Source organism: Ornithorhynchus anatinus, chromosome 13 (assembly GCF_004115215.2).
Source record: "Ornithorhynchus anatinus isolate Pmale09 chromosome 13, mOrnAna1.pri.v4, whole genome shotgun sequence".
Taxonomy (NCBI): Eukaryota; Metazoa; Chordata; class Mammalia; order Monotremata; family Ornithorhynchidae; genus Ornithorhynchus; species Ornithorhynchus anatinus.
The window spans coordinates 4,418,319-5,571,751 of NC_041740.1; the positions used below are offsets into that span (position 1 = coordinate 4,418,319).

General features: G+C 45.0%; 5 protein-coding genes, 7 long non-coding RNA genes and 2 other non-coding genes across 20 annotated transcripts; 7 read left to right on the forward strand and 7 right to left on the reverse strand.

Moving 5' to 3' along the window:
• Nucleotides 1–24,623: 24,623 nt before the first annotated feature.
• Nucleotides 24,624–36,517, forward strand: LOC114815932. Its single transcript, XM_039913976.1, has 4 exons — nt 24,624–24,647; nt 27,452–27,520; nt 27,615–27,976; nt 36,345–36,517. Exons 1-4 carry the CDS (start codon nt 24,624–24,626, stop codon nt 36,502–36,504), a joined length of 615 nt encoding a protein of 204 aa, XP_039769910.1. The 3' UTR covers nt 36,505–36,517.
• Nucleotides 36,518–127,865: 91,348 nt separating this feature from the next.
• LOC114816305 lies at nt 127,866–128,004 on the reverse strand. Its single transcript, XR_003764068.1, has one exon. It is a non-coding gene; the product is annotated as a small nucleolar RNA SNORA7 (small nucleolar RNA).
• Nucleotides 128,005–176,817: 48,813 nt separating this feature from the next.
• LOC114815933 lies at nt 176,818–184,487 on the forward strand. The gene is made up of 3 exons (XR_003763730.2): nt 176,818–176,915; nt 182,616–182,774; nt 184,252–184,487. It is a non-coding gene; the product is annotated as an uncharacterized LOC114815933 (long non-coding RNA).
• Nucleotides 184,488–244,193: 59,706 nt separating this feature from the next.
• Nucleotides 244,194–862,955, forward strand: DPP6 (dipeptidyl peptidase like 6). 5 transcript variants are annotated; one of them, XM_029077439.2, is made up of 27 exons: nt 244,194–244,476; nt 501,508–501,626; nt 683,834–683,948; nt 695,381–695,479; nt 718,863–718,957; nt 720,592–720,666; nt 743,139–743,191; nt 763,404–763,485; nt 786,730–786,850; nt 813,711–813,865; nt 815,003–815,100; nt 823,489–823,612; nt 824,971–825,009; nt 830,928–831,035; nt 832,928–833,019; nt 834,280–834,327; nt 835,086–835,204; nt 847,299–847,346; nt 854,284–854,382; nt 855,581–855,650; nt 856,364–856,558; nt 857,243–857,297; nt 858,025–858,136; nt 858,927–858,985; nt 859,826–859,898; nt 859,979–860,052; nt 861,218–862,955. In XM_029077439.2, the coding sequence occupies exons 2-27, from the start codon at nt 501,576–501,578 to the stop codon at nt 861,362–861,364; spliced, it is 2,406 nt and encodes an 801-aa protein (XP_028933272.1). In that variant the 5' UTR covers nt 244,194–244,476; nt 501,508–501,575; the 3' UTR covers nt 861,365–862,955. The 5 variants fall into 5 exon arrangements, with proteins under 5 accessions (XP_028933272.1, XP_028933269.1, XP_028933271.1 ...); XM_029077436.2 differs by lacking the exon at nt 501,508–501,626 and having other exon boundaries at nt 244,301–244,476; XM_029077438.2 differs by lacking the exons at nt 244,194–244,476; nt 501,508–501,626 and adding an exon at nt 303,126–303,393.
• Nucleotides 438,599–446,754, reverse strand: LOC114815980. 2 transcript variants are annotated; one of them, XR_003763760.1, is made up of 3 exons: nt 446,674–446,754; nt 441,774–441,914; nt 438,599–438,713 (listed from the first exon to the last, which is right to left on the reverse strand). It is a non-coding gene; the product is annotated as an uncharacterized LOC114815980 (long non-coding RNA). The 2 variants fall into 2 exon arrangements; XR_003763759.1 differs by lacking the exon at nt 446,674–446,754 and having other exon boundaries at nt 441,774–441,973.
• On the reverse strand, nt 847,013–850,119 carry LOC114815979. Its single transcript, XR_003763758.1, has 2 exons — nt 849,489–850,119; nt 847,013–849,021 (listed from the first exon to the last, which is right to left on the reverse strand). It is a non-coding gene; the product is annotated as an uncharacterized LOC114815979 (long non-coding RNA).
• LOC120638774 lies at nt 850,789–882,574 on the reverse strand. Its single transcript, XR_005660713.1, has 10 exons — nt 882,416–882,574; nt 881,442–881,547; nt 874,610–874,664; nt 874,143–874,256; nt 867,964–868,078; nt 864,225–864,355; nt 862,601–862,927; nt 861,242–861,337; nt 860,166–860,359; nt 850,789–850,874 (listed from the first exon to the last, which is right to left on the reverse strand). It is a non-coding gene; the product is annotated as an uncharacterized LOC120638774 (long non-coding RNA).
• Nucleotides 866,837–877,309, forward strand: LOC114815983. The gene is made up of 3 exons (XR_003763763.2): nt 866,837–867,128; nt 870,264–870,375; nt 877,186–877,309. It is a non-coding gene; the product is annotated as an uncharacterized LOC114815983 (long non-coding RNA).
• A 147-nt stretch (nt 882,575–882,721) lies between the features above and the next one.
• LOC114815982 lies at nt 882,722–885,220 on the forward strand. Its single transcript, XR_003763762.2, has 2 exons — nt 882,722–882,908; nt 884,280–885,220. It is a non-coding gene; the product is annotated as an uncharacterized LOC114815982 (long non-coding RNA).
• Nucleotides 885,221–899,141: 13,921 nt separating this feature from the next.
• Nucleotides 899,142–946,611, reverse strand: PAXIP1 (PAX interacting protein 1). Its single transcript, XM_029077434.2, has 21 exons — nt 946,480–946,611; nt 934,534–934,668; nt 931,283–931,326; nt 930,279–930,342; nt 927,628–927,741; nt 921,399–922,046; nt 918,935–919,658; nt 917,812–917,906; nt 916,924–917,019; nt 914,875–915,012; nt 914,122–914,243; nt 912,884–913,068; nt 912,393–912,436; nt 911,234–911,301; nt 907,622–907,724; nt 904,743–904,911; nt 903,721–903,821; nt 901,458–901,592; nt 901,296–901,371; nt 901,143–901,203; nt 899,142–899,628 (listed from the first exon to the last, which is right to left on the reverse strand). The coding sequence occupies exons 1-21, from the start codon at nt 946,558–946,560 to the stop codon at nt 899,613–899,615; spliced, it is 3,219 nt and encodes a 1,072-aa protein (XP_028933267.1). The 5' UTR covers nt 946,561–946,611; the 3' UTR covers nt 899,142–899,612.
• A 35,555-nt stretch (nt 946,612–982,166) lies between these two features.
• On the forward strand, nt 982,167–988,396 carry HTR5A (5-hydroxytryptamine receptor 5A). The gene is made up of 2 exons (XM_029077441.1): nt 982,167–983,124; nt 986,885–988,396. Exons 1-2 carry the CDS (start codon nt 982,360–982,362, stop codon nt 987,215–987,217), a joined length of 1,098 nt encoding a protein of 365 aa, XP_028933274.1. The 5' UTR covers nt 982,167–982,359; the 3' UTR covers nt 987,218–988,396.
• Nucleotides 988,397–1,002,391: 13,995 nt separating this feature from the next.
• TRNAE-UUC lies at nt 1,002,392–1,002,463 on the reverse strand. Its single transcript has one exon. It is a non-coding gene; the product is annotated as a tRNA-Glu (tRNA).
• A 54,010-nt stretch (nt 1,002,464–1,056,473) lies between these two features.
• Nucleotides 1,056,474–1,090,229, reverse strand: LOC114816242. Its single transcript, XR_003764005.1, has 3 exons — nt 1,090,193–1,090,229; nt 1,087,194–1,087,349; nt 1,056,474–1,056,576 (listed from the first exon to the last, which is right to left on the reverse strand). It is a non-coding gene; the product is annotated as an uncharacterized LOC114816242 (long non-coding RNA).
• Nucleotides 1,090,230–1,090,878: 649 nt separating this feature from the next.
• Nucleotides 1,090,879–1,111,470, forward strand: INSIG1 (insulin induced gene 1). Of its 2 annotated transcripts, none has more exons than XM_003430735.5 (6): nt 1,090,879–1,091,154; nt 1,096,152–1,096,577; nt 1,100,546–1,100,670; nt 1,103,851–1,104,017; nt 1,105,701–1,105,800; nt 1,109,494–1,111,470. In XM_003430735.5, the coding sequence occupies exons 2-6, from the start codon at nt 1,096,178–1,096,180 to the stop codon at nt 1,109,521–1,109,523; spliced, it is 822 nt and encodes a 273-aa protein (XP_003430783.2). In that variant the 5' UTR covers nt 1,090,879–1,091,154; nt 1,096,152–1,096,177; the 3' UTR covers nt 1,109,524–1,111,470. The 2 variants fall into 2 exon arrangements, with proteins under 2 accessions (XP_003430783.2, XP_007666051.2); XM_007667861.4 differs by having other exon boundaries at nt 1,090,881–1,091,154; nt 1,096,148–1,096,577.
• Nucleotides 1,111,471–1,153,433: the final 41,963 nt, after the last annotated feature.

Consider the following 1,153,433-nt stretch of genomic DNA (forward strand, 5'->3'; position numbering starts at 1 on the left):
TGTCTCTCAGACCTGTGCTGTATGGTAAATAAATAAATGATAAAACATTTCTTGCCCACAATGAGCTTAGAGTCTAGAGGAGTTTACATTGAAATGTTCTGTGCACTGAGAATTCTGGAACTGGAAGGCACCTCTAGAGTCTGATCTAGTGGAAAGAGCATTCATTCATTCATTCAATCATATTTATTGAGCGCGTACTGTTTTCAGAGCACTGTATTAAGCTCTTGGAAAGTGCAATTCAGCCAGAAAGAGAAATAATCCCTGCCCACACTGGTCTTAAAATTGCAAGGTCTGGGAGTCAGAGGATCTGGGTTCAAAGACTGGCTCTACCACCTACCTGCTGTATGACCTTGGCAACCTTGAGAGATTGTCTGGTCCAATCTCCTGCCTCTGGGCTAGGCTGGGGCTGCAGGGGTAGGACAGTGTCCCTTTAAGAGAGGAATTCTTTCAAGGGGATGAAATGGCTTTACTCCCTCCCTTTTAGATTGTGAGCCATGTCAGGGGAAGGGGAAGGGGCAGGCACCATGTTCAGTGTGATCATTTTGAATCTACTCTATTGCTTGTCACATAGTAAGGACTTAACAAAAGCCATAATTATTCTTAGCTGGTGGTCTGAGTTGAGCTAATATCTTTGATGCTGGCAGTAGCACTATCTAGCTGCAGTGCCTGAGAAATACTGCCTGATGCTTTTCATTCATCTGGGGGACAGTGCTTTTTATTTATTGTTTTTGATAGACGATCATTTGTTTCAGGGTTCATGATGGGCCTGGGTGTGAGTTAATTTATAATCCGATCGTAGTGTGTCAGATGATAATTGACTTAACTAAGGGAATTACATTCTTTTCCAATGAGCAAGGTGTTCAATCTGGAATTCGATTAGAGAAAAACAAGTCTGAACTTGTTAGAGCCCAACACAAGGCACCCATCCTGGTTTAGCAAAATCACAAGAGAGCATGACTTTTAGAACTCAAGAAGGGCAGAAAGGCGCAAACATTTTGGGGGCCCTAGGTTTAGAGTATCTGGAAGATAGAGGGAGCAGTCAAAATTACGCTTCTGTTACATCTGAGGGAAGACGGGGATGACAGAGGAAGGCTCAGGACTGCATAAAATGCAATTGTATCAATTGTAGCAGGAGACAAAATGGAATTCAGATGTGGTTCTCTGGCAGGTCTAGGTCTCACAGACTGGATACCGCATTCACTCTATAGGGTATTTGTCTGAATCTCCACTTTGATCTGCGTCTTAATGCCTATTCTTGGAAGGCCAGGATGCCCTCTGAGGGGCTGAAAGAGTATTAGCAACAGCAGGGCATCAGGATTCAGACCAAATTAAGCCATTCTAATGGCTTCCAACTCTTTGTCCAGACCTTCTTGAAAAGGGATATCTTGATTATCCACAAGTTGATCTGCAAGATCTAGGAGTCTTGCTTACCATAACAAATAGCAAAACAGGTCATCAACAATAAAGACCTGGAACAATGAAGTCCTGAAACACAGTCAATTCACCAGTTTGGAGAAAAGGCTACAGTACTTCTGCACTGGACAGGATGTGATAATAATAATAATAATAATAATAATGATAATGGTATTTGTTAAGCACTTACTATGTGCCAAGCACTATAGGAATGCTAGCAGGATGCCCATCTACTTACTGTACCCCAAACTGAAATGAGAAAAAACATGGCCTCCTGATTAATCCATCAATCAATCAGTGGTATTTGCTGAGCACTTACTATATGCGGCACACTGTGCTAAGCACTTGGGAGGGTATAGTACAACAGAATTTGCAGACATTCCCTGCCCACAACAAGCTTAGAGTCTAGAAGGACAAGCTTACAGTTAAAGCACGGGCCTGGGACTCAGAGGACCTGGGTTCTAATTCCTGATCTGTCACTTGTCTGCTGTTTGACCTTGGAAAAGTCACTTCACTTTTCTGTGCCTCAGTTACCTCGTCTTTTAAATAGAGATTAAGACAGTGAGCCCCATGGGAGATATAGACTGTGTCCAACCTGATTATCTTGTATCTATCCCAGCGCTTAGAACAGTGCCGGCACATAGTACGTGTTTAACAAATAACACAGTTATTATTATTAGTGTGCTCTCCCAAGTGCTCCTTACAGTGCTCTGTACCCAGTAGACTGTAAGTCCTTGAGGGCAGGGAATCACGTCTATATACTATATTGTCTTTTCCCAAGCACTCAGTACAGAACTCTGCATACAGTTAGCACTCAGTAAATACCACCGATTGATTCATCGATTAACTAATATTTTGAGCACAGATTGGGTTACTAAGGAAGCTCAAAAACAGAGAAAGACTGCCAATAGTGAAGGTTTTTCCCTTCAGCGATCATCTTGTGTACTATCCTATTGTACTCTCCCAAGTGCTTAGTGCAGTGTTCTGCACAGAGTAAAGAGTAGATACCATTGATTGATCAATTGATTGATATTTTTGATCAGAGACTTCACTTGCATTGGTATTCTAAGAAGTAAGCTCAAAAGAGCTTATCTACTCTTGTACTCTCTCAAGAGCTTAGTACAGTGATCTGCTAATAATTATTTATGTATAAATAAATGTTTAAATGTATAATTTATATATTTAGTCAACTTATCCTCATAAGTGCAGTGAATCTCAATGATTCCTTCTGTAATGTGGGAATAATAATGCCTACCTCTCCCTGCCTCTCAGGGATATTTTAAGGAGAAAAATGAGATGAGTAATGTGAAAATGCTTAGGAAAATAAACAAGTGCTGTTTAAAATTCAAAATATTATTATTTTCCCCACTGTTTAGCATGGTACTCAGTTCATAATAAGTGCTTAACTAGGAAGAAAAGAATCTGGAAAATCTACCCTAAATAGTAAAGGCTTATTCTGTCATCAGCATCACCCTCTCCTAAAAAAGGGTCAGAAAATATGCTCATTAACATTCAATTCATTCAATCGTACTTATTGTGCACTTACTATGTGCAGAGCACTGTACTAAGTGCTTGGAAGCTACAATTCGGCAACAGATAAAGACAATCTCACCCAACAGCGGGCTCTTCAATAAATCCCACTGATTGACTGCACACAATGTGGCATGGATTGTCAGTCTTACACTGGTCTTTTTTTTTTTTAAAAAAAAAAAGGTATTTGTTCAGTGCTTACTTTGTACCAAGCGCTGGGCAAGACCCAAGCTAACCAGGTAGGACACAGCCCATGTCCCACCTGGGACTCACTGTACCAATCCCCATTTTACAGATGAGGTAATGGAGGCCCAGAGAAGTGAAGGGACTTGCCCAAGGTCACACAGCAGACAGGCAGAGCCGAGATTAGAACTCAGGTCCTTCTGACTTCCAGACCCAGGCTCTCTCCACTCGGCCACCCTGCTTCTCTAGTCTTTCTAGCCCCAGGTCTTGCCCAGAATAGTGCCATCTTCACAAGGAAGGAGAGAGCTGTGCACATAATTAACGCGGTGATGATGTGGTCAATTTGAGCTTGTCTCCACATATACAGAGGTCTTCGGCCCCCAAGAGGTTGGGTTCTGCCTTTCCTGGTCTGAGGGTATTCTGGAAAATAATTGAAAAACGCGGAAGATTTGCAGGAGAAGGAGCATTAGCCACACTGGTGATTTCAAAGGGCAAGCAGGACCACCAACGTGGCCACCCCGGATTTATTTAAATGAGCTTTCCCAGAAGCCGCAAGCCAGGAAATTAACGGCAAGATAGTAAATAGAGAACTGGGAGATTTAAAGCACAAATAACCCATGAGTGAATCTCCCCTTCCTTCAGCTTGATGGGGCAAGAGGAAGGGATTCTAGAAACTGATTATGATTTTTCTAATAGGAGGACTAAAAGCTCATGTAGGAGCTGAATTATGTCCCAGCTGCTTTTCCACGAGCCATTGCACTTAGTATGAAATATGAAAATGCCATTTGGGGACCAGATTGGATTAGTGAACCAATTGTAATTATTAGCAAAGCACAGGGCACAGAGAGATGGAATTCTTCCACAACTCTGATTGCTCAGAAGTTTGAGGGGATAGAAATGGGATATTTTGAGCTGGGGAAAAGGATGGGATTTTGTTATCCACCTTCCAGAGGCAGCTAGCACTTGTGACTTGTGATTCCCAAGCAGACTCCTGTTCAATCAGCAAACCTCTGCGATCATCTCTCTCCCTCAAGAGACCCACTCTCTTCTCTGAAAGAATGTCCTTGATTTAGAAGCAAAAGGGATTGTGGGTTTTCAAATGATTTTCTTTCTAAGTAATTGCCTATGGTTGATTGTCAATCCCTTAATAGTATTTATTGAAAGCTTCCTCGGAATAGAGCACTGTACTAAACTCCAGGAAGAGGGCCATAGAGATATCAATCAATCAATCAATCAATTGTATTTTTTTATGGTGGGTTGTTAAGCGCTTACTATGTGCCAGGCACTGTACTAAGCACTGGGGTAGATACAAGCTAAGCAGGTTGGACACAATCCCTGTCCTACATGGGGCTCACAGACTTAATCCTCATTTTATAAATAAGGGAACAAAGGCACAGAGAAGTGATTTACCCAGGGTCACACAGCAGCTAAGTGGTGGAGCTGGGATTAGAACCCAGGTCCTCTGACCCCCAGGCCAGGTTCTTTCCACCAGGCTACACTGCTTCATTATCCTCTCAACTGCAATGAATCTCAATGATTCCATCTGTAATGTGCAAATAATAATGCCTACCTCTCCCTCTCTCTCAGGGATATTTAAAGGAGAAAATTGAGATGAGTAATGTGAAAATGCTTAGGAAAATAAAAAAGTGCTGTTTAAAATTCAAGATATTATTATTTGTCCCACTGTTTAGCATGGTACCCATTTCATAATAAGTGCTTAACTAGGAAGAAAAGAATCTGGAAAATCCACCCTAAATAGTAGAAGGTTTATTCTGTCATCAGCATCACCCTCTTCTAAAGAAGGGTCAGAGAACATTCACAGAGAGGTGGGATTCTCCACCCTACCTATTCCCACCATGAGCTCCTTTAGACACCTGCAAGCTCTTAGTACAGTGTTCTGCACAGAGTAAGCACTCGATAAATATTGTTGATTAATTGATGCATGGGTGCCGCATGACTGCAGAGAAGGATGGCATCAGGACTGTGGAGGTGACTTTCCACAGGCTTAAAGCCCATGAGATGCACGCCCAGCTCACCAGGAGCTTACGCTCTGATGGTGGGGACAGACCTAAAATATTTATCAGTGGCTTAATCGAAAAGAGAGTGACCGACTTGTAGTTCATTTTTCTTTCTTTTACTTTGGAGCTGGAAAATAAAGTTCAACTTCTCAAGAGCACTTGATTATGTCCTCTGAAGCTGTTACCTCCCCAATTTAAAAGGCTAATGACTGTGAATACAAAGAACGGCACAAATGAGTCCTGGATTTCAATTGCCCTCCAGACAAGCAATGGATTGAACTTCTCTTTTCTTTCCCCTGGGAAGTGATGGGACTAAATTACAAAGGAGGATACTTATTATCTTTCACCTCTATCCCGGTTACACCTTCCTCTTAGTGACACCAAAGCCCCTTCTTGATGAGGTGGGTTAATTTGACGGACAGATTCACACTTCAACCTTTCAGGGCAGCTATCCTTTAACTGTGATGGGCCCCTGACAGTTCCTTTCCACAGCTCCCTGTTGGTAATGATGATGATGGTATTTATTAAACACTTACTATGTGCCAAATATTCATTCATTCATTAGTATTTATTGAGTGCTTACTATGTGCAGAGCACTGTACTGAGCGCTTGGAATGTACAAATCAGTAACAGATAGAGACAGTCCCTGCCCTTGGATGGGCTTACAGTCTAATCGGGGGAGACAGACACCCTGGGGAAGATACAAGGTAATCAGGTTGTCCCACATGGGGCTCACAGTCTTAATCCCCATTTTCCAGATGAGGTAACTGAGGCACAGAGAATTTTAGTGACTTGTCCAAAGTTACACAGCTGACAGGTGGTGACGCTGGGGTTAGAACCCAAGACCTCTGACTCCCAAGCCCATGCTCTTCCCTCTAAGTCATGCTGCTTCTTGTTGGTGGTATTCATTCATTCATTCATTCATATTTATTGAGTGCTTACTGTGTGCAGAGCACTGGACTAAACCCTTGGGAGCCTACAATATAAACAAACACAATCCTTGCCCTCAACAAACTTGCTAGGTCAGCCTGTTCGTTTAGCCAGTTCTGGCTAACTAGTTTGGAGCCGTGTGCCCATTTTGAGAGAATTCTCCTCCAAGGTATGTCCTTGGAAATAATAACAACAGTCATAATAATAATAATATTATAATCATTTAAGTGTTTACCAAGCACTGTACTAAGCGCTGGGGTAGATACAAGATCAGCAGGTTTCACATGGGGTTCACTGCCTAAGTAGGAGGGAAAGCAAGTATTGAATCCCTATTTTGCAGATGAGGGAACTGGGACACCGAGGAATTAAGTGATTTGCCCAAGGTCACGTAGGAGATAAGCGGTGTGGTGGGATTAGAACCCAGGTCCTCTGACTCCCAGACCTATACTCTTTCCATGAGGCCACACACCTACTCTGTATTTATTTATTTTCCAGCTTAACACTGGGGAGTGAAACAGTTTTTACCCTTTCCCCCTGTCCTAAATAGATAAGTGAAACAGCAGAGAAGATGAGGAGTGGTAAGAGCAATGGCCTGAAATAAGCTTCTGACACCTCTATTGTTTTGCTACTTGACTGGATTACTGAGTCCTGTTTTTTTTTCCTAAGAAGCAGCATGGCCTACTGGGAAAATCAAGGGCCTGGGAGTCAGAGACCTGGGTTCTAATTCCACTGCTGTCAGTAGCTTTCTGTGTGACCTTGGGCAAGTCACTTAGCCTCTCCAGACCTCAGTTTCCTCATCTATTAAATGGGATTTACATCCTGCTCCCTCCTACGTAGACTGTGAGCCCCATGTGGGATGGGGACTGTGTCCAACCTGATTAACTTGAACTGTGCTTTATTGGGTGCTTACTGTGTGCAGAACACTGTACTAAGAGCTGTCAGGTGTCTAACGGAGCTCATGGTGGAATGGGTGGGGTGGAGAACCCCACCTCTCTGTGAGTATTTTCTGACCCTTCTTTAGAAGAGGGTGATGCTGATGACCGAATGAACCTTCTACTATTTAGGGTGGATTTTCTGGATTCTTTTCTTCCTAGTTAAGTACTTACCGTGAACTGAGTACCATGCTAAACAGTGGGATAAATAATAATATCTTGACTTTTAAACAGCACTCTTTTTATTTTCCAAAGTATTTTCACATTACTCCTCTCATTTTGCTCCTTAAAATGTCCCTCAGAGGCAGGGAGAGGCAGGCATTATTATTCGCACATTACAGATGGAATCATTGAGATTCATTGCAGTTAAGAGGATAAAGAAGCAGTGTAGCCTGGTGGAAAGAACCTGGGCCTGGGTTAGACCAGTGCTTGGCACATAGTAAGCCCTTTGCAAATACCATAATTATTAATTATTATTAATGGTCCCTTATCTGGGCATTTTGTGTGGGCCATTTTGCACAACAATTCCGTGAAATCCTTGGGGGATATTTTCATGTCAGCAAAGTTTAACCAAGTGTGGATCTAGTTTAAAGCGAAGAACCATCTGGGCTGGAGAAAATGAGAATTCCTTTTGTGAAATCTATTAGGCTAATAGTGTCTCAATAGTAACTTCTTCCTAAGAGAAGAAGGAGAAAACCTATTCATTCTATTCAATTAATAGGTATCGAGCAGGATGGAGAGTAGAGAAAGAATACAGAAGCACCGCTGTCCTAATCAGCAAGGAGTTTGCAATCTCATTCAAATATAATCATGTTTAGATGGTAGTTACCCATTATATATAGAATGTTCATACACATATGCATATCAATAAATATTGATATCAGTACCCATCAATAATATGCATATGTTAAGAGTGGTTATATTTGTTAATCATTCACTATGATATATTATAATATATAATAGGTTGTATGTTATTCACTTTCTATATTAATGTCTGCCTCCTCCTCTAGACTGTAAGCTTGATATAGACAGGGAATGTGTCTGCCAACTCTGTTGTTCTGTACTCTCCGCACATAGCAAGTGCTCAAAAAATACCACTGATGATGGAGTATGCCATGCATTGAATTTACTCTGGAGTAAATACACGATAATCATGTTGGACACAGCCCCTGTCCCTCCTAAGGCTCACAGTCTAAGGCGGAGGGAGAACAGGTATTTAACTCTCATTTTACAGAGGTGGAAACTGAGGCACAGAGAATTTAAGTGATTTGCCCAAAGTCATGTGGCAGGCAAGTGGCAGAGCCAGGATTACAACCCAGGTCTCATTTCCAGGCCTGTGCCCTTTCCACTAAATCATACTGCTTCACATCACACATAGCCATTCTTTGTGTTGGAGGATCAGTGAGATTTTTAGATACATGACTGTAAAAACAGGGACAGGAAATCCTATTTGTTATTTGAAAGATAAACAGAAATGAAAATAGCCCTTTTTTGATTTTGGGGGTGGGGATCTTGAAGCGATCGTTGTCTCGTACCCTCTATGCCCCTAATCTGTATCTCCTCCATAGGGATTCACAGTCCCCACCCCGTGGTCTTATCATGTGGCCGATCACCTAAGCAACGGTGTGTTTGGAGGAACTGTTGATGGAGGTAGAAAAATTAGTCATGGTATTCTGCAAGTAGATGGCATATATTAAATGCTTATTCTATGCAGAGCAGTTTCTAAAAGCTCAGGAGTGTACCATAGAATTAGTAAAAATCCCTGCCCTCAAAGAGCTTACAATAATTATAATAATCACAGTAATGGTATTTGTTAAATGCTTACTATGTGCCAGGCACTGTACCAAGCACTGAGTGGATACAGGCAAATGGGGTTGGTATTTCTTAAGCACTAAAAACTAGATGCTAAATGCTTCAGTGATTCTCCCCTATGTGCGGACAGGGAATATGTTGCTTTGTTATTCTGTACTTCCCAAGTATTCATTCAATCATATTTATTGAGTGCTTACTTTGTGCAGAGCACTGTACTAAATGCTTGGAAAGTATAGTGCACTGCACCAAGTGGGACTCAATAAGCACCGTTACTACTATAGGGAAAAAAACACAGAAAACATGGGTGAAGCCTGGAACCATTAAGAAATTTCTCCCTCTAGCCCAAGAGGAGACATGAATGGGTGTTTAATAAAGGGTCCCAGGCCTCCATGTGGGACCAATGCAAGGTTGGACTTAAATGATAGTTGTTGAGTTTTTTGTTATCACTGATCACTCCTGAAGAACAGAGAGTTGGTCAAATCTTCCCAATTCTTCAGGTCTCCCTCCTCTAATGCTTGCTATGGGATGTTGAGTGTCCTTCTTAATAAGAAGTTCCAGGAATGTACAGATCCACTCATTTTGAAGGAAAGACAATTAGGGGCAATCAGCAACAGCTGTGGCAAATCAGTCAATGAGCCACTGTTGGCTTACTACACAATTAGCAGCTGTTGTAGTACAGCCCACTAATAAGGGGAATCACAGTAATTATGAAGGAAGTGAAAACACCCAGGTGCCCTCACCACATTCCATTATTCAGCCCTTTGTTTTAGAAAGAAAACCCCCAAGCGAACCATACTCTTTCAGGCTCCTCTTCCAAACCAGCTTACTTTTCCCCCTGGCTCTTCACGTTACCGCTCCTCGGTAACTCCAGGATGTTCCCGGGTTCTAGAGCCTCGGAGAGGCTGTCGCCTCAGCCTGATTTGGATTCGTGAGTAGAATTCCAGAAAGTAAGACCGCCATCTTCGTTATGTCCCTTAATTCTGTTGTATTCTCCCAAGCACTTACTATAGTGCTCCTCACACAGTAAGCACTCAGTGAATATTGATTTGACTTGGTGCTGCTGTGCTTTTTGGGACAGAGAACCCAGAGGTCCACTACAGTAAACCCCCTAAGTGGTGGGTTAGGAAAGGAAAGTGGTCTAGTGGAGAAAGCAAGGGATTTGAAATTGGAGGACCTGGGCCTAGGCCCTGTTCTACCCCCAGAAAGTTACTTAACTTCTCTGGACCTCATTTTTCTCACATGTAAAATGGGGACAGTGACATTTGCCTCTTCTGTCTCATTTTTGTGAGAAGAAATATGCGATAGGTATTACAAAAGTGTTTAGGAAAATAGCACTTTATAAATTCAATAGTATTTACTAAGCCTGCATTGTGTGTAAAGCACTATACTAAGAATTTAAGAATAGTAGTATTGATTGTGATTTTATTAAGTGGCTACTGGGTATAAGCACTGTACTAAGTGATGGGGGGAAAAGTACCAGATTGAGAATTAGACCAGTCCTTGACCCCCCCCAAAGGGACTCACAGTTTATGAAATAATAGGAGAGGGGAGACTGACCATAAGTAAAGAAAATAAAACACAAAACATCTCTGAAACACCCCAAAAGACAAGGACAGTGCTGAATACAGAAAGACCACTAGGGCAGCTTGGATAAAGGAGCAGTTTCAAGCTCCTCACAGGTCAGAGTCCAATAGTACCAACAGAAGCCACCAGCCCAGTCTTTCCAGCATTCTAAAGTGGGAGATAGCCTCACACCACTGGTCTTTCTTTAGCCTTTCCGGGCTGGAGCAAGGGATGACGGGAAGCCTTATCAATTCAAGATACGATATCCTAACATTTGGGAGAAGATGGCATCTAGATTTTGGTGGGATTGTTACAACCCACTTACATCTCTAGATAGTTACAATCTTAATTCTTGTAACATGGGTATTCAATATCTGCAAGTGGCATCACTGACCATCCATCATTCTGCTGAGCTGAATTAACACCCAGGAAATGAGGGGAACTTTATGGAGACCCAGATCACTGTCTACTGTATTTTTCCTCCCGACACCGAATATCTTTCCCTCTTTATGTATTTATTCCGTAATCCCAGTTTGGATTATTTTCATTTGAAGCTACTGGGGTTGTGGAATCTCACCCAGGTACCCTGGGCCCTGATCATTCGAGAATTCTGCTGAACAACTTTTCTGTTGCTGTAGATACTCAGAGAGGAGGGCGGGTGAGTCATAGTTTCCAAAGGTTTCTGAAGTTGAATGTGTTTTATGCTCCGTGGAGTGGTTTAAATTCTCTGCAGCCAGTAAAAGAGGTTTAGATTCACTGAACTGTTGCACTTGACTGTGGCAACGAGTGGCGGCTCAATTAGAACCTCGCTCACATTACGCTTGTTCACTCGTGGGTTCAAAATGATCTCTGGGCCGGGTTCATCTCCTCACGAATCAACCGAACACTCTGAAAAATAGACCCCATCTGAAAAGCAATTATTAAGTTACTATTTAAGGCGGTGAAAACGTTATATGCTGCAGAGCACACATAATATTGGGGACCAACAACCTGATGTGGGAAAGATAATTGGAATCATCCAGTTTATAATGAATATATTTAAAAATGATCTGAAATCCCCACGATAGAGTCTCACAAGTGAGCAAAAAGTGAAAGTTTTCCAGGCTATCTGTAGAATATAATTTGTTTACTCGCTTTCTCAAGTTTTTCTCTTCTTCCCTTCTGTTCCCCCTAAACATTAATCCTCCGCGCGGCACCTTAATTTATGTACTCTACTATATAGGAACTTAATCACCTTCCTCCTTTATATTCTCATTTCCTCCTAGAAGTAAATCATGTGTCCAACTCCCCCATTATATGGTAAACTCCTTGAGAGTAGGGAACATATCTACATATTCTATATGCTTAGTACAGTGTTTAGCTCACAGTAAGCATGCAATAAATACCATCTATTGATTCTCTACCTGTATTGTACTCTACCAATTTTTTAGTATGGTTGTATGCCCACATTAGGTGCTCCATCAATACCAAAGATTGATTGCCTCCATCCCCTCATCAGAGCATTAAATACAGAATCACATTCATAGACATCTCAGGAAAGAGGAGATAGGGAAAGCCTGGGGAGTTCAGGAAGTGACATCAGGCAATAGGGAAGGGCAGTAAGATAAAGGCTCATTGTTCTGGGGCAGGATTGTAACAGTAATAATAATAATAAAGTTGGTATTTGCTTACTATTGATTCTTACTTTGTATCAAGCAGTGCTCTAACTGCTGGGGTAGATAAGAGCTAGTCAGACTGTAACATCTCCTGCTTGGTTTGGGCTGTAGCCACCAGTGATAGGAACTTTTTTTATTGCTAACTGGATCTTTTTCTGGGTCCACCAGCTAACATCCCCTCTTGGTGTGTCTGGGCTCCTGCAGCTGCTTCTAGCTCTTCAGCTTGCTACAGGGTCCCCAGTGGATGGGGTGAAATTAAGCCCTTTCCAACTGCCCGCTCTTCCTCTTCCACATGTCACCAGTTTAAGGATCTAGGGGCAAGAGTCCTAAAGAGTAGGAAAGGACTCTAAGGATGATTTTCCCTGCAGAAGAGGGAAGGTCTTATTCCCTGCTCCCAAGCTGCTATTTTGCTGGAAGGTCACAAGGGGATAATTAAGGATTTCCTAGAAGTCGCTTAAGATCATCTAATGCTTTTTCTATCTAAATAGAAATAACGTATGCATATAATCTCCGACTAGATGCCCAAGCTTTTGGAGGTCAGGAAGAATATTTAAAATGCTGACCATGGCTCCCATGTACTGTGAGCCTAATATGCCCGAGTCAATCAGATTAATGTTTCTTAATTATGATTGTACTCTGCCGTAATTCAAGTTTATGGATATTCTCCAGTAACTGCCAGAAGATTTACAGGTATCTATTTCTATTCTGCACAGGAGACAGATTGCCGTTAACTCTGCCATCTTAATTTCAATACACTCTGCAATGATCAGATCCTGGTCAGTTCATGCATTAAGCTCTTGGATAAATAAACATCTCTCCTTCTGGTGTCACTCTGAAGACCCCAGAGGAGAACAAGGAACCTAATGCTTATCCTTATGGGTCACTGCCTTTCTGACATTCCATTTTATGTTTGGAGAATTCCTTGCTCTTTAAAGGCTCTCTCAACCCATCAATCACTCGATCCATCATATTTATTGAGTGCTTACTGTATGCAGAGCATTGGGCTAAGCGCCTGGGAGACTGCGATACCATAGAGGTGATAGGCAACTAACTGTCTAGAGGGGGAGACAGACATTTATGTAAATAAATGAATTAGAGTTATATGTATAATAAATCAATCGTATTTATTGAGCGCTTACTGTGTGCAGAGCCTAGGTTAAGCATTTGGGAGAGTACACCATAACAGATTTGATAGACACATTCTCTGACCACAGTGACCTAAAAGTCTAGAGGGGGAGGCAGATAAAAAGGTAAATAAATAAATTACACATAGATACATAAGTGCTGTGGGGCTAAGGGAGGAGTGAATAAAGTAGGCAAATCTAATTGCAAGCTCTCTCCTTCCATGACTTTAGTAACCATAGTTACTTTATAAATTGGAACTTTCAGATGTTGGAACTGTTCTAAAGAATGGTTTGGAAACAAGGTACAATTGTATTTTGGAGCCACCAGGAGATGCTGCAGTCTCGTGGTCTGAGAACGAACTGTGGATGAGACATTCTGAATTCTATTCTGATCACTGGAGTCTCAGTTGTGCTTATTACTTCTTCTTTATCTCCACAAGTGAGACAACATACGCACAAACACACACAGATATTAATATAATAATAATGATGGTATTTATCAAGCATTTGCCGTGTTCTAAGTACTGAGGTAAATAAAAGATAATTAGATTGGATATAACCTCTAGCCCATCTGGAGCTCATAGTCCAAGAGGAAGGAAGAATAGATACTTTACTGCCACTTTCTTGGGTACTCAGCGTGGTCTAGTAGAAAAGAGCATGGACCTAGGAATCGGAGGACCTGGGTTCTAATCCAAGTACTATCACGTGTTTTCTGTGTGACCTTGGGCAAGTCACCTAGTTTTTTTGTGCTTTGGTTACCTCATCTGTAAAAAATGGGCATTTCATCCTCCTCCCTCTAGTTTAAGCTGTGAGCCCCAAGTTCATTCAGTGTGGGACAGGGATGGTGTTCAACCTGATTATATTTCTCTACCCCAGCACTTACTACACTGCTCGGAGGATAGTGAGTGCTTAACAAGTATCATTAAAAAAAAATTACAGATGTTGGATGGGGAACCTGAGGCCGGGAAGTTTAAGTGACTTACCCAAGATCACACAGCAGGCCAGGGAAAGAGATGGAGCTAAAACCCAAGTCTCCTGGGTCCCAGACATGAGCTCTAAGCCCCAGTGCCTCCAATTTGAGCTACATTAGATACCACCATTTATGTTGCCATCATTTGATTTGTTCATCAGATTTCTTGCTGTCGAGTAGGTCAGGCCATCCTTTTGGGAGGAAGGGACGATGACACAACTTCCCTGTACCTCAGTTTTCTCATCTGTGGGACATTTTGGGACAGGGACCGGGTCCAACCCGATTTGCTCGCATCCACCCCAGTGCTTAGTACAACTGGCACATAGTAAGTGCTTAACAAATGCCGCAACAAAAACCAAGATATTCCTCCTTCACTTCTATTCTATCAACAGAATCGCTTTAGACAGTGTATCTACCTCAGCCGTTAGCTAATAATGACGATAATAATTGTGGTATTTGTTAAGCACTTACCATGTGGCAGGCACTGTATTAAGTGCTGGGGTAAATACCACGTAATTGGGTTGGACACAGTCCCTGTCCCACATGGGGCTCACAGTCTTCATAGTAAGCACTTAACGAATACTACGATTATTATTATTACCTATAAAATGGGGATTCAGTACCTGTTCTCCCTCCCACATAGACTGTAATCCTAATCAGGGACCTGTTTCTGACCTGTTTACCTTGCACTTATCCCAGGGCTTAGTACGGTCCTAGATAGATAGTGGACACTTAACAAATACCACCGTTATTATTGTGAGTCAAGGCAACCAAAAGTAAAGGAGGGGAGGAAATAAAACCTTCTTAAAACCATCACCCCTGCCCTCCTCCCTTCCTTAACTTCTATTTTTAACCACTCGATCTCCAAGGGCTCCTTCCCCTCTGCCTTCAAACATGCCCACGTCTCCCCCATCCTACAAAAACCCGCTCTTGACCCCACTTCCCCCTCCAGTTATCGTCCTATCTCCCTACTACCCTTCCTTTCCAAAATCTTAGAACGAGTCGTCTACAATCGATGCCTAGAATTCCTTAACTCCCATTCTCTCCTAGACCCCCTCCAATCTGGCTTCCGTCCCTCCACTCTACCGAGACTGCTCTCTCTAAGGTCACCCGTGACCTCCTTCTTGCCAAATCCAATGGCTCCTACTCCATTCTGATCCTCCTTGACCTCTCTGCTGCCTTTGACACTGTCGACCATCCCCTCCTCCTCCATACCTTATCTCACCTTGGCTTCACGGACTCTGTCCTCTCCTGGTTCTCCTCTTACCTCTCTGGCCGATCATTCTCGGTCTCCTACGCTGGAGCCTCCTCCCCCTCCCATCCTTTAACTGTTGGAGTTCCTCAAGGGTCAGTTCTTGGCCCTCTTCTGTTCTCCATTTACACTCACTCCCTCGGTGAACTCATCCGCTCTCACGGCTTTGACTACCATCTCTACGCAGATGACACGCAGATCTACATCTCCGCCCCTGTCCTCTCCCCCTCCCTTCAGGCTCGCATCTCCTCCTGCCTCCGGGACGTCTCCACCTGGATGTCGGCCCGCCACCTAAAACTCAACATGAGCAAGACTGAGCTCCTCATCTTCCCTCCCAAGCCCGGTCCGCTCCCAGACTTCTCCATCACCGTGGATGGCACGACCATCCTTCCCGTCCCGCAGGCCCGCAATCTCGGTGTCATCCTTGACTCGTCCCTCTCGTTCACCCCACACATCCTATCCGTTACCGAGACCTGCCGGTTTCACCTCTACAATATCGCCAAGATCCGCCCTTTCCTCTCCACCCAAACGGCTACCTTACTATTGCGGGCTCTCGTTATATCCCGGCTAGACTACTGTGTCAGCCTTCTCTCTGACCTCCCTTCTTCCTCTCTCGCCCCGCTCCGGTCTATTCTTCACTCCGCTGCCCGGCTCATCTTCCTGCAGAAACGATCTGGGCATGTCACTCCCCTTCTTAAACAACTCCAGTGGTTGCCTATCGACCTCCGCTCCAAACAAAAACTCCTCACTCTAGGCTTCAAGGCTCTCCATCACCTTGCCCCTTCCTACCTCTCCTCCCTTCTCTCTTTCTACCGCCCACCCCGCACGCTCCGCTCCTCTGCCGCCAACCTCCTTGCCGTCCCTCGGTCTCGCCTATCCCGCCGTCGACCCCTGGGTCACGTCCTCCCGCGGTCCTGGAACGCCCTCCCTCCTCACCTCCGCCAAACTGATTCTCTTTCCCTCTTCAAAACCTTACTTAAAAATCACCTCCTCCAAGAGGCCTTCCCAGATTGAGCTCCTCTTCCCCCTCTACTCCCTCTGCCATCCCCCCTTTACCTCTCCGCAGCTAAAGCCTCATTTTCCCCTTTTCCCTCTGCTCCTCCACCTCTCCCTTCCCATCCCCACAGCACTGTACTCGTCCGCTCAACTGTATATATTTTCGTTACCCTATTTATTTTGTTAATGAATTGTACATCGCCTTGATTCTATTTAGTTGCCATTGTTTTTACGAGATGTTCTTCCCCTTGACGCTGTTTAGTGCCATTGTTCTTGTCTGTCCGTCTCCCCCGATTAGACTGTAAGCCCGTCAAACGGCAGGGACTGTCTCCATCTGTTGCCGACTTGTTCATCCCAAGCGCTTAGTACAGTGCTCTGCACATAGTAAGCGCTCAATAAATACTATTGAATGAATGAAAAACATGAGTGGCAGTATAGTTGAATGAGAAGTAAACCAAGAGGATCTGGGGGATTCATGAAGAGTAAGGCGATCGCTAGCAGCATGGGGGTGGGTCTCAGGATGAGGGATGGGATGGAGAGGAAGGGGGGGGGAAGGGCCCCTAACCTAGTTGCTGGAGGCGGTGAAGCTTCAATCATCCTACAGGCACAATATTCTTTCTGCACTGCTCAGCCCAGAGTGACCCACAGGGCTCTTTGGAGACCGTTTCGATGGTGGATTGTTGATGCAGCCGCATTAAAGTGCATAAGACAAGCAAGATGAGTGCTCTGAGCCCCTGCTGAAACGATGATAAAAATGGATTAAGCCCAAGTACCGCTGTTCCACCTCTGCAGGCAAGACCCCGGGGCTCTGCCTCATCCTCTGCCCTCCTGCACGCTCCTCCCAATCAATCGTATTGACCAATCAGTCATTTATTTATTTTTAAAAAGTATTTAAGGGCTTACTATGTGCCAGTGTAGACAGAACTTAATCAGGTATCCCTATCTCTCACAGGCTCACAGTCTTAATCCTCATTTTACTGATGAGGGAACTGAGGCCCAGAGAAGTTAAGTGACTCGCCCAAGGTCACAGAGCAGAGAAGTAGTAGAGCCGGGATTAGAATCCAGGTCCTCTGACTTCCAAGCCTGTGCTCTTTCCACTAGGCCTTGCTGCTTTATTGAGCACTTACTGTGGGCAGAGCACTGAACTTAGTGCTTGGGAGGCTGTGAGCCTGTTGTGGGCAGGGATTGTCTCTCTTCATTGCTGTATTGTACTTTCTAAGCGCTTAGTACAGTGCTCTGAACACAGTAAGTACTCAATAAATACGATTGAATGAGTGAGAGTACCATATAACAGAGTTGGCAGACATGTTCTTTAGGGAATTAGGCCTTAGGGAAGGAGGGCCTCTTGAAGGAGAAGTGCCTTCAGTAAGGCTTTGAAGGTGGGGAGGGTAATTGTTTGTCAGACAGCCTTCCTTGAATGGGCACGAAAGGGCTAACAAGACAGACTTCATCCTGGTCAGAGAGAACAGAATTGACTAATTTGAGGCAGGACCTCTCCCCTTCTGCCACCCTAGGGGTTGGCACCCTGAAAGGGCTGGGCAGAGTGGCAGTGTGCCCGTGTAGAGTGGAGCGATCCTATAGCCCCGAGATGAAGAGTGAGCCGATAATGCATAACATTAATAACAGTAATTGTGGTACGAAACAATTACTGTGTGCCAAACACTGTTCCAAATGCTAGGGTAGATACCAGATAATCAGATCAAATACAGTCCCTGTCCCATATGGGGCTCACAGTCTCAGTAGAGGCAGGGCAACTTTGCCTGCCTTTAGGAGAATCTGTCCCTTCCATTGTGGAGGAAATCAACTCAAGGATAAATGATTATTTATGGCTCGCCCATTTGTAAGGCACCAACTCCCGAAAGCTCGTTCTTTCTGTCCGAGTCAAACTGCCCAGAGAGGACTGTCAGAATGGATGGAGCTTTCCCTCAGATCAAGCAGTTACACAGCATTTTAATCATCTTATTGGTTTTGTGCCTGAGTCTGGGCCAAGCCACCAGGAGCCTCTCTCCACCAAAGGCTCAGAAATCATTTCTTCTGGTCATTGGGTGCTTGGGGAGTAGTGGGAGCTTGTGGGGAGGGGACAGGAGTTGGGAGGCAGGATGTTCAAACATGCCCATCTTTATTTTCAGATGTGACTTTTTCCCAAAACATTGGTGATGTTTGCATTTTCTCCGATCCCACCGGGATATTTTTTTGTAAAGATATTAAGCGTGTGGGTATTTTTGGACTACACTTCTATGCTACCTGTCAGTTAATTCCCTGTTGCTTGTTTTTCTTAAGATTAAGGAACCACAGTAACACATAAAATATTTCAAAGTAACCTAAACACGATGCTCTGAGTGTTGGGAAAATTACAGGCATACATTTAAGGTGCCATTTTTACAAGCCCTGAGACTGCTTTTTACACTCAAAAGAAATAACATATTTTATAATGGTTTTGTATAGCGCATAAACCACCTCCATTCATCATGCTCGAACTACTAAAAATAAGAAGGTGCCAACCTCCGGTACTCAAAAGTCAGTTTAAAATCTACCTCTGCCTGTCGCCAAGAGCTCTCTTCATATTGTGTTTCTCTGACTTGTTCCTGGACAGTAAGGGGTGGTTAATAGACATTCCCTCCTTTGTATTCACTAAATTACACCCCAACTCAATCATTAAATGCACCTTTGCTTGGAGACCATAAAGTCCAGGTGGACGGAGCAAGCGGCTGCTGAAAATTAGGAGGGGGAGAAGCCCATCAGAGTGAATGAGCCCAGATATCAGATTCTCCCAAAATGTGAACTGCACCAGAATCTGGGGGATTCCAGCTCTTTTGAGTTATTTCCAGTGCCCTATCCCCAGTCATTTTCACTTTTAAAGATCAATCAATCAATCAACTGTGCTTACTGAGCACATACTGTGTGCAGAACATGTATTAAGCACTTGGGAGAGTAACAGAGTTGGTAGATACATTCCCTGCTCAGAAGGGGTTTAGAGTCTGGAGGGGGAGACAATCACTAAAATAGATTAGAGAAGCAGCATGGCTCAGTGGAAAGAGCACGGGCTTTGGAGTCAGAGGTCATGGGTTCAAATCCCGGCTCGGCCATTTGTCAGCTGTGTGACTTTGGGCAAGTCACTTCACTTCTCGGTGCCTCAGTTACCTCATCTGTAAAATGGGGATTAAGACTGTGAGCCCCATGTGGGACAACCTGATTCCCTTGTGTCTACCCCAGCGCTTAGAACAGTGCTCAGCACATAGTAAGTGCTTAACAAATACCAACATTATTATTATTAGATTATCTGTAAAATGGGGATTCCATACCTATCCTCCCTCCTACTTAGTCTGCGAGCCCCATTCAGTCCATATTTCCCCACTCCTCAAGAACCTTCAGTTGGCAGTCAGTGAGTCACTCAACATCAAACAGAAAATCCTGACAACTGACTCTAACACACTCAATCATCTTGCCACCTCCTATAATAATAATAATAATAGTGGTATTCGTTAAGTGCTTACTCTTGTGCCAAGCACTGGGCTAAGCACTGGGGTAGATACAAGGTAATAAGGTTGTCCCATATGGGGCTCACAGTCTAAATCCCCATTTTCAAATGAGGTTACTGAGGCACAGAGAAGTTATTTGGCTTGCCCACGGTCTCACAGCAAAGTGGCAGAGACAGGATTAGAACACGTGTCCTTTGATTCCCAAGCCTGAGTTCTTTTCACTAAGCCACACTTCTATCTTACCTCCCTGATTTCCTAAAAGAACCCAGGCCATACACTACGCTCCTCTAAAACCAATCCTACTCACGTGTCTCTATTGCCTAATTGTACATTCCAAGCACTTAGTACAGTGCTCTGCACTTAGTAAGCGCTCAATAAATACTGGTGAATGAATGAATGAATACCTCATGCTCCTCTATCTCTCCATTACCCCTCACCCACGTCTCCACCCTGGCCTGGAATTCCCTCAATTTTCATATCCAACAAATCATTACTCTCCCCACCTTCAGAACCCAATTAAATAATGTTAATGTTGGTATTTATTAAGCACTTACTATGTGCAGAGCACTGTTCTAAGCACTGGGATATACAGGGTAATCAGGTTGTCCCACATGAGGCTAACAGTCTTAATCCCCATTTTACAGATGAGGTAAACTGAGGCACAGAGAAGTTAAGTTAAGGGACTTGCCCACAGTCACACAGCTAAGTGGCAGAGCCAGGATTCGAACTCATGACCTCTGACTAAAGTCCTATCTCCTCCAAGAGACCTTCCCCAGCTCAGCCCTCATTTCCCCTACTCTGTCTCCCTTCTGCATCACCCTTTGCTCTTGGATTTGTTCCCTTTATTCACCCCACTCTCAACCCGGCAGCATTTATGGACATACTCATCCTTATTATAATAATCATCATCATGGTAATCGCTAAGCATTTAATATGTGTCGAGAACTGTTCTAAGAGCTGGGGTAGATACAAATTAATCAGATACAGATACAGTCAATGTCTCAAATGGAAAAAGCAGGGTGGCTTGGGAGTGAGAAGACATGGGTTCTAATCCCCGCTCCACCACTTGTCTGCTGTATGATGTGACTTTGGGCAAGTCACTTCACTTCTCTGGGCCTCAGTTTCCTCATCTGGAAAATGGAGTTGAAGACTGTGAGCCCCACGTGGGACAACCTGATTACCTTGTATCCACCACTGACAACATCTCGCCCCAAGCATGTGGCAGAGCTGGGATTAGAACTCAGTTCCTCTCACTTGCAGGCATGTACTCTTTCTACTAGCCAGTGCTTTCACTCAGGAACTAAGTATAAAGTTAAAGATACCAAGAGAAATGGCCGAATTTAGCTGGAGGCTTTGAAACCAGCTGGAAACAAAGCCCTAGAAGTGCTCAGATGATCAGAAAGAGCTCTTGCTGTGTCTAAATTAATTTCACTCTCTTCTGCCTCCATTTCTTCTCATCATTGGCTGACTCAGTGGCCTCCCCCCCTTATGGATCCCCCTTTATGGGTCGCTCTCTCTTCCAAACTCTTTAGACTTGTCCTGAGCACACTTTTCTTCTGGGCCACCCGTGGCTTCTGTTTCAGAGTCTAGCTGGATTTTAGATCTTCCTCTTTTTTGAGCCTTCAGGCTCAATTCTCAATGTGGTGCCCTCTGCCGTCTCGCATCTCAATTCCAGAGGAACAGAAAGAATGCAGTAGATGCACTGGCTAAAATCCAGTGAAAACCAGCGTTTTTTGGTGTTGTTTCAACATTCCTCCAGTTTCATCCCTTCATGCTCCCACACCCATCTGCTGTCTCTCGAGTCTTGTTTAACACCTCCTCTGGCCCCTGGAGGCTGTGGAAAAAAACTAAAAGCAAATGTGCTAAAACACTCCGTCTCCCCCGACCTAAAGCCAAAGGCTCGGAGGAAGAGCCGAGCTCTGATGGCATTCTTGGCTCCATGACAGCCGGGGTCTGGAGGAACGTTGACCCAAAGGCCCGGAACACGAAGCACTTTGATACACAGACAGCTGGCATCTATTCAAGCATAATACAATTCACTCTTGTCAAGTTGCAATTGGTATCATTACCACACATTTCGGTTTGAATGATTTCACTTCTGTGCTGGTGACAGGTTGTTTCCTTTCTTCTGTTTTGCTCTTTTTATGGAGGATAAATCAAGCAGCAGTGATCCAGTGAATAACCGCCAGGGAGAAACCACTGAGAAATGCTTGGGTTTGGGGACTTGTCTGGGCCTCATCGCCGTCTCCCTCGACTGGGTGTTTCCAAGGGAACTGGGCACAGAATCCATAGGCCCAAATTTCTGCCTTCCTGGGCACAAACCCAGGTCAGAGAGGCCTGGAAACAAGGATCACTGCTGTGTTAAAATCTAAACTCCACCTGGCACAGTCTAGGTGCCTTCTGAGGGACTGGGAAGCTGGGGTTGGGGGGGGGGGCAGCTGTGAGCCTCTCCTGTGGCTAATTAATCAATCAGTCATATTTCCTGAGTACTTATCGTGTGCCAAGTACTGTACTAAGTGCTTGGGAGAGTACAATACATAGAGTTGGCAGGTGCAAATCCTTCCCTCATGGAGCTTACAGTCTAGAGGGGGAGACCTAAAGTTAAATAAATGATGACTATGTACATAAGTGCTGTGGGGCTGAGGGTGGGGTGAATATCATGTGCTAAAAGGGTACAGATCCAAGTGCAAGGACAGTGAAGAAAGGAGAAGGAGTAGGGGAAATGAGGGTTTAGACACGGAAGGACTCTTGGAAGACTTGGAGGAGATGTGATTTGAAATATGGTTTTAAATTGGAGACTGCCGCCCTGAAGGAATTGTTTCCCTCTGACTTCTTCCCCCCACCCCCTCCACTCTATTGTACATTCCTTGTGGGCAGGGATCCTGTCATCTAACTCTACTGCACTCTCCTAAACACTCAGTACAGAGAAGCAGTGTGGCCTAGCCAAAAGAGTACAGGCCTGGGAGTCAGGGGACTAGGGTTCAAATCCCATCTCTGCTACAAGTCTGCGGAGTGACCTCAGGCAAGTCACTTCACATCTCCATACCTTGATTTCCTCCTCTGTATAATGGCGATTATCTGTTACTCCCTCCTACTTAGATTATCAGCCTCATGTGGGAGAGGAACTATGTCCAACCTGATTATTTTATATCTACTCCAGAGCTGAGTACAGTGCATGGCAGTTAGTAAGCATTTACAAGTATTGTAATTAAATGAAATGAATTCAATGATTTTGCATTGAGTAGGTGCCTAATAATTATTTTTGATTGACTGATTGCCAGTGGCCAAAAATGGGGAGGAGATAGATTCCAGAATCTTGTATTCATGGTAATTAGAAAGGAGATGGAAATCAAGAATAGAAATGACATCCATCAAAAGGAGCGACGTCTGAGGCCGAGGAGCAGGACTTGAGATTCTGGGAACGGTGAGCAGGGAAAAAAAGCTTTGTCATGAAACCTCATCCCAAAGGACAGGTTAGAAAGCAAAGAGTCGTCAGTCAGGTGCTGAGGACTTCTGGGCAGTTGTGGTGGACAGTTGTGGTGGAGTCTTTTCAGATGGAGGAGTACTTCGTTCAGCCTTTTACCGAAAACCATCTGCGATTCATCAGCTCCTGGGAAGCATGGCAATAAACCTTCCAAATTATAGCAGCGTAGCCCAGTGGAAAGAACGTGCACTGGGAGTCAGATGACCAGGGTTCCAATCCCAGCTCTGCCACTTGTCTGCTGTGTGACCTTGGACATTTCACTTCAGTTCTCTGAGCCTCAGTTTCCTCATCTGTAAAATGGGGATTGAATTCCAGTTCTCCCTCCTACTTGGCCTGTGAGCCCCATATGGGTCCTACCTGATTGCTTTGCATCTACCCCAGTGCTTAGATCAGTACTTTGCATATAGTAGTCACTTAATAAATACCACAATTAATCACTCAATCAATTGTATTTATTGCATGCTTATTGTGTGCAGTGCCCTTGGGAGAGTTCAATAAAACAGAGTTGGTAGACATGTTTCCTGTCCACAGCAGCTTACAGTTTAGAGGGGGAGACAGACATTAATATAAATACATAAATTATGGATATGTACAAGAGTACTGTGGGGTGTACATAAGTGCTTGCTATGAGATTTATTAAAAACTTTTGCGGTAAACACTATGCTAAGTATTAAAGTCAATAGACATCATCAAGCCAGTAACAGTCCCAGTTACTTTTGGAGTTCCCATTCTAGGATTAGATGAGTAGGTATCTTATCCCCATTTTACACATGAGGGCATTGATGCCCAGACTAGGTAAGTGGTTTACCCAAGGCCATAGAGCAGGCCAGTATAAGAGCAAGAACAAGATAACCCGGGTTTTACTGCTTCCTCATTTTTTCCTCTAGGCTATATTGCTTCTCCTAAAATCCCTCTTGCAGCAGTGGAGTTTATTGCTCTCGGTGAATGAGTGGCTTTTGTTGGGCAAAGTGATGAACCATAGTAATCCCCATTTTAAAGATGAGGTAATTGGAGCTCCCACTCTCAGGGTTGCACCTACCCTTTCCATTCCTAGCTCGGGCAGCCGCTAATGAGTCAAAGGCAATCTGCTTCAAGTCAACTCTCGCCCGTGCTGGGCAGCAGTGGCATGGGAGAGAGTTGAGGGCAGAGACTCGTGTACTGTGCTGAAGGGAGATAGCAAACCACTTCTGTATTTTTACCAAGAAAACTCTATGGATACACTACTGGAACGATTGCAAATGCAAGTGAGCCGTTCTGGGAGAGTTATGTTTATGGTGCCGCTATGGGTCGGACACGACTCGACAGCGTAAGACAGCAACGACAATTGGAGCTCAGAGAAGTTAAGCGACTTGCTCAAGGTTACACAGCAGACAAGTGGAGGAGCTGAGATTAGAACCCAGATCCTTCTGACTCCATCTACTAGGACACGCTGCTTCTCACATACTGCTTCAATTTGTCCCTTTGTTTCATGCCATGGAACCTAATGAAAAGATCATGAGACTGGGAGTCAGAAGACACAAGTTCTAGTGCCACCTCTGCACTGAGGGCTGTGTGACCTTGAATCATTCAATAGTATTTATTGAGCACTTACTATGTGCAGAGCACTGTACTAAGCGCTTGGGATGAACAAGTAGGCAACAGATAGAGACAGTCCCTGCCGTTTGACGGGCTTACAGTCTAATCGGGGGAATCATTCATTCATTCATTCAATAGTATTTATTGAGCGCTATGTGCGGAGCACTGTACGCAGCCCTAGGAATGTACAAATCGGCAACAGATAGAGACAGTCCCTGCCCCGTGATGGGCTTACAGGGGGAGACAGACAGACAAAAACAATAGCAATAAATAGAATTAAGCAATATTTAGAAAGAAGTCAAGTCACTTGACTTCTCTGGACCTCATTTGTACAGTGGGGATAAGAGACCTATATGCTCTCTCTAACTATTAGACTGTGAACCTTGTCTAGAGGCACAGGAACAGTGTCTGATATGACTATCTTTTATCTACCCCATTGCTTAGCAATTCTGGCACATAGTAAGCACTTAATAAAAGCCATCATTATTATTAAAAGTCAGATACCCCTGCTCCATAACTGACTTGCCTTTTATGCTTGGGTAAGTCACTTTTCTTCTCTGTCCTCAGTTTTTCAACTGAATAATAATATCTGCCTGACAAGAGAATGAATGAGATAAAACATATTAAATCCTGTTTCTCAGGAAAGTAGCTGGAAAGAATAAAAAATGGACTTGAAGTTCCCCAAGTCAGAACATACTCCTTTGTGCAGGGCCCATTTGAAGCTCTGAGAAGCACAGGGAAACCTGAGGGAGTTGGGGTGGGGGGGAATGAGGGAATGGTCTTTTAGATCACAAATCCCCCTGCTCCCCTCCCAGATTATGGATGCTGCTACCTTAAAATAACCGGATGTCCCATTTAGGAGATTCTGCCCTGACACCTTAAGGCCCATGGCAAGGTGCATTAAGGATTGTAGTTTCAGCTGGTATGGTAAGGAAGCAGTGTGGCTTAGTGGATAGAGCACGGGCCGGGAGCCACAGGACCTGGGTTCTAATCCCAATTTTGCCACTTGCCTGCTGAGTGACCTTGGGCAAGTCATGTAACATCTCTATGCCTCAGTTTCCTTAATTGCAAAATCAGGATTCAATAGATGCTCTCCTTCCTACTTAGACTGCAAGCTCCATGTGACACAGGGAAAGAATCTGACCTGATAAAGTTGTTTCTACCCCAGGGTTTAGAAGACTACTAAGCACTTAACACATAAAATAAACACACACACATACAAACTCCTCTTCACTCTGGCAGAAAAGGGCCAGTTCTGGTATCTGATATTGTTGTATTGTATTCATTCATTCAGTCATATTTATTGAGCACTTTCTGTGTGCAAAGCACTGTACTAATTGCTTGAGAGGGTTCAGTATAATAATAAGTAGACACATTCCCTGCTCACCACATAGCTTACGGTTTAGAGGCGGGGGACAGGCATTAATATAAAGAAATTACAGATATGTATGTAAGTAGATCAGACTCTCTCAAGCACTTAGTGCAATACTCCACACATAGTGATAATAACAATAATAATTGTGGTGTTTGTAAAGTGTTATGTGCCAAGCACTGTACTAAGTGCTGGGGGAGGATATAAGCAAATCAGGTGGGACACAGTCCCTGTCCCACATGGGACTCCCAGTCTCAATCCCCATTTCACAGATTCATTCAACCATATTTTGTGAGGACGTACTGTGTGCATAGCACTGTACTAAGTACTTGGAAAGTACAGTTCAGCAACAAAGAGAGACAATCCCTCCCCACAATGAGCTCACTTAACACTGAAAGTTAGCTCATCTACCTCATTTCATAAGTGAAATGACTTGCCCAAGATCATACAACAGACAAGTGGCAGGGGCAGGAGAAGCAGCGTGGCTCAGCAGAAAGAGCCCGGGCTTGGGAGTCAGAGGTCATGAGTTCGAATCCCCACTCTGCCCCTTGTCAGCTGTGTGACTGTGGGCAAGTCACTTCACCTCTCTGTGCCTCAGTTCCCTCATCTTTAAAATGGGGATGAAGACTGTGAGCCTCACATAGGACAACTTCATTCCCCTGTTTCTACCCCAGCACTTAGAACAGTGCTCTGCACATAGTAAGCACTTAACAAATACCAACATTATTATTGAGAAGCAGCGTGGCTCAGTGGAAAGAGCCTGGGCTTGGGAGTCAGAGATCATGGGTGTGAATCCCGGCTTTGCCACTTGTCAGCTGTGTGACTATGGGCAAGTCACTTCACTTCTCTGTGCCTCAGTTACCTCATCTGTAAAATGGGAATTAACTGTGAGCCTCACGTGGGACAATCTGATTACCCTGTATCTACCCCAGCGTTTAGAACAGTGCTCTGCACATAGTTAGCGCTTAACAAATACCAACATTATTATTATTATTATTATTAATAAGAAGAGATGGCCACAGAGATTTGAGGCAGGAATGCAAATAAGAAACCTATTTATCGTGAGCCCATGTCTGCAGGCCTCCCTCTAGCCATGATTCCCATGCCCCTCTTCCTCCCTGTCAAGATCAACTCTCTTTCTAACTCTTCTGCTCATCCTTGAGGCTTATAGTAGCCTGGATGTTGGTGTCTGTGCTGGAATTTCTGCGAACCTATCAGTAGCCTCACTGCAGGTGAGTAGAGATAGTAGACCCAGGTGGACAAGTGAACAGCTGTAGGCCATCAGTGTGAGACAAGATGGCCACTTCCCTTATAAGCCGAGGTTAGAAGAGGAAAAAAAAAAAAGGGAGCCTTCAGGAGGTTGAGCTCTGGTTACAACAGTTTTTTAGAATAAAGGAGACATATCAAAGCAAGTTTTTTTCTATTTCAGAAAAAGCTGGCTGGAGAAGACTTTTGATTTGTTTCAACCCCAGTGAATACTACCTTTTGTTTTTAGGACTGAGGCTACTCTTAGGTTTCCTTGACAAACCTGAGGTCAAAGTTGGAGTGGAAGTGTTTCTTCAAGAGTCTGATCCATTGTGTAATGGAGATTATAGAAGTGATTGGACCCAGGCTGTTCGGTGGGAGATGGTCCAGCGAAGAAGCTCCTTGAAAGCTTGTCTTGTCTTTTGGAATCTTTCCTTCTATAGGTAAGTCTTCCTCCTATTATACTTGATTTATGTAAAATCTTCTAATTAAGATTTGCATAAGTGTCCCTAGCCCGCTGAGATCAGAGATGTTTCCCAGAGACTGGTAAGGGGCAGTCTGGTTTACGTTTGATTTTATGTGAGTGGGAGGAAGCTGTAGAAGAGATCCCTAAACAAGTGCCTTGTAAACAAATGCTTTAGGAGATACAGGCTGTTTCACCTGAAGCCCCCAATTCAAGATTATGGTCCTCCTGATAAACACATCATCACAGAGAAGCCTCTTTCTCAGCATCTTGAACAACAGTTTCTGGACCTTATTTAAGGGTGGGGAAGAAGGGCCACTTTTATTTATTTTTTGGCATGCTGAGGGGGAAACCAAAAAAAACTTACTCCAACAAACACTTTTTTCCTTCAATCTCTGTTAAATTTCACTTAATAATTTGCTAGTTATGGTAGAATGCCCAATTCTGATACTTGTCAAATTAACTGTAATGTAAAGCAAAATAATTAGTATTTACTATGAAAAGCCAAAAGAAATCTTTATTCGGGTAATGAAAATGAAATCGAAGTATGAAGTACAGTTTATCTCCTGAGATGCAATTATAGTCTCTAAGCTCTTGTAGCACCTGAACCTTTAATATGAAATCCAATTCAGCATCTGATAGTGATGTGGCAGGGACCATACATCATAAGTGACAAGCAGGATTGTACATTTCCTTCGTGCAGTATACTGAACATGTCCTGTTTTCATTTCATTCTCTGTGATAAAAAAGAATCAACAGCAAAAGCCCTCATTTCATAAGGAATTTTCTCCTGACGATTGAATTTTGGATTAAAATATGCTTTGAGAATTGAAGATTAAGCAAGACTTTATTTTCTATTAAATTCCTGCCTAGTAACACAGAACAGGCCTTATTCTCTTTCTAGAGAGATGATCCTCTTTTTAAAAGCCCACGTCTCTGCTTCTTACTACATTTCCCTGAGGTTAAAGACCTACCTGACAGCTTTGCCACATTATGAGATTGGGGATAGGATAAATAGCACCCAAAAACCAGAAAATGCAATGAATCCCATTTCTTTCCCAAAGTCTTAAGCCAAACAACTAAATAGTGATGGAGTCTCTCATCAGGAATGAAGGAAGAGAGACTTCAGAGCCAAACCTGCCCAGAGGAATTGATTGAAGCGTTTTAGCACCACACACTTTCTTCTCACCCCTGCTAGTTGTTCTGGGACCCAGAGGGCAACAAGCAAGTAAATAGGAAGGGGTGCCGCACATCAGAGTCCCTGGGTGTTCTTTGGCCACGTTAGCCTACTATAAGCACCAACAGGACTAGATTCTCAGAACAGTTCCCTTTACTTCCCGGGGCCAACAGCAGGCTACGCTAAACAAAGTAAATAAGGAGTAACGGGCAAGAGAAAGAGTGAATCTTTGGTTATGAAGGGGCTGGGTTGAATGACTTCCTGTGGCTGTTAAGATCTGGGACCAAATGAGGAAGGTAAGAAAAATGTGGGTTCAACAACTGGGAAGAGAAATTTAAACATGGAATTTCTCTTTCAGGTAGGGTTAATTAAAATACAAAAATATATGCATTGAAGGAAACTTTCATGGCCTCTTAAAGGACTGGGTGATTATATTTGATCAGGTTATCCTAACTGTAAGAAAACCAGCTCCAAGTACATCCTTGCTCAAAAAATGATCAAATTTGGGGCGTGCCAAACTTTTTTTCCAAATTTATGGCTTTCTCTTTCACATTCCCTGGAGTGATGAGAACTTGAAGTGATGGCCCAAATTTGTCCTGGGCTTGTCCAGATGGTTTCCAAACTTTAAACCAGCCCTGACTTCAGAACTCGAAGAGAAGGGGTTGGGCAGGAAGTAGGAGGGGTGCAGGGTAAGGCCTTGGGGTGGTTAGCATATCATTTCATCTGGAGAGTCAATGGTATTTATTGAGCACTTTCTTATTAGGTACTGAACTAAACACTTGAGAGAGTACAGTTAAATTGTATTTTTCCTGTCTACAACAGACTTACAGTTCAGAGGGAGAGACAGACATTAAAAAATTACAGATATGCACATAAAAGCTATGGGGCTCAGGGAGTGATGAAGAAAAGGAGCAAATCAGGGTGACAGATGGGAGTGGGAGAAAAGGAAATGGGAGGGGTTCAGTCAAGGAAGGCCTCTTGGAGATGTGCCTTTGTATTGTACCTTCGAAGCGCTTAGTACAGTGCTCTGCACACAGTAAGCAATTGATAAATATGATTGAATGAATAAGGTTTTCAAGTGGGGGTGAGTGCAATTGTCTGTTGGATATGAAGAGGGAGAGCATTCCAGGCCTGAGGCAGGAAATGGGAAGAGGTTGTCGGCAAGACAGATGAGTTCAAGGCCCAGTGAGTAGGTTGGCATTAGAGGAGCGAACTGTGTGGGCTGGATTGTAGTAAGAGAGCAGTGAGGTGAGGTAGGAGGGGACAAGTTGATTGAGTGCTTTAAAGTCGATGGTAAGGAGTTTCTATTTGTTGCCAAGTTTCACCTTGCTCTCTGTCTCCAGATTTGAGTAGAGGCAGAGATGAGCTAGTAGTCCCTAAATTAAGAGGTGACCCTTTCCCCTCAGGGGTGAGTGGCATCATTGGCTTTAAGGCGTTCAATCAGATCTACCCCTCCATCTGACATCGCTTATCTTCAGTATGACTCAAACTTTGCATTTTGCTCCTCCAATGCCAACTTACTTCACCAGCGTGGCTCAGTGGAAAGAGCACGGGCTTTGGAGTCAGAGGTCATGGGTTCGAATCCCAGCTTGGCCACTTGTCAGCTGTGTGACTGTGGGCAAGTCACTTCACTTCTCTGGGCCTCAGTAACCTCATCTGTAAAATGGGGATTAAGACTGTGAGCCCCACGTGGGACAACCCGATTCCCCAGTGTCTACCCCAGCGCTTAGAACAGTGCTCTGCACATAGTAAGTGCTTAACAAATACCAACATTATTATTGATCTCACTCACTGTTCACATCCTCCATTCTGGAACTCCTTCCTTCATAGTTTACAGGCCATCATCCTCCAAGGGACAATCACTGACTTGTATCTCATTTCCCCACTTTATTTGCCCTCCCTTTTTCATTGCCTATACCCTAAGGTCTGTATCTCTTAATCACTTAGGTATTTGCCTATATAACCAAATACTCTTCAACTTCCCCTATCTGTAACTTTTATTTTAATGTTGGTCTCCCTTACTAGACTATAAGCTGCCACTAGAATTGGGTTTTAGGTGAACTAGTCATCTAACTCTTGAATTCTCCCAAGTACTCAGTACACTTCTCTGCACAAAATAATAATTCAGTGTCATTAATTGATTGGAGTTGACATCTTTGGATACCAAGGACAGCTGTGTGTATAATTTCTGCCAACATGAAGTAAAAGAATGATCAATGTATTTTTTCCACTGGCTGTTAACACAGAGAGGCAATCCAAGCTAGTAAAACCCTTTTTGGGACTGGTCAATTTATATTTTGGACTTTATTGAAAGGAAGCTTTTGTGGGTCCTTTCAAATGATACTTTGGCAGACAGAACCAGGTTTCAGTGAGAGGGTTTTTTTTTTTCCTATGTTCCTTTTCAGTATTCAAAGGCAGTATGTCCCACCTCATCTTTGTAGGCTTGCTCTGAGCTCTGCGACTGAAATTACCGCTGAGATTGATTCTCCTAATACCTTTGCCCAGGTTACCAGGGAACTGAAATCTGCAACAGCAACAAATTGCAAAAAGAATTACAATTCAGTTTTGTATTGTGGTCTCCCTCATGCAGGAAAGACTCTTTAACATCTTCACCTGCTGTTCCTGAAACATTTAAAAAGTAAATTCTGGCTGTTAGCTGCAAGCATTATTGAACCTGATAAATGCTATCTGCTCCCATACTGTATATCTGGAATTGGGAATACAATATCATCTTCCTCATTTACAAGTGAGGGAACAGGGAAAATCCAATTTCCTCCCCACAGAGACATTTTGTCCTCCTCCTTCATGGGTGGGGTGTGAAAAAAAGCATAGCTGTCACCTGAATCCCCAAACAGCCTCTGAATGATGAGTTGACATGGCAAACCTTAAGCAGGAAAGAAAGATTTTTAAAAGGCCACTGAAGCAAAACCTCAGACGATGGGACATAACTCTGGTCGTTCAGGAGGCAGAAGCTAAAGCAGCCAGATATAAGGTAATTAGAAATAGGGCAACCGGCTTAGAGAAGAGGCTTCCAGGAAAACTGGGTCTGAGAGGCAAAAGGGCAAATGGCACCAGGTACACAGGAAGCTAATGCTACACCTTATATTTAGGGCAATAGATGAGATTAGGGAGTCACACGTCTAATGTGGATCTTCAACCTATCAATTATTAAGCTCTTACTGTGTGCCGAGCACTGTTATGTGCTTGGGAGAGTACAGTATAACAGAATTGGTGGACTTATTCCCTGCCCTTCATACCATCAGTATCACTTTTGCATTGTCCAGAGAGAAATATGTATTTTGAGTGTAAAAGAATAGCTAGAATCAGGTTATAGTAATTTTGAAAAGGGTTTTGGTGTACGGCATTAGAATAAAGGATTTAATTGGGAAAACTGCAGAACTCTAGAAGTATCTATGGGTATACAGCTTGCTTTCTAATCTGTTTTCAGGACTCTTTAGTCAATCTGAATAATTATACCCTCCTACCAAAACTCCTAAATTGCTTTAATTTTTTTTTCTGTTGAATTTGAAAAGCAAAATGCATCTCACCCTCTCTTGGGTGGATAATATTTTGAGTAAAATGATTTTTGCATTTTTCCGTAGCCTAATGTAAGTCTAAAACTGCACCACAGGAAAATTTCAGAGTGTAGATAGTCACTTAAATGACTGTAATTTAATTCCTCCATCTACAACTGTTAGACAGGAAAGGTATATATTTTTACTGATGTTTATATAGAGAGAGGCTTAGCCAACCCAAAGGATATGTGGTAGATGGGATCTTTGGGGAAAAATGCCAGTTTATGGTATTTCACTGTCAGAAGCTCCTCACAAAGGATTAATTTCTCCTATAATTTAGTTTAAAAGGTTTTTCTTGAGTTGTGCTGAACTCTCTCAAGTGCTTAGTTCAGTGCTTTGCCCAGAGTCAGCACTCAAATACCACTTATTTGTGTTTATGTCCAAAGGCCTGTCAAAATTTGGCATGAACCAAGGTTTTAACACAAGGAAAAAGTATAACAAATTTCACCCTAGATTAAATTTTATCAGAGATGGGAAAAGGGGTTTTGGGGGGCTTGCTGGGTTTCTGCTAAGTCAGGGACAATTTTTCAGTGACTTGCTGTTTGAAACTGGGCTGCAAATTCCCCTACTTTTGTACTATTTTTATTTGGAACTAAATCAATTCACACATCAAGAATCAATCAGTGATATTTATTGACCTCTTACTGTGTGCAGAGTACTATACTAAGCACTTGGGAGAGTATAATATATGAGAGTTCATAGACACTTTCCCTGACCACAATGAGCTTACTGTCGAGAGGCTTTGTCATCATGGGCTGTTAATGGAGTTTGTCATTCTGCTTCCAGTGTTCCTGGTTGTCAAATCAATAAAATATCACTTATTGAGCATTTAACTCTGTGCAGAACTCTCTAGTAAGGTCTGAGATCAATAGTCTGTAGACATGATCCTTGCTTTTAAGGGGCTTAGGACCTAGATCAGTAGGGGCTAGATTATGAGGTAGTAAAATAATGCAGTTTGGGATGGTGTGTTTAAACTGATGGTAAAATAAATTGCAAGTGCTTTCTTTTGTTGACTTGATATTTTAATTCTGTAATATGCTGTAAATTTCATCTATCCACCCCAACTCCTATAGGATTCATTTCCTTTATTTTGTTAAGCCTGAGAAACATAACTAACTCTGCTCTTTCTCTCTTTTCTTTCTTCTCTCACCCCCACCCCCAACTGCAAATTCAGTGGGCACCATCCCTTGTCAGTTTTCCCCTATTCTATGCAATAAGCTGACCATTTAATTGGTCGCTACTGTTTCCACCATGGGAGGATTAGGAGACAGTCATTCTAGTCTTGGAGTGTGAATCTCTAACCCGATTTGCTTGTATCCACACAAGCAGGCTCATGAGTTCGAATCCCAGCTCTGCCACTTGTCGGCTGTGTGACTGTGGGCAAGTCACTTAACTTCTCTGTGCCTCAGTTCCCTCATCTGTAAAATGGGGATGAAGACTGTGAGCCCCGTGGGACAACCTGATTCCCCTATGTCTACCCCAGCGCTTAGAACAGTGCTCGGCACATAGTAAGCGCTTAACAAATACCAACATTATTATTATTATTATTACTGTACCTGGCACATAAGCATTTAACAAATATATATGTTCAGTGCATTGTGGTTTTTATTCTAAAAGTTTAAAGAAGGAAAAGAATAGCCTCAGCTGAGACAAAATTGAAAATCTGAAGTAGATTAACCTGTAACTTTTTGCATTTCATCCCACCATGGATGTATTTTAGTATTTGAGTTTTAGGCCTTTAAAAAAGTGTATTTTTACAAAAAGTGTAAACATTCCCTTGATATTAGTTATGGCAGTGGCATCTTCCCATTTAGCAGATGAGGTGAAACAATGAGACCTCAAACATCCTGATGATGAAAGTTCTTTTCCACTCACCATATAATCCACTAATTGAATTTTCAGCATCAGTATTAATTGATGGTGTTAGTATGAGTGTCTACTATATGCAGAGCACTGTGGTAGGGGCTTGGAAATATAGAAAACTTTAATCTCCTTGAGAGTAAGGATCATGTCTAAGCAGTGTTCTACACATAGTAAGTGGTTAAGTACCACTGATTTGCTCTATTGTACTTTCTCTTGCAATTAATTCATTTTTCTGCACCCAATAAGTTCTCATTAGTTGATTGAGAACATGAGTAGAAGACGTGATCCCTGCCTTTGAGGGGCTTACAATCAAATGGTAATGTTGTCACAGGAAATTAATATTTCAATTCAATTTATGTATATATTGTGTCCCCTAAAGTATTTAGGTAAGCATCCATAATTTATATTAATGTTGCCCCGTCTTGACTGTAAGCTCATTGTGGGCAGGGAATATGTCCACCAGCTCTTATATTGTACTCTCCCAAGTGCTCAGTACAGTGCTCTGCACACAGTAAGCAAAATGATTGATTTGTATGTCCTTAGAATACAATGTTATGAGCTGTGTGCCTTGATATCAATTAACTGTGGGGGAGGAAGTAACAGGAGAAATTATCACCTAAGAATTTAGATTGTGGTGGCAGAGCCATTAGCATCACCCTCACCAGGTTTTGTTTTATTATTTTTGTGGAGGTGGGTCAGCTGTAGATAGCTCTCTCTGTATTTGAAACAAGATTTGAGGGGAGCAGTAAGGAATGTACTTTTCATGATGGGGGCTTTGTCTCCATCTGCCCTGCTAATGGCAGATTGTTCTCCTCTGTAAAATGGGGATTAAATATCTGTTCTTCCTTCCCTTTAGGCCATGAGCCCTCTGTGGAATTGTTTCTGATCTGATTGTATTCATTCAGTCATATGTATTGAGCACTTACTGTGTACAGAACACTGTTCTGTGCTTGGGAGAATACACTAAAAGAATAAAGACATATTCCCTGCCCACTGTGAACATATCTATCACAACCCTTAACACAGGGTAAGTGCTTACATATCACAACTATTTTTATTGTTAGTGTGGATCTATGTTTTGTTTCTGGAGCCTTTGGGGCACATTGGGAGCAAGTTGAGGCTCCCCTCACCCCTGCCAAACACCCAGGAATGGGCCAGGGAGTTTCTGCTGCCAACACTGACATCACTCAAAGTCATACTTCGGGTTCATCCTCTCACTCCAGTTTGACAGTGTATCCCTGTTGAATTTCTTTTCTGCCCTAACAATCTTCCTTAATGTCAAGTCTCCAAGTCTGCCTCTCTCTTTGAAGGGAGAGATTTTCATCAGGTCGTCATCTTGCCTGTTTAAGAAGATGAGGTTTACTTGACCCATTTCCATTCACCATGGCAGTAGAGTGCTATTCTGAAAGAATTGGATTTAGCTGGTTTCTTGACTACTTTAAAATTGTTGTTATTCTTGATAACTTAGCATTTAGCAACAGTTCCTAAAGTAAAGAAGGGAGGGAGTAGTATGATGGCCAACTGAATTGACTTTCTTTTTTTTTCCTGATCATACTGGGGAAAAGTTGTTTGGCAGAAAAAGTTTGCCCTGTGTGGAGTTTTTATTATTTTTAATGACACACTTTCTCCAGGACATTTAGTTTCTGCCCTGGTATTTATCCAGGTAAAGGGGCAACTTGTTCACAAGAGGCCAGCTATTCTATGATGTTGACACTATCTCTATTTCTGAACAGGAATGCAGCCCACAGAATGAAAGAAACTGGAAAGAAAACCCTTGTCAACCTGTCTCTACAAACCATCTTCAGTAACCCTATTCTTCCACATGGCTATTTGGTAGGCCTGAGGTCCTACCCCTCAGGGAAATTTTGGCTGAACTTTATTGTAACCCTATAAAATTGGAAGAAAACGTTTGCATAGCATTTCCAGTGCTTAGGGAGTAGAAAGGATGTAGAGCATGGTGACCAAGGGAGTGAATAAGAATTGAATTAAGTACTTATTATGTGCCAAGTACTGTTCTAAGCCCTGGGGTAAATACAAGGTAATCAGGTTGGAGACAGCCTCTGTCCCCACATGGGGCTCACAGTCTTAATCCCCATTTTACAGATGAAGTAACTGAGATGTAGAGAAGTCAAGTCACACAGCAGACAAGTGGTAGAGGCAAGATTAGAACCCACATCCTTCTGTCTCCCAACCAAATGCTCTATCCATTACATAGTGAGAAGTTCTTACTATATACCAAGGTTATCTGCTTGGCCACAGAGTGTGTCTCATATGGGGATCTCAGTCTAAGTAGAAGGGAGAGCAGGTATATAATACATTCTTTACAGATGAGGAAACTGAGGCCCAGATAAATTCATTTGTTCAAGTTCATGCCGCAGGCAAGTGGCTGAACTTGGATTAGAACCTAGGCTCTCTGACAAAATTTACACACAAAGTAACCTTCTGTCCTCAGTATTAACATTTACACTTGCACAAAGCTGCTTAAAAACACAATTCCAAAATAGACCCAAGAATCCTGGAAGTGTTGCCAACTGCCAGGAAGGGGAGTTTCTCCCAGTCTCTTCCTGGGCAAAAATTGCAGGAAGCGACTCTCTGGTGCATTAGTGATTAAAACCAAAGAGACAAATTTCAACCGACAAAAACACTCCAAGCCTTCATTTAAATTCTGAAAGAGAGCAACCTCATTCTGCTCTTATGTCAATCAAGGCTCACCCCTACAATTATTTTACTTCATTATAGGGCCTGGTTATCACTTTATTAATGAGCCCATTAATGTCGGGTTGCTCTTCTCTGGACCCTCTCCATTTTCTCCATTTTTCTCTTTAAAATGGTGTCCCAATCTGAGCACAACTCTCTAAGGGAACTGCTGACCAATGAGTAAACAGGGCCCAGGAAATAACACTTCTGTTATACTCTGAGCTCATCCCGTCCCTTAAGATAAACGAGAGAGAGCACCATATCATACTTGCAGTGCAGAGAACAATACATCAAAGCATTTTGATACTGTTTTGAGCACTGTATCCTTTTTTCAATCTTTCCATAAATGTTATCCGAGGAAATATTGGAAAGCATATTCCAATATTATGAAGCCCTGCCTTCCATTCTGATCCTTCTCGGCATCAGAGATGCTGCTGATGTCGCCGGCTTCACAAGGGGATGAAGGAATAAAACGTTAGTTGGAGTGCATAGGCTTCCCACACACACTTTTTTTTTTTTTTTTGGAGTAAGGCCATTAATCTCCATGAAGTCTCAAAAACGTTATCCCCTTGAAAGAGATAAAACAATCCCACAAACATATTCTGGGGGGAAAGCAGAATTTCAATTCCTCGAAATGATTTCTGCCTTCCCTGCTAGATACTGTCAAAGCAGGGATGGTATTTTTGGTTGGGGGGGGGCAGAATTTTGCAGTTGGAAAATCTGGTCTGGGGATTGGAGTCCACCCAGGTCAGCCCTTGGCACCAAGAGAACGTCGGTAGGGATTGCTCTGCCTCAGTGGAATCAGTGTTTCTGCAGCCAGTCCTGCTCTGGTCCAGTACCTGAGCCCTGCAGGTCGATTGACAGTTGGAGCATTTCAGGATTCTCCACCTACTCTCTTCGGCCTCCAGCCCCTAAAGGGCCTTTAGTTCAGCTTTCGGCTCCCCATACCAATATCCAGTATTTTTATTTCAAACTCCCAGCATCCCCTCCCCACCACAACCCAGCTGGGTTCCTGCTGCCGACATTACAGGGCTTAGAAGCAGCTCCCGTATTTGGGGCTGGGGTGCTCCGGGAGAGGAAAGCAATGACTCAGGAGTGATCAGCAGTGCCTTCAGTGGAGGCACTCTAGGTTTTGAGTATTTAGGTAAAATGTTCCATATGGTATGGTTACACTGCATATCCTGCCTCTCACACGTAATGTAGTGCATGCCGGTTACCTATGGGTCAGCAAAGCGGCAAGTATTCCAGAAAAAGTGGCCATCCTCACCAAGTCTTTTGCTCCCCTTTTGGGTACTCTTGCAACTGCTTGATTTTTATCCAACAAAAGCACACAGCACTCAGTCAATCTTATTTGAGAGCTTACTGTGGGCCGAGAACTATACTAAGTTGGGAGAGTAAAATATAAAACACATTCCCTGCCCGCAGTGAGCTTAACCGCAGTGAGTTTACAGTCTGGAGGAATGCACCGAACTGCTCCCAGGTTAAAGAGCCTTAGCCTAGTGGTTCCTTGGATAGGTGATAGCAGCAGGTGAGCGGACAGGCCCTATCCCTAGATTTATAACCCCACAGGGAAAAGACCATCCTCAAATGACTTCAGCACAATTTTCCATGAGGTAGCAAAGGTTCCCAATCCCGAACTTGCTGGGCTTAGAGCAAGGCTGCTTCTGTCTGCATTGTTGTGATGTGTTTATTCTGAATCTTTTTTTTTTTTCCTCAAGCTAATATTGGTTCAGTCCAGGCAGATGTCAGGCAGGGTCTGCAGATGGAAAGCATATGTTTTTGCCTATCTCCATACATAGACAAACAATTCTTGTATTATCAGAGTCCTTGGGAAGAAGGGCCCTCTTACAAAGGTCCACCGACAGAACCAGTTTTAGTGTTCACGGCTAATCTTACTAAAGTATTTTAAGTTAGAAATGGGCCTATGTCTGAGTCCTCATTGTGGGCAGGGAATGTCTACCAACTCTGTTATATTGTTGTCTCCCAAACATTTAGTACAGTGCTCTGTGTATGATTACTTCTAAATAAATACACCCGATTGAACCAAAGAATAGGTCTGTGTTGAAATGCCTAAAAAAAAGTTCAGTGCCTCTTCCCTCTCCATGTAGCCCCAAAGAGTATTAGATGTGAAACCAGCAACAAAAAAAAAGTTGCTTCAGTGAGAGGGAGCGCACCCGGTGACTCTTCCTGTTAACCTTCCAGCTAGAGAGCGGGTCTCGTTTTCACTGACGGTTCTCAGTTTCCATTGCTGAAGGCATCCACATTAATCATGGGCAATTGGCTGACTGGTGAGATCCATGTAGAAATCAAGTATATTTCGTTCATCACCAATTTGGTGTGATAGGTTAATTAAGTGACAATCAAGCGGTCTCCAGTGGTATTGCACCATAACTTAGCCCAGCTGCAAGTATGATAGATTGAAGCAATAATTCTATCAGATAGGATGAATGCTGGGCTCTTTCTCTTGTTCATTTAGTTTAAAATTTTATTCCTGCTGCCTTTGGGAGTAACTGTGTGTTGCCAAGGCCTCTGGTGACTTCCGTTCTGCAGCACCATCTGCAGACCCTTTTTTAGCCTTCTGGTCTGAACTTGTATTTCCTCTCTCTTTTTCACCACTCCCTCAGCCCCATAGCACTTATGTACATAGCTGTAACTTATTTATATTTCTCTCTCTCCCCCTATAGACTGTGAGCTTATTGTGGGCAGAGAAAGTGTCTACCAACTCTGTTATGTTGTACTCTTCCAAATGCTTGGTACAGTGTTCTGCCCTCAGTAAATTTGATTAATTGGGCCCTCAGAAACAAAGTAATGGTTCAAGGATATCAAGGCTCCCCAAGGGAAGAACGTCTATGTTGAAGAATAGAATGGACCCTGCCCTCAAAGGTGTTGCCAATGAATGGTCTGGTTTGTGGCCCTGGGCAAGTCTCTTAAATCCTCTGTGCCTAAGTGCCCAAGTATGAGAAGCAGCGTGGCTCAGTGGAAAGAGCACGGGCTTGGGAGTCAGAGGTCATGAGTTCGAATCCCAGCTCTGCCTCTTGTCAGCTGTGTGACTGGGCAAGTCACTTAACTTCTCTGTGCCTCAGTTACCTCATCTGTAAAATGGGGATTAACTGTGAGCCTCATGTGGGACAACCTGATGATGACCCTGTATCTACCCCAGCGCTTAGAACAGTGCTCGGCACATAGTAAGCGCTTAACAAATACCAACATTATTATTATTATTAAGTTCATCTGTCAAATGGGGATTAAGATTATGAGCCCCACATGGGACATGAACTTTCTCCCATATGTTAATCTTCTCTCTATCTAGCGCTTATTACAATGCCTGGCACATAGTAAGCATTAACAGGTTCCATTAAAAAAAAAAAGTGGTAGCTCACTAGGGCTGGTATGGTGAAGGAGGAAGCATAGAAATTACAGATTAGTTTAAAGTTTGGCTGCAGGTGGGTATTGGAGCCAGAGTCTGGTTGAAGATTTGTTCCTAGTGACAGTGACAGCAGCATCCTAGATGTGCAGTCTAATGGACCAGCTAAAAAGGGTGTGTCAGAGGGAGGGGGTTGGGGGAAAAGGAGGTAGGACTAAAAGCAAGATCTTTTCTATAATTTTCATTGTCATGTTTCTGGATTTGACACATTACATGTATTTTAAAATGGTGCTCGATAAACACTTACATACCAAGAATTGTACAAAGTGTTGGAGGAGACCAAAGATAATCAGCTTGAACACAGTCCTTGTCCCACGTGGGGCTCACAGACTTAATCTTCCTTATACTGATGAGGTAACTGAGGCACAGAGAAATGAAGTGACTTGCCCAAGATCACACAGCAGATAAGTGCCATATCTGGGATTAGAACTCAAGTTCTATGACTCCCAGGCCTGGGCTCTTTCCACTAGGCCTTGCTGCTGAATTTAAATGTAGTTACTGGGGTGGGCTGCTCTTGTAGGACCTGAGTAGATTTCTCCCTCTTTACTCTGGTTTCAACTGCAAGTATGGAAAGTAGGGTGACTCAAAAGAGGAAGAGGAACCAGAGGCCCTGACTTTTCCCAGTGTGTTTGGAAATTGCTGTTCTAGTGGAGAAATTATGGAAGACAATTTGAAGAGTCTGAATCAAGATTCTGGGTTGGCCTGGTATCATGGAGTATCTTGGGAAGGATGAAATGAAGAAGGCTTTTAGGATGGAAGGCAGCCAACAAAAGAAAACTGGGTAACAAAGATGGATGGTTCAGACAGTGGTGAAATTGTATTATTTACTCATCTGAAAACATAGTCATTTTCTCCTATAATAGACTCGGTTTTCTAGCCATGATTTAGTGGAGGCAGCTGGAAGGCGACATCCTATAACCAAAACTTCATTACTGTTTCAATCTGTAATTGTGTCTACTGCAAATAATTAAACTGAAACTAGACACTCTTGAATTCCATAAATACTGTGTGCAACCTTTAAATATTTTAATTTTTATTGGCAGTTCAGAAAATCCTGATAATTGGTTGTGTGTGGTGAATGATATTCTGCAATTGGGTTCTCTCTTAAATAATTTGACAAGTCCTGGAGAGGAAAAAGAAGGGGAAGAGAGATAATAATAATGTTGGTATTTGTTAAGCGCTTACTATGTGCAGAGCACTGTTCTAAGCGCTGGGGTAGACACAGGGGAATCAGGCTGTCCCACATGGGGCTCACAGTCTTAATCCCCATTTTACAGATGAGGGAACTGAGGCACAGAGAAGTTGTGACTTGCCCACAGTCACACAGCTGACAAGTGGCAGAGCTGGGATTCGAGCCCATGACCTCTGACTCCAAAGCCCATGCTCTTTCCACTGAGCCATGCTAGGAGTCTTTCCAAAGAGAAGGCAGATCATCCCTCCAGGTACAAAGAATCCTGTCAGCACCATTACCCATTCAGCAAGGTGCCTGTATTTGTGATTATTTCTTTGCAGAAAGTTGCTGGGTTTTTGGAAACTCTGTATCCTAGTTGTGCCTTTCCTCTTGTTCCTATGGTGGGTTTATGTTTGGCAGGGCTATTTACATAGACACTGGGAATTAAATGCCCCCAAACAAGACAATATTCTATTTTTTTTTTCTGCAATCCAAGAAATCCTCCTGTGCTTTCCATTCAGCCCGCTTAGCAAGCGATGCGTTGTAGTGAAGCTGAATCCAATACAACCGCAGGAAAGATAAAGGACCAATAATGAAAAGGGAGATAAGTGATAGTCTCTTCTTTCTATAAAGTCGGTGTTGTGACCCAGTGATCACATCTGCAAGAGACTTGTGACTGTTCACTTTGTAGAACATTAACCCTTCTCTGTAAAACATCGAGAGTAGTACCCTGGATCCGCCCTAAGTATATCCTTTTGCCAGAAGGGTTTGATCCTGAGCCATTTGGAACCCATGACTCAGCCTGGGATTTATAGCCTTTTTTTTTTTTTTTTTTTGGATCCCGGGAGCAGAATGGGCTTGTGTTGTTAATGATCCATGATCAAGTCTCAGCAATTGGACAACAAGAAATAGACCTGAAGGTCATAGAGGACCACAAGCTGAGGATGCATTAGCACTTTAAGTCCGCTTTCAAAAAAAAATAAATTATTTTTAGGAGCATGACATTCCAGAGACTGGGAAGCAATTAATGGCACTTATTTGGTAATAATTGCTATATCTACCAATAGAATTGGTAGATGCAAACCCTCATCAAGAGACTGTCAAGAGGGAGGAGTTTCAATTAACTTCTTGGACTTTGTTTTGGTCCATTTGGCTAATCTACTAGTTGGAGAAAAGGAGAAGAAAACCTGATACTTTCTTCCTCAAGCTTTATCTGTTATTTGAAGGCAACAGTTCTAAGGTTTAGAAGGCAATCTGGCTGTAAACCAGACATTTTCCTATTATTACTTAAGTATTTACTGTGTCAAGCACTCTTCTAAGTGCTGGGGTAGATACAAATTAATCAGATTCCACATGGGCTCACAGTCTAAGTAGGAGGGAGACCAAGTATTGAACCCCCATTTTGCAGATGAGAGAACTGAGCCACAGAGAAATGAAGCGACTTTCCCAGGGTCACACAGCAGGTACATGGTGGAGCCAGAGTTAGAACCCAGGTTCTTTGACTCCCAGGTCCGTGCTCTCTCTGCTATGCCATGCTGCTTCTACTTCCTATTCCCAAGACTGCACATTTAGGGACTCTGTGTGGCAGTTAGCAAAAATTCGACTTATTTTGCGCAGAAATAGTTCTCTGAAAGTCAGCATTCTACCTTTCAGTCAGAAAACCATTTTTCCCCCCCAAAGCGGAAATTGGAAACCAGGGGACCAAGAAACATAATTAATGTTTTGTAACACATTTCAGGAGCTTGGCTTGAAAGGTGTTACGTAAGTGTGAAGTGGGAATTTGGTGAGACGCCAGAGTGCTTGAATACGGAACTAGCAATCTGTAGTCCTGGTGAGTGGGAAGAGGAGGATGAAGTGCTTCTCCCCAGACTCTGAAATTGTGCATTACGTTGTCTGCTGTGCTAGCTCATTCATTTTGACTAAAGGAACACCATCTATTAACACAATGATGAATGAGGATGTGACTGAAGGGATTTAATAATAATTAATAATTATGGTATTTGTTAAGCTCTTACTATGTACCAAGCACTGTTCTAAACTCTGAGCACTGTTCTCATTTCTATGGTTCCTATAGGTAGCAGCTAACACCTTCAAGGGAAAGGTGATTGGGTTATGCAGCTCAAGAGATCACAGAAAGAAACTTTCAGTGGTGACTGCTGCAAGGAGATGGGGGAGTCTTCACCCATTTTCCTGTAATGTGGATGTGGTGTTAATGGAAAACGTCCACTGTAGTTCTCCATGTCTAATGGCTCACAAACATGTTTGAATGTTTGTGTCTACCAACTCTGTACTCTCCCAAGCACTTAGGACAGTGGTCCACACACTGTAAATGCTCAGGGAACACAATCGATTATGCACACAGTTTCTTCTGACACCGAGTATTCTGTATATTCTGTATCTAGGCTTATTCTTTGAGATGGGCAGTCCCTAATTCCCCAACAGCATTCTAGCCAAACTGTATAGTGAAAACAAGCATTTTGGCAGGACTGTGTGCCCTGCCCACAGTAAGAGCTTAGTAAATACTATTGCTATTACTAAGAGGTGAAAAAAATCCATGTCAATACGAATGCATACATTGGCTTTGTAAATGTATTTTCCAAAAATTCATCCTCTCTCTCCCTCTCATCCGAGGCTTAGACATATAACCATCATCTAGACTATAAACTCCTTGTGGGTAGGGAACATGTCTATCAACTCTCTTGTGATGAATTTTCCCATGCTTAGAGCCATGCCCTACACACAGTACTTAATATACGATTGATTCTTATATCAGCTCTTCCCTCTTCCAACAAAGCCCTTTGATGGGGAAGGAGCATCTTATTAGGCTGAAAAATGAGTTCTTCCTGGGGCTAACACCGTCCAAACACAAGCTCTACCCTCTTATTTGTCTCTGTGGTCCTTGGCATTCAGATTTCTAATGCTTGGGATGTTGGCCTCCATCTCAGGCACTGGAACCACCAACCCCGAGTGCTACCCTAATCCCGATGGAGAAGTATTTGGCAATAAAACCCTTCTAACAATGATCGAGCCTCCTTCTAACCAGAGTTCAAGCTACTCGGGGGAGGAGGGGTGGAAATTTATGATTATAATGCTTCAGAGATGTAAGTGGGGAGTAGAGAGAGGAAAAAATTGCTAAGATCCATTTGTTTTGCAACCCAAATGCTATGATCTATGAGTGTAAATCCCTCTGCTTAGAAGACTCTATTAACTTGTTTTGTGTTACTCAGCGGGGAGGTGGCCCACATCCTTGTAGTCTTTGGTTTAAAATGGTGTAGGGATATAAAGGAAGATTAATGGTACATAATTTTTTTCATTATGTAATCACTGAGCTTCCAACTTGGTTAACTGTGTGCAAACATGTTTTCATGACAGATGAGTGGGTCTCATGTTTATTAGGAGTCATTAACAAGGGGATAGAATTATGGCTTCCTTCAGATCCCAAATTGATGTGGAGAAGCCTTCATCACCGACCTCAATTATTCCTCCAGTAATTATGCTGAAATCACAAGGCCTGCCATGGATTCATGTCTCTATGCTATTGATGACTATAAATGTGGCTCCTGGGGATCCCTGGTGATTTAGGAGGATGTTCCACACCTGTCCTTGTAGCCGTGTGTCCCTGACCTCATGGAAGGATGACAGTGAGGGACTGTGGAGAAGCAGCACGGCCTTGTGGAGATCCTGGGCCTGGGAGCCAGAAGGACTAGGGTTCTAATTCCTGCTCTGCCACTTGTCTGCTGTGTGACTTTGGGCTAGTCACTTAAATTTTCTGAGCCTGGGCCTCAGTTTCCTCATCTGTAAAATGGGAATGGAGACTGTGAGCCTTATGTGGGACAGGACTGTGTCCAACACGATTATCTAGTACCTTCACCAGTGCTTAGAACAGTGCCTAGCACACAGTAAGTGCTTAACAAATACCACAAGTATTATCATTGTTGTCTCCTGGACCATAAGGACTCTTGAGAGCTCCTGGTGTGGCTTCCAAAGTCCCATGCCAGTATGGGATCACTAGTCTTAGCCCCAGGGGAGAGGTGCACAATAAAGTGTGTGTCCAGCTGACTTAGAATAAAGGCTTGTAAAGGGTGGGGTGTTGTTTCTTTGCTGCTATTGGTCCAAGATGTCTTAGGATTTGATAGAAGTGAACAAAAGTAACTCCAGTATTAGGTTTGTGATGGATATTTTCTCTTCCCTTTCATCTCCTACCCACTCCTGACTCCCAGAAAGAACACACATGCAAACTCCTTTCAACTCACACTTTTGATCTAGGAGCTGTTCAGCAATTGGCTAGAGGCCCAACCCAAATTATTAGTGTCTGTGATACTGTGATACTACTGTGATACTGGCGAGACCAGTATGGCTTAACCCCATTTCTTGTCCTGAATGGCTCAGTGGCTCTTTAGCTTCCCCCTTGACACTCCTTCTTCAAGAAGTTCACATAAAGTTATGGCTCTCTATATAAATTATGCTGGCAAGAAATCAATGAAATCCTAAATACAAATAAGTCTGGCATGCCTGGCTGATTTATGCAGAGACATGACTGTCTCCAATCAGTCACCCCCCAAATGTGCCCTCTGTCAATATGTCAATTTGTCTATTTAAAAAAATTTCTTTGGTGTAAATTTAAAGGAAAAAATCAATTTTTATATTGGTAGCAGGGCTGGGCAGAATCTTCTGAAGCTTTTGGAAAGCACGGAGAGTCCAAATCCTCTTAAACCTAGGCTGCTATCATATTTTCCTGGGTTTTTTGAACAACGTGGTACCTGTTGAGAAACTGTGGGTAGGGACTGAAGGGATGGAGGGAAAATTTTGGGATGAAAGGAGGCCGAAGGGATCTAGATTTTGAAATAGAGTCCTTATCTATCAGAAAATGGGCTAGGTTAACAAGTGAGATGAGATGAAACCCTGGCAAACTTCGTTAGGAATTCTGAGGAATGGCCTAGCTGCTAGTCTCTGGAAGATGGCTAGCAGAATCAAAATATGGGACCCCTGGACCTCAGGCTTCTGGAATTTCCAGAGGCCTGGCCAGTTATTACCTTAGTAGGTTCCATAAGGGCAGGTTTTGTGTCTATTCTATCTCCCAAATGCTTAGCATAGTGCTCTGCATACAGAATGCACTCAAAATGGCATTGATGGACTGGCCTGGAGATCGCTGTGGATTTGGAGCCTTTGGACACCCCAAATTGGCCATCTTTGGGGACCGCTTTGGCAGCCTTAGCAAAGGAAGGCAGTAAAAGTAGAGGTGGAAGCCCCATGTAGGACACGAAGACACTGGGGGAGCTACCAGCCCACAAGCATCATGCCCCAACACAGGTGTGTGGTGTTGGAGTTAGTGTGGTCTGACTGGAAGATGACACTCACCTGCCTGGAGTGCTTTGAGTGCAATTCTGCTTGGAGCCAGGAGGCTAAACCAGATGACCAACAAGATCTCACCCAAGTCAGGAGACCTGACATGAGAACAAGAGGAACTTTTACAGTCCAATTAGTATTAACTAATGTAAGCAGAATTTCAAGAACTTTTTTTTTTTAAACTGTTGTGGCCCTGATCATTTCAAGAACACTTGGGGCCGGAACTGCCACTGTTCTACAAAATGGAATACGAATGTATCTTTTTTAAAAATTTTTCTTTACTCCTTTTAAGCATATAAAAGCATTTGAAATAGTTCATTTTTCATTAAAAACAAAAAAAGGAGGCTTAAATGCCTCTGATATTAACCACTTTACAGTGAGGGTAAATGGAGCTTAATACCACTTAGCAATTATACGATGCTACTCCAAATAAGGCTTTTAGAGTACTTTGCTGATGTTCGTTAATCCTCACAATATTCTTGTCAGGTAGGGAAGTTTTCATCTGATTTTTCTAAGACTGGTAAATTGAGCCAAACTTAGGTTAGGAGACTGCACCTATTTTACCCTCTGGAGTAGAGCTAAGTCTTGACTGCCGATTTCTTTACAGAACTACTAGAAATGTCTGAATGACTTAGGGAACTCTGATTCTTGTTTCTGATGGCTTCCTGCTGGACTGCCGACATCTCATTAGGTACATTACAGCTTTCTAGCAATACAGCAAGTCTTCTTCCCAAAATGGCAAAGTCCAATCTGCAGCCTGCCTTAATTTTCCAGACAAATGATCTGAGGCAGGAGGTTCCCATTCACATTTAATAATAATCATAATAATTCTGGTATTTAAGTGCTTACTCTGTGCCAGGCACTGTACTAAGTGCTGGGGTGGGTGCAAGCAAATGGGGTTGGACACAGTCTCTGTCCCAAGTGGGGCTCACAATCTCAATCCCCATTTTACAGATGAGGAAACTGAGGTACAGAGAAGTAAAGTGACTTGCCCAAGGTCACACAGCTGACAAACGGTGGAGCTGGGAAGAGAACGCATGACTTTCTAACTCCCAGGCACCTGCTCTATCCACTACATCTGAGAAGATGATGATAACCCTTTCTACCCCAGCGCTTAGCACATAGTTAAGAGTATGAAACCACACACAGTCCCTGTCCCTACTTTCCAGAAGAGAAAACCAAGTTCCAAAGAGGCCAGGTGATTTTTCCCAAGGTCGTACAGTGGTCCACAATGGTGGAACTGGGACTCAACCACAGAGCCTCCTGACACCCATTCCAGTGTGTTTTTTCCACTTGAGATTTTTTTTTCCTGCAATCAGTTCATAGTCAAAACTCATGCTCTTATTGTATGATGGCAGTCAAATACTAAACTAAGAGATTAACATGATGCTATATGTGTGCCAGGCCTGCACAGTAATGACATCAACAGTGCCATTTTTGGAAAGTCTACCCAAATTAGCTCCTCTCAGGGACGCACCTGGGGAGTTTCCAGTCCTCTACCAGTCTCTGCTATGGGAGGGAGAGTCAAGCAGAGGCCTGTTCATTCCATTCCTAGATTGGGCCGTGGCTAGCGAGTGAAAGGCAATCTGTTACAAGTCAAAACTTACCCATGCTGGGCAGCAGGGGCTTGGGAGAGAGTCGAGGGTGGAGACTCGAGTTTTACTGCATGGAAGGTGGCAATGGTAAACCACTTCTGTATTTTTACCAGGAAAACTCTATGGGTACACTATCAGAATGTTTGCAGATGAAGAGCGGGGCATTCTGGGAGATATTCAATAGTATTTATTGAGCGCTTACTATGTGTAGAGCTCTGTACTAAGCACTTGGAATGAACAAGTCGGCAACAGATATAGTCCCTGCCGTTTGATGGGCTTACGGTCTAATCGACTGATTAGACTGAGACATGTGTCTGAGGTGTCGCTATGGGTCAGAAACAACTCAGTGGCATAAGACAAGACCCATATTAGCCTGAATCTAAAGTGGTTTTCTGAGCAAAGCTGTCCCTTCCACTAGTTCTGGAGACTTTTTTTTGCATGCCAGACTCATCTAGTCACAGGCACCACTTGAGTTGTGGAACTCAGCATCCAGAACCAGGACCAAAAGAGGATTTAGGGTTGAAAATAAAGCTATTGAGCATAAAGGTGTTGGTACCATATCTGGACTGGGCAATCAATCGATGGTATTATTGAGATCTTACTATTTGCAAAGCACTGTATTAAGCAGTTGGGAGAGTACAATAGAACTAGTGGACATTCCCTGACTGTAATAATGTTGGTATGTGTTAAGCGCTTACTATGTGCCAAGCACTGTTCTGACCATACTGAGCTTACAGTATAGAGGGCAAGGGACAGACCAGCTGGAAACCAAGCTAATATAAAAACAGTGGACTGTCCAGCCTAGCAATTGAATCACTACTATAATCATAATTTGGAGTCTTCGTGGTAAAGTGAGCAAGAGCAAGCATGAAAAATAGTTGGGTCTTGTTTTCAGAAGAAACAAATCCGTGGCTACTATTTCCTCCTTAATCTGTTTGAGACAAAAGTACTTGCTGCATCTTATCTATGGTCCTTCTTAAAATTTGTTTTTAATTGCCTGTTTAACACACCTAGCGATTAGAGTGAAAGTCTCTTTCCTTGAAAAATGTAAGAGTTTTTTAATTAGTGGCAATTACCTTTGTTAATTAAAAGCGATGCTTTATTTCCTTTGACTGGTCTTTTCTCTCTAAAATGGGATTAATGACTTCCAATCAATCCTTCCTTAAAAGGAAGTTCTTAGTATTAGTAGATGAAACTTTTGTTTCTAAAGTCTGTGCAGGTTGGGATAGATGACCAGGTCTCTCGAACCAAAGTGAAGTGGAGGAAGTGAAGAAATGATTCAGAGAACTGGACAAAAATCATGCTCTTTGAATTATTGGTAATGTAGCCTTGTTAAGTATCAGTGCATTAATACCCCCACTTTCCTTTTTTTTTTTGGTGGTAGACTCTTCTCAGGGGCTTGCTCTAATAATATGAATTAAATCCATCTCTCTTTCTGTTCTACCTTAAACTGTCAGGCCTTGTATTTGTGGGTGAACCTTCAGAACAGTGTAAGTCTACTGAAGAGTTTCCCAGAAGTCTAGGAGCTTTCTCTGGCTCTGACTTCATGTTCTACATGAATCCCCTCTAGACCGTAAGTTCCTTTTAGGCAAGGAATGTGTCTACCAACTCTATTATATTGTACTCTCGTAGGTGCTTATTACAGTGCTCTGCACATGGTAAACATTCAAATATGATCATGCTTTGTTTGACCAGGAACAGCCAAAGATACTATTTGGGTGAACTCTTTTTGCTGAAATTTAGCTTTCCTACAGAAGAAATGAAGTGGGCCTGCGACATTGGATGTGCTCAAGAAAACTTTACTTAAAACCCCTTAAAATGTTCATTTTGTTTCAGCAAAAGTCCAGTGAAGGCACTCAGTGACATTGGAATAAATTATTTGGCTGTTAAAGTGAAGTGCTTTAACTTTTTTGTTGTTGTTATTGTTTGTTTTTTGTGTGAATGGGGTGGGAGGGGTGTTTAAACATTATTTTTGAATCTTCTGGGGTTTTTTCCTCAAGGTTCTCATGTGTCTTTCTCCTTAGGATAGAACCCAATGGATACATATTTTTTCCTTTGATTTAAAAGGGCTATTTATGAAGCAGCATTTCTCACAGGTCATAGCTAAAACTTTTCCAAGCATTTGGTCAAAATTTAGAAATAAGTTAAGAAAAAAAATCTTATTTATCAAGTGGTTGGTTTCTGGTTTGCAACTCAACCATGCTTGATGGTATATCTTCTGCCCCTCCCACACACTCCATTTTCTCCCCATTCCCCATAACTCACATCTCCCAGATTATACAGCCCCTAAACACTTGTGACTCGGAAATACATAACAGCATCTGAAAGAGACAAGCAGTCTTCCGCTTTCTAGCAATCAATCAATTGTGTTTGAGTGCTTACTTGTGTGCAGAGCACCTGACATTGCAATGAAATAGGGTGTGGGGGGTGGTTACAGCCTGACTGCAAGATGCTTACAGACTGGACGGAGACACAGACACGAAAGGAAATTACTGATGCATATGTACATAAGTTGTGTGAAGACGGAATGAAAAATCCAAGTGCTTAAAGGTTAGATTCAAGTGCATAGTCAGTGCAGAAGGGAGCAACACAAAAGTGAGAGGTTAGTTAAGACTTCTGGGAAGAAATGTGATTTGAACCAGGCTTTGAAGTTTGAAGATTGATTCAGAGAAGCAGCGTGGCTCAGTGGAAAGAGCACGGCCTTGGAGTCAGAGCTCATGAGTTCGAATCCCAGCTCTGCCACTTGTCGGCTGTGTGACTGTGGGCAAGTCACTTAACTTCTCTGTGCCTCAGTTCCCTCATCTGTAAAATGGGGATTAAGACTGTGAGCCCCACGTGGGACAACCTGATTCCCCTATGTCTACCCCAGTGCTTAGAACAGTGCTCGGCACATAGTAAGCGCTTAACAAATACCAACATTATTATTATTATTAAGTTAAGGGGAGCAGTGGCCTGCTGGATTTGATTGGGCTGGACGTAATAAGCTAGAGAGAGGACGTGGGCAATGGGTCAGTGGCGAGGAAGAGATCAAAACACCCAGTGAGTAGGTTGGCATTACATGAGTGAAGTGTACTAATTTCACCCAGTTTCGTATTCCCAACCCAGTCTAGTGTATTTTCTCTTCTCTCCCCACCCAAAAAGAACCAGGTTAAAGACTAGAAGCAGAGCCAGACTTGCACACATCACTTTAGTGCTAACAAGCTTAGATAAAAACCTAATAAGTGACTTTTTTTTGCCCTGTCCTTGCCACTTCTCCCTTAATAGGGATCATGTGATTCATCTAAATTGGGAAAAGATTTGGTGCAATTGGCTATTAATTGTGAAATTGTTTGACCTGTAACAGTCGTGTTTTCTGGTTGCTGCCTGCATGTTAAATGTTCCTTAAAAGACTGTTTGACTTTGCTCTTTATTAAACATCTGTTTATTTGACTTTTACCTGCTTTGGAGTGGATCAGTGATAGATCATGGGAATTGCTTTCTCAATACTACATTGTCATTAGCCATCCCTTGAATGTGTGAGCATTAATCAAATGGGGGGCATTAACATTTCTATAAAAGGCATCTTATTAGAAAGCAATACTTCATGCTATTTACAGCTGAAATCATTAGTGCCTTAATTTGAAGCAAACCAAAATAAGCAGCTTCTTCAGGGCTGCCATCATTTAGGATAAAAATACTGATGGTAGTTCATATTTACTGAACATCCACCCTCCACTAGAAGGGCTGTGCAGAAAACGCAGGCCCTGCTTCCTTGAGTGTTTGTGCTCTGAGACATATTGAAAAGTGAATGGACTTGAACACTCCCTCATGCATCTCTGAGCCTCCTGAGCCCTCCCAAGACCCCAAGGTACCATATGGCTGCATGGGTCAGAACAAGAAGCAGCAGCATGATCTAGTGGGTAGACCTTGGGCCTGGGAATCAGAAGTACCTGGGTTCTAGCCCCAGCTCCACCACTTGTCTGCTGGGTGACCTTGACCAAGTCATTTCACTTTTCTGTGCCTCAGCTACCTCACCTGTAAAATGGGGATTATGACTGTGAGCTCCATGTGGGACCTAAACTGTGTATCTTGTATCTATCCCTGCATTTAGTACAGTACCTGGCATATAGGAGGTGCTTGATAAATATCAATTAAAAAAAATCTGACGTGGGGTCAAAACAGTTGGATATTTCCACACCTTCAGGAAGTGACCCAGTGACACATTTTGACAGGTCTTTGAAAACCTGTTCTTTTCTTCCCAACAGATATGGAATTGAATTCTTTCACCTGGCTTCACTGGGCTTCTTCTCCTTGCCTTGTCCCATGCTTCTTGGCCATGATCCAGATTTGGGAGTCTGTGTGACCCTTCTCCCCCTTTTCCCTCCCGCCAGACGTCCATTCCAGTTTCTATTCCTACCCTGGCCACAGGTCTTTTGTTGGACCATTCAACCAAACCTTCTCAGCTTCATACTCCTCTATCAGATCTGAAACAAGAAGGTGCCTACATTTGGGTTGGCAAAGGCCAGGTGAACTTCAGGCATGATTTTCTAGAGGTAGAAGATATCCATTAGGAAGAATGTGTGTTGAGTGACTAGGGTGAGCTGGTGGTTAAGGCCCCCACCCTCCCATCCCCAAGGATTGGCTACTTTCTGAGGTCCCTTCAAGTCATGGGGCTAGTAAGGGTTAGGGGATAACCACGGCTTGAAAGTGGCTATCTATCGAGAAGCAGCATGGCTCAGTGGGAAGAGCACGGGCTTAGGAGTCAGAGGTCATGAGTTCGAATCCCAGCTCTGCCACTTAGCTGTGTGACTGTGGGCAAGTCACTTAAGTTCTCTTTGCCTCAGTTACCTCATCTGTAAAATGGGGATTAAGACCGTGAGCCCCACGTGGGACAACCTGATTCCCCTGTGTCTACCCCAGCGCTTAGAACAGTGCTCTGCACATAGTAAGTGCTTAACAAATACCAACATTATTATGATCTAAGTATAAATCGTGATTAAACCCAAGACATTTTGTTTTCATCCATTTGACACTTGACTGGAGTTGCAGCAATGCTTAAACATACTCCGGAGCTTAGCTTCCTAGAGATGGCTGTTGGTAGGGATCGCCTCATTACTATTCCATCGGTTGTCAGCATTTTGTGATACAATTAGAGGCATGTAATTCCCAGAACAAATGAGCCATTTCGAATATTGTGAGGCTATAATACAATAGAATTTGAGCCTGCAAAATAATTGAGTTTAGAGAACAAACGCAAACAGGTTTGGGTTAAACAATCCTCTTGTATCCCTCACTCCTGATTAAATTGTCTCGTAAGATTGGCACCTAAGAGAGCTCCTAGGAAAATCTGCCAATCTGTCACCGTTTTAGTGGTGTGGCACTTGTACATTAGGAAATAGGATTTCAGGTTTTCCCTTTGGCTGGTACAGTGAGTTAAACAAATGAGAAAAGTAAATACCGAAGTAATGGAACCAGGAGGGACCCGAAGCAGTGGAATCATTTTTGAGTGCTGGTTTCCCTAATAAATAGACTTAGAATAAATGTAAACTAGGTTCATGCTTCCACTAGAAAATTAAGATGTTGGCATCAGCTTCAGTTATGTTTTTCAACCAAGAGAGGTGGACATTGCTTCTTAGATTCCTATTTCAAACCCCTTTGCCTTCTCCTTCGGCCGTCGATCCAAGGAATGGACCAATTTAAAGGTTGCTCTTACAAGTTTGGGGAGGGACAGATAGTTGAAGGGTGTAGGGTACTTGGCTGCTCCCAGAGTGCCTAGCACTGTAGCTCTGAAACTTGGGTGGAGTTGTGGACGTCAGAGGCATTACCCATCGGTGTTTTCTACAAAGTAAAACACTTTTGGAGATCAGAATCCTTTCCGTGGCTCACCTTTTCGACTCCCAACTGCGTGGCAACGGGTCGAGAAAGCAACTGTATTTACCCTTGTTTTGCAACTGGGGAAGTTGAGTCCCATAGAGGGTTCACCAATGGCCTGAATCGAGGGATACAACGGAAACCAGGGTTATAGCACTAATACTGCCTCCAGATGTGGGAGTTTCAGGGAACTGAGTTTTGAGAAGGCTGTGGAGTGAAGGAGCTCCTAGTCCTAATGGAACTCCAAGAGGAAAGCAATCAGAGAAGGTAGTCAGAGAGGGGTGAGGGTGTGGCTGGTGTGTTGGGGTGGGGGAGAGGCAGGGCAGAAGCAAGAGAGCAAGAGAGCAAGCTAGGTGGATCATGATGGAATGACCGTCTCTGAATAATTGAGGGTAGGATGGTACTAGGAGGGGCTGGAGTGGCTTCAAGTATAGGGAGCGAATGTTTCATTGTCACATTTATTGAGTGCTTACTGTGTGCAGATCACTGTGCTAAGCGCTTGGAAAATACAATTCAGTAACCAAGAGAGACAGTCCCTGCCCACAACGGGCTCCCAGTCCCCTTAGAGCTTCGGGCGTATTCCAACTTGATCCAGAACAGTCCTCCAGGGGCCAACAACTCTGAAGTCTAAGCTGAGCCTGTCCCTGGGCCATTTTCTGGGAAGAGGAAGGGGTGGAGTTGATCACGTGTGATGCGTCTTGGATTAGGCTCCCTATTCTTGCACTGCCGGAATCTGTGATCTCAGTGGGTACACACAAACATCCAGGCAAGTGAAAAGTGGTGTTGCCTAGTGGATAGAGCGAGAACCTGGGTTCTAATCCCGACTCCGTGCCTTGCCTTCTGTGTGACCTTGGGCAAGTCACTTCACTTCGCTGTGCCTCAGTGTCCTCATCTGTAAAATGGAGATTGACTATAAGCCTCATGTGGGGACAGGGACTGTGTCCAACCTAATTATCTGTGTCCAGTGCTTAGAAAAGTGTTTGATACATGGTGAGTGCTTAACACATACCATAAAGTGGGAGATGGTGCACATGTGCAGCTTTGTGTCACTCCTGCCTCTACATTGTAGGAGTCCTGCTCATCTTTCTCCCTCTACCCCCTCTGTGGCATGCCAGTGGCAGGAATTCTGTCACCAGGTTCGAGACTTAGAGACCGGGTCTGGGCCCGGGGCCCATGCAGGCTTCTGCAGTCCAGCCTGTGAGCTGAAATTGGCACAGGACAGGAGTAGGAGAAAGAGGAGTGCCTATCTTTGTGCTTCAGCACAGCACTTTATTTCCTTGTAGCTTGGGGCCACCTGAAGTGGAATAGTGCTAAGAGTGGTGGTGGGCAGCTGTGGACGTAGCAGTGGACAGTTAGGGAGTCCAGCAGTGGCTGAGCTTCACTCATATACTAATAATGATAATGTTGGTATTTGTTAAGCGCTTATTATGTGCAGAGCACTGTTCTAAGCACTGGGGTAGATACAGGGTAATCAGGTTGTCCCACGTGAGGCTCACAGTTAATCCCCATTTTACAGATGAGGGAACTGAGGCACAGAGAAGTGAAGTGACTTGCCCACAGTCACACAGCTGACAAGTGGCAGAGCCGGGAGTCGAACCCATGACCACTGACTCCGAAGCCCAGGCTCTTTCCACTGAGCCACGCTGCTTCTCTATCTGAGAGCTCTGGGAGGAAATGAAGTGCCACTCCTTGGGAGGTCTTGGATGATGGCCCTCCCCAGGACCTGGGGCAGAAGGTACCTGGGTGAAGAAAAGGTGCAGAGGAGCATTGGAAACTACAACTGAAAACAGGGATCAGGTGTTGGGCCAGTGAGGCCCTGTTTTTTGGTCTCCGCACTGGGCTTGGGCTAGTCTGTGACTTCATGCAGTGCTGACTTCTGGCGGGAGGGCTGGGTAGCCCTTTGGGTTGGTGTAGTCTTTACCCTGAGCACCCAGATACACTTATGCATCAGAAAGTTTACGTGGTATTGGCTTAGAGGATCACCTGTGCTCTGGCTGGGGAATGTTTGTTTAGCCATAAATTTGCACCCAAAAGTTTGTGTACTAATTTCTCTTGGGATAACAAACCGCCAGGCTACTTCCATCTCATTTGAGTTGTCCTCCTGGAAGACAGCGAGACAGAAGCAAGGCTCTGAGCGATAAGCTTCAATTTCCTTAGGTGTAGATCCAAGTCTCTTTAGGAGGTCTAATGCTTGGATTAGCCTCATTCTCTGTACATGAAATATCCTCAGAAAATCTCACAAGGAGAGCCCTGTTTGAGCTACATTTTCTGGCTTTCTTCTCCAAAATGACTCCGTGATAATAAATGTGTTTAAAAACCCATTTCGATGACGACTCTGTGGCCATCGGGTTGTTTTGAATTTGAAACCGCAGCATAAACAATTTCGTATTTCAAATACAATTCCTGCTGCAACCCTCTGTCAGAGCATAATTTAAAATGCAGGCAGATTGGAACGAATATGGCCTGACTGCTTTGTTTTAAAATATCAGCAGAGATAAAAATGTATTATTCATACCCACTCTTCCCCTGCTTTTAAAATAGAAAATAATTTCCTCAGAGCCTTGTATAAATATGTGAGGCGGGGGTGCACCAAGTTGGGGATCCATCTCTTTCTCTGCTCATAATGCAATCTGGAAATCCCATCTCACATACGCAACGGGGTGACCCCCTGAGACTCATAGCTTCCTTTTTCCTCTTACCTCACTTCCAAAGTTTTGCTCTTAACTTCCATTCCACTGGTTCTCATGGTCTCTCTGCCTCGCTTTCTGCAGGGATGGGGGCTTAGAACCTTGAGCTTGATGCTATCCGATCTTCGCACCTGCATCGTCGATCAATCAGTGCTATTTACGGAACGCTTAGTCTATGCAGAGCATTGTTCTGAGTCCTTGGGGAAGTAATAAGTGTGATATCTAAGCATTTGTTTTGTGCTAAGCACTGGGATAGATACAAGATAATCAGGTCCCACATGGGGCTCAGTCTAAGTAGGAATCCCCATTTCACAGATGAGGGAACTGAGGCACAGAGAAGTTAAGTGACCTGTCCAAAGTTACACATCAGGCAAGTGGCAGAGCCAGGATTAGAACCCAGGTCTTCTGGCTTCCAGGCTCATAATCTTTTCACTAAGCTGTGTGTACAATACACTCTGTGTACAATACAGAAGAGTCGGTTATTGTGATTCCTGCCTAAGAGGAGTTTTATAATCCCTTAGTTGAGTAGTTTACACTTTTGTCTCTGTCCCCTCCTCCCTTTCTCTTTCGAGGCATCCTTACATTAGAGTACTGAATTTCAGTTGTTGCACACCCCATTGAAATCTGCCTCTCCTGAGTCTTTTGAAGTACATTTTTGCCTCCCTCCCAACCCGAACCGAATGCCTCACTCTCTGTTAATATCTATCTGCCTCCGATTCTTTTTTTTCTTTATGGTATTTAAGCATTTGTGTGTCAGGTACTGTACCAAGCCCTGGAAAGATACGAGCTAAAGAAGTTGGACACAGTTTTCATCTCCATTTTACAGATGAGGTACCTGAGGCACAGTGAAGTGACTTGCCCGAGTTTACACAGCAGACATGTGGCAGAGCCAGGGACTAGAACCCAGGTCCTTCTGACTCCTAGGGCTCGCTGCTGTTTTCCATGCCAAGCCTGTTAGGCAGGTGTAGGTCGAGAGTGGTGCACTGCCTTGCACATGCTCTCATTGTTTTTCTTTCTCTCTTTTTGCTGGGCAGGATTGCTGTCCTGCAGTGTGGGGAGGGCTAGGAAGAATATTGCAAAAGATAGGAGGCAGGGTAAGGCTACCTGTCAGATCTTGCCGGAGACGATATGCCCTGTGAAAATAGAAAAATGTATGGGTTAAGCTTCTGTCTAATAGTGCTCATTTTCTCCCATTTGATCTGGGTTCTCTCAGATTCTAGTTCTTGTTTGTTTTTTTATTTACCACTCTATATGCCCTCTGACGCTCATCATTGAGGGAAATAAAAATTCTATAGAAACTAGATAGACTCACTGTAACAATGCCAATATCTGACACGCGGCCAAACTAATTCTCTTCCCCTCTTCAAAACCCTACTTAAAACTCACCTCCTCCAAGAGGCCTTCCCAGACTGAGCTCCCCTTCTCCCTCTACTCCCTCTATCGCCCCCCCTTCACCTCTCCGCAGCTTAACCCTCTTTTCCCCCCATTTCCCTCTGCTCCTCCCCCACTACCTTCCCATCCCCTTAGCACTGTACTCGTCTGCTCAACTGCATATATTTTCATTACCCTATTTATTTTGTTAATGAAATGTACATCGCCTCGATTCTATTTAGTTGCCATTGTTTTTACGAAATGTTCTTCCCCTTGACTCTATTTATTGCCATTGTTCTTGTCTGTCCGTCTCCCTCGATTAGATTGTAAGCCCGTCAAACGGCAGGGACTGTCTCTATCTGTTGCCGACTTGTTCATTCCAAGCGCTTAGTACAGTGCTCTGCACATAGTAAGCGCTCAATAAATACTATTGAATGAATGAAAGGGAGATTTCAACTCAGTGCAGACAGTGAGGCAGCAACATGAAGAAATATTGTTATATTGCATGGGTTTGGGAGGCTTAATAGCACTGACCCTCTTCTGCTCATTAACACAGTAGTCCACTTAATAAAAGAAGCACATCTTCAACACCTGCACCTATCTGTATGGGCCTTATTTTGTGATTTGATTCATGGGAGTTGAAAGAGATTCACTCGACTTCCGGATGTACCATTTTGATTACGTATTGCACACTTTTGATCAAAAAACCAGTGCAACTAAAGTGGCATAGACACCATGTAGAAAAAGAAATGTGCAAGATTCAATCATTCAATCGTATTTATTTTTCCTTTTGTATTTATCATATTTATCCTTTGGTATCTCAATCAGTCCTAATGGTGGTAGTGGTTAAGTATTAACTGTTTACTATGTGCAGAGCACTGTAGTAAGCACTGGGAAAGAATACACAATTGTGAAAAACATATCCCTGCCCCTTCAGGGGCTCACGATCTAAGACTATGAGCAGGGAGAAGGGACTGGAACATCTAGGATTATACGCAGGCCATTTGCTAAAACTAATGGCCTTGGTTAGATTTGCTGTGGCTCTAAAGTCATTTGCAGACTGTAATGATTAAGTAACATTTTCTTCAATCATTTTCTTTTCATATTCCAGTCACTGGCATGTAAAGGCCTTATTATTATTATTATTTTAAAAGCACTACCGTTTTTTGGACCCTTTTGCACTTTGCTCAAAACGAGTAAACATTGGCAGAGCCCAGAGCAATCAAATCCTTAGGAGTTAAAAGTAATTCCGAACCTTCAGCTTTTTGGCATGTTGCCTATGGAGTGCTGTGGTTTAATGGTGCTATTGGCTGGAACGGCATAAGGGTAGGGGATGGGCCAGCTGACACTGGTTGTACCACCTGGGGCTGGGACCTTAAGTTATTATGAAAAAACACAATTGCATAAGAGAATGAATTAATCTATGGAGGTAACTGGCAGAACAAGTCTGAAATCCAGTTTTCCCCATGCCGAATGAGCAGGGGGTGTCATTGTCTTCTGGACGATAATTTGGAATGAGGAGAGTAACTGTTGAGGGGGGGCATTGATTAAAGTTGTGGTTGTCAAGGTGTGTTATCGTGGCTTGGCCCAGGCAGGCAGAGTCCTGCCACTATAGCAGAAAATCTTCAAACATTGCCTGTATTTGGAGAATCAAGTGCAGTTCTGATCCCCACATTTGGAAGAGGCCAAAACTCAGCTGAGGACATTCCAGAGAAGGACAACTAAGATTAGGGAAATGGAGAAGTTTTCTTGGAAGGACATGCTGGAAGGATTAAGACTCCTCATCCATCAGTCAGTGGTATTTATTGAGCACTTACTATGTGCAGAACATTGTACTAAGCACTTGGGAGAGTATAATACAACAGAATTAGCAGACCCATTCCCCACCCAAAATGAGTTTATAGTCTAAGAGACAGACATTGATATGAATAAATCTGGAAAGATGAGGGGCTGATGTACCCCACCAAATCCTGCACCATCTGAAGAAGTGCTCAGTACAGTTTCTGCATCTATAAATAATAATGTGACTTAAGTGCTCACTATCTGTCAAGCACCGTTTTAAGTGCTGGGATAGTTACAAGTTAATCAGATTGGACATGGTCCCTGTCCTACAATGGGCTCAACAGTCAAGTAGGAGTGAAAACAGGTAGTTAATTCCCATTTTACAGATGAGGAAATTGAGGCACAGAGAAGTTAGGTGCCTTGCCTAAGGTCAAACAGCTAGCAATTGGCAGAGCTGGGATTAGAACCCAGGTCCTCTGACTCCCAAGACTCCCAAGACTTCCTTTCCACTAGGCCATGCTGCTTCTCAAATGGGGAATAAGTACTATGCCCTCCTACTTAGACGGTGAGCTTCATCACCTGGGACAGGAACTGTGTCCCAGGCAGTTATCATGTATCATCCCCAGGGCCGATTACATTGTTTGGCACACAGGTCTTACCGAATACCAACTTGAAGATTCAGTACCAGTCAAAAGAAATACTACTCTGTCCAACAGGTGGAAAGCAGGTGGATTATGTTTCTCCACAAAATTACATGGGCCAGAAATTTCATCAGTCTCAAGAAGGTGTAGATATATTTATGGATACATGATCTATATAGATTATTAGAGGGAGAAATTTGGGATTTATATGGGGCTTTCCTAACTCTTATAATAGAGGGAACGTGTCTTCCAAATATTCTCTAGCCAAGACAAGGAGAAAGGAACCTCGTTGGAGAGACCATTGACCTAACCTGGCAGCAACTGCTCTTATATCCATGTGTTGTTTGAACGGTCCTGTGACCTGCCTGAGAATCAATTGTAATTATTGAGTGCTTATTGTGTGCAGAGCACTGTACTAAATGCTTGGGAGAGTACAACACAACAATAGAGCAGACACATTCCCTGCCCACAACGAGAGAAATGCAATAAGGCACAGTGAAAATGGGAAAATACAAAATACATCTGCTTCATGCTAGGGAAGTGCAAATGGGGTGACGAACCTCTCAGCGTGATTTTCTCACATTTAAGGAGCAAGAAAATTCAGTCAATGGAATAATCTCAGCTTACCCTTTCACAGCCCTTGGATCTTTCTGCCTTTTTTTAATATTTGGAATGGATCTTCAATCAGTGGTGTTTATCACTATGTCCTGGGGTACATATGAATACTTATATGTGATCCTTACATATTTTCATATCCTGTTCTATGCTTAATATTTCTGCTTCTACCATTTGTAAATAATTTTTGCCTGATTTCCCTCAAAGGCTGTAAGTTCCTTGAGGGCAGGGGTCTTGTATCCTGTATCCTTCTGTACTGTTACAAGCACTAAACACTGTGCTTTGTCCTCGATAAATATCATCGGCTGGATGATTTACAATATCTGCTGAAATGTCTGAGAAGTTTTATGTTCTTTCCTCACCCACCCACTGGTGAAAAGTAGACTTGAGCCATGAGACAGTGACATTTAGCTGCCTCCCAGTTATGTATCTAATCTCTCTGTTTCCACTGCCCTGGGCTTTGAAGTAAAAAGAGATCTTGGTCAGAAGTCATTTCTCCAACTCCCAGATCTGGGTCAGGGCAGAGCATGTGAAAAGTAGAATTTCCTGCTGATTTGATACTTGACAAGGACCTAGAAAGCACAATACGAGAGACCCTCACAGAAAAACATTCAGCTCTTTGAGGCCAAAAAAAGATGTGTTCCCAGCTCAGTTAAAACCCCTGAATTTGCAGCGATACCAAAGAACCACAGACAACACAACCAACAAAAGCTCCCCAAGAGACTCTACCCTAATATGTTAAATTCAAACAAATACCAGTTGAAAAGAAAAATGTTCAGTTGCTACACTTTTTCCTTCTGCATTTCATTGGCCCATAGAACTGACTGGGTAATACCAAAGCTAGTTGAGGAGTTTGAAGCCACTGATTATCATGAATATCTTAGTGCATTTGCATTCCAAAAAGTAGAAATATGAACACCCTGGCTCATTTCCCTACAGGGTTTCGAGATAGAAACAGCTGTATCTTATAAATATGGAACACTCTTCAATGTCCCATCAAGTTTACAAAAAGTCCACAAGGTGGCAGATAAGCTACAAAGATGGCAGCTGAATACAGTTCACAGAAAGGGAGAAGGACAGAGAAGGAACTGTGAACTAATTGCCAAATAAGCTTCCTTAAAGTGTTCCTCTCTCCTATATGTCCTGTCTTCCTGTTGTTGAGGACGCACAGACTTTTAAAACACCCAGTAGGGAAAATGCTAGGCAATGAAATCTTTCTAGAGGCAGAAAGCGTGGGAAAATACTGCTTCCATTGATCGGTCCATTCCCCTCAGATTCTACTGACGGAAAAATCGTAGTAATTTCCTGCTTGAAGGCAAAAAGAGAAATGGTCAGGGTTTTTGTTTGTGTCCCTCCCCATCTTTGGAGCTGGTGTGAAACTCCCTGAGAACTCCTCCATTGAGGGGGTGTGAGGTAGAGGCCCGTGTTGTTTATTCTGGGAGGAACAGTGGGAGTTTGGCTGATTTGGCCATTTTGAAGGGCTGGAGCCTAGGCAGCTACAGAATCTTTGAATCCAGAGGCTGGAACTGATCTCTTGACCCAATAACTGCACCCTCCAGTGGGGCTGAATCGAACCATTTCTGGGAAATTTAGAAAAATCTGTTTTCAGAAACCTCCAAGGAGCTTCTGCTCCCTCCCTCCCTTCCCAGGTAATGATAACAATAATTGTGGTATTTAAGAGCTTAGTATGTGCTAAGCACCGGGGTAGCTACAGCAGTCAAATCTTACACAGCCCCTGTCCCACCAAGGGCTTACAATCTAATCAATCAATGGTATTTATTGAGTGCTTACTGGATGCAGAGCACTGTACTGAGCACTTGGAAGAGTATAGTAACACAGAGTTGTTAGACATATTCCCTGCCCACAACAAGTTTATAGTCTAGACGGGGAGATGGACATTAATATAAGTAAATTAGAGTTATATACATAAGTGCTGTGGGGCTGAGTAAGAGGGAGAATAGATATTTAATCCCCATTTTTCAGATGAGGAAACAGAGACCCAAAGAAGTTGCAACTTGCTCAAGGTCACATAGTAGATAAGTGGTGGAGCTGGGTTTAGAACCCAAGTCTTCTGACTCCCAGGCCTGTGATCTTTCCACTAGGCCATGCTGCTTCCTAACTCTCCCCCAACCCCTCTTCACTTGTTTCCAGTTAGTTAGGCATACTCAATGACATATTCACTTTGCCAACCTCCTTCTTGCAGGATTTTCCTAAGGCTTGGAAAGTCTACTCCCACTCAACTTACCCTAAATTCTCCAGGAAACAGGAAAGTTTCTGAAGTCCCCTCTCTTCAGGGAGGTCATTTCCACTGAATTGAAAGAGAGGAAGACAATTCCTGAATACTGGCCGCTACAACTTCTCACTCTACCCCACCAAAAGCCCTCGGCCTTATGTATGAGGTAAATGACTCATTTATGTAATATATTAGTTTGATTTTTGGTTCACTAGTCCATAATCACCTTATCAACTGACCAGGTCTGTTACCTCACATTGTCCCCGATACTTCAAACCTTTCATTGATGATGGGAACAACAGCGTGATTCCACAGACCTTTTATCTCAAAGGTTCCGGTTTTTTGTTTCCCTTCCCTATTGGGAAGTTTATTCTCTTCAGCTAACCTAAATTTCTCATACTGTGACTTTAATTCATTGTCCTTTTTTTTTTTGTACCTTTTCCTTCCTTTCCTTTTATGCACTATTATGATTTCACTGTCAATGTAATTTGAGTGCTAGCTGTGTGCAGAGCACTTGGTGGTTTTAAGAGATTGGCAATGCTTCCATTGGGTCAGTGAAGAAAATCTACTACTTAATAGGAAAACATCATTCTAGTGTTAGAAGTCAATTGGGTTTATAGCTCACTGAGTATGAGTCAACACCCCAATTCCTTGGAGTTTTCACTCGTCTAACACCCTCAATAGAAAGGGTTTCTTCTCAAGTGTTGGAACACTGACAGAATTGATAAAGTGAGGGTGGTAAATTGATCAAACTGGTGATCACAGGACAGTACTCCAGTATGATATTTTTGGAGTATCAAAATAGGACGTGGTTGGGGGAGAGAACATCATATTTTTTTATCAGGCATCTGTTGAAGGGAAGGAAAGGCTGAAACATACAGAGCCTGGGAGAAATAATCTCTTTCTCAGGCTAAGTGGAGATATAGAAAGGAGGACAACGTGGGATGGGGGACATAACAAAGGGGAACAGGCAGACAAGGCTGACATGAGGCTCCAACTGCTACAGTGGTCTGGGTGATAGTGCCCCAGACCCATTTTCAGGATGAGGAAGTGGTAACTAGAGTCTCTTTGGTGGGATCCAGCATCCCCTGTGCCCTGTTGGCAGGTTTCACGCTCCTCCTGGAAGCATCCTGGAGGCTGCCGACATGGGACCTCATATCATCGTCATCACGGCAGATTCTCCCTGGAAATAGCTTTTCCAGCCCCAGCACTAGCAGTGCTCCTCCCGCTGTTTAAGAGAGACTGGAATATGGGGCAGTGTGGCCTCTCCTTCCGTGCCATCCCTACCCTGCCACCACCATCAAGCCCCCACCCACCACCTCAGATGAAAGCAGAAACCTAAAGGGATCCAGAGGAGGCTTTTCAGGTGTTGGTGGAACTGAGCCCTAAAATATGTGACCCTACAATGCAAGGTGTCCAGTCACTGCCTGAGATACAGAGGCTGGGGAGATCTAGGCAGCCTGACTGCATGAAATTAATGACTTTATTGATAAGAACCATCCGTGGTTCTTGAATGCTTCCTGTGCGTTCAGCTCTCTACTAAGCATTTGGGAGAATACAACAGAATTGGTAGACATCATCCCTGCCCTTGGTGCTGGAGACCTCAGTTGGTTCCACCCCACCCAGGAGGGAATTGCGTTTGTAGACCTCGTCGGAAGATTTTTGGATCATTTTAGCAGAGTTGGCAAGGAGTAGAAGAGAAATTCTTTCCTCCTACCTCTTTGCCTCCAGTCCCTTCACAATCCTTCCTAGTTTTACCCATATGATGGGTCTGTAAGGAGTTATAATAATAATTATGGTATTTGTTAGGTGCTTACTATGTGCCAGGCACTGTACTACGTGCTGGGGTGGATCCAAGCAAATCAGGTTGGACACAGCCCCTGTCCCACATAGGACTAAAGGCTTATTCCCTATTTTACAGGTGAGGTGACTGAGGCACAGAGAAGTGAAGTGACTTGCTGAAGGTCACACAGCAGACAAGTGGTGGGTTGGGATTAGAACCCATGACCTTCTGACTCGCAGACCCGTGCTCTATCGACTACACCACACTGCTAGCCCTCTCAGCACCTATGCAATGGGGCAGAGACGGAGTGCAACCCCAGCTGGAAAACTCAAATGGAAATAGCCGGAGAGGACACTCTCACAGGTGTCTTTGGAGCATGCTGTGTCTCCTTACAAGGATTTTCCTAGTGTCATGCACACTTTTTTCCACGGGACATTCTGTGGTGGTTGTATGTCTAATGTACTGATTTCAGGCAGCAGCTCTTTCCGAGTTAGGCGTGTGACTTCCCTAGGAGCATCTGGAAAGAGATTAGATGGGTCCCTTGGGGAAGTCATTTAACTTCTACCTCAGTTTCCTCATCTGTAAAATGTATCCTACCTTCTCTCCCTACCTTCTGGGTGATGGACCCTGTACAGATCTGATTGCTTTGTGAATTCCCCAGCTCTTAGAGTAGTAGGGCACAGAGTTAGCGCTTAGTACAGTACTCTGCACACTCAGGGATCAAATACCGTTGATCAATTGATTGAATAGATAGCATAATAGAGACTCCATTCCATACAAGGGAACATTTTCTGGGACTGGGGAGGGAGACTGAGTCATCTGACTGTGTTTCAGGATCCAGGACAGTGCTATACACTCCAGACAAGTGGTAGTTACTGATAATGATGATAAATATTTGACTGTAACGTATCCTACCGAAAAACCTCATTTAGTGCAAAATGTACATATAAAACTCCTTTTTCAAAAGCTAATTTAAGGATTTTTTTATGTTCATCAGCATTCACCATTTAAAAGCATTAGCTGAAATTGGACAGGCAAGAATAGTTGAGCATTCATGGAATCATAAAGTGGTGAATTGGAATGAAAAAAGATTTGCATCAGATCTGTATTTTCTTCTACATTCTGTCACGTTTACGGCTCGGCTATGTCAGATGCATTTCTGAAAAATCTGTGTTCATTTCAGTGCCTCTGCGGTATTTGTTTTAAACAGTTGGGCTTTGCAAACAACTGAATTTGATGCATTGTTTTTATGCTGCAAGGCTGCAAAGCCACCATTTGGACAGTGAAAATTCTTAAGTGCTAATTATTAGTATAATGTGAAAAATAAATGTTGGTTTTTAGCATCTTTGTTCTTAGCCTGCTGTTGTACTTGGAAGTCACTTAGAAAATGATAAAATAGCAATTTGCCTGGCATTCTCAAGAGAGCGTGGGCTTGGTTGGGCTGGTGGGAGATGAGAGTGGAGACTGAGCTACTTTTAACTCCTCTGGGGTTTATCTGGGGGTTCGGTTGTTGGCATGATGCTTGTGCAGGGATGTGCTTTTAGATTTTTATAGCTAAGTCCTCAGGAAGCCTGCAGTCATAGGCTGTAGATCTTTCAAGGTAACTCCCTCATCATAAATAATTCAGCAAATCTTAATTAAAAATTCTAGTTTAGGATTCTGGGGATTTCTTAGCTGGAGTTTGTTAGAAGGCAGAACTGAAGAAGCTTTCAATTATACAGTGTCTAATATCCATTAAGGAAATTATTCATATTATTTAAAGGGGTGATAGCAAGGCTCTCATTGCAAGGCCAAGGGTTTCAATGAATCAAGACTGGTTTTCCCTGTTACCCTTACTCCCGCTTGCTCCACCCATTTCCTTGTGTGAATTGAGGTAATGCGTCAAAATTTTGCCCAAAAGATGCATTAACCATGAGTAGTGGCTGGGGTATTTTATTTTATCATTTTAAAAGCCTGTATTGAGTTTCGCCAACAGGCGATGTGGAAGTATCTGAAGCAGAATAAGACACTGAAATAGCTTTGGGGCCTTTATTACAGAAATCAATCCTAGGAATGACAAACTCATAAATTGCCCCACCTTTTGATCTCTAGTCCCTTAGGGAAAAGTGTGACCTACCTCCATGCACAGGACTGGCCATAAGATTTGATTGATCATTTAGCATTTATTGGACCTTTGAGCTCTCTGCATATAGTGACATTTCTCTGGAATGAATCCCTTTAAAAGTCTAGAGGAGCACTAGATTGGATGGGTGGACAATTTATTATGCCTCTGGGTGATGTGGGTTTCTTGGCCAGTGGTGTAAATGTTGCCTAATCCCGGTGATGACAGATGATGTTGATCCACAGAGAACGTTTATGGGTTTCATTAGTTGGGCACTTTCACTGTTAGGTACCTGCATAACTTGTGTTAGCTCCCTCGGTCTGACAGGCCGGAGCAGCAGCATGGAGGCAGAACGTGTAATTGACACAGTGCATGACCAACCAGATGCTGGTGTCGGAGTCCCCTTCCTCCCTCAGGCTCCTGTGGGATTCAGTGCTTAGTACAGTGCTCTGCACACAGTAAATGGTCAGTAAATACCATTGATTGCAGGTAGGGGTTAAGTGACAGCCAGTGCATAGACAGAGTTATTTTAATGCAGCTCAAGCTCTCTCTAGACCCTAAGCTCATCTACCAACTGTTAAACTTTACTCTCCCAAGTGCTTAGTACAGGGCTTTGCGCACAACAAGCGCTCAATAAGTACCACTGATTGGTCTTCAGCCATGCTGCATTAAAAGAGCTCAATGCATGCACCGACCCCTGGAAGCTGCATTTAACTCTGAGGTTCCTGGGGTACTATTTGTCAGTCTTAAAAAAATGATCTCAGAGAAGGAAGAGAAAACAAGAAAGGCCAGGAATAGAGGGGTGCCACTGGGCAACGTTGGTGGAGCCACTGGGGATTTTGGCAAGCCGATAGGATTTGGGGGGAATCTAATGGTTTTGAAAATTAGTAGCAGTTCTTCCAGTATACCTCTCTTCCCTCTAGACCATTATAAGACTCAGGCAAAAGTTACATTTTTCCACCCTCAACATCATTTGATTTAATGGGTAGCAACTGGGATTTTCCCAGGATGTTAAGGCCGGAGTGATAATTCGGAAGCACATGAAATGACAGTAACTAAGAGGTGGGGTCTGATCTCTGGGGAGGAAGTAAATCTGTTTTCAAACGAGAAGATGGCGGCTGCCTGGTGCAGAGAGAGAGCACGGTGTGGGAGGTGGTGCATGAGGTCAGCCCACCGCTGGCGGAAGCCCACAGGTCTGGGGGTCAGGCCGGTGCCACCCTAGCCAGCAGAGGGCAAGGAGGGTGGCAGATGGCCAGTTACAGAGAAAGATGAATGTGAAGTCACCGGCACTAAACGCCATGCATGCAGCCTGAGGTTGCAGAGATGGAATCCAGATGGAGTGGGCTAGACAGGGCTGGGGCACCTGCTGGGTGACCTTGGGCAAATCACTTCACTTCTCTGTGCCTCAGTTGCCTCATCTGGAAAATGAGGATTAAGAGTGTGAGCCCCATGTGGGACAGAGACTGTGTCCAACCTGATTACCTTGTACCTACTCCAGTGCTTAGAACAACTTGGCACATAGTAAGCACTTAACAAGTACCATAATTATCTGACCAACTAGGATAGTGGGGGATGGGGGTAGTGCCACCCTCCCTTCTTCCATCTGGCCCCATATGGGCAGAGCTTTGCCCCTCACCAACTGAAAGTCCTGTTCCTCTGCCAGCAACAAAATAACCAAGATGTAGCCTGTTCCAGGTTACTTCCACCCCAAGCGAACTCTGCAGAACACAACTGAAAATTCCCCCAAAATGTCCATCTAGTTGGTAGTAAAGATTGTATTTTCCTACTTAACTACACAGCCCTGAAGGTTTTTATAAGGCACTGGGTTTAGAGTTTTCCAGCATGTTTACTTGGCATATGCTGCTTTCCTTCAGTGACTACCTTGATTCCATGACAAAAAGAACATCGTCAGTAAGTCTCCGGTCCCGAGGGTCTGAATGGCTATCATTGCGCTCGGCCCAGCCAGAGCTGGCTGCCGCCATTTGATCTGCCTCTCCATCTCGAGCTGGCACTTTTCCTCAGCTGACTCTGTTTGTCTCGCTGCTGTTGTCACTAGACCCTGACCCTGCGAGAGGCTGAAGGAAATCATCTTAAATCAGGAAGGCCAAGTGATCATTCAATCTCACTATGATTTCTCACTATGATTCTCACCTGGCCATCTATTTTTTTTTTTCCCCTCCATCTCTCCATGCTCTAATGGCAGCTTATAGCATTTTTTCTGGGTGAAAGTCTGTATTCTGCATAAACTCTGTACTTACCTGTGGAGCCAGGTTTCTATAACTCTGAGGAAAATGTCACAAGTGTGTTGAAACAATAACAGACTGGACTTGGCTTCTCAGAGCCTCTCACGCCATCATTATGTGCAGAGATTCTCATTCAGGGAGGTTTGTTTGTTGTTGTTTTTTTAATGGCATTTGTGAAGTGCTTACTATGTACCAGACACTGTTGTAAGTGCTGGGGTAGATACAAGCTAATCAGGTTGGAAGTCCCTGTCCCTATGTGGCTCACAGTCATAATCCACATTTTACAGATGAGGTAACTGAGGCCCAGAGAAGTAAAGTGAGTTGCCCAAGGTCACACAGCAGACAAGTGGCATAGCTGGGACTAGAACCCAGGTCCTTCTGACCCCCAGGCCCGTACTCTAACCCTTAGGGAATACTGAAAGTTCGTAGCTATTTTGAACGGGAAGTCAAAGCTGTCTCGCCTCACCTTAGTTGTTGGTCATCTCTTTGCTTGCAATCAGTTGCTAGGTTCCTCCTTGCACCTTCCACGGTTTATGAATTATTCTTCCCCTCCGATTCATGCTCTGGTTAATTCACAAATTATGGTCACCAGTCAGTCCCTCAACCACATTTTCTCAGGGAGCGCTGGGAGCAGGGCAGTATGGGGGAATTCAGGTGAGTAAATAAGACCTGCTCCTGGGCCTCCTGGGTATTATGATAATAATGTTGGTATTTGTTAAGTGTTTACTATGTGCAGAGCATTGTTCTAAACGCTGGGGTAGATACAGGGTAATCAGGTTGTCCCATGTGAGGCTCACAGTTAATCCCCATTTTACAGATGAGGTAACTAAGGCACAGAGACGTTAAGTGACTTGCCCACAGTCACACAGCTGACAAGTGGCAGAGCCGGGAGTCAAACTCATGACCTCTGACTCTGAAGCCCAGGCTCTTTCCACTGAGCCACACTGCTTCCCATGATATGATCAATGATTGTTATTTTTTATGGTAGTTAAGTGCTTACTATGTGTCTAGCACTGTTCAAAGAGCTGGGGTAGATACAATTTAATTAGATTGGACACTGTCACCGTGCTGCATGGGGCTCACTACTTACACTGTGAGTCCCAGGTGGGACAGGAACTGTGTCCAACCTGGTGAATGTGTATCTCCCCAGTGCTTGGAACAGTGCTTAGCTGTAGGCAGGGAACATGTCTACCAGCTGTGTTAAATTGTACCCTTCCAGGGGCGTGGTACAGTGCTTTGTGCACAGTAAGCACTCAAAAACAATTGATGGACATATAGAGGGGCACATAGGAGAAGCAGTATGGAGAGAGCACAGGACTGGGAGTCAGATCATGGATTCTAATCCCGATTCCACCACTTGTCTGTTGTGTGACCTTTGGCAAATCACTTCAGTTCTCTGGGCCTTAGTTACCTCATCTATAAAATGGGGATATTTCATCTATAAAATGGGGATTGGGACTGTGAGCCCCTCATGGGACAGGGACTGTGTCCAAGTCCATTTGCTTGTATCCACTCCAGTGCTTAATACACTGCCTGGCATGTAGTAAGCGCTTAACAAATACCATTAGTATTATAGTACAAATACCATTATTATTATAGTAAGCGCTAAACAAGTACCATTTTTTAAAAAAAACAACTGACAAGAGCAAGGCAGAGAGGCATAATAGGGCGAGGCACAATGTAAACATGAGGGTGATAAATATGCTAAGTAATGGTGCTTGATACTTGGATACTTGGATGCCCCAGCCCACATGCCAGAGGGTGACATGTGACACTTTCCTGTCTGAGCAGTGGGCACCAAGGCAGAATTAGGAGTGGCCACCAGGGCCTAGGGAGCAATAGTCCTGGGGCCACAGGACCGGAAAAAGCCGTCACGGCCCAGCTCTCTGGAGCTTGGGGTCACGTGCACTCCCTTGAGAATCGGATTTGGTTGTGCATCCCTGAAAGTAAGAATTATAGGTATGGTATTAAGCACTGGGGGGCAATATAGTCTTGTATTATCTAAGCTCGTTGCGGATGGGGAATGTATTATATTGTTAAGGTGTACTTTCTCAACTTCTCAGTTTACTGTTCTGCACATGGTAAGTGCTCAATCAATGCAATTGATTTATATTAGCATTACTATTTATTATTATGATATTAAGCACCGGGGTAGATGTAAGATAATTAAATTGGACACAGATGACAATCTAAGAGGGAAGAAGAACACGTATCTTAGCCCCATCTTATAGATGAGGGAACTGAGGCCCAGAAAGGTTAATTGAAAGCCTGAATGATTGAAATCTATTTCTAAGTATTAATCTACAGAGGGATACATGCATGTTCGAGATAGCTGGAGTGCTTTTCCACCTCCTAGGGAGATTTGCAAAACAGCTCAAACCTTTGCCCCTGAAGACAGGGACAAGAGGAGTTTTCAGAGATTGATGGAAAATTGGACCCTGCCCAGAAATCTAAGCCTGTTATGTAGGAGGCTCTTTGATGAGACTTTTGGGAGGGGAATTCAATCAGGGTTTGGGCCTTTTCAACAGTGTCTTTTGTACTGCAAAATGCTGCTTCTGCTGCTAGGTTTCAGAATTTTTGATGTGCCAGGAGCTGAGGTGAAACTTGCAGAGGCTGCCATACTGACTCCCTGTGCTCTCTTGATGGAGAAGCCACAGCTACTGCCTGCAGGGTCCATTGCCCTGTTTATATACTGATTCTTGAGTTGACCCATGTCCTGCCTAGTGATTTGCTGGAAGGCTCTGGGCCCTGCCTCCTTTGTTGAGCTGAAACTCCCACTGTAGGGGATGGGAGTTTGCGGAGACAAGTGAAAAAATGAGGAAGTGAGGCAGAGTGAGACCATTCTTTGCTCTGCTGACCCCCATCTCCCCTCACTCCTGGCCTTTCCAATGAGCTCTTCATATTGCTCAGGGGAGGGGGGGTCAGTGGTGAAGTCCCAGTTGGGACCTTGGGAAAGGGACAATATTACCTTGTTCCCTTGCAAGAATCATCTTACCAGTAGTCTTTGTTAAGTGCTTACTGTGTGCCAGGCACAGTACTAAACACTGAAATAGATAGAAGCTAATCAGGCTGGACACAACCCCTTACTCTCATGGGGTTCACAATCTTAATTCCCATTTTACAGATGATGAAACTGAGGCACAGAGAAGTTAAGTGGCTTGCTGAGGGTCACAGCAGACAAGTGGTGGAGAAGGGATTCGAACCCAGGTCCTCTGACTCTCAGGTCTGTGCTCTTGCCAATTTAGGCCACGCTGCTCCTCAAAGAATTCTCCATCTCCATGTTTTGTCAGTCTCAACCCAAAATTTGTTTCTGAATCTCACAACTGGCTATAGCATGCCCTCCTACATTCCCAACTTCACTCCAAACATGACCTCGAGGCTTTAGAAACAAAGAGTCCTGAGTGTTTTTCTAATTCTTGATGTTGGAAGTTACTATATAATCTGAGACTGAGGGCAGGCAAGTGATATGGCCAAAACTCATACGCGAAGAAGAGCTGCCGCTAGAGTCAGGTTCTTGACTCGGAGGGCTCCTTCTTGGAAGCAATTCAAGTGTTTTTAGCAAACAGTTGTTTCAGCTTCCTTTGCTGTCATGCCCAGTCAGAAGGAGGCAGATGGGGAATGAAATATGTGCAGGAAACACACCCTCAGAGAGGAACATAGTGAGCCTGGAAATCTGTCTTTATCAATTAAATTACTCCAAGAGTGAGTTGTGCAGGGCATGATTTTTTTTTTTAATTTTTACTGGCATTTGTTAAAGTACTTATGTGTCAAGCACTGCTAATCAGGTTGGAAACAATCCCTGTCCCACATGGGGTTTACAGTCTTAATCCCCATTTTACAGGTAGAGAATGGGGGCTGAGAGAAGCGGTTACTTGCCCAAGGACACAAAGCTGACAAGTGGTAGAGCCAGGATTAGAACCCAGTTCCCCTCGCTCCTGGGCCCATGCTCTATCAAGTAGGCCGCACTACTTCTATGTTGTTGGAGGAAAATACATTGAAGCACTAACACTCTGGAAATATGTCCCCCCAGTATTGTTAACAAGGATCATTTGACAAATATTCCAGGTCTCCTGGCTGGTCAATAATAATAATAATGTTGGTATTTGTTAAGCGCTTACTATGTGCCGAGCACTGTTCTAAGCGCTGGGGTAAACACAAGGGAATCAGGTTGTCCCACGTGCGGCTCACAGTCTTAATCCCCATTTTACAGATGAGGTAACTGAGGCACCGAGAAGTTAAGTGACTTGCCCAAAGTCACACAGCTGACAAATGGCCGAGCCGGAATTTGAACCCATGACCTCTGACTCCAAAGCCCGTGCTCTTTTCACTGAGCCACGCTGCTTCTCTGAATCAATCAATCAATCAGTGGTATTTATTGAGCACTTAATATGTGCAGAGCACTCTACTAAGCACTTGAGAGAGCACACTAGAACAGAGTTCATTCAATCATTTATTGAGAGCTCACTGTGTGCAGAGCACTGTATCAAGCACTTGGGAAAGAACAATATAACAATAAACAGACACATTCTGTGACCACAGTGCGTTTACAGTCTAGCTGGGGAGACAGACATTAATAAAAAATAGTAATCATCAATGATATTGAGGATTAACTGTGTATAGAGCACTGTATTAAGCACTTGGGAGAATACAGTGCAAGAGAGTTAGTAGACATGTTCCCTGCCCACGGTGATTTTAGTTAATCTATAAATCTACTGTAATCCATAATAGAGGTGGTAAAGGTCATGGAATGATTGTCATCTAACATTAGCAAATTTTATGTCTTCAATGATAATAATGATGGTATTTAAGTGCTTACTATGTACTAGGCACTGTACTAAGCGCTGGGGTGGATACAAGCAAATAAGATTGGAAACATTCCCTTGTCCCACGTGGAACTCACAGTCTCAGTCCTCATTTAATAGATGAGGTAACTGAGGCAAAGTGAAGTGACTTGCCCAAGATCACACAGCAGACAAGTGACAGAGCAGGGATCTCAAATCTCACTGGTTGTCTCTCTAAAGCCGTCCAAAGACTTGATGGCCTTGGTGCTGTGGTGTAAAATTGAACCCTAAGCCCAGGGTAGGTCAGATTGCATTTGAAAGTCACTTTGTCATGGAATCCCTTTGGAGAGCTGCCTCCAAGGTCACAGCTGGAGGTGTTTCTAGAAACAGGCCATGCTTGATCGGTTCCTGTTTAGTTTGTCACCAATCTCTTGGGGCCCAGGATGAATCCTGCAGGGACTAGGGGAAAAAAATGCTTTGGGCTGTCATAGCTAGGAGAACCAATGTCAGTTACAGTACCGCTGGCTCATTCTTTTTAGATTTTCTGTTTGGGGGCAGAACTGTTGTTTGCGAGAACTGCCTCTAAACTTCAAATCTAGCCACTCTTGGCTTCCCTGACATCTTCTGATTTCATTTCATGCAGTGTTTCGAGCGGAAACGTGGCTGCTTCTTCCGGTTGGTTGATTTAATGGAATATTGAGAGTTTTCTAAATCGGTGTTGTGGAGATCATCCAAAAAACATGTGCCCTGCCTTGCTTGAGTTTGGAGCTCAGGGACATAAGATGGATTTCAATCAGGGCTACAGTTTTATTGCCATTGTTCTTGTCTGCCTGTCTCCCCCGATTAGACTGTAAGCCCATCAAAGGGCAGGGACTCTCTGTTGCCGATTTGTACATTCCAAGCGCTTAGTACAGTGCTCTGCACATAGTAAGCGCTCAATAAAAACTATTGAATGAATGAATGAAAGTTTAGGTGCAGGGCTTGACTGTCTTGTGAGGATCATCTCACGGGTCTCAGGGTATCATTACAGTACCCCTAGACAGAATGAGAGAAGAGTTTTAGGGGAGCCGTGGGGAACCAGAGCAGCCAGGCCTGGGAGGCTTTTTTGGTGGGGTTTGGGGAGTCAGGATGGGACAAAGAGAAGGGAAGGAGGGAGCAGGAATTAGGAAGACCCCAGCTGTGACCAAATGGCAATTCCTGACTTGTACCTCCTCTTTCCTCACCTTGTGGTTCTCTATTGTGAAAGTCAGAGCTCGTCAAGGACACTCATCTGGGCAGTTAAGCTCTTGCTCTGCTCTCTCACTCCCTTCCCACCTCATCTCTTCTCTTCATTCTCCTCTCTATCCCTTTCCCTCTTTCTTCCAGCACCCCCTCTTCTTCTATACTCTCCCCCATCCCACCCCACTTTGCACTCTGGGAAGGGAAAGTGCCCTTTGGTTCCATTCTATTTCTCAAGCAATTAACTCCGAGTGTCTCTCCGATTAGGGGGTGGTCGGTGAATACCATTGCTGTTACCAGGAGCTCCTAGAAGATTACATCGGCAGCAGTGGATCTTCTGCATTCCCATTTGGGGCTGGCAGGGGTAGACCTCCTTTTACACCCATCTAGGATAGAGGTGGTGGTGGAGGTCCTCCCATCAGCTTGTGGATAGTGGTCATCTCTGGGTTGACTGGTGACAGGTGTTTGAGGCTTTGGCAGAACCACTCTCTGACTGGAGTTCCAGTTCTTAGTATTTTCCTTCAGAAATTGAAGAGGGCATGTGCTTAAGCAGGGGAAGACGACCACCCCAGCACCCCCTTTCCGAACCCTGTGATGTATTTAGTCCCTGAAAATGAACGTTTTAAAATGTCTCTGATCCATCTCACTCCACGGCTACGTTACCAGAGAGGAAATTCATTTCAGGGAGTAAATTAGCCTCCACGGTAATTCACCGGAGTCGTCCGATTTAACTTCACTCCGTCGGCTTGCGTTATGAATAGGCCCATTCAAGCACCTTAGAGGTACAATATGGGGAATTAGTTTTTATCTGTTTTCAGGATTATGTTTCATATAAACTTTTATTGGTTACAACAATTTTACTCCCTGTGCCAGACACAGCTTCAGGTGATTCGTTTGAACCACTGCTGCCTGTGAGTCTTAAGCCTTCATTCTGCTTGATACCCCGTTAGACTGGAAGGTCCTTACCTTATAGGTAGGGATCGTGTCTACCACCTCTGTCTTGTGCTTTCCCAAGTGCTTGGTCAAGTGCTCTGCACACAGTAAGAATTCGAGATTACACTGACTGGCTGATTGCTCTCAAATCCAGGTGGCAAGCAGTTTGGGTTATATACTGAGCTCAGTGATCTATCCTTTAGACTGTGAGATAGTTGTGGGCAGGGAATGTGTCTGTTTATTCTTCTATTGTACTCTCCCCAAAGTGCTTTGCACTTAGTGCTCAATAAATATGAATGAATACCTTAGCGACATGGATACTAGAGGCATGAGAGAGTCGCAAGGGCTGCATTTTTGGTGCCATTGAAAACTAAGCTCTTAGTACAGTGCTCTGCACACAGTAAGTGCTCAATCAGTACAATAGTTTGTGTGACTAAATTAACGTGTGAGGATAAATCAAAGGCCAGGGGTTGGCACCTCCGGCCCGAGGGTCCTGCCAGAGCGTGGCTTAGTGGATAGAGCACATACTTGGGAGTCAGAGGTCATGGGTTCTAATCCCAGCTCCACTGCTTGTCAGCTGTGTGAATTTGGGTAAGTCACTTAACTTCTCTGTGCCTCAGTTACCTCATCTGAAATATGGGGCTTTAGACTGTGAGCCCCACATGGGACAAGCTGATTACCTTGTATCTACCCCAGCACGTAGAACAGTGCTTTGTCACAGAGTAAGCGCTTAACAAATACTATCATCATCATCATCAGAGACCCTAGAACCAATCTCATGTCCATGCTTCAGGGTCTTATGACCTTTAGGGCTGCCTCAGGCCTGTAATCTGGGTCCCCCTGCAGGAGATTGCGTTAACAGTGGCAGGAGGTGGGCAAGTGACCCAGGTAGTAGCAGAAATCCCTGGCGACCCTGGCTGAAGTGGGAGAAGAAATGGCTGCTTCCAAGCTGAGGTCAGAATCAGTCAGTCCGAGGCCTGGATGCGTCCTCTCAAGACAGCAAGGTTCCAAAGTCCTGTTATGGGAACCCATCTTGGTCTATCAGGTGGTCCAGGCTCGGCTTGGGAGTTAACCTGCCGTAGACTGGCCCTCTTCTTTCTCTGATTTCTTTTACTCTCTGTGCATCTTCTAGACTGTAAGCTCACTGTGGGGAGGGAATGTCTGACATTGTACTCTCCCAATCACTTAGCACAGTGCTTTGCACACACTAAGTGCTCAATAAATATGATTGAATGAATCCTCTGCATTACCAAGGAATTTTGCTGGGGCTCCCTGTCAGATGGGTCTTGTCCTAAAAAGTGCTCCTGGGGTTTCATGCACTGTGTGCTTCCAAGCAAAATTGGAGGGATTGTTCTTCTTCTTCTTATTATTATCAGTATTATTAAGTGTTGACTGTGTCAAGCACTGTGCTAAATGCTGGGGTAGACTGAAGTTAATCATCCAAACTGGTGGCTCAGCTTGAAAACATGCAGTGTCTAAAATGTGCTGTGTTTACAGGTGAAACATGGCTCCTCGCAAGTCTTACCCACTAGGATAGATTCGCCTGCTGTAAGAAAGGACTACTACATGCATAAAGGATATCATTACCAGCATGAATGTTATAGCACTTGTAAAAGAATTTCATACACCTCACCTGTGGACCATCCATTCTTCACTTTCAAACATGTACAGGCTAATCTGAAATCTGATTTTTCTCATGTGTGCCTATTGGCACGGGATGCAGTGGCCTTTTGGCAGACATTTTCTGCCTTTTAAATGGGAATATGTGCATCAGTTGAGAAGAATCAGGATGTTTCTGCAACAGTAATATGAGGTTGTATCTGGGATAACCGGGAATATTCAACAGTTCTTAGTTAATACCCCAGAATATCATCCAGTTTGTACTGACACTAAGACCTCAAAGAAAACATTTCAATGTTTCATTCTTGCCTCACACTACCTTATCTGTTTAGAAAAGTTGTGCTAACTGCACAATTACCCTTAATTCTTGTTCACGTTTATTTCCAAGAGGGCAGGCACCCCAAGTACGGGCTAGACCATTTTTCTTTCCAAAGTCATCAGGGTGACTTGTCACCATGTCAGACCCAGATGCAAGATGCTTTTATCCCTTTCAGAAGGGAAAAGAGAGCAGCAAGCCACCTCAGAGACTTGGCCAAAGTGAACCCATATCTATTATTGGTATCTGTTCCTTCCTCTCTTGTTGAATCCCAACGAGCTAATCCTCTCACCATAAGCGGGGCATTTTGTGTCACTTTAAGAGGAGATTTGACCTGGTGTAGCTGCTGCAGGTAGACAGTTTAGGGGGCAACAAGACTCCCAGCTTCAAACTGCACGGGTACTGCTGGGGGGCTTCAACGTGGTTTGGCTAGTTTCACTTTCCATCTTCCGAGGTGGCTTTAATGCGAGCTGCTTTTGTTCTTTGTTCTTTTTTGTTTGGATTTTTTTATCTTCCCCAAGTTTACTGGAGTCAGTGATTTTTTTTTCTTTTTTGGAACTGACCTATTGACTGCCTTTCTGTTTTCCTTCATCCTGTTTATTCCAGTTGTCTTGGGTGGCTAACTCAGTGACCTGGCCCAAGAAGGCTTGTCCATCGCCTTTAGTTTGGAGCCAATGCTCCAGTTCCCTTGGCTGCTCCCAACTTTGCCTGTTTAAAGCAAATTTATCGCTTTTTTTTCTTTTGAAGATCTTGGTCACAGGGAGCTTTGTAAAGGAGATGATTGATTCCTTATAGCTTCCATCTCTCCCCCCCTGCCTCCTTCCCAGAAAGTCATTTAATCCTTGTATTTGACAAAGGAGGAGGTTAGGGGTCCTCAGACCTCTGAAGGGCTTATTCCCGGCTTATTATGGGCAGGTTATATATCTGTTTACCGTTTATATTGTAGTCTCCCAAGTGCTTCGTACAGTGCTTTGCACACAGTAAGCACTCAATAAATATGATTGACTACAGGCAGAGCTGAGTGGAAACTTGCTTCTCAGGTGCTTCATGATGAGGTTCGTGGATGTGAGTTGCATATGCCCAGTTTCCACTCTTCCATAACAGCATCAGTGGTATTTGCTGATCAACTAGCAATGCACTGCACTGCGCTAAGCTCTTGGGTAGTTCATTAGAATCACAAGACATGTTATCTGTCCTCAAGGAGCTAACCTCAAGCTGGGAGACAGACGTTGAAATGCTTCCCAGCAGTGGACTCAGAATAAATAAAATTAAATGTTCACTTGAACCCATGGATATACACAAGTCTCGAAGATGGGTCGAAATTAATACCTAAGTGGAAAAGGCAGCCGATCAGTGTGATTGCAGACAGATCAGAGGGAGATGGGCTTAGATATGAACGTAGGCGAGACACTTACGTACCACTGGCCTACTGGAATGAGTGCTTTGTGTAGAGCAAAGCAGGACCCAGGGGAAGACCCTGTACATTATAATTTTTAAGCTAACTTTGATGGTGTCTGTTCTGTAGCTAGGACTGCAGGGGCTAACTGCATTAGGGATGATGTCTGTCTCCCCCCTTCTAGACTGTGAGCCCGTTGTGGGCAGGGATTGCCTCTCTTTGTTGCTGCATTGTACTTTCCAAGCACTTAGTACAATGCTCTGCACATAGTAAGTGCTCAATAAATATGACTGAATGAATAAATAAGCAGAAGATGACTACTTGAAATCCCATTGTTTGGCCAGTTGTCTTAGGACATGGAGGGCACCCTGGAAGGGACTCTCAGCTCCGGGCTTGCCGAGGTCCTTACTCGGTTGCCGCATAGCTTTTCATGGGAGCAATCAATCACCGCAGCACTCCGATCGTCTTCAGTCCGTGATCTAACGGTTATAATTACTCCCAATTATCTCTCATAATAGGTCATCGTAACCCTGAAGAATTATTGATGGTGCCGTGTTTGTTTGCTGTTAGGCAAATGACATTCCGCGGGATCTGCTGAGCTAAATTAATTGCTCCATCTGTCATTGACCTGCTTGGGTTAGGCCATTGATTTACCTTTATCCCGGATTGACGAATGGTGCTGGAGAACTAAGGTGAGAGGCAAACCCTTCTCCCGAGTGGGAGGGCAGATAAAAGAAATTGGCTAGCCACATCTTTTCCCTTTCAATAGAAGTTCTATCAATATGGGTAAGTGGGCCTGCCACAATGAATAAAATGTCACGGCCCCCGTCGTAGGCTGCGCGGGCAGTGTGCAAAGGAAAACAATGCCCGAGGATCACAGGGCGACTCGACTTCTTGTGGCAGAGGGAGTGGGTGGAATTTTAAGCTGTGACAAAAAGCCTTCCCTGTTGGAACAGATCCAGAAATCAGAGGATCTGTGGCCCAGATCGAATTCGTTCAATGCTCCCCTTCACCCACCGACCATCAGTTAGTGTTGGCTTTGGAACGGCTTCAGTTCCAGCTGTGGTGGCTATAGGGTCACGTGCTCATCTTGCTCGGCTTGGGGAAGGTTTGGTAAATCCCTTTTGGGAGCCTAGTGATTGGGAAGCTGGCCTGAGGCTTAGATCTCCTAGAATCGGGGACTAATCTCTCTCAACTGAACTCTGCTCAGGGGAGTGAAAATTGTGAGGAAGACCAAATGGGCCTCGTTTAACCACCCATGGGTACATTCTCAGGGAGTATGAAAAATGGCATAAAATCTTCCAGGTCAAAGAGGGTGGGGACTGAATTCCTCAAGTCACTATGCCTTTACCGAGCCCCACATTCTAAATGGCTGCGCCTGCATTTTTGGTGAGGAACGGCAGACGGGGATCAGTCTTGTGTCTCGTTTTCTGTCTTTCTGTCTGTCTCGTGCCCTGAATCTCTTTTTTTCCTTCCTGGGAGCTTTGTCCCCACCTCCCTTCTCTCTCTTTCTCCCCCCTGCCCCTCCCCCCAACCTCACTGAACAGACAGAATGAGAATATTCCTTTACTGTCTGGGGTACTTTATCTGACCTGAAGCAGAACCCCAAACTGGATGTCAGAAAACCTGGATTCTATTTGCACTTGGGCACTCACTATGCTCCACTTTTCTCTCCTTTTCACTTCACATGGTTTCCATCTCCAAGATTGGACTTAATAATTCACATTTGCTACCTCTTCTCCATGGGCCACAGTTAGGGGGATAATAAGAGAACATTTATAAAGTATTTGCCCTTCATACTAGATACATATGGAGAGTTCTTATTAATAATGCTAGTTGATTCTATAAATCATTAGTCTTGGGAAGGAAAACCTAGAAGCATGCTAACTCATTCTTCAGACTCCGGGATGCTTTTGATAATCAATTTGAATTTAATTAGCATGCCATAAAAATATTCCTAGATGGAATTTAAGCAGATCCCACTGCATCGAGAAGGTCCTAGGGACAGTAGGAATGGAATTTGAAATAAATAGAAACTGCCGCTGACATACGCAGAAATGTCTCCAACTCTTCAGCAGCAGCATCTTGTCTTTTCTGATGCCCTCCGGATCTGATCATCATCATCAATGGTGTTTATTGAGCACTTACTATATGTGAAACACTGTACTAGGTGCTTGGAAGAGTACAATACCACAGAGTTAGCAGACCTGTTTCCTGATCAAAACGAGCTGACATGTGATACCCTGGGACTCCTGCTACCATAATATGGAGGGTTGGGGAGGATGGCTATGTTTTCTTTGAGTTGGGCCTGAGAGGGCCTAGCTTTCCCCAGGAATTCTAGATCCATCCTGGAAACTCTCAAGGGGAGCAGCAGGCTGGGAGCAGGCAAAGATCCATCCATTAATCAGTTGCATTTATTGAGTACTTCGATGTCCAGAGCACTGTACTAAGCACTTTGGAGAATACAATCTAACAGACCTTATAGACACATTCCCCACCCACAATGAGCTTACAGTCTAGAGGTGGGGGATAGACATTAATATAAATGAATTACAGATATTTCCATAAGTGCTGTGGGTTAAAGGGTGCAAATCCAAGTGCAAGGGTGATGCAGAATAGAGTGGAAGAAAGGAAATGAGGGCTTAGTCTGGAAAGAGCTCTTGGCTGTTGATATTTACTGACCACTGACTGAGGGCTTTTCACTGCTCCCCCTTCCCAAACACCTTTAGAAGAGCTGGGACTTTCTCAAGTCAATCAATGTATCAGTTGTGCGAAGTAATAAGAATCCAACCTCTTCTTCTTACTAAACTTCTTAACCTAAGGAATGGTTATTCAGAACCTTTCCTCACCTATCACTTTCATCAAAGAGGGAGACTTACATTGAGTTCATGCTCACTGTGGAAAAATGACGGAGAGCTAGACATTGTTAACCCCATCAAACCATTAATGCAATAAAGCCATTTGGTTGTGCAAAGCAGTCGCTCTCTACTCCAAGACTATATATATTTTGGACTTCAGCTTCTAGCTCTAAGATGAGTCATAATTGATCCCAAGCGAGCCACTGAGCTAATCTCTGAACAAAACATAATTACGGTGAGTATTTTGGAAAACATAATGATTCTGCTCCAGGGAATCCATGGCCTTCAGGAGCGATCAGCTTCAAGCAGGTCTATTAGACCTCATCCAGGAATGGAAAATAATTGTTATGGGGCAAATATTATTTAATGCTCCTCATAAAACAGGATTCCTTAGCTCAGTGTCCCTAGGTTCCACAGGTTCAAGACACCCAGAAGAGTCTTACAGATGAGGTAACTGAGGCCCATAGAAGTGAAGTTACTTGTCCAAGGTCACACAGCAGATAAGGGGTGGAGCGGGGATTAGAACCCAGGCCCTTCTGACTCCCAAGCCCAAGCTCTATTCACTAGGCCATGCTGCTTCTCTCTACTTGTCTGGTTAGAACTGTCAAACAGAGTGTGACGGTGGTGTAGTATAATAATGATGGTTAAGTGCTTACTATGTGCAAAGCACTATATCAGACTCCAGACCAAACTAAAGGTTTACAGAACTGTAGTGTTGTCTAACCTTCTCGATGGCTGGAAGAACTGTACGTTTGCTGTGGGAAGGGACCATGTCTACCAACTCTGTTATATTGTTCGATTGTACTCTCCCAAGAGCTTAGTACAGTGCTCTGCACATGGTAATGCAATTGATCAATTGATGAACTGGATACCTAGGTGACTGGTGGGTGATTCTTTTTAAATTGCACAAGGATCGGCGTGGCCTAATGGGAAGATCGTGGGCCTGGGAGTCGGAGGACCTGGGTTCTAATCTGGTTTGGCTACTGGCTTGCTTGGACTTCTCTGTGAGAGGTTTTTTCCGCTGTAAAATGGGGCTTTGATACTTCTCCTCCCTCCCCCTTAGTCCCTGAACCACGTAGGACTCACAGTTTGTGTCCCACCTGAGAATCTTGTATCCATCCTAGTGCTTGGAATATAGTAATCACTTAACAAATGCCATTATCATCATGATCATCATCATCACAACCTCATGGGGATTCAGGTGACCCAATACCACTAGATTTAACTCTTCCCTTGTATGCACTCAGGGCTTTGGGCCTGGGTCTCCATAGCTAAACGTTCCTTGTTTGTCCATTCTGAGGTTACTTGAGGGTTAAGTGGCTGTCAGATGATTAGCAAGTTGGCCATCTTGGACAAAGTGCTTTGGGAATTTTTTTTTCCTGGCAAACCAAGCATCACCAGAAAAGCAGAAGGAAGTTCCTGTTTCTTCAGAGGATAAGCTTCTGTTAGGATCATAGAAAATGAAAGGGGGCTGAGCAATGAGAACCTGGTTCAAAAGGTGAAATGAAAAGCAGTCATTTAAGGCGGAACTTCATCTACTCTCCAGACAGCCCAAGAAGCCGATCATAAACACCGTGACCCCCTTCCCCTCTCATTTGTCATTTCCTAATAAAACCAATGAGTAAAGACCGTCTTCAAAGCATTTAGAAAACATCTTTTTTTTTCTGAAAGTGAAGAGAAGGGATGATTCCTCAGAATAATCTTGTGAGCTGGAAGAAGAAGAGAATTGATACCCAGAAAGTGCTATGGTTGGACAGAAAGTGCTGTGGTTTGACTGGAGGAGTTTAATCTCCCTTTCCCATTGGTTTTAAATCACTCCATCAGCTCGCTCCCCTCCTACCTTACCTTGCTGATTTCCTACTGCCACCCAGGCTGCAAACTTTGCTCCTCCCGCGCCAACTGGCTCCCTGCACCTCAGTCTCATCAGTCTCACTGCTGACTCCTTGCCCATGTTCTCCTCTGAAGTTGGAACTCCCTCGCCCTCCATATGTGACAGACCAGCATTTTACCACCTTCCAATCTTTATCAAAATCACATCTCCTCTAAGAGGTCTTCCCTGATTAAATCCTCTTTTTCCCTACTCTCTCACTTGGATCTATATTTTCTTAAGCACTTGCTGTTCACCCCACCCTCAGCCCCACAGCACTTACATACAGATCTGTGATTTATTTTAATGTTTTTGACCCCGTCAAGGCTGTGACCTCGCTGTGGGCAGGAAATGTGTCTATCAACTTTGTTGTACTCTCCCGAGTGCTTAGTCCAGTGCTGTGTACACAGTAAGCATTCAGTAAATTTCATTGATCAATTGGGATTTCCTGCAGCTTACAAAATAGGCCAGCAGAAGTCCTGTTAAAGATGTTGGTAGTTATGACTTTCAACCAACTAACAGTATTCTAATGACAAATTCATATATCCCATCAGGTCGATTCCATAGACGTGTCCTGGGAGCACTTATATTTGTCCTTCAGATATTATTATGATGGCATTTGTTAAGCACTTACTCTATACCAAGCACTATTCCACATGCTGGGGTAGATAGAAGTTAATTGGGTTGGTTGGACACAGTCTCTGGCCCTAATGGGGCTCACAATCTAAGAAAGAGTGAGAACAGTTTGCTGTGTGACCTCAGTCAAGTCACTTAACTTCTCTGTGCCTCAATTTCCTCATCTGTAAAATGAGAATTAAGTCTGTGAGCCCTATGTTGGACAGAGACTGTCCATTCTGATTATCCTGTATCTACCCTAGCACTTAGTTTAATACCTGGCACCTAGTAAATACCTAACAAATACCATTTAAAAAAACAACTGGCTAATTGAATCCCATTTTACAGATAAGGAAACTGAGGCACAGAGAAGGTAAGTGACTTACCCAACCAAGGTCTCACTTTAGGTAACTGGAAGAGCAGAATCCAGGTGCTTTAACTCCCAGGCCCACACTTGTTCCACTAGACCATGCTGCTTCTCAATGAAGTTGCTCTCCTGAGTGACGCACAAAGAACCGTGGACTGGTTCCTCAACCAGACCACCCCCGGGGCCCTCTGTCCCACCGTTGCCCCGATTTGCTCTTGAACTGTGTTTTCTTCTGATGTACTCTTGCGTTCCTAGGGGTCATAGAAAGGCAAGAACTTGTGTTCAGGTCAGTGGACTAAAGAATAACCAAAGTTGGTCTTTAAGCATGGAACCTCTTGGATAAGTAGTAGGAAGACGAGGATGTGGAAAATCCACATGTACCTAAACTTTGGCTTTTCTGAGGGCAGATTGGACTGAGGCTATATGTTGCTGTTTCCTTTCTGGTTGGAACTAAGAGCTGGCACCAGGTCAGAAACCCATTGAAATGGCCTATGATTCTTTGCTGCGCCATGTCTGCCTGCCTCTCCTCACAGATTAGGGATTTGGACTTTAGATGTATTAGGTTAATATTAAGTACTAAGCAGCAACACCTCACTGCACTAAGTTCTTGGGAAGAGTACAGCAGAAGCACACTCTAGACTCAAAACTTGCCCACAAGGAACTTAGGAGAATTTTGACATTTTGAATTTATTTTGGGCATCACTCGCGGCACTCAACCCAATCGATGCAGTGCTGAAATGTTCTTGGCTGCTAACTAAGATTAGGGTGATTTGATGGGAACAATATTTTCCATGGGGATATCTCAAGTGGATGCTGTTAGACTTGGTGTGAATTAGAAATATGTTTTTCTCCAAGAACTGCTTAAGCTCTTAAAATAATGTCAGACTACACTGTATCCCTTGGAGATAAGAGGTTTGGAGAATACTTTACATCATTTTGGATGGACGGTATTGGTGCTTGGGGAGCTGCCGCATTAAGTAAAGAAATGCTTGTGAGAGGCTTTACCTTCGGTCACTACGTTATCCTGTTGGAACTCTAGAGATTCATTTATTCAGTCAGGGACACTTGGGCATTAAAAAGGAAATGATGGTGAGAAAACTTCGCCGTGAAAAACCACATTTTCTGCCTCTCAGACATCCGCATGCATAGGCAGCATTCACAAAAGCATGGAGCGTCTAAGGCAGGGTGGAACTGTGAGTCAGGTTCTGCAGGTCATTCTTCACTCCTCAACCCAGAAGTAGTTGCACAGAGCTACTCCTAACTGAGCCTCTCCCCGGAGGTCACTTGACTGATGTGGTCCATCCACGTGCTCTGCCTCGGGCAGAGCCGAAATCAAACCCAGGCAGTATTTGGCTTGAAGATGAGAGTCAATCGATCAGTAATTTAACGAGCCCTTACTGTGTTCAGAGCACTGTACTAAGCACTTGAGAGAGGACAGTATAATGGAGTTGGTAGACATGCTCCCTGTCAACAATGAGCTTAGAGTGTAGATGGGGAGACAGCCATATTTATAAATAAACTGTGGATCTGTACGTAAGTGGGACCGAGGGGTGGGGTGAATAAAGTGAGCCATCAGGGTGATGCAGAAGGGAGTGGGGGAAAAAGGAAATGAGAACTTAGAGAAGACATTTGGGAGGAGATATGCCTTCAATTAAGGCTCTGAAGTTGAGGAGAGTAATTGTCCAATTTGAGGAGGGGTGTTACAAGCCAAAGGCAGGATGTGGGTGAGGGGTCAGTGGTGAGGTAGATGAAATAGAGGTACAATGAGTAAGTAGGTAATAGAGGAGCAAAATGTACAGACTGGAACTTAGAAGGAGAGTAGCGAGGTGAGGTAGGAGGGGGCAAGGTGACTGGTTTAGCACTTACTCTCTGCAAAGCACTGAACTAAGTGCTCAATAAATACCATTGATCGATTGTCCCATGTTCTAGTCCCAGCTCTGCCACTGGCCTGCTGTGTGACCTTTGGCAGGTCGCTTAACCACTCCAGGCCTTGAATGAATTGAATGAATGAATAAGGTTGGACACGATCCCTGCCCGACATGGGGCTCACAGTCCATGTCAGAGGGAGGCGCGTGTCATCCCCATTTTACAGGTGAGGTAACCTAGGCACAGAGACTAAGTGAGTTTGCCCAAGGTTACCCAGCAGACAAGTGGCAGAGCCGGGATTAGAACCCATGTCTTTTCACATGTTAGAACCATGTGAGTCAGAGCGCTTCCCCACATAATCCCACGGAGATGAGATGATGAAATATAATAATAATAATAATAATAATGTTGGTATTTATTAAGCGCTTACTATGTGCCGAGCACTGTTCTAAGCGCTGGGGTAGACACAGGGGAATCAGGTTGTCCCACATGGGGCTCAGTCTTCATCCCCATTTTACAGATGAGGTAACTGAGGCACCGAGAAGTTAAATGACTTGCCCAAAGTCACCCAGCTGACAAGTGGCAGAGCTGGGATTCGAACCCATGACCTCTGACTCCAAAGCCCTTGTTCTTTCCACTGAGCCACGCTGCTTCTCTTAAATATCACTGTACTCGGCTCTCCTGCTTCTCGAGCACCTATTAGGCTCAGAAAGATGGTTCACGTAAAGGGCAAAATGTCTATTGTGGGACTGGGAAGCCGAAGCCTGAGCCTTCTGTCGGAGCTGTGATCTATTACAGTGTGAGCTCAGCCACCTCTCCCTGACCCAGGATTCTGCTTCCCCCTTTGCAATGCTCATCACAATTGGCTCATTAGAAAGTGCTTTGATCTCCTAGCTAACGGCTAGGTATTACTTTTTCAGAAGCAAACGGCCTATGGATTTTTATTCTCTGGAGAGTGAGATATAAACCACGGGTGGGGAGGCAAGTAAAACCCTCTAGAGAAAATTTCACCCAGCTCCAAGAATACCCTTTCTGCTTCATCCTTATTTAAGGGTTCCCACTTTAGTGAACCTTTTCAGATTAGCCCCAGTTTGGACTCAGAGCATGAACCAAATTTTGGGAACCTCCTGGGGATCCCACAGCCTGATTAATTATAATAATACTGATATTTAAGCGGTTTCCATGTGCCAAGCACTGTAGTAAGCTCTTGGGTAGGTTTCAAATAATCAGATTAGATAACAGTCTCCATTCCACATGGGGCTCACAGTCTAAGGGGAAGGAGAACAGTGAGCCCCATTTTACAGACAAGGAAACAGAGGCTCAGAGAAATTGTGACTTGCCTAAGGTCACACAGCAGGTAAGTGGCAGAACCAGGATTAGAACCTGAATCCTCTGACTCACACCTGTGCTCGTTCCACTAGGTTATGCTGCTTCATCTTGTTTCACCCATTCATCCTGCATGAGGAGAAAGACTCCAAATGGAATTTTAAGTTATAGGCAGGCCAACCAAAATGGCTAGGATGCCACAGTGATTATAGTGAGAGGAAAGAGTAAACAGCATTTCTAATTAACTAACAGTAATTTTGAGGGGAATTAGAACAGTAAAAGCAAGTCACTGAATTTGAAGTGAGTATTCATAGATAGCAAAGGAGAAAAAAATAAACTCAACCTGTTAGCCCCGTTTTGTGCTGTCTTCCCAAATGCTGTAGAATAGAAACTTGGGCAGGGATTTTAATTAAATCCTGCCTTTTACTTCAGTTGGGTATTGCCGTTTCTCTCTTGATGAATATGAGCTGCTCTGTTCTAATTAATTTAGCTGGTTTACTTAATGCAAAGATGCCACTATTACTGTCAGGCTCAAAATATATAACTAGGGCCACAGCTCTCCATTCAGATGGAGGAGCTACCTTCTCCCTGGAGCCCGTGGAAACCTGTATCCAACTAGATGCAGGAGGGACGAGTTGGCGGAGAGGGGAAGGAAGCAAAAGCGCTTATTCTAAAAAAAATAATAATAATCTTATTGAAGATATGTAGACTAATCACTGAGCATCCAATCCCCATTAGATCCTTGTAGGAAAGGATTATCTCCTACCTCTATTTTATTCTCCCACCTCTATTTAATTCTCCTAAGCACTTAGTATAGCACTTTGTAGGCAACTGGTAAATACTACTAATTGATCTTGTGGGCAGGAAGGGTGTCTACCAACTCTGTTTATATTATGCCCTCCTAAGTGCGTTGTCATAATTCTGCATGCAATAAGCACTTAAATAAGAATGATCGATTTTTGAGAGGGAGAGAAAGTCTTCGTTCTGGTCATGGGTTGTAGTGCCAACTCCAACACTTGACTGTTGTGTGTCCTTGGACAAGTCATTTCACTTCTCTCTGCCTCAGTTACCTCATCTGTAAATGGGGATTGAGACTGTGAGCCCCAGGTGGGATAGGGACTGTGTCCAACCTGATTTACTTCTTTCAACCCCAGTGCTTAGTACAGTGCCTGGCATGTAGTTAAGCACTCAACAAATACCATAATTATTATTATTATTCTATTGGCATCTGAAGTAATCAGAAAGATGAAACTTGGGAAAAAGGATGAGGTGGAAAAGGGTGGCATGTCATCATGCCTCCATTCCTCCCTTCTCTCTCCACCTCCGATCAATTTACTGAGCGCTTACTATGTACTGAGAACTGTACTAAGTGCTTGGGAGAGTACAATATAACAGAATTGGGATACAAGTTCACTCCCCACCTTGTCCTAAAGAGCAGGGTGGGACAGGCAGAGGGTCCGTGAGATTCCAGCTTGAAATTACAAAGAGGTTGAGGTTAGAAATGGGTCTCCTATGGCACAGGGCCTAGGAATGCAGAAATTGGATTCCCAGGAACAGAGGTGTGGTCTTTTATTGTCCCATCTTCTAAAGGCGAAGAATTGCACGGCATTTCCTCTCTCCGAGGTCAGTCCGGGGCTAGAGTTTTAGAATGTAATACCTAGGCCTTTCAGAGAAAGACTGATGGATGCTCAGACTGTGAGCCCCGTAAGGGACAGGGATTGTGTCTTTGATTGCCTTTTATATCTACCTCAGTGTTGGCACATAGTAAGCGCTTAATTTATTGCCATGATGTAGTGTATCATAAAGGGCAGGCTTTAGTCCAGTAATGAAGACTTGAAGATATGATCTCTTACAATTACAAGTCATTCAATTGTAAGATCCTTTAGGACAGGGATTTTCTCTTTTACCACTGTTCTACTCTCCCAGTGCACTGCACACAGTGGGTGATCAATATACACTATCGATTGATTGATTATCTTGAATAAGTGTATTGGTAGCTCTGGAATAGTCTACCCGACTGAAGACCTCTTATGCCCTGCTTTTGAAGCAGTGCAGCACTGAGGACCTTATTCAATCCAATTCAAAAGATATTTCCAGATTCATTAAGTTGAAAGTTCCAAAGGTACAATCATTTAATTTAACTGGAAAATATCCAGAGGGAAGAATCCTTCAGCTACTGAGAAAGGGGAAAAAAAGTTTATTGGTCTTTTTACTCTATAACTTTCTATTCTAATCTCAGGATAAATGAATCTTATGCACTGGGGAAAATGAGCCAGAAAATGCAAAATTCTCAGCATATGATATTTAATTTTGTCCGCAGTCATTCAGAACCAATGCATCACCCAGTTCTTCACAGGCTCCTAGGGAGAAGTTATGAGTACGATTGTTGCATTTCATTACAAAGAGATGTACTGGTAACATCTTCTTGATCTAGCAGCAGCTTTCAGTTTGATCAAATTAGTCCCTCTTTGTACCCATACGAACCAAAGGCAATAATTTCATAATCCATGTCCGATAAGCGGACCCGCACGCTAACATGATGTGATGTTAATAGGATAAGATGTGTGACTGCTAATACAATACTGGCATACATTTTGATGCAGTAAGCCACTGAAGGGGGAAAAATGGGTATAGATTTTTCAGTCTTATACTGGATTAGTTTTCTTTCCCACAATTGAACGACGAAGCCACTGATGGAAGAGAGGTTCTCCCCGTTGCCTTATGTCAGTCAGCTGTATTTATCGTACACTGACTGTGTGCAGGGCACTCTGCTAAGCGCTTGAGAAAAATGAAACTCTTGCATTGGCCGGGACTAGAACCCATGTCAAGTGCTTGGAAGGCAGTTATGCTAAGCACGATCCCACCAGCGCCGACAGCAACTGCCTGGACTCTCTGATGCTTCTGCTGTTCTAAAGAAGGCACCCTGAATCCTTGACATTTAATTGCTGTATTGATCTCTATTAGTTTTCATTCTGCTTCCTATGATGATTAGCTGAAAATTGCCTATTTAGCCATGTTTATCTAACTTTCCTGGCAACTAATAGCTGATGATCTTGGTGTAGGTTTTTTTTTTAATTAAATCAGGTTGACCATGAGTTTTGGGTGAAGCCTCCATGACATTGGTACCTGGCCTTGAATACAGATCTATTTGGAGTGTGAATAATAAAAATGATAATTATGGTATTTTTAAGCACTTTGTCAAGCACTGTTATAAGCACTGGGGTAGATATAAAATAATCTGGTTGAACACAGTCCCTGTCCCAAATTGTGCTCACAGCCTAAGTAGGAGGAGCTAAATTTAATGCTCATTTTACAGGTGAGGTAACTGAGACACCGAGAAGATAAGTGACTTGCCCAAGGTCACACAGCAGATGTATGGCAGAGCCAGGATTAGAATCCAGTTCCTCTGATTCCCAGTAGCATGCTCTTTCCAATAGGCCATGCTGCTGCTCATGGAAAAAGTGGAAAAGGGCTGGGATGATGCATATAGCCTGATGGTGAATGCTGGTCTGTCTCAGACCTAAAGATGCTGAATGGGATTCTGAGGATGGGAAAGAAGGGAGATAGCTGACCCCAGATGGGGACAGATGCCCAGTTCCTCTACCATCAGGACCTCCTAGACCGAAAGCTCACTGTGGGCAGGGAACGTGTCCACTACCTCTCCCAGGGGCTTAGTATAGTGCTCTGCTATACTACATAGTATAGAGCACTACACAGTAAGTGCTCTATAAATATTATTGATTGACTCTCGTACTCTTCTTCCCCCATTTCCAGTCAACTCTTCCTCCCTGTTGTGAGCTATGGCTGCAGTCAGGAGGGAAGAGGACACGTGGGAGCATACAGGCCCCCATGGGCTTTGGAGGATATGGGATGGCAAGGGGCCCCTCTCGTGAGCCTCTGTTTTTCTGACCCTGCCTCCACCACTGCAGAACAATGCATAAAGAGCTGTGAGGGGGAGGAGAGGAGAGTAAGGATTCAGTCGGTGAAGCTTTCCCCAGGTACGGAAGATATGTCGGGATGCTATCGCTGGCAGTGGAACGTTTACTTCATCCCCTAACTTGCTCTGTCTCCGAAAGGTCAGGAGCAGTAAAGTCTCCCCTCTTTTTCTCCTTCCCGTCCTGCCCCCGTTTTTCCCTGAATCTTGGTCATTGTCATCATCAGTGGTATTTATTAGTGGTTAATATGTCCCCAGGTTTGTACTAAGCCCTTCTCAGGGCCCGCCAGAAGCAAAAGGAATGGTTCTTGCCCTTCAGAGGCTTACACTGTAATGGTAGCACCAACCAGATAAAAAATAATTTGCCAACTTTGGGAGTAGAATGAAGAACAAGGTGAGAATAGTAGCACAAATATGTCAAGATGAACTAATGACTTCTACACAGGTACAACAGGGCGATTGCTGGCTTATCATCATCTTCATCATAGTCATCCTCAAGAAAACTGTCCTGGGGAAGAATCATAGTTTCCCAAGTCTTCCCATTGCTGGTAGCCAGAACCATCTGAAAGTGAGTCAGCCACTCGCAGAGGGTCCTGCCTGCTACCAAACCGCCTTTAGACTGCAACAGTGGCACCAAACCGTAACCTATACGGCACAACCAATTCAGAAAGAGAGTTCGGTATTGTCAGGGTTGATGGCACCAGGATCGAATCTTTCCCCAATCCTGTGGATAAAATTTCACCATCAGTAATATCATCTTTGGTTACAAAAGACAACTGTTTAGTCATATATAGTGCTCTCTTTAACGAGACCCTTTCCATTCTTCATTGTTACCGTCTTTAAACAAATCCAGTTTGTGCCTTAATGCTTTTTTATAAGTAAGCACAGATAACCTAATTCTTCAGTGAAAAATAGCTTGTGTCCAGTGAGTGGAACCAATTTTAAAGGGAATTGCTCATTGTGATTTAACGATTTGTCAAGATTCTGTTTAATAAATAACAAAACAGAAATTAGGAAAGTGTCAAAATGCATTAGCACTCACACATAAATAAAATGATTTTGTTATAACCAGTAAATTATGCTTTGCTAATTCACATTGTCATGCACGGCACTTGTTATATATCCTGTGCTTTCCCCCCATCTCAGGCTGTTAATTCAGCAAGACAAACGTACTAGGTAACTGATATAATAGTAATGCAATTACAAGTAAATAAATCTTGTTTTTCAGTGTTTAGTGTAGTGGCATTTGGCTTCCCTTCTCTTGATGCAATCGGGCAGGGTTTAGTGAAAATGGGAGATTTATGGCTATTTCCTGTTTTTTCTCTACTAGTCTAGTTTGCAAAATAAATTAAATCCCAAAAGGTCTATGCTAAGAGCATCCCAGATCAAGAAAAAGGAGAACCTGCTTATCTGCATGGGCAGTTTTTATGTTTCTGAAGACTACTACTACCGGAGTCGGGGGAACATTTTTGTTTTGTCATAAGGGAGGAGATCCAGAGAAACCTTGCAGGAGTCTAAAAGGGGAGCCCTCTTCTAGAGGCCTGATTTTGAGGATTTCTTAGCAATTAATGCTCCCATTCCTATGGCACAGTTTCAGCTTCCAAAACCCCTTAACCATCATCTTCCTTGTCTTGCCAGGACCAGTATTAAAGTTAAGGAAATTGGGGCACAGATAAGTTAGGTGAGTTGCTGAAGATCTCAAATCGGAGCCAGAATGAGAACCCGGGTGTCATGGAGTCAGAAGGACATTGGTTCTAGTCCCGACTCTGCCACATGTCTGCTGTGTGACCTTTGTCAAGCCACTTAACTTCTCTGTACCTCAGTTACCTCATCTATAAAATGGGGATGAGAGTATGAGCCCCATGTGGGACAGGGACTGTGTCCAACCTGATTAACTTGTATCTACCCCAGAGCTTAGAACGGTGCTTGGTACATAGTGCATAACAACTAACATTATTATCTTTATTATTATTATTATTCTGAGGCAGCTTGGAGTTATCCCCTTCACTGAATGGGGGCACTATAACTTCCATCTCTGCCTTTCCTCTTGGATGCCCCCACCCTCCTGCCATCTTGGCAGTTTGGAGACTGAGCCTTTAGGGAGGATATCAGTCACCAAACTGGGGGAGGGACATTAATCGTACTTTTTAAATCAATTGCATTTCCTGGGCACTTACTGTGCAGAGTGCTGTAATAAGTGGTTGGGAGAGAGAGAGTTAACAGAGTGGGTAGACACATTTCCCGCCGACAATGAGCTTACAGTCCAGAGGCCATCGATGTGGCGTTCCCCTCGGCTTCTCCGGGAGTGGTCTTCAGTTAAACACTTGGTGAAATAAACCTCTTTGAAGGAAATGAGTTGGTGAATAGCATTAGAATGGGTAGATTGGAAGTCATGGGTTAGACATGAATTTGCCATATGGGATACTAAGAAACGTGGTTGTATACAAATTTATTGCATTGTCCTGTGTTACACCATGTGAGGATCAGCACCGACCTCAGAGCAGCACCCAGAAGGTGATATATGAAAGTGACAGCCAAAGGCTCAGAGGCCGTGGATGGTGGATTTTAATATACTAGTATAGTACTTGTCTATTCACAACCACCCCAGCACTGATGTACATAGCTTAATAATAATAAGAGGAGCAGCATGGCCTAGTGGCAAGAGCACGGGCTTGGGAGTCAGAGGTCATGGGTTCTAATCCTGATTCCGCCACTTGTCTGCTGTGTGACCTTGGGCAAATCACTTAACTTCTCTGGGCCTCAGTCCCCTCATCTGTAAAATGGGGATCAAAAACTGTGAGCCCCAAGTGGGACAACCTATTAGCCTTGTATCTATCCCAGTGCTTAGAACAGTGCTTAACACATAGTAAGCGCTTAACAAGTACCAACATTATTATTATTCTCTGTGCCTCTGTCACCTCATCTGTAAAATGGGGATTGAGACTGTGAGCCCCACTTGGGACAATCTTATTACCTTGTATTTACCCCAGTACTTAAAACAGTGAGTGGCACATAGTAAGCACTTAACAAATACCATAATTACTATTATTATTCATAATTAAGCATACATACCTTCCTTTTTCCTTCTTTCTTCTACCTATTAGTGTAGTGCCTATCTGCCCTGCTAGGTTGAGGACAAGCATAGTTCCAGTTAATCATATTTATTGAGCGCTTATGTGCACAGCACTATATTAAGCATTTGGGAAAGACACATTAGCTGCCCATAATGAGCTTCCAGTCTAGAAGGGGAGACAGACATTAAGATGAATAGCTCTATTGCATTCTCCCATGCCGTTAGTCCAGTGCCCTATCCTCAGACACTCAAATACTAATGACTGATCCACAGTCAGGACTGTAGAATAGAACAGTAAGATGGTGAAAACCCCTAAGGTTTTTAATGCAAACTGCTTAGCATTTGGATGGGAGAGGCTACTCACGTGATCATGCTGCTCTTTAGAAGCAACATGATGCAGCGGATAAAGGATGGAGCTGGGAGTCAGAAGGTCACGGGTTCTAATCCCAGATTGGCGTGTGAACTTGGGTGAGTCACTTCACATCTCTGAGCCTCTGTGAGCCCCATTGGGGACAGAGACCACGTCCAACTTGATTACCCTGTATCAAGAGCTTAGAACAGAGTTTGGCATGGAGTAAGCACTTAGGAAATACCATAATTATTATCCATTCATTCAATCCTATTTATTGAGCACTTGCTGTGGGCAGAGCACTGTTCTAAGAGCTTGGAAAGTACAATTCAGCAATAAAGAGAGGCAATCCCTGCCCACAAATGGCTCACAGACTATTATGATTATTACTACCCAGTCACCTGCTGTAGCCAAGACATTGACACATAATGAATGGGCCTCCTAGTAATGTGCATAGCTGGGAAGGAAGGAGATGCCGCCATCTTAATTGAAATTTAAGCACTACTCCTCACAATTCTTGTAAACAAGATTTGTGTTGACATTTATCCTTAAGTAATACATTAAATATCATCTGTTTGCATTATCTAAGGGAGAATATTGACTCAATGTCATTTAGACAAATAATCATAATACCGCTGAATGACAGCTCACTGTCATCGCAGGCTTCTGATGGGTTGTTCTATTTTTTTTAATCCATGACAGCGCTGCCTTGGCAAGTCAAATCTTCAAGCCCATTAATATTCAGCAAAATATCAATAAGGACCTTGTTTGATGTGATTTATTTATTTTATTGATCCACAATTCAGAAGCCAAAAGCAAATTAAATGAACGTTGGCTTGGATCACCAAGAAAATGCAATAACTAGAAAAATCAAATTGTTATCTTCTGGGTATTCAGAAGATTAATTGGAAGCACCATTCTTTTTGTGTTTGATTTAATTCATTAAATAGATGCTTTGTGAAGTCCTGGCGTGTATGTAATGCAGCATTTATCACGTGAGGTTTTACAAAACTGTAAGAGAATTGAATGTACACTTATCCATTGCTCAAGACCTGAAACTTCCTTCTCCCTCTCCCTGTTCGTTCTCTCTCTTGCCTTGTGCGTATGGGTATGATTTAGAATTGTAGCCCCAAATCTTGGTATGGTGCAGCCAAAGAATGCCTGAGTTCCAAAGTTTTTAGTTCATCTGAACAGCCGTTTCTGAGCCAGAAAAGACAGGAACAAGAAAGACTCCCCTCTGAGCTTCCAGATGTTTTGTAAGTTAGATGCTTTCCATTTTGTCTGAGAGAGGAGCTAGATAAAGCACAGCATCACCATTTCCATTTGCTCTCTCCTCCCCTCCCTGCCTCCAAGCATGAAGGGAAAAGGGGTGTAAATTGAAAAACAAACTTGTCTTTCAACTACGTAAAAAATCATTTGAGAGGAGAGAAGGTGAGGAGTAGAACAGCAACAAAAAACCCCAGTGCCTCCACAAAGCTTAGGAGGAATGAAAGGATTGAGCAATAAATGTTTACAGCAGCCTACCAATAATTGAATATTTCCTGGTTTGGTGTATTTGGGTTTTATGAGCCAAAACAAGGGACTTTTAAGAGCTTATTTGCTTTGCTCTTCAGTGGGTTTAATTAAGCTTGGACTTGAGGCTTGAAACTCTAGAAAACTTGGGAGATTTGGAAAAAAAAATCGTAGTCACTGAAGCAAGATATTTGCACAAAACCTCTTCCTCCTCTGAGTGTTAAGTTTGGGATTTCCTGATTTCATTTTCTACCTGAAATTCTGTGGGTGGAAAGCATTACTCTATTAATTGAAATGTAGGCATTATTGTATGGAGAGCAGTCTGAGAAATGCTCCCTCCTAAACAACACAAACCGCCAAACCAACAACCCAATCACTTTTTTTTTCCCCCGATTGAAGTTTTGTAATATCTTTTGCTAGAAGTGGAAAAGCTGTTTCATCAATATAAATGAAAACGGACAATCTTTTAGAAATGAGGAAAATCGCTTGCAGCTAGCTAAACTAATATTTGTAAAATAATGGTGGTACCAAATTGAGGAGCATTCCGCTTGCCTTGACCTCTGGGGTCAAGCAATCACTCTGCTCCATTCCTCACCCCCAGTGATATGCAACCCTCTTGGCCATCCATTCTCCCCTCCATCCAGGACCCTGGCCGGCCTGAGGGAGAATTCTGGGACAGAGCAGCATCCTGGCTTCCTGAGTACAGAAGCCTGCTATCTCCTTGTGGAAGTCATTCACCTATTGGATAGCCAGCAATTCTGATCGCTCTAGGGAGAATGGGATGGGACAGATTTAGCACTGGAGCCCTTCTGGGTTTCCACAGCCTATATCTGACCCTGGGATCCTGAAATGCTCAGTTAGCCTATCCGAGTATAGACGAGGCCCATTCTCGGCTGTGTGACTTGGTTTCACACAGGTTTGGTGTCACCACCTAAAATTGCAGGCCTGATACTTCTGAGGATGGAAGGGCAACTTCTCCTCTGTCACAAAGGGCTATAGGACCCCGGGGCTCAATTGGCTAAATATAAAATTTCACAGAGCTCAAAACACTTCCATTTGTTGAAATTATTCCCTTCCTCGGATTAGAGTGTAAGCTTCTTAAGGACCTGGACCTTGTTTTGCCCCGGTATACTCTCTGTCAAGCACTTAGTACAATGCTTAGCATCCAGTAGGTGTTGAACAGGTACCAGTGAGTGATTTTTTACGATAAAACTAGCTTAGGAGAGGAGTCGCTTTAACCTGCATTTCCTTGATTTGACTGGCGGGGAAACAGAGGTCCAGAGACTTTTGCTTTCTATTCTATCCCAGGGAAGTCTAGATGGAGGGAAGAATCCAGGCTAAGGGGGTGAAGGGAAGGATTGAGGCTGCAGGGGATTGATCAATCAATCAATTGTATTATTTAGCTGTTACTTTGTGTAGAGTGCTTGGAAAGTACAGTATAACAGAGCTGGTAGACATGTTCCCAGCTTACTGTGCCAGCCCTTAGTGCGAAGCAGCATGGCTCAGTGGAAAGAGCAAGGACTAATAATAATGTTGATAGTTGTTAAGCGCTTACTATGTGCAGAGCACTGTTCTAAGCGCTGGGGTGGATACACGGTGATCAGGTTGTCCCACGTGAGGCTCACAGTCTTAATCCCCATTTTTTTTTTACAGATGAGGTAACTGAGACACAGAGAAGTTAAGTGACTTGCCCACAGTCACACAGCTGACAAGGGGCAGAGCTGGAATTTGAACCCATGACCGCTGACTTCCAAGCCCGTGCCTTTTCTACTGAGCCATGCTGCTTCTCTAGGGATTCAGAGGTCGTGGGCTCTAATCCTGACTCTGCCACTTGTCAGCTGTGCGACTTTGGGCAAGCCACTTGAGTTCTCGGTGCCCAGTTACCTCATCTGTAAAATGGGGATTAATAATAATAGTATTTGTTGAGTGCTTACTATATGCCAAGCACTGTTCTAAGCGCTGAAGCACTCTTCTAAGACAGCCCCACGTGGGAAAACCTGCTTACCTTGTATCTACCACAGTACTTAGAACAGTGCTTGGCACATAGTAAGCGCTTAATGAATACAGTTATTGTTATTATTATTGCAGTGTCCAGCATATAGTAAGCGCTTAACAAATACCATAATTCCTTAAAATTTAGAGGGGGGTGACAGACATTGAAATAAATTATGGGTATTTACTACATAAATGCTGTGGGACTAGGGTGGGGTGAATAAAGGATATAAATCCAAGTGCAAGGGTGATGTCGAAGGCAGAGGGAGTAGGGGAAATGAGGATTTAGTTGGGGAAGGCCTCTTGGAGTAGAATCTGTTGTGTTAAATCTTGCTTTTCCAGAAAGTCTTGCGTATTAGTTTTTAACCTGTTGAGGGATGGGATACTAAATTTTGTGATTCTTCTGAGATTGGTTGGTCTGGTTGGCAGAGAATGGGCCTAACTCCATGCCGGGATATCAGCAATAGCAAGATTTCCCAGCCTCCAGGAATGAGAAAAACTTCAAATTTAAGCAGTCAAGGAAATGGCCAACTTCACTCTTATTTCTCTTGCATCAAGACTGCCTCACTACCTTTAGATCCACCAGCCTACACCAGAAGCCATTTCCAGAGGTAAGTTGAAGGATCCTTTTCAAGATGGTGGGTTGCAGAGTGTGGTTGGTGCTTAGAAAAGTTGTTGAGATTTGGCTCCATATCACTGGGCTCATCTAATTGGAGCTGAGGAAGGAAATGTCTCAAAGATAGTTTCAAGGAGGATAGTAGAATCTTGTTTACTCACCCACCTAAGAAGTGATGAGAGATATTAGATTCAAGGATCCAAGGCCGGTGTATTCTTTGGAGAGTCTTCTCATCTGTTAGTCCTGACAAATTTGAAATTGCTTGCTTTGAAACAATCTTAGAAGGGTTGCTTCCAGAAGGTCACAAGACTTCAAAACTCTGCTGGAGTTTGTGTTGGTTGACCATTAGGCTCCTCCAGTCCTATTCTGTGTTCCTATAAAAGGCAGGAATAATCAACACTGGCCATTACACCACACTTCCCTATCTGGAGCATTCAGGTCCCTGAAGATTGGATCCTCGAGAGCTTGTGGCCATCTGTGATGGCAGTAAGGGGAGTCGGGGAGGAGGCCCCAGCTGGGGGCTCCCACCATAGATCAGGGAGGATGCTGGGAGCTGGAAAGGGTCAGACCTGAAGAAGGTACTCCCCCGTGGGCAGAGATTGCATTTACCAACTCTACTGTGTTGTGCTTTCCCAAACAGTACAGTGCTCTGCACATAGTAAGCGCTCAATAAATACTATTGAATGAATGAATGAACACTGAATAAATACCATTGATCGATTGATTGGTAGCGTAGCAATTCTAGCAGGAAGAACACGCTGCTTGGGAAGCAGAAAGATCAAGTGCCTACTAAATAGCCAGCTGTGTAGACCGATACAATTTCTTGGATTTCTCCACTTTACTTTGCCCATGTAAAAACAGCCTTAAAGCTCACCAAAGATCTCAGAACAGGAGAGCTTCGCGTTTTCTTTGTGGAGTGAATGAAAGCATTTGCCTTTCACCTCACAAGCGAGCACCATTAATCTCCTCCATACGATTTCCCCATGTTGCCCTTACCTAATAGAGTAGTGGACTTGGGTCGCCTATAAATAGCTGAAACACATTGAGACCGCCTGGGTAAAATATTTGCTCTCAGCACGATTTTATTAGGGACTGATTGTTGACAGCGGGCACTTGGAACTGAAAAGCATCTTTAGAAGGGAAAGGAAATTACTATGTCCTCGGTGTCGTTTTTCAAACCGGAGTGAAAAACGGAACTCCATCCCTGTTCAGGTTGGTGGCACAAGCAGCTTCACTCCCTACTGTACGCACTATTCCCCACAAGTTCACCATTCTGAAAGCTGAATTTATCCTTTCAAATCACCAGGGAACCCTTAGGACATAGTAATACTAATGATGGTATTTGTTAAGCCCTTACAATCTGCCAAGCATTGTTCGAAACTCAGGGGTAGATACAAGGCGATCTGGTTGCACCCAGTCCCTGCCCCACATGAAGCTCGTGGTTTCAATCACCATTTTACAGATGAGGGAACTGAGGCAAAGAGAAGTGAAGTGACTTGTCCGAGGTCACCCAGAAGAGAAGTAGCAGATTTGGAATTAGAACCCACAACCTCTGACTCCCAAGCCCGTGCTCTTGCCACTAGGCCATGCTGCTTATTATTAGTAGTAATAATAATAATAAAATGGTATCTATTCAGTACTTACCAGGACCCCAACTCTATGCTGAGCATTGGTGTGTATTCAAGATAATCAAATTGGTCACAGTCCCTGTCCCCCACTGTGCTCCCTCTCTAAAAGGGAGGGAGAAGAGTATTCAATCCCCAGCTTATAGCTGAGGAAACTGAGAAACAGAGAGGTTAAGTGACTTACCCAAAGTCATATAGTAGACATGTGTTGGACCGAGGACTACAGTCTGACTCTCCTGACTTGCAATCCTGTGTCCTTCTCACTAGAATACACGGCTTCTCGTAATGACATTTATTGAACACCTCCTGGGCACAGTGCACTGTACAACGTGGAAGTCAACTGCTTCTCTGTCTGAAGCGTGGGATGGTCAGTGAAGAGGCAGTAGATCTCTGTGGGCAGAGGGGAGAGGAAGAGTCTGTTCAAAGTTGACCATTCAGACATATCAGGGCTGATGGGTTATGAGATAGATTTAGGGTGGAATCGGGGATGGTCTTGGGTCGGAGATACATTTTCCACAACCTATCAATCCGTCAGTCAGTGGTCCGAGAATCCAGAGGTTCTCCGTCTTGAATTAGTTGCTTAGGGAAGATGTTCAGGAAAGATACACCATACACCATGTCTTTAAGGAACTTACTCTGATGGAGAAGGCTAGATGATATTTCAGCCTGGGGTTGCTTTGAGAGGAACCGAAGTTAAGAATAAACAGTACCCATTTTTCTCTCTCTTAAAATGACAGATTTGCCTCTGACAACTGAAATGTGTCAAGGAGGAACCGACGGAGATAAAGCTCCAGGGAAATGGACTGCAATTCCCTTGGGTTTTTCATATTTGAACATTTATTATAGATGATGATGAGCGGAATGGTAATATTTGTCCCCACGGATGAGCACGGAATAAAGAGCAGCGTAACAAGGCCTCATAGCATTCATCGGGGCTGAATGACAGCTCAGTTTTCCCTCCTTTTTCCTTAAAAAAAATTCACAATCTTCTCTCTTGACAAATCCCCCTCAGTTGCAGCCTTCCTTCACCCATTGATTGAGCTCCATTCCCCCTTTCCTTGGGTTCCTCAAATGTTTTGCCAATCTTTGTGGGTTGGCCAAATTCTTAGTATGAGAATATTCTGCAGAACCCTTTAGAGTTTATCCACTTATTAGCAGAGGCTGGGTCCTGTGCTTCAGTTGTATTTTCTAAAGTCCCTTGCACTCAGTGCATGCTCAGTAATTGCCGTTTCTACTAAGGCAATTTGTGGATAGTGGTGGTTGGTGTTTGAGACTGCAGTTCCATGTTACTCGCTTCCACAGCCCCCACCAACTAGTGCCCATTCCTGGCTGGCTGGGCTGCCAGGAGGGACTTTGCCCTTCCAGCAACCTCCTGGGCCTAAAATTAGGACTTGATCAATTGATCAAGAGTATTGATTGAGCACTTATTGTGTGCAGAGTGCTATATTAAGTGCTTGGGAGATTTGGTAGACATGATCCCTGTCTTCAGGGAGCCTACAGTCTAGTGTAAGTTGGTGTGGTTAGGGAATGGGTCTATCGACTCTGTTATATTGCCATATTTCACTCTCCCAAGTGCTTAGTACAGTGCTCTTCACAGACTAAGCACTGTATAAATACAATTGATGGGGAGGCTTGATAGCTCTGTGTACCTGAGGTTGGGCTACCATTGTCCACTGTCCAGGAGGGCAGGAGAATTCTCAGCATGCCAAGCTACTTGGTGGAGGCTTAGTATAGAACTTCACATGGGAAGGGCTGTGAGCCCATTATTGGGCAAGGCAATTGCACCGAATTGTACATTCCAAGCGCTTAGTACACTGTTCTACAAGCACTCAATAAATACGATTGAATGAATGAATGGGATTGTGTATTGTCACTGGGGAGAGGCTATGAAAAGTGGAAGCCAGTTCCTCCTCTAGACTGTAAGCTCATTGTGAGCAGGAAATATTTCTGCCAACTCTGTTGTATTGTAATAATACTAATAGTAATTGCAATATTTAAGGGTTTACTATGTTCCAGGAACTGTACTAAGCACTGGGATGGTTACTAGCAAAATCAGGTTGGACTTTCCCAAATGCTTAGTACAGTGCTCTGCACATAGTGAGCACTCGGTAAATACCATTGAATGAATTACTGCTGCACCTTTCCTCGCTGGGCCAGTAGGCCACCAGGTAGGTGGATGTCTGAAATTCCCCTTGAGGCTGTCCTGCTATGGTAGACAACTCCAAAAGCGGAATGTGGAAGACCTGTTTTAGGGGCGGACTTTAGAAATGCTGACAGCCATAGGAGTCTTAGATTTGACTGCCACCAGAACCCTGGAGGTACTGGTTCTGATTTTTCATCAGCTTTTGAGAGGCCTGTCTGCCTTTAAAGCCTTTACTTTGAATATTCTGAATAACCTCTGTGTAAAGTGCTGTGTTAGCGTTCCTGGCACTTCTCCCATGATTGCTTTAAACAGCTCGAGGGCTGTGATAACATAATCTAGGTAAGGCCAACTGGGACAAAGTAATGCAAGCGTATGCATTCCTAATCTTCTGCTCTGAGGTTCATTGCTTCTCCAGGCTTGCCTTGATTGGGGATTGGACAATGGAGAGTTCCAGAACGTTGTAAAATGCTGATTATGAATGGACTTTGGGGATTTCTGAACTCATCCCGATCAGGCCCCAATGGCCACATGACAAGGCACCAGGGTTCACAGTTGCCCTCTGTTTAATGCCCTGTGGAGGCACCGGGTCAAGGCCAATTTGGCTCTTGGAGGGTATGTGCAGTGGACTTAACTGGGCTCCTAGAGGTTCCTGCTGTGTTGGCCAACTGAACCAGGAAGGAAGAAGAGAGAGGAGGAACTGTAGGGCAAAGAAAAGGGGGAGAAAGAAATAAGGAGGAAGAAAAAGACAGCGTTCAGCCATGCAAGTCAATTTCTGCCAACCAATCGGAAATGGTAGAACAGTGAAGAAGGAGTCCAGGATATAGGGGTGAATTCCCAGAATTCACTCAGCACAAGGAAATCAGCTAAGGCATGGTGGGAATTTGTCATTGGTAGTGATCACGTCAGCCCATAGACCACCTTTGGCATTTGTTTGTGGATTTCCTTCACATATTCACTTGTTCGTTCCCAGTTTTGTCAGCATTTCTTTCCCGTTCCTGTTGAATATATTCCTTCTGCATCTACCTGTCCCCACCAATAGATTGTAAACTTCTGAAGGGGAAGAATTGTGTCTTCTGTGCTTGTTTGCTCCCAAGCACCTAATACAGTGCTCTGAACATAGGTGCTCAAGTGATAATAACTATGACAAACTCTATAGGCTAAATCTTGAATCTGATATATCTACTGTAGGGTCAGGAGAGAGTGATATCATTCTAGAAATACCATAGTTAAACTATAAGGGATTGTACCTCCCAAGTCTTTTGCATTGTACTTTCCTAAGCTCATAGTAAAGGCTCTGCACACCAAAAATGCTCAAATACCATTGATAGATTAATTAAATGAATTTACATATATAGATATCAACATATTTACATAGCCTGAATCCTGAGATTGAGGCAGTGAGACTACTCATGCACATGGAGGCAGGAGATCAATCAGCCTGTATCTCCCCCAGCACTTAGAGCAGAGCTCTGCACATAGTAAGCGCTTAACAAATACCAACATTATCATTATTATTGTTATTGAGCATTTACTGTGTGCAGAGCATTGTACTAAGTACTTGGAAGAATACAATATAACAGAGTAGTTGGACATGTTTCCTGCCCGCGAAGTTAAGAGGGGGAGACAGGTATTGAAATTAATGAATATATTCTGGCTATGTATATATATAAGTACCGTGGAGTTGAGAGTTGGAGTAAATACCAACTGCCCAAAGGGTACAGACCCAAATGGATACGTGACACAGAAGGGAGAGGGCGTTGGGGAAAAGAGGGTTTAATTGGGGAAGGCCTCTTCCAGATGTGATCTTAGGAGGGCTTTGAAGGTGGGGAGAGTGGTGCTCTGGCATGGGGGAGGGAGTTCTGGGCCAGAGAGAGGACACGGGGAAGGGGTCAGTGGCGATATAGACGAGATGGAGGTACAGTGAGCAAGCTGCTACCTTCAGTGATATTACAAGCTCCTGACAGTCCAACAGTCCATTCTACCTTTTGGGTACGTAAAGGGAGCTCAAGATTCTGCTGCTCTATTTGCCCTTTTGCCCAACCAGTTGCTGTTTACACAGTTACCTCTTGCTGTGTGCACCAAGAAAACAGATCCTTCTGGTTAGCTGCCTTCCATGCCCTTCTATCAGCTACAATTGTCCCTGCCGATCCACCATTCAACCACTTCACCTGAGACCGAGCTTTGCCATCATGGGGCAGCAGGAACTTTGGGGTGGGCTGCCATACTGGGAGATGAAAAGAGGACTGACATTTCAAGGGCTCCGAGATTCAGAGTCGGGAGGTGCTGTGCCTTGAATGACAACAATAGTCGTTTTACCATTTCACTGCCGAAATGCAGACCCTGGGTCAAAAATCCCATGAGTACCTCATTCTCCTTCCAGGTGACATCTCACCCAGGGCGTCCTAAACTCATTATTTCTTCATCTCCTTGCAGCATCAGAGTGACCAGGACTGGAACGATTCCCTAGGCCTATTAAAGATAGATGAGGAAGTTCATAAATCAAGATTGATTTTTCAGCACTTTGTAAAGACCAAACTTCTTGCAGCTAAATTAAAGCTACAGCGGCAAGCCCCAGGAGTAGGATTATTTAGTCTTTTTGCTACATAGGGTATATTGTTCTGTAAAGAAACGGTTCCAGAATGTTGTTGTTTATATTGTCTGTGGTATTTGTTAAGCATTTACTCTGTACCAGGGACTGTACTAAGTGCTGGGGTAGATATAAGGTAATAAGGTTTGGCACAGTCTCTATTCCACATGGAGCTCACAGTCTTAATCCCCGTTTTACAGATGAGGTAACTAAGGCACAGTGAAGTGACTTGCCCAAGGTCACACAGCAGACAAATGGCAGAACTTGGACTAGAACCCAGATCCTTCTGACTCCTAGGCCTTTGTTCTATCCCCTAGGCCATGCAGCTTCTCAGGTTAGGTAGGGGTTTTTTTAAGGTATTTATTCAGCGCTTTTGTGCCAGGCACTGTTCTAAGCACTGGGGTAGATACACCATAACTAGGTAGGACACAGTCCATGTTCCACGTGGGGCTCATATCTTAATCCCCATTTTACAGATGACAAAACTGAGACCGACTTGCCCAAGGTCACACAGCAGCCAAGTGTCAGAGCCGGGATTAGAACACAAGTCTTTCTGACTCCTGGCCTGTGTTCTGTCCACACTGTGTGGAAAATTTCTCATTCTTGGATTTATAGATTGAATGCGAGGCCGTGAAACACTGCAGGTTAAGATTAGAAGATGGATAGCACTTAGCTAAATGAATATTTAAGGCAGAAAGAAATGGCTGGCATCTCCTGTTTCCTAATCCCCACCACTCCTTCCGCCTTGGCTGAGGGTAATCCAGCTGTGAGGGTAAACCTTTCAGATCAGAGTGGCAAGGTCTGGGCAGCTGGTTTTCACACTCCTTCTTATCTTTCTGCTCCCTCAAATAAATTAATTTCAGGCAGCAGCTGGAGTGATTGGAAGCAACGAGGGAAATGTTAATCAAGAGGAACCGAACACTCAAATATGGCCTCACAAATGAATTACTTAAAAGCGTGCTTAAATCAGGTAATAATTTCAGTGAGTCTTCTGGAAATGAGGATTCAATAAAGACACTTGGGGTCTTTTTTTTTTTTCTTTTTTAAGTTGGTACATTGCACGCTGACCATAATCAATCTTTACTTCCTTTATGGATTAGGCATTTTGTTCAAGTCTGCTGTTAGTCCACTGGAAAGAACATGGGTGTGGGAATTACAGAACCTGGGTTCTAGTGCTGGTTCTACAAGCAGGGGAATGCCCGCAGGGGCTCTGACATCTCTCTGGGGTCGTTTGGGGGGGTATGTGGGCCCGTGGAACGACCATAGGGTTGGGAGTCGGGAGACCTGAGCTCCTGTCCCAGCTCTGTTATTGGCCTGCTGTGTGTGAGCTTGAGCAAGTCATTTAACCTCAATTTCCCCATTTGCAAAGTGGGGCAAGTGACCTGTTCTCCCTCCCTTTTTAGATCGTGAACCCTGCATGGGATGGGGGATGTTCCTTTTCTGACTAACTCGTATCTACTGCTTAACACAGTGTTGTCGCTATAAGTGTTTAATAGAACCATTATTGGAGGACTCTACATAGAGCATGGGTTGAAAGTGTAATAATACTAGTTGCAGTATTTATTAATCTCACCGTGTGTCATGCCCAAGCACCTAAGCCTGAGGTAGACACAACAAAAGCAGAGCGGATACTGTCCCTGACCACACAAAATGGGCCTAAGCAACCTGTTCTCCCTCCTTCTTACACTGTGAGTCCAAAAAGAAGGGAGAACAGGTTTCTTAACCTCATTTTTGCAGATGAGAAAATTTGTGCAAGGGCAAGTTGTGGCCCCACTAACTCCAAGTCTCTGGTTGCCTTTTGCACATACCCTCGAGAGGCAAGATCCTGGCAGATGTGAGGAGCTACTCTCACTTTTGGGGTCCCCTCATATGAAACACAAAGTGGGGGGCACCGAGCCCTGTCCAACTGCACCCGCAGTCCCCAGTGTAAATAAACCCGGGCCGCCTCTTACGGTTTTAATTAATTCCAGAGAATGAGGCTACTGATGTGGTACTGTGACTTTCATCTCAGGGAATAAAACAAACAAAAAACTTTCCCTTCAGGTAGGTATCTATCAAAGCTAAGGAATAGGACAGTCGTTATTCTGAAGATTTCCCCAGAAATACAAATATCGTTGCCTTTAACTAAAAGAAGTTAAGATGGAGAAGGTTTTACGGGAAATTTAATCACAGTTGCTACTCCATCACATTTTTACACTTCCATTTTCTCCCTAGAGGCTTTCAGTTCTCATTCGAAGATTTAGGAGAGCCCATTAATTTGGAAAGATGCCACGTGTAATAAGTAATATTTTTTCTGTAATAACTAGACTAAATGTTATATTTATTACATTGGGTTTGGGAAAACTCTTTTAATCTTCCCCAACGAATTACCCATTTTAACATGTTAATTTCAAATGTGATTATTAATGTATATGAATAATCCAAAAAGTTGTATGCTGCTGCTTTAAAAAAGGAACCCCAAATTATTAGTTGGGGATCAAAGCTAGATTATCATTTAGGATCTTCCCCAGTTAATTTGATAAATACAGTTCAGAGCAAATTCTCCAAGTAAATGAGCAAAGCACAGGGAGTTCATAGAATTCCTTTAGATACTGTGTTTATTGTCAGACCATAAACATATCATCTGATGGATTGAGCCATAATTTACCAAGCGGTACCTCGGATGACTGTATAGTATAGTATAGGATAACTGTTTTTGTTGAAAATCAGGACAAGGAAGGCCATCACAAGAGTAAGATCATTTTGTCTGCTTTTGGTAATCTTGGCAACAGAAACTTTGGATTCACTACTTATGGGCAGCAGCATAGCCTAGTGGAAAGAACCCAGGCCTGGCAGTCAGAGGACCTGGGTTCTAATCCCAGCTCTACCACTTGCTTGCTGTATGTCCTTGGGAAAGTCACTTAACTTCTCTGTGCCTCCATTTCCTCAACTGTAAAATGGGGATTCAATACCTTTTCTCCTTCCTACTTAGGGAGACACCAAGGAAGGCACAGAGGGAGGGAGAGATGTAGGATTTCAAGTCCCTTGGGATTCTGGAAAAGCCGAGTGATGAGCCAAGAATGCCAAGGGGCCATCATTACCCTATATTGAGCAAGCTTCAGGTGGAAGTCCTAGTTGTTAAAGTGAGGAAAAGAAGGTGGGGATTGGTGCAAGGGGATTTGACAAGTTGGAGGGTAGGTGTAGCTTTCTGGGCCTATCTACAGCGAACAGGGACCGTCTTGGTGAACCTGGAGCTTTTGATCAGCCTTTCCTGGTCTGAAAGAGTTAATACAGCATCTAAAGGGACCTGATCTATTCCTAAGGAGTGGCTTCTGCTTTGGGGCACTTTGAGGTGACCTTTCCCACTCCGGGCCCATTGACGATTAGCTGCTACAACCCACCTGTTGGACTTAGTAGTCGCTCTAGAAATACCATGACATATCTGCCAACTCTGTTATACTCTCCCAAGTGCTTAGTACAGTGCTCTGCACGGAGTAAGTGCTCATTAAACGTGGCTCTGTGGAAAGAGCATGGGCTTGGGAATCAGAGGTCATGGGTTCGAATTCCCTCTCTGCCCCAGGAAGCTCTGTGATTGTGGGCAAGTCACTTAACTTTTCTGTGCCTCAGTTACCTCGTCTGTAAAATGGGAATTAAGACTGTGAGCCTTACGTGGGACAACCTGATTACCTTGTATACCCCAGCACTTAGAACAGTGCTCTGCACATAGTAAATAATAAATACCAACATTATTATTATTAAATACCACTGATGACGATGACTACTCCAAGCCTTGAGTAGCACTCAGTCTTACTGCTTCCCTAATGAGTCCAGATTGTATCCTCCTCCTTGAGACAGGCTTCACCCCATCTCACCCCACCAGCCTCCTAGATCAGCAGAAAGCTCCCAACCAGATTTTTTATATATATATATAAAAGTGCCTAGGCACACTGGTGCCTTGTCTTCCCATATCACTCTACCTCAGATTGGTGCAGGCATTCCCTAGGATTTTCCCTTATGTATGCTCTTTGGGCATGAAATTTCCATGAAATTTGCATATACTTTGTATATGGCTCTGTGGACTGTTTAGTCTCTCAGTTTTCAAACAGAAAATGTTATTGCTGCTGCCCAAAATGTGGGCAGCAGAGAGCAAGGAGTCAGTCAGTCCTAGAGGAATAGTGAGTGGGTGAGATGGGGTCTCCAGTGGCTGGAACACCTGTCCAGGGCCAGCTGTCTTGCAGTGCCATCCTTTGGTCCTGGGTTGAGGCAGATTTCTGGCTCTCCAGTGCTTGTTAGCCAACACCTTGCCACCTCTCCCCAGGACATCTGCATTTTTCACCTTCCTTGGCCCCACTGACATACCTCCTTATCCCTCAGCTGGGAGACTGGAAAGAGGGAAGCCTGAGGAGCAGAGAGTCCCTTGATGGCATTGAATCCCAAAGACCTAGACCTTGCAGCTGGAGGGAAGCTGAGCTGTGATTACCCAAGAGTGGCACCTTGACCATTTTTCTGAGTTTATACTTTAGGGTTCCCAGGAATCCTATCCTTGCCCCAGGGTTGAGCACTCCTAACTCTGGCCTAATTTAGGCAGACAGGACTCTGATTTTTCTTTTGAGTTTCTGCTCCTTTTCCCTTTCGTATTTTTCTATTGGCTTCTGGTGTCGACCTTTCTCCATCATCCTATCCCCTGAAGAGTTAACCATGGATGTTCTTCCCCTTTGTTCCCGTTCCCCATGAAGTCAGCCATCCCTTTGCTCCCTCCAGCGTCTGGCTCTGGTCATCCCGTGCGCTACCCCACCCACTCCCACCCCAAACCAAATCTCTTCCTAAACAAGAAACAGCGATAAAGGCATGACCTGCCCCGGGGCCATTCCCAGAGAGAATCGGTACATTTCCGTCAGCAGCTTCCTATAACTCACATTAATTAGAGTCCAACCTTTTCATTCCCCAATTAATTTATTCCAATAGGGTCACTTCAGGTATTCTAAATCTTTTCAATTTCTTCCATTTCCCAAAGCAAGAGGCCATTTCTTGCTTTTTAAAAATTAATAGCAACTAATTTTGGAAATGCAGTGCACGCGGAAGTTGAGAGAGTTATTAAAAGCTGCTGAGAAAAGATGTTTGAGTCCCCCTGGCAAAGATTAGCCAGGAGTGTGTGTGGTGCTTTGCACTTTTCTTTACAAGCAACCCGAAACTTTGGATTCACTGCTTATGGGAAGCAGCATGACCTAGTAGAAAGAACGGGCCTAGGAGTCTGAGGACCTTGGTTCTAATCCCGGCTCTGGCACTTATTTGCTGTGTGACCTTGGGAAAGACACAACTTTTCTGGGCCTCTTTCCTCAACTGTAAAATGGGTGGGGCAGAGGGATGGGTGAATAAGGATACAAATCCAACTGCAAGGGTGATGCAGAAGGGGTAGGGAGTAGGGGAAATGAGGGCATAGACAGAGAAGGCCTCTAAGAGGAAATGTACTTTTAATAAGGCATTGAATGTGGGGAGAGTGATCACCTGTCGGGACTGTGAAATCTACTTTGCCCTTCTCACATGTACCAGTGCTCCACTCTCCCCTTCTTAGCCTTCTGGACCTCCTTCTCTTGCTCTCCATATTAGGCAAGAGCCTCCTGAACATCTTGGAAGTTATACTCAGAGTTACCTTGCAGATATAGGTTTCCCTGAAAACTAAGCAAAAACCAGATAGGAGAAATTGAGGCTACTCAATTTTGAATTCAGTCTTGTACATATGGGGATTTATTTCAAGTCCCAGGTACCTGCTTATCTTCAAAGCTGCCCCAATTTGTGACTCCACTTCTGGGGTTTTAGTGAATTCAGTTGCAATTATCTTGGAGAATGAGAGCCAGTCACCTTCGGTAATAAGATGCCATGCAAAGGGGGACATAATGGCTGTTTCCAGACATCCTAGGTAGGGACAGTTCCATCAGACCCTGAAGACTTTGCTGATTACTTTCCTACCTGTAGATCTAAGACCCATCGAAGCAGGGGCAGAGAGAAACTATCAGAGGAGCCTGCTATGATCCAATAACATGTGCATGCTCCTATTGTGAACCCTATTGTCAATCAATCAAATTTTTTTATCAGTATTCGTGTATATATATATTTTCTTGATAAATTTTATGTACTTATATGAGCACTCGGTTTTGTTCAGCTGCTTTGTTCTGAAGGGTTTGTACTGCTTCATGCTCTACCAAGGTTCTCCCTCTTGTTTATGCTTCCGGAAATCATTTTTGTTTCTCTTTTTCTCTCACTGAAGTGGAAACTCCTCGATACTTGGGAACATGAATCTTGTTATTACTGTTCTCTCCCCAGTGCTTAGTTCAGTGCTTGACATTGGAGATGGCATTCAATGAATAACATCAAACAGAAACTCCTTACTATCGGCTCTAAAGCACTCGATCACTTTCCTCCCCACTACCTTCTACCTACCTCTTTCCTTGCTACTCTCCTACTACAACCCAGCCAGAACACTTGGCTTCTCTAATGCCAACCTAATCAATGTACCTTGACTTTGTCTATCTTTCCACTGACCTGTTGCCCAGGTTTTGCCTCTGGCCTGGAACGTTCCCCTTTTTCATATCCGACAATTACTCACCCCACCTTCGAAACCTTACTAAAGACACATCTCCTCCAAGGTGCCTTCCTTGACTAAATCCTCATTTCCTCTTCTCTTCCCTTTGTATCACTTTTATTTGCTCCCGTTGTTCACCCTACCCCTCAGCCCCACACCATTTACGTACATATCCGAAATTCATTTATTTATATTAACTCCCGTCTCCCGATCTGGACTGTAAGCTCATTGTGGGCAGGGAAAGTATTCATTATATTGTTATATTGTACTCTCCCAAATACTTAGTACAGTGTTCTGCCCATAGTAAGTGCTCAATAAATATGATGGATTGCTGGACTGGACATAATTTCAGCAATACTATTTTCCAGACAGTGGGGCTGTGTGGTGCCTCTTGCTCAATAACATTATCCAAGATGCCCCCCTCTGCCTAGGGAAGTTCAATAAACTGTAGAGAGCTGGCATGAACTATGTACAAGATAAGCCATAAAGTCTGCAGGCTTCATGAGGGCAGTTTAGTCACTGTCAGCTTTTGATAAGCTTCTTACATAAAGGAAGAATGTTTCTATTCAGGCCAGTCTGTCTCTGGCTAGACTGCTTATTACTATTGAATAATAGTAATAATATACAAGGATTTCCCGAATGCCCTGTGCTGACATAGAATAAAAGGTGTATGGGTGAGAGATGAGTTCGGAATGGAGCGCGTATCTCGAGGGGATTGAGGACGGCACCTTGAACACATAAATTGGTTGCCAAGCCGATGTCACTCTAATGGTTTCTAAGCCAGTCCGCCTACTCTCTCTCTAAAACAATATCTGATGCCCTGTTAGAGGCATCTAGCCAACTAGGGAACTCATTACATTCTAACTTGGTTTTTATAGGACTCTTTATGTCTGGACTGACATCCTAGGAACCTATAAAGGGCGATATATTTTGGAAATGATGCGGGTAAAGATAGTGCTTACATGAACTATGTCATAAAACTGAAAGGAACGCAACTTGGTGCTCCCCTGAGGACATTTCAAAGTAGTATACCAACATTAGCTTGGTAACGCTACTCCAATTAACATCACCCCTCGAGGGCCGACACGGTGCCTTGTGGCGGGGAGGTTGTCACACAGTGCTCTGCCTAAGCGCTCAGCAAATATCGCTGATTGGTCGATTGCCCAGTAGATTCAGAGTTTGGGTCAGAGGCACCGATCATCCATGATCATTTTTTTCCCCTTTAATGGAGGCTCCAAGCAACGGGGACCTTAAACCTTGACCAGGAGCCTGGTGATTTACTCCTCCGCTGGAGGAAGGATGTCTTTTCAGCTTCGCCCAGCAAAAATGACGGAATAGGCATCTGTCCCTTACAACTCTTTCCTCCCCTTCCCCCCGTGCTCCCACCCCATTCACTCCATTTTAGATTGAGGATGAGATCAATGGGACCACTTTAGGCTAAGGCAGAGGAATTTTTCAGAGTGATTGATAGGAAGGTTGACGTAATGAAACCTACTCGGTCACCTTAACTGCGACACCGAGGACACTCGGTTCTGCCCTAACGTATTAACTTCACTCCGCTATAGGGCTCGACACTGCTCGGAAACTCAGGGACATCTCTGACCGGGCATGAGCCCGCTCAGATACCGCATGATGCAATGGTGGAAGAAAAGCCTCGAGTGCATTCACACGGGTAGTCGGAGAGTGTGTGTTTTCCTTACTGCAAGGTTCGGCAAGAACATGACCCCTCCCTGAAGGAGACCTTATTGTACTTTGAATGCTAAGTATCCCAAAAAGGTCTGAGAGGGCTTTAATCTAATAAGGAGGATTCAAACAGAAGTTACTCTTTTTCAAGCAATCATTTGGTTATTGTATAAATAGAGCATATTAAACATAAAATCAATCCATTAGTGGTGCTTATTGAGCATTTTCTTTGGCAGAGCACTGTAGTAAGCTCTTGGAGAGAACAGAAGAGTTGGTAGATTCAGTCACTGCCCACAAGGAGCTTGAAGTCTACAAGGGGCTTAGAGTTCCTTCTCTGCTAGGTAGTACCCTGAGCGTGACAGGCGTCAGTGTCTTTGGAGAAGAATAAGACTCAAAGAGACCAGTGTGCCATCAACCAGTGACTTCCGTTGTGATTCTAACTTGAACTCTTATCGTTGTAATTCCTAATAATAGTATTTGAGTGCTTACTGTGTTCTGAACATTGTCCTAAGCGCTTGGGAGAATAAGACACAGTTGGTAGGCACTTTCCTGCCACCAAAAAACTTACAAAGAAGGGAGCTTAGAGTGATACTATTATTATAATTTATGTTGTTATTATATTTAAGCCAGTATTATGTGTCAAACACTGTTCAAAGTGCTGGGGAAGATACAAGTTAAACAGGTTGGAGATAATCCCAGTCCCCATTTTACAGATGCGGAAATGGAGGAACAGAAAAGTTAAGTGACTTGCCCAAGGTCTCTCAGCAGGCAGCTGGTAGAGCTGGAATTAGAACCCAAGACCTATGATTCCCAGTCCCGGGTTTTTTTCCACTAAGCCACACTGCTCCCCCTTGAAACTGGCCTATGTCAGGGCTATCTGGGGGGATTCCACTGCCAAAAAACTACCTTAGAGAAGCCTCTTAAGTATCAACTTCATTCCCACTTTAAGGGACTTAAAGATTTTTCATTGTCTGCCTCCCTGTTACTTCGTCAATCTCTTCTCCCAGAGCCCTCTCAAGCCAACCTTCTAACTACCTCTGACTCTCGACTCTCCCACCTGCCCACCCACTATTGAATTCCCCTCCCTCCATCCCCCGCACCTGGAATGCCAGGCCATATGCCCTTCAAATGCTCTCAACCCCCTCTGGATCATATCTTTGGATACTCTGGCTACACGCGAAAGACAACACAACACAATGTTTAGAGTTTCATCGATCTGGATCTACAGTATCTCACTTCTATTAAATGGCACATGGGGGGAGAGATACAGAACTGGAGTTATTGATGGCAACCGAATGAATTTTACAAAAATGAATAACTGAGGGATGGTGATCCTGAAGTTGCAAGTTGCATGTCGAAGCTGCCGCTGGACAATTCCAGCTGGGCCGGGATCTGCCCGGAAAATGACGTTCATACTTTGAAGGCCACTTTTTCTGATGACTCCACACTATATGGAATAGTTTTCCCCTCTGGGATCTCAGAAAGGAATTAGCCCCTTAATGAGCGGGAGGGTGGCTTCAATATGTTCCCTCTATTTTTCTGAATTTCTAATTTTTTAGACTCTTCTAGTTTTCGCTGGGGAAAACTCTTCTTAGTGGGGAAAAAGACCAACTCTGCAACTGAACCCTTAAATATTTATAAGCCCACATCTCAGCCCCTGACCCTTTGCTCCAAGCAATTACTGTAGTTAAGAAAGCAAACATTTGGCTTCACTCTTGATTACTTTCACTTTCAGGTACAGCACTATTATTATTTCTTCAAGTGCCAGGCCACTGCATCTGTTCTGGTGGGGAAGTTGGGGAGTGTGGGAAGAGGGGTGAATCTCTTCCAAATTCCCAAGGTAGCAGGCAGGGGACTCCGAATCAAAAAGTTACACCTCTCTCTTGCTTTTTGTAGGCTTGTCTGTTTGCCTTCTGCCGCTTCTCTCCGGGGATCGCCGGGTGACCAAACAGGTCATCGCTCTCTTTCATTTTAAGGAATATTTCTTGGAAGAGACAGAATCACGGTAATTGGACCTGCAGGGTATAGATTTTTCTAAAAGCAAGGAGGCAGGAGAAAGAGGATAATATCACCCTTGGAGGAGGAGTTTTGTGAGTGTTCTTGAATCCCCCGGAGGCCAGTGCTTCCCCTCTTCCATGCCCAAGCTTCAGGCTGACATTCTCTCTGAAACAGGACTATTTGTAAAGAAGAGCAAAACAGCACTAAGAATCTGACTAGCCTGCCCTCTGGAGACGGGTTTTCCTGCCACAGCGGGATGGGTTTTTCTGATCCGGGTTAACTACTGATCTATTCTTTCATCATCTGAGGGAATTAGGGAGTTCATACTTGGCTCCCAAGAAGACCCCTCCTCTAGAATCGATCAGAACAAAGGGCACTGTGACCATCTACTTTCTTCCTCCATGCCATTCCGCAGAATGGAGGGTGGCTTGGGATGCGACTGTCCCCTTGCAGTGCAGGCGATTGGTCACAGAGAGGCAGTGCTGTCTCTGGAACCGTGGCTTCTGAAGGCTAAGAGATCTCTCTGAGGGAGAATCTGGCAGAACAGTAGCCAAGAGACAGGAGGAACCAGGAAAATGCCTATAGGATTAGTAGAGGATGGAGGTGAGACAAGGGAATGGGAAGACAGAGACTGATCAAAGCAGGAAGGAAGAGTTTTGAAAAACCTGCATATGGCATCAGTGGGGTGCTCGGGTGGATTTGAGGAAGGTAATTTTTCATAAGAATTTTGGAATTGTTAACATGAAACTGTGTGTGTGTGTGTGTGTGTAAAGCTTATCCATATATCTATTTGGATACATATCTGAAGCTAGATATATAGATCTGTAGATTTATATCCAGAAAGTATATACTTTCAGCCTTTTCTATTTATTTTTTTGTTCTGAGCCTTAGCCAAATTCTTCCACTGCCCCATAAAAATAGATGACTTTCTTTTAGACGCACCTCACCTCCAGGCCTTCACCACAAATTTCACTCCCTCCTTCTTTGTGCTATCACACTCCAAAAGCGAGGGGAAGATTGATTTGGTTTTTAAATGAAGACGCCAAGTAGGGAGAAATTAAGAAGCGTAAATTGCATTACCAGATTCTCCACCTGGAGACTGGCTGCTGACAGGTAAATAAGATGAATACGAAAACAAAACCCACCGATGAATTACAAATGCCTTTGGGCAAGCCGTCCCAGTCGAGGAGATTGTCTTTCGCAGCTAGGACTTAAAGAGTTGAGAACATGAATAATTGAGCAATTTCCAGGACCACTAAATATTCATTTGGGGAGCTGCTCTGGGCCAAAAGGAGCAAAAGATCCCGAAAACAAGCTTGGCATCAGCCAGATGTTTGTTTATCGACAAATTACATAATTATATTTGCAGAGGATTGGTTCGGTGTGTCTAGTTGTCGTATTTTTGATGTAGGGGCAGAATGGACCAGTCCCTGGGGCCTATACAAGTTGGAAGGTAAAAGAAAGATGGAGCAAATGGTTGTGTGCTGCTCGGGATCAAGTTCCAAAAGCCATCAGACCACTCAGCTCTGAGAATTCTTTAGCCCCTGAGGAGTCCTTTGGAAGAGGGGAGAAATGAGTCTTTTGCTGTAAGATGCAGAGAGCAAAGATGCAAACAAATGGGAGCAACATTGAAGAGAGGCAGAACGAGAATCAAAATGTCCAGGACATTCCATTAGGGCAGGACCCTGGAGCTGGATGAGTGTTGAAAATACTTTCTTTTCTTCTTTCCTATTCACAAAAATTGATGTGCTGCTTCACTGATGCTTTAGGGCTTAATCACACAGTGGGAACATTCCCTCCGTGCCCCAGGCCGATGACGAGAAGTGCTCTGGCCTGCTGCTCGAGCACTTTTGGGAACGTTGGTATTTTGCCGGCGCCTCATGTATAGATGGGAGGGATCCCCAGCACCGGTTTAACTGTAGAAAGAACAAAGCCTAGGGACCCAGGAGATTAGCTGCAGGTGAAAATCTTCCATTTGAGATTTCACACCCAGACCCCAGTCAACAGGTTTTGAGGAGGTTTGATAGGCCAGGGTGTTGAGGAAAAAAAATCAATTTCTGAAACCTTGGAGGTTTTTATCTTATGATGATAGTAATTGTAATGTTATGTGCAAAGCTCTTATTCAATGCCAAGTTCTGGGATAGATAAAAGTTAATCAGATTGGGCACAGTTCACAGTCTGAGGGGGAAGGGAAAGCAGGTATTTCCTCCCCATTTTACAAATGGGGAAATCAAGGCACAGAGAAGTGAAGTGACTTGGCCACCATTACAACCCAAGGAGGCCGTGAAGCTGGGATAAGATCCCCGGTCCCCTGACTCCCAGGCCTGTGTTCTTTCCACTGGCCACCCCGCTTCTCTATTAAGACAATCCAAGAGGATAGAGAAGTGGGGGAGGGGTGACTTCTGAGTACCTCAAAAGAAAAGCTGTACACATATCTAGGCCTGAGTCCACAAAGTTCATGTTTGAGGAAGAGTGACCTTTCCGAGTCTCCAACAGGTCCTGAGGATTCTTCCCTTTTGGGTCAGTCAGGAAGGGTTTGAGTTGGGCATTGGGGCTCTGTCTCAGGAGAATGAGGTTAAAATACCTGTTCTCCCTCCTCCTAAGTCTGTGAACCCCATGAGGGCCAGGGACAGTGTCTTATGTGATTATTTTGTAGCTACTCCAGTGCTTAGTACAGTGTTTGGCACATAGTAAGTACGTAACAGATACTATTATTATTATTATCATTATTATTATTATTATTAGTAGCAGAGCTGGGTGGAACACTCTTCATCCAGAGTTGTTCACAGGGACTTTTTCAGTGTGTGGGTCCTAAGATAGTCACGTTGCTGAGGGCCTCTGAGGCTCAGGCTGCATCTGTGTGAGTAAAGTGATCTGGAAAGCAGAGCTACAAGCTGGAGAGTCCAAGATGTGGGGAGAGTAATTGGAATGTCCACAGTTGAATGCGTATTGATTGTTTACCAAATAACAAATCACGCTTGTACTCGATTGTATGATGAATTAATCAGGGGTATTTATTGAGCACTTACAACGTGTGGGCCCTCTTTTAGGCAATTGGGGGAGTGCAGTGCAAAGCAAAGAAACATTCTTCCCATCTACAACAGGGGTGCGGTCAAGTCTGACTCTTGGGGTTGTTGAGCAGTGGGAAGCTTTCTCAAGAGCTTAGTATGGTGCCCTGCACACAGGTGTTCAGTAAATACAATTGATCGATTGATCTACACACAATAATTACTCAATAAATACGATCGATTAGTACAGTAGGAAGAACACATCCGTGATTCAAGATGATGTCTATCTGACTTTCAAGGCCAGCTGGATTAGGATTTGTGGGCAAGGATTTAATCTACCAACTTGACTTGTACTTTCCCAGGCTCAGCACAGTGCTCCGCACCTAGAGCGCTCAATAAATATCACTGATTGATCAAATGAATACTGTCTTTGAGGCAGAACTCGGGCTTAACATAAACACGTAATGGAAAACGGGCAAAGTTGTCGTTAGCTGAAACTAACCCTTTTGAAATTTTTCAAAGCCCTTATGTATTCAAGTTTTCATATTTATGTCAATTCCCTGAGCCCTGCCACAATTATGGAGGCTTTTCCCTGCATGGTTAGTTTTGAAAGGGAAATTAGAGTAATAATGAAAATGTAAGGAGCAGGAGATTAGAGCTTGTTTGTCTTTGCCCCTGCAACTAATGGATAAAAAGACTAAGCTCCCAATTCAGAAAGGTAGGGCCCAAGTCTTTAGTCAGTCAGCTTTATCGAGTGCTTACAGTGTGCAGAGCACTGTACTATGCGTTTGGGAGAGTACAATATGAATAGATGCATTCCCTGTCCACAACGAGCTCACAGTCTAGAGGGGGAGGCAGACATTAATATAAATAAATAAAATTACAGATATGTACATAAGTGCTGTGGGGCTGGGAGGAGGGATGATGAATAAAGGGAGCAAGTCAAGGTGACGCAATTATCATAAATTGGAGTTGCTGTGGGTTGGAAATGACTTGACAGCATAAGACAAGGCAAGACAAGAAAGTTGTGGTAGCCTTAGTGTAGTTATGCTGCCTACTTATACCTGAACCTGCACCTGGTTTTCAACTTGGGGAATCTAACTGCATTAAGCTTAGTTACAAACTTCCAGGGGCTTTATTATTCTGGTTATTGGCTGACATTAATTTTCCAGCTATCTCTGTCAGTATGTATCATTAGGTAGCACTGTTCCTTCAGGGTTGAAAGTTCCAGGATACATTTAATGAAAGACTATATCTCTGACAATTGTAGACTGATAAAGATATTATGGCAGCTAAAAACCCTTATCACTCTAAGGTCTGTTAGAGCTCAGGCACCTAAATAGGGTATGAATATATCTATAATTGGTCTTCCATTCATTGTATTCAGGGAAATGAATGGAAACTCAATTGCAGGGTGGTGAGGGAGACTTTTTGGAGAGAAGGTCATGAACCTATCAGCTTAAAGGCATCTAGCGTCAGCAGAATGGGGTCTGTTGATACCAGGTAAGAGCAGTTTGCTGGTGAGGGCTGTTGTTTAAGAAATACTAGCTCCAGACATCCTCTGCAGGGCTGATAAGATTTTGCCTTGATCTGTTGTTCATCTTATGATCCTACCATGGCTGAGCAGAAAGTGCATGGGCCTGGGAGTCTGAAGGTTTGGGTTTGAATCCCTGCTCTGCCACTTGCCTGCTGCATGACCCTGGGTAACTCACTTAACATCTCTGTCTGTTTCCTCACTTGTTAAATGGGGATTAAACACCTGAGATCCCTCCCTTTTAGGCAGTGAGCCCCGTTGTGGGATGAGGACTCTGTCAGACACAATTATCTTGTATCTACTCCAGAGTTCAATTCAGTGCTTGGCCATTAGTAAGTGCTTAAAAAATACCACAATTATTATCACTGTTATTATTAGGGGATGAACAGATGTGAAAGATGGAATGGGGTAATGTTAAAAAGGATGAATGCTGATGTGCCTGTTGAATGTTTTCAGAGCGGAACTTTTAGCGAGGGTTTTTTTGTTGTTATGGCCCTTTTTTTTAGTTCTCATTCAGCACTTGCCCAAGGCTGAGGTGCATGGCTCAAGCTGCATTGTTCCAGGAAGCTAGAGCATAGATCTGGGAACAAGGGCCCTGGGTGGTAGGAATGAAGGCGGCCATCTGATGGGAAGGAAGGGAAGGTGACCGTCTGATGTGGGGAGTGGGGGAAGGCAGTCATCTGATGGGGATCCATGGCGGGGGTGAAGGTGGCCATCTAATGTGAGGGAGGAAGTTCCAAGCAAGGGAAATGAGTTCTGGACACACAGTAAGTTCTTAATGAATGCCATGAAAATCGACACACACGGAGCCAGATGCCAAAATGGTCTAGAAGTCTGAATTGCTTCAGCACAGCAAGGGGCCGTCTTTACACTCAAAGCCTCTGCTGTGCAGTACCTTCCAGTAGTCACAATTGGAAATGACCTGGAAATGAAATCTGCATTTAATTCAGGAGTTAAATGATCAGACTTAGTTTTCTGATTTTCTTGAATTGTTTCCTTCATAAAGCCTATGTTACTATGGAGAACAAGAGGCTCTCTAAAACATTTCCAGAACTTTTGTCTCAGTAAAGAGCCACTCCCAAATCTCAAGAACAGTGATTCCTATCTGCCTGGAACGATGTAAAATGAATTGCCAAATAGCCATCAACTGACATGATGATTAACTTATTCCTATCTGAAATTATAATCGATCTCATAGTCGCTTCTTGGTAAATGAAATTGTTCTGCTTGGTGTCCCTGTTTACTCCTAATTTCCTAATGTTTAGACTGGCACCTGAAACTCCTTAGATTGCCCCAGTGAGGTGACTGGACTGTTCTGTCCTGCCATAGACAGCTGAATGTCTCACACTCTCTTTGGAAGATTCAGCTTGAAGTGTCCATGAATCACAAAAGTGGTTTTCCCAGGAGATGCTGGTTTTGATGCCACCTGCCAACTGCGGTCTGACACAATATATTCGATCGATCAGTATGGGCACTGTGGAGCTGTGTAGCAAGGGAAGATGGGCTCCCTGGCCCCAAAGAGTTTTCAGTCCGCTGGTCTGCCATTTGAGGTTTGCACCTTCTCTCTGATCAGCAGACTGCAGAAACAGACTGAACCAAAAGCTAATTGATTTGCTATCAGCTTCATCCATGCCCCCCGTGTTGGCCATCTCACTGGAGAAGCCTACCCTATCGAGGGCAAATCCAACCTCTTCTAGCCTGCACTGCTTGCATTTTATGTGTGATCTGCAAGACTCAACCTTTGGAAGGGAAAGGTCAGTACAGAGCTTTTTACCATTTTCTAGAAGTAAATGCCAAGAAGTCTGCCCCGAATCGGTTAGTGAAAGATGAACCAATGACAAAACTGTAAAGTACACCCACAACCCACAGGCGCCTCTCCTCCAGCAGCTCGCCAATCGATAGATCTGCAGGGTAAAAATAACCCCGAAGATCACATCAGAAACAGGGCTGAAAATAAAGTCTTGTCATCCAGGAGTTAGAAGGTAGCATGGCCTTTGATGTCCACTTGGCTTTAGAGAATGAAAGGATATGGGCTCCTCACTAGTACCAGTAATAATAATATTAATAATAATAATAAATTGTATTTATTGAGCCCTATGTATAAAGCATTGTATTAAGCACTTGGGAGAGTATAACACAACAGAATTAGCAGACACATTCCTTGCACATAATGAGTTTACAATGATAATAATTGTAGCATTTGTTAAGAGCTTATTAGGTACAAAACACTGTACTAAGTGCTAGAGCAAATACAAGTTAATCAGGTCCCACAGGACACTCACATGAGTGCCTAAGTAGGAGGGAGAACAGATATTGAATCCCCATTTTGCCCATGAGGGAACTGGGGCACAGAGAAGTGAAGTGACTGGCCCAACATCACATAGCAGGTAAGTGGCCTAGTGTGGATTAGAATGCAGATCTTCTGACCCCTGCTCCCGGCCAAGACTCTTTCCACTAACAGTTAACAAATACCATTTAAAAAAAAAAAGATGGGAAATGAAATTCAAAGCAGAGTGAGTTCTAAGTGCTTTCCGGGGGAGTTTGAAGAATATTCTGACAGCAGCATCGAGGTGCCTTTTCTCGTCCTCAAGCATGGAGACAGAGAACAGGTTGAACAGGGCTGGACCTAACCTGCTTTACTGTGATGGAGACAGGGACAGGCTAAGGACTATAGCAATAAGTCATTGCTCTCAATGCTCAGCTTCGCTGAGCACACAGAGGAGTGAGAAGGCGTGCAGTAATTGTTTATACCTCATTCAAAATTGACTCTGGAGGGGGAAGGAATGATAAAAAATTTATGGGCAGTCAATTATTTTTGATAACTGATAGATTTGGGGTTAGGAGAGTGGCTATTTACAAGGCTGATGTATGTGCTTGGGAATAAACCAAGAAATCCATGTGTACAGCTGAATTGCTCACACTTGTTTTTTTAACATTTATGTCCAAACTCTCACTCTTACCTATTGCAGAAGTAACGTGACCTAGGGGAAAAGCACGGCCCTAAGAGTTGAAAGAGCTGGGTTCTAATCCCAACCCAGCCACTTGCCTGTTGGATGACTTTGGCCAAACCACTTAACCGATCTGTGCCTCAGTTTCCCCATCTGTAATGGAGTCAATACTTGTTTTCCTTCCTATTAGACTCTGGGCCCTATGTAGGGCAAGGACTTTGTCTGACCTATATCTATCCCAGAGTTTTACAGTGCTGAATACATAGCACTGAACAAATAGTACAAATATTATTGTACATTTATCTGATAATGTCCACTTGTCCTTCGGTCCCCCTCCCGCTTCCCCAACACACACTCTCCACACACATGTGCCTTTAGATTGCATGCTCCTTGAGTCCAGGGGCTGGCTTTTCCATCTGTTGTCTGATCCAAACCAGTCCTATCTAGCGCCTACTGAGGGCAAAATGATGTATTAAGTGCTTGAGAAAGTACCACAGAGCAAGACGCGTGTCCCCCACCCTCAAGGGGCTTACAATCTAAAGTTGAGAGGAGGAAGAACCAGGATGCAGCAGGAAGCAGCTCAACTATTTCAGCCCTGGTCCGATCCCCTGCAGAGAGGCATTCAATCAATGCTATTAATGATGACTGCAGGGCGAGATCATACTCCAGTCCATAATTAGGGGAAGAGATTCCCTTCTCCCTGCCTGGAATTAAGCACCCCAGGTCATGGTACCTTTCAGAGATCAAAGTCAGAGGATCCTCAAGTCAAACATTCTGTGTCTCAGCAATTCACCTGGTGAACTCTAAAGCTTCATCCAGAGGCCTATGGAGTTACACTGTAATGGGCAGAGCTGACTTAGTGAAACTCTGTTCGTGCTGAGATGAAATGGTCTCCTCAGTTCAGGTGACTCACCTCTCTCCTTTTATTCCCTGTATCTTTTCTTTGTTCCCTTTGTGCTGGCACGAAACAGAGGACAAGGCTGTAGGGAGAGCAGTTTAAACAGCCTCTGACATAATATAGACCGAGGCCTTTCTGTGCTGAATCTTTCTCATTGGAGGAGAGGCTCTGGGCAAGGCTGACTGCAGATAATACCAAAGAGAAGCAACTGTGCAGTGGGAACACAGGAAGAATAGGCCGTGGGGCTTGGTGGGTGGGCATCAGAGGGGTCGGGTGGCCCTATGATGGCAAAGGCTGGCATGTTTTCTATTTCTAGGACTGACCCTCTTAGTGGGGATCACCATTCTGTAGCACACACAGAGTGTAACATCATAATAATAGTAATAATGATAATTGTGGTATTTAAATGTTTACTATGTGCCAAACACTTTACTAAGTGCTTTACAAGCAAATCAGGTTGGACACAGTCCCTGTCCAACATGGGGCTCACAGTCTTAATCTCCATCTTACAGATGAGGTAACTGAGGCACAGTGAAGTGAAGGTCACACAGCAGACAAGTGGTGGAGCTCAGTTCTTCCCCTCAAATGGGAAGCCTCATGGGGGCAGAGATTGTATCTGAGCTGACTGAATTGTAACCACGCCAGTGCTTAGCATTGTTCTTGGCATATATTGGGCATGGTCAGCACAACTAGTAAATTTCTGCAGGCAGGTCCTTTCCCTGGGTTTCTGGGACTCATGTCAAGTCCCGCAGCGAATCCAGGGCAGTCTCAGGCCCAATAGCCATGTTCACCGAAGGGTCGGCAGTTTGAACCACTGTCAAGCCACCTCTCATTCTCATCATCTTGTTGAAATGCAGAATAGTTGCAAGAAGTGAGTGAGCCAGTCACGTGGGGAAGTTGGAAGTGGAGGTTGGGGAGAGGGTGGTCTTCATCCTTTGGCTTTACTGTGCCTCAGTGACAAAATTCCAAGATATTCGGAGGTGCGATACAAGGGAGGTCAGTATCCCCTTGGTCTCTCTGAATTGCCCCTTGATATTCATTTTGATTGTCCTTTCCAGTCATTTAAATTATTTTCTTTAACTATGAATGGAAATTCATTTTAATGAGCCCCTGTCAAATTCTGGCAATTTAAAAGAAAATATCATTTTAACCAAAATCTATGAAATGACTAAGTGTTTTTTTCCGGTAAGTTTCCATCCTTCCCATAATTTCTGATTGCCCAGATATTTGCATCTAAATAGTACCCGTCACTCTTTCATAATCAGCCTCCACTTTCTACCTGCTTTCCTCTCTGACATCCTAATCAGCTGTTTGTGAAAACAATCCCTCTCCTCTGCAACAGGCTGCTGGAAAGCAGCGGGGTGAGATCCGAGAGACCTCAGGCCTTCTAGGGAAAGCACATCCGTGGGACACAATGTCAGCTGATTGCAGGTCATGTTTGTGTAATGCTTGGCTCTCTGCCCTCCCAAACCCGGGACCTTTGGACGATTCTGACCGGGTCACCCATTTTCACAGTCCCTTCCAGCTGATGGTGTAGCCACTAGCTTTGGGAGTCTGCCCCCCAAAGATGATGATAATGTATTTGCTAAGTGCTTACTATGTGTCCAGCTCTGTTTTAAGTTCAGATACAAGTTAATCAGGATGGACACAGTCCCTGTCCCACATGTGGCTCACAGTCTTAACCCCCACTTTACAAATGAGGTAACTGGAGCCCAGAGAAGTTAAGCGACCTCCTCAAGATCACACAACAGACGACTAGTGGAGCCGGAATTAGGACTCAGATACTTCAGACTCCCAGGTCCGTGTTCTGTCCACTAGGCTGTGCTGATTCCTTGGCCTTACTGCTTCCCTAAGCAGCTGCAAGGTGCTTGTCGTCTTATGCCGTCGAGTCGTTTCTGACCATAGTGACATCATGGACACATCTCTACCAGAACACCCCGCTCTCCCTATGCAATCGTTCTCTAGTGTATCCATAGAGTTTTCTTGGTAAAAATACGGAAGTGGTTTACCACTGCCTCCTTCCATGCTGTAAATTTGAGTCTCCGCCCTTGCCTCTCTCCCATGCTGCTGCTGCCCAGCATGGGTGAGTTTTGACTCGTAGCAGATTGCCTTCCACTGGCTAGCCACTGCCCAAGCTAGGATTGGAATTGGATATGCCTCTGCTTGACTCTCCCTCCCATAGCCGAGACTGGTAGAGTCCTGGAAACTCTCCAGGTGCGACCCTGAGAGGGCATCAAGGTGCTAGATCCTGCTTTTCTCTGGAATGATGCTGGAATATATCCAGTGGCAGGTGTTGAGTACTGTGTTAAGCCCTGGGGCCGATGCCTATTGCACAAGCCACACAATCCAAGTGATGGAAAAATGAAGTTATTAATTGTATAACGATCACATTCCCTTGAAACCGTAAGGTCATTGTGGGTGGGGAACGTGTGTACCAACTCTGTTTTGTCGTAATCTCCCAAGCGCCTAGTACAGCGTTCTGCCCACAGTAAGGGCTCACGGCACAACACAAAGTGAAACACTCAAAAGAGAAGAACCACGTACGTGTTTGATGACTCAAGTGAAATATAAGCTAGCCGAGACTATTCTAGACTAAGTCCTAGGCTAAAATAGTAACTGTAAATTGTTTATATTAATGTCTGTCTCCCCTGTAGACTATAAGCTCATTGTGAGCAGTCACTGTGTCTACCAATTCTATTATATTGAACTCTCCCAGGAACTTAGTATAATGTTTTGCACATAGTAAGTGCTCAGTAAATACCACCGATTGATAAACCCATGAAACCTCTGCCTCCTGATAAGAACCCCTAAGGGGAAGATGCCAGAGAAAACACTGAGCTCGTCAGGTGTTCCGAACATCATTCTTGTTCAGTCCCCTTCTTCCTGAAAGCTCTTCCATTGAGCCATCTGAGAAGGAAACCTGCAAGTTTGATTTAGCTCTCCAAGGATGGAAGATTTCCCAGCCTTCCATAGCTGAACCACCCCCCTGCTCCCAAAGATAAGAGGTTCTTTCATCTAACCCAACTCCATTTTGTCTTATTCTGCCTTCTGTGGAGGTGGAGAATCAAAATGGTCTCTATGTACTATTCCTGCTCATGCAAGAGGCCAGTAAATTATCATCCAACCCTCTTCCTCCTTTTTTCTGGGCCCTGGCTTTAGGGGGCTCTGCTTGGATAGAGGAAAGAAGAGCTAGTTTCCTTCACATTTTGATCTTTCCTGGGCTCGGTCTATGTTAAGCTGTTTATGTTTGTCTTTTCTAGGGAGGAGATATTGCTGGCTGTCAAATCTTTCTCAACCACTCTTTAGATTTCTCGACTCTTTTGATTGGTAATTCATGTAATTCATTTTATGAAGGCCATAAAAATTAAAGACATTATGCATATGAAATAATGAGCTGTTATTAAGGGGTTGGAAAGCCCTTGACAAATATAAAAATGAAATCACAACACAACAGTCAAATTTCCAATGTCTGTTTTTGTTTTAAAAATACATTAGCTGGGAAAGAACTTAGGAAATTGCATTCCCCACTGAAACAATAATAACTGTGAAAAAATGAAAATGTCATTCTCTGCATACTGTTCATAGTCTTTATTTTTATTACATTCTATTTCCCCCCCCCCACCATTCTCAGTTTACAACCACACTCACAACACTTTCTTTTTTCTCTCCTCTCTTTCCCCTCCCTACTTTCTCCTCCTCCTCTCTCCCTCTCTCTTTCTCTCCCTTCTTCCTCCCCCACCCCAAACTTAAGCCCTTCACTAAGTTCTTGGACTCTTCCTGCGTGCTTGAATTATATCAGCCTCTTCCATCAATTTCTCATAGCTGGTGAAAGAGGATGAGGCAGACCCAGGGATATGAGCCTCACTTTCCTCCCTAGGTGGTCAGAATTTGGTGTGGACCCCAACAGTGACCAGGAACAACTATCCATTGGGTCAACTCTATGGGCTCTGAAGACACCATCACAACTTGGCAATTCTTATTCTCTCCAGAGGGGGTTATTTACTTTTTTATTATAATAAGGGTGGCATTTGTTAGGTGCTTACTATGTGTCAAGCACTGTTCCAAGTGCAGGGGTAGATACAAGTTAATCAGGTCAGACACAGTCTTTGTTCCATATGGAACTTACAGTCCCAGTAGAAGAGAGTATAGGTATTGAATCCCCATTTTGTAGATGAGGACACTGAGGCACAGAAGTCAAGTGACATACCCAAAATCACAAAACAGGCAAGTGGCAGAGTCTGGATTAGAACCCAGGTACTCTAACTCCCAGACTTGGGTTGTTTCTCCTAGGCAATGTTGCTCCTCATGTGCAATTATATTTAGTCCGGATCCATGGAAGGGGAGGACATTAGCTCTCTCTAAGCTGCATGGAGATGGTCATGGGGGCTGCAACTGGGCAGTTTAAGCAGTTCTGCTTTCCCCTGATAAGGTTAGACAGGTAGACAGCTGTCACCATCATAGCCATCACAAAATGAGACAGAGCCCCCACTTATACTGAATCACCTTAGGGGGCTGAGATCCACTTCTTGGTTTTTTCCAGGCCTTGGTGGCCATGAAGACACAAGATGGCTAATTTAACAGAACATCCTTATGGCTTAGAGCTGTTTCCCTATAATCAGGAAGTCACTTAGGGGACCAGAGAAACCTGCCCATATAAAATACCTCTTAATTAGACTGTAGAGGAAGTGGCCACCCGACGAAAAGCTTCTCTACTCTTGTTTTTCTTGGCCCGATCTGTAATTTCCAATGGAAGTGTCAGTATTTAACGCCCAGATTTCCCCTGAAGGAGAGGAATAGTTTGATAACAAGATGATTATTTTGCTAGAGGAGTCACTTTGTTCATTATGCAAGGGAAGGGATTCTGGGCTACATTCCCGGATGAGGTCTCCTTCTGGAATTGCATCAGCTCTGCGGCCTAGCCGAACCTCCACCTCATCTTCCGTTCCATTTCCTGAGGTGGCAGGCATACAGATTCCCGGAGCAAAAATGAAATCGGTGCCATTTCAGACTTGGTTCCAACTGTAAAGGCCTCAGCTCCTGATCCTGTTGGGAAGGGGAGAGAAACAGCATAGCCTAGTGGATACACCACGGACCTGGGAGTCAGAAGGGCTTAGGTTCTAGTCCCCCATCATTCAGATAGTCCCTCATCTGCATAAGGCTCAGCATCTGAGGCAGGGAGATCAGGGATCTTAGCTTCATTTTGCTAGAGTGAGGAAACTGGTGCAAAGAGAAGGTAAGCAACATACCCAAGGTCACCCAGCAGGCTAGCAGTGGATCTGGGGTTAGAATCTTTCCACTAGACTTCGCTGCTTCCCAGTAATAATGTAATAATAATGCTTTGGTTGTTTTGGGGTTTTTTTGTATAACATCAATTTTCTCATTTTATTCTTACTACATCCCTGGGGGGTATGGAGTTCAGCACCTAAGATGGCTCCAGAGTGAGCGCCTTATAAGAACTCTGGTGATGGGAGGGGGATTCCTGGGGGCACAGCAAGCCCTGGAGAGGGTCCCAAGGAGAGGTCCTGCAGACGGCCACCTGCTGCCATCCCACGGCCCTCTCCCCCGCCCTACCTGGGCTTTTTCTGCTCCCCTGACGAAGCGGCCTCTTGCTGCTACCTAATGGCACTTATGTCAAAAAGCACTTTCAATTAGCTTAGCACTTCACTTCCCGTGCCACAGGCCCCAAAGCCATTCAGAATAAGACCTCCTGCCTTGCCTGTAATGACTAGAGGCCAAGGACTCTGAGAGGACTGAGGAGTCGCTCAGCAGTGGCGTTGGTATGGGGAGGAGATGCCATGTTAAAGCTTCATTGCCCACTTTTTTATGGTATTTGTTAAGCATTTACTATGTGCCACTTTAATAAGCCTTGTGGTAGATATAAATTTATCCGAACGGACACAGTCTGGGTCCCAAATGAAGCTCACAGTCTTAATCCTCCTTTTCCAAATGGCAGAGAGAAGTTGAGTGACTTGCTAAAAATTCAAATCAGTGGTGGAGGTGGAATTTGAACTCAGGTCCTCTGACTCCCAGGCCTGTGTTCTTTCCACTAGGCCATGCTGCTTTCCTAAGTGATTCCAAACTTTTAAAATATCATTAAGGCTGGAAGAAGGAAATGGTTCTATATGGGCTTTTCTGAAGGGAAGACTTATTTTGGGGACTGAGGGTTGGGGATTATCTCTGGGTAAGACACCAGAAAAAAACAAGAGGTGGGAATAGAACCCAAGTCCTCTGATTTCCAGGCCCAGGCTCTTTCCACCAGACCATGCTGCTTCCCTATAAGACTGAATCTTTGCTGTTCAGGAATTGGAATATGGTAGTAATAAATGTTTCTTAGTTCAAATGCCAGCAAAATTTACTCCATCCATGTGGGGTTTTCCTGTTACAATCAATCAGCAGCATTTATTGAGCACCTATTATGTGATAAGGACTCTGTTAAATGTTTGGGACGGTATAGCAGATGTGAAAGAAAGAACCTCTGCCCTCAAATTTCTCATAATCATAAACATTGCATTTAATTTATAATCCTAGCTAGGTCAGACCCATGATCATGTACTTTTTTTGGAAAATGCACCTCTTGCCGACTTATGTAAAGAGTCGTATTAACGTCTTGCCCTGGAAAATCCTCAGTAAACAGGCAGCATTCATTATATACCCATTCATCCATTTCCACTTGTCTTACATTAACAGATATTTGAAAATTCACCATGAGAACTCTGCTGAATCCCTCATCTCTCTAACCCCAGCCAGTACCCACAATTCTTCAGCATTAAGCAACCAAAACATGCCTTATTATAGAAGAGAGAGAGAGGGTCTTGGAGGCAGCTGTCTGTTGCCCTCGGCCTGTTGCGCATGCAGGCATTTGATGATGTATTTAGCAGCTCTCCAGATGGCAGGAGGGCCTTGAGATGCCATACTGCCTAATGCCGGCAGGACAGGGGGCATTGGCATCAGCCAGGAGGGATTGCTTTTCAGCATTGACCCTCCACTTGAACGTTAAATACTGCTCTCTTCCTCCTCTCCTGCCCCGGGATTCCCCCCGGCCCCTCTTTCAGGACCCTCCCCTTTCTCTCTTCAGACTTACTCCCGGTCGAGAGACATCGAGTTCGCTCTTTAGTTGGAGGCTGCTGCTGGAATTGGACATCTGGTCAGAAACCCCACTTGGTTTCAACCTGGCTTCATTCCTTAGTGGAGGGAGGAGACGAATGCAAAAGGGCTTCAAATTCAGCCAGCAAAGCAGTAGGGCAAGTGAGATGATTAGAAAGGGCAGCCCTCCCTGCCACAGGAGAAGGTAAAAAAATCTTCTCCAAGGTTTAAGGCAATTTAACCCCAAGATACCCTTAAACTTTAAACTAGCATCTCTGCTTTTGCTAGGTTTTGGGTATGTTTTTAATAGAAAGAGTCCACAGAAACGTAATAACAGACCACTTTATGATCTGCCTCTTCTTTCACCTCTCTATTTCCTTCTCTGAGTTTCTCGGTAGCAATTTCCTTTCCTGTTTTTCGTTTTTTAAACCGTTCTCTACTCTAGCCAGCCCCTTCTGCCAAAACCTCTGCTGTCTTTCCAGCTTGATTATTTTCAAACCTACTTCTTCTTTGGGGTTCTTTGTTTTCATTTCTTTGTCCTCATTTCTCCTGCTTTGTCTGAAATACACTTTCACTAATTGGGAACATTTTCTCCTCTTGCCTTCATCTTCTGCCTCAGGGTTGTTTCTCTCTTCTTTTTGCCCTTTTCCGATGGCTTCTTGTAAAATCTCCTTTTCCTCTCACCAGTCCCCACTCATCCCCAACACCTCCTCACCCCCCTCCCTATGCCCCCACTTGCCTTTTCTCCAACTCTGGTCCTTTCCGAAGTAGGGGTCAGGACTCAACCTTCAGCCAGTGCCTCCTGGCAGAATCATACACCTTTAGATTGTAAGCTCATTGTGGGTAGGGAACATCTCTACCAACTCAGTTCTATCGGTATACTGTAATAATAATTATAATTATGGTATTTGTTAAACACTTTCTCTGTGCCAAACACTGGTCTAAGCACTGGGGTAGATACAAGTTAATCAGGTTGGACACAGTTCCTGTCCCACATGGGACTCACATTCTGAATCCCTATTTTACAGATGAGGGAACCGAGGCCCAAATTCATTAATTCAATCGTATTTATTGAGCGCTTACTGTGCAGAGCACTGTACTAAGCACTTGGAAAGTACAATTCAGCAACAGACAGAGACATTCCCTACCCAACAATGGGCTCACAATCTAGAAGGGGGAAGGAAGTTAAGTGACTTGCCCAAGGTCACACTGCAGGCATGTGGTAGAGTCAGGATTAGAATACAGGTCCTTCTGACTCCCAGGCCCGCCCTCTATCCACTAAGCCACATTGCTTCCACCTAGTACAGTGCTCTGCACAAAGTGAGCACTACATAAACATGATTGCTTGATTGACTGACCTTTGCTCTGGATCGAGATGTGATCCAAGGAATGGTGGAAGCTAATGTCTCGCCAGACCCTTCACCTTCAGAGACCACCACCCAAGGAGGGGGAACAATGGAAACTGAGGAAGGGGGAGGGCCAGTTTCAGCCAGAGGCAGAGCATAATAATTTATGATTGTGAGATCTGCTAAGGGCTGATTATGTGCCAAGCGCTGTGCTAAATGCTGAGGTAGATATAATACAATCATATTGGACAGTCTCTGTCCTGTCCCACAAAGGGCTTCCAGTTTAATGGGGAGGGAGAGTGGGTACTTAATCTCCATTTCGCAGAAGAGAAAACTGAAGCACTGAGAAGTCAAGCAATTTGCCCAAGCAAGTAAGTGGCAGAACAGGGATTAGAACCCATGTCTCCTGATTCTCAGTCCAGTGCTCTTTCTACAATGCCATGCCACTTCCCAGCTTCTAAGAGCTTTATCTGCATCCTTCCCTTCCCAGCTGCCCTGAGTTTCTGCCCTTAGGGGACAGTCCATGGAGGTCACCTCCTTCCTTATTCATTCCAGTGAGCCTTGCTTCTTTCAGGGGCTCTGAATCCTCGATGCTCAGTTTGAGTGCATTTGCAAGAGATCCCGTTAGTTCACGTATTTTATCTAACATCAGTTGGAGTTGGCTCTTGAAAGGCAGCATATCATCTTTGTGCAGTTCTCACAGAAAAATGTATGCAAAACAATCTGAAAATGTGCACCCTGTTTGCTTTGAAGTGGAGGGAACAGTGCCCCTGACCCGCTGAAAGCAGGAAAGGGAAGGAGGCAGACTGGGCCCCGATCATGGGCCAGGAAGACTGTACCTGAGTTGAGCAAAGGGAGGGAAGGCATGAGCACCAGCCGGATAAAAGCAGGGAAATGTGGTGGGAGGGTTGGGGGGTCAAGGGCAGATTGAAGTGCCAACCTGCCGAAACCAGGGATGGGGGGAACTTCTTGATCTATCTCCCCGTTGCTCAATTGGAAATGGGCATTAGCTTGCCACTTTTGTGCCAGACAAGAATGAGGGACCAACCTGTAGCTGGGGAGCATCAGCCAGGGAAAGGCCTGAGACTATGTAAGGCTATTGAGCTACCAGTGCCTTTAGAGCAGGTTGTTCAAGGTGTTCTAGAAAGGGCTCCAGAGGGTGCTTCAGAAGGGGCTCCAAAAATTCATGAAAAAATGGGTATGGTTTTCTGTACAAGCATGAGGGTGGATGTACGGTACAGATAGCGGGGGTTGGGCTTTTCCAGAAAGGGAAGGCATTTCTGATGAGCAAACAAAACCTTTTAAACCCAACAATGTTAGAAGCTCTGGAAAAGGCTTAGTTTTTTGGATGAAAGTTCACGGAAGTCTCCCCTTACCCAAACAGCCTTTCCCCTTGACATGATAAATATTTCTGGAATTTCAGTGACTTGTGAGTTCTGTCCCGAGTCTATTTGTTCAGGGATTAATGTAGCCTGTGGTTAATCCTTAGGCATAAATTGTTCAAACTTGATTAGTATTAATCAGTTTTCTACCTATTAACATAGCAATTCTATTTTTTGCCTAATTATGATCTTTAAGGGATTATTTTTCCCCTCAGTATTTGCTAGCTTGGCATTTATTGATGAATACTTCTGTCAAAGAATTTTAATGGAAGCCCCAGGGCGTCGTAATGCCATTCAGCATGGTTGATGAATACAGAGTAAATTAGAGCAATTTTGAGTTTAGTAACACACCCTTCAGCTCCCTAGCTAACTGGAGAGGAATGGGATCATGTTGAATCTGCTAAGGAAGCCAGCGTGATTTAATGGGGACAGCAGGAATTGCGAGTCAGGAGTCCCAAGTTCCATTTCCCAGTTCTGCCACTGGCCTGCTCCGTGACCTTGGCCAAGTGAATGCACTGAACTTTTATCAATAGTTTCCCTTTACAGTAAGTTCCTGAAAGCAGTGATTCCAGTGCACATCTCCAGTGCTGACGGTCACTGTTCTCCGAGACCCAGGGGAACCGGGTTCCCAGGAGACCCCACGCATCAGCTGATTGTAGTCACTAGAAATTCCAGTCAGTCAATCGTATTTATTGAGTGTTTACTGTTTACAGAGCACTTTATTAAGCACTGGGGAGAGGACAGTACAACAATAAACAGACACTTTACCTGGCCATAACAAACTTACACTACACAGGGGACGACAGACATTAATATAAATAAATAAATGACAACTATGTATTTAAGTGCTGTGGGGCTGGGAGGGGGGATGAGTACAGGAAGCAAGTCAGGGTGACACAGAAGGGAGTGGGAGAAGAGGAAAGGAGGGCTTAGTCAGGAAGGCTTCTTGGAGGATGTAACTCCACTAACATCACATCCATTGCGTTATTTTAGTGGTGTTTTCCCTATGGCTTCATCGGCCTACGTGTGTGGTTAGTCGGCAGGGAGGTGGAAGAGTGGAGGGGGGATGGAGAAGATAGCTCTACCGAGCTTTCTTGTTTGATAGTAGGTTTATCCCCTAAAAACGTGTTGCTTGCTGTACTGAGCATTAAGGAGAGTACAATGCAACAGAGTCGGTTGACACATTCCCTGCCCACAATAAGGTCACAGTCTAGAGGGGAGGATAAGGGTCTATGGGCTCTGAAGAGGCAGACATAGTTTTCCTCAATTCCCATTTGGCCCCATTTCTGCCCAACATATGACAATAATAAAGTTGGTATTTGTTAAGCGCTTACTATGTGCAGAGCACTGTTCTAAGCGCTGGGGTAGACACAGGGGAATCAGGTTGTCCCACGTGGGGCTCACAGTCTTCATCCCCATTTTACAGATGAGGTAACTGAGGCACAGAGAAGTTAAGTGACTTGCCCACAGTCACACAGCTGACAAGTGGCAGAGCTGGGATTCGAACTCATGACCCCTGACTCCAAAGCCCATGCTCTTTCCACTGAGCCACGCTGCTTCTTGACAATGAAGGTGTAAGTTCCACCATCGGGTTATTCAGAGCCAACAGTCTCATGGGCTAAGTCTGTAGAGCAAAACAAAAGTCTTCGCCCCGAAAAATGTGCTGAATTCGTATGTTTCTTTAATGGCCTTAATCATAGCTGCCTGACAATAAAGGGATTTATTATTAGTACTTACCATCCCAAATTAGCACTTATAAACTGAAAAGCACTAGGCTGATATCATGCACCAGATATTCTTTTTTTAGGGCCGCTTCTAGTGGAACTCTTGATGGGTTTGGGAATCTGCTGATTGACAACTGCAGCCCAGGGGTTCTCATGCTTTGGCCGCTTTACCTGCTAAGGAATTTTATGAATTTTCCTTTTGGACTCTGCCTTAGGGAGCTGGTGGTGGGATTCTGACAGTCCCATTAGCCAAGTCTCTATCTGGACCATTCTTCCAGGTGCCATGGGGAGAAGCCAGATAGATTTGATGTGTCTGAAGATCCTGATGTGTACACAGTAAAAATAATAATTGCACTAAATGTGTACCATGTGCCCAGAACTGTGCTAAGCATTGGGGTAGGTATACTACAGTAAGATCAAAGTCCTGTCCATAACGGGGCCCAGAACCTGAGGGAGAAAACAGATTTAATCTTCATTTTACAGATAGAGAAGCAGAGGCCCAGAGCGTGGCTCAGTGGAAAAGAGCCTGGGCTTTGGAGTCAGAGGTCATGAGTTCGACTCCCGGCTCTGCCACTTGTCAGCTGTGTGACTGTGGGCAAGTCACTTAACTTCTCTGTGCCTCAGTTCCCTCATCTGTAAAATGGGGATTAACTGTGAGCCTCACGTGGGACAACCTGATTACCCTGTATCTCCCCCAGCACTTAGAACAGTGCTCGGCACATAGTAAGCACTTAACAAATACCAACATTATTAAATAATTGGGGTTATTATGTACTGTACAAAACTCTGGGAGACTTTACCAACTAATTGGATTGGACACAGCCTCTGTCCCAAATAGGGCTCACATAGGGCTTCCCCAGAGTCCAAGGACCCTTTTCCCCCTCTAGACTCTCAATCCCCATTTTACAGATGAGGTAACTGAGGCACGGAAGAGTGAAGTGACTTGCCCAAAGTCACACAGCAGACAAGTGGCAGAGCTGGGACTAGAACCCAGATCCTCCTGACTCCCAGGCTCGTGCTCTAGCCACTAGGCCACGCTGCTTCCAGTGAAGTGACTTGCTTAACATCACCCAGCAGGTACGTGGTGGAGCTGGGATCAGAACCCAAGTCTTCTGACTCTTTGGTCTTACCACCAGGCCACAGGAGTTACTTATTTTCTGCCAGCACTCTTTTTGCTGTTTTACTCCAGGGCGTGACGTTACTGTAGTGTGTAATTAATACTTTTCTGGGGCACAAAAGGGCAGAGCAGGAGAGGTTGCATGATACCTGGGGCTGCCAGGGCTAGGCTTTACTTGGACTAAGAAATTGGGAGCTCCTTTTCATTCTGAGTATCAGGTCACCTGGAGTTCAAAGTAATTAATTAAGAATGAAGAGATACATGGGATGAAAAAGCACAAGCCAATGTTATTTAAGAGAGAACCTATCGAAATGGGAGAGAATGGCTTTTCTGCCAAGAGGAATAGTCATTGGAATCCTTCTTGGTTGGGAATGTGGTAGTAATAATAATAATAATGATAATAATTGTGGTATTTGTTAAGCACAGGCACTATGTGCCAGACACTGTACTAAGTGCTGGGGTGGATACAAGCATGTCACGATGGACACAATCCCTGTCTCACATGGAACTCATAGTCTCAATCCCCATTGTACAGATGAGGTAACTGAGGCACAGAGAAGTGAAGTGACTTGCCAAGGTCACACAGCAGACAAGTGGTGGCATCCTGATCCTGGAGCCACCCAGAAGGCAGAGCATTGTACAGATGAGGCTCCCTTTGGCTGGTAGAGGAATCTGGGAACTGGCAGTTTCGGGTGACCGGGGAAGACTAGGCCAAAGATAAATCCCATCTCTTCTCGCAGTCTTCCTGCATGCCAATGACCTTTGCGTAGAATTAGCCTTACGTTTTACTTTTTGCTGTTTGTTAAATAGTCAATCATATTTATTGAGGACTTATTGTATGCACAGTACTGTACTAAGCACTGGGGAGAGTACAGTATAACAATATAGCAGACACAGTCCCTGCCCACAGTAAGCTTACAATCTAGAGGATTAGCTTGCAGTCCAGAGGTCTCCCACTTATTATGTGTCAAGGACTGTTCTAAAAGATGGTTAGATACAAATGAATCAGTTTGGCACAGTCCCTGTTCCCCATGGAGTTCACAATCTAAATAGGAGACAGAACCGGTATCCATCCGGTCACTATTTGTAGTGGAGGAAACTGATTCACAGAGAAGTTAAGTAATTTGTTTAAAGGTTGCACAGCAGGCTTCGGCCCCAGGAGTAGAACCCAGGTCCTCCGACACCCAGGCCTGTGCTTTTTCCATTAAGCCATGCTGCTGCCCTCAGTTCAGAGGATCCCGACTCTGTCTTCATTTCACAGACAAATGAAGATGAATAATTAAAAGAATACTAATAATATTGGAATTTATTCAACACTAAAGCAAGAGCTAAGGTAGATATGAGTTAATCAGATTGGACACTGTCTCTGCTCCGCACAGAGCTTCCAGGCTAAGAGGGAGGAAGAAGAGGTAATTTATCTCCATTTTACTGATGAAGAAGTTGAGGCCCACAGAGGTTGTGACTTGCCCAAGGTCACACAGCAGGCAAGCTATAACAGCTGAGACTAGAACCTGAGTGTCCTAAATCCCACTCAGGTGCTTTTTCTACTAGACCTTGCTGACTCCCAGTCAATGACCCACCTGAGGCCCTAAAAGAAGCCAATGAGCAATTTTTCACTAGAAAACGAAGGTGGAAATGGAGTTATGGAATGAGACTAGTAATGAAGGGAAATTCAGATCAACCAAAAACCAGATTTTTGTTACATCCTATTGCCTCCTGGTTCCTTCCTACTTTCTAACTTAGTATTTTCCAAGCTGGCAAGGCAGACTCTGGGTACCCAAGAGGCCATATGAAACCAAACTGGCCTCTTTGGTTCTTAACCTCTGACGTCAGGCAGAGCGAGCCAGAGAAGCAGTTAACTGCAAATGACTCATCTCATTTCTTGTCAGGATGCCAACAAGCCATGGCAGGAGATGCTAGCCTGGCTCCTGGACATTTAACAGAACAGTAGTAGAGGAACTCCGAGACTGACCCTTCTCTGTCTCAGCCGCTGCCAACCTGGAGTAACCCAGGGAAGAGAATTGTCTAGGAATCTCAACTTCAGGATTTTCTGGGGTGAATGTGAGGGAAAAAGCTGGGAAGCACAAGTGGAAGGAGGAGAAAGGATAGCTGCGATCTCTGCAAACACTATGGATTTGTTCCTGAGGTGTGAGTGTATTAGAGAGCGAGAGGGAGCCAGACCGATGGACAGAGTGAGAAAGTGAAGGGAAAGAGAAAAGGAGAGACGAGAGAAAGGAAAGAGAAAGAGGTGGGGAGAGAGAAGGAAGAAAGAGATATGAGAAAAGAGAAATGGAGAGAAAAAGAGACTAAAGAAGGAGGGAGAAAGAGGGTAAGAGAGAGAAGGAGGGAGAATAATAATAATTCTGGTATTTAAGTGCTTACTATGTGCCAGGCACTGTATTAAACTCTGGAGGGGTTACAAAGAAATCAGGTTGGACACAGTCCCTGTCCTGCATGGGACTCATAGTCTTAATCCCCATTTTACAGATGAAAAAGAGGGGGGGAGAGAGAAGGAGGGAGAAAGAGGTGAAGAGAGGAGTAAAGGGCGGGGGAGAGGCTTTGTCTTTCTTCTAAATTGTCTCTAATCGATGTGATAAGGGGGGGGCCGAAACTGTTTCAAGGAGGCCTGTAAATACACCCAGTGGCTAATGACAATAAATAAATAAGCAGCTCTGGAAATCAAATGGGATCTAACGTTTCTCATCCAGGGAGATGCAAAGAAATCTGGTAATAGCAGATGGAGGGCAGGGCAGACAAACGTCCAAGCCAAGATTCCAGGTGCCCCTCACAGATATGTGAAACCGGTCACAAGGCCACTCGGAGAAGAACCGCCAGCACCGGCTGGGTTTGCTGAGCGGCACAGAGACCGGAGCAGAAGCCCAGGTGTCCAACAAGCGTGTCTTCACCTGGATTCCTCGGCTCCATTCTGGGCACGTTTGTGGCAGAGGAACCCAGCTGGACACCAGTACCTGTCAGATGAAATGATCATAAACGCCAGGACTCCAGCCTGGCTTGTGCTGCCTCCCATTGAGAAAGAGATTGAAAATGCTTCAGTGTGGAGGAGAGTCAGGGGGGACCCCAGACGGGGCATGGCCAGTTAATGCGACGGAGGGCACTGTCGGCTATCTGTTATCCCGGGGTCACTGGAATCAGGAAATTTCAGGATGAGTGGCAGGAGGGCCTGGTAGGGAGGCTTTCAGGCTCCCCTTCTGCCTCTGGGAGGAATCTCTTTCCTGGAGGAGGAGTGGAGAGAGAGGGAGGTAGAGAGGGAAGGAGGAAGAAGAGAAGAGAAAAAAAGAAAGAAAACACCCATCCCAATCCAAACACCACCCAAGATTCCCAGCTATTTTAGGCACAGTATTCCTCCTTGGGGCTGGAGTTCATCCATTTCCCAGGCCCAGGGAGAGAAGAGCTCTCCTGCCCGGCGCCTCCCCAGAGGGAAGATCTGCGGGGGGACTCGGGCAGCCAGCACCATGGTAGACTGATGAGGGCGTGGGAGGAGGACTGTTGCTGTGGAACCAACCAAATGGAGGGAGCAGCCTACCATCAGGGGACAGGCAAGGGGACAATGGACATGGGGGTGGCCCTCACCTCACAAGCCTGCTCTTCTTAACCCCCTGGGTCACCGATCCCTCGGCCAGGCCATGTTGGGACAATAGTGTTCTTGGTGCTAAGGAACATAAAATTGGGAAACCTCTTAAAGCCGAAAAACCCAGGTTCCGTTCCCGCCTGCCATTCTGCATTCAGCCATCTCAGCTCCATCAAGGGGATCTCCAATTGAGGTGAATTCATAAGAGGTGGATCTTTTTTTCAATTGAGTATCTGGAGGTGGAAAAAGAATTGCTTCAACTTACTGAAAGAATGGTTTTTGCAATCCATTCCCATGTAAAATAATTTCCAAAGGAGAGATATCTCCTCCAGAGCTTGTCCTTGGAAAGCATGTTTTTCCTAAAATTAAAAATCTCCAGGAAACTCTGTAAGACGGCTTGTTCTGTGAGGGTGACATGCGGAGCATTGCAGGCCTTCATCACCCGGGGCCAGGCAATGTGATCACCGGGAGGTGGCGTCAAGTTGGAGAGAAATATATTCTGGATTTAATCACACAAATGTCATTTCTTCATGAAGAAGTGGTGGTGGTCCTTGTTTTCCCATAGTGATTTCCATTCTTTGTCACAGTTCTACCGAGGATAGACATAAAGATTGCCAGACACCTCTGGCTCCTTGCTCCCATCACTCCCCCTGCCTAGAACTCCCTCTCCCTCAGCTTGGCCTAGTGAGAAGCACCATGGCATTTAGGCAGTGAAGACGTTTCTCTCCATTAGGGACCACTGATTCCGCTCCCAACCCCACCCCAAGGAATCACGATACCCCTTGCTGCCTGACTGACTTCGCAGCTTGAGTTTTCCAGCTCGAGCAGACGTGTTTTCACCTGCTTCCTGCCTAGAATCTCAGTGGATTATCTCAGCTCCCGGAGAGTCCGGTGGAGAATAAGACAGTGGAGTAGGGCGATTCATGGCCCGATCCTGCTAAACATTTGTCCACTCTTAAAAATCTGCTCCGCTGCCTAGAAATGATCATGTCAAAATGCAAATCCTAACTTGGAGTGCCTACAAAACAACTGAGAGTAAGCAAAATGTGGGTGGGGAAATGACTGGGCTTTTGCTTTAGCACTGAGGTTTGTTTTTTAGTCTTCCCTGCTTCCTAAAAAGTCCAGTGATCTGTCACCTCCACTTGCATAAGGCAGAGGATATTTACAGTTTATTTGGAAAGCAACTTATTTCAAAGCTATTTCCCGGAGAACAGGCAGTGGTGATTAAAAATAGAAACCAACCGCTCCAGAAGGAGTCAGAGAGCAAATCCTCCAGGCGCCGAGCAGCTTGGATAGTTAAAGAGCAATCCATCGTCCCCTTAGGTGTTCCCTCGGCGGGAGGGCAGCATCTCCTGCCGATGAACCCACCTGCGGGTGTGATCTGACACGGAGCTCCTCACCGGCGAGCCGATTATCCTGTGAGCAAATGATGTTCTGATGAATCCAGGGGAGAGAGTAATTGGGACTGTTTGTACCTTACCATCAGCATATTCACATCTTGTTTATCCCTGCTGGATTTTCTTGTGAGGTTGTCCGTTTAAGTCGGCTGGTGCCATGTGCCTTGAGCAGGCGGCTGCCAAACCCAAAGGAAAGCAATGCTTTCGGTCTGGTCTGCTTGACGAACAGGCACTAAGGGTCATCGGATAGCCATCTGAATCATTTGGTCCTGGTTTTCATTCCTTGGAAGACAGTGAATCTCTGATCTGGCACACCACTGGAGATTCAGCTCAGAGATGGAGCACTCCAATCAATCAATCAGTGGTGTTTATTGACTGTTGTGTACAGAGCACTGTACAAAGCATTTGGGAGAATACAGTGTTAACAGAGTTGGTGGACATGTTTCCTATTCACAAAGAGCTCACAATCTAGCATTCTTCTTCAGTCAGAAAGGAAGCTAGAGTTTAAAAGTTGTGGTCATGGAATTTACATGCCTAGTGGGTGCAAGGTACTGTAGGAAGTGTGTGGGAAAATATAGCAAAAGTATGACATGCTCCCTGCCATCAACTGAATATCCAATTGTTTGTACAATAATCCACCAGCCTGTGTGCCCCTCAAAGGCAGAGGTCATGTCTACTAACTCTATTGTACTTTCCCAAGCACTTAGTCCTCAGCACAGAGAAAACCCAAAAAGGGCATCCTTTTGCAACCATATGGTATGCCCATTTCTGGAATTCTGTATGCCAATTGGTGGTAGCATCTAAGAGCTAGAGAAAGGGAAGTGAGAAGGGCAACCAAGATGATCATTAGGACGGAGAAGTTTCTGACTGAAGACAGAAAAGCTGAAGTCTCATGGATCCACAGCTGCAGTTATTAATCAAGCTGCAACTATATATGTCACATTAGAAATTTTCCTTAAACCTCTCTGAACATCTGGTTCCCCAGCAGCAAGATGAGGTTAGATGTGTCTGCCTCCCTCCCTCTGAGGCACTGGAGGGGATTAATGAGATTAAGTTTGGAAAGTATTCTGAGCAGAAGAACTGTACTGTTGGTAAAACAAGGCTCTTATTCTCTGCTCTCACTTATGTGAGTTGAAAAACACTCTGGAGCTTCCCTTTAAATCGATCCATCAGTAGTATTTATTGAGTGCTTTCTGTGGGTAGAGCACCATACTAAGCACTTGGGAGAGAAAATAGAATCAGTACACATAATCTCTGTCCTCAAGGAGTTTACCATCTAGGAGGGGAGGTCACTGAAATAAATTACAGATGGGAGGCGATAACGACGTATAAAGATATGTTCATATGTGCTGGTGGGGATGGCGGTGAATACTTTAATAATTATGTGCTGTGTCTTCAGTTTTGAGAACTGAGACTACTGATGTTCTGATTCCAGATAGGATCAATTTTAATTAGGTCAAGGTTATCCGGTAATGAGAGATCAAGAGAGAGCCTCAGCAGGCTCCTGAGCCAGATTTCACAAACACATTCCAATCAGAAAGCGATATCTTTCTTTAAAGACATACTCACCACGGTGGGCCCCAGAGGTCAGGAGTGAGGGACCGTGGCAAGGTGCTCTTGTTGCTTGTTTGAGCCCTTCTCATATTGGAACCTGGGATTATTCTGCATCTACCTCCATGCTTAGGGCAGTGAATAATAATAACAATAATAATAGTACTTGTTAAGTGCTTACTATGTGCCAAGCACTGTTCTAAGAGCTGGGGTAGGTAAAAGGTTGGACACAGTCCCTATCTCTCTTAGGGCTCACACAATATAGCTGCCCTTCATATTCAGGGATATGCTGACAGTTTGGGCACAGGCCTGGGAATCAGAAGGACCTGGGTTCTGATCCCAGCTCTGCTACTTGGCTGTGTGACCTTGGGGAAGTCACTTCACTTCTCTGAGCCTCAGTTACTCCATCTGTAAAATGGGGATTAAGACTGTAAACCCCATGGGGAACATAGACTGTGTCCAATCTGATTAGCTTGTATCTACCCCAGGGTTTAGTACAGTGCCTGGCACATAGTAAGCACTTAACAAATACCACTGGGGGAAAAAAAATGGTTGGCACAGAGTAAGCAATTAATGGTATTAGCGTGGCCTAGCAGAAAGAGCGCGGGCCTGGGAGTGAGAGGACTTGGGTTCTAATTTCCCACGTGCCTTCTGTATGACCTTGGGCAAGTCACTTAACTTTTCTGTACCCCAGTTCCCTTATCTGCAAAGTGGGGATTCAATTCCTGTTCTCCCTCCTACTTAGACTGTGAGCCCCATCTGGGACCTGATTACCTTGTATCTTTCCTAGTGCTTAGTACAGTGCTTGGCCCATAGTAAGTGATTAACAAATACCACAGTAATCATTATTATTATTGTTATTGTCAATTTTATACTCGTCCCCTCGCTGCTAGCCACCTAATGAAGTGTCACCAGATGAACGGCTTTCTTTAATCAATGAAATTTATTGAGCGCTTAGTGTGTGCAGAGCACTGTACTAAGCACTTGAGAGAGTACAATGGAGTTGGTAGGAATGATCCCTGCCCAAAAGGAGCTTATGATCTAGTGGGTGACTAAGTCTCCCCACTTTCTCTTCTCTTTCCTTCCCAGGCAAGGAAAGCATGTGAATGATGAGGAAGAGAGTAAAATGTGGAATCAGGCTGTCCCCTCCCCTCAACTGCCTAAGATTCTGTGCCATCAGCTGCCTGGAATTTGTAACTAGTCTGTTCATGGATGAATAGTTCCTGCCCAGTATTAAAAGGTTTGAAACTGACAAACCCCCAGCCGTGTTCTTACAGTATTCTGTTTTAAAAATGTAAGGTATATTCTCCAAAATTTTCCTGTTCCTTTTAATTGGTATCACTGGTGAATTGCTTTTCTAATTAAGGCAGCTGCGGGTAGAACTGCTTTGAGCTGCTGATCAAATGCAGTGAGTCTGGCAGGTTCCAGCTGCTGGAGTAATTTCGGATGGCTTCACCGGATGAAAAGTTGCTCTCAGTACCTAGCATTGCCTCATTGCATGTCGTGGTTTTGTCTGTGGTGGATGGGGGTGCCAATTTGATACAGGAGTAGCTGATCATTGTTCCTTGGGAGCAGCACCTATGCCATTTTGGCAAGCTCTGGCTTTCTTGCATGGGTATGTTCTTTTAGAGAGCCTGGGAAGCAGTGTGGCCTAGTGGAAAGACCACCAGCCTGGAAGTCAGATGTCACAGGTTCTAATCTTGGCTCTGCCTCTTGCATGTTGTATGACCTTGGATAAATCATTAACTTCTCTGTGCCTGAGTTCCTCATCTGCAAAATGACGATTCAATACCTGTTCTCCCTCCTACCTAGAACATGAGCCCCATGTGGGACCTGATTATCTTGTATCTATCCCAGTGCTTAAAACAGTGCTTGACAGGTAGTAAGCACTTCACAAATGCCACAGTTTTTATTCATTGCCTGCTGTGTGACCTTGTGCAAATCCCTTAACTTCTCTTGGCCTTAGTTTTATCATCTGTAAAATGGAGATTCAATACCTGTTTTCCTTCCTAGTTAAACTGTGAGCCCCATGTGGGGTGGGGACTGTGCCCAACCTGTTTGGGATCTACCCTAGTGCTTAGAACAGGTCTTCAGGCATAAGAAGCATGTAGCAAATTCCACAGTTATAGAGAGTGGAAAGATGTGATATGTAATCCCCATTGCCTTATAATTCTGTCATTGATCTCTTCAAGAAAAGTAGGAAGGCCTGGCCAGGGTCACAAGGTGACCAGCCATAAAGTTTTATGCTGGATAGCCCATTTTTCAGCTAGACAGTCTTCTCTCCCCAGTGGACTCACTACTGGCACCTTTATGTCCAGGGTTTTTATCTCCAGTGTCCAGCTTCCCTCTGGCCCCTATTGCTAAATTCTGCGGGTTGGAAGTTACACCCATACTTACAGTGACCTAGAGGGCTGGTGGAGGGGAGGGGGTCCTTGGGACCAAGGAATGGGGGTCAAGGGTGCCTCAGAGATGCACTCAAAATTCCTCAGATTTCTGGAAGGCTTCTGAATATGATTGATTATGGGACGATTTCCAAAAGCAGAAATATAGGTTTTGCTAGCACTCATTCAAATATGCTTTAAATTATATATGGGTTTTTGACAGCTTTTATCGAGAAAGGAGAATTGGTCAATAAAGATGCAGCCAATTTAGACGTGGATGGTTTTTCCTAGCATGTGTTATTTGCCAGTCTGCCCAGTATCTGCAGTGACAATAGGGAATATTGGCACATTGTGAGAGATAAGGCAAAGATTATACTGTGGTTGGCATGAAAGAATACCACACCCCCCCCTTGCCAATATAGCCTAACATACACAACCTACATATGCTAAGTAGTGTAAGTAACATGGCATAATGACCTCATTTGGACACGCTCCCTTCCCTCCTACAAAAGAGAGAGTCCATGTTTATTTCCCACCTGGGTGTTCTTTCCCAGTGCTTTGTACAGTGCTGTGCACACAGTAAGCGCTGAATATTGTTACTACTAAAAATAAAAATACTCTTTGCAGAAGTTTGCAGAATCTATAAAGGTGCAGGGGGACCTTGGCCAGGGGGTGGTGGAGGTGGGGGTCCAAAGTGCCCCCAGACCCCTTTTCATATCCATCTCAATCTCTGGAAGGTCCCTGCCAGCATAGACCCTACTTCCAAGCCCCAGAACTTGGTGGCAGGAGCTGAGGCAGAAGGTGACTAGTAAAAACAGAAACCTGGTATCATATCAATAGTGGCAGGATACAGACCAGCTCAGGTTCTGAGGTCTGGCAACCCTAGCAAATATTAACACTGCAAAGACCGACTCCTTACCAACCAATGGACATCAGGGAATAGACAAAAAATCAGTGACTTCCAGATCACCATTTTGATTGTGTTATGTCTTAGGAAATTAGACTTCAACTAAAGGACATGTCTGAGATAGAGCATAGCAAGATAAATTAAACATTAATGCTGTATTTTGGGTAGCCAGGACAAAGTTAATTTCTCAACATTAACCTGGGTTCTAATGTTGGCTTTGCCACTGGTCTGCTGTGTGACCATAGGCAAGTCACTCAACTTCTCTGTCCCTCTGTTACCTCATCTGTAAAATGGGGTTTAAGACTGTGAACCTCATGTGGGACATAGACTGTGTCCAATCTGGTTAGCTTGCATCTACCCCAGAGCTTACGCAGAGTAAGGGCTTAACAAATATCATTTAAAAAAGAATCAAAGTTTCTGCTGGTGGCTACCATTAATGATGAGCCCTTTGTATCAATCAGTGAATGTACTGGTGTCTTTGTGGTCTGTCCTTTACCTGGTCTGCTCCAGTGAAGCAGATGCCACAGTTTTTATTCCATTTAATGCAGTGGTTGGTTCTGTTTACAATTTACCTCCCCAGCCTCAAACACTTTCACTCTGTCTAGAGCAAAGCAAATAATTAGGTTTGAAATATAGCCCACTCAGGAACACAACTTCAAGGCTAAATGTCATCTTTAATTTGCTGCAATGAGTGCATGACACACAGCCGTGCTGATTCAGAAAGACTGGCCTATTTAAACCTAGTTGATATCGTAAGCGAAATTTGCCTCTGGCATATTGATGAATGACATGTCTTATATACCCTGTGTCCTTCCCATCTCTGACACTGCACAGTGGGCAAAACAGTGGAATAAATGCACATAAGTAACTATCAAGTTCTGACCATACTGTATTTTTCAAGGGCGCTATAGCGTTTATATAAACGTGCGCTCGAACGAACGACAGGGAACTGGGCCATCTCCACTGCACTGGATTGACTGACTAGGATGAGAATTGTCAGTTAGTTTGTAACCCTCTCAATGAAGGGCATCTTAGTCTGACTGTCCAATTAGGAAGATCAGATCTGCCCTCTGGGGGATACCCAGCACCAAGGTGATAGGCCAAAATCTTCTCAGAGTTTGCTTTTGACATCCCAACATCAAGGTCAAGACAATCAACAGTGTTTACTGAGCACCCACTGTGAGAAGGGTCTTTTTTTCCAAAGAACTCTGCCCTCATACCCGCATAGTCCTCCCTGCTACTTTCTGAACACTGGCATCCAGCTGGTCCTATAGATTTGAATCTGATAGCCGAACAATCAAAATTAGCCCCTGGGAAGGTTAGCTCTCAGGCAATTACATTTAGGCAAATAATAGTTTCCAGTTTCCAGAACTCCCTGGACTTGACTAATAACAGTGGTGGAGTTTCAGAAGGAATTGTAGGTACCTTGAAAATCAGAAGGCAATAAAAATCATTCACTTCTGCGATTCTTCCTCCAAGAGAGAATTCACATTTTCTGAGACAAAACCATCTGCACTGATAGTAGCAAGTGCTAAAAGAGACAGCCTTGAATGGCCAAGATGTCTAAGGGTGTTGCATAGCTGACATTCTTTATTAAGCTATGATCTACTCCAGGTGCTGAGCTCCTTTCTGGGTGCCTCTGCCAGTACCAATCTATATCCAGTGCAGGTATCTGAAGGTAACTCACGGTGGTACACTCAGAGTTCACAGGTTGGGTGTCGCAGCCGCAATGCAATGACCATCGTACCAAGGCAAGATTGGGGTCAGAGGTTAATTTAGCCCCCTGAAGTGGAAGAGAATTTGCCTCCTGTTCTGTTCCACAAGGCTTCATTCCTCCTCACTCATGGTGTAATAGGATGAAATCATTGAGAAGCCCTCCAAAATGACCAAATTTCTCCATGAGGACCCTAATCCAGCCCCTTACTTTAAAGCTCTTGCATTCCTTTCCGGAGCCCCTCTGAACATGGGCGATACTTCCAGGCAGCCTAGCAGAGCAGTCTGGGATGGCCGGAGAGAGACCAACGAGAGGGAAAGAGAAGGAGTGGTGGGGAAAGGATGAATTTGAAAATATAAAAATATTTAAAGGGCACCAAATAAGGGTCTGAAGATGATCAAGTATTTTGTTAAAATCCAGAACCTTCTTTGATGTTGGTTTGCTAAAAGAAGTGCTCATTTGCTCGGGACTTAGCTTTTCAGGTGGTCTAAAATTCAATCTGGGTGATCGTAACCTTGCCGAAGGTTGCTCAGTGGTTGATTATTGGATTTTACTTTTACATGAGTAATTCTTTTTTTTTTTAGTGGCTGTATGGAGGGAAATAGGATTCATTTGTTCTCTGTCAGTGAATATTACAATTGTTATAAACTGTCTTGAGGGAATTTTCAGCTTCAGCGTCACTATTCATTGTGCACCTTGAGCAGAGCACTGTACTAGGTCCTTGGGAGCAAACAGTAAGAGTAGAAGACACTTCCAGCTCTCAAGGTGCTGACAGTCTTTTGGCAGATTTGGGCCAACACAAATCGAATACTTTCAGTGGGAACAACAGTAAAAGCACTGATTCAACTGATGAAATAAGAGAAAGCAAAGAATGAATAGGTGAATGAGTAAATCCATATAGTGTATTCTTTCCCAGTGCTTAATACAATGCTCTGCCCACTGTAAGTGCTTAATAAATACCATTCCTGCTGCTACTATAGGAAAAGTGGTTTGCATTTTCCAGGATTTGGGGGAAAAGTTCCTTTATAAAAAACTAAAAGTAAAACTAAGCCTGTAGTTTTAAAATGGAGCCAGAAAAGAAAAAAGTGCATCAGCAAGGATGATGGGCTCTGTCCTCCCTGGAGGAGGAAAGAGTGGTTTGATTGCAGGCTCCCCATGGCTTAGTGGAAAAGATCTTTGCAAGTGACCTGAAACACCACTCATAACTCTGCAAAGGTCATTCACTGAAGAAAATATGAGAATTGATAGACTGACAGGAGAATAGCATGACTTCTTGCATATTGTCTCAGGCGTGTGGTTCCAAACCCAACCATCAGCCTAAAGAAGCTCCTGAGTCAGTGGCATTTCTTGAGCACTTATTGTATTTAGAGCACTGTACTGTAGAAAGTACAACAGAATTGGTAGACACTATCCCCCCCCTCCCCGCTCCAAGGAGTTTACAGTCTACAAAAGTAGATTATGGATAGGGCAAATAAAGAATAACGATATTTATATAGGTACTATGGGGCCGGAGTGAGTATCAGAGTGCTCAAGAAGAAACATTCCTCCTTGGTCTGTAGTCTCTGGGACTCTCTATAGCACTAGGAGCATTGGATGGGGAATTTTACCTTTGTCCTTATCATCATGAACAGAATTTGGGGATTGGCTCCTTGTATATAACACTGAGCTCTAAAGGTGCAAAGTCAGGGGTTTCAGTAGGGCAAAAAAATACAGCCATCAGATATCTCATCTTGAGTAACACCCTCATTCCTGTGGCACCACCGAACTTCCTCAGTTCCTCTATTTTTGTGTTCCTTACCGCCAGGCACCGAGTTCGTTAGACAACTGTACCATCTGGACTCAGTGGCCAAGAAAGATGATGCAGGTATGATCCCCCTCAAGCTTCTCTCCCCCTCTCTGAGTATGCTCAATTGAGCCGAAACCCGAAGGAGAAAATTTGTCGACCCAGACAGATGGTACCCCAGCAGTGTGTAACATCGGAAGCGATGAACTGCTCTTCCCTCGATTTTAGAGCGATGAAGTCAGGCATTGTTTTCTCACTCACAGCTGCTTTTGGCTCCTGTCAGCTCAATCCTGCAGACAAAATGGCTACCATCTTCTAGCTAGCGTGGCCAGTTGTCTGGTTTTTTCACTGGACAGTTCGGTTTTCAGCTTGTCCGTCCCCTTTCCTGTGCAGGTATGGTCTAGACTCCTTTATGCCTGTTATTTTTATTTTCAGCATTCCTTCTCCCCTTGCCTTGGCTCTTGCCTGGTGGCAGTGGTGCCTCTGTTCACATAGAAGAACCAAAAAGCTGTGGACCAAGTGGGAAAGAATGCAGAGGACAGAGATTAGCCCTCTTCCCCTGCACACCCAGAGAATCTCTCTAATTTACAGTGGCCTCGGATGAGCTTTCGCAAAATGGCACATACAAGTGCCTGGCATGTAGGAAGCACTTAATATAGTGCCCGGTACATAGTACGTGCTTAACAAATGCTATTAAAAAAAAGCACTTAAGTGCCATTAAAAAAGCATTATGTTATGCTGCTTACCTGAACTGGTGCATGTGGTTATTTGGAGTTGTTGCCTGGCCAAGGACATTAAATGCCTTACATCAGGCACTCACTGAGGGCTGTCAGTGACATCCTTCTCTACAGAAGGACTGTGTAACCATGGGAATCCCTGGGCAGACCATCTCATGGATGCCATTTTTCTAAGGGATTGTAATGGGTGAATTTGAGGAAAACTTGGTTCTCAAATCCAATGATATAAGAGCCTTGATTATTCACTCATTAATTCATTCAATCATATTTATTGAGCACTTACCGTGTGCAGAGCACTGTACAAAGCACTTGGGAGAGTTAAATACAACAATAAACAGTCATATCCCCAGCCCACAACGATCCAGACCAGTGAGAGGCAGGGATAGCCTGGGAAACTGACATCCACAGATAACCTCCAAAACTGTTCAGGGAATTTTTTCCTGTTCCCTTCCATACCAGCATCCCAAGACCACGGACATAAAGGTTTTAGACGGACAGGGCAGAATGAAACATTTGCTTCCTTCTAGGAAGTTGTGGTGGCCCATTAAGTTCTGTTCCAGCAAGGGAAGAATGGGGTTCTTTGGTTTTTATATTTCACGCTTTAAAACTCAACAAAGTCATGGGCCAGTCTGGCTGCAAGTTAGGCAGCTCTGTTGTAGAGATACTGGAAGGCTGAATTTTAGATGAATTGGGACTTCGGCTACCCAGACTTTTTCCCTTCTTGGACCCTGATTTTGGAGTGTTTCTTCTATCTTATTCTCCCTTCTCTTAGGTGGTGAATGTCATATAGGACAGGGGCTTCCTGATCTCTTTATCCTGAATGTACCTCAGTTCTTATCATACAGGAAGTGTTAAATAAATGCTATTTATTTAGCACTTACTATGTGCAGAGAGAGTACAATACAACAGAGTTGGCAGACCTATTTCCTGCCCATGATGAGCTTACAGTCTAGAGAAGAAAATATTCATTGTAATATTATAAGACTATCATTATCTTGTGAAAGGTGAAATATGAAAATGTGCGTTTCATAGTGGCTTCTGTCTGACGGGTTCTTAGCCTTTTAAGACCAGCCAACCTAGCTCCATTTCAAAGCTGAGAAAATTACTATGTGACTGGCACATAGTAAGCGCTTAACAAATACCATAAAAAATTTAGGCTCTAAGGAAATGACCAGTCATATAGGGAGTCAATTTCTCTCTGCGTCCCTCTGTCTCTCCCTCTCTTATCCCTTCTCTTTCTCCCTGCTCCGACCCCACCCTTCTTTCTTTCCTTCTGCTTGCAATATAACAGAGTAATTCAAGAAATATAAATCTACTCCTTTCCAAGAGGTCCCCAAAATACCCTGCTATCTTTAAAGCTTTAAATCTGAAGCGGGGATAAACCAAGCTCTGCATTGAGCTCTCCAATCGAAACGATTGAAATAATTCTCGAGTCGTGATGGTTTAAATGTACCACTTCCTTTTTTCTCTTCTTGAAACTCGAGATGGTTGGAGGAGGAGAGAAAGGAAGAGAAATTGTGTGTTGTCCTTTGTGTGTGATAGCACTCACCTGGTGTTGGTGGTCCATGTGTTTGGGTGATAAGGGAAATGTGATCTCTTTTAGGCTGCTTTTCCTTGGAGACTGACCTTGAGATTAGTGGCGAATTGGTATTTGGGTTCCAGAGGCAAAAGGCATTTCTGCATCTCCAGGTTTCTTCTTCTGGTGGTTGTGAATTTTGCCCACCGTTTTTCTTATAATCCATAGATTTGGTGCAAATGAACTCCAAAAGGCTCTTTTCCACAAGTATCCCACACTCCTCCCTCCTTGATTTCACCATGCCTTCATTTGGATCTAGTTACCCTCATAAACATAAATAAGAAAATAAACATGAAGGCATTTTCATATATATAATTTATTCAATAATGGGCTGAGGAATATTCAATTATGTAACTATTAAAGTTTTATGGGTGTGGGCAAATATGAATTTCTTATCAAAGAATATATTATTGCCATCTGAGGTGACATTTTATTGTAATTACTTGAAGCCTACTGAGAGGACACTTGTAAATAACACAATAATTTAGGTTTTTAGTGTTAACACATTTATTCATTTTGAAACAAATCTGAATAATTTTTAGACCTTGTAATGGAATGAGGTTTTTTATTGTCACTATCTTTACTTTAATGGAATCTATTCACAAGTTGGTGTGAATCATCGCTCTCTGGGTAAAATTAAAATTTCACATTTCAGGAATCATGCTTCCTCGTAACTTACCCCACGTATTGGGCCAGAGCCCAGGGGTAAGTCAACTACCTTTTGGATAAATTCATGGATGAGAGGTCTATAATGAGTTTCTAAAAGGAATGTTAAGGATGTAGAGGGAAACATTAGGGATTTTAGAGGGTACATCCCTAATACTAGGATGGATGTCTGGAAAGGCAACCACAGTTCCTCCAGGCATCCTATTGCTACTGTTGGAGGCAAAATACTTAATTTGGATGAACCACTGATTTGATCTATGAATGGACTAGCTTATGTTCTTATGCAGCAGCAGAGAGACAGCTTGGCCTAGTGGTAGAGTATGAGCCTGGAAGTCAGAGGACCTGGGTTTTCATCCCATGTCTGCCTCTGCTGTGTGACCTTGTGGAAAGTCACTCAACCTCACTGTACCTCAAGTAAGATTGTGAGTCCTATGTGGGACAAAGACTGTATCCAACCTTATTGTTTGTACCTACCCCAGCACTTAGTAAAGTGCCTGGCACTTAACAAATACCACTAAAAATAAAATGGAAGTTTTATTTGTAAAATACTTGGTTGGGTGGACCAGTGATCTGATCCATGAGTGGGCTAGCTAATGTTGTTATGGAAGTTAGTTCTATATGGAAATAAAGTCAGTGACGATAGTATCACCGAAGAGCTGCGCATAGGACAGAGCCAGACAACACACCAGCATGGAAGCTGTCTCTGAGGTTACATTAGCTCCGCAGGGTGGAATTTGAGAGAAAACAAAGGACAATGAATCATGCCTATAATTTAAACAAATACATAGCATGAAGGAAGTTGAGAGGCGGACAACCCGTATTCAGTCAGCATTAGAGTTCCGAAGAAAAATAGTCTCCTTTTAGAGGAAAAACTGATATTTGGGATACAAATAAATGGAGCACGACTCCTGCACGGCCATGTTAAAAAAAAGTCCATATATATGATTTAATTCCTTTTTATGACAGAGAGTGAAATTGATACAGTAAGATTATGACACAATATAAAGCCTGAAAAAGGTTTGGGAGATAAACATGAACATAAAAGAAACCCATGAATAAATCTATTTAATAAAGAGATAAAACAGAAGCACTATTATTTGTCTTAAAGTTCCCTGCTCCGATGTGATGAAGGCAGCGGGCAGCAGCGGTTGATGATCTTAAAGCTTTCACCAAAATTGTGTGGAGGAGGAGAGGGCAGTTCACCTACTCCAGCTCTTGTTAATAATGCCAGCTCTAGACCCTGTTGCTCCAGATTAGCTTCTGGCACATCTTCTGTCTTCAGAAATGGTTCCAGGTGGAGTACAAAGGGTGTTTGAGGAAATTAATGGCATTATAGTAAGTAATCTAAGTCATCACTCTACCGAGGGCAAAACAAAGACAAGCAAGATGAAAGGATAAAAAGACCAGCAAGTGCTCTCCTTGGAAGGACCCGAAGTTTATGCGCTTTGGAGGCAAGTTGCCGGCAAGGGGGAGAAGAGGCTTCAGGTGAAAATGTAAAATAGAAGCGGTTAGAACATGTTCAGATTGAGGAACCTAAATAATTCTTGCTAGGACATATTTATTATGATCTACAGATGATACGTAAACTTTATAATAAATTATTTATGTTACTGTCTCCCCCTCTAGCCTGTAAACTTCTTATAGATAGGGTATGTGTCTGCTTTTTCTGTTGTGGCGTACTCTCCCAAGCTCTCAGTACAGTCCTTTGCACATAGTAAGCGCTCAGTAAATACCACTAATTGATTGATTTTGGCCATTTCATGCTTTTCATGCTGACTTTGAGACTAGGTCTACCCTGCTTTGTGGAGAGGTCAAGGTCTCTCAGCCAAGGGGCATTAAAGAAGGAGGAAAACCAGGAAGAGCAGAAAATGGATTTGCCTTGTGTGGGGCAAGAGAGCTCTTCAGTGCCACTTCTGTCCTACCTGAGCCTACTTCATGTCACCCCAATTAGATTATAAACTCCTCGAGAGCAGGGACCTTGTCTTTCACCTGTATTGTGCTTTCCCGAGTATTTTGTATAGGGCTTAGTAAATATTTTTAAGAGGCACTCTATAAATTATACTGATTGGTTGTCTGGTCATGCCCCCTGAAGAGGAGAGCGTGTTAGTGTTATCCCATTCATTCATTACTGTCTGCCAGGTAAATCAACAGGTCTGATGTATGGTCCTAATCCTTATGGAACTCATAAGTAAGAAGAACCTTGCGTTATGGACCAGTTCACCACTGTGTACCTGCCTTGGGAAGGGTTTGAAAAGCTTACTGCAGGGCCAGTGGGGATGGTGTCCATCTCCCCAATTAGTGTTATGATAATGATTATTATTATGGCATTTGTGAAGCACTTATTATGTGTCAAGCACTGTTCTAAGCACTAGGGTGGATAAAATTTAATCAGGTTGGACCCAGACACTTGCCCCACATGGGGCTCACAGCTGAAGTAGGAGGGAGTAGGATTTAATCCTCATTTTACAGTTAAGGAAATTCAGGGGCAGATAAATGGAGTGACTTACCCAAGATCGCAGAGTACAGATCAGAATCCAGATCCTCCGACTTCCAGGCCCATCAACTTTCCATTAGGCCACACTGCTGCTCTTGCCAGCTTTAAGGGAAAGGTTGATTTCTAAACCAACAACCTAATGTGTCCTGCTGTGCCAAGGCCGAGTGTTGGGAGAGTGTTAGGCTATGACTAAGCCAAGATAGAAAAGCAGGTGTGCCTGGCACCAAAAGGGAGTCTGCTGGGCAAGTTCACCCACTCCCCGGTGCCAGCTCGAAAGTTAATTTTGCCCCTTCTTAGCACGACTTGATGTCTCCCATGCCAGGCCGCCTCTGCAGGCAGCTTTCCATGTTTATGAATTTGGAAAGGTCTGCTAATCCCTGCTCTTGAGCAAATTAAGAGGAAACAAAAGGATTATGGTTTCTACGGTATAAACAGCAAGGGGTGATTATGTGCCGCCTCACTGATCTCTTCCCTACCCAGGAGCAGAATAATCATGTTAGTTGCACCTAAGGGCTGAAGAAGCACAAGCCCACAGGGCTGAACCAAGCCTGAACTTCAAGGAGCATGGGCCTTCGGTGAAATCCATTGTTATTAATGGTATTCGTTAAGTGCTTACTTTGTGCCAGGTACTGTTAAGCGCCGGGGTAGAAACAAGTGAATCAGGTTGGACACAGTCCATGTTCCAACTGGAGCTCACTGTCTTAATCTCCATTTTTCAGATGAGGGAACTGAGGCACAGAGAAGTGAAGGGACTTGACCAAGGTCACACAGCAAACAAGTGGTGGAGCAGGGATTAGAACCCAGGTCCAGGCCCAGACCAGGATTAGAACCTGGGCCAAGCTGCTTCTCTGAGATCCTATGAAAGTGGGACTATGGCCCCTCCACCAGTTAATTTTAATTTTGGTTTTTGTTAATCAAAAGCACGCTGAGAAGCAGCGTGGCTCAGTGGAAAGAGCGCGGGCTTTGGAGTCAGAGGTCATGGGTTCAAATCCCGGCTTGGCCACTTGTCAGCTGTGTGACTTTGGGCAAGTCACTTAACTTCTCGGGGCCTCAGTTACCTCATCTGTAAAATGGGGATTAAGACTGTGAGCCCCATGTGGGACAACCTGATTCCCCTGTGTCTACCCCAGTGCTTAGAACAGTGCTCGGCACATAGTAAGCGCTTAACAAATACCAACATTATTATTAATATTAATCACTTACTACGTGTCAAGCACTGTTCTAAGAACTGGGGTAGATACAAGTTAATTGGGTCAGACAGTCCTTGTATCACATGGGGCTTCTAGTCTAAATAACAAAGAATTAACCTCTCCCTCCCTCTCCTCCTCCCTCTCTCACCCTGCCTTCTTCCTTCTCCCTTTAGTTGCACATGCACAGCTGGGCTGTACGTACCTCCAGGCTTCTGTTCCAGCTTCTACCCAGTGGGAGGGTATCCCAACTTCTCTTGGCAAAGCACTTTCCTCCCTTTTGTCGAAATACTGCCGACGTATTGCTTCCTCCAGGAAGCCTTCCTAGATTCAGCCCACAGAGTCCCTCTTAGCCAAGATTCCATTTGTTTGATGGACATGAGACTATAACCAAGCCGTTCCTGGCTCAGACCAATAGTCCATGCAGCTTAATATATGGTCTCCATCAGTAGTAACAGAATCCCTGGAGGAAGTGTGTGAGAGTTGCCTCCACCCTAATGTTCGGGTACTTGACTTAAAGCTCATTGTGGGCAGGGAATGTGTCTGTTTATTGCTGTATTGTACTCTCCCAAGTACTTAGTACAGTGTTCTGCACACAGTAAGCCCTCAATAAATATGATTTAATGAATGAACGAATAAATGACAGTTCTAATTTTTCTCCTCTAGACCCCTAGCATTCCCTATGTCAATGCATTATAGACTGCTATGTCCATGAATTATATTCACTGAGTATTTTATGTTCAAAACTCATTAATGGCTAAAGTGACCACAGAATTATTATTATTGTCATTATTATTTTAGTAAGTGCTTCCTAGGTGTCAAGCACTCTTCTGAGTGCTGGAGTGGATATAAATTAATTAGGCTGGATGCTGTCCCTGTCCCACATGATGCTCACAGTCTAAGTAGGAGGCAGAACAGGTATGGAATCCCCATTTTACAGATGAGGAAATTGAGGCTTAGAGAAATTAGTGACTTGCCCAAGGCCACAGAGCAGGCAACTGGTGGTACTGGGATTAGAACCCAGGTCCTCCGACTCCTAGGTTCCTGCTCTTTCCATTAGGCAAGACTGCTTCTCTACTGCCAATAATGCCAAGATGCCAATGCTGGGCAGTAGAACTATAATACGGAAGGTAACCTCCAGGGTAGGAGCCGCAGTCATCACCACTGACTTCAACCACTTATTTGCAGGATTTGGGATGTTCCTTGACACCTCCCAAGACACCCTAGGTGGTCCTTCGCTACCGGGTTAGCATATAGCCCTAACAGGTGTTCTGCTAATTCCGACTGCCTCCCCTTCAACCTCCTTCTCCTCTCCCCTATGCATTGAGATGTGAGTCGGGCTTTGGAGGACTTTGCTTGGTCCCGTAAATGTTGCTGACTGATTGCTCTTCAATAGAAGTTTCCAGACTGTCATTCTCAATTCAGAACCTAGAGGTTGAGGGTATCAGAATAGGAGAAGAGGCTAAGCCTTTAACCTGAGACATGTCTGCCTCTTTCCTCTCTCTTTTCCTCTGGCCAGTAAGATTTAATAGGTAGTGACACTGGATTGTAGGGATATTTGTTTCAATGACTGGGTTTATGTTAACAGCTTTGGCAGGTGAAGGGGAATATTCATTTATTAAGGGCTTTGCCTTTTTGAAGATCCTGCTTATACAACCATTAATGAGGAAGAAGGCCCACAGTTGTGCATCGCTAAATTAATAATAATAATAATAATAATAATTGTTGTATTTGTTAAGTGCTTACTGTGTGCCAGGCACATGTACTAAGCACTGCAATGGATACAAGCAAATTGGGTTGGACACAGTTCCAGTCCCAGGTGGGGCTCACAGTCTCAATCCCCATTTTGCAGTTGAGGTAACTGAGGCACAAAGAAGTGAAGTGACTTGCCCAAGGCCACACAGGAGGCAATTGGCAGAGCTGGGATTAGAACCCATGACCTTGTGATTCCTAGGTCCATGCTCTATCCACTATGCCATGTATTTCAAGAGCAGAAATTACCTATGTCATCTTCTAATTCTCCCCAGGGCAGCTCTTACCTGATTTCATCCCATTTGGAAAAAAATAAGAAAAGATAAAGACAAGCTATTTTGGAAGTCTCACTGTTGGACTTGCAAACCTTATGGTTGAGCTTGGAAATTTCACTACTGGTTTTGGAAATCTCCCTGCTGAGTTTGGACATCTCTATTTTGAGCTTGGAAATCTCAGTTTTGAGCTTGGAATTCTCATTGTGGAGTTCATAAATCTAGGTTCAGGTGGCCTCAGGCAGAAATCTGTAAAATGGTGAATGTGATGCCACAACGTTATGCTGTGTGCCCAGTGAAGGCAGGTAACATCACATGCATCAAGCCAATATCCACAGAGGCATCAGTGGTCAGCCTAGGCAGGATGGAGAAGCCTGACCCTTTAAGAAATAGTAGGCAGGGTAACAGGGTAAGCAACTTGGCCTTGTGAAAAGACCCCTGTGCCGGGAGTCAGAGGACCTGAGTTCTAATCCCTCCTCTGCCACTTGTCTGCAGTTTGACCGATGGCAAGTCACTTTACTCATCCGTGCCATTTATTATCTCATCTGTTAAATGGGGATTAAATCCTTCTACCTGTGACTTAAGATTTGAGCCCCATATGGGACAGGGACTGTTTCTGACCTGATCATCTTGTCTCTACCCCAACTGTTAGGACAGTGCCTGACACATAGTAAGTGCTTTAACAAGTACCGGGGGAAATAGCAAAAATCAACTGTCCTGATGAGAAGGAATCTCTCAGAAAGGCCAAGAAGCCTGAGGAGAGTTGGCAGAGGGACCAGTCAGGACCGGGTAGATGGTGGCCAAGCTATGGGCCAACCTGAGATTCTGTAGGGGCTTAAGCTTCCATTCTTTTTGAAGCCCAAAGAATTGAGAGGTTTGCTAGATGCATTTCTCGCCTTGTGGAGGGTGACTTTGCTTTGGCCCACAAAGTACCTGCGTCCTGAAGGGGTTGAGCAGTGAGGCGTGAAAGATGGTGGAGAGCCTGGGGAAAGGTTCAAGCCACTCCTCCCTTTTATGAGTTTTTCCCCTTCCCATGATCCTCAGGGGCCTATCATAAAAAGCCTTTGAATAGCCGAGTGGATCTGCTACTGCTGGACCAGTTAACATTCCTGATGAAGAAAAGAATGGATGATGATGCAGAAACCAGTGGTGAAGTTCATAGAAATGTTATTGTTTTAAGAGTTCTGACGCAAGTCGCTGCCTAATCGGATCTCAGCTTGTGGGATGCTCAGTCTAGTGGGAATTTGGAGATCGTTATCTCATCGTGTAGTAGTCGTTTATTCATTTATGGGCTCTCCGGCAGTGGACTCAGCCTTGCTTGCCGTACGTGGTGGTGGATGCGAGGTCCCGGGTGGAAATGAGAACCAGTCAGTGGAGTGGAGACTACTAGGAAAGGTGGGGTGGATAGTTGCCTCCCTGTGATTGGGATGTCACAGTTCCCAAACAGCTCTGCGGCCCAGGCTTGTGAGGGGAGGTCCCCAGTGACCAGGGTGGGCATCAGTCCTCGTGGTTTCCACGAAGCCTTACAAAGGGCAGCAGATCCGAGGCATAGGCTGTGAAACCCCCATTTGGAACAGTGAACGCACCTGATTTGATTGCATTGTATGTCCCTCGGTGCTTAGCACAGTGCTTAATGAGTGCATAACAAAGATTCTTATTATTACACAGGTAGTAATGATATTGAAACAGCATGGTTAAATGGATAAAGCAAAGGCCTCAGAGTTAGAGGACCAGGGCTCTAAGCCTAGCCGCACCACTTGTCTGCTGTGACCTTGGACAAGTCACTTATCTTCTCTGGGCCTCAGTTCCCTCATCTGCAAACTGGGGATTCAATACCTGTTCTCCCTTCTCTTTAGACTGTGAGTCCCCATGTGGGGGCTGATTTTCTTGTATGAACCCCAGCTCTCAGTATAGTGCTTGACACGTAGTAAGTGCTTATCAAATACCACTATTATTAGTCCTGAACAATCACTGAGTGTGATACAATGTACTAAGCACTTGGACAAGTACAACAGAAGGACAGACACCTTGCCCACAAAGGGGGAAACCAAAGGGCAAGAATAGCTGCTCTGTGCTCTTGCTTCTGCACCAGTCCATGGAGGGGACAATGGGATAGGGAGGAAAATGTGGAGAGCCACTTCTCTGGGCTTTCCCACCTCTATCTCCCCACAGATAACACAGAAACCTGAAAATCGAAGGGTTACTGTTTGGCTGGCTTTGCCAGGTCAGAAAACAGCTTGACCAGCCCACTCCAGGTTTAAGCATTCTGTCCACTGACATCGGGAAATGCCATGTTTGTGACCGGGATTTTCACCGCCTACAGGGAGCTCACAATCTACCAGTGGAGAGAAAGACAGAATTATTTACAGATGGGAGGAAGAAGTGACTTCCCGCTGGCATTAGTGATCGTAAACCAAGAAATGCTACAGGGATTCACCCTCATCCCTTCTCTTTCTCCGCCTCTCTCCCGAAATGGCACCTGAGAGCCGTCTCTTCCCCAAACTTAGAACAGATACATTTGTCGGCCTCCTCCAGACCTTCCCAAGCTCCTCCATCTGGTCTCTATCCACTCTCCATCCCGTCGATACTTCACTCTGAAAGGATAATGACATCTTCCATGGGGACAAATCCAGTGTCTTTTCTCCCTCCTCATCTTCCATATTATTTATCTCTAATAGAAATGTAAGTAGCCCTTGGGAAAAGGACCTGTGAATGCTGACTTCAAAGGTGAATCTTGGAAAGGTGGAGGTTTTTGGTTGTCACACTCCTGTGGGGAAGGATGCAGTGTGTGTGGACGACCTGCCGGGATCTTTCCCCCGCCTCCAAAAATTCCCTGTAGTTCAAAGAGCAATATAAATCCTTGATGAGTCTCTGCTCTTTCAAGTGGCAAGATGCTGAGTCCTCAGGGTGGAACGAGTCAGGGAATAAAAGCAGCTCGAGCGTCATATGGTATTCCAGTCCACCACGAAAACCAGTTTTTTTCAGTATAATATTTGTTAAGCACTTTCTATGTGCCAGAATCCGGTGCAGAACCTGAGGGCCGGTGAGGGCCTAATTCACCCCTGAGTCCCCACATCAAGATGACAGAAGCAGTGATAGAATAGGCCCCACCATTCCAACTAATAATAATTGCGGTATTTGTTAAGCACTTACTATGTACCAGGCACTGTACTGAGCACTGGGATAGATACAAAATAATCAGGTTGGACACAGTCCCTGTCCCACATGGGGTTTACAGTCTAAGTAAAAGGGATAACAGGTATCTAATCTGTATTTATACAGAAGAGGAAACTGAGGCACCAAGAAGTGAAGTGACACCCATGGTCACACAGCGCGTAAGTGGCTAAACTGAGATTAGGATCCAGGTCCTCTGACTCTCAGGCCCTTTCGACTAGGTCACGTTTGCTTCTGGCCACAGTGTTAGAGAAGAAGAAGCTGTGAGCAGTTTTGCATATTCTGCATTTGCCCTTTAAAGTTTCACCGATCAGTGGTGGTTCATCTGAGGCAGGGGGCAGGGATAGAGCTCATTTTGCCCGGCTGCCAGGGTCTCTGTACGCTCTGCTCTCTAGACACTGATCACCAAGATTTCCCTGGGAAGCATTTCCAGGTGTCAGGCACATTCCCTGCTGAAGCCCAATTGCCCACGTGTTTGCCAACAGAGTGCACGGAAGTGATTAAAATGGCACCACGGAGGCAACAGTTCCGGCTCCATTAATTAAGCTGCATTCATGCTTCATTAGTGTAGTAATTACACCATCTTTGCTGACTGCAACCCTACCGAGGAGCCTGCCATTATACCCCTGGCGGGGGGAACCTGGGCCAAAATGTGAGGTATTTTAATTGGCGAGAGGGGACAAACACCATGGAGAAGGGTAGAGGTTTGTGTGTTCTGAGGGGCCTGAAATTACTGTTCACAGTGTTTACGTCACACGGGAATTAATGTCCCGGTCCCTATGTTATCTTTCTCCCCTTCACAAATGGAAGTTTGATAGTCCCTTACTCAGTAGCCCCTGAGAGGGAAACTTTCCGGGTAGGATGCCCAAGTTGAATCATTCTACCATTTCTGTATCTGCTGCTTCCCCAGCTGGGCCCCTTCCCCAGGTCCTTCAGGAAACAGGAAGAGATCCTCAGGAATATTTTGTACATCAAAGTCGGCCGTGAGATTTGGGATCTAGGAAGGCTTCTTTTCTGGCAGCTTCATGCAAGAGCTATTGAGGGCTGAAAGAACTTTGGCTATGGGTGGAGTAAGTGAAAAACAGAGAATCAGAGAAAATTAGAGAAGCAACGTGGCCTAGTGGAAAGAGCACAGGCCTGGAAGTCAGAGAACCTGCCACCTGCTTGCTGTGGGAACTTGGGCAAGTCACTTCACTTCTCTGTGCCTCAGTTTCCTCATCTGTCAAAAGGGGATTAAAACCTATGCCTTCCTACCTAGATTGGGAACCCAATGTGGGACAGGGTCTGTGTCCAAACTGACAATCTCATATGTCTTCCAATGCTTAGGACAGGACTTGACCCATAGTAAGTGCTTAATAAGTGCCATAATTACTTATTAAAAGGGAATCAATACTATAATAAAGGTAGTAAGATCTTACTATGTGCCAAGCACTGTGCTAAATGCAGGGGTAGATACAATACAATGAGATCAGACACAGTTCCCATCCCACATGGCTCTCGTGGTCCAAAGGGGAGGAAGATATTTAAGACTCATTGTACAGTTGAAGAAACTGAGCCTCAGAGAAGTGAAGTGACTTTCCCCAGGTCACAAAGCAGGCAAAAGCAAAGGCAGAGGCGAGATTAGAACCTGGATCTTCCCGACTGCCAATTTTGTCTTCTTTCCACTAGACCGTGTGGTTTCTCATTCACTGCTTTGCATTTATACTGGGTATTTATCGTAGAGCACTCCACTGAGCACTGGGGAGAGTACCACAGAATTAGTAACAACTCTCCTTACCCTCCAAGAACTTCCAATCTAGTAGAAGAGAGATGATGAAGGAGGTATGAGGGTATCCCTTATGGAGAGAGGAGGCAACTGGAGGAGCAAGACCCCAGAGAAGAGGCCTAATGACTATTGTTATCATTCCTATCCTTTTGGCTGGAGGAAGTGGGGAGTCATTAGATTGAGTGGGTGGGCCGGAAGCTGGGCCAGAAAGGATCTTGGGTCAGTGACAGCAGGAGCTGGGCACAACAGGTGCTAATTGGGGTGGAATCAAAGCCCAATCTTTGAGTCACATCCCCCTGGCTTCTCCCATCCCTCATCTCTGAGACTGGAAATCCACTCTTCTCTCTTTCCACATATGCTTCTAGTCGTTTCAGTTGTGCACTTCCATTTTGCGATTAATTAATGGTATTTACTGAACACTTACTTTGGGCAGAGCCCCTTATTAAGATCCTGGGAGAGGACAATAAAATGGAATTGGGAGACATGTCCCTGAGTAATGAAACTCATTTTCCTGCTCTGACCTTTTGGACATCGAAAATGGAGTAGTGCCATTTGGCCTAAGGAGCTCTCTTATCTTTTAGGGGCCTCAGGCACCTGTGGAAGAAGCGGGAGTTGAGTCGAACCTCAGAGAGGCCTCTTTTTCCAGAAGCGGCCCCTGGAGATGACTGGCTCTATGGCCAGATGAACCCTTGATATTGGAAAGTTGACGGAAGCGTGAACGCAGAACAGGCAGGGCATGAATAAACCAACCCTCAGGATGTCCACATTTTCCTCTAAATCTCATTATTCTGAGCTCGAATTTGTTCCAGCAGAAAACCCTTGACTCCTTACCCCTGCACCAAGATGTAGAGAAATATGAACACAGAGGCTATTTTCCAAGATTTCTCTTTCTCTCCTTTAGATTCGGTCCTTCAGTTATTCCCTGGGCTTTTAAGACTATCCATTAAATTGGGTTTCTAAAGACTAGCAGGCTCGAAGGTTTAACATTTCATAGGTATTCCATTTCCTGGATGCATTATCCCTATTGTCTAGGACCGAGTTGCATTTGGTAATTAAATCTCAGGAGTATAATAGTTGAATGATTCAACTTCCTTACTTTAGTTTTGTTTTTTGTTTTTTTTTCACCAAGAAGAGTCATTGTCAGCCATCCCAGCCTCCACCCTCATCCTCAATATTTTTCTTGTTTAAATCATCCTCTTCCCCGACTCAGGAAATTGGAATTATTAGCCGATGTTGCCCAAGTGTTGAGGGTGGGTTGGTGCCCTTGTACTAAAGAGGAGAGCCCAACTGCCTCTCTGTAGGCAGCACTGGGGTATCTGTGAACCAGACATGCTCAGTACCAAGCTGGGGATGCCAGAAGCTCAGCTGCCAGGAAGGGAAGGGCCGAGTTATAGAGCCCTGTGGACTGCTGCTGGCAAGTGAGGTTTGCCTTCTGAGCCTCTAAGAAGCTAGCTTCTGGCCGCTTCTGATTCATCAAATCAGTTAATCAGGGAATCTAGCATAAATCTTTCACTCCCCACTTCCTCTAGACTGTAATCTTGTTGTGGGCAGGGAAAGTTGCTATCCACTCTGTTATATTGTATTCTCCTACACAGTAAGCCACAGCTCTGCATGCAATTAGCGCACAATAAATACGATTGATTGATTGATGGTTGATCTATTTTCCCTCCTTTAAGGAGGGAGAACAGGTATGTGTCTACAGTGGGGCAGACAGCACTGACTTGAGATTCAGAATTCTAACCCGGGCAACCATTGCTACTTTTCCCTGCAAAGACATATATAAATGGATGAAAAGTGAGGTGGCTGATAGGGCGGTGTGTCAAGAAAGGAGGGAAATTAATCAAGGAAGTCCTCCTGGAGGAGGGATTTGAAGGAGAAGAGATTCACTTTATCAGGTTTGATGAGACAGGGAGAAATGTTTGGGCAAAGGGTCAGAGGCAGAAGAATCTTGAGCAAGAGGTTCAGTTAGGAGTTTTGCTTGGGAAGAGTGAAAACCATGAACAGCAGATAGCAAGAGAACAGAGAAATGAGAGAAATTGTTGAAAGAGAGCCTGGAAGTCAGGAGCGGTTGTTTTCTGGGAGCTTTTGGAGGAGGGGGTGGTCGATGTGCTCCGATTGGCATTTTAGAAAAAGTGACCAAAGCGGAGGGCGGTTGGAGTCGGTAAGGAGGCCGTTATTATAATCTAGTCTGAGAGTAATGAGGGCTTGAACCAGGGTCACGGTAGCCAGGGTAGAGAGGAAGCGGCAGATCCAGGAAATATAATCTGTTCTGCATCTAATACCTTTCAGGTCAACAGTGCCGCTTCTCCTAGGCTGTGCTGCAGACAAACAATATTTCAGCTGCCAGCCCAACAGCACATAGGGGCTATAAAACTCAGGGCCACTATCTTACTAAAGAGAGGCCCAGAAAAAATATTTGTTAACTCGCAAGACCCTGCTGGCCTGCTCCTTGTTCTCACATATTACTGCTCACATGGCAATGGCTTGAGTTCAATAGTCCAAGGCAGCTTGCCTTTCAAAAGCATGTAAGGAGACAGACATGGATTGAAGGGGGCAGAAAGGTTATAATCTGGAATGTGCTGGGATTTTCAGGTTTTTGTAACACTGACAATCCCTCAGAACTGAATTTACACACCTTTTCCCCGCTGGAACACCCTTTGTCTGCTGTGTGATCTTGGGCAAGTCATTTCACTTCTCTGGGCCTCAGTTACCTCAACTGTAAAATAGAGTTTGAGACTGTGAGTCCCATGTGGGATAGGGACTGTGCCCAACCCGATTTGCTCGTATCCTCCTCAGTGCTCAATATAGTGTCTGACACATAGTAAGTGCTCAACAAATGCCACAACTATTATCATTATTATTATTAGAGTAATTTAGGGCATCTGAGGTGACTCTGCTGGACTCTCATTCTTGCTCATCCCAAGTCTCTGACAAAATATGAGCATTTCCACTCGTGGCTGAAAAGACCCCAAATGGCAGCATTTTGGCCTTTTGACCCTCTGAAGGCTGTCTCCCCCTAAGCCCCAGCCCCCACAGTAAAATCCCTGCCCTCTTTTTGCCCCTGCATTCTTATTAAAAACTTGGCACGGGTAACAATGAATCATTCTAGCTGAAGGCTTATCGGCTGCCTGAGCTTCCAAGGTTTCCAATGTATATGTATGGACACTGTCTTCAAACACACTTCCCTCGAGATGTGGGCTCAGGTGGTGAGCAACTTTGTCCCTATCAGAAAGAGATTCAACATATCTTTTAGAAATTGCTCAGTAGGCTGGTTTTAAAACACTTTCAGAGAGGGTCTAATAATTGTCCCAATTCCCAGGAAAGAACTGTGACTTTAAGAGAAATGATCGTTAAGGAATTCTTTTGGCCAACTTCCAGGGAAAGATACGGAACTGAGAAGGTAAGTTGGGCAATAGCCATCAGTTACCCTTCAGTGTCCTGATGATTAAGCTTGTCACAGATTAGAACGAATGTGTTTTCTGTCAAGAAGAACCTCCCTGACTGGATCCAAAGCCAGAAGAGGGGTGTCCCATTGTCCTGCTAATATCCAGGGCTCACTTAAGAGCTCCCGCCCAGGATAGACATATTTTAGGGTTTAGTTCAGAGTCTAATTTATGGCTAGGAAATGTGTCACTAATAAATCTGTACTTGCTCTGAGATTTTGGATGTCCTCCAGGGCTACCATATGGCTCGGTCAGCTCCACCGGGCAAATCACCATCTGAATTCAACCTGATAGCCGTTGGGCTACAAGGGAGGCTCTGAAATGGGTCGTGGGGGAGTGGGGTGAGCTTCTGTGGCTCAGTATCGTCCGGTGTGTTTGGAGTTGGGGCCATGTCCACTTAAAGCAGTAAGCCCATTAGGTGGATCCTCCTCTCAGAATGGTTCATTGAAATTTGCAGAATAAACATAATCACTTGTCTTCATTATTAAGTCACTTTAATGGAAAAATGCATGCATTCCTGCCCAGAAGGATAAGATTGAGTTAAGAAACAGCATGGCCCAGTGGATAGAGCACGGGCTTAGGAGTCACTTATCTGCTGTATGATCTTGGGCAGTCACTCAACTTCTCTGTGCCTCAGTTACCTTAGCTGTAAAATGGGGATTGAGACCGTGCCTCACGTAGGACAGGGACTGTGCCCAACCCAGTTTGCACGTATCCACTCCAGGGTTTACTACAGTGCCTGGCACATAATAAGCACTTAACAAATAACACAATTGTTGTTATTATTATTATGAAGCCACCAAGTCTCCCCCATTCATTCGTTCATGCATTCATTCGATCGTATTAAAGTACGCTTACTGTGTGCAAAGCACTGTACTATGCACTTGACCCAGCGGGTCAGTTCCTATTTGGATGATACGAGGGCCAGCAAGAAAATTAATTTCCAGTCCCCGAGTCCCCAGCTTACGGAAGCATTCATATCACGAGTGGCCGTGGGTGTTACTCTTTGGTAACACATCTCATTTCAACTGATCCGGTTTATTAACGGAGGCAGTTAACCCAGATTATGTTTTTAGTGTCATTAAAAACATTCCCGTACTCAGTTGAGACTCATCCGAGTAAGGGATGAGCAGAAGCGGAGGCCAAAAGGAGAGGGCTCAGGCTAGCAGATGCTTCTCGCAGGTCCAACTTGGGGTTCAGCTTAGGGAGGCCACAAGTCTCGGTTCACACCGTTCTGTCTGTTTTCCACTGGTCTATCCCCTGCCCAGTACTTTTACCGCACTGATGCTCTCTAGGTATGGTCAGTTTATTTGCAGCACCCAGACTCCCTCCCCTTCAACCCTCTGCCACCATGTCTGAAAACTGAGCTGAGAAGCACAAGGCAAAGTGGCATCCAACAGGGTTAATTAAGTGTAAAAAGACTGTAAGCTCATTGTGGGCAGGGGATGAGTCTCTTGTGTTGTTATGGTGTACTTATAATGAGAAGCAGCGTGGCTTAGTGGAAAGAGCACGGGCTTGGGAGTCAGAGGTCGTGGGTTCTAATCCTGCTCCGCCACTTATCAGCCGTAGGACTTGGGGCAATTCACTTCACTTCTCTGTGCCTAAATTACCTCATCTGTAAAATGGGGATTAAGACTGTGAGCATAGTAAGTGCTTAACAAATACCATTATTATTATTACTCTCCCAAGTACTTACTACAGTGCTCTGCACACAGTAAGTGCTCAATAAATGTGATCAATTGATTAATTGTACATCTAGATCCCTTCTAAGTGATGTCTGGGCAATGAGAATTCTTAAAGCTCAGCAAGAGACCTGGCTGTTAAATCTCCTTTATAGTTCCACACACTACAGGGGCATGCATATAAAGGAGTAAACATTTAAAAGAAAATGGTTCTTTAGCAGGGAATTTTTCCAATATCCTATGGCTTTTTCTATTGTTTTTAGATTCATACAAGAATGAGGTCTCACTTGTCTTTAAAATGCAGGATCAGCTTGAGTCTTTGCTAGTGAGGGTTCAATAATAATCTAATTTTATCACATATCAAATACAGAAAATAGCACAAAAGCTGTCAAGAACCCTGCTATTTCCTCTTTACACACTAAAGTGTTGCTAATCGATGACCATTCTATATCATTCTCATAACCTGATTTACGGTTATTGGGTTTTCAATCAAGCAGATGCCGTCTTTGCTGATAAAAAACTGGATCCTAGTTACAAATCAACCATTTCCAGAGATCGAAAGAGTTTTTGAGGGAAATAGGAGAAGGGCCCTTAAAGGGAAACTTTTAAAATAGAGTTACTATATTTCTAGCTCTTTCCATCATTAACAACAATATTGAGGTATTGAGCTCCTGGTTTGAATTTTGGCCAGATCCGAGTCCAAAAAGCTACACTATTCTGCTTTTCATTAAACCTGGCACAATCATGTTTTTTTTTTCTTGTTTTTCAAGGTATTTGCTATGCTATGTGTTATTGTGTTAAGCAATGATCTAAGCTTTGGGGTTGATAAAAGTTCATCAGGTTGGATACAGTCCCAGTTCCACAGGGTGCTTACAGTCTAGGTATGAAGGAGAACAGGTATTGAATCCCCATTTCACAGTGGAGGAAACTGAAGCACAAAGAAGTGAAGTGATTTTCAGCAAGCCACTGGCACAACCAGGATTAGAACCCAGGTCCTCTGACTCCTATGCCTGTGCTCTTTCTGTTAGACTGTGCTGCCACTCTGTTTACTGTGTTCATTTTTTCAGTAGTATTTGTTAAACCCTTACTGTGTGCCAGGCATGGGACTGGGGTAGATACAAGCTAATCAGGTTGGACACACTCATGTCCCACATGAGGCTCACAGTCTTAATCCCCATTTTACAGATGAGGTAACCTAGGCACAGAGAGGTTGTGGCTTGCACAAGGTCACACAGCAAACAGGTGATGGAGCTGGAATTAGACCCCAGGTCCTTCTGACTCCCAAGCCCGTGCTATATTCACTAGGCAACACTAGTTTTTACTTCTTGGAAGGGGGAGGAATGAAGCTAGTTACTCCATTGTGATATTCATAGACTTCAGGAACTGCCCTAGAAGACTCTGAGTGACTTCCTGTTTTGGTTTTTCCCCTGTGCTTCCCTGTGTGTCTTACAAACTACACAACAATTAAACAACTTAGGTGAGCCAGTAGTAGCTAAAGACCCATTGCTTGGAGCCCACCCAGATTTTTGTATCGGGTCTAATGCAGCCCCCTGTAAACCAACAAGCCCGTGTACTCCCAGGACAGTGTTTTCAAAATGCGAAACCACAACTTTTAAGTATTGCCCTCACTCCTACTCAATCTTGGCAATGTCAGTGAAGGTTTGCAATTGATATGCCAATGGCACAGCATCACTGAAATGGCCCATCTGTTTGTGCAAGGAGGGGGCAGCCTTTATCTGGGAAATATGAGGCCAAAAAAAAAAAATGAAAACCTAATCATGACCTCAGGAAAAAAAGAAATGGGCATCTTACCTATTCAAAGCAGGTAGATCCCATAAGATGCTGCCATCAACTCAGCAGCCTGGTGGAGATGTGGACCGGTCAGCTGAAAATATACATTAATACTTTGTTCTCCAGAGCGATGGGTGTATTCACCTGAGCCTGAGGAAGATGGTTGAGGGAGAGTCATGTGCCAAAGGTTGACAAGAATAGCCCCTTTTCCCAGCATCCTTAGAGAGAAGAAAAACGCTGGAGCGGCTGGAACCGACGAGAAAGGAAAGGAGTGTGACAACAGACAGCTTCTCTGCCTCCTCTGCACTCTGCTTCGAAACATTCTGGCTTGGTACCTGGCAGAAAAGCAATCAATCACAGTTATTGAATGCTTTCTGTGTGCAGACCACTGTATAAGTGCTTGGGAGAGTACATTTTAACCAAATTGGTAGACGTGTTCCCTGCCCACAGAGAGCTTACAATAAATCAATGGTATTTAGTGAGCACTTACTGTGTACTGAGGATTGTAGTAAACAGTAATAATAATAATGATAATGTTGGTATTTATTAAGCTCTTACTATGTGCAGAGCACTGTTCTAAGCGCCGGGGTAGATACAGGGTAATCAGATTGTCCCACGTGAGGGTCACAGTCTTAATCCCCATTTTACAGATGAGGCCCAGAGAAGTGAAGTGACGCCCACAGTCACACAGCTGACAAGTGGCAGAGCCGGGATTCGAACCCATGACCGCTGACTCCCAAGCCCGGGCTCTTTCCAATGAGCCACGTTGCTTCCGCAGGACATTAGAGTTGGTAGTCATAATCTCTGACCATAGGGAGTTTAAGGACTAGAGGATAGGGAAGGTAGGGGAAATGGCAGGGAACTAAAGGAGCAGAACTCTCTGCTCCAATGCGGAGTGTTGAAGTCCCGATGGAATCTCATTCTTTAAAGATTTGCAATGAGAAAAATCACGGTAGTGCTTCACCCTGCTGGCTGTGGCCTTTTGCCGGGATTCTGGGGCAGGACAAGGGGGTTCTACGGCCCCAGTTGCAAAGGAAAAGCGTTGAGAAGTTGCTTGGCCAGGAATTTGGCCTGTAATTCATGATTTGGCCACCTGGTGGCCCTCCCCCAAAGAGAAAGTCACTGCTCCTACTGGAAGCAATAGGGCCGTGAGCAAGCAACCTTTCTTTTTTCTTTTTTCTTTTTAAAATGGTATTTGTTAAACGCATTCTGTGTGTCAGGCACTGTACTAAACGCTGGGTTTAACACAAGATGATCAGGTTGGATGTAGTTCAAATCCCTCACTGCCTTCAGCCCCATTTTATGGATGAGGTAACCGATGCCCAGAGAATAATAATAGCGTTGGTAGTGGTTAAGCGCTTACTATGTGTAGAGCACTGTTCTAAACGCTGGGGTAGATACAGGGTCATCAGGCTGCTGCTGAGAAAGTCACTGCCCCTACTGGAAGCAATAGGGCAGTGAGCAAGCAACGTTTCTGTTTTATTTTTTAAATGGTATTTGTTAAACGCATTCTGTATGTTAGGCATGTACTAAACGCTGGGGTAAACAGAAGATGATCAGGTTGTATGTAGTTCATGTTCTTCATCACTGCCTTAAGCCCCATTTTATGGATGAGGTAACCGATGCCCAGAGAATAGCAGCATTGGTATTTGTTAAGCGCTTACTATGTGCAGAGCACTGTTCTAAGTGCTGGGGTAGATACAGGGTAATCAGGCTGTCCCAGGTGAGGCTCACAGTCTTAATCCCCATTTTACAGATGAGGTAACTGAGGCCCAGAGAAGTTAAGTGACTTGCCCACAGTCACACAGCTGACACGTGGCTGAAACGGGATTCGAACCCATGACCTCTAACCTCCAAGCCCGGGCTCTTTCCACTAAGCCACGCTGCTTCGTGAAGCAGCTTCCCCACAGTCACAAGGCAGGCAAGTGGCCGAGCCGGGTTAGAATTCTCAGGACAGGGTATGTGCTTTCCGAGATGAGATCCTTATGGTGGCTTTGGATGGCAGTTGGGGACGTATATTTACTGGCCTGGAAGATCATTACATTACATTCTCTGAGCCAAGCAGACAGCAGAGCCTACTGATATCAAATGGAGTCAGGAACAGAAACACACAGAATCTAACCGGTGTTCCAGGCAGGGGAGACTCCCTACAATCCCAACCCCCACTTATTCCAGAGTCTCTGAGAAACTCTCCATTATCCTGGAGATCAATCAGTGAATGATATTTATAGAGCATTTACCGTGTGCAGGATACTGGGAGAATAGAATGCAGTAGAATGGAGTTTACAGTCAAGTGGTAGACACAGCACCATTTCCAAGCCACGGACCTCGGCAGCAGGAGCCGAGGCAGAGGTTAGGTGGTTGTTTGCGCAGCAGCAAGGCAGAGTAGATAGAGCAGGGGCCTGGGAGTCAGAAGGTTATGGGTTCTAATCCCAGTTCTGCCACTTGTCTGCTGCGCGTCCTTGGACAAGCCACTTCACTCCTCTGGACCTCAATTACCTCATCTGGAAAAAGGGAATTGAGACTGCGAGCCCCACCTGGGACAGGGACTGGGTCCAACCTGCTTTGCTTGTAGCCACTCCAGTGCTTAGTACAGTGCCTGGCACATTGTAAGCACTTAACAAATACCATAATTTTATTATTACTATTCTTTAAAATAAAAATCCCTGCATAAAGACATTTGGTGCCTATTTGGTACTGGCATCTAAAAAACAGGCTGCATGGTAAAACACTTGCCAAAGGGACACTTTGGAGCCGTTGGATCCTGTGGCTTCTTAAAACCGAGAGAGGCAGATCCTGCCTGCAGCCTCACAGACAATTGCAAATGGGGGCATAATTATCAAGAACTTGCCTAAAATTAGTATCAAAATAGCCATGTTTAGGTAACGGTCCCCAGATTTTTCTAATTTTGTTTCTTGAACATTTCCCCATGTGCTGTGACTGTTTCTGGGGAGCTTGAAAGTGCAATTTGTTTCCTTAATCATCTTGCCCTTTTCGAACATAATTTCTTCGACGTTATATGAGGAATGATAAGTTCCTGGGGACTTTCCCCAGGTGGTGGAGAGACCTCAGATCGGGGGGAATCTGTTACTGGTGAAGGGAGCCAGTCCTGCCCTCACGTAATCTTTGGACTAGAAAATCTCTGGGGAATTTGGGATGAGTCCGTTTGGGTCACCTGTGTCTAAAAAAACTTCCTTTCCTCAATCACTTAATTGTCTTATTGAGTGTTTACGGTGTGCAGAGAGCACACTACTAAATGCTTGGGAGAGGACAGTAAAATAGAGTTGGTGGACATAGTCCCTGTTCACAGTGAGCTTGTAGTCTAGAGGGTTAATGCTGGCAACTAGATTTTTCTGCCTCTGTACCTGGGCCTACCTTTTTAGGTACAAGATGGGTTGTTTTAGAGGATGAAACAGAATTGGTCCCTGTCCATGAGAAACCTATCACGTGATGGGAGAATTGATCAATGGGATTTCCTGAGCACATACTGTGTGCAAGGTGCGGTACACAACACTTGGGAGAGGACAGTACAGTAGAATTGGTAGTCATGATCCCTGCCCACAAGGGGATTACAGTCCAGAGGAAGAGACAGACATTGAAAAGCAAACAAGTAATGCTTCTACTTTGGTTAATAGAGATTGCTTGGGTGACCATTTGGTCTGGTTTTTGTTTGGACAGTCTGGTTTGTGGCTGGTCTGTCCCCTGTTTGGTATTTTTGTTTTAAGTACCCAGACTCCCTCTGCTTCAGCTCCAGATGTTGATTTCTGTCTTGAAAGTAGCATCCCGAAAGGGAACACAAGGATTCTGGAGAAAATGAAGGACTGAGAGACCTCCTAAAGAGTCTAATAATAATAATAATAATAATAATAATGGTATTTATTAATTTCTTTATGCCAGGAACTGTGCTAAGCACTGCAGTAGATACAAGATAATTTGGTTAGATATAGTCCTTGTTCCATACGGGGCTCACAGTCTTACTCCCCATTTTACAGAGGAGGTAACTTAGGCACAGAAAGGTCGCATGGCTGACGTGATGAAGTCAGGATTAGAACCCAAGTCTTCTGACTCTCAGGCCCATGCTCTTTTCACTACACCATGCTGCTGTCTAGGTTCTGGTGAATTCAGGTGGACTCTTGCAATATGTTCTGTATGACAACATCATATCACGCTGCAAGCTTGGCATATCACACTTCACATCTTATTGGCCTGAGTGAGGTCTGGTATCCACAAGAGCTAACATTGGTCACCCTAGCAGTGATACTGTTAATAATAGTGATGACATTTATTAAGCACTGACTATGTGCCATACATTATGCTAAGCACTAGGGTAGATGCAAGATAAGCAGAGCAGATACAGTCTGTTGGGATCTGTTTTTAATAGGGTCCACCTTGATTTAGCCCTAAAGAAGTAGCACCATTTATTGGACTTCCTGTGATGGGTTGGAAATCCAACTCATGACTGGCTTTGGATTGAAGTTGGGGTAGAAGCAGGCAAAACCCCAACCTAAACTCAATTTCCTGGTTCCAGGTTCCCATGTTTTATCCCTGGATGGAACGGTTTTCCCTTCCGATGGCTATGGGAGGAGGAAGAAGGATGAAAGAAGTTACAAGGCAATCTGACCAAAGGCAGGTAAGAAAAGGACGGGAGAATTTTTTTTTCTTTATGAGGGTTGCAACCGATGACAAGAGAAACTGAGCAACTTCAAGTTCAGTACATTTATTAGATGCAGTGTTTGTGGGTTGTTGTTTTTTGTTTCAGAAGCAATGGGCAAAGAGTCATAAAGTTTCTTCTTTTAATTATCCTTCACCCAAAGTGATGCCCTGCTTTTTTTTAGCCTCAAAATATTGGAGATGTCTTTGCTTTGATTGTGAATATATGTTTCCCAACTTCTCCACTCAAGATTCTCTCTAACCAGGAATTATTGTGTCTTTAAGGATGTTGTCTTATTGAAAATGGTGCTTTATTGTTACAAAATCATTGTGGCTTCTTTTGGGGTACATAAATCGTCTACCAGGATTCATAGGTCTAAATTTAACACAACTTAAAAATGTACAAAATATGTGCTTTCTTCAAGTACGTAGTTATTATAGCCAAGGCAAAGCTGCTAAACATTTGAGTTAAAAGAGTGAAATGAGTCAACTCCCCCTCAAGGATTAAGATAAGACTTTTTCATTATTTTGAATTTGACTCAGAAGGACCATTCAGAGAAAAAGCCTAAATTCATTTCTTAGTAAACAAATTAATTTGCCATCTTCCAGAATATCTTCTACCTCCAGTTTCTCTTATCCCATCTCAAAACTGTAAGGAGCCCCAAGGACACCTCCTTTAGCCCAGTAGGGGAGGGGTGAAGAGAGTTGCTTGGATTGTATAAGACCTGCACCATCTCCCTTGGAAGTGGAGGGTAGGGGAGTTGGGGGGGCTAGTCATCCGGTTTTAGCTGGTTTCTCATCAGCCTGGTACAAATACGATCTCCCTTCTTCAGATGCTATCACATCATTTCTGATTCATAGCGGCTTTATGGATTTATCCATAGAATTTTGTTGGAAAAACATGGAAATGGTTTACCATTGCCTTCTTCCATGCATTGAAAACTTAAATCTCTTCCCTTATCTTTGATCAACATTTTGATCACTTGATCATCCGCCTTTTGTTCTTTCCTATTCCACTGCTGTCCAGCACAGGTGAATTAACTTTGATGCTTCAACTTAGACCTTTCCATATGGGTTACTTTTGCAAGACAGTATCTCTCAATGGCATAGCTGTAAGCTTCACTGGCATACGCAAACTCTCCTCCATAGTAAGGCACTGACTCATAGGAGAGCGGATACCATCTAGGACACTTTTATATCTGGTATCATTATTTTCTGCACCCAACCTCCCTCTTCCTCGGCTCCTGATCTTGAGTTCCCCGTCTCAGAAGTGGTGCCCGTGTTGCCAGGGGTCTGGGAGGGGAAAGGAATGACTAATAATAGAGCAAGTCAGGAGTCAGAGGTTTCCGCTCTATCCTCCGCCAAGGACATCCTCTAGGTTCGGGCAGACTTGGGAAAAGGCTTTGGGAAAATGTTGTGTCCAAGGTCACTGCATTTTGCTGAGTGTGCACTATGCTGACATCTGTATCTGAGTGTCCATGAGGGTCTCCAGTGGACCTCCTTCCTTGTAGTCTCCTCGTGTTCATCCCCTTTATAGTCAGGTTTTCCCTTATATCTAACTCAATGGCTCTCCAAATTTTTTTTCTTAAGATGGAGGCACTCTCCCACATTCTAGGCAGTTCAATTAAGCCAAGTGTTTGTTCCTTAAAGGGTTTTGAATGCATACTATCATTGCAGAATCAAGTGTATTTCATTTGAACCCGAAAACAGTCAATTTCTAATTGTTCCCATACCATTTCAAAAATACATTTTAAAGTAACGAATCGTACACAAGACGGAATGTTTTCAAAATGAAGATCGCAAAGCAAATCGATACACAGAAATCAATGAAACTGCTGTGAACTTTTTTCATTCATCTTGCTTAGGCTCACGGCATAGAAGAGATTTACAGATGTCCTTTAGCCAAACTCTTATGCTGCTTCTGCAACTGTCTGCTGACTTTCCTCCTTCGCTGGCTGTAATTCAAGTGGAAGAGATTCTTGTGAATATTAGCATCCGATTTAAATGTCCCTAAGATGTGCTACAAGCAAACATCTCAGCAGATTAGACAGGTTTGGATGAAGGGAATGAAAAAATTAAGTATATTGTCAAGCCAGGGGAAAGAAATCCCTACCAAATCTATTTTCAATGTCTGTCTCCACAGTCAGAGGAGTCAGAACACTATTTCTAAGGCACTTCAGATGTGGGGTAGGGAGTCAATCCATTTGGGTGAAGAGACTTTCCTGGGAAGTGGCTGTGATGTTGAGAATGATGGGATCATCTTCATCAACAAATGATAAACAAACCTGCCTATACCTGCTTCAAAGCCTGCATATCAGGGTGGATCACACACCTACTGTGACAGGTCTCCCCAACCTTCCAGGTCTCTGCACTCCATCATCAGTAAGCCTCGATGTGTTGCTTCTGCCCACCTATGGTCCTTCCTTCTAGATCCAGTTAGGTTGAAAGATGCTTTTTCTAGCCTCCCCACACTCCTGCTGGTGGGTGGAGCTGCCTCATTCCTTTCTATTGCTCTTCTTTTTGCTCTCCATCCAGCTAGCCCTTTGCATTCTATTGCTGGTATTACTTGTAGCCAACCTCCCTTACTTACCTCTGTCTCTGTCTTATTTAGCTCTGTCTTCAAAACGTACCTTGTTCTACAATCTATCAGTGGCATTTATGGAGAGCTTACTGTGTGCAGAGCACTGTTCTAAGAGCTTGGGAGAGGATAATGCAGTAGAGTTGGTATACATATTTCCTATCTACAACAAGCTAGCATTTTGGTCTGCAGATCTATTAGTGTGCCATCCTATTAGCTGTCTCAGCACTCATGTAGTTATCTGTTTATCTGTTCTCTTGTATTTATTGATCGATTCCCCTAGGCTAATTATGTATATTCCCTCACTATGACTATGAGTACTATCTCTTGACTATGATATATTTAACTATTTATGTCTTTGTTTTATGGTATTTGTTAAGTATTTACTTTGTGCCAGGCACTGTACTAAGCACTGGCATAGATAAAGGATAAGCAGGTTGAACACAGTCCCTGCCTGAAGTGGGGCTCACAGTCTTAACCCCCATTATACAGGTGAGGTGAGTGAGGCCCAGAGAAGTTAAATGACTTGCCCAAGGTCACTGAGCAGACACGTGGTGGAATGGGGATTAAAAACCAGTTCCTCTGCCTCTCAGGCCCGTGCTGTTTCCACTAGGCCATGCTGCTTCTTTACAGCCTCTCCCATCAGATTGTCAGCTCTTCAAGGTTAGAGAACACATCTTTGACCTCTTTTGTAGGTTCCCAAGAGCATAACACAGTGCTGTCACAAAGAATGGAGATGTCAGGAAGAGTTTGCTAACAATTGCTGATCCAGGGAAAAAGCCAAGATGTTTGAGCAAGTGAACCTGATAAAAACCTAGAGAAGGCGTTCACCATGGAGGCCATCTCTTTCCCTAGTACACATTGTCTGAACTCTGAAGTGGGTGAGGAGCTCCACTTAGAATTGACCCAATTTAGAAGTGACCAGAGAGAAGCCTGGAAGTGGCTCAATTAGACACAAGAATCCTTTTCCTCGTGCCCTGCAAAAATACAGATTTCAAGGTCAAAGTTTTATTTCGTGGGTCTGTGAAGGAAAATGGGAAACTCTTCTATTTTTCTATTCTACAGACTGTAAGCTTCATTTGGTCAGGGATTGCATCTTGATTTGTATTTTGTATTTGTACTAAGCAGAGCTTAGTACAGAGCTCTGCTCAATAAATGCCATGGATTGGTTGATGGATTCTGATTCCATTCTGCTTTCCTCTCACTAGTTGAAGGAGGGATTTTGTCTGGATGTTATGCCCAAAGGCATATAGGGTTCCTCTCCCCCCATGGCAGTGGAGTTGGGAGACTCTGGGTGTGTGCTCATCTCATGCCAACCCATGCCACACCTTCAGTATGGCTTGGGGAGTAGTGGGTGAGTTGGAAACAAAAAGTTCAAGAAGCAAAACCCTTCCACTCTGAGGCCCATCTTAACAAACCTCCAACATGGACCCAGGGGATTGTTCATGTTCTATTCATTGAGAAATGAAAAATGGTGGGTTGAATCAAAAAAAGGTGATTAAGCTTTAATTACTCACAAGACACGAGGGGCTCTAAAACTACCGAGTGCTCTGTGTTTCCCTGTTGCCCCAGATGTTGCTTAGAACATCTCATGAGCCGTGGCAGCTTTCCAGAGTTTCAAAAGAGGAAACAATATTACAAAGGGAATGAATGAGGGAACACAACAAGTATTGATCTCTCAGGCAGCTCTGAGCATTCCTTTCTGAGGGCCTGAAGAACTCGGAACGTTTCTGTGACTGCGTTGGAGACTCTTTCTTCGGATCAGAGCAGTTATCAATGGAAAAATAATGATAATAATTATTGTGGTATTTAAGCACTTAACTGTGTCCCAGGCACTGTACTAAGCACTGGTGTGGATACAAGTAAATAGGGTTGGACACAGTCCTCATCATCTCTCCTGCACTTCAGCCTAAATTTTTCTCCACTAATTCCATTTTCTCATTTCTCCCGGGCCAATTCAAGCTCAATCTTTAATTCTCTCCTCTGATGTCTTTTCAGAGGGGGGCTTCTTCCCCTATGTCTTGGTTCTGTTGTTCATTTGGGCTTTGTACACTCTTACTTGAGAGACGCTTCACCTCACGGTTAAAATGTCTTGCCAGGTAGAATAAGGAGGTGTGCCAAATCCATCCCTTCTCTCCGCCTGATCCCTTTTCTTCCTCGAGTTTTACTGGAGGATCCGGAGGGAGAAGCCCTGGGGAGTCTAAGGGAGTGGCACTGTTCTTCAGTATCTTCGGAGTGACCCAGGATGTATCTGCCATTCTTCCTTGGGGTGTGTGCCCGCAAAATTCCCTGCTTGGCACAAACCTGCAAGTGGCAAGTTAGTGTTGCCAGGGATTCTCCCTAGGAACTTTCATCAGCCGCCTTATAAGATAGGGATGCTCAGCAAGGCTACGTAAGCTACCAGCCTCTTTACTGGACCCCTTGCCTCCAGCTTCTCCCCTCTCCAGTCCACACTTCACTCTGCTGCTCAGATCATTGAATTCATTTGCTTCTCCATCTTTGTACTCTCTTCTTACCTCATCCCTGAATTATTTTATGTCTGCCTCTCCCGGTTAGATTTTAAGCAATTTAAAGGCAGGAATTGTATCTACTATACAGTACACTCTCCCTTACTATAATGCTTAGCACACAGTAGACACTGAATAAAGACTATGGATTGATTGATGGATTGAATGCCTTTGAACAGTGAATGTAGGGGAAACCTTGGCCCACCCCACCCTGTTCAGGTTCACCGTATGCTTGCCGCGCTGCCTAAGGTCACTGTTTCTAAGTTCCACACTCGAAGGGGAGGGAGGTAGGTTGAGATTGCCTTCAGGGTCACAGCACATGCTTCCAGTGAGATGGGGATAGTGTTCCCAATCCACCTCCAGGAAAAGCCAAGCCAGCAACAAAGCAGAAATTTCCAGGGTGGCTCCTCTAGTCAATAGTGTTTACTGAGCATTTCCTGTGGGAAGAGCCCTACTAAGCACTTGGGAGAGTACAGTGCACTAGAGAGTCAGTAGGCGTGATCCCGGCTCTCATGGAACCTCCCAAACTGAAGGGGAATGAAGCTCATTAAAACCCTAACCCCGATGAAGTTTGTCCCCATTTCTTTCTTTTCAGTTTTAACCTCATTGGATCATAATTACCATGCTGGCATGTTTGCACAAGGCACATGAGGCAGGTTTAAGAGGAAGACGGATTGATGAATGTACAAGCTGTTTGTAAAGAGCAGCTGAGCAATGTTCGAATTGGAGATAAAACCCAAACCATCATGTGCAGGTAAGCAGAAAATGAATCTAATAAAAAATAATAAAGTGCATAACAAGGGCCTCGGCAATTGGAGCAGAGAAGCCTTCTGGCTAGATATAATATAGATTTGAGATGTGTGTGTTATGTGCTGCTTTTTGAGCTCTTCTGGCATCATTTCATCCAGGTTTCACATTCATTCATCTGCTCGTCTTTCTAGACTCCTGAAATTACCAGGTGTATGGTTGTTCTCTCTTCTGATCTCATTCTTTGGAAATAATTAGTGCCCGCCTAGCTCCCCCATTAGATTGTATGATGCTTGAGGGCAGGGAGCATGCCCCTTGCTTTTATTGACCTCCTAAGTGCTTAGAACTGGGCTCTGCACAAGGCACTGTTGGGGGGCTGGCAATGGTATCCATATTGGCAACTCCCCAGAAGCTCTGATGAGCTTGGAAAGGTTCTGGGGGTCCATCGGAACTGAATGATCCTCCACAAGGACAAGCATGGGCTAGTGGAAAGAGCACGGGTCATTCATTCAATAGTATTTATTGAGCGCTTACTGTGTGCAGAGCACTGTACTAAGCGCTTGGAAAGAACAAGTCGGCAACAGATAGAGACAGTCCCTGCCGTTTGACGGGCTTACGGTCTAATTGGGGGAGACGGACAGACAAGGACAATGGCAATAAGAATCAGAAGACCTGGATTCCAATTGCAGATCTGCCCTTTGCCTGCTGTGTGACTTTGGACAAGGCAGAGAAGCAACATGGCCTAGTTGATCGAGCATGGGCCTGGGAGTCAGAAGGATCTAGATTTTAATCCTGGCTCTGTTGCTTGTCAGCTATATGGCCTTGGGCAAATCACTTAAACTTCTCTGGGCCTCAGTCACCCTATCTGTATATTGGGGATTAAAACTGGGAGCCCCATGTGAGACATGGACTGTGTCCAATCTGATTAGCTTGTATCTACCCCAATACTTGGAACAGTGCAGAATAGTAAGCACTTAAATATTGTAAGCCCGTCGATTAGACTGTAAGCCCGTCAATGGGCAGGGATTGTCTCTATCTGTTGCCGAATTGTACATTCCAAGCCCTTAGTACAGTGCTCTGCACATAGTAAGCGCTCAGTAAATACTACTGAATAAATGAATGAATGAAATACAATAATGATAATTATAATAAGAACAGTTCCCCTGGGATTAGAACCCAGGTCCTACTGACTCCCAGGCCTGTGCTCGCTCTACTGGGCCATGCTGCTGCTTCTAGCTTGATGATTTAAATGTGTAGCCCCATTTTTTCCTAGGCCTTACTGATTCAAATAGAGTATCCAGTCAAGGCTCGTTAAAGTTAGCGGGGCCTTGATTTTTGTCACTGTTGGTGCTGTGGTTGCACCAGAGCTGTTGGTTGCAAAAAGGTCGATAGCAAGGGGACGTAGTCTGTGTGGGCACTACAACAGGGGTGTTTGCCCAACCGGAGCTTTTCCCACACACACCTCTGCTTTCCTTCCCTCCCAGATGAAACACAAAACCTGTTGAACTAATCGATGACCTGTTGAGGCACATTCTGCCAATCTACCAGAAAGATGTCTTGGTGGGGAGAAAAATGGAAGAAGGTCAGTTGCTCCCATTTATTTTGTATTTCATGCTGATTGATTTTTCAAAAGCCTCAGCTCTGCGGGCTCATCCTCGGATTCAGCTGAAATGATGTTTTTATTCACTTGTTTTGGTGTTGTCATTGTTTTATGTTTCTCTTCTCCATCTGTCTCTTTCTCACTCTCCTCCAGAAAAACGCCTTTTTTGGTTGCAGTCGCAAGTGTTTTCATGAGATTGTTCCACCATTATTTCTCTCCACTCTTCCTTTTCCTTTTTGCCAAACCATGTGGCTTACTTCACTTTGCCTGAGATACCTTTTCCCATGGAGTTTGCTAATAAACTTCTCTGCCACCTCCCAATTACTTCAGCCTAGCCCTTGGACCATGTAATTCGGTCTCTCCAACACCAAGACCGAAGTCATAAGATTGAGGTCGGTGGAAACATGATCTGCTGAGAAACTGCTGCCGTGCCAGTTCCACCTTCTACCTCCTCTCTGTTTGAGTTATTAATATGATAGTGATAATGGAATTTGTTAAACGCTGACTTTGTGCCAACTACTGTGTTTTGCCCTACCGTAGATGCAAAATAGCCAGAGTGGACATGGTTCAAGAGGGAGGAAGATCATAGTTGAATCCCCATTTTTCAGATTAGGAAACTGAGCAAACTCCCCCCCCATACTGTAAGCTCTCTGTGGGTAGGGGATGTGTCTACCACCTCTATTATTCTCTACTCTCCCAAGAGCTTGATACAGTGCTCTGCCCACAGTAAGCACTGAATGAATGCAAGTGATTGATTGAATGAGGCACAACCAAGTTAAGTGACTTTCTCAAGGTTACAACAGGCATTTGAAAGACCTGGTATCAGAACCCAGGACCTCTGACTCCCAGGCCTGTGGTCTTTTCACTAGGCAACACTGCTTCTCTTTTGCTCAGAATTCACTGGGGAAGGGGGTTTCCTTGGCCACTCTGCCCCAGTGTGTGTGTGTGTGTGTGTGTGTGTGTCTCCCTCCCCATTAATTTTTCAATTCATCATTAAGATTTTATTTTTACCTGCTTTCAACATCTGACCTTGCTTTTTGAAAATACCTTTTTATCAGTTTATCCTTGGTCCCCTTAGAACACCCTCCATTGGGTGGCCCTGCCTTTCCTCCACTCCGTTCATTTTCTCTGGCCCAACTTCACAGTCCATCCATTTTCCTACCTTATTTTCGCTTCCCTCCGTACATATCACTGTGACATGCACACAGAACCGGCATTCCTGATTAGAACTACTTCACTTTTTCTCTATCCTCTGCCACTTCGGACTGTTAGCAATCATTTTCAAGATTTTTTAAAGTTATTTCCTTTGATTATAGAAACTCAGCCACAGACTCTGTACTGACGCTGTTTAGTGCTGTTTCGATTTGACCCTTCTAAACTGGCTATTAGAGGGCTCTGATGAGCAGAGACTACTTTCTGCATCACTAACTTGTTATTTTGCCATCAAAACATTTTGTTTCCTCTTCTCCAGGCTAGTACTTTCTTTTGTCAGTGGCAACCACAGGGTTAATCACCAGTTTGCAATTGAGCTGTCAAAACCACCAGCCTATATGCTTCTTTATATGCTTTGTCCATATTTCTCTATAGTATATTGACTAGCTTTTCCAAAAGGAAATATTTATGGGTTCAATGTGGCTGTACTTAAGAGGGGGCTGCATAGAGCTCAAAATTGGGTATCAGAAGACCTGAGTTCTAGTCCCAGCTCTGCCCTTGCCTGCTGTGTGACCTTGGGGAAGTCGCCTAATGTATCTGTGCTTCAGATAAAATACACGTTCTCCCTCCTTCAGACTGTGAGCCCTGTGTGGGACAGGGAATGTGTCCAGTCTACCTAGAATCTATCCTAGCCAAGGGACACTTAGTAAGTCCTTAATACCATCGTCATTATTAGATAGCTGGGACTTCCCACACTGGGAAAGAGGAGAGGGAAGAAAATGGAAAAATTGTGGTAATGATACCACCTTGTTTATTTTCCCAAAGCACGGTCACAATGGCTATCTCATTTCAGAGAAGCAACGTGGCTTAGTGGAAAGAGCACGGGCTTAGGAGTCAGAGGTGATGGGTTCGAATCCCGGCTCTGCCACTTGTCAACTGTGTGACTGTGGGCAAGTCACTTAACTTCTCTATGCCTCAATTAACTCATCTGTAAAATGGGGATTAAGACTGTGAGCCTCACGAGGGACAACCTGATTACCCTGCATCTACCCCAGCGTTTAGAACAGTGCTCTGCACAGAGTAAGCGCTTAACAAATACCAACATTATTATTCATCTTCGTGAGGTTGGAAGAAGCCGGTATTATAATCCCCATTTGACAGAGAAGGAAAGTGAGGGCTTGGGGGGAGGTTCAATCGGAAACAATCAAGGATATTTACTGGGCACTTTACTGTGTGTAGAGAACTGTACTAAGCACTTGGGAGAGTACAATACAACAGAATTGGCAGACACATTCCCTGCCCACAGTGACCACTGTACTAAGCGCTTGAGTGCTTTATGAAGTGCTTGAGCACTGTACTAAGTGCTTGGTTAACGGGAGGTTAAAGCTGGGCCCAGGGATTTGTGGCTCTTGACAGGAAGTAAAGCAAAATTGAGGATAAAGAACTAAGCACACAGAGTGCATTTCCTCTTCACCAGCTTCGAGGGAAGGCCAATGGGCTACTGTGGATTGAACGTAGATTCGAGAACAGACTGGTAATGGTTCAGGGAAATGCACCATCTTTAAATCCAGGAGACTCATTTGTGCAGCCATTAAAATTTAAAAGTCTCTCAGAGTTGTCAGATCGTAATGGAAAATACATGCAGGATCTCCTTCTGGAAAAGAGCACCCTTGACACAATAAGCGCTCCAGAAATATGATTGATTGATTGACCGATTGATTGATTTCCAGCAGGCAAATCCACCCCACTGCCATCGCTACCTTTAAACCTGTCCACGGTGTCTGTTTAATCTACTGTCAATGTGCTAGCAGAGTTTACGTCTCCCAGTGCACCCCTTCATCATTTGAATGAGCTAGAGCACACTGATTCAGGGACTTCCCAGGCCAGGCCCTATGTCTGGAATTCTGAGTCCTGAAGAGGAAGCCGCACTTGGAAACATTTCCAACTAGGAATGTTTTTATTTGGTGGGCAGGGGAAGACGGCTAGAGTTCTGCTTTTTTAAAAAAATTTAATAGTGTTAAGCACTTATTAGGTTCCAGGCACTGTACTAAGCACTGGGATAGATCCAAGCTAATCAGGTTGGACACATTTCCTGTCCCACATGGGGCTCAGTCTTAATCGCCATTTTACCAATTAAGTAACCGAGGCACAGAGAAGTTAAGTGACTTGCCCAAGGTCACACAGCAGACAAGTGGCTGAGCCGGGTTTAGAATCCAGATAATTTTGACTTCACAGGCCTGTGCCCTATCCACTAGACCGTGCTGCTTCTGCTGACTTTCCTAGGGGCTGCTGCTGTTGTTGCTGCTTTTCAATATTTATTAAAATATTTGCATTTCCCTCCCTCTGTGCCCTTAGGCGGTTTCGGGAAAGGTACCATTTCTGAAACGTAAAAAATAAATAATAAATGAAGTGGGTCGAGATCGCTAGGTAATTCTGGAAGTCTGAAAAGGAGAAGATCTGTGTTGGGCTGCCGCTGAGGGCAGAGAGGGGAGGTGGAGGGAAAACTAAATGAACTATGAGCTCCGAGAGAGCAGAGCTGATTTGGGCTTATTTGGTAGCACATGGAGCACCCACTGCACCATCAGAAAACAACCACTTCCCCCTCCCCGATTGCCACCTGCCAACATGAGGAGGGGCCCCGATTCTAAGGCTAGGAACTCAGTGGGTTGGCCACCTGCAAGACGGAGAGGGAGAGAGACTCGCGAGTATCTGGGTGGACCAGACAGTATGAGCTATAAAATGGGACTCAGGTGACCCGCTCCACAGGAATTATGGCAGAGCCAGGGGCATTGCTGGTTGGGTCCAGCGGAAAGGACTGCTGCAGTTCATCAATTCCAAACATTGGGTTTTGTGAAAAGGGCATCCCATCCCTGGAAGACTACTTTGGTTCTGGAGGTTTCGTAGATGAGTTGCTGCCTTTTTACAACTCGCATGTAGGTAGGTGTGAGAAAGTACAGCTCCCGGTGAGCGTACCCTCTCTAGGAGCCCGGCGGACCTTCTGCTTGGAGTGAATGACCAAGCCATGTATACACTGTTCCCCAGGTGACTCAGAGCTGGAAGACAAAGCTCTGTGGTCACCCCCCCCCCCCCCCGCTGACCCAGGGGAGGGAGAGGGTGCCTTTTTTATGAGAGGTTTCTTTCAAATAAAGTCAGAAATATTGTGGAAAGAAACCAGTTATGGAAGAGGTAGGCAGCCAACCCACTTCCCTCCCGTTTTCTGGGCTTTACAGTGTTCCTATATGATGCGTGTGGAAGAGAAATGAGGGGAGACTGAGGGGCTCGAGGGTGATTATCCAGCACTATGGGTAGCTGGGTCCCTACCATACCCCAGCTGGGACCCCTCTACAGGTCATCGAGGGAGGACAGGGAATATTTCTGTTTATCGTCATATAGTATTCTCCCAAGTGCTTAGTACAGGGTTCTTCACACAATAAGCTCTCAATAAATATGATTGACTGACTAGCGTGGCAAGGCAGACATGCTGGCTGGATTTGGGGGAGACTGCTGGCTGCCCAGCGAGGCTCAGACACCTGTCTGCCGCTAAGTGTACTTTCCAAGAGCGTAGTACAGTGCTCTATACACAGTAAGCACTCAATAAATATGATTGAATAAATGAATACATGGCCCTGGAATGGAGCAGAACTGGGGCAAGAGGCAGCCTGGCCTAGTGGACTGGATTCAGGAGTCCCAGGTTCTAATCCTGTCTCCACCCTTTGCCTGCTTTTTGACCTTGGGCAAGTCACTTAATTTCTTTGTACCTCAGTTCCCTCCTCTGTAAAGTGGGGATTAAATACCTATTCTTCCTCCCACTTAGACTGCAAGCCCCATGTGGCACAGGGATTGTGATTATCTTGTTTCTGCCTCAGCGCCTAGCACAGTGGTTGGCACTTAGATTTCATTTTAAATGTTATGATAAATGTTATCATTAAATATTGCTGGCCAGAAGTTGACCAGCCTTTATTCCCTCCCTCAACACAATATGGGGCCTTTTGCCTGTCTGCTGGCAGGAGAATCAATTCTGCTATGAAGGTTCTCAGTCCTGAGGTCACAAAACTGAGGTTTTTTTGTGGTATTTGTTAAGCACTTACCAAGTGTCAAGCACTGTTCTAAGCACTGGGTAGTTACTAGTTAATTAGGCTGGACAGGCTCTGACCCGCATCGGGCTCACTGTTTTAAGTAGGATGGAGAACAGGTATTGAAATCCCATTCTACAGTTGAGTAAAATGAGGCACAGATAAGTTAAATGACTTGCCAAAGGTCACACAGCAAGCAATTGGCAGAAATGAGATTAGATCCCAAGTCCTCTGACCTGTGCTCTTTCCACTAGACCACACTGCTTCTCATCCACCATTGCCGATGTGCGACTTCATCACCATCCACCTATCATAGGGATAGGTTCTACTTGAATCTTCTACAGCTCCTATATCATGTTTGGGTGCAGATTATAGGAAGCTCAAGCATCTTTATAACTCTTCAGTCTCTCTCTCTTCCCCTCTTGCAGCTTGAAACAGACAGACAATACTTTGTACTGACAAAATTCCCATGAGTACAATGGGTCTTTCTCTAAGTGCAGTAATAAGTGCAACATAATTAGAAACAATGTTTCCTTGGTCCCATAGATTCTCCCAATGTCGGTTGAGATCATCCGACTTTTTTTCCATTCATTTCAGGGGGCTCTCTCTTGGAGGGTTAAAAATCTCTTTTGGGGCACTGGATTTTTGGTAACCTAACAATTCTCTGAACTGAATTTTCCTTCCCTTCTGCCTTTTAAAAAGCCCCACCCCTCCAAAAATAGCATTTGCTACCCATCAAACAATCTGTTATTTTGGTAGGCTCTGTACTGAGTGCTTGGCAAGGCACAGCACTAGTAAGATGCCTGCTCTCTGCTCTCAAGGAGCAGATGGGGCAGACAAGAAAAAGCTATTTACACATACTGAAAACTGGAGAATGAACAAATATAAAGCAGGAATCAGTACACACACATCAGGATGTACCAGCCAAAGCAAACAGCTAAACGTGCAGATAAACGTGCACATTTTATTCATATATTAATATATGAATAAAAACTTACGTGCTACCCATTCTGAGCATTTGCGGCACTAAGAATCTAGTATTTAGTGCATTCTGTTTCTCCCTGTGTGTTGCTCAGGCCATATAGCAAACCTCAGATATGCCCCAGAGATCATTTCTGTTTCTGACAAGCTCAGAAGAAGACAATAAAGTCATAATGATCACATGATTCCTTTTCTGAAAGCACATCAGAAGGTGAATATTTCCTTCAGTTTCATTGCCCAACAAATCCTAACCTCACAGGGGCACAGACTAATAAAATCAAAGCGCTACATCCTTTTGAAATTGCAAATACGGTCAAGAAAATCGGTTCTGCTGCATGAAAGCCCACATCTAATCTGTCATTACTAATGAATGAGTGTTAATGTGCACATTGATTAAAAACCAGGAGATTAGGTAGATTCCTGTATTCTTTCATTACAAAAAATACTTCCCAAAAGTTTCATTTCCTTAGTGCACATTTAATGTTTGCTCTGTGAATGGTAAGGTGAAATGTGTTAGGTTAACTCCATTAACAAAAGAAAATAGAGACCTGAGTTTGCTGGATCTATCTAAACGCCATCACACTCTTGATGTAACTCTCTAATGAGATTTGAATAATGCACTGATATCTAACCTCTGTAAACAGATTGAATTGAAATTATTTGAATGTTGGAGTCAAGGACATCCTGTTTGTCCTTGAATGAATTCCTTCCAGTCTGATCATTTTCTGTGGGTCAAACCAACATTCTAGATTATGAGAGGAGCTTAGTACAGTGTCTGGCATGTAGTAAGTGCTTGACAAATATCTTTAAAAAGGGAGAGAGATGAGAACAGAGCAAATAGAATCAAAGGGCAGAATCAGATGGAAGCACTGACCAAACAACCACCTGGGTTTGCACAAGCAGAATTACCTAAAGTTAGGAAGAAACCATCCATGGGAAGCAGAGAAATGAACAGTGAAAGAGTGGGTGTCAGTCTGAGATCAGGCTTTCCAGTCACACTCTCCTACTGTGTTAGGCTCTTGTCATCAGTAACATCATCTTCAAAAATGAAGGATAGATAAAATCCTTCCACTAGTACTAGTAGTAACCAATTACTCAATGAGTGATATTTTTATTCAATTAATTTTTTATGGCATTTGTTCAGAGCTTATCATGTGCCACAGTCCCACAGTGCCACATGAGGCTGTACTAAGTGCTGGGGTAGATACAAGGTAACCATATTGCACACAGTCCATGTCCTACATGGGGCTCCCAGTCTTCTCTCCCATTTTACAGATGAGGTAACTGAGGCCCAGAGAAATTAAGCAACTTGCCCAAGATCAACCAGCAGACAAGTGGAGGAGCTGGGAGCACTCAGTGTGTAACTTGTATCTATCCCAGCGCTTAGAACAGGGCTTGACCTGTAATTAGCACATGGCAAATACCATAATCATTAATATTACAGAGCACTGCACTTAGTACTTGGGAATGTATAAGACAACAGAAATGGTAGACGCTATCCCCGTCCATAAGGAGCTTAAAGTCTATGGGGGAGAAAGATATCGAAATAGATTAGGGATAGGGGAAATAAGTAGAGTAAAAGAATATTTGCACAAGTACTATGGGGTTGGGGTGAGGGATATACAGCCAAGTTCAAGGTTGACGCAGAAGGGAGGGTGGATGGGAGAAATGAAGGGCTTAATCTAGGAAGGCCTCTTGGAGGAGATTCTATGAGGGTTTTGAAGATGGGAAGAGGGGTGGGCTGTCACATTGGACATTATTTGTTTTGATGTCTAATTTTATTTATTTGCATTGATGTCTGTCTCCTTCTCCAGACTGTGAGTTTGTTATGAGCAGAGATTATCACTGTTTATTGTTGTATTGTTCTTTCCCAAGCACTTAGTAGGGTGCTCTGCACACAGTAAGTGCTTAATAAACATGATTGAATGAATGAATATGAAAGGAGAGGGAATTCCAGGTCCGAGGGAGAATGTGGGCAAGGGTCCAGTGGTCGGATAGATGAGGTCGAGGTTCAGTGAGTACGTTGGAGTTAGAGGAGCAGAGTGTGGGTTGAATTGTAGTAGATCAGTGTAGTGGTACTCGTGTTTATTAAACATTTGCTGAATGCAGAGTAGGCACCCCCAGTAATTGGCATTGGTTAAGCACCTATTCATTCATTGTCACATTTATTGAGCGCTTACTGTGTGCAGCTCTATGTGCTAAGCTCTAGGAAAGAGCTGATAAACACAGATCGGACACAGTCCCCCAGTGCCACATGAAGCTCACAATCTAAGAGAGAAAGGTGATCTTATCTCCATTTTACAGATGAGGAAACCGAGGATCAGAAAATGAAATGATTTGCTCAAGGTCCCACAGCAGGGCAGCTGGCAGAGTTGGGATCGGAAACCAGGTCTCCTGACTCAGCCCTGCGGTCTTCCCACTAGGCCACACTATGATCCCATTTTACAAATTGGTTAAGTGACTTCCTTGTGCCTCTGTCAGTATTTATAGAAAAGGTCTATTTTAGAGTAGCCTGCCTTTTACCACCAAATACATAGTTCTGTCAGCCAATTTTGCTTTGTTTTTCACAGTATTAAGGACATAAGTACTTTCAAAAACATTCCCCCCACCTAGGGTTTGACACCATAATTATCAAAGCCTTTTGCAGATGGCAACTGAGATGAAGGGTTTATTATTATGTGTTTTTTATTTTCCCGGGAATCAGCGGCAGATCAATTCCTTCTGTCACAAAGAGCTGATAGCGCGCTGTCACTGGCAAACTATCCTGAGCATCCTTCATCTCGGCTTTGATGTTTAATTTACCACTTTTATTTGAGCATTGCACAGACAATCCATCAGTGTTACAGTACTGTCACTGGGAGCCAAATGATAGTTTAACAATATAAGCTCTGGATAATAATGGTCACCTAAGACAATTTTGCCAGAATCTAGAACAGTTTTCTAGGGATGCCCCTCTCACTCTACTTGCTCTGGAGAGGTTGCATTTCACTACCAGTTCCCCATGAAGTCAGGCATTGCTCTGAAGCCACGGAACTTGGTGGCAGGGCCAAATCAGGGCTGGAAATTACTCAAAATGGTGGGTTTCTGGCTGGTCAATCCTCTGAGACCTGCTCCTTCCAGGCCCCCACTCCTCCCAGTAAAAAGTTGGCCTTGATGGTTATCAGCAGAAAAGGGCAGGGAGAGACCAAATGAAACAGGGACATGGTCTTCTGTTTTCCCCCAAACCTCCCCCAATGTTGAGCCCTTGAGGGTTAAATTTCACTCTCGTTTTCCCTTTCAGCAGTTGACAGATCGTCACATGTCCTAAAAAATGGGAACTGCACAGGGAAATGATGAATTAATGAAGGGAGAAATGAGAAAACAGTTATGGGCGTCTCTTTCCATAGTTTTGCTTTCCGACTCTGCTGGAAAGTGAAACAGCAAGTAGAGGGGGAAACTTCAGGAAGCAGCTGATCCAAAGGGAACGTCAGCACATGATCTCTGCTTGATGTTTCTATTCATCTTTTCCAGAATTTTATTTCCCTTCTTAGACTGGAGCGCACATTTTGCCATTAAACAAGATCACTGATCTCCTACTATAGCCCAGCCCACATACTTCTCTCCTCTAGGGCCATCTTGTTCACTGTGCCCAGTCTCATCTGTCTCGTCATCGATCGCTTTCTCACATCCTCCCTCTGGCCCGGAACTCCCTTCCCTTCCATATATGCCACCCTTCTGCCACTCTCCTCACCTTCGAAGCCTTATTAAGTTCTCATCTCCTCCAGGCAGCCTTCCCCAATAAGCCAACTTCCCCCAACTCCTTCTCCCTTCTGTGTCATGTATGCATTTGGATCTGTGCCCTTTGGACATTTGGAATTCACCCCACACACAGACTCACAGCGTTTATGTACATATCCATAATTCATTTATATTAATGTCTATCTCCCCTTCCAGTCTGTAAGCTCAACTGTGGGTGGGGAACGTATCTACCAACTCTGTTGCATTGTACTCTCCCAAGCGCTTAGCACAGGGCTCTGTACCCAGTAAGTATTGATTAGACATTAACTCTACAGGGATTGGTAGGTGTGATCTCCTCACAGCTGCTTGAGCTGGGCTACCAGCCTCGCTCTCCAACAAACTGTTTAATTCCCAACTGGGTATTTTCCCTCAGCTCTTAGTACAATGCTCGGCACACAGTAAGCACTTAATAAATACTATTACTACTTGATAATCTAATAGCCACATTGAGCAAAGAGGTAGAAGATGGGTGCCAGAGCAGGGGAAAAAAATGATGAAAATAATGGCAAGTGTCAGGTAAGCAAACTCACTAAGGGGCCCGACCACAGGAGCTTGCTCCACTGGGTGGAAATGGCTGTGATGTAGTCATTCCCCTTGAAAAAAATAATGAAAAAGAATTGATTACTGGTTACGGAGTATTGGGTGGGAAGAAAATGCTAGACAGTCTAGTTTCTAGAGAGTATCTTCAACTTAGAATCATTTCCAGGAGGCTGCTACTTGCCTGCTCTGTGGCCTTGGGCAAGCCACTTCACTTCTCTGGTTCTCAGTTTCCTGTTAAACTGCTAATCTGTTAAACAGGGAGTCAATACCTGCTCTCCCTCCTCCTTAAACTGTGAGCCCCACATGGGACAGAGACTGTGTCACACCCGATAACCGTGTATCTAGCCAAGCACTTAGTACAGTGCCTGACCCAGAGAAGCAGCGTGGCTCAGTGGAAAGAGCATGGGCTTTGGAGGCAGAGGTCATGAGTTCGAATCCCAGCTCTGCCACCTGTCAGCTGTGTGACCATGGGCAAGTCACTTAACTTCTCTGTGCCTCAGTTACCTCATCTGTAAAATGGGGATTAAGACTGTGAGCCCCACGTGGGACATCCTGATTCCCCTGTGTTTACCCCAGCGCTTAGAACAGTGCTCGGCACATAGTAAGCGCTTAACAAATACCAACATTAAATACCACGGTCATAATAATTGTACCATTTGTTAAGCGCTTACTATGTACCAGGTACTGTATAAAGCGCTGGGGTGGATACGAGCAAATTGGGTTGGACACAGACCATGTTCCATGTGGGGCTCACAGTCTCATTACCATTAAGTGTCGACCAAGATGCCCCAGAGGCCTCCTTGTTTAGCATTCACAGTTCAGCCCTGCCCATAGCATACCCTGGAAGCCTGTAATGCCCCTACCTGGCCCAACTCCCCCGGCACTGCAGAGGGGAGGGTTCTGTTTCCAGGTCCCAGCCGAGCCTGGCAAGAAGAGGCCGTTGAGGAGAGGCAGAAATGAATCTCATTAGAATAAATGTAATTCCTCATCCCTGAAGGGCGATTAACCGTCTTCGGTGGGTAGGGGAAAAAAAGGAGCTTAATAAAGTTGTAGGCGTTTAAAAACTCATAAAAGAAAATTTTACATTCCCCCTTCAAGGGTGAGCTGTCCAAAAACTCTCACCAGCCACACGCTTGCAAGATTATTTCTCTGCCACCAGCCGGGCCATGGCAGAAACACCATGTGGCTTTGAAGAGATCTGCTTTTATCCCTCCCAGTTGAGGCCTTCCAATGTAAAGTTTTACAATGAGGGTGTACATGTAGGCACACTTGTCCATGTTTCTTCCTGGGAATACATGCCATTTTGAATTCTGGTTCAGAAAAATGTGTTTGTGTGTGTTCATCAGGTACCTGTTATTTTCTAGGCACTGAGGTAGATGCAAAGTAATCAGATTTGATATAAGAATCTGTCCCATATGGGACTCACAGTATGAAAGGGAGGGAGAGCAAGTGGCATACCCCCATTTTACAGATGAAAAAACTGAGGCCCAGAATGACCAGAAGTGACTTGCCCAAGTCACACAACATACCACTTGGCTGAAACTGGAGTGGGAATCTAGACAATCTAGACCCCTCAATTCCCAGACCCACAATCTTGCCTCTAGGCCATGCTGCATCCTTATATATTATTCAGATATATCAATAGGTGTCAAATTTAAAATGTTCAACCTCACTGGAGCATTTTGCCATCCTTTTAATGTGCTCCCCTGAATTGTCATAGCTCTGTGTCAGGGTAGCTTCCCAGGAACCACAGACTGAAAATTTCTGCCATGGGACTGTACATTGCTTTAATTTTTATCTATGCTACAGCAAAGAGCAAGCATGCTTTGCCTTTTTGCCCATCATCAGAGTTGAACTTAAAGGGAATCTGTACCACTCAAGCATTCAGCCCACACTTGGGAAAGGGAAAATCTTCATTCATATTTAGATATGGAAAAAAACCAAAAACACACAAATCCTCTCTTAGATCCCATGTGGAAATACACTTGGGGTTCCACTGCACTTGGGGTCCTTCTCCCTGAATCAAGTTGGGAAGATTTTCCCTGTGTTAGACAGGGTGGGATCGTGGAGTCTCTCTCGAGCCTGGGACCCATCCTTTGAACCTGGAAACTGCCCTTTTGAGGATCTTGTTATACTCTCCAAAGTGCTTAGTAAAGTGCTCTGCACAAAGTAAATGCTCAGTAAATACAAATGATTATGATCTTACCTCCTCCCCTAAGGGCCCTGAGTTCACTCACTGACCCGACTCAGAAACTGAAACCTGGGTTCATCTAGCTGGGTTGCACTGCTTGCTTGCAGAACGATTTTGCTCTTGAAAGCCAGCCTTCCCAAAGGAGTCCTCTGGGCCCAGACTCCAGAAAACACCGTCCAATAAAGCAGGGCTTCTGAAGAGGGTGGAGTTCGTGAAATGGGCAGAAGAAGCAGGATGCATTAGTGATTTTCTTCTCTGTTTCTAAAAGTCGTTATTAGTGAGACCGAAGTTTAGCACCAGCCTTCAGTCACTCAGCCTTCTGAAATGAAGCCCACCTTTTTCAGAAACACATTGTCCCAAAACCATTCTAGAGAAGTGAAGTATGCTGCAGAGGCAGTGACGATTTAATTATATGTGCGTTTGTTTCGAAGGCAGAACAGCGCTTATCATTGTGCACAAACACACAACCTGGAAATTTTCCATTCTTCAGCTTACATCAGCCTTCCCTCAAGCCCACCTACACGCTCTCCTTCGTGATTTCAGGAAGGGCGGCTGGCTACCTCAGACTTCGGATGTTTCTATCCTACGGAGGAGTCTATTTCAAAAGAATAAACCATTATGTTCAGCCACAGACTAAAACTTAAATCAGTAAGCATGACAACCATGAAATAATAATAATGATAAAGGTATTTGTAAATCAGGTATTATGTACCAAGCACCTACTGCATCTAGGAGGCTGCATATCGGTTCATCACTTGATAGACCTCCAAACTCCAAAGCACCATACTAAGTGCTGGGATAGATACAAGATAAGCAGGTCCAACATGGGGCTCTCAATCTAAGTAGGAGGGAGCACAGGTATTGAACCCCCATTTTGCGGATAAGGGAACTGAGGCACAGGAAAGTTAAGTGACTTGCCCAAGGACACCCAGCAGGTAGCGGCAGAGCCAGGATTGGAACTCAGGCTGGGTCTTCCCTTCTCAGTCCCGTGGTCCCGGCTGTGCTGGAGACCCCAAACCTATGGGTCTGGTCAGAGTTGATCTCTCCAGGTCTTGGCACTGAGAGAATGGTTTCCTCACAGTCTGGGAGGTCTGAATGGCATGGATCTGGTTGCACAGCAGGCCCCAGGATTACCGAGAGCACTGAGAGACCATCTCCTTGACTTTAGCTGTCATAATGCCCACCCTTCCTGTCGTGTGGTTGTTTGTTGCTGACAGGTGCCAGAAAGCTGCCAGTCACCAAATCCCCCTGCTGTCCCCTCATCCTATCAGGGATAGGCCCAGTGACCCTGCACCACAATATTGGGTCTTCGTTAGGACTGTGGCGAGTGGGTCCTTATATGGTTATGGTCAGTAAGTGGGGACCGTCCCGCAAAGGCCCCTCACAGTCCTTCCCAGTCACATTTCAATTGCCTTGCACACCTTCCCCAACCTGAGAGACACACTGGGTTCCAAGAAGAGCCAGATATGGATCCCGACTCATAGTTTTCAGAATCACATACTATGGAGTTCACGCAAAAAAAACCTTACTAATTCAGACTAAAAAGGGTCTAGCCTGAATTGCAGATGTATTTTTAATGTAGTTTTCCTTCAGTTCGATCAGTCACTCAATCATATTCAGTTCCTACTGTGTGGAAAGCACCCGACTTAGTACTTGAAAGAGTATACCACAGAAGACACTGCCTAAAAGAGCTTGTAATCTACACTCTAAAAATGAGTTTGCCTAAATGTATATGAAGGGTGCAGGTGTCTCTGTTTTTGTGCTAAACTTAGACTTGGCTAGCTGTGTGGTGTCCAGTCAATCAATCAATGGCATTTATTAAGCATTTACTCTATGCAGAGCACCGTTCTAATCGCTTCAGAGACTGCAGTACAAAACAGTTGGTGGACAAGGTCCCTGCCCATGATGAGCGATACTAGTTTGCCTCTTTTTCTGTCTCATTAAATTTGCATTGGAAAGTTAAAAATTCTACAGCTTTCTTCTCCACCAGTTCCTCCACTGATGCCTTGCTGTCTCTGCATATCAATCAATCACATTTATGGAGTGCTTATGCGGTGCAGAGCACTGTACTAAGTCCTTGGGAGAGTATGATAGTAGATGTGCTCTCCAGTGACTTGGTTAACCACAGCACTATTCAAGTAGTAGTAGTATTGAGCATCTTCTGAGTGCAATGCACTGTGCTAAACACCTGGCGAAGAACACAAAAACCCAAGACACAGTCTCTGCCTACAAAGACTTTACAATCTTTTTCACATCAAGGCACCCAAAGTAGAGAAGGTAAACAAAGGAAAAGGGGCAAGTATTCTGTCTGTACTATCACAATTTCCAGATTAATGAGATCCCATTAATGATATCTTACGATATGGAGCAAGTGGTTCTTCTAAAATGGTCCCTTCCACTGCACACATTTATAAATATTTGAAAAATACTCTTGTTGCCATACTTTTTTTCAGAAAAATGCAGGGTCAGATGAATAGAGAAAAAGAACATATCTAACGGAGTAATAAATCAAATCAGGAAAAATAAACCAGGAGCAGTAGTTAATAATCGGGCCCAAACACGCTGAGAAGTTAATTTAAAAGCCACTTGGCCTATGGCAAGGAATTTGATCAAAGGGCACAGATCAGCCTGACTGATACTATATTTTGCGGCCCAAAGAGCTAATAATAAAAAACCATGTTCGCGCTGCCCTCTGTAACGCATGCATCTCCTTGGCACATTCATTTCCAGTGGCCCAGGCCTCGGGGCTGAGAATGTCCACCATCATCACAGCATTTGCTGAACGATGAAGTCAGATGGACTCTTCCCAAGCTATTGATCAACTGTATTTATTGAGCGCCTATTGTGTGCAGAGCACTGTACTAAGTGTTTTCCCCAGCACTTAGTACAGTGCTCCACGTACAATAAGTGCTCAAAACATACCATTAGTTGATTGGTTGATTTGGGTTGGAAGAAAAAGAGGTGAAAACAAATAGGAAGATGAAAGAGCCCACTTTTTAGAAAAAATTTAAGAGCAACCACCACTGGACAGGTGTTTCTCTCCATGCTGACCTGAACGGAGAATGAGAAGGAGAGGCTGCAAAGAACTGGCAACCCATGTCAGGCAGAGCAATAGCGCTGGGCTCCAGATAGCAAGGGAAGAAAATTTTCCTCATGAGATCCTATTAAAGGGAGTCGTAGGCATTCAGAGACGAGTTAGGAAAATGATGTGCTTATTTTTAAGTGCAATTAAACTAAATGGCCCAAAATAACAGAAATCAGTAGAGTTGTGCAGGCGAGTAAAGACCCGGGTAGACCGGGATAGATATAAATTATCCCTGCACACATTAGATGAAGAAGGGGTACTGAAATCATTAAGATGGTTAAAGGAATATGAGAAACAAAACAGAAGGCTGAAAATAAAACAGGCATCACAAACATAAATGCACTCAAAGTAAATCTTTGAAATGGTTCTCCTTTTCCTTCAGACTGACCAAAATGCCTCCTTAGCAGAGCATCTAGCACAGCAGATAGGGTGAATCTAAAACAAAGGAATGAAAAAGAAAAATTAAGTGAGTCACGTTGAGACAAGTTAACTGACAGGAAACCAGTAATTATGGTATTTTTTGAAATCAGTCAATCAATGCTATTTATAGAATGCTTACTCTGGGAAGAGAACTGTACTAGGTTCTTGGTAAACACGTTCCCTGCCCAAAAGGTTCATGCAGTCTAGTGGGGGGGCTCTAAAAGCTCATTTTGGGCCAACTGCTGGAATTAGATACAAGATAATCAGTTTGGAAATATAGTTTCTATCTCAAGTCTAAGGGAGAGCAAGTATCTTTTCCCCTTTTTAATGATGAGAAAATTGAGACTCCTAACAGTTAAGTGATTTACCCAAGATCATCAGAAGCAGCAGCAAGGTGTAGTGGAAAGAATGTGGGTCTTGGAGTAAGGACCTGGGATGTAATCCTGGTTCTGGCACTTGTCTGTTATGTGACTTTGGGCAAGTCACTTAACAGCCTTGGTTTCCTCATTTGTAAAATGGGGATTCACTAACTGTTCCCCCTCCTACTTAGACTGTGAGCCCCATGTGATACAGGAACTATGTCCAACCTGGTTATCTTTTATCTATGCACAGTGCTTGGCACATGATACATGCTTAACAGTGCCCCAATTATTATTATCAGGTGGTATTAAACATGGGTAAGACTCCCAATCCCATATTCTTTCCATTAAACCACACTGACTCCCAACAAATGCTAGTATGAGCAGTTCCATTTCATAGGGTGACTTAACCTTGAGTAGTAAACATGAACATAAACATTCACATCACTTGGATCTGTATCCTTTGGGCACCTGGTATTCACCCTGCCCTCAGCCCCTCACCCCTTTTTACATATCTATAAATTATTAATTTCTGCCTCCCCTCTAGATTGTAAGCTTGTGTGGGCAGGGAATTTGTCTACCAACTCAGTTGTCCTCTCCTAAGAGCTTGGTACAGTGCTCTGCACACAGTAAGCTCTCAATAAATACCACTGATTGATCAAGGGCTCTCCAACTGCCGTCACAATTTTGGTCTGTTTACTTATTGCCTATCATCAGATATCCTTGGATTTCATAGCGCAAAGATCTACATTATGAAGGATGAAAGAGGGAAGCATGGCTGCCCAACCCAAGAGGAGATGTTTCCCCTGGAAAACTGGTCTCTCCTCCCCACTGCCAGGGCTGGGATGGATGATTCCTGTTGCTTGGAACTATCTCAGAAAGAAAACAAGCCCCGATGAAACGGAAGACCACATCCTGCCGTTGTTTCAACACCCAGTTGTCCCCGCTGACGTTAATGGGAGTTCTGAATAAAAATCAATGGCAGGATATAGCCCATAGAAACGTATTTTAGCCCTTATCTATCACTCTTAATTTTGCAAGGTAAAGAACGGACACCTCTTCTCTCCAACACTTCAGATCATCTCTCAGCATGACAAATCGCTTCCTTCGGTTTTGAGTTGTTTGGCTGAGGCTGGCAAGAGCTAGTTCCATTTACCTGAAAATAAATCTCCTTTTTCTTCCTGGCCACATCTATAATCCCATCCTTGTCAGCAGTTGAGAGTGCTCACAATTAATGTGCCTCTAGAGATAGGTTTCAAGTTTATGATTATTTCCTTCGAATGACCCATTCTGTCATTAGAAGGGTTTTCCTGATCTAGACCCTCAAAAATGTATGTTTTCCGCTTTCTCTTTTCTTCTTCCCCTTTATCTCATTTGAGAGCTAAGGTCCTCAGATATTCATATATTCTGGGACAGTCTCCAGATTTTCTGCTCTTCAATCCACCTCCTCATCAAACAGAAATTCCTTACCGTCGGCTTAAAAGCACTCAATCAGCCTCGCCCCCTCCTACCTAACCTCGTTGATTTCCTACTGCAAGCAGCGCGCACACTTCGCTCCTCTAATGCCAACCTACTCACTGTACCTCGATCTCATCTACCTTGCCGCTGCCCCTTTGCTCATAACCTTCCTCTGACCTAGAACTCCCACCACCTCCACATATGCTAACCCTAACCCCCCTCCTTTCCTCATCTTCAAAACCCTCTTCAAATCACATTTCCTCCAAGAGGCCTTCCCTAAGTCCTCTCTTCCCCTACTCCCTCTCCTTGCTGCATCACCTCTGCATATGGATCTGTATCCTTTAAGCACTTGATACCCCTCCCTCTGTGCCACAGCACTTATGAACATATCTGTAATCTAATTTTAATATCTGTCTCCCTCTCTAGACTGTAAGCTCCTGATGGGGTGAGGGCGGGGTTGTCCACCAACTCTGCTATACTGTCCTCCCACAAAAGCTGAATACAGTACTCTGCCCACTGTAAGTGCTCAATTAATACCACTGATTGATTAAGAAAACATTTGATTTCATTCAGATTCAGAAAAATGGCTCTCCCTTTCCCACCTGGTTGGCACAGTCCTGCCTGTAAAAGCTCTCTGTGCTGTCAGTTTTTACTCTACTGCTTTCCTTTTCTCTAACCCAGGCAGCCTTCCGGGCTGATGAATCAATGCTCATCTCCAAAGCTGAATGAGGAGGTAATAAAGATTGTCCGGGTCACCTCTCTCAGTCCTAATGAAGCTGCCTCAGCTCTTCGCAGGAGTTAGCCGTGCAGGAGTTGGCAAGGAACTCTTACCCTGGCCAACCAAAGCATTTTGCCTTAAAACATATGAAAAACACTTTTAATAATCAAACAGAAGAGTCTACCTTTGGGGACTTCTTTACAGTGAAATCTCATAACAAAATGGAAGAGATAATTTTGGGAGACACTTTGATGGGAGAGTCCCTTGTATAAAGATCTTTCAAGGCTGTATACGTATACACAGTGGGAGCCTGGACCAGCAAAATAAATCCATTATGCAGGAATATTTATTATTCAGGGAAGGAATTGGTCATAGAAAGGCTTTACTGCAGGAAATTTTATTTATCTGGTGGCTCTTTCTAAAGTTTCCAGGTGGCAGGGACTCTGTGGCCACCAAATAAACAAAGTAGAAAATTGGGAAATTCCTGGGAGAGGTCATATATCCTAATTTTAAGACTATGAGCCTCATGTGGGACAACCTGATTACCCTGTATCTATCCCAGCGCTTAGAACAGTGCTCTGCACATAGTAAGCACTTAACAAATACCAACATTATTATTATTATTATTAATTATCACATATTATTATTATACTTAAGTGCTTACTATGTGCCATGGACTTTACTAAAGCACTGGAGTAGCTACAAGATAACTAGGTTGGACACAGTTCCTGTCCCTCATGGGGCTCACAGTCTATGTTTTACGATGAAGTAATGGTGGCACAGAGAAGTGAAGTGACTAGCCGAAGGTCACACAGCAGAAGAGTGCTGCCGTTGGGATTAGAAGCCAGTTCTTCTGACTCCCAGGCCTATGATCTTTCCACTAATAATAATGGTATTTGTTAAGCGCTTACTTTGTGCAGAGCTCTGTTCTAAGCGCTGGGGTAGACACAGGGGAATCAGGTTGTCCCACATGGGGCTCACAGTCTTAATCCCCATTTTACAGATGAGGTAACTGAGGCCCAGAGAAGTGAAGTGACTTGCCCACAGTCCCACAGCTGACAAGTGGCTGAGCCGGGATTCGAACCCATGACCTATGACTCCAAAGCCCATGCTCTTTCCACTGAGCCATGCTGCTTCTCTGCTTCACTAGGCCACGCTTGCTTAAATGCATAGCAAAGATTCAAGTTAGGCCAGAGGGTCGTGAGTAAATGACCTTGAACATATGATTCAGAATATCTCCAGCACAGAGTCCATTTTCTTTCATGACTCTGCTGCCAGTGAAAGCTGCTCAGACACATTGTGGGTGAGACCCAGCAGAACAGGTAAAGCTGCTTGGATAGTCTAGTGGTGAGTGGCCTTATGAAAACGGTAGTTCCAGGGTTTGGTGATTCATTGATTCATTCAGTCGTATTTATTGAGTTCTTACTGTGTGCAGAGCACTGTACTAAGCTTTTGGAAAGTATAATACGACAACAGAGACAATCCCTACCCCAACAATTGGCTCACAGTCTAGAAGGGGCAGCGGGGTGTATGCATGGTGTTGGTGGGGTTGACTGACTGATTGAATGGTACCAGTAGAGGGTGGGAATAAGAGTTAATGAGAGACCAAGGACCTGGAAACATAATGTGCCTCTCAGTGAATCAATCAGTTGTATCTTTTGAGTGCTTACTAGGTACGGAGCACTGTATTAAATGTTTGGGAGAGTAAAATACAAGAGATTTGGGCTGACCCTGAGGAGCTTATAGTCTGGAGGGGGAGACAGATATAGAACTAAATTACAGACAGAGGAAATGGCAGGGTAAGAGGATATTGTTGTGGGATTGAGGGTGGGGTGAGTATCAAGTGCTTAAAGGATGCTTAATAATAATAATAATAATGTTGGTATTTGTTAAGCGCTTACTATGTGCAGAGCACTGTTCTAAGCGCTGGGGTAGGTACAGGGTAATCAGGTTGTCCCACGTGAGGCTCCCAGTTAATCCCCATTTTACAGATGAGGTAACTGAGGCACAGAGAAGTTAAGTGACTTGCCCACAGTCACACAGCTGACAAGTGGCAAAGCCGGGATTCGAACCCATGACGTCTGATTCCCAAGCCCGGGCTCTTTCCCCTGAGCCACGTAGATCCAAGTGCATAGGCAATGCAGAAGTGCGGGTGAATAGAGGAAATGAGGTCTTAATCAGGGAAAACTTCTTGGAGGAGATATGATTTTAGGAAATCTTTGACAATGGGGAGAGTGATGGTCTGTTGGATTTAAAGGAGGTGGGAGTTCCAGGCTAGAGGGAGGACAGAAGTGGCAGGATAGATGAGATCAAGGTACCTCTGTCTCCTATTTTGCATTATCAGTGTATGCCCCCACTTATAACCCAAAATAATTATGGCATTTATTAAGTGCTTACTATGTGCTAAGCCCAAGAATAGATAGAAGGTAACCAGATTGGACGCAGTCTCTGTCCACACGGGATTCACAATCTAAGAATGAGGGAGAACAGAAAATTTATCCCCATTGCACAGGTGAGAGAACTGAAGTTCAGAGATTTGCCCATGGTCATAGCAGGTCAGTGGCAGAACTTGGACTAGAATTCAGGTCTCCATGCTCTTTTCACCAGGCCACACTGCTTTTCTCACTATAAGCAGCATGGCCTAGTGGATAGATCACGAGTCTGGGAGTCAGAAGGACTTGGGTTCTAATTGTGGTTCCTCCACTTGTCTGCGGTGTGACCTTGGACAAATCAGTTAATTTCTCTGGACCTCAGTTGCCTCATCTGTAAAATGGGGATTAAAATGGTAACTGTGTCCAACCTGATTAGCTTATATCTACCCCAGCACTAATATAGTGCCGGGTATATAGCAAGCACTTAACAAAACCATAAAAAAAGAAAGAAAAAAAAGACGCTGGACTTAATAATAATGTTGGTATTTGTTAAGTGCTTACTATGTGCCGAGCACTGTTCTAAGCGCTGGGGTAGACACAGGGGAATCAGGTTGTCCCACATGGGGCTTACAGTCTTAATCCCCATTTTACAGATGAGGTAACTGAGGCACAGAGAAGTGAAGTGACTTGCCCAAAGTCACACAGCTGACGAGTGGCCAAGCCGGGATTTGAACCCTTGACCTCTGATTCCAAAGCCCGTGCTCTTTCCACTGAGCCACGCTGCTTCTCTTCTTGGCAGACAACCGTACATTGTTCTTCGAGGTGACCCAAGCCAGAGCAGCAGGAAGAAGGAAACAGAACCTGCATTCTAACTCTCTTTGAGTTGAGACCATCTTCTCCTGGCTCCTGGAAGCAGTGTTTGCCCAGGAGTTGTAATTAGATTTCAAGGTCAGCAATCAGATCTCACTCAATGTCCCATATTGGATGCTCATTAAATAAGAAATAAATGCTGAAGGTTAGCTACAGCACGGAGTGGCATTCTGGGGACTCATCAGACTTTTCCTTGAGAGAGATTCCTCGTTATTTTCCTCTTCCCCGCTTGTGGTGGTGTAATTGATGATCGTCGAACGGTTCTCAAAATGGAATACGAAATAGAAGTAGTGAAGTCATTATAAAACTTCCAGAAAAAAAGAAAGTATTCAGGGTGTAACCACAATCGATGGAAGCGAGGGTCATGCTAACTGAAAAACAAGACCGCTGCTGAAATACTGAGCAGGGCTGGGTCTTTGACGGGAGAAAACTGCATTTTGGATCCCCAGGTTACATAGCAATCGACCAACAGTATTTATTCGGCACCTACTGCTTGCAGAGCAGTGTACTGAATGCTGGGGAGTGTACAATTGAAAGAGGAGACACAATCTGTGTCCTCAAGGGGTTTAGGGTCTGGGTTTTGCTTGTGGTCTCATCTTGGGTCTGTAATTTGTTTATTATATATGTAATTTATTTATGATATATATATATAATTTATTTATTACATATGTAATTTATAGTAATGCCTGTCACTTCCCCCACCCACCGGCTCCAGACTGTAAATTGGTTGTGGGCAAGGAACATATCTGTTTATTGTTCTGTTGTACTCTCCCAAGCACTTAGTACATTGCTCTGCACATAGTAAGCGCTTGATAAATACGACTGACTGACTGGCGGGCTGATTGGGTCAAACTGTTTTTCTATGGTTGAAGACAGAGGCCGAGCAGGAATGGGGGAGGAAAAAAAACCTTTATCAATCAAACAGGAATTGTGCCATCCCTGAAAATCACCCCGACAAATTAGGGAAATTCATGTTTTCTCATTATTCTAAGGAATGATAAGTGGGCAATTAGCAAGAGATTTCAGAAACTGGCTTAATTTGGGGTCACGACCTTTATTGGGTCCTTTATCCAAAATCCTTTTGCTGCAGCTCAGAAGGACTGGGAGGTTGGGTCTCTTTAGTAGATTTCACAAATGAAAACAATGAGAGTCAGGTCTGATCATGAATTAGATTCTGGAGAATAGGAGATGAGCTCTCTAGGATTCATTTCGATAACCAATATGATTTCACAAAGAGAAGGTTACGCTTCACTGGCTTGTTAAAAATTCTTTGAGTTTTCCTGTCTCTATTTCAAAGCTGCTTTAATGAAATTAAACCCCATACAGGATTGGCACAGTCACCCAGCTTTAAACAAAGTTGCTCCATTTCTAATTAAAATAACATATAAAGGACAGAGGCACGGAACCGTGAGATATTAGCATAGCGCTGGAAATTAGGCTAATGCAGCAAACAGAAAAGGCTTTTTTTTTTTAACTCTTTTTAAATAGAAACAGATTGTCACAGCTACTCTGCAGGAGTCATTGTTCGGGATATCAGCCCGTTATTGTTTATATTAACAATGTGAGTAATGGCATTGAAAGCTAGATTTTCAGGTTTGTAAATTATACTAAATGGTAGAAATCATAGCAGAGATGGTAATGAGCATTGGAATTGGACTCAGAAGTAAAGTCTAAATAGTGGAAATGATTAAATATAGATAAATACAGGACAATCAGTCAGGGAACAAAATGGAAATTCATTGCAGCTTATCGGCCAAGAATGAGATTTACACATTTCTGCCAGTCTTTATCTTCTCATTTTGCCACACTACAGAGAAGGCAAACAGGACATTGTAGTTCTTAATATTCTTAGGTCATGGAAAGATCCCCAAAGAGACCTGTAAGCTCGTTGTGGGCAGGAATTGTGTCTACCAATTCTGTTGCATTACACTCTCCCAAGCACTTAGTACAGTGCTCTGCACATAGTAAGTCCTCGATAAATAGAATTGATTGATTGGTTGGGTTCCTGGTTCATTTCAGGTCAGTTCTCCAGCTCTTTGAGAAATCAAGCCACAACTGCCTCTGTCCCACTCTGTGCTGTGGCAGGATTCCTGCAGCTCCATCAAGCAATCGACCCCTCACGAGCTTCCTTCCAGATATACCAGGCATCGGACTCACAGTACCAACCCTTGCCCAGCTAGATTCTTCTGTTGTGTGGCTGAGTGTTTGTCGTATGGAGACATCTCATGGTGCAGGTAGATTGGGCAGCACCTCTTGCACGGTCTTGTCCCTGTCAGTGATGTTCCTGCTGTGGCACAGAGTGCAACAAGTGAGATGTGGGGCAGGGACACAGCACATTGTGAAATGTAGACCAAGGTTTTTACATGAAGACTCACTTAAGGCCAAAGTGACCACATTTTAATGATGGTGCCTTGCCATAACCCCATAATCCAGCAGCCAGTTACATTGCTAATAATTATGGTATTTGTTAAGCGCTTATTATGTGCCAGGCACTGTTCTAAGCCCTGGGATAAGTACAAGATAATTGGATTGGACAAAGTCCCTGTCCCACTTGGGGCTCACAGTCTTAACTCCCATTTTACTGAAGAGGGAACTTAGGCACAGAGAAGTGAAGTGATTTACCCAAGGTCACACAGCAGACAAGTGGCGGAACTGGGATTAGAACCCATGACCTTCTGGTAGGTTGGTAGGAGCTGTGCCTCTGCTTCCCATGTTAACTGGATCTTTTTCAGGATTCCTGCTAGGCATGTTTACCTTGTAGTGTACCCTAAGTGGTTCTTGGTTCAGATGGGTGAAGCATTCATTCATTCAGTCGTATTTATTGAGCGCTTAACTGTGTGCACTGGTCTGTACTAAGTGCTTGGAAAGCACAGCATGGCCTAGGGGAAAGATCACGGGCCTGGGGAGTCAGAGGCCTGGGTTCTAATCCCGGCTCTGCCATTGCCTGCTGTGGGAACTTGGGTTAGTCACTTGACTTCTCTGTGCCTGTTTCCTCATCTGTAAAATGGGGATTCAATACCTGTTCTCTCACTCCCTGTGTCCATCCCGATGACCTTGTATCAACCTCAGTGCTTAGTACAGTGGTTGGCCTCTAGTAATCACTAAACATTACTACAACTATTATTATTGTAATTATTATCATTATTTTTATTACCTACTTTCACCGCCAATGGAGTAACCCTAAAAGGAATATATCAATGATGTTCCTGCTGTGGCACAGAGTGGAACAAGTGAGTTGCGGGTCAGAGACCCAGCACATCGTGAAGTGCAGACAGAAGTTTTTAGACGAAGATTCACTTAAGGCCCCTACTTACCAAACCGGTGACTAGGACCCAGGTCTCCTGATTTCTAGAGCCACACTCTTTCTAGAACAACAGCAGGGTTTGCCAGCCATACCGATCCATATGGCTGAACCCTCACCACAAGTAGCAATCAATCCATCAGTTGCATTTATTGAGCTCATACTGTTTGTAGAGCACTATATTAAGTACTTGGGAGAGCACAGGTCAACGGAGCCGGTTCGCAGGTTCCCGTTCCACAAGAAGCTTACAGTCTAGAGGGGGAGCTTACCTCTCCTTTTGTGCTGTCCTGACCAGATATCTAGGCTGTGGTCCTCTCACCGCTATGTCCATTTACCAGATATCTAGGCTGTGGTCCTCTCACCGCTATGTCCATTTCGCCTTGGATTCCTGTTGAGAAGGAGCCTGCAAGAGACAGAGAGAGAAAAGGGCCAGAGAAAATGAACAAAGCCCAAACTCTGTCAGGCTCCATATTCATTTCAAACAAATTCATTTTATCTTGTGTGTTTTAGGAGAACCTTCTATTCTTCCTTTGGACTCTAATTGCTTTTCGGATTAGGTATATCATTAAGTATTGTATATCTTCATTTTCTAGCCTCTGTAATAATTGAGTGTTCAGTCATTGTTATACTCACTATTCTGCCAACATTTATTAAAATGAAGCAATTAACTATTGTCTTAAATGGAGTTTAGAGGTAAGGCTCATTGGTTTTCGATTCATTACAATTAAGTTGAATGATAAATGTCAAATGATTTTAAAACCAGCTTTGCCCTGAAAAGTTTGGTCAAACTGATGATTGGCTGCCAATGCTCACTCAGTCGCCTGGCCCCAAGAAAGCACCCGAGACTGAAAGGAAAAAACAGGGGTCTTTTAATGGCCATTGCTAAGGAAGGGTATTGATCCTGGCAACGGCTGCCCAGAACTCTTATGAGGTTTATGTCCGAACCCCATCTGTCACTAAGGGGAAGTCTCTTTTAAGGGGTTCAGACCTTTCAGGGCCCAGGTCCCTTCTGGAGCCCATTTAGCCACATTCATTTTTGCTAGAAAGAACTCTCTTCCTGACCGCAGTCAAAGAATGGTTATTTTTTCCAGGTGATTTTCCTAGTGAGGTCCGGCTTCCTCAGTGCAGAGTCCTTTTCCCTCAGGTTAATCAGTTCCCGTGCACCTCACAGCCCTCTCAGTGAACCTGCCGACTCGGCGGAGGCTGGGCTGAAATTTGGGTTGAGACTCTGTCCCCGCTCCCTTCCTTCCATCCTCTCCCAGATACAGAGCCAAATGCTCCAGCTTCTTTTGGCCCTCGTTTCACTGATTCAGGCGATCGTTCAATCAATACATCTTGAGTGCCTACTGTGGGCTGAGCAGTGAACTTAAGACTTGATCTGAGAGTAAAACAGAGGGAAAAGATATAATTCTTGCCCTCAAGGAGTTTATCCTCTTACGGAGAAGATGGACACATTTTTGGAAGTAACTAATTGAATGATCTCTCTTCCATTCCTTGTCATCACCACTGGTGTTTATTGTGTGTTCATAGTGTGCAGAGCACTGTACTGGACATTTGGGAGCACATGATAAAATGGAAGATATGGTTCCTGCCCTCATATACCACATATCAATCAATCAATCATATTTATTGAGCATTTACTGCATGCAGAGCTCTGTACCAAGCACTTGGGAGATTACCACATAAAAGAGTTGGTAGATACGTTCCCTCCTCACAAGGAGCTTACAGTCTAGGAGAGATAGACATTAATATAAATAAGTAAATTATGGGTATGTACATAAGTGCTGTAGGACTGAGTAAAGGGTGAAAAAAGGATAAATAATCATATTCCTTTGTTCTCTCCCTCTTTTATTCTCTCCCTCCCTTATCTTCCTCCCTCTTTTTCCTCTTCACTTCCCGCACAGTTCTCTTCATCATCTCTGGGAATGGAGGGGACTAAATCTGAAGGGGAGATTAGAGCTGAGCAGCTCTAACGTAACGTGGTGTTTTTCCAAACGCCTCTTTCCCAAAGGCATTTGCTGCCGACACACTTGCTGTGCCCCTTGATTAAGCCATATGTTGAGTCCCTGGGCTGAGTCCAGGGTATTATCTGTGAGTCATTCTTCAGAGAGGATTCCCTGCCTGACCAGGTTAACCCTGACCCGATACGCCTCCTGTTTAGGGCAGAGGGACTGGTTGCCATTATTGGGCTCAAATGGCAGAAACACCCAATGGGGACTGGAACATACAGGCTTCCTCTCCACCCTAATGCACTTGACTCCCCAGAGACTTTTGCCTGATAGAAATCTTGAATTCATAGGGAAGGGATGTTCAAAGGGTATAAAAAGGAATCCCCCCGATGGTAACGGTCCCATTTTCCGATGACTTTAGAGGAAGCAGCTTGATTCCCCATCCAACTAGGTATGGTGTTAGCTTTTCCCCTCTAGATTATAAACTCCTTGAGGAATTTACTTTGTCGTACACTCACATGAGCTTAGTCCAGTGCTCTGCACACAGTTATCACTCAATGAATATTGATTGATTAGGTAATGCTTAATAGGTCCTCACTGCTGGTCTCCCCACAATAATGACAGTACTCCCCTCTTCTAGTGGCTGCTGATGGGCGGACTTAGCTCTACAAAAGCAGTGTGACACCTATTCCCATCCTTTTACATCCCCGCTTCATATCTCATTTCAAGGACTGCTGGCTTGATAACAACCCCAAGAAAAGGCCATTCCTATCAGTAACACCTCATCCCTTCCCTGCAGTTAATAATAGTAATTGTGGCACTGGTGAAGCACTTACTCTGGGATAAACTCTGTACTAAGCACTGGGGTAGATACAAGAGATCAGTTCAGACAGTTTCTGTCCCACACAGGGCTCATAGCCTAATGAGGGAAAAAAGAGAAGTATTGAATCCCCATTTTAAATCTGAAAACACTGAGGAATGGAGAAGCTGAGTGACTTTCCCAAGGTCACACAGCAGGCAAACGATGGAGCTGGGATTAGAACCCAGGTCCCCTAACTCTCAGGCCCATACATGTAAACCTTTGGTTTCATGTCAAAGGCTATATTAGTTCAAAATGACTTTAAGCAGAAGATTTAGTATGGGGTAAACAGAGGTTCTCCAAACCTTCCCCACTTGGTGATTTGGTTTGACTAATGAATTGCACCTTGGCTCAGTTCCCCATCACTCAGGGCACACTTCATTCCAGAGTTACCAACCTTGAGTACTTGTCAAGAGGGCCTGTCTTGCCCCTGACCCTCAGCCCTCCCACCTTCTCCATGAGTCCATATTTTACTTCTCTGCAAAAGCCTGCAGTTTTTTGGTTCATTCTCCATCAGATCACTTATCCGACTAGTTATTTCCCAGTTCTTCGTTAGCTGCCCTGGGAGCCGAACCCTCCTCACACTACTCTGACGAGTAATCTGTGTCCAGGGGCCACTCCTCGGTGATCTGACAGTGATATGAACAGAGAGGCAGAGGCTTTGGCCATACAAACCTCCGAAACCGCCACATGTCGGCAGGACTTTCCGGGAGACACAGGAGCGTTTTGCTGCGGACCGTGGTTACGGCCCCCAGAATTGGGCCAGATGGCCTGAGCACACCTGACCAAGCTGGGAAAGCTATTTAAATAAATATCCTTTGATTCTAATTGCACCTGACAGTCATGGACAAATACATTTTGATTACAATCATGCCTCACTGGCATTTAGAGCATGCATAAAAGTAGGCAAATTGATCTCCACAAGGATTGTTTTCTAAATCTGCTTCTTTTTGCTTCCATACTTTGTCCCCCAGAAACCCATTATCTGCTGGCCCACAGCCTAAAGACTTGAGTAGAGGACTTTGAGGTCCTCAATTGCCTTTCTGAAGATAATCTTTTGCAGAGTGACAATGGGAGGGGACAATTCCATGTTATAGATCCACTGTTTACAACTTTCAGTGGGAAAATCAGTTTGTTTGGTCTAGAACTTTTATTGTTTTCTGGACAATAGTTAAGCATGCAGAGGGAGAGATAGTGTGTGTCTGCTTCATTTGCCTTATCCTCAGGAGTTTGTAACATGAGTTGCTGCATTATAAGCTCTTCACAATTAATAGAAAATCTTTTTTTCAGTGGCTTCTGCCCTAGGTAATGCCAAATGGAATTGTCAGAAATCTTTATAATTCTGAAGCTACTCATATATTAAAGAAATCTCCCCACCCCCTTAAGCAGGAAGTACCCAGAGCCAGTGGCCCTCTTTGTAACTTGCCTTGGAGAGATGCAATGGGGGTGTGAAGAGAGGGAGGTAGCTCACTGATCTAAGGAGGTCTGATTCTCATCTTAAGGAATGAGAGGTCCTGGATTCAAATCATAGAGGAACACGGCCTTTTCTCCTCATCTCTACTCCAGCCTTTTGCCAATCCTGATTGAGCAGCACAGACTGGTGCCCCAGCCCAAGTGGCCTTGTACCTGGCTCCTCATACCACTGATGCTCCAAGTGTGAAGAGCTCACACTCTTCTCCCCTTAAAGAAGCCCTAAACCATCACCCCTAGTGAAGTAGGCACCTACTCCAAGCAGAAGAGGTAACAGCTGGTGGAGGGAAAGTGTTGTGCTCCAAAGAGGCACATTGTAGAGCACTGGATGAGAAAATTAAAACATATTTTAGAGTCTGCTATAACCCATGGTTTTTTTAATGGTATTTGTTAAGCTTTTGTTTTGCACCAGGCACTTTATTAAGCATTGGGGCAGATACAAGATAATTGGCTTGACATAGTCCCTGCCCCACAGAGGGCTCCCAGTCTTAATCCCCATTTTACAGATGAGGTAACTGAGGCACAGAGAAGTTAAATGACTTGCCCAAAGTCACATAGAAAAGTGGTGGAGCTGCGATTCAAATCCAAGTCCTCTGACTCCCAGGCCCACACTCTTTTCCCTAGGCCACATAGCTTCTGGTTTCATTTCCTCCTATAGAGTAGAATTCTAGCTCTTTGAATTTACTTAACCTTATTGCACTCTCTCAGGTACTTAATACAGTGCTTTGCACAAGGTAGATGTTCAATAAATACTATCGATTGATGGAAGAATTAGGGAACAATCTGTCCACAACACACACCTATCTTGATAGAAGGCAACCACAAGTTGGAGCAAGTAGATGCGGGGTGGAAGAAACGTGGCTCCCTTCCATTCAGGTTAATTCAAGGGCAACTAACATAACATAAGGTTCTTCAAGAACAAAACTACTGTATTGTCAGAGAACTGACATTTGAACTAAAGTGTTTTATGGCTCACAGAGACAGAGGAAGTAGAGTCCTGGTGGGCAAGGAGCTTTCAATCTAATGGGGAAAGGATGGACAAACACACGTCAGTAGCTAAATTAAGGCATCAACCAATTGTATTTATTGATCACCTATTGTATGCAGAGCACCGTACTAAGCGCTTGGGAGAGTACAGTATTACGGAGTTTGTAGACATGTTCCCTGCCCACAAGGAGCTTACAGTCTAAGGGGGAGAAGGGTATTAAAATAAAGATGTGTACTCAATAAAGCTATATGCATAAACAAACGACAAGATCTTTTTCTAGAAAAATTGACCTATGAACAGCTCCATATCTTCATTCAGATAAAGTAATTTTTTTTTCAGTTTGTGTAAAACTCAGAGTGGGTAGCTTTCACACTGGAAGGGAAAGATACTAGAAATTTTAGTAAAGTAATTATTCTTCACTCATCTGCACAATTTAACCATCCGAGGATGGGTTGCTCATCTGAGAGAGTCACTATTTGAAGAGACGAATGGTATTATTGAAGTATTTCAAAACAAAAACAGACTCCAGAAAATGCATGATATTGAGTAATTACTCACGGCTATACAAAAGAGGCCGAGATCTAAGAATGGCATGAATAAAATACATCTAAAAGTTTATGTATGGACATATTCCATGAGATCTATTGTTCTGTTAATGGAAATGAGGCATAAGAATACATTATGCAAAACAGAACAAAATAATCATAGTTAGGGTGAATTTCATTATCTCCTTTAAAAATAAGAAGCCATGTAAATATTTAAACAGTTTTCTTAATGATACCGCTAATGTCCTTAAGGATGAAACTCTCCTAGCTGTATCCTTAGAGTTTAAGGTTTCAATTCCTTTTTTTTAACCTATTAAAATCATCATCCTTTTCCAAATTCAGAAGTCCATTTTCCTTTATTGCTAGGATTTTTTTTAAGCATTTATGGCTGAATCAAAAGTTTGGGCTAAAAGTACAGTATTGAAAATTATTCCAGAATCTGTTTGAATGTGGTTTTAGCTAGAAAAAGAATTTGGAAAATGGGTCCAAAGAGAAAGATTAAAGGAAATTTGAGTTGTTTCACATGGGAAGGTATTAGATTGTAAACTGGAGGTCAGGACAAGTGCAGTGTGCTTCGTAACTTCCTAAATACTTAGGATGTACTGATGGCTTAGGGAGATTTGATAACCATCTTCAATTATATGAATAATAGTAATAATTATGGTATTTGTTAAGTGCTTACTATGTGCCAAGCACTGTTTTAAGCACTGAGGCAAATACAAGGTAATCAGGTTGTCCCACATGGGGCTCACAGTCTTAATCCACAGATAGAGTAACTTAGGCACAGAGAAGTAAAGTGATTTGCCCAAGGTCACAAGCAGACACATGGCAGACTCGGGTTTAGAACTCACATCCTCTGACTCCCAAGCCTGAGTTCTTGCTACTAGTCCATGCTGCTTCTATAGGCCAGGGAAGAGAGGTTGGGGGATTATGAAGTGTTTTTTCCCATCAAACCCCACTGGGTTATGAGGTTTGGCAGATCCATGCCTTGTTGCTCCATTATAAATTTGTCTCAGTTTGACACAAGGCCTAAAACATCAGTTAGCTCACTGAGATGGGTGAAAGTCGGTCTTCTTGCCTTTGTATTGTGGTGAATTGTATTCAGTGCACAACAAAAGAAAGCCACCATTTGTGTTCAGTGGTGCAGAGGCCAAGGTGACTGCCATTCAAGGTTCCATCTGTGATATTCAGAAGTCACAGTGGTCTCTGCCATCCCGAGGCTTTACCTTCCTGAGTCCGGCCAGACTCGTGTTGGCTGAGGAGTGTCTGGGCTGGTGTAGCATGGCTCAATGGAGAGAGCATGGGTCTGGGAGTCAGAAGGTTGTGGGTTCTAATCCTGACTCTGCCAGTTGCCTGCTGTGTGACATTGGGCAAGTCACTTCACTTCTCTGAGCCCCAATTACCTCTTCTGTAAAATGGAGATTGAGACTGTGAGCCCAACATGGGACAGGGACTATGTCCAACTCGATTTGCTTGTATCCACCCCAGCACTTAGTACAGTGTCTAACAAATGCTACAATTATTATTATTACTGTGTCTGCATCAGTCCCTGGGCATTGGGGATTATGGCAGCCGAGTCAAGGCCCCTGTCTAGGGGGCATCCAGATACCCTGAGATAAAATTCAAATACTGCTCTGTGTATAAAATGGGGGAACTGAGATGACTTTCAGCAAAAGCCTTAATAATGGTCACCGACACTGAGTTTGTCCTAGATCCCCATCTCCCCCTCTATCACTTGTGCTGGCTAAGACCGTACTTAGAGAGAGAACTGTGGAAATATCGCGTCTGGGGGTTCCTTTGTGTGTTAGGTGTTTGGGAAGGGGAAGGATAGCCCTCACAGCTGAATAAAATGGAGTCCAGCCTTTCTCACCCCCGTCAGGACTGAAACCCCCCAAAATGGAGGATTTCTAGTGTGTTGGATTTTTTTTTAAATGGCATTTAAGTGCTTACTAGGTACCAGGTACTCTACTAAGGAAGGCTAATCAGTAGACACAGAGGCTACAGGCTAATCAGGTTGGACACAATCCATGTCTCATATGGAGCTCACCGTCTTAATCCCCATTTTACAGATGAGGTAACTGAGGCACAGAGAAGTGAAGTTACTTGTCCAAGGCCGCACAGCAGACAAGTGGCAGAGCTGGGATTAGAACCCAGGTCCTTCTGACTCCCAGACTTGAGCTTTTTCCACTAGGCCACACTGCAGAGCTATCCCTGCCCAAGCTCGCCCCAGCCAAAATCTCCTTGCCTTTCCTTCCCGTGCTTAGAAGAAGTTGGCACCCGTGGACATGTTCCCTGCTGGAAAGCAGTGATTCTCTCAAGGCTTTTGTCCTTGGAAGTGGTGGTTATCCTTGTATAGATTCCCATAAATGAGAGCAGGCTGCAAGTTTCTTCTCCACTCTATTCAGTACTGTAAAACTTCCCCAAACCCACCTATGCAAGTTTCCATTTTCCTCCCCCAGACATTCCTGCTCCTGTCTCAGAAAGCCAGTGAAAATTTTTCCTCCCCCTCTCCACTCCCAAGCCCAGTTCTCTTTGTTTCCCCCAGCTTCCTCTGCAAAAAGCTTCCCCACATCCCCCCAGCAGATGTGTTAATGAAACCCATTCTCTTTCCTGCAGAGGCCCAGGAAGAAGCATCCCAATTATGGGGACCTAAACTAGCCCTGCCTAAGTGTGGGAACTAGGGTAAACGCCACCTGCCCCCGAACTTGCTCAGATTCAGTGAGGACATCTCTCATATTGAAAAGGCAAGGCGTCATTATTACCAGAATAGCTTAGCCAGTTCTGAAGTTCAAATTGAATTCCTTGGGTTGGCATTAACGGGCCGAGGCCAACAGCTGTGCTTAGCGGTAAGTGCAGATCGGTTGTGGGGCTGGTTAAGGATACTGATTGTGAGGGAGAGAGGAGATTTTTTGACTGGTGGGTGGAGGGGAGAGAGAAGGTGAATAACCGGCGATATCTCCAATCCATTCTTGGTACGAAGGGACGCTGGAAATGATATCATGGAGGAAAGATCGGAGTCTGTGTGCAAGAGAGACATGCATGCTAACGAGATTGTATTTTGTTTCTTGTTCCATACTTCCTTATCAGTTAAATTTTATATTGCTTGGAGTTGGAAAAGAGATGAATAATTTCTTATTCATTTATGGAGATGGGTGGTAGGTACATGTGTGAATGGAATGGGATTTATAACAACGGCCGAGAGAGAATGTGTGTATTTAGGTCCAAGGCCCGTCTGTGATTCTTCCTGGTGATTATCTGATCAATAGAAAGGAATTGTGGGGAGAGAGTAATGAGAAGAAATGAATTTGTGGCACTGTATGTTGGGTTTATGTATATGTATAAATACATATTAGATCATAATTCAGCTAGCTCGGCTGTGCTAGTGCTTGTAAAACGGACTCTGAGCTATATAAATTTACTCACTTGCACTAGCGAGAGCATTTTTAAAGTTACAGAGTGATCTAAGCTCCTTCCATTTATTACACTTAACATCTCCGTTGTGCATCGGAAACCAAAATGCAAAAGTTGGGAAGTCATGATTTCCCCAAGATGTGTTTCTGGGATCCTGGGGAATAGCTGGATGAGAATATCAATTGTATTTATTTATCTCTTACTGTGTGAAGAGCACTGTACTAAGCACTTGGGAGAGTGCAATATAACAGAGTTGGTATACCCAGCTTTTTGTTTTAAATGGTATTTAAGTGCTTACTATGTGCCGGGAACTGTACTATGTGCTGGGGTAGGTATGAGATAATTGGGTTGGGCATAATCCCACAGTAAGCACTCAATAAATATGATTGATTGATAGGGCTCAGTTTTGATCCCCATTTTACAGATGAGGTAACTGAGGCACAGAGAAGTTAGGTCACTTGCCCAGGGTCACACGGCAGATGAGGGCAGAGCTGGGATTAGAACCTAGGTCCTCTGACTCCCAGACCCATGCTCTTTCCACTAGGTCATGCTGCTTCTCAATCAATATTTATTGAGTGTTTACTGTATGCAGAGCTCTGAACTAAACACTTCATAGAGTACAATATAACAGAGTTAATAATAATAATAATGTTGGTATTTGTTAAGCGCTTACTATGTGCCGAGCACTGTTCTAAGAGCTGGGGTAGACATAGGGGAATCAGGTTGTCCCACGTGGGGCTCACAGTCTTAATCCCCATTTTACAGATGAGGGAACTGAGGCACGGAGAAGTTAAGTGACTTGCCCACAGTCACACAGCCGACAAGTGGCAGAGCTGGGATTCGAACTCATGAGCCCTGACTCCAAAGCCCGTGCTCTTTCCACTGAGCCACGCTGCGAGTTAGTAGACACATTCCCTTATCACAATGAACTCACGGTCTAGAGGGGGAGACAGATATTAATATAAATGAATAAATTATAGCTATGTACATAAGTGCTGTGGGGCTGAAGAAAGAGTAATAATAATAATGGTATTAGTTAAGCATTTACTACGTGTCAAGCGCTTTCTTAAGTGCTGGAGTAGAAACAAATTAATCAGGTTGGACACAGTCCCTGTCTCACACGGGGCTCACACTCATAATCCCCATTTTACAGATGAGGTAAATGAGGCCCAGAGAAATTAAGTGACTTGCCCAAGGTTACACAGCAGACATGTGGCAGAGTCAGGATTAGAACCCAGGCCCTTCTGGCTCCCAGGACCATGCTCTATCCACTAGGATCCTGGGTGAATAAAGGGAGCAAATCAGGGGGACACAGAAAGGAATGGGTAAAGAGGAAATGAGGGCTTAGTCAGGGAAGGCCTTTTGGAGAAGATTTGCCTTCAGGAAATCTTTGAGGGGAATGTGAGGCAAGAAGGATGGTGGTGCCATTTACAGTTTGAGGTGTCGGCATGATATTCAAGTGGAGATGTCTTGAAGCCAAGAGGAAATGCAAGACTGCAGAGAGGACAAGAGATCCGAGCTGGAGATGTAGATTAGGATATCTACATAGAGGTGGTAGCAAATGAATTATCCAATGGAGCAGGATTAGGTGGAGAACAGAAGGGGACCCAGAACTGAACCTTGAGGAACCCCAACAGTTAGGGGGTGGGAGGCAGAGAAAGAGCCCGTGAAAGAGAATGAGAATGTGCTCCCGGAGAGATAGGAAGAGAACTAGGGGAAGGCAGTATCATGAAGTTGAGGTTGGATAAACTTTTCAGGAGAAGGAGGTGATCGACAATGTCGAAGACAACAGAAGGAGTTTACAGTCTAGAATACAGGCTCAAGTAGTCTGTGGTCTCTTGATTCAGCAGAGGGACAGGTTTTAAAGTTGGGGAGAGCAATAATCTGTCTGATATGAGACAGACACACCCTACCTCTGCCACTTGACTGCTGTGTGACCTTGAACAAGTCACTTCTCTGCACCTCAGTTTCTTCATCTGTAAAGTGAGGCTTAAATACCCATTCTCTCTTCCCTTAGACCGTGAGTCCCATTTGGGACAGCAACTCTGATCTAATTATCATGTATCTATCCAAAACTTAATACAGTGCTTGGCAGAAAGTAAGTGATTAACAAATACTATTATTATTATCATTCCTCCTACCCCCATGAACCCTACTGTCAGTGCACTCCCGGCCCTAGCAAACAATTGTAACATGGCACATCTCTTTTTCTACACTTAAAAGTAAAGCAAAGCCCCAAACAGAACAAATATACAGTCTTAATTATTCCCTGGGAATGGCTCTGAATTTGAAATGCACTACATCGTTAATTTCATTGATAAGACAATTAGATATTCAAGGCAATTTCTTATTATGCTTAACTCGGTCACCAGGCTTCATTTGTTGTCTCTAGATGAGTCAAATCTGTAAAGGTGTATAACTAATTTATGAGTTAAGGTGTTTTTTTCCTTCTGGGGAAAGTCCACCCATCAGACCACCGGAGACAGGACTCTCTTTCCGACTTAGATTTTGATATTGGAAGAGTGGCCTGCTTTTAGAGCCAAGCCGAGGCATTCTAGATAAAATACAGTCTCCAGTTAAATGGAGTATGAGACACTGTGCATTTTAAGCACTTCCATGCTTCTATCCCATTTACATATCAATGCTTTTATAGATCTCTGATTGTCACCGACAATTTGAGTTAGCAGTAAATTCTCAGTGCATGGATAACACTGCCAAGGACTCTATTTCACCCCCCATAACACTGCCACACAACGGGCAGAGTATCTCCAGGCTGGACAAGTAGGAGCAAAGGATGCTCTCACAGAGGGGGGCCGCTCAACCTTGAAGGCTACCACTTGCCCCAAGGAGTCGGCCCTGTGGGCCCTAAGACCCTTAGCAGTGAGTGAAGATGGTAAGGTGGGAGGGAAAACATCTGTTTGAACACTAACACTCGGCTCTTCACACATTTTTCACTGGCATCAGGATGATTGCAGCAAGGTGTGGGGGTTATGCTTTCTTGGGTCCACCATCTTGAGACTGACTGGATCAGTGTGCTCAGCCTTTCCTGACTAATCTCTCATTTTCCTGGCCTGTTCATCCTCCCTTTTGCATAAGCTTCCCCTCTAGGTGGTAAGCTTGTTGTGGGCAGGAAATGTCTCTATCAACTCCATCGTATAATACTCTCCCAAGTGCTTAGTTCAGTGCTCTGCAACCAGTAAGCGCTCAGTAAATGCCATTGATGATGATGAATCTATGCTCTTGGGTCTGTATCCCTTGAGCACTCTGTTACTTGTCTCACAGTATTTAGGTATATATTTCTAAACTCTGCTGCTGCCCTTTTGTGTAGTTTATTTTCATGCCTGTCTCCTCAAAAAGATCGTAAGTTCCTTGAGGGCAGATATATGTCTACTAATGGTTGTATTGTGCTCTTCCAAGTGCATAGTAGTAGAGTGCTTTGCACCCAGTAGGTGCTCAGTAGAAACCACTGATAGATTGTTCAGACTCCACATCCAGGGTGGGGACTGCCAAGCTCGAAGCCTTCACTAGGTTCTGTGGAGGTTATTCAGGCCCGCCAGCCTCCCCGGGGCCACCGAAAGGGGTGAAATGGAAACTAGAGCTCCTGAGAACATTTACTGAGCTAAAGTTTTTATCTGCCAGATGAGTAGGGAAAAGAAGTCACAGAGTTATGACTGGTCCAAAATGACTCCCCTAGAATTTATGGCAAAGGCGCAGGGTGACTGCAAGTTTATTTTGAAGACACCGACCCTCCCAACACCTTGTTCTTGTGTCCCCTGGATTTCTTCAGGCCCAACAATATGGTTCCTTTAGGGAGTTGATGGGAAATATCCCATCCTTGTCCCATGGGCACCTGGGAGAATCCTCTCTCCTACTGGCTGTCAATCAGTCATATTTATTGAGCCCTTACTGTGTGCAGAGCATTGTATTAAGTGCTTGGGAGAGTACAATATAATAATACAGTAGACACATTCCCTGCCCACAGTGAGCTTACAGTCTAGAGGGGGAAACTGACATTGATATAAATACAAATATTTATAGATAGGGCAGGCATAAAATTAAGGCAGAGAGCCGAGAAGCAGGAGGCAAAACTTAGACTGTGTATTTTTCTCCCTTCCCCTGAACCTTCCCAATCTTCTCTCCTCTCTCCCCTTTCCCCCCATCTCTAATTGACCATTTCACTGCACCATCACCACCAACACCACCAATCGGGGAAGGTGGTGGAAGCCAAAGCTCTTATCAGCTAACATTGTTCCTTATCACTCCTCCGCTAAAACATTTTGGCTCGAGAGGAGATTGCAAATCAGGCTGCATCTGAGTATTTCCACACCTGGCCCCCATCCCCACGGCCCCTTTCCCCTTCATAGTTTCTGATCCTAGAAAATGTTTGCAATGGGTGTCCTCTCTCTGGGTATTTTAACACATTTACTTTAATAAATAAAAATGAGCATCAAAATGTTTTAGTTTCCTCTGGGGCATGCAGAGCTGTTAAAAGCTCAGAGGAGAGGATTTAAAGGATTTATTAAAACTAAGCCAAATGCTTTCCTAAACCTACATTTCAAGCTATAAACTCCAGCCGTTTTCAGGGGGAGAGAGATATTGCCAACAGCTGTATTTAACGGAGAAAACAATCATGACACAAAGAGATAACGGTGCTTGGTGAAATCATTGACGACCCAGGCGACAGCAGAAAACTATCCTGGGGCTCAGGCGGCAGTGAGGAGGAGGCTTTCTCCTTGGCCAGTCCAAGAGCTTCCATCGGCCACAGATGGGGTTTCAGCAGGACTAGAGAAATTGGACAGAGCACGGGGCCTGAGAGCCAGAGGACCCTCGGTTCTAATCCTGGCTCTGCCACTTGGCTGCTGTCTGCCCTTGGGCAAATCACTTCATTTCTCTGTGCCTCACTTTCCTCATCTGCAAAGTGGGGATTAAAATGCCTCCCCTCTGACTTAGACTTCGAGCCCCATGTGGGACAGGGACTGTGTCGGACTGGATTATTTTGTAACTATGCTGGTGGCTTAGTATGATGTCTGGGCGAAAATAACCACTTAACAAACCATTTTTAGAAGTCAACATAAATGAATCATGCAGATGAATGGAGGGGCACCTCTTACAGGGAGGGAAAGTGAGTGCATGATTTCCGGGGGATAGGGTGGGAGGGGTCGGGATGGGGGAGTGGGGTCCCTGGAATCTGGGAAAGCTGTCCTTGGATCAGGGCTGTTATTGATGCTTATTTATCTCAATGCTGGAGGCTTGTCTAATTCATTGTGGTTTTAGTGGTGCACAGGCTTCCCCTTAATGACAGGCTAGAGACTCAGAACTCAACATGAGGCCTGGGGCTCTATTGCTTTTACATTCTATTTATTCGATTCCTTTAAATATATCCACTTCGTCCCTCTTTTGCAAGGCAAGCAGTAACCAGAGTGTTACTGTGAGAGTGTTTGTGTGTATGTGTATTTTGATGGTCCTGGAGAAAATGTTCTCTGGCCAGAGGCAAATTTAAAAAACGAATCAAAAGGTCTAGTGTATCATTTGCAAAATTGATAACGTGGTGGAAAAGAGGCATGAAGATAACACCAAACTTGAAAGATCTTTAAGGCTACCAAAATACCGTCCAGGCTTCTCTTTGGCTGTGACATTTTCAGCTTTTTGATAGGATTCACCAGGCTCCCCTACCAATGTTACTCAAAATGGCAGGACAAGATAACCAATGATGAGGTGCTGGAACAGAATCAGCTCACCAGTATCAAGGTAATGTTCATGGTAACACAGTTTCACGGAGCAGGTCCCATATGGAGACTGGACTATCGCCGGATGCCCAAGTGATTGTGTATGGTATCCTGCAATGGGGCAGGGTTGCAGAATTGATATATTCAAGGGACAAGCAGTTGTGTTTGAGCACCTACTGTGTGCAGGGCACTGTACTGAGCACCGGGGGAAGTACGACCTAGGCAAGAGGCACAGTTCCTGTCCACAGGGGTTCATAGCAATGTACGACCTCTCAAAGCTGGAAGAGACCAGCTTGCCTGGCATGGAACAGTCAGAAGAGATTTTGCTCTCCTCATAACTCTTCAAACCTGTCCGTTCATAATTCACCCCCATATATTATTCATCATGATACATTCGTATCATTTCCTGCTATATCCTTGTTCTTTCTCCTTTCCACCATCTGTAAATAATTTTGGCCTGTGCCCCCTCCACCCCCCACCCCGTTAGATAGTAAACTCTCCAAGAGCAGGTACCATGGGGATTTTTAGGTCACTGAAGGCAGGGAACGTGTCTGCCAACTCTATTTTATTGTGCTCTCCCAAGCTACAGTGCTCCATACGTAAGTGCTCATCGATGATGATGATCCCCAGCACTTTGTATAGTGTTTAGCAGCCAGGTGCTCAGTAAACCCCAAGCATTGATTGACTGGAACAGACTATGACATCTAGCCCCAGCGGTGAGGTGCCCAACAGGTTAGGGAAAGGGATCGCTCCATCCATGGAATGCAGTGGGTCCTTAGCTGAGATGATCCTTCTTATTAAACGCGTCACAACAAAAATCCAATTGCTCTGAAGGAATTGAATCTAAGAACAAATTAAACTGTGGTGGCCTACCTTAATGAGGCATTATTGAGATGTGTGCGATAATTTCCCTAAAGCCCCATTCTGGGATCAGAGTTCATTCATAATTGTCAGAACTGTAGCTCAACCTGAAGTGATGTAGAATTTGGAAACTTCATTTGTGCCACAGTTGTTCTTCCTGCCAATTCACACCAGCCTTCTCGGTCACCCAACATTCACAAATTTTGGGGGCCTTGTTCCGCTCTGGCTTTTCCCCTTCAGGATAGGTTTTTATTGTTGTTCATGTTAACAGCTTCTGATTTATTTTTAATTAGGATTACTTAATTGGGATGCAAATTAAAGTGCCATATTACGCTGTTACTAAAGGACTAGATGTGGTTTGTTGCTTTTGTCTGCTGTTTTGAAGCAGCAACATACTCTATTATTCCTCCCAGATCATCTCAATGTCTAACTGTTCAAATGTTTTTGGGCACATGGTATCCTCACCACTCTCAGCCCCATAGCACTAATGTATATATCCCTAATTTATTTATATTAATGTCTGTCTCCCCCTCTAGACTATAAACTTGTTGTGGACAGGGACTGTGTTTACCAACTCTGTTGTATTATACTCTTCCAAGTGTTTAATACAGTGCTCTGCACACTGTAAGCACTCAATAGTGATGTTTAGGATGTCTTACCTCACCCAGAGATGTTTCTGGCAAGGAGTGGATAACCAGTTCTCTTTTTGCTTTAGTTTTATGTGAAAGAAAAATACCCAGTGAGTCATAAAATGAAGCACCAAAAACGTGGACCCATTCTACTTATCCCATCTCATTATGGGAGACAGCATGGTCTACAGAGGCAGCTAGGCATAGTGGAAAGAGCATGGGCCTGGAAGACTGAGGACCCAGTTCCCAATCCTGGATTTGCCACTTGCCTGCTGTGACTTTGCTGTGCCTCAGTTCCCTTGTGTGAAAAATGGGGATTAAATACCTGCTCTCCTTCCCCCCTTTAACTCTGAGTCCTATGAGGAACAGGAATCAAGTCTGACCTGTATCTACCACAGAGCTCAGTACAGTGCTTGGCATGTGGTAAGTGCTTAACAGATACCACCATTATTATCATTAGTGTAAAGAGCATGGCGTTGTGAGTCAGAAAACCAAGATGTAGTTCGAGCTCTGCCACAGGTCTACAGTGTCACCTAACTTCTTTGGGTCTCAGTTAGGGGATTAAGACTGGGAGCCCAGTGTAGAGCAGAGACTGTCCAACCTGATTAGCTTATATCTACCCCAGCACTTAGAACAGTTCCTGACACATAGTAAGCACTTAGGAAGCATCATTAAAAAAAATGCCATAGAAAACTAAGAACTTAGTGAATACAATTTATTGAGTCCCAGAGCACTAGTGAACTCTGTCATGGGGAAGGCAAAACACTCCCTGCAGGACTTATTTTGGGTCTATTTAAACTTGCTTCTTGGCACATTTTCCCCTCTGGAATTTCCTCAAAGCATTAGTTTTATAGGGAAACTCCCAGAGGATGAACTTTATTTCTAAGGAAAAAAACATAGGGAAAGAGGTCTCACTCTCTCTTTGCAGAATTCACTACCATGCAGTGGCAATAGAGACCAGACTCCTCACCTTAGTCCGTGAACTGGCACAGCGCTAGACCTGAGGAGGTCATCTGGTCCAGTCACCTGCCTCTTCTAAGCATTGCCCCAGACCACCCCCACAGAAGGGTTTCCATTTTCATTTTAAAGAGATCTCCTCCATAACATGCGCAAACAACTGGCCATCAGGAATGGGACTCCTGTGTAGAATTGAACTTCATTCATTTACTCAATTGTAATTATTGAGCTCAAACCTTGTGCAGAACTCTGTACTAAGCACTTGGGAGAATATAATACAACAATAAGCAGACACATTCACATTCCCTGTCCACAACGGTCTTACAGTCTAGATTGGCAGAGTGAGAAGATTCTCTTACATCGTCTGTGAATCTCTTGCTCACTTGCACACTGTGGCTGTGAAAATGCAGTAGGGGATCTTTCTGACCCCTTGAGCAAACAGAGAGAAAAGTTGTTTTGCTGATTCCACTTCCTGTACAAGAAACCAAATTTCCTTCTCAAATCCTAGCCCATATTTGAGAAAGTCAAAACAGAGTATAGTCCGATATCAAAATGGATCAGACAGTAAGGATTGCCTTTTTTTTTGGTTTTTCCCTGCTTTTCTTTGGAAAGCTGTTTACATCTTTGTCACACAGATAATTCTAAAGCGGCTCACTTTGAAATGATGAAAGTGAGAATGCTGTGATAGGACTGGAGAAGAATATTTTGCAAAGTTAAAAAACAACAACAAATAAAATAGAGATGGCTTAAGCTGCTTGGTCCTAGTTATTTACCGAGTGTCTCCTAGTTATTTACCGAGTGTCTAGGAGTATGAAATGATTTGCATGGCTTTGTAGTCTAGTAAACAAGGAATCTTTGATAATTCTGACTGTAGCGTTTTTCAATTTTGGCAGTGCCGAGGTAGGGAAGTGTAAATTAGTTACTGGGGCCTTTAACTTTTCCAGTGTTCAACATCAAGGAGGAAAGAGAGCGTCGAGCACGCAGCTGTCATTTTATAACCCCAGTGCACAAATGATAATGCTGCAATATTCCATGAAAGCAGTACTGTGGCTCTGAATGTACATGTTTGGAAGTGGGTAATACACTGCAGTGTTAGTTGGATTGGCTGTGCTGAGTACTAAAGCAAGCTTGCTGATGGGTTAAAAATGTATTCTCTCCTGCGGGTGCTCACCAACCCACACTTGATCCCCTTGCCCTTCTCCCATGCCTAGCAAAGGTGCAGGAAGGAATACCCTGACAAACCCCTTATTTCCTCTTCTCCCACTTCCTTCTGTATCATTCTTGCACTTGGAATTTTGCCCTTTATTCACACCTCCCTCAGCCACACAACACTTATGTGAATATACATAATTCACTTTAATGTCTGCCTCCCCCTCTAGACTGCAAGCTCCTTCTGGGCAGGTAATACGTCTCCCAACTCTGGCATACTGTACTCTCCCAAGCATTTGGTACAGTGCTCTGAACACAGTAAAGCACTCAAAATATATGACTGAATGGCTGCTGTAGACTCTCCTGAATGATTATGACAGATTGAATGTCTGGATTGAATGGGAGAGATGAGTTCTGGAAAATGACAAGTTGATGGGCTTGTGAGATGGAGGATGGTGGTGCTGTCTACTGTGATAGGAAAGTCAGCGAGAAGACAAGGTTTAGGTGGAAGGATGAGAAGTTCTGTTTTGGACTTTCCAGCTGTGCGACCTTGGGCAAATCACTTAACTTTTTTCTGTGCCTCGGCTTGATTATCTGAAAAATGGGGATTAAACACCTGTTCTCCCTCCCCTTAACTGTGAGTCTCAAATGAAACAGAGACTGTATTCAAATGAATTATTTGGTATTAACACTTGATACAGTGCTTAGCAGATAGCCCTTAACGAATACCACCATTATTATTATTATTTTTATTCTGGGAGTGATTACATGGATCTATACTCTTTGGGCATTTGGTATTCACCCCACCCTCAGTCTCACGGGACTTATGTACATATCTATAAATTATTTATATTAAGGTTTGTCTTCCCCTCTAGACTTTGTGTAAGTTCACTGTGTCAGGGAACCTATCAACCAAATCAGACGTATTCTCTCAAGTGCTTAGTAAAGTGCTCTGCACACAGTAAATGCTCAGTAAATACCAATGATTGAATGAGTTTTAGGAAGTCTCCAGAGCTGGAAGTCAATACTTACTGAACCTCTACATGGGATGTACAAAGCTCTTGGGGCACATTTTAAAGAATGAATACTGTCCCTCTCTCAAGGGGCATCCACCCTACTAGGGATGAGCTAAGCTTGTGATCAGCATAAATATGAACAACTAAAGAACCAGTAACTAGAAGAATGAGTAAGTGGGGGGAAGCATCTAGGTTTGTTCTCCCCACACAGGGTGATGATGGCAGAGACAGGTTCCTGAAAAGCTCTGGGGGTACAGAAGATGAGAAGAGCTACCTGCACTATCCCTTCAAGAACCCAGGTTTCCATAAGAGTCACTCCAAGTTCTCAGAACTTAGAGGGTCTAGCGGCCTATGTTCCATCTTTCTAGCTGACCTAAATTGTCAGAGACAAATCATCCATGCCGACACAGGAAATGGGATGTCCAATGCTGGTAATTATTTATGAGATTTCTACAACCAATATCCTGAGGAGTAAACTGAAAACTTAGTCCTTAATGATTGTCAGTTTTACACAGTGAGGTGTTGAAATCCAGATCAGGGTTTCGTTGGGACAACCTAGCCTGACATGTGTTTTGTGTCTTCCGGGGGTTGGGGGGAGGGACATGGCAAACAAGTTGTGCACTCATAAGGGCAGAATAAGTAATTTAAAGAGATTTTTCCATAACAAAAACATAATCCTCACATCCTAGGGAAACTCCCTAATCTTGGTTTAGTGCAGTGCTCTGAATAGCAGCAAGTGCTCAATAAATACCATTGATTGATTGATTGATCGATCAGCTTTGCTGTCCAGCAATAGAGAGGAGGGTTGCAGGCATCTGACCAAGGGAGCAGAGACTCACTCTAAACTCCCTCTCTGGTACTGACTCTTCTTTGGAGAAATGTAGTTTGGGCTGTGCCCATTATTTAAAAGTTTTCGGTTAGGTTTGTTGTATAACTATCATCAGCAATAAAAACAATTACAGCCCACAGATATAATACAATACGTCATTCTAATAAAAAACAATAAAAACGTAGGCATTATTCCACCTAAATAAAATTTAAAACCAATTTAATCCCAAGTTGCTTCTCAGTGCTAATATTTTATTTTAATAATAATTATAGCTGAAATACAGAACAGTTTAATATGCAGACGTTTCAAATTGAATATCCACGACTAAGATATCAGCTAGTGCTGTATGCAAAGCTTTTAAATCCTCACAAAATAGGTATAAACCTGAGCGAGCAATAACTATGCAGTCTTTTCCTATTAGGTTTAGCCTTCTCCTCCACCTCCTCCTCTGGAATGGACCATACACTTCACACCCTTTTACCTTCAGTCTCTTGATTTACTTTCCAAGTACTCCATTTAGAACATATCCCCAGGGCCTGCTGGTCTAGGTCAATGAATGGCCATTTTCTTATTGCAAATTCCCACCAACCAAAGAGAAGTCAAAATCCAATTCCAATGGGGATTTTCAGTAGGTCAACTTCCTTGGAACATCGATGTTGCCATTTTTCAATCCCGTCCTCTGAATCTCATTCTCTGTTCATTCTTCTTTCCCCCACCCCCATAATCTGCCCCTCTCCCTGCCTCCTTGACCCTGGTCAATTCTTCTGGATGATAAATGACTGAAGTGGAACTAGCCACCAATGGGTGTTAGGAGTATGGTGGTTTGGGGATCTTTTCCCAAGAACCAAACCAAACACTGAGTACTATAGAAAATGACAAGTCACTTATATGCATCGATCAGTGGTATTTATTGTGCACTTATCATGGCACAGAACTGTACTAAACACTTGGTAAAGTATAATACATTAGAATCAGGTGACACAATCCCTGCCCACAGGGACCTTACAGTCTAGAGGGGGATTTGTAGGAGTAAATGATTTTCAAGTGCTCTATTCTGCTGGCACGTGTATTCTGAAGTCTCCTTGCTGTACTTCCTGTTTCCCTCTAGGATCTATTCTCAACTATCCCCAAAACAATTCTATTTGCCCAGTAGTGACCCATATTTGGTGGCGCTTACCTACTTAATGTACTTAAGTTGCCAGCCATTTGGAGTTTGCCTGGGTGGTGCAGGGAATAGCTATTGCTTCAGAAACGATCCCTCCATCACCAAAAACACAACACGACTTCTTGATATCAATAAAGGATATCTATTGAACGCTTACGCATGCAGAGTACTGAACTCCACTATAGTACAACCCTTAGACTGAGAGCCATACCCAGTCACCTTGCATCTTACCCAAGTGCTTAGTATAGTGATGGATGCAAAATAAGTGCTTAACAAATACCATTATTAGTATTGATAATCCACAAAAAGAGGGGAAGCCCCACTTCAGATCCCCAACTTCATTTGAGGTAATCAAGGCCAAGGATATCTTCGAAACCCAAGATACTCTGAGAGCTACTGAAAGGCAGTATCAAAGATTCATGGCTCAGTGAGTTGTCTGGCTAAAACTCTGGTCTCTTTGCCTTGTGCACACAATCTCTGTGACACAGACCTCTTTAAATTGTGGGTATTGGGGAAAAATATCCCTCTAATTTATGCTTATAGATACAGGATAAATTGCAATCACAGTAATCATATATCATATGAGAAGCAGCGTGGCTCAGTGGAAAGAGCGCGGGCTTGGGAGACAGAGGTCATGGGTTCTAATCCCGGCTCCGCCGCTAGTCAGCTGTGTGACCTTGGGCAAGTCACTTAACTTCTCTGGGCCTCAGTTACCTCATCTGTCATATGAGGATTAAAAAACTGTGAGCCCCATGTGGGACAACCTGATCACCTTGTATCCCCCAGCGCTTAGAACAGTGCTTTGCACATAGTAAGCGCTTAGCAAATACCACAATTTATTTATTTTTATTTTATATCTAATTTCAGTAGAATTTTAAGAGAATGGAGGTGGTTTTTTTTAATGGATTTCCTATTTATGACTTTTTATTAGTTTTGGAATACTCTTGTGACATCCTTCATGCTACTGCTTTAATTTTTTTAACCTGCACTTCAGAGGCAAATGTTGATATAAATTTTCTAAATCAATTTGAATACTTACAAATTATACCGTGTTTATTCAGGCAAAGTGAAGTGGAATTGAGCAATTAGTCAGATAGTTTGGTCAAGTTGATGGCCATTGTGGATCATTCTGAAAATATAAAATTTCTTCATTTTCCTTAATAGTAGGTTTTGAAACTATAGTTGACCAGATTACCGTTTAATCTCTCCATGTCATATTGACTTGGGAAAACATCTGGAATGAACTTTAACAGAAACGTCTCTTGCATTGCAGGTACTAATATGAAAATTAAAAGCTAGAATTTGTAGAACTTCGGGTGTGATAAAAATGCACCTTTAATATCAGCCTTTTACTGTTGTAGTTTTAGTATTTCTTCAATATTTGAATATGTCCCTCTAGTTAAATTTTAGTATTTTAGGGGAAGTGAACCATAAAATCAGTTTTATTACAATGAAATCCACATTATCTGGCCCATAGTAAAACAATAACAGCAGTTAATGCTAAGTGACTTACAGTTCATCCTAACTACCTTATGGCCTGTGACTTTACCTTGCAACGTTTTATATTTTATCTTCTTTCTGGGAAGACAAAGAACAGAGACAAAGGAAGAGAAGTAGATATGATTAATCCGTTTTCTCCAACTTAGACTGTGAGCCCCACCGACTTGTTCATTCCAAGCGCTTAGTACAGTGCTCGGCACATAGTAAGCGCTCAATAAATACTAAATAAATAAATAAATGTGGGACAGGGACTGGGTCCAACTTGATAAACTTCTATCTACCCCAGTGCTTAGAATAGTGCTTGACACAGAATAAAATACTTAACAAATATCATTTAAAAAGTCTGCAAAAAGATGAAGGGCATGTTGTCATTGACCAAGAAATTGTTGTTGGACCAAGTAGTGTTGGGATGAGGGGACCTCAGTGGAAACTGGGGACTGGTAGATCCAAAGACACAAAAGGAAACACCTCTGCAGCTAGAGGGTGGAAAATACATGGATTTCATTTCCACCAGAAGGTGTGGGAGTTGGAAAATCAGTAGGTTCCAGGAGGTGATAGTAGTAATAATGGTATTTATTAGTATTAATTTTGCACTTACTGTGTGAAGAGCACTGTATTAACTGCTGGGAGAAAATACACAGTTGGAAATTACATATATGGTCCCTGTCTCTCAGGGGGCTTACAATCTAGGAGTATAAATTGGGAGCAGGGATGGTAGATAGGTAGCATGTCTCAGTGGAAAGACCTGGGGCTTAGGAGTCAGAGGTCATGGGTTCTAATCCCGGATCCACCACTTGTCAGCTGTGTGACTTTGAGCAAGTCACTTAACTTCTTGGTGCCTCAGTTACCTCATCTGTAAAATGGGGATTAAGACTGTGAGTCTCATGTGGGACAACCTAATTACCTTGTATCTACTCCAGTGCTGAGAACAGTGCTTGGCACATAGTAAGCGCTTAACAAATACCAACATTATTATTATTATAGGCACATGAGGAAGGACGAGACATTAAAACACAACACAGACAAATGCCCCAAATAAACAGAAAGTCAGTTGGGTACTGTGGCTAAAGGAACCAAATTTCAGACTCCTCAGGCTCAGAATTCAGCACACTCCCATAGCCACAGCAGCCACCAGTCTACAATAAATCTGATTGAATAAAGGAATGAATGAATGAATGAATGAATGAATGAATGAATGAATGAATACCTGGGATTTGGTGGAGGCCTCGGTTTGTGGGTGCTGTTCTCTTTCCTGCTGTGGTGGCGGAAGGCAGGGTGGGATGGAATCTTCTAGGTGGACAGAGCAGAGGCAGTGCTGGTTTCCAGGGAGAGAACGTGGCTAGTTGTCCTGTGGGGAAGAGAGATGAGAGATGTTTAAGGCAGCTGCAGAGGTAGAGAAGTGTAGACAAATGCATGGATGAGAAAAGAGGGAACAGTTAGGATTTGCATGGCTTGTTCCTAATGATTAGCATGGATGACCAGGAAGGAAAACATCACACAGGGCCTCCAAGTACTGCCAATGTTGAAAACAGAACAAGGGACTGAAAGGTCCATTGGTCTGACCAGTTTTTGACACTATTCCTTATCCTCTAATTTTCTGGGAAGGTTGGAATCTCCAAATCTTTGGAAAATAAATAATTCTGGATGAGCAGTAGCTATAAAACTTTCACCCAAAAGTTGATTTTTAGGAAACTGACTACCCCAGGAAAGCATTTCTACCCTCAGTGAAGTACTGGTCATGGCTGACTGAATTGGGGACTTTTAATAATATGTGTGGCTTGTGGCATTGGAAGTTTTCTTGAGGTCAGGATGTTTAATGTCTTTCTCCTCCTCTAGGCTGTAAGCGTATTGTGAGCAGGGAATGTGTCTACCAATTCAGCTGGATTGTACTCTTCCCAATGCTTAGTGCAGTGCTCTGCACACAGTAAGTGTGCAATAAATACCACTGATGTATTTGATTGGTTTCTATGGACAGCAGCTTCCAGGTCCATTGTGCACAGTGCTCCCGAGTGCATGATAACGTAGCTCCTGCTCCCTTTATCAAATGTCCAGTTTAAAAATAACCAATCGAAGAGAAATAAAGACCTGGATCCTGTCCAGTCCTGCCTTGAGCCATAATGACCACAAATTTCCGCAAACCTGATACTCCCAAGTCATTTGTTTCAGGATTAAACGTGGAAAAAAAATATTGGTGTTCTGATTTTAGTTTGCTTTCTGAAGAAAAGGAGCTGCTGTTCTCTGCTTGAATTCAGTTATCCATCAGTGACCATTTCCTTCAAAACTCATTTTTGAAAGGAATATATGTTCAATCTATACAAAATGACTCAATGGGCTGAGACTACACTGGCAAAATGAATTGCAGTTATCAGAAAGATTTAAGTCGAGGAAAATTGGGGTTCAGGGGAGCTGACTTTGGCCTAAAATGACTAATATTGTCTAGCTACACCATCTAAATTCAATGGCCCTTTAAGCCAACCACCCACTTGGCTAATTCCGTTTCATGTCACCTGATCAGTTAGCCTTGGCTACTTCTGCACCAGCCAAATTAAGATAATTTTTAGGTAATTAATTTGGCTAAGTGGTCCAAACCCCATGTTCTCATTAAACCTGAAAGAAAATAGAAGTGTTTTTCTGTTGTTCACTGTAATCAGTGTTTCCTAGCTTTCCTACCACAGTCTCCCATGAGCTGGGGGGAGCTCTCCATGGATGAGAGAGCTAGCTCAATCTATCCCTTCTTTGATTTTTCAGTACAGTCAAAATGGCAGCACTAACGCTCTTGGTCTTGTCTCTCCCTAACATCGCAATTTTCTTAGCATTGCTAGGAAAGTTAAGGGGGCAGAGCACCCTGAAACTGTGGCGTGTGCTTTTGGAGGTCCACGCAGACTCCCTGATGGCTTTGGTACCAGAAGGAAATCATTATTTCCTCAGCCTTCAAGCCTTTAGAGCCTTTCCCCCCTGGAATATTGACCGCCTCTTCTCCCTTCCCACAGGGGAGAGATTCAGGCTCGACGTTATTCACTCTAATAAAGTAAAGTCATTGTTTAATCAAGGTTAAATACAGAGATGGAAATGGTGGGGAACGGTTCCGCCTCCCAGCTCTGCAGACCGTTGAACATTAGGTAACTGGCTTAAGGATAGTGTAGTTGGGGTCGCCCAGCATAAGACATATTCTGTCATGGGTCAACATGGGAATGAGGCATCTTGGTGAGGATTTCCATTTCTATTTCAAGTGAAGCAAGTGGGCTGTGGAAATTGATTATATCACAAAGTGGCGAAAAAGTGTTCCTGCAGAACTTCTTTAAATATTTTCCTTGAACACTAGTTGGAGATGGTGGTCAGCAAATGGGACTGAACCAATGGCCAAAGGAATAGTACCCACAATTCCCTCTAGGTCAAAGTGGTAGCCCCCGGAGAAGCATCAGATGACAATGCCCACTGTCCTGTTCTATTAATATGCTTTATCTCCTTTCTCATGTCCCCGGCTGCATCATCACTCTCTGATACAGCGACTCTGTTTTGCATTCCTGGGCTTCTCTGTAACTGCTCTGGGGCACTCGGTATTACATTGCATATATGTGAAGTGGTATTCAGGTGATGGCTACAGCAGGAGACACCACGGCTACAGACAGTCCTGTTGAAATTCAAAGCAGTAATGCATGTCAAACTATTTCCTGGCTGTTTGCTTTGGAACTTGAAGAGAAAGTCAGAGATATGCCATTACCCTGCAATTACATGGGTAAAATGAAGTGGAGAATTGAAGCAACTACCCATCAAATCCAAGAAATGAACTCCACTTCTGCTTCCGGCTGGGTCACCACCAGCTGATTCTGGTTTCCAAAATGCACTTATGCCTTAATTATGTAGACACTGTAAATCAAAATGGATTTTGAGTGGCCCAAAATATCTCCATGATAAAGGCCACAGTGTATTTTTAGTCCTCTCTACTACCAGTCCTTGTCTATATAGACTCTAGCTTAGGTGAGAATCGCCTCTTCCCTACCGCCTCCTCCATATTTTGAGTCTCTACACTATGCAGTGCAAACATGCAATAAAAATAAATGATATGGGTCTTACCCTCAAGGAGCTTACAAGTCATACCTGAAGTGAGCCAGATAAGGAAAGATCCCTCTTGCCCTTCTCTTATCCACAGCATTGAATTCCTGCTTCCCAGTACTGATAAGAATTCTGACATTATCGATGAGATAAGGAAAGATCCCTCTTACCCTTCTCTTATCCACAGCACTGAATTCCTGCTTCCCAGTACGGATAAGAATTCTGACATTGTCGATACTTTCTGTATGGGTCATTATGCAAAGGAGAGGATACTTTAAGTGAAAAATTCACCCTTTTCTTGGTTGTCACAGTCATTGAGTTTCTCCAGGATGATCTGTCAGGAGTCAGTTCTGTGGCTTGGTTGAGCAAAGCTTAATTGCAGAAGGTGCAGCTGTCTTCACAGACTTTGCTTCAGAATACCAAGTGTTAGCTTTCAGGTTCAACCCCACCCATTGATAGAATGGCACCAAAGCAATAGGTGATTTCCCTCCATAGACACATTTTTCTCCCCACAATAATGTCCTTAAATAAATAATTATGGTATTTGTTAAGCGCTTACTATGCACCAGACGGTTTTCTAAGCACTGGGGTGGAGGCAAGCAGATCGTGTTGGACACAGTCTCTGACCCATGTACGGCTCATAGTCTCAATCCCCGTTTTACAGATAAGGGAACTGGAGCGCAGAGAAGTGAAGTGATTTGCCCAAGGTCATACAGCAGACAAGTGGCAGTGAAAGCTCTTAGCTGGAACACTTTTCTGAGTGACTCCTATGCCTTGCTCTGTCTTCCAATCTATGCATATATTGTTGATGGAATCTCCCATCATAAATGATAGATGAGCCCTAGCCTAATCACAAAGTTTTGTGGATTGCTTATCACATGAAGGATTGATTATGGTGCTAATGGTTTGACCAGCATCACTTGTGAGCTCTCACTCTCCAGCGGTGTTTCTGCTGAGGCAGTGGGTGCAACAAGTGAGTCCATAGTCAGGAGTGCAGCATGGTGAGAAGGGCAAGTGAGAATTATTTATGTATAAAATGTGGGCCCTAGGTGATTCTTTGGTTTGAAACCAGCACGACTGATGGTATACTGCCTGTGGGCATTCCCCTAATTCTGACTGTTCCAGCTCCCACCGTGGTGAAGTGTAGGTCAGACTTTAAAGAAAGTCAATTCCTGCAATACCCTCATGTCCTATCGCCTGTGTAGTTTTTATCATGAAGAAGCACCTTGAGATGGGATAAAGTCAATATGAGTCTTTAGGGCAATTCCATCCAGTTGCTCCTTCTAATACTCATAATTTCCTTGTCCCTCCCCTCTGTGTTTAGGGCCAACATGCTTTTCTCTCCAGGACGCTTTCATCCTTGAAAGCCTTTCTCTACCTGCCTGACTTCACCTGAACAGATTTTTCTTCCTTACCCCCTGCCCAGTACATAACCCACTTGATGCAGTTCGATATTGAGTTGTACTTTTTCCAAATGTTTTTAACATCTAATTAAAACAAAATTCTAGGGGATAGACTTTGCCTTCCATTATTTATGTTTTCCAAAATACCTGATGTATTTCTGAAAAGCTTCAGCAATAAAGACTTGGAACACTGATTTGATTGCATGCCCGATTGATTCAACTAGGCACCAGTGCATAGTTCTGGAGTGTATAACAGAGCCATTAACAGGACTTGAAGTTTTTTAATCTGTAGAAAAGGTGGCTGGGGTGGGAGATAGGCCCATCTAAATGTTACAAAAGTTCTGTCTATTTAGAGTTTTTTTGGGTTGCATTCTAGGTCTTCAGAATTTGAAGAATAGCAATTGAAAGCACACCTTTCTAGATTAGCTTTCTTGTAACCCCTGGAGCACTTGGGTGATGGTTTTGATAATGGTGAGGACTTCAACAGTTAATGCAAAATGAATATTAATCTTGTTCCTCAACCCCACATAACATGAGGGCATTCTGACATTGATTTCAGAATTCGTTATAATTTAGGCTGCCATATGTATAATATATAGAAACACACACAACATTTATATCTAGTAATGATAAAAACAGTGATCAGAAGTAGTGTATCCTAGTGGAAAGAGCACGGGCTTGGGAGTCAGAAGGACCTGGGTTCTAATCCTGACTCCAGTACTTGTTGGCTGTGTGATCTTGGGCAAGTCATGTGATTTCTCTATGCTTCACTTACCTCATCTGTAAATGGGGATTAATCCTGTGAGCCCCTTGTGGGACAGGGATTGTGTCTAACCTGATTAGCTTTTATCTACCCCAGTACTTAGTACAATGCCAGGCACATAGTAAGCATTTAAACAGCAAAAGAAAACCAAAACCCAAAACCAAATAACCTTGTTATCTGAGGTCAATAACCAAATTCCTTCGCAGACATATAATAGGATCTAAAAAGGGTCTATTGGTGTGGTATTTCTAATGAACTAAACTGCACCTTTGCTTTTAAAAGTTGTCTCTATCAATATCTATAGCAGTATTATAATATATATGTATCTCAATCCAGTGGTATTTATTGAGCTCTTCCTTTGAGCAGAGCATCTATATTTGTTCTCTGGAGTTCAAAGATGTTTCTGGTGATAAGATTTTCTCAGTGTCTGCGACTGTGGGAAGACTGATATGTGACTATACCATGCCTTCCTCAGAGAAAACCTCTCCTTTGCTGTGCTATTGTGTTTACTCCCAGCCCTGCCTGGAGAGTTTTCATTTCTCTCTTTTGGTATCTTGCTTTTCTCAAAGCCACAGTGCTAATAATCACTCCCATTTGAAATTGCTGTGAACCTGACTGGCTAGACTTTTCCCTCTGTCTCCAAGGAAACTTTATTTTGTCTTCAATAATTCCTTTTGTTTTGTTCGGTTTCCCTCCTTTTCTCAATCCCCTCCCCTATCTCCCGTGTACAACTTGGCATCACTGGGCAGCAGCACTTCAGGTGTTATTCTCCTCACAGGTGCCACCTAGCCAAAGTGTGAGATTTAAAATGTTATTTGCACATTTGAGGATTTCCTGTTTTGCAGTGTTTGTGATCTTGTATCACCATTAAGTGCCCATGCTGATTCGGTGCAAGTTTTATTCTCCTAGAAATAGACAAATGACTATATGCTGACCTTAGGGTAATGCCCGAGAAAAGCCACTGTGTGTTGAGTGTCAACTCGCTCTAATGGCGTCATTGGCCCACATTTCTTCGTAAGAAAACTCAACTCTGTGGGACTGAATGAGAACAGAGGTGATGTATTTACACCAGGAGCGAGGAGAAAATCTCTACTGTTTTCTAGTGCGGCACCATTGATTTAAATACAGTGCATTGCACTCAGTGAGTGAGCAGATACTGCTAATACCATATCTGCACTTATGCAACTCCCTTTAAAATGTGGGATGTTCAAACTCCCAGTCTGCCACAGGCAGTTAGTGGTCATTTTGTTCTTTTTGTACCGAGCATATAAATTCAACGCTCTTTCCCATTGCGACACTTGTCCACTCAATCCAGTTTGTCTAAAATGTGAAAATGTTCACAAGCAGGACTGTGGCTTAGTTTGGGGATACTGCTTCTAACTGAACTGATCAACCCTTCATAGCAGTGTTGTCGTTCCACACGACTCCCGCCCTTCCATGTGTATTAGCAAATAGTTTATTTTGCAGATCAAGATTAAATTGCTCGCTCTGTAGCCTGCGGGCAGTGGCACTGAAGTCAGCAGCAATCTCCGCAAAACTGCTGAGGGATTCTCGAGCTCTGGGGACAGACTGTACTTCATTTCACCTTTGCAGGACCTGTGACTTTTTCAATGCCTAGTCAACTTTGGTCCCTCCTCATGCGCCTTTGCTTTCCTCATTTCTCAGCCCCAGTCATTTACTTGCTATTCAGAGAGCGGTGGGGTTCCATTGGTTGCAGGAAATATTTTTTTTTCTTTAAATCCATTTAATTTTTAAAGTATTCCAATAAAACAGCCTAATGAATTCTGTATACTGGTGATCCTTCTGAACAAGCCTGGGGCTACTGTTTCTCTTTTATTGCTATACTGTTCCACTACAGAATAGCTTTCCTGATAGGGGTTGTACTTTTTTAAGGGAAATAGCGATGTTTAAGGGCTTAATCTTGCAGTCCTGACATAGGAAATTGGGTCCCCAAACAAGAGGCCTTCAGGTGTGGCAAATGTGGGTTTTCTGAATATCTGTGACTAAAAGTAATTGCTGCTTTCTGCGGGCAGTATTTGTTTAATTGGCACTGAACATTTCTTGAACGTCAACAGCATACTAGATGTACTGTACAGAACAAAGAAGGCACAGAACAAAGAAGGTACAGAACAGAGGAAAACTCTCAAATATGTAGAACTCATTCAAAACCAGAAGGTGCTCCATAAGTATTAACTGTGATGGTAAACTAATGCTAGTGATGCATGCAGGGCAGAGCTAGGGAAGATATTATTAGGGAGTGAATGTCATTGCCATGAAAATGATTAGGGGCCTTGGTTAAGGCTGAACAGGAAGGGAGAGTCCTACACTCACTTCTTCTATAGTACATGTTTTCCATACGCTTTAGGCTGAGACACTATCAGGGAGCTACGGAATGTTCTCCTGACGACGAATGCCCCTTGGGTTCAGTTTGCATTTCCTGGGAGAAACTGCTTGAACGAGATTTCCTTAATATGAGGTTTTGTGGGAACGCACCCCTTGGTGCTGTAGGAAAGCCATGCAACTCTCAAAGGAGATAGACTCATCACACTGATACAGTGTGCACCTCATAAACAGGATCATAAAAATCACATCGGAATATCATAATCCAAAGGACACAGTAGAGCAAAACATCCCCCTCTGTTCACATGCAACACACTGAGTAAGGTCTTCAGGCTGTATACTGATGAGCTGTCTGAACTAGCTTGGGGATACTCTTCATTTTTTTTGGGATCTTTTTATGTTATTCCAGGAAAGAATAGCTTTCCTGATGGATTTTTTTGCACTAAAGTGTGCAGGGACAAGTCAGTGGTCTTTATGGCTAGTATGGGAAAAGTAAGATTTACTAGTAAAGTTGGCCAAAACCATACTGGGGAATTAAGGTCCTGAGGTACTGTGAAGTTGGTTCAGGAAAATCAATGCTGAAAGGGAACAGAAATCACTAGGAACTGATTTTTAGATACCTCCCTCATCCTCGTCAACACCCGTTCCAGAGGATGAGCCTCAAAACAGCTGACTTGAAAGTTTTACTGCTTTCACTCAATCAGGAAAAAAAAAAGATGCAAGGATCAAGTGTATCAAGCAAACTGGAAGCTTGGCCCCCACTGCATTCCCTTTTTAGTGGGGAAGGGAGGTGCAGAGAGTGCTCAATAGTTGCCATCGATGCGACTGATTGGCAGTCAAGGTTAAACCCTTCAATTATTGGTTTTGGAGGTGGCCGGTGGGACTCGGAAGCACCAACCAAGCAGAAGAGTGAAAGTGGCGGTGTCACTCTTCTAGTTTGTTTTAGAGCAGAAGTGTTGGTCAACTTTGCCCCTGACTTCCACTCTCAGTGCCAGCATTAAGCTGGAAATGGGGCCGGGGAACTGATTTTGAATGCAGAAACTACAGTCAGAGATTGGTGGAGAGAAACAAGAGGAAATGTCCTGGGGAGGGGGGCGGGAGGGGGGCGGATGAAAGTTTCAGATCAGCCCTAGCCGGAATGAATAGGTCGGCAGTATTTACTATGCACCTAGTGTGGACAGAGCACTGTACTAAACACTTGGGAGTGCCAAAGAAGAATACATAATCCCAATATAACAAAGAGGAGGAAGAATTTCAAGGTCTGTTTGGACTAATTCTTTGGTATTCATCATCGCTGGACTGCCTCTGGCCCTTTTCCCTGCTTGCTTTCTCTTTGACTCACTAATGCAAAAATCTGAAATGCCCGATTCAGAATCTTTTCAATCACTCATCCCATCAGGATGGGAAAAAAAAATCGCTTAAAATTGAAATGAAATGTAATAGAATCAGGATTTATGTGATCTCCTCAGAAATCACTATTTACAACATGACTTCAAATATTTGAGAGCAACTGTGTCTGATCTTTTTACATGTGAAATTTCTTAAGGGAGGTGAAAGAGGAAAACGGTGCCAGGTATTGCAGGCTTAAAAGATTAATTTAATTATGGTATTTGTTAAGCGCTTACTATGTGCCAAGCACTGTTCTAAGCGCTGGGGTGGATACAAGCCAATCAGGTTGGTCACAGTCCTTGTCCTACGTGGGGCTCACAGTCTCAATCTCCATTTTACAGATGAGGTCACTGAGGCACGGAGAAGTGAAGTGACTTGCTCAACGTCACACAGCAGACAAGTGGCAGAGCCGAGATGAGGGCCCCTGCCCATCTGACTCTCAGGCCCGTGCTCTATCCCCTGTGGACCCCACATGGGACAACCTGATTCCCTTGTATCTACCCCAGTGCTTAGAACAGTGCTTGGCACATAGTAAGGGCTTCCCAAATGCCATCATCATTATTATCATTACTCTATCTACCCCAGCAGGTAGAACAATGTTTGGCACATATAGTAAGGGCTTCACAAATACCATCAGCATTATTATTACTACTATATCTACCCCAGAATTTAGAACAGTGCTTGGCACATAGTAAGCGCTTAACGAATACCATCATTATTATTATCGTATCTACTCCAGCGCTTAGAACGGTGTTGGGCACATAGTAAGTGCTTAACAAATAAGGGTAATCAGGCTCACAGTCTTAATCCCCATTTTACAGATGAGGTAACTGAGGCACAGACAAGTTAAGTGACTTGCCCACGGTCACCCAGCTGACAAGTGGCAGAGCCGGAATTCGAACCCATGACCCCTGACTCCCAAGCCCGGGCTCTTTGCACTGAGCCACGCCGCTTCTCTCCCAAGCGCTTAGTACAGTGCTCTGCACATAGTAAGCGCTCAATAAATACGATTGAATGAATCATTCATTCAATAGTATTTATTGAGCACTGTACAGAGCAGAGCACTGTACTAAGCGCTTGGAATGTACAGATCGGTAACAGATAGAGACGGTCCCTGCCCTTTGACGACGGGCTTAAAGTCTAATCGGGGGAGACGGACAGACAAGAACAATAGCAATAAATAGAATCAGGAATGAATCGGCGACGTGCGCCCAAGGCCCCGCACCCGTCCTGCCGTCCCCGGGGGGGGCGCCAGGGGGCGTCCGGGAGGGAGCGGGGGCCGCGGCAGAGCGCGCCCCCTGCCGGCGGGGCCGGGGAACCCGGGGGGGGCGCCCCCTGCCGGCGGGGCCGGGGAGCCCCGGGGGGCACGTGTCGCGGTCCCCGCCCCGTGGGCGGTGGCGCCCCCTGCTGGGCGCTGGTCCCTGCGGCCGCTGCTGGCGGGAGGCCGGCGCGGGCTGCAGCCTCCCGGGGCTCCTCCCGCCCCGCCCCGCCCCGCCCCGAAAAGTGCTTGGGGGGCGGCCAAGGGAGGTCCGGGGGCCGGCGGGAGTCCGCCCCGCTGCAGTCCCCTCCGCCTCCTTCTCCGGAGCCCGGGGGAGCCCCTGCTGCCTGCTGCGCCTCCCGCTCCCCCCGCTCCCGGTCCCGCTCCGGGGCGCGGAGGAGGAGGAGGAGGAGGAGGAGGAGGAGAACCCGTGCCCGTCCGTAGGCAGACTCCTGCCCATCCAGCCCTCCGACAGCCGCCCACCTTGCCACCATGAACCAGACGGCCGGAGTGTCCAACAGCGTCCGCTGCCCCCCCGCCAAAGGACCCAAGGTACGGCCCGGCCGCGGGCGGGCGGGGGCATGGGGGGCACGGGGGGCACCGGGGGCACCGGGGGGCACGGGGGCCGCCCTCGCCCAGCGGGCCCCCGGAGGGCGGGGAGGACAGACGGACGGACGGACGGACGGACGGGGCAGCGGGCTGCCTTCCCTCCCTCCCCCCGCGGTGCCCACCCCCTGCCCCCACGAAGCCCGGACGGACGCCTTTGGCTTCTCCCCCTTCCTCCGCCGCCCCCTCCACAACTTCTGAGACTCCGCCAAAATCCGGGCCCGTCTCGACATTGACCACCCGAGCCCGGCCTGCCGCTCCAAGGTCTGACCACTCCTCTGCCCACTCCTCTGCCCACTCTGCCCACTCCTCCTCTGCCCACTCCTCCTCTGCCCATTCCTCCTCTGCGCACTCCTCTTCTGCTCACTCCTCTGCCCACTCTGCCCACTCCTCCTCTGTCCACTCCTCTGCCCACTCCTCTACTCATTTCTCTACCCACTCTGCCCATTCCTCCTCTGTCCACTCTTCTGCCAGTCCGCCCACTCCTCTGCCCACTCCTCTGCCCACTCTGCCCAGTCCTTCTCTGCCCACTCCTCTGCGCACTCTGCTCACTCTGCCCACACCTCCTCTGTCCACTCCTCTGCCCACTCCTTCTCTGCCCACTCTGCCCACTCCTCTTCTGCCCACTCCTCTTCTGCCCACTCCGCCCACTCCTCCTCTGCCCACTCCTCTGCCCACTCTGGCCACTCCTCCGTTGCCCACTCCTCTGCCCCCTCCTGCTCTGCCCACTGGAACCTGTAGCTTCTCTCCTCATCACACTAACGGCAACTTTGGAACAAGTAACATTTCCCAGAGCCGGGAACCCAGCACGCTCCTTTTTTTTTTTTTTAATCCTTTGGCTACTGCAGTACCTCTCTTCCAGACCTTGATCGGGGATATTATTCTTTCATTCATTTGCATTTATTGAGCGCCTACGGTGTGCAGAGCACTCTACTCAGCACTTGGGGAGTACGGTACAGCAGAGACTTGCTTCTGTTTTTCACGGAAGCCGTGCAGAGCTTCCCCTTGCCTAGGTGTTACTTGAATTTTACTTTTATTTCTACCTATTTGGGTGCGTGGAGTGGGAGGGGGAGAGTTAGGAGCATAAATGTCTATAGATTGGACTCCCATCTCGTAATTCTGGGGGAGAGTGGGCGGGCATTACATAAAAGGGTGATCTCAGAGCTGACACTTATGGTCCAAATTGTTCTGATTGCATGGGGGGAGGGAGGAATAAGTTGAATCGGCAAATTTCACTTATCATTAAGTTTGGGAAAGCAGTCTATTTAAATTTGTAATGCATTCTCTTCCTTTTGTTATCTTTTTTGGAAGGCAGCCTTCCCCCCAATAGTGTGATTGACGGCATAAGATTCTTAATTAAAATCAAAAGAAAGTTTCACCCATCATTAATTGTAAGGCGGGGACCTTCCCCAAAGTTCAGGACTGTCACTTAGTAAGGAGGTGAAGACAACTGAACCCTGTTTTTTAAAATCGGAAAAAAAGGAAATTCCCAGGGTAATTACAGCGATCAAATTGGGAAACTGAAGAGTTGAGTGCCATGGAAACCTTTCTTTGGGAGTCTTTGGATTGATTAGACAGATTCAATCCTGTAATGGAACTCTGGGTTCTAAATGTCTTGAAGTTTTCCTCTCCCTAAGGAATAACCTTCTCATAATGTCGTCTTAAGCTTGCCTACTAAGGGAGGTGCACACGTCAAAAGTATGGAGAAAGCTTATTGGTGTGTAAACTCCTATGGTCAGGGAATGTATCTCCTGTTTCTGTTCTTTCCCAGGTGTTTAGTCCAAGTTCTCATCGCGACACCTGATTAGCAATTTGTCAAGAATCCTAAACCACAAAATCATTCACTCCCCGGGAACCCAAAATGCATTCAGTTAAAACTTTCTCTTGCTTCTTAATCCGTTCTCATCTTCAGGAGAGCAGACTTGGTTGCCACTTTCCATTATGATACATGGGCCATCATGGCTGACACCCCCCTCCACCTTTCCCCTCCCCACCCCCAACAAATCTGAATTTACATAGATGTGGATACCCTGCACCCTCAGGAGGTCCCCCAGAGAGAGGTTTGGAGCTGTAATTCCACTCTCTCCACCACCACTGATGGGCTGTATTCACCGGGACTAAGTTCTGTTCCTAGTGAAGAGCCATCAAGGCTACATTTCCACCAAGCCCACCCTCTCACTAGACACTGCAGCTCTCTGATTCTGCACCAAATATTGTTCTAGGTACTAGGGGGATCACAACGGTGAAAAGCATGCATTCCTTGGCTTTCACTGGGCTCACTGTTTGGATGTACATGAAGAATGAAATAAAAATGAAATTAAATTTCCAGAGAGCCTGGATTCTCTGCCACCCAAGGACACTCTGGATAGTTGGGGAAAATAAAAATTCCCAAGTCTAAACTCAGCATCACAGTGTATAGGTGTACCCTTCCCCTTGGGATAGTAACGCACATGCCTACCCAACCATATTTAATCAGGCAGGAGGGGATGGGGCTTGCTATCCAGGGAAGGAGAGACCCTGCCTGCTGCGTTCGATTTTTCCTGGTCTTTCAGAGGTGAGCAAGTCCGTGGCCCAGCAAATGGTGTATTGATTATGGTTAGGTAGAGATTCCGCCCTACCTTTGGTGACCATGCCCGTGGGATTTATTGAGTACATTTCAGTTCTGATAGAATTGTTGCCCCAATTCTCTAGGGGAATTTCCATCTACTCCCCGTGGCTATCCTATGCATGGGTGGCTACTTCCCAAGTGCTAGTTGATGATGGTAGTTTCGCAAGACTGAGCCCGCTGCATCTCTGGAGATTTCCTGCCCAGTTAGATTTTGCTGGTGGGGATTCCTGCGGATACTTAGGAAACATTCACCAAATGTTTCCACCTTTCTCTGTCTCTACACCTTCAAAGGTTTCTTCCCTATTCATTCTCTAATCCTCAGACACTTTGTTCTGCACGAACTCTCTCACTTCTCTCTTCTTCTTCTTCCTCTTTCTCTCTCTCCCCCCCCCCCCCCCCCCCCCCCGTTTCCTAAGTCTTTTCAAAAAATTGATTATAGTGCTAGTGCCTCATGCAGTGCACAATCTTTACCCTCCCAGTTAGGTTCCTATTGGAGCACAGAGTGTGACAAACAAGTAGGTAGGTAGGGGTGCCACAAATTGTGAAGTGCATTCAAAATATTTTTGTGCATGCCATCCACTTAAAGCTGAACCCAGCAAGGAGTTTCTTTGGTAGCCACTGCAGTCTTCACCACCCACACTAACTAGCTATTTTTCAGGATTCCTGCTGGCCCCGTTCACTGTGTGGAACTTCCTAGGTGGACCTTTGGTCAAAAACCTTCACAGCAGGCAGGAGCCCAGAAAGCATTCCTCTGTTCGCAGAACAAGGTCACAAACCCTGGTGTCCTGATTTCCAGAACCACACTCTTTCCATTGGAGCAACAATAGGATTGCTCTCTCTCTCTCTCTCTCTCTCTCTCTCTCTCTCTCTCTCTCTATCTCTCTCTCTCACTCTCTTTCTCTCTCTCTCATTCACACAAGCATATACATTTTTAGTAAATTGCTGAAAATATCCCCATTGCTTGTGTGCTTGGCCGATTTGCAGCCTCGATTAGTTATGCTCTGAGTGGGTGTTTAACAAACACTCATTAATGATGATAACAGGGTAGAGCTCTCATTCATTGTTAGACTCACCTGTAATTTATAGCGTTTCATAGTCCCTATGCAGCTCACATGGGCAATTCATAATCCTAGAAAGTGGCAGGGAAAAAGACACCTGATAAATATAAAATATAAATACTTGTCACTGCCCAGACTCTAAATCATTGTGAAGAATCTTAGAACGTTCAGTGCCGTGTAAAGCCCATCAATTGCTTTAACGATTTCCAGGATATTAGCAAAAATCTATTTATGTTAGTTTGGATCACACTTTATTGATTTCATTTTAATTATGCCTAGTTCCCCAGCAAAATAGATTATGTGAATATAAAATTATGCATAAGTAAAGTTCCAGGAACATCAGACACTGACTGAGTGGGAGACATTTTTTTTTTTGGTGCTGTTGGACATAAGTTCAGACAAATCCATTGCTTCCCCGTGGAGCTTTAATGAGCTCAGTTACAGAGTGTGAACCAATCTTGTTGCCCTCCCGGGGCTAACACTGAAAGGAATCTCAAAGGATAATCAGATGCTTCTTCATTTAATTTGGTGGGTTTTTTTAGGTACAAGCAAGAAAAATCAACCCTCATAAAAGTAAATCATTATGGTATTAAGCACTTACTGTGGGCTGAGCACTGAGACAGATGCAAGATAATCAGATCAGATATAGTCCCTGACCCATTTGGAGTTCACAGATAAAGAGGAAGTGAGATCTCTTGTCTTCCATTTTACAGATGAGGGAACTGAGACAGAATGATCAAGTGATTTTCTCAAGGACACCCAGCAGACCAGCTGCAGAGGTGGGACTAGAACCTGGTTCTCCTGACTCTCAGTCCCAGCCTCTTTCAACTAGGCCATGCTGTCTTTCCTTGCCTCATCTGACAAAAGGATAACAGGAGATCTGGGGACATCATTTTTCAAATTAACATCAGATGCATGTGCACAATTTTCCCCCTGCGGATGTATGATGGGATGCCAAAATCTCAGTAGAGTTCACTATGGAAGGTTGTCTTAATATCTATTCCACTGGTCGTTTAGTACCCATGATGGACTGAGATTCAGAGTTTAGTCATGTTCTCCCAAGGAAAGAACTCCGGTGTGCTCACTGACAAATGAGGATGGTGGAAAACACAAAGATATCGAAACTAAGTGGAAGTGAACCATTCAGACGATAGTGTTTGCCGTGGCAGTGCTTGGCCTGTCAAATGAAAGGATGCAGTACTGCTTGTAAATATCCAGGAGGGCTGTTTTTCATCTTTCAGGAGAACTAAGCATGCCATAAAAATTTACAGGTTTCGGCTCTCAGGATTGAAAGTTTCTGACATAAATCCCTGTCAGAGGTGAACGACGCTTCTGTTGATTGTGTTTTGTTTAGGGGATATGGAGAAGGTGTATTGGAAAAGTCCCTTAGACTGTAAGCTCCTTGAGTGCAGGGAGAATGTGTTTTGCCTCTGTATTATCCCTAGCACTTATACAGTGTCTACCCCTCAGTAAATACAACTGATCAAGTATTTATTAGATCTGTAACAATCTAAAAGGGGACTTTTGCCCAGAACCCTGAAGAGGCAAATTTGTCCCTACCTGGGCTTTGCAGTTCAAACTTGAAAACCGTAAAGAGATCTGATCACATCACTGACCATTTCATGATAGTAGCAAAGTAACCGAAACCCACAAAGAATTTGTCGTAGTATTAAGTAGCGATCGTGTTCACTGTCTACCTTCTGCATGCTACACACTATACTAAGAGTTCGGGTGATAGAACGGAAGCACAAGGCATATTCCCCTCCCACATAATACTCACAGTCTAACGGAGAAGACAGATCTCCGACACTGGATTGTGAGCTTCTTGCAGGCAGCTACCTCCGTTAAGCTCTCCTAAGAGCTGGGGATAGGGCTGAGCACATAAGTGCTCAAAAAACAGCATTAGTTCTTTGCAGAGAATACAAAACCTTGGATTTCTCTCTAGCGTCTTTTTTGTGCCCACTCGGTTTCTGTCTCCTCTCCTGTGTGCCTGCTTAACCATTTCTCTCGCTTAGCTGGGAGCGCAGCCACAAATGCTAAGATGACGCTCTCCCATTTCCTCCAGCACCCACCTCCTCCCTCGCACCCAGGCGTGCTCGGTAGCTGGTGAGGCAGAACCTTATTGGCTTTAGGGTTGACGGCTGCAAGTTTGCCATTAGTTTCAAGCAGGTTGAGAGAAATGTAGGAAATATTCCCTTTTTATCCTATTAAAAGGCATCTGCGTTATCTGATACTTTCCAAGAGGCAGTCAACCATTTATCCGTAACTTTAATAGGCTTGCAGGACTAAAGTGGGCACTCCAGTATTCTGATAAAGGCAAATGCAAGTACTTGCCCAGATACTTTTGATTACACCCAACTGGGACACTCAGTTTTTCCAAAGAATAATAGTAATAATAATTATGGTATTTAAGTGCGTACTATGTGCCAGGCACTGACCTAGGCGCTGGAGTGGATACAAGCACATCAGGTTGGACACAGTCCATGTCCCATATGGGACTCACAGATCTAATCCCAGTTTTACAAATGAGGTAACTGAGGCACAGAGAAGTGAAGTGACTTTCCCAAGGTCACATAGCAGAACAGATGGCAGAGCCGGGATTAGAAACCGAGCCTTCTGACTCCCAATCCTGTGCTGTATCCACTAGGCCACGCTACTTCTCAATGACTGGTGTCCTCCCTTGGCCCCATTGCTGAGGTAATGATAGGGAATTGGAGAACATTGGCCCAATACTGCAAATGTTTGGGGTCAGCACACTGGGATGTCAGAAGAAGCGTTTGTGTACATGTTTCCACATTTGGATCTGTCAGGTACTGCCGTGCATGCTTTCTTTAACACAACTCCCAGGATCTAGGGGAACTGCGTGTACACAGCAAATTAGGCATATGCCATCGTGCTTTAAATACCTGAATCCAAATGTTATCCACTTTTCCTCCTAAGTGAGAGTTGGGATTTGGAATGGAGAGGGCATGAAAAAGCCAATGGGGGCTTCAGCTCCTCCTGGAAAATCTGCCACCTCTTCCCCTGTATGAGCCTTGGAAACCTGGAATCTCCTTCCCTGAACTCCTTCTGCTGCTGGGAAAGACAGGTCCTTGGTTCCTGAGGAAGAGGTTTGAAAAGAAGTGTTGGGGGAGTGGGAAGCTATTTTTTTTAAATCTGGTGAATGGGCCTTAGGTTGTATGTGAAATTATTGGTCAGCCATCATGGCACTAAGAGAAAAAAGCAAATTATGAAGATTCTTCAGCCAAATATTTTCCCTGTCGGATTTTCTTGATAGGGTGTTTTTTTCCTTTCTATTTCCACTTGGGGAAATTCTTTCTCTCAACTGATATCGACTTGCAAAAGAAATTAGGGAATCCGTTCTCTTTTTGGTACACGGGGGAGTCACATCCCTAACTTCCATTAGTGCTAATGGAGCCACCCACAGAAAACTCAAGTGCACAGATAGGAGAAAATAGCCCACGAGTTTTAATCACAATAAAAAGGATAAATTGTACTGAAGAAACAAAAATGGGAAAAACTCTGCATTTTGGGTCTTAAATTTTGGTGATTGTACAGCAATGAGACCTCTTGCACTTGAAATTATAGTTTGCTGGGACATTACCACAAATCACTTCATTCTTATAAATAGCTTCTCTATTCTACCTTCCTTTAAGGCATTTATTTGGATGCCATCCATATCAGAATCCAAATCTGAATTTGAAAAATCAATGTTTGAGCTATGAGCTGTCATTTTTATATACTCTTCCAGGCTATGGAGTCAGACATTAAGAAAATTCAAGGAAAAGATTGAGACAAAAATGACATCACCTGGTCACGATTTTTTTTTTAATGATGTCGTGACTGAAGCAAGGAAACTTACCCTGACATTTCCAAGCTAGAAACCAGGTGTGGCTTTTTCTGCTGATAAATTACTACAACTTGATGAAGCAAATCGGGCGGCAAGACAAATGCTTCTTCCCATTGCGCAGACCAGAGAAAATGTCAGTTTTTATTTGGCTTTTAAATTGCTAACCATTTCTTGTAAGGACAAATGTATTAAAATTTGGTGCTGATTGCATATTCTGAATCCAGAAACATCCTGAAAGCACAGGTTACCATGCATAAGACAATTAAAGAGTATGGAAAGTTTTAAGTGCTGTACAAGAAAGAAGAGAAAGTAGAAGCAGAAAGAGAAGAGGGAGGGAAGAAAGGTTGTAGGAGGGTGATGTGGTGCACTGCCGAGTTGGTAGTACAGTGACATTGATTGGCACTGGTACCAAGGAGAAAACAGACTTGGTTCTGAGTCTTACTGAACAGGGGCCAAGGAAGGAGACATGTCTCAGGGATGGGGACTGGGGTGTAAAACAAATGGGCATTAGTAACTCAAGTATTTCTTCTTCTTGCCACCTGCCATAGATTCCCAAAACATCTGGTTCACCGAAAGGGGAAGTTCTGTCTCTCCTTCTGATGGTCTCTTGGACAGTTCCGGGATGGCCCTGAGTGGTAGAGTGGAAAAAAGCTGAATCCTGGGAAGCTGAGTTCCCTCAGACTTTCCCTGTTCCCTCAGAGAAATGGTGGGGCTTTGCTGCCATAACACTGAACTTGGTCGAGTACAGCGGCCTGTCAACCAAGTTCTCCCTTTTGATGATGATGGTATTGGTTAAGCACTTATTCTGTGCCAACCACTGCACTAGGCGCTGGGGTAGATGGAAGATAGATTGGGCACAGTCCCTGTCCCACTTGGAGCTCACAATCCAAGTGGGAGGGAGAAGTCAAAGGAATAGCTGGTTCCTAAAGCCCTAGGGGCACCTCTGACAGCTAGCAAAATCTGAGCTGTGCGATAATCCCAACTTCAGATTCACCAGAATCAGTCTCATCCTCGTTTCTCTGCAGCACTGGTAATAGCATTTCTTGAGCACCTACTGAGTGCACTGTACTGAACTAAGCACTTCAAGTTCAAAACAAATGACAGGTTCACTGCCCCTCCAAAAGCTTACACTGTGCACTGTTTTGGGCACTGGGGAAAACTGTAGGAAACCAAGCTAAACCAGGACTGCCCACGTGGAATTTACAGTCCTAGATAGCAATCAGCACATATAGACAACATTTTTAGCCCTCCAGGTAGAAGAAGCTATTGCTATAGCAAAACTTGGTAATTTGAAACTGTTCAAATAATTTAAGGCAACCAGTTCAGATATTACAAAGGAGGATTTGAAATTCAGAGCCCAGATTTCACATCCTTCTCAATGTCTAAATGATGCTTCTCTCCCTGCTACCACCCTGCCACCTCCTCCTGCTCTTGCAGGGGTGAAGACTTTCCTGTCTTGGTACCATATTGATCCGGGCATTGTGGGCTTCAGCAGAAGTCCAGCTGGAATGCTGGTGGGACTTGGCTGGAAGTAATAAACATCACCCTATGCCTTTAAGACAGATGCCCTACCCCTGCTGCATCCTTGCGGGGAGAGGGAACCTACTGAGGTATGGCTGCAAATGCCAGGATCTATTTTTTGCAGATTGCTATAAATAAATAAACTAGGCATGTGTGGCCAGTTTGTCCTTGAGGAAGCTTTCAGACTCTGTCAGTGGGGGAAAAGCGGCATCTGAAGGAAAGGTACAGGAGCCTGACGTGGATTCTACCCCCACTCAATAACCCTCTCATGTGCCCTCACACTAACCGGTGAAATGATTGGAACTGCCAGGCTGGGTTGGTGAGGGTGGACGGAGGTGTGTGTGGTGGGGCAAGGAGAATGTCCAATCACTGTAGTATCCTGTGGGTTTCACTGTTTTAGTTTGGATTCCCTCCCTAGAAGATTGGAAATGAGTGGAGGCTGAGCACTATTCTAAGTGACTGGGAGTGTACAGTATAAAAGACTTGGAAAGTGGAAACCCACTCTGTTATATTGTACTCTCCTGAGCACTTAGTACAGTGCTCTGTACACAGATAGTGCTCAATGAATATGATTGATTGGAAGACAAGGGGTCCTGTTTAGTGGGCCTTGATCTCATCTCCCTCACTATTGACCCCTTGCTCATGCCCTCCCTTCTGTCTTCCTATGTCCTTCATATCCAGCAGACCACCACTCTCCCCATCTTTTAAAGCACTACTAAAAATATGTCTCCTCCATGAATTGATCAATCAGTTGAATTTATTGAGCACTTCCTATGTGCAGATACTTTACTCAGCGCTTGGGAGAATACGGTATGGCAGAGTTTGTAGACACATTCCCTGCCCACAACTAGTTTACAGTCTAGAGGGAGAGGTAGACATTAATATGAATGAATTTATTGCGAATAGGTATGGAAGTGCTGCAGGGGTGAAGAAAGGGTGCAAATCCAAGTGCAAGAGCTTGCCTGACTTAAACTCTCATCTCTCCACCCTATTCTCCCTCCCTCCTGTATCACCTATACATTTGGGTCTGTACCCTCTTAAACTCTCTGATACTCATCCCACCTCTAAAACGTTCACAAACATAGTTATAAATGGCATTGCTGCTCCTATCTATAATTGACTTTAATGTCTGTCTTCCCCACTAGAAGTTCCTTGAGAACAGGGATCGAGTCTGCCAACTCTAGCATGTCGTACTCTCCCAAGCACGTGGAACAGTGCTGTGTACACTGAAAGTCCTCAGTAAATATCACTTTGATTGGAACAGAAGGGAAAGTGAGGTTCAAGCAGTCCCTGGTTTTGGCCATTCACCTCGATCACTGTAGCCACTTCCCTGGCTTACAAGTCTGAGGTGACGGGCAGACCTCAGAGAACTCTGGAGGAACATTTCAAAGGGTGACAGGTGTGAATTTTCAGTGACCTGCTGGGATGGACAGTAAAATGTTCTTTAAAACTTAGTAAGTAAAGAGCAGTCGGGGTTGTGAACTTTTCTGTTTTGGCTGTGGTGATCACCAGGTCTCTCCAGAAGTCAGATGCAGTTTTCGTCATCATGGTGATTATATATTCAGCCATGGGATCAAGGTAGCAGAAACAATTCAAGCATCACTTTTCCCCGATGCTGAATAGTAGGGCCTAGAGGCATGGAGTCACAGATACTATAGTTACAGATACCCCTGTTCCCTCTACTCTTTTCCCCCTTTGAATGAATTGGCCCGGATCAGAAAAATCACTCAACTACAAGAAGCGTACCGGGTCGTGATGACTATAGAAAATTTCACCAGACATTATGACTTCTGATCTTCCTTTCCCTAATTTGGTAATAAACCCATGGACCTTTCTAGCCCTGAAACTCGTCCAGCTGCTAAATCCAAATGTTTCTGGTTCCTTATTTCTTGTTTTTAGAAGATTAGTTTTGGATGATTTATTGCCACGAAAATGACTTCTTCATTCTAGGTGAAGATATGCCTTTCAATATCCATTTTAAAATCTGAAACACCCGCAGAGTTAAATTAGAGTGAAGCTCGTAAAAATCACTAAGTCTCTAATGGACGGGACACTTGGAATTTTAATGGCAGGCTCGGGGAGGGCGTGGGGAGAGATCGGGCCACCCATTACTAATAGGCAGCAGTCCTCAAAGGTCTGGAGGATATTCCTGGTGTGCTGCACTTTAAATAATATAGCAATTAACCGGGCAGTATCCCAGGTTTCGTCAGGGAGGGAATTTGCTTTTGAACTTACAGTTGATTAGATGGACCAAGCTACTGCTAATATTGTCTCTACAGCTTTCATGGCATAATGAATAGAAGGGGAACTAGGAAAATGGTTACTCCATATCAAACCATGTTCCTTATTAATTGTTTTTAATGGTATTTGTTAAGTGCTTACTATGTGTCGGGCATTGTACTAAGCACTGGGGTGGATACCAGCTAGTCAGGTTGGACACAGTCCATGTCCCACATGGGGCTCACAGTCTTAATCCCCCTTTCACAGATGAAGGAACTGAGGCACCATGAAATTAAGTGACTTGCCCAAGTTCACACAGCAGGCAAGTGGCAGACCTGGGATTAGAAGCCAGGTCCTTCTGATTCCTGAGCCTGTACTCTACCCACTAGGAGACTAAAAACTGATAAATGTCTGTTGGCGCTGTGAATTTGAACTAAGGAGGACTGTAGTCAAGGCACTTGTTTCACAGATGCATATGTTTATTGTATGTTGTTTGTACTGAGCCTTTTTGGAATGCCGGGACCAGTTTGATGCCCGAGAAAAACCTTGGTGACAGTGTGACGAGCGGAAGACTGAGCCACAAAGTTGATTAGAAACAAAAGTAACTATAAATTGAAATCAGGACTTGGCTGTAAAACCTGTCACTCATCATTTGTTTCAATTATCTCCCTATTTTATCAGAGTAAGCATCATTGTGATAAATTAAGATTTCATAAGCAAAGGTTTAATGTGTTGCTGCTCAGTGGAAGGTGGCAAGGTACGCCATCTTCATTGACATCATTTTAAAAAAATCATCCCGGAATTTTCATTTTCTGAACAGCAGTGTTCTTTGGGGGGCGGGGGGGTTTATTCATTTTTTATTTTTAATTCCTGAGCTCTTGAAGAAGGCTTTGTTTTCCCTCGCCAATAGAAATTGTCTGTTGGTGACTGATTTTCATTTCTTAGTTCTCTCTCGACTGAGCTTGATGTAATGAGAGTGTCTCCTGCCAGCTACCATGTACAGCGGTAGTGGGTGGGGGATTTGAAAGTCATTCATACAGTAGGAGTTGTGTCACGTCACATCCCAACCCTTGAAGGAGGAAACATAGTTTAGACCAGGGGTCCTCCAGACTTCTCTGCAGCACCCGTTAATAGGGAATGAAAATTGGAAACCTGCAAGCCAAGTACTGAAGTAGATACAAAATAATCAGGTTGGACACAGCCCCAGTCCCACCTGGGGCTCTCAGTGTAAGGTGAAGGAGAACAGGCACTGAACCCCCATTTTACTGATAAGGAAACAGAGGACCCATAGAAATGAAGTGACTTGCCCCAGAGCTTACAGCAAGGAAATGCTGGAGCTGGGTTTAGAACACAGTTATTGCTGCAGAAAGTGAAACAAACACACACACACATACACACACACTCACTCGCTCTCTTGTTCCCCCTTCCCCCCTAAAGCCCCCCAAAACAAAATGTAAGACAGTGAGCTGGGACACCAACCTAGGCAGCAGCAATCGCATAGCCCCCCTACTCCTTGGGGATGCTGGGCACCATTGCCCCCAAGGCTAAGGAGGCCAAGCTGTTGCTTTCACTCTTATGGCTTTTTGGGCTGGATTCCAACCCTCATTATTCTCAGGCCTCTGACAGGACTTGAGAGTTCTCGAGGAGCCCTGAAAAGGATCAGTGCTCTCCGAGGCTGAAGAGACACGAACGTCAAGTTTTTCTGACCCGTTAGTGCTTCATAACCTGTCGGCCACTTACAAGCCCTGTCCACTTTCTCCTCTTCTAAAGCACTGCCCACTTTTCACCCTACAGTCAGTGAAAAGTTGGGCCCTGGATGCAATGAGGAGAGGGGAAGCTCTCCCTGAACACAGACTTTTTTTAAGATATTTAAGTGCTTACTATGTGGAAGGCACTGTACTAACTGCAGGAGTAGATAGAAGTTAATCAGATTGGACACAGTCCGTGTCCTACACAGGGCTCACAGTCTTCATCCCCATTTTACAGATGATGTAACTGAGGCACAGAGAAGTGAAATGGCTTGCCCAAGGCCAAACAGCAGACAAGTGGGTGAGCGGGGATTAGAATCCATGACCTGCCTTCTCCCAGGACCTTGCTGTATTCACTATACCATGCTGAGCTTCACATTCTCTTGTATTGAACAGAATTCTGTTGTGTTGTCCTCTCCCAAGCGCTTAATACAGTGCTCTGCACAGAGCAAGCACTGAATAAATATGATTGATTGTACTCTCACAAGCACTTAGTACAGTGCTCTGCACACAGTAAGCAATCAGTAAATACAATTGATCGATTGGTGAAAGTGGGCTGGCGGCAGTTTTTCAGTCAATGGAACAGCCTCAGCCCCATTGCTCCCCGTCTTCTTTAAGCAGCTAGATCAGCAGCGTTGCTGAAGAGCAGGTGAGGAGAGGGTGCAAAGCCCTGTGCTGTGGGCTTTGAGTCTCTGGAGGGAGGAAGTTAGCTCTCCTTGGCACCTGCTGTGTGCTGCTGGATTCCTGGCAGCCTTGGATAGGAGAGTGAGGGGCAACAAGTTTTCATGTCAACTTTCCTCTGGGATAAGGTAAACAGGAGTTCAGATAATGCATGGTGAAACCCAGCCAGCTTCTGTAGTCCTCACTACTGATTTTCAATTTGGGAACTTGGTTCAGGCAATGATATTTGCAGTTCCTGCAAAGCTATTTAAAAACTCGGTGTACGGAATAGCTACCTCGATTTTCTGACTGTAGAAATCTGTGTTGTTTTAAGGATAAATGCTTAAACAATAAACGTGTAAGAATAACGCGATTGTATTTTATTGGAAGATACCATAGTGACTGGGTTGTTAAGAAAAATAATGTCTCTTCTGGGGTCGAGTCAGTTGATGTTCTATTGATGTAACATTCTCCAAGCATTGTTTTGTGTTTTCGTTTCCTTTGCAGGATTGTGTGGTAGAAAACGTCTAAGGAAGAAAGGATTACATTACCAGTACCTCACACTGTATTAGATTAGAGCATTGCAGTTCCTTATGATAATACTTCTAAGAGGGATGGGAAATGGAAGTCCTAGAGGGGGTTATCAAGTCACTTCATAAGAACTAATCTTTGCCAGCACAGAGGTGTTTTCTTGATGTGTTTGTGTTGGATGATCCTAAAAAGGGACAGGAACTGTGATTAGGAAGTAGGGAGACTTCATTCTCGTCCAAGCTAGCACTTCTATTCTTGTTGGAAATTTTAATTATCTGTAACATTCCTTGAGGGTAACATCTAGCAAATGCTGGCTGCAATGAAAAAAAAAACGCAGAAGAGATTAGAAAAATGTGGTCAAATGGGAGCCGATCGTTCATATGTGATTGTGTTATCATGATTTAAGACTTTTTAGGTACAGCAGTACAATTGGAGCTGTAAGTGCAAACCTGGAGCTAGAGACAGTCCATGTCCAAGGGACTAATAAATTAATCTTTTAGTGAACTCAAACAGCTGATTCAGTGCAGAATTCAGCACTTGGAGACGATCTGTGACTTTCTGATACTGCTTAGAAGGGTTTGGGTTCTTCAACTACTGAAACCACACTCATTTATTTTTATACGTGGCTTTTCCATTTGTGATAGGTTTGGACTAAGAAATGCTTTCAACTTCTGAAGGAATTTAACATGTTTGTTACTAATTAGTGTGGGGGTTGGGTGGCAACAGGGTACTGAAGCAATCACTCCAAGGTGCACTGATGTGGAGTGGACACATCCAGGGTTGGAAGAGGAGAGAGGCTGAAGAAATACAGAAAGAATCCAAGTGAAGCCCAACTTGAGAGAGTGGGGTAGGGCATGGTGACTGTGAGTCCGTTGTTGGGGAGGGGTTGTCTCTACTTGTTGCTGAATTGTACTTTCCAAGTGCTTAGTACAGTGCTCTGCACACGGTAAGCGCTCAATAATTTGGATTGAATGAATGAGAGACAGCAGTGGACAATGAGGAGCAGCGGGGAGTAGTGGAAAGAACCCCGGCCTTGGAGTCAGAGGACCTTGGGCAAGTCATTTAGCGTCTCTCTGCCTCAGGCTAGTCACTTGTAAAATGGGAATTCAGTACCTGTTTCCTCTTCTACTAAAACTGTGATCCCCATATTGGATAAGGGTGTGTGTCCAACCTGATTGATTTGTATTTACCCCAGTGTGTAGAATATTGCTTGACATGTAGTAAGCACTTAAAAAATGTCATAAAGATAGTAATGGTGATGATGATGATGAACAGTTGGGGATGATGTTCACAAGACAAGTGGGTTTGGTTGCAGTGAATTTTTCAGCTATGATCTGGGGAAAGTTAACAATAGTACTAGTAATAATGCTTATTAAGCACTCACTTTGTGCAGGCACTGGGTTTTAATCCTGACTCCTCCATTTGCTCCCTTGATGATCTTGGGCAAGTCACTTAACTTCTCTGTGCCTCATTACCTCATCTGTAAAATGGGGAATAGTACCGTTAGCCCCATGTGGGACATGGAATATGTCCAACCTGTTTACACCTTATATCTACTCCAGTGCTTAGAACAGTGCCTGGCACATAGTAAGCACACAACAAATACCATAAAAAGGCTCTGAAACATCTAAAAGCTTCCGGTCTGGTGGACTGTGGCAGCAGCGTTGTGGCTGGTCTGCCAATGGGGTGGACTAGCTGGGCTTGGAGTGCCTGATGATAATGATAATAATAATAATTGTGGTACGAAATGTTATGCTCAGCGTCTGCTCCAGAAGCTAAGAAGTCAGAGCACCAGGTTGACAGCACATGTGATTTTGCCCTTAGTTTCCTGCCTGCAAAGCCAAGCAACCTGAATCATAACCCTCTAAATTAGATCAATTTTAGGGAGTTTTTTGGTACTGGAGCTGTATGTGAGAGATTCTGTCCTGAAGCTTCCCCCAGTTGCTCAATGGATCAGCACAAACTCTGTTTAATTATGCCATATAATGCTTAGAGGTAATTCTGTTGTATTATAGTCTCCCACGTGCCAGGCACTATAGTGGAAAGAGCATGGGCTTGGGAGTCAGAGGAAGGGGGTTCTAATCCCAGCTCTGCCACTTGTCTGCTGTGTGAGCTTGGGGAGGCCACTTAATTTATAGTCTTATAGTGCCTTCTACAATGGACGATTTGGGATATGGTGAAAACTGCTTCTTCACTGTCCAAAAGACTCCTGATCCTCAATCTCCACATCCTCTCAGCTACATCTGTTGCCGTATATCATACTCTCCTCTTCCGTTCCCGGTCAATCAATATGTAGTATTTACCAACGTTTACTATGTTCAGAGCACTATATTAAGTGCTTGGGAGAGTACAGTTCAATAGAGTTGAAAGACATGTTCCCTACCCACAATGAGCTTACAGTCTAGTTCCCCCCCGCCCCATCTTTTCCTCTCTCCTCCCCAAGTCCATCGTCCCAGTGTTTGCCCTCTCTCCTGGTTTTGCTCTTGTACCATTTGCCTCCCCTTTTTACTTTTTTTTTTCCTGGGATTTTTTAAGCTCTTATTCTGTGCCAGGCACTATACTAAGTGCTGGGGGAAATACAAGGCAGTTAGTTGGACACAGTCCATGTCTCATATGGGGCTCACAGTCTTAATCTCATTTTACAGATGAAGTAGCTGAGGCACATAGAAGTTAAGTGACCTGCCCAAGGTCACACAGCAGACGTGGTGGAGCAAAGATTAGAACATGGGTTCTCCTGACTCCCAGGCTTTTTCCACTTGGCCACACTGCTCCTCACTTAGGCCACTTTTTTCATCCCTGGCCTGTCTGGGGAAACACCCAGGGTTGTTGGCTGGCTAGGTCTCCTATTCCTTTTGATCAGGGAAATAACTTAAACCTGCCTCTCCTTGCATCTCCCATGTCTGCCCAACTCTCTAATGGCCTCTTTTACATCTCACCTCCACCTTAAACTCCTGCTAAACTGATTAAACCAAATTTCCCTTCAAAACTCTGTTATAAAATGCACTTTTTGGGAGACAATTTCTGAACCGATGGAAATAGTTTCTTTCAATACACTCCAGTATTTTCAAATTTTCTGACGCTACCTGGCTAATTTATTGCTTTGGGGTGACTTTACTTTTAAAGGAGGTACTTTTATTCTGGAATTTAAAGACCCAAGTATATCCAGATCCTAATACATTCAGAGAGAAAAGTTTAGGACAGAGGCAGGGCTGAGATCTCTCTGTGGGCACAGAGCTATGCATCTTCATCTTCTGCCCACTTTTCCTTTCCAAAAAACCATATTGATTTTTTTTGCTATCGGATTCAATATTGTGGTTAGAAGGAGCCCACGCTTGGAATCCTTCCTGGGGCAGAGAGGAATTGTGGCAGTGCGTCTGTAAATGTAGAAAGCAGTGGGCGGCATTTATGGAGAATGCCTGGTGTGTAAGGGGAATGCCAAACAGGGAACTGAGAGACAGAGCACAGAGCAGGTATCACCGGGCAACAAGTCTTTTAGATGGCAGTGAAAGGGCAGTGCTGGAGAATATAATGCCCTGTGGGGACTGCCTGGCAAATGTTATATTTGGTAATTAAAAATGGCAGTACCCAACAAGCTTAAATTTTTCACAGAATTGCCTCCTTTGGAAGTGAAAGACCTGCCTCAAGATGTTCCTCCTTATCTCCTCCCCAGTCCCACCCCTTGATGATAATAGTAATAATAATAGTAATAATATTAACGACAATAAGAAGAAGAATAGTATTTAAGTGCATACTATGTGCCAATCACTGTACTAAACAGTGGAGTAGATACAAAATAATCATGTCTGACAGTCAGTTTCCTATTTGGGACTTACTGTTATCCCTCCTCCTTACACTTTGAGCCCCATGTGGGACCTGATTATCTTGTATCTACCCCTTTGCTTAATACAGTGCTTGGCACACAGTACTTCACAAATACCATTATTATTACTATTATATTATTATTATTATTTAGAAATGAAAATTAGTATTTTGGCAAATTCCTGGGGTTCAGGTTGGGTATAGTATCAGTTTTAGTTCAGGTGATGACAAAGTTGTAGCCCTGAAATGAAGACGAAGAGTTTCTCCTAGTTCAAGCTCCAGAAATTATAGTCACCAAAACCCAGTATGCACACTACTATGTGCTGCTCAGTAGTCTGCGTATTTGTTCCTATTGCCCCAGTAGGGACACAACCAGCAAGCACAGCACAGAGAGAAACATTAGTAATATAATCCATTCCTCCACACAGGTTTTCTCGCTTTCAGGGACACAGGCTGCCTCAACTGGCATTTTCTGGCCACCCACAGAACCCCCTTCCAGGACCCAGTGGCATTAAGGACTAGTGTCATTACTGCTTTCTCACCCTAAGCTCTCTCCCACAGTAGCATTTAACATGTGCAACTCTTTAGATTCTCCTTTAGGAAAATTTTGCCCAATTGTAAATCGCTCATTAGGCTTTAAGCCAGGACCTGGAAACAGCACTTGCTCTTTAGTAACCCTATCAAGTCCACGAATGCCAGCAGGAGAAAAGTTCACGAATGTAAACAGCTTTGGAGGGTGAAGTTGGAGCCTCTGGGCTAATGAGAGCTTTGTTTAGAGTGATTCTCTGAATTATAATAAGAAAAAAATTACAAGTTCAATACACCCTCAGGCTCTCCCGGTTCTCATTTCCAGTAGGATTACTGACAGCTTTAAGTCATAACTCTCTGCTTATGTTACAGGGAAATAAATGCCCCTTATATTTGGGGGAATAAAAATTAAAGGCCATTCATCCCGTGCAATTTTGATACCCTGGATCATTTTTTTCAGCACTCTTGGTAGGCCTCTCTTTAATTTGGGGCCATTAGATGATATACCTCTGGAGGACAGAGATTTGTGTCTCTTAGTTCCACTCTCACCTGTGGAGACTATTGATTCTGATATTGATACGAAGCTACAATACCTTCACTCTGAGTCCAGTGGTTTGACTAGGCCGACCTTGCCCCACTAGCTGCTCTCTAGGCATTATTCTGGCCCCTCATCTTTGTAATTTTCATTTTCCACAGCATCAACTGGCCTTATTCTGAACAAGAACTTGCTCCCAGATATCCCAACTAGTACTATGGGGGAAATTGTCCTTTTGTAGAGCCACTTCTAACAGAATCTGGAGTCGGTAAGAATTCAGTTCTATAGGGAAATGAACTTCCAGGCATATATCAAACACAAGTCCTTTTGTTGCCCTTAAAAGCTCCTCTCTCTTTTCTATGGCATTGGAGTACACTCGGGCAGGCCCTAATGATCCCGCTAACATTCTCTCCTGCTTGCAAAATGGCATTTGTTGGAAACTTCCACCATCAGCCACTGCTGCCTGATCCAGGGCCCAAGCTATGAGCTAGAAGGTCTTCAGGACAGTGGATCTAGTCCTTGATGCAATTTGCCAACCTCTCAAGCCAACTTTGGGAACAACTAGTTAATATACATAAAGGGCTCCGAACACTTAAACATGTTATAAATGCTCAGTATTATGAGGGTGATTACAATATCTATGTGGTACAGTAATATAAGTAACTTTCTGAAATGGCTTTACTGAATATAATTGGCTGATCTCACGAAGATCTTTCTACAGATTCCTAACCATGCAGGCATAAGGCATTGGAACATTTCCAAAGTAATAAAAAATGTACTTTATAAACTCTCCACAAATGATGTCATTTTTTTCTCTTATAAACAGTTCAAGGAAATTCAGTTCCAAATATCTTTTAAATAGTGTCAAGGTTTCTGCACAAACTACCAAAACTCCTCAAAATTTAAAAAGATGCCTACCAGGGTGTCTTTTGGTAATATTTAGGAGCATTTACTATAATTTATATTTCTAAAGTAGTTTTGGAAATACTCTGAGAAGGGGTCATTTATTATTGTTGTGGGTAGTAACTTAGAGCAGTTTGATGCTAAAATCTCTTCTCAGTCAATGGAACTTGCCCATCTTACTCCCTTCCACCTCTGCCCCAGTTCTCTCCTCTCTTGCAATCCCCCTATTCTCCAATTCATCCAAACACTACTCACATCTTGTACCCCTTATCTGCTCTCACCCCCCACCCAAGTTCTGATCCCCCTAAATTTGTCCCCAACCCTGATTTCTTTCATCTTTGATTGCCATGTCTTTCGTTCTAGCTCAGTTCAACCTTCACAAGGGAGAGTTTGAGGATCCAGGTCTGAGGCGGGGTGGTGGAGGTCAGAGTTCTGAAGAACCTCTACCCTGCAGTGGTGGTTGTGCTAGAAAGTGGGTCCAACACTCTCAAGGGTGATAATAATAATAATTAATAATTATGGTATCTAAGTGCTTACTGTGTACCAGGCACTGGTTTAAGCACTGGGTGGATACAAACAAATCGGGTTGGACACAGTCCCTTGTCCCATGTGGGGCTCACAGTCTCAATCCGTATATTACAGATGAGGTAACTGAGGCACAGAGAAGTGAAGTGCCTTGCCCAAAGTCACACAGCAGACAAGTGGTAGAGCAGAGATTAGAACCCCTGACCTTCTGATTCCAAGGCCCGTGCTGTATCCACTATGCCATGCTGCTTCCCTGATCTGTGGCCCGGTCTGCTTGGAGCAAGGTAGACATTCCACATTTTCCTTAATGAGATCAGCATTACCAGTAAACCCAAGGGGGACCAGCTGCCATTTAATTTCATTGTGATATTTGGGGGAAAACTAAGAGCTGCTTCAACTTGGGCAAATGCAGGTTTCCCAATAGATTATGTGTGTCTCGAAAACTGGGATTGTCTCCTAATTCTATTGCAATCTCCTAGGCATTTAGTACAGTGCTCTACACAAACAATTGATTGGCTGGCAGTCTGCAAGTCTGTAAGGGCTATTCTGTAAGGTCACTTTGGGCAGACAGTGGGTCTACCAACTCTGTTGTGCCCTCCCAAAAAGAGACACTTTGAGCAAGTAGTGATATTGAGGCAGAATCATATTCCCCTAGAGTGTCTCAAGAAGACACACCACCTTTAATTTGGGCTACATTCTGCTATCAGATGTGTCATTGTTGAAAGGTGGGAGTACAGTCTCTGAGTTTTCTTAAAGTGTACTTACACTGTTCTTGCCCTTTTACATTCCAATCTGAACAGCTTTTTAACCATTTAAGCCTTGAACCCAAGCATTCTGTTTTGTTTGACTTATTTTGCATTCTTTTAAGAGGCATTAGTCTTAGCAAGAGATAACTCAACAGCACATACAGTACATTGGGAGAGGTCTTATCAGTTTCTTACAGTATATAGCAATTATAGCCGTTCCTTTGATTTATGCCATATTCCTTGTAGCCCCCAAACATTTTTCTTTGCTTCTGTACATTGAGCCAAAACTTGGTGGATATTTTTCTTCAATAAGAATCCTTAATCTCCCTCCCTAACATTTCCAAATCTAGTCTGGTCCTTTTTTTTTCCTGACTTTAAAAAAACATTTGTTTTAAGATCTAGTCTCTTATTTTGGCTCAATTTCTATAATGCTTTAGATTGCTGACTCTATTCTTAAATGCACTTTTATTCACTACTAGCTGTTATCTTCAAGCTTGCAGTTCCTCTCTGCAGTCAGCCAGGTCACAAGAAGGTATAATTAAAATCTGATGACCTTAAACTTATCCTACTCATATCCTTCTAACTCCTAATATGCCTATTCTTTACAACTCAGAATGACTTATGAGGTCCATTTTTCTTTCTATTGTGCCCAGAAAGAAGACAGACAGGAAAAACAGAATAAACTTCTCCATTGGACTTGATTGTATTTCTAGATTTTTTTCCTGCCCCAGTTGTTGTTTTTTCCCTTGCCCCTTGCTATGTCTTTCCCATTCCAAAGTGGTTTTCAAGTCAATAGGGAGTTTCTATCCAGAGATAAATCCAAGGGTAATTATGGTGGGATGCTTTGCCTATGAAAGTAGAAAACAAATGAATTCAGAAGCAAGAAAATGTAATAATTTTGACCTTTCATACATAATTGTCAATGGAAACAGAGTTTAGTTCATAAGTTATATGTTGAGGTATAAAACAGCAGCCCTGCCATAGAAGACCAAAATTAGTGGATGACAAACTCCACTTAGAATCTGGGCATTAGGTGCTACTTTTAAATGCAGGATTAAGGAAATGTTTGATAATTGGAGACCATTGTCCAAGCTTCAGTATCTGGAAAGCTTCTGGAGCAATTTAACCACCAAATACTATAGAGAACAACAACCAGTCAGTTAATCGTGTTTATTGAGCACTTACTGTGTGCCGAACACTGTATGGAGGGCTTAGGAGAGGTACACGTGTTCCTTGCCCATAAGGAACTTACAGTCTAGCAGGGGAGACGAGCCTGAAAATAAATAACTGCAGATATGTAGGAGCAATCTGCGTGGGGTGGAGGAATTTTCACATGGTACATGCTTGCTGAAAACACAGATATGCGGTATTCCCCCCTTGACCTCCGACCCCCAATTCATACACACACGCCCTTCAGTAGTGGGCTCGTGAGATGCCGTGAGGGTGAAACTGCTGACGTTGTCCACGGACAGCAGAATTCCCCCATGGTCCTACCTTAGAATCATCTGTGTCAAACTGATCCTTCAAAGAGCTGACAGAGCCTCAGCCCTGCAGTGATGGAGAACTTGGGAAACTCCTTTTGACGTGTGAAGGAACCAGGGGCTGTTATGGAAAAGGAGCCAGTTTTCCTCCAGCCTCTTCAAGAACGGAGGAGTCCTTCTCGGGCAACAGCCCCTTAATGCCACCCACCCACATTTTAATTTTGGGTCTGTGTCAAACCAAAATGGCTCTGTCTCAGCAAACATGACTTAGTCAAGAGGTGGTTTTTCATCTTGGATTAATATCAAGCTTATTTCACTTTGCCCAGTATCTTCTATGGTGGTTCATGCATGGGTCCACATAATGCCCAGACCAGCCTCCCATTCCCATCAAATGCTTTTGAAACTTTGGGAAAGTTGCAGCAGTTTGCAGCTAGAAACTGTTTTTCTGCAAAGGCGAGGTACCTGTGGACTGTACCTTCAAACTCCCATTCATTCGGTATATTCATTACCATCATTATTTTTATCTCTTATATTCACGTATATTCAGTCTTCTCTTCTAAATGTGGTCTTCCTCCATTTAGATGGGGCGTCCCTGGGGGGACAACGACCCTCTCTTAGTTTGATTTCCCTCTATTCACCCCAGTGTCTAGGAAATTGCTTTGCGCATACTAAGTGCTTAATAAATACTAGTAATTTATTCAGTTCTCCTAGAATATGAGATTATTTTATTGATGAAATGCACATCAGAATAAACTGGTACTGTATTGCACATGGTTTGGCCCCGATACAGGTATGCAGACCACCCTGTTTCCCCCCAGTATCCCGGTATCGCATTCTATCCGGATAGGCTCACATTGTTTGGAAAACATCATCTAATATTCTATTACATATCGTATCCACAGCACATAAGGAAAACATGCCTTGAGGGAGCATTTCTTGTAATTTTTAGTCTACCTCTCTGTAAGAGGAATTTGCTGTTAAAGACTGAAAAATAGCAGCTCGGACTATGAAATCAGAACCATTTCCATAGGTGTGAAAAAGCTAAGGCTTTTTTTTCTTTTGTTCACGTTTGAGATGAACCCAAGTGTGCATTTGGACACTCACTAAGCAGTCATTAGAAAATGACTAGGTATTTATGATTACTTCCTGCTCCAGATGGTTCTTGGTTGGAATTTGTCCAACAATTAGCGATAAGGGGCAACCACACCATTTCTATTTTTTGGTAACATTTCCAAAGATGTAGGACACTGAGTCCACCTGTGCAGCGGAAAGGGCACCATCCATGGTTAAAACCCTCAAGCCTTTGGAAGGACCATCCTGTTCCTCCTTGGGAGCAAGAGGATCTCAACAGCCATATTGCAGGCTTCGCTGTCAGAAAGCTAGAGATGGAGCTTGTGGATGCTTAGCGGGAACATCTGTCAACCAGTTTAGGCAACAAGAGAATTAAATGCCCATTTGACCCTGTATTTGACCCCAGACTCTCTCCAGCATTGCCATGACTCTAATAGAAGAAAGGCAGGATAACAACATCTTGGCCTAGCAACTGACTACACTTGCTACATGTAGTCTTGGCCTTGAGCCCACTTTCCCTTTCTGTTTTTGTTGGACTTATTTGGCCCCAAATCATGAAGATGGATTGGCATGTCGGGATTTTTTGGTGTTTCTTTTTCTATTGTGGCTGATTGGACTAAGCACCCTGCTAAGGAAACAACTGAAAAGAAATCGCCAGGCATTCTTTGAAATGGATTAAGAAGCGTTGCAAGTGTTATGGTGATTGAATTTTAGAGTCTTATTATAGCAGATAGAGTAAATAACTCTTGTCGAGTCATCATTCTACATGCTACACAGAAAATCTGAATTTAGAAGCATTTTTCAAAGATTAATTGACTAGGGTCTTGGAGCTGAAGGTAACGTTGGATCCTCTAGCCCAGCTGGTAAAACACTCAGTCTGTCCTCGGACTCTCTAAACTTGGGGAATACCCACCTTCAGCCTGGTACATTTTGGCTCTTGAAAACATTTTGTGAATTATTTAGGATCACTGCAGAGTTTATTGTTCAGGTTCAATTGCAAATAAGGGCAAAGAGTAAGGACAAGAGAAAGCACTTTCTCCTGGTAGAGAATAAAAATTAGAGATGAGAGAGAGTGGTATTTGGATTTTGCTCCTAAGATGTTACCCATGTCTCCTGATTCCCTTCATTTACCAGGATTGTGGCCGATTTGCATAAAATCTAGTTAAAGGCAGGGCTGGGGATTGTACTTCACTCTTTCTGGTCAGTGCAGTTCACCTTGAGAATGCCAGGATGGGCTCTGGGTCACATGGTCAGAAGTCACGGTACAGCTTCTAGAAACATGCCTCTTGACTACCCTAGGTATATGTATGATTGACAGCCGATTCCCCCTGGGGGTGGGGGGCAGTGGCCCTTCTTACACATCTCGGGGCCTGCCTTTGTGCCAGGCTATAGACTCTGGGCACAGGGATCCATCTTCTCCTCCCAGCCTCATCCTAGTCCTATTTAGTTTTTCTGGTTTAACCCAGTTATCTTTCAAAAAAGATGTGACTGTATTGATTTTTGGGTCCACCTAAGCATGCATCTCCTGCAAAGACTCCAGTCTAAGTATATCTGTATTAGAAGGGGCATTAAATTAATAACAGTCAGAGTTCAGGTTAAGAGCAGGGACTTTTCACAAAGCTTTCTGAAGGCCACCTCAAGCCTGTTAATCAACATGTGCATCAAACTCACAGTCAGGAATAAACTCCGAATTTCCATTGCTGAATATCCTACTGGGTTCGGATTCTCTCTTAAGCTCATGTAAGAAGAAAATCATTTTTACGGTTCCACCAAAAATCACAGCTAGCAACCAGAACAAATAAATCGGGCAAAGGGCAGGCTTGAAAAGCGTGTCTGCATGGAAATGATGGCTGCTTTTTTATTATAAATACAAATGAGAAAATGGTTTTCATTTGCGGGTGTCTGATTTATTTAGAGAAAAGTGAAAACTGGGTATCAGGTGTATTCATGGGGTCAGATTTTCCCTTCAAAATAAAATGGCTAATTTCCTAGGAGGTCACAACCTAAGACTATTAGGACTTAGGAACTTTCATTCATTCAGTTGTATTTATTGAGCATTTTTACTGTGTGCAGAGCACTGTACTAAGCACCTGGGAGAATATCATATAACAATAAACACATTCCCTGCCCACAGCTAGCTTAGAAGGGTAGCAGGCATTAATAATGAATAAATAAATAACGATGTGAACATAAGTGCTGTGGGGCTGAGGGAGGGGTGAATAAAGGGAGAAAATCCAAGTGCGAGGTCCACATAAAAGGAGTGGGAGAAGAGGAAATGAGGGCTTAGTCAGGGAAGAGCTCTTGGAGGAGCGGGAATAGGGGAGAGATCTTAGCAGGGGCACTAGTGAATCCTTCCTTATGGGGCAGCCTCGGCCCATCTGTAATAATAATAATAATAATAATGTTGGTATTTGTTAAGCGCTTACTATGTGCAGAGCACTGTTCTAAGCGCTGGGATAGACATAGGGGTATCAGGTCATCCCACACGGGGCTCACAGTCTTAATCCCCATTTTACAGATGAGGAAACTGAGGCCCAGAGAAGTTAAGTGACTTGCCCACAGTCACACAGATGGCAAGTGGCAGAGCTGGGATTCGAACTCATGACCTCTGACTCCAAAGCCCATGCTCTTTCCACTGAGCCACGCTGCTTCTCTAGCAGCCACGATGCAGCCATGCTGCATCTGTCCCTCCCTGCCTAGACCCGATCACTACAAAGACAAAGGGGAATTGGGATGGTGAGACAATATGTTCTTTCCCCCTTTGTATATACACCTCATCTTCTTCTGGGTCTTGCTCGGTCTGACATTTTTAATCCCCTAAAGCCAGCTTTGTGAGAACAGATTTCCGATATTTAATTTTTCTTCCAGAGGATATTTTGGGCAGGGGATGTCCCATAAGTATCAGTAAAGGCATTTATTGAACACCCTCTTGGTGAGGTGCACTGTTCTAGGCATTTGGGAAACACAGAATCAAGCGGTAACACTTTTCCTGCCCACAAGGACGTTACAAGCTAATGGGAGAGATAAATAGCCTTGCTGCATTGCCTCCATGAAGGAATTACTGTAGTCAACCCATCAGAAACTGAAGCAGGGGCAGGTTGAGGTTGGCCTTTTCTAAGAACTTGCTTCTCTCAGGTTTTGGAATGGATGTGCATCCAGCTTTAAAGATAGCTTGGGGCAGAAGTGCCATGGGAAAATCAGGTTGCATCCAGTTTTTGACACCTTTACCTACCTGACCCTATTATCTGTACTAACATACTTCCAGGTGGAAAGAAATCCTGCAGGCTCCAATGGTTCTATCTGGGGAGTTTTAAATCAATAAATGAAACTCAAACCTTACTGATTTTTATAATTCCTGGAATAATGATAATGCCCCCATTTAGTCCTCTATTTTCCTCAATTCTTAAATCTGTTGAAAGCTGATTTTGCACATTTGTAGTGATTAATCTTCATGCCAAGAGCATGATCATTTCAAACCTTTCTTATTATACCACCACAGTCATTTCTTATATCTATTGTTAATTTGTGGGTGAATTTCAATTTGTGCCTTTGAAGGACACCAGGCCTTGCTTGGAAACAGAAAACAGAAAACCTCCCTAAACACTCCCCTCACCTTCCTGGAATTTGGAATCTTTCACCGTTTGAGTACCCTTGGGTTGAACCGTATCGAGTAATATGGTGACTGTAACAAGGGAATTGAAAGAATCGGGAAAAGACTGTACCATCTCTCTTAAGTTAGCTTTAATTACACTCTAATCTATTCCCTTTGAAGATGGATTGGCAAGTATGGTCGATCAGGGGAGGGGAATAGGTATAATGGAATCTCTTCTTTCCTTCCCCTTGGGCATAGCAGCAATACTTTGTGCCTGCTGGAGGGGATGATCCCGAGGTAGTCAGCAATGCCCTGCCCTTCCTCCCCTGGGACAGGAAAAGGCTCTGTTCATTTCCAGGTGGATGCTTACTTGCTGCACATGTACTGCTTCTGGCACTGAGCGGTCTCTTTCGAATACACCCTGGCTGTACCCATTTCTGTAGGGATGGGGACCAACAGTGTTCAGTTGGTAAGAGGGCAGATTTCTCTCTTCCTCCTTCCTTCTCCTTCTCTCTCCTCTTTCCTCCTCTCTCCTCTCTCTCCCTCCTCCCACTCCCTTCCCCTCCACCATGTATAAGGATACCTTGGGTGGATTTATCCTGAGGGAGCTGCTTCTGACTTTTTTACTCCCATTTTCTGGCCATCAGTTTTGATTCCCTTTCTTGCACCACCAAAGTGTATTATTTCAGGGAGTCAGGAGGCCCAGGTTTTCATGCTACGCTGCTAGCTTGTTGGGTGACCTTAGTCAGCTCACTACATCTCTATATCTGCCTCTGTATTTGGCACATAGTGTCTAGTAAATACCACAATAATAATCATAATATTAATAATAAAAAGGAATTTGCAAATGTTCTAGTTGTGAGCCATCAACCGAGAAAAAAGCCACATGGAATTGGGCTCTCTTTATCTTGAGAAAAGAAGGCTGAAGGGAAATTGAAGTCCTCCAGTATTTAAAGGGTGACTGTTCTAGGATAAGTCTAATGGAGAGACTGATGTTAGTGAGCAGGTGTATCTCTTTCCACTGAGGACAGAATGAAAAGAGGCTTTAAATTGCTGCAGGAAGGATTTAAGTTAACTATTACCTTCTAAGCTCAATATGGGCAGGGAACTGTCTGCTAATTCTGCTGCATTGTGCTCTCCCTAGTGCTTAGTACAGTGCTCTGCACACAGTAAACACACAATAAATACAATCGAATGATTAGAAAAAGCTTCCTCAAGTGGTGGTTGTGAGACATTAATAGGTTTCCAAGAAGAGTCAGTGTGAATCTCTGTGTCACTGAATATCAGGTGTTTGTTGTTAAGGTGTGGACCCTCCTGGATTTTTGATGCTTTTATTCATGTGATTCTTAAAAAGAGAATTAAGAACTTAGAACTAGAATTGTCCCAGAGCTAAGGCCCTATCTTACCAATTTTTCCCTTTTTTTCTAGCTGGAAAGCCTACCTTTTGACTCGTTCTGGTTCTGTGACACCGCTGATGGTACAGTGGGAAGAGCATTGCTCTGGGAATCAGGAGACTTGGGTTCTAGTCCCATTAGGTTAGGTTAGGCTCTCGGAGATGAAGGCTTCTGACTGAAGAACTATCTAGGACATCCCATGAAGTTGAAAGGTCCAGCAGAAATCCTGAAAAATAGCAGCCAGTGTAGGCAGAGAAGGCCACTGCAGCTACCTTCTGGGAGTCATGGCACTGTGGCACAGCTTGGGTACTCTGCTGCAGGAACTAGGACCACAAATTAATCCTGCATGTAAAACAAAAAACGTATCTCCTGCATTGTGCAGTGTGCTGCACCCCATCCACCTCTTTGCTCCTTGCATTCCATACCCCAGCAAAAACAGGACCATCAGGTGCAGGATGGTGCAAGTAGCCGCACGTCAGCCACTGGCACCATAATCACCTGGTTCTCAGTCCTGAAATCTCAAGTCCATCCATCATTCTTGCCTGGCGTCTCCGTCATCATAATGCTGGCTGGTTAGAGGGTTTTGTGTCTTATCTCTTTGCTGCAATGCATTTCCAGAGTTGAGAGGGTTGCTGCTGCTACTGCTGCTGCTGTGGAATTTCCCCACTAGACTGTAATCTTGTTGTGGGCAACGGTTTTGTATACCAACTCTTGTTGTATTATATTCTTCCAAGCACTTAGTACAGTACTCTGCACACGGTAAGCATTCTATAAATACCACAGATGGATTGATTGATTTACTATGGTAGGGGCAGGTGATGTAAATTCATTTCTGCTATATCTTCCCCTGCTGATCAGGAGGGGAATTAATTCAGTTCTCAGGGGAAGCAGCACGGCTCAGTGGAAAGAGCCTGGGCTTGGGAGTTAGAGGTCATGGGTTCTAATCCCGGCTCCGCCGCTTGCCAGCTCTGTGACTTTGGGCAAGTCACTTAACTTCCCTATGCCTCAGTTACCTCATCTGTAAAATGGGGATTAAAACTATGAGCCCCACGTGGGACAACCTGGTCACCTTGTAACCCCCAGTGCTTAAAACAATGCTTTGCACATAGTAAGTGCTTAACAAATACCAACATTATTATTATTATTATTGTTATTAATTCAGTCGGGATTTTGGGAACTGGACAGAAAGAATGACAAACTCCTTTTTGCAGTTTAAGGCAATGGAATTGCTTAACTTTTGAACCTGTGTGGGACAGACTGTGTCTGATTTGATTATCTTGTCTTTATCGCAGCTTTTAGCACTCTGTTTGGCATATAGTAAACACCCAATAAATACCATTAAGAAAATGTTCCTCAGAAGTATTCACCCCAATATACTGTTTATCACAATATGTCCTTGCTCCAAACCTGGGTTAAAGCCTGAGTGAGAAGCCTGGGGAACTGCTCAAAACATTCATTCTCTGGGACAAAAAGGCAGAGAAGAGCATGCTTCACTCGCATTGCCTGTGCTGAACCACGCTGCAAATAAGTGTACAATTATTAGCGAACCCAGCATCTAGCTAATGGAAGAAAATGGGAATTTATTTCTGTTTAACATATTGTTCCCTGTCAATTTACTTCCTTTGTAATACAATTTTTAACTAAATGCTTGACAAGCAATTTAGTGATGGGTGTGATTAATGCTGATGTAGCTTTTAAGCCATGTAGAGCCTTATTATGTTTCCAAATAATAATAAAAAAAGGAGTAAAAGCTGTCTTTCCATAGAATCTAAACACATTGAAAATAGAAAGACTAAGCTTGCCCTCTACTGGATTGCAAAATTATACAGCTATCATTTTGAGATCAGTGCACGCTCTGTGGTGACATTGTGTAGGAACGAATATTTTAAAGAGAGCAGTCTTTCTTTCCCCTCACACAAGGTGATCACTCTACTTTAGCAGTGTTGGCAAAGCGTGGCAAATGAAATAAGCCAGATCTTTCATCCACAGTAGTTATCTGTAGAAACCTGTGGAAGGGGCAGGCCCTTAGAGAAATCTTGTGGCAATCACCTGTCCACAAGTTACTCTCCAGTCCACACCTCCAGCTTTGGCCTAACACTTCTCTTTCTCATCATGCCTTTCAGTTTTCAGGGCATCTGCTTTTGGCAGCTAATTCTACCCTCTAAGTGTGTCTAACCTGAATGCATTTTTCCCCCCATCAAATCCTAATCAATCAGTGGTATTTACTGAGTGCTTACTGTATGCAGAGCACTGTACTAAATGCTTGAGAGAGTATAATAGAAGAGTCAGTAGCTATGTTCCATGTCCATAAGGAACTTACAGTCAAAATCCTGCCTCCTTTCCAACTTTTGCAGCAGCCAACGTACCATGATCTTCCCGGTCTCCCAGGTTTGTAATGTCAAAGTCAGCTCCTGCTCCTTTTTCTCTTTACCTGCATTCACTTCACCAGAAATGTCTGCCAGTGTTTCCTCTATTATTTCTCAAATGAATCCCATCTTCGCTTTTCCCACAAGTACAGCCTTAAGCCACGGTCCAATCCTCCCATTCCTAAATTCCTCCAGTAGTCTGCTTGCTAACCCCAGACTCTCTCACCTTGAATCTAAACCACGGCCAGCATCAAGAGTCATTGTCTTCAAGTATCATCTAGGTTTTCATCGTGCCCCATCTCAGAACCTCACACTGGCTCCAGAGTGCCTCTCGAATTAAATTAAAACTTATGATCGGGAGCTTCAGATCCTCTCCACCAAGTCTTCGCTCTCGCCTCCATTGCCACTATCTACTTCTGCCACTCCACCCTGACTCATGTGCTTTGCTCCAGCCAACAAATCTGCTCATTATCCTCCCAACCATCCATATCACCACTGCCCATGCTCTTATCATTGCTTGAAATATCTTTTCTGTTCTCCTCCAAAGCATTCTCCTTCAGTTCCTTCAATTTTCTACTCAAAGCCCTCAGCATCATCAGAGAAACTCTTCCTTGCTCTAGCCTCTGAAGTTCCAATGTTCCCTTTATAATTTGTGTATGGGTCCAACTAGGTGCATTTGCTTACAAATATCAGTCTGTGTTTCAACATGCTTGTGCTTATATGTGTTCTGCTGTAGGTTCAGGTCCGTATGGGAGGTGGACACCACAGCAACCTTGTAAACGTGCTGTGAAGTTTAATAAGTAGTTGTTGCCTCATTCCGTCTTGCAATCTATCAGAAATCTTGCTGTAAGCTCGTTGTGGACAGGGATTTTATCTGTTATATTTTATCTCCCAAGTGCTCTTGTTTGAAGCTGCTTTTAGATGCAGCTGTTGCATAATCATTGTAAGCTTGGTGCACATCAGATGATGATCCAGTGTTTTCTTTGTCACAAGGCTGCCCCTACCTTTACATCTTTGAAGTTCTAAAGGTCACAGAGCTCGGCCATAGTAGACACCATTTAGCCCTCACCATTTAGCCATTTTGGAGCATGATAGTCAAAGTAATGTAGTAAGAGTGTGGGTGTGTGTGGGCGGGTGTTTTCTGCTTTCTTGGAGAAAAGCAAGTAAGTAGAATTGTCCTGAGCAAATGGTCATGGAACCAGTACAGACTTTTATCCGGAAGTCATGTACTTAGGTCAAAGAATGGTTAAGAACTTGTCCTAGACCACTGTTGGACAGGATAAAATGAGACTCCTCCAAAGTTCATCAATGTGAAGTGTTTAAAAAAAAAGTCAACCAATTATGGAAAATAGGAATGAATCAATAAAAGCTAAAAAGCAACAGGAGTCATCCAGATATAAATCCGGAAATGGTAATGATGGTGACACAAGCGGCCATTCATAGTAATGAGGCCGTAACCCCCTTTCCTCTGCCAAGTCAATTAACAACATGAGAACATCTATTCACAGACCTTTAGCCTCTGGCACATCAGCCAAAGTCCAACCCCGAGGTCTCCCACAGGGAATCTATTAACACATATTCATGATCCCCGCCTTGGGAATTAGGAAAGTCAAACTGGGATTTAAGGACTGGGAAACATGACTGGTTCTTTGGAGTTAGAAACTGTCAGTGGATTTCACCTGAGTTTATAGAATTGATTCACTGGATGGGCCTGTGGATTTGGGCTACTTTGTGATTTTGAGTCTAAGAACATGAGGAATGCTAATCCTGCATTAGGCCAGTGGTCTGGCCAGCCCCATTATTTTGCCTCTGGTGATGTCTCCATGTGTTAGGCAGGGAACATGTCTACCCAACGCTGTTAGATTGTTATATTCTCTCCCAAGCACATAGTACAGTGCTCTGCACACAATAAGCACTCAATAAATGTGACTTATTGAGAAACCAGGTCATGACTGATCCCCTTGTTATGTAGATTCTTCCCAGGAACTTAGGGAAAAACCATAGCTCCTCCCCTCCCCTTTCACATAAAAAAATGGCTCAGGGGAAGATGAAGCTGTGACTTCCCCCATTTTCCCCCCCCCCCCCCCCCCCCCCCCGACCCCTCAGGCACAACCTAAATGAGATCAAGCAGCACCAGAAATGTGGAATTGACAGCCAATTTGAAACAGTAAAACTTCTTCCCCTCCACACTCTATATCCCCACTCTATACTACCCAAGAAAGGAAAATCCAATCCCCTCCTTTTGGGGAAGGGGGGTGGTAGGGGAGACTCAGGCCTACCCTTTGATTTTTATCTGGGAGATTTGACTTCACAGGTGTTTAAAGACTAGCTGAGGGTTTTGAGAGGTCAGTATCCAAGTCGTAGCCCATTTCTTCTGTACACACAAAAGTTCTTCGGAGAGTTGTGCAGTTGTGGTGACAGACTATTTACTAGTAGAAATTCCTAATGTGCACCCACCTCTCCTTGCTCTTGTCAGTTCCCCTGTCCCTGATAGTGTTCATGTTCCTGCACCAGTCTGTGCCTCTGTGCCCTCTGTATCCAGATTCTCCCCTTGGGTGACTCTGCTGCTCTGGTTGTTCTGATGGTTCTAAGCTACAAGATGTCAGCGTGCCTTCCTCTACTTCTCTTTTTGTATTTTCACAGTGCATTTTAGGTAGAAAATTGTTGGGGAATTAGGGAACAATCTTCTGACAACACATCTGTTGGATAGAAGGAGATGTCAGGAGAAACAGGCAGGATTTGCTTGTGACAAAGTCCTAGTTTTCCTTGTTGTGGGGTGTATCAAGAAGGTGACTTCTCTTGTTATAGATCTGACTGCATTATAAAACGTACTCTTTAAACACTTACATGTGCCTGTAATACTGGGTACTGTCGAGTCACACTGAAAAGCATAGCACTTTCCATCGAAGACAATCTAGAACTAGGTTGGCCTTATACTGCATTCACAGATCCTGGATGTGTTTCTACCAACAAAGAAGTGATAGATGTACATTATGTAAGTTATGCAGCACTGAAGTGGTGATATGTCAATCAATAATCAATCAATCGGCCAATCTATAAATAAATACCTCCACTAGGGACTAAATATAGAGTTCACGATTTTGAATTGGCAGTAGAGAGGAATATTAAACTATTAAGTAGGGTTGCAGTTTTGTCTTTCCCAAATCAATGATTCTCAGTCAATAAATTGTATTTCCTGAGCACTTACTGTGTACAGAGCACTGTACTAAGTGCTTGGGGGACAGTACAGTATAAGAGTTGGTAGACACGTCCCCTACCCACAATGATCTTTCATCCTAGAGGGGTGACAGATACTAATATAAATAAATTATGGATTTTTCATAAGTGCTGTGGGGCTGAGAGATTTTCTTCCACTCTCCAGTCAGTTGCTGCTCCTTCCAACTCTACTAGTATTTTAAGAGAAGCACCATGGCCTCGTGGATAGAGCCCAAACTTGGGAGTCAGAAGGACCTGGGCTCTAATCCCTGCTCCGCCACTTGTCTGCTGTGTGACCTTGGGGAAGTCACTAACTTCTCTGTGCCTCAATAACCTCATCTGTAAAATGGGGATTAAGATTGTGAGCCCCTTGTAGGGCAAAAACTGTGTCCAACATGATTATCTTGCATCCACCCCAGAGTTTAGTACAGTGCCTAGTACGATAGTAAGTCCTTAACTAATACGATTAAAAAAACAAAATCAGCCCTTCTCTACCCTCTCTCTTGAGAGATCCTCCCAAAGTTCCTCATGTCATTGTTCCCTTCCAGTGGGTTGTTTATTGACTGCTTTAGGTGGGCATTTGCGTGTCTTGGCTTGAGGAGAGCAGGTACCATATATATCCAGTAAAGCGGTTCTTTCTGCAGCAGATGAAGATAAATCTTAGGTCTGTCCTGCCTCAATCCTTCCACTGATGGATAGAGGCCTCCAACTGGCACTGGAAATCTCATAGGCATTTATTTTCAAAGGGTGTTAGTAGTACTGTGTGGTTGGTATAATCCTTGGGATATTTTGAGGTTTTGTGGGGGGTTTTTTATAAACAAGTCTGTCATCCCTAAATATCAATTTGATCAAACAAACCAGCATTATGTTTGAAATGGTTTGTATATCAGCAGCATCTCAGGTAAAATGTAAGAGAATCTAAAATGACTTGACAAAAACAATTTAAAAAAACTCCTGAGAGAAATATACGTTTTGGCTCTAGTCTGCAGAGATTAGGGGAGAAATCCACGGCTACAATTTGCTGCATATCTTTGAAGGTTTCAAACAGCACATTCCTCAAACAGAAAGCTACAATGGAACCTGACATATCTTTTTTCAATTATCAAATGCAAATACAAATGCATAGCTGAGGTGCTATACGGGGCTAGGGGTAAAGTAAGTTTTAAAGTAAGATGAATGTTGAACGGAGAAAGAACCTGGCCTCTGAGGGGACTGTAAGAACCTGCCCAACACTCACTGGAAAAGTCTATCCAAGAAAAAACCAAAAGCCATTTGGCAACTAAAGGCAGAAGCCACGTGTTCCTAAAGGACCCGAGCATTAAACAAGGTATTAAGAGCCTCATTTTTAACTGATTGAAAGGGGAGTTGCTGCCAATAATTTTTTTTGTTGCAAGTCAGCAAGAAAGCCGTAATCCACTAGGTTGAAGTGGCACAAAGAAGACTTACTGACCTGGATTCTGTGTGAGGGTCATGCCTCTTGATTGATACAGGTGCTTGATACAGGTGATGGAGAAGCAGCGTGGCTCAGTGGAAAGAGCATGGGCCTGGAAGTCGGAGGACCTGGGTTTGAATCCCGGCTCTGCCACTTGTCTGCTTTGTGTCCTTGGGCAAGACACTCAACTTCTCTGTGCCTCAGTTACCTATCTGTAAAATGGGGATCATGACTGTGAGCCCCATTTGGGACATAGGTTTTGTCCAACTTGATTCTGTCCAACTTGATTATCTTGAATCTACCCCAGCACTTCATAGAGGGCCTGGTACATGGTAAGCATTAAATACTGTAAAAACAAAATCCCTCCAAACATGGGTGTGACTTCCAAGCCACCAAATTTGGTGCCTGATGCCAAGGTGGAAGGAAAGTGAAGGTTTTAAATAAAAACACCAAACATAAAGGTGTCCCCTGCCATATCTATAGAACTCCACAGAAGACACAGTAACTGTATAAAGCCAGACAAATGGCCATCCTAGTTAGGCATGCTGGCAGGAAAAATTGCTGTTTGTCTCCCCATGCTCTCCCAAGTGCTTAGTACAGCGCTTGGCACACAGTAAATGCTCAATAAATATTATTGAATGAATCCACACTCCACTGTTGTCCTGCCGGGCCTCTAGGATCTCCTGGGGCTGATGTGAGTGGAAAGGAATGTCCACCACATAAGCATGCTGATATTAGGTTTCTTGGGGCAGGATTGGAGGTGGATGTTAAGGGTCTCGGGGAAGAGCTTACTTGGGCATTCAAAAGGAATAGGGGAGGTATGGAGTGTTTCCAAGGTCTATAAGGAAAATTCTGTAAATCGTTTCAGAGCTATGGGACTCAACACCTCCACTAACAAATATTATTTTAATCAGCTACAGTTGAAAAGAATGTAAAAGGAAACTCACCAACTGAGATTTAAATCTGTCCACTCAGTGACTGATTACAAGTTTCTCACCCTGTGATCTGGCTAAAGCCCTTAATAATTACTAAAAATTATCTGTGCCATTTGTCAAGCGTGTACTATGTGCCAAGCACTGTACTAGTTACTAGGATAGATGCAAGATAATCACGTGAGACGTAGTCTCAGTCCCACATGTTTTTATTTGGGAAAAGGGTGGAATCACAAATCTATAAAGTAAATTCTTCTGTCCCTGATCTATTTCACTCCAGGTATTGGTTAAGCAGGGAAAAGGAAAATTCCACCACTTGGAAATCTTCATCCGGCAGCATCCAAGACTGCAGGAGCTTGTCAGAGAGCAGCAAGCAGGGAGAGCAGAGGGGCAGCTAGCAGAGAGAAACCTGCATAATCCTTGATAATCCTTGATCAAAATTTAGCTCTGCCCCATGGGTAGATCCAGTTATCCAGCTTCCCACTCCTGCCAAAAAGACATTCTTCTGCCAGAAATCCACAGTGGCCCCTGGGAATTATAGACAAACCAGTCCCTTTAGTTGCTGAGCTCTGTCGTTTTTCCCTTTCCCTTCCCTGCAATTCTCTTGCTAGACCTGATTAGAGAGTTTCCCACAGGTCTTACCCAAGGGATTGGCTGTGACTCAGCCATCCAACAGTGGGCTGTACGTTACACGATGGAAGCACTGCCTTCATCTGCTCAACTTGAATCTCATTAATCTGATGTCTGCCCCATATGTATTTGGGTCAAAAATGAAATTTCCCCCAATAACTCCTTTAAATCAATCCCCTTTGCCCCAAACAAAGTTGGTCAATGAATTAACAATCAACATCAAAACACATCACTGAAGAGCCATGTGTGCATTGTAATGAAAAGCAATTTTAAAAATGTAGCCGTGCCTTATTTGACCTTAGTCTATTCTGTGGGTACAGATATATATCAGCCTTGGAAGGCAGTCTTTAAGTTACTTTTTCTGAATTGGGGAAATTTCATGGTTAAAAGAGAGCTTACCCCCAGGAAATTTATCATTCATGTGAGTTGAAGCAGTACTTGAGTGAACTCTGCTGTGGGCCTTGAGGAAAAAAGTGATTTCATATTCCCCAGGAGAGCAGTTCCCCTACAGAAGTGGTTTGTGCATCTAAGCTCATCATAGGATTGGTTCCTTTGTAACTGTAAGTAGGATCATTGGAGTGGGGTGGGGTTACAGGAACCCACCATCTGACTGGACGGTAGTCCTTGAGAAGCAGTGTGGCCTAGTGGAAAAAGCGTGGGCCTGGGAGTCAGAAGGTCTTGGGTTCTATTCCCAGATCTGCCACTTGTCTCTGTGTGTAACTGTGGGCAAGTCACTTCACTTCTCTGTGCCTCACTTACCTCATCTGTAAATGGGGATTGAGACTGTGAACCCCACATATGTCCAATTTGATTTGCTGGTATCCACCCCAGCTCTTAATACAGTGCCTGGCACATAGTAAGCACTTAAGAAATGCCATTATTATTATTATTATTATTACTTTTCCCCAACTATACCTGCAGAATCAACTCGACTCTACTTGTGGCCAAACCCCAGGATGGCTTCTTCTAATTTTTTGTGACCAAGACTTGAAATTTGTTCTCCAAAACCAGCTGTAAGATAGTAGTCTTTTAGTTCGAAGGTGATGGTGCTGATGGTAAGCTTGTCCCCATGGATATGTATCACTGGGAATCTCTTGCATGCCTGCACAGTTTGTTCATGAAAATACAGTAGTCTACTCACTCTTGCCCTTCCCCCTCTAGACTGTAAGCTAGCTGTGGGCAGGGAATGTGTCTACCTACTATTCTGCAATGTGGTTTAGTGGATAGAGTACATGCCTGGGAGTCAGCAAGACCTGCGTTCTAATCCTGGTTCTGCCGTTTGTCTTCTGTATGTCCTTGAGCAAGTCACTTCACTTCTCTGGGCCTCAGTTCCCTCATCTATAAAATGGGGATGAAGACTATAAGCCCTGTGTGTGACAGGGACTGTGACCAACCTGATTATCTTGTATCTACCCAGCGCTTAGAACAGTGCTTGACACACAGTAAGAGCTCAGTAAATACCATTGACTGATTCCTGGTGAGAGACTAGACTCTTAGTATCCTAAACAGGAAGATAATTGTGTTGAAACTAATTTGAATGCTTTAGCCAAATTATAATATCTGTTCACACCTAATGTACATACTCCACACAGATGCATAACAAATGACTCTTCCATCTAAAAAAACCCATGAAGGACCAGAATCAGGTGGAAAAAGCAATGGTCTAAGCTTTTGCTACTCATGAAGCAGGCTAAGGAAAATGGAATGGTACAAAAGAGTCACAGTAACCTTTAAACTACTCTGATTTCCATATCTTTAAAAGAGAGTACAGTATATTCTTAAAGTGTATTAGCAATCACCTTGTCTGTCTTGTCGTGTCTTGTGCTGTCAAGTCGTTTTCAACCCATAGCGACTCCATGGATGCATATCTCCTAGAATGCCCCACCTCCATCTGCAATGGTTCTGGTAGGGTACCCATAGAGTTTACTTGGTAATAATACTGAAGTGGTTTATCATTGCCTTTTTCCATGCTGTAAAGTTGAGTCTCCTCTCTCGACTCTCTTCCAGGCTGCTGCTGCCCATCACAGGTGAGTTTGGACTTTAGAAGATTGCCTCCCACTTGCTAGTCATTGCTCAAGCTAGGAATGGAATGGGGTGTGCCTCTGCTTGACTCTCCCTCCTGTAGCCTAGACTGGTAGAGTACTGGAAACTCTCCAGGTGCGATCCTGAGAGGGTAGCAATCACCTTCCTTGGTATTTTATCTTGCTGCCTAATGCATTTAGTTGGCTAAAGAAATGCCCTCCTATAGTACAATTGTTATGCTAGGTTTTTTCCAGGTATGTAGTTTATGTATTTACTTTGAGTAATTTAAATGAGTGTGAAGCCATATTTATTTTGGCTTTTCATTAAAAAAATAACTTTTCCAGTGGCATTTGATAAATGTTAAATAGTGTTTGCATTGGTATAGAAGTGGATGAATAGAGATGAGGGTTTATATTAAAGAGCACAATGGGTGCAACTATTTCGTAAGCATTTGGAGCAAAAATGCACATTTAAAATGCACCCCACGTATTCCCAGCAAATCCATTTCATCCCCTGCCCTTACTATCCAGAGGTGAATCCCAAAACCAATTGTGTAAGCCTTAGTATTGAACTGAGAACTAAATGAACAAATGGAGCTTTTGGATCAGGGTCTGATGAGCCAGGATGCTGATGACTGTTATTCTTGTGGCCCTAGTTAAGTGCTTACTATGTGTCAAGCACTCTTCTAAACCCTGGGGTAAATACAAGTTAATCAGCTCAGACTCAGTGTCTGTACCACATGGGACTTCCAGTGTAAGTAGAAGGGGGAATAATACTAAATGAACCCCCATTTTTCAGATGAGGAAACTGAGGTACATGACTACACAGCAAGATCACACAGCAGGCAACTATCAAAACCGGGATTTGAACCCAGGTCCTCTGTCTACCAGAGCTGTTCTCTTTCCACTAGGCAGTGCTGCTCCTCCAAGGGCAGTGAGTAACATTAGCTCAGTGTTACCCAAATGCACCTTCTTGGCCATGGCAGAGGTGTAGTCCCAGGAAGATATAGACAAGTAGAAGCAGTCAGGTAGAGATAGGGAAGGACTGAGACATGAAATGTTTTTAATCATCACCATCATCATCCTCCAAACTGTAAAGTCCACTAAACTCTAAGTTCCATGTAAGTAGGAAATGTATCTTCCCACTCTGTTGTACTGTGCACTCCCAAGAGCTTAGTAGAGTGCTCTGCATGTCGTAAGTACTCAGTAAATACATTGATTGATCATCATCATTATTCTCTTAATCAAAAAGATTGTATGGGTATGAAAATATTGTGGTGATCTTTAAATGCAGCCCTGGCAAGACTTTCTTTGTGAACGGCTGAGTGAATGGCCAAGGATGGTACACACAAAAACGGACCCTGAGATGCATGCAGATTATCATGTGTTACTCTGGTAGGTAACATAACGCAATGTCACATGGACCATTTTGTAACAGTCTGCCTGAATCTGCCTCAAACTAGAGCATTTCTCTGGGCTACTCTGTCCCCCAGTTACTCTGGAGCCATAGTGTCCTCCCAGTTTTCCCTGAACTCGACCATCTCTTTGGAGCTGGAAACTGAGCAGCAGGAGCCACCAGGGAGAAAGCTTGGGTGCTGAAAATATCCATATAAATCCCAAACCTAAAGTCATCCAATGTCAAATCCAAACCAGACCCGGCACTGACTAACCAAAAACAGTTTCTCTGGTGGTAAACCGAATGACCAGTCACCATAGTTAGGGTGTGTGATGTGTGTGTGTTTATAAAACATAGACGTCAAACAATGCCCGAGAACTGAAATGTAGGATTCAACAATTCCAGTGCTTGACACATAGTAAGCGCTTAAGAAATACCGTGATGATGAAGATGACGATAGCAATTCAAAACCAAGAAGTGAGACAATGGCAAAGCTTTAAACAAAATCCAGGTCTTAAACCTAATTTGCTAATCTGTCATATCTCTGTACCAGTATGATGAAGATTTGGCCTAAAATGAGTGAAGAAATAGAAACTGAAATAATTAGGTTTTCATCTCCTGATTTAGAAGTTCCTACCAGTTATCCAGTGAGATTAGTAAAATGGTAATGGAAATGAATTAACATGTGCTGTTTTTCCTCTGGTGTTTTAGGTTTTCAATTAATATTCCAAAAAGTACAAACTATTCCAGAAGAACCCCGTTTAAGATGGTTCTCAGCATGTGGCTTCTCGTATTCTCTTTAGCGCCTTCTAAGCAATCAATGCTCCATAAATGCTCAATTATTACTATTTTCACATTTCCCAGGAACCCACCGCACCAGCTGCCATGGAGGCAGCAGGGTCAACACAGACTCTGCCCAGTTGAATTTTAATGTCTATTCCAGCAGTTCTGAAATTTCTTTTTTCAAGAAGTTACTGCTCATTGCCTCCTGGTGACCAGCTCGCAAAGGAAACTGTAGCCTTGGATGCCATTCCTTTCCTTGGGTCTGGGGAGAGACTTTCAGGATTATGCCACTTGTGTTAATTTCTTTTGTTTTCCTCAGTAATACAGCATCCAAAAGTGGTGGGGTCCCCATTTTGTACCTTTGATTGCTTTTGTGCCAAGTCTTGGAGAGGGGAAAAGAGGTGGGATGGAAGAGAACTGAACTTCCCTATTTTGAAGTTCATGTAAATTCAGCTGTGCAGGATTGCGTTAGGTAAAAGTTGTGTAACCAAACACAAATGGCCACTACTTTGCAGTTTATGTCTGTTTTGCCCCCACACAACCCCTCAGATATGAGCTTTCCCTTCAAAATATGGGAAAAGGAGCAAGGAATAGGATGATGGTGGCGGTGGTGATTTACTCTTCTGTTTGCTTTTACCAATGAAAATACCATTGGTGCCCACTGCACAATATAAATACGGGTAGTTAAAAATATATTTCTCTTGGTGCTGTGAAAAAAATGCAGTTGGTGTTTGTGTGAACAATTTTTCATTTCACTTGGGTTTTTGTCTGGGGTATATTTTCAGTTTGTTGCATGAGGGATAGAGAGAGCACCCAATCACTGTAATTTTCCCCACACTGCTGGGCAGAAGTATGCCCCTTCTTAGATTTACACAGAGATGTTTAATGAAAGTGGCTTTTACTTTTCTTCCAGTTATGGGAATTGCTAAGTACATGGGGGGAAAGAAGGTGGCTTGCTATGGCAGAGTTAATGGAGACACTGTACAATTATCATTAGCAGCTGCAGTTAAGGCAATGTCAGGCAGTGTTTTGACAGTTTACTGTTGTATGTAGTAATGCAGGAAATTGAAATTTATACTTTTGTGATTGAAATTCAGGGTGATATGCATGCAGGGTATAAAGTAGATGACTAACACATTTTCCCTGCAGTGGCACCGACAATTAGTAGCTACCCATCAACCCCTTGCAAAAAAGAAATGCGGTCAAGGCAAATGGGATTGAGACTGAGGCAAAGAGAAATGAGATTCTGAGTGAGGAAAAGACTTCACTGGTCCCCTAGGGGAGGGTGGGTAAAAGCTTTCTGGACACCAGTGCATCTATCTCTCTGCGTCTGTATGCCTACTGCCTTCAGAAAAGCTGGGCATCAAGTTCTCTGCCTCGCTCTGCCCTTCCCCTCCCAAAGGCTAGCAGAAGGTTGCAGAGAGTTGGGAAAGGGGGGAGCAGCAAGGGGCCTGTTCCCGGTCTGCCACCTCAGGTTGGACTTGGTTCTCGTAACTGGCCCATAAAGACTGCACTTTTAGTCCAACTTTCAGAGGGGTGGGGATTCTGGGAACTGGGGAAGTTGTCTGTGTTATCCCTGGAGGAATGGAGTTGTGGGGTGGCAGAGGTGAAGCTAAGAGCTCCATCACAGTCAAGTGACGGAGAAGCAGAATGGTTTAGTGGAAAGAGCCCGGGCTTTGGAGTCAGAGGTCATGGGTTCTAATCCTGGCTCTGCCACCTGTCAGCTGTGTGACTTTGGACAAGTCACTTCACCTCTCTGGGCCTCAGTTCCCTCATCTGGAAAATGGGGATGAAGTCTGTGAGCCCCGCCTGGGACAACCTGATTACCGTGTGTCAACCCCAGCGCTTACAATAGTGCTTGGCACATAGTAAGCACTTAACAAATATCATCATTATTATTATTATAAGTGAACCTCTATTTAGTTGCCATTGTTTTTACGAGATGTTCTTCCCCTTGACTCTATTTATTGCCATTGTTCTTGTCTGTCCATCTCCCCCGATTAGACTGTAAGCCCGTCAAACGGCAGGGATTGTCTCTATCTGTTGCCGACTTGTTCATCCCAAGTGCTTAGTACAGTGCTCTGCACATAGTAAGCGCTCAAATACTATTGAATGAATGAATGAGTGAATATCCTAGCTCAATGTCTAAATTATCATCACCTAGAGGGAACCCTTTCAACCTCCAGGGAGCTCACTCACTGGTCATTTATTGCATCCTGGGCGTCTCTGGAAAAATGCAAGTTAGCCTGTGGACCAGTGAGTTGAGGGGGTGTTCATTTCCCCACTAGATTGTCAGCTCCCCAAGGGCAGGGATCATTAACTAGGTTGAGCTAACACTATTCCCACCTCCCTGTATCCTTGCTCCCTTTCTCCTCTTCTCCCAGGAAAAGTTAGGGCAATAAGAACCTCATAGGAGCAGAGGAGAAATGGAGTCAGCCCCCTCATCCTCCCCCTGCTAACCTCCCCTCTTCAGCTTGCCCTTATTATAGATGGGTTGAGGGAAATTCCAATAATACTACCACCTTAGATGTGAACAGCCCTTTTATATTTACAAAGAACTTTCATATCAGTAATTTCACTTTGTCCTCACAACAGCATGAGGAGGGAGGGATTTTTACCCACATTTTACAGAAAAGGAAACTGAAGACAGAGAGATTATGACATGCCCAAACCTTAAACCTCTAACCACACCGCCCCTCCTCTTCTTCCCGCACACCCTGACCCTCTCACCTCTTCCCTTGACTCCTCAGACTTTATTGACTCTAACCGGCAGTATTTTTGTGTGAAAACAATTTGCAGAAGACTAAGAACCCAATATTCTGTTCCTGTCCCCACATACCCACCCCTTGCCTCTCTAAAATGAGGATAATAATGCTTTCATAGAAGATATATTTCAAGGCCCAATTTATTGGGATGCCTGGAATAACAGTTGCTCTGTAATTGCATATTTATTATTCTTAACTCTCCAGCTATTTTACTATTCGCTAGTGTTCTGAATCATTTATCACATAATTTTTCTGTTTCTTTAATCACATTGGGATCATTAAAGAACTTTAATTTGACATCTTTGGATGAAAGGCACTAGAAGAATCCAAGGTTTTATTGCATAATAACAATACAGTAATGATAATGCAGGCGAAACTTCAACAAGAATGGGCTCTAGAAATTATTTTAGTAAAAGGGAAAAGAAGCACTTCTGTAATATTTGGCAACTTAATTATCTTTGGGTAGACAAAGCCCTCATTATTACCTATATCATTTTTTTTACCTTTATAAACTTTCCAAATATAATGAGTTATCTGTAAACAAGGTCGTCATCACCACCACCAATAAGGGACAGATAGCCCTTTCTGGTAAAGTCCTGGGAACAGAAGTTTATATATTTTTATTGAGACTTGTGGAACTCAAAACCAAAACTTTCTACATAACTCTATTTTCTGAACAACAAAAACATATCGATATTAGCCTGGAATAAAAATAAGAGGTAATTACTCATGCCAATGCTCGTGACTGTTTTAGGAATATTCAGAAGTCATCCATTTCTTGCACAATAAATGTGAGTTGGGAGGGCTGGCAGTTTATTGATTTAAGGATACTACTTGCTTAAAATGAGAAAAAAGGGTACAGTGAATAGAAGATTCTGCAAATGTGGGGATAAGAGAAAAATCTGGAAGGAAGGGGGATTTCACACAGGCAAAAGGTCTAGAAAGCGGATATCCAAGTGGAACACACCCTTACATGTTAGCAACTTGCTGGCTCCCTGACTACTAATTTGGAGATTAAGTGGGGCTACTCTAGGGTGGAGGGTGGCTATAGAATAAACTCCTTGCAATAGACCCCTAGCATTTTAGAAAGTAGCTATCTTGAAACTTCAGGAAATGAAGTCTTGATTGACAAGGTAAACAGACTGATGAGGGTATGAAGATGTTTTTCCCTTGATAAATTAATTTCTAAGTGGTCCAGAGAAGTGGCCCAGCTCCGTGCAGAATCTGACCCAGACTGATGTCAGGACATTCTCTGCCAATGGTCTTAGGCTTTGGAACTTGTCAGAGGAGTTGATTGTGTCCATAATAATTACAATTTTAAGCATTGGGTTGAACTCAAGATAATTAGATTGGGTGCAGCCTCTGTTTATAATCTAAAAGGGAGAGGAGGTATTTTATCCCCTTTTTATAAATGAAGAAGTTGATCTATTGAGCGCTTACTGTATGCAGAGCACTAAGCTAATAATAATAATAATGATATTTGTTAAGTGCTTACTATGTGTCAGTGCTTACTATGTACTAAACACTGGGGTGGATATAATCAAAATTGGATTGGACACAGTTCCTGTCCCACATGGGCCTCAGAGTCTCAATCCCCATTTTACAGATGAGGCAACTGAGGCACAGGGAAGTGAAGTGATTTGCCCAAGGTCACACAGCAGACAAATAGTGGAGCCGGGATTAGAACACATGATCTTCTGACTTCCAGGCCCATGTTCTATGCACTGAGCCATGCTGTTTCCCTAAGTGGTTAGGAGAGTACAGTACCAAAGAGTTGGTAGACACGTTTCCAGCCCACAGTGAGTGTACATTCTAGATGGGGAGACAGACATTAATATAAATATAAATTTATAATACAGATTGTAAAGATATGTATCTAAAATAAGTGTATATGTATATGTACATAAGTGCTGTGGGGCTGAGGTGAGAAGAATACCAAATGCCTAAAGGCCACAGATTGAAGTGCACAGATGATGCAGAAGGGAGAGGGAACAGGGAAAAGAGGATTTACCCGGGGAAGTTGATCAGTTTTGGAGGAGATGTGTCCTTAACTTTGGTACCCAAAGGGTAAGCGACTTGCCTAACATCACCCAGCAGGCCCCTTTAGAGCTGGGAGTAAATTCGTAGTCTTCCATCTCTGTCCCATTCTCTTTCCAATAGGCCAAACTGTCTTAAGGAAAGTGTGTTAGTTGTGTCTCTATACTTCTCCCTTTCCTCTGTGTTCACTGACAGAGTCGGCCCTCTATAAACCTGCAGATTAGCTACCATTCTCCCTCAAATGGAAACAGGAAAGATAACTGGAAAGAGAGAAATGCTATCCTTTTTTAGCCAGTGGGCCTTAGTGGTTCCTCCTGGCAATTTAGGTAGTATAATCCCTTCAGTAAATGAGGTAGAGAGAAAAGGATAACCTGCCTATCTGTGTTTTATCACTATCCGGGCCCTTTAATAGAAAGAGTTACTTTAAGATCTGTAAGTATTTAGTTCTCCACTTTAGGTCTTAATGGCAGTTTTCCTTCTGCACGGAATAGCCTCTGCTGGTAGAATACCACAGTCAAAAGCCACTTTAGGGATAATCTCAACAACAACAACCAAAAGGGTTGAGAAGCACTGGAGAAGATTGGTGGAGATACCTTCCAGGCTTGTGTTTCTGAGATGTTCTCTTTTTCCTTTCTGGGTTTCATCTTTATCCCCACCACTTGTCTGAGGGTTTAAATGCACATGCCATTGTGCAAAATAATGTAAAGATTGTGAGACAGGATACTAATGAGAGGTGGGCTAGAGGTAATTGGCTAAGGATGAGGGCTAGAAAACAAGAATTAAATATTTTCATAGTTCCAGTACCAGTAGAATTACTGGTCAGACCATCTTGTGATTGCAATGGAAATGAAAGGCTTTGGATCCTGTATGTTTATTTTGTGGCTGAAATATTTTAATCAGTAGCAGAATGTTAAGAGATGATAAAGGTAATTAAGCAGTGAGGATTAAGTCATATATAAGATTACAACATATGAAAGGAGAGAAAATATTCCCCTGATTTTCAAATAGAAGACAACACCAACCTAATTAGCGGTGGGAATTTTTCAGCCTTAAAATGGATGATGCTTCATCTCCTTGGCTACAGAGCTTTCTGTTTAGGGGAGTTTTCAGACCTTAAATTGTGTACCTCAGACAACAGACCAACTAACTCTATTAGTCCAACAGGGACACTTTGAGAATTAATAATAAACGTGTGTGTTTGAGCCAACCTTTCCAAGATCAGTGCCTAGTTCAAAATTCAGAACAACATTTGCTGTCCCCCCATCAGCCATGAAAGCTGACTCTCCTGAAGAATCTCAGCCTGAGTTAAACCTGCAGAATATTTTCCCAGTAATTCAAGGAAGCTTCACCAGAATAAGCATCTTAAAATAAGAACTGGGGGATTAAATTTATTATACAGGTAATTTATCTTTACCCTTCTCATCCTCAGGAAGTAAGAGTTAACCCCCAAGTGGATAAGCCTTAGAATCTGCTGAGGATCAAAGAAAAATAGTGTTTTTTTTCTCCTGAATTTTCCAGTTGGCTGTCAACAATGATTGAATTAACCAGATATTGTTCAGCCCCTACTTTGCTTTACCTTCAGAGTTTTAGACCTAGGGTTTGTTTTACACCTTTAAAACAATGAGGAAGGAAGGAGAGGGAAAAGCATTGTTTCACTTGATCTATTCATTTGCAGATAAGTACAGCCCAGAGTAGAGTGATGTTTGGCATTAGATAGAGCAGACATATGCAGATGGAGAGATACATTTCCATGCATGGAAGCAACTGAGCTTTTCCATCAACTTATTCTTGGCCTGATTGGAATGGCAGTGATTGATATCTGCCTTGGCAGGATTCACTTCCACAACTTTCTGTAGCTGAATGAAAGGGGCTCTAAAAGTTTTTCCTGCCAGTGTAACATAGCTGCAATCCTGGCAGCAGCTGGGCTGTGAGTGAAAGCTTAATGAGGAAACCTGTAGTAATAATAGAAATCCAAACTTTTGTTAGTAAAAGATTCCGATGATTCATATTTCACTTCCTTTATTAATAAAATTCCTATTGATGGTTTTTATGACTAGAGGATTTAAAAAAATTCTATTTTAAACATTCTGAGATTCATTCTTATATTTCAATTTACATGAACCCATTTTTTACTTCACAATCCTTCCAGATGGAAGATAGAAAAGTGGCTTTTCCATTGCTAATCCATGAGGATTTACTTTCCTTTAACCAGAGAACTTAGTTACCAGATTTCTTAAAATGGGGGAAATTTTCCTTTATTATTTATGATTGGAGAAAGAGCTCAAAGCACTCTCACATCTATTTCATTTGTCCTGGAAAGTAGGGAGAGGCAGGGATTACCATTTCCATTTCACCAGTGAGAAAACTGAAGCATAGAAAGGGGAAGAAACTAGCCCAAAATCTCAGGTCTGGTAAAGCCAGAACTGGAATCATTTCTTGACACCTGAGCCCAGTGTTTCTTACTGCTAATTCACACTGCAAATAGATCCCACCCTTTACAGCAAAAGAAACTGGCTGGATTGGGTGCAAATGGGACCAGGGTGTGAATACTGGGTAAATAGACCCAAGCTTCCTGGTGGTGATGACTCCTAGCAGTTCCTTCCATGGGTTATAGATGTATAATTCCCATCATTCCAATCTGGTCATGCAGTGATCCTTTGTTACAAATATGTCTTTGGGTAAGCATATTAATGTCCATCCCTATTACCCACAGTTGCATCTCAGTAATTCTTGTCCATAAGTGTCAGTTGTTTTCCTAACATAATAGATCCCTGAGGGACCCTGAGAATGTATACTACACAACTGATTCTATAGTAGATTTGATAGGCGGAGGAATTTTGTGTTGCCTAAAGATAAGGGATCTATTCCTCCAGCTATGTTTTTCACAGTTATTTTTCTCCAACAATTCACTGCTATGGATTTCTTTTTTTAATGTCTGGTCTCTCTGGTATGGGCTAACCCCTTAAATTTCCACTTCTTATGCCCTTGAGAGAGTTACAATGATGATGAGAGGGGAAATGGGATTTTAGGACTTGGGGAGAGCTGTGAACTGGTGGATTTTGGGGTTCATGGGCTAGGGTTTCATTGTATTTTTATTTCTCTTATATTGGGTAGTCACTCCGTTAGAGCTTATGGAGCTTATGGATAACTACAGTATTCTAAATGGTCCCTTAGGAGTCTGCAACTGTGAAGAGGACTCCCTGTGGTCCTTATTAATCTCAAGATGATTTAGGCAGTGAGGAAAATGGGACCCAAGTGCCTTGAGTTTCTCTCATGGAAGGTTCCAATTATATTCCAGTTGTGTTTCCCTTTCCTCAGGGCTTCAAAATAACCCCTTTAGCCCTATAGCATTGATGGCTCTGTGTGTGTGTGTGTGTGTGTGTGTGTGTGTGTGTGTGTGTGTGTGTGTGTGTGTTACCTGTCAAAATATGGAATAAAAGAGTGGTATCAACCCATACCTTCTTTTGAATGTCTCTTTGAAAGTGTAGTGGTTTATTAAACATTTCCAGAACACACATCTTCTAGACCTCTAGAATTAGTCCCCCATTTTTGAGGATCAGATCCTAAACTGTAAGCTCACTGTGGTCAGGGAACATGTCTACCAACTCTGTTCTATTGTACTCTCCCAAGGACTTACTACAGTGTTCTGTGCACAGTAAGTTTTCAATAAATATGATTGATAATTGTATTCCTTTTCTGCCACTTGTCTGCTCTGTGGCTTGGGCAAGTCACTTCACTTCTCTCTGCCTCAATTACTTCATCTTTAAAATGGGGATTGAAACTGGAAGCCCCATGTGGGACAGGGACCGTGTCCAACCTGATTTGTTTGTATCCCCTCCCCGCCAGTGCTTAGTACAGGGCCTGGCAAACAGTAAGCGCTTAACAAATACCACAGATTATTATTATTATTACGTGTGCTGTCGATCATAACCCTCCAGGTGTTTCTGCAAGATGGAGTCACCTGGCTGGGAGCTGCCTAAAATTGTAACTTTTATTAACTGGATACCGTTTTTAAGTAATTCTTGAAGGACGAGCTAAGGACTGTTTGAAAATGGCAGATATTTCCCCAAAGGGCATTCTGGAGTGCCAGGGTCAAGGGGGAAAGGGAGGGAATTTAGGGAGTGCCAGTGAACTACCCAATGTGGGTGAGGATGAGGCTTATTTTCACAAGACTTGACAAGGGATAAAGACTGGTATTCTGCACCTGGCACATCTGGGTGAGTGTTTTTCTCAAAAAATCGGATGTCAATATTCCAAAGAATACATTTCATCTTAAACGGTAGGAGGTGATAGAGTCAGGAATTTGCTGGAATAACTTTTATTCTTAATTATATTAAAACAGACACAGACATCATCTTCCACTCCTTCAAGAAGTTGTGGAAGAAAGGAGAATATCCTTGACTAAAGGGAATCTGTAAATGGCCTCAGTCTCATGAATCCAAGGCAAATAAAAAAGGCCGGGACAGTTTCCATTGATTTCTCTCAGACTTTAGGTGATCAATTTTGGAAAGTACTGGGTTTTGGTGGAGTTTATAATCTCGAATTTTATTCTGGAAATGAATGGTAATGGCCAGTAACTGACTATTGTCTTTCTATATTTAATTGAAAGACATATGAACCTACAGTGTTAATCTTTGATCAAATTTTGATTTAACAGGAAGAAATACTTGTTTTACTAGAGTCGGTCAGATAATATTGTGGGAAAAGTAGAACCACAAGAACATAAAACGTATATGGTGCCCCCAGCTAAAAGGTTGGATACAAATGTATTCTAGTTTCCCTGTTTGTAAATATTTTAACGTTTCTCTCCTGTTAAAATGTTAGCTCCTTGTGGACAGGGGATGTGTTGTGCTTCTGTAGTAATGTCCCAAGCACTTAGTACAGTGCTTTGATTCCAGTAAGTACTGAATAAATATTGTTATTATTAATAATGGTATTGGTTAAGTGCTTACGATGTGTGAGTCACTGTACTAAGTGCTGGGGTAAGTTCAAGATAAGTTGGACACAGTCCCTGTCCCACATGGGGCTCACAGCTTTAATCCCCATTTATAGATGAGGTAACAGTTATGGATAAGGTCTGACTTGCCCAATGTCACACAGCAAATAGGGGAGTTCGGATGGGAAGCAGCGTGGCTCAGCGTGGCTCAGTGGCTCAGCATGGCTCAGCCTGGGCATCTCTCTTGGAGTCAGAAGTCATGAGTTCGAATCCCAGCTCGGCCACTTGTCAGCTGTGTGACTGTGGGCAAGTCACTTCACTTCTCTGTGCCTCAGTTACCTCATCTGTAAAATGGGTATTAACTGTGAGCCTCACGTGGGACAATCTGTTGACCCGGTATCTCCCCCAGTGCTTAGAACAGTGCTCTTCACATAGTAAGCGCTTAACAAATACCAACATTATTAACCCAGGTCTTCTGACTTCCCTTTCTGCTAGGCCGCACTGCTTGTCACTAGCCATGAGGTTTCTTATGGTCACATCCAAAGCATCATGGAATGTTTTCCCCAGAGTTAATCTCCAGAGACTGATATCGTCCCCAACTTTTGTGCTTTCTGGGTTACTTTGAAGGAATGGTTGTGAATAGGGCAGAATCACTCTTAGATGAATATTTATTTCATTGCTATTTAGTGAGTTTACACTTTGCTTCAGCCTCTTTGGCCCTTTTCAGAGATGAAGCCAGAACCCCCTACGGCTTTTCAATCTGTAAAATATGAAAGAAACCTTAGCACCTCTAGACAACCTACAGCTAAAATAAGCTTGCAGTTGATGATCAGGCTGTGACTAAAGCCAGGCGGTTTTTCATCCACTGATTAGAAAAATATAATGCGGTATCAAAGCCAAAACAGTCACATCTTGAGCCCTCGATTCCTGAAGTCGGGTCTAGGCATTCCCCATGATCATCTCTGTGATGAAGCAGTGTGGACTAATGGAAAGAGCATGGACCTGGGCATTGGAGGAACTGGGTTCTAATCCTGACCCTGCCACTTGTCTGCTGTGTGACCTTGGGGAAGTCAATTAACCTCTCCATGCCTGTTTTCTCATCTGTAAAACAGGGATTCAGCACCCATTCTCCCTCTACCTTAACTGTGAGCCCCATAATAATAATAATAATTATGGTATTTGTTAAGCACCCCATGTGGGGCAGGGACTGCATTAACTTGTATCCAGCTTGTATCTACTTGTACTTCTATCCACCCCAGAACTCTTAGTAAGCACTTAACAAATACCATAATAATCTTCATAGGAAAGGCACCATGGACATCTGATAAATACAGATCTCCAGCCTTTATCAAATACTTTCAGTGATGGGGAGCAGCCATGTTGTTCCAACCATCTCTCTGAGTAAGCCAGCTCACAATCAGCCATCCTAAAAATGGAGGCTAGGGAGGGCAAGGATAAGTGACTTATAGATCATCCACAATCTCATTCTAGCCAACATGTTCCCCTTCTCTTCTGCCTCACCAAACCTCTTTCCAGCACTTTCAGAAAGAGTCAGAATAGGCTAATAGGAATTTCATCTACTCTTCTTCCTCTGGCCAAATTTAGTGGAGATGCTGAGGAGAACTGAAATGTCCAAAACATGGGCAGGGAGGAAGGAGAGTGAGGGGCAAAGGCATAGGGAATCTGGTTGAGAGTTCTATGCCTGATCAAATGTTGGCTTTAGGAAGCTCAGTCTTTGACAGTACTGGAGTGTCAATATATATAATGTATTTTAGGTGGGGAGGATCGGGGGAAGGGGACAAAGATGCGGTGGGGGGAAATGATGGAAGCAGTCTCAACCGATTCAGTTTATTGAACAAATAAAAAAAGCACTCATAAGTGCTTGAGAGAGTATAGCTGAAGCAGGACACATGTTCCTTGCCCCCTAAAGGGTTTGCAGTATAATTGGTTGCAGGGGGAGCGGTGGCTGGCAGGATAAAAAGTATTTACAAATTATGGGAGTAGCAGAGAGAACAAGAATATAACAATTCAAATACATCAAGATAAAATAGCTAAATAAATGAATATACAAGTGAGATGGCCCTCACCAGAGCAGTAGTATTTACTTAGCTCCTACCTTGTTGGGTACTTTGTACTAGACCCTGAGGGATATTTCTGAAGACCTGCCTTTGAAAAGCTTACAATTTTATATTGTCCGAATCCCTATCTTCTGATGGTATGATGCCTTTATAAGTTCTGTAAAAGCTGTGTAAGTGAATTGGGGCTGCTCTCCACCTTTCTCTATCTGATGTACTGTGACGATCCCGTCATCTTGGCCATGCTATGGCCTGAATTCACATTGTGATTCTGGGAGTATGTCCTCAATATTTTTCAGCGGCCGGTCTTTCAAAGATGATGATGGTCATGTCCTGCTGGGTGACCTCAAGGAAGTCAGTTAGCCTTTCTGTGTCTTGGTTTTCTCATCTGTAAAATGGGGATGATCCCTGCCACTCACTACCTTAAAGGGGTTGTGTGAGGACAGAGTGAGATAAATAGTGTGAATATGCTTTTGGAAAAAGGAAAGTGCTGTAAAAGTCATATTATTATTATGCCTGTTGAATGATAGTGGCTTCTATGAGGCCATTTGCCATTTTCTCAGTGCTGTCTAGGTTGGGGAAAGCTTGTGGGAAAATGGTTGGCCTGAAAGCCATGTTTTCATATGGTGCTCCATTATATAAGGGCATTACTCCCCCTGGCAAGACAGCAAGATTTTAATTTTTTTTTTTAGTTTTACATTATTGGTTTACCAAGTGCCTTGAGTTCCTTAGAAGGAAGGTGATAGTATCAAATCAATCACCACAAGAAGAAAAGCAAAGGAAATGCATTTTCCATGCTGTGGACTCATAAATGAAATGATCAAGCCATGCAGGATGGAGAGCAAAGAAATATGGATAAAAACAGGATGGGGTTATGGGCAGAGCAGATGGTCTCATAATTTATTTGGCTTTTTCAGCCTTGGCAAAGTGAAGCGTATTATGTACTATCTACACAGTCATAGTATAGGGCATAATCACATAGTGGTGATTCTCAAGCGTCTTTACTGAGCCTATTTAGAAATCAACAAAGTATCTGGATTTTTTGCAAATACCAGGTTTGGCTTTGCTGTAGAGACAATCGTGGGGGATTCTGCTTGTTCCAACATTGCCCCTTTCTCCAGTTTGTGATAGGAGATTCTTGCAACAGTGGCTGTTCATTTACATCTGTAAAGACAGATAAGCAGCAGGGGAAAACGTTGGACACTGTGACAAGTAGCTCTTCTCATGTTGTAAATATTGCCTGGTGTCAAAAGTGAAACCCAGGATCCTGCCAGAAGTCTCCACTTAAATCAAAACTACTTTAATCAAAGCAATCGCTAATGCCAGCAATACATAAATTAGAGATTAAGGAAAAGTGAGCAGACAAAACCAACAGCTGCATTATGACAGATTTGGAGAGAGAGCTGCCAGAGATAAATATATCGTGGGTGAATAAAGTCACTTAAAAGGCAAATGGGAACCAGATATTGTGAAGTGTTACAGATATTCAGTGCTCATGCCTAATTGAAACATCTCAGGGTAAGGCACTTGGATAAAATTCTCCTTCAGTAGATAAAGGAAGATGCCAAAAATGAAATATAATAGAATTCACAACTTTGAAAAGTAGAGGGATGGCAAAATGACTGAAGGATACACTTGCTACTGGAACTATATCTATGTTTTCAGAGCAGTATAAAATTAAAGAATCGAGAGGGACATTTTAAATTAATATTATTTAAGAGTGCAAGTCTAAGGAGAAGAATGAGAGGGTCTGATCATGCAGAATATACCATTTAAGGTTTTCAGGAAGATTAGTATCAGCCATCAGAGAATATTCGAGAGCCCTTATGAAGTTAAGTTATTATTTTCTTTTCCACTTTCCAAATTCTCCTTCAAATGAAAGGGTTGACCTATTTTCTGGGGTAAGCCATATTTATGGATATTTTAAAACAGAATCCAAGAAATTACTGTCACTGCTTGCTTATAGTGGCAGCTTAAAGCAACTCCTCATAACCCAGCCATGCTTTGTCTGTACAATTGCCATTTCCTTAAATCAGTCAATGGTATTTATTGAGCATTTACTGTGAGCAGAACACTCTAGTAAGCACTTAGGAGAGGACGGTATAACAGAGTTGGTAGACAAGTTCCCTTTCCATAAGGAGTTTACAGTCTAGTCTTTAATAGACATCACCTCTCCCTGTGTGGCATTTCATTCATTTTCTCTTCACTCCTATTTCTCTGCATCTTCTCCCACCTCTCCCTGGGGCCAGATGGCAGCAGTTACTTGTCCAGTTAGCCCATAAGTGCTGCTCTGATGGGCATGCTTTCCTCACCTAGCTCCTACTCTAGAGCTTTAGCCATTTAATTTGAGTAGACCCAGTTGGTGCTTGATCCTCTAGGCTGCTACTATGAGGTTGGATCTAGTCCTAGAATGAATGACAACTCTACTTCCTCTGCTCCATTTACCCTTCCTCCTTTTTCCTCGTTTTGCTTTCTCCTCCTCTTCTTGCTTTTCCTTGTCCTCCTCTTCATCCACTCTTTTGGATATAAAGTACCTTCTTGCCTTTTTCCTTGGTCTTCCTACGGTCCTTTCCAGTTGATTCTGTCTCTCCAGATAATTTACTTCTCAGCTTTCCCCAGAATTTCACCCTTACCGCTTCACCCCCAAACCTTAGGGTCAGAATTAAATAAAATACGATCACTGCTTGATATTCTCACAGCTGATAATTCAGTCTCATTTTCTCCCCACTCCCACTGCCTTTTTGCCCATTTCTCTCCAGTTAGCTTCTAAATCGCAAAGTTTGGCCACAGGGTCTGAGGGTTGCCGAAATCTACTGTCAATTTTGCAACTTCATAGGTCAGATATAAAAGACCTGGTGCGGGGGAGGACGATAAGAAGAGCAGAGAAGTGCAAAACCAGTGGCTGAAAGGAGAGGTTTGGATTACCTGTGGATTTGATCTGTTCTGCCTGGGCCCGATTCTATATGCAGAGCTGGATCGTTCTTAAGTGCATCACACCCTACCCACAACTGCACGAAGGGACCAAGAGCAAGCTGTGGTCTGTGGTTCTGACCTCCTTGTGGGAGAGTTCAGAGATGTAAACTGTAAAAGAAAACATTAAGGAATAGTCGCAGGCTCTACCGAGGAGGGGGAAATCTGTTTCAAAAGTTCTTTTATGTGTACATTGTATTTCTGCCCACGTTCACAGTTTAGAAGTGGACTCCCTGATGAGGGCCCATGCCTTTGGAATGGGCCGCACTACTTTAGAGCAGCTCATTTAGTGCTAAATCACCCTCTGAATTTGGGGAGAAGGTTGAAGAAGATTCCCGGATAGTTCATAGGGTGGATGGATGAGAAGGGGAAGAAGGGGCGGTTGAGTCTAAAGCTGGATGCATGGAACTCAGTAGGTTGTCGGGATGAATCCTTTAAGTGTCTTCCCAGTATTTTCCCGATGGTTTGTGCCTGTCGGGGAAGGAAAGACGCGATGCAAGGGTTAAGGGAGGGTCGAGAAGAGCCAGACAGCCGAGTGCCTCGTCGCCCAGCCTCTCGGGCTGCTGTTTCCAAAGTCCCCCAGCCCACGGGGCGGGACTGAAATGAAATGCCAAGCGGTGGGCTCGTTGCTCGTCTCGGGGTCTGTCCCACCTCGTATCGGGACTCCTGGGTCCGGTTTCTGCGGGGGAAAAGACCCTTTAGAAGCGATTAGCCCCGATGTGGTGGTGGCGGCTGCTGGGGGAGGCTGCCCGGTGAATTAAGCAGCCGGATAGGGGCAGACCTTCATTTTGGGTCTTTATTACAGGAGAAGCGTTTTGACAAAGGCCGAATGGGCAAAGAGGCCACTGGGCAACCCCCGTCCGCGGACAACGACATCCCCCTTTGGCCTTCCCGCCCCCTTCCCCATCGTAACGCAGGGATTCATTCATTCAATAGTATTTATTGAGCACTTACTATGTGCAGAGCACTGTACTGAGCGCTTGGAGCGTACAGTTCGGCAACAGATGGAGACAATCCCTGCCCAGTGGCGGACTCACAGTCTAAACGGGGGAGACAGCAAAGCGATGCGCTGCCAAGGGCACCTGTGGAAGAAGATGCAAAAGGATTTTCTCCGGGCTTCCCACCCGCCCAGTCCCCGGCTGCACACGAAGTGGGCCCAGTGTGTGCATTTTGGCCAGAGCGGATTTTTTTTTTTTTTTTGAAGGACTGGACGGGGATGGGAAGGGGGAAAGGCCAGGAGGCGATGGAGCCGCAGAAACCGGGGGGCTGTGGGAGTGGGCGAGGGGAGGCAGGGAGCTGGCGCAGCACCCAGGGGCTGCTTTAGGAACCGGGGAGGAAAGGAAGGGGGAAGCGAAGAGGGGGCCCTGATAGGGTCTGGTGGGAGTCGGTGGGGGGGCTGCAGCAGGGCCCAAGGGTCCTGTCAGAGGGAAGGGGCCTCTGACTTGCAGCAGCATCCGCGGCTGCTTCAGATGCAGACCCATCGAGCGCAACCATGGAAACCTAACGTGGTCCCATAGTAACCCGAAACAACATTATTTCTACGCTGCCCCCTTTCCCCTTTGCCTTCCCCCCTCCACCCCATCTCCCCCTACCCTTCTCCCCCGTTTGCAGCAGACGTGGCACCGATGCGACTGGCGATTCCCCTCCGTGCTTTCCCCACCCTTCTCCGCCCCTTTCCCGGCTGGTGGGGGGCAGAGGGAGGAGGGGGCGGGGGGTGCAGCTGATGAATAGTTAACAGCCGGCGAGGGAGGGGCGTCTCCCGCACGGTTCCTGTTTGTAAAAAGCGAGGACCAACCCCTCGGCACGGGCAGGGAGAGGGGGGCGGGTGGGATGGTGGAGGGAGAGCCAGCCTCGCCTCCCCCTCTCGGAGCACTTGGGGATTTTGCTTTAACCTTGATGCGAGCGGCCGGTCCTACCTCATCCTCGCCGCCCCTCGCCCTCCCCTCCATCCCCTCCGCGTTATAGCCCCGCTCCCCAGCCTTAAGGACGGAGCTCCTTCAGCCCTGAGCGACACAAGTCCCGGGGACGAGAGGGGAGGGGGAGATCCACGCTCGTATTAGGAAGCAGCTCTGCTCTCTCTCTCTCTCCTGCCAGTGTCTCTGTTTACCAGAGATATCTCCCCGGACCCCATAGCTCAGTAAGCTACCTCTTGCCTCCTCCCTTCCTCGCTCTCCCCCTCTTCATCCCTTCTCCCCTCCCTCTGCCTCTCTCTTTCCTCTTTCTTTGATTTTTTTTTTAGTGGCCAAAAAAAAAAAGAGTTGATTTGCTATTGTTATCCGTCATCCAGAGGAGCGAGGAGGGAAGGAAATTGAGAAACCTCCCCCCGCACCCCAAAACAAAAAAATCCACCCCACCAAGCACCACCCAACCATTGGCAAAGCCGCGCTCCCCATTAAAGTCACCAAGACAATGGATTAAGTAACTCTGTCTGGGCAAAGGAGTCGGGCTGACACTTGGGGCAAGATGAAGGAGAAGGCGATGATCAAGACGGCTAAAATGCAAGGGAACGTGATGGTAAGTGTCAACATCTTCCGCCGGTCCCTGCAAGTAAGTAAGTACCAGGGGGTAGGGGTGAAGCCGGGGTCCGGTTGGGCATCGTCAGAGTAGGGATGGTTTGAGAGGGGAGGGGGGGTGTTTGTGTGTGTTGGGGGGTGAAGCAGAGATTGTTTTTCTTGGGCTTATTACTATGCAAACCTCTCTAATATCAACATGCTTCCTGCCTGCTGGTGACCGGCGTTTTCAACCCGGCCCAGCCCTTGGCCAGGGGTAGTGGGGCCTTCCTCTCTGCACATGCTTTAAAAGAAAAAAATACATCCTCATCTGTGCTTTTGACTAAGGGTAAAAAATGCAAATAGCAACTTTTGAGCCCACTCGGTTATTTCCTTTCTTCAAAGCCAGGGATGTGCTTTCCTCGTGCGCGCGCGTGTCTGTACGTGTCCGTGTGTCGGTCCGGGTGAGAAGCGCACCCCCTCCCCCTCCCCCGTGTCCCTGCCCCCCCCCCCCCCCCCCCGGGATGGGCTCGGGGGGAGCAGAAAGAGGAGGGTCGTCGCCTTGGGCTCGGCCCCTCCGATCTCAGTTGCCAGCGTTGGCCCGGGGGGTGGCGAGAAGCCCGAGACCTGTGGGGTTTGCAAGGGATAGGGCCCGCACTTGGATGGGCCGCTGCCCCTGTCCTTGTTGCTGTTGCTGCTCTGTTGCTGCTCCTCCTCCTCCTCCTCCTGATGCTCCCTTCCGCCCAGAGAAGGCTCTTTGGAGAAAAGACAGTGTGAGGGTGAAAACGACAAACTATTGCCCAAGGCTTACCACACCTTCAGGAGTGTGTTTATGAGCCCCCGAGCCTCGGAGCAAGAGTACAGGGCAGGGGTGTCTTTGTACTCCCAACTTTTAAAATGACAACTTTGGGACAGTAGTTTCACCCCCCCCCCCACACACACACACACACCTCTCCTTTCTCTCCCCCTCTTCCAGTCCTTGCATGTGACTAGGCAGCATTTAGCAGTGTTACATCTCCCTACTGCTTCTTTAGCCAAAAGAGAAGCAAAATATCGAGAGGCAGAGAAGGTTGCCATCTTGTTCGGTTGGAAATATATTTGTGTTGTGTGTGTGTGTGATCTTAATCATTAGATACTGGTGGGTCGGTAGTGTTACCTTTATCATAGAAGGGGTTTTGTACTTTTTTGTTGCCGATGGGGTGCTGGCATGTGGGTACTGCAGGAGTCATTCGGAGTTTTTTCATAGGCAGGATTGGTTGTTGCATGGCCGGGCCCTGTTGAGGAGAGTGGCTTGGTTGGCGTGAGTCGGGAATCTGAGGTCCCGTGATTTAGCACCAAACCAATTGATTTGCTAAATCTACCTCACCTCAAAAGGACACCTGTTGGCAGTTAGGCTTATCTACTTCGGAACTTCACTATTGTTTTCAGTCTGTTTAAATGTATTCTGATGTATTTGCTTTGAAGGATGAAGCAAGTAGGAACCCCTATTACTCAACCTTTTTTTTAAGATATAAGGGGTACCTTAATCCTTTGGGCACTGTTGGAGTGTGTCCTAACTGCTAGATTCATGTCATAAAGTTTCCTCAAATTTTCATTTTCTAGAAGTTGTGTTGCATGATCAAAAAGAATGGGAATAAACAGGGCAGAAACATGTGATTCATTCACAGATGAATAGCGCCTGCCCCCCCACCCCCCATCTTCCTGCCACCCATCCCACTTACCCATCCATTGTATTATTCCATAATGTGCTTACAGTGTCTGTAGATTTATTTTGTGTCTATTTCCTTAGATGCAAGGGTCAGAGTAAAAGTAACTATAACCCTTTGATTACTCTGTTGTACATAAATACCCAATGATGATGCAGTCTGACCAAGCTCCAATATCAGCCTGATTTACTATCAAACCTTTAATAAGAACTTTCAGGGTACTATTTTTCTACACTGTCCGCAGCCAGACATAATCGATTAAAGGCTGAGATCCTATTCATATTCTTCTTATAAATCTGGTCACAGGGCTTTTTCAGTATGTTGTAATGAAATCCTGCATTTTCCTCAGTGAAATACTTGGAGCTACACAGGCTGAGGCTAGAAAACTGCAAAACTAAATAATATTTTTAGCCCTGCAGCCAGAGGAGGTGATATCCTTATGAGGAAAGTACCAAAATGCTCTGCCGCTTAGTATTTTATCAATCATTAAACGTACCTGACACCTTCTTCAATTTGCAACTTACTCAGAAATTGAACTTCCCAACTAGATTCAAGAGACTGTGTGGTAAATTGTAGTAAACTGACTCATTCTGCAGGTAGCCAATTGTCTTTGAGAATTTGCATCCGCATTCCTCCAAACCTAGGTACATGAAATTAGGCTTAAGGCAGCAAAGATGAATGTTCTGATCCGTATATTTTCAGTTAGTTAATATTTTCCCTTCTTGTAACAGATATTGGTTTAATCATCCCTATTATCACTGAGGTTATAAGTATATTTTTGGAGCAACTGCTACCAAAGGAACCAAATATGCTTTATTTTATGTAGCTTGGGCTCACATATATGCATATAGGTTCTAACATACCCACAGAGTTGCCTCTAAAGCCTCCAGGTTACAGGCTCGGCACGCGTTCTTGACATTTGTGTTGCTGGAACTGAGCTCGTTGTGGTAGGGAATGTGCCTGTTTATTGTTATATGGTACTCTCCCAAGCATGCAGTACAGTACACAGTAAATGCTCAATAAATACGATCGAATGAATGATTTAGTGACTGAAAAGTCAAAGCTTGAATAGAAGACTAGTTCAGCCAGTCTGTATTGTGGAACCATCTTTTCTTCTTTTCAATCTTTAAACAATATGGGGCCATTCCAGCACTTTGGTCTCTCGCCTCACCAAGCACCCTACAAGAATTGTGACAACTCCCAGTCTCACTACACCTGGTCATATCTTATTGCTTAATTAGAACAGCTGTTCTTGTAAGATGGAAGTACATTTTGTATTCCTGAGGCAATATTTTTCCGTGTCTTTTTTTTTGACCAGAAAATAAATGTTTTTATATTACTTAGTGTTCCCCCCTACTGTACTAAGCCAAGGAAACAGGCCGTCTGCAGCAATTGAAATGGAGCTTCACCCTTCCTCTCTTCACATGCTTGGACAGGCAGTCTGTTTCATAAACTTTAACCATGTGAGGCTGTCCAGGCCCCCTCAGGATGATACATGGCGTCTGAGTTGCAACCGCAAGCATTTAATGGAGGGGAGAAGAAGAGAGCACTATCTCTCCATCCTTGCCTTTCGGAGATGAATTTTTTTACTTTGTTATGACAGGAGTTTCATTTTCCTTCTATCCTCTCCGTGTGTTCTCCATCTTGCACATTTGTGAAGAGGTTACCCAGTGGGCAGAGTTACTTATTTCTCAATCTGGCTTCATTACTGCTTGTGAGTTTCATTGTTCACCTTTAAGGCCTATCTCATTTCTAGCATAACATAGTAAGCTGTGATCTCTATCCGTTTATGTTATTGGGTTGGAAAGAGGGAAAGTAGAAAGCTACTCCCCTTTACAGTCAAATCTATGTAGACTGGGAATTTGATCAGAATCAAATTCTCCCTTTTCCTTCTTTTAGCCCTTTGCCCTGCCCTTTCTTCATTCTGAGGTTCTGTGGGTTCAGGGGATCTGGTTCCCCAGGGGTGAGGGGAAGAGAGTTCATTCCTGGGTAGGAAATGAGAAATGTTGGTGCGAGCAAGCAGCAGGGGCAGCAGAGAAGGCAGAGGTGGGGAGGAGGAGCTCCTCTCCTTCCTGCTGGGGCCTGACTGCTGTGCCTTCTTTCTTCTCCCGGTTCCTGTTCCTCTTCAGTCTCTGGCTCTGCTTTGGGATATGGGCCAGGGAGGAAGTCATGGGGGGGGAGGGGGAAGAGCAGGTTCCAAACATTGGACCCAATTTAGCAGCAGAGGAGCTGCAGAAACAGGTGATGTGAGTGGGAGGGACAGGGAAAGCAAGGAGAGAAGAAACTAAATAAAAGTGGCATTTCTGTACACTTCCCAGTAAGGCCAGGGATGTCCAGTGTTTTGAATGTAAGATAATCAAAATGCTTAGCACCCAATAAAAATGTCATTACTATCCTTTCCTGAGTTAATTAGGGCTTAAATTTTAAGGGCTGAGAGCAGTTTTATCTTGAAAGGTCCTAGATGCTTGAGGAAGAGTAGGGGTTGGGGGAAAGTAGGCACAGTGCTATTATTCCACAGGGAAAACTACCTGTGGAACCAGATTTTCTGCTAGGGAGGAGATCCCTTCAACTTTGTGTCTTGGCATTACCCCATGCAAATGAGGAGTGAAAGGATGAACTCTTCCAGGGCACTTAATTGGTGCATATTAAGTTACCATCTCAGCTTGGTTGGTGGAGAAGCATGAGGGTCCAGTGGAAAGAACACAGGGATGGGACTGAGAAAATCTGGGTTCTAATCATGGATCCACTACTAGCCTGCTGTGTAACCTCGGAAAAGTTATTTAACTTCTCTGTGCCTCGTTGCTTATGTGTAAAATGGGGATTAAATACCCCATTCCCATCTGTCCCTACCTGTTCCCCTCCTCTCCTCTCCCATTAGGCCAAGAGCCTCTGTATCTGATATGATTATATTGTTTCTGCCCCTAAAACTAAGCATCTTCTTGGTACATAGTAAGCACTTAACAAATACAATAGCCTAAAAGCCTTAGGATGGCTATATAGAGGTCCCAGTATTTCCAGGGAGGATCTGGTGCACTGGGAGGCCTGGATAGTGAGATATCTTAAGATCTGTTGTTGGGGAAACCCATAATTTTGTCTGTATTTCTCCTAGTAGAACAATGTCCAACCATGTCACAAAACCATTGTGATGGTGGGCTCCCTTAGGGATCGCCTTATCATTGAAGTCTGAAGCTGAATAATCGCTTTTTCCTTGAGAATTGTCTGAGCGACGTGAAAAAGTCACCCCATCCTTCAAATCCTTAATCTCCTCCAACTAAGCCCTCATTCCCTCTTCTCCCACTCCCTTCAGCGTTGCCCTTGCACTTGGATTTGCCCCCTTTATCCACCACTCCCTCAGCCCCACAACATTTATATACGTACCCATAATTTATTTGCATAAACTTGTCTCTCCCTCTAGACTGTAAGCTTACTGTGAGCAAGCAATGTGTCTACCAACTCCATTGAGTTGGTATGCTCCCAAGCACTTTGTAAAGTACTCTGCACATGGAAAACCCTCAATAAATATGATTGATTGATTCAGAAGTTCCACTTCCAGGGAAATGTGCCCTAGGCTTTCCGACAGGAGTATGGCTAGTAACCTCACTGAAGCTATATTGGACTGGAATTACAGAATTCCTTATCTGGATATGGTTGCTTTCCTCATGCTAATTTATAGCCCCGAGGCCATATGTGGGAGTTTCTGAAGGTTTGGGCATGGCTACACACTTCTTTGTCCAGATCCCTCCCTATTGCCCATTCTTCTAAGAGGAGTGGCATGACTTGGATTTGAATATGTGGCATGGGAGGAGGGTGGGCAGGAGTAAGGCTAAGGGGACAATGGATGAATCCTGGGTGTGTTGGGAAGATGGATTGTTTAGCATATGTCTCATCTTTAAAGGTCCTGTTAGCCCTCAAGGTTTTGCTCTTTCTATAGTAGTTCCCATTTAAGGAGCTAATAAAAATTCAGCCTTTATCTCCCCCTAGACCACATCTGAGTCAGTCACAAACTCCTGTGCTCACTTTTCATGCCACCTTGGTTTATGGAGGATAAGTTTTCCTGCTCAGAGAGTATATGGAATTACTGGGTTCCCCTGGGTCTGGAGACAGCTTTGGCTCCCACAGCTTTGCTCTGAGTCCTCAGAAACCAAGTGGGGCTCTTGTAGGGATGACGGAGGGGCTCAAATTTTAAAGCCAGTCTGAACCCTTCACTAGGTGGTGCTCTGAAAAGAAAGTGGCAAGGATTGCAGCTGGTGTCTGGAGTCTGAGAGGAGCAGCCTGCCTCTCCTTCTCCTTCTCCTTCTCTTCCAGCATCAGTTAGATTCCTACGTCTGTCTCTCTGTTCCGGGCACTTCCAACTGTTAGAGTGTGAGCTCCTCATAGGCAGGGAATGTGTCTTTTTTCCGTTATAGTTTGGCAAGGGTTTGGTAGAGTGTGTCACACCCAATGGGAACTCAGTTAATACCATTATTACGTCTACTGGGGTATGAAGCCATCGAGAAACACTCCCTCAGATTCCGTCAAGGACACCACAAGAAGCCCAGGGTTGATCAGGTAGGCCTGTTATAGGTTGGCAGGGAGGAGGAAGCAGTTAGCGCAGGGTAGTGTGATCTGGGGATTGGCAGGGGGATGAGGAAGATTTCCTTGAATTGGGCTTGGGGGAAGACAGAATAGAACCATAGGAGAGAAAGCAGGGAAGAGTAATCATATAGAAGAAGGCAGCAGAGGAAACATACCAGGGTCTTAATGTAAGAATCATAAAACTTATGTTAATATGGGAAGGAATGTTGGGAGGGTCCCTGTTTGTCATCCACACTTTTTCATTTGCCCAGTGAAGACATGGTGGTAAACTTTCCACCTGGAGCTGTATGCTGGAAGTTTCTGCCTTAACCCTTCAGAATCAGTCAGCAGCTAAAGAGATTTCCTTCAGGAAAGACTAGATTGTAAACAGAAGGGAATTTCCAGGGTGAGCCTTCTCTCAGCTTCCCTAACTGCCCATGCATCTCAAACTCCCACAGAAGTGGGGTGGACTTGGAAGTCAAAGGACTTGGGTTCTAATCTTGACTCTGCCCTGAGCAAGTCACTTCAATTCCAGGGCCTCAGTTCCTTCATCTGCAAAATGGGGATTCAATGCCTGTTTCCCACCTAGTTAAACTGTGAACCACATGTGGAACCTGATCTACCCCAGCGCTTAATACAATGCGGGCTCTTACTAAGTACTTAATAAACACCATTATTATCATTGTCATTATCATTATTATGTCATTCTGCAGGGAATCGTGGCACACTTCATCCTCCCTGTATGTCTCTGTCACTCTCTTCAAACCAAAATGAATGGATGGGTCAGGTTTTATGCATAAAGAAGTCAGGAATTCTAGGGGTATGAGTCCCACGGCTGCTATAACCCCGACAGGCCTCAGTATGAACAACTTACTTCATTGTCCACAGGATGGTTAAAGTGGCTTCCTGGTGCTTGCTATGGGGACAGTTACCATAGACTCTCCTGCTTTTTCTACTTGAGAAAAAGTCAACTGCAGCATTGCAAAACATTGCAACAGTGGAGCCATTGGTGTCCCAGTTTCCCATTCATTTTTCCTCCATATGGAGTCAAAGCAAAGACTGCTGGAAAGTCAGGCATTCAGACCCATGGAGTTGGCAAGGAGCCAGCACCTGGGAGGGAGGGAGAGAGATTGGAGGAGGCCTGTTGTAAAGACAGTCTTTCCACGTGAGGGTGCTAGGATTTCAATGAGATTTGAAAACTGAGGTGGAAACATCAGCCACATGCTCTCTTCCCACCTGGTGAACGTCCTCCAATCATAGACTCCTGGCAGAGAAAATGATGCCATTGCTGCATTTGCTATTTTCTAGGGCAGGTGTTAATCCATTAAAAAAAGATTCTAGACAAGTTTCTTTTGAATCTTCTCTCTCCCAAATCAATGAGTAGTATTTATTGAGCACTTACTGCGTACAGAGCACTGGCCTATGAACTTGGAAGAGTACAGTTTAACAGAGTTGGTAAACATGTTCCCTGCCCAGGAGCCCTTAGGCCCCAGGTAATTTTATAGGAAGATGCAAGTGCAGGGAAATGCAGGGAGAGGGTTGTACCTTTTTTTTTCCTAAATCCTGTCTTTCCTATTTCTTTATCCACCATCACTGTTAAACCCAGCTGTGCCTCAAAAGAGGCGTTCTTTGTTTTTGACACCTTTCAACATGCAGGCTTTCAGCATGAAACCCTCATCCTTAATTCCAATTGGGTTATTGCTCCTTAGGCCTGGAATGATCTTTGAAAGGTCATCTAATCCCTAGTCCCTTCCCCCAAAGACCAATAGCTTTCCCGGGCCTGAAAATACACATAGATCTACAGGTTTAGAACTTAAAATTCAGGTTTGTTCATGAGTTGAAGTCAGCAGGACTGGGGAAACGTTTAATATACTATGCTCATTTCTATTTCCTTTGTGTGGCGTTGGTGAAAATGAGTTGGGCAGAGGAAGGAAGACTTCCAGTACTTTTACTGCAATCAGGCCCTTCACTAAGTGATAAGGGAAGAATCAGTCAATGCTATTTATTGAACACTTATTGTATTCAGAGCACTCTTCTAAGGAAAAGAGGTGTGAGGATGTGCCAGACTGGCATTGCTAGCTCTGCCTGGGGCCTATGCCAGTGTGATGAGCCAGCTCATAATTGTAATTATCGGCTAAGTTAAGTGCTTACTGTTTGCCAATGTATTGTGCTAAACACTGGGGTGGATACAAGATAATCTGTAAATCAGATTGGGGTAGAGCCCCTCACCACCCAGGGCTCACAGTCTAGGAGGTAGGGAGAGCAGGTATCTTTTTCCCATTTTAAAAGACAGGAACCTGAGCTCAGCGAGGTTAAGGGCCTAGTTCTCTTTCTGGAGGAAGATGATGTGTATCTGAATGGGTCTAGGGATACACAAACCTCTAAATGCCCAGTAAATAAGCATCCACCAAAGGGGAGATACGTAACTAGGAAATAAGTGGAAGAAGAGAGTTTTGTACAGAGACACCCTGCCTCTGTTATTATTAAAGAGCTATTCGAACTCCCGAAGGAATGATCTCTCGGCCTGAGAAATCTTTCTCCCTCTTGCTCCTAATATCTTGTCACTTCCACCTCCAGCTTCAAAGGCAAGATGTGGCCTGAAAGTCAATAGTTTCTTAGGGAAAAAGCAGGTTTTGCACATTGCCAGACTCATCTGTCCCAATCTCTAGGGATAGTGATTTTAGTTTGTGAAGCGCTAAGTGTCACCCTTATATCATCACCTCTTACTTCTTTGAAAGCTCCTTCTTACAGAGGTGGGTAGAGTGGGCATGTACTAATGTGAGAAGCCTTCACTGGCTAAGGAAAGGTTAAACAGAGACTGATAAGAGTGGCTGAGAGAGGGGTCTCCCCAAGGTGGATGGGCGGCAGGGACTGGGGGAACTGAGGTTGGACCCAGGGTCCCAAGGCAGTGGTGAAGGCAGAGGCAAACAGCCTGGCCTAGGTGAGGGAGACTGAGCCTGGGAGTCAGAGAACCTGAGTTCTCATTCCAGCTCTATCACTTGCCTGCTGTGTGACCTCGGACGAGTCATTTCATTTCTTTCTGCTGCAGTTCTGTCATTTGCAAAATAGATTTTCAATTCCTGTTCTCCCTCCTACTAGTGAGCCCCATGTGGGACCTGATTGTCTTGAATCTATGCCAGCACTTAGTATAGTGCTTGGCTCATAGTAAGTGGTTATCTATTATTATTATTATCATTATTGTCATCATCATCACCCAGGACTTAGCTGGAGAATTGGGAACACTTTGGGAGGCTGAGGAAGCAGAAATTCTCCAACTCTTAATTGAGCAGAGTACTGACCTAAGGTCCTGAGGTATGTGGTAAAAAAAACAAACATGATCAGGTCCACGGCTCCTGAGGTGGTCTCTGGCCCAAACCGGATGATACCTAAACCTTCAGGTGAAGTGCTAAAATCAGCCCAGTGGCTGGTCTGACTGGCCTGGGTGCCTGGGACAGACTTCTGGAACCTTCCCCATAGCTGGGGGAGAGGGGCAGGGCACACAGCTCTTTTTCTATTAGCTGGCAGCTAGGCCCTGCCCAAGCACTGAGGGGTTTTAAACACAACAAGGGGCTGAGGCCAGAGGAACTCACAATCTGTTGGTTACCAAGACTTGGGCTCCCAAAAGAGAAAGATCAGCCCAAACCCTTTTATTGTAATCCAAGGCAGTTGTCACTGCTTTCCATAAGGGCATTAAGTAGCCATTGCCCTCAGAAGACAGTTGAACTTTTGCCCTTTCAAATGAGTCTCTTGGGAGGGGCCCTAGTTTGCTGTTTTTTATCAGTCAAGCATGTCTTTATTTAGTGCTTACTGGGTACAAAGCACAGTACTAGTCTTGGGAAAGTACAGTACCACAGAGTAGGTAGATGGGAGAAATGGAGTAAGCAGCATGGCCTAGTGGAAAGAGCATGATAGTCAGAGGACCTGGGTTCTAATCCTGGCTCTGCCAATTGCTTGCTGTGTGATGTTGGGCAAATCACTTCACGTTTCTATGCCTCAGGCAAAATGGTGATTAAATAAGAAGGTCTCCCTTCTTCTTAAACTGTGAGTGAGCCCTGTTCAGGACAGGGTCTCTGCCCAACCTAATTAACTGGGATCTACTTAGAACAGTGTCTGGCGTGTAGTAAGTGCTTAAGAAATACCATAAAAAATAGTAAAATAATGGGCTTGTGGTATGGGGATTGGTTTGCTTGTTGTTGAACTCTCCAGCAGCCTCCCCATGTACTGGAGAGGCTTACCCCACAGGACGAGGTACGCAGCTCCGAATGGAGAGAAAAGGAAATGATCACCTCACCAAATCCCGTAATGGGGTCTCCAGGAGAGTCGTCTTTTCTTTCGGGATGGTTTGGTTGTGCGTTTTGTTTTTGGTTAATCCCCGGGTTTGTGTCTGTACTTTCTTGTAAATTTATTTTAAGCTCCCGATGATCCGAAATGATTCATTTCAGTTCGGCATCCTGGATGTTAATTACTGCAGATATAGACTTCCAATTCTAAAGGCGAAAACAAAGCCTTTTTTTTTTAATACGCATCAAGGAAGTAGTGTTAAAGTACTCTTATGCAAATTATAAAATCCCAGTTCAATTAACAATGCTAATGACAGTTAATGCATTCCTACAGCTCCGGCTTGATTCAAAATATCTGCTCTCACACATGCTCCAGGCTCCTCCTGACAGGATTAGGGCAATAGTATCTTTCATGGCTCGTGGTCCCCAGGCTGGACCCAGGGACCCACTGGAACAGGAGCGGATGGGATTGAAAGTGAATGGCTGAGCAGGCAAAGTTGCAACTGCTGGTAGAGGATGAGCTGCCTCCCAATCTGCACTGTCCTAGCTAAGAGCAGGAAAGATTGAGACGCATATGGCAGCTGCAGAGCACTTTGTGGGAGGCCTGTCCTGGGGGCAAGCAGAAAAGGGAAAGGTTGGAAAAGGGATAATGTTATGGTAGAAGATGTCAAACTATAAATCCAGATGTGGTTGGTGAGAAAAAACACCAGTTAGTCATAGAGGGTAATGGATTTGCATCCTTTATTCACCTCTTTCTCAGCTCCACAGCACTTATGTACATATCTATGATTTATTTATTTATATTTTCATCTGCTTTCCCCCTCTAGACCGTAAGCTTGTTATGGAGAGGCAACGTGTTCACCAACTCCATTGTATTGAACACTTCCAAGTGCTTAGTACAGTGTTCTTTGTATTGTACACTCCCAAGTGCTTAGTACAGTGCTCTGCACACAGCAAATGCTCAGTAAAATACAATTGATTATTAGAGGCAGAGCTGGAAGGACCTAAAGAGGTCATTTGGCCTCACCCCCTGCCTCTGGACAGGATATTGCTCAAGCCACTAGGACAGATGGTACTTAATCTATTGCAGTCTTTTTGGACACACCCAGGACTGGAGAAGCAGTGGGTGTATGCACAATTATCTCCTCCACGAAGCCTGTGGGAGTAGAGCATGGGAAAGGTAGTCACGAGACCCACTAACCCCTGTGTGAGACCTTGGAGTAAATCTCTTAACCTCTCTCTTCCCCTTTTTGCCTTCTCTCCTTCTCCCCAGCTTTCTCTCTGAGGGATTAATCAGTCATATTTATTGAGCATTTACAGTGTGCAGAGCATTGTACTAAGTGCTCAGGAGAGTACGGTATAACAATATAAAATAATTGGTACATACGTTCCCTTCTCACAACAATCTTACAGTCTAGAGAAATGGAACGAGATGGAGATGGACTGGAACTACATTGGGGAGCGACATGGCATAGGGGATAGAGCGTGGGTTTGGGAGTCAGAAGGTCATGGGTTCTAATGCCGACTCCACTGCTTGTCTGCTGTGTGACCTTAGGGAAGTCCCATTTCACTTCTCTGAGCCTCAGTTACTGCATCTGTAAAATGGGGATTTAGACTGAGAGACCCATGTGGGACAGGGACTGGGTCCAACCTGATTACCTTGCATCCACCCCCGGGATGTAGGTCAGTACCTGGCACATAGTTAGTACTTAAATACCATTATTATTACAACTGGAGAAAGTGGGACTCCAGAGATTTTAGGGGTCCACTCATAAAGTTAAAGGGTATCCAGGTACCTCCCTCCCATTGTCTTTTCTTCGTTGTTCTAGTACAATCCCTCCTAGCTCGTGGCCATGCCTTTCAGTGCATTGGATCTGAGTACTCCTAACTTCAGTGCAGGAGCCCTATGTAAAATTCCACATTTTGAGGAAAATCGTATCTGTGTCAACCCAAGTCCACAGTGGCAGCATTCGATGTGAAGAATAGCAAAATGAGGTCAGTGCAAGTCCCAGGGCATGTAACTAGGCTTTGGGAAACAAAAATGTACAATGGTTTCTACAGATCCCTCTCAATAATGTTGGGACATTCTCTCCTGCTCGATACTGACCTCCAGGTGTCATCCATTAATTTCTGAACATTCCCCTAGGGCTTCCTACCACTGCCTCAGTTTGTCTGGGAGGTGTGCTCTGGGGTACTGGGGTTCTGGATGGAGAGAGAGGGGCAAATCCCAGCCCTTCCTTCCTCTGGCATGGGGGCAGGGAAGGGGGAAGTGACTGTGACCTTTTTATATGGCATTTGTTAAGTGTTAATTATATGCTGAGTGCTGGAGTAGAGCCAAGCTAATCAGCTTGGACACAGTTCCTGTCCCACATCTTAATCCCCATTTTACAGATGAGGTAATTGAGGTCAAGAGAAGTGTGACTTGCCCAAGGTCTCACAGACACGCGGCAGACCCAGGATTAAAACCCACGTCCTTCTAACTCCCAGCTCCGGGCTCTGTCCACTAGGCCACGCTGCTTCCCTTTCAGCCCAGCATCTGGAGAGGTCTGAGACAGCAACATTTCTTTTCCCTTTCCTTTCTTTTTCTTTCCACTCCCCCTGCCCTCTCCTTCCCTCTCCTCTTTCCCTTTTATCCATTTGTCAGAAGAAAGAGGCTAAGTCCAAAAACAGGTTGTTAAGGATGAAATTGGGTAGAACAGGAAAAATTGAAGTTGGAGGCAAGAAAAATATTTTTCCTGTTAATTTTTTTTCTAAAATAATGCTGGTGAGTTCATTCTGATGCTTGGCTTTTTTTATCTTGAGGGAAATGAAAATGGGTCTCATGTGATTTATTTAGGAATACTGAGATGCTTTTGGGAGATCTGAAACTTGCAGTGCCCTCCAGTTGATACCTTCTAGGATGTGCTGGAGAGCTGAAAGTCTCTCCTCCCTCAGAGCAGTCTTGAAGCCTCTGGTCATGGAGTCCAAAATTCCTGAATTTCCCTCTTCTTCAAAACCTACCTTCTCCCCCAGCTGTAACTTAAATTATCCTTCTGCTCTGCTGTAAACACAATCCACCATGGTCCACACAAGAACAAGGGTCCATTTTTAAAACTTTATGTTCATTTTTCATGTTGCATGTGTTTGTCTCCCCCAGTAGCCTGTAAGCTCCCCAAAGGCAAGAACTTGTCTAATATTCCTTTCATAATGCCTTCAGTCAACTAGTTATGTACTAAGTGCTTGCACTGTGCTAAAGGCTGGGATAGACAACAAATATAATTACTCAGGCACAGGTCCTGTCCCATATATAGTCTTGGTGTATACCATAGTTCTTAAATACTAAATGAATACCATGAGTAGAAGTGATGCCATCATTCTAATCAGAATAGATCTTTTCATATGTTAGTTCCTATAGACTTACAGAGTTTAGAGAGGTGTGGGTCCTACCCTCTTAGAGCATAAAATCTAGAGGGAAGATATAATGAATAACATTCAATATCAGTAAACATTCTGATGACAGAGAGTAAATAATAGAAACAAATGTGGGTATTTTGGGTATGTTAGGATAGTCAAGGATCTGAGTTTCCCAAGGAAGACTTCTTGTAGAAATCTGCGGGCTCAGGTTAAGATCCACCTGTAGCATTAGATTGTAAGGACCTGTGACACCTGCATATTAGTAGAGTTTAAATTCTTCATTATATTCATTCATTCATTCATTCAATAGTATTTATTGAGCGCTTACTATGTGCAGAGCACTGTACTAAGCGCTTGGGATGAACAAGTCGGCAACAGATAGAGACAGTCCCTGCCGTTTGACGGGCTTACAGTCTAATCGGGGGAGACGGACAGACAAGAACAATGGCACTAAACAGCGTCAAGGGGAAGAACATCTCGTAAAAACAATGGCAACTAAATAGAATCAAGGCGATGTACAATTCATTAACAAAATAAATAGGGTAATGAAAATATATACAGTTGAGCGGACGAGTACAGTGCTGTGGGGATGGGAAGGGAGAGGTGGAGGAGCAGAGGGAAAAGGGGAAAAAGATGGTTTAGCTGCGGAGAGGTAAAGGGGGGATGGCAGAGGGAGTAGAGGGGGAAGAGGAGCTCAGTCTGGGAACGCCTCTTGGAGGAGGTGATTTTTAAGTAAGGTTTTGAAGAGGGAAAGAGAATCAGTTTGGCGGAGGTGAGGAGGGAGGGCGTTCCAGGACCGTGGGAGGACGTGACCCAGGGGTCGACGGCGGGATAGGCGAGACCGAGGGACGGTGAGGAGGTGGGTGGCGGGGGAGCGGAGCGTGCGGGGTGGGTGGTAGAAAGAGAGAAGGGAGGAGAGGTAGGAAGGGGCAAGGTGATGGAGAGCCTCGAAGCCTAGAGTGAGGAGTTTTTGTTTGGAGCGGAGGTCGATAGGCAACCACTGGAGTTGTTTAAGAAGGGGAGTGACATGCCCAGATCGTTTCTGCGGGAAGATGAGCCGGGCAGCGGAGTGAAGAATAGCCTGGAGCGGGGCGAGAGAGGAGGAAGGGAGGTCAGAGAGAAGGCTGACACAGTAGTCTAGCCGGGATATAACGAGAGCCCGTAATAGTAAGGTAGCCGTTTGGGTGGAGAGGAAAGGGCGGATCTTGGCGATATTGTAGAGGTGAAACCGGCAGGTCTTGGTAACGGATAGGATGTGTGGGGTGAACGAGAGGGACGAGTCAAGGATGACACCGAGATTGCGGGCCTGAGAGACGGGAAGGATGGTCGTGCCATCCACGGTGATAGAGAAGTCTGGGAGAGGACCGGGTTTGGGAGGGAAGATGAGGAGCTCAGTCTTGCTCATGTTGAGTTTTAGGTGGCGGGCCGACATCCAGGTGGAGACGTCCTGGAGGCAGGAGCTGATGACTGACGGAAACACCTTTTGTAATAAGAGAAGGACCAATAAAGACTCTTCCAATCAATCCATAGTATTTACAGAGTACTTACACTAAGTGCTTGGGAGAGAAAATAATGATCCTTACAAATTTCTCTCAGTTGTCAAATTGCCTATTATTGTACTTCTCTGTGTTGTTTTTTAGGAAAGACACTCAAAGGTCTCACGATTCGAAGTTTCGTTGTTGTCCATAATTCCTCTTTCCTCCCTGGGGAATCCTGCCTCCAGAATCAGCACCTTGACCATTCATCATTCAATCAATCGTATTTATTGAGCGCTTACTGTGTGCAGAGCACTGTACTACCAGCAACATTAGGTCTTCTACCACTCGGGGCTGTCTAGCAGAGGCCTACAGTTCCAGACTTGATGAGGAGTGCAGAGCCATTCCACAAGATCAGGCCAAGATGGACAGTTCTGGCTGCCTCTTGGCCCTGTGGCCCTGTGATTAAGTCTCCTAATCCATCAGTGCTGGGTCAGGGGATGTGAGGCAATTGGTGGGGAAAGAAAAGTTTGCTTTGCCAAGCTTAAGCCGATTTGATTTAGTTCTGTACATAATTTTTCCTGTCCTTGTGGAAGTTTCTGCCAGTGTTAAATTGTATGTCTGCAGATTTCACATGTTGCAGCAGCACATAGGAGCTCCAATTCAGAGTTTCCTTGATTTTAAAAAGGTTATTCTAATGCCTTGCTGTTAATGGCCTGTCAGGCTTCCTGTTGAATACTTCTGTTTTGACATTTAATATTTCCTTCGTTTCAAATTACATCAGGTTGAAACTTAGCCTGGTAAAAGGAAAATTGCTGAAGTCTTTTTTAAAGAGTAGCCAAATGGAAAAAAGGGACCTTTGTGGAACAGATTTAAAAGCTAAGTAGTGTATGAAAAAAGTTTAAAATAAAATGACTTCATGTCAGAAACCTATTGATAGAGACAAAGAATTCCTAGTTCACTGCCATCTTGACAATACCAGTGGAAATGAAAATCAGACAGCATTGCTATATTTGCAGTTAACATTAAACAAATGACTATATGATTGCACTTCTTTCTCTATCCCTCTCTCTCTCTCTCTCTCTCTCTCTCTCTCTCTCTCTCTCACACACACACACACACACACACACACACACAATTGTACTTCTTTCTCCCTCTCTCTCTCTCTCTCTCTCTCACACACACACACACACACACACACTCTGAATTGATACATCAATGCAAGTCCCTCCCGTGCATTTATTCCTAAAGCAATTCAAGCAATTAATTATTTTCCGTGACTCACATAATAGCAGTTGCAGGATCTTATATGCTTGTATACTTTGACACTGGAGTCCTTCAACTGCTATGAGATGCTTTCTCCTCCAGATAAAACACTGAAAACACACACACACACACACTCACACACAAAAAATACACATAAATATATTTAAGGCAGTTTTCAAGTAAGATTTAATCAGTTGTATAGCAGTTTATCACCCTCTTTAATGAGCTGCAAAACAACTTTGTGTGGAATATCTTCCCTCAGCTGAATCTCTTGTGCTATCATTAAAGCATTATCACATTAGTCACTCTATTTCTATCCTCTGCTGTGTGAGTGCATGTGTATATGTCCATATATTTGTCATGTCCATATATGATTCATTGGTTTTATAGATCGGCAGTCCATATATATCTCTAACAGGCATTCAGATTTTCAGATATCCAGAAGTTTTTTTGTTTCTCAGGAAGGTGAGAACAGCCTAAGGCAGGTGAAGGGGACACCTATGACCCATTTTGGACCCAAAGTGGCCCTCCCTCCCCATAGACCTCACTGTCTGAATCAAAAACAGGGTCAAGCCATCTCCTCCTTCTCAGAAAGCTAAAAAAAAAATGTAATTTAGTCTACCTAGTTCTCTTCTTGTATTTGAGATTTGGTATATGTATACATTTTCCCCAAAATGAACCCTGCTGTTCTCCTAGCCACAAGATTATTTTAGCGATTGAAGGAACTACAGTCTCTAAAGTTTACTTTCTTTTTTTCTGCCGAATCTCCTCCATCAGTCATACTCAAGACTTTGCAATTGGAAGTTATAGAGAATTGTGTTGATGATTCTATTTCACCTCATGCATTCACTTTGTTCTTCGCTGCCTCCAAATTGTCTATCCTCTTCTTCCGTCTGTAGCCACATTATCATTTGTTTATTCAGTTCACTCCCACAGATATACATTTGTCCAAATGGTAAACGAAATTGCTTATCTCTGCTGTGTGTTTCTTCCATACTCTTAGAGGAGTACAGTTTCAGGTTTGCATCTCCCTTTCATGTGCTCTGTGTGTCATGTAGTTTTTTTTTTAAAAAAACCCTCTAATAGCTTGCATTATTGCTTTCCTTGCCTCCCTCTGGTGGCGGGGAGGGGCCCTGGTTGGGGACAAGTGGAAATGTATGGATGAGTAGGTGTTCAAATCTACATATTAGGTTTGGTTTTTAATAATAGTAGTGGTACTGGGCACCAAATGAGTGTGACATACTGTACTAAGTGTTTGGGAAAGCACCATAGAATCAAATGTCATGCTCCCTGCCCACAAAGAGCTTTTAATCATCATTTGCTAGCCTCTGTACTCATCTGCCAGTGGTATTTTTTAAAGTCTCCCATCTTGCACTGAATTCTATTTCTTTGTCCTTTAGAATCTCACGTTGGATCACTGCTTTTGTCTTGGTACCCTTACCTCCCGTGATTATGCATCATGATTTAGCTGCTGTGCTGCTCTTCCCCCTAAAATGCTGTCTGACTTCTCCTTTTGCATTATCAGTCAATCAAAAATATTTGAGTTCCTGTTGGCAGAGCACATCTAAGACCTCAGAGAGTACATAGGAGCAGAATCACACAGCCCCACCCTCAAGGAGTTTAAAATCTAATGGAGGATTTAAATCCTCTTTCACCTTACCTCCAACCTGCTCCATCTATCAATCCTGGCCTACATCGTATCTCGCCTTTCCCCACATCTCACTCCATTCCTCTAGGACTCTTTGCGCGCTGCCAATCAGTATTTGCAAGGCAGAGGCTGAGAAGTGAAGTGCTGTCAGTCATCTCTTTTTGCCTTTCCTTGTTTAATTTAGTCCTTCTATACCATATATTTCATCGATGCCATTTCATCGCATAGAGACTTCTTCTAGTATGAGAAACAAAGCTTCCCTGATGGTGGTCAAGGATGAGCTGGAACATGAGAAGCAGCATGGCATAGTGGCTAGAGCCCCAGCCTGGAATCAGAACATCATGGGTTCTAATCCTGGATATGCCACTTGTCTGCTGTGTGAACTTGGGCAACTCACTTCACTTCTCTGGGCCTCAATTCCCTCATCTGTGACATGGGGTTTGAGATTGAGAGCCCCACGTGGGATAAGGGACTGTGTCCAACCCAATTTGCTTGTTTCCACCCCATCATTTAATACAGTGCCTGGCACATAGTAAGCAATTAACAAATACCATAATAACAATAATAATAATAACATGCAGTATGCTGAACAGCCTATTATTTCTTGGGTTGTAGCCTTGTTTTCTTAATAAAAATTTCTCAACATCATCAGTAGTATTTATTGAGGATTTACTATGTGCAGACCACTGTCCTAAGCTCTTGGGACAGTACAGTACAACAAAGATGGTAGACACATTCCCTGCCCACACGAGGTGGAGACCAATATTAATATAAATGAATAATTTATTCTCCCTTCTTCTGTAACTCCTTACCACCCACCACTCCATGATCCCCTCTGCCTTATTAGTGCTTTCTCACTGTGCCTGCTTCTTTGACTCAAGGAGGCAAAAACAGGTCCCAACTGCTGGGGATTTTTTTTAATGGTATTTAAGTGTTTACTATGTGCCAGGCACTGTACTAAGAGCTGTGATAAATACAAGGTAATCAGGTTGGACACAGGCCCTGTCCCATACAGGGCTCGCAGTCTTAATCCCCATTTTGTCAGATGGGGTAACTGAGGCACAGAGAAGTTAATTAATTCATTCATTCAATAGTATTTATTGAGCGCTTACTATGTGCAGAGCACTGTACTAAGCGCTTGGGATGAACAAGTCGGCAGCAGATAGAGACAGTCCCTGCCGTTTGACGGGCTTACAGTCTAATCGGGGGAGACGGACAGACAAGAACAATGGCAATAAATAGAGTCGAGGGGAAGAACATCTCGTAAAAACAATGGCAACTAAATAGAATCAAGGCGATGTACAATTCATTAACAAAATAAATAGGGTAATGAAAATATATACAGTTGAGCGGACGAGTACAGTGCTGTGGGGATGGGAAGGGAGAGGTGGAGGAGCAGAGGGAAAAGGGGAAAAAGATGGTTTAGCTGCGGAGAGGTAAAGGGGGGGTGGCAGAGGGAGTAGAGGGAGAAGAGGAGCTCAGTTTGGGAACGCCTCTTGGAGGAGGTGAGTTTTAAGTAGGGTTTTGAAGAGGGAAAGAGAATCAGTTTGGCGGAGGTGAGGAGGGAGGGCGTTCCGGGACCGCGGAAGGACGTGGCCCGGGGGTCGACGGTGGGATAGGAGAGACCGAGGGACGGTGAGGAGGTGGGCGGCGGAGGAGCGGAGCGTGTGGGGTGGGTGGTAGAAAGAGAGAAGAGAGGAGAGGTAGGAAGGGGCAAGGTGATGGAGAGCCTTGAAGCCTAGAGTGAGGAGTTTTTGTTTGGAGCGGAGGTCGATAGGCAACCACTGGAGTTGTTTAAGAAGGGGAGTGACATGCCCAGATTGTTTCTGCAGGAAGATGAGCCGGGCAGCGGAGTGAAGAATAGCCTGGAGCGGGGCGAGAGAGGAGGAAGGGAGGTCAGAGAGAAGGCTGACACAGTAGTCTAGCCGGGATATAACGAGAGCCCGTAACAGTAAGGTAGCCATTTGGGTGGAGAGGAAAGGGTGGATCTTGGCGATATTGTAGAGGTGAAACCGGCAGGTCTTGGTAACGGATAGGATGTGTGGGGTGAACGAGAGAGACGAGTCAAGGATGACACCGAGATTGCGGGCCTGAGAGATGGGAAGGATGGTCGTGCCATCGACGGTGTTAGAGAAGTCTGGGAGAGGACCGGGTTTGACTTGTCCAAAGTCACACAGCACACGTGTGGTGGAGCTGGGATTAGAACCCAGGTTCATCTGAGTCCCGGGCCCAGGCTCTGTCCAGGAAGTAGGCCATGCTAGTTTGAGTAGTGCTGCCCGAGACAGTAGCACTATAGTTAATCCCGTCCCCCAGGATCCTGGTCCTGAGAAATCAGGATTGGGGCTTATCCGTCATTTTAGTGGGAGACTCCATTCTCATCACCACCACCACCGTCAAATGCTCTGGGTAGGAGTCATTGAGCATTTAGTCTGTACAGAGCGCAGCACTTGGGAGAGTATAGTAGAGTTAGAAGGTAGGGAATCTTTTCATCTCAAAATTTGCTCAGGTCCTATATTACCTTTGTTTGCTCCACTGGGGAGAAGGGAGAGCTCCAATGCATTTCAACATCAGCTTCACTTAGCTAAGTAGGACAAGAAGACAAAGGGAGGTCAGTTTCCTAGTACTGCAGTACCAAATTCATCCCCATAATACAGGTGTAGAATTACAAGCCTCATTAATGTGGGTTGGAATATGGAAAACATTTACTTCCCCTTTACGGGTTGCTCAGTGAAACTATGCCAAGCAAGATATATGTGTTTTTTTTTTCATAAATTTTGAAGGAGGACAATCTAATAGGAATAGTTTGTGCCATAATTGTAGTCAATTATTTGTTACTTATTCATTTCAGTTATTATTAAATTGGCGAGAGCTGTACCCTCCAGTTCTCAGCTTTGCTTGAAGTTATGTCTGCAGTTATCAGGAAAATGAAATCTACAACATGCAGGGGGTGACACTCATTAATAGCAACATTATCCCTGGGGTAATGTGAATACTATTAATGTATCTTACTGCAGCTGTAGGCAAGGGCCAAAATTTCTTACGGAAATAATGACTCACAGGTATCTCCAGGGAAATCAAGAAATCACACAGCAAGGTTTGAATCCACATGTGTTGTCGCTGTTGATGAAAACTGTTTGCTATTAGATGTGGCAAATGAGCATTTGAAATTGGCACTGATATCCAGCAGCTGTGGATAAAGTTTGGAATAGAGGACAGGCCCAGGCTATAGTATAATGTTTTAAAAACCACGTGATTAGTTTTTGTGCATAATTCCACGATGCCATTAGATTGGCAGGCGGTGTATGGTAACTCTATCAGTACTCTTATATTGCAGGTTTTTGTGAAAATATTTGGGAAATAGTTTTTAATCCATTGGGTAAATAGAACAGGAAAATCTGTCTAGCCTGTGATTCCGAGAACATCCAATTCTGGCATAAGTACAGACTCAAACTGAAGGGTGTAGACTGTTCTAGTGAGTGGTCATTTTCACTGTTCTATTATTATTGCCGTTATTAATACTGTTGAACCCAACTCTAATCTAGGGCTCTAGGGAATACACAGCTGGGGGTCACAGAGAGGAAACCACATTCAGCCCCTTCCTTGCTTGATCCTCTAATTGGAGACAGTTTATGCATGTTCAAAAAAAAAAAATGATTGGCTGAACAGACCCAGTGGCTTAAGCTCCAGCTCTGCTGTCCAGCCTCCATGTGTGGCTATCAGAGGTGAGTTACTACAGTGTCCCAGGGGAGCACTGCTCTGGTGATGGCTGAGTTTCTTTTAGAGCCCATCAGCCAGCCTGAGGTCCCTGGGTACCTCAAAGCATCCCTGGGTACCATTTGAGGCCGCAGTGGAGCCATATGTACATTTTCAATCAATTGATGGTATTTATTTGGCACTTGTTAAGTGCGTACTGCCAGACACTGTATTGGAGACAGCAAATTGGGTTGGACACAATCCCGGTCCCCCGTGGGGCTCACAGTCTCAATTCCCATTTTACAGATGGGTAGGTGGAGGCACAGAGAAATGAAGTTACTTGCCCAAGGTCACACAGCAGATAAGTGGTGGAGCTGGAATTAGAAACCCAGGTGCTCCTGACTCCCAGGTCTGTTCTCTATTCACTGTGCCCTGAGCACTTACTAAGCATTTGGGAGAGTACAATACAACAGAATTAGCAGACTTGTTTCCCTGCCCATAACAAGGTTACATTCCTGTTGTCCTTCACCCCCGTCTGCCTTCCCCTCCCAAATCCCACAGGGCTGTGTTCCTCCCCGCAATTCTTTATGCTTAGTCATTGTCAGTCTTCTCTTTACAATAATAATAATAATAACAACGGTATTTGTTAAACACTTACTATGTGCCAAGCAATGTTCTAAGTGCTGGAGCAGATACAAGTTAGATTGGACACAGTCCCTATCCCACATGGGGCTCATACTCTCAATCCCTATTTTAAAGATGAGGCCCGGAGAAGTGAAGTGATTTGTCCAAGGTCACAGAGCAGACGTGGTGAAACTGGGATTAGAGCCCAGGTCCTTTGGATTTCCAGGCCCGTGCGGTATCCACCCTGCTCTACAGGCTAAGTAGCCTGTATTGGTCCCTGGGTCAGAAACCTAGTTCTCTACATATCAGATAGGTGACTGAGTGTAAGGGAGGTTTGCAAATTCCTTCAGCACTTAGGAGAGCTCTGTGCAGGCTTGTGGGCTCCCAGTGAGAAGTCCCTGGCAGATAGACTGGCAGCGCCTCACATCGGCACAAAATTGTGCTTCAGACCTAGGGAATTCAGCAGTTCTACACATCATCTGGAATAGGCTTTCCACACATAATCTGCACTTACTTGGATTACTAATTAAAGCACTCCCACTTCCCCAGAAACCAATTGTTTGTATTGTACTTGGCTTTTTTGAGCCCCTTAGGAATATTTTAAAGAGGCTTTTGAAATATACTGCTTAGGCTGGTCATGATTAAAGTTCACGGCTAGTATATTAGAATTCAATTTATTTTTGAAATAAATGCATTTCTTAAAAAAAAAAAACATTGGCTCAGGGTAGGCCAAAATGATTGTGTGTAATCCCTTCCTGTCATTTCCTCCTGCTTGAATCTGGCCTAGCTAAGAGCCTCAAGGTTAGGCCCTGTTTACAGTTTTTGGCCTTCCCCTAGACCCTCTCTCATTCCTCCAGGGCATAACTTGGATCAAACAGGTGGCCAAAGTTAGAGGGTCCATTTAGAGTCCTATTTTATTAGATTAGGCTTCTTCTTTTAGACTGTAAACTTGTTGTGGGCGGAAAACATGTCTACCAAATCTGTTGCATTGTACTCTCCAAAGTGCATAATACAGTGCTCTGCACGCATTAAGTGCTTAGTAAATTCCCTTGATTGATTGATATATTTTGGGTCCCCCATGTGTTCATGAATATGTCAATCTCACCTTTACAAGGGTTCACCTTCTGCTATAAACTGAACTAATGTAACAGTAATTGCCTTGCAGTGGAAGTGGCCACAGATTGGAATAGCACTGAAATTAGGACAAACAGACGATGACCACAGGTTACATTGCCATTCTTTTATTAAATGGCCTTCATACAAGTGAAGAATAGAATGAGGATACGTAGCCCAATCCAATCTCCAGTGACCATCATAAAACTGTTTACTAATGTGCAAATAATCAAAATAATTTAGAAAACAAGCTAAGTAGAGTAGTGATCATATTTGTTAAGTGGCTTGCAAATGTTTGCAAATGACTATACTAAGCATAATTTTAGTCCTGGCTTTCTTAAGAATTTCTTCCCAGTTATTAGTATTGTAGCATATTTCACCTTCATTTTTTGAGGTGAGTGGGCTAAAATACCTCAGGAGGAAAAATGTTGCTTTTTTTCTCTTAACTATTTTGTTTTTTCATTTTAGGAAAGAGCAATTTAAATTCATTATTTTGTCAGAGCTGCTACATCCATTGATTGCTGGCATATTCTGAGCCAATCCATCTTTTACTAATGCATTTTTTCTCAAATATAAATGGAATTCTAATATACTAGTCTTGAACTTTAATCATGGATAACCTAAGCAGTACATTTCAATAGCCTCTTTAAAATATTCCTAAAGGGTCTGAAAAAACGAACTTTAGTATACAATTTGTTGTTGTTTTTCCTCTCTGTGTGTGTGGGTGTGTGTGTGTGTATGTGTTAATTGGCATCTCCTGTATTGGCTGATCATCTTTGAGAACATTTTCATAATAATTTACATCCTGCAGTTTAGACAGAACAGATTTCGTACTAGTTGTTTAGATACTTTCTTCTCATTAGTTTGCAGATCATAACTCCAGGAAGGACTCTGTGACTCAAATGAGATGGATTTACAAATGGTGAAAGAGGGAGCTGTAAAGAAAGAAGAATAAATCTGTTTTGGGGGGTCAACTTGACTTTGATTTATCCTCTGGTTTATAAATCATATGCTACGGGAATCCACGTAAGGGAAAAATCTCCACAAATTTATGTAGTTTTCCTTTCTTCTATAAAGAACGGAATGATAAATGGGTGGAGGACAACAGGCTGTTTATCCTTTTTTCATTTCTTACATGGCAACAACAAATAAGTTTGAATATTTTATCTTAGGGAGGAAACTTGCATGCCACCTTGCCACTCGACCGAGAAAAAGATGGACCAGACTTTAAAATGACTCGATCTATCAGTTACAGGTCTGATCCACAGCATACCAGACCAATATTTCCAGGGACTTAAAGCAAGAAGGAAGGAATCCTTTCTCTCTTTCTCCCACTATAGATCCAGCAGCACTGTACGGTGCGATCCTGGTGCCTGGATTCCTCTCCATTCTTGGGATCGTGCCCCCTAGGAAGGGGCATTTTGCGGGCTGACGGGGATGGAGCCCTGGGCAGCACAACTGTGTGGGTTCCATAGTGGAGGAAGCCTCACTCAATGAAGCCCTGAGTGCAGGCCTTTGAGGACATTCTCCCCTTTATCCAGGTGCCGGCCAGCCTCAAGGGGAGATTACTAGGGCCAGATGCACATCTCCCTCTGCCCAGGAGAGGAGAATAGAGTTCTGGGTTCATTGTATTTAATGTATTAGAATCAGATCAGATCAGTGTTTGGCTTTTTCGAGTCCTATTCTGAAGAGACAGATTGTCTCTCAGATTGTTTCCCAAAGCAGTGAGACAGAAGCCTATTGTGAGGGCTTGTGTCAGGAAATGTCAGCCACTCTCAATAACCATTTGCCCTCAGTACTGGACACTGGGATCTGATAAAGCCCAGATGAAGCCAACATCTGCTTAAACTCTGGAGAGATTGCTGTAGTGGTCACAGTGCCTCCACTCCAAATAGAAAGGAAAGGATGATTTTCAATTTTGAGTTGCTGGGACTTTTTTGAGAAGTTCGTCCCAGTCTGGGCTCCTAAGTGAAGGGTAATGGTTATGAGCAGAAAAAGGTGAGGAGAGACTGAGCAAGGAAAGGAGTAGGACTCTAGGAAGGGGGAAACTTGCTGGGAAACATCTTCAGAAACAATTTACCCCTTCTAATGGGCTTAGGGTCACTCAATGGCTGGTGTGGATAATGGTGGCAGCTGAAGAATACTCATTACTTGCTATGGATGCAGGCAGATGAAGAGGACAGTCTGAGAATGGCACTCCACCAGGGACAAAGAGAGAGCTGTCAGCCAGGAGGAGGACTCTGGGATTGTAGCCTCTGGGAATTCGGGGAGATTGGGTAGAATTTAAATGGGGGACATATGATCTGGAAACTTGACCACACCCTCGCCTCTCATTTGCTGTTACCTGGCCCTCGAGCTCTCTGCTTTTAAACCGTCTTTCCAGACTTTCTCTGTAAACCTCACTCAGTTTGTATCTGATGAGAATGTCAGCCCCTTAGGGGACAGGGATAGTGTGGCGGTGGTACATGTACATGTTATGTACCACCATGTTTGTTCCATACATATCGGAGAATTCCCATGCATGACATGAAGCAACAAGAATGTCAGATGGACAACTTGGAAGTTTTGGAGTCAGAGAGACAGACAATCCCTAGCTGGAAGGAAAGCAAGGGAAATTGTATTCTGAAATCCATGAAGAAATTAAAGTAACAGTGAGCCTGCCAAATATTATGGGTTCATGTGGAATGGAAAGAGCCTTTGAGAATAACTAGCTTGGTGCTGGTCAGCAGCTAAATAGGTGGACCAAGGATTTGCATTCTTTATGAGCTGAGTTTGGATGCATGTGAGAGTTCATTATGTGCTGAAGATCTAAGCCCTTTCTTCAAATCTAATGTTCTTTCAATTTTGCCTGCTTTTCTTGAAATTTCAGCTTCCTAATTTCTTCTTCACAACAGGAAGGGAAATCCAGGAAGCGGAAAGATCCAATGAAAACAACTCATGATGATTCAGCAAACTTCACTCTTCCCCAGAAAAAAAAAATCAAAACCCATAGGTAGCCTAATTAAGCCTCATCAATTCACAAGAGAATGTGTATGCATTCCCAGTTTGCCCAAGCAAATCCTCTTAATTAAAACCTCTGACTTGGATACAAAAGCACACTTCCTTTAGAGAGTAACGGCAGCATCATCAGTTTAGCTTTGGGTTCTCTTTTGTGATCTTGTAATAAAAAGCGATTTTAATTTTCAAAAAGGAAATGCATTTTGGGGTTGTTTATCGCTTCAGTTTGCCCGGTACTGTTTGAACCAAAATGTTCAGGAACTGGCGAAAAGATGACACTTTTTGACAATGTTATTTTTCAGTGACTAGAAGAAAGGCACACTTGGGTCTTATTCCATTAAACGAGAATTGATATCATCACTCACGCACTCTTGTGTAGCACAAACCCATCATCATCCATTAATATTTATTGAACGCCACAATGTGTGCGGTACAGTGCCTTCAGTAGACCTAGCCGTTTCTTAGAGAAAGGGTGAAACAGAAGCACAGATCTTTTGGATGCATTGAAATTAGGCTTTGTAATGATTTAAAATATCCATTAGGGGTTTCCCTTGCTTGTTTTGGAGAGAAATTGCATGTTTGTCTTGGGGGATACTAGGTAAAGCTCGTAGTTAGAATGGAGGTGGCTAACTTCAATATTCATCGAGGGAGGGAGAAGTTTAATGATCTAATCCATCAATCACCCCCACCCTTCCTTCCTCACTGCACTGATGTCTTACTACTACTTGGCTCCTCTAGTGCCAGCTTACTCATTTTGCCCCAGTCTCATCTGTCTTGCTGCCACCTCCTTTCCCATGTCCTCCTCCTAGCCTGGAAGTTCCTTGGTGGCTCAGTGGAAAGAGCCTGCTTTGGAGTCAGAAGTCATGGGTTCAACTCCCGGCTCTGCCACTTGTCAGCTGTGTGACTGTGGGCAAGTCACTTAACTTCTCTGAGCCTCAGTTACCTCATCTGTAAAATGGGGGTTAACTGTGAGCCTCACGTGGGACAACCTGATTACCCTGTATCTACCCCAGCGCTTAGAACAGTGCTCGGCACATAGTAAGTGCTTAACAAATAGCAACATTATTAACATTATTATATATGCCAGACCACAATTCTACCCACCTTCAGATCATTATTAAGGTCACATCTCTTTCTAATTAAGCCTTCTTTTTCCCCGACTCCTTCTCCCTTCTGTGTTGCCTGTACACTTGGATCTGTTACCTTTGGCATTTGGTATTCACTCCACACTCAACCCCACAGCACTTATGTACATATCTTTAAGTAATATATTATAAAATATTTATATTGATGTCTGTCTCTCCCTCTAGACTGTAAACTTGTGGGCAGGGAACATGTCTGCCAAGTCTGTTGTATTGTACTCTCCCAAGCACCTATTACAGTGCTCTGCACATAGTAAGCACTCAATAAATACCAATGATGATGATCCTCATTCTTTAATGGTGTCTTTTAATGGTGTCTTTAATGGTCATTCTTTAATGGTTTTTTTTTTAAAAAAAAAGGTATTTAAGTGTTTACTATGTGCAAGATCATCAAGTTGGACACAGTCCCTGATCCAAATAGGGCTCACAGTCTTAATCCTCATTTTACAGATGAGGTAGCTGAGACCTAGAGAAGTTAAGTGACTTGCCCAAGGTCACACAGCAGACAAGTGGCAGAGCCAAAATAAGAATCTAGATCTTTCTGACTCCCAGGCCCATATTCCATCCACTAGGCCACGCTGCTTCTGAGCTACACCACAAGTACAGCTGTGAACAAGGGGAAAGGGAAGATTTGCAGAGTTGAGACTGGTTCCCCCTCCCCCTTGCTCTATAATAGGCTAAAAGAATGAATTGAAAACAGACTGGTTTGAACAGGTAGAAAGACACGGATGGGACATATATTATCTTGTCATTAAACAGCCATCCACATATCTGGAATGCTGGCAGGGCTGTCAGAAACAACATTAACTTTCATTTACCACCCTATGATTCTGTGGGGTCTGAGGCTTGCTATGTTAAGTATTCATATGTAGCAGCTTGTTATTCTTATTGAGCGTAGTCCTTTGGCTGGGGTTGGCAAGGTTTTGGGGCTCAGGTTAAAGAGTTGACTCTGGTGAGGAAGGAACCAGTGAAAGTTTTTTCTGGTATATTTCTGGATCAATTTTTAAAGCCATTAGAGCTTCCAACTTCCTGATGCCACAGGAACTGCCCTAGAATGTATTTCCATAAGTAATATGAAAACCCATTTCCATACCCCTTTGTCTCCCCAACTCCAGTTCCTGCTACCCGGGGCTCCTGGCCCAAGGGCCAGAGATCCCCAACATCTTCTCCAGTGCTGGTCTTTCCCTTGGTTGCATTCCTGCTTTTCCCTTGGCTTTCTCTTTAATTTCTTTGTGGAATTTGTGCCTCGATATTTGTTATTTCAAATTTGGAAATAAGACCAGTCCCATTAATTAATTGACATTTATTAAATACTTATGTGCCAAAAAATGTGCTAAGTGCTTGGGAGGTTATAAAATAATCAGGTCAGACACAGTCCCCATTTCACACAATACTCAGACTTCTAAGAGGTAGGGAGAGCCTCGGTCTTATCCCCATTGTAAAGATTAGCAAATTTAAGACCAGAGAGGTTTAAGTGACTTGCTCAAGGTCATATTCCAGGCTAGACTCAGTCCCAGACCCTTTCCACTAGGCAACACTGCCTGTTCAGTGCTAAACCCATTACTGACATTAAGTATGAAATAACAATAACCAGATCTGTGGAGCCCTCACAAAGGGAGGACAGAGCTCATACAGTTATTCTCTGCAGAGCATGCAAAACACTCTGCAGGGGAGAAAAAAGAAAGTCTTTCAAACTCAGGCAAGACTCCAAACGGTTCATCCCCGAGGGCTGACACTGATATGACTAGCAAATTGCTCCAAGCTCAAGCAGCAGCTTGGGCACTGGCGGACAAGCAAGAACAGCAATTCCCTTCTCTGGTGGCACTCCCACTCTCAGCCTAAACCAGACCAGTGTTTATTCCAGCCAGATAAATGGAACGTCGGGAGTGGGAGATGATGAGGCTTTCTCAATCATCCCCTTGTCTGTCATCCAGGAATGCTGGCTAAGCAAGTGACCCATCCCCATTGCCACCAACCTGGGAGAGAAATCCCCATGATCGGTGACCTCACAAGAAACAGTCAGGGAGAATGAAGTGAAGAGGAATTTGAGCAGTTGTGAGAAGATTTTCTAGAGAGAGAAATAATCGGTCAGGGGTGAAGATTAAACATCTCCTGACTTGAATTTTGCTCTTGAATCCACAGTGTAGTGGGGGAGACAAGACCAATACTGGAACCCCGGTAGACATGAAGTGCAAGTGTCTAAGGCAAGGAACAGAGAGAATTCTCAAAGTGCATTCCATTTTTCTGGAATGTCTTTTCTCTAGAATTCCCCTCTCTTTGGAAAGCAGTCACCGCAGTGTAAGATGCTTAAAGACAGAGCACCAGAATCCACAGCCTCTTGAAAGGCTCCCAGATCTGGTGGGTGGCTTCCAGCTCCTCCCCCACCCCGGCCTCTCTAGAAGTGGGTTTAATCTAGAGTTTTGCTTCCCTGGGAAATCCTGTTGCTGCACAGAGGATTTTTTTTTCGACACTCTCCTGCCCAACGGAGCTTGCCAGTACAAGCCCGGGAACATAGACACAACACTTACACAAGATACCGAAGTGTTATGGGAGAGCTGGGCTGGAATGACCAGATTTACTTTTCAGAAACCATTTGGCCTGAATCGGATGAAAGATAGAGAACAGATCTGAGAGGTCTTTAAATAGAGTCCCAGCTACCCAAGCCAAGCTAAGAACAAACCCTTTTCTGCTGCCTCACTGTTGGGGAGGCCAAGCAGCACCTCGGAAACGGTGTTGCTGTGCCCTCATTCATTCCCATCAGTGACAGCCCCACTCCTACCTGCACAGTTACTGATGGCGAACTCTCGGCTCACACAATGAGCTATGAAAGTCATGTGTTTTTTTTTTCTTTGAGGCTAGAAAACAATTAAAAAATTAATTAGTTCCCTGCCCACGGAAGGCAGGGAAAGTGCTCTGAAAGCCTCCTTGCTGGCTCAATGAAATGATGTAAAGTGGTTGTCAAGCAGAGGTCTGTGCCCAGGGTAAACAGGATCGTACGCAAGCTCTGCCAGGGCTTTGTCTGCAGAATACTGGACTGGATTCTGCAGTCCCAGAGTGAGCTGCCACCTGGGCTACTGCCCACTGGGCTAGTGCCACCTGGCCAGAGGCGTGGTTCCTCCTTCTTGCAGAAGCTGATTGCTTGGATCAGTCAATCAATGAATCAATGTGGGCAGGGAGTGTGTCGTTATTTTGAACTCTCCCAAGCACTGAGTACAGTGCTCTGCCCACAGTAAGCACTCAATAAATACAGTTGACTGACTGGTATTTATGGAGCACTTATTCAGTGCAGAGTGCTACTCTAAGTGCATGGGAGACTATAGTAAAATAGAGTTAGTAGACATGTTTCCTGCCCATAAGAAGCTTGCAGTCGAGAACTTGTGGGCAGGGAATGTGCGTACCAACTCTGCTGTATTGTGTGCTCCCAAGCACTTAGTACAGTGCTCTGCACACAGTAAATGCTCAATAAATATGATTGAGCATGGGACAATAATGATAGTATGTCTTAAGTGCTTACTATGTGACAAGTACTGTACCTAAGCACTAGGGCAGATGCAATATAATCGGGTTGAGCACAGTCACTGTCCTATATGGAACTCGGTCTAAACAGGAGGGTGTTAGTCTTTGGTTCTTTTTAAAATTTGAGTAGTCAAAAGAAATGACAAGAAAACACCACATTTTCCTTTTTTTCTTTGCCATCCCAGTACCTTTTCTCCAATGCCCTCTCCCTAGGGGGGCTAACAAAACAGAGCAAGGAGTCAGTGTGGCCTAGTGGAATGAGGTTCTAGTCCCAGCTTGGCCACTGGCCTGCTGTGTGACCTCGAGCTAATCATCAAACCTCTCTGGACCTATGTTTCCTCACCTTTAAAATGGGGTTAAGATTCCTCCTATATGAGACTGTGAGCCCTCTGTGGGACAGGGACAGTGGGTGAACTGATTATCCTGCACCTACCCTGATGCTTAGCATGGTGCTTTGGCACAAAATAAGAGCTAAATAGATGCTGTGAACATTAATAGATAACATTAATCGTATGAAAAATCATTTGAGAGATTTCCAGATTCAATTTGAAGTAATGGGAAAAGGTTCTCCATCAGCACTGAGGACAGAATATAGGGAAATGGGCAGTTCTTGCGGCCATGGGATTAAGAATAGAGGGAAGGAGAGCTTTCTCAACACTTCAGGTGTTGGGTATTAGAGGAGGTTCCTGAAGATGCTTGGATAAAGCTCTCTGGGGGCTCAATGTGACATAGCCCACGCTTTCCGTTGAGTGAGGCCAGCACGAGCCCAATAGTCCTGGTACAGTTGGAATCTGGCTATGTCAACTTCCTAAGACGACATATCCCTTTAGGAAGTGGTAACTGGCTTCTGGGAAATTCTGGCTACTACCATATCTTAGCAGCATGGGTAAGCCTACTTATAGGCTTACATTTTGGCCCGTGTAACTTGGGTATATGACTACAAGTTCCAGAATTGATTGCCACTGAGAGGACTACAAAGCCATTTTTGTATGCTGGTGCAGTCCTGCATTTGGTCCAGGTGCCATTTTGATGCCCAGCAAATGTCACCAGTACAAGTTCATTTGGGGTTAATTTGGAGATGACTAGCTGAGGGTGGATCAACTGATTAGATCTGACCCAGCCCCTTTATGCTCATGTCTTAAGGGACTTCACAAGATGACTCAAACCTGTGCAGGACCCTGTAGATTAGGTCCCAGGCCCCCAAACCAAAGTAGATTCTCACCTGTTTGCAATGTTTCAGTGATCCAAGCCTGAAGACAGGGGATGGGTTTCTTGACCCTTTCCAACTTGTTAATATGTGATACTGAAAGCTCTTTGTGGGCAGGGATCAGTTCTACCAACTCTATTATAGACACTTAGGACCATGTTCTGCGCTCACTTAATGCTCGAAAATATCATTGCCTTTATTGGTGCTGGAGGGAGGGGAGAAACAGAGGTAAATTTCTTAATACAAGGGGCATTTTTACCTTTAACTTAAATTCTTCTTGGCAGATGAGATCAGGAATTTCTTGGACTCAACACAGTAGCAACTAATGTGCTGTTCTCATTTTTTTTACAGTGTGTATTTTTAGGAACACCAAGTACAGTGAACAATAGATTCAGTCCTAACTGCTCAAGAGGCCCTGTGCCAATTAGTTCACGTCCATTCCAAAGTGTCTACCTGGCAGAGGCCAATGGACATTCCTGACCAGCTCTCCTGGTGTAGCTAACCACATGCTCTCGTCCTACTTTCCCGTGTTTTCATTCCCTTTCGAATGTCAATCTAAATTGCAAACAGTCCATGTAAGCTGCACATTCAGATTCATTCAGTTCCTGCAGGGTTGTGAATGAACAAGGAAGAGAGAATCATTTTTCATAGATTATTGCCAGAAAAAAATGTGTCTGCCAGCTTCATTGTTGATAAAAAGCAAATTTGCTTCCCCATAAGCTTGCAATGCTTATTAAACAAAAATGCGCTATTACTTGTTTAATATTTAAATGCATTTCTATCTCTAGCCTAAATGGTGCTGCATTGTTGTCTTCAAAACATCATTTAAGGTGATAATTACAAGTGTGAACTCAGATCTTCCAAATAAAAAGGAATTCAAAATAAAGCTGCCGCTTCTCCCTTAATTTCCCCTTCTGTACCTTTTCATGGCAATAGCCCCGTGGTTTCCCTGCTTAGGAAAATGAGCATCTGTTTTCTACATGAAAAACTGTCAAAATAAAGTATTGGAGGGTGTTGTGGCTGATGCACCATATAATTAAACTGATCATAATATGAGGGTTAATGTTGAAATTCCATGTTGATGTAGGTACTGGAGGGTGGTACTAAATTTAGAGGGGAGTTACACTAGTTTTTCGTAATACAGTATTGCCTTTGCATTCTGCCTCAAGATCGATAATTCTACAGCTTTTCACTTCTTTGTAGAAATCTCTCCTATCTGCCAGAGTGCTTCAATTGCTAATTCATTGCAAGTAGCCCATCGAGCACATTGGCAGGACCTAAAATACCACAGCGTGTCTGGCTAGCCCGACGATTCTGAGCGGCAGTTGTCAGTAAAGTGCTCTGCACAGATTTCTCATTCATTCATTGAATCTTATTCTCTGTTGCTCATTCGCCTGGATCCAGATGTAGGTTTGGCCAGCAGGCCATTGTCTGTGGTTCACTATCTCTGTGGGAACAGGCACCAGAAAAGTCGCCTTATTGATTGAAGATGGCTCTGCAATTGGTCTTTAGCCCTGAGGTGCGGTCGGTTGGAACCCATGAGGTGTTTTCCAGTGGAGGAGTCGGGCTTGGGACTCTTCCTGGAGGGACCTTCCTGATGTAAGTTCCACACACTTCTCTTCTCTTACCTCTCCTGTCTATATTGGAGCACACCCCCTACAGATATTGGATGAGGAGGGTGAAATAATCAGGCAATAAGTGTTCCCGTTCTGTTTTCCAATCCTGATGTTGCAGGGGGGGAGGGGGATGATCATCATCTTCCCCAGAGACTGGCAGAGGTGAAGATTCGTAGGGCACTGGTTTGCTTTCCTCCTAGCCTGAGCTGCCCAGGAGTTGTACTGTTTGAAAGGATCATCAAGCAGTCCAGGCAGGGGATCGCCCTTTCCCATTTATCTGTCCTGGGCTGATGCAGTGCACAAGGTCTGGCACATTCTGAACTAATGGCTGCTTTGGGATTCTTAGGTGAAAAAAGAATCTTGTTTGGATTTCGATTCCCATTTTAGGCAGGAAAAAAGTGGGTGTGTCTCTCTTTCCCAAATACAGAGTCAGAGACAGATCCGTCATCATTGTCAGATCTATCATCATGAGAAGCAGCGTGGCTTAGTGGATAGAGCACAGGCCTGGGAGTCAGAAGCCAGTCAGCTGGCTTTCATCCCAGCTCTGCCTCATGTCTGCTGTGTGACCTTAGGCAAGTCACTTCACTTCTCTATGCCTCAGTTATCTCATCTGTAAAATAAGGATTGAGACTGGGGGCCACATGTGAGACCTGGACTGTGACCAACTCGATTTGCTTGTATCTACCCCCACGCTTAATATAGTGTCTGGCACATAGTAAGCACTTACCAAAAACCATCATTATTATTATTGTTGTCATCATTCCCCACTACTATTTATTGACTGCCCACTGGGCACACAGATGGCTACTACACCTACATCAGCACACCAGACGTTTTGGAATACCCTGTGGCAGAGTGGGTGGATGTGGGGGCAGTGTGGCCCAGTGGAAAGAGCATGGGAGGTGGGAATCAAGAAACCCAGATTCTAACCCTAGCACTGGTCTGCTGCGTTATTATTTTATACAATTTAAATTTTAATAATAATTGTGGTATTTGTGAAAAAGTGCTTACTGGGTGCTAAGTGCTGGGGTAGATAACCACATCAGACACACTTCCTGGCCCACTGAGTCACAGTCTCCTTATCTCAGTTCCCTCAGCTGTAAAAGTCCTCCAGGCGCACCGAAGCAGCCCCAGGCAGAGCGGGGATTAGAACCCAGGCCTCCTGACTGAGCCTGGAGTCTTTCCACTAGACAGCACTGTCTCCTGGCAGCCAGAAGTGCATCAGCAGAAGCAGTACTGAGGACTCAGGGTCTAGCATTATTTCAGGACCAACTGTAATTATCCAGCTTTGCAGTTCAGGGGAGTGCATTTAGGGGCTCCATCATGCTGTCAGAAGCAGAAACACACTATTCTGGTGATTTTTCCATATCATGACCACTGCTTTTGATGACTGTTTGTGTCAAAAGTAAATGGTCTCAGTTACTACAAGAGGGTAGCTATCCCCAGGTGGGCCATAGAGTAAATGGTCTCAGTTACTAGAAAAGGGTAGCTATCCCCAGGTGGGCCCTGCTCACTTTTCTCCTCTCAGCGGAAGGGGCCATTTTTGCCACCTTGCTTGGAGTAGAAAGAAAAAAGGGAAGCCATGAAGAAATCCAGTGTCTTAAGGACTTTCCCTTCATTCAGCAAACTGAAGTCACTTTTTATTCCAGCTGAACCCTGGAAGGATCTGGGTTCTAGTTCCGGTTCTACCACTTGTCTGCTGGGTGACCTTAAGCAAGTTACTTCATTTCTCTGTGCCTCAGTTACCTCATCTGGAAAAATGGGGATTAAGACCGTGAGCCCCATGTGGGATGAGGACTGTGTCCAACCTGATTACCTTATATCTACCCCAACACATAGTAAGTGCTTAACACATACTATCAATGCCCCCCCCCCAAAAACAGATGTAGAAGAGTCAGGGATTTAAGGTTAAAATTCGCCCAAGTGCTATTCATTCATTCATTCATTCAATAGTATTTATTGAGCACTTACTATGTGCAGAGCACTGTACTAAGCGCTTGGAATGAACAAGTCGGCAACAGATAGAGACAGTCCCTGCCGTTTGACGGGCTTACAGTCTAATCGGGGGAGACGGACAGACAAGAACAATGGCAATAAATAGAGTCAAGGGGAAGAACATCTCGTAAAAACAATGGCAACTAAATAGAATCAAGGCGATCTACAATTCATTAACAAAATAAATAGGGTAACGAAAATATATACAGTTGAGCAGACGAGTACAGTGCTGTGGGGATGGGAAGGGAGAGGTGGAGGAGCAGAGGGAAAAGGGGAAAAAGAGGGTTAAGCTGCGGAGAGGTAAAGGGGGGATGGCAGAGGGAGTAGAGGGAGAAGAGGAGCTCAGTCTGGGAACGCCTCTTGGAGGAGGTGAGTTTTAAGTAGGGTTTTGAAGAGGGAAAGAGAATCAGTTTGGCGGAGGTGAGGAAGGAAGGCGTTCCAGGACCGCGGGAGGACGTGACCCAGGGGTCGACGGCGGGATAGGCGAGACCGAGGGACGGCGAGGAGGTGGGCGGCAGAGGAGCGGAGCCTGCGGGGTGGGTGGTAGAAAGAGAGAAGGGAGGAGAGGTAGGAAGGGGCAAGGTGATGGAGAGCCTTGAAGCCTAGAGTGAGGAGTTTTTGTGTGGAGCGGAGGTCGATAGGCAACCACTGGAGTTGTTTAAGAAGGGGAGTGACATGCCCAGATCGTTTCTGCAGGAAGATGAGCCGGGCAGCGGAGTGAAGAATAGCCTGGAGCGGGGCGAGAGAGGAGGAAGGGAGGTCAGAGAGAAGGCTGACACAGTAGTCTAGCCGGGATATAACGAGAGCCCGTAATAGTAAGGTAGCCATTTGGGTGGAGAGGAAAGGGCGGATCTTGGCGATATTGTAGAGGTGAAACCGGCAGGTCTCGGTAACGGATAGGATGTGTGGGGTGAACGAGAGAGACGAGTCAAGGATGACACTGAGATCGCGGGCCCGAGAGACGGGAAGGATGGTCATGCCATCCACGGTGATAGAGAAGTCTGGGAGAGGACCGGATTTGGGAGGGAAGATGAGGAGCTCAGTCTTGCTCATGTTGAGTTTTAGGTGGCGGGCCGACATCCAGGTGGAGACGTCCTGGAGGCAGGAGGAGATGCGAGCCTGAAGGGAGGGGGAGAGGACAGGGGCGGAGATGTAGATCTGCGTGTCATCTGCGTAGAGATGGTAGTCAAAGCCGTGAGAGCGAATGAGTTCACCGAGGGAGTGAGTGTAAATGGAGAACAGAAGAGGGCCAAGAACTGACCCTTGAGGAACTCCAACAGTTAAAGGATGGGAGGGGGAGGAGGCTCCAGCGAAGGAGACCGAGAATGACCGGCCAGAGAGGTAAGAGGAGAACCAGGAGAGGACAGAGTCCGTGAAGCCCAGGTGAGATAAGGTATGGAGGAGGAGGGGATGGTCAACAATGTCAAAGGCAGCAGAGAGGTCAAGGAGGATTAGAATGGAGTAGGAGCCATTGGATTTGGCAAGAAGGAGGTCATGGGTGACCTTAGAGAGAGCAGTCTCGGTAGAGTGGAGGGGATGGAAGCCAGATTGGAGGGGGTCTAGGAGAGAATGGGAGTTAAGGAATTCTAAGCATCGATTGTAGACGACTCGTTCTAGGATTTTGGAAAGGAAGGGTAGTAGGGAGATAGGGCGATAACTGGAGGGGGAAGTGGGGTCAAGAGCGGGTTTTTTTAGGATGGGGGAGACGTGGGCATGTTTGAAGGCAGAGGGGAAGGAGCCCTTGGAGATTGAGTGGTTAAAAATAGAAGTTAAGGAAGGTAGGAGGGCAGGGGCGATGGTTTTAATAAGGTGAGAGGGAATGGGGTCCGAGGCGCAGGTGGAGGGGGTGGCACTTGCGAGGAGGGAGGAGATCTCCTCTGAGGATACTGCAGGGAAGGATGGGAAAGTAGGGGAGGGGGTTGATGGGGGGGAGGGGAGAGGCGGAGGGGTGACTTTGGGGAGCTCAGACCTGATCGTGTTGATTTTCGTGAGGAAATAGGTGGCCAGATCATTGGGGGTGAGAGATGGGGGAGGGGGAGGAACAGGGGGCCTAAGGAGAGAGTTAAAGGTCCGGAACAATCGGCGGGGGTGACGGGCATGGGTGTCGATGAGGGAGGAGAAGAAGCTTTGCCTGGCGGAGGAGAGGGCAGAGTTAAGGCAGGAAAAGCTAAATTTGAAGTGTGTGAGGTCAACTTGGAGCTTGGACTTTCGCCAGCAGTGCTCAGCAGCTCGAGCATAGGAGCGTAGGAGGCGGACGGAGGAGGTGATCCAGGGCTGTGGGTTAGTGGAGCGAGAGCGGCAGAGGGAAAGGGGGGCGAGAGAGTCGAGATGAGTAGAGAGGGTGGAGTTGAGAGCGGAGACCTGATCGTCGAGAGTGGGAAGAGAGGACAGGGTGGCGAGGTGAGGAGAGATGCTATTGGAAAGACGGATGGGATTGAGAGAGCGGAGGTCTCTGTGGAGCAGTAGCGAAGATTTGCAGGGGGAGGGAGTGTGAGAGATGAGGCAGGTGAGAAGGTTATGGTCAGAGAGAGGGATTTCAGAGTTGGTGAGGGAGGAGATAGTGCAGCGGTAGGAGATGACGAGATCGAGGGTGTGACCGAGTCGGTGAGTTCCTTGCTCCAGCCACCTGACTCCCCTCTGACATCTGGGAATCATACCATTGTTAAGAGTCCCCATTTAGAAGCTAAGGTGAATTTCCCATGGTTCCTAAGCTCCAGTCAACCACCTGACTTCCTACTGACATCTGGAAAGTGCATCATTATTGGATCTAGAACTTCAAGTGAATTCCCATGGTTCCAGTCAGTGGTAGAAGCTTCTAGAGCGGACAATAACTTCTGGAGTTGTGGCTAGAATGTTTTTTTTCATAATGAGCCTAAAGTCCCAGGCAAGGTGAAGATGGAGCCCTTCAACTTGATGCCATTGCCCCAGTTACACCTTTTCCTCCTGTGGACCAAACCCAAACAAGAGAAAATGCTCAGGATTTTCACTGGAGCACTCAAACTGTAGCCCCAATTCCAAACTATCCTAGGCTAGATCCATTCTGCCTCTGTAAACACACCCAGAATAGGTTGCTGCTTGGAACCACCTGCAAATATTGACTGTCTGGCAAACGTGCCAATGAAGCAGGGACTAACTAAATGGATTCAGCTAAAATGAATTCAGTTCATTTAGAGAACCTCCGAGATACATTTGACTTTTAGTAGAGATGAGGTAGGAAACCGAGAGAAAACCCTGCCCCTGTCCTCAAGGAGTTTATAATCTAATTGGGACAAGTCCCTTGCTCGGAGAGATTGATAAATGCATTTGCGCAGTGGAATTTGATTTGGCTTCCCACCACTCCACATTCGGTAAATCTCTAAGACACTGTTTTGTGCAACGGATGCTGTTAAATCAAGGCATAGAGAACATTTTACTCTTGGGGGAGAAAAATAACGTGGCTCAGCATTTGCTCAGCATTCTTTCCCTCTGGTGCCGCCACTGTAATCATTCTCAGTGAACTGAATCCTTGCTTTCTCGCCGTCTCCTTGGTCCCTCTCTAGGGGGATGCTTGTACTCACCAGGAAATCAGGGCACTTGGAGTGGGGTGCCTGCCAGCCACCATTCACAGAACTGTCAGTCCACAAGAGAGGGACAGTTTTCTGGGTTGTTGTGATTTTTTGCCACCATTTTCGGGTGGAATCTGGGAGAGAGATGTTTGGAGAGTAAAAGAATGAAACGGATCTGCGGGCTTGCATGGCAGGTAATTAATATGCCATGTGATTGCATGTAGGTGACTTTCTCATCTCTTTAAAGGCCACAGATTTGGCTTGAGAGCATCTCGTGCCCTCAGCAGCCAGTCAGGAAAAATTTTAAGAAAATAAAAGTACTGAAAAAGTCCTGATAGGAATGACCTCAGAGACTTACTGAGACTGTTCAATTGATCAGCACTGATATCAAACAATCAATCACACTTCCCTTGTAGCAAGGAGTGTGTCTGTTTATTGATATATTGTACTCTCCCAAGTGCTCAATACAGTGCTCTGCATACACCGCTCAATAAATAAGATTGAATTTATTGAGTGCTTACTGTGTGCAGGGCACTGTTTTTAAGCACTTGAGAGAATACAATGTAACAGAATTGGTAGACATGTTCCCTGCCCACAGTGAGTTTACAGTCTAGAAAGAGGAGGGATTCAGAAACTCCAGGTGTTTTCCCTGCCTTCTCCCCATTCTGCTTTATTTCACTTTGGGAAGCAGTAATGGCCTAGTGGAAAGAACACTATGTGTCACTGTGTGACCTCGGACAAGTCACAACTTCTCAGTGCCTCAGTTCCCTCATGGGAACTGGGGATTCATCACCCATTTTCTCTCCCCCTTACACTGTGAGCCGCTTGTGGGTCAGGAACTGGTCTGATCAGATTGTAATGTGTCTACCCCAGGGCAAAGTAGAGTGCTTTGCACATAGGAAATGCTTTAGCGATTACACAGTTGCTATTTTTATATGTCTGGGGAAAGAAGCCAACTGATCTTCTTGTTTGATGTTTCAGGTATTGGAACAAATGATATCTGTAAATTCTGTCTGTCAAACCCATCAAATTGTAAGCTTCTTGAGGGCAGAGAATGGGTATCTTGGAACTTTTTCACTCTTCTCAGTTCCTAGAATTCAGTAGGTGCTCAATAAATGCCTTCAATTGAAAGATACAAGTGCATCTCAGTTTTGCCAAATACAGATGGTAGTGTACACATACAGATGGTGTTGGATGTGTGTGGGTTTGCTTTGAGTTTTGGCTGTGTCTCTCCACTTCTAGATTTGAAAGGTTGTTTGGAAAGTATATGCAAGGCCATAAATACACCCTATATTTATTTTATTAATAGTGTATAAGCCTTTGCTAAATCCCTAGGTCATGATTAATCTCTCCCTTCACGGGGAGATCTAGCCTTGAAAATAAGCATTCAGTTATAACAATTTACACCCAAACACTTAAAATTATTATACTCTGCAATTATTCAAGGTCCTGTCAAGAGCACGGTCCATTCCAATACTGTCTTCAAGCATTCGGCAGTTAAACCTTCCAAGTCTGTGCATATCCCATGGTAAATGACTCCAGCTCTCCGTAGTTTAACAGAGTGAAATTTCTCTCTCTCGCCGCTATCTTATCCTCGGCGAGATATTCATTTACACTCAGGTCTGCAACAGCCCGTGCTTTTTTTCACAACATCATCAATGAATTAACGAGCATTCATCTGACAGCGTGAGCCTGTTTGGATACGGGATGCTGCAGTGTCAGAAGGAGTGGTTTGCTCACAGGCATGCCATGCCGGATAAAGGGACTAGTCCATCGCGAGTTTTCCTTAGCCTTGGCCTCTGCAAGAGCACCACCTCCGTGTTATAGGGAAAGTAGGTGTATTGACAGTGTGAAGATTTGAGTACAAAATGTTTATCTTGAGACTGCAGCAGCAAAGCGAGATAAAGCCAGAGGCATTCCTTGTACAGCTTTGAAAGCCAATAGGAACGGGACCATTATCTTCATTCAGCAGTACGGCTTGCATCTTTAAGCACAATATTTTGTCCTCTATCACCTCTAAGTACAACACATCATCACCTCCTAATCTCAGATCTGTTGAGGTTAGGCGGCAGCTTAGTGGAAAAGACTAAAAACCGTCCATCAATCCGTGAAATGTGTAAAAGACAAAAGCAAAATCCAGTGTGATCTCATGGCAGCAGGGAGCAGGAGGTCTGGTTCTCCACATCTGGCAGGAATTTTGTGATCTAAGGGAAAGTTGGGAATTCAGAGATCTTGACACAGCTTTGTAACTCTGTGGAAGGGATGTCTTGGGCAAGTCACCTACTTCAGCCTTGCAAATATTAAGCCAAAAATGATCCGCAGTCACTATCTAGGTCACAAAATCTGCAGAGCCCCACCTATATTTACCTTCGCCTCCCTCCTCCTCCAAGCACCCAGCTGGGCCCCTTCCCTGTAGCACATTCAATTGCTTGAATTTTGACAGTAGTGTCACTTGCATTCTCAGCCCCTTCCCTGTCCCCCGACTCCTTTCTACTGAAAACCAAACAACAGAGGGAAAGAAAGGTGGAGCAGGACTCAGATCTCTTTCCTGATTACCTTTAGGCTTCATACTAGGTCCTGGACACAAAAGCCAGGGCATTGTTAAATAGTTGACTTAAGCCAGCCAGCCAGCCCCCCCACCCCAATCTCTCCCTCTCTCCCTCCCCGCCTGCTCACCCCCCTGAGACACCTCATATTTGCCTGTGCTTCACACACATAAGCTACCAGCAAAGAGCACACCTTTTCTGGACTCCTGGCATGGGTGTAGAGGGACTCTATGCTCCTCTGGGCCTTCTCTTCAGCTTCTGCAGTGACTAAGGAAAATGTTCCTCCTGCACTAAGTAAACACAAAGTTCATCACATCCATACAGGGTCACCGAAATACCATTTACCTGCCTGGTGAGGATGCATTTTCTGAGATGAATTTTGAGATTCTCTGTGAAAGGCATTGTGGTGAAAATTAATTGCAGTATACTTCAAAGTAATTATCCTTCCAGGCAGACAACTCATCTAACACTGTTGTTTGCCATATCTAGTCGGTGCTGATGGCCAGAAGTATAAAGGAATGACAGTAATGCTAAGTTATGACATTCTTCTAAAGGTAAACAGGGTAGGAAGCATCAGTCCCCGGTTGGCCTGCCGCCATAATTTATCGCAGTAGTACTTCCGAGGCCTCGTTCCTTGGTATAAATGGGTTCTGAATGAACTTAAATAAAATCAGTTTCCTGAAACTCACTGAGTGGATAGGTTATCGGCGTGCAGTTAATACCGAATCACCTCTGGAATCATCAGATTATCGAGAGTCTCCCATTGATGCAGTTGGCCCAGCACCGTTCCAGAGGGCGCGATGTGACTGGCCGAGCGAAGGAAGGAAGAACACACTTCCCTTCCTTTCAGATGGAATGCTTGTCTACTAATGACTTCATGTTATGGCAGAACAAAATGGATATCACTCTCCTTTCAATCTGGAACAAGATTTATATTAGGGTGCTGGAAAAGCCAGGCTTCCGGCTACAAACCTGTCCCAAGCTGGGATCGTGGAAGGATTTTGGTTACGTAGCTGAAATATTTACATGTGAATTGGTGCATGTCCATCTCTCTGTGGTTTTCAGTGGTCCAAAACCTGAAAGAAATCAGGCAGTGGGCCTAAAAGCAGTTTAAAATACTCTACCCTGCCTCTCCTTTTCATTCCTCCAGCCTTTCTCTGCCATCCGGGAGTATGTAGATGTATCTGTTGCATGCAAGCCCCTGTGCTTTCCTATCCTGGTGGTTGTTGAAGACATTGGAGTCTTCTGTCAAAAATGACAGATAAGTCTTGGTCCTCAGATTTTAGGACCGAGAATCTGAGCCAAGAATTCTAGTGATAGTGGTGTACATAGTGCCACTGGTACTATCTCTTTCCTGCCAGTCATGTTTTCTCTAGGGCCCAGAAGGCAGTGAACAGGTGAGCAGAGGTGTAGCACAGCAGGGGCAAGTGGGAAGAGGGTGGCACATGGCAAGTTGTGGCATATTTCAAGTGAGAGGTCACATTGGTATAAGTGAGTAGCCTAATGCCAGTTTTATAATACTAAATAATTATGGTATTAAGTGTTTTCTATGTGCCTAGCGCCTGTACTAAGTGTTGGGGTAGATAAAAGATTATCAGGTTGGACACAGTCCTTAACTCATGCGGAGTGCACACTTTGAGTAAGAATATAATTTTAACAAGACTGATCAGAATACTGTTGGCAAGTGGATTGTGGAAGTGGTTTTTCTCTTGTGACTTAGCTCCTTCCTCCACAAAATGCATGGGCTTTGCCAGGGACCCTTGCCTTTGATCCCTGGCCAGCCAGTTGGTTCATTTTTTTGTGGTATTTGTTAAACACTTACTCTGTGTCAGGTACTGTATTTTGCATTGGGGTAGCTACAAGATAATCAGGTTGGACACAGTCCCTGTCCCACATAGGGCTCACAGTCTTTGTTCCAAATTTACAGATGAGGTAACTTAGGCCCAGAAAGGTTAGTGACTTATCCAGTCACACAGCAGGCAAGTAGAGGAGCCAAGATTAGAACCCAGGTCCTTCCAACCCCCAGACCCATGTGGTATCCATTAGGCCACGCTGCTTCATCTGCTGGTTAGGCTGGTCTGCATGTTTCTGTGCTTCAGAATAGCCTAATTATGTTTTTTATTTCCTCCCAGTTGGGGTTGCTTCACCATTCAGTCACTCAGATTGGGCCTCAGCCCTCATCATGCTCCAGCTGGAATCTTGTTGTCATTCATTCCCGTTCATCTGCCTGGCCCAGGGCAGCTGGCTTCTGAGCTAGTGGGTTGGACTAGTGCAGGGTGGTATTGCCAAATTGGGCAACTAGGGGGATAAAGAGAGGGGGTGAGGGAGGGTAGGGCATGGACAGCCATGTCATTTTTTTTCCCCCCTAAAATTCTTCCTCCAAAATTCCTAATGTACAACATTTAAAAATTGCTTCTTGGACAAGGTAAACCATTTCTGAGTGTTGCAAGTACTGGGGACTTGCAAGTGGAACAAGATATCTAGATTGCATACATTTTTGTATTCATAGACAGTAGAAGTTGTTTTAATAGGAATGCCCATTTTAGCACTCTGATTTGTTCTGGGGTAATATCTGAATGGCTGTTGGCAGGGAGTGGTAGACTGGGGAAGGGACAGAGTAAGGCAGGAGCTAGGGAGACAGGAAAAGAAGAGAGCATAATGAGAAACCCATAGAGAAATCAATCCACACTTTAGCCACCAAGAAGCCGTGTGACCTAAATGGCTAGAACATAAGCCTGGGAGTCAGAAAGACCTGGGTTCTAATCCTGGCCCCACCACTTGTCTGCTGGGTGACCTTGAGTAAGTTACTTCACTTCTCTGTGCCTCAGTTACCTCATCTGTAAAATGGGGATTAAGACTGTGAGCCCCATGTGGGACAGGGACTGTGTCCAACTCGATCAGGTTGCATCAACGCTAGAGCTTAGCCCAGTGACGGACACATTGGAAGTGTTTAATGAATGTCATTAAAAAAAATGGAAAGGGAAGGCTGCAAAGGCTGGATTGCAGCATTATCCCAGCCAGTAGCTTCTTCAGGTATCCTGGCATCAGCAGCTGCCCTGGCATTTATGTCTGGGGTGGGTGAGATCTGCTGGTGGACCTTAACGACTGACCCAATGTGCCACTTTGCTGGGTGTACACCCTCTGTGTGTGCACAGTGGAGCTGAGATAGTGAATCCTACACTGGTCTTTTCAGCCACACCCACAAAGATGAATCTCACCATCATTGGTGACTTATTTGAGCATGAAAGACCAGTATATACATATGGGCCAAGGAGAAGAGATTCCATCACTGGGGATGCTGATTTTCATGCCTTGGAGATAGATGATGCCTGTCCCCAACCAAAGCAGAGGAGGAGTGGTCCAAAAGGGAAAAGGTAGGCAGATAAGGGGTTCAAGAACCTACCAAAAGAACCATAGAGATGTGGAAAGAAAGGCAGCACTGAACCCTGTGTTCAATTTGGATCAACAGAAATAAGAACAGCTGAGCATTCTGCTAAACAAAATAATTGCAAGATACCCCCCCCCCCCCCCCCCCCCCCGTTCCCCTTGCAGATTTGCAATAGAAGCAGTTGAAAGTATGGTTTGCATCACTCAAGAGTGTCTCTGTGTATGTGCATGTGCGTGCGTGTGCTCAATGCAGACAAACTACCCAGTCCCATGTGGGAGACCACTGGCTCTGTTTTTCTTTTCTGTCCAGTATTTACTTGATCAGAGATTGCAATGTGGAATGGGATTCAGTACATTTCACTCTGTGGCATCTCCACAGAAGCAGGAAATGATGAATTCTTCCCTGGTGATTTTCCAAAGGGTAAACGCTAATAAACCCACTTGGGTGGGCAAAGTCTAGATCTGTGTTGTACCGTCGGCTTCTCTAACTCCTTTATCCCCAAAGGGATTAGGCTTGATAGAAGTGCTAATGAGGTGACTGCAAAATTAAGCCTTGCTTTCGGGTTTTCTTAAATTCAAGCAGCACTACCACTCTCCCTTATAACCATGATACAGTGACAATTTCTCGTGCTCTTCAGAAGACTGAGGAAGTCATCCAAAATGAAGTTCCACTATCGCTGACACTGAACACAATATTTGTACTCTGCAGTTAGATAGAAGTTTAGACTCTAAACTGTAAGGTTATTATGGGCAGGGAACATGCTTGCTAATTCTGTTGTACTCTCCTAACTCTCCCAATTGTCCAGTTGACATTGAGAAGCAGCGTGGCTCAGTGGAAAGAGCACGGGCTTTGGAGTCAGAGGTCATGGGTTCGAGTCCCGGCTCAGCCACTTGTCAGCTGTGTGACTTTGGGCAAGTCAGTTAACTTCTCGGTGCCTCAGTTACCTCATCTGTAAAATGGGGATTAAGACTGTGAGCCCCACGTGGGACAACCTGATTCCCCTGTGTCTACCCCAGCACTTAGAACAGTGCTCGGCACATAGTAAGCACTTAACAAATACCAACATTATTATTATTATTACATTGGAAAGACCTTTGGTTAGGATGCAGCTTCCCCATCTCAAGGAAGCCTGCAGTCAGTCTACAGCAATTCCTGGGTGAGTGAGTTGAGGCCTTATTAATGGATTGTAATGATCGAGGTGGTTACAAAATAAAGATGCAAAGTGCTTGGTGCCTGACCCATTCACAACTTTTCCCTCTCCTCCTCCAGATATTATCCCTTCTGCTGCTTGGATTTGTCCCCCTCCCTCACACCCTCTACTTCACCTTGCAACAGTGGGGGTGGGATATGATAATGGAAGTTGAATAAGCCCCTGCCCACAAGAAACACACATTCTAGGAGGAGAAGGGGAAGACATGCATAGAAACAACCAAAACTTTAGCATTAAGCTTTAAGTGACTTGCCCAAGGTCATACAGCAGGTCCTTAGACTCCCAGTCCCAGGCTCTTTCCATTAGGCCTTCTTAATATTTCATACCTACTCTAGTGCTTGGCACATAATAAGCGCTTAATGAATTGCCATTATCACTCCTATTTTCCTCCAGCACTGAGCAGGACTTGGGGCTGAGTAGCAGATTGTGGGAAGTTGGGAAGGGAATGTGGGGAGCCCCAAAAACTCCAGTCAGTGCCAGAGAACACCTCCTTCCCAGGGGCTGATCCTCAAAGGTGTCTTGAAGTTTACCATGGAGACTGTGATTATTGGAGAAGAAAAGAAGGACCTGGGTTCTAATCCCAGCTCTGCCTCTTGTAGGTTGTGTGACCTTGGGCAAGTCACTTAACTTCTCTGGGCCTCAGTTACATAGTCTGTTAAATGGGGATTAAGACTGACGTGGGATATGGGCTGTGTCCTGCCTGATTAGCTCGTATCTACCTCAGCACTTAGTACAGTGCCTGGCATATATTAAACTTAGTAAATATCATTAAAAAAAAGAAGGGGGGAGAGACCAGGGTGACCTATAAGTTATAGTCATGTCTGCCTGTCTTTCATTTTTTTTGTTTGTTTTTTTGGGGTTTTTTTTTTGGCTTCTTGGCCTTAATGCATTTTTCCCCAGTTAATATCTGTCTGGGTCTATACAGGGAACGTTATGCTTTTTTGCTCTGTCTTTCCTCTAGGGAATTTTTTCTCATGTGTAACTTTGATCATTTCCAGCAGTCTTTGCAGGGGAAAAGGACTGAACACTAGCAGTGAACACAACTAACCTTCATCTGATAGGCTTGTCGCCCGTAGAGCAAGTGATGGTAAAACCCCCATGAAATTACTCAGGGTTCCTTTGTGGTGAATTAGGGGATCTGCTCTGTTGTTAGGTCTGTTTCCTGCAACTAGCCCATTAGCTGAGAGATTCGGAACTGTTCCTTGGCTCATTAAATAAAGTGGTGTCCTTGAGCTACCGCACCACTGATATTCAAACCTTATGTTTGGTTTCTCGGCCTGGCTCTCCCTTGCAGAGATGTCTGTGACTTGTTTTATTGCTTTGTTCTTTCTTTTTTTTTTTATTAATAATTCCCTTTGTACCGGGAAGATGCTGGTAGAGTGCTGGGCCAGAGCCTGGATACCTGGGTTCTGTCTGGTTACTAGAGGGTACAGTCCCTGAAGCTGCTCCCAGGATCCACTGTGGCCTTAATTGGGGGTTCTCTGCTGGCTAAGGGGATTTGACCCTCAAACCCTACTTGAGGGGAGGGGCCCAATGGAGGAGTCAGTCAGTCAATCGTGTTTATTGAACACTTAGTCTGTGAAGAACACTGTACTAAACACTTGAGAGAGGACAATATAACAATACAACAGGGAGAGCCAGGGAATGAGCCAGAGAAACAGAAGCAGTCAGAGAGGTAGGGATCCCCCGTGGCCTGGAGCTGTCTAGAACCAGTGCAGGTAGGGGGTGTCTGAAGGGTCCCTGATGCAGCTCTAATGGCTCTGAAACCACCTGGGAGGCCAGACAACCACTCTTGTGGTAAAGGGGCCCTGAGGGGAAAGGAAAGGGCATAAGTTTCATGCTTTTGGGGTCCTGATATTTTTTACAAACTAATATTAAAAGGATTTTGAGTTCTTTCTTTTTTTTATGGTATTTGTTAAGTGCTTCCTATGTTCCACGCCCTGTCCTAATTGCTGGGGTAGAAACAACATCAGTTTTGTCATAGTCCATATCCCACATGGGGCTTCCAATCTTAAACCCCATTTTACAGATGAGGTAACTGAGGACCAGAGACAAGTGCCCAAGGTCAGACAGCAGACAAGTGGCAGAGACAGGATTAGAACCCAGGTTCTTTGGACTCCCAGGCCTTGGCCTCTCTTCTTTAGGCCATGCTGCTTCTTGTGACTTCACTTCTCTTCCATTGTAGCAGCCTCTAGGGTTCCCCCAACTGCTCTGTGTTCTTTGATACATTAATAATAGTAATAATAGTAGCTGTGGTATTTATTAAGTGCTTGCTATGTGCCAAACACTGTACTATGTGCTGGAGGTAGATACAAAAGAATCAGGTCCCACATGGGGCTCACATTCTAAATAGGTATTGAATCCCCATTTTGCAGATGAGAGAACTACCCCCCAGAGAAGCAAAAGTCACCCAGCAGGCAAGTGGCTGAGCCAGGACTAGAACCCAGGTCTTCTGACTCCCAGGCCCAGACTTTCTCCATTGGGCTGTGCTGATTTTCATGAAACTGAAAGTCAGGCAAAAGAAACAGGTCATGCGGCCAGTTGTCCTCTGGGGAGCATGGGCTGCCTGTTACGTCCCTGATGCTTTGTCTACATACACTCCATTTCCATGCAGCCTGAGCGCCCTATTTTAGTTTGGAATGGGAAATTTAAGCCCTGTATACTGACTGTTCCTCACCCTTTCGTCCTGACATTCACTAGACTATCCCACTGGCCCCTTCTGGGCCCTGCACTATTGCCTTAGAAGGCCGAAGAGAAATGCAGAATGTGGGCTCCTTAAGGGCAGGACACAGGTCTCGTACTTCTCTAGTTCATTTCTAAGCACAGTGCTTTGCACCCAGTGAGCTCTTGACCAATACCATTACTAATTGATATTGGATATCCATTTTATATTGGACATTGGCATCTTACCTGTGAAATCCTTTGAGAAAAGATAAAGCCGTCTGGAGATTTAGAAATTGCAGGCCCAAGAACGTACCAAGCACATTGCATTACAATGAGCAAGTGATCACGCAAGACAAAAATAAAGACAAAGGATGGGGAAGTGCATTTCTTGCCTGGAAGTTATCACGTATTTAGAGCAAATGGATCTATCATTTAGAGGAGAGAAAAGCTTGGTGCTCTCCCTCCCACAAACAAATGGCCTTCTAAATTACAGATAGGACCACAGTCTACCCCTAGGCTGTGCACTTGTGCACAGTGGAAAAATAGCTTTCATGAAACATTTTCAGCTTGTATGCATCCGAGGAAGATTATGCAGCTGTTCTGACTTGCGTGGTGTTAATCCTCATGAAATGTGCATGAAAGCCTACTCAAGTTAGCTGCTCCTGAGAAGGGATGTGGGGTAGTTCTTTGGAGCATATTTTTGGCCTGTTGCAATACCCTCTTGCCTTCTTTCCCTTTGCAGAGAGCTTAAATCACCCCCGGTAGCAGACTAAATCCCGTGTATCAATCACTGGGCAAGGCAGTTGACTGAGAATTGCAGTGGAGATGAGCGATAATGCTGTAAATCTTCACACATGGCCTCTTCTGCTCCCCGTCATGCAGGGTTGTTCTGGTCCTGGCAGGGAAAGAGGAGATGCCAGCGGAAAGGGTGGCACTGGGCCTGATCAAGTCACTCAGGGACTGTCACTATTGCCCGATCAGTAGGCAACCGTCTGGTGTGCAACATGTCAGTGTTTCATGAAAAGTGGAAGAAACTGGGAAAGCAAAAAGAAAGGAGAGGCGATAAGAGAAACAATGAAAGAGATGATCAAATGGCTATGTCATTTACTGAGCACTTACTGTATGCAGAGCACTATTCTAAACTCCTGGGAAATAAAAGACTGGTTTGCTGTTCTTAGGGGGCTTGTAGTCTAATGATGGGGAGGTGGGGGGAAGGAGAGGAGGCTCCCCTAGACAAATTCTAGAGGCACCCCAGCCTTCCATGCCCCCAGTTTGTCCAAACTTCCTAACTCTGTGTCAGGTAAAATTTTTTGATTTACCTGAGAAGTTTGAGTTACCTGAGAAGAGAAGCGGCGTGGCTCAGTGGAAAGAGCACGGGCTTGGGAGTCAGTGGTCATGAGTTCGAATCCCGGCTCTGCCATTGTCAGCTGTGTGACTGTGGGCAAGTCACTTCACTTCTCTGGGCCTCAGTTACCTCATCTGTAAAATGGGGATTAACTGTGAGCCTCATGTGGGACAACCTGATTACCCTGTATCTACCCCAGCGCTTAGAACAGTGCTCTGCACATAGTAAGCGCTTAACAAATACCAACATTTTTTTTTTTGATTAAAAAAAATCCCAGAATCCTGTGGTCAGGACTGCCACTTTCTATAATGGCCTTCTGGTTTTTTTCATGCAGCTCCTCTGCTCCCTGCTCAATGTGTGGGGGGGAATGATGATGACTGTACTTAGTCTGGCAGAGCTGAACTGAGCTCTCTGCAGAAATCAGCTAATTGTCACTCTTGAGCGTTTTCATTGCCGGAAACAAAACTTAATCCAGCCCAATGAACCAAGCCCTCTGGCCATGCCTACACAAGAGTTCACTGTTGGATTAATACTCTTAAAACCCAGTCCAGGGAATAATCATGGATCCAACTATTTTGTCCTTAGCAAATGCAATTCTAAATGAGCCAGAATCCAAAACTTTTGGGAAAAAAGTTGAATATTGAAATAAATATCCCATATCAGGAAGCCCTTCTTGAGCCAATAATATTTGGGTGGATCAATAACTAAAATTAGGCCATATTAAAAAAAAACACCAGAGGCTTCCATCTAAACAACACTTGCAAACAAGGATGGAAAGCTAATATTTTAAACTCTGATGCAGTATGAAAATGCCAAGGATGGTCGACAACTTCTAGAGAAAGGAAAAACTTGATTTTCATTTTCTTGGTGTCTGAGTTCCTGGAAGTAATAATATAAAGGAACATTATTTTAGCTAAAATAATTTTATGGGAACATTGTTGTTGCTTAGACGGCTTCTTGGGATTTAGAACAGCAAGCTTGAAGTAATGATGGAATTTAATGATGGAATTTGTTAAGGGCTTACTATGTGCGAAGCACTGTTCTAAACACTGGGGTGGTTATAAGGTTATCAGTTTGTCCCATGTGGGGATCACAATCTTAATCCCTATTTTACAGATGAGGAAACTGAGGCACAGGGAAGTTAAGTGACTTGCCCAAAGTCACACAGCTGGTAAGTGGAAGAGCCAGGATTAGAACCCATGACCTCTTACTCCCAAGCCCATGCTCTTTCCACTAAGCCATGCTGCTTCTCTTTAGAACTACAAGCTTCCCTACAATAACATCAAAATGATGTGCTCATTCATTAGCAAGAAATAGTGAGCCTTGGTTTAGGCTGCCTTTGAGCCTACACAATTAGCCGTGTTTGTAGTGCAGAAGTTCGTGGAAGGATTCAATAGTTGTCCCAAGAATTCAGAGATGGCCTAATGGAGAATGTACTTGCTTGTAGAAAACTTTCCTTTTTGTTTCTGGATCTAAGCCACAATTTTTAGCATTATCATCATCATCAATGCTAATTTGCATGTCTTGTGTCTATTAAAGTACTTTGTCAGACGACATTTCCTCTTGCTTGAGAAATTTATCCAGGCTCTAGACTGAAAGCTCCTTCAAGCTCATCTCACTGATCTACTACAGCACAGAATTTACACTCTACTCCTCTAGTGCCAGCTTACTCACTGTGTCCCGATCTCGTCTATCTCACCACCAGCCCCTTTCCCATTTCCTCCCCCTAGCCTGAAACTCCCTCCCCTTCCATATATACCTGACCATCATTCTCTCCACCTTCAAAGCTTTATTACAGTCACATATCCTCCAAGAGGCCTTTCCCGATGAAGCCCTCTTTTCCCCAGCTCGCTCTCCCTTCTGCATCGTCTATGACTTTTGAACATTTGATATTCTCCCCAACCCCGCAGCACATATGTACCTATCTTAAATTATATGTTATAAATTACTTACTCATATTAATGGCTGTCTCCCTCTCTAGACTGTAAGCTCGCAGGGAATGTATCTGCTAATTCTGTTGTAGTGTACTCTCCCAAGCTCTTAGTAGTGTTCTGCACATAGTAAGCTCTCAAATATGATTGACTGACTGTAAGTTCTTGTGGATAGGTATCATATTGTGCTCTTCCAAGAGCCTAGGGTAGTGCTCGGCACACAGTACGCACTCAATAAGTGCCATTGACTGACTGCTCTCTAGGTTCAGGCAATGTGTAATAGTGTGATATTGTAGGATTGATTTATTCAAATGTATCTTGGTTTTAATTTTGGCCCATCAGTGTGCATATCTGGCCTGTATATCTGCCTTTGAACATGGGACTGGGAGTTAGGAAACCTAAGTTCTAGTCCCATTTCAGCCACTGGCCTGCTATGTGATTTGGGGCAAGTCACTTCAGCTCCTTCTGCCTCAATTTCCTCATCTGCAAAATGGGGATAAGATTCCCGCTCAGTCTCTTTCTCTCAGATTGGGAATCGTGCGATGGTCAGAGATTGTCTGATCCTGGTTATTTTGCATCTGCCTCATCCCTTAGCACATAGTAATTGCTTAATAAATATTTTTATACTGTTATCAGAGATCATCAAGCCTCATGAATTGAAGAACTGCAAACCAAAAATATAACATGGCAGAGAGCCATATTTAGGTTTACTGCATGGAAGGAGGCAGTGGTAATTCCTTTTTTTTTTTTACCAAGAAAACTCTATGGATACATTACCAGAACGATTACAGATGGAGGTGGGGTGTTCTGGGAGAGATGTGTCCATGGTGTCGCTGTGGGAAGGAGAAGACTCGACGGTGTAGGACAAGACAAGACCCACAGATCAAAAAAAAAAAAAAAATCCCTTTAACTGAAATGGCAAATAGGCTTTTGGGAGGTAGGGGGTAATGAGTGATGGAAATCTGAGGGTGGGAGGATATTGTTTAGGGGCAGGGGTGGCACAGGGCGGTGATCAAGAGACATTTGGGGGAAGGGAAGTACAAGTAGGTCTGGATTGAAGCAGTGAGAGCCTGCAGCTGTGAAATTATTTAAGCTTCTGTACATTGGCCAAACAGCAAGTGAAGGTGAAATGCAGTTTGGCCACCCCGGGTGGTGGTAGTTATCTTTTGCCCCTATTCCTTTTGGAGCTCATTCACATTCTGGTTTCTTCTGTCTCTTGTGTTTAGATGATTCTCTACTCCTGTCTTCCCTCTCTCCCCTGATCCCTAACTATTACAGATAATCCCAGATTTCTTACACTCTTCAGAGTATCTTTGAGCAGGTGTCCTGCCACCATTTAAAACTCAGTATGGTAGGGACTGACTTAATTTGTCTTCTTTTCAGAACTGCAGCTGTTCACCTTCCCTGTCACCAGAACTCAAGAAGTATACATCCCCACTCCCTACAGAAATCCCATGTTTATGTAGTGGAGGAGCCAGAAAAGTTCTGAGATAAGATATCAGACAAGCTAACTGTTGTTTAGCTTGTATAAACAGGCTACATTTTGTTTTTGGTGAACTAAATAAACATTTGTTTCCTCTTGCCAATCATCATTATCCTACATGCCCCTCAAGCCTGAAGTCTTAGGATAGCACTTTGGTATTTCTCTCTATTTTAGGACCTTTTCCTCCCCTAAAGAGCCACTTACCAAGTCAGCCACCCTTTTACTAGGAGCCCTCTTCCAGGCCTTCATAACCTCACTCCAAAACTTGCCATAACTTTTATTTTGCTGGTCTTCCGGCCTCTAATCAACTCCAAATTCTTCCAGAAGCTTCCCTCCCTGCCCCCCTTCGAAATAATCTTTCCCACCCGTTTTGACCATGTCATTCTACTGCATATGAACCTCAGTAGCTCCCATCGTGCCCTGAGTTAATGGAAAACTATCCATGGCCTTCAGATTTCTGCCCAGTGAGTTAGATCTACACTGCCAATCTGTTCCTCATTTCTCCCTGAACCTTGACTTTCCCGTTCTGTTCCGGTCCAGCTCCCTGCTCTCAATCTTCTCTGTACTGCACTTAATCTCTGGCCAGAGAGTCCTAAAACAAGGGGGCTGTCATGTCAAACCGCATCTCTCCCCTTTCTGAAATCACTGTTCAAAGTCTTCTTCCTCCATGTGGCTTCCTCTGATTAATTCCAACCTGCCAGAACAATCCCATCAATGATATTAAACTCCAGCAGAATTTCCATTGCCTCCAGTATAACCCAATCATCCAGAATCTAAGAACTAGATGGGTCTTTGACAGGTCAGCTAATACATCTCTCTGCCTTCATTCAGGGCTGCAGTACACTGTCTCTGGAAGATGACTAGCTGCCCTTTTCTTAAAAAAAAATCTCCAGAGGAGACTCCATAACTTTTCTTGTAATGTCCTCCAGGGTCTCACAACCCTTATGAGGGCTCCTTCTAATGTCCAACCTAAATCTGACTTGTCCTGTCCTCTCTGGAAACAGAACACCTGCTTGTCATCACTCATACATGATTCCTTTATATTCTTGAAGGTAGATAGTAATTCCCCCTTCAGGCTTCTTTTCTCCAGGATAAATCACCTCCATTTCTTTGTTCTTCTGTGCAGCACGCTTTACTCATTTTGACGTTCTCCAGCCCCTGTCCAGTGCTTCTCACTGGCATATCCAGGCCAAAAATAGATCTTGGGCTTCTAAGACATGGCCAATCAAACAGATGCTTGGCTCATAGGCCCAAAAGAGTACATGGAGTGAGTTTAGGAATGGAGAGGGTGGCAGAGATGATGACATTCTCTCTCATTTGGGCCTGGAGGAAAGAGGGTCCAAGCCTTGAATGGAATCTTATACCTAATTGGTTACCGGAGCAGGGAGAAGAACACAGGGGAGATGTGACTTTTGTGATCTTCTCTTAGTTAAGTGGATTATCATGCTAAGCACCAGTTTCAGCCTTAGCCAAAATGATAGAACTTTGAAAGGAAATGCCATGAACTTGACCTAAATTTTTAGCAGGAGCCACAGATGAGCTTTGGCTCCTGGGATATTCCAAGGTCTGCTCCCTTTTCAAATGCCCATTCAGTTGTTCTAATTCTCTGGGCAATGCCATGCTCCAGTGAAACTCTCCTTATCGACATCTGATTGGTTGTAAAAAAAGAGGGGACCTATTAGATTTGGTGTTAGGTAGGAAATGGGTGACTCACACAAAACAGTCTCTTCTGAAAGCTTCATTGTTTCCAGGAAGGTTTTTTAAAAATCCTACCCTATATATATTATAGAAAATTAATGTGCATTTTATTTTGAGATGTGTTATTTTTCAGGGAAGTTGTAATAATAATAATGGTATTAAATACTTACCATGTGCCAAGCACCATATTAAGCACTGTGATAGATACAAGACAATCAGGTCCAACATGGGGCCCACAGCCAAGGTAGTAGAGAGAACAGGTATTGATTCCCCATTTTGCAGATGAGGGAGCTGAGGCACAGAGAAGCTAAGTGACTTGCCCAAGGTCACACAGCAGGTAAGTAGCAGAGCCGGGAAGGTTCTCTGACTTCCAGGACACAATGCTTCAGCGTAACTCAGTGGAAAGAGCACGGACTTGAGAGTCAGAGGTCATGGGTTCGAATCCCAGCTCTGCCACTTGTCAGCTGTGTGACTGTTGGCAGGTCACTTAATTTCTCTGTGCCTCAGTTACCTCATCTGTAAAATGGGGATTAAGACTGTGACCCTCACGTGGGACAACCTGATTACCCTGTAAATCTACCCCAGTGCTTAGAACAGTGGTCTGCAAATAGTAAGTGCTTAACAAATACCAACATTACTATTATTATTAAACCCTAAAAGAGCATGAAACATTAGACCTTTTACTGCCAATAATTTTTAGTACTCTCCTAAGCATTTAGTGCAATGCTCTGCACACGGAAAGTACTCAATAAATACCATTACTACTACGATTGCCAACTCCAACATTACTGATTCATGCATTGGAGGAAAACAATTTCAGTGATAAAAGGTGGGTTGTTTTATAACTTGCCTAGGAAGGTTTTCAATCTGTGGCATCCGCATGACTGCATCCAGGAACGTTTCCTGTATTATTGCTGCCACTTAAGTGTCATTTCATTAAGCCACTTACTAGAGTGGCCAGGAACCACAGTAAATGAAACTGAACCCTGAAGGGCTCATTCATTCATTCAATCGTATTTACTGAACTTCTACTGTGTTCAGAGCACTGTACTAAGCACATGATGTCATATGAGCACCACTTTGCAGAAGTCCACCTGATTCTAGGCAAGCTCCTTCTGGGCAGGAACGTATCTGCTAAATCTGTTGGATCGTACTCTCTCAAATGGTCAATACAGTGCTCTGCACGTACTGTAGCATTCAATAAATACCATTGAGTGACCCAAACATAGACTGTTTCTTCAGGGTAAATTGACCATCCACTCTGCTCCAGAATGATTGCATTCCCTTGGGTGACCTTGGTCACCAGGCCCAGTTCAAGGAGCTTGGAGGCAGGAGCTGCAGAGGAGGGAGGCTGTTCCCTGAAAATGAAGGGGCCCGATTCTGGATCCATTCTGGGTTGGGGCAGGCCATCTGAAACTCAGACTGTTGGTGTGCATGTTGTAAAATTAAATATTATAAATTATTTACATTAATGTCTGTCTCCCTCTGTAGACTGTAACCTCATTGTGGGAGGGAATGTGTCTGCCAAGTGTGTTGTATTGTACTCTCCCAAGTACTCAGTACAGTGCTCGGCACATAATAAACACTCAGTAAATTCCATTGATAAGTATGGTGATGATAACAGAGAAACCAGATGCCTGGCCACCGTGGTATATATCCAGTGTTCAGACCACATATGTGAGTAAACCGTGATTGGAAACAATCCTGAAGCAAATTCCAAATCTGATGCTGTATGTTATCTTTTCTTACAGTTTGCTGGGTAGGTTTTTGGTAAACTGAAGATTCTCATTTAAGCCTTCAGGCTTGAAGCTCTTTATTAATTATCTAATACAATTAACAAGCATGGACAAAAATTAGGTTACACCACCCTTTAATCCCACATCTCTCTCCCCGCCCCCTTATTACTCTATTACAAATTGTTCATCACTTTGGGTTTCCCTTTTTCCTTCAGGGTTTGATTTTTTTTCTCCCCAGCCCTCAAGTAATTGAAGTAATAGCCACACTGAGCATGACATGTTCATGGTTTGAGGAAATGACCTTATGATGTAATCTGGCTGTCAGAGAATCCCATTAGTAAATTTTGAAGCCTTGTGATTGGAGAGGGTGGGCAGGAATTTGTGGATTCCCCCTCCCCCCGCCCGCCCCAGTGGTACCATTGATTTGTTGTCTGATTTAAATACAGAGTTCAATATGCAGGTGGATAAGTGTGACATAAATAAAATGGAATCCTCCTTCCAAGGCAGGGGGCCATTTTCTGGGGAATGGATCTAATTTATGAGGCATGAGGCCACAGCATAAATATTGGGGGGGGGGCCTTTATGAGCAGTCTGCAAGGAATTGGTTGGAAAGATGGCTTGAACAAAGAGGAGAGGTGGGAATGAAAAGATCTGCCACTCTCCATTGGATCAAAAGGGTGTATGCATTTGAAAGGGGGTTGGGGGAGAAGGGAGGACGAGATGGTTGGGAGTGGGGACTGCCCCTGGCCTCCACATTGAATACTAAGGGGAAAAGGGACAATGATGTGGGGAGAAAAAGGGGTTTGGGCTTTCTTTTTTGAGGGAAGGGGAAGGGTGGGCTCAGGAAGGTGAGGAATTCAAGTCAGGATGTCAAGTTTCTGGAAGTGCTTGGATATATGCCTCGGTGGCCAGTTATCTAGTTTCTCAGTCATCAGCATCATTCCTATCAGTGGTATGTATTGAGTGCTTATTATGTGCAGAGCACTGTACTAAGCACTTGGGAAAGTACATTACAACTGTGTTAGCAGGCACATTACCTCTTACAGTGAGCTCACCATGTCACTGCTGGTGACGTGTCACCACAGGGTGGACCCAGCGTGTCCTTAGTGAACCCCTCGCCCTTTCCCAGGTTGCCAAGAGGAAGGGCAGGGAGGTGATGGAGTGGAATTGGGGTGGGGGGGAAGAGAGAGAGAGAGTGAGTGTGTGTGTGTGTGTGTTTGTGTTTGAGTGCATACTGCCTGCCGACATCATGGGGAGTTAAGGAGCCTGGAATCCACCCCAACCCCAAAGATGAGCCTCTCCAGCCATTCCCCTCTGCCCCCTCTTGCTGGTTGTAAATTTGTGCCCCCTGCCACTTAGGAACCCTATAGGTGGCAGAGAGGAGGGCTAAAGTGGAGGGTGGCCGAACGTACCCCAGGGATTAAACAGTGTGGCTTAGTGGCAAAAGCACGGGCTTGGGAGTCAGAGGACATGGGTTCTAATCCTGACTCTAATAATGTTAGTATTTGTTAAGCGCTTACTATGTGCAGAGCACTGATCTAAGCGCTGGGGTAGACACAGGGTAATCAGGTTGTCCCACGTGAGGCTCATAGTTAATCCCCATTTTAATAATAATAATAATGTTGGTATTTGTTAAGCGCTTACTATGTGCCGAGCACTGTTCTAAGCGCTGGGGTAGACATAGGGGAATCAGGTTGTCCCACGTGGGGCTCACAGTCTTAATCCCCATTTTACAGATGAGGGAACTGAGGCACAGAGAAGTTAAGTGACTTGCCCACAGTCACACAGCCGACAAGTGGCAGAGCTGGGATTCGAACTCATGAGCCCTGACTCCAAAGCCCGTGCTCTTTCCACTGAGCCACGCTGCTTCTCGGATGAGGTAACTGAGGCACAGAGAAGTGAAGTGACTTGCCCACAGTCACACAGCTGACAAGTGGCAGAGCCGGGAGTCGAACCCATGACCTCTGACTCCAAAGCCCAGGCTCTTTCCACTGAGCCACGCTGGCTCTGTCACTTGTCTGCTGTATGACCTTGGGCAAGCTGCTTAACTTCTCGGTGCCTCAGTTCCCTCATCTGTAAAATGGGGATTAAGACTGTGAGCCCCACGTAGGACAACCTGATTACCTTGTATCTCTACCCCAGTTCTTAGAATAGTGCTTGGCACATAATAAGTGCTTAACAAATACCATCATTATTTCTCTGCAGAGTTTCTCTGCGGAGCCTCTGGGGGATTGGGGCTGGGGGGAGGTTTCTGGGTTTGAACTGGGGTCCGGTGTATGTGTGTGTGTGTTGGGGGGAAGGGGGGAGCCCCAGACCTGACTGATCTGCGCCGATCCCAGGGGGAGAAGGGTGGGAGGAGCCTAGGAGGACCAAACTCTAGGGCGGGCAGCCAGGGTGCTCTGGCCGGGAATTTAAAACCCCATCCCCGAACGGAAGAATAAATGAGCTTCCAGCTTGCGGTTTCCGAGATCTCCAAATTACTATGGAGATTGCACTGCTTTCCCAAGACATAAAAACGAGGAGTCAGCTAAAGATGTACAGTGGATGATGTATGGGATTGAACCGGGCGGGTGGTGGGCCGCTGAGTGGTAAAAGATGAATTACTCGATTCATTTGTTAAAAAAAAAAAAAAACACGAGAGAGAGGATGGGGGGAAGGGGACTTTGCTCCGCCCTGAGAAGTAGACCACCGGGTCAGCATTTTTCCATGCAGTCGTGGGGGAACACAGTGGGAAAGGAATAAGATTGTGTTGTACCGGTGTCCTTTACCCAAAGACAGATGGCAGTAAGCAGGCGGAGTTCAGAAATGAGGTTCTCCTGTGTACGAATTTCCCACCTTGGCTAGCCTGTTGGTGCAGAAATCCTGGCCCTGGTGGGGTCGCAAAAAGGTGTGTGTGTTGGGGTGGGGGTTGGGGGCAGCAGGTGCGTGTGTAGGGTCCTGTTCAGTGTGTGTCTGTCTGTCTATGTATGTATGTTTAGAGGTCCTGCTCCCTGAGTATATGTGTAGAGGGCCCTCCTCTGTGTATGTGTGTGTTTGTGTGTATGTCTGTGGAGGGTCCTGTTCTATTTGTGTGAGTGTGTGTAGAGGGTCCTGTGTGTGTGTGTGTGTGTGTGTTTGTAGAGGGTCCTGCTCCGTGTCTTTATATGTAGAGGGTCCTGCTCCGTGTGTGTTTGTGTAGGAAAGGGTCTTGTGTGTGTGTATGTGTATGTAGGAGGGTTCTGGTGTGTGTGTGCTTGTGTAGGATAGGGTTGTGTGTGTGTGTGTCCATCCGTCCCTCGGTGTCTCGGCAGGCTTCTCGTGACGGCGGGACAGGGCTGCTGGAGAAATGTGTGCTTTTCCCTTGTCCTCTGCCCCCTGCCCCCAAACATCCCTCGCCCCCCTGCCTGCCCGGGGATGAAACATTTCTTGCCGATTTGCAGTTCATTAAAGAAGCAAACCAGCAACCTTTTTCCCCCTCCACCGGGGCTGCCAGGAGTAAAATGCGCCCTTTGACACTAACCTTCTCATTCGCCTCTCCGGCAGCCGCCCCCCCCCGTCCCTGGCCTGGAGAAACCCTCTTTGACGCCGCGGCTGCTAAAGCCGTCCGGCAGATAGCATCCCCAGAGTATCGCAAATAGCATCCTCCAGCTGGTCCCGAGGGGAGAGATTGTCGCAGGCTCCGGGGAGGCTTTGGTTTTTCCTCTTTTGAAAGCTGTCAGGGGGAGCTCAACCTCCGAGCTCCCCGCACCGCCCCCCGCCTTTTCCCCACTGAATTATGAATTGGATTTCCTAAAATTGCTCCAGACAACCGTATTGTGTCCGGCGACCTGGAGAGACCAAAGTTAATCTCCCAATAATTGTGATATTTGTTATGTGCATACTGTGTGCCAAGCTCTGTACTAAGCTCTGTGGTAGATACAAGATAGGCAATTCACACAGAGCACCTATTGTCCTTCGTGAGGCTCGCAGTGTAGGGGGGAGGGAGAGCTGGTATTTAACCCCCATTGTACAGATGAGCAAGCTGAGGCATAGAGCAGATAAGTGGCTTGCCCAAGGTTATTCAGCAGGGAAGTGGCAGGCCTGACGTTAGAACCCAGATTCCCCCCGACTCCCAGGCCAGGGTGCTTTCTACTATTCCACACTGCTGCTAAATTGGAGAAGAAGAAATAGGCCTTAGGAGAAGGCTAAGAGGAGGTTGAAAGTACCCGGGCAAGTTGAAGAGAGAGATAAGGGTATTTACAAAGGCTGCCCCTCCTCCAGCCACACCAAGAGACTGGGAAATTCAATAGGGAAATGTTCTTGAGAGGAGAGGCCAGCAGAAGGGAGGAGACCTGGAGTGAGATTTTCCAAGCAGCAAGGCTTTCACGTTTTGGGGTTTTGTCTAAATGCTTATAATTCCCAGTTGGAGTGGAATAAAAATCCTCAAGGGCTTAAAAATAGGCATCTTGCAAGGTAGAGATTCATCAGCGCTTCTGCTGACTAGAGAGAAGGCTGGACCATAGAGTGGTCAAGCTAAATCAATGCTCTCAGAGATGGCTAAATGGTGAGTGGGCAGTATAATAGACACCTCACAGTTATCCCAAGGAGCCCAGATCTGAGTTAACTCCTTGGTCGTCCAGGCAGTTGTGCTCTGAGATTCTAGTCCACTCAAGCTCTTTGCTGGGGTCCCCTAACCTTTATGGCCTGATTCTTACCGAGCCACCCCCTTCAGACTACTTGTTAACAAACTAGCTTTCACCCTGAAACGACACGTTAATCACTCCTACCTCATACCCTCTGCTGAACTTCTATCTCAGTCATCTCTTCCTCACCTCATACCCTCTCTGATGCTTTCCCCAAAATTGGTGAACAACCGTGGTGTCTCTGGGACTCAGCCCAGAGCTACCAGGTGAATGAATTAGAATCTTAGTTTGGTGACAGATCGGCTTTCAACTGTTTTTAAAATATTCAGAAGCAACCCTTGGGTTTATGAGGGATATTCTTGTCAGAAAGATGCAATACTTAAAATGCAAACAAAATTTACTTTCCTCAGCCTTCTACCCATTTCTGATAGATACTCTTTTTTTTCAGGAAGGCAGTCTCTAAAATCTGAAAGTATGTAAAACGATGGTGAAGGTAAAAGGTTCTTTTAAAAACCAATGATGGCATTAAGTGCCTAGGATGTGCTAAGAGCTCTGCTAAGGGCTTGTTTTCTGTTATAAAAACTGTTAAGTTGTAGTTTTTCTCATTATTCTGTTGTTCACGTGTGTTAGAAGAACAGAGAAACAATTAGCGAGCAGATCACCAAATGCCTAATGAGCCTGATACTCACAGACCTTTGGTGGTTCCCGGAATGTGGATGAGGCACCTTTGGAAGTTTCATTATTAGTTCAGACCATGCGGTTACAGTGTAGAATGCCTGAACAGTCACTCACTGAGAAGCATCCTTGAGGGATGAAGGGGTTAAGCCAAGGTGCCTAATCTGCAGCCAGGAAATAGTTGAGGTAACAGGAGAACCCGGCTCATTAGCAAATAGGATTCCTCTGGTAATCAGAATCACCCCCTAATGTGTGGCATGGATTCTCTTCTAATAATCACACTTATGCAGATGAATCCACTTAAAGATTGACTTATTGGCCCATTCAGTGAATTCATTCCGAAGATCTCTTGAAGGTTGCCGGCAGGTAGTCATTCCAATCGCCTTCGATGTATTGTTCATTGGGAATATGTGGTAGCCGTGCAGCATTTATGGCTAGCAGTGGAGCTTTGGGGAGTGGATAGGTTTTGGGAAAGATTTCATTTGCTTAAAACACGAATGTATTTTACACTTAAGAGAACTGGCAGGGAAAATTATAAAGGAACCAAAACATTGTTTCATAAGCACAAAATGTTTTGACATTTCTATTTCAGCTCAAGATGCTGAAATGGATTTCCCACAGAAGCATAAAAGTTAGAGCGGTTGGTAACACAGTGGTAGTACAATACTGTTGTTCCCAAGTGTCTTCATGTTGAGCTTGATTCTCTCCCTCATGGGGTGGAGGGAGAATAAACTACGGGAAAATTGCTTATGGTTTTGTTAAGAACGAACTGCTCAGAGCACTCTGCTAAATGCAAGGGAGATACATGAAAATCAGATCAAGCACAGTTCCACTCTTTGACCCATTTTACAGATGGGGGAACTGAGGCACCGAGGAGTTCTAATCCCAGTTATTTGCACTTGGTCAGGCAATAGGAAGCTCTCTTGTGGGCTGTGGCAGTGGAGAGAGTATCTGCCCCTGTTTTCTTTCCAAGGTCAGAGGAAGGAGTGCTGCTACCATTTAGCACACTGCCAAGTAGGAAAACCAGCCCCAGGTCCTGTAGCCAAGGTCGGGGGGAATGGATATCCACGTGTGGGAAGGGGTAAAGTCAGGAAGGCCATGATGTGTCGACTCTGCCCCCTCCCTTATGTCACACACTCCTTGGGGCCCTGAAGCTAGAAGAAACCTTCTCATGGCCACCCTGAAGCTGAGAATGCAAATAAGATGGTAAAACAAGCAACCTTTGGGGGGGGCAGTGGCCTCCCAAAAGAGGGAAGTTCTCTCTACCCCCCGCACTTCGTCAGGACAGGTGTGTGGCTGGACTTGGAGGAAGAGCAAAGGGGAATCCCATCTTGTTGCGCCCTTCCAGCCTAGGGCAGAAGAATCGAGCTGAACAAATTGTATGTTGCATCTTTCTGCAATGGCTCTTTGGTCCTGCTTGGAGGCCAGGGGATGGATTTGATGACCGCTTAGGGTCCTCCCCAGTTCTATAATCCTGTGATTGTATAATTTGGAACATATGATCCGCTTCTTGATTCAGACATGGAAATGTTTGTAGAGTAACCCACTCTATTGTTTCTCTTTGTTTTATCACTGGTTACATAACCTATACTGTTTCCATTTAAAGGCCATTACTCCAAACACCTATAAAAAGCTCATTCCTAAATTGGAAAACCTGAACTCGAGGCTCTCCATTCACAAGCAAATAAGAGATAGATTTTGAAAGAATCAGGAGCGCCTAAGTGACATGTTGATTGATAGTAAGGACCTTCTAGATAGCAAGTTTGGGGACCAGAACTCAAGTTATCAGAAAGCATAAATTTCTTCAAAGACAGCCTGGCACTCTGGACCCTTTCACTGCCCCCTGCCCCCAGGAAAATATTCTGTATACTGAGTGACTTCCAGGAGTTCAAGTTGGGGGCGTTGTCAGGAGTGACAAATTAGATTCTTCCCCCTGGGTCGAAGCTCTTTGAGTGTAGGTGCCATGCCTACCAATTGTATTGTGTTCTCCCAGTGCTTAGAATAGTGCTGGCCCATAGTAAGTGTTCAGTAAATGCTGTTTGACATAGAGAGGGCATCTTAAACTAAGAATTTGACATAAGAGAGGGCATCTTAAACTAAGAATATCACTAACTCTAACAGCCCTGGGTGAGGGGGAGAGATGGTATTAGAGACACCAGCTCTAAGATGGGTCTTGACCTCGATTCCCTCCCAGTGAGAAACTGGCAGCTGTCTTGGAGGGAATCTCAAGATTCCTTGGCAGTGAGTTTCATGAAACATGTCTCTGCTGTATGCTGGCCAGCATCCTCCCCGGAAAGCGGGTGGACGGTAAGGCCAGACTGAGTGAATTATTGCTCTGGGCACACCGGTCCTGCAATTTGATTTTAAAGCTACTGCAATGTTAGCATTTGACTAGGCGAGAAGCATCTTGAGAATGAATAAGTTGGAAGGTGCTCTTGGTCTCTTTCCTGCATACAATAAAACAGGCAGAAGGGCCTGCACCAGGTGGACTGCCAAAGTGAGAATGGGTTGGATCCCTGAACCCTGGTTCTGAGAGGAGCTGTCCCTGGTTCCTGGGTTCCCCAAAACTTGGCTGTAAAATTCCTGGTGGGATCTGCTTTTAGGTGCCTCCTGCCTCCATCTGTTCTGGAAATTCGGGGGGTGTTTTCTTGTGGTATTTCAGACTATTTGAACTCCCTCAAGGACATTTAGAGGTTTCCCAACAAAATTGACTGGTGGGTATTTGGATGGGCAGAGTTGTATGGAAGACAGTAGAGGAGATGTCAAGAGGCTCAGTTAGCAACTCACACCCCTCTGAAAGGTGACAAACCCGAGAAGAAAGGCTAGTTTGAGACTAATTTTCCCCAGTTTGTTCTGCTCATCTTCAAATGGGAAAACAAATACTGTGTTCTCATCAGTATCAGGGTGCCCAGAAACTCCTTACCAAGCAGTCTAGCTTCTGTGGGACTTGATCCAAAAAATCACTACTCAAGGCTTACAAATCTTAACTAATGCATGTGCCCTAGATAAAAAGGCAGGCAGGACTTAAAGAGCCAGTGTGAAAGATCTGGGTTTAGTAATTGGAGCTATAAAACTTGCTTTCTGGGCAGCGTGATCTCATTGGTTCGTTCATTCATTCAGTAGTATTTATTCTTACTATGTGCAGAGCACTGTACTAAGCGCTTGGAATGTACAGTTTGGCAACAGATGGAGACGATCCCTGCCCAGTGACGGGCTTACAGTCTAATCGGCTCATTGGCTCATCCAGCCCCGTGGTGTCAAAACAATCTAACATGGCTGGGTTCAACAAATCAGTTAATTTATTGAGTGCTTCCTGTGTGCAGAGCATTGTACTGAGCACCTGGGAGAGAGTACAATATAACTGAGTTGGTGGATTCACAGTCTAGAGGGGAAGACAGACAATATAAATAAATTACAGTTATGTACTTAAGGGCTGTGGACCTGAGGGAGGGAGGGATGAATAAAGGGAGCAGATCAGGACACAGAAGGGAGTGGGAGAGGAGGAAACAAAGGCTTAGTCAGGGAAGACCTGCTGGGTTGGCTAATGGATTGAAAAGGTGTGAAACCCAAGGCCCCATTGTTTCTGTCTTTTAGGATCTGTTCTCTTGGTTTGAATTTAGGAAGCATAAATTTAAATCTTTGGTATTTTTGAATCTTTTACTTCCTGACATATGAATTCTACAGGAGAGGCTGTTGGGTCGGTGTTAGAGAACCCGTAGTGATGAGGGTCTTGCAGTTGTAATTATGCCCTACATATTCTATATGTCTGCCTTCCCTTCTATTTAGGCCGTGAGTCCCATGTGGAACAGGGACTGTGCCTGAACTGATTAACTTGTATCTACCCCAGTACTTAGAACCGTGCTTGGCACATAGTAAACAATGAACAAATGCCACAATAATAGTAACTGGGAATGTTTCTTGTTTCTCTCCTAGCACTTAGCTCACAGTAATCAGCCAATAGTATTTTTTGAATTGCTCCTCTTTGCAGAGCACTATACTATGGATTTGGAAGAGTACATTAGAGTTTAAAAACCCGTGATTCCTACCCACAAGGAACTGATACTTAATAGATACTGTTATCAATTACACAATATCCTAGTTCCTAGCCATACGGCAGCTAAGATTTGTCAGCACCTGTAGTTGCTAAGTAGTCGGTGGAGTTGTGCGGGTTGAGGCGGGAGGGTGGTTTTTGTGTTTTTAAAATTCCCTTTCCATATAGGTTCAGGAGAGTTCAGTTCTGTGGCATTTGAGGCTTTAATGTGCAAGATGAATCAGACTGATAAATGATGATTATGGTTTTATAAATAGAATAAATAGATAAGTAATAGTTCTCCAGGACGGAGGTTGGCTTAAAAAAAAGTTCTTTGTATGAAAATTGTAGATGTAGAAACTACCTCAATATAGAGAATGTGAAGAAAACCGATTTTTCAACTTCAACATAATCACCCTAAGTTTTTTCCTCATGGATTTTGAAGGCCAGAATGATTACAATTTATTTAGAAATGTTTGTGCAGTTAAAACCAAAAATAAACCAGAAAGCCATGTTCACTTCCTATTGAGATGTGCATATGAATAATGTATTTAATAATGTGCATTTGTCTTAATATACACGCTCTGTATATGGGTTTCCTTTAATAGTCGTTAATGGTTTCCGAGGAACCCATTATGGTCTATTGTGTCCTATCTCATACATTTCCTTGAGAATTTTATTGTCTCATGTATTTTTGTCTGCATTAATTGGGTACAAAAATAAGAGTTAAATCAAAACCGACAAACCAAATTTAACATCCCTGTCCATATTTTCAAGGACCAGGCTTCTGAGGTGAATGTTGGAAATGAGGGCCGGTCTTGGCAAACAGAGATTGGGGGTTTTGTGTGGCTCAGCACACACTTATCGGGGCCAATTTAGCAAATGCCAGGGAAAAGCAGGTTAGGCTACTGCATCGAAGCCTACATAGCAGAGGGTCCCCAGACAGGTACCCAACAGCTCCTTGCCATTCAGAGAAGCAGCGTGGCATAGTGGAAAGAGCCCAGGCCTGGGAGTCAGAAGACTTGGGTTCTAATGCCACTTCTGCCACTGTCTACTGTGTCACCTTGGGCAAATCACTTTACTTCTTTGTGCCTCAGTTTCCTCAACTATAAAGTGAGGATTCAATACCTGTTCTCCCTCCTATTTAAAATGTGAACCCCAATGTAGATTCTGATGATCTTGTATTCCTTCAATCGTATTTATTGAGCACTTATTGTGTATCTACCCCAGCACTTAGTACCATGCTTGGCATATAGTAAGCACTGAAGAGACACCACAATTATAAAGTCATTTCATTTATGACTCTCTGTCTACCTTGGTACCCCTGAGACATGACTCGGAAGTCAGAAAGCTGTATCAAAGCTGAAATTGGAAGAGGGTGTTGGGTCAGCATGTGAGCATCATGTCATTCCTTGCTCTGGATCAAATTGTACATTTCTGCTATTTCTGCTGGACTTTCAAGCAGTGGTCATGGGCAAAGTTCTCCAAACATTTCTTGTTTGGTGGCAATTAGGAACCATGGTTTATGGGAGGAGAGGGATGACAATGGCTAGGGCTAGTGGCGCCTTGGGTGCCAACTGGTCATTTGAACATGAGGGTGGAAAGGGGGGCAGGAATTTTAGGGGGAATGGGTTCTGGAAAAAGGGTAGGATTCAAAAAGCTAGTATGTCAGAAAGCCAACATTCTGTAATTTTTCAACTGTAATTGAAAACATTCAGACCTTGTCTGGGACCTGAGATAAGCAAAGCAAGGAGTCCAACTCTCAGGAGCGGGAGAGAGGGAGTAGTTATTGCCCCTGCCACCCCCATGGAGTGAGGACCTGTGAGGGGTACTAATGTGGGGATATTGGGGAAGTTGGTCAGCATTCAATGAGTTCAATCAGGCACTGTCTTGAATGGACTAAAAAGACTCTATGGAAAGGAAGGTCCCAGACAAGAGACAGACACCGGCCCCAAGTGACCTAGAAAGAAGGACGCAGTGGAAAAGAGGCCAGTGAGGTAGGCTGAGTGCCTAGGGGTTGGCTGTGACGGCACTCAGTCAAAAGGGATTTTCAAAGCAATGATGGGTCCCAGGATCCTTAGCTTGGGATCTGTTTGTTTCGTTTTTCTTAGTGACCTAGCCCCAGATGGGAAAGAATTAACACCTTGGCATGACCCATTATGTGACTTTGTCATTAAGTTGGCCAAGAATCGTGCACTGTGGTTGTCACAAGCTAACAGTACCTTTTAGGGCAGCAGGTTTTATAAACCATAAATCCATTCTTGGCTGTAAACACCGTTTGTTGCTGCCGCCGGTGAGGCTGATACTCTAGATGTTATTGGACACTGCAGATGTACCTGGCATCTGCTTTGTGGCAACACCACCATATGGCTTCACTCTGGGGTTTCCTGTGTATTTGGAAAAACCTTTGCTGGTAGTTTAGGGCCATTCTTAGAAGCCAAAATACCTCTGAAAAGGTCCTTGGGAGTTTCACCTGGGAAACAGATGGTACCAGAGGCGGCCCTTGGCCTACTGTTTCGAAAGAAAAGCTTTCCACACTAAGCTGCTCTGTGTAACTGTTTGCCGTGGTGACTCCCTGGATGCTTGGGCAAGACTAGGCTCTTGGGTTAGAGAGCCAGCTCCTCCTAGTCTGCTTTCTCAACTAGGCCCGCATTTCCTCTTCTCCCAGTCCCCTCTGTGTCACCCTTGCTCTTGGATTTGCACCCTTTATTCATCACCCCCACCCCCCAACCCCACAGCACTTCTGTACATATCTGTAATTTACTTGTTTATATTAGTGTCTGTCTCCCCCTAAGCTTTAAGTCCATTGTGGGCAGAGAGCATGTCGACCAACTCAGTTATAGTATACTCTCACAAGCACTTAGTACAGTGGTCTGCACACAGAAAGTGCTCAAAAATATGATTCAAGTTGATTAATTGATTCCACCAGAGCAACACCGGAGTAAACATCGATATGTTGATGCTCTATCCCAGCTGGGTTATATAGAGAGTTCTAGAAAAGCGAGAAATTCCCTAACGACCTATATATTCCCTGGCACCCTGAGTATTTCTCCCCTGCTAGGAAAAAGAGCTCCTGTGGGGATCAGAGAGCAGACATATGCCTTTTCCTCTATGCTCATTGTGGGCAGGGAACATGTCCTCCAAGTCTGTTCTATTGTACTCTCCCAAGTGCTTAGTGCAATGCTTTGCACACAGTAAGTACCCAATAAATTCCTTTGATAGATTGTTAGCTCATTATAGGCAGGGAGTGTGTCTGCTAATTCTGTTGTATTATACTCTCCCAAGTACTTAGTAAGGTGCGCTTCACAAAGTAGGCACTTAATAAATATGTTTGATTGATTGATTTCCCACAATGGCAGCAGTGAAGAATAAGAAATCTGGACACATTTTCCTTCCAGACAAGATTGTATCACATATTACATCTGCCAGGAAAGTTTTTTTCTACTGGCAGCTCCCTGGAAACTAGCAGCCTGTCCTCTGACTGTAGGCTAGTTTGCTGGTAAATTTTGGGAAGCTTAACATATCGGGTCCTTTGGTGTGCATCTAATGTCCCACCTCTCTGCTGGAAGCTTGACATCGTTAATCAAAGGCCTGGGATGCAAAACCTGGTTAGGGAACTCAAGGTTGAAGTCAGGTTCTGTAAGAGTTAAAGAGTTGTTGGCATTTGATGGGTGTTGCCACTGGTATTATCAATCAGTCAAATTTATTGAGTGCTTTCTGGGTGCAGAGCATGTACAATATAGAGTACAATATAAGAGTAGATTTGTTCCCTGCCCACAAGGAACTTACAGTCTAACATCATCAGAGAGCAGTCCATCAGTTCCAGGAAGAGCAGCAGACATGGGATTTCTGATTGTGATTGAGGGTGATTGGAGCTAAGCTGAGACTTCTGAGGAGGGATGACTGAGTGAGCCATAAGAAGCAGCAGGGGAAAATCCAGCCAGTTGTGGGATCTCTCTGCGTCACTCCTGACCACTTGCCCTAGCTCTGGACAAGGGGAAAGTCCACTGATGTTCCTGCCCTGCAAGAATGAGGTGGAAAGTGGGAGTCTTGACTACCATTCATTCATTCAGTCGTATTTATTGAGCCGCTTACTGTGTGCTAACTGCTTGTACAATATAACAGAAACAGATTCCCTGCCCACAAAGCTGGTGCTAGCACCAGCATGCTGGCCATGTTTTCAGCATAGGTACTTATGGGACAGCTAATTAATCCCTTCATACTTTAGGAATGCTTGGATACTTATACACTGCAACTACCCAGAGCCCAGACTCAGAGAGGCATTTCTAAATTCTTGTCCAGAAATGGCTGCCAGTCTGTGGTAGGTGAAGTCAAATCAACCAATCAGTGGTACTTATTGAACACTTAATGGGTGCAGAGCACTGTATTTAGGGTTTGAGAAAGTACAGTTCAATAGAGTTGATAGGCATAATCGCTGCCCACGAGGAGATTACAGTCTACAGGAGGAGTTTATTTCAAGATGCATCCGGTCAGTGCAGTCAGTTGAGAAAACACATAGATGATGGTTCCTCTTCCCCATGAGATGTGTAAGGTCATGTATGTGGCAGCAGTCAAACTGTACATGACCAATCCAGGTAGAGATGCTTCAAAACCCATCTCCGTTCTGAGGGCATTTCAGGACTTGACTCTCAGGAGAGTGAAATTATCTGCTCCTGCAGATCTTTCCCCTCAGGGGCAGGCTGCTCTGTTTCCCAGTTTGAGAAACCTCAACCCTGTTTGTATTTAAGGGCCATCTGGTAAGGAACCCAAATCCATCCAAATATGCAAAAGTTATTGAGCACCTAATCTGTGCAGAACACTGTGCTAAGGTCTTGAGAGAATACAGTACACTTCTGTTAGTGGACATGTTTCTCGCTGCAAGGAGCTCATAGTCTCCATCTCTGACTCCGGTTCTTTGGTTCTCTTGGGGAGGATGGAGCCCACCCAGTAGCTGGGGACAAGTCTGTTTTCAGCAAACTCACCGATGCCACTTTCGTGTGAAATATGAAGACCGTAGATTACCCAAAGCAAACAGCTGAAACCTAGAAGGTACCAGCATATCACGAAAGCAAAATCAACCCAAATCCAGAAAGTTCCCAGCCCGGCACTGGGTACTTCAAGTATCATCAAAAGTGATGGGGGTCATCTTCCAGTCTTTTAAAATAAGTGTATTTTATTTTAGGAATGCATACGTCGTCCACTACGCTGAAAGGTTTGCAGGAAAGTGGATGGTCTTAATGAAGAACTATTCTATTTTTGTTACAGAGGAAAATAAGTCACTGAAGTTAGGATTTGATTCAGATATATAATCTATGATGTGTGAGTTTAAAACTGAGAAATGAATTTTTATTTTAAGTGGTTTCCCCAATCAAATAATTTAGAGAAACTAATTTGTAATGAATCAGTGAAACTCAAAAAGTGGCCAAATTCAGACACAAATCATGGGAGCAGTCTAAAGCACGGGCAATTTTCTTATTAAGGATGTCCTCGGAAATAAATGGGCAATCAGCCGAGTAGAGAATTCCTTGCAAGACTTTAGCCTTGCAACAGTCTTTTCCTGGTGGGAAATCCTGAAAGAACAATTTTAGGTTATCAGTTTTGGTACTTTGATCCCAGGCTCTGCTCACGCCCTAGTCCCCAGTTGGCCCCTGGGATGAGGAGCCTAACTGCAGTTTCTCGGTGTCAGTGTCTCCGGGATCCTATTTTCACTTGATTTCAGCCCAACAGTGTGTGAGGCAAGAGAGGAAGCTTCTGGAGATGGATGGCCAACTCCCACCATGGGCAAAGACCTTTCTGGCTCCTTCTAAACAGCCCACGGGACCAGCACCTCCAGCAGTACCCCTAGAGGGCATCGTGCTGGAAATGGGAGGCTTTTCTCCCTAGAGAAGCAGCGTGGCGCAGTGGAAAGAGCACGGCTTTGGAGTCAGGGCTCATGAGTTCGAATCCCAGATCTGCCACTTGTCACTGTGTGACTGTGGGCAAGTCACTTAACTTCTCTGTGCCTCAGTTCCCTCATCTGTAAAATGGGGATTAAGACTGTGAGCCCCACGTGGGACAACCTGATTCCCTTGTGTCTACCCCAGCGCTTAGAACAGTGCTCTGCACATAGTAAGCGCTTAACAAATACCAACATTATTATTATTATTATTTTTTCATGGTAATTAAGGGCTTACTTTGTGTCCAGTGCTGTTTTAAGCCCTAGGTAGATGCAAATTAATCAGGCTGAACACAATCCCTGTCCCTCAACTAAATAGCATAGAAGACAGGAATCGATTCCCCATTTTGCAGTTGAGGAAACTGTGGCACAGAGAAGTTGTGATTTGCCCAAGGTCACACAGCAAGCAAGTGGTGGAGACAGGTTTAGCTCCCAGGCCCGTGGTTTTTCCAATAGGCCACACTTCTTCCTTGCAGCCTAGCAGAGGAGACCTTGCAGGGCAGTGACTAATTTCCCCAATCACCCCAACCCCCTTCAGGGTAAAGCGCCCTAAAAGACGGAGGATTCAGACCCACCCTCAATCCATCAATCTGTATTTATTGAGCACTTACTGAGGGCTTGGGAGAGTTCAGTCTAACAGAGTTGGTAGATACATTTCCTGCCCACATCAAGCTTAAAGTGCAGAGGAAGGTTTTCTGGTCAGGACATGGACAGTCCTCTGCCAAGACAGAGCCAAACTGTATGTGAAGCTGAGTGGATTTTCTTTGGTGGGCTTGTGGTTTGGGGCTGGTTGCCAGGCAATTCTCTGGGGTCTCCCGTGGCCTTAACCTGAAACCCACATACATCAGAGGATTCAAGAGTCTTGATCTGAGTTTGTGTTTGTTTGAAATCTTGAAACTCAAAAGGAGACCACACTTGTGACCTGAAATCCTGAGGCAAGTAATAGAACTTGTTGGTTTTGGCTTTAATTTTAAAATGAGTTGTAGTTCTAGGGTCAGAGGAGAGGTTGCTTAAATCATTCCCAATTTTAAAATGCAACAGCCCTCACACACCTCTATCACGTTTGCCAATAGAAGGATAGCTTAGTCAATCAGTGGCATTTACTGATGCTTACTTTGGGCAAGTGTGTTTACTATGAGCTTGGAAAAGTATAATGCAGAAGAGTCGGTAGTCCATAACGTATTAATTGTCATATCTGTTAAGCCATACTACATTGCCAAGCACTTTACTAAGCATTGGGGTAGATACAAGTTAATCATGTTGGACACAATCCCTATCCTATGTGGGCTCACAGCCCTGAGGGGGAGGAAGCACAGATATGACTCCCCATTTTACAGATGAAAGAAACTGAAGCCCAGAGAAGTTAAGTGAATTGGCTCAAGGTCATACAGCAGACAAGCTGAGAAGCTGGATTAGAAACCAAGGACCTCTGCTCGCCGGTCCTGTGCTTTTCCATGCGGCCACATTGCTTCTGTACTCCATAGTCCCTGCCCTCAAGGAGCTTTCACCTTCATCTGCACAATCCTGGAATGAGCCCCAGCGCCACTGGTTCAGCTTTTTCTAATTGTTCTTGGTTTCCCTATTGCTCCCCAAGAATAAACACATAACAATAATAATAATAATGATGATGGTATTTGTTAAGTGCTTACTATTTGCCAAGGATTGTTTATAAGTGCTGGGGTAGATACAAGGTAATCAGGTTGTCGTACATGAGACTCACAGTCTTAATCCCCATTTTACAGATGAGGCACAGAAAGGTTAAGTGGTTTACCCAAGGTCACACAGCAGACAAGTTGCACGAAATGGAATTAGAACCCATGTGCTCTGACTCCCCAAGCCTGTGCTCTTTCCACTAAGCCATGCTGCAGATACTGGCACCCAGATACTGACTGTGCCAGAAACCTGATGTGGTGTTGCCAAAGATGATTTTTGAAAGGTAGAGCTCGGGTTAGGGCTAGGTTAGCTGGCTATATTTGAAGTTGACAATTATGTTGCTGGTAATTGTTGATTCTCAAAAACTCTTAGTTTTTTAGAAGTGTGTTGAGACTATGATACTCCCCCCATTATCATGGTGATGTGGGTTATGACCTGTCACATTGTTTGTGATCATGAATAAAATGAAGCTCGTTTGATGCCTTCAGGATCTCATTCCTACCTTCTTAACAGCAGAACAAAGCTCTGAATTTTTTGGCCAGCTTTTAATTTTTTTGCTGAGGAGCTCTCCACACCCTGAGGAGGGAGTTTTGTGCTTTGGAGGGCGGAAGGAAGCAAATTATAATTATTCCTGTTTTCTAGAAGAGTGAAACGGAAGACCGGAGAGCTGCCCAGAGCCCCACATCACGTCAGTAATTAAGCCGGGGAACAGAACCCAGGTCTTCTGCTTCCTTTATCAACGTTTCATCAGGGGACTGGACTGCCTTGCTGAGAGAGATTTGGGATGAGGGCCTATGGCCATAGCTTTAGCTCTTGCTGAGACTCAGCGGACATCTGAAATCCCAGACTCATCTCTCTTGGGGGGCTGCAAAGATTGTCAGGTCCAAAAGGTAAAACTCTACCCAGGGGCTCTCCCAAACTCAGGGCAGACCAAATGGCAGTTTCTTTGTCATTCGGAAGGATGTAGGCACAATTTCTGTGATTGCATTCCACTCAGAAACAGTCTCTCCCTCGCCTTCCTGACGTCAGCTATTTGTTTTCGGAGGCAGGAGGTGGTACTGGGAGGCTCAACCCAATCAATCTGTAAAGCAGTTCTTAAGCAAAATTGCCATTCTCTCAAGGTGATCCCAAAGAGGGATGCCAAGCACTTTGTGTTTGATTTGATAATATCAGAAAGCTCAGGCAGTCTCCAAGGTCGTTACTTCATTCATGCTCACGGCACCTCTGGCAAGGAAGTGGTGGTGGAGCCGGGGCCCATGGGGTTATCTCTATTTATTGGTGGGGAAGCCAAGGGCAGAGGTGGTTATTCCTATTTTATAGGTGGGGAAGCCAAGGCCAGAGACCTTCAGTGACAAAGCCACCCGAGTGATCCAGTAAGAGAGCCCAAGTTTTCTGCTTTCAGTCTGAACCAGTGTTTTGCGGACACTGAGTTCTGGTCTTGCAAACCCATTGAGAAGTTTGGGGCTAGGAATTTTGTTTTCTGGAAGCGTTGATGGGCAGAGTACTGGATGACTCATAAAATCTCCAGAGGGAAATGGGAGCTGGTAATCCATAGAGGGACTACTTCCCTTGAATCCTTCCACTTGCAGAAAGTTGTTAAAGGAGCTATGCAACCAGTTGGGATTGGTAGCATCCTGTTTTTTGGCAAGCAGCCTCCTGAAAGATCACATTTAAGGCTGTCTCATTGATGGCCTCAGTCAGTGGTATTTATTGAGAGCTTACTTTGTGCAGAGCATTGTTCTACGTGGTAGAAATGCTCCCTGCCTACAAGAAGCTTTCAGTCTAGAGAGGTGACAGTAAAATAAAGTAAGGCTCTGAACATAAGTGTGGTGGGGCTGAGGGCTTGGTGAATATCAAATGCTTAAAAAATGTCAGTAAAACATCTCATCTGCATGAACCTGTTAGTTCTTAGCTTAGTTAATGCCAACCATGCTTAGAAACTATCCCGCTCCATAATAGGTGGAGAAATGGAAGGGCAGGATGAGTAAATCAAAGGAGGTGCTGGGGCCGATGCCCAGAGTTTAGTAGCAGTAATAGTATTTATTAAGTGCTTAGTGGGTGCAGAGCACTGTACTAAGCACTGGGATAAAATACATAGGTGGAGTCCTAGAAATTCCTGGGATATTCCTAGCCAGGGTCTCCATGGGAGAGAAGAGCAGTGGGAGCAAACAGTGGGGTGTGTTTGAAGAAAACAAAATCTGGCTCAATTTTCCTACCTATTTCCTGTCACCCCCTCACCGTCCCATTCTGAGTATGGCAATAGGCTAGTCGGTGTACCATTACATAACTCTTGATGCAGAGGGTATTCTAGATCAGAGGGCAGAGGTGGCTGTCATATTAAGAACGGAATTTGTTGCTTTTATCCTCAGAAGAAATCAAGGTGAACTCAAACTCATTAAAAGCAGCTCGGGCCAGATTTGCATGATGAGAATATGAATGCAGTCTTTCAGCAAGCCACTCTCCTTTGAGAAATCGGCTGTTCTTGCCGGCTGTGGGACTTTGGCTTGGTGCTTGGTTATATTGGGCTTTTGTAGAAGGCAAACATTTCCTTCCCTGTGGTGGTTTCTCATTGAGGAAGGCTTTTTTTTGGCGGGGGAAAGGGAGGGGGCGGAGGGAAGGGAGAGAATACATAATGTCATCTCAGAATCAGAGGCATCTGGGATAGCATTGCAAATTCCTCCCTGATGGATGTGAGACTGACGATGAAACAGCAGCAAAGCACAAGCAGGTCATAAACCATATTAGTTCTGGTTTTGTTTTTTCAATTTAATTTTGGGAATTAATTGAATGCTTATAGGAGGAAGACTAATGGTACGAGCTAAAGACAAACGATTCACATCTCCTCACTCAACTCTGCCAAATGCTTGATGTCTCCCCACACCCCCTCCCATTTTTTCCCTTGTTTTTAATACGGGAAAGTTATACTTAATACAGTGTTGCATGCATGGCTTTAATATTCAACCCTTCCTTCTCATGAGACGCTGTATTATAAGGCAAGGAGTAAATACCAAGCAGTTGTGTTGCTTTCAAATTCTCTATTCAGTGAACATAGTTATTAAAGAATTGTATCAAGAGGAAACACTTTTATTATGCTGCTGTCTTAAAACTCGGAAGATGGTGTTCGTATTGATTTAGTAATAGCCTACAAAGAATGCTTGAAAAAAATTAGACCTTCTCTGCTGGTTACATTTCTTTCATCATAAAACCTTTATTGAGCAGCCTCGGCCAATAATAATAATAGATGAAACTCTATTAAATCCACTACTCCTGTAGGTCAAATGAAGTCTTTTGCTGGGAGCTCGTAAAGATTCCGGGTAGCATTCGTTTACTTTTGTTTCCACGGGCCAGTTTTATTGTGGAGACTAGAAGGCAGAGTCCTCCCCGTGCTTCCAGCGTGGATAATGGACTCATCATTTGCTGTCTTGTGATGTGGTCTCTCTGCCCACCAGTGGATTCGTCTTACTGGGAGCCAATACCCATCCATTCCTCCGACTGCCACTCACCTGTTAGTCCTCCAACAGGTCCTCTGGCCTTGGGCATCATCTAACCATGGCAAGGACAGTGGCAGCTTGAACTGCATGGACTTGCAGGGAGGAGAGGGGAATGGAGTGGAGATTGTGTCTGTGGCTACACTGACTCTGCTGCATCCCTGTTGCCTAATGCCATGGAATTAGTTGGGCAGGGATGGTGGGAGAGGAAGAGGGCACCGAGTGAAGAAGGGGTAAGGACTAAGACTAAGAGATGGGAAAATAACCATAGGGAGGCAGGGGGGAGCAAAGGCCGAATGGGTGAAGAGGTTAAGAAGTTGGGGCCATCCAAAAGCACAGGCATCACTTTGTGATGGTCAGGGAAGTTGCCACAAACACTGCTAGGATATGTGTACTATTCAGACTCAGGGATTTTCTGGAGAGGCCCATTCCCTTTTGTGACTCGTTACTACTCCCAGTCTAATTATTTCTAGGGGAAGGAGGTGGTGTTGGAGTCTCCTGTTGTGAACCTGTGCAGAGGAATTGATTTCAGTGATAAGGGATTGTTCAGCACCACATTAACTCCCTTGCCCTTCTCAGCCAGATTCCCTCTTTGGCGTGCAAAAAGAGAGTAGCCAGGCTGGAAAGTAACAAGTTATAAAGTGCTCACAGAGGTTTAAGTGCAGGACCCATTTACTACACAAAGCGACTCCAGCAGAGTACCGATGCCATAGTGCCATAGACCAGCAAACGGTTGTTGTGGTAGCCATTGCTGTCTTCCCTAGGGAAGGTAAATAGCGGGCAAATGTGTGGATAGATAGGAAGACAGATGCTGATAGATAACTAAGGGCATATGGTCACTGCTGTCAGGTGACGTACGTTCCAAATTGAGGTTCCTGAAAGGTCCATCCGTCAGCGATAAAGGCTGGGCCTGGAAAAGAGTTCTGTTTCTATATCTGTGCTTCCCTTCCGTCGTTTGGATGCCCGATTCAGTCTGTGCATGAAAATCATCGTGATCGAAAGCACTTTTTCATTGGCACTTTTTTTTCAGTTGCCTACAAATCCATATCACTGAAGGATTGATTACAATTAAATAAATAGTATTTGCAGGGTTGTTGGGTACTTTGCCGCCGGGATTGTCAGAGACGGAAAGATTTATTGAATGTCAAGCTCGGCCTTCCTACCAATTCAGTTCGACTGCAGTAGCCCCCACCCAGAGCGGAGCCAAGCCTGGGAAGCAAACAGACCCACTTTAGTTGGAGAGAGAGGGCTAGGAGAAGGAATGTGACATTTATGGCATTAGCCAAGATGCAAAGGAATCTGGGAGCGTTGAAGATGTGGCCTGTGGGAAACAAAAATAAAATGAATGCTACCTGGAATCTTTATGAGCTCCCAGATGCTTCTCATCGGCAGAGAAGCAAAATGACTTACCCAAGGTCATACAGCAGACAAGTGGCAGAGCCAGGAATAGCACCTAGTTCCTCTGGGCACTTTCCACTAGGCCACACTGCTTCTCTAAGATGTTGGGGTAGGGAGTGCAGGGGAACAGGAAGAGGGAAAGAGCTTTATGCTATTGTCTTCCATGAGTTGAATATCTGCAGGCTTCATTTTTCCATGCCATCCTTGTGCCCTAGGATAGACCAATAAACCAGGCTGTTACTGTTGAATGTGTGGGGTTTTTTCTGAATCTTGTGGTTTAAGTGGCCTATCCCTTCACCTGGAATAGTTGAAGCAAACATCCTGCCTCCCTATGTAGTAGCAGTAGTAGAATAGTATTTTTGGGGCCCTGGAAACACAGGCAGTAATTCACATCCACCTGGGGCCAGAATAAAACTCGATCATCTGACTGGAGTGGCAGATCACAACATTTGCCTCTCTGGGATCTCAATCTAGAACCCGATGGCAAATCCCTCAGATGTTTTCCCGGGTAAACGAGAAACAGTTGTTGGAGAGGAACCTACCTGAGATGCAGGTAAACATGATCATATTGTAGCAGGGCCAATCAACCCATCAAGTGTATTTATTGAGTGCTTACTGTGGCAGAGCACTGTACTAAGCACTTGGGAGAGTACAGTACAACCGAGTGGTAGACGCTTCCCGGTGTCCACAACGAGCTTACAGTCTAGAGGGGGAAACAGACGTTAACTATAAATAAATGACGATATGGACTTAAGTGGCTGTCAGGTAACTGGTGGGGGTAGAAGGAGTATAAAGGAACAAATGCTAGTGCAGGGCAACGCAGAAGAGAGAGAAGAGGAAATGAGGGCTTAGTCAGGCAAGGGCCTCTTAATCCCTGGAGTGGCTTGAATCCTTGTGGAGCTTTACGTTCATTTCCATACTTTTCTTGGAAAAACAATGAAAAGGAGGTTACCAAAGTCTGAAAATAGAATATAGATAGGGAAGTAGTAATAGCATTTAAAGGCAGCACAGAATGTTCTTAGAGCAGTAGAGCCCACAAAACCTTGTTTTCCTGTTTCTCTCCCACCTGGAGGAGCCCAAGCAAGAAAATCTCAGAAACTCTTCATTTTTTCATTACTTCCTGCAAAAATGGTTCTTGCCTAATGCATGACTGGGATTTTTTTTGTCAGACCTATTAGTAATAAGCCCAAATCAACAGCCCCCAGAAACCCAAGAGCACTGCGCTGTAGAAGCCATGAAGGGGAGAGAAGCTCTCTCTTTCTCTCCCTCAGTGTCTGACATGAAGCTGGCGGCTGAGCTGTCTTTAAATGGAGAATCATTGTCCAAGAGGTGACATTCTGCCTCGCCACCTGTGCTGCTCCTTCACAGCCTGGCTCGTCACACTGGGTTGAGGTGCCAAAGGGGAGTGGAACAGCAGTGCCTGCACGTGTGCTTGCTGCCTTGGCCTCTGGCATGCCTCCCATGGCACCTTGTGCACTCAAGGACACTCCCAATGCTAGGGCATCAGGCCCACTCTGCAACAGGCAAGCGGAGAGGGAATGGGAAATAGGGTTTTTAATTAATCAATGGCATTTATTGAGCACTTACTATGTGCAGAGCTCTGGACTAAGCACTTGGGAGAGTAGGATAGAACAGAATGAGCAAACACGCGCCCTGCCCTAAACGAGCCTTTGGAGCCCCTCTCCAGACTGGCAGAAGCGTGCTGTCTGTCCACACGGTGAAAAGTGATGGAATTCAGTAATTATAATAATAATCTTACCTATATAGTGTGTTTTTTAAAATTTTCCATCCATGATTTCATTTGCATTTACAGCACCTCTAGGCAGTAGGAAAGGTCAGTTGTTAGTCCTTTTTCCAGCTATTGGGAAGTGAGGCTTAGAGAAAGGGATTATCCAAGATGATATGCTTAATTCAGAGGCAGAGCTGACTGGAATCTAGATCTCAGTTCTATGCTCGTTCCCTAGAAAGCAGTGGTCTCCAAGTGAAACAGGCAGTCGTCAAAGATGATCCTGAAAATCCATTCCTCTAGACTGGAAGCTCATTATGGGCAGGGAACATTCCAGCTAATTCTCCTGTATTGGACTCTCCCAAGTGCTTATAAAAGTGCTCTGTACATAGTAAGCTCTCAATAAAGGCCATCAATTGATTTTTTTTCAATAAAAATGAATAAAAACATGTCCTACTAGGGACTTGATAAAGTGCCATATTGGGCACTTCTACCCAGGAGGAATGTAGAGGCAGATGTGAAATGGTTGGTGTCTAAAATCCCCCATCGTGACTTTCAAATTACTAGTAACTATGGGTATACACAGGAGAGAAAGCCGAATATTGATACATTTTATCCCTTCAAACTTCCTTTACTGTCTTCGACATTTGCCTTCTACATTTACATTGTGCATACATCAGCACAAAAGGATGAGGTGAGAGGTCCTTGTGGGAGTCAGATTCCAATAATGATTACAATAATTGTGGTTTTAGTTAAGTGCTTACTATGTGCCAAATACCGTACTAAGCCCTGGGATAAGCACAAGATAATCAGGTCCCACACGGGGCTCACCGTCTAAGTAAGAGGGAGAACAGGTATTGAATCCCCATTTTGCAGATGAGGGAACTGAGGCACAGAAAAGTTAAGTGACTGACTTAGGTCACACAGCAATCAAAAGGCAGAGCTGAGACTAGAACCCAGGTCCTCTGACTCCCAGGTCCATTCTCTTTCCACTATGCCACACTACTTCTACCTCAGGATCGTGCAGCAACTGGAAATTTTCTGAGAACTGCCGTGCAGTTTCTTTTTTTTTTCCCCTGCACAGGTACAGTGAGAGCTATTGTAAAGAACATGGATGAGAGTCTGAAGGCCTGAGTTCCCACCCTGCTACTAGTCTGCTGTGTAATAGTGTTCTTGGGAAAAGTCACTTAATCTCTGGGCTTCAGTTTCTTCATCTCTAAAATGGACCTAATTCTTTCCTCTCTAGCTCTCAGGGATGTTATTAGGCTAAAATAAGGTAATGAATACGAAATACCGTTGGAAAAAAGGTGCTACAAACAAGTCGTTACTAATCCACAGGTGGTATAATTTCCACTAAGAAACCTATGAGCTATGAGTTTATTGCAGCCAGGAAGCCAGTGGGATTTGAAGAAGATCCCGGGGGCTAAGAAGGCACATGCAGTAGTATTTTTATAAATCTGCTGCCTCACCCTTGCTTGGGAGAAGATGAAACAGACCAAGTAGTGATATCAGAAATGGATGAATCACAATGGGCAGCAGACACTAGGTGGATTTTTTTTTTAGGGGGTGCGGTTAAGATAGAACATTGCTCCAAGTGGAACCTATCTCTCCTTTCCCTAGTGTGCTCCCAAAACCCAAAAGTTCACATCCCTTTGTCCATGTCTACTAGGGAGGGGCTGGCGACTGAGGAAGGTGAATCGGATGCGGATGTTTTCAGATGAGCAGTTTGCTCTTCAGACCAGAACTGTGACCTTTTTGATTTAAAAGACAATAAAGAAGGAAATGACCAAAGTGCTCATAAAATACACTAGAACCTGAAAGGCTATGTGCTCATCTGAGCCTGGAGGGAAAGGGAAGACCAACCTCCTTACAATCCTATCAGAGCGAGGACCACTCTCCCTCCTCTCCCCCCCCCCTCCCCCCCTCCCCCCCCCCCCCCCCCCCCAGCTGGATCAGGGCAGACCCATGGATCCTCAGCCTGGGTTTCTTGGTTCTGCCACTCCCCTCCCATTGCCCCCCACCCATCCCGTTTGGGAGCTATCAGAGCACATATTTGCTACTAAAGGGCAGCACAAGCCACAGCCCGGCGAGCCCCAACCTGCATCATCTCTAACTTGAGAGGTTGAAGGGTGAGCTTGGCTTCTTCTCTTCCTCCTCTGCCAAATTTAAAGTTAATTCTTGGGGATTTATTGTCTGGGCCGGTGATCCCACAGTAAGAATCAGTTATAAATTTGGAAACTAAGTGTGGGCAGCTGCCTTCCCTTTCCTCTTCATCTCTCCCTTCCTTTTTTCTCATCTTCCCCAGTTCTTGGAGGGAGGAAAGAACAAGGCTTGCCGCTCCCAGGGAATGCAATTCTTCCACAGCACAAACTGAAGCTCAGGGCCCTGTTGGATTCTCTAGCCTGGATTGGAGGGTAATTGGGCCGGGGGCAGGCCCTCTCTTCTCCACCCTGACTCTCTCTTCCTTCTGGTTCGTATCTGTACCCTTTGGGCACTTGATATTCACCACACCCTGAGTCCCACAGCAATTATGTACATGTCTGTAACTTATTTGTTTATATTAATGTCTGTCTTCCCTTCTAGGTGGTAAGCTCATTTGGTAAGGGAGTGTGTTTAGTAATTCTCTTGTATTGTACTCTCTCCCAAGCACTTAATACAGTGCTCTTCACTCAGTAAACACTCATTAAATAGCATAGATTGACTGGGGAGTCGGAGGATGGATATCTGCAGTGTGTTTGCCATGCCTTCTACAATTTCCCAGGCAAGAATAATTTCAAATATAGAAAAAGAGAAAATGTAAATTTCTGATCTTATCAAGTGCTTAGTACAGTGCTGTGCTCATAGGAAGCACTTATAAATACCATAGATTGTTTTCATTCACCGTAGCCTGAGCTTTTGTGTCTGAGGGGCCCAGTTATAGTTTACATTTCATCATCAGCATCAGTGATATTTGGGCAAGCACCCAATATCAGGAGACATGGCCTAAAAGCTGTCCCAGAGAACTCGAGTCCCACCTTCAGAATCCATTAGGGACCCATTAGGAGCCTGGATCTCATTCCCTCTTTAGGTCCTTGGTTCACTATCCCTTGAGTCTTGGAGTTTTTCCCGATGAGCTTGGGAAATCTCTTCTGGCTTGAGAAATGCCTCCCTTATTGCCCTTCAGGGCCCCGCAGAGGGCACATCCTAGTATGTCAGCCATCCCAACCCAGGGAGAGAAAGGGTTCCATTAGAAGGAAGTTGTGGCTGGGTTGGGTGGTGGATGCATTTAATGAATCTGAAATAAATCAGTAAAGTTAATCAGTTGCACTCTAGCTCTTCCCATCTTTAAATGTGCAACATTACTACCGTAATTACTTTGGCTTTCAGTGTTAAATTATTTCATCCCCTTTATAGAGAATGAATAAACCACCCAGGACTGAACCTGCTCCCCCCCAGCACCATTAGTTTGTTTTACCCTTTCAAGTCCAGCAATCCATTGTTTTAGACCAATTACTTGTAATGTCAGTGGCAAAGCTGGGTAACAGAAGCTAGATGCCGCAATCCAGAATACCATCTGTATATGCTGATAATATTGCACTCTAGTTCCGCACTGAGAGACATTTATCAATTTGAGCACTCCAAAGAAGGATGTGTGGAAGAAATTAAAGCCTCCAGAAGCTTAAAATTATAACGGGGGCTCATAGTTTTTCTTTTGGGACGACGCCATGTGAAAAACACTTTGCAATAGATCACTGTGATGCAATTTACCCTTTTCATTTCAGAAGTAAAATACATTTATTAGATGAAAAGAGTGGAGCCACACTATTCAATTTATGAGTGCTGTAGACATAAAAGAAGTCAGTTTACTTTCATTCACCTTCTTGGTGTCCGCCACTCCAGCACTGTGGACTTATTACATTGCAGTGATTCGGTATCATTTCCCAGCTGGGGAAATTAGCTGTATGAATGGCAAGAGCCTGCAGTTTGGAGAGTGCATAAGCATGTGACATACCTTAGAGAGAGCCATGGGCTTCATATGCCTCTTCTTAGAGAGGTGGGAATCTATTTGCTGTTCGTGTTCACATTTGGTTTGCAGATATCAAGGAGAAAATTGTCCATTACAGATATTCAGCTCATCCAGGCATGAAGCATTTCTCAATGAGGAAAGTTGATTTTATTTGGACGGAGTGTCTCTCACGCTGGGTAGGCAAAATGTCAGTGGGGACCTGGTATTTATTTGGGGGTCATTGGATTTGCAGAGGGAACCCAGTTATTTCCAAGGGACCAAGTGGAAAAAGTTGCCATCTCTACCTTCGACTCCACACCGCTCACTTATGACATGGTCTCTTTCCAATGGTGAATTACCCTCTGAGGGCTCTCCAGGCTAGACCAACATTTGTTTAAACTACATTCTAGGTCTCTGACCTCAATCAGTCGTATTTATTGAGCACTTACTGTGTGCCAACCACTGTACTAAGCACCTGGGAAAGTACAGTGTAGCAGAATTGATGGTCATATTCCCCGCCCACGATGAGCTTTCAGTCTAGAGGGGGAGACAGACATATAAGTAAATAAATTACAGTTATAGATATAAAGGCTTGAACCACACCCAGTAGAAATTAAACCCCAGGACCCCAGGCAGGTCGTTGTCTTATGCTGTCGAGTCATGTCCAACCCCATAGTGATGCCATGTGATAATGATATCTATTAAGTGCTTGCTAGGTGTCAAAGGACTGTGCCAAGCACCGGATAGATGTGAGATGATCCGATCAGGAAGGACCTATCTTACACAGGCTTACAATCAAAAAAGTAGGGAGAGCAGATATCTTCTCCCTATTTTACAGATGAGGAAACTGAGGCATGGGGAGGTTAATTGACTTGCTGCACAGCGGGCCAGTGACAGAGCTGGGTCTTGAAACCCAGTCTCCTCTCTCTCAGCATCATGTTCATTCAACTAGACCATGCTGCCCCTCCATACTGTTAATAAGCTCACAAGTAGATTTAGTCTTACCCACAGTGACTTAACTCAGGGTCTTTTTGGTTTGATGTGCATTTGGCCATTTGGACCTTCAGGGAGACATTGGGAGATGCTGCTGCACTGTGGAAATCCATGTAGTAATGACATTTTTTGAGTGTTCTCACTGCAGTGTACTGTACTAAGTAATTGGGAAAGGACAACCTAAGCAAACGACACATTCCCTCCCCATAAGGTGCTTGCCCCTGAATTAATGTGTATGGTGATGTAACACACCTGACCCTCCCTTTTATGGAGCGGGTATTCTGTGACAAGAGCCCCCTCTACAACTTCCTTCCACAGCCCCGTGGAAGGAAAAGAAAGTTGCCATAAACAGGCTTCCAGTTCTTTCGGGATGACCTCTTCTCACGATGACCACCCCAGCGAGTTCCTAATGTCTCCTTAACATGAGAGTTCATTCGGGTAGCGTGGTGTTGGAAACGGGGATGGATAACAACAGAAACCGCTGTGAGTGTGATTGGCCAGGACTTGGAATCCACTCCACTCCAAGTTGATTTAGTCTTACCCACAGTGACTTAACTCAGGGTCTTTTTGGTTTGATGTGCATTTGGCCATTCAGACCTTCAGGGAGACATTGGGAGATGCTGCTGCGCTGTGGAAATCCATGTAGTAATGACATTTTTTGGATTGGAATCTTTTAGACCCTCACCTGCTCCCAAAAGAAATAAATCACAAGCTGCAAGAAATCAGGCTCAGGGCAAATTAATTCTTAAAATGAGAAAAGTCTGAATTGATGCTCATTGATATCTGAAGCAGCATCAGTGGGTCTTACACTATCTGTTTGGGGAAAGCTGAAAGGATTCATGAAGTCTGAGCTGGCAGTAACTGACTTATTAGCCTGCCAGTGCTACAGAGCTGGCAACTAGAGTTTCTGTCCCAATTCAGTACGGTAGGGCTGAAAAATGAGCATGGGGTCATACAGATGAGGTGTTTTGGTCACAGAGATAAAACGGTGTCTTGATGTGGATCTCTTCATTGGGCCACATTGGTTGAAAGCTGCTGTCCTGGGGTGCTGGTGGTTCTGCTTTCCCTCTCTCCCATCATGCCCTGAGTCTGCCTGGATTTAGGAGATTGCCCTGAAGCAATCCAGGTGGCAGAGGGCCCAAGGGATAGGGCATAGGGGAAAATGACTGAAATGCAGTCTGTCAATCAGGCAGACTTTTTGGCATCCCTGATCTTGGAGATGAGCTCAGAGAAGAGACTTGGGATTCATGTTTCTAAGAAAAATTGGCCTTTCCTACCTGATGCAGTCTCCGCTGTTATTAGGCTCTGTACAAAAATTGATTTTCCTACTAAAAACTGTCATCTAAAAATCCACTTGGGAATGTGTCTGTTTATTGTTATATTGTAACTTCCCAAGTGCTTTAGCACAGTGCTCTGTACACAATGAGCACTCAGTAAATACGATTGACTGACTGACTTGACCCAGTGATAACGGAGGAAGGAGCTAGAAGAAATGTTCCAGGCCTGTAAAATCCTTTGTGGCCTGTTGGGCTACAGCTTTGCAGAAAAAAAAATATATTTTAGACCGGCCAGTCAGTGAATTATGTTGTGTTGAACTCACCGAGTCCTGTTGCCTATTTTTATTTTCTCATAAAGCTGAGAACGGGATTTAATTTTTTTTCTTCAAACTGAATCGATAGCAACTTCTCAAAGGTCAGAAAATTCATATTATCCAAGATGACTGGCTCAGACAGGAACATCTCAAGGCTCATCTCCAGAATTCCCCGTTTATTTAACATTTCCTCAGAGGGTTCCTTCTGCAGTCCCAGCAGGAACAGTTCCCTGTGAAATCCTGTTTATCCGGTAGCAAGAAGAAAGTGATGAGTAAAATCAGCAAATCTAGGTCAGGGTGGGTTGTTGTAATTCAAACATCAACAGTGTCTTCCCACGGTTGCCCTTGTGATCCTTTTTCACCTGTTGATTCAGTATGCCACTCACAGAGGGTCCCTCGTGTTAACAAGGGCAAAAGTTATTTAGAGCTCCCTTAACCACCCAGGCCTGGTAGCAAAATCAGCCCAATCGACCTACCGTTTAGTTGACGCTTTGGTACCTCAGTCTCCTCTCTGATATTTACGACGGACTTAAGCGAGCGGGAGGATTGTGGAAGTGGTGTACCTGCTGCTGCTTCGTTTCTTTAGAAGGGGATCGCTCAACTTGACGGGTGGATCCAAATGAAGCTTTCTTTCAGCTCCTTTTCGATCAACTCTTTTCCCGGGGATCCATAACGAGCAGGAAAGGGTTGGGTTGGAAGTAAATTGCAGCAGTTTGGTCAGGAGTGTGGTGTGGGCCACGTTGCGTTGTTTGTTACGAACTACAGGAGCTCCCTCTAGTGGCAATGCTGATCTCTCGTCGATCATTTTTGTGGGTTTGTGGGCTTGTGAGCGGTTGTGTTGGTTGGCTGATTTCAACCGAGATTTCAAGCAATGGAAAAACCCGATTATTGCAACTGACTGACAGGGGCTTCCGATTTCATCAGATGGTTTCAGTTCATCGTGGAAGGAAGGCTGCCTGAAGAAGAGCCTGGCAGAGAGAGCACGCAAGGCTATTGGAAAAATAAGCCTTTGTCTCTTTTTCTTTTTTATTTTCCTTAGGAGCAATACAAAGATGATACATGATACAAAGAGACAGGCAACTTGAAGTAACCTACAAAATCAAAGAGGAAATTTATGATTTTTCATAATGCAATTTCTTAGGAGTTGCAGATGGAAGAAAACAAATCTATCTGAGAGGCATGATTAGATTTGTAACCTTCTTAATTAGTGGCTCCTGCAGTTTGCTCTATTTTTCTGGCTGGCACTGACATCAGCTCCCTGTCCCCCCTTCCTTCCTTCCTTCCTTCCTTCCTTCCTTCCTTCCTTCCTTCCTTCCTTCCTTCCTTCCTTCCTTCCTTCCTTCCTTCCTTCCTTCCTTCCTTCCTTCCTTCCTTCCTTCCTTCCTTCCTTCCTTCCTTCCTTCCTTCCTTCCTTCCTTCCTGCCCACTGCTGAGGTGAAGATATTGTCTGACACTTGTTAGTCACTGGTGCTTGGGATCCTTCCAAATCAGTCAATCAATCGAGTATTCATTGAGTGCTTACTCTGTGCAGAGCACTGTACTAAGCACTGGGGAGAGTACAATACAACTGAGTTAGCAGGCACGGTCCCTGCCCATAACATTAAGATGGGCATGTCTCTCTAACTGGAGAAGAGTTGTGTTTTTATCGGTAATCACCAGTTGTTCTGAGGCATTGTGTTCTGGAAATATCAGGGCCAAAGTGAAGATATTACGGTATAAAGTCCACGTGCTTCCCAAATGGGCAAAGGAGTGGGTTCCATGCTGCCTTTGTCTGCCTCTGAGGCCTCCCTGACTGCAAGGCTCTCCAGGGGGAATCAGTGGAATCACAAAGGGGAGAGAGGAGTGTTGCTCTGCCCTTTGAGGCTCGAAGGTCACACATCTTGATTTCCTTGCATGCAATGAGACAATTGAACCGGTTGTCACTCTCCGGAGCTAAATGATCCCTGTTTCCACCAGGGACTCTGAGAAGTACTCATTAAGCTCCCGCTGAGTTTTCCCAGACCCGCAGAAGCCTGCACATCTGTTCTGCATGGCCAGGTCCTCCGTGCTGCCTGCCGACCCATTTACTTTCCTTTTGTGCACCTTTGAGGAAGATGACTCCCTGAGGCTCTGGATGCTGAGAACTCCCACCCAGGAAGAAGAGGCTTAGAGCCATCCTGGGGATCTCTCTTTGGGATCCCAGACCCGTGGACCACAGTGGACACAGGGCAGTCTGGGATGCTATTTTTCACAGCACCGTGGGAGGGAGGGCAGTAGAGAAAAAGACACCCCCAGGGCTGCTGGGGCGTGTGTATTTCCTATGTCGTTTTAATCCTCTTCTCAGAGTAGTTTCCTGCTCTGTTTCTCCAGTAGATGTCAGCGTGGCTCATGGCCCAAAATGGACTTACCAGTATCTATTTTAAAAAAGTATTTGTGAGCACCCATTGTAAGTGCCTACTGGGAACTAGGTTGGCCGTTATTTTGGGTTTTCATCTGTCGCATTCCCCCCTCAGTCTGGTCTAGCCGCAGCACTGGGTGCCTTTAATATTTAAATTTGAAGTACCCAGCTTCCTTCCTGTGTCTCGGAAATGGCCCCCATGGCTACAGGGACCTGGGAAAGTAGCCCGTTGACTCTGAAGCAAAGGAGAGGCTCAGGGACTCTAGGTTCTGCGGATTTCCTCAGAAACCTTTATGTGTGTCCTTACCATGGTGCAATGTTTGTCTGCTGCTATAGGTCAGGGGAGGGGTGTTTGGTACTTTAGAGAACCATCAGTAGCTCTGTACTGTGAGGCCTTGCTGCTCACTGGGAGGATTAAATGGGAAAACTCATGTAGAATCCTTTTGGCAAAATAAATGCACTGTTTTACTATCACGTACTACTATGTGTGGAGCAATTGGAGACCATCCAAGAGAAGCAACAGGTTGGATTCCTACCCTCAAGAAACTTACACTGTAATGGAGGCATAGTAGGTGTAGTTAAGACTGAGAGAAGGTAGAGTAGACACAAATTATTATGTAACAAACGAACAGATAAATGCACAGAAGTATAGAGGCTTCATATTTTCAAGGTGTGCTGCAAAAGTGGTCATATTTTTCATTGCTGTGTTGGTCGCAATGGCTTCTGATATTTTACTGGGCCTCTTTAGGATTATCTTGGGTTCAGTGCTGCACTCTGCTTCACTGCGCTTGTAGTTAAATAGCCATGACCCATTTCATTTTCTCTCTGCCCCTTGAAGAATAGCAATGGGATGTCCAGAGAAGACCTCCCTCTCCCCCACACCTTGAACACTCCAGGGGGAGACCAGCCCAGCCACCTGCTGTGTGTAACAACTGCTAGAATATCAGAGAGGCTGAGCCTTTTATAAGCAAGGCCTAAGGCCCCAAAACAGCAAGACTTCTGAGGATGCTGTGCCCCAGCCTCTCTCTCCCCACCCCCAAGAACTGTTTCCCCATGTAATATTTTTTTATTTATTATTTATGAACTGTTTATAACTTATTTCTGTTTTCTCTGTGGTTGTCTCCTGCCTACTTAGTCTGTGAGCCCTCTGTTGGACAGGGACTGTGTCTGACCTGATTACCTTGTATCTACCCCAATCTTGGAACAGCGTGGCTCAGTGGAAAGAGCACGGGCTTTGGAGTCAGGGCTCATGAGTTCGAATCCCTGCTCTGCCACTTGTTGGCTGTGTGACTGTGGGCAAGTCACTTCACTTCTCTGCGCCTCAATTCCCTCATCTGTAAAATGGGGATTAAGACTGTGAGCCCCACGTGGGACAACCTGATTCCCCTATGTCTACCCCAGCGCTTAGAACAGTGCTCGGCACATAGTAAGCGCTTAACAAATACCAACATTATTATTATTATTGGAACAGTATTTGACAAACAAGCATTTAAATTGTATTATTACTATTATTATTATTATCCACCCCCCACCTTAGACTGTGAGCCTCCTGTGAGCCCCATGTGGGTCTAAGACTCTAGTAGAACTCTTTTTTTGCCTACTCTGGTGCTTAGTACAGTCATCAGGACATACTAAGGACTTAATCATACCCTAGTCAATCAAATAGCCAATAATCTTAAACATGCATAATGTGCAAAATGCTGCTTTAATCACTAGGAAGATTTCATGGTCATGAATTCAGGCACGGTCTTTGCCCGGCAGGAGGCTCACATTCAAAAGAGGAGAAGAGAGAGGTAGCCAGGACAAGGCTAACGGTTAAAATGAATCAAAACAGGGTAAAAACTGATCGAGCAATTTAACTGTTAAGATAGCAAAAAATTAAGGGTAATTTACTGTTCAGCTCTTAGGCTCTGCACCTCCCTAGGCAAGCATTTCTGTGAGAGACATTTTTGCAACCTTCCCACAGTTGATGCCATTATATTGCAGGGTCTTCTCCCCAAAGATGGAGGGCAGAGTAGGAGGGGTGCCCTAGGTGGACCCTAGAGCCTCAATGCAGAGGAGGCTCAGGGCTGTGCCAGAGATAGATGGGGAAGCAGAGGCTTCAAGTGCAAAATCATTCACCCTGAGCCCCAGGCCAACTCTTCCCAGCTCACAGTGAGGCTGAGAGGTGGACTCGATTGAGATGGATCAATACAAAAACCATTCAGACTCTCTCCTCGATGATCTAGTTTGGCCAGTTACACCAGCCAAATGTGACGGATAATGACAAACTCTCAGTTACCCATAGAGCCGAGTGGCCGCAACCCCTGGACTGATTGCCAATGAACAGTGTGCTGCCTTCCGGTGGGATGCGTGCGTCACACCATTGAGACTTGCCCCCATCCGTGACCGTGAGGCATGTGACAGCATGACACAGCCCAATTAGGGGCAAATTAGGAACAGAGAGTGAGTGCACAAGGGCTCTGGCACCTGTCAAACCCAACCAGCAGGCAGTCAGACAAGAGTTCGGGCTGGGAAATCTGACACATGCAGTGAAGAAATGGGGTGGGGATGGGGGGCAGTTCCAGGGCCTCAGGATTATCATTTAATTTACCCATTTCCCATTTATTAAATTGAAGGGTGGACAGAAAACAGTGGGAAGGACTAAAAATTGTTAATGTTTTCAGAGATCTTTGAGAACTTTCAAGGGCTGAGTATATGACTAGCGGAATCCGTACTTCTATCAATCAGTTGTATTTATTGAGCACTTACTGTGTGCAGAGCATTCTACTAAGCGCTCAGGAGGATACGAGATACAGCAGAGTTAGTAGAACACGTTCCCTGCCCACAACGACCTCACAGTTGGTGGACAATAGTGAGGTATGGTGGTAGGCAGTATAGGTGTGGGAGAGAGAATGGATTTTGTTGCTCCCATCTGAGTTTTCAGTGCCCAGTTTCCAGTACTGTGCTCTATCTCTCTAACTGCATCTAACTGCAGGCAAGAAAGAGTGTTTTTCTGATATATGGTGGTGAGGGGATAAACAGCCACCTACCTGAAAAGTTATGCTGCGAATAGGTTTATTTAAACAATAGGGCACTTGTGTTTACCCAAATAAAAAATTAAATGCAAGCAAAGATTGCTTTTATTGTGGGAGGTTCCAATTGATTGCCTTTGCAGTACAGTTAGGAATAGACCCAAATGTGATTTATCCTTATGGGAAGAGAACAAATCAGACATGTATGTAGCCTAACATCAAACAATGAAATCAATAGTTCGGTCCTTCCCTAATCCCGCCTTCCACTATTGCCACCAATAACCGAAGCCCTGCCCCGGAAGCTGTAGCCAAGAGTTCTAGGATGATGGGTATTTGCCAACTCTGCCAGGCACTAAATGTTGTGCTCAAAGAAGTCAAATAGCTACTCATCCCCCTCAGGTACAGCTGACAACTTGTCAGAATGAGAAGTACAAAAAAGATGATGAGCCCATGGCCTGCCCTCCTTCATGGAGGTGTGCAGGGAGTAGAGCAAATGGATTCAGAATTCTTTACTAGCAGCCTGGCATAAATTACCTGGGCACTGAGTGCAGTGTTCAGAGAGGTCATGGACCTGCCCAACCACCTCATGTATTGCTGACAACTTGTCAAAATAGTAAGTACAAAATATTACCAGCCTGCAGTCTGCCCTTCTTCGTGGCAGTACGTGGAGGGTGAAGTGAACCCAATCAGGAGTCTTTACTTCTCTCCCAGCAAAAATGATCTCCCTCCATGGCTGAGTAGGTGAGTGGCTATTTCTAAAGAGGAATTTGCAACAGCTTTTCAAATTTGGCCTCAAACACAGCTTGTGCCGAGAGAATTAGAAACATGATTTTCTCCTTCCTCACTCATCACTGCCTTTGCAATCATCAGCAAACTGGCACCAGCAATTGTATTGGATTATTTTTTTCTCTGACCATCCATCCACAAGTAGAACCTTCTGTTGCATATTGAATAATGAGAACAGCTTTTCAGGCAAACCACTCAAAAGTCTCTTTGCCCCACTCTCCGACGCCAGACCCCACCTTATTCTGTTGGTTTACTGTCAAAGGAATTGGCACTTCTGCAGGGTTGAATTTGGGGATAAAAGGACTTGAAGGGTGCCGTTGAAGGATCGGCAGTTCTGTGCCATTAGTTACTTATATTACCGAAAAGGATGCAGAGGTCCTGGCCAAACCAAATTCTTATAGGGGAATAAAGAACCTAATGAACTGAGGTTCCATTCAGATTTGAAGTGTGTTTGGCACCCAAGAAAGCTAGTGAAAAAGGGTCAACTGTAAGCCTAGACCATGGCTCTTTTTTCCCCTCCATTTAGTATTTGGGAATCCCAATGTGCACTAGTAGTTCTTTGCTCCTCAGTCTACCCCAGGCACCTGAGTTCTTTCTTTTCTCCAGGTCTGGGTAATAATAGTAGTAGTGGTGGGATTTATTAAGCACCCACAACTGAATCATCGAGGCTGAGGTGGGCATTCAGGCCTCAATTACCTGAGAAGCAGCATGGCTTAGTGCATAGAACATGGGTCTGGGAGTCAGAAGGACCTAGGTTCTAATTGTGTCTCGTCACTTGTCTGCTGTGTGACCTTAGCCAAGTCACTTAACTTCTCTGTGCCTCATCTGTAGAAATAGGAATTAAGACTGTGAGTCCCATGTGGGACATGGACTGTGTCCAACCTGACTAGCTTGTATGTACCACAGTGCGTAGTACAGTGCCTGACGCAAAGGAAGTGTTTAACAGATACCATTAAAAAAATAAATAATTTCTTCTCAGTATTTTTGGGTGCCATCTGGAAAATGGCAGGGGCAGTGCTAAGTGGACTCCTAGAGGCCTGAGGAAACTGCACTCATTCTAACAGCAAAGCTGTACGATTGCAGGATATGGCTCAATAACAGCAGAAGAGGAGAAATTATCACTGAGGGGAAATTATCAGTATGCAAACACAATCTGGTCATCTTTCCTAGAGCATCAGGAATGAGGCAATGCGAACACATTAACCATAAGCATCAACAACTAAACTGAGTCTTGCAGACTGGCACAGCTGGTGACTATTTGGTCTGGAAGCAGAGGCAGCAGGCCCCTCCAGAGCTTCGAGCTGAAAGATTCGGGCAAATGCTAATAGCCTAAAAGTGCAAAGCTGACGAAGGAGCCATTGTCAGCCTTGCAAATGGGTACCCACACACATGCCCTGGGGCCTGCTTTTTTCCAAGTGGTTACTGTTTATACATTACCCTCCAATAGCTTGCATGCTCCTTGAGGGCAGGTAACTTAGTCTTGTTTATGTTGTTCTCCCAAATGCCTAGCATAGTTCTTCATACTCAGTAAGGACTACTGCTGTCCTCTTCCAATTTCTCCTGTCCCTAGGTTATCTCTCCTTATCTGTTAATTTATTCCAGCCCAACAAGGGTGAACACAGATGAAAGGGGTAGGGACCCAGGGTGGCCCCATCTCCTTCTCCATGTCTTCACCATCATCTAGTCAGGCCTTAGTAAATACCATAGCGATGTGCTAAACTAGGGGACAGACTCCTTAGAATGTGAGCCCCATGTGGAACAGGGACTGTGTCTGAACTGATTATTTTGTATCTACCCCAGTGCTTAGTATAGTGCTTGGCACATAGTAAACACTGAACAAATATCACTATTATTATTATCAATATGATCACTGGGCACCTTCCACCTATTTCAGCCTCCCCGGTGAAGCTCAAAGAAACCTCTGCTCAGTCCAGTCTCTAGTTGTCAGCAGGCCGGAGAGGAGTGGAGATCGGAAGAGATTCAGGGCCACATTGGTACAAGGAGGCAGCCTATGGTTCCTTCAGCAGCCATTAGGGTGACCAGCCCCCCACTGTCCACTCCCCCCACAGTATTGAGCTAGGTTTTGTTTTTTTCCATTTTTATTCCTTTGAACCTAATTTTGAATAGGTCCTGGTCAGTGCTAATTTACATGGTAGTATTAAATAATAAGCCTTTGGGACTTAGCACAAGAGCAATTCTGGGGCTTAATTCTCAGAGAAGTACATACCCTTGGCCTTGGGAACCCTAATCTACTACTGGATGTAGACTTGACTAGACTGTAAGATCTTGTGGACAGGGAATGTGTCTGTTATATTGTACTTTCCCAAGAGCTTAGTACAGTGCTCTGCACACAGTAAGCACTCAATAAATGCAATTGACTGGCTGACTGTTGGTAAGAATCATTCCTGAAGGACAAACAGTATGCATAAATCACTTGGGATCAAGGGAAATAGATGTTCTTAGACTGGCAGGATTTAAAAGCCAACTAGATGAGAGAGGAGAAAGGCAGCAAGCAGTCAAAAAGAGCCACAAGGTTGAAAGCAAATGTGACAGGGATAGTGGTGGCTATGTTGAATGTGATGGGAAAGGTAAGTGGAAGAGTACATTTAGAAGGTTTAGGAGCATAAATGCAGTCTAAAGCCATCTTGAAATTTAAAGTGTCGGCAAGACAGCCATGTGGAGCTGCTCTAGAAGTGAGAGGATGTACAAGATTATAAGACTGGTGAGCGGTTGCATTGGAGAGGTAGATTTGGGGGTGACCTGTACTCAGGTGGGAGCTAAAGGCATGTGAGTGGATGAGAACCCCCATAGAGCAAGTGCTAGGTGCTTTAGTCCTAGGTGATCCTTGAAAAGATTATCATCTGTCGATAGCATCATCTGATCTTTGTAAATATTCAAAGCATGCAAGCCAAATTCATCATGCCCTACATGAGTAGATAAAGCTGTACCAAAAGAGGAAGAGAGTGAGATACAGACTAAGAAAGAGGAGAAGGAAAGAAGGAGGAAGGAGAGAAGGGAAAAGAGGGATATAAAAGGGAATATTTGTAATTGTTGGGATGAGTGGCACAAGTCCTCCAAATAGCCTCTTTCCGTGTCAGACCAAGCAGGTTGCTGAGCTGGATGAACTGTTGGTCCAGGCTAATAATGACATTTCTTAGGTTCTTATGGGGGAGGAGAGAAAGAGACAATGAGAAAGGCAAAGGGAGAGGAGGAGAGAGATGGTGGGAGACATTTCCTACCCAAGAATTGAGGACCTTATCCTGATAATCCAGCCAGATACTGAGTCATTTTATCCAATGGAAAATAGAGGTTTTTAATCATTGCGGGGTGAGTGATTTTTTGGCCTGGATTATCTGAATAATTGCCTCAGTTTTTCCCCCATGCTTTGACTGCAGAGACCTGGCACACAGACTGAGATTGCTTCTCTGTCCAGAGCATCGTTCTTCACCATCTGGAGGAGCGCAAAGGGCCTGGTCAATGACTTTGAAATTGTGGAAAATAAACCAGGGGGAAGAAACTCTATTCAGGGATTGGGAGCTAATGTAAACATCATGACAAAGTTCTCTCCTAAATAGGAGAAAGCCTCTTAGCCAATATAAATCTTGTTTAGGGAGGCCGAGCTTTCAGTATTATCTACAATGCTTAGGTTGCATGTAGACCAAAAAGTCCCTTATATTGAATATTTGAAAGTGACAATCTACCATATTTTGAAGTATCCAAGGGATCCCAGTGATCCAACCGTTGGATCAGATCCAAGGACAAAAAAAAAGTCATTATTCAGAGATATGATCATATGGAACAAGAATGAAAAATGGCCCATTCAGCCCTCAGATGTAAGCAGAGTTGGGAGAACTCAAAATCTTTGGACTAAGCAGCGCCGAAAAACAGTTTTCACCAAAGCTCTCTCCACCTATCGCGTTCTGAACCGGTGATGCTTGTCAAATAAGCAAGTATAAAAAGATATTTTATTAAAGAGCAATTAGGGGTGTTAATCTGACATGTTTGGACAGAGGAGTTATTGACATTTTCTCGTCTCACAGAAATGATACAAGATTAAAAGGCCCTTTTGAGGGTCATGCTGGCTTCAGAATGCCTTATTTCTCTCTTTGGCTCTGATTCCGGGATGATGGGAGGATTCACTTAAATGGGAGAATTTCATTATGCATCATAAACATCGAATCTCATGTTCTGTAGTTCCCGAAACCTCATATCTCTTGGTTCTGAAACTGATTACAATACAAAGTTCCATCTCTGCCTAGAATATGATCCAATTTGCTGGATATCAGTCCTGAAACCCATGACTCACCAAGGCTCAGTGGACAAGCAATTTTCACTTGATCCTGTGGTTTGTTGTTGGTTGTGAATTGGTTTCAGGAAGTCTCAATCTACTAAACAGCGTGGCTTAGTGGAAAGAGCCTGGGCTTCGGAGTCAGAGGTCATGAGTTCGACACCCGGCTCTGCCACTTGTCAGCTGTGTGACTGTGGGCAAGTCACTTAACTTCTCTGTGCCTCAGTTACCTCATCTGTAAAATGGGGATTAACTGTGAGCCTCACGTGGGACAACCTGATTACCCTGTATCTACCCCAGCGCTTAGAACAGTGCTCTGCACATAGTAAGCGCTTAACAAATACCAGCATTAAAATTAAGAGTGGCCAGATGTTGCCAGCACATTCACCTCTCCCTTTGTGATGTTGCTAGTTGCTTTGATCTCTTAGGGTTGCAGTTTAGCCCTCTTTGTTTCTCTCTCTAGTATTCCAAGTGATTGAGGGGTCCAACTCCCCATCCGAGTGGTTGCATGTTATTATTCATATTTGTTAAGCACTTATTTGTCAGGCACCATTCAGGTACTTGTACAAGTAAATCAGGTTGGACAGTAAATCAAGGGGCTCAGAGTCCAAGTTGCTTGTTAATAGTGAATAATAATTGTGGCATTTGTTAAGTATGTATTATGTGCCAGGTGCTGAACTAAGCACTGGGGCGGATACAAGCATATCGGGTTGGACACATTTCCTGTCCCACATGTGGCTCATAGTCTCAATCCCCATATTACAGATGAGGGAACTGAGGCCCAGAGAAGTGAAGTGACTTGCCCAAGGTCACACAGCAGAGCTGGGATTAGAGCCCAAGACCTTCTGATTCCCAGGCCTGTGCTCTATTCACTATGCCATGCTGTGTCTTATTCTCTTCTAGTTCTGCTGCTTGTTGTCTTTCCTGTATTGTCCCTCTCTTCTTCCATTTCTTATTTGATTCTTTTTCAAGTGCATTCGTCCCCCATCATCCCACTCTTTACTACCGCTTCTGGTCTTGCGCTCCCACTGTCTTCCCTGATCCCGGTTGGAGAGGGAATCCCTAGGCTCTCATTCATTCAATTGTATTTATTGAGCAGTTACTGTGTGCAGAGCACTCATGCAAGTGGAAGTTTGCAAACAGAGTAGGCAGCAACCTTTGGGCACCAAAACTAGAAACCATGTTTTGTACCTTTTCTTTCAGACATGCACATAATTTCCTTAAGTGAAAAATAAATCTTTGCACATATTTGGCTGTAATGTAGATGTATAGCTATAAATTTATATGTCCTGAATACAAATATTTTCTCACTTTTCCAAACAAAATTACCACTGCCTCTGCTTATCTGTTTGATTCTATCTCAATTCCTCCATGCCTCCTGCTGTTGTGTTTTCTAATTACACAAGGGATTGAGAGGCAACCTCTGATGAATTTATTTTTCCCTGGTGTGAGATTATAGAGCTGGGTGTGTTAGGGGAGGGAACACCGACAGTGGTCAAAAATAATAATTTTAACCATCGCCTCACTTTATCAAATTTAAGCTGATAATCATAAATAGCTTTAAGTGAAGGAAGTACTTGTAAGAGGTAGCTTTTAATAAGAATGCCTATCATTGAGATATTATTTTGTTGGTGACTAACGCCAAATTGAGAATCACTGATTAAATGCCTGTTTGTACATATGCATTTCTAATAATGTACGTACATTTCAGGCTTGTGTGTGTGTATATATATATATATGCATATACATAAATATATATATGCATATACATATATATTGTTCAAACCATGTTTTTGAAAAGTGCTTTCCCCTTCACCAAGCATAAGTATGTATAATACTGCATATGACTCCATTCAGGGCTACCTAGGCAATATACATGTCAGCCTTTCTGTGTACATTTGTATATGCCAAGACCTTTACTTCAAAGTCACTGGCCTCACATCTGTTTAAGTACCACCGGGTTCAAGACTGCAGGGAGCTCAACGATGGAGATTTCTTTTAAGTGCAGTGGCCGGCAGGGTGGGTACTCCCTTTTTATCTAAATGCCAGGACTTTTAAAATCTCACTTTGAAGATCTGAACTTTTGAAGTATGGGGGGAGCGTGCTTTCCTCACCATAGGGGTGACTATGCCTGTCTCCAAAGAGTTAGTATCCTTTCAAGGGGGATGGAAGAGGGTAGTGAGCTTTGTAAGGTAATAATAATGATGGTATCTGTTAAGCAGTTACTATGTGCCGAGCGCTGGGGTAGATCCAAGGTCATCAAGTTGTCCCACGTGGGTCTCACAGTCTTAATCCCCGTTTTACAGATGAGGTAATCGAGGCCCAGAGAAGTGAAGTAACTTGCCCAAAGTCACACAGCCGACAAGTGGCGGAGCCCGGGATTAGACTCCTAAACCCGTGCTCATTCCACTAAGCCACGCTGCTTCTACCGTCGGGGATAAAGGCAGATAGCTGGGTTTTAAAGAGGATTAAAAGTTACAGGTGACAGAACGTGTTGGTGGGAGAGGAGGGCAGGGTCTGGGACTTATCCCTGCACGGGACGTTCGTCCCCGGGGCCTTCTTGTCGCCAACCGGACCGACCCCGGCGAGGAGCGGCGGGGCTACCAATCGGCCCGGGACTCTGGGGAGGAAAAGGGAGGCGACGATGCTGTTCGCTCGTCCTCTCTGTCGGTCCTCGGCGTCACCATCGCGCCAGCCGTCTTGGCAACCTAAACGTGGGTTGCTATGGGAACCCGGGAGCTGTAGGCACCACCTCAAAGAGTCATTTGTAAGACCTGCCCCTCCGGGATCCGAGGCTACTTTTTTTTTTTTTTTTTTTTTGGAAAGGAGGGGACGGGACTTTCCTCTCCCTAAGAGGGATGCTGGGCTAGGGAAGCGAAAAAGCCCTTCGGGCCTTTCCCAGCTGAGCTCGCCCCATGGACCGGCGAGGAAGGGGGGGCGGGAAGGCCTGGGTTAGGACGGGGGTGAGGGCGGGGGGCAAGGAGGTGGAAGGGGGAGGGAAGGAAGGAAAGAGTCGACTGAGAGGGAGGAAGACAGCAAGCAGCGGGTGGAGTGGAACAGGACTGTGGGATGAGCGCACCCAGCAGTCTTTTGCAAAGGAGCACAGTTTGGATGTATTTCCACACAGGGGCGCTGAAGCACGTTTTAATGCAGCAAAATGAATTAATACCAAGTCCCCGGAAGGTAGAATTCGCTTGCTCTCCCGCCCCCAACCTCACTTCTCCCTCCCAGTCGTGATGAAAGCATCATAAAAGTTGTCGGGCCGCGACCGGCGGTTGGGAATGGCCGGTGGTGTAAAGGGTCGGAGCGGGGATGGTGGCGGGGAGAGGAGGGATGGTTCCCAAACCCCTTGGTTTCTGCCCGGCACTCTCCTTTCCCCCGCCCCGGAGCGGCAATTATCGACGGCATCCCTCCACACCTTTGTGTTTTTTTTCTCCAGGGGAGGGGAGAGTCGGGGGAGCTGCCAAGGTCAGAGCCGGAATACGTTTAAACTGTGAGCCCGTCATTGGGCAGGGATTGGTCTCTATCTGTGGCCGAATTGTACATTCCGAGCGCTTAGTACAGTGCTCTGCACATAGTGAGCGCTCTATAAATACTATTGATTAAATACCGGGAAGAAAACCTCTCCCGAACCCAACATCTGCGTCGCCCCTTCCTTGCAATCGAGTCCCGCCTCCTCCGCTTTTTCCTCCCTCTCCCCTGGTCCCCCAACTCCCCCCACCCTTCACTCTCCCAGGTGAAATCAGGTGGTTTGGTTGTTCCTGTAAGTTCGGCAAGAAAATCCAAAGGAGAAACCCATGCAGGACACCCCCCCCCCCCCCGAAGGGGAGAAGAGAAGGCAGGTGGGGAGGGAGGGGACAGAAAGCAGAGAGAAGAGGGTGGATGGGAGGGAAAAGCAACGTGCTTTGAATGTGGGCACTGGGTTCGGGTCGCCCCCCTCCCGCCTTCTCTTCCTTTTCCTCCTCCCTTTCCCATTTGTCCCCTTTTCATGCTCCGCCGCGCCCCTCGACCCCCCACCTCGCTCCTTCCCTCCCACACTGTGCACACCCTCCGAGACGGCGGTTCCTCCCGCCCGGGCTCCAGGCCCTGCACCTCGCCCAAATCCCCCCACCCTGCGCTCTGCGCTCTGCTCTCGGCTCCATCCCGACCCACCCGGACGCCATTATCCTGGCGGTTGGGGGCGGGGGGTCTCGGGGAGGGGGAGGAGAAGCCGCTTTTGAATGGTCCCCGGTGCCAGATTTCGCGGGGCCCGGGCATCCCCTTCCCCCCTAGTCCTCCCTCCGCCTTCCCCATTGATTAGGCTGTTGCGAGCAGATTAAACACAAAAGCCAACACACACACACACACACACACACCACCAACCCCACCCCCTGCTTAGATGTGCTGGTAGAGAGAGGGAGGCGAAAGAAAAGAAAGAAAGCAGCCCGGCGGCGACTTGAGTGTGTCAGGCTGGGAAGAGCAGCCGCCCGGGTTGCTTTTGGGGGGTTTTTATTGGGGGGGTGGGGGGAGGAAGGGTGGGGAAAGAGAGCGCGGGAGAGAGCGAGAGCGCTTGACGGATGGCTTCGCTGTACCAGCGATTCACGGGCAAAATCAACACGTCCCGCTCTTTCCCGGGTCCCCCCGAGGCCAGTCGCCTCCTCGGCGGCCCGGGCGGCGAGGACGAGAGCGGCGGGGCGGGGGGCCGCCGGGCCCGGGCTCCCGCACCCCCGCCAGTCCCGGGCGGCGGCGGCGGCGGCGGCGGCGGCGGCGGGGGGACCAGCGGCGGCCCGGCCGGGAGGCCCCGTTTCCACTACCAGCCCCGGAGGGAGTGCGACGACGAGGATGTAAGACGATCTTTGTTTGTTTGCAAGCGCTACCTGCGGCCGGGAAAGGCGCGGTTTCTTGGAGGGGGGTTCACCATCGCCCGCGTTCAGTCGTATTCGTTGAGCAAAGGACGATTCGGCAACAATTTGATGGTCCCTACCCGCGGTTGGACTGGGAGCCCGTTAGTGGGCAGGGATTGTCTCTCTCCGGTGCTAGTTGTACATTCCAAGCGCTTAGTACAGTGCTCTGCACAGAGTGAGCGCTCAAGCAATACTGTTGAATGAAGTACAGTGCTCTGCACATAGTGAGCGCTCAATAAATACTGTTGAATGAACAAGAGGCTGACATTTCTCCTCCTCCTCTCCTCCCCCCACCCCCAGCCTCCCCGGGGTTGCCAACGCCGGGGCTCTGACCTGGGGGTGGTTTGTGATTGTACATTCCAAACGCTTAGTACAGTGCTCTGCACATAGTAAGCACTCAACAAATACTATTGAATGGTGGGGACCCCCGGGGCAGCTGCCGGACAGGGACTCGGTCAGTGGCTTTTGGCGGCGGCTTTTCCAACCGCAGAAGGAGCTGCCGATGGCCGGCCTCCAGAGGTACAGCCTGGCTTCTTGGAAAGAGCCCCGGCTTGGGAGTCTGAGGATGTGGGTTCTAATCCCACCTCCGCCACTTGTCTGCTGGGTGACCATGGGCCAGCCGCTTCACTTCTCTGGGCCTCGGCGACCCCATCTGTAAAATGGGGATGAAGACTGTGAGCCCCACGTGGGATAACCTTGTATCTACCCCAGCGCTTGGAACAGTGCTCGGCACATAGTAAGCGCTTAAGAAATATTATTATTATTCAAGTGTCAGGTCTTGGCCACCCCTGCCCCTCCCTTCTTTCCCCTCTCTCTGTCGTTACTTCTTGGTTAGAGAGAGACAGGAATTTCTTTGAGAGGAAGTTTGGGGTTTTTTTTCCCATTTTTTCCATTCCTTTGGGGTGCATTTTCCCCCTGGAGAGGCAGGGTGTGCCCGGAGGGCTAACATTCCCCCTCCACCCAACCTCATCCCCGAGGATGGGTTTTGCTCGGTCCCTCCGTCTCTCGCTTTCAACATTAAGATGTATTAAGTGAAAACTTCTCTTACACGTTTCCTACTCCTCTCGGTGTTTGCAGCCGCGTTTTCAAAGGTTGGATTTGCATATCGCCTTAGTAACGACTGACTCACGCAGGTCACTGCCGCCGCCGGCGCTGATGGATGCAAGAGTTAAATCCTTAAGGATCGATCCCTCCCCGGTGACCTGGTGGAGGAAAATGCTGCTTTCTCCTTTTCTTTAAAAAAAAATCCAGACCATAAACCAGCCCTGACAGCCAAGAGTCCGTTCTCTGCTCCTTGGAGATTTAGAGGGTGTGTGTGCACGCAATGAGGGGTGACAGGGCTTGTCCTGAGCTGGGTCCAAGGTCGGGGGTCGCACACACGGAGGCCGTTTCCAGGACGAAATATTCCTCCAATCATTCATTCAGTCGTATTACTGAGCGCTTACCGTGTGCAGAGCACTGGACTAAACGCTGGGAAAGTACAGTTCGGCAACAGAGACAATCCCTGCCCGACCTCGTGGAGTTTCACTCCGGGAAGTTGCTTCAATCCCAAATTTCCAGAGTTGGGCCCTAAACGGGCGTTTATGTCCACCTCTTCCCGTTCAGGACAAGAGTGGAGCCTCCCTCCCCTGGCAGGGCACGACAATCCCTTAGTTCAAGGGCAACCCCGGAGATTCAGGATTCTTCTTTGCCTCGGTTCTCTTCCCGCTTTAAAAGTTATTTTCTCTGGCGGAGGTAAAAAAAAAAGTTCTTCCTACTGTGGAGGGAGTTTTCATTTCGGCCTTGAGATAGCTAGATGAGGATGTAGCCTAGGCTGGAACTGCTGGATTTGTGTCCCGCTGCATCGTCGGTGGGTGGAGAGGGAAGGACAGGCCCGTGGCCACATCGACCGATGAAGGACCCAGGGAGCCGAAGGGTTTTGGGGAGGAGGGGGGCAAGCTGAGCTGCAATGCAGACAGATCTCTCCTTAGGCCAGTTTCCCCTATCCGACTTCAATCAGAAAGGGTATCGTTTTCGCCCCGGTAGGCTCTAGATGTCGCTAGGACTAAAGGGAAGACCGAAGCTTTATTTCAGACATTTTCTCCAACAGATTCTTCCCCCTCTCGTCTTCTTTTTTTAAAAAACTTAGGTTGAAGCGTATCTTTCCTGCTTTTAAATAGGATGTACGTCTGGAACTGTTTCTCGGATAATCCAAAGCGTTGAACCGAGAAGCAGATAAAGGCATTTAACATGTGCAAATGATTTGTGCTGCCACCGCTCTGAAATCCTTCCCTAACTTCGACTCATGATAGGGGTGGGCGCCAGAATCAGTCAGTAGTGTTTGACCCCTTCCCTGTCCGCAGAGAGGATGTGCACATGAATGATAGTCATGTGCATGTCTAATTCGGTTCGACTGGGGCGGGTGCATATCAGTGCGATTGACCAGAATATGGTGGGCCAGCCCCAAATGTCCCACAACTTTGTGCCTAAACGGTGAAATTAAGTGGAGCTTTCCAGGCAGTCGAAGGTCTCTAGACCCCAATTTTCTGCGTTTTCGTTGGGGTCTCTAGACCCCAATTTTCGTTGAATGCGAATTTGCCCGGAGATCCGATTTAAAGGGCGAGTAGTCCGAGATCTGTTCAACGATGAAAGTTACAATAATGAAGTGTGCGTTAGAGAATGTCAAAGGTGGCAACATCTGAAAAAAAAACCAAAACTATGGAAGTGCTTTTTAAGGGGTCTCTGTGGGATCTCTGGTGTTTTGCCCTAGTTGCGTTTTCTGTCTGAATGGTAGGGTTGGGTGGGGGGGATTTTAAAATACTGGGAGAGAGAGAAAAAATGAATCAATGTGTGTATGTATATATGTGTCTGTGTCGGGTGGGGGGAGGAGGCGATCTCGAGACTTTCTCTGATAAATCGAGATAGTGCAAAGAATAGGTATATCTGAGCAATCTATACCTATTCGTATTCTGTCGCTTACTCTCTCTCTCTCTCTCCCAGCCTTTAGCCGGGTAAACATTCAGGAGCAGTTCCGGCCGTGCCAGAGCCTCGGGAATCTGCTGTAACTTTCCACCTTGGCGCAGGACCGAAATTGGGAAGGGCCGGGGCCGCGCAGGGGAGCCGTTTCGGGTTCTGAAAAGCTGCCCCCCCGGCCGAGGGAAAGACATCGTGTTCATCCCCCTCCCTCCCCAACCCCCTTCCTCACCCGCCTCTGCTCAGTCCCAGCCGAAAAAAGGCGGCTTGATTGCTCGCTCCCTGGTGGTTTGCCAGGAAGGGGAGAGTGTTCGGATCCACACCAAAACTGCTTCCTGACCTTGACCGATAAAACCACGGTAAACAGAATTAGTGTGATTCTTTGCACCCCAGCGGATTGCGTGTCTGAATGACAGCAGCAGGAACACATTTTGGAAGATAAAGGATTGCAGCTCTGGACCAATAAAGGGGGACGGGTGAGGAGGGGGGGACACCCACCTAAGGGAAAAATGTAAGGTAACTACAAGGACAAGCATAGATAAATGAAGTGCAGAGGTTGGGGGAAGGATAATTAACTGGTGATAATGTACAGTGTCTGCCCAGAATCCATTTGTGCTGGGGGACGAATCCCTGGCGCGTCTAAAAAAACGATAGGCGCATTTACTATTGCTAACGATAATTAAGGGTCTGTCAGTATTTCTACAGATAAACCCCTTTTGGGGAGGATTAGATCGCAGTTGTAAAACATCATTCTGAAATAGAAACTGAACAATCAAGGTCTCCGTGCTGGCAGATTTCCCCCTTAACCGCCTATCCCTTTTAAATTTCAAATAAATCACTTCAGCTCATCCAGAAGGAATCCTTCTACACTGCAAGTTATGAGTGGTTTTTCTAGGTTTGGAAATAAGATCATTCTTACTGAAATGATACTGACAACTCTTTTACATTGTAATTTAATAACTGTTTAGATTAATCTCTGCTCACACTGATTGAGATACTTTAATCAGAAAAAAGCAAATACTTATGCCAAAGAGTAGGAATTCTTTTAAAAGGACCTCCTTGGAAGGCACTTTTCATCATACATGTCTCTGATACACAAGTCCATACCGTGGCTTATGTTAATTTTCATCTCCTTAGGTTTGTTTATTCTCTATCTCCTGATGGCATCCTTGACCCTAACAAACATAAATTAAATCTAAATTATTCAGACTCCTTTGTGAGTAAACACGCAAAACAATGAGTAGAATTAATCCTAAAACCAGCTACGGTCCACTCCTTGATGCTAAATGAGACAGCTGTCTCTTTTCTTCTGCAGAGCAGTTAAGCTTTTCCCCCACACTCACCTGCTAACTGTGAAGTTCCTGCATTCAGTCGTATTTACTGAGCGCTTTCTCTGTGCAGAGCACTGTACTAAGCGCTTGGGAGAGTCCAGCGGAACAATAAACAGACACATTCCCTGCCCACAACGAGCTTTTCTATACATAGCTAGTTAAGGCCAAAATGGTTAAGCTATCTAGAACCAGCTCACCTAGTGCCCCAAAACACCAAGGGCCAAAGTGCCCCAACTTGTTGAAGTTGTTTCCTATGGGCTGAAAGGAATACAGGGCTGCAATTCTGTAGATATCTCCTCCTGTAACATAGGCCTTGGCCTATTACACTTTGAGCTCGGTATTGTTTTTGACTGTCGGTCAGTTAATCAGACAACCAAGAGGGTTTGCTCTGTGCCCCTTGAATGTAGAGCATTGGGATAAATGTCAAGGGGTCTTAGAAAGGAAGAACACGACCTGGTCCCTACCTTTCAGAAGCTTGCATCCTAAAGACCCCGGTTCAAGGCTAACAGATAAACAGCTAACAAAACCACCTTAAGTTTTACAAAGTGACCATTACAACCTTGCCCAGATGGCATTGTTTTTATGACTTCCTTTGCATTGTCCCAAGAATGGGACTTGTGTTACCCAAGAAGCTAAATAACTCTGGATCATTGTAATAGCACAACATTCATTTATAATTTTGGCAGTGCAATCACCCTTCTCCTCCGTGAGATTCATATTGTCATAGTACATGGTAGACATGAGTTTTCCCTACATGTGGATTTTGGATATTTTTTCCATAAAATAGAGCTTTTTCATTTTTCTGAAGCTTACCAACTTCTTTGGAGTCAGAGTGATTAATGAGTTTAATTTTTGCAAGCAACTGCCAGGAGGTGCTGAGTAAGATGTACATGCTGATTGTGTATAACCCTGTTCCTTTTAATTACTGTGATGATAACAATGCATTAATCAAATGTATGAGAAAGTACTTCTCTGTAATGCACAATATTGATCCATTTTATAAGGCATTGCTTATAAAAATGATAATTATGCTAATCCCTTTAAAATGAAATCCTATCTAATATATTAAGTTATTAAAGGCATTGAGTTCTCGTATGAAATGTGATAGATGGTTTCTATTTCAATTAATGATTTATGTTGATATTCATCTTAAGAAGTAACTTTTTTAGTTGGAATATGAAATACTTGTCTTTAATTTGACCTGTCTTAAAAAAGTACAGTTTTGTTTGGAAAGAATCAGAAGTTAATCTTGGTATTCATTTGGTTTTTACAACACTCATAGATTGAGCCTGATGAAAGAAATAATTTTATGAATAATTCTAGTTGTAACTGAGTATTTAAGTGACCAAAGGAATTTCAGAATATTTAGCAATTCATTGTGCATTATCATTACCAACTAATTTTTCCCCTAAATTGGCTTATAGATTATTATCTTTTGAAATTTTCAGCATATGACATATTTTATATCTAGGTGATATGTGCCTGACTGCTTTAATTTTTAAAATGATGCTTTCTTTTCTCTTTTTCTTTTGATCTGAGACTCCTATAAAAGACATGATACAGTTGTGTTTATTATGCTTCTCTAGCCTCAGGGTCAAATTAAAAAAAAGAGAAATGTCTCATTAACTTGTTATCCATTAGGTGGTGTTGGGAATTTCACCAGATGCTCATAAAAGAGGCAAAATTATGTAACTCTGTACATAGCGAGCATGAGCATATGGCAATACTAATCGATTGAGTGATGTTTTAAATTCACATAGAGAGGGCCTTTCAGTTTAGGACTAGGTCACAGTGATATCAGAAGTTGCATGCTTCTTTCCCGAGCAGATGAATGTGTTTGTTTTGTTTTTGCCACTAAGCAGGTTACCGTAGGGTTTAGTTCACCAATCTGTCCATGAGATTTATGGAGTCTCAGTCTGGGGCAGAACACCCTCTAAACTGTGTGTCGCGTTACAAGGGAAGATTGAGAAGCTTACAGTCTAATACGAGTCCAAAATTATAGAATGCATTATAGATCAGCATTACTTAATAAAATATCACAGCAACCCATATGGTAAGGGAAAATTCACGTGGCCTCTCGTGATTGGAAGATTGAAGTCAGGTGAAGTGTCATCTCGTAGGGCAGAACTCCAAGCTAAGGGGAGCAGTAGGACAGCAGAAAATCCCGTGTAGAGGATGGGTTGAGGATTGGATAAAACTCACCAGGGCACCCGATGATCGACTCAACTCTGCCCTAGTGGAGTGGATTCAGAGTCACTGGAGGGCAGTCAAACTATGGGCCCTTCAGAGGTCACAGTTGAAGGCATTTCTTCAATCAGTCAGTCAATCAGTGTTTTTTTATTTGGCATTTACTGTGTGCAGAGCACTGTACTAAGTGTTTGGGAGAGTACCATAAGGCAGGGTTGGTAGATGCGATCTCTGCCTCCTGGAAGCTTATAGTCTACGGGAGGAACATACTTCGTAAAGCTGATCACAGGAATGGCTTTGTCATGACAGCAGCATGTTACTCCAAAGTCGCATCTTGCTTTCAATTAACCAGTGTCATGGTGGCCAATTCAACTGGCTGACCTCTGAGCCGTCTCCAAGCATAGTAATATCTGGTGGTAGACCAGGGAATTTTGGTTAATTTTTAACATTTTGAATAAGTAGACTACAAGATTGAAGACTAAGCTCCTTTTTGGCAGGGATCACATCTAGTAATTCTGTTGTACTTTCCCAAGTGCTCACTACAGTGCTCTGCACACAGTAAGAGCTCAGTAATTACCATCGATTGATTGATTGACTGATTTGTAGGGATGAACCCAGAGGAGAAGGGGAGCAGCTGTTTTCTGGAGGGAGGAAGATTGGAGGAAGGAAGGCAAGGGAGCAAGAGAGACAGAAATATGGAATGTGAGCCACTTAGAGCAGAAGGATGGAGCGTTGGTTTGGCTGGGCACTATTTAAGCACAGAGATGGTGGGACCTGAGTCTTCTATGTTTTTGGTGCGTTGGTACAGTGAGAACTAAGTTAATATGAATTCATGGTGATATCAAAACACATTCATCTTAGGTAAAATAAATTTTTCTGTCCACAAAAGGCATTCTGTATAGTTTTTATTTTCATATAGATTTTTCCCCTCGCTGTTAAGTCACTACAGAGAATGTGGCTACCTAGTGTGTTATAATGTACTCTCCCGAGTGCTTAGTTTGGTGCTCTGCACACAATGCTCAATAAATACCATTGCTTGATTGGTACCACGATCTTTTATCAGATTCTAACTAGCTTTCTGTTCCTCTGAATCTGTAGCAGAGGAAATCAAACGTTGCACTTTGAAGAAACAGTTATTTTTTAAGTGGCGGCAGAATGCCATATAAGGCAGCAAAGTTGTTTCTATAGAAACGTGAATGGTCTTTGGTGAACAGGGATTGCCTCTTTCACTTGGCTGTTGCTAGCTTTACTGAATACAAAAGCTTGTTGGTGCTGTCCCTCATGTCCTCTAGTTCATAAGAGAGCGTATCTATCAACTAATTATTGTTAGGCCCTGGAACGCAAGATGCACCTGAAGTGAATTTGAATGGCTATCTTATTGTTTTCCAATAGTTATTCTAATAGTGTGATTTATGAGCCAACAATGAAAATCCTTATTATAAATTTATAACAGGACATATATCCCCACTCCTCAAGGAACCTCCAGTGGTTGCCCATTCCTTTCCACATCGAGCAGAAATTCCTGACTGTCGGCCTCATGGCCCTCAGACAGCTCTCTCCACTCACTCTATCCTCGTGCCTTTTCCGCTACATCCCGGCTCACATACTCCAACCAATTCATTGGTCCTCATTCTTGTTTTCCTCGCCACTCACCTCTTATTCATAGCCTCCCTTCTGCCTGGAACTCCCTAAAAAATGGGATTTGTTAAGCACTTACTATGTGCCCGGCACTGTACTAAGCACTCGGGTGGATACTCTCTCTACACATTTGACAGACCACTGCTTTCCCCGTCTTGAATGTCCTTTTAAATCCACATGTCTTCCAGGAGGCCCTGCCTGTTTAATCTTTCATCTCCTCACCCTGTTTTTTCCCTTACTGCCTCTTCAGCACATCCATGTTACCTAAGCATTTGTGGACTAATCCTTTTCCTACCCCATCCCCTGAGCACTTATGTACATATTTTTAAACTTTTTTGGTTCCCAATTCTGTAACTTTATTTTAGGGTCTCTCTCCTCCAACTAGATTGTATGATCCTTTGAGGGTAGGGATCATGTCTACTAAATCTGCTGTACTCTCCCAAGCACTTAGGACAGGGACCTCCACAGAGTAAGCTCACTAATGGGGTTCATCAGAGTATTAGAGAACTGTAAGTGGTCATCTCATTCATCTTCAGTCCTTTATGGAGCAGCCTTCTTGAGCTATTTCTCAGATGATTCAGCCACCACCCTTGGCAAACTGTTCTGGGGTTTAGCATCCTTTTCTGTCCAGAAATTATTCTTAAATCTCATCTAAATTTATTCCAAACCCATTTCCTTTTGTTCCATCATAGAGGATGGCCCAGTTAGGACCCCCTGCAACAGACCCCTTTGTGTGAAAGACTATTTATAAACTTGCTACCCAACATTCTCTAGCTTACACTAGTTCCCCAGTTCCTTAAGCTTCTCTACTTAACTCTTGGTGAACCCACCTTTTAGTCATCTTTGTGATTTTTTTCCCTTTGTTGGTTTATAGCTATATATTTAGAGGGTTGAGTCTTGTCCTTCAAACCTTGAGTTATTTTAACTCAGACTGATGCTTCCTTTCCTGATTCGTTTGTACCTGGAGGTAACTTTGATTTAAAGATGCTGATCTTTGTGGCTAACCATCAACAGGTTTTCTGGAGTGCTAGGGCTTAACTCCAGTCAGTTAAAGATATTTATTGAGCCCCCTTGATTCTATTTATTGCTATTGTTCTTGTCTGTCCGTCTCCCCTGATTAGACTGTAAGCCCATCAAAGGGCAGGGACTATCTCTATCTGTTACCGATTTGTACATTCCAAGCACTTAGTACAGTGCTCTGCACATAGTAAGCGCTCAATAAATACCACTGAATGAATGAATATGCAGAGCACCTTACTAAGCATTTGGGAAAATACAAAGCAAAACAGTAGATATAGAAGATCCCTACCCACAGAGAACTTACAGACTAGAAAGGGAGACAGGCATTTAAATAAATTATAGATGGATATGGACAAAAGTGTTGTGGGTCTGGGGGAGGAGAGTATCAAAGTGCTTAAGGGAAACAGAGTGAAATGCATAGGTGACACAGAAGGGAAGGCTAAGACAGGGAGTGAGGACAGACTTGAGAAAGACCTCTGGGAGGAGATGTGATTTTAATAGGGTTTTGAAAATGAGCAGATAGGTGGTCTGAAAGATATAAAGGAGGAAGAGATATCCAAGGCAGAGGGGGGACGTGGGCAAGGAGTCAGCGGTGAGAAAGATGAGATTGAGGCACAAGGAGAAGGTTGATGTTAGAGGAGGATTTCTCAATATGCTGTGTATTCTCAGACAGGGATCATATTATTTTTGGCCAGTTGTTTGGTTCAAGAACATATTTTGATTTATAGGAGTGCTTGACAGCTTTTCATAAAGCTTATCTAGTCCACACTTTCCCTTCTGAAATAAACCTTTAAGGCTCATTGCCTTTCAGTACCGGTCTCCATGTTCTTGAGTCATTATATTTCATCTGTTAATGAGTCATGGCCTTTTCGTTTTTGGTAAGGGAGGAAGAAAATAATAGGTATCAAGGTCCTGGATTACATAAGAACACATTATCAAGAAAGATAGAATTCGTTCTATAGCTTCAGAAATGGACAATTTGCCTTTGATTAGGCTTTTTGGGCCCTTTAGCCCTGGATTTAATTTGAAGGTTTTGTATGCCAGATTCCCTCTCTGTGATCACGGGATAATTTATTCACCCAAACTGTGGAAAGCAAAGAGCAGGGTCTTTGAACTGCATCTCATTTCAGCAAAACCAAGGTCTTTGGGCCAAAATTCATGCTTTCAATAAGAAAATGTGCCAGGTGCCTGTAATGTATCTAAAATAGTTGGAGGCTCTAGTTAATAAATCCATAGACTTCCGCAATAAAAAGAAATAACTCTAGTAACAGGGAGGGAGAGGGTCAGAGTAGGAGACTAGGTTCAAACTTCTTCACTTTTATTTACCCACCATAGTTTGAGTTTGATAATCTGGGGCTTCATAAGGGGGCCCTTCATTGGTGTCCTTAAAAAGCTGTAAGCTCTGTGAATGAAAAGTGTGACAGAATTCAAGAATTCCGTGCTAATCACATATTTTCTGTGACAGCATTAAAAAGCAAGCTGAAAGGAGCAAGTTTGAGCAGCATGGAACTGAACCGTTTGGCACAACCTTGTTGGGATGGGTTAGGGGTCTCTGATCTGGTAGAGGTTGGTACATGCAAGGCATTGAGCATGTAATCACTGATGCCCAGACATTATCTTCTGTTGAGGAAAAAGCTAATAAGCGTCTGTATTTTTGAAGATGTCAGATGGAGCCAAAGTGCATGCAATTAGATAAGGATAATGTAGCAGATAATAAGAAGATACATGACTTTGGGTGAGCAGTTATCCGAACATCGTACTTTGGCTGCCAAAGTGCTCTGTGTCGCATAAAGTGGAGTGGCTTGTTGGCCGTGGAATTCATGTTGTCAGAGATGGGAGCGTGAGGTAATGCGGCAAAGTGACAAAAGAAGTTCAGGGCGATAGGCAGACATTTCGAGCCAGAGGTAGATGGGTGAAAGGAATCCATGTTAAACGTCACTGTACAAGGTTGGGAAAGGAGGAGAGGGAAAGAGATGAGAGAATTGGGGAACAAGAGGATTGGTGGAGTGGTGCTTTGTTGGATGGATTTGTCAGTCTCCACTGGATCACTGTACCTCGAGCTCATCTATCTCTCTACTGACCCCTTGCCATGGTCCCCTCCTCTGGCCTGAAACTCCCTCAGGTATCGATTCCCAATTTTGCAGTTGAGGAAACTGAGGCACAGAGAAGTTAAGTGACTTGCCCAGGATCATACAGCAAGCAGTTGGCAGAACCATGGTTGATACCCAGGACCTCTGATTCCCAGGCCCGGGCTCTTTCCACTAGGCTCTTTCCACTAGGCCCTTTTTACTGTGCCCTTTAATTACTGCCCACTTGGAATTTTATTAACCATCTCTCTATTTAACAATTACAATTGTAGTGACTGACAGCCTGCGTTAAGAGGCTGCTTCTTCCTGTGGCCTACAGTGTGCTTACCCTACTGCTACACCCTGAATTTAATAATGTTGGTATTTGTTAAGCGCTTACTATGTGCCGAGCACTGTTCTAAGCTCTGGGGTAGACATAGGGGAATTAGGTTGTCCCACGTGGGGCTCACAGTCTTAATCCCCATTTTACAGATGAGGGAACTGAGGCACAGAGAAGTGAAGTGACTTGCCCACAGTCACACAGCCGACAAGTGGCAGAGCTGGGATTCGAACTCATGCACCCTAGCAGTAAAAGACATTTAATCTTCCATCTCAGAGAGCATAACCACCTAAACTGGGGTTCTGGATAGAGTTGAAAGAGTTACCTTTCCTGGTTTCCGTCAGTATTCTTAACCCGATTATGTTGCCTAGCAAACCCATATTCATTTATCCGTTGTCTTCTTGAAACACTGCCCTACCTGGCGGTGTGTCTGCTGAGAGTGAGGTTTAGTCTATTGTATGGCTTTACCCTGAACAGTCCCATTTTCACCTGCTGTCCAGAGCCATTGGTCCTGTCCAAACTAATGACCCACCTTGAAGCTCAACAGGGTAGAGTAGAGGAACCTGTCTGTCCTCTGGCCTTAGTGTATGGACCCGTATAGAGATTATTATATAAACTAATATTTTTGTGGTATTTGTTAAGCACTTACTATGGGCCAGACACTGAACTAAGCACCAGGGTAGATACAAGCTAATCAAGTTGGACACAATCAGTGTCCCAGATAGGGCTCACAGTCTTAATCTCCATTTTACAGATGAGGTGACTGAGTCACAGAGAAGTGAAGTGTCTTGCCCAAGATCCCCAGCAGACAAATGGCAGAACAGGGATTAGAACCCAGGTCCCTGTGATTCGCAGGCCCTTGCTCTATTCGCTAGGGTATGCTGCTTCTCATCTATGAGGAGAATCGGAAACACCCCTCATCTGACAGCTGTCACTTTTCTTCCCTCTTGCTCTCATCCCCTCCCTTTTCCTCCTCCTTCTGTCTCTTCCTTCCTTCTCTTTCCTCCTTCTAAAAGTCTAGGGACTATCTTTGTTCTTATACCACAAAGCAATTGAATTCTGACATCAGTGTTTCAATGTGTGGTAGTGCCCAAAGGCTGGATACTTCAGATTAGAGCAAAATATGCATAGATTTGGCAGGGTATTGAAAGACTATCTAGTCATACTCCCTTTTCATTCAGAGACTTTAGAGTCCTACTTATGTAAAAACCTGCATTTTTCTTAGTTTCATGCACTGCATAATTATGGCTGGAAGGCCAGGAAGATTGGATTTCAGATTTTAAAAGCTGTGTTTGTCCTTGAGTTCTGCATATCTGTTCTGCACAGTGGATAACGTGTTTATATCGGTACTGTCATTTTATTGGGAAGCAGCCCAAGATGCCTAATGGAAAGAGCACAGACCTAGGAGTCAGAGGACCTTGATTTTAGGCCCAGTTTCTCCACTTGCCTGTTATGTGACCTTGGGCAAACCACTTCTCATTGCCTGAGTTTCCTCATATGTAAAATGAGGATTCTCTCATAATTAGACTGTGAACCCTGTGTGGCACAGAGACTGTGCTCGATCTGATCATCTTATATCGACCCCAACACTTAAAGTGTTTGGTATTTAGTAAGACCTAAACAAATGCCACAATTATTAATTATTGTTTTTAATTGATATTTTTAGGTTTTAGGTCTTTAAACCCTGGGAAGTCGGGAACGGGGAAGGAGAATGTTGTATTTTTAAAATAAAGAAGGGCAATAAAAATGTTTAAGTGCTTAAACATTCCCTCCTGGTTCCATATGTTCCCTATATAAAGTTGTCCTTGGGCTCCAAGGGGTTGTTGCTGACAGTGAGATTGTGACCCCTTAGGGTGTCTTACACCTTTGAAAACTGTGCCCTTGAAAATACAGTAGGGCACCTTTTCTGGCCTGTTGCCATTGCTCAGAAGCAATGAGGGAAAAGGTATGTCTTATCTCTAGAAGGTCAGACTCATTACATTTAGTCCCAGCATTATCTTAATTCAGGCAAAGACACAAAATGGCAGACTCAAGGGACAGGCTTCTGGATTGCTCTGTCCCACCCATATGCCTCTGTCTTTGTCTCTCTCTTCCCTCAGTCTTCCAGGCCCTAGTGGGCCCCAATCATATCTCCCCAAGGACCCAGGAAGTGGAATATCAAGGGGATACAGAATTGCTTATAAAATCCCATCATACCTCATTTTTTACCCAGTATACATTCTTATTCCACTTCCTTTTCATTATTATATGGGATCAGCATTTGGTCCCAGCAGTTAAATGGAAGTCCAGTTGTTACTTTTAGATTGCTTGTCCTGTTTTCTGGTCCATGCTGACAATATCTAGTAAGCCCAGGCCCAAAGGAATGAAAACCAAGGACTTGATGATATATTCTCAAAGCAAAAATACCAAAAACAAATCTGCCCCTGCCTCAGTCCATGTCGCCTCCTGAGTCTTTGGTATTTCTCTCCTGTTCATTAGTTTCTTTTAAAGGATCAGGTTTTACGCAGTGTCCAATTTGGGAGAAATAAAGTCATTGTGAAGATGCATGTTTTAAATAAGCTGCAGATCTTTCTATCCCACAGTTTGCATTCACTTTAGATGGTGAGAAAATCAGCCTCACTAAAGGCCCCACTCCTACCCCCACACTCCCCTCATCACCTTTTCCTGTTTAAAGCAAAATGAATCATTGTTGGAAATGATCCCTTTGATTCTATTTTTTGCAAACAGAAATATGCACTGAAGTCTCTAGCCAATCAGGAATGCAAAATGTTTTGATTTGTCCAAAAAAAGCCTTTGTTTTTTGTTTTTTTTAATGGTATTTGTTAAACACTTACTATGTGCCAGGCATTGTACTAAACTCCTGGGTAGATACAAGTTAATCAGGTTGGACACAGGCCATGTCCCACATGGGATGCAGAGTCTTAATTTCCATTTTACAGATGAGGTACCTGAGGCACATGGAAGTGAAGTGACTTGCCCAAAGTCACCCAGCAGACAAGTGGTGGAGCCTGGATTAGAACCAAGGTGCTGGGTCCAGTCCAGTTATTGCATTCCCTAGCCATCAAGTCCTGGTGACTCTTGGGAGAGAGGCTAGCAGCAAGGCATCTCATGGGATTTCTTTTGAATAGATCCTGGCTGAGGTTCCTTCGGTTTGTTCTACAATTATCCTGATGCAGAAAGTTGATTCATGCTTGCCAAACCTTTTGAATATTGCCACTTCTTTCCTTGTATTATTTAAAAGTCCCAGTATCTACCTTGCAGAGGCTATTTTCCAAAACATTACCTCTCCTCTGCCCAAATGGGACTTACCATGTAGGAGTCCCATAGTCACAGTCAGTTTCACGATGAGGAAACCGAGGCCCAGAAAAATTAAGTGATGTGCCCAAGATCACCCTGTAAATCAGTGGCAGAACTGGGACTAGAACTCTCAGAGTGACCTAGTGAAAAGAGCACCGGCCTGGGAGTCAGAGGTCCTGGGTTCTAATCCTGCCCCTGCCGACTCTTTGCTGTGTGACCTTGGGCAAGTCACCTAACTTCTCCTTGCCTCAATTACCTCATCTGTAAAATGGGTATTAAATTCTCCTCCCTCCAACTTAGATTGTGAGCCTCATGTGGGATGGGGGCTGTGTCCAAACTGATAAACTCATATCTATCCCAGTGCTTAGAACAGTGCTTGACAAAGTAATTGCTTAACAAATATCATTTAAAAAATGAAACAATCCTACTCGTGATACCCATTCTCTTGTACACTTTGCATTAGATTTTGCTGCCTCAGAATCACAAACACCCCGTCCTCTCCTCCGCACCCGCATGTTCACTCCCCTCCCTAAACCAGACGGTACAAGAAGAGGCCTGTAGCCTGATTTATACTCGGTTCGCTGTATGCAGTGTGTAGCCTCCAGCCTGTCCCTGGACCCCCAGATCAGTGTCTTCTTTCATCAATCAATCAACCAGTAATATTTATTGAGTGTTTACTGTGTGCAGAGCGCTGTATTAAGCGCTTGAGAGAGGACAATCCAACAGAGTTGGTAGACACATTCCCTGCCCATTAGGAGCTCACAGTCTAGAGCTTATGTATCTGGGTGCCCCCATCAATGTTGCCCAAAACACCCAGCCCTTTGAGCATGACCCTTGAGCTAATTAGAACAGTTCCTGTGGTGGTGTTTGGGTTTGTTCTTCTCCTGAATCTGTTCAGCAAAGGCAGTGCTTTTTTTTTTTTCCAAAAGAGCAAGGAACTTTTGCTCAGCTCCTCAAGCGATGTAAGCTTGTTGTGGGCTGGGAATGTGTCTACCAACTCTGTTGGATTGTTGCGCACATGCCTGCAGTGTCACTCGAAGCACATCTACTGGAATCTGAGTTTTCCCTTAAGATGGTGTTGGTCAAAAATGTGACTCCTGTGTTATAGGAGAACTGAGTGTTTGGAGCAAATCAGGAAAGGAGAAATTACTAATCTTCAGCTGCAAAGAGCAAACCCATTTGCAAAAGGGATGGCAAGTGAGATCAGTCAAATGAGGTGCAAGGCAAAGAGACAATTAGAAGAAAGATTTCCCAAATGGTCCCATAGAATTCAGCTTCTCAGCTCTTTTGGGGGTTGGAGATGGTAAATTATTTGCGGGGGAATAACTGGTCTGAGGATTAGTTTTTCTCTGAAAAAAGAATGCCGAACTTTGAAAGAGGCACCTTTAAAACCCCCTTCAAACAAGAATCTCAATGGAAATGTGCCTGTTTGGCTGTTGGAAAGAGCAGCACCATCAGCTCACTTCTGTCCCAAGATCCGTGTGAGCTCCTCTGAGCATTTTTGCCATATTAAGAGGCTAGACGTTTGGGCTTAGAGTCATCATATTGTTTCAGCTTTTGGGTCAAAGTTGCTTTCATCAGAAGTGGTGTTCTGGAGGAAGTGCAGCATGGTAATAAAGGGAGTTAGCGGAGCATTGCGTTCTCTCTCCCTTCAGTTGCAGAGACTTTGTATAAATTGCCTATCCATAGCGGAGTTATAACGATCCCGGTTCAGTGCTTGGACCCTGTAGGCGCTCAGTAAATAGGAAATGAGTTTAATAAGAGGAAATAAAAGGAGAACTCTCGAGAATATGATTTGCCCTGAAACCCAAACCAGACTGGAATTTCACTGGTGAATGAGAAATGGGGGAGGAGGGGATCTGAGCAATACTTAAGTATTTTATCCCAATTCCCAGAACTTAGTGTGTGTGCCCACACAAGGTATTAAGGTTCACTATGTACTAAGCACTAGGGTAAATACAGGATGATCAGATCAGACACATTCACTGTCTCAGATGGGGTCTGTTTGTTTATTTCCACATTCAATTATTTATGATATTTTATCATGATATATAGGTGCTGCATCCTTATTCTACCTCCTGCTTTCACTGTCTGTAAATGCTTTGTGTCTCCCCCATTACACTGTAAAATACTTGAAGAGCAGGAACATGTTTTTTGCAACTGTGGTGCTCTCCCAAGCACTTAGTAGAGACCTCTGTAGCACTCAGGTGACCAGTAATAATAACTGTATTTGTTAAGTGCTTGCTATATGCCAAGCATTGTACAAGGCAATCAGGTCAGACACAGTCCCTATGTCATACGGGGCTCAGATCCAGGTGTACCTTGCTAAATGATTTGGGAGTGACGCAGCCGGCATTCACAGAGCATACCATCTCCGTCCTCACCACTGACTGATGAAAGCAGGAAAAACCCAGGGGAAAGATAAACCCAGGCAAATTCCAGCTCTGCTTTATCTTCCTTCTGGGTACGGCGATGTCGGAACAGGCCAGACAGGCTCCGTACTGTATATTCCGAAGTAAGCAGTTATGCTGTTGGCCTCATTACCCATCGTGGCACTTCACTGGCCAATTTCTGTCAGAAAATTAGTGCCCTGGGTGTGATGAAAGAATGAAAGGGGAGCCAGGAGCCAGCCCAAAGTAGAGCCAGGGCAGAGCTGTGGGTAGCCGGCTGTCATCCCTCAGCTTCATCAGTGGCGGGCGAGGTTGGACCCCACGGCCCCTGTGCCATCATAGGGAGCTGCAACCCTGGCTCATCCTGGGAATCAGAAGGTCATGAGTTCTAATCCCAGCTCCACTTGTCTGCTGTGTGACCTTGGGCAAGTCAAATCACTTCTCTGGGCCTCAGTTACCTCATCCGTAAAGTGGGATTGAGACCGTGAGCCCCATATGGGACAGGGACAATGTCCAACCTGATTTGCTTGTCTCCTTCCTAGCGCTTAGTACAGTACCTGGCACATAGTAAGCTCTTAACAAATACCATAATTGTTATTATTATTGTTATCCTTCCGTGCTGCTAGTGGAGAGGTGGCGGAGCTGCCGGCCTCTAGCTCCTCCGAAAGTTCAGAAGCAGAGCTGAGCTTTCATGTCTGACCCAGCCCCGACCCTGGCTTGTCCGTCCTCCGAAGACGCTGGGGCTTCATTGTTGGGGAAGCGTCTAAATCTCTGAACTCACCGTGTCAGCAAGGAAATCGATCCGACCGAGAGACTCCTTCAAGCGGCTCCGTTCTGTGAGCCTGCAGCTATCCCGCCTCTGACTCTGAGACACTTGTTCGGGTTGTTGGATCTCTATGTAGACTGGCTCATTTGAGCTGGTGTTTTAGGAGAGCAAACAGCACGCAGAGTCCCATCACCCTTAGGAGGGACTATGGCAGTAGGAGAGAGAGGCCTTTCAGAAATGAGCTCCTTGAGCTGCTCCGGAATAATGAGGGTGATGGAGAGCTCAGGTTGTATACATTTGGTTTCTTACTGCTGCTCTTTTTGAGAAGCAGCATGGAGGAGTGGATAGAGCACGGACCTGGGAGTCAGAAGGTCAAGGGTTATAATCCCAATTCTGCCACTGGTCTGCTGAGTGACCTTGGGCAAGTCACTTCACTTCACTGAGCCTCAGTTACCTCATCTGTAAAATGGGGATTGAGGCTGTGAGCCTCATTGTGGGACAGGGACTGTCCAGCCTGATTTGCTTGTATCCACCCAGCGCTTAGTTCAGTGCCTGGTACATAGTAATCCCTTAACGAATGCCACAATTATTATTATTACTGCCAGAAAAACAAAGGGTTTCTAGTAGCAGGAGAGCAGTAGTATTTATTAAGTGCTTCACATGTGCTGAGCACTTTATTGAGTGGTGGGAAAGGATGCACAGGTCCACAGAGAACTCACAGTATGCACGTGTGGACCAGTTGCTGGCTTTTGTAATATGCGTGATATTCTTTTTAGTGATATACTATACTGTTAATCTTTTTGGCTGCATGTAGCATATGCTACTGTTATCCAGTGTACGGTATTCTATTTACTATGTTAACATGAAGCATATTGAGCCTTTTCCCTTTTTATAATGCTGTTCACCTCCTCAATTTTAAAGTGCTTTGTAGATATGCAGCTTTCATAAGGAAAATCTATTAAGACAAAGCTTAGCCCAGGAAGAGTGGGCTGAATTCTGGGTCATCTTAATACTGTCCCAAAATGTAGACTGAAGCTTGCTGTGGGAATGTGTCTGTTTATTATGTTATTTTACTCTTCCGAGCGCTTAGCACAGTGCTCTGAGGACAGTAAGTGCTCAATAAATACAATTGAATGAATGAATGAATGAATGAAACTCACCTAGCTGGGACAGCATCCTTGCATTCGTTGTAACTCAGAGAGAGATCTGGATGAAATGAGACTTTTGTGTCTAAGAAATCTGGGGTCTTAAATGTTCAATAAAATGAAAAAGGTCTAGGAAGCTGATTGTTCCCCCTCAGCCTCTGTGGGAAATCATTGCTCCATGGAAAACTGAGTTATGAATGTAGTTTTCCATTTTGGCCAGAAGAGGGCAGGGTTTGCTGATTAGAAAGTGTTTTGGGGTTACATATTTTGATCTAAGGTTTGAAAAAGAAAAGCCACATTTATGAAGAAATATTGCTCTCATCGCCAAATGATAAATTTATTAAGGAAAGGAATGTCACCAAGGTCATAAGGCTTAAAAATTGACTTGAAGTTCACTTTGCAGTATTTACTACAGTTCTGCTATAGATGCCCTTTTTTTAAGAAATAAATGCTTTTTAATACCGCTGAAATCTCCACCCAAATAGTTCAACCCACCTAAATAATTTTAACGTAAGTTGTGAAAGGTGCAGATTCTGTTTTGTGTTGAAGTGGGATTGTTTTGTGAAGGAAATTAAGACTTCATTTCAAAACTCAAGGGCTGGGTTTCTGTGTTTTTTCCCAAGGAAATCGTCTGTGGATAAATGCATGTGACCTCATGTGACAATGTAGACAAATAGTTTCCAAAAAGCATATGCAAATCATTGTATTAGATCCTTATTTCTCCTGGAATTTCAGTAGTATTAGGGAAACATGTAGTTGATTTATGATTCTTATAACTAAGCGCTTAATCCAAGCACTTTAAGAATTGGGGTAGATAGAAAATAATCTGAATACTTGTGTTCATTCATATCAGTAGCCATCACTGGAGATTTTCCTTCTGTCCTGCCTCTGTTCATTTGAAATGAATTAAAAACAAAGATATTTCCAATTAATGAACACTTTGTGTCAAAAATCACCCCATAATGAAGCTTTCTACTGCTCTCAAGAATGCACCGCGGAACGTTTCAGTATCAATTACTCGCCCTCTGCTTGGCCCTCCTCTTTCATTAGAAAGAGGTTGACTGAGCAGGGGTTGCGGAAGTGTCAGTAAATTTACATATGGTCAATAAAGGCAAGCTGAAATTGCACAAGACTCTAAAGCCCTTGGTACTGGGGTAGGGGCAGGAGGAATTGGGGTTTGTCATCATCACCACCCCCTCCTCTTCGAAAGCACCTGGAGTTTAGGGCTGCCAATCCTGACTAATGATTTTTGACCAACAGGGTTTGTCACGAGTTTGGCCGCTCCCATGTTAACAGCCATCACCCCTGCTCTCCCTGCCCACCTCCACAACTCCTGCTTACTGCTGCTTTTGATCCATCAGGGAAAAATGTTGAAAGTCAGTAGCTTTTATGTGGAGTTAGTAGAAATCATTTTCAGCAGTTGGCAACCCCTGCCAGGGAGGGATGCGGACACTGAGAAGAACTGAGACACGGTGATACCTCATGTTTGGGCTGCAGTGCTGTCCCGTGTGCAGGAAGAATGGGTGGAAGCTGAGTTAAGGAGGGTCCCAGTTTTGGACAGTCAATCCACTGTTCCTGGGTGGAGCATCAGTTGTGATGTCATCACCTCCCTCCCCCTGGCTCTTGTCAGAAAGATTGATGCTTATATGGGGATGAGGAAGGTCCACTATGCTCAGATCTGCACGAGATAAGTGTTTTTTGTGATTGGATTTTTTTCAGCGAAAACATTCCTTTTGATCCAAATTTCCATGAGTCCAAACACCTCTCCCCGACCCCCACCAAACGAATGCCCATGATTGCTTTCATTAGTACTGCAGAAGTTATTCAGCCATTAAGCCCCCATCTCATTGACAGCTGGCATGTCAAGCTTTTTTTTATCCTCTAAGCGAGGCCCCTTTACTGTGAACTACCCACGTAACCAGGGAACTACCAGAAAGTCAAAGGTGTCAGTGGAATAGTCAGGCCCAGCGGCACATTTGGGAAATGGTAGGTTTTTCTTCCCAGATAATTGTTGAATTCTGCCTACCCTGGCAGATGATTCACTTATTACCTGTTGGATAAAAATGTTCTGCTCACCTCCTCCAGGTGGCATTCTCTGATTCCCTTCCTAGGTCATATCCTCCCACCTCCCATTATCTAGAATGAATTCTTCCCACCCACCTCCTTTGCCTGAAGATGGAGGCAGCCTTTGAAATGCCAGGAAGAAAGAAATTGGACCTTACAATGTGAAAGAATTAAGTTGCTGAATTACACCTCAAGGCTCATTTAATGACGAAGTTGTAGCTTGGTTAGGCTTGTTAAAACCACTACAGACAGCTTAGTTAAGAAATCAGGAAAAGAGGAAGTTGGTAGAGAGTGTAAATTAAGACTATCCGAAGGCTAGAAAGATATGTGGGATTTTTGCTAAAGTATCTAGCTAGCTCCTAGAAAATAATGAGTAGTTGCCATGGCAACCCAGCCTTCTTATGATACCCCCCGAAAACCACAGAAAGGAGTAGAATCAAAGGGAAAGGTCTGCTTTAATACTTAATTTTGGAAAACTCATCCCCATCCTTTCAACAGTTTATAAAACAAATTTCTTTTTTTTCCTTATGAAATGGCAAAAAATCTTCCTCTCAGGATCCAAACATTATTTGCAGGGAAAGTCATGATGCAGGAAATCAGAACTCAACTCTTCAGAATAAGAGACCTTCCCTCCCAATATTGCAAGACCCCAATTAGCGACTTTAGGATCGCTGACCTGAACTTTCTTCCATTTCCCATCTCACCTCTCCCATCCACATCCCCTGCCTCCCTCCCATCCTACCTGGCTTCCTCGCCAAAGGAGCCACCCAAAAACGAGAAAATTTTCCATCCCCTTTCACGTTCCTTTCTTCTTATTGGGGTTGTTTTCCGCGATTGGCAACCAGATTTTCTCTCTTCAGATACCCCTCCAATGGCCAGGGGAACGCCTTAACTAGTTTCTTGAAGATCCAAATAACTTGTATCTACACATCATTTAGAATGGTGCTGGGCATATAGTAAGCACTTAACAAGTACCATAATTGTTCTCGTGGGTAAGGATCATGACTTCTGACTCCAGGGTACTCTCCTAGGTACTTGGCCAGTGTTTAGAGTAGGTGCTCTATAAATAGTCTTGGCTATCTGTAGCGGGAGAGATTTAGGGTAAGTATGTTGAAGGGTTACCTCATGGTAAAAGCTGTTAAACAGTAACAGGGGTGGCCGACAGGCCTTACAGAATTCCCGACTCAAGAAGTCATAAATGAGATAAAATCAGACCTTGGCAATTGCTAGATGTTCCGTGCCAGTGGTACGCCTTGTCCAGCGTGCCATAAATTTGTTTGCTCTATCTTTATTCTCAAGCTACTGCATGAAGTAAACCCCCAACAAATCTCAGTTATCGGCTCTCCTCTTTATGGTATTTGATGATAATGACAATAATGGTGGTATTTGTTAACCACTTATGATGTACTAAGTGCTGGGGTAGATCCAAGCTAATCAGGTTGGACCCAATCCATGTCCCACAGGGGACTCAGATTACTAATCTCCAATTTACAGATTAGGTTACTGAGACAGAGAAGTTAAGTGACTTGCCCAAGGTCACACAGCAGGCAAGTGGCAGAGCTGGGATTAGAAACCAGGTCCTTCTGACTCCCAGTCCTGTGCTTTAGCCAATAGGCCACATTGCTTCTCTGTGTTCCAGATGAGGAATTCACAACTGTTTTCGCCTCACCAGTTGTTCCCAGGGTTCTGGTGAAGTTCTCACATTTGCCTGAGCTTCTCTCATCATTCCTGGCCTGGCCTGAGGCCTCCTGATCTGAGCTCTGAACTTGGCAGTTACCTTTGTCACCAGGACCCTCATTGTTACTGACAGAATCCCCCTCTTAGATGCCTCTCTTGGTCAACAATGCTCAGTTCTTTTTTTTTAAAATGGCATTTGTTATGCGCTTACTGTATGTCAAACACTGTTCTAAGCACTGAGGTAGATACATGTGAACTAGGTTAGACACAGTCCCTGTCTTGCATGGGGCTTACAGTCTCAGTAAAGGGGAGTAAAGGAGAACTAAGGCATGGAGAAGATAAGTGTCTTGCCCAAAGTCACACAGCAAAGCATTTGGTAGGGTCGGGATTAGTCGCCTGCTTATTAACACTATTGTAGTGTGCCTTACTGTAGCATGTTGCTATATTTGCGATCTCGCTTTTTATTGTTTATTGTCGTCAGACTTTGAATTTGATCAGGTCACCCCTTAATCGAGTCTACCTCCGACCCTGCTCATCACCCCTTTTATTAACACGACTATATTGTATCATACTGTATCATGTTGCTATATTAGCACCACTGTATTGTATCATATTGTATCATGTTGCTATATTACCGATTTTGTTTATTACTGTTTATTGTTGTCAGTGCTGCCACCCACTTCTCTGGCCTCGCCATGTCCCTCCTCCCCCCCTCCCCCCTCCCGCCCCTTCCTATCCTCCCCTTCCCCTTCCCCTCTCTCGCTCAGCTCTTTCCCGCTCTCTCCTCTGTCTCCTCCCCACCTCCTCTCTCCCGCCCTAGAACCCCACTTTACCAGCGCTACCCCTCTTCCCCCTCCCCCTACTCTTCCCCCCACCAAACCCCCTCTTCACCCCCTCCCCCCTTCTCTCTTCCCCACCCATGCCCCATCCCAGTCCTCTTGTCCCACCGCCACCCCTCATCCCCCTCTCCTCGTCCAGGGCCCCGCCACCTCCTTCCCATCCAAACCCTCCCCTCCCCCCACCCTTCCCCCCCTCCTCCCCTTGCACCCACAGCTACTTTCAAGTGTGGCCTCTGGAACCCCCGCTCTATTACAGGCAAGCTACCTTTCATCCATGACCTTTTCCTCTCCCGCTCTCTCCTCCTCCTCGCCCTTTCGGAAACGTGGCTCTCTACCGAAGACACGGTCTCCGCCGCCGCTCTCTCCAGCGGAGGCCTCTCCTTCTCCCACTCCCCCAGACTCACCGGTAAGGGAGGAGGCGTCGGCTTCCTCCTCTCGCCCCGATGCCGCTTCCGCACTATCCCTCCTCCCCCCTCCCTCTCCTTCCCCTCCTTCGAAGCCCATATCATTCGCCTCTACCACCCACTCCAGTTACTTGTCGCCGTCATCTACCGCCCTCCCGGTCCCACCTCCGACTTCTTCAACCACCTTGACCCCTTTCTCACCTTCCTTCTCTCCTTCTCTCTGCCCACTCTGATCCTTGGAGACTTCAACATCCATACGGATGTACCCGATGACTCCTCTGCCGCCCGCCTGCTATCCCTCCTCGACTCTGCCGACCTCCTCCTCCACCATACCGCGCCCACTCACCGACTCGGTCACACCCTCGATCTCGTCATCTCCTACCGCTGCACTATCTCCTCACTCACCAACTTTGAAATCCCTCTCTCGGACCATAACCTTCTCACCTGCCTCATCTCTCACACTCCCTCCCCCTGCAAATCTTCGCTACGGCCCCACAGAGACCTCCGCTCTCTCGATCCCATCCGTCTTTCCAATAGCATCTCGCCTCACCTCGCCGCCCTGTCCTCTCTTCCCACTCTCGACGAGCGGGTCTCCGCTCTCAACTCCACCCTCTCTACTCATCTCGACTCTCTCGCCCCCCTTTCCCTCCGCCGCTCTCGCTCCACTAACCCACAGCCCTGGATCACCTCCTCCGTCCGCCTCCTACGCTCCTATGCTCGAGCTGCTGAGCGCTGCTGGCGAAAGTCCAAGCACCAAGCTGACCTCACACACTTCAAATTTATCCTTTCCTGCCTTAACTCTGCCCTCTCCTCCGCCAGGCAAAGCTTCTTCTCCTCCCTCATCGACACCCATGCCCGTCACCCCCGCCGATTGTTCCGGACCTTTAACTCTCTCCTTAGGCCCCCTGTTCCTCCCCCTCCCCCATCTCTCACCCCTAATGATCTGGCCACCTATTTCCTCACGAAAATCAACACGATCAGGTCTGAGCTCCCCAAAGTCACCCCTCCGCCTCCCCCCTCCCCCCCAACAACCCCCTCCCCTACTTTCCCATCCTTCCCTGCAGTATCCTCAGAGGAGATCTCCTCCCTCCTCTCAAGTGCCACCCCCTCCACCTGCGCCTCGGACCCCATTCCCTCTCACCTTCTTAAAACCATCGCCCCTGCCCTCCTCCCTTCCTTAACTTCTATTTTTAACGCACTCAATCTCCAAGGGCTCCTTCCCCTCTGCCTTCAAACATGCCCACGTCTCCCCCATCCTAAAAAAACCCGCTCTTGACCCCACTTCCCCCTCCAGTTATCGTCCTATCTCCCTACTACCCTTCCTTTCCAAAATCTTAGAACGAGTCGTCTACAATCGATGCCTAGAATTCCTTAACTCCCATTCTCTCCTAGACCCCCTCCAATCTGGCTTCTGTCCCCTCCACTCTACCGAGACTGCTCTCTCTAAGGTCACCCATGACTTCCTTCTTGCCAAATCCAATGGCTCCTACTCCATTCTGATCCTCCTTGACCTCTCTGCTGCCTTTGACACTGTCGACCATCCCCTCCTCCTCCATACCTTATCTCACCTTGGCTTCACGGACTCTGTCCTCTCCTGGTTCTCCTCTTACCTCTCTGGCCGATCATTCTCGGTCTCCTACGCTGGAGCCTCCTCCCCCTCCCATCCTTTAACTGTTGGAGTTCCTCAAGGGTCAGTTCTTGGCCCTCTTCTGTTCTCCATTTACACTCACTCCCTCGGTGAACTCATCCGCTCTCACGGCTTTGACTACCATCTCTACGCAGATGACACGCAGATCTACATCTCCGCCCCTGTCCTCTCCCCCTCCCTTCAGGCTCGCATCTCCTCCTGCCTCCGGGACGTCTCCACCTGGATGTCGGCCGCCACCTAAAACTCAACATGAGCAAGACTGAGCTCCTCATCTTCCCTCCCAAACCCGGTCCTCTCCCAGACTTCTCCATCACCGTGGATGGCACGACCATCCTTCCCGTCCCGCAGGCCCGCAATCTCGGTGTCATCCTTGACTCGTCCCTCTCGTTCACCCCACACATCCTATCCGTTACCAAGACCTGCCGGTTTCACCTCTACAATATCGCCAAGATCCGCCCTTTCCTCTCCACCCAAACGGCTACCTTACTATTACGGGCTCTCGTTATATCCCGGCTAGACTACCGTGTCAGCCTTCTCTCTGACCTCCCTTCCTCCTCTCTCGCCCCGCTCCGGTCTATTCTTCACTCCGCTGCCCGGCTCATCTTCCCGCAGAAACGATCTGGGCATGTCACTCCCCTTCTTAAACAACTCCAGTGGTTGCCTATCGACCTCCGCTCCAAACAAAAACTCCTCACTCTAGGCTTCGAGGCTCTCCATCACCTTGCCCCTTCCTACCTCTCCTTCCTTCTCTCTTTCTACCGCCCACCCCGCACGCTCCGCTCCTCTGCCGCCCACCTCCTCGCCGTCCCTCGGTCTCGCCTATCCCGCCGTCGACCCCCGGGTCACGTCCTCCCGCGGTCCCGGAACGCCCTCCCTCCTCACCTCCGCCAAACTGATTCTCTTTCCCTCTTCAAAACCTTACTTAAAAATCACCTCCTCCAAGAGGCGTTCCCAGACTGAGCTCCTCTTCCCCCTCTACTCCCTCTGCCATCCCCCCTTTACCTCTCCGCAGCTAAAGCCTCATTTTCCCCTTTTCCCTCTGCTCCTCCACCTCTCCCTTCCCATCCCCACAGCACTGTACTCGTCCGCTCAACTGTATATATTTTCATTACCCTATTTATTTTGTTAATGAATTGTACATCGCCTTGATTCTATTTAGTTGCCATTGTTTTTACGAGATGTTCTTCCCCTTGACGCTGTTTAGTGCCATTGTTCTTGTCTGTCCGTCTCCCCCGATTAGACCGTAAGCCCGTCAAACGGCAGGGACTGTCTCTATCTGTTGCCGACTTGTTCATCCCAAGCGCTTAGTACAGTGCTCTGCACATAGTAAGCGCTCAATAAATACTATTGAATGAACCCAGATCCTCTGACTCCCAGGCCAGTAGCTGGTAGTACTGCAGTTTCTTCCAGTAGGCTTCTTCCTGCTCAGTTCCCATCGGGTTCGGCCATCCAGACTTCCTTCTCTGTTGATGAAAGTGGCCTCTTTTCTCAAGTTTCTTCCAGTCCCAAGATCACCACTATTTCCTTAGGCACCTGCCTTAAACCCCTGAGACAAGCACAGCAGCCCTCAAAGAACAGCATGGTTTGGGGCAAGAGGGGAGGGAAGGGGAGATAGAAATCTACTTAGAAGACTCAGAGAATTTACAGACAAACCAATAGAGCACTGCTGCTGGGAGTCAAAAATAAACCATACCACTTGATATGCTAGAGTTATGCCAAATCCTTCCCCAAACACTCCCCTCCATGCCAAGCCTTTCTGTGGGAATGTGCCTTTCTGTAGCTCCAGTTTAGAATAGAAAGTAACGGCTCTTAATGTTAGCAAATAAGGTTGCATGTTGTTTATCCTGTGGCAGTTTTGTGTATATAGTGGAAATGGATATTTACTTTTAAGGTCATTACTAAAGTCCCAGATGATCCTGGTTTTTTGGGTTTTTTTAACCCCCTAGCTGATACATCAATATATTAAAAGCAAAATTCAGACGTGTCCTTTCCGAACGAAATACTTTCATTTGCAGCAACTGTGTTTTCCCCTTTCTCTTTCAAGCCAGGCACAGGTTTAGACTATCTTTTATGCTCCAACTCCCTCTTCCCAAACCCTGCCTCCCAACTCTGGACATACGTTTCTCGGGTTATTTTGGAATGGGATTTGATTATTGCTCTGCATTAAGCGGGGTCCAAATTTTCTCTGGTTAAGAAGACAGAATGGCTAAGGAGAGGCCCAAGGAAGTGTATATCACGATGTTTTGCTTGGTGTTGAGCCTTGAATCCCTTGCTCAGCCCCAGGTGGAATTGAAAAGGTGGTCCCAGCTGTGGCAACCTCTAGAGGAGCAAGGAAGCCTGTCACTTAGTGTTCAAAGTTTATAACTCCAAATATCCTGCTCCCTGGATGCGGGAGCATCAGTAATACAAAGTGAGGTCGTTGTTGACCTCCACCCTCTAGATTGTAAACTCATTTATGAGCAGGGATAGCTCTGCCAACTCTGTTGTATTGTCTTTTCCCAAGCACTTAGTACAGTACAGTGCTCTGCATACAGTAAGCACTCACTAAATACCTTTGTCTGATCTGATGGATTGATTGACCCATTACTCACTCACTCAACAGTGAAATCAGTCAGAACAGCAGGTCAGAAGTCAGAATGTTGGGTTTCCATTTGGGGAGGTGCCAATACATCAGACCCTGGAACTCTGCTTTCTAGTGGTCTCTTCTTCCTGACACTTTGGGGATGGTGTCCCCCTCTGGTGCCATTTCTGATGCCCCATCTGATGTCCCCCTCAAGGTGCCATTTCCATACTCAGTGGAAAGACCAATCTAGGGGTTCCCTCCACCCTGCCGAGCACCCCCGGAGGTAGAATGCACATCCAGCCTTCCCAGTCCTTGGCATAAACAAATGACCCATTGTCAGCTCTTGTTTATTTAGGCTTTTGCTCGATTCTTCCCTCACCCTCCACATCCCCGGATATGAACAATTTGACCAGATAGGAGCTGGTTATTTTGGAGTTTGGCCACTGCGGCCCACTGTGCCAAGACAATTTGCAGGACTCTCCCTTCCCCATCTTTCACTGTCTTTCCCGGGGCAGCCAGGCCCACAGATGAGCTTCTTGGAAAGAAAGTGACCACTGGGACTTGGGTTCCGGGCAGGCTCCAGCTGGGATCCTCGGAAGGAAGGGCTGGGGCAGAAGGTGGTCGTTAAGAGACGGAGAGTATTTACGGGCTTCCAAGCATCTGAAGGTTTGGGGCACACACTCCACCCCTCACGGCCATCTCCTATTTGGAAATGGGAACCCAAAAAATTGTGAGGCTTTTGCCGCATCTCATCCATACAATGATGATAATGGAATTTGTTATGCACTTATTGTGTACTAAGCACTAAACAAGATAAATCAGGTCTGGCACAGGTCCTGTCCCACATGGGGCTGACAGTCAAAGGTATCTCCAAGCGTTCATCCCACCTTGTACATTCTTTAATCCCTTGGATGTTTTCTCAAGTGCTGCGACCTCTGGAAGGGGGCTGGAGCAAACCCGTCAATCCTTTTAGCACTGGTCATTGGCCTGGAGCAGCTCCAGAGTAGGGTTCAGGCTGAGGGACAATCAAATGGATTCTTCTTTTGGGTAGACTTTCCCTCAAGTCAGGCTGAATTTAATCTGTGCTCCTTAAAGACAGCCTTCAATCAGTCATTCTTATTGAGGATTTACTAGGTGAAGAGCACTGTACTAAGCTCTGGGGAGAGTACACTACAACAGAATTAGTGGGTATGTTCCTGCCCATAATGAGCTTGCAGTCTAGGGAGGGAAATAGACTATTAAGGTTCCAATTAGGGTGGCAAAGTCTGATTTCCTTATCCAGCAGTTGAGCAGTCCCAGTTCAGTTTTATTTCTTTGCTTTTTTTTATTGTTATTTGTTATGTGCTTACTATGTGTCCAGCACTGTGCTAAACATTGGGTAGATACAAATTAATCAAGTCAGGCACTCTCTCACATGGGGCTCACAGTCCAAATAAGAGGGAGATCAAGTATTGAGCCCTCAGTTTACAGATGAGGAAACTGAAGCCCAGAGAAGTGAAGTGGCTTGTCCATGATTCCACAGTAGGCATGTGCAGAGCGGGGATTAGAGCCCAGGACCTCTGACTTCCAGGTCCGGCCTCTATCCAATAGGTCATGCTGCTCCTTACTTCCTAGCTTTACACCTGTTTCGAAAGCTGCTTTTTCTGTTCCTGAAGGAGAGAGGTTTTCCCGGGGCCACTCAAACTTTGGAAAGAGAAATGCCCTGTGCAATCATTCTTTGGGCCTCTTAGTTGCAAACACAAGAATCCATAAAATTGATTCAAGAAAAGAAAATATCCATTGAGATACAATTCAGCTGGGTTGTCCAAGTGAAATTTAAAATTTTTACCAGGTGGGGAGACTGCTTATTATGTAAGGGATGTTGGCTCTGGAAATGTTTTCTGCCCATGAATAATTTTGGGGATTTCTTATTGTCTGGGTAGCCTGAAACCCAGATCTTTCTATCTGGAAAGCAGAAGCAAAGGTCTGTAGATTCTCAAGCCTCCTACTGCATTTTGGATTCTTTTTGCAGTGTTGAGCTGTGTTTTCAGGGGGAAGAACTAATCTGTGGGAGCATGGACCCAGGAGACAGAAGACCTGGGTCCTGATCCTGCTGTACGACCTTGGGCAAGTCACTTATTCTCTCTGGGCTTTGGTTTCATGATCGGTAAAATCACTCAATCAATCAATTGTATTTATTGAATGCTTACCATGTGCAGAACACTCTACTAAGCATATGAGAGAGTAATAATAATAATTGTAGTATTCAAGTGCTTACTATATGCCAGGTACTCTACTAAGTGCTGGAGTGGATACAGGCAAATCGAGTTGGACACAGTCCCTGTCCCACATGAGGCTCACAGTTCTAGTCCCCATTTTACAGATGAGGTAACTGAGTTCCAAAAAAGTGAAATGAGTTGCCCAGGGTTACACAACAGACAAGTAGCAAAGCTGTGGTTAGAACCCATGGCCTTCTGAATCCCAGGCCCATGCTCTATCCACTAGGCCACGAGTTGGTAGACCTGTTCCTAGCCCACAAGTAGCTTACAGTCTAGAGGAGGAGACAAATATTAATATAAATAAATGACTATGTGCATTCGTGCTGAGAGGCTGACGGTGAGGTGAATAAGGGGCAAAAATATAAGTGCAAGGGTGTCAGAGAAGGGAATGGGAATACAGTGATAATCCCTGCCTCCTCCCTACCTTTTAGGTTGCGAGCTGTTTGTGAAGCTGAGACAGTGTCACACCTGATTATTATATCTATCTCAGCACTTAGCACAGTACTTTGGGTCACAGTAAGTGCTTAATAAATGCCATAACTAATTTTCTCTTGGGAACAGAAAGGGAAGCAGGTTCCTGGCCAAGAGGTTGGGTGAGCGAATGGCCCAAAGCCTAGTGAGAATCGCATGGAGCATCTGAGAAACCTTAAGGCAAGAAAAGAGGAGGTTTAATATAGAGGTGGCCATAGGAGGGGCTACAAATCGGAACATTGATGCTGGAGAGAGAGGCGGTATCCACCTCATCTCAGTTGTCCCTTTCCAACCTCACTAATTGTCCCATTGTGTACTGCCCTCAAGTGCTTAGTAGAGTGTCGATCACTTAGCAGGTACTCAATAAATGCCACTGATGTATTCCACTATGGCTCTGAGAACTTCATTCAGTCAAATGGAATATCAAAACACTCATAAAGTGCACATATAGCCTAGTACTAGGGATTTGGAATCCAGGTTAAAAGGATAGGTAATGGGCCTGCCCTCAAGGATTTTACAGTCTATCCAGGCATACTAGATGGGCAAATAGGACATCAGTTTAACTGTGGACAGATTGAGTAATTTCAAAAGTGAGCTGAAAGCAGAAAAGCAGGTTGGGGATTGAGATTTGATAGGTAAATTGGAGTGTCGGATCAGAGCCTCTGTGGTTATTGCAGTAAGCCCCGTACTTAGAGAACAGACCATTCTTAGCATCTTGGTAGAGGAGTAACTCTTGACAAGACCCAGAGCGCATGGCTAGAATGAGATAGGAGAGATGAGTACGTTCTAGAATTGTTTCTTTTTCTATCTCTTTCTGAAAGAGAAAGTTCACATAGTTTTTTAAAGTACTTTGTTGACAAGACATGTACTTTCAGCCTTGCCATTTTTCTTTATGACTGTCTGACAGTATCTGAAAAGCAAGTGAATAGCTATACTCCTGTGTTAAATAACAGATTAGGCAGATCAGTAATGGACTACAGCATCTTTAAGCAGATTTATTTGGGTGATTGAGGTATAAGCTCATAATTCACACTGTAAACGCAATCCTTCTGTACTCCATGGCTAATTCCCAGGCAGGTTCAGGTAGACGGATCACTGAAAAGGAAAGCAAGATTGGAATTGGAAAAAAATGGCAGAAACTTGTGGTTCTAAACTCAACCAGAGTAGCGGTACTTATTCCTTCTGGGCCGTCAGTGGATGTGCACACTGTAGAGCAAAGTATTTTAACTTGAGGAGAGGAAGATTGTAATATGGTAATGCTGGCTAACACCTGCATAGGATTAACGTGATTATAAGTAGTATCATTATGGTTAGCAAGGATATACTGAGGGCCCACAAAGCCGAGTACTGTAATAGGTATTGTGCCTTGTATTATATTAGTCTTCTAGATTGCAAGCTCGTTATGAGCAGGGAGTGAGTCTACCAACTCTGTTATCTTGTACTTTCCCAAGCACTTAGTACCGTAGTAGCGCTTACACCCTAGAAAACGTCCACTTCAGAAAATCACAGCTGACTAAGGAAAGCCAGAGGTCAACCCGCTCTGGTTCCATAAAGTTCCAGTTCCTCCAAGATATGTCTCAGGGATAATCGAGGAGACTTGAGGTCCTAATATGCAGCTCCAGCCAACAGTGTGTTTTTTCTAGGAGGGGAAAAAGAATCAACTGAGAAGAGAATTTTGACAAAGGGCAAAAGTGTAAGCTGGGGGACACCTCTGAGTGGAAGCTCCCTGACTTGGTGCAGTGATTGTTTGCATAGAATTAGAGAATTGTGTGTCTGGGAGCAGACTTGGAGGTCTTTTCCTGCCTTCCAGCAGGACCAGACATAAGCCACCAGCCTGGGTGAAAATCCAACCTTTATTGACCATTTCCAGAGATTCCACAACCCCCTCCGGAGGGAAAGTTTGGTGTTTTAAGAACCTTTTCTGCCAAAAAAATGTCCATGTCCCTATCTAATCCCGTTACGGCACCTGAAGTCCACTTTTTTGCTCTGTTTTAAGGGGAGCTAGAGGATAGCTGGGTTGGATTCTTTACAAAAATCTTTCGTGTACTTGAAGACATTGTTAAATCTCCTCCAGATGACATAGTACAAGCCCTTTTTTCCATTCTGCATAGTAGCTGTTTTCAAACCCTTTCTCCATTTTTGCTCCTTCTAACTTTGTCCAAGCTGTTTGTGATCCTGTTTAGAACTGAGAACCAAACTCAGTTCTCTATGAGGCAGGATCTGAGCCAAAGTGAATAAGATGGATGATGTATTTTTTGCTGGTCCATGTCCCTGTGACAGTTGCTATTCCAAGAGCAGGGTTGCTTCTTGCTGACTCGTGTTAAAAATGAAGTCCACTGTGACCTCCCCGGCTAGAATCTGAGTTTTTTGAGGGCAGGGATCATGTCTACTAACTCTATTGGACTCTCTCAAGCACATCATCCAATGCTATGCACAGCATAGGTGCTCAATAAATCCTGTTGATTGATTGACCCCCAGTGTCTTTCCTGCCAACCCCATACAGAGTCCGTCATTCTCCTCTTAAGTGCATGTCAGCGTTTCCACGAAGGACTTGCTGTGCTCCGCTAGCCAGGGCTTTGTCCAGTATGGGGGAGGGGAGGTGGAATTGGTTCTGAAAAATGTATTGGGAAATTCTTGACATGGAATCAATCAATCACTGGTATTTATTGAGCACTTAACTATGTGCAGAGCCTAAGCGCTTGGGAGAGTTCAGTGCCATAGAATTGGTAGATATGTTCCTTGCCCACTAGGAGCTTACAGTCTAGAGGGGAAGTCAGACATGAAAGTAAAGTACAGATGTGTACATAAATGCTGTGGGGCTTCAGGGGGGGATCAATATCAAGTGCTTAGATAACAATAATAATTGTGGTATTTGTTAAGTGTTTACTATGTATTAAGTACTATTCTACGCACTGGGCAGTTACAAGATAATCATGTTAGGCACAGTCCTCCCACATGGGGCTCATAGTCTAAGAAGGAGAGAGAACAGGGTTTGAATTCCCATTGCACAGATGCGGAAACTGAGGCACAGTTAAGTGATTTGCCCAAGGTCACACAGCAGGCAAGTGGTGGAGTCAGAATTAGAACCCAGGTCCTCTGACTCCCAGGCCTATGAGCTTTCCACAAGGCCAAGCTGCTCTTCCTTGCCTGAGTTACAGTACTGACTTATCTAATGGGACCCTGGATTCTGTGGTTTTCTTTACTATCATTTCACCCAAGACCAACCCAGGCTCACCCAGCCACCCAAGCCATCCGATCAGTTTTGCCCTGTGCTCAATACTCTGTGCTGAGCTTCAGAACCTGCATGGAGATGTAATCGTTGGGGTCAGAAAAATGATCATTTGGTTTCTGAGTAAATCATAAAGTAAAACTGATATTTGGGGTTCCTGTTATGCTTTCTTCCTGTTTTACTGCTTAGACCTTCGGATATTTTGCTACCCAAAAAATTTAGTCATTTTTATGAAGATAATTTGTCAGAGGTTTGAAAATTGGACGCTGCGGATATATGGCAGTGGTGAATTAATGATGTCTTTCTTCAGTGCTTTGTCAAAGTCTGGTGCAGTGTGCTTTCCATAAGGTAGACCCTGCATTACTTACTAACATCCGAGGAATGTGCTGTGGGGATTAATAAGGCCTGATGCTCTTTTCTGACTTGCCAGGACTCATTGCAGCGTGGCTCAGTGGAAAGAGCACGGGCTTGGGAGTCAGAGATCGTGGGTTCGAATCCCAGATCCCCCACTTGTCAGCTGTGTGACTTTGAGCAAGTCACTTAACTTCTCTGTGCTTCATTTACCTCATCTGTAAAATGGGGATCAAGACTGTGAGCCCCATGTGGGACAACCTCATCACCTTGTATCCCCCCAGCGCTGAGAACAGTGCTTTGCACATAGTAGGCGCTTAACAAATCATCATCATTAGAGGAGCGAAGGGAGCAGGCTGGGTTGTAGTAAGAGAGTAGTGAGGTGAGGTAGAAAGGGGCAAGGCGATTGAGGGCTTTAGGGCCATATCTATTGATTGGAAGAGGTCTCTGTTGTCATTTTGGAACCAATACTACTGTGCATTGGAACCATTAGTACTGTGCATTGCACTCAATAGGCATACAGTGAACACCATTAGTAAAACTTCTTTTCTTCGATCAGAAATATGCGGGCTCACCTCCTCCAGGAACCGCTCTCTGCACACAGCCTGTCGTTTCCACATGTCATCAGGGCATTCTGGAAAGCACGGGGAAAGCTGCTCTCTTCTACTGTGTCTCAGTCTTCATTTATCTGTTAGGAGCGGCGGGACTCATGGAGTCTGGCAGGAACAGAGACACCACCCATCCTGCTCATCTTGGCCGACCATTGCAACACTCAGTCAATCTGTCAAGTGTATTTAATGAGTGCTTACTGTATGCAGAGCACTATAGTAAGTGTTTGGGAGAGAACAATAGAAAAATATAACAGGCACATGCCCTGCCCACAGTGAGCTTACAGGTTCAGGCAGCCTCTGGCAATCAGTATTCCTGTTCATTTGAGGTTTGGGATAGGTGCCTCCAAAAAATTTTCACACATCGTGGTTAAAGCATGGGCCTGGGGGTCAGAAGGACTTGGGTTCTAATGCCACCTCCACCACTTGTCTGTGTAACCCTGGGAAAATCACTAAATTTCTCTGTGTCTGTTACCTCATCGGTAAAATGGGAATTAAGACTTTGAGCCCCATGTGGGGCCTGACTCTGTCCAACCAGATTACCTTGTGTCTACCCTAATGCTTAGAACAGTGCCTGACACAGTGCTTAATAAATAGCATTAAAAAAACTATTGCAAAGAAATAATTAATTAGGCCAAGGAAGCAAAAGGTAAACACAGCAACTTATTCATTGTCATTGATAGTGTCTGTTTTCAGCACCTTCCATCTATGCCTCCTATTGGGGAAGGATGAGTTGTTGTCCTGCTTTTCCCCTCCCTAATTAGCAAGGCCGTGACAGAAGTGAGCTAACTAAACGATCTGCTAGATTGTAAGCTTCTCGAAGGCAGGGATCATGTCTTTTGACACTTGTACTCTCTCAAGTGTTTAGCACAAAGAGCTCAGTTTCAATTGATTCATTTTATTAGGGAAGCCATACTACAGGTCATTGTTTGTCTGCCATTCCCAGCTGCCCTGATAAGGTGGAAAACTCAGAGAGGCCAGGTTGTGCCTACTCATATGGTAACCCCATACAGGTGTACCCATAGTTGGCACCCAGGCTTTAAATGAGGGTGATGAGGAATTTTCTTCCCACCCCTGAGCATCTGTGTCTACTGTTGGGGCTACAGCAGTGTTATTTTTACTATTATCTCTATTATTATTCATTACAGGCTTACTATGTATCAAACATTGTTCTAAGCGCTGGGATAGGTACACATTAATCAGGTTGGACATAATCCCTGTCCCCCATGGGGCTCCCCTTTTGGTTGGACTTAGTCTCTGGCTCGAAATCTGTGAGGTGTCTGAGAAGCAGCGTGGCTCAGTGGAAAGAGACTGGGCTTGGGATTCAGAAGTCATGGGTTCAAAATCTGACTCTGCCACTTGGCAGCTGTGTGACTTTGGGCAAGTCACTTCACTTCTCTGAGCCTCAATTACCTCATCTGTAAAATGGGGATTAACTGTGAGCCTCACATGGGACAACCTGATTACCCTGTATGTACCCCAGCGTTTAGAACAGTGCTCTGCACATAGTAAGTGCTTAACAAATACCAACATTATTATTATTATTAAAAATAGGAGGGAGAACAGGTATTGAATCCCCATTTAGCAGTTGAGCACAAAGGCACAGAGAAGTGAAGTGACTTGCCCAAGGTCACACAGCAGACAACTGGTAGGGAAGGGATTAGAACCCAGGTCCTTTGACCCCCAGTAGGCCATGCTGCTTCCCTGCTATTGGTTCATTTTCCCACAGGAGTGCATTCCCCGTATCTTCAAAACCCACTGGGAACTGTACACAGGCTGCTCCTGGACTTTAAGCCGTTCTTGAGTGGCTAGGAAGGACAACAGCCCCTTTCCGCCCTTATCGATTCCCAACCCAAACGCTTTTCATAACAACCAGGTGGTTTGCAGGGTCTGGGGAGAGAGATGTGTGGGTTATCGAACACACAAAGGATATCAAGGAAGGAAGGGAGGAAGGAATCAAGTTCTTTTGGGGTCTTCTAATTAAGTGCTCCTCTCTCTTTCCCCTTCACCTCTCCTCAGCTGAGTCCCCTTTCCCTCTGCTCCTCCCCTCTCTCCCCCTCCCCTCTGCACTGTGCTCATTTGTATATATTATTTATTACCCTATTTATTTTGTTAATGAGGTGTACATCCCCTTGATTCTATTTATCGTGATAATGTTGTCTTGTTTTTGTTTCATTCTGTTTTGCTCTGCCGTCTGTCTCCCCCAATTAGACTGTGAGCCTGTCATTGGGCAGGGATTGTCTCTAACTGTTGCCGAATTGTACATTCCAAGCACTTAGTACAGTGCTCTGCACATAGTAAGCACTCAATAAATACTATTGAATGAATGAATCAATCAAAGTAAGGATTTACTGAGCACTCTTACTGCTTAGCTGCTTGCAGACTAAGAGAAGTGGAAGAAAAGAAAGCAGAGAAGCTTAAATCCGAAAGAAACTCACCAGGTCTCAGATCCTGGGATATGAGGAGAAGGGGTGAGAAACGCCCCTCAGTTTGAATGTGAAAGCAGGGACTAGTTCCTTTTCTTCTAGTTAAAGGTCTTTTAAGCAGGCCTCCGGGCCCCACAGGGATCAAGTGGCCACAGGCTCTACCACTACTGGGATGTGCCTACAAGGAGAAACTTAGTTTGCCAACAAAGATTTCACAGAACAAGGCAGTCTTGTTCTGGCAAGGGAATAAGTATCCAACCCAGATTTGCAAAAATGTAAATTTCTGATTCCCTCAGGGTGGCTAGTGATTTCTCCCAGGAACAGAAAAGCTTCACCACATTCTGTTTCGGTACAGAACTGGGCTAGCCTTATGACAGAGACCCATCTTCACACCCGCAAGGTGTGGAAAGGACTGCTCACTTGCATCATTTTCATCAGCCATAACTGCAGCAAGAAATAACAATCACTGTCTGATTTGAATCTGAACGCACATATATGCCGTATTAAGCACTACCGCCCAGCAAAGGATCCAAAGGAAAAATAGGGGACAAAAATACTGTGCCCTGGAAAATTGTCAGTTCTTATTTGCAAAGATGTTTATCTTCATTTTCTTATTTTTCCAGAAAAATTTCCTGTAGGGCATCCTTACAGAAATGTCTTGGACAGGGGCAATTTGAGAAGCTATTGATTTAGTTTTTGTTCTGTTGGATAAAAGGGAATGGAGTGTTCAAACTATAATTGATGGTAATTTTTTTTTAAACCAATTGGATTATTAAGGCATCTGGTGTTTCCATGATAGGCAGGTTCCTTTATCGTGATTGGAAGAAAAAAACCTTCACAAAGCTAAATCACACTATGCTAAATAATTAAAGCTCACACTGTCTGTAGGAGTTAACATATTATTATCATTTAACATGTATTGAGCTCCAAAAATGTGCTAAGCACCAAATCTAAACAGTCACATGCATTCTGACTCCAATTATTGGATTACAGTTAAATAGCTTTGTGTTTTAGATGAATGACTTCGTGGAGGCCAAGTAAGGCAGTTACTTAGGCTACCCTCCATTTCCCTATAACGAGGGGTTCCTTTCTTTCAAGTACCCATGTGGAAGAAGCTCACATTGTAATACTCATGGTGCCCAATGCTTTGTGTGGTAAAAACACAGCTTATGGCAGAACCCTGTGGAATAGATAAAAATGCCAACCAAATTTAGGTTCAAATCGAGCAGGGGCTATGCACAAAGTGAACTTGGGGCTATTTTATCCAACAAGCATCAGCGTGTGAATCAGAATTCTCATCCAATACCTAAGTGAACTAGTCATGAGATTTTTATGTCAAACAGATGAACCATCTGAAGGTTTTATATCAGTCCCCCGGTACCCTCAGGAGGCGGAAATGAGAAACTCGGGAATGTAATGCATCAACTGCAGACGGGGAAGGCACATCAGAAAAGGAGAACCAGAGATCAGAAACAGCTCCTGAGCTACCCTCTCCCCTACTCATCACAGAGTTGGAAGCAGCTGCTTCCTTACAGGGGTTCTCCAGGTAGTCAAGGCACACAGCAGAGCACTTGTCTGTGTGACCTTGGGCAAGTCACGTAGCTTCTCTGTGCCTCAGTTACCTCAACTGTAAAATGGGGATGAAGACTGTGAGCCCCATGTGGGACAGGAACTGTGTCCAACCTTATTAACGTGTATCTACCCCAGTGCTTAGAACAGTGCTTGGCACAGAATAAGCACTTAACAAGTACCATAATTATTATATGCTCTGAAATTGCTTTATCCTCTAGGCTGTAAGCATCTTGTGGGAAGGGAATGTGTCTACCAACTCTGTTGTACTTTACTCTCCCAAGCACACAGTAACTGCCCAGTAAATACCACTGATTGATTAATCCAGGACTAGACCCAGAGCCATCCAGATCCCTTCCACCAGAGGGAAGTAGCCGTTTTCCAGGTTTCAGCCACAGCACACTAAATTCTTCACTGTAATGAGGAGAAAATCATCAGGCCGAGGTGCAAGGAGAGTCAGACTAAGCCAAGACCCATCCGTCTCTGATTCATGAGCAACGTTGGGCCCTTTGGAGTAAGACAGAGCCTAGTGACAGCGATATTAATATTAATACAGCAATTCATTTTTGCTATCAGTGAGCCCCTCTAATACAGTGCCTCTGTCCTAAATGATTCCACCTGTATCTGAGAGGGTCCCTCTAGTCATTTTGGCTGCCACCCTGATTTACATTGGCTTCCGGCGGCACCTGGTAAGTAATGCCTCCGGAGTCTGCTGATGGATAACCGACTCACAATCACAGGCATTAATTTAGCACTGAGCCATGCTAGGAGTGAGGATGGAGAAGGATGAAAAAAAGCCAGTTTGGGTTCTAAGTCAGAAATCATTAATCAACTCTGGTCCAGCTGGGCTAGCTTGATCTGGTCGAACTCACTGAACTCTTCTGGACCTGGAGAATTAGCCCCAGATTTGGCTCTTTCCCACGCTGAGGTTCAGTTCTTGGAGCCTTCAGCAACGTTATGAGGCAGTTGGATGGGACTGTCTCTATGACATCATGCATTTGTTCTTGATTCTTGTCGGGGAGATCTGCCTATCCACCACTCAGCCTATTTCCACCACACTGAGAGGGGATTGAAAGGGAATTTGTACTGGGATAGAGTTGGAAGCCAACAAACACCAGTATTCAGTCAGTCAGTTGAATTGATTGAGTGCTTACTGTGGGCAGAGCACTGTACTAAGTGCTTGAGAGAGTACAATGCAACAATAAACAGACACATTCCCTGCCCACAATGAGTTTATGGTCTAGAGACTGTAGTCTATAGTCTACAGTGCTTATCAATGCCCCATAAGCAGGAGACCTTGGCTATGTTGATTGGGTTTGTCCTTGGTTTCATCTAATGTCAGTCAATAGTACTTATTAAGAACTTAATCTATGCTGAGCACTACACTCTGTGCTTTGAGAGTACAAAAGAGTTAGTAGACATGGTCCTGGTCCTAGATTGGCACTAAAATAAATTACATGTGAAGTAAGCAAAAGGGTTTAACGATATGTGCGTCAGTGCCACCGTGAGAGGGAGAAGGAGGAATATTCGAAGTGAATAGGTGACATGGAAGTGTTCAGGTGGCAAGAGTATGGCCAAAAGGGTGGAGAAATGAGATTGATCAAGGAATTCTATTTTAAATTCAGATATCTCAGTATGTACTCTTTCTAACCCTTGTTTTCTCATTTCTCCTATTTTTAACTTTTGAAATTTCAACCCTGAGGGCCACAAAGAGAAATTGCTGTCACGCTCAAATTTTCCTTAAAGAAGGCTGAATGGTAAAGAAAGAGGGGAAACGCTTTCTGAATCCAGTACCTTCCTCCCCTCCACCTTGACAATCAATCTCTCATTTTTTCATGACTTCAAACCTGCCAACCAGATAGACCCACAATGATGAAAGATAATGGGTTCAGGAAATGAACATAAAATGCCGTTCATGTGGAGATGTTCATATAAAGGCGGCAGCTTAATGAGTTTAAATTAACTGATCATTTTCTCAATCTGATTGACTCACCGGGGACTAGGGAGAGCAGGAGGAGCGAATGGAGTTGGAGAAGGAGTCATGACTGGGGAAAAGGAAGTTGCAGAACAAAGTTCTGTACTTCACAAAGATGCCATATGGCCTGGCAGACTGAAAGAAGCTTAAAGAAGTCATTTTTCTCAGGCAAAACTCAGAGCTGAGGCAGAGTCTTGAGGTTGAGAACACAAAAATAGACTTATTACAGATGTCGGTAAAGGCCTGCTGTGGTCACCGTTATTCAGGAAAAATAGCAGGAAGGACTCTTGCAGAAGATTAGAGGGCTAAAGGATGAGCTGTTTGTGCCTCAATGTCAGGAGTGTTAAATTAAAATAGAAAAAAAACCTTTGTCATTATAAAACAAAGTTTCTTGGGTCTCAAGTATTCTAGTGTGTGGCTTTGCTCAGAGAGAAGAGTGGATTCAGTCAGAACAGTTGTTATAAAGTAAATGATGAGAAACTGGATATAAATCTCCTGCACTGTTTCGTTTTTGAAAAGACTGATTTATTCATTCATTTAGTCGCTTTACAGAGCACTTAATTTGTGCAGAGCACTGTACTAAGCACTTGCGAGAGTACAATGCCATAATAAACAGTCGCATTCCCTGCCCACAATGAACTTAGAGTCGAGAATGGGCAGAGACAGACATCAATACAAATAAATATAATTAGAGATATGTACATAAGTACTGTGGGATTGAGAGGGGGAAAAGGCAATGGGCGGTGCAGAAGGGAGTGGATGATAAGGAAAAGTGGGGCTTACTTCGGGAAGACCTCGTGGAAGAGATGAGAAAGTGTTGGTTTCCTCTGAATCTCCGAATTTGGCGTTCACTTCAATTTTGGCATTGTAATTTCTTACCTGAACATGAAGATGGTAAGAGGACAAACACATATTTTTGAAGTGTTATATGTAATAATGATAATAATAATGATGGCATTTGTTTAATGCTTACTATGTGTGAAGCACTGTTCTAAGCGCTGAGGAGGTTACAAGGTTATCAGGTTGTCCCACAGTGGGACAGTGGGGTTCACTGTCTTAATCTCCATTTTACAGATGAGGTAACTCAGGCACAGAGAAGTTAAGTGACTTGCCCAAAGTCACACAGCTAACAAGTGGTGGAGCCGGGATTAGGACCCATGACCTCTGACTCCCAAGCCCGTACTCCTTGGAGAAGCAGCGTGGCTCAGTGGAAAGAGCATGGGCTTTGGAGTCAGGGCTCATGAGTTCGAATCCCAGCTCTGCCACTTGTTGGCTGTGTGACTGTGGGCAAGTCACTTAACTTCTCTGTGCCTCAGTTCCCTCATCTGTAAAATGGGGATTAAGACTGTGAGCCCGACGTGGGACAACCTGATTCCCCTATGTCTACCCCAGCGCTTAGAACAGTGCTCGGCACATAGTAAGCGCTTAACAAATACCAACATTATTATTATTATTATTTCCACTGAGCCACACTGCTTCACTGCTACAGCCACACTGTAGCCATTTGACACCTTTAGAAAAGGCTGCCATCAAATCCTGCACCATTTCAAAATGGAGAACCAACTGATATACTTTAGATAAACTGGTTTGGAATCAAAAGCTATATGTTAGCATCCTCCCCTCCCCAAAACAGTAAGCTCCTTCACTAGACTAAGCTCCTTGTCGATGTGTCTACCAACTCTGTCGTACTGTACTTTCTCAAGTGCTTAGTACAGTGCTCTGCACCCAGTAACATGGTCAATAAATACCACTGATTGATTGGTACTCCATTCCCACCCACGTTGGTGAAGTGAGGGGGTACACTTGCTCCTCCTTGGAGGAGCACAATGCATGGTCAGAGACTAACTGGAAAGTCTACATGGCCTAAGATGCACCTTAGCCTTCCTGGCCAAGGATAAGAGTCATTGCTGCCTAGATGGCCTGGCCTCTCCACCTTCCATTCCCATAAAGAAGAGGGCATTTTAGGGGCCTCAGGGCTCATCTATTGGCATTAAGGGGTCTGATGAGACCCCCACCCCTTCCTCAGGGTGAACCCCACCCAGGCGAACCCATTCAATCCAAATGAAGTCTGTAATGAGCTATAGGTATGCAACAGGTGTATCCCTACAAAGAGGGATTTGGAACAGATTTAGGGGGATCTTAGTCCTGTTCAATCAATCAGTAGTATTTACTTAACACCTACTGCGTGCAATTGTAAATGTATTGAAAGACCTGGAGTTGAGCTATGGATGCTCAGGCAGGTTATTTGTAACCGCGTTAACTGGAATCTCCTGGGGACCAAAGTATTGCTGGGAAAATAAACTGTAGCTGCCTGGATTGCCCTTAACCATCCCCTAAGCCTTTTGTGTTTGTCCTACGTCAAGTAATTACATCTGTAAATAACACTCTTTTTCCCTACTTCTTGCCTAGAATTGTTGAACCATCCAGAGGAATTTAAATGTTGTTTTGAGAATGTCCTGGCCCTTCGTCATGTTTAATAGAAGTCACTGTATTTACCGAGTACAATGCACTGTACAAAGTGCTGGAATCTAAATCCATTGTCCCGCCCCCCCCCCCCCCCCCACTCACCACCACCTCTGTTTATCAAGGAGGAGTTGTGGGGTTACTGCCCTTCTCTGGGACCTTTTTTCCTCTGAATATGGACCTCTCCTTTTTTGCAGAGGTGAGCTATATTTCTCTTCTACCACTTGCTCTTCTCTTGGCTAGGAACTCTGTCACTCTTCAGATCAGATACAACTCTCACCACATTCAAATTTCTCCTCAAATCCCATTTCCTCCAATAAGCGGTCCCCAGTTCATTTCCCAGCACTCTAAATCCCATCATCCCTTGAGCCAACTCTTGCACTTATGAATGTAATTACAGCCTCATTAGCACTCATGTGTACATGTCTTGTCACAAATGTGACCCTGTGACAATGTATATTGCTCCTCAGAGCTGCATCTCAAAAATTCCCACATCCTAGGAACTCCCCAGGCCATTTCGCTAATGACATCGCTCATTGAGTGTCCTCCCAATTTAAAAAAATGGTATTTGCTAAGCACTTACTATATGCCAGACACTGTACTAAGTGCTGGGGTAGATGTAGATAATCAGGTTGGACTCAGTCCATAGACCACATGGGGCTCACAGTCTTAATCCCTATTTGATAGATGAGATAACTGAGACCCGGAGAAAGGTAATTGATTTGTCCAAGGTCATACAACAGACAAGTGGCAAACCTGGGATTAGAACCCAAGACCTTCCAACTCCCAGGCCCTCACTCTATCCACCAGGCCATGCTGCTCCTCCCGTGCCTGTTAATGGCTACCACATACCCCATTCAAAGCCATGAAGGTTAGAAGAGGGGCCTGAAGATTGCAGATTTCCACTGTAGAAACAGAGCCTTCAATTTATTGCAATGCCAAACAAGGTAAAAGAGTTATACAACAGGTCGACTTCATTTGGGAAAATTTAAAGGGATGCTAACAAGCTCTGGACAGGGTTGCCGCTGTGGGCTCCAACCGAGGGGATGCGTCGGCTCCGCCAACTGGGAACGTTTGAGTCGGCCACCCCTTCCCAGGGTAACACCGTTTTGTCTGTTGTCCCGTCTCTGTGATGGGGTCAAAGGAACAACACATTTAGAAGTCAAAAATAGCTCCCGCAAGCTGGAAAAGGCAACTTTCCCAAGCCCATTCTGGATCATCATCAAGCTGTGTTCAGGCTCTAATGCAAACACCCGCTTAATTAAGCCGTTCTACATTGGCCATAAATCTCATTTTACATGGTGTTTTTCAGCATTGCCCCCTATGGACTGCAGGCATTCTGCAGGTGTTCTGCAGCAAACCATGAAATGCAGCTGCCACAGAAGTGTCTCAGAGAGCAGGGTCTAAATGACTAAAGCTGCATAACAAGCAGACAAAATTGCTGTTTGTTTGACCAGGAGGCTGATGCGCCCAACAGCAATAACCTGCCAAATTGAGAGTGTGCACAGCCGTTTCCCCCTTCAATCGATCAGTCAGTCAATCAGTAGAATTTATTGAGCGCTTGGGAGAGTACAGTAGAATTGGTAGACACAATCCTTGCCCTCAAGGAACTTGCCTCATCCCCTAAATGACACCAAAGAGATGCGGGAACATCCTCCAGCAAGCTTCAGAATTAAATCTGGTTCAGGTTTCTGCAGTAAACGTAGTGATATTTGGCATCTATATGTTTGCTCTCTTTCTACATTTAAGTACGTTAAATGTACTTAATCTCTTTCTCACCCAACGTCTGTAAAAATGCCTTCTGAGGCCTTCACTCGTTTCTTTGGAGCACTGACGTTTTGGGTTTGCAATTTGGAAAGCGTTGGCAGTCTTACAGTGGGGAATCCAATTCCTGGCTAAATTGTTCTTCTCTAAGCAAGTGCATGTTGTACCATGGGGGAAACTTGCACTTACTCCGGTACCTCCGTACTGTGTTCGTGTAGGACCATACCTGAGCGGGTGAATGATCTGTAAACTGGAGGAAGCGATCGAGTCCCTGTTGAGGTGGCCATCCTTTGGGGTGGCTCAACCTGGACCCCTTTTGCCATCAGAATGGGGAGAACCATTTGAGCCAGGCCCGGCCAGGCCCTTTTCACGTGCCCATGTAGTTAGTGCGGACGCCCCATCTTGGGTGGAGCCTGGAACAGTCCTATGGTGACTGCCACTTGCCTACTACATGACCTTGGGCAAGTCACATAACTTCTCTGTGCCTCAGTTTCCTCATCTGTAAAATGGAAATCAGATACTTGTTCTCCCTCCTGCCTAGACTGCGAGCCCCATGGGGGACAGAAACCATGTCAGACCTTATTAGCCTGTATCTAGCCCAGTGCTTAGTACAGTGGTTGGCACATAGTAAGAATTTAAGAAATATTACAGTCATTATTGTATTTAGGAGCAGTGTGGCCTAGAGGAAAGAGCACGGGCTGGGGAGTTAAAGGTCCTGAGTTCTAATCCCTGCTCTGCTACTTGTCTGCTGTATGTCCTTAAGCAAGTCTCCTAACTTCTCTGTGCTTCGGTTTCCTCATCTGGAAAATGGGAATTGAATCCTATTTCCCCTCCTTAGATTGTGAGCCACACGTGGGACAGAGACTGTCAAACCTGATTAATTTGTATCTACCCCAGTGCTTAGAACAGTGCTTGGCACATAATAAGTGCTTAAAAAGTGCCACAATTATTATTCTTTGTATTGTTATCATTAGGCAGAACTAGGTAGAGGTTGCAGTCGCTGTACTCATAACTGCCCAGTGTACCCCTTTCTCCACACCACCCCTCTGCCTGTGGAGTCAAGTGTCTGGAATATTCAGAGTGGTGGCATTGATGATCCGTTCCGATGAACCTAGCCCACTTCCCCAAGATTTCTTCCAGAAGAGGACAGTCTTTGATTTCCAATCCATCCAGGCCAAGCCTAGAAGGAGGGTACTCTTCTTCCCATTCCGGAGTTGGGGGGTAGGGGGTGTCTCCCCACCACTGCTATTGGAAAGAATTTAATGGACCACTCTTTGTTCAACCACTCAGGGGTCAAAGTGTCCTTTGAGCAAAACACTTCCCGTTTTGGCAGAGCAGGCAGCCCACAGCAATGTCACTGTCAGCAAACCCCTAGGGTCAGAGGGAGATTGTGAACCAGACAATCCAAGAGGGGAGTGGAAGGAAAAGGAAGAGAGTGACAGGGAAGGAAGGAGGGGAAATGACTCTTCCTCCTTCTCCATGGAAATCACTCTTCCTCCTTCTCCATGGAAATCGCCTTCCTTGATGTGAAGGGGAGACTGGACCTAAATAAAGGTCGAACACCCTGACGTGATTAAAGGGCTGGAGAATTTGCAATGAGATGGACAAAAAAAATTCTATTCACAGAGAAGAGCAGAGTTTTGTATAACCCCTTGAACATAGCAGTGGCATGCTTACATTTATTCTGAGCTTCATTCTTCTCCTCTCCCTGTCCCCGGCTCCCTGCAGGTGGGAAAGTTGTGAGAAGTAGCGTGGCCTAGTAGATCGAACAAGTGTCTGGGAGGCAGAGGAACCTGGGCTCTAATCCTGGCTGCCCCACTTGTCTATTGTGTGACCTTGGGCAAGTCACTTCAGCTTCCTCTGCCCTAGTTCCCTTATCTGTAAAATGGGGATTAAGAGTGTGAACCCTATGTGGGATGGACTGGGTCCAACCTTATTATCTTCTATCTACCCCAGCACTTAGAAGAGGTCCTCATACATAGTAAGCACTTAAATAACATTGTTATTTTTATTATTTACTAGAGGGACCCACCCTCCCATTCTAGCTAAGCAATTAAGAGAAGCAGCGTGGCTCAGTGGAAAGAACAAGGGCTTTGGAGTCAGAGGTCATGGGTTCGAATCCCAGCTCTGCCACTTGTCAGCTGGGTGACTTTGGGCAAGTCATTTAACTTCTCGGTGCCTCAGTTACCTCATCTGTAAAATGGGGATGAAGACTGAGCCCCACGTGGGACAACCTGATTCCCCTGTGTCTACCCCAGCGCTTAGAACAGTGCTCGGCACATAGTAAGCGTTTAACAAATACCAACATTATTACATTATTAGCTAAGGGAATTGATATTGCCTGGAGGAGAGAAAGCTGAAGGATTTATTTGTTTCTGGGCTGAAGGAAGAAGTTGGTAGAAAAAGAACCTTTTGACATTCGTGTGTCAGTACATACTTACTCAAGAAGCACGGAGCCAATAGACTCATGTGCCGTTTCAGACATTCCAGGTGTAATTGAAATCCATTCCATTTCCTAAATTGTGTGCAGTTCTGAAAAGTTAAATATTAGCCGAAAATGTGAAATGTAAATGGGGGTCTTTCACTCTCTCTCTCTCACCCTTTTACAAATCAAACTTAATATCCTTGAAGGACAAATGACTCAGAGAAGAGGATGCTGACAGCGGCTGTGGATTAGGGTCACGCACTCAATCATTCCCTCCAAACTTAAACGCAGGTACAAGAACCCATCTTAGTTCTTCACACATTAGACTCCTGGTCTTGACTCCCTACCGCTGTCCCAATTTGTTTACCAAGATCAGAATTGCTAACAAAAATCTCCATAAAAGCCGCATTGTAAAGGGAACTTTTGTCTGGGCTGCTGATTGATTTGCTGCTTTAGTGCTGGCTCCACATTGATCTGATCAAGCATTCTTCGCCACTCACTAAATCTGTCCTACGTCCATCGGGTGAGGTTTTTGATGTCTTAAAAGCAAGTAAGGAAATGTAAGTCGTTACCCACAACTGAACCTCCCCTCATCAGAGAATTGCTGTGAGGCTTTCTCAGATTTAATTAGAAAACAGATGGAAAGAAAATGGTTTACGTTGGGAATTCAAAATATTTAGCCTAAGATATGCTTTAGGGAAATTGCCCTTTGGGGCTAGGTGAACAGCTGTACCTGCTTTGGGGAGAATTGTGTGTGTTTTAGGGGAATAGATGAACAGCTGTATTTGACTGGAGGAAAATGCAACTAGCAGAGCCAGTGACTTTAACAATGGTTTTTAAACCTCAATAAGTCATTCTGGGATTCTTGTCCTTTGCCCGAGTCAGACCAAGTAGCTCCTTATAGATTTTTTTTATCCTTTCTGGGAGGGGAACATATTTCTGTATGTATGCAATGCAGTAAGATATACCCAGCTCCAATTTGCCCCACAGCCCCTTGGCTCATTGATGGCTGAACCAATCCTGAGCTGATTGCTAATATGACAAAAGGTGATATGGTTGAATTAGTACTGCCTGTTGTGTTCAGAGAACTATACCAAGGCAAGAATATCCCTGCCCTCCAAGGAGCTTACAATCTAGGGGGAAACAGCATGGCATAGTGGATAGAGCACTGGCCTGGGACTCAGATGGTCTTGGGTTCTAATGCTGACACTGCCACTTGTCTGCTGTCACTTAACTTCGCTGGGCCTCAGTTACCTCAGCTGTAAAATGGGGATTAAGACTGTGAGCCACATGTGGGACAGGGACTGTCCCCTACCTGATTTGCTTGTATCCACCCCGGTGCTTAGTACAGTGCCTAGCACATAGTAAGCCCCCTTTTCCTCTGCTCAGCCCACTTCTCCCCAACTCACTCCCTGTGTTCTACCCCCTTCCCTGCCCTGCAGCACTTGTGTATATATGTGCATATTTATGATTCTATTTATATTAATGGTGTGTATAAATCTATAATTCTATTTATGTATATTGAAACTTTTGATGCCCGTTTACTTGTTTTGATGTTTGTCTTCCACCTTATAGATTGTAAGCCCGTGTGGGCAGGGATTGTCTCCATTTGTTGCTGAATTGTACTTTCTAAGAGCTTAGAACATTGCTCTGCATACTGAGAGCACTCAGTAAATATGATTGAATGAATGAAGCGCTTAACAAATACAACAATTATTAGCAAATAAGAACCACTCAATCTCAGTGCCTGCCCTCATGGAGCCAACAGTCTACTGTAGTCCTCTAGGATGGAAAGTACTGGGTTTCTTGAGAGTCTCTACTGATATGCTTTGGAAGAAAGTCTGGCTGATTCTTTTTTGATGATCAAGCATTTGCTAACGTTAAAACAAATTTAGTGTGTTTCAGAAATATGTTTCTGTAAAAAGCCTGTCTTTGCCTTAACTTAATGTGCACGTCATTGAGTTCTGGACCAGTAACCGTGCTACTTGAAAATAAATTAGAGGAGGCATGTTTGAGATCTCGGAACACTGCTCATTACACCAAGACCAGAAATATCCTAATTCAGATGCAAGGAGAAAAACACTTGTCAAAGCAGCAGCGCATGCAAGAGTTTCCACTTGCAACTGATTGGAGTTTGACGTTTCATTTGCTTGAAAAACTTTACTGGCTTGAAAAGCCCATAAGGGATCTCATGGGAAGGGCTGAGGGAAAGGTAAATAAGGGAGTGAAGCCCCAATGTACATGACAAATTGGCTACAACAACAAACTGTAGCAATGTAATTGCTCTGTTATGGTAGGCTTTTCTTAAAAAAAAATAGTTCATTTGCTCCAAATTAGATATTAAAATAGAGCACTACAATATTACATGCATATTTTTTGTGTTGGCCCCCGTTTCCCCTCCCCCGCCAAAAAAAACTGATAGGGCTTCCGTGAATGAGCAACTGAGGAAATATGGGTAGAATGCATTTCAAAAAAAATCAACCAGTAGTATTTCTTGCCATCCTACTGTGAGCAAACAACTGTACAAAATGCTTGGGAGACTTCAATATAGTTCCTGGACATGATCCTACCCTCAGGGAGTTTTCTATCTGGTCGGGAAGACTGATAGAAAAGTAAATTACAGGTAAACTAAGCTCCTTATGGGCAGAGATCACATCTTCCAACTTCACTGTATTGTACTTTCACAAGTGTTAGGTACAGTGCTCTGCCCACAGTAAATACTCTATAGATACCACCAATTTGACTAGGGAAAATGTGAGATGAGATATCTTAGAGCTAAACAAGAAGCTGTAGAAGCAGATGTAATGGTCTTAATTTTTAAAAAATTACAAGTAAGAATGACCATGTTTTGAAAGTAAAATGGAAGATGAAACGTTTTCTTTCAAAATACCTTGAAATTTCTTTCTAATTTTGCAAAAATATAGATATTCATTTCTTTGCCAGTGGGATGGCATACGTGTTGAAGTGTTGTTACGATCTAGAATTTTGGAGCAGTGGCATTTCACGGTGCTTTGAGCACCATTTCTATGTTGAACTTATTAGGGGCAGGGAATGTGTCTGCTAATTCTGCAGTATTGTACTCTTCCAAGCTCTTAATACAGTGCTCTGCACGTAGTCAGTATCCAGTAAATACTATTGTTTGATTACTTGAGTTGCTGTTCTTCCATACAAAGATTATGTGGTCTATGGGATGTGTGGCCTATACTCTTTTGTTGGTACAGTCTTAGAGACAGAATTTTTGTGCAACTTATTCGAACTTTCACATCCTATCAGGAAAGTCCTTAAAGGAATGAATGATGTCCCCCGATTTTCCAAAGATTCCAAATCCAGAGAGTTTCTTCTGGAGTTTTCCTAAGGCCGAAGGTTTAAGTCATCTCAACTTCTTTCAATAACAGAATCTCATAGTAACTCCAAGAAGAACGTAGAGAAAAACCAATCTGTAGCACAGAGAGATTTTTTTCTGTTGTACTTAACACTGCTCAAAAAAAAAAAGCCTAGTGAGGTAAAAAGTGATATCTCCTGCTGACTATTCCTTCCTATCATCACTTGACCTTCTGACTTTGGATCAAAGTAAAAATAGGGTGGAAAGAAAATGGAGGGTAAGGATACAGTTACTAGGGTGGTTTCTTTTCCTGCTCTGAGTGTTCCCTCACCCCTAAATCGTATCATGTTTTCCCTAAAGTGTCCCATATCGTTTTTTTGTGTGTCGGGGGAGGGGCATTAGCTTTCTAATTTCCTCCATTCTGTCCCCTCACTCTTTAAATCCCCTAACCAAATACAACTCTCCCCTACCTATTTGATCCCACACTGTATATGCATCCTTCTAGCTCCACTGTAACTAGATAGCTCTTATTCATTTGTGATTTTCAGACTTGTTGCTGAGGTCCTGCTTTTTACATAGGAAAGAATGCAGAGGTGCATTTCTGTTCCAACTCCTCAGTTTGTCCTGCTCAGAGAAATGACAGTCATAAAGTCTCTTTTCTGAACTGATGAGGGAGTTCTCCCTATGACTTCTCATTCCTTCCAGACTAATGGACTAATTTTGTCTCATCAGTTGGGCTCTTAATGGGCATCTTTACCTCCAACTGATCCTAGTGCTTCTCTCCTGCAGGTAGATACCACGGGAAACATTTTGTGTATAATTCACTAGCAGAGATGAACTATTTGGAGCCAAAAAAAACAACATTGGACTTGATTCTGCAAAGGGAGATTTAGAGCAGTCGAAGTTTTAGAAGCTTCTGGGTTTCTGGGCTGTGTTTTGTGGTTGCTTATTCATTCATTCAGTCATGTTTATTAAGCGCTTACTGTGTGTAGAGCACTGTCCTAAGCGCCTGTAGCATAAAAGTATCATGCAAACAAATAGCACATCCTGAATATGCTTGGGTAGGGTTTCACCTTTAGGCTTGGCAAGGCTGCTCTAAGAGATGGTATTTGGTTGGGATTGGGAAGGAATTCCACTTCCATTCTTACTCAGTCCCTTATCCCCGTGTTCGTAGTTGGGAGGATGAGAAGGATGCTGATGGCTACCTCGACCAATTGGGAAGTTCCACAGCTGGAAGGTGGCAAGCCAGGTGGTGGCAATGAGATGGGTGAATATGGTAAAATTCAACCACTTTTCTCTGGAGTCTCTTGCTCCAGAGACCATCATACCTTATTGGCCTTAGAGGAATTCTTATGGCAAGAGGAGATTACATTGTTAGCCACATATTCATCTCCTTCTCAATTGTGAGTTACCTGACTTGTGACCTCTTGATTCTACACTTTTACATTCATCTTGCCTTCCATTGCCTGGACTACAGGCATTTGTAATGGGTTCTATCTGTATGATGGCTACCAGAAGGCTTCCTTTACTCACCATTTGCCCAATATTTCTCCTGCACCATTTGTACTCTCTCCAGATCCTACAACTTTCCTTTTCACCCATCTGCCCAAATCTAGTGTAATCCAAAATGTCCACAGATTTCCTCAGGCCCAAGCTTCAGCTGGTGGGCAGCACAAAAATTTCCCAACCTTTGCGTCCCTATCCCTAAAGCTTCTGCTCTCCCTCATCATTCCTTTCATTTTGTGATTATGGTGTTAGATGTTAGTTCTACATGCACTAGGCATTTTACAGAACCAGCAGTTAAATGCCAGAATGTTTACAGGTGATATTGCCAATAAAGCATATCTGCACAGAATTATGCAAAATGAGCGAGCTCCTAAGTCAGAACTTGCGTGTGTGAGAGAGAGAGCGCAAGAGAGTGTTTGTGTGGGTGAGAGAGAGAAAGAGAGAGAGAGAGAGTGTGTGTGTGTATTTGTGTGTGTGTGTTTGTGTGTGTGGTCCCAGATTGCCTGGAAGGTCCCAAAGAGTAAATGATCCTTCCAGAAAGCCTGCTGTATCCTGAGGAAGTTGCTAACCTGTGATTATTGAATAAATTGATAAATGTCTCACAAAGCTGATATTAATGAATCTCAACGCTTCCCAAGGGTGTAGCAAGAAACCCTCAGGAGTCATGGCGGAGGGAGCAAGCTCCCTTCTCCACTCCCTGTCTCCCAGCCCTGGCTGAGTTCCCAAGGCAGAGAAGCCTACTACCCCGGCTATTCCTTAAAAAAGGAGTCGAATTTGGCAGCCCCCTTGTAGCGTTGCTTGGCCCGCCCTTGGTGTCATCTAGCTGTCCTGTGATATGAGACACCGAGTTCAGGGAAGCTCACAAGGTGACAATCCGCTGACCCATCTTGGTACTGCTGACTCGTGGAGATGAAAAGAAAATGTTTCACTCTCTAGGTAATTAATGCTCTGTTCTTGTCCCATTTCAGGTAAGCGGTCTGCATTTTGCACATAGACTCAAAAATCCTCAGGAGGCCAGTTTCAATGAGATCAGCTCGAAGGTTTCTAATTTTGAAGTATTAATGATCTCAGCAAAGGGACGGCCATTAGCGGCGATCATTAAACTTGTATGATGTGAAACTAAAGAAGCGGCAGTAGCAGATGAGGAAGGTGCCAGAGAAATTAGAAAAGGTTGGAATTTAATGTGGCGCAAATGAACTGGAATATTGTTTATTGCTGCACAAGTAGATTCAGCGTGTTGATTTCAAGAACAGGAAATCAAAAAGAAATAAGCAGGTTGGGATAGACAGATATGAGACAGTCCTGAGCGAAAGTTTAACCAATTAATTAGCAAGCCCCCATTTAGAGTACCCGGTTTAGCGGTGGCTGAAAATTGAAAGATCTCATACTAATGTAAGAGGAACAAGGATTAGCCACAGGATAAATTCACACTGACCTCATCCCTAAGTCAGTCCACAAATAACCCATCTAAGTGGCTTAAATAAATGATAAGAATGATCATTTGAGTAGGTATTAGCAGGAAATGTTTGCATTTAAGCATAATTAACACAAGTTTAATGAATGGCAAAAAAAACACTGTCGTGCTTTGCTTGCTAGGATTTTAGTAAACACTTGAGCTGTGGAGAGTTTAGTGTCCAAGCTGAGAGAAGGAATGCAGACCTTCAGCCAGATGGGGTTGAAGACACAGGATGGGAAGCTGAAGGGGAAATCTTGTTCCCACAGTCTGTGGAATTCAGAGGCTGTCAAGCTATCTTCAGCCACTGACTGGCTTGGGCAAATTAATTCCTCCCACCAATATTGGCAAAATCCCCATCTCCACACCCATTTTAGTGCAGGATGAGAAACCTCACTGCCCACAGAGGAGCACACTATAAATTTAAGCTATTGAACTGGAGAAGAATAATCCACAAAGACAATTCTGCCCCACCTGGGAAAGGTTGAATATGGAGAGATGGGCTCAAGTAGTAGCTGAGCACTCTATGCTATATATAAGAAGAACTTAGTGATAATTTATCTGGCCATACACCTGTCTCTCCTAAAAATGCATGTTGCGTGCTCACCACTCTGTTAAGGAAAACTCACGCCAAAGCAGGCATGATGTCTGATGCCACAGCAGTGCGCTCAAGCTATGTTTCTTCTGACACCACAGCAACCTGAAAACAAATAGGCCTGTGTCATTGGCAGCCAAACGTTCCTTAATTCCCTAAAAATATTCTAGGTAAAATACGTAGTGAAAACACACAAAACTGGATTTTACTGGGATGGGTTTTCCATTTTAAAAGGGGCATGCAAGGCTCATTTAACTATGGTGATTGGATGATGTAAAGGTATAGTTGTCTTTCATAGTCAAATAAAATGACAATGGTAGTGAAATTCATCTGTGTGTATGTGTGTGTGTGTGTGTGTGTGTGCATTCATGTGTGTGTGTATGGCTGAAAAGGCCAGTGTGGGGTCCACAGCCCTGACCACAATGGGTGCACAAAAAGGCTATTTCTTGTTTTGTTGTCATGTTTGATGTTTGCAGATGCTGGCACTATTTTGACTTTTGTCTCTTATTCTCTATGAAGCTTTTGCTCAAACAGAGCCTTTGCTTTCTTGATAGGCAGTTGACTGTCAGTTTTGAAACTTAAAAAATTTCCTCTGCCCTCCTTGCTTTTGGTTTCCCAATTTCAGCTTCCTGCTGTCATTCATTCCACTCACTTGTCCCACAAAGCAAAGCTGGGTTGAGATGAGCACAGCTTCAATGCCGGAAGACTGACTTTGTTCCAGAATTTCATTGTTTGTGATCCTGATATAGTCTTGATGAAAAATAAGAGTTAGGCTAGGTAAAGATTCCTTCTTGACCAAAGATTCTTCATGAGTTATCCAAGGAAATAAAACAGCAGTAAAATCCATGCCTTTCCTCCCTGCTGAATGCAGGCATTGTCTATTTTCAGAGAGTGCAGATTATTTCCTGAGTAGTAAAGAGATCGATGAGAAAAGAAGTCTGAAAACCCCTCCCTCTAGGTTCTTTGTTGCAATTTTCCATTTTTTAATGTTTTCACGTATTAGTGGTCTTTGGGGGCCATGGACCAATTTAGGTCTTTGGTGTGAACACTCCATTGAAAGCAAATAGGAGTAAAACCGTAGTTCTATTTGTCCTGTTGCTGAGAAAGATGTGCACTGTCCCCTAACTACTGCCTCAGTGAGGAGGAAAATAACTCCTGTTGCAGCTACAGGAACAGCTCCATTGTGGCTGGTTGGGCTAAAAAATGGATTCTGCAAAGTAGGGTAGTAGGAATTACGAGTAGTAGTAGATGGTTTCACTGTGGACAGGGAACATGTCTACCAACTCTGTTATATTGTACTCTCCCCAGCTCTTAGTTTAGTGCTGTGTACACAGTAAGCGCTCAGTAAATATGATTGATTGATTGAGTCCCCGAGGATAACAGAAGTGTGAGGCATGTTCTCTGTCCACAAGAATCCTATCCAGCTCTTGATCATTTGGGTCAACCTGTGTAATGTGGGAGTTTGAAAACTGTACACTTTTCATTTTGAGCTTCTTGATTCCAGGCAAAGTGGAAGTCAGAGTTTGGCTAATCTCTCCCTGCCTCCCATCATGTTGATCTAGGCTGCTTTGGTGGACAGTTTTGAAAATAGCTGTTGGTTGGGAATTTTCTTACTTGACTGGATCTGCTGGGGCCAACCCAACTGTAGGCCCCAGGGTGACGTTAGGAGGGATTTCCCAGTACCAACTAGACCAGTGCTCCTGGATCCATCTGCCCCCATCTTGTCAGTAGTGTGCACCAGGAGTCTGGATGTCATCAGCTTTGCCTGATTCACAGTAATAACATGTTCGGGTTTTCTAGCTCCCAATCCTCACCCTGATAACAATAATAATAATAATAATGTTGGTATTTGTTAAGTGCTTACTATGTGCTGAGCACTGTTCTAAGCGCTAGGGTAGATACAGGGGAATCAGGTTATCCCACGTGGGGCTCACAGTCTTAATCCCCATTTTACAGATGAGGTAACTGAGGCACTGAGAAGTTAAGTGACTTGCCCAAAGTCACACAGCTGACAAGTGACAGAGCTGGGGTTCAAACCCATGACCTCTGACTCCAAAGCCCGTGCTCTTTCCAGTGAGCCACGCTGCTTCTCTGCCACCTTGAGAGTTGTCAGGGCAGAACCTGGAGTCTAGGCAGGCTAGCATAAAAGCCTTTATCACCATGACCTGGGTAACAGCTGTCAGTCAATCAGGTCTAACCATCAAGCTAATCAGGAGTCATAAACAAGTATGTACTCATAAAGGGGAAAAATCTGATTACATGACCTCAATTCAATGTGTTTTTTTCCTGACATTTGAGCTAAATTACAACAATCCATACTGGTGCTAAATCTCCTGAACATCAGCTAGATTTTGATGGGGCCAATAAGAAAAAAAATTGAATTTAAAAAATGTTTTCAACCCAACTTTAGATTTTCCATACAGATATGGACACTTAAAGAAGGCACTGATTTTAGGAAGGAGGTTTTACATGAGATTCATTTTAAGCCAGGCATTCTGCACATTTTTGGGAAAAATGAGAATAGCATGTCATTTGTAAAAATGTAGGTGCAGTAAACTCCTTGTATTGGATCTTAAGGGGCCAATTGTGGGAAATTAATGAGTTCCTCATAGCGAACTTTTCAAAAAGTGAGTAAAATTGTATAATGACTGTTCCAACCAATGGAGTTTGTTAAGAAGTGGTTCTGTGAGGACCCTGACCCCAGAAAGAGGAAATAAGAGGAGTTTTTGGTGCCGCCAGAAATCAAATGAATAGTTGGACTTGTGAGCGTGGTATTTTAATGGACCCCATTTATTTTTGAGAGAAGCTTTGTCTCACCTGATAAATTGGCAGCTGGGGATGAGTACCTAAAATGCAGCTGCAAGGACATTATCCTCTGATACCACATGGCCCTCCTCATCTTTGGCTCTCCTTGAATCAGCTCAATCACACAAAAACAAAATAATACCTACTCATTCTCAGTCAGCTTCAAATGAAAATAAAAAATCTTCTGGTGTGGGTGTCTGAGGACCAAAAGATCTTATTTCAGTATTTCAGCCTTAAACTGGACATTGTGGTAAAGGAAGCCCAGGTAGATGCCTTTCTCTGAAACGCTTATTGTTGTTTTGTCATCAGTGTTTGTCTGTCTTAGAAGCTTGGTATCACTAAGTCACAGTCAGTCAAGTGTATTTATTGAGCACTTACTGTTTGCCTAGCTCTGTATTGAGCACTTGGGAGAGTACAATATAGCAATATAATAGACACATTCCTATGCCTGCAATATGGTTACAGTCTAGAGGGGAAGACATACATGAATAATAGTATGGCATAGTGGATAGAGCTGGGACCTGGGAGTCAGAAGGTCATGGATGCTAATCCTGTCTCTGGCACTTCTGTGCTTTGTGACCTTGGGCAAGTCACTTGACTTCTCTGGACCTCAGTTACCTCATCTGTAAAATGGGGATTGAGACTGTGACCCCCACATGGGACACGGACTGTGTCCGACCTGATTTGCTTGTATCCACCCCAGCACTTAGTACAGTTCCTGGCACATAGTAAGCATTTAACAAATGCCATTATTATTACTATTATTATTGTTATGTACTATAATAATAATTTAATAATTAAATAATAATAATAGCACTGGTGGGCCACTTGGAGGCTTCCAATCTTGGATGTTTTAGATATGGACTGTTTTGGGGCTAAACATTTGTTCCCTTTCACTTGTCGGCTCTGCAGTCAAACTAAGGCATTGTTTTTTTGCTGCCCTTAAAATGCGAGTATAAGCACATTGTACCTTTGCACTCCCCTTGTTCTGGAACATTACAAGATGGAATCCAAGAACAGAGGATGAAATTCAAGCCATCAGAATTTTCTAAAATGCAATGCCTACTCAATGCTGGGTAAAATGGAGAGCAGGACAGAGATACTGGCCTAGGTCCTTTAGACCCCCAGAATCTGGTCAAGTTTTCTGCATAGCTGCGGCTGGGTCAATAGACACTGATTCTGAGTGAGCTAGTGAGGAGAATTGTTCTATAAAGCAAATAGCATATTTTAGGTTGGACTTTGTTCTACCTGATTAAGTCGTATCTACCCCAGCACTTGCAAAAATGCTTGACGTAGAGTAAGCACTTAACAAGTACCATCATTATTTAGGTAGGTCTTAGGTGGTCAGGACTCTCTGGTGCTTCCCAAGGAAAAGGACTGGACAAGACTTTTCTCCTACTGTCATTTTCACCGCAATGCACTTTTCCTTCCTCTGGAGAAATTGTCCTTCTCCGCCAAGCTAGAGTGCCCATCTAGATAGACATCAGCATTATCTTATCCTGCCCCAGGCAATTTTTTCCTTAGCTTTGCACAGCCTCCGTTATCCCAGTTAGAAAAAAGCAACTGCGAAGCAGAGTGGCTGCAGTTCTCAAAGATATGCATTTCTCTGTCTTTCCAGAGGGACTCCCGCTATAGGAAATCTTGATTTTATATATATATATATATTTTTTTTTCCCTATGGGCTACTCCTCTCCCTCCTCTCTGTGACTATTTGGGTCTTTGATGTCTAGAGCTCCCTTTGAAGGGACTGAGAGTCCTATGGGAGCGGAGTTCTTCTCGACAAAGGTGGGCGGGGAGGCGAGCGCACAAGAGAATCGGGGCCATGAGCTTCTAAAGCACAGCACACCTCCTTTTTCAGAGCCTTAGTGCCACGGGAACGTTTCCCTGCTCCAGGCACTTGGCTCCACCTCCTCTCTGCCTCCGAGATGCTCGAAACTGCCAGGGACTCTGATGCCTTTCTGACTCTGCCGCCGTTGTTCTTGTTACCTCTATACTGTAAGGTCATTGTGGGCAGGGAACAGGTCTACCCAGTCTGTTGTATTGTACTCTCCCAAGTGCTTAGTGCAGGGTTCTGCACAGAGTAAGCACTTAATAAATAACATTGATGAATTGCTTCCCTGCAAGCTTCTCCTCGCACCACAAGGTGGGTTGAAGTGGACTGCTTCCGCTGAACCTCATCGATAGGGGCCTGATGAGGGGAGAGGAGGCAGCGTGGCCTGGTTGAAAGAGCACGGGCATGGGAGGCAGAGGACCTGGGTTCTAAAACCAACTCTGCCATGTGCCTGCTGTGTGACCTTGGGCAAGTCACTTAGCTTCTCTAAGTGCCGCAGTTTCATCCACTGTAAACGGGGATTTAATACCTGTTCTCCATCCTACTTAGACTGTGAACAGATACCACAATTATGATTAGTGGAAAGAGCATGGAACTGGGAATCCGGAGGCCCAGGTTCTAATCCTAGCCATGCTACCGTCCCACTTTGAGACCTTGTGTAAGTCACCTAACCTTCAGGATATTAGTTTCATTATCTCTTCAATGGGGATGATACCTCTCTCCCCACCTCTGAGATTGGGAGGCCCAAGAACTATGCCTTGTATCTTCCCCCAGGGCATAGCCCAGTGCTTAATAATAGTAATAATAATAGTAATTTTGGTATTTTTTTAAGCACTTACTATGTGTCAGGCACTGTACTAAGCGCTGGAGTAGGAACAAGTAAATCGGGTTGGAAACGGTCCCTGTCCCATGTGGGGCTCACAGTCTCAATCCCCATTTTACAGTTGAGGTAACTGAGGCACACAGAAGTTAAGTGACTTGTCCAAGGTTACACACAGACATATAGTGGAGCGGGGATTAGAACCCATGACCTTCTGACTCCCAGGCCCTATCTGATACACCATGCCACTTAGTAAGTGCTTAATAAGAGCTGTAAACATCTAGTCTTCAGATTGCATCTGAGAACCGGATTTTGGGAGATTGGCCAGCTGCTGCTTTCTGGTGGTCACAGCCGCTCCAAGAAGTATTTTGACCCCTGGTCCAGACTGCGGCATTTGAACTAGTCTCACAGTTTGGGGCACGTTCCCATCTAATATGAGAATGTGACCCTGTCGCTCCCGAAGTTTGGAACTGAACAGCCAAGAGACATAAGGGCTCCTTTTAGGCTAGTGAAAAACCCAAGATAAAGATAAAGCTACCAACCCCAGACATAGATCATTTGCAACTGTTATCTTTGTGCTAGGTTGAAGCCACTAACACAGTGAAATTGTTGATCCTGAGAGCTTTAACCTTGAGCCTGGAGGACTGATTTTCCAACCCTGCCTGTGGGGTATGGAAGCCACACAACTCTAGATTAAGCAGCTTTGAACTTAAAACTGAACGTAGTATTTGAAAAGAGAAGACCCAGAGAGAAACAGCTGGCTCAACACTCCAGGAAAGTTTTCCCCTCTAAGGGAAGCTTACAGGCAATCGGAGAATTTGGATGCTGCTAGTCCTCTCCTCACTGGGGGCTGACAGATGCAGATTAGAGAAAAAAACATCAATCGGCATTGTTTCTCCGCATGGGAAGGAAAATGCACAGAATGTTCTCCAGCCTGAAAAAGAGGGAGATAATGAGAAGTTAGACTCACACATGAATAAACCAGTGATGCGTTGTGTTTCAAAAAAAATCACCCACAAGAAGTATGTGTTTTCCCTAAAGAGGGCCAATGGATTGAGGTGCAGCTGAGTTGAATCTGAGGGAGAAGGAGGACAGTCCTGGCCAATCATCCATACAAACCAGAATCTTGTCAGGCTGCTTTCCAAAAAGCATTTTGCCATTCTGGTATTGCTGTTTTGCCTCAGGTGGGGTGAGCCATAAGCAGGTGAAGTCACCTTTTTCTGCCCTTCTTAGCCCCTAGGGAGTGGAGGAAGGGGGTGACTCTAACCTCCCATGGCCCAGGGAGTCATGTTGGGGTGACAGAGGGCCAATCCAAGCCAACTTAAATGTTCTGCTCATGGAGCACATGGCCACCCTAGCTGGGTGGGAGAGAGGCTGAAGCCTTTAATCAAAAGTGCCAATGAGCACCAGTATGAAAGCGGAGACATGCAGCCTCTTCTGGGTTTCAGTGGGTCTGAAAGGCTACAACCCAGAGTATGAGTTTGGAACCCCAGATATCCAGGTGATTATGCTCATATGGCAGGGCTTGGTTGACAGACCAGAGGGAGTGAGAGAACATTGTCTGAGACCCCAAAGAACGTTTGATGAGAGGTGTGGTGAGTTCCATATGGTGAAGTTTGATCATCTCTGTTTAAGCTCTATTGTAGTGTCCTTTCCCAAGTGCTTAATACTGCGCTCTGAATCAATCAGTCATATTTATTAAGCACTTACTGTGTGCAGAGCTCTGGGAGAGTACACTATAACACATTTGATAGACCTGTTCACCGCCCACAAGAAGCTTGTAGTCTAACGGGAACACAGTAAGCACTCAATAAATACCATCAATTGAAGGGTGAAAAGCTTTAGGTTCATGAGACTGATAAGGCAGAGCTTTGCGCAAGCAAATCGTGGTGGTGTTTTGATGAAGGGCTATAAAACTTTGCCTCCAAGCAGTTATGCAGAGCTGACTCTGAAGCCTCTAAAACCATACTGTGCTTATCCAGGACAGGGATGACCTTGAGGAATAGTGGAAGGAAATAAGAAACATATCTAGCAAGGCCACCTCTCTCTACCTCCCTGCCACCCACTTTTTTTGGTTTCCCTTTCCTCCTTGTGCTTCTTTCCAGGATTCTCTTCTTTACTCTTTAATCTCTTATTTTGCCCATCCCCTTACTTCTTTCTTGAGCCTCTTCTGTTTTTCATCATATGCTTTTCTGCATTACCTTTTCATCGCTTTCCTCATTCAAGATAAATCTAGGTCTGTCCACATGCATGTCACCAAGGGTGTAGCCCAAAGCCCTAGTGGGAAGACTGGAACGAGTGACTCTAGAAGCAGCATGGCGTAGTGGAAGGAGCACTTGCCTGGGATTCAGAGGACCTGGGATATAATTCCGGCTCTGCCAGTTGCTTGCTGTGTGACCTTGGACAAGTAAGTCACTTAGTTTCCTCTGTGCCTCAATTTCCTCAACTGTAAAATGGGGATTAACTCCTACTCCCTTGTACTTAGGCTGAGAGCCCCATCTGAGACAAGGGTTGTGTCTAACCTGATAAACTCGTGTTTTCTCCAGTGCTTAGAACAGTGCTTAACACATAGGAAGCACTTAACAAATACCACAAGAAAAAAGAGCACAAGGTCAATCTGGAAGTCCATAGCACTCAGTGAACCTCTCCTGGAGGGCTCAGTCTGGAGAGGTCTAGACTCTATACTGTAAGCTCACTGGGAAATGTGTCTGCCAACTCTGGTATGTTGTATTCTTCCAAGTATATTGAGAAGCAGCGTGGCTCAGTGGAAAGAGCACGGGCTTTGGAGTCAGGGCTCATGAGTTCGAATCCCAGCTCTGCCACTTGTCGGCTGTGTGACTGTGGGCAAGTCACTTAACTTCTCTGTGCCTCAGTTCCCTCATCTGTAAAATGGGGATTAAGACTGTGAGCCCCACGTGGGACAACCTGATTCCCCTATGTCTACCCCAGCGCTTAGAACAGTGCTCGGCACATAGTAAGCGCTTAACAAATACCAACATTATTATTATTATTATTATTATTATTATTAAGTATTTAGTACAGCGCTTTGCAAACAGTAAGCACTCAATAAATCAGATGGATTGATTGATTAGGTCTCTGCTCAAGAACTAGGATTTTCCAGAGGAATATATTGATTCAAGGGATGAGAGAAGGCACCCAGGGGAAAATGTTAAAGGAGCATTTTGGGATAGAGATGAAAAAGCAGAAGGAAGACACAGCAGTGATCTATAGGTACACAAAGGGTCATGGCACCAGGAATGTTGGGTCATCTTCTGTCCATCTCTTCTTGACAGACAGCGATTGGACATGGGTTTCAATTGCAACATGAGGCATTTCCTTTAAACAGCAGAAAAAGCATCTTGACAGTATGGGTTGGAAAACTAGGATGATTTCCTGACAGAAATTGTAGCATCTTCTTCCAGTGTGATCTTTAAAATAGGGCCTGAGCACTTACTGTGTGCACAGCACTGTACCAAGTGCTTGGGAACTCACCAATTTTCCATCACCTTCGTACTTATGCAACTCACAGTCACCCGTAACACTTCTGTTCCTAGCAACTTAGACAAAAGTGTGTATTTTCTCATCCATGTGTTCATCTTTCCAGTCTCTTCTTCCTTTCAATTTGTAGTGTGTTTTGTATTTGCCCCCTGCCCTCCTGCTAGATTACAAGCTCCTCGAGGGCAGGGATCATGTCTTCTAAGTCTGCCACAATATCCCAAGGACCTAGAACCATGCATTACCTACAGTAGGTGCTTAATTGAAACTCCACAAAAGATCACTTAGGATTTCCTTGATCATCAGCTTGGAAAATCCCCAAAGCAGCACAGCTTTAGCAGGATTTACCTGAATTTTCAGTCTTAACCAACTTTACCCAACTTTAATCAACTTTGAGTTAAGCAGCCCCAACTTCAAAGATGCTGCAGTGTGCGACTCTAAATGCCCCACAGCAGCCCAACCGCAGTAACTGGATTCTGAGTGCCAAGAGTCAGGCGGGGAAAACCTTTCCAAAGATATGGCTGGAGGTCTGGAGAGAGACAAGAGAGCCAGACAAGTTGGCATTTAAGTCCAACTTGGGCCTTCTGGCTACCAGATGGGGGGACTGTAGCAACAGTGCGCTTCCTCGAGACCACCATCTGGCAAGCACATCTGGCGCTGCTGCCAGAGTAAGAGGGGAATGGGTCCGACGGGGCTAATTACACTGAAGAATCACAAGGCGAGGAGATCGCCCAAGACTTTGATCCTCAAACAGGACTGCTTTGCCGAGCCTGCCCGGGTCTTTAGCTCATGGCGAGGGAAGAAGGTTGTTTTCGGATCAAGAACCCAGCCGGGTGATTCCACAGGCCTCATTTTAATACTTGAAAATGCTTTGGGCATTTGGACAGGAAAGAAATGGATGACTGAAAAAAAACAGGATTAGGAGAGACAGGAAAAAGATTTCATTCTTAAATGAAAAACCATGAATCCTCAAGTAGATAGTAGAATCATAGGAGGTAAGGATAGGCAAACTTTGCCCCCAAAAAGCACTGAGATACAGAAAGTGTACCTGGACAAGTGATTTAAAAATTGGCCCCTTCCCATCCTTGTTGTCACATCTAACCCTGGGCATCCTCCAGACCGATGTGCCAACACTGCCGACCAGACATATTTTTTATATCCATTGGTGCCGCTATAGTCCTAGAGCTCCAAAGTCCAAATCTGGATTCCTATTGGCACCATCCCCCAGAAAGATTCTGATGGCAGATTAGAGGTTATTGGTATTGTCAGAGACTCCCTCCGTGATTCAGTGACCCTTAGACTATCTTTGGGTTGCATACTAACCTCATTGATATAGAAGTCTTTCACCAAAAATAAATATGATTTTGGAGACTCATTTTCTGATTACAAAGGACCAGTTTCCCTATTCCTACACATCCCCATGTTGCCACTTCTCAAGGTCTCGTCTGGTGCAGTTCTGAAGCATAAGAAGTGCCAGTATTAAGTTTTTCGAAAGGTACCACCTGTGAAATTGCATGGGTGAGAGCCAGACTGAAAATGCAGAGAAAAATCCACTGCCAGTCTCCCCCAGTGAATCAGTCCAGACTATCTACTGAGCACCTGCTTTGTCAGAGACCTGAACTAAGTACTTGAGAGAGGAAAATTGGGTACAGAAAAGACGATCCCTGCTCTCAGGGATCTTACAGTCTAGTGGGGGATGAGTAAAGTAAATGCACACGAAGAGAGAAAACATTTTCCGAGGGAAACCTCCAGTCTGAAATTCCCCAAAAGGGGTCAGGGCTGTGCTAGTCTGTTCAGATGGGAACCATATTGGGTCACTGGAATTTGGTATCAGCTAGATTATTCAAGATTTTGAATTCAACAAAAGCCCTCTCAAAATCTGATGTGAGATTAATTTATTCTGGAGGAGGGCTGTAAGTACTTGGCGACTGAAATTTGAAATGCAGATTCACTCTGAGGACAGGCACCAGGCATGAGAATTTCAAGTTGGGAGACTTTGAAGTCATGAGCGGAACTGGCTCTTGAGGAAGTAATTTGTTTAAATCTAGTGCTGAAGGTGAATGTTAAAAGCTTGAGGAAGAATCAAGCTGTGGCTCATGTTTTGTCAGATTTCCCGAATCTCTGGAAAGCTCCAGGTTGTTTAATCGGAAAATCCTGAGGGTTGTGTCAAACGCTGGGGTTGTGGCTTAGTGTGGATGAGCAGGCAACATTCTGGGCATTGATCTGAAGCTTATCTGGATCATTCAAAGATGTAAACTCCTCTCATCAGCTTCCCATCAGGTGCTTGTCCAACTGCAGCCTCTGGATCAATTCCCAAACTTTTCCAGCCATCCCCACTTCCTTTGTCCACTAGGCTATATTTTCATCACTCAATCGATGAATGATATTTATTGAGCACTTAATATGTAAAGAGCACTGTACTAAGCTCTTGGGAGAGTAGAGTACAGCAGAATTAGTGGACATGCTCCCTGCCTATAGCAACCTTTCAGTCTAGGGGGAAACAGGCATTAATATGAGTAAATAAGTAATTTACAATATGTAATTTAAAGATATGTATTAAAGAAGTGCTGTCGCACTGGGGGTGGGGTGAAGAAAGCATAATCTGGGAAGGCCTCTTGGAGGAGATGTGACCTTAGTAATGCTTTGAAGGTGGAGAGAGTGGTGGTCTGGAGTGTATGGAGGGGGAGGGAGCTCCAGTCTAAGCAAATGATGTAGGAAAGAGGTCAACGACGAGTTTGGAAACTTCAGGGAGCTGTGCCTTAAACAGGGCCCAGGCCAGCATCCACAGTGTTTGATTTAAGCACAGCAGGGCCCCTTGACCAGGGTTCTGCTAGTGCTGTTCTGGCCTTATATGTCTCTGAGGAGAGGTAGGGCAGAGAGGCCACTGCTCTGTTTCTCCCATTGGATTGAAAGCTCCTCTTGGACAGAGAACTCCTTTTCTGAGTTTCTCTTCTAAACCTCTTCCTCCCAGACAGAAGAGCCTGAAAGAGAGACAGCCCCAGGGAGGTAACCACCAGTGTCCATGCTAGATTGTAGGCTCATCATGGGCAGGGAACGGGTCTACCAACTCTTTTATGTTGTATTCTCCCAAGTGCTTAGTACAGTGCTCTGTACTTTGTACAGTGCTCTGCACCCAGTAAGTTCTCAATAAATACATTTGACTGACTAGCTGACTGACAGTAAATACAATTGATTGATTGATTGGAAAATGCAGGAGGAGTCCTTCAGTCCGACTGGACTGAGGGTGCTCCCGTCTAATGTCCAAACCTGACTCTGACCTTTGCTTCAGCCCTCACCTGCTCCCAAGAGCAGGCTGGTCTGAGAAGAGATGACATTTTCCTAGAGCTTTACTGCCCTTCCTATTATAGGGCCCAGATAGGTCCTTGTGATGATAATTAGTTAATGAGCTAAGTCATTGGAAAGAAACCACAAATTAGGGGAAATAATTATGCTATGATAAAAGAGATGGCTGCCATCAGCCAGCCAGGAACAGGGACAAAAAACACAACCGAGTCTCAAGCCTGGAGCCACTAATGTGTGACATTACATCAGAGTGGAAAGCCAGTGGAAAGCAGAGTGAGACTTCCCGAAGTCACAGAGCAGACAAGGGGTGGAGTCAGGTTTCAAACCCAGGTCCTACTGACTCCTATGCTTCTTCTTGATACATTAAGCATAGCACTGCTTCTGAGTGCTTGTTAAATCTGACTCTCTCCCATTAGAGTGTAAGCTGCTCATGGGACTGTGGCTTGTGCTACTATTGTGCTTTCTGAGACACTTAATACAGTGCATTGCCCTCAGTAGGCTCTTAATAAATACCATCTCTTCTACTGTCAATGAGCATTGGATTTCTAGAGAAAATCCAAAAATCAACCCTTAATGATCCACTTTAGAAAGCTTTAAAGGAAATCGTTCACTCGTCCATCATTTGCGTCGTGCTAGAGAGCAACAGATATAGCATGTGGATCATTTAAAAATGAATTCAGAACTGCTGATGGGAGAGATTCGTGCTGAAATGTTATATAAAGTTTCTATTAAAAAAACTTTAGAGGGTGACATCGGAGAGTTATTCATTTTAATATGTAGAAGTCCTGAATTTCAGAGACAATGAAGGATCTCTCCTTAGAAAGAGAAGAGTGTTGGTTTTCAGATAACTGGCATGCATTGTGCAAAGCGTTGGCATTTCACAATGAAGGGGACAAGAAAATGAAACATGAAGATGAAAATCAGCTGGAAAGAAAATGCCGATAAAGACTCTTACAAGAAGAATGAAACCCCAGAACCCTTGATGTGAAGGGAGATATTTGTCTCGGCCTAATTTTCTGTGATCAGTTACCTGACACCTAATCCTCAGACAGTTGTGCTTCAGACACCTCCAAATTACCGGGGAGTCCTATTGTTAGAAGAAGTCAAGGCCCCTCTCTCGTTCCAGTTAATTGATGTCATGCCACATCTTAGCAAAGCAATTAAAATACACAGATCTATCGAAGTGAGAGGTTCTTTTTACCTTCATTTTAGTAATTATTATTGAGGAAATGAGGGCACCTTATGCAGAGAGGGGATGGAGATGGAGGAGACCGTAGGAGTGAGATTAAGAGAGACTTCTCCAAGGCTATCCTGATTTCAGCTCCCTCTCCACTCCAGGATGCACCTATTCAGCCTCCTAAGCTAACCTGACTGTGCTTCTCTTACCAGTCAAGAAACCAGTCAATCAATGATCACTGGCATTTATTGAGTGCTTCTTATGTGCAAAGCACTGTCTAAGCACTTGGGAGAGTACATTACAAAGTGTACAAATCTGTATAATATAGTACAAATCAAATTCTTCTCCACTTCCAAAGCCTTCCAAAAGCTTACCTCCTCCAGGAGTCCTTGCCTAATTAATATCCCCTTGGCACTCCCACTGTCTCTAATTACCAACTGAACATTAGCTGACGAGATTCCAGAATTGACTCTGGTGGAATGATTCCATTTGCTTCCCTTGAATAAGTTTGGGAGGTATACAAGGTAGATATTTTCTTGAGTGTGCATAAGCATTGCTGATCACCGATGAATGAGCCTGCTTGGATCCTCCAGGGTGTTGAATTCACTCAATGTGATGGATAAAAACTGCCGAAAACTACTGCTTGGAGGAAGATAACACATTGGGGATGGGAAGACCAGATGAGATTAGATGAACGAATTGAATACAGTGGAATAATGAATTGCATGAACTGAAACAGTTGCTTAAAAATGCCTTCCCATTAGAAGGTTTGAAATTTTAAAAGTGATTGTTTGAAACTTCAGGATTCCTCATTGATATCTAGGAATAATAATTCATATACCCGGAGTTGTGTTCTCCAAACAAACAGGCTGCTTCAGAAATGGTTTTCTCTTCCTAAAGGTGTCTTATGGTAACAGATAAAAATATTCTTTTGAAAGTGCATAAATCAGTCAACCAATTCCACTCTATCTTCACTTTGGTACTCCTATTCATCAACTGAATATGCCTTGCATCAGAGTGATTTCATATTTTTTATCTATATATAGTAATCTTTTGTTTGCAAAGTTGGAGCTGATGTTGGTAGAATTCCCCCGGGGGTTTAGGGTCTGTTCCAGAGGCCAGTGTGAGCTCTTGATCAGTCAGTGGTATTTCCTGGGGGCCTAGAAAAGTCAAAGCTCCATTTTGGTAGAGTACAACAGAAGCAAGTCACATGATCCCAGCCCTCAGGGAGCTTACAGTGGAGTGATTGCCCAGATACATACACAGAATGTCATTTGATGCCTTGTCTGTTTATTGTGCTTTTTTCTTTCAAATCCAAGACTATTGAAATGGATGTGTATAGGCCAGTTCAACAAAGGAAACATGGTGTTGGTGTTTTTTTAATTTGAAGAGGAAAAATCTTTTGGCTTAGTAAACCTTACATCAGTGAGGATTAGTGATGCAAACCAAACATGGGTTTTTAGTTTTATGTGTCACTAATTCTCCTCCATGTTCACCTCAGCCCTAATGTCAGCCTGTTTGCCTAAATGATAGGCCTTTTTGAGATTTCCATCCCCCTAGCCCTTGTGGATATCTTTATGCCCTGTAGGCGGGCCCTAGGGTCCAACAGCCTGGTGACAAGGGGGAAGCACAGGGCACCTCTGGGAAGCTATGGTCACTGGGGGCATTGGGGGACGTGCAGAAAAGCACACTCCCCTAGCAAGTATTCCCTATCTCTACAAGCTCTGTGAAAGGGTGTTCTGCACAATGGAGCTGAATTGGGAGTAAAATGACTGACATTACCTAATTGGCCTGGGACAACCTGCTATAATACAGGACTGTCCCGGCTAAATCAATCAGTGGGATTTATTGAGCACTTCCTTTGTGCAGAGCACTGTACCAAGCACTTGGGAGATTAGTGTACTGTTTAGACTGTGAGCCCATCATTGGGCAAGGATTGTCTCTATCTGTTGCCAAATTGTACATTCCAAGTGCTTAGTACAGTGTTGTGCACATAGTAAGTGCTCAGTAAATACTGTTGAATGAATTAGCAGACATGTTCCCTGCCCAAAACAAGCTTACAGTCTATAGACTGCCACTACAGACTAAACAGGTTAAGCAGGGACTTTTGGTCAGCCAAGCTATGTCCAATTTGGAATCTATTCTTTGCCCAGTTACAAAGGATTAGAAGCAAGGAATGAGAATTAGGTACATATACGGCTATTGGATGGATTTGCTTTCCTGGGGAAAGCAAGGTTAAAAAATATTAATGAAAACACTCTCATCTGCCTGGGGTGCTTTAGTGTTGAATCGTCTGTAGTGGGGAGGAAGCGGGGAAGAGTTCTAAGGTCTGTTTCAACTTTGGAATGGAAAGTGATTTATTATTGTTGGATTTATTCAGTGCTTGCTAAGCACTGGGCTACATATCAGATAATCAGACCAGACAAGGTTCCGGTCCCTCAGAGAGTTCACAATCTTTGCTGGGAGAGCAGTTATCTCCATTTTACAGACAGTAAAACTGAGGCTCAAGGAAGCTGAGTGACTTCCCCTTGGTCACACAGCTGGCCAGTGGCAGAGCTGGGATTAGAACCCAAATCTTGCAACTTTCAGTCCAACAGTCTTTCCACTAGACCCCACTGCCTACTAGCTCCTGGGCAAGCAACAGGAAGATACAATTTGAAGTTACAATTCTTACAACAACTAAGTGCAGGATTCACAATTCCCTAGGCCCTGTGGAGCTGTCAAATGGTGTTGATTTATCGATAAGTAATAGTAATGATAACTGTAGTATTTGTTTAGCAGCACTGACTATAGTATTAAGTACTGGGGTAGATACACAATTTTCAGGTCAGACACCATCGCTGTCCCACCGGGGCTCATAGGAGGGAGAACAGGTATTGAATTCCCATTTTACAGATAAGTAAAGAGAGGCACATAGAAGTTAAGGGACTTGCCCAACATCACACAGCAGGGATTAGACCCAGGTTCTCTGACTCCCAGGCCTGTGTCCCTTCCACTAGGCCACACAGCTCCCATCAATTTAATCAGTGGTATTTATTTGTGTCCAGTGAGCACACAGCATTGTTTTAAATAATTAGGAAAGTACAGCAGAAGCAAGAAACACCTTCCCTGTCCTCAAAGATCTTATGATCTAAAAGAAAAGATGGGGGAAAAAAGTATTTACAAGTAGTGGGAGCAGGAGGAAGAATGGGTATAACAGGAAGTAATATGAATATATTATGAAATAGCCCCCATAGAAAGATATAATTTTACCAATATACCTAAGTGCTCAGGATATTCCATTGAAATTATTCTCCACCCAACTTCCTTTCATTTAAATAATCAATGGCATTAGCCTTCCATAAGAACTAATCCCATTCCCAATTTCCATTTTCTGAACCACAGGAAGGGCATTCTAGAAAAGCCAAGAAGATTCCATTATCATAAGGATACAAAGAAGAATTTGTGCAGATCTGTCAAACGTATATATTCTCACACTCATACACTGCTTCTTTTTAAATGCTCTGCCCAGAGCTCTGCTCAATGAAAACAATTGATGGATTGATTGATTGATTCAGATTACAAAAATGAGTCTTCAGCCTCCGGGGTGATCTTTTCAGGATGGTTTGAACATCTGAAAGGGTAATAAAGGTGGTTTCTCAACCAAAGTGCCAAGATTGGGTCACAGCCATCAATTCCCAAACCCTTTGGGGCAGACATTACGACTGTGAGCTAAATGTACAGTCCATTGTGGCTTAGTGGAAAGAGCCTGGGCTTGGGAGTCAGAGGTCTTGGGTTCTAGTTCCTCTTCTACCACTTCCCACTTACCACTTGGGCAAATCATTTAACTTCTCTGGGACTCAGTTCCCTCCTCTGTAAAATGGGGCTGAGGTCTGTGAGCCCTGTTTGGGACACCCTGATTATCTTGTATCTGTCACAGGGCTTAGAACAGTGCTTTGCACAAAGTAAGCACCTAACAAATGCCATAATTATTATTATTTTCATGATGTAGCGAATCCATAACTGGTCCTTCAGGCCCAACTTCTGACTGCCTGTCTCTGTCTTTGTCCCTGGGGAGGGGGAGTGGATGCTGCAGGGCTGGGCCCCAAAGGGATTCAGCGGGTCCCCCCGACATCATTGCAGAATTGATGTTGTAGCAGCTCTATCCTCCGTGTTCTCATTAAAATATGGAAGCTAAAACTGCTTTATTAATTCATGTTTCTCCTTTGAAGCATTCATGCATTAATTTTTGTCATTAAAAATGACTGAATTCAGAGCTTAATACCTGTTGCTTCTCTGAATTTCAATGGCCCACCCTTCAGAGGAGGCTCTGGCAGGCCTATCCAAACAAATAATAATAATAATTATAATGATTATGGTACTTGTTAATCACTGCCTATGTGCCAAGCACTGTTCTAACCTCTTGGGTAGATACACATTAATCAGATTGGACACTGTCCTTGGCCCACATGGAGCTCACATTCTTAATCCCCATTTTACATATGAAGAAACTGAGGCACAGAGAAACTAAGATCATACAGCAGACATGTGGCGGAGCCAGGATTAGAACCCAGGTCTTTCTGACTCCCAGACCTATGCCCTATCCTGGAGGGCATGAAGAGGATGTATCTTGATGCTAGAAGCTGTCTCGGTACTGAACGAAACCAGTGGTGGCTTAAGCAGATCATCCCGCCTACTTCTCAATGTCTTGACCTTTCCCAGCTTCACTTCCAACCCCACCTAAGGACTTTGGCTGCCAGATAGGAAATATTTGCGATTGTCTAGCCAAAAGTCTGGAATATACATGATTATACTTCCTGGTTTGTCCGGAAATTGGCTGATTGACAGCTGCTGCCTGGAGATGCTGGGAGGCTTTGTTCCTCTCATCCCTCTGTGAAGACTTGGGTCGAGGGGGCTTCTCTAAGACCTCTCCCCATACCACCCCGCCCCCACCCACCACCCCCGAGATTAGTAGCAAAATGTGGAGATAGGGCTAGGCGTGGAACATCCCAAACGTTGGCTTCTACTCAGGTAGATGAGCTGACACTGGGGCACATGTTTCCAATCTTAGGATGTTTACAATGTTTTTGGGACTGTAGTCCTTATATTGGCCTTTTCTGCCATACACAAACCCATATCTCTATAAGCAGAAGTAAGAAGGAAAACACGTCTCAGTTTCTCTCTCCTTATCTCTCTCTTTATCCCCATCTATATGTATGTTCCATAAAGATTATATTTGTCTGCACAAGAATATCTTTGTTAATGTGACCTTGGCATGGATTCAGGTCAGAAAAGGGAATTTTCTATAATGAAACCTTTCCAGCCATATGGCTAGCCGGGTGGTGGTTACACCCAATGTTTAGTCTCCCCAGCAATGTCATGATTCTGTGTTAAATTGGGTGCTGTGGGAGTTGGGTCCATTAATTTAGGTCACTGAGAGACATTTTGGTGCCTGGTTCTACTTGTGGCTGGAATAGAGAAAGTGTTTCTCCTTATGTGAGGGATTTGAGTACTGGAAATAATCTGGTCCCCAGCATTGTAGGGAAGAGTAATGTGTGTGTTGGAAAAAAATGATTCTATAGGGGAAGGAGATTCCTGTCCCTTAGCTCACATGGATTGTATGTGGCTGTGGATTTTGGAAATTATCTGAGTGACCCTGGGTAGGAATGGCCAGCAGGAGGGTCATCTTCCGGGTGCCATGTTACTACTGAATTATGGAGCAGATGTTTTTGGGGAAATTTATTAAACCTCTCAGACCTCACATTTCTCAGTCTTTGTTATTAATAACTCTAACCTGCCCAGGGAATCCATACCTTCTACAGGCCCAGGCATATCTTTTTTTAAGAGTCACAGGATTCAGGCTATAGGGTGGAAAGGTAGAAAGCTTGAGTTCTGTTCCTGACTCCCATAGCCCAGGGAGCATCTCCTACAGTTACTATTTGGGGCAAGACTGGGTTTCTGGATCGGGGTTCACAGTGGGTGGGGGTGGCTAGGAACGGGAAGTAAAGCTGAGAAGGGAGAAAAGGGGTGAGAGGATGGTGTGAGAGGAGGTCAGCTTCCACCCCAGAGGAGAAAAGAAGGGGCGGTTTGCAGTTGGAGGAGTTTGGGGTTGGCCAGTGGGCACTTTGATTAGCACAAACGCAGTTGGGATAGGACCCCCTATCTTGTAAAAGGAGCAAAAGTACGTCTGTTAGAACCAGTTGAGCAACAGTAAGGGAACATGCCTATATAACAACCAAAACGGGGCTCATTTGACAGCTCAGCGCAAGTATTGCCTTCTATTGAATGAACATAAATCTTGCCCGGATGGGAATAATGCATTCAGTTTGGAACCACACGCATCAGCAGAGTATATGTGCTGATGGGAGAATACGTGATTGCTGAATCATAGGGAGGCTAATAGAGATAAACTACTTCTCTTCTAATCACTAAACATATTTGTGGAGGATCATCAGTGGGATAGTGAATACAGCCCTCTCTCTCTTGATTTACTCCCTTGGCTGTGGTATTTATATCTTTTTATATCCCCTCTAGACAGTGAACACATTGTGGGCAGGGAATGTTGAGTTGATCCTGGAATGTTTCCACCAATTCTCTTGTACTCACCCAAGCAATTAGTGCCCAGTAAGCGCTCAATAAATACCACTGATCGATTGTTGGTTGGGGGTCGGGTGGAGGTAATTCTGGTCTATACCTTCAGCAGCACAACTGTTGGTCCAGTGGAAAGACCACTGCTCTGGAAATCAAGAGATCTGGGTTGTAGTTCCACTTGTAGCTGGACAATCTGGACAAAGACAACACTTATACTTTGCAATAATAATAATTATGGCAGGTACTGTTTACTATGGGATAAATGTTGGGGTTCAAGTTTATCAAATTGGACATAGGCCCCGCCCCTCAGGGGGCTCACCATAGAATTTTATCTCCATTTTATTGATCATATTAGTGATAATCATAATGGTATTTGTTAAGTGCTTAGTACATGTGCAGCACTGTTCTAAGCGCTGGAGCAGATACAAGTTAATCAGGTTGGACACAGCTCCTGGCCCTCATGGGGCTCACAGTCTAAATAGGAGGAAGAACATTTACTGCTATTGTTCTTGTCTGTCTGTCTCCCCCGATTAGACTGTAAACCCGTCAAAGGGCAAGGACTGTCTCTATCTGTTACCGATTTGTACATTCCAAGCGCTTAGTACAGTGCTCTGCACATAGTAAGCGCTCAATAAATACTATTGAATGAATGAACACATATTGAATCCTCATTTTACAGTTGAGGAAACTGAGACACTGAGAAGTAAAGGGATTTGCTTAAGGGAAGTGGCAGAGCCAGGATTAGAACCAAGGTCTTCTGTATTCTAGGTCCATGCTCTTTCTTCTGGGACACGCTGCTTTGCAATGTGCTGCGCTCTTGCCCACATAATCATTTGTTGCACCATATCCCCATGGGAACACACCTGGCAAAGATGAGAGGGAGGGAGTGATACTGCAGAAATCACTAGCACCAGAATCAATTGCTCTGTGCAGGTTCTCGATCCTGAAATCTTAGGACCAAAGCTCATCCATTGTTCCTGGTGGAGACTCCATCATCATCCTAACGTCCCCTGAGATTTATTATTTTTAAGGGCTCTCGATCTTTTCATAAGGCAGTGGACCTGGGAGATCCAGTGAACCCCAATCGTGGAATGGTTCTCTTGGAACAGTGGAAAGGACCTGGGCAAAATGGCCAGGACTTATTACCTGTTGGCTTACCTGTCCTCAGTGAGGTGTGGAGGGAGATTTATCAGGGAAGGAACACAAAGTGGTAAGAAACTAGATTTTACTGCAAAGTCCCACCCGGCTGTAGATCTGCTTAATGCCTTCGTGGGGAGTTTTAATGTTCGGCACCAATGAAGTACTTGGGGAAATTGAGCATTTAGTCAAATCTTTATGGCGCTTTGAAAAACTTCCAGATGGCTCCCAGAACAGTTATGCCATTATTACCACGATCATGATTAAAACTTCACACTTTTCTTAAGCCTTCTTATGGTATTTCACACTGCCTGGAAAACTACCCCATCCTTTACCGGTGTGTTTATTAGCCTGTGGACATTTTAAGCGTGTTGGGTGGAAAATGATTTTTATTCCTCTGAGAAGGTTTTGCTGAATGTCCAAAAGCAAAGCATGGTTTTAAAATATCAGTCAATACTTGTGGATTCAAGCCCTGGTTTAAAAAAAAAATCAGTAAGGATCTTGTCACTCTGCTTTGAATTCTAAGCACTCTCTGTAACCCATCCATCATTCTTTATTTGTTGACTTCTCTTCTTTTATGACTCTTCTCTTCTAGCTATCCTACCCATACTAAGAAGCCTGCTGTATCGTAAAGTCATTCCTTTTCCTGTTTGCTGCCTTCATTTTCACTTTCTCTTTCCCTCTTTATTTTTTTCTTTGATGTAGCTTTGAATCTTTCTTCACTCTCAGGATTGCATTGTTGTCTCTTAGATAGATAGTTGTGTATAACCCATCTCATAGCATAGTGCTGGGCACAAAGTAAGCCCTTAAACACCACAATTATTTTTGTTATTATCATTTACTCATTCATTTTTTCACTTTGATTTTCACCCTCAGCTCCCTTCAGATATACTACTTGAAGACAAGCTTTTTTTTTTCCTTTTTCCCTTTTCTCTCTGCAGACTCTCATAGTCTCTCCATTCCTCTGCCTTTTTTAATGGTATTTGTTAAGCACTTACTCTGTGCCAGACACTGTACTAAGCGCTGGGGTAGATGCAAGGTAATCAGATTTGACACAGCCCTTGTCCCACTTGGGGCTCACAGTCTTTACACGTTTTATAGATGAGGAAACTGAATCACAGAAGTAAAATGACCTGCCCAAAGTCACACAAGCAGATGGATACAGGATTAGAACCCAGGTCCTCTGACTCCCAGGCCTGTGTTCTATCCACTAGGCCATGCTGCTTCCCATAGTTGTAGTAATGGGGTTTCTCAAGAGCCTACTGTATGCAGATCACTGTCCTGAACCTTGAGAAGTAAGATGGGAATTAGACATGGTCCCTGTTCCTTGGTATTCTTACAGTTTGATGTGCTCCAATTCTCTTGTCCCTCTGGCCCAGAGGTCCAACCATTTTGATACTTGCTTCAGGGACTGTCCTCTCTGTGCAAGTGTGAAAAGGATTCAATCACTCAATCAATTGATCAGTTGTACTTATTGACAAATTACATGTGCAGAGTGCTGTTCTAAGTGCTAGGGAGAGTACAGTATAACCGTATAACAGACACATTCCCTTCCCACAACAAACATACAGCCTAGAATGCCTGTTCTTCCTATTTCTTAGTCTCTGCTCCATGGGGAACAGGCACAGTGTCCAAACTGTTTGTCTTGGGCCTACCAAGCCCTGTGATAAGTAATCACTTCGCGAATACCCAAATTATGATTTATTAGGAGGGTCCAAATGGTCACAGGTACAAGTTCACCCTCCAACTTGAAGTATTCAGCCACAATGAAGCCCACTTTCCATTTTCCTGAGGCTCCTTTGTGGCTATGAATTAACTGATGATTTCTCTGGATCTCCAGGCATTCATTCCATTTCTTGATGTGTTCCCAATTGCTGTTCCAAGGCTTTTTGCCCAAGATGCATGATCCAGTTTGATAAGCCTTGGTTTCCTCAGCCAGAGAGCTCGAGTTTTAAGAAACTATTAGCTGTAGTTCCATTCCCAAGCATTAAAGTGCTTACACAGCTTCCTGCCTGGCGGTGTTTGTACCGTAATTGCAACTCTCGGCTCTCAGGTTGGTCTTTCATTCTGGTTAGGAATCAAGTTATCGAAGTAAATACAGACCAGCTATGGATTATGACTGATGACCCTTTGCAGTTAGCGACAGGGATGACCCTTGAGGGACATTGGACCAGCCTGAAAGCAACCGCACATAGACTTGGAGGAAAATGGGTTTGGTATTTAATACCAAATAGCTCCTGCTATTTGAGGCCTTCAGGTCTTTTTGTAATTTATTTGAATGTTTGCCTTCTCCACTAGATTATAAACTCCTCGTAGGCAGGGATCATGTCCACCAACTCTATTGTGTTTTACTCTCCCAAGCGCCTAGAACAGTGCTCTCCTCCCAGAAAGTGCTCCATAAATGCCATTGATCGATTGACTTTGCCAAATCCTCAGTCTGTCATCCTGTTACCAGCTGACCAATCTAAGCCAGTTTGGTTTTCAGCTGGACTGGCCTAGTCTGGTCCCAATGTGGAATCGGGCATTTTCATATCCATTGCCCAAGATCCACAGCTCAGCCACCCTGCCAACTGCAAAGCCTCAGGAATAAGGGCTCAAGACCCTTCCTCGTGAAATGCTCTAGAATTCATTCATTCAGTCATTGTCATTTTATTGAGCACTTACTGTGTGAGCCACACAGAACCACACAAAGCCCGAAGACTTCTACAAAATAGTGTAAATGGCATCATGAAGTGCTGTGGGCACGGCTGTAATGCATGTGTTGTCATGGGCAAAATTGTCCCACTGCCTCCTACTTCATTCATTCATTCAATAGTATTTATTGAGCGCTTACTATGTGCAGAGCACTGTACTAAGTGCTTGGAATGTACAAATCAGCAACAGATAGAGACAGTTCCTGCCCATTGACGGGCTGACAGTCTAATTGGGACAGAATAGGGCAGCTCCCTCCAGAATCCGTTTCCTCAGGATTTGGGGGGCAGAGGAGGTGGGGAACAATTTTCAGTCTAATTCAGATCAAATTTAGAGAACTCCTGTCGAGGAGAACCCACGTTCCCCTCAGCCCAGTCAGATAGTGGTGGTGGCGGGAGAGGGAAAGATGGCCTAAGAAAACAGTGAAAAATGGCTGCCGAGGAAGGAATCGAACGGGAAGATGTTACCTTCCCTGACTGTAATTAAAACTTTCCCTCGCACAAGGGGCAGGCGGAATCGATATGAAAACGCAGTTTTGTGCCCTAGATGTTGGATCCTAAGCTTCCTAAGTCAGAGTGAGGAGGGGTAGACCCTATAGGCATTATTACAGAAACCCTAGGATGACGGGTCCAAATCAATAAGACAAATGAGCCGTTCTATCAGGACCGATCCCATTAAATCCTGGGGAACAGGTATGCCGAGACCAAAACCAATCCAAACAAGCACTCTCCAACTCTGAAACTGTCGCTCACCCTGAAGGCAGAGCAGGAGTGCTAAGCCTCCACGAGAATGGGCGGCTGGAGGGCAGAAAAATAAAATCCTATTTCTCTCAGAATAGTCAGTCCACCAGCACATCATCACTCATAAGCAAGAGACCTGTGGTTCCCAGAGGTCTTCGTAATGGAAACTGGCCTTCTGACCATCTCACCTTCGTCGGAGGCATTCAGGTGGCTGTCTCCAGAGCCCAAGCATCCTCTGTCATACGTCTTCCCTCGCCAGACATTTATTGAAACCCCTCAGGGTGAACAGCACCGTCCTTAGCGCTGAGTCCTCAAAGACTGCCAGCCATTTTTCGCAAGCTCAGTGACACTTCAAAAATTTAGGGGAGAAATCCAGTCTGAATCCATCAAAACTCTGAATTGCAGGATCCATCGATCTATCTTTGGTATTTATTGCCCACGCACTGTGTGCAGAGCACTGTAGTAAGCGCTTGGGAAAGCACGATAGAGTTGGTAAACCTGATCCCTGTGGATGATACCGCTGGCCTGTCTAGCTTAGACTGTTTCCTCTTATCTATCACTAGGGGGAGCCGCTGAGTTGACTACAGTGATTTCCTTCACTTGTGCGGTGTCTCAGTCAGTCAGTCGTATTTATTGAGCACTTACTGTGTGCAAAGAACTGTGCTGAGCGCTTGGGAGAGTACAGTATAACAGACACAGTCCCTGACCACAACGAGCTTACAGTCTAGAGGATGAGCTTGCAGTCTCCCTCCTCTCTCTGCCCGCTCTCTGGCGAAAATAATCCTTCGCAAATGAGAGTAGAGCAGATCCTTTTTACTTTGGGGCACTGTATTAGGGAAGAGAAAGGAAGATGGGCAGGGAACTTGTCTGCTAAATTCTTTGTTTTGTACGCTGCCAAGCACTCAGTACAGTGCTCTGCACATAGTAAGGGCTCAGTAAATGAGATTGATTGATTGAGGAAAGGAATAGAGTTTATACTTGAATTATCCTTGAGAAGCAGTGTGACCTAGTGGAAAGACCACAGGCCTGGGAGTCTAAGGACCTGGGTTCTAATCCTGTTCCGCCACTTTTCTGCTAAGTGACCCTGACTAAGTCAGTTAGCCTTTTACATATATATATATATGTATAATATATACATATGTATTTCATATATATATATATATCTATAGTATTTGTTAAGCAATTACTGTGTGCCAGGCACTATACTGAGTGCTGGGACAGATGCAAGATAATCAGATTGCACACAGTTCCTGCCTCAAACCAAGGCTCACAGTCTTACTTCCCATTTTACAGATGTGGTAATTGAGGCACAGAGAAGTTAAGTGATTTGCCTAAGGTCACACAGCAGAAAACCTCATCTGTAAAATGAGGATTAAGACAGTGAGCCCTATGTGGGACAGGGACTGAGTCCATCTCAATTAGCTCGTATCTACCCAAGTGCTTAGTGTAGTGTTTTTCTCATAGTACGTGCTTAACAATGCCATTAAAAAAAATTACCACAAACTATCAATGCAAATTAGCATCACTGTTACAAAAGCAACTCAAGTGAATGTCCTGATGGTAGTAGGAGCTACCTTCCCCCTTAACCATAAGGGCCCGAACAATGCTCAGGCAGAGTCAGGAAGCTACTGCACTGCCATATATTCATGGACAAAGTGCCCAAGAGATTCTCTCTCAAAGATGCAGTCTCACACTCTTAGATGCAGTCTTTCCATCAGGAGTGTCATTTTCCGAATGAAGGACAACCCTGTATCTACAGCGTCTAGACCCCTAGATCTGATCATGGCAGGCAGTGAAAGAGGCCAGGAAATATGCCTCACTATACAGATAAAATTCAGGGCACTGTTTAGCATTTTAGCCCTATTATGTCCTCAGCCCTACAGAGTAGAGTCTTTCAGTCTTTCGCAAGGGTTTACCCAAGGGTCGTATTCAGGGGAATGAGATATGCAGGGGCTGAATTGAATGCAATTGTTTATCTAAGCAATGCCATCTATCTTGCAGCGCTTTTCAAGGTAAAATGTTATTGCTTCCCTCCCTGGAGACCATCTTGTCTTGACTTCTCTTTCCTGCTCCTCTTCATCTTTCTGGGGCATTGACCAGAACCCTAATCTCATTGCAGAGAGGACAGACACTCCCTAGAGCTGGAGAAGAGGGCAGTTGGGATTGTATATTAGCTGAGTCCTAAATCCCACTCAGAGAATGTGACTTTGGGGTGATTCAGGACAAAGCCAGCACATCGCACAGAGCCTAGGAACATACGAGTAGCCATTGCTGATGGCAGATCATGGGCACTGAAAGAGAGAAGCAGCATGGCCTAGTGGATAGAGTAACGGCCTAGGAGTCGGAAGGATCTGGGTTCTAATCCCGGCTCTGCCACTTGTCTCTGTGACCTTGGGCAAGTCACTTCATTTCTCTGGATCTCAGTTACCTCATCTATAAATTGGGTATTAAGACAATGAGCCCCATGTGGGAAAGGATCTGTGTTCATCCTGATTTGCTTGTATCTACTCCAGCGCTTTCAAGTGTCTGGGACATCGTAAGCACTTAATGAATACCAGAATTATTATCATTATTACTACTGGGGGAATTAGCCATGTTTATTGAACACTCACTGGGTGCACAGCACTCTACTAAGTGCTGGGGAGAGTACGATAGAGCAGGTAGATACAGTCCCTGCCCTGGTGGAGGGTTGGGTGACCTGTAGGATGCAGTCAATTGGTCGATAGTATTAATTGAGTGTTTACTGTATGTAGAGCACTGTATTGAGCACTTGGGAGAGTACAGTGCAACAGAATTGGTAGACACGATCCATGCCCACAAGGAGCATACGGCCTACAGGGAGGGGAAGACATTAAAATAGACTACAGATTGGGGAAATAGTAAATAATAATAATAATAATGTTGGTATTTGTTAAGCGCTTACTATGTGCCGAGCACTGTTCTAAGCGCTGGGGTAGACACAGGGGAATCAGGATGTCCCACGTGGGGCTCACAGTCTTAATCCCCATTTTACAGATGAGGTAACTGAGGCACAGAGAAGTTAAGTGACTTGCCCACGGTCACACAGCTGACAGGTGGCAGAGCTGGGATTCGAACTCATGACCTCTGCCTCCAAAGCCCATGCTCTTTCCACTGAGCCACGCTAGTACATTTCTCTGCTCTGTGTTCACCAACTCCCAAGCAATTAGTACAGTGCTCCACACACAGTAAGTGCTCAGTACATACCACTGACTGATTGCTTGTGCAGGTAAAAGAGGGGGAAGAGTGCATCCAGTTTTCCTGAAGATATGATGTGTTTCTGTTTCCTGGCAGAGGGAGACAGCCTTTTGTCATCAGGACTGAATTTGGTTCTCAAAGCAATTGGTGATGGAGAACTGTCTCATGCATCTCTTGTCCTTCTGTAAATTTTCAGGGCAGTGTTTCACCCTCTGGAGGCCTCCAGTAAATCCCATTACTCCTCCCCCTCCTCATCCCTCTACTGTTCCCACCAATTTAGAACCCTCATTTTGTTAATAAAAACCCATGGTCTTTGTCCACAGCAAATCCCTATGGAAAGCCTGCCTCATTTTCTTAGCATATCTCTCTGCTCTTTCCTTAATAAGTTGGGGGTGGGGGGTTAAGAACTTTCTAGATGGCTTAAGGTTTTTTCAAGACTTTACAAACTTGCATGTAAATTGGCCACCACTTGAAGCCTGTAAGCATTTCCCAACAGCAACCACTCCTGCAAAGGATGTCCAGAGATGAGCTGAGCTGGTCAGACCTCTGGCAAAGTGGATAGAACAGGAGGGAGAGAAAGTGAGAAAAACCTCCCCACTACTCTTACATAAATTTACAGTGCAGAGGTAAAGAACCAGTGACAAAGCTGATGAAAGCACCCAAATTTACTGCATTTCCCAACCTGACTTTGACCGTAGAATTGCTAAGTGATTTAGTATTTGTTTCTGAACAGATTAATTTTTAATACATTTTTATGTGTGTGAATACAGCTTTTTATTACCTCTCCCACTCACTCCTGGGTTTGAGAACCCCCGCCCGTGATTCATGAATACCGATTTTGTGAGTCTGTCAGTCAACATCTAATTGAGGGTTCACAAATAATAATAATGAGAATATTTGATAAGCGCTTACTGTGTGCCAAGCACTTTTCTAAGTGCTGGGGGAGATACAAGGTAATCAGGTTGTCTCATGTGGGGCTCACAGTCTTAATCCCCATTTTACAGATGAGATAAATGAGGCACAGAGAAGGTAAGTGATTTGCCCTAAGTCACACAGCTGACATGTGCTGGATCATGTAGTAGTTGCTGTGGGGAATTTCGAGGAAGGAAAAGATAATGTTCCTTCTCCCATTATCATTATTAGTGATTATAATAATAAGTGCAGTATTGGGCACTCACAGTGTGCCAAGCAATCAATCATATTTATTAAGCGCTTACTGTGTGCGGGACACTGTACTAAGCCCTTGGGAGAGTACAACACAGCAATATAACAGAAATAGTCCTTGTCTACAATGAGCTTATAGCAGAACACGAGGTAGAGACAATATAATCATGTTGGACACAGTCCCTGTACCACATATGACTCATAGTCTAATTAGCAGGGTGAGTGGGTATTTAATCCCCATTTTACAGAGGTCTGGAGAAGGTAAGCTTAAGGTTACAGAGAAGGCAACTGGCAGAGCCGGAGTAAGAACCCAGGTCCTCTGACTCCTAGGCCCATATTGCTTCCACCAGGATACATTGCTTCTCTTTTGATGGGATTTTGATTATTTTTGATCTCCAAAATCAACAAATGTCCTTTTGGTGAGTTAATGTTTTTAGCTGTAAAACCTGAAAAGCTGAATTATTATTTTGACTGTTCCTGGTTCACACATCGGTGGCAAATATCGGGTCTCCATCTTTTGTTATGATTTATGTGTGTGCCTCAGGGAATACACAGCCTTTAGTCCATGCATATCCACAATGAAAATGGATCAAACAATGGATATCACCTTTGTAACATTGAAAATGGTTCAAACAATGGTTCTCCCTGCAGGGTGCTGTTTCTCTGACTATATATTGACTTCTTTGTCTCAGCAAACCCAAATAGGGAGGAATTGGGTTGTCCTCATAGTTGAGGAGTGTTTTATGGATGGGGCTTTGGCTGGAGAGTGCTTGGAGCATATTGTAGCCTCCTCAGGAATTGACAATTTAAGTATTTTTCTTTTTTGTTTGTCATCTGAAAGGAACTGATTTGCCATCAGGCAGTTTATGGTTCTATAAGCATTGTTAGAAGTGAATAGATTTCCTAGAAGGTTTTGGAACGGTTGGAATTAGAAAAGTGCTCTCCTTCCTGTGGAGGAGAATTTGTTTATTATTTGTCCTAATTTAAGCCTTGGCCATGTGCCGTGGTCACCCGCCCACTAGTTGGAATAGAATCGGTGAGGTGAAAAAGATTTCAAATTGTGGCAGAATGCGGCTGGAGACCGGGACAGGTATAAATGGAAACAGTAAACGTGTTGGCCGGGATTTTGACTCAAATCCTTTGTTATAATGGAGAGGAGAAAGAACCACGAAATCTGAATTCAGAATGAGCAAAGCACCCCCCTTTCCTTCCCCATGGTCTCAAATTGGGGGTGGGCACAGTAGAGTGGGAAGGCATGAAAAAGGGTAAAAACAGTTCAATATAGGGAGGGCGAGCTACCATTTGAGGAGAGGGATACAAGCAAACCCTTTCAAGGGGAGGGGAATGGAGCTATTTTTAGTGAAAAGATGTTTGACCTCAAGCACTGAACCTCTGGGAAAATAGGACACAATCACAGAGATAGCTACAGGCTGTATCTAAAGTCATTCTAGTGCTTCCACAGAGTTCACAGGCCATTATGCCTCTTTGACAATCATCAAAGCTATGGTATTGTTGCTGGGTCACTCTCAGATATTCTGCAGAATGCTGGAATTCCCGGTTTAGAATCAGACAGTGGGAACAAGTAGGAAAGGCTATTGGGACATTTTCCTTAATTTGTGTATCTTCCTCTTCTCTCAATTGGCCTGGGAAAATGTGGGGAGAGGGAGCAGTTTTAGTTTAAAGCGCTCCAGTACTTCTATAGTACAATCTCCAGAATGCATTGGGAGTAAACTGAACAGACAGTGTGCATGCTCCACCCCTGCTGCCTAATTTCAAACTTCAAAGTGCTCATCCGGTGGTCAGTGCGGGAGGTTCACCGACAGGTTTAGTGGGGTGTAATTTCTAATTCCGGGACATTTGTAGATTTTTTTTCTAAAATTGACATGGGGCACTCACAAGAATCAGTGACTTGCTCCAGCAAAATCAGGGTAAAATGTCAGCCTACTAAGTCTATTGCCTTCACTCTAAATTTTTCCCAGGATTAGTTTCTTCATTTGGCAGTAATCCTGCAGCAGAGTCAGTCTTTCTCCATTCTTGTCAATCATTGATATTTATTGAGCTCTTACTGTGTGCAGAGCACTGTACTAAGCAACTGGGAGAGGACAATACAGTACAGTAATGCACACTACCTGCTCACAAGGAGTTTACAGGCTAGAGAGGGAAACACCATTATATAGCTATGTATATTAGTGCAGAAGGGATGAGGGAGGGTGAATATTAAGTGATTAAAGTCCAATAAATACCTTTGATTGATTGACTCTTGCCCATCATGATTTTGCCAACAAGCCAAAGAAACCAAACTTCAGCAGATGGCAAGGAAAGCCATTTATATGTGTAAGGTACCTGTTCCTAGTTGGCTTTTTTCCCTCAAGAATGACTCTTTGAAATCATAATATGATTTCACTGTTAGATCCATAGTTGTCAAATATCGCTCAACATCCAATATGCTATGTGTATTAGTACATAGAAGAAAGTGAGGCAACAAGGGAATCTTAGAATTTCTTTCATTTTCTTTCTCTCATCTCCTCTCGGGTTTTTACTAAGTGAAATTTTGATGTTGACTGATTCGAACATTGAATCTAGCATTTAGCTCTTGATTTTGACAAGAATGTGCATTCTGTGAGCCAGCACAGGGGGTCAAGGTATGGGTAGGTACATTCAGTTAAAAGTATCATGCCACCTTCTTGTCTACAGCTCGAAACTACATAGATGCTGTCCACTGGCAATCGTTAGCCTAATAAATGGCTGTGGTTCTTACCAAGTGCAGATGCTGAACACATATGAATCTTGCATTTGCCTATGGAGATGCTACTTAATTCATGATAAATGCAGTGAAAGCTCATTAAGCCCAAATGGGTTTATTCAAAAATAATGTGTAATTTGAAGCAACTGCGATTTCCCCAGCTGACTGGCTGTCTTCATCTTCGTTTTGCAGAAGTATTGCATTCGTATTTCTAGCCTCATTCATGTTTCCAGCATTGGAGGAGTTTTGTCATCCAGTCACCACACACTCCTTCAGCTAGAACTTTTTAGAGATAAAAAGGACCTCATCCCTGATGGGGAGGGAAGTCTGTGACAATTCTATTTCTCACAAGAAGAGCTGCTAAAAGTGGCAACTGAGTGAATCGGCTCTTCCAGCAAGAAGCTTATTTCCCCCTAGCATTTCCGAATGAAATGCACATGTTAAAAATAGGAGGCTGTCTCCCTTTTAAGATATGAAAATGGATATCCTCCATCTGTGTGGCGCTATATATTTATGTTTCAAAGATAATGCTGGGTGTGCCTAAAAGAGAAGTTGCTTAAATTGAACTTCAGTGATGAGGCAGATGGTAGAAAAGGAAATTAAAAAAGAAAATTAAAGTGATATATTTAAGTAGAAATAAAGCTGGGGGCAAGACAGAGGTAATGGGATAAAGAAAATGTAAGTGAAGCAAAAACAAAATTAGCAATTAACTAATAAAAGGAAAAAAAGGATTGTAAGGATAGGTAAAGAAGGATCATCCATGTTGTGATTGATGGGAATTGTTTTAAAAGACTCTAATAGCTGTCACAAAGGACATTTGGAACACTCATCGTATCTTTTCTCTGTACCCAACTTTCACTGAATTTAAGATGTTTATTTAGCACCTCCAACTTAGACACTGTACCTTGGTCTCATCTATCTGGCTACCCATCCATTGCCCACGTACTCCCTCCAGCCTTGAACTCCCTCTTCTTTCATATATAACAGACTACCACTCTCTCCTCCTTCAAAACCATATTAAAATGACATCTCCCGAAGGTCTTCCCCTACTAAGTCCTCATTTCCCCTACTCCCTCTCCCTCTATGGCGCTTATGCACTTGAATCAGTACCTTTTAAGCACTTGATATATACCCCATCCTCAACCCCACAGCACCTATGTATATATCCATAATTTGTGTCAATATGTGCCTCCCTTTTAGAATGTAAGCTCCTTGTGGGCCGGGAGGGTTTCTACCAATTGCATTGTATTATTCTTTCCCAAGCACTTAGTATAGTGCTCTGCACAGACTAGAGATAGAAGACATGGTTCTCTGACCGCAAGGATCTTACAATCTAACAGCAAAGACATGAGGACCCATATTTACAGTGACTGGGGGGAGGAGAAAGGGTACATAAATATGATGATGAGGATGACGGTGTCTTCCACGAAAAACAAAGATTGAACCTTGGTTCTAAAACATCAGGACCTGTGGGGAAGAATTGATTCTAGTACAAGTGACTTGCACAGTGTTTGTTTCTTGTTTATGGTATTTGTTAAGAACTTACCATGTGCCAGTCACCATACTAAGTGCTGGGAGAAATACAAACTATTCAGGCTAGACACAGTCCATGTCCCTTATGGGGCTCACAGTTTTAACCCCCATTTTATAGATGAGGTAACTGGATTCCTTCCAGCTGTTAGTAGACAAGGCAGGGATACAAGAGCTAAGTCTGGCCATTCCCAAATTCATAGATGCTAATGTAGCTATTGGAATGAAATGAGAAGCAGCGTGGCCAAGTGGAGTCAGAGCACCATGGGTTCTAATCCTGCCTCCACCACTTGTCTACTATATGACCTTCTCTGTGCCTCAGTTATCTGTACAATGGGGATTAAGATTGAGAAGACTGCGAGCCCTATGTGGTACAGAGACTGTGTCCAACCCAATTATCTTGGGTCTAGCCCAGCGCTAAGTACAGTGCCTGGCACATAGTAAGTGCTTAACAAATGCCAAAAATCAATAAATAAAATAAGTGAATAGTTAAGTGATTTGCCCAAGGCCACACAGCAAACACGTGATGGAGCCAAGATAAGAACCCAGGTCCTCCAATTCCCTGGCCCATGCTCTATCCACTAGGCCATTTTTAGAGGAGAGAGCTGGTGGAGAGCCTTGAAATGCCCGTTAGGCCTGTCAGTCCATTGTGGAGTGGTTAAGCTTTGAAATAATTGGTATCTATGGATAATTGATATCTATGGTGGTGTCTGTTGCCTCTAAAAAGGTAACATTGATTTATTTCTGCACTTGAATCAAAGTTTTGGTTTTATTGTACACGTCAAGATTTTCTCTCACAACTATTCCCTCTCCAAGCCAACTGTTCAAAATTCCTCTCTTATACTCTGGAGCTCAGACTCCCATATTCTTCTCCAAGTCAGCTAACGATCCATTCCCCAGTGTTCTCCCTTCCCTCTGGACTTTAAGCTCCTTGTGGGTAGGGAATGTGTCTATCAGCTCTGTTATATTTTACTCTTCCAAGCAGTGTTCTACGCATAGTAAGTGCACAATAAAAGACTGACTGATTGATTCAAAGAGACAAGAACTAGAGTTTTACAAGAAACAAAAGTAGCAAATATGAGCTCCTTGGTGATATGTAATTTTCTTTCAAATTGCCTGCCTTTGTGTTTATGCATGCTTTAAAAAAGAAAAGGTCATTGCTAAAATGAAAATAAAACCTCTGTATTATCAGCATCCTGTAATTACACTGCATGGTTCAGGAAGTATAGCGAAAGTCACTCTTTTAACAGACTCCAAAATGTCTGAGGCCCAGAGAATTCTGAAAGCATCCTGCACAATTTTCCAATTGGTTTCCTTCTAACCATAATGCCTCTTGGCTCTCCGTCTTTAAGTCTCAAACCACAGAGACACAAGCCACAAGGAGGCAGAATAATTTTAACAGGTGACCTTGACCCAGACACCCACGGCTATTTATAAGCAACTGATCGATGCCCGTGAAAGGGATGAGCTGAACGGATGTCATTCTAGCAGTTTAAGATCAAGTTCTTGACAGGCGCATCCGGGGTCTGGGAAGGAAATGAGAATGGAGGAAGTTTGCCATTCAAAAAGCATTTCAAACCAAGCATTTGGGGAGTAAGCCTCTCGTCACCCACTTCTCTCCACCACAAGCAGAGAGATAGAAGTGGAGGGCGGGAGAGAGAAAACTGCATGGCAGGTGAGGTTCACACATCATCAACTTCCAAAGCACTGGTATCAAATCAGTTATTACTCTTTGGCACCTATGGCAGGAGCCAAAAAAATAGATCCCCCAAAAAAATTGTCCAGAAAGCTTCCTAGAAAAATACAATTAATTCCTCTTTGCTACGTAGTTATACCTCAGTCTCTCATCATCTTTAAATTTCCTCAAGGACAAGGTTTCAGACTAATCTGATACTCCATGTGTTGTTCAGGGCAAGACTGTGGGGAGAAGGGACAGAGAGACCCGCTCTCATCTACAATCAGCCCCAGATTAAGCCTGTTGCTCTTAGAGATACCCTGAACAAGTCCTTAAAGAGAAGGAAAGCTGTTTCTAGAGCTACCTTGGAGTTTCTAATTGGTTCAATAGGATCTGGACAGAATTAGGAAAAGAGTATGGCCTAATGGAAAAGGCACAGACCTGGGAATCAGAGCACCTGAGTTCTAAACCCAGTTCCACCTCTTGCCTCCCGCATGACCTTGGCCAAATCACTTGACTTGTCTATGCTTCAGTTTACTCATCTGTAAAATGAGGATTAAAATACCTGTTCTTCCTTCTCAGATTGTGAGCCCGTGTGAGGGACAGAGACTGTCTCATGTGATTGTACTGTAGCTAACCCCAGTGCTTGGTACAGTGCATGGCACATAGTAAGTGCTTAAGAAATACCAGAATGATTATTAACTGGGATGCCATGGAACTCCCCACTTAGTATGCATCAAGCACTGTACTAACTGCTCAGAAATCCATTGGTCCCCCTCGTTGGCTTTTAAATCAGTTCTCTGAGATTCTAAGATCCAGGCACTGTTCTAAATGGTGGGGTAGATACAAGCTCATTGGGTTGAACACAATCCCTACCCTACATAGGGCTCACGGTCTTAAACCCCATTATAGAGGTGAAGGAACTGAGACAATGGGAAGTTAAGTGACTTGCCCAAAGTCACACAGCAAAGTGGCGCAGTGGGGATTAGAATCCAGGTCCTTTTGACTCCCAAGACTGTGCTTTTATCCATTAGGCCACACTGCTTCCCTATGTCTGATGTTCAATTAATACCTACTTATATTTTATTCTACCCTTGCAAATAGTGTCAGAAACTCCCCCAGCCCCCAGACATTTTATGAGCCCCAATTCTAAGAGGAACCAGTTCTGCTCCCAGTCCAGACACCTTTTGAGTCACACCCCAACTCCACAGTATGTTCTCACAGGTGACACCATAATAATCCATTTCATGTGACTAATTAACATTATAGAACCAGCACACAAAACCCCATTCAAAATTATAACGAATTCAAATTGGTAGTATTTTTCAAGTCACAAAAAGGAATGTTCCCCCAAATTCTTAAACCATAGTACTAATACTGATATTTATTTCATTTTACTATGAGGGTTCCCAATTATTGGAAAGGGTATTTTAAGGGCAGAATAGAATCCTATAAATTAAAATCCCTTGTCTTTGAATGAGTCCGTCAGCAATATAGCTTCCTGAGGGTACCAGTGTTGCTTAACTTTCTGCTTCTCTTAGGGCTATTCAGCTTTCAGTATTAACTTATTTTGTTTCAGAATGACATGATCGATAGCCTACATCCAGGCTCAATGCAACCCGATTCCCAGATTCAGCAGTGCATCCATTCAAAACTGTTTGTGAGAGATCCCCGATTCCTGTAAACCCTTGCTCTCATAAGATTATGATGATTTCTCGTTTGCATCTCCATTAATAAACAAACAAAATGACTAATTGTAGCATGATGGAACTTTTCTGGTGGGAAGTAGTCCCTTAAAGGATGTGACTAAACAGGCCCTCAGCTGATTTCATCATTAAAATACAGAGGGCATTCCTTTGGGCACTTGAGTCCCAAGCACTTAGGACAGTGTTCTTCACACAGTAAGCACTCAGTAAATATGATTGATTGTGAATCAGGCAATATATTTTCAGGCCTTGTGACAAAGTGTAAGCATAACATTAAAGAAACTCTTAGGAGGATTGACTGAATGGCACCTGGCAGCTATCGGTGGAGTACTCAGATCTCAAATAAGGATGGATCAGCGTCAGTTTGGTTTGGGTAATGAAGGGAAAATGTTGGTGGCTTCCTGGAACAGCCATCCTCCAGGGCTTCAGCATCTGACCACAAGGTATCTGAAGCGGATTCAGCCTGGAGTAAACTGTATCCAAAAATAACACTCCCCCGTCCTCTTCCCCCTCCCTCCCACCCCAGGCCCAACCACCCCAACTTCTCAGCGGAAGAAATGGGGAGTGGTGGAGCAGGCTGTGCCACTGGTTTTACGCAAGGGATATGAACCTCAGCTAGAACTAGGAACATGTTCCAACATGACTTACCATGCCATCCAAATTTGTCACATTCTAACAGTCCACCCAAATCTGCTCATGGGAGCTCCAGATTATTTTTCCTGGTAGCCTCCAAACCTCTGACATCTCAAAATTATTATTATTGTTAGTAGTAGTAGTATAATATTTGTCAAGGCCTTACTATTTGTCATTTTTCTAAACACTGGGGTAGATATGTTAATTGGGTTGGACACAGTCCCTGTCCCACATGGGGCTCACAGTCTATGTAAGAGGGAGAACAGGCATTTATTCCCCATTTTATAGGTGAAGAAACTGAGGCACAAAGAAATTAAGTGACTTGTCCAAGTTCTCTCAGCAGGTTAGTGGCAAAGCCGTAATTAGAACCCAGGACCTCTGACTCCCAAGGCCATGCTCTTTCCATTAGGCCATACTACTCTCTTCTGTACTTTAGCCTCTCCAGGGTTGAGTAGATGAGTCCCTCGAGGCTTGGAAATACTTCCTTAAAAGGCTTAGAGAGAGTATCACAGGGATTTGGGAAGAGGGAAATGTAGTCAAGGACTCACCTTTATTTCTAGATGTTTTCCCATCAGGACTTTCAAGACAATTTGCCACCACAGCACCTGCTCTCCTTTCCTCACTGTGCCCCTGGGAGATTGTAGTGACTGCTTGAAAATAATTGCATTGGGGAAGAAACAAATAAAAATAGCCAAAGATGGGCTAAATTGACCATATTCCTGCTTTCCCTTTCATTTGGATTTAAAACCTATCATGCATCTTTTTGCATCTCTGTTCTATTGTTAAAGTGGAAAATACTAGAAGACAGGGACTATTCTTAGCTTTGGGTCAAAGTAGCACCAACTTTGTTTCTGTATCATTCTCTTCCTTCTTGTTTTTTCACCCCTAATGATTGTACTTGTTTACTTTTTATGGTATTTGTTAAGGATTTACTATATGTCAAGCACTGTTCTCTGGGGTAGGTATAAGGCAATTAGATCGGACACAGTCCTTGTCCTGCCTGGAGTTCACAGTCTAAGTAGGAAGGAGAGTAGGTATATAATGCCCATTTTACAGATGAGTAAACTGAGGCACAGAGAAGGTCACACAGAAGGACAATCGGCAGAGCTGGGATTAGAAACCAGGTTTTCTGACTCTCAGGGTTGTGCACTTTCCACTAGGACATGCCGCTCCTTAGGTACTTATTATGCCCAAGCACTGTGATAAGTGCTGGGGAAGATACAGATGTGGCATAGATACAGGTGTGAGGTAGATTGGGCACAGTTCCTGCCCCACATAGGGCTTACAGTCTAAGAGCAGTCTTCCTCTGCCCCTCTTTCAATTTCAGCCATTGTTCTAGGCTCACCTAGGAAGAAGTCTAGCTGGCGGGATGAAGGTCAGCTCATTCTCTACTGCCCGTGCCCTGGTCAATCAAATTCCTTTAAGCACTTTTTGGGTTGAGGCTGTGTGGTTTAGCAGAAAGAAGATGGGCCTGGGAGTCAGCCTACCTCCTAGTCCCACGTTTGCCACTGGCCTGCTGTGTGACCTTAGTCAGGTCACCTAACTTCTCTGTGCCTTGGTATCCTCAACTGTAAAATGAGGATATTATCATTCTCCCTTCCTCACAGTGATGTTGTAATTATCTCATCATCAATTAAATAAGTGAAGGGACTTTGTAAAGCTAAAAGCACTTTACAAATACAAATAGCTATTTTTGCTAATATTATTTCAGTGATTATAGGCTCATCGTCACTGTTCATCTTCGGCTCTACAGGAAGTTGAGTAAGCCAGGGATGGCAGAACCAGGGAAGAGAAGTGCCCCCAAGACCTGAGCACTTGGATGGGGAGAATTATTATTATTGTTAGCAGTAGTGGTGAAAATAATAATAACTGTGGAATATGTTAAGCCTTTGCTATGTACCAAGCACTGTATTAACCACTGGGGTAGATGCAAGATCATCAGGCCAGGCTCAGTTCCTGCCCATGTGGGACTCACAGCTCAAGAGAGACCAGGCATTTAATCTCCATCTCCATCTTCTGTAGAGTGGCTCAGGAAAAAGCACAGATAGAAAAGTTGATGCCACATAAAGTTATATATTAGAGATGTCACTTGGCAACTCTATCTAGAAGCTTGAAACTTGACAATCACTTGTGGGTTGCACTCTCTCTATGGGTCAAGAAAAGGACAGACCTACTGTTTAGGACCATTAGGTGTCTCTGTGCCTGAGGGACAGGGCTTGAATTACCAACAGATGGGTGTTCTGAGGGAGCCTCAGTTTCCTCTGACAACCTCCCCAAAGCGGATGTGACCAGACCGGTACTTCCAAGCCCCAAAATGATCCCAGCTAGAATGGTGGGAATGCAAATGATTAGGAGCCCTGGCTGAGAGCAATAGTGTGTTTTTTTCCAGGATTCCAAGTGAGTAAAATGAAGCTGTGGGATGGATCAGTCAATCAATAGTATTTATTGAACACACACAGGGGGGTGAGCATTATTCTTTAGCACGGAGGAGAATACAGTCAAGTTACTATTCTCAAGCATAGATTTACCCCCAAAGCCTCGTTTCTCACCCGTGTGTCCGAGAAAAACCACAACCAGTGCTCTTTCTCATCCATCTCCCATTTTCCAAACTTCTAGCAATAAGTGCCAGAAAGGCAGACAAAGGAAACCGCGTGAGCTTTTCCACGTAATTCAGAGCAGCTTTGGTTTGAACTAGAGAATGCAATCAGTCCCTAAGGAAGAAACTGAATATGACAGGAGCTCAGAAGGCCACCATTATCTGGCTGCAAGATTCATTTTGGTCAGCTGTCTGACACAGTATTTCCCCTGACCTATATCAGGGTTGGACAGAGCAGGTCCGCTCCCTTTCAGATCTCTGGAGTTGAATGTTACGTTCAGCTATTGGTTACTTTGTGCTGAGCTGTGAACTGTGTGGTTATTGGAAGCAGCATTAAAAGCTAGGGAGTGCCTCCGTTTTCACTGTTTTAGGCATCAGACTGATTGTACACCATCCTGGCTGCTGGCTAAGACCCTCATCTGACCTGCAGGAATCAGAGATGAATGCTTCAAAACTGCCCAGAGTGAACAGGCTGAAACAGTTCTGGAAGGTGAGTAAAAAGGAGACCCCATTAAGTGCACCGTAAAAGTTTTAATTTTTAAAAAATTTCAAATTAGATGACCTGCTTTAGGATATAGACTATCAGCTATGTGCATTATCTTCTAAAACTCAACCAGAAGGATTTGATTAAGCGTATTTGATGTTTTGCCAAAGGTTTAAAATTTAATTTTAACTAATCTTCAGCAGATGCAATCAGCATCCGACTCTGCTTTGGGTATTTTGAGGAAACATTTTTTTTCTGGAAAAAGCAGCTTTAATATTTGAACTCCATTCTGAGAGTTAATTAAATTTATTGCAACTGAGGTAGCAAAGAGCAGGTTTTGATCTTACATTGTAGTGATTTATTTTAGAGGTGAGTTGGTGGATAATAAATACAAAAATGAGAAAGTGAAGAAGTAGTTAATGGGCATTCCTACCGAATGGATATGATAGTATCTTGGTCAGAGGAGGGGAAAAAGTTAAAAGATTCTCAAGTGTGATATCGCACCTTTTATGCATAAAAGAGTATCTATGTACCACTAATTGTGATCCATTGAGGTTTAGGTTGTATACTGCAAGATATTATTGCGAGCCATTGTAATGAGCAGATAAAATCTACCCTAGCAATCCTAGCATACTAATCTTGAAATTTTCCTTTAGTGCCTCCCTTGTTAAGCCTTGGGAAATGGTTGGTTAGTCTTGGTTGAAAGAATCTCTGATGTAATGCAACAAGTGAGGTGTCTTCCTTGTCTCTTGAATACTGGTAGCTCCCAACAATTCTGTTAACAGAGACTGGGGGAAAAGTACTTTTAAAGTGAATTTTAAGGTCCCAGAGTCATAAAATATTGCTAACATTTAACATTTGTGTCCAAAATTGGGCACCCTGATTTTAATTGGTCCATATTTATTATGTACAATGCATTCAAACCCAGGAATCAGAATTCAGTTTTACAAAAAAAAGGGCAGTTTCCTATGTGGAGGAATTAGGAGAATCTATCTGAAATCAACATTCAAATCTTGGTAATAACTTCGAAGGAGTGCAGGACTTAAAGACCATTTTCTGCAACACAAGAGCGCTTATTTAGCTTCATGTTAATGGGAAAATTCCATTACCAGAATCATGAAGTTGCATTTTAATCTATGTCTCCTACAGAGTTGAGCAAAACAAACAATTCCTTCCAAAAGCAAGATGTGTGTGTGTATGTGTGTGTTTTATATATATAAGTATATATAATATAGTACATAAGTAGATACTACATCATAAATGACATGCCATTATTCCTGCTGTCAACCCTGAGCTCTCAAATGAGCTCTGGGAGCAGTTAAACTTCGAAAAAGCAAGATGTCCTTCTTGAATAGAAATGCTATTACCATAATACAGTCCTGGGAGCTTTTAGAGTGCCCTGTCTCCAACATAATAATATGTTTGAGTTTGGGAAGAAAGATAAAAAAATAGAAACTTGTAACAGCTACTTAAAATCCAGGGTATTCCATTGAATAGCTGTAGAGTATGCGCTCAATTTGTCTTCATTTGCTTCTCGTCAATCTCAAACATTTTTTTTTACAGTTTTCAGGGTAATGAATTCAATTCTCTTATAAGTTGCACAAATAAAGAGAAACTTCAGACAATCTAAAAAGGCTTAATCCTCTCAGGGGCTGCTTTCTTCATTTCTACATGTTAGTGTATTTCCAAAGAAAGTCATTCCAACCCTTACAGTCCAAAAGGTGGCTGAAATTTAGCATTTACATATGTAAATAGAAACTTCGATGGGTTCTCTGTGGTCTGTCAAAAAGAAGATATTACTTTGTGGGGGGGGGGGGGGGGGCTACGCATTCCAAACTACACCGTGACATTTCTTCTCTTCTCCTCTCCTCTTCAAAGCCCTACTGAGAGCTCACCTCCTCCAGGCGGTCTTCCCAGACTGAGCTTCCCCTTTTCCCTCTGCTCCCTCTCTGCCCCCCCGCCTTCACCTCCCCTCAGCTAAGCTCCCCTTTTCCCCCCTTTCCCTCTGCTCCTCCCCCTCTCCCTTCCCCTCCCCTCAGCACTGTGCTTATCTGCTCATTTGTATATGTTTTATTACCCTATTTATTTTGTTAATGAGATGTACATCCCCTTGATTCTATTTATTGCTATTGTTTTTGTCTGTCTGTCTCCCCCAATTAGACTGTAAGCCCGTCAATGGGCAGGGATTGTCTCTATCTGTTGCCGAATTGTACATTCCAAGAGCTTAGTACAGTGCTCTGTACATAGTAAGTGCTCAATAAATACTATTGAATGAATTTCATACTTATTGCTTCCAACCCACCCAAAATCACATTTTGCAATGGACTTAGCATAAGCAAACCTCCAGCTTTCAAGTCTATCAGTAGAGTAGTGAACATAAAGCAAAATTCCAAAATAATCAGACTAAATCCTTAATTATTTAGTGATGGGGAAATCTGGAATTGTGGTATAATTACTTTATAGTCTCAACTATAAATTATTTATTCTCATTGTTATGCTGATACTATGCTAATAACTCCAGACCATTAGTCCCGAATATGAAAACAGAGTTCCAGAGAGAAACTGGAAAACAATTTCAAAGGAGACCCTGAAAGTACTCACAGTAGAGAACACCACAGTGGAACAGACGCAGTATTAAAGTGTTCAAAGCTGAGAACCTCACAGCTCCCTTGGTCTTCTCCAGTTTGGCTCAGGGTTCTAGGCTACATTCGATCCTAAATGCCTCTGAATGCGCCCAATGAACTCACTCCAGAAAGTCCGAGGTCAAAATTTAGGCTTCTTTGTACTGTTCCTTCAGATAACAAAGTCTCTGCCAGTTAACGATGGAGCTTCCAAAGAAACCTTTTGAGGCTCTGCAATGCAGAGTGCCAACAGTGTAACAAAGGAAATGATGCAAAAAAAAAAGATAGAAAAATCATATAGTGCCTTCTCTGTAGGGCCACCTGGGGACTTTTCTACTATCCATTATTTAGAAAATATCTAAATAAGTCTTGATTGTCAGAAGAAGGTCTGCTATCATCAATAATGGACTGATAGATTGATGCATTTTTTGCCAACTAAATTTGGGACTCAGTGGTGCCAAACTGGGTCTCTTAATGATTTGTGGGTTGGATCCCAAGAGATGACCCAAGAACAGCCACTTTGGGGCTCTCCATTAGCCAGTGGATGGTTTCTCTCTGGATTTTCACCTCCTTCCCGCACTACAAGAGCTCTTCCCGGCCTCCATTTTGAAACTGGTTTGGCTCTTATCTGTCATCTTAACAATTATGAGAGGGAGTTTTAACAAAGCAAGAATCTGAGAAACTTTGTCAACAGCAGCATGGGGTGGGGGAGGTAAGGTCACACATAGGGACAGGAGTGGGACTGAAAAAGGAATTGCTACTCCTGCAAGCTGTCTCCTCCCTGACCCCTTCCTCCCACTGCTCCTGGGTGTAGTGGCTCCTGGCTCGAATCTCTAGAGATTATTTCACGTGGTTCTCGGGACCAGTAAATTTGGCTGCTCCTTCAGTAGAAGTAGAAAGGGTCAAATTTGGAAATTTTATGCCAAGATATTTTTATTTGGTGGGCGGTGATTTTTGATGCAGAGCATACAGAGAGTGGGGGGAAAAGCATATCTCATTAAGAGTCCCCTCTCTGAATTTAGCTTAGAGGACTTAGATGATATCTATTTGGGCCAAGCAAAGTAGAGATTTTGGGCCATTATCCAGGTGGTTCAATCAAAAAATGCTGCTGGAGGGGAAGCAGGAACGTTCAAGTGCCCAAATTATCCATGATTTGTATTTGGAGACCAAATTCACCTGGCTGTTTAACCATCGACTTCACATTGGTGATTAAAAATGTGTTTAACATTGATTCTCAAGAAAAAAGAAAGGAAAGGAGCGGTAAAGGATATTCACTTTTTAGCCTCTGTGGTGTTTGCCTCAGAAACCCTCTCCACTTGGGGACAATGCAGCTTCCAGTCAACACAAGTGATTTCCCTCCCCACCTTTTCTCTGGCACTATACATACACACCCATAATCCCACAGATCTCCTGGGCACTGCAAGTCTTCCTCTCCTCCTCTGACCTCCCCAAACAGGTTCTCAATGTCAGGTGATGCCTACTCATAAGGCTATTTGAGAAAGAGCATGGCATAGTGGATAGAGCACGGGCCTGGGAGTCAGAAGGCCAAGGTTTCTATTCCCGGCTCTGCCACTTGTCTTCTGCATGACCTTGAGCAAGTCACTTCACTTCTCTGTGCCTCAGTAAAATGGGGATTGAGACTGTGACCCCCAAGTGGGATTAGGGACCCTGTTGAACTCGACTTGCTTGTATCCACCCCACTGCTTAGTACAGTGCCTACCACATAAAAAGTGCTTAACAAATACCATAATTATTATTATGATCATTATTGTTATTATAGTCAAAGGGCATCCATCAAAACAAGCTCTTTTCTGTGGAACTGGGGAGAGAGGAAGGGAAATGGGAGAAGTGGAGGGAAATATACATAGGTTTCCTGCTCTCTGAAAGTCTTATTTATGCACAATTGTAAACTTGACATAGCCAGGGCATCAACCCCTGTGAAATTTTAATTTCTTTTTAACCAGCACTTGAAAAATATTAATTTGGCTCTTTATGCACCAACATTAAAAGCTGGAAGTTAAAACATTTTTTGTGTTTCTCACATGCTAGCCCAAATATGATTGATCTTTTGGGAGGAAAAATGAGTCTAAAGGAAAACTAACTTCTTTCAGTAGCTGGAGAATCAATATAAAGGATGCTCCCCTACTGACACCAAACACTGACACCATTGTCTTTGGACTTGAAAGACAAAGTTTATACGCATGTATCCTTTCTCTTTCTCTCTCTCACCCTCTCAGTCTGTAGTTACCAACATCCTATTATGTATGAATATTATATCTGAATGTATGTAACTGCTGAGCTGATTGCCTGAATGAGCCATTTCTTCAGAATCTCTTGTTTCAGACAACCAGTTAATCAGTTGTATTTATTGAGTACTTACTGTGTGCAGAGCACTATACCAAGCACTTGGCAGAGTACAACACAACAATTTAGCAGGCTCAGTCTGCTATATCTTCCCCTGCTGATCAGGAGGGGAATTAATTCAGTTTTTAGGGGAAACTGTGGCTCAGTGGAAAGAGCCCAGGCTTGGGAGTCAGAGGTCATGGGTTCTAATTCCGACTCCACTGCTTGCCAGCTGTGTGACTTTGGGCAAGTCACTTAACTTCCCTGTGCCTCAGTTACCTCATCTGTAAAATGGGGATTAAAACTGTGAGCCCCACGTGAGACAACCTGATCACCTTGTATCCCCCCAGCGCTTAGAACAGTGCTTTGCACACAGTAAGCACTTAACAAATGCCACCATTATTATTATTATTGTTATTCCCTGCCCACAAGGAGCTTACAGTCTAGAGGGAGAGACAGGAGGGAGAGACAGGTAAACTGGACTGTTCTGCCTCATCAAAGATATGCTTCCAGACAAAATGTTCATTGGTGCCAAGTCAGGGTGCTCCAGGCTTTCTGCCACTTGGTGAAGGATGAATAAAGTGAAAACGAAAACCCGCAAACAGTGATCCTGGTCCTCTGCAGTCAATCCTGTTAAAGATAAGACAGGATAGTAAAGATAAACACTCTCTATTTTGTGGGAAATCACATGGACAAGTAATATGTTGCTAAACTTTTGAGTTCAAGGATATTCCTGACATGGGGATTTTATCCAGGCATAGTATTGGGGGAGAAATTGTTGGGATCACATTGGTTGAAAACACTTGCCATGTGAAATGCTTATTTGGGATGGGCAGAAATCTGATCATGGAATCTCCCAGTGTTAATGATGGCTGTGCCTGGTCCAGTTACAAAGGCTTCTGGACAGAGAATCTGCAAAAAGCAATTGATTCTAGTGATGGTAGCTGGCTCAGGTGCCATATGCAGTCTCTCATCTCTGCCAGGCCTGGTCTTAATGGGGCATGGAGTGTATCGACTAAGCAGGAAGGTATGGGTAGAACTTACTGCATGATACCTGCAGTGATTTTGTGGGATAGGGACTGGGTCCAACCTGATTAACTGGGATCAACTCCAGAGCTCAGAACAGTGTTTGACACGTAGTTAGCACTTAACACATAATATTATTATTATTTACAAAACCCATTTAGAACCGAAGTGGCCACAGTATGGTTCCGGGACCATGTTGCAATACCATAGAACAGCAGGCAATCATCTGGGTAGCCACTGCAATCTCTGATAATGTGGACTAGCCAATTATTTTAAGGATTTCTGACACCCTAGTTCATCCTTAATTAATAAATCTTCATCCCTGATGGTATAGTAGTAGTAATAGTATTTATTAAGTACTTACTGTGTGCAGAACACTATTCCAAGCACTGGGAGAGAGCACACAGGTGGAAATTAGCCACGATTCCTGCCTCTCAGGTGGCTCACAGTCCAAGAGTATAGGTGGGGAAAAGGGGCTGGAGACAGACATTTCAGAAATGAGGAAACATTAAAACACAGCACAGACAAATACACAAAATGAAAATAAAACCAATGGGGTGTTGTGACTACTGGAGCAAAGTTTCAGGTTCCTCGAACCCAGTGTTCAGGACACTCCTGTAACCACAGCAGCTTCTTCAGCAGCCACCAGTCTTCCCAGGGTTTGGTGGGGTGCCTCAGACTGTGGGTTGTTCTCTTTGCCACCAGCTTGGGTGAGGGCAGGATGGCATAGAGTCTCTTTAGTGTCATGAAAGAGGGGTGGTGCTGGTTCCTGGAGAAAGAGAGCATGCCTGGTTGTCTGGGAGTCAGAAGGACCTGAGTTCTAATTCCGGTTCTGCCATGTGCCTGCTGTGTGACCTTGGGCTAGTCACTTCATATCTCTCTGCTTCAGTTACCTCACCTGTAAAATGGGGATGAAGACAGTGAGCCCCATGTGGAACAGGGACTGTGTCCAACCTGATTAGATTGTATCTACCCCACCACTTAGAACAGTGCTTGACACATAGTAAGCACTTAAAAAATACCATCCTAGTTGTCTGGTGAGTGGCCAGGGGTGGGAGCTACTTTTCTCTTTCTAACTGAGGAGATAGGAGCCCCAGCAAGCATTCAACTACTTACAGCTATATCTCTCCTCTTCAGCTTCCCCACCTCTTCACCACCCCAATGCGAGATTGTGCACGTGTGTACAGACACACAGACACATATACACTGCAGTGAAGATGGGTTGAACATTGAAAGGGGATTAGTGAACACTAATATACCAGCCGCAGGGACTTACATTAAGTTAGTTGGCTCGCTACATGGTAAATAGCTTATTTATTAAGATTGTGCATTTTTTTAAAAAATTGGTAGTAGTCTATTGCTGCAGTACTTTATTGGTTAAATTTTAATATTACCCAAATACTTATTTACTTCATATAGTATATTCTCCACAAATATGTTTCAGAGAGATGTATTAGTAAGTGTTTTTTAAAAAGGTTTTCCCTTCCCCAAGTGAAATGGAATTATTTGTTCAAGACTGGTATTGATTGGGAAAATGAATGTAACTTGTGGAAGAACTAGAATAACAGAACTACAGTGAGTAATATCTATGTTTTCAAAAGTCTGAGAAGTGTGAGTATTTACCATGTAGTCTATTTCTGCTCAAAACAAAGGTTTCCCAGGAGAGAAGACCTGGTTTTTCCTTAAGAACTACTTCCTTGGCCTAGGAGATCCAATGGCAGTCACTCTCCTCTTTGGCAATTGGTAATGGTAAACATAGAACTTGTTGCTTTCTTCAAGAAATAGCTTTCTCATGTCAAGTGATTTTAAGACCACTGCATTAATTTCTTTAAGTAAAATAATCTAAGCGGTAATGCTATTTATTGAGCACTTTGGGAGAACAATGCACTGTTCTCAGTGCTTGGAAAGGTACAATAGATGTATGAGAAACACTTATGTCTAGGCCAGTGCTTAGAGCAGTGCTTGACATATAGTAAGTGTTTCACAAATACAATAATAATAATAGAAATGTATTATCATTATCATTATTATTTTTTGTCCAGTAGGAGCATGTGTTCTAATGGGGGAGACCCATATGGAAATATTCACAGATATTGGAATCAGAATAAATAAAATTGAATGATAAATTGCATATACATAACAGTAAAATAAAATAGAAAAATTATTTTTCTGAATGTATGATACTTTATACACTAGAAAGATTCATAAAGAGTATAGATATTTCACTCTTGGCGTCATGTTTAACCTCACAGTAGCAACCAGCAGCCAAAGCTAATATTTCTCAATGGTGTATGAGTTCCTTTAAGTCACAAAGTCATTAGTACACCTCAGGAGAGAAATAAAGGCTTTTGATTGGCAATGGCCTCATCTCTTGTCTATAGTTGACCAGTTATGAAAGAGACCTATTGATAAGGGCATTATGAAAAGATGCTGAACTGTTTTTTGTTTTAAAGCTTTTCCTGTCACTTGAGATTTAAACAGCCACTTGAGTAGAAAGTGGCCATTTAATTCTTGAGATTTTTTTTCCCCCCAGTTTTTTAGACTGTGCTCATCAGAGAACCAGTATAGCCTAGTGGATAGACCACGGGCCTGAGAGTCAGAAGGACCTGAGATCTAATCCCAGCTCTGCCACTTATCTGCTGTGTGACCTTGGGCAGGTCATCTAACTTCTGTGTGCCTCAGTTACCTCATCTGAAAAAATGGTGATTAAGACTGTGTACCCCATGTAGGTCATGGACTGTGTGCAGCCTGATTATCTTGGGTCTACCCTAGGGCTTAGAACAGTTCCTGGCACGTAGTAGGTGCTTAACAAATACCATTAAAAAAAAAAAAAGAAATTGAGTTCTAAACCCAGCTCTGCCACTTACCTGTTGGGTGACCTAACTTCCCTGGGCATCAGTTCTGTCATTTGTGAAATGGGAATTAAATACCTATTCTCCCTCCCCCTTGGACTGTAAGCCCCATATGAGCCAAGGACTGCATCTGGTCTGAAGGCATTGAATCCACTCCAGTGCTTAGAACAGTGCTTGGCCCATAGTCCATGCTGAACAAATACCACAACTAACATTACTACCACATTTGGTTGCTGTATATAATGCAGCCACAGATTACTGTTCACCTGGGTCATTTTGCCCAGAAAACAAACCAGCTCTGAGCTCCATTTCCAGAACAAACCTGGTCTTGGACACTCAACCTTGTTTGTACCTTCAGTAACCAACTCCGTCAGTACCAGTTTAAGAGAAACCTTAAAACTGTCAGGCCATTACATTAGGCATCCAAATGATACCTGCTAATGGAACTTTTCAACTAAATTGTAACTCAAAATCAGTAATTCAGTATTGGGCTTGATAGAAATGAAAACCAGTGTCTCCTTTGGGCAATGCATTTCCTTTCCCCTTCCTGGTATCTCCCCATCTTAATGTGTTAGAGGCAAGGAGAGGGGTGAGGTGGAAGATGTTGACAACAAAAGAGGCCTTTCCTTCTTTTAAAAAGTGAGATCATTCACTCTGGAGACCCCAGACTCAGGACACTGGGAGAAGAGCCCAAGGTCAGGTGTCACTGGAGGCCATGGAAATACTCTAAGAGGTTTTCTTTGCCTGTTCAAAATACAAATACTAATAAGGCACACTCAGCTCTTTAGCCTTCCTTGCCTCTCAGCAAATGGGGATAGAAGAAAACAGAAACTCAGGTATCGTGTGGAGCACGATGTGGCCAAGGACCTATCTATTATTAAATGCCAGTAGTGTACTCAGTACTACATAATGTTGAAAATGGAAAAACAAAACAGAGAGCTCATCTGGGCTAAAGTATTTGATCCAAGTCACTTACGCCAAACAATTTGTTCTTATTTGCCAACTTTGAGAAGTGATTATAGCTTGGTCTCATGGTTTGGATATTATTGTGTGGGGGTAGGCTAGTCGAGAAAATGAGGAGCACATTGCTATTAGCTAATGATTCTGTTTTTGAAGTGCCCACTCTATAAGAAAATAAGAAAAATATGAGTAGCAAGAGCCAAGATATAAAGACAGAGCCTGGAGCAGGATGGACGAGTGGTCTAACCCAGTATGGCATTACTAGTGGCCCTTTGTTATTAAGACCCATGAGGGAATAAGTGGGAGAAAGAGAAGCTGTGGTGAGATTATTGCTATAGAAGGGGAAATGATTCCAGAGACGGGGGGATTTACCTTGAGAGATGAGAGGAAATGTCATTAGAAAAAGCAGTGGCAGATGAAGGTCTTGGTTCTAAAAGAATATTGTCATTCTCTTTGAAAGGAGATGCACTGACATTTGTTCTGATCTGCTGGGAATTAGGGTTCTAAGAGTCAGAGGAAAAAACAGGTCTGTAAATGACGACTTAAAATTTTCCCATTAGTATTTGGGGACCAACAGACACCATTGTTTTCTCAGCAATGCAGTTTGCTTCAAAGATGTTCAGAGCACAATTGTGCTTCCGCTTTTTCAGAGGTGGCAAACAAACCTATTTGTATTATTTTGTTTAGCAATCAGAGCTCCTGAGACCAAATGAGATGTTGCATAAGAAATCCTCTGCCTATCCCCTGAGCCATTAAAAAAAAAGAAATCCTGCTGGGCATGCTTAGTTCAATGTTTAGAAGCTAAGACAGAAAATAAGTCAACCTATTAATATTTTTAAATGATCTCTGATATCCTGAGGATATTGTCTTTCAACTTTACCTAACCATAATCTAGAGAAATAGATGCAGCGAATCCAGAGCAGAAGCATAGTTAATGGCATGGGCATCCAAAGAGATGACACTGTAAAAATAGGTAACTTGAGGAAGGAGCCTGGGAAAGCGGATGAGTCGTGGTGGGAGTCGGGGTTGGATGAAAAGGGGGCTTCACGTCCCGGCCGCTGTGGTGCTCACAGGAACTTACCTTGTATCTACCCCGGTGCTTAGTACAGTGCCTGACGTAGTAAGCACTTAATTCCTGACTTTTTGCATACTAATTCTAGCCTGAGCAAGCCCAGTGGCCTGGGGTTTCCTGTTGGTGAAAATTGGAGGAGGTTTCCCCTGTGGTAGCAAAGGACAGTGCAGGTGGGCACCAGCTAACCTGATTCGGTCAACTGCTTCCATCAGAAAACCATCTTTTCATGAAAGCTCTCCTGACATATCAATAACATCTTGCCAAAAGGCCCATTTATTCTGAATAAGTATAGATTATGTTCAATTAATATAGATCATGTCACCAAGCAGTTAATATAGATTGTCACCGCTGAGTAGTTCATATATAGACAAGATGAGACACAATACATCCTATTAGAGAGAGAGTGAGGAAGAGAGAGAGAGGGACATGTCTTCAGGATGGGCTAGAGAAGAAGACAGAATAGTGTTTTTCTATTCTAAAGCTTTTATTCGGAACTGCGCAAAAGTCTTTCCTCACTATGTGGGTGGTCCCAGACAGGGGCCTTCCTAGCCGGTCTCCACTCATAATAATATTAATAATAATGATAATAATAATTGTGAAGCTCTTACTACGTGCCAGGCGTTGTACTAAGAGCTGTGGTTAATACCAAGTAATCGGGTTGGACACAGTCCCTGTTTCTTAATCCCCATTTTACAGCTGAGGTAACTGAGGCACAGAAAAGTGAAGCAACTTGCCCAAGGTCACACAGCAGTCAGGTGGTGGAATGGGATTAGAACCCAGGTCCTCCTGACTGCCAAGCCCGTGTTCTACTAGGCCACTGCTGACGGCAAAGTTATGAGTCTCATGGGGACAGAGGACCCTGTCTAGCTGGAAATTTAAAGCCAAACTAACTCACCTTGAAATTGACACACCCCTTGGTGGAAGTGCCAGGCAGTCAGGGAAATGCTTGTGCTGGCAGGACTTGCCCCGTACGTGCCTAATTGCTTACACAGAGACCTTCATTAGGAGAAAGTACTGCATTAAAACTCCCCAGCCACTGTCCTTAGTGCTGCTCAAGCAAGTTAAACAGGACTGGAAGCGTAAATGTCAAGCAGGAAGAAGTGTCGTGCACCTCCCCGTCAATCAACGGTATTTATTGCAAATCGATCAACAGTCAGTCGTATTTATGGAGCACTTTGTGCAGAGCACTGTATTAAGCATTTGGGAGAGTATGCTACAACAGAGCTAGTAGACATGTTCTCTGCCCACAACAAGCTTACAAAAGTAATAATAATAATGGTATTTATTAAGCACTTACTATATGCTAAGCACTGTTTTTAGTGCTGGGGTAGATACAAGGTAATTAGGTTGTCCCACGTGGGGCTCAGTCTTAATCCTCATTTTACAGACGAGATAACAGTCACGGAGAAGTGAAGTGACTTTCTCAAGGTCACACAGTTGACAAGCGGTGGAGCCAGGATTAGGACCCATGACTTTCTGACTTCCAGGCCCGTACTTTGTCAACTGTGCCATGAAATATAGTCTAGAGGGCTGTGAGAGCTTCAGCACTGCAGAGAGACTCATCCCTCAGGAAGGGCTACAGACTCTGTCCTCCCAGCTTCTCCTGGCTGACTCTGCCTTCACAGCACTCCCCTCAATCCCTGCTCACTCCAGCCGCCTGTAACATGCAGAATATAAACCACACCAGTATCAACTGACCAGGCTGTCTTTTTTGTTATTATTATTTTCTGTGGCATTTGTGAAGCGCTTATTTTGTGTCAAGCACCAATCTAAGCGTGTGGTAGGTAAGTCTGGCCAAACTTCCCCTTGCTTCTCTTCCTGGGATGAGATTCTTTAAGGTTTGAGCAGTAGTATTCCAACCCCACACCTCTGCGGTAACATTCACATTAAATATAACCATATCATAAGTTTTATTGCCCTTTTTCCCCTGGAACAAACAAACCTTCAAAATACAACCCATAAAAACCTAAAAATAAAATCTCCTCCTTCTGAGTAAACCAGAGATTTATTAGACAGTACCCAGGCTTGGTTAAAATGTCAGGAAATGCAAATGTTCAGGTTCTTGTAGTTAGTTATATTGATTCACTCATGTTGCTTATATTAAAGTGTTTTTAATGGGCTAGAGAGTGTTTGGAAAATATTACATATGTGGAGTGCTGGAGAGCTGATGTTGCTATGACAACTTCAGGATCTGCTTTTATTTTTCCCCTGTAAAATTCTTCAAACTTTTAATCATTTAAAGATGTTTGCTTTTATAGGAAAACAGTAAAAGAGAATTGTTCCCCAATTCCCTAATAGATTGTATTCAGTGGGCCGGGCTTCAGGATTCTTCGTGGGCCATGGTTGATCACTGTGGTGTAAAAAACTGTTGCAACTAGTAACATCTTTTGGGGCCCCGCTGGGACCTGGAAGGTCCTGGCCTGTTGTCCCTCTTTGGGGAGCAGTGGAGTTTGCAGCATTCCACTCAGGCTCCTCTCTCCCCCACCTCTGGCAGAGACACCCTGAAAACCTGCATGGAGAGGGGAGAGAGAAGGAAGAGATGGCAGGGTGGCCTAGTACAAGGCACAAGGTCCTCAAAATCAAGAAACCTGGGTTCTAGTCCTAGCTCTGCCACTGGCCTGCAGTGTGACCTTGGGCAAATCACATAATCTCTCTGGGCCTTTGATTGAACTCATCTGTAAAATGGAGGTAAGATCTCTGCTCTCCCTTGAGGGACAGGTACCGATTTTCTGATCTTATTGTATCTACCTCCTGCACTTAGGACAGCAAATTGGTATAAAGTACGTATTTCAAAAACATCATCATTAGAAATTCCTAGATTCCAAGAACCATGTCCAGGACAGTGTGCATAATTAATAATGCAGTAGTAAATGCCATTAAGAAAAGGTTGCCCACCAGTTCAGTCGGGGAACCTTATCTGCACCAAACCACCTCCTCCTCACCCCCTAATATTCCCACAGCCAGTTAGTTGTTCTGGGCATTTTTTTCTTGTCGGAATACTTGGCCATTAATCATCACTCCAGTTATCTTTGGAAAAAGTCACTTAATAATGTAACAGAAAAATTTAGCGTAAATACTTAGTGCCTCATTTCCATGTTTTATAACTGCATTACAGCTCAAAATTGTTCCAATGATATTTTCTTCCTTTGTGAGATATGCCCTCACAGGACATTTTTTATTTTATAAGATTGTGTTGTTTTTTCAAGGGGAAAATAATCTCATTTTAAATTTGGAAATGGGATTTCAGGCCTCCTCTCTAACTCATAATACCCATCGGTGTCTGAGTTATGCTCATCTGACTGGACCGAGGAGAGAAAATGTGCACCTCTTTATCTACGTGAACAAAATGTGTGAGTGATTCTCTCTCCAATAAACGCAGGCTCTTGGTTGCTGTCTTACCATCTAATTCTAATGGGAATTAGAACCATCCCTCCATTTCACATTTTACAGAGAAATGAGCAAGCCCAAACAACCTTTTGCTCTTTCCTAGATACAAATCCAGCAAAGCTTTAGTCTTAAATGGGAAAGTGTCTGTGAGCTGTTGGCAGTGACAGAGGTGGACTGCGTTGAAAGTATTTGGTGCATTGAGCCAAATGCTTGTACCTGCAAGGGCTATCTAGGGCCCAGTGAATGGGGATAACTGGTTGGTTTGGAGCAGCTGTGCCACAATTCAGAGAAAATTTCAGAGACTTGGTGTTCTCTGAAGTTGGAAACCAGTAGGAGTAGGAACACAACATATTGAGAAAAATCTCTGAAAATGGAAGAGTAAATATGTTGCTAAAAATCTGCTGAAAATTTAGGGCTAATGGACTAGACAGTCAGCTTTTGATAGGAAGGTGAGCTTATCAAAACATAAAAACGTAAAACCTAAAAGGTACATGCGTAGAAGAGATTCATAGTATATAGCTCCATAAATAAACATCACTATATTATATGATATACTTTATAGCTATATCTGTATGGGTATATTTCTAAGTATATATAAATATATATACCCTTTCTACACTTATACCTTATTCATTCATTCAATAGTATTTATTGAGCGCTTACTATGTGCAGAGCACTGTACTAAGCGCTTGGAATGAACAAGTCGGCAACAGATAGAGACAGTCCCTGCCGTTTGACGGGCTTACAGTCTAATCGACGGGCTTCTGACCTGATTATAGCATATCTATCCCAGCACTTGGTACAGTGCTCGACACATAATAAGCACCTCACAACTGTGAATATTGTTCATATATATATATATAGTTTAAAAAATTCATTTATATTTATTTTTTTGACTGAAAAATGAGCCTCCTGATGGCAAGATTTTTATTCAGTATGTATGAGTGGAACTGATAAAACCAATGTGTGACTGGCAATCCCTTCCCTAGCTCTATGTTTGGAACATAGCCTCAACAGCTGTGGTGCTCTGAACATCATCTGGGAAGAGGCAGACAATATTAGGGATCCTTTTCTGGTATCCCTGGCATCCTCATTAGCGGTGAGGCTCTGCTTTGCAGGCTAAGCCCAGTTCCCCACCCTGAGGGGTGGTCCTTCTGCAACTGCATAGGACCTGAGAGCCAGCCCAGGCCGCATCAGTGCAGAACAGGACGGTGGTCCCTCCCCTCTCGTGTCCTTCCTAGTTGGGAGAAATGGACTTGGCCAAATAGATATGAGAGCTAGTGTTTTTCCGGATAGAAAGCTTGAGGCAAGCTGGAAGGGGAGTTTTCCCAGATATATTCAGTTGTGACTGAAAACCAAACAAGGGATTTGTCACATATAAGTACTTGGATGGGAGTATTTGTACCCAGCATCTTCTGTCTCTGCCTTTTATGATGTAGAACCATTTTTATCTCCTTTCCCCCCCACCCTCAGAATCAACTTTTCTTCCATTTTCCTGGAAGGTGAAGGTATAGTCTGTTCACAAAGAATAGAAAGCTTTATCCCCAGAATAAATTGTGCTTCATAAATGAAGTCTGGGGTCCACATTTAACCTTCCTACAGAATTGCACATGGCAATGTTATTTATTTTTTGTCATTGAAAAACCCAATTATCACATTTGTGCAGCATCCCTAAAAATAAAGACAGTCCTCAGGGTTCTGTCATTCTCTCACATCGGGGAAGGTGGAGACTAATTATGATAATTAACTCTTCTTATCTTAAAAGCACTTTGCAGTCATTAAATAATGAATCCTCGCAGGGCCATTTTGGGAAATAGGGGAATGAAATTATTCCACTTTCTCCAGGGGAGAAGCAAGTGGCGAAGGTGAGTGATTCATCCAATGTGCCCCTCAGAGAATCAGCATGAAAATCAAATTTGAGGCTCCTAAAGATTCTTCTCTCCCCTATAATTCCAAGAACTAGGCCACGCTGCTTCCCATAGACCCCCCTGGTGATAAAATAGACTATTGGCTTGGTAGCTGCCACACAAACACCAGTCCCTACGTGACCTGTTTCAATCACAGGCCATTTAACTTTAAATGGGAAATACACCCACTTCTGCCATAGCCCAGGTTTTCAATATGGGTTTGGCTGGAATGACATTAGGGGATGCATGCAAGCCTGTTTGGTCTCAGTGCTCCATGTTATTGAAGAAACTCGTGATTTGCACATGCATAGCATTAGAACAGACGAGTACTCTGGTGTGGCTTTTCTTCAATCAGGGTTCCCCAAGAATGCAACTTTTAGGCAACAGGAGGACTGTGTATTTGCTTTGCCTCTCCCTGAAGAAGTCACCCTGTAGAGGTGCTGAATGCTAAACCACATAGTGCCCTACGACTGACACCATTTGGCTTCCAATAATGCAGAGACGCCTTTTGCAATTTGGCAGCAATAGTTATGGCAGTCATCCATTGCTAACCCCTCTAGACTGGAAGGTTGTTGTGGGCAAGGATTGTGTCTGCTATCTTGTTCTATTGTACTCTCACAAGCACTCAGTACAGTGCTCTGCACAGAGTAAGTGCTCAATAAATATGATTGACAGACTGAATTTGCGAAGCACTGTTCTAAGCATCGAGAAGTGATACAAGGACGGTGATTCATCTAACACCCTGGACCACAAGGTTCTCTCGGAATCTAGAGGGAAAGGGGATGGACATAAAGGGAATGAGTTATACGGTCAGTGCAACAAAATCCACAACTCAATAACAGTCAGTTGAGCAGGGCATCACTGGTGTGAAGGAACGATCCTTGGGGTCCTCTCTTAGTTCCAGGAAAGTCTTTCAGGGACCCAGACTGGGTCCAATGAATAGAAATAAGCTCAATCACTGACCAGAAATCAGCCATCTACAAGGTGGTTAAGACTCAGACATGGGGAGTTGGGTGAAATTGGGAAGTGGTGCCTTAGGAAACTACATCATGGCTACCTTAGGCTTCATAGTCAAAAGTGAGACAGATAAAGAATGGGAGCATCTCAGGGTAGACCCCCCCTCCCCCCCGCCAAGCCCCAAATTCTGTCACACTGTTCTAAGTTGGAAGCTGAAGAGAGAAGCAAGTCCTAGGATGGAGTCTATGGAAAGCAGCCCAGAGTTCAGAACTGAAAAGGGTCTTGGATTATAGCTAGAAACATTTCTACAGTTCCCTGAGTCATGAGGCCCACCTAGGGGGATAGGAAGGCACTCCTGCTATACTTAACAGGAATCAATCAATAGGTGGTATTTACTGAGCACTTACTGTGTGTAAAGCACTGTGCAGAGCACTTGGGAGAGTCCAGTACAACAGGAATGCTGGTGCCTGGGTCTTGTTCACTCCTGGATGCTGTCATGGCCTCAGGAATGTTGTCACTTAGAATATAAGAAGGCAGGGGCCATGGCCCTCATAAATGCCATATTTGGCTTTGCTTTTTCATGGTATTTGTTAAGTGCTTACTTATTGTTCAAAGGACTGGTCTTGAAACGAGTCATTTAGATGGGACAAAGTTCTTGTTCTTGTCTGTCTGCCTCCCCTGATTAGACTGTAAGCCCGTCAAACGGCAGGGACTGTCTCTATCTGTTGCCGACTTGTTCATTCCAAGCGCTTAGTACAGTGCTCTGCACACAGTAAGCGCTCAATAAATACTATTGAATGAAAGTCCCTGTCCCACATGGGACTCACTGTCAACATTGCTTGCTAAATAGTCCCCATTGCTGCCATGTGAAGGTATTTATTAAAAGCTCACTGGAGACAGTGCCCTGTGCTAAGCACTCGGGAGGGACAACAGAATGAAGACACTCATTTACTGCCCACGAGGAGGTAACATTCTAATGGGGAAGTCAGACAAGGAATATTTACAAATAACATAATTCGCATAAATAATTGCATATACATATGGGCGATTGATGAAGATGGGAGTAAGTACAAAAGTGCTAGAGGTGGCTGAAGAAATAATGTGACTAGGCATGGGTGTGAGCCCAAAGTACCCTCCCCTTTGCTTTTCTGCTTAGAGTTTGATGTTCTTTTGTTCAGTAGAAGAGACTCGACATCATTTATAGTGAATGACTGTTATTTACAGTGCACCTTCTACTCGTCCTTAGTATTTTAGTGCTGAAGTTTTGAAACCGGGGAAGGTAGAAAATTAAACAGAAAATAGAATTCTTCAATGTGGACATTCTGATTTTCCCACTTTCAGAGAAGACCAAAAATATAGCATCGGTAAGGTTGGAAGGCAAAATGAAGGACAAGGTCATCTTCCTTGCTGCAGGGAGAATGTTAAATGAGAGGGATGGAAAATCAGAGCTGGGCTTTCCAGCAGAGAATGAACTGTTAGAAATCCTCAGATGGTAACTCTATGGACTTAGAGGCATGGAAGAGGGGAGTCCCATCCTGATGGGTCTGGGACAAGGATATTGGGCACAGTCTTGGGATGGGGGTGCCAATGCCATTTAGGGCTTTTCTGAGGGCAGAATGGAGGCTGTTTCCCAAGGTGCACTCTTTGCTCCTTCCAGGATCCCTTCACTGCTGTCCCTTGCTCCTCACACTCCCACCTCCCTCCCATTCCTTGCTCATGCTGTTCCCCCTGTCTGGAACTCAATCCCTCCCTCTACAAATATTATAGATCTCAGGCCTTCCCATCATCAAAGCCCTCCTGAAATCCCACCTCCTCCAGGAAAACTTCCCCAGTTATTTCCCATCACACCAAGTTGCGTCAAACATCCATTATCAGCAAAGTACACACCATTATGTAAATTCCCTATATATAGATCAGTAGTATATAATGATTTATGTGGCATATATTCATCTATTTAATCTTCCATACTCTTACTATTATCGGTTACAGTCTTGCTCTTCCTTGTACTCACATTCCCCAATAGAGTGTAAGACTCTCGGGAACTTAGTATAGTGCTCTGCATTCAGTATAGACCCAGTAAAAATCACAGATAGTTAACTGATAACACACCTGCCCTCAATGGAGAAGCTGGGATTCCAGTTCACCAAATGAGAAGCAGCGTGGCCTAGTTCATTCAGTTGTATTTATTGAACAATTACTGTGTGCAGAGGACTGTGCTAACTACTTGGAAAGTGCAAATCAGCAATAAAGAGAGACAATCCCTGTCCACACAGGGCTTGGATAGAGCACAGGCCTGGGAATCAGAAGGACCTGGGTTTAATCTCAGCTCTGCCACCGCTCTGCTGTATGACCTTGGGCAAGTCACCTAATATTACCTAACTTCTCTGTACTTCAGTTACCTCATCTGTGAAATGAGGATTAAAACTGTGAGCCCCATGTAGGATATGGACTGTGTCCAACTTGATTAGCTTGTATCTACCCCAGCATTTTGTACAGTGCTTGGCACGTAGTAAGTGCTTTAACAAATAGTATTTAAAAATAAAGATCTGGGTGCTTATTAATTCAGTAATATTTATTGAGCACTATGTGCAGAGCACTGTACTAAGCACTTGGAATGTACAATTCGGCAACAGATAGAGACAATCCCTGCCCATTGACGGGTTTACTCATTCAATCCTATTTATTGAGTGCTTACTGTGTGCAGACCACTGAACTAAGGACTTGGAAAGTGCAGTTCAGCAACAGAGGCAACCCCTACCCAAAATTGGGTTCACAGTCTAGAAGCAGGGAGACAGATAACAGAACAAAACAGACGACAGGCATCAATAGCATCAATATATATAAATAGAATTATAGGTATATACACATCATTAATAAAGTAAATAGAATGATAAATAGGTACATATATATACAAGTGCTGTGGGGTGGGGAGGGGGGTAGAGCAGAAGGAGGGAGTCGGGGCGATGGGAAGGGAGAAGGAGCAGAGGAAAATGGGGGCTTAGTCTGGGAAGGGCTCCTGGAGGAGGTGAGCTTTCAGAGGGTCTCTACTGCATTCTTGGAATCCTCAAAAGTTGTGTCAACAGATCAATCATTCAAATGATCAATAATATTTATTGAGTGCTTAGTGTGTGCAGATCACTGTACTAATCCTTTGGGAGAGGACAATCCAATGGAGTTGGTAGACACATTCCCTGCACACAAGGAGCTTACAATGTAGAAGGAGAGTCCAGACATATAAATAAATAAGTTATGGTTATAAGTTACGACAGAAGTGCTGTGGGGCTGAAGGTGTGTGTTAAAAATGTGGACTCCCAGGATTGGCTAGGATCCACCTTCAGTGGTGCTCTGCAACCCAGGAACTTTAATATCAGAAACACCTGTCTGCTTGGCAAGGTTCCTTTTAGAAACATATGGCTCTCAGCTGTATATACACCTCTGTTTAGGTGTTTCATTTCTGTCTTTGAAGAGCCATAGCTACCCAGTGGTGATCAAGGCTGTACAGCCTTCTCATCTGCGTAGCAGATTCATCCCCACTCGAATTCAGGCTGTACGCATAGATCATTACTCTTGTCATGTTCCTCTTCTCCTCACCATAATAAATATTAAGCAAGTGCAATGTACTTACATAATTTGCAGAATTGATCTGCTAACTTAAAAGCTTGATTCACCAACAAAAGAAAACGGAGTGCTTTGTGCAAAGGTTAAATGCACAGTTTAATTGGCAATTGTGCATTAGAAACCTATTGTAAAACTATCACCGTGTGAGGGGAGATGAAGATGGCAGAGTCAGGGAAATTCATTTTCTTTGTTGGCCATTAAAAAAAAATTAAGCCCCTGGAATTTCAATGAAAGATGAGGTAGGATCAGAGTCTGGTAAATGTCTCATCAGATTTTGTCTTTCTCCTTCAAAATCTCGCCCACCATTTTGATGAAAGTAGTATTAGGAATCTGTGCTCTGTGCATCTGTGAAACTTTGCAATTGTTTCTTGGGCAAAGTAGCAAGCAGGTAAGATCAAGGGATAAAGCAAATCAACAGGAGCTTTAAAAAGATAACCTGTTGTTTATAGACTGCTTTTTATTTTTCCAAAGCACTTTCATGGTAATTATCTCATTTTTTCCACACAACACCCCTGTGGGGATGGGAGAGGTGGGAATTGTAATCCCCCTTTTATTCATGAGGAAGCGAAGACTCAGAGAGGTTAAACATCTTGCCCAAGGTCATACAGCAGGGTAGAGGCAGAACAGGGAGTAAAACCTGGGTCTCCTGGCTGGTAGTCTCATGTGGTCTTCATTAGACCACATGAGACATTAGTTATATAAAAGCTAAAAATATTTGCAGTGTGGTGGAAGCTTAGGTCAGGTTTTTGTGCCTCTGGGTTCAGGCATCCAAGTTCAGTCTTTTTCCAGAACTAGGCCATGCGGGAAGCTGGCAGGGGGGAAAATGGGCTCCTCCCATGTGACATTTCTCAGGGAACACCTTCCTCATACTTAGCCACTCATGGCCTGTTGGAAAGAGCCCGGGCCTGGGAGTCAGAGGACCAAGATTCTACTCCCTTCTCTGGCACTTGCCTGCTGCGTGACTTTGGGCTAATCACTTCACTTCTGTGGGCCACAGTTTCCTCATCTGTAAAATGGGGATTCAATATTTATTCTCCTTTCTTAGACTGTGAGCCCTCTGTGGGACAGGGATTGGTTCTGATTTGATTACCTTGCATCTACTCCAGTGCTAAGTGGAGTAGATAGGGCTTGGCACCTAGCAAATACCTTAATCATTACTATTACCGTAATTATTTTCTCCTACTAAACCTCAGGTGACACTTTTGTTTCTTCTCAAGCTTTTACTGTGCCTCATTCCTAATTCTCCGATCTCTACCCCTGGCTCACACCCTTCTTCCTGACTGGAACTCCTTCCCTCTCCAAATCTGCCAGATCACAGCTGTCTCCATCTTCAAGACTTCTGAAATCCTCCTCCTCCAGGGAACTTTCCCTGATTGATCCATCAGTCTATCAGTCATATTCATTGAGTGCTACTGTGTGCAGGGTGCTGTATTAAGCTCTTGGAAGAGTACAATATAACGGAGTTAGTAGACACATTCTCCTCCCCAGATCTTCCCACAGCAGTTTTACATCCCTCTAGCACTTTGCATTCACTACTCCTTATTGCACTTTTGTGTGTATCGATTTACATACTGTACTGTTGGAACACTGTTTCCTCCTGTTTGCAAATTATTTCACATCCGTCCTTCCCACTAGATTGTATGATCTTTTTGTTCAGGGACCCAATCCCTGTCCCACAGAGGACTCACAGTCTTAGAAGGGAGAACAAGTATTGAATTCCCATTTTACAGATGAGGAAACTGTAGTCCAGAGAAGTGAAGTGACTAGCCCAAAGTCACACAGCGGGCAAGTGCCAGGTCGTCGCCTTCGGCTGTACCCTCCCAGACATTTAGAACAGTGCTCTGCTCACAGTAGGTGCTCACTCAATACAGAAGTGTGACTGATCAGGACCACAGATGCCAGCGCAGAGCTCTGGACAGCTCTCTCTGTGTATGCACAGCTGGGACTGGTCCAGATGAAATCTGGAAATGATGAGGGCACCGGAAAATGTGAATTGGAGTTCAGCATGAACTCCCACGGAAGGCAATGCAAGAGTGATTTGTGTGTTTAAATTTTAGGAACCCAACACTCTCAAAACGTTCTCTGGCCCCTAGTGGAAAATGTATTTTCCAATCTCCTGCCACTTAGACACCTAAACTTACTGGAAGAGAAACTTATGAAAGGCTGCCCCAGGGCACCATTTTGGAAGCAGCTCTGATCTGCAAGTTCCCGGCTCTGAGTGCATTTCCTTCCACAGCTTTCCTTCCTGCCTTTTATTACCTTCTGGTGGTATATAAATAGGCAGCAAAGTCTACAGTGGTAAATTAAAATCCCCAGATAATGCCCATCCGCTGCAAACATGTGCAAGATTAAAAAGAAACCCCACCTCAGATCAGATTGAAAAGTAGCCAGCAATACCGACTGAACTTATTTTTCCACCCTCATAAACCAAACTCATAAATATAGAGAAGATGGACTCTAACCCACTGGGAATTATGCTAATCAAGTTTCTCTATAAATTCTGAAACAGCTTTTCTTTCTAAATATAAAGAGAAACCCAGGGCAGGCATCTACTATTTACAGCTGTTGTCACTGGAAGTTTAATTATACTAGTAAGGGATGGTGTAGGCTATGAAATCTAAACAAGGAGAATTAATTCTTGCCATGTCCAGAGGGAAAGATAACTTACGTAAAGTGGCACGGATCCCTCACCCCTTTTCTGATAATAGAAAAAGTAAAACAATTTGTTTGGTGGATTTGTTTGGAATTAGACTTTGGCTATCTGAAAATATGAATATGAACACTGTAGCACTTTTTCCAAAGGCAGAATATAATAATTATAATAATTTTGGTATTTGTTAAGCACTTACTTTGTGCTAAGCACTGTTCTAAATGCTGGGGTAGATTCAAGATAATCAGGTTGGAGACAATCCCTGTCCCACATGGGACTCACAGTCTAAATCGGAGGGAGAGGGATCTAATCCCCCTATTACAGATGAGGTAACTGAGGCACAGAGAAGTTATGTGACTGCCCAAGGTCACACAGTAGACTAGTGGCAGAGCCATGATTAGAACCAGGGCCTCTGACTCCCAGGCCCATGCTGTTTCCACTAGGCCACACTGCTTCCTAAAGAATGCTTCCTCTAATACTTCCTCAAAAAGTGCTACTAAAAAACCGTCATAGCACTGATTGGCTGCTACTGTCTGAAACTTTTCAAAATATCTGTCTCCCCTCCAAGACCGTAAGCTCCTTGAAGGCTGAGGTCATCTATCCTGATTTTCATTTTATTCTCCCAACCATCTAGTGCAGATGCTCAATAAAAATCTGTGTTTTCAAGGGAGGAGGAGAGTTTGGTAATAACAATGAGAGTCCGAGGAAAAGGACTGGATCTTATTTAGTAGATGATTTCCCATCCCCTTTCTGCCTTTCTCTTTCTTTGTATCTCATTTCCTTGGCTTCTTTCTGCAGTCAGGACCCATGGTACTTATCTGAGAAGTATTTACCTTGTCAGGCGGCTCAGAGGAAGAGGGGCGTGCCACCAAATCATAAATCTGCTGGATCCTTTTGTTGAAGCCAGCGGACAGCTGGGAAGTCAATAGTTTATACTGTGCTGTGCTAAAGAAAGTAAGATCCTACTCTTACCCAGTAATTGTTTGGTTAGGAAGATTTTTACTTACTGCCATATTGCTGTGTGGTCCTGGGAAATATAATCTGTGACTCCATTTCGGCTCTCTGGACCTAGAGCTTTTGCGGCTTCCCCAGGTCCCCGGAGCCTTTTACAACAAATAAAACATGATTAGGTTGGAGAATCTGTTTCCCGTCCCTAGCTTCCTCATATCTATGACTAAATGCCACTTGGTGATTGGAAGCAAAGCCCAAGTGACTGCCTGAGGTCAGATAGCACACATAGAAGTGTTTCAGCAGCAGCAGAATTGGTGACATATATTGGTGTCCTGTTCTGCCCAAATCCATCTGAAGTTTGATCTGAAATGCCTTAGCCATGTTTCTCAAGGTGACCCTCGACCTCAAGACATTTGGGGTCTTGCTTTTGAAAAGGCGGTCACCCTAGGGGCGTGTCCGGAAATGGTAAGACTGGTATTACAATGTCAGCATTGCTTTTATAGAAATTCATTTCCCTCAGGCTGCTCACTTCCACAAGAACTAAACTGGCACAAGAGCTGTGGGTTCTTGAGTTTGAGATGGTTGCCAGTAAACTGAATGGTAGCTCTCAGGGCTTGGTAAGCACACACGCCGAACACGAAAGGTGCTATTTACTCAGAATGCAGATCCAGCTCTTGAGAGAAGTTAATGTATTTAAAACATTTTAAGATGTGTGTGGGTTTCAAATGACATTTTCTTTATGCCAAAATGCCGATGAGACTTCCAACAGCCCCGGTTGATCAGCTCCAGCATTTAAAATATTAATCCTCCAGCTCAGACCCTCTATAGTGAAGATTGGGAAATGGCTTCCTATTTCCCAAAAGAAGCAGTCTTACTGACTTTTACCCCTTAGGACCTAATTTAATCTCTTCTCTCTACCCCACCAAGCCCCTACCTTTAACCCCTCCCCACTCTCTTCTTCTTCCCTCATGGAAGAAAGTGATTTTCAGCAGCCGATCGAAATATTTATCTGCAGCTGAGAATGAAGTCCAGGGATCCTAATTCTAATGTTTCTTCTTTAAACTCTTGGCTTAGTGTAATGGAGCTCCCTGAGGTCAAGTGCCAAGTCATCTTCTTACCAGTGGTTTCTCTCCAACACTTAGTTCAGTGTTTTGTGCACAGCATCACATGCAATGTATTTTTTTTCTTGACGATGATGATGCTATCCCAAGTAAAAATTGAGGCAGATGAAAATGTCTTCTGTTAGGACAAAGAATTTGCTAATAGGAAAAGGGGATATCACATTGCTCCCCTTAGGACAACTAAAGCCGCTGCCAAAACCCAAGTGAAGCAGGAAAAAATTGGTAATTTCCGGGTAATTGAGGCAAAAGCAAAGTGTGGGTGGATACTAGCTTCCATTCCTGACTTCCCTTGGGTGAAAGAGCTGTGACTAGCAGAAACATTTCATAGCCCTTTCCCCAGACTCCTGCAAGGATGCCAACCAGGTGGGAGATCCTGCCAATGGTTCTGGCTACTCACACCGTGGCCAATGTGGTGCTTTTGGGCCCAGGTTGATCCAGGAGGCTCAGTTTGCCCAGCAAAAATGCTGACCCTGCAGAAAGGAAAATGAAAAGAAAGAGACTCCCCCCCACCCCGCACCCCGCCTTGGGGATAATTCTGCTGAGAACTGTCATCATTCAGACAGTGCCCAGAATTTCAAATGGGCACAGTTCCATGGCCCACTGACCCCCTTCCCTACCTAGAGCTGTCATCACCTGGCAGGAGGATCCAGTCCATTGGAGAAAAGCATGCCCTTGCGCATCACCGTACGTACCATCCTCAGCCCCTAGCACCCCTAGGATCCGTCCTATTCAGCTGCCAAAGATTCTGTGGGCCATCTCACCAGAGGCCAGGAGAAACTGCTAAAAGACGGACTGGAAATGACCGATTGCAATTAGCCAATCACAGTCCCTTCAGAGGAAAAGGCAGGGCTGTCGATAATCCTTGCCGGTGAGAGACCTTCCCCTGGTGGGGCTTGTTACAGCGCAGAATAGTAACTTGCTTCTCACTTGACAAATAAGACCTATTGTGCCCTCAAAGAGACACTGGCTTGGGAACAAATTGCATCTCTCCTTGGGGAAAAATTATTTAACCAGTTCTTCTAAACCCTTGATCTGCACAGCTGCATATATGGTTAAAAAGGGTTTTGATTTAATTATTCATTGTATTAGCCTCGCTTCTATTTAAAGGTTTATTGGCAAAAGTACAGAACCCACATAAGCAGTATGTTATGAATTATGGCCTCCCCCTTTTAGCTTATTTAATATTGGCCCAATGATTTGAACCACGAGTATGAAAACCATCTGTGAGACAGTGAGATCCTGAGCTGGGTATAGGGCAGAGCTCCATTTTAATCCAGGCAAAAGTGTATTTTGATTTGGGCTAGGTGCTTGCTCTCTGTGCCTTCGTTTCCTCTGTCACTATGGGTAGCTGTCTTTATAATTCATGTATATATAAATATACATACATATAAATACATATATATATATAAATGTATAATTCATTTATAATTCTAAAACACTTTAAACATTTTAAATGACATTTTAATTTATAATTCCATTTAAAATAGAAGGGGGAAGGGAAAGATGTAGGTGAATGGAATGGAGAGATTATTGTTAGAAGCATCATATTTTTCACCCCTTCCATTCAGCCATTACAAGGGGGAAGTACAGAAACCAAAGGCATGGACAGTCCGCAACTCAGAGAATACTAATGTAACTGAATGTTGGGGGCATTGAGTACAGTTTTTCAGTTCTGTTGATTTTTGTGGGGCTGGGGGTTCCATTGGGTTGGGGAAGAGAGGAGGAGGGGGCTTTTGTAAGATAAGGTTCACTCCTCAATCTTCCAACTCCTGCGATTCCCCATCTCAATTCCAACACTCTAGTACCATCGATTTGCCCCACCCAAGTGTGTCAGCCCCACTCTCTGAGAAAGTGTCATCTCTCTTGACCAGTAGGAGTGTAAAAAGTCATCGGGATGGAGGTTTCGGGGAGGGAGGGAGCAGTTGCCTGGGGCAACACAGGCTCATGGTCCCATTTTGGCCCCTGGGAGCGGCTACTCTCTGAAGTCTGGTGCAGTGGGAGAGAGGGGAGGTGGCAGCTTGAATGCGTCTCAACCCGAATAAGGTCCCAGATTTTAATGGTGTAGAGGCATTGTAATTGTTTTTAAGTCAAATTAGTAGAAGGATATGGAGGAATTAATTGCAGTTCATTATACACACTCAACAGGCAGTTGCTTTCTGGATAATGATGTGTGTTTCTCTGCATGCTGAATATAATTAATAAAAATTGGCAAAATAAATCTTAAGATTATGAAAAACTACACATTAAAAATCCATTAATCTGATTTTTCAGTTTGCCAATACCAAGTACATTACTTGGTTAACTGAAGTTATTGTGCTGGAATTTTTTTTTTTCTGCTTTTAAATTGTGAGAGACAGCCATGTTGTTTCTGATAATTGAGTAGCTGGCATAATGCCTCAGAGGGAGTTCAACAGAGATGCAAAAAGCAGCATTACTGTTTCTCCTCCACAGTTGTAATATGAACATTGCAGCCGGGCCCCCCAAGCCCCCCATCTAAATCAGACCGCCAAACAACAATTACTGTCAGCATAAATTGAGCAAGCTTGCAAATTGCCTTCAAAGTCATCCAAGAAAGCAGTTTTATCCTAGAAAGTAACTGATTTATTATATTGATATTACATACAATTATTCAGCTAATTTATCAGTTTTCTTTGGGACAAGTTAAGTGCACTTCATGTGTTTTATCTGTATGATTCTTAATGCATAGAAATTTGAATTATTCATGTTCTTTCTTTGGGCTGTAAAAGCCTTAATATAGCTTTTGTTTTCTAATGTATTTGAAGGGCCATTTTGTGCACTAACACATTATACAGAAAATGCTGGCAGTAAAGTAAATTTTAAATTATACAGTCGGCAGTTTTGCACTAAGAGATCGGTAAGAGATGATTCATCATTTTTCTTGTATTCTTTTGTGCAAGTTTGCTGCCACTAGGACAGATAATTCAGACTCTGTTTCTACCTTTCATTTCATCCCGCAAAGCCCCGGTGCTCCACTATGATGCACGTCCAGACAAACCAGGTCCTTTTAATCATTTTTCCATTAAGAAGTAATGCAGGTCTGGGCTCGAGAGCTAAAAATAACTCCCAGTTTATGTATGGGAAGAACTAAATGTCAATAAATATGAATGTCTGGCAGTAGGAATTTTCAGAATTCTCCGTTGCGAACCCTAGCAGTCAAGCCAATGAATTCCGTACCTCCGCTTCGACAGGAATTTGCATATATTCTTTAATGGTTATCTAACTGGGCCAAGCGGTGAAAACCCATGCATTCATTTTGGATATATGCATACTCCCACGGTATACGTTAATTGTGTACTTAACCTATTTGTACTTAACTTTATCTATGCAGCTGTCCACAGATCTGTGGATTCATTAAAGAGTCCCCACAGATTGAAGGGAAAACAAAGGAGGGGGCATTTGGCAAAAGGGAAGAGGGTAGGCTAGAAAGAAGGGAAGGTGGTTGTGGTCCTAAGTTCCAAGAGCACAGTCCAGGTCTGGGAGTCAAAGGACCTGGCTTGCAATCCCAGCTCTGTCGCTTGCCTTTACTGTGACCTTGAGCAAGTCACTTAACCTCTCCGGGCCTCAGATATCCTGTTCTCCTTCCTGCTTAGACTGTGAGCCCCATGTGGGAAAGGAACTGTGGCCAACCTAATTCACTTATATCTATCTCAGAGCTTAGAAACGTGTGTGACTACTGACATACAGTGAGTGTTAACAATATGGTAAAAAAAATGATAAAGGGAATAGGAGGAAGAGCAGTGTTAGAGCCAAAAGTGGAACACATTGGGATGATAAGTGATGATAAGCTAGATAAGTGATTCATCCTCAACCATGATTTTGGGGTTCTGCCTGGGGGCCAGACTCTGAATCTGAGTCCTCATGTTTGACGATCACACCCTCCCCCCTATTAGACTGGCATTTCTTTTTTTCTGTACCTTATTCCTTCTGGTAAACCTGGCATATTTGATAACCTTTTTGGGCCCATGATTCAGAGGCTAAGTTTCCGAGAGATAAATCACCAATAGATGACTTAACTGTTGAAAGTGATATTAAAATGGTTATTATTATAGCTTCGTTGCACCCTGAGAATTCCAGAGCTCCTCTTCACTCCATGGAATCTGGTCATTATAAGGCATCAGAAAAGTATCATTAACCTTAGTGGAATTAGGAGTGCAGCTGGATGAATAACTCTGGAGGCGGTCCAATACCTCCTCAGATAGTATGGCCATAATATAGCATATTGGAGTTCAATTCTTCTTTAGTTTAAATTTAGCTTTTCAAAAAAATAGACACATTAGTAAATGGTGATTTATAAACTAGAAAGGAGTCACAATATTACATCATGAGATGAAAAAAATAAGCATTACTAAACTGTTTTCCTTGGATTTTAAGGGTGATAGTTTTATTTCCTGTGTGAATTTTATATCGTCCTGTCTTCTTCTAGGGAGGCTTTAAGATTGTGCCTACACTCTATCTATTAAACTGTACTTAGACTGTGAGGCCCATCAGTCAATCAGTGGTATTTATTGAGCACCTACTGTGTGTAGAACACTGCACTAAGCACTTGGGAGAGTATAATACAACAGACTTGGTGGACACATTCCTTTCCCATATGAGCTTACAATCTAAAGTTGTGGGACAGGGCCTATGTCCAACCTGATTATTGTTTTTCCACCCCAGCTCTTAGTACAGTGTTTGGCAGATAGGAAGTGCTTAAAAAATACCACAATTATTCCTGCTATCCCAGGTGCTTAGTGGTGTTCTGCCCCCAGGAGGTGTTCATTAAGTACTTTTGATTGATTTAAGAAAAGATTAGAAAATGATCTACCAAGGATGAAGTCGCTGCACCCCTGCCCCGAGACAGGGGAATAGACTAGATGACTGCTGGAGATAGGGGAGCAGCATGACTTTTTGGAAAGAACACAGAACAGGAAGCCTTGAGACCTGGGTTCTAATCCTTGCTCTGCCACTTGCCTGCTGGGTGACCTTGGGTCAGTCACCTTCGTGTTCCTCCAGAGCCCTTGAAAAATGGACATATACCTCTAGACTGTAAGCTGATTGTGGGAGGGAAACATGTTTACCCACTTTTTAATACTGTACTCTCCCAAGCGATTAGTACAGTGCTCTGCACACAGTAAACACTCAAATACAATTAGTTCCAGACATAAAAGTGCCTGGTGCCATATCTGTGCCAGGCAGAGGACAGAGTCACTGGAAACCAGACTGTCTAGTATAACTGTGGGCGGAGAGTCACTCGGAGGGTCACTCTAGCAGTGATCCCGAGGCCTTAGTGAAGCCACAGAGACTTAGGGAAGAGGACTCTTGGGGGGAATCCCTTTTGCCATGGGTCTTTTCAGCTATATCGGCATGTTTGTGAAACTTGGAAAAGAGGACACTGCCATACCCCTGCTTGAACCACCCTGAACGAAACAAATTTAACAATAATAATACTAATAATAATTGTGGTATTGGTTCAGTGCTTACTATGTGCCAAGCACTGTATTAAGCCCTGGGGTAGAAACAAGATAATAAAGCCCCACAAGGGGTTCACATTCTAAGTAGTCAGTCAGTCAATCATTTTTATTGAGCGCTTACTGTGTGCAGAGCATTGTATTAAGCACTTGGGATTAATAATACTACAAATTAATAATAATACAAAATAATACTATGAGACATCCTCTGCTCACGACAAGCCGAACTGAATCCCCTTTTTGCAGATGAAGGAACTGAGGCACAGAGAAGTGCAGTGACTTGCCCAGGGTCCCACAGCAGGTGAATGGCAAAGCCAGGATTAGAACCCAGACCTTCTACTCCCAGGCCTGTGCTCTTTACTTTTGACCACGTTGCTTCCCATTTAGATCCATTAGTGACACCTATGCTACAATCACTGAACTAAGGCAGCACCTCCTCAGTCAGTAGACACTGTGCTCATTTGAGAGGGACTGTATTGGTTCCTCAGGTAATTCTCTATGGATTGAAGAGCTCCACATTCTAGAAAATACCAAATTCAGTTCATTGTCAACATTTCGGAAATCCGTTGTATCCTCAGGCTGCCTCCTGAGCGTCCTTACAGACTTGCTGTGGGCACTGCCAGAGTTTTAGAGTAATTCTGATGTCTCTACTGTCTCCTCCTTTCTAAATGGCAATGAAAATATGTCCCAAAAGTATATGGAGATATTAGTTATTTACTAAAGCTTGGGCAAATATAAAAAGGATTCTTGGAAATATTTAATGGAAATTCACTTTTATAGTACAATTAGACTCCGAGTCCCTTAATTTCACGGCTTAAGAAGTGTTATGCAAAGTATTATAAGCTTCTAGGATATTAAACTGTTCTCCCTCAACTGCATTTTGATGAGTTAAATGTAAACAAATCAGAGAAATGAAGATAAGATTTGCCATAATCACATTTTAAAAGTTAAAAGAGAAGAAATGCTCAGAAAATGGGACATTCTGAATCTTGTCAGCTGAAACCAATCCGGAGATTGAAGTCATCTTTCAGAGAAATGCCACAAATTGGTCAAACCCTATTTTTTTTAACTGTCTTCTCCTTCCCCTCATGCCCCATTCTGGTAATCGAATGGAGCAGCATTCTCTACTGTGGGGGGTGACATCACTGGTAGTTTTCAGCCTTATTCTACCCCTGCACAAGGGGATGGGAAGATGCCTGGTTTTCTCTGGAAGATACTGCCTGATCCAAGGGGTGTTCCTGTTCCCGCTATCCCCAAGCCAGCAAGGCCAGCCCCATTTGGGAGAATGGGCCTGATGTTCCACATAGTGACAAGAAGGACCTGGGTTCTAATCCCAGTTCTGCCCCGTGTCTGCTGTGTGAACTTGGGCAAGTCATTTCACTTGTCTGTGCCTCAGTTCCCTCATCTGTAAAATGGAGATTAGGAGTGTGAGCCCCTTGTGGGACAGAGACTGTGTCCAGCCTGATTAACTTGTATCTACCTCAGTGCTTAGAACAGTGCTTGGCACAAAGTGCTTAACAAGTACCACTATTGGTATTTTTGTTATTATCATCATGTAGCAGTTGCCCAAAAGTTCCTCTGCCAAGTGGGTGTCTCCTCTCCCCACCCTCAGACCCTCACCCACCTGGAGAGGCTCATGATACTTCCAGGCTTGTTGGCTTAGGATAGTTTAACTGAAGCAAAACAAAAATTTCCAGATCATTAGAGCTTACAGTTTACCAGGGGAGAAAAATACTTTTTACAACTATTTTGGAATACTTGTATTTAGAATATTTGGCATTAGGAGGAAGGATGGGGAAAAAATAGGAAATAATACAAGTATGTCAGGATAAAGTAGCTGAATACATACTTAAACATGCATACGTCCGTAAGTGTGAAGGGTGGGCACAGAGTACATGAGTGCTCAAGCCGGCTGTTGGTTTCCCTTCAAACTTATTGTGTGCAAAACAGAACTCCTCATCTTGCCACACCAAACCTCATCTTCCCCTGGCTTTTGTATCACTGTAGACAACACCACTAGCTTCTTTCATAAGTCCATGACCTTGGCATTATCCTTTATTCATCTCCCAGATTCAGCCTCTCACAAATCCTGCAGTTCTTCCTTCATAGCTCTAGAATCTGCCCTTCTCTCTCTATCTAAACAGCTACCATCCCGATTCAGGCACATATCATGTTCTGCCTTGACTCTGCATTAGCCTCCTCACTGAGCAATCTGCTTCCTGTCTTTCCCATCTCCAGCCCATAGTCTCTCTGTGGCCTGAAACATTTTCCAAAAAATTGTTCAATTCAGGTCTCCTTGCTCCTCAAGGCATCAATTATACTTCTAGACTGTGAGCTTGTTGTGGACTGGGAATGTGTTTAACAACCCTGTTATACTGTACTCTCCCAAATGTTTAGTACAGTGCTCTGTATATCATAAATCCTGAATAAATATGATTGATTGAATTTTCCAGGCATTTCAGTTGAGAAAATATATTAATCGGAATGATCTAAGTAATATGCGATGCTGAAGGACTGGCAGCCTAAATTAAAGGCACTTTTGCCAACATACCTATTTCCACTGGCCAGGAACACACCAAAATGAATCTAGAATGTGATCAATTTCTTGTTGCCTAGTGTTTTGCTGCATTGTCCTTTTTGATCTGTTATTCCTCCTTTGTGTATTGATTAGAAATACTGATGAAAGAACTTGGGAGTCAGAGGATGTGGGATCTAATCCTGGCTACGCCAGTTGTCTGCTATGTGACCTTGGGCAAGTCACTTCTCTGTGCCTTAGTTACCTCACCTGTAAAGTGGGGATTAAGACCATGAGTCCCATGTGGGACCACCTGATTACCTTGTAGCTACTCCAGCTCTTAGAACAGTGCTTGGCACATAGTAAGCACTTAACAAATACCATCATTATTATTATTATTATGTGCAATTTGCTCAGTAATCCAGAGGTAAAGGGCCATCAGTATAGTATCATGTTGGTGGACAGCACGTCCATCTCTAATATGCAGACTTTCTTTCCTTGCACGAACAAAACCATATAACTTGCTCAAAATTTTCTGGGAGAAAATAGCTGCAAAAAATCAATAATAATGAATACTATTACATTAAAAAGATATCCTTAGGATTATTTTTCCTTATTTCACCAGGAACAGTAACTTTAAAGATGATAACATTATAAAACTTAGTGGCACTACCTCAAGAGAATGAATAATAAAAATGGAAAATTTAGTTGATAGCCCAGTAGTATATGCCTTAAGACAGAAAGCCAACATCCAAATCTAAAAAATAATTGAGTGAATTTGGTGCTTTCTAACAGTGTCATGATGATGGGCTTAGGTCCATGATGTTCTGTGGGAGTGTTTGATTTGCGGTCAGAGGGAGAACAAACTACCCCTTTCACATTACTTAGGTCTCTGTGATTCACCAAAATTATTTTCTTGCCTCCCTACATATCTCCTCACAAGTTTTTTCTGAAGGACACTATTATTTGTCTCTCTAATTTTCAATTCATGATGGCTTTGTAGTCGTACACAAAGTATTACTTAGAAAAGAAGCACCACTGCTCAGAAAGAAGAGGGGCCTTGGATTGTAGAAATAGGATTTATGGCATGCAGCAAGCACATTGTCACCCTTCCGATTTGCACTCTCCAACTCTGACGAGGGTCATGTGTGTGCTCTGGGGCTCTACAGCTTCTAAGAGAAACTCAGTGAACATGAGAGGAGTTGGAAGATACCAATGACCTAGGAGGATGAAAGGGCTCAGGAACTAGATTTATGCCTGTACGAGAGGACACAGTGGATGGATTTGATCCACCAGTGGGTATTTTTATTTAAGCACCTAATGAGTGTAAAGGAAGCATTTGGGAGAGCATAACAGAAATAAAACATGGGCACTCTGCCCTCAAGGAGCTTAGAATCCAGTTCGGGAGCTGACATTCTCTTGAGAGGTCCTCACCTTCATCAGGATTTACTGTGCTCTACTGTGTGCTGAGCACTGTGAAACATATAAGAAAAATCAAGGGCACGGTCCCCACTCTCAAAGAGCCTGCGATCTAAGATGCATAAAACAATAAAAAGAATGTGTCTGTTTATTGTTATATTGTATTCTCCCAAGTACTTGGTACAATGCTTTGCACACAATACGTGCTCAATAAATATGATTGAAAAGTAGCTGGCCTCACATATGTTTAGGGGATGTGCAGATCTGTCAGACACCCAAGAGAAAAATCTACCATGCAGAAGGGGGATGGGTATTCTATGTCATCAAGGCTCACACAGAAGCAGTGTAAAATGGGGAGCTCAGCCTTTCTCTGCCTCCATGAGCTGATGTGTAAAAATGTTGGTTTTGTTGAACACCACCTATTGTATGCCATATCCGGGGGAAAGGAGAATTAGGCTTATGGTCAGTGAAGAGCTTTCAGCTCCTTGGACAATAAATCATAATTATTATTTATGTTCCCAAGTGTGGTGATTCTCTGAGGACTCTTTAGGAACCCATCACACTTAATCTTCATTGCCCAACTTATATTTGATAAATGATAGTGCCAACTAAAGAGAGGGTTGTTTTTAACAGAAAAGTTAAAAAGAGTATCCCATCCTAGTTTGTTAAGAGAGAATGAATAAAATGTAGCATGCTAAGTAAAAGGACTCTAGTCTACCGCAACTGTCCTCCTGAGCATGTTAATCGGCAATTACTTATTTTTGACGATTCCAAGGTATTCAATACTGTGTAATTCACTTAGAGCTTTTGGCAAATAAGTTTTTTAAAAGAATAGTTGGGCATTTTATTGTACCTTTTGGCTTGAGTCTTACATTTCAGTGAATATCGTTAAGGTGTCGGTATTACATAGACTCTAATCATCCCAGAGAAAACCACTTACTTAACCACACAGCCTCAGTCTGCCTTTAAAGAAGGGATTGTTTCGCTGACCTCATGTGTCTAATTAGCTATTTGTTACATGTCTTAAAAACATTTTAACCTCATGATTACACCAGTTAATCATTGATATTTATTGAGCACCTAATGAAGTGTGGTGCAGACCCTTGCACTAAATGCTTGGAAGAGTCCAACAGGACCACAAGATGGTCCCGGCCCTCAAGGAACTAAAATCTAAACTTTTTTTTACATGTAGAAAGATGATAAAATCAGTGTGCATCACACTTGCCAGTCGAACTACCTCCTTAGAGGTAGATATTCCTAATGCCATTCATTAAGGCAGAACTTTGTGGGCATGGGACAAAGAAGAGCGAGCAGGGCATGGAAATTACTTTTTTCAACCTATAGTAGGAAAATCTGTTTGAGGGCAAACCCTGTGCAGCCCAGGGCCTTTCACAGTGTCTCCTGAGGCTTGGTGAGGTAAATGCTTGAGTTGGGTTTTTTTTGAGGGGGGGTGTTAGCCCCTTACCACTCCCCTTCCCCTTCTTACTCTTTTCAAATCATTCCTCCCTTACCAATTCATTCCTCCTTCATTCATCTCCCCCTTCACTACCTAATCACCCCTTAGACTTAGAACTCTCCTAGCCTCCTGGTTCACTCCGTCCATATATGTGTCACTGCTGCCCACCCTCTGGCAAATGGTATTGGTTCACAACTCTATCTTTCAACCCCAACAAGAAGGTACCTAGGCGCGGCTGCGCTGTTGTTTCCAGGGCTTCTATCCAGCAAGATTTCAGTGGGTGACCAGCCAGGGGCACCAGGTGTAAGATCACTCATTCGTTCCGTGGTATTTCTTGAGCACTTACTGTGTGCAGTGTACTGTATTGAGCCCCACTGACTGCAAGGCACTGTACTGAGTGCTTGGAGCTGGAAATTCGCAGTAGTTACCATTTCACTAGGATTTGGATTGGTGGTGTGGCATGAGTTTGTAGTGGTTATTAGTTTGGTGTTTGTAGGCAATTGTTTTTGTCATGAATGCAGTAATGATTCAGCCCATTTCTAATAATAATGATGATGATAATAATAGCACCCCACTATGTGTCAAGAGCTGGGGTATATACAAGATAATTAGATGGGACACGGTCCCTGTCGTACTTATAATCTAAGCGGAAGAAAGAACAAGTATTTAATCCCCATTTTAAAAATGAGGAAACTGAGGCAGAGAGTAGTTAAGTAACTTGCTAAAGATCACACAATAAAGGGTCAGAGTCTGGATTAGAACCCAGGTCCTCCCTGGCCCGTGCTTTTTCCTCTAGGTCATGCTTCTTCTTATGCTACTTCTGACATTACATCTCTAGAAGAAGGAAGTAATCTGTACCCCCAAACTGTAGAATCTCTCGTGTGCCTTAGCTATTGAGAAGGGATGCTTCTGGTCCAGAGCTCAGTGAAAGGATTCCTGGGTGCCCATTGGAGAAGCCTAGTGGATAGAGCACGGACCTGGGAGTCAGAAGGACTCCCAGGGTTCTAATCCCAGCTCTTCCACTTGTCTGCTGGGTGACCTTGGGCTTCTCTGTGCCTCGGTTACCTTATCCTTAAACTAGGGATTAAGACTGTGAGCCCCATTTGAGATGTGGACTGTGTCCAACCTGACTAGCTCGTATTAACCTCAGCTCTTAGTACAGTCCATGGCACATAGTAAACACTTAATAAATGCCGTAAAAAAGAAGCCTGAGAAAAGCGGCAAAGATAAATCACTTTCTGCACCGAAGTGTTGATGCAAATGGAAACTGAGGATGGGTAGGAGCTGGAAAGAACAATGAAGTATTGAAATCTGCAGAAATTCTTTAGCGCCTGTAGCACTATTTATATTGCATATTACTAGATTTCCTGCCTTTGTCGAGAATAAGTAATTGCCAATTACACTGCTCAGAAGAAAGAAATGGTGGAATAAAGTCATTTCACTTAGAAGCCTAAATGCAGAGCCAGGACCCGCATGGAGGAAATCTGTGTCGAGATTGTCTTATTAATGTAAGAATAGGAAACTCCTGGAGATGGTCTCTGGCAATTCAAGACAGCATGAAAAGATAAAAGTCTTACAGACCACAGCTCTGGGTCAGCGATGCCGATAGTCTCTTGGAGGCACTCAGAGCTGAACCCCAGGCTGACTGAAGAGTTTTGGAGCCACCATCTGGGCCTGGAACTATTGCTGATCCTGGTGCCACTGCTGCTGTCCGCAAGGGGAGAATAGAACAGGATCCCCTTGGTTTCTTTCGGGGGGGGGGGTGTCTCATACTGGAAGTGTTTGCTCCCTTCTGCTATCAGCCTCGCTCACTCAGTACTAGGAGGGAGAAAAGGCCAGGCAGGCCAGGAGATGAAGCGTTGGGCAAGTTTGCTTTAGGCAAGTGAAGCTGTTTCAACTTACATGGAGAAGAACCCTGAAAGCAACCAACGATGATCACTGGCTTGTGAATGCCTTAGCGATTGGATCGTGCCCTTGAGGAAAAGTCCATTGGCTTTTACATTTTTACATTCTTTTGACATTCTTGTCTCAAGGGTTTTAGCTGGGCATTCTCCTTGGCATCCAGAGGCACACAGCTAGTTCAGCAAGAGTGTGATCCAAAATGATGGTATTTATTAAGCCCATACTATCATCCAGTTACAGATCGGACCCAATCCCTGTCTACATGGTGCTAGGAGCCGGAGAGGGAGGGGGAACAAGTATTTGACCTCCATCTACAGATGGGAAAACTGAGGTACAGAGAAGTTAAGCAGCTTGTCCAAGGATTCAGAACTGGGATTAGAATATGAATCTCCTTAGTCTCATGCTGTTTCCATTGGGCCCACTGTCTCCCACATGAAGACCGGTTGTCTATTATTTTGCCACCCAGTTGCAGACTTGGATATGTATCCTCTTCCCCTCTGCCTGGTGGTCGTAGAGCCTGCCATGGGACTTCACTTCCTGGTGGAATTTTCCTCTCCATCTGGGACTTCTCCTGGCTGAAGGGAAAAGAAGCTAGCGCCTTTGACTCTACCCTCTGCAAGTCCTGCCTAAGCATATGATGATGTGAACCTGTGAGGGGAAGGCTAATTCCCTACTACCTGCAACTTCTGAAGAGGCCCTGAAATCAGCCCTCGCCCCTTGTAGGGAGCTGGTGCTATTGATACAAGGTCACCTTCAAAATCATATGTGTTGGCAGAGTGAAGCTTCTGTGATCATTTGGTACTCAATGACTCCCAGAGTAGTTAGTTGTTTCAGCCTTACAAAAAGTAGAATTTCAAAAGGTCAGGTGAGTTTATATATAAAACATACATATATATGTATATGTGTATATACATATATATGTATGTGCATAAACACATATACATGCCCACACACATTTCCCTAAGACAAAATCACAGTTTTTTATGCCTCTCCATCTAATTTTATTCATCAATGTTTTATTTTTATTTACATCGACATGGCTTCTAAGTGACTTTTGCTTAGGCAGGATAATTGTAGGTGGAGATGGTTGGGTAATTATTAAAATGAATCATTCTTCTCCCACCTTAAGCAGTGGAAATTGTTAAAAGCTATAGTGTTTCACTCAAGGCTTTGATAGAATGCAAAGGAAGATAATACTAGAAAATTTGATAGAAAATTACTAAAGCAGTTGGAAATAGCAAGAAATGAGATTTTTCCTTTTTTTGCATCACCGTGAGGAACTAAGCACTTAACAAATGCTTTGGTTGAAGATGATGGTGAAGTCTTAAGTCTCATTTCTGCTCTTCCCTGCCTTCAGGTCTCCATTTTCACTGTTCTGCCCTTAGTTGATAGCTCCATATTGTCCATTGTTTCTAAATTCCCCCCTCAGAGCTGTTTTTTCTCTCTCTCCCTCTCCCCATCTCTCTTGTTTTCTCTTTTCTTCCTCTTGCTTCTTATATGGTCACTCATTTTTTTTGCAGTGCCCCAGGAATGTAAAACTGTCACTGTTTATGGCCACTTCTCCTCTATTCTCACTATCCAGTCATTTCATCCTCTCTCCCCTCAAGTCAGTCGGCCAGTCGTATTGAGCGCTTACTGTGTGCAGGGCACTGTATTAAATGCTCATGTGCTGTATGGCGTCACACTGAAACCCACTGTAATATTGGCAGTGTTCCTGAAATACTGTAACAGTCTTCACCTTAGCCCAGCTACATGAAAGGCAGCATGGTGGCTTACAGGGGCCACAACATTTTGTTGGAATTTTGGGGGAGTGGCTAAGGGTTCAGATAACAGGAGATGAGGCTCCTTGAGTAGAGTGGTCCCTTTGGGGGTCACAGCTGTGCCTTGTGGCGAGTGTGAAAACAGGAAAGGGGTTACTGAGGGAAGTACCCTCCAGGTCCATATTGACAAGATGATGTCTCAAGGATCCTTCCAGCCTTTTGATCCTGCGGTCTTAAAGGAAGCTGCCCTAAAGGAAGCTGCCCTGTTTAAGCCTTGAGATAAAAGAATCCCAGTGATTCAGATCCTACCAATGCATATTAGTGATTTAAATCTTTCATTTCAGTCTCCAATTTCTCGAGACTCTGTATCCTCTTGTGTGTTGCCCAGTGCTCTCATGGTGACAAATTTCTCTCATTACACCCCTTCTGCCTCTTCTGGAATTCTAGTAAACATATTTGAGCGAGATATATTTTCATTTTAGGCTCTTATTAAACACCCTCTATGGTTTTGGTTCCTGCCAATTTTATCCATGATGAGATTCTCCCATCCTCCCTCCTGGGTTGCAGAGTCTTTTGATAGCCTAATAATAATTATTATGATATTTATTAAGTGCTTACTTTGTGCCAACTGCCTTGCTAAACACAAGATAATCAGATCAGACACAGTTTCTGTCCAAGATGGGACTCACATGGGACTAATAGGGAGAACAGGTATTTTACCCCCATTTTATAGATGAGAGTGATTCACAAAAAGGTAAAGTGACTGGCCCCAGGCCACATAAACCAGTGGTGGAGCTAGGACAAGAACAGTTTCTCCTGACTCCCAGTTCTGAGTTCTTTCCACTATGCCATCAAAAGGGACTTTATCAAAGGTCCTAGGAAACCTAATTAAATTATATGGGCTAATTCCTGTTCGTGCAGTTCTGGAATAATTCCAACCAGAAATATTTTTTCCCATAAACTAGAAATATTTTTTCCCATAACCTCACTGAAATCCTTGGTGGATAGAAGACATTCTATGTGTCGATAACCTGGTCCATTCTCTCTTTTCTCTCAGGAATCAAGGGCCTCTTTAGATTTATTTGTTCCCTCTGCCAAACTCTCCCTGATGGATTGAAATTGTCTTCCGTTGATGGCATTCTAGCCAACTCACTACTCCCCAGAACCATTCTTACCATGGGATGATCCCCTTAGGGGCTTCTATCCCTACCAGCTTGTCCCTGTTTATTGTTCTTTGTGACTAAGGATCTCTTGGGTCTCTCTGAAATTGCTTTTCCTCAGGACTCTAATAGTTCCATTTCCTCCTCTTTACCAGGCAGAGTTTCAGATGCACGGGTTAACTGACTTCTGATCATCTGCAAACTCCTCCCCTACAGCTCTTTTTCCAATTTGAAGAGAAGGAGGGACAGAGGGAGAGAAAGATAGAGGGAAAGAGAGCACAGAGTGGGAGAAAGAAAGGAAGAGAATGGGAGAGAGAAGCAGCATAACACAGTGGAAAAAGCCCAGATTTGGGAGTCAGGACCTGGGTTCCAAACCTGGATCCACCACTTGCCTGCTTTGTAACCTTGGGCAAGTCACTTAAGTTCTCTGTGCCTCAGTTACCTCATCTGTAAAATGAGGATTAAGACTGTGAGTCTCATGTGGGACAAGGACTGTGACCAATCTGATTTGGTTGGATCTACCCCAATGCTTAGTACAGTGCCTGTCATAGTGAGCTCTTTAACAAATACCATAAAAAAAAGAAAGGGAAAGAGAGAAGAGAGTGGGAGAGAGAAAGGAGGTAAAAGGGAAAAAGTAAGAAGGAGAAAAGAAAAGAGAAAGAAGGGAAGAAATGAAAGACGAAAGAAGGGATGGAGAGAGGAAAGGAGAGAGAAAAAGAGGGAGAAGGACATGCTCACAAGAGTAATACCAGTTTCCCTGAGTGGAAGGGTAGAGGTGCAGTACATTGACCTGGAAGTCAGAAGGCCATGGGTTCTAATCCTTGATCCACCACTTGTCTGCTCTGTGGCCTTGGGCAAGTCACTTCACTTCCCTGTGCCTCTGTTCCCTCATCTGTAAAATGGGGATTAAGACTATAGGTCCTATGTGGGACAGGGAGTGCGTCCAACCTGATTTGCCTGTATCCACCCGAGTATTTAGTACAGTGCTTGGCACATAGTAAGCACTTAACAGATACTGTAATTATTGTGTGTGGTCTTCAACCACAGATTCAATCCATGCTATTTATAGAGTGCTTATTCTGCACAGAGTACTATATTAAATACCTGGGAAAGTATAATAGACTAGGAAAATGGGTTACATATCCTCAAGGAGTTTACACTCTGGTGGAAGTCCTTACAATAATAATAATAATGTTATTTGTTAAGCGCTTACTATGTGCCAGGCACTGTTCGAAGCGCTGGGGTGGATGCAAGCAAATCGGGTTGATCGCAGTCCCTTTCCCACGTGGGGCTCACAGTCTTAAGCCCCAGTTTATAGATGAGGTAACTGAGGCCCCGAGAAGTGAAGTGATTTGTCCAAGGTCACAATCCAGTGGATTATCCAGGTACAGACAAGAACCGGGACTCGAACCCAGGTTTCTTGATTCCCGAAGCAGTGCTCTTTCCAGTCAACCAATAGCAGGGCTAGATGCCAAGACAAGTTGGGCGGAAAATAGCAAATTTACAGAAAGTGTCCACAGCTAGCAGTTTAAGCTGAACCCGCAGTTTTGGGAGACATCACCCGCATTCAATTTGGGAAGGGGTGATCACCTTAATTTTAGCATGAGTTAAAGGCAGCGGTTCGGGGTCGGGGAGTGTGTGCCCTGGGCAGCTAAACCAGCCTTCCGTGGGGAACAAGGCTCTCTTTCAGGAGGGCAGAGTGGCATTTTGGCTTCTCACCTTCTGACCTCATTTTGGATTCAATTTTCAGCCGTGAAAATGACCGAGCGGCTCTGCTCCATCCTCAGCCTCGCCATCAAGGCAGGGCCGAACAGCCTTGCTCGGAAAAACCCTCTTTCCCTTCTTTGCAGCTGCTAACTTGGTGGCAGAGCATACCAGCTCGAGGCTTGAGACTGTTGAGCACATGAGAGGAGGGAGTAGAATGGAACTCTCTCTCCCAGTAGGCTTTGGGAGAGTGACGCTCGTCAGTCCCGACTCAGGGTAGCATCTGCTGCCTTGAAAAAGGCAGCGCTTCCTGTAAATACGGGCCTGATTTAGAAACTCGTACTCTAGTTACAGTGCTGCCATTCTAAAGCAAGGTTCTGGAAGAAAGAGCCCCTCAATCAATCAATCAATGGAGTATTTATTGAGTGCTTACTGTGTGCAGTACTAAGTGCTTGGGAGAGTACAACATAGCATGTGCAGAGTGTAACGCTGGTAACACACCTGGAGCATGGAGGCATCAGAGCCTAAAGGAATTAGGAGGCTCAGAGTTGAATGAGGAGGACAAGGGTCTTCAAGGAGCTTGTTTTTGGTCCTCAAACCCATCCAGATGACAGGAGATGAATTTTCTTTTGGGTTTGCTCCCTTGTCGTCTTATGTTCCTGCCCACTGAAATGGCCCAGCACAGCTTCGTTGCTAAGGTGGGATTTTCCCCTACCCAAGGCCTACTAGACACAGGGGGCGGCTTCAGTTGCTCCTGCCTGGTGACTGCCCCTTCCCTTGTGGCCAATAGAAATGGCAGGACTTCCACCCTCCACCCTGCTCCTCCTGATTCCTGGGACATGGACCATTCAGGACCCCAGCGGCCCTGGGAGACCGCGATTCTCAGAACAGAAGTCCGGCATTTAATAAAGGGGGCATCCTGGGGAGTGGACAGTGGGCATGGGAAGCTGCAAAAACCATGAAATTTCCTCTGTTAGGTTGTCTAGTGGTGTAATTCTGTTGTATTCCCCCAAGCAGTTAGCACAGTGCTTTGCACATAGGATATGCTCAATAAATACCATTGATGATTGACTGATAGAAGCCCCTAGAGAGTGGACTTATTTTAATGGAGGAAAAAGCTTGGCAAAGGGCTTAACAGGGAGGGCTAGTTGGGAGTCACTGGCCTGAGTGCCCTGGGGCTTAGTCTGTCGGAGAAACGGAACAGGGTTGGGTTTGGCCGGGAGACTGGCTGACATAGCGAGGGTGGGAGCCAGACCTCTCCAGGGGTTTTAGTGAACATAAAGACCCTGTGTGTCTCCAGCCCACCCCTCTTGCCAGTGGGACTAGATTGGTGTCTTCAGATCCAAAGCCACGTTCAGAAGAAAATAGAGTAATAAACAATCCCTTTTGTGTAAGAAAAAATAGAGTTTCAACACAGATTTCTTTTCCAGTGCATTTCCTATGCGGGAAGGCAACAGTAATGAAGCCCATGCACAACACCTTTCACAGAATTCTCTTAACTTTCTCTTTGATTTTCTTTTATTTTTTGATCACAGAAATCCAAACTTTTCAAAACGATATTAGATCTTCCCATTGTTGGGTCCACGTGAGAGAAACTCATTAACATTTTGTTATTGCTTTTCCCTTGTAGGCCGAACCCTGAAATGTAGATTTGATGAGGACAACATATAATGTCTGTAGGATTTCTTTTTGCAAGAAGAAATATGTTGTTCTGTATTTTTAATAGCCCCATCTGTCAGTGTAGAAAGCTCCAAGCTGCAATATTGATCTTGTCACTTTGGGGAACAGGTTTGATATTTAAGATTCTAAGTAACATTTTCCTTTGCTCTGTTCATGTGGTTAGGTTGAGCTTGGAGGCTGATCTCCTCCCAAAATATCATTTTCTTACGAAATAGCAAGATGAGTGCCTAAACCAAGGTTGTAGTTCTTAATTTGGGAATCATCATCAGATCTTAATGCCAAAGAAACATGCAAAGGTATTGCAGAAATTCAACAGGCAAGGAATTTTCTCCTTTGCAAAGGTGGGTGATATGGGGAAGGGGCCAAGGGACCCTAGTATTGTGGTCCCCGGGAACATCAGACAAGGAGGCGCACGTGACACCTTGCATGTTCCAGTGAAATGGGATGACATCAGAAGCACTTTGGCAGACATAGTGATTTCATGTTATCGTGGAACATTTTTCTAGAGGAACCCCTATGCCCCAAACCTTTTCTAGAACCTTTGCATTTCCACCCCTGGTCCTTGTGGACTCCAATGCCATTTCTGAGCCATGGCAGAGGGAAGATTGAGGCTGAATTTTTTTTTAAAAAGCCACAACTGGACAGAGGGGCAGACCAGATGGAAGCCGGTTGTCTGCTGTAAAGCCAGACCTAACTGATCACCCATTGGATTGAGATGTTTTAAAGGAGAAGCTGAGCACTTCATGGATTCAGTTGGCTTGCCCCAAACTAAGGGAGTAGGGTGGGCTGGTGGGTTTGAACTTTGCCCCGGCAGACTCTGAGCCAGCATCTGAATTGTGTTTTACAGGCAGCAGAAAAGCCTGGGCTATTCTTGGGTCTGAGCGGTAGCTGCACCCCTTCTGCCAGGCCACGGGGCAATCCCAGTTCATCTGCCCCAGGGGAATTCTTTCCTCAGTCCGATACTGAGGTGAGGGCTAGTCACTTTACTGCACATATAATGTTGAAGGGAAGCTCAGTCCTCCAGGCCCTGACCCTGTCGGTGGGGGAAAAAAATGATTGAGATGTTTTAATGATGCAACTTTACAGTTCCTTAAGTCTGCTTTTTTATATCCACATTACCTTGGGCATTATTGAGCCAAATATTCCAGGAGTTCATTTACTGTTCATCAATCTTGGAGCATCCAAATAGAAGATTCCTAATTGGCTATTCAATTTTGGGCCTTTTTTTTTTTCCTGATTTAGCAGAGACTTATGCTCTGGGATGCAGTTCTCTTTTCATCTTAGGACATTATCTCATGAAAATCGAGCATTATAGTATATAGATTCCCGCATGTCGTTATTGAACCTCATTCTTTAAAAGGCATTTATTCAAACCAGCAGAGAGGATTAAATCAGCCTTTCATATCCTCGTCCTCCATTCTTGACAAGCTACACAAATTGAGTTGACCTAGGGAAGCAATCGATCCAGTTTTATTCTGACAGTCCATTTTTCAGTGGTCTGTCCCCTCTCCAGTATAGATACCACCCTGGACCCCTTTATAGTAATAATAATAATAATAATAATAATAATGGTATTTGTTAAATGCTTACCATGTGTCAGGCACCGTTCTGAGTGCTGGGGTAAATACAAGCAAATCAGGTTGGACACAGTCCCTGTCCCACATGGGGCTCACAATCTTAATCCTCATTTTCCAGATGAGATAACTGAGGCCTAGAGAAGTGAAGTGACTTACTGAAAGTCACACAGCAGACGAGTTGTAGAGTTAAGTTTGGAAGCCAGGTCCTTATTATTAGTAAGACCATGCTCTATCCACTAGACCATGTTGCTTCTCTAAGATGATTAACACTGTGCCCTTGCATCGGTATTAGCACTGATTTCAGGAGGGAGGATATGCAAGACTCCCACAATTGTAGACAGACAGAGAGAGACACATACACACACGGTTACAAATCCCTCTTTCAGTCAACCATGCACTTTCTCCCTCCCTTTCCTTCCCCCAGTCCCTGTTGTAGTAGTCGCCTAAGTCCCTGCTTTGGAGGGTGATGGAAAAGAGCAGGATTTAGGTGTTCTGCTTAAAGGAAGCTATTAGAACTCTGAAAATCTATAGCCCATCTAATACCTGTCCATGTCACCTGCCAGCAATTAACTCTGGAAGGCTACCGGTCTTATAGTCAAGCCAATTATTTTAAAAAGATAATTCTTTGACATCAGAGAACAGGGCACACATCATTCAATCTAATCTCAGAGGGTTTTCTTTTCCTTTTTCTCCTTATTATCTGAAGAAAAATCTGGATTTTTCAACAGCTCTCTTCTAACCTACTGCAAGGTAGAGCCGGGATTAGAACCCAGGACCTTTTACCCCCAGGCCCATGCTCTTTCCACTAGGCCATGCTGCCTTTCATACAATAGAACCGGGCAACTATTAAGCAAGAGATGGATGTATTACTGGTCTAGGGAGCTCCAAAGTCTGTAAGATGTTTCAAATGGGAGACAGATAGATTGGTCAGGGTAGTCACTCTAAAATGCACAAGATATCACGTTTATTTCCCTGGCCCACAGCCTGATATGGCGGCATCACACTAATGCCATTTGGTGGGGGTCCACCTGATTCTGTTCAAATCCAGAGTGTTTCTCTGTGGTACTCTGACACTCATTCATTCATTCAGTCATATTTATTGAGCGCTTATTGTATGCAAAGCACTGTACTAAGCGCTTGGAAAATACAATTCAGCAATTGTACACTCCCCAACCCCCCACCCAACTACTCCAAATGATAATAACAATAATAATAATGTATTTGTTAGGAGATACTGAGAGATACTGTGTTCCTCTCCCCTTCTGAACACAGGCACCATTTCAGGGCCACAGAACTCAGCTGCAGAAGTCATGGAGGAGGGAAGCTCAACACTGAAAAAAGAATTATCAGGCCTCAATGTATTCCTGTATTGGGAAGGGGAGACCAACTGAAACTCATACTGATTATCATCAATATTATTATTATTACATTTAAGTGCTTAGTATGTGTCAAGCATTGTTCTAAGTGCTGGGATAGATACAAATTAATCAAGTTGATCATAGTACCTGTAGATACAAGTTGATCAGGTTGGACATAGTCCCAGTCTCACACAGAGTTCACAGCCTAGATAGGAAAGAGAACAGGTATTTAATCCCCATTTTAGTAGCATGGCCTCATGGATAGAGCACAGGTCTGGGAGTCAGAAGGACCTGCGATCTAATCCCAGTTCTGCCACTTGTCTGCTGTGTGACCTTGGGCTAATCACTTAGCTTCTCTGGGCCTCAGTTACCTCATCTGAAAAGTGGAGGTTAAGATTGTGAGCCCCATGTGGATTAGCTTGATCCTAATCCAGGAGATAGTGCAGTACTTGGCATATAGTAAGCACTTTAACAAATACCATAATTTTTTTTTTAATTTAGTTGTGGAAACTGAGACATAGAGAAGCTAAGTGACTTGCTCAAGGTCATGCAGCAGGCAATTGGCCGAGCTGGAATTAGAGAACCAACATCTTCTGACTCCTAATCCTGGGTTCTTTCCACTAGGCCACATGGCATCTCATACCAGAGAAGGGGACAATTGGCATGCAAGAGACAGATGGATTGCTTGCTTGTTTTTTTCTTTCTCTGTATGGGAACTGTGAAAAGGGGGGTGCATCTGCTTTGTTTGGGAAAACACCTTCCTCAAAGATGAATTTCAACAACTTTATTGAATGGAAATGTCTCATTCATCTCTCAACTGTAGTCACCCCAGATGGCTTCCACTTGGCAACTCAAGGAATTAATATTCTGAGAGGAGAGCTAGAATTGCCCAAATAATTTGATGCCTGGGCAGAGGAAAGGAGCCAGAGCAGCAGGAAAAAAGAAAAAAGGAGAGGAAAGCATGGTGAAAATGGATACAGGTAGCTCTTTCCTTGGAGGGGAAATCAATTAGAAAATCAAACCTAAAATTTCCAAGCACAGATCTGAAAGGGAATAGATGAAAATACCTGCACCCTCGTTAAAATGGTGCTCCTACCCAGGCTCGCTGCCAGCAGAGTAGTAAGGCTAAAGTGTGGGATCTTGGGAAGGGTTCTAAATTAGCTTGGCACTGCTGAAAAACAGGTGACTCGACTCCTCAGAAGGGATCCAGATGGCCAAGTGGGGACAGGTGGTAACGTTGAGGGTGAGGCTCAGCCAACTCCATGAAGAGGACTGTGGCAGTGTTCAAAATGAGAGAGAAATGAGGAAAGATGGCAAGTCATTAGGCAAATCTGTATCTTTCAAGCAGAGAATTAGTGCAAAGATCATGCGATTCCCGTTCAGGGGCAGTCTCCAGGCATTCATTGCTATCCAGTTGGGCAGTACTCGGTGGAGAGGTAGGGAGGGATGATAATAATAATAATAATACATATTGGTTAAGCGCTTATTATTTGCCAAATACAGACTAAGAACTGAGAGAGATACAAGATAATCAGGTTGAGTCCAGTTCATCTCCCACACATTGGCTCTCACAGTCTAAATGAGCAGAATAGGATTTTATCCCCATTCTACCAATGAAGAAACCGAGATACAGAGAAGTGAAGAGTGGTTTGCTCAGGGTAACACAGCAAATAAGTGGTGGAGCTGGTATTAGTACCCATATCTTCCATCTCCCAGGCCCATCCCAGGCCCATGCTCTATCCACAAGGCCATGCTGCTTGCCTCATGTTGATTGGCTGATTGGTGTTGGCAAGGCAGAATCCTATAGAGAACCTCAACCTTTTCTTTTTTTTATGGTATTTGTTAAGCGCTGACTATATATCAAGCATTATGCAAAGCACTGGGATAGATACAAGTGAATCAGGTTGGATACTGTCCCCGTCCCACATGGGCCTCAAAATTGAAGGAGGGAGAACTGGTATTAAATCCCTATTTTACAGATGAGGAAACTGAGGCCCAAAGAAATAGAGTGTCATGCTCAAGGTCCCACAATGGTCGAGCGAGAGAGCTGGGATTAGAATCAGGTCCTTTGTCTCCCAGACTTAGGCTTTATCCACTAGGCCTCGCTGCTTCCCAACCTTAATTACTTAAAAGGGCAGAAGCCTTTAAGAAGAAAGTATTTTGGGGAGGGTGCTGCTGTGGGAGTAAATTCCTGATTTAATAATCGGGGCATCCACCAAGAACAGGGAAACAGTATACTTGGCTTGGTATTTATTAGCCCTGAGATTATCATTATAAGACGTAAGGGGAGCGAGGAGCAGGAAAATGGTAATCAGAGCCCGGCTGGGTTAAGAAGTATAATGAAAATAAAAGCCTCAGCGAGGGAAAGAAAATGAACTTTGGAATGGCAAATTTTAATAAGTATGAGAGACACAGTAATGAACTAAAGGGGGGCTGAGGAGAGGTTCCAGGGAGAGACACCCAGGAAGGAAAATGAGGGCGTTTGAAGAAAACGATATCGTGTATGCCTGAGAGGAATAAGTGGAGGAGGAATACATGATTACCGCAAAGGAAACAGGTAATTGTCGGTCTAAATGATCAGAAAGGGAGGATAATTAAGAAAAGCTTACAGACAAAAATTAAAGGATGGTAAAAATGGCACAGAGATGGGTAACATGATAATAGCGAAGAATAAAGATAAACTGTAATTAAAACAAGTTCGGCTGGGTGGTTGGGGAGGGGAGGTGTGGGGAGGGCAGTGGAGACATTAAGTCACGAGAAAGGGAAGTGATAAATGTAGGGAGCATTGCGGAAAGGCTGAGTGAGTTCCTTGCTTCGATATTAATGAAAAAATCTGAAGGTCACAGTCTGGAGACTGAAATCCATTTTCCTAGGGGCGATGTGAAATGTTAAAAGGTTTTATGATTATGCCAGAGGAGATAGTTAGGCAATTAGAACTGTTCCGAGTTGACAAGGCACCAAGTCCAGAAATGGGGAAAATAGCAGGAGAAAAAGGGAATATGGGGGTAAAGAGGTTTTAATCCCTTTTCAGGGCTAAAGTGGGAGGAGAGAGAGGAATAATCAATCAGTGGTATTTATTTAGCACTTACTGTGTGCCGACCACTATCCTAAGCACCCGAGAGAATACAGTAGAACAGAGTTGGTAGATAGGATGCCTACCCAAAGCACCCCCCCAGCTACCGGACAAAAATATGTTAGAGAATTATCCCAATTCTCCAGGACCTTCTTGCAAGTCCCTGAGGGAGCCAGAATGGAACAAGGGTTGCCTTAGATAGCAGTCAAGATTCAATTGTATTTATCAAGCGTTTAATGTGTGCAGAGCACTGAAATAAGCACTGAGGAAATTACAGCACAGCAGAGTTGGTAGACACGTTCCCCATCCACGAGAAACTAAAAAGAAGCAGATATTAATATAGCTCATTTATTTTATTCTACTCAAGTAGTGAGTAGCATACCCACTAACTCAAGATGGTTGGGAAATGAAGAAACTGGGGTCCCTATTCACCATCTCTTCTCCTTCTTTCTTGAGAACTATCACAGCTCCCTCCCACAGCTTTGTAAAGTTGGCTGCTGTGAGTCCTCTTGACCACCAGCTCCTCCTCCCACCCACGACAGCTCTGCCCAGGAAGTCTTGAGTCTTGTTGTCTTCCTTGCTCTTCCTCATCCATCCTTGAGTTGGCTTAGTGACGTTTATCTATTTCAGCTAGGGTCAAAACTAACTAGAGCTGAGAACGAAAAAGGGAAGACATATTCAGCTGCAGACTCTGACATAGCATAATTAAGCCTTGAATAAGAGAAGAGAAATCTATGTCTGATGAATCATGTGCTTCAATTTGTTTAATGAATTGTTGGACCGAGACAAAAGTCCGACAGCGGCATTAATTTATCTTGAGTCTCAGAAAGGTTTCATAAATTACGGTATACAAAATATTGATCGATTTAATAAGCAGGCTGTGCAGGGTGTCTGCAGAACGATAGCAGTTAATTTCTTCTATGGAGGGTAGCTTGTTGTCCCTGTTTGTTACGAGAATAGGTTGATTCTCAGAGTAAGTCACTCTCAGTTCTCCTACAACTCGAGGAGTTGTGGCCTTGTAGAACCCACTGTAAAGTCCTAGGTCCTGGGACTCAGAAGGACATGGGTTCTAATCCCAGTTCCGGCACTTGTCTGTTCTGTGACCTCAGACAAGTTTGAATGACTGAATTAACTTCTCTGTGCCTCAGTTACCTCATCTGTAAAATGGGGGGTTGAGATTGTGAGTCCCACGTGGGACAGGAACTGTGTCCAACCTGTTTGTTTATATCCACCCCAACTCTTAGGAAAATGCCAGGCACATAGTAAGTGCTTAAGAAATGTGACAGTTATTATTACTAAGTGAAACTTGCGCTGTAGTGCTCAGGATGCATGACCTTATGGAATTCAAAATAAATTACAGATTGGGAAATGGGCAGAGTAGAGGAATATGTACATATATGCTGTGAGGCTGAGGATGAGGTGTGTATCAAAGTGTTTAAGGGTCACTGACCCAAGTGCATAGGCAATGCAGAAAGGAAAAAGAGTGGGGGAAATGTGGTTTATTCAGGGAAGCCTTCCTGGAGGAGATGTGATTTTAGGGGGGCTTTGAAGGTGGAGAGAGTGGTCATCTGTCATATATGAAAGGGGGATGGATTTCCAGGCCGGAGGGAGGTCCTGAGCAAGGGGTCGGTGGAGAAAGAGGTGAGATTAAAGAAAAGAAACAAGTTTGATGTTAGAGGAGTGAAGTGTGGAGGGAGGGGAGATTAGCAAGGTAAAATAGGAAGTGGAGACCTGATTGAACATCTTAAAGCCAATGGTAAGGAGTTTCTGTTTGCTGCAGAGATGGATAATAATAATAATAATAATGTTGGTATTTGTTAAGCGCTTACTATGTGCCGAGCACTGTTCTAAGCGCTGGGGTAGACATAGGGGAATCAGGTTGTCCCACGTGGGGCTCACAGTCTTAATCCCCATTTTACAGATGAGGGAACTGAGGCACGGAGAAGTGAAGTGACTTGCCCACAGTCACACAGCCGACAAGTGGCAGAGCTGGGATTCGAACTCATGAGCCCTGACTCCAAAGCCCGTGCTCTTTCCACTGAGCCACGCTGCTTCTCCGACAATTGGAGGTTTTTGAGGAGTGGAGAGACATGCACAGGATGTTTTATCAGAAAAGTGATCTGGGCAGCAGAATGACGTTTGGACTGGAGTGGGAAGAGGCAGGAGGCAGGGAGGTCAGCAAGGAGGCTGATGCAGTAGTCAAAGCGGGACCAGCATGCTAGCAGCACATTGGATGCATAGGAGCAGTAAATTGGATATTTTCTTTCCACTCTCACCTACCTAAGGCCTCCTAAACTACCAGAAACAGGAGAGAAAATGTGATAATGCAGTGGGGCAGTAGCTCATCCTCATTTAAAATATGGTATGGAGAGGTAGGAGAATAATTTAGCCAATTTCTAAAGCTTAATAACAGAACAAATGGGGGAAGAAGGCAAATAGGGGACAAGAGAATCATTAGAAGTGGCTGACAGACTAAGCCCTATGTGGGAACCAATGGCTCATACAGTTTAATGGAGGGAGCAACAGAACAATCATGTCCCTTTGTGACTGTCACAATCAAAACAGGACCCTTGACCCAGGCCCAACATGTCTCTCTCTAAAAATGTAAACATGCACTGGCCATTGTTTGCCAACCCAGACAGAAAAGGACAGTCCTTTTAACATCATTTCCAGCTGTCACCCATAATGCATCAGGGCTAAAGGCCAAGGACCCAGACTAACCAGCTAACAGGAGAGGAAAGGGAACGGTAGGTGCTGTAGGGTACTTGAACTACGGGCAGTTTGTCAGGGGGAGCAATAGCGTTCTGCTTTGAATGCGTTCTCTAAGCAAGATCTCTTTCCATGAGGGGTGTGATATTCAACTGTATCTGAGCGTTTAGCTCTCTGATCACAGAGGCATCATGGTGGCTAAAAAAACCCACAAGGGAGCAAGCAGAATAAATGTGGATGACCAGAGCTGAGGGAGGACCAAGCCCACCTAGCCTGGGAGGGAGCAAAAAAGTCAACGTGTCCAGATGCCAAGACACCGGGGCCTCATTTATGAGCTTGAAAGGAGAAGAGACATGCTGAGAAAAAAGTCCTATCAGCAACACAACCGTGTGATATAGGTTAGTGAGATGCCAGCCTAAGATGAGTCCTATTTTTTAAGCAAAGCAGGAAACGGACAGTTATTATTAGTTATAAAAATAATAATAATTGTGGTATTTGTTAATCGCTTACTGCGTGCCAAGCACTGTAGGAGAAGCAGCGTGGCTCAGTGGAAAGAGCCTGGGCTTCGGAGTCAGAGGTCATGAGTTCGACTCCCGGCTCTCCCACTTGTCAGCTGTGTGACTGTGGGCAAGTCACTTAACTTCTCTGGGCCTCAGTTTCCTCATCTGTAAAATGGGGATTAAAAGTGTGTGAGCCCCACGTGGGACAACCTGATTACCCTGTATCTCCCCCAGTGCTTAGAACAGTGCTTGGCACCTAGTAAGCGCTTAACAAATACCAACATTATTATTATTATTATCACTGTGCTAAGCGCTGGGGTGGATACAAGCAAATCAGGTTGGACACAGTCTCTGTCTCAAGTGGGGGCTCACAGGCTCAATCCCCATTTTACAGATGAGGTAACTGAGACACTTCACTTCTCTAGGCCTAGAGAATCCCCATTTTACAGATGAGGTAACTGAGGCCTAGAGAAGTGAAGTGTCTCAGTTACCTCATCTGTAAAATGAGAATTAACACTGCGAGCCATATGTGAGACTGGGACTATATCCAAGCTTATCATCTTGTGTCTACCCCAACTCTTAGTTGAGCGTGAGGCACATAGTAAGCGATGAACAAATACCATTTTAAAAAAAAACCCCAACAACCCTGTGAATTGAGGATTGGATCTTGGCTAGGTTCTTTAAGCCCCATTACTTTGGTACCTGATTTTTTTCTCCCTCTTCATTCATTCATTCAATCGTATTTACTGAGTGCTTACTGTGTGAAGAGCGCTGAACTAATCGCTTGGAAAGTACAGTTCAGCCACATAGAGACAATCCCTACCCAACAACTGGCTCACAGTCTAGAAGGGGGGAGATAGACTTCAAATTCTTTCAATAGTATTTATTGAGCGCTTACTATGTGCAGAGCACTGTACTAAGCGCTTGGGATGAACAAGTCGGCAACAGATAGAGACAGTCCCTGCCGTTTGACGGGCTTACAGTCTAATCGGGGGAGACGGACAGACAAGAACAATGGCACTAAACAGCGTCAAGGGGAAGAACATCTCGTAAAAACAATGGCAAATAAATAGAATCAAGAATAAATAGAATCAAGATAAGTAAACAGGCATCAATATAAGTAAATGAAATTATAGATATATGCATGTTATTAATAAAATGGATAGAATCACAAATACGTACATATATACACAAGTGCTGTGGGGCATAGAGGGGAGTAGAGCAGAGGGAGGGAGTCGGGGCGATGAGGAGGAGCAGAGGAAAATGGGGGCTTAGTTGGGAAGTCCTCGTCTCTCCCTTGCCCTGGTCAGAGGGAAAGCCAAAGCTTGGGCAGAGCAGGAGTGAAGAAGGGACTGCTCAGACCAATTGCATCAGGACAGAGCAGCCAAAGCAGTCAGAGGGTTCTATTTAGCTACAGCCAGGTGGAAAAACTTGAGTTTCAACCTCAGCCCATCCACCCAAATAGAATCTTGATCAGGTCTTTAAACTAATCACTGGGTCATATCCCAGATGGAGGGGAAAAAGAGAAGAAAGCCACCCAAGGTGAAATGCTTACATTTGCATGTACACACAAATACACACATACCCACATTCCCCATTCACACAGTTTCCCCCACCATCCAGTCCCATCTTGCAGAATCCTCCTGCTTCCATAGCTCTTGCCAAGCAGCCCTGCCAATTGCAGTAAGATCATCCAAAGGCCCTAGCACTCCCTGTACCCACCTTTCTAAACAAATAGAATTCAACCCTATTCAACATTCCAACACCTGTTGTCAACCCATCCTCAAAGAAGCAGCAGCCTGCACCATTTTTTTAAGGTATTTGTTAAGCACTAACTATGTGCCAGGCACTGTTTTAAGTGCTGGGATAGACGAAGACAATCAGGATGAAACAGAGACCCTCTCCTATGTGGGGCTCACAGTCTTAATTTCCATTTTACAGTTGAGGTAACTGAAGCACAGAATAGTGAAGTGACCTGCCCAAGGTCACACAGCAGACAACTAGTGGCAATCCTAATATTCGGCACTGCTGTGCCACCGATAGCATTAGCAGAGCTAAATATTAAAAAAAACTCTTGAGTGATAATATATTCAACTTATTGAAAATGAGGTTAAAATTACAGTTTTGGCCAAGGGCCTTCTTAAAGCCTGAGGGAAAAAATGTTTAATTCTATTATAGTGTATTAAATTGTATCTATTATATAACCCTTTTCAAAAAACTGGCACATGCACAAGGAGCCCTCTCTTGAACATTTTCTTCCACTTCCTATCCATTTCCTTTTTTTTCTTTTTTTCTTGATCTCTCATTTTCATTTTTCTCACCCTTTCCCCTGTCTCACTCTTCATGAGTTGCCCCTTGCCGGTGACACCAAAAGCAGACTGCCTTTCCTCCATACACATGGGGGTCAGTCTGTGAGGGGCTCTGCCAGTCCCATCCAAAGCAGCCCCCTGCACCCCCTTGTTGGGAGGCAGTATTGACTCATTATTATCACCAGCAGTGTCTAAAATAATTTGTGTGGGACTTTCTATCTAGCTTGTCAATTCCTAAAGTCAGGATTCTGGTGACTTGCTTTTTTTTTTTCTGACTTTCTGAAGTACTTACTACCATGCTTTTCACTGTGGAAGAACTCCATAAATACCACTTGTTAATTCAGTGAGGTGCAGAATAATAATAGTAATAATAACAAAAATAATAATAATAATACTTGTTAAGCGCATATGCTGTGCCACACACTGTACTAAATGCTGGGATAGATACAAGATAATCAGGTCAAACTGAGTTCCTGTCCCTCAACAAGTTCACAATCTATGTAGGAGGGAGAATAGGTATTTAAACTCCATTTTTCAGGCAAGTGGCAGAGCCGAGGTTAGAACCAAGCTCCTTTGACTCCTAAGCTTGTATTTTTTTCTGTTTTAATGGTACTTGTTAAGTGCTTCCTAGGCATGAAGCCCTGTATTAAGCACTGGAGTAGATAGAAGATCATCAGGTTGGGCATAATCCCTATCCCAGATGGGGTTCACAGTCCAAGTAAGAGGGAGTAGGATTTTAGCCCCATTTTACAGATGAGATAATAGAGGCATGGAGAAGTTAAGTGACTTGCCCAAGGTCACCCAGCAGGCAAGTGGCAGAGTCAGGATTAGAATCCAAGTCCTCTGACTTCTAAGCCCGTGCCCTTTCCGCTGGGCTCGATGCTTGAGAAGGCTAGTGTATGGTCCCTGCCGTCAAGGTTGGAGGAGATTTGGTTGGGGTGGGAGTGGAAGGAGTAGGGAAATAAGAATAATGATGGTATTTGTTAAGTGCTCATTATGTGTCAAGCACCGTTTTAAGCGCTGGGGTATTTACAAGCTTATTAGGTTGGATACAGTCCCTGTCCCACATGGGGCTCACACTCGTAATCCTCATTTTACAGAAATTAAGTGACTTACCCAAGGTCACACAGCCGACAAGTGGCAAAGGAGAGATTATAACTCACGTCCTTCTGACTCCCAGGCCTATACTCTATCCACTAGGCCATGCTTCTTTCTGGGTAGAGTGATCTCTGGGTACTCCTGTAGTAGAGGGGAGGAATTATCCTGGCCTATTCTGAGCAGGCGCCCAGCCCCTGGAACCACTCTAGGATAGGTACAGTCTCTCAGCCCCTTCTAGTCCAACCAGGCTTCCCTGAGGTGAAAATGAAGTGGGGTGGAATGGAGTTTGGAATCCAGCCTGTTTATGGCTGCTCAACATTAGTGATTCCATCATCCCCTAAGACAGTCAGTTGAAAAGCTTTCTCTGTCCCCTTCTGGCCAATAATATAAATAACCCTGCCCTTCCACATCAGCACTTCAGCACATTCATGTGCCCAGCTTTCAATTTGTTATCTCTTTCTTTAATTACTAATTTGTGTTGTCCTATTTTGTATCTTTGATTTCTGTTCTTTTAGCTATTGCATATTTGATATGATTATCTTGCCTGCACTCCAGTGCTTTGGCATATAGAAGAATCCTTTATAGCATCATTATTATCGGTAATTTATATCTACCTGTCTCTTCCATTAGACCATAAGTTCCTTGAGCAGGGACTTCGTCTCCTACTTTTTAGCATATGCTCTGAAGCACCTACCAGTGCTCGGCACACAGTATGAGCTCAGGAAATGGTGGTGTTGATTATGATGATTATGATTATATCAACGCAAATTGGTCCAAAGGAATTTGCATCAGAAAATTTCACAGAGGCACACCTGATGGTGAACAGGATAAAGAGTATTGGAAGTAAGTTATTGAGCAGGGCTAGAGTGTTCACCTTTTTTTTTCCAATGGCACTTTTGAGGTCCCTAAGCAGTTCTGGCAAGAATAGAAATGGGTCATGGTGGGTTATGTCTGCTCTGATATTCCAGGGTTGCAGAAAACGCTGGCAGCCCCAACGATGCCTTACCACCCAACCCACCCCCTGAGAAACTTCCAAAAAAAATAGTGATTTCTGAAAAGGGGCTGATAAAATTTGGTGGCATTTGAATGATTTCATTGGAGCCCAGGAATTTAGGTTGGAAACTCCAAATTGCCACCTGGGAATCACACCACAGTAGTGAGGCAGTGGTATCAGGACTCTGACCCCCTCGCTCCTTAGATAATAGGGAACAAAACTAGTTTGCATTTTGGCAACCCTGCTTCAAACGGTAATGTCATAAGGAAGTAGAAGCCAGAAAATTGGGTTCCTGTTTGGTAAATGTCTGGCAGGATTTTCCCCACAACCCTTTCCTGGATGCATAAAGCAGTGGGGTGAGCAGTGTCGTGTTCCAATCCTGGCAACCTTAAGGTCTCAGCAATGAAATTTTCTTGCCAGTTAAAGGAACAATTTACTGTCAGTATGTTGGCAAAAGAGCATAATTTGCCTTTAACGTTGCATCTTTTCCGTCTTCACTGAGATGAATAAATATTAAGAATGTTTAATCATTTTTATTATTGAATTAAAAAACTATTTAAGAGGTAACATCCAATTTTATGGCATGTGATATTACCGTCAATCTAATTATCCACGGTTGCTATGCAGGATCAACATTTTTCATTGATTCAGTAATTGTGATCATCAGGGCTTCTGAATTGAATAAAATAGGGAAAATCATCCAGAATGAACTGGAGGAGGGGATGGCTCTAAGGAAAACAAATTTGTGGGGGTGATTTAGTGTTAATTCTTTTAGAAATGTGACATCAAAGCAGATTTATGAGCTCCTAGAGCTTTGAAATAGGAGAATATTTTACCTGCCGTCTTTTATTATTGCCATTTCATTTGAGGCACTAATATAGAACCTCCATGACCAATCTAGTGCAGGCGACTCTAAAGAAATGATCCCTATTTTTAGGATGATAACCTTCCAAAAGGAATGCAGGATCGAAGCAACGGGCTTCACATGTGAAGGCCAGGCACGGCGACCGCTATGGTTTAGAAAGGGGAGTGAAGCAGGAGATGATTTGGATTTCAGCAGAATTTTTTGACATCAGCCAGAGAGGATGGGTACAAAGAATACAGATAGCTGTGGCAGTAAGTTATGATGTGGAATAAGGCAGGAGAGACGGATTTTAGACATAATTGCAGAAAGTGGCAGGATTGAAGGCCAATTTAGGACTAATGGGAGAGATCAAATATAGTCGATGAATATCAACCCTAATTAGGTGTACACTAGATACACAGCATTGTATTAGGCATTGTGGGAAGTTACAGAAGTATTACAAGACATAGTCCTTTCTAGTTGAACTGTATCTGACATCATTGTCTTGTACTGACATTGGTGTTTAGAATAGTAAGCGCTTAACAAATACCACAATCATTATTAGTAGATTCCCTTGGGAATCTTAAAATATAATAAACCAGATAAATCACAGTGTCTGTGTGGTGCTGTGCACCTTGCTGTAGTGATGGCTGATCAACACAGACACAGGGAAACATGAACGTGATAAGCCAGGAAACATTCATAATGATTGAGAATCCCTCAAAATGGAAAAGTGAAAGATAAGCAGAAACTTCACTGGAAAGTTGAACGAGCTAAGAGATATTGGCAAGAGATGAGACTAAGCTGCAAGGTAAGGGCTAGAGGCAGGGCTGAGAGTCAAAATGTTGGCACTGCCTATTTAGAGCTGTCAAGATGTCTGAGGTCCTCTGTGCATTAGCAAGGGGCATCAACAAACCCAAGATTTCTAATCTGACAATATTACCCATTAGATGGCATCCGGATAGTTCCCATTTTTGAGACTTGTTAGCTAAATTGCAGAGAGATCTGCTTTTAACTCTGGAAAGGGAGAATGCATGTTTGACCCATTTCAATTGGCCCATCTAATATTTATCATCCATTGAGCAAAACTTTCATCCAAACGAAAAAACAAACACGAGAAAGTCCGTGACGTCAGGCGGCAAAAAGTACACCTTCCTATGGTCCTCTTGGGGTATCTAACGTAAATTGGGTATCGCATATGGCAGTAACATAATTGAAACACACAATAAGCCAAAGCAAATTAGTTTGTACGTCATCTGGGTGAAGATTCCAGGTTGGCAGTTTTAGCAGCTGCTCTCCCTCCAGTGAGCCCAAAGATCTTGTCTGTCTCCTCGATTTGAGTGTAAGCTCCTTAGTGATTGTGGCACTAAGTACTGTATACTGAGCACTGGGGTAGATACGATATTAGTAGATTGGACATAGTCCCTGTCCCACATGGGGCACTCACTTTGTGGGAAGAGCACCTTGGGCTTGTGTTGTATTTTTCCAGACCCTTAATAGTGTGCCTTGCACTAAATGTGTGCTCAGTAAGTACTATAATTAGTATTCCTATTCCTATAATTAGTATTCCTATTACTAATGTTACTACTACTGCTCTGATGATGACGTCAAAGCTAAGCATTGAAAACTCAGCTGGAGTTTAATTTCCAGCATTTATTGAGGTTTTTTCATTTGGTTGTTTTAAGTCAACAGAGCCAATCTCTTTATTATTATTAACAATAGTAGTGATGATAATGATAATAATCGTGGTACTTGATAGACATTTACTCTGTGCTAAGCTCTGGGGTAGACTCAAGACAATCAGGTCAGAAATAGCTGCTGTCCCATATGGGGCTCAGAGTAGAAGGGGGAAGGAGAACTGGCATTGAATCCTCATTTTAGAGGAGGAGACTGAAGCCCAGAGAAGCTAAATGACTTGCCAAAGGTCACACAGCAGGCAAGGGGCGGAACCAGAATTAGAACCCAGGTCCCCTGACTCCCAGGCCTTGTTCTTTCTACTAGTCTAGCTTATCCAGAAATCCCAATTATTAGATGTATTTGAATGAACAAGTTGCAAAATCAAACTCAATAATTGGCTATGGACCAGTTCTACTAGATGGTGGGACAAAACTGAATCATTGAGTCCCTTGACTTCCCCAACTCCAGTGGCATGGCTCAGCTGGGAGATGAAGACTCACATATTCCTGAAGCATGTTAGATGGGATTCTATCTACAGTCAGGAAGAAAGACCAGGTGAAGGTTTGGCATGCCTTCAAAACCCCAGATGCCACTTCTACCAAAGCTTCTGACTCCCTTGAATTTGGACAGGTCGGTTGGGATCAAAGAAACTATTTACCCAGAAGTAAAATGGGTTCACTCTAATATACCCCCCCCCAAGTAATACCAAAAAGTTTAATGAGTTAACATTTTGCCCGCCTCTCAAAAAACACTGAGGGGGGAAAAAGACATCCTCTTCCACTCTGTGGTTACAAATGACAGTTGCTTGTCATTGAAATGAAAAGTTGCAGTTATTTTTTTGTGGTTAATGAGTATTTAATATTGGAATTGGAAGGCAGGCTTGTTAGGGGGAAAATTGCCTGCCTTGCAGTATACTTCATTAAGTTTGGGTAGGAAGAGCAGAGGGGGAAACACTAGAATCCAATTCCCCAGGCTGTGTGGTTAGTTTTAGTAACCACCAGGATATCCTGAACTGTGGGAATGTGGGTTAAAGAAAAGAATTAAAAAAAAAAAACCTTGTTCCTTAGGGCTGTTTTTCTTGGGATGCAGTTAAAATATTACAATCACTCAAGCACACACTGAGAATACACCAGATATATCAGCTCTGAAAATAAAGGGGAAAAGCTGCCCCCTTAATGACCCCAGTCCCATTGCCTTACCATAAATGGTGCATTGGTGTCAGGATGTTGCCCACATAATATGGCAGGTTAAACGAATGCCAGGCTGGGAAAACCATCCGTCAGAATAGTAATTGTGGCTCAGCAATAAGGGTGCAGCAGACAAATACGCTAACAAATACGAGAGTAGGAACTTTTCTAAAGATGATCTAGAAGCCCCATTCTCCTAGAAAAGTGACACAGACCCGAGGGCTGGAATCCTCACAAGAGAAGAGAAAGGGTGACGATGATGTTCCTTGACCCTAAAGGTTAGCTGGCTACCCCACAGATGTGCAATTATGTTGGAAGGCAAATTGATTCTTTCAGCCGGCAAGGGGGCCGTTTGCCAAGAAGGAATTTGCTGGTTGTTTTCCTATGGCCAAAGGAGATTCGCACACCTTCCTAACTGGTCAGTTATTTCCTGTCAGCTTGCAAGACAAAGGCAGAGCCTGATGCCCCTGTATTACAGAGAGGAACAGCATCTTTTTTTATGGTACTTATTAAATGCTTACTGTGTGTCAGGCACTGTTATAAGCACTGGGGTAGATGCAAGCTAATCAGGTTGGACACTGTCCATGTCCCACATGGGGCTCACAGTCTTAATACCCATTTAAGAGATGAGGTAACTGAGGCCCAGATGACTTGCCCAAGGTAACACAGCATACAAGCGGCAGAGCTGGGATTAGAACCCACGTCCTTCTGACTTCAAGCACATGCTCTACCCAATAGGCCGTGCTGCTTTCTCTCCACTGGACCATTATTATATTGTTTTCTCTCAAGCAGTGTACTAAGCGCTTTGCACACAGTAAGCACTCAATAAATACAATTGACTGACTGACCTCACCTTTATCGAAAGGGTCTCCCAGTGAAGAAATGGAGAGATTTAATCCAGTTTGATAACTAAAGGACATACGAATCCTTTTGAATCCTTCCAAAATTTGCATCCACCATTTTGAGGGCAGTATGATAATCCTCCATGTCTCTTGAATGGGAAATGGGGGACCAGGCCACTGAATCGAGTGTCCAGTAAATACCATTCATTCATTGATCATATCCTCCAAATGCCAAACTTTGCCTCCCACTCTTCTGAGCCTTAATTTGGGTGTGTAATCACATCAGTGCCTGGCTCTGAAACAGCCATGAGGAGGAAATTCAGTTGCCAGTTTGAAGCCACTTGGGAAATCTGGCTTCTATTGTTTAGAGCCTGGGCTTCATTCAGGAGAAGACTCGGCTCAACCTGAACGGTGCATTTCTTAGGATCACCGATGGGTTCATTGGCAAGTGTGGGGTGACACCGATGGACACTTAGTAAACATAAGATGATGAAGAGGCTAGAGATGGGAGAAACAGATGAGGCAAAGGGGGAGGAGAAATCTGCTTTTACATGGTATTGGGGCTGCTTTGGGAAGCATGAATACAAAAAGAGCATGGGATGAGATGTCAGGAGACCCAGGTTCTAGTCCTGTTCTGCCACCGGGTTGCTGTGTGACCTTGGGCAAGTCACCCTCTCTGAGCCTCCATTTCCTCCTCTTTAACATGGGAATTAGCTACCCGCTCTCGTCTCTTTGCTCAGCAGCCCCATGTGGAACCGGGACTTGTGCCTGGTTAGATTGTCTAGTATTTACCCCAGTGCTCAGCGTGGGGCTTTGGCACAGAGGAAGCACTTAAATACCAAAGTGATCATTATTAATCTGGCTGTCCCGTGTGGGGATTGGAGGTGAGAGCCATTCCCGGTCAAGGAGGGAGAAAGCCCCAGCTGGTTTTGGCTGAGGAGGAAAACTGAAAGGCAAAGGAAGCCCTTGGTGGTTTGCATACACATAATGTACCATCTGCAAATCCTGAGAGCCAGTGGCCCGGTTCCTGAATGCTTTCAAGACTCTCCCAGCTCCGTGCTGCCACACAGCAGCTGCGGGCGGATTAATTAGTTTGGGCAGGTTAGGAAAGCTACGTCTGGCTCTTTCAATTAAAAAAGCTGAGATGGAAAAGGGCAACGAGGTTATCCCTGTCCTGGCTGACCGGCCCATAATTATGCCAGGACCCGGGGAATCTGTTTATCCTGGGCAGACTGAAAACCAGGAGCGGCCTTCAGAACTGCAGAGCATGCTAGGGGATATGAATTGTTATTCTACCTAATAAGAATTCGATGACACATTCTTTTCACAAAGTGCTTTATAATCATGTCGGCCCATTATTACTCTCAATGGAATCATGCGGAAGGTCAGGCTGGATATCCCCATTTTCCAGATGATGAATATAGATGGCCAGATTCGGAGCTAGGAGGCCGTATCTGTTGCCGTAATTGAATTAAACTAGTGGAGAGAAAACAGTCAGTTTCATTGAATGTGAGTGCACGTCCACTCCTGCCCCTGCTTTAAAAGGAACAAAACCAGTGAGCAGTTTTGAATACCTTTCTGAATGGACTGAAGCCTCGAGACAAATGATGTGAGCTTTAGATTTTTCGGCATATGACGCACCAGCCCTAAAATACCATAGTGATCTACCAACCTGCTGACTATGGAAAAAAAATCTCACTAACAACACAGACTTTGACTGAGCAGTAGGTCTTCACACTCCAAAAAATACTAGATGACTTTCATTTGCAATTGAGTCAGGTGACCTCTTGGAGGAATGTGCTTACTGCTTCGTTTCGGTTGTTGTCTAAAGAATAGCTGGTACTGTTCAGTGTGAGAGATAGCGTTATTGCATCGAGACATCTTTGCCTCTAACAAAAAGAGAGGGAAAAAAATCCCTTTAAATGCAAAGCGAGTTTGCAGAATTACTGATTACAGATGCATTGCTGCCACACCGATTACACCGCATTACAAGAATAGATGCTTTTTAATTATGATCCGGGGTAAACAATATGTATCAGAAGCCCATTCTTCCATGAGGAAGATGGTAATTTTTGTCAGCTGGCCAAATCCAGTGCTCACCTTGTCCTTAAATATGCACACACCCACAGCTCCCCATGATAACTGGTAGAAGGGAGTTGATTTTATGAACAAACTAGTCAAAGAGCCACCCGGCATTCAGTACTGAACAGGAGTAGGGTTGGCTCACAACAAATCTGTGGGTGCTAGATAAATATAAACAGAATCCTAAATTTCTGTCACATTCTTAGGCCATTAGATGGTAAACTACACCTGGAGGACGTGATCATATATCTTGCATAGGTCGTACTCCCCAAAATGCTTAGTTCAGTGCTTCGCACACAGTAGGTGCTCTATAAGTATCACTGATGAGGAGGATGACTTCTCCATCATTGTTTTCACAGTATTCCTGGGAGTTAGGAAGCCGTAGAGAGAGCAGATAATTTCCCAGAATCCCGCAGAGCTGGGAGGCAATCTCCCAACTCATATCCCAATTCTCCTGTCCCTGGACCATACTGATGCCCATTAATAAATGTAATCTGATGGAAAACTCATTTGCCAAAGATAAAGACAAAATCATTGCTTTTCCAACTTCTCCTATTTAAATGGGCCTACACCAGCCAAAATCATTTTTTAAATCCATGGAAATGTAATCTCCCTGTCATTACTGCAAGCAACATATTTACCACTCTCGCCGTTATTTCAGTATTTGGTTTTAAAAAATGCATCCATCACTGAGCCTTGGGCGCTTAGACAAAAAATCAAATGCAAATTACAATATTTATTATCTGGGGCTCGACAGTGTGGTCTTGCACTTGCCGATGCTTCCACATCATCAGTCAAATGGCTGACTCAGGCGGCTGGGGCCGGTCCTACTCTCTGGAAGCCAGGAGACACGGGGCTTGGCAAAAGCCGGGTTCATCATGTGAATCCTCCTTCCGGAAAGATTTCAACCCCAAGATATGAACGTGAGGCTTGCTGTCAGGAGGAGTTCACCCCACCTCGCGGTCATCAGTGTGGCAGAAGCCTTGGAGAAAGTCTCTCTTTAACCAACACACTGCCTGGAATTCAGATGTTGAGTTCCCCTGGGCAGGGTTTGAGTCTCTTACTCAGTTGTACTCCCAAGAGTTTAACTTAGTGCTCTGCACATGCCCTAAATACTATTGCAAGTAATTGCTTCCAAAATCTGGTGGCTCCAACACTCACCGGATGCGGTAAGAGGTTTGAGATTTGTAGCACTCTGCTGTTCTGCTGCCTACCGGTTCACTCTGATCTAAAGACAAAAATATCCTTACCTAGTGAGACAATCATCACATCCCACTTTGGATGAGATTTCCTGACCTTATGTCACTTTGATGGGCTTCACGCTTCTACTTCGGGTATTTTACGGCTTTAGCTGAACTCCCGATAGGGCGAACGCTCACTGTGGACAGAAAATGTGTCTTTTTATGGTACTCTCCCTAGCACTTAGTACAGTGCTCTGCACATAGTAAGCACTCAATAAGTACGATTGATTGATTGATTGATTGACCGAAAGCTCCTTGGGGGGTGATTTGGATCTTCCCCTTCCCTTGGAAGTTGCCATTACCCGTGGTACTGCCCTGCGCATAGAGCGAGTGCTCGGCACCCTCTGTTGGCAGGCTGGAGGGTTGCAGTCAGTGGCCTAATAATAATAATAATAATAATAATGTTGGGATTTGTTAAGCGCTTACTATGTGCAAAGCACTGTTCTAAGTGCTGGGGTAGATACAGGGTAATCAGGTTGTCCCACGTGAGACTCACAGTTGATCCCCATTTTACAGATGAGGGAACTGAGGCACAGAGAAGTTAAGTGATTTGCCCACAGTCACACAGCTGCCGAGTGGCAGAGCTGGGATTAGAACCCATGAACTCTGACTCCCAAGACCAGGCTCTTTCCACTGAGCCATAGTAATGATTACGGTATTTGATAAGTGCTTACTATGGGCCAAGCACTGTTCTAAGCCCTGGGGTAGATACAAATAAGCAGGTTGGAAACAGTCCCTGTCCCACATGGGGGCTCATAGTCTTCATCACCCTTTACAGGCCTAGCCGGCTGTGGGGTGGAGTAAGGCCATCCTGCTGCCTAGGAAAACTTGTGGTGTGTTGGGTGGAGTGAGGCCTGCTGCTGCCGGACAGTGAGTGTGTGAGTGGTGCCGATGGTTGTCAGAGCCTTTTGGGAGTCGGACTGCCGTGGACTGGAGGGAGGAAGCTCTTCGAGGGCAACACCAGGCTCCCCTTTGTCAGCCAAGGGCCCAATTCTCACCCTCATTCCTAAGATCAGCCTCGGTCTGAGATCCTTGGAGGCCCTGCTCTCTGGGGCTCTTCTCCATAAGGTTGGATGAGAGGATTTTGCACATGGAGTTCTCCTGCTCTGTTCTTGCTACCTTGCCTTCACAGGGAAGTGGAATTATTGCCCAAATTGCCTCCAAATTGCAAAGAAATGAGTGGAGTGGGAGACCTGTGTGGTCACCGTGCTGGCAGCGCCTCTATTGCAATGTACCCGCTGCCTCCACTGAGTCACAGCCTTGCAGAAACGAGTGGCTCAGATTGTGCTTTTGTGCCAGGCCATCAGGAACAGGGCTCGACCTCACCTCCTCCTCTGCCCTCCTTCCCTCTCCTCTCTCCCCCACCACAGCGGGTTTCTGAGAATGGAGGACCCAGAAATTGCAAGTTCCAGATGGCATTCCTGGGACAGTGTGTCTCAAAAAAACTTGGGCCCGAGAAGCCCTCTGCCTAAGCCAATGAAAAGCTTGTTAAGCAAGTTGTTAATTACCACTCCCCTGATCCCTGGACCTAAACTAAATTATACAGGACACCACCTAACCAAATGCTCAGGAAGGAAATCCAAAAAGAATCCACTAAACTTTCTGTGTTTACCCAGTGAAAAATAGGTGAACCGATTTATTTCTTACCCTTCATGGAGCAAGCGGTACCAGTGAAGACTGCAGTCAGGCATTCCAAATTACGAGCTATGTATCCATGTTGAATATTTGCTGAGAATAACAAGTATTTGTTCAAAATGCAGGAATGGCCTCATTTACTGAATTATCATTAATCAGCTTGTATTAAACGCTCACAGGAAACCATCCTCTGAGAAGATTACTGAATCTCAAGAAGTTTGTTTGACTCATGAGAAGAGAATGAATAACGTTATGGAAACAGTATTCCAGCAAAGTTTTCCTAGGTCAAAGAAAAGATAAACTTAGTTCTGGAAGGATCCTCCGTATTTTACTATCTCATCCCTCACTCCCTTCCCCAAATTGGTACATGTCCCTTGAAAAAGCCACAGATCTGCCTTTTTGAGCACTGATTTTAGTTTACATGCTGTACATTTAGGAAAAATGCACCTCATTCATTTAAAAACATGAACTAGAAGGTGGGGGAAGTTCATCTGACTGCTTTGGGGGAAATGGTTGGTTTTTGACCAGTGATGGGGAAATTGGAAAGTGAGGTCTGCATTCCTTGTTTCTCTTCTCAAACTCTGATCCTGATTCACTCCGTGGCCTTGGGTGTTTTGTATAACCTCCTAGTGCCTTAGTGTATCCGTGTGTAAAATGCTTTGATAATACCTATTTCGTGCTCTTGCAAGTCATACTTATTTGCTACGTGCACGGAACTTGGAACTCCTGAGAGGTACACAAAGGCATTGTGCTCTGCAAATGTAATTGTGGTGTTTTGTGGAAATGAAGAATGCAAAGGACCCAAACTAGGCCTCTGCCTTCGGGGTCATTTCCATGTTTTATTGCCTAGCAGGACCAGCCTTAATTTACTGCAGAAAATCCCACTTCCCCTGCAGGCAGGAAGATAATATTGCAGAGACCCTGACTATAATCCATTCTTTACCAATACAGGGAGAGCCACTGAAGCATCACTTCAAAGGCAGGTGTTTCCTGTGGTCTGAATATACTCTGTTGAGTTGGCTTATGGCAGTGTTGAAAATGGCTAAAGAAAAAAAAAATCGAAAATGAGTTTAGGCATCAGCAGAGTTAAAATTTCAGGGGTTAATCTCCCAGTTGGAAAAGGATTTCATTCTCCATGGCCCGCTGACTTGCCGTAGGTAGGAACAAATCCTGCTCAGTGCAGTACTCTCCAGTGCTAAGAGCTTATGCCGGCGTCTTTGGATAACCATCAGGTTATTTTTGGGCAGCTTGGTGAATTTGTGCAGGGCCCGACTTCTGCTCAGTATATTGTGTGTGGGCAAGGAACTAGGTCATAATGGGACTGCCAGGCACCCTACCATGGCAACCAGGCATCGGACTGTGGATGCCAGGGCTGAGTTCAGGGCAGGCTGCCTTGAATGAGCTGGGTCCATCTGGTCCAGCCCTGTGGGGCCAGTGACCCAGGATCCCTGCTGGGGAATGGGCGTGATGGTCATTCTTGAAGCTTTCCACCTTGCATCAAAAACAGAAGAGTCTAATAATGATCATTAGTATTATTATGGTATTTGTTAAGTGCTTAATATTAATCAAATGCTATTCTAAGCTAATCGGATTGGACACGGTCCCTGTCCCACATGGGGCTCCCAGTCTAAGCAGGAGAACAGTATTGGAGTCCCATTCCCTGGAGGCATAGAGGAAGGGCAGTGACTTATCCAAGGTCATACAACCAGCAGTTGGTGGAGCCGGGATTGAAACGCAGGTCCTCTGACTCCATCTGCTCTGTCCACTAGGCCACACTGCCCTCTACAATGGCAGGGAAAAGACCCAAGTGTCTATTTGGGAAGTCAGAGAGAGCAACTTAGCAAAGTATAGAAGAGAGGAGAGTGGCCTAGTAGAAAAAAACATGTCTCTAAGAGTCAGAAAACCTATGTTTGTGATTAGGTCACTGCATCGTTACTCTCACTCAGTTTCTAGTAAACTGTGCCCCCTCCCTCTTTGCCCTTCTATCTCCATTTCCTCTTTATACTTCCTCCCCACTCCTCTCCCCGTCAGGTCTTTTTCTACAGTACTTGTGTCTAGCCACAGTCATCCCCAATCTAGTACTTGGATTCTTTTTCAGTCCCTAAGTGCTCCACTCTGCCCTTGTCCCTATTGAATTTTCATCCTGATTTGTGAGGCGTGTCAGAAAAATGGCCCAAGTGTTAGCAACCCACCCAAATCTGTTTCATCTGCAAATCTGCAGAGCACACTTGATTCCTTGGTTTAGGTGATCAATAAAGTCATTGAACAGAACTGGTCCTAGACCCAATCTCCATGGATTGCTACTCAATATATCCCCCGAGGCTAGCTCTGAGCATCGACGACTGCTCTTTGGGTGGGACCCTTGAGCCAGCTGTACTGCCAGACTAAGGCTCCCTTTCCTCATGGACAGTGAAAGATTTCCTGGGGTGCAAATCCAGAGTCTTACTGAAGTCTAGATGGAATGCATAATAAAAATGATAACCATTATTAATAATAATAATAATGTTGATGGCATTTGTTAAGCGCTTACTATATGCCAAACACTGTTCTAAACTCTGGGATTGATACAAGATAATCAGGTTGTCCCATGTGGGGCTCACAGTCTTAATTCCCATTTTACAGTTGAGGTAAGGCACAAAGAAGTTAAGTGGCTTGCCCAAGGTCACATTCATTCATTCATTCAACAGTATTTATTGAGCATTTACTATGTGTAGAGCACTGTACTAAGCGCTTGGAATGTACAACTGGGCACCGGATAGAGACAATCCCTGCCCAATAACGGGCTCACAGTCTAAACGTGGATAGGGGCTATCAAATTGTTGCCGAATCGTACTTTGCAAGCGCTCAATGAATACGACTGGACACGGGCGATGGTGAAAAAAACCCCTCCAAGAAACCGCGCCTTTCATAGCAGAAAACTGGTGGAGCGGGGATTAGAACCCATGTTCTCTGACTCCCAAGCCCATTTTCTTGCCACTAAGCCATGCCGCTTTTCATTATTATTACTGTGGTATTTGTTAAGCATGTACTCGGTGCCAAGCACTGTTCTAAGCACTGGAGTAGATTCAAGTCAGGCAGGTTGGACCTAATCCCTCTCCCACCTGGGGCTGGCAGTCCAGGAGGAAGGAGGATTTAATCCCTATTGTACAGAGGAGGGAACTGAGACACAGAGAAGTGAATGGCTTGCCCATCGTCACACAACAGATAAGTAGCAAATCTGGGATTAGAACCCAGGTCCTCTGGCTCCCAGCCCCACCATGCTCTTTCCACTAGGCTACACTGCTTCAACTGTGTATTCCTTATCTACAAGGTTTGTTATTACCATTGAAGGAGATTACATTTGTCAGGCAATCTAGATACAACATGTCTGGCACTCAAAGCTCAACTTGCATGTCTTTTAGTTTAGGGTAGAATCAAGCCCAAGGTTGAAATCAAAAGTCTGGGTGAAGGAAGGGCAAGTTATTGTGAGCTCATTAGGTTTGCAGATGGTAAGGTGGAAATGAGTAACTAACGACTTCAGCGATACAAATAGGATTCCAAGAGACCTTACAAATTGGAGAAGTGGATTTTCCAGATCAGGAACAGTCCTGGGCCCGAAACAAACTGTTCCCACAAAAGATGGAAAATGACAACACTAACTGTAATGCAGTGGGCTAACAAAACATTGTGCCGTTGGTTAAAAATCCCTGTGGAAATCGCACGGCTAGGGAGAAATCCCAAGTGATAGGACCCTGGAGTGGGGAGAGACAGGAGGCAGATAGGTCAATGAGAAGGCAGGTGCAGTAGTCAAGGCAGGATAGAAAAAGTGCTTGATCAGTAGAGTAGCAGTTTGGATGGAGGGGAAGGGGTGGATTTTAGTGATATCGTGAAGCTTGAACTGACAGGATTTGGTGACAGAATGAATATGTGGGTTGTATGAGAGAGTTGAATTGAGGATAATGCCAAGTGCTGGGTTGGGAAAGAGAAGTTGGGAAAGGAGCAGCAGGCATTTATTGAGCACCCACTGGGTGTATTGCACTGTACTAGAAAGTGTCAAATTCCTTTCCCACTAGGAGCTTAAATTCTAATGGGGGAAGGCAGGCAGAAAGATGCAGAGTAAATAGAGTAATACTGAGTAATAGGGAAGCAGCATGACCTAGTGGAAAGAGCATGGGCCTTGGAGTCAGAGGAACTGGGTTCTGATCTCAACTCTGGCAATCACTTGCTGTGTGACCTTGGGCAAGTCACTTGAATTCTCTGTGCCTCAGTTTCCTCAACAGTTAAAATGGGGATTCAATACTTGTTCTCCCTCCTACGAAGACTGCGTCCAACCCAAGTGACCCGTACCTACCCGGACACTTAGAATAGTATTTGACTCAGTAAATGCTGAAGAAATACCACTAAAAAATCAAATAATTGAATGTGTCTATAATAAGTGGCAAAGCCCCAGCAGGCAATCTTTTGTTTGTGGAGCCAAGATGAAAACCCAGGTTGCCTGATTGCCAGATCCCTTCTTATCCCACTGGGCCGGTATCAGGGTTTATGGTTGCAAGAAAACTCAGGATGTGTAGGGACAGCGTAAGTGAGATCCCTGTCAGGAAGCTTGTCCTGGAAGTGAAGAACAGAAGAGAACTCATAGGACTGGGAGGGAAAATGGATTTGGAACAAAAGGGATGATCATGGCAGGAGGTGTATAAATAACCTTCTTCAGGACAGTGACTCAGAGGTAACCTTGAGAAACACATGAGCAAGGAAATGTGGTCCTAAGGTAAAATGTTGCACTGCAAAAGTAGTCCTTTTCTTGGAGGCTAATGTTAAATTCATTCCTCTGGGTAACTTTCCATTGTTTATTTCTGCCCATGTCCTATCTCGCTTGGAAATGCTGAGATGCAATCCACTAGTTTCCAAGAGTAAGGTCATTTGGTCCAAACTCTCCTTTTCTTCCTCGGAGCAGCTAGTAATACAATTCCTATTTCATGTTTACATCTCTCAGTTACTTGTAAACCACAACCATATCCCCCTTGAATAGCCCTCGCTAAACAACACATTCACTTCCATTCACGTTCCTTTCGAACTCCCTCTGATCTTTTCTTCCGGTAATGAGCTGCCTGACTTATAATATCCAAGCTGTGGTTTCCCCAGGAGTGTGTGGAGATACTATTGCCCCCTTGACTGAACTATGTATTTATCTCAAATTTTCCTGGTGTCCCCTGCTGGTTTTCCCTCTCTTAATGCTAGACAGGTTTCCCCTTTGTTTACATTTCTTTGATTTGCTCTTCTAGGGGAAGAGATTTTAAAATGACTCTGCTCCCAGAACTGTCATCGATTTCCTGGAAACCCTCAAGTATTAATGGTCCATTGTAACATCATCTTCTTCACCCCCTTCCCTTTGCTCCTGCTCATCCCAGTCAATCAATCATTCAATCAATCAATGGTATTTATTGAGCACTTACTAAATGCAGAGCACTACACTTAGTGAGAGGCCACCAGTCTAGTTCCTTGTTTGGCAGTGAAGGATCCATCCTTGGTTGCTTTGCAAGGAATTCTATACACACGGATTCATTCAATCAATCAATGATATTTAATGAGCACTTACTATGTGGAGAGCACCGTACTAAGTGCATGGAAGAGTACAATACAAACGAGTTGGCAGACACATACCCTGCCCACAACAAGTATGTAGGCTAGAGGGGGAGACAGATACTAATATAAATGAATAATTTATAATACATAATTTCAAGATATATACATTAGTACTTAAAACAGTGCTTGGCACATAATAAGAGCTTAACAAATACCATTATTATTATTATTATTATAAGGTTCTGTGGGGTTGAGGATGGGGCAATTATCAAATGCCCCCAAATCAATCAATCCATAGTACTTATTGAGTACTCTGTGCTGAGCGCTGTGCTAAGCACTCAGGAGGGTACAGTAGAGTTGGTAGACACCATATCTGCCCTCAAGGAATTTCCAGTCCTTTATGTAGTTTCTGAAATGTGCCCAGGATAAGCCATTGAAAGATCAATGTCATATATTCCAATGGGTTTCTCTCTCCAGGCAAACACACTGAAGCCGCTCAAAATTTCCTTCATGCAGTTAAAAAAAAAATCAGTATTTGCCTGGCCGAATACCGAAGACCAGGTGTTCTTCTCCCTAGCTATTAGAGGGTATCAAATGACCTTTCCTAGGGGAGATTTTGCTCAGAAAAGCTAATGAAAGCCAATCAGGAGAGAAGCGCAGAGCCGACATTCCAGGGAGGTCTACCCAGAGCAAACCCGGGAGTTTGTGTCACGGCTGCCCAAATTCAGGACAGACTCGCAGCCCCGTGAGTCTCGGCTGGAGACACGCAGACCGGAACGAGGCATCTGGTCTCTGATCATTGCCAAGGTCATACCAGCTGGGCAGGACACTAGAGAAAGAAGAATGGCAGGGCCATCCACGTGACCAGCAACAGAAACCAACACCAAGTGCCAACTAGGAGAGCTGCACGGCATAACTGGTGTGGCTGGGATGCTTCTGGAGCTCTCCATATGTGCCCCAAACCTCAAACTCCTAGACTATGTAGATTCTAGACTACAGGGCAGGGAGTGTGTCTGTTATACTCTCCCAAGTGCTTAGTTCAGTGCTCTGCACACAGCAAGCACTCAGTAAATACGATTGACTGACAAATGTGTACACACAGCAGAAGTGGGTGGGGGAAGAAGAAAGGAGGACATCATCCGTGAGATAGGAGCCTGTTTTGTCAAACACAGCTTCTTTAGTCTGTAAGCTCCTTGTGGGTGGGGAATATGTCTACCAACTCTGTTTTATTGTACTCTCCAAAGTACTTAGTAAAGTGCTGTACATACAGTAAGCACACCCATAGATTGATTGATTTAACCAGAGAAATGAAGTAGCTTGTTCTATTATCATGCGAGGTGAACCCAAGTCCATTTAACTTTCCATTGATTGGATAATAAAATGAAATGGTCACCAAAAAAGGGATTCATGGATTCATGTATGATGTCTACTTAATAATGTCGGTATTTGTTAAGCGCTTACTATGTGCAGAGCACTGGGGTAGATACAGGGTCATCAGGTTGTCCTTCATGAGGCTCATAGTTAATCCCCATTTTACAGATGAGGGAACTGAGGCACAGAGAAGTTAAGTGACTTGCCCACAGTCACACAGCTCACAAGTGGCAGAGGGAGATTTGAACTCATCACCTCTGACTCCCAAGCCCGGGCTCTTTCCACTGAGCCACGCTGCTTCTCTCTGTTAAGAGTTACTAGTATAAATGGGGGAGCTGGGGGAGAGCGGTTTGCATAAGTCAAATCTTAAGAAATCAGAGCACCAACAGGCCACCAGAAGCAGAAATTTCAGCCTCGCTGTCAGAAATGAAATGGGCAAAGGCAGGTGTTTCCCTTCATTTTGTTGTCGTTGTTGTTATTATTATTGTATTTAAGTTCTTACTATGTGGCAAGCACTGTTCTGATTGCGGAATAGATACAAGTTCATCAGATCAGACATAGCCCGTGTCCCTGCTCCACCATCTGTCTGCTGTGTGATATTGGGCAAATCACTTCACTTCTCTGGGCTTCAGTTACCTCATATGTAAAATGGGGATTAAGACTGCAAGCCATCTGTGAGACAGGGACTGTGTCCAACCTAATTACCTCATACCTACCCTAGCGCTTTGAGCAGTGTCTGGCGCATAGTAAGCACTTAACAAATGCCATTTAAAAAAAAAAATGGGGCTCACAGTCTAAATAGGAGGGAGAATAGGTATTTAATTCCCATTTACAGTTGAGAAAACGTAGGCTCAGAGAATTTAAGTGACTTGCCTAAGGTCATAAAAGCAAGCAATTGGCAGAATACAGGTCCTCTGGCTTCCAAGCCTATGCTTTTTACACTAGGCCACACTGCTTCATTTCTTCCTCTTTCTCCTCCTCCTCTTCTTCCTTTTCCTTGTCTTCTTTCTCCTCCTCTTTCTCTTCTTTCATATTTGATTGCTTTGGCATGTACTGAGCATTTACTCTGTGAAGGACAATCTACTAAAAACTGAGAAGAAATCAAAGACAGTTCCTCAGCCATGGTCTCTGTCCCAGTGGGGTCTCACACTCCATCAGGAGTGGAGGGACAAGACAGGCACATAGGGAAAAAATAATAGCTGCAATAAAAATAATTAAAAAGCTATAACAAATAGAGGAGTGCATTATTGCCAGAGGCAATAGTCTCGAAAAGCAGTGTGGTTCAATGGAACAAGTATGGCTCTGGGAGGCAGGATCCCTGGCTTCTAGTCCTGGCTCTACCACTGGACTGCTGGGTGATCTTGGGCAAGTCAACATTATTGTGCCTCAGTTTCCTAGTCTGTAAAGGAGGATGGGGAGAAACAAGTAATCTGGGCAGGAAACCTGGAGGTCTGAATTTTCATTCTATCTTTGCTACTTACCTGTGGTGTGGCCTTGCTCAAGTGTTTATCTCTAAGTACCTCCATTTCCTTATCTGTAAAATGGGGATAATATGTTCTTTCTGATTTTCCTGTATCCAACACTTTATGATGAGCATTAACTTCTCATTTATGGGTATGTTCTTGGCAAAGTTGGTGTTATTTCCCGGAGGAAAAATGACTGAATTCTGCTTATAGTTTGTAAAGGATCTCTCAAGACAAAGCCAGGATAACTCTGTATTTAGCTAGTCCTACTAATAGTTTCAGCAGCTTACCAGGAATACTGGATTTTGGAATTTACCTTTTATGCCCATCACTTCAAAATATATTCCCTAAAACTCACGAGGTCCCTGAAAATGCCACATAAAATGATCCAGGACGCCTTTGATTGTGGAAAATGTTCATCAGGTTTCTTTCTACTGTACGACTGAGAATAAAATGACAAGTAGTGTGGGAGGTGGTAGTTAGGTAATTACTATAAATACTTATTTCCCTAAGGAGGAATGAAGAGGTGTGTGACTGCTAAGCTGATTGAAAATTGTATCGAGTTTGCTTTTGCAAATGGGTCTCCCAAGAATATGGAAAATGCCTCGACTTAGTCCTCTGGGAAGTCACCGGGAAAATGGTAGGCCACCACTGCACCTAGAAGACTTAAGAGTGACCCTTTGGGAGTGACATACGTAAATGCTAGGGCTGCCGTGACTGGGGTGTGGTGAATTAATCCGAGAAAGCCTCCTGAAGGAGGTGGGATTTTAGGAATTTTGAAAATGGAGCTCCAGGTTATTTGACTGGGAGTAGATGAGGACAGCGGGTGATGGGGAGAGGAAGATGGGAAGGAACAGAAAGAGTCTTAATCTCCATCCCAGCCGGGGATGGTTTCCTCTTGGCAGATGAGAGAGAAGGAGATGGTAACTGCTTTGCCCCCATCTCTGGGAAAGCAAATCAGAGGCAGGGCTGACATTGTAATTCATCCCACCCTCTCCTGAATATGATGATGATGATGACTCCTGCCCTGTGCTCAGCCCCAGAGTTACCCTGTCTCTCCATTTGCAGTAATTATAGTAATACTCTGTGGAATTACTTTGTTCTTGTGTGGAAAACAAAAGGACAGAACAGTGCCCGGGAGCTGCAATTAAATATACAAAACCTAAACTCTTTAGAACAAAAATAGAGCTGTTAGGGTCTGGAACAAATGAAAGCTTTGAATAAAGGGAAGGAAAAACAAAACTGGCTCTGTCAGGTGCTTTCCTCCACCTACTTTTTGCAGGGATGTCCCCAGAGGATTCTGGCTAGAGAGGCAAAAGAACATCTCATTCTAAAGCAAGTAGGGTGCAGTGTTTGGGTGATTGTGGGGTGGAGGACAACTCATAATAATAATTATTATTATTATGGTATTTGTAAAATGCTTACTATATGCCAGGCACTGTACTGAACAGGTTCACAGTCTAGTCTGAGGTGTATTGCTGAGGGGCAATGGTGGTCCAGTTCCCTTAGGAAAACCCAACTTCATCTGGCACCCACTGGCTTCCCCTCCCACAAAGCAGAGGGAATATCATTCTGAGACCTCTTCTCCGGGAAACTAAGTGATCTGCCCATCCCACACCAAACTATCCATGGCTCGCGGAGTCTGGCTTTTCAGGGCTGAGGCCCACCAAGGCTTCATCTGTGTCCGGCAGAGAAAGAAACTCGGTCTCTTCCTGACAGCTCTCCAGGGAGAGGCTCATCCTCAAGAATTCGCCGAAGAATTTTCCCCCAGTGGCTCTTGTTGACCTGAAGAGTGTGTCTTCTTCCCCTGCACCTGCTTCCCTGAAGCCAAGTAGAGCTACTAGTGTAACTGAAATGAGCAAAGGAATACCTTTGGCTGCAGTTTGGGCAAAAATAAACCCCTTCCAACCCCCACCCCCTTCCAGCCTCTGTGTGTCCATGCCGAGATAGGGGGAGAGGTAAGACGAAAGGTCATTTTTCCCAGGCGCCATTTAGACCAGCATCCATTCATTTTGAGCAAGATAATTCCCCATCCCAAGTCAGTTGCCAAAATGACTGCTCCAGTTGTTGCTTTTCCAGATTATGGTTGAAAGCCTGTGAAGAGCCTGCATCTTTGACCCATTGCACTCTCTCACCAGGGTTTGAATGGGGTCGGAAATTGCCCTCCTGTGGTCAGAGATCTAGCCAGGTTGTCACTCTGCATGACACTTCCTGCAACCCACATCTCTAGCCCTTTCACGTGCTTCATATCATCTTGTCACTTGTGCATGTATGTGTATAATAATAATAAGTATGATATTTGTTAAGTTCTTGATTATGTTGCCAAGCACTGTTCTAATCACAGGAGTAGAGATAAGGTAATCGGGTCGGACACAGCCCCGTCCTACATGGGGCTCATAGTCTTAATCTCCATTTTATAGATGAGGTAACCGAGGCATAGAGAAGTAAAGTGACTTGCCCAAGGTCACACAGGAGACAAGTGAAAAAGCTAGGATTCGAACCCAGTTCCTTCTGCCTCTCAGTGCTCTATCCACTAGGGCACGCTACTTCTCTGTTTAATGGATGTATATTCACTTATTTATTCTGATTGACTCTATCTGTAAGTTATACTGTTTCTGGAGAGTCTCCCCCCATCAGATTGTAAGCTTCTTGTGGGCAGGCAAACATGTCCTTTGCTTCTTTTGTACTGTCCCAAACGCTTAGCATAGTGCATTGCACTCCAGGGGCACTTAATAATGCCATTATTACTACTACTGCTGCTACTAAATGTGGCATTTCAGATCTATCAGCTCCGTTTTCCACCAACCGCTCCGTCCACACCATGGGCGCCCAGAGAAGGCTTCTGTTTGTCCTCTGCACTTGAACTCCTATAGACAACTTAACTAATTCCATTCGTCTGCTCAGGAGACATGCTGCCCGTCACAGAGGGAAGTGTATGTAGAACCAGCCCAGTTGCTTAGGTGATACACTGCTTCAAACTGCATGTGGATTCAGTCTCAAGTACCCACAAAAACCCAAATTGGCTGTGTCCATGCAACGGCACCTAGCAGGTGGGCACAGCTGGTGGAGTGGAAGGATAAAACCACATCCTTAAGAGGGAGCATGGAGAGAAAAAAAAAACATGTGGTTATTGTATTTTACAGAGCACTGTTCATTCAGGGGGTGAGCGTGGTTTTGCCATCCATTTCTAATGGCATCTGGGCAAGTGTATTCCCAGAATGGAGAAGGGAGGTGAAGATGGAGAACTTTCCGTGATGCAAGCCTGCCTAGGTGGTGTGCTGGCCTCCCTCCTAAGTGCCCCTCTTGAGTCCCCTAAGCACAGATTCCCCTGCCTCTCTGCTCACACATGTCCGGACCCCTCTGTTCCCAGGTATCATGCCCATCTGTGGAGAGGTGTCTGTGCTGTTCCAAGCACTGCACACCCCCAGCCATCTGAAGGGCATTAAAGTGGAACCGGAGACTGCAACCACTTGGGCGTGATGCCCTGCAGACATGACTCAGTTAAGCATCAGGCTCCTTTCACTTGGTCCTGGGAACTGCACGCTGCATTTTTAGCTGCCTGGTGGACAGTCACCTTGGATAGCGGAACACATCAGTAAAATAGCTCCGTAGTTGTCCTTTCCGAAGTCTTTGTCCCTTCTCTCTTGAAGTCTGTCTTCCCAGTCCTGTGGCAGGAACAGTCCCTCTGTGGATATGCTCTCAGCTCTGCAAAGGTTTCCCTGAAAGCTGCTTTTGAGCATGATCACCTCTGTGGGTGTTAAGGCTGCAGGTCTTTTCCTCTGAGCTATTTCTTAGGCAAGTCCCTGTTGCTAGGCCAGGTTAGAGAGGTAAGGACCAGCCTACCTGCCCCTGACCCAATCTGACCTACGGGTTGAGCAGTCAGTGTCCAAAATGGGTTCAGGTATGGATTGGCTCAGAGCAAATGAGGTCAGCAGGTGGCAGTGTTAAACCATCGCACCGAAGGTGGCAATTGGGGAATTGCTGCTAGAAGTCATATGGGGTTCAATGGTGGGTCCAGATCTCACGGTCAGTCCCAGCTCTGCCGCATGTCTGTTGTGTGACCTTGGACAAGACATAGACTTCTCTGGGCTTCAGGTACTTCATCTGTAAAATGGGATTGAGAGTGTGAGCCCCACATGGGACAGGAACTGTGCCCAAACTGAATTAACTTGTATCTACCCAGCACTTAGACAGTGCTTGGCACATAGAAAGCACTTAATAAGTACCAGAATTATCACTATTATGTTGGACACCTGGACGTCTTTTGTGGTGGCTCGATCTCAATGCCATGCTGATGCTACACTCCATCTTCGAGGCACCCACAGGATACCCAACCTTATTGATTAGGTTTTCAACTTCCTTGTCCACCCTTGCATTCATTCAGTAACAAAAGTCAGTGACCTCAATCAACCTTGGGTGGCTGCCATTGTTCCTTGGTTGTGGGAAGAGTTTGGCCGGGTGAAGTTGATTCACCACCTCGATCTTCTTCAGGCTAATTGTCTACCCAAAATGCTTCACTGATTCTGAGAAGCAATTTGTAGTCATATGCTTGTCTTGGTGTGTGTGTATGTGTGTGTGTGTGTGTGTCTTTGTGTACACGCTTCCAGTCACCGGCGTAAAAGAGCTGCCATATGGATGGATGATTCAAAGACTACTGATGATGATGCCGTCATCTTGTTGAGTTGAGATTCGTAAACGGTGAGAACTGATTTTTTACAGCAGCTTCCAGATTGCTTATCATTTTGGGGGGTTTATGGTATTTGTTAAGCACCTACTATGCGTTAAACACGATTCTAAGCCCTGGTGTAGTTATAAGCTAATCAGGTTGGACATAGTCCCTGTCCCAAATGGGGCTCACAGTCTAAGTTGGAGGGAGAACAAGAGTACTGGGGCAAAGAGAAGTTAAAGTGACTTGCCCTAGGTCACACAGCAAGCAATTGACAGAGCCGGGATTAGGACCCAGGTCCTCGGAATCCTAGGCCCGTGCGCTTTCTTCTAGGCCACGCTGCCTCGAGAGCATCTGCGTCCAATAGATTGAACAAAACAGGATGCAGTCCGGAGCTTGGTATACTCAGGTGATGGGGACAAGCCCCCTCCAATGCTGATAGAGTTCCTCATGACTTTGTGGAGCAAACTTGGGATCTCGGGAGCCAAACTTTCCCTGGAGTTGCCAGAGATTCTCCAGTTGCTTTTGGGCAGCTGAGCAGGGTGAGTTCCTCTGTGAAAGTGCTTTATCTATGGTCTGCCATGCTCCATCCTCTCCCCGCTCCTCTGTTCACAAAGAAATGGATGCGTAGTGTAATGAAATGGGTTCTGAAAAGACTTTATTTAAGGGTAATGTTTCCAGAAGACATTTTTTCCCATAGGGATGCCACCGGGTCCCTGCTCTGTCTGTCTGCATTTATAGCTGGCCTTATAGCTGGCCCCTTCCTCTCCTGGGATCTGCATACTTGCCCCACTATATTTTAGTCATTGCAGTAACAATAGTAGTAGTAATAGTAGTAGGCCGTAGTAGTAATGGTATTATTGAGCACCATCTGAATGCGTTCACTGTACTAAGGCACTTGGGAATAATAATAATAATAATGTTGGTATTTGTTAAGCGCTTACTATGTGCAGAGCACTGTTCTAAGCACTGGGGTAGATACAGGTAATCAGGTTGTCCCACGTGAGGCTCACAGTTAATCCCCATTTTACAGATGAGGAAACTGAGGCACAGAGAAGTGAAGTGACTTGCCCACAGTCAGCTGACAAGTGGCAGAGCCGGGAGTCGAACCATGACCTCTGACTCCGAAGCCTAGGCTCTTTCCACTGAGCCACGCTGCTTCCCCTATAGTAGAAGTGTGTGTATATATATATATTATATGTGTATATATATATATTAGCTATATAAAGTATAGTAGAAGTAGAACAGAAGCACAGTGCATGTTCCCTGCCCAGAGGGAGCTTACAGACTAATAGGGAATGCACAGAAGAATTCTCAAGCAGTGGAATCCGAATAAAATTGAACATGTTACCCACTCTGTTGTATTGTAGTCTCTCAAGCACTTAGTCCACAATAAGCGCTCGATAAATCTGACTGACTGATGTTCCATTGACTACTTGAATACTGAAGACTGGCATAAATAAAAATATAAGCATAAGAGGGCAGCTGAGGGATTGATAAGGGTCAGGATATTTAGGCAATTTCTTATATGGTGAAATTCACTTTTGGGTTGCGTGCACAACTGAAAAGACCAGTGCGGGCCCCAAAGTCTCGGTGAGATTTTGTGACTATCTTTGATGCTTGGCAGCTCTCTGCTCTGTTTTGCGTTCAGCCTTCTTGACTTTAATATTTTCCGAAGGTTTTGCTCAGAAGAACTACTTTTTTGATAGTATGCCATGCTCGTTTCTCCTCCGCACTGACTCCTAGTTTGCTGGGATTGCAGCACTGACTGAAGCTTTATTTTACTATGTCTTTAAAACATTTCTCTGGCCTCCTTGTTTTGGATTTCCATTTTCAGTTTGTCCCTATAATGTCCTGCTATCGTTCATCCTTCTCAACATATCCCACCCTGGTTCAGCGACGTTGAGATGTGCATTGCTTCACTGTTAGGAGACTGACTTTGTTCCATAACTTTGTGATCCTATGTGGCTGGACTTTTGGGAAGCTTGTTTGGGATTTCAGGAAGCCCTCGATGGTGGGCAGGATAAGTCCTCCTGGGATTGGGCAGGGAGTGTGTCTGTTTATTGTTGTTTTGTACTCTCCGAAGCTTCAGTACAATGCTCTGCACGCAGTAAGTGCTTAATAAATACAATTGATATGAATATAAGTGTGACGTTCCAGGGCTTGGGGACAGCATGAGGAGGGGTTCGAGGCGGGCAAATGAGAGTGGGTCCAGCCAGGAGGTGGGCTTCTTGGGGGGTGGGGGGGGACAGTCCTAAAATACAATCCCATGTCCCTAGGTTTTTTTTGTTTTCATGGCATAGTGGATAGGGCACAGGCCTTGGAGTCAGAAGGTCATGGGTTCATTTATTCATTCATTAAATCGTATTTATTGAGCGCTTACTGTATTCAGAGCACTGTACTAAGTGTTTGGAAAGTACAGTACAGCAATAAAAGAAGACAATCCCTGCCCACAGTGGTCTCACAGTCTTGGTGGGGTGGGGAATAATAATTATAGTACTTGTTAATTGCTTACTTTGTGCCAAGCACTGTTCTAAGTGCTGGATTGATACAAGTTTAGCAGACTGGACACAGTCCCTGTCCCACATGGGCTTACACTCATAATCCCTATTTCACAGATGAGGTAACTGAGGCCCAGAGAAGTTAAGTGACTTGCCCAAGGTCACACAAACATGTGGTGGAGTTGGGATTAGAACCCATGTCCTTCTGACTCCCAGGCCTGTGTTCTTTCCACTAGGCCACGCTGCTTATCCCTGCTCTGGAACTTGTCTGCCGAGTCACCTGGCCAGTCACTTCACTTCTCTGTGCCTCACTTTCCTCATCTGTAAAATGGGGTTCGAGACTGTGAGCCCCATATGGGACAGGGACTATGTCCAACCCAATTTGCTTGCATCCACCCCAGCCCTTAGCACAGAGGCTGGCACATAGTAAGCACTTAACAAATGCCATAATTAATATTATTATTATAATTATTTCCAACTCTTGTCTCCCTCTGTCCTTGGGTGCAATCCGAGAGAAGCAACATGGCCTAGTGGACAGACCCGGGCCTGGGAGTAAGAAGCCCCATTGGTTCTAGTCCTGGCTCCACCATTTGTCTGCTGTGTGACCCTGGGCAAGTCACTTCACTTCTCCGGAACTCAGTTCCCTCACCTGTAAAATGAGGATGAAAACTGTGAGTCCCATGTGGGATGGGGACTGTGTCCCAATCCCATTATCTTGTATGTACTCCAGCGCTTAGCACAGAGGCTAGCACATAGAAGGCTCTTAACAAATACCATTATTAGAAACAGCGTGGCTTAGTGGAAAGAGCATGGACTTGGAAGTCAGAGGTCTTGGTTCTAATCCAGGCTCTGCCACTTGTCAGCTGTGTGACTTTAGGCAAGTCATTTAACTTCTCTGTGCCTCAGTTACCTCATGTTTAAAAGGGGGATTAAGACTGTGAGCCCCACATGGGATGACCTTGTATCTACCCCAGTGCTTAGAATAGTGCTTGGCACATAGTAAGCACTTAATTACCATCATTGTCATATTAATTATTATTATTATCCCTGCCAAGGGGAACATAGAAAGTGCTTAAAAATACCATTAATATTATTATTATTATCCTGCCAGGGGAACATAGAAAGCAGTTAAATACCATCGTTATTATTATTATCATTATTATTAATATCATCCTCCTGCCCGGGGAACGCGACCAGTTGGGAAGGAGAAACAGTCTAATAAACGATGCATTGTCTCTCTCTCTCTCTCTCTGTCTCTCACTCATATTGACACAGTCACCCCCGATCCTATTCTTTCCCTGAAGCCCACGGGCCCCCACTGGCCCGCACCTGCCCGCCCAGCCCGGTCCCTGTCCTCTCCCTGACAGCCCTGGAAGAGATGCAGGAGGGTCGAGGACCCCTCCTCTATTCCACATCTCCCCTCCCTCCTTCACATCTCCCCTCCCCCCCATCTCCTCTCCCTCCTCCCCATCTCCCCTTCCTCCTCCCCATTTCCCCTTCTCCCCATCTCCCCTCCTTTCCATTTCCCCACTTCCCTATCCCCCTCTCCTCTCATCTCCCCCATTTCCCTATTCCCCCTGTTCCTCACCTCCCCCTCTCCGTTCCCCTTCCTCCTCCCCATCTCCCCTCCTCTCCATCTCCCCTCTTCCCTATCCCCCCTCCCCACTTCCCCATCTCTCCTTCTCTCCATCTCCCCTCTCTTCTTCCCATCTCCCCTCCTCTCCATCTTCCCTCTTCCTTATCCCCCTCCTCCCCACCTTCCTATCTCCCCATCTCCCCTCCTCCTCCATCTCCCTTCCTCCCCAACTCCTCCTTCCTTTCCATCTCCCCTCCCTCCTCCCCATTTTCCCTCCTCTCCATCTGCTCTCCTCTCCTCCTCCCCATCTCCCCTCCTTCCTTCCCATCACCCGGTCCTTCTCCCCATCTCTCCCCATCTCCCCTCCTCCCCGCCCCCGGCCCCACGGAGGCCGCCCCGCCGCCTGGAGCATGCGCCTTTTGCAGGAACTGGAGAAGGAGGGAGGCGGGGAGGGGGGGACTGGAGGGGTGGGGGGAGCAGGACCATATCACCCGGCTTGTCTTCGTGCTCCGAGCTGCCAGTTTGCTGGTTGCCAAGCAGTTATCATTGTTTCTGTGGCGATTGCAGAGGCTGTTGCTAATTGGAGAAGCCCCACTGGCAAGCAGCATCTTCCTCTTTCAGTGCCCCTGCATTTGGAAGATCTAGATTTGGGCTTGCCTTCTTCTTTTTCTTTTCTTTTTCTTTTTTTTTTAAATCCCCAACCCCTTCCACACACCAAAAAAGAATCGGTCCGAATTAATGCTCAGAAGTGATGGACTAAATTACCCCCGCCTTGGCTCTGGTGCCTCTAAACTCGCAGAAGAGCCCGGTGGCCACTCTGGTGGTGGACACCGTGAATAGGTGATCATGACGACCACCAAGGACCAAAATGCTTCAGGGAAAACTGTGCAACAACAGGAGCAGGTAACGGGGCTTTGGGAATGTTGGAATGTCGGTTTGTGCTTGGGAGTATGTGTGTGCGTGAGAATTAAGGGTGCAAGGGATATATATTCCTAAATGATGCTATGTGAGTGTGGATCTGACTTGGCACCTGAGCCTCACAGCTAGCCGGAAAAGGAGTTACTGGGGGTAGCCGGTCTGGTCTTTGCCTCTATTGTTTTCGATTTTTAACAGCTTGCTTTGCTTTATCAATAATGCTTAGGCAAGGCTGAGCTGCTAGTGTTGTAAACTTGATGGGTTAAGATCCCTGGGCCAGGGCCCATCTCCTCAGAACAATCTGGCTTAGCATCCGTGAGTTTTGGAGGTTTTCAACTACTTTTAAATAGGGTTAGGTGGATCTTGGCGTACCCCCATCCATCGAAACGGTCTGGCAAAGGAAGTCTGATTTGGCATCCCTGCACAGGTTAAAAGGTCTCACTCAGGATGTCCCTATAAGGTTCTCCTGTTTTTTCTCTCCTTTATAAAGAACTCTTAAAATGTACTGTGTAATTAGTATCATTCATTAGGAACAGAGAGGAGGGAAAGAAAACTTTCTCTGTAGGAAAAGGTAGAAATTCATGATTAAGGTGAAGTGACTTTTACAGATAAGAAGTGGTGACATAGGTGAAGTCTTACTGTGATTGCTGAGTTGCCACTAAGGACTGCAATGATGCTCCAGTATGGGAGGACAGCAGTTTAATATCACCATCACCTCCAGCAGATACCAAACTGTAACGCCTCCCGGGAAATAAAATAGAGCAGTGGAATATATTTCTCATATTATTTGTAAATTACCATCTCCTCCTTAAGAGACTGCAGGAGTTCATATCTTTAATCACTGACTAGTTAGGAACATCATTAAAATAGATCTTGGGAGACAATAAAATACTTTGCCCTCTCCCAATCTATTAGCTGCATGAAGTGGTTTTCCCTTGATTTTTCAGTCTCTTGGGATTATTTCGTATGATTTGTCCTTCTGTACTTTGGGGATACAGGTTATTGGGGAGGGGTACCCATAGATGGGTAGGAGTTGGATGCAGGAATAAGGTACCTTAGGTCTTGATCTACCAAAGCTCTTAGCTGTTCTGAAAAGTAAAAAAAGAACTTTGAAACTGAATTTAATGTGAAAACATTTTCCTATCAAATCTTGAATCCTCTTTCTCCCTTCTTCTTCTCCTCCCCAACCACCCAGAACATCCATTTTTATTATTTCCAGAGAATTGGAAAAAAATTAGTATTAAGACACTTTGTGAAGAAATGAAAAACTCAGTGTTAGGGAGATCTGAAATATCTGAGATATAGTGGGGACTAAGAAGGGTTAATTGAAAAGAGAAAAGGAAGAAGGTAGCCAAAGTGTTAATGTTAGCGAGGGCTCAAAATGAGTAAACCTCTATTGTGTTATAAAAGGAGTTCTGTAGCCTGTTTATTCAATGAAGTGGCGTAGCCAACCTAAATTGCCAACCTCTGACTGACTTGCTGTCCTTTTTATATCTCCCTCTGTCATTAAGTTTCAAATACATGTTTCAAATTTATGGTTTGTGCCTAGTTTAAAGTAGATTCTTGCCCATATGCATAGTTCCTAATTGTGAAAGAGCATGTGCCTCACTACAATTAAACATGAGCCTCACCCAGGTAAGTAGCAGGAGAGTAGAAAGGAGCAATTAAGTACGTGCAGTTAGGTAGCAGCATTGTCTAGTGGATAGAGCACAGGCCTGGGAGTCAGAAGGACCTGGATCCTGCCACTTGTCTGTTGTGTGACCTTGGGCAAGTCACTTAACTCCCTGTGCCTCAGTTACCTCATCTGTAAAATGGGGATTAAGGCTCTGAGTCCCATGTGGGATTTGGTTTGTATCCAACCTGATTAGCTTGTATCTACCCCAGTGCTTAGCACAGTGCCTGGCACATAGTAAGCACTTAACAAATACCGTAAAAAGTACAAGCTCTCCAACTGGGAAAAATATCATTTTCTGGGTTGGAAAACCATTTGTTACAGAGGACTGCTTGCCTCCCAAAATGAGCAGAGAGGAAGCTGTTAATTGGAAAAAAATAAAGCTATCGAATCATTGGCTGGTAGATGTTTGCCCTTTTCTTCTTGAATCTTCACCCCTGCCTGAAACAGTTCAGATTCCCGGACACTTAACTGCAAATAACTGAAGGCACAGATTCTGCTAAGGCTGGGGAAGGGAGAGTAGATTCGTTTAGAACCAGCTGCCGCTGTCACATGAGATTGTGAATGTTTCTTTTCTGCCTCCTCATGGTGACATTTCCTTGATCCTGAGGCATTGAAGTATCAGTGTGGCTGATGAATATTGGGATTCTTATAATGTGAAGCAAAGTCGAAAAGCAGTCAGTGATTGCTCCAGGGAGGAGGAGAAGATGGAAAGGGAAGGTTTGAAAGGCAAAGCATCTTCCCCTCACATAAGACTGCGGAAGAAAGGGCCGCCAATGTGGCCCACCTAAAACCCAAACCTGTCCCCAGGGTCCAGTTATGACATGAAGGAAACCCATTTTTCTGAACACTTCCGCTCCCTCCCTTGCTTAATTCATTTTCCCAAACTGTTTGAAGAGTTGATTCCTTCTTTTTGGTTTAAAATGCCAGGTCCAATGGACCCTCTGCTTGCCTGTCCTGCCTGGCTCTGAAATTAGCTTCTTTTCCGGCACAGAGATCAGGATGCTGATTTACCATCCTGGCCACCTCCAAAGAGACAGGCGGTCAATGAAGAACCAAATGTGTGGGCTGGCCAAGTGTACTTGCTTGCAAGGTTGCGCTAATCGTTAAACCTCCTCCAACGCGCTACAAGTGAAAAGCCGTGGCATCTCATCTCCATATAGAGTGATGAATTACTCTACAAGGATTTGAGTTCAATGCAGCATCTTATTTATCCTCATTTCGGTTCTGCTGTAATTATTATTTGTTCAGTTGGTTGCAAGCAGACAGCAGGGCACACTAGTTAAGATGTGATTGGAGAGAAAAACTCAAGCTTAGCCTGTCACCGGAAGATGATGGGGAGACATGGGGGCGGTTGGTAGGGGCGGGTTTAATAGGCTGAAGTTTATACCAAATAGATGAGGAAAACAACAGGCATAAAATGCATGCCTTGCATCTTAATGCTCTAATAATCTACAGTTTGCCATTTTATAACTTTTAAAAATCAAATCATGTGGAAAGTCAGGTGTGTTCTTACCCATTCAAGGGCCATCCTCCATTGATGTGATAAGGGACAATCTGAGTGTTGAATAGACAGCCTAAATGACCACCTGGTATGCATGCTACCTAACAATAATAATTGTGGCATTTGTTAAGCACTAACTATGCTCCAGCACTGTTCTAAGAGCTGGATAGATACAAGAAAATTGAGTTGGACACAGTCCTTGTCCCACATGGGGCTCCCAATCTTAATCCCCATTTTACAGATGAGGGAACTGAGGCCCAAAGAAGTTAAATGACTCGCCTAAGGTCGTACAGCAGACAAGTGGCGGAGCTGGGATTAGAACCCAAGTCCTCTGAATCCCAGGCCTGTGCTCTTTCCACTACCTCCCACTGAGATTCCTGATCTCATTTGCAGGTAGAGGATTAAGAAAGGTGAATTCTGATTTTAGGAAACTCTGTGTCATGTTGAAGGAAGGGATGAGCCAAACTGATCACAATATTCTGAATGTTATTCTTACCAGAAACAGGCGACTCGGTGATGGGCAGTTTGGGGTCTTGTTCTGTGCACAGATTGAAGAGTTTTGGAGGAGGCTGAGGATAATTTGGTGCGTAAATTTAAAATGTGTTCTCCTTAGGGAACTGAAGTAGCTGAGGATTCAGGGCCAAGAGATCCCAATTACAGATTAAAACAATAAAAGCACATTTGTTTTTAAATTGATATTGTTCCAATTTCAAATGCTATGGAATGGAAAGGCAGAGATAAGCCATGTTATCTAGGGTAAGTGAGGATGGAAAGATGAATATTTCATGCTTCCAGCGTACCATGGCATACTCCGGCTTTGCATCTCACAGAAAGAGCTGTAACACACTGTGGTGGGAATAAATTTGTCATGGCATATGCTGAGCATGGTTTCAATTGGGTTGGGGGCGGGGTGGGGGAAACGCCTCTGAGTAATTGGAGAAGCGACTGAAAGTACGGGAGAGTGACACGGAGCGAAATGAAGTTATTGTTTTTCTTCTTTTTCCCAGAAGGCCTTGTACATTATAGGGCTGAGGGGTGGAAGGAAACTCGAGGTGACAGTTAATTCTCGCTCCTGTGTCCTAACAGGACCACACCTAAACCCATCCAGGGAGATGGAAATGGATTCTATTTTTAAAGCCTCCAGAGATAGAAATCCCGCAGCCTCTCTTAGTCACTCGTTCTTTCGTCACCCAATTCCTGCTTGCTGGAGCAAAAGCCTATTTGGTTCTGAGCCCCTTGGAGAGGAAGAAGAGCTAGTCCATCAGGAATGACAATTGAGCCTTGGTCCAGAGGGAGAACTTGGGAGGAGCAAATGATTATCGTGCCAGTGGCTTGATTGGAGCCACTTGCACTATCATATCCTTGCCCGGCCCATTCCCAGTAGGGCACAGAGCACAGTGGGTGAGACGGCAGATGGAAGTTCAGCATACTGCACAGATCTGGGAGTCAGAAGGACCCGGATTCTAATCCTGACTCTGTCACTTGTCTGCTGTGTGACCTTGGGCAAGTCACTTCACTGCTCTGGGTCTCAGTTACCTCATCTGAAAAATGGGGATTAAGACTGTGAGCCCCATGTAGGGCAAGGACTGTGTCCAAACTGATTAGGTTAAATCTACCCCAGCGCTCAGTGCGGTGCCTGGCATATTGTAAGCACTTAACAAATACCACAAAAAAAAAGTCTGTGAGGTTTTTGCCCACATTAATCATCTTGGAGAGATGAAAGGGTCTCAGTGACAGTCCATCCGGCACCTTGCTCTTAGTTCAGGTTTCCAGGTACTGAGTTTCCACAACTCCCAGCAGGGAGATTCCATCAAGCTCTGAATAAGCTTCACTTGTACTTGAAGACTTACTGAATCTCCTCTTTTTATTTCTCCCATATGGAATAGCTCCAGTTAATAGTGTTTATGAGGTAGAATTAAACAAAGGAAGGTTTAGGTTAGATATTAGTCAATTTGTATCATTGAAGTCCGGTGGTTTATAGATGAGTCTCTCAATATCAGGCGAATAATATCCAAGTCATAGTTGCCGAGGTGTTTACGATCAATAGCCTCAATTATTTCTCTAATTGCCAGAATTGGTAGGGATGTCTAGCTAAGAAACTCGGGGAGGGCAGTGCAGGGGGGCAAGAGAGGATAGAAGAAATAAAAGACTATAAGGAAAAGGTGGAAAAGAGAGGAGAGAGCAGAGGAGGAAAATATCTCTGAACCTCAATGTGGAAATCATTCTTGAAGCTGTAAAATGACAGGGCTGCGACCAGGGAAGTGAGCCAGGCAGCTTGGCACAATAGAGTTGGCACAAGAGAGAAAACTCGGAGGCCAGTGAATATCCTGAAGGGAGACAATGTCTGGAACATATCAATCAATCGATGGTATTTTTTGAGTGCATACTGTGTGCAGTACACTGAGCAAAAGTGCTTGGGAGAGTATAGTATAACCAAGTTGGTAAACTTGTCCCCTGCCCACAAGGAGCTTTCAATCTAAAGGGAAGCTTGGTTAGGTCCCATTAACCTTCATAGGCATTTCCCCTACTCCCAGTTTTGTGGGAAAATATTGGGTTGCTAATCACTTACAGTAATGAATAATCAGCCTGTTTTTGGCTCATCAGGAATTGTATCATTATTACTTTTTATGGTAATGAGCCATATTCGTATTTGACAGTAATATGTTTGGGTATGAAATAAGCATCCCTCCATGAGGGATCACGGAGAGACAAATGGGAACTAGATACTCTGTAGAAGAAAGTAATGAAAAATACAATTTGGCAGGAAGTCCTGAAGAATCAAGAGAGCTCTGAGAGTTCAGTGGAACACCTTCTTTGCTTGGTATATGCTGTTCTATTAATCAATCAATCATGGTATTATTGAGTGCTTTATTGTGTGCCATACACTGTACTGAGCACTTACAAGAGTATAATAAAATAGAGTAGGTAGACATGATCCCTGTTCACAAGGAGCTTGCGGTCTAAAGGAGGAGCCAGAAATAATAATAAAAAAAAACCCCAAAAATGGGAAATGGGAGAGTATAAGGATATGTACATAAGTGCGAGTATAGATCCAAATGCATAGGTGACACAGAAGGGAAGGCAAGGAAATGAGGGCCTAGTCAGAGGAGGTTTCTTGGAGAGATGTGATTTTAGTAAGGTTTTGAAGTGGAAAGAGTGGTGGGTTGTCAGATGGAAAGGAGGAGGAAGTTCCAGATCAGAGGGAGGAGGTGGAAAAGGGGCCGGTGGCAAGATAAACGAGATTGAGGCACAGTGAATAGGGTGGTGTTAGAGGATCAAAGTGCCTTGGTTGGGTTGTAGTAGAAAATCAATGAGATAAGGTAGGAAGGAGCTTGCTGATTAAACGTCTCAGAGTTGATGAAAAAAGCAGTTTCTGTTGATAAGGAGGTGGATGGACAGCCATTGGAAGTTTTTGAGGCATGGGGAAACATGGACTGAATGTGGTTTTAGAAAAATAATCTGAGCAGCAGAATGAAATATGGACTAGAGAGAAGAGAGACAGAAGGTAGGGAGATCAGTGAGAAGGCTGATTTAGTAGTCAAGGCGGGCTATGATGAGGGCTTGGATAAGCATAGTATCAGTTTGGAGGAAGAGAATAGGATGGATTTTAGTGTTGTTGTGAAGGTAGAACCAACAGAATTTGGGGATAGATTGAATACCTAGATTTAATGAGAAAGATGTCAAGGATAATGCCAGACTTAATCTGGCTCTGCCATTAGTCAGCTGTGTGACTTTGGGCAAGTCACAACTTCTCTGTGCCTCAGTTACCTCATCTGTAAAATGGGGATTCAGATTGTGAGCCCCATCTAGGACAACCTGATAACCTTGTATCTCCCTCAGCACTTAGAACAGTGCTTGGCACATAATAAGCACTTAGCAAATACCATCATCATCATTATTATGGGCTTGTGAGACAGGGAGGATTGTAGTCTTGTTTAAAAATGATGGGATAGTGGGGGAGGACAGAGTTGGGTGGGAAAATGTGGATTTGTGTTTTGGATATGCTAACTCTGAAGTGTCGACAGGACATCAGGGTAGAGATGTTGGGAAGGCATAAGAAAATGTGCGACTGCAGAGGAGAATTTGGGGCTTGAGAGGTTGTAAATCTTTTCTGGAAAGATAAGATTATCTTTCTGTTTCAATTAGTGCATTTAACTCATCAGGTCCGCAAGGATAATGACTGACACCACATTTTTACATGGCACAGTTTAATGCTTGGACTTTGCATTTCATAGCTCAATAATGATAATAATAGTTGTGGTATTTGTTCAGCCTTACTATGTGCCAGGTCGGCATATCTAAACGCTGGGGTAAATACAGGCTAACCAGGTTGGACGTGGTCCCTCTCATGCTCTACCAGAGTTGGAAAAGCATGTCTACTCAGAAATGCAGAGTTTATTGATGGACTCAGTGTTTTGCAGCTCTGTGGAATATGGGAGAGAGTTGTGCCCTGAAGTAACCATTTTTTTATTATTTTTAGCAGAAACAAAGAAAAAGGATGTTTAGATTCAAAGTCAAAGGAGTTGCAAGAAAGGGTTTCATGAGACATCAACAAACTTCCTAACCCTGAAAAAGATAAGCTTTCTGACATTCTGGGGGGTTTGATGGCTCTGGCTTTTTTGTCCTCCCTTTGCAGAGGGCCCTGTAATTTTCATATTGCCCCTGCTCTACTGCTTCTACTCTCCAAAAAGATCTCTCTTTGAAATGAAGGGGCTGTGAAATGTCCGAGAGTTGCCAGAAGCTGCGTTTGAGGTGTCAGGGAGTGAAGCTGCCTGCCTCCAGTGGTCGGGCCTTGGAGGCCAGGTGAAAGCACTAAGAGTGTGAGGCTCCAATCCTGACCTGAGAGAGGAAGTGAGAGAATGAGCAAGTGTGCAGGGTTGTGAGGATGAGTATAAGGATTTACAGGCACGAGGGTGGCTGGGTCTTGTGTGTATGTGTTTGTGTGTGGTGTGCATGTTTGTGTGTGAGTGGATGAGGATCGTCATATCGAAGCAGCCGTGAGTGAAATAGTGATGGTTTTTATTAAGTACTTACTATGTACCTATCACTGTGCTAAGCACTCGGGCGGATACAAGATAATCAAATCAGACCCAATCCCTGTCCCCCCCCCCGGGGCTCACAGTCTAAGAGGGAAGGAGAACCAGTATTTTACCCCCATTTTTTTGGATGAGGAAAGAAGGCACAGATAAGTGAAGTGACTTGCTAAAGGTCACACAGCAAGTGGTCAAGCTGGGGCTAGAAATCTCCCAATGTCCAGCCCCCGGCTCTTATCAATAGGCCTTGCTAACGAACATGCCTGGTCAAGTCATTGCCGAGGTAACATTGTCTGCTCATGCACTTTACTTTTGCCCAGAGCACTTGGGCAAGGGCAATACACAGAGCTAGCGGGCACGTTCCTTACCCATGTATCTTTCCATTCCCCAAACCTCAGATTTTATGAGGTTGCCTTAAATCCAGGGTGAACCATTAAATCCATCCGTGTTTGCACCCCATTCCACGCAATCTGGGAGATTGCGTTAAGTAGTCGACGTTAGCCTGAGTTAGGGGCTTCTGTTACACCTCTGTTTTGGAAAGCTATATTTAGGACTCCAGAGTGTGAGTGCCCTGTATGACTGACTTTTTTAAAATACATATTCTGGAAGTAATAAAGGCTTGGTAATGGAATTCACAGAGGCCATTTATATTTTATTCCCTTAATAGTTTCTGATATATGTTTCAGGAGATTTAGTTTTCCTGTCTGAAATGCAAGGAAACTGCTTTGCACCACCCAAAACAGCAGAAAACTAGGGGTGTCCGCTGGAACTAGTGGTTCTTTAATGTGGATTTCAGGCTTCTCAATGCTGGGTCTATGGAAGTGGAGGAAATATGAAAAGGAGCTGGCATAGTATGGCACAAAAATGGGGAAACAGACGAAAGAATCATTGGAAGCATTTTAAAAGGTCTGGATTTGGATTATGGATTTGGGCAGGCACTCAGCATTCCTTGTGAAGGCAAAGGAGTGGACCTGAGCTTACTTAAGGGTATATGTGACCCGTTAAGTGGATGAGCTGCAGTGAGTTATGCAATTTGTAGAATTTTAAAACCACCTTGAGCGGACTCTCTTGTCAAATCAGATGAGGAACCAGGCTCTGTTGGAAAGGGGATGTCAGATGGATCTAAATGGATAAATGGATAAATAAGTTTACTTTTTATTGCAATGCTGCTTTTGCAATGTTACAACATGGAAACTTGTTATAAATCAGAGTCATGTTCAGAACTGTACAGTGACTGCAGCCATTGTACATCTTAGTCGTGCTTCTTATTTATGAATGGGAAAAAAAATCTAATTTTTCTCGATGGCCTTTTAAATTCCTAGAATTAAGATAGGCTTTGGAAGGGTAAAGAAAAGAAGGAAGAATTTTTTGAAGATAAAATTGAAAAAGGAAAGACTCAGGAGCAGCGAAGAAATGACAGATCTGTAGGTAAAGCACAAGGAGAGGGAGAGGGATGCCAGCTGTGTTTACTGGTAGATAGGAGGCCAGGTTTGAAGAGGTGCAATGAGCCAGATGGGGCACAATATTATGCTTTCGGAAACAAAACAAAAAAAGCAACACTTCAATAGATAAGCTTCAAAACCTGGGTTGTTCTTTAACCGCAGTCAGTTAAGAGGGGACAGATAGGAAATCCCACCCACAAGCCTCTCTGGGCCAGGTTTGAAGAGCAAGGACTTAGGGGACATTTACGGGACTGAGAAAAGAGGTGACTGAGACCCCAAAATTGCCAACTACAGGAGAGGGTCAGGGAAAGAGCGAAATGAGTTAATAATATCCTTTGAGTGATGAGAGCCAAGATTAGCAGGTTCAGGAAAAATTTTCCAAACTTCTTCAGGATTTTCTGGCTGTCCAAGAAAAAAAGTCCTTGAGGAAGGGAGTTCATTCAATAGTATTTATTGAGCGCTTACTATGTGCAGAGCACTGTACTAAGCGCTTGGAATGTACAAATCGGTAACAGAGACAGTCCCTGCCCTTTGATGGGTTTACAGTCTAATCGGGGTTTACAGTCTAATCGGGGGTTGCCAGATTAATCTCTGGGCAACTCCAATGTATACCCTTCCTCTCCTAGCCTTCCCTTCCTCCCCCTGCTAAACTATTGCTTTGACTCGGTCAAAGTGTTATTAGTTAAGAGCCACTCAAAAGAGTAAACAAAAGCAGTTAGAGAAAGGACAGAAAGGCGTAAAGAGAGAAAAGGTGGCAGAGGCTTGGGGTGTGGAAGGAAACCTGTCAATCACAGACAGGATGGGAGGGCGGGTGCCAAAGAGGCTTCAGGAAGAGCACGAGGAAAGAGAGCTGGCCAGGTTGTTGATTAATCCCAGCCCCACCTTGCCTACTACCTTGCACCCAGTTGCTTGAGAAGGAGAATGGCTCAGGGGAGGAAAAGGGGACAGGTTTCAGAGGAGGAAAGGAGCTTCACCCCAGAGGAGTTTCTTCACAGTCCTGGAGCTTCTGTCCCGTGGAGCAAGGCACCATTGGAATCTCACCCCTTTTAGCTTTCCCAGGTAAGAGAGCATCCACAAACACGACCCTTTGGCAAATATGAACAGTGCTGGTAAATATTCCTAATGGGAACTGGGGTACGTTGTATCTTGCATTGGAGGTATTTTTCCATTTGGCCCCCACGGGTGCCAGTTTAGGAAGCCATGTGGTAAATATGAATTCCAAGGAAAGAAGAGACCGCATTTGGAAGGAGGAGTAATGTATCCCTTAAACACAGCAGAGTTATCGAAACGAAAACTTTCACTCATCCTTCCTCGTTCTATGGGGACTGAGTGGATTAGGGGCTGGCATTTCCGCTTGGTTTTGAAAGGTGAATCGGATATGTGGATAAATAGGTTTGAACTGATGCGATTGATCCACATGCTCAGGCGAGCGTCGGCATTGGCGAGGCATCAAATAAAAACCGGTCTATGAGCAAGTGGCAGGTAGAATCATAGGCATCGACAGCAGGAAGATCGAATGAGTAGCGAGGTCTTGAGAGAGGTTTCGTGAGAGGTGTCTGTTTGTGAGGTGGCTTTAGGGGATGAGAAGAAGAGGAGATAGATGAGGTGCTGGTTTTTCAAGAAAACTATGCTAAATTTGTTAATGAAATTAGCATTGATGCCAGAGTAAAAGAGATATTTAATGTGACTCAAACTGGAAACAGAGAAATGACTACAGTTTGCGTCTATTTCGTTTTGCCGTAAGGTACTTGGCTACTTATTGGTTTGGCTCTGTAAAGGAAAGCTTCAACTGAAATTAAAGATAGACTTTATATCATGCTACATTGTTGCTCCGATGAGTAGTTTATAGCACTTTTTAGCGGCTATTGGACCTGAAATTAGACAGATAATAAGCTCCAGCTGAAGCAATTAGTGTGCAGTTTTTGACTCCATTACCTTCACTTACATCCGCAGCAGAGTAGCTTTGCCAGTTGCTTAAAGCTTAGTTGTAGTATATTACTTGTCAAAAGTGAATTCGCAACTTAGTAGTTGATTTATCGTTAAGTTGTCAGAACACAGTTATTATCTGGAGTTGATTGGGAGCACACGTCCGTAATTTTAAAAGCCGAACATTTTATATCTTCAACTTAATCTTCCCCTGAGCCCATCCCCTCAACTCTTGTTTATATAGGGACCCGTTAATTAGTATCTAAATTGTAAGAGCTATAGGTCTGAGCTCCAATAACGAGTTCTGAATTTTTTTTTTAATGGTATGTGTTAAGAGACTATACTGTGCCAAGGCATTTTTCTAATCGCTGGGGTAGATTCAAGATAATGAGTTTGGACACAGCCTATGTCCCACATGGGCTCCCAGTCTTAATTCCCACTGTACATATGAGGTAACTGAGGCCCAGAGAAGTGACTTGCCCAGGGTCACAGAGCAGAAAAATAAGAGAACCAGGATTAGGACCCAGGTCCTTCTGACTCCCCGACCAGTGTTCTAGCCACTAGGTCATGCTGCCTGTGGTATGTTGAAAGCCTCAAGCTTCTATTATTTTGCTTTCAATAACTGTATAGGAGACATTATCCTAAGGTTAACCTATGGAATTATGAAGTTGTAGGAGAAATGCCAAAGAAGAGCCTTAATAAAAGGAAGAATTGTATTTACCTACTTTGTACATTTGTTCAAGAGGACTTTAATAGCCTAGGGAAAAAAGAAAAATGCCTACATTTTTTTTAATCTAGTTCTGCCAGCATTTAACTTTGTTCCATGAAATTAGAAGTTCATTTATTCTCTTCAGTAATGTAATTTGCCTTTAATTCAGCTGTCACCAGTTTATTTTCATTTAATGTGGTTAGGGACTCTCTTTTTAAATGCCTATTTCTGATGGGCCTTTCTTTAGGAAGGTCAGAATCTGAGTAGTTGACTTGAATAGAACCTAATGATACTTAATGGCTCTCCCCATCCCTTCGGTGCCTTCCCTAGCTGAATCCCATATTATTGTTATTGAAGAAGGTTGGCCTATAACTAATTTTAGAACATCGTTCCACTGTGTTTAAAGGAAATGAGTTTTAATCTTAGTAAAAACGTAATCAAGCTTGGATTGTTGTATTAATGCCTCAATATTGCAGAGGCTTCTTTCCCATTGATGTGGATTTTCAAAATGCCCCGTGAAAACATGTGTTTAGTCCTGGGATTTCACACAATTTACAAATTTCACCACACCTTTGTCAGCATTCAGTCAGAAAAAAAGACCCAATTGTGAATATTCGGGACAGTATAATTCCAGGATATATTGAAAGTGCCTTCATAAAGTACTTAGAAGGAACTCGCCTAAATCAGCAAAATGTGTATTGATTGGCGAACAGTTTGATTCTCATTGTTGAGAAGGATTAACTCTCCCAGTTCTGTAGTGTTTCAGACTCTACAGACGTCACCTGCTCAGGGATGGGTCACTGTTGGTGAATCAATCAATGATATTTACTGAGCCCTTACTGTGTGCAGAGCACTGTACTAAGTGCTTGGGAGAGTACAGTATAAGGAAAGGAGGGACTTCCGCTTCCATGTTCATCTCAGATTTCATTTTGATTATTTACCAAGCTGTCCTCAATTCCAGAAAGCATGAGGTAGCCAGCAGAGGGTTCCTCCATCCCGATAAATGTATAATTGTCAAATAGCTTTGGTCAGTTTCAGAATACCAAGATTGTCAGTGACCAGGAGAAGATCAATAAAGGCAAAAGCTCCTTTGCGGTCTACTGGAATTGTCTGGTAGAAGCAGAATTTTTTTCAATTCCCATTCAGTAGCCTGCTGATTCAGATGTTCTCATCTTCATTTGGTTATTGGAGGCTTGTAGAGGAGGAAGAAACCACATGGAACCTGTCATGTCAGTGAAAAGTAATGAAGTATAAACATCTGAGTATTGCTTAAATATAGTCTCTTTAGAGTACCTGTCATCTCTAGTTCCATCAACAGTTCTGCTGGGGTTTTTTTGTTTTGTTTTTTTTAAAAAAAAACAATTTCTGCATTACATCTGATGATCAGTTATGTGTAAAAATTCAAACAGTAGTTGATATGTACCTCGAAGTAAATTAATCCCTTTGCTCTACTTGGATAGTTTCCTCTTAAAAGAGAGAAACAGTTTACTTAAAGCAAAGACTTTGCTTCAGGAAAGATCTTTTTACTCAAAGAAGTGTTCAACTCCGTGATATGGGCCGGGTCAAATGTTATATAATAGTGAGTGAGCAGTAGCCTGGTTTGGAATAATATTCTGTCTCTGCCTTGTCTTTGTGAGTCCCTTTTACTGCTTACTAGCCAGTACAGCTAATCATCTAGTTCAGTCAAGAAGGTGCATGGCCTAGAGAACAGAGCACGGGCCTGGAAGTCAGGGGGACTGGGTTCCAGTCAGTCATATTTTCTGAGCGCTTAATGTGTGCAGAGCACTGTACTAAGCACTTGGGAGAGTACAGTATAACAATTAGCAGATATTCCCTGCCCCTGGTTTTACCACTTGATTGACGTGACCTTGGGCAGATCACTTTCAGGTGCCTCTGTTGTCTCCATCTGCAAAATGGGAGTAAATATCTTTTCTAAAAAATAATAATAAATATGGTACTTGAAGCACTTACTGAGTGCCAAGCACTGTTCTAAGCACCGGGGTGGACACAAGTTATATCCCCTTAGACTGTGAGCCCCGTGTGGAACAGGGATTGTGTTCCAAACCGATTTACCTGTATTTACTCCATTGCGTGGTGCAGGGCTTGGCACAAAAGCAGCACTTAAATAGTAAGGTCATTACTTGTAGTTTCCATTCCATCTATCCTCAATGGGCTTAGCCACATTGATGATAAGACTGCTATACTAAGAAGCTTTATGATGGATTAGGAATGATATACCCATTTTTTTCCCAAACTTCATGCCTAATCGGAATTGAAGAGCATCTCGTTGATCAGTTCTGTTGGGAAGCTGACGTGGCATGTATCTCTTTCTAAAATCATTCAGAGCATCAGAAATAGAGTTCACCAGCCCCTGCCTTACCCCTCATTCTCAATGTGATTCTCTGACACTCATTTTAAAGTTAGTTTCAGAAATGCTTCAAGTGTCCTTCCTGAATGGGGAGAAACTGTAGATCCAGAAGTAAGCACCGAGGGCAAGTGATCCATTGTGCTTTAAGAGAACACCCAAATAAATCGGGGGCATGTAGTAGTGCCATTACCAGGTCAGATCAATGACCATCCAGCCCACTGTTCTATCTCTGGCAATGACAACAGCACGTTTGGGGAACCAGTGGGAAAGGTGCTTTCCTTGGCACCCATCCTAAAGCATATGGATGTGCCATCTGACAGCATTACTAACTTTTCCCCCTACAGACCTATTCCCTCTGTCTGACACGCACTGTCTATCGTATTTCATAGTGTCACAGGACTCCTGGAGAGAGATGGTCAGTACCTTCACTCTGGGCAAACTGGCAGTGTTTGCCCACATTTTTGACTCATTAAAATGTTCAACTCACTGATATGGGCTGGGACAAATGTTATCTAAAGGTGAGAGCAATAGCCTAGTTCTTAGTATTATTCTGTCTTCCAATTATCTAGTATAGATATTTGCTGTAATCAATCAATCAATGATATTAATTGAGCACATACTGGGTGTAGAGCACTGTACTAAGCACTTGGGAGAATACAGTACAACAGAGTTGGTAGTCAGGTATCCTGTCCACAGTGAACTCACAGTCTGGAGGAACGATGGCAGAGGCTCCCCGGGGTGATGACAGTGCCCTGTGTGGGACAGGTACCGTGTCCAACCTGATAAACTTGTATTTGCCCCAGCACTTCAAAAGGTGTGGTAAATAATGCTGAGTAGAGCATTCTGCACCCAGTAAATGCTCAGTAAATCAATTGATTGATTGACTCCAGTCCTGGCTGATGCTCTCCAGAACTAGAGTGGCTCCATAGTTTTCTTTGGAAAATGCTGGTAGGAGGAAGGGAGAGAGAGAGGGATGAAGCACCATTCTAGCTGGAGTGAAGCAAGATATTGTGAACTCAAAACAAGCGCTGAACAAGCACATTAGTTATTACTGTGAGGCTCAGGTCTGAGAAACTGCGTGAAGGAATTGATTATAGTGATGGCGCTTTGGGCAATGCCATCCACACTCCCCCATTCCTGCCAGCCGAGTTTCCCCCAAGGCAGGCACCCATTTCAGGGTGGGCAGGAAAGAGCAGTTGTGTTTTTCTCACTGGCAGCATGTAACCTGAGCCCTCAGTTTGCTGCTCTGCACAGTCTGCCCCAGGAGCCATCCCAAACCTCTGGTTTCTGGAAATATTAAAACTGATAGGCAAAATATTTGTGTTTTCTGTTACATCCATGCTTCTAGATACTTAGGCAATGAGCAGACTTTAAATGGATTCAAATAAAAATGACTCTTTCTCTATTATTCCCTGAAAATCTTGCCCGTTGGAGGTTTTATTATCAAGGCTGCCAAAGAACAGGCATGTATCATTTTAATTGAATCCCAAACCTAGCACTTATTTTGAAAAATGGCTTTAATGTTTTTCATTCATGTGGTCTTCCTAAAACACCAGCTTCCTGGGTGAAAGCTCTCCCAGATCAGGCTGACCCGATCGCCATGTTTCAAGCAGGAGAAAAGTAGCCCTGGAGTATGCAGCTGAGGTTTGGGACCAACTGACCAATTAACGCCAGACCAGAGAATTCAAAATGGCTGTGGGGAATGGAGGAGGTAACAGATGAAAGAAGGTGGCCCGCAGTATCTGGATTCGGCAAAACACAAATGCTTGTGCTCAAATGGAACAGAGAGCCTGAGGTATGTGGGTTTGCAAACCTCTCCTAGGAAGACAGATTTATTTGCTCGCTCTGGCTGGTGGGCAGACCGAATTGGAATTTCAGGAAAAGTACACATTTCCATGGTGGAGTAGATTGTTTTGTTCTTCTGACATCTGGGTGCCACTCCATAATAATTACAGGAAATGGTTCTGAAAATGCAGGATTTTGCAAAGGCCTACAGACTGTTGAAATAATCAGTTAATCATAACCTTAGTGACTTTGACTCCTGCTGGTGCCTTTCTCCTGAGAAGGTTAAGGATGATGGCCATCAGGACTCACACCTCTCAGAGGCAGCCACCAGCAACCTTGTTCTAGGGTCTTTGGGCAAGGCATTCCTGTCCAGATCACCCCTTCTTAACCCCTGTGTTTTCCACTGTGGCACAGAGGTGACTCAGGTCTCTGCTGTCCAATCAATCATATTTCTTGAGCACTAAGTCTGCAGAGCACTGTACTAACAACATAAGAGTTAGTAGGTGTATTCCTTGCCCACAAAGAGAAGCAGTGTAGCCTAGTGGAAAGAACACAGGCCTGGGAGTCAGAGGACCTGGGTTCTAATGCCAGCTTTGCCAAATGCTTGCTGCATGACCTTGGAGAAGTCACTTAACTTCTCCAAGCCCCAGTTCTCCTGTTCTCCCTTCTACTTAAACTGTGAGCCCCGTGCAGGACAGGAACTGTGTTCAGCCTAATTAATGTGTACCTACTCCAGTACTTAGAACGGTGTTTGACCCGTAATTTGCATTTAACAAATACCATTAAAAAAGTAAATAAATACCATTAAAAAAAGTTTACAGTCTAGAGGGAAAGACAGATCTGCCTTATTCCAGAAAGTGAAGGTTAAGAGTTATTTGGAGGAAGGGAAAAGGAAATGTGGATGATCGGCTAGGACCTCCTAGGGCCCCTCTACCCACCACCTCCACCTTAATAATAATAATAATACTAATAATTATGGTGCTTGTTAGGCACTTACTATGTGCCAAGCACTGTTCTAAGCTCTAGGGTAGGTATAAATTAATCAGGTAGGACACAGTCCCTATCCCACATGGGGGTCACAGTCTTAATACCCATTTTATAGATGTCACTGAGGCCCAGAGAAGTTAAGTGACTTGCCCGAGGTCACACAGCAAACATGTGGCAAAACTGTGATTAGAACCCAGGTTCTTCTGCCCCCCCGAGGCCCATGCTCTGTCCACTAAGGTACGTTGCTTCTCTAAAGCAGGAAGCCCCTCCACTTTGAACTTGCCCGGCCCAGCAGAGTGGTGGGCTCACCGAGCTCCCTCGTTGGGGGCTGGACAAGCCACGCCCACCCAGTAGAAATGAGAAACCCCAAATGGGGAATGCAGAAGTATCCATGGCATGTTGCTAGATTGAGAGGCTGTAAACTCCCTCTAAACTGTAAGCTCTTCAAGGCTAGGGAACATGTCTATCAACACTGTTATGTTGTTCTCTCCCGAGCTCTTAGTACAGTACTCTGCACCCAGTAAGCACTCAATAAATAGCATTGATGATGATAATAATTGTAGTCAGGAGTTGCAGAATGCCAAGGCGGTTGGATCAAGGCAGAAGCCTTTGAATGCTACCGAAGTAAAACTCGACGATGTTTCTTCTCTCTTTATACCAGCAAGAGAGTAGCTTCCAGCTCCTCCCTTAAACTGTAACCTTTTGGGAAGGAAATGTTTCTACTGACTCCATTGCATTGTGCTCTCCCCAGGGCTTAGTAGAGCATTCTGCACCCAGTAAATGCTCATTAAATCAATTGATTGATTGACTCCAGTCCTGGCTGATGCTCTCCAGGACTAGAGTGGCTCCATAGTTTTCATTAGAAATTCCTGGTAGAAGGAAGGGAGAGAGAGAGAGGGATGAAGCACCATTCTAGCTGGAGTGAAGCAACATATTGTGAACTCGAAACAAGCATTATGTCGCCTTTTGATGAGCTTCAGAGAGCCCACTTCCTCCACGAGGTCTTCCTGATTAATTCCTCCCCCCCAAGGTCATCTCCCAATTACCACGCAGCACTCATACACTTAGTCTTCCATTGCACTTGCGTCCTTGTTGATTTGCATACTCTATTAAATTTTAAGCATTTTTTAACTCACACCGATCCAGCTTTCTCTTCTCTCTTTCCTTGTATCTGTAAATAATTGTATATCTCCCTTTCCCTCATTAGACTGTAAGCTCTTTTGAGGGAAGGGATTGAGTGTTCTACCTCTATTGTACTCTCCCAAGGGCTCAGTATGGTGCTTTCCACACAGCAGGGGTTCAATAAAGACTATTGATGGATACGGGCAAGTGCACGGAAAAAGACACCAGCCAGAATTTCTACATCGGGCTTAACAAAGGTCGTTGTGCTTGCTTGGCGAACATTTCAAACAGGCCCTTGTAGTTCATCTCTGCCAAGAGGTGTTCTTTCTCTTGTCTGGTGGCCCCCAGCTTGGCTCCCTTACCGGGCTGGGCTTCTGCTTCCGGCCATGATTCTCCATCAGGCCCGGAGACTTCAGCCATGACCACACTCTCGGCGGTTGCATAGAGCTGTATCAGTCAGGCCCAGCATCGTAGCCTGTGCAGACACACTGTCAGTCAGTCAGTCTTATTTATTGAGAGCTTACTATGTGCAGAGCACTGTACTAAGCACCTGAGCGAGTACGATACACAGACACATTCCCTGCCCACAAGGAGCTTGAGGGGGAGCCAGACATGAATATAAATTATAGGTATGTACATTAGTGTAGTGGGACTGGGAGGGGGCGATGAATAAAGGGAGCAAGTCAGGGTGACGCAGGAGGCAGTGGGAGAAAGGGAAAAGGGGAGGGGGCTTTGTCAGCAAAGTCCTCTTGGAGGAAATGTGCCTTAAATAAGGCTTTGAAGTCGAGGAGAGTCATTGGGTCAGATACTCATTCAATCGTATTCACTGAGCGCTTACTGTGTGCAAAGCACTCTACTAGGCCCTTGGAAAGTACAGTTCGGCAACAGATAGAGACAATCCCTACCCAACAGCGGGCTCACAGTTTAGAAGGGGGAGACAGACAACAAAACAAGTAAACAGGCATCAATGCCATCAAAATAAATAAATAGAATTATACTCATCGTTAATAAAATAGAGTAATAAATATGTACAAATATACACAAGTACCCTGGGGAGGGGAAGGGGATAGAGCAGAAAGAAGGAGTAGAGGTGATGGGGAGGAGGAGCGGAGGAAAAGGGGGGCTCAGTCTGGGCCCCTAGATATGAGGGCATTCCAGGACAGAGGCAAGATGTGTGTGAGCGGTCGGCAGTGCGATAGGTGAGGTAGAGATACAGTAAGAAGGTTAGCATAGGAGAAGCAGCGTGGCTTAGCGGAAAGAGCTTGGGCTTGGGGGTCAGAGGTCGTGGGTTCTAATCCTGCTCCGTCACTTGTCTGCTGTGTGACCTTGGGCAAGTCACTTAACTTCTCTGTGCCTCAGTTACCTCATCTGTAAAAATAGGGATTCATTCAATAGTATTTATTGAGCACTTACTATGTGCAGAGCACTGTACTAAGCGCTTGGGATGAACAAGTCGGCAACAGATAGAGACAGTCCCTGCCGTTTGACGGGCTTACAGTCTAATCGGGGGAGACGGACAGACAAGAACAATGGCAATAAATAGAGTCGAGGGGAAGAACATCTCGTAAAAACAATGGCAACTAAATAGAATCAAGGCGATGTACAATTCATTAATAAAATAAATAGGGTAATGGAAATATATACAGTTGAGCGGACGAGTACAGTGCTGTGGGGATGGGAAGGGAGAGGTGGAGGAGCAGAGGGAAAAGGGGAAAAAGAGGGTTTAGCTGCGGAGAGGTAAAGGGGGGGTGGCAGAGGGAGTAGAGGGAGAAGAGGAGCTCAGTCTGGGAAGGCCTCTTGGAGGAGGTGAGTTTTAAGTAGGGTTTTGAAGAGGGGAAGAGAATCAGTTTGGCGGAGGTGAGGAGGGAGGGCGTTCCAGGACCGCGGGAGGACGTGACCCGGGGGTCGACGGCGGGATAGGCGAGACCGAGGGACGGTGAGGAGGTGGGCGGCAGAGGAGCGGAGCGTGCGGGGTGGGTGGTAGAAAGAGAGAAGGGAGGAGAGGTAGGAAGGGGCAAGGTGATGGAGAGCCTTGAAGCCTAGAGTGAGGATTAGCCTAGAGGGATTAAAAAATGTGAGCCCCACGTGGGACAATCTGATTACCCTGTATCTACCCCAGCGCTTAGAACAGTGCTCTGCACATAGTAAGCACTTAACAAATACCATAATTATTAGAGGAGTGAAGGGTGCAGCCTGGGTTGTAGTAAGAGAGTAGTGAGTTGAGGTAGAAGGAGGCAAGGTACTCACACTGGTGAAGACAGGCCAGTTTCCTAGAATGTACTTGGGCAGGGGAGGGCCAAGAGGCAGGACATTTCCACCTTGGCGATGAGCTGCTTTTCCACTACGAGCGGCCACTTGGTCTTTAAGAAGAGGAGGTGTGTGGCAGTGGCCCGACTGTGATGGATGTTACTCAGAGCCTCGTTCGCTCTCATTAGCTCCTTGCTTCTGCCTAATGATTGCAAATGTTCCCTTCTGCCTGTCCTCCTAGTTCAGTTCTTAAAATATCGACTCCGCCTTGGTGCCTTTGGAGAAAGCTGAACTCTTACCCAATTCCGCTCAGGTTCGAGTGGTGTTAAATGTTTGCCCCTGATTGGCAATGCACATATTTCCCAGATTTTCTTCCAGGGATGATTGGAGCCCTGGTGTTTGATTTTGCAGAAGTCTTTAATGTAAAGAGTGACAGTGCTGTCTTCCTGAGCATTGGCATCGGTTCTTGGAAATGTTGTTCTGGTTCTGCAACCTCTCTAATGGTCTGGCCAACCTAGCAGTCACTCCTGTATAATTTTAGCAGTTAATAGATCATAAGTAGCTAGAAATGTAGATCAATGCTTTATAGTGCTGCAAATCTGAGTTTCCCAGGTTGCATTTAGATGGTATAAAGCATTGATTTCTCACTCCTAGAGTTGTGAGGTTATTGACAGCTAAAATTGGACCAAAAATAAGATGGCAATCAGAACAATGTGTTTAGGGATTGTAAACTCTTTCTGAGCCTGTGGAATGTGTGAACCGTAACAGTATATGCAAGACACGTGATCGCCACTGGTTTTCATTTCCTCGCGGTCTGACCTGCCTAGAGCAGATGTGTGATATCACTGGGGAAAAATATGATGTCCGATTTTCTGGTAATAGCTAGCGTCCTTGTTGACTCGATCAATTTGGCTGTTGGATATCAAAGCCAGTTGAGGAGGGCTATCTCAAAGGAGCCACCCTCAATTTAGCTTCATAAAGCAGTTGACCTGTTCGTTTCTGACCTCGGGACTCTGAAATGATTTAGTGATTTCTACTACTACTTTAGGAAAAAGTTTTGAAAATCCTTAAGGTCAGAAATCAGTCAGCGATTTTTATATCAAGTGCTTACTGTGTGCAGAGTACTGTGCTAAGCACATGGGAGAGGAAAGTACAGAATTGGCAGACCCGTTCCCTTACCACAGTGAGATTACAGTCTAGATGGGGAAGAAAAAAATATTTGTAGATCCTCTGTTAGGTGCTTAAACCAACTGTGGTCTGGTTGGAGCTGGTTGGCTTGGAGGTTCTACGGACCTCTCATTTCTGACCCTGAGCCAATTTTTTTTATGGTATTTGTTAAGCACCTACTATGAGTCAGGCACTGTAGTAAGCTCTAGAGTAGATAAAAACTAATCAGGTTGGACACAGTGCTTGTCCCACATGAGGCTCACAGACTTAATCCCCATTTTACAGATGATGTAACTGAGGCACAGACATTAAGCAACTTGCCTGAAGTCACAGAGCAGGCAGGTGGTGGAGCTGGCATTAGATCCCAGATCCTTCTGACTCCCAGGCGTGGCTCTATCCTCTGGGCCACACTGCTTCTCATTTGGGGAAGAGCTTGGACAGGACTGGTACAGTGGCCAGCGGGTCTGGTTTGGTCCTGAGGCCATCAGCCCCGCAGAAACATGGGACATTGCAGGTGTTGTGCTTGGCCGTCAGCGTGACAGAAGGGTGTTATATTCACAGTTTGGCCAGCGTCGATCCCAGAGCATCTAGACAGTCCTCCAAGTGACCCTGGTTTCCCCCCGCAGCCACCGTAGAGTAACTGTCGCCCTCCCATCTCCAAGTTCTATTTCAGAGCCTTGGAGCTTCGCAGCAGGAGCTGAGGAGGAAGAGGGCTAGTCATTTAAAATAAAAATGTTGGACTTAGCGGTGACCAGTGCCAAAGTCATACTGAGTGCATCAGACCAGCCGAACACTTGAGTGTTCTTGTGGGTTCGGATGGCCGGGCCACAGAGTTCTGGCTTTGTGCATGGGTGGGTGACCAGCGTAGCTAGTGGAAAGAGGACCTGCCTGGCTGGAAGTCAGAGGACCTGGGTTCTAATGTGAACTTCACCATTTGTTTGCTGTGTGACCTTGGGCAAGTTGCATAACTTCTCTGGGCTTCATCAATGATTTGGGAGTTCTCACTCCTACTTAGTCTGTGAGCCCAATGTGAACTAAGGACTGTGTCCAACCTGATTATTTTATTTACAGAGAAGCAGTGTGGCTTAGTGGAAGAGCATCGGCTGGGAAATCAGAGGTCGTGGGTTCTAATCCTGGCTCCGCCACTTGTCAGCTGTATGTCTTTGGGCAAGTCACTTAACTTCTCTGTGTCTCAGTTACCTCATCTGTAAAATGGGGATTAAGACTGGGAACCCCACATGGGACAACCTGATTACCTTGTATCTCCCCCAGCACTCAGTGCAATGCTTGGGACATAGTAAGCACTTAACAAACCCCACTATTATTATTAGGATCAATGAAGTTGCAAAACTAGGGAATGATATAATCTCTGCACTTGAGAAATTTACAATGGATTGAAAAATCTAAGAGCATATTTCATATGAAGACTTCCCAATTCCCCAGGGCCCTATTTTGAATGTAGCACTGTAACTGCCAGATATTTTTTAATGAAAACAGTAATTTAGATTTTTCCATTATCTTATGGCCTTTCTCCTTTAGAACACAGCAGTTGAGAATGTCAGTGTCTTTGGATAATGCTTAATTTTAAGTGATTCCTATCCAGTAAGTTTATGGTGGTTTTTATAAGGCAAAGATAAGGTTGTCCCATCTTGTAAGAGTGGATGTGAGGAGTATTCTTTGGGACTGGAGACTGAATACTGGATTGGATGGACCATTGATCTGCCCATATCTTCTGAGTTGTTGTTATCACTTTTAACCTTCTAAAGAGTATTTACTTTTGAAAATGATTTCTAATAAAAAGAAAAGTCTCTTTGAAATTAATGGGACATATCATTTTCAGTCTCAACAGGACTCTGAATTACAGAGGGCAATAACGCACTATTGAATTATTTTATCCTAGACGGTTCTTCTGTGAGCAGAGAAAATTTAGTCTCAGTGCCGCCTAATCTCTTTCTGTAGCTAGGCGATAAACATTAAAATAAATAAGCATCAGGAAGATAAAGCATTTAGGATCACCACAACATTGTTGAGTTGCTTGTGCTCTCCAGAGATCCAGTCGACTCTGGAGTGATGCGTGTAAGGATTAGTGATTCGTTTTAGGATTCTCTGTGCCATGGTTTCTCATCTGTAGAATGGGCATTCAGTACCTATTCTCTCTCCTACTTATACTGGGAGCCCCATGTGGGGCAGGGACTATGTCCATCCTGATTATCTTGTATCTAATCCAGAACTTAGAACAGTGCTAAACACATAGTAAATGCTTCACAAATACCCTAATAATTTATCTCTGTGTCGGTCCTTGCCTAGGCTAGAGTCCCCTGATTTAAGTTCAGAGCACACTCTTTTTTTCTGGCATTTGAGGTATGGAGAGTGAAGGCCCCCAGTTCATAGTTAAATTCAGTCTAGCTTCTTTCTGTTCCAGTGTTCCTTTCATCTTTTAACTCCATAAGCATTTGTTGGAGCCAATGGCTTTCCTGGAATGGAAATAAAAATTTTCCTCTCTGATTCTTAAACATGAGAAATTTGTAAATGATCTTTGGTGTAGAAAGGAGGAGAGAAACTATATGAAGGAGAGTAAGTAGGCAATTTCATGCACCGATTGTTTAATATCACCATGTTAATTCTATTACTAAGAAGCAATGTGCATTAATTATAGCAGTTCCGTTCTAACGTATCACAGCTAATTCAGGTGATGAAAAGCATGTTTTCCACTTTTGAAATTGTTTTTGGGAAGCTCACTTGAGTCTCTCCTAACACAAAATCTCCAAGTGTCAGTCCTCCTGAAGTGTGAGTTGGTCTGATCTCTCATCACAAACATCAATATTTTGCCACTTAGAGTCTCTGTAAGTGACCATTATGATGATTTGTGTGACACGAGACACACTATTAAGCTTGAAAAAATACTTCAGCCCAGGCGATGAAGCAGAACTAGAGTTCAAAGGGCGGTAGTGATGGCAGATACTTCACATCTTCATAAACAGGTCATTAAGAATACAGAATCAATCCAGCTGGTTGAATAAACAGAATGAATTGTCCGAATCCAAAACCTTAGGCTTCTAGTCCGTTCACCCTCCCACTGCATTCAAGTGCGAAACCACCCCGAGACACAGACTGCCGGCCTGAAAAATGTTACGGATTCCAGGCTGTCACCATTGGCCCCTCTAGTCAAGGAAGGAATCGGGCATATTTTCTGGCTGGCGGGCTTGGCTTTTGTCCCTCCAGCAGTTGGGGGTCGGAGGTGAGGGCCCTTAGCCCTGGACTTTCTTGAGGAAGCGATTTCTGAGATTGCAACCTTCAAGTTAAATTGATTTCTTTCTCAAGATTGTAGCCTTCCCCGTTTGCAGCAATCCTTAATGAAATCTACTGGTCTTGCAGAGACGAATGATAGTTAAAAAAGACCTTGCCTTTGAGCAGAACCACTCTTTTTAGGCAAGTTGTAGAGTGCATTTATATGTGACTTTTGCCAAGGTATCCTTTTTACAAAATCATATTTCTTCCTCTAAAGAAAGTGAATGATGGGGTAGAAGTAAGTTACTGTTTTTATTTTTTCTTTAATGTGAGGGGGATTCAATGCCTGTTCTCCCTCCCCACTAGATTGTGAGCTGCAAATGGAACTGTATCCGATCTGTTGGGTAGAGATTTTCTCTATCTGTTGCCAAATTGTACTTTCCGAGTGCTTAGTACAGTGCTCTGCACACAATAAGTGCTCAATAAATACGATTGATTGAATGAATGAATATCTACCCCAGTGCTTAGTACTGCCACATAGTGCTTCACAAATATCACAATTATCATTGTTATTATTATTATTATTATTCTAATTATTATTGTGTGTTGGGGATAGTTGACTTGTATCTGCCTTGACTTCTATTTGCCTTAGAGAAACCCTTATTCTTTGACTTTTAGGGACCAAAAAAACCTTGGATCTTCTGTTCTGAGAAGAGTTCTGAATTGTTGGTCAGGTTGATTATGGGTAGGCACAAAGCTGCTGTTTTTATACCTTGATTTTTTATATAGCACCTTCAAAAGCGCTTTCCCAGTAGCTCAGTTAGTCCTCACAACATCCCTGTGAAGGTACGGAAAGGCAGGTATTATCCCCATTTGGCAGATGATGAACCTGAAGATTAGCAAGGTTAAATGATTGCCTAAAATGGCACCCCAGGCAAGTGCCAGAGCTGGGATTAGAATCAGGGTCCCCCCACACCAAACCCCTTGTCTTTCCTCCCCCTACCCACCAAACAACACTTCTTTGCCACCCTCTGAGAGCAACTCTGACTTGGAGTGTTGCATTTTTTTTTAGCTCATTTAAGCTTTAAAACATGAAAATCCTGGACATACAAAGAGAATGGAAGCCAACGGCATGCTGCATAGCCGTTCAGGATGGCAGTGAGTGGTCAGAAAAGTGAGTGGGATCTGCTGTTTTGATTGAGAAGAGTTGTGTCTTAGTGTCTTCTCCAAGGCATAAATAATAGTATTAATATTAGGGTATTTGTTAAGCCAAGCACTGTACTAAGCGCTGGGGTGGATACAAGTATATCGAGTTGGACACAGATCCTGTTCCATATAGGGATCACATTCTTAATCCCCATTTTACAGATGAGATAACTGATGCCCAGAGAAGTGAAGTGACTTGCCCATGGTCACACAGCAGAGCTGGGATTAGAATTTATGACCTTCTGGTTCCTAGGCCAGTACTCTATCCACTACGCCATGCTGTTTCTCATAGTTGAGGGGCAACCACAAGGTATTTTTCCTTTGAATGTTTCAAATGGTTTTTTGTAACACTAGTACAGTTTAAAGGAAAGGATTCTAAATTGGGAGTCACTATGCATATGAATGATCTGGATAATTGCTCTTTTTTTTTTCTGAAAGAGAAACATGGAGGCCTAATGGAAAGAGCTCAGACCCAGGAGTCAAAGGACCTGGTTTCTAATCCCAGCTCCACTTCTTGTCTACTATATGACCATGGGCAACTCACTTAACTTCTCTCTGTGCTTTAGTTACCTCATCTGTAAAATAGGGATTAAATCCTATTCCCTCCGATTTAGGTTGTGATTCCTGTGTGGGATAGGGACTATAACCAAACTGATTAACCTTAGCAAATCATTTAATTACATTAACAAACCTTCCCCAGTATTTAGAACAGTGCTTGACACATAGTACGAACTTAAATTCCGTGACAAAAAGAAAAGCGTAGTAGAAATAGTCATGATATTTGAGTGTTTACTGAATGCATTGCACTCTACTAAGAATTTATGAAAGTATTACAGAAGTACAAGACTTGTTCCCGGGCCTTGGAGATTTAGATGAGAGTGGAATGTATTTCCAATTGGGAATGCTTCCCAGATACCCTGACATATGGCCTGGGATTCTCTCCTCTTGCCCCCTGACTCAGGCTTGGCAGTTGATTGACTAGTAAGCTCCCTGAGGGATCAATCATTTCTTCCCACTATATTTTACTCTCCCAAGTATTTAATACAGTGCCCTGCACACAGTAAGTGCTCAATACCATTGATTCATTTAAAGTTTCCCATAATCCAGAGACTTCTTACTAGGCCTTCAGAGCTGGCCCATAGGATGATGATGATGAAGATCATTATCGTCATCAATGGTATTAAATGCTTACTGTGTGCAGAGCACTATGCTAAGCACTTGTGTGAGTACAGTGCAACAGTCAGTAGAGAGGGTCCCTGCCCACAACAAGCTTACAGTCTAGAGGGAATGAAAAAACACATCTCTATCCTAGAAGGTTCCCAGGTGTGGTTCCCAGGATCATATTTTCCATTTACATTAAATGTAAATGCCCTCAACAGTATTTGTCGTTAGGCCCCAGGCCGGTGGGTGAGTGGAAGTTTGCAAGGCTGACTGAGAGACTGCAGTTTGAGATGGAAAAGGTGGGGTAAGACCCCCTCCTTTAAATGTCAACACATGATGCAGCTGGATCTCTGTGCCATTCAGAACTGTGTGTTGAAATTCAGCCCATAGAGCCTAATCCTGGGCTCACTGGACACAGAGCCCCGATTGAATCCGATGGGAGCCCTGCAGGCTGGCCTAAAAATTCAACTTTGACTCACACTCAATTGTGTCTCTCTCCCTTTTTCATGCAAGCCTGAAAGCAAATCTTTGAAACTCAGAGCCACCATTTGGAGGCCTTTTGGGGAAGTGGCACAGAACTGCTCTCATTCATTTGAACATTCATCCATTTCACTTTGCTACCTTTCCGAGCCAGACCCCACTGTTTGCTGATGGACAGTGCCAACGGGAATCAATGGGATCATTAAGCAACCAGAGTCTTATTTAAATGCCCGAATGTCTCTATGAGCCTACAGCAGGCCAAGTGTGAACGAGCCCAATTATGTGTTTCTTGGTAAATAAAGTAATTGATTATTTGGTGGGTCGGGACTGGCCTCGATTGATCGGTGCCAAAATAGCAAGCAGGCAGAGGTGGGGAAATGGTGTACTTGCGGTTTACTGTTTCCTTAAAACCAATCGCCGGGCTGGGTAAAACAAGAGACGTGCTCGTTTTACGGGTGGTGCGGTATGGGCAAAGACATCCCAAAGGAGCAGGAGAATGAGAGTCTTTTTAACAGCGGGATTTTGATAAGATCGCAGGGGCACCCATCGCGGATGGGTGGGTCCGGAGGGCCGGGGAGGAGCCGGTGGGCATTTAGACAGAAGAATCAGACCGTCTTGGGTCCGATTCGTGTTGAGGGTGCTTGGCGGGCAAAACTTGGTGTGCAGAGCTGGTTAAAGAACAGAAATGTTGGCGGCCTTCAAAGAGCTCACAGTAGAATAGGGGCTCCTTACCTCTGTGCCCCTGCTGCCTTGCTTGGATTTGCTCACTTTATTCACCCCTCCCTCAGCTCTGCAGTACTTATATCCATAACTGTAATTTAGTTATTTATATCCATTTCGGTCTCCCTGTCTAGACTGTGAGCTCCTTCTGGGCAGGGGACAGATCTATCAACTCCATTATATTGTACTCTCCCAAGCAGGCAGTGCAGTGCTCCACACTCAGGAAGCACTTAGGGAATATGATTGATTGATTAGTAGAACATCAAATGTATTACCAAACTGAAATTCTGTGATAGGGTTGGGGTGGCCATCCTTCTCATAAGACCATGGGACTTGATCTGTCAGGGGAGACATAACGTACGACAATAACATGAGAAATAAGCAGAGTTTTAGCCCCTTCCTTCTAGTCCTGTAACAGCTGTGTGAATGCACTAAAAAAAGAAAACAATATAAGTCCTGCTTTGGGGGAATTTACAGCCTACTGGATATGGGCAGTTTAGACCTGATGATGAATAATAATAATGGTATTTGTTAAGCGCTTACTATGTGCCAGGCACTGTACTGAGCCCTGGATACTGCATGTAAGCATCTCCTTTAAATTGATAGCACCTTGTATCTTAAAATTATTTGATTCAGAAATGAGAATTGAAGCCCAAACCATTTTGTAAGTTTTTGCATTGTGTTTACTATGGACCAAGCATTGAGGTAGAGTTAAGATGAGTAGAGATAAGATGATCAGCTCAAGCACAGGCCTTGTCCCTCATGGGGCTCACAGGCAGAGGATGGGAAACTTTTTTCCCCATTTTACAGATGAAGAAACAGTTATGGAGAAGACTAAGTGATTTTCCCAAGGTGTCACAGAATGGCGGGGTTAGTCTAGGACTCAACTCTGTCACATGGTCTGTGTCACATTTTGGATCCCATAAGTAGGGTGTATGTGAGGTGTCCCTCATTCCTACCAAGTAGCCAATGGAAGGGAAACTCATTATTCTCAACTAATCCATACTGAGTTAAAATCAGTGACCTAGAATTAAAATTGGTTTTATCCAACTGGCCCTTGCCCCGTCCATATGTTCTAAATCAGTACATCTTTCAACCTTGTTCTGAACTGTTCTTTCTGTCTCCTGTTACTGTGGAGACAAGCCACCGCCTCCCAGCTCATTAAAATGGGAGTAGAAAGTCATAGTCTAAAAAATTTAATCTTAAAAGTTCCTAGGAGCCTATTGACTCGACACATCATCTAAACGATAGATCTGTCCCCGAGATGCCAGCAAACAACTTGGGTTGACACTTAAGAATAAGTCATCAAGATGCCTTTTTTTTTCCTTTTCCATGGACTATGTGATCTAGATTAAAGCTTGCACCCCACCCCCCAAAAATCAATCTCAAGTGTTTGTCTGTTTTGAAAGGAAATACTGTAGATCGTCATTGATCTATTGCACCCAGGGAGTTGATGAAACACAGTCGGTATTGCTTAAAGGGACAGAAATTGATGAGCTGTAATTGCTGTTGTGATTTGTATTCTGTGGCCATTTGTGGGTGGAAGCCATTTCAGAATTGAAGAAGTCAAGGAATTCCAAAGCACGGCCCGGCCTCCCGAGCAACACGGCTGCCAGTTCTTGTTTTCCTTGTTTCTGTTCTTCCCTTTCCTTCCCGAGGCTTTGTCACACTGTCATAGTGAGAAATTGCAGCCAATTCTCCTGACTGAAATTCACTCTGGCTCCCTTGTACAATGGCTCCTCTGAATAATTTATTCCTTTGAGTTCTGTATTTTTGTGATTTGCTGCTTTTATACCATTTTTGTGATCATTTTATTATCGTTTATTTTTATCATTGTACTTTTAAGCCCTTACTGTATGCCAAGCATTATACTAAGATTGCGAGATAATCAGTTTGGACAGAATCCCTGTCCCGCATGGGACTCCACAGTCTAAGAAAGAGGGACTAGGATTTAGTCCCCATTTTCAGGTGAGGAAACTGAGGCAATGAGAAGTGAAGTGACTTGCCCAAGATCACACAACCGACAAGTAGTGGAGCTGGGATTAGAACCCACTTCCATGGCTGTGCTCTTTCTACTAGGCCACGCTGCTTCCCACAGCATCCTGTTTCATCTACATCTTCTTAAAGGAGACTCTGATAGGTTTCTCTCTATGAATGCAGCCCTAATCTTGGTCCATTGCCAGTAGCTGAGCCCTGGGATTTAGAATGCCTGTGTTCCAGTCCTGGTTCCACAGCTAGGTGAGTGCCATCAGCAACTGAGTTTTCTTCTTACTGAAGAAAGACCAGGGTCTACCCTGAGATAGACAGACCCAGAATAATCCTGAAAAATAGCTGGCTAGTGTGAGTGGCTATGAAAACTGCAGTGGCTACCGAGGCAACCCCTTGCTGGGCTTTGGTGTCAGGGCATGGAATCGGTACCACGTGCTGTGCTCACAGCTACTGGAAATGGGTTCCTGCCTTCTCATAAGGATGATATTTGTTAAGCGCTTACTATGTGCCAGCCACTATATTAAGTGCTGGGGTGGATACAAGCAAATCGAGTTGGACACAGTCCCCATCCCATGTGCTCAAAGTCTCAATCCCCATTTTATAGATGAAGTCACTGAGGCCCAGAGAAGTGAAGTGACTTGCCCAAGGTCGCAGAGCAGACAGGTGGTGGAGCTGGGATTAGAACCCGTGATTTTCTGACTCTCAGGCCCGTGCTCTATCCACTTTGTCATGCTGCTTCTCTCATGCACTTGACAGCATCCTGCATTCCTTTCTCCCTGCCTGCTGCCTACTGCCTGCTGGATTTCTTCTGTGGGAGCCGACCTGGCAGGGAAGAGAGAGTGCAGGTGTCACTGCATGACCCATTATTCTCTGCTAAAGAGATGCTATAGATTCAAAACTGCCCAAATGTTTGGTGCTAAGCACTGGGCTAGATGAAAGAGCATCAGAATCATCTCACGTGGAACTCACAGCCTGAGATGGGGGAAAACAGGTAAATCCATGCCCATTTTGCAGATGAGGAAACTGAGGCTCAGATGAGGCAAAAGTCTTGCCCCACGTTGCCCAGCAGGCAAGAGGCAGCCTTTGCCCAAAGTCTCAAGACTAAAGGCTCATCTGTCGTTTCCGACGGGAGACTCCGTTGCCTTGTGTGAATCTGTGTGCCCCAGACTCTTGGAATGCCCTCCATCTTCATATCCAACAGACAGTGACTCTCCCCTGCTCTTCAAAGCTTTATTGAAGGCAAATCTCCTCAAAGAGTCCTTCCCCCATTAAGCCCTCCTTTCCTCTTCTCCCACTCCCTTCTGCGTCGCCCCAACTTGCTGCCTTTATTCATCCCACCTCCCAGCTCATCAGCACTTACATACATACCCAATTAACTTGTATTTACCCCAGCACTTAGCACAGTGCCTGGCACATAGTAAGCACTTAACAAATACCACTATTATCATTATTATTATTATATCCATAATTTATACTAATGTCTATCTCCCCTCCCCCAGACTGTAAACTCGTTGTTGGCAGAGAATGTATCATATTGTTCTATTGTACTCTCCTAAGTGCTTAGTACAGTGCTCCGCAAACAGTAAGTGCTGAGTAAATACGATCGACTGACTGACAGTGACACGAGTGGTGGTTAATGTTGTCGTCGTGTGCAGAGGTGGCTGCTAAGACCAATGCCAGGCTGCCAGCCCCCACCCCTCTACTTGCACAGGTATAGCTGGCCACTTGCCACAGTGTTGCACGTGTTACCCACAGCACCCATTTGGGATTTTCCCTCTTGGTGTCCTGACCTTTCTGGAAATCCCCCTCCAGGACGGCGATGCCATTTCTGAGGGCGGCAGGCCAGGCCGTCTTTTGCAACTGTCTGTCAACCACCCACCGCTGCACGTCTTAGCGACCCTAACTTGTCTAGAAGGTCGCTACTTTCATTTTGTTCCACATGCCGGGCTACCTAGAGGAGGCTGTTCTTTATCTTTTTATTGTTCTGTGGGGGACCGTTCAAATAAGAATGATTCCCGCTTCTAGGGGTTACTGCCACAAGCAGATGGCTCTTTCCACATGCTGTAAATCCAGCATAAGTTCAAGTTCCAAACTTCTCTATCTGTAATATGGGAAAGAAAAAAAAAGCAACCAAAAAAGTCTCTCTTCATAGTCTCCCTTCCCAACAACATTTGGACAGCTTCCAAGTTCCCAGTACATCAACATATTAATTATACATTCCATAATGAATAAATTATAAGATGTTATCAGAGCCACTAATTTCTTAAGCCCTTTTATTGCCGGTAGTGCATCACACTTAAACATTTTCACCTCGGTTCTCCAGGAGAGGCTCTGAGGCCTCTTTTCCTTCCCCTCCCTTGTAAGGTCAGGGAGGGGACTGACAGATATAAATCGAACAGAGCCTCCCAAGGTTGGAATTGGAGGCCCAAACTGCTGCCTTTTCAGTGAAGAGGATATCTGTCCCAGTCAGCCCTCTGGGAAATAATAATAATACCGGTTTAGTGCTTACTATGTGTCCAACACTGCACTAAGCGCTGTGGTAGATTTAAGATGATCAGGTTGGACACAGTTTATGTCCCACGTAGAGTTTGCTGTCTTAATCCCCATTGATGCAGTGGGCAGTTCAGTCAATCGGTGGTATTTATTGAATGCTTACTGTGTGCAGAGCACTGAACTCAGCACCTGGAAGAATACAATACAACAAAGTTGGTAGACAAGTTCTCTGCCCAAGACAAAGGACCAGTCAGCCTGGCGTGAAGGATTCCAGAGAGTCTGTCAGGATGATTGTCAAAACTGAGTTGAGAGGTTTTTTTCCCCCCAAGTATTTCAGATGAGAAGTCTGGATTGTCTCCTTTGGATTACCAAATTCACATGCCCACAGGTGAGTGTTTTACTTTCCATACATTCTCTTGTTATCCTGAGCCGGCTTCTCCATTTGACTGTTTTCCTCTGAATTACTTTGGCTCCTGGACTGTGTCATTTCGGGGTTCTGGAGTCTCTTGTGGGGTTCAAGTAACCGAAACCTGAACAAACAACTTAACCTCTCCCCCTATTATAAAGTTATTGAAAATCCAGATGAAATTAAAAGGTTGGCAATCTTGCATCAGTTAGAGAAGGCAATTTTTTGTACAGAGGGTGAGGCTTGTGGCCACAGTAGGTCATATAGTCGGCATAACGTCTAGAGAATTTCAGGGCCACTGATCAATATTTGTATTGACGGAACCGAAGTTAATTCAGACTTCTGTGGGAGGGGGGATTCCGTACTCGCAGAGCTATACCCAAAGAGAAAAGGCTGACGGACCTTTCCTTTTAAGCCGTGAGGAAGCACCGTGCCCTAGGGGATAAAGCATGGACTTGGGAGCCAGAGGACCTGGGTTCTAATTGCAACTTCCCCACTCCTTGTAGCGAGACCTTGGGCGTGTTAACTTCTTTCTCTGTGCCTCAGTTTCCTCAACTGCCAAATGAGGATTCATTGCCCTGTTCTCCCTCCTGCTTAGTCTGTGAGCCCCGTGTGGGGCAGGGACTGCATCCAGCCTGATGAATTTGTATCTGCCCCAGCACTTAGGACAGTACTTGACTCACAGTAGGTGCTTAATGAATACCACAAAAAAAGGGGTCTCAAAAAAGAACATATATCAGGTATTGAGGTATCCTATTTGGGGGAGACCTGCATCACCACAGTCCTTTGCATAGGCTCTCGTGCTGACAAATTGGTTATTAGTCAAACCTGTCGGTTTTCTTCCTCCAGCTCCCATTATTTGTGAATCATTTTGGTCTGTATCCCCCGTTACATCGTAAGCTCCATGAGGGTGGAGGAGGTGTGTTAGGTGTCAGTTGTACTGTCTCAAGCCCTTTGTGCAGTGTGTAGCACTCATTGGGGACTCAGTGAATCCCATATATTTAAAATAATAATAATTGTGATGTTTGTTAAGCACTTACTATATTACCAAGCACTGGACTAAGCACTGGGATAAATACAAGATAGCCAGGTTCCGCGCGGGGCTCACTGTCAAAGAAGAAAGGAAAACGGGTATTGAATCCCCATTTTGCAGATGAGGGAACTGAGGTGCACAGAAGTTATGTGACTTGCCCATGGTCACACAACAGGTAAGTGGTGGGGCCGGGATTAGAACCCAGGTCCTCTGGCTCTCAGGACTGTAGTCTTTCTCCTGGGCCATTCTGCTTTTCTGGTGTTTTTTTTTTCCAGACTAGGAGGAGCGTGCATTGGTGGGGAATCTTAATGGACCAGTTGGGGGTTCTTTTGCCAGGGTAATCAGCATATTGCATGGCGAACATAAATACCCGATCTGTTTCCAGGTGTTCCTTTCCTTTCCTCCTCTCTTATCAATGCCTTAATACTGCCCTCTCACCACAAATGACCTTTTTCCCCAGGGACTGGCTCTGCTATTTCTCTTCTATCTTCCATCTGGGTAAGAGAGCAGAGTTCACCTTATCTTCCAACAGGATGTGCCTGCCACGTGATCTTCCAAGCCAAGCACTGAATTCTCATTGTCACCGTTTATCCCACTCTTTGCCCAACTGTGATTTCCAGTAGAGTAAGAGCATTGCTATGCAGCGCCTGGCCTACTGGAAAGAGCAGAAGCGTGGGAGACGGGACACCCGAGTTTAGAACAGTGCTCGGCACATAGTAAGCGCTTAACAAATACCAACACTAATCCCAGCTCCACCACATACCTGCTGCACATGCTTGGGAGAGTCCCTTATTTTTTCCAGGCCTCTGTTTCATCACCTAAAAGGTAGGGATTCAATTGAGAAGCAGCGTGGCTCAGTGGAGCGAGCCCAGGCTTGGGAGTCAGAGGTCATGGGTTCGAATCCTGGCTGTGCCACTTAGCTGTGTGACTGTGGGCAAGTCCCTTCACTTCTCTGTGCCTCAGTTCCCTCGTCCGTAAAATGGGGATGAAGACTGTGAGCCTCATGTGGGACAACCTGATTACCCTGTATCTACCCCAGCGTTTAGAACAGTGCTCTACACATAGTAAGCGCTTAACAAATACCAACATTATTATTGTTATATCTGTTCTCCCCCACCTTTAAACCGTGAGCCCCACTTGGGAGAGAGACAGTTTGACCTGATTATCTTGCCCCTACCCCAGCCCTTAGTACAATGCTTGGCACATAGTAAGCACTTAACAAGTACTATTAATATCATCGTCATCATCGTCATTATTATTATGGACTCTTCGAGGTAAAATTCATCTTGAAAGGCCCGGCGGGTGCTGGCAGCAGCTCAACAGCCAATCCACACACTCTTAGACTCTCAAAATTAATTTCCCCTGACTAGAGTTCAAGTGCACTAGTGAAGTGCATTCTCGTCTGTATAAAAAACTAGCTAATGAAGCCACGGTCAAATCACCAGCGTTTGTGTGTGCTCGCCAAGCAGGACAGAGCAAAGAGCGTGAAGTGGCATGATAGAAGTCTCGTTACTGTGAACAGTTGGACTAGCACCTCCTGCGTCCCCGCCAGAGATCCAGCTGGGTTAGGTCTCAGCAATATGAAGATGTGTTAAACTGACCTTTGCTGAGAATAATTGGGTTAAGCGGACACATCGGCAGCCTCGCTGAAGGTATTGCGGGCTACCCCTTTGAAGCGTGTGATGAATAAGTGGTGTCAAGAGAGTCCGGAAGGCGGGGGGACATCTCTGGGCTCTGAGATTGATGACACTTCGCTCGGTGATGTCGAGACTAGTAGAATAACCAGTTACTGCCAGGTCAGTAACTCCATCTGAAGTCCGGCGAGTCAGGCTAAGATGAATCCAGTTCATCTCTCGATCTGCAGCGTGGCCTAGTGGAAAAAGCTCAGGCCTGGGATTCAGGGGCCCTGGGTTCAAATGCCAGCACCCACTGTTTGCTCTGTGATCTTGGGCAAGTCACTTCACGGCTCCATCCCTCAGTTCCCTCCTCTGTAAAATGGGGATTCAATTCCTATTCCCCTCCTACTTGGAATGCGAGCCCCATGTGTGACCTGATTATCTTGTATCTACCCCAGCACTTAGTATAGTTAAGTGCTTAACAATACGACGATTATTATTATTATTATTATAATTAGTCTTTCTGTCACAGCAGGAAAAATGGACAAGATAATCAGAGAGAACAGACTTTTAATCTCCATTTTACAGATGGGGAAACTGAGGAATAGAAAAGTCAAGTGACTGGTTCAGAGTCGGCAGACCTGGGTTTAGAACTCAGGTCTCCTACCTCCCAGACCTTTCCTAAAGGCCATGCTGCCTTTGCCCTCATCGTCATCATCAGTTGGTATTTATTGAGTGCTTACTGTGTGCACAGCACTATACTAAGCATTGGGAGAGTACAATACAATAGAGTTGGTGGAAACGTTCCCCTGCCCACATCAAGCTTACGGTCTATTTCAGAACTACTATCGCAGCGGGAGGAGGAACATTCAAAATCATGGGTTCCCTATGGGGAGGTCAGATGGTGCCCAAGGAGACTAGGCATTGGGATGCAGGCAATGCCACAGACCTCCTGCCCGACTGGATGCACAGAGTGAGGATAGCATGTGCTGTTGTGCAGGACTTGGCTCAGGCTTATAACGTTTCTCTGCAGGGACCCCTGAAATACCCCAGGATATCCAGACCATCCAGGATAAAACCGGGTGAATGCTTTGATCAGGGCTGCTGAATCTCCTAATTGCAGATGAACAGTGAACAAGGAAGGCATTCCCCATTGCTTTTCCAGAGCCACTTTCATGCCACCAGGACATAGAAAAACTGTTTGTCCTAGAAGTGTTCAAAGATCTAGCTCGGGAGTTAATAAATTATTACTTTCTGAAGTCGAGAAACTTTAAGGTGACTTGCTCTCAGAGGAATTTCAGAGGTTTTTACTCTCCTCCTCCTAATTAAAAATCAAAACTTGAAGACAGGACAGGGTCCACGTTTCAGATGCCACTGATCTCTTCTTCCTCATCGTCTAGCACTGGTGCTATAACTGGCATCCACTTTGGTTGGTAATGTAAAGAATATTTTTAAAATGTTTCCGTGTTTCAATTTTTCTCTTAATGCCCACATAGAAAACAAGAACAACTTCGTTCCTGAGCTAGAACAGAGCTTATGTTCCCTTTAAAGTTTCAGGGATGGAGGGTGGTCTTCAATCCACATCACCACCTCATCAGGGGGATTCCCGTCCTTCTAGCATCCGTTCTCCAGGAGGCTTCTGTTAGAAGTGAGATCTGGTCCAGAGGGGTGGTTGCGGGTGGGGAAAGAATTACACAACCCAAATGTCCAGAGGACAGTTATCCTTCCTACAGCAAATGCTAGAGTTTAATAAAATCAATCAGCAAGCATGTATTGATCACTTACTGTGTGCAGAGCTAAGCACTTTGGAGAGTATAACGCAACAGCAAGGGTAGACATATTCCCTACCTTTTAGGAGCCTGAAGTCTTGAAGGGGAGAGGGACATGAAAATAAATGAATCACAGCGATCTACGCAAGTGCTGAGGACTGAAAGTGGGGTGAACATAAAGATAAGACTGGGCTAGGCCCAGGCAGTGACTGTTTTCAAGAATGGTTTCAAAGCACAAATTAGCTCAGAAAACGAAAAGATTCCGGTGCTGATATCTGCACATCCTTCCATGTGTAAGAAAAATTGGCGGCTAAATCTGGTCATTTAAAACATAATCTCTGTTTGACCAAAGCACGATATAAAAATGGAATAAGCTGTAATTTGTCTTAGCTGACAGCTAATTACCTGGAAGTCTAATTAAAGGGAAAACTAAATTTGCCTAATTAGTATTTTGGTGTTCAGTCGGCATACATATAAATATGTCTCCTCGCCTTAATTTATTTCCAAAATATCCATGAACTTATTTTATCCTTTTCAAAAGTTGCACACATCAAAGGGCACAATTAGAAGGAGTTTACCATTAATAGATTTGCAGAATGATAAGGGATCCCAGAATTTGATGCCTTTCCATGAAAAAACCCATAAATATAGTAATGGGATTGTTTGTGATAATGGTTTCAATCATTTTCTCCAGACTTTCATAACTGTCATTTGCAAGAATGTCCCCTTAATATGTGAACTACATCTGTACCCACTCTTTTGGAGACCTCATTCACTCCCATTGCTTCAAGTACCATCTCCATGCAGATGATTCCCAAATCTAATCTCCAGTCCTGACCTCTCTTCTTCCTTGGAATCTCACGTATCCTCTTGCCTTCAGGGCATATCTACCTGGATGTCCTGCTGACACCTCAAATTAACACACTGACATGCTGCAACTCCTGCCTCTGAGTTCCAGCACTGAGCCGCTGCTTCAGACCTTCTTCTTGACCCAGGATGGGAAGCACAATAGCTGTAGAACAAGTTAGGGAGTTTGGAGGTACCCCCTGCAGAAATACTCTAAGATCCCACAAAATTAGCATAGTTCTGCGAAGTGATGACTGCGACACATTCCTGATACCTTGCGTGCCCAGCCTAAAGTGTGCAATGTCACGTGTCTCCTTGTCCGGTATTTGGGAATGCCATCAGTGGCCATACTACTCACTGGGCTGAACTGACGCACTGTGGCATGCGTAACCCTGAATACAAACCCTTCTCCCAAATGGATGGAAAAATAAGGTGCTTGGAACGAGAAGGAATGTTTAATGTGATGTGCTATCGAATAAAAGGAAAGTTTGATTTTGACTGCACTACTGTAGAACTCATCTGTTCTCCAGTAGCCTTCCCCTTGCCATTAGAAGAGACTCTTAGAGTATTTCACGTCCCTATTTTTTTGGCTGGGAAGAGCTAGATTAAGAAAGCATTAAAGACTTTAGTCTAAATCCCACGGGAAATGTAATTATTAGTTAAGGTCTGTACTCTGCTTCTCTCTGCTGGGAGATTATAGCTCAAATAGGCCTATAGTCAAACAGATAGCTTTCAACCCAGGCAATTTTAAATGCCCTTTGTGTACAGACCAGAAGACTGCTAGGGGTGGTGGAGAATTGGCTTTTTGAGAAACAATGGCATGAAAGTTTGGTTATCATTGAAATGGAATGGGGTGAACAAACTCTTTCGCAACCTTTTCAAGTCTCTCTCCATGAAGCCCAAAGTAGCTTGTAGATGTCATGCTCATCTGAAGTGCCAGGTGCATTGTGGATAACAGCTGCAGAAAGCTGTTGCCTTTAGCTGGAACATCCTGCTATTTGCATCTGGACAAAGTTAAATCCAACTGTGCACTGCTCAAGCACTTAATACACTGTTTTACACTCAGCAAGTGCTCAGTAAATGTCCCTGATTGATTGATTGATCAGGGACCGGGAAAGTATAATCAGAAGAGCTAGAGCCAAAATGTCTCGTAGTATGGACTTACAGTAAACCTTTAGTATGCCTGAGAACCAGAGTGTATCCACTCAGTGCCCCATCAGTGACTTTGAGCTTATAATTTAAAAGCATATCCTTTAGTGCCAACCAGCTGAATTGACTACATTCAACTCTTTGAATCTTTTCTCCATCTAATATCTTAAGGGAGTGTCTTAAGGGAGTTCCTGAAACTAAAGGCCAGTGGGATTATACCACTTTGTTTCCCACCGTATCTGAAAATCCAGACTAACAGGATTTCTGGACTGGGGTCAGTTTACCTTTTCAGAGATCTGAATCTTGTGAGTTGGCTATGATTCATCAACTGTATATCCCACTGTAGCACCTCAAATGTCAGCCATCCCGTGTCAGTTTCAAACGTTGGCCTCTGTAACATTTTCTATTCAGAAGTTAAATATCCCTAAGGCATGCATTCAGAATGGATAATGGAAAAAAATAATGAATGGGCCAGTTCAAATCAGAGGCAATTTTCACACGTGACAATTCTTTATTTCTGCAAGACAATGTTGATTTCTAATGGTTGGTTTGGCCAGCTGCTGATGAAAAATTGGGTGGAAAACAAAGAACTCTTGGAGATTGGCCAGTCTAATTTTGTTTGTTCGAAGTTGGTCCTTCTGAATTGAAATCCATTTAATTTGGGGAAGAATACAGCTTCATAAGCACCACTAAATGGTGTTTTAATGGGATTTTCAAATAAGCGAAGGTTTATGGTTTGAAAGACTCAAGGAAAAGGTAGAACTTAATCTGAGCATGGTGCTTGAGTGGAGGAACTCCAGCAATCTGCATTTCTTTGATTAGCTGGATGAAATACCTTTTAAATGAATGATGCATATCTAACCTTAATGTTTAGAGCAAAAGGTTAAAGCACCGAGAAATCCATTTAAAATTAAAATTTTCCAAAACCACTGATTCTCTTTGATCTTGAACCAAAATATTTTTAGTGGTTCTTCCATTAATACATTATCTCTAGGAAGGACCCAGTTTTGTAAAAATTGAAATAAGATTCATCTAATCAGCTATTGTAGTTCATCTGTTAAATTACAGCACTTTGCTCTCCATTTGTAAAATAATCTTCAAACTAATGAAGTAAGGTCAATTGCTTGCAATTTTACTCCAACCAAATTGCTGTTAATTGTATCACAGGCTTTAGTAAGGTCAGTAAATGTTGCCTTTTCCATCAGCTCATGGAAACCACAGAAAATAAACTATTTTTCTCTCTAAGCTGTTCAGACCTAGGTTTGATCAACTAGTGTTGACTACTCCAATTCCCTTGAGCTGGTTTCAAATTGCCCTTCCCCTAGAGAATGGGTAGCGCACGTTTGTCTCGGCTTTAAGGATAGTCGAGTCTCTTCCATGGTTGCAAGTCACCTAACTTTACCTGAAAGAGGTGATTACTATATTTATTCACATAATTGCTCCCTAGGATAATCCTCCTCTCTCCTCATTTTTATGGTGGAAATACGATTATTTTGTTAACATTGAGAGCAGAGTTAACTCATAGAGTGCACTTGGAGGTTGCACTTGGAAGATTGCAGTAGAAGAGCAGTCTCAAGTGGGCAGCAGGTTTTCAGAGCATTATCCGAGAGCTAGAGAAACCACACCAAGCCCACAACAGGTAGGTACATAGCTTTTTTTATTCAGAAGTAGGAAGAGTAGATACTCACTTATAATCAGCAGAGGGAGACCCAAAAACTCCAAAAGGTCCACGGTGATTCCCGATTGCAAGAATTGTCATGTGTGAAAATTGCCTCTACTTCGAACTGGCCCGTTCATTTTTTTTCCCTTTATTCATTCCCAAAAACATGCCTTAGAGATATTCAACTTCTGAATAGGAAGAGTTGCCCAGGCCATCCCTTGAATCACTAAAGCAGTAAGACGACATAAAGGACAAGAACAAATATACAATATAGAATTAAGGACCAGTATGAATCAAGCCCAGGTAAATGGAGGAAGAGATTCTTTTCTGCAGTCTTATTGCGGTTGTATTTACAGATTTTTCCAAAGAAAGAATTCAGTAAAACTTTCCATTCTTGTCATTCAAAGATTCTTTAAACTCGGGATGATTTGTACTGTGTAGAAGTGGGAAAGTTCTACTCTGCTGTAGTTTATGTGGCAGAAGTTCAGGCTGCTGGAAGCTTTTATCTGAGGGCTGACATTTACCCGTCTGAGCTTCTGCCAGGGTCTCTCAAGGTATTGTGTTTAACAAAAGGCATTTTGCTGTTTAAAGGGACCTGATGACTACATTAATTTCTACCCATCAGGAGTAATGATTATTATCTGTACCCTTTGGGCACTTAGTATACACCCCACCCTCCATCCCATGGCACTTAGGTATGTATCCATAATTTACTTATATTAATGTCTGTCTCCCTCTCTGGAATGTAAAGTCATTGTGGACAGGAAAAGTGTTTACCAACTCTATTGTATTGTAGTTTCCCAAGCATTTAGTACAGTGCTCTGCACATAGTAAGCTTTCAGTAAGTACCATTGATTGGTTGATTTATATTAGGTGATCAAGAAATTCAATTGACCGAGTAAATGAAGAAGTAGGAGGTTGCATTCCTAAGTAAGAGAAAACCACTGATCATAAATCAGAGAGAACCACAGTCATCGATTAGACTGTAAGCCCGTCAAAAGGCAGGGACTGTCTCTATCTGTTACCTATTTGTACATTCCAAGCGCTTAGTACAGTGCTCTGCACATAGTAAGTGCTCAATAAATACTATTGAATGAATGAAGAAATGTTCTGGGTTTTGAGGAACTTGGAAAGGGCTCTGCCTATGTCACACTAGGCAGGGTCACTGATTCAGGATCCTTAATAGCCCTTGGGACAGGATTCCAGGTGAATTTGCCAGAGGATCTACAGTCCTGGAACCATCCATTGTAGCTTTAGATAAGGAAGTCGAAATGGCCCCATGAAAACAGTATCCTTGTTTCAAAATTAGCCAGGCTCAACAATAAGGTTCTTGCTCAGAGTGCATCGATCTTGATTTACTATCATATTTCCCCCCAAAAGAAATGCAGTGACATAAATTAAATAGTGCTGGTAAGCAATATAATTATTATCCTTGCTCACCAGGAATTCATCACCAGCGGCTTACCGCAGCCCGCCCTGTGACGTGCTCAGAATTTCCTTTGCTCTCAGGAGGAAGTTTTGTATGTGTAAGGTACTTGCGTAAAGAATGGCTGCTTTCTTCAAACTGGCGGCTGTATCAGAAGACATTCGTTCTCCCAAATTCAGTTTTCATCTTGGAACAGTTTTATTTCAGATGAGAGTTTTAATTCTTTTAGTGGCCACCGAGGCTGGCGAATGATCAGGTTACTTGACTGTTACGTGTCAAAGTGCAGGGTGAAATAGAATAGATTATCATCTTTCTGGGATTGCCTGAGGATGTCGGAGGGAGAGGGATGACTGATCGGAATCCCTTGGAGCACCATATTTCTCTGAAGCCCCAGCTCTGATTTTCTGCAGGAATTGGAGGAAATTAGTTACGAGAAGGATCTGAAGTTAGGAGGGAGCTCTGCTCTTCCCTAGCAATGGATCAGTTGGGTTTTGACTGCAACAGCAGGCGGTTTTATCTGATGTGATAAGAGGAAATCTGAAAAAGTGTTTCTTCTCTCTAGGAGTGTACTTTCTGAAAACTATTTGATTTTCAGCTCTGCGCAAAATCAAGCCACTAAAAGCAATTCAGTGTCGTTCTAAAAAGGGGGGTGGGGGGAAAGCTTCTATTGTAATCTGTATCCACTCAGAGGAAAGAACTTCATTCACATCTATTTCAAGAAATAGATTAATTCTGACATTAATTACACTATAGATTACAGTTTAACCACAGGAAATTAAATGGTTTGTTCAATACCAAGATGTTTCCCTGAATTTTACCAAGCTGGGCTTTCTTTCAAACAATACGCAAATAAAAAGATAAAGACAGCATAAGCCTGAATAGATATGCCTTCCAAATTTTCTTATCAATCCATTGTATTTATTGAACACTTACTGGGGGCATAACTCTCTACTAAGTGCTTGAGAGAATACAGTGCATTAGAGTTGGTAGGTCTGTTCCCTGTCCACAAGAGGTTTTACGTATGTAAAATAACTATATGTAAATGCCCGGCTTCACTATAGCTAGTCACAAGCGTGTGGTCTAGTGGATAAAGCACAGGCCTGGAAGTCAGGAGGACCTGGGTTCTAATCCCAGCTCCTCCACTTGTCTGCTTTGTGACTTTGGGAAAGTCTCTTCACGTCTCTGTGCCTCAGTGATCTCATTTGTAAAATGGGGATTAAGACTGTGAACCCTATGCGCGACAGGGACTATGTCCAACTTGATCAACTTGGATCTACCCCAGTGCTTAGTAAAGTGCCTGGCACATAGTAAGTGCCTAGCAAATACCATTAAAAAAAATCAAGCCACACAGCTAATCAAGACTGCAGGCAGTCACTTGTGTAGAGGTAAGAAACAATGAATTGGAAATAAAGACACATCCCTAAGTCAAAGAACTGCCTTTAATGTGAATCCCAAACACACTTTACAAGTAGAGAGCCCCATATTATGGGGTGTGAGTGAAATCCCTCTAATGGAGAAGTGGTGTGGCTTAGCAGAAAGAGCATGGACTTGGGTTTCAGAGGACTTGGGTTCTGTCACTTGTCTGCATTGTGGACTTGGGCAAATCACCTAACTTCTCAGAACCTCAGTAAAATGGGGATTATCTGTCATCCATCCCCTTTAGGCTATGAACCTTTTGTGGGACAGGTACATGGCTTAGTGGTAGAATACAGGCCTGCGAGTCAGCAGGACCTGGGTTCTAATTCCACCTCTGCTGTGTGACCTTTGGCAAGTCACTAATCTTCTCTGAGCCTCAGTTACCTCACCTGTAAAGTAAGGATTAAGAATGTGAGCCCCATGTGGGACAGGGACTGTGTCCAACCTGATTAATTTGTGTCTATCCCAGCACTTGGAACAGTGCTTGGCACATAGTAAGTGCTTAAGTATTACTGTTGTTATTATTTCTACTGGGTCTGATAGGATTGTATTGTGTCTACCCCCATTGCTTAGTACAGTGCTTAGCACATAGTGCTTAACAAGTACTGCAAACATAATCATAGAGTTTGGATCGGTTTTTCCTGGGAATCCATAAACTCATCCAGAATCCCCAGTAATCTGTTGGGTCTGATCTCTCCCGGCCTGCTCTGCCTTAGGAATAGCGAGAAGAGCCTTTTGTGCCCTCCCCCCGCTGGTAAATGTGCAGTCTCGACCACTGCTGACAGGTTTCAGAGCCTGCAGCAAATCCACCTTGAACTGTCATCCTGTCGCATCCCATCAGCTCAGCGGAATCTGGCCACTCACCGAGAAAGTGCAGAGAGAGCAGAAGCGGTTAGCAGTTCAGTAGCTGGGGGCCATCTCCCGGGGTTAGTTTCTAACTAATGCTTCCTTCCCAGGAGTAGAGCCAGAGAGATGCATAAGAGACTGAAGGAGATGCTGAGTCGAGAAGACATTTTTCATTATTGGCAGTTAAAAATGTCACATCTCTTACACCGGGATGTTCAATTATGGGGTTCCACACCAGACCAAGATCAATCTGGAGGAATACTGGGATGCTGAATGTTTGGGGTCCCTGTCTTCCCAAAAGATATTTTACAAACATGCATCAGGCTCAGATCGGGGGTGACTAACCACCCAAGATGGATTCTGAAAGAAATTAGAGAAGCCGAAAGTCTCCGAGGATTATCCAAGTGACTCTGTAGGTTAGATTTGGGTGGTTAGATTCAAGTCATCTCTCTAAGTCATGCCTCAGGTGGACCCACATGTTATATTTATTCTTCCAGTAAATACCTTCCCATCTGTGCCGTGGAGTAGTCGGGCTAAGCTTTTAACAATTTGATATTTTAGGAATAAGGCTGTGCATATCTTCGTCTTCAAAGTAAATGGATGGGATAGTCAAGGGGGTAAACTGCATTTTGATGACAATTCCAAATTGCTTTCTTTGTGCCTGTGGAATTTCATAAAGCCCATAAAAGGCCAGAAGACAGCAAGCTGTGGGGGAAGTATTTATTCACGGGGAGCCTACAGTGTATAGCCTAGTCCTTCATTGTAGATGAAAATGATTGTGGTTATAACCCATGATTATCGGGTATTTTTGCTTTGTTTTTAAGCGAGTTTCCAGACATTGCCAAAGATGCTAGATGGAACAGACAGGGTTTTGGCAACTTTCCTCTGTACCCTGAGGTGTTCAGCACAGAATCTGACATTCTGCATCTCCATAGGCCTAACTTCAGAGTTGGCTGGGTACTGCATTCAGGGTTGAGTAGATCAATCCTCTCAGCCCCTCCTTTATCCCATTCTCCTGTGGCAACGAGCTGCTAAGTCAACACCTGTCCACTGGCAAGTGGGGCTGGTCGATTTATCTTTCCATACATTTCTCTGAAGCAGTCACAGGCAGTGGAAACTTTTATCTGTGATAGGCCTTGCTGGAACCAAACTGTTGCATTGATCTAAAAAGTTTTTGGTTTTTTTTTTATAAAAAAAAGAACTTCTGTATCTCATTTCCTATCCCCTGATCTCTCTTGAACTCTGAGAAACATTATTGGTTCAGCAAATTCTTGTTTTATTCTGCCCTGAAAAAACCTGGGTCAGACAATTCTGAGTTTTTGCTCACTCCTTCAGAAGACTCCCAATTTTTTTTCCCCAAATAATATGGCTTAAAGTACATTTTGCTGGATTCATTGACTTCTTCAGAGGGAAATCTCTGCAGAAGTATGTTTTGCCTGTTTCTAGTAGTGTATTATTGTGTCTTACCCGATTCTAGTAGTGCAATGAGGGTATTCTTTTGATTCTTTTTTCAAACCGAAGGTAGAAATTGGATCACTGCTACTGGCAAGTGCCTCACACTCTTGATACTGCCACCGAACTTCAGTAATGCATCTGATGGAAACCTGAGGTTTCCCTGATAGCTCTCAGCAAATCCATAGAACTCTCAGCTGGTTTGATCCAAAGGCTTCATCCTGAAACTGAGAAAGCCTTAGCTATCCAACAAAATAAATACTCTTTGAACCTCAAAGGAAATGTTGGCATGGCAGAGCGTTACCCCAGATTCCAGCAGTGGCATTTTTTTAATGGTGTTTGTTAAGCACTTAATGATGTTCCAGGAACCGTATGAAGCACGAGGGCAGATACAAGCATCCTTCCTGTTCCCCACATGCTGACCCTAATTTGAAAGAAGTTCAAAGTATCCCAGAATTCAAATAGTGTAGACTCCGATTCATAGGGACACGGACAGTCTAACAGACACCACCCAGAGCTCTGGGTCCAGAAGAAATAGTGCAGCCAGGATCAGTCAGCCCCCCACAGATGACCTGGGCAAAGATTCCCCTCTTCCAGCAATTGTGTTAGGAGACAGGGGTTGCACCCAGTGCCAGTTTTCGGAGTATCAACTAAACTTCTCTCCCATTTTCACTGCCCTTCTGAAATGCCACTTCTCCCCAGAGGATTTTACAGATTAATTTGTCTTTTCCCTGGGTTGTATCTGTTCATCTCTCACCTCAGCACTTTTGCATTCAGAGATAAACCTTGTCTATACAGGTTTAGCAGGGAATGTATCCATTTATTGTTATATCGTACTCACCCAAGTGCTTAGTGCAGTGCCCTGCACACAGTAAGTGCTCAATAAATATGATTGAATGAATGAAAGAGTTTACAGACTCTACCGTTTAAACATTTCATGCTATCTCCCTTGTTAGATTTCTAAGTTCCTTGAGGGCAGGGACCATTTCTGCTACTTCTTTTGTACTCACTCCTAAGAAGTCAGTACTGTGCTCCCTGAAAACTAGGCCAAGAGCAGAACAACTACCCATCCAGAGCTGCTAGGTAGGACATATGGCACCCAGCACTCTCTGCTGGTATAGTTATCTCACCATCAGTCAACGGTAGTTACTGAGTGCTTAGTATAGGCAGAACACTGTACTAAGTGTTCGGAAGAGTGTAACATAACAGAATTAATAGACACCTTGTCTGTACAAGCTTACAGTCTAGAGGGTAGGACCTTTAGGTACTGTAACATGGTTTCTCCAGGAAATCTTTGGGGGAGGTTAAATGGGATGGGAGGTCATTCCAGACCTGGTGGCATTCCTGACTCAAGATGGGTTTTGGAAGATTCAGGTTAAGTGCTTAGCAAATCAAAAAAACAAACAAAAAAAAACCCCAACCAAAAACCACTGAGGTTCCATAGGATGTTGCAGGTTTCCCACTAGGTAATAACTTGGATGGAAGCTGAAGGCAGTTGGCTCTCAGGCCAGGCAGAGGGCTGCCGTCTCTGCTAGGTTGTATCTCGGGGTCAAACCCTTGTTTCAGTCGAAATTAGGCGGTAGCATCGAGTTCCCAGAAATGGCAAGGTGCCAGGGAGCAGCCCCTGATGTTTTAAATGGTGATTAGGATTCCTTAGCTGGAATCTTCCTCTCCGCTGGATTTCCTTACTTTTGGTTTTGTAAGAGACACATCTTCCCTTCTAGACTCAAATGCATTTTCAGCGACAGGCATCACAATTTGATGTCTCTGGCCATAAATTTGGGATTGTCAGAGCATTCTCGGCAGCCAAAAGCCCCACTAGCTAAGTGGAACCTTCTTGAGTCCACATGATGGCTCAGCTGCAGTTGCCTCCCCCAGCAAACCGGTCGATGACCACTGTACCGTGCTGTTCACGTCTGCTAAACACTAGCTTGTTCCTCCGTGCCTAGCGCTCAATGTCTCCAAATCAATGTCTGTCGATAGCACTGTGTTTGTAATACACCTTTCTTCTCGGGGGTTCCTTAATTCTCACTGTCTTCCTGGGGGGGAAGAAACGGTTTCTTCATTCAGAGACTCAGAGCATCTGAATTTCTCCTGACTCATCCCGTGACTCACCCTCCGTCCCGCAGCCCTTATGTAGATATGTCGTTTATGTAAAATATCTGTATGCCCCTCTAGACTGTAAGCTCCTCGTGGGCATAGAACATTTCCACTAATTACATTGTTCTCTCCCAAGCTCTTTGTACAGTGCTCTTTACAAGTAAGTGCTCAGGAAATATCACTGGTTGATTGCCAACTCCTCACACTGCCACATTAGGTTATAAAGAATCTAGGACAAGCAGTCCAGAACACATGAAGCTCTGGAAAAAAAAAGTTGATCTGTTCATAAGAATAATTCATTCAATAGTATTTATTGAGCACTTACTATGTGCAGAGCACTGTACTAAGCGCTTGGAATATATAATGTGATGGTTCGAATCAATCAGGGGTATTTGAGGGCTTATTGTGATGGAGAGCACTTCTCATCACTAAAGAAAGTTCAGTACAATATAGGTGGTAAACTCGTTCATTTATTCAGTATTAAGTATTAACTGCATGCAGAGCACTATACTAAACCCTGGGAGAGTTCAATGTAACAATAAACAGACACGTGCCCACAAGGAGCTAACAGTCTAGAAGGGGACACAGACATTAAAATAAAGATATGTACATAAGTGCTGTGGGTCTGAGGGTAGAGGTGAATGTCAAGTGCTTAAAGGGTGCAGATCCAAGGGCACGAGTGATCCAGAAGGGAGAGGGAGTAGGGGAGATGAGGGCTTAGTCGAGGAAGCCCTGAAATACAAGACAGGCCTTTCATCATCAATGAATTCATGGAATTTATTGAGCACTTAATTCATGTGGAACACCATACTAAGCCCTTGGGAGACATGATCCCTGCCCTTAAGGAACTCATCTACAGATTGTCAGGAAGTGACAGTCCTCTTTCCTGTCCTATCCAGCACCCTGCTTCCTCCCACACTTCCCCACTTCAGCTACTGCCCTTGCCAAATTCCCCATTTCGTTGTGGAGCATTCCTCCCACCTCATACCGAGGTCGATGTAAACCACTGTCTTTCCAGAAAGACCCATATTGATCCGCCTCCTGGAAGACTTTGACAAGAGCCAAAGGAGTATTGGTTGTCTTTCATCCTCACCTTTCCAAGAAAGGAAACCCAACTTGGATCCAAAGGAAGCTTGGATGTTTTATTTTGTTTCCAAGAGGTGTGGTCCCTAGCTCATGTCTCTAAGGTGTCTGACTCGCTTCTCACACCTCCCCTGGTTGGTCCTCACTCTCACCATCCCCCATTCCCACTGAAACCTACCAAATCACATCCCTCTCCTCATTCAAAACTCTGCTAAAAAGTCACCTCCACCATTTTTTACTAAGCTCTCAATTTCTTTCCCTATTGGATGTGAGCTATTTGGGTCTGTTTTTCCCTCACAAGAGACTGTTAGCTCTTCGAGGGCAGGAGCCATGTCATTCTTGGGTGTTTAGTACAATTCCCTGAATATAGGTGATAAATAAATACCACTGAGCCGATAGTGGCTCATTACAGAGTTTTTCTTCAGTAATGATCTGCTTACTATTAAAAGCGTTTCATTTTTATGTAAATGCCTGTTGTTGGTTTTTTTTCTATTTTCAAAGTTTAGAATAACACTTGGGCATTTATCAGACTCACTAAGTGATGGGCTCCTGTCTACTAGTTCTTTTGTACTCTCCCAACTGCTTCCTTGATGCTCAATAAGTATAATTGATTGCCTGCCAGTACAGTGCCTAGCAGTCAGCAAACACTATTGATTCCTTCCGACTCCTTTTTGAACATTCCTCACGTCTCTCTGCAAATACTTGAGCCAGATGGTAACTCTTGACCAACCAATAGCCCGATGAGCTTCCCAGACTCTGGGAAACACTGATCGATCTCCCGAGACCACAGGCCTTACTGAAACTCCGGGCCAGGCCTGTGTGTCACGAAGGGGTTCACAGACTTCGAGGTGAGTCTCTGTTCCTCGCCGAATGCAGCCTGCTGTGATGTTAGGCCTTTGATTTTGGGGTGCAGGGCACGTTTCCTCTCCTCCCCTCCTGCTCTTAAAATGCAACCCATGCATGATTGAATAATTGGTTTCAATTTATCATGGCATTGTGTCTTATTTCCCGGTGATTTATTTCATTCTGAAATGCACCCTGGAACAAGTGACATTCTGATAGTCCACTGCAGTCTCAGGAGTCCTTGAACTCTCTCCAAACTGCAAACCTGCCAGGGTTTCAGCCAGTTCGGAAAACTGTCCATTGGGTTGATGGATTATAGTCTAGCTAGCGAGCACTCAGCCTCCTCAAAGGTTCAGGGCATCCTCACCTTTAAGTATCTAATTTATGTAGAAACATCGATAAATTATTTAGAAGGGCATTCTTGCTGATTTCAGCAGCTGGGTAGCAAGTGGAAAAAGGAGAGGGGGGTGACTTTGAAAGTCAGCATCGGCGTTGACAGACCCAAAATGTTTCTGTGGGGCCATGCCATCATCTCCTCTGATCCCCCAAAAATACTTTTCTAGCCTTTGTTTAAAGGCCCCACAGCCCAGTTGTTGGTAGATTAGAGAAGCAGTGTGGCTTAGTGGAAAGAGCAAGGGCTTGAGAGTCAGAAATCCTGATTCCACCACTTGTCTGCTGTGTGATCTTGGGCAAGCCACTTAACTTCTCTGAGCCTCAGTTACGTCATCTGTAAAATGGGGATTAAGACTGTGAGCCCCATGTAGGACAGCCTGCTTACCTTGCATCTGCCCCAGCACTTAGAACAGTGCTTGGCACATAGTAAGTGCTTAACAAATACCATTACTGTTATTATTATTATTAGGAGAATGGCACCAGTGACTCCACAAGAAGCCAGAGGGCATACTTGACTCGGAGTTCCAACTGAGTTCAAGTATTTAATCATCTCTCTTTACATTATTTTATAAAGAAACCATTCCTTGGGCTTGGTTACTGAGGTAGTCGAGAACAAAATTCTCAAATGCTATAACATTGCAATAAGATCAGCATGGGGCCAATGATTTTATGAAATATCCTTATAACATTGTTAAATTTCTTCCCGGGTGAAAGTTAGCCCATCGTGTTTTGAAGTTATAGTCTGGTTCGTTCATATATTTTCTGGGATTGGTTAATTTTTTTTTCAGTGTGTGAGCCCGAGGGAAAGAAAAGAAAAGGGAAGACGGAGGTTGTTTTTATCCTATGCTGAAATAATATTTCAAAGCGATGTGGTGTAATATATTGATTTTGGACAAATTTTTTAAACTTTGAATCATATGAGGATTATGATTATCAGTGGCACATTGTCATAAGGGCATTTCTTAATTCTGCCATCGCATTCCAGCCAGAATGCACAGCGGAAATGGGTCCTGACAGAACTGAACATATCTGAAGCAGTATGGCGTAGTGGATAGAGCAAGGGCCTGGGAGTCAGAAGTCTGGATTCTGTTTCCAGCTCCGCCACTTGTCTGCTGTGGGATCTTGGATAAATCGCTTCACTTCTCAGGGCCTCAGTTACGTCATCTAGAAAATGAGGATTGAGATTGGTATCCCAACCTGGGACAGGGACTCTGTCCAACTTGATTAGCTTGTATCCGCTCCAGCGCTTAGTACAGTGCCTGGCACAGAGTAAGTGCTTAACAAGTACCATTATTATTATTAACAGTTGAGACCTGAGCACTGCCAGAATAACCCTTAGGGCCAATTCAGCTCAGTGTTTTTCTTTCCACTTTGAAGAAATGAGGTGATGGTTGTCTCCTTTCCTCCATCATCATATTTTGGGGTGCACTGAGAAATGTCTTTCAACCAGACTCTCAAATAACACATTGTAAATCTACTTCAGTCCTTCTTAAGGTCGCTTTAGGCCTGTCTGACAGAGGATCAGGTGTTGCTCTCTCCTCAGCTTCCCATATCCTGCATCCAATTGGACATTTCCCCCAACAGGCAGGGTTGGACTGTCCCCGGTACCAATCGGGCAAGTGCTTGCTGATGGGATATTGGAACAGGGGTGTGAGTGCAAGCAGCAATGATCAGGAGTGTGGTACTTCCCTCTGCTCTTTGTGAAACGTGGGTGGAACTGCAGTCCAGACAGTGAGATGGGCACTTTGGTCCTAACCCAGCACACCCTAGTGGATAGAGCACAGGTCTCGAAGTCAGAGAGACCTGGGTTTTAATCCCAGCTCTACCGCTTGTCTGTTGCATGATCTTGGGCAAGTCACTTTACATCTCTGAGCTTCAGTTACCTCATCTGTAAAATGGGGATTAAGACTGTTAGTCCCATACGGGATAGGGACTGTGTCCAACCTGATCACTTTGTATCTACCCCAACAAGGTACAGTGCCTGGCACAAAGCACTTAGCAAATACCCCTAGGAGCCTCCAGAGGAACCCCATGCTTTGAGCCCTGGGTTAAACAGGGCAGCAAGGAGAGGGTACAGCAGGCTGTGACAGATGGAAAGTGGAAGGGATCCAGCAGAGAACTGGGCACCGGGCCACAGCTCCTCCAATGGAAAATGGGCAGGAACGGTGCAAGGGAGGAGATGGAGCAGCACGAAAGAAAGTCGAAGAGAGGGGAGACCCTCAGAAAGACCCCTAACCTGCGAACAAGAAGACACAAAGCCGCTTGTGAGTTGGCCCCATTGCCTGTCTCCAAATAGTAGCTGGAAAGAGAAGGAGGATGAGTATTGCTGGAAAGCAGGGAGAGAAAGGTCAGGATTGATTGAAGATGTAAAATATGGGAGGAAAACTGTTCCTTGGGTAAGCAAGCAAATCTCTGAAGATGCATGTGCAAGCACGAGGCCATCTCTAGCGGGAATAGATGGTGGTGAAATAGATGAGTCCAGGGAGGAAAGCAGCCTTACTGAGGTCAGTCGAGCTCTTGCTATTTATATGTCTGTCACAAAAGGAGAGAATATTGAGTACCCAGAGTGAAATGTAAACGAAAATATATTCCAATTAGTCATCAAATGGGAAACGATCTGGGCCCCAACTAGTGAAGATTTCTGGATGGGACTTGTTTGTACACCCTATATTTAACTAGCCAGAAAGGTTTTGTTGATACTCTCCTCCATCATTCACCATTTGTCTTGCCCCAGGAAATCTGCATGTTGGAAGAAAATGAGGACACAATGGCCTTTTGCTTGGTTTTTCTTGCAGGGAAGAAGAATTATTTTTTTTCTTCCTCTCTGTGTGGCATCTATTTCAAGTACATCAGCAGGGCAGTATGACATGTGTGTGGGCTGAGGAGCTGGGAGAATGCACCCTCCACTCCCCAAAAGCTGGGAGCCAGGGTGTATCACCACCTTCCGGGTTGACAACCGGGACTCAACGAGACCCAGGATAGAATAAATAGGAAAGAACACATTTTACTTAGGAGCTCAATGCCATTCAGCTAAGGCAAAAGCAAGTTTAAAGAATGCAACTGTGCCATGGGGAGCTGTACTGCCACTCCTATTGACTTTTGGGTTCATCCATTACATTTTGCGAGGATCCTCTGACTCTGAAAAAGAGCAGCTAACAGAGGAAGAAATTTCCCATAACTCCTATTGCAGCCACAGAGGATCGTGGTGTTCACAGCATCTTCAGATTAATTTTAAGTCTGTAAATGTGGCCAAGAAACCTGGCCCATTTTTCGAGTCAGATTGACAGGACTCAAAACAAAGGGTTCAAAGCATGTTCAGAGTAAAAGGCAGATATTGCAACAGAGTAAACAGGGTGTTTCCCTTTAATCTATCACCTTGCATAAGGGCAATACAGTTGAAGGTCTTCCCTTAGGTCAGGCTAGTAGTCTGAATTAACATTTCAGATAAGCATATCAGAGTTATGTTGGCCCTTTCAAAGGTGGTGGGAATGGAGGCTGGAAACAGTGGCCTCCATCTTGGAAAGGAGTTTCTGGAATGGAGTCTAATCTAAGCCTCCAGGACAACACTGCGGGATCCCTCTCCAATGTTTTTATGCACCCTAGTGATTTGGGAGATTCCCTAGGCACATGGCTCTGGCACATGGCCCTCCAATAGAAATAATAATTATATGCCGAGCAGTGTACTAAATTAATCAGATTAGACACAACCCCTGTCCCATTCGGGTTTAAGCCAATATCATGGAAAGAGTAGGATCATTGACTGAGCTATAGAACTATTGATGATTTAGAATCAAGTGACTTGACCTTGGGCTTCAGTTACCTCATCTGCAAAATGGGGATTAAAATTGTGAACCCCATTTGGGACATGGACTGTGTTCAATCTGATTAACTTGTATCAACCCCAGCCCTTAGTACAGTGCCTGGCATATAGTAAGAAAATACCTTTAAAAAAAATCTTGCCCCTAGAAAAATGTCCAGCTCTCTTATTGCATGGAAGGGCACTGTCTGTTCTCATACATGAACCCAAAGAGTACAGGGTTGTACACTTGGGAGAAACGGTGTCACTTAGTGTAAAGACACAAGATGTATAGATGATCTGAGTTCTAAATCTGTTGTGAATTGCCTGTTATATGACCTTAGACAAGTCATCTGTAAAATGGGCATTAAATACTTGTTCTCCTTCCCCTTTGGCCTGTGAGACCCGCATGAGGCAAGGACTTTGTCTCATATAATTTTAATCAACCCAGTGCTTGGCACATAGTAAATGCACAGCAAATGCCATATATTATCACTGCTACTATTATTATTTATATTAAAATTATTAATATAATAATATCTTAATATTATTAAAATTATGGAGGAATCCAAAACTTGGTGGTGCCCTGTTGTATATAGGTTTGAGGCAACTAGATAATCACTGGCCGAGTTATTCCCATGTTCCCAGTTTCTTATAGAAATAATGCTAACTTTGCCGTTTGCCTTTGAGGATGGCATTCAAAAGACCAAATGTTGGCTCAGAAGGGACTCGGTCTGCACTTAATTATGACTTTTGAATTAAAGAATCAGGGTGAAGGGTATGAACATGAAATTGAAGGCTGAATAGGTGTAGAGCTTAGGAACAAGCCAAATGATTGACAGAAGAGGTTGGGGAAGATTGGAGAGTGCTGCAGGGTTGCTCTTTAGGATTGAGATAAATCATGAAAAATTGCCTTCAACTGCGTTTTTTGGAGAGCATGAAAGGTGAAGTTTTGAGGCCAAGGATGGATCTGTGGGAATTTCCAGGCTTTTAATTTGTGTTTTTTTGGTTCAGTCTCTCTTCCCCGAGGCCTTTCATTTTCCGCTGTCCTGAAATGTGGAGGGCAGCTTGACTCTGTTGACTTGGAAGTCATCGGCATTGTGACTGGCTACCTTCAGTGGAAAATGTGAAGAAACCAAAAGGCTGGTCTGCTCTCATTGCTCGGAAAGTCTCTGCAATAGGAAAAATCCTTCAATCAATCAATCGTATTAATTGAGGGCTTATTGTGTGCAGAGCACTATACTAAACGCTTGGGAGAATACTCTATAACAGAGTTGGTAGGCACATTCCCTGCCCACAGTGAGCTGACACTCAGAGATGAAGAAGCCATAAGCAGAGTAAGATGGGTTTCTATTCCAAAGAAACCTGCCCGGGTGGATGTCAGTAGGGTAGTGACTGGATTATTTGGGGTCCAATTAGATGGGACAAAATTAGCAACATCATAATAATGATAGTATTAGGCACTTACTCTGTGTCAAACACTAAGTGCTGGGGTAGACACAAGCTATTCGGTTTGGACACAGTCCTTGTCCCACTTAGGGCTCAAAGTCTTAATCCTCAAAGGCTTAATCCTCTGTTTACAGGGGAGGTAACTATGGCACAGAGAAGTTAAGTGACTTGCTCAAGGTCACACAGCAGATGAATGGTGGAGGTAGAATTAGAACCCAGGTCCTTCTGACTTCCAGGCCCATGCTCTATCCATGTGCAATCATAAATTGAGTATTGCAGTCTTCAGTCAATTGTGTTCATTGAGCACTTACTGCGTGCAAAGCACTGTACTAAGTACATGGGCAAGTGTAGTATTACAGAAGTGATAGACATGTTCCCTGCCCACAGGGAGCTTAGTTATTTAGTGTTAATCATCAAAGGGCTATTATGTTTAGAGCCCTTTCCAAGCCTAGCTGAAGATGTTCTCCCACCCCTAAAATGGAAATATTAAACCCCGAGATTGCTCCGCCATTTACTTATTAAAAATGTGTTTCTTTGGTGTGATGACAGTATTTTTATTTAGAAGTGTGGAGCTAAATTGCTGTCATGAACAAGGGAAGTTCCCTCAAGTACCAAATGTAAACTATTCTATCCTTTGTTTATAGCAAATCTTCATAAACGATTTGATTTCTCATGATGATTTTGTGGGAGCCTCTGGGGCTTGTTTGATATCATGGAGCAACTTCTTGTAGCTCAGATTCTAGTCCCTAGTCTCCCAAGTAAATAATTTATCTGAATTCAGAAATGTATGAATCCCATAGTAAAATGTTACATCTCCTAATTGCCATTAGAATTTACCACTTGGGCCTTTTAAAAAGAACCTAGATTGTTAGGGAAAGCAAAAGAATGGAACAATTGGGGGCTAAAATCTCAAGAAGATTGTTACCGTGTGGATTGGCCAAACAAATCATAGCTGTTCATTAGATTTAGGGTGTTTGGGGGGGAGAACTTCTTTAATTGTATAAACTTTTGAGAACATATCCAAGCCAAGCTTAGCAATCTATGAATGCTATCAGGTTACCCTTATTAAGTGCTTTCAGGACTCAATTTAGGTCTCAGTCCCAGAGAAGCAGCATGACTCAATGGAAAGAGCACGGGTTTGGGAGTCAGCGATCTTGGGTTTTAATCCCGGCTCGGCCACTTGTCAGCTGTGTGACTTGGGGCAAGTCACTTAACTTTTCTGTGCCTCAGTTGCCTCATCTGTAAAATGGGGATTAAGACTGTGAGCCCCGTGTGGGACAACCTGATTACCTTGTATCTCCCCTAGTGTTTAGAACAGTGCTTGGCACGTAGTATATGCTTAACAAATACCATTATTATTATTATTAGAACTGAATATCTACTCAAGATATCAGGCAAAAAGCAAACAATGATAAAGAGCGCTTTTTTTAAAAAAAAATTTCAGTTTTAATTTGTGATCTGTAAACGCCATTAAGAGGAAGAGGAAATTATAGGATCATCAATTGATATGAAGTGATGTTTTTCCAAAATGTTAATGTCTTTGTTATGAAGTAACACCTGTGTTTATTGAATAAGATCCTATCTATGTTATGCATGATATGATTCTAGGGGAAGAAATTGCCAATGAATAATGTATCATAAATCACATGTCACTGGTGTATGCAGTTAATACTAAGATTAATTCCATCCTGATTTAGAAGCTATCCTAGCGTTGTCTATAAAGCTAAGGTGGATGGGTAATGGATGAATTCTAAAGTAATTGTTTATATTTAACCACTCTTGAGACCCAAAGAAAGAAGCCTGGTCAGCATGTGTCTGTTTCATTGATTTGCTTTGTGTGAAATCTAGAAAGCCCTGTAGCTAAAATACTGGAAAAAGCATCTTCCATGATTAAGAAATATCTATAGCTTCCAAAATTCCAAGCCCTTCTTTGTGGTGGCTCCTTAGGAGTTCACAATATGTTGTTTGAAAAAGCACATTCTACATAGTAGATGTGTTTTTCCTTCACCCTTTCTCAACACCTTCAAGGGTATTTATTGAGCACTGACTATGTGTGGAGCACTTTACTAAGCACTTGAGAGCGTACAGTATAACACAGTTGGCTGACACATTCCCTGCCCACAACGAGCTTACAGAGGCAATATGTCCTCAAGGTTTCATTTGTTAAAGATACACGATACTCAGGTTGGCTACAGTTCCTCTCCCATTTGGGGCTCATGGTTGGAGGGAAGAGAATTTTATCTGCATTTTATAGATGGGGTAACGGAGGTACCGAGAAGTTGTGACTGGCCCAAGGTCACACAGCATAGAAGTGGCAGAGCTGGGATGAGAACCTAGGTACTCTGACTCCCAGGCCCATGTTCTTTCCACTAGTCCATGTTGCTTGGGAGTGTACGATACAATAAAGCTGGTAGACATGAGCCCTGCCCACAGGGAGCTTACAGTCTAGAAGGAGAGTCAGCACCGACTGACTCTTCCACTTCCTCTTCTTCTGTTTGATGATGAAAGGTTTAAGCCCCTTTTCTTATATCTTCATTACTGTAGCGATGTTTGGTAAATTGGACTGGAAAGTGAAATGCGTTCTACTACTTGCAGCTCCTAATTTCTTTTCTCCCATAATAGTCAATCCCATGCTAAGAGAGTTGCAGTTTGGTCAACCCATTAGGTGTCTCTGACTGTTATTTATTCATGACATTGATTTTCATAGCACCTTCCCAGCAAAGAGTGCTCATTCCCTCATGCTGCAGGTTGTGATAAACTAAGAAACAAGCATATTCCTTAAAAACAACATTAACAAAACCACCTCCCTTGGATTTCATTCATTAATCCAACTTTTCTGGCTGCACAGCTGCTGGGAGGCACTGGGGTAGATTGAAGCTGTAAAGCAGCAAATAGAGCCTCAGTGGCACAGCCAGGTAAGGCCCTGAAAGTGTAAGCAGAGCATGTGGAAGGGGTAAGGGAAGAAAGCTCACTCTTCTTCCTCCCCTCCACAGCCCAAAAGAGAGACTGTAAATTCCTTGAGAGTCGGGAGCAAGCCTCCCAACTCTGTTATGTTAAACAGTGATGCAGAGAAGAATTGGCATCCTTAGGAGGTTTTTGAAGCAGGTGGGTGATGTGGGCAGCACAGCTTTTTAGAAAAATGATTCAGGTAGCAGAGGGGAACTAGAAAAGGAGAAGACTGGAGTTAGAGAGGCCTGTGAGAAGGCTGACACAGTAATCATCAGGATGTGGCAAGTGCCTGGACCAGCATAGTGGTCATGTGGAAAGAGGGAAAGGGATGGATCCTAGAAACGGTGCCAACATAAAGGGAAACCTTTTTTTGCCTCTAAGAATTTTTTTTTTTTACCCTATAGGACCTCAGATAGAGAACTCAAAGGGAAAGTAAATAATGATTTGGATAGTGGCGATCTGTTGCTTAAATCAGAGTGAGAATAGGAAGGCAGGAACCTCCTACGGTAATATTTACTTCAAAAGGTTCCTAGAAAAGAACAAATAAAGGAGCAAAAATTCCAATTAAAAAGATTGATAGTTTCATGTTAGCAATGTACCATTCCCCATGGCTTTCTACAATGCTCTAAAGAATTCATAGAGTGCCATTTTCATTTCGTTTTGGATGAGAAAATGTAGATATTTTCTTGGAAAGCTGTGTCATTTAAGGAAATGTTTTTCCTTTCTTGTTCTCTTTTTAAAAAATCTGAAATAGTCTCTGAGTCAGCTCACCTGGGGAAAAATACATTAAAATGTATATCTTTCAGAAGAATATACATAGGAGAAAATGGTAATCCTTGACATTCTGTTATTCCATTGATCTTGGGCGAGGTTTGTCACAGCTGCAGGTGATCTGACCCTCTCAAGAGAAACAGACTTGATTCATAAATCTTCTTCAGACCCAAGGTAGGATTACCACCCTCCTCTTGACAGCCCATAGATGGAGCTGAGGACTGAAATTCTGTCGTCCTTCATCCATTATGTCACCATGTGTCCTGGATCACCCTGATTAAACACCGTGAGTCGTCCACTCATCATCCACAGAAGGGGGATGGTAAAACAGGTGGCAAGGATGTGAATAAGATTAATCGGATGCGATTTATGTTGTCCAATCTGAATCCCCCCAAAATATTCTTGTTTTCCTTAGCCACTGGGAAAGGGAGTCACAGGTCTTGTCGCAGATGAACACTGTGGACTTGATTAAACTAGATTATGTTTCTACATTGAGAAAGTCTGTGTGTGAGCTGCTGTGTGACCTTGGGCAAGTCATTTCTCTGAGCCTCAGTTTCCATATCTGTAAAATAGGGATTCAATACCTTTACTTCCTCCCACTTAGACTGTGAGTACCATGTAGGACGGGGACTGTGTCCAACCTGATTGTCTTGTATCTATTCCAGATACAAGATAGTGTTTCTATATCGAGAGTCTCTTGTAATAAATGGAGTAAAACATCCTTTTTTCATAAAGGATTCCTTACCCCTTTTGAGATTTCTGATTGATCTGTTAAGCACTGGTGTTGATTGAGCCCTTACTGTGTATGGAACGCTGTATTAAGTTAGGTTTTGGGTCTCCAAGTCTCAGAGATATGGGGATCACCACCCCCAGGCTAGTGGTTGCCTGTGGAAATAGTAATGCATTGCCTGTTAGAAAGTGGGGACCCTTGGAATTCATAGGAAATTGAGTGTAGGTCAGATGTACAGCTTACCCAGCTTGTGGATTCCTGCCGAGATTCAGTCCGGGTTCTCCGTCTCAAGCCTACCCTTGGGTCTCACTCCCTAATAATAATAATGCTGATAGTACTTGTTAAGTGTTTACCATATGCTAGACACTGTACTAAGGACTGGGGAAATTGCAAGATGATTAGTTTGGGCACATTCCTTGTCCCACCTGGAGCTCACAGTCCAACGGGAGGAAGAAGCAATCTTATTTAATCTATCAGTCGGATTTATTGAGAAGTTACTATGCAGAGATCTGTGTACTAAGCACTTGGGAGAGTACAATATAACAGAGTTGGTAGGCATGTACCGTGCCCACAATGAGCTTGCAGTCTAGAGGAGGAACACATGTTGAATGCCCATTTTACAGGTGAGGAAACTGAGGCACAGAGAAGCGAGTTGCCCAGGGTCTCCCAGCAAGCAAATGGCAGAGCCAGGATTAGAACCCAGGTCCTCTGCCCCCCCCGCAAGTCCCGAGCTCTTTCCACTATGCCAAGTTTTTGCGGTACGTGTTTCTGTCTGTTCCTCTGTATTTGCTCCGCTTCTTCTCCAGTCTCCCTGCTTTCTGGGTAATCTTCAAGTCTCTTTGGTTTCTGAACGGTTACCTCTGCTCCATTTCCTTGAACTGTTGCCTGGCTCTATCCTTTGTCTCAGGTTAAATGCTTCAGGAGGCTTGCCCCGTTGGTATGCTATACTTCCAAATGAAGTGAAGGAGTCTTAGTCACTCTCCTGGGTGCTAATTTTAAAGGTTTCTTGGGGACCTGCTTGGATGAATGAGCAATGCCAAAGTCCTTCTTCTTATCTCCCATGCAATGGCTCTTGCCTTCATTCTCCTTAACCCAGAGCAAAGAGATGAGCTGGCATTCAGAACTGAGATTGGAGGAACTCCTAATATGTTGTATCTGATGACCAGGAGCTGTCCCTTTGACCATTCAGCCCCAGTGAGATCCAGCGCAGGGGTCAAGTGCTGTTAATGTGTGAAAGGGAAATCACAGTTTAAAAAAAAAAAAACTCACAATTTGCAGTCTCTAAGAGAAGGCTAATAAGTGATCATGGACTTTTTTTTTGGTAGTTAAGTGCTTACTATGTGCCAGTCCCTGTACTAAGCACTGTGATAGATACAGGCTAATCAGTTTGGGCACAGTCCATGTCCCACATGGGGCTCACAGTCATATTCCCCATTTTACAGATGAGGTAACTGAATCACAAAGAATTTAACCAACTTGCCCAAGGTGCCGCAGCAGCAAGTGATGGAGATGGGATTAGAACTCAGGTCCTTTCATTCATTCTTTTAATTGTATATATTGAACACTTACCATGGAGCACTGTACTAAGGGCTTGGGAAAATATGATACAACAATAAACAGTGACATTCCTTGCCCACAACGAACTCCACAGACTAGAGTGGGAGAGACAGGCATCAATACAAATACATAAAATTACAGATATATACCTAAGTGCTTTGGGACTGTGTTTCCCAGCCTGGGCTTTTTTCACTAGGCCATGTTGTTTCTCACTTAAGTTATATAGATGAATTTTGGAACAGTGAGGGCTCTAGACAATGGACGGTTACATTCTCTGGGGCAATTTAAAAAGATAGTGAGTTTCTGCCGCTTTGGGCGATTACGGTGAGATACCATCTGAATGTGATTACTCTTATAACTGTAGTTTCTGGCCATACCTTTGGCAACATCTGCTCTACTTGGGAGCCAGTAGAGGCCGTGGGACAAAGGATGACCTGTAAACCAGGGTGGCACATTTGATGACAAGTGTCTTGAGGGCAGCAATCATATCTGCTTAATCCATTGTACTCTACTGGTGAACATGGACTTGGGAGTCAGAGGATGTGGGTTCTAATCTAGCCGGGGGGAGACAGACTCTCCCACCAAGTACCCTCAGTTACTACCTCCTTTCTTCGTAGGCTTGATTTCTACCCCCCACCCTTTAATCAGCTCCTATGTGCCTACTAACTATTGTATTGTTCTCTCCCAAGCACTTAGTTCATTACTCTACACACAGTCTCTGCTGTGTGACCTTGGGCAAGTCACTTAACTTTGCTGTGCCTCAGTTACTCCATCTGTAAAATGGAAATTGACTGTGAGCCCCAGGTGGGACAACCTGATTACCTTGTATCTACCTCAATGCTTAGAACAGTGCTTGGCCCACAGTGAGCCCATCAAACGGCAGGGACTGTCTCTATCTGTTGCCGACTTGTTCGTGCTCTGCACATAGTGAGCGCTCAATAAATACTATTGAATGAAGTGAGCGTTTAATAAATACCATAACATTATTATTATTACAATTGATTGATTGTCAGCTTTCTCTAGCTTGGGCTCTGTCCCACTTCATGTGGATCATGGTTTATCAAATCCATTTTGTGACAGGGAAGAAGTGTCACCAGCAGATGCCACACCTATTCAGATAGTCAGTAAATAAATGGTATGGAGAACTTACTGTTTGCAGAGCACTGGGTTAAGCATGTGGGAGAGTACGGTACAACATAGTAGCCATGGTCCCAGCCCACAAACAAACTCCCAGTCTAGAGATTTGAAACCCCAACTTCTGGTGGCTAGGAACTCCTGGGGTTTGAGGATAGGGATAGAAATAGATAGAAGTCTAGAGGATTCCCTGGAGACTATTAAATATGTGGGCTCTACCCACCTTTTTAGATCTTCACTGAAGCATCCAAATTCCTTAAATCTTTTCTTAATGCAAGAGTCAGCAGAAATGGTCTGAGGCCCTGGCTGGTGGCTATTTCACTTTCATATCTGAAACTCTCTTCAATGCCCTTTATTGTCCTTTAGAAGAATCAGGCCACAGAGAGATGCAGGGGGCCCTGACGTAAAACCATCCCAACTCCTGCTGGAAATCAAAGATATTTACTGAGTGCTTACTGTGTGTAGAGCACTGAACTAAGTGCTTGGAAGAGAACAATACAATAGTCAGTAGGCACATAGGAGCTGATTAAAGGGTGGGGGGTAGAAATCAAGCCTACGAAGAAAGGAGGTAGTAACTGAGGGTACTTGGTGGGAGAGTCTGTCTCCCCCCGGCTAGACTGGGAGCTCATCATTAACAGGGATTGCCACTCCTTGTTGCTGAATTGTACTTTCCCAAGCGCTTAGTACAGGGCACTGCACACAGGAAGTGCTCAATAAATGCAATTGAATGAATGAGGAGAAGGTTGAGGGGTGGCAAGATTAAGACTGGAAAGGATTTTTATGAGGAGGATGTGGACAGGTGGTCCTCAGGTCCAGAAGAACAAGGTTTTAAAATACCTTAAATTAAAGCACGAGAGCTATGATGTTGCCTAGTGCTAAGAGGATAGGACTGGGAGTCAGGAGACCTGGATTCTAATCCCGGTTATGTCCTGGTCTTCGGTTGTGACCTTGGACAAGTCACTTAACTCCTCTGTGCTTCTGTTCTGTCATGTGCAAAATGGGCCTAAGTTTTTTCAGGAAAACAACTCCACCTTGATGTTAAGGAGACTGGGGTGCATTTCAATGTGTTTGGAGAGTGTGATAGTCCCCTGCACGTCACAGAATCCTAATCATGGTCTCCCAAAGCTGGAAGGGCCCTCAGAAGTCACTTGGTCCATTCCTCCATATCTAGAAAGCTCTCAGTAAGTTGGCTCCATTTAGCTAGCACCAGAGTATGCTGTCGGGCACAAATCCTGGTAGACACACAGAGACTAACAGCCCGTTGACTGTAGACCAGTTTTATGTCTCCAGAAACCGTGAAATCATCCTAAAAGTAGAAAAATGAATTGGATCGAGAAAGGAATGCCTCCTCTCTCCTAGTAAAAAGGCTAGGGCAGTACCGCATCCCTCGGATAAAACCAGCAACAAAAGCCCTGAAAACAGTATTTGTGGGATGCTGAGAAACAAGCAGTTAGCTGTTTCTAAAGAATTCGCAGAACTCCAACTTTGTATTTTAAATCATTCCACACTGTGAATTTGATTTCTAAAAACGAACTCCTAGAATTCCACCTCCACCCCAAAAAGAACCTGTTTAATGAACAGAGACCTAAGTGCTGGATGGCTTTATTAAAAGATTAATATTCAATCTCCTCGTGGCCGTCTGCTTCGATAGTGAAGATGTCGAGGTAGAATTAAAATGCCATCGAGCTCTCAAATAGCTTTAGCACAACAAAGGTTGATCTCTAGGTGTGTTCAATGTGAAAGGATCTGTCAGTCATTCATCAGTCTCTTTTGGTCCCTTGAGCTAATTTGGATAAAAATCTCACTGCCAATAACATCATCCTCAATGCTAAAGACATTGAGGATGCCAAGGTTCCATAATACAGAGATCTTTTTTCTGTACTGGGAAAAGCTATAATGCAGGAGAAGGCTAAAAGATAAATAGCACTTAATGGTTTAAATTAATGCTTGTGGGCCTGGTGGTATTAGCTGTTATCAGATAATGTTTTGATTTGATTAGAAAGAAAATGCCAGCAGGTGGGTGTATTTGAATTCATTTACCTGAAACCATATTTCCAGGGTTTTTAGTTGGGGATATTTATTTTTGATTAAATGTATAAAACGCTTCCTAACTGAGAGCTTTAAAGTCTAAACCTTTTGATCCTTTCCCTATTTATCATTGGACCGGCAAAGAATGGGGAGGATTATGTGCATTTTATGCTTTCTTTACAATTGTTTGCAAAAATCAGTGAGAGGCTATTTAAAATAATTGACGAAATGAAGGAAAACCTGAATCTCTGGGGGAGAACAAGGCATTTTGTCTTTTCATCAATAGCATGAGTGGATAAAAAAATGACCTTGTTGCCTCGAGAAAATTCATGCAGTACCCATTCAACTTCCCACGGAATTCTTTGTGCCAACATGAATGAGCGATTTCATTTTCAGAGCGTCGATAATGCTGTCTTTGGTACGAAATGTAAGATTCACAGAGAAGCAGACATCAATGAAGTCAGATCAAGAATGAGACTTGTAAGCTTTCTGGTATCTGGGAGCCACTCTGGCCAGGGTTCTTTTGAGCCGGAAATGATCTGACATTCTGCATTAGAGCCCCTCCAACTCTCTGTAGAGTGGTAATTTGACTGAAAGGGAAATGTTTTTGAAAGTTTATTCTAATCTTATTTTAACACATACGTTCATTCACTGACTCACAGCTCAGGCCCACCTGAAGCATCCCTTAATCAGGATCCCCATCTGCCAAGCCTAACTTTTAACGGGACAGTTTTGGAGACAATGATGGCCTTTTGCCCTGAATTCTACAAATAGGCAGCAAGTTAATATTGGTGGAGATGGATCTCTGCTCGCTGGACTAACCCTTTGGACCTACCCCTCTGTGCACCATTAGGCGTTCTCATGTCAGCCGCCACCCTCCCCATGCTTCCTCCCCGACAGATGGCATTTTCCACCTTCCATCCTTGTCAATCAGTTGAATCTTTTGAATGCTTACTATGAGCAGAGGACTGTACTAAGCACTTAGCAAGGATGCTCTGCCTCCCTGGTGTGGAGGGGTGCAAGTTGGATGCCCGAATCCAGGCAGTTGGGGGAGATGTGAGAGATGAACACAGGTATTTCCAGCACTCCTTGACAGCAGCTGTCAATCAAGGATACTCAGAGAGACTCCCCATCCTCAAGGAGACAGCCCCAGGGCTCACTCTCCAGGAAAAATCCCCTGACAACTGCAGGTCAGCCTAACCCCTTGTTCCGTCCCACTGAATTGAGCCCAATGTGCCATTTCACAGTTCCTGCTCCTTCCACTAGACCTAAAGCATAAACTTGTTGTGGGCAGGGAATGGGTCTCCTAACCCTGTTGTACTCTGCCAAGCCCTAAGTATGGTGCTCTGCCCATAGCGCTCAATAAATACAATCGATGGATTGGCCACGCTGCCTCTGCCACACTCGCTTCTGCCCTACCCACATGCGTGTTTAGGATCTCACCATTCGAAGTGGCAGTGTAGAATACAAAGAACAGCGCTACACTGTTCCGTTTAGGCTGTGCTCATATTAAAATAAACCGTGAAAGATTTTGCTGTGAATGTTAGGAGCTAACTGGTGACAAGGGAGTGGATCCAAAACCTGTCACATTTGATTTTTCTAATTGGATGTAAGTTTTCAGTTAAATTGAATATAAAAGTGTATGATGAACAGAATAATAAAATTTTACTTGGCAGTATCCCAAATCCTTCCACTATGAAATATCTGGGTCGTGTTCTTTCTGGAGATGGTTAGATTTAACTCCCAGTTTGTCCTCAGCAGGTGAAATCCAAGGCTAAGACCCGATCTTTCATTAATATGTTGCTCCTGAAAATCCATTATGGTGGCTTTAAAATCCTGAGATTTTCTACCATGAGGCTTGTGGTGGTTGGGTTGAAGAGGAGCTCTTTTAATCAAGCCTCACCCTGTGGATTCGCAGTAGTTGGCCATTTTGAGCAGCCAAATGAAGAGTGATTAAAATGTGTACCAAACTCAATATTAGTACTTCCTTTCTGAATGCCCAATAATAGTACAAAAATGAAAATAATGTAATTTGTTAAGGGCTTAGTATTTGCTAAGGAACTTAGGCAAACTTTTCTGTGCCTGTTTACTCATTTGCAAAATCAGGATTTAAAATATATGTTCTCCCCTCAGACTGTGAGCCCCATGTGAAATAAGCACTGTTTGATTTGATTTAATTGTACCTACCCCAGTGCTTAGCACAGTGCTTTGTGCATAGGAAGTGCCTAAAACTACCATTATAATTATTACTATTGTAGTTCTTTTCCTTCAATCTCTGCCCTCCCTGCCCTAATTAGGTGTCACTACAATCTACTCTTTTTTCCCCTAAATTCCCTTGGCAAATTTGAATTTCAGAGATATGTTCTCAGGGTTGGGAACGGCATATTTTCCTCTTCCCAAGAAGACAGTTGCTTCGGTGATATAAAAGGAGAATCTGGCTTCTTGTAATTTCAGGAAGATTGACAACTAAGGTGTCTCTTTTAAATAAATTAGCATGAGCAGCATAAATAGGCACAAGATGTTTGATCTTCAGGTAGATCAAAGTGGTGTTACCCAAAGATTGTATGTCCGTCAAAGTTCAAGCAAGAGAACCAGGGTGAAAGTAACCCATCCCTTTTTATCCTCATTATCTTATGCTAAGCAAAGTGACATCAGTAATGTTATCCACTGAGGTTTCTGGTGCTGGATATATTTCATTTATCAAGTGTTATCTATCTGTCACATCAGCTGGAGATCCAGTGAGGGGTGAAAAATGTAATGCATGAATTAGCATTCCCAAGTAACAGTAATCCTGAACAAACTTTGGGCTTTGCCTGTAGACTCTGATGACAATATCTTCAAGGCAAAGAATCTCCTTTTCTCAAATGCCTGCCCCTTATTTGTGCAGAAATCATCCTACCTCAAAAATGAAATATATAAAGGAAGCTGTTCTTTTTTTTTTCACCTAAGTGGATTTGTTGTTATGAGGCTAGACCGTCCTTTAAGGGGCTCTGTCCCTCTGCCCACTGAGCCAGCCCTTATTTCTGTGTTTTTTGGAATGAGCTCATGGTTCCATCCTTTAGGTCTACAGTAAGTGAGGGTTTCCGAATATTCCGTGCCATAGAAACTATTACCGCTCAGCACCAAGTCCCTGTTTATACTTTTACGTATTTCTTCATTCAGTTGTTTATTCAGCTATTTCGTCTGGCTATATTTGGACTGGTTTCAACTGTATCCTTATTCTTCTTGCTCACACTGTTTGAAAATGATCTTTGTCATCATTTCTCATTTGATTTCAAACTCCTTGAAAGCAGGTTGCATGTGTCCTGTTTTTGTTGTACTTTCCCGAACACATAGGACAATGCTTGGCACTCAGTAGGTGCTGAGTTTCAAAAAAACAACACTTGATTGGGAAGCAGTATGGCCTTGCGGAAAGAGCACGGGACTGGAAGTAAGGAGACCCATATTCTTGATGTTCTTGATGAGCGTAGCTCAGTGGAAAGAGCCCGGGCTTTGGAGTCAGAGGTTATGCGTTTGAATCCCGGCTCTACCACTTGTCAGCTGTGTGACTGTGGGCAAGTCACTTAACTTCTCTGTGCCTCAGTTACCTCATCTGTAAAATAGGGATTAAGACTGAGCCCCACGTGGGACAACCTGATTCCCCTGTGTCTACCCCAGCGCTTAGAACAGTGCTCTGCACCTAGTAAGCGCTTAACAAATACCAACATTATCATTATTATTATTATTATTATTATTATTGTATCTACTCCATCATTTAGCCCAGGAGTTTGGCATATAGTGAGCACTTAATAATTCCCACTGTTATTCATATTATCTGTTATGACTGTTGGAAAGCAGGAGACTTCAGCTTTTCAGGGGTTTCTCTATAAATCTTTAAAAAACTTAGTAGATGTTATCAATCAATTCTATTTATTGAGTGCTTACTGTGTGCACTAAGCACTTGGGAGAGTACAGTATAACAGAGTTGATAGACGTGTTCCCTGCCCACAACATCATGAATCCTCAGTGACATGCAATTTCTTGGAGACAGGGGACTAGATCAGTTGATCTCACAGCACCTTCTTTTTTATGGTATTAAGTGCTTACTGTGTGTCAAGCACTGTTCTAAGCACTGTGGTAAATACAGGTTTATCAGGGTAGACAAAGTCCCTGTCCCTCATAGGGCTCACAGTCTAAGTCAGAGGGAGGATTTTTTTTAAATGCTATTTGTTAAGGGCTTACTATATCCCAGGCACTTGTACTAAACACTGGGGTAGATAGAAGATAGGTTGGACACAGTCCCTGTCCTATGTGGGGCTCATGTTGGAGGGAGGAGGATTTAATCCCCATTTTCCAGATGAGGTAACTGAAGCACAGAAAAGTTAAGTGACTTGTCCAAAGTCACACAGCAAGCATTCGGCAGATTCGTGATTAGAATTTAGCTCTTCTGATTGCCGGACCTGTGCTCATTCCACTAGGCCATTGCTTCTTCCATCTCCATTATTCTTCAGATTTGATAGCTAGAGCAGTTGTGCCTTTATGCATCATTATCTTTATCATCAGTATTTTTGAAGCATTCAGAATGTCCCTGCCTCTGTACTAAGTGCAGTTTTTAGCCCAGACAAGAGAAAAAAGCCTCAGGAATTGGAAACGGAGAAGCAGAGAGCTTGTGGATTGCGGTGAAGATAAAGTATGGAAATAGAGAAAGTATGTAAATCACAACTGAGGTGTGGTGCATTGAAAACCAGCAGGGCTGCCTCCTGCTGTTTCTTGGTTTAAGGACTAGAAATCACAATTCCGCTCTATCATACCTCAGCCGCAGTGCTCATCCCAGATCAGTTGAGGAGATATATGGGATTTAGGTTTTTGCCCCCTTGGCGACATCTCTTCTCAGAGATTGCTCCCCAAAAAGCCATTGTTGCCCCATGAGGAAAATATGAGAAGGCTCTTAGAAATTGGAGCTACTGACCATCGAAGAGACCCAGGTTCTAGTCTCAGTTTTTCCACTGGCCTGCTGTGTGACCTTGAGCAAGTAACTTAATTTCTCTGAGCTTCAGTTTCCTCATCTAGAAAGTAGGGATTTTAAAGAAAACTGCTCTCCCTCTTAGATAATTCACTTTGGGATCATGTATTGGAGGTCACTGCTGTCTAGGTACAGAAGACAGGGTTTGGGACCCCCCTCTTCTCCCGCCAACAGCAACCAGCATGGCATAGCTGGAAAGAGCATGGCCTACTGGCAAGATCATGGGCTTGGGAGTCAGAAGTCATGGGTTCTCTTCCCACTCCACCACTTATCTGCTAGGTGATCTTGGGCAAGTCACTTAACTTCTCTGTGTCTCAGATACCTCATCTGCAAAATAGGAATAAAGAGTGTAAACCTCATGTGGGACAGGGACTGTGTTCTACCTGATTACCTTGTTTCTACCCCAGCACCTAGAGCAGTGCTTGGCATATAGTAAGTTCTTAACAAATACTATTGTTATTATTATTATATTGTTATTATTAATAATATTCTTTTGGGTTGGATTGAAAAGTGCTTCTCTCTGGAATTTCCCCCCGTGACCTTGCTTTAAGAACTAGTTAACACTAGCAAATCTTATCCCAACTTTTTTAAGGAGACATCAGAATATCCCAGTGGAGTGTGAGGGAAATGAACACCATTGAAAATATGTTGTCAGGGAAAATTTTATTGGCAAAGTGCATTTCACTGATGATTAATGAAACGGAAGATTATAAGATGCCAACATTAATCACTTGTATAAATTAGCCACACTCTGCAGCAGTGTGGAAGGGTTTTGATAGCATTGTTGAAAGGCACATTTGAAATGCAATATCCAGTGCTATTTTCTTTTCCTTTCACAAAACCAGGGAGCAAATGAACAAGGTTATCCAAGGGAACTGAATAAAATCTTCAGAAAGACAAAGCACAAAAGCCCTCCTGTTTTGGGGTTTTTTTTAAGCCTGCAGTTAGAGCTAAAGTTAACACTATTAAAAGACATCCAGATAATGGCTTCCTACCAGCACCACTCTCTGTAGGCTTTTGTTTTATAATCCATTGTTTGCCAGTGCCCTTTTGAAAAGATGAAAATGAAGGTAGTTTCCCCTTCTTCCATCTTTTCCCCCTTAAAATGCAGTCACACCTATTAAGCCATCCATACCTTGGCCACTGGTCAGGGTGCAGAGGAATGCAATAGTATTAGTAATAATTTTTAAGTGCTCACTGTATGTAGAGTGGTATACTGGGTACTGGGAGAGACTACATAGGTGAGAATTAGACAAGGTCTGTAGCCAGTCAGTCAAATGCAACATACTGAGTGGTTGGGAGAGTATAGTATAGCAGAGTTAGCAGAGTTGGTAGACATATTTCCTTCAGAATCAAGAGGGGGAGACATATTAATATAAATACATCATGGATATGTACATAAGTGCGGTGGAGCTGAGGGAGGGGTGAATAAAGGGTGCAAATCCAAGGGCAAGTGTGCGCAGAAGGGAGTGGGAGAAGAGGAAATGAGGGCTTAGTCAAGGAAGACCTCCTGGAGGAGATGGGCCTTCAATAAGGCTTTGAAGGTGGGGAGAGCGATCTCATCTGGAAGATGGAGGGCGTTCCAGACCAGAGACAGGATGTTGAGACGTCAGCAGAGAGATAGACGAGACCGAGGTACAGAGGTTGGCATTAGAGGAGTGAAGTGTGCGGGCTGGTTTGTAGTAGAAAAGCATTCATTCATTCAATAGTATTTATTGAGCGCTTACTATCTGCAGAGCACTGTACTAAGCGCTTGGGATGAACAAGTCGGCAACAGATAGAGACAGTCCCTGCCGTTTGACGGGCTTACAGTCTAATCGGGGGAGACGGACAGACAAGAACAATGGCAATAAACAGCGTCAAGGGGAAGAACATCTCGTAAAAACACTGGCAACTAAATAGAATCGAGGCGATGTACAATTCATTAACAAAATAAATAGGGTAACGAAAATATATACAGTTGAGCGGACGAGTACAGTGCTGTGGGGATGGGAAGGGAGAGGTGGAGGAGCAGAGGGAAAAGGGGAAAATGAGGCTTTAGCTGCGGAGAGGTAAAGGGGGGATGGCAGAGGGAGTAGAGGGGGAAGAGGAGCTCAGTCTGGGAACGCCTCTTGGAGGAGGTGATTTTTAAGTAGGGTTTTGAAGAGGGAAAGAGAATCAGTTTGGCGGAGGTGAGGAGGGAGGGCGTTCCAGGACCGCGGGAGGACGTGACCCAGAGGTCGACGGCGGGATAGGCGAGACCGAGGGACGGCGAGGAGGTGGGCGGCAGAGGAGCGGAGCATGCGGGGTGGGCGGTAGAAAGAGAGAAGGGAGGAGAGGTAGGAAGGGGCAAGGTGATGGAGAGCCTCGAAGCCTAGAGTGAGGAGTTTTTGTTTGGAGCGGAGGTCGATAGGCAACCACTGGAGTTGTTTAAGAAGGGGAGTGACATGCCCAGATCGTTTCTGCAGGAAGATGAGCCGGGCAGCGGAGTGAAGAATAGACCGGAGCGGGGCGAGAGAGGAGGAAGGGAGGTCAGAGAGAAGGCTGACACAGTAGTCTAGCCGGGATATAACGAGAGCCCGTAACAGTAAGGTAGCCGTTTGGGTGGAGAGGAAAGGGCGGATCTTGGCGATATTGTAGAGGTGAAACCGGCAGGTCTCGGTAACGGATAGGATGTGTGGGGTGAACGAGAGGGACGAGTCAAGGATGACACCGAGATTGCGGGCCTGAGAGACGGGAAGGATGGTCGTGCCATCGACGGTGATAGAGAAGTCTGGGAGAGGACCGGGTTTGGGAGGGAAGATGAGGAGCTTAGTCTTGCTCATGTTGAGTTTTAGGTGGCGGGCAGACATCCAGGTGGAGACGTCCCGGAGGCAGGAGGAGATGCGAGCCCGAAGGGAGGGGGAGAGGACAGGGGCGGAGATGTAGATCTGCGTGTCATCTGCGTAGAGATGGTAGTCAAAGCCGTGAGAGCGGATGAGTTCACCGAGGGAGTGAGTGTAAATGGAGAACAGAAGAGGGCCAAGAACTGACCCTTGAGGAACTCCAACAGTTAAAGGATGGGAAGGGGAGGAGGCTCCAGCGAAGGAGACCGAGAATGATCGGCCAGAGAGGTAAGAGGAGAACCAGGAGAGGACAGAGTCCGTGAAGCCAAGGTGAGATAAGGTATGGAGGAGGAGGGGATGGTCGACAGTGTCAAAGGCAGCAGAGAGGTCAAGGAGGATCAGAATGGAGTAGGAGCCATTGGATTTGGCAAGAAGGAGGTCATGGGTGACCTTAGAGACAGCAGTCTCGGTAGAGTGGAGGGGACGGAAGCCAGATTGGAGGGGGTCTAGGAGAGAATGGGAGTTAAGGAATTCTAGGCATCGATTGTAGACGACTCGTTCTAGGATTTTGGAAAGGAAGGGTAGTAGGGAGATAGGACGATAACTAGAGGGGGAAGTGGGGTCAAGAGCGGGTTTTTTTAGGATGGGGGAGACGTGGGCATGTTTGAAGGCAGAGGGGAAGGAGCCCTTGGAGATTGAGTGGTTAAAAATAGAAGTTAAGGAAGGGAGGAGGGCAGGGGCGATGGTTTTAAGAAGGTGAGAGGGAATGGGGTCCGAGGCGCAGGTGGAGGGGGTGGCACTTGCGAAGAGGGAGGAGATCTCCTCTGAGGATACTGCAGGGAAGGATGGGAAAGTAGGGGAGGGGGTTGGTGGGGAGGAGGGGAGAGGCGGAGGGGTGACTTTGAGGAGCTCAGACCTGATCGTGTTGATTTTCGTGAGGAAATAGGTGGCCAGATCATTGGGGGTGAGAGATGGGGGAGGGGGAGGAACAGGGGGCCTAAGGAGAGAGTTAAAGGTCCGGAACAATCGGCGGGGGTGACGGGCATGGGTGTCGATGAGGGAGGAGAAGAAGCTTTGCCTGGCGGAGGAGAGGGCAGAGTTAAGGCAGGAAAGGCTAAATTTGAAGTGTGTGAGGTCAGCTTGGTGCTTGGACTTTCGCCAGCAGCGCTCAGCAGCTCGAGCATAGGAGCGTAGGAGGCGGACGGAGGAGGTGATCCAGGGCTGTGGGTTAGTGGAGCGAGAGCGGCGGAGGGAAAGGGGGGCGAGAGAATCGAGATGAGTAGAGAGGGTGGAGTTGAGAGCGGAGACCCGATCGTCGAGAGTGGGAAGAGAGGACAGGGCGGCAAGGTGAGGAGAGATGCTATTGGAAAGACGGATGGGATCGAGAGAGCGGAGGTCTCTGTGGGGCAGTAGCGAAAAGCAGCAAGGTAAGGTAAGAAGTAGACTGTAAGGGACTGTCCCTTACAGTCTACTTTCAACCTAGGTTTAGAGAAGAACAGTACCTTCCAGAAGAAAATATCCTCAAGTTCCTCCACAGACCTAACTTTTTGTGAAAGCAGTGTCAAAAAGGACAAAGCAAGTGGTGGGTCCTTTGAGGTAGGAGATGCAGCTACTGATAATGGCCACTCTCCCTGGGTAGCAGTGGGTAGCAGATAGTGACTTCCCCATTGCTCTCACACAAATACTCTTCATTGTGGAGGATTACAGCCACACCTGAGGGAAAGGTTTCCCTTTCATCTGTCTGGCTATTGTGTTCCTGCTGATTTATTGTAATCTCAGAGGCCTATAAAAGTTTGATGCCTTTTGAAGTTCATTACTTCCTCATTGTGTGCTCTTTAATGTAGATGAATTCCAGTTAAAGGTGTCACCTAGCTGATTTAGCCTTCCTTATGAAGATAAACAGAACAACTTAGAGCATCAGCAGCAACCATCTGATAGAACTGGTTGTCAACACCTCATGTCACATTGCCTGGTGGCAGAAGTTATATTGTGACTAAATACTGAGAGGTGACTTTCACTGCATTCCAATGAGTAGGGTTTTTCCTAATTCACTCATTCATTCAATAGTATTTATTGAGCGCTTACTATGCGCAGAGCACTGTACTAAGTACTTGGAATGTACAACTCAGCAACAGATAGAGACAGTCCCTGCCCATTGACGGGCTTACAGTCTAATCGGGGGAGACAGACAAAAACAATTGCAGTAAGTAGGATCAAGATGGGAAGCAGCATGGCCTAGGGGATAGATCGCAGGCCTGGGAGTCATAAGGACCTGGGTTCTAATCCTGACTCTGCCATATGGCTGCCATGTGACCTTGAGCCAGGCATTTCACTTCTCTGTACCTCAGTTATCTCATCTGTGAAATGGGTATTAAGACTGTGAGTGCCATGTGACTTTGGGCAAGTCACTTAACTTCTCTGGACCTCAGTTACCTCATCTGTAAAATGGGAATTTAGACTGTGAGCCCCATGTGGAACAAACTGATCACCTTGTATCCCCCCAGCGCTTAGAACGGTGTTTTGCACATAGTAAATGCTTAACAAATACCACCATTATTATTATTATTATTATGTGGGACATGAACTATGTCCAACATGATTTGCTTGCATCTACCCCAGCGCTTAGTGCAGTGTCTGGCCCAGAGTAAGCATTTAACAAATACTATAAGAAAAAAAGTAATGGGAATGCACAATAGATGTACTGCAACAGTTACATTAATTGAGGTGGCGAAAGAAAGTCCGCAGCCCGACCCAGTTGGTGCTCAGGGAATGTCAACAGCCAGTGGCAGCAGAGTGTAATCCCCAGTCTTGGAAAAGATAAATGGATTGGGGAGGAGTTTGAGAGATTTTCTATCTTCCCTGAGGCACCAACCAAAAGCTGTTAAGGGCACCCAGGTGCAGTTTCTGGGAATCACTAGTGAGGAATTTACTCCCTTCTCCCTCAAGTCTCTCCTCAAGGTTGTCGTGGGCAGAAAATGTGTCTACCAACACTGTAACATTGTGTTCTCCCAAGTGCGCTTAGTGCAATGCTTTGCACATACTAAGTGCTTAATAAATATGATTGATCAAGGTTTCAAGTGGGATGGTGATGACTGTAGTACTGTTTTAGTAAGGAAGGGAGCACTGGTGTGGGTATCTTAACAACTCTTAAAGCTGCAGTGTGGCCTGTATATTTGCTCCCTCGATACACAGGATTCAGACAGCTGAGCAGAAGGTGGATTTGAATTAACTCGGATTGCTGAAAGTATTCACAGGTGGTTTGGGCTTGAAATCCAACCAGTGCTTTCAGCATGAAGAGGATAAACATGCGCCTTGCAGGTATTTTCCAAGTGGAAGGCAAACATGGAGCATTCATTCTTGCTTGTGAACATCAGGGTACACAAAGTCAATCATGAGCAAGCGTAAATTGGGCTGAATACTGGAGGATTTTCTGGGTGCTGGACCCCCAAAGACACAACAGCAGTGAGGTGATCAGGGTATAGTTAGGCATTAGGGTTTTGATGTTGCAACCCGGCAAATCATGGAGTTGTGTAACATGTTTCAGACTTTGTCAGCCGTAGCAAGGGATGGAAATAAACTCTGCAAATGTAAACCAAGCAAGAGCATTTTTTTGCAAACATGTATCAGTTGAGGATGTGGCTCCAGTCCAGTCAAGCCAGCACTGTGCACTAGTATATTGGGCTGGTTCTCTCTGCCAGGATGCTAAATGGTATATTGGCTCTTCATCTGCTTTTTATCCCCAAGAATGGGGTGAATGAGTGAAATTTTTGGTTGCCAAATGGATAGCTGTGTCAACTACATGGCTTTTGGTCCAAGTTTGTCAACAATAGAGCACTTACTGTGTGCAGAGCACTGTACCGAGTGCTTGGGAGAATACAGAATAATAGAGTCAGTAGACAGTTCCCCTGCACACAAGAAGCTTGCAGTTTAGAGGTGTTTTATTTTGCCTTAATACCAGGAGCTTTTTACAAGATTACCCCTCATTCCTGAAAATAGCGTTACTCCCTAAAAGGTCCAAAGGCACTTTTCCCGATAAACCCACATTCACTTGCTTGTAACTCTGTATAACATCACCTCAAGTTTTTTTGTTTTTATTTTACCCCCCACACTCCTGGGCATTTAGTGAGGAGAGTAATGGAATATAATCCCCATTACAGACAGATCTAATTAGGTGTGAGTAGGTAGTGTTCTATTTTGTATCCATTCAGTGTCTTGGGAACATTTGTAATAGCCAAATGCATTTTGGATGTGACTAAGTGATTTTTCTCTAGACAGTAGATATTTTCAAAGAAATTTAAGCTCTGACTCTCACAATCAGGAGATCATCAAACATGAAGAGAACTCGAAAGATCATCTGGTCCAGGCCCCTGCCTCAGGGAAGGTGAATGACCGGATCTCTTAGAGGAGATGGTTTTCTTTTGTTTTTTCTTCCTTAAAACTTTCCAAGTGTAGAAACACTTCATTCTCTGAGTCAGGAAGTCATATCCAATTAAATTCTCTCCCAGTCTCATGGAAGTTCACTTTCTCTTGTTTGGCCCTTAGTGGGCATGAACACCAATGGTCATCGTCATAATCATCAATTTATTTTGAGTATCTCTTGAGGGGGAAGCCATGTACTAACTAATTAGGAGAGTAAAACATAAGCAAGAGACATGTTGCCTGTCCTCAAGAAGCTTACAGTCCAGTGAAGCAGATAGACTAAACTCATTTATAAATAGTGGAAGCAGGAAGAAGAGCAAGCACATAGAGAAAGTAGTGCAGATGGGTAGAGATTAAATAATTTAATAATTCATTCATAAAGTTGTATTTATTGAGCACTTACTGTATGCAGAGCACTGTACAGTTCAGCAACAAATAGAGACAATCCCTACCCAACAACGGGCACACAGTCTAGAAAAGGGGAGACAGACAACATAACAACAACGTAACAGGTAAACAGGCAATAATTGAATAAAGGAATAAATATAAAAAATAAGTCACAGGTATTGATGACAGAAATGAAATATACAAGTGCTAGGGTTGGGTTTGGATTGACTTGACTTGAGTATTTGAGAATTCATCTTCCCCATCCAAACTCTTCATTTACTAGAAATGCCTATGAAATTGCTCCTTCATTTTCTCTTCTCGAAACCAACCCTTAAATCATTCCTCCTAAGACATTTTCCATCTCTTTCCACTGCCGTCTCCAATTGGATCTGATGAGTGTGGAATGTAGTGAGAAGACTTGCCCATTACAGTGCTAATGATTTATCCTAATGTTACATTAGCTTTATGGATTATGTACCTTCATGAAGGATTCATTTTCTGGATTCAACTCCAGAGGATTCAGCTTCTGGAAAACCGTGATCTTCAACTCTTTTTCATTCGTACTTGTGTCTATCCTGAATTTGTGCTTACTTCTCACCCCTTTCACATTCATTTAGAGTCTCACCCTCCTTTTTTGCCACCATCTTCCAGTTTTCTGTTGTTTCTAATTTTATTTCTGTTTTCCTAAGTTTGTTTATCTTTGATTCATCAACTATGATGGGTGAAATTCATCCTCCTCCTTAGGTGTTAATATTTTGTAAACATGGATTTCCTAATCCTCCCAAAAGTGAATCCAACATGAACTCAGAAATTTTAAATACCATAGCAAACTAAGAATTCATGACTTCATAGTGATCATGTGAATCTCGTGAAAATATACTCTCCTGATTTCTTTCAGAATTGTATGTTTTACTAAGGTCAACTTTTTTGTATTTCACTTTCTATTTAAACATTTTTCTTAGATGTATAGACATGGTGCTTAAAGGTGTTTTTTCATGTTTGCTATTCGCTTAGCTCAGGCCCTTTGCTGGCATGTCAGGGTTCTCAGCTGACACTTTAATCACGCCTGGAGGAGAGTACCCTGGCTTATAATGTGGCCTATGAACCCTATTGATTCCTCGTGAATGCCCACAGATGGAAAAAGGGCTCATTTTGTGTGTAGCCTGCAAGCTGCAGTACGAAAAAGCAAGTAGAGGAAACCTGGGACTATAAATAGGAACGTTTCTTTGGTGTTTTGTTTTGTTTTTCTGCCTTCTGAAAAACTCCCAGTATTTTTTCTGACTACTTGGATATCCACCATGAGACAGAGAGAAGACCACCAACATGCTGAAATTGTAGAATTGCCACCACAACTCTTGAGATTCCATTGTCCATGGGATAGTAGTGACAGTAATGACCTTTACTGAGCCCCTCCTGAGTGCATTGCACTGTACTAAGTGTGCACTTGACAAAGTACATCGGAAGCAAAAGACACCCTGCCCACAGAGAACTTCCACTCTTCTGTTACTATCCCTTCCATAGCCTCCTATGGACAGGGAATGTGTCTGCCAACTCTGTCGATTTGTACTCTCCCAAGTAGTTAATTCAGTGCTCGGCACACAGTAATCAGTCATTACGTACCACCACTGATTGACTGAGTGTCAGGCATCTAACAGTTCCCATTCTCAAGTGTAGCTCCGCTAATGTTGATCACTGGAAAACCATACCTATCTGGACAAAGAGGACCAGGTTGGCTTTTACTTCAGTAGGGAATGTGGATCCCAGCCAGCTTGTTGCTTAACCACCAGAAAGAACAGATGACACGTGGCTCAGTGGAAAGAGCACGGGCTTTGGAGTCAGGGCTCATGAGTTTAAATCCCAGCTCTGCCACTTGTCGGTTGTGTGACTGTGGGCAAGTCACTTAACTTCTCTGTGCCTCAGTTCCCTCATCTGTAAAATGGGGATTAAGACTGTGAGCCCCACGTGGGACAACCTGATTCCCCTGTGTCTACCCCAGCGCTTAGAACAGTGCTCGGCACATAGTAAGCGCTTAACAAATACCAACATTATTATTATTATTATTATTAATGTTGATCACTGGAAAACCATACCTATCTGGACTAAGAGGACCAGGTTGGCTTTTACTTCAGTAGGGAATGTGGATCCCAGCCAGCTTGTTGCTTAACCACCAGAAAGAACAGATGACACGTGGCTCAGTGGAAAGAGCACGGGCTTTGGAGTCAGGGCTCATGAGTTCGAATCCCAGCTCTGCCACTTGTCGGCTGTGTGACTGTGGGCAAGTCACTTAACTTCTCTGTGCCTCAGTTCCCTCATCTGTAAAATGGGGATTAAGACTGTGAGCCCCACGTGGGACAACCTGATTCCCCTATGTCTACCCCAGCGCTTAGAACAGTGCTCGGCACATAGTAAGCGCTTAACAAATACCAACATTATTATTATTATTATTATTATGACAGGGACTTATATTTTAAGGAAATGGTCAAACATGTGCTGTCTGTCCACTGTGCAGAACAGACTTAAGCCTAGCTTGAGAAGAGATGGAATCCTAGAACTCTCACCAGGGCATCACCCCAATGTTGATTTTGCTATCTTCTTTCTAGCTCCTGCATCTTAAGTCTTGATCCTGGTCCTTACACTGAGTCTGGGAGAAGCCCCGAGGGGCTCTGACCATCTCCTCTCTCCTTCACTCTCTGAGCTCCGAATTTTCCTGGGCCTTGTCAAAAGGCCCTATATCTCCATCCCAGATCTCATCGTTTTGTTGGGAGAGGCAGCCTCCTGGCACTAATACTTCAGATCAGTTTAGTGTCACAGTTTTGCATGAAATGAGCAGTGCCATTCGAATGTGTGGAGCTCTTTCTATTTTGTTTCCATAATCGAGATTCTTCTTGGTAACATCCTCCCTTGTTGCCCCCCTCGCTAGTGTAGAGTATTTTTTTGGTCAATTCTCTGAGTGAGCATCAGAGAAAGGACAGGAGGGGGAACTCATTGTCCTGAGGGGAATATCGGCCTGAGGTAAGCAAAAAGTTTGGATGAGCATTGTGGCCTAATGGTAAAAGTAGATGCTTATGAGTCAGAGGACCTGAGGGCTAATCCTGGCTTCACCACTTGCCTCCTGTGACCTTTAGCAAGTTAGTTAAGCTATCTGTGCCTCTATTTCCTCATCTATAAAATGGGAATTCGATAGCCAGTCTCCCTCCTACTTAGACTGTGAGCCCCATGAGGGACAGGGAATGTGTCTGACCTGACGAACTTGCTCCTACCCAATGTTTAGAACAAGTAATGGCCTAACAAATGTCATAATTATCCATTATTATGAACTGGGTTTCCTGCAGGTCCATCCACCCTAATTAAAAATGATGACAGGATGTGGGAAAAAAGTCCATCAGGCTTATTGGGCATTTACTGTATGATTGAGTGCTTATTTCATGCAGAGCATCATAAATAATAATGTTATTTTTTAGCGCTTAATATGTGCCAAGCACTGTTCTAAGCCCTGGGTTAGATACAAGATAATCAGGTTGTCCCATGTGGGCTCACAGACTTAATCCCCATTTTACAGATGAGGTGACTGAGGCACAGAGAAGTTAAGCGACTTGCCCAAAGTCACATAGCTGACAAGTGGCGGGGTCGGGATTAGAACCCGTGACTTCTGACTCCCAAGCCTGTGCTCCTTCCACTGAGCCACGCTGCTTCTATTAAGGGGATGAGAGAGGACAACAGAGTTAGTGAACACAGTCCCTGCCCTCAAGGTGCTTATGAGTGGTTGGAATCATAGCAGTGTTTCTGCATTTAATTCCTAGTAATCAGTCAGTGGTATTTGTTCAGGGCTTACTATGTGCAGTGCTCTGTACTAAGTGCTTGAGTGAATATAATACAACAGAGTTGGTAGACACGTTGCCTGCCCTTAAGGAGCTTGTGGTCTAGAGGAGGAGATGGCTTAAAATAAATTTTGGTTATAGATGTAAGTGCTGTGGGTCTGAGATTGGAGTGAATATCAAGTTCTTAAAGGGCTTAGTGCTCAGGAATGTTGAGTATTGGTAGTTTGTCATTAGGCGCTGATTAATTTATTGAGCAGTGGTTAACTTAGGGTCAGAGTTTAATCAATAAGTGGTGTTTATTGAGCCTTTTCTAAGTGCAGAACATCGCTCCAACTGCCTGGAAGAGTTCAGTACAAGAGAATTACCCCACATGGTCCCTGACCATAATGAGCTTAGAGTCTAGAAGACTGTAATGGGTTTAATGTGGCACTTTTCCAGTTAACCTCTCCAAAGTGGCTCCTGCACAACCTAGAGACCACTGGTCCTCCTTTAATCTTCCAGGAACTGCCCCTCCAGCCCACCATGCCTAGCCCTTAGGGCCCAGTCAGCTGTATTCATGGGTCACCTACTGTGTGCAGGGCCCTGTCCTAAGCACTAAGGTGAGAAGAGTACAGTCCTATGGAAAAAAGCTCACCCAAACCAGGAACAATGCCAGAAAGTCCTCATGTGAGGCCGAGGCACTGGAGGATCAGTATGCTTTCCACCATGTTAGATTTCTAATTTCAGAATATTCATTTAGAAATTGTCCACAGCTAGGAGAGTGCATTTGGGGAAAATTGGAGGGGGAATCACTAAAATTTGATTTTTAACTCATTGAGGCGTAGGCGCATAATATTTCATAGGTGTTCAAGCATGCCATTCCCACATTCCCAGAGAAGATGGTTTCAAAATGCCTGAGCCATTCACTCAACAGTAATGTAATCAAGCAATCAATGTATTTATTGAGCATCTATCATGTGCAGAACACTGTATAGAGTGCTTATTGTAAAAGCGTGGCTCAGTGGAAAGAGCCAGGGCTTGGGAGTTCAGAGGTCATGGGTTCGAATCCCAGCTCTGCCACTTGGCAGCTGTGTGACTGTGGGTGTCACTTAACTTCTCTGTGCCTCAGTTACCTCATCTGTAAAATGAGGATTAACTGTGAGCCTTACGTGGGACAACCTGATTACCCTGTATCTATCCCAGCTCTTAGAACAGTGCTCTGCACATAGTAAGCGCTTAACAAATGCCAACATTATTATTATTAATATAATCTTCCATCTTCCATCTTGGTTCCCCTCCCAACCCCCAACCCCAGATATATTCTGCCATTTCCTCTGTTCAGTTTCAGTGTTTTCCTCCCAATCTAGCTCTTCCTGTTTGGGATGGTAAAGACTCCGTCTGTGGTGTTTACAACCTGGACCACTTGGAAGCCAGAGCACTTGGAACCCAGTAAAGCTTAAAAACTGGCATTGCCAGCTCAGAATGAATGCCTGTTGTGCACAGTGTCTGTGGGAAACATTTTGAATATGAGATGCCTTCGACAGAACTAGCCTAGGCTAGAAATGACTCTTTTTAATTATGTTCTATTTCATTTCTCCATCTTGTCGGCCTTATTTCAACTGCAAGAGTCATTGTACCTGATGAGTTCCTTTTTTCGATTTGTATAGTAATAGCCTACTCGGATCACCTAAGTGGCGGGTTTTTTGGCAGGATGGTGGCAAACATGCCAAACATCATTTTGCTGATAGCCTCCTGCACTGGAGGGCTTCCAAATTCCATCCATTAATGTGCCGGTGCATGGAATTCTGTGTTGGAAAAAAATACGCCACCCTAAATCTACATGTTCACACCTTAAAGCACCTTTGCCAAACACTGATTTATCACTTCCAGGTCAGAGAGGCAGAAGGGCAGGCTGTGTTGGTGCACAGCCCGAGAAAATGAAAGCATCTGTTAACATAATAATGTTCATCAAGGCAATGGGCTTTCCTTGAAACCTCCGGGAAACATCTGCTTTCTGCTTTCTGTCACTAATTCAAAAGCACTCGTGCTTTTCCATCAGCCAAAGAGAAATATCCTCCAGGTTAGAAAAACCTGTGATTTTGAAAGACCTGCTTTTTACTTAAATTCCTCGTGTTGGGACTTAGGTAATCTGAATGGTTCTGACTGAAATGTAAACTAGCGTGAGTTTTTCAAGGGCTGATGGACACATTTTCACTTCCTTTTGGTCTGGGATAGGAACACTGACATTTAATTGCCAGTGATTTGCTTTGGATTATGTATTTTTTTCTCCCATTGGCATCAAGAATATTAGATGTCAAAGGAGGATTGTTGTAGTAAATTGGGATTTACAGAAGAAGGAAAAAAGGGCAGCCTCTGCTTGACCTATAAGGGCAAATGACCACAGATCAGTGATTTTACGGTCTCCAGAGCAACAGCTCTCTGAAAGTCAGGCAATTCAAGCCATTGCATTGGTCTTTTCTGAACCAACAGATGCATCAGGTAAGTCTTGGAAGAAGCCAACAATTCATTGTAACTTTGGGAAGATGTGTCTAGCAGGTCACACATTAAATTGCCTGGCTTTAGAGTCAGTCAGCCAGTCAATCGTATTTATTGAGCGCTTACTGTGTGCAGAGCATTGTACTAAGCCCTTGGTATAATAAATACTCCCTGCATAAACAGCTTCCTGTCATTATTAACAGCCCAGCAAATACCTATTCATGGGTAGAATCCAACATCTCTTTACGGGGGACCAAAATACATGGGCATAAGAATTCTGCTCACTAAGCAATGTGGCCAGAAGAAGTGTGACCTCGTGGAAAGACCAGGGGATGGAGAATTAGGAGACCTATATTCTACTTCCAGCTCTGCGACTGACCCGCTCTGGGGTCTTTGAGCAAGAAAATTAGCCTCTCTGGGCCTCTCTTTCAACTTCTTGAAAACAGAGATAAGATTACCTGCTTGCTTCCCTCCATCTTAGAGTGTAGGCTTTGTGTGACAAAGAAACTGTGCCTGATCTATCTTGCCTTTACTCCAGTATTTACCAAATGTCAAGTACTTCATTTACATTTATTATTTTTGCTGCTAATAATAATAACAATAATACGGTTGCACTATTTGTATGGATAGAGGAAGACATAAGGAACCAAGAGAAGACTAGCATGCCACTAGGGAAACAGTGTGACGCCAGTATGGTATAAAATTTTAGTCAAACGAAACATATCGACACAACTGTGGAGATCAATCTGTCTGTGGGATTGTGAGAAATCCTTGATAGGTGCCGTTCATTTCATTAGATTCTTTCAAGTGCATAACCTGAATCTTTCCTGTTGTAATTCAAGTTCATTACTTTTCATTGTGTTTTGGAGAATGTGTCTGCTGAGGGTTGACCACTTGTCAGTTTTCAGCTGTTCTGTTTTCTATTTTTTTAATAGTATTTAAGGGCTTACTATGTGTCAAACACTATTCTAAGCACTGAGGTAGACACATTGCACTCAGGTCAGACACTTCGGGCTCACAGCTGAAGAGGAAGGGTGAACAGGTATTGAATCCCCATTTTTACAGAATAGGAAACTGAGACACAGGGAAATTAAGTGACTTGCCCAAGGTATCACAAAAGGGCTGGGATTTGAACTAAGGTCATTTGACTCCCAGGACCCTGGTCTTTCTACTAGACCACCCTCTTCTGTCCCCTCTTCGGGATGGATACTTGGCCTAGTGGATAAAGCATGGGCCTGGGAGTCAGAAGTACTTGGGTTCTAATCCCGGGTCCACCTTGGGCAAGTCACTCAACATCTCTGTGGCTCAGTTACCTCATCTGTAAAGTGGGGATTGAGACTGTGTCCAAACCGATTTGCTTGTATCCCTCCCAAAGCTCAGTACAGTACCTGGTACATAGTGCGTGCTTAACAAATGACACAATTATTATTTTAATATGGCACCAGATGTCATGTAGTATTTTAATATTTAACTCCCAGCCTCCCTTCACCTTGCCACCACCAAAATAGCGGTATTGAGTTCCCCAGCTTGGACCCAGCGCCCAGACATACAGAGAGCTCAAAGCTCCAGGACAAGTGGGTGGATTGGGCAAGAGCACCCCCAGAGAAAAACAGTCCAAGTCAGGGGTGGGGTGGGGGGTGGGGCACTTGGGAATACCATGTATTCTCATTAAATTCCATGTACAGTGTCACTACTTCGCTCCTTGTGCCCAGTGTAATGGATGTGATGTCGTGTGTCTCTAGGTCTGTCATTCTCATGTACTGCCAGTGGCCACCCTGATTCTCAGTTTAAATAAGAGAAGGTTGGCAAGAGACTTTATAATTTCCTTCAAGTATGATGGGCTATTCATCCACATCCCTTTGCTTTATCTTTATAGATCCACTTTTGTAACGTTTTAATCTTTTTTGCTGCTCTTTTGTACCAACTGAACAACCTTCTAAAGTTGCAGAGCCTAATAAAGTTGAGATAGCTTTGTTAAGAAATTGAATAGTTTATCCCTCTCTCTTATTGTGTGAATGGAGGTTTTAATCAAGGCCTGAGGTCACCTTAAAGTACGTCAAGGTAGGCAGTAGTTTCCTTATCATTTTTGTGATGAATACAAAATATATTTGAGGAGCTTTGACTGCCGCTGGTGTGAATGGCAGGTCAAAAAGTTCTAACTTCAGTTAGACTATTGCAAATGGGAGATGGCAGAGTGCCAGGTCTGGATTTGGGATACGACATGTAGAGATTATTATCTCCTTAAGCTCCTCTAATATTGTCCTCCTGGATGTTGAAGTAAGACTGATTGCAGACTGGCTTCACCATCCTCAGAGAAAAGCATCACTGATTTTGTTATTTGTTGTTAACTTTTACCTATACTGAGTGGTCCATGGTACATAAAATTATTCTGTAACAAATCTATTCACCAAGAATGCATAATGGGAGATGGTGTTTGGACAATACAGTGGAAGGGTACCATTTTCAGTTTGGTGGCCTGGTTTCTGTCATTTTCTGTTATCCCCATGGATTTTTGTAGGCAGTCTTTGTATATTTCTTTTATCCTAGTGATAATGAAGCATGGATTTTGATCTGGTCCCATAGGCAGAAACGACCGTTGATTACCCATGTTGGCATGGCTTCCTGGAGAAAATGCTGGAGGAGAGATGCATCCTCTTCCCTCTTGCCTTCAGTGTCGGAGAGGGCTTAGAATAGAATGAGGGTTCCAAGTCTGGTTCAATCAGTGCTATTTATTGAGTGTTTACTGTGTCCAGAACACCATACTAAGTGCTTGGGAGAGTATAATATAGTACGTAGACACAATTCCCTGCCCTCAAGGATCTTATAATCTAGCAAGGGAGACAGACATAATAAAGAAAGAAAGAAATCAAGTATAAATATATGTATACAAGTGCCACGGAGGCAGGGATGTGGGTGGAGATCTCAAAGTGTTTGGAGGTTTGGACACAAGTGCATGGGTGACAGAGTAGGGAGGGAAATAGAATAAGGAACTGAGTGATTAGTTAGGGAAGGAGAAATGATTTTAGTAGGACATTAAAGGTAGAGAGAGTGGTGGTCTGTCAATTATGAAGTGGGGGGGAACTCCAGGCATGAGGGAGGGTATGTGCAAAGGACTCAGAATTCACTTTTTTGGTAGTGTTCTTCGTATTGGAGACAGCAAATAAATTGGACATGATTGCAAAAGAAAATCCTTATGGTTCAATGGGGACAGTGGAAATTGAAAAATGTTTTGAAATCTGTTTTGATTAAAAAATGGGATTTCCTCCTTTCAAGTCCAGAGAGGAAGGCCTGGAGCCTCTGCTCTTTGTCCATGGAAAGCTATTACTCTCCTTTCCGCACTCTTGTATCCATTAAATATCATTGGGATTAGTTTGTGGCACAGCATTTACTGCAGGATTCTTCATGTAGTGGCGCTCCAGAATGTTGCAGTCTGGCTGATAAATAAAACACTAATACACACATACACACACTCACACTCACACTCCCTCTTTGTTCAGTCTTTGCATTTTCACTGTGCTTGGTGTTTATCTTGTGGCCGAGTCAGAGGCATCAGAAGGTTTGCAAGCCCTTGAATGAGCAGTCTCTTCAGGTCTGTGTTGTGCTGGACAGGGCTCTCAGTGATGAAACACCAAGCAGTATGTAAAACTCTCAGGGAAGAAATGTCTCTGTGTACAGATGGGGCGGAAAAACTTCATACGGCAGACCAGGAAACGCTGCTGACTCTAAGAAGCCTTATTTTCCCAGAGAAGATGCAACCTCACAGGGCCCTTTTTCTTGTTTCCTTTATGATGTAAATTTGACAGTAGATACAGTTGGGAATTAAAAATAAAAAAAAAATGAGTTGGATGTGCTAATAATCAATCTGGGGTACTTAATTGAGCACCCACTGAGTGCTAGTGCAGTACTAAGCACCTGGGGAAGTACAGTAGCAGTAAGTACTCGTTCCCTATGCTCAAGGAGTTTACAGTCTTATAATTAAATGGGTGATTTAATTGATACCTAGGAGAAGTGGCAGGTTGATATCTGCTTGTCCTGATGGACCAGCTCATTATTATAAATGATTGAAAGAATTTCCAAGGGAAGATAGAAGATGTACAGGAGAGTGCCAATGACAGAGTATTTTGCTGGATCGGTTTTGTGAACTGTGTCTGGAGAGAAAGGCCCAGTCTGTGAAATGAGGCCCCTGGGGTTACGTGAACTCTTTACTTCTGTCTGAGCTGGAACATTCTCTTCTCCCCTCCCCAACACTTTCCCTCTATCTCCTAATAATAATATTATTACTATTATTATTATACTAAAGTGCTTACTATGTGCCACCCACTGTACTAAGCACTGGGGTAGATAAAAGTTAGTCAGGTTGGACACAGTCCCTGTCCCACAGAGGGCTCACACTCCTAATCCCCATTTTACAGATGAGGTAACTGAGGCCCAGAGAAATTAAGTGACTTGCCCAAGGTCACACAGGAGACATGTGGTGGAGCCAGGATTAGAACCCGTGACCTCATTCTCAGGCCCATGCTCTTACGTTTGCTGCTCCTCTCGCCACCCATTCCCTCTTACACGGACAAACCGAAAAACAAATAGATATTGTTCGTTTGGAGTTAGGTTTTGATTTTGCTCTGGTCCAGTGGGGTGAGAAAATAGATTCACAGCCCGCATTGGTGATTTCTTGTGATTTGGACAGAAATGAAAGGAAATTAACTTCTTCTGAGGCTTCCAGGAAATGGAGTTACTGGAGTAGAAAACAAGGGGGAGGTCTCTTGCTGTCTTGTTAGGTGGAGAAAGCACTATAATGGGTGTGTATAGCAAGGAAGGCAACATTTAAAAATGGTTCAGAGGGTCATATTGCAAGTGGCAGCGGGATGCAGTAACAATAATGATAGCATTTGGTAAGCGCTGACTATAATAATAACGGTATTTGTTTAGTGCTTACTATGTGCCAAGCACTGTTCTAAGCGTTGTATGACAAGTACTTTGCTATGCACTAGTATAGATGTAAGAGAATTAGGTCAAACACGGTCCCTATTCCACACTGTGCTCCCAGTCTGTGAGAGAGAGGTTATCTCCATTTTACAGATAAGGAAAATGAGGGACAGAGAAGTGAAGTGTCTTATCAACCCAACAAGAAAGTGGCAAAGTAGAGACTGGAACCCAGATCTCCTTACTCCCAGGCCAGTGCTCTTCCCACTAGGCCATGCAGGAGTTCTAGAAATAAGTCTCCCAAACTGTATACTGTTTCCTGTGGTCTTAGCGGCAACTTTTATCATTTGAAGAGTTGTGTGGCTATCTCTTTTGTTGCTCTCTTTAGCCATAAATTATGTGTCAAATACTCTGATCTGTATAAATGGAAGCCATCCTGGGGTTAAATTCAGGTAGAGACATGCTTTGCCAGGCCCTACTCCTCGTAACAAAAAGTGATTCTTGATTGTAATGAACGAGACTCTAAACCTAGTGCCACTGGGTGACCTTGGGCAAATCACTCAACTGCCCTGTGCCTCAGTTTTTTCCCTTTGTTGACATGAGGCTGCAACAGGATCAGTAACTAACGAAGTGACACATGAATACTGGGATGGCACTAGACTGTGAGCTTCCTGAGGGCAGAGATCGTGCCCATCAAGTCAGTTGAACTTTCCCAGTTGTTCAGTACAGTGCTCTGCACACTGCACACAGTAAGCACTCAATAGGTACCAGTGATTAATAGCTGTGGAGTTGACAAGACCAGAATTCTAGACAGGGATTAACCAAGGAATCCCTCATGTAGGAGGACTTTGTAAGAGGGAATTTGTAGAGAAAAGATGTTCCAGATGAGAGGAATTGCTTGTGCAGTTGGTCAGAGGTGGAAGGGGTGAGTGAGGGAGTAGTTTAGGTTTGCTTGCTAGGAGTGGAGAGTATGTGCAGGGGTGTAGCTGGAAAAGTTGAGGGCTAGCAGATGGAGAGGCTTTGAAACCAATGTTGGGAGCGTTTGAGAACAACAGAGAAGCCGTTGGAGACTTTCGAAGAGAGGAAAACTCCCCTGGCGATTCAGAAAGATGGACAGCGCTTTGTTCAGTGTTCTTCACACAGTAGGCACTTCAGTCGATCCATCAGGAATGTTCATTGAGTGCAGAACCCTTGGAAAAGTACAGTTGAATTAGAAGACATGATCTCTGCCCTCAAGGGGCTTACAATCTAGTGGATAGTATTTAGGAATTGATTGATCATGCAGGCGAATGTGGCCAGAACTCTATAATCACTTCTGTTCCCTGCCTTTACGTGAAGATGCCAAAGCTAGTGAAGAAACACAAAGGTAGAAGCAGCATTACAGTAGGACTAGAAGCCAAGGGTGGGGTAATCCACAGACTGCTTGGCTGTGTTTATTGCATATGCATCTCCAAAGTAGGCTGGTACAAATTAACATTTGGTTCCTCCCTTAAACAACTCCATTCTCCCATTCCATCTGTTCCCATTAGGCCTCTGACATCTCAGAGAGCACTCCCACGGAAAAAATTGACTCATAAGTCATGGACACGGGTCATGGTCTCATAATCCTAGAACAGTTGCGTTACTAAGAAGGAGGCCAATCACAGTACCAGATTTTTGAGAGTCGTTCTCTCTGACTGGGAAGCCAGTCTAGGACATCCACTTTCTACATAGTAGCCACCTGGAAGGCCATTTTCTGGGTTAAAGCTCCTTTGCACTTACCATTCACCCATGAGAGGTTGAACCATTTTGAATTGGGAGTCCTTGGGGATCAGAAAGAGTAGGCCTGATCTAGAAAGATCTGGGTCTCTCATCAATCAATCAATCAATTGCATTTATTGAGCACTTTCTTTGTGCAGAGCACCGTACTAAGCACTTGGGAGAGAACAATACAACAGAAATAGCAGACCCATTCCCTGCCCATAAACTCAGTCTGGAGGGAAGGACATACATTAATGTGAATAAATAAGTAATTTATAATATATAATTCAAAGATATGTACATGGGGCAAAGTGCTTTCAGACCGGAAGACAGCAATTGATGGCTTTGCAAAGAGAGAACTGTCCCTCCTGTTTGAATACAGAAAATAGAGCAGGACTAGGTACGACCTTATTTGAACACGATTTTTTTTGATGCCTCTCTTGACACCTTTGACAAAAGTCAATCTGTGACCTAGAGAGTTTTCCTTTATCTTTGGAAGACACAGGCAGAATAGGTCTTCTGAGCTTTGGGGAAAGCCAAGCATTAGGGAAGCTGACCACTCTAAATCAGATTTCCCTGATGCACTCACATGCTAATAAGTCTTTCTTATCACAATCTTAAAAACACACACAAGGAGAAAATTCTAAAACACTCTCCCAGCTGCTTTTGCTTGATTAAACTTCCCATGGCTGGGCTTCTTGCTTAATTTTTCTGGAATGGAGCCAGCTTGGCCCCGGTTCCCCCCGAGCTTTGGATTTAAATAATTTGGGGTCCAAGAGAGTGCAGACCTCAGGAACGGCTTGTTCTGTGTAAGAACCTCATTGGCATCCTGTGGGACCTGCTGTCCGGCTGGCAGGAAGTCTCTTCTGCATTTGTCTCCTGCCCTGGCAGGAATTGAGAGAGAACAGCTCGGATGCCGCCTCCTCGAATGTCTGTCGAGGTGATTACCAGAAAAGCAGCGTGGCTAAGTAAATAGAGCACTGGCCTGGAAGACAGAAGGACCTGGGTTCTAATCCCAGCTTCATCACTTGCCTACTGTGACCTTGAGCAAGTCACTTCACTTCCCTGGGCCTCACTCACCTCCTCTGTAAAATGGGAATAAAGACTGTGAGTCCCATATGGGCCAGGGAGTGTGCCCAACCCGATTTCCTCACATCTACCCCGGTGCTTAGTTCAGTGCCTAGAACACAGTAAGCACTTAACAAATGCCACAATTATTACCAAATTCTGCTCACGCTATTTCAACCCACTCCAAATTTCAATGCCTTTTATGGGATTACTGCATCTGAATCTCCTGAAATCATTGGGTCTTTCAGGCAAACATAAGACACAAAAAGGACTGACTCTTTTTATTGTATTTAAGTGTTCAACCTGTACTATGCCCTGGGGTAGCTAGAAGATAATTAGGTCAGATACAGTCCTTGTCCCAGACAAGGCTAACAGTCTAAGTAGGAGAGAGAGCAGGGATTTTACAGATGAAGAAACCAAGGCAAAGATGAGTGAAGAGTCTTGCCTAAAGTCACACAAAGTCAGGATGTGAACCCAGGTCCTCTGATTCCCAGCCCCCTGCTCTTTCCACTAGGCCGTACTGCATCTCTCACAAGTCACTTAACTGTTTTGTGCCTCAGTTTCCTCATATGAAGAGTGGGAATTCAAAACCTGTTCTCCCTCCTCTCTAGACTGTGAGCCCCAATGTGGGTCAAGGACTGGGCCCGATCTGAGTCTCTGCCCCAGCACTATACTAAATGTTTGGTACCTAGTAAGCCTTAACAAATACCACTATTATCAGCAGTAGTAGAAGTAAGTGTCCAATAAGTATTCTCGATTGAAAGTCACGTTCAGGGGGACCCAGGAGATTCTTAAAGTGGATTTTGTGAAGAGACCACCTCAGCACAATCGTTTCGCAAAGAACAGGATTAATACACTCCTACCTATTATAGATACAACCAAAGATTCTGAACACTTCGTAGTCAGATTTGATAAACAGTAGTAAGAGGAATCCTGTGAGAGGTACGCAATTAAGGGCACAAGATAAAGCACATTAAACATTTAACTTTGAGAGGAGAGAACATGAATAGATTACTCTATCCCAACCTCCCTTGGAAAGGCATAAGTTATGTATAGTAACTGTGGGGGACTAAAACTATGAAATAGTCATTCTAAAAATGAGCTCACAGAACCAGCGGTATCTTTAGATGCTTTTAATCTATAGTTCCTTTTCAAATTGCACATAAAATTCAGAATGGAATTGTACATCACAAAGTTAATAACATTTTGGTAAAGTCATGTTTCATCATGGAATATATTGTCTGAAAGAGGTTTTTTTTTCCCCTCACTGCTTGAGCTAAAAATAAACTTGCGAGACAGCAGTGTCCCTCAGGGACCAGGAGTTTGCCAAATCCAAATGTCAATTTGCATTGCAGCCTTTTTGTTTCGTTGGCCATTCGCTAGTCACACCGCCGCCGATTGTCTGGGCTCCTTGGGGTCGGAGCGGGACCATCCTGCGATTGCATGTGCTGGCCCTGGTTCCCTGTGGCCTCCTGCATCTGGGGCCCTTCATCCGAATCACTGCCTTCTCGGGTCAGTGCCTCCCCGCACCGACCCTTTAGAAAGGTTGTCTGAGGTTTGATGAAGCCAGAGAGCCACAAAGAACCACCAGATCCATCAGTTGATCGAACAAGGTATTTACTAAGCGCTTCCAGAGTGCAAAACACTGGAATAAAGCGCTTGAGAGAGAAGAGAAGCTAAGTGTATATTGCCTGCCCTCATGACCATCTAATCAGGAATGAGGCCCGGGTGAGAGTTACTTTAAATGTGAGACATTTAAATGTGAACCGGCAGCTTCAAAGGCACACAGGATGCCTCTGCTCTCAAGGAATAGAAAACTGCGCGCATGCAGATGATGAGGATTTAAGAACAGAAGCCACATGGCATAGTGGAGAGAAAACAGGCCTGGGAGTCAGAAGGGCATGGGTTCTAATCCCAGCTTTGCTATTTGTCTGCTGTGTGGCCTTGGGCAAGTCAGTTGGCGTCTCTGCATCTCTGTGCCTCAGTTCCCTCAGCTCTAAAAAATGGGGATTAAGACTGTGAGCCCAGTGTGGGACAGGGACTGTGTCCGACCTGATTACTTTGTATTTACCCCAGTGCTTGGCACATAGTAAGCGCTTAACAAGTACCATTGATATATTATTATTATTAGAGCCATCTCAATGGATGCAGGATGTGATTAACGAAACCGCCCTATTTGTCTTATGAAAAGATAATGGGACTGAGGTTCAGGAGACCAAAGTTTTGTGGCAGTAGGTCTGTCACTGACTTTGGGCAAGTCTTTTAACCGCAATAATAATAATAATAATAATAATAATGTTGGTATTTGTTAAGCGCTTACTATGTGCCGAGCACTGTTCTAAGCGCTGGGGTAGACATAGGGGAATCAGGTTGTCCCACGTGGGGCTCACAATCTTAATCCCCATTTTACAGATGAGGGAACTGAGGCCCAGAGAAGTTAAGTGACTTGCCCACAGTCACACAGCCGACAAGTGGCAGAGCTGGGATTCGAACTCATGAGCCCTGACTCCAAAGCCCGTGCTCTTTCCACTGAGCCACGCTGCAATAGGCTTCGGCTTCCTCATCCGTAAAATAGGGAGGAAGTATTGGCTCTGCCTTCTTCTAAGACAGTGAGCCCCATGTGGAGGAGGGGTAGTCTGATCTGATTTTCTTATTTCTACCTAGCATATCAAATCCTGATAATTAGGTCAGAGCAACACTAATGGAGAAGTCCTGAGAAGGCAGGGGTGAGTGGGGCACACATTTCAAGAATTTTCATATCATCGAAATTCATTCCTTCATGTGGAAAAGGCCGTTTCTGCCAGCTCATACTCACGAGAGCATTGCCTTTTCCCCAGAGGGTCCACCATCTTCGAGTAATGGGCTACATGAGCAGTGTGGCTGCTACTCCCTACACCCACAGTATTATTATTTTTATTTCATTTTATGATATTAGTTAAGTGCTTACAGTGTGCCAGGAACTGTACTAAGAGCTGGAGCAGATTACAAGTTAATCAGGTTGGACACAGTCCATTCCTCACAGTTTTAAGCCCCAGTTTACAGATGAGGTCACTGAGGCACAAAGAAGTTAAATGACTTGCCCAAGATCTCACAGTAGAGAGGCAGCAGAGCCGGAATTAGGGTTTTTCTGGGTGATGCCTAGGAAACCTGAAGGCATTGAATTTGGGAGGGTTGATCATAAGAATGTGTTAACGGGCTGTTCATTTGGGAGCTTATGTAAGTTTTGGGGGGTTGTTTTGATGCCTGAGGATGTGTGTGTCTATATATGAGAGAGAAGGAGGCTGGGAAATATGTGGCTTGCTACAATAGGGCATGAGTGGGTACAGGACCAAATGCAAAGGCAGCATGGAGGAGTGGCGTGGCCTAGTGGGTAGAGAACAGGCCTACGAGTCAGAAGGTCCTGGGTTCTAATCCCTGTTCCGCCACTCGTCTGCTGTGTGACCTTGGGCAAGTCACTTCACTTCTCTGTGCCTCAGTTACCTCATCTGTAAAATGGGGATTAAGACTGTGAGCCCCATGTGGGGCAGGGACTGTGTCCAACATGATTTAATTATATAGCTGTCTGTCTCCCCCCTCTAGATTATAAACTCGTTGTGGGAATGTCTGCTTATTGTATTGTACTGTCTCAAGAGCTTAGTAATAATAATGATGGTATTTAAGTGCTTACTATGTGCCAAGCACTGTTCTGAGTGCTAGTACAGTGCTCTGCACACCGTAAGCACTTAATAAATACTACTGAGTGAATGATTAGCTTGTGTCTACCCTGGCACTTTGTACAGTGCCTGGCACATAGTAAGTGCTTAATAAAAACCATAAAAAAAAACCCAAAAGCGCAAAAGGGCCAGGCAGGTGCTTGCATATCCCGATCAGTGAGAGGGTCAGTCTACTCAACTACACAGTCTTCAGCTGAAATGGTGCAGTGTGTCCTGCTTTGTAACGGGGTTGGCATTGTGACAGTGCAATGAGAAGCTAACGTCTGCAAACACTGAGAAAATCAAGGTTGCGGAGACAGCTGGTGTCCAACCAGAGGGTGGTTTTCCTGGGGCCGGCTTGGCATGGGCTGGGGACGTTGAGGGGAGGGATGTTGTCTCCATTGTCTAAGCCCAGTTCTTTCCCCTTGATTGACAAGGTGAATTTATTTACTTGGCTCACCGTTGTTGTTCTTTGTCGTCTCTAGGAGCTGGTGGGGAGTAATCCTCCACAAAGGAACTGGAAAGGAATTGCAATCGCTCTGCTTGTTATCCTGGTTATCTGCTCCCTGATTGTCACCTCCGTTATACTTCTCACGCCAGGTATTTATCATCTTTTATTTGTGGAAAATCAAGTCCTGTAAGAAATGATAATTGCACCTTATGCTTTTTTCCAAATGACTGCCCGTTACAGAATGCATTCTTCCCAGGATCTGAGTGCTGTTGTACCACCTGTTCAAAGGATTATTTTACTTTATATAAACTTTCCATTTAAAACATTTTCATTCACTTTTCTTCTGTTGAGTGCCTTGCAAGGGTCTGTGCTATTGTGTTAGATGGCAGTGTTTTGGGACACATAGATGGCTTTTGTTGCTGGGGAAATCCAGGACTTTCTCTTGATATTCTGGAAAATTTGTAGTAAGGACAGTCTGGAAATTTTGCATGCACCTTAATGCCACATGCCTTGAAATAAATCAAAACATTGGAACAAACCAATGAAGATACCAAGGTGTCATTTGCAGATGTGTCAGACCATCCTCTCTCAGTTGACATATTCAAAGTCCTCTTCTCCTTAGGGAGGCACCAATTGGACACCAAGTCCCACTTCACCTTTAGGTTGCAGAAGGGGGAAGGGACAAAACGAGATCTGGAATATTAAAGCGTAACGGTTGTGGTTAGCAAGAGGGTCGAATAGCCATCTGCAAGATGATCTCCCCCAAATCGTAATGACCATAATGACAGAGTCATTATGGGCCTCGTTGACTAGCAGTTTGGTCACAGCAGCCTCAAAATCAGAACCACTCTGCTTAAGTCTCAGCAATGAGGAAAAGGATGTCTAACGACAAGCAGCGGAGCCTGTTGGAGCACTTAGTACAGTGCTTTGCACACAGTAAGAGCTCAATAAATATGAATGAATGAATGAATGAATGAATGAATGAAAGAGTATGGAACTGGGAGCCAGGAGATCCAGAGTCTAATCCCATCTCTACCACTAGTCTGCTGGGTGTCAGTCACTTGGCCTCTCTGGGCCTCAGTTTCTTCATCTGTAAAATGGACCCGGCGTAGACCCATCCAACCTGTCATTGTCCAGCGCCCACAGGGGTTGAGGGAGTCCTCAAGAGCCGAGCAGGACATCAACGGAGCCCCTCCAGAGCCCTGAGGTGCTGCAGCTGAGTCCTCTGTCCAGGCCCTCAGAGACAAGTGCTGCCTTGAAGAGAAACGGCCATCTGTTTATCAATGAATGAATGAATGAAAGGCGGCAAAGCCAGGATTAGAACCCAGGTCCTCTGACTCCCAGGCCCGAGCTCTTTCCACTAGGCCACACTGTTTCTCTGTTATAACATTCTTCTTTGAGCACTCCTTCAGAGAGGGCTACCACATTTTAATGTCAATGTTACTCACATGCTCTCTCACGTCCAGGTAATGCTGCAAAGTTTACTAGGGTTAAAGCACTTCCCCTCTCCTCCCTATGAATTATTTTGACTGACTTGTTTAGAGTGATTATAATCCACTCTGATGGAGCATAGAAAATTGCAGATCTATTTAGCATAGATAATGACAACTTTAGTATGTGAGCATGAAGCTGCTTTTGGCTGAGTAGTATGCAACATTTTGCATGGAAAATTAAGCATGGTTATTTGCATATTTGAACAAAAAACAGATTCAAAATAATTATTGATGTGTTGGTGTCTTCTCATGATCTCACTCACTGAAATGGGTGGTCAAATTAGTTACGGCATTTCTAGGGAATGAGGAGGGACCTAGTACCTGTCCCACATGGGTAATTACAATCTTATCCCCTTTTTATAGATGAGGAGAATGAGGCCTTTGCGTGGTAGCAGCTAGCCCAAGGTCCCAAAGTAAGCCAGTGGCAGAACTAGGTCTCCAACTTTGAACTTTCTGACTCCCAGGCCTGTGCTCTTTCCACTCGGCCGCATGGGAGCTTTAAGAGAGTCTTATAAGAGCAAACCAACCTTCTACATCGTTCCATATTTTGTCAACTTCTCAAGGCTGAAAAACTTGAATGGGCGATCCTAAGCACTCTCTTTTCGTGTTGTGTTACCAATTGTAGGCGAGATCATCGTTCGACTGATCTTCCTTATTAACTAATCCTTTGTTCTTAAGACTAATCAGTCACAAGGATGAGGAGGCTTAAAGAGATCTGTTATTACTAATTCTAATGTTAAAACTACGAGCAGAGGCAAAACAAATACAAATGTAATCATAAAGGAACACTTGTTGAACACTGCTGCATTAGGAATCCGGTGTAGAGAATCCCAATTTGATGCAACATACCCCACAGAGAATTCATTCGTGTGAAAGACCAGGACTCTGGAACTCTGGCTTGACCCAGGACTGTGCCCCGAGAACTAAGTTCTGAACTTAGTCACAGGAAGCTGGGTCTCAAAGGCTGCGGGTTTTGCACAGTGTTTTTGTACCATTTCAGTTTCCTGTCTCTAGACCGTAAGCTCTTCATGGGCATTCCTATGCATTTACCAACTCGGGTATAGTGTCCTCTCCCAGGTGTTCTGCAAACGGTAAGCGCTCAGTGAATACCACTGATAAATGTGGGAGTCATTGTGTTACTCAAGGCAAAGCTCCCTCGTTTTCTGGGTAGACTTCTGGTGACAGGTCATGACAGTCTCTTTTAAATGTATCGTTGAATTCCTCTAAGCCCAACCCACTCACTATGCCTCGCTCCTTTCTCTCTCACCACCAACCCTTGGCTCATGCCTGGAGCTCCCTTCCCCCTTGTTATCCTACAGAGCACCACTCTCTCCATCTTCAAATCCCTATTAAATTCACCTTTCCTCCAGGAAGCTTTCCAGGACTTACCCTTCATCTCCCCAACATATTTTCCCTCCTTCATGCGTCATTTATGCACATGAATCGGAACCCCTTACCTCTGCTCCCCATTATGTCTTCACATATCTTCATACTCATTTGCTTCCCCTACTTGTAATTGATTTTAATGTCTTTCCCCTCCCCGCCTTACTAGATTGTAAACTCCCTGAAGATGGGGATTGGTTCTACTTACTCTACTGTACTCTTCCCAAGTGCTGGGTACCGTGTTTTTCAGACAGTAAGCCATCGATAAGCACCACTGACTGATTTTGGCCTTTGAGTCAGAATGATGGCACTTCCTTCAGCAATGCGATGAGGCCATCGGGCAATAGGAGAAAGGGCAGTTTGAATGAGGTGGTGTGCCATTCCTCTATCTTGCCTGTCCTGCCACTGACCCCTGGCCCACATCCTACCTCTGGCCCAGAACGCTTTCCCTCCTCAAGTCCGCCGAACAATCACTCTTCCCTCTTTCAAAGCTCTACTGAAGGCTCACCTCCTCCAAGAGACCTTCCCCGACTAAGCTCCCCTTTTTCCTCAGCTCCCTCTCCCTTAATAATGATAATAATGATGGTGTGCTTACTATGTGCCAAGCACTGTTCTAAGCTCTGGGGTAGATACAAGGTAATCAAGTTGCCCCACATGGGGCTCACAGACTTAATCCCCCTTTTATAGATGAGGTAACTGAGACACAGAGAAGTTAAGTGACTTGCAAAGTCACACAGCTGAAAAGTAGAGGAGCTGGGATTAGAACCCGCGACCTCTGACTCACAAGCCCAGGCTCTTTCCACTAAGCCACACTGCTTCTCCCTTCACGTCACCTTGACTCGCTCCCTTTGACCTTCCCCGGCTCTACCTGCCCCAAAGCACTTATGTATATATCTATAATTCTATTTATATTGATGCCTGTTTACTTGTTTTTATGTTTGTCTCCCCGCTTCTAGACTGTAAGCCCGGTGTGGGCAGGGATTGTCTCTCTTTATTACTAAATTGTACTTTCCAAATACATAGTACAATGCTCTGCACACAGTAAGTGCTCAATAAATATGATTGCATGAATGAATGAAAGTTCCAGTGGAGATGACCTGCTCACAATCAATCGTGTGGGATCAGACTAATGGAGAGAGGTAGATTCGGGTATGTGTTCAGGTCTGTTCCCCAAAAGAAGAGGATTTTCCATGCCTCCCCTTCTTATTCCCACTATGAGGAACGGTTAGGGAAGGAAGGGAACAAGAATTGCAGTCAGTAAATGGGGCAGAGAGAAGAGAAGAAGAAGCCCCAAAATAACAGTTTTTCAATCCATCAATCGTATTTATTGAGCGGCTACTGTTTGCAGAGCAATGTGCTAAGCACTTGGGTGAGTACAATAAAACAGAACTGGTAGACATGTTCCCTTCTTTCAAAGGGTTTACAGTCTAGAGGAGAAGTAAATAAGCAAATTACATATATGTACATAAGTGCTGTGGGGCTGAGAGTGTGGTGAATATCAAGTGCTTAAAGGATACAGATCCAAGTAGATCCAAGTCTATAGGCTATACAGAGTGGGGAGTGAGTGCGAGAAAAGATGGCTTAATCGGGGAAGACCTCTTGGAGGAGCAGACTGTGAAGTAAGAATTGAATCAGGAAAAGATAAGCCAAGGATCAAGAGTTTTCTGACTGGTGGCATTTTTAAAGCTCCTGTGCCTGGGAGATGGGAACTTGGGTTCTGGTTCCTTCTCTGCCCTGGCCTGCTAGGTGACCTCAACCAAGTCGGCTAACATCTCCCTGCCTTAGTTTTATCATCTTTCAAATGGGAATAATATAATACCTGCCTCTCTGTACCTCATAGGGATGTTGTGACAATAAAGTGAGATAAATGATGGGAGCGCACTTTGGAAACATAAAAGTGCCATACAGATTCAAGGTATTATTTTTATCGAATCTATTTCATAAAGGAGCTAGGGAATTTGTTTTGTATTCTGCTGCACCCATGTCATTTTTCCACTACCATCTTTAGGATGTTTTTAATGCATTTATTTTTGAAGAAGAGATATGCTTCCAAAAGGACGATTATTCTTTTCTCCTTTGTAGTCTCGTCTTTATTTATGAAATCCAGGGAAATTCTAAAATGCAGGAGATAAAAGGCTAATGCGACATTGTTGAGAAGTTGTGAAAGTGCAGGTCAGGAAATGCTGAATGATTCTTCTTGGGGCACCAGGTGCTCAGCAGAACCTGGTATAGTGTACGCTTTAAGGAATCCATAACAGTATGGATTTAATTTTCTTTTTCATGGCATTTGTTAAGCACTTTGTGCCAGCCACTTCTAAGAACTGGGTCTATACAAAATAATCGCGTTGGACACAGTCCCTGTTCCACATAGGGCTCTCACTCTGAATCCCCATATTATAGATGAGGGAACTGAGGCACAGAGAAGTGAAGTAACTTACCCAAAGTCACACAGCAGGCAAGTGATGGAGCTGGGATTAGAACCCAGATCCTTCTGACTCTCAGGCTCAAACTCTATCCATTCATTTATTCATTCAGTTGTATTTGAGTGCTTATACTGTGTGCAAAGCACCGTACTAGCGCTTGGGAGAGTACAATATGACCATACTAGGCCATTGCTTCTGGGCCTTCTCAGCTCCTTGCTACAGTGGAAAGAGAACGGGCTTGGGAGTCAGAGGTCATGAGTTCGAATCCAGGCTCTGCCACTTGTCAGCTGTGTGACTGTGGGCAAGTCACTTAACTTCTCTGTGCCTCAGTTCCCTCATCTGTAAAATGGGGATTAACTGTGAGCCTCACGTGGGACAACCTGATTAACCTGTATCTCCCCCAGCGCTTAGAACAGTGCTCTGCACATAGTAAACGCTTAACAAATACCAACATTATTATTAATATTATAGAGCCCGGTTTGGGAGCCAGTTAAGTTTCTGTCATAGTTTGTCTTTAACGATCCCTGCTAGGTTTAACAAGCTAAAGATGACAAAGTTGCCGAGTCATTTGAAGCAGAGCATGCTGCATCCAGCAATCAATCCCTAGTTTTTATTGCGTGCTTACCCTGGGCTCGGCACTGTACTAAGCACTTGGAAAAGTAATAAACAGAGTTGATGGACTTGTGCCCTGCCCACAAGGAGCTTATTGCCTAGAGAAATCTCCTCCCCATGTTGCTGGAGATATTTCTCTACAGAGAAACCAGTTATAGTAATAATAATAATGGTATTAGTTCAAGCGCTTACTGTGTGCCAAGCACTGTACTAAGTGCTAGAGGAAATACAAAATAATCAGGTTGGACACAGATCCTAGCCCTTATAGGGCTCAGACTCTAAGTGCAAGTGAAGTGACTTGCTCAAGGTCACACAGCAACCAAGCAGGAGAGCCAGGATGATGATGATGGTGTTTATTAAGTGCTTACTATGTGCCAAGCACCGTTCTAAGCACTGGGGTAGATACAAGGTAATCAGGTTGTTCCACGTGGGCTCACAGACTTAATCCCCATTTTCCAGATGAGGTAACTGAGGCACAGAGAAGTTGAGTGATTTGTCCAAGGTCACACAGCTGATACGTGGTGGAGCCAGGATTAGAACCCATACATAACCTCTGACTCGCAAGCCGGTGCTCTTTCCGCTAAGCCATGCTGCTTTCCCTTGCCCTAAACCAGTCTTCTAGGTGCTTTCCCTCCTCCCATTCTCATCCTACCCAAAATAGCCCTTTGGTTTAGTTTCATCATTTTTCAAATGGAAATAATATACCTGCCGCTCCCTTCATTAGCAAGCATTCTTTGGGCCCCAGCTGAGTCGCTTCTTTCATGTTTTTAGCTAGCACCTCCAGCTACCGACCTAAAGACTCTCAGTTTGAACAATCTGCTGCAAATATTGTACCGGTATTTATGACTGAGCAGAGGGGAGTGTGTTCCTTCTGAACCAGAAAGAGTTTCACTCAGGTTTCATATGGGAGCTTGTCCTCCATTTACCCCACCCCCACCGTTTCTATTACAATGTAACCCACCACAGCACTGTTCAGTGTGGGTCAGACCCATTCATTGCTCTGAGTGGGCTTTCTCTTGCACACCTGAGCCAGTGCGAGACTTCTGCAGTCCACAGTGGATTTTTATGAGACATCCTAAAGTCGTGGGTGTCACTGGAGGTTTTACTCTGTGTCCATTTTGAAAGGGTCATCATCAGGGGTAGGGGAAACTGATTTTGTGTTGATGCAAAGCACCTGTGTGTGTGTGTGTAATTATGGTATTTTTTAAGCATTAATTCCGTGTCACCCACCGTTCCAAACTCTGGGGTTGTCCATCACGTCGGACCCAGCTCCTGTTACATTACAGGACTCAAAGTTCAAGTAGGAGGGAGGGCAGGCACTGAATCATGATTTTACAGATGAGGAAACCCAGGCACAGAAAGGTTAAGTGACTGGCCCAAGGTCACACGGAAGGCAAGTGGCAGAGTCGGTATTAGAACATCTAACTGCTAGGGCTGTGCTCTTTCTACTAAGCCACGCTGCTCCTAAAGGTGTAAAGAAATCAGATCTCATCCAGCTGTTAGTCTAACGACCATCCCCGTGTGCTGGAGTTTCATTGTGTTCGGCAGTCTGTGTCTGAATGAGCAGATTTATGGTTTGCAGACCGATAAATATCTTTTTCTTTTGTTCATTTGACTTGTAAAGGTTAAATTCACAAAGCCACCTGTTTGACTTTCTTGGACACATTTTCTCTATTTACAGAAATCGGCACCAGTAGACATTATATAAAAATGAGTAATCTTCCAAGGGATTTTTTATTCAGTGACCTTTGCAGTGGCTCTAATGGCCTGATTCTAAGACATGGGGCTGGCTAACTAGATCTGGTGGGATCAACTCTCCATTCTCTTGAGAGTCACGTCCATCACCCCTGCGTAGTTGGTCAGCTTTGGTAAAAGTCATGTCCCCTGTAGAATCACAGGCCCTTGAGAGGTCATCTTGAGCATCCTCCTGTCTCCAAACAGAACCACACATAAATCATCCTCCTCAGAGGATAATCCCAAGCTCCTCAAAGGAACTCATCAGTGGTCAATGACTATCTTTGGAAGAAACTGCAAGAATTTAGGACTGAATCATTGTCCAGCAGTGATAGTTCTAATTGGTCTTAGCAGAACACAAACATTGCAGTTCTCCATGAATAATCTGCCCGCAGGCAATAAGACTAGGATAGTAAATTGTTAACAATCACCCATTCCTGAGGAGGCAGTGTGGCCTGCAAGAAAGAGCTTGGAACTGAGAGTTGGGACACAGTAGGATTAGTTCCGACTTAACCACTGATCTGCTCTGTGACCTCTGGCAAGTTCCTCAACCTTTCTGGGCCTCAGTTTCCTCATCTGTAAAATGGGGAGAGGATCCCTGCTTCCTCTTGCACTGAGAAACCCATTATGAGACCGGGACTGTGGTCCAATTGGATGGAGTCGTATCTGTTCCAATACTTAGCACGGGGCTTGGCACTCTAAGCACTTAATAAGTATCATTTTAATAATAAAAATAGCAATGGGAATGGAGGTTTTGAGAAGAAAAGCCTACGATGCCTCCTTGAGCTACTTGTGACCTCACTGGGTTCCCTAAGCAACCACTGAGTGAGCTTTTAAGGACTTTGGAGAAAAGTTAATATCTAAATGTCTGGCTGAACTTCTTTTCATTTTTCAGTTCTAAGATTCTGAGACTAATGGAATTTCCCTTTTCACAAGGGATAGATAAACTCCAGCTCCTTTTGTATGTTTTGGTCCAGTTCTCTATGAAATGAAAGTTTTATGATCCTTAAGCTCTTCAAGATGAAGAACAGCAGTTAGGATTTTTTCTCCTTAAAAAAAAATATGGGGGGTGATGGGGGAATCACTCATTTAATAACCACGTGCATTCAAAGTAAATAAACACCCACATTTAATACCCGATTAGCCATTAGATTGTTCACTTATTGTAGCCATCGTTTATTGAAAGAAAGTCTTTGAGAATTTCTCTCACAATTCAGTTCCTGGGCCTCGGTGCAGGTTCGCTGCCAGATCCACCTTTTGAGATCCTGTAAGGGAGGTTTTTATAGACTACTTGCCATACCCTAATGCACTCTGGTTTCCAATATGCACTCTAATCTGAGCATCTCTTCCCCGGCATCTCTAACAATCAAAAGAACTTACTGAGTGTGTACTCTGTGCAGGACACTGCACTAAACACTTGGGAGAGTACAACAAAGTTTGTAGATATGATCCCTGTCCCTCAAAGGGCTTCCAAGAAACCGGGGAGATAAACATTAAAATAATAATGAGCACTTACTTTGTGTCAAGTACTGTTCCAAGTGCCGGGGGATACAAGGTAATCAGGTTGGGCACAGTCCCTGTCCTACGTGAGCTCACAGTCTTCATCCCTGTTTCACAGCTGAGGTAACTGAGTCACAGATAAGTTAAGTGATTTGCCCAAGGTCACACAGCAGACAAATGGCAGAGCCAGGATAAGAAACCATGACCTTCTGAATCCCAGGCCTGTGCTCTATGCACTGGGTCACGCTGCTAGAGAGCAACTGAAGGCATAAAAATGTAGGGCTTCCTGGGAAGAAACGTCCATGAAAAATGGTGCATTTCAATCAGTCACATTTATTGAGCACTCACTTTGTGCGGAGCACTATACTAATCGCTTAGGAGAGTACAATACAACCGAATTAGCCAACACCTTCCCTGCCCATAACAAGTCTACCTACGGGGGTGAATGAATCCTTTTAGTTGGTTTGGTTTTTTTGGTTTTTTTCTTGCAGAAGGGTTAATAGGCAATGTCACCATAGTTCTAATCCCAGCTCCACCATTTGCTTGCTGTGTGACCTTGGGCAACTCATTTAACTTCTCTGAACCTCCATTCTCTCGTTTGTCGAATGGGCATTAAATATCCATCCTACCCCTCCCCTTTAGAGTGTAAGTCCCATGATCTGTCTGTACTATATTGACCCCAGTGCTTCAAAAAACACTTAGCACACAGTACGTATATAACAAGTATCACAATTCTGATTTTTATTCTTATTGCAGTAGCATATACAGCAGTTTGCCCATATGGAGAAAAATTTGGATTTGTACCCTGATAGAGGTTTTTTAAAAAATGGTCAAAATACTCATTATATAAGAGGAGTAAGACGCTGGACCTTGTGCCAAGAACGGGCAGGGACCATGTCTTTATCGTCTATTATGCTCTCCCAAGGGCTTAGTACAGTGCTTGGTGCTCAGTAATACCAGCAGTTGGCCCAAAGGGCTGCTCAGTGACCTGCCCATCGGAATTCACAAAAATACTCAGATCTTGGCAGCTTCTACTTGGCCCTTTGTCCATTCAGGTTTAAGTCACTGGGACCCTTATGCTGATGATGTGATTTCAGGATTCATGACCCGGAGACTAAATGGAACTTTGGGGGAAGGTCTGAAATGCCTGCAGTGTCCCTCTTCTGGATGTGCTTCAGAAGTTCCGTATTACTTTTAGTAATATGAAGCAGAATGGCCTAGCAGATAGACCCCCAGGCCTGAGAGTCAGAAGGGCCTGGGTTCTAATGCTGGCTCCACCACTTGACTGCTGTGTGACCTTGGACAAGTCACTTCGCTTCTCTGGGCCTCAGTTACCTCATCTAAGGGGAATTAAGACTGTGAGTCCCATGTGGGACAGAGACTGCGTCCAACCTGATTACTTTGCAACTACCCCAGCGCTTAGAACAGTACTTGGCACATAGTAAGTGCTTGACAAATACCTTAAAAAACGTAAGAGCTGGTTAGTTCCACTGGTCAAATGGATGCTACTTGAAAGAAGATAGCAGTAATGCATACAGCCATAGGATGGGATTCCCACAGCACCCGTGTTTCCAAAATGCAGATATGCCCTAATTTAACCCTTACCACATCTCCAGAAGACAGGCAGGTGTCATCCTGACTACACCTGGAAAAGCAAGGCCCAGGTAATTTGTGACTTCTCATAGAATCAGAGTTGGAAGGCACTTCAGAGATGAAAGGCACTTCAGAGATGATTTGTTCCAGCCCCCTGCCTTGATTCAGAGGTAGGACTAAATCCTTCAGGTCAGGTCAGGATAACTATTTCCTGGAAGACCCCGAGGATAGAAGGTTCAAAGCTTCCCTCGGTGGCCTTTTCCTCCGTTTATCAACCCGCTGGTTCTACCTCCCCACCCCACTCCCCAACCAATAAAGAGCTTCTCCTGCTTCCATTTGAGCCTTTCCATTTTTGTTTGCTCATCTGTGGGCATGGAGAAAAACTGTTCAGCTTTATCCTAGTAAGAACCTTTCTTCGATCCAAATGAATGATCCGTCCGAGGAGATGGGGGGAGAGCCAGGCTTTTTTTTTTGAAAATGGTATTTGTTACACACTACTCTGTGCCAGGCATTGTACTAAGCACCAGGGATGTTGCAGGGTAATTAGGTCCATCATGGGGCTCACAGTCTTAATCCCCACTTTACAAATGAACGAACTGAGGCACAGAGAAGTTTAGGGACTTGCCTAAGGTCACACAGCAGAGAAAAGTGTGACTTCTGCCTCCCCTTTTTACTGTGAATATCATAGAGGGAGCGCTGGATGTTAATCAATAAATCGAACATGGGAACTCCTCAATTACCACCCCTCCATCGTCCTCCCCTTCCCTCCAAACCCAAGATTTTTCCAGAAAAAAAAAACTTGGAGTTAGAAATAACCGCTTTTTGCTTTGCCCTCTCTTGCAGCGGAAGATAACAGCCTGTCACAGAAAGGGAAGATAACCGTGGAAGATCTGTTCAGTGCCGATTTCAAGATTCATGACCCGGAGGCTAAATGGATAAGTGGTGAGTCTTACATGCACATGCAGAAGCCACTTCCCCTCCTCCTCCTCCACTCCTTTGGCTCTTTTTTGTTTCCCGCTCCATATTCTTCTCCCCTTCCATATTGTGGCAATGGAGAAGCTGAGCTCTCGCTGTGATAATCATCCCATTATCCCTATGGGAATCTGGTTGCTCTGGGGGTTTTTTGGGTGGTATCATGGTACACTGGCCAAGCTTTGACTTTATAAGAAAAGAATCTTGTGATCGGATTTTCTCTCTGTGTTGTCTTCCTGAGACAGTTTTTCAGGCAGAGGTGAAATGTTGCTAAGCAACGGGACCCGCACAGCACACTGAGGTCCAAGCTGCAGCTGGGCTTCTCCTCCCGTCCAGTCCTATGTTCTTTGTGTCCTGCTTGGCTTTCTCTCACTCTCAGAGCCATGTGGAGGAGAACAGGAAACCCAGAGCCATCGTAAACAAACCCTACCCCAGAATCTCTGAGGATGCACAGCCAGAAAGTTTGCAGCAGGGGAAGGGGCCCTGATAACTTTTCATGCCATAACCTTTCTATTACTTCAGCTGATCTAGAGCAGAAGTGGGGAAAGATAGTGGGCCTTATGAATTCTTCCTGGGTCAATGCAAGGAGAGGGATGTTGGAAAGGACAGGTTCTCGTTAGAGAATTTGGGTTCATCTCCCTGATATGTGTCTTTCCAACTCTTTCCCAGCAACCCATAGCAGTGTTCAGCAGAGAGGAAGCCAGTGTGGGGCGGAACGGGGGGCGGTCTTTGGCAGCTCTGTGGGTGTGCCCCCCCTTCTCAAACACTCCTTTTTTAATGGTATTTGTTATTAATAACAATAATAATAATTGTGGTATTAAGCGCTTACTATGTGTACTGAGTGCTGGGGAAGATACAAACTAATCAGCTTGGACACAGTCCATGTCTCACATGGGCTGTCAGTCTTAATCCCCATTTTACAGATGAGGGAACTGAGGCCCCAAGAAGTGAAATGGCTTGCCTAAGGTCACATAGCAGACAAGTGGCCGAGTCAGGATTAGAAACCAGGTCCTTCTGACTCCAGGGCCCGTGCTCTTATCCACTAAGCCACGCTGCTTCTCACCCACAGCCTTTTCCCCTTCCCTTCTCATCCGACCACTTCAGCAGGCAGGGGGAAGGTGTGGGCATCCCGTGCCTCTGACTTGGAGGGCCATCCCCAGCCCAAATCCCATTCCTTCCACATCCAGAAGTGTGAGTCCAATTGTGGTCAGACTGGGGCCATCCCTCTAACAAAATCAACCTCAGAGACCATGCCTGGTGAACGCATCACGCGCTGCCCAGTTGTTTGAGAAATGCTGTCCCTTGTTTGCATAATTTAAAAATCATTTAAGAATGGTTCTTTATTTTCCATGTCACGCCCTGAATGAATGTCCTCTCCTTCCTGGTAGGCTGAGATCTGAATGTTAACTATGGATTTGTTCGCTTCGACAAAATATGATGGACAGGATGGTACTGGAAAGCTTGGGAATTGTTTTAAGCAGTTCAGGAGCGGTATATTAATTAATTGGCTAGTCCCTTTGGCTTGGGGAACCCAAAAAAATGAATGGAAATAGAATCTTGCGCTGTGTACTTGTTTCCATCCTCCTGTAATTTGAACAACAGAACAGCAGCCACTCTCAGACCCGCTGACCCGAAAGCTTGATTCCCCCAGATCAATCTGCTTGGCGTTCTTCTCCACAACCAGTCTGTCCTTTGACAGGCGTTACTCTTTACTCGCTGTCATTAGAGCGGAATCACGTTTGGATGCCTGAGCCATTGACAAATAGGTCTTTGTGGGCACACAATGCGGTTGGGGTTGTTGGGCCTGCATTGGCCTTTTCAGTCACACTCACACTCCCCTAGATGATTTTCCCCGTACATGCAGTCTGCTTCCTGTATGAAAGAAAATTGAATGTGGATATTGGAATGTGACTGCGAGTAAAGAGTAACACCTGTCAAAGGACAGGCTGGTTGTGGAAAAGAACGCCAAACAGATTGATCTGGGGAATCAAGCTTTCAGGTCAGCGGGTCTGAGAGTGGTTGTTCTGCTGTCCAAATTAGAGGAGGCTGGAAACAAGGACACAGCGCAAGATTTTATTCCTATTCATTTTGCAGCCCTGGGGTTATTCAACCAGGAGGTAGGCAGTCCTCCATCTAGGGTTGCTCAACGTCGAAGGAGCAGGTGGGGTTTGGGATAGAGTGACTACAACCCATTCACCCCATCCCTTTTGCCACGCATCTCTCCGAACCTTTTCAATCAATCAGTCAGTAGTATATATTGCACTCTTAACAATGCAGGACACTATTCTAGTTGCTTGGGAGAGAACAGTAGAATAACGTTGATAGGACACGTTCCCTGCCCACAAGGAGCTCACAGGTGAATTGATTCTCCTCCTTTTTCTCCCTCTTGAGCCCACAAAGCATCAAACCTTCTGTATTGCACTCCCTACTGCAGGCAGCATAAGGGAACATAATGTATGTTCCAGGACTGGAACAACCGCTGCCGTTACCCAGGACTAATACATTTCTGTGAGACTCTTAAGTGATAAGTGTGGCCTTGGGCAAGTCACTTCACTTCTCTGTGCCTCAGTTCCGTCACGTGGGACTCACAGTCTTAATCCCCATTTTGCAGATGTGGGAATTGAGGCACAGAGAAGTGAAGTGGCCAACCCAATTTGCTTGTTTCTACCCCAGTGCTTAGTACAGTGCCTGGCACATAGTAAGTGCTTAACAAATACCACTGTTATTATTATTATAAGTGATGTCATGAGGTCACCTAGCCTTAAATGTTATTGGGCAGCAGAGCAGAAAGAGAATGCTCCCCTAGGATTTCCTCCCCAACCCCTATAAGATCCTGGGAACCAGGATGAGGGTGAGGCGGCATTCCTGGTCCCTGGGGATATCCAGGCTCTTCTAGAGGTTCGCTTGACCCCTCAGCAGCAGTGTCCTTCCTCTCCCAGGCTGAGTGACCAGGCCCCATTAAGGAAGAATCCACTGGCAGGGCTGGCCAAGTGAATGGCTGCCCAGGGCCCCCTAAGCGAATGGCTGCCCAGGACCCCCTAAGTGGGGCATAGCATATCAATCTCATCACTATTATTGAGAAACAGTGTGGCTCAGTGGAAAGAGCCCAGGCTTGGGAGTCAGAGGTCATGGGTTCTAATCCCAGCTCTGCCACTTGTCAGCTGTGTGACTTTGGGCAAGTCACTTAGCTTCTCTGTGCTTCAGTTCCCTCATCTGCAAAATGGGGATTAAGACTGTGAGCCCCACGCGGGACAACCTGATTACCTTGTATCTATCGCAGCGCTTAGAACAGTGCTTGGCACATAGTAAGCGCTTAACGAATACTATCATTATTGTTATTATATTATTGCATTTGTTAAGCATTTTCTCTGTGTCAAGCACCATTTTAAGTGCTGGGGTATATATGAGTTAATCAGGTCAGACACAGTCCTTGCTCTAGATGGGGCTCTTGGTCTAAGTAGAGGGGGGAGCACAGGCACTGAATCTCCAATTAACAAATGAGGAAACCGAGGCCCAGCAAAGTTAAGTGACTTGACCAAGGACATATAGCAGGCAACTAGGTGGAGCTGGGATTAGAACTCAGTTCCTTTGACTCCCAGGCTCATGCTCTTTCTACTAGACCATGGATGTCCCGTTGGCCGGGAAGCTAAAGGGCAGGATAGCCACCCTAGCCCTTGAAAGGGAAGATACAAGACCAGAATGGGATGTGGGGGAAAACATAATGCATTTGGCCAAGCTTGAGGGTGGCATTTGGTAGGGCGTGGTGGAGGATAAGGTTAGGTGGGGTTGTTGGGGGACAGGGATGACCCTTAATCCAGGCCATGAGCTCTAGCATCAATCCAGCCATAATTACTTGGAGAACTAGAGCGGGACCACTTCCTCACAAATGTGTGAAGCCACTATGAGAGAGAGAGAGATGCTTTTCCCTGGAGGCCAATGGCTACAGGAGGTGCATCCAGTCAGACTGCCAGTTGCAGGGCGTGTTTGCCACTTGGTTTGGTCATGCGACTGAACTGTGATGAAGCACATCTTTTTGTCCTGAGCGTACATCGTGGTGTGGAGCAGCGATCTGGGCTGCGCTTTCTGCCGGTGGAAATGCCAAGCTCAAGTGCCTGAAATGGCAGGAACAACCAGGCAGGGAATGCTGGCTGCCTTCCCCTGCTGAGAAAGAGGCTTTCCTTTTTTAGTGCCCGCTCACTGGTAAAGATGCAAAAGAATCTCTGGGCTCTTCTTCACTTGACTATTGGGCTTAATGATCTAGAACTAATATATTTTATTTACCAGCAGAAATATGCTTGGGACCAGAGGCGTAATTTATTTTAGCCTACCTTTAGAAGCAAAAGCATTTATAATGCTCTGCGGTCCTGCAGGCTTTATAGATTTATTCTGTCCTATCCCTAAAGAAAATGGGGAAGGATTCAGATGAAGGATCTAAATCACCATTGTGCAAGTAGGCAGGCCCCAGCCTCCAACTCACCCTCCACTGGGAGCTGTGGGCAGGGGTGGGGGTGGCAGTTCCCCACTGCAGGGGGAAACTATAAATACATTTCTCGGTTCCCGTGGCAACCCGGGGTGGGAGGAGGAAGCGGTTCTGGATGGGGAGAAGAGGGAGGGGCATTAGAAAATGAGTAGAAGACCAACTGCATTTTATGAGCAGATGCCCTATTTTATGAGACTCTTTGCAGGTGTCCTATTTTGGGGTGGGGCAGGGGACTGATGCCCCAGGTCACTGCTTCCCACCCACCCGAGCCTGTTGCAAAAGAAACACACTCCTTCCCTGCCAACCCCATTTGACACCGCATGGCCTAATGGAATCCTTGCCAAATTCCATACTCAGTTGATGGGAGGATTTCTTAGGCCCCCTCAAGACTCCAGTTTACTCTGGCTCTGGGATTCAGCTGTTTTATAGACAGTAACAGGGGAAGGATGGGTTTGGATAGGAGAGAGGGCGATATAGGAGAGAAGGAGATATAGGAGAGAGGAAAATTTTTAGCCTGCTCCCTTTTCTTCCCCTTCTTGTTTGCACCTGGGAAAATAATAGAAAGAGAGGCTCTTTTGTGTTCTCTGAATTCAGTTATTCCTCCCACATGTTGTAAGGCACTGTCAACTGGTAAGCCGCAGGGAAAAGATATAATAATGGCATTTATTAAGCACCTTCTAGGTGTCTAACCCTGAGGTAGATGCAAGATCATCAAGTTGAATACAACCCCTGCCCCATACTGGGATTTCAGTCTAAGAGGGAAGGAGAGCAGGTATCTTATTCCCATTGTGCAGATGAGGAAACCGAGGCCCAAAAAGGTTAAGTGACTTTCATAGGGTCACAGAGCAGACCAGTGTCAGAGTTGGGACTAGAACCCAGGACTCCGGACTCCCAGCCCCAGGTTCTTCCCCACAGTCTTTGGGGACTCCAAGCTCAACAAGCACCAATTTGACTTTTCCTTGCCATCCTCCTTCCCGCCCACTTCATTCCAGGGCCGGGCTTGGCAGTGGACATCTTAACAGAGGCGAATCCCTAGTCCTTCCTGGCATCTTCAGGATCCTTTAGCTGGGGGCTGAAAGTAGGAAGCAGGGCCCAGGGATCTGATTCTTTGATGGCTACTGCCAGGCTTGGAGCTTGCCTCCTCATATTTCCTTCTGGACTTTCGGGCCAGAGGGTATGGGGAGGAAAAATGGGGGTGGGGGAGGCAGAGGGGGAGCAAGGGAGCCTCTGAGAACCCAGCATTCTGCAAACAGCTCAGTTTGTTTACCCTCATTTCCATTAATCCGTCCTCCTGTTGGTGGAGTGTTCGGCATCTCTGGGATGCAACCCAGGAGACGCTGTAAAATTGGAGGAAATTGCTTCTTTTGAATGTAGGAAAACATTAACGGGCAAGTGGATCCTGGAAAATATCTATTTTATCCGGTACGAAGTAGAAATTGATGTCTGTGATGGAAAGCTGGGAAACGTCTATATTGACTTCATCTTTTTCTCCCATATGGGGTTTCGGAACACCGCCAGGCAAGTGTCCAAGGAAAGGGACATTTGGAATTGGGCCCCGTTCTGAGGCTTCTGGATTTTACGCATTTGGCACTCACTTCTTTTGGGCGTCCGCTCCCGGTCAACTGATGCTGCACCACCGATCTAGATATGTCCTCGGTTCCGACTTTAACGCTGATGATGATGGTATTTGTTAAACATTTAAGATGTGCCGAGCACTGTTCTAAGTGCTGGGGTGGGTACAAGCAGATCAGGTTGGGCCAAGTGCCAATCCCACATAGGGCTCACCGTCTTCAAACCCATTTTACAGATGAAGTAACTGAGGCACAGAAAAATTAAGTGACTTGCATAAGGTCACACAGCACTCCACGAAATGCCATCCCTGAGGTTGCGTGCTGTGCTGAGGGAATCTCACCTTGACAGAAGTGGTGCATTTTCAACCAAGATTATAAGGGTTCATTACGCCCAGGTAGGGGCAAGAGAAGCATCTTGGCCTAGTGGAAAGAGCATGGGCCTGGGAGTCAGAAGGGCCTGGGTTCGAATCCTGACTCCACCACTTGTCTGCCGTGTGACCTTGGGCAAGTCACCTAATTTTTCTGTGCCTCAGTTAACCCATCTTTACACGTGATTAAGATGATTAAGACTGAGCCCCATGTGGCTTCAAAGCATTGTTAATGTCACATCTTCTCCAAGAAGCCTTCCCCAATTATATCCTCTTCTCCCTGGTTTTCTTTCCTATCTGCATCATCTGCGCGCTGGGATCTGTGACCTTTGGACATTTGATATTCTCCCTAACCCCACAACATTCATTCATTCATTCATTCAATAGTATTTATTAAGCGCTTACTCTGTGCAGAGCACTGGACTAAGCGCTTGGAATGTACAAGTCGGCAACAGATAGAGACAGCCCCTGCCCTTTGACGGGCTTACAGTCTAATCGGGGGAGACGGACAGACAAGAACAATGGCAATAAATAGAGTCAAGGGGAAGAACATCTCATAAAAACAATGGCAACTAAATAGAATCAGGGTGATGTACATCTCATTAACAAAAAAAAAAATAACACTTATGTACATATATTTAAATTAATGTTATAAATTATTTATATCAATGCCAGTCTCCCCCTCTAGAGTAAGCTCATTATGGGCAGGGAATGTGTACACTAGTTCAGTTGTATGGTACTCTCCCAAGCACTTAGTAAGTGCTCTGCACATAGTAAGCACTCAATTAGAGAAGCAGCGTGGCTCAGTGGAAAGAGCAAGGGCTTTGGAGTCAGAGGTCATGGGCTCGAATCCTGGCTCCACCACTTGTCAGCTGTGTTACTGTGGGCAAGTCACTTCACTTCTCTGGGCCTCAGTTCCCTCATCTGTAAAATGGGGATGAAGACTGGGAGCCCCACGTGGAACAACCTGATTCCCTTGTGTCTACCCCAGCGCTTAGAACAGTGCTCTGCACATAGTAAGCGCTTAACAAATAGCAACATTATTATTATATCATTGACTGATTGAGTGACATGGACTGTGTCCAACCTAATTAGCTTGTGTCTACCCCAGCACTTAGTATAGTGCCTGGCACATAGTAAGCGCTTAACAAATATGGTTAAAAAAATGACTCGGTGCTCTGACTGCAGGCCTGTCTCATCCCCAATCACCATTCTTGGGATGATGGTGGCTGAGGGAGTGTCAATGGGCTGCCAGGCACTTGGACAAGGAGTTCTCCATGGTCTAAAAATATAATCTGTTCGTGGGCAGAGATCGTGACTACCAACCCTATTGAACGCTGCCAAGTACCTAGCACAGTGCCCTGCACACAGCAAGCACTCAATAAATACCATCACTCGCCCTCAAGCCCATTCCCAGACAACCCCATTTAAATTCTCCCCAAATCCTGAGGAAGCAGCAACTGGCTCTCCTAGGCAAGGTGAGTGCTGGCTGGAGACTCCTTGGAGTGGGGTTGGCTGTGCCAGACTCCCTGGAGCTCAAAATGGGGGTGGGGAGAGCATGGGGTGACCCTCAATACATATCTGCTGGGGTCTTCCTCTCCTCTTGATGTCCAGCACAGCAGGATGGCCCCTGTCCTGAGTCCCATCCTGTCCCGTTCCCCACTCCCCCTCCCCAACCCCCGTGCTGAGGACAGTTGTCAAAGACCCTCAGAAGCACATTCTGAGTACAGGGTGTTTTGGCTTTGTCAGCAGCCTCAGGAGCCTCAGAGCCGCCGGTGGGGAAGGAGCGGGTAGGTGGAACAATGGCATGCTTTTTCCCCAAGGCAACATTTCTGTCTTTATATTCTCCCAATTCAGTTTCACTTTAGACCCTCAGACCTGTCACACACACACACCCCTGGGCACCGGCCTTTCCTAAGCAGCAGAAGTTCCTGGAGGGGAAATGGCCTGAAGCAGTCAAATAAGCCTGAGGTGACAGCAACACTGCAGAATAACTATAGGGAGAAACCACATACCAGGAAATACCACAGTTGCCTGTGGTTGTGAATAGCCTGACCGGAGGGAGAGAAATTCTTCTTTCTCAGTCAATCGATCAATCCTTATAAGTTATTGAGCACTTACTGGGTGCCAAGCCCCACTCTAAGTGCCTGGAAAAGTCCAATGCAACAGAGTTGGTAGGTGTGATCCTTGCCCACAAGGAGCTTACAGTCTACATGGGGAGATAGACATTAATAGATCATGGTTAGGGGAAACAGAAGAAATTGGGAAACACAGGATTACCACCCAGCTCTACTGACTCCCAGGTCTGAGCTCTTTCCACTAGGCCATGCTGCTTCTCTGGCTCCTACACACATTGCCTATGCCCTTGCCTGATTGACTGCTGCTTGCAGTTCTATCTGCTATTGCTCACTCACCCCACAGCTCCATTTGAGGCTCGTGGCCAAATCAAATGGACAAACCTTTACGGGGCATCAAGCTATGCAAGGCTGTAGGATCTGAGTACTAGCCCTGGCCCACGAAGCGGCAGCAATCAGCTGAGGTCGAACGGAAATCAGCCAGGGGGGCTAAAAGCATATCCCTCCTCCATTTCTTTCCTTCTGGCCTTTCGAAATTGGTGTTTCGTTGGGGTTTTTTCCAACAGTGTTGCTCGGGTGGAAGGTTTCCGGAGTTGCTTCAGGGCTTTGCTGGTGATTGGTGGGGCTGACAGATGAGTTGGAGCCTCTTTGGCCTCTGCCCGCCAGTGACCTCCAATCTAACCGAGACCTTCTGGCAGTGCAAGCTGACTATCGGGTGGCAAGTTAGCAGACACCAAATGGAGGCTTTTGCAAGGTCAGCACCGAGCACCCAGGGACTCAGTAAACCCTTGCTGACCGGCAGACGCGCTGTTTATCCCGTGGCAGGCGGGGGGGTTCCGAGGTGGATCTGATGGACAGGAAAGTGTGCTAATGTGAAAGTGTGCTAGGGATTGTTGGAGTTACATATATGCTTTGGTTTGTCCTTACTAATGAATGTTAAATAAATACCTGCCGGGATACAGTTTATTAGCTTCGCAATAATTCAACAGGGACTTCTTAATACCACTGTGTATTTAGAATTGAAAATTCCCTGGGAAAAGATTTAAATATTGAGACAAGAAGAAGAGCTAGTAGTCTGGGGTCTTTTTAATTGTAACACGTGAGCACTATATACAAAACTGCAGTGTTGAGAAGCTATAGGGGACTGCAGGAAATGAGGCAATCGGAGGCCACGGAACCTCTTTTTGGTGGTATGAATGGAATGTAATCCTGTTTCTCGGCATCTGAACTTGCAGATCTCCCATCTCCAAAGAATAATTAACTTTGGTGAAGTGACAAGGAGATGTTAGGAAAGCTCCATCTGTGACCGGACCTGACTTAGGGCTAGGGGAGCCCCAAGATTTTAAGGTTTCTCTACCCCAGAGAGAGAGCCAGTCACCACCCGCTGGTCACTCACTGCCCTGTGAGCGCAGTTTTCATCGGCTCAGTTTTGTCAGGAGTAAATCTCTCCCTGGGAGTGGCCTGTTGAGGGTATCTAAGGAAACCCAGCTGCAGGTTCTTGCTCATTAAGTTCCAGAGCGGGCATGGCCTCCCTCAGTTTGACACTATGAGCTGCTGTCATTCTGCAGAAGGAGAAACATTTAGAAGCAGTGAATCTGTCTTCATCATGGAAGATGCATTTGTGGTGTTCCCGCAGTGAAGCTGAGGGGGAGACTTAGAGCGAGAGGGCTGTGAGGTCACGCCAGTTAGAGGGCACGGGCATATATCCCACACTGCATGGGCACAGCGTTGTGCGCAGGAAAGTCACAGGGAGTAAGGCCTCTGCCACCTTCTGCTTGGGCTTGGAAGGCTTCTTGGAAGAAACGGGGGTTTCGAATTGGGATGTGGAATAGGAGGCGAGGAGGGAGCCTGGCAAGTGTGTGAGAGGGAGAGAACAATGAAAAGAGATGAAGAACCAGAGATGCCTTCTGTGACTAAGGGTTAGAAATGTGGGCGGGTGAAGCAATGGAGATCTATCAGTTTGGCTCCATGCTGCTTTTCTGAAAAGAGGTTGGGGGACAGTGGGGGAATTTTGAAGGTTTCAGACTATAGATCACGGACTTTGAGTCAGGAGACCCACATTCTAATCCTGGCTCAGCCACTTGCCTGCTGTTTGGCCTTGGGCAAGTCACTTAGCTCTCTGGACCTCAGTTTTCTCATCTTCAAAATGGGGATAAAACATCTTTTCTCCCCCTTCATAGATTGTGGTCCCCATGTAGGACAGGATCTGTATCCACGTTGAAATCTTTTTTACCTGCCTCAGTGCTGAGCCCAGTGCATAGCTCAAAGTCAGCGCTTAGTGACCGCTGGCACTATCATCATTCTCATAGAGATTTTGAGGATTATTGGTGGATTTCATTTCTGCACATCATCCCCGTTCCCAGCCAGCTTTTCCAGAGCTGGCCGGATTTAGAGGGGTTTTCAGTCACGCAAGCTTTTGCATTGCGTTATTGAAAATACCCTAAGCCCATTTAGCCACAGCATCCCAGACACAAAGAGAGATCAACCATTCTCTCCCTTCAGGGACCTGGGTGCCATAACAAAGCTCTGGAACAGATCAAATCAATGAATGGCCACAAAAAGGAACTAAGTAAAGAGCTACTGTAATTAGAAATGAAGAGGTGGGGGCTCTGGGTATCTAGTTCTAAAAGATGAAAAGGGCAGTAAATAAAATCGTATTTCCAGGAGATCATGCCTGCTTACTGATCCTGACAATTAGAAAATGTGTTTGTTGGTGGGTTTTTTTTGAACTGTAACCTTCATATGGTTTTTAAAAAATTTTCTTAAGGTCGATGCCCCACATAGTGACTGCATTGCATTTGTAAAACAGTGCCCTCTAGTGGTTGATATTGCGCATGTACGTTTCTGTGGCTTTTCAAGTAAGATGTTTTGAAACTGGAGAAAGGACTGTGCTGTAGGTTCCATATTTTCAAGGCAAGAATACCCACCTTATTGTGGTGGGGTAATTTGTTCACATTCCCATTAAACGTATGCAAGGCAACGATATTTTTAAAACAAGGAAAACAACATCAGGTGCCACAAACATTCATTCATTCAACAGTATTTATTGAGTGCTTACTATGTGCAGAGCACTGTACTAAGCTCTTGGAATGTGCGAATCGGCAACAGATAGAGACAGTCCCTGCCCTTCACCGGGCTTACAGTCTAATCGGGGGAGACAGGCAGACAAGAACAATGGCAATAACAAACACAATGGCACAACTGTGGATTTACCTTTGTGTGGGCACAACGTTGCCGGGTCTATGAGTCTCACGTTGGCCTGTTCAGTCGCACACTTAATCGCAAGGGAATTTTTCCATCAGTAGTGCCTTTAAGCACTAAAGCAGAGAAGCAGCTTGGCTCAGTGGAAAGAGCCCGGGCTTGGGAGCCAGAGGTCATGGGTTCGATTGCCAGCTCTGCTATTGTCAGCTGTGGGACTGTGGGCAAGTCACTTCACTTCTCTGGGCCTCAGTTACCTCATCTGTAAAATGGGGATTAACTGTGAGCCTCACGTGGGATAACCTGATTACCCTGTATCTACCCCAGCGCTTAGAACACATAGTAAGCACTTAACAAACAAATACCAACACTTAGTACAGTGCTCTTCACAGAGCAAGCACTTAATAATTACCATTAATTGATTGATTCAAATAAAGACAACTACCTATGTATAATATATATATATAAACTTATAGACAGAAATTATCTAAAATACTTTCACTCAAAGGAAAAAGTCATCACTAATGTTTATAGTGTACCCTGAGGGTAAAATCTGATGCTTTGCATCCCTCTAACCTGAACAAAAAGAAAGTGCTCGTTCCGGCCAGAGCAACCCTTTCTGTCAAAGCCGGTAACACCGATGGTAATAACAAAAAAAGATGTGGTGGTAGAGAGAGCCTGGAATGAACAGATGAGTCCCCAAATCAGCATATGGGATGGCATTTTTGTGAAAAATGATTCATGGCTCATATCCCCTTCTGTGTGTCAAAGCGATCATTGTCACTTCCAACCCCCAGAACAATCCTTTCTCCTGTAACAGTGCAAAATGCAGAGAAAAATGGCTCTGTAAAATGGTCCCGAATGCTTAAGCATCTGTTTGTCAAGGGGAAAGTACAGAAAATGCACACTGTGAACATCACCCTGGACCTCTGTAAAAGGGTGTTTGATTTTAGAAGCTTATCACTTAAGTCTCCTGCATCCACAACCAGCCGTTGTTGACTTATGCATCTTTGGGATAGTTATATTTTTGCATTTACCACGTCGTCTCTGGGCAGAAGTTCAGTCTCAGCATAACTCCAGGGTTCCATTTTTTTATCCGTTGTTCTACAAAGTTGTACTCTCACCTTTGGCGTCCTCATGGCAGAAGAGTCTCGGGCTTACTTATTTTCGAGGACCCCCAAAGAGGAGATATGAAAGTTCTTTTCCCCTCACAGCCCAGTGGAAGTTTGATTCTTTAGTCTTTATTTGGAGCCTCTTTAAGGTTCTTTTCCAATTCAAATCAAGGAGAAGCCTTGTTTTGATGGTAGTAACTCATGGCACTTTTTAAAAGCAAGTAAGAGAAAGGTTTCCATGTAAGAAAAATGAAAGTGGCTAAATTCCCCTTAAGGAGTACTTTACTGTTGGGAAATCAATTGGGTATTTATTGAATGCTTACAGAATGCAAAGACCCATACTAGGTGTGTGGGAGAGTTCAAAACGATAGTTTTGGTAGCCACAACTCTTGCCATCAAGGATCTTACAGTCATGAGGCCTCACTTGACAGGATCCTGGAGAAAGTCCTCAATCAAATGTACAGGAAACAGCTAGAGGGCCTTTGGAGGTGGGATGCAGAGGTCTGTAGGAATCTCATGGTCTGTTGCTGTTCCAAGAAGGCATCAGAGCTATCCCAATTTCTTTTTACCCTCATCAGTGGTATTTATTGAGCACTTACTGAATGCAGAGCACTGAAAAGAGAGTGGAAGAATGGAGTACAACAGAGAACATGGCCACGTTCCCTGCCCACAGCGAGCTTACCATCCAGAGGGGTAAACAGACATTAGTATAAATAATTTATGATACAGAATTGGCAAATTAGAAAATATCTATTTAAATGTCTATTCATATCTCTTCACCAGGTGAATCTGAAAGCATGGTGGGATCCTGGCCATTTTCCATTGCCTCTTTAGTGGACGGTAGACCAAACGCTCAATAAATATCATTGGTTGATTGGGCATCTTTCTTTTAATGGATTTTGTTAAGCGCCTACTATGTGCCAGGCACTGTACCAAGTGCTGGGGTAGATACAAACTAATCAGGTTGGCCACGGTCCCTGTCCCACATGGGGATCACAGTCGTAATCCCCATTTTACAGATGAGGTCACTGAGGCACAGAAAATGAAGTGACTTGCCTGAGCTCACACAGCAGACAAAGCACAGGACACACACAGATGTGGTGGATTAAGGTGCTTTTCCAAGATTGCCACGAGGCATCAGTTCTGTCAACCCAGAGTGGGGAGTGGTTTTGAGGGCGGGGAAAGCTTCTAGCGAGTCAGAGTCTGCTCTCCTTGGTGACTGTGCAATCAGACGAGACCAGAAAACAATTACTTTGCAAAAGCAGCATATTGGTGTATATGGTGCTTAAGTGGCTAATGCTTTTTCAAACCAGGCTTTGCATAATAAAATGCACTCTCTCATGTTGTGCTTACTTAATGTACCAGGGTGATGGGGTAGTCCGCATTTAGCTAAATTGCCGCAAATCACCTCTTTAGAAAAGTTTTCCTCGCTGTCTTTCATGTCCGAAACACTAAAAGCAATAAAAGGATAATGACCCATAATCCCAGGAAGATAAAAATGATTTTTCAGTCATTTTGTGGAATTAAGGTCGGGACACAGGAGAGCGCAGGCAGGACAGGCCTCTTCCTTCCTGGATCTCCCTGCCGGGTGGAGCGGTATACCCAGTAGAAAGGGCGCAGGTCTGGGAGTCAAAAGACCCGGGTTCTGATCCGAGCCACTTGCCTGCTGCTTGGCCTTCAGTCAGAGCCAGTGCAAGGGGGCTATTTTCCCAAAATGGGAAAAACAGACAATAAGCAATGGAAGCCAAGGGCCCTCAACCCAGTCAAGCAGGAAAGCTGGACTCTGGGGCCATTTTCATCCCAGGAGTCACCAGCTCCTTTGGTGCCCTGCCCATGGCCCCAGTATAGGCTTCCGCACCCAGGCCCTTGAGAAATATCGACACCTGGAGAAAGGACTCTCACTTCCCCCGGCTCGTGGCAGTGACTGAGACAGGCCCAGCCCTGGACTGCTTCCAGTCCCTTCGCTTCATTTTGCCCTTCTGGTCTTTCAGTCAGTCAATCAATTGTATTTGGCTATCTGTTCCCATGGGCGGGAGGCAAGAAGCACAAGTACTCGATTGGGTGGATGACCAGCGGCGGCCGGGTCTTCAAAATGCCACAGACCCGGGGGGGAAGGGAATGGCCCCAAAACTCAGAAGCTGCCAAAGCTAGCACTGTTTGCAGGTCATTTCGCATGCTAGGCCGAGTTTGCGAGATCGGACAGCTGGGTGTCTATTTGTGGAATTCTATTTAGCACGGAAGCCAGGAAAGGAGGAGATGCTTTTGGAAGGGGCTGGCTGTAGAGTTGACCCTCAAGACTGTAAGCTTCTTTGTTAGAATGTAAACTCGTTGAGGGCAGAGATCTCTTGTCTACTAACTCCGTGTCGGTGAATATCATAGATTAACTGATTTATTGACTGGTTGAAGCACAGTGAGATGAGGATTTCTGGCAGGAGATTGGCACTTTTCCCAGGGACTTGCCCCACTCCCTTGGCTGCAGATCCCAGGAGGACCTGTTCAGGTTGGCTCTATACCACCCTCAGTGGAACCAGCCGAGATCTGACTGATTCTGGGCCCGGGACTGGAATTCCTCTTCTTTTCCCCTTTACCTCTCTAGTGCATCAAGGTTGCCTTTTAAGTTCAAGTGGCATGGCTTCCAAAGGCACGTTGGTTTTGGCCTCAGGCCTTGCATCCTTTTTCATTCCAACATGCCAAGCCAAACCCCACTTTCTTGTAGCATTATAGTACAATGCAACATTGCGACGTTGCTCCCGTGTGCACAAGCACAAAATAAAGGCATTTGTTAAATGCTTACTTTGGGCTAAGGGCTGGGGTATTAAATCAGTCAATAAATGGCATTTATTGACCATTTTGTACAGAACACTCAATGAAGCAATGGTGAGAGTACAGCAGTTGGTCGACACAAGCCCTGCTTTCAGGGCACTTACATTCATGTGGGGAAGGCAGTCTTTAAGATAAATTACAGTTAGGCGAAGAAAGAAAGTGTAGGGGTATGTACATAAAGTCGAGGGGTGGGGTGAGTTGACAAAGCATTTAGGGGGCATAGGTGACACAGACGGAATGACATTATGAGATCTGACGGTGCACCCCATATGGGACAGGAACTGTGTCCAACCCGCTTATCTTGTATCTACCCCAATGCTTAATACAGTGCCTGACACATAGTAACCATTTAACAAATACCATCTTTTTTTTTTAAAAAAAAAAAAGGTTGCTCTTCCCTTTGAGTGGATTTATCATCACAGCCTCCTCTCCTTACCAGCGGTTGTGCCCAGGAGAGTCAGGGACATTGAATCAGAGGGAGCCAGTGATGTGTCTTCATTGGCAGATGAGTAGAGCCGGGATAGAGTTCCCGGGGCTAGATCATCGTTCAGCAAGTTCGCCACTCGGCACTCCGGCACGTCCTAAAAAATGATGTTTGTGTAATTGAAACCATAGAGGCGTTTAGCAGAAACTAACTCGGCGGGTTTCCACAGGAATTTTGAGGTGTTGAAAGGGTGGAAAAGATTTCACCCTTGAAACGGCTTCACGTGGTTGGCGGTTTGATTGCTCCTGTTGAAGTAGCAGCCCGAAGCGGTCTGCGTGACGCTCAGCTCTTCCAAATGTTCAGTTTCCCGTGCTTTGACAGAGGGAAAGGGGTGTCTCAGTGGTGCCATTTTTGTAATCCATTATGTAATGGAATAAACAGATTTCTGTCTGAGCATTACAATTTTCAGCATCGTTTACACTACACATTGGCCATTCAGAAAGGCAGGTTTCAAAATGAGATTCAGCGATGACCTTTATCCGAGCCCCTGACAGCTATAAATCAGGCTGAAAATTCTCATCCGCTCACTGGACAGAATTCATTACAGACAAAAGATTACTGCGTTGCTTTTGCCTTTGATTGGGGTTTGCACCATTAAAATGTGTGTTGCTTCTCAGATACAAACAACACATTTCACCATGGAAGACCGGAGGTATCATTCATCGATTCTTTGGATGACTAAGATAATGTAACCTGAAGATTAGCCGAGTCTCACTGTGTTTTGCTTGGATTACAATGCAGATCAATTTGTTCTCTTTTGAAGTAGGCCAATTTGTTGTTCGTTAAATTGGAACTCGTATTGATGGCCTGTATTGAATATAATCGCCCGATTTACAGCCCTCACCGGTCAATGCTATTTTGGTCCTGTGTGCATTTTTATCAGGGCTGGGAGCCCGTACCCATGATTTGGATACTTTGACCGTAATCCAGATTATGGGGGGGGCCTTAAATGGAGCAGAAGGGCCTGTGGCAGGTAGATGGTCTTGGCTTTGTAATCATAGCATGTCCTGCAGGGTAAACAGTGATGGATCAGTCAATCAATAATAATAATCATAATTGTGGTATTTGTTAAGCATTTATTAGTCTGGCACTGTACTAAGATCTGGGGTAGATACAAGATAATCAAGTTGGACACAGTCCCTGTCCCACAGAGGGCTCACGGTTTTAGCCCCCATTTTGCAGATGAGGTAACTGAGGCTCAGAGAAGTGAAGTTAACTCTTAGTTAAACTCTTTAAACAGAAGTGAAACTCTTTAAAATGCTTTAAACTCTTCATTGCTTCTTTACTATATTAAATTCCATAGTTTCATAAATACAGAATCCTTTCTAGTACAGTGGAGTCAGGCCAACACGGGGGCCGAGAAGCCTACAAACATCACATCTTCCATCTTGCCAACCGCATGCACACGACCATTTCTTCCTACAGTAAACCTACTGTGGTTCAGTTACCTCAGTTACCTCATCTGTAAAACATGTGGATCATGGTCTATGAGAACAGACTGGGGTTGGAAGAAAGCTCTTCCCTAATTCTTCCTCGTGTTCTTCCTGCCTCATGAAACGCAGGCCCCGGTTCTTGCAGAACTGGGTGTATTCAGAGACATTTCGCCAACTAGTTGAAAGCAGCCCACACGCAGGCAGAGTTCTCCTTTGACACATGATCTGTTTTTCACCTGTCATCAGTCCCTCAAGTTCCCTTTGAGAAAGGACCCGTTGGCATCTCTTTCCTAATGAGGCCCTTTCCCATCTTGACAGCTATAAACGAATATCTTTGATGAAGTGAATGATTTCTTCCAAGAGGAGCCACCCACTCATCCAGAGAGAATAAAAGACTCTGGATCATTTCTTTCTCTCCCTTTCCCGCACAAACACTGTGGGGAATTTCCTTACTTGGATCATTCTCTTAGTGGATAGAGAATGAGTCATAAGGTCATGGGTTGTAATCCTGGCTCCACCACTGGTCTGCTGTGTGAACTCGGGCAAGTCACTTCACTTCTCTGAACCTCAGTTACCTCATCTCTAAAATGGGGATTGAGACTGTAAGCCCCATGTGGGACAGAGACTGTGTCCAACCCTACTTGCTTCCGTCTGTCCGAGTGCTTAAAACAGTGCCTGGCACATTGTAGGTTCTTAACAAATACCATTATTAATAACAATAATAATAATAATAATAATATCTGTGTCAGGTCAAGGGAGGAGCAGTGTGGGGGTTTGAGTTGACGGTGCCCAGGCCTGACTTCAAATCCTTGGGCATTTTAGTGTTATCAGTCAGGGTCCCCTATCTTGGCACACTGTCTTGGCCCTGAGCCCACAGGACTCAGGAATCAAGGCCACCCGGAAAACAGAAAGGCAGGGCCAACTAGACTATACACCCGTGAAGCGATCGCCTCCCAGCACACTGTCAGGGCTGGGTGGGAGAATGTTGGAAGTTAGCAGAGGTCCAGTCTGTCTGAACCAATGCCTGGGAGAACAATGAATTTGACTCTGAAAGAAGGAGGGATAGGTCAGAGCCCACTCCCCTGAGAAGCAGCATGGCCTAGTGGATAGAGCATGGGCCTGAGAGTCGGAAGGACCTGGCTTCTCATCCTGCTGGGTGACCTTGGGCAAGACACTTAACTTATCTATACCTCGTCTGTAAAATGAGGATTAAGATTGTGAGTCCCCATGTAGGACTTGGGCTGTGGTCCAACCTGATCAGCTTGTGTCTACCCCACAACTGAGTTCTGTCTGATGTCATTATGTTACACTGTGGGTGAGCCCAGCATTACAAAGTGAAGTCATATGGCATGGGAAAGGTGACAGATTTTTTCCCTGCCTCGAGGGGCAGAAATGTCTGAAGCTGACCCTGAAGAAAGGAAGGCAATTCCTGTTTCAAGAGGCAGTTTTTATCTCCACCTCCTCTCCATCTGCTCCCAAAAGATAGATCCTCTCTAGGTGCTGGCTATTTAGGAGGTTCAAGTTGCAGCCGAGAGAGTAAGGCGGCCCATCAGCTCCACTTCTCAGTGGATCCTGATGGGGAACTAACCACGATAAAGCAGCCTGGGTCCCTGTGGTTCTTGTTAGTAGAGTTTTGGTACAGTAAGCACTTCAGACCCACATCTTTCACCAAACCTGACTCCACTGAAACCTTTAAAACTCCAACAACACAAGGAGAGCTGAAATTAAAAGATTTTTTTTCCTCTTAACCCAATTAGGCAGCCCACGAGTGTATTTGAAAATTGACCGAGCCCAAGTCTCATTGGTTGTCTGGTGAGCAGTGTGCAAATTATATAACCACTGAGCATTGTCTTCAAAGGAACGGGTAATTACCTGCTCTGAAGATATGTTTTTTTGAGGGCCTTTGCCCGAGTCTTTCTCAAAGCTGCCAAAATGGATCCTGGGTCATAAATTCTCAGTAATTTCGTGTTTGCAATTAAGTTTGAGGCACGCAACTATTAGAGCCGAGATACCACTGAAGGAAACTTTTTCTTCTTTGTGCTCCACGTAATGGACTCAAATCCCAAAGGAGCCCTTGTGTCCTTGACTTCAATTTTCCCAATCAAATCATCCATTTTCCTACTGGGGGTCCAAAGTTTGCTTCCCTGAGATGATTCCCTGGAGCTCTAGGGAGCTCCCCATTCCAGAGAGCATCAAACATCAGCATGAGATAGTCAACCCCCTTGGCTTATCTCGGTTCCACTCTCTGGTCTTTCTTTCAAACAGTTGCCACGAGGCTTCTCTTATAGCATCCAAATCCTCTGCCGAAGGTCGATATTTCCTGATCTGAAAAGGTGCTGCAGTCCTCCAGACAGAGTGTGGGAGATTGATTTCCTCTGAGCATCTCGTCCTCATTTTCCTCCTCAAAGACCTCCACATTTTGAAATCCACGCTTCCTTCCTTTATATGGCCTGAGAGCTGGAGAGTGGGGGAATCACTCACCTCGCTCTGAATAATAATGAATAACTATGGTATTTGTTAAGTGCTTACTTTGTGTCAAGCATTTTTCTAAATACTAGGGTGGATAAAAGATAATCAAGTCAGACACCGTCTCTGTTCCACATGGGACTTACCGTCTAAGTAGGAGGGAGAACAGTTATTGAATCCCATTTGTCAATTGAGGAAACTGAGGCTTGCCCAAGAGAATTTAAGTGACTTGCCCAAGATCACACAGCAGGCAAACAGCATTGAGAGTAGAAACCGGGTCCTCTGACTCTATGCTCTTTCCATTAGGCTGTGCTCCTTCTCAGGGAAGAATTAATTTGCTTCCTTGTCCTCCTCCTTATGATTCTGCTTGTCTCCAGGGGTCCCCCCACCTGGCTCACAGGGTTTGGGGATGGGAAATCACCTTTAACTTCTGAAATATGACACCTGCTGTGTAGAATTCTAGTTGCTTTACATAAATGGCTTTTCCGCTTGTGATCTTAAAAATGGAGCCACTGCCCCCGCTCTTCTGCTTTCCAGAGGCGCTTGTGGTCCATGGCTTCTTCTGAAAGAATGAGGGCAAACTGACTGCTCTGACAATGAACCCAAGAGATGCACGAGCCCAGTTGGTTCTCCCTTGCTGTGTTGGAGCCTTCTGCACCCAATTGATAAGGATTTCCTGGAAACAACTGGGGCCTTGATCACACTTAAAGCTAGTGAAAAGAGCAGAGGGATGGGAGTCATGAGGCCTGGGTCACCTCCCCACGTGCCTGCTGTTTTTCCTTGTGCAAACCACTTAACTTACCTGTGCCTCAGTTTTCCCACCTGTAAAATGGAGATTAAATCCTATTCTTCCTCTGCCTTAGATGGGACCACTTTGGATTTGCTTATATTGCAGTCTACCCCAGTGTGTGGCACAGAGATTAACAAATAGTAAGCACTTGAGAAATACCACAGTCATTTTATGATTATTATGATTAACTGTCAAGCACTTAGTACAGTGCTCTGCACACAGTAAGCACTCAATAAATACAATTGATGAGGAGGATGAACTGCAGGGTGGCTGTAGTTGGGAACTGCATGATCTTGACCCTGCTTTTGAGAAACCTGGTAGTCTCATTTTCCCCCACGGCATTGTTATGGTTTTCCAGAAGGGAGAGAGCTGTAGGTTTGGGGCGTTCCCTAGAGCAACTTCTGACAGTCCTCGCCAATACCAGATGAAGAGACATCACACACGTTGAGGCAGCCATGCTGTGTCATGTAATGGCGTCGGACACGGCTTGTCACAGATGTTTCACTAGGAGAGACCCCTGATCCCCTGACTTTCCACAGAGCTATTGCAGCCTCCTCTCGGGTCCTGCTTCAGAGTCGTGACATTCATTGGCAGGAGTCAAGATGGAAAGTGACTGGAAATGAACAGAACCAGTGGCATCTCTGTATCGGATGAGGGACAACTCTGGCGGCAGTCATTAGAGTTTGCAAGCGCACACTCCACCAGGAGGTGCAGGAAACCTGTCAGGCCTTCCCATCTGTCATCGGCCTCCCCCGAGATTTCCAGAGTCTCCAACTGCCAGGAAAAATACACCCCGCTAGTATCCGTTCTTGCAGAATGACCAAAAAAGAGACCAGAGGGCGAACCGCTATCTCCCTCCAAGACCACCTTTGACTCCCAGGCTGAAGGACCCAATTTTACTTCTGCAGCTGACTTTTCCAGTTTCCTGCCCCGTTGCCGTGTCACTCGAATCCTCTGTTTTAGAAGTAAGCCTCGGTATTGGGGAGAAAATGACTAGTAAGGGTGTGCAGAGAGAGTTGAGAATGGAGTATGTTTGAACAGTTAACTGAAATTAGGGAAGCACTGAACCAAAAAAAAAAAAAAAGGAAATTTACTTTATTATTGGAGAGCATTATGGGCTTCCAAAGTAAAACTCTCTTCCGAGGCTGATGGGGTTTCTTCGTGGAATTTTTTATACTCAAAAACTTGTTCTCAATACCTGTGGCCATGTCAGAACTGATTACTCCTGACAGTGAGTGAAAAGAGCACAGGCCTGGGAATCAGGATTCTTTTCCAGCATTTAGTACAGTGTTCTGCACACCGTAAATGCTTAATAAATTCTATTACTATCACCACTATTACCACCACCACCTGGGTTCTAATTCCTCTGCCACTTGCCTGCTGTGTGGGCTTAGATGTCACTTAACTTCTCTGTGCCTCTCCCTCTCCCTTAGTCTCTGAGCCCTATGTGGGTCAGGGACTTTGACTTGTCTGCTTATACCGTTTCTACTCCCAGCCCTTAGAATGTGCACAGTACATAGTAAGCACCATTATTGTTAGTATTATTACATGGTGTTACAGCTCCTTTTTATTGGCCCGGTTGGTCGATGCCTTTGAACTTTTCATTTGTAAATCACGTGGTACAAACAGCATCATCTGGACCATAAGCTCATTATGGGCAGGGAAAGTTTCTGCTAATTCTGTTGTTTGTACTCTCCAAGGGCTCTGCACCGTGCTCTGCACATAGTCCTCAAACAGGTACATAATAAGTACCATTGATTGATTGATTTAATATACTTTAAAAGTCAGCTGATGTTTTTCGATTCAAGAGACAGACACTTTTCCTCAATTCCTAAAAATGAGTTAACAGGAAAACATCTGTATGTTATGATGTTCTTACATGCAATAAATCCAGAATACCCTCCACTGACTATCACTTTTGCTGAGAGAAACAAAAGTGAGCTTAAAAATCCAGTCTTTCTGTGCTGCTCCTGCATTAAATTAATTTTCCTTTTGCATCTTGGGCCATGAGAAATTCTTTTAAAAAAATATACATAGAATATTGCTCTTAGGAGGCAGTATGGCCTAGGGGAAAGAGCGTGGGACCAGTAGGCAAGAGATCCAATTCTAATCCCAACTCTGTCCCTGGCCTTCTGTATGACCTTAGGCAAGTCACTTTTAGCCTCCCTGGGTCCCAATTTCCTCATCTTTTTGTTTTTATATTTGTTAAGCGCCCACATTGTGCCAGGCACTGTAATAAACATTAGGGCAGATACAAGCTAATCAGGTTGGACAAAGGCCACATCCCTCTTGGGGCTTTCAGTCTTAATCCCCATTTGTTGTTGTTATTTTTATTCATACAGCAAGTGAGTGGGAGGAGTTCTAGTTATTAGCTCAGGCCTGAAGGGTTGAGACGAGTGGAAGAGGCAGAACTCCAGGCCTCTGCTCGGATTAAAAGTTGGCATACTTCTGACGCAAATGGGGCTCCATTCTCCATCAGCAGCCAGCGTGCCGATCAAAGGCCGAGTGGGTTTCTTGATGTCTCATGCTTCCCCTTTCTTGCTGTCTTTACAGATAAGGAATTCATCTACCGAGAACAAAATGGCACGGTCATGCTGCGGAATGTCGAGACGAACCGTTCTACCATATTAATAGAAAGCCAAAAAATTGTAAGTACCTTCTTTAATGACCGGGATAATTTCAGGGTTTTTTTCCTTCAGGTCAATAAAGCAGAAAATGACTTTAGTTTTCAACTTTTAGTATGGCCAGGCAGAAGCAATAAACTTGTAATACTACAGGCTAAGCAACGAAAGATAATGTGAAATTGAACCCACACTAATTTAATAAACCGAAAGCTCGCTTTCTCTCGGACTGCGGGAAATTCTCTGCAGGTATTGGAAACAAGTGTTGCATATCACACATAATTGAAAGATAAAGTCCTTAGGCTCTTACACATTTACTGAACAATTGCAATAATACATATGTAATTCTCCCGCAGCACCTTCCCCACCTCCTTGACACAGCTTACCTTCGCGTGTGTGGCAGCGACTAACTCCCCTATTGTAGATCGAGTTATTGTAATGAAATTCAGGGGAGCTTGGTTCAGAAAGAAGTCTTGATTAAATCTAGGAAGTGGTTGCCCCGCCTGGAGTTTCTGGAAAACTCTATTTTTAAAAACTTCCAGAAAATAAAAGCATAAAACGTATTAGAGAGATGGTGGTTCATCAAGCCAAAGAGGAGGCAGCTCTCTGAATAGTCTGAGAGTCAGGAGACCGAGCCCGCTGCAGGTCAGGGACTGTGTGTCTGACCTGATTAATCTGTATCTACCATAGCGCTTAGTGTAGTGCTTGGTACACAACAAATACCACCACCATCATCATTATTATTAGGTTCTAGTCCCAGCTCTGCCATCAGCCTTCTGCATAGCCCCAAGCAAGCCACTTAGTCTTTCTGAACCTCAGTTTCTTCATCTGTAAAATGGGGACAATAACACCTGCTTTTCCCTACCTCAGGGATGTTGTGAAAATAAAATGAGATGTTAATGTGAAAGCTGTTTGGAAAAATAAGTGTTCTATAGAAAGAAGGTTTCATTCTTCACTTTACTATAGTGCTTAAGTGTAGAGTGAAGTATTTATCCCCACCTGGGTGCCAAACATTTCCCTCTTTGGTCTTCTCTCCTTGACTGCCCTCTCACTGGATCCTGTCAGGGGTGGTGCCTGTGACTCAGATGAACACGGATTGAGGCTGTGCTCCTTCCACTGGAAGGGAGGAGGCTGCAGTGGGCTGTGCCTGGGCTGGTGATAGTTCCTCTGTGCATGAGTGGATTTCCTTTTCCAGAAGTTTCCAAGAAATAAAGATCAGCGTAATTTGTTGAATACTGAATTCAAGGTGCTTAGTTTGTGGCCATCAGCTGCTCCCTTAAACACAATCCTTGAGAAAGTGAAATCCCCCTTTGACTTGAGCAGGACGGCAGCTGCCACTTCCTACTGAAACCCACAAGACAGCCTAACTTTGGTCATTCATGCTCAGATAATGAGACGATGGGAAGAAATAGAAGGGTCATTTCAATCAACCAGTGGTATATATTGAGTGCTTACTGTGTGCAGAGCAGGGTACTAAGCACTTAGGACAGTACGGTTTAACAGAGTTGGTAGTCACCTTCCCAGCCCACAACAAGCTTACGGTCTCAAAACCATTTCTCAGAAAGTTGGCATGGCTGTTTTTCCCCATTAACACATCCTATTAATGGCTGTACTCAGTTAACTGTCCAATTGCTTATGTTTATCTCTCTGTGTGTTTCTAGGAGTTGTTAAAAGCCATCCGATATGAAGTGTCTCCCGATAGGGAATATGCCCTCTTCTCATATGGTGTCGAACCGGTGAGTATTCTTCCTTTGTATTTATAGACCCGCTTCCGGATTCCACTGCTGGAGTAATATTATTTAGTGAAGTTCTTCAATATCTCATTCCCTCGTACCAAAAAATACTTGACTGTCCTAGGATATTTTCTCTCTGCGTGTCATACTGCCATCTAGTAGAAGGGAAGGGTATAAATAACTCCACAGCGGACAGAATTTCTGTCAGTCTCAGATTCGGTTTATAGGATTTTTCTTGGGGAGATGGTGAAGAACTGTCTCTCGACAAGAATTTATTTCACCCTTTCAGGTAATTTTTTTTTTCTTGCCATTTCCTCAATTACCCCATAAATTTTTTCCCAAGCACAAAAAGCTGCTGTCAGTGTCTCCTTCAACTGAAATAATACATTAATTATCCTGCCACTTCTCTGAGTGCTATGGCTAAAGGCGGCCTTATCACTTTCACAATATAAATCCCAGCTCTTGTCATTTTACAGGGGACACGTCCATAAAATTTAACCCCGGGCTTCAAAGCTGCCCTTAGTCTAGGCCTCTGACTAAAGTGTTTCACACAAGTCAGTCTTTCTTTTTAAATACCATTTGGTGACTTAAAAACTATGAGAAGCAGATGGGAATGAAAATGCTTTTGAAGTAGAGCTACCTCTTCAGTGCAGAGGGACTAGGATCTCTGGAAGAATTTTAGATTTGAGAAGCGATTGTTCCCAAGTGAACAAGAAAATGGAACATTCCATCGTCCTGTCCCTTGGTTTGCCCTTTTAGTTAATCCACTTTGGGGAAGGGCACCGCTGTGCTGTCCTTATTGATGTGTAGCAAGTTTGGGTTGAGAATTGCTTAGCAAACCCAGTCTCAGACAGTCTAGGTTTTCCCCATCTTTCCTGGTTAAAATATGCAGATGTCTACAGATCTAAAGAAAGGTGGGAATAGATAATCAGTCAGTCATATTTATTGAGTGCTTCTTTGTGCAGAGCACCTTACAAAGCACTTGGGGGAATACAATACAATAGATAGTTAGCAAGTTGGCCTTTGGTTCTAAGGTGATGAGCAGACAGCATCCATGAGCATAAGTATCTTTGAGAGGTAATCTCTTGCACAGTCGGTGGATGAGAATCCAGTAGGGGTGTCTTTCTGGCCCCTTGCCGTTCAGGTAGGCATCGCTCAGATTCCAGTGGTTAAGAGAGGAAAGAAATTCCTACAGTCAGGGTATTCATTTCAGTTGTTTAGGTTGTAATGGAGATGGTTTCAATCCATTCTATTGAGTGCTTACTATGTGCAGAACACTGCAGTAAGCGACTGGGAGAGTACAGCGTAACAGAATTGATAGACATGTTTCCTGCCCACAGCGAGATGGTTTGCCCCGAGTCATCCACACTCTCTTCCCCAGATCCCTTATGCCCAGCTGTATTTATTCATTCATTCATCCTGTCGTATTTATTGAGCGCTTACTGCATGCAAAGCACTGTCCTAAGAGCTCGGGAGAGTACAACACAACGATTAACTGACACATTCCCTGTCCCCGATGAGCTTACAGTCTAGAGGTGGACGGTTGCAAGGAAGCTGGAAGAGAGAACGGGGTCGGTCTGTGGTCCCAGAATAGGTGATCTCTGGGACATCAAGAGCAGCAGACACCACTGGGGACTAGATCTTCAGAGCTATGAAATCCTGCTTGAATTTAAAATATGTCAGAACCCTGAAAGGAGCCAAGATCCGGGGAGAAACCATCCCAGATGGTCTTTGGAGGTTCTCCTGGACATATTTCTAGAAAATATTTTTCTGTAAAATATCTTTTTAGAAAACTAAGGATCGCTGATATACCCGTTTAAAATCTCCAATAACCTATACTCCCAAATTTAAAATGCAGACCTCAGCTTGAGAATTTCCACCCTTGGTCCATTCTGTAAACTATTCCCAAGCAATTGTGGTTGCTGGAGTCGTGATTAGAGGTGTGTCTATGAGAGATTCTCACCCTTCCCTCCATCAGCCCAGATTTACTCAGCATTGGTAAGGTTACTATTAGACTGCATATTTCTTTTGGATCCCACAACTGAAGTGAAATTTGGCAGGCTCAGAGAGGAGTCAAAGGTGAAAATTTGGAAAATAAGTTTTAATTCAAGATGCCAAAAGGGCAAGCCTTGCAGCAGACACAAAAGGGGACAAAAGGGAGATTAGTTCTGACTTTGGGAGAGTGAACATTTCCTGACGCATAATTGCTATCTTTGTTTGGTGCGGGCTGTGTATGAAAGCAGTTTGACGCTTCTTAATGTGTATCTTACAAAAGGTTAGACGGTGTTCTATGGGAGTCAGAGCCCTCTGAGTAAACAGTAAATATATTTCTTTAATTAAAAAATAATATTAGTTCAGGCACAGCTGCCTCAAAAGGAGGCTTACCTGAAGGAGCAAAAATTCCCCTCATCACCTTGAGTAAATGCAAAACGACACAGACTCCTCTGCAGGGAGGAACGTTCGATGGGTTTTGTCCAGGTCTTTGTGTGCTCTGAGGAGATGCAGGGCTTAAGCATCATGTGCTGCCAACCCCTGTGCTTCAAAGTGTCAGTGGCCCTGGAGCATCATGGCCTAGCAGGTAGAGCACAAGCCTGGAAGTCAGAAGGACCTGGGCTCTAATCCTCACTTTGCTACTTGTTATTCATTCATTCAATCATATTTATTGAGCGCTTGCTTTGTGCAGAGCTCTGTACTAAGCGCTTCTGCTGTGTGACCTAGAGCAAGTCATTTCACTTCTCTGTGCCATAGTTACCTCATCTGTAAAATGGGGATTAAGACTGTGAGCCCCGTGTGAGACATTCATTCATTCATTCAATCATATTTATTGAGCGCTTACTGTGTTCAGAGCACTGTACTAAGCACTTGGAAAGTACAATTTGGCAACAGATAGAGACAATCCCTACCCAACACTGGGCTCACAGTTTAGAAGGGGGTGACAGACAACAAAACATAACAAGTAGACAGGCATCAACAGCATTGAAATAAATAGAATTATAGATATATACATATCATTAATAAAATAAATAGGATAATAAATATGTATAAATATGCACAAGTGCTGTGGGGCGGGGAAGGGGGTAGAGCAGAGGGAGGGTTTAGGGGCAGTGGGGAGGGGAGGAGGAGCAGAGGAAAAGGGGGACGGACTTAGTCTGGGACTGTGACACGGACTGTGTCCAACCTGATTAACTTTGTTTCTACTCCAGCGCTTAGAACAGTGTCTGTCACATAGTAAGCACTAAACAAATACCATGAAAAAGTCTTCCCTAAGGCACCAAACAGACTAAACTCTGGAGGGGGCTCAGTGCAGTCCTAGGGGGGAACTGGGGCCTCAGTCTGTCCATCTTGTAAAATAGGGACTTTGGTTCCTATGTCTCCTTAATGTGAGGAAAGCTGTGATTAATCCACAAAAACACTTTGGGTTCTTTGGGAGGAAAGACAATGAGCCCCCATTTCTGTGGTTATTGTGAGGGAAATCCAGCCTACATACAGTAGAGCTCACTGAATATTGTCAGTCAATCACTCAGTTGTATTTATTGAACGCTTACTGTGTGTACAGCACTGTCCTAAGCTTTTGAGAGACTACAATACAACAATAAACAGACACATTCCCTGCACACGATGAGCTTAAGGTCTAAAGATTGTCAAAACTGAATGCCAAACAATGTGCCAATCACTGTACTAAGCACTGGGGTAGATCGAAGATAATCCTGTTCCCCCAGGGTTCCAAGTCTAAAGGGGATGGAGAACAGATACAGAATCCCCATTTTACAGATGAGAAGAAGAGATTATGTGGAAGAGCGGTTTCCAAGGCTTTCCTTATAAGGCAGAGATAGAATTGGAATGGCTAGCAATATTCAGGATAAATAACAGTAGTCATGGTTGAGGGAAATTAGATGCTTAGGGAACTTAGACAAACATATCATCATCCTGAAAGAAGACCACGGTTGCCAGCATTTTACATTCATATTAGTACTCAGCTGTCAGAGAGTTTTCAAAATTCAGGTCTCCAGGCCACAGACAATAAAATCCTGCCTGGGTTTCATGATACGAAAGCTCTGAAAAATTGATTTGTGACTGTTGGGTGGCCCCAGGCGTGTATCCTTGACGTGGAAGCAGAAAGAGGAGATTTTCTTGAATCAACTGCATTTAGAGCACTAAATCTCTCTCCCCAGCTTTGTTGCAGTCGAGCCTCTTCTCTGTGTCCGCGTTTCTCTGACCTTCCAGTGTGGACACCGGTACTGATCATTGTCCTAAGAGTGGGGGCTGCTGGCGTGGAAAAGGGGGCATTTGGATTGAGATTGAGCTGGGAAAGCTTTTCAAGTGCAACGACTGTGTGGATGAGGAACAAGGAGAGTCATAGCATTTATGCTAAGAGCTTGGAAAGTACACGAGAAGCACAAAGCAAAGAAGTGGCAGTCTCCCTTCCCACATGGAGCCGATACTCCAACAGAGAAAGCAGGTGGTAGTGCATCCACACTTCCAGACAACCAGGCAGTTGTAAGAGGGAGCTTCAGGAAATGTAACTTGCTATATTTGCTATCTGCTAGAGTGGGGATGGTTTTTCATTCATTCAGTCGTGTTTATTGAGTGCTTATTGTGTGCAGCACGCTGTACTAAGTTCTTAGGAGAGTATAATACAACAATAAACGGAAACATTCCCTGTCCACAATGAGCTTACAATCTGGAGCGGAGGAGGGGTGTTTTTCCAAATTACATGCATAGTCCATTAGATTGCTAGCTCTTAGAGGGTAGGGATCATATGTTTTGCTTCAGCCATTTTCTTGCAATGATTTAGCACTCAGGAGCCCAGTAAATGCCATTGCTGGCCGATGAGGTGATTGATTTTTAAGTTAGGGGATGGAGGTCGAGGGTGGGTGGGAGAGTTTGTATGCAGGCCAGCAGTCCCTCAGTGGACAAAGTGCCTTCTCTAATCAAGCAGCAGTGAGAAACAGTGTTGCCTATTGGATAGACTACGGGTCTTGGAGTCTGAAGGACCTGAGTTCTAATCCTGGCTCCACCACTTGTCTGCTGTGTAACCTTGAGCAAGTCACTTCACTTCTCTGGGCCTCAGTTACCTCATCTGTAAGACTGGGACATGAGCCCCATGTGGGACATTGACTCTGCCCATCCTGATTAGCTTTTATCCACCCCAGCACTTAGTACAGTGTCTGACACATAGTAAGCACTTAACAAATATAAAAAAAAAAAAAACAGGAGCCACCAGAGGCGGAGGTGGAGGATAGCATGGAAGTGGGCAGGAAATAGAAACCCAAAGCAGGGCTGTCGGCACTGGAATAGTCATGACAATCCTGAACCTCCAGTATCCTTCCACTGGTAGTGTAGTGTGCCAGTCTGCCCAGCCTGATGTGCCACCTCTGGGGGTATACTGATGGGGCCCTCCTCCTAGATAAGTAGCATCTTCCAGAGGAAGAGCTACCTGTTGCCTAGCTTACTAGGAAGAAAGATGTGCTAAAAAAGGCACTATGGTCTAGTGGAAAGAGCATGGATTGGGGAAGCAGAAGACCCAGGTTTGATTCCAGCTTTTCCTCTAGCCCACTGTGTGACCTTGGCAAGATGCTTCTCTGGGCCTCTGTTCCTCATCTATAAAATGAGGATAAAATAAGGCACTCCCAGAGGTCATCACAGTGCTTGGGTCATAGCACTTATATAAATACCATTAGTAATATGAACTGTGTCCTAGGGACTCTACAGAAATGAGGTTCCACTCTAGAGCGATTGAAATCTAAATGGGCTGTTATTACAAATGCTGGCACACGGAGTCTTCACTTTGAAACTCGCAGCGTTTACCCATAGTGTATTAATAAATCCACTTCCACAGAATTTTTCTTTAAATCCACACCATCTGTTTTAGAGGGAAAGGCTAAGTGGAAACTGTTATATTCTGTACGTCAACTAAAGATCATTTATTTGGAAACGGTTTCCTGCTGGGAGATTTTACACAGTAGCCTTTTAAGTTCAATATACCATCATTTGAAGCTCAAAATTGAGAAGAAAATCTGATGGGAGTACAAATACATTGATAATTAAATGCAATTCAATCGTACATGTTTTAGGCGTTGATTTGGGGCCACCCACTTCTACCGAATACTCAGTAATACAAGCACGGAGGATCATCACAGTGTTGATGGAAGTCTGAATTGTGAGTCAGAGGCATTTGTGAAAATCTGAAATTAGATGCATCTTTAAAAATTGTGGGTTTCTCTCTAAACATAGAAGTAAGGGACCCCTCTCTGGCTCCTCTTCCTCCACAACACATCACAGAATAAAAAATATAGACTGCTTTATCCCAGTCATCACTTGGAATTGTTTCCATGAAAATGAAGTGTTAAGGCAAATGACGTTACATGAAGTACAGTTTCCCATGGGAAATAACATTAAAGGTATTAATACATTTTCAAGATCAAAGAAAGTGACCAAAACAATAGAAATATATGAAAAACAGTGATAGAGAAACAACTGTGGTAGCCTGATCGAAAAACAATGCAAGTATATACTAATGATAAAATATTTTGGATTAGAGGCAGTTCGTGTTTGTACGTAAACATTGTATTTCATTTTCCAGTTGTTTTATCCTATGCAGCAAAAGGGTATCTTGTCATAGTGGGTCTGCCATTATCTGTAGTAGGTAGATATCATGAACTAAAGCTAAATTGAAATGGGACTTTAATCTTTCTCTCAAGTCTCTCCAAATGTTTCAGAGGGAGGAGAAGTGTTTAAGTCAGGGTTCACTTTGCAGGATTGGAGAGAGCTCTGGAATAACGGCATAGGAGTGCTAAAATAAAAGCATTTTACAGCTGATGTCTCGAGTTGAGGTAGGATTTAGTACGTTTCTACTTCAAGGAACTTCTGCTCATTTTTTCCTACTCTCCTGAAAGATGGGCAAGAGCCCCAGAAAGGGATTTAAATGAAATTTTTACCTCCCCTCAGATTTATGATTCCTTTCATTAGATCGTAAGCTCTCCGATTGTGCCACCTTAGGGTGTTGAACTCTCCCAGGCGCTTAGCAAAGTCTCCGATGTACAATCAGAGCTCCATTAATGCTATTGATTGACTGCACTATTATTGCAATGCTGAACCTCAAATATTGGACTAAGAAAATGGAAGCAGTTTAATTTTTTCTTTCCTTTTGGGATAGATCACCTACAGGGCTGCTTCACAAATACCAGTGAGTGGTATTTATTGAGCTCCTTCTTTGTGCAGAAAACTGCATTAAGTGCTTGAGAAAGTACAGTACAGTTGGTTGACATGATTCCTGGCCTCTAGGGAGTGTACACACTGAGCTGGCAATGCCCAACTCTGTCCTTCCTTAATCCTTCAGCATCCTTAATCATTGTGAGAGGTTGAGGCCAGAATTGATGTCTATGGCGACTCTCGTTTCCCCCACCTACCCCATCGAAGAGCCAGACCAGCTGAGATCTCCTCCAGGAGGCCTTCCCCAATTAAGTCCTCGTTCCACTTGGATTTGTGACTTTTGAACATTTGATAGCCTCCCCTTCCTCAACCCCACTGCACTAATGCACAAATCTATAAATTATATATTATCAAGTATGTATATTAATGTCTGGGTCCCCCTGCCCTCCAGACAATAAGCTCATTGTGGGCAAGGAACGTGTCTGGCAACCCTGTTGCATTGTACTCTCCCAAGTGCTTGGTACAGTGCTCTGAACATAGTAAGTGCTCAATAAATGCCATTGATTGATTGTTTGCAGCTCCTGAAAGGCTGTGAGCCGGTGGGTGGCTAGCAGATTTTCCACCAGCGTAGCTCCCTGTTCTAAAAAGGCCTTAGGATCTCATTATGTACATAGCCATAATTTCTTCTAATGTCTGCCTCCCCTTCCCTCTGGACTGTGAGCTACTTGTGGCAGGAAGTGTGTCTGCCAACGCTTAGGTGCTCCCCCAAGCACTTAGTACAGCATTCTGTGTACACAGTAAGTGTTGGATGAATACCAATGACTGATCTGTCAGAACCACATCCCTGGCCACAGCTGCAGCCTCTTTTTCAGGGGAGGGAAAATGGAAGAGTACATTTCAACTTCGTGTTCAGGAGAGAGTCTGGGAGAATCTTAGTGAGCAACAGTGCTCATAAGGGCAGGTGCGGGCTCTGCCTATCCAGGGAAAGTTAAGGAATTTCCCAATCAAGGATCCAGTAGTGTTTATTAAGTAGCTACTACATGCCTACCTCTATAGGAAGCTACAACCGCAGTCCAAATCATGGTCCCATTTACCAGGGCCTTACAAGCTAATGGGCCTTCCCCGACTGAACCCTAATTTCTCCAATTTGCCCTCCCTTCTGCATCACCCATGCACTTGGGTCTGTACCCCTTGCCTTATGCTGTTGAGTCATCTCTGACCCTAGCGATGCCATGGAAACCTTTCTCCCTGAACACCCCACCTTTTTCTGCAGTCATTCTGGTAGTGTATCCATAGGATTTTCTTCTATACCCCTTAAGCACTTGATATTCTCCCCAGTCCCAGGCCCATATGTCCCTTATGCTCTGCCATTTCCCTTATCTGTAATTTATTTTCATGTCCACCTCCCCCCCATATGTACTGTAAGCTCTTGGGGACTGGAATCATGTCTATCAACTGAATTATGTTGTACTGTCCCTAACACTTAATACAGTGCTCTGCACGCAGTAAGCACTCAATAAATACCATCAGTTACGGATTCATTTATTCATTGATCTAGACAGTCGAAGTATATTATTCACAAAGAGTGAATAACTTTCCCCTAACCTTTTTGGTATAGGAAACAGGACAATAATGAATGAACGTTTAAAATCTCCAAGCAAACCGCTCTGCCAACCTCCCACTCCCCAACCTCCATTTTAGATTGACTGTACTGGTAGAATATTAAAAAATATTCAGAGGCTGCTAGTAATTCTTACAGTCCTCTAAATTAGCCAGTGAAGTTTGTGTAATTGGTAATAAAAGAAAGGGAGAAAAGTAAATGAGAAAAGTGGTTTTGCTGAGTGACACAGTGAGATATTAAATAGAGAACACTTAATTGCTTTTATTATGAATGGCTATCATTGTAATGTGGTGGGCAAAAAAATAAAATAAAAATCACCCAGTTTTTTTCTTGAAGCTATTTGTTCTCCATCTCCAATTTAGCAGCCTGTTATTGTCTCTGAGCTAGTTAACAGCAATTATATGCAGGAATCCAAGCTGATTAATATGGACCAAACTGTTAGAGCCTCCTGAACAACAATTAGGACTTCAAGACATTTACGATGGATGTGAGGGAAGATTATTAGCACCCTTTTGTAGTTGAAGCATTTTTTTTGTTACTAAGAATCGTGAAGAATTGGACACCACTGTAATTTAGGGCTGATTTTGTTCATAACTGTTGCTCCAGAGAAGATTGTTGCCAAAAAAAAAAAATGCTAGTTGAAGATGCCACGGGGGTTACTATCTTCACACTGTGTCTCATTCTCATCTTTCCCATTGCCAACCTCTTGCTCACAGCCTCTTTTAAAAATAAATGGTATTTGTTAAGTGCTTACAATGAGCCAGACACTGTACTAAGCACTGGGGTAGATACAAGCCAATCAAGTTGAACACAATCCATTTCCCACACAGGGGTCACGGTCTTAATCCCCATTTTACAGATGAGGTAACCGAGGCACAGAGAAGTTAAATGACATGCCCAAGGTCACCCAACAAACAAGTGGCAGAGCCAGTCAGGATTGTAACTCAGATCTTCTGACTCCCAGTCTTGTGCTCTTTCCAGCTTTCTACCTGAAATTCCCTCCCCCTTCACATTCAGCAGACCCACTTTCTCCCCATTTTTGAAACTCTTCGCAAATCACATCTCCTCCAGGAGTTCTGCCCTGATTAATCTGCCTAAGCACTGGGGGATGGAGCTTATAGTCTAACAACTGCTTCCTCCCATTTTAAATTTTTCACATTTTAATAAATGCCCACTTTCTGATTAGCTCATGATTTAGTTCTAGCACTCAGGCTTGGCCAATAAGATGGCCTGAAATTAGTAATCATATCAATGATGGGGGTATTTGTTAAGTACATACTATATGCCAAGCAATATACTAAATGCTGGGTCAGATACAAGTTGAGGGTTCCCAGTCTAAGTAGGAGGGAGAACAGGTTTTTAATCTCCATTTTACAGATGAGGAAACTGAGACCCAGAGAAGCTAAGTGACTTGCCCAAGGACACACAGCCTCAACTGATAGAGCCAGAATTAGAACCCAAGTCCTTTGACTCACAGGCCTATCCTCTTTCCAATAGGCCATGTGGCTTCTCCAGTCAGAATTGATTATTCATTCATTTACTCAGTCTTATTTCTTGAGCGCTTACTGTACAATGCAGAGCACTGTACTTAGGTGCCTTCTGCTCAGGCAGCCTCAGGAATGCTGTTCAATTTAAGTGTTTCCTGACAACAAATCCTTTTTTTATGATATTTGTTAAGTGCTAATTTTATGTCAAACACTGTTCTAAGAGCTGAGGAAGTTATAAGTTTACCAGGTGGGACACAGGCCCTGTTCCACTTGGGGCTCCCGGTCAGCCTTGGAATTTACCACACTGGACTTCAAAGGAGGCAGGTTTTCTGGGTTGGGAGGCAGGGAAGAGGGTGACATTTTCAGGGCTCGGCCAGTTCACTTGCTCCAGGTCTGGCAATCAAGGGAGAAAAGTGAGCATCTGGCACTTAACCCCTCCCAACTTTTTTCTCCTCAGCCACCTGTGCTTTTCTGGCATCTGTTCTTTTCTGGGCTGTCCATTTATCATTTTTTTATTTAATTAGGGCGGTCATTAGGCACTTCCTATATCCTGCAGAGCTTTGAAGAGGGTTGGCTGAATAAGCATTCAACATCAGATTCACCCGTAAATGAGGCAAAGTGGTCTGGTGGATAGAGCACAGGACCAGGATTCAGGGGACCTGGCTTCTAAACCCAGCTTTGCTACTGGCCTGCTGTATGACCTTGGCAAGTCACTTCTTTCTCTGTGTTTCAGATTCCTCATCCGTAAAAAAAGAGATTCAATGCCTGTACTCCTCCCCACTCTGACTGTGAGCCCTATGTGGGACGGGGTCTGTGTCTAACTTGATTATCTTGTATCTGCCACAGTGCTTGACACATAGTAAGAACTTAGGAACTACTGCAGCTAATTAACCATGGCCTTTTCCATACAGGCAAATTAACATGAGCCCATGTGACTAGAACCAACTGGAAATCCAGGTCCAAATCTGAGTCTTAATAAGGTACCCCTCTCCACCCAGAGATAATTTTTGTTCCTGAAAGAATTCTCAAGGAAGTTGGCATCAGGCATGTTTTTGGCCCAGAAGAAGCTGGTGGCAATTTAATGCTCTCCTCTCCAGTAAGCACATCGAGATCGTGAGGATCAGAAGGGTGAAAGAAGGGCTTAAAGGTTGCCATGGTTCCCAATTCCCAGTGCACGTGACTTAGATCACTGAGCAACGCTGCTGCTTTATCCAGAAGTAGACCCAGAGAGATCTCGGGAAGAACCTGGAGTAAAGACCCTGGAGACGCAGGCAAGTTAACAATAATAATGGTATTTGCTAAGTGCTTACCATGTGTCAAGCCCTGTTCTAATAATGGTGATATTTGTTCAGCGCTTACTATGTGCAAGGCACTGCCTTAATTGCTGGGATGGGTACAAGCAAATCAGATTGGACACAGTCCCTGTCCCACATGGGGCTCACAGTCTTAATCCCCATTTTACAGATGAGGTAACTGAAGCACAGAGAAGTAAAGTGACTTGACTGAGGTCACACAGCAGACAAGTGACAGAGCTGGGATTAAAACCCAGGTCCTTCTGACTCCTAAGCCTGTGCTTTATCCACTAGCCCAAGTTTCCTTTGTCCTCTTCCCTGCTCCCCACATCTGACCTTTCCCCTTATCAGGAAGGTTTTACTTTTGGTCTTGAATCCCGGTAGCTGAAGGTTTATTGATTTCTCCAGCATTTTCCTGGCCTTACAGAAAACATGAATGTACAGCAGACATGTGGAAGTGTAGCTTGTTTGATCTGACTTCCTTAGGAATCAGCATTTTGTTCCTCTCTCCCTCCCAAACATGGCTACTCCTATCAATTATTCCCTCCTGCTCCATTACCACTCTTCCTTCCCTGCTCCCCCCCCTTTGCCCCACTTCAACCTTCCCTCTCCTCTCCTCGTTATCACAGAAAAAAGTTTCTTTAGCATCAGGGATATCCCTCCCTCTGTTTGTCATTTGAAGTGATAAAGAATGACATGGGGAGGATAGGGGAGTCACGGGAAGTTAAGGTCTGGAAGACCCTGATGGAGACATTTTGATGTCCCAGAAACCACCCTGGGGGCTCATGGGAAAAAGTGGACCTCCTACCTGCCTCTCTGCTGGGGCATCCATGCACCCTTCAATCCTCCTCATTCCTCGACTGTGTTTGTGTCACACTGTGCTGCAGTGTGGCAGAGGTGGGAACAGGAAGGGGTGGAAGAGTTTTTTGGGTTTTTTTTTTATTGGTATTTATTAAATCCTTTGTGTCAGGCACTGTATTAAGCAGTGGGGTAGATACACGTTAATCAGGTTGGACACGGTCCATGTCCTACGTGGGGCTCACTGTCTTAATCCCCAGTTTACAGAAGAGAGAACTGAGGCATAGAGGAAGTGAAGTGACTTGCCCAAGGTCACACAGCAGACAAGTGGCAAAACTGGAATTAGAACCCAAATCCTCTGACTCCCAGGGCCGTGCGCTTTCCAGTAGGCCATGTGACTTCCCACCGAGTGTTTCCTTAAATGTCTCCACTTTGGTCAAATGGTCTTTTGGGTCATTAGGAGTCTTCTTCGGTCCAGGAGCAGTACAACAGCCAGCCATTTTTATAGAGTTTAGTCTTTCTCCAGTATTCGCTGTGGTGAGGTTTAGAAGAAGAGCACAAGATGAATTTACATGACAAAAGGTGACTCCTGTCATCCCTCATAGAAATTAGCAAATGTCAGGAAACCAAAAGAAGCTAATTTTATGGGTGAGATCATAATTTAGGTAGAAAAGGAAGAGGAATGCTTAAAAAATTGAGGTAGGGAATTCTTCAATTTAGTGTGCTTCATTACTCAGCTAAAAATAACTAGCTCCCTAGTCTCTCTCTCTCGTGGTTTCTTCATATGTCAAAAACACCTTGCGCGAACTCCCTCATCCAGTGTTGAAGTGTTTAAAAAAAGAAGAGACTTTTTCTCCTACAGCTGCTTATTACTAGCAAAAAACCATGATATCCTCAAAGGAGGCAGAATAGCCTAGAAGGGAGAGACCTGAATTGGAGACGAAACCCAGGTGCCAATTCCAGCCCACTGGCCTGCTGGGTGACCTTGGGTTAGTCACTTAATTTCTCCATCCTTCAGTTTTCTCCTCTGTAAAATGAGGATAAAATGCTCAGTGACACCTGGGCAGAATGCTGACAGCAGCTAAGAAGGAGCAACCCACACCCCATATAGTCCCTAAATAGGAAGCCTCTGAGGGTGTGTGACCAACATGACCGCACAAGGGACAACCATCGAATGTGCTTTGTGTGGCCCAGGCACTGGTCCCCGCATTGGTCTTTTCACTTGCCCACATACACAGAGTTGAATTTCACGATCAATGGCATCTCCTTGGAGTCAAAATAAGTGTGTGTCTGAGAGCGCGCACATGAGAGATGACCAGTATTTGATGCAGAAACTTCAAGTTTCCAGTGAGTAACAGGAGTAGGGTGATTTTCCTGAGCTATTTCTATCAGAGTTTAATCCACCGGACAGCTCGAGGAGGGTTCTCTGCTTGGGGCTGTTAAGTCTACCCTGTTTCCGTCCATCAGTGATATTTATTGAGGGCTTACTGTGTGCATAGCCCAGCGCTGAGTGCTTGGGAGAGTATAACAGAAAGAAGACCCATTTCCAGCTCTCAAGGAGCTTACAGTCTGAACTGAGGGCACTCTGAAAGTGACTGATGAATCATTAACCAAAGCAGCTCTCACATGGCTCTCCCGAAAATACAAAAAAAACTATGAAAAGTGTTAATGTATTATATCCATATTCTTTTTTTATGGCATTTATTAAGCACTTACTATATGCCAGGCACTGTTCTAATACTAACCTTCTCACTGTACCACGATCTCGTCTTATCTCACTGCCAGCCTCTTGCCCACATCCTACCTCTGGCCTGGAATGCCCTTCCTTCCTCTTATCAGACAGATAATTGATCTACCCACTTCACAGCCTTATTGAAGGCACATTTCTACCAAGAAGCCATCCCTGACTAACCCCTCCTCTCCTCTTCGCCCATTCCCTTTGCATTGCCCTGACTTGCTCCCTTCATTTATCCCTCCTCCCATCCCCACAGCACATATGCATATATCTGTAATATATTTATTTATGTATATTAATGTCTCTCTCCCTCTCTAGACTGTGAGCTGTAAGCGCTCAATAAATGCAATTGAATGAATAAATGAAAGTCCTGAGGTAGAAGCAGGCTAATCAAGTTGAACCACATTCCATGTCCCACATGGTCCTCACAGCCTTAATCAGTTTCACAGATGAGGTAACTGAGGCCCAGAGAAATTAAATGACCTGCCCATGGTTACATAGACAAGCGGCAGAGCCAGAATTAGAACCCAGATCCATCTGACTCCCAGGCCTAAACCTTATCCACTAGGGCACGCTACTTTTCTAAGTGAGAATGCTTAGTACTGCTTAATCCAGTGCTCTGAGCACAGTAGGTGTAAGTAGTTCTGACGGAAATGAGAGAGCTCCTGTGTTCTATGCTGAACACCCATTGTGTTTGAAGATAAGGTTTACACGTGTGGTATGTCCCTGAAAAGATTGATCTCATGACCCTCAGTCCCCTGCCCCGGCCCCTCACCAACACTGCACGTACAAAGATTCTCTGTGGGATGGTGTGTTTCCCCAAAAAAGGGTTAAACTACCCCGGCTGTGGAATGAAGCTCTGGGGATGTTTAAAGACCCTCTAGAGGGAGGGTCTGCCGTAGCACAGCTTCCTACTGCCAGCCCCCCCTCAGATCGTTCGTCTCCCATGTCACCGACTCCTACAACAGAACATTGGTGCGTGAAATTAACAGCATTACAAATAGATTATAGTGACTCCCTGATAGATATACAGCGGCGGATCTCCCCTGGAAGCAGCCAAAAGGAACTCCAGCCAAGTGCTGCCAAATGTCTCCGTCCCATTAGAGAAGGGGGAACAGAGACTGTAGGTGGTCCTCTGACTGCCTCCTTAATGAGTGGGAGCTTATATGGGGCGTTTCTTTGTTGGAGTATGAGCCAGATTGACCCTCTGCCCCTACCTTTAGATCAAAAGGATGCCCCCTGGAAGAAATTTCAGGGTGTCTCATGTAACTTCATGTAGAAGCAGCAAGGCCTAGTGGATAGAGCACAGGCCTGGAAGTCAGAAGGACCTGGGTTTTAATCCCGGTTCCACCCACTTGTCTCCTGTGTGACCTGGGACAATTTGCTTCACTTTTCTGGGCCTCCATTACCTCATCTGTAAAATGGGGATTAAAATGTGAGCCCCATGTGGGTCAGAGACTGTGTCCAACCTTGTATCTACCCCAGCACTTGGTACAGTGCCTTAGTAAGCGCTTAACAAATACCATAAAATCAAATAAAAAAACTGGACTCACTGAAAATATGAAACTTGTATGTATTGCATATTTAAGCATTTATCTGGGACTCTGACACCCAGGTTCTAGCTCCAGCCCTGAAACTGGCCTTGGTCAAGGCTCTTAACCTCTCTGTGCCTCAGTGCCCTCTCCTGTGAAATAGGGGTAAACTACCAGCTCTTCCCCACCTCTTCAACTGTAAACCCCATGCAGGACAGCAGTCATGTCCAAGCTGATCATCTTGTATCTACCCAGCTCCTCACATGTAGTATAGTTGCTAAGTAAATAATAATGATTATTATTATTATTATGGTATTTGTTAATCACTTAAGGAAATGTCATCATAATACTCAAAAGTCATGATGTTTGAGCCAAAGCTCTTTGCTATTCAGCAGGTTGGAAGCATCTTCCCAGATCCAGGTAGACCATTATATTGTAATCTCCCAAGCCCTTAGGACAGTCAGCTCACTGTGGGCAGGGAATGTGCCTAACCAACTCTATTGTATTGTGCTCTCCCAAGCACTTAGTACAGTGCTCTGCACACAGTAAGTGCTCAGTAAATACCATTGATCAATTCTTTGGGCCGCAGACTTCTCATCTGTAAAATCGGGATTCAAAATACCCGGCTCACCCTCCCTCTTAGGCTGAGAGCCCCTTGATTATCTTGTATCTACCCCAGTGCTTAGTGTAGTGCTAAGCACTTCATACCAGAGTTAGCACTGGGACAAGCAGTTAGTACGATTGAGTGAATGACATTTCCATGGATCAGTGAGGACCCGCTTTTGATTCCCAGGCCCATACTCTATCCACTAGGCCCTGCTGGTTCTTTCCTACACTGCGGTTTTGTTCACCTGAGTCCTGCTGTCCCCTCTGCGGGGGAGTCACACGAGTAAGCAATGACCCCAGAGATGTAGGCATCATATGGTAGAGCAGCAAAGCCGTCACGGTAGCCCTGGGTGCAAAATTAAACAAGAGACTCTCCTTTGTCCCAGGGTCTGTGGTAACCTTGCTGGGTCACTGCACATGCTCAAGTATTTTTTTTTCCCCTCCATTGTCCCATGACATGGGTCCTGCTAATAAAGTCCCTTAGATTAAGGAGGAAGCCTCCAAAGCAAAACTCGCTGAAAAAACCAAAATCATCCTCCAGTGGCATAAATTCGTAAAGTAAATTTACTCTTCATGCCTGCCCTTTCATGCCCAAATCTCAATAATATATTGGTTCTGCTGCCAACTATCTCCAGTCGCCATTCGTTTCTTGCAGCCTAAAGCAAAAGTAGAGCTTCACTCAGTCGTTTTAATGAAGGGCAATGAGGAAAGGTGAGCTTTTCTCTGCTGTACGTGCTGGGTGAATACCGATGATGCCCTGCTCCTCGAGGTGGACCAGACAAGGCAGAGCTCCCAGGATTGTGGGCAGCTCGGGGGCCGGAGGGAGTTAGAATGACACTCGGCTGCCTACCATGGTGGCTAACCCTCAGGGCCCAAATGGCCACAGGATTAGCCTACCACTGCCTGGTCTCTCTGACAGCATCAATCAATAGTATTTATTGAGTGCTTGCTGTTTTCAGATCTCTGTCCTAGGAACTTGGAAGAGAACAATATAAACAGTTGGTAGACACCTTCCGTGACCACAGTGAGCTTACGGTCTAGAGGGGAAGATAAATGAAAGAAATTAAATTAGAGATATGTACATAAGTGCTGTTCAGCATAGTGATAGATGAATGAGAAATCGTAGAGCTTACCTTGTTGAGCTCTGGCTTTTCAGCAAGTAGTTAAGCTCGTACCAACCAATCAATAGTATTTACTGAACACTTACCATGTGTAAAGCACTGAACAAAGCATTGAGGAGAGTATACTATAACAAAATAACAACCAATCACTCAGAGAATTTTCATTAATCACCTGTTATGTGCAGACTACTGTGTTAAGGGCTTAGGTGAGTACAAAAGAATTAGGGGGCATGTTTTGGGCCCTCGAGGAGTTTACAGTCAAGTGGGAAAGCCTGACCCAGAAATAAATTACAGCTGGGAAGTAGGAGATATGTAGTTGAGTCAGAGTATGAACTCTGTGTATATAAGTGCTCTGAAAAGTTATAATAATAATGGTACTTGTTAGTACTTACTGTGTGCCAAGTGCTGTTCTAAGTGCTGGGATAGAAACAACTTAGGTTGAACACAGTCCCTGCCCCACATGGGGTTTACACTCTTAATCCCCATTTTATACATGAGGAAACTGAGGCCCAGAGAAGTTAAGTGACTTGCCCAAGGTCACACAGCAGATATATGACAGAGCCAGAATTAGAATGTAGGTCCTATTGACTCCTAGGTTCATGCTCTGTCCACTAAGCAGCAGCAGAAAAAATGGACTGGAGAAGGAGGGTGGTGTTTTCTCAGATTGTTCCATGTGGCAGGGAACTGAAACCTGCCTGAATTTTACCAAGTTCAGAAGTATGACCCACTGAGTTACAAAGTCCTTGTTCTCATTCATTCTCTCAGTAATGTGGCCAAGCCAGCTTTACTGACAGCTTTGTACCAGCTCCTTCACGAGGCATAGTAAGTGCTTAACAAATACCATTATTATTATTATTATTAAGAATAAGAACAACAGTCCAATCCCCTGGTTCATCTCTCACCCCCACCTCTGAGAGAGTATAATAATTCTTTAAAAATGGGAATTCAATTCCAGTTCTCCTTGCTACTTAGCCTGTGAACCCCATGTGGGTGAAGGACTGTTTCCAACCTGCATGTACCCAAATGCTTAAAAGAGTGTTTGACACATAGTAAGTTCTTACAAATACAGTAATAATAACAATGATAAAGATGCCCAGTTGCCATCTACTTCTACACTAAATAGTTGGCCTTGATTAAAATTTTGTTTGGGGTTTCATCAGTAATTTTGCTGAAGTAAATTGCATTCTATGTTTCTCATTTGCTTTTGAATGGCTGTCCTCCAAAAAGCCAATTGGATTTAATTGAGGGTTTTTTTCCCCATAAGTCCTTCCATTCTTAGAAGGAGTACACAGTGAGATCAAGGAATGTATCATCAGCCGGCAGGGTGGAAGAACGCTGGACTTTAGCGTCTAAAAGTATAACTTGTTTCCTAAGATGCCATATTTATGCCTAGTGATGAGTTTGGGCACTGAAGAATCTGGTTAACTTCTGATTCTGATTATTGTTTGACTAACAAATGGCATAACTGAGAGTTTTGGATTGGGTGCATTTCCAAAAGAGATTTCCTTTGTGAACTACAAAAGGCTTTTATTCTGTGTTGCAAGCATGCAAGGAAAGAAGACCTGGCCCTGGATTTCCTATTAACCTTTAATTGGGATCCAAAAACAATGATGTCCAACCCTCCTTGGCCTTCCCCCATTTTTGATACGGCCTGCTGACGGGCATCCCAGCCCACTAGGCCCCACGTCTACTTTGATTTCCAGAACCGCCCGATCATCTGACTAGTTCACGGTTGGCCGCAGACTCGGCGGTCTCCACGGAGGTCATTATCTGATCCGGGGCCTTCTGATTTCCCCCCCTATTTTGAGTCTGAATCTTTCTAATTAGTGATTCAATTTTCCCGGCGATCTGATTACATTTCCCATCTATTCAAACAAATTGTTTGCTTGACAGGGCAGACACAGTATTGGAAAATAGATCAGCCTCAATTCCCCTGTCCCCCTTTCCTGCCATTTCCCTTCCTGGCTTCCGAGCTGATCTCATAATTTTGTTTTCCCTTCCTCGGTAGTTCCAGCTCTAGGAGGTTTAGATAGGCTTGCTGAACCCAGAATAATTTACTGGGGTCTTTAAATAAAGTTGAATCATAAAGTAATGGGTGTTAGATCTTCCTCTAAGCCCAGAACAACAGCAGTGTGGTGTAGGAGTTTGGAAATCCAGTGCTGATTGTAGCCTTCCCCACCCTGGATTATGGGCAAACCAAGAACTGGAGCTCCACTGGGCAGAGTTGGGGGGCCCTTGGCAGCACGTAAGGGGTGTCATTGGCAAGGTGAGCCAGCTTGGTGCAGTGTTCTTGTGGAAAGGTGGCAGTAATAGTAGTCACTGTTATTCTTCATGCACTGAATGAAGTCCAATAATGGGAAGCAGGGTGGCCTAGTGGAAAGAGCACAGGCAGAGACTCAGAAGACTTGGGTTCTGGCCCAGCTCTGCCACTTGTCTGCTTTGTAACTCTGGGCAAGTCACTTCACTTCTCTGTGCCTCGGTTTCCTCCTCTGTAAAAAGGGAATTAAACCCTCCTCCCTCCTACTTTGACTGTGACCCTCATGTGGGACAAAGACTGTGTCCAACCTGATTAGCATGCATCTACCCCTGTGCTTAGTAAAGGGCTTGGCACAGAATAAGCTCTTGAAGGCACTCAGTCGTTCTTATTTACCGAGTGCTTACTGTGTGCAGAGTACTGTACTAAGCACTTGGGAGAGTACAGTATAACAATAAACGGACACATTCCCTGCCCACAATGAACTAGGGACCACGTGTGAAGGCAGAAAGGAAATGTTTGGGGAGGCCAAAGGGTCAGACCCCCTTTGTTGGGACCTGAGAAAGTCTCTTCAACCCCTTCCCCCCCCAATCACTTTCCCACTGGACTTGGACCCAGACGGTGACTCTGGACCAGGCGCTGTGCAGAAAAAAGAATCCTCCTCCAACTTTCTTTCCCAGGCAAACTCCTGCCCCGGCCCCCGGCCTCATTTCTGCTCTGCTGCAGGAGTGTCTCGTGGTTCGGCTCCATCCGGGTGGTGGCGGGGAAGCTAGAACGAGCATCCCACCCTCACTCTCTTCTCTAGAGCGGCTTTCTCACCTCACCCTCTGTAGCCCAACAGGCTCCCATCAGAGCCGCGTGGCAGCCACTTGAAACGGTCACTTTATTTATGCCTCCTCAGACTTGTGGACTTTAGAATCTAGACCGTAAGCTCATTGGAGGTAGGGGAATGTGTCTTCCAACTCTGTTATGTTGTAGTCCCCCAAGCACTTAGTACAGCTCTCTGCACACAGTAAGCACTCAGTGAATATGGTTGATAGACTGAGGGCATGAGGCTATCTGGAATTCTCTCCCTCCAACTGACAAAAACATCCCCACCCCCACTAATTGGAATACAGTCACCACAACAGGGAGTGGCCAGAGAGAATATGTTCAAATTGGGTAAAACCCGAAATGGAGTGATTTGTGCCCTGAAATTTTCCCCCTGTGGGATTGGGAAAGGGTCTAATCATCCAGAGGAAAATGACCTCTAAATTTATGGGCAGGGACCATGTCTACCAATTCTGTTATATTGTACTCTCCCAAGCACTTAGTACGGTGCTCTGCACACAATAAGTGCTCAATAAATACGGTAGATGGACTTCTGCCCCATGAATCGAGAACCAAGTGTAGACTATAGAGAAATGCAGCCTGATGACAGCCTGATACACCGCCAGCTAGCCGCCCCCTCCTCTCCTTTGTCCCGCTGCCAGCCTTTGGGGCACTAAAGCAAGGAGCCAGTTACATGGAGGCGGGAGGGTTGGTTGTCTTGGTGAAGAAAGGAAAAATGTTCATGGTGAAAAAAGGAAAAATCTCACCCCTCAAACTGTCATTTGATTCCTCTGATATGTCAGCCAGTGACATCGTATTTCATCACTTTCATCAATCGGATGATAGTGTAGAAGGATGATGGCCCAGGACTGAAAGAGACCAGGGGTCTAATCCCAGCTCTACCACTAGACTGCTGTGGGACCTTGGGCAATTCACTTGGCTTTTCCGGGCCTCAGTTTTCTCCTCTGTATAAGGGGGAATTAAAGGCTGTTACTTCTCCCCCTTAGATTGGGAGCCTCATGTAGGTCAGGGATTGGGTCTGATATGATAATCTAGCAAGGGGAGGCAAACACTCTTACCACCTATAATAATAATTATTGTGGTATTTGTTCAGTGCTTACTATGTGCCAAGCACTATTCTAGGCCCTGAGGTAGATGCAAGGTAATCAAGCTAGACACAGTCCCTGTCCCACATGAGACTAAAAGTCTTAATCCCCATTTTACAGATGAAGCACAGAGAAGGGAAGTGACTTGCCCAGAGTCATACAGCAGACTAGTAGTGGAGTCGGGATTAGAACCCACATCCTCAGACTCCCGGGACCATGATCTTTCCACACTACCCCTCTCTGTAATGTGTTTTAGTGCTGCCGGTGGGGGGTGAGTATCCAGTGGCTCTCTGGGCAGATCCACTAGGAACGGCTTTATTATCATCACCTGAGTGGGGGAAAAACAGCATGGCACCAAGAGAGCCATGCCAGCACTAGTTGGCATTGCAGGACCAGTTTCACTCTCCTTGGCCTCAGGACAGGGTGAGGTGGGCCAGTGAGGTCGAGGGAATGGCAATGAGACTGATTTTATAGAGTATTGTGGGCAGGGATTGGGTCTACCAACTCTGTTGCACTCCCAAGTGCTCTCTGCACACAGGAAGCACTCAATAAATACCATTGATTGATTGACTGATGGAATAAAGTGGGAAGTGTGTATGCTTAGCCTGTTGAGTCTAGCAGAAGCCAGTCCCGGCTGGGCCCAGGTGACCTAGGTGTCCTCATTAATAACAGTTCTATATTTAGCCCCGGCTGGGGACACGTGCCCCTAATTTAATCAGAAGCCCGGTAGCTATGGCAATTGCACATCGCGCCTCGATGCCCTCTACGCCGCATGCCACCAATGAAACGACAACAAACATGTTAACTAAATTGGTATCTGATGCAAATCTGCCTTCTGAATTCCTGATTAACCTCTGAATGCCCACTCGCCTGCTGGAAATGTCTGTGATGAGGGATCTGTCTGTATTACGTGCTCACATTGTTATACGGAATTTTTTGTGTGTGTGTGTTTGTCTTACAGGTCTATCGACACTCCTATACTGGATACTACGTCCTGAGCAAAATTCCTTTCGGGTAAGATATTTCCTATGTTTCCTTTGTAACAGAAGTATTCGGTGCAATTCAAGGACCTAGAAAATGAGCATGGGGCATGCAGAGATGGGGTGGAGGGGCACAGCACAAGGCTGTATATACTGTATGCCCTCTGTGGGTGTTACGTAAAGACCTGTGGTCATGGTCTGTGGGACAAAGGGGACATGGTTAAAGAGTCCCCACCTCCACAGCTGGGTTGGGGGCTTCAGTCAATCCACAGTATGGCCTAAGAGTCAGAAGGACCTGGGTTCTACTCCCGGCTCCTCCATTTGTCTGCTGTGTAGCCTTGGATAAGTCACTTGTCTTCTCTGGGCTTCAGTTACCTCATCTGTAAAATGGGAATTACGACTGTGAGCCCCATGTGGGACATGGACTGAATCCAATCCGATTAACTTGTATCTACCCCAGCGCTTAGAGCCCGGCACATAGTAAGCATTTTACAAATACCAAAAAAAAATAAAATGTGTTGATGGGGCTACCTGCAGCATGCAGCTCTCCAAAACAAGGGCTTGGGACTGGGTAACAAAGATGAAAGACACAAACCCTGCCCTCAGAGAGTTTACAGTCTAATGGTAGACACTGACCCAAAATCATTTACGGGCCGAAGGAAAAAGAGAATGGAAAAATAGATATGTGACCTAAGTGCTTAAATAATACGTAAACTGAAAAGTACGAAAATGCTAAGAGAGGTTGTAAGCATATAAATACTGAGTTTATAGTTGAGACCCTTGACTTGGTGAAAAGAAAGTTAATCATGGGATGATTCTGCCTTTAAAGATTGGAAGAATGAAGGTTGGGTGGTTTTGAAAGGGGAAGAAATGTCAGACAGTGAAAAAAGGATGTGCTCAAGGGGACGGAGGTGTGGGAGTTGAGAATGAGTTGGATGAATAAAGAGTGTGAGCTGGGGTTTGCTGAAAGAAGAGAGCTGATAAGGAGCGAGCTGATGGAATTCCTTGAAGCCAGTGGTTAGGCATTTCTTCTGGATGCTGTGATGAATAGGTAGTGGTTGGAGGTTTTGAGGAGTGGAGAAATGTGTTCCACCGACATTTTAGAAAAACGCTCTGGGCATCTCCTCAGGTCGTGGCCACTATGAATATCATTGCTTGGAGGTTTATCGTCCATTCTGAGAGGACTAGTTTATTAGAGGGTGTAGATTCTTTATTCCATTTTATAACGACATTTTTGTAAATCCTAAGAGTATCCTAAACAGAGTAGGATGAGGAGAAATTTAATGGTTTTGGCCATACATTATGAGAGAAATTGTAAGGACTCTCCTGGGGAGTCATCAATAAGACGCAAAATCTAAAGATAACATTTTCCTGGGAGACGGCAGTAACTATTCATTTGCCTCCACGCAGAAGAGAGCACAAGCAGTGGGAGCCTGCCTGGCTTAACGCACTAAAGCTGTGTCTTCCCGGGCAGAGGGAAGAACTGATGGAGATCTGTAAAATGTCTCACAGGGAGCCCCATGTGGGACATGGACGGTGTCCAAAATGGTTAGTTTGTATCTACCCCAGCACATAGTACAGTGAGTGACACCTAGTAAGTGCTTAACACATGCCATTTTTAAAAAATCAGCTTTAATAGGTTTCCCAATGACTGCACAAACAGGGAAGAAAAAGCAAATGCTTGAAGGTCGTAGGTCACTTGTCACCTGTGTGTCCTAGAACAAGCCACTTAACTTATGCCTCTGTTTCTACATCTGTAAAATGGGGAATTCAGTACCCGCTCTCCCTCCTACTCAAAGTGTGGCCCCATGTGGGAGAGGGACGGTGTCCAACCTGATCATCTTGTTTCTACTCCAGAGTCTAGTGTAGTGATTAGCACAGAGCAAGCGCTTGACAGATACCATAATATCAGTATTATAGAGAAGCCCGGTCTCCAACGATGTAGCAGGAGGCTGCGGTGGGAAGCAGGCCAGCCTGGAAGGAGGGGGGTTTCTCTCCTTTGATGGAGGCTTCTTGGCCTCAGGAGAGCAAGAAGCATATTAGCTAATGGTGATTTGCTAGGTGGCAGAGGTCCTTCCAGCCCCACCCGAGCCCACGGCTAGAATCAGCCCTCCAGGGGCAGCCTCTGGGAGTAGGAGAGGCGGCCCTCGAAATGATGACTTAAATGCCACCACGACAGTGTTTAGAGAATTCCTCCTTCACTCCGAATGCCGAACGGGACAGCGCGTACTGCCGCCTCTTCCCTCGGGACCCAGAAGCTGCACAGCCGTGTGTGTGTGCGTGTTTGCTTGTGTGTGTGACTTCCACAGCTGAGGGGATGTAAACAAGAAAGTGACAATCCCTGAGGAATCTCCACACGGTCGTCTTTCCATCCCTGCCGATCCAGGCAGATGGTTATAAATTCTGGAATTTGAGTTCCGGCAGTGTGTTGCTAGTCCACCCTCCCCCTGTTTCTTCCCCTTTGTTGTTCCGGTATCGGCAGCAAAGGTCATCCTGAGGTTCTGACAATGTTTAAAGCATTTATACTGAGGGATACATAAGCACACAGCCCGTCTATCCATCATATTTATTGAGCGCTTACTGCGTGCAAAGCCCAGTAACTAAGCGCTTTGGAGAGTATGGTACAGCAGGAGCATATAAAGATGCACACATATGCACACATATGCTCATGCTCCCATACCCATTGCATGTATATGCATATATATATGTGTGTATATATACATATATATGCATATATGTGCATATATATGCATATATTCGCCCCCGATTAGACTGTTCTTCCCCGATTAGACTGTAAGCCCGTCAAAGGGCAGGGACTGTCGCTATCTGTTACCAATTTGTACATTCCAAGCGCTTAGTACAGTGCTCTGCACATAGTAAGCGCTCAATAAATACTATTGAATGAATGAATGAATATATATCTACATATGTGTCTTCCAGTATCCACCTGTCCTTTGGGTGGGAAGGTGACAGCACCGAGGGTGATATTTTGAATTTTAATCATTGTACTGAGGGACAGCTGTAGGTCTAGGGATAGCCCTTGGCTTCACTGCTGACTTCTGTTACCCACAGTGCCCGGGATCGTTTTTAATTCCCCCTCTTGCCCTCATCCGGGAAGCAGCGTGGCTCAGTGGAAAGAGCTTGGGCTTTGGAGTCAGAGGTCATGGGTTCGACTCCCGGCTCTGCCACTTGTCAGCTGTGTGACTGTGGGCGAGTCACTTCACTTCTCTGGGCCTCCGTTACCTCATCTGTAAAATGGGGATTAACTGTGAGCCTCACGTGGGACAACCTGATGACCCTGTATCTCCCCCAGCGCTTAGAACAGTGCTCTGAACATACTAAGCGCTTAACAAATACCAACATTATTATTATTATCATCTTCCACCAAGACTCAGTTGGCTCCTGCTGCTCTCTGAGGGCGCGAAGTTACTTTACTGGGTTTTCATGTCAAAGCCAAGTCAAGCTGCCCGTGGGCGCCACCTTGTGGATGCAGTGGTGTGTGACATGGTGTGTTTGTAAATAGGCCTCAGAGAACTTTCCCCCCCACCTATATTTAGCCCGACATCCTGAGCCTGGGAAATCATCCTTCAGGACTAATTACTTGGGATGTGTGGATCACTTTTCTCGGGAATGTCCAAACCCAGGCTCGGACCCATCTTAACTGTTGCTGACTCCTCAGCATCGGTGCGGATCAGTTAAGATGGCGTCTGAGCCATGTCAACCTGAAGCCCACTCTGCCCCGCAACACAGACCCCGAGACTTTTACAGGAGGAAATCTGTTCCAGGCTAATTGAGGAGCTACAGCTCGCCCCCTAATCTGCCCAGGCCGTTGGCCACCTGGAAGGAAATATTATTGCCGCTCGTCTTCTTTCCCTGCAGCTTGTTTACGTGAGACCTCATTAATATTCACCGATGAAGTGGGTGGTGGGTGGCTGTCAGGCCTTTTGTTCCCATCCCTATTGTGCAGGGCTGGACAGAGCACAGATTCAGTGTTCAAGGTGGTCTATAAGAGAGAAGTCTTTCACCTGCGTCCTGGCTTCCCGCCGGCCGCCTTATCTTCCCAGTGGCCTTGAAAAGATGGCCCCTTGAGTTGACCAACCACTTGACTATGTCAGAATCTCTACCGGAATCCATGTCAACTGACAGCTGCCCACTACGACGTTGCTAATATTTTTCCAGATTAACCACAATCCTGTCGTAGCATTGAGTGGCAATGAATAATACTTCTCTCTTGGGAAACGGTTTTTGCCAGGAAATTAAGGGGTGAGTCTAGTTGATTTCCAGGAGGGCAGAAATACTTTGTGTCCACTGAGAGGCAATTGTATTGCTCTACTGGGAAAAACAGAAATAGCCTCAATTTGGTTCCAAACATCAATTAATGGTATTTATTAAATGCTTAAAGCAGTGCAGAGCACTGTACTCAGCGCTTGGAAAAATACAGTGCTACAGAATTCATAAAAACATGTTCCCTGCCCATAATAAAGCTTTCAGTCTAGGAGACATTCTTCCAACATGGGCAGCCTGCTTGTGGTGCAATTTGGTAAGAGTGGCATTTCTTGCGCGGTGGAGAAGCAGCATGGCCTAATGGATAGATCATGGGCCTGGGAGTGAGAAGGACCTGGGTTCTAATCCCGGCTCCATCACCTGTCTGCTCTGTGACCTTGGGAAAGTCACTTCCCCTTTCTGTCCCTCAGTTACCTCATCTGTAAAATGGGGATTAAGACTGTGAACTCCATGAGGGACATGGACAGTGTCCAACCTGATTACCTCATGTGTACCCCAGCCTTAAGAACAATGCCTGACACATAGTAAATGGTTAAGAAATACCATTAAAAAAAAATTCAGCAATTGTAATAATTGTGGCAATTGTCAAGTACCTGCTACATGGCAAACAGTCTGCTTTGCATTAAAATAGATCAGATTGCACACAGTACCTTTCTTAAATGGGGTTCAGTCTAAGAGGGAAGGAGAACGGGTGTTTAATCCCCATTTTACAGATGAAGAAACTAAAGCACAGAGCAGTTAAGTGACTTGCTTAAGGTCACACAACTTTAAGTGGTAGAGCTGAGAGGTCTCCGGACTCACGGGCCCAGACTCTTTCCCCCAGGCCACTCAAAATTCCATTCAGCTTGGTGAGGGTAACAGCACCACTGCGGGATGATGCTTGACCTTAAGGGGGATAATAATAATAATAATAATAATGGTATTTGTTAACAATCTACTATGTGCCAGGCAATGTACTAAGCACAGGGGTAGATACAATCAAATCAGATGGGATACACTCCATATCCCACATGGGGCTCACAGTCTCAATCCCCATTTACATATGAGGTAAGTGAGGTACAGAGTAGTGAAGTAACTTGCCCAAGGTCACACAGAAGACAAGAGGTGTAGCCGGGATTAGTACCCATGACCTTCAAACCCCCAGGCCCAGGTTCTATCCACTCTGCCATGCTGCTTTCAGAATCCTTTGATGGTAACATGGCATATAGCGATGTCTAGAGAGAGCAGAACTATGGGGAAAGGCCTCATCACTGAGTCACCTTGGCATCACTTTTGAATAAGCAAAGAGCACTCTTTGGGAGATCTTTAAGCATGGCCTAGTGGAAAGAGCACTGGCCCTGGGAGTCAGAGGACCTTGGTCCTAACCCCACCTCTGCCAGTTGCTTTCTGTGGGACTTCAGGCGAGTCACTTAACTTCTCTGTGTTTCAGTTTCTTCAACTGTAAAGTGGAGATTGCATTTCTGTTCCCCCGCCTACTCAGACTTCGAACCCCATGGGAGATAGGGACTGTGTCCAACCTGATTAATTTATATCTACCCAAGCACCTATAACAGTTCTTGACATGTGGTCAGCACTTAACAAATACCATAACAATGATAATAATATTAATAACGAAATAGCTACTCATCTGTTTGAAAAGTTGGGAGGGCAGACCAGCCAAACGCAGGAGGGTGGATTAGTTGAACTGTACATTTCCAGACCAGTAATTCCAAGAGAACCAGCATTTAAGAAGCATTTTAACCTGGTAAGAAGACTGCGAACGTAGGAGTCAGGGCATCCGGGCCCTTATCTGAACTCCACCACTTGCCTGCTTTGTGATTTGGGACAAGCCCAGTGCTCTGCACACATTAAGAGCTCAGTAAATATGACTGAGTGGATTTAACATCTCTGGGTCTCAGTTTCCTCATCTGTAAAATGGGGGATCAATACCTGCTCTCCCTCCCTCTTAGAATGAGAGCTCCATCTGGGGCAAGGACCGTGACCATGACTCACCTCGTATCTAGGTTAATAGAGTGCTTGGCACATAGTAGCGTGGCTTAGTGGAAAGAGCCCGGGCTTGGGAGGCAGAGGTCGTGGGTTCTAATCCCGGCTCCACCACTTGTCTGCTGTGTGACCTCGGGCAAGTCACTTCACTTCTCTGGGCCTCAGTTACCTCATCTGCAAAAATGGGGATTCAAAAATGTGAGCCCCACATGGGACAATCTGATTATCCTGTATCCGCCCCAGCGCTTAGAACAGTGCTCTGCACATAGTAAGCGCTTAACAAATACCATGATTATTATTATTATTAGTAAAAGCTTAACAAACACTCGTAGTAGTAACAGGAGGGATAGTTGCAGTATTTCACCTAAGCAACAGTGCAGATCGTTTTCTAGGGAATCTGCAGCGAGGATGCACTGGGAAAATTTTTGCCTATATTGTGAAGAAATAATTGGTCTAAGCTGAAACCCTCCCTCTCAGGCTCAATCAGTAGTATTGATTTGGGAATTATTGTGTGTGTAGCACAGTACTGAGCACTTGGGAGAGAACAGAAGAGGTAAAAGTCACACTTGGCCCTCAAAGAGTTTACAATCTGCCAGAAGTGATTGAAGCAGTCCTCCAAGCTTCATCCGATCCCTGTGTGGAGTTGTGAGGCTAACGCAGGCCCACCCACCCACCACCCCAATACAGTGGTTGAATGGCCGACCCGACCCAGGTCCCTTAGACAATCCTGCCCGCTCCGGAAGTTTCCGAAGAAAACAGATCGGCAGCCGAGAATTTGACCTAGAAGTGAAAGCTTGTGAGCAGCTCGATTGGTGAGCATTTTAAATGCAATCCGTAAGTGTTATAGTAAGGTAGATTTTGCAGGACCCTCCGTGTTCGGTAATGAGATTGGTGGAATAAGTCGACTCTGGTGGCGTTCCAATGAGCTGAAATGGATATTAATTCTAGGAAATGACCGATGGCAGAAAGCATTGTCATTCTTTACATCTCAGCATCACCGCCAGCGCTTTATTTTCCTATCATTGCTGGTTAAGGTGCTCCCCCCGAGGCAAGGCGCTGGAAAAGATAAACGGTCAGCTAAGTGACTTGTTGCCATTCTGAAGATCTCAGTACAGAAACACCTGTCAGTTTGTGCGCTCCCTCCTCAGCCCCAAATAAAAAACAAACTTTCATTTCAGTGGGTTGCCCATTTCTCACTCGATCCCCATCATTGCTCCTAAATGGTTTTGTTTAGCCATTTGAGTTCCACCCCAGAACGGAGTGTATTTAGGTGACGAATAGCTTAAAGGTCAATCATTCCTCAGACTGAGACATCACAGTTGCTTCACTGATCCTGTCCCAGTGGACGGGACCTTGTTACAAACCAGTTCTGAAGTAGCACAACGTGCTTTTCATAGATGACAAAACAAATCCCCCTCACCGATTGACTCAGAGATATTAACCTTCCAGACCAACATGTGGGATTTTTCCATTTCCCTGATGGAGAACCTTAGGCCTTCCCCAGTGATGCCTTCTCTTCCCCAGTTCCCTCTCCCATCTGCATCATGTATGCACATGGATCTGTGCCCTTTTGGCACTTGTTATTCACCCCATCTTCAGCACCACAGTATATAGACAGATATTAATGAAAAATAAATAATATATACATGTAAAATTTATTTTATCTGTTTTATTTATATTTTATATGTATCATTTATTTTTATTAATGTCTCTGTCCCTCTCCCCCCACCCCCAGGTTGTAAACTCATTGTGGGCAGGGAATGTGTCTGCCAATTCTGTTGAATTATACTCTCCCAACTGTTCAGTCTAGTGTTCCTCAAATAGTAAGTGCTCAATAAGTATCATTGGTGGAATGATTAACTGAGGTAGAGAAGGAAAATGACTAATTCATTTCCCAAACTATTCAATTCCCCAAGGAAGTTCAAGGTGAAATTACAGCCCAGCCTTCCTATTTTCTATATTATGACTCCATCGCACATCCCACGGAGGAACTTTTCCTCCATTTGAGAAATTAATCTTGTCGACCATTTGTCTCTTGTGTGACCTTGTACAAGTCACTTAACTTCTCTGTGCTTCAGTTTATGTCGTCTGCAAAATTGGATTATGGGTGGTGAGTCCCATGTGGGGCAGAGACTGTGTCCAACTTGGTTAGCTTGTATCTACCTCAGTGCTTAGTACAGTGCCTGGCATCTAGCAAGCACTTAAACACCGTCAAAAAAAAAAAGGCACGGTGGTGCCAGGGCCGCTCTTTGGAAACAGCTTATTTCAGCACACCCTCCTGAAAACCAGAACAACACAATTGCTCCAGGTCCTGTTCTGAAAAATGAAAATGAGATCAGATCAGTGGGAGCTTCTTTAGAAAAGGAGAGGTAGAAAACAGGTCACTTTCATTGATCTGGATCCCTGTGGAACAATCTGCTAGAACAATTCAAAATACTGCCCCAAGAATGAGGTTCTTGCAGCAATTAACTGAATCTTCTCAGCAGGCTCCAAACTGCTACATTATTAATGTTCTGTAGCCAGTGGGATACTTTAGAAAAGAAAGTGGCAGGGGAGCTGGAAAAGGGATGGTAAATGATTGAAATTCAACAACAGAAAATCAATTCCCACTTTTTAAATGAATAATTTAAATATCAATATTAAATAATAACTAAGCTCTCAATAAATACCATTGATGATCATGGTAATTATGTATTTAAGTGCTTACTTTGTATCAAGCACTGTTCTAAGTACTGGGGTATTTAAGAAGTCAATCAGGTTCAAACACAGTCCCTGTCTCAAGTGTGACTCTCAGTCTAAGTAGGAGAAAGAACAGGTATTGAATCCCCATTTTACATATGAGGAAACTGAGGCCCAGAGAAGGTAAGCGAGTTAACCAAGGTTACACGGTAGGGCAATTGACCTAGCTGGGTTCAGAACCCAGGTCCTCCAGGCTTCGCAGGTCTGTGCACTTTCCATTAGGCTGTCTTCTCAGTCAGCTTTGGTAGCTGACTGGAATTGTCCTCAATGATAGATTTCATTTGAAATCCCTCACTCTGTCTGGGGCTTTTCATTCCCGTGTTTCCTTCTTTTTTCTTTCTCAACAGAGCTGCCCATAGCATCCCGAGTCTAGGATCTCCTCTAGCTAATCTTGGGGACCCCCTGGTCATCTGGGGAGATAGCAGTGTCTGGGACAGAAAAGACTTCCTCCCTGAATTTGTTAGTCTTGCCCTACCCACCATGGCCTGCTTCCAGTCATGAGACACTAACTATCTGTTTAATGCTGGGGCGTAGAAGAGTGGTATTTATTGAGCGGCTCTCCTGAATGCAGTATCTAACTAAAGGCTTGAGTGGGCATCTTTAGCCATGAGCATCAGAAGATGGGTAAATCATATCCTCGAGTGCCTCAGATAAGGAGAGGGAAGGAAGAGGGAAAATGAGAAAGGAGGACAAATAGAGTGAGACAAAAGAAAGGAAGTCATGGGGGAATCTGTGTACTGTTCACAAGGGCAGCAATAATGCCAAGGTAAAAAGATACTAGTGACTATTCAGTGGGGAGCATTAGCTTCTGAAGGAGATTCACTGGCTGTTTTCTACGTCTTGTTAATAGTTGTCCTTGGAATGGAGTGGTTTGGTCTAATTAGGGGTCAGAGTCCTCGACAGGCTTGCGAAGGTGCCCCAAGTACAGCGTCAACATCCTCCTCAGCACCTGCAAGGCTCTGAAGAGCTGTTTGGTGGGGGCAGCGGTGAGCTGAATGCTCCCTGAAAATAGGCAACAATACCCTCCCTCCTCTAGGGCATCCCTCCAATCCCTTCTTTCCAGCTTTCAAAATCTGCTGAGAGGCCCGTGGTTAGAAGAACCATGAGCCTTGCTTTAATGGAGGAATAATGTGGGACACGAGACACAAGAGAAGCAGCGTGGCTTAGTGGAAAGAGCACAGGCTTGGATGTCAGAGGATGTGGATTCTAATGCCGGCTCTGCCACTTGTCTGCTGCATGACCTTGGACAAGACACTTAACTTTTCTGTGCCTCAGTTACCTCATCTGTAAAATGGGGATTAAGACTGTGAGCCCATCGTGGGATGACCTTATTACCTTGAATCTACCCCAGTGCTTAGAACAGTGTTTAGCCCATAGTAAGCGCTTAATAAATACCATTATTAGAGAAGCAGCATGGCTCAGTGGAAAGAGCACGGGCTTTGGAGTCAGAGTTCATGGGTTTGAATCCCGGCTCGGCCACTTGTCAGCTGTGTGACTTTGGGCAAGTCACTTAACTTCTCTGTGCCTCAGTTACCTCATCTGTAAAATGGGGATTAAGACTGTGAGCCCCATGTGGGACAACCTGATTCCCCTGTGTCTACCCCAGCGCTTAGAACAGTGCTCGGCACATGGTAAGCGCTTAACAAATACCAACATTATTATTATGTATCTATTATTACTTTTACAAGGGAGGGAGGAGGATGGTACATGGGGGAAGGGAAGGAGATAAAGGAGTCCTTGGCTAGATTATAAACCAGGTTCTCCGACTCCCAGACCCCTTAACTCTTCTCCACTAGGCCTCAGGGTTAAAAAATGGTGGTCTGTGAAAAAGTTTATCATTTCGTCACATTTTTCAGATGTCATCCCAGTGGTATTGGGAAAGTTCCACATCAATCTTAAATTCTCTGCCAGTGGGGAAGATTGCATTTATCAGCAAAAAGATCCAGTCGTAATTCAAACCTCACTGTATCCATTGGTTGACTTCCTCTCTTCTTCTCTCCACAGTCGTTTGACAAGACTAGCAGGTAGCAAATGTTGTTCGCTTGTGATTCTCCTCTACTTGCTACCCCCTGGGGATAATTTAGTAGAGCCGAGCAGTGGTGCTCACCCTGAGATCGTCTCCGCGGGTGGCATTCTCTCACCGAGAACCTCCTGCCTCATTGCTAAATGCGTCCATGACGTCACAGCACCTCTCCCTCTCCCGCCCTCATGTAGGTCAGCGGAGCCCCGCTTGGACACCGAGGATAAGAAGGGGAGGATACGTCCCACCACCAGCACACCATACACCTGACTCATTTTTGGAGCAGTGGTAATGGTTTGCCCAAACGGCCAAGAGGCAGAAAGCAAGAGGGAGAAGGGAGGAGCAGGAGTAATTCACAAACTAGAGAAGCAGCCTCTAGGTGGAAAGGCAGGAAAATAGCTAACTCTAAAGATCACTTAGAAGACTTTCTCAGGCCAGGAAATGGGGGAGGAGGAGCCCAGCAAAACTCCATTAAACTGTGAACCAGGAATCACTTTGGCCTCTTGAAAAACTGCAAAAAGCCGCCTCACTTGAGTCGGACCACCTGAGGGGCAGGAAAGGAGGAGGCTGGATAAAGAGCGAGTGTCTCCCTGAAGATGAGGGTCACCCCAATAAATTTGATTTGGAAAATGAAGAGATGCCAGGGGATGGGCTTGGGAAGGAAGCAGAAGCTATCGGAATAGTGGAAGATTTGTGAGCAGATTGCATCGGCCTCCTTTCCTTTGGAAAAGCATGGCCCACTTTCTCCTTTCAGAAACACATTATCTCCCCTCCCCGCCCCTCAATCCACTGACTAAGAGCTTTGAGATTTCACTCTCTTGCTAGGAATGTCAATAGCAAGCAGGAACTTCCTCCTCACCGACTCTTCCAGCCTGTCTCCTCAGGCCTTGTTCCGTAATAGAGGTTTCTTGAAGGTCAGAAGCAGAGAGGCCCTGGAACAGCTCCAGTTTGTGTTTGTAATGAAGCCTGGAGGAAGGTAAAACCTGTAAGAAAGAAGGAAGGAGAGTAATGGCAGGCTTTAGGAACAGGTTCCCCCAAATGTGTGTCGGGATGGATGCAGGGGAGCAGAAGGCTTTACAGATTTCCTGGATGTTTGAGCATTCACACCATCAATAGAGTGCCCACACTGGCCTGCCTGAGCCATTGAATAAATCAATCAGTCAATCAGTCCTATTTATTGAACACTTACTATGTGCAGAGCTCTGTGCTAAGTGCTTGAGAGAGTACAATATAACAGAGGTGGTAGACACGTTCCCTGCCTACAATGAGCTTACCGTCTAGAGGGAGTGTTTTAAGCTAAAATGGGGTAACGGCAGCTGGCTGGATGGACAAAATGTCATAGAAATCCACTGAGCCTTATTTGATCCAATTTCTAGGGGGGTTGGAAGTGGGAAAGAAGCTATGTTGGTGTTTTGCCAGGCACACCTCCCCCTCCATATATGCCAGACCACCACTTTCTCCACCTTCAAAGCATTATTAATGTCACATCTCCTCCAAAAGGCCTTTCCACAATTAAGCCCTCTTTACCCTGCCTCTCTTTCCCCTCTGCATTGTCTTTGCACTTCAATCTGTTATATTTGATATTCATCCCACCCCTAACCCCACAACACTTGTGTAAATAACTTTGTTCTGTAGTATAAATTACTTATTCATATTAATGTCTGTCTCCCCATCTAGACTGTAAGCTCGTTATGGGCAGGAAATGTGTCTGCTAATTCTACTGTACTGTACTCTCCCAAGCACTTAGTACAGTGCTCTGCACAGAGTAAGTATTCAATAAATGCTTTGATTGATTAATTGAGGGTGGACTATGGTAAGTAAATATGGTATTCGATGCTTACTTTGAAGCTTGGGCTAAATGCTGAAGGAATTACTAGGTAAACAGTTTAGACTCTTCCTTGTCCCACCATGTGAGGCTCAGAGTTTAAATGAGAACTAATGGATAGATAGATCAGTGGCAATAGGAAACAAATAAATTACTAAACCACTAGGCACATTTTTTAGAGGAAGGAGTGAGCATCTCCTCAAGGCTCTAGGCACGGTTTGTGCTAAGTAGATCTGCCATTATCTACTGCTAAATTAAAATGGGCTCTAATCCCTCTATTTAAATTAGTAAAAATGCTTGAAAGGTCAAGAATGGGAAGACAGGAGCCATTTAAGTGGAATTAAACTTTGCTGCATTTTCTGGAAGTGGAATGTGGCAAAAGTAATATCTGCATTAAAATGTAATCAGTAAATCTATCAATGGTATTATTGAGCACGCTACTGTGTGCAGAGCACTGTACTAAACTCTTGGGAGAGCACAGTACAACCAAATTGGTCAACACCTTTCATCCCACAGGGAGCTTACACTCTAGAAGGGGGACAGTCATTAAAATAAATTGTGGATATGTAAATAAGTGCTGTGGGGCTGAGTGGAGTACAGATCCAAGTGATTGGGTGGTGCAAAAGGGAGAGGGAATAGGGGAAATGAGGGCTTAGTTGGGGAATACCTCTTGGAGGGGATGTGATATTAATAAGGCTTTGAAGGGGGGAATGGTGGTCTGTTGTATAATTAGCGGGAGATAGTTCCAGGCCAGAAGGAGGAGATGGGCAAGGGACTTGGCAATGAGGTAAATGAGACCTAGGTACATTGAGTAGTTTGGTATTAGAGGAGCAAATCATTCCTATCAGAAAAAAAACTTGATTTTTTTGTTGTTGTTGAAAGGAATTAAGTAGTCCATGAGTTATATAGTATAATATTCGGATTTCTGTTAAAAATTAGATTGTTTCTTATCCAATGTTACTTCCTTGGATAAGAACACAGATATTAGGACTGTCATGAAAAGGTACTAAAAAAAACATTATAAACAGAGTTGTCAATTTTTTATTTTGAGGTTGGGGAAATAAGAACTTGGATGGGACTGGCTTGAAGAGCTAAAAGCCTGGAAAACCGCCATCTTGATCTTTTGAGCCTTGCCTGAATTTTCAATCTTGTTAAAGACCTGGTATGGGCAAGTTTGGTAACCCAGGTCAGGTAATTGTGGGGATCACTGTCCCATGGACTGAACCCTTATTATTATAATGGAGGGGAGTGGCTGATCAGTTTTAGACAAATTCACATACACCATCATCAGGTTCATTAATGTAGATTTGTTTTCCTTATAAGATAGGTTGCCTTATCATCTCTCAGAGGAACCTGTAAATCTATCTCTAAGACAGTCTGCAAAGTTGATCACATCTACCAGAAACTCTGATATGATCTCCCTCGCTCAGTGCTTCACTCTTCTTACCCACTTTGTTGCATAACTCCCACTTTCCAACCTTGTCTAATCCCTCTCTCCATTTGATCTTTCCTTATCACATTTCACATGCCCTATTAATTTAATTTTGTAATCTTTCTGGGAGTCCTCATCTTTTGTGTTGCATATCTCTTCTACTCTTCTTTCTCATTCTTAATTACTTTTTTTGCCAACTCCTTTGAATCTCCTCTCCATTCTGTGCTCTAGTCAGCTCAATTTTCTCCACCCTGTGGTAGAATGGATCCCCCAAGACTTTCTCCTCTGTCCTCTAGGGCAGAGCTTTCACTTTCTCTACTCTCTCTCCATTCTGGCTTTGCCCCACCCATCTTCCCCTAATGCGATCGCTCTGTTCGCACCGCTCTTTAGAGTCTATTTGATGCCAGTTCCATCTGCTTATCCCTCCCAGGGTGACTCGCCTAAATCACTAACGTGGTCCTGAATCAGCAGTGGTATTTATTGAGCCCTTGGGGCTTCCAGGTATTATCTTGCTTTTCTTTGGAAGCACCATCGTTTCTGCCCTAGTACAGTGCCCTGCACACAGTGCTCAGTTAAGTACCATTGCTTGATTGCTTGATGGATTCTGCCCAGTAGGGGATTGCTGCTGATCCTCAGGTGCCTTTGGGTTATGCTCTGGGCAACCTCCAGGAGGACTCCCGTCATGCACACACCTATGTACGTATCCTTCAACTCCACCGCTTCTCCTGTCAGTAATTATTTTAACGTCCATCTCCGCCGCTGACTGTATGCTCCTTGAAGGCAGGGGTCATGGCCTACCAATTCTGTTGTATTATACTCTCCCAAGAGCTTGTCTAGTGCAGCTGAGCATGGCCTGGGGTTCAGAGGCCATGTTTTCTAATCCCAGCTCCTCCACTTGTCTGCTGTATGACCTTGGGCAAATCAATTAGTTTCTCTGGGCCTCAGTTTCCTCATCTGTAAAATGGGGATTAGGACTGAGATCCCCATGTGGGACAGGGACTGAGTCCAACCTGATTAGCTTCTTTCTACCCCAGAGCCTAGTACAGAGTCTGTCACATAGTAAGCACATAACAAATACCTTAAAAATAAACTGTCAGTGAAGTAACTTGGATTATATTGTCCTCTGACTGTCCACCCTTCTGGTCTGTGAAAGGCCCTGGGTGTTTGTGACTGAGAACTTGTTTCCTGTGGACCCAGTAGCTTTATTGGCTTTACCAAACCCAGCCTGTTTGGGGTATTTTTTATGGTATCTGAATGCACACAAAAACTAGGTGACCTGTTTTCATCACTTCAAATCAGCTATGTTCTCTGCTTCTGCAGCCGCCACCTCTCGTGAAGAATGGGACAGTTGCGGGGTGAACAAAAGTCCATGATTCGCCTCTCCAGGGTTTCTTTGCCCTCTCCTCTTTACATGACTTTCATTAAGATGAGGCAGAATTGGTGCTGTACTAATTTACGCCTCCAAGCTACACATGATTCGTGCTTATTGGCCTTAAAAGAGTTGCAGAGCAGATTCCATTATACCAGGAGGTATGCTAAGCCCAAATCATCTTCCTGAAGTTATTTCTCACCAATCCGTTGTCACCTTGGAGCTGATACATCACTTGGGCTGTTGCGGTCCTTGGGTAGCTTAGGGTTCAGCAAAGAATCAGTAAGGAAAGAAGCACCTAATTTGAGAAATGATGAGTTGGGTGGAAAGCAGAGCCTGAATTTAGGGGACACGATTATTTCATGCAAGGAAATCAACTCTGACTCTTCTCTGGACTTTTGTTTGTTTAGTCCACAGGCACTACAGTGCAGCCCTCTAGATTTGAGCACGTTGTGGCAGGGAGCGTAGCTACTAAATAAACTCTGTTGGTATTGTACATTTCCCAGGCACTTACTACCAGTCCACTGTGCACAGTAAACAGTCAGTAAATACCACTGATTGAACACAAGTGCTAACCAGGGTCCTCCAGTGACAGGATACATTAGGTAGACCGTTACAACAGGTTCTTAAAACACTTGATCAGAAGTGAAAAACGTTCCAGGGATTACTTTTGCTTTGCCCATTGGATAGCTCGTGGTGGACAGGAGCGAGCATGTCTGCTCAAACGCTTAGTACAGTGCTTTGCACACAGTAAGCGCTCATAAATATGATTGAATAATGCTAACACTGTTGGATTGTACTCTCACAAGTGCTTAGTACGGTGATCTGCACGCAGTAAATGCTCAATAATAACATTGATTTAGCTTATTTTAGGTCCCAACATATTCAGAACCTGGGTGACCTTAAACCCTCCTCTCCAATTTTCTCTACCTTCAAAATCTCCATTGTGGGAGCACGGGTCGGGAAGCAGGGTGATTCTATGGAAACGAGTAGAGTCTGGAGTCGGAGGTTTATGGCGATGCGTAACTTCCGGCAAGTTTCTTAAGCTTTTTGTACCTCAGTTTTCCTCATCTGTAAAATAGGAATAAAGATACCTCTCTCTCCCTGTTCTACTAAGATTCTGTGAGGATAAATGAGAGGGTTAATGCTGGAAATGCTTTGAAGAAGTCATGATGCTATTAGTAGTGGTAGTATTTCTGCCTGACAAATACAATTAAGGCTATTCCAATCCTAATCCCAAATATGGACCAGTAGTAATTTTCAAGACTGCGCTCTAAAATATGACTTGCTGTGAATTTTGCATAGTGTGTTAGTATTGCATTATTTAAGGTATGCAATTGGATGGTATTTTATTAACCTCATTAATAGGGGTGAAAAATAAAAGCTTTTTGTCATCAAGAACACTGAAAACCTGAGATAATAAGAGGTGAGATGTATTTTCCTTCGGTAATGGTTCAGTTATCACACAATTCCCTGTGTTTCCATTTCTCTGGGGAAGCAGTCCAACACCTATTAAACTGATCTCAGGCTCAAATTAATGGGAAAAACCCACAAAATCTGAGATGAATTCAAACTATTCACAATCAAAGAAGCTTGAAGTTTTTGGCTGGGATTCTGATGGGGTTGCCCCTTCTCCTGGCTCTGATTCAGGATTTCTTTTGCCGGTAGATGCGAGCCGTAGACTATCATTTGCAAAATGGGGATTCAATACCTGTTCAACTTACTACTTGATAATAAGTAATTGTGGTATTTGTTAAGTGCTTACTATGTGCCAGGCACTGTACTAAGCACTGGGGTGGGTACAAGCAAATCAGTTTAGACACAATCCCTGTCCTACATGGGACTCACAGTCTGTCCCCATTTTACAGGTGAGGTAACCGAGGCCACAGAGAAGTGAAGTGACTTGCCCAAGGTCACACAGCAAACAAGTGGTGGAAGCTGGAATTAGAATCCATGACCTTCTGATTCCCAGATCTGTGCTATATCCACTCCACCCGACTGTGGGACTGGATTGTCTGGTATCAGCCCCAGCGCTTAGTACAGTGCTTGGCACCTAGTAAGTGCTTAACAAATATCACAGTTAGAAAAAGGCCTGCAGCTGGGGAAACCACTCCAAAGAACACGACCCACATGACACTGCTCAGCTTTGCTGGCACCCTGGCGAGACATCAGATGATGGCATTCGGCTGCCATCTTGTAGAAGTTTGCCCAAACCGGCCTGAATCGGTCAACCCGCATGCTCTCCCAGGGCACTCCGACCTCCCTGCTCGCTGGAGAATCACCCCACTCCCTTCCCTGGACCCTGGGAACTGAGCTGGCGCAACCCAGCATTGGGCAAGAAACCTGCTCAGCAACAGGAGCCCATGGCCGAGGCCAGGCTGGGGCTGTCAATCAGAATGATGGGCAGGAAGCCAGACGGTACTAAATCCATCCCAGATGGGGAGCCGACCAGCCGGAAAAAGGATGGTAGGTTACAGAAGTGGATGACGGGGTTTCTCCTTGCAGCTGAGGTGGGACAGGAACAGGTTTGGGGCCCAGAAGGGTGAGCAGGTTGTGCACAGTGAATGTGTCTGTTTATTGTTGTATTGTACTCTCCCAAGTGTGTTTAGTAAGTGTTCTGCCACACAGTAATCACTCAATAAATACGATTGACTGACTGTGTTGAGATATACTGAAACCTGAATGGGGAGAAGCCTCCCCTTTCTCCTTCCACGCTAAGCCTGGTTAAGTCAAGGTTTAGTACAGTGCCTGGCACATAGTAAGCGCTTAACAAATAGCGTAAAAATAAAGGTGATGATACTTACAAACCAACCCATTCTGCTGCTTCTCCCAGCAGCTCTGGAGGAGGCTTGGTAAGGGCGGGAGAATGGGCATAGTGGGGGATGTTGGGAAAATTGTAGTAATGAGCTTGTGGATGGCCTGTCGTTTTCCTTTACCCATCCACTGTCACTCCTTCATTCCCCAGGAAAAACTTCAGAGCTGCCCTGTCTTCCTTAGGCTTTGCCCGTGAGGTACATCGATCTTATTTCATTCAGCCCACTGATCCTGATTTTTAAACTTAATTTAGGAGAAACCATAGGATATGAGTAGCTATTTCAGACGTGAAATGGTAAGCTTTAGCAAGTGAATTAACCAATTAGGCTGTCTCAGTCATCAGTTGCATTTCAGCCAAAAAGAAGGGCGCACCAACCAATATGGTTAAACAAGAGGTGGCTTGAGTCAGATAACAAAGGACTAAAGAAGAAAATTTGAAGTCTTTGTGTCTTGGCCACCAATAAATTGTTCTTCACGTGGTCAGGTCTATTCAGGTGAGCTCCTCTCCAGAGTAGACGGTGTGGTCTGCTGGGAATCCAGATCTCTAGGTTCTAGACCCAACTTGGTCACTGGCCTTCTTTGGAACTTTGGACAAGTCACTTAATTTCTCTGGGCCTCTGTTTCTTCGTCTATTAAAGGGGGTCAAGAAACTTGCTCTGTCAACCTTTTTGTCTGTGAGTCGGCATGAGACAGGGACTGTTTCCGATATGATTGTCTTGTACCTTTAACCGTGCTTACAACAGAGTAATCAGGTAACAGTATGCTTTTGAGTTTAGTGACCTTTCCAGCTCCACTTTGGAATGACTGCACTGAAAGATAACACAGCCCCCTAATGGGATAAAAAGAGTAAGTCCTCAGAGTAATCCAACTGGGAAAATTGTTTTCAAAAATCACTAGGCCCAGAAACCCATAAGAATCTGGTATCAATATTCACCTAGCCCAACCACCCCTGGTTGCCACCTGTCACCCCACTAGCCATGGGGAAACGCAAGAATCCTCCTTGCAACTTCCCTCTCCCCACTGTGCTGCATCCACTGTGCCATTCTACTTCTAATGCTGGCCAAGTAATTAGGCCTGGTAGTCAGAAGAGGAACTTTCCTGTTGAGTCAAATCATAATATAAAATGTGAAAGTATAAAAGTGCATCACTTGGGTACACTGCTAATGCCTTTAAACGCAAAACAGAATGAAGCATTTGGGGCCTGTGAAAGTGTCAAGGTGACATTTTGGCAATGTGATCTTTAAAGGCTGTTTTACTATGGTTCTGCACGTTCCCCAGAACGCAGGGGGAAGAAGTAATGAATTGAAACTTGATCTAGCAGAGAGTCAGTGTCTTTCACCCAACACATCCAGAATGTTTAGGGTCACCCAAATAGGGAGGTGGTTCAAATAAATTGGCCGTAAACAGGGAAGAAAGCCAGTGGTGGAATTAGCAATGGCAGAGAAGGGGTTCATGGATTTGGTCTGCATTTCTCAGGTTAACTCTGAAGGCTCTCAGGTTTAAAATAAACTCAGCGATGAAATGAGGTTGCATTTCCTTTTAAGGTGAATATTTGGTTTACTTTAGGAAGTGAGGTGTCTGCTTTGGCCTCATGTCAATTTTGCATCCCTGAAAGGATATGTGAGAGATGTAATGAGCAAAGTTGTTTTTCAAGCCACAAAGCCCTCCCCACCCAAACCCCCCGACACCGAGACAAGGAATACACAAAGCCCAGCTTGTGTCAATCAAAGAGCCAAGTGAGAGCAACTGAAAAATCTTGTTCTTTTGATTTTTTCCACAGGGAATCTCAGAATCTGTATCCTCCTGAGGTCAGCAATGCCAAGCTTCAGTACGCAGGATGGGGCCCCAAAGGTCAACAGCTGGTAAGCCAATGGAGTTCAGCGATAAAGCTGTATTTTCTGGAGTGCAATTTTTAAATTGTCAAGCGGTCCCTAGGCAGCTGCTGCAGTGTCTGTGGGCCAGTTATCTGCATCTCCCCTAGGATCTGTTAGGAGAGACACCCTGCAGGGTTTTAGTTGGGCAAAATCTCAGAGAAATCTGAGGCTCAAAAGGCTTTCGGGGAAATGGAGAGAAGGCACAGAAGTGATGTACATGGGGGAAGAGCTCTCTGCACCTCATTCTGGGTGGATTTGTTTGGGACCATGTGCTTTAAGCCCCTACCCTTCCCTTCTGCTGTGTTGAGGACCTCAATCATGTAATGCTGTGGGGTTTATCACTAACGACGCCCCTCTAGTCCAAAGTAGCCATGGTGCTGAAAGTATAGGATGGAGTTCTGCAGCTGGGGTTGTAGAAATGCAAGGAGATTCTGAGATGTTCCAGCCCTGTGCTGGTTACAGGGATGCCTCATACCTTGCCTCCACTGCCCATCTCTCCTAGAGGTGCTCACCAGCTAAGTCTTCAAGTGAATCTTTCTTGAAAGAGTAATGTAGAAGTCGGGAAGTGGGGTACCTTTGAAGTCCTCGGGAAGCAGTGACCTAATGGACCAGCTGCTTCCATATTAGAAACCATTGTGGTCTCATGCCCTCCTCTCGAGCCACCTTCTAATCATTATTGGTCAGCAAGGAGGTGGAGCGCTGGCCAAGGAGGTGGGGCGCTGGCCAACTCCCTTCAGTAGCCAGAATCTTCCGTTGTCATCCATTGGCCCTGATACCTGAGTACAGACAGAGACTCCTTCCCTCGTCCAGAGACACTCCCCTTGACTCCCCCAGACCATGTTTCTACAGTCTCCTTAGGTGTGGGAATGAGACAGGTGGGGTCCCGAGCTGCCAGAAGAGAAGAAAGAAGCATTCTTTATAGGCCCGTAGGAGAAGGCCTGAACAAAGACACGCAGTCACCAGATATTAGTCGGGCACTCAGGAGTTGGATAGTGCTTGGGGTACATTGTAAATGATAGGCCTACTCTCTACCCTCAGGGAACATACGCACTCCAAAGGGAAGGGGCAATTGACAGATGAATGTTCCTGCCTTCAGACCCTCCTCTGGAGGTGTTATTCAGTCAATCTTATTTATTTATATATTTATTTATGGTATTTGTTAAGTGCTTACTCTGTGTCAAACACTGTTCTGAGCACTAGGGTAGATACAAATGAATTAGGTTGGACACAGACCCCTGTTCCACATGGGGCTCACAGTCTAAGTAGAAGGGAAACAGGAGACTGAGGCACAGAGAAGTTAAGCGACTTGTCACACAGTAAGCATTTTGGCAGAGCCAGGATTAGAACCCAGGTCCTCTTGCTCCCAGGCCCCTGCTCTTTCCACTGTGCCTTGCTTCTTCCCATTTATTGATTTATTGAGTGCTTACTGTTAACAGAGCACTTTACTAAGCCCTTGAGAAAGTAAAACTCCAAAATGTTGATAGACATGTCCCTGCCCACAAGGAGCTTCCAGTCTGTTTGTGCTGGTTGTAACTTGGAACAAGTGCTGAAAGGAAGCAGGAGGATGGATTGGATGATGATTGCTCAAGATCCATTTCAACCCTAAAATTCTCAGCCAGGGAGACTGCATAGACTGTAGGGCAAGGCCAGGGAACAAATCCAGAGAGTCTGAAGAGCAGATGGTACAATCACTCTATCCAAGCACCGTTCCTCTTCAGCATCTTTAAGCTGATAGAGTAAAACTGCATTTTGATAGCTCTCCATTCCTAAAATAGCAAGAAAATTGACCGTTCCTGAAAGGCTTACTAATGGGAATTCTTTAGAATGAATGCCTCATCTCTTTGGGGCATAAAGTGCCCTATTTTTTTTTCCATGTAATAGCTTACCCTTTCCACCCCTACTGTCAGGATCGTACTGGATAATTCAGACATCTCTGGGTCAGCTCTGGGTAGGAGCAAATTCAAGTCAAGTCATTTTATCCAGTACTAAAGTGAGCTAGCACTACAAGTTATGAATAAGAATAGCTAGTATTTGTTTAGCGCTTTCTATGTGCAAAGCACTATACTAAGCAACAGAGTAGATATAAAATAATCTGGTCGAACACATACCCTGCCCCACAAGGGGCTCACAATCTAAGTAGGAGGGAGAATAGATACCTAATCTTTATTTTACAGATGAGGAAACTGAGACTCAGAGAAGCTGAGTGACTTTCCCAAGGTCACACTGGCAAATGGTGGAAGCGAGATTAGAACCCAGCTTCTCTGATGCCCTGGTCTGTGCTCTTTCCACTGGGCCGTGCTGCCTTTCTCATCCAACAAGCTCTGAGCGTTATCTATGGGGATGAAAAGATCCAAAATGATGGCTTTCTGGTCTGTCGGCTCTATGAAGCCCACCTCTTTTTCATCCCCGTGGTCACAGAGAAAATTTGGCACCTAGAGTAGTTTGGCCCATTGAGTTTTTGGGTAAATAGTAATTAGGAAGTAAAGGGAGGGGAAGGAAAAGTGACGACATCGCCAGAGTTCAAGGGTACAGTCTTGAGTGACAGGTCAGTGTGATGTGCACCCTAAACCAAAGTGACTCACCTTGGATTATCATAAAAGGAGTCCAGTTGAAGGAGGGAGAGAAAAGCACAGCCCAGCTTCTCCAACCTGGATAATTTTTCTTCAAATGTTTTGGGTTTTGTTTTTGGGTTTTTTTTCCTTTAAACCTGTGGCTTTTGTTGGGGACAAAATTATGGAGAGTAGGCCCAGGCAATCCAGGCTGGGGTACTCCCAAACCTCAAAACTCCAGGACAAGGGGCACATCAGTGCTTGAAAGTGAAGGGTCACAAGCCAAAGGGGCACCTCTCCCAGAAAGCAGCAAGAAAGTGGAGTGAATTTCCCCCATAAATTATGGAGGCAGTAAACATTTTAAGAGCAAGACGGGTTTGGATAGATCTGTGGCTTGCAGATCCAAGATGAATTTTCGAGGAAAAGCACGGTTTACTGTCGGATGGGTGCCAAGGACACTTCCATCACCCTGTTGCTCAAGAAACCCTTAGTTCCTCTGTCGGAGACAGAGAGCCAGGCTGGATGAACCATTGGCCTGACCCAGTATGGCCCAGTTTGGTGTTCTTATGTAAAGTGGCATCTTGGGTTGCAATAAAAGGAAGTTAAACTTTAAAAAGAAAAAAGCCTTTAACGTTCTGCAGCTGGCTAAGTGTTGGAACAGGAACAGTTTAGGTCGGTCTTGTGATCTCTTTTGTACTGAGTCAGAAAAATATCTGAAGGTGCAAAGGACTTGTACTATAAAAGCAAGCACCTACAGAGTCGTTCCCCCCAAAAGATCTTTTGAGAACAATATCTGGCGTTGGCAGCACTGTGTAATATTAGCTTTGGCACTGCAAAGGCTGTTTCTCTGGGGTTATGGTCTGTTGATATGTTCTGCTCCAGGCAGGTACTTCCAATAACCAAGGGGCTTTGGGAAGCTCAGTGCTCACAGATGAGAAATCCTTATCTGAGACTGAGCTTAGTCTTTGTGTTGGTGGTAGAAAATGGAGGCCCTCTGCTCTCTGAGTTAAGAAAGGTCGCAAGCTTGGAAAAGGTCAGGGATCCAAAGCTGAGCTCCAGGTTCTGCCAGTGCTTCCCTCCTCCCCTCTCTCCTGGGAAAATAGTCAGTATGTCCTAGGGGATATAGCATGGTCCTGGGAATCAGAAGGACCTGGGTTCTAATCCCAGCTCTGCCACCTGTCTGCTGTGTGTCCTTGTCCAAGTCCCTTAATTTCTCTGTGCCTCAGTTACCTCATCTGTAAAATGGGGATTAAAGACTGTGAGCCCTCTGTGGGATAGGGACTGTGTGCAACTCAATTACCTTGTATCAACCCCAGTGCTTAGTACAGTGCCTGGCACATAGTAAGCACTTAACAAATATCACAATTATCATTATTATTAGCAGTAGTATTAAGATGCCCTACTCTATAGAGGCAGTGGCCATCACAGCTGCCTGAGCTACACTCCCAGCCTGTCTTGCTCATACCAGGTCTCTGACAGCAACCCAAGAGTTTTCTGTGGGAGCTGAAAAGACCCCAAGTGGTGGTTTTCTGACCTTTTCGTTCTTGAGGTCTGACCCCTCCCAATCCTCAACACCTCCACCCCCGCAACCTAACCACCCCTAGTGATAATCCCTGCCTTTTTTTGCCCGTGGTTTCGACGTGAAAAGTTGGTCCCCATAGTCAGAGCAGTGATTGCAAAGCACTGAGGTGCTCAGTGCTTCCCAATGTACCCTGAGAAGGGTTTCTGAAAGAATGTGAGATCACTGGAAAGGGAACCTAGTACCTTACCCTCAAGGGACTCACAGTCTGTATGGGGGAGGCAGACAAGAATCCTAAAGAGTGGCAGCAGGAAGCAAAGCAAGAGTTTTCGCAGGAAGGAATACAGCTGCTCAACTTCTAGACTGTAAACTTGTGGGCAGGGAATGTATCCACTAACTCTGTTAAATTGTATTCTCCCAAGCACTTAGTACAGTGCTGTGCACACAGTAAGCACTCAGTAGATATGATTGATCGACTGATTAAATACAATAACAGTTGTGGTATTTGTTACATGTTTACTATGTGCCAAGCACTGTACTAAGCACTGGGGTGATACAAGATCATTAGGTCAGACGCAATACCTGTCCTAGGTGGGCCTCGCAGTCTATATAGAATGGAGAATAGGTATCGAGCCCCTATTTTACAGGTAAGGAAGCAGCTTGGCCTACTGGATAGAGCACGGGTCTTGGAAGTGAGAAGGATCTGGGTTCTAATCCCAGTTTTGCCACTTACCTGCTGGGTGTCCTTGGGCAAGCCCTTTAGCTTCTCTGTGCCACAGTTTTCTCATCTCCAAAATGGGGATTTAATACTTGTTCTCCCTCCTACTTCCTCTGTGAGCCCCATTTTGGGACCTGATTATCTTGTATCTGCCCCAGTGCTTAGTACATTGCTTGGGTACATAGTAAGCGCTTAACAAATACTACAGTTATTGCTGTTATCATTGCACACAGTAAGCACTCAAATATACCATTAATCAACTGACCACTTGAGGCATAGGGAAGTGAAGTGACTCTCCTAGAGTCACACAGCAGGCAATTGGCAGGGCTGGGATTAGAACCCACATCCCATGGTCCCAGACTCATGCTCTTTCTGCTAGACCACGCTGCTTCTCTATGTTCTGGAAAGTGCAAGAGGACACAATCCCTGCCCAAAAGGTCCTTATAACCTTTTGAGTAAGTGTCAGTCAACTGGATGTATTTCCCAGCTAATTATGGGTGAATCCGTGAGAGGTTAATCATTCCCATAGGTGCTTCTTGGAATGCCACATTTGGGCAGTTTCTGTCCAATAGAGTCCTAGCAGAAGCAGGGGAGTAAACTAGGTGTCTCTTGAGAGTCCTGTGTATCCTGCCACCCCACAACCACTAGAGCTGTTGACAGTGCCATGTAGCCCACATGTTAAGTAGCAATTAAGTAGTCACTGTAGGCAGAGCACTATACTAAGCACTTGGGAGAGTACAATTTAACAAGAGTCAGTAGTCACGTTCCCTACCCACAATGAGTTTACAGCCTAGAGGGGGGACCCTTAAGTCAGAGTAGGGTCAGGTGGGGAGCCCACACTATGCAGTTTTCATTTCTCCATGCGCGGAACGGTCCCAGACGAAATGGATGGGGTTCCTCAGGGCTTCCTACCGAGTTGTTTTTCACTTCTCACATCCCAGCGGTTTGATGCCTCCTGGAACTAACCCAGCCTGACGGGCACAACTCCTCTAACTCGATCACCAGGCGAGGCTGTCAGAGTAATTTTGTTCTAGGCAGGAGGGCTGAGCCGACTCCCTCAAGCCGGCACCTCTTTGACAGGGCCGAGGGGATCGGGGGTGATCACGCCTCTCTCGCCCCACGGCTGGGGAGGAAGAACCCAGGAAGCGGGGTGTTTCCAGCACAGAAGCCCCACTCCGGGAACTTGTCATGCTCTCATCCTCCACCATCATCATCTGTGGCAGGAGCGGGTGAATCAATCATAGACTTCTGTTGGCTGCAGGCAGTTAATCTAGCTCGGTTTAGTGCTCAGGTTGAAACCGTGGAGAAGCAGCCCCCACGGCCCAGTTGATCCTGTTTCACCGAAACGGGGAGGAATAAGACGACCTCATCGACCTTCTTGTCTTACAGTGGTGCCGCCTCTCAGGTTGCGTGTCATCTGTGTGTACTGACTGTGTGTCTCAGGGTTGTGGTTCTTGATGCGAAGGCCCAGGGAAGCCTAAGAGTTCCAATAAGGCAGCCATACTGTCCTGGCTGACAGCAGTTCTCCCCTCCAGTCAGGATACAGCGACTGGAGTCCCTGCCTCCTGGCCATCAACAGTTCTCCCCTCCATCCAGGGAGATATTGCAGCAAGGAAGAACAGGAAAGATCCCCTCTTTCTGTGGGGCACTAACTCCTATAGGCTCAATCCATCTGATTGGATCCCAGGCAGAGGGAGCACTTTGACAAATCCAGTGAGTGTCAACTGCGTCATCTTTGTAGCAAAAGGAGATTATTTCTTGGATCACACTATTCAGGGAGAGGAGAGGATGAAAACGAAACTACATTAATAACTTATAAAAGCATCTAATCAGGTACTCGTTGTAAAATCGTTCATTGTGGGCATCGAGGTAGCCAAGGAATTAATATTACAGAGGAGGAAATCCCCTTGTATTCCCCAAATAAGCTCTTGAACTCTATTAATGAATGATTTAACAGCTCTACCAAGGGTAGCCTTTCAATTACAAAATGCACAAGAGACATTTAATGGAATACGTTCACACATCACAGATTTATATGTCTACATCCTTTCACTATTCCCTCTGACCCAAGGAAATACACAACTGTTGGCAGTAAACATATGTGGATATTCTAGGAGAGCAGGACTTGTGCAAGGAAGGATCTGGGAGAATTGAAAAAAAACTGGCCCTTCCAGACACCAGATTTCAGAGGGGAGGAGCAAGCCAGGAATGAGGAGCCAAGCCCAAAATACGATGAAGGTTGTAGGAAATCAACTCCTCTATTGAACTGTTTGCACTTCTTACTGACCGTGAGACACTCTAGGGAGATTGAAGCAGAATCATTGGGAGCAGCAGTCTTTGGGAGTTCTTTGGGGCACTTTGCCTTTCTTCACTACTAGTCTAGACTCTTTTCCAGATCCAAATAACTTAATATAGTACTCTGCTCATGGTAAGCACTCAATAAATATGTTTTCTGAGAGTCACTTTTCAGAAGAGGAGAGAAATGAAGAGTAAATCCGAAACAGAGTTTTTGTTATTGTTTCGTGTGGGTTTTTAAAGTGTTACTATGTGCCAGGCACTGTATTAAGCTCTGGGGTAGATACAAGCTAATCAAATTGGACACAGTGCATGTTCCACATGGAGCTCCCAGCCTTGATCCCCATTTTACAGATGAGGTAACTGAGGCACAGAGAAGTGAAGTGACATGTCCAAGGTCACAGAGCAGACAGGTGGTGGATCCGGGATTACAACCCAGGCCCTTCTGACTCCTAGGCCCAGGCTCTTTCTTCTAGACCATGCTGTTTGAAAATAGAGTTGAAAATAGAGTTCAGATGTCCGAAATCTAAATGCTTGTATGAGCCCCCAGATAATGCTCTTCTCTTCTCATAAGGTTCCTTAATGCAGCTGTGACCAATGAGGGTTTTACTGCCTTCTTTGTGAAAAATCGAATTTATAACAGTGCCCTACATAAGCATCAGCACTATTAGGTTAGAGAATTTCAAGATAATCCATCATGTAGAATTTCGAAGCCCAACCAGAGTTCTACAGTAAGAAAGAGTCCATTTACTGATATATTCCGTAGGTAATGTAACAAGGCAGCCATAAATTAAAATAAACATATCAAACAGTAGGGCAGAGAAGTATGGTAGAACTGGCCACGATTCTATGTGCTGCCACAGGGAAAAGCACTCTCCCATTAAGACAGGGAGAAGAAGGAGCCCCATTAGCAACAGTTTTTATGTTTTCCAGAATCAGAAATGCACGTTTGAAAGAGTTTGAAACCATGAACTGCACTGTTAGGAAACTCTTTAGGGAAAACAACCATCTGACTCTGTGGCTCCAAGACTGGGAATCATAAATGATGGGACTGTGACCCTTCATTATAAGTCAGTCAATCGGTAGGATTTATTGAGTGCTTACTGTCCACAGAGCTCTGAATTGAACACTTAGAAGAGTACTATACAATTAGCAGACTGGATATTTGCCCTCAAAGAGCTTATCACCAAACGGGGAAGGAGGACAGTGAAATAATTTCCAGATAAGAGGAAGAAGGAGAAGTGATTGGAAATATAGGAGTTAGGGCTTAAATAGAAGGGTATGTAAATTGATATGTACAGAAGGGCTAGGGGTGGTTGGGCTACAGGTACAAATCCACGCCAAAGAACCTTTTTAACCACTCAATCTCCAAGGGCTCCTTCCCCTCTGCCTTCAAACACGCCCACGTCTCCCCCATCCTAAAAAAACCCGCTCTTGACCCCACTTCCCCCTCCAGTTATCGTCCTATCTCCCTACTACCCTTCCTTTCCAAAATCTTAGAACGAGTCGTCTACAATCGATGCCTAGAATTCCTTAACTCCCATTCTCTCCTAGACCCCCTCCAATCTGGCTTCCGTCCCCTCCACTCTACCGAGACTGCTCTCTCTAAGGTCACCCATGACCTCCTTCTTGCCAAATCCAATGGCTCCTACTCCATTCTGATCCTCCTTGACCTCTCTGCTGCCTTTGACACTGTCGACCATCCCCTCCTCCTCCATACCTTATCTCACCTTGGCTTCACGGACTCTGTCCTCTCCTGGTTCTCCTCTTACCTCTCTGGCCGATCATTCTCGGTCTCCTATGCTGGAGCCTCCTCCCCCTCCCATCCTTTAACTGTTGGAGTTCCTCAAGGGTCAGTTCTTGGCCCTCTTCTGTTCTCCATTTACACTCACTCCCTCGGTGAACTCATCCGCTCTCACGGCTTTGACTACCATCTCTACGCAGATGACACACAGATCTACATCTCCGCCCCTGTCCTCTCCCGCTCCCTTCAGGCTCGCATCTCCTCCTGCCTCCGGGACGTCTCCACCTGGATGTCGGCCCGCCACCTAAAACTCAACATGAGCAAGACTGAGCTCCTCATCTTCCCTCCCAAGCCCGGTCCGCTCCCAGACTTCTCCATCACCGTGGATGGCACGACCATCCTTCCCGTCCCGCAGGCCCGCAATCTCGGTGTCATCCTTGACTCGTCCCTCTCGTTCACCCCACACATCCTATCCGTTACCAAGACCTGCCGGTTTCACCTCTACAATATCGCCAAGATCCGCCCTTTCCTCTCCACCCAAACGGCTACCTTACTATTACGGGCTCTCGTTATATCCCGGCTAGACTACTGTGTCAGCCTTCTCTCTGACCTCCCTTCCTCCTCTCTCGCCCCGCTCCGGTCTATTCTTCACTCCGCTGCCCGGCTCATCTTCCTGCAGAAACGATCTGGGCATGTCACTCCCCTTCTTAAACAACTCCAGTGGTTGCCTATCGACCTCCGCTCCAAACAAAAACTCCTCACTCTAGGCTTCAAGGCTCTCCATCACCTTGCCCCTTCCTACCTCTCCTCCCTTCTCTCTTTCTACCGCCCACCCCGCACGCTCCGCTCCTCTGCCGCCCACCTCCTCGCCGTCCCTCGGTCTCGCCTATCCCGCCGTCGACCCCTGGGTCACGTCCTCCCGCGGTCCTGGAACGCCCTCCCTCCTCACCTCCGCCAAACTGATTCTCTTTCCCTCTTCAAAACCTTACTTAAAAATCACCTCCTCCAAGAGGCCTTCCCAGACTGAGCTCCTCTTTCCCCTCTACTCCCTCTGCCATCCCCCCTTTACCTCTCCGCAGCTAAAGCCTCATTTTCCCCTTTTCCCTCTGCTCCTCCACCTCTCCCTTCCCATCCCCACAGCACTGTACCCGTCCGCTCAACTGTATATATTTTCGTTACCCTATTTATTTTGTTAATGAATTGTACATCGCCTTGATTCTATTTAGTTGCCATTGTTTTTACGAGATGTTCTTCCCCTTGACGCTGTTTAGTGCCATTGTTCTTGTTTGTCCGTCTCCCCCGATTAGACTGTAAGCCCGTCAAACGGCAGGGACTGTCTCTATCTGTTGCCGACTTGTTCATCCCAAGCGCTTAGTACAGTGCTCTGCACATAGTAAGCGCTCAATAAATACTATTGAATGAATGAATGAACCTTATGTTTCAGGAGCCCACACTGCTCTGCTCCAGAGAGAATGTTGGGAAAATTCCACTGAGCTCTACAGAGATTTGAAGCCGTGTGGGCTAGTGGAAGGAGTACCAGCTCTGGAGTCAGAGGACCTGGATTCTAATTCCAGATGCGCCACTAACTAGCTGTGTAACTTTGGGCAAGTCACTTCTTCTCTGTGCCTTAGTTCCCTCGTCTGCAGAATTCATTCATTCAGTAGTATTTATTGAGCGCTTACTATGTGCAGAACATTGTACTAAGCGCTTGGAATGTACAAATCGGTAGCAGAGACAGTCCCTGCCCTTTGACGGGCTTACAGTCTAATCGGGGGAGAGGGACAGACAAGAACAATAGCAGTAAATAGAATCAAGGGGAAGAACATCTCATTAAAACAATAGCAAATAAATGGGAATTCAATACCTGTTCTCCCTCTTCTACTGTGAGTCCCCAGTGCTTGACTCACAGTAATCACTTAACAAATACCACAATTATTATTATCAATGTTATTATTATTTGAAAAGTTCTGGCCTGGAATTCTAGGAGAGAAGTAGGGGGAGGGAGACCCTTTAGAATACTGCCTCCTGCCTCCATTTTGAGTTCTGTTGAGAAGCAGCGTGGCCTAGTGGAAGTCAGAGGACCTAGATTCTAATCCTGGCTCCACCACTTGCCTGCACTGTGACCTTGGGCAAATCACAGAACTTCTCTATGTCTCAGTCTCCTCATCTGTAAAATAGGGATTAATAGGGATAATCACTGTTAATAACTAAGTCCCGTGTAAAGAACCAATCAATCCATCAATCGTAGTTATGGAGTGCTTATTGTGTACATAACACTGTAGTAAGCACTTAGGAGAGTACAGTATAACAGAATTGGTAGACACGTTCCCTGCCCACAACAAGCTTGCAGTCTAGAGGGGGAGACAGACATTAAAATACATAAATTAATTATGAATATGTACATAAGGGCTGTGGGGTTGAGGGATGGATGAGTAAAGGGTGTAAATTCAAGAACAAAAGTGATGTAGAAGGGAATGGGAGAAGAAGAAATTGAAGGCCTGGTCAGTTATGGTTATGGGTTTGTCGTACAGGGTGGGTGGTAGTGCTGTCTACAGTGACAGGAAAGTCAGGGAGAGGCCAGGAGCTTCTGTGAAGGAGCTTCTTCTCAAATAGCGCCACTTCTCCTAGCCTCCCCAAAATGATCCGCTCAGAGTCTCCTCCACCCCCATAATCCAGGGAGTGCTGAAGGCTTGGGATTCCTGGATCTGTTTTCTCTCTCTCTCTCTGTCTCTCTCTCTCCTACAATCTAATCAAGGAACCCCACATATTGGGAATGTAGTTAGTGAGTACTGTCTTTCAAATTTCCTGTGTCTGTTTCTTTACACGGTGCGTCATCCTCGAAATCCTCCCTCTCCAAGAGAACAAAATCATGAAGAAATCAGTGAATTGGTTAGCAGATAACCACTAGGAAAAAAATGGAAATTCTAGGCAGACATGGGGTATGTTTTCGATTATAATGCTGTACAAACAGGCTGAAGTTTCTCCTCAACCCACAGCCTTCCCCTCATTTTATCGCTGAAAATTTTCACCCAACACTCCTTCTTCAACAATGTTGTGGCAACTGAGGAGGCTTTGGGTAGTGTTTTGGAGATTTTTTACTTTTCCCTTTTCATTTCGATAGCCCAGTTTCTTTTAGGCATAGTATGATTTCTTTCAGATTTTGGATAAGGAAAACCCAGGTTAATTTCCATGCAGTGTTAAAAAGTCATAGCTGCTGAAAAGGTTGAAAGGTACAAGCCTAATACATAAAGCTGTTAATTCATCTTTTACTAAATGTTACATCGTATTACTTGGCACTCTCTGAATAAAAGATTGTTCTGAGAGAGACAGAATTACTAGATCAGATTGCTGCTGGTGAGCTAGAGTACTCTCCCAGTGCTAAGCACAGGATTTTGCATATAGTAAGCATTCAGTGAATACTACTCATTGTCCAATGTGGAGACAGAGACTATATATAGAAGGAAGTAATTGAGTATATAACATATGTACGTAAGTACTATGAGTATTGGTAAGTACTTAGAGGGACAGGGGACCAAAGAGCTAAACACCATACTGGCTTGTATAAAACTGGAGACCTGGTCACCCTCAGCCAGAGATGGGAGATAAAGTGGACTTCTGGCCCCTAATAATGGTAATTATTATTATTATGGTACTTGTTAAGCACTTGCTATGTGCCCAGTTCTAAGCACTGGGGTAGATACAAGATAATCAAGGTTGGATATTGTCCTTGTCCCACAAGGGGCTCACATTTTACAGCTGAGGTAACTGAGGTCCAGGGAAGTGAAGTGACTTGCCCAAGGTCACACAGCAGACACGTGGCAGAGCCGAGATAAGAACCCAGATCCTTCTGACTCCCAGGCCTGTGCTCTATCCACTAAGCTACACCTCTTCTCTAGTACAAGAGATGTGTCTCCTCTGGTACATTTAGAGAGAATTAGAATTTTCCTTCTTGTGTGATTGCCTGTGTAGACCAAGATATTTGTTTCTTTAAGGACCTCCTCATTTCTAAAATTAGTGCCCCGATTTTCACTTGCCTTGCGTAAAACCTGAATTCCTCTGCAACCCAAAGAAAAGAAATGAGAGTGTGTGAGAGATAGAAAAGGCTTTTGGAAGCTTCTCCTTCAGGGTTTTCAAATCTTTTAGCTGGGTGGTGTTAGACCAAAATGTACTTTAAAAATACTATAGGATCACATGGCTGTCTAGCGTGGCACTTGGAAGACCAGGGCTAATTAATTACAAAACTTTCAGACATTCACCCTTCAAATGTGTTGTTGCACATTATGATCTTTACAATTTTCCTGTTGACACTAGGCAAGTGTTATCTTGCTTCTCTTTTTTCTACCCGCAGAGCCCAAATGCATTATCAGGAAGGTGGTTATAAATTAGAAAATGGTAATTTTGTTCCCTTAATAATGGAAGTTCCATAAAGCTCCTGAATGGTGTGATTCGCCATAATGGTTGTATTTTAACTATTCTTTTTGATCAGCTAGAATACGTGAAGAGCCAGACAGTGAGTTGGTGGAGGATGGGGAAATCTTACTTAATATGCTATTGATACTTATTAGCATTTAGCCTCCAAGAGGTAACATTTTCATCATCCTAGGGATAGCTTACGTCTTGAATTTCTCCTGACACTCTGGAGAATTTGAGGGACAAGCTTATAAATGAACACTTTCATATTGCTGTAATTTTGGAGTGCAAGGTTTTTCCAGAAATGGAAATTACTGAGCTCCCAGCAGAGGGTAGCTACATCCATGTCATATAGAGATATGACTCCACTTCTTCTGCCTCCTATCTGTAAATTTTCTTGTCTGCCTCCCCCACTAGGTATTAAGCTTCTTGAGGGCTGGGATCATATCTTCTAATTCTATTGCCTTCTTCCAAGCACTCCGGTACTCAATAAATGTTATTTTTTCTTCAGAAGACAGGATGCATATTGTTTTGCATGTCATCTGTTTTGCTCAGGAGAAGGGGTATCCTTTAAAACCAGGGCTGGTTTAAAATATTAGTGGCAGTGCACTTTGAAATATTCATGACTTCCCTAACATGGTAGAAATATTTTTAACAGTATATGCGGAGCACTTAATATGTGTCAAACACTGTTCCACGCGCTGGTGTAGATACAAGTGAATTAGGTTGGATGCAGTTCCTGTCCCTTGTGACATTCACAGCCTAAGTAGAAGGGAGAACAGGAGAACTGAGGAATGGAGAAGTGAAGTGTCTTACCCAAGGTCACCCAGGAGATTAATGGCAGAGCTGGGATTAGAACCCAGGTCCTTCTAACTCCCAGGTCCATGCTTTTTCCACAATAATAACTAGAGTATTTGTTAAGCGCTGACCATGTGTCAGACATTGTACTAAGTTCCTAACACTTAGTTAAGGCCACGCTGCTTCTCTCCAGAGTGGATGCCACTCTGGAACTTGGGACAACAAGTGTGGAGGTGGACCTCGAGCGGCAAGAACCCCCAAGGTCCGGGGTCTGGCTAGGAGTCACAATTGCCTTCCTGCCTATCCCAGTCCGGCTGCCATTCTGAAGCCAGGGCTGACAAACCAGACCATCTGGGGTACAGTTAGCCTGGGTTCCTTTCTCGTGAGCAACATGGGAAGTCCCACCTCCCTCTTCTCCAAGGCCACCCCCAGGTCAGAAGACTGGCTGCCACCCACCTCTCTGGCCTCGCCATGTCCCTCCTCCCCCCCTCCCCCCTCCCGCCCCTTCCTATCCTCCCCTTCCCCTTCCCCTTCCCCTCTCTCGCTCAGCTCTTTCCCGCTCTCTCCTCTGTCTCCTCCCCACCTCCTCTCTCCCGCCCTAGAACCCCACTTTACCAGTGCTACCCCTCTTCCCCCTCCCCCTACTCTTCCCCCCACCTAACCCCCTCTTCACCCCCTCCCCCCTTCTCTCTTCCCCACCCATGCCCCATCCCAGTCCTCTTGTCCCACCGCCACCCCTCATCCCCCTCTCCTCGTCCAGGGCCCCGCCACCTCCTTCCCATCCAAACCCTCCCCTCCCCCCGCCCTTCCCCCCCTCCTCCCCTTGCACCCACAGCTACTTTCAAGTGTGGCCTCTGGAACCCCCGCTCTGTTACAGGCAAGCTACCTTTCATCCATGACCTTTTCCTCTCCCGCTCTCTCCTCCTCCTCGCCCTTTCGGAAACGTGGTTCTCTCCCGAAGACACGGTCTCCGCCGCCGCTCTCTCCAGCGGAGGCCTCTCCTTCTCCCACTCCCCCAGACTCACCGGTAAGGGAGGAGGCGTCGGCTTCCTCCTCTCGCCCCGATGCCGCTTCCGCACTATCCCTCCTCCCCCCTCCCTCTCCTTCCCCTCCTTCGAAGCCCATATCATTCGCCTCTACCACCCACTCCAGTTACTTGTCGCCGTCATCTACCGCCCTCCCGGTCCCACCTCCGACTTCTTCAACCACCTTGACCCCTTTCTCACCTTCCTTCTCTCCTTCTCTCTGCCCACTCTGATCCTTGGAGACTTCAACATCCATACGGATGTACCCGATGACTCCTCTGCCGCCCGCCTGCTATCCCTCCTCGACTCTGCCGACCTCCTCCTCCACCATACCGCGCCCACTCACCGACTCGGTCACACCCTCGATCTTGTCATCTCCTACCGCTGCACTATCTCCTCACTCACCAACTCTGAAATCCCTCTCTCGGACCATAACCTTCTCACCTGCCTCATCTCTCACACTCCCTCCCCCTGCAAATCTTCGCTACTGCCCCACAGAGACCTCCGCTCTCTCGATCCCATCCGTCTTTCCAATAGCATCTCGCCTCACCTTGCCGCCCTGTCCTCTCTTCCCACTCTCGACGATCAGGTCTCCGCTCTCAACTCCACCCTCTCTACTCATCTCGACTCTCTCGCCCCCCTTTCCCTCCGCCGCTCTCGCGCCACTAACCCACAGCCCTGGATCACCTCCTCCGTCCGCCTCCTACGCTCCTATGCTCGAGCTGCTGAGCGCTGCTGGCGAAAGTCCAAGCACCGAGCCGACCTCACACACTTCAAATTTATCCTTTCCTGCCTTAACTCTGCCCTCTCCTCCGCCAGGCAAAGCTTCTTCTCCTCCCTCATCGACACCCATGCCCGTCACCCCCGCCGATTGTTCCGGACCTTTAACTCCCTCCTTAGGCCCCCTGTTCCTCCCCCTCCCCCATCTCTCACCCCTAATGATCTGGCCACCTATTTCCTCACGAAAATCAACACGATCAGGTCTGAGCTCCCCAAAGTCACCCCTCCGCCTCTCCCCTCCCCCCCAACAACCCCCTCCCCTACTTTCCCATCCTTCCCTGCAGTATCCTCAGAGGAGATCTCCTCCCTCCTCGCAAGTGCCACCCCCTCCACCTGCGCCTCGGACCCCATTCCCTCTCACCTTCTTAAAACCATCGCCCCTGCCCTCCTCCCTTCCTTAACTTCTATTTTTAACCACTCAATCTCCAAGGGCTCCTTCCCCTCTGCCTTCAAACACGCCCACGTCTCCCCCATCCTAAAAAAACCCGCTCTTGACCCCACTTCCCCCTCCAGTTATCGTCCTATCTCCCTACTACCCTTCCTTTCCAAAATCTTAGAACGAGTCGTCTACAATCGATGCCTAGAATTCCTTAACTCCCATTCTCTCCTGGACCCCCTCCGATCTGGCTTCCGTCCCCTCCACTCTACCGAGACTGCTCTCTCTAAGGTCACCCATGACCTCCTTCTTGCCAAATCCAATGGCTCCTACTCCATTCTGATCCTCCTTGACCTCTCTGCTGCCTTTGACACTGTCGACCATCCCCTCCTCCTCCATACCTTATCTCACCTTGGCTTCACGGACTCTGTCCTCTCCTGGTTCTCCTCTTACCTCTCTGGCCGATCATTCTCGGTCTCCTACGCTGGAGCCTCCTCCCCCTCCCATCCTTTAACTGTTGGAGTTCCTCAAGGGTCAGTTCTTGGCCCTCTTCTGTTCTCCATTTACACTCACTCCCTCGGTGAACTCATCCGCTCTCACGGCTTTGACTACCATCTCTACGCAGATGACACGCAGATCTACATCTCCGCCCCTGTCCTCTCCCCCTCCCTTCAGGCTCGCATCTCCTCCTGCCTCCGGGACGTCTCCACCTGGATGTCGGCCCGCCACCTAAAACTCAACATGAGCAAGACTGAGCTCCTCATCTTCCCTCCCAAGCCCGGTCCGCTCCCAGACTTCTCCATCACCGTGGATGGCACGACCATCCTTCCCGTCCCGCAGGCCCGCAATCTCGGTGTCATCCTTGACTCGTCCCTCTCGTTCACCCCACACATCCTATCCGTTACCAAGACCTGCCGGTTTCACCTCTACAATATCGCCAAGATCCGCCCTTTCCTCTCCACCCAAACGGCCACCTCACTATTACGGGCTCTCGTTATATCCCAGCTAGACTACTGTGTCAGCCTTCTCTCTGACCTCCCTTCCTCCTCTCTCGCCCCGCTCCGGTCTATTCTTCACTCCGCTGCCCGGCTCATCTTCCTGCAGAAACGATCTGGGCATGTCACTCCCCTTCTTAAACAACTCCAGTGGTTGCCTATCGACCTCCGCTCCAAACAAAAACTCCTCACTCTAGGCTTCAAGGCTCTCCATCACCTTGCCCCTTCCTACCTCTCCTCCCTTCTCTCTTTCTACCGCCCACCCCGCACGCTCCGCTCCTCTGCCGCCCACCTCCTCGCCGTCCCTCGGTCTCGCCTATCCCGCCGTCGACCCCTGGGTCACGTCCTCCCGCGGTCCTGGAACGCCCTCCCTCCTCACCTCCGCCAAACTGATTCTCTTTCCCTCTTCAAAACCTTACTTAAAAATCACCTCCTCCAAGAGGCCTTCCCAGACTGAGCTCCTCTTCCCCCTCTACTCCCTCTGCCATCCCCCCTTTACCTCTCCGCAGCTAAAGCCTCATTTTCCCCTTTTCCCTCTGCTCCTCCACCTCTCCCTTCCCATCCCCACAGCACTGTACCCGTCCGCTCAACTGTATATATTTTCGTTACCCTATTTATTTTGTTAATGAATTGTACATCGCCTTGATTCTATTTAGTTGCCATTGTTTTTACGAGATGTTCTTCCCCTTGACGCTGTTTAGTGCCATTATTCTTGTCTGTCCGTCTCCCCCGATTAGACTGTAAGCCCGTCAAACGGCAGGGACTGTCTCTATCTGTTGCCGACTTGTTCATCCCAAGCGCTTAGTACAGTGCTCTGCACATAGTAAGCGCTCAATAAATACTATTGAATGGGGGGGCCTAGTCATTCAAACTATGAAGATGACCAATCAGTAGCCAGTATATGCCGCTAGTTTTATCATGTTATCTTGAAGGATTTCACCTGATTAATGTTTTGAAGCACAAAATGCACCAATAATAATGACATTTGTAGTATGTGTAAAGGGCTTACTATGTGCCAAGCACTGTTCTAAGCACTGGGGTGGATACAGGTAAATCGGGTTGGACACAGTCACTTGTCCCACGTGGGGCTCACAGTCTCGATCCCCATTTTACAGATGAGGTAACTGAGGCATAGTGATGTGAAGTGACTTGCCCAAGGTCACACAGCGGACAAGTGGAACTGTGATTAGAACCCATGACCTTCTGACTCCCAGGCCCATGCTGTCTGTCATGGAGACTTATTGACTGCTGTGCATCAGGTGTTCAGCCGAAAGAAAATCCTTGAGCCAACAGGACGGTGATCCTTGAGCCAACAGGACAGCGAGCGAGATTCATAAAAAAGGAATGTGGCTTTTGAAAGGGCTTGGAAATCCAGCCCAGTGAGGAAAAAACAGACTGTCCCTTTAGCAAGCAAGCAAGCAGTCATTGAGACTGGAAGTGATGTCAAAGGTTACCTAGTGCTGGGGTCTGTTTGGGGTCTGCCAGTGGTCTAGAAGAGTTTTTGAGTCTTTAGGTTTAGAGGCATGGGAGAGGATTATTGCAGTTTGTGAAAGCCTCAGTGGTTAACTTCAGCCAGCTTTTTCTTCCCATAGTAATTACAATCAGAGATCCCCCAGATCACTGCAACCTACAGGCAATCCTCAAGCCTCATTTTGGGCCATAGTTTCAACCCCTTTTCTCAGCAAATCTTTTCCCTGAGCAATGAGCAAGCAGGAAAAGGGCTTGACTTTAGTTTTCATCATTTCTTCTGCCACCTTCTGGAGAAATCCAAAAGGGAAGTGTTAGTGAAGAGTGGCATGGTGAAAAGGCAGAAAGGGAGAGGTCTTGAATGATACACAGATTGGGTTTGGATCTACCTTCTCAATCTTGTGGATGCTTTAGGAGAATAAATTGGTTTGTTCTTTTCAACACTGAAATGCGTAGAAAACTGAAGTCATAATAGACTTTCAGGACACAATTATCCAAGTCATCTGTAGATGCGGGTGACGTATTCTGTCATCTAGATGGAACAGTAGAGTTCTTTGGGTGAGAGGAAGAGAAGGATTTCTCAAAGAAGCAGCATGGCATAGTGGAAAAAACACGGGTCAGGAAATCAGAGGATTGGGTTCTAATCCCAGTTCTGCCACTGGCCTGCTGTATGACCTTGGACAAGTCACTTCACTTCTCAGTGTGTCAGTTTCCTCATCTGCACAATGGGGGATTAAATCCCTTTTTTCCCTCTCCCATCAACTGGGAACCCTACATGCGTCAGGGACTGTGTCCTAACTGATTATTTTGCATTGTCCTCAGGGTTTGCATAGTACTTGGCACATAGTAAGCACTTAACAAAATTATTTTCAACATCATTATTATTATTATATGAATATAGGGTCAGAACCCTACCAACAGCAGCAGCAGGAATTATCAAACCCATACTGGGTGCAGAGAACTGCATCTTGTTGAAGGGTTAAATTTATCTTTAAAAGATGACAGTGTTTAAAAGGGTCCTCAGAGAGCCCCTAGAGACAGTCAGAATGTCTAGATAGATTTTGGGTTCTCTGACCGTGGCAAATTTGGAGAACATTTTCCTGGTGCTGTGTGTATGCTGGGAATGCAAGACCATTCATAATTGGAAAATGAATAAAAATGCAGTAAACACACAAAGCAAAGAATCGATTTTTCTGTCATCTTATAAAATTCAGCGGCTTGTTTGGCGGGCGGAGGGCTTCTCTGGGCCACAGCCGAGAAATGAGGTTAACCGGTGTGTGAAAGAGTTTGCAGAGTGCCATTTTCTGTTGAGCAGCGGTAGATAATTGATCAAATTGCCACATGCTTTTAGATGGTTCTCATGGTGTTAGTGCTTGTGATTTCTGGGCCTTTGTAGAGATCCATTATCCGAAAGCCCCGATGGTAACTACATTCTCATTACCAAAGTTTGATGCTCCTTGTATTGGGTCCTGGGCTGAATTCAATGGGAAAATGACACTTCACGTCAGCTTATTGGGGGAATTTAGTGCCTGGAGGGTGTATCCACGCTGGCACAAAAAGCAAGTCCAGAAGTCTCCTGTACACCCAGCTCTCCCAGAAATAGCAGCTGCCTTCCTGCAAAACCCCAATTTAAGGAAAACTCCAGGATCATACAATGCCCGCATGCTCACAAGCCGATTCATTCGTATTTATTGAGCACTTACTGTGCCGAGCACTGGACTGAGCGCTTGGAAAAGTACAATACAACAATAAACAGTGACATTCCCTGCCCACAAAGAGCTTACAGTGTAGAGGGGGAATAATAGAACTTGTTAAGCACTTAGTATATGCCAAATACTGTACTAAGTGCTAGGGTGAATATAAGCAAATCAGGTTGGATTATCCCCCCGTCTTACATGGGGCTCACTTTCTCAATCCCCAAAGCACTTAGTACAGTGCTCTGCACACAGTAAGCACTCAATAAATGCAATTGAATGAATGAATGAATTTTAGAGATGAGGTAACTGAGGCACAGAAAGGTGAAGTGACTCACATAGCGGACATGTGGCAGACCTGGGATCCAAAATTTGTCAGATCAGTCAGTCAGTTGTATTTATTGAGCATGTACTTTGTGCAGAGCACTGTACTAAGCACTTGGGCAAGTGTAATATAATAGAGTTGGTAGATCTGTTCTCTACCCACAAGGAGCTTACCAGTGTACAGAACTTACAGTGAATTGCACGTTCCCCAGTTCACTAACAGTGTTCTAGCCAAAACAGTTAGTACTCTCCCAGGTGCTTAGTACAGTGCTTCACACAGCACACAGTAAGCACTCAGTAAGTACGATTGAATAAATGAATGACAGATTTTTCTGGTAATGTGCTTTTGGTTGAATTAGGGGTTATTTCCTTTGGTTTTATTAGCATTAATACTTTAAGTATGCTGACCTTAGCAGCAGCAGCAGCAAGTATTTGTTGAGCCACCCACAGGGTGGAAATCATCACCCTGGGTCCTAGCACAGACACATTTCTGCCCCTGGGGAATTTGTCATGAATCACGCATCCTTAGCAAAGGAGGAAAAATAGCAGCAGCCCAGGCAGCAACCATCAATCGCACACTAAGCCAGGGCCTATAGAGTCATATTCATTTATTCATTCCATAGTATTAATTGAGCGTTTACTATGTGCAGAGCACTGTACTAAGCGCTTGGAATGTACAAGTAGTAGTAACTGTAGTTTTAGTAGTAATAGTAGCAACAGGGTTTATTGATCACTAACTGAGTGCACTGTACTGAGAAGCCTAAGGCATGTTCCTTACCCACAAGAATCATACACTTTAACCGGGAGAGGCAAAAGTAAAGATGTTTACAGATCAGTTTGGATACCAGACCACGCTCCTGCCAATCACTGCAGGATAGACTGTCAGTTTATCGCGTATCTATAATGATGCAGTGCTTGACACAAAATAAGTGGTTAATAAACACCATCATGTTACTGTTACCGGGTTTCCTCAAACCGGAACCGGGATTCTCCCCAGTCCAGAGGAGAGTTAGTGAATTGGGGGCCACTTAGCATCTCATTGACACCCACTGCTAGATCCTCACTTTAAAGCCATTCTTGTTTCTTCTCTGTAAATGCTGATGTCTTCTCTGACAGAAGCCACCCAATCCAACCCATGCAAAGAATCCTGTTCTGTGCAGAATGTCACTGTCTGAGACTTGTCTGCTCAACAGTAGTAGGTGGAACTTCCAGAAAGAAAACAGAAAGCACCTTTGAAGTCCATTTGTTTTCTCCACTGACTGAAAACTCAGTCCAGGAGAGAAGAGCTTGATGTAATATCTGTCACAGCATATTTTCACTTGGAAAAAGTATTAATTGGCCACAGCCCTGTTTGACTTAAAAGACAATGTAAAGCTTGGGCCCCGAGGCGAACTCATGAGGATATGGTGGCTGAAATTAAATCAGCCTCTCTCCCAGTTGCTGGAAATGTTCCAGCTCATTTCTGGTGGAAACGCCTGCCCACAGAGCCTGAGCAGACAGCAAATGCTGTTGTTGCAGCTTTTTTTTTCTTTTCTCCCAATACCACCCTCTCCTGGGTGTACTCTGTGAAATTACAGTTCTATCTTTCCAGAATGGAGTTAGAGTCTTTGCCCTGGGGACTTTTTTGGGTGAACTGTTCGCCCATGATCGTTTGATCTTTTTGAATTCAGTTTATCCCCAGGTGGTCACTGCCCACCTCCCTGGCCCCCTTCTAGTTTGGGACCCTTCTGAGGGTAAGGGGACTATGTCTTCTTGAGAAGCAGTGCGGTTTAGTGGAAAGAGCGCTAAGCTGGAAGTCAGGAGATCTGGCTTCTAATTCCGGCTTTGCCACTTCACTTCTCTGTGCCTCAATTTCCTCATCTGTAAAGTGGTTGTTGAATGCATGCTGTCCCCCATTCTTTGCCTGTCAGCCCCATGCGAGACAGGGACTGTGTCTGACCAGATTATCTTGTATCTATCCCAGCACTTAGCACAGTGCTTTTCACATTGTACGCACTTAACAAATACCCCTTTGTATCATCATCATTGTTATTACTATCATTCTTATTATTACATTCTTCCCTAGTGCTTTGTACAGTTCCTTGCACTCAATAGGCACTCATAAATGAGAAGGAAAGAAGGAAGGGAGGGAGGGAAAGAAAGAAGGAAGGAAAAGGAACTGTAAGCTCTTTGGGGCAAGGAGTGTGTCTGTTACATTGTAGTCTACCAAGCATGTAGTACAGTGCTCTGCACATAGTAAGCACTCAATAAATACGGCTGGCTGACTGACTGACTGACAGACACTGGCCTTGTGTACAGAGTGACTTCACCCGTGCTCTCAGCTCTCTGTCCCCGTGAATAGGCACCTGGAACAAGCTCCACGTCAGGTCTTTGTAAAGCAGTGGCGCCAGAGAAATAACTGAGGCAAAGGACTGTGTGAAAATTAAATTGGTTGCCCGCATGAAGACTGGATGTCGGCACGGTAGATTGCTGTAAAAAGTCAGGCACTGTTTGATGACTGCTTCACTGGTTGTTGCTTTGTCTCTGTTTTCAAATTAGATCTTCATCTTTGAGAATAACATCTATTACTGTGCCCATGTGGGGAAGCAAGCTATCCGGGTGGTCTCTACCGGGAAGGAAGGTGTGATTTTCAATGGCCTCAGCGACTGGCTTTATGAAGGTAAGATGCACAGTGTGGGGCTGGTGGGTGAGTTATCGCCTCCGGATTGATATCCGTAAGGCTCAGAATCTTCCCTATGCATGTCTTCTCCCCGTCTGCCCCCCAAATTGTCCAATTCTCCCAGGCCAGTAGGGGTGACTGAAAAGACCAGCTCCAACACCCTGCCTACTGGCACATTGTCCTTTTCAAACCATACCAGAGGATTCTGGCCAGGTAGGAGGCTTGACATTCATGAAAGTAGATCTTGAAGGTGGAGAACTAACTAACCCTAACTAATTAGGGTTAGGGTGCCATTTTTTTTTTGAGGAGGAAATGGTCTTGTGAAATATAGACCAGTAACAAAGCACCTTCCCTCTCTGTGGCAAAGGCAGCAGTCTCTCTGTGCCCTCAGCAGGAATCCAAATGGAAATAGTGCTTACAGTGTGGTATTTGTTCAGCGCTTTCTATGTGCCTAGCAGTGTACTGAGCACTGTGGTAGATACAAGATTATCAGGTCCCACTTAGCCCCTGTCCCAGATGGGGCTCACTGGTAACCCAAAAACCAAGTTTCAGTGTGCAAGGATTCCAAGGGGTCTCTCAGTGGGGCCTAGTGCAGTTATCTGGACAGTAGCCCAGAGAGAGCATTTGCCCTGAAGTCACCTTGATTCAGCCATTCAACCTCCCTTCTGACTGAATTAGCTGAGCGGAGTGGGAAAGTAGACTCTTACTTCATAGTAATACCTGGTGAAGAGACTAAAGTGGCTTTCTTGTGGGGACCAAGCACCATGTTGTGTCCAAACCGGGACCGTGAGGTCTGTTGTGAAAATTTTAAAATTATGTCCTATCCCCATCTCTGGTTGTGAAAAGTAGCGTGAAAGTAATGGTAATGATGAAAGCAGTTTATCCTTGATTTAATCAAGTTCTTGCGGGGGTTATGAGGTATTTTGGTGTGTGCCTTTGAGGTGCTGGGCCTGGGAGGATCTGGTAAATGAAATAGCAATTATTTGGAGTGTGAGGCTTAATGGTCTCTGTATTTAATGAACCTGAAATGGGTATCTTCCCCATCTAGGCTTCTGTCACATCACATATAAATGACCTTGCCTTGATAATATGTAAATTTTACCTTGTGGATAGACACAGATCAAGAGGTAGTATGGACTCTGAAAGAGCAATTCTCCAGGGACTCAGAGGAAGTTCAAATGAACTCCCAAAGCTCATTCCATCTGTCAGATCTCTGATTCAGGGAAGGGCGCCACGGGAGGCTGTGTTGCCTGGCAGCCTGACAGAGAAGACAGTCTACTGCCAAGGCTGGCAGCTCTCCACCCCTGACACGATCGAGAGTGGCACCAAGGCCATTGGCCTTAAACACCAGCCCTGAAGGCACTGGGAGAGCTGCAGTGGCTTGGATGTATCAAATGGCATGCCCTTCATGGGAGACTGTACCTCTGCCCGCCGTTTTTATATTTGTAAAGTGTTTACTATGTGCCAAACACTATACTAAGTGCTGGGGTAGATACATAATCATCAGTTCAGATACAGTCCCTGTTCCACAGGGGGCTCACAGTCAAAGCATGAGAAAGAGCAGGTTTTTAATGTCCATTTCACAGATGAGGAAACTGAGGCACAGAGAAGTGAAGCGACTTGCCTCGGGTCACGTGGGAGGTAAGTGGCAGAGCTGGGATTAGAACTCAGGACCTCTGACTCCCAGGCCTGGGGTACTTTCCACTACGTGGCTGCCCCCCACTGCCCCATCCGGACCGTGACTGGCAGGACCAAGAAAGTAGGAGGAGCCACCAGCTCTAGAATCAGTTCCTGGGTCTATCTGACCAGGCCGAGTCCCGCTGGGAGACTCTGACCCTGCTGAGCACAACAGCCGCAGCAGCAGCAGCAGTAACCACAGTACTGAGCGACCGCTCTGATCGTAGGAGGGGGCATTCCTCCAAACTGCCTCTCCCACAGTGGGATTGGAGGAGCAGAAGAGACGCTCCCCTCCTTCCCGGCCAGAAGCCGGAGACTGTCTTTGGGATGCTGGGATACAGAAATTCGTCCAGTGAGACCCCCCAAGGAAACAACCTGAGTAGGTCCAAGCTCAAATGGCTTTAAAAGACTTAGGAGCTTACCTTCCTATTACTAATTCTACTAATGATAATAATAATAAAAACTCTGTTTTTAATAATAACAATTAGGTGAGCTTTTTGAGTGTTTACTATGTGTCAAGTACTGTACTAAGCACTGAGGTAGATATAAGATCATCAGGTCCCACATAGGAATCGCAGTCTAAGTAAAAGGGAGAACAGGTATTGAATCCCCATTTTGCAGTTGCAGCTCAGTGCTTAGTACAGTGCCTGGTACATAGTAAGCTCTTAATCAGTGGTGTCTATTGAGTCCTTACCGTGGACACAGCACTGTTCTAAGATCTTGGGAGAGTAGAATTCAACAGAATTAGCGGACACATCCCCTGCCTATAATGAACTTGCAGTCTAGAGTCTAGAAAAAATACCATAAAAAAGAGGGAATTGAGGCACAGAGGAAGGCAAGTGACTTGTCCAAGGTCACACAGCAGGCAAGCGGCCAAGCAGGGATTAGAACCCAGGTCTTCTAACTACTAGGCCCATACTATTGCAAGCGTAAGTGCGATAGTCTGGTAAAGCCCCAGTAGCTTTCAACCCAAGAGGGGAGACAATCAGGAAATGTTCAGTTCACATGAATGTCATCACTGTCAGTGTTAATTACTGAGTACTTACCAAGTGTGTTGTATGTACTAATTGTTGGGAAAATGCAACAGCAGCAAATATGTCTGACCCTCAAGGACGCTGAAGTCTAATGGGTTGTAATAAGTATTGAAATTCCAAGAAACTGCAAGATGTTTGCCTTCTCTGGCCGTGGCTGGGGAAAGCCATTTGGCTTGAATCTTTCTTTTAATTCTCTTCAACTCTCTTTGTTTTCATGCCCGATTATTAATTGCAGCTACTGCTCATTGAGGTTCTTAATTGATATTGTATTTTACTCTACCGGCCCCCTGGGGTTGCTTAGGTAAGGGTCACGACAAAAAATCCTTCCGAGTAATTTCCGCCCAGAGAAGAAACGTTGTCTGCCAGTCATCCTCGGCTCAGACCTCCAGTGTTGAAAGTCGGCTCTTTCTAATGCCATCGTGTCAGCCGTTGACTTATCTGCAGGGCTGTCCGGGAGCTCTGATTGAGAGTACTCTTCCAAGCATCTAGTACAGAAATGTGCGTACTTCCCAAGCACTTAGTACAGTGCTCAACACACAGCACTCAGTAATTATCTTTGATAGCATGTAGTAGACACTCAGTAAATACTATTGATTAATTGGACAGAGAGGAATCCCTCTGGGTTCCTGCAGCTTCCTCACGTTAATTCACGTTACTAGGGGACCGCGTCTTTTACATCGAACTAGATCTACCCAGTAATCTACATGGGCTTCAGTTGTAAATGACAGACCAAGTAGAAGAAGCTAAAGAAAACTGGACGAGAGAGAGCTTGGAAAGATACTAAAGGATGTGGGGCTCATAAGAAGGAGGCTGAGCAGTAGATTGCTGACTGTAATACGCTCCAAGTTTCAAATTAGGAAGGCAGTGGGGTTCAGTGTCAAGAGAACGGAACAAGGAGTCAAGAGACCCGGGTTTTAGTACCAGCTCCAACGCTTGCCTGCAGTGTGACCTTGGGCAAGTCTCTAAATAGTTCTGTGCCTTGGTTTTAATAATAATAATGTTGGTATTTGTTAAGCGCTTACTATGTGCAGAACACTGTTCTAAGCGCTGGGATAGATACAGGGTCATCAGGTTGTCCCACAAGAAGCTCACAGTTAATCCCCATTTTACAGATGAGGTAACTGAGGCACAGAGAAGTTAAGTGACTTGCCCACAGTCACACAGCTGGCAACCACCCCCGATCTGTAAAATGGGGATTAAATACCCCCTATACTGCAAGCCCATGTACAACAGAAATTGGGTCCGAACTGATTTTCTGGCAGCTGCCACAGTTCTTAGCACAGAGTAAGTGCTTCATAAAATGCCTTCTACACCTAAGGATGAAGAAGGTTGATGTTTCCCTTTAGGTTTCTGGCAGAGTCTAGAAATTATTCCCTCAGTGAGAGAGATTTATGAGTGTTCCATGCCACCTTGTGGTGAGCTTACTTAATTCTTGGAGTTTTCTATTTCGAATTGGCAGCAGTTTGATCCGAGCATACTTCTAATCACTCCAAGCAGAACTAATTATAGCGGCGGAGACCCCGAAATCCTGTCTTGAGTTATGCACTAAAGCGGATGAGATTTAAGTGCCAGATTCATGCTGAATTTTCCCTTTGAGTCTCGGACAAAAAGCCGGCTGTAATTTTGAAAATCCAATCTAATTTTTGTCAGTTTCCTAGTGATGATTGCTTTTTAACATTTTTCCCGACATGACTCAGAGCTGGACGAAGCTCATAGAGGAACTTGTCGTTGCCTCCCAGAGGATTTGCAATCTGATTGAATTGTCATTTGTTTCTTTAAAATTCAGAGACATCTTCTAAGAGGAAATTACAAAAACTTGAGTTAGATGTCACTGAGGCAAGAGATTGCTTGTGAAATAAAAATATGTTATTGAGGAATATCTCTAGCATTTGTGGGTTTATCCACATTTGTAATAATAATAATTGTGGGATTTAAGTGTGGATATAAACCAAGCACAGTGCTAATCACTGGGGTAGATACGATAGAGTCAGAGCAGACAAAGCTTCTGTGTACAGGCTTTTAATCCCCATCTTAAAGATGAGAAAATAGGTTCAGAGTGGTTAAGTGGCTTGCCCAAAGTCACACAACAAGCAAGTGTTGGAGTTATGGTTTAGAACCCTAGTTGGCTTCCTGTCCTATGCTCTTTCCATTTGACCACACTGCCTTTGGGTATTGGTGGCTAGGTAGAGAATCATCTACTCCAACATGTTTTTGTTACTTCTTTTAAATGTTAAGTATTCTGTGCTAATACACTTGCAAACTGCATTCCATTATGGGAGCCATTGTTTGAGAGCATATGTTTAAGGTTATTAGACTGTCCTTGATAGCTTCTCTATTACTCCCCTATTAAAATGTTAATTGCAAAACCACACAAACCAAGAAGAGTTAGCTAGCAAGCTTATGAGTATTTAAAGTAATATCACATGTAATGTTATGATTACATGCTGCAGGTCACAAAATAACGTTGTCTCTTCCCTGTGAGATGCATGGGGGTGGGGGGGATGCAGTTATTCTAGAGAAAAAATACAAACCCAGGGTTAATGCATCTCCCTCTTGCTTGGATTTCAACCGAAGCCCCTGTTTTAGAGCATAATTCATTCTCGATGTCATGTTATTTGGCTTTCCAGAATTGCATGCAATAGTAGAACAGCACTTCATAATTTTTGTTTCAAACCCTGTTGATGCATTCTTCAATTTCTGTGTCAGTTCAAGTAACACACACACTATGGGATTCATTTTTCCTTCATTCTTCTTTCCCTTTTTTCTTTTTCTTTTCCGAATGATGGTTTTCTTGGCAGTTGGCTGCCCCTAAGTGCAGGGATCCTAGGAGCTGTGGGAAGAAAAGATCACCATCACCACTCCCTGCCCTGGGACAGTGACAAACATCCAAACCCTCATATTTTCCCTCCTCTTCCTGTGGGCTTGGTGGTCCAGGGCTGCACTTTGGAGATCCCAGGGATCATCTGGAAACAAGGCAAGGGGAGAGGAGAAAGGGACCCTACTGACCAGAGCTTGGCCTGGATTAAGGATGCTGAGGGTCTGGAGTGAGATTGATGGTTTTAGAAGCCTGGACTGGGAGGAGAAGGGAGTTGGAAGAGGAAAAATTTTCTGGCTAGGTGAATCAAGCAATGAGATGGTTTTATTCTCCTCCCGGGAAGTTGGAGAAAAGTCTCCCTGCTGGAGCCTGGCCTCAGTAGTCACTTTAGAGGTTTGGGGGGAATCCAGTAGTGGGGCTAAGATGCCCTCATACAGGGCTGTCCAGAGTTGGGGTGTGGAACTCTTTGAATGGAAGAGTTGAAGTCCCTGGACCAGACCTGGCATCCAACTCTAGGCCCAGCCACAGTAACCCTGTCTCCTTCTCTTTCCCCGACCAAAGAAGTCTGGTGAGTCAGAATCATCCAGTCAGTCAATCAAATAATAATGTTGGTATTTATTAAGCGCTTATTATGTGCAGAGCACTGTTCTAAGCACTGGGATATACAGGGTAATCAGGTTGTCCCACATGAGACTCACAATCTTAATCCCCATTTTACAGATGAGGTAACTGAGGCACAGAGAAGTTAAGTGACTTGCCCACAGTCACACAGCTGACAAGTGGCAGAGCCGGGATTCGAACCCATGACCTCTGACTCCCAAGCCCGTGCTCTTTCCACTGTGCCACGCTGCTTCTCTACTATTCATTGAGCGCTTATTGTAGGCAGAACACTGTACTAAGTGTTTGGGAGAGTACCATGCAGTAGAGTTGGTAGACACGATCCCTGCCCACAAGGAGTTTACAGACTAGAGGACGAAGCACCCACCTGTTGTAGCCTTTTATTTTGGGTGGACTGAGCAGGAGGAAATGCTAATTTGGATTTCATATATTTCGCTAAATAAATGGAAAAATGATTGGTTCAGCCCAGAGAAGAGCCCAAAAGCAATGAGTCTGGTCCCCTCTGGAGAATTCCTAATTAGACAGATTCCTTTCCGATGTCAATATTGAGCATCTTCTTTCCATGTATCTGTCTCTGAGGGTTCTGGGTGTCAGTTAGTGGATTAGTTTTCTCATAAATTCCTTTCTTTTTGTGACGCACCGGAGCTGGAAAGGCTTATCCTGCCTGAAAAGAAGCTACGGATGAGGAGGAATTAGGGAGCGGAAAGTAGGCGAGGGATTCAAGGTGGATAGAGAAAACTGGCACACCTTCCCTCCCGTGATCTTTGGGATTTGAGCAGTGAAATTGGGCTAATTTATTCCCAAACTCATGGAACCTATAGCATCCGAACTGTTCGAAAGGTACCATCTGGAGACAGTCCAGACATGCATCCTAACACTGTCTGGCGCCCAGAAGGAGCCGAAGAAACCCTTCTTCCTTATATTCTAACTTGGTTGGTTTTTCAAAGGATAGCTGTTGGAGTTAACAGAGGACTTGCAAATTCCCCTTGGAACAGAGAGATGAATTAAAAAAAAACCCGACAGGCATATCACGGCCATGAATAGGGTGAGGTTTAGGAGACAGGAAATCAAAACCCGAACTTTGCCTCTCGTGTGCGAAGGGGAAGATGAAAGGGAGATTGCCACCTTGTGGAGAAATGATTTCATTGGCGAGAACAGTGTTTTGTTTCCATGGTTCTTATGCCGCAATGATTGAATTTGAAGATCGCCCTGATGATAATGATCCCGCTGGAACTGTGTAATATGCAAATGACATGGCACTGATTAGAGCGCAAAACTGGGAGCATTGCAAGGGGAAAGCTCCATTTTCCTTCTGGTTGAGCGTGCACGGATTTCCTTTTAACCTCCCCCTTTCAATTCAGCTTTCGACGCCTCGGATAAAATATTTAGTGGAAGGGAAAAGAGAACCCGATGCAGGTTGGAATAAATAAGATTTTCTGTTTTTAGAATGGGCCCATTTATTTCAAAATGCAGGTCTATCAGGCACGTTATTTATGTCTCTTGCTATTTTTCGGGTCTCCCGACGTTCTCCGTGAGGCTTGATTTCCTCAAATATACGCAGCAGTTTGAGGGATTTTTCAGTAGTAGTTTCACATCCAGTTTAGGAACTGATAGCAGCTGAAGATCATCAAGCCATTTTATTTAGTCACACCCCTATCGCCCCCCCCCGCCAAAAAAATACCATATATACTCATACTCGCCTTCCTGTTCTTCATATGTGACAGACTGTCTCTCTCCCCACCTTCAAACCCCTTCTAAACTCACATCACCTCCAAGAGGCCTTCCCTAACTAAGCCCTCGTGTCTCCTACTCCCTTTCCCTTCTGTATCCCCTATGCATTTGGATCCTTACCTTTTAAGCACTTGATATTCACCCCATCTTCAGCCCTCCCCAACCCCTAAACTTATGCAGATAGAATTTATTTTAATGTCTGCCATCCCCTCTAGACTGTAAGCTCATTGTATCTGCTGAATTGTACTCTCCCAAGTGGTTAGTACAGTGCTCTGCGTACACTAAGTCCTCAGTAGACATCATTGATGGATTGATCATTTAGGAGCCTTAGCTCACATTCATTTTTGCAAATAACATATCTCCCTGGGTTAAAGAGGGCAAATAACTAGCATGTGAGGAAGGAGGAAGGTGACTCATGGAACTCGTGTGGAGAGTACTATTTGTCACATCTAAAAAGCTTACACAAAATTTGTCACACAAAAAGCTCATAGTAATATTGGGTGCACAACTCAGGAGTCCTGATGAAAGGGCAGAAAATAAAGTGAAATTCTAACGAGCTCAGATCACACCCACAGCACTGAGCTGTCTTCCTTGGGGGTCAGGAGAGGAGGGTGGAAGAGGCCAGTTCTGGCTTACTTCCAACACGGTGTGCCCTAAGAACTTGAGAAATTCCAAAATTATGGTCTGTATAACCCAATATTCCAAGAATTCTTTGAGGAAATATGTTATGTTGATTTCCTTGACTTCCATTCTAATGGCTATAGACCTCACCATCTAACATCTTAACTTTTCCATCTAGATCTCTAATTTGTGTCAACATCATTGGTTTTCTTGAGCACCTATTGAGTGCAAAGCATTTTTTTTATCTGATTTGAAAAAAATCAGATACTATGCCACTGTACCAGTGACTAGGTGCCAGTCACTGTACTAAATCCTGGGGTAGACACAAGCTACATAGGTTGGACACAGTCCATGTCCCACATGAGGCTCACAGTCTTAATCCCTATTTCACAGCTGAGGAAACTGAGGCAGAGAGAAATTAAGTGACAGTGATTTGCCCAGGTCACACAGCAGACAGCTGGTGGAGCCAAGATTAGAACTCAGGTCTTCTGACCCAGGCCCATACTCTTTCCGCTGGACCACACTGCTTCTCTGGAGTTACACTAGTTGGTTTCCTTAGACAACCTGTCCACCCTCTCTCTATGGAGTAATTTTCAAATTGATTTTAATTACCATTTCTCCCCCCGAGCCCAGCTATAAACGTTGTAAGTGCACCTTTGCTTTGGCAGAAAGAGAAATTTTTGTGGCTCTAGAGAAAGAACCAGAATCATCCAGCTTCCCGATGCACCAAAACAAGCAGAAGGGAAGTAATCCAACTGACTTCTTGGAAAAAAAAAAACAGTCTATTTCAGAAGCACAGTTAGAGGATAATGAGAGAACTTAGAAATGAGCACCCTAAGGGTGATGAACTGTAAATAGTTTTCACTGCTTGGGTTATTTTGGAATGATAAAATTGGGATGATGATAGAGGAGAATGAAAGTAAAACCTTCGATTTGCAGAACTTAAGGAAATCACATGGGATCACTCTAGGTTTTCTCAGTAAATGAGAAAGTACACAAATATTAATTAGCTCTCCCCAAAATCCTTGATGAGCATCCTCTGCCATCTTTTCCTCTCTGAGAAGGACCAGTGGCAACTCTCATTGTTAAAGACCAAATCTTTAACAGACCCCATTCCAGCGTACCTCCTTTGGAAACAGGGGCCATCAGGTTTCTTTCGAGAAATGCTCATGCCACTGTCCTATCAATTTAAATTGTATCCTGAGTAGTCTAGGCCTAAGATTAACAGATCAAGGGCAGTTTACAGGAGATCTGTATCTTAATTCAGTCCCACCAATTTAGATCTATAGTATCAATGTCATTTCAACAAAAAGAAGAGGGTAAACCCAGAACTAACTGTGAGGTAATGGCATGGAGTGGGGTGTAATAGCATGAGAATAGGTCACCAAAATTGAACATTAGCTCTTAGCTCCTCATAGGCAGGGTTTGTGTCCACCAACTGAATCATTTACTAATAATAATAATTTAAAAAATAATAATATGATGGTATTTGTTAAACACTTACTATGTATCAAGCCCTGTTCTAAGAGCTGGGATAGATACAAGCTAATCAGGTTGGACGAAGTCCATGTTCTGCATGGGGCTCATAGTTAATCGCCATTTTACAGATGAGGTACCTGAGGCACAGTGAAGTGACTTGCCCAAGGTCACAAAGCAGACAAAGTGGCGGAGCTGGGATTAGAAGCCAGGTCTTTCCACCTCTCAGGCCTGTGCTGTATCCACTAGTTCATGCTGCTTCTCCCAAGTGCTCTGCACACAGTAAGCAATCAGTTCCTACTTTTGATTGATTGCTATATGCTCTACTGGCCAGAACTTTGCTAGAATTCCTTCCTGCCCACCTTCTGGTTCATGACACCCAAGACCTCAGCCCTGGAAGTTTTTTGTTTTTTTTTTTTATGGTATTTGTTAAGCACTTACTATGTGACAGACATGGTACTAAGCACTGGGGTAGATACAAGGTAATCGGGTTGGAGACAGTCCATATCCCACATGAGGCTCACAATCTTAATGCCCTTTTTACAGATGAGAAAACTGAAATCCAGAGAAGTGAAGTGACTTACTCCCGAGGTCGCAACAGAAACATGGCGGAGCCAGGATTCGAACCCAAGTCATCTGACTCCCAAACCCATGCTCTATCCACTAGGTCTCACCGCTTCTCTTGTAAAGCACTTGTAGAAAGAAGGGACACCACCTCTCCAGCCGCCAGGGAAGTCACTGGGGGCAGGACCCGATGGGCCCTTCAGGTCCCGCCCAGTTCTAAAAACCTAGGATTCGATCTCAGTCTTCTGCCCCCTGGGGTGGCATTAACCAAGCTTTCACTTGTGAGCTTTGGGCTGAACTGCCTTCCTGCCCACTGAGCCTTCCTGGCACTACCTGAGGAGGCGAAGCCCTCAGGAATTCACTGTCCTCCAGGGAGGGTGGCCAAGGTGGCTAATTAACACCGATTTCTGCTTCCTACCACTTCGGGTGACCTTTACCATAGTTACATTGGGCCTGCAGTGTTCCGAAGCTTCAGAAATGTAGTCGGTCCCTCTGGCGTCATTGATCTAATCAGTAATTATAGGCTTTGTATCTCTCATGTGGCAGTGTATTACCATCGGTGGCATGTCTGACTCTGCCAGCCTCCTCCTACAAGCTTTTAGTAATAAAACATCTTGAAGGATTAATAGTAATAGCAGTGATTGGAATAGGCATATTCAATCGTTTGTAAAAAGGCATCCCTTTTTACAAAGCCAAGGATTCGGGGTTTTAAAGAATTAGCACCAGGGTGCTATTTAGAGTAGACCGCGTTTCCACCTGCAGCAGAATTCCTCCTGATGCAGTTTGGCTTCTGGGGGACACTGGTCCTAGGAGGGGTGGGTGGGGGACGTTTATCACAATCAAACTGCCCCCAGATTCTGATCCGACATACTATTAACTTTGTTATTCATTAAGCCCTTTCTGTGTGCCAAGCACTAAGCTAGATTTGAGATAAAACAGACACAGTCCCCTGTCTCACACCATTCTCACAGTCTAAGAGGTGGGGGACAGTGGGTATCCTATCCCCACTGAGGATGAGGAAACCGAGACCCAGAGAGGTGAAGTGACTTTCTCAGTGTCACCCAGCAAAACAGTAGCAGAGCTGAGATAATTCAATAGTATTTATTGAGCGCTTACTATGTGCAGAGCACTGTACTAAGCGCTTGGGATGAACAAGTCGGCAACAGATAGAGACAGTCCCTGCCGTTTGACGGGCTTACAGTCTAATCGGGGGAGACGGACAGACAAGAACAATGGCACTAAACAGCGTCAAGGGGAAGAACATCTCGTAAAAACAATGGCAACTAAATAGAATCAAGGCGATGTACAATTCATTAACAAAATAAATAGGGTAACGAAAATATATACAGTTGAGCGGACGAGTACAGTGCTGTGGGGATGGGAAGGGAGAGGTGGAGGAGCAGAGGGAAAAGGGGAAAATGAGGCTTTAGCTGCGGAGAGGTAAAGGGGGGATGGCAGAGGGAGTAGAGGGGGAAGAGGAGCTCAGTCTGGGAACGCCTCTTGGAGGACGTGATTTTTAAGTAGGGTTTTGAAGAGGGAAAGAGAATCAGTTTGGCGGAGGTGAGGAGGGAAGGCGTTCCAGGACCGCGGGAGGACGTGACCCAGGGGTCGACGGCGGGATAGGCGAGACCGAGGGACGGCGAGGAGGTGGGCGGCAGAGGAGCGGAGCGTGCGGGGTGGGCGGTAGAAAGAGAGAAGGGAGGAGAGGTAGGAAGGGGCAAGGTGATGGAGAGCCTCGAAGCCTAGAGTGAGGAGTTTTTGTTTGGAGCGGAGGTCGATAGGCAACCACTGGAGTTGTTTAAGAAGGGGAGTGACATGCCCAGATCGTTTCTGCAGGAAGATGAGCCGGGCAGCGGAGTGAAGAATAGACCGGAGCGGGGCGAGAGAGGAGGAAGGGAGGTCAGAGAGAAGGCTGACACAGTAGTCTAGCCGGGATATAACGAGAGCCCGTAATAGTAAGGTAGCCGTTTGGGTGGAGAGGAAAGGGCAGATCTTGGCGATATTGTAGAGGTGAAACCGGCAGGTCTTGGTAACGGATAGGATGTGTGGGGTGAACGAGAGGGACGAGTCAAGGATGACACCGAGATTGCGGGCCTGCGGGACGGGAAGGATGGTCGTGCCATCCACGGTGATAGAGAAGTCTGGGAGAGGACCGGGCTTGGGAGGGACGATGAGGAGCTCAGTCTTGCTCATGTTGAGTTTTAGGTGGCGGGCCGACATCCAGGTGGAGACGTCCCGGAGGCAGGAGGAGATGCGAGCCTGAAGGGAGGGGGAGAGGACAGGGGCAGAGATGTAGATCTGCGTGTCACCTGCGTAGAGATGGTAGTCAAAGCCGTGAGAGCAGATGAGTTCACCGAGGGAGTGAGTGTAAATGGAGAACAGAAGAGGGCCAAGAACTGACCCTTGAGGAACTCAGGCTTTCTCATTCCCAGTCCCTTGCTGTTTCCTATAGACCACACTGCCTCCCTGGCCAAGGTGAGGGCTTAATTCAGTCCCACCAATTCAATGGGCTTTGTTGAGCACTTTCTGTGTGCAGAGCACTGTACTGAGCACCTGGGGGGGGGGGAGGAGTACAGTAGAGTAAGTAGATACAACCGTGTCCTCAAGTAGCTTACTATCAAGTATCCATGCCACACTCAGCCCCAACTGTCTATCTGGATCACAGGTGAAGACTCAAGGGAGGCTAGATTGGGATAAAAGCCTCATTTTTTTCTGGAAATCTGGGCTTAAATTTTTAATGATATTTATTAGGTGCTTATTATATGCCAGACACTGTTCTAAGTAGTAGGGTAGATACAAGATAATCGGGTTGGACCCAGTCCCTATCCCACAGGGGGATCACAGTCTTAATCCCCATTTTACAGATGAAGTAACAGAAGCACAGAGAAGTGAAGTGACTTGCCCAGGGTCACACAGCAGACAAGTGGCAGTGCCAGGATTAGTACCCAGGTCCTTCTGGCTCCCAGGCCCATGCTCTTTTCACTAGGCCATGCTGCTTCTAATAATAATAATAATGTTGGTATTTGTTAAGCGCTTACTATGTGCAGAGCACTGTTCTAAGCGCTGGGGTAGACACAGGGGAATCAGGTTGTCCCACGTGGGGCTCACAGTCTTAATCCCCATTTTACAGATGAGGGAACTGAGGCACAGAGATGTTAAGTGACTTGCCCACAGTCACACAGCTGACAAGTGGCAGAGCTGGGATTCGAACTCATGAGCCCTGACTCCAAAGCCCGTGCTCTTTCCACTGTGCCACGCTGCTTCTCTCTTCTGGTCCCTTCTAAGCCTCCCTCCTTGATTCTGTCTGTGCCCATGTGTCAGGGGCTGAGGGAAGCTGCCAGAGAGGATTGTCTTTTTGCAAGCAAAGGAAACCTTCATTTGGAATATTATTTTTCTTCAACAGAGCGCTGCAGCAGATGAGAAGTGGGAGTAATAAAAAGATTGAAATGTAGACATAATATTAATTTTTCTCTGGCGTGAGCTGCCGCTCAGAATTGGGTATTACATGAGCTGTTCATTGTAGAGGACTCCCATTTTCGGTAATGAGTAGATCAGAGAATACAGTCGTTCCGAATGACAGGCCCCAGTGCAAACAAAGTCAAGTTAAGAAAAGGGTGCTCACTGTGTGGGAGATCAAGCTGGGCTTGCTTTTTACCCAAGATGATGCTATTTCCCATGTGACAGCCAGTGGGTGGAGGAGAGCGATGTACTCTAAGGCAAAGCAGCTGCTGGAACCTTTCTTGAAGGAGCCACCCCTAGGATCGATTGCTCGTGTCTTTGACCTTTCCATCACTTGGGCACTGGCTCTTCAGGAACTTGGCCAGATCCTTGTGAGAGCTGAGCAAGCTAAGGGCTGCGACAGCAAGAGCAGCCAACGCCAGCAATGCTTTTTTTTAAAAGATGTGTGTTAAGTGCATACTATATGTCAAGCACTGTTCTAAGCCCAGGGTCGATGCAAGCTAATCAAGTTGGACATAATCCCTGTCCCACGTGGATCTCCCAGCCTTAGTCGGTGAGAGAAGGATTTAATCCCCATTTTACAGATGAGGTAGCTGAGACACAGAAGTTGTAATTTGCCCAAGGTCATGCAGCAGGCAGGTGTGACTGGGATTAGAACCCAGGTCCTCTGACTCCCAAGCCTGTTCTCTTTCCGCTAGGCCATGCTGCAGCTTCTGAGTCAGAAGGTCGTGGGTTCAGACACAGTCCAGGCCAGATGGGGCCCACAGTCTAGCTGGGAAAGGAGAAACCTATTGGAACCATAAATTACAGAGAACAGATGCCCTTAAAAATTTGAGGAATCAATGAGCAAGTGTAATATTGAAATAAAGGAGAAATATATATCTCAATATGTAATTTAGGAGGGTTACTGGATAGCTGAACAGTACTAGGGGAACGTAACACTGACGACCCGATGACCCTCATTTGGGAAAGACGGTGATTTCTGACTCCACATCGTAGCCTGCATGATGAGAGAAATGGAAAAACCTACAGGGTTTAGCAGCAGGCTGAATATGGGGGTTGAAAGAGAGAGAGGAGCCAAGGATAATGCCAGGTTTATAGGCTTGAAATGCGAGGAGGATGGTGGCCGTGTGAACTGCCATGGGAAAATTAATAATAATAATGATGATGATTATGATAATCAGATCCAGACATAGTCCCTATCTCACATAGAGCTCTAAGCAAGAAGGGAGAACAGAAATTGAATCCCCATTTTACAGATGAGGAAACAAAAGCCCAGAAAAGTTGTGACTTGCCCAAGGTCAGACAGACAAGAGGATGAGGTGGCGTCAGAACCCATGGGTCACAGGCCCATGTTCTTTCCACTGGGCTACACTGCTTCTAACGCCTAAAATGGAGAGTTTAGGATGGAAGATGAGGAATTGAGTTTTAAACACATTGAGCTTGAGGTGCCAGGAAGACAACCGTTCACAGATATTGTGGAGGTGGGAGGAAATGGAGGCTCTGTGTCCAAGGGGAGGCAGATTGGCATCTTTGCAACCTATGCTCCTTCAGGTTGTGGCAGAGCCAAGACCAGTCTTCTCTGAAAACCTCTTGTGAGGTGGCGAAGGCCATAGTGTGGGCCCGGTGGTGAGGGACGTATCCTATGCTGAGGGAATCTTTCTCCCACTCATCTGATACACTGAGCAATCTGGCTTTTATCACTGAAAGCTTTGGGCTCCCATAGTGAACAGCCAGATTTGGACACGTTTTAGGCTAGTTCAGGCTTGCGCATCTGCACGTCCTCTGGGAAGCTTCATCTTCTTGAAGGACAAAGGGGCAGCAGAGAAACAAATATGTGCAGTTTGCAGGAGAGAGTGCTAATGCTGTACTGGATCACCTGGGCCTCTAGAGAAAGTCAGATGTGTTTCTATTTGCTGGACTGTAATCCCTTTCCTTTTGGATTTGAAGAGGATTTTATTGGTGGATTTCAAGTTGCCATATGTGTAGTCAAATGCCTATTCTGCTGTTTCATCCTTAGAGAGCAAAGCACTTTCTATTTTATCTGTGTTCAATTTCCTGCTCATACTCTATGTATGTAATTAGCTGGAGAGCTAATTGAGGACAGGTAATGTTGTGTCTTGCTGCTGTCGTACTCTCCCAAACATATAGTAATGGGTGCTTGGTAAATCCCACCGATTGATCATCCGAGTGAGTGATTGGTGGTGGTGATACTGCCCAGTTTAGCTGCAGAACCCCACCAAGTACTCCAGGGGTCTGTCCAGGGGACCACTGTCACTACCTGCTTTCCAGCCCACAAGAGATTGACCCCTCCCCCGTCTTGAAACTGCGGCTTCATTGTTCCTTGTGGGGGCTGCTTGTTGCTGAACCTATTTTTTTTTTTTAGACAGAGCCCAAGTCTGGGAGTCAGAATATCTGGGTTCTAATGCCGGCTCCCCCACTTGTCTGCTGCATGACCTTGGGCAAGTCACTTTACTTCTCTGTCCCTCAGTTCCCTCGTCTGTAAAATGGGGATTGAGACTGTGAGCCCTATCTGGGAAAGGGACTATGTCCACCGTGATTAGTTTTGTATTGACCTCAGAGCTAAGAACAGTGCCTGCACATTGTAAACACTAAACAAATACTATTATTATTATTACCTACCCCAGCGCTTAGCCCGGTTTCTGGCACATAGTAAGTGCTTAATAAATTCCATTTAAAAAAAAAGATAGGAAAAGAAGAAAGAGGAGCCATCCCCAGAGGATGTCTCATTGGGTTGCCTGGTGGGTGAGGGGAAGCAGGCCAGAGACCAGAGGAATGAGCTGGTTGTTGAACAAGCACTCATGGAGAAGTACGGACCCTGAGCGCTTGGCATTCCTCTCCCCTCCCCACCAGGCACCACGGCACAGCAGAAAGTAGGTGGGATCGGTGGGGCATTTGGACAGGTGGGCACCAAGCAGGCTTCAACCTGATAAATGAACTTGCCTCGCAGTTTGCCTGCCAGCCAGCGGTGTTCATAATAATAATAATGTTGGTATTTGTTAAGCGTTTACTATGTGGAGAGCACTGTTCTAAGCACTGGGGTAGGTACAGGATAATCAGGTTGTCCCACGTGAGGCTCACAGTTAATCCCCATTTTACAGATGAGGGAACTGAGACACAGAGAAGTTAAGTGACTTGCCCACAGTCACACAGCTGACACGTGGCAGAGCCGGGATTCGAACCCATGACCTCTGACTCCCAAGCCCAGGCTCTTTCCACTGAGCCACACTGTTCATCCCACGGGTACAGCCTCATTCATCTTTCTGCAATGGAGTAGTTGGTGTTTGGCGTTTTTAAAAAAAAAAAAAAATGAATGGACTCTCTGCTCATCTGGTTGCTTCAGTGGAGAAAATGGCCAGATCTGGAAGAGGAAAATGAAAGCTTCCTTGTGAGTCAGGCAATGCTCCACATCTGGTTTGTTCCCATGGCGGAGCCCAAGTTGGGGGCATAGGCACAGCAACTGCCCAGAGTGAGGTGGGGAGGCAAGCTGGGAAATAAGACGGGTAAGCAGAGAGCCTCTGGAGGAGGGGGTGCAATAAATAATCCTTCCTCCAAAGTAGCCAGGCAGTCCGAGCCACTGCCCTGATCTCTGATCCCTGCCTGCAGCCTGCTCGGTTTGCAGCTGACCACAGATGCATTCCTCTCCAAAGCCAGACAGGTTGACCGGGAAATGGATTGTTATCCATGACCTCACCTTCATCTTCCCTCTGATCCACTGGCGTATCGAGATTTATTCCTCATCGGTCCAGCCAGCCTAAGGGATTTGGGTTCAGAGTTTAATCAAAGAAATGTACTTGTGTTCTTGCTGCCTTCAACAGAAACTAGAGCACTCTGAAGAGTGGGTCAGGTCTGATTTCATGGCATCTCCCCCAGCATTAAGCACAGTGCTTGGCACAGATTAAGCGGTTAGCAAAGACATTGTTGCTGTATTTTTTTATGGTGTTTGTTAAGCAGTCACTGTAGTAAGCGCAGGAGTTGATACAAGCTACTCAGTTTGGACACAGTCCATGTCCCACAAGGGGCTCACAGCCTTAATCCCCATTTTACAGGGGAGATAAGTGAGGCCCAGAGAAGTGAAGTGGCTTGCCCAAGGTCACACAATACTATTATTGTTATTGCAGGAATGGGCGCAGCATGGCTAAGTGGAAAGAGCAGGGAGGTAGGAGCCCTGGGTTCTTGTTCCAGTTCTATCACTGGACTGGTCATTAACCTCTCTGAACCTCAGTTTCTTCAGTCTGTCAGACGGGGATGAGATCATCACTTTGTTAGCCTGTTAGAATACCCCATTGGAATAGGAGCCTCTTGTGGGCAGGGGAAGTGTCTCGTGCTTCGGTTTCACCTCCCAAGGTCTTGGGACAGTGCACTGCATTCAGTAGGTGCTCAGCAAATACCACTAATATAATAATGTTGGTATTTGTTAAGCGCTTACTATGTGCCGAGCACTGTTCTAAGCGCTGGGGTAGACATAGGGGAATCAGGTTGTCCCACGTGGGGCTCAAAGTCTTGATCCCCATTTTACAGATGAGGGAACTGAGGCACAGAGAAGTTAAGTGACTTGCCCACAGTCACACAGCCGACAAGTGGCAGAGCTGGGATTCGAACTCATGAGCCCTGACTCCAAAGCCCATGCTCTTTCCACTGAGCCACGCTGCTTCTCCACTAATATGACAACTTAGATTGTGAGCCCCATGTGGATCTGGTTATCTTGAATCTATTCCAGGGCTGAGCAACTTGCCCATGTCTTAGTAGGTGCCTAATAAACGCCATCATAACCCTTGACCCATCGCCAATGATTTCCATGGTTGCGGCAACCAATCTTTATGACTCCCCATTTAAAATCGAGAGAGAAGAGAGGCTACAATCTGTTCTAAGCACTATAAAGTCCAGTGCTCAGAATGGTGCTCCAGCATTTAGAGCAGTGCTTGCCATATAATAAGCAGTTAACAAATGCCATCATAATAAGTCTTACAGAAGTTCATTATTAGAAGCAGCCATGGCCTAGTGGAGAGAGCAAAGGCCTGGGAGTCAAGAGAATAAGGCCTGGGAGTCAAGAGAATCTGGGTTCTCATCCTGGCTCCACCACTTATCTGCTTCGTTTGTGACCTTAGGAAAGGTACTTAACTTCTCTGTGCCTCAGTCCCCTCATCTGTAAAATGGGAATTAAGACTATGAGCCCCATGTGGAACAGGGACAACCTGATTATCTTGTATCTACCCCAGTGTTTTAAACAGCGCCTGGCATATAATGAGCTCTTAACAAATACCATTAAAAGAAAAATTTGAAGTGGCAGTAGGGCTTCCCCCATCCCTTCTGATATAGGCCAAAGGCCTGTTTTAGGTGGAATTGCAGTGCAGATTCTTGCTTTTGGAACAATGCTGTCAAAAATCATTAGTAAGTTGATGCTACTGTGAAAAGAACAGTTCAAAGTCATGTTTTCATTAACATGTTTTCATTCATTTTTGTAGTTCATTAACCCCCCCTTTTTTTCTTGATTCCCAATTTCCTTTTTTTTTAATGTATTTTTTTCAAAAATATTAAGAAATAATTAAGTTGAATTTCTCAGTCTGATTCAGGCTTCTATTGCTCCGTTATGAATTTCTTTGGGAAAAGATGCTTTATTAGGATTTTACGAGGGGAATTTTATTACTGAGCTGTAACTTCAAAACAAGGGCCTCATGGTCATCTAGACTTGAGGTAATATCTTAAATCTGTCACTTAGGAAGACGGAACATTGCCAGAAGGAACTATTGGACAGTGCTTGCAAGGGCTTACTAGTAAATATGAATCTTATTTGGTTACTTCACCATCCAATGAACACTCATTTCAGCATTTTTATCATTACAATTCTACAAAAGCTAAATTTTTTCACTCTCTAAGGAAATTTAATAATAATAATAATAATGTTGGTATTTGTTAAGCACTTACTATGTGCCGAGCACTGTTCTAAGCGCTGGGGTAGACACAGGGGAATCAGGATGTCCCACGTGGGGCTCACAGTCTTAATCCCCATTTTACAGATGAGGTAACTGAGGCACAGAGAAGTTAAGTGACTTGCCCACGGTCACACAGCTGACAGGTGGCAGAGCTGGGATTCGAACTCATGACCTCTGCCTCCAAAGCCCATGCTCTTTCCACTGAGCCACGCTGCTTCTCTAAAATGATCACAGGATAGGCAATGAATTCTGCAAGAGAATTCTCACCAATCATCACGTTGATTATAAAGTCAATTCGTAGCTAAGTTCAGGGGTACAAGATGGGGCTTTTTGAAAAACTACTTTCAAAGAGTGAACTGGCAGTTTTTGCTGGACAAGGTGTACTAGTGGAGTTTAAAGCTGTGAATATCCTTTTAAAAGATTGTCAGTGAAGAAGATGTTGTTAGGTTTAACTGAAAAAGTCAAAACCATGTGTTGAGCCATGTTTCCCGGAAGTTCCATTTCATTTTCCCAGAACCCAGAAGGCAACGAAATGGGGAAGAGGCCCCACCCTTAACTATCCCATAAATGAGACACACAGTTGTGCTGCATTTTCAGTACCGCCATAGAAATCCTGGCCAAAGACCCCTGAGGAAACGAAAAGGGAAATGTCCAAATGGAACAAACACACTCGCTTGTTTATTAAAGTCTATATGTTACTCAGAATATGGTTGCCTCTCTTAGCCACAGAGCATCCCAAACTGGGTTCTGACACGAGAAACAGGTATCACAGCAGGAATGGAGCCGGGGATCACCCTTGCCCCAGTCTTCTTCCCTGTGTGGTCAGTGTCAGCCCAGCCCAGGGTGGAGAAGGGCAGGCTCCTTTCCCAGGTTCTCCATCGGTGACCCTAAAAGGCCGGACCAGAGCAGCAATTCCTGCACGAGGGCTCCCACTCACCGACCTAGCTGTCTCACTAGAGTTGCTAATTGGCAAAGGCCCACCCTCAAGGCAGAATGGAAACCATTGGCTGAGTCGGTAATGGAGATTGATTAGAGGCTGGCGGGTAGGAGGGGAGGCCTTCAGTTTTTCTGGAATTGTTGGAACCTGGTATTTTATCTCTCATGGCACGGGCGCTCAAAGCGTTCATTTTTCTGGATCTGTCGCTGCTCTAAACATGAAGACTGGCATTGATTCCCAGTGGAAATCTTGGCTTTTCATCACTTTCCTTTTCTCCCACATCTGAGCCAATCAGGTAGGTCAATATTGCCCATCCTTTCTTGGTTATCAGAGACAGACTGAGGTCGGCCCAAGAAGACCTTCCAGAATTACTTGAACAATGCTGGCGGACATGATGTGGAATTGACAGGACTAAACCATGGTCTGGTTCTCTTGGAATGAGCCCCCAACTCCTCCAGGAAGCCCTTCCTGACTAAGTCCTCCTTCATTCCCCCTATTTTGCCTCCCTACTGCTTCACCTATGCACTTAGTCCCAACCCAACCACTAAGTTTCTGTACATTCCCCCACAGCACTTATGTACATATTCTTATACTTTGTTACTCCTCTTCTGTAACTTATTTTAGTATCAGTTCCCCACACTAGGTTGCAAGCTGTATGGTGCTCTCCCAAGCACTTAGTACAGTGCTCAGCTCAATAAATACCACTGATTGATTGACTGACCAGGATCATGTCCAATCTCATCATCCCGTAAGTACCCCAGAGTTTAGCTAAGTGCTTGGCAAATAGAAGTTGCTTAATCAACCGTATTTATTGAACGCTTACTGTGTGCAGAGCACTGTACTACATGCTTGGGATAGTAATACAACAGAGTTAGTGGACACATTACCCTCCCACATGAGCTCACAGTTGAGAGTGGGAGACAGGAATTAATATAAATAAAATGCGGTTATGTACGTAAGTTCTGTGGGACTGAGGGAGAGGTAAAGGGTGCCAATCCAAGTGTATGGGCAACACAGAAGGGAGTGGAAGAAGAGGAAATGAGGGTTTAGTTGGGGAAGGTCTCTTGAAGGAAATGAGCCTTGTGAGGCTTTGAAGGTGGGGAGAACGATCGCCTCTCGGATATGAAGAGGGAGGATGATCCAAGCCAGAGGCAGAACACAGGTCAGCGGCGAGATAGACGAGATCAAGGTCCAGTGAGGAGGTTGGCTTAGAGGAGTGAAATGTGCAGGCTGGATTGTAATAGGAGAGCAGGTTGTAGCAGTACCGTAAGCTTGTTTGGGACAGGGAATGGGTCTGCTAATTCTGTGGTATTGTACTTTCCCAAGCATTTAGTTCAGTGCTCTGTTTATAGTGAGCACGCAATAAATGCGATTGATTGATGGAGAGCAGGAGAGCAGCTTAAGAACTACCACAATTATTATTAGCATTATTCAAAGGCAGTTTCTCCTCTAAGAGAGATGATTTGGGGCAGGAAGATGGGAGTGGAAGAGAAGCTCCCATGGGATTGTGTGACATCTGGGTGGATTCCTCAAAGCCCTTCCCAAGGCCTCTGGTCTCCGCCTTTCATTGTCACACACACACCTGGCCACTGGGCAAGTTATCACAAATCACAGCAGGGTTAGAGAAGCTATGTGGCTTAGTAGAAAGAGCACAGGCCTGGGAGTCTAAAACCTCAGTTCTAATCCCAGCTCTGCCTCTTGTCTGCAGTGTGACCTTGGGCAAGTCACTTCACTTCTCTGTGCTTCAGGTATGTCATTTGTGAAATGGGGATTAAATACCTGTTCTCCCTCCAACTTGGACTGTGAACCCCGTGTGGGACTGGGACTGTGTCCAGCCTGATTACCTTGGATCCACCCCAGCATGTAGGACAGTGTTTGGCCCATAAGGAGCATTTAACAAATATCATTATTGTTATTACCATTCTGTAGGTCCCAGGGTCTTGTGTGTCTGGTGTCCTGAGGAATTGGTGGGAGGTTAAGTGCCTGTTCGTTCAGAACCACCTTGGCCTTCCTTCCCGAAACAAAGAAATCGCTGCTCCCCCGTGAATTTCCCAGTTAAGCGCACTCTCTTCAGATGGATCTTTCTCCCTGACGCACTTGAGCACGTCTCCGCCGAAAGCCGCGGGCACTCGTGCTCATTGCTTACATAATTTTGGAACAGTTTTGATTATCATTTGATTATCTTAGCAGATGAAGATGGCTTGCTCCTTAAGTGCCTTCCGCACATCAGCCTAGCAATTCAGAGTGGGGGGAAGGAGGGAGATGATTTGCAAGCCCGCACCAGGGCCAGGAGAAGGAGCAACTCCCTCTGCAGGGAGAGGTAGCCCACAGGCAAGATGCCACTCGAGAAAGGGGGTGGCTGGGGGTGTGGGTATTGCCCGGGGGGACCTGGTGTTGGCAACCTGATTGCCAGTACCACCTTCTGGCTCTCCACTTTTCCACTGAAACGCCCACACGGGGACCAGGAAAGGTGGATTCCCACATAGTGCCCCAGCCTCTGCCCCCATGCACCAGCCTGCCTCTGGGGTGAGTTGTCAGGACAAGTCCTGTAAATCCGCTGACTGACCTGTCTGGGCCACCAGTCTGAAGTACCCTCCCCTTTCTGGGCAAGGAGAGGGGGAGGGTAAAAGAGAAGCAGGGAGTAGCTATAATGTCTATTAAGAGCTTTGTATGTGCAAAGCACTGGTCTGAGCACTAGGAAAGAAATGCAGATATGAGGTAGAGATTCAATAACTGGCCCAAACCGGGCTCCCAAATCTAAGGTGGAGAGGGGTGGGGACTGAAATGCAAGGAATGGCCAAAACTGATGGAGCAGAGATCGGGGGAGGGGAGAGGAGATGGCACAAGCTGTCCTCAGCCTTTTGCCATGCGGTTGTAACTTGTGACTGTGGTGAAGTCACGTCCTCACGTGGCACTTACCAAACCCGGAAATAGATTTTGAGCGGTCGTCAGGTGTCTTCGGACCCAGTGCCATCAGTTCCCCAGCCCCTCTGCGCCGATGGGAATCGGCACTCAGTAAAAACATCCTGAGGGCAGACCATCCTTGTTTGGATTCTGAGGAGGGCCTGATCACACAGTAGAACTGTAGAGTGCTTTTTAGACACCGGTGGCTTTTGAGCAGAGCATGGTGTGAAAGTTATTGGACTCAGTCTTCCTTGGCAATCCGGTCTTTCGTTGTTGGTTTTTGGCCTCGACAAATGCATGTCTGCAGAGTCCTGATGTTCCACCAGACACATCCTGCTGGCAACTTTGCTTTCAAAATCTGAAAGCCACAGAAATTAAAACCAGGAAAGCCTTAATGCCCTTGGCTGTGGAACAGTCAATCTTAGCCATTCAATCAAGGAGCAGGTCGAACCATCAAGTGCAGAAATGAGTGATATTTCCAGAAGTAATCTTAGTGCCCTATATTGCCATTCTCTTACCATCTGCCTCTCTCTAATGCACCCCAATTTAATGCTTTTAACTTTCTTTTCCTCTGGGCTAATGTGCTTTCCAAGAACCTGTGTCCAAGGAAGTCTGAACACTGAGGGAGCAATTGGGCTTTTCTGGATCCCCTTGGGTGTGGTGGGAGGCTGGAATGGCTGAGGCCAATGATGTGGGGAAACAGCCTGAGGTAACTCTGGCTTCCCTCAGAGTTGTGAGCTAGCAGGGAGGCCGGGGGCAAGGCCAAGTTGGAGGAGGTTCGGAAAGGACAACCTTGAAGAACCCAAGACATCTTCCTTAAATGACCCAGGTGTCATTCATTCTCCCCCTCTAGACTTTAAGCTTGTTGTGGGAAGGTAATGTGTCTGCTTATTCATTCATTCAATAGTATTTATTGAGCGCTTACTATGTGCAGAGCACTGTACTAAGCACTTGGGATGAACAAGTCGGCAACAGATAGAGACAGTCCCTGCCATTTGACGGGCTTACAGTCTAATGGGGGAGACGGACAGACAAGAACAATGGCAATAAACAGCGTCAAGGGGAAGAACATCTCATAAAAACAATGGCAACTAAATAGCTTATTGTTATATTGAGCTCTCCTAAGCACTTAGTACAGTGCTCTGCATACAGTAAGTGCTAAATAAATGCGATTGACTGAAAGGTCACGATGACCATCAATCAGTGGTGTTTATTGAGGGCTTTCTGGCTGCTGAGCCCTCATTTTCCCCTTTGCCCTCACCTCTGCATCGACTACCCCTTTAAACGCTTTGATCCTCACCCTAGCCCTCCAGCACTTACGAATACATCCTTATACTCTGTTATTTCCCCAATCTGTAATTTATTTTAATGTCAGTCTCCCCCCACCACCCCCCTCCCCGGCAACTGTAAGCTCTTTATGGGCAGGGATTGCATCCACCACCTCTGTTGTATTGAACTTTCCCAGCACTTAGTACATTGCTCTGCACAGCCTTAATAGGTCTGTCCTTCTTACACCAGTGCAAGGTGGAGGAGGGTGGGCGGGGGAGGGGGGGGAGGAAATATGGGCTGTGGTTTCCCAGTGTTAATGACCGTTAGTGATGACTTGGAGAGCATGGACCAGGGAAGTGGGGGACCTGGGTTCTATCTCGGTTCCACCAATTGCTTACTGTGTGACCTTAGGCAAGTCACTTCACTTCTCAGTGCCTCAGTTCTTCTTCCTACTTAGGCTATGAGCCCCATATGGGACAAGGACTGTGTCCAACGTAATGAACTTGTATCTACACCAATGCTTAGAAGTATGTTTGACACATAGTAACCACTTAACAAATACCATTTTTAAAAAAAAGGGCAATGGGCTCCGACAATTTACTTGATCCAGAGAAAGAGACTTTCCTTCCTCAAAGCTCTCCTCCAAAGACTTGTGTGGCAGGCAGGCAGCATATAGCCCTGCTGCCTCATTAAGCTGAGATCCCACCGAAAATGTTTGCAAAATAAAGACATTCATAATTAATGTTAAAATGTCGAAAAATCCATCTGTCTTGTCTTTATATTTCCCCTTTGCTACTTACATTTAATTATCTTTTTAACAAGCAGCTAATGTAAAAAGAAACAGCGAAGGATCCTCCAGGAAGCTATGGAAAGTTAACTCCATCCTCATTTCCCTTGGGTTTGGGAGCGCTCGGGCCCTGGGTTTAGCCTCCTGAGCTCTGAGTAGAAAACTTCGAAACCTGGCCTTTCAAAGTCTCCCCTGACTCTGGGGGTGCCCTTAAAAGTCTTCAGTTCCCTGTCTTGGTGGAATATAGCTGCTCAGGCAGGTGGTAGTCAGTCAATCCATCAGCAGTATCCAGTGGGTGTCCGCTGTGTGCTGAGCACTGTATTAAGTGCCTGGGAGGGTAAAATAGACTAAACGGTCATGATCTTTGCCCTCAAGAAGCTTGCAATCTGGACAGGGACACAGACATTAAAGTACATTTCAGGCAAACAGGCAGTTGATGTTGCTGCTTTCAGTGTTGTTTGTCTTCCCATAGTTGTCTTTGCTCTATCCCTGTACCCGCCAGTCTCTAATTAAGACCCCCTAGAGTGGGTGATGGTGGGCTATAATGGGAGACAAGGGGAAAGCCCGGTCCTTGGGTTCAAACTTTGGACCTGGCTTTTGAGGCCCCTCTGGTCTTGCCTTTGGTCTGGGATCTTGCACTGCTCCTCCCTCGGTGCAAATCGGGGCAGATCCTGTTGTAGAAGACCTTTGATCCCATTGGAGGGTAAGGTACCAGTGGGCAAGGAACATCAGTCAATCAGTGGTATTTACTGAATTCTCACTGTGAACGCAGCACAGTACTGGCGCTTGGGAAAGTACGATACAACAGAGTGGTAGCCACGTTCCCTGCCCACAACGAGCTCACACCTTCTGTCACGCTCTCCCGAGCTCCTATACCACGCCCCGTACTCGCTGAGTGCTTAATACGTCCGATTCCTGGCACCATAATCGAGGAGGGTGGCTGGATAGAGCTTCAGGCTGTGGGAGGTCTGTTGGACGTCAGTCACCAGTTTCCCTCCCTCTGCTTTCTTTCAGAGGAGATTCTGAAGACTCACATCGCCCATTGGTGGTCTCCAGATGGCACCAGGCTAGCCTACGCTACAATCAATGATTCCAGGGTCCCGACAATGGAGCTTCCGACATACACCGGCTCGCTCTACCCCACGGTCAAGCCATACCACTACCCCAAGGTAAGAACCAGTGAGTTTACCTTCGTCTGACAGGAAGGACTTTTTCTTTCTTAGGCCTCTTCTTTCTCCCCTCAGCCGACGCAGTTATGAAGGCAGGATAATCGGGCGTGTTTACGAGCGATATAATAAACAGAAGAGGGTCGATTATTTCTCATAAAATTGTGGTAAATTGCTTCTTTTGTTACTTTGGATGTGTTCGAACCTGTGCCTTTTCTTTTCTTGAACTGGAGTTTGTCATTTGATTAAACTTGATCAGAAACAAAGCAAACATCATGCTTTCAGCAGAAATGGAGGGCTCCCTCCCACCCTCCATTCTTTCTTCATCTGCTGCTATTGTTTGCTGGCATTGACGAGCCAGAGAAAATATTCTCGCATCCCTCCAAGACAAGAAGCGGTGGTTCAGAGAAAGATCCAGGGCACTGATGTTTGCTCCGAGGCCCAGGGGACCGAAGGAGACCTACTGGCCCGGATGAAGGTTGACGGAATAAAGGCCTGCTCATGTGGGGAGCCAGTCTAGATCTTCCCATCTGGCTTCCACCATCTGTGGGATTATTTCTGTGGGCTGTTATTAAGGGGAGAATCCCTCCCGGCACTCGGGGTGATAGGCTAGTCTCCCTCCTCCTACCCACAATTCCTTTGGGCCGCCTACTGGAAGGCCCAGTTTAAGAGGGTGGAGTGGGGAAAGTGGAAGGAAGGGGTCAATGTGGTCACCGTCGCTGGGTCTCCTCTGCTCTCCTAAGAGAGAAGACACCCCTTTCTCCATTCCCCAGAGAGGAAGGTCTGTCAGAGAAGGAAAAGAGAAGCAGAAAATATATTTTTTTTTGTCAGGAAGCTTAGAATGGCTCTTATCTGGTGGGGAATAGAGAGAGACAAACAAAGTGCAGTGTGTGTTACCCCTTGGACCATTGGTAACTACTTAGCCAGCCCAGGGATTAGTTTTTCCACAGGCAAGGTACCATCTAGGGGCAAAAAAAGTCATCCCAACTTATGGTTTCTCTATCGATCTTTCCAGGGCACTGGGAGACTGTTAGACCTGCAGCCACCAGAACCTGTAATCGCCAGGATCTCTCTCCATCCCATCAGTCCTGGAGTCATGTCTGGGACTCATGTGCTTCCTCCGTTTCTCTCTCTTTCCAGGCTGGATGTGAAAACCCAAGCATCTCCTTGCATGTCATTGGTTTGAACGGACCCACCCACGATCTGGAGATGACTCCTCCAGATGACCCTCGAATGAGGTTTGCTTCTGATTTTATCTATAAATATAGCCCAGTGGGGAACAGAGGCTGTGCCTGATCTGGTCATCAGGTGCCTTACCAGGGTTTATGACACCATAATGTTAATTATAAGGAGCAACTCAAGGTAGGGGCAGAGCCGTGCTATGTTACACTCCCAGTTCCTGGGTAAGTTTTGTACTAAGCCAAGTGCTTAGTACAGTGCTCTGCACATAGTAAGCACTCAATAAATACTATTGAATGAAGGTGCCTTTGAGTCACATTGGGGGTTTTAGCTATGAAAATTAGTCCTTTCTGGCTTCTTTCCTTTATGAGTTCCTAGTAAGGGCAAGGAGCAGGATTAGGGCTCCATTCCTTCTCTGTGAGGCCAGGCCCCAGGCGACATCTTAGCAAGCACTAAGCTCTGATGACAACAGGAACAAAAGGCGGCTTTTTGCAGAGCCTGACAGGTGAGTGGCATTCAACTGAGAGGAGAGCTATCTCATGCCAGGGAAAAGGTGGGGAAAAAAATCCGTTTTTCTGGTCCTGTCGGAAAAAGAGCAGAGTTTAATTAGTGCCGGAACTCAGCAGCAGGGCATGTTGGGAGAGCCCTGTGGCTGTTCTTGGCCCCCAACATCTCTCTGGAGAACTGCACCGAGCAAGCCCGGGGTCAGGAGGACAAGGGCCTTTGGGATGCGTTCAGGAGCTACCAGAGTCGGAGGCTGCTGGAGCCATGGACTGGGTGAGCCCAGAAATTCTCAAACAGCCACTCCTCCCTCAAGAGGGTCTCCCTGGACATTTGGGTCTCCCTGGGTAGTGAGGCACACTGCCCCTCAGCTGGCACACTGTCCCCAGGAGAGGACCAAAAAGTCAGAGCAGGGTGGCCTTAACGATCCCAGAAACAGTTTCCGTTCCCGGAACCCTCTCCCCGGGGCTTTCGGGGTCTCATCGCGAGAGTCCCTCAGGAGCTGCTCTCACAAAAGAAATGTGGTTTTACATAGCTCAGAGCCGACAATCGATCGATTGAAGGCGGTTCTCCAGGAGAGGTCCCTGGAGGGCTTTGGAAACCCTGACAGATTTCCAAAAGATTGAGGGGCCTCCCTCTTGCTTCTCTGCCCTGGGGACTGTTTCCTCCCCAACACTGATATGAGCAAAGTTATCCCCCAACAGCGAGGGACCTAGAGAAGCTCCAGGCTTAAGCCTGGGTGAGTTAACATGTTCCTCACTTGGGGATGAAGGGCAGAAGAAATAAATCAGAGGAAAAAGAAATAGACCAAGAAGTCAGAGTGGACCAGGGTTCCAGGTCCAGCTCTGTCAGTTGCCTGCTGTATGACCTTGGCCCAGTCATTTAATGTCAGTGTGCCTCAGCTTTCTCATCTGTAAAATGGGGGGTAAATGTCTATTCTCCCTTCCCATTAGTCTGGGACACCCATGCAGGAGAGGAAAAGTCTCTGATCGGTTTGTATTTTATCTCCCCAGTGCTTAGCACAGTACTTGACAAATTATTATTATTATAATTGTTGTTAAAGGGTAGGGGTACTAGCAGCCCCCCAGACAACTAGCTGTCTGCTGGCATCTATTTCTTGTTCGTGTTCCAGCCAAGTGGGACCTGACCCTGGTCCCAAAAGACAGTGGCCCACAGCAACTCTGGATGCTGGCTTCGCCCTGGCTCAGCCCTGGGAGAGGAAACCTGGGCCGAGTTTTCAGAGCAGATACGACCCTGGACTGGCCTGGCCCCAGGAACCGTGGTCCCCAATATGGTGGCCAGATTATTCGTTCTGTCATATTTAGTGAGCGCTTATTATTTGCAGAGCACTGTACTAAGGACTTGGAAAGTCCAGTTCAGCAACAGAGAGACAATCCCCGCCCACAACAGGCTTACAGTCTAGAAGCAGAGAAGCAGCGTGGCTCAGTGGAAAGAGCACAGACTTGAGAATCAGAGGTCATGGGTTCAAATCCCGGCTCAGCCACTTGTCAGCTATGTGACTTTGGGCAAGTCACTTAACTTCTCTGTGCCTCAGTTACCCCATCTGTAAAATGGGGATTAAGGCTGTGAGCCCCACGTGGGACAACCTGAACACCTTGTATCCTCCCCAGCGCTTAGAACAGTGCTCTACATATAGTAAGCACTTAACAAATGCCATCATTATTATTATTATTAGATTAGGGGAGGGGAGATGGTCAGATCTATGCCAGAATGGCAAGGGCATTGCTGACTAATAATAATAATTGTGGTATTGGTTAAGTGTTTACTATATGCCATCATCGTCGTCAGTATATTTATCGAGTGCTTGCTCTGTGCAGGGCACTGTACTAATTGTTTGGGAGAATACAACAGACTAATACAACAGGGTTGATGCCTGCCCACAGAGAGTTTATAATTGAAAGGGGGAATCATATATTGATATAAATACATTATTTCTCTTAGATAAATTATAGATATGTACATAAATGCTGTGAGAATGAGGATGGAATGACTATCAAATGCCCAAAGATCTCTGATCCAAGAGCCGAGCACTGTACTAAGCACTGGGGTAGGTTCAAGACAATCAGATCCGACACAGTCCCATCCCATATAAGGGGTGCACGGTCTAAGGAGGAGGGAGTAGGATTTAATCCCCCCCTACGCATCGAATCCTTCCCTGGGGCCGGTTCAGACCCTCATCCAGATCACCCCAGGGACCTCTCCGGGTCCTAGGGACCCTTCGAGTGGGGACAGCCAAGGGCCAAACCAGTCTTGCCCAGACGTGGAGTGTGCTGGAACCTGGGCTCTGGAATCTGGTGTACCTTCCATGTTGTGGAGTCAACAGGAGAGGACTGTGGGATATGTTAGCTGGCAAGTTGGGGAAGGGGAGGATGGCTACCTCTTTCCTCCTTTGTCACTGATCTTCCCGGGCTGCCCGGCTATTAGCCCCGTCTCTGGGCCCAGTGCAGCACCTACTAGGGCAGGTCGCCGGCAAAAGCAAGGGTGAGGGGCCAAGGCTCAGAAGGGGCTGCTCAGAGACCCACCGTGAAAAATCTCCCCACGACCAAGCCAAAAAGGAGTCCCACTGTTGCAGCATTCTAGGTAATAGTAAACAGCTGGGCCTTGTCACCCAGAGGATTAGCGGAGAGGGTGACAATCATTCATTCAGTAGTATTTATTGAGCACTTACTATGTGCAGAGCACTGTACTAAGCGCTTGGAAGTACAATTCGGCAACAGATAGAGACAGCTCTCCCAATTCTCTGGGGCTTTTACCAGATGCCCCCTGGGTTCACAAGCCAAGTGCTTTCATTCCTTCTCTGAACAATGCCCTTAAATTTGAATACAATGGCTTCTGCTGGGGCTCAGTCCACAACATCTTTACCCATTCCTTAGTTTGCTCTGAAATATGTAGAAAGCAGCATTGTTCCTCCACGTTGGGATTAATGGGCCTTGTCATTTCTTGGAATTAGGAATCCTGGCAAAGTTTCTGTGAATTGTGCTGGAAACCAAGAGCAAAGGAAACAAAAGAAGAAATCTGCCTATCTGGTGAAAGAACCAGTTTAAAATCAGCTTTGGCGTGTCTAGCAATATTTTTTCCACTGATCGTATTGGCAGGGGTGTGTGTGGGAGTGGGTATGTGTGTGTGTGTAGGGGAAGAATCATGAGTTCAGAAAATCCATGTGCTGGAAGACAGGACGCTGCTGGGGAAACGAATGTTGTCCTGGAAATCCATTTCCACAGTTGCCATGTGGCTGGGCTCCGTGCCCCAGGAGCAGAGACATTTAATTGTAAAGAAATGTCAGTGGCAGCTTGGTCCTCTCCCCTGACTCACCCCCCTGCTGTAAAGGCAACGTGAATTTAGGGCAGAATGTTGCTCTGCAGCCTATTTTCATCAATTCCATGCTGGAAAAGAGCAGGCTTACTCTGCAGTGAGGGCTGGGGTGAGAATGACTCATTCGGGGATTGCCTCAGGAACCTCACACCCCAAGAACTGGGAGGAAAGGCCTTCCCCTCCTCGCCCTCCACCCCACCGCATCCCTCCGGTTCTATTCCAACCAGGGGCAGATTTTGTATTTTGCCACCTGGGGGCACTGAACTTATTGTCACTCCTTAGAATAAACTTTGTTTTGCTGTATTGGACTTTCCAAGCGTTTAGTACAGTACTCTGAACACGGTAAGTGCTCAGTAAATACGATCGAATGATTTTCATTCTAGCATTTTCGACGGTCAGAAAAAATACGTTCATTACATGACAAGAATGATGATTGGGGTATTTGTGAAGTGCTTAACTTGTGCTTGTTCTAAACTCTGGGCTAAATACAAGGTCACCATGTTGGACACTATCGCTCCCGCACCTGGGGCTTTTGGTCTGAGTAACAAGGGAGAACAGGGATTTAATCCCCATTTTACAGATGAGGAGAGTGAGGCACAGAGAAGTGATGTGACTTGCCCAAGGTCACACAGCAGGCAAGTGGCAGGTGTGGGATTAGAACCCAGGTCCTCTGACTCACAGGCTTACATTCTTTCCACTAGGCCATGCTGCTTTCCAAATTCTATGCTCCCAAGCGCTTAGTACAGTACCTCGTTTTCAAGCAGGTGCCCAGTGAGTACTAGCAACTGAACGACTCACCAAAAGTTCTGAGAATCCAGGAGGAAACCCTGTGGAATCAAAAACCTTTGGCAACTGATCTCTCCCTCCTTCACTCAAAACATATTTAGGTGCTGAAAAAAAGCTACTGACTCGTGAAGTCGTCGTATTTTGGAGCATGAGAGATGTTAGAATTAAGGAGAGGGGATGGGGCTACAGGAAAGGGGGACATAAATACCAGTTTTCTTCTGCTTAGAGATGCAGGATGGTCTAATGGAAAGAGCAAAGGCCTGGGAGTGAAAGACCCTGGTTTCTAAACCTGACACTGCCACACACCTGCTATGTGACTTTGGGCATGTCACTCAACTTCTCTGTGCCTCAGTTACCTCACCTGTAAAATAGAGAATTGAGACTGTGAGCCCCCCATAGGACACAGTCTGTGTCCAACCTGATTAGCTTGTAGCTACCTTAGTGCCTGGCACGTAGTAAGCGCTTAACAAATGCCATTAAAAAAAAAAGATGGTGATGCAGAGAACCTGGGATTTTAGTCATTGGGAGGTTTTAAGTCATGGTTGTAAACACGAGGAGGACCTCTGCTCTGTGAGTGATGCTAAGAATAATGGAATCCCCTAGTGTGCCTGAGTTATCATTAATGCTTAAAAAGCAAGCCTACCCTGATGGATGCCCTTGACTGATGTGATTAAAATATTTGGTGTTGCCATTTTTATCTCTTGCATTCAGGGACTTGGGTCTTAGACAATAAAATTGTTATACTGGCAATAAAAATGCTATTAATACTGCACAACTTCTCCTTCTATTAACACACCATGCAGTAAAATGTAAATGATGGGATGATCTCTCACTTCAAGGTTGGTTCAAAAGTATCACCAGGAAGTTTATTACAAGAGAATGATATATTGGTGCATCGATTTCCATTTGTTGCCTCTTTTCTCTAAAGCATGGTGTTAGAACCAGGAGAAGCCCGGAATATTTATCTCTGATTTTGTTTAGATTACGCAGCAGTCTGTGCTATTCATACAAGGAGAAAGAATAAAGTGAAAAAGAGACCTTTTTAATTGGATTTTTTTAGACAGATGTAAGCTCCTAATTAGGAAAGATCAGCGAGGACAAGCAAGTTGTTAAAAATATGTCCACTTTTTTTGTTCATTTTATACTTAATTCCTAGACAAATCTAGGTCTACTTCTTTATCAAGCATCAGCCTATCTTCATGTCATTTCAGCAGGAGACCAGGAGTTCTTGCCAAACCTAGGGAAGTCCTCAGTCAGTTGTATTTACTGAGTGCTTACAGTGTGCAGGACACTGTACTAAGTGCCTAGGAGTGTACAGTGTAACAATAATCAGACACAGTCCCTGCCCACAATGAGCTTACAGTCTAGAGGAGTCCTGGCTCTTTATTGGCATAAGATGCTTGTGTATACAAAGGCAATAGTTTGAGGAATGATCAAGCCTAAAGCCTTACAAGATGATTTTCACTGGTATAATTATTTTTCCTTAACTAGATGTGACACCAGCATTCGGGTGGTCAAATGTACAGCAAACTGGAATTCCCATTGAATATGCAAGGCTGCATGAAGGAGAGAGAGAGAGTGTGTGTATGGTGTTTTTTGTAAAAAAATTCCAAAATAAAAGGACAGACTCAACTTTAGAGGAGAAATTCATTCATTCATTCATTCAGTAGTATTTATTGAGCGCTTACTATGTGCGGAGCACTGTACTAAGCGCTTGGGATGAACAAGTCGGCAACAGATAGAGACAGTCCCTGCCGTTTGACGGGCTTACAGTCTAATCGGGGGAGACGGACAGACAAGAACAATGGCACTAAACAGCGTCAAGGGGAAGAACATCTCGTAAAAACAATGGCAACTAAATAGAATCAAGGCGATGTACAATTCATTAACAAAATAAATAGGGTAACGAAAATATATACAGTTGAGCGGACGGGTACAGTGCTGTGGGGATGGGAAGGGAGAGGTGGAGGAGCAGAGGGAAAAGGGGAAAATGAGGCTTTAGCTGCGGAGAGGTAAAGGGGGGATGGCAGAGGGAGTAGAGGGGGAAGAGGAGCTCAGTCTGGGAAGGCCTCTTGGAGGAGGTGATTTTTAAGTAAGGTTTTGAAGAGGGAAAGAGAATCAGTTTGGCGGAGGTGAGGAGGGAGGGCGTTCCAGGACCGCGGGAGGACGTGACCCAGGGGTCGACGGCGGGATAGGCGAGACCGAGGGACGGCGAGGAGGTGGGCGGCAGAGGAGCGGAGCGTGCGGGGTGGGCGGTAGAAAGAGAGAAGGGAGGAGAGGTAGGAAGGGGCAAGGTGATGGAGAGCCTTGAAGCCTAGAGTGAGGAGTTTTTGTTTGGAGCGGAGGTTGATAGGCAACCACTGGAGTTGTTTAAGAAGGGGAGTGACATGCCCAGATCGTTTCTGCAGGAAGATGAGCCGGGCAGCGGAGTGAAGAATAGACCGGAGCGGGGCGAGAGAGGAGGAAGGGAGGTCAGAGAGAAGGCTGACACAGTAGTCTAGCCGGGATATAACGAGAGCCCGTAATAGTAAGGTAGCCGTTTGGGTGGAGAGGAAAGGGCGGATCTTGGCGATATTGTAGAGGTGAAACCGGCAGGTCTTGGTAACGGACAGGATGTGTGGGGTGAACGAGAGGGACGAGTCAAGGATGACACCGAGAAATTGCCATCACCAGCCAGTAAATACAGACTTTTTGTTGCTGAATTGTACTTCCCAAACGTTTAATATAGTGCTCTGCACACAGTAAGTGCACAGTAAATACTATTGAATGATTGAATGAATGAATTTAGCATTTAAAGCTAGAGCTTCACCAAGAACACAATTCTTTGGCAGATGAGCTTCATGCAGGATATTTGCCCCCCACACCAAATCGCATGAGAATTGATTGGCTTTTGTTACCATCTTACTGGGCTGTAGTAACAGGATTATGGCTTCTAAGGTTGGCAAATCCTGGCTCATGTCCTAAAATAGAGAACTGCAAACCCCAAAATCGGAGAGAGTCAACTATTGTTTCGATAGGAAATAAAGGATTGAGGGGAAGAGGACTCCCCAAATAATTAAGAGTACTTGGCTTCTATCACACCTGGTGAAATTCAAGAAAGAGGGGGAGGATGATAAAGCTTGAAGTGAACAGTTGTTCTTCACTTGTTCCCCTGCTGCTTATCTGACTCTTATTAGAACCCCCAGGGAATCAATTTTCATGGAATGAAATCAATTTCAAGTAAACAATAAATTGATTAAAATATTACTACTATTATCCCTCCCTATGGGCATGGAACATATCTACCGACTCTTTTATAGTGTACTCTCCCAAGGGCTTAATACAGTGCTCTGTACACAATGAAAGTTTAATAAATCGATTGATTGATTACCCAGTGCAGTTGCTTTTTGAACCAAGTGGATTTACTCCCATTGCAAAACCACGGAGAGAGGGAGAGAGAGAAAGAGTGTGTGTATGTGTGTGTATGCACACACAACACCTTGCTGAACAGCCCAGCCACCCTCTCAGTTCTAGGAGGCTACTGAATGATGTTCATTCATTCATGCATTCAGTCGTATGTATTGAGGGTTTATCATGTGCAAAGCACTGTACTAAATGCTTGGGAGAGTACAATATAACAATAAACAATGAGCCTACAAGCCTAGAAATGAGCTTAGAAGAAGTGGCAAGACTTCTTTTCAGGAGCACGACCCAAATGCACATGTGAGAAACCTCCATTTCCCAATTAAAGATGGCACCTGTGCTATAACTCACCTCTGTTGAGTTCCTGAGCGGTAGCATGCATATGTGTTGGGTTGAGTTAATTTTATCCATATGCCTGTTTTTAGGGAGTACTACATCACGATGGTGAAATGGGCCACTAGCACCAAGGTGGCAGTGAACTGGCTGAACCGGGCCCAGAACGTCTCCATCCTGACCCTTTGCGATGCCACCACTGGAGTCTGCACCAAGGTACCAGATTTTTCTGAGTTGCACCATATTTACTGAGCGCCGACTGGATGTGCGGCATTCATTCAGTAGTATTTATTGAGCGCTTACTATGTGCAAAGCACTGTACTAAGCACTTGGAATGTACAATTCGGCAACAGAGACAGTCCCTGCCCATTGACGGGCTTACAGTCTAATCGGGGGAGACAGACAAAAACAATAGCATTGTACTTGGGAACAAACAACAGAAGTTTAAAAAAACCCAGTCCCTCCCATCAAGGAGTTTACCAACAAATGGGAGGGAGGCAAGGCCAGATTAGGGAATGCTTGTGGCAAGACAGAGATCCCAAACAACTGGGCCATTGTGGGCACTGAGGGGATGATGGTTAGCATGGCAACCAGTAGTCCATCTGCCTACCGCCCAAAGGACTGTGCCTTAAGCTCCGTCAGGCGGGCCCTCACCTGAGCTTTGGGCAACACGCAGATCCTCTCTCTTCCCGTCAACACCTTGAATGGCAGGCAAGCTTCAGGGCCTTGGGGCCCCACTTTGACTCATTTGACTGGAATCTGAATTTCTAGTTGTGGGGCGGGGCCAGTTTTTGTTTTGTTCTGTTTTGCTTTGCCGTCTGTCTCCCCCGTTTAGACTGTGAGCCCGTCATTGGGCAGGGATTGTCTCTATCTGTTACCGAATTGTACATTCCAAGCGCTTAGTACAGTGCTCTGCACTTAGTAAGCACTCAATAAATACTATTGAATGAATGAATGAGACCAGTGGCTGGCATGTGTCTGAGCAATGTCCGTGGCATGCAAGTACCGACAGCGGCAGCCCGGGAACAGGGCCGTGAGGGACACCTCTGAGTCCCATCGAGATGTAGTATGGGACTGAACGCGGAGCACTGGATCACCGGATTGGGAGCTACCAGTTGGGAATGCTGCCCTCAAGGAGCTCCCTGGAAATCCTGACACGTAGAGGACAGCCAATCAGATAGGCAGTGGAGCTGGTCCTCAGAGATGTTCCTTTGTGGCCCATGCCCAAAGTGAGAGCCAAACGGAAGTCAGAACAGAAAACCAGGCACCAGACGTCGGGTGGATGGGATTGTACGACATGGATTTCTTGGGGAGTTTTCCTTAGCAGTCTCGCCTTCAACAAAAATGGTGTGATTTCTGAAAACTCCTGCATTCTTCTGCCCAGTGTGGGAGGAGGGCGGCCCTCTCTGTAGGAGTCGTGGGTTAATCCCAGGTCCTCGCTGGAGAGGAAGCGGAAGCTCGGGCAGCAGGAGCCCAAGCGACTGGGTTTGGGCAGGCTCAGCTGGCACTCTGCCTGGGGAACACAACACACCTCACCCATGATGTAATTGTGTCTGTCTCTCATTTAATTTTAGAAACATGAGGACGAGAGCGAGGCTTGGCTGCACAGACAGGTAATGGGTGGCTCTCTGGTCGCGGGGGCCGCGTGAGAGGTCAGCGCTCGGGGCCTGAGGGCCAGGAGGGAGGGCGGGAGGGCCAGCGGCTGCAGCTTAGAAAACGCCTGATTCAATTTGGAGAGCAAAGTGGAGATTCTGAATGGAGAGAAAATTGCCCATTCCAGCAAAACGTGGCCATTATCTAAAATGAGAGGGAGTCCTCCTTTTGAAGGGACCGACAATTCTCTCTGCTGAAAGTCCTCTATTCTGGACTTCGTGTTGTTGTCCCCGCCCCTTTCTCAGTCAAACTAAACCCTCAGCAGCCTTGACTCCAATCCTCTGGAGCTCAGGAAATGGCTAATAAAGCCACAAGCGCTAAGAAAAATCATCTTCATGATGATTTGTTTTCTTATCGCTTTACTGGGTGCCATGCCTAGGGATAGGTACAATGTAATCGGGCCTGACTCGGTCTTTGTTCCACGAGAGGTTCATTACCTAAGACATAGGGAGAGGTGTCTTATCCCGATTTTACAGGTGAGGTACATGAAGCCCAGAGAGGGGCTAAGGACTTGTCCAAGATCACCCAGCAGTAGTCCATTGGTTGGGCTGGAACTAGAACTCGGGTCTGCTTTCTCTTCCCACGAAGCACTTTAAACTGGAGCCACAAAATCTGCTCTAGTTCCTTCTTCCAGGATGAGACCCAAGAACTCAAGCTTCGTGTGAGTCCTGAAGGATTTTAACCCAATTGGCAAACGTAGCCTTTCAGCCATGGTACAGACATCCACTGCTTTCACCGTCATCGTATTTTCAAGCTGGGAAAAATCCTGTGGTTGTAAAGGTGGTGGTTGTAGTAATATTTCTTCAGCATTTACTGTTTGCAGAGCTCTGTACTGAGCGCTGAAAAAGAAAACCCAGGTGGGAATTAGACACCTGTAAAACCTGGACAGGATGAGAAATCATTTGCAGGCTAATGGAATGTTTCGGTCAATAGACAAGGTTAACCTGGTGCCTCCTCACATTTCACTCCGTACCGAAAGACCTTGTGAAACTGCAAGTGAAAGAAACCAATTGGTTGCTCTGATGGTGGGTTTGAGGCCCAACCAGATATGTGGCGGGAGAATCTGAAAAACCTATTACCTGGTTAACCCTACATGGTGGCAAAACTGAAATGGGTGAACCAGGGCGGTGGTGAAATTTTCTTGTTGAGTGCTTTAAAAGATAGGATGACTTCTCTGAAGGGGGTGGGTGAGAAGCAGCGTGGCATAGTGGAGAGACCACAGTCCTGGGAGTCAGAAGGTCATAGGTTCTAAGCCTGGCTTCACCACTTGTCTGGTGTGTGACCTTGGGCAAGTCACTTCACTTCTCTGGGCCTCAGTTACCTCATCTGTAAAATGGGGATTGAGACTCTGAGCCCCACGTGGGACAGGGACACTGTCCAACTTGATTTGCTTGTAGCCACCCCAGTGCTTAGTACAGTGTCTGGCACATAGGAAGAGCTTAACAAATACTAAAATATTATTAATGTCATTATTATTGTTGTTATTATCATTATTTTTATTATTTGGTCCTGCCCAGAAACTGGGAGATGGACAAGTTGGCCTCTCCAGGCCCACGTTGCTCTTCTTCACCATCATTTAGTGTCAGCTCCATTTTTGGTGGGGAAATCATTAGGTTTCTCTATTAGGTCTCACCTGGAAAAGATTTTTGTAATGGTTCTTTTGGGCCCCATTCTTCAAAAGAAACCATGGAGTACTGCAGCTTGCCAGACCCCGGAAGGTCCTGGGGGGACCTGGAGAACTGATTTAAGACCCAGTGTGTTGTCTGTACCATTTCAGCCAGCGACCAGACACATTTTTCATGCGGGTGCCGGCTGGAGACAGCCTAGCAAGATAAAAAGCTCAAGCCCTCCCCACCCCCTAAATATAAATTGAAATAGATCACAGGTGGTTGCTGGGACTACTGCAGAATGAAGTTCGGCTGGAAGAGTTGATTTGAATGTAGAAATCCCTGAAGGTTTGAGAGTCAGACGCCCGTGTTTTGTGTGTGCTGCCAGAACCAGCCATTGGCTAGAGTTTGCCTGCTCTGTTTCTAGAATCCAGAATCAGTCGGCAGCATTTCTTTGGAAGCTGGTAATCCCAGTATCCACACCCATGGGAGCATGTCTTCTGTTTAGTCTCAGAGGGCTCCGTGGATCGATCGATCAGTAAATGGTATTAATTGAGCACTTTCTATTTGAGGAGCACTGTACTAAGCTCTTGGGAAAGTACAAGACGGTAGAATTGGTAGGTATATTACTTGCCAATTAGGAATATAGGTATTTTTTTTTCTTATTCCTTTCCACTACCTGAGAGGAACTGTTCTGCCCATCTTAGGTTAAGGAAACAAAGGCACAGAGACGTTAAAGAGCCCATGCAGGGGGTTGGACTAAATGACCTCTCGAGGACAACTGTCAGTTTCCAAGCATCTGCCAAGGACCCAAAAGAGCCGATGGAGATGCTGGAAAAAAAAGAAAAATGAGTTCCTTTTTGCTTGGCTGCTTCACAGAATGACAGAGACCACTGTAGTAGGGTTTAGCAAAAAGTGACTTGTTGGTCACAGTCCAGAGAGTAAGTCATTCCATGAGCAGGATAAGGTATTAATCACTGCTTGGTTTGAAAGCTTCTGACATGGAGTAGCAAATGAGTTCCAACTGGGTTCTGAAGATGTGACACAGGCAGTTTTAGCAAAGAGCATGGTTTTCCTGAGCAAACCTGCTTTAGGCTTTTTAATGGGATTTCATCGAGCTGAGAGGAGAGTCAAGGGAATCAGATCAGACGCAGCCCTCCCGCAGTGTATGTCCTGGTCTTCTTATCCCAGACCCAACGAGGTGGGGTCCAGGGTCACCGGGGCCTTGCTAAGGCTCCTATGGACCAGCCTAGGACTTGGGCAGAATGTCATGAGGTGGGGCGGGGGTGTAGCTGTGTCAGAACTAGACCCCACTGACCAGCCTAGATCTCTGCGGAGCACTTTGAGACATGAACCCCGCCTCTGATAGGGTTCCCGGGAACCCAGGGTGTGAAGCAATCATGGGCCAGAAGGCCGGAGTTTGCTGCAGAGATGGACTTCAGGGACGACTCCATCTTGGAGTTGTCCGCCAACCAACGGGGTCCTGAGGCCTGAGGTGTCTGGAGTGGCGATCTGCCCAGCCAGATGGTAGCAGAGGCGGGGAGGCGGCGGGTGGCATATCATAGGAGGGGCACCTTCTTCCCTCCCTCGCGTAGCCTCCTCCTTAGCATTCAATCAGTAATACTTATCGAACAGCTGCCGGGGGCAGAGGTAGGTTGGTGACATGGGCACGGCACCTTGGTTGGTATTCCCTGGGATACCGTGCAGGCTCCCTGCCTGTTCTGAGTTGCTCTTTAGGCCAGGGAGGAGCTGAGTTCTCGATCAATCAATGAATGGTATTGTTTAAGCTCTTTACCGTGTGCAGAGCACTGTACTAAGCATTTGGAGAATATAGTAGAGTTGATTGACACGATCCCTGCCCACAAGGAACTTTCAGTCTAATGGGGAACATACAGTATAGCAGGTCATTCTTATTACAGAAACACAGCCCCTGTTCCAAATGCTGTGAAACCACATCTCGTAAGGGATCAAGGACACAGGACAACCGATTTTGTGTGGGTTTTTTCCGATTCACTTCTCCTGCCTCTAATGACCATTCATTTGAGGAATGTCACTCCCGAGCTAGTTATTCAGCTTCAAGGCAGAAAGAGTGCTCGGCGATAAAGCCGCCTGTTCCCTCCCGGATCCGTTGTTCCTGCCTCACAGAGGTCTCTCCACGGTGAGCATTCCTAACACTCACTGGGCAAAGAGAAATCCATTTGAAATTCCCAATTAACTCCATTTCCACAGTCCTTCGGCTTTCAAATCGTCTTTCAGACTGCAAGCAGAAAAATAAATATATAAATAACTATTGGAAGATTAAAGGTCGTGCTACACTGCAGGCGTCAGTAAGGATTTAAATGTGGTCAGTTTTCTTGAATTGTTCTGTGTGTTTTTGAGAGGGAGAGATCTCATTAAGGGGAACTGAATCTCCCCCTAGTAAACTCGAAGGATAATTTACTAAATTTTCCTCTTCATAATCATCTGTAATTTTATGGAACTGAAAGCTTCTCTCTTATCCAGCTAATTGATGCTCATCGATTGGAACTTAAGAAACATAAGCTTTAGGGAAGGTCAAGTTTTTGTAGAAGTAAATTCCCTTTATACCAATCAAAGCCTCTGCTCAAAAATAGTAGTAGTAATTGTGTGGTTTGAGCATCTACTGTATTCAAAGCACTGTAGGAAAAAGATACACAGGTGAGAGACCCAGTCCCTGACCCCCAAGGTGCTTACAGTCTAAGAACAAATTGGAGAAGGAGAGGATCTGGGCAATCATAAAATAAGCTAAAACAATAAACCCAAAACAAAAGCTTAGGAAAGTGGAAGATATGACAATGATAAATTCACCTGTCTGCTGCGTGACCTTAGGCAAGTCACTTCACCTCTCTGTGCCTCAGTTACATCATCTGCAAAATGGGGATTAAGACTTTGAACCCCAACCTGATTAGCTTATATCTATCCCGGTGCCTCATGCAGTGCCTCGGCTCAACTGTATATATTTTCATTACCCTATTCATTTTGTTAATGAAATGTACATCGCCTTGATTCCATTTAGTTGCCATTGTTTTCGAGATGTTCTTCCTCTTGACTCTATTTATTGCCATTGTTCTTGTCTGTCTGTCTCCCCCGATTAGACTGTAAGCCCATCAGAGGGCAGGGACTGTCTCTATCTGTTGCCGACTTGTTCATTCCAAGCGCTTAGTACAGTGCTGTGCACATAGTAAGCGCTCAATAAATACTATTGAATAAATACTATTGAATAAGCCCTAAGCAAATACCATAAAAGAAAAACGTTCAGTCTCAGCAGAGTTGGCTGAGAACTGAGTTTTAGAAAGCTCAGGATGTTTCGGGCATGAAGAACACAAGACACCTTTTAACATCGGTACCTACCCCCTTCTCTGCTGAAAAACCTATATAGTCTCATTCTCTAAATATCTGTGGTGTGGGAATAGGGTGGTCAAACTGAAAGAGCTGTCTTTAGATGTAGCAGGATCAGTTGGGCCATGTGTCCGAGATCCAATCCCTGTCATTGAGAGAGGATGGAGTGTCTGTATGATCAGCTTTGGTTTCTACTGGGCGAGCAGCAATGAGCCATTTGCACTGAGCTCTGCAAGGGCTGGAGCTGATCCTGTCCCAGAAAGCTCAGTAGCCTCCCCGCCAATATACTGTTTCTTTTTCCTTTTGCTTTTGAAATCGGAAATGCCTTGAATATTTTCTGCCCCTGCTTTGACTTAACCTTTCAGCGCCCCCACCAACCCTCAGATAACCTGCAGGTTTATCATGCATTCGTGAATAATCATAAATTCAAAAACAAGTTTGGACCTCAGGACTGAGAGTCAGGAGACCAGGGTTCCAGCCCCAGCTCTTCCTCTGGGCTGCCAGGTGACTTTGGGCAAGTCATTTAACCTCTGGCCCTCAATTTCCACATCTGTAAAATGGGAATAAGATATATCTTATGCCCCCTCCCTCTTAGACTGGGAGCCCCATGTAAGACAGGGGCTGGGTCTGATCTGATCGTCTTGTATGTAGCCCAGTGCTTAGGACAGAGATTAGCACAGTATTTTGACACATAAGTGCTTATGAATTATTCAGTTAATAAAAACCCAAAACAAAAAATAGTCACCTACTGGTGCCCATTTTTCAAACTGGAGGAGTTGCTTCCCAGTGGGTACACTGTTCACTAGCACACTTCCCTCCCTATCGCAAGGATGGGTTTTTCCCGGTGGTAGTTGGGAAAGACTGTTTAAAACCCCAACCGCCTCCCCACTCACCCAGCCTCCTGGTGTCCGCAGAATGAAGAGCCGATTTTCTCCAGGGACGGCCGGAAGCTGTTCTTCGTCAGAGCCATTCCCCAGGGCGGGCGGGGGAAGTTCTACCACATCGCCATGGCCACGTCTCAGGTGAGTCGAGGGGTCGGCCTATCCTCCTGCGGTGAATCCCGTGGGCCCCTGTCCCAGAAGTGGGTGAGGGAAATGGGTGAGGGGGAGGCAGGGGGGGAGGTTGTCTCCAGAAATTGCGATGCATTGGAACAGCCATGGGAGCACCCTGTGGTCCTGGGAGGTGAGCTTTGGTGAGATATGATTCAGATGTCAAGGTTGAATAGCAAGCCATGTCCTTTTTGTTTATGTTGGTAGTGGGTGAGCTCTTGAAGAAGAGCCTGTGGTTCCTTCCTTGCTCCCTTTCTGGAATTGTCTGCTTGTATATATCCACTGGGGGTCTGTTTCCCACTCCCAGCCAGTCCCTTTTTCCATCACATTGGGCGCAGATCCCTCACATCTGTCTTGCTGTCCACGGGTCACACCTTAAGCTTGGCTGGGCGGAGGGACAAGGGATTCTGGAAATCAGATAGGCTCTGGTGAGGAGAAGGTTCCCTTACAAGTCTACAGATCAGCAGCCTTTTCTCCCCTGTTGGGGCCTCAGTCCTAAGTTCCCAAGGACTCATCTCTTCTCATCTCACTCATGAAAACTCCCCTGGAGATCCCATATCTCCGGACTGAACAGTGTTCTGCCTGCCTTCTCAGCTCCAATTGATCAATCAGTGGTATTTGTGGAGCACTTACTGTGTGCAGAACACCGTACTAAGCATTTAAAATCACACTAAACTGAGCTCCAAGAATCACATCTACATGGCCCTGTCCCACCTGGTCCTCACTTTGGCTATTAATTCTAATTTACCTTCTAGTTTTAATTCTAGATCCTTTATTTCTCCTCCACCCCCAACCCTGCCCCCTCCAATGGCTTTCATTCCAGCCATTGCTGAGATTTTTCTCATGGGCACCTACCTCCCGCACTTCATTGTCTCGATACTGCATTTCAAATCATGCCTGGAAAGACACTTCCGGTCAAGCTTGTCTTTTCTCTCTTCTCCACTGAAGATTTATTGTTGTAATTACATTACTTAACTCTGTAAGGTGTTAGGAGGAAATGGTGGGTAGGAGAGATTCTGCACTAAATAATTCTGTACCGAACTACCCAGTAGACAATAGCGGAGGATGGCAAAAAGAGCATCAATCAGTATCCTGTCTTCTCTTTCCACCTTCTCTCTCCTCCCTACTTTCTGCTGTCCCTTTACCCTGCTCTTCTTGCTTTTCTTCCTCTTCGTTCTCCTCATCTTGGTATTCTTCCTCCATCTTCTCCTCTTCTTCCTTTTCCTTCTCTTGCTGTCCTGTTTCTTTTCCCTACCCTCTGATTTCTTCCTCCTCCTCTTCCTCCTTTTCCTCCTCCATCCCTTCCCATTCTCCTTCTATTCACCCCCGCACCCCGGCTTCTCCTCCTCTCATCCTTCTCTTCCTTCTACACCCTTTGCCCTCCTTCTCCCCTATTCCTCCTTCTCCTCCTCCACCATTCTCTTCCTTCCCTTCTCCTCTTGCTACCTGCTTTGTTCTCCTTCTTCTCCTCCCCTTATCATCCTTCTCACCTTCTCTTCTGCCCTTTCTCCTCCTCCTTTTCTTTCGCCACTTAACTTCCTCTCTTTCTCCACCTTCTCCCCGTATCCTCCCTTTGTGTTCTCCTTTTATCCTCCTCTTCCTCCTCTTCTCCTTTTGTCTCTTTTTGTCTCCTCCTCTTCCTCCTCCTTATCTGCTGCTAATATGTAGACTTGTAAGGGAACCCTCTCCTCACCAGAGCCTATTCAGTTTCCAGAATCCCTTGTCTCTTCTCCTCCTCCTCTTCTTCCTCCTCCTTATCAGTGTATGATATGGTGCATGGGTAAACCAGTTTGGCAGATCAGGACATCTTGCAGTCCAATGGCAAGAAAACTGACAGCATCCCTGGTTTGTGTGGTTCTCTGCAGCCCAACAGCAGCAATGACAACCTTCAGACCATCACATCTGGTGACTGGGACGTGACCAAGATTGTGGCCTACGATGAAAAGAGACATAAAATGTAAGTTGGGGGTGGGTCCGGGCGTGAACCCAAACGCCGGCCAGTGCTCTGGGTTGGGTCTTCAGGCTTCAGCAGGATCTTTCGGTCAGCCCTGAAGTGTGTTGTGCCCAATCATCTCCCCTGCCTGTGGCTATGGGGTGGACGAGACCTCGGCCCTTCGAAGGATGGTTTCCTCTCCCCATCCTCCCGCCTCCAACTCCCAGCCCGAGCAGAGGCAGACCCGGGAGGCCAGCCTGACTGTGTGAACTGCCCAGGGCTCAAGCAAGGCCCATTTGAAGAAAACCTTGAAAGTGTTTTGATACCTGTCCCCACCCCAGCCCCAGAGCACTTCAATCAATCAAGCAGTGTTGTTTATTGAATATTTACTGTGTGCAGAGCACTGTACTAAGCATTTGTGTACATCTTTTAATTTATTATAGAATCCTCAGAGAAAGCCTCAGGGGACTGGTGATTATTCATCCCTCGGGCTCTCCTTTCATCTCCCTAGTTCATGCCTTCCCCTGGGCTCAGCACTCTTGGGAGAGCCTGCTGCCAAAGCCCCATCCTTTTATCCCTTTCCCAAGTCAGCCGCAGTGAGCGTGCTATGATTACGGAAGCCACTACTTTTCCACCTGAATCTTCCTCTGTGACTGGATGTGCTTCCTGCCTTCTCCTGGCTTGGCTGGGGTTGGGGAGAGTGTATCCTACCCAGTGGTTCAGAGGGGCCCCCTGCACCAGAAACTCGTGGAAGAGGTTGAGAACGAAGGCTCGGTTCTCCAGGGCCCATCAACTCTCTCTTATTCAGTTCTGGCTGTCCTGGTTGTGGATTACCCGGGCCTTGTGCTTCTCCTCAGGCTGCCTGCCATTTGGCATTTAGATGCTTGTCGGCCCTCCGCTGGCCCACAGGCAGAGGTACCGGGAACTTCCTGGCCACACACTGGTCCACGCCGCCCTTAGAGCTCAACTCAGGACAAGGGTTTGATGTGGGGAAGAGATCTTAGGACTGTCGAGCTGTCTACATTTCCACTATCCATCCTCTCTGTGCTCCACACCACTACAGGCAGTGTTACCCGGGCCTAATGCAAAACCCAGGCTTAAGCCACAGGTCTTGATTCCAACTAGTGTTGGTCCTGATTGAGGGTCACACTGTAAGAATTTGGTGGATGGTAAGAGTACGTGCAGATTTGGGGTGATTTCGTTGGGCAAAGAAGCATTCGGTCTTATAAAAGAGTTTAAAATTCTATGAAACATAATTGGATTATCCATGTTTTATCTTCACAGTTACTTCCTCAGCACCGAAGATTTACCAAGAAGGCGGCAGTTGTACAGGTACTTTTTTGAGAATAATAATTGTCAATTGGGTAAATACAAGATAATTAGTTTGGACTATCCTCATGTTCCTGTCCCTCACGGGGGTCACAGTCTAAGTAGGATGGTTAGCAGGTATGAATCTCCATTTTGCAGATGTGAAAACTGAGGACCAGTAAAGGGATTTGCCCAAGGACACAAAGCTGGCAAGTGGCAGAGCTGAAATTAGAACCCAGTCAGCTATCTTTATTGAGCGCTTACTGCATGCAGACCACTGTGCTAAGCACTTGAGAGGATATACAGTAACAATATGACAGACACATCCCTCTCTACAACAAGCTTACAGACTGGAGGGGTCTTCTGACTCCCAGGCCCGGGATCTTGCCACGCTGCTTCTCTAAATCCTACTCCCTACTGACTCCCCTCATGTGGTGCTAGAACTCCTGGGACACCCGACTATGCCTCTGCTGTCTGCCCTCCCCAGGATGAGGGGTCCTTTGTCCCCTGTGGTTCCCAGTTATCAGGGATGAGGGAGAGATCTTGGTTTTCCAGAGGCCACTCTCAGAGAGGGAGGGGAAATGATGGATCATCAAGGCTGTTGGGTTCCAAGTTACATTCTGCACCCTCTTTTCTGTCAGGATCAGTTAATCAACAGTATTTATTGAGCACCTGCTCTGTGCAGAACACTTTACTAAACACCCAGGCCAGTACAATACGTAGACATGATCCTTTAGCCCCAAACGTGTTATTAATTCTGAGCTGCGTGATGACTCTTTCAGTGCCAACACATTCGGCAACTTCAACCGGCAGTGCCTCTCCTGCGATCTGATTGAGAACTGCACTTATTTCAGTGCTTCCTTCAGCCACAACCTAGACTTCTTCCTGTTGAAATGCGAAGGTATGTTTTTGGGCGTAACGAAGTTCTCTGAGGTGTCGGTGAACCTCTGAGACTTTGGGACCGACAACTCGTGGGAGGGAATTGGTTCTCGTGCCGTGATTTGTAAAGTGATAGCAAAACGGGTGGGGAATGTCCTGCTTGTCCCATTCACATCCCCCTGGACCCTGATGACCGAAATAGGGAGGGTCTCAACCTTCCAAAGAGTTATTGGGGTGTTGTGGTAATTAACGTTTCTAGTTTGGGTCAACCAAATAAGAGAATGTTGGGAAGGTGCTGTGAAATCCTGAAACTTCTCCACAGTGGGAGATTAAATTTTCATAGGGATGAAGAATTGCAGGATTTTAGAAGTACAGAAATACTCAAAATGGTTTACGCTGAGAGCCCTTCTTTTATAGCAGCTATTCTCGGACACTTTGAGATCTTCAGTTGTATCTGGAATAAGCATGGTTTAGGGCTGGGTTAATGTGAAGTTAGGTTATTTGCTTCTCTAGAGGCCTTTGAAAGTATGCTAGACTTTCTTCCGTTAGAGTGAAATCTCTGTGAGGGCAGCGGCCATGTTTTTTCCTCTTTCTAGATATCAGCTATGCGTCTGTTACAGTACTCCATAAGGGACTCCACAGATGCTATTGGTGGTGGAGTTTCTCGGTCTGCATTGATTTAGTTGTGGTCCTGCCTGAAGAAATGATCTTTTATGTTCCCATCCTCTCTTTAAACTCTCATTGTCTATTTGTCCGTGCTGAGAAACAGCTTCGCATAGTAGATAGAGCACAGGCCTGTGAAAAGTCATGGGTTCTAATCCCGGCTCCTCCACTTATCCGCTGTGTGACGTTGGGTAAGTCACTTCACTTCTCTGGGCCTCAGTTACCTGATCTGGAAAATGGGGATTGAGACTGTGAGCCGCACATGGGACAGGGACTGTGTCCAACGCGATTTGCTTGTATCCACCCCAGTGCTTATAACAGTGCTTGGCACATAGTAAGTGGTTGACACATACCATGATTATTACCATTACAGGTGCAGCATTTCATAGGCAAAAAGTTTCTTTGGTACCTGATTCATCCTCCTAGACAGCAGCGAAGGAGAGCGTGAACTGCCCGGTAATAGGATTGCCAACTGGCTAGCAAATCATAATGTTGCCTCCCCAGACAACAGTCAAGCAATCAACCAAATTTATTAAGTGCTGACTGTGTGCAGAGCTCTGTACTAAGCCCTGGGGGGAGTGTACTATAACAGAGCTGATAGACATTTCCCTGACTACAATGAGATTACAGTCTAGAGGGGAGACAGACATTTTAATATAAATAAATAAATAAATTGTGGATATATACATAAGTGCTGTGGGGCTAAGGGGGTGATGAATAAAGGGAGCAAATCAGGGTGACACAGAAGGGAGTGGGAGAAAAGGAAACAAAGGTTTGTCAAATTGTACTATCCCAAGCGCTCAGTACAGTGCCCTGCCGCACAGTAAGCGCTTAATAAATACAATTGAGTGAAGGGAAAGCCTCTTGGTGGAGATGTGTCTTTAAAGAAGGCTCTGACGGTGGGGAGAGTAATTGTCTGTCGGATAGAAAGAGCGAGGGCTTTCCAGGCCAGAGACAGGACATGGTCGAGAGGTCAGTGGCGATATAGATGAGAGATTGAGATACAGTGAGTAGGTCGGCATTAGAGGAGCCAGGTATAAAGGAAGGGCATCTTTTACAGGAAAGAGAATAGCTTAGGAAATAATTGAAATCAGTGGTTTGCAGAAGTAGAGGGACAACTTGAAATGTGAACAAGGGTCAGTTTACAAAATCGGTTTGCCAGGAGCATATTTGGAACAGCACGTGAGGATATAGAAATTCAAGTGTTTTTATTTCAATAAAAAGGCAGAAGAGTGAGGATCGCATAAAATGTTCAGCTTTCTGGAAAAATAGGGAGACAGCTGGCTAAATGTTATGTCTCCTTCCAGTTCCCATTCTGCTAAGTTTTATTTTTCCCAGAACAAGGCATTAGGTTGATATTATTAGTTGCCAGATGGATTATATAAAGCTGTTCTAATGCAGCATGGTAAACATAGAAAATGCCAGCAAATGTGATGGCGAACTGTCACAGAGTGCTTCTGTCATAAGGCACGTGCCTGCCAGGGGAATACGTGTAAACAGCTTGGTCCGTTGCTAAGCGGTAGCCGGATAGAACCGCCCTTTGTGGGTGAGGGAGATGCCGTGCAAGCAGGGAGATCTCCTATCCTGACAGTCAGTCAAGCCATCGCTAGCATAGAGAAGCAGCGTGGCCCAGTGGATAGAGCATGGGTCTGGGAGTCAGAAGGACCTGAGTTGTAATCCAGGCTCCGCCATGGGACTGCTGGTCGACGTTGGTCAAGTCACTTCACTTCTCTGGGCCTCAGTTACCTCATCTGTAAAATGGGGATTAAGACTGTGGGACATGGACTGTGTCCAACCTGATTAGCTTGTATGTACCCCGGCACTTAGAACAGTGCCTGGCACATAATAAGTGCTTAACAGAATTTACACTTCTAGACTGTAAACTCCTTGTGGGCAAGGATCGTGTCTACCAGCTCAGTTGTATTGTACCCTCCCAAGCACCTAGTATGGTGCTGTGCACACAGCGAGCACTCAATAAATACCATTGATTGATTGATTCAGCTTGAAGCCCCAAGTTCCTAAGGCTTGTTTATCATCAGCATGAAAGGAGGCAGTCACTCAGTCAGTGGTGTTTACTGAGCACCTGGGAGGATACAACAGGAGCAAGACACACAACCCCCGCCCTCAAGGGGTGTATAATCTAGTGGTCTACACTCCCAAATGCCCTAAGCCTAAAAAAATCAGCCTGAGCCCAAAGGAAATCAGACAGCGAGGCTAAATTCAGTATTCTCTTCCTCTCAGCATTTCCTGTGGTTGATTTTCCCCCGGCACGATTCAGAGAGAATCACAGGGATCTTTGCCGCAATGTATCGTCTCACTGTGTAAGGTCATAGGATGTAGTCACAGGAGCTGATGGGCTAGAGAGGGGTGGCAATGGGAATTGCAGGATAGTACATTTTGAGTCCTGAGGAAAATGATCATTTTTATGATTAATAATATTAATTGATAATAGCGACATTTGCTTTATGGTTTAATCTTTGACCCGAAGTAGGCATAAGTAGCATCCCGACATCCAAATAAAACAACTGGTCCCTAGAAGGGCTTGGCAGTGTTCAATAGGCAAACAGCTTTCCAGTGGGTGTGAGGAACAAAGCAGGGTACCTCTCCTAATAGTGGTGGTGATAATAACGATAACATTTATTAAATATTGAGTATGTGCTCGGGTCGATGTAATCTAGCTTATCCTTTTTTTACAGTTGAGGAAATGGAGGCCCAGAGGGATTGTGACTTCCCCAAGGTCACAAAATAGGCAAGTGCCAGGCATGGGATTTGAACCCAGGTGTCCTAGCTCCTAGGCCCATGCTTTTTTCCGTTAGGCCACATTGTATCCCCCTGCTTCCAGAATGGAATTCTGGGTATCAGTCAACTGTATTTATTGAGTGGTTACCATGTGCAGAACACAGAACTAATTGCTTGGGTTAGCATGATATAACAGTATTCCCTGCCAATTCCCTGCCCACAGAAAACTTACAATCTACAGCCCAGAATTCCCCGGTATCCAGTTTGTGGCTGGATGTTGCAGGTCACAGCAAGCCTCCTCTGCCTCTCTCAGAACCCCAGGAACTCCAGCTGGTCCCATAATCAATTAATTGTATTTACTGAGCACTTTCTTTGTGCAGAGCACTGTGTACTTAGCACTCGGAAGTGTACAATACAGAAGAGTAGAAATAGACGATCCCATACCGACTGTGCCACTGATAACGGGTTCCACTTTTAAAAAAGTCCATTCTGGAGTGCCCTGCTGGGTAAAGCAGCATCTTTATTCAACAGTTTCTAGTTTGACAAACGCTCGGGCTTGCACTTAGCATCCGTCACCGATAGGTTTGAGCCGGTACACCCTTGGATTTATCGATCCCTGTGACTTTTACAAAGTAACATTCTGCCGGAAAGTGCATTTGTCAAAGCGTGCGGGGTTTCCAAGGTAGCAGACTCTTGACATGCCCAGTTTGAAGGGTTCTCGTCTTGAAAGGCAAGAGAAACCCTGAATGATCCAACTTTTATCACTCCAACGGTTACTTGGAAAAAGCCTGTAGTTATGAGAGTGATGCCAGTCCACTTTGGTGAGCTGGAATAGATTTTTCTATAACGTAATGCTCCATCCTATCATTTTTATCTCTCTGCCATTGCTGTGTGTTACAGAGGTGCTCTTATCTAAGGCTTTCAGAGCCCATTAAGAGCTGTGCTGGAGGAAACCCATCCCCGCCACCCCAGGGTCCCAGGAAGGGCAAGAGTCCTAAAGTATAGAGGGGTCAGGTGGGAAGCTCGCCTTCCTCTGACCCAAAGCAATTAGAAGAATCCATCATTGAAATTTTATTTCAGGCTTCTCTGGCCTAAAACAGAGATGCGCCTCATCATCCATTCACATCTCCAGCTCCCGCTGCTCTTTCCGGCAGACAGGTGTTTCCTGGACCAGGATATCTGTCTCCCCGTTCCGTGCCCTTCCATCCTCTCTAACTGCCTGCTTGGCTTGAGCTCCCCCCAACCTAGATGGGGTGGCCTCTCAAAGTTGGCGTCTGGAAAGGCTCTTTAGAGCAGCGTGGCCTGGGAGTCAGAAGGACCTGCGTTCTAATCCTGACTCCACCACTTGTCTGCTGTGTGACCCCAGGCGAGCCACTTCACTTCTCTGGGTCTCAAATTCCCTCATCTGTAAAACGAGGATTAAGACTGTGAGCCCCATGTGGGACAGGGACTGTGTCCAACCTGATTAGCTTGTACCTAACCCAGCACTTAGAACAGTGCTTGACATATAGTAAGTGCTAAACAATTGCCATCATTACTAAAGAATCAGGGTGGACTGGAGCTCAAGAAGTTCATCTAGACCATCCTCCTGTCCTTCCTTTTATTCCCTTCCCCGCCCCCTCATTCTCTACTGATTTTAAATAAATTATAATAATAATAATACTTTTGGTTTTTGTCAAACACTTATCCTATGCCACGCATCATACTAAGGGCAAGGTAAATTCAAGTTGATCACGTTGGACCCAATCCCTGTCTCTCTTGGGCTCACGGTCTAAGGGGGAGGGAGAACAGGGATTTTACTAAGCACTCGGGAGGGTAAAACAGAAGCAAGGTGCATATTCACGTTGCTTACACTCTAATGGGGAAAACAAATTATTTACAAGTAGAAGGAGCAGGAGGAACAATATAATAGAGTAGTACAGACATATCAGGAGGAAAGCAGTGAATAATTGAACATACCAGTAAGTGTAGGGAAGGTGATGATGATGATGATGGCGATGACAATTTAGGTGCCTCCTGTCAGGAATGATGGATTAAGGACTGAGAACCTGCAGAGGGGAATTGACTATAGTGCTTGGAATTCTTGTAGTAAGACCCACACTCTCTCTGCCTCGCCAGTCACATCCCACTGAGGTCAAGAGTGCAGCTCTCCGGCAGACAGCCCTCCTTTCCTCTTCTCCCTCTCCCTTCTGTGTTGCCCTGACTCGCTCCCTTCATTCATCTTCCCTCCCAGCCCCACAGCACTTCTGTACATATTTGTAATTTATTTATATTAATGTCTGTCTCCCCATTCTAGACTTTAAGTTCTTTGAAGGAAGGGAATGTGACTGTTTTATTGTTCTAGCGGACTCTCCCAAGCGTTTAGCACAGTGCTCTGCACACAGTCAGTGCTCAATAATTACGATTGACTGATTTGCCGGGCATTACCAAGTGCCGGACAAAGTTTTTACAGGTAGGAGTCACAGCCAATGGGAGCAGCATGGTCTAGTTGGAAAGAGCACATGTCTCCGAGTCAGAGAAGCTGAGTTCTAATCCCAGCTCTGCCATCTGCCTCCAGTGTGACCCTAGGGCAGGTCACTTCTTTTCACAGTGCCTGTTTCCTCATCTGTAACATGGGGTTTCAGTGCTTGTTATCCCCCCTACTTAGACTTTGAGCCCACTGAAGAACAGGGACTATGCCCATCCTGATGAACTTGTATCTACATTGGTGTTTTAGTACAGTGCTTGGCACAGTGAGCACTAAATGAATACCATTTTTAAATAACCAAAAAAATGGGGACAGCACAGTGCTGATCCTGAGCCATAGTGTCATGTCCTGGCAGGTCAAAGCCTGGGTGGCCACCACTGTCTTTGAAACAAATACACATATCTGTAAGGGCTTAAGTGCCAAGGATTCAAATGAGGTAGATCCATGCTGAGGGGGCTTGGGTTGAGGCAGCCAGGGTGGTGTGAGCTCATGAGGCTGCCAGAGTCGGGGAGGAAGTGTTTGTTCAGCCTGGCAGTTGACGGTGACTTATCAGTCACAGGCAGAACGGGTCCCTATCCGCTTGCAATTGAGACAGTGCCTGAACGCGCCCTAGCAGGAGATCATCCTCCGAGCCTCGGGGCAAACCACAACCTGCCAGAACTTTCTTTCCTGAGGCTGCTGAATCTGAAACAATTTTTGATGCACAAAAGCAGGCGCAAGCTTTACCTCTGTACCTCATTTGTATTATAATCGCCGTGCACGTCGCTTTTCGCATTGACTTGTCTCCATTTCCGAAGGACTCGCAAGCATCCCTCTCACGTAATTCCAGGGTCGGTGTTCCGACCCTCGACAAGAGCTGGGGCTTGTGGAAAACAACATCCTCTTGGTCCCTTCCTTTTCCAGCCTGGCATCGTCGCATGGTTGTAAAGCAGAGGGTGGGTTTAATCTGTCTGCACAAATACAAACCATTTGAGGAACTGTTCCTTAGGATTAAAAATAGTGCGCTATTAGCGTGCTCGGTTTTTAAGCGAGAACATCTGTTCTGTCACATTTTAACAACATGGTTATTAAAGTAGTCTAGGATTCATTTAAATTGTCACTTTTGTGGCTCCTGAAATTGTGTTTCCTCTTCCTTGGAAAGACCCTCCATTTGCGTGTTATAAAATATTTCATTGTAATGCTATGCGTCATTAATTTTGTTTAAATTGCCCTTAATTGCTTGGCGGCATGAAAAAAATTAAGTCGGAAATGCACGGCGAGGATTTTATTTTTAAAAAGAAAGGGGAAAAGCAAAGGAAGGGCTGGGGGTTCCCAGCCCACCTGGAGGGGGGAGTGTGTTCCTGTAATGAGGCTTAGAACAGCATCGGAAAGAGTTTTGAGAGAACATCCCACTTCTGAACATCCCAGCTCCCTCTCTCCCCTTTTCCCTTTTTCCCCCCTCTCACCTCCTCTTCCTTCCTGTCTTTCCTTTCTTCCTCCCATTCTTTTCTTTTCTCCCTCCCACTCTCTCCTCCCTCTTCTTTTCTCTCTCCCACTCTCCTCTCTCCCTTTCTGTTTTTTATAGTATTTGCTAAGAGCTTACTGTGTGCCGGGTACTCTACCGAGTGCTGGGGTAGATTCAAGATAATCAGATCGGACACAGTCCCTGTTCCATATGGGGCTCACAGTCTTAATCCTCATTTTGCAAATGAGGAAACTGAGGCCCAGAGAAGTGAAGTGATTAGCCCAATGTGACCCAGCAGACGTGTGACAGAGCTGGGGTTAGAACCCAGGTCTTTTTATGCTCAGGTCCGTGCTCTTTCCACTAGGTCACGCTGCTTTTTTAGCGCAAAGCACTGAACTCCTGAGTCTTGGAGGTGGGAGAGGGGAGCTGGCTCAGGACAGCTGCCCATGAGTCAATTGCCCCACACTTCTCTTCGGGGGCCAAGAGGTTGGATGTTGGACCGCTCGGGTTGGGAAGGTGGCACGGTCAGAAAACATCTTCCAGCATGTATCAGGTTCTAACGCTGCCTCAGATTTTCTGGATGTCTCCTCTGGCAGGAGACCACCGTTCAGGTTTTGGTGACGCAGCAGGCCTAACCCAAGCAAGGGTTGATTCCACCTTTCAGAGAGAGCCCCTGAATAAACATGTATGTGTGTGTGCATGCGCTTTCTTTAATCACTTCAACCCTGGAGTTGAAACTGGGAAGGCTGAAACTGCCTTTGAACCCGTCATTCATATCAATCAGTCATATATGTTGAGGATTTACTGTGTGCAGAGCACTGTACTGGGAGTACAGTATAACAGGGTTGGTTGACATGATCCTTGACCACACTGAGCGTACAGTCTAGAAGGGGAGAATCCTCCCTATCAATCAATTCATGGTATTTATTGAGTGCTTATCTTGTGTAGAGCACTGGACTGAGCGCTCGGGAGGATAGTAGAATTGGTAGACCCTCTCTCTGCCGACAAGGAGCTCACAGTCTAGAGAGAAGCTCACAGTGTAAGAGGAAATGAGAGAGTTGTCATTTCACCGGATGGTATCACATCAAAAGGTGAAAAATACCTCTGTGGGGCGAAGGGGAGGGGAAGAGGAGAAAGGAGCAAACATCCCAGTTTGATGTTCCCTATAACATGGTTGCAGAAATAAACATCATCCACATCTGTCTGTTGTGTTGACTAGGAGATACTGTCTGCGGAACAAATATTTTAATTATCAACTATGGCCCGCAGAGCTCCCTGGGCCTCTCTTTATTAGTATGATAATGTCACCTCAATGTATGAACTTTATGCATTAGGCATCAATAATTCATGAATTAGCAAATAAAGAGATCTGGAATCTGTACCCAGAGATGGCTGGTGCCAATTACCTCCCTTCTACCCTCTTAGCTCACACTGCTTGCAGCTGCTCTTTTAAATCATTCATCAGCGCTTAAGCGATACGCCCGTGGGTTTGGCTGAGGCTTTGAATTTCCATTGTTTACATACTGTGAATTTAGCTCCTGGTCTGAAATGATCCCCCTCACAAGCAACCTCTGAAAATGGCGAGAAGAATAAAGACAGAGTCACCACTGTCTTTTTTAAATTTTATTTTACCCAATGACTTTTTCCCCTTGTAATTTGCTGTCCTCTTAGAATTACTTCATTACAAAGTTATAATTGTCACATTTACCCAACCTGTTGCACAGGTGTTAGATGATGATCTGGAAATAAAGGAGAGAAAAACTGGTCATTTTTAGATAACCAGATATTTTTGTTTGGAAACCCGGCCTGCCCTCCAAAGATCCGGGTATTTGTGTTTTTTCCCTCTCCTAAAAAAAAAAAATGCCTAATACTCCTAATACCTCTCTTAATCCAAGTCCTGAAAAGTCTTATAAATCTGATTTTCTGCTTCCTTCCCACTGTGATGGAGAGCCTTGGTTTAGTAAATCCAAAGTATGCCCTGTGCCAGGCTCCCGCATTCACGGACAGGCCAGTGTTTTTGTTTTCTATCATTCGGAGGAGCTTGTCTGAGTGCGGAATCAGGTAGATTGCTAGTCCTCAGCCTGTACCACTTATTTCCAGAGACATTGCAACCTCCTAACCAGAGGCTTGACCCTTTCCTTCAAGCTGGGTAAACTATGATAGTTGTCTTTCCTGCTCAGAGTTTGCAGTGATAGCTGATCTTTTCAGGCTCCTTACCTGGAGGCAGTGAGGCCTGGCGGAATGAGCCAGAGACCGGGAGTCAGGAGACCTGGGCTCTGGGCCCAGCTCTGTCGGTGACCTGCTGTGTGACTTTGGACAGTCACTGACTTTCTCTTAACCTCAGTTTCCTCATCTGTAAAATGGGGATAAGAGAGATTGGGAAGTGATCCCTGTGTGGGACAGGGACCGTGTCCCGCCTGATAACCTAGTCAGTCGATCATATTTATTGAGCACTTACTCTGTGCAGAGCCCTGTAATTAAGCACTTGGGAGGGTACAATAAACAACAGACGGACACATTCCCTGCCCACGACAAGCTGGTACCCAGGACTTAGCGCAGAGTAAGAGAATTCACATGAGAAGCCTATGGCACACTAGATTGCAAAAGGTAATTTTTTTTTAATGCAGCCCATAACGGGGATTTAAAAGACCGTAAGCTCCTAGAGGGCAGGGATCAGGCCTTCTAACTCTGTAGTACTCTCTCAAGTGCCTGCTACAGTATTCTGCACACAGACCATTCAATAAATACGATTGATTGACTAGCATGGGTCCTAGCTATGTTTCTCTTGACCGTGGAGGGCTGGCAGGAAATATAACTCTCACGGTTAAGCCGGAGACTGGTCATGAGGAACTCTGTGGCTCTCACCTTATCAGAAGGGGCCGATTTTCCTCCCCGCTCAAGAAGGATGTGGATGAATATCTGGGCCATTATTTCAAGGAGTCGGCCCTTAGAAAACAAATATGGGCACGTTAATATGCCGTGCACGTTTGCTCTTGTGTCGAAGCTGGCCTTTCTTCAAAGCCTGCCCGTGAAAATCACCAGTTTTGGTGATTTAGTCCATGTTCAGACCCCAGAAAGGGTCACGGTGTTTTAGGTTGAATTAAAGACTGTTATTCATATCAGGCCACACACTTGAAATCAAAGTGGCGCCCTGTCCGCAGCTGAGCAGCGAAAAAATCAGGATGAACTCATTCGGCTGGGCTCCTTGAGGTCCTCTGATAAATGTCGGGGGGGGGTTCTGTGCCACGGGCATCCAGAGTTCATCTCAGGCCCATTTGTTCACGACTGCCCCGTCGAGCCCGCCTTAACCTACGGCCCACGCTGGGTGGGAAGTGGCCGGGTGAACCGAGGCAAACCTCCATCATGGGCAGTGAATTTTGCGCTCCACCACTGGTTCTCCTCTGAAGCCAGATGGTCGGCATGGCCAGAAGGGCAAGCCCTGCTCATGAATGAGCCTCCCGGGCTATCGTCCAGAAACCAAAATGAGCTCTGACCAGCTAAGTCTGTCCATTCTGGTGCCCGTATCCTTCTCAAGGACAGCAATCAGGCCCTCTAACTCTGGGGTAATCTCCTAAATGTCTCTGACAGTACCCCGCACACAGCAGGTGCTCCCTAAATATCAGGTATTGATGGATAAGCCCGTATGATGTGCACGTGCATCTGCTGGGCGCCGAAAAAAAGCAGTCCCCGTGGCAGAAGGAAAGAAACCTGGGTGGACTCGATAGTCGCCGGGCCTCCTTTTCTCAAGTGATTGAGGTGGGGATGGCATAACGAATGTGGTAGACTCCTTTGCCCCCTTCCTTCCAGCAAAAATCAAAATCGCACTGCAGACCAACAGAATCTTAGTCTTGTGGGGTAATTAGTCTCCCCCTATAGATGCAAATGGTTGATGTAAAGGCAGGGATGGGAGTTAGGTGAGTAAGTCTAGCAGAGAATTAGGGGGATCCAGGATGCCGTTACCACAAGCGATGTCTAGAAGGGCAGTGAACTGGAGAGCTGAGGTAATACATGAAGGGGAAAATGGATTGCAGAACAAGACATTGGGACCTGAATTATTCATTTTGGCTCCTTCCGTGATCTCATTTACTGAACAATTTCCCCTTTCTCCACTTCACTTTACCAGGATAGATATGACCAAATAGATTCCGGTCATGTGAAATGGCCTGCAATTTGAAAGTCACCAGGATCTTGACGAGAAACAGCAAGGCCTAGTGGAAAGAGCACGAGCCTGGCAGTCAAAGGACCTAGGTTCTAATTCTGGCTCTGCCACTTGCCTTATGCCTGGCTTTGGGCAAGTCACATCACCTGTCTGTACGTCAGTGTCCTCATCTGTAAAGTGGGGATTCAAGACCTGTTTTCCTTTCTACTTAGTCTGTGTCCTTGGGAGAGGTCAGGGAAACACCCTGGGTCCTACTGGAACCATCAGATTCGGTTTGGAATATGCGTCACACGGCGGCTGTCATCTAAAGCACATAAAGGCAAATGCCTTGCAAAATGATGTTTGTGTATCGTTAGGCTAATCTATAAGCAAGTGATTTTAATTGTGTTTGTCCTAATTAAAACATTTACAGATTAGAAAGACGGGCACTTAATGGGCCGCTGGGGAAAAGCGTTCCACCTCACGTGGCTCTTCCCAGCCCCGACTGTCATTTCCTCAGTGGTTGTCATTAATATCTAGTCACGACGTAGGTTGCTTTTCCATGCGGTGTTATTCTCAGGAGTCTCTGACCCCACAGATGGGTCTAAAGTGCATTCATACTTTTCCCTAACTGTCTTCTTTCTTTTTTTCTTCTCCCTCTTCAGGACCAAGAGTCCCCATAGTGACCATCCACAATACAACCGACAGAACAAGTAAGTACCGTTTGGTCTTCAGCTGTCTTTAACCCTTGAAGATGAGCTTGAGGTAGTTCATCTCCACTTTGGTGGAGGATTTAAAATGATGACCGGACTCTTGGGGCCAGTGGGGTGAAATGATCCGTGGGGCTTGTCAAGTTGAATCTTTTATGCTTGGCACCTTGAGTCACTCTCACTTGCTGTAGGGTTTGGTGATGTGACTGTCATACTGCTCGCCCATCACCGTTACTGTGGTCAGTTCCAACGGAATCTATCAATCCATCAGAGGTGTTTATGGAGCGCTTTACTGTGTGCAGAGCGCTCTGCTAAGCACATGGGAGAGTACAGCACAACAGGCGGCCTAGGCACAGTGGAACCGTGGTCCGTTTAAGCTGCCTACAGGAAGTGATGGCTTGGATAACTGCTCGCTCACCATCATGGTGGCCCATTACCATGCTGAGTGGAACCACAGTCCGTTTAGTGGTGTTTCTGAAGTTATGGCTTCGGTGTCTATTCTATGCTTGCAGAAGGAGGTTAGGGCAAAGTTAAAAGAAAGATACGTTTATTCTCACTAAATTGGGAATTTTGAACCCTATTTAGAAGCGTCAGTCATCTCAAACTATTTTCCCTGACAATGGGGATGTGTTTTTCCAGAATCTTAAAAGAAACAGGTGATTTAAAGGAAGTGCGGTCCAGGTATTTCTGAGTCCATTCTACGAAATCCCCCCAAAACATCGAGGAGCTCCTCAGAGGAGACTTCGAAAGTGGAACGTTGTCATTGGCAAAGACCATCAGGGTTTGGAACAAACACTGTGTCCCCCTGCAGCAAACGTGTCTCCCAAATTGAGAAACCTTTTGCTTTCGCTTGCAGCGTTCACCCTTCCAAACGGTCGGTTAAACGGTAGTCGCCTTGAAACGAGAAAAGAATTTTGCCTTTCAGACAGCACCTCAAAATGGCATCGCCTCATAGCAAAGCGTTAATTATTAATTTACATATTGATTAATATTTAAAAGGGCCTAAATAATTGATAGCTATTTTATGAGATTTTTCTTAATAAAATCTCCAGCCTAATAATAGGAAGCTCTCAACAGTTTATCAAACACGGGTGGCGCTTCCCGGAGCGGGTGCGTTCTAAAACATGTGCCAGATATCAGGTCTTGGTTCTCGTGGGCTTTGGAAACCCCGAAGTCTCTCTGTGGTTACCCAAGGGACCAAAACCTACTCGGGAGGGGAAAATCAAGTGCGTAACATGGACGGGGGTAGGAGGGAGGGAAGGGAGAGAGAGGGCACTCTGCATTTCTTCTTCCAAAGTTCTAGAACCACTGAGGGAACCAGAAGTGATTAGTCATTAAGGGCTCTAAAGTCCTGAAAGGCTAAAGAGAAGGAGGAGGATGTTAGAGTCTATCACGGAGAAAAATGGAGGAGGCCCAGACTTCGGGACCAAGAATCTGCATTCTACCCTTTTAGAGGGTGAATCGTTAGCTTTTTTCTCACCTGTTTAAGGTCCAGATGAATATTTGGCGATTGCCCAGAGATTAGCATGGGAAATGCTTAAGCGGGGGGCATGTTTTTCTGAACAGAAAAATGATCCTTGACCATCACATGTGACCGCAAACACAGTTTAGCAGCATAGTCTGAATGCTGTATTTCCATAAATATATTGGACTCCTTTGAAATAGCACGATTCTCGTACTGTGGAGCAGGAAAAGTAACAGTCATTCAGTGAAATGCCCAGCTAGCAATTTCAATTGTTTCAGATTCCTCAAAAGATATTGGCAGTTTCCCACCACCTCTCAATACCCTAAAGTGAGAGATGCTTCAAACCATTCATTTTACTATTTCTAATTGAACCGTCAGTGTAGTGACCACAGGTACGCTTAAGGAGAAGAGGTAAGGCCCAGCGGTAAATGAAATTAAAAGGTTGTGATGGATGATGATTTGATACTGTTTATGAGAGCCTGAACGGCAGGCCTGAAGGTGACACCGCTATGTCGTGCTGAATTTATAACTCTCTTCCCCCCATCACAGTTCATTCCACAGTGTTTTCATCAAATGAAAATGGCAATCATGTCTCTGCCATTCCTTTAGATACCTGCTGTTTGAGTCCCTTGAATGATCTCGCTGGCGCCCGGCCAGCTTGCAGAAGTGATGATGCTTACCAAGCGTCCACCGGGTGCGATGCCCAGGTGAACGTCGGGAAAGGTGGCCGTAGCAACCCCCCTAACAGCAGGCTGGCGTCCCGATCTAGTTCTGGGTTTACCGCCCCGGCAGACTCTAGGGGAGGCTGAACGGAGGCACGGAGTTGGGGGCAGGGCTGTACTTTCCTGCTTTCTTCCCGACCTGGGCTGAGGCTGCTGTTGCTTGTCGGCTCGTAGGTCTGCTTCTTCTGCTGAACCCTCACCGGCGGGGCCGGGGGGGAGAGAGGGGAGAGAGAAGAATCCAGAAGTGGCCTAGGACCTAACAAGGGTGCCACGAAACTGGACATCCCCCCCACACACACACATACACACACCTTCTGGGGTCCATCCCCTCCCCCCATTTTTAAACTGGGACACGGTGCCTGCCGGAAGGCCAAACTCTGCCCTGGTCCTTTGAAAACCCAAGATGAATGGTTAGCCAGTGGTTCTTTGTCCTGTTGTATACAGTATCTTTAATGTGAAGATCTCAAAGCAGTTTCTCTGTCTTAGCTCAGACAGCCTTACTCCACAACTTTCTAGCAGCTGTGAAAATGAGGCTTGGTCTGTTAGAGTGGGCTTTCCCTGATTAACTTCGCCTCCCCACCTCCCCCACTTAGAATCTCCCCCCATCTCCCTCCTTCCCCATATCCATCCCTCTCCTCTACACCTAGCAGTAGTAATCACTGTTGTATCTTTTAAGCACTTACTATGTTCCAAGAACTTCTGTAAGAGTTGGGGTAAATACAGGGTAATCATACTGGAGTACTTCTCTCCCTGCTTCCCCCCGTCCACATCTCCCCTCTTCAGTCAGTCGTATTTATTGAGTGCTAACTGTGTGTAGGGCACTATACTAAACGCTTGGAAGAGTACAATATAACAATAAACAGACACGCACCCTGCCCACTGTGGGCCCCAAATGGGGTAGGGGCTGTGCCCATCTGATTCTCTTGATCCGCAGAGCACAGTCCACCCGCACTTGAATCCTAAATTAATGCCAGAAACACCATTATTTTTTCTGTTTTTCAACTGGAGTTTCATCAACCTGTGAACTAGTCCTTCCTGAGATGGATAAAGCACCTTAGCATTTTGAAGAGACCCGGCACCTAAAGGATAAAGGAGGCTTGGCATTTTGCCCATTTCAACTCAATAATGAAATGTCTCCTTTCAGAATTCTCTCTCTCCCCAGCGACCGCAACAATATTAAACTACTCTCTTTTCCCCTCCAGAAAAGCTTGTATCTAAACAGGCCCTGAGAGGTGGCCACAGATGTGACTCTGAATTATTTAAAAGCTGTTTCCTTAAGGATATAATTATGGTTGGAGTTATGGTTGAGTCCTCAGATGTTTGTAGATTACATCCCCGTAAGTCCTGGAGAGAAAACAAGCAAAAGTGGTGTCTGTGAATTTCTTGTTCTTGGGTAAAAATGAGAGTTGGTAGTAATAAGAAGAAGAACAGTGGTATTGGTTAAGTGTGAGTTATACGCCAAGCACTGTAGTGATAGTAATGATAATTGGGGCATGTTAAATGCTTACTATGTGTCAAGCACTGTACTCAGCACTGGGGTAGATAGAGGATAATCAGGTTGGACAGTCCCTGTCCCACATGGGCTAACAGTCTTAGTAAGAGGGGGAGAGAGCGAGCCAGGCACTGTGACTATTGCTGAATTGTCTGAATTGGCCCATGGGGTGCGGTAGGAGGTGCCATCTTTCTGCCTGCGCCTAACCACCAGGAGTTGGAGCTGCAGATACCTGAGCTGCAGATCCCTGCTCTGCCTTGGGGGTCCTCGTTGGCCCTCAGGCTACCCCTCTGTGAAATGGGGCTTCACAAATTGTCCGGGGTGTTGCAAGTGGCAGTCGTTAGACCCCTGACTGCCTGGCCCCGACTGTGTTTCAAGAAAGAGGGGAGAGCTCCTGTCAGTCAATCAATCGTATTTATTAATAATAATAATGTTGGTATTTGTTAAGCACTTACTACGTGCCAAGCACTGTTCTAAGCACTGGGGTAGATACAGGATAATCAGGTTGTCCCACGTGAGGCCCACAGTTAATCCCCATTTTACAGATGAGGTAACTGAGGCACAGAGAAGTGAAGTGACTTGCCCACAGTCACACAGCTGACAAGCGGCAGAGCTGGGATTCGAACTCATGACCGCTGACTCCCAAGCCCGGGCTCTTTCCACTGTGCCATGCTGCTTTATTGAGCACTTACTGTGTGCAGAGCACTGTACTAAACACTTTGAAGAGTACAATATTACAATTAACGGGCAAATTCCCTGCCCACAGTGAGCTGCGTGAAAGGATGCTGGTTCTTTGGCCCAGGGTCCCCACTTGCAGAGGAGGGTAGAGGGAGCCTTCCCCACCTCAATTCACAACCCCTTCCCTGTGCCAACCTCAGTTACCCTGAACACTCATCTAATCTTATTCCTTCCCTCCACACTTACATACTTATGTAGATTTTCACTTGAATATGCCATTATGTATTCAACTTTCACATCCTGTTTCAAATGCAAAACGTTCTTTAATATTCTTTTCCTCCTCCTGCCCCTCCTGGGGGTGACATCATTTCTGTTTTCCCATCTTCCCCATTAGAGTGCGAGATCCTGGAGGGCAGGGAATGAGTATTGGCTCCATTGGCTTTGGAGTCAGAGGTCATGAGTTCGAATCCCAGCTCTGCCACTTGTCAGCTGTGTGACTGTGGGCAAGTCACTTCACTTCTCTGTGCCTCAGTTCCCTCATCTGTAAAATGGGGGTTAAGACTGTGAGCCCCACGCGGGACAATCTGATTCCCCTGTGTCTACCCCAGCGCTTAGAACAGTGCTCGGCACATAGTAAGCGCTTAACAAATACCAACATTATTATTATTATTATTATTATTATTATGAGTAGTCTTGTTTCTGTGGTCCTCGCCCAAGGTCCGAGTACAGGGCTTTGCGCTCAGACGGGACTCTGTAAATACTGTTGATTAATGGGGGCTGCCATTTTATTGGGATTCACACAAAGGACCATATCCAAAGGGCAGGTGGGATGGTTCCCTTTCGCCAGTGGTAGCTATGGATTGCCTACTCCGTGCCCGGTGTGAGATTTAAGCAGCCAGTGTCACCCTCAGGCTGGTGCGTATGGGTAGCTGCCATTACTATTACCGGCCAACCTGGGCCCTCATCTCAACAGCGAATCAGCTCTATCGGGCTCATCAAATGCACTGTGGGCAGAGAAGGTGTTCTGCAGTATTGTCATCTCCCAAACGCTTAGTACGGTGCTCTGTTTACAGCAAGTGATCAATCAATACGATGGATTGCTTGATCAGTGATTCCTAATATGACCATATTGGGGAGCTTTAGTACTCAGGGCCCCCACGAATACAGTGATAAAAATCATTCTTCCAGGACAGCCTCGTCTCCCCTCAAAAGGTGGGGAGGGTGGCGGGTTTAGGTACCTTTCCACTGTGCTCTGGGTCCTAATTTCCAGCCTTCTGTAGCCTTGGGGAAGGGCTACACAGTTTTTTTTTGAGGCCACTCGTTCCTTGAGACGGAGGCATGGTCCCCTGCCCGACTAGCTAGTCTGCATTCCCCTCTGTGAGCCGGATCGGATGGCCGCTAATTGCCCGGCAGACTGGAGCACGCTCACGTTTAATTACGGACAGACCTCTGGGACATCCCCGGCTGGGATTCTCTGTGGTCCCGGGGAACAAAGCAGAGTCCTGCCGGGGATCCGGCAACCTTTTCTTATCCCGCCGATCCGCTCCTGCCTCTTTAGAGAAGCAATTATGGAAACAAATAAGAGCGCTTAACCAAACCCCTTGAGTGCAGACATCTCTGTGCTGATAAAGCCAGGCGTGGGGGCAGTAATGAAATGAGACTCTTAGTATTTAACTAACTGTATTGGGCTGTTGCTTTGGAGATTCGGGGACAATAGGATTTCAATTGAAATGAACTCATTTTTCAGACCCAGGATGTAGAGGCAGTGGCCGATTTCAGCATCAAGTAGGTTCATTTGACAGGGTAACTGGGACATAAGAAATGGCAAGATTTGAGGGCAGGGACTGGAACATCACTTTTATCGAATGCCCAAGCCCCCAGTACAGCATTGTGAACCCAGCAAGCACCAAGCACATTGCTCTGCACATAGCTGGCACCCCGTACAGTGCTCTGTCCCCAGTCAGTACCTGGTTGTGCTCTACAGGTAGTGAGTACCCGCCCAGTCGGTGCCTAGTTCAGCACTCTGCACATAATGAGTCCTCAACAAATTCTCTTCATGATGGTGGACACGATCTTGTGTCCCATAATCAGGCAGAATGTACCCGTACTAGTTCCTCAGTTTGTCTTTAGAGTAAGTCTCTGAAAGTCAGGGCCATTATTAGCCTGGTAATGTCTGGCAGAGCTTTGGCCCAAATTGCTCTGCTAATTATCCCACTCTGGCCACTTTGGTCATTTGGGCCGCTGGGCCTTAATGTTGTTATCTGTCAGATGGGGACAAAGGCAGTCGCACCTTCTCACTGCCTACCTGGCAGGTGTTGTGGGTGAGGATAAAATGAGACAGCCAGCCAATGTGCAGGTGCTCCGGACAACTAAACACTCTGTCCAAAGCCTAGGTTCCCCATTAACCTGGGCAAGGCCTTTTGAACTGTGTGGGATGTTCGCTTTGGGGGGCATTGGGTGACTGAGCTCTGCACACCCCCATCTTTCTTTCTCCCCCCGGGCCTGGGCGCAGGGGAGCAGAGGGCTAGGAAATGCTTCTGTGACCCCGGACCTAAACCACTCTCCCCGTGTTTTCTCCGCCAGAACTCATTGAGCTGGAAGTGAATGAGAACGTCCAGAGGACCGTCGGAGATCGACAGATGCCCAAGATCGATTACAGGGAAATCCGGATAGATGATTACAGTAAGTGCAGCTTCTTTTCTCATAACTGGGGCGTGGCTTGTCCCTGGCGCAACGGAGCGTTGATATGACATCGCCAGGCATCAAGGGTCATGCCGAGAATCCCCCGGCCCTTCTCAAGGATGGGGCGGTGGATCAGCTATGGTCAGCTGGCCAGCTCCCGGGGGAGCCTAGGAGAGCTTGGGAGCAGGGCTCTCTGCTGCCACTTTGGATCTCCTGGCTTTCCTACCTTGTTTTCATCATCTTGCTGCAGAAAGTCAGCAAGAGAGAGGGTGATCTGGGGAACACATGGCTGTATTTCACATGATTTGCTAGTGGGGAGATTACTTTGTTTAGCGCTCTTTCGCTTCATTGTTGTCCTGGAACCAATTAAGAGCCCTGGAGGCAGGGGTTGGGGAGGTGGGCAGTCACTATATTAGGAAGTCACTGTACTAGCCCCTCCCCACAAAACTGAATGGCTGGATGCCTGACCTTCAGCTGGCGGGACCCCTGGGGCTGCCCCAGGCCCCCCAGGACAGACCACAGGAGCCAGTCGGGCCTCGCAGTGTCTGGTGCATATTTAAATGAGAGCCAAACAGCAGTCTTCCTGCCTCCCTGAGCTATTGATCCAATTTGCAATCCATTAGCATTCCGCCCGAGTAAGTCATTAGACAGAGTGTCGGAAAATGATTGCAAAACAAACCACTTAAACCTGGTGGTTAATCTGTGTATTAATTGTATTGAAAATGCTGCTAATTCTGATTTAATTGCTGTGCAGTTGGTAATCTGGATGGTATTTAACATCTTAAAAACAAACGCAGCAGCCAGTTACGTGAAGCTGGGCTTGTGGGGAGAGGGGCACTTGTCGGGCCCAGAGAACGAGGGAAGGAGGCCCATGAGGGGCCCCAGCCAGGAGCTCAGTGCTAGCCCTGGGGCAGGGTGGTGGGGTGGGGCGGGGCGGGTGCCTTAACCCCCCTCCCCACCTCCAGCCCCAGACATGATCAATTCTCCCCAGCTGGGTGGGGACAAAGACCCAGGCTGAATGGTGACATCCACCCTCCACCAGCCCATCCCAGCGAGCCATTCCAAGGGATGAGGCCTGGCACCCCAGCCCACCTGCCTATAGCGTCCCTCCACCGCCGTCGGGCTGCCTCCTTGGACTGGACAGCTCAGCAGCCCGGGGCCGTGAGACGCAGTTAAGGCTTGTCTGGTTCTCCCCTAGAATTGCCGATGCAGATCTTGAAGCCAGCCACCTTCACAGACACGGCCCACTACCCCTTGCTCCTGGTGGTGTAAGTATTGATGAGTCTTTTCCTTCTGGGTAGGGAAGCCAGGGATTCATCCAGGCAGAAGGGGCTCCCACTTCCACGATCCCCGGCAGGCCCCCAACTTCCCTCCTGGGGACCCGGGAATCCGGGCCTCTGTCAGCCCAGCGCAGCAAGTCTGCGGAAATCACTTTGGCACTTATCTCTGGGTCGGGGGGAGTACAACAGAAGCACAAGGCGAGGTCTCTCTCCTTCAGGGGTTTACAACCTGATGGGAGAGGCAGGTAAATAGAAATTGTTTCCAAATAGGAAGGGCAGGAGGTAAATCTGATGAGTTGCACTGGTGTAGATACAAGATAATTACATCAGACCTTATCCCTGTCCCACCCGGGGATCACAGTCCAAGAAAGATGGAGAGCAGGTATTTTATCCCCATTTTAGGTCTGAAGAAACTGAGGCCCAGTCCACATTCTTTTCTCTAGGCTATGAAGTGATCTCCAGACCCACCGAGTAGAGAATGCACGATTTCCTAGAGTTGCCCCGTATGGTCCGGTTAACGATGCAATGTCCCCTGCCCCCCTACCTCACCCTGGCCCAGGGCCCATGCGCCAACCCCTGCCCCCACGATGCAGCAGAGCAGTAGGCGGGGAGGGGACCCCGAACTCCTGACTGTCTTCCCTGCCCCCAACCCCTGGTGAGTGGCCCACATCATGGCCTCTGGCCCACTGCTCTCTTTCCAGGGACGGGACCCCTGGTGGGCAGAGCGTCACTGAGCAATTTCAGGTGAACTGGGTCACGGTGCTGGTGAGCAGCCACAACGCGATCGTGGTGCGGCTGGATGGCCGGGGCAGTGGTTTTCAGGGCACCAAGCTCCTCCACGAGGTGAAGAGGAAGCTGGGCTCCGAGGAGGAGAAGGATCAGATGGAAGCCGTGCGGTGAGGGGGGCATGCCTCGGAATTGGGAAAGGGGCCAGGGGAAGGACTGAACGCCACTGGGAGCCTTGCGCATTCAGACCAAGGCAGGGACAACCCAATCTGAATGTGTGGTTGGCAGAAGTGGTTTTTTTAATGCAGCTTTACAGAAGTCCAACATGGAGCTGAGCGTCTCCCTGGAGTTTCGGGCATGGGGCACAGGGACAGGTGTCCCTAATTGCTTGCCAAACTTTGCTCTGTTTCCCTGTGCCTGTCCTGATCCTCACTTCTCCGATCACCGCTTCGAGCAGGCAGGTGGAGAGTCAGAATCACTCCCTGGGCTGATTTATGTGCATCTCCAGGGTCTGGCCTGTAACTACTGCCGCCTTGAGAGGAAATGTAGCGGGTGGGCCTGTTGACCCGATTAGATTGGCAGTATGGTGCCCTTCCTTGGCTGCTGCTTTTCCCATGACCTCTCCTGGCCGAGGTACACGTGCCACAGACTGAGAGGGAATAAAAACTTCCCAGCCCCCAGTGGAGTCTCCCACCATGCCCTGCCCCTGATAAATACTGAACTCTAGCGAGCTGTATGCTTGCCCCCACTCCTTCCAGGGAAAGTTGAGGCTGCTGAGTGTTATAGTCCTCTAGGAAGCCCATCACAGTATCCAAACTGATGCTAAGTGCTATTTCTTTGCTCTGGCCTCCTAGGACAATGTTGAAAGAACAATATATTGATAAAACACGAGTCGCAGTATTTGGAAAGGTGAGTTGCCGGGGTTGGAGGGGGGGGGGAGGGCATTATCTACTCCCCTCTATTGGGGAGCATCAAATGCTTAACCCTTCTCCAGCTTGATCTTGATTTACTGAAAATACTTAGGTTTGGAGGTATGGGCTTTCTCTCAGAAAAAATAAGCGTGTGCTTAGTGATTTTAGAAACAAGTGCTTTCTTTGTATCAGGCCATTAATCAGTGTTTCTTTTTATGTTATCTTGAAGGAGAAAAAGCCAACTTCTTGTTGGAAGAATACTGCTAGGGGCTCAGTTGCTTATCCCTCTCTTTCAGCGTTGTGCTCGGGGTTGCGGGGTGGGGTGGGGAGAGTTCTCTCTCCCTGTCCATCTTTGTCGGCCTAGGCAAGGCTGGCTCGTTAGCAGCCCCTTCTAGAGGGAGAGGAAATGCTGGCTGAGAGCTTCCTTCCTGAATCCAGGGAGGGAATGATCACCACAGCAAGAGAGGCTCATTTGGTTTTTCTTCGTTCAGCTGTCTGCTGCCCAAGGAAATACCTCCCTTACCTTCTCCAGGACACCTACCTCAAGAACCCTGCACACCTTTCGACCTGGGGAGCCCACTTAATCCCAAACCTCTCTCCCTGCCCCCTTCTGCCCGCTCCTCTCCCGCCCTCAGGACCCTCACAGGAATGGCATGGGGTCAACCTTGGAAGTGTGGGGGTCCTGAGCCCCTGGAACTGACCTCTCTCTCCCACCTTTGGTCTAGGATTATGGAGGTTACCTGAGCGCCTACATCCTGCCAGTGAAGGAGGAAAATCAAGCCCAGGTTTTCACCTGTGGAGCTGCTCTCTCACCGATTACCGACTTTAAGCTGTATGGTAAGTAAGCCCCGGCGCTGGCCTCTTGGGGAAAACAGTCCTGGACCCAGCCCTTCAAGGGATGCTTTCCCCGGGTGAGCTCTTTCTCAGACTTGGTAATAATAATAATAACTGTGGTACTTAGTAAGCACCTAACAGATACCACAGTTAGTATGTGCCAAGCACTGTACTAAGCGCTGGGGTGGATACAGGCAAATCAGGTTGGACACAGTCCCCGTCCCACAAGGGGCTCACAGTCTTAATCCCCATTTTACAGATGAGGTAACTGAGGCACAGAGAAGTGAAGTGACTTGCCCAAGGCCACACAGCAGACAAGTATGTGTCAAGCCCTGCCGTAGATATAAGATAATCAGGTCCCCCATGGGGCTCATAGTCTAAGTAGAAGGTATCAAACCCCCATTTTGCAGCTGAGGGAATTGAAGCACAGAGAAGTTAAGTGACTTGCCCAAAGTCACACAGCAGGTAAGTGGTGGAGCTGGGATTAGAACCCAGGTCCCTGATTCTCAGGATTGGGCTTTTTCCACTAAGCCAAGCTGCTTCCCTGGGTACTGGTTATTATAACCAGTTGGATGATAATCATCACATTTGTTGAAAGGTTTGGACTGGACCTCTGGCCCGCCCAGCTTCTAGATAGATTCAGAAGTATCGGAATCTGGGCTAAGCCCAGCAGGTGAAGTGGGTGATCTTAGCCCTGATAAGGAGAGAGGAGGAGGAGGGGCTAGCACTGATACTGTTAGCTCTTAGGCTAAGGACAGTATCCACTCACTGCCCTCCCTGTTTTCTATTGAAGCTTCTGCGTTTTCAGAAAGATACTTGGGCCTCCACGGAATCGATAACAGAGCATATGAGGTAGGTGATAATGGTCTGCTCCAATCCCAGCCTTCTTTGCTCTCCTTCCCTTTCCCAGAATCTTCTTTCAGGGAAGCAACCAGGGGGCTAGAGCCCCCTACCCCCCCGCCCCATTTGAGAAGAAATTAGGGGAAATCTATTGCATGCTCACTGGGTGTAGGCGCTGTACTAGGTGCTTGTTAAGTACAAAATAAAGAAGGAACATATTCCCTGCCCACAAGGAGCTTACCTTCTACTAGGGGAGACAGATAAAGAATTGTCAAAATTAATAAATTGAATGTCTCAGTCATACAAAACTGCTGAGGATGTGTCACTTCATCCATAAGGGTTGGCGTGTGGTAGACTGTGGCTCCTGGCGGGTGGGGAACGTGTTTTGTGCACGAAACAGTGTCCCTCCCCAAGTGCTTGCATGCAGTAGGGGCTACACAGACACCATCACTCCTACCAGCAACAGACTGCACAGCCTCTAACACCTCATGCCCAAGTTGAGCACTTTATCCACAACTCTCAATCAGGGCCTGTAGAATAGGGTTTCGGGGCCCTGCTACCAGGGAATTGATTAAGGCTCCAGACCCAATAGGCTCTGTGCCCTTCTCGGCACAGCTGCATCTGGGAGTCCGGCCCCTATCATCACCCACAACCTTTCCTGACCACAGATCACGCTTCTGGGAGCTTACGGTCAGTCCAAGACATCACCTAACTGTTGTTCGACAACTGGTAGACAATTAGCTCGGTGCATCACGACACTTCTCAGCAAAGCTTTGCTTGCCCACGGATGGTTCATCCATCCACCCGCCGGCCAGCACTAGCTCTGACCCTGCCACTCATCTCTCTGCACAGATGACCAAGTTAGCACACAGAGTGTCGTTGCTGGACGAGCAGCAGTTTCTGATCATCCACGCCACGGCGGACGGTGAGTAACAGCCCAGCCCGCTGCTAGGGGCCCAGCGAGAGGTAACGCGTACTGACAGCTGCTGCTCTTTGTCTTAACAGAAAAGATCCATTTCCAGCACACAGCAGACCTCATTGCACACCTCATTAGAGGAAAGGCTAATTACAGCTTACAGGTACAGTTCTGAGTGTGAGTGCATGCGTGTGCTATATGAGTATTCAACGCTTTTTTCCCCTCTAAATTGGGCACAATCCCATTGTGGAGGAAATTATGGTCTAGTAAACACACCTGGATCCAAATGTACAGGGGTCCGTTGAAGCCACGTGAACTCTTCCTTTCATCCCCATTCACCGTTCCCCACCCTGATTTCTTCCAGCTTTTAATCGAGGACGGCCACAGGCAAACTGCAGCAATAGGACTGGGGGAGAAAGGCCAGATTTGGTGGGTTGGTGAAAGGGCCGCGGACCTGGTCTCCAGCCACCCTGAGAATAATAATTATGGGATTTGTTAAGTGCTGGGGTAGATGCAAGAAAATCAGGGCAGACAAAGTTCCTGTCCCACTTGGGCCTCTCAGTCTCCCTAGGAGAGAATAGGATTTAATCCCCATTTTACATTTGAGGAAACTGAAGCCCAGGGTCACTCGGCACACAAGTGGCAGAGCCCCAGCAGAATCCCAGACAGACCAGTCTAGGGGGGGTCTCTAGGAGCCTGCATCCTTTCCTAGAACTGTACTGACTCTGAAGCCCCCACGTAAATAGACTCACCACAGCAGGGGAGCTGCAACAGAGGCAGTCAAGGCAGAGGGCCCTTCCCTTTTTTTTATGGTGTTTAGTGCTTACTATGTGCCAGGCACTGTACTAAGCACTGGGGTAGATACAAGCCAATCAAGTTGGACAGAGTTCCCTATCTTCCCACATGGGGCTCACAGACTGAATCCCTGTTTTACAGATGAGGTGACTAAAGCCCAGAGAAGCTAAGTGACTTGCCCATGGACATATAGCAGACGAGTGACGGGGCTGGGATTAGAACCTAGGTCCTCTGACTCCCAGTTCCATGCCCTTTCCCCTAGACCACCCTGCTTTTCTTCCTGTGCAGGAAGGAAAAGGTGACAGGGATTTTAGCATGGCTGCGGATTGGAAGGAAGGGGTGCTTCAAAGGGGCAACAGAGCACCATCTTGAGCCTCTTCAACTAAGGCTGGGAGTCGGGCAGCTCCTCTTCCTTCCGGGGTGGTTGTGCCCATCCCCACTGTAGGCCTTCCCACCACCCGCAAGGCTCCCTTCCCTTTCCTGAGGCTGGGCTGGGCAGAGCAAGTGACACGACTACCCTGACTCCCTAACAGATCTATCCGGACGAAAGCCATTACCTGACCAGCGCCCCTCTGCAGCAGCACCTGGACCGCTCCGTCATCAACTTCTTCGTGGAGTGTTTCAGCGTCCAGGACAAAGCCCCCACAGTCGCCCTGAAAGAGGATGAAGAAGAGGATTGAGCTCGAGGGGTCCGTGCGAGGCGGGCGGCGGCTCATTCTAGGACGATTCGCAGCCGACAATTGTTTTTCCCCGGGAAGAAGAAACGTTCTGTTCCAGCATGTCTGACAGGGAGCAGCGAGCAGCCCGGCTCTCCTGCCGCAAGAACATCACGCATGCCTGAGTGGGCAGCTTTGGACCCTCCCGCCGCCTTCCCCCACCCCGTTTCTGCCATAGTGTGACTGCCGGGTCAGGTCACCCCGAGGACAGTCCCAAGGCTCTGGGGGGGTGGTGGGGAGGGGGCGCAGAGGGAAGAGAAGGCTGCCGGCGAGCGTGCACCCTGGAAGACCACACAAGCAGGAGCGTCGTGACCCCCACCTGCCCCCTTAGAGCATGGAGTGAGCCATGGCGCCCTCCCCGGCCCGGCTACCCGGAACAAAGAGTAGAGCACAATTGTTTCCCAGGTTCTGGTTCGCCCCTCTGTCTGCTTTGCCCCAGCTCAACTCGGAGCCCAGTCATCCCTCCGAGGGCGGGTGGCTGCTCTGCTGAGAACGGACCCTCGTCCGCTGTACAGAGTTATTACTGTAGTTACGCTGCTGTTGAACCTCATGTAATTAATTCGTATTTTTATATGGTTTTTACCGGATGCTCTGTCTGTTGCCATCTGCCGTCGCTTCCCCGCCCCCAGTCAAGGCCCTTTCAGCTCTCCGAACGAAGAGACGACGAGTGGGGTGAGCGAAGCGCTCTGCCCTACCTTTCGGAAACCCGGGAGGGAGAAGGGTTGGTTGCCGGAGGCCGATCTCCCACATTCCACGGGCCTGGATTTTGTTTTGGGTTTGGTGTCCGCCTGTCCTGCCTTTCCCCCGTCCGGTCTCTTGTCGCCAACCTGGCAGAAACAGAGCTTCGGGTCCGCCCCGAGCTCTTCCCGGTTACCTGGCAGAACGACAACCTTGCTTATTGGAGGTGGTGTGTTGGCAGGAGCTGCCCCCCCTGCCCCACCTCCACCCCAAGGGGAGCGGGCCCAAGCTGACCTTGTAAACTCTATTCTGACCAAATGTACAGCCCGTACTAATTAACAGTGTATATTTCACTTTGTTGTATATAAAGGAATGTCAGTCGGTTGTTCGTGAAGTCCCTTGGCCGATATTAGTCCTGTGTTCAGCGTGCATGCGCTCGCTCCCCTTCGCCGATCAGAACTCCCTAGACGTGCTCGTTCGAACTATATCAATTAATGGCATTTCTTTGATCGTTTCACCCACCTGAACGTCCTCGCCGACTTCTCCGTTTTCCCATCGTGCTGTGGGGGAGGCCGCGTCCGCGTGGATCTCCCATGCTTTGGGTTTGTGTTTGGTTTCTTTCTAGACTCTCTCAGCTTTGGATGTTGGTGGAACTCAGATCATCAGGGCAGCGGGCCATCTCGGGATGATCCCACCCCCCCGGGAGGAGTGGGTATGCGCCACGCCCACGCTGCGCTACCGCGACGGGCTCATTTGTCTGGGAACAAACTTCATCATGAGGGGACCGGTTCTGTTCACGAGCTTTTGTAGGAGGGCAGTTGGGCTTGTGGCATGGTAGTGTTGGTTCATCTATGGAATAAAACATTATTTTACCACTTGGGAGGCCCTCTTTGCTTCCTCAGCAACACCCCCGCCACCCACCCCGGGGCCAGGGACTGAGACCTGTGCTTCCTTCAAACCAAGAGAGGTTGTGAAACAGGTGATGGGAACCAGCTGACCTCTGGTTTAAGTGAGGGCAAACAGGAAGGAGTTTGCATTGGGGCGTAGGTCACAACACGTGCATTCACCTGACTGAGGGGACTGATGGACAACCCCTCTCTGGGGATCTCAGAAGACTGGCGGGGGCAGGCAGGGGGGCGGTGGTCTCACCCAGCTGGTCTAGTGGCAGTTCCTAGGCAAAAGAGTGAGGTGTCCAAACCATTGCCCCCCGGCCCCGGGTGTCAGTAAACATTTTCAAAATTGAATAACCTGGGCAGAGTAAGGGGTCTTGGCAGAGGAGAGAAGAATCAGTCCTCGGCGAAGGCTCCGCCACTTGTCTGCTGTGTGACCTTGGGTCTCAATCACCTCATCTGTAAAATGGGGATAAGAACGTGAGCCCCATGTGCGACAGGGACTATGTCCAACCTGATTAACCTGTGTTTGTCCCAGTGCTTAGAAAAATGCTTGGCACATAGTGTTTAATAAGCTCCATTATTATTATTAACGAATACCACAATTATCATTATTAGTATTAAAAATGCTGTGCTAGGATCGCACACACTGGAGAAAGGGAGGGAGGGTCCCTCCTACAGGGTGACGGCACTATGGAATGCAGTAGGGACCTAAAAGCCAGCCAGTCCTGTGAAAATGGGTGGGAGGGCTGCCCTCTCATTTAATCTCATGCGTGGACAACTCATGCTGTCCAACATCATGGATCCCAACTGGGACGCTAATAATAATAATATAAAAACTGTGGAATTTGTTAAGCACTTACTATGTACCAGGCACTGTACTGAGTGTTGTAGGTACAAATTAATTGGGTCGGACAGAGTCCCTGTCCCACATAGGGCTCCCAGTCTCAAACCCCATTTTACAGATGAGGTAATTGAGGCACAGAGAAGCTGACTTGCCCAAGTCACACAGCAGACAAATGGCAGAGCCGGGAATAGACCCCAGGTCCTTCTGACTCCCAAGCCCATACTCTATCCACTAAGCCACGTTGCTTCTCTGTGTCAGAACTACAAGTCAGATTCCCTAACAATGTTCCAGCCAAAACAGGGTGAGAAAACTCACACTAGGGCAGAGTCGTCCAGATATGTCCTGACAAACCATTAGTGTCATGTGCCCACAGGGATAGCGGGTGGTGCTGGCGGGGGAAGAGACTCACCGGAGATGGTGCTGGGGGAAGCTCCATTCATTCTCTGGCATTTCCCAGCAAATCTAGGTGGCTTGTTCACACCCTGTCTCCAGTCCTCAGCAGGCCCCGTTGAAACATCCTGGCCACAAATGTTCCAGCCCCTGGAGAGGAATGAGCAGAGTGAGTCCATCAATCTCGACTGCAAGCTCGTTAAGGGCGGGGAATGTGTCTACCAACTCTGTCGCAGTATACGCTCCTAAGCGCTTGGCACAGTGCTCTGCACACAGTAAGCTCTCAATAAATACCCTCGAGGATCATGACCTATCAGTGGTCTTTGCTGAATGCCTACGAGGTGCCAAGCACTTAGGAGAGTACAACAGATGAAATAATTTACAGTGAGAAGAAAAAAGTATACATCAGTGAAGAGCATAGATCTGCACGGGAATTCTCAGGTGGTAGTTGTGGAGCAGCCAGTAAGGGAAGGGAACCTAGGAAAATGATTTCTTCAGAAAACTACGTGAAAGGCAACAGGGTCAGCGGGATCTGAAGGTTCCCTAAACCCCTGTCCCTGCTTACCTCTCCACAGTGACTCAGAGGAGAGGGATGCTGCCTGACAAACCCTGGTTAACGCTTTGCCTGCCTCCTGCCAAATCAGAGGGTGGATCCACAGAGCACTAAACCAACCGTGCTGCCCAGCCAGAAATGCCGTCCTGCGTTCTCCAAATTCTAAAAGGACCCTAAACAATATGAATTTATTTTTAAAAGGAAAAGAGCCACACAAATAGAGCTGAGAATCCCTGTGAATTCCCTTCGCCGGTACTTTCACCCAAGACAGTTTTCAAAGTCTTAGCTTTCACAACCAACTCAACAAAAAGGTACCTTATGCAAAGAAGCTCAGGATGGCATTGTGCTAAACAGATCTGCCATTAACTCTGCTAAAATTAAAGTGGGCTCTAAATTAAAGCGGGTTATAATCACTCTAAGAGTGCTTCAAGGAGAAGGGAGAGAAAGCACTTAAACCAAGGTAAACTTTGTAGCAGTTACCTGGATGTGAGAGAGTACTGTAAGTAAAGCTGGCATTAAAATTAAATCAGGCTGTGGGGCAAGAAAGCTTAAGGAAGAGAATTGTCAGGGGGATGGCTGAAGGATTTCCCCATTTCTACTCTTAAGATAAGGAAAGTCCAGGGGTCTTAAACAGCCCAAGGACCAGGGGCACCTGGACTGGGAACTCTTTTTGGGTGAAGAAAATCCTGTCAGAGAAAGCTCAATTTCAGTCACCAAGCCAAACCGGAATGTCCGCCCTCCTCATGGCGGGACAACGGTCAATGGAACAGCTGGGAAAAGCTGACCAAGAAGTGAAATGTCCTTGAGATTTCTGGGGCTCAGATGAGCAGGCAGCAGGACATAGTGGAATAAGCACAGGCTTAGAAGTCAAGAGATCCAGACCCAAGTCTGCCACTGGTCTGCTGGATGACTGTGGTCAAGTCCTTTCACCCCTCTGGGCCTCAGTTTCCTCACTTGAGAGACACCTAGTCAATCTCTCCCTCCTAGCCGGGTCAGGGACTGTGACCAATATAATTACCTTGGACCTACCCCAGCACTTAGCATCTACCATCTACTTAATTAATACTGTCACCCACTAAGTAGCCCTAAAATCAACCAAGAAATGCAACTCTCTACCATTTGAAAAATAACCTGAATAGTTGGGCTGCAGAGGGTCCCATCCAAGTCGCTCCAAGTCTTTGGAGGAGAGAACTAGTGAGACTACCCTGCAAAATCATCGGGATGAGCTAAAAAAGGTCGGTAACATTAAGGGAGACCCATCAGGTGGACTCGACAACACAGTGGCTGCAGAATAAAATGACTAGTGGATCGCAGTTCCTGAAAGTGGTGGTAATAAGTGTCACACTGAGCTCCCTTCACTGACTCATGCATAATTTATCCGGCTTCATAAATATCAAAATAGGCCACAGCTGTTAGTGCTTCCGTGCAAACCCCACAAATAATCCTTCAATTATTCAGGAGCTCAGCTCCAGTAACCAGTCAGTGGCTTCGAAGTTACATTTGTATAAAGTATCATTCCTTCAGAGCTCCAAGGCAACCATGCTGTACCTGCCCACTGGAAAGTGGGCGGGGATTAGGCCAGAATCACTAAAAAGTTGTCTTTTCCTCTCTTGGGCTCTCTCCGGGCCCCTTTTCTTTTCTCCTCCTCTCCCTGCTTATTTCCCCTCCTTCCATTCTTACTCTTTTTCAGTGGGCTTGTCTGCCTCTCTCAAATGAAGATCTCCATGTACCCTCAGGGGGAAATCCATTACAAAGCCACCAACCTCAGGCCTGAGGGTGCCAGAGGAATCTATATCAATCACATCTATTGAGTGCTTACTGTGAGCATCGTACTAAGCGCTTGGAATGGAAAATATAATAGAGTTGGTAGACAAGTTCCCTGCCCAAACTGTCATTTCCTGTGGTCCACCCCTCCTACCAAATCACATCCCCAGGCCTTCACTTCCTGCCCCATGACATCCTATGTCTCCCATCCTGTCCAATCACATTCAGCTGCTCCCTTTCTGGTGCCCCCTCAGAGCCCTGCCCCAAACCCAGGGGGATTCCTAACCAACTGCCAAACCATGACACGAGTTCCGGACTCCCCAACCATACCCCCTGACTAGTTCTGATGCCCTCTGCAACAGTTGGACAACTCCCTGAGCTGGTACAGGGCCATGCAGCCCCGAGGGTTGGGGAGGATAGGGAGGAAAAAGAAGAATCGGGCTACTAGTGCCAATCTACCTGGGCTCGAGTACAAGATCTCTCAACTGACCAATCCAGGCCCGAAGCCCAATTCATCTCGGACAGGCGGCTGCAGTCAAAATGAAAGAAAGGGTTCTGATGAAGCAGAGAGGAAGAGTTTCTCAGAAACCCAGCCAGGAGCCCGAGGTAGGGCCAATAGGTCTTCTCTCAGGGGGCAGAAGGGAGGCCCAGTCAGAACACCACAGGGCCCATAAGTCCAGCCATTGTGTATAATAATGATAATAACAACTGTGGTATTTGCTAAACGATTACTATGTGTTAGGCACTAAGCCCTGGGGTGAATACAACCTATTCAGGTTGGATGGAGTCCCTTTCCCACACAAGGCTCACTGCCTTAATCCCCACTGTACACATGAGGGACTTGAGGCCCAGAGAAGTGAAGTGACTTGCCCAAGGTCACATAGCAGACAAGTGGCAGATCTGGATTAGAACCCAGGTCATGGCTCAGTGGAAAGAGCTCAGGCTTTGGAGTCAGAGGTCATGGGTTCAAATCACAGCTCTGCCACTTGTCAGCTGTGTGACTGTGGGCAAGTCACTTAACTTCTCTGTGTCTCAGTTACCTCATCTGTAAAATGGGGATTAAGACTGTGAGCCCCACGTGGGACAACTTGATTCCCCTGTGTCTACCCCAGGGCTTAGAACAGTGCTCTGCACATAGTAAGCGCTTAACAAATACCAACATCATCATCGTCATTCTAACGCCCAGGCCTGGGCTCTATCCACTAGGCCACGCTGCTTCTGCGCCACTCAGGGAATTAAAACATGGAACTGGCCAGAACACACCACAGGAGGCGGGGGGAAGAGGAGAAGCCAATGCAGCAAGGAAGCTGGGCCTTAGGCCTGGGCCAGCCGGGGAGACTAAGCCATGGGAAGGAGGCAGGAAGAGAGGAGATCTGAAAGGAAAGTGGCACAGAACAATTCGACTTCAAGGTCGGCATCAAAACATTTATTCGGGCCTTACCTGGTGGCAGCAATGTGAAGGCCAGGAATGGGTGATTTTGGGCAGACGGGCCACTCGGGGTGTCTTGGCAGGCTGGGGAGAGCCACACACATTCGGGTATTTCATGTCATAATACCTATCAATAAAAATGCTCTGATATTAGCTAAGAACAGTCCTTGCTCTTTCCCCAAAAATTTTCACACCTAGAAATCTGCTTAAAACTTGAAATAGGCTCTCTAACATGAAGTGATTCTATCCCAGATACCTTTGCTGGACATGGTGGTGGCCTGAAAAGAAACACCTATCCTGCCCACCTCTCCACGAGGCACTGGCTATCCACTCAATCTCTGATATTTATGGAGTTCCTATTCTGTGCAGAGGAGTGTCCCAAGCACTTGTGGAAGAGTACAAAAATAAGTAAATGGCCCATTACCTACTCTCAAGGAACTTATGAGCTAATGGAGAGTGTAGGCAGACTCAAATTATTTGCAGTAGTTCATTCAATAGTATTTATTGAGCGCTTACTATGTGCAGAGCACTGTACTAAGCGCTTGGGATGAACAAGTCGGCAACAGATAGAGACAGTCCCTGCCGTTTGACGGGCTTACAGTCTAATCGGGGGAGACGGACAGACAAGAACAATGGCAATAAACAGCGTCAAGGGGAAGAACATCTCGTAAAAACAATGGCAACTAAATAGAATCAAGGCGATGTACAATTCATTAACAAAATAAATAGGGTAACGAAAATATATACAGTTGAGCAGACGAGTACAGTGCTGTGGGGATGGGAAGGGAGAGGTGGAGGAGCAGAGGGAAAAGGGGAAAATGAGGGTTAAGCTGCGGAGAGGTAAAGGGGGGATGGCAGAGGGAGTACAGGGAGAAGAGGAGCTCAGTCTGGGAAGGCCTCTTGGAGGAGGTGAGTTTTAAGTAGGGTTTTGAAGAGGGAAAGAGAATCAGTTTGGCGGAGGTGAGGAGGGAGGGCGTTCCAGGACCGCGGGAGGACGTGACCCAGGGGTCGACGGCGGGATGGGCGAGACCGAGGGATGGTGAGGAGGTGGGCGGCAGAGGAGCGGAGCGTGCGGGGTGGGCAGTAGAAAGAGAGAAGGGAGGAGAGGTAGGAAGGGGCAAGGTGATGGAGAGCCTTGAAGCCTAGAGTGAGGAGTTTTTGTTTGGAGCGGAGGTTGATAGGCAACCACTGGAGTTGTTTAAGAAGGGGAGTGACATGCCCAGATCGTTTCTGCAGGAAGATGAGCCGGGCAGCGGAGTGAAGAATAGACTGGAGCGGGGCGAGAGAGGAGGAAGGGAGGTCAGAGAGAAGGCTGACACAGTAGTCTAGCCGGGATATAACGAGAGCCCGTAACAGTAAGGTAGCCGTAGTGGAAGCAGATGAAGGGCAAGGATCCAAGTGGAAAAGCAAGGGCATAGAAGGTCATGGGTTCTAATCCTGGTAAAATGGGGATTACGGCTGGGAGCCTCATGTGGGATATGGACTGTGTCCAATCTGATTAGTTTGTATCTACCCCCAGCACTTAGGTACAGTGCCTGGCTTCTAGTAAGTACTTAAATACCACATACAAAAAAAAAAAATCAATGCATACCACTGAGCTCTAGATTGGTATGTGTATACATGCTGAGGATAAGTGGATATTCACTTAAGTGAAGACAACTTGGGGTGACTGCAGTAACAGTAGTGCCTTCCTAGAGTTGGGATTTCAGGGGATCTGAAGATCAGTGGGATGGGAAGGGGAAGGAAGTCCTTGGTTGAGGAAATAGAATGTGTCAAGTGTCAGCAATGGGGATTGTAAACTTCTAGATTTTAAGTTCCTTGTTGGCAGGGGACACATCTACCAACATTACTGCACTGTACTCTCCCAGGTGCTTAGTAAAATGTTCTGCACACAAAAAGTGTTCAGTAAATACCACTGGTTGCTTGGGAGTTGATATTGAGGATAAACTAAGGAGTTGGAGGAAAGAGTGTGACAGAACCCTAGAAGGTGAATACTGCTGATATGCAAGATGGAGAAAGCGGGCAGAAAATCTTAAAACCATTGGTAAAGGCTCTCTGTTTGATGTTGGGGGACATAGGTAGTCATTGGAGGACTTTGAGGAACAAAGATATGTGCCCCAAATGAGGTGAAAAGACAATCCTGGGCAAGTTATGTATCCTAAGAATGAGACAAGGCTGCTAAAGATACAGGGTCTGAGCTCTAGCTCTTCACAGAAACACTGTATATTAAGGAAAATAGGAGGGGAGGAAGAAAGGGAAGAGTTTCTTGGTGTCACCTCCTGACCTTCTTTCCCTGTTTTATTTCCTCCTAGAAAAATAAGCCAAGCTGTCTAGGCACCACTCCTGTCCATATAACTTTCCCAGTGGACTTTGGTTGATCATAAAAACAAAGCAATGCTTTGAGGAGTCAGAGAAGAAGCCCAGGTGGGTCAAGTGAGACAAAGTGAGAGATTCGCTCCAATTGGGGAAGAAACCCAGATTGGGAAGAGGTCATGGGGCAGGACATGGGTTGAACCTTGCTCTGCCCTGCCCAGCTGGACACAAAGGGAGAGACGGAGGCCTCTCCACAAATGGAGAAACTGAGGTAAAAGGTAGTTAGCACCTCTTTCTCCATCACACGGGCCTGACCCCAAGGATTGTGGCAGTTCCCCAAGCCCTTTCCGCGCTACCCCCACCCTCCTCCTCTCCGCGTCCATCGCCGGGTTTGCACAAGCCACTGGCGACCGGAGACGTGACCTTTGCAAGAAAAATAGTTGACTGTATTTCTATTAAGTCTCTGCTCAAACAAGCTGGGCCTCAGCCTTAATGCTTGGAAAGGGCAGGTCAGTGGGGATCTGGAAGCCCTGTAGCTGGGGGCAGGATCATGAAATTTTCATGTTGGCTTTGAACTGAATGTAGAGGCTCCCTGCTGGGAGAGACTCCTCCCTCCTCCCCGGGCCCCCACACACCAAAACACTCCCACTCCCAGGCTCAATAAAAGTCCCAAGGGATGGGCCAAGCCCCCGGAAAGAGGTGGCAGGGGATACTGGAGCCCCTTGGATTTCGGGAGGCTTGTGCCCAGGGGCAGTTGGAAACGGCAGCAAAACCCCGGCCTGCCAAGAGAATGAAGGCGAGAGGGGAGGTAGATGGGAGGTGGGAGGGAGGAGGCCCCACTCTGGTTCAAGTGGGATTGTACCTGCCTGGACTGAACAGTTCAAGGGACCTCTGTACAATGACCCCTGACCTTTAGGCTCATTGAGTTTCCCTCCTAGATCCCTGTGAACATGGGTGCCATTTGGAGCCCCAGCATTTGACACGGGGGGCTGAGCACTAAATATAGAAATTCTAGTATCCAGTGCTGTATCTACATGGGACAGGGGACAGACCGCGCTGAAAAATCAGACTGTCCGGGTGATTACTCACCCCAGAGCAGACACCAAAACTGGCATCTGTTCCCCTTTAGAGTTGGAGTTGCTCCTAGTGGTGCCACAGACTTAATTACTAGTCTGGCCCACTGGGACCTCTCTGGCACTCTGGGTCAAAGAGAAACAGAGGCTTAACCCAGCCAGTCACAGCTGTGGCCAAATGGCGGGGAGAGACGGCTCCAGAAATTCTTGAGAAGGAAAGATCCTCTACTCTAATGCTAGTTCTTAGCTGACCAATCTCTGTCACTTCACTTCCCTGTGCCTCATTTACCTCATCTGTAAAACTGGGTTTTAAAACTGTAAAACCCAGGAGCCCCAAGTAGGACGTGGACTATGTCCAACCTGATTAGCTCATCTCTACCTCAGCGCTTAGTACAGCGCCTGGTACATAGTAAGCACTTAATACCATTTTTTTTTTTTAAAAAAAAGGGGACACTCTTCCTTTCCCAGGCTTTACCTCTGCACAATAGAGGGCTGTCAAGTCTCACTTTTGCTGAAGTCTTGTGGGCTTATTTATAATCTGAGAGAGACAATCCACATATAATAAGTATGCCCCAGTGGAAAGGGGAGGGACCTGGGAGTCAGAGGATCCAGTTTCTAATACCAGCTCTGCCACTTGCCTGCTGTGGGATCACGGGCAGGTAACAACTTCTCAGTGCCTCAGTTTCCTCATGTGTACCTGTTCTCCCTCCCCGTTAGACTGTGAGCTCCTTGTGAGACAGGATTGAGTCCAATCTGATAATCTTGTATCTCCCCTAGCATTTAGTACAAGGTTAGGCACATAGTAAGTTTTTAAATATTTTGCTATTGCTATTGTTAATGCTAGTTGCACATGTTATATTTTTATGCATTTCCCAAGTGCCTAGCACAGTGCTCTGTTCACTTAGGTGCTCAATAAATGCCAATGAAGATCCCCCAAATTAAGCAGAATAATGGAAGTCAGCGTTTGCGGAGTGGGGGGTGCAAAAGCTCTCTCACTTTAGCTGAAATTTTCAAACGATATTAAAGAGTCTAGGGGAGAGCAATGACATTTGAATTACACAAAGAAAGGTAGAGTAACTGAATCTGTCCTCATTCTGTCTGAAATCACTTGGGGAGGAAGATATTTTCCCCCAAAGTTCCCCTATGTTGCATGTGGAGGAGGGGTTGGAGAGGCTCCACTATCTCTTAAAAGCCTCTGCCTTTTGCTCTTCCAATTTTACTTAGCTTCTGAACTCATCTTTGTTCTTATCCCTCCCTGGCGACGAGGGATGTGCTGGCTTTACAGGAGCTCTGGGTATATAGCCCTGGAGGAGCATGTGTTTGAATAAGACTTTCTGGGTTTTCAGGAAAGCGTTTGTTTTGAAAAGCCCAGAAAATCCATTTCCTGGAAGCCCTGGGCTCTCTTGCCCCAAGCCTTGCCAGGCCTCTCAGCTTAAGTGCAGATGGGACCCTGCGATTTTTCATTTCTCAGCTTCCCCAGGGAACCATGAGGTCTCGGTCCTGCTTAGTGCACGCCAAAGTCACCGAGTAGCCTCAAACAGGCCAAGATAACACAGTAAGGCAGATATAGGGAAGCGGAAGTCCCGCTTACACCTTCCGGATGCTTTCCAGGACCCCCATGGGACCGACAGGAGAAGGCGGCAGATGCCACCCTCCCTAATCTGTGAGAGGCAATCACCTTTCCCAACCCCAAATCTGCACAGGGGACCTGCTAACCCATGGGACCAACAAACACTGGTGGACCATTTGCCCTGTGGACCCTGTGGGGAGCACTGGACTAGGATCTCTGGATTTAACCTGAAAATCTTTTTTTTTTTTTTGGAGTGAAAAAATCAAAAGTACATAAAAAAGCAGAAAATATCAATGATTATACAGGGGTCACCAAACTGTCCCTGTAAACAGCCTAGAAACACACAGTGGAAAACAAGTCCCAAGTACACATACACTAATATATACAACCTCTCTCTCTCTCCTTGCTGCTGCTTGCCACCCATGGCTCCAATTACCCCTGAACGAAATGCAGAGGAAACTGCGCCTCGCAAGCTAATGAAATCATCCAGGGGACTCGCTCCTTGCTAATGAAATTACGTTCTTAGCATATATTACCAAGCAAAAACCTCTTCCGGCCAAAAGTTTTACATACTTTTCCACATACTGCCTGCCCAGAATACAGAGATGGCAGGTTTGTCCCTTCCCCCAGTGCCTTTTTTCAAAAACTTTGGTCCATCTCCTTGCGTAAACTCCCTGTGGGCTGGGCACACAGGGCACCACTCCTTTGTTTTGTAAAGGATGACTGTGGCATTTGTTTAGCCCTTACTATGTACCAAGTGCTACACTAAGAGCTGGATACAGGATACAGGATAATCTGGTTGGACACAGTCCCTGTCCTAAATGGGGCTCATAGGCTAAGTAGGAAGGAGAACAGGTATTTGATCCCCATTTTACAGATGAGGAAACAGACACACAGAGAAGTTAAACTAGTCCATGGTCACACAACAAGCACATGGAGGAAGAATTAGAACCCAGGTCCCCTTACCTCTCCACCCCCTCTCTAGGCCACCTCGCAAAAACAGAGCCCTCCTGTAGCTGGAGCCTAAAGGGATGGAGACATGGGGCGGTGCCCTGCTGTTCACCTGGAGGGGCATAACTAGGCCTGCTGGGGGTTCCAGCAAGTGGCCAAAGGGTTGGGTTCAGCTACCTGAAATCCACAATGACGGGCAACGACACCGCTCTCATGCCAAGGAGGTAGAGACCAGTCCTACGGACTGAAAGGTGAGAACTTCAGAGAGTCGATGTTCCTTTTACCTCATAACGTCCTGCTGGAGAAAGAGGGGTTGGCGCAGGGTCGGGCTGCTTGGGAAGTCCGGGAAGCCTCCAGGGCTGAGGTTGTCTTCCGCTTCCTGGAGTTTCCTGGGTCACCTAGGTGTACAGAAGATTTTCTCAGTGCCATGGCCTCATGGGTAGGTTGAGCTCCAAGGCCGGGTCCTTGTAGTTGGCCACAAAATCCCCCTGAGCAGAGCAGGGGTCTCCGCAGCTTGCTGGGGCAAAAACCAGACTCCCTCTAGCACTGATTGCCCAGCAGCTCCCAGCTGGTAATTCGATTCTCCCCAAAGAGCCTCAGCTGGTGGTTGTCTGCCTCACCTCAATCGATCATTGCCTTCTTAAAGGGCCGGGGGCTTTTCCAACCTCTTCCGCCCCTATTTGTTCTCCTCAGTCTCAATAGACAAAACGGTCTCATAGCAGAATCTACCCATCAAATCAAACTCACTTACCTAGAAGGATATTTGGACTCCAGAGCAAAAATAATCCAATTGAAGGCCCATAGGTCTAGGGAAATAAAATACAATATATGAGTCTCTGGATGGAGATTAAGGATGAAACTTTAGAGCTGGGGGTCTGGCTGATGAGCTGACTGGTAGGAACAACACTGGGTTCTGTCTGGTTGACTCTGCAGTTCCCTTCCTCCACCCTGCAGGAAGCCAACAGTTTGTGGATACCTTGGCTGTGATGGGAAATTAGCTAGGGTAGTGGTTGTGGAGGTGTCTGCAAGATGGTGGAGGGGGCTAGGCTGAGCCATTAAACTGGGCCATGAAGCAGCATGGCCTAGTGGATAGAACAGGGGCCTGGGAGTCAAAGACCCGGGTCCTAATCCTGGCTCCGCCACTTGTCGGCCATGTGAAGTTGGGCAAGTCGCATCACTACTTTGTACCTCAGTTCCCTCCGCTGTAAAATGAGAATTAAGAATGTGAGCCCCATGTGGGACAGGGACTATGTCCAACCTGATTAGTGGAAAGAGCACGGGCTTTGGAGTCAGAGGTCATGAGTTCGAATACCAGCTCTGTCAGCTGTGTGACTGTGGGCAAGTCACTTAACTTCTCTGTGCCTCAGTGACCTCATCTGTAAAATGGGGATTAAGACTGTGAGCCCCACGTGGGACATCCTGATTCCCCTGTGTCTACCCCAGGGCTCAGAACAGTGCTCGGCACATAGTAAGCACTTAACAAATACCAATATTATTATTATTATTATTTTTAGCTTGCATCCACCCCAGCGCTTAGAACTGTACTTGACACAGAGTAAGAGCTTAAGAAATGCCATCGTTATCATCATCATTACTATCTTGTCACAATAGAGCAGGCAGGCCAGAATCCCAGAATCTGAATCGGTTGGGGAGGTGAAAACCCAGTCATGGGGCTCAATACGTAGACAACAGTCCCAGCAGGAGAGAAAACCTTTAGGCTAAGGAAAATTGGAAGGGAGGGTTTTGAAAAAAAAAGACACCTCTCTCCTACCAACTACCCATTATTCTAAAGGCCAGCATCTCCTCTTTCCAGAACCAACATTATTGAAGAGCCTTTTCCCTATCCCTGTTCCCCTATTACCCCCTTTGAACCTCCTCCCGACCCCCTCACACCCTGCACCCCGACTCAGATCCAGAAATTGTCAGTTCCTGGGCAGTTGCTGGAGAAAGCAACTGGTAGAAAGAAAGCAGCTGAAGATGATCAAGTGTTGCTGTTCGGGGGGGGGGAAAGGACTCGGAGGAAAACAACCAGCACTACAAGCTCCCTCTAGTGGGGCTAAAGACTGTGGCTGCTACAATTTCACCCCAAATGGTCAAAAAAGGGGCAAAATACCAGAGGGATGGGAGCAGTTAGGCACCTCAGGATTCAGAAAACAAAGCAATTCAGGTCTTTCACTTACTTCTACATGTGGGAGGTGGGAGGGGAGAGGGAGGAGAGGCAATATTTTTTTGCACATCGGTAAGGAATCTTGATAAAGCTAAAAGAGGCCTGCACAGATTTTGATTTTAATAATAATAATGTTGGTATTTGTTAAGCGCTTACTATGTGCAGAGCACTGTTCTAAGCGCTGGGGTAGATACAGGGGAATCAAGATGTCCCACGTGAGGCTCACAGTTAATACCCATTTTACAAATGAGGTAACTGAGGCCCAGAGAAGTGAAGTGACTTGCCCACCGTCACACAGCTGACAAGTGGCATAGCCGGGATTCAAACCCATGACCTCTGACTCCCAAGCCCGGGCTCCTTCCACTGAGCCAAGCTGCTCTGACCGTGAAGACAATCAGTCAGTGGTACTCACTGAGTGCTTACTGTGGACAGAGCACTGTACTAAGTGCCTGGGAGAGTTCAACAGAGTTCCCCCGCCCATAAGAAGTTTACAGCCTAGAGGGGGAGACAGACATTAATCAATCAATCAATGGTATTTATCGAACGTTTACTATTTGCAGAGCACTGTATTAAGTGCTTGGGAGGGTACAATAAAACAGAATGAGCAGGCACATTCCCTTCCCACAATGAGCTTACAGCTTAAAGGGTACTTGAATATGTACACAGGAGACACAGATGGGAAAAAGAGTAGGGGAAATGAGGGCATAGTTGGGGAAGGCCTCTTGGAAGAGATGTGATTTTGCTAAGGTGAGGAAATGGCCCCTAGACTATACACACCTACCCCACAGGAACACAACTGGCAGGCACACACAAAAACACAAACACCCTCGCAAGAATACCCCATGTCACTATTCCATGGAGCATGTTCTCCCACAGACTGTCCTACATTTAATCAGCTTCCATTCCAGAATCAGCCTCGACATGACATCCGAGCCTCACGAGTAAGGAAAAATGGCCCTGTAAATCCCTCCCCACCGTCCGCCTCCCTCACCCCTTCCCCATTCCCAGCAGCTTTCCTACCCTGCTCTCCACCCTGAGCTCGACTACCTCCTCTCCAAATCTAGAGTTCCCTTTGAACTTGGTACCCACAGTAACAGCTGCTGCTATAATTAGTCAGTCATATCACCCCTTCCTTTTCCTTTCACTTTCCTGTCTCACAGCCTCATCTGCCCACTCCAGGAGCCAGAAGGGAGGGGTGACCGATAATGCTGGCAATAACTGGGAATAATAGACCCAAGATAATCACATCCAACACAGATCGTGAGTCCCATGTGGGATGTGGATTAAGAGGTAAGGAGGGAGGATCAATGACTTGCCCAAGACAGCAGCATGCAAGTGGCAGCATTCAGTGACTTGCCCAAGGTGGCAGCACCAAGACTAGACTCTGAGTCTCCTGACCCCCAGTCCTGTGCTCTTTTCACTAGACTATGTTAGTCAGAAAGCCATGGGTTCTAATCCCAGCTCTGCCACTTGTCTGCTGTGTGGCCTTGGGCAAATCACTTCACTTCTCTGTGCTTCATCTGTAAAATGGGGATTGAAACTATGAATTCCAATGGGGGACAGGGATTGTTCCAATCCGATTTGCTTGTATTCATTCATTCATTCAATAGTATTTATTGAGCGCTTACTATGTGCAGAGCACTGTACTAAGCGCTTGGGATGAACAAGTCGGCAACAGATAGAGACAGTCCCTGCCGTTTGACGGGCTTACAGTCTAATCGGGGGAGACGGACAGACGAGAACAATGGCACTAAACAGCGTCAAGGGGAAGAACATCTCGTAAAAACAATGGCAACTAAATAGAATCGAGGCGATGTACAATCCATTAACAAAATAAATAGGGTAACGAAAATATATACAGTTGAGCGGACGAGTACAGTGCTGTGGGGATGGGAAGGGAGAGGTGGAGGAGCAGAGGGAAAAGGGGAAAATGAGGCTTTAGCTGCGGAGAGGTAAAGGGGGGATGGCAGAGGGAGTAGAGGGGGAAGAGGAGCTCAGTCTGGGAACGCCTCTTGGAGGAGGTGATTTTTAAGTAGGGTTTTGAAGAGGGAAAGAGAATCAGTTTGGCGGAGGTGAGGAGGGAGGGCGTTCCGGGACCGCGGGAGGACGTGACCCAGGGGTCGACGGCAGGATAGGCGAGACCGAGGGACGGTGAGGAGGTGGGCGGCAGAGGAGCGGAGCGTGCGGGGTGGGTGGTAGAAAGAGAGAAGGGAGGAGAGGTAGGAAGGGGCAAGGTGATGGAGAGCCTTGAAGCCTAGAGTGAGGAGTTTTTGTTTGGAGCGGAGGTTGATAGGCAACCACTGGAGTTGTTTAAGAAGGGGAGTGACATGCCCAGATCGTTTCTGCAGGAACGATCCACTCCACTCCAGCGCTTAGTACAATGCCTGGCACATAGTAAGCACTTAAATACCACAATTTTTTTTATTAATATTATTATTGCTCCCAACTTGCCCCAGTCTCCTGGCTTTTTGATCCATTTTCGGCTCGCGATCTGAGTCCCTGTCCCCATTCCCGTGGTTAATAATGTTGGTATTTGTTAAGCGCTTACTATGTGCCGAGCACTGGTCTAAGCGCTGGGGTAGTCATAGGGGAATCAGGTTGTCCCACGTGGGGCTCACAGTCTTAATCCCCATTTTACAGATGAGGGAACTGAGACACAGAGAAGTTAAGTGACTTGCCCACAGTCACACAGCCGACAAGTGGCAGAGCTGGGATTCGAACTCTTGAGCCCTGACTCCAAAGCCCATGCTCTTTCCACTGAGCCACGCTGCTTCTCCAATTTTTGTAGGGCTGGGCTGGGGAGGCGGGGCTAAAATAGGGAAGGGGGAGGGGAAAGTAGCACCACAATCGGGCCTGGCAGCAGTGACCCTAGGCACCACTACGGTTGATTTAAGGAAAGAAGGAAAAATACCAGCCCCAGAGACGGTGGGCTGGCAGGCATCTCCCAGCAACATTCAGTCCCCCGAGTCTCTGAGTTGAGGATTGAGATAAGTGCCAGGAGATCCCCTACCATGGTGGAACCAGCCCTTGCTGTCAGTTAGCATCAGCACAGCTAGGCCCTGGCCGGGAGTGAGATGTTTATCTGGGCTGTGAATGGGTAAAAATCCACCAACAGCCCCACAATCACCACCTATACTATTTCATCACCTTAAGGAGAAATGGCAAGGACAGCCTGGCCTCCCCGACCCTTAGGTCCATATCCATAATTTATTTAATAATAATAATAATGTTGGTATTTGTTAAGCACTTACTATGTGCAGAGCATTGTTCTAAGCGCTGGGGTCGATACAAGGTAATCAGGTTGTCCCATGTGAGGCTCACAGTTAATCCTCACTTTACAGATGAGGTAACTGAGGCCCAGAGACGTTAAGTGACTTGCCCACAGTCACACAGCTGACAAGTGGTAGAGCTGGGATTCAAACCCATGACCTCTGACTCCCAAGCCCGGGCTCTTTCCACTGAGCCACGCTGCTTCCCATTTAAATTGATACCCGTCCCCCCCCTACACTGTAAGCTTGTATGGGGCAGGGAATGTCTCTGTTACGCTGTGTGGTACTCTCCCAAGCACTTAGTACAGTGCTCTGCAGACAGTAAGTGCTCAGTACAATTGATTAACTGGTCCAGCGAGAGGAGCTAGTACCAAGTTGCCATGAAACTAATCCCCCGATTAGACTGTAAGCCCGTCATTGGGCAGGGACTGTCTCTATCTGTTGCCGATTTGTACATTCCAAGCGCTTAGTATGGTGCTCTGCACATAGTAAGCGTTTGAATGAATGAATGAAGCGAGGACTTTGGAAACAGTTTGAACAGAGGAAGAATCCTCTGAGTCACCGACAACCCCAACTCTTCTCTAGCCTCTACCTTGACCCCTTCCCTGACCCCTCTGGTCCACAGAGGAGGGCTTTGCTCTCCTGATAACCAGAGATCCTTCACCTTTCTGATTTGGGGCATGACACCTGAACCAACACTAGATGGCAGCAGAGGAAAGGCTCTGGAAAGACGCCGGTTCTTCATTCATTCATTCCATAGTATTGATTGAGCGCTTACTATGTGCAGAGCACTGGACTAAGCGCTTGGAATGGACAATTCGGCAACAGATAGTGACAATCCCTGCCCAGTGATGGGCTCAGAGTCTACACGGGGGGGGGACAGACCGCAAAGCAACACGTTTGGATGTGCCAGCCCACATAGCTCATTTGTATATATTTTTATTACCTTATTTATTTTTGTTAATGAGGTGTCCATCCCCTTGATTCTATTTATTGTGATCATGTTGTCTTGTTTTTGTCCGTCTGTCTCCCCCGATTAGACTCTAAGCCCGTCATTGGGCAGGGATTGTCTTCCTGTTGCCGAATTGTACATTCCAAGCGCTTAGTACAGTGCTCTGCATATAGTAAGCGCGCAATAAATACTATTGAATGAATGAATGAAAGTGCTCGCCAGTATAAAGTGGAGGAAGTCCAGGCAGAAAGGCCTAGCTTCAGGTCAGAGGTCATCCTGCCTGGCCACCATCCCAGTTATCTTTCCTCAGCCAAAGAGCCCGGGGGCCTTGGGCTGGGGCTGGTCATTTGAGCTCGGGTCCTGCTTTGCCTTCTGGAGAGGTCGTGGGGTACCACAGCACCTCAACCACTCTATCTGCGAAACTGAGAATTCAGGCCAAGCCCCGACTTAGCTCAGACATGAGAGAGTGTCTTGGGGAATAACTCACACTGAATAATTGGAAGCAGTGAGATCAAGAAATGAACCAAGATCGAAGATTAAACCGGAGTCTGTCTCTCCCCTTCTAGACTCTTAGGAAACGTGCCTACCAACTCTGCTGTAATGAACTCTCCCAAGGGCTTAGCACAGTGCTCTGCACACAAAAAAGAGCTCAAATGCCACCGATCGAGGTGAAACTCTGATTGGGCCTCCCGGCCCCCCGTTACATAAAGACAACTCAGAAGCTACTCCTTTCCACCCCTTGACCCAAGTCAACTATCAACTTCCGCTAAGAGCATTTTACGTGGGTGTCAGCTTCAAGAACTCGACTCTGGTTTAATCTGCCAAACCACTGCCTTCATTTCCAACCGCTCCACAGTCTACCAATTAATTGGGTTTATAAAATGGCTTTTAGCCATCTCCAATTTCTTGCCTCTTAATTTAATCACGATGGGCTGTCACCTTAATTTTTCTGACAAGTCTCGAGATTTCCACAAGATCAGTCTGAGGTGTTTTCGGGCGCCGCTAATTCCATCTGACAGATAGGTGCTGCAGATAACCTTCAAGTTGGGTGGGCAGTCATTCCCACACCCTAGAATGGCTGGGCATTTTATGGATGTCTTTACCTAGGAGATAGTTTGCTCAGTACTCTCATCTTCTAAACTGAAGGGCAGTATAATTGGATTGGAATGAGAAACAGGTGGAAATGTTCACTCACCACCACGTTGGCTTTTCCTTTCTTTGTTGCTTGTTGTCTCTTCCACGATTCGCCTCACTTCAGGTTGTCCACTGTCATTTATTAAGCATTCCCCCAGCTTGCTCCCCTGACAAGAGTTAATAAACAAACAAACAAACAAACAAAAATAAATAAATAAATAATAAATAAATAAATAAATAAATAAATAAATAAATAAATAAATAAATAAATAAATAAATAAATAATGAAGTTTGCTGGAATCACCTAAAGTTCATATTTCATTGTCAGGCTACCATTCTTAAACTGTGCTTTTTCCAAAACTCTGCATAAAAATGCCCAATATGCTTGTATCAGCCTACAGAAATTTTGACCACCTTCCTTCCCTCCGACTCCATCACTGGAGGAGGTCCTCGGATAGTAAAATAGATTCAAATGGCACTCTTCTCTCCTCTTCTCCCTGGGTGAAGGGCTATTTGCCAGGCTGGGTCTCACTCCTGTGTTAGCAATCATGCTTTCCATCCAGGAATTTCTGATAAAGTAACAACAGATCTCTCACTAACCAGGAAGACACTCCTCTTCACCCAGCAGGCCGGGAATATTCCCAACATGGAAGCCACATGACAAGCCATGGAGGCTTGTTAGGACTGAAGCAAGCTTGTGAGATGGATCAGAAGGAGGCCAGAGATTCCACGGCTCTCTGCCTTGGAAAAATGCCAAATCTCTGGCTCTGCCACCTGCCTGCTGTGTGTCCTTAGGCAAGCCACTTACCTCCTCTGAGTTTCAGTTTTCTCATCTGTCAAATGGAAATGAAACTCCTTTTCTCCTTCCTCCTTAGACTGTGCCTGACTTGATTACCTTGTATCTACTCCAGCAATTGGTACAGTGTTTGGCACAGAGTAAGCACTTAGCAATAATAATGATAACAATAATCCAGGAGCTATGTGAATGCCCTCTGGTGCAGCCCCCAACTTGCTCATCACCATAATATGAGGTACCTGGGCCACTCGTCACGGGCCAAAGGGTCCCCATTCATGCAGTGGTGCTCTAGTCACTGAACCTTGTCCCTTCTGCCTGAAACCACCCTCATAGAAGGTGCATGGGCCCAGGGAGGGGTTTCAACCTGACCTGGCCACGACTGAGCCTATATGGGACAGCAGGCTCTGGCCCTCAGGCTCAGGATTTACAAGACTGGGAGCTGACCACTGGGCCTGCTGACCTCACTGGGCTTGTAACAGCACCTTTTAGCACACAAAGGGGAGAACAGAGCTGATGGTTCCATCTACCTTGCCACTCCTAGAACAGTGGTAGGAAGGCAGCTTTTCAGGCTGAAAATCCAACAGGCCCTGCTGCCTTCCCATATATCACCCTGTCACTCAAGCTCTGGGTCGCTAGGCCCCGAGAGGTCAAGCTGGAGAAGTGAGGAAGACATCAACAGATGTGACAATTCAGAGCAATGGGGTGGGAGAAGAGATGTCACGTAATCATCAGGTTCAGTTCTCTGCCTCCTGATTGTCCTGTACCTACCCCAGTGCTTAGTGCGGTTCTTGGCACTTAGTAATTGCTTAACAGTTTCTATAATCAAATTAATTATTAACACGATCAAATTCAGATTTGGTTATCTCATAACTACTCGGGGTTTAGCATAGCACTTTGGAACAATGAGTGCTTAATATACACCAAAATTAGCATGGTAGCTTGAAAATCGCCCTGGAGAGAGAGCTGTTTCCCCTTTCCTTAAAAATATCCAGGAGACAGCACAAAACCTTTTAGTGTCTCACTTGGGACCCTGAAGATGGGCTCTAATTTCAGCTGGGGTGATCAGTCTTTAGTGCACAAAGAACAGCCATTGCTCCCAGCCCCACTCTATCCATAACAAAGCAGTATGGCCCCGTGGATAGAAAACAGGCCTGGGAGTCAGCTGAGTTCTAATCCCAGATAAACCACTTATCTGCTGTGTTACCTTGGGCAAGTCGCTTAAATTTTCTGTGCCTCAGTTACCTCATCTGTAAAATGGGGATTAAGACTGTGAGTCACATAATAATGTTGGTATTTGTTAAGCGCTTACTATGTGCTGAGCACTGTTCTAAGCGCTGGGGTAGACACAGAGGAATCAGGTTGTCCCACGTGGGGCTCACAGTCTTAATCCCCATTTTACAGATGAGGTAACTGAGGCACCGAGAAGTTAAGTGACTTGCCCAAAGTCACACAGCTGACAAGTGACCGAGCTGGGATTTGAACCCATGACCTCTGACTCCAAAGCCCGTGCTCTTTCCACTGACCCATGCTGCTTCTCTGTGGCTCAGTGTGTCACATGTGGGGTAGGGATTGTGTCCAACATGATGATCTTGGGGCTTAGAACAGTGCTTGACACAAAGGGCTTAGTACTCATTATTATTATTAAGAGGATCAAGGCCCGTTCCAGAAAAACCACTACTAGGTCAGGCCAATAATGCATCCAGTCCAATGTTGCATCTCCAATAGCAGTATCTTTGAGGAAGAAGCTGGAGAATTGAACTCAAGGCGCTTTTACCCACAAGCACACAAGGTGGGGGATGGCATGAGTTTCACATCTGAAATCTGGCCTCCCATAGAAGGCAACCCCCTCTCCATCCCTGAATCTTATTCTAATTGCTGCCAGAATAACAAGCTCCTGAGCTAAAGATGCCAAACAGAGGTTTATGTTTTCATTCTTTCTCCTGTCAGATCTCCAGGAAAGCAGCACTCCTCTAAAAAGCAGATGAACACAAAACAGGCCCCCTGTGTTCTTTTTAAGTGGCAATTAAATGTAGAGTAGCCCAGGTGCTGAATATTGATCAAACACAACCAAAGCTTTCTTTTCCATTCTTTTTTTCTCCCCAGCTTCCTGCCTCTGGACCTGATGTACTTGTGAGTTTCTTCAGGCCATTTCTATCCCAACAGTGAATTTGGGAACATGAGCTGTATTTCCTGGATTGTCACGGCTGATTTTCCCATCTGTGAAATGACAGATCCATTTAGAGAAGCCTTATGCGGCCTGTAGCACTGCAGTCATTTTTCCTGTCACACGAGGTTCCCAAAGCATATATGCATGTTGTGTCCAAGATGCAGAGGCAGGATTGGGGAAAGATCATCTGACGATGAGCCTCCGTCTAGGGTACAGCACGACGTGGCGTCAGAAGAAAGGTGTGTGTCAGTCTGTGGCAGAGACATGGGGCGAGAAGGCCACTCGAGAATGCAGCCCCTGGGATCTAGAACTCAGTCTACCTGCTCTAGAGGCCGGAGAATTATGGTTAGGCAGAGGCATGAGGTGACTCAGGGTCACCATCTGCTTTGGATGCTGTGGGTGCCATTCAAAGGCTTGAAGTTAGGGGTTGTTGGAGGGCCTGTAGCCCTGAAATTCCTCCCCTCCCCTTTCAGGAAGGACAAGGGTCATTTCAGCCAGTACAGTGGTTTGGAGTCACCCAATTTCTGCTGGACGAACAAAACGCCTCATTACCAAAACTCCAGGGTTGGGTGGTGCACATGGCGTCAGAAATCATCCCGCGGTCTTGCCCACCCTGGGCTCACCCTTTACGGATCTTCAGGAGGGCAAACCTCCTCCTCCTGTCGGTGCTAATGTCCCCGAGTGGGACTGCTTCTTCTCAGTGCCAGAGTCCAACCCGAAGCCCGTAGGGAAGCAGGGTAGGTGAAAACTAGGTCAGGTCTTGGGAAGGCTGGAATGATGCTGCAAAGAGAGCCACGGAGGCCACACCTACTGTAGCTGTGACTGTGCTCAGTGTAGAATGCCTCCATTAGAGAATTCAATAAATCAGTCAACGGTATTTACTGATCGCTTACTGTGTGCCAAACACTGTACTTAGTGCTTGGGAGAGTACAGAGTTGATAAACACGTTCCCTGTCCACAATGACTTTCATTCATTCATTCAATAGCATTTATTGAGCGCTTACTATGTGCAGAGCACTGTACTAAGCGCTTGGGATGAACAAGTCGGCAACAGATAGAGACAGTCCCTGCCGTTTGACTTTACAGTCTAGGGATGACTCAGTACAAAACACAATTTTTTGATTCCTGCATCTAGGTGGCATCTTCTGCTCAGTAACTTCTCAGTAAAAACTCACTGAAAATGAGCATTTCCTAGGTTATCCTTGTTCTTCCTAAATCCCTTCTGTTAAATTATAAGATTCTTGAGATCAGAGAATGTGAGTACAATCATTGTATTTAAGCACTTCACAGAGTGTCCAGCACAGAGTATACACTCAATAAATACCCCTGACTGGCGGATGGAAATTGGAGAACAAGGTTAACTGGAAAGCAGCATGATCTAGTGGAAACAGCACAGGCTTGGAAGTCTAAAAGACTTGGGTTCTAATCCTAGCTCCTCTACGTGACCTTAAGCAAGTTACTTTAACCTCTCTGTGCCTCAGTCAGTTGTATTTATTGAGCACTTACTGCATGCAGAATACTATACTAAGCACTTGGGAGAGTACAATATGACAATATAACAGTCACCTCATCTGTCGAATGGGAATTTAGACAGTGAGCCCCATGTGGAATTCCTTTATCATCAGCTTTAAAGAGCTCAATCACCTGGCCTCCTCCCACCTCACCTCCCTACTCTCCTACTATAACCCAGCCTGCACACTTTGCTCCTCTAACATTAACCTTCTCATTTTACCTCCATCTCGTCTATCTCACTGCTGACCTCTTGCTCACGCCCCTGCCTCTGGCCTGGAACACCCTCACTCTTCATATCTGACAAACGATTACTCTACCCTCACCTCGAAGCCTTACTGAAAGCACATCTCCTCCAAAGGGCTTCCCTGACTAAGTCCTCTTTACCGTTTTTTCCACTCCTGCTCTGCCCTGATTTGCTCCCATTATTCATTCACCCTCCCAAAACTCATGGTCAAAGTTCTCCAAAAATATTTCTACAGCCTTCCCTTGGCTCACTTGTCTCGAGTTATTCTGAATGACAGATGGCGAAGAGCTGATAATACTTGGTCTCTGTTCAAAAATACAACTTGTTTCTTTCCCACTAGGCAAATGCCATGCTAAAGAGTTTCCCCATCCAAGGTTCTGTGTTAACTGAAAGGTTTCCAAGGAGCCTCTAATACAAACCACCAAGAAAGCTGTCTTCTTGGCACTTCCAGGAGCATCAACTCGTCAAAAGCCAAGAAAGGGGTATAGCTCTTTGCTGCTTCTTTAGGATGAAGGTGATTTGAGACTTTGGGTGGGGATCTTGAGGGTGCACTCTCAGCTCAGTACTCTTCTTTGGGGATCCAAATTTAATTTATCCTAAACTCACCCAAATCTACCCCATTCTGCCCAAGATGATACACTGGGGGCCAAGTGAAGGCCCTTATAATAATAAGACTAAGAATAGGAATAGTATTAATAATTAATGATGATAATCATAATTATAGTATTTGCTAAGCCCTTATTTATCAAGCTGTTTTTTTTCCTTCTTAATAGTATTTGTTAAGCATTTACTATGTACCAGGCTTAATTTTAATCCCCATTTTACAGATGAGATCATTGAGGCCCAGAGAAGTGAAGTGACTTGTCTAAGGTCACACAGCAAAGAAGTGGCAGAGCTGGGATTAGAACCCAAGTCCTTCTGACTCGCAGGCCTGTGCTCTATCCACTAGCCCACACTGCTTCACTGTTCTAAACACTGGGATAGATACAAGGTAATCAGGTTGGACACAGTCCCTGTCCCACATGGGGCTCACATTCTAAATCAGAGGGAGGGGAATTTAATCCTCAAATTAAATGACTTGCCCAAATTCACATAGACTAGGGACAGAGCCAGGATGAGAACTCAGGTCCTCTGACTCCCAGGCCTGTGTCCTTTCCATGAGGCAAAAACTTCAGTATTTCAGATGAGTAATTTAGAATTCTTAGTAATCTGGACACACTACTACACATTTCCTCCTTTTTGCTCTCTTTACTGCTGCTATGGAAAAAAAGGATCTGAAGGCTGAAGCTTTTGGTGACAAGGCCTTCTTTAACCTACAGACCATCTCGTCAGCAGGAAAATGCACAGAAGCAGTGGAGATTTGGCTATGGGGGCAGGTGAGACCACTTCCTTCCATTCCAGCTGCCATAAAAACAGAATTATGGAGGATACCAGAGAGAGACAGGTAGAGACAGACACAAAAGGACACAAATACACACTGACACATATCTACAGTAGAGTAATAAAACTATATTTTATTTTTTTCATTCTACAATTGACACCCCATTAATTCAGAAAACTTTCAGGCCCACCCAACCCCTGACCCCACAGGAAGGGGATTATGTGCTGGAGAGAAGGGAAATATCAGTGATCCAAAAAAAGTGATCCAAAAGATTTTGCTGGAAATAAAGCAGTTTATGGGAACTAGCTACGGTCAGGCTAATGAAAGTAAATTCAACTCAAATAAACTCATCTAAGCAGGTAAATTTTATGCAACATCCCTTGCTTCACAAAGAATCACTCTTCAAAATGCTTGAACACTCTCTCAAATACCATCTTACTTTATCTCAAGAACAACATGAGTGAGGGAAGAAATAAGGATTTTGTAAATGAGACCAGAGGGTCGAGTGCCCCTGAAAGTTAGTGGTTGGACTGGGAATTGAACCTAAGACTCCTGATTTCCAGTTCCGGATGCTCTCCGCTACAGCGGGGCACAGGATCTCATGGTCTCTGGTCTCTCACTCATGGGGATCAAATCCAGTCTGAAAAATATTGCCATGGAAATCAACAAAACTCCAGTTCTCAAAATTCTTGCAATGTAATATGTTTGAAAAGAAATCCATCTGAACTCAAAGTGCTGCCCATTTGTGTAAAATTCCTGAAGAATTTGAAAGTATTTCCAACCACTTAATCATGTTTCCCTCACCTATAAAAGAATTGGGGGCTGCAGGTCTTCCAAAGGTTGAATACACTCCCTCTCGCCAGGGTGGACTCTCTTCAGGTTCACCATCTCCTGGGAAGGACATTTACAGCTTCACGGGGTGACTTATTCCAGTGTTTCCCAACCCTTTTGGGAATCAACTGTTCCTTCTTCACCTATGATCCCTGATTAGTGGAACTAATAGAGCTTTTTCCACGTAACTCCTGCATAGCCCAGTGAGCTCTCCTAATGCAAATCATTTTAGCAAATCAAATTAAGCATTAAAAAATGATATATAAAATACATGAACTAGAATCCATTTGTACTGTGATCCCTGGTACTAAAGTTTTGTACTGCAAATGCACCTTCACAAGGGAGGCAACCAAACATTTTGACTAGAACTTCCTGGCACTGTCACACTTACTGGTTCTGTATGAGCACACTAACTGATCAGAACACAGCAACCTGAGTACCCGAGAATCAATCAATAGTATTTGAGAACTTACTCTGTGCAGAGCACTGTAATTAAGCATTTGGGAGAACACAACAGAGTTGGTACAAACCCTATCGACAAAGAGAGTACAGCCTAAAGGAGAAGGCACATTAAAATAAATTAGAGAAGGAAAATGGCTGAGCAAGACATGTACGTAAATGTCCTGAGTGGTTTGAGTATCCAAGGTACACATCCAAGAGTATAGGAGACCCAGGGAGGAAGGGAATTTTAGTAGGGAAATGAGGGGCTAATCAGGAAAGGTCTCTTGGAGGAGACATTTTTAGTTGGGCTATGAAGATGGGTGAGAGTGGTGGTCTGTTGACAGGAGAGATTTCTGGGCCAGAGGGAGGACTAAGGGGTGAGCAGTGAGACAGGTAAGATTGAGGTACAATAAGTAGATTGTCATCAAAAGAGCAAAGTGTGCAGGATGGGTTGTAGTAGGAGACTGGTTGGAGGAGAGCTGAGTGAAGCTCACCCATGCTAGATAATGTCCAGGGAAACAAGGCAGTGGGCCACTATATACAAGGTGGTCCCAACGGTCTGCTTTGGTTTGGACAGCACTGGGAGGTCCAGTATCCCATCAATCTATGGATTTGCTTGGTGCCTGCTGAGTACTAACGGTCATTCTCAAAGCCTGTTTCATTGATCTCAGTGCTTGGGAACCTGTGGTCCAAGACTTCTCTGAATCAGATTTTCCCTCTGGCTATTCAGTCTCTTGAGGATGAATGTATTCCTACCTCAAAGGAATGCATTTCTAGGCTAGATGGTTTTCAGTGCTGCACAACAACGGGGCTAACTTCACTGGCTAACTTCATGTGCACCATTTGCAGACAGCTGCTGCCTCACACCTTGGTCCCACAACTTCGAAGAGAATGTAGAGGCCCAAGTTCATCTGCTGTTTTCCATGAGAGACTCCATCCACTACTATGTGCTTGGGAGAGTACAAGAGAAGCAAGATACACATTCCCCACCCTCAAGGATCTTACAATTAAGTGGAGGAGAAACAGCCCAAATTTTTTTTTTTTTTTTTACAAATAGTGTGAACACAAAGAACAAGGATTATCAGGCATTGGTACAAATGTTAGGATGAAATAGCTGAATATTTGAAAAGCAATCATTCAATCCCATGCATTTAGTAGGCACCTACTTTGCAAAGAGTACTCTACCAATCTCTTGGGAGAGTACAACAGAATTAGGGATACACAAATATTACCCTGCTCAAGGGCAGAGCTCATGTATATTACATGCTGAGGATGGCCTAAAATAGATAAACGTTAAGGGTGGCCATTGTGATGAGGCCACTTAAAGAATGATTATTGGAAGAGGTAGGTTCTGGCTCTGGTAAACCGAGAGATCAGCGTTACCTGTTGGATCATTCTTTAGATCATTGGTAAACGTGACCAATTCCTTTGATGGGAACATCAGGGTTGGGGGTGGGAGGGGATACCTCAAAACTTAGTTCTGGGTGCCCTTCTAATTCTCCATCTACACCCACTCCCTTAGAGAACTCATTCACTCCCATGGTTTCAACTGTCTTCACTATGCAGATGATTCCCAAATCTACATCTCTAGCCCTGATCTTACTCCTTCTCTGCAGTCTCATATTTCCTTCTGCTTCAAGGGCATCTCTACTTGGATGTCTCACCAGCTCCTCAATCTTCCCACACAGGCCCTCTCCTCCTCCTGACTTTCCCATCACTGTAGACAACACTACCATCCTCCCTGTTGCAAGCACATAACCTTGGCATTATCCTCGATTCATCTCTCATTCTACCCACATACTAAATCTGTCACCAAATCCTGTCCGTTAAACCTTCACAGCATTGCTAAAACCTGACCTTTCCAATCCAAATTGCTACCCCATTGATCCAAGCACTTATTCTATCCCTCGACTACTGCTCAGCCTCCTTGCTAATGTGCCTGCCTCTCCCTACACCAGTCCATACTTCACATCTACCAAATCTTTATATTGTACTCTTCCGAGCACTCAGTACAGTGCTCTGCACACAGTAAGCTTGCAATAAATATGACTGACAAACTGATTTATTGGGAGGAGAGTTCATAAGGTGGAAATGGACAGGATCTGTGAACACCACCTGGGGTAGGAAGGTGAAAAGGGGTCTGATTAAATATTGTGGTGGTAATGGCCAATCACTTGGCAAAGTTTGAAATCTACCACTTCCCAAGCTATTGCTAGGTCATCCAATTGGACGATGGATATGTGTGTGTGTGTGTGTGTGTGTGTGTGTGTGTGTGTGTGTATGAATAGGCATACTCCCTAAACTAGTTAATTCCAGATAAAAGTTTGGCTTTGAGAGGTCCCTTTAAACAAACTCCCTTCCACTTCGCTTTACCCAGTCCATGAATTATGTAGGTTGTTTTCAAACCACAGATTTACAGGCTACTTCTGTCGCATCCAAAGGTCAAAACTCAAAAGAATACAATTAAATAATGTAAAAAAAAATCCAATTAGTCCCCAAAATGTATTTGTTCAGGACCTTCAGAACATCCTTAAAAGGGAAAGCCACAGAAACAGTAGTGAAGGAGAAATTCAGGATTTTACAAATCACATTTTTTTCTAAGACCTCAATATGTAAATATAACAAGGCAGAGATGCTCATTATACCCTCATAAAAGTACACCAAGGAAAAAATCAGATGCAACACAACATTCAGAAATAAACCCCTGTTATCGAAGACGTAGCGCCTCATTAGTTCCTTGGTTGAAGTTGAGTAATGCATACTTAATATGTGGGTTTTTCAAACAGCTGATCTAAAGCAGTATCTCACCTTTGATCTCACACTAAAAAAGCAAACAAACAGATTTGGGTTTTTTCCAGTAGCAATGGGGAATTGAAAAGTGGATAAACACACACAGCACTCAGTAAATGTCAACAGTCAAGAGCAGGAGAGCAAACAACTAGAGATGTAAAAAGACAGAAGATGGAAAGAGTGGGAAGGGAGAGGGGTGGGGATGGTGATCCCCTTGTCACCACTAAAGAGCTGTTCAGAGTTAGTGCCAATCCACAGACGGGCTTATCCACAAAACAACTTTTATGTCCTTCAAAGCTAGGCCTGGGCACAGCCCAGAATTCAATAATCGATGATACTGAGTCCTTCCTGTGTGCAATGCCCTCTTGTAAGAACTTGCACGAGAGGACAGAGTAAATCAACACAGTCCCTGCCCTCAAAGAATTTACAATCTAGCAAGGGAAACAGGCAAGTAGGGGAGGCAACTGAGGAAAAGGATATATAGTTGGGTATCACTCCCTCCCACACAACACTCAAGTGCTCAGGGCGAACAGAGTCAAGTGCAAAGCAGTTTATGTGGAGTGGATGGGGAGAGAGGGGAACCTTCTGCAGACAAAAATCGGTACAAATATACACATGTGACTTTGATGCTATTACCACCAATGGTGGGTGGGAGAGGGAAAGAGAGGGACTGTGCAGAAGGGGTTGCGTGAGCACAACAGTACCAAACAATATGCGAGCCAGTTACACACTTTCCCTTGGGGAGCCAGAGAGGCACGTGACCCAGGGTGGATTTAGGGGTCCTTTCGTGTCTGAGGAGAGCCCAGCCTCCTCAAACTGACTCCACTACCCCGCTCCATTACTCTGGAGGTAGAAATTCTGGACCCTGAGGTTTTGCCCAAATGAAACTGCTGCAATTCTAATTTGAGAACAGTTAATAATAATAATAATAATGTTGGTATTTGTTAAGCGCTTACTATGTGCAGAGCACTGTTCTAAGCGCTGGGGTAAACACAGGGGAAGCAGGTTGTCCCACGTGGGGCTCACAGTCTTCATCCCCATTTTACAGATGATGGAACTGAGGCACAGAGAAGTTAAGTGACTTGCCCACAGTCACACAGCTGACAAGTGGCAGAGCTGGGATTCGAACTCATGAGCCCTGATTCCAAAGCCCGTGCTCTTTCCCCTGCACCACGCTGCTTCTCTATGGGAAAAGTCATTTTAAAACAACAGAGGGATCTATCCAAGACCAACACAAACCCCAGGAAAGTGGGCACGATCCTGCCCTGGAGGCTCTCTCCATTAAGGAAATGATTTTTTCACAAAGCATTGGATCTTCTTTTCATCAGTCTGATTTGCACCTTCTGATTTGTGCTATTTAGCTATTCATCCTGAGGAAACAGTGCACGCATTCTATTTTTCTGCCTCGGAACAAAGCACAAAGCCTGGAAGAAAATCCTTGGCTCTCAATTTCCTTCAGAAATGCACATCTAAACTGCAGAGAACTGGACAAAAAAACACCAATACCAAATCTTGCCATGACTTTCAGCTCATTCCTATGAGAATTACATATGGCAGGCTGGAAAACCTGCGGCGGCCATAAAGGGGTCAGAGTCAACAGGGACTAGTTTGAGGATGGGGATTTGTCATGGGGAGAACCTAAAAGTGGCATTCACTTTACTAAGGAATCTTGTGGAGAAATAAACAACCAGATCATCTCTACTTCCTGCTCCCCAGTTACCCTCCTCACTGGCCTCTAAAACCACAGTACTAGCCCATCCCTCCTTTACTCTCCTTTCTTAACTGTTTATATGTTCATTCAATTGTAGAGGTATTCATTTCGATTAATCTGTTTGGTAAACATTTTCTATCCGTCTCCCCTGGTAGAGCTTCAACTCCTTGTGGTCAGGGAATGCTTTGTTTTATTCTTCCCAAGAGTTCTGGTGCAGTGCCTTACATATATTACTATTACTATTCCTTTCTCTCCAAAGCTTCTGGACAATGGAAGCGGGTCTCTTCAGAAAGAGTAAACTCCTCTCATTTCTGGGGGAGGAGAGTAGAAAGAGGATGAGAGTAGACTTCCAAACCCGTGGCTTTTCTTCAAGTCAATTAATCGATCCTGTTGAGCACTTACTGTGTGCAGAGCACAGTTTAAGCGCTTGGGAGACTACAAAGTAACAGACACATTCACTGTTCACAGCAAGCTGAAAGTCTACAGGATGAAATTACAGTCTGCTCCCACTTTATTCCGCCTCAGCCCCAACTTTATCAGAGGGGGCCCTCCACCAACTCATCACACGTGTAGGCAACATAGCACATATTCATTCACAGAAAGGGTGCAACTTCACCACACAAAGTCTCAGGGTGACAGGGGTGGGTGGGGCCACTTGGTATTTACATTTTCTAATTCAGTTCCTCACCTCCACTGAAGGTGACTGGGTTTACCCTGGTTCTGCCATGATCCAGGCCTTTGGGAGGCAGATTAGCACAGGGAAGTGACTTCCCTCAAGCAGCAGCACACAGAACCTTGGAGGTAAGCAGGTAGGAGACAGCGGTGGGAGTGTTGAACAATCCACAGCAGCCAAATGCATGGACTTCGGGGAAGCTGCCAGACCCAAAGCCAGCTACATATTGCTGCATTCATCTAGAGGCAGACAGAGGCAGGAGGCAAGAACCGAGGAGATGGTATTGCTGATAGGAGGACGGAAATGAGAGTGGCTGGAAGCTTAGTGCCCCAGACAGTTCTGAAAACAATAATATACCTTATCAATTGCATCTGCTTCAATGGAGAGAGAAGGACCGGCACACAGAATGGAAAGACCTGAGTCTCATTTCCTGAACTTCTTGTTTCTACTGAACAGGAGTCATTTGAACTCTCAGAGGAAGGCACAAAAAGGTCTGCGGAGAAAACAACCCAGAGAACAACTACCACCCTTCTCCCCCACCCCCATGCTGGACAAAACCCTCCATTTTGCTTTGTTCTTTCAATTTGAGGATCGAGGGAGCTGGATTCTCCTTTTGTGGCCTATCACCACTAGCTATGCACCCCTCCCATTATCTTCCTGATCATCCAGGATAAGTACACCAGATGTGACAACCCTATGTGGGGCCTGGCCTCTTAACATCCCCTAATTTAGGCTGGCAGTGAAATGACATTCAGGAGCCTTGGGTAGGATTTATCCATCATGAGAGCTCCCTGGCAAGTCAGGCTGCACATGGAGGCATTAATAAAATTTAAGTATTTGAAATTGGCTCGCTTTGCAATACTAATGAAGCACTGACCACAAGGGTTTCCAGTCAATTCTGGTAATGTCCTATCATGTTAAAACCAACTCATAGCCCAATTACAGTAACTATGCACAGTCCCCTAGTCTTTCATGGCATTCTATCCAATTAGCGCAATGAAATGGTGTTATGTAACATGAGCGGCTATAAGGAACATCACCAATGCCCCAGATCAGTTCACAGTCTGTACATCATCACCTGATCCGTGGCTTTAAAAGCGTTATACCCTTTGGCCCTTGGGATCTTTAGGCAAACACATAACTGGCTATCACAAAGACAAAAAAGAAAATCAGACTCCAGGTGAGTCTGGAAATAGTTTGACAGGAAGAATGGTTGGGAATATGCTCATAAAATTAAATATCCACCTTAGTCCAGATACAGTCCCCTCCTCTCTGTCGTAGCCCCATTTCTGTCTATATCATATGACAAGAGGAGGAGGAAAACAAAGAGGCAAGTCAGTATCAAACTTTTGCACTTAACAAAGCCTCCCCCTTTTTGAAGGGGAATAATAATAATGATAGTGATATTAATAATGATATTTGCTAAGTGTTTCTACACACCAAGCACTGAGCTAAGTAAGCGCTGGAGTCGACAATACAATATCAGATACAGTCTCTGTCCACATGGGTCCCAGTCTAAGGGAAAACGAGAACAGGAATTTAATCCCTTTTTACTCTAGACTGTAAACTCCTTGTGGGCAGGGAACGTGCCTACCAACTCTGTTGTACTGTACTCTCCCAAGCATTTCTGATCTGGGGGACCATTACCTATGAATGAAGGTTCCCAGGGTTCAAAATGGGATGTATGTAAGGTATCTAATTAAAGACAATGTAGAGGAAACCTCTGACTCTCTCCTTGATAAATGGAAGATTAAATAACATTCCACTGTTTGTTTTTATTACAAATGTGGTCCTTCAGAATCAGGGCAAGTTAGGATTTTCAGTACTCTTTCATTCAGGCTCATATTTAACTTAAGAATACTATTCCCCCCCTGCCAACAGTGATGGATCACTAAACAAATTTATTAGAATACCTGATATGAGCTTTCTTGGACAATAATCTGAAAGAGTTGAATTGCGATGACTTTTTCTTTAAGTCATAGTGTCTAGTTTGATTAAAGCAGAATTCAACTAGAAAATACTATATTTTTAATGACAGTGGCATTTTGGTAATATTCGCTGTGATGAAATGTATTTATTCGGCACTACATTACCTGCCTTTGAGTGAATCAGGCATTAATGATTGAAAAAAGTAACTTATTTTTGTCACAACTAAAATATAATAGTCACATTCAATATACTTTCATATTATACTTGGGTAAAGTTGAAAAAATTATTTTAAGGGATGCAACCATTTCTGCATGCTATTAAAAATTTACTTTCAGAGACATCCCAAATCTTTTGCCTCAAAGTAGATAAATATGGAAATTTTTGAGTTTTGTCCTAGAGTAAGGGAGAAATCTTAATTCTCCATGATCACTGCACACATTATAACCATATGTGTTCAACCTGAAATGCGGATTACTTGATAGTACAAGATAAAAGATAGCCCTACCTACCAACATTCTGAGGTCTTCTGATTTCAAATAAACCAGCTGTTCATTCTCTATCCGTAAATGAGAACGGTGGGGCTAAGTCAGATAAGAGCATCTCTCCCAGCATTAAAAAACAACAAATTTCTACTAAAATGCACTCACTAGAAATCTTTAATCTTGAAATTTCATTTCCTGCCCCCCCAACCCTGGTCCAACCCAGCTACTTATCGATGCTTAACATCTGTGCAAGCCAGTTGGCATTAGACAGCTCCTGTAGATTTTTAAGGACTGTTTTTTGGCAGGATCTTTCTTTACTCTAATTGAAAGGTTAATCAAATCAGTCTTTCTTGTATGTTGGCTAAATAAACACCCTGTCTCCACTGATGATGAAACAGATGCAGTATAGTTCTTGTTAACCACAGGTTCATTTGTTCCATAATTACATTCACTTTTCAGGCTACTGTGTGGAATCGGGATTTATCTTCATAAGGTAAAATTTTATATATAGTGCTATGTTGTATTCAAAGGTGATATCACCTAAGGTGAAATTTATCTATGATTTTGTGGAGTCAAAAAGGGCAAAAAATAGTTAACAAGATAATACAAAACTGCTCATATGTTCTACTGTCTTGATTCTGCTTTTGCCTCGGTCTCAGAAGTTTTGTGAACCTTCTGCTCAAAAAGAGTTGCTCCTTTTTTGATTGTGATGTTCCAAGCTGGTCTTCTGCCACAGTTCTCTCAGCCTTCAGTTATGCCATCCTGTCTGGTGCTATATTTTATAGCACCTTTCAAACATTTCCTGTCACCCCTGCTTTTCAGATCTCCAAAGAGCAGCTCCTTGGGGATCCTTATGCCATCCATTCTCCTACCAATGTAGGAAATTCCTACATTGGGCTGAAGATTTTCTTGGGCATTAGAGAGTTGGGAGCACTCACCCAATTGTATTAGTTGAGCTGCTCCACTGCTAAGTGACGTACTGATGGGTACAGAGGTAAGAAACCAACTCCAGAAGGTCAGCTGTTCTTTAGGAGGCTCACAGTGAGATGCTCACAATGAGAGGAGCAGTGTGGCTCAGTGGAAAGAGTATAGGCTTGGGAGTCAGAGGTCATGGGTTCGAATCCCAGCTCTGCCACTTGTCAGCTGCGTGATTTTGGGTAAGTCACTTAACTTCTCTGTGCCTCAGTTCCCTCATCTGTAAAATAGGGATTAAGACTGTGAGCCCCATGTGGGACAACCTGATTACCCTGTATCTACCCCAGCACTTACAACAGTGCTCCGCACATAGTAAGCGCTTAACAAATACCAACTTTATTATTATGCTAATGTGTCATTATCATACAGACCAAACTGAAGGTCTACACTGGAATGGCACAGTCCAATCTTCTCTCATGAATGAGAAACATGAACCTCAGAGCTTTGTGACCTGGTTTGAACTACTTTGTCAATTCAATGGTACGAGAGCAATTGACAGAGAATTCAGCAGAGAATGGTTGCTTGCTGCAGCACAGCATAAATAGACATTTGCATACACAGACCAGTTTTCAACAAGATTCCTCAACAGCTGCTGGGCAGCACTGGAGGAGGACATCAAAAGGGGTAGGCAGAAGAAATGCACGGAAGTAAAATCTCAAACAATGCAGCAGGACTGAAGACTGTTAAACAGTGACAGAAGGAGTGTCTCTGTGTAAATCAGTTGGGAATTGGCGTAGAAGAATTATTCTGGATCAGAAATAGAAATCTTGTAAGAGCAGGCAATAGGAGCAGCAAACTGCTGCTTTACACAACTACTGTCCGGATGGGTTTGTTGTTACACATTAATGTCTGGTTATTTAGGCTACACCTAGACACAGTCACCATCTAATCCTGTTGTGAAACTTTGGACGGGGCCTGGGAGTCAGAAGGTCATGGGTTCTAATCCCAGATCTGCCACTTGTCTGCTGTATGACCTTGGGCAAGACACTTCACCTCTCTGTGTCTCAGTTACCTCATCTGTAAAATGGGGATTGAGATTATGAGGCCCTCGTGGCACAAGGGACTGTGTCCAACCCGATTTGCTTGTATCCATCCCAGCACTTAGTACAGTGGCTGGCACATAGTAAGTGCTTAACAAATGTACTATCTTCTCTGTGCCTCAGTTTCCTCATCTGAAAAATGAGGATTAAATACATGTCGCCATCCCCTCCCCCTTGGACCACAAGCCCCATGTGGGCCAGGGACTGGGTCCAACCTATCTTGTATCTACCTCAGGCTTATTACAGTGTTTAGCACATCATAAGTGCTAACAAACACCAATTATTATTGCTATTAGTAACTACTTTTCACTAGATGCAAACAAGTGCTACAATCAGATGGGCTGAAAAGCTTCTACTGCATCAGACTATCATAAAGGACAGATCCCTTAATCGGGATAGTGAACTATTTTAGGGAGAATGACAAGCTCTTAGAGAAGTGAATTTACAGTCTTGGGCCACTATGGGAGCATTTAGTTCAACTAAATAACTTATTAAATATGTAATAGCTCAATAACATAAAAGATGTTAACATACCTCCAAAATGCCTCATGAACCTTTTGAAAGCAGCTTTTTCAACCAGTAGGATCTGCCAAGGAAACGGTATTTATTGATGGAAATCATGCAATCTTACTGGCTTATGATTCTTTCCCATTTAAAATAAGAGCAAAATCTTTACCATTTCAGCATATATATTTAAGTTCCAAATCATTTAAAGGTAGGAAATTAGAAAAAATGATTCCTGGAGTTTGTCACAGTTTTGTAGATTTCTAACCACAAAGAACCACTCAATTCTAAGTTTAAAAGTACATTTATTTAAAACTTGGGCAAGTTATCAAAAGAAAATGGAGTATAAGAAATAAAAATAATCAAGAGTACAAAACATTTTAAATCTTCAACACCCATAATTTAAGAGACAGCAGGCCCTTATTTACAGCCACAATTTACTCTCAGTTAAAGTTCTATACCATAGTTATGTTAAAATATTTTAAAAATCAGCAAATGAATAATGAAACCTAATGTGGGCTCTTTAAAAGTTATATAATACAAAACATAATAAATTATGTTTCTTCATAATAAAATTACACATCTTAATCAGATGCAGTTTATTTGTTTTCCTCCTGTAAACCGCTCAACACTTAAGGAAAACAGCTGGAAAACATGACTTATCTGCAGGAAGTACTGATTACTTTATCTGACAGCTAAAATAGCTAGATTTAGTGCTCCCAAGGGCTCCAGGGCAAAGCAGCAATTATGTCCCCATCAAGTAAATTTATATGTAAGTTTGTTAAGGAAGATAACTTTTAGAACATATGTTTAAAAGTCCACTTCAGTGGGACGTGAAGATTGAAAAATCATAACCAAGTTACCAGAAGCTACCTTGACAACAGGTTCTTTTTTTTTTTAAAAAAAAAAAGGCAAATATCTCTCTTCTGCATGACTCTTTGCTCAACGAAGCATGTAAGTAAATAGGTGACTTTGAACAGTCTGCACAACTAAAAGCACCTTTCTAAAAAATGTCCCTTCTACCTCTTCTCTCCTCTTATCCTCCCCTCCTGCCCCCTATACCACCCAAATTGACCCTCCCTTTGCTGCAAACTACAAAAGAAGCAGGGACTGAGTGAAATGCAGGGCCTCTCCTCAGATTCCCCTTCCCAGGCTCCTTCTGGGTTAAAGATAATCTACAAGATTACAAATAACCTATTCTCAACTGTGGAAAATAAAGGTGTAATCAATAACCAATTAGGATCCAGACAAAGGCAATTTCCACTATGAATAATCTCCCTGCGAATTCCAGGAAACCTGTAGCCTCCAAAGATTGAAACTAGAGAATCCATGATCCTGAATCCCACTATGGGGATGTTTCTCCCAAGTTAGTGTATCTAATTCCTAAAGGCTACAAATATCAAGGTGGGAGAGATTGCTCTGTGCTTTAGTAAAGCAATCTTCGAGGAAGAGATGCGAGATAAAATATTTATTTTTAAGAAACCTTACACAAGCAAAAGAAAACTTCATCTCAATGGGTTCCCTAACCAACAGTGTTCATTTAAGAAATATTAGTTGATGACAATAGTTACAGGAAGTTGCTTATGAACCATCCTCCAAGGAGTCCGATTTAGCTCCGGTCGAAGTAGAAATTCAAGATTTTTTGGTTTTTAATTTTGGTTCTACTATGGCTACGAAATAATGTACTCACCTTCATGCGGCAAATTCATTCTTTTAGGTCAGTAGGAGGTGGACCGTTCTACTCATGTCTCACATCAATAAAACATTTGTCTAACTGGAACTATGGAAACTAGCACTTTTTTCCTATGTGAATATAATTTTCAAATTAGTTGCAAATCACAGCTTCATTTTGGAATTCAAAAGCATGAATGAAATAGGTGCAGCCACCACAGTTTTGGGGGGAAATAAGCATCTTATGGCAAGATTTGTGCAAGACAAACTTAGGCACAACAATGGAGGAGTTCTGGACAAAGTATGCACCATTCATTATAATCATATCCTGTGTTAACTGTGAATGCCTTCTTTTAACAATGTTCAGCGTTCTGAACAATTTTTAATTAATGTTATGAGTTACGATTAAGGAGACTGAATTGTGTCAAACCCTATTGGCTCTAGAATTCAGATAAACACCTGCTCTTCTCTCAGTTTTGCATTCCCTAAATAGAAAAATCCCTTACTTCTAGGTGCTTTTCAAATTCATTTAGAAACAAACTTCCCTTCAACAGCCTGGCTCACTCTGCCATTTCTGGGGAAACACTTCCATACACAACGAGCTTAAAAGGATATGATTCGTAGTCCAGTGTCTGGGTAAGAACTCCAGTTAGAACAAACTCTGCGTTATGAACATCTGAAAGAGAATAAAAATGTATTTTAATAATTTTATTTCAGAATTTAATTCTTTTTAAACACTTTAAATAAGGGATAGTAACACAGCCATACCTATTCCTCTGGCAAAATATTCTCGACATAAGTGAAGGTCGTTTTCACATGATATTAAGATAATTTCAGACAAACTCTAAAGAAAAGAAAAAAATTCATCCAACTGATATTAAATGGCACAGTTTAAGAGTTACATTAGAATGGAGCAGATGTTCTATCCACCTTGTTTTGTTTATGTTCCATGAGTTTTCGGAAAGAAGGTTGCTTGGATAGTACTTTTCCTCCAGCACACTCCACGATAGCTTTCATGGTTGAAAGACTAGGACAAATTCCAGGTGTGATATAAAAATACTTTGCCTAAAAATGAGAGGAAAACATTCTTAAACAAAACAAGCTCAAACCTTAGGTTGTAGAGGACACAAAATTTTAAGATGTAACGACCTTCTCAGATCCACTCCAAAGGTTACCACTATATCAGGTTCCTCAGACAGCAGAGAGACTGTATTATTTCATCGGTCTTCTCACTGGTCTCCCTGCCTCTAGCCTCTCTCCTGTCCAATCTATAGTAAATGCTGCAATACCCAATCATTCTCTTGAAGCATCATCCCACACAAATCTCTCCAGGGTCCCCACCCAATAAAAGAAACTTCCACTGGCTTCCTGTTACCCTCCACATCAAAAAAAAACTCCTCAACAGATCTCAAGGCTCTCCATCAACTCTCCCCATTTTATAGATCTGCTCTCTCCATTCCTGCCAAGCTAACTTCCTATCTGAACTTCACCCATCTGCCCTCTCCATTCTTACCAAGCTAACTTCCTGACTGAACTTCCCCCGTCAAAGTCTCATCTTTGTCCCCTTGCTCACTGTTCCTCCAGCCTGGAATGTCCTCCCTCCTCACATTCAACAGACCACAGCTCTCCCCAAATTCAAAGCCTCCCTAAAACCCCATGTCCCCCATTTAGTCTTCCTTGATCAATCAATGGTATGTACTGAGCGCTTACTGTGTGTAGGGCACTGTACTAGGCATGTGGGAAGAGTACAGAGAATTGGCAGACATATACTGCCCTCCAGGATCTTAAGGTGTCAGGAATTTATCGGGGAACATCTGCCTCCCCTACCAGATTTTAAGTCATAGCGCTCCACCAGCCATCAGTAATATATCAACCCACCAACCCTCTGTAGTAGTTACCTATTTATTTATACCCATTGTCAACACTTGTATATATAAGGTGGGTCAACTGTACATTCCATTATTTGCTCTAATCATTCAATTATCTGGAAATATTTTAATGTCCTTCCCCAGGTATAGCATAAACTCCTCAGTATAGCATAAACTCCTCATGCATAGAGAACCAGCCACTTCTGTCTGTTGCCCTTTCCTATGTGTTTAGTAAAGTGCACAGCACCCAATGCACACTCAATAAATGCCATTACTATTACTAGAGATACACAGGGCGATTTTCAAAAACTAACATTACAACTAAGTTGATTATTATTCCACTAGATCATAAACACCTTCAATACACTGTAAATTTAAGGGCCTTTTACTGTATACTCCCAAGTGACTTATACAGTTACCACATCTGTAAAATGGAGACTAAGACTGTGAGCCCCACGTGGGACATGGACTGTGTCCCACTTAATTTGTATCTACCTTAGCACTTAGTATAGTGTAAGGGCTTCTTTTCAAAGTAATTTTTCAACTAAATTCCTTCCTAGAGTTAGTTCAATATGCTAAATGCTTCTGCTACTGTCAGTCATAGCCAATAGGTGTTATTTTAAATCTGTAAATAATCACTCTCTATGCCTGTTCTGCAAAAAATCCTAAAGCCAGCAAAAACTTTAGAGGTGTACAAAGAAATATGTTTCTCATGTTGCATAATGGTTTGCCCTGCTGAGAACTGAAAAAAGCAAATTATCTTACTTGAAACGTATCTTACTTATTTTACTTGAAACGTATTTGTAAGCATTATGCTCTAAAGCAAAGGGAATAGGCTGTGAGCTCGCTGTGGGCAGGGACTGTCACTCTTTATCGTACTGTACTTTCCGAAGCACTTAGTACACAGTACTCTGCACACAGTAAGCGCTTAATAAATACGACTGAATGGATGAATAATGAATTTGCTGTAAAAATGTGGTTTAAAAAATGGGCTTTTTTCCATTTCTAAAGTAATTTGAAACAGTGATCGGTTTAAGTTATTCTGATACGCCTTCAAGTTGCCACTTTGTTCATCTTTAGTGTTATGTGACAAAAGCTTATACAGGTTTATGGTTATACCTCTAAAAAACTCTTTTCGTTATCCTGAAACGTTAAAAGTTACACTCTTTTTTGTACTGATTTACCAAGCATGTTAGGGTTTTTTCCTTCAGTTGACCTAACGTCTAAATTTCTGAAATGATTGTTAGAGCTTGTGAGTTTAATGGAATTGTATCACGTTAACCCAACTCCTAGGTCTGATAATATTGGCTATAATACATGTATACCTTAAAGAGTGGAGTGCCATGCGCTCTCTTCAAGGATTCTTCTAAGCTGAAACAGAAAAGCACTTCGGCTTCTGCATCCCGGAGCAAGAAGCTCTGTTCATCTGCAAAAGGGAACAATGTACAAGTGGAAAGGTAAACCGGAAAATCCCAATGGAAGCCACCGATGGAAAATTTCTGGATTTATTTTCCACAGGAAAATTATGAGTACATGCCAAATAATGAAATGAATGATGAGTTTAATGATTTAACAACTATCCTTCTAAGGGACAAGTGTCGGGTTGGGTAGGAGGAGCTGCCAAAAATGTTGCTAACTAGTCTCAGTAAGCAGTGAAAAACGGGAGTTTTTTCTGTTATAATATAAGTGCATTCGATCTGCAAGAGGCCCGACACACACAAAAACATCACGAAATGTTCTGAAAGATATTTTACTGAAAATGACACTTGGCTATACCAAGATTTGAAAGAAAAATAGTACAATTTAAGGAATTTTAGGGCTTTCAGAAAGTAAATAATTCAATTATTTGAACAAGTAATTATCATTGTAATAAATTTTAAGTCTTCTTTCTTAATGAGGTTTTTATTCCCTCACCTCCTTTAAGTGCAGAAGAGAGCTATTAATACAATGAGAAAGGATTCTCACTCATGCACTGATAAAATGAGTTGTTTCTTTGAAACCCAGATTACTGGTCATTCAAAACAAAATTTGGGCACATGAAAATATCTGCGTTACTGCTATTAAACATGATGTTTTCCATTAGATCACAAAATAAAAACAATCATATTTACTGGCATATCAGTTTGATAAATGTGTTCTAAAACATTAGTATAGTCCAGAATCTTCAAACCTTGAAATATAAACATTTTCAAGGTTTTTTAATAATTCATACAACACCCAAATAATCACCACCTCTTAATATTTATTGAGGAACAACAACATTGTTAATAATTCAGGAACAGGCCTACTTGATAAACTGAAAATATTTTCCATCTGACACTAAAAAAAGTGCAATGCTTTTACTTACCAACAAATTTCTGGCACTTGAAACACTCTTCTAACCAGTCTGGAGTCACAATATGCTTTACTGTTGAAATTGCTGTCAGGAATTTTACTGTGCGTGTCACTTTGCTGGCAATTAGGTGAGTGCATTTCTGTGCAGACTCAGCTACCTCTCCCCCAAGAATGTAGAGTTTCTAAAATTAGATCATATCCCAGTCAGAAATTATACACACACTTAAAAATAGTATCTAATAGGGTACATGAGCGTCTGAATCAAAGAAGTACACAAGAAACAAAACCCAATTTACTAAGAAAATAACAATTTTGATTCCCCCAGTCAACCATAACATTTATGTTTTGAATAGAAAAATAACTCAGACAAAAAGTTCAATGTTTATTTTTTAACATTATATGCAGCCAATGGGAAATAAAACTTCACCCCAAGAACTTGCCAAAAATAGTGTTTGACAACAAATAGTATCTGAAGACCATTCATAAATATGATAAAAAATTAGCAAATGGGAGAAAAATAAATAAGATCAGAAAATGAAAATTTTGAAATTCATAATTTTCTCATCTATTTGAAGAGAATTACACCCAATTAATACCTGCCATTCAAAATGAGACAAGCCACTCACAGCTACAAATATTCCATGTAGTAAAATTGTCCTTTTTATATTAGTTTACCCACTTATAGGCTAAAAAGTCCTTTTTACCCCCTTTGACTGTAAGTTCATTGTGGTCAGGGAACATGTCTACCAATTCTGTTATACTGTACTCTCCCAAGTGCTTAGTACTGTGTTCTGCATATAGTAAACACTCAAAAACTGAATGATTGATACAAACACCCATGTCTGCTCCTTGCCTTCCTTTCTTGAGCTAAGAGCTTCTGAAGGGATTTCATTCTTAATTATTCCTGTCCCCAACTGCTAACTCCTTGAGAGGAGGGAGTATGTATTCGCCTTTACAGAACTCTCCTAAGATCCTACTACAGGGCTCTGAAGCAGAAGGTGCCCAAAACATTCTACTGAATGGAATAAACGGTGCAGCTCTTGCTAGGCCTTTATATGATTAGATAAAAACCCTAACCCTAACTTAGCTGGGCCAGCTGTCACCTCCCATTCAGCCAACATATTGGATAAATGTTTTTCATGGAGAAGCAATGTGGCTCAGTGGAAAGAGCCCAGGCTTGGGAGTCAGAGGTCGTGGGTTCGAATCCGGGCTCTGCCACTTGTCAGCTGTGTGACCGTGGGCGAGTCACTTCACTTCTCTGTGCCTCAGTTACCTCATCTGTAAAATGGGGATGAAGACTGTGAGCCTCACGTGGGACAAACTGATTACCCTGTATCTCCCCCAGCACTTAGAACAGTGCTCTGCACAGAGTAAGCACTTAACAAATACCAGCATCATCATCATTGCATTTTTTTCCAATATTAATTAAAGAATGAACCAGGCCTGAGTAGGAAACCAATCCCTGGAGATAAGCTTTGCTCTTTAAAAAAGAGCATTGTTTGGCTCAAACACCAAGGCACCACAGTTTCTGGCACAGCAAGTTCCCAAGTGGCACACCAGTGGCCTTAAATATCAATGAACCAACAAGAGTTTACAATTTACACCCAGGGACTGGCTCTCTAACTTGGCAGGCTCTGGCCCAAATTGTCAAATAGTGTAAATGTGTAGAACAGAATGAGGCTACTTGTATTGTGTTTAAGTTGTCGGGGGGCACCGAGGTGGGTGGGTGCTATTAACTATTTGAAGACATGGGACAGAGATTGTTGCTTTACTCTTTCCAATATCATAATTCATCATGGCCTAGTGGAAAGAGTGCAGCAGGCCTGGGAATCGGTGGGACCTGGGTTCTAATCCCAGCTCTGCCATATATCTGTTTGACCTTGGGCAAATCATTTAATTTCTCTGTGCCTCAGTTTCCTCATCTGCAAAAATGGGGGTTAAATTCCTGTTCGCCCTTCTCCTTAGATTGCGAGGCCCATGTGAGACAAGGGACTCTGTCCAATCTAACTTGTTATCTATCCCAGCGCTTAAAACATTGCTTGACAAATGGTAAGCACAACAATCAATTAATGGCATTTAGAGAGCGCTTACTGTGAGCAGAGCACTCTACTAAGTGCTTGGGAGAGTACAACAGAGTTGGTAGACACATTCTCTGCCCACAAGCTCACAATCTAGAAAGGGAGACATGCATTAATATAAATAAAGTGTCTTGGGACTGAGGATGGGGTGAATACCAAGTGCCCAGAGGGCAGAGATCCAGGAGCATAGACAATGCAGGTTGGAGAGGGAGTAAGGGAAAGGGGGCTTATCAGGGAAGGCATCTTGGAGGAGAGGAGACCTTAATAAGGCTTTGAAGGTGGGGAGAGTGGTGGTCTGGTGTATACGGGGGAGGGAGCTCCAGGCCAGAAGGAGGGCATGGGAAAGGGGTCAGTAGCAAGACAGATAAGTTTGGGCCACAGTGAGAAAACTGGGGCTTGAGGTTTCAGTGTTGGGCTGCAGGAGAAGATCAGTGAGGTAAGGTAGGAGGGGACAAACTGAAGCCAATGGTAAGCCAATTAATGCCAATGGTAAGGAGTTTCTGTTTGATGCAGAGGTGGATAGGCAACTACTGGAGGTTCTTGAGGAGTGGAGTGACATGGACTGAATGCTTTTTTAGAAAAATGATCCGGGCAGCAGAGTTAAGGACAGATTGGAGTGGAATGAGAAAGGAGGCACAGCAAGATATACGATAAGTGCTTAGACTTGCCCAATGTCACACAGCAGACAAGTGGCGGAGCAGGGACGAGAACCCATGACCTGCTGATTCCCAGGCCCGTGCTCTATCCACTATGCTGCTGTTTTAATGCTGCTATTAGTCTTTTATAAAAGCAGAGGGGAAAAAAAAAAACTCACCTTAATATACTGTTGAACTTGGATAGGCTCAAATCCAGTGAAAAGGACCAAAGGGGTTAATTCAGGTGTTAACTTTTTAGTAGGAGGAGGTAAATCTTCAATTCTACAAAATAAATGTGAGACAAAATGATCATTATATTTCCCTACGAAGCCTTTAAAATACAGCTTTCCTCCTCAAAATCAGAGAAAACTACTCTGGGTGACTCTAACAAGGTTTTCAAAGAAAGACTGTCTTTCTTTGACACCCACCCCCCGCTCCCCCCGACAAGCTACAGCCCCTTTACCCATTAAGATCAAAAGCCTCTGGACCACAGGAACTGTTTTTTACTACTTGTGCACTCTCCCAAGAGTTTACTACAGCAAGCCCCCAATAAATTCCATTGACTAATTCCAGAGGGTGCTTGCCCTTCTCCTTATTTACATACACACATATGAAGTTCCTTAATAATTATTTGAGGAATCCGAGAGGAGGTGTTAAAATACGCTTCAAATCCATCAGGAAACTTCCAACTTAACAAGCTACGAAGATTCTCAAATACAGTTTGAGTTGGTCATCCAGGATGTTCTGTACACTGATGACTGTGCTCTGGAGGCACTTATACAAGACGGCTTGCTAACGATCATGGCTGCTTCACAGACACAGAACAAATCCTAATTATTGCTTTAATTCCCAGCTCTCTTTTCCAATTCTGGGACCTCGCCAAGCCCCCATAGTGATTTGCTATTGGAGGTAACTCTCCTAAACTAGTAAAAACTTTAATACCATTAAACGCTTGTTATTCTCCTTAAATTGTTCTTGTTTCATCCTAACAGGTTATTTATTACTCTTTCAAATTCCACAGCAGTGCTCTGGACAGTCAACATAGTAGCTCTGCTTGATCCCTGAGGTGATTATATTGCTGTGGTTTGAGATGTGTTCATAAAAATAATTTTATACACATGAGACTTAAATCAATTTTATAACAGCTATAAATGTGAGAAGAAATACACTTCTGGAAAAGAGCTATTTGACTGCACTTTACATTTGTGCTAACAAATTATCAGCGTAACCTTGTGGACAAAATTTCCCTCTCTCTATAGGGCCACCATAGTTTCTCTGCCTTCTGTTGCTTTTGGATAGATTCTGCAGTTAGAACCAAAGAAGCAAAGACTCCAGGGCCAGGTAGACAATAGAGTCCGAAAGGATGCACGTGTCTTGGGCTCTCAGAAAAAAGCCTTCCAGTTGCTCCAGAGGTGAGTTTTAAAGGGTTCCATTTCTCTGAAAAGTCCTATTAATCCCAAAATGGCTTGGCCTTGACAATAATAATAATTGTGGTATTTGTTAAGCACTAACTATGGAACGAGCACTGTTTTAAGGGCTGGTGTAGATATAACACAGTCAGATCAGATAGAGCGACCTGAAGCAGCATGGGCTGGGGAGACAAAGGATCTAAATTCTTAATCCTGGCACCGCCACTTGCCTGGTCTGTGATCATAGGCAAGTCACAACTTCTCTGTGCCTCACTTTCCTCAACTGCAAAATGGGTTTTTCATGTTTGTCCTCCCTCCTGCCTAGACTGAGAGTCCCATGGGGGCCGGGGATTGTCACCAGCCTGATTAACTTGTATCTACCCAGCGCTTAGAACAATGCTTGACAAAAATTAAGAGCTTAACAAATACCATAACCAAAAACCAAAATATAAAGAAAAAAAAAGAAACCCCTGTCCATGTGGAGCTCATAGTCTACAGGAGAGGGCAGCAGGCATTACTCCTCATTTTGGATGAGGCAACAGGTAGAAAGAAGTTAAGTAACTTGCCAGAAGTCATATAGTGGCAGAGCCGTGATAATAACAATAACTGTGGCATTTGCTAAACGCTATGTGCCAAGCACTGTACTAAGTGCTGGATAGATACAAGATCATCAGGTCCCACATGGGGCTCATAGTCTAAGTAGGAGGGAGAACAGGTATTGAATGCCCATTTTGCAGATGAGGGAATTGAAGTCCAGAGAATTGCAGTGACTTGCCCAAAGTCACTTAACAGAACAGTGTCATATCTGGGATTAGAACTCAGGTTCTCTGACTTGTAGGCTTGTGTTCTTTTCACTAGGCCACATGGGATTAGAATTCCACAATCCTGACTCATTGGCCTGTTCTCTTCATATTATGCAACACAGCTCCTGATCCACTGGATATTAATGGGACTCATAAGCCAACTAAACCTATGTAACTTGTCCCTATTTTACTCTCCCCAGTGCTTAAAACAGTAATTTGCACATAATAAGGCTCGACGAAAACTACTGATTGATTGTCCAAACAGGAATGGGTTTTTTTTGGTATTCACCAGGATAAAAACCTTTATTTAGAGTCTATCCTGGTTTTAGAGGCATCGTTTCTTTTTTGGGGATATTAGCTCCCAAGGAGAGTACAAGATATACTTGCTCTCTTCTGTAAGCTCTTTATGGGCAAGGAACGTGTCTGCTAATTCTGTTGTACACATGCTCCCGAGTACTTAGTATAGTGATCTGCACATAGCACTCAATAAATACCATTGATTGATATAAACTTGAAAATGTAAATTCTATAAGTAAATCAAAAAGGCCTAACACTGACAGCATATAGAAGAAATCCCCATTTACACTCCATAAATCCCAACATTTTAAAACCCAACCATGAGTTGAATGACTACAAATGGAAACATGCTAAGCAGTCTCCTTCCCAAGCCACCCCTCCTCACTCCAAACAACCCAACAATGGCACCCTGAAAAAGGGAGAAAAGGAGGCCTTTAAGCCCTGGCTATTTCTGGGTCTGTAGTTCCCGGATTGCAGCATGCATTACAGGGGATGTGTATGATCCCAGTTTATACGTTCTGAGACCCAGAACCAAAAAAAAATTTAGATTTTTTCATAGAAGGAGGAACACGGACCCATGGGATTCAAACTACTTTGAATCACAAAAAAAAAAAATGTCCAAAGGGCTTATATTTACATTACTATTTGCAATGAGGTAATCCACTTCTGACACCCACTTAATTAACTTATAAAAAAGGTTTATGTTTATGACAATTCAATCGTTTCCACAACAATATATTCATACAATTATGACTTCACTGCAAACTCAAAAGAAAACACAATCTGGACTGTGAAGACTGGAAAAAATTCAAACTAAAAATAATCGTACAAGCAAAAACTAAAAAAGTGTCTGCATTAATTTTTTATAAACTAGTCATGTCATATGGTATGCACGTCCAGCATTAAGGCACTAATCTACAATTTTTCATACTCCAGGCAAATTCAAAGGAAGCTTTTCTTATTCTAATCACTAGAATCAGACACTTGTGTTTTATTCCTACTTCTGCTCTACTTCATTTTGGACAATTACTCAGTTTGGTGATTTGATCCTCCAAATGTACAATCTGGCATATTGGCAAGTCTTAAAGAATTTATGAAACTAAAAGAAAATCTCAAATTACAATAATTTCACAACGACAGATTCAAATTACTGAAACTGCTAAGAAACTAAACAGTTGTGAAATGTTTCACCCTTTCATGGGTTTCAGCTCTCCAAAGCACAACTGGAAGACTACTATGCCCAGAAATTAGTGACAATAAGTAATATATGGTTTGATCTTACCTGGCTCGCTTGGTAGAAGGTTGAAGACTAGCTTCGTTTTGCTTCAGTTTAGGGGGTAATCTTACACCCTGTATGTCAAACAATAGAAATTTCATTTAAATTATACTACCAGTTCACCATATTATATACCTAGTACGGTGGCCTAGTGGAAAGACCACAGGCCTAGGAGGCAGAAGACCTGGGTTCTAATTCTGCTCTGCCACTTGTCTGCTGTGTGACTTTGGGCAAGTCACTTAACTTCTAGGTGCTTCAGTTTTCCTCATCTGTAAAATGGGGATCAAGAGTGTGAGCCCCACGTGGAAAATGGACTGTGTCCAACCTAGTTATTTTGAATCTACCCCAGTCCTTAGAGCACTGTTTGCATATAATAAGCACTTAAATACCAAAAATATTATTACTGCATCGGCAAGGTCGTTGGCTGGTTTATCAGAAATCCCTGCATATTCTCAGGAATTTCTGGCAATCAATCTCCACCTCTCTGCCTCCCTTCCACTCCCCAAAGAGAAAGAAGGGACAGACCCATTCCAGGAACTTCTGGGATGTTCTGAAGAGGGTCTGTCCATGGAGTCGCTAGGGGTCGGAAACAACTCAGCAGCATTAGGAGAATGCTGAGGTCCAAGCTCCATATCTAATTCCTACCTCTATTTTCTTTCCCAGGTCTTAATATAGCGTATAATATAGTTAAGTGTGAAATAAACACCATAACTACTACTATATGAATGAACAGTGACACAGAATGCAGAAACTAGGAGGCGATTCTCTCATTTCACTTGGCACTGATCAAGCCCTCTCTAAAATTTCCACTAGATTGAAAACTCCTTGAGGGAAGGGATCATGTTCCCACAACTCTACTGTACTCTCCTAAATGCTTACAACAGGGCTTTACATACAATAAGCACTCAATATCAACCATTTATTAAGCTATTATTGTATGCAGAGCACTACATTAAGCGCTTAGGAGAGTACACTATAGCAGGGTCGGTAGAACTGGCAAGTTTGTGTTTGCCCAGTTATTTTGCTTGGTGTATATGTTATCCTTCAACAGTTAAAATGTTTTAACATATAACAAATGTTTATATAAATTACAATAGCAATGCTCACAAACCATGAAACATTTATTAGTAGTAAAAAATGAAGCAGACTTATTAATTCAACATACCATTAACATCTCTGCTGATACTTTTAGTGGAATTCTCCAGGCATCTAGAGCAAAAGGTTAAGGGAAAAACAAAAGGAGACGATAATTGATGTAAAACGAAACTCTTTACTTTTTAAGCCGATGGATATTCATGTTTTTAGATGCTACATCTTGAATTTCAAAGAGAATATAAGATCAACAGATACAGGAAAATTCTTTGCAAACATTTAAAGGTGTGAGGAAAAAAATGCCTGTCAGCAATGTTCCACAGCCAACTGAATCCTCTACAAAAATTACCCTGCCAAGCAACAGGCCCCCTATTAATACCTCTAATTCCACTCCCCCAGGGCTCACCAGACCCCATCAAAACATAACTACTGCCAACAGACAAGGGAGGGGATAGGAGACAACAACAAGGAGGGCAGTGGTGCAGGGATTCATTACAATTACGCCACGGGAAATTTTGGTATTCTTTTAAAAGTACAGTCCATGGGATTTGAATTTTCACTTACCCAAAAGGTTTAAAACTAAATGCTGTGTTGGCGAAAGCGGGTCCTGGAGACTGAACATTGTATAGCGGGTGTGCTGGATCTGTCGAAGGGCTTCAAAATTCCCAAGTAATATATCACAAAGCCACTGAGCATTTACGCAGGGTATCCTCCACTCTTTGGCCTTTTCATACTTTAAGCCACTGGGCCTTTAGGGGGAGGGCAGATGACAAAGTCCGTTTATGAAATAACGCAATGATGTGTACTTCACTTTTTTCAACAGCCTCAAAGTAGAGCATATATTTTTCTCACTTTGTAGAAGAAAAATCTGACGTGCCAACCTGAATAAGTTCTGTAGGAGAAATGTATTCTGCCAAAGTAAATCAGTGGTAGAACGATCGACGTCCACAATTCTTCATTCCCAAGCTATCGCCAGACTACCAGTCTACCTCAAAAAACATTCTTCCTTATCTTTTCAACCCAATTTTATTCTGAGGCCCACTTCTTTATTCTTTGTGGAAAAGCTGACAGTAAGCTCACAATAAATACCACTGATGGATGAGTGGATTTGGTGCAAACAGCTTCTGAGTTACTGCACTAGACTGTGGGTACATTGACCGTCAATGGAGCCTGCTCAGAAAAAACCTTAGCGTGCACTTCGCTATGTGCTGTACTCCCACCTGCCTTCTCACAGTGCTCCAAGCCCCAGCAAGACCGCAGCTGGAAGGTACGAGAGTACCCAGGGCGCTGAGCAAGAGACTATCACTAGAATCCATTCCTTTGGGTGCAGGTTCTCCTGTCACTCTCAATGAGATACTCCATTACAACTATTAATTCATTGCCCATTTTTCCATTAGGACTATCCTCATCCTTGAAATTACACTACCTTGTCTGCCTTATAAAGTAAGACTTCAAGTCCAGGGAAATTAAAGCAGTTTAATATATTACAAAAAGAGGAAAACTATCAGGACACAGCCCATGAAATACGAAAATACGTTCTCTGATTTACAACTTAACCATCCATCTTAAAAGAGATCCTATTTGGGGGCCTATTTCATTCATTCGTTCAGTCAGTCGTATTTACTGAACGCTTACTGTGTGCAGAGTATGTACTAAGCGCTTGGAAAGTACAATTTGGCAACAGATAGAGACAATCCATACCCAACAACGGGCTCACAGTCTAGAAGGGTCTATTTCCAGCTACACCGTCAACAGACTATTAAAAAAGTGAAGTGATTGAACATGGTCAGAAAATTACTTACTCTTTACAGATGAGAACTGTATTGCTGCGGCATAAATAACCTGTGTACTTGGCACCTGCCAGGTAAGCCATTAGTTTTAGGTCATCTCTGTCGCTATCAACAAATCCTGTCACAGAAATAATCTATTGAAGAAAAGAATAAAGACCATTATAAAAACAAGTACAGCACTGTTTATTTTTCATTACACTACAACCTAATGTAACTTGAAGCACATTTAAACTGAGGTTTAAAGAAATGAATATGGCATTCATGGGCACAAGACAATGGATAACAGAGATTTTTCAAAATCAAAGGTGAAAGCCCTTTGAAAAGCGTGTGTTAGAATAAAATGGTATTTCCATGGCAAAGATTGGGAATTCTGAGTTATATTAGACCCATAAGATACCTGCTCTCCCTACCCATTCTGTGAGCCCCATGTGGGATAGAAACCCATGTCTGATCTGATGATCTTGTATCTGCTCCTGCAGAATAAGCACTCAAAGATCTTTAGAGGTATAACAGGAGCCAAACACTGAATTTAGAAAATTCAAACACTAAACAAGGAGATTTTCTGCCTAGCCAGAAAAGAACCAAACCCAACTGCAGTGAGACAATTTCCACAGCCACTGCTTTCCCGCAGGGTAAATTTAACAGCTCTCGGATACACCTGGTCTTCTTTGGTATGTCCTGACCGCTCAGGAATCTGCTTGACTGCCTTTGGAGAACTGGTCTACTCCAAGGGCACCACGTGATTAACTGAAAATGTTGTCTTACGTGCTGGGAACAAGGCTTTCCTCCTGGTGGGAATGCCACTGGAAAATGAAGGGCTCGATGGGGTGGCACCATTTTCTTCTTCTTCAAAACAGTATTTAGCCAGTGTGCAGTGACACATCTCTTTCTTTCTCTCAAAGCCTACCAAACATACAATTTGTGAACTTTTACCAAAATCTTCAAAAGAACACACACGTAATGAAACTACCGTCACTTTCCACCAAAGGAAATTTATGAGGCAAGGAGAAAAAATCTCCTTCTTTATTATTATATGGCATTATCACCAGTAGATCCAGTACCTGAAATTCTGTGCAATAAAACTAATCTGAGGGGATAGTCCTGATGTCTACAAGAAATGGAAACCAAAATGGAGATGTCCCTATTTAAGTGATTACACTGCTAAGTTTAGTAAGTTTAAAAGAATACACCTCTTAACTGGAAGGAGAGATAAGTCCCAAGAATTCCAAGTTCTTACAATGCAGGCAATGGTCCTGACTCCTTAAAAGCAGTGGTCCGATGAGCCAGGTAGATGGGTACAAGTATAGAGTATGGGTCTAGGAGTCAGAAGGAACTGGGTTCTAAACCACGCTCTATTGGTCTGCTGTGTGACCTTGGGCAAGTCACTTAACTTCTCTGTGCCTCAGTTACCTCATCCATAAAATGGGGATTAAGACTGTGAGCCCCATGTGGGACAGGGACTGTATCCAACCTGGTTAGCCTGAATCTATCCCAGGGCTTAGAGCAGTGCTTGACACACAGTAAGTGCTTAACAAAGACCATCATTATTTACTGAGCGCTTAATGTGTACAGAGCGCTGTACTAAGCGCTTGGGACAGTTCAAGTAACTATAAAAAGATACATTCCCAGCCCCAAACGAGCTTACAGTCTAGAGGGGGAGAAAAGAACTTCTTGCCACGACTGAGGAGTCTCTGGGGCCTCCTTCTGCTAGTCTTTCCCATTCCTTCTACTCCCACTGCTGCCAAAAGTCCACCAGCCAGACTGCTGCAGGGGCATGCCCTGTAGATCCCAAACTGTAATTTATTCCTCCTACCGTGCTATATTATGAGACGATAATAGAGTACTATATTGTATGGAACTTTCCCAAGTGCTTAGGACAGTGCTCTGCACACAGTAAACCCTCAATACATACCACTGATTAATCTTGGAGCTGCTCACATATCATTAATATTTAGGGCAATTATAGAATTCTGAGCTGCTATGGTAAATGTAGACATCGACTGCTACCAGGCACAGTTTTGATACTTTCAGAAGAGTCTGGCCTACTGGAAAGAGCACCAGCCTGGGAGTCAGAAGACCAGGGTTCTAATCCCAGCTCTGCCTCCTGTCCGCTGTGTGATCTTGGACGAGTCACTTCCTTTCCTCTGCACCTCGGTTTCCTCATCTATACAATGGGGACTCAATACCTGTTCTCCTTCCACCTTAGATTATGGATCCATGTGACAGGGACTGTGCCCGACCTGATTATTTCTAAACCAGCAATAAGTATGGTTCTTATCACATAGTAAGCTCTTAAATAACAATAATAATAATAATAATATCTGTCTGGTATTTGTTAACCACTTACTATGTGCCAAGCACTGTTCTAAGTGCTGGGGTAGATACAAGGTAATTAGGTTGTCCCACATGGGGCTTCCAGTCTTAATCACCATTTCACAGATGAGATAACTGAGGCACAGAGAAGTTAAGTGACTTGACCGAAGTCACACAGCTGGCAAGTGGTGGAGCCGGGATTAGAACCTGTGAACCCTGACTCCCAAGCCCGGGCTCTTTTTGCTAAGCCACGCTGCTTCTCATGATACCACAATAATCGATCAATGGTATTTCCTGAGCACTCAGAGTTTGAGGATGACTTTACTAAGTGCTTGAGAGAGCACAAAACAGAGACAGTAGACCTGCTCCCTGCCAATAAAAAGTCTAGAGTTTCAATCTATTATGATTATTATCTACCCGGTGCAGAATATAGTGCTTGGCACATAAGGACTTTACATGTATCATTATTATCATTATATTTTCTCTTTCCATTTGACTTACCTGCGCATACATGCTACTGACTTGGCTTTCACAAAGAAGATGAGTACATCTGCCTGTAAATGTAGGATCCACTGTGCCACCATGTGCTTGTATTATCTAACGAACCAACAGAACCAAACAGTTAAACGCTTTCTGTGAACAATGTCCTTTGGCATCAGTTCATGGGCTTTGATACATAAACTGCCATTATACAACTGTGAAAGGAAATAAAAAGTTAACAGGCAAAACAAAATGCCTTTTGCCCTACTCTGTGGTGGGGACAGTTACTAGTAGTATAGTATTCAGTTCAGTTTATTTCTTTGAGGTGATCCTTTGGGTAACCCCCATATTCAAAAAGAAACCAACTGGGCATATTCATTTTGTTAAGGTGATAGCCATATCTGCAATTCACTATGCATCTTTCTGCATGACCTGAACTGCAGACAGACACTTTTATCAATGATCCTTAATGAATGGAAGGGAGGACCAGTAAAGGATGACAAGCAGGAAGAAAACAAAATAAAAAGTCTTTCAATTCAAGACAGTGTGAACTGCACTTGGACACTTGGGCTGTGAACCCTGCATAGGACGGGGACCATCTCCAATCTGCCTATTCCTTGGCCCAGGGCAAAATTTAACAAATATCACCATTATCATTACCATTAGTATCCAAATAATTTCTGAATACTGGTTACATCCTTCTCTTAAAATCCTCAAGCCCAGCACTCAAATCTGATTGCTAGACCCTCTCTTTTTTCCAAAACTTCTCTACTGTTTGTTTTACATCTCAGTGGTTTAGAAAACAAAGTAGGGATGTAATATGCATCAAAATTATACTGGGTTCCTAGAACCACAGAATGTAGTCTTCGCAACAAACGCTTGATATTTCTTCACATCAACAGTTCTTACCCGTTTCCAGGTTGCCAATAGTTGTTTATCAGACATCTGCTCTGGATAATCAGCAATGGCAAACACACATCCCAATAAGAAACATTCTTCTGGAACTACAAGAGAATTGAATAGGAAAAAAATACATGAAGATACACTGTAAACGATACACACGTATATAGAACTAAAATTTGGTTACATAAAATCGGTGACTTTTATTACGAGATCCTTTATGAACAGTCTCCCAGTAATCCCTAGAAGTGATGGCATTCTGGGGGATGTAGCTCAGTAGCAGAGTGCGTGCTTTGCATGTATGAGGTCCCGAGTTCAATCCCCGACATCTCCAGAAAGCTGATGTTTTAGAGAAGCAGCGTGGCTCAGTGGAAAGAGCCCGGGCTTGGGAGTCAGAGGTCGTGGGTTCTAATCCCAGCTCCGCCACTTGTCAGCTGTGTGACTTTGGGCAGGTCACTTAACTTCTCTGTGCCTCAGTTCCCTCATCTGTAAAATGGGGATTAAGACTGGGAGTCCCACGTGGGACAACCTGATTACCTTGTATCAACCCCAGTGCTTAGAACAGTGCTTTGCACATAGTAAGCATTTAACAAATATCATAATTATTATCTTCACCAGTGCTACTTACTGAGCACTTACTGTGTGCAGAGCACTGTACTAAGTGTTTGAGAGAGAACAATACAACAGTGTTCCCTGCCCACAACAAGCTTACAGTCTAGAGAGGGATACAGATTTTAATATAAACAATTTATAATATATTAAAGAAATGCATAGAAGTTCTGTGGGGCTGAGGCTGGGGCAAATATCAGATGCCCAGAGGAAGGGAGAGGGAGCCGGTGGCAAGAGGGCTTAATCACCAAAGGCCCCTTGGAGGACAAGTGACCTAAATAAGGCCATAAAGGTGGGGAGAGTCACGGTCTGGCACATTAATACTAGAGGTCTAAAGTCCAAAACAGGAGACAACTTTGAATATGTACTTTCTTCTCTTCACCACCAGAAATTTCCTGACGAAAAACATTCCCATTTTTCCATTTTAAAATAGGAATCTGGAATGTCTGCCATTCCCCAAAGGTAATCCGTTGGATCAGGTCACACTTTGGGGGTGGGGGGAGAGGGGAGAATCAATACTAACTCTCCACGGCTGGATCGTGGCCAAAGAGCTGATGGTGCTGTGGCTGTTGCTGCTGCTGGTGATGCTGGGGCTGTGGAGGTGGAACCTGATGCTGTAGTGCCTGGGATGCTTGACTCAAGTGTTGTGCTGCTTGATTTTGCATTTGCTGCTGCTGATGCTGTTGGTGGAGGCGTTGCAGCTGCTGCTGCTGCAACTGGTGTTGCTGCAGCTGCTGCTGCTGCAGCTGGTGCTGCTGCATGTTCTGCTGCTGCAGTTGGGCTAACTGGTGTTGCTGTAGCTGCTGCTGCTGCAGCTGCTGCAACTGTTGATGAAGGGTCTGCTGTTGCTGGAACTGCTGAAGCTGCTGCGGAGGGCGGTGCAGCTGCTGCTGAGGATGCAGCTGCTGCTGAGGAAACTGGAGCGACTGCTGTGCAAACGGATGCTGCTGATGGACTTGCTGCTGCTGCTGCTGCTGCTGTGCAAACTGATGAGGTGGTTGGGGAGGGTAAGATGGCTGGGAAATCGGTGGTTGCTGCTGCTGCTGCTGCAGTTGCATAAGTTGTTGAGGCTGAAGGTGTAAAAGGGGGTGGTGCTGCTGCTGTTGGGCCTGATGTGGCTGTTGTAATAAATGAGCCTCTGGAGTTAGTTTCACTTGGCTAAACAACACTGCATTTGCATGTCCCTGTTGGCTATGGTTTACCTGCTGTTCTAAACTTTTTGTAGGTGCTGAAAGGGATTGTAAGATCTAGAAAACAAAGATTTTATGAAGTTTGGGTCATTATCAAATACTTAGAACATTCTTCTACATCTATCCTCTAAACCAAACATGCACAAATATTTGGTAACAAACAGCATTACTGAAAGGGCACCCTAAAACGAAAAAATATCTTCAAAGAACCGGCTCACAAGCATTCTCAATCTCATTATGCTGAACTTTTAACACATTATGCTTGGAGATTTTGCTGTAATCCACTTATTATCATTAGTTGTGCCTATCATCAGGTCTGCTTCTTAAGGACATGTTAATGCTTCAGATAACTTCAGGAGTTGAGGTCCTGTTCAACCCAAGGCACAATTTTAAAAAAGAATGAAGTGGGGTGAGTTTGTAAACCATTTTGGGGTTAATTCCTCGAAAACAAAATTTCGATAAGGCGATTTTGCCAATCCACGGATTTCGCCAAAACAAGATTTTGCCTTTAGGAGTGTAATTTCTAAACTGCGCTTTGCATATGGATAAAGAACATGATGGTTCAAAGAGTCAACATTGAAAGCATCAAGAACTCACTTTTCTACAACTTAATTAGTAAACCCTCCTGAGAAAGGCAATTACAAGAACTGTCCACATTCATAGTCTAATAGTCCATATTACATAATTTACTCCACAATTTAATGCTAATGAACTGCAATAAAAATTGAAAATAAATGTCATCAGAGTGGCCTGACTGTCCATATGAAAAGGAACTGCAAGGAACTGTGGCTCTCCCCACATATCCTGAGTCTCTAGAGCAAGCAGAATTCACATTTTGCAAAGGTCCCAGAGACTAAGAGTATTCTGACTTTGCAGGGCAGACAGCAGTACAGAGGCAATCCTGCTGATGGAATTTCTATCTAGATGGTTCAAAACTGAGTACGCCACGACCAGTGGTCCTGCGCTCTGTTTATTCGTGAAGGCTCTGCTTTAGTGGCTGTGGCCAGATTTTGAAGGCCAACTGGAGAGAGAATGGTTCTTTTTGGGCAGACTTTGAGGAATCTGTGAATCTGCGGTATGGAGTACAGAATCATGTGCAATGGGCTGCACTCAAAAAAGACACACTTAAAGTGCACGCACAGTGGGAGGGACTCTTGGTTGCACATGAGGTTCTGTTTTAAACCTAAAAATATGTTGCTAGGAAGAGTCACCTTGGTACTTTTCCCTTCTACTCAAGTGCACCTTGGGGAGAGCTGGCATGATGGATGCTGTTATGCGCTCACTGCAGGGTATTCCCCAACTACGCCCTGACTGACCATACCCTCGGAATGGGCTTCCCGCTCCATATTTCCCACTTGGTCAGAATACTTTCTGCACATGTGAAGCTAGGAGTTTACTTAGTTGCAAGGAAGCAGCAAACCCACTACCATTGGGTTTATCTTCACGTGAATTCTTCTACCACTGCTGACTGTGAACTTCTGCACTGCTTTTAATATTTACAACATTGCATCCAATAGTGAAAAAGCTCAAGATGTAAGGACTGATGTACCGCTTAGGTCAGCAGTGTGAGGATGATTTTTTTGTTTAACTGCACTGACTGCATGTATCTAAACAAATACTATAAACTGACTCTAAGGCCAACAATGGACAACCCCTTCTTGCTTCCCTCAAGGAAGCAAGGTTATAATCAATGACAGTACCAGAAAACACATTAAGCCAATAAAATCTTTATATTAAAAAAGAGACCTCATCATGAATACCCCCAATTGTGAATTTTTTTTTTAAAAAGTGACTTACATGTGCTACATTTGATGGTCGATTAATCTGCTGAATATCAGCACTATTAGTAATATTTCTTAATGTCCGCATTGCTGGACTCCAAGAGGTCATCATTTCTGGTCTTTCCGAGCTTTGTATACCTTGCCCTGAAGCCATTAAGTTACCTCGGACTTCAGGAGGCAAAATATTGCCAGGGACAGGCGGGACATTGGCACACAAATTTATTAGACCAGACTCCTTGCCCTGAGGCAACCTGCGCTTTGCTGTGGCTATCTGAGGGACTTCAGCGGGGGTCCAATTCAAATTTCTCTCTTGTTTCTCAGGAGACGAATCTGAGGAATCATCAAACATCAATTCCCCTTTGGATTTTTCAGTGTTAGACTTGGGTGAAAATGCCTGGTCCCCTAAAGGAGATCCTTCTTGGGAACTTGCAGGGCTTGATAACTTTTCGTCGGTGCTGCCCTCGTTTTGAGAATCCTGCTCCTCATTTTCAGCTTCTTCCTCTTCTTCCTCTTCTTCCTCCTCTTCCTCCTCCTCTTCATATACTATAAGACGTGGATGATAAAACGCTTCCTCCTTTTTAGTTTTGTCTGAAATAGAATCCAGGACCCAGTCTGGGGTCACAATTTTAATGCTTTCTCGTTTAACTGCACAATCATATTTTTCCTGAGAAACAAACACAAAAAATAATTGAAAAACCATACAATGCTGCTTTTTCCCCTTCACCATTTTTTTACTGGTTAAATCAAACTACTTCCTGGAACTGCCTTAGCTGCATCAACCTCTCAAGAAGATACAAGAAAATTTCAGCCCGAAAGCAAACTGCACTAAATTGTCACCCCCCAACAATCTACACAACCTCTTCTTCAACAAATAAAATAAACAAAAACAACTATTATTTACTTGTGGCCTGGCATACCCTGTAACTGTTTCCAGGCATGTAAACTGCTTTCTGATTTGCACCATACAAATACCCTAAACTATCACATGTTACTTTAGTTCTTAGTGACTGTTTCTTCCTATGACAGAGATGGGCATTTAAAAATTATCAAATTAGCATCTGATTTTCTTAATCTCATCTGAATGATTTACAAGGATTTTAAATTGAACAGAATAGCAGTAGTCATTAAACACCTGTGTGCAACGTATTATACTAAAAACTGGCAAAAAATAATAATACAAATTTTGAGAATTAAACAGAGTCCCTGGCCCCCAAGGAGCTCATAAACTAACGATATGGGTGGTAAGGGATTGAAGAGGGAACTGGTGACAAAAAGGCAAAGAAAGATAAAACACTAAAAACTACATAAAAGGACACTGACACCTTTGAAGGTGGGGAAGACTGAGGTCCTGTAGGCACAGACGAGAAAGAGAGTTGGGGGGCAACTTGAACAAGGGGGGAGGGGGTTGGAGGCAAAGAAAGACGTGCTTGGGGTAACACCAGGAGGAGGGTTTGGTTGGGAGAAGCAATGAATATAGGCAGGGGGAGCTGGGAGAGTGGTTGAGAGAGCTGGCAGAAAGCTGAAAAGATAATGGTAAAGAGTACTTGCTTGGTGCTGAGGAGGTTAGGACTGTGGAGTTTTAAGGAGATGGGAGATGTGTGCAGAGGAATATTACAGGAATATGATCTGGACAGCAGCATGGAGTACAGACTGAAGAGGGGGAAAAGGTTGGAGGCTGGAAGACCAGCGAGAAAGCCAATTAAGGACAACCAAAGGCAAAAGGACATGTAGATGTGGGAAAAGGGGACAAATGCTAAAATACCAAGATATTTCATGAATATCAGTAATATATTTAGAGTAAAATTGAAGTCATGGTTCAGTGACTTAAGAAATACAAATAAAAACTGCAGCATATCAACATATGAAAAACCAAGACTGAGGTGGGGAGCAAGTCTGTGAGGAAAATTTGCTGAATGTGAAGCAGGACATTCCCTAAAAGTTCAGTTATGGCCGCCATCTTTTTTTAAGGGCATATATCTTTTTGAGATTTTTGCTTTCAAAAACAGATGGCCAATATTTTTATAAAGTTATGGTATTGGCTTGAGTTTGTGTGTGAAAGATACAAAATTCCCAAAATATAACCATCGGGTTTCCTATAACACTTGTTTGCACTACAGATCTTGGAGAGAACACTGCTGGGAAAGTAAGAGAAGTCCTTCTAACAAAGTGTATCTGTCTGGAGAAGACCCAATGTGACACTGGAAGAAATTATCATGTGCGGTTTGAGGCAGGAAATGATATTCATATATATTATGACTATGATATTCATCAAGAATGTAAACCCTGCATTATTGGAGAACTGAGGACAATTACCATAAAAGGCCCCTCAACCTAAACATGTTCATACGAAATATTCATTTTCTTAGAAGATAATCGATAGGTCATTTGTGATGCCCAATGCACTTGTTGAGGAGGAAAAAAATAAACAGTACCCTCATGCAAGTTACTAAAAGTCCATGTGTGAAAACAGCCCTCTGGACAAACCATAATGAGGCCCTAAGCCAAAATGCATTTCCTGTTGTAGAGTTAAAAGGGAGCAATTTGTTGTTTATGGCCAATTTGAGTCTTCTAATCAGTAGGACTGTCACATTGCTGTTCAGGAAGTTGCAGAGTAGAGTGATAATGCTTTAGTTCTTTTCAGAATGTGAAGAGTCTGGTTCCAATAATGAGAAACCACAGAACAAATAAACCCCAAGGCTGGCTTCGTGGGGAAAGTTTTGACCTCTGCCTGGTAAAGCCAGAGTAAATGATTTCCCTCCCTCCGGAATCATTCTTCTTTCCAATTACATTTTTTATAAAATAATGTATTTTGAGAAGCCAGTGAATCTAAAATGCAGCATGGAATAATGTGGAACAGACATAATGGCTGGAGCCAAATTAAAAGAAAACCTTTCCGTGTGTATACGATGCAAGAGACACTTTGGTCATATCTCTGTTCTCAACCCCTTGCCGAGTTATTACGAGCATCTGACAACAGGACAGGAGAGATGAATGTAAACTCCCAAGGCTGAGAGTATTGACTATCAATTCTGTTACACGAGTATCATACCAACCAACTCTACAATAATTGAAAAAAACAGCCAGCCTGCTCACTGGGGAGGTGGCAAAAAAACAACAAGATCAGATTGCTTTTCAATCATGCAATCAAGCAGCCCCTAACTCCGTCACTTGTTCCAAAAAGAATCCCTCAATCTCATTCCTCTCTTCTGCTCCCCAGCTATTCCTCCTCCTCCTCCTCCTCGTTTAGACACTGCCACAATCTTACAATAGCTGAGGTCACCACTCCACTTTAAGTAAGCGGGCTGCTTTGCTTTAAAGGACGATCATCACGGCCAGACAAGCCTCCTTACTTGGAGTGGAAACAGCATTTCCACCTGGAACCATCTGCGGGTTAAGGTTTACAAAGAAGTGTTCAGTGCCACAGAAGCAGTGAGTAACTACGGATCATTTTAAACAGAATTTTGAACACCACTTAAATGATGGGCCCCTGTCTAGGAGTTACCGACACCCAGTTCCTGCCTGGTTTGGTTCCAGCTGGTTCTGTTGAGGAGACTCTTTTGATGTAATCTGAAGAGAAACATCCATGCCCAAGGGTCACAAAATTTTGAACACCCAGATTAGGACCTCCACTGGCAGCGGCGCCCATCATGTGGGCATAATAATCATCATGGTTCTCGGTAAGTGCTTACTACATGCTAAGCACTGTTCAAAGCGCTGGGGTAGATACAAATTAATCGGGTTGGACACAGTGCCTGTCCCACATGGGGCTCACACTCTTAATCCCCATTTTACAGATGAGATAACTGAGGCCCAGAGAAGTGAAGTGACTTGCCCAAGGTCACAGAGCAGACAAGCGGCGGGGCTGGGATTAGAACCCAGGTCCTTCTGACTCCCAGGTCCGTGCTCTATCTACTGCACTATGCTGCTTCTCTTCAGCATGCAGAGCCGTCCCCCTGGCCCAGATACGAGTTCTGGTGATTTGCGTGGAAAAAACTACGCAGGCCAAACTAGATCAAGAAGTCCAACTGGACCCCACTGGGAAGTAACACGGACCAGGCACCAGGAATAGAGTCTATGGGGAGATCAATCTACCCAATAGCTGGGAAGAGTAAGTAACTGATGGAGAGATCTTAAAGTATGATTTTGTCAGAGGAAAAGGAAGGTCATGGGTTCTAATTCCGGCTCCGCCACTTGTCTACTGTGTGACCTTGGGCAGGTCACTTATCTTCTCTGTGACTCAGTTCCCTCTTTTGTAAAAAGGGGATTAACACTGTGAGACAGTTAGGTGGGACAGGGACTGTTTCCAACCCAACTATCTTTTATCTACCCCAGTGCTTAGAACATTGACTGGCACACAGTAAGTGCTTAACAAATACCATAATTTTAATTTTTATTATTATTATTACCACTAGGGGTCTTTTCCTCTTCCCCTTTGAAGGAAATTTTCAATCACTTGTGATACAATATACTAGTAAGGACCACCTTTATTGCTTGTTGGGTAATGTCAAAACCAAAAGGGCACTGTTATGGATGGCTTTGCACTTTAGGCCAAAGGTAAGATCACTGTTTTCTGTTGCCAGTGAGGGGGTTAGTTCTCATCAAAATTCAGCCCTTCTCCTGGAGTTCACTTCCCCCGTCATGAAACAAAGAATGGTATATGCACAATGATTTGATTCAAAAGAAAAGAGGTGAAAACTACTCAGTGTGTCAAACACGGTCAAGAAATCAGAGACCATTCTAGGATCCTAAATAGAGACATCTGAACAGAAGGAATATTATATGTGAAAAGAGAAACTAAAAGGGGGACAATTAAAGTCTGCACCCTACATATTATTCTGACATTTTCAACAGCTGAAGAGGACTAGCAAGACCCAGGGTTCACTCACAGCTCTCATTCTGGAAGAATGGCCCCAAATTTATACAAAACAGATTGTGTGTGTTCTGGCAGGGGAGGGATGGGGGAGGGAGGACCTACCCAATTCTTAAGCAATACAAAATTAAGGATTGTTTATTTTTGTACTTAAAGTTTAATTTAAATGATAAGCACTTCCTTACAAAGGAAAAAAAAGTGCAAGAAAAGTGCTAATTTGCTGACTTTATGTTCAAGAGACCAGGCTTCGGTTGCCATCAGTTAGTGTCAGAAAATGACATGATGGTTGGAACAAAGTCTCCGGCTACACCACAGACATCAGTGCTTACGTGGGGGGGGGGGGGGGGGGGGGTAGGCGGGATACTATAGCATTTCCGGGACTATGGCATCACTTCCGATTTGGAGTGGCCACGCTGGAAATCTACTGATGCAGCCTCCGCTGCCATTCTGCTCTTCTCTATCATCCACAGGTGGCAGGGACACAGTGACAGGGATGACAGAGTGAGTCTCCAGAACCACAACCAAGGCATCACGACCTTAAAAATGACAGTGACGACCGTGCTTTGGACTTTGGATTCTAGAAGGGGCCCATCTAAAAGTGCCGAAGCCATTTTCCCCTCGCTTCGCTCAGTTCAGCACAAACCATTTCTGGTTGTTGATGCTGGCTAGAAACCATTAACCAGGAAATGTAGATCAAATAATCCATCAAGTCCCAGTTAAAATGATTATAGGCTTTTAAACTGATCTCTCTCTCTATAAACTTGAAGCTAAGAGTCATAAGAAAAGAATCTGATGGCTTTCCCCAAAAAAGTATTTCAAATATTTATCTTCAGGCAATAGCCTGTAATGTGAAGGTCATTATTGGCTTCATAATATTATGCATGAACTATTATTGCATGTAAATTATTCAAGGTCAATCTCAAAAATACTTTATATGTGATTTAATTGATTTAGCAATGTAATCTATGCATTTTTAAGGAGCCAAATATTCAGCTAAATATATTTTTAGGGATCACATGATCCTCTAAACTATAATATCCTAGATATAAAGCAAGCAATCATTACCTATCATGAATGGGTGGTCATTTTCATTACAATTATCGGTGGGATCATGACAAAATGCAAACAAAATCAATACGAAACACAGATAAGCATGCTCTTGGAAATGACCGAAAACTCAAAACCAGAGGAAAAATAAATATTTGATAAACATAAATAATGACAGACCGCAATATATCACCACAATCAGCTTTGGCAAATTGAGTCTAATGACCAAGTGAAGAGACAAACTTCAGGAAGAGGGGAAAATTGTTTGATTATTTAGAAGCACTTACGTGCTACAACAAAAAGGATTGTACATGTAATAAACTCTTACCCCCTTTGGCTCAGGTACAATCAAATGAGTACACTTCTTATTGAGGCTCAGCTGGCAATCCCCCCCATAAAACGTAATCAAAGCCCACAGCGCACTTCGGTCTTCAGATGAAATCTAATAGAAAGTTAAAAATAAACCTTTTAGATCTACAGTATGTATCACTCTTTTTTGCTTGTGAACATTTTGCGAATCACCCTTCGGAAATATTACTTTGCAAATGCCTACTGCCCTTCCCTAATAAGTGGAATGATCCTATAAGATGTTGGAAGAAAAAAGTAAACAAATGAAATTTAACCTTTTATTTTTAAAGTATGCATGGCTACTATTCAGAAGTAACTTTTCTTTATATTCTAAGTGCCTGAAATAATCTTTTTTTTTTGATATGGGAAAAGACAACTGAGGTATAAAAATATCTTGTTTTCAGATACTTAAGTATGGTTTGATACATCTCTTCTACACCACTAATTAACTGTGATAGAATGAAATGATTCTAACAGCCAGAACTGTACACTTTAATCTGTCATCCTTGCAAGTGGCAAAGTGAATGCCAATACTGAAACAGCATTCAAGCTCTTGCCAAATCATTTCAAATAAACAGGAAATACCTATTCCAAGGCATGCTAAATTAAATGCACTCCCTCTTTGGTACTGTCTTTGGTATACCTGCATGTCATCATGCATCGGAATGAAAGTAATGCAAACAGCAAAGGAAAGCACAAAATTATGTATCAATGGCAAAGTAGAAAGATTTTTAGCCAAAAGCAGACTATACCATAAGTTCCTTGAGGGCAGGGATCATGTCTACCAACTCTACTGCCTTGTACTCTTCCAAGTACAGTGCTCTGCACACAGTAAGCACTCAATAAATACCAGTTATTGATTGTTCTACACACTGTAAGTGCTCAAGGACCACTAATTTGAATAAGAGGGTTCTAAATAAGCTTAAGAAAATAAGTCTTCAATGAGTCAAAGACAGCTAGTTCTACAAATTAGGAGATCATGGAGAAAAATAAAGGTTTCTGAAAGTGACTGCAGTTAGTATATGGAGAGCCATATAAAGAAGTCAAAAAGCACAAGTTGAATCTGAAATCATCATTTAACCAACGGGTGTGATGAGGATTTGTTTGTGTTACTATTTCTTGAAAATGAGATATGAAGCATCCTCATTTTATACAGCTTAATAAAATATAGAACAATATAGAAGATTGCTAATAGAAAATTACAAATCACTACAATTTAGACTTTGGATTATGCAATGTCTGCTAAAACAAAAAAGTGCAAAGGGCTTTTTCTATATTTTCCAAGGACAAAAATTCTATATTACTCCTAATCATTTTTATTCCTTTCTCCTCGATTTTAGATTCTCATCTGCACTACTGCTACAATATCTCATCATCCTCTTGCAAGACCAGGATTTGGACTTGTACTTAATCCCCAAAGGAGCATCTCCCTACCATCACAGAAAAATTATTAGATAAAAATGTTAATGTAGCTAAAGAAAAAATTTCATATTAGCCTATTTGGGGTGTGCCTATAGTGATTTAAAGTAACCATTTAAATCATGCTTTTCACATGATCACTAGTTTAGAAAAATGAGAGTTTAATGAATCGACTCTGAGCAAAAACTGTTTCCAAAATGGGTAAACAGTCATTTTGGCCTGCGGTTCTTCATTCTTTAACGTAAAAAGCCAGAACTCTGCACCAGGTCTTGGGTTCCACAAAAACAACCAAAAAACCCCAGTAAACCTGTCGGGTTACGATAGGAAATGAGGAATTGGCTGGAGGAAAAGACAGTAAGACCTCACTGGCGACAACTGCATTAACCAGAAGATCTATTATATTTAAACCTTTGGAGTCTAATTCTACCCAGGCTTAAATGTAATCAAACTTAGATTTTGGTATATTGTGGCGTGAGGGGTGACTAGACTCGGACTTTGCAACTGAGAGTTGATAAAGAGAGGTCACTTCATCGCCACAGAATCCCCTCATCCTCTCTATTTTCTTCTACACTGTTTCCAGTTCTTCTGGGTCTTTTCATTCTCACTATCCTCTCTGGACTTTGTTTTTACTTTTTCCTTCTACAGCAATCATTAAATTTCAAAAAGTCATCAATCCTTAGAATGGAAATATCTTCTTGAAAGCAATAGCAGCATGGTTCGGGTTTAGGTCTACGAATCCCCAGAGCTTTCCAAATGGCTACAACCTCCACTACTATGTGGGAGATCCTGAAATTATATGGTTAGTAAATACCCTGAATTCTAATTAAGTCTATAGAACTGTTCTATTTAGAATATTTAAAAAGCTCAACAAGAAGTCTAACCAAAATAACTATCTGCATTGCCTCTACTTGCTTGTTCACTGAGATTTCCTAAATTTATGCAATTAAATCAAAAGACAAATGACCCGATCAGGCAAAATGCAAATCTGTATTCTATACTTAGTACAGGATAATAAAGTTGGAAATAAACACCAAAAAGGAAAAATGCCTTTATACTTATTAGCTCCACAGTTCAGACATTCATCTAATTTGGTACATAGATTCTCTAATACTACTTGAGAAATTTCTTGTAAACTCAATCATGTCAAAGACCCACATGTGTCAATATTAAACATAAAACCCCAAAATGTAACACAATCCAAATAATGCTTACCTGGGAGAGACAGGCAGTGACACCAAAAAAAATCTGACATGATTCTGGAGAGAAACCATTCACTCTGGTCAACAAGTGTTAAAGATTATTGACAATGCAACCTAACAAAGTAGATCAAAGGGCAGCCTTGGGTACAGGATGCTGGTCTTCCCCTAATTCCACTTGACCACCCCTAAAGGCCCAAAGGAGGGAGAGAGGGGTTCTGGTTCTGGTCCTGTTCTGGTCCCAGCCTGGCCCATGGATGCATCTGAACTGCAGCATCCAAGGCTGAACTAGATCTGAGCTGGGCTGAAGTGAGTTTGTTTGGAAAGAAAGCCTGGGCCCTTCCATCCCAGAGTGGCACTCCCGCAGCCTTCTGATCTTTAAGGTATGAGGACTATGGACCCCAGTGGGGCAAGGGGAAGGGCATTCAACCTTTGGAAATCTTTGCCCCAAGCCAGAGACCCAAAAGGCAAGTTCAGCCTCTGCATGGTTCTAACCGGCCCCACCCTCTCCTCCACCTGTATGAAGTTTGATCATTGAATAAAATGCAATTATAGCTACTGACTCATTTAAAGGGTCAGTAAGAGCCCCCTTCATGAAATACAATAAAAGGGTTTAATTTCCAAAATCCACAAGTTATTTTTCTAGTAAATATTCCTGTGTGGTAAATAATCTGGCAAATAATAAAAATAACTTTCACATATAACAAAATTAGTATTTCTGAAACATTAAAGTCTAATAACGTTACAATATTTTATTAAGGTGAGAAAGACATTAAAAGAAAGTGCGTGATTAGCAAAGCATTCACTTGCAACTCAACTCCTTGGGTCTGCCTTCTGCTGGTACATTAACAACTGAGCTACAGATAAACTGTATCTTTTCTTTTACTTTAGCCTGCCGTTTCCCATTTCCTGTCAAACGTTAAAGTGCAAGCTGTATATTTCACTTGGCTCAGTAAGAGTCGACTATAGTAACATTCAGAATAAAACTTAAAAACATGAGTTATTAAAGAGAAAGGATACGGCAGGAGAGCTCCACAGCGTACTGATAAAATCACCCAGGAAGGCTGGAAGACAAAATGAAATTAAATAATTTATACCACACATAATGCTTTAGACTGTATTTTTAACTTATAAGCAGGGATTTTGAATAATACTTATCGCTACAGTAGAAGTGTAGGGACTTCTGACACTAAATTTTCAGTCCTGTCCAATCTTATTCTTATTCCCACTCCCTTCCGTGTCCCCCCGACATGGCCCCTTTGCTCTACCCTCCTCCCCACCCCACAGCATTTGTGTGTGTTATATATATATATATATATAATCCTATTTATATTAATGTCTGCTTACTTATTTTGATGTGTATATATCTAAAACTCTATTTATATTGATGCCTGTTGACTTGTGAAGATGTCTGTCTCCCCACTTCAAGACTATAAGCCCAGTGTGGGCATGGATTCTATCTCTTTATTGCTGTATTGTACTTTCCAAGTGCTCAGTACAGTGCTCTGCTTACAATAAGCATTTAATAAATTAGACTGAATTAATGAATGAATGAATAGTATTAATACTATTCATTAAAGTCCTTACTAAGTGCAAAAGAAGTGTTGGGAAGGACATACATGGATGAGGTACAGACCCGGTCCTTGGATCCCAAAGGGCTCCTCTAAGAATAAGGACAGAGGGTTGGAAGAAAAGTAAATGGAAGCAAAAGGATGGTTAACAGATACCAACCAATTAAGGAATGTTCACAGGGGTGGAGCAAGGAAGAGAACACAATCTGACTCCAATTCAGTTCACAAAGACTGTGGCTACACTAGTAAGCAAGAGATATTATTCCCAACTGTTTCCAGGAGCACTTTCTATTTTAGCTATTATTCTATACGAGGTAAATCTCGTGGCAGACATGGAGGGGCTTTAGGAGAGGTTGATTTATGTCTCTACTAGGGGATCAGATTTCACTACACCCACTTCCAAGTCTAACTTTGCTGATCCCGTTACCACCACGTTTGGGAATGACAATTAGACTTTCAGGCTTTTCCATTTTCTTCCATCGCTGCTTCCTCCCTTCTTCCTATATTCCTCCTAGTAGCCACTTAGACTAGCTGTTGGAGTCAAAGGAAGCCAACCTCAAGAGGAAGGTGGGGGGAATAAGGAGAAAGAAACCAAATAGAAGGTGATCCTGGTACACCAGAACCCTACGGAAGGCAAACACAAGGAAGTAAGCACCTGACAACCTGCACTGTCCCTTCCCTCTAACGTGGCATATGCATATGCAGTTCGGCATATACATACCATACTGAACAAAAGAAAAAAACACAAAACACTCGCCTCTAGTCCTTTTGAAATGAAAATAAGATTGGAACCGTAACAAGCTACCAAACAGCAAGCAGTATCCACTTAGATTATTTACTACGCTATAGTACTTTTTACATGTTACAGCCAGAATAAAATCTTTCATAACAAATCAGTTAGCCCCGAGAATTTATCAAATGCCTTCTGCGTGCAGAACATATATCACAGTGAGTTGAATTCTTCCTTCAACTTCAGGTTATGAGCCCCAGGACATGTGGGCCCTTCCCCAGAGTGGGTTCAAATCCCCAAGGGCCCCAGGGTGTCAGGTTCTGGTTGGAGAGGCCTGAGGGAGTATGGCCCAGTCCAGAAGAGTTTCAAAATTTCCAGTGCCAAATCACACTCCACTGGTGTTCATGAGCGACTCTGCCCTATGAATTTTAGCATTTTGAGGATGCAGAGTGGGGGAAACAGGGGACTCTAGTGAAGGGTGGGTGTAGAGGAATTTAAAACCTGGTTTCGGACACAGTACTTTATAAACCCTTGTTACACTTGTTCCCACTGTGCCCCTCTCCCTGTCTTTATAAAAAACACCCATGGAGAAATGTGAAGAGCAGAGCCTACTTATCTTCATTACACTTAATATGGGGGAAATGAGAGGCAACAGCATGCCTATTTTGTAGCTAGCTCTGCCAGTTCATTTCTTTTAATCACAAGATACTTAGCCAAACTAAGACCAAGAGAATCTACTAACAAAAATCATGACTCCCAAGTCTTAGTCTTGAGTTCTACTGATCAAGATTCACAAGCAAATAAACTTTGCAAGTCATCAGTGGACGTGATCCAGCCTATCCCCGCCCACCTCATCCCCTTCTAAATATGGCACTGAGAACGTGTGAGTTCCCTTCCCTCCCCGAGCAGAGGGATTCCACAATCCTTCCCGGTACAATATCAAGAAGCAGTGTGTGCAAGCTTTTGGAACATGGGGAGAGGGAAAATGGGGAAGAGAATGAGACCTTGAAATGAAAGTCAGTCTTCCCTCTAAGGAGAAAGTAAAAGGGGGTTACTTAGAAGCAGCCCCAGCAACTTTGAGCTCTCCAAAAAGGAACACCATGAAAGAAAATTGATAAAATCATATCATCTTGGGCAGGTAATAAAAGCTGAAAAGCAATGCCTGGATTGTTCCAGAAGTGGATACATTGCAAAATTAGGCAAAAAAGCAGGGGAAAAGAAGAGGAAAAAAATTTAAGAAAAAAAAAGTCCGCAAATGTTATTTAGAAAACGTCTAAAATCAGTTGAGCAACAAAATAATCCTTTCTCTGCTGTAAGAGCCACAGGAGAGTAGTACTGCAGTTCAAAGACAAGGCAGCTGGCAGTGAGACAAGGCAAGACATTCTCTCTCAAGGATGCTCATAATATGGACACACTTTGAGAGATGCTCACCCTCCCCTCCCAGTCACTCCGACTCGCTCCCTTTCCTCTACCCACCCCGCACCACAGCACTTGTGTTTATACACATCTACAATTCTATTTATTTACATTATTGCCTGTTTACTTGTTTTGATGTGTACCTATCTATAATTCCATTTATTTATAATGATGCCTGCTTACTTGTTTTGATGTCTGTCTCCCTTCTTCTAGACTATAAGCCTGGTGTGGGCAGGGACTGTCTCTCTTTATTGCTGAATTGTACTTTCCAAGCACTTAGTACAATGCTCTGCACACAGTAAGGATTCAATAAATATGACTGATTGAATTAATGAATGAAAGAATGAAAACGAAGAAGCCAGAAAACATGCACTGGGGTATCTTCAGGGTTAAGAGAAGACAGGTACTGTTGTATTGTGCTCTCTCAAGTGTTTAATACAGTGTTCTGCACACAGTAAGCACTCAAGAAATAGGACTGACTGACTTTGCAGGAGTGGTGACTAACAACAAGCCAAACAAAAGAAGTAAACAATTTCAAAATCTGCGCTACTCACTTTTACTACAGGGAGATCAAAAACTTCCCGAGATTCTCCCACTTCTGGATTATCCCCATCTTCTGAAATAATGTGCGAGGCCAGAGCATTATAGGAAACTTCCTTCGCTTTTCCAGCTTTCAGTAACTGAATAACCTACAAAAAGGAAAAAATCATTAGAATGGAAATTGCACTTTATTCTTGATTTACATAAATTATTGCTACAACAGATTACTGCATACATCAGCAATCTCGACTCTAAATGAATGAAAAAACTATATTCAGGCTTCCGGGGAAAATATTGTTTTTAGCTTTTTCAGAGAAAGAAAGGTTTTCAATAGAAAGAAAGGAATTAGAGAGCACAACAGGAACCTGATCTCTCAGCCCTCCTCATAAATTAAACTTTCAAGTAGGAATTATTCATTAACACTAAAATGGATACTTTAATGTCTACATGAACCAATTTCATTATAATCGCATATTAATGGGTCCAACCAGTCAATTACTTCCAAAATACATTAGAATATTGTAAGTAAATTAAAGGGCCTAATTCATATCAAGGAAGGAGCTGAGTCACACACAGGATCTGACCCAATATGAATTACATAAACCCTTTTAAAACTCAATTTGAGTCCATAAGCCAGAACAAAAAAATGGGGGTAATTAAGCTTGGATGCCAAACAAGAAATTAAAATGGGGTACACTTAATTTTCCTGTTACCTGGGCTTTACGCTCTTGCAGACCCCCACACTAGGGAAAATTCACCCAGTGTTCAACCTTGTTCATTTGGGCACAACAGTCTCTTCCCAGACTGTGTTGTGGGAACTACATACCTGAATTCTGCCAAAGCATTCTATCCAAAACACACCATGAGAGTAAGAGCCCTTGGCAAACTGAGTATTAAGTGGATCACCAAAATTTCCCAATCATAGGAAGGTATTTGGCTGAAGCAGCACGGTGTAGTGTATACAGCATGGGCCTGGGGGTCAGAAAGCCACGGGCTTTAATCCCAGCTCTGCCTCTTGTCTGCTGTGTGACCCTGGGCAAGTCACTTCACTTCTCTATGCCTCAGTTCTCCTATCTGTAAAATGGGGATTAAGACTGTGAGCTCTGCTTGGGACAGGGGCTGTGTCCAACCCAATTTGCTTGTCTCCACCCCAGCGCTTAATACAGTGCAAGTACCACAACTGTTATTATTTCTTTAACCATTCTTTAGGAAGCAGGCTCTCTGTATTACTAATTATGGCATTTCTTAAGCACTGACTATGTGCCAGGCACTGTACTAAGTCCTAGGGTAGACACCAAACAACCCGGTCAGAAACAAAACACTTCATTCTTCTAACACCAACTTACTCACTGGACCTCCATCTTGTCTTTCTTGCCACCGACCTCCCTCTGAACTGGAAAACCCTCCTCCTTCGTATCCGAGAGACCACCACTTTCCCCAACTTCAAAGCCCTCCTAAAAACACATCTCTTCCAAGAGGCCTTCCCTGACTACACACTCATTTCCCATATTCACCCTCCCTTCTGTCACCTAAGCACTTGGATCTGTATCCCCTAAGCACCTGCTATTCATCCCACTCTCTGAAACTTGATATTCACCCCCTCCCAGCCCCAAAGCACTTACATATAACCCTTTCCCCCATCATCTGCCTTATCTATAATTTATTTTAATGTCCCTCTCAACATTCTAGATGGTAAGCTCCTTGTGGGCAGTGATCACGTCTACTAACACTATCACTTAGTTCTCTTCCAAGTGCTTAGTACAGTGCTTTGCACACAGTATGGGCTCAATAAATGCCCCTGACTGATTCATTAGGGCTCACTGTCTAAGGGGGATGACAAACATGTATCTATTCCCTATTTTGCAGCAAAGAAGTTAAGTGACTCCCCCAAGGTCCCACACGAGTCAAGTGGTAGAGCCAGGATTAGAACTCAGGTCCACTGACTCCCTGGCTTGAGCTCTTTTCACTAGGCCACACTATTGTGCAGAACAAAAAAAATATATACAATGCTCAGAGTCTCTATAAATTCTGAACTACTTCCACTGCTGCATACACCCATTCTGGAGATGCTAAATGCAGAGAACTCAAATCCAGAACCAAGTACACATAACTCCAAATGAAAGAGAAACCATGTGCCATAATAAAATAAACTTGAAACTTTCAGCACATCAATCAGTCGCATTTATTTAGCGCTTATTATTAGCAGAGCACTGTAGAAGACTGCCTCAAATTTCCTCGAAATATTAAAGGAGGATAATTTTCATTTTTGTTTACTAACTGGAACTAGTTTTATGCAAACGAGACAAAGATAGACTATAAGATTACCCAAAAAATGCTGTTTTAGATTCTCACACATTCTAATTATTCCACGGGGAGAGGCAGTCTGTACAATCTTTTTATATTTTTTTCCCCCAAAACTAAGGCAGTTTTTCAATTCTGGGGTTGCTGATATTAGTGAAGCAGTTGTTAACTCAGTTCAATTCAATTCAATTGTATTGTCAGATTAGGTACCACTGATTAAAGTCATATGGTCAATTTGTGGGGTCTGAATTATATAAATCTCCCACAAAAGTCAAAAACAAGTACCCTCTTCTGCACTAAGAGGCGTTTTCATTACGTTTGGGCGATAACACAGGGAACGAACGTTTGCCTGCCAACGTGAGCCCATGTGGCTACCACGCCACGCTGTGTTGACAAAAAATGGTCATGCACGTGCACATCATCAAGCGTGGTTAGTACCACAGGTCGCCATGGACACCGCAGTCCCAAACGCATTGACAGGAAAAAGCCTGAATCTATCGCCTGCATTTAAAATAAATGCACTTCACAAGTCTCGGTGGTGGAAAAAGGAGAAGGGGCTTGGAACCTTCAGATTTCATCTGGAGGTGGGAAGACCAGGGAGAGGACATGTGGGTGGAGCAGAGGCAGGGCCTGCTGCTGCTGCTGCTCCTGCAGTCCAGGCACACAGAGACCAGAAACCGGTACCAAAAAGCAAACTGTAACACATGTTTTTCTTAACATGAGGTTCTGCAAGTTCATGACCCCAATATTAAAGGGGACCTGGGTGTAGCTCCTGAAATAACCTATGAGCAGGTTGAACTCACAGGCAAACAGGTGAAAGGCACGATTGTTTCTGGGGACCAAATTTACTCGGAAGCCACAAGACAATTAAAAAAAAAAATTTAAACAATGGAGAGGCTTCCATATGACCATTTCAGGCTTTTCCAAATGGGTTTCAGTAACACTTAACTGCCTTTGAACTACATTTTGTCTTTTAAAAAGTAAACACGCATGAACATTTTGACAAGAATAAAATGAAAATCAAGATACAGAGTAAACAAACAGCCTGCTCCATGCCAGGCAATAAAATAAGGGTGTAAAACTTCTTCTGAACAGTTGCATTTAGGCAGGCTGGGCTAAAAATTAAAGAAAAGTAATGTCGACATATTTTCCCTAAAAATAGGACATTCAGAAAAAGATTAGGGGAATAAAATCAGTTTACATGGTGCTTTTATTTTTTTCCTAAATGCTGAGTGGCCCAGTTAAAATTTATTCCAAGACTGTAATAGGACAGGTGCGAGTCATCAGGATATGCCTGATGACAAGACTGCCTATCTCACCGCCGATCCCTTTTCCGTAGCCTCCCTCTGGCCTGGAACTCCCTCCCCTTACATATACGTTAGACCACCACTCTCCCCACCTTGGAAGTCTTATTTAGTTCACATCTTCGCCAAGGGGGCTTCCCCACTTAAGCCCTCTTTTCCCAGGCTGCCTCTCCCTTCTGTGTCGTCTATGCACTTGGATCTGTGACTTTTGGGCATCTGATATTCGTCCCACGCTCACCCCTCAGCACTTGTGTACCTATCTATACATTATAAATGTATTTATATTAATGACTATCTCCCCTTCTAAACTGTAAGTTCACTGTGGGCAGCGAACGTATCTGCTCTGTTGTACTGTACTCTCCCAAGGGCTAAAAACAGTGCTCTGCACACAGTAGGTGCTCAGTAAAAATACCATTGATGATATGCAAGTCACACAATACATGACCAACTAGCAGGTGGCTGTCACATCAATAATAATAATAAGAATGGTACTTTTTAAGCTCTTACTGTGCGTCAAGCACGGTTCTAAGCGCTGGGATAGATACAAGTTAATCAGGATGGTCGCAGTCCCATTTTCTTATCCACACATGCACAGGCAACACCTGCCTACCACAGCCTGACTGACTCTAACCCCCAACCTCCAGCTCTCAGATCCCTGGCTTGGCTGGGGCCTGGAGAGGGCATGGCCCACTCAGAGGAGGATGGCACAAATCTGGCTCGTGGCTGGAGGTTCTAATATCATTGCTCTAGTTAAAGGGGAAGGGAAGGCGGAGTCTCACCGCACTCCATACTTCACTCTGCAGCCTGGGTCATTTTGATACAGCACCGTGTCATGCATTTCTCCCCACCCCTCAAACTTCCCCCCGCGATGGTTGTCCATTCCTCTGCCCATCTAGCGAAATTCCATATCACTGTCTGGAAGACCCTCATTCTGCTTTCTCCCTATTATTTTCTCTACACTCCTTCCCCCAGTCCACCCCAGCTCACACACTTCCCTCCTCTAAAACCATCCTACTCTCTGTGCCCCAATCGCTCTCACAGTCGTCCTTTTGCTCACACCCTCCCTTATGCCTGGAACTACCATCTCCGTCTTCACAACTGGCAGATCATTTACTGCTCTCACCATGTCCAAGGCCCTTCAGAAATCACATCTCCAAATCTTCTCTGATTAAATCTCATCACTCCACAACTGACATCTATTATAAAGACTGGTGGGACTAAGTGAAAGATTCCCCAGCAACTAACCAGGATGGCATTTATTAAGCACCTTCTCTGTGACAAAACATTGAGCCCAGAGCAAGGGTAGATAGAGATATTCAGATGGGACACAGGATTAGAAGCCCTGAGAGAGACAGGGGTTAATTAAGAAGTGGGGAGAGTAGGTGTCTCAGTTATACTTATGGAGCACTTAACTATGTGCCGAGCCCTGTACTAAGCGCATGTGAGAGAAGATAACAGAATTGGTAAGCATGTTCCCTCCCTCCCCACCCTCTGCTCCTTCCCCTCCCCCCTACCCCTCCCCTCAGCACTGGGCTCATTTGTACATATTATTTATTACCATATTTATTTTGTTAATGAGGTGCACATCCCCTTGATTCTATTTATCTTGATATTGTTGTCTTGCTTTGTTTTGTTCTGTTTTGCTTTGCTGTCTGTCTCCCCCATTTAGACTGTGAGCCCATCATTGGACAGGGACTGTATCTGTTGCCGAACTGTACATTCCAATAGTACAGTGCTCTGCACACAGTAAGCGCTCAATAAATACTATTGAATGAATGTTCCCTGTCCACAGTCACCTTCCACTCTAGAGGGAGTTACGGTCTACAGCTAGACCACTCTGAGGCACAGTTTCTTCATCTGTAAAATGGGGATAAGCGCAACTTCTGTTCAAACGGCTGTCCTGCAACTATGTCCCTGAAGAAACTTGCTTTACAGAAAACTCCTATTAGACCACTCACACCTTGACTGACACCCGTATGCCTGCACAGACTATTTCTTCCGAAACCATACTGCACTGTACCCAGACCGGGGCATGTTGTAGGAAGGATGCTCCCTAAATCCTCAATACCCTTCTAGTCAAAATACATCCTGAAAACACACATTATGACAGAACTGCCTGAACTGTAACCACCTTTGGGCATTTTCCATATATTGTGTAGATCAACTCAACTGCACCTTTAAAGCATTCTAACAAATTTAGGATTCCAATAATGACTCAGCATTTATTAGCACTGCATCTGAAACATTTTACGTTTACTAGATATACTAGATTATACAATTGTTGAGGACAGGGGTTATGTCTATTTTATTGTACCCACCCAAGCACACGGTACAGTGCTCTGTACAAAGTTAGTGATCGATACTACATACTATTGATTGATTGAAATATAGATGTGTCACTGGATAGAGAAATGTGCACGGAGTTTAATAATTTGAATCCCTGATGTTTGGTAGCAAGGCAGATAGGCTGAGTACAGTAAAACATTAATGCAAGTCTCAAATTGGAACCTATAAAATAGCAGCTTTTAATATTTCTAGTTGACTTAAATGTGAAAAATACGAGAGTTTATGAATAATCCAGTTCATCTTTTGGGTGCTGGAGTGCAGTTTATTTCAAAAACCATAAAAACGAGTTCTTTATACGATTACTGTTAGGATTTCGAGAAATGCAGGCAGTTCCTGTCACAAAACATTTTAAACTTTGTCCCTAGTTTCAGCCTTACTCTAGTAAACATATCCGTTTTGACTTTACAATACAGGCCTCATTAATGGCGCTAGCTCCATGGTGGGTGATGGAGTGGTGGGGGGAAAAAAGAGTGCTCAGGAGATACAGGAAAAAGGGGAAATAATTTTATAGGTCATGGGGTGAGGAAAAGAGAGGGCTGAGGGAGTGTAGCACAAGAGGCTGGTGAGGCCAGGGGGGCGGGGGGGGGGGTGGGATGTTACCTGATGATCCCCAAGAATCACCTGCAAGGAGGGGCAGTGCCTCGATTTTATTTCCAATGAAGTAAAAGTCAGCTACCCTATTGCGGAATCTCTCTGACTCACTATTAATACGTGAACGTACTAGAGCACACACTTCTGGTAAATGGTGAAAACAGGCTAGCTGGCTTTGGCTCAGGAATCACCCTCCATTTTTAACCCTGTTCCTACGAGATTAGTCCTGTCTCAAAACGTTCTGACGTTTTCAGGAACCAACTCTGACATAAATCCGACAAGAGGAGGAAGAGGAGGAGGACAGCACTTTAATGGTATTTGTTAAGCACTTACTATGTGCCAGGCATTGTACTAAGTGCTGGGGTAGATATAAGCTAATCAGGTTGGACACAGTCAATGTCCCACAGGGGCTCACAGTCTTAATGCCCATTTTGCGGATGAGGTAACTGAGGCACACAGAAGTGGTGGAACAGGATTAGAACCCAGTCCTATGCCTTCCAGGCCCATGCTTTATCCACCAGGCCACGCTACTTCCCTCCACTTCAATATTTCGTCTTCCCGCCATATGAGTGCTGCACATGCCCTAAGCCAAAGTTCATTTCTCTAGGACTGGATGAGATCTAAACCACGGACACCTTCTTCACCAGATAGTAGTAGTAGTAACTGACTGTGGATAGCAATAAGGTTAATCATTTAAACTAAGAAGGCACAGCAGGTGCGCGACAACTTTTGAAATACTGGAAGAGTATGGTGAACTAGGAATGGCCCCCCTAGGGGCACTGAAAAACCAGAAAACTTCCTTTGATAGTAATATTCTGCAGGTCTTAGTACCACCACAACTACTATTAATAATATTTACGCGTGTATTTTTTGCCAAGCACTGTACCAAGCACAAGATAATCAGCATGGCTCAGTGGAAAGAGCACGGGCTTGGGAGTCACCGGTCATAATAATAATAATGTTGGTATTTGTTAAGCGCTTACTATGTGCCGAGCACTGTTCTAAGCGCTGGGGTAGACACAGGGGAATCAGGTTGTCCCACGCGGGGCTCACAGTCTTAATCCCCATTTTACAGATGAGGTAACTGAGGCACCGAGAAGTTAAGTGACTTGCCCAAAGTCACACAGCTGACAAGTGGTAGAGCCGGGGTTCGAACCCATGACCTAGTTCTAATCCCGGCTCTGCCTCTTGTCAGCTGTGTGACCTTGGGCAAGTTACTTAACTTCTCTGGGCCTCAGTTACCTCATCTGCAAAATGGGGATGAAGAATGTGAGCACCACGTGAGACAACTACATCACCTTGTGTCCCCCCCAATGCTTAAAACAGTGATCTGCACATAGTAAGCACTTAAATATCATCATCATCATAATCGGGTCAAGACACAGGCCTTGAAGCACATGGAACCCCCAAACTAAGTACTGCATCCTTATTTTGTTGATGAGGAAACTGAGGCACCTAGCAGCCAAGTGGCAGAGCTGGGCAGGAAGCAAATCTACCAACTCTATTCAATCTATTCCTAAATCCTGTTGGTTCAACCGTCTTGCCATCACTAAACTCCATCCTTTCCTCTCCATCCAAAATGCTACCAGGTTAATCCAAACACGTATCCTAACTCACCTTGATTACTGTATCAGCCTGCTTGACCTCCTTACCGCCTGTCTCCCTCCACTCCAATCCATACTTCACTCTGTTGCCTGGATCATTCTTCCACAAAGTGTTTCCCCACTCAAGAACCTCCAGTGGCTGCCCATCAAACAAAAACTCCTTACTATCGGCTTCTAAGCACTCAATCACCTTGCTCCCTCCTACTTCACGTCGCTACTCTACTACAACTGAGAAGGCACATTTCACTCTTCTAATGCCAACCTACTCGCTGTACCTCGAGCTTGTCTATCGCGCCACCGACCTCTTGCCCGCGTCCTGCCTCTGGCCTGCAACACCCTCCCTCTTCATATCCAACAGACATCTACCTCCCCCCTTTCAGTCTTACCGAAGGCACATCTCTTCCATGAGGCCTTCCCTAAGCTCTCTTTGCCTTTCCACCTACTCCCTTCTGCATCACCTTGCCTTGCTCCCTTTATTCACTCCCCATCCCCAGCACTTCCATAAATATCTGTAATTTATTTATATTAATGTCTGTCACCCCCTCTAGACTGTAAACTCACTGTGGGCAGGGAATGTGACTGTTTTATTATATAGTACTCTCCCCAGTGCTTATTACAATGCTCAGTAAGTGCTCAATCTGACTGATTACTCTCCTAAGCACTTAGTACAGTGCTCTGCTCACAGTAAACACTGTATAAATGACTCTTTCAGCACTCAGCACTCTTTCCACTAGGCCTCGCTGCATTATCTCTGTTTGTTAGTTTATATTTCAATTTTTTTCCTTGCGTGTCTATTACCAGTCCTCCTCCTCTCTCCAGTTACTTATGGGTGGTGATCCCTGGTAGGCCAGAGTCCATGCCTGAACTGTTATTCTTTTACCTTTCCCCAAATACTTAGTTGAACATTTACTTTGTGCAAAGTACTAAGAAAACACAAACTATCAGGGGTCTTGGACTTCACCTACATCAAAACAAAATCAATGGATAAAATATGCTTTGGAGATGGAGCTGTTTTGGCAATTTTCCAGTTATCAATATTTAGGTTAACAAATCAACCTTGGAAATTCAAAAATGCATTACGCCCACAAAATTTCTTATAAAAACATATCATCAGTCCACCCTCCTATTTGGAGATTTTCAGGGCTCCACACAGAGCTACAGAGGCTACCAAAGACAACCCAGTTGACTTTTCATTCATTTGATCGTGTTTATTGAGTGCTTACTGTGTGCAGAGCACCGTATTAAGCGTTCGGAATGTATAATTCGGCAACAGATAGAAACAGTCCCTGTCCAACAATGAGCTCACAGTCTAAAAGATTTCTCGGTGCCATCCAGTTTTTCCCAGTTTAGCCAAGGAGGGGGGAAAAGGAGAGAGGTGAGAAGGTGGTGTAAATCGAGATCCTGGGGCACAGCCAGACCCTTGTATTGTACTTTCTTTTGTACTATTGCTGTATTGTACTTTCCAAGCGCTCAGTACAGCGCAGCATGGCTCAGTGCTCAATAAATATGACAGTGAATGAAAGCCCTGATGGAAGGTTAAGGCTGGATGAGAAGCTACTTGTGAGCCCGTCAAGGGGCAGGGATTCTCTCTATCTGTTGCCGAATTATCCATTCCAAGCGCTTAGTACAGTGCTCTGCACACAGTAAGCGCTTAACAAATACCAACATTATGATTATTATTACAGTACTCTGCACACAGTAAGAGCTCAATAAATACGACGAAATGAACGAAAGCCTTGATGGAAGGTTAAGGCTGGATGAGAAGCTACCTGTGAGCCCGTCAAGGGGCAAGGATTGTCCCTGTTGCCGAATTGTCCATTCCAAGCGCTTAGTACAGTGCTCTGCACATAGTAAGCGCTTAACAAATACCAACATTATGATTACTACAGTGCTCTGCACACAGTAGGAGCTCAAGAAATACGACTGAATGAACAAAAGCCCTGATGGAAGGTTAAAACTGGATGATAAGCTACCTGTAAACCCATCAAGGGGCAAGGATTGTCTCTGTTTCCGAATTGTCCATTCCAAGGGCTTAGTACAGTGCTCTGCATGTAGTAAGCGCTCAATATATACGATTGAACGAATGGATGAATAATGGGGGGGGGGGGGCGTTGCCACAGAGGTCAATCTGCCCACCCTTGGCCTAACTGGGAAACTCCCAGAGGCCCCCGGGGCCCGACTCATCCACCTCAGCACCCGGAAAGAGCCCGGGTTGGGGAGTCAGAGGTCATGGGTTCGAATCCCCGCTCTGCCACTTGTCAGCTGTGTGACTGTGGGCAAGTCACTTCACTGGGCCTCAGTTCCCTCATCTGGAAAACGGGGATGAAGACTGTGAGCCTCCCGTGGGACAACCTGCTGATCCTGTACCTCCCTCAGCACTTAGAAGAGTGCTCTGCCCATATTAAGCACTTAACAAATACCATCATTATTATAGTAAGCGTTCAATAAAAACTACTGAATGAATGAATAAAATGGGGATTAAGACTGTGAGCCTCACACGGGACAACCTGATTATTCTGTATCTTCCCCAGGGTTTAGAACAGTGCTCGGCACATAATAAGCACTTCATACCAACATTACTATTAAAATGGGAATGAAGACCGAGCCTCACGTGGGACAACCTGATGACCCTGTATCTCCCCCAGCGCTTAGAACAGTGCTTTGCCCATAGTAAGCACTTAACAAATACCAACATTATTATTATCCCCTCATCTGTCAAATGGGGATGAAGACGGTGAGCCCCACGTGGGCCAACCCGATCACCTTGTATCCCCCCCCGCCCTTAGAACAGTGCTTTGCCCATAGTAAGCCCTTAACAAATACCATCATTGATTTTAGAGCAGCAATGTGACTCGGTGGAAAGAGCCCAGCCTAGGGAGTCAGAGGTTGTGGATTCAAATCCCGGCCCCGCCGCTTGTCAGCTGGGTGACTTTGGGCAAGTCCCTTCACTTCTCTGTGCCTCGGTTCCCTCACCTGCAAAATGGGGATGAAGACGGTGAGCCCCCCATGGGCCAACCTGATCACCTTGTCTCCCCCCAGGGCTTAGAACAGTGCTCTGCCCATAGTAAGCGCTTAACAAACACCACCACCATTATTATCCCCTCCTCTGTCCAATGGGGATGAAGACGGTGAGCCCCCCCCGCCCCCCGTGGGCCAACCCGATCACCACGTCTCCCCTCAGCGCTTAGAACAGTGCTCTGCCCCGAGTAAGCGCCTACCAACCAGCACCGTCGCTCTTATTACCTCAGCGCACGCTGGCCGGTTCGGCCCCGGGGGGAAGGGAGGGCCTGGCTTTCCCGCGCTGAGCCGCCCCACCGTCCCCTCCTCCTCCTCCTGTGGCCTCCTGAGGCGCGGTGGGGCCGCGGTCTCCTCGTGCCCGAGTGAGGCCCCGTGGGAAGGGGGGGGGGCGCGCGCGCGGGCGCGCGGCTCCTCACGCGGGCGGAAGTGGGGGCTGAGGCGGGCGCGAGGCGGGCGCGCGCCGGGGCCGGGGGCGGGGGGGGCCTCCACTCCGGCGCGAGGCGGCGGGCTCCTCCGCGGGGGGGTCCTCCTCACTCCGGCGCGCGCCGCCGGGCCCCTCCGCCAAAGGGAACCCGCCGGCGGCGGCCCGTGAGGCGTTTAGGCCCCAGTCTCCCCTCGGCGACCCCCCCCCCCCGCCGCCGCCGCCGCCCCCTTTCCCTCCCCGGGGCCGCCGGCGCGAGCCCTGCCTCCTCCCAGGCCGGCGCGAGCCCACCCCGACAATGGTACGGCCGAAGCCGGGGGGGGGGGAGGGGCGGGAGAGGGGGAGCGCGCGCAGGGGCGCCCCACGCTTCGGTACCTTGGGGTCGATGTCCCCCACCGCGTAAAATTTGACCTCTTTGAACATTTCCTCGGGAACTTTCAACTCCTCGTCCGACATGGTGGCGGTCCGCGCTCGCCGCTCCCCCGAAGCGATCGCCGGGCCCGCCCTCCCCCGCGGCCGCAGCCCCCCAGCGGGGTCCCGGGGCCGCCCCCTCCCCCCCGTCGGCCGGTCCCGGCGGAGTCTCCACCAACCCGGGGCCCCGCTTCCCCGCCCCCTCCCCCCACTCCGAGCGCCCGAAGCGCGGGAGCCGCGCGCGCCCCGCGGGACGTACCATTCGCCGCCCGCCGGCGGGGGAGGCCCGGGAGAGAGGCCTCGGCCCCCCGCCCCGCGCCGCCTCCCCGCGGGGCTCGGGCCGACCGGGCCCGGGTGGGAGCTTCGCCGGCAACCTCGACGGGGCGGCGCCCGATCCGCCCGTCCCGCGCCGCCGACGGGAGAGGCCGGGCCAGGAGAGAAGCGGCCCCCCCCGCGCGGGGGGGGGGGCGCACAGTGGTACAGCCCGGGGCAGGGCGCGCCCCGCCCACCAACACACGCTCGCCCGCGCACACTCACTCCCACACCTCCACAGCCGCACGCACCCGCGTCCTTGCGTGCGCATATTATGTTTCTATCTACGTATAAATAAATGTAGATATTGATATAAATGTGTGTATAGATGTACGCCCCCCTGACCGACAGGCAGGCAGACACGGACAGAGGGAGGGGCGGCCTGGCCCGGGCGGCCCGGCCGCCTCCGTGTGAAGCGCGGGCTGGGCCGCGGCGGAGGAAGAGGAGGAGGAGGAGGACGATTCGGGCGCGGCGTGCGGGGGGATGTGCGGGGGTTGTGCGGTGCGGGAGCCGGTCCCGCGGCGGCCCGGGCCCCGGGAAAAGCAGACTTTTTCTTTTTTTCCCGTCCGCCCCCGCGGCAGGCCCCCCTCCCCCCCCCCCCATTGCCTCTATTATCCAATTCCATAGTATTCAATTACCCCACTGGAACCCTATCAGCCTATTCGGTAACCCTGTTACCAGGTATTAATACTAGGTATTATACTATAGTATACCGTATAGCATACTATAGCATACAGTGTATCTAGTATATAGTAACAGACGACAAAACTAGTGTAGAGTGCATTACGCTATAATAATAATGGGGGGGGGGTGTTAAGTGCTTACTAGGTGCCGAGCGCTGTTCTAAGCGCCGGGGCCGGCGCAGGGGAGTCAGGTTGCCCCACGGGGGGGGCTCACAGTCTTCCTCCCCATTTGACAGATGAGATAACTGAGGGCCAGAGAAGGGAAGTGACTTGCCCGCAGTCCCACAGCTGACAAGGGGCAGAGGCGGGAGTCGAACCCGTGATCTCCGACTCCCAAGCCCGTGCTCTTTCCACTGAGCCACGCTGCTTCTCTAATATATAGTATATTATACTATAGTATATAGTATACTAAACAGTGTGTATTGTATATAGTAAAAGAAAACAAAACTAGTGTATAGTGTATTATACTATAGTGTATGGTATACTATAGTATATAGTATACTATAGTAAACAGTGTATATAGTATATAGTAAAAGAGAACAAAACTAGTGTATAGTATATAGTATATTATACTATAGTAAACGGTGTATATAGTATATAGTACATTATACTATAGTATATAGTATAGTATACTATAGTATATGGTATATTATACTATAATAATAATAATAATGTTGGTATTTGTTAAGCACTTACTCTGTGCAGAGCACTGTTCTAAGCGCTGGGGTATACAAGGTAATCAGGTTATCCCACATGAGGCTCACAATCTTCATCCCCATTTTACAGATGAGGTAAGTGAGGCACAGAGAAGTTAAGTGACTTGCCCACAGCCACACAGCTGACAAGTGGCAGAGCTGGGATTCAAACCCATGATAGTAAACAGTGTATACAGTAAAAGAGAGCAAAACTAGTCTATAGTGTATAGTATATTATACTATAGTATATAATATATAGTTAAAGGAATAAAACTAGTATATAGTACATTATACTATAGTATATAGTATACTGTAATATATTATACTATAGTATATTATAATAATAATGTTGGTATTAAGTGCTTACTATGCGCAGAGCACTGTTCTAAGCGCTGGGGTAGATACAGGGTGATCAGGTTGTCCCACGTGAGGCTCACAGTTAATCCCCATTTTACAGATGAGGTAACTGAGGCACAGAGAAGTTAAGTGACTTGCCCACAGTCACACAGCTGACAAGTGGCAGAGCTGGGATTCAAACCCATGACCTCTGACTCCCAAGCCTGGGCTCTTTCCACTGAGCCACGCTGCTTCTCTGTAGTATATATATAGTATATAATACTAATTAATACTAGGTATTAATAGTACCTATTACCGAACCCAGTTCGGTAACCCTATACTGTACTGTCCAAGCGCTCAGGACAGTGGTCTGCACGCATTAGGCGCTCAGTAAATAAGACCGAATTGAAATTGCCCACCCTCCCCTCGGCGCTTTCAGCAAGACCCAGTGGCGCAGACCGACGCCCGGGCAGGCCTAGGCCTGCAAAGCAGCCCCCCTCGGACAGGAACATCATTCAATCGTATTTATTGAGCGCTGACTATGTGCAGAGCACTGGACTAAGTGCTTGGAATGGATAATTGGGCAACAGATAGAGACTCTCCCTGCCCAACGATGGGTTCACAGGCTAAACGATACTTTTGGGTGATTGAATGAATGAATGAAGCACTTGGTCCGGTGCTCTGCTCAAGGGAAGCGCTTAATAAATTCATTCAGTAGTATTTATTGAGCGCTTATTATGTGCAGAGCACTGGACTAAGCGCTTGGAATGGACAATTCGGCAACAGAGACCATCCCTGCCCAACGACGGGCTCACAGTCTAAACGATACGTTTGGGTGATTGAATGAATGAAGTGCTTGGTCCAGTGCTCTGCGCAAGGGAAGCGCTCAATAAATTCATTCAATAGTATTTATTGAGCGCTTACTATGTGCAGAGCACTGGACTAAGCGCTTGGAATGGACAATTCGGCAACAGAGAGAGACCATCCCTGCCCAATGACGCGCTCACAGTCTAAACGGGGGAGACAGCAGGGCAAAAGAGAACAAAACAAAAAAGACAACATCATCAAGATAAATAGAATCGAGGGGATGTACACCTCATTAACAAAATAAATAGGGTAATAAATAATATATACAAATGAGCACAGTGCTGAGGGGAAGGGGAGCAGAGGGAAAGGGGGGATCAGGCTGGGAAGGCCTCTTATCAAGGCACCCCCGGGCCGCTCTCCTTCCCCGCATTGCACACCCTGGGAGGGGGCGGTGGTTACGACACCTCTGCTGTGTGACCTTGAGCGAGTCACTTCACTTCTCTGGGCCACAGTTCCCTCCTCTGTAAAATGGGGATTGAGACTGTGAGCCCCACACGGGACAGGGACTGCGTCCAGCCCAATTTGCTTGTCTACACCACAGTGCCTGGCACATAGTAAGCGCTTAACAAATGCCATGTTATTATTATTACTATTATTATTATGGGAGAGTACAGGACAATAGAATAGAAGAGAAGCAGCGTGGCTCAGTGGAAAGAGCCCGGGCTTGGGAGTCAGAGGTCATGGGTTCTAATCCCAGCTCCGTTGCTTGTCAGCTGTGTGACTCTGGGCAAGTCACTTCACTTCTGTGGACCTCAGTTATCTCATCTGTAAAATGGGGATGAAGACTGTGAGCCCCACATGGGACAACCTGATCACTTTGTATCATCCCCAGCAGTTAGAACAGTGCTTTGCACATAGTAAGCGCTTAACAAATGCCATTATTATCATTATTATTAGAACTGTATTGCCATCCTGTTCCAGCGACAGCAGTCAGTGAAGGTCTAACATTTCCCAGGCATTTTCAATCGAGCAATCAGTCGTATATAATACTGTACGCTGAGCACTGTACTAAGTGCTTGGGAGAGTACAATATAAAAGAATTAGTAGACACATTTCCTACCCACAACATACAGTCTAGAGGGAGAGACAGTCAGTATTGTAAATAAATTAGGGATATGAGGTTTTAAGGTTTTTTTTAGAAAACTTGCTATGGCTTATAAAGTACAGTTGGTAATGGCCTGGAATGATTAAGTAGAAAAATTGACTCAGTTGATTTGAAATAGCAGCTTTTGCTGGCTGCCCCAGGCTGCTTAAACTCATATATTGGGCTTGTATGTACCCCAGCGCTTAGAACAGTGCTTGGCACATAGGAGGCGCTTAACAAATACCACAATTATTATTATACGCCTCTGCCTGGCCCTGTCCCTTTATTCCACTGTCAAACCAGGTAGCATTCGGGCAGGTCCCATAACTCAACAAGTACAGCAACGGAAGAGAGAAAGCACATGGTGCTGTTGTCCATCTTTTTACCAGCCCATCAGGAGGTGTGCACAAAAAAACCCCTCCATAATCCCAATTTTCTCCACAAACACAACCTACCAAGTTGAATGGGATCCCAACTGGCTCACAGATCCTACTAGTGCTTTTTAAGAAGCATTTGTAATCTGTGAACTTTATTCAACCTGGACTTAGTTTCTCCAGTACAGACATGAGTATTATTAATCCCCACTCAAATGTTCTCTACTGCTTATTTTAAGGACCCTCCCAACTTCCCTCTTTTGCAAGAGCTGGAATCTACCTCCTGCATCAAGCTTTCCCTGACTAAACCGAATCAGGGATAATCATTTAACTCAAGACTGTAAACTCATCTCTAGCTTGTAAACCCATTGTAGGCAGGCAAAGTGCCTACCAATTCTGTTGTATTGTACTCTCCCAAATGATTAGCATAGTATTCTGCACACAGTAAGCGCCCATTAACTACCATTGATTGAAGTAGTTCAGGCCAAGGGTAAAGTAGGTTCCTCCACTAGATTGTAAACTCCTTGAGGGCAAGGATCTTATCTCCTGTATTCTTAAGTGGTCAGTACAGTGTTCTTGACACAGTAAGCATTCAATTTTATTGATTTTGAGGAGGATTTGGAGAAATCCATGGATAAAAAGACTATAAAGAATTTAGAAGAAAAGTTAGGGGTATGGGATAAAAAATTAGACATGACGCATGGTATATCCATAACTATTTGATGGATGGGTAACAAGAGGGTTAACCATCACCCCGTTTCTCCAAACTCCCAGAGGTGACTGTTGGAGGCAAAATAGCTGGACTGGTTGGAGTGTTGATCTAACCCAGTAATGCCACGGTTTATGTTATTCCAATTCCAACAGACGATCTGTCTATCCTCCCACAAAAGCTATGAGCTCCAAAGCTTGGTAATTACCATAACTTTTGCTCTGGTTTTTATAGCAAACCGGTACCGTTTCATACTGGTTTGGAATGTATGCGTTTCTTTGTTCATTATGCCTGTTGTATAATTTAAACTTCCCGAGGGCAGGCCCCACGTCTGTATAAATGTTAAAATGTGTATAGGCCAGCAAGGCACAATAAACACCGAGGCAGTTAATAAATATTGATACTGATCATTTAAATTAGATGTTCCTTTTCTTTAAGATCTTATTTTGCATCTATTCGTAAGTTGGTAGACCTACACATTATACAAAGTGGGGGGAAATGAATTCAAGGTTAAAAAAAAACCCTTTGTTCATTTACATATTTACAACCTCACCGCACATCTCAAATCAGTAAGTACTTTGCCAGTGCACAAAGAAACCCATAGGCGTGGACAGATTCTCCCCATTTTCCCAGGATCAGTAACCCTGTTGAGTCCAGTAGAAAGAGCCCCGCTCTGCAGCTGAAGAGACCCGAGCTCTTCTTGTCCCTGATCTGCCTCTAGTTGCCTAGTGTGGGTGAAGACCAAAGAGATGCAGTTAGCAGTGAGCTGCATCCCTGCCTGCCTATTTACTTTTACTATTTACTATTTACTATTTACTGAGAAGCAGCGTGGCGCAGTGGAAAGAGCACGGGCTTTGGAGTCAGGGCTCATGAGTTCGAATCCCAAGCTCTGCCACTTGTCAGCTGTGTGACTGTGGGCAAGTCACTTAACTTCTCCGTGCCTCAGTTCCCTCATCTGTAAAATGGGGATTAAGACTGTGAGCCCCACGTGGGACAACCTGATTCCCCTGTGTCTATCCCAGCGCTTAGAACAGTGCTCTGCACATAGTAAGCGCTTAACAAATACCAACATTATTATTAACATTATTATTTACTTGTTGCACTTGGTGCTCCCACAGGAGGCAGGGACCAGAGCGTGTGACTGAGTGGGGCTGATTCAAGCCGTTAGCACTAGAGTCACTTTCACGGCCCACGTTCTCATCTTGAAATCACCAAATCCGTCATTCGTGAAGGGAGACACCGTCATTTTTGGATTTCAAAGCAACTTTTCCATGCTAACAAGAAATTCCTTCCTTCCTTTCTCCTGACACACAGGTCCACTTCTTAAAAAAAGCAGAGACTGTGAATTTGCTTTCCATAAGCCCAGGCTGAAAACCAGTTCTAGGCAGATGAGCTCTGTGAGATCAGAAGGAAAATAATTTGAAAGCTTTCTTTAATCAAGGTTTTTTTTTTAATTACTCTGCGGCACCTTCTTGCAGCAGATTAATTCATTCCTTCAGGCTTTTTTTAATTGGCCATTATCCCTACCTTTCCTCTTGGAGAAAAGGAAAAGAGGGAAAAAGGCTAACCAGTTCTATCAGTACAAGGTAAGGTGGGAAACTTTTCACAAAATCAGTATATGGTTTTGTTCCCTCTGCTTTATTTTCACCCAACTCTAGGCTTTCCTAGTAGTCCTAATTTTTATGCAGAGCCAAAAATATACCTCTCACTAATCTCTTCTTAAAATTTGTTAGTGTTTTCTTTTTGCTTATTTTCCATAAAAATTTTTATAGTCCTTTATATTTTTAAACAGCCATTTCCCCATTATCGAAACATTCTAGGCTAATGCTAATAATCTTACTTTGCAGTTAAAGTACATCAAAGCCCAAATATTTCCTTGAAGGTCATCTAGCAGGTCACTGAAGAAGACAGAGTTAAAAATTTCTGAAGACTTGAAGATGGTTCCTTAGGCAAAAGAGCTGAGCCGCCTCTGTATATTCTCATTAATTTCAAAACTTTAACTACCTAAAGATATATTTAAATTATTAACAATCATAATATTTTATGTGCCTGGAAAGGAAATGTCATACCGGGTTATAAATCTAGGATTTTCAACTTCAACCCTTTTATTGCCATATTCAGAATATAATTGCTCCACTCGCCCCTTCATTTTAAAAGGCGTGACTAGCCAGACAAACTGAAGAACTTAAAATGATATCCAAGCACGTATTACTTCGAATTAGAAATGGAGAATCCTTTAAAAGGTGAAACACGCCCTCCTCCCCGACAACCAGCTGATGGTATACTGTCCAGCCAGCCCAGCCCACTTTGTTGTGCCAGAGGAATAAGGAACCCAGCTGACGGTTGAAATTCCATCACCCTGACAGACTTTCTTGAATGTGAACAGCAGCCTGACCTTGTGGTTTCTTTTAATCAGAGGAAGCAGACACAAGGGAAGACCAGAATCAAACCAGTTTTGAGCAAAAAAAAAAAAGGTTCATTAAGAGTGTGTCAATCATGACCAAAATTATACCTCTTAGCCAGTTATGATAAATAAAAATCACAGAGACCAAATTTAATTTGATGGAGAGGGTAGATATGCTGAGAAAGAAAGGAAAAAGAAGATACCTTATAATCACCAAAAGTAATGCCTTCCAAAAGCCTCAAAAATGGGGACAAATGGCAATTTCAATAAAGAAGTGAATCAATACAAAGATTCCAATTACCTCCACAACAAATGAACTGTAGGACATCACACTTCAGATACACAGGGACTGAATCTTTTAGAAATGAACATAAGGAAAGTTTTTCAAGTCATGAAAGAAAGTACAGGACCCATCTGAAACTCCTGTGACAGTCTGAACACGAAGCAGTAAGAACGATGCCAGACAACACGGTAGACACAAGTTGGGGGGGAAAAAAAGCATTTTAATTTGAGAAGTTGCTACTGTGGCTTCACTGCTCTTTTGCTTCCTTCCTCGTTGCTGTCCATGGGGGAATTGTAGCTAACATTTTTTGACCCAGTTTAGCAACTCTGTCTTAAGATCACTCAGCCTATCCTGATTGGCTCACAAGTATTCACGACTGAGAACTGAAGTCCTGCAGCTCTGCCCTACATCCTCTCCCTATCCTGGCCCCAGCCTAACTACCTGGCTCCAGGGAAGATTCTGTTATTAGGAAGAAGAATTAAAAAAAAAAAGAAACCACACAAGGCCTGCAATAGCAAATCTTCATCCAGTATGGCAGTCTTTACGTGTGCCCAAAACTGAAGGGGCTGTCACTGGCAGGGCCAATCAGAGCTGAGGCCAGGACGGCCATTTGGCCTGGGCTTCAAGCTTAAAAGGGTTTTCAGATTTAGACACTTGTTAATTTTTTGGCATGTCATGAAAAACAAGTTGTGAAACGTGCATACTGAAAGAATAAGAGAAAAAAGTTTGAAGCTCCACATTTTAAATCAGTTGCATCTAGAAGATTTCAGAAAGATTTTTCCAAAGTATTTTTTTTTAAATATAGCTAGGGGCCTCCAGAGACTGAAAGTGGCCCTGGCTCACTTTGACCTCTGAGAGGGCCAGGACATTAATCTTTTTGGCCATACCTACTTGACCCATGGGAAGATTGTGTTATCAGGAGGAAGAATAAAATGACCACACAAGTCCTGCAATAGCAAATGCTACATCCACCATAAATCCGTAAATCAAGTTCACTATCCTAGTGCCACCTCTGAACACAAAGGCCAAGTACCTACTATCGGGTCCTACTCTCACCTGGCCAATTCCTAGAAATGCTAAAATTTAATCTGAGGATTTGAGGGTTTTTTTTCATTTTACCCATAGTACATTTGCAGTAGAAAATTAACTGGATAATTCAGGTCAAAAATACATTCTGGAATCCATTATCTGGGTTTTTCAGGTCCAAAATTATCCAAATAGTATAACAGAACTGGCCCATTTTGTAGTCTTAGGGAAGGTGCCTAGTCTGGGTCTACACTGAGATTGACTCTCAGGCCAAGACTACACTTGAAAATTATCAAAAAAATATTAATAATGCCAACTTTCTCACTGCAGCTCATTCTCATCTATCTCTTGCCAACCCATTGCCCACATCCTCCCTCTGGCATGGAACTCCCTCCCCCTTAATATCTGACAGATCACCTTTCTCCTCACCTCCAAAACCCTCCTAAAAACCACATCTTCTCCAAAATGGCCTTCTCCAATTAGGCCCTCATTTCCCCTATTGGCCCTCCCTTCTGGTCATCTAGGCACTTAGATCTGCACCCTTTAAGCACCTGATATTCACCCCACCCTCAGCCCCCTGCACTTATGTCCATATCCTTTTACCCTGCCATTTCCCCTATCTGTAGTTTATTTCAATGTCTGCTTCTTCTAGTAGACTATAAACTTGTGGGCAGGTATCCTGTCTACCAACATTATTATATTGTACTCTCCCAAGCACTTGATACAGGGCTTTGCATACAGTGAGCGCTCAATAAATACGCTTGATTGATTGAAGTATTTTGTTTTCTGTTTTGTCTGAAGAGCCATTTAAGCCAAAGTATACTTTTTGGTCTGAATTATCTGAATAATTTTCCAACGAAGACCTCAACTCAGGACTCCAGACCTTAAAGTTAAGACCCAGGATCTAACGCTCAGAGATGCTCAATGAATACCTCTGATAAACTGATAGAATGTATGGCTTGCTAGTGCGAGGCCAGAAACCTTAATGAACCCCATCTCGTACCACTGCCCACTCACTGAATTTGAAATTTGGAGACGGCTGCTGATCGACCGCTGCATCCAGTATTTGATTTCTGTTCCCCATCTAGCTTTCCCAGGCATCCCACCCAGAATTGTTTCATAGATCTACATGGTAGCTTGTTTCACCTCCTGACGGCCCTTTAAAGATAAGGATTTTTCACAATGTATTATTTAGATTTTGCCAGTGGCAATTCGGTTTTGTTAGTCTGTGAGATCTCATCTCACAAAAAAGATTCTAGCAAGGATGCTTGTTTAACTCCTGCAGAGCCAGCAGGGGAAGCACAAGTATTGTATTTCACACTCTACACTTGCTTGTTTTCTTATTTCCCCCTCTGTCTTCACAGCACCATAGCGCTTTGGTCTAACATTTCTGTCGCTACAGTGAGTTTACATAATTTTCCTCTCTGCTGCTCTTCTGTCTTCTATTTTTTATCCTTTCTATTAAGTCTTGGTTCAATTCAACCTTTTTTTTTAGCTCTTTGACCTTCTGGGCAGATTTCTTGTCTCGTACACTATACAAAGCGAGGATTGTGGGAGTTTACAGGGTAATTTTCAGTGAATATTAGAACTCTGCACTCGCCTGGGCAGTTCACCTTAGAGGTTCCTTTTGATGCAGAAACCCCAACGGGAACATAAAATCACTGTACAGGCTTCTTTATCAGTTCTTTGGAATCCATTAGAAGGTAAGCTCTTAGGCTATAAAAATCTTTGTGGGCAGGGAATATGTTCTGTGCTTCTTTGGTACTTTGTCACGTGTTGAGTACACTGCACTGCATTCAGTAGTCACTCAATACCATTACTATTATTACAATTATTACTCTTACTACTATGAGTATGCTTTATATCAAGATGGATAATGGCAGATCCTCCCTCCATCCATGGGGGCAAACTTGGGCATCTCCTTCAAGAGGCCTTTCCCAACTAGAGCCGATTTCTTCTCCCCCCACTCCCTTCTGCATCACCCTTGCACTCAGATTTGTGCCCTTTATTCACCCCTCCCTCAGCCCCACAGCAGTCATGTACATCTCCATAATTTATTTCAATGTCTGTCTCCCCCCAGACTGTAAGTTTGTTGTGGGCAGGCGACTGTGTCTGCCAGTTCTGTTATACTGTACTCTCCCCAGCTTTGCACATAGTAAACGTTCAATAAATATGACTGATTGATTGGTTGGGTGGTTGGACCTGTTGTCACATATAGAGACTTCAGCAGTGGCAACAAGTGACCACACAGGTAGCAAGGGTCAGATGCGATGCCAGCATGATATGCCAGTGTGATAGTAACAGAGAATGTCCAACACACCCAGACCCTCTGCCACCTTGAACTCCTAGTCCCTGCTGAGCCTGGGGCTAACCACAAAAATGGCTGTTCCCCTTCTGCAGCGATATGCTTCAACCGTCTACACTTCCAGTGAATTTGGTCAGCAGGTTTGCAATCCAAAATGCCTGCTTTTAAACAGGGCAGACAACTTCGCCAAGAGACAAGATATTATCCAGTTTTCCCTCCCCCAAGTCTTCCCCTACTAGTCCTCATATCAAACCAACAGCTACACTAAGCACTCGTATGTTTATTCCCATCCAGCTCTTTTGTCTGCTATATTGTTATATTCTTCACTCCGCTGCCCGGCTCATCTTCCTGCAGAAATGATCTGGGCATGTCACTCCCCTTCTTAAACAACTCCAGTGGTTGCCTATCGACCTCCGCTCCAAACAAAAACTCCTCACTCTAGGCTTCAAGGCTCTCCATCACCTTGCCCCTTCCTACCTCTCCTCCCTTCTCTCTTTCTACCACCCACCCCACACGCTCCGCTCCTCCGCCACCCACCTCCTCACCGTCCCTAGGTCTCGCCTATCCCGCCATCGACCCCTGGGTCACGTCCTCCCGCGGTCCTGGAACGCCCTCCCTCCTCACCTCCGCCAAACTGATTCTCTTTCCCTCTTCAAAACCCTACTTAAAACTCACCTCCTCCAAGAGGCGTTCCCAGACTGAGCTCCTCTTCTCCCTCTACTCCCTCTGCCATCCCCCCTTTACTTCTCCGCAGCTTAACCCTCTTTTTCCCCTTTTCCCTCTGCTCCTCCACCTCTCCCTTCCCATCCCCACAGCACTGTACTCGTCCGCTCAACTGTATATATTTTCGTTACCCTATTTATTTTGTTAATGAATTGTACATCGCCTTGATTCTATTTAGTTGCCATTGTTTTTACGAGATGTTCCCCTTGACTCTATTTATTGCCATTGTTCTCGTCTGTCCGTCTCCCCCGATTAGACTGTAAGCCCGTCAAACGGCAGGGACTGTCTCTATCTGTTGCCGACTTGTTCATCCCAAGCGCTTAGTACAGTGCTCTGCACATAGTAAGCGCTCAATAAATACTATTGAATGAATGAATGAATTGTACTCTCCCAAGTGCTTAGTACAGTTCTCTGCACAAAGTGAGTGCTCAGTAAATACGACTGACTGACACATATATATATCAATTCACTTATTTACTCATATTTCATCCTTACATATTTTTGCTCACCCTTGCACTTGGACGTGCACCCTTTATTCAGCCCTCCCTCAGCCCCACGTCACTTATCTAAATATCTATAATTTATGTATTTATATTACTGCCTGGATCCCCCTCTGGACTGTAAACTCACTGTGGGGAGGGAACCTGTCTTCTAACTCTGTTATACTGTACCCTCCCAAGCATGTAGTACAGTGCTGTGCACATAGTAAGTGCTCAATAAATACGATTGATTGATTGATTGCTGCCTCCAGTTGTTTTTCCTCCTGCTCCCATTATTTGTAAACAATTTATGTGCCTTACTTCACCATTAAATTGTAAACTCCTCTAAGGCAGGGATCACTCTCTGAAGCACTTAGTTCAGTGCTCTGCGTACAATAGATGTTCAACAAAAACTGTTGATTGATAGTTGTTTTCCATGGATTATTCCAATTATGTTTGGTTGTTTAGACTTGAAATTTACTTAGGTGATGCCCATTTATTTTACAAGCATTTAAAAGTTAATCATTCCAGATGAAATTTCAGATTTTTTTTTCAGAGGACCTGATTTAAAAGCATTCAAATTAAAAGGAAGTTGAACACTACCATAAAGGTGGGTGTTTTTTCCCTATTAGAGAATTTGAATTTTCCTCCCTCAGTCTTGTGAATACGTAAGCACTTTTCTGACAGCAGGCTAAAATGAAGTCTATTTTTCTACAGAGTTGGTAAAGGCTGAAAAGACAATTGGTGTACATAGCTAAATGCAGGATAATAACTCTAAGGTCTCTCCTTTTCCAGGTTTAATTTTCAGATTTAATTAGTTTCCTAATTAGAAGGGGTTAAATTAATTAACCTCATTATTTACTATATATTTAATGATTCATCCGCTATAGGGAATTAGCTAATTTTCAATAATTGGATAGTTTATGACAAGAGGGAGTAATGCCTAGTCCTACACTTCAAGCTTTATGATCAGTAAAACAGTAGGACAGACTGGGAAGAATGTGATTTTCTGGTCCCTTACCTAAAGGACTCTTCATCAAAGATTGCTTCCCAGTTGCTTTGATTTGAGCACATGCCAAGTGAAAATTTGCATTAAGATTCAGGACATTACTTCTGTCAATAGGAATTCAAAGGATGACATTCTCTAGCTGAAGACAGGGCTTAACAGTGCTTTAGTAGACAATAACATGCAACCTTATTTCTTAGTATAAAATTTACCTCCCAAACTTTTCAGGAGAAATAACAGAAAAATGATCGTGAATCACCGCCTGCTTAGATTTTCATTTAATTGCTTATAATATTAATGATGGTAATACTTTACTATGTACATTGGGAGATGGCTTCAGTAAAAACCCTTTTCAGGATATTTAATTTTCCAATACTCTGTTCTAGAGAATCTGTTCTAATTGCCATCTATTCAGAAAAGAGTCAATTTGCTAAAGAAAATATTAAACTGATCATTTTACAGCTGGAATTTGGCTGGCTCCTGAACATAGCCCAATGCTCCTTGACCCCAAAATCTTAAATGCCTTTATAAAAACATAAGCAGTACCTTTCTAAGCCTGATTAGCTTATAATAATTAGGGTACTTGTTAAGTGCTTACTATGTGCCAAGCACTGTTCTAATCGCTGGGGTAGATTCAATTTAATCAGGGTGAACACAGTTCCTGTCCCACATGGGGCTCACAAGAAGGAGAAGGATTGACTCTCCATTTTACAGATGAGGTAACTGAGGCACAGAGAAGTTCCGTGGCTTACCTAAGGTCACACAGCAGACAAGTGATGGAGTCAGGATTAGAACCCAGCTCCTCTGACTCTCAGTTCCGGGCTCTTTACCCTCAGCCACGCTTCTTCCCAGCCTGGCATCCTACCTCCTTGGGATGCTTGAAGGAACCGTGCGTTAGATGTGTGCCCTCTCTGGGAGACAAAAACAGCAAAATGGAGCCCTCAGGGACTTTGTTCTCATATAAAAAAGAAATATGGCATTTGTTAAGCGCTTACTATGTGCAAAGCACTGTTCTAAGTGCTGGGGAGGATACAAGATGATCAGGTTGTCCCACGTGGGGCTCACAGTCTTAATCCCCATTTTACAGATGAGGTAACTGAGGCACAGAGAAGTTAAGTAACTTGCCCAAAGTCACACAGCTGATAAACAGCTGCACCGGGATTTGAACTCATGACCTCTGACTCCCAAAACCGTGCTCTTTCCACTGAGCCATGCTATTTAAAGCTGGGGGCAGAGCAATTTGGGTTTGGCTATCTTGATCAAATGAGATCATTCAAGTTTTATTTTCTTATTAGTATCCAAGCTGACTGAGGTTTGGATAATCAACTGATTTGGAAACACAAATCTTTAGATAATAGGGGAATTCCATTCTACTGATCTTTTTCTCTCCTTTGTCTTTTAGGATGAAGCCATCTCTGGGGTAGAAAGCCTGAATATGGAGCTTCCACAGAAGTACTTCATGGAAAAAATGTACAAGAAGAATTTGAAATTTTTATGATATTTGTTAAGCACTTACTATATGCCAGGCTGGGATATATACAAGCTAATCAGTCTGGGCACAGTCCATGTCCCACATGGGGCTCACAGTCTTAATTCCCCGTCTGTAGACAAGGTAACCAAGGCACAGGGAAATGAAACAACTTGCCCAAGGTCACACAGCAGAGAGAGGCGGAGCCAGGATCAGAACCCAGGTCTTTCTGACTCCCAGACCCATGCTTTATCCATTAGGCCACACTGCTTCTTGAGTTGCCAAGGGACTAGATTCCACCTTCTAGAAGCTCTCATAAGTAAATAATAAAGGAACTGGGGTTTAGAGAGGATGAGGGAACTTCATAGTTCAATCTGTTTAGGAAACTTCTGGGAATGTCAACATGAAAGATGCCCTAGAGTAGGAAGAGGAGGAGAAGGAGGAGGAGGAGAAGGAGGAGGAGGAGAAGGCATTATGGTATTCACTTAGTGCGTAGTGAATGCAATGCACCATATTAGTGCCTGGGAAAAACCAACAGAAGCCCAAGGCACTGTCCACAAGGAACTTACACTACCAAACCATAGATTTTCTACAGTACTAACAGAAATGGTCCCCCAGGCTTCTCCCACACACCCTTGTCTTCAACTTTAACTGGGAACACAACCGTTTACATATAAAGACTGAACTTCTCAACTCTGCCTAATCTGAAGTTTAGGCAACTTCAGAAAAGAGCCTATTACAGACTGTAGGATTGGGGGATCTGAAGGAAGCTGTATAGTTGACCATTATAAAAATAAAGGAATAGGGGGCTAATTCATGAAAGCAAGCCTTTAAGGTTGCTATGAGTGCAAAGAATTATCGTTATTAGTTTTATATTTACAGCACTGCCATTCAATATGCTTTCAAATCCTGAAAAATATGGTTCTTATATGGCTTCCAGGATACTCATCTTATTAGTGTAATTATGTAGGCTAGTCCAATAATTATAAAGTCTCCATCTGAGAGAGTCTGTGGGGGCACAATGCCAGCTACTGAGACTTGATGGAACTGCTCAATCTGAGGTATTTTATTAGCATGGCATAGGTGAAATGAATAAGGTCTCACATTTGCTCAAATGTAATGGTTTATGGGGTACAGAATCACCCCTGGAAAACACCATCCAGAGATTGTATCTATTCTTGTTCAATTGGTAATATTTCACGGATCTCTTACACTTCTGTATGACTTATTACCATCCTCGGCACTTGGATAGATATGTATATTCGATTATTTATGCCGATTACATGCAAATATGTTTTGTCTGCCTCTCTCCCATTAGAATGTACAGTCTTCCTGGGCAGAGATCATTGCTTTTCAGTCAGTCAGTCAAACGTACTTTTTGAAAGCTGCGTGCAGAGCACTGTACTATAACAATAAACAGACACATTCCCTGCCCACAAGAATAATAATAATGTTGGCATTTGTTAAGCACTTACTATGTGCCAAGCACTGTTCTAAGCACAAGGAGCTTACAGTCTAGAACTTTCACTCTGTTTTATCTCCTAAGCACTTAGTAAGGTACACTGCAACCCTTGGGGGCTTAAGGAATACCATGACTCATGATAAGTAAACAAGGATTTGAATTTCCCTCTATTTTTGGTTCTCCAAATAGTGACGATTAAAATAACGGCATCTGTTAAGTGCTTACTATGTGCCAAGCACTCTTCTAAGTGCTGGAATGTTTAATGCTCTGACAGAGCAGCTCCCCGTTCTTTGAAAGAACTGCTAACATTTCAATTTTTCCAGCTATGCCTCAGTGGGGTGAGAAGACTGACAGTCATTGGAGACAGCAATAATGAATAATAATTATTATATTTATTAAGGACTTACTACATGGCAAGTGCTGTATTAAGGTGCAGGGGTAGATATGAAGATAATTGGTGGGCTGATTAATATTTTTGAGACCATTAATATCCGGCATAGAGCAACCTTGGAAATACAAGCAATACATATAAAGAAAGATAATGCAACCCAACAAAATATAAAGCTTCCAAGTTCTTGCATAAAGGAATCAATTTTCTTCAAACGATTCTTTTTAACTTAATGCAGAGATTCTGACATCATAACCTCCTAGAAAGCAGGGGCCATTCCCATCACCACCACCATCATCATCAACTTCTACCAGAGAACGGCATGGCTTTGCTCTTGTTACAATCAGATTTATGTAATCAGTTAAATGAAATTCCTGACCTCAGGAAGCTCTCAATCTAATAGTAAGGTAAAGCATCCTCTTCAACTGTGCCTGAGAAAATAAATAACTAAACTTATACACCCATCTTACATAGGCTATGGCTCTGACACTAAAATGATTTACGGAAAAGAGGAAGGAGGAAAAAGAAATATGAGTTAGTGCATATCTCCCCATGCAAGATAAGGGCTCCTGAAGGGAGGAGACCATGTCTAATAATTTACTCTGTCCTCCCAAGCGCTTAATAGAGAAGCAACATGGCCTAGTGGCAAGAGCACGGGCTTGGGAGTCAGAGGTTGTGGGTTCTAATAGTGCCTCCGCCACTTGTCTGCTGTGTGACCCTAGGCAAATCACTTAATTTCTCTGGGTCTCAGTTACCTCATCCCGTAAAATGGGGATTGAGACTGTGAACCTCACGTGGGACAACCTGATCACCTTGTATCTACCCCAGTGCTTAGAACAGTGCTTGGCACATAGTAAGTGCTTAACAAATACCATAATTATTATTATTACAGTGTTCTGCATGTGATAGGCTTTAAATAACAACTATTGTTAATTAAACAGGTCAAAGAGGGCAGTACAGATCACACATAAAAACACAGAGTTGCCATATGTAGTGTACATAAATGCACATATATTTATACACTACATACTGTAGTATTGGTGGTGTCCGGATTCATTGGGACTTGTTTCTTGGAGATGAAAAGGCTGGAGAAACATTGAATAATGGGGCTTGGGGAGGGAACGACAGGAATGAGGAACACTGGAGTAAAGAATTAGGCATTTAGGCCCCGGGAGCTGCTTTGTACATTTCACTTCAATCAATCACTCATATTTATTAAGTGTATACTATTTGCAGGGCACTGTACTAAGCGCTTGGGAGAGTACAACGGCTGGCAGACATGATCCCAGCCCTCCCTTTGTGGAGCAGGACACCACAAGCAGGAAGCTTTTCGCTATGATCACAAATGACTAGGTCAGCTTTGCAAAGATCAACCTGCGTGTTTGCTACAACGGCAAGAAGTCAGTCTCTGGGCAAGTAACTGTTTGTGCTGGTTGAGTAGAAAGGATGTTGCTTTTGCCTTTTTTTTTCTTTCCTATATACCTTTCTGATAGACATAAAACAGTGAAAAAGTGAGCAGGCTGCTGACTTGGGGTACTTATTTGTACCTCTGAATTAAATTGTACATTTGCTTTTCTTCACCGGGCATAAACATTAATTGGTAATAGTGCCTGAAAATATCTGCTCCCCTTAGATTATGTGTTATTTCCTAATAATAAATAGGTATTTCTCTCATGAAGTGTTTTTGAACAGAAATATAATTATACAAAAAGCTGACAGTATGTAAATTTCAGGGCTTGTGGAAAGTTAAGATATCATAAACAAAACACGCTTGTCAGAGTGAGAAGGCTAATTTTTCGAGGGTAATTAATTTCTTTCCACATAAATGAACATTAACAAAAGTCATTTCAAATGACTAGCATCTAAATATTGCAGAACTTGCTTATTTTGCTTAACGTTCATGATTTCAGCAATGCGAACAGATTTCTTTGTGTTAATTGGAAAAAAAATTTACTCTCTTGCTTCTCTAAAGACTGGAAATTTCAGCCTCATGAAGTTCCAATTGAGAATTTTCTGGAATGCTAAAGATCAGCGAATTGCACAGCATCGATTCATGTTATAATTCATTGTTTTGGACAAGTCCTGAAGATCAAAGTCATTTGTCTGATGAATTTTTAAAATTCCAGGCATTGCAGTAAACAGTTGGCTCATAATTTTATTACCCAATTGCCCAAATGGTGATTCAGGGATAATCAAATGCCACATCTCAATTATACAAGCAGATTCTGAAGTTAACAGCTTGGCTGATGGCTCTTACCCTGTCATGAATGATACCCAGTGAGTACCCTGCTGAGCATTTTCTTCCATTTTTATAAATTCATTTCCTGATGGCTACAGACAAGGACACCAACCTGTAAACTTACCCCTCACCACTTATCCTGGCCTCCCTCTTCCCCTTTTCCCTCAGGATATATGCAGGCAGCAGCCAAACAATTAATAAATGTTTACTAACTGACTACCCGCTGTAGAAAAACCTCTGTACTAGCCCCATGAGGAGCTCCAAGGAAAGCAGGAAACATAAATTCAAAGGGGAACAAAGGGGACGAATAAGAGACTAGAATGCATGTGCACGGACAATCAACCAATGTACAAACATTAGACGGAATCTCCCCAGAATACAGCATGAACTGTAGGCCAAATTTTGGCAGTGAGAAACACAATGTGGCATATATAAATGGAGAGGGGGGCTGATATACTTGAGAGGAATATTCCATAGCAATGAATGGCTCTGAGGCCCAGCCCAAACTGTTATCCATCCTGGGTTCTGGCTTCACATAGCTAAAAATCTACATCAAAAAGGCATCTGTGGCCTAGTGAAGCACGGTCCTGGGAGTCAGAAGGACCTGGGTTCTAATCTCGGCTCTGTCACTTGTCTGCTGTATAACCTTGGGTGAGTCACTGCACTTCTCCGTGCCTCAGTTCCCTCACCTGTAAACTGTGAGGCCTATGTGGGACAGGGTCTGTGTCCAACTCGATTATCTTGCAAGTACTCCAGCACTTAGAACAGTACCTGGCATATAGTAAGTGCTTAAACAAACACCACAGTTATTTTTATTACTGTTATTCAGAGCAGCCTGGTAAATAGGCCCTTGCTAATTCACCCAACTACAACAATGTTTTATTGAATTTCAACTGGTCACCTAGCCAATCACACTATCTGTTTCGAGGTGGTATGTATAATAATGTTGGTATTTGTTGAGCACTTACTATGTGCAAAGCACTGTTCTAAGTGCTGGGGGGATACAAGGTGATCAGGTTGTCCCTCGTGGGGTTCACAGTTTTAATCCCCATTTTACAGATGAGGTAACTGAGGCACAGAGAAGTAAAGTGACTTGCCCAAAGTCACACAGCTGGCAAATGGTGGAGCTGGGATTAGAACCTCTACAATATCGCCAAGATCCGCCCTTTCCTCTCCACCCAAACGGCTACCTTACTATTACGGGCTCTCGATGTATCCCGGCTAGACTACTGTGTCAGCCTTCTCTCTGACCTCCCTTCCTCCTCTCTCGCCCCGCTCCGGTCTATTCTTCACTCCGCTGCCCGGCTCATCTTCCTGCAGAAACGATCTGGGCATGTCACTCCCCTTCTTAAACAACTCCAGTGGTTGCCTATCGACCTCCGCTCCAAACAAAAACTCCTCACTCTAGGCTTCAAGGCTCTCCATCACCTTGCCCCTTCCTACCTCTCCTCCCTTCTCTCTTTCTACCGCCCACCCCGCACGCTCCGCTCCTCTGCCACCCACCTCCTCACCGTCCCCCGGTCTCGCCTATCCCGCCATCGACCCCTGGGTCACGTCCTCCCGCGGTCCCGGAACGCCCTCCCTCCTCACCTCCACCAAACTGATTCTCTTTCCCTCTTCAAAACCCTACTTAAAAATCACCTCCTCCAAGAGGCGTTCCCAGACTGAGCTCCTCTTCCCCCTCTACTCCCTCTGCCATCCCCCCTTTACCTCTCCGCAGCTAAAGCCTCATTTTCCCCTTTTCCCTCTGCTCCTCCACCTCTCCCTTCCCATCCCCACAGCACTGTACTCGTCCGCTCAACTGTATATATTTTCGTTACCCTATTTATTTTGTTAATGAATTGTACATCGCCTTGATTCTATTTAGTTGCCATCGGTTTTTACGAGATGTTCTTCCCCTTGACGCTGTTTATTGCCATTGTTCTTGTCTGTCCGTCTCCCCCGATTAGACTGTAAGCCCATCAAACGGCAGGGACTGTCTCTATCTGTTGCCGACTTGTTCATCCCAAGCGCTTAGTACAGTGCTCTGCACATAGTAAGCGCTCAATAAATACTATTGAATGAATGAATGAATGAATGAACCCATGATCTCTGGCTCCCAAGCCTGGGCTCTTTCCACTGAGACATGCTGCTTCTCATTAAATTGTATGTATACAATTTAAACTATTCCAACCAGGGGTAGGCCTGTTCCACCTACTCCAAACTCTTCCCAACTCTGCTAGTTTCTGGGTAATATTAATAATAAATAATTATGGTATTAGTTGAATGCTTACTATGTCCCAAGCACCGTGCTAAACGCTGGGATAGATAAAAGATGATCGGGTTGGACATGGTCCCTGTCCGGCATGGGGGTCACAGTCTCAATCCCCATTTGACAGATGAGGTAACTGAGGCCCAGAGAAGTGAACTGACTTGTCCGAGGTCACACAGCAGACAAGCGGTGGAGCTGGGATTAGAACCCATGACCTTCCGACTCCCAGGCCCGTGCTCTATCTGCTACGCCATGCAGCCTGGCACATGTAGCCTTTTCATCTTTGCTTGCACACGCTTTGTGTTACAGGAATTTGATTAAAGAAAAGAGATTTGATCAATTAAAAACCATGATCAAACTCACTCAGGCTGTCCTTTTATACCAACGTTAACTACTCTACTATATAACAATGTTGGTATTTGTTAAGCGCTTACTATGTGCAGAGCACTGTTCTAAGCGTTGGGGTAGACACAGGGGAATCAGGTTGTCCCACGTGGGGCTCACAGTCTTCATCCCCATTTGACAGATGAGGGAACTGAGGCCCAGAGAAGTGAAGTGACTCGCCCACAGTCACACAGCTGACAAGTGGCAGAGCTGGGATTCGAACTCATGACTTCTGACTCCAAAGCCCATGCTCTTTCCACTGTGCCACGCTGCTTCCCATATACTATACTTCCCATATACTATATGATACCACTGCAAGCCCAAGACAAGCGTCCAGTTTGGGGAGCAATTTTTTTTTAAGAAATGGAACCCAAAGAAGTATAGTATTTTCATTTCAAAAATCAGCACTTGCCTGCATACTTGCTTAGCCTTAGCTGTGCTTACATAAAAGAGCTCACTTGGAGAAGACTTTTTCCCCTCAAAGTAATTATTCAGAAGCACATTAAATTACTTAATTACTGAAATTAAGTTGATAGCTTGAAATAGTTGCCTGGGTAAAGCGTTCTAAAAATAACTAGCTTTCTATGTGTTTCATCAAGGTTGCCCTTTGCCAAAGGAAAGAAGAAAAGATTGTTAAAAGCAGAGAGACCCGGTAACATCACCATTACTTAAAAGTCTCACCTAGAAGAAAAAGTATCAGTCGTAACACGAATCAGCAGAGAATCTATTAGAAGCCTAACTCTTGAAGCACACCAGCAGTATCAAGCACTCAAAAAATACGACTGAATGAACGGATGAGTGAATGAACTCCTTGGGAACCAGGAACCAGGACAAAACTCTGCCTGAATATGCTTTTGAAGTGCTCAGTACAGTACTCTGGGCACAGTAAGTGCTTAATAAATACTATTACTACTACTTCTCTTTTCCTGATACCTTCCCTACCTCACCCCATTTCTGGGACCCTGAAAACCCTCCCACCCATCCCATTCTCACTCCCTCTGTTTCTACTATAGCCAGGTCAGGCACTTTGCACTTTATTTTCTCATTATCAGCAGTCATGGGTTCTAATCCCAGCTCCGCTATTTGTCAGCTGTGTGACTTTAGGCAAGTCACTTAACTTCTTTGTGCCTCAGTTACCTCATCTGTAAAATGGGGATTAAGACTGTGAGCTCCACGCGGGACAACCTGATAACCTTGTATCTACCCCAGTGCTTAGAACAGTACTTGGCACATAGTAAATGCTTAACAAATACCATCATCTTCATTAATATTCTTATTATTCTCTACAAGAACCTTTGGCATTACCCAGAAGCCTACGGGAACAGAGTGCGAGGGGGTGGTGTGGGGTGCTTGCAAGTCACTCCTCATGGCACCACCATCTTTGATTTGACTGTGCATGCCCACATGGCAAAGTGTCTCCAGAAGTGCTCACTGAAATAAAAAAATGGCACTATCCCCAAATTTTCAAGACCCATGCAGGTAGTAATAATAACAATAATTTATTATTATGGCACTTGTTAAGCACTTACTATGTGACAAATAGCGTTCTAAGTGTTGGGGTAGATACGAGGCAACCTTTCTGTCCCACAAGGGGCTCATGGTCTTCATCCCCATTTTACAGATGAGGTAACTGAGGTACAGAGAAGTTAAAGGTCACGTAGCTTCCCAAATCACGCTGGGGGTGCCACTGTAGACCTCAGAAGAGGGACTGTCTCTTCTGGTTTTCCTCTCAATACAGGTTTGTCCAGGCTCTGTCCACTGAAAGTTTGACTAGTTTGACTAATCTAGTCTTCGCCCTGCAGTATAACCTTTGTGAATGGGGCCTGGGGCTATGCCCTACAGGGAAACTCTATGAATTCATTCAATTGCATTTATTGAGCACTTACTGTGTTCAAAGCACTGTACTAAGCACTTAATCACTGTGCTTGAGACAAGCGGCACATTTAAATAAACCACCTTTTTTCAAATAGGAATGCAACCAGCCTGGAATTAAATTTGCTAAGAGGGACCCAAAATAGATCTGACCAGCTTACATACTTCAACACAAAACTAATTTACAGAAAGTAGGGAGGACAAGTGAATGTGAATCAGAATTAGCATTTTTCTCCTCCGCTTGTTAGACGGTAAGCTCCTTGAGAGCCAAGATCGTGTTTACTAACTTTATTGTATTCTCCCAAGTGCTAAGTACAGTGCTCTGCCCACAGAAGGAATTCAATAATCACCATTGATGATTACAACATATTTATTCTCTCACAAGTTCAGTACTCCAAAAGGAAACTCCTAAAGCCATTTATTGATTGATTGAGAGAAAGCTGTTTTCTTTATAAAACTGTTACTTTCCAGTAGATGAGGAAAAGGAAATTGACCGACCTCAGGATTTGTTTATGGGGAGCGAGATCTGTGATTCTGTTGATTCTGTAGAGGAATTACTTCTGACCTGGGAAAATCGGCCCAATAAATCCTGAGATGCAGCAGAGAATAAGGACCAGAAAAATCCACAGTGACACAAACACCAAGTAAGCGCTTAACAAAAACCACAACTATTACATCATAATTAGTGGAATTGGAATAAATATTGAATGGAAAAGTAAACGTGCATAGACACACAAAGGACAGAATTAAATAAATATGTAAATTATGCTAAAGTCATCAGGGCATCCTGGAATCCACCCCCTCCCCCCACCTCCCACTGACCCTCCTGGACCCTGCAGCCTGAATAGGTGAATCCCAGGTGAACCCCATATCCAATCTCTTATTCCTACATTAGGAGGGGTTAAGGGCCCTTTCTTTGTAAGTCTCAGCCTTGTGTCAGGGAGCCATGTTCAAACCCTTGGCAGATTTCCGGGGTGCTGATCCTTGCTCAGTTCCCACTGTGATATCAGGAATTTTCTGGTCAGCTGGGTTGAACCACCACCCAGTTTCCCCCCAGAGATGGTGGCATTTCTGACAAGAACGAGTGCTGGATTCCTCTCCCCTTTCAGAAACCGGCTGCCCTCCTCACTCCCAGCAAAAATATCAGTCGCCAAAATAAATAATGTAAGACCAATTAGACTCATAAATCAGGCAAGCACTTCATTAAAGAAACAAAATGGGTTTCAAGAGAGCCTGTGTATCATTCAGAAAAGCATTTTTAACACCCTCTGGGGGCGAAAAGCTCAATGAAAAAGTATAAGGTAAATTAATCCCCTTCATTATTAAATCTCAAGTATTCCATCGCTAGTTATTGGAATTTGACTTTGATTTGTTACAGGAAACCTGCGAAATGTGAAATCAATAAATGTAAAATGATAAATCGAGAAGAAACCATTATTATTTGCCTATTTAGCTTAATGTTTTAGCTTAATTAGAGACTGATAGTCCATCTGTTCGGTTTGAAGTAGAATCTCATTTGGCAGAGCAATGAAAACTTTGTCCCTAATTCTTGGCTCTCAATGAAAAAGTGAGAGAGTTATTGATTTGCTACCTAGACTAAATCACTCTTAATGATCTTTGGTCACAAATGCATCAGTAATGAATCCGGGGGCCGTGTCCTGAAGCATATCACCCACCGTCGGATTTCTATTATTTAATGTGATTGCAAGCAGTAGCTGTGTTTCCATGAAAGCAGCCAACCCGAGGAAAATTCAATTTGCCCAATCGTTAGAACAGTCTAGAACAGGCATCTAAAAGGGGGCAGCTACTCTGGACCCTCCTGTCAGCGGGGCTCCGGCGGCCCCTCCCAAAGTCACCCCCTCCCAGCTGGGCAGTGGGGTAGGCAGCTACTTGGGGAAGAGCCACAAGATGAATCACTCCCGAATTTTAAACTGAGAAAAATCAAAGTTGTTGTGACATGAAATAAACTCAGAGTAACAAGTTTTGAAAACCCCACAATATATTTTAGGCTCATTGTTTCAGATGGAGGAAGGCAGCCGTAGTCAACGGCAACCAAGGTTCTCCTCAGGAGAAAAAAAAAATCACCATGGTTTTTTCCGTTTGCTTCCTCCCCAGGTTGGCCAATTGTGTGCAGCATAATTGGGGACTGGAAGCTGGAAACCAATCAGTTGTGGCAGGAGTGACCATTTCAGTCTTTCAACAAGACAGTGTACAGGACTAAATAAGCAGAAGGGCCAACTCTGAGTCATTGGATGTGTCCTTGGGGGGTACGGGCCTACAGGTGATGGGTCTCAGGTACTGCTCCCGTATGAACCTGGCCACTGAGCCTCAGTTTCCTCACCTGTCAAACAGGCTAATTTTTTTTGTGGTATTTGTTAAGCGTTTACTACATACCAGGCACTGTACTAAGCACTGGGGTAGATACAAGCTAGTCAGATTGGACACAGTCCATGTCCCACAAGGGGCTCACGGCACTAGAGCAGCAGCATGGCCTAATGGCAAGAGCACAGGCACAAGAATCAGAGGTCATGGGTTCAAATCTCAGCTCTACCACTTGTCTGCTGTGTGACCTTGAGCAAGTCACTTCATTTCTCCGGGCGTCAGTTACCTCATCTGTAAAATGGGGATTGAGACTGTAGGCCCCATGTGGGACAGGGACTGTCCCCAACTTGATTACCTTGTATCTACCCCAGTGCTTAGAACTGTGCTTGGCACATAATAAGCATTTCACAAATGCCATAATTATTACCATTAGTTAACAGACGAGGTAACTAAGGCCCAGAGAAGTGAAGTGACTTGTCCAAGGATACACAAGCAGGGAAGTGACAGAGCTGGGATTAGAACCCAGGTCATCTGACTCCCAGGTCTTGCATTTTCCACTAGGCCATACTGCTTCCCTAAGGTTAATGCAGAGTCTTTGGTGACCAAGAAGTCCTCACAGAAGAGGGGTGGTGCACACTGAGGTGAGGATCCCTACCTGCACACTTCCTTGCTCCTCGGGGTCCAGGCTAGTTCCAAGAGAGCCCGGGAGAGTGGGTTTGGAGCAAAGGGAAGCCCACACAATCTGCTCCGGTCAGAATTGATCCTGCATCCAGGGGACTCTGAATTGATCCTGGAATTGTGCTAGAGGGCTGGGTTAGAAGACTACCCCAGAACCCTCCTGGGGAGGGGTTAGGCCAAACCTCTCAGAACTCACTAAATGAGAATAGACCTCCAGGTTCATGACAGAACCAACCTGCCCGCTGACTCCCAAAGCAAGGGACGACAACCTTAAAGAAGCCCTCAGCAGTGAACTTGCTCTAGTTTACTCTATTACTCCCAGCTCTGCCACTTGTCTGCTGTGTGACCATAGGCAAGGCACTTAACTTCTCTGTGCCTCCGTTACCTCATCTGTAAATGGGGAGACTGTGAGCCCCATGCACGACAGGGACTGTGTCCAACCCGATTAGCTTGTACCAACCCCAGCGCTCAGTATAGTGCCTGGCACACAGTAAGCATTTAACAGATACCATAATTATTATTATTAAATGCACAAAAATGTCAAAACAGAATCGTCGTAATTAGCCAGGGTCCAAAAGAGGAAGGGAGGGAGAGAGAGCGTGCGAGAGGGAGAAAGAGAGAGACTCTCCAAATTTCTTGCATTTGGCAGTCAGCTGAAAATAACTTCTTACCCAGTTTCAAACTCTCATTCCATTTACCCTGCCTGAATTTTTTCCTACGATTCCTTCATCCCCAACACTAAAAAAGGGACATTTTAAGGAATGATAACCAAGGCCTCTTGTTCCAGAAAGTTATAAGCCGATAAAAAATATGTTACGTGTGTGGTAGCCTTCAGAAATGCACCCAGGTCATTTGTCAAGATCTCTTCATTTCTAGGTTACTATTTCTCCTTTCTGAACAGTCTCCCGAAGTGTCAGCTCGTTCCTCTCAGAGCTGTTGACAGCACCATCTGCGGAACCAAGGACAGCGCCTACTGCTGCCTTAATTGACTTTTGGTTTCCCAGCCTCCTGCTGGAAACATAATCAAATATCGCAGCCTCACCTGACATTACAGCAATGAGCAACCGAGGAGCCTTGAAGATGATTTCAGTCCTCAGTTCAGGAGGGGGCGGGAGAAGGAGTCAGGACAAAGATTTTCACGTTTTGTTATTGCCCAAGGCTGAAGGTTGCTTTTGTGTTTGTTTTCTCTTGAGCAGTTCTAAGTCTGGATCACGCAAAAGTGACCCGAAATGTGTTATTCAACTGCAACAGTTCCAGGTCCTTCCACATTTGGCCACTTGAGAATTAGAGAATTTTAAAAATTTAAAAGAAGTGGTAAAACTCTCCTCAGCAAAAGGGGAAAATGAAGTCAAATGAAGGCGTTTTGAGAAATCTTTGTAAAATATAATGGATCGTGACCAATTTGTACTGTATCTTGGGGTTTGTCCAGACTTCTTTAAAAGGATGTGCTCATGGATGATGGTATAGAAAGAGAAATGGATCCTTTGGGGTTTTTTGTTTTCCTTCATAAGGGCAGGTATTTAATCAATCAGTCAGTGGTATTCATGAAGTGCTTACTGTGTGCTAGACAGCAGGGAGAGGACAATTCAATAAAGTTGGTAGTTATGATCCCTACCCACAAGGAGCTTACAATGGATCTTCATTCACAAATTTGGTATAAAAACATACATTCACTTTGCCTTCGGCGCACACGCTTCAATTTCTAAGTGAAGCTCATTCATACTCTTAAACAAGCTCTTCCAAAGAAAGAGATCATTACACTATTTTCCCTGAGAAATGCTTCACACAGTGTTAAAATCACTCCATTAAAAGGTGATTAAAGCATTTTTTTAATTCCCCAATTTTTGAATGAATGAACCAAATTAGATATCTGAACATATCGCTATTCATGAGTGTCCATCGGTGTACATAGTTGTGTGTATATACATTCATAACATAGGTGTCTCTATAACTGAACTTGGACCATTTGCTGGATATCCTAACAATGCCTTTATATGCCTATAATTGGCTAGATTCTACAACTCTACTAATGTGCTAAATATACATTTAGTTTGATTCTTACTCTCCTCTTACAAAGTCGTGTGAATGAAAATTTAGTCTATAAAATATACAGCCCATGAGAGTGTGAAGACAATCACACACTCCTCTGTAAATCCTTTAGGTGTGTGGGTGAGATGGATGAAGGAGGCTTGGAAAGAAACCAGATCCTGCAGTCAATTATGGAATCTCTTTAAAGAGCCACCCCTCCCAAGCAAACCAGGTTTTAGCAGGGAAGAAGTGAGAGTATTACAGGTAAGTCAGAACACTTGTCACTGGGAAGACAAATAGGAGAATCCTGGAGGCAGTCTCATTATGGAAGCTGGGTCTTTGGAGAGGAATTAAGCATTAAAGGCAAGAGAAATGCTTTTCGTAAAGGCAGAACTGAATTTCTTTCTCCTGTCTTATGAGGGGCTTTTTTAGACACGCTTTATAATGGACAAATTATCTGGGGAGAAAGTACATCTTAGGCTCCTTCTGTATATTTCCTAAGATCTAGTATGGTCCTCAATAAACAAAGGATCCTGATACTGACTTACAGTCCTGTAGATTCTGTAGTATTGTATTCTCCCAAGTGCTCAGTACAGTGCTTCTGAATACAATAAGTGCTCAATACCACTGTTGAGGATGACTGGAGAGCTGGGTACTGCTCCCAAGTGTAGTTTCTTGGCCCAGATATTGGATGATGATGATGATGGTATCTGTTAAGCTCTTAGTATGTGTCGAGTACTGTTCTAAGCCCTGGGATATATACAAGTTAATCAGGTTGGACTCAGTCCCTGTCCCATATGGGGCTCCCAGTCTTTATCCCCAATTTACCGTTGAGATGACTGAGGCACAGAGAAGTGAAGTGACTTGCCCAAGGTCACAGAGCAGACAAGTGGACTGGAAGACACTACAGTATTGGGGTCCACCCTCTCTCCTGCCCCAAGACTGGGATCTCACCACAGAACGTTCACTGGCATGTCTTTCCAGATGCCCCAGAGGGGCAAGGAGGCTCGACAACTAATTCGGCCGCCACTAAGGTTTCTTCAGATCAGTTCCGAAAGGAGAAAGAGGCAGAGATTGCTTATTTTTAGTGCAGTACAGGATTAGCCATCCTCTCCGAGGCTCTCTGCACATCTGCCCTGCACAGTAATTTCCTTCATGCAGCTTGCCAACTCTCCCGTAGAATGGGAGGGAAATGGTTCGTCCATCTGTCCCCACAGTCCCTCCAAGTACTATCTGCCAGACACAGGAGCTGGAGCCTGGTCGGGTGATAGTGTTCTGAAACCCTTCAAAACAAACAATCAGTTGTCTATATTGATCACCTCTTGGGTGCAGAACAACAAACTAAGCACTTGGGAGACTACAGAAGATTTATTCGACATGTTCCCTGCCCTCAAGGAGTTTACAGTCTAGCAGAGAGAAAATAGGCAGTGGTTCTTGCCACTGCTTGTTGGCTAAAGCCTACTGCTGATAGGAGAAGGGTGAATGTGTTTGGTGCAGTTATGTCATGGTTTGGAAGGGCCAGGGGGAGGAGGGAGAGAAGGAGGAAGCACAGCCTAATGGATAGAGCACGGGCCTAGGAGTTAGAAGGACTGGGGTTCTAATCCCAGCTCCGTCAATTGTCTGTTGTGTGACCTTGGGCAAATCATTTCCCTTCTCTGAGCCATGATCTCTCTCATCTGTAAAATGGAGATCATGAATGTGAGCCCCACGTGGAACAGGTTCTCTGTCTGACCTGATTACCTTGTATCTACCCCAGTGCTTAGAACGGTGCTTGGCACATAGTAAACATTTAACAGTACTACATTATTAAGGAGGAGGGGGAGGCAGAGACCCCTGACCATTTAAATACCTGCCTTCAAAGCCTTTTCACTTTTCCAATGATCTGGTCTCCTGTCTCACCTTCAATTGTCCTCCTCTTCGAGGCCTCGACAACACTTCCTCCACTCTAGCCTGTTCTATCAAAATCATCCACAAACAAAATCTATTTTTTAACTATTTTCAACCTAAACAACTACCTCTGATGCACATGATACACCCGTCTTAGCACTCTAGTGCACAGTCAACCATCTCACCAAACCCTTTTACTACTCGGTCTTGTAATTGCATTTTTTATTCTGCAACATCAAGAATATCATTGAGATTGACTCACTCTGAAGTGGTGACAAAAAATGTCTCTAAGCACTTGCTACTTGCTATCAGGGCAATGGTCCTATTTCCCTTTGGGCCAAGGAAATTGTGGTTATGGCAATTTTTATCTTCTTTGGGGCTTGTCACCTTTGATAATTTTCCCAGCTAAAAGAGCCAATTTGGGGTCAAAGGGTGGGATGAACCATCTGATCATGGCTTGTACTCACTCAATCCAGGATAGATAGAGAAGAAAAGTCCACGAACTAAAAACTAGTAAGCAATTGTAACCCTCACATTGCTCTTCTCTTCAAGAACGCTTTTTGGACCAAAAACATGTTCTGAAGGCACTGCACAATTTTTCTGTTATAGCAACCGATCAGTGTTATACACAGCACACCTACTGTTTGGAGAGCACGATAGGCTTAGAAGACCTGATCCCTGCCTTTGAGGGGTTGAGAATTTACCATCTTGGAAATAGTATACACATTTTGGGATGGGAAATGGGGAGAAGGCCCTCTAGAATAACTGTAGATAAAGCAATTATCTAAACCAAGGTAGTCAAATCTTTTTTTGTTATTGTTTTATAAGTCTCCGAATCCTCCTAGGGTGTATCTTTCTTGGGGTATATTCAATTGTTTAGCCCCAAAGCTAAATCTAAAGTTCAAATAATCAGCTTCTGCTGAACAGCAGCAGCACCTTGAAGAAGACATGCTAGGATAATTACTGGTATTATCCACTCAGTCCTGGTTCACAGTAGTGGCATTTATTGGCTTTTCCAAATGACATGAAGTGACCCTAACCCTAATTAGTAACATGATTGGGTCAGACTTTGGCCCACATAGCCCAGAAGACTCTCTCCCACCCGGCCCAGGTCAGATCATTGAGGTCACTTGCTTTTCAAGGAATGGGATCATTCTGTCCATGTGATCTGAAGTGAAAGAAAATTAAGGTCATGCCACTGCTCTTCTTTGTGACTCTGGGCAAGTCACTTTACTTCTCTGGACCCCAGGTGCCTCATCTGAAAATGGAGGTAGAGTCCTCTGAGGGAAGGGTTATGTCTAATTCCCACCTGGCTATTCTCTCCTTGTCTTTGGTTCAACACTCTGCACATTGTAAGAGCTTAATAAATGCTGTTACTACTAATATTACTAGTCTCTCCCTTATGAGATGTGAAAGTGCTTTGGAAAAAAAAAGATGTTCTAGAAACAAGGAATTACACCATGAAACTGCTGCAGGCTAAGGCTTACCGGGGAACTTGCTACTCATTTCAGTGGCCCTTCTAAAGCAGTAGCGGTATTTATCGCGAGCAAATACCAGAGCTGATTCACAATATACTAAGTGACTGTGGAGGTGCAGAGGCCAAAGATACATTCCCTGCCTTCTCATCCATCGTGGTTCTACTAGGAGATCACCCTCTTGGATTCTCCCCTTTGTACCCATTAAGTTCCTTCCCTTGGAGGCCTGATATGCCCAAAGGGAATACCTTTCTGCCATTCCTCTGGACTCTTTCAAAGTCCAGTGGACATGTACGAAAAGCAATCATTTTAGGTGATTCATTTATTGAGGGTGATTCATTTCTATGAGAGCGATTGGGATTAGACAAAATACAACACAGCCTTCTTCAAGGAAATGTTGAGGTTTACCCATGCTGGTGGCCCAAGCCTATGCCAAAATTTAAAATATCAATATTCCTCCTTGGTGCCAAATCAGAGAAGGAGGCTTTCAGAGTCCAGTTGATTTCTTAGGGCCAATGCCTTCTAGCTTCTTGGCCAGCAAATGATTCACAAAGGAGATCAATTCTGAGAAAGTACCCCTAAATGAACCTCTCTCTTCTCTCAATTATTTAGAAAAGGAGTCAAAGCCTCTCCCTGAATGAACCACACTGAATAACAGGCCCGGAGAAGTGTCTGCAGACACAATTACAGTTAATCTGTAGCATGTCACCTCCACTGAATAGAGAAGTCCCACAGGATTTCTCCTTATCACTCTCGCTCTTGGGCATTTGAAAGCAATGTGCTCTCTCAGTTGACCCCTTGCATGCTTGTACTTAGCTGGTGCCTGACTTGGAGTGAAGCACTGTGCTGAAGAAACATTACAAGTATCAATCGCCTCTTTCCAGAGTGAAATCAGAATCCTTGGAAAGATCCAGTCTCGAAAAAAGCCACTGCAGGTGCCCGGGGGAATTGGTGTCAGGTCTGAATTCGGTACCACAGAGAAATGCTAATTAAGTTGATGGCATAGCGTGGGTCTCAGAAAAAAGCATTTGGGGTTGGGGCTGGTCATAACTGCAGGGGCTCTGTAAGGCTTAGAGGCAGTGGCAGATAGGGCTAACATCCATCAGCCTATTTAAAATAACAATAATTGTATTTGTGCCAAGCACCCGACTAAGCGCTGGGGTGGATACAAGCAAATAGGGTCGGACACAGTCCCCGTCCCACATGGGGCACTCAGTCTCAATCCCCATTTTACAGATGAGGTAACTGAGGCACAGAGAAGTGAAATGACTTCAAGACAAGTGGCAGAGTCGAGATTAACACCCATGACCTTCCGGCTCCCGGGCCCGTGCTCCATCCACTATGCCAGGCTGCTTCTCTGCCTACTGAGAAAGATCCCTCAAATCTTCCTTTATATTCCATTTTGGGATCTCAGAGCCCCCCTCAGTGAAAGTACTCTCTTAGAATCAGCTTCAGAAGCATGCCTAGGGTAAGTCTGTCTACCGAGAGTAAAAGTACTGTAATTTTCTATCTCTAACAAGCCCTCCTTAAATCCAATTCCAAAGCCCTTCTTCATATCTGAATAATTATGTGCCTTTCAGCTGAGTTTTGAATTCAGCTATAGCCTCCGCCACGTCCAGAATATAGCTGGCAGGATCTCAAAACATCTTTTTTTAAAGAAACAATCACACCCAAGATACACATCTTGGAGACTGCAAAATCTGGTGGTTGGCAGTGTACAAAAGATACAGCTGCATCCCTTATCTGCATCTCTGGTTGCTTAGCATAAACTATACCTGCACCTCTGGCCAGGATTTCCAAAAGTTTGACTCCCTCATCTGAATTTGCTCAATGTCCAGTTTTGCAAAATGAGCTGGGCTTGGGTCTTAATCCGCTTGGGGGTTTGTGACATAATTTTAAGCGGGGGAGTGGTCAAAAAAGAATGCTGTGCTCAATCAAATCGATTGAGAGGCAGCATGGCCTGGTGGACAGAGCAACTCGGCATGCAGAAGAGAAGCAGCATGGTGTAGTAGCTAGAGCCCGGGGCTGGGAGTCAGAAGGACCTGGGTTCTAATCCCAGCCCCGCCTCTTGTCTGCTGTGTGACCTTGGGCAAGTCACTTGACTTCTCTGGGCCTCAGTGACCTCATCTGTAAAATGGGGATTAAGACTGTGAGCCTCACGTGGGACAACCTGATTACCCTGTATCTACCCCACTGCTTAGAACAGTGCTCTGCACATAGTAAGAGCTTAACAAACACCAACATTATTATAGAGAAGCAGCGTAGCTCAATGGAAAGAGCCCGGGCTTGGGAGTCAGAGGTCATGGGTTCGAACCCCGGCTTTGCCACTTGTCAGCTGTGTGACTGTGGGCAAGTCACTTAACTTCTCGGTGCCTCAGTTACCTCATCTGTCAAATGGGGATGAAGACTGTGAGCCCCACGTGGGACAACCTGATTCCCCTGTGTCTACCCCAGCGCTTAGAACAGTGCTCGGCACATCGTAAGCGCTTAACCAATACCAACGTTATTCACACTCTTAAGCCCCATTTTATAGATAACTGAGGCCCCTAGCAGTGAAGTGATTTGCTCAAGGTCACGCAGCAGACAAGGGGCAGAGCGGGGATTAGAACCCAGGTCCTTCTGCCTCCCAGGCTGAAAGGAGCCCAGCCCGGACTGGTCATTGACCAGTCCCGGCCTTGGAAAAGCAGCGTGGCTCAGTGGCAAGAGCCCGGGCTTGGGAGTCAGAGGTCATGGGTTCTAATCCCAGCCCTGCCGCTTGTCAGCTGTGTGACCTTGGGCAAATCACCTAACTTCTCTGGGTCTCAGTTTCCTCATCTGTAAAATGGGGATGAAGGCTGTGAGCCTCAGACAGGACAACCTGATTACCCTGTATCTCTCCCGGCGCTTAGAACAGTGCTCTGCACATAGTAAGCACTTAACAAATACCAACATTATTATTATTACTTAACTTCTCTAGGTCTCAGTTCCCTCATCTGTAAAATAGGGATTAACCGTGAGCCTCACGTGGGACAACCTGATGACCCTCCATCTCCCTCGGCGCTTAGAACGGTGCTCTGCACATAGTAAGCGCTTAACAAATACCAACATTATTATTATTATTTTCTGAGAGGTGTTTGAGGTGGGAAGTGGGTTGGAGCCCGGCTGGGGCCACCGAGGCGCGTTGAGATGGAGGCAGGGCAGTGGCAGGCAGCAGGGTGGGCCCGAAACCCGTGGGTCTGGGCTAGGACTGACCTTCCTCTGGGAGGGTCCGAGCTGGCTCAGCTGCGTTCCGCCGTCGATCCTTCATCCGTGCAAGGAAGCCAAAGGGGACCGCCGGGGCGGGCTGCGGGAGAAGGGGTGCACCTGGGGCTCGGCAGCCCCCCTGCCCGGGCTCCTCCTCGGACAGACGGTGGAGGGCAGAGGGGCCGGGAGGGCAGGGGGGCCGGGGCCCCGGGGCGGTCGGCCAGCCTCGGGAAACTTAGCCGGCCCACTTGGGGGGCGGGTCCCGGGTCGGAGCGGGGGTGGCGGCCCGGTGGGTGGGGGTATATTCATTCATTCATATTTGTTGAGCGCTTACTATGTGCAGAGCACTGTTCTAAGCGCCTGGAATGGACACCTCGGCGACGGCTAGAGCCAATCCCTGCCCAATGACGGGCTCAAAGTCCAACGGGGGTGTATGTGTTGGAGGGGTGGGGGGCGGCCATCAGCTGATGTTTGGGGGGGCGGGGGAAGCGGCCCGTTGGATGGAGGCGGGGCGGGGGTGGGGGGGGCGCGGGGAGGACCATGGAGGCGGCGGCGGCGGCAGGAGGAGGAGGAGGAGGGAGGAGGAGAAGAGGCGGCGGCTGCTTTTCAGGCGGGCGAAGCCGGGGGTGGCGGGGGGATGGGGAGCCGGTCCCGGGGGGCGGCGGCTCCCCCCTGAAGGGGACACAGACACACACACACACACACACATATAGCTAGATCCATGCGCGCTGGCCGCCCTCCCCCTACCTTCGCCCGCCCGGGCTCTTAAAGGGACCAGTTGGGCGCAACTTTCGCTCCTTCCCCGAGCGGGAGGCGGAGCCGGGGGTCGAGGAGCCGCCGCCGTCGTCCACCCCGTTCCGTCCACCCCGTCCCGTCCCCGGCATGGAGTGGCCCCTGAACGTGAGCTGCTGCTCCCCGGGCTCCCCTCCGGGCCCCAACCGGAGCCGGGGTCCCGAGGAGCGGCGTCCGGGCGGCGGCGGCGGCGGCGGCGGGGGGACGACGACCCCGGCCCCGTCCGTCTTCGGGATGCTGGCCCTGGCCCTGCTGGCCCTGCTGGCGCTGGCCACCTTCCTGGGGAACGTGCTGGTGCTGGCCACCATCCTGCGGGTGCGCGCCTTCCACCGGGTGCCCCACAACCTGGTGGCCTCCATGGCCAGCTCGGACGTGCTGGTGGCGGCCCTGGTGATGCCCCTGAGCCTGGTGCACGAGCTGTCCGGGCGGCGCTGGCGGCTGGGCCGGCGGCTGTGCCAGCTGTGGGTGGCCTGCGACGTGCTGTGCTGCACGGCCAGCATCTGGAGCGTGACGGCCATCGCCCTGGACCGCTACTGGTCCATCAGCCGCCACCTGGACTACACGCTCCGCGCCCGCAGGCGCGTCTCCAACGTCATGATCGCCCTCACCTGGGCGCTGTCGGCCGTCATCTCCCTGGCCCCGCTGCTCTTCGGCTGGGGCGAGACCTACTCGGAGGGCGCCGAGGCCTGCCAGGTCAGCCGGGAGCCCTCCTACACCGTCTTCTCCACCTTCGGAGCCTTCTACCTCCCCCTCGCCGTCGTCCTCTTCGTCTACTGGAAGATCTACAAGGCCGCCAAGTTCCGCATCGGCTCCAGAAAGACCAACAGCATCACCCCCATGCCCGAGGACGAGGAGGTGGGTCGTGTCCTCCCTTCTCTTCTCTCCCATCCCCCCCGGGGGAGGAGGCGGGTGGTCTTCTCGGCCCCTACGAGGATGAGGAGGTGGGTCGGGTCTTCTCTTCTTTCCCTCCCCCCACCCCTAGGAGGAGGAGGAGGAGGTGGGTGGTCTTCTCCCCCCCACGAGGATGAAGAGAGGGGAGGTCTTCTCCCCCCGTACACACACGAGGATGAGGAGGTGGGTTGTGTCTTTTCTTCCCCCTCTCCCCACCCCAGAAGGAGGAGGTGAGTGGTCTTCTCCCCCAGCCCCAAGAGGAGGTGGGTGGTCCCCCCCCCACCCACGAGGGTGAGGAGATTGGTGGTCTTCTCTTCTTCTTTCCTCCCCCCCAACCCCCGAGGAGAAGGTGGTCTTCTCTTCTTCCCCCCCATCACTCAAGGAGGAGGAGGTGGGTGGCCTTCTCTTCTTCTCTCCCCCCCCATCCCTCGAGGATGAGGAGGTTGGTGATCTTCTCTTCTCCCCCCTCCACGAAAGAACATCTTCTGGCGCAGTGCTGCATGAAACCAAATATCTCCCCGTCCATCCCAAAAGCTTCCTTCTTTGGGATCTTTCCTCCTCTCCTTCCCTCCTCAAACTTGTCTGATCCCCTTTAATGATGATGATGATGATGATGATGACAGTATTTAAGTGCTTACTATGTGCCAAGCACTGTTCTGAGCACCGGGATAGAGTCGAGGTCATCAAGTTGTCCCATTTGGGGCTCTCAGTCTTCACCCCCATTTTACAGATGAGGTAATTGAGGCACCGAGAAGTGAAGCGGCTTCCCCAAGTTCACACAGCAGACGACTGGTGGAGCAGGGGTTAGAACCCATGTCCTCTGACCCCCAAATCCGTGCTCTTTGCACAACACCACGCTGCTTCTTGCTAGACTGTAAACTATGGGCAGGGAATGTGTCCATTAATTTGGTTGTAACGAACTCTGCCCAGTCCTCAGTACGGGGTTCCGCGCACAGTAAGCACTCAGTAAATACTGATTTCAGGGCAATGCCAGCAGTTGAGATTTCACTGGGAAGCACCCATTCTTTCTCTTCCCAGGGTATATCCAGAGGACACCAGATGTCTTGGATCCAGTGATTGCCGCTAAGAGCCCCTTTTTTAAGAATTCAAGGTGACCGCCGGGTCCCCGCGGAACTTTGTCTCAGAGGTTAAAAGCGAAGTTTTAGGGTAAAATTGATTCTGATGGTAGCTTGGCTACCAGCCTAATTGAAGGCTTCAGTGATTTCTCCAGCTGGAGGGAAAATAGGCCCCTATCTACAAGGGGAAGGAGAGCATTGCAAGCCAGCTGGCCTGCTGAACCGGCCATGGATGTGCTCTACTGAGCAAGGGTCAGGAATAATGTAGAACTCTGGACATCTCTAATCGTAACAGCAGGTTTTAGCACAGAGATCTCAGCATAGGCAGCTTCGTCTTGAGCTCTGAATTTGTTGGACGGTCACAGATGGGTGGGGGCTCTGGGTGGCCATACCTGGTCCCCCCACTCTCACTCTCCTCCCCAACTACTATTTCCCGCTTGACCTCCAGCTGCCTTGTATGCACACCCACTTCCCGAACTCCTCCAGAGGGAGAAGGCCCTGGTACTGCAGTCACAATGGGTGGAAAAAGGTGGGTTAGAAGCACCGTCTCTCAGGGAGGGGCTATTCTGGCCCAAGGCTTTGAGCGGTGGGGAAGAGAAGCAAGAGGAATAGAGGAAGGGCCATGCTGGGGCACCTCTCTCTTGACAGCCAGCAAGTCACATGACCTCCCTGAAGCTGGCTGGGCAGTTTCGATGACGTGGAGCCCCGCAGAGACGGATCTGTGGAAGGGATTCTGCCGTCCCCTGTGCCCCCACAAATTCTGTGACCAACCCAGGCTATGGGTCTGAGGCAGGTTGGGAGCCAGAAGGCAGGGCAAGTCCCTGAAGTCGGTGAGCAATTGGCCACCAGAGTTTAGATCTGTTTCTGCTTCTCAGCTCTAACGAAACAAGTACCTAAGGGGTCCTGGAGGATGAAAGCTCACTAAGGCTCAGCACACTGATACAGTGTCAGCATGCCTGGACCTTTAAGTCACCAGGCTTCTGCTGCTACGCTAACGCTTACCGATTGTTGTCCCCGTCCCCGTCACCCTTGTTCCCCTCACCCCGGCTCAGCCTTCCCCCACCCCCTCCTCTCTCTGGGATCTTTCCAGGTAGAGGAGGCTGCATAATCAACACTCTGGGGACTCTGAAGAAGTCACAGTGTTGAGAGCTGTGATCGTGTCTTCTAACTAATGTGCTTTCCCAAGCACCTATTACAGTGCTCTGCATACAGTAGGTGCTTAAATATCATTGATTGATGTACTTTTCACAAATCTGGACAATGTAAAAGCTTCCACCTCCTCCTCTTCCCCATGCCTTGCTCTCTGCACACCTTAATGTAGAAATTCTTCATGAAGTACTTTTTAATGAAGTAATTTATAGGGTAGGCTAGTGAAATTGGGCCTCATAACCCATTCTGTCTTCTGAAATATGGCTGAAAGGGAAGTCTGTTGTTTTACAGCTGAACTCTTATCTCTGTAAGGGTGTTAGCTCCAGGCACAGTGTCTGTATCTTAAGAATGCCCAGTTCATTTTCAGTTACAGACACTCCTCTCCTAATGCACACTGAATTGGAGAACACTTCTCACACAAGCCACAGGGTAAAATACAATCCCCAAGTGACGGGGAGGGTGGTGGGTGTACAGGGACAAGGGAAGGGCTTGCCCAGAGCACTGATCGTAGAGTGAGTACTATATTGTGGCTTCCATAAGGAGATGCAGTGTGGTTTAGTGGAAAGAGCACAGGCTTGGGAGTCAGAGATCATGGGTTCTAATCCCGGCTCCGCCACTTATCAGCTCTGTGACTTTGGGCAAGTCACTTAACTTCTCTGTGCCTCAGTTACCTCATCTGTAAAATGGTGATTAAGACTGTGAGCCCCATGTGGGACAAGCTGATTACCTTGTATCAACCCAGCACTTAGAACAGTGCTTTCCACGTAGTAAGCGCTTAACAGATACCATTATTATTATTATAGGATGTTCTTCAAGAACACAACTACCCGTATCATGAGAGAGCTGACAGGCTCAATCACTGATGCCCTGCATTTTGTCCTATCAGTCGATACCATCCTTTGCACATTGTGAGCCCTTTGTTTTACTTGTAGCCTGGCATTTGTCCCTGGATCAGTCCACCTCCCCGTATTTTAGATCATCTGAAATGGCATGTATTTGGGGCTTAAAATCAGAAATGGCCAGAGTCACAGGGAGCTACTTACTCTGTCTCCTCCCAGCTCCAGGTCGGGCCCCTCTGCTAGGCTAGCCCAACTTTCTACGCGTTGGGAAGGGGCAGAGATCTCCACACCCAGCTGGTCCACTTTGCCCAGCTTCCACTCAACCAAGCCCAGTAGACCCAGGTCACTGAGACTTGAATGTAAGCTCTTTGTGGGCAGGGAGTGTGTAACTTCTCTGGTATTTTCAAAACATTTAATACAGTTCCTTGCTTTCAGTAGGTCCTCATTAATATGCCATTACTACTATTATAGAGCAAGTCCAGGAGGACAGGCCTGTTCAGCAACAAATCGATCTGCGGGTGCAGCACGGGGGAATGGGTCTCATCCCTCATACCACCTCCAAGGCCTGGAGCCGGGGTAACTATTAGCCTAGACCCACCTGTACATGTAGCTGGCAGGAGGCAAGGGACCCATCTGAAATTTCCGCTTATTCCTCGGCAGGTGAAGGAGGCCACGCAGCAGCCCCAGATGGTGTTCACGGTCCGTCACGCCACAGTCACCTTCCAGACTGACGGGGACACCTGGAGGGAGCAGAAAGAGAAGAAGGCAGCCCTCATGGTGGGCATCCTCATCGGGGTCTTCGTGCTCTGCTGGATCCCTTTCTTCCTCACTGAGCTCATCAGCCCCCTCTGTGCCTGTGACATCCCCCCCATATGGAAGAGCATCTTTTTGTGGCTGGGCTACTCCAATTCCTTTTTCAACCCCCTCATCTACACGGCTTTCAACAAGAACTACAACAGCGCCTTCAAGAACCTCTTCTCTAGGCAACACTGAGCACCTTGTGGGTGTGTGGGGGGAGAGATTCCCCCCTCATGCTCATTCCCCCCTCCTCCCAAAATGTCAAATTATCCCCTCCTTCTCCCTCGTCCAATAGTCACAGACTTCAACTTTCCCAGAGGACCGGGGAAATTCCAGGTTCCCATGAGCCTATCCCTATCTTATCAGAAGTTCTGACCGTACCTGGAGTTTACTGATGACAATGGAAATCTAGAAACTCATCCAGGCAGACCCTAGAGGTCATTTGAGACTCCGTGACCTCTCCCCTGTCTTCGACATGGTAGCCACAGCCTCCTCCCGTCCAGCGTCCCCTATTTCTCCTGACCCACCTGAGGCTAGTTGACTCCCAGTTTCTCCCGGAGACACTGCAGGGGTCTCTCGGGAGAGATTTGGAGATGTGGGCCAGAGTCGACCCTGCTAATCAGAGGTTCTCCTCTGCCCCCAAACTAGCTCTTCTCTTTTTTTCCCCTTTCTGGCTCCATCTGCAGATTTCTACCTTGAAGGAAAAGCCTTGAGGGTAAAGCTATTGATGTCTCTTAAGACTCCACAGCACTGAAGCATGGAGATGCCTGCCTGAATCCTACTAGCCCACACTCACTCAGGGGCAGAGCTGCATTTCCAAGCAGAGTGAGTGAGAAGCTCCCCAGGCCCTTGGGAAATTGCAAATCGTGACTATTTACTCTGCTTCTTCTTTTGAGAATTGGCTTGGTTTGTAGAGACAAACAAAATGTCACCCTCATGTTGTAGGAATTCACCATTCTGCTTTTGTGGGTGAAGCAGTTTGCCAGAAGAGACCTCAAGAAATGTGTTGATTTTTCTATTGTTGCTGCTGTAAGTTTAAGGATCCCAGGGGCTCATTCTAGATCCACAATCTTTGGTTTGGTTGGGTGTCGTGTTTAATAAGTGCCATGAAAGGATGGTTATTCCTGAAAGCTGGAGCAAGGTGGGACAGTTGGTATATCACCAGAAGGTCAGCGAGTCCCAAAGCAAAAAGGACATGACCTTACCCAGCTGCCAAAGGCTCATGGGACACTTATCCCGAGAGAATTGTTCAGCTTTACCCCGATCTGGAAAGTTACTTGTTGAGGCTGGGGTGTGCAGCTTCATTTAGAATAAAACACATGATGTTAAGTGCTCCCAGCCACCCAGAGAGTCCAATAAATCCACACCCAGACAGCCAGTAGCTCTCAGTGAGCATCCCAGAGGTATCTAACCCAGTTTGTCCCCAGTTTTATTGGATCTGAAACTTAGTGGGATCAACAACCAGGAGGAATTTAGTCCATCCTAACTCAGGTAGATGACCAGAACGCAGCCCCCCCACCCCAAAATCCCTTAATGTTTAACCTCCCTCTCTCCTAGGTTTTATCTGTCTCCCCTCTTAGACTATAAGCTCCTTGAAGGTGAGGGGGCCCTTCTTCATTCTTCTTTGGAACATCAGCCCCGGTTACTATTGAGTCCCTTCTGTTTGCCGAAGCCAGGGCCGAGGACCTTACAAAATGATCCACCATCCTGTGGTTGGTTCAAGATGTGATCGGCTTGCTTTGGTTATCTTTGTTTACCTTTCTGATGCCTAGAATCTGAATTAATGCCAGGTAAGGGGTCTGGGCCAGAAAGGCCAAGCCCTAGCCTCCTCAGTCGGGGATAGGATGGCCAAGAGGAGGGAGACCTTTTTTTTTTTAAGGGTATTTGTTAAGCGCTTACTATGTGCCAAGCAGTGTTCTAAGTGCTGGAGGAGATAATCGGTTGGACATAATCCATATTCCACAAGGGGGTTCACAATCTTAATTCCCATTCTACAGATGAGGTAACTGAGACACAGAGAAGTGAAGTGACTTGGCCAGGGTCACATAGCAGAGAGGTGGCAGAGCTGGGATTAGAACCCAGGTCCTTCTGACTCCCAGGTGTGTGCTCTACCCACTAGGCTATGCTGCTTCTCTAGCATGGGACCGTGCGAAAACGAGAGGAATGAGCAGTGGCCCCAGGCCAGGGGTGGGAGCATAGGAGAGGGTACTTCCTCTCAGTGCCAGGGGAGGGTGGGGGTCTAGTCACCATTATGGGTGAGTTTTGTGGCAACATCTGGGAACTCTTCCTGTTGCACCTCCATTCGAGATGGAGAGGAGATTAAACTTCAGCCCTGAGCGTACCATGCCGAGGCTCGAGGCCCTTTGATATTTTGGACCCACACCCGACCCACCGAGGGTCAAAAGTGGGTGCAACACCCAGTTAAGATTTGCTGTGCCTGACTTGCCGAGGGAGAGCAGACCCCCCTGTTCCCCTTGACACTAATTGTGCCACTAACCGTTTGCTTAAAACCCAAGACTGGGTGGCCTTTTAGTCTACGGCCGCAGCATCCACCGCCTCATTCTGGAAAGGGGCCTCTCTCCGCTCTGTGGGGGCAGCGGGGACAGATGGCTGAAACCAACCCTGAACAAAGCAATTGTCCATATTTTTCACCCCTTTCTAGAATGGCTCTGACAGATCAATGACTAAATACATTGCTAAAGGAAAGGTTTTATTGGTGATCAGCTGCTGCTTTGTCCGTGGCCAGAGGGCACCAACCCAGCTCTTTGGTTCTAATAGGACCGTGCACCTGGATCATCTGGGGGAGGACTGGGAAGGGGCAGTGAGGCCAGACACGAACAGGAGAAGATGGCTGCCTTGCCCACCACCAAGGTTGGCCCATCTGCTCCACTGAGCAGAATCGGGCTGCTGGGCCAGATGTTACTGGCCGAGCTGCTCACTTCTCTAGCTCAAAGAGGAAGGGGGGGAACCAGTCCCTGGAGTTCAGGGTTCTAGATGACCCCTGGAAATCTCCATCTTCAGCTCTGATCTCTCTCCCTCTCTCCAGTCTCACGTTTCCTCTTGCCTTCAAGACATCTCTACTTGGATGTCCTTCCATCACCTCAAGCTTAACATGTCCAAAACAGAACTCCTTATCTTCCCACCAAACCCTGTCCTCCCCCTGACTTCCCCATCACTGTAGATGGCACCACCATCCTTCCTCTCTCACCCCTTGGTGACCACCATAGCCCTGGCCACTGAAGGCCCTTCCAATCTGAGAACATGGTGTGTTATTTATTGAAAGCTTACTGTGTAAAGCACTGTACTAGACCCTTGGGAGAGTGTAATAAAACAATAAGCAGATACATTCCTTGCCCACAAAGAGCTTACAGTCAAGAGGATATATAAGGAAGGGAGCTGGCTGGGCTGGCCCCTCTCCTGACAGCGGTCTGAGGGGCAGGACTGGTGCTGGTGTTCTGCTCCTTAAATCCCACTCCCACACTCCACACCCCCAGAGCAATAGTGGTCCCTGGCCCATTCTTCCTGGGCTCCATCGAGTTGGAACGGTGGGCAGTTTAAGGAGCAGAACTACCCCAGCAACCAAGAATTATGCACCTTGGCCTCTTCCCTGCCCTCCAATCTGGGGTTGCCGAGCGGCCTGCTCTGGTCCTGTTGCCTCGATGTCAAAGGGAATGGAAGTGTGGGGGTGTGGGAGGAGGGCCCACTCCTGGCCCTTCTTCACTTGAAAGCAGAGGAGATTCAAGTTATTTATCCTTATCCTGACTTGCCCGGGCTGTGGAATTGGCAGAATCGGGGCACAGACACATTCAGTTACAAGATTGTCACTGTTTATTGTTGTATTGTACTTTCCCAAGTGCTTAGTACAGTGCTCTGCACACGGTAAGCACTCAATAAATGCGATTAAATGTATGAATGAATATGTCATCCACCCTGTGGGACTCTGACTGGACTCACTGGGTTCCCCCCCCAGATAGGGTCTCTAAGAATGATCAACTGTGGGATTATGGTCCAAAAGGGAATGGGAATGATTGGGGGTGGGAAAAGTAGAGTTTCTCCTGGTTCCCACTTGGAATGCCAGCAAGGCTGATGCTGAGGAGAGAGCCCGGTTTACTGGTGACAGGGGAAGCTAAGGAGACACTTTCACAGTTTAAGTCAAAACTTTCTCCTCCCAGCTGGAAAGAACCCCCAGGAAGGGTGACCTTACCCTAAAGGATCCAGGTCTATAGATACAGTTTAGAAATCAGCAAACACTGCATCCAACTGAGACAGTTCCCTAATCGCAGGGTTATCAGAGCAATTCTAATCTTCTCCCCCGAGGCCTTTTAAGACTAATAGACTAGATCCCTGAGAGCCTTATCCTAGTCACTAAGAGTTTTTCTTTATTTGGGTTTAACTAAAACTGCGTTACCAAATTGCTTCCCAAATCAGCATTATATTTCCATGCCTTTTAAATGCCTCTCAGGCTTTCCCTTAAGTGTGGCCTAGTAGAAGGAGCCTGAGCCTGGGAATCAGAGAGCCTGGGTTCTAATTCTGACTCCACCCCTTGTCCGCTGTGTGACCTTGGGCAAACCACTAAACTTCGGTGGACCTCAGTTACAGTTGCTGTAAAATGGGGATTAAGACTGTGAGCCCTAAGTGAGACATAGTCTGGGTTGACCCTGATTATACATTTCTATCCCAGGGCTTAGTACAGTGCTTGGCACATAGTGAATGCTTAACAAATACCCCCCCAAAAAAACCCCAAAAACCCTAACTCCCTCTCTCTCCTACTTTTATATATACTTACCAATCCAAGTAGAGGATGCAGTCTTTACTCTTCAGTTATTGATACTGGACATGGAGACAGGGCAGAATTCATTTAGGGATATACCCACTTGCCTGATAGTAATCCCTTAGATTCCCCTTTTGCTCCAGGAAATGCCTAAAGCCCTCAGCCTCAGAGTACCCCTTTAAGGTGTAATTGTAGTTATTAAACACAAATTCTGAGTGAGGAACAGTGAGGCCTAGTGGAAAGAGCATGGGCCTGGGAGTCAGAGGACCTAGGTTCTAATCTGGCTCTGCCTGCTGTGCGACTGTGGGCAAGTCACTTAACTTCTCTGTGCCTCACTTTCCTCATCTGTAAAATGGGGACTTAATATCTGTTCTCCCTCCTACCTAGACTGTGAACCCATTAACTTAAGTGCTGAACAAGTGCCATAATCATATGGTCCTAAGCACAATAAAGCGACAAAACACGTGCCCACAAGGCGCTTACCCTCTTAACATCGAGTGATATGAATGACAGAGCTTCTGAAAACAGGTAAGGGGGAAAGCAGTACTCAATGGCAGCCTTGAGGTTCAGTAGAAAAGAAACTGAGGTCGACCGGTTGTTCCAGTCTTTGTGGAAATACGTGAGCTGCTCGGGAGTGGCAGCTGAGGGAATCATCAAGTGGGGTGGAACCTCCATCCTCTACCCCTGGAGGCCTCCAAGTGGGAAGGGGGAGGGAAGGAGTGCCCACGGACCCAAGGCGGAGAATTAAAACATACTTAGTCCTCTACCCTCCTCCTCCTCCTCCACCCTCTCCTACTGCTCTGGCGGGCCTTCTTCTCTCATCTCCCTCCCACTCAAGCACCAGTGAAGCTGGTGGTGGTTCAACAGCCTGAGGAGGAGGAGCTGTCACAACAAAAAGGCACAAAGCGAAGTGAAGCGTTCCTCTTTCCCCATCTCCGCAGTCCACCCCGTCAGTCCCCTCACCACCTGTACCTTACCCTTCTATTTCCCTTATTTCCAGTTCTCTTCTTTCCCTGTTGCTGTGAGAGATGCTACAAAAAATACAAAAATAAGGCACACAAGAAACAGCAGAAGGATGGGGGAGAAGGGAGGGGGAAAATGGGGGAGAGAGCAAGAAGAAGGGGAGCAACCTGTAATTTAAGTGGAAACAAAGGAAGCCATGCATCCAGTGCTAGCCAGAGCTACAGGAAGGACTGTAAAGAGTGGAAAGATTGGAACAGTAGATAATGCTTCTCTTTTATTCCCCCTCCCCCTGCCTCCAGAGACCTACAGACCTGCAATTTGCCCAGCCCAACCTGCAGGTACCTTCCACGAAGTGTAGATTAGGTAACTGGTGTTTCCTATAGCATAGTATCAGAGAAAGACAAAATTTCATCTACCATATTTTGTTGGATCAAGCACTGCCATCATTAAACAGAGCCAACTTGAACCTTTCCGGGGGATGATTTATTAATTGGCTTTGCGCGCCATGTGTAAATTGTTTCTTTATTTTTCTTGGCCAAACACCCACTTGACAAATGGTTTCTTCTGGATCCATTTCAAGCTCACCTGCTGCTGTTTCTGAGCCTCCTTTTGAAGTGTACAACCAAGTTCTTCATCTGATTCAGTTTGGAAGTCCCTGCCAAGCATACCTCTGCAGTTAGTTAACTCAGATCAAGCACTTATTCCCAGGTTTAGTGTCGGCCAAAGTCACTCACCTCACCAAAATGGAAAAATGTTTCCCCATGGCATAGTAGGCCATCGCATTAAAGTGTAAGCTCTGGGTTAGCAAGAAATATGTCTTGGGCAACTGTCATACTTTCCCAAGCGTTTAGTACAGTGCATTACACTCAGTGGACACTAGTACCATTAATACTACTGTTTTCCATTGGAAATTCATTGAATGCAGAATAAAGAGTATCAAATTGACTCCATCAGCTGGCTAAAGTTCAGGATGCACTGTCAGAAGCAATAATGTAGCTCGTGTAACCACTGTGTCTGATGCTATAGAGATTAACACTGGTTCTGATGTTCTAAAACAAAAGAGAAGACAGGACATTTCTGGAATCACAAAGAAAAGTAGTTTTTAAAAACTCGAAAAGAGATCTGGCCACTGAAGAAATGCTAAGCAGTTGCTGCTGAAACATTCATTCTTCATCTGATAATTGAAGTTCCTTACTAATTCATTCTTATTTCACCCTTCCTAGTGTGTCTGTTGTCCATCCCTCTTCTTAGATTTGTAAGCCGCTTGCGAGCCAGTGATTGTTTAATTTTCACATTTATTTTATCCTGAGTTTAATAGTACAGTACTCTGCACTTTATTATTATTACTGTTAATAGTAATAATAACTGCGGTATTTGTTAAGCACTTACTATGTGCCAGGCATTGTACTAAGCGCTGGGGTGGATACAAGAAAATTGGGTTAGACACAGTCCCTGTCCCACATGGGGCTCACAGTCTCAATCTCCATTTACAGATGAGGTAACTGAAACCCAGAGAAGTGAAGTGACTTGCCTAAGATCACACAACAGACAAATGGCAGATAGGATTAGAACCCAAGACCTTCTGACTCCCAGGCCCATGCTCTATCCACTACACCACACTTTTAATACCATTTCTATTACTACTAGTGTTTTGTGCCACTAGTCACCTGCCCCCAATAGTTCCGGGGCTAAAAGCTACTCACTTGAGATATCTAACTCAGTGCCTATCAAGGGCTTAACAAATACCATGATTTTTATTATTATTATTATTTTTATTACCAAGGAAGTTTAATCCTAGAGAATTAAACTAGAGTGAAAAGGAGAGAATGCCTCATTGGTCTGAGGTGAGTTGAAAAAATAATATTTGAATAAAGGAATCTTGCATGCCATTTGACTCTAGCTTCTCATTAAAGCCAATTTTTATGTTTTGAAAATAATCAATGTTTCTGTTGTACCCACCTTCAAAGCCCTAACTAAAATTGCATCTCTTCCAAGAGGACTTTCCTGACAAAAATCTCATTTCCCCTATTCACCCTCCCTTCTGTGTTGCCAATGTGCTTTGATCTGCATCCTTTAAGCACCTATATTCACCCTACCCCCAGCCCGCAGGACTTATTTACAGATCCTTAGATGCTGCCATTTACTCTACCTATAATTTATTTTAATGTCTTTTTCCCCATCTAGAGTTCTAGCTCCTTGTGGTTAGATATCGGATCTACCAACTCCACTGTATTTTACTCTCCCAAGAACTAAGTTCAGTGCTCTGCACACAGTAAGTGCTCAACAAGTACCTTGTTGCTGTCTCCTTGTGAAGACCCAGGGTAGGAGCTTCCCAGAAGGGGACTCCAAGAAGACGTAGTACACACAGACCCTTCGTAGCTCTTTATCTCTGGGGTTCAGTATCGAAATCTGAGGTACTGTCTGCTCTAACACTTCAAGGTACACATGTTCATCCATTTCCCGAAGTTGAGTTTCTCGTAGGGAATCAAGGCACTCCAGGAAAGTTGGGGTCTCAAAGACAAAGTGGGGGTCTCCTAGGAGGTGCCTCGCAAGTGGGCCTTGATATCTTCTGTTCACTTTAGTGCCCCTCTCCCCACAACATCAGGGCCGCCTACCTTCCGGTTGTCCAGAACCAACTCATAACCACCAGAGTAGCTGCAACGGACCATTCCCTATGCCCTCACTTTGCATAAAGGGCAGAGCTCTCTTTCAAATGTGCTGTCTTCCCTAAACCCGATGATCGACTCAAGCTGGGGTGACCAAGCCACAGAAGCAGAAGAGCCGCAAACCGGAAACACCGTGGCCGAGAGAGGCTCAGATCGAAGAATTCTTTAATTGGAGCAGCCGGTAGCCATGCTGGGGATGGGGTCGGCTCCTCTCTCTCTGGCCCAATCCACCCGGGACTGCCAGAGAAAGGGTTGGGGCAGTGGCAGAGGCTAAATAAAGCACGAGTGTGAGCGAGTTAGGCCACTCTGCAACTCAAAGCTGCCAGGTTCCTCTGGGGGGCAAAGAGGGCAGTCAACCAATTCACTCATTCCATCCCTTCGAGGTCCTTGCTTAGTGACAGATCTGCTGTGTCTAGCCTGCTAATGGGTGAACTTGAAGTGTGTAAATAGTCTGTCAAACCTGTCTCTCCCTCTCCTAATCGCACTGACAGCAAGCCCCCCACCACCACCCCCATGTGAATCTGGGACACTTTCCCAAAACATTTTTCTCTTGGGATACCGTAGCTCCCTGCACAGAGACAGTGAGACTGCTCCAGCTCTCTAACTGTTTATATTTGTTTGAGAAGAGCAATCTGTTTGCTTGACAACCAAGTGAAAAGGCCCTTCAGGAGAGCCATTCAATCCCTGGAATTGGATTTGAATCTTGAGTCCTCAAGTCCTCAATTCTGCAACCTGAGACTAGCAATTATCCTTGGAGAACAGAGTGCAATTTGATTAAAGACCTTCCATTTTTTTTTTCTCCCTCTCTTCATATCATCTCTTAGCCCCAGAACTTGGAGGGGATCCAGTGGTAATAATAATTGTGGTATTTGTATTGTTGGGTGCTTACTTTGTGCCAAGCACTGTATTAAGCACTAGGGCAGATACAAGACAATCAGTCCCCACGTGGGGCTCACAGTCTAAGTAAGAGGGAAAACAGGCACTTTGAACAGTGCCTGACACATAGTAAGTGCTTAACAAAGACCATTACCGTTACAAAAATCCCCATTTTGCAGATGAGGGAACAGAGGCCCAGAGAAGTAAAGTGACTTGCCCAAGGTCACAAAGCAGGCAAGTGGCAGAGCGGGGATTAGAACCTAGGTCCTATGATTCCCAGGTCCATGTTCTTGGCACTAGGCTACGCTGCTTCTCAGCACCTACTGGATGTTGGGTCCTGCACCGTGAGACTTTTCCAACTCTGCCAAAAAAAAAGCAAGTGTCTGGTTCATTTAGCATACTCTGCCTAAACCCCGAGCAGAAGAGATTACCAAGAGTTTGCTGGAGACTCAGCAATTGGGGCAGCATCCTGGGGGATGCTGCAAAATAGGTGGTAGGGGGGAATAACCGCTGCAGCAGTGAAGGGGGCCTGGGCTGTCACAGCATGAGAGTTTGTCATCCCTCAAACGCTGGTCGGGGCTCTGAGAAGCAGCCAAATAGTTGGGTGTCTTAGATTCCAGAGTCCGTTAGTGATTCTGCTGGCCAGACTGCTTGACCTCAATCCGTGGGTGGGAAGCTATTTTATGCAGTGTTGAAACAGCTCCAGAGAAACTCTAAACACTGGTGACCTGTTCTAGCCACCTGTTCATCCTTGTTAAGAATCCTCTACCACATCTCCCATTCTCCAAGAGACCTTTCCCGATTAAGCCCTTTCTTCCCGGCTCACTCTTGTTCATTCGGTCGTATTTATTCATTCAATCATATGTAGTGCTTACTATGTGCAAAGCACTGTACTAAGCACTTGAGAAACTACAATACAACAATAAACAGACACATTCCCTGCCCCCAATTCCATGTCGTCTATGCACTGGCACCCCCATCTCCCCAACCCCTATGCATCTTTAAATGATATTATTTATATTAACATCTGTCTCCCCCTCTATTTTAACTGTAAACTCGTTATGGGCAGGGAACATGTATTGTACTCTCCCAAGTGCCTAATATGGTGCTCTGCACATAGTAAGCGCGCAACAAATACAATTGATTGATAGATCAATTAAAATGGCAGCAGCCAAATGGTTTTGGGTGCCTTAAGCTTTGGACCCCTTTACTGATGCACTGTTAGTTCTCCACACTCCAGTGAATGCTCAGTGTTAGTGCATGGTGTGCAACTCTGGTCTCCTGCCAACCATCCTCTCCTCAAGCACCATACCAGCGGGTCCAGTACATTCCACTGCCTGGGCCCCAGAGATGCTCTTGCAGCTTTGGAAAGCTTCTAGGAAGTAATGACTGCAGTATCCAGACTCTCTAGTCTAGGAATATGAAGGTATTGGCAAGGACGTGGATTATAATCCCAGCTCTGTGCCATGTCTGCTTGAGCAAATCACTTTACTTCTCTGTGTCTCGGTTCTCTCATCTGTAAAATGGGGATTAAGACTGTGAGCCCCATGTGGGACAGGGACGGTGTTCAACCCGATTATCTTGTATCTCCTTCAGGGTTTAAAACAGAGCTCGGCACAAAATAAGCACTTAGCAAATACCACAATTTTTTTTTTTAACCTGGTCAACTCTGGCCATCCACCGGCCTAGCTTTCCCCTGGCTGACATGTCTCTAGCTCACCCAGCAGGGCACTCCAAGAGGTGAGCTGATTTATACTGGGGAGGAAGCTACCCATCTATGGGGCCAGGTGCTGCTTATTCGGTGCTCATTTTGTGTCCAACTGGTAGAAAAGTCTGGAGTGAGGTGGGAGGAAGCATTGACTGTGCCATTCATGAAAACAGGCTTTGAGGATGCTGAACTCTGGGGCTTGCTAGGGCATCTAGTTCCTTAGCTTGGTGTGTCAAGCATGAAAACAAGATCTGGGGAGGTCTTTGAGCAAATCTCTACTTGTGGAGTTCTGGCACTGACTAACTCAGCCGTCGGGAAAGCCAAAGAAGTTACACCAGCAGCATCAGTTACAACTCTGGTTTCCTGTATCTATTCTTTTTATTATCATTATTATTATTGTATTCGTTAAGCGCTTAGTACGTGCCAGACCCGGGCTCTATCCACTAGGCCATGCTGCTTCTCCTGGACCCAAGATCTGTGCCTTTGGACCAGATCTTTTCTGGAATGGAAATTTGTTATTCTAAACTCTCTAAGGTTACAGATTCCAGTTCCCTACCACAAGACTGAAAATGCAATCCATGGTGGCAATTCTGACTCAGAGAAAGGGTGGGAGGAGGTCACAGGAGGCTGGCACTACCTGGATCACAGCAGCGGCAGTTGCAAAGAGACCCGGCCATGCCAACATCTCTGTCTGGCTAACTCAGAATTCCTCATGCCAGAAACACTGTTAGGATCCTGTGCCACAGCACTTGGCTACTTCTTCCACCTGCCTTACTGCTACCCAGGTCCAGCCTCCACCTCTCCTGGAGGATCTGGGCTCTCTGCTGAATGTTTGCTCCTCTCCTTTCCACCATGCTCAGGATGTAGTAAGCACTGAGGTGTCATTATTATCATCATCAATGTGCAGGAAATTGCCCTTCCACACCATTGCACACTAAAACCAGGGCCGGGAATTTACAAGCTGTGTTCTGAATCTTAACTGCCACGGTAATATACTCCACTCTTTTCTCCCCACCTCCCCCATCCCACTATGGGCCTCTGGGGCACTTTAAACAGCAGGCTCTTCCGCTGCCTTGGCACCAGATCTATTTCCTGTGCCTTTCACTGATAGTCAAAAATGTTTCCTCTAAATTAGAAGTGTTGCTGTTAGTGATGTGGATTTTGTACCTGCTATAGTCATGTGGTTCCCAACATAATTTAACTCCAGGGAAAAGTTGGGGTGGAGAAGCTTAATGGCAAACACTATTTCTACATTGCTCTCAAGCCCTGACAGCCAAACTATTCTGGTCCAGAACCCCTTGTGAACTCTCCTTTGGATGCTCAGACTGAGTTGGCTTGTTTCTGTGGCTCTGAAGGAGACTTTCCAAAAACTACCTTTGACTCATGCATGGGACACAATATTCACCACTTAGAAGCATACATAGGGGCTCTGATCTCAAGGAGCTTTCAGTCTAAAACCCACCTGTCCCACATGAGGCTCACAGTCTATGTAGGAGGGAGTAGGAGTGAATCCCCATTTTCCAGATGAGGAAACTGTGGCACAGAGAGATCAAGTGTCTTGCCCAAGGTCACTCAGCAGACAAGTGGCAGAGCCAGGATTAGGACCCTGGTCCTCTGACTTCACTAGACCAAACTGCTTCTCAGTTTTTCTAATAACATTTACAACTGTGGTTAGACAGGGGTATAGCCACAGATACTGAGAAAGGAGTTAGTTTTTTAATTTAGTTTAGCTATTTTCAGTCCATATTTCCCCACTCCTCAAGAACCTCCAGTGGTTGCCCATCCACCTCCACATCAAACAGAAACTCCTTACCATTGGCTTTAAAGCATTCAATCACCTTGCCCCCTCCTACCTCACCTCCCTACTCCTCTACTACAACCCAGCCCATACACTTCACTCCTCTATTGCCAACCGACTCACCGTACCTCGATCTCATCTATCTCTCTGCCGACCTCTCTCCCACATCATGTCTTTGGCCTGGAAAGTCCTCCCTGTTCATATCCAACAATTACTCTCCCCACCTTCAAAGTCTTACTGAAGGCACATCTCCTCTTAGAGGCCTTCCCTGACTAAGCCCTAATTTCCTCTTTCCCCCCTCTATTCTGCATTGCCCGGCTTGCTCCCTTTATTCACCACTCCAGTAGGCCCCCAACCCCAGCCCCACAGCATTTATACACATATCTGTAATTTATTTGTTTATATTAATGTCTGTCTCCCCCTCTAGAATGTATGCTTCCAGTAGGCAGGGAATCAATCCATTGCATTTATTGAGCACTTACTACATGCAAGGCACTGTACTATATGCTTGGGAGATGACAAAAAGCAATATAACACATTCCCTTTCCACAATGACCTTACAGTCTAGAGGGTGAGATGGGCAATAATATAAATAAATATATGCTGTGGGGGCAGGGGTGATAAAGAAAATAAAGTAAGAGTACAGAATGTGGTCCCTTTCCCAGGGGATCTAATGGATTGTTTGGTGTTTAGTGTTTTGTTTTTCAATGGTATCTGTTAAGCACTTACTAAGTGCTGGGGTAGGTATAAGTTTAATCAGGTTGGACACAGTCCCTGTCCCACATAGAGCTCACAGTCTTACCCATTGACTCTGCTTTTCCACCCCAGGCATCTGAGGTATTTGTCTTATCCTCATAAAGTGGGGGGTAAAATGTATCCAACTTCAAAATGCAGTGTTTCACTTACCCAGAGACGGAGAGGGAGCTACCCTTCAAATTCAAAGATGACAGTCCTGGGAGTGAGGAAGCACAAACGGGACTCTAAAGATCGACATTGGATCAACACACATCCCCACATTCTTCACGGGTAAGAATCGGTCCTTAGTGCACCAGAGGCTTTGTCGCCCACAGGGGCCACTTCTGCCTCCTCAAGCCCCAAGCTTCACAAAGACTTTGCAACATGAGGGCAAACCCTCCCCGAGACTTCTGCCCGCTCTACTGGTCTGTCTGCTGCAGTGATCTCCCAATAGTCCACTGTTACGCTTTTTGGTATTTGTTAAGCACTTACTATGTGCCAGGGACTGTACTACTATGTCTGATACTGTGCTTCACCACGTACTTAAGTGCTAAAATGTCAAGGACACTGGTAATGGGCAATACTCCAATCTGAGTGAGAACTGAATTCTGTCTGGAAATGAAATTTCAAATGTAATATGTGGCCACTCTGGGCTGATAATACCCACAGTCAGAAAAGCTGTTATGAAGCCAGTCATTCACATTAAAGGCCCTCTACATTTGTGTCATGTCATTTTATTCCCTTAATTCTTCTCATAGGGAAGGGCAACTGAGAGAACTCTTTTTTATGGTAACCACATTATTAAAGTGGTATATCTGAGTCTTCCCAGCAGGAGTGTGTACCTTGCTCCTTAACAGAGAATTGATTCTCATCTGCCACTAGCCCCAAGAATTAGGTACATTCCTACCAAGCATCCTGTAACTGAAAAACAATCTTCATTACTCCTAGTGTTGTAGAATAAGAGATTCAGAATACTAGGAAAGTGAGTTGTATGCTGCCATAGCTAGAAGGACAGTCTGCCTTCTATAAATTAGGGCTTGCCATCAGTGACCCATCTGCACTCTCAACTGAGCCCCAGGTCAAAGAGAGGATTCATCTGAAGGGCTGTGAATAAGGGTGATGACCTTTTGCTCTTAGTTCTGTCATCGTCCTCTTTCATTTGTCATATAAACTGAGGCAACCATGGCGGCACCTCACTTTGCAAGCCTTCAGAATCAGAGTCCGGCACGACGCAGTGGCCATGATCTTTGCACATCAGATGGAGGAGGCCACAGTATATCAGCAGCCCATCCAGAAGGACTCTGGATTGGATTTTGCCAGGGATAAGGAGCATTATGTGGGTTAGTGGATAGAGCACGCAGGCCTGGGAGTTAGAGTGATTTCAGCAGGAGTAGTAATCATATTTACTAAGCACTTACTGTGTGCAGAACACTGTACTAAGCACTACGAGAAAACAGACAGGTGGCAATTATACATAATTCAGCGTGGCTCAGTGGAAAGAACATGGGCTTGGGAGTCAGAGGTCATGGATTCTAATCCTGGCTCCGCCACTTGACAGCTGTGTGACTTTGGGCAAGTCACTTAACTTCTCTGTGCCTCAGTTACCTCATCTGTAAAATGGGGATTAAGACTGTGAGCCCCATGTGGGACAACCTGATCACCTTGTATCCCCCCAGCATTAGGACAGTGCTTTGCACATTCATTCATTTATTCATTTGATAGTATTTATTGAGCTCTTACTATGTGCAGAGCACTGTACTAAGCACTTGGAATGTACAAATCGGTAACAGATAGAGACAGTCCCTGCCCTTTGACGGGCTTACAGTCTAATCAGGGGAGAAACGTATAACCGTTCCCATACCGGGAATCGAACCCGGGCCGCCTGGGTGAAAACCAGGAATCCTAACCGCTAGACAATATGGGAGCACGCTTAACAAATACCATTATTATTATTATGATCCCTGACCCTCAGGGAATTTCCAATCTGGAATACACATTCAATCCTATTCCTTGACCTAAATCTTAATGCTACCATTCCAATTCAAACTCCCTAAAATATGCATTTTTCTTCATGGATTTCATAAAAGTGGGTGTGCAAGCTTTACTTCACAGTGCAAAGGTTCTACACATACATGACTTTCTTTCCGAGTATGGTTGGTTTTTATGGAATTAACGGTTTTTGATCTCGAAACATGTCCTAATTCACTGTCCTTGGTTTGTTGTCCTAATTCTCCCTCTCTCTTCTAAAGCTGTCCTGTTCCTACCTTGACCTTCTGACCTCACAAGCCAGGGACTTGCATCCTAACCCGTTGGCTGAGACTTGCCCTGCCTCCAATCCCTGACTAGCTTGTAAACTCCTTCAGGGGAAGGATCATGTCTACCAGCTCTATTGAATTGTACTTTCCCAAGAGCATAGGACAGTACTTTGCACACAATAAGTGCTCTAAATCAGTAACTAAATTCATCACTAGTATTTCCTGTTTTGAGGTTTCAACGCCATGGTCCTTGGATGTCTGGATCTGAAGCTTGGATTGTTCTCTCCTGGTTATATTGCTGTCACTAGAGTTGGGATTCCTTCCCTTGCCCACCTTCTCCCTTATCTTTCATTCATTCATTCCTATTTATTGAGCACTTACTGTGTGTGAAGCGCTGCACTAAGCGCTTAAGCATGTCTTCACTAAAAGAAGCAGCGTGGCTTAGTGGAAAGAGCACAGGCTTGGGAGTCAGCGAACATGGGTTCTACTCCTGGCTCTGCCACTTGTCTACTGGGTGACTTGGGCAAGTCACTTCACTTCTCTGAGCCTCTGTTACCTCATCTGTAAAATGGGTATTAAAAGTGTGAGCCTCATATGGGACAGCCTGATTACTCTGTATCTACCCCAGCACTTAGAACAGTGCTTGACACATAGTAAGCACTTAACAGATACCATAATAATTCACTTGCTACTACTACTAATGATAAAGTTGGTATTTATTAAGCACTTACTATGTGCCGAGCACTGTTCTAAGTGCTGGGGTAGACACGGGGAATCAGGTTGTCCCACTTGGGGCTCACAATCTTAATCCCCATTTTACAGATGAGGTAACTGAGGCACCGAGAAGTTAAGTGACTTGCCCAAAGTCACACAGCTGACAAGTGGCCGAGCCGGAATTCAAACCCATGGCCTCTGACTCCAAAGCCCGTGCTCCTTCCACTGAACCACGCTGCTACTGCTCTGTATCATCTCTTGCTTGCTCTCTGTTTAGCCAAATCTTCACATGTCCTGTGAAGGATGTATGGTGTTCATTCCATCACTTCAACTTGCCCTTTGACCCTTTAAAAGCATTCTAAAATCCCACCTACTCCAGGAGGCTTTCCTCTATCCATTTTTCCTTTTCCCCAAGACATATCCTCCTTAAAATCACCGCCTACAAAATTGGTGTAGAATATGTTTAAAATGCTGTTTTACAGAAAATAGCATTTTTACACCACTGCTTTCCATCTCTCCTTCCTATTTGTAAATTTTTTGTCCATTTCCCCCCCACAACTGACATTCAGGAAACATTATTGATTCAAGTAAATTATCTGACATTATAGGTAAAATGTTTCATTCCTGTTATGCATATCATTAAATACCATAACGCTTTTAGGTTCTTCCTGCCTCCAACCCACTCTCTTTTCTTGCTAGCAAATCTCCAAAAAAATTAACCCCCCGCCCAAAACCCTGACCGCTCAGCTCTCACTCCTCCCACCATCCTCCTTTCCAGTTAATTACACCCAAATCCTGCCTTTTTTGCATGAATCATAGATCTGGAACTCCTGCATGCAGTGTATTACTGTAAACAAGTCCTAGCTTGGCATGGCTCCAATTTCCTAAAGATCAGTCACTTCTGCCTCTAATTTACTTGGGTACTTACATCTCCCCCCTTGCTTCTGAGATCCAAGGCAGAACCACTGGCTTTCTGGGTTTTGAAGCTACTTGTATTGACGGCTCTTACTATTGAACTAGACCTGGATCAATGACTAACTCTACTCAGACAGTTTCAGGATCCTTCTCCTCCATACTCTCCCTCCCCATCCTTCCTTTAATCTTTCCTCTTTGTGTCTAGTTAAAGCAGACTTCATTTACTCTCTTCGCCTTAGGCTAAATTCCAAACAGTACATTTTCTTTATATTACAGTAATTAAAATCACGTTGGATATTTGAATGGGACTTGAGGTTACCTTCAGTTTGAGAGTGAAACATATTAAGGAAGAAAATGTGGTAGATAATGGTCTTGTGAACAAAAACATGTGTATAAAATTCCAATATCCATGTGGGATGCTAAATGATGCAATGGCATTACCTTTCTATCTCAAAGTGAGGCTGTGGATTCTAAAACTGTGAATTCATCAGAACCACTTATCCTGCCCAATCCCAAATCAGAGGTGTCTTAGCTCCCCTGCTTTTTTTTCCTTAGACTCCAACATATTGCAATGGCTTCCTCATTCCCACCTTCCACCCTCACCTCCAGGAGGAGATGTTTGGTGTTTTACAGCTTGATGTTATCACTGACAAGGAGTATCCAGTTGTCCATGGCCAGCCTGCTAAAGACGAATCAGTATAATACCAACTCTACTATATAATAATAATAATAATAATAATAATGTTGGTATTTGTTAAGCGCTTACTATGTGCAGAGCACTGTTCTAAGCACTGGGGTAGATACAGGGAAATCAGGTTGTCCCACATGAGACTCACAGTTAATCCCCATTTTACAGATGAGGTAACTGAGGCACAGGGAAGTGAAGTGACTTGCCCACAGTCACACAGCTGACAAGTCGCAGAGCTGGGATTTGAACCCAGGACCTCTGGCTCCAAAGCCCGGGCTCTTTCCACTGAGCCATGCTGCTTCTCATGCACTTAGTGCAATGCTCTGTATATAGTAAGTGCTGAATAAATACCACTGGCTGATTGATTAAGGAGGGTACCAGTCAACTCTGCTTTGCCAAGGCCTTGGCTATTTAGGAGACTAAGTTACAGAGACTTTGTGAATCACTCACAACACTGTTTCTGTTGTGGCTTCAGTGTTCCGCTTTTTTTTCAATATTATTTTTTAAGTACTATGTGGCGGGCACTGCACTAAGTGCTGGGGTAGATGCAAGTTAATCAGAAAGGACGCAGTCCGTGTCCCTCATGGAGTCTTAATCCTCATTTTACAGATGATGCAATTTGTCTAAAGAAAATGGAAGCTAGCTGCTTATTTGAAGAGGCATGGCCTTGATCGTACTTTATAGCAGAAGCGAATGGAAAGTGTTTAGGCTCGATTTGTTCCCCAAATCACACAGATTAAGATTAATCACAGTCTTAATCCCCATTTTACAGATGATGGAATTGAGGCACAGAGGAGTTAAGTGATTTGCACAGCAGACAAGTGTAGTGAAGCGGTGGCCCAGGAGACAGAGCACAGGTGTGAGAGTCAGATGGACTGGGGCTTAATCCCGGCTCTGCCACTTGTCTGCTGTGTGACCTTAGACAAGTCACTTCACTTCTCTGGGCCTCAGTTATCTCATCTGGAAAATGGGGATTGATTGGGAGCCCCATGCAGGACAGGGACTGTGTCCAACTTCATTCCTTGCATCTACCCCAAGCACTCAGAACAGTGCCTAGTACACAGTAAGCACTTAACAAATGCCATTTTTTAAAAATACCATTAAAAAAAGTGGTGGAGCCAGGATTAGAACCCAGGTCCTTTTGACTTTCATCCCTGTGCTCTATCCTCTAGGCCACGCTGCTTCTGGCTCCAAAAGGTATAGTCCCCTCACTCCAACAGTTAACTAGCTCAAAACTGTCTCGTTGCTTGGTCCTGTCTGGCCAATGGAGTTGTCCCATTGGAAGATTTAGCTGCTATCTCTAAGGGTCATCATGGAGAAAGTCTCTCTTGCACGCTTGATCCATAAGGACACAGTAGCTGGGGCTGTTGTGATTCATCTCACCACAGAGAGGATTTGCAGTCATAACAGAAGCACCGAATCTAAATCTGCCACTGCATTAGCAGCTTATCTATGATACCGACAAGTGGTACCTGTGCTCCATCCCACTCACCGAGCCTCTGCCAGCTGCTGCTGAAAAAAAGTGGTTCATGTTTTCACCTATCAGATGTCACAGAAGGCATGTGTTGCCACCAAATCGGATATTATCGGTGGCCATTTTCTGGAAGACTTATAATGGAAAAAAAAACACCTGCTGTCTTATCGAGGCTCGCACTGTTCCCAGCTTTCATCAGTGATTTTTATAGGCCTTTCTGGAAAATGATTTTGAAGGACCTGTGACTTCTTGAGTAATTACCAAACTGGCTTTTTAATGAGCCAGCAAATGCACTTTGGTAAACACATTTTGTGGCTTCAACAGTTTTTCCAATTCTGCTAACTTGTCTCCTCGTCGCCTGCCTGTGTATTTGGCACAATCAACCATGTGTCCCAACTCATCGTGCATTTTACTGTTGGCTTCTTCAGCAACAGCAGCTGTTGGGGAACAAATCGAGCCTAAACACTTTCCATTCGCTTCTGCTATAAAGTACAATCAAGGCCATGCCTCTTCAAATAAGCAGCTAGCTTCCATTTTCTTTAGACAAATTGCAACATTAAATTTCACCAGTGACTATAATTTAGTAGTCACTGATTCAAAGCAGTACTCCTATTCAACTAACAGGGGATCTCAAAGGATAAAATGGGAAAACGTGTGTTTCTCTCCTCTTCCCCCTCCTTCCACCCCCATTACCAATCTTGAACTTTGCTCTTACAATACTGCAAATATCAGAACATTCAGGACTCAATTAATGAAACTAACTTGTTTTCCAGGAACTGTGTTTATACCAAGTAGGTCTATATATTCTACTATTTCACCTACCTCAATCTACTTTACTATCTCCCACTATGGACTCTAAGTCTTTGTGGGCAGGGATCACGTCTACCAACTCTGTGATGCTGTATTTTCCCAAGTGCTTAGTACTGTGCTCTCTGCACCATGGTAAGCACTTGATAAATACCACTGACTGATTCTAAATCCCCAGTACTAAAACAGGCTTTCTGTACTACTGCATAATAAACCTACTACCAAATCAGTGCTTTCCCAAGTATAGTAGTCAGTTATTTCTGAGGTCACCACATTGCTGCCATTTCTAGGGGAACAAATTTTGTCCTCATCCTAAATGCCCAGGTCACTCAGATGACTGGGCAGAGCTGAGACTTAAAACCCCAGGTTTCCTGACTCATGGGGCTGTGTTGCTTCATTCCTTGCTGTTTTCTTTCTAAACTTCTCACTGCTTTCTCCACATTCTTCTCCTACACTTCTTGTTTTCACTTCCTTATTCTCTTTCTGTTCAGGGGAGTTGTTCCTCCTCCTCCTCTAATTATACAAGTTGAATCCTGGATTGGTTTATAAAACCATTCCACCTCCTCCATCCATAACCCTCCTACTCTATTGCCGGGAAACGCTTTAGCTGGGTCCCTTGATTACATTTGTTTTGTTGCCCCAAAATACTGGGGAAATGGCCTCTTGTTGCCACCCCACAGCCATCTGGTAGGAGGATACACAATTTACATACAAAAACACTGCAATGAGTCAAACCCTGTTCTCTAGTGATTTCTTTAATTTCCACAACTCTTCCACCTTCATTTCCCAGTTTGTTTTCCTCCAGAGAAAACATCTAATTTTGATAGCTTTGTAGAATAAAAGTGGAATATATACTCTTCTTCCCCTCCTCACCCTTTTGCCCAAATTCTATATTTATCTTCATCAGGACACCAGATAATTCAGCCTGTTTTTCATAAATTATGAAACTCTGCCTCCTCCCTTACTGCCAATTTGTCCAGTAATTGCTTCTGCAGATGTCATCAGTCTTCTACTTTATTAGGCTATGAGCTTGTTTGTTTGAGAATTGTAACCACTGGTTCCCCCACTCTTCTCAGAGTCCATGTGGCAGTCTGTTTTGACCTGGAGAAAGCTGGGAAGACCTTGCCAGCAAGAATAAAAATAATAATAGTGATATTTGTTAAGCCCTTTCTATGTGCCAATACTGTAGATTGTATGCTCCTTATGGGCAGGGAAATGAAGGTGGAAGAACTGGCACAATCTCTATCCCATGTGGAGCTCGAAGTCTCAATCCCCATTTTACAGATGAGGTAACAGACACAGAGAAGTGAAGTGACTTATCCAAGGTCACATAAGGGGCTGCATGTGGTGCAGCCGGGATTAGAAGCCATGACCTTCTGACTCCCAGGTCTATGCTCTATCCACTACTCCATGTTGCTTCTCCTTCTCCTCCACCTCTTTTCCTGAGCGGCCACTTTTTCTACCCATGACATTTCCATATTTTTCAGCCTTCTCCTCTTGGGAAGGGAACCTCGACTACAGAGTTTTTTTGCGTGTCAAAAGAAGTAGTTCACCGGTTCAGGTAGCACTCTTGCCAGAGAAAATCAATTCCAGTAGCCCCTCAGTTTCCCTGGTAGTCTTCCTGTGGGACAGGGTACCGATTCCAAAGGAGTTTCCAGATATCAAGTGCAGAACTGATGTGGTCCTGGATTTTTGGACCAGAGAATGAGCTCAACAGTGTGTTGCCTGTTGTACAAGGCCAATTTCATCGAATTTAGAACTAATTATGAGGCTGTTGACAAGGCTGGACAGGTTCATTGTTCTCTCAAATCGCTTGCCAGTGCTTCCCCTGAAGGAACAAAGTCTCCCTGGGTACCTGTGATGAGAGGGTACCAAAGACAGGGCTGTCTGAATTTCTAATTACAGTCTACCTAGCACATTAGACCAATTTGAACAATAACTCTTAGTGTCAGTGGCACGCTACAGAGTCTGATCTTCTGGAGTTTGAAAGATGCAGGTGGGAGCAAAGGGCTGCTTTTATCCTTTCACCAATTTTGGCAACCAGAGAATAAGTGGTTTTCATTTCATTGTCTCAGAGGGGGAACAGGTGGGCCCTTTGAGCTCTCTCCAGGTCACTGGTGTGAGAGAGTTATAAACCAATGTTGCTGTTCAGGAAAAGAGCATCCCAACTGCCTGTGTCAAACTGAGAAAGTAAAATCTCTGATGAACAAGCAGCTTACCAGAGATTCAGGTCCAAGAAGGAAGGACTGCATGCTACCCTTTCTCTGTGTCAGAGCGGAGGGGAAGCTGAAAGAAAAGCATCCCCAGCTGGGAGGAATGATACTACTAAAAAACCTGGGGTATTTGTCAAGTTCTTATCATGTGCCAAGCATTGTACTAAGCACTAGTGTAGGTACGAGATCATCAGGTCAGGCGTAGTCCCTGCCCAACGTAGGACTCACAGCCTAAGAGGGAGGTAAAATAAGTACTGAATTCACCTTTTACAGATGAGGAAAATGAGGCACAGATAAGTCAAATGACTTGCCCAAGGTCACAGAGCAGGTAAGTGGCAGAGCTGGGTTACAAGTCAGTTCCTCTGACTCCTAGGCCCATGCTATTTCTATTGGGCTATATTGTTACCGATTTGTACATTCCAAGCGCTTAGTACAGTGCTCTGCACATAGTAAGTGCTCAATAAATACTATTGAATGAATGAAATGAATGAATCAAATCTGCCAGACCACAACTCTCCCCAACGTCAAAGCCCTTCTGAAATCCCACCTCCTCCAGGAGGCCGTCCCTGATTAATTTCTCTTCTCCTCAGACCCTCACCGCCTTGACCCAATGGTTGTGGGTGAGCTTGTTGGATATGGTGGTGCTGCAAGGCAGCGACGTGTATGCGTGTGAGTAGTTGACCCCAAAGCTCAAGGCACTAATAGAGTCCTGCCTGGGTTAACAAACACACCTTCATTTGAGCATGAGGAGATGATAGTACATGACTGTAGTTCTCTTGAGGAACCTCCTCTGCTCTGAATGGGGTTGCAGGACACTGCCATCACCCTTAAATCACATTAACACTCGGTTGACTGCTGCTCAAGGTGACTGCAAAATATCAATCATTTCTGGCCTTTTCAAAGGTATTTCATTATGCAGGTCATTTGGAAAAAAAATCACTGGGCCAACATGTGAATTAAACCCTACACCTAACCACCCATTCCCCAGCACTTTTTGGTCATGTGTCTAGTGAGCAAAACAAAGTAAGAAGCAGAGAAAAGAAAGACCACGAGACTCCCAGGAGGTGCAATCTGGGCACCAAATGACTTATTAAGGGAGAGATCAGCCATTTCCAGAAACTGTATTTCTGGTAAAGTTCAGAGCCCCAAGTTCAAAATCTGGAAAAAAAAACTCTCCAAAATCCACTGATTTACTTTTGTTTTGGACTTTGGGGCCTAGGCAGTGAAAATTTAATAATAATAATAATAATAATAATAATGTTTGTATTTGTTAAGTGCTTACTATGTGCCGAGCACTGTTCTAAGCGCTGGGGGAGATACAGGGTAATCAGGTTGTCCCACGTGAGGCTCACAATCTTAATCCCCATTTTACAGATGAGGTAACTGAGGCACAGAGAAGTGAAGTGACTCGCCCATGGTCACACAGCTGATAAGTGGCAGAGCTGGGAGTTGAACTCATGACCTCTGACTCCGAAGCCCAGGCTCTTTCCACTGAGCCACGCTGCTTCCCCAATTTAGCAAGATGCCTCCTCTCCAACCGAATCCCATTGCCAGATGGGAGAAAGAAAGGAGCAGAGCATTAGTGGCCTAACTTGGATCGGAGGGGAGGGGAGATTGTTGAAGAGAAAACAATCTGTGGTAGGGATATGTAAGAACACATGACCCCTTATGAAAGGCAAGGGACACACTGGTCTGGTGGAAAGGCTTTAGCAGTAACCCTTAGGTAACTGAGTGGTAGAAAAGAGAAAATCCTGACTGGAAGCTGTTACAACTCTGCTGCTTTAAGCCTGGACTTTCTCTTTCCCTCCCCCTCCATCTTTCCCTATTCAAGCCAGTCATGTCACTTGGTGGAAGGTCAATCAATCAGTTGTACTTATTGAACACTTACTTTGTTCAGAGTGTACTAAGTGCTTGGGAGAATGCAATACAACAATAAACAGACACATTCCCTACCCACAATGAGCTTAGACTGTGGAGAGTTTTAGTCTATTGTACAGTCTACAAGGCAACCCTGTTACATTGTACTCTTCCAAGCACTTAGTACAGTGCTCTGCACATAGTAAGTGCTCAATAAATACCACTGATTGAATGATCACAATAGAGTTGGCAGACAAAACCCCTTACAAACTAGTGGGTAAGGTCAGATAATGAATAATATAATCTCTACTCTGTGATTTTCCCGGGCACTTTAGCAACTTCTTTCCAACCACTGGGGTTTTTGTGAAAGCCATCTTTGCAGACGGCTTTTGCTGACAAGTCCGTTATCTCCTTGACAACTACCACCCCTACCCCCCCTCCTCAAGAGCACATCTGTCAAGCAGCTGCCTCCCTGATTTGGTGTGAAGTTGATTAGAAAGACTATCAAGCACTCTGTCAATCTTATCCCACACTCAGAGCCCTGGAGGTGGGGAAGCACAGCTGCAAAAAGAGAGAGAGAGAGAGAGAGAGAGAGAGAAGGAGAAAGAGAAGGAGAAAGAGAGAGAGTGAGAGAAAGAGAAAACAAATCAAATCCTTCCTCTCTACAGCCCCACCATCTCTTCATGGAGCTGCTCCAGTTGAATCCCAACTGACTGATCATATCAATCGCCCCAGTACGACTTGTAGCACCTGTATTTAAAGTTATCTAAGGATACAAACAACATGAACTGAGGGATATCTCTGTAAATTATACATGCCTGTGTGTCTGAATTTAATGGGGGAGACACAGCTTCAGAGCATAAGCAATTTGTGCCTTGTTTTTATCTCTCCCACCTCTAACCCCTTGCTCATGTCCTGCCCCAGCCTGAAAACCCTGCTTCAGCTTTCATTCATTCATTCATTCAATAGTATTTATTGAGCGCTTACTATGTGCAGACCACTGTACTAAGCGCTTGGAATGGACAAATCGGCATCAGATAGAGACAGTCCCTGCCCTTTGATGGGTTTACAGTCTAATCCGGGGCGACAGGCAGACAAGAACAATGGCAATAAATAGAGTCAAGGGGAAGAACATCTCATTAAAACAATGGCAAATAACCAGCTCTACCAGACCACAGCTATTCAGGTTTTCAAAGCCTTCCTGAAATCATACCTCCTCCAGGAGGCCTTCCCCAACTGAATTCTCTTTTCCCTGGGCTATATTCCCCCAACTTCTACAGCAGCTCTGGGCCAGCCTAAGGTGGGAAGCAGCTCAGCGTAGTGGATAGAGCAGGGGCCTGGGAGTCAGTAGGTCATGGGTTCTAATCCCAGCTCCACCGCTTGTCTGCTGAAGGGCCTTGGGCAAGGCACTTCACTTCCCTGTGACTCAGTTACCTCATCTGTAAAATGGGGATTAAGATTGCAAGCCCCATGCTGCACAGGGACTGCGTCCAACCCGATTTGCTTGTATCCACCCCAGTGCTTAGTACAGTGCCTGGCATATAGTAAGTGCTTAACAGATATCATTATTATTATTATTACTCCATGAGGGTGACAGGGGCTTAGGCCCCCATGGGCTTAGCACCAAGGAGGTGGTGCCACTAACTTTGCCCCATAACTTTTCAGTCAAGAAGAGTAACATAACTAGCCCACTCCACCACCTCTTGTTCCCACCAGCAAGAGCTGGAGTCCTCAGGGGTGTTGCAGGGGATCAGAACTTTTGAGCCACAGGTTCACTGTGAATAATCATGAGTCCGAGAATTGTGGTAAATGTTAAATGCTTCCCATGTGCCGAGCACTGTACTAAGCACTGGGATAGATACAAGATAATCACATTAGTCGCAGTCCCTGTTTCCCACAGGGCTCACAGTACAAGGGGGAGGAAAAACGGGCATTTAATCTCCATTTTACAGATGAAGAAACAGAGGCCCAGAGAAGTTAAGTGATTTGCCCATGGTCACATAGCAGGCAAATGGCAGAGCCAGAATTAGAACCCATATCTCCTGACTCCCAGCCCTGTCCTTCACTCGGTCATATTTATTCAGGGCTTGCTGTGCAGAGCACTGTACTAAGCACTTGGGAGACTACAATTCCCTACCCACAGTGAGTTTATAGTCCACAATCTTTCCACCAAGCAAAGCTGCTTCTCATTCATTCAGTCATATTAATTGAGCACTTACTCTATGCTTCTTCCTTCTATTGGAGCAGTGGGACTTGACGGATCCATTCAGAAGGAGGGGAGTGGTGGTGGGGGGACACAAGTGGGTAGGCAGTCAAGGGGCAGGGAGAACAGAATCACATAGGTCTGGTGTTGGGGGGAAAGGGGGGAAGCTGTACTTCTCCTTTCGAACATTTTACTTTGTTTATCGCTTCCATTCTCTCCTTCCTGCCCCCAACTTCCTCTCCATTTCTTCCTCCCCTGTTCCCTCAGAGATCCAGCCTGTGCATGCCCACCCTCAAAATGTAAAATTGGCACCCCTGATGCCAACTCCACACTTAAGCCAACCCACAGCCACCTGTAGCACTTCTCTACATCTCTTACTGACCCCCTGTCACTGCAGCACTAACTCATGTATACATCCTCCTTTCCCTCTTCCTCCCATCCATAAACTGAGTCTTCCTCACTAACCTGTAAGCTACCTGAGTGCTAAATACAGTGCTCTGCACAAGGGAGGTGCTCAATAAATGCCATTAATTGACGGGTTAAACACTCACCTTGGGCAAACGAGTGCCTTGTTCTTTCCCCTGTGGTTGAACCCAGAGACGGGAACCAGGGTGGTGAGTGGGGAGTTGAAGCACTAGCAGAGAGATGACACGTTTGAATAGCTTTTCCCAGAAACCACTTCAAAATGTACTTTTAAACCACTGGGCTATTGAGGCTAAGGCCAAAACCACTGAAGAACAGTCACCGTTTGCCAGGAGAATAACAGGTTTAAGAATAGCAGTAGCCCCATCAGCAAGGACCAAGGACCCTGAAACTTCTGTTGTTTTACCTCATCCATGTCACGCTGTAGCTTACCTGCTGACTCAGGGCTTAATCAGCCTCTCTGCTGCAGGCAGAGCTTTTCAAATCTGATTGGCCGGCCTTTTTACGAAGGAACAAGCTGGGGGTTTATTGAAATCCTGCTCTGACACCGAAATCCTTGCATTTAACACAACTCATATGTGTGTGTGTGTGTATATATATAGGTATTTGTTAAGCACTTACTATGTGCAGAGCACTGTTCTAAGTGCTGGGGAAGATACAGGGTAATCAGGTCGTCCCACATGAGGCTCACAGTTAATCCCCATTTTACAGATGAGGTAACTGAGGCATAGAGAAGTTAAGTGACTTGCCCACAGTCACACAGCTGACAAGCAGCAGAGCCGGGACTCAAACCCATGACCCCTGACTCTGAAGCCCAGGCCCTTTCCACTGAGCCACGCTACTCATGGAACTTTATTATGCTTACTGTTTTTTAAATGGTATTTGTTAAGTGCTTACTATGTGTAAGGTGCTGTGTCTGATCGGCTTGTCTCTACCCCAGTGCCTGGAACATAGTAAGCGCTTAATGAATACTACAATTACTATCACTAATAAGAGCTGGAGTAGGTGCAAGTTAATCAGGTTGGACAAGGTCCATGTCCCACATGTTGCTCCGCAGTCTTAATTCCCATTTTACAGATCATGGAACTGAGGCCCAGAGAAGTTAAGTGACTTGCCCAAGGTCACGCAGCAGACAAGTGGTGGAACTGGGATTAGAACCCAGATCTTTCTGACTTCCAGGCCCATGCTCCATCCACTAGGCCATGCTGTTTCTCACTAGAAATGCACTACAATCCATTCCTCTGTGCTGGTTTTTGGGCCTGAAGTCTCAGAATTGAGGTCATTCATCATTCCTGATGGGAGATTCCAACATAATTGTTTACTCCATTTATTTATTCACTAATGTGTCTAATTTTTTTTGCTTACTTTTATTTTTATTAATTCTAATTAAACAAGAGTAGAAACCAATACAAATTCTATTTATTGCTACTGTTCTTGTCTGTCCGTCTCCCCCGATTAGACTGTAAGCCCGTCAAAGGGCAGGGACTGTCTCTATCTGTTACCGATCTGTACATTCCAAGTACTTAGTACAGTGCTCTGCACATAGTAAGTGCTCAATAAATAATATTGAATCAAAATGAATGAATGAATTTATGTCTACTGGTCTCCCTCAAAAAATCATGAGCCATTTGAGGGGAGGGGGCCATATCCTCTGCCTTTACTGCATGCTCCCAAGCATTTTGTACAGTGCTCTACAACCAGTAGACACTCAATAAACAGTGGATCAAGCAAGCAAAAGTATTTATTGAGCACCTAAAGGGCACTGTACTAAGCACTTAGGAGTATACCACAGAAGACAATACTCATATTACTGCACTTTATTTTTACCCTACCCTCAGCCCCACAGCACTTAGGTACATACCTGGAATTTATAATAATAATAATAATAATGTTGGTATTTGTTAAGCGCTTACTATGTGCCGAACACTGTTCTAAGCGCTGGGGTAGACACAGGGGAATCAGATTGTCCCGCGTGGGGCTCACAGTCTTAATCCCCATTTTACAGAAGAGGGAACTGAGGCACAGAGAAGTTAAGTGACTTGCCCACAGTCACACAGCTGACAAGTGGCAGATCTGGGATTCGAACTCATGACCTCTGACTCCAAAGCCCATGCTCTTTTCACTGAGCCACGCTGCTTCTCTAATAAATAAAATTTATTTATATTTAAAATTTATTTATATTAATGTCTGTCTCCTCCCTCTAGACCCTAAGTTCTTTGTGGGCAGGGAACCTACCTACCAACTCTTGTTGTATTGTACTCTCAAGCATTTAGTACAGTGCTCTGCAATGAGTAAGCTTTCAATGAATACCATTGATTGATCGATATTACATTCACCCAGGATCTCTGCTTTGAACTCAATTGAGTGCAGTGTCAAAAATTGTTCAGAAAGGCCCAGTCCCTAAACCTACCATCGACAGGCACTTAATATTTGCTTTTGATGATTTCACTGACAACCCACTGCCCATTTTGCAGCCTTAAAGATCAGTTCACCTTTGGACATGCTGTCAGTGTGCTCTGTAGTACCTTAGAGAATAATCTTCCATGGGGGGGGGGGGATCTTTTGTCACCTACTCATCTAGAGCTCCAGCACTCAAGGGCATTTCAAGAAGTCCCCGCTAGACCCTGAGGGAACAATTAAAATAATGGAGCAAGCCAGGGGACTGGAGCCTGACAATGATAATCCATTTAGGAACAGGTACCTCCCCCAGTGGATGAGGGAGTTGATGAGCTTTGTTCCAAGCACCATAATGGATTGCAAGGCAAGTGAACTGTGATAGACCTCTCTTGGGACTCCTTGCCCTTCGGACACCTGTGATGGCGCAGGGGAGAAGCACTTTTTTTTTAAGGTATTTGTTAAGCGCTTACTATGTGCCAGGCAATGTACAATGCACTGGGGTATAAATAAACTAATCAGGTTGGACACAGTCCATGTCCCACATGGGGCTCACAGTCTTAACCCCCATTTTACAGAGGAAGTAAATGAGGCACAGAAGAGTTAAGTGACTTGCCCAAGGTCACACAACAGACAAGTGGCAGAGGCGATATTAGAAGCCCGGTCCTTCTGATTTCCAGGCCAGGCTCTCTCCACGAAGCCAAGCTACTTCTCACTGTGCCATTGATAATATACATAAAAAGGGAGAAAATCGCAGTCTTACGTATGCCAGTTTCAATAGTCTGAATTGTAATTAATATGAACCATCTGGACTAGTGTGACTTAACAAATAGTGTGACTTAACAAGCGCTTAACAAATGCCATAATTATTATTATTATTATTGTAGTCTGTAAAAATTATAAAAAGGACTTCTAGTTTTAGTATTAGTGCTACAGCAGTGATGAAATAGATTTTGCCTATTCTATATATGAAGTGTCTTTCTTCCAATACTGCCGCAAGCTAAATGAAATAAAAGGAATTACTTTTGATAAATGCCATAATTTTAAAACTATATTAGATTCTGCATTATGAAGATCATTTCTTATTTCCTCCACAAGTAGGCTTATATTGTGCTGATATTATTGGCAGTTTCCACTTCTGACTCTCCCTGTGTTTCTCCGTGGACTCTCAATTAGAGGAGGTTTGAGAGGTCCTGGTGATGTATTTACTGACTGGGTAGATAAGCCCATTATATAGTCCCCTCAGCTATTTACAATATGAGGAAAAAAATAAACAGCAAATATTGTTTTGTTTTGTTTACAACCTTATTATATTGAGTTTTTGCTGGTTAGCTCAGCAGGAGCTCTGATCACCCAGAAGGCCAGAGGAAATCACTCCCCGAGTCATAAACTATGTCTGCTGTTTTGATGGTTGTTATTCACTAAACTTTCAAGAGAGAAAGGGGAAGGAAACCAAAAAGAGTCTTCCCTTCTCTGAAGCCTCAAGGGTTTACCCCCATTCCTGTTCTCCCAGGTTCAGCTATGGCAAGCAACCAATATGAGGATGATTATGATTATGGTAGTGAGTAAACACTATGCATCAGACACTGTTCTAAGCACTGGGGGAGATACAAATTAGGTTGGACAGAGTCCCTTGTCCCACAAGGGGCTTACAGTCTAAGGAGGAGGAAGAACAGGAGGAGAAGCAGCACGGCGTAATGGACAGAGCACGGACCTGGGAGTCAGGAGGACTTGGCTTCTAATATCGGCTCCTCCACTTGTCTGTTATGTGACTGTGGGCAAGTCACTTCCCTTCTCTGTGCCTCAGTTACCACATCTGTAAAATGGGGATTGAGACAGTGAGCTGTGGAAAGCGACTTAATGAAACTGCCATACCTGAGCCAAGGCACCACCATTTGGTGGAAACAGAGCCCTTAGCTTAAGTAACACCTTTCTGAGAAACACTGGAAGAGAACTTTTAAAATGTTAACGTGAAAAGTTGAAAAGTTGAAAAGTTGAAAAGGCTCCACGGGTTTAGAGAATACTTTGAAGTGCCGTTTGAAGTGCCGTTTGAAGTCTGTTGCCGACTTGTTCATCCCAAGCGCTTAGTACAGTGCTCTGCACATAGTAAGCGCTCAATAAATACTATTGAATGAATGAAAGTGGCTGAATTTTACTGTTGACCATTGAGAACGTGTCAGCAAGCCCTGGGCCTAAGATAACCATATCTGAGAATCAAGATGCCTATGTCAATAACTGAAATGTGCATTTTGTGTGTGGGGGCGGAAGGGGGTTATTACTTGAGTATAAATAAAACCTAAAAAGTGTCTTGGGGTCTTGCACTAATCAACTCCCGAGGTGTGGTGTTTGACCATTCCGTAGAATAAAATTTGGAGACCGTCTGAATCATGTATGCCTCATTGATGGTGCAGACCAATGAACAGGCATAATTTTACATGCAACAGAGCCCCACATGGGACAGGGAGTGTGTCCAACTCGATTTGCTTGTATCACCCCAGCGCTTAATACAGTGTCTGGCACAAAGTATGCGCTTAACAAATGCCATCAAAAAAAAAAAAACAGGTATCTAATCCCCATTTTACAATTGAGGAAACAGAGGCACAGAGACGTTAAATGATTGCTCAAGGCTATAAGCTCCTTGTGGGCAGGGAACATTTCAACCACCTCTGTTGTACTGTATACTCTCCAAAGCACTTAATACGGTGTCTGCACACAACAGACACTCAGTAAATACTATTGATTGATAAGTGGTGGAGCCAGAATTAGAACCCTGGTCCTCTGTCTCCCAGACCCATTGTCGTTCTGCTAAACCATGCTGCTTCTTAAGGCTAATGATCATTCTCTGGCCCGTTCCGAGGGAAAAGGCACAGACTATGATGTTTCCATCAAGTTGCCGTAAATTGCAGAACGAGAGGTCTGGTGGACCAGCTCACCTGCTGGGGAAGGCGGGTGAAACAGTAGGTGGCTTTGCCATCCCTGGAGGAGAGAATAAATCCTCCAGCACCAAACATCTGTGGGGAAGAGGTGCACATCTGCCGAAGCACCGAGGCCAATCTCACCGCCGACCACACCACCTGCCACTGGCTCTACGGGAGTGGGCTGGGAGTGCCGAGATAGACAGAGAACAGGTGCTCTGGGCTCTCTCTCTGCCGTCCCTTCCATCCCTGCTCTCTCTATGCCAGGAACAGCTGCTGCTGAGAGAGAGGGACCGACATGGCCTCAGCTAGAGTTCTTCCCAATGAGGATCCTGGGGAACAATACACTTCTGCTTTTCACAGACCTCTGCGGTTCTGGGGGAGGGAGGTGGAGGGACTCGGGGATTAGGATGGAGTCCTTGAAGACTACTCGTTGCTTGTATCCACCCCAGCACTTAGTACAGTGCCTGGCACATAGTTACGCACTTAACAAAGACCATTATTATTATTAATAGCAGATGAGCAGTACCAAGTTCAAACAAACATTCTCATCCCGAGAGCCCATCGAGGACTCTTGGGACCTCCAACACCTCCCTCCCTCCAAAACAAGGATGGTGGGATGGGAGCATTTCCAGGCTAGGGAGAAAAGGAGGGCAAAAGTTGAAGCTTCCCATCTGTTGGCTAGACCCCAGCATGTTTGCCCGAACCTCGGAGGGGGTTCACTTGATCCACCTCATTTGCTCCAGAGCCGCTGTGTCCCCCTCCAGTTCCCTGTGGGCAGAGATGCCACTGAGTCAGGGAATTCAGTGGCAGGAACCAAGGTGGATGGACGCTAAGAGCCGAGTAGAAAAGACCAGCCGCAAAGGCATGCAAGCTGCATTTGCTAACCTTCTCACTTTGGGTCAATCTCTCCAGTCTCGCTGCCGACCCCTAGCTCATGTCCTACTGCTGGCCTGGAAGGCTCTCCCTCCTCAAATCTGACAATTACTCTCCCCCGCTTCAAAGCCTTATTGAAGGCACATCTTCTCCTAGAGGCCTTCCCAGACTAAGCCCCGCTTTGCCTAATCTCTCACTCCCTTCTGCATCACCCTGACTTGATCTCTGTGCTCTTCCCCCCTCCCAGCCCCACAGCACTTACGTACACATCTGTAATTGTATTTATTTGTACTGATGTCTGTCTCCCCCCCAGTCTATAAGTTCATTATGGGCAGAGAACGTCACTCTTTATTGCAGTATTATACTTTCCCAACCACTCAGTACAGTGTTCTGCACACAGTAAGCGCTCAATAGATACGACTGAATGAATGAATGAACAATTTTGCACAGGACAGGGGGCAGACTAGCTTGGATTAATAAAGTGGATTATGCAAGCTGTATCTCGGCCATTTTTTAAAATATCCTATTAAAAACCATATCTAGAATTTGCAGAGCATTTAACCGATATGAAAGTGCTTTGGAAAAATATCTCCTTTATCTTCATCACACCCCTGTGAGGTCGGGGGTGGCTGATCCTATTGGTCTTCCCATCTAAAATGGAGAGAGTAAGGCCCAGAAAGATTAGGTGACTAGCCTAAGGTCACTCAGCAGGGCAGTAAGATCCAAGACGGCAGAGGTATGGAGCTTTTCAGAGCATGCTGAGCTCTGCATAAACCTTGCACTTGAGTAACATGTACGTAAATGAAGGTTTGAACGTTAAATTGGACCTTCCCACTCACTGTCAGAAGAGAAAGAAAGGGAGAAGAGATGGGGAGGGGACCATCTGCTGAACATCCAGTTTTCTAAAGCGCTCTCGAGGAGGGACATTGACCAAGGTGAAGTCAAGGGGGTGATTTGGAATTCTACTCTCTGAGGCAATTGAAACTCACCAGGTCCAGATTGATGGCTACCCCATCAATCAATCAGTTGGAGGTATTTACTGAGCATCTACTCGGTGTGAAGCACCATACCAAGGACTTGTCACAGTACATTAGAAACAAGACCCACGTTCCCTGACCTCAAGGAGTTTACAGTCTAATGAGGGAGGCAGGCAGATGAACCTATTTGCAAATAGCGGGAGTATGAGGAGATGGGAGGCAGTGAGGCCTAGCAAAGAGAGTAGAGGGTTGCGGGCCTGGAGTCCTGGATTCTAGTCCCACCTCACCCACTGCTGGCCTGCTGTGATAACACCCAGTGGCCTTGGATGACTAATTTCTCTAAATATCTGCAAGAAAGCAGGACGACTGAACTGTAACCTCCAGGGACACTCTGCCTAAGACACAGTCCATCTCTGGAGCAATGGTGAATTCAGCTAACTGACAGCCCTGGGGGAGATTAGTGGGAGAAACACAAAGCCAAGGATGCCTTAGCCCAAAATGGTCATGGATGTTTAGATCTGGATTGATTTCTTTCTCGTTCTCTCCACTGACATGGGGAACAGTGGAGAGCCAGGCCCAACCAAAACTCCATAGATTAATATTCACAGAGGGTGGCAGAAGAAAAGGAAAAGTGCAAATTTCCTCCTTTCAAATTAGGAATAGCTCTGAAGGGGAGGAGGGTTCCAGGAGTTGTTGGAATACAGCGTTGGAAGGGACCCAATCCCGCAGTTTAAAGAGAGGAGTATCTAATAATAATAATAATAATGGTATTTATTAAGCGCTTACTGTGTGCTAGGCACTATAGGAAGCACTGGGGTAGGTACAAGATAAGGAGGTTGGACACAGTCCCTGTGCCCACACTGGGGACATAGTCTTAATCCCCATTTTACAGATGAGGGAACTGAGGCACAAGAAGTTAAATGACTTACCCAAGGTCACACAGCAGACAAGTGGCAGATATGTAAGTAAGTTCTATGGGGCTGAGGGTGGGACAAATATCAAGTGACTAAAGGGTTCATGCCCAAGTGCACAGGCTACACAGATGGGAGAGGGAGTAGGGGAAATGAGCGTTTAGTCTGGGAAGGCCTCTTGGAGGAGATGTGATTTAAATAAAGCTTTGAAGGTGGAGAAAGTGGCGATCTATCATACATGAAGGGGGAGGGAGTTCCAGGTCAGGGGGAGGACATGGGCTAGGGGTCGGCGGTGAGACGGATGAGATCGAGGTACAGTGAAGTAGGTTGGGGATAGAGGAGTAAAGTGTCCTGGCTGGATTGTAGTAGGAAATCAGTGAAGTGAGGTAGGAGGTAAGGTACAAGAAGCAGCATGGCCTACCAGGCCTGGGAGTCAGAAGATTATGGGTTCTAATCCAGGCTCTGCCATTTGTCTGCTGTGTGACCTTGAGCAAGTCACGTCCCTTCTCTGGGCCTCAGTTACCCCATCTGTAAAATGGGGAATAAGACTGGGAACCCGCCACAGGACGGGGACTGTGTCAAACCTGATTAACTTGTATCTACCCCAGGGCCTAGTATAGTGCCTGGTACATAATAAGTGCTTAACAAATACATTTTTTTTAAGGAGCGGGAGAGCTGATTGAGTGTTTTATTAAAAGTGTAAGCTCCTGGGGGGCTGGGATTGCATGGCTGACTTCTGTTCTTCTTCCCCTTGGTCTTTTCCATCACACATGCACCCATGGGTGAATTTCACCTTCAGTGGCCTCCTCTTTGAGTTCAAACAACATCTACGTACAGGTGTACGCTGTCACGCACTTGGTACAGTGTTCGGCGCTCAGGAAAGCGCTCGATAAATCCCACTGATGATGATGCACCGATACTCAAATCCTGAATCAAATGACGTTTCTTTCAGCTCTTAGAGCGTGACTGAACATCTAGAGGGCACAGACAAAGTCAGCAACCTTGGGGCCAGTTGGCATTTGGAGAGGATGCCATTCTTCTTTCTTAATTAGTTTCCAGGTGGTGAGGTTCACTAAAGTGCTAACTCTCCGCCTTCATCCTCGGGCTGTAGTCGGGGGCTCGAGCACTCCCAGGGTGGCCTTCGTTTTATGAAAATTTAATCAAGATGAAATGATTTAGGAAAGGAAATTCAGGACGGGCAGAACCATCTCTGACCGCTCGCACTGATACTGTGGCCGGGGAGAGGAGCTGGAAGGAAGCCAGACCCCCAGGTTTTCTGCTGGAAATCTGTTCCTGAACCGATCGGCCCTCGCCTCACTTTCCATGGGGGAGCGTCCAATTTAAATGTCAGGTGGAGGTGGTTGCTTGGCTGGAGGCTGCACAGAGCTGGGAAATTGAGCTTTTTATTTTTGCTTGTGAGAAACCTATGCTACAATGTGCTGGGTTCTAATCCCGGCTCTGCCACTTATCAGCTGTGTGACTCTGGGCAAGTCACTTAACTTCTCTGTGCCTCAGTTACCTCATCTGTAAAATGGGGACTAAAACTGTGAGCCCCACATGGGCCAACCTGATTACCTCGCATCTACCCCAGTGCTTAGAACAGTGCTTGGCACATAGTAACTGCTTAACAAATGCCATTATTATTATTATTATTACTTGACACATTTGGAGATTCACTCTTTCTTGAAGCACAGTGAGCACACAGAAAAATAATAATAATAAGATCTTGTTTTGGTATTGTCTCTGTTGTACTCTTCCAAGTGCTTAGTAGAGTGCTCTGCACACAGAGGCTCAGAAAATACTACTGATTGATTGGAGAATGCTCTCGTTCCCAGAGCATTTTCACATTCCCTACATCACAGAGATGGGGGGAGGACCAAAAATGAGAAAGGTGAAGACAGACCTAATTACCCCCACTGTAAAGATGAGGAAACTGAGGGTTCAGAGAGTTTAAGTGACTTGTCCAAGGACATGCAGCAGGAGGGATGACAGAGCTGGGACTGGAACCTAGGTCCACCGATTCCAGAGTTGTGCCTGTTCGTTCCATCGAATTCATTCAATCGTATCTCTTGAGCACTTACTGTGTGCAGAGCACCGGTCCTGGGGTCACCATTCAGGGGCAGTTTACTGGAGGCAGGGAGAGAAGGGGTGGGAGAAGGAGAAAAGCTGGGAGAGCTTTCCTGGGACATGCATTTCCCATGATGACACATGGAAGTGGATTATGCTCCTGGTACAGCACGTCCCAGAATGTCAGGAGGAGGAACGACTGGTGACAGCAGCAATTCAGGGCTGCTCTTAGGGGGTGTCCAGACCCCTGGGCACAGTCACTTTCCCATCACAAAACCCCTGTGGGTAACAGCCCAGCTGGAGTGGAACAATATTGGGGCTCTCACTTTTTCTTTTTCTTTTTTTGGTTGATTATAACTGTCTATGGCAAATTGAGATGGGGATAAATTTGGAAATACGTCAGGACCTGAGAAAGGAAACATTATGCTTGAAGAAAAGGTTAAAATGTCAGTAGCATACCTTGGTTGCATAGCTGGGAAGCAGCGTGGCTCAGTGGAAAGACCCCAGCTTGGGAATCAGAAGTCACGGGTTTGAATTCCGAGTCTGCCAGTTGTCAGCTGTGTGACTGAGGGCAAGTCACTTAACTTCTCTGGGCCTCGGTTACCTCATCTGTAAAATGGGGATAAAGACTGTGAGCCTCTCGTGGGACAACCTGATTACCCTGTATCTACCCCAGCACTTAGAACAGTGCTCTGCATATAGTAAGCACTTAACATTATTATTATTATTAGGTTCTTTAAAAACACTGATCTTGGCCCGGCCAACGATTGCTCAGAGTGAGCAAAAGGGGGCTGAGGAGAAAAGAGAGGAGAACTTGGGCCCTGCCACAGCACTTAAGACTGCGTAAGACAAATAGCTCAGGAGTCATGGTGCTCTTCCATACCCAGTTCACAAAGTTGGAGGGGGAAGGTGGAAGGGCAAACTGGGAGAGACCCTGAAATTAGAAGTCATCTCCTGGAGCATGATTGAGCATCTAGAAGGCACAGACAAAGTCAAATACCTGGTCTCCCTTCTCCTTAGACAGTGAGCCCCATGTGGGTCAGGGATTGGGTCTGATCTGATTATCTACTCCAGTGCTTGACAGATGGCAACTGCTTAACAAATACCATAATTATTAATTAGACAACCTGAAATACAGGGAGCGGGGCTGGCTACCCATGGAGTCTGCAAGCTCCTTGTGGGGAGGGATCATGTCTACCCACTCTGCTGCCTTGCACTTTCCCAAGCACTTAGTACAGTGCTCTGCACACAGTAAGCACTCGATAAATACCACTGACTGATCGATTTTATAAGGCAGTGGAGGAGGAGGGGAGAGCAGCTGCCAACTTAGGTCAAGTGATCTGGGACCCACAACACACCCTACCACACCGCCACTCCACCTGTCAAGATCCAGATCTGTATCTCACATCCCCTAGCAAGGCCAAAGCTCTGCGGTTGATGGTCTATTATCAAGATGCAGTTACCGCAAGAGATCATGGTATTTTCAACCCAATAGCAACAGGGGGGATAAAGCAGAATGGAGGGGCATGCTTTGATTTGTGCTGAGAGTACCTGGGAAATTTGTAATAATGGGGAGCGGCATCACCTGGGTAGTTTCAGACAGTCCAAGAGTATCAAGTCCTGCTATTACTGGCTAGAAATAGCCACATTGTGGCTGTAAGACACTTTCAGAGACAAAATGCATCTAATAACAAAGAAGCTGGACGGTCCTAACATCTCTAGAGCACACAATGTAATTTAAAACCCAGCTTTAATAATGGAAGACGATGTTTGCTTCTGCACTTTGCCCACTGCCAAAGCAACGGTTCCTCTCTATAAATAAGTTTTTTGTTTTGTTTTTAACCATGCTATAATGAGGACCTCTATTCTGGTCTGAATGTACATTTGCTACTGATGTAAGGGAACATTTTGTTTTTTAGCTTCCAGAGTCGGAGAACTTCTAGCTGAAAGGGTTTAAACTTTAGTGTCTTACCCTAAGAACGGGGGACTTTACCACCCATGGGAGGAGGAAGGGAAGAAAGGAGGAGGAAGGGAGGAAGGGAGGGAGGAAGGGAGGAAGGAAGGAAGAAGGGAGGAAGGAAGGAAGGGAAGGAAGGGAAGGAGGAAGGGAAGGAAGGGAAGGAAGGAAGGGAAGGGAAGGGAAGGAAGGACGGAAGGGAAGGAAGGGAGGGAGGGAGGGAGGGAGAGAGGGAGGGAGGGAGGGAGGAAGGAGGGAGGGAGAAAGGGAGGAAGGGAGGAAGGGAGGAAGGAAGGAAGAAGGGAGGAAGGAAGGAAGGGAAGGAAGGGAAGGAAGGACGGAAGGGAAGGAAGGATGGAAGGGAAGGAAGGGAAGGAAGGGAGGGAGGGAGGAAGGGAGGAAGGAGGGAGGGAGGGAGGAAGAAGGAAGGAAGGAAGGAAGGAAGGAAGGGAAGGGAAGGGAGGAGGGAAGGGAAGGGAAGGAAGGGAAGGGAAGGGAAGGGAAGGGAAGGGAAGGGAAGGGGAGGGAAGGGAAGGGAAGAAGGGAAGGGAAGGGAAGGGAAGGGAAGGGAAGGGAAGGAAGGGAAGGGAAAGGGAAGGGAAGGGAAGGGAAGGGAAGGGAAGGGAAAGGGAAGGAAGAGGAAAGGAAAAGGAAAAGGAAGCAGGAAAGGAACCCAGTCAATGGTACTTTGCTTTGCCTCCTTGCAGGGGTATACATTCAGGCGTGTGCTGTGTCCTCCACTCTGTTCTCTCTCCAAGGACTGTCTGGGTGGAGATACTATTCCATTTCTGCCCAAGGTAGAGGAGTAGAATCACGTTTTACCTCTTAGGTGAAGCGGAGGGCTGGCTCGCCTACCAAGGATGGATCCCATCTCTCTCTAGTGGGAAAAGGAGAGATCTTTCCACTGGACCCACATCTGCCCTCTCTTCTGCTTCTCCTTTGCCTGGATGAAGAGTCTGAAATCAGAAAATGAGGTATTAGATTTCCCTGGAAGTATGGGTGGATTTAATACGAATGGAGGGAAAGGCTCTTTTGAATATGGGCCTTCCTAAAATGCATGAAAAATAAATGAGGTTGTTAAATCTAGAGAGGCTCCTGGGACCTCTTACCTACATCCCTCTGGCTATGCTGCTCAAGCCACTTGCACAGGCAATTTTTCTGCAGGCTTCACCGCTTCACACTTTTTCATTTTCTAAAGGAACAATGAGCCATCTCTCTCCCAGGCTCCCTTAGGAATACTTCAGGTACTTAAGGAGGTAATATAATACCTCAAATTTGTTGAGTGCTTGTATTTTCCCAAAGCACTTTTCCATGACTTTCTCTATTCGGATTCATTCAATTCAATAGTATTTATTGAGCGCTTACTATGTACAGAGCACTGTACTAAGCGCTTGGAATGAACAAGTCGGCAACAGATAGAGACAGTCCCTGCCGTTTGACGGGCTTACGGTCTAATCGGGGGAGACGGACAGACGAGAACGATGGCAATAAATAGAGTCAAGGGGAAGAACATCTCGTAAAAACAATGGCAACTAAATAGAATCAAGGCGATTTACATTTCATTAACAAAATAAATAGGGTAATGGAAATATATACAGTTGAGCAGACGAGTACGGTGCTGAGGGGATGGGAAGGGAGAGGGGGAGGAGCAGAGGGAGATGAGGGGAAAAGAGGGTTAAGCTGCGGAGAGGTGGAGGGGGGGCGGTAGAGGGAGTAGAGGGAGAAGGGGAGCTCCGTCTGGGAAGGCCTCTTGGAGGAGGTGAGTTTTAAGTAGGGTTTTGAAGAGGGTAAGAGAATTAGCCTGGCGGAGGTGAGGAGGGAGAGCATTCCAGGACCGTGGGAGGACGTGGCCCAGGGGTCGACAGTGGGATAGGCGAGACCGAGGGACGGTGAAGAGGTGGGCGGCGGAGGAGCGGAGCGTGCGGGGTGGGCGGTAGAAAGAGAGAAGGGAGGAGAGGTACGAAGGGGCAAGGTGATGGAGAGCCTTGAAGCCTAGAGTGAGGAGTTTTTGTTTGGAGCGGAGGTCGATAGGCAACCACTGAAGGTGTTTAAGAAGGGGAGTGACATGCCCAGAGCGTTTCTGCAGGAAGATGAGCCGGGCAGCGGAGTGAAGAATAGACTGGAGCGGGGCGAGAGCGGAGGAAGGGAGATCAGAGAGAAGGCTGACACAGTAGTCTAGCCGGAATATAACGAGAGCCCGTAGCAGTAAGGTAGCCGTTTGGGTGGAGAGGAAAAGGCGGATCTTGGCGATATCGTAAAGGTGAAACCGACAGGTCTCGGTAACGGATAGGATGTGTGGGGTGAACGAGAGAGATGAGTCAAGGATGACACCGAGATTGCGGGCCCGAGAGACAGGAAGGATGGTCGTGCCATCCACGGTGATAGGGAAGTCTGGGAGAGGACTGGGCTCGGGAGGGAAGATGAGGAGCTCAGTCTTGCTCATGTTGAGTTTTAGATGGCGGGCAGACATCCAGATGGAGACATCCTGGAGGCGGGAGGAGATGGGAGCCTGAAGGGAGGGGGAGAGGACAGGGGCGGAGATGTAGATCTGCGTGTCATCTGCGTAGAGATGGCAGTCAAAGCCGTGACAGCGAATGAGTTCACCGAGGGAGTGAGTGTAAATGGAGAACAGAAGAGGCCCAAGAACTGACCCTTGAGAACTCCAACAGTTAAAGGATGGGAGGGGGAGGAGGCGCCTGCGAAGGAGACCGAGAATGACTGGCCAGAGAGGTGAGAGGAGAACCGGGAGAGGACGGAGTCCGTGAAGCCGAGGTGAGATAAGGTGTGGAGGAGGAGGGGATGGTCGACAGTGTCAAGGGCAGCAGAGAGGTCAAGGGGGATTAGAATGGAGTAGGAGCGGATCTTCCCACATCCTTGTGCAGGATGGAGATGAGAGTACTATTGGCCCCATTTTACAGATGAGGAGACTGAGAGGGAAAGTGACTCCACTGAGATCACCCAGCAGGACAGTGCCAGAGCTGGGACTGGAATCCAGGCCTTCTGACTCACAGACGGCACTTTCTACTCAATTACCCAAGCTTGGCACAGAGTAAGAGCTTAATAAATTCATTCATTCATTCATTCATTCAATAGTATTTATTGAGCGCTTACTATTTGCACAGCACTGTACTAAGCGCTTGGAATGTTCAAATTGGCAACAGATAGAGACAGTCCCTGCCCTCTGATGGGCTTACAGTCTAATCGGGGGAGACGGGCAGACAGAACAATGGCAATAAATAGAGTCGAGGGGAAGAACATCTCATAAAAACAATGGCAAATAAATAGAATCAGGGTGATATACATCTCATTAAACAAAATAAATAGGGAGATGAAGATATATACAGTCGAGCGGACGAGTACAGTGCTGAGGGGGTGGGACGGGATAAGGGGAGGAGGAGAGGGAAAGGGGGGAGAAGAGGGTTTAGCTGCGGAGAGGTGAAGGGGGGGGTAGAGGGAGCAGAGGGAACAAAGCGGGGAGCTCAGCCTGGGAAGGCCTCTTGGAGGCCTCTTGGAGGAGGTGAGCTTTAAATAAATGCCATTTTCATTACAATGCCCGATATAGTCCAATCTGGTAATCTGGTATATAATCCTGACTCTGCCACTTCTCTGCTGTGTGATCTCAGACAGTCACTTATCTTCTCTGTGCTTCCGTTACCTCATCTGTAAAATAGAGGATAAGACTGTGAAGCCCCACGTGGGGCGGGGACTGTGTCCAACCTGATTATCTTGTATCTACCCCAGTATTTAGATTGTGATCTCACTGCGGGCAGGGAACATGTCCACTAATTCTGTTGTTTAGTACACTCCTAAGCACTTAGTAAGTGCTCAATAGATTGATTCTTTTTTATGGTATTTCTTAATAATAATAATAATTGTCGCATTTGTTAAGCGCTTACTATGTGCCAATCACTGTTCTAAGTGCTGGGATAGTTACAAGGCAATGAGGTGGTCCCATGCGGGGCTCACAGTCTTAATCCCTATTTTACAGATGAGGAAACAAGCATAGAGAAGTTAAGTGACTTGCCCAAAGCAGGCAAGTGGCAGAACTGGGATTAGAACCCACATCCTCTGACTCCCAAGCCCGTGCTGTTTCCATTAAGCCACAACCAATTGAGCAAGCACTTACTATGAGCCAGGCACTGTTCTAAGCACCGAACACTGTTCTAAACACTGATCGATTGATTGATTTTTGGTTTCAAAGGCACAAAGATGGCAGCAGTTTCTTCCCTGGCTAATAAATTCCTGCAGGTTCCAGGCTAGCAAACCTCTTCCCTTCCCCTCCCGCCCCCGGCATGGTCCCAGCACAGAGAAGATAAAGATGGGTTGTGTTTGGCTATTGGTTTGCAGGAAAGAGAGATGGCCCAAAGCCCCAGCTCGGTTGTGCCCCGTGGTCCCATGAGTCTCCTAGGGTAAGGATAACCATCCCATCTTATTTCAATTCCGCACCATTTCCCCGGATGCTTCTCCCCGGCCGGCAATGCTGCCTTCGGACTGAGAATGGATGATGGAACCTCCAGGAATTGTTTCTCATCCCACCCGAGTCTTTGAGAGCCTTAGAGACTAGCGTGGCATTAACCCACCACCGGCTTCTCTGGGAACGGGTCGGGGGAAGTGGGTGAATCTCTGTGCCTCAGCTGACAGAACTACTTAGTGAAATGACAGAGACTGTCATTTCAATGAGAACATATTAAGCTCTGAAGAAAGGCAAACTAAAATACTGTACTTCAGAAACCAAAAAGCAAAGTATCAATCACCACTAGGGCGATTATAATAATGTTGGTATTTGTTAAGCGCTTACTATGTGCCGAGCACTGTTCTACATGAGGCCGAGTCCCACATGAGGCTCACAGTTAATCCCCATTTGACAGATGAGGCCCAGAGAAGTAAAGTGACTTGCCCACAGTCACACAGCTGACAAGTGGCAGAGCCGGGAGTCGAACCCATGACTCTGACTCCGAAGCCCAGGCTCTTTCCACTGAGCCACGCTGAAGAAGACTTGCTGAGGGCAGAACCCTGGGAGAGGCTTTTGGGAACATACAACAGAAGAGACTTGGTCCTTGCTCTCTTCAAGGCCTCTATGTAATTTCTTTTTTCTTCACCTTTAAACATTCCATCGGGCCACAGAGAGATGCTGAGAAAATGTGTGCTCCATATATTAAGTCAGTGCGACAAGGCAGAATTGATTTTTCCAGCTTGCCGAAGTCAATAAATTTACTCTTCCGCGGAGAGACGAAATGAATGGAACCTCCTATTAGCCAAATAATCTCAAGCCTGTAGACACCGATGTGGGACTGGTGGTGGATTGGGGGCGTGGGGAGGAGACTCGGGGGCCGGTAAAGGGAGCCCATCTGCCCCCTTAGAATCTAGACTGGGGGTGAAGACAGTAGCATTGCCTTCACAGTTTTTTGGGCAGAGGAGGCAGCTCTAGCCAGCCCACCTTGTCCACTGGAGCTCCAGGGAACTATTAGGAAGTAGCTTCACTTCTAGGTCGTCTCTGAGATTGGGCCCAGGGCTTTTCTTTCCTTCTAGGTTCTGGGGCCTCATGCCCACCTCCCACCAGCCTCCCGAGGGCAGCTCGGGCTTTGGGCCTTAGTCTCCCCTGCCCAACTCAAGGGGCTGTGGAGGGGGCTTTTTCCTCATCCCTTCCGCTGGAAAGCTGTGGGGAGGCAGCCCCATAATAATTCGATTAGACTGTAAACCTGTCAATGGGCAGGGACTGTCTCCATCTGTTGCCGATTTGTACATTCCAAGTGCTTAGTACAGTGCTCTGCACATAGTAAGTGCTCGATAAATACTACTGAATGAATGAATAATAATAATAATGTTGGTATTTGTTAAGCGCTTACTATGTGCAGAGCACCGTTCTAAGCGCTGAGATAGATACAGGGTAATCAGGTTGTCCCATGTGAGGCTCACAGTCTTAATCCCCATTTGACAGATGAGGTCACTGAGGCACCGAGAAGTTAAGTGACTTGCCCACAGTCACACAGCTGCCAAGTGGCAGAGCCGGGATTCGAATCCATGACCTCTGACTCCCAGGTCCAGGCTCTTTTCACCAAGCCACACTGGTTCTGCTTCCATGCTGCCATAGGGTTGGCACCTGTGGATGTGGCACCGGCAGCACGTCAGAGGTCATGGGTTCGAATCCCCGCTCTGCCGCTTGCCAGCTGTGTGACTGTGGGCAAGTCACTTCACTTCTCTGGTCCTCAGTTCCCTCATCTGTAAAATGGGGATTAAGACTGTGAGCCCCACGTGGAACAACCTGATCACCTTGTATCCCCCCCCCAGGGCTTAGAACAGTGCTTTGCACATAGTAAGCGCTTAACAAATACCACAAAGATGGCCATTCTCCTGCCCAACCCCACACAGCAGGCTCTCCGGGAGACACGCTGCGAAGTACTACCTAAAATTTAGAGATCTACTGAGTGGACATGACTGATATTGTCATTTCCTTGAGAACACAATAAGCCCTAAACCAAGCCAACTGAAATACTGTTATTCAAAAATCCAATAGTATTAATCACCCCTTGAACCTGCAGCAACCTAACATTCTCCAGTTGGTCCATGGTCCACAGCCAATAATTAATATTAATGACAATGATAAAAATTATTTTTCAAATGAAATCATTTACACATTTTATTTCAATTAAATGAATGCACGGATTGGAAGTTGTGTGCCCATTTCTGTGTCCAATTAGGGGGAAAAAAAGGGCAGGAATTGGAAGGGGGGGAAGGAAGCAACATTCTTCTCTGCTGGTGGTAAACTTGGGGAGAGAAAGTCAAGAAGGAGTGCACGGCTTTACTTTCTGATCAAACGAAACCAGAATGTAAACTAGCAGGAAAGGATTCCTGACGGAGAGTTGTCCAGTTTAGCTCTCCGTGGCCCCATTCCTTCTGCCAACAGGACCGATAACCGGTCCAGGGAGTTGCTTGTGAGGGAAAGGAGAGATGGGCCGAAGCAACCGAGGGCGGTTGTGCTTGAATGGCAACATCGAAAGGAGGTGTGACGGTGCCCAGATGGAAAAAGTCAAAGCCCCCAGCTAAGCCCTCCCTGGCGGCGCTGAAGGAATAACCTCGGCTGGGGATACTACAGTCACCAGAAAGGACTTTTAGGATCGATTAAACATTAAAGAAGCATTAGAGAAGCAGCGGGGCACAGTGGAAAGAGCCTGGGCTTCGGAGTCAGAGGTCATGGGTTCGAATCCCGGCTCTGCCGCTTCTCAGCTGTGTGACCGTGGGCAAGTCATTTCACTTCTCTGGGCCTCAGTTACCTCATCTGTAAAATGGGGATTAACTGTGAGCCTCACGTGGGACAACCTGATGACCCTGTATCTACCCCAGCACTTAGAACAGTGCTCGGCACATAGTAACCGCTTAACAAATACCAACTTTTTTTTTTTAAAGTCGGTGGCAGGAGAGACGTCCTGAGGTATCTGATACTTCCTGTTAGCTTCTGAAGCCGGTGGTCAGGAAAGTTTGCTTACGATTCTATTTAGTTGCCATTGTTTTTACGAGATGTTCTTCCCCTTGACTCTATTTATTGCCATTGTTCTTGTCTGTCCATCTCCCCCGATTAGACCGTAAGCCCGTCAAACGGCAGGGACTGTCTCTATCTGTTGCCGACTTGTTCATCCCAAGCGCTTAGTACAGTGCTCTGCACATAGTAAGCGCTCAATAAATACTATTGAATGAATGAATGAATAAAGGGGAGCCCCCGCAGGCTGCAGGGAGGGGAGGGCTGCGCCCCAGAGTTCGAGACCCAGGACAGCTCTCCGCTCTTGACAGCCCTGTCCAGGCCTGGCTGGGAATGGGCCAGTCCCCTGTGCCAACCAAGAAGGCAGGTAGGGAAACTCCAGGCCCTGCATCAAGGAGCCTCCGCCGGCCTCATCTAGACCAGGCCTGCTGGGAAGCTCAGAATCTCTGGGCGGTTGATCTGAGATAAGAATCCCGTGGCTCAGTGGAAAGAGCCCGGGCTTGGGAGTCAGAGATCATGGGTTCAAATCCCGGCTCTGCCACTTGGCAGCTGTGCGCAAGTCTCTGTGCCTCAGTTCCCTCATCTGGAAAATGGGGATGAAGACTGGGAGCCTCACGTGGGACAACCTGATTAGCCTGTATCTACTCCAGCGCGTAGAACAGTGCTGTGCACGTAGTAAGTGCTTAGCAAATACCAACGTTATTATTATTATTAAAAGTCAACGAACCACCCGGGTCTTCAATCCTCAGAGAGCTCCTGCGGAGCTGGGTGACCTGGAAGAGAGATCCCATCTCCCAGCAGGCGGGGCTCTTAGCCCTTGCCAGGGAAGGGTCGGGTCCGGTGGCCGCTTTCAGGAATGGCCTTCCCGAGCCATGGATGACCCACATTCTGGCGACTGTGGTGGCATCTAGAGGCCAAAGTGCTTACGGCATCACCCCCGATTCCCGACGCACAGTGACTTCAAATCACCTCTCCTATCCACAACCGAATGATTCCGTTTGCTCTTCATCCGCGACTGATTTTTTCTTTTTTTAAAAAATAATAATAATAATAATAACGTTGGTATTTGTTAAGCACTTACTATGTGCAGAGTACTGCTCTAAGCGCTGGGGTAGGTACAGGGTAATCAGGTTGTCCCATGTGAGGCTCACAGTTAATCCCCATTTTACAGACGAGGTAACTGAGGCCCAGAGAAGTGAAGTGACTCGCCTGAGAAGCGGCAGAGCCGGGAGTCGAACTCGTGACCTCTGACTCCGAAGCCCAGGCTTTTTCCACTGAGCCACGCTACTTCCCTTTTTAGATCTTACCAAGTTGTGTGCCTGGCTTCCCTCGGATATTCTCCCAAACCACAGTATCCACAAACCAGGACTTGGCCAGTCTCTTCCCTCTCAATAGCTGTGGCGTTTCTGAAGTGCTGCTTTATTATGTGCCAAGCGCCGTGCTATAGGTACAAGATAATCATATCGGACGGTCCCTGGGCCACGGAGCTCACGATCGAAGAGGTAGGGAGAGCAGATACCTCGTACCCATTTTCAGATGAGGAAACCAAAGCCCAGAGAAGTTATGTGAGTTCATCGTGGCTCAGTGGAAAGAGCCCGGGCTTGGGAGTCAGAGGTCATGGGTTCGAATCCCGGCTCTGCCATTTGTCGGCTGTGTGACTGTGGGCAAGTCACTTAATTTCTCTTTGCCTCAGTTAAATGGACATTAACTGTGACCTCATGTGGGACAACCTGATTACCCTGAATCTACCCCAGTGCTTAGAACAGTGCTCTGCACATAGTAAGCGCTTAACAAATACCAACATCATTATTCAAAAGTATCTACTGAGTGTTTACTATGTGCGGAGCACTGTACTAAGCGCTTGAGGGAACTGAGGCCCAGAGAAGTAAAGTGACTTGCCCAAAGTCACACAGCTGACAAGCGGCGGAGCCGGGATTAGAACCCATGACCTCTGACTCCCCTGCCCAGGCTCTTTCCACTGAGCCTCGCTCCTTCTCATGCAGGAGGATGGTGGGAGACCTGGAATTAGAACCCAGTTTTCCTGACTCCTGGCCCCATGCTCTTTCCACTAGTAGTAGGAGTACTTAGAGAAGCAGCGTGGCTCACTGGAAAGAGCACGGGCTGGGGAGTCAGAGGTCATGGGTTCAAATCCCGGCTCGGCCGCTTGTCAGCTGTGTGACTTTGGGCGAGTCACTTCACTTCTCTGGGCCTCAGTTCCCTCAACTGTAAAATGGGGATTAAGACTGTGAGCCCCACGTGGGACAACCCGATCACCTCGTATCCTCCCCAGAGCTTAGAACAGTGCTTTGCACATAGTAAGCGCTTAACAAATGCCATTATTATTATTATTACTACTAATAGTATTTACTAAATGCCAACTGTTTACAAAGCACTGTTCTAAGCACTGGAACAAAAGATCCCAGTGAGAATTAGATATGGGTTCTGGATGCTAATGCTTTCTCTCTCTCTTCATGCTCCTCCATGTTCTTACTCCATTTTTGTCATATTTGTGTTATATCACCCTGGTCATTTCTCCCTCCCATTCGCATAGAAAATGAAGAGTTCACTGTGCATCAAAACAGGTAAAGGTAGGGGCATGCCACCTGTCCTTTCAACCAGGTTGTTTTCTTAATCGACACATAATAATAATAATAATAATAATAATGGCATTTGTTAAGTGCATATTATGTGTGAGGCACTAAGCGCTGGGGTAGATGCCAGCAAATTGGGTTGGACACAGTCCCTGACCCACATGGGGCTCACAGTCTCAATCCCCATTTGACAGACGAGGAAACTGAGGCCCAGAGAAGTGAAGTGACTTGCCCAAGGTCACACAACGGGTAAGTGGCGGAGCCTGAATTAGAACCCATAACTTTCCGACTCCCAGGCCTGTGCTCTATCCACTACGCCATGCTCCTTCATCCCCCCGCACCCTGATGTATACTGTCCAGCTCACTTTTGGGTTTCTCAGGTGTCCCTTCATCCTCCATGTGCCCGCCTTATTAAAAGATTTTGAATCCCGGCAGCTACCTCTCAAGACTTCCATGAAATTTAGACTTGCAGTGTAAATCCTCCAGTCCGCCAAACAGCGTGGCTCAGTGGAAAGAGCACGGGCTTTGGAGTCAGGGGTCATGGGTTCGAATCCTGCCTCTGCCACTCGTCAGCTGTGTGACTGTGGGCAAGTCACTCAGCTTCTTGGTGCCTCAGTGACCTCATCTGTAAAATGGGGATTAAGACTGTGAGCCTCACGTGGGACAACCTGATTACCTCGTATCTACCCCAGCGCTTAGAACAGTGCTCTGCACATAGTAAGCGCTTAACAAATACCAACATTATTATTATATTAAAACCTCTCGATTAGCCTTTCTTATCAAGAGCGGGTGGGAGCTTCTCCCGGTGCAAAATTAGATTTGCATGTAGATTTGCACTGCCCTGGGCAAGCGGAAAGCCGGGTGGGCGGGGGGATAAGGGGGGAAGGAGGGAGGGGGTGAGGAGAGCTGCGACAGGACACTTTCCTGGAAAGCAACTCAAATGTGTAACTTAATTCAAATTTCCCTTCGTGCGTTCCCGCCGGCGGCCACGAGGTGTCGGCATCATCATTGTGGGAAGCAGCGTGACTCAATGGAAAGAGCCCGGGCTTGGGAGTCAGAGGTCGTGGGTTCGAATCCTCCTCCGCCACTTGTCTGTGGGCAAGTCACTTCACTTCTCTGTTACCTCATCTGGAAAATGGGGATTAAGAGCGTGAGCCTCATGTGGGACAATCTGATGACACTGTATCTACCCCAGTGCTTAGAACAGTGCTCTGAACATAGTAAGCACTTTAATACCGGTATTGTTATTATCACCTTGACGGTGCCCGGGTTGAAAACGTCCCAGAGAGGGAAAATGTAGCCATCTCGGGGTTGATGGGGGAAGGCGGCCGGCCCGTCCTGCCCGGATCAGTGGGGTCGGGGGCTCAGGGGAGGGGCACCCAGCATTTCAGCAGGCCCCGGCAGTTCTCTTCCCTGACGGCTGAGTCGGGCTGGTCCCCCACACTCTTCTGAGCACCCCCCTCCCCTTAGCTTGAAGCCTGGGCTTCCAGGCCACTACATCCCGCTTCTCTCTTTCCCAGGCGCAGAGAGGGGGCCTTCCTCGGCTCCCTGGGGGGTCACTGGGAGACCCACACCTCACTGGCCTGAACCACTCAGGAAGAGTTACCCTTAATAGGCTCAAATTTCATTTCTCTACAAGCCTCCAAAGTTTTCTAGGCAGCAGCATGGCAAAGTGGATAGAGCACGGACCTGGGAGTCAAAAGGTCAAGGGTTCTAATCCCTGCTCCGTCACTTCTCTGCTTTGTCACCTCGGGCAAGTCACTTCACTTAGAGAAGCAGCATGGCATAGTGGCTAGAGCATGGGACTGGAGTTAGAAGATCATGGGTTCTAAACCTGGCTCCACCACTTGTCTGCTTGGGCAAGTCACTTCACTTCTCTGTGCCTCAGTTACCTCATCTGTAAAACAGGGATTGAGACTGTGAGCCCCACATGGAACAGGGACTGTGTCCAACCCGATTAGCTTGTTATAATAATAATGATGTTGGTATTTGTTAAGTGCCTACTATGTGCCCAGCACTGTTCTAAGCGCTGGGGTTGATATAGGGTAATCGGGTTGTCCCACGTGAGGCTCACAGTCTTAATCCCCATTTTCAGATGAGGTCACTGAGGCACCGAGAAGCTGAGTGACTTGCCCAAAGTCACACAGCTGACAGGTGGCGGAGCAGGGATTAGAACCCATGACCCCTGACTCCTAAGTCCGTACTCTTTCCACTGAGCCACGCTGCCGTATTGTCCCCTTGAGCAACTCTAGCACTTATGAACTTACTGACCGCTCGTGCTCAATTTATTTATTTTGATCCCTCTGGTTGTTAATTTTTTTTTATAGCTGTTCTCCCCAATAGAGTTGGAAGCTCCTTTTATGCACTGAACAGTCACTTTGTTAATCTGTACTTTTCAAGCACCTAGGACAATCCATCGATCGTATTTATTAATAATTAAGGTATTTGTTAAGCGCTTACTATGTGCCAAGCACTGTTCGAAGAGCTGGGGTGGACACAAGGTGCTTACTGTGTGTAGAGCACTGTACTAAGCACTTGGGAGAGTACAATATAACAGAATTGGTAGACATAGGAAGCTTGAAGCCTAAAGGGGAAGACAATCATTAAAATAAATTATGCATTCATTCAATCATATTGATTGAGCACTTACTGTGTGTAGAGCACTGTACTACGCGCTTGGAGAGTACAATTTGGCAACCAAAAGAGACAATTCCTATCCAACAATGGGCTCACGGTCTAGAAGGGAGGAGACAGGCAGTGTTGTGGGGCTGAGGTTTGGGTGAATAAAGGGTACAAATCAAAGTGAATCAAAGTGAATGGGCAACACACAAAGGGAGAGGGGGTGGAGGAAATGAGAGCTTAGTACAGTGAATTGCACCAAGTGGGTACTCAATAAATGCGACTCCTACGACAACAGCCTGGGTCCGTTCCTATCCAACACCCAGAACTGCTCTTCTCTGTAGGCAGGGACCATTCCTACCAACTCTACTGTATTATGCTCTCCCAAGCACTTAGTTCAGTGCTTTGCCCCTCTAAGCACTCAGTAGAGACCATTGATTGATTAATGGGTCATCTCAGCAGCTGCCCCTGGCACAGCCTTTGGTTCAGAGAGGGAATAGCTCTTCTTGACCATCCAGAAACCCAGGAGACTTTGAAAGCGACTGTGGTCTCCCAAAGGGTCTGCATCTTTGGAGGATGGGCTCCGTAGGGGGTTTCCTAAACCTGTGGGAAGGTACCTGTCATCTCCCGGTAGACCGGCCTCACAGGTGAAGGCCCCAGAGGCCTGGGAATGAAGACTCTCAAAGAACTTTCAATCAATTCCAAAAACTTCTGTCAATAGAAGCCCTGTGCCCAGAGGACGGTCTGGAAACATGCTGAACCCAGCCGTGCGGTAATAAAAGATGATTAAGAGAAAATTTCAAGGCTATAAAAAGAAAATGAAAGGGAGAGACCGTGAGGTGCTCCATCTGCACAGAGGTAGCCCCGGACCAGCCAAGGGAGATTTACCAGAGTCCGGGCTGAGAAGAGGAGTGGCAATAGGCTCCGAGGCTTCCCCACCGGGACGTGGCCTAGTGGAAGAGAATAATAATGTAGGTATTTGTTAAGCGCTTACTATGTGCTGAGCACTGTTCTAAGCGCTGGGGTAGGTACAGGGTAATCAGGTTGTCCCAGGTGAGGCTCACAGTCTTAATCCCCATTTTACAGATGAGGTAACTGAGGCACCGAGAAGTCAAGTGACTTGCCCAAAATCACACAGCTGAGAGGTGGCGGAGCCGGGATTCGAACCCATGACCTCTGACTCCTAAGCCCATGCTCTTTCCACTGAGCCACGCTGCCTGCCGGAGTGGGTGTCGGCCTCTTTATTCACTCACACCCATCCCTCCTTATCCGGCTCCGAACTTCGACTCAGCAGTACCTCACGGTGCCTTTTCTCTTGGGCAAGTCACTTCATTTCGCTGTGCCTCACTTACCTCATCTAAGCATCATGGCCTCGTGGATAGAGCACGGGCCTGGGAGTCAGAAAGACCTGGGTTCTACTGTGGCTACTGTGTGACCTTGGGCAAGTCACGTCACTTCTCTGGGCCTCAGTTACCTCATCTGTACAATGGGGATTAAGACTGTGAGTCCCATGTGGGACAGGGACTGTGTCCAACCCCAATTTGCTTGAATCCACCCCAGTGCTCAGTACAGTGCCTGGACAGAGCAAGCTCTTAACAAATATCACAATTACTATTATCATTATTATTATTTGGACTAATGATGTCGAGAAAAATTCTGCCCTAATCTTAAGGAATTCCCAAAGGAGAGGAAATCAGTGTTTTGAACAGTGCTTGACACCTTGTAATCACTTATCAAATACCATAATTATTAGAAGACAAGTATGTGTGTGTGTATACAAGTGTGTATATGCACATACATACATGTGCATATATGTGTGTATATATATATATGTGTGTGTGTGTGTATATATACATATATTTGAATATACATATTATATATATATATATGTGTGTGTACGTATACACACATATATATACATACACACACACATATATATATAATATGTATATTCAAATATATGTGTGTAGAAGCAGCGTGGCTTAGTGGAAAGAGCACGGGCTTGGGAGTCAGAGGTCGTGAGTTCTAATCCCGGCTCCGCCACTTATCAGCTGTGTGACTTTGGGTAAGTCACTTAACTTCTCTGTGCCTCAATTACTTCATGTGTAAAATGGGGATTAAGACTGTGAGCCCCATGAGGGACAACCTGATTACCTTGTATCTACCCCAGTGCTTAGAACAGTGCTTGGCACATGGTAAGTGCTTAACAAATACCATCATTATTATTATTATATTATTATATACACACTCATATGAAGATTTCTGTTGAAGAAGATAACACCTTTTGACTCCAAAATCTATATACATGAATTTTACCCCTTTTCAGACCTTGTGAGGACACAAACGGTAGTTTCTTGACTGGCTCAACAGCAAGGTGAACAACTGTTAAATTCTGGTCCACACGTAAATAAAACTTTTTGGACTATTTCTTGGCATCATGGCTCTATCTTTTTTAAACACCCAGGGGGACTTGAGAACCAAAATGTAAAGAAAAGCTGTTCCACATTCCGATTTCACCATCAAAATGCTGAGATTCCCAGGTACAGTTGATGAAGACGTTCTGAGTGGATGGACGTGGTTAAAAACACATATACTGACTTCATGTTTCAAGCGGTATTGCCCCTTGAGGTAAACACTGACTTGGTCTTCAGGTTAGATCAATAAATCTGATGTTTATCTCAACAGACAGCAATATCTGAGTGGCGCTTCCTTCATATTCCTCCCCCTTCAATAATTCTGTCTGAGAAGGAGGGGAGGGGAGTGAAATTTTCTCTCTGTGTGAAACCTCCCAGGAAAAAAGAACTCATAACCTCTGATCACCCAACCTAATACTGAAACAGTCGCTAAGCTCTCAAGGAGATGATCCTTCAGCAAGAGAAACAGGCTTCAGTCCAGGTTCTGGTTCTAACTCCTCTCTTTGCCCTGTTGTGAGACCTTAAGCAAACCTCTCAATTCTCTGGGTCTCAGTACCCTCATCTTTAAAATGGGTTTAAAATAATACCATTCTTCCTCCCTTTTAGACTGTGAGCTCTGAGTGGGACTGGGTCAAATTGAATTATCTTGAATCTACACCAGTGTTTAGCACAGTGCTTGGAATGGAGGAAATGTTCCAAAAATTATCATTATAATAATAATAAATAGAATCACTTCCCCATTTTCCAAACATTATTCTTCTAGATCTCTGACAACCTTCTGTTCCTGATAGCTGGGGGGTGGGAGGGTACCCCAGGATTGCTGGGGATTTGGAAGGGTTATGGGTGCCCCGAGGCATTCTAATGAAAAGCAGCATGGCATAACGGATAGAGCATGGGCCTGGGAGTCAGAAAGTCATGGGTTCTAATTCCGGCTCTGCCATTTGTCTGCTGTGTGACCTTAGGCAAGTCACTTCACTTCTCTGGGCCTCAATTCCCTCATCTGAAAAAAATGGGGATTGAGACTGTGAGCCCCACATAGGACAGGGACTGTGTCCAACCCAATTTGCTTGTATCCACCCCAACACTTAATACAGTGCCTTACACATAGTAAGCGCTTAATAAATAGCATTATTAATAATAATAAGGAGCTCAGGGAGCAAGGAGTTGGGAATCTGGGAACAGTTTGTCCCCGCTCTCCCCCCACACTGCATCCTTAATTCCATCATTACACTGAGCACTTTGGACTCTCTACCCATCCTCAGTACTTACGTACAAGTGGTAGGGAGGCAGCATGACCTCTTAGAAAAACCATGAGATAAGGAGTTAGTAGACTTGTGTTCTAGTCTTGGTTCTGCCACTGGACTACTGTGTGACCCTGAGCAAGACACTTTACTTTTCTGGGCTTCATTTTTCCCCTCCCTCCCTTTGCCCCTCCTGGGCTGTCATGAAATCAGGTGCAGCTAGAGAAGGTAAATGAGCCTGGGAAGAGGGGTGACTCTCAAATTGGGTCAGGGGAGGGAGAAGGCAGGCTGTAAACAATTATGGCACCTACTAAGCATTTACCAAGTGCAAGGGAAGATACAAGATAAACAGATTGGGCACTGTCTCTTTTCTAAGAGGAAAAGAGAGTTGTTGCTTTCTCATCTGAAAAACATAAGGACCACTTCCAAAATACCCCACTCATCTTATTTTCCTCCAGGGCTCTTGACTTCCATGGTGATGAGGAGGAGCTTTACTGTGGTCTTTGGGGTTCTCAGCAATTCACCGCGATCCCTGCAAACACGGGTTATTAAAACGCTGCTGTATTCCATCCACGAGATAAATCAAGTCGGTTTGGACACTATAAAAAGTGTCTTTGATCTTCACCTGGTGCACCCTTGCCATGCCCGCACAGACAGATTTTGTGTTTCATGAATCTCATTTTGCCCTTGACACTGATGACTGAGCTCTTCCTTATTTTTTCTCCCAAATCAGCTTTTCTTTATTTTCCCCGGTAATGGAATCAAAGATCAAATATCAATGTCTTGCTAATGGGTTCATTATTTCATTTTTTTATATTCCTTCTGTCCTCTCTGGTGGATAAACTCTGTTGATTATAACTTGTTTTAATGGAGTGGTAAACAAATTTTGTTTCTCACTTTACGATGTGACTGTCATCTTTTTCCTTAATTCTATTAGCCAACTGATTAGAGGAGAAAGAAAATCCCAGCATGTAATCACTTCTGAAGGCCGCGGCTCAAATGTAATTTATAAGGAAAGCAAGCCAAAGGGGAACAAACTTTTTTTTTTCATTTAATCCGGCTTTGTTGAATATTACGTTCCTCTAATATCTTCCCTGCTAATTAACAGTGTTTAACCCCATGCAAAGGTTCACCACACTTAGAATTAATCTCCAACACTTGCGCTGGAAGTGCCTGAAGCCGTGAAAACTGTCCAAGTATTGGGAACCCTTGCTCGTCCATGTCTGGTTGGGACTCAACCCACACGCATTCCCAGAAACCATCCCGAATCCCAACGATCCTTGAAGGCATAAATAATATCCTGCTTTGTGTTCATTCAATCGATGAACAGAGGCCTGTGCTGCTGCTTGGGAGAATGCAAAAGAATCAGAAGGAGCCTACAGTCTAGTGGGAGAGAGACAGAGATGAGTAAGTGATTAAATGGTAGGGTAAGACGAGGTCCATCACTAGCATTATTGAGCGCTTACTGTGTGCAGGGCACTGTACTAAGAGTATGGAAGAGAGTACAATAGAGCAAGCAGCGCGTCTCCTGCCCTCAAAGAGCTTACAGTCGAGCGGGAGGATCCTACAATCCATTCAGAAACGCTACAGGTGGATGTGAGGGTACAGTTGTGTAGCTGGCACAGCGGGAATGGTGTAGGTTGGAGGGATGCGACCTGAGGAGAAGAAAAATTCATCGTAAAAGTAATAATAGTAATAATGAAGAAGCACCGTGGCTCAGTGGAAAGAGCACAGGCTTGGGAGTCAGAGGCCTTGGGTTCTAATCCCTGCTCTGCCACTTGTCAGCTGTGGGACTTTGGGCATGTCACTTAACCTCTCTGTGCCTCAGTTACCTCAATTGTAAAATGGGGATTAAGACTGTAAGCCTGACATGAGACAACCTGATGACCTTGTATCCTCCTCCAGCGTTTATTAATAACGGTATTTGTGAGCACTTGCTATGTGCCAAGCACTGTTCTAATCATGGGAGATTCCCTGATTTGTTAAGTGCTTACTATGTGCCAAGCACTGTTCTAAGCACTGGGGTAAATACACGGTAATCAGGTTGTTCCACGTGGGGCTCAACGTCTTAATCCTCATTTTACAGGTAACTGTGGCAAAGAGAAGTTAAGTGACTTGCCCAAAGTCACACAGCTGATAAATGGCAGAGCTGGGATTAGAACCCACAACCTCTGACTCCTAAGCCCATGCTCCTGCCACTAAGCCATGTGATTTCAGAAGGGTTTGGAAGATGGGGAGAGCTGTGGCCTGGCAGATATCAAAGGGGAGAGAGCTCCAGGGAGAGAGAAAGGCATGAGCAAGGGGTGGTCCCAGGAGAGCTAGGGAAATGCTGGAAATTGGGGTCAAATTGCAAAATTAATGCTCCGAAATTGATGGTGATGCAAGACTGTAAGCTCATTGTGGGCAGGGAATATGTCTGTTTATTGCTATATTGTACTCTTCCAAGTGCTTAGTTCAGTGCTTTGCACACAGTAAGCACTCAATAAATATGACTGAATGAATGAATACTGGTGGGGGCCATATAGGCTTCCGGGATTGAGAGAAAAAAACGAAAAGGGGGCTGAGGGAGGCTCCTCTCTCCCACCTTATCCCAGCGAACACCTATTCTTCGGGGGGAAAGGGAGAATTGAGCTAGAATCTGGGAAAAGGTTTACTGAAGAAGCCACACAATAGATTAAAGGAATTGGGGCGGGAGTCCTAACAGTCACTCAATCTTACTGTGTGCAGCACATGGTACTAAACACTGGGGAAAGTACAATAAAACAGAGTTGGTAGACACCTTCCCTGCCCTCGTCTAGCTTACAATGTAGATATATTAATAAAAGGTTACCAAAGATGGGGCTGTTAGGCTAGGGAAGAGAGAGCTAAGAGGTGTCAGAATAACTTTACTCAAGGGTCTGGCAGCTTATGATGTGTGGGTTGAGGGGAGGGCTGCCAGCAGTTTTTCCCCAAAGAGGAAGGAATGGGCTTGGATTGCAGAAGGAGAGGAGTGATTGTAGTAATAGGATTTATTGAGGACACAGTGGTTGTAGTGTATTGTACAAAACACTGGAAACACACGCAAAAAAGTGTGACATAATCCCTGCCTCCAAGAAGCTATTCTATTTGCAGATATTTTTATGTCTCTCTCCTTCATTAATCAAAATAAATACTTGAATGTACACTTCAACACACCTGCAGAAGTGCTGAAGTTGGGTTTGGATAAGGCCCTAAGAGTTAGAAGAGAGTTTGGACCTCAATAACTCTAGACTGTAAACTTGAGGGCAAGGGATCATGTCCAAAACTCTATTGCACTGGAGTCTCATAAGCGCTTAGTACAATGCTCTGCACACAGTGAGTGCTCAATAAATATTATTGAGTGAGTGATTTACATATTCCCCTCCTTGAAGACAGGGGCTTGACTCGAAGATCCTCCTGAAGTCCAGACCTATAGACTTCCTGAAGACTTTTCCACCCCCATGATTCCATTCTCTCTGATGCTTCACCAATTGGCTGCCTCCAAACATTTTTCCTTGATCCTGCTTACATCCAAAGTTCCTGGAATATATTCTGTGTACAGCATACCGTTACAGAGTATGAGAGAACTGGAACAATTCAGTCCAAATGCAGCAAATTTCCTCTTCCTTGATTTTCTTTTACTGTTAATGAAGAATTCCCCAAACCCCTAATCGAGAGAGTACTCCTTTCGAAAAAGAAACTAATAAGCTTGAGAAAACTAAACACCGTTATTTTCCTCTGAAATGGAGCAGGCCCAATGGCCCTGGGAAAATCTCATTTCAAAGGCCACCCACCAAGACCGTGGGGCTCAGCAAGCCGTTGTGGTGTTTCTTAATGCTTATTATGAATCTTAACAATCGCCTGAAATGGCCCCCTGATCAATGGCTGCTGGCAGGGAGCAAAGGTAAAGCTGGGCACACTAGTGGCTCGTGTTTCTGCTTGCCCTTGGAAACATTACTCACAGCCCATTACATTTGTGAATAGCTGTTTACCAGCCTTACGCACCACTGGCGCGCTCAGGACTTAACATCCATTGCCAGGCCCCGGGCTCCAACAGGGAGGTTTTGGAGCCCAGTCAATCCCTGAGCCTCAAACCCACAATTATCACCATCTAGCTGTCCTGGGTACAAGACGGAGGGACTACAGGTACACGTGAAATTAGTGCCTGGGGAGCTGGGGGAGGGCAGAGGTGTCAAAGGGAAGGAGAAGAAACACTTCCCCAACACCAAGCCGAAGTTCTACGGTGCTTCGGAGGTTGGCATCGGCAACACTGGGATTCGCCGGGCAGAGTTAAAGGGAGCAAAGGGCACCACTGTACATGTGGTCATTCTTATCAGGTCACTAGGCGGCAAAGTCACAAACAACAAGAGTGTTTGGAGGCAGCGACGGCAACTGGCAACCTAAAGCCAAAGCCAGTGCGGCAGGGGCTGCAAAGCCAGGATTAGTCTTTTCATCCACATAATAATAAGGATTGTAAAAATTGTGGGGTTTGTTGAGCGCTTAGTTGAACTTAGCCCTGGGGTAGATTGGAAATAATCAGGTTAGACACAGTACCTAACCCACATGAGGCTCACTGTCTAAAGGGGAGGGAGAATAGAGATTAAATCCCCATTATACAGGGGAGGAAGTTGAGGTCAAGGAAGTTAATCAACTTGCCCAAGGTCACACAGCAAGCAAGTGGAGAAGCAGCTTGGCCTTGTGGATGGAACACAGACTTGGGAGTCACAGGAACTTGGGTTCTAATCCCAGCTCCGCTATTGGCCTGCTGTGCGACCTTGGGCAAGGTGCTTCACTTCTCAGTGCCTCAGTTATCCCAACTGTGAAATGGGGATTAAGACTGCAAGCCCCAGGTGAGACATGGACTGTGTCCAACCTAATTAGCTTGTATCTACCCCAGCACTCAGTACAGTGCCTGGCACTTAGTAAGTGTTTAACAAATCCCATTAAAAAAAAAAATGGGGGAGACATTATAACCCAGGTCTCTATTCCAAGGCCTGTGCTCTTTCCACCAGATCAAGCTGCTTCCCAAGACACTGACATGGGCCCTATAAGCGATTTAAAGACAATACCTCACCAGTGGGTGATGGGCAGGAGTTAACCTCGGGCAAGGGCCTCAGAGACCTTATTTCATGGGCGAGAGAAGGCGCCAGTGACGGTTGGTATAAGGGGAGAAGGAAGGAGTCCTATTTTCTTTAACCATTCAAATCCTGATGGCCCGTGTCTGGGAAGGGGCTGTGTTGCTCCAGATCAACTTGGGGAGGGGGCCGACCCCAAACCAGAGAGCCCCTCTTGGTGGAATCCCCACTGGGGTGCATTCCCAGGATATGGCGTGAGGCCATGCCTACAGGTGGAACAACAGGGCCCTGATCCTGCCTGGCTTTGTACCCGTTTTTATGGTATTTAATAAAGCACTTACTATATGTCAGGCACTGTATTAAGCGCTGGGGCAGATACAAGCTGATCAGGTTGGACACAGTCCCTGTCATTCATTCATTCATTCATTCATTCATTCAATCGTATTTATTAAGCCCTTACTGTGTGCAGAGCACTGTACTAAGCGCTTGGAAACTACAATTCAGCAATAAAGAGAGACAATCCCCGCCCACACTGAGTTTACAGTCCCACAAGGGGCTCACAGTCTTGAATCTCCTTTTTACAGATGAGGTAACTGAGGCCCAGAGAAGTCAAGTGACTTGCCTAAGGTCACACAGCAGACAAGTGGTGGAGCTGGAATTGGAACCCGGGTCCTTCTGCCTCCCAGCATCTTCCTCTAGCCACTAGGCCACGCTGCCTCTGGCCCACACCTGGCTGCTGGATTTGGAACCAAAGTCGATAATACTTCAGACACCAGCCTTGACAGAATGAAGCTTTATCCCACATGCCCGTGTTTGATCTGATTCTGACGGATTCCCCAGGTGATGGTTGCTAAGCAATGAACTCCGCTCCAGGCAAAAGGAAGGCTGAGGCCGTTTGACATTCAGGTGAAATGGCTCGCTGTAAAAAGGTGGGATGTCCTAGTCACAAGCTGCTCCTCTGATCCCCCGAAGCCCAGAAGAGAGGGCCCAAGGCCTGTGATGATGCTCCCTTCCTCCACCCTTCCCATACTCATGGGTTTCATAAGGTCTTCTTTCACGCTTATCAGACTGCGAGCCTATGCCGGTCCTGTAATCAGCAGGGCCGGCTTCAGACGGTAATCAAGAGGGTGGCTGCCTCCAGACAACAATGTCAGTGGGGGTGGTCAGGGTGAAACATTTGAGGGCCCAAGTTGGAATGGCTGCCTGTGTGGAAGGGAACCCAATGATTCTGGGGTAAAGTAGAGGGGGGAGATTGGCTTCTCCCGGGAAAAACACTCTAGGTTAGGGGTTCTAGTGGGCTTCCAAATGATATCGTTACCTTACTTTGTAGCGAGAAGGTTTTATATGGGGTGATTAACCATGAAAGTCCTTTCAGAGCTTCTCTAGAAGGCCCATATCATTTTTAGTATGCAAGCTCTTAAACACTCCAGGACAGTTAGTTCCCTAAACTTTTTCAAAAATCTCTGGGATTGATTAAAAATGCAACCTTATGGAAGGCACCAGCGAATACATTTGGTTAGCTAAACCAAGTTCGCTCATTCATTCATTCTTCATTCATTCATTCATTCAAGCATATTTACTGAGTACTTACTGTGTGCGGAGCACTGCGCTAAGCACTCAGGAGACTACAACATTAAACTGACATATTCCCTATCCGCAACGAACTCGAAACGAACGAACATCCTCTAGACTGTAGTAGAGGATGAGTTTCCCCTCCAGAGGCCTCCTAAATTCACCTTTCACTGAGCCTCCTTCTTGACTCTTTCACCTCCCATCCTTTGCACACACCCTCCTCTTTCCTGGAACTCCCTCAATCAGTAATGGATCAGTGGTAATTATTGAGTATTTATTGTATGCAGAGCAATGTACTAAGCACTTGGGAGAATACAATAGAGTTGGTAGACAAGATCTCTGGCCATAAGAAGCTTAAATCCCTCCCCACTCAAATTCACCAGACCTCAGCTCTCCTGGCCCTCTTAAATCTCCACCTCTTCCGGGAGCTAATCTGTGCTTCATTTTCTTCTCCCAGCTCATATTCCCCCAGCTACCACCTCAGAATTTATGCACAAAAGTATTACCGTAGCTGTGTGTGCCAACCAGTTTGCAGAACTCTACTATTTAAGCAATTATTCATCCACCCATCTTCCATTCTCTTTTTCTTCCTAACTACAAATTACTTTGCATCTGTCTCCCCTGTAAGTTGTAAACTCCTTGAGGTCAGCAATTAGGTCTTTTACCCCTACTTGGCTCTCCTAATGGCTTAGAACAGTGCTCTGTACACAATAAGTGTTCGAGAAATAGAGAAATACTGGTATTCGATTTGAACTGTTTTTTTTCTGGGTGAGAATGAGGGTTTGTCTTTTTCAGAGCAATGACATTTCACAGTTGGGAATTTCTGAGCAGAGACAGATATGCCGCAAATCAGTTGCTAAATTTTTACTTCTGCCGCTGACCTCATGAGTCTCAATAAGAGATCCAGAAAGGTCATTGCACCAGGCAAGTCAATTATCCCACCCCTGGACTTGTTTTTTGCCTGGGCAAAGGGGCAACGCACTCTTCACATAATCTCTATTAACACACCTAAATCTTCCCATCTAAACCTCAAACTGCCTCTACTGAAGAGATCCTCTCAGAAAGCTGAGGGTTGGGTCCCGCTGGCTGGTTGGTTGTTCTGGGATAATGGGAGATTTTCCTCCTCCTCCTCCACTACCTCGGACCCCTAGTGAAGAACTCACAATCCAAAGAGCAAAATTCTTCTACACCGCACGGAGCTGTGAACCTGATTATTTGCTGAACAGAGGAATCTCATGTAGGGGAAGTGAACTTTAATCAGATTTTCTATTTTTCATTCTCCTACTTATTAACTTTTTTTTCAGGAACACGGTGCGGTAGAAGAGGAGCAGAAGCGTGATCCTCTTGGAAAACTCTGGAGGTGGCCCCATCTGACTTGCAATGTTGATTGTACTTTCTCCTGAGCAGCTTAATGATTGAGAAGCTATTTCCATCCACTACCAGAACAACTGCAGATGGAGGTGGGGTGTTCTGGAAGAGATGTGTTCATGGAGTCGCAGTGGGTAGGAGATGACAAGACCAGACAAGGAAAACAGTCCAGCACTTGCAGAAGGCAATGGTATTGGAATGACCTTACTGAACTTCACTTCGGTAGCTCAGTTCTACCGAACGTGTTTTCCTTACACATACCGGCCAGAGCTCAATGGCAGGATTAAGAGAGGAGGATCGAGTGAGCAGCGAGGGAGCTGGCTATCTTTGCCTCCTTCGCTCTGGAAAGCAGGCTCAGGACAGAGGCCAGGGAGCAGCAGAGAACCAGGCACCTGGATGGCTGGCAAAATGGTGGTCGAGGGACCGGGCTGGAGAGGCGCCTGATAATGCAACCCTGTCCTCCTAACGGACACCGGTGCAGCCGCCTTCCCGGCTGGGGCTGACCAGCCCTCCCTGGTCCTGCTGAGGGTGCCAACCCCCAAACAAGCGCTATTGGGGAAGGCAGCTAGAGCGCATGCCTTTGGGCGGCAGGGGGCTGTGCTGTGGGGCAGCTCTCCGGCACGTTCCAGTTAATAACAATAACAATTATTATAATTATGGTATTTGCTAAGCACTTGCTATGTGCCAGACACTGTTCTAAGCGCTGCGGTAGATACAAGATAATCGAGTTGAACACAGTCCCTGTCCCACGAGATGCACAGTCTTAATCCCATTTTACAGATGAGGGAAGTGAGGCACAGAGAAGTGAAGTGACTTGCCCAGGGTCACCCAGCAGACAAGTGGCAGAGCCGGGATTAGAACCCATGACCTCCTGAAGGCCCGCGTTCTCTCCAATAGGTCATGCTGCTTCTCGTGCAGTTCTAATGGCATGGCCGGCGGTCGCCGGCAAAAGGGAGGAATAGGTAGACCTAGAACGTGGGCCCGACGAGAGCCGGGGACAGCGTCCGGTCCAATTATCTTCTACCTACCCCAGAGCTCAGTGGAGTGCTTGGCACATAGTAAGCACTTAACAAATGCCATCACCAATATTACTATTATTATCATCATTATAATTATTATTATTGGTTAAAGTCCTTCCTCCCATCCTATCCCCTTCAGGAAAGATTCTTCAGCCCAGAGAGAAGGCAGAGTTTCACTTGGAACCCAGATTTCCCGCAAACAATGAACGAAGACTGGAGGAAGACTGGATGAGAGCTAAAGCTAATGGGATTCTCTCCACATTCGCACTTCTGTCACATAAGCACGCAGCCCACGGCTTTATCTACCTTTTGCAGCTTGCAGAGCGTGTAGCAACAATACCCCCTACAGTTCAACTCCGCTCCCACTCTCTCCCAAGCTGTGTCGGGGGACTTCTCTCTTTTCCCTCTTACGGGGATGGGGTGAAACCAGATTCCCAAATTTCATTCTTCTCCAGCGTGCGTATTCCAGGAGCACCTTAATAAGCAATTTCTCTAAAAAGCTGAACAGTCAGCTCCTGGTGGAGAAAACAATAACTCGTAAACAGAGAACTGCAAAAGCAGAAATGTAAAATGTTGCCTTTGCGCTTCCAGCTAATTAATGCTCCCAGAACATTGTCTCCTAGCTAGTCTGTAATTCTTCTGCTCTCCAAGATGACAAATAAGTAATTTCTTCCTGTGGCCTTTCTTAATGACCCACCCTTCTATTAATCTCTTTCTTCCTTTAGCCTTTCTTGCCAGTCACCCTCAGACTGTTTATTATGATTATCAGGCTGTTAATTATTATTATTGTACAGCCCTATTTCCTGTCCCATCTCCATCTCCAGGAGAAGCAGCATGGATTAGTGGAAAGGGCACGGGCTTGGGAGGCAGAGGACGTGGGTTCTAATCCCAGCTCCGCCACTTGTCTGCTGTGTAAACTTGGGCAAGCCACTTAACTACACTGTGCCTCGGTGACCTCATCTGTAAAATGGGGATTAAGACTGTGAGCCCCAAGTGGGACGACCTGATTACCTTGTAACTAGCACAGTGCTTGGCACATAGTAAGCTCCTAATACCATAATTATGATTTTTAATTATAATTATTATGTTCTCAGACCTTCCTTATGGGTCCCTGTGTATGGATGCCTAAGATAGTCTTACGGGGGCTAAGGGGGCAAATCTCTCTTTGACGGGACACCTGGGCCTGAAGTTTACAGCTCTAGGACCCAATCGCTGCCTTTTCACCACAGAGATATACAGCTTAGATGAGGGCTGGAGCCGAAGGGAACCCGAGTGGCAGGGAGTCTACACAGGCCGTGTGAGTCTCCTCAGAGAAACCTATACCCTGCTGAAGAGGGTGTAGCCTTTCCTTTCTGAGGAGTGACCTCAGCTTCCTTTTCCCACCCTTCCTGGGGTCGGGTCTGTATTATCCCCACCATTTCACAGACGGGAAGTTAAGTGATTCATGTAAGTCACGCGGCGTTTGGCGAAGTCAGGACTGGAACTCCCGCTGCCTGCACTTCCAGGCAACCGAGGGTAGTCATTTATTCAGTCGGATTTCACGCAATCGAATTTATTGAGCGCTTACTGTGTGCAAAGCACTGTACTAAGCGCTTGGGAAACAGACCCACAATAAAAAGACACATTCCCTGCCCACCATGAGCTTAAAGGCTAGAGAGTACCACTCCTGGACCCCTCGAGGCCACCCAAGGCCACTGGGCAACTGCAACCAAAGCCCCGTAACATATCCACTAACAATTACTCTCCCCTGCTTCAAAGCCTTATTTGAAGGCACATCTCCTCCAAGAGGCCTTCCTTGACTAAGACCCACCTTTCCTCCTCTCCCACTCCCTTCTGTGTCACCCTGACTCGCTCCCTTTGCTCCTTCTCCGCTCCCAGCTCCACAGCACTTATCTGTAATTTTATTCATTTGTATCAGTGCCTATCTCCCCCACCCCTAGACTGTTGGCTCGTTGTGGGCAGGGAATGTGTCCGTTTATTGTTGTATTGTACTCTGCCAAGCGCTTAGTACAGTGCTCTGCACACGGTAAGCGCTCAGTAAATATGATTGAATGAATGAAACCCAGGCTTAGCTGGCTGCAGCAGTGACCAACAGACTGGTGGCAGAGCTCTGTACGGGACCCTCGAGGGGTCGCAAAGAGAAGGGAGGGTGGGCGTGTGGGAGTTTCACTGGCATGGCATGGGGGTCAGTGTCCCCCCATAACCCAGCCCCCAGCATATAAACCCCACAGTGGATACTGCCAGGGGCTTTTCGCCTGTAAATTGAGCAAGTGCCACAAGAGCTTTCGTTGACTGCTTTACCTAAAATGCAAACCCGACTATGCAGAAAAGCCATGGTGAGATTGCAGCCCAAACACCCTGCCTCCCACTCCCCCTCATCACTCATTGGACTCTCCCCGAGTAAGTGCTCAATAAATATCACTGATTGATTGATTGACTGAGGTGGGGGCAAGTTGTGAGTCTGAGGGCAATACTACCCGCTCAACCATTGAAGACTGATTTTTTGCCCTAAATCTCAGTTGGCTTGCCTCTCACCACTTCCACTTCTAGAAGCAGCATGGTTTAGTGGAAAGAGCACGGGCTTGGGAGTCAGAGGTTGTGGTTCTAATCCCAGCTCTGCCACTTGTCTGCTGGATGACTTTGGGCAAGCCACTTAACTTCTCTGTGCCTCAGTTATCTCACCTGTAAAATGGGGATTAAGTCTATGAGAATGTGGGACAACCTCATTACCTTGTATCTAATCCCTGCGCTTAGAACAGTGCTTGGCACATAGTAAGCACTTAACAAATAGTGTAATTATTATTACTTCTGAATACATGTTTCCCTGGAAGGCAAGAGATGGACACCTGCTCCTGACCCACACCAGCCGATTCATCAATGATGAAGTACCGACAGACTGTGGTTCCAAGCTGCAGGAACCAATCAATCAATCAATTATTTGGAATTATTGAGCACTGACAATAAATACGCAGCTGCAGCCACAGACCGACAGTCTTTACGTGTCTGCAGGATTGGAATTTTTGCAGCCTAGTGATTTTTGAAAATGATTTGCCAAAGGGTTTGACTCCTCAATCACCCATTTGATGTCCTGGAACGCCCTCCCTCCTCACCTCTGCCAAACCCTTCAAAACCCTACTTAAAGCTCACCTCCTCCGAGAGGCCTTCCCCCCCTTCACCTCTCCACAGCTAAACCCTCTTCTCCCCCCTTTCCCTCTACTCCTCCCCCTCTCCCGTCCCCCATCCCCTCAGCACTGTACTCGTCCGCTCAACCGTATATATCTTCATTACCCTATTTATTTTGTTAATGAGATGTACATCACCTTGATTCTATTTATTTGCTATTGTTTTAATGAGATGTTCTTCCCCTTGATTCTATTTATTGCCACTGTTCTTGTCTGTCTGTCTCCCCCGATTAGACTGTAAGCCCATCAAAGGGCAGGGACTGTCTCTATCTGTTACCGATTTGTACATTCCAAGCGCTTAGTACAGTGCTCTGCACATAGTAAGCGCTCAATAAATACTATTGAATGAATGAATGAATATTAATTCACCTGTTCACACGGAATCTTTTTTTTATGTTTTTTTGTTAAGCACTTACTATGTGCCAAGCATAAGAGCTGGGGTAGATACAAGGTTATCAAGTCGGACACAGTCGCTGTCTCACATGGGGCTCATAGTCTTAATCCTATTTTACAGACGAAGTATCTGAGGCCCGAGAAGTGACTTGCCCAAGGTCATCCAGCAAACGGCGGAGCCGGGATTAGGAACCAGGTCTTTCTGCTTCTCAAGACCGTGCTCAAACCACTAGGTTATGTTGCTTCTCGTTCCCACCAGGTACCCCGGACCAGGCTGTGGGAGCAAGTGCACAGATGAATGAACTGGCAAAACTGGATCAGGAAAGACTGTGTCGGCATTTAATGAGAGCTCACAGGTTCAAGATGGGCCACCGCTGGATGAAGTCACTTGGAAACGGCAGCTCTGGGAGCGGAGGAATGTTTCCCCCCTTGGGAATTTGAATAACCTTAGAGTATAAGTGCCTTGTGGGCAGGGGATCTGTCTCATGCTTCTGCTGAACTTTCCCATCTCTTAGTACAGTGCATTGCACTTACTGGATGCCTAATGAATACCTTTATTACTGCTCCTACAAATTGGGCGCCCGAGATAAGGCAGGGGTTCCATACTCTGGTGATAGCTCCTTGTGGTGTGTTTGGTTGGGGAGATGATGGTGTGGGAGACTGTACTGAGGTGCCAGGGAGGTAACAAGGTCTGGTGGAAAAAGCACACCAGGGTCAGCAGACCTGGGCCTTAATCCCATCTCTGCCATTTGCTGGTTTTATGGCTCCGGACAAATCACTTACCTTCATCTTGCTTTAGTTTCCTCATCTGTAAAATGGGAATAAACATCTGTTCTCCCTCCCTCCTCGACTGTGAACCCTGTGCAGGACATCGACTATGTCCGATCTGATTATCTTTTATATTCCCCAGCACGTAACGTTTGGCACATAGAAAGCGCTGAATAAAGACCACCGTTATATTGTCTGGAACGGCCGCGGCTGGAGACTTGAATTTCTCATTCGTCTTTTCCATTACCCATGTTAAGATGATCGTGTTTGGGGAAAAAATTTGCAACCTTTCCAGGAGGCAGATTATAATTCTCTCTGGGTCTTTCTACAAGCATTTGTAAAAAGAAAATGTCAGCATGTTTACATATCTCCCCTTGTCAAGCCCTGGTGTGCTTATTTAATTTATGATATACGAATGCCTCCAAGAAACCGTTGCACCACCAGCTTTTGCCACTGTCAGGAAATAAAATCAATGTGATTTATTTGCCCGGCGATCTGGAAGCTACATTTAGCCACTAGACCTCGCTATTGTTAGGAAAGCCAATTAGGCAGGAGGTGTGGTGCCTTACCGTCATTGCCGACCTTTGACTTGGGAGTTCTTCTGTGGACTTCTTCGGTGGACCGGTCACCCTGGGAAAATCTCCATTTCCTCCTGGGTCTGATTTAGCTGGAATTTGCCTGTGAAAATTCCAACATGGTCATGAATAAACATCACGTTTGCTCACCATAGGACATAAATCACAAGATGAACAGCAAAACATGCAGGGATCGTGTCTCCTGACCCTATCGTACTCTACTAACTGTAAGTGCTCAGTTAATGTTACCGATGGACGATGCAGATTCTAACTTAATTAAGTGGGAGGCAGCCACCTTCTCAGGATTTTGGTACCCGGACAGTGACTAAGGGTCAGAGAATGGACCTAAATATCCAATCTATCGATCGATCAATCAAACGTTTCTCACTGAGTGCTTACTGTGGGCAGGGCACTGTATTAAGCACTTGGGAGAGTACAGTATAATAATATGACACAATCCCAGCCCACAGTGAGCTTAATAATAATAATAATAATAATAATAATAATAATGTTGGTATTTGTTAAGCGCTTACTATGTGCAGAGCACCGTTCTAAGCGCTGGGGTAGATTCAGGGTAATCAGGTTGTCCCACGTGAAGCTCACAGTCTTAATCCCCATTTTACAGATGAGGTAACTGAAGCACAGAGAAGTTAAGTGACTTGTCCACAGTCACACAGCTGACAAGTGGCAGAGCCGGGATTCGAACCCATGAACTCTGACTCCCAAGCCCGGGCTCTTTCCACCAAGCCACGGGGAGATGGACATTAATATTTATTAACATTTACTATCAATACTTATTTATAAATAAATTACAGATGTTGACATAAGTGCTTTTGGGACTTTTCGGGGGATGAATTTATTTATATTAATGTCTGTCTCCCCCTCTAGACTATAAGCTCTTTGTGGGCCTGGAAAGTGTCTGTTTATTGTTATAATGTACTCTCCCAAGTGCTTAGTACAGCGCTCTGTTCACAGGAAGTGCTCAATAAATACAATTGAATGAATAAAGGGAGCAAGTCAGGGTGATACAGAAGGGAGTGGAAGAAAAGGAAAAGAGGGCTTAATTGGATGGGGGGCGGTGCTCTTGGAGGAGATGTGCCTTTCAATAAGGCTTTGGAGGGCAGCTTTCGTTTTGTTCTCTTTTGCTTTGCTGTCCATCTCCCCCGTTTAGACTGTGAGCCCATCACTGGGCAGGGATTGTCTCTATCTGCTGCCGAATTGTGCATTCCAAGCGCTTAGTACAGTGTTCTGCACATAGTAAGCGCTCAATAAATACTATTGAATGAATGAATGAAAGGAGGGGAGAATAATTGTCTGTTGGGCATGAAAAAGGAGGATGTTCCAGGCCAAAGGCAGGATGCGGGTAAGAGGTCAGCAGCATGATAGATGAGATTGAGGTAGAGTGAGTAAGTTGGCATTAGCGGAGTGAAATATATGGGCCGGGTTGTTGTAGGAGAGTGGTGAGGTGAGATAGGAGGGGGTAGGTGGTGGAGTGCTTTAAAGCCTACGGTAAGGAGTTTCTGTTTGATGAGGAGGTGGATGGGCCACCGCTGGAGATTCTTGAACAGTGCTTGGCACGTAGTAGCCCTTAACAAATACCATAATTATTATTATTATTACTGAGGAGTGGGAAAACATGGCCCGAACGTTTTCGTCAAAAAATGATGCAGGCGGCAGAGTGAAGCATGGACTGGAGAGGGGAGAGACAAGGAGGCAGAGAGGTCAGCAAGGAGGCTGAATACGGCAGTCAAGGCAGGATTGGACTAGTGCTAGTTTTCTCAAAGTTTAGTGGATTTTTTTAGGGGGTGGTTATTTTCAAAGTGGGGGAGGGGAACCTTTTGGCCTGGTTAAAAAGTAAAGCAAAAGCCACAGGAAGAGTCTGGGGCTTGTTTATTCAGTGACTCAACCACTATATATAGTTGGCCTTCATACATGAAGATGCCGCTGGTGGTGACTAAATCATTACTTTTAATGATACCGTAAAGACTCCAGGAAACCCTTCTTCTGCACTAGTAGTAGTGAGACATAGTAGTTGCGTTTACTGAGCACCCACTGGGCACTGTACTAAGTGCTTGGGATGTACAAAACAAAGAAGTCACATTCATTCATTCAATAGTATTTATTGAGCGCTTACTATGTGCAGAGCACTGTACTAAGCGCTTGGAATGAACAAGTCGGCAACAGATAGAGCAAATCCCTGCCCAATGAGGGGTTCACAGTCTAATCGGGGAGAATGTTCCCTGCCCACCAGGTACTAAGATTTTAACGGGGGAGACAGATATAAAATAAGAATGTTTTAATTATAATTACTATTATTATTACATAATAATAATAATAATAATAATAACTGTGGTATTTGTTAAGTACCTTTTATGTGTCAAGCACTGTGCTAAGCACTGGGGCGGATGCCCCAAAAGCAGGCAATATTTACAAATCTGGATGATTCCAAGAGTTGAAAATATTACTGATGTGATACTAAGGGCTTTTGATCACCTGCAGAGGCCAGAAGGAGAGAAGGGAGGAAGCAAAGAGCCCTCTCTTGAAGAAAATTCTTGTTTTGCCTCACTTGCTATTTCCCAGCCAGAATTCCTCTTTCTCCATCTGTTCCCTGGAGGTTCCCCTCTAAGTGAGGCAACCTAGCCCCCTATGACCACCTTCTAAGATAGCATGGCTTAGTGGATAGAGCACGAGCCTGGGAGTTAGAAGGTCATGGGTTCTAATCCCGGCTCTGCCACCTGTCTGCTGTGTGACCTTGGCCAAGTTGACTTCTCTCTGCCTCAGTTCCCTCATCTGTAAAATGGGGATAAAGACGGCGAGCCCTGTGTGGGACAGATACTGTGCCCGACCAAGTTATCTTGTATCTACCCCAGCACTTAGAACAGTGTCTGACATATAGCAAATACCATAAGAATTATTATTATTAAGCAACTCCCAGGACTTCAGCTTACTGAGGGGCTCTAGGCTTGTCGATTAGTTCAAATGGCTAAATACATTTAGTGCGTTCTCTGTAGGATTTCACAGGAGAAAAACCCGTCCCTTTGGTCATAATGGTTTTTTCTAGAGCGTTAGATGGATGCTAAAATCAGATGTTCAGTTCTGTGCTTAATTTCCTTTTAATACCAAGTGTACTGCCATGTTTGTGTTTTGCTCATCCCCGGCTCCGTACGAGATGTCGATACTGAAAACAGATCAAGTAGTATGAGAAGCAGCATGGCGTACTGGATAGCGCACAGGCCTGGGAATCAGAAGGTCATGGGTTCTAATCCCACCTCTGCCACTTTTCTGCTGAGTGACCTTGGGCAAGACACTTCACTTCTCTTTGTCTCACTTCTTTCATTTGAAAAAATGGAGATCGCGACTGTGAGCCCCACCTGAGACAGGGACTGTGTCCAAATCAATTTGCTTGTAACCTCTGCAGCGTTTAGTACAGTGTCTGGCACATAGTAAATGCTTAACAAATACCATAATGATTATTATTGCTATTATCAAAACCCTCTTCTGTAAAGAGGACTCTGCTACCCAACAAGAATAGGAGATGCAAAAATATGGATTACCAACATTGTAATTCTGGTGTCTGCTGCTTTTTTTCTCCTAAAAATCCTTGCACCTTATTCTTTTCTTCCCTTCCACATTGTAACAAAATCTGTCTACCCGAAAGGCCAGAGCTGTTCTTTTCTTTAAATTTGGCTAAAATGCAATCTAATGTTAGCTTTTTGCTATTGCAGCCTGACTGACTTTGAATCAACTGTATAGAATGGTAAAACCCATTAAAATATAGAGTGACATGTACAGAGCAGTTCAATACAAAGAACTAACAGCATGAGTCAGTACAGTGTAAGTACTGCAGCAGAACTTGAACAGCATGAATCACACCAGAATAAAGATCGCTCTACAAAGCGCTTCGATATAAAGCATGATTCACTGCCCTTGAAGCGCAGCAGCATAAAGCAGAATAGGACAAAGCACCTCCACCGAACACGGTGTAATACAGGGCGCTCGAGTCTTTGGCGGGGATGTTAACGCAAAAGAGCAGAGCAGAAGATATTAATGTGCAGAGCACTCTAATTAAAAGCACTAACCAGCGTGAATCACCCAGGCTCGAAGCCCTATGAAGTTCACGAATCGTGAATCACGGCCTCTGTGAACACAAGCTACGCGCGGCAAAAGATTGAACTGCGAGTTCTCCGCTCCCAATTTGAGGATTAAAACGGGGAGAGATGCTCCTGGCTTTCATCCCCCCGTCGCCAAGCTTCAGGAACCATGACAGGAAAGGACTGCCCCATCATGGAGACTCTCTTGCCTCTCTGGTGACACTGCTCCATCAGAATTTTTTTCCTGTCTGTCAAGCCAACCGTTTCCCTGACATGTCATTATGTGAAAAAAAAAATAAGTCTTCCTCACATTGCTTTTAACCTTGCCTTAGATGAAAATTCTTCTACTTTCTCTGCTAAATCTGTCTCTCAAATGTCACTGTGGCTCAGTAGTTGAATGGCCAACTAAGGTGTTGATGTCCTTTCTGTGACAAAATATGGAAAGCAGGGCTAGATCTTTACTCAGCAGTTTCCTAGTCTGCATGGGGACTACATAATTCCAATCAATGGGCAAAGCAGCCGTGGCGTTACTTTCTACATGACCGAATAAATGCATTCTAATAATTATGGTATTTGTTAAGCACTTACTCTGTGCTAGGTACTGTGCTAAGTGCTGGGGTGGATACAACCGAATTGGGTTGGACACAATCCCTGTTCCACTTGGGGTTTACAGTTTCAATCCCCATTTTACAGATGAGGGTTGGCCTGATTTGGAGTTGGTCTTGGCTCCTGGGGGATGAAGTGCATTATATTGTGAATAATTAGAGAGACTGTGCCAAGCTCTAATCATATTTACTTCATTCATTCTTTCATTCAGTCTTATTTATGAGTGCTTAATGTTGGTATTTGTTAAGCGTTTACTATGAGCAGAGCACTGTTCTAAGCGCTGGGGTAGATACAGGGTAATCAGCTTGTCCCACGTGGGGCTCACAGTCTTAATCCCTATTTTACAGATGCAGTAACTGAGGCACAGAGAAGTTAAGTGACTTGCCCACAGTCACACAGCTGACACGTGTCAGAGCCGGGATTCGAACCCATGACCACATGTGCACATTAACCATGGGTTAATGTGTGCAGAGCACTGTACTAAGGGCTTGGGAGAGCTCAATACAACAATAAAGATATATTCCCTGCCCACAGTGAGTTTACAGTCTAGAGGGGGAGAGAGGCATTGATATAAATAAATAAAATACAGATAGGTACACAGTGCTGTGGGGTGGGAGGGGGGATGAATAAAGGGAGCAAGTCAGGACAACACAGAGGGAGTGGGAGAAGAGGAAAGAAGGACTTAGTCAGGAGAGGCTGAACTGCTTGGCCACGAGTGCTCGAAGGAGCAGTTCCGAAAGAAGCGTACACTGAAATAGGAAGGACAACAGTAGTATTAGGAGGCAGGGATAGCACCTCCTAATTCTATCGTACTCTCCCAAGTGCTTAGTACAGTGTTCTGCACAGAATAGGTTTGCAATAAATGCCACTGACTGATTGTAAGCTTCCTGGAGTCCAGGAAAAAGCAGTCCACCCTGGGCAAATGAAAGAAATCACCAGTTCTGCCCTCACTCTTCTTCCTCTAATAATAATAATGGGACCTTCTCCTCTAGACTGTGAGCTCGTTGTGGGCAGGGAATGTGTCTCTTGTGGCACTGTACTCTCCCAAGCGCTTAATACAGTGCTTTGCACCCAGTAAGTGCTCAATAAATATGATTGAATGAATGAATAATAATCACTGTGGTATTTAAGTGCTCACTATGTGCCAGGCGCATAGTGCTGGGATCTATTGCTTTTCTCCGTCTAGTCAGTCGGATGCAGCGTGGCTCAGTGGAAAGAGTCTGGGCTTGGGAGTCAGAGGTCATGGTTTGGGAGTCAGAGGTCATGGGTTTGAATCCCGGCTCTGCCACCTGTCAGCTGTGTGACTGTGGGCAAGTCACTTAACTTCTCTGTGACTCAGTTACCTCATCTGTAAAATGGGGATTAACTGGGATGGATACAAGCAAATCAGATTGGACAGAGTCCCGGTCCCACATGGGTCTCACAGTCTTGATCTCCATTTCACAGATGAGGTAACTGGCACACAGAGAAGTTAAGTGGCCTGCCCAGGGTCACACAGCAGACAAGTGGCAGAGCCGGGATTAGAACCTAGGTCCTTCTGTCCCCTAAGAAGGGAGCCAGGCCGAAGGGCGCCACTGGGAGGCCTATCTGTTTCCAGTGGAAAACAGAAGGTGCAGACAGATCCCTTGATTCACAGCAGTGAAACTCTGCCCACTTTCCAACGTGACCCAGAGATAGGGTGATCCTGGGCAGACCCAATCGCTTCAGCAGCCCCTTTGTTTTTTTCGGATTTAGCAGTACCTGCGGTGATGGATAATCTGCTTACTCCTATCTGTTTTCCATTGCATAAGTCTCCTCTCAACCTCCCAGACAAAGTGAAAAACACAAAAGGGCCAACTGGGGAAAGAGAAAATTGGCAACAAATGTGATTTCAAAATTTTCTGCCAGTCCATGCCCAGCGATCAGGAGACCCATGGCTCCCTCGTGCCCAGAGATCCCGCTAGGCCCCAGAACCTTGAGTGAAGTCAAGCAAGAGGATGAACGGGGCAGACGCTTGCGCAGAAAGAATGATTCGCTGTGCTGTTTCCCCCGACGAACAAGAGCCTGGCGTCTAGAAATCACGAAAAGCTAAGCTGGATTGTCCCTGTGGTACCTGCTAGGCAATTTTGCCCGTTCCCACCCATAGAAGTAAAAGGACCACGACAAATCCACCCAGGGTAGAACTTCCTAAATAAGAGAGAAAAGCTTTGGAAACGCCGTGCCGAAAACGCGCTCCCTCGGACGCTCACCCATTACAACGGCGACCAGAGACGTCGGGGAGACAGGCGTGTGATTTCTTGCTTTAACCTTTACTCCGCATGCGAACGCTCCCGTGGGTTTCTGCAGAGTTGCTGACCATATCGGAAATGTGATAGCATTAACAAAGCTGTCACCGTGAACCCAGAAGCAGTTGCGAAATTAATTTTTCCTTCATTAAGCCTCTCCTAATTTGCATGATTAAAATGTCAGGCCAGATCAACACATGTGGCTCTAAAATGAATCGATGAACACAAATGCCACCCGCCGAGCAGGAATTAAAAGGCAAATAAGTGACTTGCCACAGGTAAACGGCCATGTGAGGGTGTACTCTCCCCAACAATCCTTTATTCCAACTGAGACGAAATATTGCTTTTCTCCGACTAGTCAGTCGGATGCAGCGTGGCTCAGTGGAAAGAGTCCAGGCTTGGGAGTCAGAGGTCACGGGTTTGAATCCCGGCTCTGCCACGTCAGCTGTGTGACTGTGGGCAAGTCACTTAACTTCTCTGTGACTCAGTTACCTTATCTGTAAAATGGGGATTAACTGGGAGCCTCACGTGGGACAACCTGATTACCCTGTATCTGCCCCAGTGCTTAGAACAGTGCTCTGCACATAGTAAGTGTTTAACAAATACCAACATTATTATTTAGTGAGAGCTTACTGCGTGCGCTCACTGTACTAAGCACTTGGGCGAAAACGATGTAACAATAAACCGGCACCTTCCCCACCCACATCGAGCTTACAGTCTAGAGGAGGAGACGGACATCAATATAAGTAAATAAATAACAGATAACGTTACAAAAGTGCTGGAGGTGAGCACTAGAGAGCATGTAGGCCCAGATTAGCTCCTAGCACTTCAAATTGTCCTAATGGGAGGACTGAAGTGCAGGTAATGATGGTTCCACATCTGAGACGGTTAGATTCTGGGGAGGGGCACCACCGGAAAGGAGATAAGCATATTCATTCATTCATGCATTCATTCATTCAATAGTATTTATTGAGCACTTACTATGTGCAGAGCACTGTACTAAGCGCTTGGAATGTACAATTGGGCAACAGAGACAATCCCTGCCCATGGACGGGCTCACAGTCTAATTGGGGGAGACAGACGGGCAAAAACAAGACAACTTAATCACGATAAAGAGAATCAAGGGGATGTACACCTCCTTAACAAAATAAATAGGGTAATAAAAATAGATACAAATGAGCACAGTGCTGAGGGGAGAGGGGGAGGAGCAGAGGGAAAGGGGGAAATGGGGCTTAGCTGAGGGGAGGTGAAGGGGGAGCAGAGAGGGAGTATTCAGACTTGGGACCCCTCCCCTCAAGGAAACAGGAGCAGTGGGGAACAGGCTCAAGCCATAAGCATTATAATCGATTCCTCCACGCAGCTTCTGGGTAATGTTGGTATTTGTTAAGCGCTTACTATGCGCAGAGCACTGTTCTAAGCGCTGGGGGAGATACAGGGTCATCTGGTTGTCCCACGTGTGGCTCACACTCTTAATCTCCATTTTACAGATGAGGTAACCGAGGCCCAGAGAAGGAAATTGCCCACAGTCACACAGCTGACAAGTGGCAGAGCTGGGATTCGAACTCATGGCCTCTGACTCCCAAGCCCAGATCCCCTATCAAGAGGTGTTCTTTCCACTAAGCCACGCTGCTTCTCTAAGGGTACTGATGTCATAAACTGAAGCTGGCCCTCCTTCACAACAGGCGTCTTCGTGATCATCGCTGGTGGCTGGCAGGTCTCTTACTGGTCTGATAGAGTTATGGCTCCTCCCAAAGTTAGCGTGGCCAACCATTTGGTTTTCAGCCGGTCTGGGTAGAAGCAGGGTGGCCTAGTGGAAAGAACACCTCTTGCTAGGGGATCTGGGTTTTAATCCCAGCTCCACCACTTGCTTGCTTGATGTTATTGCTGGGCAAGTCACTTAACTTCTCTGTGCCTCAGTTTCCTCATCTGTAAAAGCGGAGATTCAAGATCTGGTCTCTTTCTCCCTTACGCTGGGCCAGGGAGAGGGACTGTGTCCAATACGATTATCTTGAATCTATCGGGTCGGACACGACTCGACAGCATAAAACAATAACGACATCCCAGTGCTTAGTTCAGCGTTCGGGATATAGTAAGCATTTAACAAATACCACAACTAGTCTTTTATTATCTGTGGTTCAGATACAGAATCAGATGCCTTTCTAACTCGTATTTTTATTTTCATCACTCAGCCTCCCTCAGCTGTTATAATAATATGCCCTTGAAATAATACTAGTAATGATAATAACATTATCTGTTCAAGTACTTATTTAGTGCCAAACACTGTATGGACTGCCGGGGTAGATACAAGATAATCAGGTTAGAGAAGCAGCGTGGTACAGTGGAAAGAGCGCGGGCTTGGGAGTCAGAGTTCATGGGTTCGAATCCCGGCTCCGCCACTTGCCAGCTGTGTGACTTTGGGCAAGTCACTTAACTTCTCTGTGCCTCAGTTACCTCATCTGTAAAATGGGGATTAAAACTGTGAGCCCCACGTGGGACAACCTGATTACCTTGTATCCCCCAGCTCTTAGAACAGTGCTTTGCACATAGTAAGCGCTTAACAAATACCACTATTTATTTTTATTTAGGTTGGACACACTCCCTGTCCCTGAAATTCACAGTCTAAGTAAAAGGGGAGAACAGGTACTGAAGCCCTATTTTTGTAGATGAGGAAACTAAGGCACAGAGAAGTTTGGCAACTTACCCAAGGTCACACAGAAGGCAAGTGGCAGAGTCGGGCCTAGAACCCAGGTGCTCTTTTCACAAGGCCAAGCTGTTTCCCTCTGCAGCCCGGTCCCAAGCACAGAAATGGCAGCTGTGTTCACAGAGGTCTGGGAGAGGAAAGTAAAGTAAGGAAAGGTCAGGGGATACTGCCTCCCAACATTCCCGAGAAGCTGCCTGGTCGAGTGGAAAAAGCACACATCTGGGAGTCAGAGGACCCAGGTTCTAATCCCAGCTCTGCCAATTGCTTGCTTTGTGACAGACAAGTCGATTAACTGCTCAAACTGCTCATTTGTAAAATGGGGATTCAATATAAAATGGGCATTCAATACCTGTACTCCCTCCTACTTAGACTGTGAGCCCCACGTGGGACAGGGACTGTGTCCAACCTGATAAACCTTGTAGGTACCCCAGTGCTTAGAACAGGGCCTGACAAAGAGTAAGTGCTTAACGAATATAATAATAAAGCTTATGATTTTGTGAAGTTACGCTGCAGGCCTGGAATAACATTCTCTTCCCCTCTTCAAAACCCTACTTAAAACTCACCTCCTCCAAGAGGCCTTCCCAGACTGAGCTCCCTTCTCCCTCTACTCCCTCTACCACCCCCCCTTCACCTCTCCGCAGCTAAACCCTCTTTTCCCCCTTTCCCTCTGCTCCTCCACCTCTCCCTTCCCCTCCCCACAGCACTGTACTCGTCCGCTCAACTGTATATATTTCCATTACCCTATTTATTTTGTTAATGAATTGTACATCGCCTTGATTCTATTTAGTTGCCATTGTTTTTACGAGATGTTCTTCCCCTTGACTCTATTTATTGCCATTGTTCTCGTCTGTCCATCTCCCCCGATTAGACTGTAAGCCCGTCAAACGGCAGGGACTGTCTCTATCTGTTGCCGACTTGTTCATCTCAAGCGCTTAGTACAGTGCTCTGCACATAGTAAGCGCTCAATAAATACTATTGAATGAATGAATGAATGAATGAATGAATGAATGAATGAATAACATGTGACATTGTGTAGCTCTTCAGTTTTGAATGTCGCCAGGGCTGACATCCTTCCCTGAACTCCTCCTTTCTTCGAGGGACGGAAACAGGCAATGGAGGGGAACCATCTAACAGTCTTATTAAAGTCTAAATAATAATGTTGGTATTTAAGTGCTTACTTTGTGCAGAGCACTGTTCTAAGCACTGGGGTAGATACAAGGTAATCAGCTTGTCCCATGTGAGGCTCACAGTCTTCATCTCCATTTTACAGATGAGGTAACTGAGGCACAGAGAAGTGAAGTGACTTGCCCACAGTCACACAGCTGACAAGTGGTAGAGCCGGGATTCAAACCCATGACCTCTGACTCCCAAGCCCGTGCTCTTTTCACAGAGCCACGCTGCTTCCCTAAATGCCAGGCCTGCAATTATCAAGGATAATGTAGGTGTCTTTCCCTCTATTTTAAGAATTTTCCATTTCAGGATTAAAAGGCATTCTCGTTTGGACCTGGAAAAAACGGTCAGTGTTGTTGTATTTATTTACTTAAAACAACCGTGAGCCACTTGGGTGTTAAAGGCCCCAATAATCCAGTAATGGTTCATCCAAAGGAACGATTACCGGTTCGTCACAATAGAGCAAGTGTGCTCTAAATGACCGATGGAGTGGTTCCATTTCGGGGCATTAAGGTAGGTTGGAGAGTGAGCTAAGATCATCTAAGGGCAGCATAGCAGGAAGTGGAGATCGGGAGAGGACCGTGCTCTGAAATCCACAGTTCACATGACCAGCCCTGCGTGGCTCACTACATTAAATGGAAATTTGGGCTTCTGCTGTTTATTACGCCCAAGCCATTCCTGCCTTTTTCTAAAGACTAAGTGAGATGGTATGTTCCTTGAAGGCAGAGAATGCTTTTCTTGCTTCTGTTGTACTTTTTCAAGTACTTTTCCCTCTGGAACATAAGCTCCTTGAAGGCAGGGGATCATGTGCAGCAACTCCATTGTACTATACTCTCCCAGGTGGCTGGTACAGTGCTCTGCAATCAATCCATCAGTGGTATTTTAGTGCTGTGTGCTGAGCTCTTGGGAGAGAGCTCTGCACACAGTAAATGCAGCATGAGAAGCAGCGTGGCTCAGTGGAAAGAGCCTGGGCTTTGGAGTCAAAGCTCATGAGTTCGGATCCCAGCTCTGCCACCTGTCAGCTGTGTGACTATGGGCAAGTCACTTAACTTCTCTGTGTCTCAGTTACCTCATCTGTAAAATGAGGATGAAGACTGTGAGCCCCACGTGGGACAACCTGATTCCCCTGTGTCTACCCCAGCACTTAGAACAGTGCTCTGCACATAGTAAGCGCTTAATACCAACATTATTATTAGTAAATGCTCAATAAATACCAGCAATGGATTAGCGATGAAATGAAATGATGAAAAAAAGAAGCAGTCGGAGTCTCCTTTTGAAAACAAGCCTAAGGTCCCGAGAAGTCAGGGCTGAGATCATGTTCACAGGAATTGGTTCTAGTGCCAGTGGCTTCTTCAGTGCCCCTCTCCCTCTCTCTCTCTCTACCAGTCACTCTCCCACTGTGACATGGAGTGACACGGCCGGGCAGAAGTGCAGGACAGTGTGAAGTCCATGTGTGGTCTTCATCCACGTGAGAGAACTGGGATTAGAACCCCGATTCCCAGAGCGGGGCTCCTTCCATCGGATGACCAGCAGCATTCTGCCTAAGGGTTCGCTAAATGCAACTGACAGATGGGCTGAGTTGAAAACTCCGAACGGAAATGAATCACCGTGAAACCCTGGGCTGCTGGGGAGAGTAAAGGGTCTATCCAGGTCTCGGTTCGGATCACTGCACGCGATCCAGGGGTACAACATGCATAACGGTTCCCGGGACCTGTAGGGCAGTGATAAAAGAGTGGGCGGCCACTGATGTGACAACTCCAGCCATTAAACTGTACAACGGCAACCCTCCTTAGAAGTGGAGAGGGGGTCCTCTCAGCAGGTGGCCTTAGCCGGTGCTGCCTCATTTTCTAGTAAATAGAGTTGGAGCATGACGGGTTGCCTTCAAGGGGCTCTGAGTCACAGAGCAATTTGGTCCTCACGCTTTCAGTTGCTGCTTTCCTCCCCAGTGGAATAAGCATGGACCCAGAAGAGACGAGAGAGGAGAAAGCCTAGGGACCTTCCCCAAATAATTACTCAGTTTTGACCTAAATGGCAAATCTCGGCTCTGAGAAGGCCCGCCCTTGCTGAAGGTCGGGATTAAAGTGGATCGGCAGATCTCGGCTGAGGGGAGATGCAAAGCATTCACCCAACTGGCCAACACTGAGGTTCACTCTTTCAGAAGCGGGAATGTGCCTGCTTATTGTTATACTATATTCTCCCAAGCGCTTAGTACAGTGCTCCGCCCACAGTGAGCACTCAATAAATACGATTGAGTGAATGAATGAATGGAAGTAAGGTACATTGCCAGACACCACGCAGACGATGGAGATGCTGCAAAATTCAAGTCGCCAATCTTTCCACAGGATTTATTGAGCATTTGCGGTGTTCTGAGCACTTAAGACATACAAGAACCTCAAACAGAACGCTAGGATCTGGGTCTAAATTGGGCATGATTTAATTAGGGTAGTTATTCAGAATCTACTTATGCTTTATTCACTTAGTAATTCGTTCAATTGTATTTATTAAGAACTTACCGTTTTCAGAGCACTATACTAAGCACTTCGGAGAGTACAAGAGAACAATAAACAGACACATTTCCTGCCCTCAGCTAGTTTACAGCCTAGAGGGGATATCCAAGCACTGGGTTATCAATGTCCAAGCACTAGATTAAGTGTTAAATTGGATGCAAAAAGCGAAAGTGCCTGCTTTCCCTCTTTGAGATTGGGAGCCCCAGTGAGGGACAGAGAGACTGTGTCCAATTTGATTATCTTGTATCTACTACAGTGCTTGGCACCCAATAAGCACTTACTAAACACCATCACTAAAACTGTGTAAAAAAGCAAGCCACGGCTTGCCTAGAGCTGAGAAAACTATTATGAAGTGTGTGAAAGGTCTCCTGATGAACTGATTAATGATGAGGTGAGGAATAGGGCCAATAGCCTGAAAACAGTCCAGTGGCAACGGCCAACATATTTAAATCACAGAAGGAATCTGGCCACAGGGCAAGGGTGAGAATAAAAAGCGGGAGGGAAGCCCCTAGAAATGGCACTGCAAGAGACGTCCACTGGGCTCTATGAGAAGCAGCATGGTCTATGAGAAGCAGCATGGCCTAGTGGATAGAGCACGGGCCTGGGAGTCAGAAGGTCCTGGGTTCTAATCCCGGCTCTGCCACTTGTCTGCTGTCTGACCTTGAGCAAGTCACTTCACTTCTCTGTGCCTCAGTTCCCTCATCTGTAAAATAGGGATTAAGACTGCGAGTCCCACGGGGACAGGGACTGGGTCTATCCTGCTTATAGCTTGGGAGAGTACAAGATAACAACAAACAGACACATTCCTGCCCACGATGAGCTTGCAGTCTAGAGGTTAGTCACAGTTAGGTTGGACACAGCCCCTGTCCCACATAGGACTCACACTCTTAATCCCCATTTCACAGATGAGGTAACTGAGGTCCAGAGAAATGAAGTGACTTCCTCAAGATCACAGAGCAGACGCGTGGCAAAGGTGGGATTAGAATCCATGACCTCCTGACTCCCAGGTCTATCCACTAAGCCACGCTGCTCCAGCATTGTGGAGGCCCAAGAGAACTGGACCAGGAGGGTATAGCTCAACCAGTTTATTTTAGAGCCATCAACCCGGGCTGCAGCCCCTGCAAACAAGTTCCATCATTAGTTCCATCTCAGCTCCCCACTCCCACTTTGTCCCCTTTCCTGCCACAGTGTCCCACATTTGGGGACCGGGCGTGACAACGGGTGAAGGCTCAGCTGCCCCGTCCTCCCCCTCCCATTCCACCCCCGGTCTTCTGTCCTCTCTCCCCTCCTCCCACTCTGCTCCAGATTCCCTTTTATATCCTCTAATAACAATAATAACAATTATGGTATTTATTATGTGCTTACTATGTGCCACGCACTGCTCTAAATTCTGGGGCAGATACAACGTAATCCTACCGTAAGATCATTGTGGGCAGGGAATATCACCGTTCTCTTGTTGCGTCGCACTTTCCCAAATGCTTAGTACCGTGCTCTGTACACAGTAAGCGCTCAATAAATACGATCGAGTGAATGAATATAAGCCCGTTATCACTATATCCTGAAGTTTAGCATCCACGATGACTGATTCCTTCTCCACTGTCACTTCGACAGCACTTTACCCTGTGATCTGAGTGTGCCGGTGTCAGAACACTTCAGGGGCGCCAAGCCCCAGGGCTCTGCTTGATGGTGCTCTAGAAAAGCAGCAGCCTGGGAGCAGAAAAGGAGCACGGGAAAAAGGACGAGTAAGGAGTAGACTCCCTCCCCTTGGGCACCTGAATGCAGGGGGGATATGGCGAAGGGAGGGGGCAGGAGAGGGATGGTAGAGCATTTCCTAATAAAGTAATTTAAATTCATGAGAAAAAGGGAAATCGTTTTTGGATAAAGCAATTAAAATCATGAAGAGCATTCAAAAGCCCAGGAAGTACCATCCCTTCTTTAGGGATCTTTAAAAAGAGGACTGAAGTGGGTCTGCCTAGTCCAGGCAGGGGGATGGACAGGATGTTCTCCAAAGCCCCTTCCTGACTGAGGATTCGATGATTCGTTATGGGCAAGGAACATGTCTGCTGATTCTGTTGTATTGTACTCTCCCAGGCACTTAGGACAGTGCTCTGTGCATAGCGAGCGCTCAATAAATACCACCGATCGATCGACTTTCCACATCCGCCTTGCAACTTTGGAGCTCTTTGAGCTCCACGAAGGTGAGCATAGTGCAGGTAGTGGGAAGCGGCCAGGTTTGGGTGATAGCCCGTATTTCAACCAACCTTCCTCTTGCCCCTGAGAACCAGGGAGGGGATGAAGCCTTCTCACTTCCCCACTAGCAGAAGCCCTTATCTTGCTGCACTGGTACCAGCTGCCCCATAACCGCCATCAATCCGCACTCAAACCATGTTTTGGGAGCTGCAGTCAGATCTGTAATAATCATAATCGGGGTGTGTATTAAGCGCTTATAAGAGAAGCAGCACGGCATAGTCGATAGAGCACTTATTTATTCTGTTAATGAAATGTACATCGCCTTGATTCTATTTAGTTGCCATTGTTTTTATGAGATGTTCTTCCCCTTCACTCTACTTATTGCCATTGTTCTTGTCTGCCTGTCTCCCCCGATTAGACTGTAAGCCCGTCAAACGGTGGGGACTGTCTCTATCTGTTGCCGACTTGTTCATTCCAAGCGCTTAGTACAGTGCTCTGCACATAGTAAGCGCTCAATAAATACTATTGAATGAATGAATGAATAGAGCACGGGCCTGGAATCAGAAGGCAATGGGTTCTAATCCCAGCTCCACTACTCGTCCGCTGGGTGACCTTGGGTAAGTCACTCTCTCCCAGTGCCTAGAACAGTGCTTGGCACATAGTAAGTGCTTAACAAATACTGTCATTATCATTATTCTTTGTGCCTCAGTTACCTCATCTGTAAAATGGGACTGAGACTGTGAACCTCACATGGGACGGAGACTGTGTCCAACTCAGTTTGCTTATATTCTCCTCAGCTCTTAGTACAGTGCCTGCCACATAGTTAGTGCTTAATAAATACCATTATTATTTGCATTTTTATTATTATTCTGTGCCAAGCACCGTGTTAAGCGTTGGGGTAGATACAGAATAATTAGATCAGGCTCAGTCTCTGCCCCATGTGGGGCTCACATTCTAAGCAGGAGGGAGAACTCACAGTCTAAGCAGGAGGGAGAATAGCAACCACCTTTTATAGATGAGGAAACTGAGGCCCAGAGAGGTGAATTAACTTGGCCCAGGTCACCCAGCAGTCAAGTGGCAGAGCCAGGAATAGAGACCAGGCCCTCTGACTCCCAACCCTGGGCTCTTTCCACTAGGACACCCTGCTTGATTGTTCTACTACAACCCAGTGGTTCCCACGGGTTCTTCTGAACCTCAGACAGAAGATTTCCTGGAAACTCAGGGTCAGGAACAAACCATCTGCTTCTCCTCTCTGACATGGACTCAAAGGCTATTTTGAAGACAATTAATTTTACAACAGCAGAACCTCAACGTGGGGACAAGCCCTGTATATTAAAGACAGCAAGAGGGTATTTGCTTCTGCTGGGACTTAAAATAAGCTGTCGGTGAGACCGCTATGCATGCACTCAATCGTGTGATGCTCCATGACTTTTTATTTATTGGCATTACTAGTAGTAATAGGCTCAGTCCTCCCCTTCACCCCAGAAGGGTGGTCACCTGCACAAGGATCTCCCGTGTCCCCTTCCCAGATTTTTCCCACGTTTCAGATTTTTCCCAGCCCATCCCACCCAACCTGAAAACATCACGTTCTCAGAGATTGCTGGTCTTTGATGTGCAGTTCTTCCCTGTGGGCCAGGGCTTGGTGTGTTTACTTGCAAGAATGGCACTGCTCCTAATATATCCTGGACCCGGCAGTTCGATATTGTCCTCACGTGACAGGGAAGTCAAGGAGAGTTGAGCCAGGGTCAGAGCCAGGATCTTTCAAGAATCAACCTTTATACCTGTAACTGTTACGATTCCAAGGCTGCTCCTTCAACCCCTCCCACCCTATAAAGGCACGGGCTGGGGAGGGAGAGGGAGAGAGGGTGGGAAGCTTGGCCTGTGTAAGCCTAGAGGGAATTTATAGAGGAGGAAAATTCCCATTCTCACTGTGGGAAGGGTCTGTGTCTGTTTAGTGATATACCATGACTCCCACCCATCTCTTGCACCTAACTTCCTACCAAAAGGAACTGGGGCCCTGGGGAAAATGGAACTATCCCAGCACTTACTACAGTCCTTTGCGCTCAGTAAGCACTGGAGAAGCAGCGCGGCCTAGTAGCTAGAGCAAGGGCCAGAGAGTCAGAAGGTCATGGGTTCTAATCCCGGTTCTGTCACAAGACTACAGACTTGGGCAAGTCGCTTCACTTCTCTGGGCCTAAATTACCTCATCTGTAAAATAGGGATTGAGACCGTGCGCCCCACAAGGGACAGGGACTGTGTCCAACCTGATTTGCTCGTATCTACCCCATTGCTTAGTATAGTGCCTGGCACATAGTGCTTAACAAATACCATAATTATTATTAAGCGCCAAGTACAGTGCTCTGCACATAGGAAGCACTCAACAGAATGAACTTAATGATACAATTATTAGCAGAGTCCACTGAGTAATATCCAGTATATAAAAATCTACAGATGGATTGTTTATAGAATTTTACCTGGCTAGACGATTGTTATTATTATTATGGTAGTTGTCAAGCTTACTGTGTGTCAAACATTATACTGCAATACAAGATAAGCAGGTTGGACATGGGGCCTGTCCTACATGGGGCTCACTGCCTAAGCAGGAGGCAGAACTGGTCTTGAATTCCCATTTTACAGATTAAGAAACTAAGGCACAAAGAAGAGACTTGCCCAAGGTAACAGCAGGCTCAGCAGGCTGAGCTGGGACATATCAGGGAAGTGAAATTAAAAAATAAATAAATAAAACAGGGAAGAGAGAATTTCTAAAACTGTAAGGACAAAAGAGCAACATTTTCTATTCCCATTACACAAAATACCTTAACATACATGTAATGGACACAGTTACCCCAAAATGACTGACCCTGTAGCAGATATGATTATTTACCTAGCCAAATCCTGGAAAACCATTTCATTTTCGTGTTGCTCAGTAGTTTGCAAGTGTTCCCCTCCCAAGGCACAGCTGTGACCTCAGTTTTCCCCTCGGGGCACACCTGTTAACTTCAATAATGTCTCTTGGTTTTCCGGCTTGGAAAATACTCAAAATGTAAAATGAAAGTTTGAAAATCCATTTAAAACTGGTACTTAAAGTTAATGAGAAACCTGAATTTGATGGGTCTTGAGGGGGGAGGGAAGGAGGAGGGGAGAGAGAGCAAAGAGGGAGCAGAAAGAGAGTAAATGACTCTGCTCAATCAATCAATGGTATTTACTGAGGGCTTTTACTGTCTTCAGAACACCATACTAAGTGCTTGGAAGAGTACAAGTACAGTTTATAATAGTAATGATAATAATTGTGGTATTTGTTAAGTGCTTAACTATGTACCAAGCACTGTACTAAGTGTTGGGGTGGATACAAGTAAATAGAGTCGGATGCAGTCCCCGTCCCATGTGGGGCTCGCTGTCTCTAATCCCCATTTTACAGATGAGGGAATTGAGGCCCAGAGAAGCGAGGTGACTTGCCCAAGGTCACACAGCAGACAAGTGGCGGAGCCGGAATTAGAACTCATGACCTTCTGACTCCCAGGCCCATGCTCTATGCACTATGCCATGCTGCTTTGGACATGACTCTGCCCTGGGAAAATACACAGGTGGGAAATTAGACAGGCTAAAACTCACTATTAAACCTGGAGCACAGTGGAGTGAGGCAAGAAAGGATAAAAAGAATTTTAATTTTTGTTTCATTTTTTCTATTCTGCTTTGATGATTTTCAAACATCTTAAATCATCTAATTTGGGGCTATGTACGTGATTAAGCAAAACATCATTAACTCTCAGCATCTTTGGAGAAAAAGTGATATGTAAATCAACAAAACAAAATTAAATTCACCACTGAATATTAAAATATAGTTAGCAGTCAATAAAAATATAAAACTTCCCGTAATCAAAGGTCCATAGACAAAACTGATTTCCAAAAATATTTCCAACCCTTTTTCTTCTCTTCAGTGGAAAACAATGATCTAAACTATCTCCGGATTAATTCGTTCAGATAATCAAAGTTTGGGTAACAGAAAAAGAGATTTGCTTATCTCTGAAGGTGGCTTGCTCAATCTGCTTTGCATATCTTAGATCTGGGGGTTTTTTTTGATATTTGAGCTAGACTCCATTCAGATAACCAGTCATTCCTACTATAACCTTCAGATCAGCTTTCCTCAAACCATCTGTGGCACTTGCTGGACTCCTAAAGAGACCAAAGCACCGGGGAAACTATAACAGAAGCAAGACACGAGGAACTCGACAATCTAATTTGGTAGGTAGACAGGACAAAATGATTCATAAATGATATGGAGGGCAGAGTGTAATGGGAAGCTATGCACTCTCTCAGGGGGAAATAGCAAAATGAAAACTTGAATATACAAATGAAAATCCAAATAAGAACAGACAAGTGCACATAAAGGCTGAGGAAAGGAATCAAATACATAAATTCTAAGAGCAGTTATTGGTGTTGCATTGACAGATGGTTTCCATTTACCTGAAGGAAAGAAGTGCCACTTGCCTCCTGGGTGACCTCGGGCAAGCCACTTAACTTCTCTGGGACTCTGTTTCCCAATCTGTAAAATGGGTCTGAGATGCCTCCCTCTTTTCCCGTCAGTCAGTCGATCGTATTTATTGAGCGCTTACTGTGTGCAGAGCTCTGCACTAAGCGGAAGCAGCGTGGCTCAGTGGAAAGAGCACGGGCTTTGGAGTCAGGGCTCATGAGTTCGAATCCCAGCTCTGCCACTTGTCGGCTGTGTGACTGTGGGCAAGTCACTTAACTTCTCTGTGCCTCAGTTCCCTCATCTGTAAAATGGGGATTAAGACTGTGAGCCCCACGTGGGACAACCTGATTCCCCTATGTCTACCCCAGCGCTTAGAACAGTGCTCGGCACATAGTAAGCGCTTAACAAATACCAACATTATTATTATTATTAACAATAAACAGACACATTCCCTGCACACGACGAGTTTACAGCCTGTGAGCCCCATGTAGGGGAGGGACTGTGTCTGTTCTGTTTGGACTGTATCTATCGCAATGCTTGGCGCATAGTAAGCACTTAACAAACACTACAGTTATTATACTTCTTATTCCTACTACTCTCAGGAAGAAGCCACTGGCAGGATCTCTGACCAGGCCCCCAGGGAAAGAAGATTCTGTACACTGCAGCTTTGATTCAAACCCCACTGACTCAACTCATTATTCCTCCACCCAATGCCATGAGCCCTGCGAGAAGCAGCGTGGCTCAGTGGAAAGAGCCCGGGCTCGGGAGTCAGAGGTCATGGGTTCGAATCCCAGCTCTGCCACTTGTCAGCAGTGTGACTGTGGGCAAGTCACTTAACCTCTCTGTGCCTCAGTTACCTCATCTGTAAAATGGGGGTTAACTGTGAGCCTCACATGGGACAACCTGATTACCCTGTATCTACTCCAGCGCTTAGAACAGTGCTCTGCACATAACAAGCGCTTAACAAATACCAACATTATTTTCAAAGAGGGAAATTCAAATAAACCAGAAGCAGCATGGCCTAGTATATAGACCCCAGGCCTGGGAGTCAGAAGGACTTGAATCCTAACCCCGGTTCTGCCACTGGTCTGCTGGGTAAACTTGGATAAATCACTTGAGTTCTCTGTCTCAGTTGCCTCATCTGTAAAATGAGGAAAAAGACTGTGATCCCCATATGGGAAATGGACTGTGTCCAACCTGATAAGCGTGCATCTTAGCTCTTAGTACAGTGGCCGGCAGACAGTAAAGGCTTAACAAATACCATTAAAAAAAAAAAAACTTTGCCATCTTTCCTCTTGTCTTGTCTTTTGCCATCAAGTCGTCTCCGACCCAGAGCGACGCCGCAGACGTATCTCTCCCAGAACGCCCCATTTCCATCTGGAATTGTTCTGGTAGTATACCCACATACCTAATAATTTTATGGCTATCCATTCTAATTACTAAATATTCTCGGAATTCATATCTCTAGTTTGTCGTGGGCTCAATCAATGATTGGTTAAATATTTCTTCCCACTCTTCTAACGCTATAAGCATCTCTGGGACTAAATCAGGGTATTCTGGAAAGGTGGTGGATTTATCGGTGCATTTCACTGCATCCTGATACTATCTGTACCAGACTGCAAGCATTGATAACTAACAGCCTGGCTCAGTGGAAAGAGCACGGGCTTTGGAGTCAGAGGTCATAGGTTCGAATCCCGGCTCTGCTACTTGTCAGCTGTGTGACTGTGGGCAAGTCATTTAACTTCTCTGTGCCTCAGTTACCTCATCTTTAAAATGGGGATTAAGACTGTGAGCCCCATGTGGGACAGACTGATTCCCCTGTGTCTACCCCAGCGTTTAGAACAGTGCTCTGCACATAGTAAGCGCTTGACAAATACCAACATCATCTTGACTCTATTTATTGCCATTGTTCTTGTCTGTCCATCTCCCCCGATTAGACTGTAAGCCCGTCAAATGGCAGGGACTGTCTCTATCTGTTGCCGACTTGTTCATTCCAAGCGCTTAGTACAGTGCTCTGCATACAGTAAGCGCTCAATAAATACTATTGAATGAATGAATGAGCAAACCAATATTTCCAGTAACTGAATCTTACGGTAGCCTTGAAGGGAGGTTCACTCCCGGGCAACCCATTCTGGAAAGCTGGCAAATCTCTCCTGGTCCTCTTGTGTTAACCCCTGCAGCCTTGGCAGTCCTTAATAAGGAGAAATAGTTGTGGGATTTACAGTTGGCTTTTCACACCAAACAGGATTTTTGAAAACCTTTCTTTTAATGAATAGCAACCTCTGAGAGACTTATTTATGTTATTAAGTGCTTACTACATAACTAGGACAGATACAAGATCATCAGATTAGGCACGGTCCCTGTCCCACCCAGGGCTCACAGTCTAAGAGGTAGAAGAGAAAATTGAGGCCCAGAAAGGTTAAGTGACTTGCCCAAAGTCACACAGCAGGCCAGTGGGAGAGTTGGGAATATAACAACTCCCAGCCCCATGCTCTTTTCACTCTGCCATGCTACTTATTGTCCCCATTTTGCAACTGGGTACATTGGAAGCAATGTAGAGAAGCAGTGTGGCTCAGTGGAAAGAGCATGGGCTTTGGAGTCAGAGGTCATGGGTTCGAATCCCAGCTCTGCCACTTGGCAGCTGTGTGACTGTGGGCAAGTCACTTCACTTCTCTGTGCCTCAGTTCCCTCATCTGTAAAATGGGGATTAAGACTGTGAGCCCCACGTGGGACAACCTGATTCCCCTGTGTTTACCCCAGCGCTTAGAACAGTGCTCTGCACATAGTAAGCGCTTAACGAATACCAACATTATTATTATTATTATTAAAATGGGGATTAAGACTGGAAGCCCCACACAGGACAACCTGATTACCCTGTATCTACCCCAGCGCTTAGAACAGGGCTATGCACATAGTAAGCGCTTAACAAATACCAACATATATACATATTGATAAGTTCCTAGGTTCAACCTAAGGAAGTGTGGAAGGACTTAGACACAAAGCTGGACGGGGTCAAGAGCTCTACGTTCAATTCCTACTTCTCCTCCTTCCCTGGAACTTTTAGTACGGTGCTCTGCCCAGAATAAGTACTTAATAAATGCCACCGATTGATTCCTCCATTGGCTCACCATGCCACGTCAAGTTAGTTGTTTCTCCTCCCAAGGCTGAAGAGAAACTGAAGAACACAGTGAAAGGAGGCAGGCTTTCAGATGGGAGGCACTGGGGAGGCCTAAAAAATTATTTTCTCTCCTGCCTCGGCCGGAGGGTTTGGACTTGACTGGTAGTATTCCTACCATGAATGGGTAAAGATAAAATTCAAGTGAATGATCGCTGCCCTGCACTTGGCAAGAGCAGGGGGCAGAGGGAGGGGAGGATGGGATTTTGCAGCCTAGTAATTCTTTAAAAAAAAGTCAATATTTTACTTTTTTCAATTAAGCTTATCAAGAGGACATTTCCTGGACATTAAAAAAAACAAACCAACATCAAAATGTCACTAACCTCCACCTAGCAGACCGGGTCATGGCCGTCCAACTTTAATCTCTACAAAACAAGTACAAAATGAAGTCCTGTGGCCTGGCTGCATTATAATATAAACAGCGTGGCTTAGTGGAAAGAGCCCAGGCTTGGGAGTCAGAGGTCGTGGGTTCTAATGCCGGCTCCGCCACTTGTGTGCTGTGTGACTTTGGGCAAGTCACTTAAATGTGCCTCAGTTACCTCATCTGTAAAATGGGGATGAAGACTGTGAGCAACACGTGGGACAAACTGATTACCTTTTATCTGCCCCAGCACTTAGAATGGTGCTTGGCAAATAGTGAGCACTTAACAAATACCATCATTATTATTCATTCAATCGTATTTATGGATCCCTTACTGTGCGCAGTGCACTGTACTAAGTGCTTTGGAAAGTACAATAAGAGGCCTCAGTGACTGTGAGCCCATTGCTGGGCAGTGATTATCCCTATCTGTTGCCAAATTGTGCATTCCGAGCGCTTAGTACAGTGCTCTGCACAAAGTAAGTGCTCAATAAATACGATTGAATGAATGAACAGTAAACAGTGACAATCCCTGCCCAGGACTAGCTCACAGTCTAGAGGGAAGGAGACAGACATCAATACAAATAAACAGACGTCCAACCTGGATAGTTTGTATCTACCCCAGTGCTCAGTACAGTGCCTGGCACATAGTAAGCCTTTAAATACCATAAAAGACAAAAGGCTGAAGGCAAATTCAGGAAATTGGGGAAAAGGAGACTGCTGAAAGCCCTCATATCACAAAAGTACCACGTCATCTACTTGGGGATGGAGACCACCCCGCAATGCCTTCCCTGTGCCCAGTGGCCTAAACTGTGGGCAGGGAATGTGTCTATTATTATATGGTACTCTCCCAAGCACTCAGTCCAGTGCTCTGCACACAGTGAGCACTCAATAAATACGATTAAATGAAAGAATGAATGAATGGTCAGCTTGTCCTCTTGGTTGCTTGGACACAGGGGGCAGAGAGCATCAATTTAGGTTTTTAAGTTATAATCCCCTCTCCTGAAGGTGGCCTTTTCCTCCTTTGAAACTTTAGGCCCACAATGGCCCCACTCTCCTATTCTTTCTTGCAGCCAGGGCTAGGCTAAAGTCTACCAGTGCTCACGCACAACCAGCACATCTACCCAAAACGATCGGGTTGAGGAGAAACACGTTGGCCTCTTTGTCCTTTCCCCACAGTTCCTTCCCTCCAAAACATTCCACTTGGGACTACAGGCTAGTGTAGAGGGGCTTATGTGGTGCCCAAATGCTGCCAACTTTCAAAAGAGGTTAAAGGAATCCGAGTACCGAAGCTTGGTACAGTGCCTGGCACATAAGCGCTTCAAAAATACCATAATTATTACTTATTATTATTATTATTTCAGCAGATAGGGAAGACACCTCCGCATCTGACCTTTTCATTTATTCATTCAATCGTACTTACTGAGCGCTTACTGTGTGCAAAGCTCTGTACTAAGCATTTACTCTTCTCCCCCGCCCCCATGCAGCTCTACTGAAGCAAGGCTCTTCCTCTTGCGGCAAATTCTAGAAGGGGGCACCTCCAGGCCCCATCGATCACCCAGAACCGAGGCGTCACACGCACAAAAACGGTCTTGACGTAGCAGCCCTGTCTCGTGATCGGAGTATCGTGTTGACATTTGAGAAGTGGCCAGCACTCCAAATTCCAAAAACCATGAAGGAAAACAATGCTGACCTCTTAACTTCACTTCAAAAGATCAATGACCTAAAAATGAGTCACAGGTGTTCTATTATTCCAGTAACGGTGAACGCCACAGCAAGGGCGGGGGAGCTCCGCTTTCTCTCCGGCAGCAGAGGCGGGAAACAAGGAAGTCGGGGGAAAGGGAGCCGGGCGAAGAAGTCGGTTGGATCCACCCTCTCCATATCGGGGTGCAGAGGCTAAACAGGTGGCTGCCGGGTCGGGGGTTAGTTGGAGCTTTGGTGGAGCTAAATGCGGCATTCGGGAGCCCCCGAACCACCGACAAGCACCATGGACGGGGTTCACTATCCATATGTTCAAAGTCAGTCAATAGTATTTATTGAGCGCTTACTGGGTGCAGAGCCCTGAACTAAGCACTTGGGAGAGTACGATATAACAATAAACAGACATTCCCTGCCCACAGTGAGTAAAGCCCATGACATAGCGCTCATCGTGCTGTCTTTTCTAATTAGACTGCAACATTCTAGAATAGAGGGATCGTGTCTACTAGCTCTAGACTACTCTCCCAAGTGCTTAAAACAGTCCTCTGCCCAAAATAAGTGCTCAAAAAATATCTCTGATTGATTCTCAAGGGGCTTAAAATGACGCAAGCGTCCTAGTTGCCCAGACCCTGGATACCAATCAACTAGCCGTCTTTATTGAGCACTTACTATTTTTTTTAATAGCATCTGTTAAGTGCTTACTACATGCCAGGTACTGTACTAAGCGCTGGGGGGGATACAAGCTCAGCAGGTTGGACACAGCCCTGTCCCACATGGGGCTCACAAAAGTTGAGAAGCAGCATGGCTCAGCGGGAAAAGCCTGGGCTTGGGAGTCAGAGGTCAAGGGTTCTAATCCCGGCTCCGCCACTTGCCAGCTGTGTGACTTTGAGCAAGTCACTTAGCTTCTCTGTGCCTTAGTTATCTCATCTGGAAAATGGGGATTAAAACTGTGAGCCCCATATGGGACAACCTGATCACCTTGTATCCGCCCCAGCGCTTAGAACAGTGCTTTGTACATAGTAAGCACTTAACAAAAACTACCATTATTATTATTATTAAGTAGTAGTAATAATAAGTACTATTAGTAATAATAAGTACTTGGTATGGTACTTGCTCCTCTTTGCCCCTTTCCCTTCCCCGTAAAGCTGGAAGAGAGAAACAGCACAAACATCCTTGGCCACATGGATGGAGCAACATGAGTAAAATACTGAATAAGATACCTAAAAATTCAGGGGGAAACCTGACCTTTAAAGAAAAAAAGGCTTTTCCCTCCCTGGGAAATTGTCCACTTCCTCTCTTCTGGCTCTCAAATCTGGCCGGCATTAAGAGTCACAAGTAATGATTATTCTAAGTATGTGATGGAGAGAGACAAGCGCTTAAGTCATCAGACCACATTAAGTCCCCTCTGAAGGATCCATATTTCTGCAGCTAGTCGAAAGAGGGGATGATCCCTGGACACACCCTCGGATGCGAACGCGCTCACACGCTAAACACACGCACCCGCCAGTTTCCATGCCACTTCTAATCCTTCCCAGTTTCAAGGGGTGGCCAAAGCCCCAGATTGTGCTGAGTAATAATAACAATAATTATTATTATTATTATGGTATTTGCTAAGTGCTTACTATGTGCCAGGCTCTGCACACATACTAAGCGCTGGGGTGGATACAAGCAAATTGGGTTGGACACAGTCCCTGTCCCGTATGGGGTTCACGGTCTCGATTCCCATTTTACAGATGAGGAAACTGAGGGACAGAGAAGCCAAATGACTTGCCCAAGGTCACACAGCAGACAAGTGGCGGAGCAGGAATTAGAACCCATGAGTAGGTGAACCCAGGGCCCAGCTAGATAGCAAGAGGAGTGGTCTGGGCAGTGGGCGAGGGGAGGGAAGAGGGGAGTTGGGAAGCCTCTCCTCATCCACTTGGGTAGTCTGCATTGTGGATTAGACACGCCTGCGTAAACAGAAGGATACCGTGGGATTTCACTGAGTAACATCCAAGATACTTCCACGACACGCGGACATAAGAAGAAGAATAAGGGTGTCTGTTAAGTACTTGACCCTTGCCAAACACTGTGCTAAACACTGGGGTAGCTCCAGATTAATCAGATGAGACCCAGGCCCCATCCCACCCAAGGGCTCCCAGTCTAAGAGGGCGGGAGAAGAGGTTTCTCATCTCATCCTTATCGTCAGCATCATAAATGTGGTATTCGCGAAGGGTTTACTATCTGCCAAGCCCTGTACTAAGGGCTGGGGTTGATACAATGAATAAATTCAGACACAGGCTTTGTCCCACCTGAGACTCCTCTAGACTCAACTCATCATGGGCAGGGAACGTGTCTTGCTAATTCTCTTGTACTCTCCCAAGCACTTAAAACAGCGTTCTGCCCATAGCAAGTGCTCAATAAAATACCACTGTTTCACTGACTGACTCACAATCTAAGGAGGAGGGAGATCCCCATTTCGCAGATGAGGAAACTGAGGCACCAAGAAGTTAAGTGACTTGCCCATGGTCCAGGTAGGACCAGGTCAGTGTTAAAAATCAATGAAATCTTTTACCTGCAAATAGGTTTGATGCAAGAGAGGTTTGGGCCCACCCCCTGCTGAATCAATCCCAATTACGAAAAAGTCACAGAAATTCCAGAGAACAATGGTACACTCTTCCCTCTCTTTTTAGTTAGAGAGATGCTTATCTGACATCCAAATCTAGATCAAAATGCTAGGAATTTTTTTTATTTGGGCGGTTTCTCTGGCAAATGAATGCCACATTGTTAGCAAAGAAATGGCAAAGAAGTAACGGTGAAAGTCACCTTGGTATCTTCTAATCTCTTCCAATTTCCTAAATGTTTTCACGACCAGACATTTTGTAAAAAGAAAGTGTTTTAAATTGTAAATGAAAAGGCTCCAGTATTGTACATTATTATGGATGATATCATTTCATTCTGACATTTAGGCATGAATAGTTTAGCAAACTATTATATAAGAGTGCCAAAGGATAAAAGAATAAGGATAGGGGAAAGAAAGGCAGGAAAATTAGATTATTCATCTAATTTTTTCTCCACCCTTTGGGGAGCTGCAGAGAGAGCCCAACTGGATTTTTCAGAGCTTCCTGAAAAGGGGGTGAAAACCTGCATAATGATGCCCAGTAATATTTACTGAACATCTACTGTGTGCAGAGCACCACAGTAGGTGCTTAGAACAGTGCCTAGCACATAGCAAGCGCTCAACTAATACTATTACTATTATAAGTGCTTGGGAGAGTACGATAGAATTAGTAGTCAGGTCTCTGCTCTCAAGGAGCTTACAGTCTGGTGGGGAATGCAGATGCTAAAATAAATCACAGATAGAAGGAAGTAATTGAGTATGAGTCTTAAGCATAAACCACTGGAATAAATTACCAAGAAATATTAGAGAATCTCTTCTTATTTAATCAGTTGACACTCTGGGATGCAATCCTGCCATAAGGCTGGGATACCTCTTTGCAAAAGATGTCCACACCATGACCAGCTAGAAGCAAGGCCACGGCTATAATCACAGGGTTAATAATAATTGTGGTATTTGTTAAGCGCCTACTACATGCCGGACAGTGTTCTAAGCACTGGGGTGGATACAAACAAATCAGATAGGTCACAGTCCCTGTCCCACACGGGGCTCTCAATCTTAATCCCCACTTTAGAGATGAGGTAGCCGAGGCACAGAGAAGTAAAGTCAGTTGCCCTGGTCACGCAGCCGATACGTGGTGGAGCGGGGATTAGAACCCAGTTCCTTCTGACTCCCAGGCTCCACTAGGTCTCGCTGCTTCTCTGTTACTATCTCAACCTAATATACTGTGTGAATGTCAGCGATGTCACGTCACTGAGCAGGGGCAAAGCTCCCTGGGATGACTCATATCATCCCAACAAGAGTGGTTAGGGGAGAACCAAAGGAGTGCCATACTCCCCAACTCTTCTCGTGCAAAGTACTAGGGAGGCATTTTATGCCACTGCCTACCGAAGGACCCCTGGAGTTACCCAATCCCGGAAAGTAAGTCTACCGTCAGATTCCCGATGGCCTTTCCGGCCCTTCAATTTTGGCTCTATAGTACTTACCTAAGACTCTGAGCCTGTTGTGGGAAAGCTGGTAGAGAAGCAGCATGGTCTGATGGCTAGAGCACAGGCCTGGGAGTCAGAAGGATCTGGGTTAAATAAATGTTGGTATCTGTTAAGAGCTTACTATGTGCCGAGCACTGTTCTAAGCTCTGGGGTAGACAGAGGGGAATCAGACGGTCCACGTGGGGCTCACAGTCTTAATCTCCATTTTACAGATGAGGTAACTGAGGCACCGAGAAGTTAAGTGACTTGCCCAAAATCACACAGTTGACAAGTGGCCGAGCCGGGATTCGAACCCATGACCTCTGACTCCAAAGCCCGTGCTCTTTCCACTGGGTTCTAATCCCTGCTCTGCCAATGTCTGCTGTGGGGCCTTAGGAAAGTCACTTCACTTCTCTGGACCTCATTTACCTCACCTGTAAAATGGAGATTAAGATTGTGAGCCCCATATAATAATGTTGGTATTTGTTAAGCGCTTACTATGCGCAGAGCACTGTTCTAAGTGCTGGGGTAGATACAGGGTAATCAGGTTGTCCCACGTGAGGCTCCCAGTCTTAATCCCCATTTTACAGATGAGGTAACTGATGGGACATGGGTTGTGTCCAACCTGATTAGACCTCCCATTTAGTGTGTGAGCCCATTTTTGGGCAGGGATTGTCTCTATCTGTTGCCGAATTGTACATTCTAAGCGCTTAGTACAGTGCTCTGCACACAGTTAGCGCTCAATAAATACGATTGAATTAATGAATGAATTAGCTTTCATCTACCCCAGTGCTCAGTACAGTGCCTGGCACGCTGTAAGCGCTGAACAAATATCATTAAAAAGGAAGAAAGAGACTGTGACTGACCCATTATCTTCTCCAGTACACAGTAACTCTGATCAGTTATGCACTTACTATGTACCAAGCACTGTACTAAACTCTGGGGTAGGCACAAGATAACCAGGTCCAACACAGTGCCTGTCCCCCCAGGGGCTCACAGGTAGTGAATCCCATTTTAAAGAGGAGGAAATTGAGGCACAGAGAAGTGATTTGCCTAAGCACAGTACTCGGCCCATAGTAAACACTTAACAAACTCCACCATTATTATTGTTAGAAAGAGGAGGAGCAACGTGGCTTAGTGGAAAAAGCGCAGGCTTGGGAGTCAGAGGATGTGGGTTCTAATCCCAGCCCACCACTCATCTGCTGTGTGACCTTGGGCGAGCCACTTAAATTCTCTGTGCTTCAGTTACCTCATCTGTTAAGTGGGGATTAAGATTGTGAGCCCCACATGGGACAACTTGGAACAGAGCTTGGCACATAGTAAGCTCTTAACCAATACCATACTTATTATTAAGAAGGAGAAGAAGGAGCTGGGGCAGTTGAGTGTCTTCCCCCACCCCCCAACACACACACACACACACTCACCTCCTGTCTGGCACTGGTGCTTTCACTTGTGATTGTCTCAGGGGACAGGAAGAGGAGGAGAGGAGGCCGAGGAATCAGTAAAGGTGATAGTGATTGCATATGGCCCAAAATCCAATTTCGGGCAGTGAAGTCATAAACTGAATGGTACTCTGTGACCTGGAAGATTAAACATATTTTCCTAAATGCTATCCTAACAGTCAAAGAGCCGTTCATTCAATCGTATTTATTGAGCACTTACTGTGTGCAGAGCACCGTACTGAGCGCTTGGAAAGTACAGTTCGGCAACAGAATCCCTACCCAACAACGGGCTCACAGTCTAGAAGGGGGACACAGACGATGAAACAAAACAAGTGGACAGGCATCAACAGCATCAAAATAGATAAATAGAATTATAGATAAATACACATCATTAATAATATAAATAGAATAATAAATACTTACAAATATACACAAGTTCTGTGGGATGGGGAGGGGAGTAGAGCAGTGGGAGGGAGTAGGGGCGATAGATTAAGGCACTGAAAATGGAGAGTGCAGTCTATAAGAGATTAACTGTCTCCTAGCCCAGGATTGGGAATCAAGAGATCTGCGTTCTAATCTCAGTTTCAACACTTGCCTATGTGACCTTGGGCAAGTCACTTAACTTGTCCGGACCTCAGTTTCCTCATCTACAAAATGGGAATGAAACTTCTGTTCTCCATCTCTCTTATAGGTTGTGAGCTCCATTGGGCTTAATCGGATTAGCCTCTATCGGCCCCAGAGTTTAGCAGTGCTTGGCGCATAGTAAGCCCTTAAATACTGCAATGATTATGCCACCGCCTGCTCCAGTTGACCTGGAAAAGTCTGAGTGAATGGATGCTTGGGGGGAATTGAGTATAATAATAATAATAATGTTGGTATTTGTTAAGCGCTTACTATGTGCAGAGCACTGTTCTAAGCGCCGGGGTAGATACAGGGTAATCAGGTTGCCCCACGTGAGGCTCACAGTTAATCCCCATTTTCCAGATGAGGTAACTGAGGCACAGAGAAGTTAAGTGACTTGCCCACAGTCACACAGCTGACAAGTGGCAGAGCCGGGAGAATACAACATTCATTTCTTCTTATTCATTCTTCCAGTCATAGGTGCCAACTCACTAGGGCTTTTTGAGCTGGAGTCCCATCCTTGCTCATCCCAGGTCTCCGAAAACACCTGAGACTTTCCATCAGAGCCGCAAAGACCAAAAAATAAAGGCTTTCTAGTCCATTAGTCCTCTGTAGCCTGTCCCCTTCCAGTCTCCTACCACTCCACACTCTGAAAACCCAGCCCCTTTTTCACTCATACTCGAAATGAAAGTGAGTCACCCAGACGTCCAACCTTATCAACTGAAGAAATGTGATTTCTGCAACCATTCAGCCGCTGGGTTTTCAAGCAGCTTGGCCCAGAGGAAAGAGCACGGGTTTGGGAGTCCGCCATAATCCCAGCTCTGCCACTTGCCTACTTGGTGACCTTGGATTAGTCACCTAACTACTCTGTGCTTCGGTATCCGCATCTGTGAAGTGGGGATTTACTACCTATCTTCTCCTTGACTGTGCACCTCATGTGGAACAGGGACTGTCTGACCTGGTTGTAATATCTTTATCCCAGTGCCTGATACATAATAAGCGCTGAACAAACACCATGATGATTATTATTATTACACGGGACATAAAGAGGCGGTGTCTTCCATCTTCCATATGGGACCTGACAGCCCCGTTGAGGTGAGGTAGGCGGCTGTTCCTTCAAACCTGCGTCCCGGCCCGCCCTGTCCCTACCCTCAGAAGGCCCCCGGGGCCCACAGTTTGAAGGGCTTAGCTTCCTGAAACACGATACACGATCTGCCACAGCTCACCTCCTCAACTTTCGCAGGTTTGCTCTGTCAATAGTAATAACAATGGCATTTTTTAAGCACTTACCAAGTGCCAGACACCATACTGAGCACTGGCGCAGGTACCAGACAATCAGGTTCCGCCTGGGGTTCGTTGCTTAATTGGGAGGGAAAAGAGGTACCGAATCCCCCTTTTGCAGACGAGGAACTGAGGTTAAAGAGAAATGAATTGACTTGCCCACGGTCACACGGCCGACAAGTGACAGAGCCAGGATTAAAAACCTGACTCCCAGGCCCGTGCTCTTTCCACTAGGCCACACTGCTTTTTGATGGATTTCGCACGGAGCTGGTTAGCCACCTGGGGAGAGCCCCCCAGTCCTAACTTCCATTCAGCGACTCCTGGTTGGGGGACCAGATTGTGGGCAGGTAACATGTCTACCAACTCTGCTGTAATATACTCTCCTAAAGTCTCGGTACGGTAATCATAATAATAATAATGTTGGTATTTGTTAAGCGCTTACTATGTGCAGAGCACCGTTCTAAGCGCTGGGGTAGATACAGGGTCATCAGGTTGTCCCACGTGAGGCTCACAGTCTTAATATCATTTTTCAGATGAGGGAACTGAGGCACAGAGAAGTTGTGACTTGCCCACAGTCACACAGCTAACGAGTGTCGGGGCTGGGATTCGAACCCATGACATCTGACTCCTTAAGATCGGGCTCGTTCCACTGAACCACGCTGCTTCTCTAAAAGTGGGTATTTGTTAAGCGCTTACTATGTGCCGAGCACTGTTCTAAGCGCTGGGGTAGATACAGGGTATTCAGGTTGTCCCTCGTGAGGCTCACAGTCTTCATCCCCATTTTACAGATGAGGGAACTGAGGCTCAGAGAAGGGAAGTGACTTGCCCAAAGTCACCCAGCTGACAGGGGGCAGAGCGGGGATTGAAACCCATGACCTCTGACTCCTAAACCCGGGCTCTTTCCACTGAGCCACACTGCTTCTCTAAAAGTTGGTATTTGTTAAGCACTTACTATGTACCAAGCACGGTTCTAAGCACTGGGGGAGATAGAGAACAATCAGGTTGTCCCACGTGAGGCTCCCAGTCTTCATCCCCATTTTAATAATAACGTTGGTATTTGTTAGGCGCTTATTACGTACCGAGCACTGTTCTAAGCGCTGGGGGGAGATACAGAACAATCAGGTTGTCCCATGTGAGGCTCCCAGTCTTCATCCCCATTTTCCAGATGAGGTCACTGAGGCCCCGAGAAGGGCAGTGACTTGCCCAAAGTCACCCAGCTGACAGGGGGCAGAGCCGGGCTTGGAACCCACGACCTCTGACTCCTAAGCCCGGGGCTCTTTCCACTGCGCCAGGCCGTAGTAAGGCGTTCAATACATGCCACTGATTGACAGGGCAATGACCTGCAGGGCAGCGGCCGGGCGCGCGCGCCACGTCCGCGCGCGCGCCCCCCCCCCCAACTGCCAGTGCGCACGCGCGCCCCGCTGCTTTTTCCCCCCGACCCGGGGCCCCATCGCTATCTCCGTCTCGCGCCCCGCGCCGGGGCTCCCGCCCCCGCGCTTCGTATCCGTCCGTTGGAAAGGCGAGTGGTGCGGCGCCTACGTCATATGGGCCGCCCGGCTCCCATTGGCTGGGGCCGCCTCACCCGACCGGCTGTTTACCTGGCGGGGGGGGGGGGAGGGGGGAGGAGGAGGCCCGGCGCGAGCCCCGGCGCGAGGCCCCGCCCCCTTCCCTCCCTCCCTCCCCCCTCCCCCTCCGCCCGGCCACGCCCCCCTGCGGCCGGGCCCGGGAGCGCCGCGGCCTGCCAGGGCGAGGGCGGCGTGGAGGAGGAGGAGGAAGGAAAAAAAAGGAGGAGGAGGAAGAGGCGGCGACCAGATGAAGTGCCAGTAGGCTGGGCTTCGGGTACGTGATCCCGGGGCTCCCTGGTTATAAACCTTTTACCATCTGCTGCTGCGGCTGCAGCTGCAGGGGAAACTTTGGAGAAGACAGTGGGGCTGGGGGAGGCTCCTCTGCTTCCCCTTCTTCTTTCTTCCTCCTCTTCTTCCTCCTCCTCCATCACCTTGGCAGCAGACGGACGCCCAGGCAGCCCCCGACCCTCCTCCAGGTAAGGGGGTGGGCGCTGGTCCTTCCCGGAGGGACGAAGATTGGGCCTCCCATCATTTCGGGGGGAGGGGGCGGCTGATCAGTAAATACTATTGATTGTACATTCCCAATTGGCCATGCCCAGCGCTTGGTCCGTTCATTTATTCATTCAGTAGTATTTATTGAGCGCTATGTGCAGAGCACTGGACTAAGCGCTTGGCATGGACAGATCGGTAACAATTCAGGACAGTGCTCTGCACAGGGGAAGCGCTCAATAAATACGATTGAACGAACGAATGATGATAATGTTGGTATTTGTTAAGCGCTTACTAGGTGCCAAAGCGCTGGGGTAGATAATAATAATGTTGTATTTGTTAAGCGCTTACTATGTACAGGGTACTGCTCTAAGCGCTGGGGTAGATAATAATAATGTTGGTATTTGTTAAGCGCTTACTATGTGCCTAAGCGCTGGGGTAGATAATAATAATGTTATATTTGCTAAGCGCTTACTATGTACAGAGTACTGCTCTAAGCCCTGGGGCAGCTAATAATAATGTTGGTATTTGTTAAGCGCTTACTATGTGCAGAGCACTGTTCTAAGCGCTGGGGGAGATAATAATGTTGGTATTTGTTAAGCGCTTACTAGGTGCTGTGCAGTGCTCTAAAGCGTTGGGGGAGATAATAATGTTGTATTTGTTAAGCGCTTACTATGTGCAGAGTACTCTTCTAAGCGCTGGGGGAGATGATAATGTTGGTATTTGTTAAGCGCTTACTGTGTGCAGAGCACTGTTCTAAGCGCTGGGGTAGATACGGGGTCATCAGTTGGTCCCACATGAGGCCTACAGTCTTCATCCCCATTTTACAGATGAGGGAACTGAGGCACAGAGAAGTGAAGTGACTTGTCCATAGTCACACAGCTGCCAAGCGGCAGAGCCGGGATTCGAACCCATGACCTCTGAATCCCAAGCCCGGGCTCTTTCCACTGAGCCACGCGGCTTCTCTGATAACAATAATGTTGGTATTTGTTAAGCGCTTACTATGTGCAGAGCACTGTTCTAAGCGCTGGGGGAGATACAGGGTAGTCAGGTTGTCCCACGTGGGGCTCACAGTTTTAATCCCCATTTTACAGATGAGGTAACTGAGGCACAGAGAATTGAAGTGACTTGCCCACAATCACACAGCTGACAAGCGGCGGAGGCGGGATTCGAACCGATGACCTCTGACTCCAAGACCGGGCTCTTTCCACTAAGCCACGCTGCCGTGTGTGCCGAGCACTGTTCTAAGCTCTGGGGTAGTTCCAGGGTAATCAGGTGGTCCCATGTAAGGCTCCCAGTCTAGCCCGGACTTGGGAGTCAGAGGTCATGCGTTCAAATCCTGCCTCCGCCGCTGGACAAGTCACTTCACTTCTCTGTGCCTCAGGTCCCTCATCTGGAAAATGAGGATGAAGACTGTGAGCCCTACATGCGACAACCTGATTACCTTATATCTACACCAGCACTTAGAACAGTGCTTGGCACATAGTAAGTGTTTAACAAATACCAATGTTAGTATTATTATTCATCCCCATTTTACAGATTAGGGAACTGAGACACCGAGAAGTGAAGTGACTTGCCCCCAAGTCACATAGCTGGCAAGTGGCGGGGCCTGGATTAGAACCCATGACCTCTGGACTCCTAAGCCCGGACTCTTGCCACTGAGCCATAATAAATCGATCGTGCCCATTGAGAAGGAGCGTGGCAAGAGGCCCGGGCTTGGGAGTCAGAGGTCGTGGGTTCTAATCCAGGCTCCACCGCTTGTCAGCTGGGTGACTTTGGGCGAGTCACTTCATTCCATCGTATTTATTGAGCGCTTACTATGTGCAGAGCACTAGCATGGCTCAGTGGAAAGAGCCCAGGCTTGGGAGTCCAAGGTCATGGGTTCGAATTCCGGCTCCACCATTTGTCAGCTGTGTGACTGTGGGCAAGTCACTTAACTTCTCTGGGCCTCAGTTACCTCATCTGTAAAATGGGGATTAACTGTGAGCCTCACGTGGGACAACCTGACTACCCTGTACCTACCCCAGCGCTTAGAACAGTGCTCTGCACATAGTAAGCGCTTAACAAATACCAACATTATTACTAAGCGCTTGGAATGTACAGTTCGGCAACAGAGACAATCCCTGCCCAATGACGGGCTCACAGTTCAGTTCTCTGGGCCTCAGTTCCCTCATCTGGAAAATGGGGATGAGGACTGTGAGCCCCACCCAGGACAACCTGATCCCCTTGTATCCCTCCCAGCGCTCAGAACAGTGCTTGGCACATAGCGCTTAAATACCATCCCTTTAGGCTCAGCGCTTGGGCGATTGCAAGAGATTTGGCAGGGGTAACTGGGATTCACATAGAAGAGTGCTTGGCACATAGTAGGTGCTTCACAAATGCCATCATCATCAGATAAAATAAGTGGGACCAGCCTCACGCCCGGGGCGGCGGGGAGGGGTCTTCGGGCTGACCCCCGCCTAAGTGTCTGAGATCCTTCCCAGCGCTCAATAAATACGATTGAATTGAAATTGAATTTCCCGGCCCGCAATATTCCTCTCCCTCGGGTCCACTTAGCTTGGTTCCCTTTTAAAAGAGGCGGGAGAGTGCAGTATAACATCAAATACATTCCCTACCCACAGTAATAATATTGTTGGCATTTCTTAAGCGCTTACTATGTGCTAAGCACTGGAATAGATACAAGGCAATCATGTTGTCCCATTTGGGGCTCCCAGTCGTGATCCCCATTTTACAGATGAGGTCACAGAGGCCCAGAGAAGTGAAGTGACTTGCCCAGGGTCACACAGCAGGCAAGCGGCAGAGCCGGGATTAGAACCCACGACCTCTAACTCCCAAGCCCGGGCTCTTTCCACTGAGCCACGCTCCTTCTCTTGAGCTCAGAGTCCATATGGGACAGGGACTGTGTGTCCAACCTGCTTATTTTCTATCTTTGTACAGAGTTTGGCACATCCTAATAGTGGTTTTGGTAAATTGCGATTCTCTAGAGAGAATTTCAAATACTGTGTTAGCAAAATAGCCATCATATTCTTAAATCCAACCAAAGTTTGTCCAGTGACCCCCGGCCTCCCCGTCTCCTCTCCAAGGGAAACTGCCCTTCCGAGCGGGGAGCTGGGGGGACACCCCGGCTCTGCCACTTGCCTGCTGGGTGACCTTAGCCAAGTCACTTATCGAGTGATACTTACTTGCTCTGCTAATAATAATGATGGTATTTGTTCAGCGCTTACTATGTGCCAAGCACCGTTCTAAGCGCTGGGGTAGATTCGTGGTAATCAGGTTTTCCCAAGTGGGGCTCACAGTCTTATTCCCCATTTTACAGATGGGGTAACTGAGGCACAGAGAAGTTAAGTGACTTGCCCAAAGCCACACGGCTCAGAAGTGGCAGAGCTGGGGTTAGAACCCACAACCTCTGACTCCCAAGCCCGGACTCTTTCTAAGCACTGGGGTAAATACCAGGTAATCAGGTTGTCCCAAGTGGGGTTCGCAGTCTTATTCCCTATTTTACAGATGAGGTGACTGAGGCACAGAGAAGTTAGGTGACTTGCCCAAAGCCACATGGCTCACAAGTGGCAGAGTGGAACCCACGACCTCTGGCTCCCAAGCCCAGGCTCTTTCCACTAAGCCATCCTGCTTTTGATGTCTGTCTCCCCCCTTCTGGACTGTGAGCTCATTATACTCATTATTATTACAGTAATTAGTACTATTAGGAATTGTCTCTATTTGCTGCTGAATTGTACTTTCTAAGCGCTTAGTACAGTTCTCTGCACACAGATAAGTGCTCAGTAAATACGATTGAATGAATGACCCTGTGCCTCAGTTACCCTTCTGTAAAATCGGGGTTAAATACCTGCTCTTCTTCCTTGAAAGTGTGAACCCCATTATTATTAAGAATAATCATCATATTTTTTGAGCGCTTTCTGTGTGCAGAGCACTGTACTAAGTGCTTGGGAGAGTGCAGTATAACCTCAAACACATTCCTTACCCACAATGAGCTCACGGTCCATATGGGACAGGGACTGTGTGTCCAACCTGCTTAGTTTCTATCTTAATACAGAGTTTGGCACATTGTAATATCACAACTATTATTCTGATGTCCGTACCTCTATGTGTATATACATATATAGTTTTGGCCACAAACTTCAATTCGTATGTCTAATGAAGGGGCAGTCTCAATTATTATCTAATATTAAACTTCCTTCCGGTTGTTTTTTTTTTCCCCCACAAAAACAATAACTCTGTAAGGTAGGTAATGGTTTTTAGTAAATTGAGATTCTCTAGAGAGGATTTTTAATACTACGTCAGCAAAATAGCCATAATATTCTTAAATCCAACCAGAGACCCTTAAAATTAATCCAGAGCAGGCACATCTTTCTCATTTTTCTCCACACACCCACTCACCAAACTACCTGAAGTTTTGAGGCTGATTAGGGAGCCGGAAAGAGAATCTAGGTGCAGAAAGAGCGTTACAATACCATGCATTGTTAAATTAAAGAGGCACCTTATATAAACGCATGACCCCGTTCTCCGGGACCAGATGAGAAGAAGAGTTCTAGTTTATAAAGGATAGCAATAACAACAGTTTTTCCCCGGAGCGAGTTGCATATCTCGTTAGTGTGGACAAAACAGGGTAGATACTTTACAGAAAGAACTGGGAATTCAAACTAGGACTTGTCCAAGCCACTTAAAGAGTCTGTGGCTGCAACTAGTTAAAGCTCCAATATTAGCCATGTCCACCTGGACCAGTCTGCAGGCCATTTCACATTTGCTGAAATATTGGTAACTGCACCCAATTTATGCCTATGTCAAAGGGCCAGATGCCATGTCGCCCCCAGTTTGAGCCCTGTGAGGGGCAGGGGCTATATCTTGTCTCTACTCGGGGAAAAGTACAGTGCTTGGCACCTAACAAATGCTTCTTACTGTTCGCCTCATTGACACTAACTACATACTCCTCCTCGTTCCTTTTCCCTCTCCCACTTCTCTTAGGAAGGTTGTCTGTGCCCCTGGGGGTGACCGATGCCCAGATTAGACCGACACTTCTGGAATTGTTCTTGCACCACCAGAGAGAGACATAAGAGCCACTTGGGATCCAGCGCCGCCGGGCTGGCTGCAAAAGTGGGGAAAATGCTGAATTCCTCCGTTACCAGTTCCTCGCTGGTTCTGGTGGGTCACGGTGCTCTGAACACAGACGTGTCAAATAGGACCACCGGTAATAACAGCCGCAGAATCGCAACCAACAGTTGGCACCATCACTTGGTGCAGCGGAGTGTTGTGCTTTTTGCTGTAGGGGTTTTCCTAGCCCTGGTCCTCAATCTGCTGCAGATCCAGAGGAATGTCACTCTGTTCCCCGAAGAAGTCATTGCCACCATCTTTTCCTCCGCCTGGTGGGTTCCTCCTTGCTGCGGGACGGCGGCAGGTAAGTAGTCGATCCCCACCCTACCGAGGGTAAACCTCTGGACGGCTGATAAAGGGTGGTGGTCTGGGTGAACTAACAGCCGCTAAAAGATGGATTGAGGAAGGACGGGAGGTGTCGGGGAGGGGGAGGGGGCTGGTTTGGAGAGGAGGGAGAGGCTGGTAGAAAAGCAGAACGGCCAAGATTGGAGAAATGAAAGTTACACGACGTAACCCTGGCTATAAACTGGAGAGGGAGGAGAGTAGAAATCCAAAGGGTACTTGGGGATTCTCTTTTTCCAAAACCTAATCCATAAGAGAAGCAGCATGGCTTATTGGAAAGAGCCCAGGCTTGGGAGTCAGAGGTCATGGGTTCAAATCCAGGCTCTGCAACTTGTCAGCTGTGTGACTTTGGGCAAGTCACTTCACTTCTCTGTGCCTCAGTTACCTCATCTGTAAAATGGGGATTAAGACTGTGAGCCCCACGTGGGACAACCCGATCACCTTGTATCCTCCCCAGTGCTTAGAACAGTGCGTAGCACATAGTAAGTGCTTAACAAATGCCATCATTATTATTATCATTATTGCGTGGCTCAGTGGAAAGAGCCTGGGCTTCAGAGTCAGAGGTCATGGGTTCGACTCCCGGCTCTGCCACTTGTCAGCTGTGTGACTGTGGGCAAGTCTTTTAACTTCTCTGTGCTTGTTACCTCATCTGTCAAATGGGGATTAACTGTGAGCCTCACGTGGGACAACCTGATTACCCTAAATCTACCCCAGCGCTTAGAACAGTGCTCTGCACATAGTAAGCACTTCACAAATACCAACATTATTATTATTATTATTATCATCAGGCTAAAACTGGTGGGGGGGGCAGGCGGGGATGGAGTGAGGAGGTGATCATTTCAAAGCTTGAGGATGTGGTTGTGATGGAGAAGGGGCGAAGGGACCGGCTCCAGAGACCGGTAGTTTTGTTAAACCGAGCAGGGTCCATCTGCTCCACTGTCAGGGCAGCCCGAGGACAGCTTTTAGTCCTGTAGCAGGCATGTGTCATCATGAGCTCGCTGCTGTTTGATTGGCCTTCTCTAGAACTGGTGAGCCACCGTTCTCCGGCGCCATTGGTTGCCGGAGTGAACATGCTACACGGCTGGAGAACCGAAAACAAGTTAGTCACATGCGTTTGGAGGAGGAATTTATCTGCCCTTCTGTCTGCTCCAAAAACTGAGTCAACTGCAGTCGGAAGCCGAGCCTCGTTTCCTAGAACTTGTCGTGGCTTCGGGAGAAAGAGGAAGACCGTGTGCTTAGATCAGAACCAAAAAAAAAAAATCCCAAATGCAAAAAAAAAAAAAGAAAAAAGAAATGCAGTAGACCTAAGTCTAAGAATGGAAGCAGGCTGAGCTGGATTATAAAAAGCTCTCTCTGGAATTGTAGATGAAATGTTTAAAATCCAAAATAGCCTGGTTCTGCAAACAGTGGGCAAAGCCTTCCCCTAATGGCAGACAGCAATATCCCAGGGTTTACCTGTCTTAATGCCCTAAAGTGTACCAGCTGTCGTTAAAGTAGTTCAGTGGAAGTGATTTTTGTTGCAGTTTAGAAAAGTCAAAAAGCACTGGGTTTTAAAAGATAAAATAGTCCAGCAATTTAAGAGGCAGGCGGAAGGATGCTGTTGTCCAAATGTGCTGGTGGCTTAGTACCCCTCTACCAACCAACCTGCCTGGGCTAGGAGAATATCCTGAGAACCCCCCAGGGCCACTGTAGGTTGAGGGAAAGGTGTTGGGGTGGGAGTGGGAGTGAAAAGCCCAAAGTGCCACCTATTTAACACTGCAGTGGTACTTTTTCTTCTTGCAATTACACAGCTTGTGTTCATGCCCCAGAAGTCTCTTTGGTTAGATCAGGCTTATTGCAAGGCTGCTTTCAGTTAAGTGTTTGCGTTCATAGATGGTCCGTATGCTCCTTCTGGACTACTGTTTGTGAAGCTCACTTGGCCAGCTGCAGGAAACTAAAATGTCATTATCCCAGTCATGTAATGAGTTTTAATAATAATAATTAGTGAAGATGGCATTTGAAAAGGGCTTTCTATGTGCAAAGCACTGTTCTGAGCGCTGGTGTTGTGCAGAATATCACAAGCAATAGATTGTGACATTGAACAGCAGGAAAAGAGCCCATTTTGGAAAACCTTTTATCTTGTTTGTATGGGGGGGTGGGGAGAGGTGTCCTTTTGTTTTAAGAACTATTCCTAGATTTTTAAAATTCAGCCTGAAGAATTTCAGCATGGCATCCATGTTCTTGAACTTGGCAAATCCTAACATTTTAACCTTAGATGGATGTGGTCGTTGCCCCTCGTAGAACCCCAGGGAAATCTGAAAGACTTTTTCTTTTACTACCTGGAGACCTCTCATAGAACCCCAGGGAAATCTGAAACACTTTTTCTTTTACTACATGGAGACCTTCTCAAGGGCAAGCCTTGAACCAATAACTGGAGAGATGCTATAATAATATCTTTTCACCTTGCTGAGCTTTGTACTTCTGAAGATAAGATTAAGATTCAACTAAGTAAATTGTGGAAGTCATTCATTTAGACAACACAAAGTGGAATTTTTCCCGTGGCAATTGCCAGGATCAATAAAGTTTTTAATAGTTTTTATCAATTACTTTAACCTGCCATAGAAATAAGATACCCTCTGGACATTCCTGTGACTTTATGTCCTTTATTTACTAATATTTTGGATGTGCATTTATTTTGTCTAATAAATAATAATAATGATGGTGTTTGTTAAGCGCTTATTATGTGCTGTTCTAAGCACTGGGGTAGATACAAGGTAATCAGGTTGTCCCACGTGGGGCTCACAGTCTGCATCCCCATTTTACAGATGAGGGAACTGAGTGCCAGAGAAGTTAAGTGACTTGCCCAAAGCCACACAGCAGATGAGTGGCGGGGGCCGGGATTAGAACCCATGACCTCTGACTCCCAAGCCCGTGCTCTTTCCACTAAGCCACGCTGCTTCTCAAATAGTTACTACTAGTTGAATCTCTAAGTGAAATATTACCTACACTGCCTGTGTCTCTTCAGAATTCCCTCAAAATGAATGAATATGTAATTACCTTTTCCTGTGCCAAAACAGAAGTAGCTTTTAAAGAGCGGAACCTGGTGAAGTCGTTTATTTAAAAATCTCTGTGCATTTTTTTACTTTTTTTTTGCCTGTAAGGAAAATCTGTTTCAAGTTTGGGTTCACTTGGACATCTGTTCTGCTTATTTCCAAAACTGGCCTGACCTCAAAGCAGCTGTGCTCTATTGTTCTGTGGGTAGAAACCTTTACAAGGATCTGTAGTTTCTGTTTCCACCATCTCTCTCTGGGAAGGTGGCATGGGCAAGGGAGATTAAATGGAGAATGCCCAGTTGGTAGCCCAGTTATCTGCATCCCCGGAGCTCCCCCAAACCCAGAATTAAAGTAGAAGCCATGCCACTGGGCCACTGGCCTGGGTTCCTTCCATGCCAACTTGTGCAAGCAACAAGGGTGCCAACAGATAAGCAGTTCCTTGTCCTTTCGCCCAGGGGGACGTTCAGGCAGTGAAAATAATAATGATGGTATTTAAGTGCTCACTATGTGCCAAGCACTGTTCTAAGCGCTGGGGTAGATACAAGGTTATCAGGTTGTCCCACGTGGGGCTCACAGTCTTAATTCCTATTTTACAGATGAGGTAACTGAGGCACCGAGAAGTTAAGTGACTTGCTCAAAGTCACACAGCTGACAAGTAGCGGAGATGGGATTAGATCCCACAACCTCTGACTCCCAAGCCCAGGCTCCTTCCACTAAGCCACACTGCTTCTCTGAGGTGTCCAGGGATGCTTCACAGAGCTCCCCAAGTGTCCACCTCGGGCTGTATCCCCTGATAAGTGTTTCTCCAAACAGTTACCTTCTCCTTCCACATTACTAAAAGGTGTGTTACATGATGGTTGCCTAGTAATAATGCTTTTCTCACTTTTTTTTTCCCCAGCTGTCGTAGGCCTGCTCTATCCTTGCATTGACAGTCACCTTGGAGAACCTCACAAATTCAAACGCGAGTGGGCCAGCGTGATGCGTTGTATCGCCGTTTTTGTTGGTATTAACCACGCAAGTGCTGTATCCTTGAGCTGAGTTTCTGGGCTGGGCGGGTGTCACAGATCATTCTGACAGGTGTTTAGGCTCGCATCCGTGGCCCTAATCTAAATGATGATGGCCCAAGCCAATGAAGACCCAAGATGAGAAGTAAGTCACCTATACTGCGCTATTATAAATATGCTCTGCTGGACTACCATTAGCACCAAAACAAACAAAACCATGTTAGTTACAGGCTATAGAAATAATTACAATTGTGGTATTTAAGTGCTTACTATGTTCTGTGCACTTACTAAGTGCTGGTGTAAATACAGTCAAATCAGAGTGGACACAGGCCCCGTCCCTTCTGGAGCTCAGTCTAAGAGTGGAGGAGAACAGGCATTTTATCTCCATTATACAGATGAGGCACAGGAAAGTTAAGAGACTTGCCCAAGTCACACAACCTGATAAACTAGTATCTTCTCCAGCACTTAGTAAAGTGCCTGGCACATAGTAAGCTCTTAACAAATATCACAAAAAGACAACAAAAAAAACCAAATAGGTTAAGTGGCAGAGCCAGAATTAGAATATCGGCCCATCACCCTTCCAGGCACCTTGTCTGCCACGACCACTCAAGCCTGCTGCTATTTCCCAGTCCCCTGTCCTCCTCCCCGGCCCCGGACAGGAGCGGGAAGGGAAGGGTGGGTGGAAGGAGAAAGGCCTGGTTAGGTTGGGAGGCAGCAGAAGCCACTGAGGAGTTGGAATGGGGGGCAGGGAGGAATGGGGCCGAACAGGGTGGCTACAGATGGGCCAGAGAGGGGGAGAGGCCGAGCTGGGTCGAGCAGGCTGGCAACTGGCAAGCCTGGTGGGTGATTGAGGGAGGCGGGTCTGGTAGCATTCCGATTACTCATGCCCGCATCGTTTCCAGGGCGGGCTAGCAGGACTTTATTGTCCCGAGTTTATTCTAAGCTGAGAGTTCACTGCAGTTATGAGCGCTGACTCTTGGAGACCGGCCAAATGACCTAAGGGATGCAGTTTACAAACTTCGCACAGATGGGATTGTGCACGTACTGTTGACAGGAAATAGGTGGTGATCTTTTGGGGCATAGTTTCTAAAGCCCATTAACAGCCTTCTCATTGTGCCCATTCAGCCATGAGAGGTTGGAGGCAGCTGTGGGGAGAACATCACTCAGGAATCTCCTCCCAGCAACCGTAGTGGGATGAGTCCGGACTTGGGAGTCAGGGGACGTGGGTTCTACTCCTAGCTCTGCCGCTTGCCTGCTGTGTGACCTTGGACAAATCCCTTCACTTCCCTGGACCTCAGGTCCCCCGTCTATGAAAGTAGGGCTTCAGTATCTTTTAATGATAATAATTATGGTATTTGTTAAGCACTTACTATGTGCCAAGCACGTGCTAAGCGCTAGAGAGATACAGGGTAATCAGGTTGTCCCACGTGGGACTCACAGTCTTAATTCCCATTTTAAAGATGAGGTAACTGAGGCACAGAGAAAAGCGGCTTGCCCAAAGTCACACAGCAGACAAGTGGCGGAGCCGGGATTAGAACCCACGTCTTCTGCCTCCCAAGCCCATGCTTTTTCCGCTAAGCCACGCTGCTTTTCTCCCTCCTACTTAGACTCCGAGCCCCATGTCGAACAGGGACTGTGTCTGACCTAACTGAATTGTATCTACCCCAGCGCTCAGTACGGTGCTTGGCTTGTAGTAAGCGCTGAACAAATACCTCAGTAATAATTATCATCATCATCCCCCGTCCGAGCAGCAGATAGCTGGCAATGGGTAGAGGAAGTGGAGCAGCCTGGCAGACTTGCTTCGTCTCCTCTGGGCTCTCTTTGGCTTTGCCTCCAGGCACCCCATTGCCAAATCAGAAGTTTGATCCCCCAGGGCAACCAAGGAACTAGACTACGAACATGAAGTTTAAGACGTCAGAGTGTCTATTGTAAGAGGAACGATTACAAGGTAGTGGAGTGTCCTGAACAAGTTCCAGGTGGTAAGAGTAATTGTGTTTGTTCAGCGCTTGCTAGGTACCCAGCATTGCACTAAGCACTGGGGAAGATTCACTGTAAGCAGATAGGACACCGGCCCTATCTCCTTTAAGAAGGAGGGAGAAAGGTATTGAATCTCCTTTTACAGATGAGGAAACTGAGGCCCCGAAGTTAATCATATTTGAGTGCTCATTGTATGCAGAGTATGGTTCAATTAAAGTGATTTGATTGCAGGCAGGTGGCAGAGCCAGGATTAGAACCCAAATCTTCTGACTCTCAGGCCCACACTCTTTCCACTAGACCACATTAAATGCAAATCTGTCCCTTCCTGGCCTCAATTTCTGGGTTGTGTTTATATTTATAAATAACTTCCTATGTACCTTTCTAGCCGTGTCGGGGGAGAGGAGCAGTTCTCGAGGTGGCGACACGACTTTGCATCAGTCTTAAAAAGAGTGATGCCATTTTCACACCTGCTGTGGGCCAACTTAATGGGATTGTCCAGGAACTCCAGGCTCTGGCAGGGTGATGTGCCATCTTGCCACAGGGTAATGTGCCAGTCCATTTAGCTTGGCACACGCCCTTCTGGCCCAGTGGTAGGGTTTGCTGTCTGTCCCTCTGCTTTTTTACTCGGGTCCGTGCTACACCTCCCGGTCTCCCCGCTGCCCTTCCTGCTCACGTCTTTACTGGGGGGACTGAACAGGGTACAGGTCTCCAGGGGGGCAGCATGGGAAGCAGGAGAATAGTGCAAGAAGTAACTCACCGCCCAGTGCCTCAGGGACAGGGAGAGCCTACAAACTGGGACCCGGTTCCATTCCTGCCCCACTGACACCTCACCCAAGCTCCCCTAGGCGCCCCCTTCTACCTACCCCTAGAGTTGGCCCAGTAAGGCAGAGCTAAGCCTGGGCCGACTTGACACCCAGACAGATGTCAGGCAAAGAAAATTCCCACAAAAGCTTGTTCTGAACTAGGAGCGCTAGAAGAATTAGCTCCATTACAGCTGCATAGAGGCTCTTTGTTCAACAAGTCCATTCTTGAGCCAACTCAACTGCATTAAAGTGAAGCTTATGTTATAAAGAGTGAAAAATTCCAGCTTCAAGCCGAAGTAATCCATTGAAAAGGCGGGGAATCTTTAATGGCTTACGTCACTTGGCCAAGGTCTACCGGAGGAAAATAGTTCCTGGAAAAGCGTGGTTCCTGAACTTTTCCTTAACTTCCTGACCACCAGAAACTGGACTTCGCTAATAACGTTCAGCTCTCTTTGACTCTAGCAGCCCTGTCTTTGGGCCTCTGGTGGACATTTGATCGCTCAAGAAGTGGCCTTGGCCTTGGAATTACAATAGCATTTCTAGCCACTCTCATCACTCAGTTTCTCGTATATAATGGTGTTTATCAGTAAGTATTATCACTTTTCACCCCTACTCTCTGAAACCACTTGATGTCACTTGAAGAATTGAAACTTCATATTTTTGCATACCCTGAGTGTACTGAACTTTTCTAATGTTTCCTACCCTAAACATAGATCGGGGCTGAATATTTCACAAGCATCTTGCTTGTTCCTGACTTGCAGTTAATCTATCGATGATATCTGTTGAGCGTTTACTTTGTGCAAAGCACTATACTAGATGCTTGGGAGAGTTGGGGACATGATCTCTGCCCACAGGGACTAGAAGGAGACATTAAAATAAATTATGGAGGAGGGAAATGGGAGAGTATGTGGATATGTACATAAGTGCTGTGGGGCTGAGGGTGGGGTGGATAGCAAATGATGCAGAAGGGAGGGCAAATAGGATAAATGAGGACTCAGTCAGGAAAGGCCTCTTGGAGGAGGTGTGGTTTTTAGGAATGCTTTGAAGAGGGGAGAGTGCTGGTCTGTCAGATATGGAGGGGGAAGGAGTTCCAGGCCAGAGGGAGGATGTGGACAAGGGGTCATCGGCAGGAATAGACAAGGATGAAGTACAGTGAATAGCAAAGTGCAAAGGTTGGGTTAAAGTAGAAGAGCAGCAAGGTAAAATAGGATTGTAGACTGTAAACCTGCTGTGGGCAGGGACTGTGTCTACCCATTCTCTTATATTTTACTCTCCCAAATGCGTAGTACATTGCTTGGTACACAGTAAACACTCAATAAATGCCATTTATTGATGGGCGGGGAGGAGCCGATTGAGCCCCTTAAAGCCGATGGTAAAGGGTTTCTTTTTGATACAGAGGTGGATGGGCTACCAGTGGAGGTTTTTGAGGAGTGAAAAGACATGGACTGAATGGTTTTTCAGAAAAATCCTCCAGGCAGCAGAGGGAAATATGGACTGAAGCGAGGCGAGACGGGAGGCCAGCAAGGAAGCTGATGGAGTAGTCAGGGCGGGATATGATAAGTGCACGGATCAGAGTACCATTCAGAAAAAAACGTGCAGTCAGGCCAACAGATGACAGTGGAAAAGTTGCCCAAGAGATAGAGTTCAGTCCAAAGATCCTCAGGAGCCAGGTACTGACATTTGTGGAGTATAAGCTCTGGAGAGCCTTGAAAGCAGGAGTGGGCAACTACTTCATCCCGAGGGCCATTTGACCAAATTATTGCAAGACGCACACCTCCAAGGAAGCTGGGGAGGGCAGGCTTGGAAGCACAGAGATTTCCATCCGCAGCAGCACCTGCCTGAATCTGTCAGCCAGGGATACAACTGGGGGGCCAGGGGAGGCGGGGGGGGGGGGGGGCGTTGCTTATTGCATCTGTGAATCCACCAGCCCTCTATTTTAAAGGACAGCCTGATTCTCTATATCACAGTCAATGGAATAATAATAATATTTGTGGTATTTAAGTGCTTACTACTTGCCAAGCACTGTACTAAGCACTGAAATAGACTGGACTTTCATCCCATGAACCTGTATGGGCAAAATTAATATAAGACAATTTTCTGAGGCTCGTAATAATTGGGATATCTGTTCAGTACATACAACGTGCCAGGAACTGTACTAAACTTGACATTATAGTAAAAGTAGATCAGGCAGAGTTCTTGCCTTGTGTGGACTCATAGTTTTCGGAGGAGACAAAACAGTACTAACTACCTTCTCTTTTCTTTATCGTAGGTACACCTCCCCAGACTTCCTCTATATCCGTTCTTGGTTACCTTGTATATTTTTCTCGGGAGGTGTGACTGTAGGAAACATAGGACGACAACTGGCTATGGTAAATATAAAAAAATATGGAATCTGCACTACCTTTTCATTAACTAGTTCTCTACATCATGGTGATTGGTCTGCATTTATGTATGCCATCTTGTTGCTAGGGCCATCTTTCAAAAGGAAAGAGAGGGAGTTCTTCAACTTCTGTTCCTTAGATAAGGCATCTTAAAGAGACTGCAGAGATGAGGGGAGAAAATAAATAGAACCATGCGAGTTCCTGGTGCTTCCCTTAAGCCTGTCACAAGGTTAATGGTCTGCCCCAACCAAATGTTGGGGAGGGTTTGTTCCTGTTGAACATTCCTGAACTTGCAAAAATCGGGCTTTAGACATAAAAATTAAGTAATGCTGTCAGCTAGGGAGTTTCAGAGGCTTTGGCATCCAAGGCGACAGAGTCTTGGTTAAATGTTTTCACTTATCCATCTGTTGTCTTAAAAAAATTCAGAACAGGAAAGATAGTACCTTAATGGAGAGACATGTGGAAATTTCTCGGAAATCAACCCTGACATTAGTATTACCTTCCATTGTTCGTCCAGAGAGTTACTGAAAATATCTTGGCCAGCAGACATTTAAAGCTGCAGTGCACTGTCAAGTCCAACTCCAAACATTCGTATTTAGGATTTAGGATTCCGTTTCACAAAACAGTGTAATAAATGCCTGTAGGAAAAATGTTTAAACTTCCCAGAACAGATAAGTCATGAACAAGTTATGAAAAATGCCTTAGCCTTGTCAATAGATCCAGATGTTACCAGATTTGTTTAGGCCTCGGACAGATTTGTTTAGGCCTTGGATAAGTTTGGGTGGTAGTGGGCGGTGGCCGGGGGGGGATTGTTGGTTGCAAAATTGAACTCAAAGTGGGTTGGATGAGATCATATTCTTATAGATTAGAACCTGTCTGGAGATGGTAAACAAAGATAATCATAATCAGCAGAGAGATAATATAGAGGAAGGTCTTCTTCCAAGACCAATAAAATTTAGAGTCTGATCATTAATGCATGTGGCCAGGGAGCGTACCCACGCATAAGAGGAATTCCTAAATAGGAGTGTTTGGAGTTTGACTTTACAGTGCACTGCAGCTTTAAATGTCGACTGGTCAAGATATTTTCAATAGCTTTCTAGCTGAACAATAGAAGGTAATACCAATATTGATCTGGCCTTTTTTCAGTCTCTTTATGAAAAGGTCCCTCATCCTAATGAGTAGGGTTGGTTTTCATGATGGGAATCAGTTGTGTGTGAACCCTTTTCTAAGGTTGCTGCCCCTAGGCTCACTTTAGGGAAACCTGTTTCAATAGTTCATGTGGTCCTCAGAAATTAATTCAGTTTGGAAGCTCTGTATACATTAAGAATGAGAGGTTGTTCAGACTCTTTGCTCTATTCCAAGTATAATAGTAGTGGTATTTAAGCCCTTAAAAATAAGAAGAATGATGGTATTTGTTAAGCGCTTACTATGTGCCAAGCACTGTTCTATGCACTGGGGTAGATACAAGGTCATCAGGCTGCCCCACGTGGGGGGTCACAGCCTTAATCCCCATTTTACAGATGAGATAACTGAGGCACAGAGAAGTAAAGTGGCTTGCCCAAGGTCACAAAGCAGACAGGTGGCAGAGCCGGGATTAGAACCCACGTCCTCTGACTTCCAGGCCCCTGCTCTTTCCACTAAGCCACGCAGCACTGAGGAACATGAAAGATAACCAGCTTAGATATAGTCCCTGTCCTTCATCAACCTCACAGACTACATAGGAGGGAGATCAGGTATTTCCGCCCCATTTTACAGGTGAGAAAACTGAGGCACAGAGAAGTTACGTGACTTGTCCAAGGTCATACAGCAGGCAGATGACAGAGCCAGAATGAGAACCCAGGTCCCCTGACTCCCACGAAATAAAGCATTCAAAGGAAGTGGACAGGAGCAAAAACTAGAGCATTATGGGGCGAGGGAAAAGATGTCATTGCTCTTAGAGAAGTTTCATAGTTTCTCTGTACCTCCTACCCTGCTCATCTTTTGTCATGTCCATGCGTGCTCCCTGAGGGGAACTAAAGCCAAAGCTGATAGGGTCCGGAGGCTAGAGTCGTCGAATTTCAGTCCACTCAATCCAATTGCAGCAGGCGGTTAGGATAGGGTAAAAGCCCAAATCTACTGAAGAGGGCAGGAAAAGTGGAGCAGATGCTCTGTGCTCAGCTCCCCTTGTACCCTCTGAAGCCACACCTTGTTTGACGGTCATAGATTCCAAACAGGGACAGAGAGGAGCTTCGCCTCTCTGCATTGGGTGGGGAGAGAGGGGGCACCTGAGTCTTCTTCCTCCTTTCCTTTCTGTACTTTGGGGCAATTGAGGATTCTCTGGGCATCTTCTCCTTCTATCTCCCTCCTCCTTCCCCCATGGGGGAAGAATTGGGCTGATGGTAACATGAGGATAAGAAAACATTATCTACACTTACCTACAGTCTTTCTAGGATTGTTTGGAGTTTCAGAGCCTTTATCTGGATAGTTTTTATTAGGACTCCTTTTTTTTCCCTCAGATTCAAACGACTGGTTCTTGGCTTTGTCTCACACACACTTCCTTCAGTGCACTGTCACCAACACCCTTTATGTGAGAAATATTACCAAGGGCAGTAGTTATTCCCAGGGCCCTAATTTCCACTGAAGTAAGAACAGTAGCCTTCGTGTCACTTTTCTTCAGGGTGGCCACATTTCTTGGGGAATGGGTGCTGTTGTATCAGCTTGATGTTTGCAGCCCACATGCTCAAAGGCAGTATTCATGCGAACAGAATTGAAAGTGTATAAAATTACATTTGCCTCAGGTATCAAACTTTGGGTATGAAAAATCCATTTATATTGAGGTTTTTCATCCTTTTTAATCTATAAAGAGTAGGCATTTCTTCAGGTTATAAATATACTGTAAGGGGAGCTGTATGTCATTCAGGCACTCTTTTTAGAGGCTAGAACCCTGGGGAGAAGTGTGAGGAGGGAGGACTCTGACCACATCACAAGGGACCTGGCTATAACGACTGTCATTCCAAGGCAGTGAGTCTGTGGCAGGGGCTACAAGGGCTCAGGAGAGGAAGCGGTCGTAGTCAGTGAATGGGTGCTATGAGATTCCAGCAGCATTGAGTCTCTTGGTCCCCAATAGTGTGTCTTTGCCTCTGCCACTAAGTCGGGAGATCAGCCTTAATTCAAACTGAATTTGATCGATTCATCTTCTTCTGTGCTAGTTGATCAAATCCACCCACCTCGCCCCCCCGCAAAAAAAAAAAACTACAAAATTATTTTCTTCCTGCGTGGAAAGAGAATAAAAGCAGATAACCCCACTCTCTTGTTACTCAGAAAGTAATAGCTGTTGACTTAAGTACCATGTGGTCACTTAATGGGATCAGGTTGAAATCAAGGCTAACCTGAGGTGAGCATTCCCTGCCCACGGTGAGCTTACCTATTCCAGGGAAAGATCATTAACTCAGTATCTCCAGAATCAAAGTTGAATTGGATAGAGAGACAAGAAGTGAGAAGAGAGGGACAGGAAAGGGAGAGGGCAGAGTTACAACTGTATTCTGCACAGGGATTCATCTGGTGGGAGATTTGATAAAAGTCAGTAATGGAATTTTCCTTTTCCCCTGATTTTTTTTTTTTTTTTTTGGCCAGCTTGTTTTAAGAATTTTGGATAAATGGGTGACTTCTGTTCTCTCTCTTCCTCTGTCTCTCTCACCACAGGGTGTTCCCGAAAAACCACATAGCGACTGAAACTTGACCCACCAGTGCCAGAGTGGAAGCAAAGTTTTGAAGTAAACCTTCACTGGATACTGGATTGTGATCAGATTGTTTTTTCTAAATCACTGATTTAGGCTGGGCTGACTGCAGACAGTGACTTGTGGAAAAAAACCATTAATCTATTATAGAATAGCCAAGTGGAAAAATAACCGCTTATCGAAAAATCCTACCTTGATGTACTGCATATACACTGGTAGGATTTTATGGCCGGTGGGGTGGCGAGAGGCACCGAAGCAGGTGGCAATTCACCACGTGTTAAGATTTTATTTTAAGTTATTGAAACAGCTGCCATATTTCAAGGCCTTGAACTAAAAGGAATTACGAACTTTTGCTTTTGTATCAGTGCCCAAAGGAAGGAGATCGGTGGTGCTTAACAAAGGTGAGGCATGGTGTAATAGGAATAATATTTATCCAAAAGATTAAAAATAGGGTTGTGTAAAAAAAAATAAGGGTGATCCAGAAAGGGTCAGGGCAGTGCTGTCATGCTTCAAGACTGAAAAACCAATGGAGAAACAGGTGGTTGACCACACAGTCTGGATCACAGGTGGAGTTCCGTGCAGACAATCGTACTGGAAGCAAGTAGCAGTGAAATGTACCAGTTCCTCAGAGTGGCATGTTATTAAATTTTTTCACTTCAGTTCATTAAAGTCTCCCTAAAGACTGCAGGCCCCAAGACCCCCAACCCAACATAGAGAAACTTTGTCTGTGCCATTTGCTTCATTCGAAATGAGCCGAAGCTATCTCCATTTTTCTCTTTCTCCCCACAGAATAGAGATTGTTACTTTGTTTTTCACAGCCCTATAGAATTTGCAATCTGTGATTGCCTTGTAAAAAGAAGAGTGCATATGTCACTACGTTAAACATTTGGTGTTTCTAAATATTCGATTATATCGGTGAGCACAATGCATTCGTCTAATGGCGTAAGCCTCCCAAGACCTAATTTGCAAGTATTGGGTCGGAAATTTAAAGTGCAATGTATACAAAAACCAATCTGAGCCTTGTATTCTCTTCAATATTTATTCGTTGTTTCACGTATGAGATATTAAAGCGAAGGGTTCTGCATTCATTTCAGTGCTGCGTGGAGGCAAAAATTCAGCAATAACTTCTTTCACTGGTAAAGTTAGTTTATTGTTGTACCTTCCATTTGAACCCAAATCCTTTGAAATACTCCAGTTTTGTGGTTATGGTGTAGTTTGGACCTTTTTTGAATTTCCTTTTTTTTTTTGTATATGCAATTTTAAAATGCAGTGTTTTTGTTTGTTTCTTTAGAGTTTTGTTAAAGTGGTTTCAGATTGGGTTAAGTTGACTCTCCTTCTAAATAAATGTAACCAGGCAGCAAAACAGAAGTTTGGGCTAAGAAGCCATGAGACTGTTTGCATATGTGTTTGTTTTTTTGCTTATTCCCTTTTTATATTTTGAGGAAAATATCACATGCTCTTGGTTCAAACTCTAGGATGTTGTAGCTGTTTTATTTATTTAGTGGGAAAGTTGTAAAAGTAGGGTTTATCCTTAACTTGGAAAGGATATTCCTAAATATTCTAAAATTGTACAATTTAATAATAGTGGTGGAGCGGTCAACATTTCTTAAACCAGAAGTAATTACAGTGATGCAGACAGCAGTGAGATCTGTAAATATATACTTGATCACGCATAAGCAGTAAGTATTTTTTCTCTCAAACTGGAAGTAAATCTGCTCCTCTTAGAAATATTGCAGCCAAAAATGTAAATCAGAAGTTCAGATTTTGCCAATATTTGTAGCAAATACATGAACCAAAGTGATCCGAGTTTATAAAATGTCTGAACAAAATTTGCACTATTCTGGATTTGAACATTTAGTGAGATTCATATTCATACGGATAAGTTTTCATCAGTGTGTTCAGTTTTTGCATTTTTTTACTATTATTAAAGGTTCAAGACCAACTGATGCCTGTGGATTTTTGATTTTAAAGAAAAATGAGAACCAGTTGTGAAGACCAAGAACGTCCTGTACTTCTGTGTGTTCTAGCTCTTAGTCTCCATGAGTTCTAAATTTCAATTAGCATTATTTGAGTGCTTACTGCATACTGAACACCGCACTGAGCGGTTGGGAAAGTACAGCAGAGTGGATAGAACACAACTTTTTTGAGGGAGCACAACTGTTCAAAGACAAGGTTTTTTGCACACCGATTCCTATGTTTCTATAACGGACTGAGCTTGCAGTGGCCTTATAGAGATGGGCTGAAAGCATTAAGGCAGCTCCAGGGGTGGTGGGAGGCAGCTAGGCTGCCTTTTGAGCCCCTTCAAGTGCCATAGGGCTGCCCCAGTGGGTCTGAAGCAGGCTGCCGTCGGTGGAATGGGTAGGAACTCCTAACCGGGGCAGCTATCTGTGATCTAAGCAATAACTACAATGCTGTGCACATAGTAAGCACTCAGTGAATCTCAGTGATGATCATTCCAAGGCAGAGCTGGTTCGAGGACTTTACTAACATTCATTGTATCGAGATGGTCCGGTCGCTGCTGGGAGCTACAGCAGGATGTCAGTCAGCCAGTCGATCGTATTTGAGTGCTTACTGTGCATAGCACTGTACTAAGTGCTTGGGAGAGTACGGTATAAGAATGTTGCAGGCACATTCCCTGCCACAACAAGCTTCCAGTTTAGGATTCCCTGGTGGCATCTGGGCTGAGCCGGAGCTTTCTACTACAAATACTTCAACTGACAGAATTTATGCATTGCCTGCTCTGAGGGGAGCACTGTGCCATAAACACTTGAGAAACTACAGTAGAGTTAGAAGGCCTGACCCCTGCCCTCAAGGAGTTATCTATCAGGTTGTTGGGGGAGTCTAAAATGCAACAAAAAATACGCTCACCTGGTCTCTGACACTTAGACCCTTTTACCCCTGGTTAGCTCTGTTTCCTCTTCCTTAGAGTGTAACATGGCACTGACTACTTCATTTTGTAGATTTGCTTTCCTTTCCCCAGAAACAATTTTGAGACTAGAAAAAACCCCCACTCCCTTCTTAACACCCATGTCACTGGTTATGGTGATAAGTGCTATAATAATAATAATAATTATGTTGCTTAAGTGCTTATTATGCATCAACCACTGTTCTAAGCACTAGCGTAGATACAAGTTAGGTTGGACACAGTCCCCGACCCCAAAGAGGGCTCACAGTCGTAATCCCCATTTAACAGATGAGGCAGCTGAGGCCTAGAGAAGTGACTTGCCTGAGGTCAGGCAGCAGACTTGTGGCGGAGCTAGAATTAGAATCCAGGTCCTTCTGACTCCCGTCCAGTGTTCTATCCACTAAGTCACACTGTTCATAATTAGATCCGGAACAGTGTCTGTCCCACATGGGGTTCACAGTCTAAAAGGCTTTCCCGTTTTTAGTCGAGGAAAATGAAGTCCAGAAAGGTTAAGTAACTTGCTCATGGTCGCGAAACAGAGCAGTGGCACAACTCAAATCCAACCCCGCACTTTCCATTAGGACACACTGTCTCCCTGGACGGCAATCTTTGTTTGCCAATTTTCAGCGTCCTGCTACTGCTCTCAGTACAAATTGGGCACTCAACAGCACAGATGTTATAGGAAGCTTCCCAAACAGCCACCATGACTTGCTAATGAAAGAAGGAAAAGGGATACTGTAGGCAACACAAATTTTTAGTTCAGCAATGGAAACCACCACAAAATGTTCATCCCAAGTAAAGACTCCCTATTCCCTGATGACTAGCTGAGAATGGCAGAGAGGGACAAGAAGATCTGAATGCTGATACCTTCCCCAGTGTAGCCTGAGATTATTCTGGCCAGAGGAAGAAATTAGAAGTCTGGAGGGGAAAGTCAGGTGGGGCAACCTCAGCACACTGGATTACAGCCAAATCGCCTGGGTCTGCTCTGGTTATCTCTGATGGATTTTGTGCTGTACCTTGGATTAATAATAATAATAATAATGTATTAAGTGCATGCTATGTGCCAGGTACTGTACTAAGCGCTGGGGTGGATACAAGCAAATTGGGTTGGACACAGTCCCTTGTCCCACGTGGGGCTCCACAGTCTTAATCCCCATTTTACAGATGAGGTAACTGAGGCCCAGAGAAGTGAAGTGACTTGCCCAAGGTCACACAGCAGACAAGTGGTGGAGCTGGGATTAGAGCCCAGACCTTCTGACTCCCAGGCCTGTGCTCTTTCCACGAAGCCATGCTGCTTCAGGGTTCAGCCTGTTCTGCCAGAAGAACAAAAGAAGCTCTCGTTCAGGTGAATTGCACTGTTCGGGCCCAGATCAATGTTTGAATTCCTTTATCTGCTGCAGGAGCTCTCTCCCAGATGGGCTGGCGCTCCTGGGGGTGAGGGGTAGTGTGTGCTGTTTGCTAAGGGAGAAGGCTGACCGGTGGAAATGGAACTCAACATCCAAAGTAATCTGAATGCCGCGGCTTCCTTTTTTGTGTCCATGATTTAGACATGGAAAACCACTGCAATACCCATAAGGAGAAGGCCTTCACTGAGACTCAGTCCAAGAAGCATGATGGTACAGGACCTCTTAAACCAATGGGTCTCGACATGTAATAGCATACGTTTTTCACCCAAAAATGTAGCTAAGGAAATACTGCTTGATCAAAGCAACTTTAGATTTTAATCTGACCAACTCCTGTCCAACCTATGTAGTGAGCCCCACCTAAACTCTAAAATGACATTTTCAAGTTAGTTTTGGGGGTAAAACATTTCCTGCAGTTTTTCGATCCATAAATAACAGTATTGCCCTGTTCCATGTATTTCTAGTTACAAACTGTTTCCTAATTTACACCCATTTCACTGAACCAAACTCAGTTTAATAGACTGCATTTACTGAGCATCTACTATGTTCAGGACACTATATTAAGCACTTGGGAGAATACCACAGGTGGCAGACACAATCCCTCAAAGAATATACAATCCTCAAAGAACATACAATCCATCAGAGACAACAGGTCCCAAAATAATTTAGGGATAAGAGGAAGGAGGCCAAGTGTAGATAAATAAGTAAAGTAACAGAATGTGTAAGTTGATATGTACAGAACCATTTACAGGTTTTTGTAAATAAGTGTGTTCTTGGGTGTGAAATGGCTGGGGTGGTAGTTAAGGGGAGAAAAATGGGGAGAGGAGAAAATCAGGGAAGGCCGCTTGGAGGACATTAGAATTCTGAAGGGCTTTGAAGATGGGGGAGAGTTGTGATCTGTTAGATTTGAAGGGGAAGAGAGTTCCAGACAGGAAGGTGAGCATAACCCAGGATCAGAGGGAATTCCAGGGGTCTTTATATGCCTCTGGGTCCTGTCCCCCAACATGCCAGGCAGCAGAACTGCGAATGGACTTCTGACCGTCCAGCCAGACTATCCTGAGAGAGGCTCAACCATCTCTATTCCAGAACTGGGTTTAATCAGCATCTCGCAGACATGGAAACTGGTTTGCCTACTTCTAGTTGCAGTATTCTGCCAGTTTAGACTCCCTATGTGGCATTACCCAAAATTGCCATCCTTATCTTCCGAGCTTCCAGTTAGCTGCACATACCTACAAGGGCTTCTGGGTAAAGGCCAGACCATTGGCAATAATATGAAAGATCATTTTGCAATCTGAAATGTTTTCCAAACGTTGTAGTCAGGCAATGGTATTTATTGAGGGTTTACAATGTGCAGAGCACTGAACCAAGAACTTGGGAAAGTACAACAGAGCAGGTAACCACATCCCCTGCCCACAGGGAGCATACAGTCTACAAGGAGAGAATATATGTGAGATAGCTAGCCGGATGCATCCCCGGCTGCATTTTGTCCATTACCGGTCACTAAAACGTGCTGCAAATCCCAATGGCACGCTCCATTTAAGTTGTGAGGGGAAGGAAGACTTACACCAGCTCTCAGTAGGACAGATTCAGCTTCAGTCAGTCCATCTACAGTATCGAGTGACTGCTATTTATAAAGTGCTAGGTCCTGGGAGGGAGGAAACAACAAGATATGGTGCCTGACTTCAAGGAACAGGCGATACCATGAGGGAACAGAACACAAAGAGAATGTAATAATGTTGGTATTTGTTAAGCGCTTACTATGTGCCGAGCACTGTTCTAAGCGCTGGGGTAGACATAGGGGAATTAGGTTGTCCCATGTGGGGCTCACAGTCTTAATCCCCATTTTACAGTTGAGGGAACTGAGGCACAGAGAAGTTAAGTGACTTGCCCACAGTCACACAGCCGACAAGTGGCAGAGCTGGGATTCGAACTCATGAGCCCTGACTCCAAAGCCCATGCTCTTTCCACTGAGCCACGCTGCTTCTCTAGCAGCGTCTATCGGGACAAGGTTGTAGCAGGGTCTATCGGGACAAGGTTGGGCCTAGCAGGCGGGTGACTTCAGTTCTTCTCCCAACTTGGCCCCTGGCCTGCTGGGCGGCCTTGGGCAAGTTACTTCACCACTCTGCTTCTCGGTTTCTTCATCTGTAAAATGAGAAGATGCTTGCCCTCCCTATCTTTTGTATTGTGAACTCCATGTAAGAGAGGGGCTAAGGTCTGATCTGATCAGCATCTGCCCCAGCACTTAGCACAGTGCTTGGCACAGAGTAAGTGCTTAATAAATGTCAAAATAAATGCAGACACAGATGTAGGCAGAAGAATAGGCGGCAGAGAAATAGAACACATAAGAGATGAAAACTGGCAAAAACACAGTCATAGAATGGGCTAGACCATTATGGGCCAGAATGAGCTAAATGACCAAATGGGATGGCTGGGGTGATCAGAGTGACTAGAGCCTAGTGGAACAAATCAAAAAAAACCTTATAGCACACAAATACTCACTTGGAAAATCCCAGTTCGTGTCTACTTTTAAGGTCGCCGAAGTGAAATGTTGTGTTTTTTTCCAAAAAAACAAAGGGGGGTAGCTATAAGCTGCTATTTTGTAGTGGAAAAAATATTACATGAGCACCCACTGAGTTCAGTGCACTCTATGAAGTACAAGAAACACAGAAAGCAGTGACTATCCCATAACAGACTGTGAGCCCGTCATTGGGCAGGGATTGTTTCTATCTGTGGCTGAATTGTACATTCCAAGCACCTAGTACAGTGCTCTGCACATAGTAAGCACTCAATAGATACTACTGAATGAACAGATGCCAATGGCATTATCAATCAATCAGTGGTATTTATTGAGCACTTGCTCTGGGCAAAATGTAATACTTTTGCAATAATCATCTCTCCCTACTCCACCCTACAAGCCTTTTAAGCACCACAGGAGGAAAAGAATTTCTTGGAGAAAAAATGGGCTAAAAGTAAATCTGCCTACATGCAAATGAAGCAATCAATGAAAACACACATGCTGGATTGTGCCAAACCCTCCGGTGGCTCCAATAGGTTAACAAGGGGAACACAAGAGTCTTTTGGGAAAGTTAATTTCTTCTGATTAAAATCAGCCCGACCTCAAGAGAATTTCAAACCTCAGTTTCAGGTTTTGTCACAGAGGGGTGGATTTTATTTATCGCTTCTTGGAAGCCAGCCCTGCAGGGCAGCTGATTCAAATATTTTGGACCCAGGGAAAGGCAAGATCAGAGTCTCCTCCTCAGAAGGAAGCTGGGCCTCACAGCTCTCTGCAACTATTTGGATGGTGTGAAGGGGCAGGTCAGGCTAAATCAGTTTTCTTCTCCTACTTCTTCCTCTGCTGACCACCAGCCTCACTGCATGGAAAGGGGTCCCTTCCTGTCTTTGCCTTTTCAGTAAGCAGGCTGGGCTGGCCTTTGGGACCCTATATTTTGTTTGGCTTTTATGTCCAGACCACAGCATGCACTCCAATCTAGCTCATGCCAGTTGATCACTCTGAAGGATCTGAGGGATTCAAGTTCCCACAATCCCAGTTGTCACCGTGGCATCAGTCGGTGGTGTTTCCTGTTTCCCGTGTACAGAGCACCATACTAAGAGCTCGGGAGAGTACGATCTAACAATATAACAGAGTTGGAAGACAGGTTCCCTGCGGCAAGGAGCTATGGTCTCCTGCTGTTGGAGTGGGAGGCAGTGCCCCACATAAGCCCTCGGGCACTATAATGCCATTTGTGGTCACAGTGGGGCTCGGGGGCTTGGGTGCACCCCCCAAAAAGCAGGCAGGATCGGTGGTTGAGAAGCCAGTAGTCTTCGGCCGGGGCCGACTCAGTTACACAGGTCACGGGTTTGAATCCCAACTCTGCCATTTGTCAGCTGTGTGACTGTGGGCAAGTCACTTAACTTCTCTGTGCCTCAGTTATCTCATCTGTCAAATGGGGATTAACTGTGAGCACCACGTGGGACAACCTGATGACCCTGTATCTACCCCAGCGCTTAGAACAGTGCTCTGCACATAGTAAGCGCTTAACAAATACCAACATTATTATAATTATTACACTTGCAGCCAGGTGAGATGAAAATAAAGGCAAAAGGAAAGTGTGGGGGTGGACTGAGTGGCAGTCAGGAAGTTGGAAGACTGTCATGCCTCATCACCAACCTCCAAAGATGGGGGTGTGGTGGGGGTGTGTGTGTGTATGTATGTATGTCTAGAGAGAGCACGAGAAACCCTGCAACCAGGGGTTTCCCAGCTTCCCTGCAGCACCTATTTGCAGGAGATGAAAACAGAACCCCAGTAGCAACAAGAAGTCCTATTTTCATTCTTTACTAATCTCCTCTGTTGCCTCTGCCTGTGCTTTCCACCCTTCCTCCCCACCCTCAAGGAGCTACTAGGTAGACTTAAGACTCCAGGGTGCCAGACTCCTTTGTCATAAGGCATTAACTCCACCCTGGCTTTAGGAGGCGGCTCTTGGCCCCCATCGTGCATTATCAGAAATGGGAGGGGTGGGAGGAAGACAGCTGACAAGCCCGGAAAGGATCATCTAAACAACAGTTCTAACAAACCTTGACCGAAAACACCCTCTACATTAAAGAAACCCAACAGTTCCCTAAAATAAGCCGACTAATCATATCTCGTGCTAGCAAACAGGAGTGGTTTCCCCAGGGGGCCAGGACTAATCCTCACTTCCCCCTGTGACACAGAGAAGTGTCGGGGAAAGAGTACAGGACTGGGAGTCAGGAGCCATGGGTTCTAATCCCAGCTCTGCCAGTGGCCGGATGTGGGATCTTGGCAAGTTGCTTAACCTCTCTGGGCTTCCATTTCCTCACCTGTAAAATGGAGATTAGATACCTACACTCCCTACTTTTAGATCGTGAGCCCTGTGTGGGACAGGGACTGTGTCCGACCTCCATCACCTTTCATCGACCCCGGTACTTAGCAGCACTTAGTCAGCACTTAATAAACTCCACAGTAACAACAACAATAATTAAAATAATAATAATAAATAGCAGGTGCAGTCTCATCACTGACAATATCCTACAAACCAAAGGATGACTCTCCGTTGCTCACCCCAGGCCCACAGCACATATTCTTATACTCTACTATTCCCCAACCTGTAATTTATCTTAATGTCTGCCTCCTGCTGTAGATTTTAAGTTCCCTTTTGGGAAGGGATCATCTCCTAACTCTTTTATAGTATAATAATAATAATTGTGGTATTTGTTAAGCACTTACTGTGTGCTAGGTACTGTAGTAAGCACAGAGGTGGATACAAGCAAAGCGGGTCGGACACAGTCCCTGTACCACGTGGGGCTCACAGCCTAATTCCTCATTTCACAGATGAGGTGAATGAGATGACGTAAAAGACACAGAGAAGTGAAGTGACTTGCTCAGGGTCACACAGCAGACAAGTGGAGGAGACGGGATTAGGACCCACGGCATTCTGACTCCCAGGCCCATGCTCTATCCACTAAACCATGTTTCCCGAGCACTTAGTACTGTGCTCTGCACATAGTAAGAGCTCAATAAATACCACTGAATGATACTAGTTGAAAAGCAGTGCTCTAGGCACTTGCTCATCTTGCAGACTAAAAACTGCGTGCCTGCCCATAAGCCTGCTCAAATCGTCGTCTAACTACTGTACCCCTCCACCTCACCCAGATCTTCACCAACCCGTGAAGTTAATCCCGGCACATGTGAACACCACTTATCCTGCTGACACTCAGGAAGAACTGAACCATCACTAATCCCTAGATATAATATCTGAAATGATGAAATATTTAAATGTCGGCACCAAGCATATTGACAAGAAATCCAGGAAATGCTATTGAAAACGGCTCCAATTCATCTACAGGAAATAATTTCAGTGACCTGAGACTGGTAGTCTCAGTGTCTACTACTCTGAATAAGATTATTGTGCCCTGTTAGAAAGTAAGATGCTCGTGGTCAGGGACTGTGCCGTGCTTTTACTGCATACACATGAAATTGTCCTTTGCATTTGAAGATTGATGGTGAAAGCTTCTTGTCGTATTAAGCGTTTAGTATATAGTGCTCTGCACTCAGGGGGTACACAATACACTCCATCAACTCTACTGGCTCCTGGGGGCGGTACCCCAGGGACTGTTTCCTGCCGATCGCATCACTTCTCCGGGAAGCCAAAAGAACGGATGTTTCTCAGGTGATAGGGGAGCCAGGAACACGGTTTCTCTCCGCTGCTTCCGACCGTGGCTCCGTGTCAATACGTTACTGGGCATCATTTCTTGTTGAGACGAGACCAAGAAGTTTGTTTTGGCCTCTGGGCAATCTGGTGGTAGGCGTGGTGGTTGACAGGGGTGTAAAGGGGGGGTGCATTTTGCCCTTGTTAAAGACAGGCTGCTTTTCAGTGAGGGGGCCATATCCAGATGGTTGACTGGGAGAGCGTCATGGAACCTGCAGAAAATGCAGGAAGGGGCTGACTGGACTCACAGAATAAGCTCCGCTGAAAGCTTCGAAGAGGACTTTGACTTGAAACACAGGCTTTAACCCAAGATAGCGTCCTGCCTCCCTGGGCGATGCATAATTCCTGGGAACCAAGCAGGCCTGGCTCTCTGCCTCACTCCCCACGCCCTGGAGGCCCTGGCCCTGCTGGAGCTGTAGCTGAAGGGAGTTCTGAAGACACAGGCTTCCCTTGTCCTCCATTCCTCCCTCCCACCTTCCCATAGGTGCCAGGGGGAAACGGGAAGAGGACTATTCGGCCCACTGCACACCCCCACAGGTGCCAAGAGCAAGAGGACCGAATGAATAGCAGGCCTGTCCATGCCTCATCCCTGAGTCGCTCGGATCCACCCGCACCTCTGTCCAGCTACCCACCTTTCCCTATACGTCCCTTCGGTCCTGTCGTTCACCAAACCCCCAAGTTTCTCACCCCTCACTCCACCCCCACAACTCTCTATTCTGCCCCTCATCCCCAAAGTGGTGATAACCACCGGGCAGAAGGGTAACTGGCAAGGTCAGGGTAAGAGAAGCAGCATGATGTAGCGGATAGAGCCCGGGCTTGGGAGTCAGAAGGTCATGGGTTCTAATCCCGGCTCTGCCACGGGTCTGCTGTGTGACCTTGGGCAAGTCACTTCACTTTTCTGGGCCTCAGTTACCTCATCGGTAAAATGGGGATTGAGATTGTGAGCCCCACGTGAGACAGGGACTGTGAACAACCCAATTTGCTTGTATCCACCCCAGTGCTTAGTACAGTGCCTGGCACATAGTACACACTTAACAAATGTCATAATTATTAGCAGGGTGCAGGAGAGCCATAAAAGGAGCAATTAGAGGGCAAAGATCAGCTGCTTCTTTGTTGCCCTGGTCCCCATCCCCCAACCCCCTGTTACAGTGGTAGAGAGGGCTGACTTCCTTTTACCTTCAGACTGCCAGAACTGAGGTTTGAAGAATAATAATAATAATAATGATGGTATTTGGCACCCATACCAGTTCTCACTGCCAGAAAGCCTCTTCAGGGCCCAGGAGTCAAAGGACCCGAGTTCTAATCCTGACTCCACCACCTGTCTTCTGTGTGACTTTGAGCAAGTCATTTCTCTGCCTCAGTTACCTCATTTGTAAAATGGGGACTCATTCTGTGAGCCCCATGTGATTAGCTTATATTTACCCTCGCACTTAGTACAGGGCCTGGCACGTAGGAAGCACTTAACAAATGCCATAATTAACAAATGCCATAATTATTAACTCTGGTCATGCTCTACGAGACCAGAGGTCCCCCTCCTTTCTTTCATCCTCCCCAGTCTCCTCCTCTTCCTCTTGCTTCCCTTTCCCTTCCTCTCCATGCCCCCTAAACCTTTTCCTCTTCATCTCTCTTCTCCTCCTCACTGGCCTCACCTCTGCATGACCCAAATGGTTGGAGTTTCCCCAAGAACCCCAGCCTGCTAGGGCAGAACCGCCATTCAGCAGGCAGAACGGGGGGCCTCCAGGAAGCTAAAACTCACTTCTGACCCCCGAAGCATCTACGTGATCTGTTGCTTTGCAGGAGCAAAGGGGGATGACGCCCAGACGATTCCACCCGATCATTTCAGAATGGGATTCCAACAAGTTTATTTCCCAGAAGACTTGGCCAGAAAGATGCAGTGAGGGTAATTCTTCCCTCCGAGGCGGGTTCCTACTAGCTGTCCTGCCCTGTCTGTCCTCCTCTCTGTCCCGCCCGGGGTCCCTCTAGACTTTGAGCTCGTTGTGGGCAGAGAATGTGTCTATTATACTGTTCTATTATACTCTCCCAAGTGCTCTGCGCACAGTAAGTGCTCAAAAAATATGACTGATTGACGTACTGACCAGGCTGCCTGCATGGAATTGGGGGCATAACCCCCTCCCCCAGAGGAATGCGACAGAGCCCACTGGTCTTCTGTCACCTTCACCACTGCTGCATATCCACTGCTTTCCCTTCCTCTTCCCTGGGTCTCCCCGGTTGGAGATGGCCAGCCTGAGAATGTGCCAGCCCAGTGAGGCAAGGAGCCTCCTTAGCGCCTGTTGCCCGTTGGATTATGACTCTGGGCAAGTCACTTAATATCTCTGTGCCTCAATTTCTTCATTTATAGAAATAGGGGTGACTGGAAGCATCATGTGGGACAGGGCCTATGTCTGATCTTATTATTCATTCATTCATTCATTCATTCATTCATTCAATCGTATTTATTGAGACCTTACTGTATGCAGAGCACTGTACTAAGCACTTGGAAAGTACAATTCAGCAACAGATAGAGACAATCCCTACCCAACAACGGGCTCACAGTCTAGAAGGGGAAGACAGAAAACAAAACAAAACGAGTACTGCCAGTGCTTAGCGCAGTGCATGGCACACAGCGCTTAACAAATACCACAGCTCTTATTATAATTATGGCCCATGAGAAGTTTCCATACAGGTTCTGGGGCAGAAGACGGGGGCTCTGTGATGTGAATCCTTCCACTCTGTCACTCTACTTCCCTGCTGGCCATGACCCCGAGCTCAAGTCCTGCCATCTTTGGGAGTGATAGGTCCTCCTTCCCCCTCCCCCAGTCCTGCCCTCGGAAGGTTTTCCCAGTGCCCTACTCACTGCCTTCCCTCCCTCCTCTTCCTACTAGGAAGGGCAGACACCCCAGCTCTCCCAGTCCCGGGGTGATTAGCCTGTTTACTCCAGGTTCTTCTGGGTGTGGCTCTGGCCTGGGCACTGTGGCCCGGATTGTTTGTCTTGCTAAGTTTGCCCTGTTGGCCTCCTTTCTTTCAGATAAGAAACTCCTGGAAGGTGAGGGCTATGTCTGATTCGTTTGGTGGCGCCCCGGTGCGGGTCTGTGTGGGTGCTGATTAAAAAAATACTGAAACTTGCCAACGGCGGTGATGAGGTTTCCCGTGGGCTTGTTGGGAGATGGAATACATCTCCCTTTCCCTTGCATGAGTGTGCAGGTGGGTGCATGAATGTGCGCACGAACCTGTGTGTGTGTGTAAGTGTGTGTGTGCACTTTAGCCCCAGAAATGGTGCTGGGCCCTGTACTCGAGTTCTTCCTTTCAGTTCATTTTTCCCCAGGCCTTGGGCATCGTTAAACAGCCGGACTCCCTCTGGTGGCTTTCGAAAGAACTAAATCGCTCCTTTCCCCTGCCTTGGCAAGTTTTTCAGGGTGTACCCAGCTATCTGTATGGGGTTTGGGGGGGTTACTCTCAAACAGCCACATCCCAACAGGTCTGTTTATTCTGTAGAAAGAGCTTTCCTACAGTGAAAGCGATCAGCAGATTTCACAGGCCGCCGTTGATCCAGAGAAGTTAAGCCCGAGGTCACACTGCCGAAAGGCGACGGAGCCGGGATTCGGACCCAGGTCCTTCTGACTCCCAGGCCTGTGCTCTGTCCAGTAGGCCACGCTGCTTCCCTGATCTCTAATAATAATTATGGCTTTTGTTAAGCTCTCACTATGGGTTAAGCACCGGGTAAGTATGAAGTTATGGGTTCACAGTCCCTGCCCTTCTTGGGGCTCGTTAGCTGTTTTATCCCCATTTTGCAGATGAGGAAAGTGAGGCTCAGAGAGATAGGTGACTTGCCCAAGGATTCACAAGTGGGACTTGAACTCAAATCACCTGACTTTCCAACCCACACTCTTACCACTAGGCCATGCTGCCTCCCTTAGCGATCTGCCATTATTTATTTATATTAATGTCTGTCACCCATTCTAATCTGTAAGCTCAGTGTGGGCAGGGAGTGTGTTTGCTAAGTCTTGTACTGTACTCTCCCAAACACTTGGGACTGTTCTTTGCACATCATAAGCACTCAATAAATACCATCGTTTCAATGGTATTTAAGTTCTTACTATGTGCCAGGCACTGTACTAAGCACTAGGATGGATACGAGATAATCAGGTTGAGCACAGTCCCTGTCCCACATGGGGCTCACAGTCTTAATCCTCATTTTAAAGATGAGGTGACTGAGGCACAGGAAAATTAAGTGACTTGCGGAGCCAGGATTAGCACCCAGCTCCTTCTGACTCCCAGGCCCGCACTCTATCCACTAGGCCATGCTGCTTCTCGTGGCCACTGATTGATTGATTACTATCAACAAACCCTCGTGTCAGACAGGTTCTTAGAGCCACACTCTATTATGCTTCACTGGATCAATCAGTCAGTGGTATTACTGAGAGCCTACTGTGCGTGAAGCACTGTACTAAGAACTTGGGAGTGTACAAGAGAAGGAAGACCCTAGTTGCAATCTGCCGTTAAGGAGCTTCCAATTTAATGAGGGGAGAATGAGAGACTAAAATGACTTATAAAGAAGAGGAGCAAAACGAAGACAGCCATCACAGATATTAGATGAAACCTGGAGGAGCAACAGCCAAAGCTGCCCAACAAGAAACAACCCACATGTGGCACTAGCCAAAAAATATGACTCCTCTTCCATCTAGTCCAGCTGTAAAAGCCTCATATCAGCTCTGTACACATTCTTGCACTTACACACACATACTTACATGTTTTGCCACTAATATTCTTTTTTACAATGCCCATAATCCCCTGAAACCAGAGGCTCAGGGAACCCGCCTCCAAGTCACTGAGAAAATGATAACCCAAAAGTGGAAAGAGCCTGGGCTTCGGAGTCAGAGGTCATAGGTTCGACTCCTGGATCTGCCACTTGTCAGCTGTGTGACTGTGGGCAAGTCACTTCACTTCACTGGGCCTCAGTTACCTCGTCTATAAAATGGGGATTAAGACTGTGAGCCCCACATGGGACAACCTGATTCCCCCATGTCTACCCCAGCGCTTAGAACAGTGCTCTGCACATAGTAAGCGCTTAACAAATACCAACATTATTATTATTATTAACACTGATGAGGCTGGACTAAAAACTCACATTTTTCTGCTTGTGGACAAATGCTTTGACACTGGGCATTATTATTTGAATTCAATTTTTAGACCCCGATGCCTACAGCGACAAACATGGCAGTCTTCAAACATTGCTGAAAATACAGAACTTATTAAGGAAGGAAAATGGTTTCATGTTTTCCACAAAGAGATCTAAAATTCCTGCCTGGGCTCTCCAGGAGGATGGCACACTATAACTTTAACCTGGCGTCAAGAGGCCTTCATTTTGCATGAAACATAAATGTTCTTTTGATGGGTGAAGTTCAGAATCTGCTGGGTCAAGAGAATCTCGTATATTTCCAGTTCAGAAACCAAGGCCTAGAGAGAGTGCATCCGACTCGGGTTCCATTATCGGCTCATGGCAGGAAAGATGGAGACCCTGAACATTAGCAGGTAAAGCATGAACACTCTTGGGTAGACTGGTTACCCTTAAGGGTTTGGCTAAACCGTGTTTGCCCTCATCAACTCCCATCAGTTTTCTGTATCATTAGCCAAGTGTCGGCTCATCCAAGATGAGGTGGATAAAAGTCACACACGAGATAGTGGGGTGCCAGTTTCTGGCATTACCTGGCTTGTGATTTCCATGTTCGTGGTCACTGGGGATCCAGCAGAACCACAAGTAGATGACGGGGCACAAAGAGTCCTGCGCACCACCCGGGGGGCTCATAAAAAAGAGCTCACGGGCCAATCATGTATGAGTCACGTAGGGAAGGATCACGAGAGATCTCCAGCCTCTCAGCAACTCTTACTGGAGGGAAAGGAAAGAGCATGGGCTTTGGAGTCAGGGCTCATGAGTTCGAATCCCAGCTCTGCCACTTGTTGGCTGTGTGACTGTGGGCAAGTCACTTAACTTCTCTGTGCCTCAGTTCCCTCATCTGTAAAATGGGGATTAAGACTGTGAGCCCCACGAGGGACAACCTGATTCCCCTATGTCTACCCCAGTGCTTAGAACAGTGCTCGGCACATAGTAAGCGCTTAACAAATACCAACATTATTATTATTATTAAAGAGAAGTCAGGAGCCCCAGACAAGTCCACACATGGAAAGAAGAGGAACAGGAGTAGCAAGAAATTTGGTTTGTTGAGCATCTGACTGGCACAAAAAACTGGGCAGCCTGAATGGAGCCTGTTTCATACATTTGACCACCCTGAGGTAGGAAAAAAATTTGCCTTCTCCTTTCCAGGGAGGCTGCCCCAACGTGTATGAAAATGTACTACGCTATGCCAGATGTTGTGGAGCACTGTAAGGAAATCCACCTGAGTCTACCTGAATTTATGTCAAAAATATTATAATACAATAAATATAATAGTAAAAGCAACTGATAATAACTGTATTTGATGACAATGGTATTTGTTATATGCTTATAATGTTCCAAGCACTGGGGTGGATACAGACAAATTAAATTGGACATAATCCCTGCCACACGTTGGACACACTACTTTAATCCCCATTTTCAGATGAGGTAACTGAGGCCAGAGGAGGGGAAATGACTTCGCCAAGGTCACACAGCAGCTCTCACTCTGTGGCCAACACCGTACTTAGCATAGGGTAAATATATACCTAAGTATGTCGGACACAGTCCCTGCCCCTCATGCGACTCACAGATGCAATCCACTGACAGGTTTTAATTTCACACAGACCAAATCTCAAAATTGCCATTTCTGAATATAAAATCAATCAGTTGGCAGTATTTATTGAGCGCCTTCGATGTGTAAAGCACTGTACTAAATGCTTGAGAAAGAACAATGACCTTGCAGCACTGGGAGGCTATCATATTTATCACCCCTCCAATGGTGCATCCTGATGCTTCTCTCATTTTTTTGACTGCCTAAGCCTGGATTTCTCCCCACCTGACTCTCTCCCCCAAAACCACCTACAGCTGCCTGTCCGGCCCCATACTAGGACTAGAGGTGTTACCTTGGCCCTTCCAGGCTTATTAGACCAAAGTCCTGATTACTGTGAGCCTCGTGTAATTTGCGAGCCAAACCTCCAGATGCATCTAAACCGACATAATTTTTTTAATTATTCATTTTAAGGCCCTTCTGACAGTCATGGGGAGTCCAAGCCCACCACCGCATTCAAGTCTGATTCACCTTTCTCTCTGAAAGTCTCATTCAGGGAATATTCCTCTGAAGAGGTTCCCACTTGGAAAATTTTCATGTACCAAATGTGCAAGGGACTGGATCACCTCAGTAGGACCGTTAACTTCTATTTCTGCACTAAGTCACGTTGGCATTTCCAGAAGCTTGATAATGATGGAATCTCCCATCAGGAACTACAGGGGGACCTCAGTCCTGATACTGTAAAACAGAGAACAAGAGGATTTGATTCTAGTGCTGGTGATTTGCACGGCTCCACTTGCACTCCCCCACCCCTGCTAATCGCATTCCCGTTGCGGCTCAGAGGGCAACTAGTGAACAGATGGGCAAGGGTGCAGCATACTGCAAAGTACATGTGATCTCTGCCCACATTAGTTGGGTATATGCAGATCCAGGACTAGCACCCAGGTGCCCTGGTTTCCAGAGCAACTACTGCTCTTTCCCTTGGACCCTCAGCAGGGCTATCCTGAGACTTACACATCTTCTATCTCCAAGGTCCCTGGTGTTACACATGCTAGGAAGGCAGGGATGGCTGCTTTCTTGGGATGGCTGCTTTCTTTCTTCCCAAGGATGCCTACACTCACACATTATCTTTACAGAACACCTTCACGCTGCATTTACATATGACAAAGTTCCACTCTGACAACATTCACATAAGGTAGAGTTCCACACTGACAACTCACTCTGTTATGGGTAAAAAATGTCCAAACACACAGTTCAGGAGGTGAGAGGACGGCTTTAAAAAATCCGGTGGATGGCCATCCACTTGAGAATGGGGCCTCCTGCTCAGAGACCAGGGGAATTGAATCAACTGACCTCTGAAGTCCCTTTCATGCTTAAGATTTCAGGATCACTCTATGACTTAGCAGCTTTAGCCCTAGTTCTTTGGTTCTGACTTAATATTATTATATATTATAATAAGAATGATCATGGTATTTGTTAAGCACTTTCTATGGGCCAAGCACTAAGGTGCTATAATACAATCAGATCAGACACATACCCTGTTCCACATGGGGCTCACAGTGTAAGGGGTTGGGAAAACAGGTATTTCCTCTTCATTTTGAAGGTGAGGAACTGAAGCAAGAGAGGTTAAATGACTTGTTCAAGGTCACCCCAGGCAAATGACAGAGCCAGGAAGGGCACTCAAGGCTCCCGACTCTCAGTCCACAACGCTCCTAAGGTTGCCACCAAGCAAAAATACCTCCAAAGTCCAGTGTACAGTTCCCCCATTAGCCTAGTCTAGCCTACAAGGCTGCGTAGGGAAGGGGGCTCAAATGAGAGTAAAATATTTTCTTCCTAATTTCTATTTTTGGAGCTTTTTGTTTCCTCCCTCAGAAGGCTACCATGCTTTTTCTGGACACCAGACTCTTTTGTACAACCCCAAGTGCTCAGTATAGTGCTCTCTCTGCACACACTAGGCCCTCAATAAGTGTTATTGATGATGATGAACATTTGGCTAAGACATCAGAGAAGCACGGCCGTTCGATGCCATTAGAGTTAACCTGCAGAGCGTTATTTTTCAGCGGTGCTGCTTGCGAGAGAGTCGCAAAGCACGGGACGGATTAGATCTGTCATCAAGAACAGCTCCTGCCCCTCCCCAAAGCCTCCACTTAGAAGAGGATGAAATGAAAAATAATCTCTTTCCAAAATAAGGGTTTTCAGCGGTTTGGTCCCTTCGGTTTAAAAGAGTGACCTCTGGTGGTCAAAGAGGCAAGTGCGTGGGTTCCGGAATTCTCTCCCCATCCCACCCTCCCCCTCCATCCACCATTTTCTTCAGGTGTTTCTCACCTTAATAATAATAATAATGGCATTCGTTAAACTCTTATTTTGTGCAAAACATTGTTCTAAGCGCTGGGAGGGATACAAAGTGATCAGGTTGTCCCATGTGGGGCTCACAGTCTCATTCCCCACTTTACAGATGAGGTAACTGAGGCCCCCGAGAAGTGAAGTGACTTGCCCAAAGTCACACGGCTGACAAGTGGCGGAGGCGGGATTAGAACCCATGAGCTCTGACTCCTAACCCTGATCGATCCTGAATGTTCAACCCTGCGGGATCTGGAAGCAGGGGAGCAAGTGATGATGAAAATGAGGGCTTGACTCCTCCCTCCGTTGGTGAATTTAAAACATCTAGTGAGGGGATTTCTTTTACCAGCTTTCCAGGTTCAGTAACCCCGGTTTCAGCTTTCCCTGTCCTCCTCCTCACTCTTCAAGTCTTCTTCTCCCTGTGGCCTTCATTCCCAACACTTACCACTCATCAGGCAGCAGCTGAGTGGTCACCTGACCTTAGAGGTTTCTGGAAAGGTATTTTGCAGAGCCCATAATAATAATAATGATAGAATTTGTTAAGCACTTACTATGTGTCAAGCACTGTTCTAAGCACTGGGGTAGATGCAAACTAATCAGGTTGGCACAGTTCCTATCCCAGATGGGGTTAACAGTCTTAATCCCCATTTTTACAGATAAAGTAACTGAGGCACAGAGAGGTTAAGTGATTGTCCTAAGGTCACACAGCAGACGAGTGGCGGAGCTGGCATTAGAACCCAGGTCCTTCTGACTCCCAGGCCCCTGCTCTATGCCATGCTGCTTCATAGACCACGTTCTTGGGTTTGACCTCCATTCTGGGCTCGGTCTTCTCATTCCAAATAGAAGCTTGAAATGGCTTCACTAATTTATGCTTTTCCTTTGCAGAGCTCATACATTTATTTTTATCTCTTAAAGTAACTTAATATGAGGCTAATTTGTATTGGTTCTTTTTTATAGTAAGTGTTAAGCGCTTACTATATGTGAGGCACTATTCTAAGCCCTAGGGTAGAAACAAGTTAATCAGGTTGGACTCAGTCCCTGCCCCACATGGAGCTCACAGTTTTAATCCCCATTTTACAGATGAGGTAACTGAGGCCCAGATAAATAAAATGACTTGCCTAAGTTAATACAGCGCCAGTTGCCGGATTAGAACCTAGGTCCCAGGCCTGTGAACTATCCACTAGGCAATGCTGCTTCCCTCAACTATAAATTTCAACAGTTCACTTTCAATCAGTGGTATTTATTAAGTGTTTACTATGTGCAGAGCACTATACTAAGTGTTTGGGATACAACAGTACAACGGAGTAGGCAGACAGGTTCCCGACCCACAACAGGCTTAAAAGTCTACAGGGGGAGACACAGTCATATAAATAATTTATAATATATAACTTAAAGATATCTACATATAAGACTGTGACTGTGAGTCCATTGTTGGGTAGGGATTGTCTCTGTAGCCGAATTGTACTTTCCAAACGCTTAGTACAGTGCTCTGCACACCGCAAGTGCTCAATAAATACGATTGAATGAATGAAATGAATAAGTACCGTGGGGTGAGGGTACAGTGAATATCAAAAGCCCAAAGGTCACAGATCCAAATGCTTAGACAATGCAATAGGGAGAGGAAACTGGCGAAAAGAAGGCTTAATCAGGAAAGGCCTCCTGGAGGAGATGTGACTTTAATAATGCTTTGAAGGTAGGGAGAGTGGTAGCCTGGCAGTAGCAAGGCCCAGTAGAAATTTCTACATGGCTTCATTTTGCCTCTAGATTTAGCTCCTTGAGGGTAGAGTTTGTGTCTGTTTCCTCAACTGTAAAATGGGGATTCAGCACCTGTTCATTCACTCATTTATTCAATAGTATTTATTGAGCGCTTACTATGTGCAGAGCACTGTACTAAGCGCTTGGAATGTACAAATCGGTAACAGATAGAGACAGTCCCTGCCCTTTGACGGGCTTACAGTCTAATGGGGGGAGACAGACAAGAACAATAGCAATAAATAGAATCAAGGGGATGAACATCTCATTAAAACAATAGCAAATAAATAGAACCTGTTCTTCTTCCTATATGAAGAAGAGCCCATATGTGAACCCCATATGAGATGGGAACTGTATAATAATAATAACCGTAATTGTAATATTTGTTAAGTGCTTACTCTGTCAGCCACTATACTAAACACTGGGGTGGATACAAGCAAATCAGGTTGGACACAGTCCCTATCCCACATGGGGCCCACAGTCTGAATTCCCAATTTACAGATGAGGCAACTGAGGCACTGAGAAGTGAAGTGACTTGCCCAAGGCCACACATCAGACAAGTGGCGAAGCCATGATTAGAAGCCACGACCTTCTGGCTCCCAGGCCCATGCTCTATCCAGTGCACCATGCTGCTTCCGACCTGATTATCTTGTATCTACCCCAGCACTTGGGAAAGTGCTTGGCACAAGGCAAGCACCTAACAAACATCACAATTATTATTATTACAGCCTCCAAAACTGATTGCACACAAACCCTTTTCTTCCGACACCATGGCACTCTATTCCAACGGACCTACGCCGTCAGAGGAAATATTTCCTAATTCCAACAGCCACCTAGTCAAAACGTGAAGTGAAAACACGCGGTCTGGTAAAACCTAGTTTTTCATATAGGGAAGAGAGCCTGAACTGGAGCTGGAGCCGGAGCCGGAGCCGGAGCCAGAGCCAGAGCCAGCTCAGGTCAGGTCCTGGAGTGCTGGGATTTCGCTCCCATAAGGTCCCTATATCTGGGGGATTTATTCTCTGTCTTTATTCAGCCCAAGGAAGTTTCGCCGTCAAACTCCAGTTCCATTTCATCAACTAGGTCTAGGCCTCCGGAGAAGGCCTCTGGCTCAGCAAGGATTCGGTTATTGCTAATCATTAAAATATCCAGCAGGCACATTCTTACAAATCAGAAAATAAATGAGTTCTGCAGTAAGTTGTCTTCCAGCTGGTTCTTCGGAATATGCTTAAATCACTCAAACGCAAGACTGTTCAGCCCCAAATGTGCAGAAACAGCACAGTCAGCGTGGATTGAGAGGCTCCTCTGACCCGGGGCCGGAGGCTCTATCCAACTGCCCAAATAAGTCAACCAAGAAAGAAGAAAATCTAGATTCCCCTGAATTTCCCTTATAATTGAAGAGAAGAGTTTTTTCCTTGCTTATTTGAGAATTTGTTCCCCTCCCCCTAGCCTCCCACCAACCTCTCACCTTCACCTAAGCAGGGAGTAATAGGGGAAGACATTTTCCCATGATCAAAGACTTTCCATCATGGAAATTCCATATTCCATCATTATTCTGAGCTATGGCACTTGGAAGGAGGAGGTGGAAATCTGAATTGAATCACTGGGAGAGTCCTGTAAACTTCTAGGCATGTACGTTAAAGCAAGGGGTTGTCTGTCTTATCACCAGAGCCGAGAGCTTTTAACAGGTCAATTCTGCCTAGAGGGAAGTGAAGGATTAACAATTATCCAGGAAATCTGGGATACCTAGGTGGTCACTCTGGGATAGACTAAATCCCAGATGCTTTCTCCACAATCATCCAGACAACTGGATGGTATGCACTCGCTGGGCCCAGCAGCGAGTCGGTGAATATATTCCGGCACCGAATGGGATTCACCACTCAACAGGTCCACTGGGTCACGGCTTGAACCGGTGATCTAACCAGATCAGACTCAAGACCTTTCCTGTCAGGAGCTGGAAGTATCTCCTTAAAGGGCCAAAGAGTCATCTGCCCCCAGTCTTAGAATGTGATTTCCCCTTCCTTTAGCTCCACCCCCAAATTTCCTTTCATAGTCCCCAGTCCTTCCTCTTTCCCATGTCTACTTGCTGATCCCTTTCCAGGAATTGGGAACAGGTGGCAGGTGCCGTGCTTGCGCTGCCTGAGACAGGACTCTGAAGTACCCCACAAGAGGCCATAGGCATCTCTCGGGCAGTCTGGGAGAACATCGCCAGCCAGAAAAGCCACACTTCTAGTGAGGCCTCTAGGAATCTCGGCCAGACTCTCGGCTATGCCAAGGGTCACTGACAGACCAGGAAATTCCACGAGGTGTTGCTTTGATTCCCACTAGTCTGTAATAGAACCCATGAAGATGACAAGAGTTGGCAGGCAAAAGAGGCCATCCTGCCATTTGGCAGGAGGAGTGAGGGGAGGTTGGCACCACACAGTCCAGCCTTCCAGTGGTGGTGCCACTTGCCATTCTGAGTTCATACTCTTCCAAGAACTCTGAAGGCTCGCTCTCCTGCCCGAATGCCCAATACCGTAGCTTTCTTGGGGCAGGGGGAGGCGGGGGGAGAGAAATGGCAGTCATTGTCCCCCATAGTTGTCTGCGGTCCAGAGAGAGTGATGTTTGATCCCAGATGGAAGAGTCAATAAGTTAGAACACAACTTTAGCATCTCTTCTGAGATTCCCTCACCCCATACTCCTTCATACGACAGGCAAACCCAAGCCCTAGCTCCTGGCACTCAACCTTGCCCTTCTTGAGATCCAGGGGCTGCCTCCAGATTCAGACCCCAGGCTGGGGAAAAAGAGCTCTGCTCCTCTTCTCCACTCTTTGGTTGGTCCACGGCCCCTTGCCTTGCCTCTTCCGCCATCCATTTTCCCAGAACCTTGCTGGGGTCCCTCCTCTGTTAACAATAATACCTGTGGCATTTGTTTAAAACTGGGTGTGTGCCAACCACTGTATAAAGCACTGGGGTGAGGGAGGAAATGAGATAATCAGGTCAGACAGAGTCTCCCACATGGAGCTCACAGTCAAAATGGGAGGTAGTATGGGCAATTTCATCCCCATTTTACAGATGAACAAGATGAGTCACCGAGAATAATAATAATAATTATGGTATTTGTAAAGCACTTACTATGAGAGAAGCAGCGTGGCTCAGTGGAAAGAGCATGGGCTTTGGAGTCAGGGCTCATGAGTTCGAATCCCAGCTCTGCCACTTGTCGGCTGTGTGACTGTGGGCAAGTCACTTAATTTCTCTGTGCCTCAGTTCCCTCATCTGTAAAATGGGGATTAAGACTGTGAGCCCCACGTGGGACAACCTAATTCCCCTATGTCTACCCCAGCGCTTAGAACAGTGCTCGGCACATAGTAAGCGCTTAACAAATACCAACATTATTATTATTATTAAGCAAAGTGACTTGCCCAAGGGCACAAAGGAGGCAAGTGGCGGACCTGGGATTAGAACTCAGGTCTCCCGATTCCAAATGCCTGATCTTTCCACGAGGCCTCGCTCGTTTCCGGAGGTGGCCTTGGACCCCAGAGCCAAACATCCTTTTCCTACCTCACCCCGTGGAGTCCAGGAGGCTGCCCGTGGCTGCCATCTACCAGGGACCAAGGATAAAATCCAATATCCTGGAAGAACCGGGAGAAGTCACGAACCTTTCCCCGACATCCTTCCTACTCAGAGCTGAGGCCCAGGACCCACTCAGGTAGCCTGGGGGGCTTCAAGCTGCCACCACTCAGAGCTGAGGCTGAAACTCTATTCTGCATTTAACCCAGCAAACTGCAGTGCGCAACCCCGCATATCTCATCTATACGGATATACATATAGACATCTCCATAGAAATTGGGTCCAGGTATTTAGAATAATTGAAAAACCTACAGGACACTTTCACTGCCTCGATTCCAATAAAAAAGCCAAGATTGAATCACAGGGGGTCCTGATCTCGATCCCAGCGGGGACGACAAGCTCTCTGCTTCTCTGTACCATCTTCCCGAGTCACCCACGGGACACCCCAATGTTTCAATTCTCCTCTCCCCAAGGGAACCGTATCATTTCCTCCCAGAGACCATCCCAGCATAATGACCAAATATGAAATGTTCCGCGTTGAAATTCTTTGCTTGTGTGCGCAATTCTTCCTGACTCACAATTCATATTTCATATTCTCAGGCACCCTGGGACGCAGCGGCCCCATGGAAGAAAAGCAAAACAGAAACAGACAACTGAGAGTCAGCATGCTTTAATTTGATCCCTAGCTTGAATAAGAACTAACAGGCAAACAGAAATAAATATTCATCCTACTTGAACCTTAAAACTTAAGGAAATCAGTTCCCCACTGACACCCTCCCATCCTTGGGGGTGGTGGTGGGGATCTTTTCCACCCCCTCACCCAAATCGTGCCTGGTCCATCCCTTTAATGTAGGAGTAGACCTGCTTTGGGAGTGGTGTGTATTCCACACATTGTAGATGTTGGGTTAAATCCAAATGATTATCCTGTTTATAGAGTTTTCTATTCTTGATTATTTGAGAAACCTCAGAAAGGCACTGCAGTGCTCCCGGCAAGTGGGAACTATATCATCAAAGCCCAAGCTGGAGGGAAAGCAAAGAAACATAATGCCCTTTAATCTGATCTCTGCTTTTGGTGGGGAGTTCAAGAACAAACTCTCTTTTGTATTTTCTTGCCGGGTGTGTTACACATTGATAAAGTGAAGCAGAGGGAACGTAGGCAGTTTTAGAATGCTCCCGAGACATCACTGTGCCCTCTTTCCCATCCCAATCAACTCTGCCTTGTACCTCTCATTGCCCACACTGCAGATTTTTTTTTCCATAGGCATTAAGACAATGATGTTTCTAATCGCTGCCTTTCAGTCAGCAGACATGAAGCACTACAGGAACCCTATCCCGTTCATGGGAGAGCATTTTGATAAATAATAGTCTGCTGAAAGATACCCGAGCAGTAAACAAAAGTGGCAAGGTGTTAGAATCCCTTTGCCCCGTGGATGCTCTTCGGCCTTTGCTGTGAGTAATGGGAAGACAAAGCTCAGGGCCCTGAGCACAGTGAACGGCCCAATCGTTCCATCCCACCAGGCCCACGGTTTCATGCAACCAATATGAACTTGGAGTTTGAGGAGCAGCAAGGACATAAAAGAAGAGGCACGACTCTGAGACTTCTCCTAGGAGACCTGGGCTGAGGGTCTCTGGGAAGAAGAGGGGCAAGGTTCCCTAGTCTTCCTTCTGCTGTGGGGCAAGAAAAGTCCTTTTTATTAACACTCTCAAAAGAGTAAGGTGGAGTTCCCAGGGATGAAAATGCTTAACTTCTCCTCCTCCTCCTCATTCATTCATTCATATTTATTGAGTGTTTACTGTGTACAGAGCACTGCACTAAGCACTTAGGAGCATCACTGTCACCACCACCATCTATTTTTAAATGGCCACCAGCCATGCTTTAGGCCATAGATTATTTTTCTGTTTAATTTTTGTCTCCAACCTCTTTATACTCTCCTTGCTCCTCAGGTAAATTTCCTTTCTCTGTTTCTATTCAACACCCGTAAGTAATGACTACCCCAGAATATTTCTGTTTGGTTCTGAATTTTCACTTTTATTTCTAGCCAAATGAGGGTCTGATTCTGTGGCATACACTTTTTTTATTAATTTTTTTGTTTTTTTAAAAACATTTGAATGTTTATGCATAGCGGGACAGGGAGCTGTGGGGGTGGGGGGCAGCAGGCAGGTAGATCTGTTGTGTTTATCTGGGAGAGAAAGGTTTGGGAAACACTTCTTGCAAAACGAAATCCCCCTTGAAGCCTGGAAGCCACACTCCCCCCGGGGGCAGGGCTGGGCTGGAGGCAAACTGATCAATCGATCGATTGTTCAATCAATCGTATTTATTTAGCCCCTCCTGTGTACTACTAAGTGTACTTTGGAGAGTAAAATACAAAAAGGTTGGTCGTCACATTCCCTTTGAGAAACTCCAGCCCCAAGGTGGCAACTAGCTTGTCAGGCACCTGGCCTTAGGTAGCATATACAACCCCATCATTATTATATACAACCCATCCACCCTCAACACTCGCCCCCCGACGCACACACACACACCGTGTGCCCACCTTACCCCGACGGCTGCCCTATAACCCCCAAGGGGTACCCAAAGGCAACAAATCGAATCGAAAACCACCAAAAATGCATTGTCGCCCTCGACTAATAACCCCTCTCTTTTATCGGTGGGGCCTAAGTGTCTCCCCGATAAGTCGCATCGGAGAAACTTTCTGCCTGCAAACAGCTGCGGGGGGGCAGTGTCCTTCCCTCTCTTTCCTTCTCCCAACCCCCCAGAAGGAATCCCACAGGGAGATGGGATTCAGACAAGTGACACAGGGACTCTGCCTGCTGCTGTTGCTGCTGCTGCTGCAGTTTCTGCTCTTCCAGTTTCCTTTCAATCCCTTTCAATCCCCTCCTGTGGCTGGGATCGATTCCACCATGCCTGCATCCAGCCTCCATGGGAGGGTCCCCCTTGAAGCGGGGGACACTGAGTTTGGGGGAGAGGGGTCTCCGCACCCGCTCTCCCGGGCATCTCCCAACTAATCAGCTCTTCGACTTTTTGTTGTTTTTTTTTTTTAATGCAGTAAATGGAGAGCTAAATGAATTTCAAATTGTAATTTCTATGGCTAATTTGAAATCTCTCTCTTGTTAGATAATCCTGTTAGTTGGTGGCAAAACAAGGAAAACTCTTGTTGTGCACTCGGTAATGATAATGGGCATTTTATGTTACATTAGAGCGAATCGGCCAGGCAGAGAAGGGGATGGGGTTTCTGCCTTGGCGCGGGCCCTTCTCGCCCACAATCAATCAATCGATCATATTGATTGAGCACTTACCATGTGCAGAGCACTGTACTAAGCGCTTTGGAGAGTCCAACATAACACAGTTGGTAGACAAGTTCCCTGCCGGCAGAGAGCTTCTGGCACGGGCCTGGGAGTCACAAGGTCATAGGCGCTAATTCTGGCTCTGCCACTTATGTGCTCTGTGACCTTGGGCAAGTCACTTCAGTTCTCTGTGCCTCAGTTCCCTCATCTGTAAAATAGGGTTTGAGACTGTGAGCCTTATGTGGGACAAGGATTGTGTCCAACCCGATTTGCTTGTATCCATCCCAGCACTTAGTACAGTGCCTGGCACATAGTAAGTGCTTACCAAATACCATTAAAATAATAATTCATAATAATAATAGTCTCTCTGCATGGCGGGGAGAGGGGAGATGAGCTGTTCCTCAGGTTGGCAACCAATATGCCAACCTGGCATCCCTAGCTACTTCCCATGCACAGGTTCAGCCCTAAATTTGAGTCCGCCCGGTTTGCCCCAAGGTTGCCTGTGGCTCATGTCCTAATGGAGTCCCCCAGTCCTTACTCCTCACTACCAGTTCAGCAGGCCCCTTCTGAGGCTCTGAGGTGATCTTCCACACCCCTTGGGGTTGGAGCTGCAGAGCAGAGGAGAAAGATGCAGGGGGAAAGGGAAGAGAGATTTGGTTGAAAGTGGCAGAGCTGGGGAGGAGGCAGGGAGGGAAGTCAGCATGGCGTAATGGATAGAGCAAGGGCCTGGGATTCAGAAGGTCAAGGGTTCTAATTCCTGCTCTGCCACTTGTCTGCTGTGTGACAAGTCACTTCACTTCTCTAGACCTCAGTTGCTTCATCTGTAAAATGGGGATTGAGACTGTGAGGCCCACACTGGAAAGAGACTGTGTCCAACCCCATTTGCCCATATCCACCCCAGCGTTTAGTAGAGTGCCTGGCACATAGTAAGCACTTAACAAATACCATACTTATTATTATTTAATCAAAGAGATGTGACTCATCTTTCCACTCTTCATCTGGTTTCTGTCGCTCTTTCCACACCCCCTCCAATCCTTTTTTTTTTTTTTCCCTATTTCAGACCTTTTCTCCCTTGCCTGGCCCTCTTCTCTACCTGTGTTTATCGGTCATGACGTTGGAGTGGAAAAGGCAAGGAGAGGAAGTTAGGCTCTCGGCCTCCTGGCTTCCCAGTAGTGGGTCTGGAAAGAAGGCAGGGGAGCAGAAGGGGTTTGGGGGAGGAGGTGGTCTGTCGAACGGACTGGGAGAGGTGTGGGTGGGGGTAGAGGCGGAGGGAGAATCTAGTTCTTTTAGGACAAGCTTCCGTTTCACTCCGGGTTTCCCCGCGTCGACTGTGTTTGGATGGGGGGGGGGGGGGCGTGTTGTTGTTATGTCTTGTTCTTCTCGTTGTCGCTGATACAGTGTTCCCTGTCATTGGCTACTGGTCTTTGCCGTTTCAGTGGGTTTGATTGAAACGCGGCTGGGAGAGAGGGAGAGCAGAAGAGGAGGGAAAGGCAGATGGAAAGGAGAGAGACGGAAGGAGGGGGGAGAGGGAGAAGAGAGAAAGGGAAAGAGGGAGAGAGTAAGGGAAAGAGAAAGGGAGAGAGACAAAAAGGGAGAGAGAGAAAGGGAAAGAGAATGGAAGAGAGAGAAAGAGAGGGAAAGAGAGAGAGTTCATTCTCATGATCTATTCCTTCTAGACCGGACTGCTATTTTGAAAGTCGGTCGCTGTACCCTCTGGGGTGCAGGATCCGCGGGTCAAGTGTCACTTCCTCTGCCAGTCAATCTCCGATATTCCTTGTAATGTTTTTAAATGGACGAATTCATTACGCGGGGACATGTGAATGGGGAGAGGAATTCGGCACGATGTTCGATCAATAGCGTCCACTAATGGTTCATTTTGCACAGTGGAATACGGTATTGTGACACCGGAAAGGGCTAGCTAATCAATATTGTTTCCCTTCTTAGCAGCTACGGGGGGAAAAAAGAAGCAGAGGGATTTTTAAAGGTCATTTAGAGACGATGGGAAAGTTTGGCTCCTGCAGAAATTGGGGGGGTGGGTGGGCGGGGGATTTCTTTACTTTACAGTCTTACTTTTTGGGTCCCCACTCTACCTTTCCCCCCAACCGATTTTAAAAAGGGGAATTGAAGGAGATACCGGTCCCACTAGAAACGCACAAACACAGACACACGCAGACACACACACACACGAGACACCCACGCCCGATCTTCCAACTGTTGGCAGCAAATGCATCTCGGTTCAGCTAAATCCCATATCAATTTCCCAAACAGTATTAAAAACGGTCACTATAAAATGAGGCGGCCCGCCTCGCTTCTCAGAGGCGGTGAACGAAATAGAAAGCTAATGAACGAGAGCGCTGCCATCCGCTTGGCTGTTTTTGCAAGATGAGTCACTGGGGGGAAAACTGGAGAGGGCACCCAGCCCCCCAAAATGCTCCTTTCTCTCCCCGAGCAGGTTTGGGGGGGCGGGTGGAAAGGCCTGGAAGGTTTTAGGGCTCAAACCTGCCCCTGATATTTCGGGGATCTGCGTCTACCACGCCCTGAGAGTTCGTGGCTGATTGTCCCCTCATGTCCGGCGCTTTAGCACAGGGAAAAATGAATTTAAAAAAAAAAAATCCCGCGGGGGAAAATGCCACTCAGAGTGGCAGAAGTTGATAAAACCAGGGAGCGCCGAGCGCTTGTCCGGCCCTGGATCTGGTAGCTATCTGAATCCACAACCGGTCCTTTGGTGGATTTGTGTGCCAAGGTCACTCACAACTACGGCGATCCGGCTCACACGGGGCACTCGAGGGGCACAATGCGGGGACCCCTCCCGCATGGATGGATGGCCCCTGCCCAACCAGGCCCGCTTTCCCTGGTTTGGAAACGACACAGACCTGTCTGTTCTGGCAAAGCGAACTCACCCCAAACCTCGCTGGGGCGGAAAGGGGCGCGGGAATCAGGGCGATCAGTTTTCGAGAACGCCAGGTCTTGGATTTATAAGAATAAGTGGGATCTGTTAAAGCGTTTATTATGGGGCAAGCACTCTACTAGGCGCTGGGGGAGATACAAGATAATTGAGTCGGACACTGTCCCTGTCCCACACAGTCTGGGGCATGCACATTTTAGGCGGGGGGGGGGGGGAAGGGATCGGGGGGAGGGATAGAAACGGACCTGGACATTACTTAAAACCCAGCCAGTTCCTGACTCCTGTTCGTCCTTCCTGGAACTTCTTTTCTACCCTAAAAAGTGCCATCCTGATTAAATTCGGAGTCCAATTTTAGCTAAGGGAAGTCTTGCGGAATAATAAAAAAAAAGACACCGCTTTTGTCATGGGACCGTTAGAGACGATTGAAAGAAAGCCAAATGAAAATCGTATGATGAGGGGTATTTATCTTTTTTGGGTTTTGTGAGCGGGGGGCTCTTTCTTTCCAAACACCTAAACTGATAGAGCCATCAGATTTGGGGGAAGAGCGAAACTGGTTTAACGTATTGAGCCCCCCAAAGATTTTTAAAAGTCAAAAAGTTACACTCAGTTCCTAGAGAAGTCAGTTTTATAGGCGCATTCGTTTCTCCTCCCTTAAACGTACCATCAGTTTGATACTGGTCTTGACCGTTCAAGTTTTTGTTGGGTTTTTTTTTTTTTTGCCATTTTTACATTAACTGGAAGCAACTCAAATAAACCATCACTTTCGCCAGGTTGCTGATACTAACGGGGTGTATTAATCTGTGTATTTTCTTAGTGATACGTGAATTGATGTTCTCTGTCTGAAATCATTCACCAGTTACTTTAAACAATCTTTGGGTCTGAGGGATCTTGTTCCTTAGCTGTAAATAAACAGTTGCTCATTTCTTCAAGTCAAAAGGGAAGTATCCGGAAGGTAAAATTCACTCTTTCTGGTTGTATTTCTAAATCTGAAAAAGTTATTCTTCCGGTCGTCTTTCGCACAAGAAATGAGGCAATAAGTAAACGTCAGCTTCACTGTAAATAGCTTCCTTCAAGCGAGCTCATTCCATAAATATACAATCTTGTCCTTAAACATGTCTATAATCAGCCTATCTAATTAAAAACTAATACGAATGCCATGTTTTGTTAATTTTTCCCACTGCTTCATGTAAGCCGTTGTACCAAAGCCTTCAACAGCAGAGCGAGATCATTTCATTTTTACATATTAGATTTGCGATTTCTCCTCGCTGTTGGGTTTTCAAACATGATGTGTCAGGACAGGAAGCAAATGTTGTTTTAGCGGGAAGGTCATAATAACAAACCCATTTATGCAAGCACATTAGAACAGGAAAAATCATTTCTGTTAGTTAAAATTTTTGAGCCAGAAAATTAAAAACAAATATTTAACTTCCCAATTTTGAACCCAAGCTTGCGCGGGCCGCTCAACTTTTACGATGCATATTCAATGACTGGAACCCAATCTTTACTAGCCAAATAAAATGGCCTTAATGTGCTTCAAAAATAAGTTTGAATAAATTCATGTATTAATAAATGAATGGGGGCCTATTAGAGGAGGGGCGCCGCTCTCTCTATAACTTTGTCAAGGGCTGGCATCCTTCGGCCGCCTCGCGCTGCCAGTTTGAAAAGGCAAAACGGAGGGAATGGTTCGAGAATATTCGGAGACCATTTTCCCTTTCCTCCTCACGTGGAAATGTGCCAGGAAACTCGGGGGGGATCTCTCCTTTGCGCTTTCTGAACGGGATCCGGGGCTGGTTAACGACGAACCGATCCTCCCTTCTGGCCCGGGGTCGGGGGCAAACTAGGGACTTTAAGGAGGGCATTTGGCCGGGATCCGTCTCTGCAAATGCCCCTGACCCCCTGGCGATTCCTTGAGGGGTGGGGCGCGGCACCTCCAGGGGCCTGCGGGGTTGCCAGCCCCAGCAGCCTGCGCCACACCTGACCCCAAGTGCCAACCCAGAGGGGGGCCGGCGCTCGCCCGGTGACCCCCGAGGTGGTCGCGGGCTCGGCTCTTTGGGGGCCTGGGACCCCTACCCCCACCCCCACCCCGAGGTCCAGGGCTCTTGCGGTAGGGTCGGGCCTTTTATTCCAAATCGGGGACTAACCCAGTCTCTCCAACCAGAGCGCTTTATGCGGGTCCCCCCTTTACGCGAGGTTGGGGCTTCAGGGCCCAAGGCCCGGCTCCGTGGGGGCGCCTGGTTGGGGGGCCTCGGGCCTGGCAGGCTGGCAGACTGGCAGGCTGGGCACCCTAGGGTCACTCCCTCTCGGCCGTGCGCGATGCAACGCAACCCAACGGAGGGGCTCCAAACTGGGGGCTGGGGTCGTCTTTCCAACACAACCCACCGAGGAGGGGCGACTCACAAAGGCCGCACCGAGGGGCAGAAGCTGCGGTACCACCTGGAGAACCATCGGATCCGGGAGGGAGAGGGTAAGCGGGGGCGGGGGGGGGGCAGAGGAGAGGGCCAGGGGCATGTGCCAATCTCTGTCCTTTTATTGACAGGAGAAGCCCCACTCGATGGTTGCCATCACGTGAAAGGTGAATTTTTTTTTGTTTCACAGGGAAGCGATAATTGTGTGACGCTTTCACCTATACAATACACTGCCTTTACACCTCCTGCTGATATCTACAAGCCCTCTTACGGGCAGTGTCTTCGCACGCCTAGCTACAGAGCTAAATATGGAGCATTATTACACGCTCGTAGATGCAAGGCAAGAATGCTGGTTTGATATATTTCTGACTGGAGCTCCCCTCCCACGCCTCCTGACGACCCCTCCCTCCTTATCCTCCTGTTCTCCCCTGGAACCGAGATTGTCATATTCTCTCTCTCTCCTCGAAGACGGAGGAGACTCAGGTAAAGAGAATATTGTGGTGCTGCAGTAGCGCTTAAGTGTGGTTTTGAAGGACAGACAAAGAATCCGTAAGGATTCACCTCCCTCCCTCCCTCCTCTCTCTCTCCCCCCTCATCCCCAGCCCCTTCAACCGAGTTCTGCCCCACATCCTCGGATGAGCAGTCCTGGGGACGGAGGAAGAGAATCGAGAAAATGAAAATGTCACAAATAGTATTGAACTTGCAGCCAGATAGCGGAGACTTGATTGAAGGAAAGCTCCTCCAGGATTTTCTAGCTTAAAAGAGCCAGGTAGCTGCCGAGAAATTGACCAAGGAGACCAGAGTCCTCCTCAGACCCTGAAGACTTTCAGGCGTCGGTTTGAAATAAATAATCGTAAAAGAAGAAAAAGAAAAGGTAACCTGAACTGTATTTAGCCCAGATGAGCATGGATCGTCCCCCATTAGGGGAAGGTGGTGCGGCTGGAGGTGTAATGGTAAAGATTCTCAGTCCTGAGCCCGGGGATTATCGATTGGTTTTAAAAAGAAGCACTCAGGCATGAGTTTGCAAACAAGTCAGCTATAACAAATGAAATCTGCAAGATTTGGCCTCAAAATATACATATATAAAATCATACCGGGGGGAGGGGGAGGAAAAAAGTTCTTGTGTCCTTCAGCAGCTTTAAGACAGGTAAATCAAAATGGAACCTAGACTTTTTTTTTCTCCTTGGGAAAATTGTAGTCCAGTGATCTTGGTCTAAAGACACTACCCCGAGAAGTCAAGGACGCTACCACACCCCACACGTGCGCTTTCTAGACAACAGTTAAACCCGGTTAAAACCTCAAACCAAGCATCGCTGAGAAAACAATCCATCTCAGTGGGAGCTAGTCCCAGAAACTCTGCGGGAAGCTTTTGAAATCCAGTCCTGAACAGAACACCTTTAGGTCACCAGTCTGACCTGTCGCATGTAACAGCCCATTCTGTCTGTGGGTGAGGGCACAGGAGCCTGGCAACCGCCTTTCAGTGGAAACCGACTGGCTCCCCAAAGAGTCCTCGGAGAGGGTGGGGGTAACATCCACACAATATGGGTCACTTTACCCACTGCTAAAGAGTTTTAGGGTTGGGTTTTTTTTTTTAATATCATCGAAGGTAAAATAGCCATTATTACGCTTTCAACCACGTTCGCATCTCCGCTGCTTGGGGTTTCCTGAACGGCCTGCCTCTTCCATTTATATCTGAGATGATCTTGGGAAACTTCACATATGCACCACTCCCTTATTTTACACATTTTCAAAAACTAGAAGTTCTATTCCATTCACGACGGCCAGGCACTGAAGAGAGTTTTTAGCCTTCGGATGTCTCATTTATTGATTTTTTTTCTTATTCTGGATAGATTGCCCGAATTCATGATCCTGAGTTAGATCTGGCCAGTTACATTAAATATAATTCGGAAACGACTAAAACCGTAGACCCCCGTCCCTCAAAATCAAAACAAACCCAACACCGCCTCCGAATCAATCCCTTTTACAACAGTAGCCAAACATCTTTATCTCCCTTTCCTCTGCCTCGTTTGGGATTAGCCGGGTTGAATATTCTTTGCTATTTACAGTCGAGTTTTCCAACCAACTTTTCTTTGAGTCGTTTTCTTAATGGAACGGAATGGGACGGAACTGAAACCGATTCTTTCGGTGGGCTTGAGCGTGAGACGAGCACCAACTCCGGCTTGAGGACTGAATTTGCCAAGTGCTCGGTTCTTGTCCTTACATCAAGGGAACGCCAGGGGGCAAGAGGCGAAAACAAAGGCCCGCAGGAAAAGAAGCTGGTCGCGCTTCAGCTAATAGTGTGTATCACACATTACAGGGCTAAATGTCGTTTTGCAAGGTTATACGTTTCGAATTCCACCCAGAATCTTATCTCACATCATCCACCTCTTGGGCACAACAAACACCGCCTTCAAACAAATAAATAAAGCGAGCGGGCCGAATTAATATTTGGGGGGAAAAATCATAATTGTAAAAGAATGCCACAATGTATTTAACCTCACCATTAATCCGACTTACCTTGCTGATATTTTGGCCTAATCCTATTTTCTCCATGCATTATAATGACTGTGAAATGACATATTTTGTTCTTCTGGCGGACGTTTTACATGACAAATATACTGTTTTGTGCTTTTTCTCTCCCTTGCCGCCAAGGAGGAGAGGATAGCGCGGAGCTCGGTTCCTAGGGCAGTCAGTGATGGTGCATGCTGGAGGTCTGAGGGGCTATCCAGCCTGCGAGGCTAGACAGGAACCAAACGAAATCACTCAAGGGAAACTTCGCTGGAGACAAAAACACATTCAATTTCCTGACTCCTCCGTCCCCCTCCTGGGTTATTTATTTTTTCAAAGGCACATTAAACAAATTGAACCGAAAGAATGAATTAGACTTCGCCCCCCACCCCTTACCGTGCCTTCAAAATCCTTTTCCCTTTTAAAGTAAAAACAAGAATATTATGAAGGGAGAGAGAAAAAACACCCCTTCTTTCTTTAAAATAAACTCTTTTGGCACTTTAAATCGTATTTGGCAAAGTCTTAACCAAACCCAGGTATAGACAGTGAGGGTTTCTGCTACTGAAACGGCTAACGTGTCATTTCCAGGAAGGTTAGATGTTATAATGGGTACCTTTTCACACCTCCAACCCCCAATCCAAAGCCCTGAACCCCGTTGATATTCTCCCATAAACTCTGTCTTCACAGACCCGAGGTAGCCAAAACCGTAGGCCCAAGCCCTGTGGGGAGAGATTTGGGAGCGAGGGGAGAAAGGGGGCAAAAGAATAATGCTGGCCAGGCATTTTGTTTTATGATTTCATCTTCCACCTCTTCTCCCCCCTCATTCCCCTCAAACGGATCCATCCCTCTGTGTGAGTATCATTTCTTTTTGAAATGCCATGAACTTGGCGCTTTCAGATCGAACCCGCCCGGGCTGAGCTGGGAGACAATGGGGATTGTCAGAGGGCCCCGGGTTGAGCTTTTTCTGCGTGTTCACAAAGCGTTAAAGCTTTATCCAACAAAACGGTTCTGTCTGACCCCGACCAGACAAAAGCCAACTTCCAATCTATCGCCACAGAAAGGACCCGAGGCAGGAAAGGGGATGTACAGTATTGGGGGAGAGGAAAGCAAAAGAAAAAAAGGGGGGGAGGATGGAAATCATTTCCCTCTGCTAGAGGATTCTCGGGGTGCCGGCTGGCGGCGAAGGGAGGAGGGAGGAAGGGTCTGGGGGTCAGAGCTGCTCTCCACCCCTCTCACCGCACCCTGCGGGGCGCCCCGAGCCCCCTCCCCTTTCTCTCCCGTCCTTGAACCCGCCATCAAGGTGGCCTCGGAGCGGCTTCCTCATTAGTTACGGGGTCTTTAACCCGATCTATTTCCCTCGTGTAATTGGCCTAATTAAGCCCGGGAAAAAGGGCGCCAATCTCCCTTTCCCCTCGTCTCACTTTCTCCCTCCCTCCCTCCTGCCTCGCTCCCGTCTATACCTCCTCCTTCCTCCTCCCACCCCACCCACCCCACCACCCCCCAACCTCCACCAGCACCTGTTGCTGGTTTTTCTGCAGCTTCCCCAGCGGGGCCTAGTGGATGTAAAATGCGTGGGTGTAAACCTTCCAGGCTTTCAGGGTGCCCGAGGCTGAGGAGGTGGATTTTCTGGATTCCTACTCCATGCCTGCCCTGGCTTTCCCCTCCCCCAAAAGGGGGTTCAACATTAGATTCTGGGATCCAGAGCGGTTCTCCCTTTCTCGCTCTGGTCCTGGTGGGTGATGAGGATCTCTCTGTGGGTACGCTCACCTACTCCCACTTTTCAACCCAGCCCAAAATCTGCCCAACAAACCTTTCCCTCTTAGGCTGCGGGCCCGGGTAGGCCTGGTCTGTCCTCGGGGTGGGGGAAGGGGGGATGCAGGGGCGGGATGCGGGGGGTTGAGGTCTTCAGCCCCGGCCCATGGCTCCTCTATCTGCCCTGGAGGCAAGGGGCCCGTTGTTTTGGGGGTGGACTGGTCCCTCCACGCGAGGCGGACAAGGGGCAAGGGGACCAAGGATGGAGCCGATGACCGGTTCCCAATCGGATGGGAGTTATCACACCGGAGGGGGCGTTGAGGGGAAATCAAGAGGGGTCTTAGGGAGGGGAAGGGGAGGGGGAGAGGATGGAGGAGAGGGTGTTTCCGCCTTCTGGCCAGTTCATTCCCAGGCCCGGGTGGGGGCTGGTCTGGGCCGCGTCTCCAGGGGCCCGGCCCCTCGGGACTGTCCGCTGGGGGCCCGAGCTGGGCGACTCATTATCCACCAAGCTGGAGGAGGGAGGGGGAGATGAGGGTGGTGGGCGCGGCGGGTCTTCTCCCCCCTCGGCCTCCCCCGCCCCCGCCTACAGGCGCACTCCCCGCTCACTGACCCGGCCAGGACCGTGCCTGATAGGGATGAGAGATACCGCCCGCGACCTTTATGGCTCGGCCGCGGAGAGCTGACCATCCCTAAAATAAAACAACAACAACCACCAAAAAACAGTGGGGAGAGTTAGAAGGGGCGAATCGCCCTCCCCTCTTCCACACTTCGCACCTTCATGGAGCAGCGCCACCGGGCCCCACTCCAGGTATGTCGGGTGGTCGCAATTGGCGGCCCTGCGCGGCACTGCCCGCCCCATCGGGACCCTGGTTTGCCCCCGGCGGGTTCTGTAGGGTCCTTCTCGCTCCCCTCCCCACCCTCCTCAGCCCCTCCATCGCCCCCCAGGAGCCGGGTCGCCCCGAGACTATGCACGGGACCCAGAGAAAAAGACAAGTCCGAGTCTCTGCAAACAAAGCGCACTAGTCAAATCCTTGGAGGACTGAGCAAGAAAGGAAGAGAAAGTTGGCTGCCCACCGCTTCGTCTCCCCGAGGCGCTGGGCAGGGCCGATATTGGTAGGCGAAGGGGAACAAGGCCAAGGCCCTGGGTCCCACCTCTCCTTTGGGAGGGTGGGCAGGTGGGGCTACCTGGCCGCCCCCCCCGAAGGAGGGGGACAGGCCTGCTCTCTGGGGGGGAGAGTTTGGGGGTGGGAGTTGTAGTCGGGGGTGGGGGTCCGGAGTCACTCTGCTCCGTGGCCGGTGGCGGGGGAAGGGGACGGTGGAGGGAGAAGGAGAACTCCATCTTCTCCGCTCGTGCGGGGCTTCTCCTTGGGGGTCCAGGGGAGTGGGACAAAGTGTCCCTCCCAACCCCCAGGACTAGGTTTTGAGATGGGTCACTATGGGAGGTAGACGGGGTGAGGCGACACGCAAACTTTTCGGCTTCGATCCCGGTGGGCTCGTGGAACAGATGATCCGGGGGAGAGTCGGGATGGACCGTCCTTCCTCCGGAACGAGGGGTGACGGTGGGGGTGGGCCGGGGCCCGACCTACGGACTGGGCGGGGGGGACGGGGGGACAGGGGATGGGCAGCACCACGGCACTTATGTCCATATCTGTAATTTATTTGCATCGATGTCTGTCTTCCCCTCTAGACTCTAAGCTCGTTGTGGACAGGGAATGTATCTTTTATTATTAGAATGTACTCGCCCAGGCGCCTATCCCAGTGCTCTGCACACATTAAGAGCTCAATAAATGAATGAACTCGAGAAGGGTAAGCAACTAGGGCGGGTGAAACTGCTAACGGGTGAAGGTTGTATCTGTTTGTGGAGTTGAGAGGTAGGTCTTTGAGGATTCATTCATTGATTCAATCGTATTTATTGAGCGCTTACTGTGTGCAGAGCACTGTACTAAGCGCTTGGAAAGTACAATTTGGCAGCAAATAGAGAAAATCCCTACCCAACAACGGGCTCACAATCTAGAAGGGGTGAGACAGACAGCAAAACAAGTAGACAGGTATCAATAGCATCAAAATAGATAAATAGTATTATAGATGTATACACATCATTAATAAATAGAATAATATGTACAAATATACACAAGTGCTGTGGGGCGGAGAGGGAGGTAGAGCAGAGGGAGGGCGTAGGGGAGATGGAGAGGGGAGGAGGAGCAGAGGAAAAGGTAGGGCTCAGTCTGGGAAGTCCTCCTGGAGGAGGTGAGCTTTCAGTAGGGACGGTGCGGTGTGCTGTGTCTAGGAGGGTGAGGACTGTGGGTGGTGGTGAGGATGAGGGGTTGTGTGCTGGGTGTCGGTGAGGGCGAAGGGCGTGTGTGTGTGCCGTGTGAATAGAGGGATTTGACCGGTGTGTTTGTGAGAATGGGGCGGCGGGGGGAGTGTTGCGGTTGTGTGGCGTGTGAACTGTCCGAGGTGGGTGTGTGACAGACATGAAAAGGATTCATTCATTCAATAGTATTCATTGAGCGCTATGTGCAGAACACTGTACTAAGCACTTGGAATGTACAATTCGGCAACAGATAGAGACAATCCATGTCCAATGACGGGCTCACAGTCTAACCGATGTCTGAGGGTGTGCACGAGAGGTGTGATTGTGCGAGGGTGCGTGCATGCTAGCTGTATAAATGACTCTGAGATGCCCAGCCTCGACGGTGACTGGAGTCATTTCAGCGGCCCCTGTTTCCTTGGGCTCGGCAATTAAACACGAAAGAAAGAAAAGCAAAGTAACGGAGAGCCCGGGGTGCCACCAACACCTCCCTCCATCCCCTCGTCCCTACCCCCAGCAGCTCCGGCCCGGGCACCAGGACAGGGAATGGAGAGAGGGGATGGGGACTCGACCCGGCCCTCCGCTGACCGGCGTCCGAGTCCGGCCTCGGGGCCTCTGGTCCCTCTGGGCGACGGGCGGAGCCTCCAGGCCCCAAACCTCGTCCCCCGCTCCCGGCCTTGGCCACCTCCAGCCTCCTGCCTTGTCCTGCAACTGGGCAGAGCGGAGCAGTCACCCCCGAGGACCTCCTGGGTGGATCCCCGGGGGCAAAGCCCTGGCTGGGCCAGATCCACCTCTCCCACCTTCCCTTAGCTCTGATGATTGACAAGTGTCAGTCTACCCTGTCCCGCCCTGCTCCTCAACCCCGTTTCTCCTGCCCCCTTGGCACCTTTCTCCCCTACCTGGTTCCCCCTGCAGGCCCAGTGAACGGCCCACTGAGAAGCAACGTGGCCAAGTGGATAGAGCCCGAGCCTGAAAGTCAGAAGGACCTGGGTTCTAATCCCGACTCTGGGCTCTGCCATTTGTCTGCTGTGGGACCATGGACAAGTCACTTCACTTCTCTGGACCTCAGTTCCCTCTTCTGTAAAATAGGTAATCATGTTGGACACAGTCCCTGTCCCACATGAGGAAGACTATGAGCCCCAAGTGGGACCGGGACTGTGTCCAAAGTGATTACTTTGTATCTATCCCAGTGCTTAAAACAGCACTTGGCACATAGTGAGCACTTTATACCATAAAAAAGAAAGAGATTGGACTGTTCCCGGCCCTCTCCCAGCCCTCTCCATCTCCCAGGAAGCCACCTGGTGGTGCTCAGAGAGACTTGGGACCATCTGGGCCCAGGCCCTCCTGTAGGGATGGGGAGAGAGGGGTCTGGCTGGCCAGGCAAGACCGAAGGAAGGTGAGGACAGATCGACTCCCATCCCAGCAGTCTGGCTAGACCTGATCCACAGATGGTGGAGAGTCTAAGAGTCTGGCAACTGCTGCTGGAGGAATAGGACAAGGTCCTGTGGCTGTGGGTAGTGCTGATGAAATTACCCTGGTGGATAGCATGGCCTAATGAATAGAGCATGGGCCTGGGAGTCAGAAGGATCTGGGTTCTAATCACAGCTCACGCTGCTTGCCTGCTCTGCGACCTCGGGCAAGTCACTTCTCTGTGCCTCAGTTCCCTCATCTCCAAAATGGGGATTCAATACCCATTCTCCCTCTTACTCAGACTGTAGGCCCCTTGTGGGAGCTGATTACCTTGTATCTACCCCAGTGCTTAGTACAGTGCTTGACGAAGTAAATGCTTAACTGCTATGTGACCTTGGGCAAGTCACTTCACTTTTCTGGGCTTCAGTTATCTCATCTGTAAAATGGGGATTCAGACTGAGTCCTATGTGGGACAGGGACGGTGTCCAACCCGATCTGCTGGTATCCACCCTACCACTTAGTACAGTGCCTGGCACATAGTTAAGCGCTTAACAAATACCATCATTATTACCATTATTATTATTATCATTATTAATGCCAACGCAATCCTGTTCAGACTGCCTTCAGAATTTTAACACTCTATCCGATCAGAGTTGAAGACCTCAGGCCCATATCCTAGCTGGGAGTCCTACCCACTGCCCAAGAATTTCCCCTTTCGGACTGCAGCCACATAGAAAATATAGCTTTCTTCCATTTCTATATGCATATTTCACTGTCACTGCCTCAGTGCTAGGGACCACAGTAATCAGGGCCTCTTAAACACCCCACTCTGTCACCGTGGAAATGCCCTAACAGGGCTGAAACCCTGAGAATAGGCACAGTGGTGGCGGTGACAGTTAGCTCTTGGCATTTCTGCTAATTAACGCACTATTAAAATGCAAGACTACAATAAGGATGTTGGTTGGTGGTCAGAAACTCTTGCCAGGATTTTGGCAGTATTTAATCAGCATCGTTCCTACAAAAAAACTGAGAAGAAATGTGGACTGGGGGTAGCTTTAGAGGAGTTGGGGAGAGTTCTTGCAATGGGGAGACTCCAATGATCTCCCCTTATCTGGGTCTCCTTGGCTTGGGCGGGGGGGGGTGGATTTGAGTGGGTCCCCAGGCTCTCATCAGCTCCTCAGCCTCTCCTTCCCCAAACTCCCTTGGGCAGGCTCTCTCCAGCCACCAAAGCCACTGCTGTCCCAGCCTCCCTGCCAGCCTCTTCTGCCATCACTCCCCATCATTTGAAGGAATCCTGAACAAATAGTGTTTTATAGAAAAGAAAACTAAAGCGCAGAGGGGTTAAGTGAGATGTCCAAGAACACACAGTGAGATCTGTGGGGGATAATTCCCAGGCCCCTGAATTTTCAGTTGCTATTGAGCCATGCTGCCTCCTTGTTGGTGGTCAAGACTCTTTGTGCAAAATGAGTTGAGGGAGGGAGAGATGGCAAGGCACCAAAACAGGAAATAGCCGAAGTTGTCATTGCCGAGGGGTTTGGGGGATGGGATTGAGAAAGCTGATGCCAAAGCCAACTGTCACTGTGGGTCGTGTGACTGCCCACAACACTACCAGGAGAGATGCCCTGTCCCATGCCCAGCGGCACCTTCTACTGAATAATAACTTTCTCCCTGCTCTTCCGTTTCTTTCCTCTCCATTCGTTCCTCCCCTCCTAGAATCCTTCAAAGAACATTTCATTCAGGAATCTCAGTCTTTTCATCTCTTACATAACTATTTCCTGCTCTCTCAGAACTGGTTGTTCAGCATTAGTTGCCTTTCAAAAGTCTTAATTTTGTGGGTCTTGGAAACACTCCAGGCAATCAGGAAACTTTACTTTGATGACTACCCTATTGGACTTTTAAGACATCTGATTTTGTACTGTTGGGCGGGAAAGGCAAGGAGGGTAATAAGGTAAACCCCAAGTAGGACAGTCTCCTCGTTCTATCCAAATGACCAGGTGACCAGGTGCCTCACGGGTTTGTAAAAATCAGTGCTGTTGTCCCTCTGGGTTGTGCAGCAGTGGGCCCTGAGAAAGCATAGGACAACCACCCTGTATCTCATCCGTCTGGAGGTGAGGGGGTGGTGGGGTGGGGATTAATTGACCTCTGGAGGTCCCTTCCAGTTTTAGAATTCTATTATCCATGCATGCCAGACCTGCAACAGAGAGCTACATCCCTGAGACATCCAGATGACATTGGCATTGGTTATACTTTGCAGAAACAGTATCCACCTTTAGTCATATCTCACCTAAGCCTCTACTATGACATCATTAATCCACATTTATTGGACACCTACTGTGTGCACGACCTTGTCCTAGGTGCTGCAAAGATGATGTGAAAGAGTTTCGCCCTTGACCTGCAGAGCTTACAATGCAACTTTATAAAGCAAAACAACGTGCAAATATGCCTGGACCTGTGGACCC

What these genes read in the sequence shown, in the direction of transcription:
- PAXIP1 (XM_029077434.2), bottom strand. Translation starts at nt 946,560, where the DNA reads ATGTCGGACGAGGAGTTGAAAGTTCCCGAGGAAATGTTCAAAGAGGTC. An exon ending in TATCAGCAGAGATGTTAATG is followed by an intron (nt 911,302 to 912,392) that starts GTATGTTGAATT and finishes TTTGACATACAG; the next exon opens with GGTGTAAGATTACCCCCTAA. An exon ending in CCTTCTACCAAGCGAGCCAG is followed by an intron (nt 907,725 to 911,233) that starts GTAAGATCAAAC and finishes TTTATTTTGTAG; the next exon opens with AATTGAAGATTTACCTCCTC.
- HTR5A (XM_029077441.1), top strand. Translation starts at nt 982,360, where the DNA reads ATGGAGTGGCCCCTGAACGTGAGCTGCTGCTCCCCGGGCTCCCCTCCG. An exon ending in CCATGCCCGAGGACGAGGAG is followed by an intron (nt 983,125 to 986,884) that starts GTGGGTCGTGTC and finishes ATTCCTCGGCAG; the next exon opens with GTGAAGGAGGCCACGCAGCA.
- INSIG1 (XM_003430735.5), top strand. Translation starts at nt 1,096,178, where the DNA reads ATGCCCAGATTAGACCGACACTTCTGGAATTGTTCTTGCACCACCAGA. An exon ending in TTGCTGCGGGACGGCGGCAG is followed by an intron (nt 1,096,578 to 1,100,545) that starts GTAAGTAGTCGA and finishes TTTTTTCCCCAG; the next exon opens with CTGTCGTAGGCCTGCTCTAT. An exon ending in TAGGACGACAACTGGCTATG is followed by an intron (nt 1,105,801 to 1,109,493) that starts GTAAATATAAAA and finishes CTCTCACCACAG; the next exon opens with GGTGTTCCCGAAAAACCACA.
- LOC114815932 (XM_039913976.1), top strand. Translation starts at nt 24,624, where the DNA reads ATGGGTCGGACACGACTCGACAGC. An exon ending in GTCGGACACGACTCGACAGC is followed by an intron (nt 24,648 to 27,451) that starts GTAAGACAGCAA and finishes CTCATCCTTGAG; the next exon opens with GCTTATAGTAGCCTGGATGT. An exon ending in TATCAGTAGCCTCACTGCAG is followed by an intron (nt 27,521 to 27,614) that starts GTGAGTAGAGAT and finishes AGCCGAGGTTAG; the next exon opens with AAGAGGAAAAAAAAAAAAGG.
- DPP6 (XM_029077435.2), top strand. Translation starts at nt 406,236, where the DNA reads ATGGCTTCGCTGTACCAGCGATTCACGGGCAAAATCAACACGTCCCGC. An exon ending in CTGAGCAAAATTCCTTTCGG is followed by an intron (nt 743,192 to 763,403) that starts GTAAGATATTTC and finishes TTTTTTCCACAG; the next exon opens with GGAATCTCAGAATCTGTATC. An exon ending in TACCCCTTGCTCCTGGTGGT is followed by an intron (nt 855,651 to 856,363) that starts GTAAGTATTGAT and finishes CTCTCTTTCCAG; the next exon opens with GGACGGGACCCCTGGTGGGC.